Source organism: Dermacentor albipictus, chromosome 3 (genome assembly GCF_038994185.2).
Source record: "Dermacentor albipictus isolate Rhodes 1998 colony chromosome 3, USDA_Dalb.pri_finalv2, whole genome shotgun sequence".
Classification (NCBI taxonomy): domain Eukaryota; kingdom Metazoa; phylum Arthropoda; class Arachnida; order Ixodida; family Ixodidae; genus Dermacentor; species Dermacentor albipictus.
Genome location: NC_091823.1, coordinates 138,270,479 through 139,287,563, shown reverse-complemented (window position 1 = coordinate 139,287,563; position 1,017,085 = coordinate 138,270,479). Strand labels below are relative to the sequence as shown.

The 1,017,085-nt window shown below is 46.7% G+C and overlaps 6 protein-coding genes and 4 long non-coding RNA genes across 24 annotated transcripts; 2 read left to right on the top strand and 8 right to left on the bottom strand.

The window, feature by feature from the left end:
* Positions 1 to 21,982: 21,982 nt before the first annotated feature.
* On the bottom strand, positions 21,983 to 122,692 carry LOC135917742 (uncharacterized). Of its 5 annotated transcripts, none has more exons than XM_070534730.1 (9): positions 122,641 to 122,692; positions 111,096 to 111,554; positions 103,371 to 103,593; positions 80,319 to 80,496; positions 74,372 to 74,487; positions 51,097 to 51,244; positions 33,259 to 33,477; positions 23,958 to 24,083; positions 21,983 to 22,376 (listed from the first exon to the last, which is right to left on the bottom strand). In XM_070534730.1, exons 1-9 carry the CDS (start codon positions 122,675 to 122,677, stop codon positions 22,179 to 22,181), a joined length of 1,704 nt encoding a protein of 567 aa, XP_070390831.1. In that variant the 5' UTR covers positions 122,678 to 122,692; the 3' UTR covers positions 21,983 to 22,178. The 5 variants fall into 5 exon arrangements, with proteins under 5 accessions (XP_070390831.1, XP_070390834.1, XP_070390833.1 ...); XM_070534733.1 differs by having other exon boundaries at positions 80,391 to 80,496; XM_070534732.1 differs by lacking the exon at positions 122,641 to 122,692 and adding an exon at positions 121,279 to 121,326.
* A 52,804-nt stretch (positions 122,693 to 175,496) lies between these two features.
* On the bottom strand, positions 175,497 to 440,942 carry LOC135917831 (uncharacterized). Of its 5 annotated transcripts, XM_070536081.1 has the most exons (17): positions 440,837 to 440,930; positions 436,386 to 436,506; positions 433,554 to 433,604; positions 431,575 to 431,590; positions 421,843 to 421,934; positions 415,170 to 415,307; positions 380,192 to 380,539; positions 369,810 to 370,044; positions 367,894 to 368,068; positions 360,570 to 360,685; positions 323,339 to 323,483; positions 312,552 to 312,740; positions 302,852 to 302,977; positions 279,303 to 279,500; positions 279,185 to 279,239; positions 184,544 to 184,621; positions 175,497 to 175,686 (listed from the first exon to the last, which is right to left on the bottom strand). In XM_070536081.1, the coding sequence occupies exons 2-14, from the start codon at positions 436,459 to 436,461 to the stop codon at positions 279,303 to 279,305; spliced, it is 1,905 nt and encodes a 634-aa protein (XP_070392182.1). In that variant the 5' UTR covers positions 436,462 to 436,506; positions 440,837 to 440,930; the 3' UTR covers positions 175,497 to 175,686; positions 184,544 to 184,621; positions 279,185 to 279,239. The 5 variants fall into 5 exon arrangements, with proteins under 5 accessions (XP_070392182.1, XP_070392185.1, XP_070392184.1 ...); XM_070536083.1 differs by lacking the exons at positions 175,497 to 175,686; positions 184,544 to 184,621 and adding an exon at positions 212,651 to 213,331 and having other exon boundaries at positions 436,386 to 436,412; positions 440,837 to 440,942; XM_070536080.1 differs by lacking the exons at positions 175,497 to 175,686; positions 184,544 to 184,621 and adding an exon at positions 212,652 to 213,331.
* LOC139057592 (uncharacterized) lies at positions 289,566 to 302,845 on the bottom strand. Of its 2 annotated transcripts, XR_011512919.1 has the most exons (6): positions 298,886 to 302,845; positions 298,378 to 298,468; positions 296,028 to 296,043; positions 295,445 to 295,629; positions 293,460 to 293,621; positions 289,566 to 289,669 (listed from the first exon to the last, which is right to left on the bottom strand). It is a non-coding gene; the product is annotated as an uncharacterized lncRNA (long non-coding RNA). The 2 variants fall into 2 exon arrangements; XR_011512918.1 differs by having other exon boundaries at positions 298,378 to 302,845.
* Positions 440,943 to 457,341: 16,399 nt separating the features above from the next.
* On the bottom strand, positions 457,342 to 560,813 carry LOC135917826 (uncharacterized). Of its 2 annotated transcripts, XM_065451427.2 has the most exons (14): positions 560,720 to 560,813; positions 556,509 to 556,535; positions 555,312 to 555,362; positions 545,675 to 545,690; positions 536,885 to 536,982; positions 527,234 to 527,371; positions 508,817 to 509,170; positions 500,265 to 500,499; positions 498,340 to 498,514; positions 490,436 to 490,551; positions 485,902 to 486,046; positions 473,654 to 473,860; positions 471,451 to 471,576; positions 457,342 to 457,695 (listed from the first exon to the last, which is right to left on the bottom strand). In XM_065451427.2, the coding sequence occupies exons 1-14, from the start codon at positions 560,721 to 560,723 to the stop codon at positions 457,498 to 457,500; spliced, it is 1,890 nt and encodes a 629-aa protein (XP_065307499.1). In that variant the 5' UTR covers positions 560,724 to 560,813; the 3' UTR covers positions 457,342 to 457,497. The 2 variants fall into 2 exon arrangements, with proteins under 2 accessions (XP_065307499.1, XP_065307500.1); XM_065451428.2 differs by lacking the exon at positions 555,312 to 555,362 and having other exon boundaries at positions 560,720 to 560,759.
* LOC135917824 (uncharacterized) lies at positions 543,273 to 748,352 on the top strand. 5 transcript variants are annotated; one of them, XM_065451422.2, is made up of 17 exons: positions 543,273 to 543,546; positions 573,074 to 573,175; positions 575,876 to 575,902; positions 578,301 to 578,330; positions 579,892 to 579,921; positions 581,839 to 581,865; positions 596,304 to 596,319; positions 599,421 to 599,509; positions 601,693 to 601,863; positions 609,151 to 609,348; positions 632,860 to 633,082; positions 669,188 to 669,362; positions 682,787 to 682,902; positions 709,038 to 709,185; positions 721,313 to 721,531; positions 735,153 to 735,278; positions 748,062 to 748,352. In XM_065451422.2, exons 1-17 carry the CDS (start codon positions 543,375 to 543,377, stop codon positions 748,254 to 748,256), a joined length of 2,064 nt encoding a protein of 687 aa, XP_065307494.1. In that variant the 5' UTR covers positions 543,273 to 543,374; the 3' UTR covers positions 748,257 to 748,352. The 5 variants fall into 5 exon arrangements, with proteins under 5 accessions (XP_065307494.1, XP_065307495.1, XP_065307497.1 ...); XM_065451423.2 differs by lacking the exon at positions 575,876 to 575,902; XM_065451424.2 differs by lacking the exons at positions 573,074 to 573,175; positions 575,876 to 575,902 and having other exon boundaries at positions 543,275 to 543,546.
* LOC135917829 (uncharacterized) lies at positions 647,801 to 653,103 on the bottom strand. The gene is made up of 3 exons (XR_010569425.2): positions 652,694 to 653,103; positions 651,820 to 651,933; positions 647,801 to 649,478 (listed from the first exon to the last, which is right to left on the bottom strand). It is a non-coding gene; the product is annotated as an uncharacterized lncRNA (long non-coding RNA).
* A 6,998-nt stretch (positions 748,353 to 755,350) lies between the features above and the next one.
* LOC135917847 (uncharacterized) lies at positions 755,351 to 760,442 on the bottom strand. Its single transcript, XR_010569432.2, has 4 exons — positions 760,338 to 760,442; positions 759,393 to 759,555; positions 757,913 to 758,022; positions 755,351 to 756,024 (listed from the first exon to the last, which is right to left on the bottom strand). It is a non-coding gene; the product is annotated as an uncharacterized lncRNA (long non-coding RNA).
* Positions 760,443 to 760,764: 322 nt separating this feature from the next.
* On the bottom strand, positions 760,765 to 781,860 carry LOC135917833 (uncharacterized). The gene is made up of 9 exons (XM_065451434.2): positions 781,646 to 781,860; positions 781,478 to 781,563; positions 781,268 to 781,361; positions 772,493 to 772,620; positions 770,327 to 770,453; positions 767,102 to 767,769; positions 763,435 to 763,647; positions 761,314 to 761,397; positions 760,765 to 760,866 (listed from the first exon to the last, which is right to left on the bottom strand). The coding sequence occupies exons 4-9, from the start codon at positions 772,613 to 772,615 to the stop codon at positions 760,765 to 760,767; spliced, it is 1,317 nt and encodes a 438-aa protein (XP_065307506.2). The 5' UTR covers positions 772,616 to 772,620; positions 781,268 to 781,361; positions 781,478 to 781,563; positions 781,646 to 781,860.
* A 31,843-nt stretch (positions 781,861 to 813,703) lies between these two features.
* LOC135917844 (uncharacterized) lies at positions 813,704 to 828,004 on the top strand. The gene is made up of 3 exons (XR_010569430.2): positions 813,704 to 813,730; positions 819,733 to 819,861; positions 822,360 to 828,004. It is a non-coding gene; the product is annotated as an uncharacterized lncRNA (long non-coding RNA).
* Positions 828,005 to 836,785: 8,781 nt separating this feature from the next.
* On the bottom strand, positions 836,786 to 950,171 carry LOC139057938 (uncharacterized). Its single transcript, XM_070536745.1, has 14 exons — positions 950,150 to 950,171; positions 949,185 to 949,214; positions 944,386 to 944,412; positions 938,464 to 938,479; positions 937,112 to 937,206; positions 926,290 to 926,388; positions 911,987 to 912,301; positions 907,365 to 907,587; positions 898,632 to 898,809; positions 893,431 to 893,546; positions 872,662 to 872,809; positions 854,744 to 854,962; positions 842,286 to 842,411; positions 836,786 to 837,022 (listed from the first exon to the last, which is right to left on the bottom strand). Exons 1-14 carry the CDS (start codon positions 950,154 to 950,156, stop codon positions 836,825 to 836,827), a joined length of 1,797 nt encoding a protein of 598 aa, XP_070392846.1. The 5' UTR covers positions 950,157 to 950,171; the 3' UTR covers positions 836,786 to 836,824.
* Between the last annotated feature and the right edge of the window lie 66,914 nt (positions 950,172 to 1,017,085).

Genomic DNA, 1,017,085 nt, shown 5'->3' with positions numbered 1-1,017,085 from the left:
TGTGGTTACATATTAATGAGGAAGTCGTTTATTTATCGCATCTTTCTAAATTGAAAAATTTTCGATCTCATTTTCTGAAGTAAACGTCATCTTGATTTGTAGGTATACGCGCAGAATGACGACCTGGTCCACCAATATCTAGTTATTCTCCCTATACAAGATGACACCTCTTGGCTAAAATTTTCCTAATTTTATCCCACCACCTAGTTCTCTGAAATACATTGTATGTTTTGTGGAAACAGACTAGGAGACCGAAGTTTGCTTTTCTTTATACAACTATTTATTTGCTAGCCACAGCGCCATAAAGGCATCAGAGTGTGGAGGGGGGGGGGGGTTACAAACCACAAAAATAAGATAAATATACAGCCGGTTTCAGTTCACAACAACGGAAGACAATCCCACAACTGCAATCGAGAGAAGGACAAGAATAAAGCACTCTCAACGTGCAAGCTGATTCTAGTGAAACATAGATCGCATGAACGGAAATTTTCCTTGCGCAGTTTCCGCAGCACAACGGAGAATGAAAGCCTACTTCAGCTCACACATATAAAGGTCAACAAATGAACGAAAATACAGGTCACAATATATGGACTGTCTCCGCACACAAGTAAACATGTCACATTTATTCCTTATCTGTTCATGGCGCAGTTAACAGACAAAGCATTGTAAAGACAGTTCCTTTTAATGCGCGACACTATTGCTGACAGTAACCGATTCCACTGTCTGAAAGTTTGGGGAAAAAAATAACTTGCAAACGCTGCAGTGTTGCATTTGTATCCACGTACTTCGTAAGTATGGTCCACGTGGGCCCATACATAATTGAGTGATGCAATGTAATGGTGACGTGGAATACAACTTTTGGATAAGTATATCTCGTGGAATAATTTCAGGCGAGGCTTGCTTCGGCGATGTTCTAATAATTCCCATTTTAGTGTCTGTTTGAAAGTGTTGTGCTAAATTCCTTATTTCTAACATGCTCGCACGACCATATTCTTCATTCTTTCCAGTTTTATCTCGCCAACTAAAGTCGGGGGGTACCACACCGTGCATGCGTATTCTAATACAGAACGCACATTTGATTTATGCAACAGTTCTTTTACTGCCTGATGAAAGTTGCGAGTATTCCAACGCTGGAACCCTAGAGATCGGCTAGCGTTAGGAACAGTGTAGTCCACCTGTAGATGCCAACATAATGATGGTACGAAGTACACGCCTAAGTACTTATACTCTGTAACAGGTGAAAGGGTGATGCCGTTTATAGCGTAAGAGAAATGTATTGTTGTTTGTTTTCTAATAATTGTCACAGACACTCTTTTATTTAGGTTGACCTTCATTTTCTATATTTAGCAACTTGTTTGTATATTGCTTAAATCACTCTGAATTGGAAGACAATCATTTCACAAGGTATCTTACATTATTGCATACAGTGATCAACAGGGGCGTAGCGAGGGGGGTGGAGGGCTTATGGGGCTTCAGCCTTCCCCCCCCCCCCCCGAAATTTTTTCGTGCTGTCCATGCACCGCCGACCAAAGCGACCCCCGGCGCCGGAAATCACTCTGGATTTTGTCTAGAATGTCTTTTTGACGCTCGAAAAGACCTTTAACCGCGAAGATTGCAAACTCGGGCTGGATTTCGTGGCAACGCCCATACACCGGGAGTCCCATAACGCCAAGCAGTCCCATCCGAGCACAAAGTTTCAAGGGCGCTTTGATGGTGAGTGGGCTCGCCGCGGCATCTCACTGAGGCCACGGAATCTATGGGGCGCATGGATATCAATTGAGAAACTTTATGGGTATAAATCTCATAAGCTCTTGATGTGAAAGGTGCATTGACATTTCCAAAGTTGTGCTTTAGATTTTCAGTTGCGGAACTTTGTGGGTTTAATGTTGTTATAAACATTTGACGCCAAATGTCTGTTGATTTTTCTAAAGTCTTACATTGGAACATACAAGGAGACAAGCCAAATCAACACACTAGCAGACAAGTTGACAAAGCAGGCAGCGAGGTCCAATGAGACGAAGCGTTGGGGTGTTTCATTTGTGCCGTCATGTCACATAAAAAAATATCAAATTTTTTTTAAACCTACGCCAGAACATCCACGTCAAGACACTAAAGCCAGCCAAAGTAACGACGTTCTTATTTATTTTTTCTACTTTGACTTTTATTCGCGAGGACACATTGAGCCTCTTCAATTCTTTTTTTTTTTGTTCTCGCTACCCTACCCGCTGGCTGCCAGAGCCAGCCAGAGCGCATACGCTTTTCTCGTATCGCCCCGACCACCATGCGGTGCACTTCGGTGCGCGTTCGGTTTGCTCTGGCCGAGTGGATTTTAACCGGACAGAGTTTTGGACGCTTTCTGGCTACAGACGAAAAAAAAAAAAACAATGGTCGCTCGCCGCCATCACTGTGGGGACTCGAAGGATTGCACGGCATTCCTTGAGCGGAACCTTTCCGGAAAGTCTTGTTTCGCCGCTGTAGGATACTGAGCAGTATGCGTATGGTTCTCAGTGGACCAAGCGTCTCATGTTTTCTTCGGTATTCCTTCCGTAGCCCCATTAGGTGCCCGAAGTAGGCATTAGATTCTGGCCAACATACTTTCCTATGCGTTTTTTTTTTCATTTCGGTGCCTCCGCCTCACAGGAAAAAAAAATACATTGTTGCGGCGCAGCGAATTGTCGCATGGTGAAAGTTCGATTTTGATACTTGTTTTGCGGAAAGCAATGGACGACGGGACGCTTCAGTTGCCGGATCCGTTTATTATATTATGGCGAAAGCAACTATATGGAATCTCCAGGCGCATTCCTGCCATCGCCGTCGTGTTTCGTATAAAGTCCAAGGGTGATAACATCGTGACCACGCGCTGCATGCTGTATGTGCGAGTGAAAGCGTAAGAGGGGAGGTTGAATAGGTGAGCCGACGATGGTGGCTCAGTCTTGTGTGTGCAAAGGAGAAAAGCGGGGAGCAAGCGCGCCGCCTTCCGTCGCGCGCAATACATCAGGGGGAGTGGATGGAATGGGGGCGGAATCTAGGATTCTGTGAATCTATGATTGTGCAACATGTTTATTTGCCTTGTTTGACGCATTATATACAGTAACTTCTTCTTACATACATAGACTCATTGGAGACTTATACGTATACTTAAATATCTTGTTGCGAGGTTTTGTGTATACATGCAGTGAACTTTGTTTCCAGTGACACTTTTTTTCCTTTATCACGCCGTATTTTCGCATTTGCATATCCCATTGTATCTTTGCATTTCTAATGTACGAGGGCGAGTCAAATGGACGTCAGCCTACCCTAACCGCGCAATAATGGTTCGGTTCATTATCTGCGAGGCATGCGCGTAGGAGAACGGCATGTCTCATTTACAAAAGTGACACGCAGGTGTGAAGATAAATGTTCTTTAATGCTCTCCTACACTGGGTTGATTATGGTTGCGTCACCTAATGGACACTTCAAAAGTTGAACAGCTCGGTGTCGCGAAGTTTTTGACAGCTGAAGGTGTTTCCAAAACAGAAATTAATCACCATATGACTGCTGTGTACGTTGAACACATCATTTCATTGACCACTGTGAAGCGTTGGTGCAAACGGTTCAAAGGACGTTTCAAAGACATTCCAAGACCGGGCCAAAACCATCGTGCAATCACCCCCCACACAATTTTAAAGGTTCATGAGCTGCTGAAACAAGAACTGAGGATAAGCATCGATGAACTGGCAGACCGTCAGAACATCAGTCACGATTCGGTTCACGCCATAATTCATGAGCTTCTCGGTTTTCGGCTCTTTGGTGCGCAATGGATCCCCAAGAGTTTTATCCATCGCGAGAAGACGGAGAAGTTTCGCGCTGCCTTGACTCATCTGATCGGGTATCACAATGAGCATGACGACTTCTTGCTTGCAACTGTGATCGGGGACGAACCTTGGTGCCACTACTACGAGCCTGAAACACGACGGCAAAGCTTACAGTGGAAACATTCGAATTTACCACGCCCAAAGAACGTAAAGGCCATCATTTCCGTTGGAAAGGTGTTGTTGACTTTTCTTTTCGATCGACAGGGTCCATTACTGATAGAATTTGTTAAATCTTGAGAGGCTATCAATTGTTTCCGAGATTGTGAAACGCCAGAACGGCAGCTTGTCGCAATCAAAAACGAACAACGTGGAAAATTGACGAATTGGGTCATCTTGTTCCACGACAATGCATGTCCCCACGCCGCTTATGTGGTTAACACAAAACAGGCAAAGTTCAAGTGGGAAAAGCTGCAACATCCGCCATACAGCTCAGACCTGTAACCTTGCGACTTTTACATTTTGGGGCAACCGAATAAACAGCTCAAGGGAACCAGATACAAACTTTTTGAAGCAGCAACCCAAGGAGTTTTATAAGACGGGAGTCACGCAACTCGTTAGTCAATAGGACAAATGTCTAGATTCTCATGAAGACTACTTTTAATATAATCTAAGTACCCCGTTGTTGGCTCATTCATTTGACTTGCCCTCATATATCTTGCAGAACTCCTGCTTTTTATACGTGCTCTCTGTCACGACTATACCTTCGCTGCAATTACTCACGATACACGACAAGGGACAGCTACTCCTGCGTAATACATTGGAACAAACGACAGCGTCATTGAGATTTTTCACTGGCCATTGCATATATACAAGAATGTAAGCACGGTTCTTGAATGACAAAGTTTCATTAACATATTTGTCCTCAACTTGTTCAGTTCATTGCCTGTTAATTTTTCATATCAGCGGCATGCACTGCTTTCGTGGTTTCGAACTGATATAGTTCTAAACTTCGTGTGATATTTTCTTTACTTGATAAATAGACAAAAAACATAGAAGCATTGACGTCAGTTATGTTGGGCACAATTTTTGGCACATACGAGTATAATATTTTATGAAAAAATACATATTTTACTTGTATTTACAGTGCGTAGCTTTCAAGAATTCGTTTGCAGCATCTTTGGCAATGACAATGCAGTTATTATTCATGTATTTGATCCCTCGATAAATTGTTTAAGAGGAAGCTTTAGCTCGGGCCCAATCCGACACGGCCTATTCAAATACTTGTAAAACGCAGAAACGCTTTTCTGAGATAACCCTGCGAATCGCTTTTATTGAAATTGGTTGCATTTGAGAGAGAAAGTTAAATCGTAGTGTCTGTTGGAAACAGAGCTTCGATTTAGGGCCTGAATTTTGTTTAAAATATTTTGGAAAATTCGAAAGTTTGAAAAAATAGAAGCACGACGTTTACAAACTAATAGCTATGCATGAAGAACAGATATTGTGGTTCTGTAAACGGCATTTATTATAACAGTCAAAGCGGACAAGTTTGCTGTGTCAATTTGTATCTTACGTGAATTGGTTACGTTGTGTACAAGGGTTCTGCGAAAGCCGTATTTCCACAATACTAAATTTTTTAAGATTAATGTGTAACATATCTATTTTGTCCGCTGTAGATGTGCTATTAGATGCAATTCACAGAATTGTGATGTCATTTTTCATTGCTGAGTCACGGAGTTTTAAACTTGATAGTTTCGTTTTCTGAAAATTTTCAGTTTTGGCCAGTTTTTAATAAATAATTGACCACCTAAATGAAAAATTCGGAGCCAGCAGTCACTAGAATAAAACGTTTTCTTTTAAATGAAATAAACCTCCTCAAATGTGGTGAAGTGCTTGGAGGGAAAAACGAATTCCCCTTCTACATGTACTGAAATAGGAGCACCCGAGCTAAAGCTTCCTCTTAAGGAGGAGGCTGAGCTGCAACGTGCAGATATATATATATGTATATATATTGGGCCAGTGGCGAAGCCCCCCACGAACAAAATTTCTGGTGACGCCACTGCGCCGCAGGGATCAGTCTTATCCCCGTTCCTCTTTAATTTAGCGATGGTCAGATTACCGGAACAACGTAATCAGATTCCAGGTCTACACCACAGTCTGTATGCAGACGACATTACCCTGTGTGTGGTTAAAGGTAGCGATGGAGATATAGAAACCACGCTGCAACAAGCTGTAGACACGGTTGACAACGACACCGACAAAGGCCTCGCCTGCTCCCCGCAGAAATTAGAACTCTTCCTACTCAGAGCCTCTACAAACCGCAAATCCGACACTGCGCCATCCCCAGAAATCACTGTGCGAGCCGGAGGAGGCGCGAACCCGGTGGTGACCACCATCCGTGTACTAGGCCTCTTCATGCAAGCTCACGGGTGCAACGGCAACACAATTCATAAACTGGAAGCATGCGTTCAGCAGACGATGCGACTCATTTCAAGAATCGCCAACCGACACTCTGGCATGAAAGAAGCCAACCTCATAAGGTTGGTACAAGCCTTCGTTCTCAGCCGCATCACCTACATCACCCCGTACCTCTGCCTCAAAGCGACTGAGAGAGAGAAAATAGAGGGGATTATCCGGAGGACATATAAACAGGTTCTTGGGCTACCTATAAGAACGGCCAACGCTAAACTGCTGGCCCTAGGTGTGCACAACACCCTCGATGAACTAGTAGAAGCGCACCTTACATCTCAATACGAAAGGCTAGCTCAGAGTGCCGCCGGGCGAAACATCCTCAAGAATCTCGCTATCAACTACGAGTCGATGCAAAGCATTAAAGTAGACATTTCTCACGATCAGAGGCGCCACCTCAAAATTAGTCCACTCCCTAAAAACATGCACCCCGAATTCCACAAGGAAAGGAGGGCCGAGCGGTCCAAAGCCCTACATCAGAAATTCCACGCCTTCAAAGACGTAGTCTATGTCGACGCAGCAGAATACATAGAACGCAACTGTATGTCCCTTGCAGTGGTGGACTCCTCAGGTCAAATACGCGCTGGTGGTTCAATTCGTACCAGAAGCTCCGAAACAGCGGAAGAGGCGGCTATCGCTCTGGCAATAGTCTCCACACATTGTAATTACATTATTAGCGATTCCAGAGCAGCAGTACGCAATTTTGCGAAAGGTCGGGTCTCGGCTCCCGTAAAACACATAATAGACACAAACCAACACCCACGACCAATCCAGATCATTTGGGCACCAGCACACTCCTCCCTACCCAGCAACGATGCCGCCCACACCGCCGCTGGAGGACTCGCCAACCGAGCACCCGGACGGCTCACGCTAGGATCAGGGAGGGATCGCATGGTCAGTTACCAGGAAATAACTCAGCACTACAGGTTAGCCAGGGCAGTGTACCCGCCAGCACACAAATCGCTTAACAAGCGACACGAAGTAGCTTGGAGACGACTTCAGACGAACACCTACCCCAACCCCATTGGGGTAGGTGGTAGGGTAGGTTAACACCCGGACCAATACCCTAATACAAGTAAGCATTGTCAGCAAAAAGCGGATATATTCCATATTATGTGGTCGTACCCAGCCGAAAATCACACAAATCATGAAATAAGTAATACTGAGCAGTGGGAGGCCGCGTTGCTCAGCTCCGACCCTGACCTGCAGGCCAAGGTCATCGAGAGAGCTGAAGAAGCCGCCCGGGCAAAGGGGCTCGTGGCGGCCTAACAACAAGGTCATCCGTCAATACCTTGTTTTCAAATAAAGTCTTTACTCACTCACTCACTCACTCACTCACTTCCTTGCCCACACAAGACTGAGCCACTATCGTCGTCTCACCCATTGCAGCCCCCCATCCCCCTCCCTACGTGAATCATACATACAGCATGCGGTGCGCGGTTATGATGTTATCGCCCTTGGACTTTATGCGGAACATGAGGGTGATGGGACAGCAGGAATGCACCTAGAGTGTCCATCTAATTGCTATCGCAGCAATATAATAAGAGTATCCGGCAACTGAAGCGTCCCATGGCCCATTACTTTCCGCAAAAGAAGTAACAAAACAGAATTTTCTCCATGTGACAATTCGCTGCATGCACCGCAACAACGCTTTTCTTCTTTTTGTGGGGCGGGGGCACCGTAATGAAAAAAAAAACGCAAAGTATAGGGAAGAAGAAGAGGCCGAGGAGTGCGGATGTTTTCATGTCGGCTCCGGCTTTCTCAAATGTTATCGCATATTTCTCTGTGCTTAGCGACCTAAAGTTTTCACCAAACGTTTCTTGAAGTTCTCCGGACTCTGTGGACACCTCGCTTTCAGGTGGGACGTTCCATTTTCCTGGGAACCGCACCATTTCTCCACCCGCCACGTCGCCGCCGCGCTAAGCCTAGCTGGCCGGTCGTTCAGCCTCCGACTGCACCGACTGGGTCTCGGCGGCGTGTCGCGCCTCGGCGCGCGGCGTATACATCTCCTACCAGAGTGATCCCGCACCTCTGTCTTCGCTATGGAGATCCAGGTCGCCGGCCAGGATATTTCGCCATATGAAGTGACCGCCCAGTCTGGCTGGGTCACTGCACGATCCCGCCGCTCAAAACGCGGCACGGGCAACTTGACCCCAGCCGATGGATCATCTCAAGCCCCAAGTAGCCGGCCCCGCTCTCGGGCGAGGCAGCCCGTTAAAGCTCAAGTTTTGAAGGCGGGCCGCATGCCGCCGCTTCCGACGGAGGACATCAAGATTGTCATCCGCCCCAAGGGCGCCCTTCATATAGCCAAGATCGGCAGTCCCATGGTAACCACCGCCATTCTCCGAGCAGCGAACCTCACGGACGAAGAAAGCTCAGAAGACACTGTCTGCCCGAATACGCAACAAAACATCGTTGTCGTCAGTACACCTCGCCCGGACCATGCAGACCGGTACGCTCGCATCCGCTCTATCCATGTGAACGGCGTCAACCACGAGGTCAATGCATACGAAACCGCAGCTGAGCACACGACGAAGGGGGTCATCCGTGGGATCCCACTCACGGAGACTCCCCAGCAGATCCACAACAAAATTGTCACTGCCCGAAACCCGACCGCCTTGGCAGCCAAGCGCATCGCTTCAACTACAACAGTGATCATCGCTTTTGACGAACTGGATGTGCCTTATCAGGTCCGCTACGGTTCCACGTTACTCCCATGTTCGCTATATCGGAAGCAAATTGACATTTGTTACCAGTGTGGCCGCCTCGGACACCGTATGGACGTTTGTCCCTACCCAAATAACAAGATATGCCGGGGCTGCGGTGTCCGCAACCCCCCCGCCGACCATAACTGTAACCCTAAGTGCTCGCTCTGTGGTGGTCCCCATCTCACCGCGGAAAAAAGCTGTGCCGCTCGATATAAAACCCCGTACGTCATCCGCAAGCGTATCGGAGAACGACGAACAACCAGCCAAGCCACCTATAAACAAGCCGGCCCCTCCACCCTCAGCACCAGAACCAGGCCATGCTCCCGCACACCGTCAAGGGGGAGCCGTTCCCGCTCCAGAACTCCATCTCGATCCAGGCAACAACGCTCAAGATCCCGGTCTGCATCGGCTTCACGCATCACATCTACCAACAACAGCAAGGTGAGCTTCGCAGACGCTCTCATGGGCACCTCGCGAGAGGGTCGTAAGATCGACAACACACAAGTCACCCACCCTGCTTTTTCACCAGAAAACCCAGAAATAGCTCAGCTTAAACGCGAGAACGCCATCCTACGCGATCTCCTAACTAAACTTTCGCAGGAGGTTAGAGACCTCAAACAGTCCCAAACACCAGCCCCTACACCTATCGCACAGAACGTCCCTGCCCCTAGTCAGGAGGCCCCCTCGACTCCCGCCCCCAAGAAGAGAGCCCTGCAAGATGGAGCCACGGGCCAGGTCCGCTCTGAAGTTAAAGACATGCTCATCTCACTTCAAACAACTATTAGCACTTTCCAACATGCACTGGACTCCATCCAGCAAGCCTTCATTGGTATTGTCCAACGCGTGACCAACCTGGAAAGTCATATTCTCACGCCTCCTAGCCATGGCGCCCCCGTCTGCGACCCTTCCGGGACGCCGATGGCGACATCCACCATCTCCCACCATGGCTCACACTAATCAAGACGCCCTCATTTGGCAGTGGAACTGCCGAGGCTTTCATCATAAACAACCAGTACTCAATCAATACCTACGCCAACATACCCGCCGCCCGGATGCTATCCTACTTCAAGAAACCAACAACGCCCCGACCACGCTCCCCGGTTATCAAACCTTCCATACCACCCACCCTCTTCGCCGGGTCTCCACCCTAGTACGGCGTCGTATTCCTGTTATTGAACATGATCTCAATAATCCTCACATCGAACATCTATTCCTCGAATTAATTCCCAATCGTAAACGGAAAGAATGCATCTTCCTTCTGAACATTTACAATAGCCCCAAGGATAAAGCAAGGTGTCGCTTCCTCACCCTCTTTAAGAAGGCTCTTCACGTAGCTGGAGCGCACTCCCTACTCATCGGCGGTGATTTCAACCTCGCCCATACAGGCTGGGGCTACGTTCGCACGGAAGCTGCAGCTCGCAACCTCTGGCAAGATTACCACGACTTAGGCCTTACGCTCATCACGGATCCCTCCTTTCCTACACGCCTCGGTACTTCCACTACCCGGGACTCTACCCCCACCTCACCTTCATCAAACATATCACCAATGCACACTGGACCAATACCCAGCAAGACCTGGGCAGCGACCATTATATCCTTGCTCTCTCTTTACCCCAACTCGCTGCCGCCCCTGCCCCCAATAAAGAATTCACCATTACCGACTGGGTTGTTTTTCGAAAAATACGCATAGGTTCTACCTCAGCAAAGGCATTACCGACATTAACACCTGGATGCAAGCGTTACGCACTGATGTTCAAACGGCCACTCGGGTGGTAACTACAGATGCCTCTGTTGAACGCATGGATAGCCGCCTCGCCCATCTTCTGGAGGCTAAAGCCTCCATCCTAGCTCGATGGAAGGGGCAGCGCCTAAACCGTCGCCTCAGAAGCAAGATCTCCAAACTGAACACAGCCATCGAGGAACATTGTCAAATCCTCAGCCGGCAACAATGGACTGAGCTGTGTAACACGGTGGATGGACAACTTCATCGCCCTTCCTCGTGGCAACTCCTCATACACCTGCTTGATAATACCACCGCCCGCACCACCCAACAGGATCGGCTGCAGAAGCTCCTTTATACAGATACCCTTAAGCAAGGTCCACAACAAGTGCTTGACTACCTCTGCACCAGATATATCTCCAGGGGACAAGTCAGTCCACACAGCAATTGCATCGGTAGCCCCAACCCTACACTAGACGCCGATTTCAGCGTATCTGAAATACACGCCGCTCTTCGCAAGCTTAACGGTCGTTCTGCTCCAGGGCCAGACGGGGTCACTAACAAAAGCCTTCGCAATCTCGATGACGAGTCCGTGTCCCATCTGACTGACTACATCAACGATTGCTGGCGCAGTGGTGCCCTTCCAGCCGCCTGGAAGACTGCCAACGTTATCTTAATCCCAAAGCCTGGCAAACCATCTAGCCTCAATAACTTAAGGCCCATCTCCCTCACTTCATGCGTAGGCAAGGTGAGGGAACACGCCTTCTTATTCTTAGCACGCATCAACAGTCACCTGGAGGACAACTCTCTCTATCCCCACACCATCATTGCATTTCGCCCTCACCTTTCTACTCAAAACGCTATGTTGCAGCTCAAACATCAAGTGCTCAACGATCGTTCCCGTAACATGAAAGCCATTCTCGGACTCGACCTCACTCAAGCCTTTGATAACATTTCCCATGCAGCTATCCTTGACCAGGTCTCCAACCTCCAGCTGGGAGAGCGAGCCTACAATTACATCCGTGACTTTCTCTCCAATCGCACGGCTACCCTCTCGGCCGGGGATTTACGATCAGACCAGCTTCCCCTTGGCAGCAAAGGCACCCCGCAAGGTTCAGTTATCTCTCCCACGCTCTTTAACTTAGTCATGATTGGCCTTGCCAAGCAACTCCAGCAAGTCGACAATATCAACTATACCATCTACGCCGACGACATCACCATCTGGTCGTACCGAGGCAGTGATGGTCAAGTGGAATCAGCCCTCCAAACGGGGATTGACATGGTTGAAGCCTATCTCCAAGGGACTGGACTGCGCTGTTCGCCGGCTAAATCGGAGCTGCTGCTATACAAGCCCATTCAGCGGGGTCGACCTCCCAAACACCAATCTGATCACCGACCCTGTGACGCCATCACCCTACGCCTTCAAGATGGCAGTCCTATCCCACACGTCCCTAGTATCCGGGTTCTCGGTCTCACCATCTCTACCAACGGCTCCAACGCCTTGGCTCTCAACAAGATCTGTGCCCAATCTCAAAACACCCTACGACTTCTTAAACGTATATCTAACCGTCGAGGAGGACTCAAAGAAGAAAGCCTTCTCCGACTCGTCCAATCCTTTGTCATATGCCACATTACCTACGTTGCTGCGTACCTCAACTGGTACCGGGCTGAGCAGAACAAGCTCGACACCCTCATACGAGGGGTCTACAAGCAAGCACTTGGTCTCCCACATTGCACCAGCACTGAACTCTTCAACCAACTGGGAGTTCACAACAATCTTTCCGAACTCATTGAAGCCCAACAACGCTCTCAGCTTGAACGGCCCACCCATACTGAAACGGGGCGCTTTATTCTGTCCACGCTTGGCTTCACCTACCATCAGCAGCAGGGCCCCAAACAACCGATCCCGACCGACATCCGTAGCTGGATCTACATAGACCCTATCCCTAGAAATATGCACCCTGAATATAACTGGGCCCGGCGCCAAGCTCGGGCCGGAGCTATCATAAAAGCCCTTGCCAACGTACCTGGCGTCACATTTGTTGATGCAGCCCGATACTCCCATGGCACACGATTTGTGGCCGTTGCTACACGCGATGGAGCCCTACACCATGCCTGCAGCGTCACTACCCCCACTGCAGAGACGGCTGAAGAAGCGGCCATCGCCCTGGCCACTTTAGATCCCACCTGTCACACCATAGTTTGTGACTCTCGCTCAGCCGTTACTAACTTCAGCAAAGGGCGTATTTCTCCCCAAGCCCTTCGCATCCTCTGCCAGGCACCACACTCTAAAGACAGCATAATCTCCCTAACATGGATCCCGGCCCATGCGGGCCCTGTCCACCCACACCTCCCCAATCTCAACGAGGCCACCCACTCCATTGCGCGAGGCCTAGTCAACCGCGCCGGAGTCACTGGAGATGAGTTGGACACCAGGGACAGTCTGACAACTTATAACGATCTCGTTAAGGCCCTCTACCTGAGTCGCCGAATCTTCCCCCCGCCTCACCCAAAGTTCAGCCGGGCGCAGGCTACCACCCTGCGCCTACTACAAACAAACACGTACCCTTCACCCGCCCGCCTCCACCTTATATTTCCGGACGTCTACACTACCCCCAACTGCCGGTGCTGTGGAATTCACCCGGCTACGCTTCCGCATATGCTATGGGAGTGCCCAGCACAGTACGCACAGACTAATACCACGACTCTCTCGTCGAGGTTGCATGAGGCTCTGCGGAGCTCCACCCTCGACGACCAAACCTGGGCGACCCAGCACGCCCGCGAGGCGGCGGCGAGGCAAACCCTCGACGTCCCTTCGTGGGAGGCTTAGGCCCGGCCATCATAAAGTGCTGGTTCTGCAATAAATGTTTATTCCTGCTCCTCCAAAGTATGTTGGTCACAATCGAATGCCTACTTTAGGCAACTATTGTGGCTCTTAAAGGAATATCGAAGAAAACACGAGACGCTTGGAACACCAAGAACCATTCGCATGCTGCTCGGTATCCTACACCGGCGAGAGAAGACTTTTTGGAGAGGTTGCGCTCAAGCGAACGCGGTGCAATCCGTCGAGTCCCCACAGTGATGGCGGTTAGTGGAGATTGTTTCTTTTGTTTGCCTGCTAGCTAGAATACGTCTAAAGCTCTGCCAGGCGGAAATGCCCTCGGCCAGAGAAAACCGAACGCGCACCGAAGTGCGCCGCGCGGTGGTCGGGGCAACACGAGATAAACGCATGCACTCTGGCTGGCTCTGGCAGCCCGCGAATAGGGGAAGGAGAACAAAAAAATTAAAGAGGCTCAATGAGTCCTTGTGACTAAAAGTCAAAGTAGAAAAAATGAAAAAGACGTAGTTACCTTGGCTGGCTTTAGTGCGTCACTGGATGTTTTGGCGCAGGTGGAAAAAAATTTTAATATTTTTTTATGTGACATGAAGGCACAAATGAACCACCACAACGCTTCGTCTCATCGGGCCTCGCTGCGGGCTTTGTCAACTTGTCTGATTGTGTGTTGATTTGGCTTGTCTCGTTGTATGGCCCGATGTACGACTTTGGAAAAGGTAAAGAACCTTTGGCGTCAAATATTTATGGGAACATTAAACTCACAATGTTCCGCAATTGAAAATCTAAAGCACACGTTTGGAAATGTCAATGCACCTTCCGCATCAAAAGTTTATGAGAACTTTATACTCATAAAGTTTCGGAATTGACATCCACGCGCTCCGTAGATTCCACGATAGAGTGTAGATTTCGTGGCCTCTGCGAGATGTCCCGGCGAGCCCGTTCGCCATCAAAACGTCCTTGAAACGTTGTGCTCGGATGGGGCTGCTTGCTCTAAATGACTCCCGGTGCATGGGAGTCGCCGCAAAATCCAGCCCGAGTTCGCAATTTTTGCGGTGAAATGGCTTTTCGAGCGTGAAAAAGACGTTCTAGACAAAATCCAGAATGATTTCTGGCGCCGGGGTTTGCTTTGGTCGGTGGTGCATGGACAGCACAAAAAACTTTCGGGGGGGGGGGGGGGCTGAAGCCCCATAAGCCCCCCCCCCCCCACCTGGCTACGCCCCTGCTTCAACACTAAGGTTTTCTTCCCGAGTTAAAGCGGAATACCTGTTCCGCGGCTTGATCTGGAATTCCTCTATTTTCCCTCTTACCACTAACTCATTGATTGGCTTCTTTTGTACCAGTTTCTTCCGTTCCCTCCTCAGGTCTAGGCTAATTCGAGTTCTTACCATCCTGTGGTCGCTGCAGCGCACCTTGCCGAGCACGTCCACATCTTGTATGATGCCAGGGTTAGAGCAGAGTATGAAGTCTATTTCATTTCTAGCCTCGCCGTTCGGGCTCCTCCACGTCAACTTTCGGCTGTCCCGCTTGCGGAAGAAGGTATTCATTACCCGCATATTGTCATGTGGTCGTGACAATATGATGTTAAAATATGATGTCACGTGGTCGTGACGTCAAAGAACACAGTAGCAATACTGTGAAACACAAAACTAACTTTTATTGGGCGAACCTGTGCGCACAAAAGAGGCTACACTTATAGCACAACGATAGCGGCGAACATGGTCGGCGATCGTCGAAAACCCGATCAGCGGGTAAAGCGCGTCGGCTTTTATAGATCAGCCGTCGAACGTTCCAGATTAACCGATGGGACCCGCGTGTCTTCCACAAAGTTCTACACTATTCGCGTCACGCGATAAAATCAGATAACACAAAGTTCGGCGACAACAGGCAGCGGATAGAAGCATCGGAAACTTCCCAGAAACTTCTTTTACATGCAGGCGTATCCTGCGCTGCACGATAACATTTGTTAGGCGGCCAAACGTGATCGCCCGATGAAGATAAGTACACGTGTCAATATTATTCTGTTCAGCAAACTCTACTAATAACTCTCCCCTGCTATTCCTAGTACCTATGCCAGATTCCCCCACTGCCTTGTCTCCAGCCTGCTTCTTGCCTACCTTGGCATTATTAAAGTCGCCCATTAGAATGGTGTATTTAGTTTTCACTCCACCTATTGCCGATTCCACGTCTTCATAGAAGCTTTCGACTTCCTGGTCATCATGACTGGATGTAGGGGCGTAGACCTGTACAACCTTCATTTTGTACCTCTTATGAAGTTTCACAACAAGACCTGCTACCCTCTCGTTAATGCTATAGAATTCCTGTATGTTACCAGCTATATCCTTATTAATCAGGAATCCGACTCCTAGTTATCGTCTCTCCGCTAAGCCCCGGTAGCACAGTACGTGCCCGCTTTTTAGCACTGTATATGCTTCTTTTGGCCTCCTAACTTCACTGAGCCCTATTATATCTCATTTACTGCCCTCTAATTCCTCCAATAGCACTGCTAGACTCGCCTCACTAGATAGCGTTCTAGCGTTAAACGTTGCCAGGTTCATATTCCAATGGCGGCCTGTCTGGAGCCAGTGATTCTTAGCACCCTCTGCTGCGTCGCAGGTCTGACCGCCGCCGTGGTCAGTTGCTTCGCAGCTGCTGGTGACAGAGCCGTGATTTGATTGTTGTGTATATATAGGAGGTTATGACCAAGTACTGCACCAGGGTGGCCAATTCTGCTCTGGTGAGGGAGTGCGTTACCGGTTCTGGTCACCGCGAGCAGGCCACACTCCGGGCCTGTTTATGCAATTTTATCAACACGCGGATTTCTTTTTTTTTATTCCGGTGGAAAATTGCTGGCACCGGGATCGGAACCATGGACCTCTTGCACTCGAGGCGGGTGTTCTACCTCTACGCAACCGCCGCCCCACCATGCCGACTAAACCGCCTTGCTTGCACCTCCCAGTGATATCAGCGCCAGAGTTCCCTTTAGTACCAGTATGCAGCCAAATACTACGCGCGAATGGTAGAAGTACCACTCCGACGCCTACGTCGTACTGGTTTCCTGCAGCTCCCGTTGTTTCTGAAGCAAGCTCCCGGAAGCATGCATTTTGGAACCATATCAATCGCAGCACTCACCTTAAACGACCGCCAAATAAGGGCTGAGTGTGAGAAATTTCCAACTGTGCACTCATTACGTTAATTTTCGCTACAGTGTGTCTGAACTTATGCCCTAGTTATGCACACGACTGGCAGGCTCTACAACTACTATAAACAATTCATGCATGTTGAAGGGCAGAAGAGGTGCCCGTATTCATTGCAAGTTTTTACTTGTACACGATGCACAACGCTTGATTATTTGGCAAGGGTCACCTATATTAGACGTTGACATTATGTGCACATAATTGTCTTAAGGTACCTTTGCAATGCTGCCGACAAAAAAAAATGTATTCGCGGATCTGCGTGAACTGGCGAGATAGATAGAGAGAAAAACTTTATTCATTCTATCAAGGGGTTTAGCGGTGAGCCGTCTTGCGCTTGCTGCCTGGCTCTTCAGCACGGGTGTGCCCCTATTCCAGGGCTCCACTGAGCCTAGCCACTTCGCACGCGTGCTGCACCATTGCCCTTTGGGCGGTGACCTCGCTGCTGGTGAGCAGGCCCTCCCATTGCTCCGCACTCGGCTTTTTATGTTTATGGAATCTGTAGTTGTGCTTACATTCCCATGTTATGTGGTAAAGAGTTGGTATTTCTCCGCACCATGGGAAGGAGTTTCTGTATTCTGTCGGGTACATTTTACCCGAGTCCTTCCATGTTTTTAGGGTCACGAAACTCCACCGTCACGCCATGGGAGAGGTTCATATGCTGCCCAAAGGTGCCACGACGCGGCGCCACTGTGCCACAGAGGGCATCGTTCGCGTACCGAAACGCGTGCGCAGTGCGAGGCGAGCCGATAGATCTGGTGCGTTCTGTGCATGTGCCGCGCTATTTGTCGAGTGCTGGGCTGTTTAGCTGAAGTGGCGGGGTGGGACAACGATGCCGAACACATGTTGCAAGTAACAGCTGAAGAAGTAGAATGGTGGTATCTCTAACAAGCCATTTAAAAAAATGCAGTATTTGTGATGTGGCTACTTGTGTTCTGAAGCATAACTGCGAGTCGACTTGTTTTCGTTTGAGAGTTGTTTTGCCATGTGTTATGAAATGCTTATGCTTTACATTTTCTTGTTTACAGAAGCAATCGATTATGCATTCTGTTTTAATGTCATTCGTTTGGTGGTGTTTGTTCCATGCCCCCCAATGCATATCTCTCAGGTTTGATGTTATTTCTTTATGCTTATTATATTAGTGTCGTGCTTTTAACAAATTTGCATTGTGAATGGTGGACCATTCGTGACCGGACGCCTCTGTGATGTCTGTATTTTGCTCCGCTTATTTTACATGATAAATAAATGTTCATGCTTGTATGTTTCTTTAGCACCAACACGTTTATTTCTTTTCTTAATCGAACTATAAAGTTTTTTTTTCCTTTTTCGACCATGATAAGAATATCAGGACAGGTGATTGCAGAAATTTAACATATTGTAAATAGTTGCGCATTAAGAGCCAAAATACCTAGCCTCGTAGTTCCTGCGTCGGAACCACGAGCAGCGTGATTAAGTGCTGGGCTTACTGACGCTTCTAAACGACTGCTTGCTAAGGGAATTGCCTAATTACAACACAGCTAGTTTCAACTGTGCAAGGTCCTAACACAGCTAGTTTCAAGGTCCTAACACTTCACGTTCGCCTTAATCTGTTACTAAAAGCCGCACCGAAGACATTTAGTAGCGAAGTTTGTCTTCCATTAATCCTACCTAAATCTCATTCAGAAATGGCATCGCTTTGAAGATAAATCTTAACGGCTCGGGGCAGCTCAATTTCCTTTTCTTTTTCATTAAGTATTCTACGGCAGAAGCCCTTTGCAATAACAATTTCATTCTTTTGATCTCCTTATAAGATACTGCCCACAGTCAGAGTTCTTCTCCGCCACAGTTTAACATAAAGTGAACAGCTGTGCTCGGCGAACAATTTGGCGCTATGCGCAACGGAGAGTTGGCGCTTACTTACGGGTAAGCGGGGGTACAACAGTCCATATGTTTGCATCTGATGATAAGTGGGACCACTGGCGCTTTGTTGCGAATGCGCAGTTTTTAATTTTAGGGAAATATTAAAAGCGGAGCCCACCGAATCGTTGAGACGAACGGCGATGATGAAGAAATCTGGACCGAGACCGCCCGACCGTGTACAGCGGACACATTTCGACGGGGGCGTAATGAAAAACACCCGATTATGTAAATTCAGGAGCATTTTAAAGGATCCCAGGTGGTGAAAACTAATCCTGAGTCCCCCACTACGGCGTGCTTCATAATCGTATCGCGGTTCTGACTCTTAAAATTCCAGTTTTTTTTTGTCTGAGACCGCCGCAAGCTTCATGCTATGATCGGCCTTTTTTTCGTCCAGGGCGCTCATATCCTGACAGAAGACGCGCTCAGGCAGTAATTTATACATATTCGATGTTAAAAATAGTTACGTGAAACTAAAGCGACGGTTGAGGAAGTTGAGAAATCTAGAATACTGAGGCTGTCCCACACACAACCACAGCGGTAGCGGCGTTCGCATGCCCTCTCATGGACGGTTGCGCCTCTAGCGGCGGGCGCTGGCTATATATGAATCTGAGGCGGCAGTTTCGTGACCAGAACAAAAATGGAAGGACTCTGATTTTACTTAGTATGTGTAGATTATAGAAAGCTCCGGTTTGTAGTCTTCTCCAGTCGGCTGCTTCCTGTTGTGTAAGTAGTGTGTGTGGCAGAGGATATTTGATTCTCTGCCCTCTATGGTAGTTTAATATTTCCGCACACGTCGGCTCCACCGTTGTAGGATTCTCGAGAGACTCTATCTGTCCAGCTTGGTATGTGATCTCGCGAACTAGACTGTCTGCTCTCACGTTCCCTTCTAACCCGGTATGGGCCGGTATCCAGAAAAGTGTTCCTGTTCCGAGGAGGATTCGCAGGGCCTCTTTACAGACTATCCCCTGCATGTAATGCCTGCATGCAGCTTTGGAGTCTGTTAATATCGTTAGTGATCTGTTACTTCGGTAGCCTTCGGTCGCTGCAAGCGCTATAGCGACCTCTTCCCCCTCCGCTACCGTGCAATTCCTTATGGTTGCGCAGCTGATTGTCTCTCCCATGTAGTCTACTCCAGCCGTAGCTACTCTGTGTGTTCTAGTGTGCTTGTCCCACGGGTGGAACACTGCATCCGTGTGCACCGTGTTTTCCTGCGTTGCCAGGTGGCCTTCCACGTAATCTGCCCTTGCCTGGCTTCTGGCTGCGTGTAGGTTCGTATCCATGTTGCATGGAATTGGACTTATTCTGGGGGTTTGTCTGACGTTGTCTGGGATGTCTGCCTCTCGATCTATTGCCCCTTTCGTATCGTATCCAAGTCTCTTTAGGAGCATTCTTCCTGTAGCCGACTGCCAAAGTCTCGCTATTTGTGTGTATAGTTGCGCTTCTGCCAGCTCGCTGAACGTGTTGTGTATTCCTAGCTGCAGTAGCTTGTCGTTTGAAGTATTCCTCGGTAGGTGTAGTGCCGTTTTGTACGCCTTCCTTAGTATGGTTTCTGCTTGTTCTCTTTCTAGCTTGTTCATCAAGTGGTAAGGTAGCGAGTATGTGACTTTGCTGACCACTAAACTTTTAACCAACTTGATCGTGTCTGCCTCTTTCATGCCATGTCTTCGATTTGAAACTCTCGTAATCATCCTGATTACTTGATCTGTCGATTTTTGGAGTAAGCTAATTGTGTGACTGCATTTTCGAACATTTTTGCGCAGATTGCTTGTACCAATAGAGACGTAACGACAACGTTGGTGAAGGCGTAGTCATGGCTCTTTTAGTGACAGTGGGAGTGTGTGAAAGACATCTAGAACATCTGTACAAACACTACTACAGATGCAGTCGACTCCGGGAAAATGAAACTGGCTAAAATGGCCGTTACCGAAGCTATCATCACCCGCCGTGGTTGCTCAGTGGCTATGGTGTTGGGCTGCTGAGCACGAGATCGCGGGATGGATCGCGGGAGCGAAAACACCCGTGTACTTAGATTTAAATGCACGATAAAGAACCCCAGGCGGTCAAAATTTCCGGAGTCTTCCACTACGGCGCGCCTCATAATCAGAAAGTGGTTCTGGCACGTAAAACCCCATAATTTAATTTTTTAAGCTACCATCCACATTAATGACACATGCAACAGGATAAGTCTGACAAACATATAAAATACTGGTACTATATAAAAGGACGAAAATCCATTCGATGGGGCAGTCGCGAAAACGTTAAGACAAATTAATTATGTAGAGAATGAAATGCTGTTTAATCACATGGAATTCGCTACGCAAGCAATAATCTATGGAAAACCAGAGTAACGGAGACGATAGGGCCCAGCTGAAACTACGGCTGCAAGTACTGCTTCGTTCAGCACATGAAGAATAAGAGAGCACTGACCATATACTCGTTACCTGCCCTGAAGAGACAGTTGAAAATGTTATCGGGATTGCTCGTGCTGAAAGTAATTATTCCAATAAGAAAGAAATAGGTATTTATGTTATTGTGCGCGTTACTGCTGCAATCCAGATGACAGAGATGCCTTTCAATATCTGGCGCGCTATCTTGAGCACGAGGACTACGCAGTGATATTGGGTATCCATACATACATGCTCCTAAAATCTTGCTTGAAAGAAGCTACAGTATTAGACGCAGAGCCTCCTTGTTTAATAAAGGTAATATAAAATGTTTGGGCACATTGTGAATAAAAGTATTGTTGGAGATATTTTCCCCTCCGCCTAAAGAAAACTTCGAATAAATGAAAAAGTTTTTCGGACTGTGGGAGTTCCGTTTAGGCGGAGTATACAATGTAAACAAAAGGAACCAACGACAGCAGCACCAAAAAAAGAAAACCTCTTGCGTGGACATTATGTCCACGGCCGTACAGAGGGCCCGTGAAAGAGCGGAGAGGCTTGGCCTCCCAATAGCGACATGGGAGCAGGCAGCGACTAGCCGGAAACCCAAACGGGTCTCGGCCAGCAAGCCCCTCAGGACCTTCTGTCTGTCTTTCCCATGCCCTCTTCGGCAAATTTCACATGCGGCTTCCCAGTGAACCTATTAAGTAAGGGCGCACTCAAGTTGCAAAAAAAAAAACACTCTCTTCCAAGCGTTAAGTCTTATAACGACCAAAAACTAGGCCGCTAACGCACTTGTAGCTCGTCTACTGTTAGGTAAGTACCCGGCAGCAGCACTAGGCGGCTTCCCACAGATAAGGCGGTAGCTTTTCAATAAGACCACCCCTGGTTCAGCAAGGGGTAGGCAAATATGCTAAAATAAGCAATCATAGCGCCTCCTTTTGCAAATGCGAACTGCCACAAGTAGCCATGTGCAAGGTCGCCGAACATCCGTGCCCATTAAAAAGACAGGTGGATTTTTGGCACGCACCATGATGCTAAACCACCATATCCCGCATACACGGTAGATTTTCTGTCACAACAACAGAAAAGACAGAAAAAAATCTATAATTTCACTTTATTTATTTACACACGATATTTTTTTTTCTATGAGCATGAGCTGGTAGCAACAATTGAGCGTATACTAATATGTGACCGCCCTGCACTGTGTCTCCTTACCGGCAGACGTGTAATTATAAGCAAAGAACGCCGCCAGCTTCTTCAGCATGTATAGCCGAGGGAATGGCCCGTAGCCGCAGATACCATGGGCGTCCTCCAGCTGGATGTCCGCAGCGACAAAGGTGTATTGCAGGCTTGTCGCATTCTTCTTGGCTTTGCAGAGCTGCATTGAACATCCCCGAGACAACAACTCGTAAGAGGTCACTGTCTGTGTCAAGTGGAGTGTCTTACAGATGAACGCGATAATAAATTACGTTATGCATTTCCGAAAAAAAATGCTTCGCTTCTAACCCTGTAAAGTGCGCGCACGACAGGAGGAAGTGCGTATTGCACGCACTTCCTCCTTCGGGGCCCAACTGCGGGGCCCACTTTTGTTCATCGTATCATAGGAAGCCAACAAACGAAGACACCAAAGGCAACATAGGTGACATTACTTGTACCTAATAATTGAAGTAAACAACTATAAATTTATTGACAACTATGGTGCATGAAAGGGCCACTTGCCGCAGCTGGGGAGCGACCTTACGTCTTCGCACTACGCGCACCATGCTCTAACCAATTTAGCTACAGCGGCGCCATTTTCCCATCCACTTTCTTGGGTATTTAAGTTTTACCACTAGAACTAACGTCGGGAGAGTTAGCCAACTCCGTCACTCGTAACGAAGACGTGCGAGTGTTCCCCACCTTCGGTGAGTTATTTTTTCATCCACCTTAATCGCCCAAAATTATTGTTTACTTAATCCAATTATTGATTAGTACACGTTTCTTCCCCTATGTTGTCGTTGGCACCTTTCTTTGTTGGCTTCTTAAGATATGATGAATAAAAGTCGGGCCCCTCGGTTAACCCCCTTTCTTCTCGTTTATCACATAACGAGGGTCTCGAAGCCGGCAAAACTGATGCCTTCAGGTAGCATGCGTGGGTTTATTGACCAGTTGCCTTCACCCAAAAAGATCACGTACTCGTGACGCCAGTGCCAGATAGGAGGTTCCACATCCGCCGCCAAGGTATGTGAGTGACGGCTCTGGCTAACACTCCCAAGATTAGTTCTGGTAGTGAAACGTAAATACCCAAGAAAATGGAAAGAAAAACGGTGCCGCGGTAGCTTAGCTGGTCAGATCATCGCATCTGTGGTGCGAAGGCACGAGATCGTTCCCCGCCTGCGGCAAGTCGTTTTCGTATCTACTTGAATTATCATTATATTTATCCCATATTTAATTCAATTACGAAGTACAAGGAATTGCCCCTATGGTGCCCTTGGTGCGTTTGTTGGCTTCTTATGATATGTATGTATGTATGTATATATATATATATATATATATATATATATAAATATATATATGTATATAGCTTGACCACAGCTATGGTCTGGAAAGTCCGCGAGAGTTTCCGAAGAAAGGATCGTAATCGCCAGCGCAAAACTTCTTTTGCTACATGGAGAGGTAGCATAGAACCACTGGTATTTACACAATAAATAAGTCTATAACTAGCTATCTAACAACTTCGCCTTAGTTTCAATTTAGCATTACCATTCTCCATCTCTTCCTCTCCAATTATATAATGAGAATCTTTGTATCAAATCCTAACAAGAAACACGTGCACAGTGAATGAGCAATGTTCATTCAGACTATCGCGTGATTACCAGCATATCTATAATTTTCACACAATAATCTCAAGAGACGCGATCTCAAAAGTTCAACTCAGTGTTACCATGCCTGTTGTTTGGGCACGATTGGCTTCTCTCACCTTGGTACGAAGGTTGCGAGGGCTGTCATAGGTGAAGACCAATCCTGCTGGGTCGTCGTAAGTAACGAGGGCGTTGAACGTCCTGTCTTGGTAGAATGAATTGTTGAAGGCAGGACGCGAGCAGGCCTATTGGAAGGACACAAAACATTGTAGAACTTGTGAGCACAGATCCCACAGCCCTACCACAAAATCTGTCATGCCCTGTCTCATACTTGTTTTTGTTCCAATACAAATCACATAAAAACAAACAGGAATATGAAACAGGCCACAGGAATTTCCGATAGAGATTGTACAATAAAATTCACACTAGTCACTGAAAAGCACGAATCTACACTTTTAGTTGAGTTCCGCTTCGCTCACGCTCCGCTCCACTCAGATTTCACGCGCTGAGGGAACACTGCAGGGAACAGCCTAGATTTTGCGTTTCACAACCGCGTCTTGTCGAGACCCAGGTGGCGCATATCAATCCTACTGCAAAACCACCATGAATCCAAGAAGACGCTCTCACACGCTCACACGCTCGCGCTCACACTGGAGCGCGAAGCGATCTGTCTTCCGCATGCCAGGCATGAGCGTTGTGCAAAAGCGCACTAGCGTTTCCACGAAGCGGTGTTGCGCCAATTGCAAGCGCATGCCGGTCTGAGCGGAGTGGAGCGCAAATGCTCAACTTAAACATTCCAATATATGCGCGCAAATGCGCAATTCTGGGACTTGTCCCGTTCTAGCACGCTGTGAAAAAGCCGTTGCTTGAGTTCTAACAACGTTCGAAAATATATTCGCTAATATTCATGTTTTCTTTTCCCACAAAATAAAAAAAAGTAAGATCATAACAAAACGTAGTCCAAGATAATGAATAAAGGGCACAGATGTCTGGTGGTAATCAGCACCTTAATGATTCCAATTGTTGACCAAAATTGCAAGTAACACAGTACTAATCGGAACATAAAGTTCGCAGCATGTGTCCGTAAAAGCTTTGTCGACAAACTAAAAAAAAAATATCGTTCTCGGCAAATTAACACAAACTTTCAGTGCGGCGTGTTGCTCTTTCTAAGCAGTTTCAGCATCTTCCACGGGCCAAATCTGAAGTTAGCGCAGTGTAGATATGTGTGACGTTGGACTCTGGGTTTACCGGGTATGGATCGCAGGATATGAGTCCCTCGGGTAAATATTCATGCGCAGCTAGAACCACTTGGTGACTGTGATGGTTACTGTCATGATGATGATTACGTATGACAAAACTAAGCGATTCAACATGTAGTTGACGTCGACCAAATGTGTATCTAGGCGCAGATCTCTCAATAAATCATGTGGTTCACACACCCCGACCTGACCCCTTCATGTCGTATAAGAAGACGTTGTCTTTCATTGACTTCAACTAGACGGTTAATTGCCGTCCAACTTGATTTTCCTTAAGTGAAAAATAAATTTTGGGCTTTTAGGTGCATGGGAAAATCTCGATCTCATTAAGAAACTTCCCATAGTGGGGAAAACAGAATAATTTACGCACATAACTTCCTTTGTTGTGACGCGCCGTGGTTGCTCAGTGGCTATGGTGTTGGGCTGCTGAGCACGAGGTCGCGGGATCGAATCCCGGCCACGGCGGCCGCATTTCGATGGGGGCGAAATGCGAAAACACCCGTGTGCTTAGATTTAGGCGCACGTTAAAGAACCCCAGGTGGTCAAAATTTCCGGAGTCCTCCACTACGGCGTGCCTCATAATCAGAAAGTGGTTTTGGCACGTAAAACCCCAAATATTATTATTATTATATTCCTTTGTTGTAGAATTAAATTGTAAAACAAGTGTGTTATTTCGCTTCTCCCTCACCAAAATATGGGACCGCCGCGGTCAAGATAAAACTGGTGACAGCCCAGCAGTGCAGAGACGTATGCACTATGAAACTGCGGTGGGTGTTTAGAAAATTATAACTAGATACAGTTGTCCTGATGAAGCCATACCTATGCAAATTACTTTCGCATAAATGTTTTGTACATCGTAACAGTATACTAGACCTTAAAAAGGATCGCAGCGTCCATGACGAAAAATGAACACGAGCTTGACATATGACTCACAATTTTTTTTTTCTGCGCAATGAAATAAACATAAGCGCACTCTACGGAACAGAGAACGGAAATGCATTCAGACACAAGGAAGTTAGTGCTGGAAAAAAAGTGCGCACAGTGTCCTGCCCAATAATTCGTAGTTCTGTGTATGTAACAGGGTAGTCCCCCTCTTCTGCTGCGAGCCTGATTAAAACGATGTGAGGTTTATGTCAGAGAAAAGAGCGTGAGGCTGCCGCGTTATAGAATAATAGGCAGCCGTCTTTTATTTTTGCCCGAATGGCCGCCACGCTGTGACGCACTTCGTGGACTTCGTGTACGGAATGAAGGTTCCCTGAGACACTGTCTATCTGAAGCTCAGTGCAGGTATCACGAAGATAGCTGTTATGGTTTTACCCCCTCCACCCCCCCCCCGGATGCTTTGGTGTCCGCCCCTGTATCCGTCAAAATCCGTTGCTGGAATATCGAAATCCATAGTTAGCAAGTTACAAAGAAATACGATTCAGGCCGTGAGGACTGAGAGGCAACACTAACAAACTGACTTTCCAGGGTGCAACCTCTCGTCCACTCTGCCGATGCTACAGCCGTAAAGGTTGCTGATTTTAGAGAGTACAATGGCGAGAAGGGCGATCATAATTGTCGACTGCGGCTGAGAAGCTCCGTGCTGGATTATCTGATGGCTACGCCTTTGTGTATATATATATATATATATATATATATATATATATATATATATATATATATATATATATATATATTGCCACCTGGTGTTTTGAGCCAGCGCTGCGTGCCCAGCAAAAACGGTGATTGAAGACGACGAAGTCAAGGATCTTGCGCCGGCTGGTGAACCGTCCTCCTTGTGTCTGACATTTTCGAGTCTGGCTGCTGATCCTGCTGCTTATTCTTGCCTTAGCGCGTGACAAACTGGTGGAGGTGCGGGGTAATCTAATCTATGCACCAAACCCCTCCGGGCAGCAGGAGCTCCAGCCCCGTACCGGTGGTTACGCCTGTACACCGCGCCAGCAGAAGGATCCGTGGACAAGCCCCTGAGTTTGGACTCCTCCCAGAGAAAATGGCAGCTCCGACCATCCCAACCGGTATGGAAGGCACAACGCCGATTCATTGTATGCTACTCAATCCGCGAACGCCGAATCCCTTCCACGGTGCCATACATGAGGACGTTGAAGATTGGCTGTTGCACTATGAACGTGTCGCCGCGTTCAACAAGTGGGATGACGCAGACAAGCTGAAAAATGTCTATTTCAGCCTTAACGATGGCGCACGTGTATGGTACGAGAACCGTGCAGATGCCTTAAGTTCATGGGCAGAATTCAAAAGGCGGATTCTTGAGACATATGCGAGCCCTGATCGCCGAGAGCGAGCTGAGCGTGATCTCCAGTCCCGTATCCAAATGCCGAACGAGAGTGTCGCAATGTACGTCGAGGACATGACGCGTCTCTTTCGACGAGCCGACCCCAGCATGTCGGAAGAAAAGAAGGTGCGGTACCTGATGCGCGGAGTGAAAGAGCAGCTGTTCGGCGGTCTTGTGCGCAGTCCTCCCAAGACTGTGTCAGAGTTTCTTTCCGAGGCCATCACCATGGAGCAGACTCTTCGCCAGCGGACACCATCATACGACCGTCAAGTGAACACTGCCTCACCTACGGACTTCTTCGGAGCTCTCGGGGGTCACGTCGATTTCTTTCGAGAGCTCATTCGTTCCGTGATCCGCGAAGAACTCCAGAAACTGTCGGTACCTTCACAGCCGACGCTCAGCTCCTTGTCCAGCGTTCTCCGTGACGAAGTTCAGCATGCGCTTAAAGAACCAGCCTTCAATACAGAAGCTCGACCACTAAGACATGACAGCCCACATATGTCATATTCGCAAGCTTTGAGGCAACCTGCCCCACCTCCCTTCCCGCTTCGCGCCGTGCGCCCGGCCATGCTCGAGGCCGTCCAAGCTGCCTCGTATTACCAGGACCACCGACAGGCCCCGAGGAAATCAGACGTGTGGCGGGCACCTGATCGCCGTCCCCTTTGCTTTCACTGTGGCGAAGCTGGGCATGTCTACCGACAGTGCTCCTATCGAGAGCTCGGACTTCGTGGATTCTCAGCGAACTCGCCGCGACCTAGGTTCGGCCAGCGTCCTCCTGAAATCGAAGAATACGTTGCCCAGCAGCGCGGATCTCCATCAGCTCGACACCAGTCACGCTCCCCTTCGCCGCGGCGGTTTTCTCCGACTCGCCGTACGTATGCAAGCGTGGTGCAGGGTCGGTCGCCCAGCCCACGACGGGAAAACTAACCACAGCGACCTTTGGGGGCGAGGCCGCTCAGTCTGGACGTGCTCAAGGACCCCCACTGACGCGTACGCGGACCGACGATACATCGACGACGACAGTACCTGCTCATTACAGAAAAAGAATTTCCTTGGACATTCCTGTACTGCTTGACGGTCGTGAATTGAGTGCTTTAGTGGACACTGGAGCGGATTATTCTATAATCAGCGAAAAACTGGCCACCCTTCTGAAGAAAGTGACCACGCCTTGGAATAAAACGCCAGTTCGTACAGCTGGCGGGCACATCGTCACACCACTCGGCATGTGCACGGCACGAATACAGATTCGCGGCTCTACGTTTGTTGCCAGTTTGAGCGTTCTCCCTCAGTGTTCTCGAGACCTAATCATCGGCATGGACTTTCTCAGGGAGCACGGCGCTATAATCAACATTCGACAACGCCTCGTCACTTTCTCGACGAAAAGCGCCACAGCGACGACCAACACCATCCACCCTCGAGCATCTCTTCGTGTTATCGATGACGCTGTCACGTTACCACCGCGTGCAAGTGTCGTGGTTCAAGTGGCATGTGACAAGCTCATACACGGTGAAGCAGTCGTAGAAAGCAATCGGTCTCTCCTGCTTTCTCATGGTGTTTGCGTAGCAAGAAGCCTTGTCGATCTCCACGATGGCCACTGTGAGGTTCTTGTCACCAACTTCAGCTACGAACACCGGCACCTTTTCCCCGGTACTGTCATCGCCTACGCCGACCCGATCGCCGATGTCACTGAGTGTTTTGTTTCCGAGGCAATCGGCACTGCTGACGCACCTCTACGCAACGTCGACATTAGTCCAACGCTTCCTGAAGAGAACAGACAACCCCTGCGCGAGCTGTTGCTTGAGTTCCACTCTTGCTTTGCACGGTCGTCGAAGGTACGTCAAACATCGATTACGAAACACCGTATCATCACCTATGACGACGTGCCCCCCATACGGCAACAGCCTTATCGTGTTTCCCCGACGGAACGACATGCAATTCAAACGCAGGTGAAGGAAATGCTTCAAGACGGCGTAATCCAGCCTTCATGCAGTCCCTGGTCATCGCCAGTCGTTCTTGTTAAAAAGAAAGATGGCACGCTTCGATTTTGTGTAGACTACCGGAAGCTAAACAACGTCACAAAGAAAGACGTGTACCCGTTGCCTCGTGTCGACGATTCTCTGGACAGGCTCAGGCACGCGAAGTATTTCTCCTCTATCGATCTGAAAAGCGGCTACTGGCAAATTGAAGTCGATGAGCGCGACCGCGAGAAAACTGCTTTCGTAACTCCGGACGGCCTTTACGAATTTAGAGTACTCCCTTTCGGGCTCTGTTCCGCTCCAGCCACATTTCAGCGAATGATGGATACCGTTCTCGCTGACCTCAAATGGAAAAGCTGCCTCGTCTATCTCGATGATGTCGTTGTCTTTTCGGAAACTTTTGACGAGCACCTTCGACGCCTTCGGAATGTACTCGAAGCCATTCGATCGGCTGACCTTACACTCAAGCCAGAGAAATGCCATTTCGGCTCCGAGGAACTGAAGTTCCTTGGTCACGTCGTAAGCGCGGCGGGTGTTCGGCCTGATCCTGAGAAGACTGCTGCCGTAGCAGCTTTTCCCGCTCCAACCGATAAGAAAAGTGTGAGACGATTTTTGGGCTTGTGTGCATATTATCGCCGCTTCATTGAAAATTTTTCGAAGATTGCCGATCCGCTATTTCGCCTTACGCGTGACGACACGCCATTCCTCTGGACTGATGCACAACAGACCGCCTTTGCGGAGCTACAACGTCGCTTGTCTTCTCCTCCCGTGCTCGGTCATTTTGATGAGGATGCCGACACAGAAGTACGCACTGACGCCAGCAATATCGGTCTCGGAGCTATCCTGGTGCAACGACAAGACGGCACTGAACGAGTCATAGCCTACGCGAGCCGCACTCTGTCACGCGCAGAGTCCAATTATTCCACCACAGAGAAGGAGTGCCTCGCGCTTATTTGGGCTACCACAAAGTTTAGGCCGTATCTCTACGGGCGGCCATTTAAAGTTGTGACCAACCATCACGCTTTGTGCTGGTTGACCAACCTCCGAGACCCTTCTGGACGATTGGCACGTTGGAGTCTGCGACTCCAGGAATTCAACATCACCATCGTGTACAAGTCAGGCAGGCAACATGAAGATGCTGACACGTTATCACGGGCACCTATTAAATCTCCGAATCCTGACGAGGAAGACGACAGCGCCTTTCTGGGAGCCCTCAGCGGGCCGGATCTGCTCGCTAAACAGCGATCGGACGCTGAGTTAAGACCCGTCATCGATCACTTAGAAGGCGGCATCGCGTCCATTCCTCGCCCACTTTCGCGACGGTTGTCGTCATTTTGCCTACGAGGGGGCATCTTATACAAAAGAAACACAGGTGCCGGCGACAAACCACATCTGCTAGTAGTACCTCAAGCCCTTCGCGACGACATCCTATTAGCCTGCCACGACGAGCCGACGTCTGGCCACTTGGGCTACTCAAGGACTCTGGACAGGGTACGGCAACTGTACTACTGGCCTAGACTGACTGCTTGCGTCAAACGCTACGTGAAAGGATGCCGTGAATGCCAGCGCCGCAAGTCACCACCCTGCAAGCCTGCAGGCCTTCTACAACCCATCGACCCTCCGCGTACGCCGTTTGATCAAGTTGGAATGGACCTTCTTGGACCATTTCCCTTGTCTTCCTCCGGCAATAAGTGGATCATTGTCGCAACTGACTACTTGACGCGTTACGCTGAGACGAAGGCACTACCACGCGGGACAGCATCGGAAGTTGCCCAGTTTTTTATGCATCACATTGTGCTTCGGCATGGCGCACCGTCATTCATCATCACTGACCGAGGGACGGCATTTACGGCGAAGCTTCTGGATGACATCTTCAAGCTGAGCTACACGAGTCATCGAAAGGCCACTGCATACCACCCTCAGACTAATGGCTTGACAGAAAGACTCAACAAAACACTGGCCGACATGCTCGCTATGTACGTGGATGTGCAGCACAAGACGTGGGACGAAATCCTACCGTACGTAACGTTTGCGTACAACACTGCCACGCAGGAAACTACACGATTCCCGCCATTCCGCCTCGTTTATGGTCGAGATGTCCAAACTATGCTAGACGCCATGATGCCATATGAAGATACCGACCAGCTCGACCAGTTAGCTCCTGACGTCGAGGAGTACATTCAGCGCGCCGAGGAAGCGCGTCAACTGGCCCGCGTGCACATCAGACAGCAGCAGTGTACCGATGCAATAAGGTACAATCTCCACCATAGACAAGTGACCTATGAGCCTGGTGACCAAGTTTGGGTTTGGACACCCATTAGACGGCGAGGCCTCAGCGAGAAACTCCTCAGCAAGTACTTCGGACCATACACAGTACTAAGGCATGTAAGCGCCGTGAACTATGAAGTGATCCCAGATGGAGACCTGCCATCGTCCAAGCGCTGTTTACCACGCGCAGAGACTGTACATGTGGTCCGCCTCAAGCCGTATTTTACACGGTGAAGTGTACTAGTGAAACAACCTTTTTTTTTTCGCTGTCGTTGCGTCTTCCTCCAACGAAGTGTGAAGCGTTTTTTTTTTGTTCCCAACCGCAGAACCCACTTTTCCGTGTGCATTTCCGTATGTGTGCTAGCGCGTCCCCCCCCCCCCCCCGCATTTCTTTTTGTCTTACCTAATTTGTGTAGTTTCCATGTACGTTTTGTGTTTGAGCATCGAGTCGATGCTCCGTTGGGAGGGGGAATAATGCCACCTGGTGTTTTGAGCCAGCGCTGCGTGCCCAGCAAAAACGGTGATTGAAGACGACGAAGTCAAGGATCTTGCGCCGGCTGGTGAACCGTCCTCCTTGTGTCTGACATTTTCGTGTCTGGCTGCTGATCCTGCTGCTTATTCTTGCCTTAGCGCGTGACAATATATATATTTATATATATATATTTTGTCTGAGTCTTCTACGATCCAAAGATCCATAGTTAGCAAGCTACAAAGAAAGATGACTCAGGCCGTGAGGCATGGAACACGGCACATATATATACATACATGTATATATCCATACTAAACGAGAAGAAAGGAATTCGAGAGGCTCGCTTTTTATGAGTAATATCATAGGAATCTAAGAATCAAAGGTACCAAGGACAGCATAAAGCAAATTAGTGGTCCTTGATAATTGACAATAAGAAATCACGAATTAATGGGAATGAAACAGGACGAAATAACATATTGGCGGCAGTTGGCATACGAACCCGCGTCTTCGCATTACGTGTGCCATGCTCTCACCAACAGAGCTACCGGGGCGCTGTTTTCCAATCCACTTGCTGGAATATTTAGGTACATCTACTATAACTAACCCGTACACCGTTAGCCAGCCTCACCACTCACAAGCCTTGATGGCGGATGAGGAGCATCCTTTCTGCCACAGGCGTTACGTGCACATTAACTTTAGGTTAAAACTACTGGTCAATAAAACCGCACATGCCACGTCAAGGCGTCAGTGGTGCCGGATTCAAGATTGTCGCTAATGTCGCGAACGAGATGAAAGGAAATCGAGGGACCCGGTTTTTATCAGTCATGTCATCAGAAACCTAGCTGTAGTTCTAGTAGATAAACATAAATACCCCGGAAAGTGGATGGAGAAACGGAGCTACGGTATTTCAAGTGGTAAGAGCATCGCATGCGTAATGCGAATACTTGTGTGGCTATGCCACCTGTGGCAGGATGTTTTTAAGTCCAATTTCATTTATGGTTTCTTTTTTTTTAATTAATGAATACAATTTCCCGTATGCTCTCCTTGGTATATGTTGGTTTCTTGAGATATGGCTCTCTCTCTCTCTCTCGCTCTCTCTCTCGTGTGTATATATACATTTATATATAAACAGTGTTATGAGCAGCAGTTTTTGCGCACCCGGGCAATGTCGGTGATCTGATCCTCTGGCAGGAGCTTCTCTTGATTGCACGCGCCCCCGCATTTTTTGCCGAGCGCAAAGCCAGCGGGCCCCCTACGCGTCAAGGAGCCTCTATCACATGGTGCGTACCACCGACCAGCCATGCCCAGGGACATAGCATACATCATGTTCGAAGGCCAGGGCTGCTGGGTGGCTGCAAGAAGACTTATGCTGGTGCCCTGCAAAGTAAAAAAAATTCTGCAACGATTACGATACTCCTTAATGCGAAATTTGAGCACAGCTCCATAAGTGTATTCACTTAGCGATATGTTGGCCGGCGTGGACAACATGTGTCGTGCAGCACCTTACAAATGGGCTGTACGTGGCACGACTGCCTCGCTAACCTGGAGAACGCGAGAGCCCGCGCGGGGGTGACGCCTGGCCGCGATTCCCAGCCGCTGCCCTCGCCGATGAACCTCTAAAACTAAGCGCGCTACTTTGGCACCATCTCATAGCCGTTGTCGTCGCACTACGCTGTTCTTCTCACGCGTGCACCATACCCTTCTCCGCTTTCGGCCTCATGCTTCTGCTGCACCCTCCTTTCCGCTTTTCTCCTCCCGTCTTTCACATCCGCGGAGCTCCGCGTTCGCTCTTTCAACCATCGCTGCGCTCCTTCGCTCGATTACGCCGCCGACGCCGACACTCGCAGCAGGAACGCACGCCTAGCAGCTGCGCTCTGAAAAAGCGAGGAAATATGTTCGAACAGAACTGTTTTCTGGCCAGATTACTGCAAACAGGCTCTTATCCCAGCCCGGCTTTATTCCACAAAATTTATCCCGACACCTATGCCACTAGTTCTTGCAGGCATTGCAATGACATCGCTAGCCTAGATCATATGCTCTGGCGTTGCCCCTCGTTACGAGGCACAGAAGAAATCAATGAAGAAAAGTGGCTCTCCGCTATCAAGAGCCCTGATGCTGGGGTGCAACTATGGGCTGTCCAGAGGGCCCACGATGCGGCGGTCGGGCAAGGCCTGGCTGTCCCAACGTGGGAGCGGCCCGCAGCGCGCTGAGTCGCGTACCTCAGGACCTTATTAAAGTTTCGCATCCATCCATCCATCCATCCAGTTGGTGCTTGCTGAAGGACATAATTTTGTCGCAAAGACACAATGAAAAGAATGGACGGCATTACAAACTGATTTATTTTGGGTGCTGCTCCAGCAATAAATAGAGAGATACACGCATGTGTGGGCCGTTCACAAACCGTAAATTCGCAGCTGTCAAGCAATCTCATCTCATACTGATAAACATAGGTGTTTTATCGCTGTTGCGGTTTGAGTTTTTCTTTATTTAATATTAGGCTTCCATAAGCTCCCGTGATGTCTCATTGTTATTTATGCCAAGAATCTTAATGTCCCGGAAATATGGCTGACACATTGTGCGGGCAAACGTGTGACACCCTCTCCCATTACATTTTGGACGTATTCCCTTGCTCATTCACTTATACAGCGCCCCGTTTGTCCTACACTCAAGATTGATTTAGCATGTGCAAAATTATTTACACTCATAGACTGCGCCGTTATAGTTCTTAAGCCGCGTCTCTCGTCTAGAACATGGCAAGCGACAGCAGCCACGTGTATTCACTCAACTACGAGTTGCCGGAATAAATTTACTGCTACAAGTTGAGCTAATCATATAGCGGAAAACTCTAGCACGTGCTCCGCCCCATTTCGGCCATGCGGGATCCCTACACAAGTAGACTAGATGCAGCATGCCTCACTTCTTCTATATTTCTTTTTTTTTGCTCTGATGGAATCCGGAATGACGTAAGACACGATAATAGCTTGCTCCCGGTTTCTCGGGATTCTCCTCACCCTCGCATTCGCTTCGTACGGAATGGACCAGGACGCGTTGGCGAGACTGACGCGGAAGTATTTATCAAGATATTACGCGTATTTGGTTGCGGAAAACTAAGCCTGTTTTTTATGGACATCTTAAGCAACATACGCCCTCCGTAAGATCATCACAGGAAAACGTGTGAAGTTTGCAGCATCTCACATGTGGCCCACAAGCTTTTTAAGTGAGGCCTGAGCTCACTCGCCTGTCTATTTCTCAGGACAGTGGTGAGAACTCAATCCGCACGCATGGCTGCCGGCATCAGCCAAAAGACATATCTATATTTAATAGCACTGCCCATCTCTATCACTGCTATCTCTGCCCATCTTACTGAACTTCTGTTTTTAATATTTTTACAGCAAAAGGCTTGGAAAACTCCGCCCCTAATAATAATAATAATAATAATAATAATAATAATAATAATAATAATAATAATAATAATAATAATAATGAAACGAATGTTTCAAGATGCCTTGTTGCAAGTCGACTGGTATGGTGTTATCGTTTGTGAACAGCAGATCGGCTATTGAACAGGAGGACAAAATATATGTACAACTATCCACCCTGACTCGCAAGAGGAAACTGCAGTCGACTGTGGGGATCTCTGTGCCGTACAAATGAAAGTCGTAATCGGGATATCCGCTGGGAATATATCTCCAGGCAGAACCAAGTGTGATATCGAGAAGTTCATGACCACCCACTTTGCATGGCTTAGCCATGATGAAACAATCTATGTGATCATCGTATAAGACTTCAATGCGCACTTTTCAAAAGCATACAAGAAATGTTTCACCCAATTTATGCTAGAAAAGCCTGATTTGAAGTGCCACATCATTAGAAGTAGCTCAACTACTCAGGAACGGTCGTCTACACATCTACGTTTGGTCAATATGCTGTCTTACGTTATAACCAAACGAATCAGTGTATATCAATGTAATCACAAAGGTATTGCCACTACCACTAAAACTGATTAATATAGATTCATGTACCTTTGTATAAGCGTGTGTGATGTGCTACAGCTTCGCTGGTCATCCACTTTTACAAAGTGGAGTGGCTCCTAATTTTTTTGGGCTGTCAGGTATTCCACATATTGCGTTTCAATACAATTTTTCCCAGCTATTACTGTAGCCTTCGCTGATTTAATATAGCGTTGCATGGCAGGTATATCTAAAGTAACGGACTTAGAAGCAACATTTTTATATTGATGTCGTATATGAAGTTCTGTAGGTGCCACTAGAATTTGCCGCTTTCACCCATGTACTTGTAATCGTAGTACGCACAGGGCCTGTTTTATACCACGGATGGGAGCTTTCCTTTCTCATTTCATCCTGGTCACGGCCACGCTGGTGGCGTAACATATGGGAATGAAGGTGGACCACTTGCACATTGTAGCGGCGCAGGTCACGCGTAAAATGTTCTTGAAGTGCCTTGGAGCGACATGGCGCTGATTTCGGCGGTATCACGTAGATCGGTGGACGTGAAACACAATTCTGGAATACGAGCCGAAATACGCCACATTCGACAGCACTATTGGACAGGCGTTTTGTGTCACGTTTTTATACGAAAACACGTGTTTCATGAAGTATATGAGTAAGGCTTCGCCACTGTGATGTTTGAGTCGCACATCCGACATTGCAGAAAATGGAGCAGACGGGAGCGCGTGAATAACAGAAGCTCTCGAGAAGAACAAAGGCCAGGCGGCTCGGTTGGATGTCTTGTTCAGGGGCCACTTCTCAAGGAATACTTAGGTGTTTCATTGGTCCATGTAGCATGGTCTTGTGTGCTGGCTTGTTCTGTCGCGGATGGCGGCTCACGAATGCGCCCCTGATGCTCTCAAGCCAACTGTCTGACCTGCCGGGGCCTGGTCCTTTGACCTGCCCCGATGATATCGTGTGAGTGAGCAGCTTCTTTGTGTGATTATTCGGTGTTACCTTCTAGGACTATCTAGGAGATGGTCCTAGTATGTGACGTTGTCTTGCTACGTGCCCAGAAAGGCGGTAAAGATTGCAAATGGAGCGTTTGAAAGTCGCACTTTGAGGACTTCGGGGACGTGCATACTTTATGACTGGTTAACTAGGGGCAGCGACAACGCAAAATGCTGCGAAAATTAGTAGTCACGGATTATAAACATAAAGGAGGAAGCCAGGTTAGCAACCACATAAACCTGGTAAACAGAAGGTGGAATACAGTCGGTGACCGACTCCATGGTTCCGTTACAGATCGGGTGCGAATGAAGATATCAGCGAGTGGAGTAACATTAGCCAACGTTAGCTGGCAACATGATTACGAACAAAGTGCCTAAACTGGAGCTGCAGTACAGTGTCATGAGTGTAAACGGCTCAACCAGACAGTCAAACGGCCTGTGGAGATGTGGCCGAGAACATCGAAGTGTTGCTTACATAAGTCAACGACGCTTCGGCAGAGACTTATCACAACAAATACTGTTGCGCCATTTTACTGAAAGCCGATTATAAAATAGAATAAATATAACTAGACTCCTTGTAAGTTTTGCTTTCACAGGTCAACATTTGTCCACAAACTAAATGTCTCAATCAGACTCAATCAAAAAATTACATTTCTGCTTATGTCTCACTCGCACTCAGACTCGTCACAATTCTGCTCAACCACGCTCGCTCGGTTTAAGACGGACCAAAATTATTCTTAAGCAGGTAGATTTGGGCTATGGCTGACCATAATTTTACTCGACCAGGCTCCCTCTAAGGCTCTTAAACAGTCGACTCGGACTGACCCCGACTCAGACTCATGCGTAGGTATATGTGTGAGCGATACGACTTATGAGTCAGTTTGTCAAAATATGCAGGTAATTATCCCCCATTCAACAGTTTGTGAAACCACTATTCTACAATTCGTCATTGTGCAATATTGGACGCAAAGCTTGTAATTCGTGATGCGCTCCACCCCTCTCGCGGAGCTAGTCTTGAACGTGATCCACGTAGGAAGACTATGATCGTTGTTGAGGTATGAAGTCACTGACGAGCCGTTTCCTTGTGCGATTTCAATATGTCGTCACGTCGATCGCAGTAACTCACTCGTTAGCAGGAGTCAGGGCAGCCATATATGTCATGGTCGTCTATTCCAATGAAAGTGGCGATATCGTAGTAGCATAATAAGCCATGACAGAGCACAAAAATCACCGTGATAGCTGGTTTCGAAGAGTCTTCAGGCATGGAAAAGACGGTCTAGAATGTGCAGTTCCAAAAGTTATTGTTGTTTTCGGCGCATTACGCATCTTGAGGCAGCAAGAAAGCTAAGTTGCAAAGTACAAATGACCTGAAGCAATGCGATCGTGATTTCATTAGCTAGTGGAACGATGCTCCTTTGCAGCATAGATTTTATAACACTTGCCATATATTTTTATTCTTTAAGCTTAAGCTTGTAGTCGCCGTTTTTTCTTACACTGCCACCGATGCTTCCTTGCAGCATCTTGATGCTAGTGCTTTGCAACGTGATTTGTTTTCGGTGCGTGCTTGTCTTTGTTGCCACCGTGTTTGCGAATGCTTATCTCCTGCATGCAACAAGTTCTTGTGCTGCTGCGGCCGTCTATTAAAATGCATTGAATGTGAGTGACTTTACAATTTGTGAAGCTGTTCACGCTGACCTGAGAGCACATTTAAAAACAAGGGACATGCTCGCTGTAATACGTGGTGGTAATAGTGTTGCTGGGATAGTCGCTTCATACTATATTACGGAACTTAAAAACTATAGCATCTTAGCGCAAATCGACAAAGGAAACTGGCAGGGAGCGTACAGCCTTCTGTTGTGAGCATGGCACAGTGGAAGGGGGAGTTGTACTTCGGCAGCAAATGGGTATGGGACGGCCGCACGGCCTTTATCTTGAAAGCGATCTGTTTTGAAGGTGCAGTCTAGGTGGACTGACGGCTCGTAGTTTTGCGTGCGCTATGTTTACCCCGCTCAAGTTGCATTCAAGCGATAGACAGCCCGATAGACCCTCGCTGCTGCTGCCATGTTGTCTCACGCCCGCGCGTTGACAGCCCACATACACAGCTTCGCCTAGTCATTCTTCTTCATAGAGTGGAAGTTTGCTTTTTTACTGATACACGTTTAGCTTTGCACATGTTATATTGTTTATGGAAATTTGGTTTGGTAGTTAAGAGGATGTCTTTATTTTCCAGCGTATGCTAGCTCTTGCCAGCGTCTGTGCATAAGCAGCGATGGTAGATGAGGATGTGGTATGTGCGTTTTAACACTTTCAATTAAAATTACCAATTTGTCATATACCTGAACTCACACAATAATAAAGTGCGGGCGGAGCTAGAAACTTTTGAACATTGTTATGTATTCATTAATCTATTTGTATTCTTTCCCCTAGTTTTTTATTTCAGTAGTAATATATACCACCAACAAAATGTCATAATGAGCCCACAATTTTTTTCGACCTGGTAAGTAAAATTTTAGTCGTTCCGTGGCTTGTCGCTTTAAATAGAAATTATATCGATGCGTGAGGTATTCACATAATGCCAGTAAAATATCTTATGCACTTGATCGCCCGCTCCTTACCTCATATTTTTATTATTTATCACAATAGGAAAATTTCCATGTATTGTGTGCGAGACTCGCTGTAGTATTCAAGACAGGCAACAGAAACATTTTTTCCAACTGCCAGCGTATATTTATTTTGTCTCCATATTTTTTTAGGAAGCCTAAAAAAAGCTTTACTTGAACGTTTTACATCCCTGGTTCACCTTCGTAAGATTGTAAATCTAGTGCAATATGGCTTTGAAAAAGACGTCAGTCTATAGAGTTTGCGCTTCGTTCACCGAACGGATATACACTTTATAATGAAGGTTCACAGAACACATCATGGATGGATGAATGGATACAACACAACATAGGCGTGAATAAACGTAAGCTGGGCGATGCGACAGCCCAGGCTTAGTGGAAAAGAGTATCCCAATCGACCCACTTGCGTTGCGTTGGCGAAGCGGCTTAGCACGGTGCATCATCATCGCTAAGCGTGCGTCTTCTCTGCTATCTCTCTTTTCCCCTCTCCTAAGATGGAGCCACACAGGCCTCTTAAGGCGTTATCAGGACAAGCGGTTCGCAGTTAGGCTTGAGATGATCAATGCGCACAGTTTCACTGCCTGGGCTGCAAACGTACTGGAAGATGTGAGATGTTCGATTATATAATTCAGCGGAGAAATTCACTTTCCGATTTAGTACAGACCATGGTATTTGGGAACAAGCTTCGAGGAGAGACCTGGCGTTAGTATTGCAGGCACCCACAACTAAACGAGACAGTAGGGCGAAGACTGGTGGTATGGCGCCCGTCGCCATGACGAAGTTTCTCCTGCGCCTGGCTTTGTTCCGCAAGGGTACGAGTAAGTTGCCGTCCTTATCGTGCATATCAGGCGGCTTCCGAATTCGGTGTGTTTTCCAATGAGTTGGAACTGCAAGGAAAGATGGTGTCAATAGGAGTTGAAGTTCACCGGCCAGTGAGTAAAAAGAAAGTGGAAAATTCTCTCGGTGTTTGTGGTGCGATGTTGTAGGCGTACGTGGCGAAGGGAAGGATAAGGTCGCAGTTGGTCTGTGTAGAGGTGAGATACATGGAACGCATGCCGCTAAGAGTTGAATTGAAGCGCTCTGTTAGGGAAATTGCGCAAAAAATCCCCAGTCGATGTGGGTGAGAAGGCAAATCTGGGACAAAGACGATGACACCACTGAGATCACATGGACACGTATTCCATTTGAGACCACGTGCAATAGTGTCCATTATGCGCTGAAAGGTTGCGGGAGTGTTTCAGAGGTCAAAATACATCATAGTAAATTCACATTGGTCGTCTGATGCAATAAAAGCAGTTTTCAGGAGATGAGCTGCAGCCATAGAGACTTGTCAATAAGCGGAACGCAGATTGACAGAGGAAACGAACTCTGCAACTTGCAGACAACCTACGAAGGCGTCGTCGATCCGCGGAGCAGGGTAACAATCCTTTTAGGTTATCGTGTTTAACCAGCAATAACTCGCATAGAATCGTATCCTTCTTCTGAACTTTAACCAGTGCGAACGATCAAAGACTGCTTGGTGGCTGATTAATGCTACACTTCAGCATGTCACCTGCTTGATCATCAATGACGCCGCGTTCTGTTGCCCATACGCGGTATGATCGTTGCCGCAGCGGGGAGTGTGGGCTCGTGTTGATCTGGAGGCACACAGTTGACTTTAAGCCAAGCGACATACTGTAACAGTCAAAATCAGAAGGAAACTTATCAAGAAAAAAACAGAAAGTCATGGCGTTGCATCGGGTGCAAGCCGTTGTCGATCGCATGGCGGGAAAGGTGTTAGGATGATGCAGCATTTAGAGGTCTAGTGTGTATTTCCGATAAACCATACGAAGCTGGAAAAGTGGCAAGGATTTGAAGGGCTCCACTTGGCCGAGGGATTCATTCCGAAGCAATGGAAACGGGAACGGAAATTGGGTGCGTGCAATTGATACCGTGACGGTAGCATCAAGGGCAAGCACGGCGGCTAGATGTGGGTGCCGTGTCGATGAACAAAAGCATCGCAAGGCTCGAAATGAGCACCGCGATTGAAACTGTTGAAACAGAACGCTCGTGCCAGGACAGATGCACGTGGAGAAATCACAATGTAGGGAGCGATAATCAAGTTCGCGCAGGAAAGCAGAGCGCCATCTCATGTGATATCGCAAAGTGGAAAGAAGGTGAGTTCAGCATGGAAGCATCAATTACTGCTTGAAAGAAGTAAATAAGATCCCACCCTAAAATACTACCGTTTGCAAAAAAATCTTCTTGAATGACAAGTATGGCGGAGCACGCAGCCGCATGCTCGAAATGCTGTGCGGAGGCCATGTGCAGAAATGGGCGAAAGGAAGGTGTCGCGACTTTCGGAACGGTACAGCAGAGCTTTTTGTGAATTACAGAGACGGCTGCCCTTGCGTGCATGAGAACAAGCGTAGGGATACGTTCGACAGCGACTTCAATACGTTGGGCGGCAAATGACGAGGGCTCGGGATTTGCACCAACAATGGACTTTTGGACTAGGTGCGCCAACAATGGACTAGATGCGCCAGTGAATGACGACTTGAGATCACGTTCTCATGCTTGCAAAAGTACGCCGGAGGTCGTGTGTGGCCGTGATCGCACTCCGGCTTCGGGATAGGTAAGCGGAGGCGGCGACGAGCAAATCCGCCGTTATGGTCACAGCGCGGCTTCGGCGCATGCTGGCGGAGCCGTGAATGGAAGCGTCTAGTCGGCTGGAAGCCCTTCGGACACCTGCTCTTGTATTATGTGCCCTACCATGACTAAGGGAAGAGCTAGGCTCCGGCGTACAGAATATCAGGGAGAGCTTTCGAGCCATTTGCTCCCGTACGAAAACTTTGAACTGGGGGATCAGAAATGTGGTGCGCAGAGTAAAAGTCATGTTGGACAGCAGCTCTTCTGGCACGGAAGGGAGACGGGTGGCCAAGCTTTGTTGGCAGAGCCCGTCATAGCTATGAAACATGTCAATAACTTCTGAGAAAGCTTCGGAGGCTTTTAGAAAGCACAATTAGGAAGGCACCCTTTTCAATGTCCTTGCCTATATGCTTGATCGTGTCCGCATTAGTCACTGAGGCACCAATCCGCTTGCTCAGGTCTACGTCACACTTCTGATAATTAGTGAAAGTCACCCCGCGCTACTGCGCTCAAGACAGTGGACGTTGCCCCGCACTAAGCTCGCGAACCGCAGGACGGCCGAAGACATCGGTAAGCTTGGTCTTGAATGCAGTCCGGTGTGGATGGTAATTCATGGTTTCAAAATAAGTCAGCGACTTTTTTCTAGCAAAAAAATACTATTTGTCAATTTGGTGTTGCCATCCAACTGCTCATGGAGACTCACTTGGTCGTCCTAGGATGACTACTTGTGTGCAACATCGTAGAAATCAGAGCCCCTAAATAAGGTGGAGTCGCTCTGACGAGCGTGCCATAAAATACGATGGGGCGGGGTCAAGGTAATGTTATATTTGTTTTCGTACTCGTCGTGTTGATATGTAGCGCCGGGCTGCGCAACTCCTGTTTTAGGGAAAGCCATGCATTCTCCAGTAAATATATGGAAGGCTCACAGGACACGTCGTCGGCGCGAACAAACAACCGGCGCAAAACGACAGCCTAGGTTTAGTCGAAAACAGTCTCCAGTTCAGGCCTCTTGCGGTCAGAGGCTGCTTGCGGGCCGCTGATGCGGCTTCGGAGCATGCCTATTTTTCTCTGGGTTGCCATCTGACCCGCTAGAGCTCGAAAACTTTCAAAATCAAAGCTTATGTGGGAGGAGGCACGAAAAGAGACCGCCATGGCTAAGGTTGATTTAGGCTCGCCAGCCGTGACGCCGGGGTGTCCCTAGCATGGCAGACACCGCGACCGCTCACGTCCAGCGTGCTAGCGTGCTCTATTGTCGTGCTACATGCACGTGAGCCGTCTTCTTCTTCACCGGCTCCGGAGGAAATATTCACGCCCCTACAATGTCCTCCTCGCTCCTAGTGCGAAACACGCTAGAAATGTGTGCAAAAAGGCGCGCGTATGCAAAGAAGACAGACTGCAGCACTATGTACATGAATGTCAATGCCTACACTCCGTTGCAGACATAGCAGTCAACACTGTGGAGGCTAGAGAGACTTCATGCAGTGGCTTCATTCGCATTTGAATATAGTTCGATGCTTTTTTAACCACAAATGCGTGCAACTGTTTCTTTATATAGGCTACGTAAGAAGCGCAAGTATGGAATGACACAAGTTCTTATCCTTCGAATCAAACAGACTGTAGTTTACCGATGCTAAAGCGTTGTTTTAAATCAATTTTTTTGGCCTTGTTTTTTTGCGGGGGCGGGGGGGGGGGTGGTATTTGGAACCCGTCCCCTGGAGATTCACGTGCATGCTCGCGCAAACGAACGCTGTTGGCGCGCATCGATACATGAACGGGACGTGTGAAGTCAAAATGTTTCTTGACCGAACATCTTGCGTGGCTTCCACAGCGTTGACTGTTATGTATGGAGCGGAGTATAGCGTCCGTTAATGAGTCCAAATAAAGCCTGTTTCGGGCAACGGCACACATAACAATGGTGGTGGCTACTGGCAGTATCTGGACACAGGGCGCATTGTGGGCGGCTATTGAGGGCGTCGTCTTGCGGTGTCGAAGTCTTAGCGCCGAGTCCAATGCAGCTCCACAAGCAGAGTTGATGCGTATTTTGTGGTTCTTGGCGCGTGCTGAGAGTTCATGCATGCCGTTGAGTGGAATAACGCCGAATACGGTGTCGTCGAACAGCATGCAACGGTGCCATTGGCGGGGAACTGCGAATGTCACTGCGTGGCGTATTGCCCTTGCTGATTCATGTTGCGTCACCATTACAGGTATGGGCACAGTTCAGCAGGGCCGTGAATTGTGAGGACCAGCAAGGCCTTGGTCTCAAGATGGCGTCGTAGTGAGTGCGGCTGCTCTTCGTCCACTGCATATTTTGCCAGGGCTTTGGTCAGAGGTGCAACGGAAAGCATATGCTGTCGCCGTTGGCGTTGCCGGGTTCACACAATCCGAATGTATTGTACCAGGCAGCACTGGCAGCGTAGGTTGTGAGCGAGGCGAAGCAATAGTGATGCCGTAGTGCGAAACCACAGCCTGCCACGGGTTCTCGTAGATTACCGAGCCTGGCATAGTATTAAGCTCCGACAAAAGACCGTCTGGCAGGTGATGACTTGCGTGTAGATAGCGCAAATATTGGCCACTCACGTAGACGCAGAAGTCATTCTCGAGCTGAAGACCCCAATTGGCAGATCTCCTCCTGCAAAACTTTGTTAAACTACGGAAGGAATCCGCGGAAGGTGCGATCCCAGAACGTCGCAAGGCTCACCTGCTGCTGCTTTCGGTGAAATCTCAAATGCAGATAGCGTCAGTGTTGCGATGGTCGCTGAAGGCATTGCCAAGCTTTTGCTTATGGAATCGCCGTGCCTGCGAGTCAGATTTGCGCCTAGTGGAGCTGGTGGGCGAGCCTCTAACTAAGTGATGAGTAAGGTGCCCCCAAACGGAAAGCTAATAGTTGGCGGGAACGTCCAAGGAAGGAGAGTGGCGGGCCTTAGAGTAGCCGAAAGCGCTTACGTTTGTCCAAGTGAATACATTGGAAAGTGTCGTCGCGCAGCTGCCTTTGTAACGGATTTTTAACGGGTAAATGGGGAGGAGGCTAACGGATGGACTAGATGTTTGATGCTGGGACCGGAGAGTGGTGACTATCGGCATGAGTGGATACAGGCCATGTGGGACGACAAAACGTGGAATGACGCGCGGTTCAAATGATGTTACGGCTGAAGGCTCGAGGTGGTGTATTGAGCAAGGATGGCTGCACGCAAGTCCTCGTAGAAGTCAGGACCGCGGAGTGCTAGGCGGTGCTTGGAACACAGCTGGAGCGTGCAACTTGTTGATATGGAAGTGGCTGTCCATTTGTGTGAACCAGGTGTCCGACATGTCGATGTAGAATTTGTGGACACTTGGTTTTTAAGCGCGCTAGTTTGTTCTCGTTTTTGCGCTACGTGCACGTAAGCTGTCTTCCTGTCTAGTGGGTTTGGAGAAGATAGTTGTGCCGATACAATTTGTTCGAGGTGTTTCTTCCGACCACTCGAAAGCTTTCGATAGCATTAGTCATCAGGCTCATCTTCATCTTCAAACTTCATCACTGTCGTATAACACGTAATGCCCACTCTTTATGTAATCGTATCTACATTGCCGAATACAGTATGTAGAAAGCAACATGCTCACAACTTCTCTGAAGCTGGTTAATGTACGAGTCTCTGAGGGAAGTATGCTAGGCCCATTTTGTTTATTCTATATGCCAATAAACATGTTACCACTGATGAGTCGGTGAAGTTCGTCATTTACGCTGACCGTACAAATCCCTTCTTCTCTCGTCGCTCGATTGTGGAGTTCGCAAATCATATCAACCTCATTTACATTGAGTTTATCTCGCGTCTATGCAACACTATGTACAACAGAATGACAGTAATGCAAAAGCAGTAATATATACTATCCACCTCACAAAGATCTTACCATGCAGTCTCTATTTATCAACGGCGCAAAAGTGGAATACGTTCAGGGCTTCAAAACTAGCGGCATCCTCTTTTCTACAGTTATGTCATGGGACACACATGTTGATTCTTTGGCAAGCTTCTACGCACTATGAGTTGGTTGCAACGAAATGGCATAGGGTCTCCATATCTGTTCTTCTATTTCTATGTAACTCGCTATTTTTTCTATTTTGATCCTAAGCGTTCGTGTTTGACCCACACCTACAAATGAAAGATATTTTATTACAAAACTGAGTGATAGATTAACCTGCGAGGTAGCTTATTTGTCTGATAGAGCCGAATTATTAACTCAACTACACATTTTTAATGTTACGTCCCTTCATGATTTTATGCTTTCGCGCTATAATATTTTTTTGTTTAAAAACGAAACACGCTGCATCGCAAAACACTCCAAACTTAACTGAAGAACAGTCGCATGTCACACTTGTAATTCAGAACTATGGAATGTAAGAGGCTGTCCCTGCAGCAATCGAGAACAAATGAATCACTAACGGCTACTTTCATTGTAAAATATTTAGCAACAAGATAGCGGCCTCGTTGTTGGAATCATCTCACTGCAACAAGTGTGGGACATGTTCTTGTAAAAAGTTTGTTTTTCTTCGGCATTGCTGAGAGGTGGAATTAGACGTTCTTCTACCTTTTCTTGCCATTACTAACCTCTGTGTCATATGTGAAGGTATTACGTTGTCACTTCATTTGTCTGGAGACGGGATAATACTTTGCTGTAAGTGTTTGTTAGGCATAAAGGTCGCCGTCTAGTGCTGTGTTCCAGAAATTTTAAATTATGTATGTGTGAGGGATCGGCTGGCCAGGATATGGCAAGGCGGAACGAAAAGCGGACACTGCTCGAGGCAATGCGTGGTCGGAAGGAAACTTGTATGGAGTCACCGGTGGATTTCATTCTCACCGTAGTAAGGAAACAGTGGCAAAGTTTCGATAGTTCATGGTCACCAACATTGTACATGTAGCGTGCATGTGTTTACGTGATGCATTCGCGCAAACACAAGTAACGACATATCTATAACAGGAACTTGTATCTGAAACGTTGCGAAGCGAGAAGAGGCAGGGACTTCCTACGCTACACGAAAAGTGAGTCCGTATCTCTTCTTCCAAGGTTGAAACTTGCCGAGCTGCTGTCAGAGACGCTGGCTGTAGTCACAGACACTGCGCACTTTCGACGCGACCGCGGGGAAACGCAGACGGCATCGCTGGTAGCTCCGTGTCAACGTTTGGTGCGTTGCGTCGCTGGTGCTACTACGCATGCAATATAAACCAGAGACGCAGACGGCATCGCTGGTAGCTCCGTGTCAACGTTTGGTGCGTTGCATCGCTGGTGCTACTACGCTGGTGCTAATACGTCGTTACAGGACGGGCATATCCAAAAGCCTTCCCACGGAGTGCGACAAAAATGGAAACATGCTCAAATCTTAAGGCTGAAGTCGGTTGGTGGGGCCCGTTTTACAGCTCAACGGTTCCTCTAACCGCCACTGGCCCAGCAGAGGGAAAGGCATTGACGCACGCGCACGCACCCTAAGGCACTGTCGGCGTCTTTCTTGCGGAGGGGGACAAGGAACGAATGCACGCGCGAAGCTTAATCATGCCATTCGCTGAACGGAGACAGTACTATAGAGCCTAAGCAGACATCAGGGCTCCGCGAACGCCACGGGGAAAGGATACCAGAATGCGCGCACAAACGCTAACGTGTTCCCGCCGTTACTGCTTCCTAGGTGATTCTTTAACGGTTGCAGGTGCTCAGCCTCCCTGAAACGTCCAGGCTTTCATCGATGCTTTCGTGGGATAACATAAATTGTTCAGCGCACGGCTCAGTCGTAACAGACTGCACCGACGCGGGAGGAAGCTGCCGATGGGAAGTGAACTACATCTGCAGCTGCAGGGACTGCACGGGTAGTCGTAGCCTCAGGTGGGTGTCCAACAGCTCGCGTCCAGTAGAAGGTCGGTGAATCTCTCGCTACCGGTGTTTCATTCCGCATTGAGAACACCACTAATGCCTTGTGAGGTGAAGCCGCTATCTCTGGCTGAAAGTAGGCGTCAGTCGGAACCACATCGAAAACGCAACCACTTAGCGGGCAAGCAGGAAACACATTCTCACCAAGCTCCACAAGGCTTATGGTCCCGTTTCTATGCCATGCTAGTATATGAAAATAACACAGCAGCACTAAAATCTCACTCATGAATTAATGTAGTGAAGAACACACTCAAAAGAGAAGCATAACTGAAAAAAAAACTAAGGCAGGAATAAAAACGCCCTGATTTGATATCATCAGTGCTCATCCTTGTGGTACAGGGTTCGACTTAAGCCATAGGCGTTACTGTTTTAATTCCACTTGTTTTAACGTGCGCGCAAAGAATGCTGCTGCAAAGCAAGGATTCAGTGTAGCAGAAGGCCATCTTTGATGACAGTGTTTGTAGCCATTTGAGAGAGCAGTGCTTCGTCTCAATGGGGAATTTTGAGCCAGCAAGATAGGAAGACAGTTTCTTAGGAGTCCTTACAATACACGCGCATTTTTTCTCGGTGGCGCTGTACACCTGTTCGCGATTGGTCTACTTATGACTTGCCTAGAGAGCCAGGTGCTCTTCCTATCCCTCACCCTTTTCTCCACATATAACACCCATGCCACCTACGCTACCATCACACTAAACTTTGAACTACTTAGTGCAATCCGGCGATATGAATACTGGTTGACTTGTTAATGCGGCCTTCAGGGAGCCGAAAGCACTTTCCCGTTTTTGTCCATGATGACCTCTTGGGGTGCTGTTTTTCTGAGGGCAGCGGTTAGACTACTTGCCGATTCCGAGTACTTTGCAATGTACCTCCGATAGTTGCCTGGGACACCTCAGAACGAGCCAATGTCTGTCTTCATGCACGACTACGGAAAATCCTGTCTTACGACCCCCTTCACGCCGGTGGTGACGGCTCCGACTAATCACATGTTCAAGGTGGATTCCTTCTACCTGCGCCACGTGACATTTCGGAGTCTTGGCTCTTGAGCCTGATTCGCGTGGGCGCATCAGTACAGCCTGCTCAGGCCAGGACGCGGAAAATGGCACTACATCGTTTAGACATGGCAAAGCGAACCCGTCTTGCCCCCGCAGCACTCTGTCCATAAGGCTCGCAAAAGAGTATGGCACGTTCATTAAGCTAAAGCTCAATCCTTTGGAGCGAAAAGTACCCAATGGTGAAATGAATGCAGCGTATATGCTAGCCTACTCTCTGACGGGAGCCTGCCAGTAACCTGTGACCATATTGACACGTGTACTTATGTTTATCGGGCGACCACGTTTCGCCGCCTAACAAATGTTATCGCACAGCGCGGGATGCGCCTGCATGTATCAAAAGTTTCTGAAAAGTTATCAATGTTTCTATCCGCTGTCTGTTGTCGCCAAACCTTGTGTTATCTGATTTCATCGCCTGACGCGAATGGTGTAGAACTCTGTGGAAGGCACGAAGGTCCCAACGATTAGTCTGGAACATTCGACGACTGCTCTATAAAAGCCGACGCGCTTGACCCGCTGATCAGATTTTCGACGATCGCCGACCGTATTCCCCGCTATCGTTGTGCTATAAGTGTAGCCTGTTTTGTGTGCACAGGTTCGCCCAATAAAAGTTAGTTTTGTCGTTCACAGTATTGCTACTGTGTTATTCAACGTTACCACCACGTGACAATATCTAGGGTGGAAATGAATAGAGCGCTGCTAGCTCTCTGGAAGCTCCCTTAAATGTTGGGAATCGGGCAGATTACATCCTGTGTGATGGAATTTTGCTTGCGGTAACCAACGCAATGACGCTTATCTCTTCCAGGTACTTCAACGAAGATCAAAGGCAAGGTGTAGTCGTCTCACGAGTCTCTATCACTCCCAGTACCAACACTTTCTTCACTTTGGCTACCATAATGTCATACTGACGCGATGATACGGGGTATGCCTTAGACCACGCTGGCGGGGAGGACGGTATTTCGACGTCATGCGTGAGCACAGATGCCCTGCCTGGATTGTCCACAAAAATATTCGGATACTCATGCAGTAAATTTTGCCCCTCTTTTTTTTCTGGTCAGTTGCCAGCTGCGCTTTAGAAACCAGATTGTTAATTACTTCATCAGTGGCTTCTCCGTTCGTCGCCGAAATTAACTCTGGAAACTCCACTGCAATGTCTTCAGGTACGTTTAGAGAAACGCCCACAACTGCTTCCCATTATCTCTTGGCTTGAGCATATTACGAAGGTAAATTTGCTGTACCGTCTGATACTCATGTAGACTCACTACGTAGCTGGTGTCTGATAGTTTTTGAACAACTTAGGCTGGGCCTTCCCATTGTACATATATTTAGGTTTTCTGTGATGTTCATAGAATCATCACTTTATCGCCCTCCACAAACTGACGAGGCCTGGCTGTGAAATCATAACGCATCTTCGCTCACTCCTGGACGTTAGATATTGCGTCGCTTGATACTTGCCGAGTTTTTTTCATACCTAGACGTAGCTTAAGGGCGTATTTCAGCCTTCCCACAATTCTCGAATTGTGCAGAGCGTAGACCACAGGGCGAATGTCAAGAATGTCAAATGTTGAAATGCCTCATTTCACCTTTCAAGCCATTCCAATAGGTATCTGGCTGGCATTGTTCAAATCACCAAACACAAGCCCGACGAAGCTAATGCCACGTCCCACTACCAGTACTGTTCTTTACTTGCAACATTATTGCTGATACCGGGGCACCATTTCTGGTGCTACTCTGTCTTTACTGCCGGATACGTTATCCGTTGAAATTTATTTCAGTCTCTGCATTATATTACATGCTGCGTGTTAAACAACATTCCGATTACGCATATGTGAAAGTGCACACGGCCACTGCTTACCATGCGGATGCCGTAAAACATATCCCTTCGAACATCTTCCAAGACGTCCGCGGTTAGTATGGTTGGTGGCACCATGCGGCAGTTAACGGAGTTGATATCGGGTTCGTCATGGTGCACATTCACAACAAAAATATCCACCGGCACATGCCTGCACAAACACATAGATGATCGGTATGTGGCCAGCTTCATTAGGTGCATTAGGTTAATAATCCGTCATTACACTTAGTTTTTTTCCTTCCATGATGGCTGAGTGATAAAGAGCGCTGCTTCTTTTGCGCAAAGTGCCGTCGGACACATTCCAGTGTGTCGTGCAATGCTAGGCTAGTTCTCAGGGTGCCGCTCAGAATAACGAGAGGAAGGATTTCTTAATTCCCACTGTTACATACTTTAAGCCAATTCATCATTATGAGACGCAATATCCCCCGACGTATCACACTCGCTACATTTTGAATTCATCTATTAACCATCGAAGCGAAAGAATGTACAAGGCTAGCATAAGCAATGTCAATAACTTTATATCATTATGACACTCAGAGTTATATAGACGCCATTACGACGACTACCAAGGCAACTTCATTCAAGCTGCAGGACTCAGGGTGACTTTCTTGATAAACCACGCACGATCGCATAGATACCACATGCACTGGAGCAAGCTTACATTATTCAAGGCGGCACCCATGGCGTGAGTATAATTTTTTTCAGGCAGAAATAATGCTTGGGATAGCTTCCGATAAATAACATTTGAATGCAATATGACTAAATCGAAATCCGATGATAATAAATTTAGTATACGTGGGAGGACGTGAGAACGTATATAACTACCGTCACAGCCCGTCATCATGTCAAACTGACCAGCATTAGCTAATGGCTAAAAGCCACTGATGAAGCTGATCCCCTTATGAACCCTATGAACTCTGAATTGTAAAGGTACGTGAAATATCTTCCATGAAGTATCATTTTCAGTTAATGATGGCGTTAGCAATAAACCAAGTCAAAATCTTTATATCACCTTGACATCTGCGACAGCCATTCAGCCATAGTTCTCATTTAAAATGGGCCATGCCTCGTGCCATGTGGGAAAGGTATGAGGCAGAACTAATCTCGAAATGATGTAACTTTCAGTTATTGCGTTTAGCATTGAATGAATATCGCGAGAAGACGTATTGCTACGATCGAAACTAATTTTGTATGAGGCGCAAACTGCACCACTGCTTTTATAATTTGTGGCGCAGCCTGCCAATGCGCCTGATTGCTGTCTTTGAGGAACCCTTGTGATGTTGGTTCAGTACCGCCTAGCATCGGGGAAATTTTGAGGGACATTTTTCGTTATTGCAGAGCACCACATGCCCAGTGATGCATGCCTAATTACCCTAGCTGGCGTCAGAGACGTTTATTGAAGAGCGTCACACACCTACTGGCACATACCCAGTGATCCAACTTGGCTTGAACGAGGTTCGTTAGAGAACAGCAGACACCGAGCGGCACATATCTAGTGCACCAAGTCAGCGTGAAAGATTTTCTTCGAACCGTGCCACCGACCTAATTCCCGCATCTGCCGTGACCCATGCTGGCGTGAAAGATTCATTTAGGAGCCGCATGCACATGCACATTGCCACATACTCTGTGACCCAAGTTGGTTCGATAGTTGGTTTCGTATCCTGTTACCTCAGCACAGCTGCCCAATGCGCGACCCTTTCGACCCCTGACAACCCCGTAACCCAGCTAAGCGGCAGAACGGTGAAATACAAGCATATACAGTAAAAAAAACACAGACATAGTCCCCGAAATGTGCACGACCATCCTAAGAATGCTAGTGTACGAAGACACATTCGGAGATGTGCTTAGGATACTGTAACATCTCAGCCGACTTTGACAGCGAAGCTGTGATGGCTAGGGTTCCGTGCATTTTTGTTCTGCATCAAGAAACTGTGGGCCAATCCTGGTGATAGTGCACAAAGGGTCCAAGGGCAAGGGCACATACCCCTGCGGACTCCGGGTAGTGGGCTGCGGAACTTCTAACGCGGCTTTTGACTGCACTCTTAGCGAAGTCCTGCATAGCGTCCCCCGTATATGGGATATGTTCTCGCTTTATCCCATACTACCGCATATAAGTGTTCTTTCAATCGAGATCATGCGTGACAAAACGCGGCCGACCTGCTGCTCACGGCGGTATGCGCCCGATGAGCAAACAGAGTTCGTACGCAGCCCTGGAAATTTGGCGGCCAAAAAGCGTGCAGATGCGCTGAGAGAACGTAACAAAGCGAAATGCGCAAGGAGTTATGAGAGAGAAGCTGTGAGGAAGAAAGAAAAATGAAAGGCAAAAGGAGCGAGCGAATAGACTTCGAAAGAAGTCGTCACCCCTGCGCGTCACTTTCACGGTGGTGGATTAAAGACTGCGCCGGCCGGGAATGAGCAAAACATAGCGTGAGCCGGCGAACAAGGCGATTATTTTCGGTGGCAGTTATCGTCATAACTTTACCAGCGACGTTATGCGACTGTGTGCGCGTTGTGTACGCATCTGGACGCGTCGATGAACGTTCTCAGTGTTGTAAGTGATGTTCGATTCCGCCCATGTTTCCGGGAATTGTAACGAGCCAGTGACACTCGACATCTCGTGGGAGTGCGACCACAGGGCGCCAATCAGCAGCGGTGAGCCTCCATGTGTGCCTGACCGTCGGACTCCGGAGTGCGCGTTGTACAACTGCGACCCAGCGTTCACTTGGCGGGTTGATGTTTTCTTACCATACTACTAAATGCTTAATTTCTTCCATTGCATTATTATAAGTCAGCAGATAGCAAATCTGGGTGATTAAACATCTGAATGTGTAGTACTAATGCGGATACGCGCATGGAAGTTTTGGCGTATGAACTACCTATCACTGCAGGCGTAGTTCCGTTTCGATTTCCTCAGGTTGCATTATTGCTGGCGTTATATTTCGCTAGGTGTACCTTAGTACCTTAGCCAGGTGTACCTTAGTTTAAATTTCATGCGCGGATTTTTACAAGGACTTGCGCTTTATCGCGCTGCTAGCAAGCGTGTATAGCCTTGCAACCATGAAATTTTCCGTTGTTCTTATCCCCTTCGTGCACTTTGCAAAAGGAATTCATTGTAGTTCCTAGTTCAAGTTTGTCGAACGACTGCTTTATTTTGAATAGTTTCGCGGTTTGTTACGTACTTTCCTCGTTGTAATCTGTAGACTTGCGTGGGTTTCTCGTTTTTCTGCTCAATGGGTCGAGTTGACTGAAATACAAAACCTATTTTAGTTCGAAGCTCGTTTGAGGCGAAAATAATAATTTAACTGTGACGACTCGCAGCAGAGAAAAAGCCTCGGTTTATGCTAGAAGCAGGATTGCCACAGTATATCCGGGAGAGGAGCAGTACAGTCGTTAATTTTAGAAGGAGCGAAGTTCTATGCCACTGGCAAAATTTCAATGGCGCGATATCTCACCTCGACCTATGAGTTTCAAATTTTATTGCAGACTGAAAAAAGTGGATGTCTGTACTTTTGTCGTTTCCTAGTGTTGTCAGAAAGTAGCGTTGCATTGCTAAAAAACTATGAAACAATAAGAAGAAAACCTAACAAGTTCGACATTTCGCTTATTTCTATTGATTGCTGTGTAGTCTTAATTTGCGTCTATGAGGTACCCACTGACTCAAAATAGGCCTCAATAAGACCTTTCTTGGGAGATTTTGTTCCTCATATTATAAAATTTCGGCAATTTTTTTTATTGTCACTTGACTGGGTTTTTTTTCTGTTTTTTTCTACACAGGATTAAAGCACCAGAGTTCGACAGTAATAAACCCAATGCCAAAGAAAGCAGTATACCGGGATCTCCAATGCCACTATAGAATGCACCATAGCACCGATAACTGAAGATCAGGCCCAGAATACGGTGCGCAAAGATCGTGTGCTTATCATGAAGCACACAAAAGAATAGCTGATATTTAGCGGTTACAAAAAGTGGGGTGGGGTGCAGAAATAGACAAGTGTTTGAAATGTTGCTCGCATGTGAGTGACATTCAAGCACTTGCACGCGCTGTACTATCGTACAAGAGTCCTCTCACTCGTTTCTGATGATTTCACAAGAGTTGGAAGTCAATGAGTTCAGGCGAGTGTAAATGAACCCAGATGCGGCTGAACGCCAGCAAGTGTAAGGGGTATAAATGAGTGCCCTTGAGCGCCACCTGAGGATGTGGGTCAATTAGTTATTATCTGCAAATGGGAAGAAATATGACTCAAACTATAAGCCCAAGCACAATGCTTTGATTTCGAAGAGGAGAAGTATTGCTGGTGCAGAATGTGAAGAGTGCCACTCAGCACATTTTGCTAGCTGTAGTTGCTTCATTACACATGTTCGTTTATTAATATGGCTTGAATGCTTTGCTTACACTGGGCATGTTCTCATTGTACTCCCATTAAGTAGGGATGGACTCCAATGCTAATAATGAGAGTGAAATTTCAGATACCTTGCTGTAAATTGAAAGGTCGGGCGCATTCACAGGTTGTTCACAATCCCTTACTAGTTATGTACATGTGAAGTGTGTGATGAAGCTAAACATTTCGACAGAATTGCCTGTCTGGTTGGGAAATTGATTAGAACTTGAGACTGACTCCAACCAAATACCTGAATTTTATTAGCCCGACGTTTCGGAGCCCATTCGGCTCCTTCTTCAGGGGGTTGTTCTTCGGGGGGTGGCGGTGTGCCGCTTTTAAAGCATCTTTTTTGAAGAAACGAGGGGGGGGTGGAACGGGAGGTGGGGAGACACTTCACAGACGGAAAGGTGGGGGGGAACAAAAGGAAAGGGGGGTGTGTTGTTGAGCGCTTCCATGGTGCTGGGATGACCGGTGCTGGGGGAAGTGCTCGCGAGGGTGCCCTTGATGGGGGGCGGGAGGTTACAAGGTCGCGCCGACGTTCTGTGTTGGTGAAACAAGCGGGAGTCTATCTGGCTGTGCGTCCTTTTCTTCTTTTCGTCAGGTCGCCAAGGCCATGGACATACACCGAGGGTACACCATGTCCACCATGTCCATGGCCATGTCCATGGACATACACCATGTCCATGGCCTTGGCGACCTGACGAAAAGAAGAAAAGTACGCACAGCCAGATAGACTCCCGCTTGTTTCACCAACACAGAACGTCGGCGCGACCCTGTATCCTCCCCCCCCCCCGCCCCCCATCAAGGGCACCCTCGCGAGTACTCCCCCCAGCACCGGTCATCCCAGCACCAAGGAAGCGCTCAACAACACACCCCCCTTTCCTTTTGTTCCCCCCCACCTTTCCGTCTGTGAAATGTCTCCCCACCTCCCGTTCCACCCCCCCTCGTTTCTTCAAAAAAGATGCTTTAAAAGCGGCACACCGCCACTCCCCGAAGAACAACCCCCTGAAGAAGGAGCCGAATGGGCTCCGAAACGTCGGGCTAATAAAATTCAGTTATTTGGTTGGAGTCAGTCTCAAGTTCTGAAGTGTGTGGTACACAATGCTCTGCTTTCTGTATCAAATCATCGCCACCTAGTTTCATAATGTTAAGATGGAAAACTGGATGTGTTGGTTGGGCCTGATGTGATGCGAAAGGCGCGAAGATTACAAACAAGAAGATAAACACACACACTGTGTGCCTTATTTACTTCCAACAATATTCTATCGGGAGAAAAGAATGCCACTATTTTATACAAGCTGCACTAGCACGGTTGATCTGTGCGCATTTGCGTTCAGGTAGAGCAGGTATGTTTGCGATAATAAGATTCAAGCAACATTCATGCGCCTATGACCTGCCTCGATGATCGTTTTGGTCTCAAATACTAATCTAACCCATTTGTCACAGCTCCTGGCAGGCGTGGAAATTTGGCTTACATTTGAAATTTGTACACTGAATTGCCATGTGGCCCTCTCTACCACTTGTAACATTTTTATATGTTGCCTCTGCCTTTCATTCACGCATTGCTCGGTTTGTCCCACATACTTTCTACCACATGACAAAGGAATTTCATAAACGACTCCTGCCTGACAATGTACGTGTTAATTTTCGTGATTTTTGACATAGGTCAGTGCCTTGCGAAAAAAGGATGCTTTAAGGCTTGCAGGGGGCAGAAAACACCACCTTTACACTAGCGTGCTCTTCAGTCTTCTTCAAATTAGGCGCCATGGGGTGTATGTAAAATATGACGGCTACCGCTTTCGCGAGGGGGCTCCTAGGCCAGTTGGCGAGTTAACAACTTCTTCAGGATTCAAGAGCATGCTGACGCATGCTCTTGGAGGAAAGAGGAAGAAACATTGGAAGACGGGAGGTTAGCCAACGTAAATAGAAGCACACACGCACACACACACGCACACACACACACACACACACACACACAAACACACACACACACACACACACACACACACACACACATATATATATATATATATATATATATATATATATATATATATATACACACATATATATATATATATATATTGACCCATGGTTGACTGCATTCAGCATAGTAGGAAAGCCGATATAATAATAATATATGGGGTTTAACGTGCCAAAACCACTTTCTGATAATGAGGCACGCCGTAGTGGGGGACTCCGGAAATTTTGACCACCTGGGGTTCTTTAACGTGCACCTAAATCTAAGTACACGGGTGTTTTCGCATTTCGCCCCCATCGAAATGCGGCCGCCGTGGCCGGGATTCGATCCCGCGACCTCGTGCTCAGCAGCCTAACACCATAGCCGCTGAGCAACCACGGCGGGAAAAAAAGCCGATATATATATATATCGGCTTTTAACTCAATTCAGCATCGCAGGAAAGCCGATATATATATATATATATATATATATACACACACACACATCCCCGCACCTTTCGTATAAGATCAGTCTTATAATGCTGACGCATGCTCTTGGAGGAAAGAGGAAGAAAGATAGGAAGACGGGAGGTTGGCCAACGTAAATACAAGCGCGCGCGCGCACACACACACACGCACACACACACACACACACACACACACACACATATATATATATCGGCTTTCCTACTATGCTGAATTGAGTCAACCACGGGTCAATACATATATATATATATATATATATATAGGCGAAGACGAATTCGTCAGGCTACCTATCCAACGCAAAGAACTTCCGTGGCGCTACAAGGCAAACAGAACAAGAGTATTTTTTACTTTCACCAGTTTGGAACGGTGCGCCCATCTTCATCAGGGTAGTTCACTGTAATCAGGGGTTAGAAAAAAATGGCAGTTCGGCCTTGATAGTGAAGACACAAGGCCGGGTGCCTGGTCATTCTCACATTCATGAAACCGAGAGGGACAGTTGTGACAGTGATTGATTTTCGGCGCCTTGGCAGATTTACAGCTGCCTTTGGCAGCTATGCAGGGCAAGAGGACGGCGGAATCCCATGTATGTAGAGCAAGGAGGTCAGTGAAAAAAAACAAGAAAAGAAGCCCACAGGAGGAGGGAGACGTAAATCGGAGAGTGAGGGGGAGCGGGAAGTAGCGGCAGCTAGGTTCCCGTTCACCCGAGGCGAGGAGGCAGAAAACGGTCGCTGCGCAGCACCAGTGCGCGTGCTGCCGTTGTAGCGGGAGAGAGGGCAAGTTGAATCGGGCGGAGGGGGGCACAATAGCGAAGGGGCCCAGAACGAAGACAGAAGAGCGGCAACTTGTGGAAAAAAATAAAACAAAGTTTCACAGCACACATATACAAGGCACGGCCCGTTCCGGCAACTCTGCGGTACCGCTTGGTGCGAAAAAAAAAAAACACGTAGTTCCAAAAAGAATATGTGCGTGCGATTCGCAAAGCGAGTGCGCCCCTGGGCTTAGATTTAGGCAGGCGAGTTAAATAGCCGCCTTGTGGTCCAGTTTTTGAACGTTTAACCGACAAATGACAAATGACAGCTCGTGCGTATTCCAAGAAGGGGCCATATGTACCCCAGAATGACCACTTGAGCGGCAGGGTGCAGGAAACAGAATTTTTTGGTTTTCCGCTCGCCCCGTTGAGGCCCATGTGGAGGGACGAGCAAGCAGTGAATAGCCAGCGTCTCAATTTTAGAGTACGGAACATGTATTCGCGCTTCCCATGCACTCTCACGGCATATCCCGGAGGCACGTCAGACACCCCGGACTCTCATTATTTCCTTTAGCGTACGTTCCAAATTTATAGATGAAAAATGATTATCTCCGCTCGCGTGCACGGGTGTGTTTGAAACCATATTGCAAGAGCACAACGCTCACGCATTCCAAGGAGTGATCTGACAGCAGAACGGGCTTGGACAAGGGTTAATTCGGGAGACTTTTCACATGCGCGCGGTGATTGTTGAAGCGCAGGCGGAAAGGGGTCTCGTGTTTGTCCGATATATTCTTGCTTAGACACCTCGCATCGAATTTTGTACACGACGTTATCGGATGCGACTATATATATGTATATATATATATATATATATATATATATATATATATATATATATATATATATATATATATATATAAACGTGAAGAAAGGGGATTAACCGAGGGGCCCGATTTTTATTAGTCATATCATGAGAAGCCAACAAACACTGACGCCAAGAAAAACATAGGGGAAATTACTTGTGCTTAATAAACGGAATGAAGAAACGATAAATTAATTGAAATTAAAGTGGAAGAAAAAACAACTTGCCGCAGGTGGGAACCGAACCCACAACCTTCGCATTTCGCGTGCGATGCTCTACCAATTGAGTGACCGCGGCGCCGTTTTCCCATCCACTTTCTTGGGTATTTATGTGGCCTAGTAGAACCCTGGGAGTGTTAGCCAGCGCCACCACTCACAGACCTTGGCGGCGGACGTGGAACGTCTTTGTTGCCGCAGACATCACGAGAACGTGATCTTTTTGGGGGAAGGCAACTGATCAATAAACCCACGTATGCTACCTGAAGGCATCAATGTTGCCGGATTCATGGCCCTCGTTATGTAATAAACGTGAAGAAAGGGGGTTAACCGAGGGGCCCGCTTTTTATTAGAAATGGCATCAGTTTTCATCCACTTTAATTTCATCCACTATAAATATATATATATATATATATATATATATATATATATATATATATATATATATGCGAACGAACCCAAGGTTTGCTGCTGACATTGTTCTGTTCAGTGCCATGCAATGCAGCCGAGTTACAACAAATGATTGAGGACCTTCGCAAACAGAGTGTAAGAGCGAGGTGCAAAATTAATATGCAAAAGGCAAAAATAATGATCAATGCCTGGGCAAGGAAACGACAGTTCCAGATCACCAGTCAGCCTCTATAGTCTGTGAAGGAGTACGTTTAGCTACCCTGTAAACCACGAACATTGCCTGGAGGAGCATTAGATGTACGAGCTGGAGATTCAACACCTCCAATAGAGGTTGATATTCCTCTAGTATACGTGAAAATAACGTTCATGGTACTGTGAAAAGTGCTCTTTCTTCACGTTGAAAAGTTGCTATATAAATGTCTCTGCTGGATATTTGTTACATTTATTGGATGTTAGTTTAAGGCGGTAATACGCTATGACGGCGTTACGAAGATGATATTTTGCACATTCAGTTTACTGTGCGGGAACAGTTTAACATATTTTTATTGACGGACCACGAATAAAAATAAAATTTCAATAATACTGTTGAGAAACAAAAAATTGCGAGGCTACCTGGCAAACCAGGGCTGATGCATATTGCTTGTTATGTCGAATAATACGTCCCCTGTAGACGCTATATGACAGGGGCGAGGCGGAGAATGCCACACAGGAAGATCAGATACTGCGTGTGAACGCATAAGTGCTCACTCACTCCCGCCAGGCGGGCGTGCACAGTCTCTATGTTTCAGGACGTCAAACATGGTGCAGGAATATAGTTGAATAACCTCACATTTTAAGAGTAATTTGAACACGGAAATTGGAGAGTAGATGCAAACATATGACATGCAAACATGATAGTCAAGAACTATACTTCGAACAAGTGGGAAACCATTTTTGTCGTAAGGAAACTGAAAAAACAACAACTTACGGTACGTCAATTATTTATAAGTGGTCGAAAAGGCTTTCTGAGGCCCTTACAAAATACATTGGATGCCATGTGATATATATCTCTATACATATATGTGTGTGTGTGTGTGTGCATTGTGCGGAAATCTTAAGAATAGAAATCACGAAAAGAATATAATCAAATATAAATATATACAAATTTGGTTTTGACGGTGTGGCTGGTGCTGGTGGCTGCTGGTTTTGACGGAGGCTGGTGATCTTCTTGGTCACAATCACCCACGGAATTAAGGAGTAGCCACAGTTGCGACCTAGGAAGAGGTGAGGTGAGGGGTGAGCAGAGGTGGCGATGCTCTTTTTGGCGGCGCTGTTGGCCAGACGTCAAAGAACAGGCCAATTGTCGGCCTTTCTTGGCGTAGTGAGGGACCGCAAAAACAGGTGACCATTGAGCAGGGCCCGGCCGGTACGGGAGAACCATATCAATGGTGCCGGAGTGTTGATGGGCGTTAACCAGAAATAATGGTTAGAATCCGGTTGTGGGCTCGAGAGGCAGTATTATATGCTTATGTGAAGATATGAAGTACAATATCCCAGATGGAGTGGTCAGACGCAACATACATTGATAGCATGCCACTAAGAGTTCTGTTGAATCGTTCTGTTAAACCATTGGTCTGTGGATGATGAGTGGTTGCAATGCGGGGAATTTGGCATTCTGATAGAAGCGACTGCCGGGCGTCCGAGAGGAACACGCGAGAACGATGGTTCAGCAGTTCACGAAGTGCGCGATGGCGGAAAACAAAGTTGTTTGAATGACCGAGGCGACGTATTTTGCTCATGCGGCAGTCAAGGTGGTGGTTTCAGCATATCTTGTCAAATGATCTGCGGCAACAAGAATCCATCCGTTCCCAGCGCAGTTAGATGGAAGAGTCCGGTATAAATCAATGCCGGCACGGTCAAATGGCTGAGCTTGGCAGGGAAGTGGCTTGAGAGATACGGGCGACAGATGCGGGACACATTTGCGGCGTTGGTAGACAATGCTGGCGCATACTTATTTGTATATCCTAGCCGAAGCCATGTGTATCTTTTTGACACTCCGCCGTGACCACACTGCGGGTCAGAGTGAAAAGCGGAGCATATATCTTGTCGAAGGTGGCGGGACACCACTAGCCATGTACGGGTGTTGTTGTGGGAGTTGCGGTGGTATAAAAGTCCGTCGTGGATGGTTAAATGCTACGCCCTTCGGCGTAACATTCCAGGTGCGAAGCTGCCGGAGTGTTTGACTAAAATAAAAAATCAGGACGATCCCTGAGTCTTTCCGCTGCTCCGAGGCCATATTCAGGATGTCAAGGTAGTGAGATATCATCTCTGCAGGTAGAAATACTGCTGTCTTAAGTAACTGGGAAGCGCGAGAGGGCATCGGCGTCAGAGTGTCTGCGTCCGGAGCGATAGACGACATTGATATAATATTCCTAGATTCGCAGGGCCCGCCAAGCGAGGCGGCCCCACGGGTCTTTGAGGCTAGATAACCAGCAAAGAGCGTGACGATCCGTCACCACGTCAAAGGGTTGACCGTACAGATACGTGCGAAATTTCTGAAGTGCCAATACGATAGCCAGGCACTCTTTTTCTGTTACTGAGTAATTGGCCTCAGGTTTTGTTAGGGAGCGACTGGCCTAAGCGACCCCGTATTCGGCATTAGTATCCTTACGCTGGGCTAGCACGCCACCAAGGCCGACACCACTGGCGTCAGGGTGAATTTCTGCAGGCGCGCTTGGATCAAAATGGCGCAAGATTGGCGGAGACGTGAGTAGGTGACGAAGAGTCCTAAAGGCATCATCAGAGGCTTCTGACCAAGTAGAAAGTTCATTGTCGCCTTGGAGAAGTTGGGGTAGTGGTGCGATCACGGTAGGGAAATTGCGAACGAAACGTCGAAAATAGGAGCCTAGACCAATAAAGCTGCGTAGTGCTTCAAGTTGGTAGGCTTCAGAAATTCGGATATGGCGCGCAGTTTAGCAAAATAAGAAAGAATGCCTTCTTTGGAGAAAACGTGACCCAATATAGTCAGCTTTCGTGCTGCAAATAGGCACTTCTTTAAGTTTAGCTGAAGACTAGCATTCGAGAGACAGGTCAAAACTTGATGTAAGGAGATGATGGCTCGGAATATCATGGGAGTAGACGACAACGTCGTCGAAGTAGCAGGGACAAGTATGCCACTTCAGGCCACGCAGGATGCCGTCCATCATGTATTCAAAGGTCGCGGGTGCATTGCACAGACCGAACGGCATTAGAGTGAATTGATACAAGCCGTCTGCTGTTACAAACGCGGTTTTGCAACAGTCAGCGTCAGCCGTGGACACCTGCCAGTAGCCACAGCGGAGATCCAAGGAGGAGAAAAGCTCCCTTCCTTGCAAACAGTCAAGTGCATAGTCGATAAGTTGCAATGGCTATAGATCCTTTCGGGTAATCTTATGCCTTCGATAATGAACGCAAAATCCTGTGGTACCATCTTTCTTTTAACTAGGATGACTGGTAATGCCCGATGACTACTAGAAGGCTGGATGACACCACGTTTGAACATATCGTTCACCTGGCCAATGATAACGCGTCTTTCAGTCGCCGATACTCGGGAGGGATGCTGTCGGATGGGTGCATGGCTCCCAGTGTCGATGGTGTACGAAACAGTCATTGTGGGGCCGAGTGATGTTGCTGGGCAGTGAAAAGAGGAAGAGAAGCTTTGGAGCACGTGAAGCAGTTTGTCACGCTGCGGCATCGTAAGGTCACTAGCAATAGCTGGCGTAAAAGAACGCGGCAGTGACTGAGGAGGCGATGCCTCGAGAGCGGCAAGATAAGTGGAGTCGTTCATCGTGTCAAATAATGAAGATGAGGCCAGTGGCTCTGTTCTGCGGAGGCTTTCGCGGTGGCGTACAGTAATTGGGTCGGTCGATGCGTTTGACACGTGCATGACAGAGGCGTCAGTTTTGAACTCAAGGATGGCGAACGGCAGTGGTAGTTGACGGCACCGAACTAAGAGTTCAACTGGAGCGACGCGTGCTGTGCCGACTTCTACAAAGTCACAAGAGATACTGACAACAGCGGAAGACCAGGCAGGAATAGTGGTGTCTTCAGAAATAGCGATCTTGCGACAAGGGTACTTGTGGTCAGTGGTAATACCGGTCGAATACTGAAACATCTCGATCTTGGCGCGGGCGCAGTCAGTGATCGCATGCTGTGTGGATAGGAAGTCCTAGCCTAATATGACGTCTTGTGAGCATGATGGCAACAGGATGAATTCTATGATATTATGGACATCCTGAATGACGACACAAGCGGTGGAGGCCGCGGATGGCTCGACGTGCTGCGCGCTGGCAGTCTAAAGGGACAGTGAAGAAAAGGCATCATCACTTTTCCTATCTTGCGGCAAATACGGGCACCTATCGCTGAAAGTGCAGTGCCAGTCTCGACAAGTGCTATTATCAATGTTCCTTCCATTCCCACTTCAATAATATTTTTCGGGGAAGTGTGAAGCCTTATACATTTCGCTGACACCACAGTTCTCTCCTCTTGAACTTCGATATTTAGTTTACCTGGCGCAGAGGCCTCCATCGAAGTCGCATGGTGGAAAGGGAGCGGCGGCGCGGAGAAGGTGAATGGCGAACGGAGAATGCGGTCTCGACGGCAGGATGAGATTCAAAGGTTTCTGAATAGTTGCGGCGGCGTTTGAAACGTGGCGCATATGGGCGCACATTGTGGGGAACGTTTGGCGTAAGGAGGCAACTGTGACAAGCCACGTGTCCAGAATAAAATCCAATTGAAGGATTGTCCTCCGTGTGCCAATGGTCTTGAGGTCGTGCATACTGCACCAGTGGCCGGACTGGAGGGGATACGGGAAGGGCCAAAAGCGGGTGAAGGGGACTGTAGGTCTGTGTAACAGACCTCGTGGCGACTTCGGCGCACGTCAGAGGAGCGGCAGTTGGAGCCTGCTAGACAGGAGGCGATATGGTAATGGCTACCTGCTCTTTGATCCCAGATTGGAGAGCGGGAGCCAATGGAGCACTCGACTGGCAGTGTTTAAGGTGAATCAGAGACGGCTGACGAGCCAGCTCCTCATAGAACAACTACAGAACTACTTGATCTATAGTAGCAGCGAAGTGTTATGCAACAGCCAAGCTCGACATTGAAGTGGCCTGAGGAGTAGTTTGGCAGGTGGCTATGCGTTGTTTGCGTAGTTCGTCGAAGCTTTGACAGAGACTATCGAGTTCAGAGACTGTTGCCAGATTTTTCGCCAACAGTATCTAGAATTGGTCGTCTTCAATGAATTTTAAGATGTGGCGGATCTTACCGACATCAGACATTGTGACGTCGACACAGTTATAGAGGTCGACAACATCTTCTATATAATTGGTAAACGTCTCCCCGCACTGTAGCGCACAACCACGGAAACGTTGCTCGGTACGAAGCTTGCGAACGGTGGGGTGCCAGAATACGTCCTTCACGTTAGTTTTGAAGGCCGTCCACGTCGTGAGATGATGTTCTTGGTTGCGGTGCCACACGCTGGCGACACCGCTAAACTATCAGGCTTAGCGGTGTCACTATCAGACAAAAACTATCAGACAAAAACTACACGTACGCAAGACGTAACATGTATGTGAGTGCAACACGTGGACGTTTGGCTCAATTATAGATGTTGAAGAGACGTTCGTGCTTCACAGGGTAAGCAAATCACAGGGAATCCTGATCATGAGAAAGAAATGCATGAATTATAAAAAATGGGTTTGATCGCATACGGCAGACAATGTTAGCTGGAAGCTTACCATTATCGCTGAAAGGAAGGTGTACAATCAGTGCATTCTTCCAGTACTGACATATGGGGCAGAGACTTTGCGAGACAAAAAAAGAAGCTTGATAACAAGTTAAGGACCTCGCAAAGAGCGATGGAACTAAAATTGCTAGCCGTAACAATAGGGAACAGAAAGAGAGCGGTTTGGATCAAAGAGCAAATGGGTACATACGATATTCTAATTGACAAGAGAAAAAAATGGCTGTGGCTTAGCTAAGGTTAAGCCCAGGATGCGAAGCATACTAGCCTTTATGTTAACGCGACAGCGTTAAGGAGCTCGTGTCGCAGAAAAGCCGGTGTCGTCGGCGTCGGCTCAGGCGTGCGGCGCTTGCTCAGGCGCACATTTCGTTGTCGCGCCGAACGCTGGGTTCCTCGACGCTCACCGCGTCCGATGCGGGGCGCGTGGTCGCTGCGCCGTAGCAAAGCCACCTAGAAACAGTCTCTGTAGCGCGCCGCAACCTTCGCTTCTCATTCCAACGAGCAGCTCTGTCTACAGGAGGCATCTCACCTCGTGAGTGTCTAGCAGAGGCAAGCGCAGCTGCTTATATACCGCCGCGACGCCGCGAGCGACAGCGCGAGTTGGAGCCCCGTTTCTCCTCTGTCGTGACGTCACGGTGTCACGTGGTATTGAAGGCGATACCGCCGCGCCTAAGGAGCTGGGTTGAGCTCTAGTAATATGCTTCGCATAAAAAATGGAGCTGGGCAGGTCATGTAATGCACCGATTAGATAACCGCTGGAGTATTAGGGGGACAGAATGGGCACCAAGAGAAGGGAAACGTAGTCGAGAACGACGGAAGACTTGCTGGAGTGACGAAATTGAGAAATTCGCCGGGTCTAGTCTGAGCCGGTTGGCGCAGGACAGGATAATTGGAGATCGCAGGGAGAGGCCTTCGTCCTGCGGTGGACATAAAACATATATAAATATATGAAAATATATATATATATATATATATATATATATATATATATATATATATATATATATATATATATATTGTTCCCGGCGCAACCGCGCAGCCAAGAGTGCCGCCAGTCAGAAGACGACGATTTGACCTGCATAGGTGGACTTGATCTCGACAGCCACCTTGGTTATGCATCGGGTCACACATCTTTATGGGTGATTTCTGCAACGTACGAAATCGGTGAGAGGTGCGGAGTAGCCACCAGAAACAACGTAGCTCCACTATGGTCGCCAGCTCGGAATGGAGAACATGACAGACGAATCAGGACAAGATATGGTTGGGCCCACATCAACGCCAAAAACCCGAAGCTGGTTCAGCCGCGGGATCCAGGGACGTTCAGCGGCACTGACCGCCTCGACATGTAGAACTGGATTGCCACGTACGAGCGTATGAGCCCACAGCTAATGGTATCCGATGAGTATGTTGGCTAACTTGGTCTTCTAGCTACAAGGCACGGCGAAGGCGTGGTATGACAACCACGATGAAGATCTTAAAGACTACGACACGTGCGAACAGAAGCTGAGGGACTTGATCGGCAGACACGCCGTGTGCAAGAGCATCGCTAAGAAAGAATTAGCGAACCGCGCTCAGACATCCACAGAATCATGCGTCTGTCACATTCAGTATGCGCTTAATCTGTGTCTTAAGGCCGACAGTGATATGGCAGAGTCAGACAAGCGTGGGCACGTAGCGACGGGAATCGCTGATGACGCTTTCGCCCTGCTCATGTGTAAAAATTGCGAAACAGTTCAGGACATAAAAGGGTGTGAACGCTTTGCGTACGCCAAGAGTGCGTACGCTTTGCATCGCCGTTCGCACGTCTGCCGAACACAGCTGCGACAACATCTTGCGACGACAGTCTAGGAGTGCCGCGACCATCATAATCAGATGACCTGACGCGTATAGTGCGGCGAGAACTTGAAGTCACCTGCAGCCCTTTTTTCCCGTCCCAGTGAGCCCAATAACTGTCCTACAACACCCTTTGTGCAGGCAATAGTCCGCGAAGAACTCAATAGTCTTGGAGTTTATTATATATGAGCCGTTGCCGCTTGCCAGCTGTCTCATGCTGCAGGTCCATCGACTGGTCCGCGGTATCTCACAAGCTACCGAAATCCAACCGAGTGGTGAGCCGTAAACGAGCAGCCAATCTGTTTTGCCTTTGGGCGTCTCGCTCACACTCTAAAAACAGTTGCACACTTTGGGGCGTATATTTGCCACACAACAATAATCGCCTCCTTTCTTGCGCGCATTTTCTTTTTTTAACGCTGCGTCCTCGGTACATCCAAGTTACGAATGACATGCGCGTGATCACTATGACAGGGCATTCTCGACAGGAAAGTAACGAGTGCGGTGTTTTTGAGAACCTCAAGCAAGACAGATGACGATTATTCTAGTGCGGCAAATATACACCCCGAATGGTGTAACTATTTTTAGAGCGCATGTTGCTCGCCATTGTACCAACCGTACTGTCTAATCCACTATGGGACCACCATTCAACAGTTATTTTCATCCCGAACAGAGTTAGAGTCGTTGCCAGCCTCCATTGGCACCGCAACAGCCAAACAATGACGCTCGTGCTCCTTAGAACAGCTCCTCGTCGTCATCCCCACATCACCAGTCCTGCTCACCACCTGCTCGGCGACCATCGTCCCTATCACCGCAGGCTTGTCACCCGCCGTTCCCGATGCAGCCCCTAGCCCGTCTCTGGAGAATTAAGCGATGGAGCTTCCGCTGGTAACACGGCATGAGGACTCGACGGCAAAACCATGTGATCGCTTTGTCCACCAAACAGAACTCGATGGACGTTTTAGTCAATGGCGTCAGCGTCCCAACACTTGTTGACAATGGCCCACCACGTATCTTCGATGAGTACCCAATTGCGCCGATGCATGAACAAAGTTCTCGCGCCCGCTGGATCACGCACCCTCCCCGTCGCCGACGGAGGAATGCCTACCATGCTTAGTATCTGAACCCCTCGCATTATAATCGCTGGGTGCCTAACGATTGTTTCGTTTGCGGTTTTGGAAGAATGCCCTACCGAAGTTAAACTCGACTTATACTTTCTTATCGTCCAATTCAGCCTTGTTTGATTTCGCTTCTAGTGTCATTCAGCTTGAACTGCCTCACGGCTGCTATAGTTTACCAGTCACACAACCACGGTTGAGCCCGTCGTGTCAAACCACTACGCACGTCACTGTACTGTCGTGCCCATCTGTTCTTGACGGCGTCTATGTACTATGTCCCTGCGCTGACATAGGTCTTGAAGGAACTTTAAACGTTCACCATGCCCTGCTCACTCCCTCTCCTTAATTTTACCTGCTCCACATAAATTCTTCCCAGAGGCAGGTCCTTGGGCGACATCTCGCCAGTGAAAGATTGCGACATATTTGCTCTTGACGGCAAAATTCTGTCGCTCTCTATACGAACCTCCGGATGACCGACTCTGACAGACAAACTTAGCAAGGTCATTACACCTGATCTTTCGGCACAAGCGGTGACCTCTGCCGTGACTTCCACCACCTTTTGGAAACTTACCGCGACATTTTTTACCTTTACGGCCACCTTTTATCCCTCACATCGTTGGTCAACCAACGGGCTTACACCGGCGACACCAATGCGATACGCCGCCGGCCGTACCATGTTTCCCATGCTGAACGATAATTGATACGACGAGAAGGCGATAAGATGTTGAGTAAAGATGTTATCGAGCCATCGTGCTGTCGGTGGACGTCTCCTGTTGTCCTTGTGGGGAAGAAGGACGACTTTTGGTGATATTGTGTGGATAACAGATGCCTCAACAATATAGCACGCAAGGATTTCTACCCGTTGTCGCGTATTGGTGACGCCTTGAACTGCTTGTAGGGAGCCAAGTACTTTTGATCTATAGACCCCCGATGAGGCTATTAGCAAATTTCAATAGATGACATGGACCGCGAGAAAACGTCCTTCGTAATATCTGACAGCCTCTAACAATGCAAGACATGCGATCCAGCCTCTGTAATGCCTCGGTAACCTTGGAAAGAATGATGGACGCCTTACTTCACAGCTATAGATGGTCCACGTTTTCGTGTTATTTAGCGATGTCATACTTTTTTCACGAACTTTCACGAGCCACCTAACGCGTCTATCAGCTATTCCTGCTGTTTTCCGACGCGCCAGCCTGCAATTCAAGTCATCCAAACGGTACTTTGGACGTCGCCAAATTACCATTCTCGGCCATCTCATCAGCGCCGCTCCCAGCCTTGACAAGATTCGCGCTGTCCAGAACTTTCCTGTTCCGTCTTATGCTGGAGACGTAAGAAGCTTTGTTGGGCTCTGCTCTTATTTCCGTCGTTTTATAAGGAGTTTGGCTGAAACCGCTCGCCCACTCACCGACTTGCTTAAGAAGGTTGTTGCTTTTGCATGGGGTCTTGCTCATAGCAAAACCTTCTCCGTCCTCGGATGCTTGCTTACACCTTCCCCATCGCTGGCTTATTATGATCCATCCGCCGCCACTAAATTTCACACTGAATTATGTGGCCAGTGGCCACAGAATTGGGGCTGTACTTGTTCAATGGCAGCGTAACGCAGAACGCGTAATTGCATACACCAGCCGCCTCGCGTCACCCGCCGAGAATAATTTTTCAATTACCGAACGGGAGTGCGTGGCGTTAGTTTGAGCAGTTGCCACATTGCGCCCCTACTTGTACGGCTGCACATCCCTGCTTACTGATCACCACGCCTTGTGCTGGTTCTCCGCACATAAAGCCCTCTGGATGATTGGTGAGATGAGCGCTACGCCCCCAAAAATATTCATTTGCTGTTTTATGCAGGGCACCGACTGCCTCTCCCGCCATCTTGTCGACCGCTCTGAGCATTATGCGCATGACACCGACTCCTACATCCTGGTCATTTATGATCTACATTACATCCGCCCTGAACAAAGCCCTGATGATTGCTTACATGTTATCATCGGTCGTCTCAAATCCGGACATTTGAAGCTCACGTTGCGCATGTTCATGCTCCGCGACGACGTTCTCTACCGCCGCAGCTTATGCTTTGAACGACCAGAATTTGTTCTCGTTGTGCTTTGTACTCGTTGTACGTTGTATCAGTTCTTGAGGAGTTGCATGAGGCGCCTACTGCGAGCCACCTCGGCGATTCGCGTGCCTACGACTGTGTATGGCACCGCTTCTACTCGCGAGACCTGTACCGTTCTGTGCACCGCTACGTTGCAGCCTATGCGCTCTGCCTGTGCCGCAAAAACCTGCTCTGCTGCGCGCTGGACGCATTCACCGCATTGATGTGCCCTCAGAATCACTCCTTTGCATCGGTCTCGATCTTCTCAGCTCTTTTTCGACGTCGAAATCGAAGAATAAGTGGGCCATTGTCTTGCCTTAATCTGCGACTCGGTACGCGATGACGGGAGCTTTGCACACAAGCTGTGCAACTGAGGTGGTAGATTTATTTTTACATGATGCTATCCTCCATCACGGCGCACCACGGCAGCTCCTCACTGAACGCGGCCGCACCGTCTTGTCCCGAGTAGTTAAGACATACTTCGCTCCTGTTCTGCCGCGCACAAGCCTAGCACAAAGCGGAGCCACCACCTACCATCCGCACACAAACGGAATGACCGAGGTGCTCCATCGCACGTCGACAGAAATGTCTATGTACGTTTCTGACGACCACAGCGATTGGGACAACATGATACCCTTCGTGACCCTCACCTATAATTCATGTCATCACGAGGACGCTGGCTTTTCACTTGTTTACCTTCTGTTCGGTCGCCACCTTTCTTTGACCTTTGACACACTGCTTCCTGTCTCGATGAAGACTCCCACCAAATATGCTCAAGACATCTTCGCCCGGGCTCACACGGCACTCCAGATTGCCGACTCCCGGCTTACTGACTCCCACGCGGCGCAGAAGATCCGGTACGACAGCCCACATCGGGACGTTCGATTTCCTCCTGGATACGTAGTCTTCCTATGGACGCTATGTCGTCGCGTCTACTAGCCTGATAAGTTGCTGCCGCGCTACAGAGAGCCCTTTATAATATTGCGTCTGCTTGGCGATGTAAAATACGATATCGCCTCGGTGGATTTGTGTGTGCCCACGGTTGTTGTGTATGTGTCCCTGCTGCAGCCTTACTTTACAGCGAGTTCATTTCCCTCATAGTTGGCGCCGAGCAGGCAATTTTACAGGTGAAGTCATGTTAAGACGCAACCAAGAGTGGCGCCAGTCAGAAGACGACAATTTGACCTGTAGAGGTGGAATCGGGCTCGACAGCCATCTTGTTCATGCATCTGTTGTAAGTAATGTAAACACATCTGCATATGTAACTTCTGAAGCGTACCGATATATATATATATATATATATATATATATATATATATATATATATATATATATATATATATATATTACAATGCTCGCAATATATATATTATATATATATTGTGAGCATTGTATTACCTCTTCACCTTCTTCATCTGTATATATTCAAGAACATGGCCAGCGTCATCGCTTTCAAAGCGCGAACAGCGGAATACACCGTTGAGGTTTAACAGCTGTCTCGCAAGTGGTGGACGCTGCTCTCGATCCCTTGGTCCTCTACGCCTTCGAGTTTCCCTGGAGCTTCATTCAGGTCACCGCTTGCTCCGCCTTTCCGCCAGGATACCACAAGAAGATCCTGCAGGAGCCTCCGGCGTCACCGTCTCTGCCCCACCAGCCGCTCCTTCATAGACCGTCAGCACGCGGCAGCGCCATCCCACCATGTCCGCTGGCCTTCGTAGTGACGATGTTGACAACTGGCTGGATAATTACGACCACGTGAGTGAGGCTAACCGGTGGAATGATATGCACAAGCTTCGCAACGTCGCATTCTACCTCACTGACGGGGGAGTTGCCTATAGCGCCTCCATCTCGCACGCGCAAGGGAGGAAAGCGGGGATGAAGCGCGCCGTCTTCTGTCTAACGCAAGGCACCGGGGTGAGGATAGGTACGGGCGTCCTACTACGGTGGCTGCTAGATAGTACTAGCGTACCACGCTAGTCCTATCTTGAGAGGAATGTGCACCGTTGACAGACTTTAGGCGTCTGCGTCCCTGCGTTCACCGAGGGGTCAATAGCTTCTTGTGCGCTGTGTTCTCGCCGTTTAGTTCAAGTGTAAGCGAGAGGGAGCACTAAGGTCAGTTCGTTCAATCCTGACGCGCTCATTCCAGCGTTTTGATAGCTAGTTGAGCGGTCAACGAATGTTTAAAGTTTACATGGTCGACATAACTACTATCCTTATTTGGTATAGCTCTCTACTAATTTCCTATCGCAGTTGATGTTTCGTCTATCGGGCAAGACTGCGCCTGTTCTCTCAATTATATGGACACTCCAAACGGATTTCCGCGGTCAGCGTCGCCATGAGGTTGCGTATGAAGTCCAAGGGCGATAACACCATCCCTGGGCGTCGTATGCTTTATATGCGAGTGAAAGCATGCGAGGTCGAGCCAACGATGGTGAGACAATCTCGTCCGCGCAAGGGAAGAAAGTGGGGAGGAAGCGCATCATCTCGGGCCACGCGCAAAGCACCATGAGTAGGGGAAGGACTGGAGGGAGGGTGTTCTTCACCGGCGACTGCTGCGTATCGTACAGTCGCGCAGGTGCTATCTTGAAAGCTATCTGCGACGGGGCCAGGCTGCTCATAGATTCAGATGCACTGTGTTTTCACCGCTTAGTTCGCGTTGAAGCGGGCCAGCGGGAAGGTCACTTTTCTCGCTGCTGCTGCCGTGATTCCTCACTCCAGCGTTTTGACAGCGAAAACACATCTAATTGAGTGAGATGTGTTCATCTCTGCTTACACGGCCGATAAAGCTACTGTCCTTAGCTCGGAAAGCATTCTACTAATTTGATATCACAATTGATGGTGAGTATTTCGGGCGAAACTACGTCTTTTTTTAGTCGGTTACGTCATTTCTGTGCCCTAGTTCTTACGCACCCTCTAAATCACTCCCATTATCTCTCACGCGCTACACCCTGGATACAGCCTAACCCTTTCATTCTTATGCACTTTTGATTGCGTCGTTCACGCAATCTTCATTTATCTAAACTTAATGTTTTTTTTATATTAATTTTATTGTTGCAGATGTACAATAATGAAATTTAGGTTTCTTGTTACCAGTAGTAGTAAGGAAGAAAGCCCAGTCCCATTATTCTTCAAGTTCGCACAGATAACATTCGTTACTTTGTACAACGTGGCCAGTTAAGGTGCCTCGGATGTGTCGTGCCCATCGCGCAACTAGTTGACGGCAATAATACTCATTTTTGGATATCTAAAAATGCCCTTCTGATGCGTTTACACTTTATAGAATAGCCGGCTGAGTGATTTACCCGACAGTGCCACGATAATTCAATCTAAATTCGCGGCACGACTTAGCAAGAGTGAGAGCGTTTGGGTTCTGGCTAAAATTATAAATGGGACTATATTTTTAAATACTGGACTCACCGCAATGCCTCTCCAATGAACTGAGCGTGTCCTCGATAAAGCAGCCAATTGTGGAGAATGGTATAGCTCGGCCGTAGTTTATAGTGTCTTTTATCATTCATTATCTTGGTGATCATCTGCAAGGAAAAAGAGATCGCAGCAATAATTTAAAACGACAAACGTACCCATAATGCTGCTCTCCCCTTGTCAGCCAGTCTGAAAGAAAAACCGCCCAATGTAGGCAGTGCTAGTCGCTTTACAAGCTAACATAAGCGACATGCTATAAATGAGAAGAGCGTTTGTTTTACTAAGCACGAGATCCAGCGATCGAAATCCGGCCACGGCGGCCGCATTTTGATGGGGACGAAATGCGAAAACACCCGTGGTATTTAGGATTTAGGTGCACGTTGAAGAACCCCAGGTGGACAACATCTCCGAAGTCCCTCACTACGGCGTGCCTCATAATCAGGTCGTAGTTTCGGCACGTAAACCGCCATAATTTAATTTTTTATTTAAGCGTTTGATTTGGCTTTTCGAAAAACGCTGCTGGCTACCCCCTAATGCTCCGACGTTGATTGCGTACATTTGACGCCGGAAGATTGGAATAAAAACAGATTGGCCTACTTTTACGTTATCGGACTCTTGGTCACCGTTTTGGTCTGCATTTGTAAAATATATTCTATATGTCTTTACTGTAAATGGAAGAGAACAAAGAGGGTTAACGGAGAGACCCGATTTTCATTAGTCATAGCATAAGAAGCCAACCAAACAAACCGAGGACGATCTTGTGGAAATCACTTGCACTTACTACTTAAATTACAGGAATGATAAAGTAATGAAAACAAGTGCATGAAAAACAAGATGCCGCAGGTGGAGTACGATACCATGTCTTCGCATTACGCGCGAGATGCCCTTACAAATTCAGCTATCGCGGCGCCCTTCTCGAATGCACATTCTGGGGTATTTGTATTTTGCTACTAGAAATAACCCTGGGAGTTATAAAGGGAACATGAGACGTCCACCCAAACGTAGCTATGAGCTACAAAGATTTTTGTAGTAATTAGCTTCGTTTGCGTTGATGTCTCATTTTCCCTTTACTAATTACTTATATCCAACTTTCGGGTTTACACAGAACTATTACGTCTAACCCTGGGAGTGTTAGCCACTGCCACCATTCACAAGCCTTGGCGGCGGATGTGGAACATTCATTCTGCTTCAGACGTCATTAGTTAGCGATCTTTTTGGATGCGGGCAGTTAGCCAATAAAGCCACATATGCCATCTGAAGGTATCAAGATCGCCGGATGGGATACCCTCGTTATGACCCTTATTGATGCCTTCAGGGAGCATGAGTGGATTTATTGACGAGCGGCCTTCCTCCGAAAAGATCAGGTACCTGTGACGCCTGCGGTAGAGTGTTCCGCATCTACCGCCAAGGTTTGCCTATGGTGGTGCTGGCTAACACTCACAGGGTTAGTTCTAGTAGTAAAACAGTAAATACGCTAGAAAGTCGGGGGAAAACGGCGTGGGGTAGCTCAGTTGTTAAGAGTACCGCCCGCGTAATGCGAAGACGTGGGATTGTTCCCCGCATGGGGCAACTTGTCTTTTCAAGCACTTTTTTTCTCATTAGTTTATCATTTCTATAATTCAATAAGTGTGTACAAATAAGTTCCCCTATGCTCTACTCGGTGTCTTTGTTGGCTTGTTTTTATGCACTATAAAAGGTTTTGTTATAATATACCACTATAATCTATGCAGAAACCACAAATATAGAAACTGTCATGCCGACATTTTAATTTCTATAAGGTGCCCATTTCTTCCTAACTTTGCCACTGTATTGTAAATGTGCAAGGTGTGTAATACTTTGCCACTGTAGTGTTACAACGGCAAAGTATTACACACTTTGCACTTTTACACTACACAATGTATTAAAATTTCTAGAATTCATGCAAGAAAGCATGTATTGACTACAAACAGTATTGCTGTGCGGCAGCTCTCCACTATCCTAATTCGGTAAATTGGTAACGATGCACCCCTCTCCCAATTCTTTTTTTTTCGTGAAGACTTACGTAGGAACTGTGTTTACTATTACCTATGAAGCTGCGTGAAAACAAAGGGAATTCGACACTAGCCGGATAATGGGCTCATCGAATGGTCAATTACGGTATGCACTCAGCAGACACACCACGACTTACTGTCGTGATAATACGTAAAGGTCACTCTAAACGCGTGCAGATCCGGTGTTAGTGCGCTCGGTAACTCAGCTTCTTAGGTCGAATGGCTGCCGTAAGGAAGGATACATTCGCTCAAACTCGAATGCATATTACTGAGAACCTACCCACCCTTTAATAATAATGATTTTTATAGAACTTACGTTATTCTGGCCGAAATCATCTCAAGATGAATGTTGGCGTAAATGCGATTGCATTCAACCAATGTAGTGACTCAACGTTTTGCTAACGCCTAAACACGTCCCGTACATTGAGTGCACGCAGTCAGGCTTCTTTATCGCGCGTAATTCTGGACACACTGCGTCTTCTAGCTGCGCCGCAATCAGGGAATGTGGGCTTCCTTTCGTTTCTTAACCGAGACTACAAGAGATGCCCACGGGCTTTCCGACGGCTGTACGATGTCGACGCGCGGCATTTCGCTTACTTGTTGCCTTATAGGTTAACGTTATCGCATCGAAACTCGGTAAGGGCTCTGGCAGAGTGGCCGAGCGCACTCTTCGGTTAATATGCGACGCATTGTGACTGGTAAATATGGAATCCTCGATGACATCCAAACGGAGTCTTTGTATCGTCAGAGGAGACTCCTGAGCTGTTGGTGCTTACTCAAGAGGCTACATGGATTTATGCCGAAGTCTGGTTCTGGAACTACAGTCGTTGGGAAGGTGCGGCTGAATTGTAGAGGACAAACGCATTGCAGGCTTCCGCTATTTACTCGCTGTATGGGGTCGTCGTGCCCTTGTTGATGTGCTTGAATTCCTGGCTGAAGCTTGTCAGCATCACTTTCGCTTTCCCTCCGTGCAGTCGAGCGATCCCTCTTGCGATTCAAATTTTACGGTCGAGCTGTAGAAGGTGGTCGCCCTCGATGACGCCTTCTACATCTGCGCGTGTTTCGCTGCCGACGGAAATGGCAATGGTGGAGCGACGCGTGATACTAACTTGGTCCTTAAGTGGACACAATGCATGGTGACTACTAGCGCTCTCCGGCGTCATCGCTTGATGTTCGGTTACGGTTATCGACTTTGAATTCAGGTCGATGATTGCGCCGTGTGGGTTCAGAAAGTCCATGCCGAGATGACGTCTCTTGGTCGCTGTCGAAAGATAACCCCGGTGGCAGGGTAGCTCCAACCATGAACGGTAATTCTTGCCGTGCACATTCCAGTCGGCATTATTAGGTGTCCTCCAGCTCTCCGGATTCGAGAGCCTTCCTATGTAGTGTGAACGTTTTTCAACTAGGCGGCAATGAATCCATGCATCACTGAGTGGCCGGGTTCGACGAACAGCAAGCACACCTGGATCAGTTGCGGCTTTTGGTTTTATGGATATGGGCTGATGGAGAGGCCCCGGGCTGGTCCATTATATGCCCGGCGCTGCGGCGACAGCTAGCGATCTTGTGACGGTGAACGGGACTGTCGTCGTGGGTTCCACTTAGTTGAGGCGAGGTAGTCGGCGATATTGCGAGGGCGTTCACCTTGCTGCGGGAGCGGAGGGTTGACGAGGAACCCTCGTAGTCCCATTTCGCGGTGAGGGTTCCGTGGCCCACTTCTCCGCAGTAATAGCACAGCGGACGATTTGCCGGGGAAGCGCAAAGCATCGGTCTTTCTTGGAACGCTACGCTGGACTACGGTCGGATGTGTTGGCAGCGGCGGCCGTGGACGATGGCGTAAGTCCTCGCTTATGGCTGGGGCTGTGGTGATTGGGGCTGTGCCTGAGGAACCTACCAGTGAGCTGTGTAGTTACTCTTCGACCGTGTCAGAGACTGAGGCCACCTGGGTTTGCGACGTATGCAAGATATTCAGCAGTTCTTCGCGAACACTGGCCCTGATGGTCTCTTGGTGGTCGTCGGAACCGAGTGCTTGGATGGCGCACTGCGGTTTGAGCACATGGGGGTCAGATTGCCTTGTGCGCATTTCTAGAGTTTTCTCAATTGTCGATAACTCGTGTCGCAAGCTCAGCTACGGTCTTGGACGGGTTGCGGACATGTCCGGCGAAAAGCACTTGCTTGATGCCCCGCATCAGCAAGCGGTCTCTTTTCTCCTCCGACAATTCCATCTGCGTGTTTCGGAAAAGACGGGTTATCTCCTCCGTGAAGACTGCGACGGTCTCTCTCGGCAGCTATAATGGCTATTGTAGTAGAGCTTGGGCTCGTTCCTTGCCGGCGACGCTAGTATATGTGTGCAAGAAGCCGAGTGGGAATAGGTCCCACGTCGTTAAGGTGGCTTCTGAATCGTCTTGGTGGTGTCTTCACATGGGAAGAACACGTGGCGCAGCTTATCCTCATAGGTCCAGTTGTTGAAGACTTATATCTTCTCGAAAGTCTCGAGCGAGGTTTCCCGGTCCTTCGATGAGGCCGCAGAGAAGGTAGGTGGCTCCCTCGGTTGTTGTAGCGCGATTGCTGCCGTTGTGGTTGTTGGCTTGGTAACGATCTTTCTGGTCGACTCAGGCAACAGTACGTGCTCTAGCGGCAGTCCTTGGAGCCTGCGGCTAGCTCCATAGTCGCAGGCTCTAAGGACCCATTATCCATTATGCAACTAGTAGTCGCATAATGAATCCTTACCAACTAGTTCAGCTTTTTGTCCTTCTAAACCTTCCTCGCTAGTCCTTCGCGACGTTCGTGCTGTCTTCGTGGTTCGTGCTTGGATCACGGCTTTGAGGGGGCGTTCGGTACATAAACGCACTAGAACCTCCACCAGACGTCACGTAATAGCGGCCGTGAAGAAATGAGCAAAGCTGTGAGTGACGAAACTAACGTTATATTGGGCGAACCTGTGCCCAAAGAAATAGGCTATACACAAAGAACAACGATACTTGCCAACACAGTCGGTGATCGTGGAAAATCTTATCTGCGGAGCGAGAGCGTCGGCTTTTATACATGAGTCATCGTGAGTTCCAGAATGATCGCTTACGCCCGCGTATCTTCCAGAAAGTTCTACAGCAGTCAGATTACGCAAGGTTCAGCGACAACCAGACCGCGGATAAAACCCGCGATAACATTCGAGAAACTTGCGATATATGCAGACGCATCCTGCCCCGAGTGATGCGTAATACTCTTTAGCCGTTGAAACGCAACCAAACACACAAGTCTTCATATATATATATATATATATATATATATATATATATATATATATATATGTATGTATGTATATAAACGAAAAGAAAGGGGGTTAACCAAGGGGCGCGATCTTTATCCACAACTTTGTGGGTTCGGTTGTGAGTTCGGTTCCCACCTGCGGCAAGTTGTTTTTTCATCCACCTTAATTGCCATTAATTTATATATATATATATATATATATATATATATATATATATACATACACACATATATGCTTGTAATCTATTCGCTGTTTCTGAACTGTGCGAGACATAATAGAGCGTCGTAATTGAGGTAATCACATTATATCATTTACATCATACATTCTGTTTTCGCAGCATCTAAGGGCTCGTTTGCTGTGATAAATTCAGAGTAATGTTTGTGCATGCGTTTTCCCATCGAAACTTTTGAACAGGCAATGTTTAGTCACACACAGCTTGCATTTTCCTTTTTGAAGCGGATGCCTACCTACACCTTGTCTCTTACCGTGGGAAAAAAATACGTTACATTTTGCACAGGTTGTGTAGTGAAAGCGGGAGTTCCGTTACCGTCTAGCGTACAATCAACGAATCCCTTTGACGAGGGTTTCTATACAACTTTGTGCGACTCAAAGTATATCCGGATTTGTAGGAGATTACGACACTTACCTGCAATCCCGTCGCTGCTAACGTCGCAGAAATAAGAGGAACTAATCCTCTGAATGTGATACTTCCACCCACTTGACCATAGTGGTATATCCGGTAGCGGTCCCACAGCTCATCTAAATGCATCTTCGTCGAAACGTTGCTGGTAAGTTTTGTCATGGCGGCTCGGTCGGTGCATGTTCTGACAAAAGAAAGCGTATGAAAGAAACTGATCAGAATCATCTGAGATGATTACAAGTCTGAGATGCTTGCAATGGCAATATCATTTTGTTCTTTACGTGTAGTTGGTGTCTTGTTGTTGATTTTGTTCTTGATGAAGAGCTGAATAGGTTATGGGAGTTGGGCAGCTGCCGTGCTTCCTAGATCCAGCGCTGTGACAGCGAGCTTTCGCAGTTGACTGAGATACTTTCATGTTTGCTTGCGCGCTCTTGACACCATGCTTGTTAATTTTGTTTAGAAACTTATGCGGCCGATAACGCTACTGTCCCCTAATTTGCTATCACAATCGATGCTTCACCTTTCGGGAGAAGCTGTGAGTTTTTATTAGGGATGCGAGGCTGGTGAACTGTGTGCAAACTTTCGAAGCTTCATTTTTTTTTCAGATTGCGGACATCGTGTGTTTGCCACGCGATGAATCCCATCACCCGCAATAGTAAACACTAGGCCGAACACGTGGGCGCATTTAGACTTATAGAATGGCGGGAAACGAGCTGTCATAAGTATTATAGATGCCTGTTTTGTGACCTGCTTTAAACCAGTTAAGAATGATAAATGTATCCGTTCAAATTTGTTATCATTGATTCTGCCAAAAGTTGTGAATAATTGGGGAAATGTAGACTAAAAATGTCTTTCGTTCCAAAATTATTAGTCGGACACTCAGTGATGCTGACATAAGTGCTGCGCCAACAAGTTTTTTTTTTCTCTTGTATTTGGCCTGTTTTGGCACCCGATAAGTTCTTAAACTTTCTGAGTAAAGCATTTCGTTCATTCACAAGGCAATGTAGCCCTTCAATAAAAGCATTTTATGTTGGTTTGTACTAATGGTTGTCGAAATTCATGACGTCTGCTTAAGCCACTACCGGCCGCCTTAATGGACTTGCTGTGCACTATCACCATCAAAAAGTTCGCACAAGCTTGATAAAATGTTCTTTCGCCTAGATTTTTGCACTAGCGAATTGACACTTTATTTTCACGCTATTTCCACATAACTTACGTCAATGCATTTTACTGGCTAAATTTGGGCCCTTTGTTCTTTCCTTGGTGATGTGTCCTTGAAAAAAACTGCAAAATGCTGTTTTTACCCAAAATTACCTTTTCATTTCTCATGCCCTTACATCTCTATTCACTTACAGTGAATGTTGAAGGGATAACACGGTCGTCACGGTTTTCTCTGAATATCTTTTCAATAGATAGGGAAGCAGCAAATGTGGTTAAAACACGTGAAAAATATATTGGAATGAGATTGGAATGCAAAGATTGGAATGAACTTGCTTCTAACTTTGTTTCCATTAACAACAACGGAAATTTTTGAAAATCACAAGGTAACACTGCATAATAGCAAGTATTTGTACGAACTGCTGGTGGTCCTTTCCTTTTTTCTTGTTTATTGCTAGTTTTATATATCATGTCCTATTACTGCATTTATCATACTTTGAGCTAACATTGTATAATAAGCAAATATTGTGTATAAGCTTGTGATTTATTTCCTTCCTATTTGTGCTATAACCGACTCGCCATCTAATGCCGAATGACCCTGTGGGTAAATAAATAAATTATTAGAATAGCAGTGATAGCAGACAAAAGCTATTCTGCTCGAGTCAACAACCTCCAAATCCCTCCTGATGACAGCAAGCGCCATCTTAGGATATATTGTGTAAAGGACGAAATGCGGAGTTGCCGTTGTGCAATCTGCTCAAAAAAAGCCTCAACCACAGCGCATGCCTCGCTAAACGCAAACTTGTGCTCAATGACGCAACATTGCCGTTACCGATTCATTGTGTACGTAATTCTTGGACGCGCGCTGTAAAAGCAGTGCAAAGCAGTGAATATGGACGATGGAACACATTTTAGGACCACTCTAATGAAGCATAATTTTCAGGCGTGATGTGTCAAGGGAGGCCGAAGTCCTTAAAAGGCCTGTTTAGCTCGGTTTAAAGTGCTGGACTGATCGCCGAGACCCACATGCGAAAATAAAATGACGCAAGGTAACCATGACGTATTTCCGGCTCCTAAAATTACATCTGGCGCTTGCAAGACAAAAGAACACATCCTTTAGAAATTGGCTTCGCTTACTCAAAAAGCATTTGCGGAGAAAAGCAATTACCTTTCGTCACCAGTATGTTCTACCAGGCTGCTCAATGGATCATCATCAAAATCATCATCAGCCTGTTTTTTTTCCACTGTAGGACGAAGGCCTCTCCCTGCGATCTCCTATTTCCCTTGTCCTCCGCCAACCGATCCCAACTAGCGCCCGAGAATTTCGTAGCTTTATCGCTCGATTTAGTGTGTTGTCGTCATCTATTGCGTTTCGCTTCTCTTAGTACCCATTCTGTAACCCTGATGGTGCCACGGTTATCTAACCTGCGCATTGCATGACCTGCGCAGCTCCATTTTTTTTTCTCTTGTTGTGAATTGGAACTTCGTCTTACACCATTTGCTCTCTCATCCAAATCGTTCTCTTTTCATCTCTTAACGTTATGCATAGCAGTCTTCGTTGAATCGCTGTTTGCGTGGTCCTTAATTTGGTTTGAAGCTTTTTTGTGAGTCTCGAAGTCTCTGCCCCACCTGTCAGCACTGGTAAAATGCTCTGATTGTACACTTTCTTTTTCAATGATACTGGTAAGCTTCCATTCAGGAGCTGGCAGTGTCTGCGGTATGCGATCAACCCATTTTTATTCTTCTGTGAATTTCCTATGAATGATGAGCGTTCCCTGTGATAAATTGACTTAGGTAAACGTACTCCTTCACAGACTCTAGAGGCTGGCTGGCGATCCTGAACTCTTGTTCCTTTGCCCGGCTATTCTTCACTACCTTTGTCTTCTGCATATTATTCTTCAATACCATTTTTACACTCTCTCTGTTAAGGTCCTCAATCATTATTTGTAATTCGTCTGCATTGCAGCTGAATAGAACAATGTCATCGGGTAACCAAAGGTTGCCGAGATATTCGCCGTCGATCTTTACTCCTAAGCCTTCCCAGTTTAATTGCTTGAATACTTCTTCCAAGGACGCAGTGATTAGCATTGGAGAGATTGTATCTCCTTGACTGACCCCTTTCTTAATAGGTATCTTGCTGCTTTTTTTGTATAGAATTAAGGTAGCTGTAGAACCTCTGTAGATGTTTTCCAAGTTATTTACATAAGCGTTCTGTACTCCTTTAATAAGTAATGCCGCTATGACTGTTGGTATCCCTACTGAACCAAATGCCTTTTTCGTAATCTATGAAAGCCTTATAGAGAGGCTTATTATACTCTGCGGATTTCTCAAGAACCTGATTAATGACATGGATGTGATCCATTGTAGACTATCCCTTCCGGAAGCCAGCGTGTTCCCATGGTTGACTAAAGTCCAGTGTTGCCCTTATTCAATTGGAGATTATTTGGGGTAAATATTTTATATACTATCAATTCTCTAACGTCTTCCTTTGTTGTAGATTAGTATAATATTTGCAGTTTTCCAGTTTTCTCGGAACCTTGCAGTCGATAGACACTTCGTATAAAGGGCCGCTAGTTTTCCAAGCATTATGTTTCCTCCATCTTGGAATTAATCGACTCTTAATCCATCTTCTCCTGCCGCTTTTCCTCGTTTCAATAGCTTGCAACGCCCTTCTGACCTCATCGCTGGTTAAAGGAGGAGTTTCTGTATCCTGTTTTTTGCTGTTTCTAATACAGGTATCCTGACTCCTCTGGGTATTGTACAGGTCAGTATAGAATTCTTCCGCAGCTTTTACTGTGTCTTTGAGATTGCTGATTATTTTACCCTGCTTATGTTTTAGTGCATTTGTCTTGGTTTGTCGTAAGCCAAGCTTCTTTATAACTGATTTCAGGCTGCGTCCATTTTTACGGCTTCTGTCTTTCTCACGTTACAGTTTCCAATATCACTTATTGTCGGCTTGTTGAGTTTTGACAGTTCCACGAATACTATCTGATATCTTGAGTTGGACAGTTTCATTTTTTGTCGTTTCTTTATTGGGTACTTTGTTACTCGGGAGAGCTTCTTTACTGGTTGCCTTGGTGACTTGCCTCCCACTTCAAGTGCTGCCTATGAAGCCAACCTAGTTACGCCTTCATTCATTAGCCCTATGTAATCATCATCTCTCTGTTCTAAGGCTGCGTATTTGTTTGCAAGTGCGAGCCTGAATTTGTCTGCTTTTACCCTTACCTCCTCTAGGTTGACCTGTTTCTTCTTGACCAGTTTTGCTCTTTCTCTCTTCAAATTGAGGTGAATCGTAGGCCTCACTAACCTATGATCACTGCCCATTACCGTACCTATCACTTCTACATCCTGCACTATGCTGGGATCAACTGCGGATCAACGGATCAACTGTACCTCAGAAAATTCAGGCAACAATTCTTACACTCACCATGTGCTCTCATATGCGGAAAGCTTACAGTGGGGCGTGTACACGGTTTACCATTCAACAAATAATTGAAGCTAGAAAATTTGTGGTTGTAAACTCTACAGTGAGTATATTTTCCGATGAAGAGAGCAGTTTTGATCGGATGTGAAAGAATTGTGTTTACTAGGATGCGCCTACTGTGGGTCAAGACTTGTGATGCGTTCACGTTTTGACATAGCCACCATACAATTTAAGGCAATTGTTTCACAAAAGAGCGCAAGAAATGAAAGCTTCGGTGGATGAAGGATTGGAAAAACCCCTTCGTATTGCTTCCGCTCCTTCTTCAATGACTTCCACTGCGAAGGTTAGGTTAAGACAATATCAGACAGGCGCTGGGGCTTCCCATCCGCTCTGTAAATGAAAAGCTTTTAGCTCTAGGGCTCCACAACACTCTTGAGGAGATATTGAAGCAGTGAGGATCTCGCAGTATGAGAGATTTGCGGGAAGCCCTACGGGCAGGAAAATCCTAGCTAGGCTAGGCATAAACTATGAGGGGCAAGAAGGCATCAAAGTCAACCTGCCGCGAAGCGTGTGGAACCGACTAATAATCGCACCACTACCTCAACACATGCACCCAATCCATCGCAAGGAACGCAGAGAGAAACGGACCGAGGCTCTTGAGAAGCGTTCCAAAACTCTAAGGACGTGCTCTAAGTTGATGCTGCAGACTATGGCAGCGGCCGCATGGCCATAGCTGTCGCGAGAGCTGAAACTAGATTGATAGCCAGTGGCACAGTTCCAACGGATTGCTCTCAGATTGGAGAAGAATCTGCCATAGCACTTGCAATTACGAGTACTTCAGCCAAAATTATAGTCAGTGACTCTAAGGTCGACTCTAAAGCTGAACTTTGCTAGAGGCAGAATTTCTCCCGAGGTGAACAGAATCCTGCAGACCTGCAGAGATAGCAGGAATATTGAAATAATCTGGGCAACCGCGCACGCCTCCCTCGCTGGGAACGAGGCGGCCCACGAATTAGCTCAAGGACTTACATTCCGAGCTGGTGGGCTAGCCGAAGGCTTCACGGGGCGGGACCACTTAGTGTGTTACAGAGAGATCACACAACACTACAGACTAGGGCGGGTTAAATATCCTCCGGCTGATATATCCTTGAACAAGAGCCAGGCCTCCACTGGGCGTGGCCTGCAAACCAACTCGTTTCCAAACCAAATCTTAATCACATTCTGCGGGAATGCCCACAGGCTCCCTCTGAGGGAAGAATAAAGTATTTAAAACGATGGGAGGCCTTATTACTCAGCTCTGATCCGGAGATTCAACTGACGACGGTCCGACTGGCCGAAACCACCGCTAGGGTCCAAGGACTCCTGGCCGTCACCTAGGTGGGAAGGCTTAACGCCTTCCCTACATCTGTATGACAAATAAAGTTTTACAATCCAATCTAAATTGATTTCTTGGGGTCTGCTACCACTTCCCTTGGGCGTGAAATTGAGAAAAGTTCGAGCAATTCAAGATGGCGACCCTCACAGTAAAGTGATATAACCCGATTGGTGATTGATTGGTAACGTCATTAGTACTTAGAATTGGTGATTGATTGGTGAGGTCACTGATATATCACAGATGGCAGCCAAATGATGACGTCACTGATAAATCCAAGAAGGCGGCCCATAGTGAATCAATGGCAACCCAATTCTTGATTGTTGGCGTCACGTGTCTGTGACGTCATAATCCATGAGGGCGTCAAAATTCTGCTGCAAGTGATGACGTGGTAAGTGAATCATGTGTTTATGATGTTATAATCAAAGATGGCGGCATAGTTTTGAAACCTCTAATAGAAGATGGCGACCAAATTCAGGTACGAATGATGATGATGCAATGGTCCAATATGGCGGATAGATGTGGAACGTGATATGGGAACGTGATCATGGGAAGAAATGGCGCCATAGTTTCGGTTTTGAAAATCAAAGTGGCGGCTCTTGGTGTGACCTCATGGCCGAGATGGCGGACTCTAAAATTATTTGTTCCCATACACACTCCACAAACATCGATCCTGTAACGAGGCAGTACAACCGTCCCGCTACGGGAGTGCTATAACACACACACACACACACACACACACATATATATATATATATATATATATATATATATATATATATATATATATATATATATATATATATATATATATATATATATATATTGTTGCGGAGAGACGCTAGTGGGTCGAGCGCTCCTGCTCAGCAACGGCTCTCGTGCTTGGAACCTGTGACTGCCCTGCCCGTTGACGTTGCGCTGCTCCGAGCTCTGCCAAAGAAACACCTTTAGAATTGGTGGAGGGAATGGGTAGTCTCGGACAATATCCTGGAACTCCGGTCCCGTACCCTACCATCTACCATGCCCCAAGACGCGTGCCAGTAAACGCCCCCTCCTGCACCCACTGCGTGTCCCGGGGTGCCTGATCATCGCGACCCTCCTATCTACACTGGAGAGAGAGAGAGAGAGAGAGAGAGAAACTTTATTTTGGTTCCTTCAAGGATTTAGCGTCTCGAGGTCTCGGTCGTCTTGGGCGCCGGCGACTTGGAGCCTCTTCCAGCAAGGGTGGGCCCCTATTCCAGGGCTCCAATGAGCCTAGCTACCTCACTAGCGTGCTGCACTAAGGCCCTTTGGGCCGTGAGCTCGCAGCTGGTACGCCGACTCTCCCATTGCTCCGCACTCGGGTTATTGTGTTGGTCGAATGATTTATTGTGTTTACATTCCCATGTGACATGGTATAGTGTGGGTGTGGCCCCGCACCATGGGCAGGTGTCTCTATATTGTGTTGGGTACATTTTGTTTAGGATATATAAATTTGGGAAGGAGTTTGTCTGCAATCTGCGCCAACTCGTTGCTTCCTCCTGCGTTAGAGCTTTGTGCGGTGGGGGATATTTCGTTCTCGTCCCTCTGTATAAGTTTAAGATTTCTGTGTATCCTCCCTCACAAGCGTGTGGGTGATACTCCGGGGCGCGCGACTGCTCTGCTCGCAACGTGGTCTCTCGAGCTAGGCTGTCTGCCCTTTCGTTACCCTCTATGCCTGCGTGGGCCGGAATCCAAATTAGCTTGTGCGTAACGTTCCTCTCGGCGAAGTTGGCTCCGCCAAGAATTCTGAGGGCGGCTTTGCTAATCCTGCCCCGCGTGTAATTTCTGCACGCTTCCTTCGAGTCTGTTAGGATGTTTAGAGGCCTGCCTGTCCTATATCCTTCTACTGCCGCCAGCGCCACGGCAATTTCTTCGGCCTCCGCTGTGTCAGCTGCCTTTGCCGTCGCACATGTGATCAGATTCCCGTCGCCGTCCACCACCACCGCCGTGGCCATGCGCTTCCCTTTTCGCGGGTACGTGGCAGCATCCGTGTACACCGTGTTCTCTAGTAGCGCGAGTGTCTTTTCCACGTATTCGGCTCGCGCCTGCATTCTGCTCTCGTGGAGGTTGGGGTCCATGTTCTTAGGTACTGGCCTAACGCTTATTGTTTTTCTTAAGCAGTCGGGCACGTCTGCGTATCTATCTACGTGTCCACTCGTGTCCCGTCCCAGCCTAGTCAGGAGCGCTCTCCCTGCAGGGGTGCTTTTGAGTCTGGCTTTTTGCGTTTCAAGCAGGGCTTCCGCCAGTTCGCTGAAAGTGTTGCTGATGCCCAGTTGGAGTAGTTTTTCGTTTGAAGTGTTTTTCGGCAGATGGAGAGCCGTCTTGTATGCTTTCCTGATTATCGTGTCCGCCTTTTCCCTCTCCCCTTTGGTCATCGCGTGGTGCGGTAGCGAGCAGATGACTCGGCTGACGACCAGGCTGCCGACGAGTTTGAGTGTGTCTTCCTCTTTCATGCCGTATCTTTTTTGGGAGACCCAGCTGTTCATCCGGCCCACCTGCTCCGTCACTTTGCTCAGCAGGCTGATGGTGTGGCTGCATTTTCTGCTGCCCTGTAGCCACATGCCCAGGATTTTGATCATATTCTTTTCCGGGATGTTTTGACCATCAAGCGTTACTTCCAGCGTTGCTTGGGTGGGGTGTCTACCTACTCTCAGTAATTCGGATTTTTCTGTGGAGCATACCAGTCCCCTCTCTCTGGTGTACTATTCGACACAGTGCGCAGCCTCTTGTAGCTTCTCTTGTTTTTCTCCCAGTGAACCTTGCGTGACCCAAACCGTGACGTCGTCCGCGTACATCGCGTGTTGGATGCCCTGAATCTCGCCGAGTCGTTTTGCCAGGCCGATCATCGCCACATTAAATAACACGGGCGATATCACGGGGCCTTGGGGTGTGCCTTTACACGGTGTGGAGAAGGTGTCGCTCCTCAACTCCCCCAGTCCTACCGTTGCCGTTCTGTCGGTTAGGAAGTCCTTGACGTAGTCGTGTACTTTCCTTCCGCAGTTGGTGTTGTTGAGGCCCGCCATTATGGCCGCATGGCTGACGTTGTCGAAGGCGCCTTTGATGTCGAGCGCCATCACAACGTTTTCACCCGCCTTAGGCATTGTGTCGAGTACCTACTCTTTGAGTTGCAGGAGGACGTCCTGCGTCGATAGGTTGGCCCTGAAGCCATACATGCTGTCAGGGTACCACCTCCCGTTCTCCAGGTGCTGCTGGATCCTTCTGGTGACTATTCTCTCATACAGTTTTCCCAGGCACGACGTAAGCGAGATCGGCCTGAGATTCTCGATCTGTAGTTTCTTGCCCGGCTTGGGTATCATGACCACGATGGCGTGTTTCCATTCTGCCGGTACCTTCCCCTCTTGCCAGAGCGTGTTGAGGTACGACGTCAGCTGATCGACTGCCTCGTCGCTTAGGTTTCTTATGAGCGAGTTTCGAATCTTGTCCGCTCCCGCCGCTGTATTCTTGGTGGCCGCTCTCACGGCCTCGGTGACCTCCTCTCTTGTGATGGGTCGGTCCATTTTCGGGTTTTCCTCGCCGAGATAATCTCCTTTGTAACCTTCGATTTGGTCTTTCCCGTAGCATTTTTCTCGGACTTCTTTCAGGAGCTGCTCTTCGGGACCTTCGTACTGGTGGACCAGTCTTTGGATCGATTTGCCGCTTTCGGACTTGTTCTTGCTAGGGTCCATTAGGGCCTTGAGGATGCGCCACGTTTTGGCCGTACTTAGGGTCCCGTTCAGCGAGTTGCTAAACTGTTGCCACCCCTGTCTGGCCAGCTGCGTCGCGTACTCCTCCGTCTGCCTAGTGATGTCCGCTATCTTCTCTACACTGGAGGGGACGACACTGACGTGGACGAATGCCTCACGGCGTACGACAGGGTAGGCGACCTTAACAAGTGGGACGAAGCGGCCATACTGAGCCATGTTCTCTTCTAACTCGTTGCAGTGGCCAGCCTGTGGTATAACAACCATCAAGCAGAGTTCCAGACATAGTCGGAATTTAGGACTTCCCCCGCCGATGTATTTGGTCGCCCTGCTGTTCGCAAGCTGCCTGCCTAGCAACGTTTGCGAGAACGAGCTCAACAGGCAGGAAAAACATTCACCAGTTATATTGAAGATGTCCTGGACCTATGCAGGAAAGTCGATTCGACCATGGAGGAGTCTGATCGAATCCGAAACATCCCGAAGGGCATAGAAGACGACGCCTTTAACATGTTGCTCGCCGAAAGTCCACGCTCTGTGGCTGAAATTGTCACACTGTGCCAGAGCTATGAAGAACTCCGCAGGCAACGGTCACTGACCCGTCGATCTCTACCGCGTGACGAACACCTCGCTCGTTTGGCTGCCATGTCCAACCAGGCAGTGTTGCTCGCAGAAATGAATGTGTTCGTCCGCGAGGAAGTTGTCCGGCAACTCTCGTTGATGGATTTTGCACAGCTGCAGTCGGTACACGTGCCTACGCCAAGTTTTGCGCCTCCGCTTCGCCACGTCATAGCGCAAGAACTGCACGAGGTGCCTGAGCACCACCAGCGTGTTGCTGCGGCTTCGCCTCACATCTACGCCGAAGTCATGGCCAAGCCCCAACAGATCCCGACGGCTGTGCCACTCAGCTACGCGGAAGTCGTCACCGAGCCTCTACAACTCCCTCAACGGGGACCACTCACGTATGCCGAAGTCCTCGCTATGCCCCGACAACAGCCTGCTATGCAATCACTTCACCAGCCACCACGTCCAACGCGTCCTTCGACATGGATGGGACCTCCCGCAACGACTCGGTGGCGTACAGCGGACAATCGACCGATATGTTTTGCGTGCGGCTATAAAAGCCACAACGCACGCCACTATAGTCGCGTGCAGCCGCCTAGCGCTACACCATATGTGCCAAGTTCTAAGGCGGGTTCTCCGCGCCCTTATTACGAAGACGAACCTCGGGCTGTGTCACCACCATTCCGCCGGTCCGCCAACATCCGCTGCTCAACTTCTCCACACCGACCCTCCCCATCACCGATGCGGCCTTATCCCGAAGCATGGGATGAGGAAAACTAATCGTCGCAGTCCATGAGGCAAGGGCTGCGACGCCGTCGAAACGCGGAAGTCCTCAACGTAGCCCGACCAATGTGATAGACGTGTGAGTTGACGGTGTGCGCACATATGCCCTCGTGGATGCCGGAGCCGCTGTATCAGTTACGGACGCAAAGCTTTGTCGCTTCCTTCAAATACAACGCCCATTGCTGGAATCGCCGTCCGCACAGCAGGCGCACAGCGTATTCCCCCTATTGCGGCGTGCACCGCTCGTGTTTTCATCGAGGACGTTGTATACGCCATCGAAATTATTGTGATTTCCTCGTGCTCCCACGAAGTTATCCTGGGGTGGGACTTTCTCGCCCGCCACGATGCCGTGATTCATTGCGCACGGGCCGAACTAGAACTGTCGCCGATCTCAGATATGACGATTGCCAATAATGGCTTCTTTTGCAAACAAACTACTGGTCAGGCACGACACCAACGTTCCTCCCAACTCGTCAGTGATTGTATCAATGCATTGCAGCAGCCTCTCTGACGCCATCACACTACTTTCTCCGTCGGCCCGCTTTTATACTCGAAAACGTCTGCTGCTGCCTCTTGCGACTGTGAACGTGAAACAGGGCTCCACAGCTATTTTTGTCTGTAACCCCTTCTCATACCCTGTGATGCTGCTTCAAGGCGAATGTCTTGGCCACGTGGAAGTGATCGACGCCGTACAAATTACGGATGTTCCCGAAGACACGTCGTGCGCCAGTTACAACACGCTCGGTTTCTCTCTCTACGTCCAACCCTTTGCCCACAGGTGTGTTCGATTCATCTATGGCCGATGACCTCACCCCACCTCAGCGTTCGCGGCTTCTGCGCATCTTAGAAGAATTTCGTTCGTTTGATGTCGGGCAACCTTCCTTGGGCCGGGTGTCTTCTGTCACTCACCATATTGACACTGGCTCCCAACCGCCATTGTGGCAACGACCATATCGCGTCTCTGCCACAAAACGTCGTGTGATTAATGAGCAAGTGGACGATATGCTTCACCGCGAAGTGATCCGACCCTCCAACAGTCCATGGGCATCCTCTGTCGTCCTTGTTACGAAAAAAGACGGCTCGGTACGGTTTTGTGCAGACTACCGGCGCCTGAACAAGATCACTCGCAAATATGTATACCCGCCGCCGCGAATCGATGACGCCATCGATAGCGTACAAGGAGCAGAATTCTTTTCATCTATAGATTTACGCTCCGGCTATTGGCAAGTACCTATGGCTGACGTCGATAGCCCGGAGGCAGCCTTTGTCACACCCGACGGCTTATACGAATTTAATGTCATGCCGTTTGGACTTTGTAATGCGCCAGCAACCTTTGAACGCATGATGAACACAGTTCTCCGCGGTTTCAAGTGGCACACGTGCTTATGTCATCTTGACGACGTTGTTGTTTTTGCCTCTGACTTCACCACGCATCTTCAACGCCTACTGCGTGTTTTGACGTGCTTAGCGAACACTGGCCTTCAACTGAACCTAAAGAAGTGCCGATTTGAAGCGCGGCAGCTCACGATACTAGGTTATGTCGTCTCGAAGGATGGAATCCTCCCCGATTCAGCCAAACTTCGTGCCATAGCTGAATTTCCTAAACCGACGTCCGTCAAAGAACTGCGCAGCTTTGTAGGTTTGTGTTCCTACTTCAGGCGCTTCATTCGCAATTTTGCCGCCGTCATATCACCCCTGACGAAGCTCCTTGGCAGCAACGGACCTCTCCATTCGTGGTAGTTCGAGTGCGACGAGGTATTCCCTAAGCTTCGTCGTTTGCTGACGTCTCCTCCCATTTTGCGCAACTATGACCCAACGGCACGTATTGAGCTACACGCAGATGCCAGCGGTGTTGGCCTCGGCGCTGTCTTAGCGCAGCGCAAAGAAGCGTTTCCTGATTATGTTGTGGCATATGCAAGCCGTATGCTTACTAAAGCCGAGACCAATTACACCGTCACGGAAAAAGAATGTCTGGCGTTCATCTGGGCGCTTACCAAGTTCCGACCCTATTTGTATGGTCTCCAATTTGATGTCGTCATGGACTACCATGCACTATGCTTGCTGTCGTCATTGAAGGATCCCTCCGCCCGTCTCGCCCGCTGAGCGCTTCACTTACAGGATTGTGCTATCCGCGTACTGTACCGCAACGGACGCCAGCATGCTGATGCTGACGCCCTGTCACGTTCCCCCTTGCCAGATGAGAATGCCTGCTGCGCAATATCCCAGCTTAACTTTTCTTCCGTAGACATTGGTATCATCGCTTCTGAGCAGCGCAAGGACCCCTGGATTGCCTGCATCATAGCATGCCTTGCTTATCCGTCATCGCAGCCAACCACTCGTGCATTGCGCCGTCAAGCTCGCCATTTCGCCATTCGCGACGACCTGCTTCACCGACGCAATTACACCTCTGACTGCCGCCAGTGGTTATTAGTTGTACCTCGAAGCCTGCGTTCTGAAATCTGCGCATCGTTCCACTCTGATCCACTGTGTGCTCACTGGGACTTTTCAAAACCTACCAGCGCCTCCGACGATGCTACAACTTGCGAGAAATGTAGAACTACATTCAAAAGTTGTTCGCTCATGCCCCGACTGCCAGCGATAAAAATCTTCACCCCACCGCTCGCCAGCTCGTCTGCAGCCTCTACCCTGCCCTACCCGGCCGTTCGAGCGCGTTGGCATCGAGTTGTGTGCGCCATTTCACCTGACGTCGGCTGGTAACCGCTGGGCCATTCTGGCAGTAGATCACCTTGCACGATACGCTGAAACAGCCGCTCTCCAAGCAGCTACAGTGTCTGATGTTGCATCATTCCTGCTTCGCCGATTCATCCTGCGGCATAGTCCACCTCAAGAATTGCTCAGCGATCGCACACGCGTCTTCCTGTCGGAAGTAAATGATGCGATTCTCAAAGAGTACCACGTTGTTCATCGTACGACTACGGCGTACCACCCTCAAACGAATGGCTTCACAGAACGCTTCAACCGTACGCTCGGCGAATGCTTTCAATGTACGTTGCCTCCGACCACATGAACTGGGACGCCATTCTGCCATTCGTCACATACGTGTATAATACCGCTACGCAGAGCGCCACTGGATTTTCACCCTATTTCTTGCTGTATGGTCGACACCCTTCGTACACGTTCGACACCATTCTTCCGTACCGGCCGGATGCAACCGAGTGCGTCCCTATTTCTGCCACGGTCAGACATGCAGAAGAGTGTCGCGACCTCGCACGGGCGTTTACTTCCGATGATCAAGAGCGCCAGAGGAGCACTCGCAGTGACGTCACTGCCCCGGTCACCTTGGATCCGGGAGCACTCGTGTGGCTCTCAGTCCCTTTAACTGCCCCTGTCCTATAATCGAAACTGGTCCCTAAGTATGAAGGCCCTTATCGTGTTCTCGAACGCGCTTCCCCTGTGAACTATGTCATCGAACCAGTTGAGCCATCTGCAGACATGCGCCGCTGTGGACGAGACATTGTCCATGTCGACTGTTTAAAGCGTTACTACGACCCGCTCATCGTGACGAGCTGTTAGGTCGCCGGACACGGCTCCCTTCTCGCTCCCGGGGAGTGATTGTAGCGAAGAGAGACGCTAGTGGGTTCAGTGCTACTGGCTTTAAACTCTAGTGGGTCCAGCGCTCATGCTCAGCAACGGCTCTCGTACTTGGAAGCTGTGAGTGCCCTGCCCGTCGACGGTGCGCTACTCCGAGCTCTCCCAAATAAACACCTTCAGAATATATATATATATATATATATATATATATATATATATATATATATATATATATATATATATATATATTCGTTCCGCTATAGAAAACCCTATGGTGGTGGTATATGCGTAACTCCACGATGAAATAATAGATAACCATTGTATATATAGAATTACTGATTTAAACGCACACACATCGCATCGAAAGGCGAATTCTAGGCCCACCTTGACTCCCCAAACGACGGAAATTCCGGTTTCCCAGCTATCTTCAGGGGTTTGTTACTCGAGAAGGGTTATACGTATATAAAGAGTACCTGTACCCAACGATTTGTCTTGACAGAATATATCGGAAAAGATGGGCAAAATAAACTAATCACACGAGCGTAATTTCTCCCACAGATGGCGCTAGGCGTCGATCGCTCCGCTAGGCGACATGCATTCAGGCGTATGTAAAGAGCCGTAAAGAACCCTATGTGGCCATTCAAGACGGCATCACCGTCGTATTCAAGTGTGTTTCCACGAATGAAAGTCTGCCTGCGTTTCTTGTGGGTGATTTCAATCGCAAAGAAAGTACCTTTCAGGCAAGAATGGAAGACTCATTTGGCCTGAAACTAGAATCAGACCTTAACGAGCCACCACCCAGTAGGTAACTGCGTAGGACTGTTTTCTCTTACTTTTCTTTTTTTATTTACTCATACTGTTGGCCTGTCGGCCGTTACAGAGTGGGTCAAAGCAGCACTTCAACAATTAGTACAATACATGGTATTACAAGAATACATATAGCACAAAAATAAAACAAGTCAATAGAAGTATTTCGGGAACTAGTACAGTACATCACTAAGGCAGTACATGAATAGTGTTTTAATAGGGGAACATAAGAGAACAAAGAAGATACATAAGCGAAATATTCTGCAGCTACTCCGATCAATATGACTATAGATGCAGTGTTAATAAAAAAGGTTATACACCATCCCCCCCCCCCCTTAAAAAGAAGAAAGGGTGAGCAAGTATGCATGCGTACATCTTTCAATGTTGCTTTAAGTTTTTCTCAAATTCTGCCGCACTGATTCTTTCTCGCGTTAACACCGGTAATTCATTCCATTCTTTAATGGTTCTTGGGAAGAAGGAAAATGCGTAAGCGTTAATGTGCATCTGAGGTATTTGAAAAGTATTACATATGCTTTTCCGTAGTGTTCTACCTTGTTTTGCTATCAAATACTGTTCGCTGTTGATATTGAATGCATGTTTTTGCGAGAAGAAAAAATAGCTTTAACATAGCTATGCGCCTGCGTTCAGCGAGTGTGGGCAAGTTCAGTAAACCGCGCATTTCGGAGACTGAATCTGTGCGAGAATAGCGCGATAGAATTAACCTTGTTGTTCGACGTTGAACTATTTCCAGTCTGTCAATTAACCCTGACTGATAGGGGTCCCTGATTATACTGGCATGTTCTAACGTGGGTCGAACGTACGTTAAATAAGCTGTTAGTTTTACTGACTGTGAGGCTAACTGCAATTTCCATCGCAAGAACCAAAGCCTCTTTTCCGCAGTTTGGCATATTTTTGTAACATAGTTCGACCAGCTTAAATTCGTAGATATATGTATGCCTAAGTATTTTGGCTTTCGGCTGTTTTAAGGCTTCGTTGGAAGGGGGGCAGAATTCGTCGCGGACCGAATAGGTTATATACCTAACTACTTCACTAATCGCAGGATGGTGCTTGCGCTGATTAAGAACAGCGGAGAATAATGTGAATCTATGAATGACGACAAAAGTGTTATGGAATAAAACAGTGTGTCTGACCAATGAAGTGATGCGTTTTATGCAGGTGCCAGTGAAGGAGATGTTGAGCAAGGACGTGTGTGATAGTTGTTCGCAATATCTACAAGTGAAATGTTTGTGGGTGTGTTTATCATATGGGAAAATAAACGTACAAACTCGTACTTCCGTTGGTGTGCCTCACTTCAATCTCCATTCATATCAATTCTAGTAAACCAAACAGGCATGTCACTTCAAAGTCTACTAGACGGTGGCGGGATTTCTTGTCGACTAGGTCGTACATTTCACGGCGCGGTCTTTGTTTGGCCTGAATGTATGCGAACGGCACATTTTGAGTGCATCGCCGTACGTTAGTAAGGGGTCACGGTACGTCGGCAAACAGGTGCGCTAATGACGTTTCATCATTATATTATTGCCCGTCAGCGCCTTATCCATGCGCATCGAGCCACTGTGAACCGTGACCAAACATACTCGGTCGGCGGCACCGCCGCGTGGACCGTACCTTGAAGCGATCTGCGATGCCGACAAAGAATGCCATACGCCGATAGCTTTGCGCTTTGGGCCCTCGCCGCTTAGTTTGCGTTGAACAGAGACGCGCGGAGAGAGTCTTTGGAGGGCGCCTCCTAGTACAGCGCCGCGTAGGGGGAGCCAACGTTTACAGAGGGAGAGTGAAAGCCCGCGCTGCTTTTATCTCATTAGGAGATTGAACTGGATTGGGGCGGAGACGCTCTGCGGGGCATATTCAATGTACTTTCACTGTGGACGCCGAGGCCAGTGCTAGAGTGGGCACGACGCGGGCGTCGTGAACGTGCGTCTGAAACATCCCTTTCTGTTTCTTGTGCAGGCCGTTCTTTTCGTCAAAGACGCTTCGACGTCAACTGAACCAAGCGTCAATGATTCGATGTTGGGAGTGGTGGAGCAGCAGATACACTGGCTCAACGTTTCCTTGACAATTAAGATCAACTCCGTACATGGTCATGCGCGATGGTGCTACTGACGTCGGCAGATTTTCAGCGCCACCATCGGCACTGTTGCCTTGCGACAATGCTGTAAAAGAAGAAACATCACGGATCTTCGCCAGTGGGCGTGGCGCGGACATCGTGAACATGCGTCTGAAACAGCCGTTTCGGTTTCTTGCGCAGGTGAGAAACGATCGCCCCGTTCACTGTTATAGAAGTAACAATGTATGTCTGCTCCTTGTGCCGTGCCCACGGCGAGTGTTTTCACTGTTTGCACTGTTTGCCGCCCAATACCACCACTGTATCGGGGTGCTTCCATGCCTAGAAGCCTTGTTAATGCCTTTGTGTAAATTACTGCTGTTGATATGCGGCGATGTCGAACGGAATCCGGGTCCCATGAATGATCAGCTTACGGAGATGCACAAATTAATGAAGGACATGCATGAACGTTGAATTCGCATTGAAGCTGCACAGATGACGATGTCAAGCGACATCTTAGAGCTTAAGAGTCTGCCAGAATCACTTACTAAAGATATTTCTACCATAGATACGCGCCTAGAATCTGTCAAAAAGCGGACATCTATTTTGGATGATGTACAGTGCGAATTAACAACAACGCGTAAACTAACTGAGCAGCTGGAAAGCGAGGCGCTTAGGTTGCGCGTGCGTCTTGATGAAGCAGAATATCGTTCTCGGAGGGACAATTTAGTATTTTTTGGAATCGTTGATAACGCTTCTGATACGGTGCAGTAGACAGAAGAAAGTGTTTTATTTCGCCAATCTCTCGAAATAACCTTATGTGCCGATACCATTGCGCGCGCGCATAGGATCGAGCGATTTTCTACCAACAAAATTTGACCTATTATAGTAAAGTTTTCCACCTACAAAACAGAAGAAACGGTTTTTTCGAGGCGTCACATGCTCAAAGAAAGCAGATTGGTAATGCGGGAAGATTTTTTCAGCCAACACTCTTCGTATTAGAGAGTAAGCTACTAATTACGCCAAAGAACTGAACTGCCCTTTCAAACTGTGCTATAACAGATTGATTGCTAATGACCCATGCTACGGCTATAATTGCAGTACTGAGGCAGTATATGAAATAGGACCATCCAGACACGCAACCAATGCCGCCAACTTCTCCCCGCGGCACCTTCGTTCTGGTCGCGCACTGGCTTTCTCGGGAAGCTAGGAAAACGCCAGGGGTGGCGGCGATTCCGCTAACAATAGCCACTTGATTGTGCTCTCTACTGACGTTCGCAGCTTTTTGTAGAAAAAAGATCAAATGTATGCATTAATCAACGATTCTAACGCTGATATTGTCGCGTTAACCGAAACTTGGCTTTCTGATAAAATACCAAACGAAGAGACGTTTTACTGTGAAAGAAAATACAAAATATTTCGTTGTGATAGGTATAATCGATGTGGCGGTGGCGTTCCTCTTCCTGTAAACATGGAAGTTGAAAGTTACGCTGTTTATATAAAGACTAGTTTGGAGGCAACATGGTGTTGCCTCAACCTGGATTTTAAAAAAAACATTGTCATTGGTGTATGTTACCGCACTCCTTTTGGGTGTTCCAATTTTCACGACGACCTTCATGATTGCCTGAATCACGTAAACATTTTGTTCCCGGGAGCGCCAATCATTCTGCTAGGTGATTTCAATTTTCATAACATCATGTTATCAAATGCGTACTCATATGCATCGCCTAATTCCGCTGAAGCAGACCATATCTTTCACATCTGCTTTGATTTCGGTTTGACACAGCTGGTTCAATTCCCTACACGTGTTAAAAATAATACATCTTCACTTCTTGACCTTGTTTTGACATCAATGCCGGAAATTTTATCTTGTGTGTCTAACACGCCTGGTATCGGCGATCATGAAATTATACAGGCAAAGATTTCACTGCCTTTCTCACGAGCGCGACAGCATCTCAAAACAATACGCGACTACAAAAAAGCGTATTTCGATGCAATTAACAAGAAATTATGCTCCTGTTTAGATGAGTTTTTGTCCGATTTCCTTGAACGATCAGTGCAAAGCAACTGGGACTTATTTAAAACGAAAATTTCAGAACTAACCTTTAAATACATTCCTATCAAAATGTTTTTTTTCGAATACGAGTGCCCCGTGGTGCAACAGATACATAAACCGTCTTTCTAACCGTAAGAAAAGGCTCTATCGCGCTGCTATGAAATCTAGGTCGGATAAAGATTCGTCAGCCTATAAATCTGCCACCACAGCTTACTTATCTGAAATGAAACGATCTAAATTTTTTTTTGAATCGCACCCATCCAGATATGCTAAAAAGTAACTCGACAATTTTAGAGTGTCTTACGGGGCAATGAGCGCAGTGCAATGACTTTGCTAACAACGGAAGAACATCTAGTGCCTCACGAAGAATGCGCGTCTGTCCTAAATGATACATTTGTTAAGGCTTTTTCTCGCCCAGTAGTTACCAATGCACAACATACCTTGCCATTACGCCATTACTTGCCCAAGGACGCCACCTTTATTACTTCTGAGGGTATTCGTACAGTCATTGAGAAACTGAAAAACTCATCATGTGGCGTCGACAGCATCAGCACGAAATTCTTGACAAATACTTTTGAATACTCCTCTATCATTTCGGCATGCATTTTTTTTACAGTTCCTGCAGCTATCTAGCCTTCCGGAAGACTGGCTGATAGGTAAGGTTGTGCCAGTTCACAAGTCTGGGGTAACACACAATCCATCAAATTCCCGTCCAATTTCACTCACATCTGTTCCCTGTAAAGTTTTTGAACACATTATCTTCACTCACCTTGTCAATTTTCTTGAGTCGCACCAGCTTTTTACACCCTCACCACATGGCTTCCGCAAAAATTTTTCTTGCGAAACACAGCTTGTAGTCTTTACTAACGGCCTGCGTCACTTACTTAAGTCTGGATTCACAATAGACTCTATTTTTTTAGATTACTCCAAAGCATTTGACAAGGTTAGTCATCACTTACTGCTTTTTAATCTCGGCCAGTTAAATCTAGATCCTAATGTTCTAAACTCGATTCGAGCTTTCCTTTTTAATCGTAGTCTGTTTGTTTCGGCTAATAATGTTGCTTCCCCAGTCCAGCCAGTGCTATCGGGGGCTCCACAGGGGTCTGTAATGGGACCCTTACTTTTTTTTTAATTTTCATGAATTACCTAACCGATAACATTTCATCAAAAAGTTGCCTATTTGCGGATGACTGTAATTTATCAGAAAATAAATAACCAAGACCGACTTAAATACCATACATTCCGGGTGTCAAACGTTGAACATGGAATTGAACATTTCGAAGTGCAAATCAATGCGCGTATCCCGCACCTTATTAGCATCACCATACTATCATCTTGATAATACGCCTCTTGAGTCTGTTTGGTCTTACAAATATCTCGGTGTTAACATTTGTAGTAAACTATCATGGAACCATCATGTGAGGCACGTCGTCCCCAAAGCTAGCCGATCACTTGGGTACTTTCGAAGAAACTTCTATATGGCACCTCCGTCGCTTGAAGAGATTCTCTACACAACTTACATTCGTCCGTCACTTGAATACGCATCATCTATCTGGGATCCCGGTGGTACTACACTGATAAACGAACTTGAAAGAGTCCAAAATCGTTCCGTTTCTTTCATCTTATCCAATTATGACCGCACAGCCAGTGCTACCATGATGAAGTCAATACTTAACCTTCCAGAACTTGCATTTTGGCATACAATGGCCTGGCTCGCTCTTTTTCACAAAATTTGCTATCACAACAATCATCTCCGCAATCATTTCATTTTTAAATCAGCTCCTTTCATTTCATCTAGAATTGACCACCTCCAAAAAGTTGAAGTTCCTCATTGTAGAACTGTAACCTATTCACATGAATTTTTACCTAGAACCACCTCCGAACGGAATCAGCTGCCACGAGCAGCTACAGGTATGACGGATACAACGCGCTTTAAGGATTTCTTGAATAACATGCCTAATAATGCTTAATTATTTGTATTGAATTTGTTCTTCTGTTTTTTCCTTATTGTTGTTTTAGTTTTAGATGATCAAATTACTCTGCTTTATCTTGGATGCGACCGTTTAAGTTCATTTTTGTATTAGGCTGGTGATTGTTCATGCTTCTTATTGTGATTGTATCAGCTGCTTTTCCAGTTTTCGTCTGTAATATGCCCGTCCCCTCTGTAGAGTACAAACCCTGAGGGTGAAATAAATAAATAAATAAATAAAAATAGTTATGTGTCCTCTGAAATGGTTTGTTATATTCAACTGCAAATTGATGTTTTCACTATTTTGCCAAACTGGTAAATTTGAGACACGCATTGTACAACTCGACGTTGTCAATCTTGCTTTCATTGTCGAGTACATAGTCTGCTTTCGAACGCGCGTTCCTTGCGTAGACGCCCTGTTTTTGTTGTGGAGAGCTGGTACAATGCCTCTTTTTAATATCTTTAGCTGTTTTGGTGCGCCGATGTCTATTGTCAGCTGTTACAAATTGTAATTTGAAACTGCTGTGTTAAACACAGATTTATGAAAGTAACGCGTATTTTGTCACAGCAGGTGCACGTTAAAGGTACACCTGCTGTGATGTGATGAATTTAAGAAATGAAAGCGATGTCACTGCACGAACATTGCTTGACCGATGAACCAGCTTGCGCGGTACATGTTTTACCGTGTAAAATAATTCCTGTAACCAACCAGCATAAACCGACCTCCTCACATCTGTTCGTCCAGTATACAAAGGTAGCCGATTTTGGATTAGTACAGCCGAATTTCCTCACGCAATGAGTTTTAAGAGGAAATTTTAGCTGGCGGCCAACTCTGATTTCCCTATGCAAGTACATAAACAGAGCAGATGTGTATTTATGAGACAATCGCTCGTCCGATTTCAATAGACATTACTGAACTTGAAAGAAACAGAAATCTGCTGGTTACTTGAAAAGCGGAAGCGGAATATTAATTTAGTGCCTGGAACTTCTTTTTTTTGAAAACCTTGCCAAGCGAAGGTAAGCAAAAAAAAGATATAGCAATATGTTCGCACATGCATAACTTCTCAAAAAGAAGAGAATCGTAGTTCTCAAATGGGCATTTTTACACCATCTAAAGCTAACATAGTCGATATGCGAATTTGTGGCCTAAGCGCAATTATTTCAATGTTTAGGAAAGGTACAACCTTCTAAAAAATTTTCGTTATATTTCACACGTTTACGTAACAGTTCCATTTTGTCCGTATTACGTGCATTTTACATGCAGTTTACAAAACAGTGACACATTTCTTTAATGCTTCATCACACTGTTATGAACATCAAACTTGAACATTCTTTTTTTACATTCCAGAACTCTTAACATTACTTTAGAAAAAAAGTGAGGGCCTAATAATTATCTGATTCAGACACTCCGTATGTTTGAGCTTCTTTTAAACAATGCAATCTAAAAAAATATATGTACGAGGTTTCCCCTGTACAATTATTTCTCCTTGCCTATTTATTTAAATGGAACCTTACGAGTTTAAGATCTATCTAAACGTAACAAGCTGCAACTCTTCTATAGTAATTGCCATCGATGTAAATGCACTTACTCTTGCGCGATGCCGATTCCAAATTGAGAGTACTTGGCCTGCTTAGACGTATCTAGGAAGTACTGGAAGTCTTCCTTGTAGGGTGGTGCCAACGTGTCATCGCCCTTGTACACCGAGTGGAACGTGATTATGGTGCAGAGTCCGTCGGGGGGAAACGTGTACTTCGACTTCTTGAAACCAGCCCCTAGTGTGCACAGCAGCGATCCCTTCGGTAGCGGTGCCTCTGCAAAGGAAACGCGTGATTGCCGGAATGCGTGCAGTGCCAAAATTAGCGGCACATGCCATACTCCACACTCTACGTCCGCGCACCACGCGCTGAAACTCGTTTCTGCGCCTTAATATGCGTGACGGTAGCGCTGCCAAGCAGCTGAGGCTTATAGAAGACTAAGCAGTACAGACAGCTGTACCTGTCGGTTTTGGCTTTGAGCGTCGGCACACGCCCAACTGCACGTGACCAATGCAGGCCAGTAAAAAACGCCCCTTCCGCAGCCCCCTGCCGGCGAGCCTGTCAACCAGGGCCGCGGCCGCTACACCGCTTAGGCTTGGTGCGGACTGGCGTACTGCCTCGCCAGCTAGACTAGGCTCTCCCCGTCGTTTGCGATCCGAGTGCAGATTGCTGCAGCATAGGGACGCCATTGCTTTATTTCTCCTTCCAGACTCCGGTATCTAAGTGGGCCGATGACGCCTTTACTTCTGTCTGACAACGCGCCGCGGTGGCTTAGCGGATATGGCGCAGCGCTTAAGCACGATGTCGCGGGATCATGTCCCGCTAGCGGCGGATGCATTTCGACTGGGGCGGAATGCAAAAGCGCCCGTGTCCTGTTCAGTGGGGGCACGGTAAAAAATTAAGAGTTAAATTAGGAGGTTTTACGCACAAAAACCACTTTCTGATTATGAGGCACGCCGTAGTGGGGGACCTCGGACATTTTGACCACCTGGGGTTTTTTAACGTGCACCTACTAAGCACACGGGTGTTTTTGCATTTCTCCGCATCGAAATGCGGCCGCCGTGGCCGGAATACGAGCCCGCGGCCTCGTGCTCAGCAGCATAATGAATGAATGTTTATTTTGACAGAAATAAAGAATACGAATAATCTCTGTCAAAGAGGCTGACAAAAAGGCACGAATGCCTGACTAAGTGTCAGTCCCCTTCCCCGACCCATTCCCAGTGCACAAAACACTCAAGCACGCAGGGTAAGCACGGTACACAAAGTGGATGCATACACAAAAAAATGAAAAGTACATGAAATATGTAACAGAAATACTGAATTTGATTTGTGTACAAAAGAATGAACAGTCATACCTGAAGCGACAGCAAATACATGTTAACTTTTTTTTTGAAAATGTTTAGGGACGGTGACTCAATTACTATAATGAGTAAGCCAGGGTGATGATTAAAGAAATCTGCAACTATGAATGCCTGCTTTTGCATGCCGTAATTGGTACGGATCTTGCCCTTGTTGTAAATTAATTGCCTTGTGTTATAGTTATGTTCATTCGGGAGGTATTTTTTTAAAAAGGCGCTTTCATTGAGTCTTACCTCTTTAATATTGCAATGGCTGTTTTTTGTTAATAAGGTTTTCTAATGTTAAAATACAATTCTTGTTGAAAAGAGGAGCGGAGTGGCTTCTATAGGGCGCATTCTCAATTACCCGAATCATGCGTTTCTGTAAGGTTAGTAAACTATTGATGTTAGTTTTCGTCGTGGTACACCACACAGATAAACAATATTGCAGGCGGGAATGCACTAGGCTATAGTATAATTGTTTTTTTAATCTAGAAGGTAATAGACGTTTTAATTTATTAATAACACCGATGGATCTTGCAATGCTGGTTTTAATGTTGCCGACATGACTGGACCAATTTAAGTTTTCTTCAAACGTAACACCAAGGAACCTCTGGCACGTAGAGCGTATAATGGCTTCATCACGAAATTGTAAGACTAAGCTATCGTCAATACCTTTGTTACGAGGCCGAAAAATAATGTATTTTGTCTTTTTATTGTTTAATTCCAATTTATTGGCTCTAAGCCAGTCTGAAAGATTACTGAGCCAAATATTTGCTTCTTCCTCGAGAAAAAGCAAGTTTCCACCAGAAAAGAAGATATTAGTGTCATCAGCATACATGATTATGTCAGGTGTTAGAGGCACGTTTGTGATGTCATTAATGTATAATAAAAAGAGGAGTGGCCCTAGGATGGACCCCTGCAGAACACCGTATTTGATTTCACCCAATGCCGATTTGGAATGACAAATGTATGTGTACTGTAGTCGGTTAGTTAAATAATTTTTGATTAGGTTAAGAGCAGTTCCCCTAATGCCGTACTCACTTAACTTTTTTAACAAGATATCGTGTTTAATGGAATCGAAAGCCTTTTTAAAGTCAAGAAATATTCCTATTGTGTACAGCTTGTCTTCAAAGTTACTTATTATTTTTTCTTTGATCTTTAGCAGCGCCATTTCAGTACATTGGTGTTTTCGGAAACCGTATTGCTTTTCTGTTATAATAATATTTTGAGTACAGAAATTTAAAATTCTTTCGTTAATGACCTGCTCTACTATTTTGGAAAAGATTGGGAGAACTGAAATCGGTCTGTAGTTGTTCACGTCATTCCTGTCTCCCCCTTTAAAAATTACCGATACCCGTGCAATCTTTAATTCATCGGGGAATGCGCCAGTGCACAAAATTAAATTGCATATGTGTGACATCACTTTACAAATATGCAGCGCCACAGCTTTTATTGGTTCTGCCTTTATGTCATCTACACCACATGCTGTGGAATTCTTTAACTTTAAAAATAAGCTACTTATTTCAGCTTCATCTGTTGGTGCAAGAAATAGCGATCTGCTCATACTACACGGAATATAAGACCTGTAACCTGGGCTATCAGCATCAAACGCATCAGACGCGCCACATTGTAAGAAGTGCTGATTAAACTTATCGGCCAGCTCAGTCCCTGTGAAAGATACGCCTTTATCCATAATTTCAAAAACAGGATTACGGTCGCTGTGCGGAAGCAGATCATTCAATGTTTTCCAAAGTTTTTTGGGATCATTAAGAATATGAGTGAACTTATTCTCATAGTACCTCTCTCTTGCCAGCTTTATATCACGGCCCAATTTATTCCTGATCTTCTTGTAGTTCAATAAGTACTCTGGTTGCCTTGTCTTTATAAAAGTAGCAAATAGTCTATCACGTTCCTTCATGCGTTTTAGAAGGGTGGTGTCAACCCACGGTTTCCTGCATTTCTTGCTTCTTGTAGATTCTCTTAGAGGGAAAGCTTTGTGATAAAGGTCTTTGATTACGCCGAGAAAGTGAGTGAATGCCTTGACAGGATCCGTCAATGCGTATAATTCGTGCTGACTGACGCTTCAAAATCAGCAATCGTGTTCTTGGTTATCAATCTGTACTGTGAGTGTGTCTTATTTTTGCGCTGTTGGTACACTTTCGTCTCACGTGTAAAAAACAGGAAAATAGGCATGTGATCGCTTACATCAGAGATGAGGACACCCGACATTAATTCAATTGATCGCGTTGTAAAACACAAGTCAAGTAGGCTTTCGGAATTGTTCGTCACCCTGGTTGGAACATTAATAACATTTTCGTAGCCAAACGAAAAAAAAAAACATCCAGAAACGCTTGTTTGGATCGGTTCATTGAAAGCAGGTTAATATTAAAATCACCCGTTACAATGAGGGGAGTGCCAAGCTGTGTACAAAAATCCAACATACATTCAATAAAATCTAATAAGATGGATACAACACCGGATGGAGGCCTGTAAAACACCATAGCCACTGAGCAACCACGGCGGATGGGCATGGTAAAGGACACCTTGGTGGTCAAAATTGGTGAAATCGTGGTTTGAGCACGCAAAACCCAACAAGTCTACTTTTGCGTGGGAGCAACTTTACCTTACGAGGAGATCAAGAGCTTGTTATATTGAACAAAGTGCAGATAATATTATGCAGCGACATCGAAATATGTACCGCACAATTTCATGGAAAAAATAAACAGTCTGAAGACACGTAGCGCGCGCACGCGGGAGCACGACTGCATGCTGGGGTGCTCATGATCTTGGCACGCTTGATACACGAGGCGCGTGTAAGAGCTCCTGTAAAGCTCTCACCTAAGACCCTGCCTACAGGGTCCTCGAGGTATATTCAGTAATAGGCGCTTAAGGGCGAGCTGGCTCGTGCAGGAGAGCATAGCTGCGGTCCGGGATGGTTTAGGGTGATTCAGTATACGTCGGAGACAAGAAAGTTGAGGAATCGATGTTGCATCAATGAAAAATTAAATATTCAAGAATGTGGTTATACGACACACTTGCATTTCAATGCTTTTTTCAGAAGCCCCTTTTCTCAAGTCAACGTCATTAGAAGACGAAAATGCAGAGTCGTGCAATAGCAAGTGCAGAAAGACTGAGCTATGCATGCGGTGGCAAACGTTTGTAGAACCCTTATTTCTGGGCAAATGTGAATGCTGCCAGATATACGAGCTGTTTCAGCGAATACACTCAAACATCTTTAAATGTTGCCTGTGGCAGATATAACAATTATAGTTCATGAGCTGGTGTACTCGAAGCAGCGGACACTACTTGCACAAAGAATGCACATAAAAAATGGGCTAATTATTCAAAATTAACTAATTAAGTATTAACTAATTACACTATGACCTTTATTGCGGTTTACAAATTCTAGCCGTGGAGTTCGCAAGGCCGATCCATTTGGAATGAAATTTCAAGTTGACACCAGTTTCGAACTTAGCGGACAAATGCATTGGCGCTCCAGTTAACTTGTTAACAAAATGTCGTCTCATGCACCGAAGCACACAAGTAACTGGAACGCCAATGTTCGGAACTTATATCTCGAAACTGGTGCCGTCCTGAGCATTTGCTCCAAGTTGAACCGCCTTGCGAAGTCACTGCTAGGATTTGTTAATTGCAATATTGGTCGTAATGTAATTAGTTAGAAAGTTAATTAGTGAATTCTTGTTAATCAGTGGATTTCGCATTTCAGTTTTTGCGTAAGTAGTGTCCGCGGCTTCGAGTAGACCTGCTCATAAAGTAGAATTGAGCTATCTGCCACAGGCAACCCTTAAAGAATGTTGAAAGTGTTCGCTGAAACCCCCTGTATGCAAACTGAATACCTGTTGAACAAATACAGACTTGCGTAACATTCATATACCAGGTACGCAAGGTATTTGAGGTGATGAATTTGAATCGCCATAGACTATAATATTCTGGTTTCATCTGTCTAGGTGCTGAACATCGTCAACGCCAATCCGTCTGTGACCTATCTAGCACATTTATTCCAGGCTGCCAACTTTCAGTCTCACACTAGAGATGAAGCACATTTCTGTAGTCGCCTTGCAAGGAGACCCCAGTCACTAGGAGAGATCACCATGCTCTTGAATGTTGCAAAATTGTTTATGTTCTGGGCGAGACAAGAGTTCGTGGTCAATTATCATTGTGACAAAGACAACTCAAGCGCTGCCAGTGGTAATACGCGATTGAGACGGTGGTTGGGTTTCTCCAGCACCTGGAGGTCACGATCTGTGAGAACCCTCAAAAGCCGATTATAGTCCCTGCTCATCACTGCAATGCATGCGCAGGCACGCATTGCAGGCATTGTGGGTACCCGCAGAATGCCTGCTTGCAAACATCAGCGACCGCGCAACCATATATATGGCATCCTGGTTCCGAATACCTTAACCTGTGCGCCGCTATGTATGGCGGGCGTTACTAATAGAATGACTAACAGCCGCTCAACGATAAAAGCTTGTATACGCCTGCTGCTGCGGAAGCACTACCTAACAAGAGCACGCAATATTTCATCCGAGTACATGGACATTATCGAAGCCGAATTCAAACTATGCGCTGCGAGCTGCAGCCCCCCCCCCCCCCCCCCCCCCGCGGCCTCCGCAAGTTGTTTGCCAACGCGACGAATGGCGCAGCGGTGCTTCCGACCACGTTCCGACGAGCGTGCTTTGATGGCGTTTTTGCCACTCACACTTTCCTTGCGGGAGGACAGTCAAAATAAATTTTGCGTCGGCCGACATTTTCAGCTCTTTTGCTAGATTTACTAGCCCTGCAGGCTCCCAAGTAGAGGCTTGAAATCGCCGATAACTTCGTTAAATTGAAACCGTGTCAGAAATTTACTCCGCTAAATCGCGAAACAAATACACGGTGTATATTGCACCTAACAACGGCAAATAAAAATAGTTCGTTACATTGCGAATTTCGATAAATTAAGGTTACGTATGTCGTAGATTCACTGTAGTATCAATTATGTAATAATTCGCGAATGCATGGCAAATAATGTATCTCTGAAAATTTTACCAACCTGGTATTCAGAAAATGGAAAGTTTCTGCCATACATTGCACTGAATCTTTTACTGAAAGCGCAAAGTTATAATTAGGACCAACTATGAAGATTGTTTCTTGTCAAAGTGAAGGCTTTGAGGATAATGCGTGGTCATAAATTTCGTGTTTATTAGAGCAACCTGTTTGGTTTTTGTATAGAGTAGCAAAGTGCCAAGTGTTTTGCTTGCGGTTACGGCTGAGCGACAAATTAAGAACAAAAGCTCTTTTCTATAGCTTAAATTGTGCGCGATGGTACCACTACTTTACCAAGTAGGCACAAATGAAAAGTTCTCCTATTTATATTCGAGCACGGAACACTGCTATTCCATCCACAGATAGTGCCAAATAATACCCAGTGCGGAATGCACAGGTATATACATTTTATTGCGAGAGATCGTACTGAGCCAATAAGTGCAGCGGATCGAGCAACGCAGCGTGCTATAGTACGTCATACCCACTGTGCATTTACCATAAAATATACGAAATTTTGCCTCCAATGTTGTGTTTTATGTAAAAGCATTTGAAAAGGTTTCGGATCTTAATATAGCGAATCTTCGATTCCATAAGTAAATTCAATCGTACAATAGTCAATTTATTTTTGGAACATGTCAAATGATCCAACACCTATAGTATTCACATATGTGCACAATGCCTAAGCAAGGGAACGTTAGTGGGCGCCACCCATGACCATCGTGGTGGATGTGCAATATCCTTTTTATCATGACGCCACTTAGCCTACGAACATTTTAGGGACACACAGCCAGCTGATTAGCATTTGTGTGCGAAGTGATAGGACGAAACCTGCAGGAGTGTTCACCCTTGCTATACAATGAATGAGAAGGGGTAAAGACGGCCGAGGTTCATGTTGGTCAGAACCATTTAAAACAATGGGCAAAGCTGTCATGTAAAACATAGAATAACTTGCTCATTGTTCCTAACGGGAATGTAAAAAAAATGGCAAGGTAAAGAACAGAAGTCGGGGAAAAAATACTTGTTGGTAGTAGGTGCCGCACCCTATGCATTACACGGAATAGCCACGTGATGTTCCTCCTAGCACTTTGCACAACAACGCCGTAAAAACACACGCATTGTTAGACAATGCAACAATGCAGCGCTGAATGTGCGCAGCACCAATTCACACAGCGCTTATCCTTAGAGCACCAACGCTTGCGTGACTTGGAGGGTGCGGGTGCGACCTATGTGTGCGAGTACAAGTAGTTTAGTACCGTTCGGCCTTAATGTTTTAGCACCTCTGCGAAAAGTTCAATTTTTTGAACGTTCCCCAGTGTATATAGTGCTCTTCGAAATGCGTTGCAATGCTAAAGAAGGACGTCTGCCTGGGATAATTGGCGCAAATAAACTTACGAGTTGTCGGGCCTGGTCTCGTTGTTTGGCCGGCAGTGGGTGGTTTAGGGACTACAGTAGTTGTCGATGGTGCCCTCATTGGTTTCGGTGGTTTCCTAGCTGGGGTGGGTGGTATCACAACTGCTGGTGTCGGTGTTGTTGCAAGCACTGGCTTCGGTGTTGTCGCAAGCACTGGCTTCCTTGTTGTCGCAAGCACTGGCTTCGGTGTTGTCGCAAGCACTGGCTTCGGTGTTGTCGCAACCGCTGGTGTCGGTGGCGCCGCAGCTGTAGTCTTCGGTGTTGTCGCGACCACTCGTGTCCGTGGTGCCACAGCTGCTGGCTTTGGTGTTGCCGCCACCACTGGTGTCGGTGGTGCCGCAACCGCTGGCTTCGGGGCTGCCGCAACAGCTGTTTGAGGCACAAATGTGCTGAGCAAAGGCACCACTACAGGGGGCGTCATCCCAGAAGTTTGTGTGGAGCCTGAAATAGTTGTGTAATTCGATGTCAGTGCGGGAATGATTGCGCATATGAAATCGTGCGATAGCATTGCAGTGGACAATGCGCGTTACAACTTTTTGTTATCACACTACTAACGTTGACAAAACATGTGTTGACGTAATCTAAGGCCTACTTACAAGCACATATTGAAATACGATTTTTTTTCTCTTCGCGGTACACTTTTATCATCACAACGAGCGGACGCCGAAAAAAAATGCTCCACACCACTAGGACGAATGCATTGTACAGGGAAAAATAGAGAACGCCACCATCAATGAATTTTTATTACAACGGTTTAAAAGTCCCTCAAACCGACTTACTTTCATAAGTCAAAACGCAAGCGATGTCAATACAATATAAAGCACGGGTGTAACAAGACACTTCTACTGATACATACTAGAATCAGTAGGCCAATAATACAACTATTTCTACAAATATATAAAAAAATGGCTACAACACTGATCAGCTAGAGCAAGTCGATGAACTAAATACTAAACATTTTCAAACACGTAAAGGTGTGTAAACAGCATGCCCCTTCGGATTTGTTCCGCAATACTTTTTTTGCATTGAGAATATTGAGGTACCTAGGTAAACAATGTGTATGATGGGTACTGTTGGGGACATGTAGTGCGACAAAAAAGGTTAGAACCATTGGATAGCATGTCGGATTTGGCAAGGAGGTATGCGAGTTTTGTTTGAACAAGGACAAGAGTTTGCCATTTATATCGAGATCTGCGGTTTTGTACACGCTCAACAACTTGTAGGGATGCAACCTGAGTGACACTGAGGATATAAGAAGCAGTGAAGTACGGGGTTGTGTACTGGATAGCCTGCGCGCACACGGACCTCTTAAGAGCAAGGGCTAAAATATTCACAGTTCCGCCACATAGGCGAACCATCGATTGCGCTAGCAAGTCAGTAGATAGCTGTACGAAGTAATGATACTAGTTTCGTCGGCCGTATAAACTTGTGAACATTCGCTTACTTACTTCATTAACAAAGATAGAATGTGTAAGCGTGACTCAGTGAAGACACAGAAAGAAACACACACAGAGAGACAGCGCTGTCTTTGTTTGTCAGCTTCTTTCTGCGTACTTTTTCAGTCGCGCGGATGGCGTAACTAACAAGGCACTTAGAAACCTCGACGAAACCTCAATCGAAACCCTCACAGAGGAAATCAACAAAATCTGGAGGAATGGAGCGCTACCAGAAGACTGGAAAACGGCCCTTATCGTGCTCATCCCAAAGCCTGGCATGGCACCCAACATCAATAACCTCAGACCTATCTCGCTGACGTCTTGCGCCGGCAAGGTAGCCGAGCACGCGGTCCTAAACAGGCTCTCGAAACATCTCGAAGATAAAGATGTCTACCCCACAGCAATGATCGACTTTAGACCCGGGCTATCCACCCAAGACGCCATGAAGCTCCTCAAGCATCAGATCATTGACGCAGACACGAGAGACGCGAGAGTAATCGTAGGGCTAGACCTCGAAAAGGCATTCGATAATTTATCACATGACTACATACTCGACACGATCTCCAACCTCGACCTCGGCACGAGACTCTACGCTTATAAAAAATTGTTCCTGAGCGACAGAACGGCCACCCTCCGTCTAGGGGAAATCAAGTCCCAGAAATACAAACTTGGAGGCAGGGGCACCCCGCAAGGTTCTGTCATCTCTCCGACGCTTTTTCACCTTGCGCTAGCCGGCCTAGGCAAGAAACTGGAACAACTCGAGAACGTCAAATACACAATATACGCCGATGACGTAACGCTCTGGGTCCCCGGAGGTAGCCTGGGATCAATTGAAAGCGCTCTGCAGGAAGCGATCGACGTGATCGAGGAATACCTCGCTGCCACCGGCCTTTGATGTTCGCCTGCGAAGTCGGAGCTCCTCGTCTACAAACCATCGAGGAGCGGTCCCAAACCAAAGAACAAATCAGAGACACACACGTCATTACTCTCAGGACAAAAGACGGAGGAACCATTCCACACGTCAGCAAAATCAGAGTCCTTGGGATATTCATTGAGAGCAACGGCTCTAACGCCGCTACAATGGAGAAGATCGTGACAAATTCGAACAATGCCTTGAATCTCATACGACGCGTAGCCAACAGACAACACGGCCTTAAGGAAGAAAATCTCCTCAAGCTAACACACGCCTTTGCGCTATGCCACTTCACCTACGAGGCGGCCATGCACAGATGGAAGGTAGCGGAGAAGGACAAACTCAATGTACAACTGAGGAAGCTAGTCAAACTAGCGCTGGCCAAGAACACCGAGACAGAGCTCCTGCTGCAACTGTGGGTACACAACACACTTGAAAAAATCGCCGAATCTCAAGAACGGGCTCAATGGACAAGACTCTCTGGAACCAAACCGGGTAGAGAAATCCTAGCCAAACTAGGTCATAACACCGCAGTAATCGAGAATCTATATCAAAGCGTTCCGACGGACACACGCAACTCCTACACAGTTCGCCCACTGCCGCGGAACATGAACCCCGCGATCCTGCGTGAAATACGTGATAAGAAGATCCTAGCCTGTTTCGTTGACGCGGCACAGTACCCAACCAGGAAGGCCTTCCTTGCCACCACGATCAATAAGCAAGGTCAAGTGAGAAACGCTCTCACAGTCAAGACCCACAAGTCCGAGATAGCAGAACAGGTTGCCATCGCACTCGCGCTCACAGACCTGACCACCATCCACGTCTACAGCGATTCACGCTCGGCCGTCAAAGCCTTTCAGAACGGAGCAGTTCCAAGACAAGCACTACAAATAATTAATAGATCCGCACCGCTGTAGCATCACACCATCTGCTGGTTCCCGGCACACCTCGGAGAGATCGAGGACGCCCCTCACAATCTCAGTGAGATGGCTCACAGGAGCGCGCGAGACCTAACCTTCCGCGACGCCACCTATTCTGGACGTGACCATCCCAGCGAGAATCGGGACCCTCCCTCCGCATATAACGAGATCATAAAGCACTTTTATCTAGACCGCGAAATATACAGCACACCTCCCAATAAGCTCACCAGGCCTCAAACCCTGACGTTCAGAATGCTTCAAACAAACATGAACCCACGCAGAACAGACTACATCACTACATGCCTGACCTATACAAAACATCATATTGCGAAAATTGCCATAGCACACTAGAAGTACATCACTTGCTCTGGCCGTGTGATTCGACCCACGCAAACAAGGATCAAGACTCCGCCAGGCTACAAGACGCATTACGCAGCACGGACCTGGCGGAGCAGCTCTGGGCCGTCCACCGAGCCCACATGTGGCCAGGGAGTTACAACTCCCGGTCCCAACGTGGGAGTAGCCCGCTCTATGGGACCTTGCTCCCCGTAGCTCTCAGGACCTTTCTATAATGTTACACCATCCATCCACACATTCTATCATAGGCGGAAACCAATTAGCCCGCGAACGCGTTTAACTAAATTAACGAGCACGGCGTCACGCGCGCACAGGTAACCTTAAACGCAACTCCCTCGATGAGTGCGGGAAGTTGCTGTAAAAATGCTGGAGTGAGGGATCAGGGCAGCAGCAATCAAATTGATCTTCAGGCATCTCTCACTTCAGAGTGAACGAAACGTCGAAAGCAAAACGCATACGAAGCGGCCGGCACTACGCGCATTGTGCAAACGTCGCGGATCCCTTTGAAGATGAGGCTCGCGTGGGCGCGCACTTAGGCCACGTCGCAGATTGGTTTCGAGACACACGAGGACCGGCTACCCGTCCCTACGGCGTCCGCCAAATGCGTCCACTACACCGTCCGCCATTCGCGTGACCAACGCCGTAGTAGACGCCGCAGTTGTCTCCGCTTTGTACGGAGCGGCGGGCGACGGGGACACCCAAGCACCCTGGCAGCCGCCGTAAAAGAACGCCCCACCTCCCTCGCGTGACCACACATCCGGGCACGCATCCGGGCAAGCATTGAGCCGAGTTCCTCGCACGCGCACGCGAGATTGAGCCGCGTTCGCAGGCTCACCCTCACATGCTTTCACTCATAGGGTACCTCACGGCGAAACCGACGCCGACAGCGATGACGATGGGAAAAATGCGTCTGCAGTGTCCATGTAATTGCTATTGGAATAAAAAAATTCTGAAAGCTTGATATTCCATCATGAATATGCTGAATGTGACTGCTGCAATGTTAGGGGATAATTATGAGTGAAAAAATTGTTCGTTGTGTGCGAGAAGACCCAAATATGCCACGCAGCTCGTATGTGAAACAGCAAAAGAAGCAGTATGATATATCAGTACACGTAATATGATAAACAATAATTTAGCAAGGTGGACGAAAATTTTATAAAAAATAATTTTTCATCCATGCCCCCCTCTCCCCCCCGCCTACGATAGCAAGATGGTATAAAATAAATACCAGTTAAAAAACACAACAGTAAATATCAGTCTGTCGTATATTGGGACGTTATGTTGTCTTGTGTTTGTTGTCTGACGTTCATGATCAATATTTATTTCAAAAATCAACAGAGAGCTATCTAGGAATACGTAATCTTGTTAGTGTAAAAATAAAATAAATATGGAAAGTAAAATATACGTAAACCTCAGCCGGGGATTCCAAGTTTCGCCCTAACGCTTGTGACCCAATATTCTACCAGTCCACCACGCTGAACGTCGGTAAACTTGTACATTTTGACCATGTCAATAGCAAGCATCTCTCTCCGCGCTGGTGTTTACATTTGTATGTTGAGAGCGAAGGTGGGCTTTCACTCCGCCACATCAACTGGTGCCTCTATAAAAGAGCAAAAGTGTGGTTAACATCGAGAAGTACTCCGTGAAGTTCTTAACATCGATTTTCCGATTCATATCAGTCAACGAATTCAGGAAAAGACACCAATGACCGGGGACGCTTTAAGGGTTGTTAGAGCTAATTCCAACAGCTATCTCTCGCTATTTGCACCTTTGAGCGTGCATATAATTTTTGGGTTCAGTGCAGAATAGCTACATAAACGTTCTTGGGTAACTGCTCATTTAGACAGCCTACCCGTTTTTCACAGTAGCGCCTGTGGCAGAACAGGTGGCGCCTGTAGGTAGCGTAGGTAGCTCGAGTGTTTCATCTGTACCCGCGTGAGAGAGATTATCACACAACTCTGTAGACCCAAAACACCCGAAACCCAAAACATTTTCCGCCTGGCAAAAGCTTACGTAAATTTGTGGGAAATTAAACTATTAATTAAACTATTGTGTCAGCCTAACAGTCCGTGCAAGTGCACGAGCCTGTGCATAAGATCTTACAAAATAAAACAAAATGGAGACGATGCCGTAGCCATAGATGCGTACATTACGATCAGCGTCCGATTTTGAGGAAGCCTGCAGGGATATGCTGGTTCCTCGTCATCGCCGAAGAATTACGACAATTGGCTACTGTGATTTTAATACCAGTGTCGGTGCTATCAACATTGCCTGATTCAGAGAACGCACTACTGAAAATCGCACAGGAAAAAAGTACAAAGTACACCCCTATGTAAAACGTCTGAACTTGTATAGTTGCGATAGAAAGTGGCACATTTCTAACGCCGCGACAGAGTGTCTGTCGTCGCTACAGAAACATCCCATTGAAATGTCGGACTCGCTGTCACAATACGAAGCTGTTGCGACCTCAGAGCAATTGATGCTACAGAACATTTCTATTGCGACTTTCGAGCTTTTAGTCGCCGAGACAGAATGTTCGTCTTTCTCCGTCACCGACGTATGGCGATGCAGAAAGAGCATGGCGTATGGCAGAGAAAAAAATTACCGACGATTACGTTACTTCCTAATGCGAAATTTGAGCGCAGCAAATGCGAGCCTTTGTTTGCGTTTGGCCTCGGCCTCGGCCGCGCGAACGGTAGAGTCTTCTCTGCGACGGCGATGAGCTTCTACTTCAGCCTCGCTTACTGCTGGTTGCTCTCGACGGCGGCGATGAGCCTCCGCTTCGGCGGTGCGAACGGCAGGGTCTTCTCGGCGGCGGCGATGAGCTTCTGCTTCAGCCTCGCTTACTGCTGGTTGCTCTCGACGGCGGCGATGAGCCTCCGCTTCGGCGGCGCGAACTGCAGGGTCTTCTTGGCGGCGGCGATGAGCTTCTGCTTCAGCCTCGCTTACTGCTGGTTGCTCTCGACGGCGGCGATGAGCCTCCGCTTCGGCGGTGCGAACGGCAGGGTCTTCTCGGCGGCGGCGATGAGCTTCTGCTTCAGCCTCGCTTACTGCTGGTTGCTCTCGACGGCGGCGATGAGCCTCCGCTTCGGCGGCGCGAACTGCAGGGTCTTCTCGGCGGCGGCGATGAGCTTCTGCTTCAGCCTCTGGTTGCTCTCGACGGCGGCGATGAGCCTCCGCTTCGGCGGCGCGAACGGCAGGGTCTTTTCGGCGGCCGCGCTTAGCCTCTGCTTCGGCGACGCGTACTCCTGGATCATCTCGACGGCGGCGACGGTAAGCTTCTGCTTCGGCGGCACGCACCTCTGGATTCTGACGGCGACGGCGCTGGGCCTCTGCTCTGGCAGCTCGTTTAGCAGCAGCAGCAGCAGCAGCAGCAGACGGAGGACTTCCATCGGTCGTCTCGCTCATGGCTCAGAAAGAACTGGCAGATAATTTCGCAGTGGCGAACGGCAGCGGCAATTTCGGCTCGGGCGGTGCACATATACAGATCCGCCGCCACCGATCTGGCTCTCTGATTGCCACCGCACAGGGGTTGCATTGGAGGAGGAGCGAAGAAAGGAATTAAGTTCGAGCCGGCGCTTTGACAACCGGAGACTCGCAGGAAGAGGGGGGAGGGGGGCGGGGGGCGGCGTGTACACCCAGCGGCAAACGATGGGGGCAGAAGCGCGCGCAGCAAGCGGACAACACGATAAAGGGAGGAGGGAAGAGATAGCAGCGACTGACTAATGCCGCTGACGCCGATAGTGAGTCAACCCCAGCTGCGGAGTTGGTTTCAGGGACAACGCCGCCGATGTCGACACAAACAATATGATACCCTCGCTTCCGCAGCGCTAAGAACCAGGTCTAGCCGTGGGAAGGTGGTCACGTATTCGTCGACGTGCCGGGGCCTACGTGAAATAACCGGCGCGTCGGCAACTGAAGAGCACCCTATCCGCCACACAAGAACAGGGGGGGGGGGGGCCCTTTCCTCCTCTTTCTGCATGGCGGCGACGGTGTTCTATGCAGTCACGTTATCTTGACTCTCTAGCGGCGTCAGCGGCATCCAGCGGTATCAGTCGGTCGCTGCTAGCGCTGGGGGGATGAAAGGGGGACGGAGCTGGTTACGAGGCCGACGACAACGCCGACGACGACGCGAAACCCAGGAACGGACGCCAAAGAGCTGCGCTCTAAAAAAATTTGCGGTCACTTTGTCTCCTGCTGTTTTTTTTTTATTTTTTTGCAACCGCGTTTCTGCTGCTTTTTTTTTTTCAGCAGTGTTTTGGTTTCAATTGCTATTCACGTTCCGGATGGTAATCGTGGTTATCATGGGAAATGGTGTCTGTATTGTTACCAAGCTGGACTGACTTCGAACGAGATAAAGAGGGAACGGCCGATTTGGCGCTTTGTGCAGCTTCAAGACAGAGTACTACTGAGAAGTTTGTGATGTAAATCCGCAAGAGCAGGACAGAAATTGTGGGAGCGGAGTTATGTTTGCATTGAAGGACATTATGCCGAAGCGTTCTCTTGTGAAGTTGCCTCCGCGCTGTCAATAAAACGCACCCGATGAGTGCAAGTACGACTGCTTTTACTTAAACCACTCGTACTGAAGGCAATAGCGTATCTGAAGCATACAATTTAACGCAGCACAAGTCTGTGCGACACAAATTGTTATTGCTCCATCTTGGTATAAGCAGAAATGCACAAAATACCGCATGCGCCTCTTTCCGATTATCCCATAATAAATATTTTCTTAGAGGAGAACCAATTATCATACACGTTTGGCAGAACGCACATGGGAGAGCTCTTATAGATCATGCAGCTGACGAAAACAAGCGTTTCTGTTTCTTGTAACTAGTTTTAGAAGCGGAGGGTACTATTCGGTTTGTTGAATTTGTAGCATCTGGTCAATGAATAAGCACTAATGCCTGCGTTTCCTGTGCTATCCTCATTTTACGTATACGCTACGCAAAGTCTCATTGTTCTGAAAATTCAGTGGTCAGCAGTTGATTACCACCTTTAGTGTTTTTTTGTCTTGCGTATTTTGAATTTGCTGTGTTACAGCCTGTGGAAGCACGTTTTGTTAACTTTGTTCTCAAGTTCAAGCAACTGTCACATTTTTTTAGTTGCGCTGTACTTCTTGGTTTCGATTGCTTAGGAACCTGAAACACGAGCGTCATCTAGATAAAATTTGTGTCATTCTTTTGCATGATGTCAGCCTTGTAAAGAGTAGCTGAAGAAAAAAATTTTCTCCCGTGCTGCAAAATAGTGCTTGTGCCGGATCTGAATGTATCGTTAATTAGTGTCCCTGACTTTCGGAATTGCACCATCTCGCTTCCCCGAAAAAGAAAACCTAGCGTCTGCAGGATAACTTAACTGATCTGGCTGGTGATTAGTCTTTGTTTGTTTTCATATACGTTTAATTATATCATGTTGACTTCTCGCCACATTATTGAATTGCATTATTGCATCGCATTGAAAAATATGGCGAAATGAACGCCTTGTTTTCCAGAACCATAAACATGAAACCGCTATGTAATTGCGCAAAAAAAGGCGTTCAGCTTTTATTCTTCTTCGACAGATATACCAAATTCTTGTTTTGGAGAGCATGGTCATCAATACGATATCTGAAGTCATCCGTTGCCCATAATGTGTAACTGTAGAGACGTGAGCTTTCTGAAGGCCCACAATTTGTAATGCAGTCATTTGGTAGAATTTCTGGTCAGAAATTTAAGCAGTTTGTGTGGTATCCTGAAGTTACTTTAGCATGAACAAGTGTATGTACATTATGAAGCACATACTTTTCTTAGTTGATCTCAGTTTATTGGAATAATTATAGTTATGCACTCTTTACTGTATTTCTCAACATCACCCATTTGGCAGTTTGCATCATCGTTTGACCTATAGTGGGATCCGAGTAGACAAGCCGCTACATTGCATTTTGTTGCTTGGACCATTGCTGAACATCTGCAAGCCCCATAGAAGCGAACAGCCATCTGTATTAAATGAAACGAACTTATTGTTCCGACCTTCATAAGTCATCTAAGCTGAAGCTACAACCAGAGAAGAAATAGAATATTTCCTGGAAACATTTACTGCTGCATAACGTCGGGAGCTTACACCCGAGCGGTGACGGTCTAGAATATGGATGGTTTTATGTGCTGCATAGAATAACTTCGTCAGTTGCACTACTGCCTGCGTTTGTATGATCCGAGTGGATGGCGTTTTGGTAATCTTATCCGTACAGAAAAATCCTAAAATAACGGTAATTTATTGTTTTACAAATTGACACTCACATTTAGCAGAAAATATAAGGGCACGTGCAGCTTCAATAAATATGGACGAAAAAGAGAAACTTGGACACGAAATAAAATGGTATCAGCTACAAGGTCAAGGTAAACTGGTGCAGTCAAAATTCATTTGTTCGTCATGTTTGAGCTGTTAGGATGTCGGAAAACGGGCAAAGATCTCAGCCCGATTAGTGCAACAAATTCTGCAGTGAATCAGGACATAAAGGCTGGAGCTCTTCGCCACTCGTACAACAATGCGAGCGTAGCACATACAGCACACTTGAAAAGACAGTTGTTGTGTGCGCATTTGTTGGCAGCCTGGTTCCTGCAAAGGAGAAGAGGCTAGTGAAAACATGCAGTTATGTTCAGGCAGATCAAATTTATCTTAAGTACTTTGCCGTTCCAAACCAAACGTCCCCAACATTGCACTCGACCTTTTCCGATTCCATTAAAAAAATTGTGGTGAATCATTTTACTACTTTATTTGTTCTTGTGAACTACTTTTGCAAGAAAAACATTTTTGCTGCCTCTTACAGTGATACGAATGTGGCGGTGGTGGGTGAAACCTAGATTGCGAAAAAAACCCACAAATATACAAAACTACACAGAAGACCTTACAACTCTGCTCGCTTCTATAACAGGAATCGTGCCTGCTTAATCCCGCCTATTAATGGCCGCTATCTTTTTCCCACAGAGTGTGATTGTGGTGGAACAATACCGTGATTATGCGCAGAGTTTACCAACTTTTAGAAAATTCTAGAAGTTTTGTATACACAACTTAAGGGACTGACTGTATAGTTGGTAGTAAAGTCCTCGAAAAATGTAGTGAACAAAATAGGCGAGTAGTTTCGAACTGAATGGGGCGCAAACATAAAAAAGAAAATGAAACGGCTCGCGTACAGGCATACGTAAATTGGCGATGCGTTGCAATTAAAATTTATGGTTCGATACATTTGGAAGGACGCACAGAATAGCTTTCATTCTATTTTTCAATATGTTCGATGGGAGTATTTCTTGTTTTAGGTGAGAAAAATAAATACTTGTTGGGCGTCCACCTTGTGCAAATAAGCGCCAGCCCGCAAGTCCGCTTCATTGTGCCGCGCGCTTCTCCGGGGAAAAGGAAAAATATAGCGGCCTCACAGCTAAGACGGTATGCTGATTTGTGTTCTCAGCTGATGGCTTTTTGATAATACTAATCCTACATGCATTCTTCGGGTTAGCATGGCGCCGCCGATGAAGTAGGTGCCAGAAAAGAAAAGTTAGATAGTTGGCTTAGAAAGATATTGTCATAGCAAAAGTGTATGCGAAACACCGAGCCATCTATAGTCAATGCTTTCAGACTGCTTCTACATCGCTTCTTGACCCGCGTGGTTCGTGCTACGGAGGCGAATGTCTCTTTGGTTTCTTCAGCCCAGCTTCTGCACAGGTGAACTTTGCTCTAGAGGTCGCATCGCTGACACAGCCCGTGAGATGCACGGTTCGTCTTTCCGTCGCATCTCCTGGTGGCACGTAGCACAAATATTGAGAATGGTGCGAGTACAACACTGTGTTGTCATATTTTACACGGAACGCCTGTGCTCTTATAAAGGCAGCCGCTTGGTCTGTACAACTAAATGTGGAAGTGTTCAGGCCTACCGGGTAGTGTTGGGCGAAGCCGAAGTATATCTTCCATCCTGGGAGGTCACCACAGAACGATGCACTAAAACTGCTAACTTGATTAAAATAAGCACATACACAAAAGAAATATAGCTCACGCTGTAAAAAGGCAGTGGCCTGCGACCAGCGGAGCCACTAGTTGTTTTCTACTGAAGATTAAGCCACATCTGAGATGACGTAATGCTCAATGTTTGCAGCCGTGAAGCGTGTATTACACCAGAGGGCGTCGTAGGATTCAGTTTGGTTTTCGCGCGATCGTGGATGCAGGGAACGGGAAGAGACAAAGATATAGAAGGACGATGTCCCCAAACAATTACTCAGGTGACATCGGATGCAGCACGCATGGCGAGAAAGAATGTAGGGCATACCATTTGACTGCCCAAGTTTTAGGACGATTCTGTGTACCTTTTAACGCAGGCAAGAAGACGCTAATATTTATTATCCTAGTATGGAAGATATGATGCAAAAAAGACGTCATATTGTACGGCCAGTGCTTCTGCACCTGAATGCTGTGCCTGTGAATTGGTAAGCATAAAGAATTTTAAAGCAATCTTATTTTTGGGTTTATGAAAGTACTTGTATAGTATAACTGATCTTTCGTCCTCACAGGTTGATCGACCACCTCTATGTTCAGCATTCGGTCGGTAGTATGCGCTGCAGGCTCAAAACAATGATCGTAATTGATCGTGTACTGATCGTGATCGTGTAATGATCGTGTACCACAGGGATCAGTTCTGGGCCCTTTGCTTTTCCTTTTATATATTAATGATCTTCCGGATTCTCTTAACTCCACCAACTGCGTTCATTGCATTTTATATGCAGATGACACAACCATATCTTCATCTGACAAATCTGTTACTACTCTTACTTCTAAATTAAATATTGCATTAAGTAACATTATAAAATGGTGTAGTAACAATTACTTAGTTCTTAATCCTTTAAAAACTAAATTTATGTTATTCAAAAGTGCTCAAAGGGCCTTAACTTCTATTCCTGAAGTAAAGCTTGGAATTCATTCAATTCCCGTTAGCACCGATGTCACTTTTCTTGGCATACATCTTGACCCTAACCTTACATTTCGCTCTCACTTCCAACATCTCAAGCACAAGACTGCGTTTGGTATACGTGCATTAATCAAAGCTCGCCCTTTTTTTTCTCGTGAGGCTCTGCTAGCGTTGTATTATGCGTTCATTCATAGTCACATTAATTACGGCATTGTTTCATGGGGCAGCACGTACGCTTGTCACTTATCATCAATTCAACATATCCAAAATCAGTCAATACGCATTATCACTTCTAGCTCCATGCAATCTAATGCCTCTTTGTTACTTCGAACGTATAATATCTTGCCTATTATTAATTTGTTTCAGTTTAACATACTCGTGTTACTCCACAGGTTGCTTCATAATAACCTTACGTTTCCGTTCATTGCAACTGACCTTTTGCAGAATAAAAATATGACCAGATTTGCGGCTAACAACAATTTATTATTACCCATGGTTCATACCAATTACGGCAAAAAAACAACTTCCTTCGCTGCAATTTCTCTTTGGAATGAATTACCATCAACCATAAAATCCTGCACTTCTCTTGCAATTTTTAAAAATCACCTTAAGCATCATTTCCTGCGATAACTTAACTACGATCTGGCGGTGTACCTTTGACTTTTATCTCACATGTGATTTCTTGTATTTCACCCATGCTTTTTCCGACTTTCTGTTATAACGTGCTTTTCCTGTTTGATTGTAAATGACATGTCTAATGATGTATTTGATCTGTAGATGTTGTTTTATAATACGCTAATTTGCTGTGTATTGATATCACCATCAATGTTGTTATTATTAACCGAGGGTCCCACTACAGTTCTTTGACTTTGGGACCCTCGTCTGTATATTCGTCATGTAATTACTTTTGTTTTGGAACCAATAAATCTGAATCTGAATCTGAATCTGAATTGCCACTGAATTTTCCGAGAACCTAGACACGCTACAAGATCTCAAGTTTCAACACTTCGTGAAGTTAGAACAAGCAAAGTGCTTAAGAGAGCTCAAAACGAGCCTACAGGGTGATGAATTTATTCTTCATCCCACCAAATAATTGCTTTCCCTTCAAAAAATGCTCCCAAATTGTATCACTGAGGTAATACGCAAGCGACGTTTCATCCCTTCGTCGCACAGAATCGCGCCGTAGAATCTGGTGCCCATCATGCTAAATTCCTCGTCATTGAGGACTGTACTTATCATAATTCTTTAGTTTTCAGACGGTGCGTCATCACAGTACAAGAACAAGAAAAATGTTCAAGGTCTGCGTTATCGTGAAAACCATTTTAATATATCTGCAGAACAGAAATTTTGTGCAACCTTTCATGGCAAGAGCGCCTCTAACCGGGTTTGCGGCACCGTGAATTTTATGGCAGAGGCCCTACAAGGGACATATACATGCACCCCATCTGCTCAAGAATTGCTGTGTGTGCGAGAGAGAAAGATCGAAAAGAAAAACGTTAAACTGCAAGCAAGGTTGGATTCTGCGATCTCTCTCAAAGTTAGGGGTACCTTTTCACAATTTCGTGCCATCATCACACATGACTGTTAATTGTGGGCTCACCTCATACTCCGCCACACGTGCGTTGTAAGGGTCTCAAAGACCGTCGGTAAGGCAGTGAAGACTGGAACCTTTTGAAAGCGACAAAACCAGGCACACGATATGAGTCCTAGGAGTCATGCTGCGCCTGTCCTAGCTGCACCTACGTGGCGACGTGTGAGTAAAAAGCTGCTCCCAGGAATGTCGTTCGTGGCTACCATGTTTCTATGTTCCCGGAATTGTGAGACCGTAAAACCGCGCACGATACTATCAGCCGCATGGTTGCCGCATTCTTCAGTTGCCCCGGAGAAGTGACCACTGCTGTGAAGCGCACTTACGGACCGGCGCTTATATGTACGGCCCAAAGTGGACGCTCTAAATAAATATAATTTCCTCGCATCAATGTGGGCCCGTCGCTAAACATGGACACAACTCAAGACTTAATCTTTACCAAGAAGGTTGAAAAGGCGACGTGGTCCAACACATTGGACGACTAGGGTAGAGACTACCACATGCCGCCGTTACACGTCAGAGAAGGGCTGAACAAACGCAAGGAAAGACAGATCAAACGAATAGACTGGGAACTAGTTCGGAGAACGCGAAACACGAAAGTGCGATGATCCATCAATGACATATACCAATGTACAAATGAATTCAGCGATGACGTCAAAGCTGCCCACAACAATGCCGCCACCTGGATATACCTTGGAGAAACGCGACAGGAGAATTCTCCACATGTGGGAAGCTAAGCGGTCGCTTCATAACAAACCTAAAGGTCAGAAACTTAAGCGACAGTCAGGAAAGCGCATAGCGCACCTGAACAAATTAAAAGATATGCTAACGAATTCATGAAGCAAGATAGGGAATAGAAATGTAATTCTATGAACGGGCAATAAGGCACAGGCAAAACCTGGCGTATTATCAGGTTGCAGCTTGACCCTGAGAATAACAAGAAAGCCCAGAGTCAAGGCAGTAATTAGTTAATACACGCATATGACCTCACAGAAGAGGACTTTCTCAATGAATTAGAGCAGAAATACATGGCACAGTCACCCCCTTGTAGCCATCCTAGCAACAACGGGAATATAGCCGCAAAGTTTGAAGAGGAACTCGCAGAGGGAGAATTATGCTCGGCCCTACAAAGGTTAAATACCAAATCAGCCCCTGGAACGGAAGGTTTAACCAACAAGACTCTCAGGAACCTCGATGATGAATCAATTTCGATGCTAGCAGAATGCATCAACGAGTGCTGGAATAAAAGCTCAATAGAAGAAATCGACGATAACTCTCATTGCAAAACTTGGCAAGAAGCTCGAAGTCTACGTCCTAGGACCGATCTAACATCCCGCCTCGGAGGTTAAAGGAACACGTATTTTTTACAGAGTGCATAAGTTATTACAAGTTAATAACATATACCTAGATACAGGAATAGTGTTTCGCCAGAACATTCCGACGAAAGATGCGATGCTTCAAAATAAGCATCAGATTATCGATTATAAGTCAGGCTCTAGAAAGGCCATTTTGGGCTGTGATCTTAAAAAGGCTTTTGTTAATGCCAACCATGCAACCATATTGGGAAACATCGAACGAATAGGACTAGGCCAACGGACCAGGCAATCATCCGCGCCGTAGGGATTGACATCGCCGGAGATCGACCATGGGGTCACCGGCACACCGCAACGCGCTGTTATCTCGCGATGCTGTTCAATCACACCTTGATGGCACTCCCCCCCCAAAATAAATCATATCAGTTGCTGAACTACACAATCTACAAAGACGGTATTACTCTATGGGTATCTGATGCTAGTGACAGATCAATAGAACCACTCCAGGCCCCTATATATACGACTGTGATAGGAGTTTGGACTGTTTGAATGTCGCGGCCGAATGCGCGTGATTGCTCTGTGGCGGCGACGGACGAAGAAGGAGAGAAAGGGCCGGTGTCTGGGCGGAGACGGCAGCCATGCGATCTGCCTGAGCTGCTTGAACTGGCCTTCCGAACGAGCCGAGCAGTTCGTCTACCCAAGGCCGGTGTTCCTGGGTGTGCTGGAAGAACAGGCCGGGCTGTCCTTGGGCTTCAACCGGCCTGCTCTACTGCTGGGCGACCATCCGACACCGGCATGTTCCGGTGCAGCTAAGCCTTCCGAACGGTCTACCCTGTGGCGGGCAGACGTCCCGACCCAGCTGTCGCGCGAGTGGCTCGTCGTGTGCCGGGCATCCGCCCCGGCCTCCAACGCCTGCGCCACTCGCCGCTCGAGATTCCTCTCTGTGTGATACCGACGCGCTATCGGACGCCTTCCTACATTGACGCTGAGCGTGACTATACTTAAGCGAGAGACATTTACGAAAGGAACTGTGTGTGTGTTATCGTGTATGTTATTCTAGTCCCGTCCCCGTGTCATTAAAGCCTCTCTGTGTTCATTGTGCCATCCCTGTGGGCTTGAGGCCTGGGCCCACGTCCTCCTATCACAACGACATAGGAACAACTCGTAGGAAGAGGCCTCACATTCTGTGGAGATAAATGCGAGCTTCTATTATACCCACCGACACATAGGGCAGGACTTCCAAAGAATACGATAGAAGTGAAGCTCATGTAGAAGTCAAGCCACACAACCAGAACGGGCGGAATATGCCCATAGTCAACCAGTTCTAGGTGTTCGGCCTAGAGATCAAGGACAAAAGTAAAAGAGGAAAAAAAGCAGTTTAATTAGACACAAAAGGAACAAACACCATGACATTAATCAAACTAATTACTAACAAGCACCAGGATGTGAAAGAAAAAACTGAAATACGGCTGATACAATCATTCGTAACCAGACAGATCACATACATAGCAGCCTTCCACAATGGGCTTGCACCTGAAAAGATCACCATTACGAAACTGATAAAAAAGTCATAAAAATAAGCACATGGGTTCTCATGAGTAAGAACGCGGATTTGTGGCTAAACATGGGACTCCACAACACACTGGACGTACTCATAGAAACACAGCAAACGTCTGAGGCGGAACGACTAACCAAAATTTAAGCAGCAGGGCATATACTAGACAAGCTAGTAATGAATTAGCACATTCTATATGGGAAAAAGAGGACGATAACGAGAGAAATTCGTGACAAACTCCTAATACGGAATATAACAAATAACATGAATCCAGGTTACAACGAGGGTAGCCGCACGAGCAAAGTAGGAAGAAAGCGGTCGAAATATATGAGTGAAACGACAGAGCAACCTTCATAGACGCGGCTGAATATATCCACAGAAATAGCTACTAGATAACTCCTAGATCACACCAAAAAGCCCCTTACAAATGTATCAGTGAATACCAAACATTCAGAGGTAGCAGAGATAGTAGTCATTATACTATAATTCGTCCCCACGAATGCTCACTGCATCATCAGCGATTCCCAGGTGGCCATAAGAAATTTCGTTGAGGGTAGCATCTCTCCTGAGGCGTGGTACAATCCAACATCAGAGTCAACGAAGCGAAATTCTCGAACGCAGAGAAGACCGCAGGCAACTGCTCTGGTCGACAGTGCATACCACTCCAGGCATCTCCAGGCAACCAACCCGAACGGGCTAGCACACCACGAAACTCGAGGTCTTATTGGCCGAGCTGAGCAAGGAGTGACTTCCAATGGTCAGGAGAGCGCGGAAAAGGAAATCTGGAAGGAAAAAGAAAGACTAGAAAGATTTACCAATATGAACCGTTTATGTCAATATTGGAGGCAAATATTACCGCCGCCGCATGCTAAACGGAGCGGCCGTTGCTTCGAGGCGAATACAAACAGAAAACTATACGAGTCCCGTGCAATTATAGAATCTACTCCGAGATATACGAGAGATGTTGTCGGGATATAAAATAAAGCGAGTCAAAATGGCAGTCCCCCAGGAAAATTTATAGGCAGTCTGGCAGACAGCCCCGGTCGGCCACGCTGCTCAGTTCGGCCGAACTTATCTAGAAAAAAGAAAAAAAAAACTAGAACTTGTCTGCAGAAAAAGAAAAACAAAAAAATGGGATTTGCAGTGCTCCATATTTGGATAGCCACGATCATAAAATGAAAGACTCCTCTGAGTGAGAGAATGCACACAGAAAATTGATTGCCAGGCATATTCGAAACATGAAAACGAAAATGAAAGTTCTGGTAAAGACAACTTTCCGTAGATCAAATAACCCACATTTTGTGCAGAGCGCATGGTATTTCATCATTTCGGCCTGGCCACAAGCCACCCCCTTATGGCTAATTTTGTGAAGCACCGCACGTGGAATGTCGATCTGGGCTAGGTTACAAGATGTGGCAAGTACTGTTCTCGTATACTATCATTTTTTTCAATAAATGTAACTATTGATTTCATTAGAAATCACAAAAGATTCCTGTATGCTTTCATTGGCTTCCCTCTTTAGAAGGCCCGGCATTACTAACACTTAAAAGGGTGCTTGCTTCGGCTGGCCAGAGAAGGACTGCTTAAACATGAACAAAAAGATGTTTTGGGGAGCAATTTACAGGGATGAATAAATAAGGCGAATGTACAATGCACGCTTCCTTGGTTTGCAATAAATTGCGCAGCAAATAAAGCTATTTTCTTGTTTAAACAATACTGGAACATTCCCTTGGGGCTTTTACTACAGTAGGGACAAGGCAAGTTGTTGTTTGGCAATGAAAATATTTGTTTGTTATTTTATTGAAAAGAGTTGGCTCAGACATGCTTTTCACATGTTCAGGATACAATGGTAACCCATACTGATTATTTGCTTACAGCAGAGCGATGTCCGTAAAAAATTTTACAAGATCAGAGGACGAAATTCCAGACACGTGATGTTAGGCAAGTTTGGGTTCCATGATTGTTGAAGTGTGTGATAGGTAGATATGATAAAAGGAAATAGGATGATTAAGACACGGAAGCGAAGACCGCGACAGAACTGAGCTCGTGTTTCCTTTATTCCTATCTTTGTACGGCCTGATGTGCTGTTTCACAAATCAGAACATCTAGGTGCCAGTGAGTAGGCTAAAAACTGTTGCCTACAGGTCTAGTTAGCCACAAAATATAAATATCTCGATACTAGGCCGGAGAGAAACACCATTGCTCGCGACAGATGATGTGATCTTTAAAGGGCGTTTAAACATAATATTTACCGCAATATTTCTTATTCGTGTTGAGAACGGGTAAAGCCGTTTTTGGCCTCCCACAATAAATAGAAATAGAAATAAGCGCTGTTTTTTATGTCTTTTTTGGCTCGGAGTTTTTAACTCCCCTACCCCCAAGAAGAAGGGGGTCAATGAAAGCAGATTTAAGAGAGAGATGCCGCAGCGAGAAGCTGCGCACTTAACTTCGGTGCAAGCAACCTGTCAAAGCAACAAGTAGCCAAGGTTGCGTACAGATTAAAGAGAGAGAGGGTTGCACGATCACAGACGATCAGTTCGAAAGCAAGAAACCGTAGCTGCAAGTAAAATACACACAGGCTGGTGGGTACACCTAGACTCCGATTCATGTGGAGACTGTGAGCTTTTTCGGTCCACCAAATGGTGCTCGCAATTGAACACTTTTTTTGGTCGCCACGATAAGTGGCAACGTTCTTCGTGGTACAGATTATGTTTACAACATTATTTACATCAAGCAAGGCAAGAGGGATGCATTCAATATGCGCTCGATATACTAATGCTCCATCAAGCTCGCTTAGGCGACACACACCTGGTGCCGGCTAGAGTCTCATCTCCTGCCCTCGGTGCAGCAAGGCTACGGGCTCAAGCCTGAGTACCTCACTCTCGCGTCCTTACAAGTCGACATTGAACTCGTAAAGCAAATTTAACGCTGGCGAACCAAGAGTCCAGGAAGGCACTTTGTACAAGGCAATCTATGTTCGTTCAGGTTGGGCACACAGAAGTGAGCTGCTTCTGGACGCCCTTCCCCGTAGAGGTGACGAGGACCTTTGACATGCAAACCCTCTGTATGTGACGAAACGCAACACGAATTCAGCCAGCAGAAAGGCCGAGCAAAAACGCTGCAGAGACGTTTCTTGATTTCATCCATTTCCTTTAAATTACAAGCGGTCTCCGAGTTCCATAGCTCCAAGGTAGGGGAAATCGTGAAGCTTCCATCTGCTACAGATGTGCCATCAGAAAGGCCGAGCAAAAACGCTGCAGAAACGTTTCTTGAGTTCATCCATTTCCTTTAAACTGCAAGTGGTCTCCGAGTTCCATTGCTCCAAGATAGGGGAAATCGTGAAGCTTCCATCTGCTACAGATGTGGCATCACAAAGGCCGAGCAAAAACGCTGCAGAAACGTTTCTTCAGTTCATCCCTCTCCTTTAAACTACAAGCGGTCTCCAAGTTCCATTGCTCCTAGGTAGGGGAATCGTGAAGCTTCCATCTGCTACAGATGTGGCATTCCAGGATGCATATACAGGTGATGCCGTAGCCATCAGCAGTGAACTCTACGGTGTTCCAGCTGGAAACCACTCACGCAGGTGCAATTACCGTGGGTCACTACCTCGTCCCTATCGAAGTTATTAAAGGAACACCTCATGGGCTCTGAGACGCTTGTTCCATTTCGTAGCCACAAGGTGCCAACGACCTGGCAATGTTCTTGTCAATCACAGCCTTGTATCCTCTTTCGTCTGCAATCGAACATGTTCGCAGAAAAACAAGTGATACCCGGAATAATGATAGTGGTGAACGCAGTTTTGCATTCCAGAAAATGTCATCAGTGGATCAGTCAAAGGGGTTGTGCCCTATTCGTATTGAATTCTGGGTTTTACGTGCCCAAATGATGGTTCGATGACGAGGTACGCCATACTGCGGTATTCTGGAATAATTTTTACCACAAAGGGATCATTAACGTACTCCCAATGCAGGTGACATGGGCGTTGTTGCATTTCGCCCCGATCGAAATGTGGCGGCCGCTGCCAAGGTTTTATTCAGGGACTTCGTCCTTAGTAACGTAACTCAAGGGCCCATGAGGCATCTCGGTGGGTAGTACACTATTCGTGTCGAGCTTACAGTCTGATTAAGAAGTTTGACGACAATACATGCGGCAGATTGAATAGCCTACCATAATTACTAATTTTCCAATACATACAGGCGGCGTCTTGCGCGGAGCGATAACGCATAACAATTGTTAGCCAGTGAAATTTGCTTCCCGCAAAAAGACAAAGTACGCGAGTTAGTATCGTCGTTAGCTTTACAGTACCTAACCAAAGGTTTGATTAAACTGTGGCCCCAGAGAGACTTTAGCATGGGCGCGAGTTTTGCACACGGTTTCGAATTTAGAACAAGAAAAATTATTGTTACAAGAACGCGTTCTTAATATCAACGATGAAGTATTTTGCTATGACATTAGTATAAAAAAGTGCTAACTTCCTTATGACACTAAACATTCGTTTATACCTTGCTTACGACTTCCGAATGTATCTCTCCGTGACACATTTATGCCATTCACTTCGAAAACTAAGGAAGTGCAGCTTCTGTTTCTGCAATGACTTGTTGACACACTACTACTCCAGAAAACTAGTAGCGATTCATTGAATTCTAGAAACGTAACCAAGTACAGTTGGAACCATTAATTGTTGAACGGCTTTAGTGCACGTCAATGGCAGTAGACACGGTTGCACTCTCACTTCCACCGGAACACAACTTGGAGCTGAAAAGCTCTTTGCATAATCTGATTTTGGCAACCACTGTTCGGACTAGAGGCCATGCAGAAAAGGATCTCTGCCGCAAGAATTTAAAAAGCATTAGCCTTTCCTATGGTTGACAATAAAACCAATCTTTCAAAAAAAATCTAGGAGGGGGGAATTTACATCATCAGTCCTCATGCTATCAAGCGCACCAACCCACACAGTTTTGATCGTTATTATATGGAGATGTGTGTCCCAACCCCGACAATAAGATTTCTGTGGGATGTGGAACAACAAATCCAGATAAATCCAGCAAAGCTAAATTCAAGAAGCCCTTCATCATTAGACAGACAGAAATGAACATCGTCCAATGAGAACGACAAGGCTAGATGCTACATCAAGAGAAAACAGGGCAGTCTCGTGGAAGGCCTCGCCTTCCAAACGCAAGGGAATGACGCTCCAAATCTAGAACAAGATCTCCATCGAGCACCAGACCCTTATCGTGGTCCGGTTTCAGGACACTGGGGACATGACCCAGATGCAGATACAGGTCCAGAAGTAGGCCATCTTCTTCAGCGAACCAGGCAACTATGGTGAGCCCAGCAGAAGCGGGCGATGGCGAGCGCCCGGGAGCTGGCAAGGACACTGCCAATAATAAAGAGATGAAGGAACTGAAACAGGAGAGCGCGCAGTGGAGGATTAGGCTAGCACGTATGAGCGATGAAATAAAAAGTGTCAAGGAAGGAAAAAGCCAAATTCAAGGTAATTCCCGCTTCGCGCTCAAGCACGAAAGAGCCAACTGACATCCCCGACAAGCTGGACGAAGGGGATAACCCACTACACTCAAACGCAAATCCCAAGACATAAATGATAAACAAGATAACACGGTGGTAGATTAAGCATTAGCCGATATCGAAAGACTCTAGTAGAGGCAGAAAAGACAAATGAAAATCGGGGTGAAGTGATGAACCAAATGGCTAAGGCAATAACAACAAATATAACCAGGTTGACACGCTAGAGCCAAACAAGTCACGAAGAAACATACTGCCCTCGGCTACATTAGAAGCACTACAATCCTTAGCCACTTGTCAACCACATAATTATATAAGAACAGCTTTTTTCCAACCTCCCTTCTCTCTCCCATGGTCACACTCGAAATGAGGCGCGCCAAACAATTGTTCACTATATAGCAATGGAACTGCTGAAGCCACGAAAACAAAAAGTCAGTTTTGCAGCAGTACTTAAAATACATAGATAGACCAGACGTCAACATATTGAAGGAAACACAGCAGGTCCCAAAGTTAGCAGGATATAAATTATTTGGTTATGCCGAAGCGGAGACGGGGATACTAATCAAGCTGGTAAAAAGAAACATAACGTGCGGCAAAACACAGGATATGTGTGGTGCACATTGGTTATATTGTTTTGGAAGTCATTGCGCAATAGAAGTCTCGACTCGGCCTGTTTTTTCTGTACCTTTATAGCAACCTCACTCTACATGAACATGAATTAACGAACTTATTCCAGATAACCTTAAACCGAGTGGGACAAAATCCGGTAGTTTTAGGAGGACATTTTGGTGGTGGTGATAAACTTTATTGAAAGGGGGGAAGGGTAAAGAGGGACATGGCTGAGTGTTAGGCCTCAAGTAAGGCCCTGGGCCTGCTTGGCCTTTTCCGCCCAGTCCACCAGTTCAAGTTGTTGGTCGACGTCCCCGGAACTGAGCCAGGCTGTCCAGTCAGTCTCGCTGCTGACGGGGGGATGAGAGAACGGGAGCGAGGTGCATTCCCACATTATGTGTGTGAGTGTTCCTGTTTCTGAACAGAGCCTACACTTGTCGCTTTCCCTGCCCCCTGTGATTTTGTTAATGTATTTTGGGTGTGGGTATGTATTTGTCTGAAGTCGCCGAAACGCGACCGCTTGCCTTTTGTCGAGTTGCTTGGCCGGTGGTGGGAGTGCGCGACGCCTCAAGCTAAACCGATGGGCTATTTCATAATAAGTCTCGCAGGGTTCCTCGTCTCTCTCCTCCTCATTCACGCCGTCCGCATCCACGGACGAGGCTCGGCGCGCGAGATCTCGAGCCAAACTGTGAGCCGACGCGTTGCCGGGCACAGCCGCGTGAGCGGGGGTCCATGCGAGGGTTTTCAAGCAGCTTAGAGGGCGTCGTTTGAGGACATGGTACGCCTGTTTGTGAATTCTACCACGGACGAAATTGCCGATGGCCTGCTTGCTGTCGCTGATGACGGTATTCGCGTCCGCATGCATGGCCATGGCAATCGCGGTTTCCTCCGCTTCCACCACTCGGCCAGCCGTGATTTTTGTATGTTCTATCAGTCCTCCGTTGTGATCAGCTACCACCACAGTCATGAGGTCACCGCGAGGGTGTCTGGCTGCGTCTGTGTAGACCACTACATCTTGCGAGCCATAGCGTCGCCAAATGGCTTCACCACGGGCCTGCCGACGGCCCTGATGGAACTCGGGGTCCAGGTTGCGGGGAAGAGGTGGGGCATAAATATACCCCCTGACCTTTCGCGGAATCGTAACGTACTCTGTAACCTCGGGGATAGCCTCGAGACTGAGCTTCCGGAGGAATGTGCGGCCAGCCGAGAGACGACGGACTTGGGTTGTGTGGTGAGCGTCTAAGAGCTCCTCGATCGTGTTATGCATGCCTAAGGCCTCTAGCCTTGCGGTGGCCGCGTGGTCCGGAAGGCCCAAGGCTGCCTTTGTGCTTCGTCGGATCATGGTGTTTAACTTGGCTTAATCTGTGGCTGCGAGTTTGACATATGGTGTCGAGTACATGGTTCTGCTGGTTATGTATGCCTGCACAAGTCGAAGTAGATCGCCCTCGCCCATGCCGTGGTGCCGATTAGCCACCCGGCGAATGAGCTGTAGTGTGTAGTTGGTCGCCCTCTGGAGTTTCTTTAACATGACCCCGCAGCGCAGCGTGTTCTGAAAGTCTAGCCCCAATATTTTGATACTGGGGCCCTCCGGGATGGTAAGTTCTCCGACTTTAAGCTCAAGGAAGCGCCTTCTCCGTGGTAATCCCCTGGGACAGCTACTTCTGCTGGGCTTGATCAGGAGGTATTCGGATGTTTCCGGTAAGCACGTCAGGCCCCTTGACTCCACATAAGCTTGTACGCCGTCGATGCCGCGTTGCATGATCTCTTGAAGACCTTGTGGATCATCCGCCGCTGCCCATAACATCACGTCGTCAGCGTAGATGCTCTAGTGAAGCTCAGGGATAGAGCACAGCAGTTCCGGGAGCCCGCGCATCGCCGCGTTAAAGAGAAAAGGGGAGATGACTGATCCCTGCGGCGTGCCTCGGCTCCCCAGCTCTATAATGTCAGTTTCATGTTCGCCGACTTTGATCCGGCACTTCCGGTCGGTGAAAAAGTTTTGGATGTATTGGTATGCTCGGTTTCCGACACCCAGTTGGGTCAGGCCCTCGAGCACCGCTGCATGGGCGGCATTGTCGAAGGCCTTCTTCAGGTCGAGGCCCAGGAGGTACCGGAATAGCTGTTCGACTTCTAGCAATCGAAACCAAGCTAGATAACCTTTTGGCTCCAGCTATCAAACTGGTGGAACTAGAATCGTCTGTGCAACATATTTCTGATAAAGTTGATGAATTTCAGACGAGGCTGCAGTCTCAGAAAAAGTTACCACGCAACTATCAAATAGAGTTGATCAACTTCAACAGGCAGATTCGAGGAGCGAATTGTACCAAATCAAACGGGATCTGGATAATCTTAAATGCCGTAGCCGCAGGGTAAATATTGAAATACACGGTATTACTGAAAGCGAGAACGAAGTAGCGATGCAAATTAAGCTTCGACTATTGAACAAGAGTGATGTTATAGCTATACACAGACTTCCCGCTAAACCAGGCAAAATGCGGGTGGTCATTATCCGTTTTGTTCACCAGGAACTTCGCGATTCCTGGCTTGCAAACAAGAAGCTACCAGCGGACCATGGTCACGTGTTCTTCTGTGAAAATATGACACGGCTATCACGTGCTGTTTTATCAAAGACGAAGGAATGGGCCCAGACGTCACGATACGCATTCATCTGGCACTCAAACGGTAAAGTTTTGGTGCGAAAAAGGAACGGTGACCGAGCAGTTGTCATACGCGGTGAGGAGGAGTCTTACAGCCTCGAAGGGATGGCGGCATACGGGATAGCAATAAATGTGTTATTTTTGCTAAACCACAATGGCGACCCTGGCATTCCAATTTTGTCGTGATGTCGCGTCGTTAAAAAACCAGTGTCCACTTTCAATATTTCATTTTAATGTGCGAACATTAAGAAATAAATTTGACGAAGTCGGTTTGTAACTGGCTGAGCTGCAACACTGCTTCGACTTGCTTTGTTATAGTGAAACGTGGTTTACATCAGAGGACGAATGCGCTTCTATTTCTGGATATGACTGTATCTCTGTCTATCGAACGAAAAAACGAGGAGGAGGAATTCCTATTTATGTCCGTTCTGGTTTGTCGTACAGTTTAATCCCCGAGCTCAAGATTGTTAACGAATGCTATGAATGTATTGGGGTCTTCAGTGCATGCACACCTTGATTTCGCTAGTGTACCGCCCGCCATCTGGATCCATGTGCAAGTTTTTAGAATTTACTGAAAAATTATTAGAACTCAGCATCGAACTTAAACTCGAAACAATATTAATGGGCGATTTTAATATATATCCTTGCCCAGACAACCTAGAATATACGCGTTTTCAGGAAACTTTTGAATCATACGGGTGTTCAAATGTCATCAACGTGCCTACTCGCATCACACATACAAGCCAGACAACACTTGACATCTGTGTCACGAGTTTTCCTGCTGAATATGTAAGAGCAGGAGTCCTGATGTGCGATCTTAGTGAACACTTTTCTATATACTGTCTGCTACCACATAGACAGACAGCCATCAAATATACACCCTGAAAGCTTAAAAATAATTTATTCAGAACAAAGTGTTAAGAAATTTGTTGAATTAATCTCTGGTTATCGGTGGGACGGGAGACGACGACGAAGTTCGAAGGAGGCTTGTGGGCTTTTATGGGTCCGTCTTTTTCGAAGCTTCCGAGCCTTTTTTGGTCACCTAGTGGTGTAAATTTGATATAATCGGATCCGCGAGGAAGGGAAGATTCAGCGGATACCAGATTTTGAGGTGAGCCACCCCTTTTTTGGACTTCATTGTAACTTTTGTGCTCACGCCACGCTGGCCGAGAGCTAGCGTCTCGTAGACCTAGCGTGGCATGGCAGCAATGCACGTTCAAGGGGAAGTGCTCCCGGCGGAGGACTTTACCGAAGACCTGGGATGGCGGACAGTGTCCAACCGAAAATCTATAACTACGACGAGGCATGGATTGGGTGATGGCGGTTCACCAAGTGAGATGCCTGAACGACGGGGCGCAGGTGAACGGCGCGGAGACTCGGCAATCAAGAATCGCATTGTGAAGGCGTCGCGCATGCCACCGATGCCACAAGAACACATCAAAATAGTCATTCGCCCACGGGGTGGACTGAATTTGGAGAACGTTAGCTCTACAGCGGTGGGCAAGGCAATCGTAGAGGCGGCAGGCCTCGGTATTGAACAGATTCGGGAAGATGTTATTTGCCCGAACTTTATGCAAAATATCTTGGTGGCTAGTACGCCAGAAAGGAGCAACGCTGAACGATATGTGAGACTCAGGTCAATCAGAGTGGCAGACAAGGATTTTGAAGTCAGTGCGTACGAGACGGCCCCACACACTACGTGTAAGAGGGTCATTCGCAATGTAGACATTATGGATGGCCCCGCGACACTTGAGCGGAACATTGTTAACGATCGCAATCCGCTGGCTATGGCGGTCAAACGAATCAAAAACACAGGATCAGTCATAATTGTTTTCGACGGGTTAAAGGCGCCCAATTTCGTCAGATATGGGCCAACTCTGGTACGGTGCTTCCTGTATCAAAAGCAGTTGGATATATGTTATGTGTGTGGCAAGCTTGGACATCGGGCGGATGTCTGCCCAGCCCCCGATTGTTTTGAATACCGAGGATTTGGGGCTCGGAACCCTGAAGAGGATCACAACTGTGTGCCTTGTTGCAAGCTTTGAGGCGGACGACACCTGACCGCGGATAAACAATGCAGGCAACGATACCAGCTTCCCTACGTCGTGCGTGTTCGACGACAGGAGAGAACCAGGGCGGAGTTAACGGCGGAACAGGAGGCAGCCGAGATGGTGCAGCTGGTGAGCGCCCGCCAACGCTCTAAGGGACGCTCGCGCTCTAGGAGCCGCTCCAGGTCGAGGCAGCGGCCATCTTCTGGGACTCGTACGACCAGGAGCCAATCCGTTTCTATGGAGGCGCGGGTGCGCTTTCCTGCAGCTGGTGGTAGCGGCGGCGCAGCTCGGAGCCAGACCACCTGGGCTGCCAAGGTCAAGGGTGGCATCAGCGCCGGCCGAGCGCGCGAGCAGCGCCAGGAGCATGTGGATGGTAATAATGACAGGGATAGGATTGCGCAATTGGAGAGAGAGAATCGTAGTTTAAAAGCAGCCATTGACGGGCTTATCAAAGAGATAGCTGAACTTAGGAACGGCTTACCTTCCGGTAACAACGATAGCTTAAGACAGACTAGGAAACATGATGACTCGGTTGAGGTACCAAGGTCGGTGGAGGTCGCAGAACACAACATGGCGGACGAAGAGACGCCTGCTCCGAAAAAGAGGGCCTTATCCTCGACCGTACGGATTCAGGGCTAAGTCCGTTCCGAGCTTAAAGCGATGATGGCGACATTGCAAGAAAGTGTAAATCAGATCATTAGTAGACTGGAGTGGATAGAAGAACGGGAAAATATCACGGATCAGAGATTAGGCAAAATCGAAATATATCTAAACGAGACACTGGTTCCTGTTATGGAGCGGGAGTGCTCTCGGCCGCTAGCCCAGCAGGGTAAGTCGCCGAGTGGACTTGAGCTCAAAACTAGTTCACCAAATTTCCGTGGTCAAGATGGCTCTATTAAATAGTTCATTTAGTATTTGGCAGAGGAATTGTAGGGGGTTCAATCATAAGAAGGCGTCTCTGCCGCAGTTTGTTAGAACGCATGGTGTCAAGCCTCAAGTTATCATGTTACAGGAAACACTGACGTCTAACGTGACCTTAACGAATTTCAAAGCGGAAGGTAAGGATAATGAACAGGGCAGAGGACTCGCTACTCTCATTATTAGGAGGTTGGCGTATATTAGACATCATCTTCACATGGCAGATTGCAAGATTGAATATATTATGGTGGAAGTAATCTTAGGTCGGCAAAGGTCATGTCAGAGGAGCGTTTACCTGCTTAACCTGTACAGTAGCCTCCGGGACACGAAGCAGAGTTTCAAATCTCTCTTGACCAAGGCAACCAATCTGGCTAAGGATGCACCGTTGCTTATTTGAGGGGACTTCAATGCACCATATTATGTGTGGAAGTATGTTTATAGCATTATTAAGGGGGAGAAACTATGGCAGCAGGCACTAGACTTGCATTTAACTCTGATTACAGACCCCTCGTATCCCACGAGATGTGGCACGTGGACATGTAGAGATTCGACACCTGATCTCACTTTTGTTCGGGGGGTGGTGGATTCGTCCTGGTCCAATTCTAATATAGATTTTGGTAGCGATCATTACATACTTATGATTACTTTGGTAGTGGCTAATAAAAAGGAGCGCACATTCGGGATGGTTGACTGGGATGCATTTAGGAAAAGAAGAGCGCAGAGAATCGATGATGAGGGAAATGAGTTGACCTTGGAACAGTGGACTAGTCAGCTTAAAAGTGACGTTGAGGTGTCTACTAAAGAGGTTCAGACCGATATTGACACGGAACACATGGATAGTCGCCTGGTACATTTGTTGGAAGCAAAGCAGTCGATGTTAGCGAGATGGAAGGGTCAGAGATTAAATAGAAGGCTTAGAAAGCGTATAGCAGTGGTTAATTAGGAAATTGAAGACCATTGTCGGGTACTGTGCACGCACCAATGGGATGCAGTGTGCAATTCTATTGATGGTCGCATTAAGCGAGGAGGCGCCTGGAGTTTGCTCAGACATTTACTAGATGAGACAAACACTAAGTCTAATCAGATGACTGTGATAGGTAAGCTGGTCCATCAGGCGTGTCGGGACTCCACGGAGCAGGAGTTGCTAAAGGATTTGGCTCAGAGTACCTTCCGTTGGAGACCTGGCACGATACACCTGATGTGGTTTTGGAATATAGTGGAGACGAAAATGCAGCTATGGACGCGCAATTTACTGAAAGTGATATAAGGATGGCGCTGCAGAATCATAATGGTCGATCGGATTCAGGGCCGGATGGCATTACGAATGAAATGCTACGGAATTTAGACGATGGGTCAATTGAGTTCCTTACGCGGCAGATCAATTGCCTATGGAAGGAAGGCTCTTTCCCGGATAAGTGGAAGCTGGCAACTGCTGTTCTGATACCCAAACCGGGGAAGGCCGTAGGGCTTGAAAATCTCAGACCCATTTCCCTGACGTCGTGTTTGGGAAAAGTCACTGAGCATGCCATTTTAAATAGGCTAACGCGTTATGTTGAGGGCAATGGGGTCTTTCCGCACTTGATGATAGGATTTCGGCCCGGCCTCTCGACTCAGGATGCTATGATCACGATTAAGCATCAGATCCTTGACCGGCGAACAAGGGATACTAAGGCACTAATTGGACTTGATGTGGAAAAAGCTTTCGATAAAATCCGGCATTCTTTCAATCTACGGGTGCTATCGGACTTGAATATGGGGCAGCGGCTTTTCAATTTTGTCAAGGCTTTCCTTACGGATAGAAAGACATGTCTCAGGTTTGGGGAGATAAAATCGGAAGTCGTTAAATTGGGTTGCTGTGGTACTCCGCAGGGATCCGTACTCTCGCCTATGTTATTCAATCTGGCGATGTCGAAGTTGGCTAATAGACTGGACACTGTCCAGGATATTGGCTATTCTATCTACGCGGATGACATTACTATATGGAGTGTCGGTGGTAGTGATGGAGAGCTTGAGGCTAGGCTGCAGCATGTGGTAACGCTTACGGAGGAGTATCTCGGTGTCATGGGGCTCAAGTGCTCCACTAAAAAGTCGGAGTTGTTGATCTTCAAATCTAAGAAGCTAGGTCGTAGGCCGAGGGGTTGGGTACCGGAAGTTGAGCCTTGCATTAGAATTCATACTAGGGAAGGGTCGGTGATACCCAAAGTTGAAGCAATCAGGGTCGTGGGTTTTGTACTTGAAGCGAACGGATCGAACACTAGAGCCATTCAGCGTATTACCAAGAAAACGGAGGAGGCCATAAGACTTATAAGAAGGATCTCTAATAGGCATAGGGGTTTAGGAGAAGAAGGTGCGATGCGCTTAGTTCATGCATTTATTATGTGTCATTTCTCGTATGTGGCAGCTATGCTAAATTGGAATAAGGAGGAGAAAAATAAATTGGAAGTATTAATCAGAAAAGCCATCAAGGCTGCGCTTGGTCTGCCTATGACTACGTCAAACGATATGTTGTTACGACTGGGTTTGCATAATACTTTAGATGAAATTGCTGAGGATCAACGTACCGCACAGAGGGAGTGGTTGCTAGGTACACCAGTGGGTAGGTATATATTAGAGTCAATTGCAGAATCGGTGGCTGTGTCGCACGATAGGGCGCCCCTACACGAGTTGAACGTGAGCCTTTGGGCAAATATCATGGTTCGTCCATTTCCGCGGAATGTGCACCCCGTGCACAATGTAGGGAGGCGGGTCGCGAGAGCTAGGGCTTTGTTGCGAGAGGCAAAGGATCAGGAGGAGGAGTCTGCGTTTGTTGACGCCGCATGGATTAATGGTAAAAATGATTATTCGGTGGTGGTAGTAGATGGCAAAGGGAGCGTTAGAAATGCTGCTTCCATTTATACCAAAGATCCGGGGGTTGCTGAACAGGTGGCTATTGCTCTAGCACTAATTGATTCTAGAAGAGTTTTGGTGTTTAGCGACTCGCGATCTGCGATTACAGCCGTCTCGAGAGGACTTGTTGCGGAACCGGCTAACAGACTGCTGCAGGGTAGGGATATCACTTCGCATACCGTTACTTGGTTCCCGGCGCACATGGGGACAGTGGAGGGAGCCCCGCGTAACCTCAACGAGGTGGCGCACAGGGAGGCACGAGGATTAGTGTGCCGTGTACTCCCTGAAGGGGCTGGATCTCCCGCTCCTGAGTACAGGGACCAACTGTTAACCTACAACGAAATCACCAAGCACTATTACTTAGGGCGCAGGGCATTCCCGTTGCCACATCCTAAATTAAATAGGCCGCAGGCGGTTACATTAAGGCTTCTGCAGACACGGACGTACCCTAACCCGGTCATCATGAATAAAATTAATCCGGACTGCGGGGTTTCAGTCTATTGTAGTAAGTGTGGGGGTCTGCTCGATTTACAACACATGCTGTGGCGCTGCTTGGCGTTGACCGGTGATGGTTCTCGAGGTGAACAGTGGTGGCAGCGAATGCTGCACAGTGAAGTGCTGGCGGACCAACTCAGGGCTGTCCAGAGGGCCCGTGTGATTGCAGAGGGGCTCGGCCTCTCTGTACCGACGTGGGAACGGCCCGCATCAGTCCCAGACTGATCCCTCAGGACCTCAATAAAGTTCTTCATGCCATACCATATCGGTGGGACGAAGTGACTGCGGAAACTCATGTAAACAATGCTTACGATGTTTTTATATCTACATTCGCGTTCTTGTACAATAGATGTTTTCCACTTAAGAAGTTTTGAAAAACACAACAAAGCTAGAAAGCCTTGGATCACTCGCGATCTCTATACCAGGATAAAATGTCGTAACAAACTCTTCCAAATTTTTCTGAGTGGCAGAAGTGAAGATGACTATCGGTCTTTCAAATCTGAGCGTAACAAATTAAATTCTGATATTAAACGCTATAAACAAGAATATTACGCGAATAAGTTTTTTGCTATCATGGGAAATTCAAATCTCATGTGGAAAGCGATCACTGAACTAACTGACAAAGGCGCTATCGCAAAAAATTGAATTTCAGCATAGTGAATTGTCAGATATTGAGGTTTCAAATACTTTCGATTCTCATTTTACTGACGCGGGTGGGTCCTCACAAAATGATACACCGGTCTCTTGCGCGGAATATATATTAAATCGATGTTCTTCTACGGTGTTCTTGGCGCCTACTGAACAGCACGAGATACAGACCATAATCTTATCGTTGAAAGACAGTTGTGCTTCAGGTGAAGATGAAATAAAAGTGAAGCCGTTGAAAACCGTCAGTGAAATTGTAAGCACGCCTCTTGCACATATCTGTAACTTAATTCTTTCTAACGGTGTGTTTCCAGATAAGATGAAACTAGCGCGGGTGACTGTCATTCACAAAAGTGGCCCAGTTAACGACATGAATAATTACGGGGCAATATCCGTTCTTTTTGTCTTCGCGAATATGGCTGAGCATGTAATTACCAGAAGACTTTGTGAGTTTCTAAACACGTATAAAATAATGGCTCAGGAGCAATATGGTTTCTGTAAGACTAAATCTTCAGAAACCGCATTACTTGAAATAAAAGAACAAATCCATGACAACATAGAAAACGGAATCTTAACTCTAGGTATCTTTCTAGATTTTAGGAAGGCCTTCGATAGCGTGAAACATCATGTCCTTTTGAAAAAGCTACCTCTTTATGGAATTCGTGGTGTCGCATTTCCCTAATCTCACCTCTACAACACAGTGCACAACAATAAATGGAGTTAGTTCCGAAATTCAGCACAATAAGTACGGCGTGCCGCAAGGATCCGTCTTGGGACGTGTTTTATTTTTGCTCTATATTAATGATATTTTCAATATTCAAGGCTGTTCCAATATCATATTATACGCGCATGATACTAACGTGTTCTTCTCAGGAAAGGAAATATGAAATCTTTTTAAGGAAGCTAACATCTGGTTAGAGAATCTAAGCTAGTGACTAAATGCCAATAAACTCCAATTAAACATAACTAAAACTAGGTATCTAGCCTTTAAATCAAAAGGAACAATAATCCACCCTCAGCTAACACTTCAATTTCAGAAGGTCCACTTCGAACAGGCACCAAAAGCCAGATTGTTAGGAATTACATTCCACGAAAATATGTCCTGGTCCCCGCACGTAGATGTAGTAGATGTTCTGTTCGATGTGCTAAACAGGTTGCGATATTTGCTACCGATAAATGTGAAGCGCAATATTTACAACGCGCTTATACATTCTCGATTAACTTATTGTTTTCTAGTTTGGTCAACCACTATACAAGCTAACTTAAGATCAATTCAAACACTCCAAAACCACGCACTGCGCGTGATAGGCAACCTAAAACGTACTGATACCACTAAATCGTACTACAACAAATATAAAATATTAACAGCACCTAAACTTCACACTTACAAATTATTCCTCGAAATTTCACGGCGATTCTGGCAAGACAAGTGTTCCTTCCAAAGTAAATACCATGGCAGAATGACAAGCTGTAAACTCAGAAAAACTCTGATAGGAAAATCACGTTGTAGAACAAAAAAATTGGAGGACGCTTAAGCTTCGCCTTCAAGAGTGGAACGCGACAGCGTTCCCGTCGACCCGCCAAGGGGTGTGAAACAATGGGCTACGGCTCAGCGATCACTTACGAGGCGCCCCGCATCGGACGCGGTGAGCGTCGAGCAACGCCGCGTTCGGCGCGGCAACGAGATGAGCGCCTGAGCAAGCGACGCACGCCTGAGCCTTAGAAACAGCTCGTTTCCAAGGCAACCCCGCATTCACTAGAGGCGCTTTTGTACCGATTTGAAGCATCGAATATAGACAACATAGAATGGGGGGGGGGCGTCTTATCGGATGATAACGAACATATTAAGCGTGCATTTTTTCAGTACTATCAGGCATTGTTTGCATTACAGGTTGCCGACATGAACACGTTTAAGGATAAGTTCCTTGGGGCACTGCCGCGACTCAACGATGAGCAGAAGGATAGGTTAGAGCGGCCAATAACCGAATCGGAGGTAGAAACGGCGATAGACAATTTAAATCCTGGTAAATCACCAGGACCGGACGGGTTAAGCGCGGCGTTTTACAAAGCTTTTAAGCGTGGAATCGCGCCAATATTGACGGTAGTGTTTAATGAAGCTTACAAAATTAACGAATTGCCTCCGTTTTATGCAAGATCACACACTGTCTTAATGTCCAAAACTGACGAAGTGGAGAGGTTACGACACGTAACAGCGTACCGGCCAATCGCACTCACAAATGCGGATTACAAAATTTATATGAAAGTTTTAGCGCGAAGATTACAGTCAGTAATCCAGGAAATCGTTGGGCCGCATCAAACGTGCGGGATTAAGGGACGATCTATCACGACTAATATTCACACAGCAAGATGCGTGCAGGAGGAGTGCTGCGATATTACAAATAGCCGCGTGGCCATCTTACAACTAGACCTTGAAAAAGCTTTCGACTGTGTCGCGCATGAAATTTTGCTTTGCATACTAGACCATGTTAACGTTGGTTCTGTTATTCGCGACGGTGTCGCCCTGGCGTATCGGAACTGCACGACGAGATTGATCGTTAACCAGAGTCTGGGGGCCCCCATTAGCGTGCAGCGGTCGGTACGCCAGGGTTGTCCCCTTAGCCCTCTTTTGTTTTGCATCTACATAGAGGAGATGTGCTTAAACATTATGAAAAAACAGACAATTCCCGGTTTTCGGTTGCAGGCAGCGGAAGTCAAGCTGTTGGCATATGCGGATGATGTGGCGGTTTTTTCAACCAGTAGGGAAGGTGTAACTGAGGCTATTAAATGTGTAGAGAACTTCTGCCAAGTCACAGGTAGCAGAGTGAACTTAGCAAAATCACTAGGGCTCTGGCACGGAGAATGGCAATCGACGCCCGACCGCTTCGCAAACGTGTCCTGGGTTACGACCCCAACGAGGTACTTGGGAGTACCTCTAGAATGCTACCGTGATAGCGCGACATATTGGACAGCGCAGACGCATGATACACGTGGAAAGGCGGAAAGGTGGAAAGGAACAAACTTATCGATTTTCGCTAGAGCCACCGTGTGCAATCTGTTCTTTATTAGTAGGCTGTGGTATGTAATGCAGGTGTTACATTGTGCAAGACTCAATGTACAGAAGCTGCATCGAATTTTTGCCATTTTCGTGTGGGATGCGCAATGGGAAAGGTACAGCCGAACAAATTTGTTCAGAGGAGTCAAGAATGGTGGATTGGGCCTGGGACACCTTTTTTTGCGGCAGATTGTGCACAGGTTTCTTTTCCTTCGCGACGTCAGCGATCCTTTTTTGCGCACCGCATGCCAAATGTGGCTCGGGCGCACGTTGCCAGACTTTGTTGTTTCAACCGAAACACTCACGGAAGGCATTCTTGGATATTTTAGAGAAGTTGTCGCAAGTGTATGATTCCTTGCAACGAGGATTTCAAATGAATATTTATCAACTGTAAAAAAGAAAAAAAATTGTACAAAGATTTGTGTGACGTTGTTCTGCCGGAGCCAATGTACAGAGCCCTGTACAGTGGAGGCCCTGGTAGGGACGTGTTAAAGAGAGTAAAAAAAAATGCAAGTTGCGCCAGGGGTTAAAACCTTCTTTTTTAAGTTACACACTGGAACATTGGCAGTAAAAATGTTTTTACAGGAAAAGGGCTTATTTCTTCCATGGGGATCTCACTGCCTTATCTGCAAACAACAAGAAACGATAGATCACGTTTTTCTTCATTGTTGGGGAGGGGTATTTTTTGGGGACGTACTACAAAGAACGTTAAAGAAACAGTTTCCCCTCGACCCTCATGGAATACGGTATCTACCCATTGCTAACGAGGATGGTTTTCCCTTTGATTTAATAAAGTTAATTGGCCTCCACAGTATTTGGCGCTCTCGAATGGCAGGATACTACTGCGATCCCGACGCACGACCAACGCGAATTTATTTCCGTGAAACTGTGCATCGGTTTGTTGAGATTTTGAAGGCTGGTGGGGATACTCCCGAGTGGCTGTCAAGGGTGGAGCCATTGGTGGCTCTAAATGAATTTTAATGTGACGAAGCCAGCCTCCCACCAGGCTGTTTATGTCAATACGACGTGTTCATTGTATCTTTTATGTTTTGTTTTATGTATTGCTATTGCTGTTCTTTCTTTGTCAAAGTCAGGCAATAAAGAAAAAAAAGAACTCGTGGCTGAGTGGTAGCGTCTCCGCCTCACACTCCGCAGGCCCTGGTTCGATTCCCACCCAGCCCATCTTGCAAGTTGTTTTTTATTCATGAAGTGCCTGCTGTGATTTATCGCTCACGGCCAACGCCGACGACACCGGCTTTTCTGCGACACGAGCTCCTTAACGCTGTGGCGTTAATACGGAGATCAAAAACCCGCAGTTCAACTTGCTAACCTTCTAAACGACTAGCCTTTGGTATGGACCTGCTAAGTTCTGAAATTTCTTAGCAAAGCTTTAAGAAAAGGGCACAAGAATTGTTACTATCCGAAGACTAATAGAAATGTTCAACTACAGGTATAGAAAATCTTCTACATGTTTTTCGCTTGTTGTTTTTTTTTAGAAAACTGTAAACTTTAACCTTTCAACTACAGGTATAGAAAATTTCGTACATGTTCTTTTTCCTGTTGTTGTTGTGCTTCAATTGATTAGAAAACTGTGTAAACTTTAACCTTTTTTATTTCTTCTTAGGCGAATTGTGTACTCAAGTGTTGGAAAATGTGTACTATTTTAATTACATGTGTGACCTCCTTAAAGCCTGCCACTGCCATTTTGCTACCAATGTACGGGTGGTATGGCCTAGTCGGGCAAATGTTTGCCTTTAGCCGTGTCCCCGAAGACAATTTGTTCATTGTCTTAAATAAATCAATAAAGAAAGAAATAAAGAAAGTTCTCCTCATAACAAGTTATCTTAGATGGAATAACCACATCGATCAAGTCACAGAAAACACACCACGCAAACTATTTTTCCTTCGCAGGGCTCTGAAATTGTCCACTCCTACAGTCCGTCTTTTTGCGCATAAATATGTCCTGCCTATGTTAGATTACGCCGTTGTTATCTGTATAACATTGACAAAAACAAATATTGAAAAGCTCAACATGATTCAGAAAAGAGCAGTTCGCTTCATATACGATCGTTATGACCGTAAATATGTAACAGACTTCTTAACCAGAGCTAATCTGAAACATCTAGCCACGAAAGAGCACCATTAACGCTTAAAATTTTTATATCAAATACTAGCGGGACATGTTAAGGTTGATGCATCTATGGTTCTTTGATTTTCCTCAGCTTATAATACCAGACAACAGCATGAACAAACATTAACACCGTACATACCAAACACATAATAATTGCTTTATATATTCGTTTCTACCAAGAACGATTCGTCACTGGAATTTATTATGAAAGGACCAAGTGTTACAGCCCTCCCTGGCTTACTTTCTCTTATCTTGTAGAATATAAATCTCGTTCTTTATATATATTTCGCTTTTGCGCTTCGCTATTCTGCTTTGTAAAATTATTCCTTTATATGAACAGAGGGCGTGTATACCATACCTATGTATGTGCGTATGTGTTTATGGATATATCATATCAGTGTATAGCTGTGTATATGTGTGTACAAGTAGGAGTATATCGATTGCATTGTATACATTTTGTTCTTTTTTTTCTCTCTCTCTTGTCCGCCAATTTTATTGTATCACATCATGTATCACTAATTTACCACTATACTAAAATCCCGATCACGGATTGTAGTGTTTATAAATAAAATTTAAATAAAGATAAGTACCATAAAAGAAATTCATGTAGTAGACGTATTGAAACGTGTGCGTATGCGTGTGTTTGTGTGTGTGTGTGTGTGTGTGTGCGTGTGCGTGCGTGGCGTGTGTGTGTGTGTGTGTGTGTGTGTGTGTGTGCGTGCGTGCGTGTGCGTGCGTGTGCGTGCGTGCGTGCGTGTGTGTGTGTGTGTGTGTGTGTGTGTGTGTGTGTGTGTGTGTGTGTCCGCTTTATCACACCTTCAGTGGCGTTCTTGATGACCGACGCTGGAATTCTGCGGCAGACATCCGCTATCCGTGTCTTGAGCTCATTCCACGTCTTCCTCTCGATCATGTAAACACGATCCGTCACACGACCTGACAGAAAGAAATCGCATCGGGTGGAGAGGGGTCAGATGACCTAGCCGGCCTACTTACAGGCCCCTGCCTTGTCAAACTCTTGCGCATAAAAAGACGTATCCAGCCAATTTTGTGCTCGGCTGCTGTTGTATGTTGGTGCCTCACCTTGCTGATACCCCAGCAGTTGGACACGTGACAGCGGTACTCGGTTGAGAAACTCATCTACCATACCTTCAAGGATTTCGCCCACGTAACGCTATCCAGTCAGTGTGTGACAGAAGAAAATGGGACCCGTTATAGCAGCGGCGTAAATTCCGCGCCATACTTTAAATGACCACTGCTACAGGAGTCGAGTGCACTTTACCCAGTGTGCATTGGAGTTCATCTAATAGTGTGTATTATGCAAATTTACCAGGGAGTTTCTGGAAAGATCGGCTTCGTTTGTGCCCGTGATGTTGTTCAAAAAGTCCTGTGACTCATCGGCTTTTGTGAGGACGCATTTCAAGAAATCTAAATGATTCTGCAGGTCCCTAACTTCCAAACACTCATGCTGGTTAATGTACGAATGAAAAGCCGAGTGGTTTATATTCACCCAAACTAATGACTTAGAAATTGGTGCTGGGGCAGCCACGTTCCACAAGCTAATATGAGGGTGTAAGGCCATAAATGTTAGAACATGCGTGCTGCATATTCTCGGACTAAAAGACACAGTCATCCGCCGCGGTTTTTTCAAGCTGCTCGTTAGCCTCAGGTTTTAATAATTTAAGATGATAGTCCATGCGTTTGGTATACCTTCACACTTCCATATCTGACAGATATTTGCGGCCTTCCTCTTGTGGCCATTTGCAGCACCCAAGGCAAGGATCATGTTTTCTTCTTGCTCCTTGCAGAAAGACATGGTGACTGGGACGAAGCAAAACTCGGCTTTAAATGTTTGGACTCACGTTATTAATTCGTTCTTGCGGTGAGATGTCTCCTGGCAAAAAAAAAAGTACATACGTGCGCTTTCTCTACGCTAAGCCAACAGCTATCAGTGATTGTCTTCATTTAACGCCGAACGCCATACGTGTTACTTCAGGTGGGGCTCTGCAGATAAGGAACTAGCTCAATCACTTTTTTTTAACTATTTGCTTAATTTCGTTCTGGCTAACTCAGAGAGAGCTTGTTATAGGGCGCTGCTTTATGATGTGCGCGAGAGCACAGTCGTGTGGTACTTTTCATATTTCGCGGGGTTAATTTATCAGTCGGAAAAAATTTGCACGCAATTAGTACGTCACTGGAAAAACCGCAATTAGATGTCCTTTGACTGCGCCTACAAATGCCTTATTGACATATATAATTAGGATAGTACCTCGTCTGTTACATGATTATTCACAATTACCTAAATAAACTTTGGAACGAAAAAATTACTGGTGGCTACTACACTGTACTGGAAACAATATGCACCAGGTTTTCTTCGCGTATTGCAATTGCACTTTCTCTAACTTTCTGGACGTCGTGGTTGACTGAGATACCCCTGCACGCAAGTACCGATGTTTCCATCCTTAATAAGTGGAACTTGTTGGAAAAGTTTCTCTTTTCCTTCATGAGTGGGTAGCATTGCTTACTGGAAAGAGAAACAATACTGAAACACAAATGATTCAGGTGCATTTCGCACGTAATTGATAAAATACTTTACCGAAGGGTCGCTGAAGTCTGCAGGTTTTTTTTTCAGGGCCAAAAAAGCACTTAAGATGAGTAAACACGCACACTTGAGCGCTGACGTAGTCTGGGCTCATGTAGTGAAGCAATAGCAGCCATGAGGTCGTCAATGCACGCTTCGAGCTGGGCGACCGCTGAGAGCTCGCACGTTGTCACGACGACAGAAACATAAGGAGCGGCTGCCTCGCGGATGCTATCAGCAAGCTTAGCCAGGAAGTCTAGTATCGTGTCATCAGCAGCGGGGAGGACGAGGAGAACAGTTGGTGGAAGGCGCTGCAGAAATGTTCCTTGAGCAGAGCGCGGTTTCGGTGTGGACGTTACCTTCGCCGAAGAGCAGCCGCTTCTGGTGCAGCAATTGGGAGGGGTGTACATCACCAAGTTCTTCGCTGGTCAAGGGTTGTTGCGGGCCAGTGCGTTTTGTAGGAACGGTGCGGATCAGATCTTCTTGGACTAGGGCACCAACCCTGTGATTGCAGACAAAAGAATCCTTCACAAGATGGAAGAGGCCGTCTGAAGCCGCGAAGGTCTCTTTTCTAGAGCCCAATAAATGTTTTCCGATCCGATCCGATCATCTTAAGGCCCTTATAAGGGTTTTCACCCAAAGGCTGGGCGAGGACGTCGGTGAGGTCTTGATTGCTTCGGGTGATAGTGACTTGATCACTTCATAGTACTGCGTCGCCTGCGAAGTGAATTGGTGGATGTCGAACTGCGCCAGGGCCTATTGAAACAACATCTGGGAATGCTGCGTCTAAAAGCGTTGCATACTCCTTTTCGATATGGGCTTGACTCAGTTAATGGGCTTCACGCGGCGAGGGCTTAATGTGCAGCTTTGTTGGTAGGCGTGGTCATGCTCTAATCGTAGGTCACCACTGCGAGTGCGAAAGGAGAAACGACTGACACTAAGCCACAGAGCTGATACGGGCACCTACTCCCTTCTACCTTCTTTATTTCCTTCGTTGTTCTTGCCGTGAACGCCTCCTTGCCTCGTAGTAGATGCAGGCCCTACATCTTTCTGGTGTGACCGCTTTCCAGAGGCTAACATATGTTAAACGCTATAGCTCGGCGCAGGACGCGCCCGCATGTATCGAAAGTGTCTTGTTTGTAATCGATGGTTTTTTCCGTGTTGAGCTGTCACCAAACCTCGTGTAATCTGATCTTAAGAGCAAGCTTTAGCTCGTACCCAACTCCGACCCTGCCCATTCAAATACATGTAAAATTCAAAAACGCTTTTAAGAAATAATTTCTGGATTGATTTTAATGAAATTTGATGCATTTGAGAGACGAAGTTAAATTCTAGTGACTGTTGGAAGCGGAATTTTGATTTAGGGCCTGAGTTTTGTGAAACAAATTTTCAGGAATGTGAAAGTTCGAAAAAGATAGACGCACGAAATTTATAAACTAATAGCTCTGCATCAAGAACAGATATCGCGGTTCCGGAAACGGCATCTACTAGATCATTCAAAGCGCACAAATTCAGTATGGATCTTTACATCTTACGTGAATTTGTTACGTTGCCTACAAGGGTTCTGCGAAAGCTGTATTTCTATATTACTGAATTTCTTTAAATTAATGTGTAACAAATTAGTGTTGTCCGCTTTAGATGTACTATGATATGCAATTCACAGAGTTGTGATATGATGTTTTTCTTGATGAGTTAGAGTTGCAAACCTGATAGTCTTGTTTTCTGAATTTTTACTAAATTTGAATAAAACTTGCACTATGCAAATGAAAAATTAGAAACCATCAATCACTATAGAGCAAACATTTTTTATTTATATTTAGGAACCTCGTCAAATGTGGTGCAGTGATTGCTGAGAAAAACGAATTCTCCTTTTGCATGTATTTATATAAGAGCAACCGAGCTAAAGCTTCCTCTTAAGCGCGATGCGAATTGCGTAGCATCTTCTGGAAGGCTACGCGGGCACGAGCGATTAACCTGCAACTTCCTATAAATGAGGTATAAAAGCCAAGACGCTTAAGCCGCTGATCAGATTTGGACGATCGTTGACTGTGCTCGCCGCTATCGTTGTGCTTCGAGTGTCACTTGTTTTTAGGGCGTAGGTTCGTCCAATATAAAGTTAGTTTCGTGTTTCACACTTTCGCTATAGTGTGTTGTTCACGGTCAGTACAACCTGACGATATACATACAGCTGCAGCTGCGAGAAATTAATACAAAGCTATTTAAATAACTAAGTTAAAACATGCAATTACAGAAACCATGTATCTTACAGGCACATACATGTGTGGAAATGTCGATATACATTTTTTGTAGATTCAAACTTACATACGCAATATTTAACTGTCTAAAGAGAACCAATTATTGCCTAAACTAATTGAAAAATAAACCTTAAAAGAATCATGTAACTATAAAGAAGTGCATCTGTTTCACTGAAAACACGAAGTTGTGAAGTTTCAACTGAACAGCGCTGATCATCTCAAGTAGGTGTTTATAACGCTAAGCCCAGAACTAAGGCAATAGCTTCAGGGGTGATTGACGCGACCAGGTTTACATATAGGAGAATCTCTACAGAGAATAACATTGCTGGGTGTAGGCCCCGGCTTAAAGATTTAGTAGTTACTTTTTAAAGTACTGGCGCAACAATGTCTATGGTTTTGTTCAATGTTTTCACCGTAATGCCATCCTCCCTGGCTGCCTTGTTGCAGGGAATACCCGATATAGTCATGGTTACATTATGCTTGTCTACACGCTCCAACCAAAAAGTACCAGGCATTGCGGGACAGTTGACATTACATTGACAAACAGGAATGCGTTCAGCTAGCGCTGGGTCTATGCTAGTAAAATACTCGCTAAAGTGTCGGCACATTTGTCATTAACCTGTTCTCGAGTGATTTGCTTTTTGACCGCGCTCGCCAATTATGCATTTTACTGGGTCTCTGCTTTTTTAGTGTTGACTCCTGGATGTTCAATTAAAACAGCCTTGTGCTCTCTTTACCATCTCCTGGTGAGAACTACTACGTGACCGCGAGAAATCAAGAAATTTTGGAGGTAAGAACTTTTATTATTCTTGCAAGCTTTCCCATTTTCGGTACCACGAATCCATTTCCTTTATAGTTGCGAGTATGGGGCTTATCAATCATGGGCATAAAGTTTCCTCGCGATTTCTTTGCCTATATGTGGTAAATTGAAATATCACTTGCGTTAAAGCGTTTACCAAGTTGGCACAGGCGATGTGAGTGTCATTGTTAAATACTGCTTTTCTATCTAACTGTGTGTCTAACAGGTTACCCGCGAACTTGGGTCGCTGGGTAGCCTGGGGTCTAATTGGTAACACATCGGGCTGCTGTGTTCAGGGAACGTGGTTCCAAACGAAGCATCAGAAATACTTAGGTGAAGGGGTTTGTGGCACCAGACGTAGGATGGTCTCCAATGGGCACCTTTACACCAACTTCGGTAAGTTTATGGATATGGGTCATATATGAATATGCAGTGCTCTTTAAACACAATAGAGATCCTTCAAAATGTGTATAGTTCTCGGTAGATTTTAATCCGAGCCACCTGCAGGCTTCATGGAAGGGCTGCTTGCTGGGGCAACATCTGCAGTGTGAAGGGATTGAATCCATGCTGCATACATGTTTCAGAATTGACATGCTTCGTAACGTTGCTTTGCGTTAATGGCAATCCCATTTAGCTGATATTCTCTGCGAGATGAAACTTTATTACAGATATCTGGACTTCATTTTTATTGTAGTTCGCAAAAGCTTCCCTATTTTTTACAGATGTTTCTTTACTTTAAGGCCCCCAAGAACGTCAGTGCTTTCTTTTATCTGTCAAGACATGGTTAGCGGCACTTCGTATGAATCAGTGGTTATGTGATTTGTTGCTTTAGGCACGGACATAATACTATTTTAAGACTGCTAATTTTAACGTACCCCAAAAAACTTGTTGCTGGCAGATTTTTTGCAAATACTGAGAGCCACAGCATTCTTCTCAAATTTGGCAATGCAATTTTAGCTTGCTTCCTCGGGCTCTGTGCTGATACCAACAGGGCTAAGCGCAAGAGAAGTGGAAGATGTAGTCGTCGGGTTCCATGCCTGCAAACTTTAAACTTAACTTTCATCTGTACCGTAAGCAATCCTGAGCGAAAGTCAAGATGAGAAGTTAACCCACTCAAGTATACTGCAAAGAAAAACTGTCATATTGCCTTCAATGTAAGCCTACAATTCTACGCACATCTATCTTATGTGTTAGTTTACAAAATAAATGTGGTACTCAACTTAAGCAAGCTGGGGACCTTGGCGACCTCCTCAGTTTCGCACAATTTGCCGAATCAGTAGGTGCGCACTGTCAAAGTCAGTATGGCAAGTTCATGCACTCTTGTCATTATGGGAAAAGTTTACACTTTTTATTCATTTATTTATTTGTTCGGTACACCTACATCACCTGGATGGCATTACCGTAGGGGGGTTTAAACACCGGTGGTCCCAATGGAAAAATATTTAGCAACATCAAAAGAATGCGTCAGTAAATGCAACAATGCTTAAGCACTCAAATTCGCAAATGCGGAAGACAAACTACGAAAGTACCAAGCAAAGTAAGTAACAAACTAACTAAGAAAAAGAGCAGTAGCGTATGTGCAGAGATGAATAACAGAACGTTCAAAGAATGTGGCTCCTCATTTTCAAAACTATAGACGCTACCATCACTTCATTAGGGAGCTCATTCCAGTTGTTAATCGTGTTAGGAAAAAATGAATGCTTAAACACATTGGTACGGCACTGATAACCTCTAATTTTGTCAGCGTGGTTTCTCTTAGATGAAGCGTAATGCGGCTCCTTAATGAACACTTTTGTCAATACCAGTTGTATTTTTGTATATATTGCTACGGGATAGTATTTCCAATGACGAAGAGCCGAGCAGTAAGAAGACGACGACGACGATTAGAAGCTAGCGCGGGCTGTTGCCTCTTGGCCATGCGCAGCGTATTTTCTTGTAAATATACTTGTACATAGCTTTTCGTCTCCGTCTTCCTACGTAACATATCTGGTGGAGGTGGACGTTCCCTGTACCTCGTCCCGGAGCTTCGCAGTGGATGGCACGTTGAGCCTTCCTTCATGGCTCCCCGCGACGACAACCCGACTCCGCCGGCTCCGACGCCTGCTGCCACCTCGACGACCTACATCACTCTCCCCGCCCCCGTGGTCCTGGCGTATTCTAGGGCAAAGATGGGGAAGACGTCGATGACTGGATCAGCCTGTATGAACACGTCAGCCGCAATAACTGGTGGGATCCTACTATTACGCTCGCCAACGTAGTATTTTACCTCGGTGGCACACCTAGCGTTTGGTATCGCACGCATGAAGATGAGCTCACCAGTTGGGATTCACTTAAGACACTGCTTCGAGACTTGTTCGGCAACCCCTACGGTCACCAACTTGCCGCTCAGAAGGCGCTTTGCGGCCGTGTGCCGACGTCAACAGAGCCCTATGCCACGTACATTCAGGACGTCTTGGCTCTGTGCCGCAAAATTGACACCAACATGACTGAGTCCGACAAGGTTGCCCACATCCTCAAAGGCATTGCCGATGACGCCTTCAACCTGCTCGTTTGCAACAACTTAGCGACGGTGGATGCTATTATAAAAGAGTACTGCCGCCTCGAACTCGATAAAAGCCGACGTATTGACCAGCAGTTTGCCCATCTGCCCAACACCCCAGCGACATCTTCCTGTGCCGACACTCCTCGTCCCAACAACACTGCCGATGTTACCAGGATCGCCCGGCGTGAGATCGAGGCCGCCTATCCGGCTGCCTTCGACTCCTGTCCCACCAACACATCTGCAGTCATGGTCTCACTGATCCAGGCAGTTGTCCGCCAAGAGTTCGAAAACAACACCATCTGCTCGGCCCATCGTCCTGATATCCGCCCGGCTTCTTCGATTCCGCCCCGTCCCGCATCTTCTTACCCACCACGTTTCCGCAACCCATCTGAATTGCGCACTGCTGACGACAAGCCCATTTGCTTCCACTGCCATCGAATCAGGAACGTTTCTCGGCACTGTCGCAGTCGCTGGAGTACCCCGACCCGGTCTACTTATATTGCCTACTCTCGCACCCCAGGTGGCCCTTCTCGTCCGTATACCACACGCTCCGATGACGCCGCCACTGATTCTCCAACACCGGATCACTCCTATTCTTGTTCGCCTTCACCCCAACGACGACAATCTCGCTCTCCCCAGCCCCGTCGCTCCTATTCGCCGACTGTTTTCGGCCGCCACTCCCAGCCGGAAAACTAGACGATGCACCGCCTCGAGGTGACGCTGCATTGCTCCCTACGCCACCAAATCCCTTACTGACGTTGCCTACTCATCTGAACCTTCTTGACGTGCAAGTCGACCGTCTTTCTGTGTCTGCACTCATAGACACTGGGGCGCATTTGTCCGTAATGAGCGCTGACCTTCGTAACCGGCTCAAGAAAATTATCACGCCCACCACGACGCCCGTTTTCCGTGTCGCCGATGGCGGAAGAGCCCCCGTAATCGGTATGTGTACCGCCTGCGTCTCCTTCGCCGATCGCTCAACAATCGTGCTATTCACAGTCATCGCTCACTGTCCCCACGACATCATCCTCGGCTTAGACTTCCTCTCCGCACATTCTGCTCTCATCGATTGCTCCGCCAGTACTCTCCCTACCCTACAGTTCCCGCCAGTACACCCTACCCGCCTCAGTTCCGTCGACTTCGTTCGCATGCCACCTTCGGCACTGACTTACGTTGACTTCATGTCATCCCCACCAGCCCCCGACGGTCGCTACATCGCGGGTCCTATGCAAGACGTCCTCCTTACAGACGGGATCACAGTACCTCACACAGTTTTATCTATTACGGCGAATTGCGTCTGCCTGCCAGTGGTCAATTTTGGCTTGACGACACAAGTGCTGCCACGCGGGATGTTTCTGGTCCAACTCTGCTCATTCGAGGATCACTCTGTAGCATCGATTTCAGCAGACGACAATTCAGCCGATCCTCCTCTACCGTCGCAGTCGGCAACTTGTACCATCGCCACGTACACAAAATGATTGCACCCGACATGCCTTCCGAGCACGCTCGTGCGCTCTACCACGTTCTGATTCCCTACTAAGATATTTTTTACTGTAACGATCGTCCTGTGGCCCAAACAACAGCTGTCAAACATCGCATTTATACCGGTGATGCTCCTCCTATTCATCGCCGCCCGTATCGAGTATCACCGGCTGAGCGTCAAATTATTCACACCAAAGTTCGCAAAATGCTTGCCAAGAACATTATTGAACCGTCATGTAGTCCATGGGGTCACCTGTTGTGCTGGTAAAAAAGAAGGGTGGCTCATGGCGCTTTTGCGTGGATTATCGGCAACTTAACAGGGTTACCAAAAAGCACGTGTATCCCCTACCTCGTATTGATGACGCCCTTGACTGCCTCCACGGTGCTCGCTATTTCTCCTTTATTGACCTTCGCTCCGGCTATTGGCAGATTGCCGTGGACGATCTCGACCGCGAGAAGACTGCCTTTGTAACACCCGACGGTCATTATCAATTCAAAGTGATGTCGTTCGGTCTACGTAACGCCCCTGCCACTTTTGAACGCATGATGGACTCCCTTCTTCACGGTTTCAAATGGTCCACGTGCCTGTGCTACTTGGACGACGTTATCGTATTCTCCCCAACATTCGCTACGCACCTCGAGTGCCTCTCAGCAGTGCTGGACGTTTTTCGGTGAGCCGGTCGGCAACTCAATGCATCTAAATGCCGATTCGGCCGTCGCCAGATTACCGTCCTGGGACATCTCGTTTACGCGAACGGAGTGCAACCGGACCCAGGCAAGATTTATGCGGTTACGCACTTCCCTGTTCCAAAGTGTGTCAGGGATGTGCGCAGCTTCATCAGCCTTTGCTCGTACTTCCGCCGTTTCGTGCAAAATTTCGCGTCCATAGCACGACCACTAAGCGAGCTTTTGAGAAAAGACGCCCCTTTCCAGTGGGGCGATACCGAGGCCTATGCATTCTCGCTTTTAATTGACCTTCCCACAACGCCTCCCGTTCTGGCCCATTTCGATCCTTCTGCGCCTAGCGAAGTCCGTTCTGATGCCAGCGGTCACGGAATTGGCGCAGTACTGGCACAACGGCAGCGTGGCCACGACCGTGTTATCGCTTACACCCGCAGGCTCCTCTTGCCCGCAGAGCGCAACAATTCCATCGCTGAGCGTGAGTGTCTGGCCCTAGTTTGGGCGGTTGCAAAGTTCCGGCCATACTTATATGTCCGGCCCTTTTCCGTTGTCACAAACCATCACGCCCTTTGCTGGTTATACTAATTCAAAGACCCTACAGGAAGACTTGGTCACTGGGCCTTACGCCTCCAAGAATATTCGTTCTCTGTCACCTACAAATCTGGCCGACTACACAAGGACGCTGACTGCCTGTCTCGCTACCCGCTAGACGAGCCTGAGGACGCCGACAGTATTACCGCCGGCGGCATTTTCTCTTTGTCTGCCTTCGCTAACATCGCCGATGAGCAGTACCGAGACCTATCGCTGCGAGTACTCATCGAGCGTCTGCGCTCTACACCTACCGACGCATCCGTTCGCCGATATGTCCTCCAGGGCGGCATTCTGTACCGAGGGAACTTCCTCCATGATGGCCCTGATCTTCTTGTCGCGCCTACCCGCCGTGGTTGCTCAGTGGCTATGGTGTTGGGCTGCTGAGCACGAGGTCGCGGGATCGAATCCCGGCCACGGCGGCCGCATTTCGATGGGGGCGAAATGCGAAAACACCCGTGTGCTTAGATTTAGGTGCACGTTAAAGAACCCCAGGTGGTCAAAATTTCCGGAGTCCTCCACTACGGCGTGCCTCATAATCAGAAAGTGGTTTTGGCACGTAAAACCCCAAATATTATTAAATTTCTTGTCGCGCCTAAACATCTACGACAGACTGGGCTCTTTGAGATGCATGACGCACCTACTGCAGGACATCTTGGGGTAACCCGAACGTACGACCGCGTCCGCCGCCGCTTCTATTGGCCTGGTCTCGCTCGCTCCGTCTAACGCTATGTCGCTGCCTGTGATCCCTGCCAGCGTAGGAAAACACCTCAGGTGCTACCTTCCGGTCATCTCCAGCCGATCACCGTCCCTGTGTAACCATTCATTCGTGTTGGATTAGACCTCCTCGGTCTCTTTCCCACGTCATCCACTGGGAAGAAATGGGTAGCCGTCGCAACTGATTACGCCAGCCGATACGCTATCATGCGGGGTCTCCCTACCAGTTGCGCCACTGACGTCGTGGACTTTCTCTCGCGTGACATTACCTTAGTGCATGGCGCCCCGCGACAGCTGCTTACTGACCGTGGTCGTAACTTCCTCTCGAAAGTGCGTTCCTGCTCTATTCAACACAAGCTGACTACCTCATACCATCCTCAAACCAATGGCTAGACAGACCGGTTAAACCGTACTCTTACCGACATGCTGTCCAAGTAGGTTTCGAAGGACCAGCACGGCTGGGACGTTGCCCTTCCTTACGTCATATTTGCTTATAATTCTGCCCGGCACGACACCGCCGGATTTTCTCCATTTTATCTACTTTACGGTCGCGAACCGACCTTGCCCCTTGACACGGTACTTCCTCCTGCTGCGTTCTCAACAACCGAGTATGCGCGCGACCTCATCGCCCTCGCCGACCATGCATGCCAGCTTGCCTGTGCTCGACTGATGGACTCGCAAACCACGCAGCAGCGTCAGTACAACGCCCGCCACCGTGATGTACAGTTGTCACCTGGTGCACTCGTGCTCCTGTGGTCGCCCTCACGTCACGTCGGACTTTCAAAAAAGCTCCTTTCGCGATACACAGGGCCCTACCACGTGCTGCGCCAGGTGACGCCCATGACGTACAAAATTGCTCCTGTGAGCCCAACCTCGTCATCTACTCTGGCATCTAGTGATGTCGTGCACGTCAGTAGGCTCAAGACCTACTACACTGCTTCAGACTCCGGCCTTTAGTCACTCCCGGACGGCGCTTTTGCCGCCGGGGGTAGTGCTACGGGATAGTATTTCCGATTACGAAGAGCCGAGCAGTAAGAGTACGACGACGACGATTAGAAGCTAGCGCTGGCTGTTGCCTCTTGGCCAAGCGCAGCGTATTTTCTTGTAAATATACTTGTACATAGGTTTTCGTCCTCGTCTTCCTACGTAACAATATTGCTACGGCACAATATGTGCGATCACGAAAGGCCAGCAGTGTGAAGACGACGACGACGATTAGATGCTAGCGCGGGCTGTTGCCTCTTGGCCTAGCGCAGCGTATTTTCCTTGTAAATATATTTGTACATAGCTTTTCGTCTGCGTCACCCTACGTAACATATCTGGTGGAGGTGGACGTTCCCTGTACCTCGTCACGCAGCTTCGCAGTGGACGGTACGTCGAGCCTTCCTTCATGGCTCCCGGCGACGACAACCCGACTCCGCCGGCTCCGACACCTGCTGCCCCTTCGACGACCTACATCACTCTCCCCGCTGCCCGTGATCCTGGCGTATTCTCGGGCCACGATGGGGAAGACGTCGATGACTGGATCAGCCTCTATGAACACGTCAGCCGCAATAACCGGTGGGACCCTACTATTATGCTCGCCAACGTAGTCTTTTACCTCGGTGGCACACCTCGAGTTTGGTATCGCACGCACGAAGATGAGCTCACCAGTTGGGATTCACTTAAGACACAGCTTCGAGACTTGTTCGGCAACCCCTACGGTCAAAAACTTGCCGCGCAGAAGGCGCTTTCCGGCCGTGTGCAGACGTCAACAGAGCCCTATGTCACATACATTCAGGACGTCTTGGCTCTGTGCCGCAAAGTTGACCCCCACATGGCTGAGTCAGACAAGGCTTCCCACATCCTCAAAGGCATTGCCGATGACGCCTTCAACTTGCTCGTTTGCAACAACGTAGCCACGGTGGATGCTGTTATAAAAGAGTGCCGCCGCCTGGAACTCGCCAAAAGCCGACGTATTGACCAGCAGTTTGCCCGTCTGCCCAACACTCCAGCGACATCTTCCTGTGCCGACGCTCCTCGGCCCAACAACACTGCCGATGTTACCAGGATCGTCCGGCGTGAGATCGAGGCCGCCTATCCGGCTGCCTTCGACTCCAGTCCCACCAACACATCTGCAGTCACGGTCTCACTGATCCAGGCAGTTGTCTGCCAGGAGTTTGAAAACATGGGTCTTCACACCATCTGCTCGGCCCATCGCCCTGATACCCGCCCGGCCCATCGCCCTGATACCCGCCCGGCTTCTTCGATTTCGCCCCGTCCCGCATCTTCTTACCCACCACGTTTCCGCAACCCATCTGAGTGGCGCACTGCTGACGACAAGCCTATTTGTTTCCACTGCCATCGCATCGGGCACATTTCTCGGCACTGTCGTAGTCGCTGGAGTTCCCCGATCCGGTCTACTTATACTGCCTACTCTCACCCCTCAGGTGGCCCTTCTCGTCCCTATGCCGCACGCTCCGATAATGCCGCCACTGATTCTCCTGCAACGAACCGCCCCTATTCTCGTTCGCCTTCGCCCCAACGACGACAATCTCGCTCTCCCCAGCCCCGTCGCTCCTATTCGCCGACTCCCTTCGGGCGCCGCTCCCAGCCGGAAAACTAGACGATGCAGCGCCTCGAGGTGACGCTGCATTGCTCCCTACGCCGCCAAATCCTCTACTGACTTTGCCCACTCATCTGAACCTTCTTGACGTGCACGTCGACGGTGTTTCCGTGTCTGCTCTCATATACACTGGGGCGCATTTGTCCGTAATGAGCGCTGAGCTTCGTAACCGGCTCAAGAAAATTATCACGCCCGCCACGACGCCTGTTGTCCGTGTCGCCGATGGCGGAACAGCCCCCGTAATTGGTATGTGTACCGCCCGCGTCTCCTTCGCCGATCGCTCAACAATCGTTCTATTCACAGTCATCGCCCACTGTCCCCACGACATCATCCTCGGCTTAGACTTCCACTCCGCACATTCTGCTCTCATCGATTGTTCCGCCAGTACTCTCCGCCTTGACCTGCCTGTTCTGGATCCTACTGAACCACACCCCAGTCGCCTCAGTTCCGCCGACTTCGTTCGCTTGCCACCTTCGGCACTGACCTACGTTGACCTAGTGTCATCCCCACCAGTCCCCGACGGTCACTACATCGCGGCTCCTATGCAAGACGTCCTCCTTACACACGGGATCACAGTACCCCATGCAGTTTTATCTATTACGGCGAATTGCGTCTGCCTGCCAGTGGTCAACTTTGGCATGACGACACAAGTGCTGCCACGTGGGATCTCTTTGGCCCAGCTTTGTTCGTTCGAGGATCACTCAGTAGCTTCCATTGCAGTAAACGACACTTCATCCGATACTTCTCTACCATCGCAGTCGACAAATTGTTCCATCGCTGACTTACGGAAAATGATTGCGCCCGACTTGCCCTCCGAGCACGCTCGTGAACTCTACCGCGTTCTGTTTTCCTACCACGATATTTTTGACTTTAACGATCGTCCTTTAGCCCAAACTACAGCTGTCAAACATCGCATTAATACCGGCGATGCCCCTCCTATTCATCGCCGCCCGTATCGAGTGTCACCAGCTGAGCGTCAAGTTATTCACGCAGAAGTTCGCAAAATGCTTGCCAAGAACATTATTGAACCGTCATGTAGTCCTTGGGCGTCACCGGTTGTGCTGGTAACAAAGAAGGATGGCTCATGGCGCTTTTGCGTGGATTATCGGCACCTTAACAGGGTTACCAAAAAGGACGTGTACCCCCTACCTCGGATTGATGACGCCCTTGACTGCCTCTACGGTGCTCGCTATTTCTCCTCTATTGACCTTCGCTCCGGCTATTGGCAGATTGCCGTGGACGATCTCGACCGCGAGAAGACTGCCTTTGTGACACCCGACGGTCTTTATCAATTCAAGGTGATGCCGTTCGGCCTATGTAACGCTCCTGCCACTTTTGAACGCATGATGGACTCCCTTCTTCACGGTTTCAAATGGTCCACGTGCTTGTGCTACTTGGACGACGTTATCGTATTCTCCCCAACGTTCGCTACGCACCTCGAGCGCCTCTCAGCAGTCCTGGACGTTTTTCGGCGAGCCGGTCTGCAACTCAACGCATCGAAGTGCCAATTCGGCCGTCGCCAGATTACCGTCCTTGGACATCTCGTTGACGCGAACGGAGTGCAACCGGACCCAGGCAAGATCCATGCTGTTACGCACTTCCCTGTTCCGACGTGTGTCAAGGATGTGCGCAGCTTCATCGGCCTTTGTTCGTACTTCCGCCGTTTCGTGAGGAATTTCGCCGCCATAGCACGACCACTAACCGACCTTTTGAAGAAAGACTCTCCTTTCCAGTGGGGCGATAACGAGGCCTCTGCATTCTCTCATCTCATCGACATTCTCACAACGCCTCCCGTTCTGGCCCATTTCGATCCTTCTGCGCCTACCGAAGTCCGTACTGATGCCAGCGGTCACGGAATTGGAGCAGTACTAGCACAACGCCAGCGTGGCCACGACCGTGTTATCGCTTACGCCAGCAGGCTCCTCTCACCCGCGGAGCGCAACTATTCCATCACTGAGCGTGAGTGTCTGGCCCTAGTTTGGGCGGTTGCGAAATTCCGCCCATACTTATATGGCCGCTCCTTTTCCGTTGTCACAGACCATCACGCGCTTTGTTGGTTATGCTCATTGAAAGACCCTTCAGGAAGACTTGGTCGCTGGGCCTTACGCCTCCAAGAATATTCGTTCTCTGTCACCTACAAATCTGGCCGACTACACAAGGACGCTGACTGCCTGTCTCGCTACCCGGTAGACGAGCCTGACGACGCCGACAGTAGTACCGCCGACGGCATTTTCTCTGTGTCTGCCTTCGCTAACATCGCCGATGAGCAGTACCGAGACCTATCGCTGCGAGTACTCATCGAGCGTCTGCGCTCTACACCTACCGACGCATCCGTTCGCCGATATGTCCTCCAGGGCGGCATTCTGTACCGAAGGAGCTTCCTCCCTGATGGCCCTGATCTTCTTCTTGTCGTGCCAAAACATCTACGACAGGCTGTGCTCTTTGAGATGCATGACGCACCCACTGCAGGACATCTTGGGGTAACCCGCACGTACGACCGCGTCCGCCGCCGCTTCTATTGGCCTGGTCTCGCTCGCTCCGTTCGACGCTATGTTGCTGCCTGTGATCCCTGCCAGCGTCGGAAGACACCTCAGGTGCCACCTGCCGGTCATCTCCAGCCGATCACCGTCCCTGTGGAACCGTTCTTTCGTGTTGGATTAGACCTGCTCGGTCCCTTTCCCACGTCATCCTCTGGGAACAAATGGGTAGCCGTCGCGACTGATTACGCCACCCGATACGCTATCACTCGGGCTCTCCCTACCAGCTGCGCCACTGACGTCGCGGACTTTCTCTTGCGTGACATTATCTTGCTTCATGGCGCCCCGCGACAGCTGCTTACTGACCGTGGTCGAAACTTCCTCTCGAAAGTTATCGCTGACATTGTGCGTTCCTGCTCCATTCAACACAAACTGACTACTTCATACCATCCTCAAACCAATGGCCTGACAGAGCGGTTAAACCGTACTCTTACCGATATGCTGGCCAAGTACGTTTCCAAGGACCACCACGACTGGGACATTGCCCTTCCTTACGTAACATTTGCGTACAATTCTTCCCGGCACGACACCGCCGGATTTTCTCCCTTTTATCTCCTGTACGGTCGCGAACCTACCTTGCCCCTAGACACGGCACTTCCTCATGCTGCGGTCTCAACAAGCGAGTATGCGCGCGACGCCATCGCCTTCGCCGACCATGCACGCCAGCTTGCCCGTGCTCGACTTACGGCCTCACAGACCACTCAGCAGTGTCAGTACAACGCCCGCCATCGTGACGTACAGTTTTCACCTGGTGCGCTCGTGCTCCTGTGGTCGCCCTCTCGTCACGTCGGACTTTCAGAGAAACTTCTTTCGCGATACACAGGGCCCTACCGCGTGCTGCGCCAGGTGACGCCTGTGACTTACGAAATTGCTCCTGTGGGCTCAACCTCGTCCTCTCCTGTGGCATCTAGTGATGTCGTACACGTCAGTAGGCTCAAGGCCTACTACACTGCTTCCGAGTCCGATCTTTAGTCGCTCCGGGACGGCGCTTTTGCAGCCGGGGGTAGTGCTACGGCACAATATGTGCGATCACGAAAGGCCAGCAGTGTGAAGACGACGACGACGATTAGATGCTAGCGCGGGCTGTTGCCTCTTGGCCTAGCGCAGCGTATTTTCCTTGTAAATATATTTGTACATAGCTTTTCGTCTGCGTCACCCTACGTAACAATATTATAAAGGAATTTCAATCTTAGGATTTTCCTGCGTGAAGAGAGAGAGAGTGAGAAAAAACATTTATTTATCATGAGATTGGCCGACTTTCTCGCAAGAGAGAGTCTTCCAACCTAACCCTGCCCATATTCCTGTCCTCGGATAGTAAAATTATAATTTTCTATTACGAAGCGTGCTGCTTGCTTCTGGGCGCGTTCTATTTTGTCTGTGAGGTTTTTAGTGTGCGAATCCCAGGTAACGCATGCATAATCTAGAATAGGGCTGACGTTTGCTATATACAAGTTTGCCTTGAATGATGAAGGAGAGTGTTTAAAATTTCGTCGGAAAAAGTGAAGATGGTAAACTTTCGCGCTAATTGAGTAAACATGATTAGTCCAGTCAAGCGTTTCAGAAAACGTAACTCCGAAGTATTTAACATTCTCAGTGGTACTGAGTGCAATATTATTTATGCAATAGGAACTTGGAAATTTTTGCTTTTTCTTTGTAATCTGCACATGGTAGCATTCACCGGTATTCAGAGACATCTGCCACCGGTTGCACCAGATAGACACTTTTTCAAGGTCGTCCTGTACGAGAGACATATCGGTATGGCATTTCACTGTACGATAAATGACACAGTCGTCGGCATACAGTCTGATGATTGATTTGGGACCTACTACTAAATCATTAATATAAACAAGGAAGAAAAGTGGCCCACGCACAGAGCCTTGAGGCACTCCCGATAGCACATGCTTTTGAGCTGATGCCACCCCATTAAGAACAACTTGCTGTTTGCGCAGGTGTAAATTATCCTTTATCAAGCCGAGAATATGTTCAAGAATGCCTAGAAATGATAATTTTAAGCAAGGCAGATTGTGCAGGACGACATCAAATGCTTTCTGCAGATCAAGTAAGAGTGCATCTATCGCTTCACCATGATCCAGGCCGAGTGCAATGTTATGCTTGAATTCGGTTAGTTGTGTTACGCACGAAAAACAAGAGTGGAACCCATGCTGAGCCGAGGTGAAAGAGTTATTTCCTTGAATATGCTTCATCTGATTAGAGTACAGGACATATTCGAGCGTCTTACAGCAAAGGAAAGTTAAAGATACCGGCCTGTAACTGGGTACGTGTGTACGATCACCCTCTTTAAATATCGAATACATGTTGGCTGTCTTCCAGTCTTCGGGAAGCTATTGAACATATAGTGACTTCTTGAATAATATTACTAAGAAAGGCGCTATTTGTCTTGAACAGTGTTTTAAAACATGATTAAAAATTCCATCGGGTCCACGAGCTGAATGCAGTTTCAGCTTAGACAACAAAGCCTCCATTCCTCCCTTGCTCACGGCAATGTTTTCCATATCCGGTAATCATGTCGGCGTGTCAGCAATAGAAATGCTACATGGCTTTGTGAAAACAGAATGAAAGTACTTGTTAAAAGCTTTTGCGTTTTTTTATCTTCTTTGATTTGGTTACCATCATTTACGATGGCCGGGATGCCAGTGTCATCCTTCTGGTTGCTCTTGACATAACGCCAGACCTCTTTGAGATTCGTTTCGAGTTTATCTGCTAAGGCTTGTAGATGTGCATTCTTCGCAGCCTTCAATTCGCTTTCAAGTTTTGTGCTCATATCCCTTAGCTTTGTGTACAAGCTTGGGTTTTTGTTTTGCAATATATTTTGTAAGTGCGGGATTTGCGCGGAATTCCTGAACGAGAACCTTATTAATACAAGGCTTATCTTTGCGGCACTTAGCCGGAATCACTTTACATGGAACAAAATCTGAGGTCAATGAAAGCAGTTATGTTTAACACGTTGTGGGCTTTCACTGGAGTGAAAGATCAATGGTATCATTCGTAAACAGCAATCGGGACTCAGCGTCATACACTGTTACTTTCCGAACTGTTCGATTCCACGATCAGTTGGTGGCAGAGATACGATTACGCTACCACCAAGCAGTTGGCAGAGGCGACAACATATTTCAGTGGCTACCTGGGGCGCTGCAGCATTACTGGCAATCAAAGATCCACAATGCTTCCCGTAAGGCCTAGGGAGAATGAGAAAGCACATCGATATCATTGTCGGGAACCTTTACAGCATGGCGTCCATATCACCTGTCTATGAAAATGGAGTACCCCCGAGTTGCCCAATTGGCGCTTCTGCACCGTGGACCCAAATAATATTTATTTATATACACAATACTGCAGACCCAAGTGGGGGCCCAAGCAAGAGCGACAGAGCATATAAATACCTAAACGTATAAAAATATACTTGAAATGCAAATTGGAATGCACTGCAGCTTATTCAATAATTCGAAAAAATGAAAGCGACTAGAAAATAAGAATAATTGAAAATACACTCAAGGAATAAAACTTGACGTACATTGGAAAAGTATCACATGGAGCTCAAGGCGTCTGAATAAAGGCGATACGAACACACGGGCACTTTCAACCATTCTCGCCAGAGAAAAACAAAGCAGCAAGTACCAGAGGCAAGTTGACAAAAGAGCGAACATTGCATAATACTGAAAATACCTTTGGAAAATGTGGAGTGCTTAAACAAAATTATTGTTTAAAAATTAAACAAAACAAAGCAGTAATAATCAATAAGGTTCCTACCAATCAAAGCAGTAACAAGGTTTGCCAACATAGGAATACTACTAATTTTCAAGACACAGGCGTTCAATAGAATCAGTGTTTATCAAAGGCGATAATGGCAGGCTGTTCGAGCCTGTTGTAGTGGGCAGGAAGGAAGAAAACTTAAAGGCATTGGGTAGGGTGTTTTAAGGTGTTAAAGAATGAGCGTGACGATGCCGTGTTGGACGTTATGTAAGTGGTTCAACATAAGCCTGTGGGCGGAGGGATAAAACTTGTTTTTCAGCAAAACAAAATGAAATATCAGTATATATATTTTCCTACGTAACTGTAGCTCCTGAATATTATGTTGATATCATTAGGCTAGTAAGAGAGTCACTTAGCATATATTAAGAAAAAATAAACCTGATAGCTCTACGTTGGATCGGCTCTGAAGCGTTAATGCTATTTTTTCTGATAGGGATCCCACACATCGCATGCATATTATAGTTTCCGTCCGATGAGTGAAGTATAAGCCAGCAACCTTGTGCCAGAGCGAGTGTGCCTGACTTTGTGCCCGACGAGACAGTTTCCTGAAAGACGAGTTACATGCATTAGATATGTGGCTATTCTCACTGAGGTCACTGGATATTGTTGTTCTAAGGTATTTGTATTGGCTGACTTGAGTGAGCGGTTCCGGGCCGAGGTTATCGACAAAAAACACTTTATTTATTTTTCTTCTTATGGACACGCAAATTTCTTTTTCTGTGTTCAAGTGCATGCCCCACCAACTGCGCGAAGAAATAATATTCTAAAGTTCAGAATTAAGCAATAATTCAACCTCATGGCGAGTAACCTCCTTAAACAATACACAATCGTCAGCAAATAGTCCAAGTTCAACAGGGTGAGAAATTCCCATAGTGATGTCGTTTATATATGTAGGAAATAGTAATCCTCTTATTACACTAACTTTAAGCCCTCCATTGATTACTGAAAGCTCGTTAGAGGAGCAACTGTCAATTAAAACGAAGCGCTTGTGATTAGTCACATAAGCCACAATTAGTCAATAATATAGGCTGGAAGGTCAGTCTACGGCAATTTTTGTATACGTTTACCGTGAGGAACAAAGACAAACACTTTTTTTAAAGTCGAGATATTACGTAAGCTGCCTTGTCTTTGTAAATTGTCTGCAAATAGACTTCTCAAGAGCATGAGCAAATTTAGGAATAGTTGTCGTTAGGTGTGTCACAGCGGAAAAACCTTCGCGGAAACCATGCTAATGAGGAGAAAGTACATTGTTGCCACTTATGAATTTGGTTATTTCATTGCCTATGATATTTTCGATTAACATGGAATTTTCTGATGTTAACAATATTGGACGATAACTAGTCACTAGGGCTGTGTCGCCTCTTTTAGGTATGTGAACGACACGTGCAGTTAGTCAGTGTGTAGGAAGCGTAGCAGAAGATAACGAGGAACGAAAAATAACAAAAAAGAAACTAACACCTATGCAGACCTGTGCAGAAAGGCGTTCGGTATGCTGTCTGGTCCTGGAGACGATCTAGCCTTGAGGCTCAGTAACATCGACAATACACCTCGTTGCAATACAATAACAGGGTCCAAGCTATATGGCATGCGGTTAGGGTTTATACCATCATCGATAATTGACAAAACCCGCGATACATTGTTTTTCGAAAACGAGATGGCCTTCGTGAACAGATTGGTCAATTGACTTGGTTTTCTTTCTTAGAAATGCCCAACATTTTTGGGGTGTCGTGTGAATTAAACTTGGCAGGAAATGGTGAAAATACCAGTGGTTAGCTAGCTGTATTCCTTGGTTTATTTTATTTTGGATTTCATGAACTGAAACACGTGGCACACATCGTTGCTTTAAGCGCTTAAGTTTTCTTTTAAGGCGTAAGATCTCTCTCGTTTTCAAGGGCGTAGACTTATAATTTTTTTTCGTTCATTTGGGATAAAGTTGCTAATAGAGTAACCGGTAATTTCTTTAGGATTATCCCCAAGGACAGTAGCAATGTTATGAAACTTATCAAGGCACAATTCAACATAATCGGAGGCACTTTCGTCTGTGACACGAGATAATTCTGTCGCAAGGGTTGTTTTGCATTTTCTGGTGTTGAGCACTTCCAAAGCACTAGAACAATATACCAGATTGTGATCGGAAATGCGAGGTTCAACCGAAACAAAAATTGTTTCTAATGTACGACTTGAAAAACAAGGTCGAATATGATGGCTGGCGTACCACAGATGCGCTTTGGCTGTTTACCAACTTGTATATTGTGAGAGATAGTTATGTCATCGACTTAACCTATATGTGAATTATTCAACAAGCAGAAAAGCCCTTTCTCCCAATCATTATATCGCAGGCTGAAGTCGCCTATAAATAGTACGTTGTCGCTTGTGAATGACACCATGTAATGAAAAAGATCACGAAAGAATTTTGGGGACGAGCCAAGTCTTCGATAAATGGTGATTAGATAAAATTATATTACAAAATTTACGCTGTTTTACACGATGAGAAGAAACATTACTGCGCCGCTTGCGAGTAGGAGTTTTTGTCACCTTCGCCTACTTATTCCGAATTCGAATGGCGGACAGTCGCTATTGCATCACTTGTGGTACAGAAGAAACAATCAAATACCTTCTGTGCGACTGCCCAACATAAAAAGATGAGAGGGTTATCCACCAGACAGGCTCAGGGCACTTAGATGACAGCCCTTTCAGAGAAGAGACGGTCTTGGGACCATGAGCTCGCGCGCCTGCTTTGTACAAAGCCAGAAAGCACTGCTCCGTTTGTTGAAATGCGCCAGCGGTGGTGAACTGTGCGATGAACGCTCGATTCTCTGAGTAACAATGAAAAGTGCCGTACTTCTATCTTCCTTCTCGTCTTTCAGTTCCTTTTTTCTCTCTCTCTCTCTGTCACTCACAACAAAATGACGCGTGTAGATAACGGCGTCACGCAGTCGAACAATTCAGGTAATGCGTACAGAAAATCACACTTTCAATTTTTCGTAAGTTTCTAAATTCAAGTAATTGACTACTGCTAATGTCGATGTTCCCATTCTTGGCTGAATAACAATAAGGTAAAATTGACGCTGTCGACAAGTTTCGGTTACGTGCGATTAAAATGCTTCGTTGCTTCAAGGACGGTTGAGCAATCGAAGGGTTCTTAAAATAGCAGTTTCTGATGATGAGTCCCGTTTGCTGTTTACGACGGGCGCCGCTGATATTTCATTCCATTCACAGCACACGGAGTGTAGTCTTAGGCAAGGCTCAATAGGTAATAAAACGCTTTGTAGTGCCAGAAAAAGCCGGCTGTCATGATCACTTCTTACCAGGGTCTTGTCTAAAGGGACACTAAAGACAAAAACTAAGTCTACGTGGACTGTTTAAATACCATCCCAGAAACCTCGCAAGGCCTCTTTCGTGCCAAGAAAATAATTAGTTTACGAGAAAATTGCATCTGAAGGGTCCAAATGCCTTTTCCTAATTTCAAATCTCCAATTTCAATTTGCCTGCCGTCGTTGAGTAAAACGGCGCCCGACAATCGGAGGCCGCGAACCAAGACACAGCGGTGGATTCGCCGCTGCAGCGGCTTTTTGGTCAAGTGTCGTGAACCTCTCGGGCATGCCGAGACACCACATGGAAATTGAATTCTTTGGTACTCCCACATTGTGCGAGTTTCGTAAGCCAGCAAGACCAGAGCAGCACTACGCAATCATGAAAGTACTGCAACGCGAAAGCGTGAGCGGCGCCGAATCGAGAGCAAACGAAACCCTTCGACCGCCCGCGTCGTTGTCAATGGCAATTTCAATTAGTTCTTTCTTTCTAAAAATGAAATGGAACTGGACAGTTAGCATTTAATTGCATCTGATAATACAACACAAGTATATTTTTTGCAGCGAGTAGTTGAGCACTATTAACCGAATTTAACTGAGGAGTGATTTCGTCATCGGGCATGTGCTTGAATTTCCCGGGGAAGACTCTAATCATATCCTGCATTTTCCTTAATTACTCGAATATTAAGGGCCAAACAATGAAATCTTCCTTACCTCAGTAAGGAAGCCTTCATTGCGGTGAGGCTACCTTATGTCACTCTGAAAGCTTCCTTACTGAGGGGCCCTCGGTGAAGGCTTCCTTAGTGCTCCCTCAGCATAAGGTAGCTCCAAAGGTTTCAGTCACGCGTGCGGCATGAAAGCGTTGCTAGGCTTTTGTAGGCGTTGCACGACGCCGGCGTGCCAGCGTTGATGGAGCACATCAAGCTTTGCACTGTAATGCGCTACTTTTCTTAAGTTTAGTAAACAAAACTAGAAGAAAGCGTCCACGCTTCTCTACATTAGCTCTTCAATTTAAAGATTCTGTGACGACACAACTTTTTTTATTGAATAATGGTGTTCGCGTAAAGCTTTTAAGAGATAATCTCGAACCCAGGCATGCGGCAACTGCTCCTTACATGAAGACGGGTGAAGGGAGCTTTCAGACTACGCTTGCTTCCTCCATCCGTCCTTGGCTGTAAGGAGGCCTCACGTAAGGTTAGGAAGCGCTCGAAGGAAAGGAACGTTTCATTGTTTGGGCCTAAGGCTCTGTTCGCGGTAATATTAACGCTTTGGATATCATCCACTTTACTATCACTTTAGCTTGACTTAGTATTTGTCTTTAGTGTCCCCTTAAATAGAAGGTATACATAAGTATTCAAGCTGTAATATAAACTGCTACGACAGAACTGCACCAAAATGAAGTGGGAAGGGCCGGAGCTTTTGATCGCTACGTAGCGGAGACAGCCAAAAATAAAATCAAAAAGAAAACTTGAACGGCCGCCAACGGTGGCTGCTGACGCTTGCAGCGCTTTTCCTGAATAAGGCTCGCCAAGCGGCCGCCGCTGGCATATATGAAACTGAAGCGGACATTTTGTGGCCATAGCAGAGCTATTAAAGCACTCTCGCCAAAAAAACAGAACGGCTCCTTGTTCAACGAAGCTAATAGGAATGATTGCGAATTGAGCAACCAGCAGAAATATTTTCTCTCTACCTTGACTCTTTCCACCTTCGTGTAGTTTTCGCGGTAAGTTGCCCGTCGGGCAAATAGCACTGTTGAGTGTGGGCAACACTTTGATTACAATACAATATAGAGGTAAATAGAAGTTAAACTTTAATTATAATAGTGCGTTAAACACTGATGTGCAATTTGGGCAAGCGTGAGGAAAGGCCGAGTAATACTTGAACGTGGTGGGGGCCTGGTTGTCACGGGGATGATTTTTTTGTGGCCTACGAAGCGGAGTGAAAAAAGAAACTTGAATCCAGACTCTGGGAAGCAGCAGCGATGGGTCGTGCCCACGCATAAAATCGCGCACAACTAAGGGCGGCTAATCCGACACTGATCCGAATAGTTCGGCGGACAGCGCAAATTTGAAGCCTTCATCATCTCACTGAAAGACCCACGCAATATATCATTCTGTTCAAGTAAGCGAGTGCGCTTATCCCAAGCGCGCAAATTCCTCGGGCTGCTCAGAGTTCGTGTATGTCTTTGACACCCTGTGCTGCATGTATATGTTCTGGTGCGGTGATGACTACGCGCCTTCTTGATTATCGTGCACGTACTTCACATGTACTTCCTATATTGTGTTTATTCGTGGTATAGTTTGGACCGCGTTCTTCTCTATTGGTTGTGACCATAATGCCAGTGCGATAAAACGCTATGAATAAAAACTTGTAGAAGAAAGGCAACTACTCGGTCGCTAACATTTTGTTAACTTGTGGCACAGAGAAGTCCTACCTTCCTTTCAAAGAAAATGCAGTGCTATTAGGAGTAAGCTTATAATAACTACTCGCAAGCTCGTGGAGTACATTTATTGACTAAACTTGCCAACCATCTAACCATGTTGCTTTTAAACGTGAAATGCTTGACATTGCCGTACATTGCACCGTCACTTAGTGCGACGAGTAGCCGGAGGGTTCGAATTCCAACATTCCAAATACAGGCCGCTTAAAGAGCAGGTGGTATCGTTACACCGGCCAACAGGACAGTTATATCCCACGAAAGGTTGCATCTTTGCCGCAGTCTCAATTGAAATATCCTGTGAAAAAAAAAACGGAGAAATTATAAAAAGGCAGTATAAGCATAACCGAATTTCAATAAACTAAAGGTATGGGGGGTTTGCTAAGGAAAAGATACTGCTCGAATAACAGACGAGCACGAGGAAGTACGTACATGGGCATGCGCAAATTTCCAACAAAATCTTATTTCAGTCAAAATCGTCAGTGTAATATTATTACCACGCATGCGCATTGAGACAGCGCACATTCACCAATAAAAAAATTGACACGTCATCCCAGTCCTGCGAAAGGGGATGTTCTGTGAAGCTGTTACAAAAAGACAAATACAACTGTTAAGGGGGGTATGAAATTCACACTTTCTCATATTCCTAACCCAGCGCATTATTCTGCCACAGGAGAGTGTGGACTTGTGGACTTTCCCTGTGCCACGGCGATGTGACCGCGGCAATGACATCCAAACATGACATCCTAGGCAATGCGACCAGCTGCACCACGCCGCTGATGGTCGTATTGCCGTTTCTTTTTCCTTAGCCGCTTCTCGTTGTCACGCTGCCACTCGGGAGTCCTAACTATACGTGGCCTACGCATAGCGGTGCTGCAACAACAAATGAACCGGTTGATAGGCTGTTTCTTTTTGTATAAAAGGCTAGTGACATCTCACCCCACATCGTCAGCAGCCTTCGCGGCGGCAGCTACCGCAATAGTAATTTTTACTGTTAAACATATGCAGGGAGCGCAACGGGCTTCGCATTGTCAATCATGCGGCTTGGACGCTTGTTGTGTGCCCATTCTTTATTGAAACAAATGCTGTGCTGTACGTTGTATGTGTGATACTATATAATGAATGCACTACTTGCTTCAATCACTGCAGGACTTTCTTATTTTTTTTCGTGACGATGGCGCCGCGACAAATCCCGACCGACTAGAGGCCAAGAGCTTCGCTGAAAGAACCGTGAGATATAAGCACAATGATTGTGTCACCGCAACAAACCGCTTTGACATCTATACAACAAACCAAACCAAGAACTATGGCGGTTGCTGGAGCTAGTTGGTTATTCATGATAAAAAATGACGTGCAGCGCGAACGAAAAGGACTGCGAGAGACGACGTGCACTGCGCTGACTTCCAACAATATTTTATTGCGTTGCCACATCGTGTGTATATATACAAGAGGGGCTATGCGCAGTAAATGAAAGGAAGTCACAAGGGGCGTTCAATAGCATGTCATTGTACTAAGAACATCGTCACTTGAAAAAAAAAAAAACATCACAATTTCTATCTGTTGAGATACAAGACTTCTCTAGGGGTCAGCCCGATAGAGGGGGCACTAACGCACACACTACCCACTATTCTGATGAAGTCAGCTTCGATAATTTCCAAAGAGCACTCTGGGCTACGTCTCGCTAAAACTTCTGTATCTTCAAAGAACGCCCATTGAGACTGCCTTTCATTTTCTGCGCATGTCCCCTGTTGTATATATACAAACAATGTTGCAACGCAATAAATTTTGTTGGAACTCAGTGAAGTATTTGTCCTCTCTCGCAGTCCTTGTCGTTCGTGGTGTACGTGATTTTTTATCAAACCAAGAAGTCGACGTGTAGCTTAGGCATGTATTACCTTTGGAGGCAATATAAAACGGTTCCATCAGTTCGCTGGCAGTAAATTTGTTTCTTCTTCTAAGAGTCTTGATCCCCTGACGCCGCGGCGACCTCACGCGAACTGGACAATGCGCGCGCAAATGTACAATGCCCTTGGTTTTTATCGAAAGTTCGTGCTCCATCTCACAATAAATTAGGCAGCATTCCGTTCACCTGAAATTTGGTATTGCGGTTTTACCTGCACATTATGAATTACGCATGAGTGCCCCACAACTTTCGGAGATCAAGATTTTTGGAAGAAGCAAATATTCACCCACCAGAGCATTAACTGAAGCGTTAGATATTACCGCCATAGTTAATGCATGCCTCTATGATATGCCTGTTTATTTGTTTGGTATCAACCAGACGTACTTGGTGCAGCAAATTGCATTGACCTAATATCTTTTCACATTTTGACCGGTGTATTATACAGTGAACTCGCGGTGCCTCGTTACGCAAGTGTGGTAATATTGCTATGCTGACAGCTTACTGAAATAAAAGTTAACTGTAAGTTTGTGCTTGTCTTTGCCTCTACTCTCTCGTGCTCGTCTGCTTTGTTGGCGTATACCTTTTCTCTTAGCGTTATGAAGCAACTAGCCCAACAACAGGATTAATAGGCATAATGTTGCTAACTCGGGGGCAACCTAATCCACATTCACACACGTAAACTTTCACATGCGCGTTTTTTTAATTGTACAATTTTCGGTAAGATGCGAATGCTATTTCAGCCATGCCTTACAGCGTGGTGATAATAAAAAGGAGCATAAGTTTAGATGTCAAGCCAATGTAAAATGAACACGATAAGCCGCACAATATGTTGTTGAAATTCAATTCCATAGAATGTTAAATTACTACTACATTGCTGCTTTCATTGTGCATTAACGATATTTAATCGATAGCCATGCTGCGCGCATACATGGCCGTGTAACCTTGTTCTGTTGTACCCGCCGTCGTTGCTCAGTGGCTATGGTGTTAGGGCTGCTGAGCACGAGGTCGCGGGACCGAATCCCGGCCAAGGCCGCCCCATTTCGATGGGGGCGAAATGCGAAAACACCCGTGTACTTAGATTTAGGTGCACATTGACGATCCCCAGGTGGTCCAAATTTCCGGAGTCCTCCACTACGGCGTGCCTCATGATCAGAAAGTGGTTTTTGCACGTAAAACCCCAGAATGTATTCTTTTTTGTTCTGTTGAGTTCTCTCACTTCTATTCGCTGTTACACGTGAAGCAAGAGGTCGGCCGCAACGGTACCAATAATCTGGGTAGCTTCTTTTTCAGCAGCAGGCACAAGAAAATGGGGCGAATAATGTCAAATCCTCACGCTAAACACTGGCTCTATCAGACGACGTTGCGGACTGCGTGCTGTTGTTCGCACGCAGCCGTAGCATTTACCTTCAATCTCGATCCCTCATTTCTTTACTGCGACCCGTACGACAGACGACCCTCCCCTCACCCCACTACCCACTCACCTAGATTTATTAATAGGCTGGTTTATAATAGGAGCCCCCAAAGTTAAAGGGCCCTAATGATTTGTCTCTCGCCACAGAGGATGCGTCGAGCCCAAACGACATATCTGGATTTGAGCTATCGCACGCCACTGAAGCTAAATTATAAAAATGCACCGAAATGCCCCATATTTGCTTTCAGTTGTTTTAACGTTACCGCGAACATCTCAAAACCACGTCAACGCCACATCATGGAAGATAACAAGCTTTCAGGTACACTTTTCATCCTGTAAAGTAATATTAAAAATTGCACGATTTGATGCCTTTTTTCTGCGGTATTTTTTTCATGTTCCGCATGCAGGAAGAACGCTGCATTCGCGTCGCCCTAATGGAAGTCGGGAGCCCAATTCTGAAGCAACTTCCCGGCAGGGCAGGTAACGAGCGCAAAGCGGTCACTTGTTCGGGCGCCTTAAGCGCTAGGCCCATATTCTAAACCTCCCTAATAATACATCACACAATGGAGGCGCTTATCTTTCATCAGCTGCAGGTCATGGCTCTAACGGAATTCCGTTTCTCTTGGGCTGATATTGTGAAGGCCGACGACGGTGATGAGAGTTCCGTCCACACACCTAAGCGCTTCGGGAGACAGAGAGAGAAACAAGTTTTCTTCGCCAATGATTGTGGGGCCGTCAAGTCCCTGGGAAGCCGCACGACCCCGGTGCACTACATATTCATGATTTCACGAAGTGCCTTGACGTGCGCGGCCCGGACAATGTCGAACATCTGTCTGGCTGGGTCCGTCAAGCACAGCAGGGTTTCACATTCTGCTCAGGTGGTCCGGAGCTCAGGACTCCGCTCTGGGGTGTCTGCTGGGCATTCAAAGAGGATGTGGAAAAGGGTAGCATGGGGGTGGGTGCATTGTGCGCACAAGGGGGTGTATGGTCCCCGGTGGATGCGGTGTCTGAATGCAGAGAGCTGAGATTGCCTCCTAGGAGTAGGGAATTGTGGTCCGCGATGTGGTGATTTTCTGGAGTATTGCATAGAGGGAGCCATGCTCTGGTGGGGGGTGCTGGGGCTCTAAAGATTGGCAGCATGTTATGTTTCGTGGAAATGATTTCAAAGATGACACAAGGGGTGGAGGAGGTGATCGTGAAAAAAATCTGCTATGAAGATCTTCTCTCTCCCTTTTCATTACCCCTTCAATAACCACGCGTGTATAGGTTATCAGAGTATAATTATCTCGGCGTCATTTTTACGCATAACATGTCATGGTCTAATCACATTGATTACATTTGTACCACAGCACTTTAAAAATTAGTTTACCTATGTCGTACACTATCCAACTCTCCAAAACATACTAAACTACTGTTATATAAGTCGCGAATCTGTCCCGTTCTTAAACTACGCATCTGTCGTTCGGAACACTTACATGGAGTATGAGATTAACAGACTAGAATCAATTAATCAATCAGAAGAAAAAAGCTGTAAGATTTATATGTCAACGTTATGATTGTCACGTTCAACCTCTTCTGCACTTCATTCCTTCAGTTTAATTTCGCTCTAGTCACGTCGCGCGTAGCTTCATTGCTCATTATAAAATATTAAGATGCCAAATAAACAGACACACGCAAGAGAAGAGAACGGGACAGGGCACCACTCGCAATTGTTTTATTTACAAAACGCAGGCACATATATACTGTCAGTCAACACATGCGCAAAGAGCAAACATTTATTCACGCATCTAATCAAACATTCATGACGCACCACGCTCAAGGAACCTCATCTCGGCCTTATATAATGATATCGAAGTATCGCTAACGCACAAGCTGCCTTTCTTGCCTATGTGATAGGCTTCAACCTGTTCCCTTGCTCTAGTATCTTTACTTTGGCCAAGAATCCGCACAGCTGAAAAATCTGGTTCACAAGAGCGTGAGGGACAGGTCCCGATTTGCTTAGGCAAATTTGGGCCCTCTTTCATTTGCTCAACATTTCTTTCATGCTCCCTGACACGCTAATTAACAGAGCGCCCGCTCTGACCTCTATGGGAAGGACCGCAAGAAAGGGGGATCTCCTAGACAACCCCTTCGGCACACTTCATGAAAGGTCGCCCATGTTTGGTTCCACAGCCTTTCTCACTTTTTTTCTTTGCTTTTGGCGATTTGGGAGCAAAGGCTTCCGAGCGTCCTTGGGGCTGAAAACACTAGCGGGACGCCATGTCTGCTCGCTACCTTCTTCAGATTGTGGGTCACCTTCTGCACATACGGCACAGCCACCGGTGTCACCTCTAGCGAGCAGACATGGCGTCCCGCTAGTGTTTTCAGCCCCAAGGAAGCTCGGAAGCCTTTGCTCCCAAATTGCCAAAAGAAAATAAAAGAAGTGAAAAAGGCTGTGGAACCAAACATGGGCGACCTTTCATGAAGTGTGCCGAAGGGATTGTCTACGAGATCCCCCTTTCGTGTGGTCGTTGCTACATAGGTCAGACCGGGCGTTCTGTAAATAAAACAGTTGCGAGTGGCGCCCTGTCCCGTTCTCTTCTCTTGTGTGTGTCTGTTTATTTGGCGTCTTCATATTTTATAATGAACAGCTACCAACCAGCCCAACAAGAAGTGCTTTTAAGCTTCATTGCATTTCGTGCATATAATTGTGAATTCTTCTGTTAGACTTTCAGAAAACAGGAACGCTAACCTCGCGTCCGATTTATAAAGACGAGATCACTTCACACCTTAAACAAGATGCCCTACTTTGCAGAACACTAATATGTTTTATTTCCGCTTTTCCCTCGTTCCATAGAAGACTGGTATTCCTTACCTAGGTCTATTCGGTCTTGCACATCCAAAAGCTTTGTACTCTCCATCCAAGATGTACGGTCTTAGCACATCATCCTTATCGCTGAAGGCTATGTTATTCTCTATAACTTTCCTCTGTTAATCCAATCCTGCTATCGCGCTTATTGCGCTGCAGTATGTATAAATAAATAAATAAATAAATGAATGAAATTGCTTGTTCTTGGCAGATAATGATGCCATGTATAAGTGAAGACACTCGGCGAGTAGCGGTGGTGTCTGAGTGCACCGCATGGTAGGTAGAGAGCTCGGCTTGGTGTTGTGTGTCCTGTAAAAAGCCTAGTTTAGATCAGGGTAGTTATGTATAGGAGTTGCAGCAGCCGTCGTTAAAACAGCGGTTCCATTTTATTAGTTATATCAGGGAAGAAGAGTTATCCCGACTCGCTATATTGGAGCGCGGGGCGAGGACAGTTTGTTGTGTAGGTAGTGGACGTGGGACAGGGGAGTACGAGGGGAAAAAGGAAGTCCGGGGCCCCTCATGAGTCGAGTTCATAATTGCCTCTAGACTGTGAAGGCAAGTTTCAAATTGTCTAGACATGTGTTCTGGAGTTTGGGCTAGGCGCGTAAACCATGTGTCTGTGCATGTGTTGTTCAAGGTGAGTAGGTAGCTTCCCGGCGACTGTTGCGAGCGTTGTCTTTGAGGCGTGCCTTGAGCCTAGCAATTTAGAGTCAGATTGGGCTTCGAAGCCTTTATGGAATCGGACTGGTAATCATTTCAGTAGGAAATGAACGTTTTTTTTAGGGGGAGGGGGTGTTAGGCTGGTGTAGAGGGTGGCTGGGTTACTCCTCAGTGGGTGGTAGATATTGGTTCTGGGGAGAGGTGTTGAGTAGGGTAGCATGGAGTTGTAGGGTGGGCTGGCAAAAGGGTCATGAGGCGGCTTACCTCCGCACACAGGGTCCGGAGCTCCTGGTTGGAGAGGACCGGGATAGGCGGGATGTGGCTTGAGGGTGTTGTGGTCGTATTGGGCGTCTTAAGCTTGTCGGCCCAGATTAGGTGGTCCGAACACTTGGAGAATCCTGGTCGTTGCCCGGCCTCACTTGGTTCAGTGCGTTTGGTGCCGACATGGCAGCGTGAGCGATGTTCAACGCATCGCAGATATCGCTTGGAGATGGGTTCATTTGCCGTTGGTGGATGTCGATACATGCAGTTTTGTATCACGGAAGAGCGTGGGTCCTTGTACGCATTTGGGGCTGGCTCCTTCAGATGCGATTGGCCTCATTGGAACACTTGTGAGGTAGATGTTGGACACAAATTTCCGCGTAGTGGCCGATGGCTAGGCAGTTTCTGCAGGTTTTACCTTACTTGTATAAGGCGTGAATAGATGCAGTCCTCCACCAGAAGCTATTTTTCGGCTAAAGGTCGCATGACCTTTAGCGTCTAGTATAAATTGGTGGGGGCTGCAGGCAATTAAGTCTGTCGGAATTCTTGTGGGAATTCCTTTTAGCAAACTTCGTAGTAGCCCACCTGACTGAGCCATGAGGGGTGCAACGTACGCCGTCATGGCAGACATACGGTGGTCGCAGGTGATTTCATAAAGCTTTACTAGCTTTAAGGGGCCGTCTGGGTTCGCCGCAGGCACTGTGTGTGTCTTAATGATGGGGTGGCTCCGAAGCTGCAGCATAGATAGTTCGGTCAGCGCAGTGGCTTGTATGATAGCGGTGAGGAAGTAGCTTGGGTGGAGCGTCGGGTGGAAAGCCTCCCTGGCAACGGAAGACGACATCATATCCTTTTTTAGGTAGGAGCAGAATTTGCTTGATCTTTTCTGTAACTCTACGGGCTGTGCGCAGCTGCGTCAAGAAGCTGTGTAATGCGGGAATTATGACGTTCTCCTATGTCTCCTGCGACTGAATACGCGTCGCCCCCAGAGCACGATCGGTGTGTGCACATTGAGTCCCGTTTCGGGTTTGCCGGTGGTTCGCCTGGGCTCTAAGGAATTGAGTCAAGTACCGAGGTTCATATGGGCGAGCATCTATGTTCGTACTGTGCACCTGAAGCTTAATTCTGGCCGTAGTATTCGACCACTGAATCTTCGAGGTCCGAGATATTTATCTTTCTCGTCGCAAAGGCATACAAGTGTGTCCTAGGGAAGCCTCAAGAACCTTCGGAACTAAGCCTCACTCAGTAAAACTTGCCGCAGCGTTCGCTGGTACATGGCAACTGGTGTGAAATATACGCACAACAACCACGGAAAGAGGTCCAGAAGATGCGGTTTTCTTTCTCGTCTTCCTTCCGTCGTTGCTGCGCGTCTGTTCCACACCGTTTAAACCTACGTCATGTCGAACGTGTGGCGCCGTTGCCTGCCGATGGCGTTGTCTTTCGGCAACGCTTGTCAGCAACACAACTAAGGGAGCCGTCATTGGCTTATCCGACTCGTTATGGCAGCCAGCGCGAGAGACTAGCAGGCAGCCAAAGTTGCCTTAGAAACCCTCAAGATAACGCTCGTGACCGCGCGCTAGCCGCAACCGACCCACTTCTCCGTGATTCGGCTTGTAGCGAACGGTGGGTTCGCTTTACTGATCATTGACAACCTGTGCGACGGCAGCAGAATTTGTAATCAAGCTCTCCAGGGATGAAGACAACAAACCTCCGGTCAAAGGAGTTTGTGAGAGTTACCCGATTCCAAAGCGAACGGTTAAATAATACGGCCCCTGTTCTACCATGGCATACGCGCCTGCTATCGACTACAGCGCTAGTTTTTGCGGTAACAGGCAAAATAACCTTGGTTATATTATGAACGTGTTTAGCCTCGTGAATACGCCTTTCTTTCGTAAAGGTCTTATGCCAACATTGGTTAGTAAGATTGCTTTGCGAATTCTGCAATAAATCTTCATAACGGCCTATATACAATACACTTTCCCGCGCTACTGATTAAGTGTTATATTCGTGCACATGAAAATATCACTGATGAGGAGAAGGAAATTGTAATGCCGTCCAAACTAAAAAAAACGTACAGTGCACTCTGCGCCATGTTGCTTGACCTTTACCGATACTCGTGAGTTTGTACAGGTTTCCGCGCACCCCACACGGATCTGTAAAAAAAAAAAAGTTATGGTATTAGACATACAGCAATTCACAATAAAACAGCTCCTGTTGCGGCCTTCTCCTATGAATTCGTTCATCAAAATATTCCTCACCCAATTAGCATTATTGACATAAAGCTACTGAAAAATTGTGAAGGCAGCCTCTAGTTAAACGCAAAAAATATTCTAGTTACATTTTGCACTTTTCTCTCCTCGCCTACCTTGAACAGATCCCAGATATAATATTTCAGCCAACCTTTATTGTTACTTGCGTGGCATTATTAGTAATATGATATTATTTATGGCACGTACGAAATCTTGTGGCCTGTGCAAATTGTCATGCAGCATTCAGAATAATTGTGCGGATTCAAGCATACTAATACTTCAGCATCTAAAGAATACATTGTTGTGCCAAAAAAGAAAAATAATACTTGGGAAGGAAGAGTACGAAACGACAGATTGAGCGCCGTTTCGTACTCTTCCTTCCCAAGTCTTTATTTCCCTTTTGTGGCGCAACAATCTATTCTTTAGATCCCGACCAACTCGCCCAGCAACAAGTTCTACTTCAGCCTCCTTTAATTTTGAGACATAGGGGACGTTAGCAGTATCTTATATAGAGAAAAAATTGTACATGGGAAGGAAGTTTGTCGAAGGAACAAGCAAATTTATTACGAGCGTTGTGAAGCAGAAGAGGTATTTTGAAACACAGCGAAGGGAAATATATACCTGCGGACGCCACGCACTGTAGAAGTGGCGTTACGCGATGCTTGACTGGTGTTTGCGAAGAATGTTGTTGCTGCTTAGCGATAATTTTCATGCAGAGACAACACGAACTAGAGGGATACATTTGACCTGGGAAGCACGTCGCTCAAGAGCAACCGATTGCTTTCGATCGTGCAAATGCCCCAGATGAAAATGACGACATGGAAATGACTGACTTCGACGCAACAACAATTGAATAGGATGATGACATCGTCACAATGGAATGACGGCAACTACATGATGGCTATTCCAACTGCAATGTGACGAAGATGGCGTGATGATCATGGAATGAGGACACTAGAGGGATGATAATGGCGGGGTGACAACGTTGTCGGGTTGTTAGAATTATGCCGATGGTACTGCGACAAAGGGAAGACGACAACGGTTTGATGAAGGGAATTACGGATCTTGACTGACAAACACGGCATGACGACAGTACGATGAGGGTTCTAAAATACTTACAACAAAATAATGACGGCAGTGGCATGATGACGCTTGAATGACGACGGCGCAGGTAGCACTGGCAATCAATACGACAAATTGACGACCGTGAAAATACCTTGAAAGGAGCACGACAACGATGTGATGTCAATTAGAAGACGATGAAGGTATGATGACGATGGCATGACGACAGGGTGGTGCTAACCGCGAATGTTCCCGATCATGGCGATAATGGTGTGATGACTCTGGTGCGATGAACGGAAATGCGGAGCTAGAATGACAGTGAAACATGACGACAACTGGATGACATGACGGTGCTTAAAGCCATAATAACGTATGATGGCGCTGGCATGAAAACAGTGTGATGACGATGCTGGACTGACGATGACTGCACGACGAAGTAGGCGCGTTGATGATGGCATAACGACAATGAGATGACAAAGGTGGAATGGCGACGATGCCATGATGACAACGCAATGGTGATCACAGCGTGACGGCAATAGGATGACGACAGGGGAATCAATAGGAGAAGATGAGGACGATGGAATGACGACAAAGGACGGATGATGGTGGATAGGCGATGGCAGCGTCAAGGTGCTATAGGTCTCGTCCACGCTTATGCTCTTGACCTGGTGTCTCGGGCCGCCTCAATTGGCGTTATACCCGGCGTTTATCTGCATTTTATACGGTGCCGGCTTATCGTCCAAGACTAGACAAGAGCCAGCAGAAATGACTATAGCGTGAAGATAACGGCGCGATGCGATTAGTTTCAGATTGACCGCATTCGGCGAAGCTAATCGACAAGACAACAACTGCTGGAGCAATAGGACGAACAGCGTGAATGAGCTGAACTAAAGCCCTCGAATGCACGCGCCAATACCGCTTTCACAAAGTAGCGCCAACCTTTGATGTGTGCCGCTGTTCCCTGATTCCTCGCTCCCACCCCCACACCAGTTTCGCTTCCCCAATTTCCGTGTCCGGTGTATCCGTTTCAGGTCGTTGAGCTTTCGGGATATCCCGTTATGAGTTTTCGCTTCATACACGGTCGCACTTCTATGAATCGGTGGTGGCGCTGCGGCTTAAAAGCACAGGCTCGGAATACTCAAGCTTCGCTTGACGCCGGTACTTCAGTGGGGGAGCGGAAGAGAAGAGAGGACGAGGAAAGTAGTTTGGTGGTTCTTAACCTGGTTGGCGTAAACGTGTACGGAGGGGCTTTAAGCTGGCTTTGTCACTGACCGCTAGGAGCTTGGACGTTCGTTTGATGCCACTAGAAGCTTCGTTAACGATAACTGGTGCTTTAGTTAAGCATCGGGTGATTTCAAGTTTATAAGTAACATTACTAGAGCCCTGTTTTTTGTGCATTTTTCACATCAGCCGTCTTGCGCTGGTGTCAACATATTCTGGCTTCACGCGATCCGCCTGGCCCGCATCCCTGCAACATTTAGACTTTTTTTTTCACAGTGGCATCAGTACAGTACCTGTGACGCTCGTTCCTGCCAATGGAGGTTCTGCAGCCTCACGAGCCTACAGCCTCACCACAATGAATATAAGACCATGTACAACACTTCCAGAACATCACTGACGCGTGAGGGTTCCGGGTGGGGAGCTATAGTGTGTAAGTCAGCAGACCAGACTTGTGTTGAAGATCTACTGAAATGCTCATTATTCGCTTCCGCCCCTGTGAGTGGTCTCATCGCGCCTCACCTTCCGCGCTGCATGGGCAGTAGACTCCCACTTCAATCTAGCTGATACCCTGGGGTCAGAGTATCATGACGTCATGACAGTGACGCCAGCAGGCGTCATTGTTATTTACTCTTGCACTTGTCCTGTGAAAAACGAGGGAATTCCACCTGGATCAGTCATTGCGACCTTTGGGGCCACACATGTCCGTCATAACAAAATGTGTGGCCTCTTGTCCTTCTTGTAGAATCAATCGTGTGGTGCCTAACTTAATGTGATATTGCTGGGGGTTTGGGCACAGCGCAGGCGGGTGTAAGTTGAGTTGTTGTTGCCGCACCTGTGCAGAAGCTCATCCATCAAGCGAATGCGCCACACAAGCTCAGAAGTGCTGCTTCTGTGGGGTAACACATCCAGCAGACTATTCCAACTTCTCAGCTCACTACAGAGAAATAAAATTCTTGAAGTTAATGACCACGGTCGCTGCTCCCAAGGAGATGCACGCGCAGTTTTAAAGACAGGGCCTTCAGATTGTCTGGTGTTAATGCGGGCCGCACTCCAAGTATAGGTATTATTCTCTCGAAAACAATTGAGCCTGCTGTCGGAAGCTATGGACAACTTGATATCCACCCAACACGGATGCTTTGCGCAAGTCATTACCAGTCAGATGATGCTAATAATACAGGCCACTAAGCTAAGGCTGCAATCTTAAGTATTTAAGGTGACACCTTGAATTGGTAACGACGAGGTAAACACGACTCCTTACATCAACTGGCAGTCGACGTACACTACTACTCCCCCAGGCCAAACAAGCCATAATGAGTCCTCTCTTTCAGACTCCAATTCATTGGTGTCACAGATATGAAACTTGGCGCTTGAGCTCCCACACACATGGGATGACTAATTTCTACGTTCAACAAAGCAAAATAAAGAAAGATTCAATCATCGCTTATGATTAAAGAAAGTATCGTTCCATTGGACAGATCAAAGTATTTCAGTGGTACTGTCGCTCTCTATTCTCAGCTTGACGAGATATTTTTTTACCTGTCTAATGAAATTCATCCAGATGTTATACTTCAGGAAACATGGCTGGCTTTCACTGGACGAAAATTTTCATTGAAAGGTTGTTCGACCTTACTGATTCTAATTGACATCAAGAGAAAAAAAACATGAAGCTGAGCAGGCCATGTAATACGCCGGTTTGATAGCCGTTGGACCATTAGGGTTACAGAATCGATACCAAGAGAAGGAAAACGCAGTCGAGGACGGCAGAAGACTAGGTGGAGCGATGAAATTAGGCAATCCGCCGATGCTAGTTGGAATCAGCGCAGGACAGGGGTAATTGGAGATTGCAGGGAGAGGCCTTCGTCCTGCAGCGAACATAAAACAGGCTGGTGAATATTTATTATTATTATTATTATTATTATTATTATTATTATTATTAGACGAAATTTCGCGAGGTTGGGTATTATTCATACTTGCATGTTTCATGTAAAGTTTTTCGCAGGGCAAAACTTTCTTTTGAAATCGTGGTCTCCAAGTACGAAACATTGCCAATAGATTTATGTGTCCCTAGGTATTATCCCTCGTCAGAGCAGTGTAATGTGCGAAGTACGTGCCAAGTTGGTAGTGCTGCGACTGCTTGCAAAAAGCACATTCTGCTTGCCGAGGAATTTATTTCGCATCCAGTGTCATGTTGTCTAAAAACAGATGTGTATGGTAAGGGACTACGGCAGTGGACTACTGATAGTTACTTTTCATGTTAGAGCACAAGGCATTTAGCGTTTGCTAGAGCTCAATTTTCTTCAGCGCTATATTAAACATTTTGTAGCGCAGGCTTCAATGTTTCATCGTGGTTAGCGACTGACGCAGCAACAAACAGTGTGACCCGTGTTCCTATGTAATTATGTGTTCTTGTCATTCGAAATAATTTGTGCAATAACATGTTCAGAATGCAAGGTTGCACATTTGTGAACCACAATGAATTTCAGACTTTCTTGCAATCAGCCTCTTCGAAACTTCTTTTATGCCGAAGGAAATTAAGTCTTTTCAAAAATGTATTTGGTTCTTTAGAGTTCCTGGAAGCGAGCTGAATTTGAAACCTTTTTGCTAAAAGCGCCGCTTTCCTTTGGTGGAGCGTACACGTGACTAAAGAAAAAGAAAAGCTGCATAGAAAATGCTTCTCCATAATAAATGCCTGACAAAAGCTAACGATTGTGAGTTTCATGCTCATGTATTTAAGCGTATTGGTAAACAAACCAAAGATGAATATGATATTAGGCATTACAATAATCTGTTAAAATTAAAAAAAAGCATGCCTACTCTGCTTGCATTTCTTCGTGCTATAAAGGTGCTACCAACACCGTTACCATTATTAAAATCAATTGTTTTTGGATCCTGCAAAAAGTGAGCGCCTCCCTAGAAAAGATAACCAAAGGCATAGAAAACCGATTCGCAGCCCGGCATCCAACAGTCCATTTTGGATTACACCCTTGAGATGGCTTCGTCGCAGTTGCATTATTTGATCTTGCCGAATGCAACCCCTGGCTCTGATGGAGTAAAAATGGAATGTTAAAAGTATGCTGTTACGTGAATTCCCTAACGTTCTTTATTACCTGGTAAATTATTCAATTGAAGATGCGTGCATTCTTTTTTAATGGCAGCTTGCCAAAGTAATGCGGATGTTTGTGAAACAATGGGGAGTGTATTCTTTGGAGAACATTAGGCCCATTTCACTTGCATCAAACGTAGTAAAATTTAGTTAAAGGCTTCTTCACCTTCGTATCAGGAAAACTGTCAATGACGAATTCTTAGTTCCCGTCAGATTGGTGTTAGGAAGAGCTACTCCATCTGCCATGGTCATGTCGATTTACCAAGCCGAATACAACTCGCTCGACGTCATAAGCAATAGGCTGCTTTAGTGACGCTCGACATCCCTAATGCCTACGATACCGTGGAGCACATGGTTTTGAGAAATCGGTTAAAATGTGGTGTTCCTAGGCATGCAGTAGTGCGCATTCACTCATTTTTATTTGAAAGAGAATTATATTGCAACAAAAGCGGCTTTGCTTATTCTAGGTATAAGCAAACGAGAGGAGTACCGCAAAACGCCGTCCTTTCTGTGGTGTTCTCTAGTGTTCTTATGAGCCCAGCTGCCCCCATGTTTATGCAAACAATATTGCACTTTTTCGTATCTGCAAGTGACATCCCCACGCTATATCGACGACTACAAAGTTACTTTTGTGCCCTTGAGGGGTGGTTAGGTATGAATGAGTTTTGACTCAACGCCAGGAAATGTGTCATTCTTCCTTTTTCCATGCATGGCCTAGTGCACATCTCATTGTCTTACACTATTCAATAGATGCCACAGGTAGAGCCTACAAAACACCTTGGAGTGATTTATAACACGTTTGTAAACTGGAGCCCACACATACAACCTGTGACTATAAAACAGTTTATGACATTTTTCCTAATAAAGACAATCTACACTTTCCCTCATAATTTAATATTGCTTCCACATTATATTATAGACGGTTTATTACAACATGATCTGCAGAGCCTTAAAATAAACAACTTAATTGCCACAGATGTTTCGCAATGTAAAGAAAAGTCAGGTGTAGGTATATTTTCCCCAATTCTTGATTGAACAGTTTCTCTTGGGCTACCAGATTTTATACTAAACTTTCTGGCCGAATCAGTGCCAGTGATGCCAGCTCTACGCAAATTAAGCCCACGAGTTACATCCGCCATGATTGTCCCATGTTCGTAATAATTTTTCTCACCCCTTATTACGTCTCGAGACTCCAGTGTAACGAGGCCGTTTACATTGATTGTTTCCTGGATACTTTAGAAATGTGCGGTCAATTTAGGTGCCTTGCCCTCAAGGACTAATGGTAAACGAAATTGCAGATCCTCCAGCCAAGGCATCGATAAGCGGCCCGATTGTCGTGTATTGTCCTTTTACTGCACATGCTGCTAATGCTAGATTTTGCAAGAGTGCCATATGCAGGTACTGTCAGGCTCAGCAAGAACTAATTTTGTGGATTACGTACGTCTTCTATATTCTTGGCAAAGATATTTGTTGCAAAACACGAAAATTTGAGAGAGGGAGAGAGAGAGAGAGAGCAAATAATAAATTAAAGGTAGGGAAGTTAACCAGGACTGAGCCCGGTTGGCTACCCTCCACTGGGAATAGGGGATGGAAAGATTAAAAGAACAAGACAAAGTCCACTGGGGATATCATTCTGCCACTAAGTCCGGATCAGAGACGGTGACTCAATCGGGCAGCTTTCAAACATCGCAGCAGTGCTTTCGTGGGTTTTTGTACCTGCGATATGCGAGGCCGTGGTGCTAAGATCTTGTTCAATGTGAACGGGTTTCTATCTAAATGATTGAGAGCTGTGCAGAGGTCATGTCTTTCATATTCAAAAAAAGGGAAGTAGCGCAGTAGATATTCTATAGTTTCCTCGATACCACGGGCATTGCACTCCACGCAATCAGCCATTCCATTCAAAAACGTATATACAGTGGTGAATGCGACGCCCAAGCGTGAGTGGCCTGCATTGCGAAAAGCTGAAGTGTCCATCACGAGGGTACGCTGTCGTATACCTACATGAAATGTTTATCTACACAGGTCTCGTCTGGTCCACTCACAACTATGCTCATTCAGCGAAGCGGAGACAATATACCTATTCTGTTGTCTCATAGGCGTGTTCATGTAATAAAAACAATATACTCGAAATTCCATTTCGTACTATCGGGTAGATTTATCGGTGCCTGGAATCCCATACTTAAGAGCCGGTATTACTGTCTTCAGCCACAAAAATGTTTGCTTGGCAATCTCAAATTACCAGGTCTAATCTAATCGGTTACCATGCTAGATTAATCGTACCCCTCCCCAACGTAGTTTTCTTCTATGTGTTTATAGAGTAACCTGTTATTCGATTTTTATTTGAATTCATGGTGTTCTTGTGACTGCTTTCTTTCTCTCAGAAATATATTAATTTCTAAGTTACAACGTTCAAATTCTTAATTCCCTTGGTTTTTTTTTATCCACCTAATTACCTACCCGATTCATGACCTGTTCTCCATGTGGATGTATGCACCACCTCTCAGGACATTAACAGCTACAGCGTTAGAGACGGCAATGGTGGATACTTAACATTTTATATATCGCCCCTGATTATTGCTCATGAGGATATGATCAACAGATTGATATGTTGTTTTTGTAAGCCTCTGTAGTTACCAAAGTTTCCTTCGCGAGAATCTTGAATGCAAAACTCATTTACAAATTTTTTCATCTTTATCTTATGAGATATATTACGACAGACGCAGCTCAATATTTCGTAGACGACGTGGATATAAACGATTAATTTATAGCGAAGCTTCAGAAGACGCATAAGCCATACAAGAAGTCTAAACTAACGACATCTTCCTCGCTCCCAGTAAATCACAAAGGTTCTCGGAATAGATGTTCCTTTGATACTGCATTGATTTAACTCGAAAGACAATATTTCAACTCAGCAGCAGTCCTACTTCATAAGTACTTTGGACTGTACAGGTGTAAATGCCTTACGAAAAAAGCATAGGTGCATTTTTGTTTTCGAATTTTCCGAAATATTCTAAGAAATTGACGAAAGGACTCTTGGATTGTGTGCTCTACCCAAATATGTGCCAATAAAGGGAATTTTATAGAATTCATGTGCTGTATTTTTGTCCTATACCCATTAAATTATATACGCTGTAATAAACTGTATTTTTTCCCCTTGGAGTATGCCCGAAACCTGCTGATTATTGAGTGCCTCGCGCCGTGACTCACCAAAACACCAAACAATAATGCAATAAAAGGCTTACACTACGCATTTTCAATAAGTTGCTGTAAAGAGTTCTTTAAAGTTACAATCTGTTCGATTTATGCATTCTGTTATTTATTCTCGAGTTAACTTATTTTTGTATCATGTTAGCTATAGAGAGCACTCCATAGAGTTCTTTTTTCAAAGAAACAAGCACTTGGCGATCAAAATACATCACAGACAGGTTTTCCATGCGTACTGAGGTAGAGTGGAGAGCAGTCAGCTGTAATGTAAAGAAAGCATAAAATTGTATTATAATTATTAGGGTTATTGTATTTGTTTTTAGGCCGAACGCCTGCTGCTGTATCGGAAAAAAAGACACAATACAGGACAAAAATGATGAATACAAAATACCGTAAGATATCTTATATGAAAGCACGCAGTGATGGAAGGAAAGTGATAATATCAGTGGCAAATATAAAGATATACATTACGCACACAATGCATGGCGCGCACAACAAAGCAAATATACGTTAGAAAACATTGCGGGCCTCAGCAAAGAGTAGTTGGTAGGAAAATTTGTAAAAATCTTTCTACGCCAGTCTACCGAATGTTTAAATAAAACTGGGAATCTAAACGTTTCGTCATAAGCAGTAGTCTGAAATATGCTTCATTACGTTCGTGCTCATTCGCGCCTTTCCACATCTGCAGGAAGTTGCACTCTTTTTGAGCATCCTACTTCCCACGTGTAGCGTAGTAAACTGGACTCAGTGTGCTTGATGGCCCTGTATTTCCTTCCTCGTTTCGTTCTATTGCTCCCTCTTGAACCTCCGCTAGAATATGAATGTCATCCACGCACATTCATTAACCAGACCCACGCTTCTCCAGCGTATCTCGGCGAAGAAGCCTCCGATGTCTCCCAATGAAAAAAATAAATATTCACCGAAGATTATGATGCTCCCTAATGCGAAATTTGAGCGCAGCTGTATATGTGTTTTCAAGTTACGTGTCAATGTCTTGTATGATTATATAGGTACGCAGTTTATATTAAGAAGAGAACGCTGTTAGTAGCGCGCTTTGTTTACATGCAGACGACGCGTGCTACTCTGGCGCCATATCGTATATAGCCATCTTCGCCCATCTTGCGCTGCACTACGCTCTTCTCAACAACGCCCTAGGGAGCTTAACATCGAGTCTTACCGGTAGCCGCTCGCCATAGCCCTCTCACTTTTCTCCTTCTTTTAGTTTTCAAATTGTACATCAAAAGTACGATTCAGTAAATAAAAGAAAGAAAAAAAAACGTGTTACGCATGTTTTATGGTCACTTAATTTTGAAAATATTCTCATCGTTTCAATATAATAGGGGTAACAGATTAAAAAGTAACAGATAATTTTTTTCACGCTTGAAAATACTCCTCTAAATATTTTACATGAACAAAACAAACAAAACAGGTATATTTGCGGCTATATCCGAAAACAAGGTAATCGTAAAAAAAACTTCTGTACACTCTTGAATGTTCGCCAATGCCGTATTCTCAAAAACAAACGATGTCACCTATGCGCAGTATCCCTCCCTTCAAGGCAAAGTCGTCTTATGCAGTGCTATAGCAGTCGCACCGGTTGGCGTAGGGCTAAAGAACTGCAGCTAGTAGAATAATTACTCTTTATTGTAATGATATCAAGTTGTATTCACTGTCATGGATTGAGCACGATCAGATGTGAAAGTAAAAAATTCACCAAGAAACTCCTCTGGGAATTATATAAGTATGCTGAAGCATTCGGCCATGTGCTAATCACCAGGCAGCCCGGCATCATTAATAATGTCATGCAACATGATCCGACAAGTGTGGACGACAGCTCATTAGCGACACGTACTGCTGCACAAGCCGGCGCAAGATAACGGAGGAGGCAAGAAAACTACTGCCGGCGGCGGCGCAGGTGCGCTGGTGACGTTGGGATCATTAAAAGCCGTTATCGTTCTTTAGAGCCTCACCCATCCGCGTCAGTCTATTATCAACCGTGACGGACTGTAGGTCAGCGGCGGCTGCGCAAAAGCGAAGCCGGGAAGTAGCGCACCGTCTTCCTCCATCGTGTGCAATGCTCTAAGTACGGGGAGGGAAACAAGGGGGTTCTCTACTCCGGCAGCGACTGCGTATGTCACGGCCGTGCAGTCCCTATCTTGAATGATATGTGCGATGGGAAAGAGCACGGCGGATGCTGACAGCTTCGTGGGCGCTATGTTGTCGCCGCTTGGTTACGATTGAAGCGAGAGGCCGCGCGAAGGCGAATTTGTTCACTACGGTGGGCCTTATCTCGAAAGCGATCGCCTTACGTGACGGACGGACGGTTTTCCTCGTTGGGTATGCATATAAATGCATACACATATAAAATTTACCACATTATTGGGCGATCTTGTGAGAAGCCACACTTAAAGCGCAGCAATAGTAACGAGCACAGCCATCCACCACGCGTCAAGTCCATCTGTTGCATAAACCTGGGAAAACGAAGATACATGTGCAATAGCTTAATTTATCACGCTAACTTGATGAAAAAAAGGTGGTGGGTTCAACGGTAAAAAAATAAACAATGTATGGGTGACATTGCGCTCTACCTAATAGCCATCTGGAACCCGCCGTGGTTGCTCAGTGGCTATGGTGTTAAAACTGAGCACGAGGTCGCGGGATCAAATCCCGGCCACGGCGGCCGCATTTCGATGGGGGTGAAAACACCCATGTACTTAGATTTAGGTGCACGTTAAAGAACCCCGGGTGGTCGAAATTTCCGGGGTCTTCCACTACGGCGTGCCTCATAATCAGAAAGTGGTTTTGGCACGTAAAACCCCATAATTTAATTTTTGTTTGAATAGCCATCTAGGAAGACGCCACAGCGGCCCGCAAGCTGTGCCCTCGTTCCTACATTTATTTCGGAAGGCGAAGACGATGCGGGGCAGAGGTTGCGCCGACCAGCCCGGGCGTGATAAAGAGTGCATTCTAGGTTGCACCTGCTTCGTCATTCCTTTCAGAGCCCCCCTCCTTATGCGCTGCGCGCTAAGAAATGACACGAGAACTCTGAAGGCGGAACCGCATGACGCGATTTCACGCGCGATTGACGCGCGGATGGTGGGACGCGCGCGTCATTTTGACGCGTGCCCAGCAGGATCCATCACGAAATCGCGCCGCCGCGTGCAGCTGCTCAGAGTAGAAAAAAACGCGTCGCGCGCGCGCGTCCACCAATCAGAGTTCAGGTAAGTCACGTGGCATTTGGTCACGTGGCATTTTGGTTCTTTCTTTGCCAGCAGATGGCCCTACTCTCTGCGCATCTCGACGGAACCTCCTTGGCGGAATTTTTTTATCTCGGCAGAACGGGCGCGCGCGTCGAGGAAAACATGTGCTACCGTGATTTCGTTCGCGCATCGTGTTGGTTCGCGCATCGTGTTCACCTAAAATGAACAAAGCAACCTTCAACGGGGCCCTAATAACTAAAGTGGAGAAGCGTTGTGTCTCATCGCTAATACTGGCAAGACAATTTGCTAATAATATTACCAGTGTATGGTGGTCGCTCTCTTCTCAAACAGGCAGGCCGCACCCACATGTACCTCCTGACCCGCATTTTTTCTTGCTTCAGTATCCGCATCCCCCTTAATAGTAGCAATCGCATCTTCTGCTCGGTAGTAGCGGCCGACCCTCCTTTTTATATGTGAAGTTGTAAACAAGCAGCGGCTTCTCAGCATGCGGAAGGTACATAGTCGCAGTTTCGTACACAATATTGCTGCTTGAAATTAAGCTTCATAAATACACTTCGGAAAGAAATGTCGCTGTCTAATTACACTCAGATTATTTTTATTGTAGTGTTCTGTAAGTTTAAGGGCATATTATATATGCGGTAACAGAGACAATACATGTCGTTGAGAGTTATGTTGTCTGGCAACCCGGAAAACGCGGCGCGAAAGCGCCGCTCCTTTTTTTCGTACGGGTGCTCGCGCGTCGGCGGCAATGCGGGCGTTTGCCGCCCGTCGCGTTTTTCGCTCGCGAAAAACGCGCCATGCGGTTCCAGCTTTACACGCAAGATTAAAGCACACGTTTACAGCAAGCAGATTTGTGCTGTTCATTTGCATGTACGCATCCATTAATTAAAGTTCACGTGACAGCTGGTTTACGTATCACAGTGTTGGTTTCAACCGAATACGCGTCCATGGGCGCATCACTAAAATTTGTATGTTCAGGGCTACAAGAATGCCACGGATTAAGAGACGCCATGTATATACTTTTTGGACATGAGGGAGTATACTTGACGTAGTACTGGGGGAACAAAGCCTGGCACACCAATTTGCACTGAAAGAAAACACGCACGCGTGGGCCGTTGCAGCCCGTCTCATATGGACAACGTCGAGCTACGCAAACAACCTGCTGTGGCGATTTCTAGACAGCAATGCCGTGAAAAGACATTGCGAGTGGTTGATGCACGAAGAGGTTATCTGTGTAAGCGATCGTAGTCAAAACTGTACTGTAGCCTCCGAATGCGAGGCACACAAGGCTAGCATGCGTCGAAGACGCTCGCGTTGCTGTCATTGTCGAATCAACGATGACTACTGCATAGGGCCGGGTATAGCAAGCAGCAGGCAGGAGTACACCTGGAGAGTCACGAACTTGCATTACAGGTGGCGATGCGGTGGACTATGACTGGCCTACAGGTTTGTCGGAAAAAATTACGCTGATGTCCATAGCATGATCTGGGCCGCTATTTTGTAGCGATGCCTTATGCCTTATTCTATGCTATTCTTATCATCCACCACACACGGCCGTCCGGTCCCGTTGATAATATGGGCAGACCGTCGCTCTGACCACTGGCCAAGCTCGAAAAGCGTGAAAAAGCATAGAATCTGAAAAGGCATCGCTACAAACTACCGGCCCTGGTCGCTCAACGATTCGCGCGTGAAGCAATGTAGCCTCTACTCCGACATCATATAAGCAGCAGTGTGCAGGGATGAGGTTCAGACGTACCGAGGTAGCCTAGATGAAAGGTTGGTACAGCTCGCTAAGTTGTGCGCCTGTGCTAACGGCGTAGCGGATTGTACTGGCCCCTGATAATATTGTTACGGGGATATTGGCAGTATAGAAGGTTGTATTTACAATATATATAAAGAATCAGTCTGATTTCACCAGCCTACTCAGCTGCAGCACGTGACACAGATGGGAGGATAGGGTCAAACGGCAGTGTAGGGTCGTGACCATACACAAGATAAAAGAGTGAATATCCCGTGATGACATGTCATAACGAGATATACGTGCACGTCACGTAGGCCAGCGTGGCGTCCCAGTCGAGATGATCGTTGGAGACGTACATCGACAGCATCTCTATGATTGTTCGATTGAGACGTTCCATAAGACCGTTTGTTAGCGTGTGGTTGACGGTGGACAGTTTGTCCTCAGTGGCACAAGAGCGGAGGAGGTCGTCGGCAACTCGAGACCAGAAGGAGCGGCCGTGGTCTGTTACTGCCGAGAGGCACCGTGCTGGATAATGACGTCGTTCAGGTGAAAATCGGTGACGTCTGTTGCGCAAATAGTTGGCAACGCCTTTGTTATGGCGTAGCGTGTCGCATGATTAGTAGCGACGGCGATCCACTTATTCCCTCTAGTCGTCGTCGGAAAAGGGCCAAGGAGGTCAAGGACTACGCGAAAGAACGGTTGAGAGGGAATTCCAATTGGATGGAGTCGTCTGACAGGTGGCCGGGAATGTTTCGTCCGGCGCTGACACAATTCCCTAGTTGCGACATAACGACGCACGGAGTGCTAGAGACCCGGCTAGAAGAACCGGCGCCGTACGCGGTCGTATGTAAGCAAAATGCCAAGGTGCCCCGCTGTCGGTACACCGTGAAGTTGTTCGAGAGCGACGGGTGGCAGATGACGAGGAATGACAAAAAGCAACTCATAGCCATCAGGGTTAATATTGCGGCGATAGAGGATGCCGTCGTGCTGAACGAACATGTGGCTCGGAGCGTCAGTGCTGCCAGAATAAACTCTTAGGATAATGGACTGTAAGCATTGGTCGCGTGGTTGTTCAGCGCGCATCTCGGTCATGTCAGTAAAAGCCATCACGCAGGTTACCGGATCATGCGCAGTAGGATCAGGGGGGTCCACAGGCTGACGAGACAGGCAGTCAGCGTCCTTGTGCAGACGCCCAGACTTATAGTTGACAACAAACGAAAATTCCTGGAGCCACAAAGCCCAGCGACCAAGCCGTCCTGTCGGGTCCCGGAGGGAAGATGGCCAGTAGAGTGCGGGGTGGTCTGTATAACGACCAAAAACGTGCGGTCGTACAAATATGGCCGGCATTTGGCGACAGCCCAGAGTGAAGCCAAACACTCTCGCTCGGGGATGGAGTAATTTCTCACGGCAGGTGACAGCAGGCGGCTAGCGTAGGCTATTGCGCACTCGATACCATTGTATTGTTGGGCGAGCACAGCGCCGATGCCATGGCCGCTTGCGTGTGTGTGGACTTCGGTGGTGCAGTTGGATCAAAATGGGCAAGTATGGAAGGGTTGGTCAGAAATCCGATGAGAGCGGTGAACGCGTGAGCCTGCTCCCGTCCCCATGAGAATTGCGTGTTCTTCATTAGAAGTTCTGTCCGCGTCTCCAAAGGCATCAACAGCAGCTGTGGTGATACTAGCCCAACAGATGACTCGAGGTTTCATACTAGACCATAACTCTACATCAACCGCTCCAGAACTTGTGGCTATTCGGGAAGCGATTCGCCACATCTGCGGGGAAAGACCTCAAGAGTGGTGCATTTTCACGGACTCAAAACCCGCGCTGCAAATTTTGAGATGCTTCCTGCGCCACACCGCATATCAGGTTCTGGCACTGCAGATCACCGAGCTACTTTCATGCGCTCAAGAAAAGCACCACTGCATAGTGTTCCAATGCATCCCGGGACACTGTGGGCTCAACGGTAATGAGAAGGCCGATGCTGCAGCAAGACGCGCCCTCAGCAATGGCTTGCGAACTGTAGCGCTATTCTCCAGACCGGACATCACATGCCTCCTGTCGGAATTAATGAGGAGTGCAACGAGAAGATACTAGGCCCAGCCAGACGCTCGTCACGTCCACCTTAAAAGGCTGGATCCCGATATGAAATTTCCTACTCTGCGTGGAATTCCATGCCCTCATACATGCCTGATACACAGACTGCGATTAGGCGTAGCCTTCACGCGCAAATATTTGCACATTATTGGATGGACAGACTCCCCGGACTGTTCAGTGTGGGGCGCTGAAGAGACTGTAGAACATGTGCTCGTGGTGTGCCCTGAGTTGCGCGCGAAAGACTGACAATGGCAGATACATTGAGACATTTACAAAATGGACCACTGTCGGAGGACCTCTTGCTAGGCGCATGGCCACAGAGTTGGCAGACGACAGAGACAATGCGTGCACTTTCACGTTTCCTAGGTGACACGGGCCTGGACTCACGCCTGTGATACCAGTTGTGTAATTTGTCCTTCACTTCTTTCCTCCCATTATCATCCCCCATTGTGACCCTTTTTCTTCCCCTCTTCCCCTTCCCTTACGTAGAGTAGCAGGCCAGATTCTCCATTATCCGGCCTACCTCTCTACATTTGCCAATCATTAAAATATCTAACCCCCCCCCCCCTGTCAGGGGCCGAGCAACGTCGGCGAAGTTTTGCACGAAACGGCGAAAGTAAGAACACAGGTCCATGAAGTAGCGCACGTCAGAAGCAGAACGTGGCACAGGGAAACTGCATACGGCGCGAACTTTTTCAAATCTTAACAAGGGCAACGGGTGTTTTATATTCATTTTGAGCATATCTTTTCCTGGCGCTCCTGAATGCGTTGGACGGTAGTGTGGTGTAGGGAGCGTAAGGTCAACAAGATCTATGTAGCGTTGCTTTTTGTCACATTGGAAAAATATTTCAACAAACCATCCCTATGGACGTCAGACTCTGAACTTTTGAAAGACGCGTAGCGCCACCTGCCGGTGCGAAAAGGCAGTAATTGAGCAGTGCGAAGCCCGACTCCCTTGTTAACTTGCCTATGCAGCTAGCGACTGCGAAACAACGATTTAACAAGATTTTCGTCCATATTGCGAATGTTTTGCTCATTTAACACCCAGACAGAGAGCTATGGATTTCTACGCTAGTCGGACGCGCCGCTGAACTGCCATAGAGCGCTTGCTGGCTCACTCTTCTGACTGATGGCGGAAACGACGGCAACCTCGATAGCTCCGCGCCCTACCAAGAAATGCCGCCATCCATGCTACTGTTGTGTTGTAAATTGCCATGAACGTGAAGGACGGAATAATAGCGTTCGGTTTTACCGATTTCCATCGCGATCGTATGAAGGGGAAAGGCGAGAGCGCTGGATAGGGGCCGTTCAACCTGTTGGGTAATCGGATTACTTGCATTCCCCACAACACAGCGGCTCTCATGAGAAAGTGCGAAAATTTTGTTCTTCTGTAATTGTGTTGCGTAGCCCTGAAGGAGGACCGTGGTAACCAAGCAAAAACTCAAGTATCTGCAGCCGCCACTTCGTTGGTAACAGAAAAAGCAACCTTGCGACTCATCCTGCTTATGTGCTATCGATATCTCCACCTTTTAACAGATGTCCGCCTCCGCTTGGGGTATTGGCGAGATATGCTTGATGCGGATCCCAGATGGCAGATGTGTATTCGAGTTTCTTTCTTACCAATGATCTATAGGCTAGCAGTTTTACATGCAATGGAGCGAGGCGAAGGTGACGCCTTAGAAATCCCAATGTTTTGTTAGCCGATGAAATAACATTAGTAACATGCACATTCCAGGTTAGATCGTTAGTCAAGGTGATACCTAGGTGTCTGTAGGATTCCACTGATTCCCCGCTGACGTCATTAATCCGATAAGAAAAGCGAAGAGGGTGATGACAACGGGTAAATGAGAAAAGTTTGCATTTATTAGAGTCGAGTGTCATCAGCCAAACAGTACACCATTCTTGTACCCGGTTAAGGTCAGATTGATGAGTTATTTGGTCAGTGATGGTATTGACTGCGCGGTAAATAACGCAGTCATTGGCACACAGCATGTCTGGTGTATGTCGGCAATGTAAGTTTCACTCACATTGACAGTGTGCAAACTCCCTGAAAGAATGCGCCTCGCGAGGCTTAACCACCATCTGGGAAAGACAAGACTATATCCACCTGTGCCAGATTGGTTTCTGGCCTGAGGTTGACATATGCGACAATAGCCTCTATCTGCATGAAAGCATCGCCAACACCAGCAGCTTCAGAGGAAATATATATGGGTTCTTAGTCACAGTCGGACCAAGAAGGATGTTCAGCATAATCTGCAAAGAGGCAGTGCTGGTGGCCTTTCGTGAAGCCTTCCAAGGCATTAGGGTTGCCAGGGGTGCCAAACCCTCTTATGCGATCGACCGTTTGAAATATGAATTTACAGTAAACAGCCAAATATTTTACCAACTGCACAGGTGGAAATACAGGTAAAACCCGCACCAGCACACTTGATTTCAGTAGTGATTCGCGGATAAATTAAGAAGGTGACTTAACAGTTGGACAAAAGGTATACCTTATACAAGTATGCGCAGTATGTATATATATTGTTAGGCCAAAAGAAATTAATGTTCTCCAAACCAATATCAAAAGCTCATATTTTTTCAGGATGCCACTCATGTGCATTAGGCAAGTGTGCACAGGGTTAGATAAAGCTCCATAGGCAAAATTGCGCAACTAGACACAACTCTCAAGCGTAATATATTTTCTGGGGTAAATTCTTGCTCCTTGAACTCATTTGAGATAATTACCTGTATCACCACACTAGTGGAGCACTAGTAGAACAAAGGCATGTAGTGTGCCTTTCTCAACTCTTCTCCTTGTCTCAGCCTCTTTTACAGCAATAGCTGCTATGGGCTAACTCCCCAGGTTGTCCTGATGTCTACTGGTATAGTCACTGGAATTCCCATATTTCTTGCTAGAATATTGCTAATAAAGTTCTCATTGTGCTGCGAGGATTAGAACTTACGATCGAGAAATTGGCAGTCCACAATTCTACATTTCAGCCACTCTGCTGTAGGTACAGTCATAGTGAATACAGATCCTGTAGAGCGCGGTCTAGCCAACAGGTGCCATGATTGGCTAACACCTGGTCAATTTCTGCGTACTGTATATAGAGCTGGCGTCCACGCCTTCGAGTTCTGACATATCACCTTCTCACTTGTGAAGGCAGCCCTATGTTAACTTTTCTTCTTACATGTAATGAGAGTGATTGGGTGCATATGCTTCATTAATCTTCTTCTAGTGCTTGTCCTCTCAGATTTACTGGATGTGGCTTCTCGCGTCTTGTTTTCCTCAAGCAAAGCGCAAGACCAAGTAATGGAAAGCTCAAGCATAGATTTCAGAAAACATAAAGGGATTGAGCAGTAAGAAGCTACCGGTTGTTTTGGTGGAGACCGGTGGTGAAGTCCGTATATGAAAGAGAAGGAAGAAAAGCCGAGTTTTTTCACTTCAACCCTGGGAAGCACAGCTCCCACAAATAAACGCGACTCATACTTACTTTACTTTCTTAAAGGAGATTACTGACTTGCATTGGCAAGTGTACACTTCAACAAACACCGCATGAAGCAAGCTTCCTGCGCACATTTCACCAACTATTGCATCACTGTTTCGCATTATGAGTAAAACTGCAATTTTTTTTATGCCACAAGTTGCCCAAGTATGTGTTTTGCAGAAGAATGTTAGCAGTGCTTTTTAGACGCTTAAATATTCGTGAATGGTGGTAGAGAAAAAATAAACGTAAGAAGGCAGTGGCTTTTCGCGCATCAGCAATACATACACGTGGTGTTCTAATGGCAATTTCTCCCTGTCCGCTAAGCCAGTGTAAACAAAAAAGCTTGTGCACAATTATTGTGCAAGGTCAGGTAACCTTTGTGAGCAGGGTATGTTTGTTTGCTAACATTTTCTGCGGTCCTGCTATTGGGTTTTCTTTCCTTCCTTTTCAACTGTCCAAGCTCAGACAGTTTGATAATTTTATTCATTGAAAGACTTAGTGAAACCTTTTTTGGGTTGTTTTTTCTTGGTTTCGAACTCAGCACAGTGCCTGTTAAGGCGTATTTTTCGTGTTTTTTGGTTTTGCATTTTTATGGGGAGGGCGTGTTAACATCTTGTACTCCATGTCAAGCATGTGGTGCCGTAGAGTGTTCTTGAATGGAGTCTTGTCCTTTGATTCAGTACAATATGATGTCGTTTATTGTGTGCAAGGCCGTTTTACATTTAAATATGATTGTAGCACTTTGCTAAGTTTTGCCTCTGTAACCCAAGCTTGAAAGTTCGCTACTCAGTGCCGGGGGAATATGACACATGTGACATTTTTTCCAATAAAAGGAAGTCTGTCTCTTGTCTCGTGCACTGCGTGTTTTTGTCTTTTTGAATTACAAATGGTTGCCTATATTTGCTATTTTGTTACATTTCAGATAAGAAATAACTATCATAGTTGACATCATTCAGCCATATTGCACACAATGTGGATGATATTTTCTTGGAATGTATGGCCGCTATGAATATAATAAATAGAAGTTAATAATTAAAGAACAGTGCCTGCATGGTTGTGCAGCCATAAATTGTGGTTATATGGTACTAGCGCTGCAAGTAGCACTGCTTATGCAGAATATATTTAAACTATACCACTTTCAAATGTTATAGTTTTTATCTGCATTTGAATAACTCCAGCTCCTGTGAACAAAACACATCTGGTGGAAGAGTGGCTTGCACCTGCAGCTGAGCCCAATGAATAGCAATATTTCTCTCCGTTTTCACCTTATTAGCATGTTAGTATCGGCAGTTGTTTTTACTGTAGCCTGATGGCCCAGTGTAGAAGCCGCTTTGGGGTGTCAGGATCTCGTACACATCTTCAGCTTTGCAGGGGCCACAGCATTTGGCACATAGTTTGTCACAGGCCGTGTCTTCGGAGCAAGTTGAGTTTTACTCACTTGCAAAAGGAGAGCCACGATTGTTGAATATGAGGTAAATCGCATGTCCACTCATTGGCTTTCTTCATATTGTCTGACATGTGTGGTTATAGTGACTCTTGCTTTATGCACTTCTTGTCCTGCAGCAGTCTTTTCCTTTCGAAACTCAGAATAGTTTCAGCAAGCTGGACAGTAATAACACTGAAAAACCAGCAGATGTTTATCATCGCAGATATCATGCGAAGCTTCGCACTGGATGATGCGGGTATAAATAAATGAGGGTGTTCCTCAAGGCCTTGTAGCACATGTCATGAGTTTAGTGTAACATGATTTATAGCTCTTTTTTGATCCCATTCTATATGTTCAGCAGATGTGCCCATGGTTGAAGTGCAGCGCAAGGTCAAGAAAGCAGATATCTATGAGCAGCACCCAGGTAACCGAGACGCTGAGAAGACTAATGGGAAGCCGGTTGAACATCTGGTCGACCGAGTTGCTGGCTTCATCCAGCAAAGTGGGACAAAGGAAATCATCAACACATCAGAAGGTTTTTACATATAGACACTGTGCTAAGGTTCTCAGGCAGGTCTCCGTCATACCACGCCCAGTCTTAGAGCGCAGGGTAAGCATGACCAACTACATATGCCTTCTGTTTGGACAAAGAACTGCTCATTGTAGCTGACGAGCATGGAGTGGACAAACAACAGGAGCTCTAAAAAATTGGAGGACGCTTAAGCTTCGCCTTCAAGAGTGGGACGCGACAGCGTTCCCGTCGACCCGCCAAGGGGTATAAGACAATGCGCTACGGCACAGCAATCACTTACGATGCGCCCCGCATCGGACTTAGCGCCCACCTATCACGCGGTGAGCGTCGAGCAACGCAGCGTTCGGCGCGGCAACGAAACGTGCGCCTGAGCGAACGAAATGAACCAAAGAACTCGGTGTCTCGGAGGGGAAACGATCTACGCCAGCCAAACGTCGTGATCGGCACGGGCAGAGAGATAGATAGTAATCTAAACCGGGAGCACGGCGAAGCGTCGTCAGGGGAGAGGGAGTCCCGCGACGCGCCTGGCAGCGGTCCCAATGCGCGCGCGGCGCGCCTCCTGTCGGGGCAGCGCCGTACATTGAGAGGAGGGGGTCTTCTGTGTTTGCCGCAAGATGGCTCTGCGTGTGCGGAAAGCGCAGAAGAAATGCAGCGGAAACGCACTTCGCAACTCGTGTAATTGTGACTTCTGTACGTTACATGTTCATAATTACCGATATACACCGCAGTATAACTTTCCACGGCTCGTTTCGAAGGCAACACCGCATTCACTAGAGGCGCGTTTGCACCGCTTGAAAGCATCGAACTCGTGGCTGAGTGGTAGCGTCTCCGTCTCACACTCCGGAGACCCGGGTTCGATTCCCACCGGGCCAATCTTGGAAGTTGCTTTTTATTTATGAAGCGCCTGCCGTGATTTATCGCTCACGGTCAACGCCGCAGACGCCGACACCCGACGCCGACGACACCGGCTTTTCTGCGACACGAGCTCCTTAACGCTATCGCGTTAATAATCTGGTTTCACTGGCACCAACAGTCTCTGTAAGTGTGCATCGCCATACTTCCCAATTTCGTCTTGTGTGACATCAGCAAGAACCAACTTGAGTCAAGGGGCAATAGAGCCAAAAATGCATTCATGCGTGTAGGGCACATTGCGTCCAAAAAGTTGGCAATTCACCGGGGTACTGGAGAAGGAACAGATTATTGACAGTGGGCCAAGAAAAGCTTCTCTGCTTCTAAAAACCCAACACTGTTGCCATGTTACGACCTCTGAAACAATTCCACTCAAAGTCGAAATCATCATGATGTATCCATAAAGAGGGCAGACGGGCTCAGTCCCTTCAGCAATGATGCGAGCTTCGAAAGTGCCACGTCGCACATTTAACACAAGCACAATTTAACACTTAGTATTGCTGCAACCCATCTCCTTCTTTTATTTTTTCTGGTCGGGCTATAGCTTTTTGCTATAAATAGGCATGAACTTGTACTGTAGGCAGCTTACTTGAGAAAGCTTAGGTGATGTTTCCAATCAGCGCCTGATCTTTACACTATGTTATGCTCAAAGAGGGTCGAAACACTGCAATGGAAGCTTCTTTTGGAAAAGCTGCCTGGAAGAAAAAGAAGGAGCTATGCTGCAACCACCATGGCAACATGTTTTCCTGCTATTAAAGATGTTCTTCCGTATCAACTTCAGCCCTCCAGTTTAGAGTAAAGTGCCATTGAACTTATGAACAACGAATCAATTCACAAAGAGCATATGAAGGTCAGGCAAAAGCATGGGCATGAATCTGCATTGTGCTTCTGTATTGAAGGTGAATAATGTGTTCTATAATAGCAAATGAGCTTTAGTAGGCTTCTCTGCAATACGAAATTGGAATGTGGTGAAAGATATTACTAGAAAAATTTGTCAGTGAAGCTTACCACAAGCACAGATGCAATTGCAAATCATATCACAATGCTTTACTGTACGATGCTTATTTCTAATTATGTATTGCGGTGTAGCAAGCTACAATATAAAGGCTGCATAATAAGGTTTTCTGAAGTTACCTTTCTCGCAATAATGTAATGTTTCGAGGTGTAGGCTCAGCATGTACGTCGGTGAAGCATAATAACAGTGGAAAGTGGTCTCTGTCCCTAGACATAATAAGAGTTCTTTATTTATACACTTGCTCACCTGCCGCCTTCTGCCAGAATGCGCGCACCAGGTCGCCTAGGTGGACATATTCGGCTGAGTGATAGCAGCCCCCTCCTCTTTTAATATGCTTCACCGCAATCCACTTCCAGGCTTCACTGCGTAACTAAAATGTGCTGTGGCGAAACAGTACGTTCGTATTGAGTGAATGAACATAAATTGTTTTCACAACAGTACACAAATAAACGCGCAACATGCGCCAGTCTGTCACATGGAAGAGCGTTGCAACAAAAGGTAGCCGATACACACAGGCCGAAATTCAAAACTTCAGACACACAGAAATATGTTTATATATTTAGGTTTGTAACCCTTGAGCAATACAATTCCTGCGTTGCGCGTCGGCGTCGTTCCTCGGCGTAACCAAGCAACCAACCGCGGTAAAGGATTAAAGAGTAAACGCGGAGCGAGAGAGAGATTGGATTGGACAAACATTATTAAAGGTCCTGCAGCACCCGCGTCAGCGCACAGTGGGCGTCTCCCACGACGGGACCGGCAGCGAGTACCGTGGGCGTTCACTCAGCGGGAGATAAAAGACGGCGATAGCGAAGAGATTGCGAGGAGGAAAGAGGAGTAGTCGGGAACAGCGTAATAGTCAGACTAAAAGCATATGGTGGTGCGTAAAGCAGGCTCTGAGGCGACTGCCGCTGCGAGAACGTGCCAGAGTAGCACGCCATCGTTTGTTCACCGATGGCGTGCCGCGAGCGCGTGCACCGATACCACATCTGGAACCAAAACGCTGCATAAGCAAAGGTCTGTCTGCGATGGCTGCTGAGAATCGTGCCCACGTGCCACCACCTCACTGGCCCTCACGATCTCCCGATTAGCGAGGCAATCACACCACTCTTCGCTGTGCCTTTAATAAACCGCGCGAGACAGATCGTCCGCGAGCCAATCAATCGCGAAATGAAAATACGCTTACAGCTGCGCTCAAATTCCCCATTAAGGCTTATCGTAATCGTCGACGAATATTTTCTATAAGCTCAACTACCACCACCAACTACAGCATATAAGCTTGTTGGACGCCACAACGAAAACCCGAGTATCGTCTACACAAACATTAGTATTGTAGACAAGATCGCTAGTCCAGGAATAACGTTAAGCGCGAAAGCTAAATAATACGGCCAGATTACTATGGCGTCGATTACGGCGACGTGTCAAAAGAATACGCACAATCCTTCTCGTCTCATACTCGAAACTTAAAAAAGTAATAGGAGTAAAGAGGGCGTTGCGCGGAATGCAGCGCGCTCGCCAGAAGCTTGCCATAGATCGATGGTAGAGCTCACAGTTCAGCGGCAATTGAGCTTGAGCCACAGACGGCCGTTTCTAAGCGCTGTCACAGACGCCAATCACTGCTCTTCATTCTCGCTCATACTGTGAATTTGCTAAATCAAGAAAGGGGCCGACAGATGGAATAGCTAACTGTGGTATAAAGTTTGTAAACAGGGATAAGGTGCCTCAGAAAGGCTGGCCAACGTTTAGATAGCGAGGACCTATCTTCGTCAAAGGCGGCGTCGTCATCCTCGGCATGTTAGTTTTAAAGGGTCAGTGCAGTGAGCCTTTAAATCTAACATGCCGAGGATGACGAGGCCGCGTTTGACGAAGATAGGTCCTCCTATCGAAACGTTGGCCAGCGTTTCTGAGGCACCTTATCCCTGTTTACAAACTTTATACCACAGTGTGAATTTGCTAGTGTTGTTGAATCACCCAGAACGTCGAAACAGCAGTGATATTCTTTTCGCACTTGCATTGTGGAGAGGCTGGGGGGGGTGACTGACTATTACGCCTAGTATAACTTCGTATTATTAGAACTTCGACTAGAATTTACTAAAAGTGTCGGCTTGCGTGTAAGACTTGCTGGCTGCTTGCTAGTTTCGCGACGCCGCTCACGCAGTCCTCGCGCCAAGAAGCAGGGGTGAATAGAGTTTGACTGCCTTTTTCTGGTTGTGTTGCGACTGCGCCATACAAGCCTGTACCGTCTATAAAAGAAATATTATCGTTTCCACTCTGCACTTGATTTTGAATACAACGCACAATATACGGTGGACTGCGCTTTCTCTTTAGAAGGGCAGTTTGCGTGTACGTCGCTGGTCGCACGTTCTAGCGAATAATGCAACCACCTAATTGCTCTGATACCTAAATAAAGCGGTTAGCCTGAATCTTCCTTTCATTTCATACTGCTAGTTTCTGATTTGTTGCTGCCTCTTGTTGGAACATGCTTCACAGCGGTCTCATACATTTTTTTTTCGTTCATGCACGCATTCGTTTTATAGCATTTGCTGATGAGCGCCAAGTACTGACTTGAGTAGAATTTATTCAACATTTTGCCGCCGTATTTATACGGTCTATTCAAACAAATGAATGAAATGAAATGAAGTTTCTTGGCAAATGCATACTGAAATACATTTTTCTCTTTTCTCAGGTATAGCTCACCTTACGCACTCTGAAAAAATCTCTACACCAGTGAATACGTGTCCTTCGTCGTTACCCGCAACGAGGTCGTTTACGTCATTTTCATAGGAATAAACCAAGATCAAGAAGTGTGCGCATTGTTCAGCAAAATGCAGCGTCAGGTTTCGTATTCAGAATTCGTTCCTTAAGTTCTCACTTAGAGCAATTTGTATGAGCACATACCTAGGAACCCTTAAAGTGAATATATTATTGTTAGTATTGGACCACAAACACTCCCGGCAAAATGTTGTTATGCGCCTTTATAACTTCACCTTCTGCAACAACTTCGCCTTCTGTGCCGCCGAGAGGCGTCGCCGAAAGTCGACCCACTATCCCACATTCTCGTGGATGCGCTCTTGCTGTGATGAGATGTTAAACCTTGATCGGGCGACCACAACGCTAAGCAAGGTTCGCCTCTGCCGAACGGTGGAGTGTAAATCGGCTAAGTCGGTCAGCTTCAAGGCATGAACGGCACGGCTCATGCGTAGTCAAGCGATCCAAAGTACAAGTGTATCTCGGGTTGTAATCAGTTCCAAGAAAGCATTTATGTGATTTTTGTAAACAAATAGTTTGCCCCTTTTCCCTGATAGCGGAGGTGGCTGGGAATTGGCAAACAGTTATAGGAAAATAAAGAAAGCTTTTGGAAATTGTCCAAAAGTTTTTTCAACCGAGAAAACTACCAATGCAATAGTACCGCAATATTTTAAGTCCACTGCAAGAACGAAAGCCAAAGTTCTGCTAGAGAATAAGCGGAATATGTATGATAACCTGTTTTAGGATACTGCTAGTTAGCACAAAATTTGTACAGCCACTTTCTGGTTTAGGTCTAATGCAAAAAGGGTCCTATTTTGACGTGCATGGGTGGTCGAAATTTTTGAGTCCCCCAATAGGGCGCTTCTCCTATTCGGTGTTGGTTTCGGTAGGTAATCGTAAGTTTATTTTAGTATTGTGTCCAATCCATTGAGCAGTGTTGGAAAATTTTTTTACTTTTGAATGAAGTACAGCTGAAGTATACTATGTTGAGAAATTCTCATTTCTGTTTAGACGCAGCACTTGTGTGGTGTTTTCATGTGAGACAACCTGCGCGAGTTCCAATCTAGCACTTTCTGCATTCTTAGCCTAGGTCAGTGGAGCTGGAAGTTTTCTTCGGATATACATTTGCTTAAAATTCAATCTAGAGTTCAAATTGGAGCATATAATTAAAATTGTAGATGAATGTAGTCTGTAGGTACGCGTGCTTTGTGCTGCACGGCAACCGAGACTAGAAATTCAGATACCGCTAGATTAAAATTTGCAGAGGTCATCTAATAAGCAAGCACTAGACAAGTGCTGCGTCTAAAGTAAAATAAGACACTTCTCTGCGCAGTATTTTGCCGCTGTAGTTCAGTGAAATGTTCAGGATAATCTGTACTGGCTTAGTACAGTTGGTACAATATTTAAGATAACCTAAAAACCTTCAATTTCTTTCAATTAAGACATTTACACTGCTGTGAAATATAAAAGAACAATTTCTGAAATTGAAGTAATTCAATAGTGTTTCAGTTATATGTTATATGCATTTGTCATTTGTCAATAAAATCCTAAAATATATATCAGTGATCGTTCGTCATACGTTCAATACCATTCTTTTTCTTTGTCGACAGCCTTTCAATTTCAATAAAGTTTTAAAGGTTACAGGTGTTTTTTACTCAGTTTTTATGAGCGCTGCAGACTTAAATGAGAACTTTTGTAATTCACACCGCACAGTTGTGGCGCTGTCGAGGCCCCACCATAGTCTCGCATGCCCATGTTTGGCCCCTGCCTCTTCGCAGGGCTCAAGACGAAGCTTGGCATCTCGCTTTTTTTGCTGCTGAACTGGCGTTAATAGCCATCGGTGCCCACAACAGCCTAGCGTAGTGCCGACCTGTCTGAAAGGTTTGAGCACTTAGGCACCAGCAATAATTTCGATCAAGTTTACTAAGGTTGAAATGATACAAAATTAGGCATAATGTTTAAACGTATTGTTACAGTATGTTCCCATTCGTGATTCTTTCCAATTCCACATTGTTAAGACGTTTGTCAACCACAATTTTTATAATGTCCATATGAAATGCACGGCACATGTCAGTCACACTGAGAACTCCGTCGTATTTAATTTCTTCACTCCATGCAGAGTATCAGTGTAGAAGGAAGCGTACGTGACGCGCGCATACAAACATATCTACATTCAGTAGCCTCCATAAGGGACGGGCTTGAGAAATAGAAGCTGGAAAGGCGCAACCGGTGGATTTCACCTCAGAAGGGTCACATGTTAGCACAAAACCTGCCAAGGGTCACATTCACCAGAACAGTGTTTCTCTTGTTCTTTGCTGAGATGACGAAGATGGTCAGGAGAACCCCTCATGGTTGTACCCAACGCATACTGTGACTTCCACTAAGATTCGAGTTCCGCGAACTGTATTCCATTGCTTTCTTTGCATATAGGTGGTATATTTTGTGATTTCGGGCGCGCAGTTTTTATGGAAGCCTATGAGTGTATAAAAAAATTAATTAGACAATATACGACAAAGTGAACTAATAAACATCAACGTAACAGAAGGGCGAGAAGAATTTCTAATAAATGATCTGGCTATCTAAATTTAGCTTATGGGAACTCCGGCATCGGAGCCAGCAGTCGGGGAAATTCAGGAAAGGTGACTCGTGAACGCGAACGGTGATCCGAGGCTCCACTCGGTGCTCCTTGGTGCTACCGGCCAGGACCCGGCCCGCTGCCATGGATTGCGGGGCCGCGCCGTTCCCACACTGGCACCCGTAAACTGCATGCCTGGCTGCGTTCCGGGACGAACCATGATTGTTCGTTCCAGGACGGACCATGAGCGCCCGTTCCACAGCCAGTAGGGACGCCTCTCTAGGAATCAATGTTCTCTAGAATACAGAAAATTTATAACGCACTGTTTCGCACATTCATTATCGCCATGCAAACTTTGTTTACCATGCTCTTTGCGGCAACCCTATTCCCCTAACTTTGGCTACAACAAGCCCAAGGGAAAATAACACAGTCGATATATTTCAGTGATTGTAAGATCGTGACAGCCATTTCAACTATATGCAGCCACATTACATCCATGATGTCTCATTCCATGATTCCATCCATGATGTCTAATCCGTGATTACATCCACAATTTCTTTTACCATGCAAAATAGACATGATCCTTAACAAATGATCGTAATCAAACACTGCTCACGCGTAGAACCACCATTTTTCTTAAAATATCAGGTTAATTTTCATATTGTGCACGTATTCTTATTTATTAGTGAAAGGTAACCCTTCACAGCAATTGTGCGGGTAGTAACGCTATTCAGTTTATCTGGATATCAGGGTTTCGTTCGCGGGAGCGCCACTAACGGCGTCAAGATCTTAAAGTTTTCCAACTTCCCGCGGTGATGTATGATGACGTAAACGAAAAAAATTAAAGAATTAAAAGCTATCCCTGCGCATTGAGCATCACCACAATCCTTGTCCCGCTGGCGTTATCAGTGTTCTTGATGAAGTGTAGCCACTCGTCGGCTGGACATTATTGTCATCCTAAGAACGGTTATTCGCGATGAGGCAAACGCTGCGATGATTGATTCTCGGCCTTTCAGAGGCTTCCCGTAAAGCATTCACGGTATTTTTCTTTTTCGTCAACTTTTTTAATGTTGCGAAGTCAACGGTCTAGGATAATTGTCGGAAGAACTTCGCGGTAGCTTTAGTTTTGGCCTCACTCCGATGTCGCCTATTCAAATACATGTTAAACGCAGAAATGCTTCTCTGAGATTGTCATTCGCCGATTTTAATTAAATTTGTTGCACATGAAGGCGGATGTTAGTTTCTAGTGACTGTGAGAAGCGGAATTTCAAATTAGTTCTGGATATCTTAAAAGGAATTAAAAGAAAATTGGCAAGCTTGAAAAAAAAATAGAAACACAAAGCTTACAAATTTGCAGCTCCGCACCTAGAATAGATATCGCAGTTCTCTAACCTGCATCCATGAGAGCATCCGAAGCGGACGAATTTGATTCGTTGATTAATACATTAAGGTAATTTGTTACATTGTTCACAATGGCTTTGCAAAAGTTATGCTCACAAATTTGTGTAATTTTCTGAGAGCCATGTATAAGATATCGAATTTGCCCGCTTTAAATGTACCTTTAGGTGCAGTTTACAAAATTTTGATATGCTTTTTGATTGCTGAGGTGCAGATAGTTACGTTTTCTGGATATATTCGATTTGTTTTGATACTTATTAAAAATTGACCACATAAATGAAGAATTTACAACCAACGGTAGATATAAACAATTTTTTTCTTTATATGCAGCAAACCCCATCGTGTTTTCTGCGGTGGTTGCCGAGAAAAATGATTTCAGAATTTTCGTGTATTTATTTATTTATTTATTTATTTATTTATTTATTTATTTATTTATTTATTTATTTATTTATAAGACATACTTTCAAGTCCTAGTAGGCACTACAGACAGGAGTGGTGAAAATATAGAAGTTTTGCAGTACTGGGCGTGAATAGAAAATCAAACAGTAAGGCACTTTGAATCTTTAAAACTTCCCGCGGGGAAGTATTCAGATGCGAGGTCCGAGATAAAGCTTTCTCAGCATGGCGAAGTGTCTACGAGTGACACCATCGTGGACTGCTTTTGTTTTTCACATGTCGGTTTCGTCAACTTACCCCCTCATATTTCCCTACCAATTTTGCTTTCCATACTTATGGCCTACCGCAGCAGCTGCGAATCCAGAAAAGATGAAGAATGACACCGAAGAATGACACCGTAGAGTACATTGTAATTAATGTGCTGGAGTCGGCGTCCCCAATTTCAGACCCGTGCCTCATCCTGTAAGCACCCACCCTGTAAGACAGAGGACACAGCATCTCGCTTATGTGTGTTCTCCCCCGATAGTTGCCAAGCGCTGGCGTCTGCGATAGGACCTACTGCACCTCAACACATGCCGACATTCTGTGCTTATTTCGTAGCAACGGATTTCAGCAGAAGTGTTTCAACAGCCAAATTATCTTTCCCGAAATTGGGCCTCCATGCCAAAGTACGTTATGGTTTTTTATCCTTAAGTTATTTTTATATTTACATCGGTGCTGTCCTGACATTTCGATCGGTTTAACCTTTCCCAAGATGCCTGCATTCTTGTAGGCCTATGTATATATCTTTGGGGATTTTTGATGGACGTTGAAACCATAGCACAGCCCCTTTAGCATGTTGCATAGAAAGTCATTTGATTTTCCGGAGGCCACCTGCAATCTTCCGTCTTCTTGAAGCTCCTCAACTTCCTGAAGTCCCTGAACTTCCTGAAGTCACTGCCGATTGTAGCCCGTTTTGACGACTACATTCCCACGGAAGTCGGCAATCACGCAAAGGCCATTGGATTGACGCCATTTAATCCTACCAGTGTTATTACTACCACAGATTGCGATGCTTTTTTCTGAACAAAACTGTGAAGCCGCTGGCAACGCTTGTGGGAAAGTGAAACAAATAACAAGCACCACTTCATTAAGCCACAGTAAGGTTTTTAGCCCTCCACATCAATATCACGGCAAACAAATGTCCTATTTTGTCATCTCAGAACAGCACATACACTTGGGATCCATAATTTTCTACTTATTGGAAATGAGCCTTCAAGCAGTGGTAGATGCGGAGAGAGGCTGACCGCCCTCCACGTTCTACTGGAATGTCGCGAAGCCGAAGCTGAAAGAAAGAAACATTTTGCTCTGGCATACCGCTATCGTATACCACATCACCCGGCTATGGTTCTTGGTAATGAACCACTGTTTAACAGCAATCAGTCCTCGATTTCTTGACTGATGTTGTCCTACATGTTATTAGTCCCTTACATTCGTAGTGTTTTCTCTATTCAGAGGATGTCGCTGCGATAGCGGTATTATATAGCACATGCCTCCAGGCCCTCGTGTCTCGAGGGCTCTAAAGAAGCAGTAGTGCTCTAGTCAACTTTAGCATCTCATATTTTTGGTATATGATATCTTTCTTTCGCAGTGGATCTTAATGCTCATAGCACACGTCATTTGTCATCACCATTACCATAATAAACATAAATTTGACGCAGTTTTGAGGGACCATATTTAAGGCCCCTTTACAGCCACGTTACATCAACTTCATAGAACTCATTGCTACACTGCGAACTCATTACCACGCGCAGAGCGCTCTGTGGCCATACCTTGCCCTTGTGCTATTAAACATCACTCATTTATTCATTCTTTCATTCATTAGAGGCGTGGCCTGCTCTGCTGGTGCAATGTCTTTTCTCTTGGCAGGCTTTTCGTATGCTGCTGTCCGCGGCTTTTAAGGAGCATTTATGAGTGGTCCCTTTTGAGTGAAATAAAAGCACAGAGCCTTAGCCACCGCGGTTTAACGCCACTGCCTGATGTCACGCCGTTAGAATTATTGGCTTTGTGCCTCGCCTACATTAGGTAAGGTTAGCTTAGGTTTAGGTTAACTTAGCTTACCTTAGGTTAGGTTACGTTAGCGTAAGAGGCGTTAGGGTGGCGTGCCATATTCTCACAGCGGTTACGCCGTCAGGATTATTGCCCGTTCGTCTCGGCCACGTTTTCTTAGGTTAACGTTACGTTGCGTTAGGTTAGAGTAAGAGGCGTTAGGGTAGCGTGACGTATTCTCATAGCGGTTACAGGGGCTTCGAGCGTCACCGGCAGCCTTTCAGCCTCTTGCGTTCAAGGGAGGGCCACTAAGGCGCTCTGACATCTAGATTTTAATATATGCGCCCTGCCCTCTGCTTGTCCCAATACTGCTCCCACGGAAACATCTCTGATGTTATTTGCAAGGTACATTGCCATCGAGAAAGCAATGGTGGCGCACAACTGACTTAGCACGACCGCCGCAGGTGCGAGACAGTCTGTCCGACACATCGGTCACCAAATGTGGCATCAGTGCCCGATGCTTCAACTTTTTCTCCGCGCCGGCAGCCAGCGTCCAAACGAGCGTAAACAAAGAGAGAGAGAGGGCTTTTTATTAGAAAAACAAAGAATTATATAACTTATAACAGAGCGTATATAACCGCTGGCATGCTACTCTGTATAGGGATGGGGAAGGGGATTAAAAGATTCCAGAAAAGAGTGGGAGAAAAAAAAAGGATAAAAATAAATATGAAATGTCCGAGTGGACCTGATACTAATTTTTACACGTGACATGGCGGGTAAATTTAAGCTTTTGTATAGGAAGGATGCAATTTTTAATGTTTTCCTATTTGACCGATTTCTGTCAGGTATTTGAACAATAAATCCAAAACCCGTCGCTGTTTTGAAGGGCCGGGCATTGGACCGAAGATGCTCGGTAACGTTAACGGTTCGTGGCGAATCATGTCCATTTGGTGCTCAAAAAATTGTCTCTCGTCGCGGTACGCGGGGCATTCTAGTAATATGTGCTCCATTGTCTCTAAGTTGCGACAGTTATCACAGTATGGGTTAGTGGTAAGTCCTATGCGGTACAGATAATTGTTCGTATATGCCACGTTCAGTCGAAGACGATGGTACAATGTCTCTAAGTGTCGAGGAAGTGGTCGTGGAATTTTCGGTCTCATTTCTGGGTCAATGTAACGTAGGAAGTTATCTTGGTGCAGCGGCAGATTCAAGATGCGGTCTTTTTCTTGATAGCCATATTTTTTTGCCATGGTTGAAGCGTCGGCTTTTGTAAAATATGTTCTTCTGAACTTGCGGTATTGGAGTCCATTTCTGGCAGCTTCGTCCGCTCTTTGATTTCCCGAAATGCCGGCATGGCCAGGTATGCACTGGAACTTTATGCAATGCCCAGCAATCTTAGCCCTGTGGTGAAGATAAGCAATGTCAAATGCTGCTGGTTGATTATTGCAACGCTTGTGCCTGTTCCACATACTTTGTAGGGCTGCTTTTGAGTCTGTGAATATCACCCATGTCTTTGGCGGCTACTGTTGAAGTATATACACAAGGGCCTACTCGACCCCACTCCGCAATGCCGGCACACCTTGAGACAAACCTATGCAACAGGCGCTGAGAAATCTCCGTAGTCCCCAGCGAGAGTCATATACGTATATATATATTTATATATATATATATATATATATATATATATATGGAAGAAACACCCCCAGATTTTCACTCTCGGGCACGCTCTTACTTGTGCCAACGCATAAAAGGCTGGCGATCCCTTAAGTGGACGTCTTGTCTCCTCTCGCTGCAAGCGATGGATTGTCCCATTCTGTCATTCATTCGAGTATCGCGCTGTACGACATGATTTAAACATGCCATTATTTTTGTCCGCGCTGTAGACAAAGATGTTGTCTGTGCTTTGTGTATTAAGCGTGCGGGAAGACGGATCCTCCGTGGATCCATCTTCCCGCTGGAAGATGGATCCACGGGGGCCGAAACGGGATGTGGCAATGCGCCCGGTGTCGGTGGTACTCTCATCATATAAATTTTCAGGTAAGTGCCCGTTATTTGGTGTTTCTTGGGCTACATATTATTGTTGGCTCTAGAAGCTTAGTATAATGATATCTTAGCGCAATTCACTAATGTAAGCGCAAGAGCAGCTGTGCTCGTAGTACGGCAAGATTGCTAGTTCAGTCGCGCCCCGCGTGACCAACGTTTGTGTCAAACCTACATATGGCGTGGTGTCCGTTGCCGTCCGCGTTTCCGCGTTGTATATGAGCTCTTAGAAGTTTCAGTAATTATTTTCCTGCGAGTACAGCACGGCTTGTAAATCGGTCATTCACACTTTAGTGAAATGTCGTCCAACAATTTTGCGTCGCGTAGAACAAGAAGTGAGGGCTGGCTACGCTGCATTTGTGAAGCGCCGGCGCGATATTGGCTCTTCCTGGCGCAGTCACACGGTGCTGCTGCTTGCCGGACGCCTTTCTTCGTCGTGTTTTCCTCTAGCTTCCTGTGTTCGTGTGTGAGAGCGTGTGTCCCGGTTTCTATGTGGGGGCGTTTTTGCGGGTGTATGTACGGGCGCACGTGTTTTGTGAGCGCGTTTGTGTGTTTGTGTGCGTGTGTGCACTTTTTTGTGTGGGGGTCTGTGTGTGTGCGTGCACTAGTTAGTGCATTTGCGTGCCTGCATGCAAGTGCGTGTGCGCGTTTGAGTGTGTTCGTAATCTTTGGGCGTGCATTTGTGAGTGCATGTGAGCGCGTTTTGTGTGTGTGCGTATGCATTGAATACGTTCGGTGGACCTTCACTCGCAACAAAACTCCTCAAAATTTGCTTAGCTGAGGATCTTGCCCTGAAAGCCGAGTTTGGTGTCAAGTCACTATGGACAACTGCAATATGAGGCGCCGTTTCTCGGGAGGACCAGTGCAAAGGCGTCAGCTGTCAGGTTTCCCTTTTTTACCTCTGCCCTGATGAATGCACATCCTTGAGTGTTATTCTGGAATAAACATTTCAACAACAACATAAATAAATGATTAAAAAATCTGGCAGTGTGTTTGACAATTACGCTAATTCCGATCTTAAAGACTTGTATTTTGCATTATCCCACTTTTCCGCTGAAGTGGATAACAGATCGAATTCTGAATGGGTAGGTAATCAGGATGTTCCGCGTATACACCAGGTGGTTTCAGGAGCTTTATTGCATGTCAAAATATGATGATGTATGGGGTTTTGTGGCGCAAGGGCCAGGTATGGCCTAGGAGCGCCATGTCTGTGCTAATCAGTTTGCGGTGTAATTATGATTACTATGAAGTTCGTGTGAGGCGGCTGTAAAGAGGCCCTAAAATATGCGCTCTGAAGGGCGTAAAATCTGTATGATAAAATTATGGCGATGACGTATGACTTGTACTATGAACACTTAGATGCATTTAGAAGAATGATACGATAGGTAAAATATATCTGATTGTAAAAAATCCTAGAGCACTACTGCCTCCTTAGAGCCCTTGAAACACAAGGGCCTGGAGGCATGTGCTATGCAAAACAATTATCGCAGTGGCATCCTCTCGAGAGAGGAGGCGCTACGAATTCATGGGACTAATAACATGAAAGACCACATCTTTCAGAAAACATAGCACTGTGTCTGTATTGAAAAGCGGTTCTGGGCCAAGAAGCATTGCAGGATGAAGAGGAATGTGCTGTCGGTATGCTAATGAAAAATATCTTTTTCTCTCAGATTCGGCTTCCCGACACTCCAGGAGGACGTGGAGTACGGTCAGCCTCTCCCCGCATCTACCACAGGTTGGAGGCTCACTTCCGGTGAGTAGATAATTACGGGTGCCAAACGTATGTTCTATTCTGAGACGACAGAATAGGACATCTGTTCGGCGCGATTTTGTAGTAGAGGTCCAAAATCCTAACTGTGGTTTTATCAGGTGGAGCTTATTATCCGTTTCCGCATCCCACATGTGTTGCCAGTGATCTCGCAGCCTCCTTCGCAAGAAAGGCCTCAGATCTGTGACAGGCACCGCAGCGGTAGGGTTAACAGCTTGCAATGTGATTGACGTGGCCATCTCGTCCGCCAGAACGTTACCTTCGATTCCCCTATGGCCAGGGACCCAGCATATTATGATATTCTGATTAGATGAGTACGCTTTGCACAAGACCGAATATAGTTCATTAAATATGGGATTTTTATGTTTGCTGAGTGACATTAAGGTTTTCACGACGCTGAGAGAGTCTGTATAGATCGCTGCTTTTGGAAGTTTCGATTTTCTTATGTGCTTTACAGCAGAGAGTAATGCGTAGGCCTCGGCCGTAAAGATACTTGTTTCCGGATGCAGCACATCGGATTCCGAAAACGATGGGCCGACGGCAGCATAGGATACCCCGGCATTTGGCTTCGAAGCGTCTGTGTAGAACTCTGCGTAGGAGTGCTTGTGCTGGAGTTCTAGGGAATGTATTCGGATTTCGGCCTCAGGAGCGTGCTTTGTAACTTTTATAAAGGATATGTCACAATCTATCACCTGCCACTCCCAAGGAGGTAGGAGCTTGGTTAGGTGCATTAAACGATGCTCGAGGAGTGGGACATGCATTTCATCGCTAAGCTGCTTCACACGCGGCGAGAAAGGCTGTTTTATGGAGGGACGATTGCTGAAAAGTATAGCGCACGTCATATCGGTAACGGCATCAAAACATGGATGTTAGGGATTAGAGCGTATTTTAAGGAAATATGTAAAGCTGATGTATGATCGCTGTAGGTGGAGAGACCACTCATTTGATTCTACATATAGACTTTGTGTGGGACTCGTTCTGAAAGCGCCAGTGGCCAGTCGGATTCCTAGATGGTGGACTGGGTCTAGCATCTTTAGCGCGCTCGGGGCGGCAGAGTTATACACAAGGGCACCATAGTCCAATCGAGACCGAATTAGGGTCTTGTATAGGTTCATTAAACACTTCCTATCACTACCCCATGTAATCTGGGATAGAAGTTTCATTAAGTTCATTGTTTTCAGACACTTTTCTTTAAGATGTTTAATGTGTAGGACGAAAGTAAGTTTATTGTCGAGTATAACACCTAGAAATTTGTGCTCTTTGTTTAGAGGTATCTGATGTCCACACATTTCCAAGCAAGGATCCGGGACCAGGCCTCTCTTCCTTGTAAACAGCACCAAGAACTCTTTTGAGGATTGATTTTAAAACCATTTTTCTCTGCAAACCCTGACAGCTTGTTAAGACCATTCTGTACCTGTCTCTCGCATACTGCGAGGTTACAGGATTTGAAGCCTATTTGAATGTCATCCACATAGGCGGAATACAAAATGGCCGGGGGTAAGGATGCACGAAGCGTTGTCATCTTAACAATAAAAAGTGTGCAACTGAGCACGCCTCCCTGGGGTACACCCGTTCCTTGTGTTAAAGGACGTGACAGCACATTGCCGACTTTCACCCGGAAGGTACGATTGGACAAGTAGCTTTTTATTACGTTGAGCATATTATCATGAATGCCCATTTCGGATAAGTTTCGCAAGATACCGTATCGCCACGTTTTGTCATACGCCTTTTCCATATCGAGAAATATCGACAGGAAGAACTGTTTATGTATAAATGCGTCCCGGTTATTTCTTTCAATACGTACAAGATGGTCGGTTGTGGAGCGCCCTTCTCGGAAGCGACACTGATAGGGATCAAGCATTTTGTTCTGTTCAAGGAAATGGATCAGTCGCCGATTTATCATTTTTTTCAAATACCTTACACATGCCACTTGTGAGGGCTATCGGGCGGTAGCTTGCCACTGATGAAGGATCTTTGCCTTGTTTTAGAACAGGGATCACAATGGCTTCTTTCCATGCGGTCGGAAGGTACCCTGCGTCCCAGATAGTGTTGAAAAGTGTAAGTAGTGTCACTTGCGTGTCATTGTGTAAGTTTTTCAGCATTTCGTACATGATTCTATCAGATCCTGGTGCTGAACTCTTGCATGCGCTCAAGGCAGCTCTCAATTCGGCAATACTGAAAGGACGGTTGTAAGGCTCATTCTCTCGACTTTTTCTTGCTAAAGGCTTACGTTCTTCTATTTCTTTATATATGAGAAAAGATTGCGAATAATTGTTTGAACTTGACACGCTCTGCAAGTGCTCCGCAAGTGAGTCTGCCTGATCTTGCAGTGTATGGCCTTGTGTATTTACCAGAGGGAGTGAATGTGTTTGTCGCCCTCTAATTCTATTTACCCTGTTCCAAACTTTGGCCTCGTCTGTAAACGAGTTAATGCTCGATAAATACTTTTGCCAGCTTTCTCTTCTGGCCAGTCGGCGGGTTCTCCTGCCTTGGGATTTTACTTGCTTAAAGTTGACTAGATTCTCTGCAGTGGGAGAAGCGCGTAGCAGCCCCCACGCTTTGTTTTGTTTCTTACGAGCGATCCTGCAGTCTTCGTTCCACCATGGGACCCGTCGTTTACATGCCAAGCCATGTGCTTCTGATATGCATTTAGATGCCATGTCTATAATGAAGGCTGTGAGATACTGCACAGCAGCATCAATTCCTAAACAAGACATGTCATTCCATGAGATATTAGTTAAGTTTCGGAACTTCTCCCAGTCGGCTGTATCGATCTTCCACCTAGGAGCCTGTGGTAGACATTCTTTTTCTTCATGTGTTTTTAGCAGTATGGGGAAGTGGTCGCTTCCGTAAGGATTCTTGGTGACTTCCCATTCGAGTTCAGACCGTATACAAAGGGAAACTAGGCTGAGGTCAATTGAAGAAAATGTTCTGTTTGTGAGAGAATAATATGTGGGTGTCTTTTTATTCAGCAGACACGCACCGCACGAAAAAAGGAACTGTTCGACGAGGCGATCTCGCGCATCGATACGAGAGTCTCCCCACAGGCTGCTGTGCGCATTGAGATCGCCAAGAACAACATAGGGTTCTGGCAATTGATCTATTAAGGACTGAAATTCATGTTTGTTTAGTTGGTAATGCGGGGGTATGTAAAGCGAGCAAATGGTGATGAGTTTGTTTAGTAGGACAGCTCGAACCGCCACTGCTTCAAGGGGCGTTTGTAGCTGTAAAGGTTGGCACGCTATACTTCTATGAGTGACTATTGCAACACCGCCCGATGATGCAACGGCATCATCGCGATCTTTGCGAAAGGTTAGATACTGTCGAAGAAAGTTTGTGTGTTTGTTTTTTAAATGTGTTTCCTGTAAACACAGCACTTTCGCATTGTGTTTTTGCATAAGTTCCTGCACATCAGCAAGTTTCTGAGAAGACCTCTGACGTTCCATTGAATTATTTGTGTATCCATATTGGCAGGTAATAGGTGCTGTGTGTACAGAAACAGAAGTAGTGATTATGTAAATTACAGTGATTAAATTACAGAGCCCTTTCGAGGCCCTGTAACGGGAGTTTTGCTCTTTCTGGAGCGTTCGAGGGAGCCTCGCCGCTGCTTAGGCGCTTGGCGCGCCGTGGGGATAGGTGTTGTGTCCATTGCCTCTCGTGAGGCGCCGGACACGTGCTCTTGCGAGCGAGAGGTTATCAGGGAGAGTCCCGTCTTGGAGGGCAAGACCGCTGCGCCCACCAGCCCGGAGGTCGTTGGGGCTCCCTGGGGGATTCGGCTGCGCCGGCCATTGCCAGCGCTGGAAGGAACCTGGGAGGTTGAGGCAGCCTCGGCTGCGCCCACCTTCGGGATCGATGGGCCCTTCTCCACGGTTGACGGAGTAGCGCTAGCTGCAACCGCCGCAGGGGCAGACGGCGTAACTGCCGACTCACTGCGTGTGGGTCGGACAGCCGCCGGAGGCCGTTGTGACGCTGCCCCCTGACGCGCCACTTCGGCAAAGCTTTTCTTGGGCAGGTATAAAACCCGCCTGCGTGCCTCTTTGAAAGTGATATTTTCCTTGACTTTAATTGTAACAATTTCCTTTTCTTTCTTCCAGGACGGGCACGACCGCGAGTACGCGGCGTGCTCCCCATCGCAGTTTACACAGCGGAGAGCGTTCTCACAGGTTTCAGTGGTGTGTTCTTTGGCACTGCGTTTAGCACAAGTTTGGCGGCCTCGGCAGCTCTGCGAGCTGTGGCCGAAGCGCTGGCATTTGAAACATCGGAGTGGATTAGGCACGTAAGGCCTGACAAGGAGCTTTATGTACCCGGCCTCGATTGATTCGGGCAGGACACTTCAATTGAAGGTGAGAATTAGGTGTTTGGTTGCAATTTCTTTACCATCGCGCCTCATCTTTATTCTTTTCACATTAACAACATTTTGCTCATTGAAGCCCTCTAGGAGGTCTGCCTCTGTCAGCTGAAGCAGGTCATCATCTGAGATAACGCCGCCTGAAGTGCTCATAGTGCGGTGCGGAGTCACTGTCACTTGAACGTCCCCAAATGACACGAGGCTGGATAACTTCTCAAATTGTTTCAGATTCTGCAGCTCCAAGAAGAGATCTCCACTTGCCATCCTTGTGGCCTTGTAACCTTGACCAAGAGCCTCAGTTAAGCACTTTGAAACTATAAATGGGGAGATTGTGCGTACTTGTGTATCTGACTTTTCCGAGTGAATAACATGAAATCGTGGGAAGTTGGGTCTTTCACGGCCAAAGAACTTGAATACATCTTCGGTGCGTCCTCTTTTCTGAGGGCGATCAAGGAGGGGTGGGAAGGAATTTGCCATAGGAGAACTTAATTTTCGGCAATAACGCCAGCCACCCACCATGTAGCCCAACAAGGGGACGTTACAGGGACTGTAAAAACAGGTCCTGCAAACGCCAGCTGTACGTTAATACTATAGCCAAATATGAGATAACCTAGGTTGGTTATTCACACAAGGTTAACCCTTGCTGCCTGGAAATATTGGAAGTAAACGGAAGCTAGGAGAAGACAGGAAAGATGAAAAAGTGAGAGAAAGACGAAGGCTGGAGGGAGAGAGAGACAGCAAAAGGCAACTACCGATTTCCCCCGGGTGGGTCAGTCCGGGGGTGCCGTCTATGTGAAGCAGAGGCCAAAGGGGTGTGTTGCCTCCGCCGGGCGGGCCTTAAAGGTCCAAACACCCAGCATCGGCTCAACCCCCAGGATCCCCTTTTCCCCGGACACGGCTAAGCCACGCACGGTTAAACGCGGGAGTGTCCGACCCTCGTGTGCTCGGGTGCGTGGTGTCGCAACACACCAAACGCCTGCTGACGCAGACGCCCCTGCGGGGGATGTCAAAATAGTATGAAAATACGAAATGCTATCATTTAGAGGCAACATATAGGAAGATTTAGGTCTCTCTGGGTAGTTTCAAAACCCTTCGAGAGTTCTCACCTATAGCCCTATTAGAATTCGCCACTATAGTTTGGAGCACTGTGTAATCTAGAAGGCCTCGCCTGCTTCTTGAAAATGTGGTTGCGTGAGCTGGAGGTGCAGGTTGAGAAATTGGCGCTATACTCATGTGGTAGAGGTATTTCAACATAAATGTGTGTGTGTGTGTGTGTGTGTGTGTGTGCGTGCGTATGCGGGTGTGTGTAGGCGCACGCACACGCGTGTGTGTGTGTATGTGAAGAAAATCGCTTAAATGAATTTAGGACCCTCAAAAGTGGCGATATAAAGCTAACGCAATTATCTCGCGTTTACACTTACATTTTCACTGAATATGGCCTACTGGTTGTGCTTTTCCAGAACTGGCAAGAAAACACAATAGTCAATGAAATCACTCACGGCAAATATAGCTCGCAGAGTATTGCACGTGACTAGTGTGAAAAAGTACAGATTTGCAATGCGGCACTAAGAGATCAGTCCTAACATTGAACTTAACTTCTTAAGAAGCACGTCGGCGGAGTGTTGACAACACCATATGACGATACAAACATGCAGATGTGTCACATTGTCAATGCATGACTGCAACATCTGTGGTAGAAGGCTTGGTTCTTTTTCAGTAAGCGGCACAAATGATTTTGCTTTTTTTTTTTGAGCAAAGCACAAGGAGGCTCATTGCTAGCGATCTTGTGTTTCGTTCAAGTGGCCTTTGTTTATCTGGAGCTTAAGGCGTCCTTTCTCGCGGGTAACCCAGATGACAGCTGCAGTTTCCCATTGGCGACCTTTGGCACCCGCCATCAGGAGCAAGGTACGTACGCTTGCCTTGAAGCAAGCACGTGCGCAATATTGAAAACAACATTGTAAGTAGATGGAGGCGCCAGATTGAGTCAAGTTTTAATTTGACACTGTGAGGCTTCTTTGGCGGCCTAAAGTGCATATCAGATACAGTTGGGTGCGGTATCAAATATTGGCGACGGTGCAGTGCAAACTACCGTGACGACTATTGATCGAAAGCATACAGAAAGACATTCAACTAGAGCGGACACTCCCCTAAAACACAGTGGCCGAATTGACTGCAGAGCACCAAGTGGGTGGGATTAGCGCCCTCCCGTGTCGGTTTTGGGCGCGCGTGTCTTGAACATTAGCCAAGATCGATTGAAATAGGTCGCGAAGCTTCGGGCAAAAAGCGGTTCAGTACAGATTGTCACCGACATCAGCATGAGGGGTTATGGGAGCTGCGATTGAAGCACGACTATGTTTGGAGGGAAGAAACATTGGGAAAGAAAAAAGCGTTGTTTAACTCAAACGACACACAGTTAGATTCATTCAACGAAAATAAAACTCCTAGTCAATTTTATATATTCGTGACTAGTTAAGAAAATACAAGTTTAATTTATTACTAGTAATAAATGCATTTCTTTTCGTCGCCCATCGTTAGAGGGGGCGTTGACGCCACTATAACTCGCAATGCAATGCACGTCTTGAAATGGGCAGAAAGGCGCACTCGTAAAATTCACCTGTCGAAATACGCCCCCCTCACAGTTTATGCTTTTTTGCTTGTCGAAGTTTGTCTGAATTCGGTGACGTGGGTTGCTTCATCGCTTCTTAATCTGTTCAGTCAAAAGTAGTGAGTTACGACAGCCAGATAATTGTGTAGTTGTTTTTGTGCGACTGCGCTGGCTGACGGGCTTGGCATCCGACAATACGATCAGCACTCTACACCTAAAGCTTTCGTCGGCCGCCAAAGAAAGTGTGTTCTGTGCAGGGATGCGATTTCGACAACCGTACAGCTGGGTTTTTCCTGCATTGCTTTCCACGCTGAAAGCTCGACACGCCCATCCAGTCGAATGGCGGGGCATTTGAATATGTAGCTCCAAAGGAAGGACAACAAAACAAATTTCGCACCTTCGAAAACAAAATGACGTCACTTCTGCTTTTAACGGACGTGGCGTCACATTATATTTTCTTCCGCCGGAAGTGTTCCCACCACATACAGATGCCGCTAAGCCCCATGAACCGCTGATGGGCCGCCATGTTTTGAACGTATGGGCCCCTATGGAAGCTTCGCTACCAGGTATATTTAGCTTGCATTAGCGGGCACGCGCTACGCCGGCTGCGATACTCGGCGCTTTTTTCCGCTTTTGCTGCTTAATCTCGCGCTGTGTTTGTGCTGAATCATTTATTTATTTAAAATGGTTGTGAACGATCTTTACAAGCCTCCATCGAATCTGTGACACATGCAATTTCATAAAGTAGACGTTCAGTGAATGGGTCAGCACTTGAGTACATTTCCCCCCAGTGAAGATAAACCGTAAGTCATCTTGGGGATAAATATATTGGTTTGGGGAGACAGCAAGAACTTCAGGCTCTTGTTGGAAGGAACCAGCATGAAGGACCATGCAAATAGTGGGAGACCAACATAAACTTGGTTGGAGGGACGCCACTGTTTAGTGAATGAAGTAGAAAGTGGGAGCGTGAGGATCGCACATTTAAATAAGGGAATGCTACTCCTGAGGATATTGCCAAGCTAACACATAGGAAAAAGGAGGTTGTCCTTTGATAAAAACAGTAATCAACATTTGCTAAGTTTTCGAGAGCTATGAGCCGTGACACTAATAACTGCTAAATTATACATAGGAGATACACAATAATAAATAATAAATTTTAAGGATACAGCAAGGTACCGATAAACTGGAATGGAGAGTTGGAGATAGTTCGGCTGGATTGTTGGGAGCTTCATTGCCAGTGAGAATGCAGGGTGGGGTTTTTTTCATTTTATTTGTGTGTGCACTCTCTTTGTACGATAGTACTCTTTGCTACCTAGCGCAGTTATGCTGTGCACAAAAGAATTCTTTTATCAAGTCTTGTACATTTCAGTTGTAATGTGCCATTATCCGCATAGTCTTGAGCTTCACTGCTTCTGAAGTGGAACGTACCAATAAATTGCCAATTTTAATGTGTCAATTTTATAATAAACGAGAACAAAGGGGGTTAACCAAGGGGCCAAATTTTTATTAGTCATATCATAAGAAGCCAACAAACTCTGACACCAAGGACAGCATAGGGGAAATTACTTGTGCTTATTAAATGAAATATAGAAACTATAAATAAATGGAAAATAAAGTGGATGAAAAAACAACTTGCCGCAAGTGGCAACCGAACCCACAACCTTCGGATTTCGCGTGCGATGCTCTACCAAGTCGCATCAATGCTCCTAGACAAATTGCGGCTGTTTAGAGATGTCGTTGGTAGTGTTCTTAAACTTTATGCACTCTTACTTGTGGTGATAAGGCTAGTGCAAATTTGTTTTTCCTGCTGCGTTGCTAATCTGTATTTACAAGGACTTAGTGGTGTAGCGTTGAGGGTAATTTTCATATTTCTGAATTTGCAAATTGGAAATTTCTCGTGCCTTTTACTTGTCTTGGATAAAGACCTTATCTCTGTTTGTACTTGCTCACATTATTTAAGGCTCTTGTTTTCAGGAGCTTGTTGCCTGTTCAGGGTATCTACCACTCGGAAAAACCGGGAATTCTCAGTGATGTTTATTTGCCGTGAGACACTAGGAGAAAACTTAGGGAATTTGTGCATCTAACAGGGAAAATTAGCTGTAATTTTATTGAAAGGACACGAAAGTCGCGCTGATGCTGGCTCGAGTAACAGAAAGAATTTGTAGTGAATTGTCTTTGACGCAGTGTCACCTGCTGAAGTTGCCTGTGTATAGTCTACGACCGATTTTTCAATCGCTTGATTTTTGCGAGATGCCCAATAATTCGGACGGCTTGGTATCCACGTACCCACTGAGTCAATGTATAGGAAACTGTGAAATTTCGGACGCAAGAACCCTTCGTCGTCGCATTTTCTGGACTTTTTCGCTATGGCGGCAGGCTGAAACGGCATAAATCAAAGCCACCGCCGCTGCCATATTGATTATCTAGCCGTGTCACACCGGTGCTTTCGCCCGCAGATTCGCTGGCAGTCGTTGCCACCGCCGTGGCAACGCTGGGTCTAGCAGCTTCGCCATTCGCCATTAGTGTCTTCTTCGGATCCGTGTTTTTCATCGAAAAAATTCATCGCTGTCAGCAATGGCACCGACTCCACACATATGTAATCCTCTCGATTGGCTTCGACGCTCGGAAAGCCTGGCGCGTTGCATAATTGTGGTTCCCCAAAGTGAGGTTTGCTTTCCTACAGCGCTCCTAGGCGGTGAAGCATAAAGAAAGCAGTGCGGTGAAGCATAAAAAGAGCGGGAAGGGGCACTTGTCACAGAACACTGTATTCCTTAATCATGCCCGCGTGTACCCGCCATCTCCTGTCACGCTACGAGCAGTGATATCGCAAATACGTGTACTGGAAGAACGTCAGAGCTTTTTGGGATGTCCCTGTGGTAATTTGAGTCCTTAGGACCAGTAAAAGAAATGCTTTCTTTGCTTTTGGAGGTTTTCGTGGACCCTAGGGGGTTTCGAAGCATTAGATGTACACTGTACAGCTGACTAAAAAGATGCTTGGAATGGTCCGTGAGGCGAACGTGCCAAGGAAGAAGGATGCGAAGAGAAAGGGACGACGCAGTGAGGAATGAATGGGGATATATATATATCAAAACGTTTATTTAAAAGAAAAAAAAATGCAGAAAGCGAGTGGGTGGAGCCCCTAGTCCAGGGCCCCACTGGCTTGAGCGGTCCGCCGTGCTTGGTCGAGAAGCGCTAGTTGCATCTCCCGATCCTCGCTGGCGAGCCAAGTCTCCCACTGCTCCCTTCCGGAAAGTTTGCCGGCTATTTTTGGTGTATTAATTTTGGGTGGCCTGTTCTGGCAGTCCCACGTAATGTGGGCGAGAGTTGGCCGGCCTCCGCACCAAGGACAGCGAGCGCTGTACAGCGTTGGGTGAATGGCATTTTTCAAATAAAGGTATGGAAATGTGTGCGTCTGTATTCGGCGCCAGTCATAAGAGTCCTGCCTGGATAGGTCAGGGTGTGGTGGACTGTACTTTCTTCGCTCGCGCCGCTGGTGCTCAAGGATTTCTCGTGGTAAAAAGGGGTTTTCGTCAGAGTGGTCGGCCGCTCGGTTGACAAAAGCACGAGCTGCGCCGTCCGCTCTCTCATTGCCCTCGAGTCCTGCGTGACCCGGGCACCAGACGATCATGTGTTTCTGCGTTAGGTTGGATCCTAATAGGTGAGTGGTGCTGTGTGGTAGCCTCCCGGTGAGGAATAGTCTACATGCGACTTGGGAATCTGTAAGAGTTATCGACGATTGTCCCAGAGCGTCCTTAGTTTTAATAGCTAGCGCGATGGCTGAAGCTTCTGCGGTATTCGCAGATGCAACTCTAGCCGTGGCACAAGTCACAAGCCCTTGATTTGCAGCCGCTCCTACCACTGCGAGGGCGTATTTGTCAGCACCACATCGAGCGACATCTGTGTAGACTGTATCCGGGTTTCCATCGAATTGCTGCATTAACTTTCGAGCTCGAGCATTTCTACGTCCCTGGTGGTATTTTGGACTCATGTTCTTAGGGATTGGGGCTACTACGATCCTTTCACGAAGGACTCTGGTCAGAGATTCGAGTTCTTCTCCCGCATACTGTGGATGAGTAGGGTAACCCACGCGGCAAAGTAATTTTCTGCCAGAGGTGGTTAAGCTAAGCCGCTCCCGTTGAGATATGAGCGTCGCTGCCCGTAGCTCCTCGTAGTTATTGTGAATCCCGAGGGCCAGCAGGCGTTCAGTAGAGGTTCCCTGTGGTAGGCCGAGAGCCGCTTTGTACGACGTTCTAATCAACGCATCTAGGGCCTTTAGTTCTGTTTTCGTGGGGTCCTGGAAAGGGAGGCTATATGTGAGACGACTTAGCACAAAAGCCTGAACGAGCCGGATCGTCTCTGTTTCCTTGAAACCTTTTCGGTGATAAGTTACTCTACGGATCATACGAGAGATCTGTTTCACCGTAGTCCGAAGGGTTTTAATGGTGTGGTCTACTCGTTTGTTGCTTTGCAGCCACAGTCCGAGGATTCGCATTTTTTGGACTTCCTTTATCTGGCTGTCTCCTAGAAAGAGGTTCACCGGCTCGTGAGTTTGACGGCCTCGCCCTCGTATCCTGATAAATTCTGATTTATCGGGAGCGCAGCTCATTCCACTGCTGCGAGCGAAGGTTTCAACAACGGTCGCTGCTTCTTGTAGGATTTCTTCTTTTTGTCCTAACGAGCCGCTGGTTGCCCATAGGGTAATATCGTCTACATATATCGCGTACCCTAGCCCAGGTATGACGTAGAGTGTTTTAGCTAAGCGTCTCATACCGATATTGAAAAGAAGGGGGGAGAGTATCGCCCCTTGCGGTGTACCTCTATTAGGCATGGGAAAAGGGTCTGAGCGCGTAGTGCCAATGCCTATTGTCGCGATGCGAGAGGTCAGGAAAGAGCGGGTGTAATCATAGATTCTTTGTCCACAACCGATGTCACTTAGCTCAGATAAGATAAGTTCATGTGAAATAGTGTCAAATGCGCTTTTTAAATCAAGAGCCAGGACGAGATGTTCCGCACCAACCGTGGTGTTGCATAGAACTTCTTCGTGAAGTAGCAGGAAAACATCTTGTGTCGACAGATGCTGGCGAAAGCCGAATATGTTAGTGGGAAATAGGTTGCGGTCTTCAATGTAAGACGTGAGACGTGTGTGGATCACCTTCTCAAATAATTTGCCAAGACAGGAGGTTAGTGATATCGGCCTGAGATTTTGTAGATCATGAGGTTTTCCTGCTTTCGGAATAAGCACGATTTTGGCCTCCTTCCACTGTTGTGGAACTACGCCCCTTTCCCATATCTGTTCATTAAAATACCGGGTAAGCTGTTCTAGGTGGTCGTCGCTCAGGTTCCGGATCATAGCATTTGTGAGCTGGTCTGGTCCTGGAGCAGTATTTCTCTTCGCAGCTTGCGCTGCCGCGAAGAGTTCTGCCTTAGTTATCGGAGCGTCTAGCACCGCGTTTTCTTGCCCTTGGTATGGCAAGGTGCATGGGGGAGTGATTACTGCTCCTACGTACTTCTCTTTAAGCTTAGTGAGAAGGGCCTGATCTGTTCCTGAAAATTCTCCGGCAAGTTTTTGAAGAGTGCGGTTATTGGCCGTTTTTGTTTTTCCTGGTTCCATTATGCTGCGAAGTATCGCCCATGTCTTGGAGGTGTGTAACGTTTCGCGAAGTGAGTCGCAAAAGCTCGCCCAACTCGCTGTCTCTAACTGCTGTGCGTAAGCGTTTGCCCGCTCTGATATTTCAGCAATTCTGTGGCGCAGTTTGCGATTAAGTCGCTGTTTTTTCCATCGTTTAGTTAGCCCCCTTCTGGCTTCCCACATATGTAGCAGATGGTTGTCAACTACCGGCGTTTCCGCTGTGAGCGCTAGCCGCTTAGATGTTGCTTTATGAGCGTCTCGAATGTGTTTTGCCCACTCTTCAGCGTTCTCAGGTGATATCTCCGGCATGGGGATTTTGCGATAATTTACCCAGTTCGTGATTACCACCTGACCACAGGGTCGCCGAATTTTCGGGGAGCCTACCGACACACTGATAATGAAATGGTCACTGCCTAGATTCTCTCCTAGATTGGTCCAGAATACCTCGTCGACATTATTTGTGAATGTGAGATCTGGAAATGTGTCTGCACTGACGCTGTTACCTAATCTTGTCGGGTTTTGAGGGAGAATTATGAGTTGGAGATCATATGCTTCGGTCGCTCGCTCGAGCTCTCGGCCTTTGGGGGTGTCTGTTCGGTAACCCCAGCTGGTGTGAGGAGCATTGAAGTCCCCAAGAAGCAGTAGTCTATCCTGGGTGCCGGAGTGACACATGACGTACCGAATGATGGCCTCGAAATCGGCCCTCTTTTCTTTAGGGGGGCTATACACGTTCGTGATTATTGTTTTTGCCTTGCTACGCTTCTGCGGTAGTATTGTTACAATTTGATGATTGATGCTGCTAGTCGCCAGATAATCTATACTGATTGCTATGTCCTTGAGCACCATCGTCGCGACCTTAGGGTAGTCTGGGTGGGTTATCGTGTAGTAGCCAGTCAATCTGACTGGCTTGTTACCGATCTCTTGCAAACAAATAACATCAGGTTTGACTGGCACCGTGTTAATGTATTGTTGTAGAGCTGCCGCCCGTTTGTGGAAGGTGCGGCAGTTCCATTGCCAAATTTCGAGATATTCGTGATGTACTCGCGTTCTAATCGCCATGAATAGTGCTTTCGCTGTCCGAGGTCGATATGGGTCGCGGACGGCGGTTAGATTGAGCGCTGGGGCTAATGCTGGCTCGCTTACGAGCCGCGCTCTTTGCACTGGCCACAGATTCATCGACGTAAGTTTTTAGGCTTTGAAATTCTGCGTACATCTGCTGCTGAAAATTTTGCATAGTTTGTAATTGATGCACAACTTGTTGGAGTGTAACTTCCACAGAATTCGGCGTCGTTATAACCTCGAGAGGCATGCCTGCTGCTTTAGTATGTGTTGTTTTGTTCGTTTCGGTACAGCGACTAGCTTTGAGGGAGGCCAACTCTCGCTTAATTTCTGCCAAGGTCTCGCGGAGGAGCTTGTTCTCGTTAACGATCTTCCGATATTCGGGATTTTCTGTTATAGGAGCAGTAGGAGAAACGACTCGTGCCCAGCTTACCGTGTTATCTTGTGGCACTTGCTTGGTCACAGTGCCGAAAGCCCCCGATTTAGGTGGTTTTGGTGATTGGTAATGCGGTGGGTTTTTGGGATTGGAGTTCTTTCGGGTCCGCGATCTTGACCTGGATCGACGGCGAGTCTCTGATACCTCCGGCGAGGAATCGGATGCGGATTCTCCATCATCGGAACTGAACCAACGTAGGCGTTGAGGTGGCTTCGTTGAGGAAGGATGTGTGCCGTTGCTTCCCTGATGGAGCTCAAGCAAAAATAAAAAGGTCTTACTTGACGCCCAGTTGCAGGTGTGCCTCATCCAAACCAAAATAAACTATTTAAAGCAACGAAACGCAACACAGAGGCATTTTCCGCAGGTTTAGATTATGTAAGGACAGTTGAGGTTGATTTTCCAGCAGCTGAGAGAGAGTCCCTTGTGACAAAGTTCGGGCCTTATACCAATGAGCTTGCTATCATTTGATGGAAATATGTGACATTCGAAAATGTTTTTTTCTGTATGCATCTCTTTTTGTTCGCATTTAAAAATGTTCGACTCGATTTGCAATCGGCTCTATCATAGTTTTTCGAATATATTGCTACGGAACAGCATTCGCGATCACGAAGAGGCGAGCAGTGTGAAGACGACGACGACGATTAGAGGCTAACGCGGGCTGTTGCCGCTTGGCCAAGCGCGGCGTATTTTCTTGTAAATATACTTGTATATAGCTTTTCGTCTGCGTCTTGCTGCGCAACATATCTAGTGGAGGTGGACGTTCCCTGTACCTCGTCACGGAGCTTCGCAGTGGACGGTACGTCGAGCCTTCCTTCATGGTTCCCGGCGATGACAACTCGACTCCACCGGCTCCGACACCTGCTGCCACTTCGACGACCTACATTACTCGCCCCGCTCCCCGTGATCCTGGCGTATTCTCGGGCAAAGATGGGGAAGACGTCGATGACTGCACCAGCTTCTACGAACACGTCAGCCGCAATAAACGGTGAGACCCTACTATCATGCTCGCCAACATAGTCTTTTACCTCAGTGGCACGCCTCGAGTTTGGTTTCGGAAGCACGAAGATGAGCTCACCAGTTGGGATTCACTTAGGCAAAAGCTTCGAGCTTCGATTCTCGTTCGCCTTCGCCCCAACAACGACAATATCACTCTCCCCAGTCCCGTCGCTCCTATTCGCCGACTCCCTTCGGACACCACTCCCAGCCCGAAAACTAAACGATGCAGCGCATCGAGGTGACGCTGCATTGCTCCCTACGCCATCAAACGCTATACTGACATTGCCTAGTCATCTGAACATTCTTGACGTACAAGTCGACGGTGTTTCTGTGTCTGCACTTATAGACACTGGGGAGAATTTGTGAGTAATGAGCGCTGACCTTCGTAACCGGCTCTAGAAAATTATCACGCCCGCCCGACGCCTGTTGTCCGTGTCGCCGATGGCGGAGCAGCCCCTGTAATTGGTATGTCTACCAGCCGCGTCTCGTTCGCCGATCGCTCCACTATCGTGCTTTTCACAGTCATCGGCCAATGTGCCCACGACATCATCCTCGGCTTAGACTTCCTCTCCGCGCATTCTGCTCTCATATTGTTCCGCCAGTACTCTCCGCCTTTACCTGCCTGTTCTGGATCCCGCTGAACCACACCCCAGTCGCCTCAGTTCCGTCGACTTCGTTCACTTTCCACCTTCGGCACTGACTTACGTTGACTTTGTGTCATCCCCACTAGTTCCGGATGATCGGTAAATCGCGGCTCCTATGCAAGGCGTCCTCCTTACACACGGGATCGCAATACCTCATACAGTTTTATTTATTACGGCGAATTGCGTCTGCTTACCTTAGGTCAATTTTGGCTTGACGACATGAGTGCTGCCACGCGGGATGTCTCTGGCACAGCTTTGCTCATTCGAGGATCACTCAGTAGCATCCATTGCAGTCGACGACAATTACTTCCAATCCTCCTCTACCATAGCATTCGGCAACTTGTACTACCGCCGACACACAGAAAATGATTGCGCTCGACATGCCGTCCGAGCACGCTCGTGAGCTCTACGCTGTTGTGTTTTCCTACTACGATATTTTTGAATTTAACCATCGTTCTTTGACCCAAACTACAGCTGCTAAACATCGCATAATTACCGGCGATGCCCATCCAATTCATCGCCGCCCGTATCGAGTGTCACCGGCAGGGCGTCAAGTTATTAACGCAGAAGTTCGCAAAATGCTTGCCAAGAACATTATTGAACCGTCATGTAGTCCATGGGCTTCAACTGTTGTACTGGTCAAAAAGATGTATGGCTCATGGCGCTTTTGCGTGGATTATCGGCACCCTAACAGGGTTACCAAAAAGGACGTGTATGCCCTACCTCGGATTGATGACGCCCTTGACTGCTTCCACGTTGCTCGCTATTTCTCCTCGATTGACCTTCGCTCCGGCTACTGGCAGATTACCGCGGACGATTTCGACCGCAACAAGACTGCTTTTGTATCACCCGACGGTCTTTGCCAATTCAAAGTGATGCCGTTTGGTCTATGCAACGCCCCTGCCACTTTTGAACGCATGATGGACCCCCTTCTTCGCGGTTTCATATAGTCCACGTCCCTGTGCTACTTGGACGACGTTATGGCATTCTCCCCAACATTCGCTACGCACCTCAAGGGCCTCTCAGCAGTCCTGGACGTTTTTCGTCGAGCCGGTTTGCAACTCAACGCATCGAAGTGGCAATTCGGCCATCACCAGATTACCGTCCTTGGACATCTCGTTGACGTGAACGGAGTGCAACCGGATCCAGGCAAGATACGTTCTGTTACGCGCTTCCTTGTGCCGAAGTGTGTCAAGGTTATGCGCAGCTTCATTTGCCTGTGTTCATAGTTCCGCCGTTTCGTGAAAAATTTGGCCTCCATACCAGGACCACTAGCCGAGCATTTTAATAAAGACGTCTCTTTCCAGAGGGCCACAACAAGGCTTCTGCATTTTCGCACCTAATTCTAATTCGCCATGGATTTTACAAACACCTCTCTTCTGCTTTCTTTTTAAATATTTTAAACATTGCTCCTTACTATTCAAGCTGTATTAGGTCATTTTTTCATTTTTAACGTGCCTTCTAAAGAGTGACAGCATCAGGTGACATGGTGTTATCCCGTCTTTACTAGAAACAAAGTTCTCTGTCACGCAGGTGAAACCTAGAAAACTCGGGGAATTCAGAAATGTCAACTTTGCAGGCACCCTGCTTATGCATTTTGGCACAATGTACAGGACCACAATGAATTGCACAGAGGAGACACTCATAACTCTCCTCTTATTTTACTAATGGAGGACGCAAGAGTCAGGCATAGCAATGCGCTGCATTTACTTGTTAAGATGCTCAGACATTGGAGTCCCTGTTTAGTATGGTTACTCGCAAACAGTATTTTTCTCCCTGAAAGCTACACGCGACTTGCTGCATGAATCACATTGTTGCAACTCAATCCTATGCCGTATTTTTCCATTTTGAAACAACTAATATACACTGTTAAATATGTGTGCACTGTTAGACAGAATCACTCTCGCTAAAGAAAAGTGGCAGTGTGATATGTGACTTGAAATTATCTACAGCCGCCTGTGCTTAAGAATTGTAGGACTTACATTTACGAACAAGTCTGTTAGCAAGCAGAGTATGGCTGATTTATTAAGCCTTATTTCTTCATTTGTGCAGCCATGGCGTAGAGGTAGAGCATCCGCCTCGCTTGCCAGAGGACCGTGGTTCCAGTCCCGGTGCCGCGAAATTTTCCACCGGATTAAAAAAAAAAGCGCGTGTTGATAAAATTTCATAGACATATCTGGAGTGCGGCGTGATCCTGGTGACCAGAACCGGTAACGCACTCCCCCTCCAGAGAAGGATTGACCACCATGGTGCAGTACTTGGCCACAACCTCCTATATGAATACAACAATCAAACCACGGCCCTCAGTCCCCAGCAGCTGTGAAGCATCTGACCACGGCGGCAGTCACCTCTGTGATGCAGCAGAAGATGCTAAGAATCTCTGGATCCGGACAGGCCGCCATCTGAAACTGAACCTGGTAACGTTTATCGTTAGAACGTTATCTAGTGAGGCGAGTCTTGCAGTGCTATTGGAGGAATTGGCCGGTAGCAAATCGGATATAATAGGGCTCAGTGAGGTTAGGAGGACAAAAGAAGCATATACAGTGCTAAAAAGCGGGCGTGTCCTGAGCTACAGGGGCTTAGCAGAGAGACGACAACTTGGAGTCGGATTCATGATTAATAAGGATATAGCTGGTAACATACAGGAATTATATAGCATTAACGAGATGGTGGCAAGTCTTGTTCTGAAACTTAATAAGAGTTACAAATTGAAGATCGTACAGGTCTACGCCCTGCAGTCATGATGACCAGTAAGACGAAAGTTTCTGTGAAGATGTGGAACCGGCGATGGGTAAGGACAAAACAAGATACACTATACTTATGGGCGACTTGAATGCCAGGGTAAGCAAGAAGCACGCCGGAAACAATTCAGCGGTGGAATATGGCATAGGTTCTAGGAATAGCAGGGCAGAGTTATTAGTAGAGTTTGCAGAACGCAATAATATGCGGATAATGAATACCTTCTTTCAAAAGCGGGATAGCTGAAAGTTGTCGTGGGGGAGCCCGAATGGCGTGACTATAAATGAAATAGACTTCATACTCTGCGCTAACCCTGACATCATACAAGATGTGGAAATGGTCAGTAAGGTGCGTTGCAGCGGCCATAGGATGGTAAGAATTCGAATTAGCCTAGACTTGAGGAGGGAATGCAAGAAACGGTTACATAAAAAACCGATCAATGAGTTAGCGTAAGAGGGAAAATATAGAAATTCCGGATCAAGCTAAAGGACATGTATTTGGCTTTAACTCAGGAAGAAGACCTTGGTGTTGAAGCAATGAAAGACAATCATATGGGCATCGTTGAGGAGTGCGCAATAGAAGTCGGTGGTAAGTTCGTTAGACGGGATGCCAGTAAGCTATCGCAAGACACGAAAGATCTGATTAGGAAGCGCCAATGTATGAAAGGCTCTAACCCTAAGGCTAGAATAGAGCTGGCACTACTTTAAGTTAATCAACAAGCTTAATACAGCTGACATAAGGAAGTATACTATTGATTGAATTGAATAGGCTCTATGGAACGGAGGAAGCCTAAAAGCAGTGAGGAATAAACTAGGAATAGACACGAAGCAGATGTATGCGTTAAGAGACAAAGCCTGCAATATCATTACTTATATGGATGAGATAGTTCAAGTGCCAGACGAATTCTATAGAGATTTATATAGTAGCAGGGGCACCCATGACACTAATGGAAGATAGAATTGTCTAGAAGCAATTGACATCCCACAAGTAACGTCGGAAGAAGTAAAGAAAGCCTTGGGAGCCATGCAAAGGGGGAAGGCTGATGGGAAGGATCAGGTAACAGCAGATTTGTTGAAGCATGGTGGGCAGATTATTCTAGAAAAATTGGCCACCCTGTATGCGCAATGCCTCATGACCTAGAGCATACCGCAATCTTGGAAGTACGCCAACGTAATCAGGAATACCTTAGCCTTCTGTCAACCAAAGGGCCCAGCAGGATTTCGTAAAGGCTACTCAACGATAGACCATAATAACACTATCTTTTAGGTGAGAGAGAAATGCGCGGAATATACCCAACCCTTATTGATTGCGAGAAGCGATGGATTGCATCGAAACCTGAGCAGTCATGGAGCCATCACTAAATCAGGGTGTAGACGAGCCGTATGTAAAAATAGAGTGATATCTATAGCGGCTTCGCAGCCACCGTACTCCTCCATAAAGAAAGCATCAAAATCCCAATAAAGAAAGACGTCAGGCAAGGAGATGCCATCTCTCCAATGATATTCACAGCGTGTTTACAGGAGGTATTCAGAGACCTGGAGTGGGAAGAATTGGGGATTAAAGTTGAAGGAGAATACCTCAGGAACTTGCGATTTCAGGATGATATTGCCTTGCTTAGTAACTCAGTAGACCAATTGCAACGCATGCTCACTGATTTGGAGAGACAAAGCAGAAGGGTGTGTCTGAAAATTAATCTGCAGAAAACTAAAGTAATGTTTAACGGTCTCGGAAGAGAACAGCTTCTTACGATGGGTATCGAGGCACTGGAAGTGGTAAGGGAATGCATCTACTTAGGACAGGTAGTGAGGGCGGATAGGGAGCATGAGACAAAAATAATCAGGAGAATAACAATGGGCTGGGGTGCATTTCGCACTCATTCTCAGATCATGAACAGCAGGTCGCCATTATCCCTCAAGAGAAAAGTGTATAACAGCTGTGTGTTACCAGTACTCGCGTACGAGGCAGAAACCTGGAGGCTTAGGTAAAATGTTCTACTTCAATTGAGGACGACGCAACGAGCAATGGAAAGAAGAATGATGGGCGTAACGTTAAGGGATAAGAAAAGAGCAGATTGGGTGAAAAAAACAAACGCGAGTTAATTAATTTTTATTTGAAATCAAGAAAAAGAAATGGGCATGGGCAGGACATGTAATGAGGAGGGAAGATAACCGATGGTCATTAAGGGTTACGGACTGGTTTGCGAGAGATGGAAAGCGTAGCAGGGGATGACAGAATGTTAGGTGGGCAGATGAGATTAAGAGTTTGCAGGGACAACATGGCCACAATTAGCACATGACCGGGGTAGTTGGAGACGTAAGGGAGAGGCGTTTGCCCTGCAGTAGGCGTATCCAGGCTGATTATTATTATTATTATTATTATTATTATTATTATTATTATTATTATTATTATTATTATTATTATTATTATTTACATACTCATATGTAAAACAAGCCCTAATCGTGCATTGCCGCTTGTGAGTGCAAATACTTTTCAAATTTGACGTATATCTTAAACCATTTCATCCGCCTGTTGTGGTCAGCAGAATTCTATAATGAACAGTGGCTTGTATTTATGAGGCCCCCACTGATACAGCATTTACCACCTGTAAGCAGCAAATGTGCAATATTTCAGTCGTTTGTGCTACAGTAAGAAGCGAATCCATATTTAAGCAACGTGTTGTATAACAGACCAGTGTCTTCGCATTGCAAAAATTAAACATAAATGGAATTTTAATGGTAAAATCTGCTACGCAGCACATTTAGCCCAGGTAACTTTCAGATAAAAAAGATGATTTAAGCACAATAAATTCTGCATAATTTGCATGCTGAATAATCATACTGAAAAGCGGATATTTTACATGCTGTTCTTGCCTTACTCCTTCATTAAAAGAAGTTTATGTCAGCGAATTGTTGTTTCAGTTTCTCAAAAATGTTGTCCAGTCAAACTTTACATCGACTTTTCAAATGAACTTTTAATATTGGTTTGGCATGACACTGGTGTACAAAGTGACATGTGTGTTTCTTGTCGCGTGCGTTCTCTGCATTTCATGTACTTCCCTAATTGACATTTGCAATAATTTCCTTCTCTCGTTTTCAAAGCATCAGAGCATTCGTACTTGCAATTTAATATAGAAAATTTATTTCTTTATGTGGAGTAAAACACATCAAGGCAATTTTACCCTTTTTCAGTGCTGCTATATATTTTCGACATAAAAATTGTAACAGTGCAAACACATGCAACCAGAAAGTACCAAGAACGAGACACAAGCACTGTGCCAGCGCTTTTGTCTCGCCCTTGGTACTTTGTGGAAGCATGTGTTTGCGCTGTTACAATTGTTATGTAAAGTATGCACCAACTCGCCCAGAAAGAAGTTTTAATGATATATTTTCGCCTTTATTAACGGCAGATTCTCAACATACATTTATGAGAAATGTCAATGCTCTTTTACTTAAAAGCGTGTTTGGTAATTGCGCATGTTCAGCTTCTTGTGATTTACCTATGTCTTGTACTCTGTATTGTAGCAAGCTTTAAATATATTTACAGTTTCCTTGAAAATGAGCCTATGTCATGAAGGTCGGCGTTGCATGTTTTCCAAATCTAGAAATCCTGATAATCATTGCTTAGATATGCATTCTGAAAGGTAACAAATTTTCTAGGTTGCATTTTTGTAGCAAAGTCAGGTTTGGCTGTGCACGCCCTGAAATAATTACTAATAGTTAACGTGATGCACACATATATATGTTGTGTATACCCGTTGAAGCTTCAAGCTTGCCTATCAGACACTTCCGGCACACTCGGGAGTGACGTGTGGATCGCTCTAAATAGTAGTAATTGGGGGGCTGTACTGCCGGGCGTCTCTCGCGTGCACAGTACAGTCTAAGAACCGTTGCACCCTTTGGAGCGTATATTTGCCGCACAACAATAATCGTCATCTGTCTTTCCCACATTTCCTTTTTTAACGCTGCGAGCCCGGTACTTCCAAGTCGCGAACGGCATGCGTGTTATCAGCATGACAGAGGATTCTCGACAGGAAATTAACGAGCGCAGCGCTGTTAAGGAAGGAAATGCGGGCAAGACATATGACGATAATTTTTGTGTAGGGAATATACACTCCAGATGCTGCAAACTTTTTAGAGTGTAGAGATAAAAGGGCCTACACCTTTCCAACGGGTGTTAATGTCACCTGCAACCATAACACCTTAAGTTTATTTTGCTGGGTACGCTTCCTGTAGGGTACTATAATAGCACCCTTAAAAGGAAGAGGTCTGGACACCGACCAAAAATGGTTTAAAAGAGTTATTTACGTTTCGGCTCCCCCACGGGAGCCTTGTTCACAATGAAAGAAGCGGCAGAGCTGGCGCCCCTTTTTATGTGCATGTCAAAACCTGATTAAGGCACCTGGCATACATGGGCGGCAGATTGCCTTCGTTGCGATTAAGAGTGTGCGCCGTGGTTTGGATGATTAGGGACTCAAGATAAAGACGCAAAGAATGATTTCGCTCCTTCGCAATCACATGAGATTTCTCCCAGTTAATCTTATGTGATGTGGCTGCGCAGTGTTCGGCCAAGGCATTTGATGCAACGTGTCGTTTGTGGACATCATTCATGTGTTGCTTAAGTCTTGTTTTGAAGTTGCCGGTTTCACCGACGTAGACATATTGACAGTCCGCACACGGAATGACATACACCACGCCTGGGAACTTGTCCTTTTCCAATGGGTCTTTCACATGCACGAGCTCGTGTCTAAGTTTCCGGGAGGGCACATGCGCAGCCTGCACGTCATATGACCGCAGGACGCGTGCAAGAGTTTCGCTTATGCCGGGGACGTACGGAATCGAAGCCCGTCTTTTGGGGGGTCCAGACTGGGTGGGTACTGTGCGAGCCAGCTGATGCCCTACCGAGTCAATGACGTACTCAGGGTATCCACAAGCCATTAATTCCCCCCGCACAAGTGCATTGTCCGCTATGTGGTCTACCGCTGTTGTGCACACGTTTTTTGCCCGACGAAGAAGAGAGCCGACAACAGACCTCTTTTGCGAAGCAGGGTGCACCGATCTGTAGTTTAGGTAGCGGCCCGTGTGAGTGTGCTTCCTAAACACCTTGAATAACAGGTTTGGCCCATCTCGCTGCACAAGGGTGTTCAGGAACTGCAGTTGCCCTTCGGATTCGACTTCAACAGTGAACTTGATTTCTGCTTGTATATTGTTTAGGTGAGCCGTGAAAGGGTCAAGGTTTTTCCTTTGTAAAATGCTGAAACAGTCGTCGACATATCTGAGGAAGACTTTAGGTGCCGGTGTAAATGAGGACAGCGCTTGAGCTTCGATAGCCTCCATTGTTAGGTTGGCTACTGTGACCGAAATCGACGCACCCATTGCTGCTCCATGTACTTGCCGATAAAATTTCTTCTGGAACGTGAAATACGTGTTTGATAGGCAAAATTTTAGTAGCCTACCTAGGTCATGCACATCAATGGGGGATCTGTGAGGCAACGTCGGGTCTTCGTCAAGGGCGGCAACGCAAACTTCCACGGCCATGTCTACTGGTACACTTGTAAACAGCGAGACCACGTCAAAAGAAACTAAGACTTCGTCGGGGCGAACGCTTGTCCCTTTAACCTTTTCAATGAAGTCGTACGTGTTGCGTATGTGCGTGGCACGTTTTCCAACGAGTGGCGAAATGATTCTGTGGAGAAAATTTGACAGCTTGTGGAGTGGCGAACGTGTGAAGTCCACAATGGGGCGCAGGGGAACATCGGGCTTGTGCACTTTCGGTAGGCCGTATATTGCTCGAGCAGATCCATTGTGGCAAATCAGTCTGTAGTACAACTGCTTGTGCTGTGGCGGCACCATACGGAAGACGTCGGCGAGCAGTTTCTGCAGATCCCTCTGAAACCCACCGTGGACACCTTGTGCAAGCAAGAACGTGATGCCATCGAGAGGCTGCAGGAGAATCGGGATATAGTCGTACTTCCCGCCGACAAGGGGAACGCTATCGTCCTTCTAGACAGGAGCAAATACATCTAAAAAATGTGCTTGCTATTGAGTGACGTTCACACGTACGCCAGCGTCGCAAGAGACCCGACACCCAAGCTTCAGAGGGATCTGCAGAAACTGCTCGCCGACGTCTTCCGTATGGTGCCGCCACAGCACAAGCAGTTGTACTACAGACTGATTTGCCACAATGGATCTGCTCCAGCAATATACGGCCTACCGAAAGTGCACAAGCCCGATGTTCCCCTGCGCCCCATTGTGGACTTCACACGTTCGCCACTCCACAAGCTGTCAAATTTTCTCCACAGAATCATTTCGCCACTCGTTGGAAAACGTGCCACGCACATACGCAACACGTACGACTTCATTGAAAAGGTTAAAGGGACAAGCGTTCACCCCGACGAAGTCTTAGTTTTTTTTGACGTGGTCTCGCTGTTTACAAGTGTACCAGTAGACATGGCCGTGGAAGTTTGCGTCGCCGCCCTTGACGAAGACCCGACGTTGCCTGACAGATCCCCCATTGATGTACGTGACCTAGGTTGGCTACTAAAATTTTGCCTATCAAATACGTATTTCACGTTCCAGAAGAAATTTTATCGGCAAGTACATGGAGCAGCAATGGGTGCGTCGATTTCGGTCACAGTAGCCAACCTAACAATGGAGGCTATCGAAGCTCAAGCGCTGTCCTCATTTACACCGGCACCTAAAGTCTTCCTCAGATATGTCGACGACTGTTTCAGCATTTTACAAAGGAAAAACCTTGACCCTTTCACGGCTCAGCTAAACAATATACAAGCAGCAATCAAGTTCACTGTTGAAGTGGAATCCGAAGGGCAACTGCAGTTCCTGAACACCCTTGTGCAGCGAGATGGGCCAAACCTGTTATTCAAGGTGTTTAGGAAACACACTCACACGGGCCGCTACCTAAACTACAGATCGGTGCACCCTGCTTCGCAAAAGAGGTCTGTTGTCGGCTCTCTTCTTCGTCGGGCAAAAAACGTGTGCACAACAGCGGTAGACCACATGGCGGACAATGCACTTGTGCGGGGGGAATAAATGGCTTGTGGATACCCTGAGTACGTCATTGACTCGGTAGGGCGTCAGGTGGCTCGCACAGTACCCACCCAGTCTGGACCCCCCAAAAGACGGGCTTCGATTCCGTACGTCCCTGGCATAAGCGAAACTCTTGCGCGCATCCTGCGGTCATATGACGTGCAGGCTACGCATGTGCCCTCCCGGAAACTTAGACACGAGCTCGTGCATGTGAAAGACCCATTGGAAAAGGACAAGTTCCCAGGCGTGGTGTATATCATTCCGTGTGCGGACTGTCGATATGTCTACGTCGGTGAAACCGGCAACTTCAAAACAAGACTTAAGCAACACATGAATGACGTCCAGAAACAACACGTTGCATCAAATGCCTTGGCCGAACACTGCGCAGCCACATCACATAAGATTAACTGGGAGAAATCTCATGTGATTGCAAAGGAGCGAAATCATTCTTTGCGTCTTTATCTTGAGTCCCTAATCATCCGAACCACGGCGCACACTCTTAATCGCAACGAAGGCAATCTGCCGCCCATGTATGCCAGGTGCCTTAATCATGTTTTGAGACGCACATAAAAAGGGGTGCCAGCTCTTCCGCTTCTTTGATTGTGAACAAGGCTCCCGTGGGGGAGCCGAAACGTAAATAACTCTTTTAAACCATTTTTGGTCGGTGTCCAGACCTCTGCCTTTTAAGTATGCATCATCCCGACCAGACGGGCTTCCGTCATACTCTCAACTTTATAATAGCACCCGATCTGCATGGTATAGGTAACAACACCCTTAGGGTTTCTGTCTGGAGAAAAATTGATTTACACTCTTACGGGTGTTACAAAGTTTAGTGCGCATATCGCTTATGAACTGTGAATGTCGCTCTGCATTAAATATTTATACATTTAACTTGGGAAACCACGGCAGTGCTGCTTGCTTTTCTGCACTGCCTTGTTGACACACTGGGGCAACAGTAGAATAGAAGCTATTTATTCGTTTATTGATAGGATAAAGCTTTTTCCGTGTCCCACAAAAAACAAATTTGATAAAGCGGTATTTTTGTGTGGCTTTAGAAGTCGATTCCTTAGCCGAAAACAAGGTGGAGGTGGGGGGGGGGGGTTGAGTGAGAGAAAATTTACGAGACAGATACGACGTGAGGCTGCACGTTAATTTTCGGTTCAAGGAGTCTGCAAAATGATCAAAGAGCCAAGCACTCTTACGAGTTCCAGGGAGCGCTGCACGGCCATTGATGACCATTTCAAAGGTAAGGAACCGTAGCCGGAAGTAAAATACACACAGGATGGTGGGTTGACTAGCGGCTCGCACTCTAATCCGCTTTGATTGCTTAGTGGCTACGGTGTTGCAGTGCCACGCACAACGTGGTCCCATCCAATGCGGGACACGCCAGCCGCATATTGTTGGGGGCTAAATGTGAAAATGCCTGTGTATTTCAATGCAGATGCAGTTTAGAGAACCGCAGGAGGCCGACATTTTTGGAGTCCACCCCCTGTGGTCTTTCCTTACTATGAAATCGTCGTTTTGGCGCGCAGAAACATTTTTTTTATTTATTTTTCCTATGGTTCCAAACCGTGTGGAGACCGTGAGCTTCCTCAGTTCATCAAACGGCACTCGAAATAAAATACCTTTTAGTCGCCGTCAAAAATGACAACGTTCTTCTGGTAGAGAATGCATTTACAGTATTCTTTAAGTCAACCTAGGCTAGAGAGCGGCAGTCAATGTGCGCTCGATACACAGTTGCTCAATCAAGCTCGTTTAGGCAACGCACACCTGGCACCCGTTAGACTCTCGTATCTGCTAGCCTCGATGCGACAATGTCACGGGCTCACCCCGTGCGTACCTCGCTCTCGCTGCTTACAAATCGACATTCTACTCCTCAAACAAGCTTAAGGCTGGGCACCCAAGATTCATGAAGAACGTAAGTTCTTGAGAAGGTACTTTGTACAAGGCACTCTATGCTCGCTCGGTTTTGGCATACAAATGTCGCCCGCTTGCAAAGGACCGCTCCCGTAGGGGTCACAAGGTCCTCTGCTACCCAGCCCCTCGGTACATAACGAAACCTAAACCCAATTCAGCTATTCCAGGCGCCGAGTGTTCCATTGTTCCAAGAGAGGGCAATACGCGAAGGAACCATCTGCTACAGTTGTGGCATTGTAGGATAGACATCCAGGTGCTTCCGTGCCGTCACCACCAAACTCCATGGTATTTCAGCGATCACACGCTCACACGGGTGCAATTAGCTGGGGTCGCTACCCCGTCCTTTCCGAATTCATTCACAAGAACACATCTTGCAGCTCCAAGTGGTTCGTCTCATTTCGTAGTCTCTGGCTGCCGCCGACATGACAGCGTTTATGGAAATCACACCGTTGCCTCCTCTCCCGACCCGCGCGCAGCAAAGCAATAAATAGGTGGAACAATGATATTGGTGAACACACTTTTGAACACCTGAAAATCGCGTCAACTGGGTCAATCGGATTGGTGCCGTTCGCTATTCGTATTGAATTCTTGGGTTTTACGTGCCAAACATAGCGTGAGTATGAGGTACGCCGTAGTGGGGTACTCCGTAATAATTTTTCACCTCTAGGAGATCTTTAATGTATTCCCAATGCAGATGACATGGGCAGTATTGCATGCCGCCCCTATGGAAATGCGACCGCCGCGGCCGGAATTTGATCCCGGGACTTCATGCTTAGCAGCGCCACAACATAACCTTTAAACCACCGTGGCGTGTAGTACTCTTCGCTTCGGGCATACAGTCTGATTACAAATTTGGTGGCGATACACACGACGGATTGAATCAGCTAGTATAATGAGACCGGTAGGCGGCGTCGAGGAGGGCAGCAGCACCTACTTCAAGCTCCGCAATATCCATGTTTTTCTTTGGTTATAATTCCAGTAACCGAACGAAATTGTGTATCACCAGAACTGCGAACGTCTACGGAATCCAGGGACACCATCCTCTAGGACCTAGGCCCGTTTCCGGCGGCTCCACAATTTCAAGAAGCTACCAGGCGCATGGCGTCGGAGTTGGCATGCATGAGAGCGAAGACGCGGCGACGGCCGGCGCGTAGCGTCGGTGCAGCGTATGGCACACGACACTGACGCATATGGTGTCTCAAGAAATCGCTTCTGTTGGGTGGGAAGCATTTATTAAGAAAGGGAGGTGTGGACTCACACAGGAGCCCTACATACTAGGAGTAGTCCCTAGTCCGGGACCCCATTGGTCGCAGCCGCCAGCTTGGCCCTCATGACCAAGGCTTTTTGGGCCTGAAAATCTGAGCAACCAAGCAGGACTGCCTCCTAGTCCTGTCGGGTAGGGTTGGGGGGGGGGGGGGTAAGAGCGGAATTTTGCTGGCAGGCCCACACCATGTCATAGGTGTCAGCCACCTCGCCACAGTGTTGGCACCTGCCAGTGATCGCAGGATCAAAATGTTTCATTGCTGCCGGGCACAGCATTGTGTTGGTGCAGAAGCGAAGTAGAACGCGTTCGTTCGCTTTCCCCTGTCCCTTAGCTGGGGCTGAGTAGCGGCGATGGCTATCTTTATAATAGGTAGAAATGTCTTTAAAAGTTAAGAGAATTCCGCCTTCTTGTTCCAGGACCTCAGGGGCCAAAGGGGACGCCCGGTAAGTGAGTGCTCGGGCTGCCGCATCGGCAGCTTCATTCCCTTGAAGGCCCTGATGGCCAGTAGTACAAAGTATACAGCGAGGGTGGGATCAACCTCCTTGCTGCAGTTTCTCAGTATTCGCTCGGCCAATAGGAGGACCCAACCAGCCTCGTAATTGCGGCACGCGCCACGCGAATCCGTAATGATATAATTAGAATTACAGTCCGAGCCAGCTAGGGCGATCGCTACCTCAAGCTTGTGTTGTAACTGGTGCACGAAAAGTGAGCCCATCCACCTGTGTTCCCTGATGTATGACTGCTGCTGCATACCCTCCCCCCTGGCTTGGCCCGGCGACATCCACATAGTAAACTCCATGTTTGTTGCCATAGTGACGCTCCAACGCTTCCGCCCTAGCTTGGCGGCGTCCAATATGGTCTTCTCTATCCATCTTGGTTGGAGGGGTCGAACTCTGATGACGCGTCTCCATAGTTCTGGCACTCTGACTCTTTCTTGTATGTGAAAATCGTGTTGGATGTGTAGCCGAACCAGAAGTAGTTGGCCCGATCGTGTTTGGGCTAACCTTTTGTATTGATTTGTAAGATGAGCTTCTTTGAGCTCCTTGAAAGTGTTGACCATTCCAAGATCGAGAAGTCGCCCGTTGGAAGTGGATAGCGGGAGATCAAGAGCCCTTTTCATCATTTTGCGGAGGATAACCCCTACCCTGGCTTCATCGTGCTTCCGCAAGGGGAGGTAGGGTACCGAATTCAGGATGCGCCTAGTTACGAAAGCGTGAGCGAGCAGCACCGCATCTTTGCTTCGTAACCCTCCTCTCTTATTGGAGACCCGGCGGATCAGTCGACCCACCTGGGCTCCAATCCTCCGGAGCTTTTCAATTGTTGTGCCGACCTTTCGCTGATGGTGTGCGACGAGTCCCAGAATTCTAATCTCCTTAGACTCCTGGATGGGGCCACTGCCGAGGGATAAGTGGATGTTTGTATTATCCTTAGGGGAAGCCCTAAAGTGAAGAAATTCTGATTTTGCTGGTGCACATTGGAGGCCACAGTGCTCTGCGTAGCGATCCTCTACATGTGCTGCTGCTTGCAGGCTCTCCTCCATGTGCCGTAAGTTGCCTTCGACGGTCCAGATCGCGATATCATCAGTATACAGCGCATGCCGTATGCCTTCACTATCATTCAACTGTGCCGGTAGGTGTAGCATAGCTAAATTGAAGAGCAATGGGACAACATTGCGCCTTGTGGCGTGCCCCGCGTGTCCATTTGATTGGGTTCATGTTCGGTGCCTTGAATACGGATCAGTGCAACCCGATCTGTCATGAAATCTTTTATGTAATTGAAATTGTTGTGGCCGCCGTGTGTCTCACTAAGGTGACTCAGTATGACGCTGTATTTAACGTTATCGAAAGCATCCTTCAAGTCCAAGGCTAAGATAACCTTGTCATTATGAGGGTGCTCGATAGGCTGTATTACATCTCTTTTAAGTTGGAGCAGGATGTCCTGCGACGACTTCCGGGGGCGAAAGCTGAACATCATGTCGAAGAAAGTGTTACGGTGTTCCAAATACTCTGAGAGTCTATCGCGCACCATCGTTTCCATCAGTTTGCACACACACGATGTGAGCGAGATCGGTCTTAAGTTATCTGGATTTATTGCCTTGCCTGCTTTAGGAATGAGTGTAACCAGTGCTCTCTTCCAATCTAAGGGAACTGGTTTTTCCCTTTCCCAAATTGCGTTAATGTATTCGAGCAGGGCTTCATATGCCTGGCCAGGGAGGTGGGCCAGCAGTGTGACTGTGACCTTTCCCAATCGGGCGCCGTGCTCCTGCGCATCCTGGCCAGAGCCGCCTTGAGGTCGTAGAGTTGGAACGGTTGGTCCAACTCCGGATTATCTTTGCCTGTATAAAGATATTACGTGCCTTTGGGGTCCTGTTTGTGGCGCAAGTACGTGTCCCGTAATGTCTCGGCCAGTTGTGTTGTCGTGGCTTTGAAGTTGTGGAGTGCACGTTGTAAATGTCTTTGTGTTTCTCCTCTTGATTGTGAGGGGTCAATCAGATAGCGAAAAAATCTCCATGTGTTCATACCAGACATTTGTGCAGCTGCGTTGTTTCACCGGTCCACCCATTTAGTGTCAGCCAGGGGAGAGGCATATTCCGCGCCATTTTGGGTGAGCTCTACAATTCGTCTTTTGAGAGCACGGTTGTGTTTCTGTCTACGCAAGCGTTTGGTAAGACTGCGGCGGGCTTCCCAGAGGTGGATCAGGTGGTTATACACAGCTGGGCAGTCCTAGGTTGTCTGGATGCGCTTCTCGTGTTCTTGAGGGTTGAGGTGAGTGTTCGTACCCATGCTTCATATCCATGTTCAAAGAGGTTTGTGGCTGGTAAGCACTTACAGAATGCCTGCCAGTTTGGGAGTCGGGCGTGAGTAAATGGCCGCTTTAGAGGTCGTACATGTATTAATGTTTTAATGATACAATGACCACTGCCGAGAGTGTCCTCCATGTTGTGTCATTCAATGTTTTGTACGTGCTTGGAAAGCGTCAGGCCAGGGCATGTGTCCCTGGTGACGGAATTCCCCATACGCGCAGGGTGTGCCGGGTCGGTTTGCAAAGTGAGGCCTAGCGTTGAGATAAGCTCCGCTAGATTACGCCCACGTGCTTCCTCCTTCCTGTAACCCCTTAGTTGACTGGAATCATTGAAATCGCCCACAATCAACAATGGGTGTCGACCCGCTATCTTCAACACCCGACTAAATATGTCAGAGAAATTAACGTGCTCGAGTTTGAATGGACAACAGATATTAAGAATATGCACTGATGAGTCAGAGCACCACAGGGGAAGCACAGTGAACATTGTGTACGAGTAGGCCAGATTAATGTCGAGATCCACTTCCTGTGCCGTGTACGATTTGTGTAAAAGAATACAGGTGGATGGGTCTTTCTGGAATTTGTTTTAGCCCGACATTTTGGCAGATGCACCAGGTTCTTGCAGAGCTACAATGGCTGCTAGGAATTCAAGAGTTTCGAGGCAGAGGCTGAAGTGTGCTCTTTTATGCCGATCATGGAATCCTCTTCAATTCCACTGTATTATTGATACAGGTTCCCGTTTTGGTTTGCGAGGTGACCGATTAATCCCCTAAGCCATGTTGCTGACTCGAGGCTGGTTGGTCTAGCCCATGCACTGCCGCAACTGCTCCGGCACTTGGCAAGGCTGCTAGGGAGGAACCATCATTTTCAACGTCATGGACAGAACGAAACATTTTTGATGGGCGGCTCACCTCCTTGACAGGTCCTGCCCTCCTAAACAATTTAGGACTGCCCTAGATCCAGGCCTTGATGTTTTGAGTTACTTGTACCGTCACCTGTTGAGTTATAGTGGCTGCAATTTGTTGCAACCGAGCTTGAATGGTCTCCTCAATCAGTGCGGGAAGCTGCGCCATTTGTTTGGCCATGGTTCGCTCAAGCACCGTTATGCGGCTTTCCAAGTTAGCGATTACAGGGGAGCGTGACATCGGAGCAAAGCTCGAGCACACAGATGCCGAGTCGTCCCCCTCATCTATTGTTCCTGGAACAAGCGGCTCGGCCCTAGCCTTTCCCAGTGCATTGAGTTTAGTTGCCAGATTCGCGTTCTGACTTCTGAGAATTTCTAATTCTTTTCTGAGCTCCAGTACCATGGGGGTGGGGGAGGGTTGAGAGGAAGTAGAGGCAACCCCCATCCAGTTGCTCACCTGGATTGCAGTAGGGTTGTTGCCAAGCGGTGGAAAATCTTCTGCCTTGAAGGCTAGCGGCTTGGTGCTGGTCCCGAACTTCACATGTTGGTTCTGATGAGGTTGCTTTCGGTTGGCTTGCCCGCACTTGCCCGTCTTTTTTTTGGTCAGGGTTACTTGGTCCTGCTGGGTGACGTGTCCCTTCTTGCCCGTCTTCAGTGGTTGACCCCGTTTTTGCTGGGTAGGTTGTCTCCGTCACTGTAGCTTCCGAAACTTGCCTACACAATCTCTGGAGCCAGTGAGGTGGGCACCTCGGCAGATCATGCATGTCGGGGTGCACTCGTGTTCTGCCAGGCCTTGGTCCTCAGTTCCAACGTGTTGACCGCAGTAGCCACACCGTCCTACGCCTGCTGGGTGGGGGCAATTTCCACCTGGTGCCCAATCGTACCACATATGTAGCAGGCGGGGATCGTCTTTTTGTACCCCCTGACACTCGCAGTTGTAGTGTATGTAACGCGGTAACCGCCGGCTCACGAAGGTCACCACCGCCACATTGGATGCACCAAGTTTCCGTATGAAGGCAATATCGCCCTCTCGCCATTCAAGCTTAGCGTTTAGCGATGCGGAGGTTTCATCAGCCCGTACACTGACCACACCTCGGCACATTTCACTACTTAGTTTCACATGGCCCCGAAAGGGGAAGGAGCGTTCACTCACTTTCAAGTCAAATTCCTTGGCAAGCTTGTCCGCTGCTTGCGCCACTTGTGTTCCACAGTCGATGAGATTTTGGTCCCAGACCGGCCAGACGTTGAGAGCAGCTCCTGCCGCCCCACCCACATAGTGGACCACTGCCGCTCCCACTTCTCCATGCCGAAAGGCTGCCTTGAGGTCCAAGGTCACACGCGGCTTTATAACCACGATGAGATCCTCCAAATTCATTTTTGGCATCTGCTTCGGGCGCCAGGTGGTAGCCGTCTTCCAGTTCAGCGGCAGCACAAAGCGAGCATTGCCGGGCTTTTCGGGGTGGCTGGGATTCCTAGCTGTCGTGTTTGACGTGGGCGACGCAGCTGCGGCGTCGCTCTTTGTAGCCGTCTTGTTTTGCTGGCGTCTCCAGCGGAGCCTCACTATCATGGAAAGACACTCAACTTCCGTGGGTGGCAGGTGTTCGTCTTGCTCATGAGTCTCGATTTATGCCCAGATCATGGTGGTAGGTTCGTATCCAGCCGTTTTGGTGGTCGTCATTGGCCGGTAAGTCCCGGGGTAACCCCGGCGCCGACGGAATCAAAGCTAACCCTCTTGAGGTTTAGCTATCCGTGGCGTGGCGAAAGTAACAAATTGTCGAATAATGTCCAAATTTTGGCACACCTGTACGAGACGGTTGTTCACAGGTTCCTTGTGGTGTTGGGGATCCAGTAGCATCAAATTCAGGAGGGTCACATCCGAAGTTCCACGGATCCTTTCAAAAGTTCACGGAGCCGATGCGTCGCGCGGCAGATGCGAGACGCCTACAGCGGCGGTTTTTATTGCTTCTGTTGCGACGGGCGCCTCAAAGGATGCGCCGTCCCAACCAAAACCCGTTACGGAGGAAGACGGCATGGATTTTTCTGCAGCCTTATATCCTTGTAAAGATGAAACTACTACAACGCTTCACATGGACGCTGAGGACCTGCGGCGGTTTACGAAAGAACTCGACGAAGAGGGATGGCAGACAGGTTCTAACGCTCCGCCAAAGACGGCAGCCAGCAAAGGAACACCTGCGGGTGAAACAGAACGAGCCTTCGCAGAAGGAAAACAACTCACTCCCCATGCGCCGACGCATGGTCCGACGGCTCAAGCTACCACCACTGCCGTGGGATGATTTCAAGATCATTCTTCGCCCGCACCAAGGACTCCCGTCGAAAACTCTAACCAGCCCGATGCTTGCAGAAGCAGTGATCGCTGCCTGCCCCAACAAAGTAAAGGGTGAGCATTTTATATTGCGCATAAAACAGGGCTCAAACAGCGCAATAGTCTCAACGTCTGAGGAAGAGAGAGCTCATCTCCTACCCAAGATGACAGATCTCACAGTAAATGGCAAGACGTCCGCGTTCAATGAGTATGCTGCCACAGAAAAAGGCGCCTTCAGAGATGTCATTCAGGCACTTCCGCCACACACGCCTGGAAAGACAATGAACGCAAACCTCTGAGTCCGTACCCGGGGCATCGAGATCATCCAGGAAACAACACTAGGGGACTCGAAGAGCGCAGTGATCACTTTCGTCGGCACGGTCCTACCGTGGTTCGTCTACCATTGCGGTGGGGAAATGGCGTGTCATCCATACCGCAATGCGGTGCAGCTTTGCAAGATTTGTCACAGTGTCGGCCATCGCACGCACATTTGCCCGCAACCGGACACCAAAGTGTGCCGAATCTGTGGGGCGCTCGAGCCCCAAGACGGACACGAGTGCTTGCCATGATGTGTCGCTTGTGGGGGGCAGCACCTCACGGGTGACCAAAGCTGCAAAAAACGCCCGAAGGAAACACGATCACAAGGCCAACCGAGAAGCGGAGCGCACAAAGCTGTTCAACAACACCTGTCCTGGTGGTTCGCAACAGAAGACGAAGAATTGAAGCTCAGTGACTTTCTGGAGCTCCCTCAACGGCAAGAAGAGACCCCCTCCAAACCCAGGCAAGCAGGAAGATTAGGATCCAGATCAAAATCATTTACCAGACAGCGGAGTCGTCAGAGATCTAGGTCAACATTCTGGGCACGCAATGTCAAGCATCTAGCCCTCAAACAGGAGAGTGCTCCGCTGGCTAAACATCAGATGGCGGCCACCGCCACACAAGAGGTAAGCTGGACGCGAATAGTGCCTCCCACTGCCTATCCAGTAACTCAGAGTCCAGCCCCTCAAAAGATTTTAGAGGAGAGCATAATTTTAAGGGACAGCCTTGCAGAAATTCGAAGGGAGCTAGCTAATTTCAAACAAAGGAAGGAGTCCCACATGAACAAAGCCAAGCCAGGAAAAACCAAGAACGTGAAACCACAGGTGACAGGAAAAGACAACAAACTGGATATCGACACGTGTGCTTCTTTATCATTATGGGGCGACCACTTCTCAGCGCCTAACAAATGTTATCGCACACCGCAGAACGCATCTGCATGCAAACGAAGTTTCTAGAATATTATCGATTGTTCCGTCCACTGTCTTTCACCGCAACTTGTGTAATATGATTGCATGTATGTGAGACGCGAACAGTGTAGAACTTTGTGGAAGACAAGTGGGTCCCAGCGATTACTCTGGAACATTCGACGACTGATCTATAAAGGCCGACGCGCTTGACCCGCTGATCAGATTTTCGATAATCGCCGACCGCGTTCGCCGCTATCGTTGTGATATAAGTGTAGCCTGTTTTTGTGGGCACAGGTTCGCCCAATAATAGTTAGTTTTGTCTTTCACAGTATTGCTACTGTGTTCTTCAGCGTCTTCACCACGTGACATATGGTGTAGGTACTTTTCGTTCATGTACCGGACGCCCCCGACAAACCGTAATCCAAGCGCGGACCGAAAAGAGAACACCAACGTAGTCCGGGACCATCGTGCAAGCCACCGTCTTCAACAGCTGCCCCCGGAGCACGGACTTCTACCTGAGAAGACCAAAAAAATTGTGGCCAAGGCAACCCCAATGGCAGCCCCATCGTCCCCCATCATGCTGCAGCAGTCCAGGGAGCCTCCGAAGTTCCGCGGTTCAACATTCGAGGACCCGGAAACCTGGCTCGAGGCGTATGAGAGGGTCGCTACATTTAACAGCTGGAACAGCAATGACAAACTGCGACGTGTCTTTTTCGCATTGGATGACGCTGCCAGGACGTGGTTCGAGAATCGAGAAGCCACCTTAACAATGTGGGACGTGTTCCGACGCGGCTTCTTCCAAACATTTACAAGCGTGATGCGAAAAGAGCGAGCCCAAGCTCTACTAGAAACCCGAAAGCAGCTGCCAAATGAGACGATCGCAATCTTCACGGAGGAGATGGCCCGTCTTTATCGGCACGGTGACCCGGAAATGTCGGAGGAGAAAAAGGTCCGGTTCCTGATGCGGGGCGTCAAGCAATAACTTTTCGCCGGGCTTATTCGTAACCCACCAAAGACTGTAGCTCAGTTTTCTGCAGAGGCATCGACGATCGAGAAAATTCTGGATATTTGCACCCAGCAATATACCCTCCAGGGGCTCACGCTGCAGTATGCCATCCAAGGACTCGGTTGCGACGAACTTCAAGAGAACATCAGGGCCATTGTGTGCGAAGAACTGCGCAAAGTCCTGCCTTCGCCGCAGCCTCAAGTGGCCGCGATAGCCGACATCGCGAAAGATGAGGTTCAGCGATCGCTTGGGGTTCCTAAGGTGCAACCTCAATCACCGCAGCCCCAGCCAGAAGCGATGACCTATGCCGCCGTCGCACGCTGTCAAGACCCCCCCCCCCCGCTACCGTGCCAGGGCCCTGTAACGCCACAATTCCGTCGTTTACCACCGCCACCACCAGCACCCCCACCCGTGGCCCAGCGCACCTACGCGAGGAAGAAGGACATTTGGCGAAGCCCCGACCACCGCCCGCTCGGCTCTCTCTGCGGAGAAGTCGGCCATGTGTACCGCCGATGCCCATACCGCGACTTGGGACTGAGAGAGTTCGCCGTCAACGCGCCGCGTCCACAGCTTGGGGAGCGCCCACGTGACATCACCGATTACCTAGCCAGCGCAACTCTCGACGACCATCCCGTTCGCCGTCACCAGGCCGCTACCTGTCACCGCAGCGCCGTCCATACACTGGCCAAGAACGAGGCCGGTCAGCGAGCGCATATCCGGACAACTAAAAGCAGCAACCGATGGAGGTGCGGTTGCTGTCCGTTGAACTGACGAAGATCCTCCGCCACCAACGAAGACACCGAAGAAACTACCTCGACGACATAACGACACGCCGCCGTCCCTACAAAGTGTGAAAGCAAAGAATATGACAACGAAAGACGACCTGACGACGTCCCATACCAGCCGCAGGTCAACGCGACACAGCCCTGATCTGACGCCAAGACCTAACTGTAACGCAAGACAAAGAACCACAGACCTCGACGTGCTTCTCGACAGCCACGCCGTCACCGCCTTAGTCGAAACTGGGGCCGATTACTCCGTCATCAGTGGACGCATCACCGACCAGTTGAAGAAGGTTAAGACTGCGTGGGAAGGCTCTCAAATTCGGACCGCTGGAGGACACCTGATTACGCAGACTGGAATCTGCACGGCAAGAATTACTCTTCATGACCGGACTGCCACCTTCGTTATCCTCCAACAATGTTCACGCGACGTCATTCTCGGCATGGACTTTCTAAACCAACACGACACAGTCATCCTCCTGAAGTCGAAGTCGATAACCCTGTCTGAAGATCAAGCGATACCGCCGGAGAGCTCTCGTAGTCACCATGCCTTAAGCGTGCTCGAAAGTCAAGTCAGCATCCCGCCTCGCTCCAGCATTGTCATTTCGGTCGGCATCGAAACACCTGCCGACGTAGAAGGCGTCATCGAAGGTGACCGTCTACTGCTAGATCGTGAAATTTGCGTCGCAAGAGGGATCATTCGACTCTACGGAGGGAAAACGGAAGTAATGCTAACCGATTTCAGCCAAGAGTTGAAGCACATCAGCAAGGGCACGACAATCACGTACATCAATGAAATTGTGGAAACGAGCAATACCTTTTTCTTCTCAAATTCTGCCGCATCTACCCCGCCGACCATAGTCCCCGAACCAGACTTCGACGTAAATGAAAGTCTCCCAATGAGCAAGCGGCAAAAGCTCAGAAGTCTTCTCCGACAATACAAGGACTGCTTTTCGACTTCATCGAAGGTTCGACAAAATACCAGTTGCAAAGCAGCGCATAATAACCGAAAAGTGCGCTCACCCACTCCGCCAGTTTCCTCACCGAGTTTCGACGCGAAAACGTGAAGCTATTAGGCAACAAGTCGATGAAATGCTCCGTGACATCATCCAGCCGTCGAAAAGCCCGTGGGCATCTCCTGTTCTCCTTATGAAGAAAAAGGAGGGAACCCTACGTTTCGGCATCGATTAACGACGATTGAACAAGATCATGAAGACAGACGTATACCCCCTTCCGCGGATAGACGACGCATTGGATCCGCTCTGCAGCACTAAATGCTTCTCGTCGATGGACCACAAGTCTGGCTATTGGCAAATGAATGAATGTGTGTTGTTTAGTGGCGCAAGGGCCAGGTGTGGCTAAAGAGCGCCATGACTTATGATGTTGGGTTAAGCGCTGATTTGTGAGTGGCGATGGTGGGATGTAACATGGTGTAAAGTGGCCTAAAATCAATCCGTATCATAGAAGCGTAAAATGATACATGGAATACAATTATTATAGTGATACATGTAGTTGTCTATGGATATAGTATGCATGATAAATGAACATGGAGCTAAAATGCAAGAACATGGAAATAGCACCTGTGCCTCCGCGAGGCATTTGAGCCCAAAGGCTGGGAGGCAGGTGCTTTCTCTTAATGCAGTTACCGCAGCCGATACCTCAGGTAAGAGGCCGTGCTACGGACTTCCTGGTGATATAACATGAAAATTTTTCCCATCTTTTATAAATTGCAACAAGGATTGATATTTAAAGAGTGGTTCTATACCTATGATCATAAGAGGATGAAGTGCAATTTGTTGCCGGTGTGGTAATGGAAAATGCGTTTTCCTATTTGCATCTAATTCAGTACATTGCAGCAGGATGTGAAGCACGGTAAGTGGCTCACCACATTTATCACACATGGGTGGATCGCCACCGGACAAGAGGTATGTGTGTGGGCTGTATGTTTGTCCTATCCTGAGTCTGCAAAGTGTCACTTCTGTATGGCGATTCTTTGATAGTGGCGGCCAGTTACCAAGATACGGCTTGATAACATGTAGTTTATTTTCTGTTTGTTTGTCCCACAAGCGCTGCCAAAAAGCCCTTAACGTTTTTCTTACTGAGGGCTTGAGGTCCATTACAGGGACAGTCGTGGAAGTGTTGGAAGCGTTCGTATGGAGGGACGTGGCTAGCTGGTCAGCCAACAGGTTTCCCTCTATCTCTCGGTGCCCCGGCACCCAGTGTACCGCGATATGCTGCTTGGAGGCATAGGTGGTTAGTAATGCTGAGTAAAGAGATACAATGATAGGGTTTTGATATTTTTTGACAGCTTTCAAAGCGTTTACGACGCTCAAAGATTCTGTGTATATAACTGCCTTTGGAATATTATTTTCTTTAATGTGTTTAACGGCGGCCAATATCGCATAGGCCTCTGCTGTGAAAATACTTGTGCTAGGATGCAGAACACCGTAATCCGAAAAGGATGGACCGACGGCTGCGTAAGACACGCCAGAATAACACTTCGATGCGTCAGTAAAAAATTCAGGAGAGGAATATTTGTGCTGTAATTCGAGGAAGTGCCCTCGGATATGCGCGACAGGCGCGCGCTTTGTAACAGCTACGAAAGATGTATCACAGTGTATAGGTTGCCACTGCCAGGGCGGCGGCCGTATAGCAGGGGGTATAAGGTGGTATTCAAGCAGTGGAACCCTTGTTTCTTCAGCTATGTCTCTAACACGCAGTGAGGAAGGCTTTGCCACTGTGGGCCGGTTGCGGAAAAGTTGAGAACTGAACAAATCATTTATAGTCGAATACGCGGGGTGCTCACTGTTTGCGCTTACTCTCAGAAAATACATGAACGACGAATATATTCTCTGCAGATGAAGTGACCACTCATCCGATTCAACGTAAAGGATTTCCACTGGGCTTGTTCTAAAGGCCCCTGTTGATAGGCGAATTCCTAAGTGGTGTACAGGAAGTCTTCAGAGGAGTTGGAGTAGCCGACTGGTAAACTATGGCTACATAGTCTACTCGTGTGCGTATGAGGCTTTTCTATAAGTTCATGAGACATTTTCTATCACTGCCCCAGGTCGTGCTTGACAGCACCTTTAAGATATTCATTGTTTTTATACATTTGTTTTAAGATACTTCATGTGCTGTATAAAGGTTAATTTCGCGTCTAAGAATGTGCCTAGGAATTTATGTTCCCTGTTTACGGGCAGACGCTCACCACGCAACACAATTTCAGGATCAAGGTGCAGGCCTCTTTTTCTAGAGAAAACGACACATGTGCTTTTTTGTGGGTTAAGTCTGAACCCGTTCTCATCAGCCCATTTGGAGACATTGTTAAGACCAAGCTGGACCTGTCGTTCACAGATTGCGAGAGAACTTGATTGAAAACCTATCTGCACATCATCAACATATGTTGAATAGAAGATGTTACGTGGTGTGTGTAGACGAAGACAATTCATTTTTACTATAAAGAGCGTGCAGCTGAGCAACCCGCCCTGCGGCACTGCAGTTTCCTGTACAAATTTCCGTGACAGAACGTTGCCCACATGAACATGAAATGTGCGATTAGACAGATAACTTTCGATAATATTGAACATATTACCGTGTATACCTAACTGTGAGAGGTCTCTCAGTATCCCAAACCGCCACGTAGTGTCATATGCTTTCTCCATATCTAGGCATACTGGTACGAAAAACTGGTTACGAACAAAAGCTTCACGGATACGTGCCTCGATACGCATGAGATGGTCATTGGTGGATCGACGCTCCCGAAACCCACACTGGTATGGGTCGAGTAATTTGTTTGATTCGAGGAAGAGTAGTAGGCGACAGTTATTCATTTTTTCGAAAACTTTGCAGAGGCAACTTGCTAATGCTATGGGTCTGTAACTTGATAGAGGAAGGATGCTTTCCGTGTTTTAGAATTGGAATTACAGTAGCCTCCTTCCAAACAGAGGGAATCTCGCCGGAAAACCATATAACATTGCAAAGGTAAAGGAGGGTTTTTTGTGTTTCGGAGGGTAGTTGTGTCAACATCTCATATATTACGCGGTCTGAACCTGGGGCGGATGTATTACAACCGTTCAGTGCTGCCTGCAGTTCTGCTATGGAGAATGGTTCGTTATACGCCACACTTTTATCACATTTTCTTTGTAACATTTGCTGTTCTATTCGCGTTTTGTACTTTAGGAAGGTTTCGGAGTAGTGCGAGGAGCTTGATATGTATTCAAAATGTGCACCAAGAGAGTTGGCTTGATCTTCCAGGCTTTCTCCGTGGCTATTTACTAAAGGCAGGGAATATGTTTGTCGCCCATTGACCTTTTTCACTCTATTCCATACTTTGCTCTCATGTGTGTACGAGTTGATGCTGGATATATACTTCGCCCAACTCTCTCGTCTTGCTTGTCAGCGCGTTCTCCTCGCCTGGGATTTGACATGTTTAAAGTTTTCCAGGTTTTCTGCGGTTGGAGAATCGCGACGCATCGCCCACGCTTTGTTCTGGTCCCTCCGTGCTTGCCTACATGCATCGTTTCACCAGGGAACACGCCGTTTGGAACCCATGCCGCTCGCTTGAGTAATACATTTACATGCGGCATCAAGTATAAAAGCTGCAAAATTTGCAACAGCGTCATCTAAGGTTATACCGGACATCTCAGACCAGGTCATGGGTGTAAGAGTTTGGTACTGCTCCCAATCGGCTGAGTCAACCTTCCACCGAGGTACCAGCCGGGGAAGTTGATCTTGTTTCGGTGTAATTAGGATTATTGGGAAGTGGTCACTCCCAAACCGGTTGTTAAGCACATGCCATTTATGATAGGGTAAAAGTGTCGGCGATAAAATGCTAACATCTATGGCAGAAAATGACTTCTTAGCCAGGTTAAAACACGTAGGCTCCTTTGTATTCAAGAGACATGCTCCAGAAGGGAAAAGCATCTGTTCAATGACGCGACCTCGCGCATCACAGCGTGGATCGCCCCACAAACTACTGTGTGCATTAAAATCACCGAGAACCATATAAGGTTCTGGGAGCTCATCTATTAATAATTCTAAGTCGCGTCTGTAAAGCTGATAATGTGGTGGTATATACAAAGAGCAGATGGTAATGAGTTTATTTGAAAGTATGGCTCGAACCGCCACGGCCTCAAGGCCGTTCGGAGCTTTAAATGCTGACACGCTACACTTCTGTCAGCAGTAATGGCTACACCACCAGATGATGCGATAGCATCCTCGCGGTCGTTGCGAAATATAACATACTTTCGGAGAAAGTGTGTTTCCTGTAAACACAGGACTTTTGGATTGTGTTTGTCGATGAGTTCTTGTACATAATCAAGGTTTCTAAGGAGACCTCTGACGTTCCATTGAATTATCTGTGTATCCATGTTGATAGTAAATAGGTGCTGTGTGTACAGAAACAGAAGTAGTGATTGTGGAAATTACCGAGATTAAATTACAGAGCCCTTTCGAGGCCCTGTAATCGGGCTTTTGCCCTTTCTGGAGCGTTCGAGGGAGCCTCGCCGCTCTTTAAGCGTTTGGTGCGCCTTCAGGACAGGTGTAGTGTCCATTGCCTCTAGTGAGGCTCCGGACATGTGCTCTTGCGAGCGAGAGGTTACCAGAGAGAGTCCCGCCTTGGAGGGCAAGACTCCTGCGCCCACCAGCCCGGAGGTCGATGGGGCTCCCTGAGGGATTTGGCTGCGCCGGCTGTTGCCAGCGCCGGAAGGGGCCGGGGAGGCCGGGGCAGCCTCGGCTTCGCCAACCTTCGGGGTCGATGATCCCTCAATCTGCGTTGACGGAGCAGCGCTAGCTGCAACCGCCGCGGGGGCAGATGGCGTAGCGGCCGACTCACTGCTTGTGGGCCGGACAGCCGCCGAAGACCGTTGTGGCGCTGCCCCCTGACGCGCCACATCGGCAAAGGTGTGCTTTGGCAGGAAAGATACCTGCATGCGTGCCTCTTTGAAACTTATGTTTTCCTTGACTTTGATTGTAACAATTTCCTTTTATTTTTTCCAGGATAGGCACGACCGTGAGAACGCGGCATGCTCGCCTTCACAGTTTACGTAGTGGAGAGAGTTTTCACAAGATTCAGAAGTGTGCTCATGAGCACTGCATTTCGCGCAGGTTTGGCGGCCTCGGCAGCTCTGTGAACTGTGCCCGAAATGCTGGCATTTGAAGCAACGCAGGGGATTAGGGATGTATGGCCGGACACGGAGCTTGATACACCCGGCCTCGATTGACTCGGTTAGGACGCTTGTTCCAAAAGTAAGTAACAGGTGCTTCGTCTGTATTTCTCTGCTGTCACGCCTCATCTTAATTCGTTTAACGTTGATGACGTTCTACTCACTGAAGCCCTCCAAGGGCTCAGCCTCAGTCAGCTCCAAGAGATCATCATCGGAGACTACGCCACGGGTGGTATTCATAGTACGATGCGGAGGTACTGTCACTTTGGCGTCACCCAATGAAACTAGATTGGGTAGGTTTTCACATTGCTTCAGGTTGCGGAGCTCCGAGAATGGATCACCGCTTGTCATTCTGTTTGCTTTGTAACCTGTACCAAGAACATGGGTCAGAGACTTGGACACGAGGAATGGTGATATTGTTCGTAAGGGTTTGTTTGGTGTTTCGAAGTGGACAACGTGGAAGCGAGGAAAAGTTTCTTTTTGATGAGCGAAAAATTCTAAAACATCATCGGTGCGCCCCCTCTTCAGGGAGCGATCAGGTAGTGGAGGAAAGGAAATAGCCATAGGAGATTGTAATTTCGGCAGTAACGCCAGCCACCCACCGTGGAGTCCTACAAGGGGACGCTGCAGTACACGCGAAACACGGCCTGAAAAAGCCAGCTGTACGTTACCACTATAACCAAATATGAAATAACCTAGGTTGGCTATTCACACAAGGTTAACCCTTGCTGCCTGGAAAAATTGGAAGTAAGCGGAAGCTAGGAGAAGACAGGAAAGATGATAAGTGAGAGAAAGACGAAGGCTAGAGGGAGAGAGAGACAGGAAAAGGCAACTACCGATTTCCCCCGGGTGGGTCAGTCCGGGGGTGCCGTCTATGTGAAGCAGAGGCCAACGGAGTGTGTTGCCTCCGCCGGGGGGCCTTAAAGGTCCAAACACCCAGCATCGGCTCAACCCCCAGGATCCCCTTTTCCCCAGACACCGCTAAGCCGCGCACGGCTACACGCGGGAGGGTCCAACCCTCGTGTGCTCGGGTACGTGGTGGCGCAACACACCAAACGCCTGCTGACGCAGATGCCCCTGCGGGGGCTATTGGCAAATAGAAGTCGAAAGAGATCGCGAAAAGACCACCTTCGTCACCCCAGACGGCCTCTACGAGTTAAAGGTTATGCCATTTGGACTGTGCTCGGCGCCTGCAAAGTTCCAGCGCGTAATGGACGCGGTTTTAGCAGGATTGAAGTGACAGACCTGTCTTGTTTACTTGGATGACGTCATTGTCTTCGCCGGAAATTTCGACGATCACCTTAGGCGGCTTGCAACAGTACTAGAGGCCATCAGGTCATCCGGGCTTACTCTGAAGCCGGAAAAGTGCCCCTTTGCTTACGATGAGCTGTTTGTAGGCCACGTCATCAGCAAATCTGGGGTCCGCCCCGACCCGCAGAAAATAGCTGCCATCGCAAAGTTCCCGCAGCCCGTCTACAAGAAAGCAGTGCGTAGATTCCTTGGCATGTGTGCCTACTACAGGCGATTTGTCAAGGACTTTTCACGCATAGCGGAGCCGCTAAGACATCTACCCTTAACGTGATGTCGAGTTCAAGTGGGAAGCGCCGCAGGCCAACGCATTTCAAGAACTCAAACGACGCATGCAGTCGCCGCCCGTACTTGCACACTTCGACGAGGATGCCGATACCAAAATCTACACTGATGCCAGTAGCCTAGGCCTCGGTGCCGTCCTAGTCCAGAGGAAAGACGGACTTGAACGGGTGATATCTTATGCTAGCCGGTCGCTGTCCAAAGCGGAAGGCAATTGTTCTACGACTGAAAAGGAATGCCTCGCCATCATTTGGGCCACAGTAAAATTCTGCCCTTACCTATATGGGAGGCCATTCCAACTGGTCAGGGACCATCACGCGTTGTGTTAGCTAGCTAACGTAAAGGACCCTTCAGGGCGGCTGGCGTGGTGCCGCCTCAAACTACAAGAATACGACATCATTGTAACCTACAAGACCGGACGAAAACACTCAGATCTCGATTGCCTGTCACGCGCCCAAATTGACCCGCTGCCGCAAGATGGCGAAGATGACGACGCCTGCCTTGGAATAATAAGCGCGGAAGACTTCGCTGAACAGCAATGAGCAGACCCGGAGCTAAAAGGCCTCGTCGATAATTTGGAAGGGCACACTGACGTTGTCCCTAGGACATTTAGGAGGGGATTGTCTTCCTTTACGCTTCAAGGCAACGTAGTCGTGAAGAACTACTCACCAGTCAGCGCCAACTTCCTTCTTGTTGTCCCGTCGGCGCTTAGTCCAGAGGTACTGCACGCCCTACATGACGATCCGACCGCTGGGCACCTCACATTGTCCCGCACGCTATCGAGGACACAACAAAGGTATTACTGGCCGCGCCTAACCTCCGATGTCGCCCGTTACGTCAAGACATGTCATGCGACATGCGACGCAAGACATGCGACGAAGACATGCGACGCAAGACACCACCGACAAGGCCAGCGGGATTACTACAGCCGATCAAGCCTCCTTACAGACCATTTCAGCAGATCGGGATGGACTTGCTGGGACCATTTCCGACATCAACGACCTGAAATAAGTGAATCGTCGTGGCGATAGACTATCTCACACGCTTCGCTGAAACCAAACCTCTACCGAAAGGTAGCGCAGCAGCAGTGGCTAAATTTTTCGTCGACAACATCCTGCTGCCACATGGTGCTCCGGAAGTCCTTATCACCGACAGAGGAACGGATTTTACAGCAGAGCTCACCCAAGCCATTCTGCAGTACAGCCAAACAAGCCACAGGAGGACAACTGCCTACCACCTGCAGACGAATGGTATCACGGAGCGCCTGAACAAGACCCTCGCCGACATGCTAGCAATGCATGTCGACGTCGAGCACAAGACGTGGGATGCGGTCCTACCGTACGTAACATTCCCTTACAACATGGTGGTGCAAGGAACAACAAAGATCACGCCATTTAAGCTGGTTTACGGCAGGAGCCCGACGACGACACTTGACGCCATGCTGCCGCACGTCACTGACGAAGAGAATATTGATGTCGCGACCTTTCTCTAGCGCGCCTAAGAAGCCCGACAACTCGCCCGCTTGCGGATCAAGAACCAGCAGCGTACCGACAGCCGACACTACAACCTCCGACGACGCTTCCTCGAATACCTGCCAGGTGACCGTGTTTGCGTTTGGACCCCTATATGCTGACGAGGACCGAGCGATAAGCTTTTCCGTCGCTATTTCGGACCGTACAAGATCATCCGACGTATTGGCGCACTGGACTATGAGGTCGTTCCAGGCGGCATTTCGCTATCACAGCGGTGCCGCTAGCGACCTGAAATAGTCCACGTTGTGCGGCTCAAGCCGTACTACCTGCGTTAATGAACTTTGGAACTTCGCATAACTGACTTTTGGACTTTTTTTCTTTTAGTTGTTTCGTTATTTTTGTTTAATAATTTTCCTTTTGTGTTTTGCTCTCTTATACCTGTAGCATCGGGACGAAGCTTTTTAAGAGGGGGGTAATGGCATGTGTACTTCTTTATCTTTATCGGGCGACCACTTCTCACCTCCTAACAAATGTTATCGCACAGCGCAGGATGCGCCTGCATGTAAAAGAAGTTTCTGGAATGTTATCGATGGGTCCGTCCACTGTCTTTCACCTCAACTTGTGTAATCTGATTGCATGTATGCGGGACGCGAACAGTATAGAACTTTGTTGAAGACACGCGGGTCCCAGCGCATACTCTGGAACGTTCGACGACTGATCTATTAAAGCTGACGCGCTGATCAGATGTTCGATGATCGCCGACCGTGTTCGCCACTATCGTTGTGCTATGTGTTGCCTGTTTTTGTGGGCACAGCTTCGCCCAATAAAAGTTAGTTTTGTCTTTCACGGTATTGCTACTGTGAAAGTATAGCTACTGTGCTACTATAGATATCATAGGCCGACAAATGCAACTTCTTTTGGCAGAGCTGTACAAGCTCTAACGACAGATAGAGGACTCCTCTTCTCACGCAACGAAAGAGGGACCAAACAAACGAAAATGTGCCAGCCCAGGAACTCCTGCACGCAGGCCTAAAGAGAAAGAGCTGACTGACAGCGAAAGTACTATAGATGGCTAATCGCCACACGAGAGTAGCCGAAAACCTCAAGGTCTGGCAGTGGAGCTGCAGGACTGTTAGAAATAAACATGCAGCACTTTTGAGTTTTAGAGATGCAGCGCCTGTTCCGCCGCATATAATATGCATACAAGAAACAGGCAAGACGATATCGAACGTCAGAAGATGCTAGATGCACACGCACCCTGACTATCCTCAGACAAAAAATTATGGGGTTTTACGTGCCAAAACCCACTTTCTGATTATGAGGCACGCCATAGCGGATGACTCCGGAAAATTTCGACCGCCTGGGGTTCTTTAACGTGCACCTAAATCTAAGTACACGGCTGTTTTCGCATTTCGCCCGCATCGAAATGCGGCCGCCGTGGCCGGGATTCGATCCCGCGACCTCGTGCTCAGCAGCCCAACACCGTAGCCACTGACATCATAGCCATGGCGGGTCATCCTCAGATAGCAGCACTGACACGGGTGGACATAGCGGTGAGCGTGGACTACGTCCCTAACTGCGGTGTCCAACATCAGGTTCTGATGGTCTGGCCATGTACACGCTACAAACCTAAAACAGTTATTACCGATGCCTACAGCCCACCTTGAGAAATGAAGGCAAAGCTCGACATGCTAGTCAAGCCTCATTGCGCAAAGTGAAAAGCAACGACCGGACAATTATCTTAGGCAATGTGAACGCTCCGCACTCTGATTGGGTAAATCATCGAGGCACTCCTAAGGGCCAAAGGCTAGGCGACCTCACAGAGGAGCATGAGCTGGTCCTGCTGATGCGACCGGGTGAACCAACCTGAACGGGAAACTGTGTAGTAAAAGATACCACGCTGGACCTAACTTTCAGCAACAATGACAGAGGTGTTACCTAGACCAACCTAGGCGAAGACATCGACAGTGATCACCGCAGTGTTAGTGTCTCGGTTAACACGGCGAGGGTTCACCATGCATTAGGAAAAGCCACCATAACCTATTGGGCAGCTTATAGACAGAAGCGAAGGCAGAACACACCGTGCGATAGCCCTACAGAATGGACGGAATTCATCAGGAGAATACACAGAAGCACTACACGAGAAATCTCGACAACAGTCGAGACACTGGCTGTAGACAGGCACCTACTACACCTGTGGGTAGCGCGGAAAAGTCTGACCAACCACTGAAAGAGACAAACACATGACAAAAAACTCAGGATCAGGATAGCCAGGCTTGCGCAGGAAGCCATTGAGTACGCGCAGCAGCTGCAAGGCACCAATTTCCTTCAGTTTTGTGATGCACTCAAAGTAACGCTTAGCACAAAGCGAGCATGGGCTCTTCTGCACAGTATGTTAGATCCGACAGGAACACGGACCATCAAAAACAGAACACTGAAATTAATTCAAAATGAATACGATGGCACGACCGATACCTTCATTGAGGACCTTAAGAGCGTCTACATAGGAGTACCGTAAACGACATCAGTGGAGTAAAACTATGAGGGACCAGACAACGCGGAGCTCGACGCACCCATAACAACGGCAGAGCTTTATGGAGCCGCACAATCTTTCCGGAAGAACACCGCACCAGCTCCGCACCACACTACAAATGCGATGCAGGGCAACCTGCGTCAGGAATCACTGAGGCAGCTTTCATGCAGGAAGGTTTCATTCTCTCTCCCTCTCTCTTCGGTAGTCGTAACAAGAAGGCCGCGTTCGCGATAGAATGAGCCATTGCTTACGTTGTTATGAGCCATTCACTGTCTTATGGGAGGAACATATTTAATATCAGACCGGATACGCGAATATGCTTACGTGGCTGTCGTCACGATGACTGCCCATTGGACAATAATTATGTTCGGACCTTTGTTCAAAATTGTATGCTAGCTCTGTGTCGTGCGCTGAACAGCTTCGCTTGTCATCCACCTTCACCGAGTGGAATGGGTGTTGATTTTTTTTTCACTCATTTTGTAGGCTTATTACGTGGCGCCACCTCGTCCCCATTGACTGCGCCGTAACGTGCCCAACGACGCACGCAATGCGCACACCTTTACTCAAACTGAACTGTGGAATCGCCGTGGTGTCGGGAAAACGTGCCCGACTACCCCTCCACCCCCCCCCCCCCTACGCCTCCTCCCTCCCCGGCGGCCCGAGTTCGTTTCCCCCACACACGGAAATGTGCCACATTTTCTTTTGAATGCATTCTTTCCTTGTTTACAAGATCGTCCTTGAGAAATTCGACGTCAATCGGAGGACTTCTCTGACGTGTTTATACTATTTACGCGATCGGCAATTTTTGGTACCATCACTCGGTCGTGCCACCGATTACGACCAATTTTCGCTTATTGGGGCATATGCTTTCGTATATTAAAGCGGGTGTAGTTTCCGCGTAAAGCTGACATTTTCGGCTCCGGCCCCATGGCCGTTGAATGATTGCGGATATCCGTAGTAGTGTACACTCTAAGAAGAATTCCGGGGAAAAGGGGAGTAACTGCGCAGTTCGTCCCAAAAAGGGCGCTTTCGTCCCTCAAGGGAGTAACTGCATGGATGTGCGTGCCGTGTGCAAATTTTGGAGAGTAAGTGTTTAGTCCCTGGTCGGAAAGAGAGGAACGGGAGGACGAACCGCAACAGTTACTCCCCATGCGCTCCGCTGTTTTCGTCCGTGTCGTGCAGTGATGCGGCAAAAACTGTATTGTCTATAAATCGTGAATAGTTCGAAGTTCGTGCACTGTCCATTGAACTACATGCAAAGCAGCACTTTGTCTCTTCGTGAGAAAATTGCGTGAAATTTAAAGTTGGAATGTGAAGAGCCATGCCCTTCGTGCGCACCCCATAAGTGAGCGATAAAAATTAAACGCGCAAGTCATTGATAGACTGCCAGATTTTCCTGGTCAGTAGTACCTAAGTTCCTTCCGTTCCAAGGAGATTACGAACTTAACTGAAGCAAATGTGTAGCTCAAACGGGACACACTAAGCGACACAGCAATTGTCCGTCTCTGTCGTCTTAGGTGCCCCGTTTGAGCTCGCTACACGTTTACATCGTGTAGTGCCTCAGTTTAAAGCACCCTAAGAATACTCGGGCATATTCTTTTCGCACTCACTGATGGTTGCAAGTACACTCAACGTTACACTCTCCCCGCACAACATACACAAAATGCGAAGTCGCTTTTACATTGCCGCACCGGCGTTCAGATGCTTAACCTGTCTCAATTTCCTAGCCTCGTCAAGCAATCTGCCGTGGTGCAGTGGTTAGAGTAGCCGACTTGGGAGCGAGAGGACGTGAGTTCAAATCCTGCATTCGGCCCTCTTTTTTTTCTTTTTTTCAGCTCAGTAATCTTTTTTATTAGCGTATAAATGCCTAATTTCATTAATTCCACCTTTGCGGAGCATCGAAAATAATGACCGTTACTCCTTTGAGGAGTATCGGAAAATAGCAACTGTTAGGCCTCGGAGGAGTAACGGCATGAGGAGTAACCGTTCATCCCCTCGCACTTACCCCCTAAAGGGAGGAATGGTTGTGGCAGATCAGTTGCTCCCCTAAAGGAGTAACCTCAATACCCCATTTCCCCATTTCCTCCTTTTCTCCTTAGAATGAAGTTGCCAATATGGGCTAGAATAGCCCATATGTAGCGGGTAATATGCATGTGGCACTGTAGTTGTAGTGGGTAATATGCATGTGGCACTGTGCGGACTGCCACCGCTGCGGCGCGAGACACGAGCGCGGGTTGTTGATGCGAAGCGCTAGGATTCGTGATCTAGAGCTACCTGCGATCCCTCGAACGAGCTACATAAACCCCATTTCATTTGGTGGAGGTGCGGGGTAACCTCGAAAACTGGAACTCCGAAGCCGGACGCTACCGACTGCTGCGACCATGCCTGACGAAACCACCCAGGAAGATGCACCACAGCCTCCGACGGTCATCGTTTCCGGTGCATTGCGCCAGCGTGATCCTGCCATCTTTAGCGGCACCGATGATCATGACGTGGAGGATTGGTTGTCATCTTACGAAAGGGTGAGCCAGCATAACAAGTGGGACGACGTCACAAAGTTGCAAATGTGCTGTTTTACTTAACCGGCGTCGCGAACCTCTGGTTCCGAAACCACGAACACGATTTCACAACGTGGAGCAGATTCAAGACAAGTTTCACAGAAGTGTTCGGGCGCCCCGCTGTGCGCAAGCTTCGCGCAGAACAACGCTAACGGGGGCGCGCGCAACATCACGGTGAAACGTTCACAAGTTACATCGAAGATGTCATTGACCTGTGTAAGCGCGTGAATCCGTCAATGGCGGAACAGGACAAGGTAAAACACATTATGAAAGGCATTGATGAGGACGCATTTCAAATGTTGCTAGCGAAGGATCCGCGTACCGTGGCCGAAGTTATCAACTTGTGCCAAAGTTTTGACGAGCTACGGAAACAACGCATCTTAGCTCGGCGCCTACTGCCTACGGAAGATTCGTTAGCAGCATTGGTTATTGGCGACAACCACGCAACTTCGCTGACGCAAATAAAAGAATTTGTGCGCGAGGAGGTCGCGCGACAGCTCTCGATTTTGCCGACCACGGAGAAGCCTTCTCAATATTTGGCTCCAGCGATCCGACAGGTAATTCAAGAGCAAGTGACCGAAGCTCTTCCACCTCCGTGTCAGCCGGCTCCCGTGGCCGCGCCTCTGACGTATGCTGAAGCCACTGCACGGGCGCCTCGTCTGCCGGGATTCTCTCCTCCGCCTTCAGCGCCTCTCCAGCCGGTGTTCTCTCATCCGCCCTCGCCTCGCCAGCAGGTCGCTCCCTTTTTCAGCGCACAGCAGCAAGGCACAAATCCTTGGCGTACTCCTGACAACCGCCCAATATGCTATGCCTGCGGTACACCGGGACATGTAGCGCGCTTCTGCCGCCGGCGCTTGCCGGCCTTCGTGGGCACCGCGCGACCACCCACCTCCGGCTTCCGACCATACCGTATGCCTCAGCGACCACCACCGGAAGTCTAGGCTGCTGATGACAGACCAGCACCGCAGTCACAGCTCTACAATACTCGTCGCTCACCTTCCCCTCGTCGGCGCTCACTCTCACCCATGCGTCGTAGGCCCAGTGCCAGTACTACTGAGGCGGAAAACTGATTTCCGCAGTTCCTGAGGCCCGAACTGCGTCATCGTCGGAACATCAAAGTCCTCGTTTTTCCCCCGCTAACGTTATTGAAGTGTCTGTTGATGGCATCAAATGTCTTGCCCTCTTCGATACAGGTGCTGCTGTATCTGTGATTAGTGAGAAACTCTGCCGTGAATTACGGAAAGTGACCATGATGCCTTCGGTATTATTGCTTAGAACAGCGAGTGCACAGCTAGTTCAGCCAGTCGCTATGTGCACTGCCAGGGTGCTGATTCGAGACATTTTGTATCCGATTGATTTGTTTGTGCTAACTTCTTGCTCCCACGATGTGATTCTCGGTTGGGATTTTCTGTCGCGCCATCACGCCGTCATTGACTGTGCACGTGCTGAGGTTCAGTTCACCGTTCTGTGCGATATGCCATCTCACGACTTTCAAGTTCATGATGTAACCAGGATCTGTGTAGCTTCAGATACTGGCCTTCCCCCTCACAGCGCGGTATTTGTCCCTCTTTCATGCGCATCGCTTGCCGAAGCGACGGTCATGTTTTCAACCGCTGCCGTCTTCATTCGCCGCCAGCCTATATTGTTACCTTTCGCTCTCCTCACGGTTCACCATGGGGCTGCAGAAATACTGATTTTTAACCCACATTCGTACACTTTGGCTTCGCACTGTGGCGAGACGATTGGTACCATCCAGACTGTGGACGCTGACGTTATTGTGCATTTCCGTGTTCCCGACGACGTGGATACTGCCAACGTAACAGCACTGGCACGCCATGTGCCATCTAACCGAGTACCACCGGATGTTTTTTGTCGCTCTATTGCCCATGACCTCGAGCCGACACAACGTGAGCGGCTTATTACTCTTTTACATGATTTTCACGCCTCTTTTGACTGCAACCAAGCATCATTAGGCCGCACAAGTACCGTCTCTCACCACATTGATACGGGACACCACGCACCATTACGCCAGCGTCCGTACCGCGTGTCATCCACCGAGCGTCGTGTCATCGCCGAGCAAGTTGAAGACATGCTTGAACGTGGTGTTATCAAGCCATCATGCAGCCCTTGGTCATCTCCTGTAGTACTCATTAAGAAAAAAAGATGGCTCGATTCGTTTCTGTGTGGACTATCGTAGCCTCAACAAGATTACACGAAAAGATGTCTATCCTCTACCGCGCATAGATGACGCCCTAGATTGTCTTCATGGTGCCGAATTCTTTTCCTCTTTGGACTTGCGATCGGGCTATTGGCAAGTGCCAGTGGATGAATCCGACCGCTCCAAGACAGCTTTTTTACGCCTGATGGCCTGTATGAGTTTACCGTAATGCCATTCGGCCTCTGCAATGCACCCGCGACGTTCGAAAGGATGATGGACAATCTTCTACGAGGCCTCAAATGGAAGATGTGCTTGTGTTATTTAGACGACGTGGTAGTTTTCTCCCCTGATTGCACCACTCACCTCTCTCGTCTACGCGAAGTTCTTACTTGCCTTACCTCCGCGGGCCTTCAACTTAACTTGAAAAGCATTAACTTAAGCATAGCATTAAAGCATCAGCATACCAATAAATTCATCGGATTAACGATAACATATGCCGATCCCACGTACTGTGGCAATCGATGAAAGCGAAGCTTTGTATACTGTTTGCTTTGATTGGAAATAAGTAGCTGTGATGTTGACGGCAGGTGTGCAATTTTTTTCAGGGTTTAGTGCAATACGAGAGTTTGCAGTCATTAAATGTCGATTTGCCTGTACCAATGATGTTTGTATGCGTTGTACACAGAGTACTCAGGGAGACGTGTTTTCTTGAGGCTTTGTAGTGCGCAGTAGTTCATAAACCCTGCGAGGTTTGATCATTATAACTGCCTCACATGGCACTCACATCATGACAAAGCTGTTGAATATAAATGGAATCAAGTGGATCTACGTGCGAAAGCCAACATCGGATTATGAGGCACATCGTAGTGGCGGACTCCGCATTAATTTTGGCACCCTGGTGTACTTTACCGCCCACCTAGATATAAGTGCTCTAGCATTTCTGTATTTCCATCCCGTCCGAATGCCGGTGACACGGTGGGGATAGAACCTGCGGTGGCCTCTAGCAAGGCTATAGCCGTCAAACTACCGCGTCTGCCACAGCACGGTTGATTTGACGGATGACCGCTTCCCTGCTGTCGCCTAGACCCTAGGGTACTTTAATACGGCTTTGCTTCTGCACGTCCTGAGTCAGTCGTTCGGTTGACAGATTTGCACGTTATTTATATTTCAGAAAAAGCAGAAGCATACCATACCACCAGTATACCCGCGACCACTGTTTTTTTTTTGCCTTCGCAAGTCTTTTCCCTCTCCACTCATCACCTGCTGCATGGCAATTACCAGAGGGGCAAGGCTGTCATTTACTCATTTCACAAGTGCGTCGATATTGCACATTCTCTGCACCTCTCCCCCTCCTCTTTAGCATGCCATCTACCTCCCCTCTGGACTTCCAAATTAGTAGAATGTTAAGCGCAACAATATCTTTGTTTTCTTTTGCGGGAGTGACTGATAATTACAGCTGTCAACAAATGTCAAGGGGCTAATGCTGTGACGCTCAGGAAGCTATAGAGGGCATTGTACACATCCAACAAATGGAAAGGTCCAAACGAGTCTGTCTCCACCATGCTCCTGCCATGTGTGTTCTCGTCCTGAACCACCCCCGGCACCCCCCTCCCGATGGTGCGTGCAAAACAACCACAGCAGCAACAACGGAGGTGGAACAATCAAAGGAAGAAGAAAAAAAACACCTCTGGATGAATTATTTCATTTCGATGAAAAGTATTCTATGGCGGGATTTTCGATAAAATGTTGGGCGCAGCTGACTCGACCGGCCCAAAAGCGCATGAAAGGCAACGAAAGGCAGCTGGCACTCACATGTGAGTACACAGGTGTAGACCTGTGTACGCCTACAATTGACGCCTACAATTTACCAAAATGTATGTACAGGGACAGGAAGTAATACATTTTCTTAATTCAATAAAAACAATTAGTGTCAGCACACGGAAGTGCTTAATTTATAGATGAGCATCATAGACTAGTTGAAGCATTGTTATGATACAAAAAACAGAAACTTATCTTTAAAAACGCGTAACTTGAACAGTGGTCACATTTCGCGAAAGGAAGTTACTGTACAAAGTTTTCAGCTTAAGCCCAATGGTGCGAAAGACTGAATTTCAATTCTGGCGGTTCAAGAGCCAAAACTACGCTTTGATTATGAGACCCGCCATAGTTGGGGACTGCGGCCTAACTTAGACCACCAGGGGATCTTCAACGTGGCCCGAATGCACGGGACATTGGGCGTTTTCGGAATTTCGCTCCCATTGAATTGCGGCCGCTGCGGCCCGGATTTGATTCCGCGGACTCGCGCTTCGCAACGCCATTACATAGCCGCTAAGTCACCGAGGCAGGTGCGAAGTGAGAATGTTATCAGGCTTAGTGCAGAGGCTCATTCGGTTCAGTCGCCGACGCCAGCGCCAGGCAAACTGTCCAGCCAAGGCCCACCACAGCGCATGACGGTGCTGTAATTTCAGACGCATTCTCTGTCACTAGAGAGAAAATGTGCTCCATGGTGTCAGTGTTTGAAGGTAGCGTTTCGAACACGAACGTTCACACGATGAGGATGAGAATGCATTTTCGTGTGCCGACCGTCCCATTTATCGAACTGCCAACATTTCTTTACGATGTTCAAGGCAGTAGCGCAACTCTTGAATATAAATATGAGTAAGGAGTTATGCGTCGTGTCTTCTAAGTAGATTCGCGGCATCTTTTGCTTTCGGTATCCGCTAGTTTCCATTGCGGATATATTAACGGTAGCTCTGCATACACGGTGTAGAACATAAAAATGCCGCAACTACCCCTTCGAAAACTTCTGAAATGATCGCATTTTAGTGTTTCGGCAACTAACTGCAAGTAATTATGTTCTAACAAAAGGTGTGCTTGGAATGGTAGTCATTGAACATGACTTAGCATTGTGGCTACCTTTGGGCATATCCTGCTAATGCAGGATGAACAGAGACAGTTTGCGCAATTATTTTTTTCATGTCTTTTGTTTTAAAGTGCAAAAGCAATTGGTCCATGTGTCCATTTAAAAACACAGACACATCTCCGCTCGAGTTGCAGCTGGTGCGGTCTGTAATAGAAAATTGCCCGTCAATTTTGCATGAAACCGAGAGGTGAAAACCCAGAACCATCCACAACGGCCTCTCACCTAGTCGCTGAGCAGTTTCACGACGTTAATTCTTACAAACCAATACGCAATAAGTTCCCGCTGAATAAAACCTTCCGCGGAGCACGGTAGACGATTATAATAGAAAACGGTTATTGTAGCGCCCTAAAAAGGAAAAAAAAATATTCATGGCTGCCTTTAGTGAAGCTTCTGAAAAGGCTGTAATTATTCATCAGTGTGCTTGCGCTGTCACTACGATAAGCTCTAACGATGATAAAACATTTTCAACTAATGCGCATTCACAAATATTTGATAAAATATGGCCCGACGTGATATGTCCACCCATGCCCGCGACCCTGGAGTGTCCACTTATATTCCTCACCAGAGCCAGCCGATTGCCAAGCTAATAGAGTTGTTCCATCACACCCCCCACAAAGCCTGCCTGGAGATCATGCTGCCTGTCTAATGCCATCGACGGCGCAGAGGCCAACGTCGTTTAGGATCCCGATGATGCCTTTGACGCATCCGATGAGGATGTCACTTGCGGCATCGAGTAGAGAGGCGTAGTTAGCCGAGATTATAATAAACAAAGGTGCGTCTTATTTCGAGTTTTCCGTTCTTCTAAAAAATATATGGCTTGACTTACATTCACATTTTACCCCTCGACGAGTCGTATATCGGAATTGACCTATATTCGAAGTAATATCGCAGTATAACTCGCCTATTTATCACATCAAAAACTTGGTCGTTTAAAAAGCTTTGCAATTTTTCTTTACGGTGGTTAGCATGAAGCGCAAATATCTTCTAGTAGGCGTTGCTCATAGCTAGTTCACCAATCACAAGTTCACAGTAATAAAATACGACAACCACCACACTCGACATTGAATACTATCATTGATTCATCACTATATGGAACGGACTAACTATGAATTGTCTTGCAAAACACAGTAATTATGACACGTTATTGCGTTGTCGAAATTATTCGCAATCATTTGTTGTTGTTTTTTGTGCCTCCAGAACTACAATGAAATGGCGCTATGTCCTAAAACACCTGATCCAATCGCAAGAGGCTTTGCACGTACCAATGCGATAGGACGAAAAGCAGTTTCCTAGGAGATGGTGCAACGCAGAAGCTTATGTTTGCGCCGTTCGCCAAATAAAGCTGCTCCAATAAGTGCTCACAAGATTCTTATCTCCTCAGGAAATTTTATTGCTTACCAATCTGGGCATGAGAAACCGCTGGCGGTTTTCTTCACCACTGGACAAAAAAAACCTGGAAAAAAAATTGCAGCGCAGGTTGTAGACACAGCGAAGTGACTTGTCAGTCTTGCTCTACCTAAGGGTTGACCAGGAGGCATGCTGACTTCTGCGCGGCTGAGGTGTAGTTGTACGCAAAGAAATGCGCGAGGGCCTTGAGCATGTGCAACCGTCTCAACGCTCCGAATCCACACCAGTTATCGTAGTCGACAGCTCCGATGTTAGCAGCAACGATGTAGAACTTCGTAGCTGTGGCGGTGCTCTTCGCTTCACACAACTGCAAAAATATGAAAGGGTTGACATTGAAATTACCTATAACAGTCCGAAATATAACAGTTGAAAGGCCAATGAGTCCATTGGCGTCAACGCAACGTGGAGAATAATATGCGGTTATTAGGATTGTAAATGTAAAGGAAAATCGCCAATAAGTGTGAACTCAAAACTGCCTGTATTTGCGAAATGATAGGCACACAGGATCGGATTCACTGCTCTGTAGATTATTAACAAGTAGCGGCCCGGTTACGTGCGGACGAAAGTGGCGTTAAGCCAATTCAGTTATCCTAATCAGTGTATCTAACATTGTTTTACGTAATGTTGCCGTAATGTAACAGTGTCGACAGTACATAAGGAGAACTTCAGCATCATCATGTATTTGAGGACATAGGTCACTGAAATAATAATTGATAAGCGGTTGAGTCGTGTCGAGCTGCAGTGAAGTTCACTGAACACAAGCTTCATGCAGCTAATGAGATTGCCTGGTCGTTGCGGTACACAGCACTTCGCCATGAGTCCTTGTTTTTCTTTGTGCCATATGAGGCAAAGGGCAAAAGTGGATTTCCCACCTCCACATTTAGAAATCATTGTTGTCCTCAATGAGTCAGCGCCCAAGTATTTTGGAAGGGCAAGCGGCACCTTGCCGTATTTTTATCGGTATTGTGGCGCAGAAAAATACCGGACAAGGCGGATCCAACATTGATGAGGAGCGCATCTTTATATCCAGAGATAAAAAAGCTGTATACCGGGTGTCCCAGTTCACTTGTACAAAGATTAAAAAAAAAAAAACTCTAGAGAAGTCGTATCGACTGCATAGCAAGGGCTGTCGTTTGCACTTACAGCCAGCATTTCTTAATCACGAAGTAATAATAAATAATTGATTTTAATTAGCAAGCTTTTTAATATTGCTTGAATGGCAAACCTGTCAATTACAGAGTTGGAGGGCACCTTAGCTAACTTTTGAATCAAGCATTATTTCGCGGTGAAGTGCGCCCTGTTGTTTCTCGAAGAAAAAGCCAAATCCGGCGATATACGCGAATATTGAAATAGATGGGTGCTTGGAAGACGCTGCTCAAGCACCTTTGAGCAACCTCCGAAAGATATGCGGCCCCATTCGTATAAGGCTTCGCCATGTAGGATGGATCGAAATGTTCAGCGACATACTTAGCCTGGTGCGATAAACGTCGTCATCTGCGGACGCAAAAAATGTTTTCCTCCATCATGAGGCGCTCGGTATAGCTTTAACTTCTGCGTATCATGAAACGAAGAAGCAAACAAAATTCAACCAATTTTTGAAAGTTAGTGTACAAAAGAGCACGAGAAAAGAAGGCAGCTCTCGGAAGAACAGAAAAGAGCTACTCAGTAGTTTATTTCAATAAGAAATGGACCAAAAGCACGTAAGATGTCTCAGCCGCCCACAAAGAAATGTCCAACGGCGCAACTGGTTTAGCAATTTACCCTTCCTGTCTAGAACTCCGGAAAAGAGGAAAAACAAAGCAGTGTTTTACCTATTTGTATATTTGTCGCAACCATTTTTTTATCCAAGAATATGGTGACATTATGATCAGATTGTATCAATTTGTGCTCATTTTATTTCCGCTTGCCGCGTCAACGCTTCCCTGTGCATCGGACGAAGCCTTCCGCACACAAGCTTTTGCACACAATCCTCTGCGAGCCTTTTGCGTAGCATGGTGGGCATATTTTCAAACTCACACCAGTTTCTTTTCCGTGTTGCAGAAGAAGGGCGAATCTGCAATTCACGACAGGCGAGGGAGCTCAAGGGTTGGTTGAAGGAAGGTCCTTGCCACCACGTGCTTGGATCGAGGTGCTTCGTAGACGCCTAAACTCCTTTTTTGGCCAAGTATTAGAGACGTGAAAAGGAGAAGCTTGACAACAAAATAATTCTGTGGGCAAACTGTTTTTTTTTTCTCAAGTTTATCCTTGTTGAAAAAGATAAGGAAATCCCATAATTTTCAACGTTCGATTCAACATCTTACATCTATACTCCGAAGGACAAACTGCCTGTTATCTTCTTTATTGTAGTATGCGACTAATAGATAGACCACAAATGTAACGGAAGAAAAATCCGAGGACTTTTATGACTAGGAGGGACAAGTCACCATCCTGCCGTGCTCCAGCGTTGTCATTTCCGTCGGCAGCGAAACAATGCGAAGGCAGCAAAGTTCACTTGAATGCCGCTGAGCGGCCGCTCGAGGTTTGCCCGGCGAGTAATGTTTTCGAGTTTTGAAAAGCGCTACCAAATCGAGTTGTCGGATTTAATTGGTGCGAATTACTTTTTTGCATATAGATTCCACATTAGCACGTTGGCTGTAGACCGGAATAATTTGGACGATATTGATGGGAAATCAGGGGCGCCACATGCCACTGACGTCTTGCACGATGAGAGACCTAGGGAGCAGGAGCGGCCACGAAGGCCGGCAGGTCTGCGCAGTAGCTAAGCCCTGTGTGGGTGAGAGGGAGAGAGCGGGGCCACAGAGAGACGGCAGCAGCCACTGCGCTCGTCACTCGAGTACCTCGCCGCTTACAAGCCATCTCGCGCTGCGGCGTCGCGTCACCGTGACGTCGAGGCACACTGGGCACTTGATTGCTGCGATTCCCTTTCCCCTGACGCCACCGAACCTGGCGCGCTATCGCGGAAGGCGTGCAGGCGGGCTTGCGACGCGGAGTCATAGCCAAGGGGAATTTGGGTGCCGCTTCGCCACTGCAGGCGACGGCTTTCTGTTAAGGCATTTGATGCTTTCGCCTAAAAAATGAATTGATCCGGCCTTGCGTCATATTTTCTCTCCACCTATTTCAGGAATTATTGTTCTCACAACGTTTGACAGTTTGACAAATTGCGCATTTGCTTCTTTACCGCAAAAATTCATGTTGACACATTTGAGACTCCCAGCATGCCAGACACACTTAGGCGTCCTGATGTAAATGATAATTAGGCGCTTAATATTTTTACATTATGGCGCACCTGTTGAAAATAGCAGGAAGAGATGGTATGGCTTCCCTATACGAAAACCTGCTTTTAGGGTAGCGTATCACCTCGCGGACGCGGTAACTACAACTCGCTGCACTCACACTTATAGAATGCTGTATATACAGGGCAATACTAAGCGGCGTTTGAGAGCGTGGACTAAGCTAAAGCGCCGGTTAACAGTAAAGTGAAATATTTCAGTACCGCAAGTCTCGGTACCGATGAAATACCTTCAACAGTTAGGCCCATTCTGAGTGTTTTAGGACAACTGCGATATTTATTATCATATAGAGCATTTTTTATGACACCTATTAGTAATTGAAAACAACCTCTATGATTCATTTTTCGGATAACTACAATTCAGAATAGATGAAGAAGGCATCTCAGAAAAATGTTTGGCGACCACATATTTTGTTGCCCCTTGACACGTAAGTTGTATTTACAGCACCATATATTCCAGATCACGGAAAATAGACTGCGGTTACTAACACACTGTAATCATTTTTAGCAGTAGTTGAAATAATAACCAGCATATTGTTACGGTTACGATTGAAATGGGTTTATTTGCAGAATGAGGTTGATGGTCAGGTAAAGATGGCGTCAGTAGGCTGCGCCAGCTAACGTCTTATTCCTCTGCTCCTTGCCCGGCCCGTGCCACATTAATCCCCTATTAGCCGACGAAATCCGCCGGGCATGTCCAAATTATTGGGAAAGTGTAGGATGAAATTGCTGAAGACGAGCACCATGTATCAACTTGGTCCGGCTAGACCGATGACCAGCTGACGTCAAGCGTGCCACCTCGTACGTCAAGTCGCTCAAGTGATCTACAGGAATGAGAGGGCCCGGGAGGGCAGGGGGGGGGGGGTGAAAACGTTTCGCATAAGCCTCGTTCAAGTTGCGCGGTCTGCAGTCACACAATGTCTGGTTTAGCGGACGAGAAAGCCTGATTTCGGCTGTCACAGTGCTCTTTCGATCAGTGTTACTATTCCACAGTACGAAGATGAGCGATACGCCGGGCTTCTTCAGCAACGGACGGCATCTTGGCAACAAAGTCGTCGCTGTGAAAGTCCAACGGTTTTACAGAAGATAGTTTTACAGAAGACATGGGGAGCAATACATCAAGTCGTCAAACCTTAAGACGAAGCGACGAAAATACGAGCAAATCCTAAGAAACCCCTCGAAATCCCGCACTCACTTGGGTGCTTCGTAGGAGCTCACTTCATGTAGGAGATGACGTATTTGACCTCATACGGGTTTTGTTGACCAGATTCCCAAGTAGTAACGTCTTGGTTTATCCGAAACCCCACTTCTTGAACTTCAGTATCAAGCCTGCTTTTTCGATAGAATACAGAGCACAACGGAGACGTCTGGCATGGTCACTCAAAAGTGCTGCCAAAAATCACCACATCGTCGAGGGAGCACCATCAAATTTTTTATTTAAGTTCTCGGATGATGGTGTCCATAAATCGTTCGGCTGTTGCTGGCGCGTTACAAAGGCCGAACGGCATATCATTAAATTCATAAAGGCTGAGTGGTGTCACGAATGCCGTTTCTTCCTTATCACCTCCATGCATGGGTGTATGCCGATACCCTGATCCCAAATCCAGTGATGAAAACAGGCTGCGGAATGTAAGCAATCGGTGATGATATCAATGCTATGGAGCGGCTACACATTCTTTTTGGTGATTGCGCTTGGTTTCCTATTTTAAAGGAAGCACCGCCACGTTCCATCTTTTTTTTTTCATAATGAGGCTCATGGAGTTGCCCACGGACAACAGGACCCTTACATTCAACACTTTTCCGTACCATGTCTTTCACCTGCTCGGCGATTATTGACCTATCTGTCGAATACAGGCCGTAAGACTGTTGCTGAATGGGATGTGCATATCCGATATCAATTCGCTGGCGAGCACTAGAACGCGGGAGTGAAAGCTGCTTGTCATCTTGCGTCAATCCAACACAGAAAATTGTGCCGGCAAAACGTTTGCGAGAGCGTGGCCCTCCTGCGAGGGCGGCGACTAGTCGATTCCCTGTAGGATCTGCTCTTCAGAAGTGCTTCGGTTGGAAGAGCTAGTAGGAGAGTACTCCTCGCTTTGAACTGTGATGGATCAGTACGTGTTTTCGTCAAATTCAGCGAGCTCCATATCGCGCGGGAGAACAGCAGGGACGGAATAACAGTTGAAAGCCCACAAATTGGAGGTGTCATTCACTACTGTCCCCAGATGGCGTGCAACAAGTACATCTCTATTCGCTCAGCTCGATGAAAGTGGTTGGATTTGCGCTTTAACACATAAGAGGTCGGTAGCAGCGACAATGACAGAGACATGTCACAGCGATCAAGTCGAAAGCAGCAAGTTGTTACAAACAAAATAGATTTTCTCTGGTAAGGATGCGTCGCAAGGTTGGGGGGTGCGCGCAATTTGAAATATTTTTTGTCTGTTCGACAGATACCGGAAGTACCACCAACCTCAAAAAAGTAAATACCAAAAATTACAGCATGAGTCCGCCACGGGAGTACAAGAAATTTTGTTTTAAGGTATCCTCTGGTAACACACTTGCAAAACGAATACCGAAAAGAATAAGACACTGTCCACTAACACCACAAAATATCACACCATCATTCCATGGAAACAATTTTCCGTCCCAGTCTTTCTTTGAAATCGCACTCTTGACGGAAACGGTGGCACTTGTATGCCCTAATGTAGTTGCAGGCATACTATCAATTAACACACACACTTTGTTCTTCACCTACACAATAGGGAGAGGAGTAGTTCGCAGAGGCGGAGATTGTCCGGCAACATTTCCTCCATCGGCAGCACCTGCAAGTTTCCCAACGGTGGTGGTGCCGCTGAACGGTGCTGGTAACTGGTAACCGTAACACAGGCGATGCGCGACGGATGTTGAGCACTGTGGAGTCACCTTGTGGCGCTGAAAATAATAAATGCGATCTTCCGAATCCCGATTCGTAGTGGCAGCCTTACGAATCCGTTGATTGTATGTCATGTCGTCTGGAAAGGAACGTCGATGCTGTGGTAGGCGGTCAACACGACAGTCTGCAGCGCCTGGCATGGCAGAAAATGAGGATAGAGCAGATGCAAGCTCTTGAAGTTGGAAGGAAGCACAACGAAGTTGTTCGACATCCGGCCCTTTGGTGTATCATTCACGTTCTTCGCGGACAATTTGCCTTACAGTTGCCGCAAGGTCAGATTGAAACCTTCAGTCGTGAAGACTGGCAACCATTGTAAAACACACCAACCTCCCTAGTATTGTCCCGATATGCCACAACTTGAAGCTCTCGAATGTGCGGCAATGCATGATGAGGTTGGAGACCAAGGTGAGACTCCCCCTTCCAATTAAACAATTGTACACATCCTCGGCAATGACATTGAGAAGGCGTCCAACTTTGTCCTCTTCGGACATTGGAGAGCTGAACATTACACATAGCTTCAGGATCACTTCTATGTATCTAGTACAGGTCTAACCTAGGACTTCAGCACCCTCAAGAAACGTCTGCTCCAACCGCTTCCTTTTCATCATAATATCTCCAAAGGACTCTGTGACGTCAATAACGATGCTGTACCACGTTGTGAATGTATCATCGTGGTTCACGAAGAACACTAGCGCAGTGTCTGCAAGGAAGAAGATGAAATTGTCTAGCTGAGCCGCAGAGTTCCAGCCTCTGTACTTCGTCAGACGCTTGGAGCCATTCCTCCACGTACTTGCCGAGGTTTCCAGGCGCCGGCTGTCCCTGCTGGAACAGCGAGAGATGGCTGTGGGTCACCGTTGTGGGACATAGGGGTCTCCTGTGGTGTCGGAGGCTGTTGATCGACTTCGACGTGAAACTTGTTGCAGCAGCACTAGCGCCTTGGTCGACGTACATGGCGCCTGCAGCTCAAACGTTAATCGTTGCGGTTCAAGTTTGTTCATTTACAGGACAAGATTGAAGGTCAGGCTAAAAATGGTGCCAATAGGCGGCATAAGGTAAGTTCCCCTTCATTCCTGGCTCATGCCATAGCAATATCTTTACTGAGAAAAGGGAACGTTTGGAATATCAGCGAAAAAATCAATTCGTTTATAAAAGGGCAACGAAAGATTACGCAAATTTTGCTAATCTGAATGAGGATTTCGGCGCTCGTTTCGGTAGTGCGGCGACGCAAGGGCAAACAGCCTGAATTCACAGGACATGTACTGTTGAGCAAACAAAAGGTTTTTCATTGGTTTAACAATTTAGAACTAGAGAAACTTGCAAAATCAACACAAAGTAAGAATTGTCCAATTAGGAATCCTTGCCAGAATATTGAGTACGGTGTAGTTGCATACTGCACAAAACTTGGCCAAATCTAAAATGTGCGCGTAAGAATCTCTCATGTGTTGTATTCCGTTGGCGGACTCATTGATGCCAATTATCTTGGAAGAAATAGGCGTGCGAAGGCCTGTTGTTGGCGCATCAACAAGCGTCTCTAAGATCGTCAGACTTTGGACAAATCTCTACTTCATAGCCCCGACTATGCCCACGTTTTCACGTCTTTGGGTAAATCACACCACTAAATTGCAATTCCTTTCCTTTATGATATAGTAAACTAACAAGGTAAGCCATAAAGCCTACCAAACCAACAGATGAGAAGACCGATGCTTGAGGCCATGAATGGTCAATAAAAGCTTCATTCGACACCATAAAAATTAAAGCATAAATGTCGCATGGTGCGCAACATTTTAGAGGCACGTCATTACGTATGTGTGGTTTTACAGTGAGGCACTTGTGCCACTTAACACAGCGGTTTTACAATGAAGCTGCATATGACTAGGACTCTGGAATTTCTTTGTTTCCGTAGCCAAAAACTTGACCAATTGCAGCAAAAGCCACGTGCCGCGTGTACGTCTGGGTTCCCTGGCCCACCACCAGGTGGCGCTCAGCGCCGTTCCTCCGCGGGAGAAACATGAAACAGGAAAGGCAGTGATTCACAGTGGAGGAAAAGAACTAGGAACCTTACCAACAAGCATGCGGATGTAGGGTGGGCAACACAGCAACAAAGAAGGTCAAGCGGAAAGTCAGAGAGGCTGAAATAATCTCATGGATGGCGGCAAAGGAAAAGAAACCTGCCCTGAGTAACTACATAAGAGGAAAAAAATTAAATCAGAAAAGAAACCATTTATCATAACTCAAGGGGAAACTCATTACTTTTCGAAGCGAGATCGGGATGCCTTAGAACACGCACCTATAAAGCGAAATATAAGAAGGAAGAAGAAGCGCGTGCTTGCTGCGGTAAAGCTAGGCAAACGGCGGAGAAGGTTTTATTAGAATTTGAAGACCCAGTGGTTGATTTAGGCAACACTGGCCTCCTTGAAGCCCTTGGGTTCAACGGGAGCAGTGGTAAAGCAAGCATCTCTGCAATAGGCATTAGTAGGAGGCGATTGGAGGATTGGTGGTAGAAAAGTACTAAAACGACAAAAGACGGAGACGTACAACAGCACAGTTTGCAATAGGGGATCAGGAAATTTGGGCGTGGCAGTTCATGGTGTTTCTTTTTTCATTGTTTAACCTAGGTAAGACATTAGGCAGTATAATAGCAGGAGCTTGCTGGTGCAACCCACCGCCCCATTCCAAAGGGGATGCTCATAACATCCACCCATCCATCCGCGGCAGCGGTGGCGTCGGCCGTGCGGGGGAATGAAACAAAAGAACCAAACGGCTCTTCATTGGGCATAGTGCTCGGCTTACGCAATCCCCGTTAAAGATTACGGGTGCATAAGCTGCACTTGTGGGAAACTGGCAAATGTCACATATTAAGCAGGCAGTCACGTCACTACACTTTGACATGTAAAAAAAGAACCCACGTACCAACCGGTTTCATTTATGTTGTGATTGCGCTGTGAAAGCGCCACTCATACTTAGAACTCTCGAAGCGCCGTGAACATGTGCGGGGAGACAGGAACAGCTATGCCGATATGCGCAGTGGCCTCGTGGTCAAGCTATGCAGGGCGCAGCGGTTCCTCCCCCAAGCAAGCCACGCACAATTAGGACGACTGAAGACCAGCGTGAATATGATGAATGACGAAAGGAACAGCAACATCAATGTGCACAACGACGTCGTGCTCAGGCTGCGCAGGATGCAGCGCTTCCTGACCAAAGCAAACCACGCATAGTTAGGACGCTTGAAGAGCAGTGCGAATATGATGAGCGACGAAAGCAACAGCTACATCGGTATACACAACAGCATTGTTCTCAGGTTTGCAAGAACTGAATTCAGGGGTACGTCAAATTGGTCTCTCGAATCAGGTGATAGCAAAGCTTCGCTGCCCAACCACTTTCACAGCGTGGAATGTACACTGTAAAAAAAATTTGCCTTACTTTACAAAAAATTTGCTGGTAATTTGTGACCGAACACTCTTCCGTAAATTAAGAACGGTCATTTCCGTAGAACGGACAACTGTAAAAAAAGAGACCGTAATACAAGATACGAGTGCTTCTGTATCTAGAAAACGGAAGACTCTGTATTTTGAATCTGTACTATAACCGTTAAAGTACGGTGCTTCTCGTATTCAGAAAATGGAACACACCGTATGCTGAATCTGTACTATAACCGTTAAAAAACAGGTGCTTGCCGTATTCAGAAAACGAAAGACTCCGTATGCTAAATCTGTACTATATCCGTTAAAGTACAGGTGCTTCCCGTATTTCATCTTGCAGAGCATATCCATTCGAAGAATGTGCCATCGGGGACAAAATTGCCCAGGACGTGCGAGAGTCGACCGAATTTCATTGGTGTGCTATTTGCTGGGATCAGCCGTGCCACCGTCTGCGTTCGGAATGTGCATACGTGACCCACTGTTTTCAGCGGTCTTGAGCAGAAATGCAATTTGGTCAACGCTCGCACTTCCAGGGTACTTTTGTCCACGACAGTACATCTCCTTTAATGCAAATGTCATGAAGGCAGCTCATAGTCAAAGCAGCAGGTCACCATTGAAAAAATTGTCTTGCCAACACACTGACATGGCTGCAGAGATAAAACACTTTGCACTTTGTGATATGAATGCACTGCATAGCATATATACAAAAAGGTGAAACATTTCAGTCCTCAGGTTCTTAGATCACAGAAGCAACTTTATTTTCTTCAATCACTCGTCTTGCACTTCTTCCTGGTGAAAGTTGTTCTTGACTCCAAACGCTTGCAAGGATAAACTTGCTGCTGTTAGGAGAAACAAGTAGTATTCGTGAATATCCATCCTAAAGAAAGCGGCAAAAAAGTTTAATCACAGAACACGACAAAGCAGTAACTTCTGTGTTAGAAAAACATGTAAGTAGATCAACATTGTTGGAACAAGGGATGTTGCTGTAGCCAACATTTCGACATAGGTGCTTGTCATTAGGGTAGCAAATGTTTTCCTTGGCTGTGTTGTGGGATTGTGCATATCTCACTGGCCCCTAGCCTCATTGGGGGAGAAGTAACTGGTGCATATAATAGGTCAAGAGAAGCCAAAGTGTTAAAATAAAGGAAGGAAGGGTGTGCTTAGCAGTGGTGATTGTGAAGGAGCGGGTATGAGCAATGCTGTCAGTACTTGCCAAGAGTAGGGGTGACCAAAACAGAAAACGATGTACACATGTATGCAGTCATTAATCCAGTAGAACCAATCTTCCAAGAAGACAAAATAGGTATCAAGATAAACAGTTTGCACTTTTGGAAAAGGAAAACGAAGAATTAAGGAAAATAAATTTTGTATCAAGATGCATCTGGTTAAGATCACTGCAAATGGTAAATGAAGGCACATTATGAATATATATTTTGTTGAAAGCTGATGAAGAAAATATATATTAACCAAATATTAAAAAATAGGGACATTAAAATTAAACTGGATATGACCATAAAACAGTAAAGAACAGCCTGTGGAAAAAAATGGGATGGATAATATAACCAGGTGCAAGATTGCAAAACGTCGATTGCTGTTTATATTCATGCTGCTGTTGACGGCTTCAAGTTTCTGTCTTCCTGTGGAACCTTTGTCTTACTTGAACAAGGAAATGGGTCATTTTTTAAACAAGCCAGTTCAAACGCAGTTCAAAGCTTCAGCGGTGTTTTAATGAAAGAAAATATTATGGTCAGTTCTCCTGCTCATCTTGAAACTTATTGTGCGCAACAAACAGGGACGAAGAATAGAAGAAACACAATGTTAAGCGCTGGTCCTTGTGTTTCTTCTATTCTTCGTCCCTGTTTGTTGCGCACAATAAGTTTCAAGATGAATTTGTTCCAACTAGGCCGACTCGCAATCTTGCTTCAGTTCTCCTGGGTGTGCTTTCATTCACCAGTTATTTCCACCGGTGTAAGTTCAAAATTTAATGGTCTAAATGGACCTTAGCTCCTGGCAAACCATTAGCTGGTCTTTTTTTCAACACAGATGCCTGCACATTATATGTGTTGGCAGGAGTGCTAGCGAACTACATTATACTTGTTGCCACAACCAAAGTGAAACTTGGTAACAGTGATTGCAAAAAAAAAACCAGCATTCCACAATACTGATTCAAGTCGTCTGGAAAAGTTGCTTAAGTTAACGTACACCCCCTACTCCACCAGACACAATTATTCACCACACTGGCTCCTATGGTGTCAACCATGCTATTACAACACTAGGCATCAAGTGAGGAGAATTAGGGGATAAGAGGGCACAATGCTTTTTGTTAGAACATCAAATGTGCTTTACATAAATGCTACATTCCAACTAACAAAGGAGCAACCGGTTTGTGAGATAGTGACCAATGCATAAGAAAGCTAATGACATTCTGTGCAGCAGAATGTTGACGATGAGGTGTTATGCGCACAAGTGTACTCTTTCACACAAAATGACATCCTGCACTCAAACTTTGTGCCAACATTAGAGTTTGAAAAACACCATAGTGGAAAGCAAAGAGTGCTGAATTTGTTGAAAATTACTAAAAATTATTCTATTATTCATTAACCTTACTGTTCGTTAAAGATTCACAGATTGTTCCCTATGGGTGCTGTAAACAGGCACCCTTCTTTTACAGTGGTAGCAACAATGATCTGTGGCACAGACAAGAATAAATGCTCATGAAGTTTATGCAAGAGTATATCCTACAAATTACACCCCATTTCACATTACAATATGGTAGAAGAGGAAGACGAAAAAAACTACTTTCTGGTGGAGGATGCATACCCCAGAATAGAAGAAACAAGTGTACCCTAACCATTGCTGCTGCCGATGCCTGTGCACTAGCAGTTACATATAATATGGCAGTTACAATTGTTTTTCCACAAGCACTGCAAGCTGCGGCCAGTTTACCAGTACACAGCTGTAATAAATTTAGGGCAAGCTAAAGCTCTCTAATGGATTTATCTCATATGACACAATTGGAATGCAATATTCTGCAAATAAGTGAAGCGCGATGTGCCATCCCATACAATGATACACCTTTGAAGAATCTGAATCACCACCTGCACTCTTAGGCAAAGTTACACCCTTTGGAGTGCCCCTTCTGCCACACAACAATAATCGTTATTTGCCTTGATGCGTTTCCTTTCTTGAAGACGCCACGCCCGCTACTTTGTTGTCGGGAATGCTATCATGGTGATAACGCGCATGCCGTTCGTTACTGGAAAGCACAGGGCCCGCAGCGTTAAAGAAAGGAAATGCATAAAGGCAGATGACAATTATCGTTGTGTTGAAGAAGGGGCACTTCAAAGGGTGTAACTCTGCCTAAGAGTGTGAGCCGTGACGAGGGAAAAGAGTGTGTTCTGTGTAAAGTAGTGCACCTGTATAACCTAAAGCTTTGGAGAATGCATTTAGTATGAGCTGGGAAGGTTCCTAATTTTAATTGCACACAGTGAAAACCTGCATGCAGTTTTGCAAAATGCAAACCCCCTACCTTTTTGTTGTTCAAACGTAATACATGTACATTATGGGTTTCGTTCGCAAACAATCAAAGTGAATAGCACCACCCTAAGTGTTATGTGCCTTCTTGTTAGTGTCGAATGCTGCGATCGGCAGAGAAACGGATTTCTGGAGCAATATGAAGTATTAGCTACTGTGATCTCAGTTCTTTCACTGCTGTTTAAGCATTATCGGGTCCTAAAGTAAAGAAACGAGGAATAAATACATGCATATCTTACCTTACAACCCTCATAAGTATTTAGTAGTCTGGATTATGAAGGATTCCAGATTTACAATGCAGGACAGATTTTATTCCACTGAAAGAATGGCATCATGCCAATGATTCTGCATTTGGTGCTATATTTATTTGTATTTAGTTCAGTTGGAATGTGTGTATCGTCAGCGATATCGCTTGACATGTTTTATATTGACTGTTTTCTAAATTTAGGCAAATTCGTATTCGCAAATAACCTTGTATGACACCAAGAACTTGCTTATCAGGAGTATTTCTAACATTTGCAAGATATGAGGCTCTTGAATGCATATCTCAGCCTGGGGTACACGCCGCCCCCTAATCTCATCAGCAAGTTTCTGGAACTCATCTACGAGGTTTCTTATGATGAATGTAAAGTTGCTTGAATGGGAGAATAAGGGAATTTATAACAGGTGAATTATGCAGCATAAGAATGATGTCAGCAAGAAGCAAGCATCAAGAACTATAAAATGAAGACTATAAAATGCAAGAATTATTTGGGATGATTTAAAATTCTGGCATTGGAACGAAATGTCTTTCAATCTATATATAAACTCTGATTATTCACTCTACTACCACTACCTTCATTAGAAACATTCATAATCATTATCCTATCTATGCCACATCATCCTAGTTAGTATTCAAGCCTTCATAAGCTGCTTTTTTTTTACTGCTAATTCTCTGTGGGAAAGAGATGTCCGTATGAAGACCATATCATATACTTATTACCCGTTTTTTGATAAATGATAAGGGAAAAACTTCACACCAAAAATGCATTGAGCTTGAGCAAGTTCTGCGTTTGATGCTGTTGATTCTTTTTCCCTTTGCCATCATTGACTCACCTGGTTAGCTAAGTAGACAGAAAAGCTGCTGGAGAAAGGTGGGGGTGCCAAACCAGACTTGTGCCCCAGGGGACCTTTTCACGGTCACTGGAGGAACTGCCTGTGGCCTCGGCATCTTCCTTGAGGGCCACGGCCCTGTCTAAGAAACCTTGTCTCCACAGGCTGCACAAAGAAAGATAATTTGCTGAGCTAAGTCTTTTTCTTAAAAGAACCCATTTAAGTTGTATTCGTGGCTTTGCACCACAAAACTGACACATGACTGGCCACTCAAGACACTTTATGTGTATTCGCAGGCTTATTCCTTGGAAAAACACTTTTATGTAGCACACAATGAGTAACAGTAACAAAAGTGTATCAGGAGGCTTTCATATTGCTCTACAACTTTTCATTGACACATTTCATTTAATTATTTGAGATATTTAATAACTAATTAAGAATTATGTAATTAGGCAGAATGCACAATATAATCAGAGTATCTCCAAGCGATGGCAAACATTACCTTCATTTTGTCTAGTTACATCGCATTTACATATTTCTAAATCTTGGTGCATGATAGTTAAGACACCCTGTAGATCAAAAAACAATATTAAAATTTTCATAATCATCTCTTGCGTGTTATTGGTGGCTATGGCTGCTTCAAGTTATTCTTTCAGTATGGTACAAGCAGTTTTGAAGTGAAATTGTTTTGCATCGAGGGCATGTAATCTAGGCAATCAAGCAAAAGGTCAAGTTGTGTTCACTATTCAGATGTTTAACTAAGAAGCTGCAGGAAAAGGAAAGAAGACACAACACCTAATAAACAATGCAAAATTTGAAAATTTAAACTGAACAAGAAACCAGTTTTTGTAAACACAGAAAAAAAGCCAGCAGCTTACATCGAATACACCCTTGCTATGTACTCCAAGTGAAGTTGTTACCGCAATGCTTGGGCACCATATGAACGTAACAATCAACAACTTCGAGCAGAATATTAATACCACTAAATGAACTGGCCTTTGAAGATTCTTGATCTGAAATCCTCAACGACTTGTTCTGGTGTTTAATCTGTCAAGCTCAATCTGTATTCTCAAAATCTGGCTCTCGGCCATAATTTCTCTAAACGCAACATCAGCTTAAATCTCAAGATAGGGTTGACCTGTAAATAAAGTGGATAATGCATGGCAAACATCATGAACTCTCTTACATGTTAACCAGAGGGTTCAATCATGCAGCCATGAAATTGTGATGCAGACACGATATATTGAAGCTGGTTTTGTGAAGTGTTTCATGCTTCCAAGGCTTCTTCAGTTGTGAAAGCTGTCTCTGTTAGCTAAATAAACGAATAGCTAAATAAGAGAATAAAAAAAGAACTTCAACATGCTCACAATATGTTGGCCATTTGCAAGTAAACAGCAGCCTTTTTGGGCACCCAGGTTGCCTGGTGCAAATCTACTATGCCACAGTACTTGCGTTACCCAGTACCAGCCACTTTAAAATGCAACGTGTTCAGAACCCTTTCCCTCTGTTTGTCTGCTTTGGAAACAGTTTAACATGTGTTCAGTAGGCGTCGAGAAAGGGGACAGAAAACACTGTGCACCACTGATTTCTAACATGTTTCGCTGGATGCAGCACACCGCACCGGATGCAGGTGAAGCCAGTGGAAATGCGATGTCATGCAGTCGCTTGTCCTGGAAGCAGGGCATATGGTGGACTAACTAGTGCGTGCGATCAGATAATATTGCTGCCGAAAAACTTTTCTTTGTGGTTTTTCACATTTTAGGAGGTCTCTACATGTCTGGTAAGCACTTTTATGACAATCTGAACCCGTATACGATAGTGTTCTCTTACATCAAGTTTTTTCTGATTTACCAGTGTTTCCATTGCACGCCACTTATCTTAGCGACACTGTAGACACTACAATGGGAAAATTCTGGAAACCTCGAAACACTGCTGGGGTAGTTTATGGCACATCAGGCAGGCATGTTAGGGGAAGAAATGCTACACACCCGTGCAACAAAGTGCTGCCGCAAAGTTGTGAAGCACCAACTTCCGGGACAAGGCCGGCTTCACTCGAGGGCGCTCGATGTGCTGTTCATCCCCTGTAGTAGAGATCAGTGGCGTGGACCCTTTTATACTGGCTGTCTTTTCTGGTCGGAACCTTGGCAACAGCTTCCACCATACTTTTTTGAACCTGCAACATGTGCAGAGAAAGTCTCATCACTGTGCATTGATTGTATGGCTTTATTGTGCTACAGATTCTATCAAATCATTAAAAAATACAGTTCACACATTTTTACTACTGTATATAGACAGTCTAGTTGCTATACACGCGAAACATTACCATTCCTCTGACAGAATGCAACAATAGAAGCGTACACTGTAAAGCTACACTAAAATTTATATTGATGTGACACCATATGAGCATACAGTATGCTTACTGTATGCTTTAGCCCTGTGTCAAGTAAAAGTTAATTGTCAATCATTTATGGTTTATTTCTACTTATTCTGGGTCATCAAACTGTACAATCAATGTTCGAAGTTTACACAATGTTGGCTTTTGATTGCATATGTGATCCGTTTCCTACTTACGCATGCAGTAATCCCACTGTAATAAGGAAAAAGAGAATAGGAAATGCCGTGATAATCTTCTACATTTGATGAGGGCAGCAGCAATGACCAATAGCATGTGGTTGAAGCTACATAATTACTCAGTTTTCACACAGCTTAATTATTCAGCAAGTAATAAAGAGCTATCCTGTGCACCTCTGCATGACCAATAAAATCTGACTACTTGACACTGCACTAAGGCTGCCGCTTGGTACTGTTCGGCAGTTCAGCTTTGGTTTTCTGATATACAGAACTGTTTAGGTACCAGTAGTTTACTTTGCGATAAAATGGAGCTTGGAGCACTGGTCATTTGCACATAAATAATGCGACAGCAAATATAACACAAGGATAGGAACATGGGTCTCTTGGAAAAAGTCCATACACATTATGATTATGTGATGTGATGCCACAATGAAACAGAAAGCAACGCATAGAAGTGGACGGCGCTTCCATGCCACCAAGGTTATTGGACAGACAGTACTTCAGAAGTGCCCGCAACACAATGTGTTGGCGGGCTAGTTGGTGTGAATCCATAGATTCTTTGTTAAGCGCAAAAAACAATGGACACAAGAAAGACGACCAGCGCAAGGCGCTACACTCAATTGACATCACTTTATTGCGTCGCTCCTTTATAAATAGTAGAATCTAAAAGAACATCCGCAGTGAGCACCATGTGCAGAGACCACCAACAACCAATCACAAGAGCGTACTCATGCGACGGGATCCAAAAAACCATATTGATCACTGCACAAGGTTAAAGAAGCCACACTAATGCACTGTGACCCCAATGACTGTATGAAGAAAGCTTCCGATAACTCTCAGGCGGTGGTATCACAGCACTTTTTCAAAATCGTAGTATCACGAAACATGGCTTTGCACTTCCATATTTTACAATGTTGAGCCAAATGGGAACCTGTGCCTGTTGGTATGGATCGCTTAGGTTCGCAATGTTTCGTGATGCTACGATTTTGAAAAAAGAGCCGTGATACCACCGCCAGAGAGTTATCGGAAGTTTTCTTCATACAATTATTGGGGTCACAGTGCATTAGCGTGCTTTCTTTAACCTTGTAAAGTGCTCAATATAGTTTTTTTCTGGATTCTGTCGCATGAGCGTGCTTTTTTGATCAGATGTTGGTGGTTCCTGCACATGGTGTTCACAGCCCATGTTCTTCGAGATTCTGCTGTCTACAAAGGAGGGACGCAATAAAGTGATGTCAGTTGAGAGTAGCGCCTTGTTCTGTCGTCTTTCTTGTGTCCGTTGTTTTGTGCAAAAAAAGCAATGATGTATTCCTTGTGTGTGTTTGAAGACAGCTCCACACGAAGTAGCGTATCCAGTATTGCTGCCCAGTGGTTTAGCTCGCCGCAGTTGGAAGTGCCACAAAACATAAGGAGAGAAACCTGCATTATAGTCTTGTTGCAAACAAGAATATAACGTGAAGTGCATTCTGAGGCCAGAAACTATAAAAAAAAATTTCGTGATGCACCGCTGTGCAAGGTTTTATAGCAAAGTCAAATACATTTAGTGTAAATATGACACTATGATGGTGCACAATGGTGGTAATCTGTAATAATTTAAAATGTGCCTTAATGTTACAACAAAAGCTGACATTACTTAATAATAGCCCTGTAAAATTTAACATGCAGGGGCACCGCTTGGTTAAACAATAGTGATGTATTGTCTATGTACACAAGTATTACCCACGCATTTCTGCCATTGTCTGAATGGCATAAATGAATGGGTAATACTTGTATACATAGATATTACATCTCTATTGTTTAACCAAGTGGGTAAACTATGTCTGCCTGACACAAGATTAGAATTAAACCATAAATATACATAGTCACCCTAACAGTAACACCTCATTTGAACTTCACAGTAAGTAGACGCCTGTTGATGCCAGCCTCCCCCAATGCTAAATTGTGCTGCATGCTCTAGAGAGAAATTATAGTGGTATCACTCAACTCTGAAGCAATTCAGGACTGCAGCACTGTAGAAGACATCTACAAATGTCCCATTTCATGTATAACAGCCTGAATTGCTTGCACATCTTACCAAGTGCAAATTAAAATTTCTTTTTGTTTAGCATTTTTGCCTGCTAGACCACAATCCAATGTCATCAATATATTAACATATTACCTCAAAGAACCTAATTTGGCTTATAGATTAACACCTTTGCATACTGCCACAGCTGCACTCTGTCATATGCGTTGCAATCATAAAGGAGTGCTGGTCCACCAGCACTCCAATGTCACTAACAGTGATCACCTACACAGCTAAGTAAACGGTCATGATTCAGGTGGAAAATAGTTATGAGAAAAAAAATCCACTCACCTTGAGAGTTATAATACTGCAATAACTTGAGAGAGATGGACCCATTGCAGGCAGCAGACCTCTTCTCAGCTCCAGCACAACAGCAACTTGCCTTTCAGTAAAAGAAAAGGATTGATTAGTAATGATAAGTTACCTTGTTTTTGCTGAGTATCAATGCAATCTGACTTTCATGCATATCCACTCTCCGCTTTAGTAATACAACTGAATTGTTCGTCAAATAAAAGAGTCTATGATGATACCATTCGCTTCTCTTGTATGTTAGAAGTAGAAGTAGAAGTAGAAGTAGAAGGTTAGAAGTACCTCACGGAAATTCCGATCGAGCCAATCGCGCTATGACTGGAATCGATCTGAAAAGATAGGTTGATCCCTTTCCCCATTCATGCGTCATTTTTGCCTTAAGACGTTGCATAGTGGTCTTTTGAAAATATTTCTGTTCGCGACACCGGCTTACCACACATCATTTTAACACCTACGTTATGCAAACCAAATAAGATTAAAATGGGCTTACCTCATGAGCAAGTTACGAGCGCGCGTAGACTGTTGAACACCCGTTGAGAGCAAGCAGGCTATCCGTGTCCAAGCGCATACGTGCACCCAAACACAAGACAACTTCTTCGATGCCGCAGCGAGCAGAGTTTTGTACACGAAGTGAAAGACATCCAGCGCAAATATCTCCGCGCGATGGTGGCAAATAACGAGCGCACAAGCGTACACAACACAGCAACAAATTCGGAACTTTGCCAATTCGAACGTGCCGAGACCCAAGCAGCGTAACCATCCATCGTTTCTGTTCTTCGCTCCCGATGCGTCAATCTCTCTTTCTTGGGGTCTTGCTCCACCCTTGAGTACAAATCAAGAGATATTTACGGCGAATTAACAACATTTACAACACGACTCGAAAAATGCCGGCTGACTACACATGTGCATCTCCATCTGCCACTCCTAACGGACGCGCAGCGCGCGCTGCCCCCTGGTGCCGCACTCTGAGCGCGGAGAACCGAACAGAATCGGTTTCGTTTTCGCATTTCTGCTCTAGTTACTGGAACTGCAATATAATTGCTTGACAAATAATTGAATTCTAAAAGAGGAGAACGCTTTCTCTCCCACAAGTTAGTGCGTTTTATACAAAGGGAGAGAGAATTCAAAAGGCAGAAAGGCAGGGAGGTCAACCAAAGCATTCGCTACTGGCGATAGCAAATCCCTGTGCTATAATGAAGTGCAAAGCAGTGCACTGCGATGCGTCCATAAGCTCTAGTACAGTGATAATTCGGGCTGGTTGGTGCATGTAATGAACGGGTAAATAATGAGTTGTGTCATAACATTACCGATGCATAAAGCACGTGGAACTAATGGTATTGCATTCTAGGTCAAAAAGAAATAAAGCTTGAATCGTTACATCTCGACACTGGGCATTCTTTCTTGCCGAAATATTTTTTTCTTCTTTTTGACAGTATACACAGTACTAGCACGGTAATAGGTCCTTAATCTTCAGTCACCTTCCAGTAGTTTACACACATGTCGGTGAATGTTCGCGTTCTTTATTCTACCGTACAAGAACGAGCGCTCTTACCGGTCTTGTTTCAAGATGAAGCGCCAAATGTTTGCGATTACATCTTACCGCATGAATTAACACATGAACAGTGAAGATTATGCGTAATCGATTTGTCTCAATGAATGGGCAGTTATTGTCACAGACGAGATATTTTGTAAATATCATGGGAATGAGTTCAACCAACTACATTGCAGTTCAGCAGTGCCCTTTGACACTTGGGTTAATTGCTTGCCGCATTCGAAAATTTCCTCCGACCGTTGTACTTGGATCAAAAGGCCGCCAGTCCCCTTCGAGACCATTTATTGCCAAATGTAAACGCAGTTACGGTCATTATACCACTCCCTGCGTTTCGGTACTGATTTAGAGTGCGCACAATTTTTGGCGTATAGAGCACCAATGTCATTCCCAGTGCACCAGCACCTGAGTGCCGCAAGCTTGTTTACGTATGCACGTATGTCCCCGGCTCTTCATTCACTTAAACATATATGCTGCGTTATTAACTACAAAGCGCTTAATTTGAGAACATTGCGAGAACACGCATATATTTGCGCATATGATCAGCGTTACAAAGCCCATATGCGCGGCAAACTGCGACCGCAATAGAAGATGCGTATATATATTTATACGATCTGTTATTGCAGCTTTTGGTAGAAGGCTAGCTCTCACATTTTGTACGCAACTTCATAATGCGTACAGTTTGCGTGTTCAATAAAGTATTGTTAGCTGAAACTTTGAGTACGAGCGCTCATTCAGACAGCTTAAATTTTCTCACAATATACGGATGTTCACATAACAAAAATACGGAATTCTCTCTGTTTCGTCCAAAACAGCGTATAGCCGTTATATGATTACAGTGAAAATGTCCGTAAAGCTGAATACGGAGAGCACTTTCCGTATATTAACGGCAGATTTTGCCGTATTTTTGAAATATAACATACTTTCCATATTTTTATCTGCAGTTCTCCGTATAATGACAGAAATCCCCCGTAAAATTACGGAAATTTTTTACAGTGTAGCCGTGCTCCCACACCCCCTTTCAATATACACATTTTTTGTTTTTTACCGTGTTGAAGGGCGAGGTTCAGCGGCATGCTCTGCATCAATGTCAAATAAAAGAACAAAGGTACAAGTGCTTGCTTTGAAAAGAAAATACCAATAACATAAAACTAATGTTGTCTTGCATTTGCATCATTCTATTTGTAGGGCGCCCGCCAGTTGTGGCTTTCATTCCCACCGTCGCCGGGCCCAGACCGCTTCAGATGAAGTGGTCGGGGCCATTGCACAAGCGTACACCGTCGGGGTGTTAGGCTTCCTGCTGTAATGATACGCTTGGGAAAGGAGCGTGCGCGGCCAATTGTCGAAACCCTCGTGAGCGCAACAAAAAACAAATTTGGGCCGCTCTCATGGCGAAGATTCCCCATATGGCGCTCAAAATGGGCCTACCGAGGTGGGGACGCTTTTGGGTTGGGGCAAACAGCACCTTACTATCGTTGAGATCCTTTGATGGCTGAGCACCAGGCAGGGAGCGCGCTTATACGTATTTAACAGATAGGTGCTCGTCGAAAGCACTTGCTTCCCGCAACCGCGGCGGATTCTCTTCAACAAGGCCATCTGTGGTTGTATGAGAGGCGTCCAGAAACAATTCGGGAAATCTCTTGTGCCTCCCTGTCGAAATAGAAACCCCCAGGAGAAGTGGAGCACCAGACCAGGCCACATCTGTACGCATTAGAAATCACCGGAGGGTTTCCGGTGGCAGTGGGATTTAAACTCAATATTCGAGGCGGATTCTCTACAGGTACACCACCGCAGCGGTTGTTTAGGTGTTTTTTTTCTATGTTTCCTTTCTACGGTTCAGGCAGATATTGTTGAAGGAATGTTTGTTGCACCGCAGGAAGGGTGGCCGCCCTCACTAAAAAATGTCATTCAACTGAACCCTATTACTTAAGAATTCGTTTCTAAAGATTCCCTGTCATTGATCGATCAATTCCTGAGATTCACATAGATTTGCGCAAATTATTTTTTTCCACTGGTGTTTCTGCCTTGATAAGTGTTAATCTCTATTTATAATATTGCTTTTGCCACTTTGTGTAGTACTTCACCGTTTACCCATGATTAACTTCTGAGAGCAAAACAAGCCCTGCCGGGCTACCAAATACAACTATGAATGTACTGCAACGCAATGAAGCATCTATCTGCCACTTTTAAGTTTGCATCGCCCAACGAGCCGCAACATAGACCTCTACCCGACCAACGGTACGTAATTCCCTGGAACGTACAAAATGTCGGAAGCATCGTCAATATACAGGAACAAAATTACTCCATATTTACTGAGAAATAGCCGATATCAGGCTTTGTCGCAAGCTCACTTCACAGCGGAAATACGAGATCGATGCTGTTTGCAATGAGTAAAAAAAAACGTTTTGCGGAATAAGGTATCGTATTATTCCTCATTATTTCATAAAGAAGATTAAAAATGTAAATTTTGAGACCACGGTCACCTTTGCGGTTACGATTTGTAAGCCCTTGGGAGGAGCAAGTCCAATAGTAGTATATCGTCGCTGCGGTATACTTTCGACTCTCAAACTCTCAAGTATACTCTCAAACTGCACATTTCTTTGTACAGGATGCTATACCGGTGGGCTAGTCAATGTTTTACCTACCCTAAGTTTCGTTAACTCGTTGCGTAAGCACGGTACGCGAGCACTTCTCTGTATCAAATGTCGAAATGCGACAACTGCCGCCGTCTTTTGATTCCAAGAACTCGCGGTCAAAGGGTGAACCACGTAGCCAACGAGCAACACTAGAAGGTGATAGTGCACTTCGCCACGGGCGACAAATGCGCACGCAGTTCAAGTCCGTAGTGCAGGACTAAAATTATATTAGCGTAGATATCTGTTGCTTTCACATGAGAACATGACTTGCCTTTGAGCGAAGTGTTTCGGCTGTGTCGAATGTGAAGAGCAAGCCGTCAATCTTGTCGTAACCCACCATCGCCTGGAACTTCTGGTCGATCTTGAATGTGAAGTTGTAGAATCTGTTATAACAGGCCTGTAAAAAACCGAAATAGAACTTTCAGTGCAGTTAATGTTGCGCAGTGACTGGAACGTACCGGTTCGCCTGTCATATCACAAGTGCAACAATGTTTTATTCTGTCCCTTTTGTCACGCTCACCAGTCTGGCGCCTAAAGGTAGTAACCAAGACGGTCGTTGTTAACTTGATTTGGCGTCGGCGCCTGTTACGCGATGGTAATGCATTTGACAGATATACACGCGAAGAGATGTAATTCTCCGAATGCGATGCTTCTCTCAATTAGGCCAAAATAACGCCTAACTCATTTATGTACAATTGTACGGCCAGGCTCGATTGAAACTCTCTATGCTCAACTTTGCGAAATGCGGTGCATGCTGCCAACTTCAGAAAGTGAGGCTTGTTTGAAAGTACTGCGCGCTATGTAGCATCCCTAAGACATATGTAACAAGTTTCTACCATCACTGGATGGAATTATGTTGCCGATAAATGCCATCCTGCGCAGGAGAAAACATCAGGAAACAGGACTGTCAGGCTTACTTTCACAGGCTTGAGTTAATAATAATATATGATTGTGTTCCCATTCTGAGTACGAAGCCAGAGTGTATTTAAGGATCATGGAAACAGTCATTCTGAAACGCAATCACTTGGCGCTGCAAGTAATTCTTTAATATCGTATAAAAAGTTCTGAGTTTTAGGCCTCACCTTTTGTTTTAACTTCACTTCGTTAAGCTTTTCGACAAGGTAGCATATCGAACCAAGAATCAGACACGGCTCGACAAAATGAACGCACCCACACATCAAGGCACACTTACGGGGGTGTGCAGGCCATTTTTCATGTCTGTCTGCAGCTTTCGTTAGTTTATGCAAAGTATTGTTGTTATACACATAAGTCTGCGCCACCTCTATTTGCCAGTTTGTCAATTTGTGGTCAGTCAGAGGGGCTACAGGTATTAGGCTTCGGGCAAATCGAACCGTCTGTCTATTTATGGCACTGAACTTTGCTAGGGATGAGTAGTTTGTTGAAGGCAAGGTAATATTTTAGCGATAACTCAATAGGCCATGTTGAGTAACCAACGCCTAAATATCAGCGTTGGTTTGTTACAATGCCTGCATCCAGTAAATAACACGTGCGTGCGCTTTGAGCCTGTCATTTAACCTGAAAAAGTGTTCCCTGATCCAGAGCATTCCTACATTTACACCGAATCGAGAGACGCAATCAGAGCTTTCGAGACGGGTAACCTCGCACGAGAAGCGGCCTCTATTTTAGAGAAAAGGGCTTACGCCGGCTTTCATTATATCACGTGGTTCCCCGCACACATGGGGACGAACGTTCTCGAGGGATTCCCAAACCTCAACGAGCTTGCCCACGACCGTGCGTGAGAACTCACGCGCCGCGACGGTCTGGAGGCTCCGGAGGGGCAGGAAGGGCCTCAGCAGAACGATCCACTCCTCACATTTAATGAAATCACTAAACATTACCAACTTGGTCGGAGAATTTATCCTCTGCCTCACCCGAAGCTCAGTAGAGGTCAGTCAGCTACACTTAGAATTCTGCAGACGGGATCATTCCCGTCGCGGGGATTCCTCAGTAGGCTGTACTTGGATGTGGACCCTAGTCGTCCCGACTGCACTGAAACCTTTTGCTCAATGGTTCACATGCTCTGGCGATGTCCCGCGTTGCCTAACTTCTTCCTCTCCAGCGAAGCCGAATGGGAGGAGGCCATCAGAAGCACGGCACTCCGAAAGCAAGCCCAGGCTATCCAAAGGGACCAGGAAAGAGCGGAGCGTCACGGCGTTCTGTCCTTTACGTGAGCGCGGCCAGCGGCTACAATGGCCTGCGGTTAGGAGGTCCTGACAGTACCTCATCAGGAATAACTAAAGTTCGTTGTCTGTCTGTCTGTCTGCGACTGCGTAATAAATGTATAACAACCACTCCGCCGCAATGATAACTCATCCGAATATGGACAAATCTTTATTATTCCACGTTGACATCATTTCAGTTCACACTACAGCAGCTTAGAATATAGGTATGATAACATGGACCTGTTTACCAACTGGCTTTTGTAATTATTAACTAAAGACAAATATATACCATTCAGAGGAAAAAAGCAGAGACTTAAAACAGTAACGTCTATTTTCGCTGCACCGGCATATGAATCAGTGCCTTCGTTTCCAGGGCCGAGTTAAAGAAGGTCACCAGGCGTTCCAAATGAATTTTGGATTGTCTAAAGAAAGCCTTTCCTAGAAGATAAAAAAGGCAAATCAGAAAAAATACAGAGTAACGCACAAAAAAACGGACACTCTGGATCTTATAATAAGAATATATAAAAAGCAGACGTTGACATTATCACACGCTGCGACAACTAACCTGTTACGCCTAAGCATAGCAGAGAGTGGAACGTGATTGTCTATGCTTTTGTATACGATGACAATATAGAAATGCCTAAAAATAGCACAATTGAGACATGTAAAGCGCGATGTTACGGTTAATGATATGCAAAAAGAGACCGTAGCAGCAGTGAATGGGATGTGATTGGGGTCTTTCGTTGGATTGCATAAACAATTTAACGTGGAAAATAAATTGCACGTATAGTGCAAATGTCTCAAGTTGGAGCATCGGAGTTTTAGCCTGCGTTGTTAGTGGACCCGGCGGTGGGCGTCGAACGTCCCTTGAATTGCCAGAGTAACGGAGTGCGCTGTCTGCTCCAGTTCTTGGCTCCCAATCTCACGTAGAGAAACTATGTTTAAGGCTCAGCTACGATGGTGAATACAACAATCAAACCCCGGCCCTCCGTCCCCAGCAGCCGCAAAGCAACTGACCACGGCGGCGGTCAGACCTGTGACGTTGCAGAGGGTGCTAAGAATACCTGGCTCCGGACAGGCCGCCATTGGAATCTGAACATGGCAACGTTTAACGTTAGAACGTTATCTAGTGAGGCGAGTCTAGCAGTGTTATTGGAGGAATTAGAGGGTAGTAAATGGGATATAATAGGGCTCAGTGTGGTTAGGAGGACAAAAGAAGCATATACAGTGCTAAAAAGCGGGCACGTACTGTGCTACCGGGGCTTAGCGGAGAGACGAGTCTAGGAGTCGGATTCCTGATTAATAAGGAAATAGCTGGTAACACGCAGGGATTTTATAGCATTAACGAGAGGGTGGCAGGTCTTGTTAGGAAACTTAACAAGAGGTACAAATTGAAGGTGGTACAAGTCTATGCCCCTACATGCAGTCATGATGACTAGGAAGTCGAAAGCTTTTATGAAGACGTGGAATCGACAATGTGTAAAGTCAAAACAAAATACACTATACTGATGGGTGACTTCAATGACAGGGTAGGCAAGAAGAAGGCTGGAGACAAGTCAGTGGGGGAATATGGCATAGGCTCTAGGAATAGCAGAGGAGAGTTATTAGTAGAGTTTGCAGAACAGAATAATATGTAGATAATTAATACCTTTTTCCGCAAGCGGGTTAGTCGAAAGTGGACGTGGAGGAGCCCGAATGGTGAGGGTAGAAATGAAATCGACTTCTTACTCTGCGCGAACCCTGGCATCATACAAGAGGTAGACGTGCTCGGCAAGGTACGCTGCAGTGACCATAGGATGGTAAGAACTCGAATTAGCCTAGATTTGAGGAGGGAACGGAAGAAACTGGTACACAAGAAGCCAATCAATGACTCAGCTGTAAGAGGGGAACTAGAGGAATTCCAGATCAAGCTACAGAACAGGTATTGGGCTTTAACTTAGGAAGAGGACCTTAGTTTTGAAGCAATGGCCGACAATCTTGTGGGCATCATTAAGGAGTGTGCAATGGAAGTCGGCGGTAACTCCGTTAGGCAGGATGCCAGTAAACTATCGCAGGAGACGAAAGATCTGATCAAGAAACGCCAATGTATGAAAGCCTCAAACCATACAGCTAGAACAGAACTGGCAGAACTTTCTAAGTTAATTAACAAGCGTAAGACAGCGGACATCAGGAACTATAATATGGATAGAAGTGAACAGGCTCTCAGGAACGGAGGAAGCCGAAAAACAGTGAAGAAGAAACCAGGAGTAGGCAAGAATCAGATGTGTGCGTTGAGAGACAAAGCCGGCAGTATCGTTACTAATATGGACGAGATACTTCAATAGGCTGAGGAGTTCTTCAGAGATTTATATAGTACCAGTGGCACCCACAACGATCGTGGAAGAGAGAATAGCCTAGAGGAATTCGAAATCCCACAGGTAACGCCAGAAGAATTAAAGAAAGCCTCAGGAGCTATGCAAAGGGGGAAGGCAGCTGGGGAGGATTAGGTAACAGCAGATTTGTTGAAGGATGGTGGTCAGATTGTTCTAGAGAAACTGGCCACCCTGTATACGCAATGCCTCATAACGTCGAGCGTACCGGAACCTTGTAAGAACGCTAACATAATCCTAATCCATAAGAAAGGGGACGCCAAAGACTTCAAAAATTATAGACCGATCAGCTTACTGTCCTTTGCCTACAAAGTATTTACTAAGGTAATCACAAATAGAATCATGAACACCTTAGACTTCTGTAAACCAAAGGACCAGGCAGGATTCCGTAAAGGCTACTCAACAATAGACCATATTCAAACTATCAATCAGGTGATAGAAAAATGTGCAGAATATAACCAACCCTTATATATAGCTTTCATTGATTACGAGAAGGCGTTTGATTCAGTCCGAAACTCAGCAGTCATGGAGGCATTACGAAATCAGCGTGTAGATGAGCCATATGTAAAAATACTGGAAGATATCTATAGCGAGTCCACAGCCACCGTAGTCCTCCACAAGGAAAGCAACAAAATCCCAATAAAGAAAGGCGTCCGACAGGGAGATACGATCTCTCTAATGCTATTCACAGCATGTTTACAGGAAGTATTCAGAGACCTGGAGTGGGGAGAATGGGGGATAAAAGTTGATGGAGAATACCTTAGCAACTTGCGATTCGATGATGATATTGCCTTGCTAAGTAACTCAGGAGACCAATTGCAATGCATGCTCACTGACCTGGAGGGGCAAAGCAGAAGGGTGGGTCTGGAAATTAATCTGCAGAAAACTAAAGTAATGTGTAACAGTCTCGGCAGAGAACAGAAGTTTACGATAGGCAGCGAGGCACTGGAAGTGGTAAGGGAATACATCTACTTAGGGCAGGTAGTGAAGACGGATCTGGATCATGAGACTGAAATAACTAGAAGAATAAGAGAGAGAGAGAAAAACATTTATTCGGACCATCGAGGTGGTTGCTCTTGAGGTCGAGTGGGTGGGGTCCTCATTCCAGGACTCCACTGGCCCTGGCTGCTCGACGTACTTGCTGGACGAGAGCTTCTTGTCCCGCCAGGGTATCGCCGGTCAGCTGTACCTCCCACCGCTCAAATGACGTGCTAGGCGTCTTTAAGTGTTGAGGTTTGCCCTCGCACCCCCACGAGATATGAAAGAGTGTAGGGCGTGTGTTGCCGCACCAGGGGCAGATGCCGCGATATGTATGTGGGAACATTTTACTGTATCTGTGTAGGTTTGGAAATGTGTTGGTCTGTATAAGTCGGAGAGCTACGGCATCTTCAGTGCTGAGCTTTTTGTGAGGCGGGGGATAAATCCTGCGGTTGAGTCGCTGGATCTCCAGTCGGTCGCAATAATTGGATGGCAGGGGCATGAAGGTAAAGGGTGGGGATTGATGAGGCGATTGGTCTTGCCCCGCTCGGTTGATGAGCGCTCGAGCTAGGGCGTTCGCCCTTTCGTTCCCCTCCAGACCCGCGTGCCCCGGCGTCCACGTGATTTGATGGTATTCGTGCAGCCTCGGGCCTAGAATCTCAGCCGCCAGCAACGGTGTCCGTCCGTTCGTAAAGTTACGGCAGGCCTGTTGCGAGTCCGTAACGACATGGACTTCCCTGCCTACCCTGTCTTCTTGCTTTATTACCAGCGCCGCGGCTATGGTCTCAGCCGCAGCTGGGGTCTCTGCCCTCACGGAGGCCGCGAGAGTCAAGGAGTTGTCTCTCCCGTTCACGGCGGCTACCGCGAAGAGGCCCCCCACAGGGTACGCCGCCACGTCCACGTACGTTACGTACCGGTCACCCTGGAATTGTCGGCGCTGTCTGTCGACGCGAGCCTTGCGTCGCCCTTTATGGAGTTCATGACTCATGTGCTTCGGTATCGGGTTCGCCTTGATCTTGCCTCTGACCTCAGGCGGGAGTGATCGTTGCCTATCGAGGGCACGGAGCTCCGTTGCCGTTCCGGTCCGGTGGAGGATGGCTCTGCCCGCCGCCGTGTTCTGTAGTCTGGCCTTTTGCGAAGCCATAACCACGTCCGACAGCTCAGCGAAGGTGTTGTGGATCCCGAGGGCCGCTAACTTCTCGTTTGAGGTGGTGGCAGGAAGACCCAGAGCCGTTTTGTACGCGCCTCTGATGATGGCATCGACTTGTTCTTGGTCGCGTTTGTTTAGCGAGTGATGGTGATACGGCATGCTATACGTGATTCTGCTGATCACCAAAGCCTGGACGAGACGAATCGTGTCCTCTTCTCGCATGCCCTTGCGGCTTCTTGTAATTCGTTTTATAATCCGCGAGATCTGGTTGGTGGCAGACCTTAGGGTTTGGATGGTGTGGGAGGCTTTCAGGTTACTCTGGATCCAAAAACCCAGAATCCTAATCTTATTGCCTTCCGTTATCTTCTGGCCCTCAAGATAGAGGTCGATAGGGCCGGGGGACTTGTAGATTCCTCCTCCGTGCACCCGGATCACCTCAGATTTTTCGGGCGCACAACGCATCCCGCTCGCTGCCGCAAATCTCTCCACAGCCGCTGCGGCCTCTTGAAGGGTCGCCTCTTTTTGTGCTAGGGAGCCCTTGGTGGCCCAGAGCGTGATGTCGTCTGCGTACAGGGCGTAACCTAGGTCGGGGATCTTCTGCAGCTCTTTGGTCAGCGCTAGCATCGGGACATTGAAGAGAATCGGGGAGATTATCGCCCCCTGCGGTGTTCCTTTGTTCGGCACGTCGATCGTATCCGATCGAGTCTTGCCTATTCCGATGGTTGCCGTCCGGCCCGTCAGGAACGATTTAACGTAATTAAAGATGAGCTCCCCGCAGCTGATGTCGTTCAGTCCTTTGAGAATGGCCTCGTGGGAGATGTTATCGAAGGCCCCTTTTAGGTCGAGTGCGAGCAGGAGGTGTTCTCCTCCCTTCGGTATGCCCTTGAGAACTTCTTCCCTTAGGATTAGGAATGCATCTTGAGCAGAAAGTCCCGGCCTGAAGCCAAGCATGGTGTGCGGGAAGAGGTCACCGTCCTCTATGTAATGTTGGAGGCGGCTTTCTATGACCCTCTCGTACAGCTTGCCGAGGCACGAAGTCAGCGAGATGGGACGCAGGGCGTCGATGGCGGGCTTCTTGCCGGGTTTGGGAATGGTCACGATTTCCGCGTGTTTCCACTCGTTTGGTACGTGACCCTTGCTCCAGAGTTCCTCGTTGAGGTATTCGGTCAAGTCCTGGATATGCATCGGGCTCAGGTTTCTAATCATGGCATTGGTGATTTTGTCAACTCCGGGAGCTGTGTTGCGCTGTGAGGCTCGTGCCGCGGCATACACCTCTTCCTCCGTGATGGGAGCGTCCAGTTCTGGTCTTGGTTCTCCTTCATATTTTAGGAGGCAGGGTTGTATGGGGTCGCTACCCAGGTATCTGGTTTTTAGGGTGTCAATCAAATCCTGGTCGTTTCCGGGGAACTTGTGAGCGATTTCTAGAAGCGTACGACTGGTTGTCGATTTCGCCTTGTCGGGCTCGATCAGGCAGCGTAGGATGGCCCACGTCTGCGCCGTACTCAGGGTACCCTTGAGCGAGGTGCAAAACTGTGGCCAATTTTGCTGCGTGAGCTCGTTTGCGTAATTTCTGGCCTCGTCTGTTATTCTCTCGATGCGAAGACGTAGCTTCCGGTTGAACCGCTGTCGCTTCCACCGTTTGAGGAGGCCCTCACGGGCTTCCCACAGGTGTAAGAGCCGGCGGTCGACTTCGGGCGTCTCGACCGTGCGCTGGATGGTTTTAGTGGTTTGGATGTGGGCGTCCCGGAGGTGCTGCATCCATTCCGCTATGTCTGTTATACCGTTTTCGGGCGGGGGGTACTGCCTGAATGCCTCCCAGTCCGTTAGCCTAATTTCGCCAATTGTTCTCTTGAGTTTCGGCGTGGATACCGAGATGCTGAGGATATAGTGATCGCTGCCCAATGTTTCGCCCAGGTGCGCCCATGAGTATTCCCTTACGTTTTTGACAAATGACAGGTCCGGAAACGTGTCTCGACTTACACTGTTGCCTAGTCGGGTTGGTTGGAGGAGGTTGGTTATCAATTCGAGGCCCATTTGGTCAACCGCATCGAGGAGCGACCTTCCCTTTTGCGTGTCTTGTTGGTAGCCCCAAGTCGTGTGTCTAGCGTTCATGTCTCCCACAACTACCAGCTGGTTGCAGCCAGCGGCTCTCACGCTGTCGTAAATGATGTTGCGGAAGTCGTCTTTCTGAGCCCTCGGCGGACTGTACAAATTCAGGATGAAAGTGCTACGTCTACCCCTCTTCTGCGGGAGGACTTCCACTAGCACGTGATTAATGTCATGATGTTGATAATGTTGTCCCACGGCCGTCACCGTTTTGTGAACTAAAACCGCGACTTTCGGTGATCCCGCGTGTTTAATTACGTAGTAACCCCGCAGCCTGATCGGCTGGTTCCCGACCTCCTGAAGGCAGATGACGTCGGGGGGGTATAGGTGATTTTGGATGAAGAGTTGGAGTGAACTTGCCTTCTTGTTGAAAGAGCGACAATTCCACTGCCAGATCTCGAGGTGTTCGGGCGCGCTGCTTGTGGTGTTAGCCATTGCTGACGTTCATGCCACCGCCGTCGCAGTTGTCGGCGTCCCTGACGTCACCCGTGTTGTTTATGCGCCTGTACGCCTTGATGCGTGGGTTGCTGATCTCGTCGTCAACCCGCTTGCGCGAGCCAAACTCAACCTTGCGTATGGGCTGGGGTGCGCTTGGCAGGCATTGTCAAATCATGAACAGCAGGTTGCCACTATCTCTCAAAAGGAAAGTGTATAACAGCTGTGTGTTACCAGTATTCACATATGGTGCAGAAACCTGGAGGCTTACGAAAAGGGTTCTGCTGAAATTGAGGACGACGCAACGAGCTATGGAAAGAAGAATGATCGGTGTAACGTTAAGGGATATGAAAAGAGCAGATTGGGTGAGGCCACAAACGCGGGTAAATGACATCTTAGTTGAAATCAAGAAAAAGAAATAGGCATGGGCCGGACATGTAATGAGGAGGGAAGATAACCGATGGTCATTAAGGGTTACGGACTGGATTCCAAGGGAAGGGAAGCGTAGCAGGGGGCGGCAGAAAGTTATGTGGCAGGATTACATTAAGACGTTTGCAGGGACAACATGGCCACAATTAGTACATGACCGGGGTAGTTGGAGAAGTATGGGAGAGGCCTTTGCCCTGCAGTGGGCGTAACTAGGCTGCTGCTGCTGCTGCTGCTGCTGCTGCTGCTGCTGCTGCTGCTGCTGCTGCTGCTGCTGCTGCTGATGATGATGATGATGACGATGGTAGGAGACTATCTACTCACCATTTCAATTTCTCTTGCCTGCTTCCCTATCCAGGCAGGTATCTCATTTGTGCACGGCATTCCAAGCTGGTAATCGCCGTCTTGGTCCTTCGGCGTATACCAACGACCTTCCAGGCCAACGGACACAGCAAACGAAGTGGTTGGTGTCCACGCCGCGGGGTTCTCCGTCAAGCTGCTTATGACGTCGGCCTAAGTATTCGAAATAGCAAAGGCAAATGAACATCTCCTAGGCTACAGATTTAAAAGATCGAGATGTTTAAGCAAAAAAAGGTACTGTCACGTTGCAACTTTCATATTCGTTGTTTGGACACTCCCATAAAGCAGCGCGTTAATCTTGCAAGAGTATAAATATAAGCTGGTGACATGTATACATAGTCAATGGCGTACGGAGGCGCAAGTAGTCACACCTTATGGTATTCACGGAGCTAAACTATACGCAGGTGTTCGAGTTGCACCTCAGTGTTTTCAGATTCGAGAGGCAAATGCATGAACTCGCTATATTTATTGCAGAGATTAGTGAATACGTAAAGAAGTTTGTATCCGTAATGCTGTCTTAAAATGGTGGGTATCGATTCCTTGTCCACTCACCCCAGTAGCGAGTGAAGAAGACGAAGCCTTTCAAGACGAAAAGTTCTGCCATTGCGCAATGTGTTCGCGCGGCACACATCAGTGAGCGGACGCCCTTGCCTAAACAGACAACCTCCAGGCAACCCTGTCCTAGGAGGAATCTTTCTTGTGTCGTATAGGGAGCAAGCATATCTGCACCCTAGTGTCGATACACCCTCAAAAATATTATGGGGTCTTTCGTGCCGAAACCACTCTTAATCATAAGTACACAGGCGTTTTCGCATTTAGCCCCCATCGAAATGCGGCCGCCACGCCCGGGATTGAATTCCGCCACCTTGTGCTCAGCAACCCAACGCCATAGCCACTGAGCAACCGCGGCGCGTCCATACACCTTCAGCAGCGGGCACAAGACGATTCAGGAACCCACCGCAGCTCAGTCTCCAATCACCGATTTTTTTTTATAGGAAGATAAGCGACTGCGTGTTATCTCCCGTCATACTCTGGGCATCTAGACACATCCTTTCTGATCCCTCAGAGAGCAATTGTGAAGCGCTCTTTTTTGCACCCTTTAAGGAGCATTATTCAGGGTTTGGGGAAGGGAAGAACACAAAGCGGTATGAAGAGTGCCAAGGTCAATCTCGTCACAGCAACCTTGGCGGTGAGCGGTATCTATTCGGCGCATTTATGGAAATAATTCTTCTTTGCAAGAAATTATTGCTCCCTTAAAACAACAGAGCTCTTTGCAAGCATCATGGGAGAACGGACGCGTCTCTATTACCCTCATAGCATCTATCAAGATCAACCGTTCCACCATAATTCCGTCTCTCTTGCGGCCGTAAGAAATTACCATGGGTGACCTGGTTGCAAGAGGGCTTATAGTTGGACAGTGACTCTGTCCAGTATCAGAGGCCGGAGTCATGACTGCAAACTCGGCCGTGATCTGGTCCGTCACCCCGAGGTCACGTGCCTAGACTAGACACTCATGGTCTGCCAGGCTGCGTAACATTGGAAAACTGACTAAGATACCCACGGATGCCTACTCCCCACGTCGGTAAGCGAATGATTTTGAAACGCTGGTTGCCGATTCATAGCAAGTCCGCATGAAGGCGACCCGTATGGGAAGAAATGTGGAAGGAGGGTGGGGGAGGGGGCGACACCACTCTACTTAAAGGATGGGGGAGGAGAGGTGCAGGGGGGAGGTGAAATAAGGGAGGCGTTGTGCTTCGACAACAACGCTCGGGCACGCGGGCTTTATCTTGAAAGTGATCGGCCTTGCGGGCATCGTCTAGGTGGACCGCCAGCTCGTAGCATTGCGTGTGCGGGGTCCTCACCACTCAATGTTGAAGCGATCGACAGAACGAAGGCCACATTGCTCGTGGCGGCTGCGCACTTCCTCCCGCAAGCGTTTTGAATGCGAATGTCCGCGTTCATTAAATGGGATGTGTTCATGCCTGCCTGTGAGTGCTCACACCATGCTTAATAATTTAGTTAGTGAGCGAATGTTTACAAGTTTGCGCGGCCAATAAAGCTACTGTCCTTACTTTCTGCAGCTGAATACAAATTTGGCTAACATAAGAATATGGTGATGATGGCGAGACGTACGATTTTGTTCGCTTTAAAGCTATGCAACTAGTAATTTCACGAAGTGTTCATACTTATCCGTTGAAGTTCTCACCACTAATTGTCATACAGATTTTATGTCTATGCGCTAAATGACTCGTCTTGTGTAGTAGCCCCTTACGAGTAGACAGCGTTATTCTCCGCCGACTTGAAACTCAATAGTGACTCCACTTTTCCGCTACGGTAATCAAGGCCTACCTTGGTGCCCTAGAGGCGTCCCTAGAGCATTGTCTATGACATTGCACTCACATGTAACATAAGGTGCAGTCAGCGCTCTCCACCACTCGCGCTCACATCCAGCCATGCTTATAGACGGAATGGCTCACTCCACCACTCCATGAAGCTAACACTCTCCTGCAGGTGCTTATCCAGCAACTTAGAGAAGGGTTTCGTCAAGGGGATTTTCAAACGGGTTTTCTTAAAACCTTCTTGACTTGGGTAATGACTGGTAGATGTCTGACCAAATGTGAGCGCATGACGTTGGCGTAAAAATAAATTTTTTAGGAGTACCGCTCTTAGGCGCATGTTCCAGCGCTGAGCGTCGGCATCCTTCGGCGTAATCGAGCAAAGAAGCACCACGACAGATAAAAGACCGAACGCGGCACGGAGGGGGGGCCTGAAAGAGGGCGAGAGCGAAGCAAGCGCGTGGAGGAAAGCGGAGGAGTACACTATGGCGAAAAGGTGAGGAGGGGCGTGGAGTAACGTATGAGACGTGCTCCATCGCGGCGACCAGGCATGCGGCGGGCGCGTCCACTGATAGCAGATATTAACGAAATGTTGAAACTAACATGGAAACAGAGCACTGGCGTGAGCTTCGTACGGAGTGAGCAATCGCTACTTCGCCTGCGCCACCGCTGCTACAGAATGCGCTCGGCGCAACTACACGTACCAGTGTTCACGCTTAATTTCTGAACAATGAGCTACACACGCGGTGGAAATGCTTCGTCTGCCGCTGCTGCTAAACCACCTGCCGGAGCAGAGGTTTAGCACCACCGCCGAGACGAGACTGTCGTTCAGAATGAAATTACTTTTCATAAAACATCGCGAATTCAAAACAACAGCTGCGATCAAAATTTACATTATGGAGTATCGAAATTGTCGGCGAATTTTTACCGCGAATCTGTAGACTGGGATTTTTTATGTCCACGTGCGTTGTTTTCCTTAGAAAAACAAACGCCAGCTGTAAGGCAGCTGTGGAAGAACTTTCAGGGAAACGGAATTATGTTTTCTTGTATATTGCAATTGCAATCCGATGCTATCATGTTTGCAAATTGTGTGTTAGCCGTAAGTTACATATGCTGTGAGCCACTTATGCAGAAAAATTGAATTAGTTCAATAATGCACTTGGTATCAGGGAGAGAACCCACTAAAAATGAGCGCGTATGCTGCAGATCCGCATACCTGCGTGCACACGATGTATCTATCATTGGTGCGTGAGTGCTCTGCTCGTTGCATCTGTTAAACAGCGTGCGCTGCGGCCATAATCAACAATACAGCGAACTCTGTCCCAAAAGTTCTGGTAGCGTTTCACTAAGTGACCGGGGGTTACAGAACAGCTTACGGAGGCCAGTAACAGGCACCGCGGCGTCGAAACTTTAGGTGACCGCCTTCGAACGTGGTCGCGGAAGCTACGGTAATGTCAACAGTGGTACGCTTGGCAGGTCACCAGGAAGGCGCCCATTGTTACACATGCAAAGAAGAGACGCTGCGACTGGCACGGTGACTACCGCGGCGTCAAAGTCCAAACAGAAAGAGTGCGAACGTGGTCGCGAACACATTTTCTCTGCAGCTTCGCTATACATACGCCTTCAAAGGGTGGAATGGAGGCACTTTTTAAATGCCTAAGCATTTGCATGGTTACCCAACGTGAAAACGGTACATCTCTCCTTCGCGTAAGGCAATCGCTTTTAAGATAGAGCCAGCCAGCTATGGAAGACGACGATGACGAACGCGCGAGCAGGGACAGGAAATATTGCCACGTGGTGGTGACGTTCAATAACACAGTAGCAATACTGTGAACGACAAAACTAACTTTTATTGGGCGAACCTGTGCCCACAAAACAGGCTACACTTATAGCACAGCGAAAGCGGAGAACACGCTCGGCGATCGTCGAAAATCTGATCAGCCGGTCAAGCGCTTCGGCTTTTATAGAGCAGTCATCGAATGTTCCAGAGTAATCGTTCGGACCCGCGTGCCTTCCACAAAGCTCTACGCCATTCGCGTGAGGTGATGAAATCAGATAACATTAGGTTCGGCGACAACAGAAAGCGGATAGAAGCATCGATAACTTTCCAGAAACGTCGGATACATTCAGGCGCGTCCCTCGCTGTGCGATTACAGTTGTTAAGTGGCGAAACGTGGTCGCCCGATAAAGATAAGTACACGTGTCAACATCATCATCATCATCAAGATGGCTCCAGCAACCTCATCTTCCTAATTAAGAAACGGAAAGACGTTACCAAATTTACAGCAAATGCCAGCTAATTGCTGAGAAACCATAAAAAATGGCCCGGCATCGCACTATCGTGCGATGCCGGGCCCACCCACCGCGGAGGTGCAATTCGTCATTAAAATGTCCAAAGACACAACTTCGCTCGTCATCCTTCACGGAGATGAAGGGCATGGCAATATTTTTAATGTTTAGCTGCCTTATTTTAGTGCAATATTATATCCGGCATACAGGTAAATGCAGCGAACTGGGGTTTTACTGGATCACTGGAAGCGCAGACGCGAACAACCTGAATATTGCTGCCAAGTGGTAGCTCGAGGCTCAATCAGACAAATACAGAGCTGCTTCCACTGACTGTTTAAATTTTCGGCACTTGCGTAATCGTGTTGCTGCCGAAAATTTATTCGACGAGCAGAGTGAAACACACTTCGTCACTGCAATATTAGCTGCGTTAGTGCGGTTGAGCTCCGCGCCATCAAGTCGCTGCACCGTGCAGGTCATTCACGTTTGCGTCTCCCCTAAACAGGTAAAACGGCCAATTCAGTGGCGTTCACAGGGTTACCGGACACGCTCAAACTCCCTAGTAGGCTATGTTCCACGCTTGCCTTCTGCATTCCATACTGTGCTTCACCAATAGGCCTGAATAAGAGGGTTCCTGCCAAGAGTAGTGAAGGCACCCTGTGCGATGAGCTCCCGGGTAGGCGGGTTGATGGTGCTTTGCGACCGCATCGGACCAATGTGTAATGAAATGTTCTTGCTGCGAGTTCGCTTTGATCTAACATATTCAGTTGCAGGCTATACTGAACTTAGCGCTTAGGATGGGCCTTCGGGGACGACCATGGCAGTGGCATTAGTGATGCTGGCAATATAGTAAGAGCACCGAAATCATACCGTGAAGCGCAAACCTCATCTTACGTTCACCCCACATACACCGGCGACCCTCTGACAACCAAGAATAGCCGCTTCGTCAGGACGGGCTCTTTATCGTCCATTATGGGCACCTTTGGACGCAAATACACGTGTTGGTTAAATGGAAGCAAATCACGTCGTACTCCATAGCAAGTAAGCAAAGGCATATTCTGAGAAGGAGAAGGTACTAGCGAATGTACTGAGATTTCTGTCTGGCTTTCTTGTGTCAGCCAAACGCGAGAAAGAACCTCTCACCAATGGAACCAGCGAGAAGTTCGTTTCCCACCAGTGCAGTGCAATAGTACCTAAAGAAAGCGGTAAACATTACAAAATATTTTAAAAATTGGTGCTGCCATCGAGTAAGGGTTCGAGGACCTGGTAATTGTTACACCTTTCAGCCTGATGCAAGTATTTTGCCGAATATACAGCGAATCTGTTGGCCCCAATTCTATAGCCTACAACAATTGATGGCCGGTTAGAAAACAGCTTTTTGATAATAATAACTTCTAGTCTGCAGTGTATAAAGAAAGTTTCTTCTGGTGCAATTTAACCTCGAGACAACGGAGAATTCACTGCATGCCTGCGCAGCGTTCTTCATATTTGGTTTCGCATTTGTAGGAGTAAATTCTAGCACCATGTATGGATGATTTGGAGAAATGTCCTGTTGAATTTAAACAGAGTCAGGGAAAGATATCCACGCTTGTTGTATCGAAGATATTATCGGCTGAAAACCTTCCCCGAAATGTAAACAGCTTGTGCGCTATATAGTGTCTGTTACCCCTAATGTCCCCAGTTTGCAAATAATTATGAGCCTCAGTAGTTCGTTCATACGTGTTTGGGTAGGCACACTCCGGGAGGTGGCCACAGTTGGCTAAGTGAAAAATAATATAGGTGCTGCAAAGGCATATTAGCAACAGGTTAGAGAAACCGAAGGACCGATTGCACGAGATACAGGTATTCATGGCCTAGAAAGTTCATGCACCTAACTCATGTTACGTCTAGTGGGCTTCCCACGGCTTGATTTCGCCATCGTGGTCCCTCCTTCTTAGCTGTGGGCTCGTCTGTTTCGTGGGCGATGCTAGTGCTCTAATGTAAACAAAAAGGGAGCCTCACTAGTGGCGCCCGAAGCCGTGCCGTGCCACTCAAGCCCGCCGCACTCGTATATGACTGGGACTACAGCGCTTGCCTTAATCCCCTGTGATGGCGCTCCCTACATTACGAACCCATTATTCTGTGGCCAAAGAGGTTCGAGATCTCTTAGTCTCGCTGCCCGATTCTCTACATGAGAATTCCGGACCGTACGTGTCAAACAGTCGAACACAAGGAGGCCATAGCCACTAAAGGGTGAAATGCATGCAAGAAACTGCATTTGTAGGCCTTACAACTTATGGTGAGCCCCTGAATGATCTTAATCTATTACTCCTACTTTGGTAGCTCTCTCAAGCACTACTACTCCTGCTCGGTTCGACAAAAGTACTGCCCAGCAACGGGTCTCTGCACGACGCATGCGGCTCTAAATAAAACTTCGACTGCGTTACGTATGCAGCGACAACTCCGCCATTTTCTCACGCGATCCATGCATGGACGAGTAATGGTTGCTTCCCTCTGCATGACGACACCAAAGTTAAGCGCATGACACCCACTCCAAAGCATACATGCTCTACATTTATTCAACGAGCCCTCACGTGCTATACAGATAATCTAAATGTTGATCTAAACAGTAATACACAATGATTTTTTTTAATCAAAGAAAGTTTCGGTTGGGTTGCATAAAGGCAATGTTGTAATATATAAATATATAAAAATTCGCAGTTGCGCCCTAAAGGCGAAGCACCGATTGCGATAAGAAATTAGTAGTTAGCTGTAGGAAGCGTAGTAGGTTTATCGGCAGTATAACCTTTTATACATTTGATGACTAACTAAATTACAAATGATAGAATATGTAAGAGTAACTCAACGAGAACGCAAAAAGAAATAGACACACAGAGACAGCGTTGTCTTTATGTCCGCTTCTTTCTACGTCCTTGTTCAGTTGTGCTGACACATTCTATGATGCATTGGAATCACCTTGCCCGTCAACGCGTTTTAACTAAATTAACCAGCACGGTATCGCGTGCGCACAGGTAAACATGAACACACATCGCTCGGTGTAGCGGAAACTGTCTGTGAAAACGCTGGAGTCCGAAATCGCGACACCAGCCACAAGCCAATTAACTTCGTGCAACTGTCACTTCAACACCGGCGAAACGTCGAAGCCACAGCGCATACGAAGCTACTGGCACTACTCGCTCCTTGCAAACATCGCAGATAGCTCTGAAGATGAGGGCGGCGCATTTTAGCCCCGGCACAGACCGCTTTCAAGACACACGAGCGTCGGCAACACGCCCCTACGGCGTCCGCCAAAGGCGTCTACTACGGCGTCCGCGATTCGCGTGGACAACGCCGTAGTAGACGCCGCGGTTGTGTCCACTCTGTACGGAGCGGCGCGCGAGGAAGACACCGGCGTACCGTAGCAGCCGGCGGAGAAGAATGCCCCTCCTTCTTCACCTCACCCCGCTCCCTCACGCGCCACACGAGCGGGCATGAATCCGGGCCGCGTTCATCGCTCACGCACACGATTGAGCCGCGTTCGCCGGCTCACCCTCACACGCATTCACTCATAAGGAACCTCATCACGACGGCTATGCCGACACCAACGTCGACGGCGAAAATCCGCCTGGAGTGTCCATATAATTGCTGTCGCAATAATATGTGATAAAGATAAGGCTACCTTATACATGACAGGGTAATGTCGGTGATATATATATATATACTGGAAATGTCATCTCTAGAATTACAGCTGTCGAAGTGGTCGCCGAGAAATGAAATATTGCGTAACCTCAAAATGGATTCATTCTAAGCGAAGTAGAGGATAATTCTCGTGTAATAGCGTCGGGCGGACCGATATTAAATGCACCGAATACACCGTCACCAGCAGCTTCCTGGAATTTAACAGAGCTTGCCACAAAGTTCGCAGCGAATTGCTATAGTGTATTCTCGAGTACGGTGGCATAGACGACAATTTGTGGAAATATTGCGAGAGCGGTAACGGAACAACCGAGTGCAAATCGTATCTTGTAAGGCCATAAATGCAGTGTTAGTGAAAATTTAGCGTAGGGAAGTGAAAATTCTTTCGGTCTCCAGTGTTTCTCACACTCTGCAGACACCGCAGATCGCTTTGAAGATGATAGCTCCATGTTAGCCCTTCAAGGACAAGACATACAAATACCCAGAAAAGGATGTTTATTTTGTACCTATATGTATAAGAGACATACAGAATACGGATAATGAAGAAAAAGAAAAATATATTATGCAACGTTTTTCAGCAATAGTGGAAAAACACCAGACAGGAAATTGGAAAGTTCGCTTCACCCCAAGCCACCTAAGGCTTTGCTTTCAATTTGTATACCCAGCTGTATACATGTGAACCATAAACGTACACTTCATTTCCTTTGCATCACACATGTTTCACCAGTGCAGCTGGATATGTTGCACTGACCTGTATCGTGTGACCTTGCTTTCAAAAGACTTCCTTTTCTTCTTCCTCAGCCAGTGTCCTTCTTTAAACAAATAAACGACGCTTGCTGCCTGTAACTCAGTGTTGGCTGAAGGCATTTAGCTAGAAACATCATGATCACTATGTTGTGCATAGGCAACACTCACCAGTAACGTGTTAAAGGCACGGAAACACGACTGGTAAGCAGTCAATTAGTTTTTCCATCTATCTTCGTTTCTAGTTGGCACAGGCTGCAATCGAATGTTTCTGGGAGGATCTATGCGGACGATATATTGCTGCTAGCGGAAAAGGCAAGCGATAAACAGAGCACTGGGAATACATGCGTGAATGGGGGGACATATCCATACCTTTAGTGCACCAAAATTGCAAGTTATGGCTATTTTTGAAGAGGCGAATAGGAACTTGGTCTCAATTATAAAGAATTCCATGCGCATCCTCCAGAAATATAAATATCGGGGGGTTTACACAAACCAAGGGACGACTAACTCAACCACCAACTAACCTAATTTGAGGAAGAAGGGGAAGCGTTATACAGGAATAATGAAACGCTTTGGGGTTACAAATAATATTAGGAGGTGCGAGTAATTTGTAAATGACTAATAGTAGCAGTGCTAGTGTTCGCAAACGGAATTTTGCTTATAAAAAGAAATGCTGCCTAAGTGTGATGTTAACCATAGGCTGGCATTCGGTGGTAGCGGTGAAATGCCTAATGAAAAAGTCGAGGGTGAGACGGGACGTACTTTTTTCAAAGCCAGAGGAACGCCGTGCAATGTTACTTTTGATGAAAAACTCCAGAATTTGTGCGATAAGAAATGGGCGGCTTATCCACATAAATATCTGTATTTCGTAGGCGTGAACGTGGAATAGAAGAAACGCTCAAGAAAATTAGCAGGCATGTACCGGGCAAAGAAATAAATATAAAATTGATAAGGAAGAGTAATCAAGAGGAAGTGAGGCAAACAGGAACAGTAAACTAGATGCAAAGGCTGCCCACAGAAAAGAACATGCACGCCTTCAAATACAGCAAAAAAAACGGAAAGAAATATGTGTATGAGAACAGAAAGCGCCTAAGGAAAGAAAAGCACAACATGGCACATATTTGGCACACGATTAGGCGTGTAGGAACCGCAGCATAGTTCTGAAGCCGCTGAGAACACTGAAATGAAATGACCAAATATTAGGCCAGCAAGACCCGAACAGAATGTACGCCTTCTATAATAGGTGGCTTCCGAAGCGGGTCAGACATGCGGTGAATACATTGATAAAACCGGAGTCGCTGCAAGCATAAGAATAAAAGAGATAATGAGAGAGGTTTTAATAATCACAGATGACTAAGAGATAATTAAAATTATTTATTGCGCCACATGCAACGCACAATTAAGTCAAGCCATCTATGCGAGTACTCTACACGTGGTTTCAAAGGGGATGCCACTAAACATGAAGATTGTGCTTACGTCCGCGTGACTTAGCACAAATAGAAGTCTTCCAACGACGACAGTGTTTTCTTCTCTCGCCACCACTCCTTCATTTCCATATAAAAGTATGAAATGAAAGTTGCTTATTAAAATTGAATTGAACCTGCAAAAGAACTTCGTAAAACTTCATTGGGCGTTTCAATGCCGTTACAACGCCCAGTCGTCAATAGCTGCCACGATTGAAATTAGATGACGGATGAAATAACTTACGAGACGGACGCTATAGATACCGTAGAGGTCAGGTGTGAGAAGTTGCTTGTTCAGCAAGTTTGGTGGAACCATATGGCAGGCAGTGTAATTGTTGTCTGGATCCGATTGGTACCCCACAGCAATAAAAATGTCCACTGATAGATTCCTGCGTCAAGGAAAGTTGTCACCTCTTACAATTTTCTTCCGATGAGTGCTGTCCTTGAGTAGATAGCCCTGAACGTGTCGTAGCATTATATTATTTTCTACATTATCCAGATACCTTTAACAAAATACAGGTCAATATTATAGAGTAAGTTTTTCATGTGCTCGTAAAGAACTCTATCCGGTGGACAGCATGCACATCCGCAGTGTAATCGTTTTTTCGCCGTTAGCACTTACTCGCGATATTCACGAATAGCTCTGAGTGTAAAAATAATGCCAGTCAATGGTCAATGCAGTATCTGCAGCACTCAAAGGTTAACTCCCCAAGCAATTTCGTCAAAATAGCAAGACATTGACGGCACATCAATCCCTTACAGAATATTGGCGAGGTGAACGCGATAGTGATATTTCCTATAATGGGCCTTTATTTACCGGTAATATGTTTACGGTTTGTAAAAATATTTACGACTGCTGCATACTTATGCCCATCCATGCATGAATCGCGCAACATTATGGGCACATATGCTGACGCACCACGTGGCAATCTCCACGCAGCCAATTACAGTCATCCACGCCGCCAATTATAACGCGACATAGTGTATGTTGTTGTAGCCACCGATACCCAGTTGAAACTCTTTGGAAAACCCGCAGTTCCTAGTATCCTGGATGAATCTTTGTTGCAATGGCTATCAGAAAAGCGGGCGCCCTTGACATGGTGACGTCTGTTCCAAAAGTGGTGCCATCGCCTTAATATATTTCAGCTACGCCCCCCTTGTGCCACCTTTTATTACACCCATTCGCGGTGATTGGTAAGCGATGTGCACATACTAATAGCAAATACGTAGTGCTAAAATTGTTCTTTCGGCAAATGTCCAGCGGCACCAACCGGTGTCTCAATCTCTGCCAGGCCAGGCCGCAACAAGCAGTAAGTCAGTGGTTTGGCCGCGTAGGCCGTTGTCCATCTTACCGCGACAGCGTTAAACGGAAGCATTAGCTCCAGCCCAACTCCGACGCGGCCTATTCAAATACATGTAAAACGCTAGGATGCTTTTCTGAGATAACCCCTGGACCCAATTTAATAACGTGTTTGCATTTGAGAAACAAACCTAAACTCCAGTCATTGTGGAAACGGAATTTCGATTTAGGGCCTGAGTTTTGTTGAAACAATTGTCAGAAATCCGGAATTTAGAAAAACAAAACCACAAACTTTACAAAAATAATACCTCTCCGTCAAGAACAGATATCGCGGTACCTTACACGGCATGCCTAAGATGAATAAAAGCGGACTAATCTGATATGTCAATTTATATAGTACAAAAATTCGTCACGTTGTTTACGAGGGTTCAGCAAGTGCTCTATTCACACATTACTAAATTTGTTGAGATGCATCCGTAACATATATACTTTGTCCACTTTAGATGTGCTATGATATGCAATTAAGAAAATTATATCATTTTTCAATGCTGAGTAACAGAGTTGTAGACTTTATAGTTTCGGCTTCTCAAAATTTGTGATATTTGCCAAGTTTTAATAAAATGTTGAGGACCGTAATCAAAAATTTCGAAACCAGTAGTCACTAGACTTTAAGTTTTTACTTAAATGCAACCAGCTTCGCCGAATTTGGCGCAGTGGTTGTCGAGATAAACGACTTCTCGTTTTATAGGCATCTAGATAGGAGCGCCCGAGATAAAGCTTTCTCTTAAGGGCTCCGCATGGCAGAAAATATGGTGCCGGCGTCGTAGCCGGCGTTGCCGTATCGTAATCGTGAATTTCTCTATATTTTCTGTGTGGCACTAAAGTTCTTCTATCACCGAAGTTGCTTACACCTTGACTTACATACTGGGCAAAGTTATTGCTCGGAATTTTGAGAATGACAGCGTGTAAACAAATATATGCTTCAGAATAACTTCACTTTGGCCTAGTTGGTATTTTCCGCAGGTCAATATGATATGTGTAAACAAATGTCACGAAACAAACACCGAGAGCGAACGCCTTTTATGGTATATGTGCTCAAACAGAAATAGTAAAAGTCCGAAATATTGACAGATGACGGGTCCACGCAAGAGGCCGCGTTTCTACCAGAAAGCTTGTCTTCGTGCGTAGCGTTCGCTTCCAGCATTTACCGTTTAACATTACGCTTACGTAGGTTGTAGTTGCCGGCAAGCGCGAGAAGTAGTCAAAGATCTTAAAAGCAATTGTGTTCCACTCCTAAAAGCGAAGCTTAAGCGGCCTTCATTTTTTGTGCCTGCTGGCAGAACAGCAGCCAGAACATAATTGCCCAAACCTGTAGTGAACTTCGGCCGCTGGGTCAAAGTTGTTAGATACAAATGAACAAACGCAGGAAGTACCTGCATTCCCAAATGATAGTAAGATAGCTAATAAGGAGCAAGACGGCCAAGAGCATTGGGCCACATAATAGTGTTACAAATGTGAATCCCAGAATTCAATATATGTGATGGGTCAGAAACTCGTTAGTGAAGAATTGATCGCAAACTCAATTTCCTTTCGTGCCAATGATTGTGTTTCTAGCTTTGTGCATGACACCAACGTCAGTTCAAGCACATGCGAAGACGCGAGAAAGCAGAGTATCATTAGACAATTTTGGTTTGATGTCGGTAGAAGCGTTACATACGTGAATATCTATCTAGCAGGATCGAAATGCGCATGCGCAGGCCGAATGTAGGGAGCCCCGTCGCCTCTGACGTCGCGCGTCCCACGTGTGCGAGACGGCCTCTGCGAGCTGCCAGGCAGAGAACGAAGCCCGCACCAGTCCAAGCTAGCATGGACGCACAGTTCGCGGGGTTTCAGATACACGCATCGACTGCGATTGGGGTTCTTTTTGAATGAACTTGACTGTAGTAGTGTTCACGTCTACCGGTAGAGGGCACCAGTAGACATTAGGAGGTAGAGCCCTTTATGCAGAGGCAACGACCTATGCGTTTGCAAGGCTCTCTGGCTATTGCGTACGCTAAACTGCAAACGTGTCACGGATCCGGCGCGTAGAGCACATAGAACACGAGCGTTTGCGTGTGGAAAGCTTCGGCGTACGTGAAACTAAAGCTGCCTGTTAGTTGTCGCTAGCGCACTCAATGGCATACTTATATTAGCGGAATAAGTTATGCATGGGACGTGAAAGTGTTGGTTCGCGACAGTGCACTTCATTGCGCTTTTGATACAAGCAACAATAAGCGACGACAAATTGTGTTAGTAGTGGGACTAATAGGTTTCTGATATTAATTATAAAGTTCGCCTCATTGCATATCACTTACAATATACGTAGCGTGCACAGCTAACGGCAGGAAGAAAAATCAGTATCGTTGTTTTTTCTACACATATTTCACGGCTTGCAGAATTTGCAACACCGCGTACGCCGGAGTCACCGCAAACAAACGCCTGTAGGTGATGCGTATCAAAGAAAGAACTTATTTCGGCCAAGGGTAGATACAAATTTTGTAGTATGAACTGCAATATTTTTTGCAGTGATATTTATTTAATGAATATAACTGCATAGAACGGAAACGAAAAAAATGAAAATTTTAAGACACAAAACACAACCAAATTTTTTTAAAAGGATATTGAATAAATACAGCACTCCATTTCAGACAATTACATTAGGATAATCACGCAATTGAAAGATTGCTTGAATCTGGGTCGCTGAAATTAACAAAACTGGGGGAAAGAATATTCGAAGTTATTTTTGTATAAGGCAGAGTTGACACGTTCAAAGCTTGCGTTCGGCCGAGCATACTCTGAAAACTTGCTATATGGAGGTTGTTCACAGTACGAGATGGGCTGACAAGCGTCAATGGGGTTGGTTGAAGTATGGAGGAGAGAGTAAGTAAAGCATAACGTAGCTTCTTTTTCTCTACGTGCCCCATGAAGCCCAATGGAAATTAGTAATAATAATAATAATAAATAATAATAATAATAATAATAATAATAATAATAATAATAATAATAATAATAATAATAATAATAATATGTTTTGAAGTAGGCAGATAAGTGCGTTATCTCTACGAGGTTGTAAGCATGAAAGTAAAGAAAACTGTATATTTGTTAAGCTTAGGAACTTCAGTCAGTCAGTCAGTGTTTTATTTTCACCATACAAAAACATTTGTGAAAAGGGGGAGACGGCGAAAAAGCTGCGGATACTGCAGCTTGACTAAGCACCATCCACCCTGTATTAGCAATGACAGGGTAAATATACAAGCAAAAAGGTAATTATACAAGCAAAAAGTGAATAATATAAATTGACAGGGTAAACACTCAAGCGAAAGAAAATCATTATTATACACCAGTACGAAAAATTGTACATATGGGACCATTTTTGCATGTAATAAATCAAGAGAAGACAATTTGGCATCAATGATACATGCAACAATGATATAATGCAATACAATTTAAGGAATGCGCAGTTACAAGAACAAGCTAACTACATTGGTGGGGTTTAGTGTTTTGATTTCGATGTCTTGCTGCTCATATGCGTTAAGAGTGCATGGTAATGTGTAGCTAAGTCTTTGCGTTCCGTAAATAGTGCGTGAGAATGGAGTTTTTCAGGGGGGTTTATACCGATGGAAGTAAATACTTTGAGTAGGTTCAAGATTTGCAAGTGTGAGAAATGTGTGCAGCTTCCTGCGAGTTGCACTAATGTAGGATTGCAGCAGCCTGCATTTGTATATATTGTTCGCCGTAACAATCTTATGCTTCACAAAAAGATGGCTGGCGTGTTCAAGCTATGGTATGTTCTATATTGCCCTAATAGCTCTTTTCTGAAGTATTTTAGCTTATTCAAATTGGTTAATGTAGTGTTTCCCCATATATAAGCACAGTAGTTCAAGTGAGCAAGGAAGAGAGCTCGATAAATAAGTCGCTTTATGGTAAGAGGCAAAAGATATCGACAAATATTTAAACCACCAACCACGCGTCTCAGCTTTAAGCTAATCTGATCTATTTGGTCATTCCAGGATACATGTTCATTAAAAATTACTCCAAGCGTCTTTATTCATTTAGTTACTGAAATTTTGTATGGGCCTAGGGTAACATGGTGAGGTAACTGTAGGGATGTGCCAAGTGCTCGAAAAAGGACACATTTTGTTTTTGTTTCATTTAGCGTTAAATTGTTTTTAGTGCACCAATCGCGAAGCTTATAACAGGTGTTTGCTGCTAAAGCCTCGAGAGTACCTAACTTTCTTCCAGTAAAAAATAGTGTGCAATAATCAGCATAAATTATAAATTTGCAAACTTCGACGACGTTGATTATGTCATTGATGTAATATAAGAACAATGCAGGCCCTAGAATGCTGCCTTGTGGCACCTCGGTTTTAATTGGGTGCGCGCGTGATTTAAAGCCATTTATTTCAACGTACTGAGACCGCGCACTCAAATACGACTGAATAAGTTTGAGCGAGATTCCTCTAAATCCATAGCATATTAACTTATTTAATAATAATTCATGACTTACGCGATCAAATGCCCTACTGAAGTCCAAATGTAATGCAAATGTTTTAGATATTATGTAATATGATTTATTTTGTGCTAGTAGAGCGCTCTCAGTTGAACGTTTCTTTCTGAAACCATACTGACATTCGGCAATAAGGTCGTACTTTCTAGAGAAGATGTCAATTCTATCGTTTATTATTTTTCAAGGCATTTCGAGAAAATGGGGAGTATGGATATTGGGCGATAATTGCTTGAAATTGTTTTCGTCTCCTGTTTTGTATATTGCGGTAACTTTTGCTAGTTGCATGAGCGTTGGAAAAATACCTGTTGATAACACCAAGTTGTAGATATGTGTTAGTACTTCCCCTATGATACCTAATACATACTTTATTGGTCGCATTTCTATGCCATCAAAATCACTGCTGCGACTATTTTTTATTCTACTTTATAGTGTAATTACTTCAGAACTGGAAGTTGGTTTAAGAAAAAGCGGGTTTGGTATCGGATTTATGCCGGTTGTTGTTTGTGCGCTGTCGCTAGCATTTCCTATTTTCATGAAGAAATCATTGAATTGTTCTGCAAGCTCAGTTCCGTTTAACGTTTTTCCATCTATTTCCAGATTTTCGATTTTGTGGGAGTGGCTCCTTTATTCAGTACTTCATTTAGTTTGTTCCACATGGCATTACGTCGCTCTGGACGTTGTGTATCGAATATGTGCTAGTAGTAGTCCCTTTTTGCCCTTTCCTTTTCTTTATTCAACTTATTTCTAACAGTCTTGTATTCAGTCCATAAATCAGCATTACGTGTTTTAAGGAACTGCTGGTAAAGTTTATTTTTATGGCTTATCTGTCACTTTAGATATTTTGTTATCCATGGATTCCGAGATTTCTTTGGTCTGCGATATGTCTTGAGAGGAAACGATTCAAAGTAAAGTTCTTTAAATGTTGTTATAAAGTTATTATACGAGTTGTTTGCATCTCCATCGGCCAAAATATCATTCCAATGTAATTGCTTGATACGGTGTCTAAAGTGCTACAATGTTGCAGGTGTCACTGAGCGCTACATGAATTCTTCTGGTTTCACGTAGGCCGGGTTGGTGTGCATTTTCAGGAAAATAAATATAGGCAAGTGATCGCTTATGTCGCAACCTAGTACCCCTGAAATGCTTTCTTCTGGTATAGAATTGGTAACAAACATGTCCAGCAATGACATTGTTGATTCAGTAACTCGTGTTGGCATAGTAATGACATTTTCAAAAGAGTTGCGCTCAAGCAGTGACAAAAATTTATTACTTGTACCTGAGTTCTTCAAAACATCTATATTAAAATCCCCACCGACAGTAAGCATATAATTCATAGCATTTGCATGTGACAAAAGACGATCAAAAAATATTAGGAAATCAGCCATAGAACCGCTAGGAGGGCGATACAGAACGGCGAATACATTTGTAACCTTCTTGATACATAAGGTTTCGTAGTTTTTGGTGATAAGGCTGTATTCTTCAATTACTTCACAGAGCTCAAGAGTTGTTAGAATGGCAACGCCACCCCCTCTACTCTCCGTGTTGTTTAAAAAGAAATGGTTGAACACCGGCAGCATGAAATGTTCTGACTCAATAGTATACCACGTTTCTGTGAACATTAAGAGGTCAAAATGTATACCACATGATTCCATCAGCAAAGTGATATCTGGTTTTTTTTGGCTGAAGTGACCGTGCGTTTAAGTGCATCACTTTGAACAACTTAATACCGTTTTTCCTCAATTTCACAACGTGTTGAATGTCCTCAGGGGCGATATAACTGGCCTACGTAACAGTGCGAATAGGCATCATCGTATGGTTCTAACACTACAACTGTCAGGTGCTGCTAATCTTTTCCACATCACTTTCGCGACAGATAGCAATCATGGGTGACGTCTCCGTAGGACGGGCAAAGATGCTCCCATTCCTTGTCCAAACGAACTTCCAACAATTTTCGCGCTTTCGGGAAATTGTCATCCCCAGGATTCTTCTCATTGCCGGGCACAAGGGCTCATTTATACAGATTGGAGCGTCCTTTTCCAATCCGATGGCAGTGTTCGTTATCTTCTTTTTTCGAGCGACGTTGAGAACCCTGTCACGTTTTTCCCGAGGTTGAAAGTGGACAATGATATTCGGTTTATCTTTATCTTTAGTCTGCACCCTGTGGTACATATCGACGTCACAGGCTGATACGGGTTCTCCGATAGCTTCACCAACTTACGTCAGGAGCTGTGCAAGGTTCTCATCATCTGCTTTTACTATTCCCTTGATTTCAATATTTCTATTTCGCGAGTATTGCTCCGGTTTTAGCATGCTTATTTGACAGTCGGCAACATCTTCTTCGAGAGCGTGGATCCTGAGTTTGAGAGCCTCATTTTCCTTCCTAATACCTTTGTTTTCGCTGAGAACAAAGTCAAGTCGACGGCTCGCATCATCGAGACTTGAGCTAACATAATTCCAGCTAGATTTTAAATCTTCAATTTCCGCACGCATCTTTCGCTCATCTCTGCGCATGCTTCGTTCGACAGCATGCTCTGTGCTTTTCCACTTGGCTATCGTTTCTAATTTAAAATCTTGCAACAGATTTGCGAACTCTTTTGACATGATAGGTACAACAGGCAGACAAAAGAAAGGGCACAGGGCAGCAGCGACAGCGGCTATTATACTAGCTATGTCAGATCAATGCAACGACATGTGCACCAACCTGGAAAATGCAATGGATGCTTGTGAAAACGTGCGCACACCACTGTCACTGCTGCCAAAGTGGCGATCCGTGGGGCGGTGCTGGATATATGAGGAAGAGACGCCGTGACCAGTTGAGGCCTTGTCCGCCAGTCGTCGCTTGCGGTCAGTCGTCGTTTTCCTTCGCATGCGTCGATGAGACAGTGGTTTCCACAGCCGCTCAGCAGTGCTTGACAGATATCGATATCCCACGGTGCTACGCTCTGGAAAATGCAATGGATGCTTGTGAAAACACGCGCACACCACTGTCACTGCTGCCAAAGTGGCGATCTGTGGGGCGGTGCTGGATATATTAGGACCAGACGCCGTGACCAGTTGAGGCCTTGTCCGCCAGTCGTCGCTTGCGGTCAGTCGTCGTTTTGCTTCGCATGCGTCGATGAGACAGTGCTTTCCGCAGCTGTTCAGCAGTGCTTGACAGTTATCAATATCCCACGGTGCTACGCTCTGAAAATGCAATGGATGCTCGTGAAAACGTGCGCACACCACTGTCAATGCTGCGAAAGTGGCGATCCGTGGGGCGGTGCTGGATATATGAGGACCAGACGCCGTGACCAGTTGAGGCCTTGTCCGCCAGTCGTCGCTTGTGGTCAGTCGTCGTTTTCCTTCACATGTGTCGATGAGATAGTGGTTTCCGCAGCCGTTCGTCAGTGCTTGATAGTTATCGATACCCCACGGTCCTACGCTCTAGAAAATGCAATGGATGCTTGTGAAAACGTGCGCACACCATTGTCACTGCTGCCAAAGTGGCGAGCCGTGGGGCGGTGCTGGATATGTGAGGACCAGACGCCGTGACCAGTTGAGGCCTTGTCCGCCAGTCGTCGCTTGCGGTCAGTCGTCGTTTTCCTTCGCATGCGTCGATGAGACAGTGGTTTCCGCAGCCGCTCAGCAGTGCTTGACAGTTATCGATAACCCACGGTGGTACGCTTTAGAAAATGCAATGGATGCTTGTGAAAACGGGCGCAGACCACGGTCACTGCCGCCAAAGTGGCGATTCGTGGGATGGTGCTGGATATATGAGGACCAGACGCCGTGACCAGTTGAGGCCTTGTCCGCCAGTCGTCGCTTGCGGTCAGTCGTCATTTTCCTTCGCATGCGTTGATGAGACAGTGCGTTCCGCAGCCATTCAGCAGTGCTTGACAGTTATCGATATCCCACGGTGCTACGCTTCAGAAAATGCAATTGATGCTTGGAAAACGTGCGCACACCACTGTCATTGCTGCCAAAGTGGTGATCTGTGGGGCGGGGCGTGATATATGAGGACCAGACGCCGTGAACAGTTGAGGCCTTGTCCGCCAGTCGTCGTTTGCGGTCAGTCGTCGTTTTCCTTCACATGCGTCGGTGAGATACTGGTTTCCGCAGCCGTTCGGAAGTGCTTGATAGTTATCGATATCCCACTGTGCTACGCTCTAGAAAATGGAATGGATGCTTCTGAAAACGTGCGCACACCACTGTCACTGCAGCCAAAGTGGCGATCCGTAGGGCGGTGCTGGATACATGAAGACAACACGCCGTGACCAGTTGAGGCCTTGTCCGCCAGTCGTCGCTTGCGGTCAGTCGTCGTTTTCCTTCGCATGCTTCGATGAGATAGTGGTTTCCGAAGCCGTTCAGCAGTGCTTGACAGGTATCGATATTCCACGGTGCTACGCTCTAGAAAATGCAATGGATGCTTGTGAAAACGTGCGCACACCACTGTCACTGCTGCCAAAGTGGCGATCCGTGGGTCAGTGCTGGATCCATTAGGACCAGACACCGTGACCAGTTGAGCCCTTGTCCGCCAGTTGTCGCTTGCGGTCAGTCATCGTTTTCCTTCGCATGCGTCGATGAGATAGTGGTTTCCACATCCGTTCCGCAGTGCTTGACTTGTTATCGATATGCCACGGTGCTCCGCTCTAGAAAATGCAATGGATGCTTTTGAAAACCTGCGCACACTACTGTCACTGCTGCCAAAGTGGCGATCCGTGGGGCGGTGCTGGATATATGAGGACCAGACGCCGTGACCAGTTGAGGCCTTGTCCGCAAGTCGTCGCTTGCGGCCAGTCCTCGCTTTCCTTCGCATGCGTTGATGAGATAGTGGTTTCCGCAGCCATTCAGCAGTGCTTGACTTGTTATCGATATACCACGGTGCTACGCTCTAGAAATTGCAATGGATGCTTTTGAAAACTTGCGCACACCACTGTCACTGCTGCCAAAGTGGCGATCCGTGGGGCGGTGCTGGATATATGAGGACCAGACGCCGTGACTAGTTGAGGGCTTGTCCGCCAGTCGTCGCTTGCGGTCAGTCGTCGTTTTCCTTCACATGCGTCGATGAGATAGTGGTTTCCGCAGCCGTTCGGTAGTGCTTGATAGTTATCGATATCCCACGGTGCTATGCTCTAGAAACTGCAATGGATGCTTGTGAAAACGTGCGCACACCACTGTCACTGCTACCAAAGTGGCGATCCGTGGGGCGGTGCTGTATATATGAGGACTAGACACCGTGACCAGTTGAGGCCTTCTCCGTCATTCGTCGCTTGCAGTCAGTCGTCGTTTTCCCTCGCATGCGTCGATGAGATAATGGTTTCCGCAGCCGTTCAGCAGTGCTTGACAGTTATCGATATTCCACGATGCTCCACTCTCGAAAATGCAATAGATGCTTCTGAAAAGGTGCGCACACCACTGTCACTGCTGTCAAAGTGGCGATCCGTGGGGCGGTGCTGGATATATGAGGACCAGACGCCGTGACCAGTTGAGGCCTTGTCCGCCAGTCGCCGCTTGCGGTCAGTCGTCATTTTCCTTCGCATGCGTCGATGATATAGTGGTTTCCGCAGACGTTCAGCAGTGCTTGACAGTTTTCGATATCCCACGGTGCTACGCTCTACACAATGCAATGGATGCTTGTGAAAACGTGCGCACACCACTGTCACTGCTGCCAAAGTGGCGATCCGTGGGTCGCTGCTGGATCCATTAGGACCAGACACCGTGACCAGTTGAGGCCTTGTACGCCAGTCGTCGCTTGCGGTCAGTCGTCGTTTTCCTTCGCATGCGTCGATGAGATAGTGGCTTCCGCAGCCGTTAAGCAGTGCTTGACAGTTATCGATATCCCACGGTGCTCCGCTCTAGAAAATGCAATGGATGCTTGTGAAAACCTGCGCACACTACTGTCACTGCTGCCAAAGTGGCGATCCGTGGGGCGGTGCTGGATATATGAGGACCAGACGCCGTGACCAGTTGAGGTCTTGTGCGCAAGTCGTCGCTTGCGGCCAGTCCTCGCTTTCCTTCGCATGCGTTGATGAGAAAGTGGTTTCCGCAGCCATTCAGCAGTGCTTGACAGTTATCGATATCCCACGGTGCTACGCTCTAGAAAATGCAATGGATGCTTGTGAAAACGTGCGTACACCACTGTCACTGCTGCCAAAGTGGCGATCCGTGGGGCGGTGCTGGATATATGAGGACCAGACGCGGTGACCAGTTGAGGCCTTGACCGCCAGTCGTCGCTTGCGGTCAGCCGTCGTTTTCCTTCGCATGCGTCAATGAGATAGTGGTTTCCGCAGCCTTTCAGCAGTTCTTGACACTTATCGATATCCCACGGTGCTACGCTCGACAAAATGCAATGGATGCTTGTGAAAACGTGCGCACACCATTGTCACTGCTGCCAAAGTGGCGATCCGTGGGGCGGTGCTGGATATATGAGGACCAGACGCCGTGACCAGTTTAGGCCTTGTCCGCCAGTCGTCGCTTGCGGTCAGTCGTCGTTTTCCTTCGCATGCGTCGATGAGATAGTGGTTTCCGCAGCCGTTCAGCAGTGCTTGACAGTTATCGATATCCCACGGTGCTCCGCTCTCGAAAATGCAATGGATTCTTCTGAAAACCTGCGCACACCACTGTCACTTCTGCCAAAGTGGCGATCCGTGGGTTGGTGCTGGATCCATTAGGACCAGACACCGTGAGCAGTTGAGGCCTTGTCCGCCAGTTGTCGCTTGCGGTCAGTCATCGTTTTCCTTCGCATGCGTCGATGAGATAGTGCTTTCCGCATCCGTTCCGCAGTGCTTGATTTGTTATCGATATGCCACGGTGCTCCGCTCTAGAAAATGCAATGGATGCTGTGAAAACGTGCGCACACCACTGTCACTGCTGCCAAAGTGGCGATCCGTGGGGCGGTGCTGGATATATGAGGACCAGACGCCGAGACCAGTTGAGGCCTTGTCCGCCAGTCGTCGCTTGCGGTCAGTCGTCGTTTTCCTTCGCATGCGTCGATGCGATAGTGGTTTCCGCAGCCGTTCAGCAGTGCTTCACAGTTATCGATATCCCACGGTGCTACGCTCTAGAAAATGCAATGAATGCTTTTGAAAACATGCGCACACCACTGTCACTGCTGCCAAAGTGGCGATCCGTGGGGCGGTGCTGGATATATGAGGACCAGACGCGGTGACCAGTTGAGGCCTTGACCGCCAGTCATCGCTTGCGGTCAGTCGTCGTTTTCCTTCGCATGCGTCGATGAGATAGTGGTTTCCGCAGCCGTTCAGCAGTGCTTGACAGTTATCGATATCCCACGGTGCTCCGCTCTTGAAAATGCAATGGATGCTTGTGAAAACGTGCGCACACCACTGTCACTGCTGCCAAAGTGGCGATCCGTGGGGCGGTGCTGGATATATGAGGACCAGACGCCGTGACCAGTTGAGGCCTTGTGCGCCAGTCGTCGCTTGCGGTCAGTCGTCGTTTTCCTTCGCATGCATTGATGAGATAGTGGTTTCCGCAGCCGTTCAGCAGTGCTTGACAGTTATCGATATCCCACGGTGCTACGCTCTAGAAAATGCAATGGATGCTTGTGAAAACGTGCGCACACCACTGTCACTGCTGCCAAAGTGGCGATCCGTGGGGCGGTGCCTGATATATGACGACCAGACGCCGTGACCACTTGAAGCCTTGTCCGCCAGTCGTCGCTTGCGGTCAGTCGTCGTTTTCCTTCGCATGAGTCGATGAGATAGTGGTATCCGCAGCCTTTCAGCAGTTCCTGACACTTATCGATATCCCACGGTGCTACGCTCTACCAAATGCAATGGATGCTTGTGAAAACGTGCGCACACCATTCTCACTGCTGCCAAAATGGCGATCCGTACGGCGGTGCTGGATATATGAGGACCAGACGCCGTGACCAGTTGAGGCCTTGTCCGCCAGTCGTCGCTTGCGGTCAGTCGTCGTTTTCCTTCGCATGCGTCAATGAGATAGTGGTTTCCGCAGCCGTTCAGCATTGCTTGACAGTTTTCGATATCCCACGGTGCTCCGCTCTCGAAAATGCAATGGATGCTTGTGAAAACGTGCGCACACCACTGTCACTGCTGCCAAAGTGGCGATGCGTGGGGCGGTGCTGGATATATGAGGACCAGACGCCGTGACCAGTTGAGGCCTTGTCGGCCAGTCGTCGCATGCGGTCAGTCGTCGTTTTCCTTCGCATGCGTCGATGAGATAGTGGTTTCCGCAGCCGTTCCGCAGTGCTTGACAGTTTTCGATATCCCACGGTGCTACGCTCTACAAAATGCAATGGATGCATGTGAAAACGTGCGCACACCACTGTCACTGCTGCCAAAGTGGCGATCCGTGGGGCGGTGCTGGATATATGAGGACCAGACGTCGTGACCAGTTGAGGCCTTGTCCGCCAGTCGTCGCTTGCGGTCAGTCGTCGTTTTCCTTCGCATGCGTCGATGAGACAGTGGTTTCCGCAGCCGCTCAGCAGTGCTTGACAGTTATCGATAACCCACGGTGATACGCTTCAGAAAATACAATGGATGCTTGTGAAAACGTGCGCACACCACTGTCACTGCTGCCAAAGTGGCGATCCGTGGGGCGGTGCTGGATATATGAGGACCAGACGCCGTGACCAGTTGAGGCCTTGTCCGCCAGTTGTCGCTTGCGGTCAGTCGTCGTTTTCCTTCGCATGCATTGATGAGATAGTGGTTTCCGCAGCCATTCAGCAGTGCTTGACAGTTATCGATATCCCACGGTGCTACACTCTACCAAATGCAATGGATGCTTGTGAAAACGTGCGCACACCATTGTCACTGCTACCACAGTGGCGATCCGTGGGTCGGTGCTGGATCCATTAGGACTAGACACCGTGACCAGTTGAGGCCTTGTCCGCCAGTCGCCGCTTGCGGTCAGTCGTCGTTTTCCTTCGCATGCGTCGATGAGATAGTGGTTTCCGCAGCCGTTCAGCAGTGCTTGACAGTTATCGATATCTCACGGTGCTCCGCTCTAGAAAATGCAATGGATGCTTGTGAAAACGTGCGCACACCACTGTCACTGCTGCCAAAGTGGCGATCCGTGGGGCGGTGCTGGATATATGAGGACCAGACGCCGAGACCAGTTGAGGCCTTGTCCGCCAGTCGTCGCTTGCGGTCAGTCGTCGTTTTCCTTCGCATGCGTCGATGCGATAGTGGTTTCCGCAGCCGTTCAGCAGTGCTTCACAGTTATCGATATCCCACGGTGCTACGCTCTAGAAAATGCAATGAATGCTTTTGAAAACATGCGCACACCACTGTCACTGCTGCCAAAGTGGCGATCCGTGGGGCGGTGCTGGATATATGAGGACCAGACGCGGTGACCAGTTGAGGCCTTGACCGCCAGTCATCGCTTGCGGTCAGTCGTCGTTTTCCTTCGCATGAGTCGATGATATAGTGGTTTCCGCAGACGTTCAGCAGTGCTTGACAGTTTTCGATATCCCACGGTGCTACGCTCTACACAATGCAATGGATGCTTGTGAAAACGTGCGCACACCACTGTCACTGCTGCCAAAGTGGCGATCCGTGGGTCGCTGCTGGATCCATTAGGACCAGACACCGTGACCAGTTGAGGCCTTGTACGCCAGTCGTCGCTTGCGGTCAGTCGTCGTTTTCCTTCGCATGCGTCGATGAGATAGTGGTTTCCGCAGCCGTTAAGCAGTGCTTGACAGTTATCGATATCCCACGGTGCTCCGCTCTAGAAAATGCAATGGATGCTTGTGAAAACCTGCGCACACTACTGTCACTGCTGCCAAAGTGGCGATCCGTGGGGCGGTGCTGGATATATGAGGACCAGACGCCGTGACCAGTTGAGGTCTTGTCCGCAAGTCGTCGCTTGCGGCCAGTCCTCGCTTTCCTTCGCATGCGTTGATGAGAAAGTGGTTTCCGCAGCCATTCAGCAGTGCTTGACAGTTATCGATATCCCACGGTGCTACGCTCTAGAAAATGCAATGGATGCTTGTGAAAACGTGCGTACACCACTGTCACTGCTGCCAAAGTGGCGATCCGTGGGGCGGTGCTGGATATATGAGGACCAGACGCGGTGACCAGTTGAGGCCTTGACCGCCAGTCGTCGCTTGCGGTCAGCCGTCGTTTTCCTTCGCATGCGTCAATGAGATAGTGGTTTCCGCAGCCTTTCAGCAGTTCTTGACACTTATCGATATCCCACGGTGCTACGCTCGACAAAATGCAATGGATGCTTGTGAAAACGTGCGCACACCATTGTCACTGCTGCCAAAGTGGCGATCCGTGGGGCGGTGCTGGATATATGAGGACCAGACGCCGTGACCAGTTTAGGCCTTGTCCGCCAGTCGTCGCTTGCGGTCAGTCGTCGTTTTCCTTCGCATGCGTCGATGAGATAGTGGTTTCCGCAGCCGTTCAGCAGTGCTTGACAGTTATCGATATCCCACGGTGCTCCGCTCTCGAAAATGCAATGGATTCTTCTGAAAACCTGCGCACACCACTGTCACTTCTGCCAAAGTGGCGATCCGTGGGTTGGTGCTGGATCCATTAGGACCAGACACCGTGAGCAGTTGAGGCCTTGTCCGCCAGTTGTCGCTTGCGGTCAGTCATCGTTTTCCTTCGCATGCGTCGATGAGATAGTGCTTTCCGCATCCGTTCCGCAGTGCTTGATTTGTTATCGATATGCCACGGTGCTCCGCTCTAGAAAATGCAATGGATGCTGTGAAAACGTGCGCACACCACTGTCACTGCTGCCAAAGTGGCGATCCGTGGGGCGGTGCTGGATATATGAGGACCAGACGCCGAGACCAGTTGAGGCCTTGTCCGCCAGTCGTCGCTTGCGGTCAGTCGTCGTTTTCCTTCGCATGCGTCGATGCGATAGTGGTTTCCGCAGCCGTTCAGCAGTGCTTCACAGTTATCGATATCCCACGGTGCTACGCTCTAGAAAATGCAATGAATGCTTTTGAAAACATGCGCACACCACTGTCACTGCTGCCAAAGTGGCGATCCGTGGGGCGGTGCTGGATATATGAGGACCAGACGCGGTGACCAGTTGAGGCCTTGACCGCCAGTCATCGCTTGCGGTCAGTCGTCGTTTTCCTTCGCATGCGTCGATGAGATAGTGGTTTCCGCAGCCGTTCAGCAGTGCTTGACAGTTATCGATATCCCACGGTGCTCCGCTCTTGAAAATGCAATGGATGCTTGTGAAAACGTGCGCACACCACTGTCACTGCTGCCAAAGTGGCGATCCGTGGGGCGGTGCTGGATATATGAGGACCAGACGCCGTGACCAGTTGAGGCCTTGTGCGCCAGTCGTCGCTTGCGGTCAGTCGTCGTTTTCCTTCGCATGCATTGATGAGATAGTGGTTTCCGCAGCCGTTCAGCAGTGCTTGACAGTTATCGATATCCCACGGTGCTACGCTCTACAAAATGCAATGGATGCATGTGAAAACGTGCGCACACCACTGTCACTGCTGCCAAAGTGGCGATCCGTGGGGCGGTGCTGGATATATGAGGACCAGACGTCGTGACCAGTTGAGGCCTTGTCCGCCAGTCGTCGCTTGCGGTCAGTCGTCGTTTTCCTTCGCATGCGTCGATGAGACAGTGGTTTCCGCAGCCGCTCAGCAGTGCTTGACAGTTATCGATAACCCACGGTGATACGCTTCAGAAAATACAATGGATGCTTGTGAAAACGTGCGCACACCACTGTCACTGCTGCCAAAGTGGCGATCCGTGGGGCGGTGCTGGATATATGAGGACCAGACGCCGTGACCAGTTGAGGCCTTGTCCGCCAGTTGTCGCTTGCGGTCAGTCGTCGTTTTCCTTCGCATGCATTGATGAGATAGTGGTTTCCGCAGCCATTCAGCAGTGCTTGACAGTTATCGATATCCCACGGTGCTACACTCTACCAAATGCAATGGATGCTTGTGAAAACGTGCGCACACCATTGTCACTGCTACCACAGTGGCGATCCGTGGGTCGGTGCTGGATCCATTAGGACTAGACACCGTGACCAGTTGAGGCCTTGTCCGCCAGTCGCCGCTTGCGGTCAGTCGTCGTTTTCCTTCGCATGCGTCGATGAGATAGTGGTTTCCGCAGCCGTTCAGCAGTGCTTGACAGTTATCGATATCTCACGGTGCTCCGCTCTAGAAAATGCAATGGATGCTTGTGAAAACGTGCGCACACCACTGTCACTGCTGCCAAAGTGGCGATCCGTGGGGCGGTGCTGGATATATGAGGACCAGACGCCGAGACCAGTTGAGGCCTTGTCCGCCAGTCGTCGCTTGCGGTCAGTCGTCGTTTTCCTTCGCATGCGTCGATGCGATAGTGGTTTCCGCAGCCGTTCAGCAGTGCTTCACAGTTATCGATATCCCACGGTGCTACGCTCTAGAAAATGCAATGAATGCTTTTGAAAACATGCGCACACCACTGTCACTGCTGCCAAAGTGGCGATCCGTGGGGCGGTGCTGGATATATGAGGACCAGACGCGGTGACCAGTTGAGGCCTTGACCGCCAGTCATCGCTTGCGGTCAGTCGTCGTTTTCCTTCGCATGAGTCGATGAGATAGTGGTATCCGCAGCCTTTCAGCAGTTCTTGACACTTATCGGTATCCCACGGTGCTACGCTCTACCAAATGCAATAGATGCTTGTGAAAACGTGCGCACACCATTGTCACTGCTGCCAAAGTGTAGATCCGTGGGGCGGTGCTGGATATATGAGGACCAGACGCCGTGACCAGTTGAGGCCTTGTCCGCCAGTCGTCGCTTGCGGTCAGTCGTCGTTTTCCTTCGCATGCGTCGATGAGATAGTGGTTTCCGCAGCCGTTCAGCAGTGCTTGAATGTTATCGATATCCCACGGTGCTCCGCTCTCGAAAATGCAATGGATGCTTGTGAAAACGTGCGCACACCCCTGTCACTGCTGCTAAAGTGGCGATCCGTGGGTCAGTGCTGGATCCATTAGGACCAGACACCGTGACCAGTTGAGGCCTTGTCCGCCAGTCGTCGCTTGCGGCCAGTCCTCGCTTTCCTTCGCATGCGTTGATGAGATAGTGGTTTCCGCAGCCATTCAGCAGTGCTTGACTTGTTATCGATATACCACGGTGCTACGCTCTAGAAATTGCAATGGATGCTTTTGAAAACTTGCGCACACCACTGTCACTGCTGCCAAAGTGGCGATCCGTGGGGCGGTGCTGGATATATGAGGACCAGACGCGGTGACCAGTTGAGGCCTTGACCGCCAGTCATCGCTTGCGGTCAGTCGTCGTTTTCCTTCGCATGAGTCGATGAGATAGTGGTATCCGCAGCCTTTCAGCAGTTCTTGACACTTATCGGTATCCCACGGTGCTACGCTCTACCAAATGCAATAGATGCTTGTGAAAACGTGCGCACACCATTGTCACTGCTGCCAAAGTGTAGATCCGTGGGGCGGTGCTGGATATATGAGGACCAGACGCCGTGACCAGTTGAGGCCTTGTCCGCCAGTCGTCGCTTGCGGTCAGTCGTCGTTTTCCTTCGCATGCGTCGATGAGATAGTGGTTTCCGCAGCCGTTCAGCAGTGCTTGAATGTTATCGATATCCCACGGTGCTCCGCTCTCGAAAATGCAATGGATGCTTGTGAAAACGTGCGCACACCCCTGTCACTGCTGCTAAAGTGGCGATCCGTGGGGCGGTGCTGGATATATGAGGACCAGACGCCGTGACCAGTTGAGGCCTTGTCCGCAAATCGTCGCTTGCGGCCAGTCCTCGCTTTCCTTCGCATGCGTTGATGAGATAGTGGTTTCCGCAGCCATTCAGCAGTGCTTGACTTGTTATCGATATACCACGGTGCTACGCTCTAGAAATTTCAATGGATGCTTTTGAAAACTTGCGCACACCACTGTCACTGCTGCCAAAGTGGCGATCCGTGGGGCGGTGCTGGATATATGAGGACCAGACGCCGTGACTAGTTGAGGGCTTGTCCGCCAGTCGTCGCTTGCGGTCAGTCGTCGTTTTTCTTCACATGCGTCGATGAGATAGTGGTTTCCGCAGCCGTTCGGTAGTGATTGATAGTTATCGATATCCCACGGTGCTATGCTCTAGAAACTGCAATGGATGCTTGTGAAAACGTGCGCACACCACTGTCACTGCTACCAAAGTGGCGATCCGTGGGGCGGTGCTGTATATATGAGGACTAGACACCGTGACCAGTTGAGGCCTTCTCCGTCATTCGTCGCTTGCAGTCAGTCGTCGTTTTCCCTCGCATGCGTCGATGAGATAATGGTTTCCGCAGCCGTTCAGCAGTGCTTGACAGTTATCGATATTCCACGATGCTCCGCTCTCGAAAATGCAATAGATGCTTCTGAAAACGTGCGCACACCACTGTCACTGCTGTCAAAGTGGCGATCCGTGGGGCGGTGCTGGATATATGAGGACCAGACGCCGTGACCAGTTGAGGCCTTGTCCGCCAGTCGCCGCTTGCGGTCAGTCGTCATTTTCCTTCGCATGCGTCGATGATATAGTGGTTTCCGCAGACGTTCAGCAGTGCTTGACAGTTTTCGATATCCCACGGTGCTACGCTCTACACAATGCAATGGATGCTTGTGAAAACGTGCGCACACCACTGTCACTGCTGCCAAAGTGGCGATCCGTGGGTCGCTGCTGGATCCATTAGGACCAGACACCGTGACCAGTTGAGGCCTTGTACGCCAGTCGTCGCTTGCGGTCAGTCGTCATTTTCCTTCGCATGCGTCGATGAGATAGTGGTTTCCGCAGCCGTTAAGCAGTGCTTGACAGTTATCGATATCCCACGGTGCTCCGCTCTAGAAAATGCAATGGATGCTTGTGAAAAGCTGCGCACACTACTGTCACTGCTGCCAAAGTGGCGATCCGTGGGGCGGTGCTGGATATATGAGGACCAGACGCCGTGACCAGTTGAGGTCTTGTCCGCAAGTCGTCGCTTGCGGCCAGTCCTCGCTTTCCTTCGCATGCGTTGATGAGAAAGTGGTTTCCGCAGCCATTCAGCAGTGCTTGACAGTTATCGATATCCCACGGTGCTACGCTCTAGAAAATGCAATGGATGCTTGTGAAAACGTGCGTACACCACTGTCACTGCTGCCAAAGTGGCGATCCGTGGGGCGGTGCTGGATATATGAGGACCAGACGCGGTGACCAGTTGAGGCCTTGACCGCCAGTCGTCGCTTGCGGTCAGCCGTCGTTTTCCTTCGCATGCGTCAATGAGATAGTGGTTTCCGCAGCCTTTCAGCAGTTCTTGACACTTATCGATATCCCACGGTGCTACGCTCGACAAAATGCAATGGATGCTTGTGAAAACGTGCGCACACCATTGTCACTGCTGCCAAAGTGGCGATCCGTGGGGCGGTGCTGGATATATGAGGACCAGACGCCGTGACCAGTTTAGGCCTTGTCCGCCAGTCGTCGCTTGCGGTCAGTCGTCGTTTTCCTTCGCATGCGTCGATGAGATAGTGGTTTCCGCAGCCGTTCCGCAGTGCTTGACAGTTTTCGATATCCCACGGTGCTACGCTCTACAAAATGCAATGGATGCATGTGAAAACGTGCGCACACCACTGTCACTGCTGCCAAAGTGGCGATCCGTGGGGCGGTGCTGGATATATGAGGACCAGACGTCGTGACCAGTTGAGGCCTTGTCCGCCAGTCGTCGCTTGCGGTCAGTCGTCGTTTTCCTTCGCATGCGTCGATGAGACAGTGGTTTCCGCAGCCGCTCAGCAGTGCTTGACAGTTATCGATAACCCACGGTGATACGCTTCAGAAAATACAATGGATGCTTGTGAAAACGTGCGCACACCACTGTCACTGCTGCCAAAGTGGCGATCCGTGGGGCGGTGCTGGATATATGAGGACCAGACGGCGTGACCAGTTGAGGCCTTGTCCGCCAGTTGTCGCTTGCGGTCAGTCGTCCTTTTCCTTCGCATGCGTTGATGAGATAGTGGTTTCCGCAGCCATTCAGCAGTGCTTGACAGTTATCGATATCCCACGGTGCTACACTCTACCAAATGCAATGGATGCTTGTGAAAACGTGCGCACACCATTGTCACTGCTGCCACAGTGGCGGTCCGTGGGTCGGTGCTGGATCCATTAGGACTAGACACCGTGACCAGTTGAAGCCTTGTCCGCCAGTCGCCGCTTGCGGTCAGTCGTCGTTTTCCTTCGCATGCGTCGATGAGATAGTGGTTTCCGCAGCCGTTCAGCAGTGCTTGACAGTTATCGATATCCCACGGTGCTCCGCTCTCGAAAATGCAATGGATTCTTCTGAAAACCTGCGCACACCACTGTCACTTCTGCCAAAGTGGCGATCCGTGGGTTGGTGCTGGATCCATTAGGACCAGACACCGTGAGCAGTTGAGGCCTTGTCCGCCAGTTGTCGCTTGCGGTCAGTCATCGTTTTCCTTCGCATGCGTCGATGAGATAGTGCTTTCCGCATCCGTTCCGCAGTGCTTGATTTGTTATCGATATGCCACGGTGCTCCGCTCTAGAAAATGCAATGGATGCTGTGAAAACGTGCGCACACCACTGTCACTGCTGCCAAAGTGGCGATCCGTGGGGCGGTGCTGGATATATGAGGACCAGACGCCGAGACCAGTTGAGGCCTTGTCCGCCAGTCGTCGCTTGCGGTCAGTCGTCGTTTTCCTTCGCATGCGTCGATGCGATAGTGGTTTCCGCAGCCGTTCAGCAGTGCTTCACAGTTATCGATATCCCACGGTGCTACGCTCTAGAAAATGCAATGAATGCTTTTGAAAACATGCGCACACCACTGTCACTGCTGCCAAAGTGGCGATCCGTGGGGCGGTGCTGGATATATGAGGACCAGACGCGGTGACCAGTTGAGGCCTTGACCGCCAGTCATCGCTTGCGGTCAGTCGTCGTTTTCCTTCGCATGCGTCGATGAGATAGTGGTTTCCGCAGCCGTTCAGCAGTGCTTGACAGTTATCGATATCCCACGGTGCTCCGCTCTTGAAAATGCAATGGATGCTTGTGAAAACGTGCGCACACCACTGTCACTGCTGACAAAGTGGCGATCCGTGGGGCGGTGCTGGATATATGAGGACCAGACGCCGTGACCAGTTGAGGCCTTGTGCGCCAGTCGTCGCTTGCGGTCAGTCGTCGTTTTCCTTCGCATGCATTGATGAGATAGTGGTTTCCGCAGCCGTTCAGCAGTGCTTGACAGTTATCGATATCCCACGGTGCTACGCTCTAGAAAATGCAATGGATGCTTGTGAAAACGTGCGCACACCACTGTCACTGCTGCCAAAGTGGCGATCCGTGGGGCGGTGCCTGATATATGACGACCAGACGCCGTGACCACTTGAAGCCTTGTCCGCCAGTCGTCGCTTGCGGTCAGTCGTCGTTTTCCTTCGCATGAGTCGATGAAATAGTGGTATCCGCAGCCTTTCAGCAGTTCCTGACACTTATCGATATCCCACGGTGCTACGCTCTACCAAATGCAATGGATGCTTGTGAAAACGTGCGCACACCATTGTCACTGCTGCCAAAATGGCGATCCGTACGGCGGTGCTGGATATATGAGGACCAGACGCCGTGACCAGTTGAGGCCTTGTCCGCCAGTCGTCGCTTGCGGTCAGTCGTCGTTTTCCTTCGCATGCGTCAATGAGATAGTGGTTTCCGCAGCCGTTCAGCAGTGCTTGACACTTTTCGATATCCCACGGTGCTCCGCTCTCGAAAATGCAATGGATGCTTGTGAAAACGTGCGCACACCACTGTCACTGCTGCCAAAGTGGCGATGCGTGGGGCGGTGCTGGATATATGAGGACCAGACGCCGTGACCAGTTGAGGCCTTGTCGGCCAGTCGTCGCATGCGGTCAGTCGTCGTTTTCCTTCGCATGCGTCGATGAGATAGTGGTTTCCGCAGCCGTTCCGCAGTGCTTGACAGTTTTCGATATCCCACGGTGCTACGCTCTACAAAATGCAATGGATGCATGTGAAAACGTGCGCACACCACTGTCACTGCTGCCAAAGTGGCGATCCGTGGGGCGGTGCTGGATATATGAGGACCAGACGTCGTGACCAGTTGAGGCCTTGTCCGCCAGTCGTCGCTTGCGGTCAGTCGTCGTTTTCCTTCGCATGCGTCGATGAGACAGTGGTTTCCGCAGCCGCTCAGCAGTGCTTGACAGTTATCGATAACCCACGGTGATACGCTTCAGAAAATACAATGGATGCTTGTGAAAACGTGCGCACACCACTGTCACTGCTGCCAAAGTGGCGATCCGTGGGGCGGTGCTGGATATATGAGGACCAGACGCCGTGACCAGTTGAGGCCTTGTCCGCCAGTCGCCGCTTGCGGTCAGTCGTCGTTTTCCTTCGCATGCGTCGATGAGATAGTGGTTTCCGCAGCCGTTCAGCAGTGCTTGACAGTTATCGATATCTCACGGTGCTCCGCTCTAGAAAATGCAATGGATGCTTGTGAAAACGTGCGCACACCACTGTCACTGCTGCCAAAGTGGCGATCCGTGGGGCGGTGCTGGATATATGAGGACCAGACGCCGAGACCAGTTGAGGCCTTGTCCGCCAGTCGTCGCTTGCGGTCAGTCGTCGTTTTCCTTCGCATGCGTCGATGCGATAGTGGTTTCCGCAGCCGTTCAGCAGTGCTTCACAGTTATCGATATCCCACGGTGCTACGCTCTAGAAAATGCAATGAATGCTTTTGAAAACATGCGCACACCACTGTCACTGCTGCCAAAGTGGCGATCCGTGGGGCGGTGCTGGATATATGAGGACCAGACGCGGTGACCAGTTGAGGCCTTGACCGCCAGTCATCGCTTGCGGTCAGTCGTCGTTTTCCTTCGCATGAGTCGATGAGATAGTGGTATCCGCAGCCTTTCAGCAGTTCTTGACACTTATCGGTATCCCACGGTGCTACGCTCTACCAAATGCAATAGATGCTTGTGAAAACGTGCGCACACCATTGTCACTGCTGCCAAAGTGTAGATCCGTGGGGCGGTGCTGGATATATGAGGACCAGACGCCGTGACCAGTTGAGGCCTTGTCCGCCAGTCGTCGCTTGCGGTCAGTCGTCGTTTTCCTTCGCATTCGTCGATGAGATAGTGGTTTCCGCAGCCGTTCAGCAGTGCTTGAATGTTATCGATATCCCACGGTGCTCCGCTCTCGAAAATGCAATGGATGCTTGTGAAAACGTGCGCACACCCCTGTCACTGCTGCTAAAGTGGCGATCCGTGGGTCAGTGCTGGATCCATTAGGACCAGACACCGTGACCAGTTGAGGCCTTGTCCGCCAGTCGTCGCTTGCGGTCAGTCGTCGTTTTCCTTCACATGCGTCGATGTGATAGTGGTTTCGGCAGCCGTTCAGCAGTGCTTCACAGTTATCGATATCCCACGGTGCTACGCTCTAGAAAATGCAATGGATGTTTTTCAAAACATGCGCACACCACTGTCACTGCTGCCAAAGTGGCGATCCGTGGGGCGGTGCTCGATATATGAGGACCAGACGCCGTGACCAGTTGAGGCCTTGACCGCCAGTCGTCGCTTGCGGTCAGTCGTCGTTTTCCTTCGCATGCGTCGATGAGATAGTGGTTTCCGCAGCCTTTCAGCGTTCTTGACAGTTATCGATATCCCACGGTGCTACGCTCTACAAAGTGCAATGGATGCTTGTGAAAACGTGCGCACACCATTGTCACTGCTGCCAAAGTGTAGATCCGTGGGGCGGTGCTGGATATGTGAGGACCAGACGCCGTGACCAGTTGAGGCCTTGTCCGCCAGTCGTCGCTTGCGGTCAGTCGTCGTTTTCCTTCGCATGCGTCGATGAGATAGTGGTTTCCGCAGCCGTTCAGCAGTGCTTGACAGTTATCGATATCCCACGATGCTACGCTCTAGAAAACGCAATATATGCTTGTGAAAACGTGTGAACACCACTGTCACTGCTGCCAAAGTGGCGATCTGTGGGGCGGTGCTGGATATATGAAGACCAGACGCCGTGACCAGTTGAGGCCTTGTCCGCCAGTCGTCGCTTGCGGTCAGTCGTCCTTTTCTTTCGCATGCGTCGATGAGATAGTGGTTTCCGCAGCCGTTCAGCAGTGCTTGACAGTTATCGATATCCCACGGTGCTACGCTCTAGAAAATGCAATGGATGCTTTTGAAAACTTGCGCACACCGCTGTCTCTGCTGCCAAAGTGGCGATCCGTGGGGCGGTGCTGTATATATGAGTACCAGACGCCATGACCAGTTGAGGCCTTGTCCGCCAGTCGTCGCTTGCGGTCAGTCGTCGTTTTCCTTCGCATGCATTGATGAGATAGTGGTTCCCGCAGCCATTCAGCAGTGCTTGACAGTTATCGATATCCCACGGTGCTACGCTTTAGAAAATGCAATTGATGCTTGGAAAACGTGCGCACACCACTGTCACTGCTGCCAAAGTGGCGATCTGTGGGGCGGTGCGTGATATATGAGGACCAGACGCCGTGAACAGTTGAGGCCTTGTCCGCCAGTCGTCGTTTGCGGTCAGTCGTCGTTTTCCTTCACATGCGTCGGTGAGATACTGGTTTCCGCAGCCGTTCGGAAGTGCTTGATAGTTATCGATATCCCACTGTGCTACGCTCTAGAAAATGGAATGGATGCTTCTGAAAACGTGCGCACACCACTGTCACTGCAGCCAAAGTGGCGATCCGTGGGGCGGTGCTGGATACATGAAGACAACACGCCGTGACCAGTTGAGGCCTTGTCCGCCAGTCGTCGCTTGCGGTCAGTCGTCGTTTTCCTTCGCATGCTTCGATGAGATAGTGGTTTCCGAAGCCGTTCAGCAGTGCTTGACAGGTATCGATATTCCACGGTGCTACGCTCTAGAAAATGCAATGGATGCTTGTGAAAACGTGCGCACACCACTGTCACTGCTGCCGAAGTGGCGATCCGTGGGTCAGTGCTGGATCCATTAGGACCAGACACCGTGACCAGTTGAGCCCTTGTCCGCCAGTTGTCGCTTGCGGTCAGTCATCGTTTTCCTTCGCATGCGTCGATGAGATAGTGGTTTCCGCAGCCATTCAGCAGTGCTTGACTTGTTATCGATATACCACGGTGCTACGCTCTAGAAATTGCAATGGATGCTTTTGAAAACTTGCGCACACCACTGTCACTGCTGCCAAAGTGGCGATCCGTGGGGCGGTGCTGGATATATGAGGACCAGACGCCGTGACTAGTTGAGGGCTTGTCCGCCAGTCGTCGCTTGCGGTCAGTCGTCGTTTTCCTTCACATGCGTCGATGAGATAGTGGTTTCCGCAGCCGTTCGGTAGTGCTTGATAGTTATCGATATCCCACGGTGCTATGCTCTAGAAACTGCAATGGATGCTTGTGAAAACGTGCGCACACCACTGTCACTGCTACCAAAGTGGCGATCCGTGGGGCGGTGCTGTATATATGAGGACTAGACACCGTGACCAGTTGAGGCCTTCTCCGTCATTCGTCGCTTGCAGTCAGTCGTCGTTTTCCCTCGCATGCGTCGATGAGATAATGGTTTCCGCAGCCGTTCAGCAGTGCTTGACAGTTATCGATATTCCACGGTGCTCCGCTCTCGAAAATGCAATAGATGCTTCTGAAAACGTGCGCACACCACTGCCACTGCTGTCAAAGTGGCGATCCGTGGGGCGGTGCTGGATATATGAGGACCAGACGCCGTGACCAGTTGAGGCCTTGTCCGCCAGTCGCCGCTTGCGGTCAGTCGTCATTTTCCTTCGCATGCGTCGATGATATAGTGGTTTCCGCAGACGTTCAGCAGTGCTTGACAGTTTTCGATATCCCACGGTGCTACGCTCTACACAATGCAATGGATGCTTGTGAAAACGTGCGCACACCACTGTCACTGCTGCCAAAGTGGCGATCCGTGGGTCGCTGCTGGATCCATTAGGACCAGACACCGTGACCAGTTAAGGCCTTGTACGCCAGTCGTCGCTTGCGGTCAGTCGTCATTTTCCTTCGCATGCGTCGATGAGATAGTGGTTTCCGCAGCCGTTAAGCAGTGCTTGACAGTTATCGATATCCCACGGTGCTCCGCTCTAGAAAATGCAATGGATGCTTGTGAAAACCTGCGCACACTACTGTCACTGCTGCCAAAGTGGCGATCCGTGGGGCGGTGCTGGATATATGAGGACCAGACGCCGTGACCAGTTGAGGTCTTGTCCGCAAGTGGTCGCTTGCGGCCAGTCCTCGCTTTCCTTCGCATGCGTTGATGAGAAAGTGGTTTCCGCAGCCATTCAGCAGTGCTTGACAGTTATCGATATCCCACGGTGCTACGCTCTAGAAAATGCAATGGATGCTTGTGAAAACGTGCGCACACCACTGTCACTGCTGCCAAAGTGGCGATCCGTGGGGCGGTGCCTGATATATGACGACCAGACGCCGTGACCACTTGAAGCCTTGTCCGCCAGTCGTCGCTTGCGGTCAGTCGTCGTTTTCCTTCGCATGAGTCGATGAGATAGTGGTATCCGCAGCCTTTCAGCAGTTCCTGACACTTATCGATATCCCACGGTGCTACGCTCTACCAAATGCAATGGATGCTTGTGAAAACGTGCGCACACCATTGTCACTGCTGCCAAAATGGCGATCCGTACGGCGGTGCTGGATATATGAGGACCAGACGCCGTGACCAGTTGAGGCCTTGTCCGCCAGTCGTCGCTTGCGGTCAGTCGTCGTTTTCCTTCGCATGCGTCAATGAGATAGTGGTTTCCGCAGCCGTTCAGCAGTGCTTGACACTTTTCGATATCCCACGGTGCTCCGCTCTCGAAAATGCAATGGATGCTTGTGAAAACGTGCGCACACCACTGTCACTGCTGCCAAAGTGGCGATGCGTGGGGCGGTGCTGGATATATGAGGACCAGACGCCGTGACCAGTTGAGGCCTTGTCGGCCAGTCGTCGCATGCGGTCAGTCGTCGTTTTCCTTCGCATGCGTCGATGAGATAGTGGTTTCCGCAGCCGTTCCGCAGTGCTTGACAGTTTTCGATATCCCACGGTGCTACGCTCTACAAAATGCAATGGATGCATGTGAAAACGTGCGCACACCACTGTCACTGCTGCCAAAGTGGCGATCCGTGGGGCGGTGCTGGATATATGAGGACCAGACGTCGTGACCAGTTGAGGCCTTGTCCGCCAGTCGTCGCTTGCGGTCAGTCGTCGTTTTCCTTCGCATGCGTCGATGAGACAGTGGTTTCCGCAGCCGCTCAGCAGTGCTTGACAGTTATCGATAACCCACGGTGATACGCTTCAGAAAATACAATGGATGCTTGTGAAAACGTGCGCACACCACTGTCACTGCTGCCAAAGTGGCGATCCGTGGGGCGGTGCTGGATATATGAGGACCAGACGCCGTGACCAGTTGAGGCCTTGTCCGCCAGTCGCCGCTTGCGGTCAGTCGTCGTTTTCCTTCGCATGCGTCGATGAGATAGTGGTTTCCGCAGCCGTTCAGCAGTGCTTGACAGTTATCGATATCTCACGGTGCTCCGCTCTAGAAAATGCAATGGATGCTTGTGAAAACGTGCGCACACCACTGTCACTGCTGCCAAAGTGGCGATCCGTGGGGCGGTGCTGGATATATGAGGACCAGACGCCGAGACCAGTTGAGGCCTTGTCCGCCAGTCGTCGCTTGCGGTCAGTCGTCGTTTTCCTTCGCATGCGTCGATGCGATAGTGGTTTCCGCAGCCGTTCAGCAGTGCTTCACAGTTATCGATATCCCACGGTGCTACGCTCTAGAAAATGCAATGAATGCTTTTGAAAACATGCGCACACCACTGTCACTGCTGCCAAAGTGGCGATCCGTGGGGCGGTGCTGGATATATGAGGACCAGACGCGGTGACCAGTTGAGGCCTTGACCGCCAGTCATCGCTTGCGGTCAGTCGTCGTTTTCCTTCGCATGAGTCGATGAGATAGTGGTATCCGCAGCCTTTCAGCAGTTCTTGACACTTATCGGTATCCCACGGTGCTACGCTCTACCAAATGCAATAGATGCTTGTGAAAACGTGCGCACACCATTGTCACTGCTGCCAAAGTGTAGATCCGTGGGGCGGTGCTGGATATATGAGGACCAGACGCCGTGACCAGTTGAGGCCTTGTCCGCCAGTCGTCGCTTGCGGTCAGTCGTCGTTTTCCTTCGCATGCGTCGATGAGATAGTGGTTTCCGCAGCCGTTCAGCAGTGCTTGAATGTTATCGATATCCCACGGTGCTCCGCTCTCGAAAATGCAATGGATGCTTGTGAAAACGTGCGCACACCCCTGTCACTGCTGCTAAAGTGGCGATCCGTGGGTCAGTGCTGGATCCATTAGGACCAGACACCGTGACCAGTTGAGGCCTTGTCCGCCAGTCGTCGCTTGCGGTCAGTCGTCGTTTTCCTTCACATGCGTCGATGTGATAGTGGTTTCGGCAGCCGTTCAGCAGTGCTTCACAGTTATCGATATCCCACGGTGCTACGCTCTAGAAAATGCAATGGATGTTTTTCAAAACATGCGCACACCACTGTCACTGCTGCCAAAGTGGCGATCCGTGGGGCGGTGCTCGATATATGAGGACCAGACGCCGTGACCAGTTGAGGCCTTGACCGCCAGTCGTCGCTTGCGGTCAGTCGTCGTTTTCCTTCGCATGCGTCGATGAGATAGTGGTTTCCGCAGCCTTTCAGCGTTCTTGACAGTTATCGATATCCCACGGTGCTACGCTCTACAAAGTGCAATGGATGCTTGTGAAAACGTGCGCACACCATTGTCACTGCTGCCAAAGTGTAGATCCGTGGGGCGGTGCTGGATATATGAGGACCAGACGCCGTGACCAGTTGAGGCCTTGTCCGCCAGTCGTCGCTTGCGGTCAGTCGTCGTTTTCCTTCGCATGCGTCGATGAGATAGTGGTTTCCGCAGCCGTTCAGCAGTGCTTGACAGTTATCGATATCCCACGATGCTACGCTCTAGAAAACGCAATATATGCTTGTGAAAACGTGTGAACACCACTGTCACTGCTGCCAAAGTGGCGATCTGTGGGGCGGTGCTGGATATATGAAGACCAGACGCCGTGACCAGTTGAGGCCTTGTCCGCCAGTCGTCGCTTGCGGTCAGTCGTCCTTTTCTTTCGCATGCGTCGATGAGATAGTGGTTTCCGCAGCCGTTCAGCAGTGCTTGACAGTTATCGATATCCCACGGTGCTACGCTCTAGAAAATGCAATGGATGCTTTTGAAAACTTGCGCACACCGCTGTCTCTGCTGCCAAAGTGGCGATCCGTGGGGCGGTGCTGTATATATGAGTACCAGACGCCATGACCAGTTGAGGCCTTGTCCGCCAGTCGTCGCTTGCGGTCAGTCGTCGTTTTCCTTCGCATGCATTGATGAGATAGTGGTTCCCGCAGCCATTCAGCAGTGCTTGACAGTTATCGATATCCCACGGTGCTACGCTTTAGAAAATGCAATTGATGCTTGGAAAACGTGCGCACACCACTGTCACTGCTGCCAAAGTGTAGATCTGTGGGGCGGTGCGTGATATATGAGGACCAGACGCCGTGAACAGTTGAGGCCTTGTCCGCCAGTCGTCGTTTGCGGTCAGTCGTCGTTTTCCTTCACATGCGTCGGTGAGATACTGGTTTCCGCAGCCGTTCGGAAGTGCTTGATAGTTATCGATATCCCACTGTGCTACGCTCTAGAAAATGGAATGGATGCTTCTGAAAACGTGCGCACACCACTGTCACTGCAGCCAAAGTGGCGATCCGTGGGGCGGTGCTGGATACATGAAGACAACACGCCGTGACCAGTTGAGGCCTTGTCCGCCAGTCGTCGCTTGCGGTCAGTCGTCGTTTTCCTTCGCATGCTTCGATGAGATAGTGGTTTCCGAAGCCGTTCAGCAGTGCTTGACAGGTATCGATATTCCACGGTGCTACGCTCTAGAAAATGCAATGGATGATTGTGAAAACGTGCGCACACCACTGTCACTGCTGCCGAAGTGGCGATCCGTGGGTCAGTGCTGGATCCATTAGGACCAGACACCGTGACCAGTTGAGCCCTTGTCCGCCAGTTGTCGCTTGCGGTCAGTCATCGTTTTCCTTCGCATGCGTCGATGAGATAGTGGTTTCCGCAGCCATTCAGCAGTGCTTGACTTGTTATCGATATACCACGGTGCTACGCTCTAGAAATTGCAATGGATGCTTTTGAAAACTTGCGCACACCACTGTCACTGCTGCCAAAGTGGCGATCCGTGGGGCGGTGCTGGATATATGAGGACCAGACGCCGTGACTAGTTGAGGGCTTGTCCGCCAGTCGTCGCTTGCGGTCAGTCGTCGTTTTCCTTCACATGCGTCGATGAGATAGTGGTTTCCGCAGCCGTTCGGTAGTGCTTGATAGTTATCGATATCCCACGGTGCTATGCTCTAGAAACTGCAATGGATGCTTGTGAAAACGTGCGCACACCACTGTCACTGCTACCAAAGTGGCGATCCGTGGGGCGGTGCTGTATATATGAGGACTAGACACCGTGACCAGTTGAGGCCTTCTCCGTCATTCGTCGCTTGCAGTCAGTCGTCGTTTTCCCTCGCATGCGTCGATGAGATAATGGTTTCCGCAGCCGTTCAGCAGTGCTTGACAGTTATCGATATTCCACGGTGCTCCGCTCTCGAAAATGCAATAGATGCTTCTGAAAACGTGCGCACACCACTGCCACTGCTGTCAAAGTGGCGATCCGTGGGGCGGTGCTGGATATATGAGGACCAGACGCCGTGACCAGTTGAGGCCTTGTCCGCCAGTCGCCGCTTGCGGTCAGTCGTCATTTTCCTTCGCATGCGTCGATGATATAGTGGTTTCCGCAGACGTTCAGCAGTGCTTGACAGTTTTCGATATCCCACGGTGCTACGCTCTACACAATGCAATGGATGCTTGTGAAAACGTGCGCACACCACTGTCACTGCTGCCAAAGTGGCGATCCGTGGGTCGCTGCTGGATCCATTAGGACCAGACACCGTGACCAGTTAAGGCCTTGTACGCCAGTCGTCGCTTGCGGTCAGTCGTCATTTTCCTTCGCATGCGTCGATGAGATAGTGGTTTCCGCAGCCGTTAAGCAGTGCTTGACAGTTATCGATATCCCACGGTGCTCCGCTCTAGAAAATGCAATGGATGCTTGTGAAAACCTGCGCACACTACTGTCACTGCTGCCAAAGTGGCGATCCGTGGGGCGGTGCTGGATATATGAGGACCAGACGCCGTGACCAGTTGAGGTCTTGTCCGCAAGTCGTCGCTTGCGGCCAGTCCTCGCTTTCCTTCGCATGCGTTGATGAGAAAGTGGTTTCCGCAGCCATTCAGCAGTGCTTGACAGTTATCGATATCCCACGGTGCTACGCTCTAGAAAATGCAATGGATGCTTGTGAAAACGTGCGTACACCACTGTCACTGCTGCCAAAGTGGCGATCCGTGGGGCGGTGCTGGATATATGAGGACCAGACGCGGTGACCAGTTGAGGCCTTGACCGCCAGTCGTCGCTTGCGGTCAGCCGTCGTTTTCCTTCGCATGCGTCAATGAGATAGTGGTTTCCGCAGCCTTTCAGCAGTTCTTGACACTTATCGATATCCCACGGTGCTACGCTCGACAAAATGCAATGGATGCTTGTGAAAACGTGCGCACACCATTGTCACTGCTGCCAAAGTGGCGATCCGTGGGGCGGTGCTGGATATATGAGGACCAGACGCCGTGACCAGTTTAGGCCTTGTCCGCCAGTCGTCGCTTGCGGTCAGTCGTCGTTTTCCTTCGCATGCGTCGATGAGATAGTGGTTTCCGCAGCCGTTCCGCAGTGCTTGACAGTTTTCGATATCCCACGGTGCTACGCTCTACAAAATGCAATGGATGCATGTGAAAACGTGCGCACACCACTGTCACTGCTGCCAAAGTGGCGATCCGTGGGGCGGTGCTGGATATATGAGGACCAGACGTCGTGACCAGTTGAGGCCTTGTCCGCCAGTCGTCGCTTGCGGTCAGTCGTCGTTTTCCTTCGCATGCGTCGATGAGACAGTGGTTTCCGCAGCCGCTCAGCAGTGCTTGACAGTTATCGATAACCCACGGTGATACGCTTCAGAAAATACAATGGATGCTTGTGAAAACGTGCGCACACCACTGTCACTGCTGCCAAAGTGGCGATCCGTGGGGCGGTGCTGGATATATGAGGACCAGACGCCGTGACCAGTTGAGGCCTTGTCCGCCAGTTCTCGTTTGCGGTCAGTCGTCGTTTTCCTTCGCATGCATTGATGAGATAGTGGTTTCCGCAGCCATTCAGCAGTGCTTGACAGTTATCGATATCCCACGGTGCTACACTCTACCAAATGCAATGGATGCTTGTGAAAACGTGCGCACACCATTGTTACTGCTGCCACAGTGGCGATCCGTGGGTCGGTGCTGGATTCATTAGGACTAGACACCGTGACCAGTTGAGGCCTTGTCCGCCAGTCGCCGCTTGCGGTCAGTCATCGTTTTCCTTCGCATGCGTCGATGAGATAGTGGTTTCCGCAGCCGTTCAGCAGTGCTTGACAGTTATCGATATCCCACGGTGCTCCGCTCTCGAAAATGCAATGGATGCTTGTGAAAACCTGCGCACACCACTGTCACTGCTGCCAAAGTGGCGATCCGTGGGTTGGTGCTGGATCCATTAGGACCAGACACCGTGACCAGTTGAGGCCTTGTCCGCCAGTTGTCGCTTGCGGTCAGTCATCGTTTTCCTTCGCATGCGTCGATGAGATAGTGCTTTCCGCATCCGTTCCGCAGTGCTTGATTTGTTATCGATATGCCACGGTGCTCCGCTCTAGAAAATGCAATGGATGCTTGTGAAAACGTGCGCACACCACTGTCACTGCTGCCAAAGTGGCGATCCGTGGGGCGGTGCTGGATATATGAGGACCAGACGCCGTGACCAGTTGAGGCCTTGTCCGCAAGTCATCGCTTTCGGCCAGTCCTCGCTTTCCTTCGAATGCGTTAATGAGATAGTGGTTTCCGCAGCTGTTCAGCAGTGCTTGACAGTTATCAATATCCCACAGTGCTACGCTCTCGAAAATGCAATGGATGCTTGTGAAAACGTGCGCACACCATTGTCACTGCTGTCAAAGTGGCGATCCGTGGGGCGGTGCTGGATATATGAGGACCAGACGCCGAGACCAGTTGAGGCCTTGTCCGCCAGTCGTCGCTTGCGGTCAGTCGTCGTTTTCCTTCGCATGCGTCGATGCGATAGTGGTTTCCGCAGCCGTTCAGCAGTGCTTCACAGTTATCGATATCCCACGGTGCTACGCTCTAGAAAATGCAATGAATGCTTTTGAAAACATGCGCACACCACTGTCACTGCTGCCAAAGTGGCGATCCGTGGGGCGGTGCTGGATATATGAGGACCAGACGCGGTGACCAGTTGAGGCCTTGACCGCCAGTCATCGCTTGCGGTCAGTCGTCGTTTTCCTTCGCATGCGTCGATGAGATAGTGGTTTCCGCAGCCGTTCAGCAGTGCTTGACAGTTATCGATATCCCACGGTGCTCCGCTCTTGAAAATGCAATGGATGCTTGTGAAAACGTGCGCACACCACTCTCACTGCTGCCAAAGTGGCGATCCGTGGGGCGGTGCTGGATATATGAGGACCAGACGCCGTGACCAGTTGAGGCCTTGTGCGCCAGTCGTCGCTTGCGGTCAGTCGTCGTTTTCCTTCGCATGCATTGATGAGATAGTGGTTTCCGCAGCCGTTCAGCAGTGCTTGACAGTTATCGATATCCCACGGTGCTACGCTCTAGAAAATGCAATGGATGCTTGTGAAAACGTGCGCACACCACTGTCACTGCTGCCAAAGTGGCGATCCGTGGGGCGGTGCCTGATATATGACGACCAGACGCCGTGACCAGTTGAAGCCTTGTCCGCCAGTCGTCGCTTGCGGTCAGTCGTCGTTTTCCTTCGCATGAGTCCATGAGATAGTGGTATCCGCAGCCTTTCAGCAGTTCTTGACACTTATCGATATCCCACGGTGCTACGCTGTACCAAATGCAATGGATGCTTGTGAAAACGTGCGCACACCATTGTCACTGCTGCCAAAGTGGCGATCCGTACGGTGGTGCTGGATATATGAGGACCAGACGCCGTGACCAGTTGAGGCCTTGTCGCCAGTCGTCGCTTGCGGTCAGTCGTCGTTTTCCTTCGCATGCGTCAATGAGATAGTGGTTTCCGCAGCCGTTCAGCAGTGCTTGACAGTTTTCGATATCCCACGGTGCTACGCTCTACAAAATGCAATGGATGCTCGTGATAACGTGCGCACACCACTGTCACTGCTGCTAAAGTGGCGATCCGTGGGTCAGTGCTGGATCCATTAGGACCAGACACCGTGACCAGTTGAGGCCTTGTCCGCCAGTCGTCGCTTGCGGTCAGTCGTCGTTTTCCTTCGCATGCGTCGATGAGATAGTGGTTTCCGCAGCCGTTCAGCAGTGCTTGACAGTTATCGATATCCCACGGTGCTCCGCTCTCGAAAATGCAATGGATGCTTGTGAAAACTTGCGCACACCCCTGTCACTGCTGCCAAAGTGGCGATGCGTGGGGCGGTGCTGGATATATGAGGACCAGACGCCGTGACCAGTTGAGGCCTTGTCGGCCAGTCGTCGCTTGCGCTCAGTCGTCGTTTTCCTTCACATGCGTCGATGTGATAGTGGTTTCCGCAGCCGTTCAGCAGTGCTTCACAGTTATCGATATCCCACGGTGCTACGCTCTAGAAAATGCAATGGATGTTTTTCAAAACATGCGCACACCACTGTCACTGCTGCCAAAGTGGCGATCCGTGGGGCGGTGCTCGATATATGAGGACCAGACGCCGTGACCAGTTGAGGCCTTGACCGCCAGTCGTCGCTTGCGGTCAGTCGTCGTTTTCCTTCGCATGCGTCGATGAGATAGTGGTTTCCGCAGCCTTTCAGCGTTCTTGACAGTTATCGATATCCCACGGTGCTACGCTCTACAAAGTGCAATGGATGCTTGTGAAAACGTGCGCACACCATTGTCACTGCTGCCAAAGTGTAGATCCGTGGGGCGGTGCTGGATATATGAGGACCAGACGCCGTGACCAGTTGAGGCCTTGTCCGCCAGTCGTCGCTTGCGGTCAGTCGTCGTTTTCCTTCGCATGCGTCGATGAGATAGTGGTTTCCGCAGCCGTTCAGGAGTGCTTGACAGTTATCGATATCCCACGATGCTACGCTCTAGAAAACGCAATATATGCTTGTGAAAACGTGCGCACACCACTGTCACTGCTGCCTGTTCCTGCACTGTTGCTCACTGCTGCACCACTGTCACTGCTGCCTTTGCAACTTCGTCGCAAAGTCCGGGAATAAAGCCTAGAGAACTGTTTGGGGCGTCATCGAGCGTTTTAGCACGCTATCTCATTTACCCAGACTGCACAGCTGCGATGAAGCGGTTAGTGCAGCTCGTAAATATCTCAAATGCGTTTACTCAAACCTGAACTGAATTGCTCGGCCTTCCAGTAACGCAGAACGCGAACGTGCAAGGACGCCGAGGATATCTTGCACTAGGTCATTTTTAGCATATGGCAATTGGGTGAAACACTCAGAGCTCCCAACTTTGTGGTAGCGGCTTCTAAGAATAAAAATGCAGCAATATGGTGTTGCGTTGCAGGGCAGCGTACTTTTGCTAAATATGTCTCATACTTTTGATTTTACTGGGCGCCACTCACCTTAATGCCTGGCCAAGGTTAGGAAAATTTCCGGGAGCAAACAAAGGGAAGGAGTGTATGATGTAACTTGGGCGATTGACGTTGTCATTTTTGTCTTTCATCAAATTGAAGAGCATCTGCGAACAAAATACATGTATTTTATTTTAAATGAGCGCACAAGTTTTACCTAGACAGGCTCCCCAGGAAACGCATGAAAAAGCTAACAGTGAAACATGTCGGCTAAAGAGACACAGCTGAAAATAAATGCAAGAGTCTATTACAGGTTCTGTGGTTTTTATAATTCTTGCCGGCAAGTTGTGGCCTATGCTCGAATGATCCGTACATATTTGCTTGTACTGCAAGCGTGGTATTGCAAGGAATCCACGCGAGCACGCGGCGAAAGATTTCCGCGCTGATTGGTCAAGTTTTTGGCTACGGAGACGACAAAATTCCGCCATCTTAGTGACATACAAATAAGCAGCAAAATCAAAGGTGTAGAGGCGACAGTAGGGACAAAACAGAGGAAAAAAAGATAGTGCCGATGCATCGTGCAACCATAGGTTTCCAGAGCCCGCCACTTGTGTAACAAATGCAGCCTGTGGTTATCGCTGACACCGTTTCTGCCACGGTGTCAGAAAGGCTGTCGTTCATCGTCTTCGACGCGTCCGACATACAGACACGTGAAATGTCTCTAGGATGACGCACCTCCAGAAAACGCCTCTCGAGAATTATCTTCCCTGAATACAACTTACTTTCGTTTTCATGCGCCATCGTTGCCTGGGGGTTTTATAGTGATCCAGAGAAAGCGTGTGGCAAGCAACCTTGCACGGGTAATTGACCGTCCTCGCGAAATGAAACCTATGATGTTTGGTCTTGAGCAGTTTGCCTGCTGTGCGTGCGTTGGTTTGCCAGCATCAGACTATCCTGCTGCGGCACAGGCATGTTTGCGCATTGAAAGTTCGGTCGCGATAGGCGTGTTCCACCTCCTTCTACGCTGCATTGTGTAATGCGCAGCCATCCGTTGTGTTCGACTACATGTGGGAGCACCCGACGGATACGCAACTTGTCGGCATTCTTGGGTGAGCACTGCACGGGCCTGAGATTACGCCCCGGCCCGGGACCACCTTGTGAAGCTATAAGGCCCCACTCCGAACTCAGAACGGGCCCGTCCCTGGCCTCTGATAGTAATCGCAGGGAGCACCTCTGCTGCCCGAGTGCTCATTATATATATATATATATATATATATATATATATATATATATATATATATATATATATATATATGCAAACAAGCGTGTCCACGGCCTTAAACAAAAAATAAACGCACAAGTAGAAAGGGACACCCACACCCCTTGCGTTCGCGTTCGAATAGCATATAGCATCGATAGTTGCAATAGTGCAATCGCAAAAAACGGTAGCAGGGACATGGCTTGAAGAGCAGGTTTTGGATAAATAAATTTTCCGTACATGGAATCAATCTTACTTTTCGTGGAAAGAAATTAGAACATCTGTTTGTCTGTTCTATTTGCTGAGGTATAGTAACAGCCAGCTGTTTGCACGTGTCCCTTCATTCACCTTGGCAGATAATGCCTTGGACGTTGTAATTCATAATGCTGGCGCGTGCTCTAAGACTCGACTTAGGCCCTTTATTGAACAGGCCCGAGTCCAGCCCGAGCCTGTGGCTTCAAGCCCGAGCTCGGCAAACGCCCCCACAAAACTCTGCCGACGTACCGGGCCCGTGCAAATATCTAATTCTTGCAACTACTCAAATCACGTGTGCAAAAAAAAAAAATCCAGCCGTCAGACACAACTATCAACTTGCAAATGTTAAACGAGCGATGCACCTGGGCACTGAGGCGCAACGTAGAGGACAGCAGATGCATACGGTCCCAGGATTTTCGCTACAAACGAATCACTGCTGTTCCCAGCCATGTTCACGCATAGCCTTCTTAGGCGCTATATAAGCGCTGACAGAAAATGAGAGAATCACCAGCACGGAGGCTTTGCTGAGGTTACATTGCTAGTATACGTTATTCCTTATAGCCTATTTAGCCAGAATGAGCTTCCGGACGTAGCAGTTGGCTTTTAACGTTGTTAGCCTACGTTAATTCGCACAACCGTTCATGCAGAAAGCCAGCCATGTAAATGTGCTAAATCTCGCCGACTGAAAATAACGAAACCTTAAGCGACCTCATACTTAAAATGGGTAAATTCTGCGGTTTCACGTGTCAAAACCACCATACGCTATGGGGAACCAGCGCTGGCCAGGAGGCGCTACGACATTTTTCATGCGTTACTAAAATATGCTGAAACCGTCCGATAGGGAGGCTACGATGATGGCACGACATATTTAGCGATAAGAAACGTGCGCCTGTATCAATGTTTGTCTAGCCCGATGCGGCCAGCCAAGTTCTGTCCATGGCCATGCGCGCTGCGTAGAGCGCATGCGCTGCTACGTCCTAGCCCGTCGGTTCCCTGCCGTTTGAGGAGCCGTGAAAAGTGTGACTCAAGACAATCGGTGAGTTTGCTGACACGAAATCACTGCGTGTGCTACTGGAAACTGTGTCTACCGCTCGCTAGGCTGTGTGTTACGGCGCTGCTGTCGGCACGCGAAGCTTCAGCGCTGGTTGCCCATTGAGATACGCCGTAGTGGGGGCCTTTGAAATAATTGTGACCACCTGGGGCTCTCTAACGTGCACCGAATGCACAGCACATGGGCGTTTTGCGTTTTTCCTTCCGCCCCCCTTTAAATGCGGACACTGCGGTCGCGATTAGATCCCAGCCCTCTGCGTGACCTGGTAGTACGGTCGGTAGCAGGAATGCTGTTCTGCACAGTTGCTTTTTCGGCGCCTTGAACTCTGCTAAAGGCAAGCCAGCACGCTGTGCTAGAAATGCGCGTTGATAGCGCCGTTCCAGCATGCCTACCCTAATACCTAATTTACGGCATTTTTTTTTATCATTACCAGAATTTTTGTATATTCCGCCGTGCATGGCATATAGCACAATTCTACTTCACGAGCTAGATTACTTTCAACGGCGAACAATAGTTAGAATATTAGAATAAATATCTGAATTATTAAAACGAATTCTTCTAAATTTAATTCCTAACTGAAAAGCGTTTCCGCACTTATTGCAATTTACGACTCCTAACCGGTGACATTCAATCTCATATCCACTTTAACGACTTCTGCCGTTGACACCTGTTTGAAGAAATGCCTTCCTATTGTGTGCGATGAAACGCAATGCTGGTCTAGTAATATTTTACCTTCAATATATGAAAACGTGCTTTGTTAAAAAGTTGCGAGGAAGGACAGTGGATCTTTACTGTAACATTGACAGTGTGTATCTCGAAACTTCAACATTTGGTGTAAGTGCATGCGCCTTGTGAAATCAGTCATGTCAGTTCGTGTATTGCACACATGCGCCAGAGTTATTAGTTGAAAACTTTATTATTGAACTTTTGGTAGCTATTCAAGTTTACATGTTCAGTTTCAGTAACGTCCACGATTTTCGCTTATCCAGCACGATAAGTACACTAGAGGGAGGGAGGGAGAGAAAACTTTTGAGTCTTTCGAGAGTTTCGCGATTACGAGGTCTCCGTCGTCTTCATCTTCTTGGCGCTGGCGAATGGAGACTTCTCTTCAGCAAGGGTGGGCCCCTATTCCAAGGCTCCACTGAGTCGCGCTGCATCGCTCGCGTGCTGCACTAGTGCCCTTTGGGCCGTGAGCTCGCTGCTGGTGAGCCGACTCTCCCATTGCTCCGCACTCGGGTGTTCGTGTTTGTGGAATGCTTTGTTGCGTTCGCACTCCCAGGTGATGTGACAGAGTGTAGGTTTGGCACCGCACCAAGGGCAGGTGCCCTGTATATTTTGAAAATGCTGTGAACATTAACATAAATCGCGATGTGTTTTTACATAGGTTTACAGGCATATCATGATCCTGAGACAACCTTTTATACCAACAACAACAACACATGAGGGGCACGCGTAAAGCGCCCCTTCGTAACATGCGTCTCCTTCGAACCAACCGATGTTTGTTTTCATGTAATATATCATATGACTTGCGTATGAGATTATTTCTTTTCCAGAGGGGAGGGGGAGTGGGCGCGCACTTCATGGAATTTTTTAGCCATTCAAAATTTGGTGAAAACACGATTGGTCATGCAAGTAGTTTCGCATTGGATTAGTTAGTCATTGCACATCATCGAATGACTCTAGCAATTAGCGACCGTGATCTCTGTGCCAAATAGGTCACACATATTTCGTGTTCAAGTGCCAGTATAATTAAAGAATTTCGATTCTGATGAATAACGGTAGAAACTTCGCTCGCCTAACTGCACAGATAATTATTTGGGGACCATTATTGACCGGCTCTCTCATTAACACATTTTATGATATGAACTTCTGCTGTGCTTTAATGGAAAGATTACCCGCGGATTTTTATCTTGCCCAGTTTTATGAAATGCAAAAGAACTTCTACTATTACGCCAAAATACGAGTAAAACGCTAGCAAATGCTGCAGTGTTAAAGCGTGGCCCCTGTTACTTGCGACGCATGAGAGTCGTCTTACGGGCGGATATTTCTGTAATCTGGGAATTACCGATGTGCAATTACAACACGCCATTTTGCACGACACTTCCTTGTGTTCGTGTTAGTTTCGCTGGTTAACGAAATGTAGCAATCAAGCTACGCAATTTCACGTGTTTTGAGAGGGCGCTTTCACTCCCCGCTTTCATCCATTGAACGCGCGAGATCACTCCACCACCGCTCACCACTCATCTTCGTACGCCTTCATTGGCATCCAAGTCCAAGTGCGACATTATCACACTTGGACTTCAGAGGGAATACTGCTGCGACGCCGAAGACGATGGTGGAAATCGTCCACAAGTGTCCATGTATTGCTACCGCAACAAAGAGGAGTGTAATTAGCTATAAGTGGTGATTGTAATTAGCTCTATATAGGCCTCTATCACTGTCGTCCTTCGCCTTGCAGCAACCATGTTTATGGCGCGTCCTCCATCAGCCTGTGCGGTGCACCCAAGTTCGCTAGGGTGTCGCGGTGCCCCCCCGCCAATGTGCATGGAGGGAGGGCGCACGCATAGGGCTACGCCACTGTTCTGGTACTGCGGCACTCGCGACAGAGCTGCGCCGGAGATGAGCACCTAATAAGCGTGGATGTACACTGTCCTCTTTGCGCATGTGTGAAAGCGAAAGCGGCGCGCCGACGTCCACGCTGCCCTAGAGGCCGTGTAGCGGCGCGGTCTCTCAAGCGCGGGTGCGGGCTGAAAGCTTGTGATATCCACAGCAGGTGCCGTGCACGCGAAGACCACAGAGTTTCCTACAACGCCGAGACGGCCAAAGCTCGTGATTCCAAGTCTCGCCGAAATTGGTGACTTGTCTCACGCCCGCCAGGAGAAGCGGGACTCTGAACAGCGTGTCGAGGTCACGTAGTGGGACAGAGTCGACCAACACAGACACGTAGCTGTCGAAACTTCTAAAGAATTCAATGCCTTGCAAGACTGCTATGAAGACCAGATGGGGGACAACTTATTGGCAAATCATATACGACACGAATGGGATTCAAAATAAGTTAATAATAAACCTGACAAACAGACAGAATGGAGACGTATATTCTAATAATCGAACTCATTGCACGATCATGTGCATCGACTTTGTCTTCTTTCGCATCAACGCTTGTTTGCCACTTCTTCATTTGCGAGTTGTTTGGAGTAAAACACATATACGCGGGATTTTTATGACATCCGTTCATGTGAAAGAACTTCCCGATGAGAATGTTGATTTGCTAAAAAAATTTTTGATGAGACAGCTGGTTTGCAGGAGGAGCGCCACTACTTATTATATGGGAAGGTCTTTATATAAGGCATGTTGGCCATGAGTGACTAACAAGTGCTTTTACGACAAAACGAAGGATTGTCTGTGGAAGAGAGTTTTTTGTTTATAAAACAAAGAGTCTTGTTGGGCAACAGACGTTAAAAAAGTTAGTGCTCCTATAGTAGCGGAACGCACGATACACATCTGCATTTATATCTAGGTTCAGATGAACATACCCCAGGTGGTCAAAATATTCTGGAGCATAGCACAAATACTTTTCTTATAGACTGCGATGCAATGGAGCGCTAAACCAGAAGCACCAATCTTTCCACCTTTCATGTTATTCCAAAATAAAAACCAGCATTCAATGTAACTAGTACCCGCAGCGCAGCTAATACGCAGTATGCCTTGCATACTACCGACTACATGGAAGAGTAGTAAATTGTTTAAGTCGTTGCTCTCTTAGATTGGACAATCAGCTGATATAGCGAATTAAGTGCGCAGTTAAAAAGCAATGACACACTTGATGCTAAATGATAATAAAGCTAATAACTGTGATCTTATTATTCTTAAGTAGGACAATTTAAGAATAAGGTACATCTAACAATGACGCCATGCTGATGTTGACAATAGAGAACATTCCCATAAATAGAGCCAAACATCGCTTAGTGCGAAAAGCATCCGAAATATTGATTTCCTAACAATGTCCTCAAAGGTATGCCGATAATGCTGACGTTGTGTCCGTGATTTACTTAAAGACGTCTTATGTAAGAGCACAAAGAATTTTATAATGAGCTAAACTGAAAGCGAGTGGACAGGTTTTTGTGTAGAAAGGGTATGTGCCCGAGACTGTGGTGCAGCGAGAAGCGGGACAGGAGGCGCATGAAGAAACCGCAGGACAAGGGCTTACTGCCAATTGAAATTTTATTGTATGATACGAGTCTTTATATAGGAAGAACGGGGCATAAAAAATAAAGATGTCATCACCGTTGACTGGTCGGTCGATCAAACACGCATCATCGCGGAACCGGTTATCATGGCACGCCAAGTACGCCCATGCATACGTAAGCCGTCCCTGGCCTTATCACGAAGGGAATCGGCATTCTTAGACAATGGCGGTGCGGCCAGTGTGTGGTGGTGACATCGTTATTTGGCAGCTTCATCTTTATATTTTAATAATTTTTTATGTCGTTTTCCTTCTGCTTTTTTATATAACCCTTCGTGTCAAAAAATAAAATTTCAGTTGACAGTAAGCGCTTGTCCTTGTTATTTTTCATGTGTCCCCTGACCGGCTTCGCACTCTACCACACAGCCTTATGGGAAATCAACTATCCCAAACCATCACCCTTCTAAGGTATGTACAGTAGTTACGTTTATTCCAGATTATCCACAGTGTTTTACGTTAAGCCGGCATGAGTTTCGTTTGGCTGATGACCATTTTCACATGGCAGTGCAACGCTGGACTGGGTCCAGGGGCCGAACAGACATGCTTTTTAGGTTTTCAGAAGGCTAACCTGTAGTCCTTTGACACAGTTGATGTTGACTTCATTTACGGATCCGCCATAATTTGCTAGAGGAGGGTTAACTTGTCCGTAGTGGTAAAACCGCTTAGTCCACAAATAGTCCAGTGTTGTCTTGGTCTTGGGATTGTTGGCAATTGCTGTCATGTTGGCAACGCTCTTACAAAACCTAAACGTGGAAAACAGGAATATACACAAATCTTGCTGTCACCGATCACACGAAGGCTACATTATCCTTGTGATGTAAGTAAGCATCCGGCATAGCTCGTTGCAGTTTGTATAAGCATGTTCTCCTTTACAACAGTCGTGACAACTCTTCAGAGATCTTGAGACTCCCATAGCTTCGCTCAAGCAGGAGTGGATCTCTGCGAGAGGATTGGAGATAATGTATGCCTCTAACTATGGATTTCAATTCATGCATTTGAAAGAAACTGGTAGAAATAATTGATCATTCGATTTAGTGAAATACATCAAAGGAGAAATATTATGGAAATATATCAGGAGAGTCGAATTTTTTAAAGGTACTCTTATGTGATTTCACTTTGGAAATTTTAGTTTTCCTTTGCCAAGTTGTAAGTGACAGGAATTGCTATGTTTATTTGGAAAACTTCAATTACTCATCCGAAGCATTAAAATGGACTCCGGGCAACGACTTGTACGGTCAAATACTCGCTGGATCGTTCAATAGAGTTTCCAGTTCAAAGTGTCTCTAGCGCCAAGCTCGATTTACGGTAAACGCTTCTTAGTATTTCCATGTACCGGCTTCTACAGTGAAAATGTAAATACATTACAGTAACACGTTCGATATTCTCAATGCGCCCTTGTGCATTAACGTTTGCATATGGTCAGACACTTCAGCTAATGCTAGCCATATTCTTAAATTATATAAGCTTTGTCAAGTTCATATGGCATGTCCGTTCACCTTATCCAAGACATTTTCAGCAGTCATATTGTGTTAGATTATTTAGTCACCTAACCATTCTGTTTCATGCGTTTTTTGTCCTAACGTGCTGGAATCAGTTGGCAAATGAGGCATTCGAAATACATCGCAAATGAAAGCTCACGCACGAAAGTTTCATTTCGAACTGCTTACACTTGTTACGTGTTTTAGTCTTTGCGCACGTCATAAAAAGAAATCGCGAAAACAATACATTATGTTTGCCTCGCCCATCTGACGTGTTGGCACCGCACCACACTCAAAAGTTTGGTGATCGAAAAAGCTGCTAGATTTAGTCAGTGTCTCCAACAGTGCGGCTACGCATCCATAATACAGGCGTTCTGTTTGATACAGCTTGAAGTATTAGGTCGCATGAGAAAAATCTTTCCAAATGCAATATGCCGGCTATGATTTCACGGTAAACCCTGCATATCGGTGGTCGCTCTACAGTTTTGTAGAAGCCTTGTCAACAATGTAGTCGTGTTTGTGCATTTAAAGTTGAATTAAGAGTACGGCGGAATATTCAGAATATATTATTGTATCAAATTCTTTTGTGCAAGCTGTATTTCAAATTATTTAGGAGCCAAGGTATGTTAGAGTGCAGGCACTGTAATGGTTATAGTAACTACTAGCCTATGGCGAGGTTATTTCATTCACTGGCCGCATAGAAGCACGCGCCCAATTGTGGGAAAACGTGTGGGATGGACATTTTTTATGTCCATGCCACGTGAGGAAAGGTGCTGTAAAAGTGCATGCCTTCAAGCCGGTTTTCACTTTAAGCGGCTTAAGAATTGTTGAGGATAATAGACTGGCTGAGGGGTGAGGCCAGTTTTAGCAATATTCTCGAATTTTTTTTCGTTCTGACGTCTACACTCATGTCTCCCATTCAGTAATACCGCAAGCAAAAGTGTAGCAAATATTAGCTAAGGTATGACAGTTTGCACTGCATTGCTAAGGCAATCGCAGCACGTACTTGTAAGAGATGCCGATTCCAAACTCCGTCTTGTTCTGCTTTCCGGCCTTCTCCACGAGGATGTCAAAACCTTTGGACGAGTACTTCTTCGTTTGGAAGAGTTCCAAGGCATCAGGATCGTAGAACGGGTAGGCCACCACAATCGAGCAAAGCCCGTCTGGTGGGATTCTCAAAAGAGACCCTCCGAATGGCGATTCTAGTGTGCAAATCAGCGAGTCGAGCGGCAGTGGCCTCTCTGCGGCAGAAGAAACATCAGGTCTACAGCGCGCGCTAGTGCGATAGTTAACAGCAGATTTGAAAACTATTGTACAGCTTCACTTGCGTGTTTATACTTCCAATAAAAGAATTTAGAAACTATTTATGACCCCGATCGGCACCATTCGCCGCCCTATTGAGCGAGCCGCTCTTCGTCATGCTCGTAAGACAGCTAAACTCTCATCGCCAAACTAAACGTTCGCTTCCCGGCAGGCCTACTCGTGCGAAGAGGGTGCAAAACAGATTGCACGCATCGAAGCGTGGCGCGAATACAGACATCTGTTCGAACAGATGTTGGAAATGTCCACACAAAGCGAAAGCACTATATTCCCCATTACGCGAAAATCTGGCGTTGTAGCCACCCGCGTGACTGAATAATGGCACCAAAAATGGCTGCTGGCACAAATGCTCGATGTTTGTGTAAACACACCAAGTTGATGTCCTTGAAAAAAATATTCGTTAAATCTCACTCTGGGTGGGATTGTGACCTTGGCATTTCGAGGGGCGAGAAGGGCACGCGTGCATGACTCCAGGTCGGCTCCATGGTTCTGGTTGCCTAAACGTGTGCCTAGTGCATACGTCACTGTACACGTCACGTCGCAGCCATCTGGCAGATTGAACGTTTGGCCTATGACGCACATCGTTGAGCACGTGACGGTGCAGCCAATGGATAGGAGGTCGTGCCACGTCATTAGTGTATAAAATGAGCGTATAACAGAAACATCACCAAGCTCCACTTGAATGTCGCTGAGCCTTTACGAAAATTAGCTTAGACGGTCTATAGAGTGCACATAAACTTCTTGTAGACGATTTTGCTATTTTATAGACTTACTTCTTTGTTAATACAAAGTATTTAGACAGTTGAAAAAGGTGATAAGATTTGTATCTCTTTTTGTCTACTCGCATTCTATATATAGTCGGTCCATAGGAAAAATTCGACAAGGTGCTTGTTTCTTTTTGTGCACTTTTCCTCTATAGACTCGGTATAGACGGAAGTCGATAAATTCTCCATTTATTGTTTATTTTTGTCTATGCATTGTCTATAGAAGAAATACGATAAGATGTTATTTTTGTCTACTTCTGTTCTATACACTAGATATAGACAAAAGTCGATATTGCCTATATTAATTATCGTTCGTTCTACGTTTATAGACTGTCTACGGAGGACAGTCGATAAGGTGTTGATACTTTGTGTGCACTCCCGGTTTATTGACGCTCCCGTTTATAGATCTCTTATCGAAGAAAGTCGATAACATGCTCGTTTCTTTTTGCCTACTTTCACTCTGCAGACTAACTCACGAGCAAAGTCGATACAGTCTCTATTTACTCTTGCTGACTGTTCGTCTGCACACTGTTTATATAAACAACAGATGAGAACGTATACATTTCATTTTGTCTATTCCCAGTCTGTAGATTTGCCCACACCCTTACACACACGCACATGCGCTCATTCAGGTGCACACATCCACACACACAATATACATGATGAGCTAACTTGGACTAAAATTTTAAAAATACCCAAGAGCTCTAGAGAAATCGTACCTACTTCATAGCAGTCATAGCCGCATGTACTTACGGCCAGTATTTTTTTCATCACGAAGCATTACTTACCTAATTAATTTTAGTTAGTGAATTTCTTAAATTATTGCTTGAATCGTAAACATATCAATTACAAAGTGTTGGGGCACCTCAAATAACCTCCGAATCAAGCATTTGTTTAGTGCTCAACTTTGTGTCGTTGGTTTTAACGAGAAAATCAAAAGCGCGCGAAACATTCAAAATACGAAATCGCTAGGCACTCGCGGGCCGGTTGTCAAGCGTTCCCAAGCGAATAGCCACGGATACACGGTTTTACTAGCGGCGGCCGCTTGATAACGTGATTTATGCTATGTCATGGTCGCGCCATCAAGAGAACACTTAGCTGAGGCATTGACAAGCGTAGTGGAGCCTTGTACGATGCGGCAATAAGAGAATGCAGTCGTACACATTTCAATGGTCACTTGTAGGCACTTGAGTAGCGGCATGTGAGTGCGCATCTATTTCGTATTTCGTGCATATCGCGGGATTATTTTTTCTTGGAAAAAACAACCAGGACCATTTAAGCACGAAATAAATACCTGATTCGGAGGTTACTTAAGGTGCCCTACAACTTTGTAATGGATATGGTTGTGATTCAAGCAATAATTAAAAGTTCATTAGTGAAAAATAAATAATCAAGCAATACTTCGTGAGGAAAAATATCCTGGCCGTACGTACATACAACGACGGCTACTATGCAGTCGGTACGATGTCCCTAGAGCTTGTGGGTATTTTTTAAAATCGGGGTCCTATGTAGCTGGGACACCCTATATATATATATATATATATATATATATATATATATATATATATATATATATATATATTATAAAGGAGGCGTATTCCGTGACGTGCCACTGAAGGGCAGAGCGCTTCCCTGAGCACAGTCTCTTAAGCTCTAATATCTGCGGCGGGCGATGCTGTTGGCAATCGTGCTGCGTACGTCCAGGCGTTCTTCAGTACAATGACCCTTTGGAAAATGGAGCCATCCTGGCTACTTCGTCTCAAGATGAGGCCACAAAATCATGTAGGACTTGAGCCGCCGGACATTGACCACTTCGCGGTTACGAAGACGGAGGTCTGATGGCTCTATTTAACTAGTTCTATGAGGTAGTTGACAGGAGAAGTTCGCTGCACAACTCGGTATGGTTGATCGTACTTACGAAGTTTTTAAGCGAGTCCTCGTAAGCGGGTCGATACGGACACTCAAACGACAGTTTCACGTAGAAAAGTTGGAGTCGAGGTGCGAGCATCGTGTTTTGATTTTAGGACATTCTATAGCTTGCCTTGCGGCGTCCAAAATTGGCAGGAATTCTGACGGGTCTGAGTAGAAGACCTGAATGGTATCGATTCCTTTAGAACATGAAGACCACAAAAAAGATAGGATGGGGAGAAGCTGGTAGTGGCTTGGGTTGTGGAATTGTAAGCTTGGCTGATGAATGGAAGAACTAGGTCCCAATTGGAGTGGTCGGATGTGATGTACATAGCGAGCATGTCGCCAAGGGTGTGATTAAACCGTTCCATGGCACCATTGCTTTCAAGGTGATAGGCGGTAAATGTGCGATAAACAATAGCGCATTCAGCAAGCAATTTTTCAGTGATTTCAGAGAGGGAGGTGCGGCCTCGGTTGCCGAGTTCAGGAGGGTCGCCATGACGAAACACAACTCAGCGTAGGATAAAACTGGTGATTTCCAGCGCAGTAGCAGCTGGGAGAGCAGCAGTCGCTGCATGGCATGTTAAGTGGGTGGTCGACGGCAACTATAATCTACCGCTTGCCGTACGTATTCATTGTGTGTGTGCCATATAGATCGACACCGAAACGATCAAAAGGTTGAGATGGCCAAGGCAGGTAATGGAGTTCACCAGCTAGGAGATGAGGTGGAGATTTGCACTGCTGATGTTCCCGGCAAGAGTGGACGAAGTTCCGAACGAAGGTGTACATCCCCCGCCAGTAGTAGTAGTGCCCAAGCCGCTCATACGTTTTGAAAATGCCAGCGTAGCCATCCGGTTGCTCGGGATGGAAAGAGGAAGAGATTTCGTATCTCAAGGCTCCCGGGATGACGCACAACCACGTAGCTCCCTCTGATGCATACTCTCGTCGGTGCAGAAGATTATTACGGATCGCAAAACGAGGAACTCTGCGCCAAAGTGCTCAAAAGGCCGGATCTGTTGAAGTATCCCAGAGATTGTCGAAAAGGATGCAATTCACGGGTGATTATATAGTTCGATAGCAATAGTGTCAAAGTCAAGAGAAGAAAACGGGGGCTCACAGGGGGACAGTGGCCTCTAGCGAGAGTGGAGAGCGGGAAAGAGCGTCAGCGTCGGAATACTTCCACCCGGAACGATACACCAGGGGCGCTATAACGTAAAACTATTCCAAACTTTTCTATTCCAATTCTGCTATCAGCCCTCCGCGATTGGTCAAAAACTTTTTTCGACCACCCCCCACTTCACCTGTCTGTCACGCGACGCTACAAAAACCGCAATACCTCCCCATCTGATATGATGTGTGCACACTGATTATGCATGATTTGACAGAAAAAAGAAAAACAGTTATTTCTGATTCGACCCCTTTTCGCCACTAGCCCTCGGCTATTGGTAAAAAGTTTTCGGGCTGCACCCACTTCACCTGCCTGTCACGCGACGTCACAAAACCGCACGAACTCACCGCGTCAAAGTGACGTGTACGCGATAAAGATGCATTAATATGCCGAACAAAACTGAATTTTTTTCGGAATAGCCGCAGGCTGCCCCGTTCCGAAAGGAATAAAAGATAGCTGCCGCCGATCGCTGAGACGCTGGCTACTCGCACCTGCCGGAGAGCATGGGTGTATTTGCGTATAATAAAACTTCTTGCGTGACCGTGTAACGTTTTCAAGCACTTTCGACACGTATACTACCTCATTCTGCCAACTCTTCTTTGCTGAGGGTCAGTTTTAGCGTCATTCTTAAGCTTCCGTTGCATGCCGCCGCGATTTTCGACCAGCCACCACAAGCTAAGTAAGGGAAAGCTGACCAATCGCAGACGCCGGCACCACCCTCTTCATCCGGTTATCGGTTTTCAGTGCTCTGGCTCTGCCCTAGTGAATCCCTCTCCACTTGAGCGTTCTCCTCGCCTCTTGTCAGCCAATTAGATACAACAAGCCGCTCAGTGTAGGCAATGTTATTCGTTTTTCAAGGAAACAAAAGGGACCTCCTATGAACGAGGAGAGCGTTTGATTGGTCTGTTCAGACAACCCTATGGATGACCGCCCGGTGCTTGCGTCGGTGGTTACGCAAATTTGACGTCAGAAAATTGGAATAGAAACATATTGGAATAGTTTTACGTTATAGGGCCCCAGGCTTATCTCGAACTCCTGCATTCCCAGGGTCCAGCGAGCGAGGCGGCCAGATGGATCTTTGAAATACGCCATCAAATGCTGCGCATAGTGGTCGGTCACTACGACGTCAAACGAGCAACCTTATAAATAAGGGCGACACTTGTCGAGCGGCCAGACGATGACCAAGCACTCCTTTGCCTGACGCTGTAGTTGCCCTCCGCCTTGGTCAGCGCCCGGCATAAGCCATGACGTATTCTGCCTGGCCAGGATGACGATATGCGCGAACAGCCCCTAGGAATACACCACTTGCCTCGGTATGTACTACCAACGCCTCCTATAATATACTATGCCTGGAACGTGAGCCGCAAACGTGCTGCCCTTCCCTCGACTGTACTCTCCTCCTTTTGGTACGGTGGCGAGCGCCTCTTGCGGCCAGCCCTTGTAAACACGCTGGTGGCACTGGCTACCGGGAGCGACGTCGGTAGCCAAGCGGCTGGCGCGTCGTGAGCTTTCGGCGGCGGCGGCAGTGGTTGCCATGGGGACCGGTGCGGTGGCGCGCGCTGTCCTGCGGCGCATGGTCGCAACACTCGGCAGAGAGCTCCCGATAGAAAAGAGAGCGACGTTCCAGGCATATAGTTATAGGAGGCGTTGGTACTACTGGCCGGAAAATTAAACGGATATCGCCTTAGATAGCCGGAGTGGATGCGGCGCAACACCGAAGCGCTGCTATCTCGCTCCGCGCGCTGACGACGAGAGTGTCGTGAGTGACGCCAGACTTCGCCCTCGCTCTCTTGCGGGGCACCTCTTGCTTGATAAATTTATAGCGCACCATTCGTTGGCTGTGCCGCTGACAGCCGCGACAAAGGAGTCCGTGCTTCGCCTGTGGTCCGGCACATGGCGCTCTCATGCAGTAGCAGGTGGCCGTGGGGCATCAAACGGCGGCAGTGACAAGGAAAGAAGATCCGTTCTGGGGGGTATTGTTGTTCAGCTATTATTCGCCTTATCTTTTATGTTAGTGCGTGTCGCCGGCGTCCACTGCTGCTCGAGTTTAGGCAACATTAGGCAAGTACCCGCAACTAAACCACACCCTTAGGGTTGTATCTTGCCACACAATAAACGTCACCACTCCTGTCTACATTCCTTTGCTTTAACGCCGCGGGCCCGGTACTTCCCAGTAACGAACGGCATGAGCGTTATCAGCATGACAAAGCATTCCCGACAAGAAAATAGCGGGCGCCGCATTTTCAAGAAAGGAAATGAAAGCAAGGCAGATTAGGATCATTGTTTTGTGGCAGATACACACCCCAAATGGTGTAGCTTTGTCTAAGAGTGTACGGTGACGCGCGCTTTCTCACGTCGGTGCGATGAACTAGTGGGAAGCGCTGCGCGGAAATCCGAAGCTATAGCGGCGGCGCTCTACGACTCGATGCCAGAGCGAGTAAGCCAAATCATCGCGGTCGACGGCACCTTTTCATCCGACTGAGAACCCCTTTAAAGCATGGAATGTTTCCGTGAATAAACTTTCACGACTTACTATCAATTTTGATTCGTCTTCCCAATTTTCTCTTCCTGGGCGTACTCTTGAAAAGTTTCATAATGGCCTAGGCATTGTAATAGCTAATTAAAGCCGTTTTTATAGGCGTCGCTGATATAAATATTAAATCCACTGCTGTAGACAATGATGGAAAAGTAATCTTGACAGAAAAGCCGCGCCCTAAGTAAAGCTTGGCGCCTGTAACTTATCGCACTGGCATGAAAGAGCGCGCGTCACCGTAGACACCCGTGCGGATACTTGCGTTATGTTGCCTGAAATCGAGCAGCAGTGGATGCCAGCGACATGCACTAATATGAAAATTAAGGTGAATATCAGCGAAACAACAATTAGAACTGGTATTCGTTCCTTCTCATTGCCGCGCATTGATGCTCGGCTGCCGTCCACTACTGTGGGACAGCGCCGTGTGCTAGACTACCGGCAATGCACGGTCCCCTTTCGTCGCAACTGTCAGCACCAGACCAAACGAAGGGAGCACTAGAAATTTATTAGGCGCGACCAAGCCCCGCGTGTGAGCGAGGGTGAAGTCTAGCGTCACTCGGGCCACCCTCGCCGTCAGCGCGGGTAGCGAGATATCAGCGCCCCGCTGTCGCCCCGCAGCCGCTACGGCCACCTAAGCCGTGGTCCGTTTACTTTTTTGGACGACCGTACGTCGGTAGGAGCTTGAAGGTCAAAATGACGAATAGATGGCGTCTTGAGAAGTAGGCGCAAGGTGGCGAACGCATGGTCGCAGGCACGGGACCAAGATGAGAGGTTTTGGCGCCACGAAGCAGTTACGCGAGGCGTGATATTACCGGTGCAAATTTTCGAACATAACGCCGGAAATAAGCGAAGCGCGGCCATCTACATTATTAAGGTGCACTGCTTCTTTGCCCATCATCGGTGATTACGAAGAAAGGTACGCCAGAAAAAGCCCTTGAGGTCATTTTGCGCAACGCCGAAGGGTTACACAAGAATAATTGGAAAAGCGCTCGGGTTGTCCAAGCTAGTGCTGTCTTTTTGTGCCTTCTCAAGGGGTTGCATTTATTTCTGTAGACCAGCGCTAACCTACGCAGTGCCGACAAACTCGACCACATATATTTATCAGCGTCACGGCATGTTTAACTCGGCCTGGCCGATACACGGTGCAGGCCCGGCTTCCATGTGGCAGACACACAAATCATACACGCCCACTTTAGATCCAGTGATAAAAGAAACTGAAGGAAATTTTGTATATAATATTGATGCCCAATTAAGGATTTTAAACTTCATGCGTCTATTTTCTTAGCATACCTAATTTCTTTATTAAATGGGTTATTTCAAATTAAAAAACCTGGCTTCCTAGAGCCGCTACACATTACCTTTTATTCCAGATACAATAAATATTTTAAAAATCAGATTTTGCGGGTTTCACTTGTATTTTTTAAGGGAAATCAGACCTGCCACCTAGATATAGTTCTACCTTAGGCAACCTCCGTGAAAGAACTTCATTTATTTATTGATTTGAAGAAACCCCTAAACGCCCTTACAACGAGCGTACAGCTTGAAAATGCAAACAAAGGAGCCACAAAAAACATCGAGCTATTAAATTCTCGGAACATCCCCCTACCTGCTAGCACAAAGATTTCTACACTGCAAGCTTTGTTGGTGCTGAGAAGTTCCATAATATGCACAAATTGCGAGGAATATTGCTTCTATGTTTACCGAGTGTCTCAGGAGTGGGAAGTGTCGTGTTAATCTTGGGATGTTTACTATGCAATTTATTTGCTCCAAACGTTCCTAGGTATTGCAGTGTAAGAAAATACATCTCGATCGCCTTATACAATGCAGATCCACAGGCAAGTCCGCATTTGTATTTCGCCTCGAAATAGGAAGAATGAGATCTGTACGGGTAATGAAAGTGTTTTTTTTTTAAAGTTAAATGGGATACAAATCGTATAAACGAATCCAATCGAATATCGAATAATCTGCAATTGCTGCAAGGTAGTGAAGAGCTCTTTTCTCATTTACGTGAATGCATCACCTATGCTAGTATATTCACAACGCTAGCAGTTTCGTTCATTAGATTACACGTTATGAGGCGTTGTTTATGAACACGTGCAGATGGAGCATTAGGAGCAAACCATGACATTATTTGCACACTCATCGCTCACTGTTGAATGGGAATGCTGGCGGTTTATGTGTAAAGGTCTGATCAAAGGTAAATGGACAGAGTGACCTAGCACGCTCCACTACGTGCCTTATACGTTAGCTCCAGTGATTTCATCTCCAATAGATAGTTTGTCATTTTTTACGTGTATTGTCGCCGCCGAGATTAAATTTGTGAAAATTTCGCTGATGCTTCATGCTGGATCACACACAGCACGTTCATTGACACATTCGAAAACTATGCAAACATGGGGCCTACAATGTAAAACTATTCCAATCATTTATTATTCCAATCTCCTTATGTCAAATATACGTAATCACCGATGGAAGGAGCGGCAGGTAACCAACAGCGTTGTTTGAAAAGTCAAATCAAGCACGCTTCTCGTTTATAGGAGGGCACTTTTCTTGCTTTCAAAGGGAATATCATTGCCTACATTAAGCAGTATTTTTATCTGATTTGTTGCCAAGAGGTGAAGGGCACGCTCAAATGGGGAGGGTTTCGATGGGGCCGAGTCAGCAAGGTTATAATAGATAATGGGTGGTGCTGACTTCTTCGATCGGTCCTCTTCCCCTTAGCATGCGATGTCTGGTCGAAACACACGGCGGCATGCAACGGAACGTTAATATGGTGCCAGAACGGATCCTCAGGAAAGCGTTTCTAAAGCATCCTCGTAAACGTGCCGGCAGGGCTTGATAACGTCATACTGACAATCAAAATCACTTATTATGCACAAATAAATCATGTTCCGCGACATCTCTCCGGCGCGATCGTCCTGCAGCTATCTCCTACTTCTTTCGTAATGAGGCAGTCTAGAACTACTAAAAAAATTAGTTTGGCAAAATTATATGCCTTTAGCCTGTACACGTCACTTTAGCGCGATGAGTTCGCGATGTTTTGTGACGTCACGTAACAGAAGGCGAAGTCGGCGCAGCGCGAAAATGCTCGACCAATAGCAGATCGCTAACGTCGAAGAAAGGCATGGAATCATAAATAATTATTTCTTTTTTTCGTTCGGTCTGCTCATGCATAATGAGCATGGAAATAATACATCAGATTGGGCGTTATTACTGCTTGCATGACGCCGCGTGACACACAAGCGAAGGGGTGAGGAGAGTAGCCCGAAATTTTGTTGTCCAATTGTGGAAGTCTGCAATACCTTAATGTTATAGCTCTCCAACAATATTCGTATCTACGAATAAAGACTAATCAATTCTAAGACTCAATGGAATCGTGCAATAGTCGATTCTTTATTTGAAAGCACGGGAATATATTCAACCCTTGGAATTTACTTTAGGACACTTGTGCAAAGGAGATGCAATTAAAATTTCTAGGCAGTAATTAACGAGTTTTAGCTAGCTCATGATACCATCGCAATAGCGTCTGTAATACCTAATGAATGTTTTCTTCTCTGCATCTAATTGCTTGGACATTGAAATTCAATTGGGCAGTACGCTAAGGGTGGAGACAACACACCACAATACGCAGCATTGTTTGTCACTGATATCGAATGAAATAGACACAAGCAGCTTAAGGTCAAACCGCAACTCACTCGTATTGGGACCCACTGTCATTATTGGTATCGACGTAGTCGTAATTTTTGGAGTAGATGTTGTAGTCGGCATGGTAGGCGGGCTCGTATGTTTGCTTGTTAACATTCTACTGGTGGTCAGGGGTGGGGTGGTTATCGGTACTCTAGGACGGGCTGGTGGTTGAGTACCCGCCGTTACCCCAGGGCCTTCCGGAACTCCAGTGCCTGCGGGTACTCCACGGCCTGCCGTTACTCCAGGTTCTGTCGGTGCTCCAGGGCTTACGGGCATTCCAGGGGTGGCCGGTACTACAGGAACTGCTGGTACTCCAGGGCGTGCCTGTCCTCGTGGAACTGTCCTCCTCTGATCTCCTGTTTGTGTCAAAAACAAGCACAAAAAGGAAACCTTGTAACGCAATTCAGCCTGTAGTTGTCGACCTCCGAAGATGATGCTGTCTTGAGCGTTTTGGGAGTGAGAATGGAGTGTTAAACCATAAAACTTATTATGAGGCCTTCTCATTGCATTGTCGCGTTGCAACGCCGTTATATTTCTCAAACAGCCCAGGATGCATGTTAGCAACAGGTCAAGGCAGTGCGTTTGTGTTATTACATGTCCCCTCCTTTCATCTTGTCATGACTCCGATATATACGAAAGATACCACGTAAACATTTCCATCGCGTTCAGGTAGGATTTAGCAATGTCAACCCCGAAGGTTTTTTTTTCGAAATTGCTATATTTACTGCCACTGAAGTAACGTTGTTCCCACTGTCTTGACAAAATTTTTGCGGCAGCTGGACAAATCATCCAAATTGACGAATCATTCTATGTATACGGTGGAAGCCTAGCCATGAAATTTGTCCTTTTCCTCTACTGCGACCTCTTAGTGACATTTACCTAGTTCCTTAAAAATCATGTGAGTCTGTATTTGCTAATTCTCACTATAACTGTTGATAGAAATAGTGCTGGTACGTGTCTACACGGTAAATTTTGAGAACAAGTTATAGACACCTGCCGATAGGAATACATCAAAATGTTTACCACACCGCTCAATACTTACCCATCGGTTCACACACGTTATACATATACAGTTATCAGTTTTAAATATAGCAACTACATATGAACGAATCTTACCAGTAAGGAGGGTGCTAGAAAGCTTACATAGCTGCTTCAATAAAATTGCAGTCCTCATCTGTGAGCAGTGTAATTGGAGCCAATAATTCCTCAGAGACCAATGAAAAATCTCTGAGGTATTGCTTGCTCGTGCGGCTGAACCCTTTTCTGTTATCAGCGTCCGTCAGACTCAATACATCGAAACAAGAAGTGAGACTCTTGTTGATAATGTAGCGCGGCTTTTGAACATATCTCATGCGGGACTTAGGACCAAGAGGGATTTATCTTGTAAGGTATTTCACATGTTTAACTTCCGCAGACCTCGGGCTTACGTGCAAAAGAATTGCAATAAATATGTGCCATTCCTGTTAACTAGCGGCTTCTGACATATGCTGAGATTCGCCACGATTTTACATGCAAATTCGAGTGTTTTGCTCATTCATGCTTTAGTGGTTGGATTGGTATTCTTGTCTTGTGGCAAGCTACGCCCAAAAATGAAAAAGAAAAAGACTGTTACGCAGAAGAAAAGGCAGACACACCGCCGACTATCAACTAAAGTCCTTCACATAAATAACGGAAATACGCGTATATACCGAAATATACAGGTATATAAATATAAATATCAACATAAGAAAAATGTCACCTGAATAGTTCATGCTTTATGCGATTGTTTGCTGTTGTAGTCTTGTTTAAGCACTCTGCTTATATCCCCGGAGAAGGGATTGCTAGTGATAAGCAAATAAATAACAAATGCAGTTGCGATTTAGAGGTAAATGCGAAAGAAAGACATTCGCATTACATTGCACCACTCAGAGTCCCGGATCCATGATTTGAATCTTGTTTACCATGCCAAAAATTGTTGTTTATGACCTCACTCCGCACACGTACTACCTTTTTTCAAGCAGCGAAGCGCAAATGCTACTAATTAAGCTCAAACTACCACTACTTGGAATATACAGTTTTTTTTTTTGCTTTTGTGCAGACATTTTATTATAAAGATCACCGCCCAAGCACTCCGCACTGTTCGTAAACAGCGAAACTGAAAAGTGTGGTGCTGGTTTAATCTGGTTAATCCCGACGGTTCATTGAACGAGGGCTTCGTAGGCTGCGGGGTCCTCGGTACGCAGCTACTGCATGTAGTCGGCTGCACTATCCTGTTCTTGTGCCCGGGCTGCAATATCGGCTCGGCATAGACGAGTTCGCTCCCGGTTCTGCACGAGGCGTTGCTGATCGAAAGCTGCCTGCTTCTAAGGAGTAGGTATGACGCGTGGCCTGTCCAATTTAGAGATGCAGAGAAATGCTGCGCGCGCACTCGGCTGTGACGGAGGACAATAACGTCACTGCTTGCCCAAATATTTCAAAGCTGCCTAGATACCTTAACGCCTCTTCACTCCGATCCACGAAGTGAGCTTACCTCGCCTGACTACCACAGAATTTAATGGGGATGCTCCCGATTGGGCAAGAGTAATTGTGACATTATCACTTTCATCATGCTAGCCTTGTCAATGGAAATTTCGGGCCAGGAAGCGTGGTGTTATGGATTGGATTAAACAGGTCTTGGGCGATCTAGGTGGTGTTGGCTACTCGAACGCCTCTTGGTCTCATTTTTTTTTTGCGCATGCGCATAGGGTCGTGCAGGAAGAGTTTCCGGCATACAGGGGACGGACGAATAAGGTAGCCATATTTATTTTATTTATTCATTTACAAATACTGCTATCTCATTTAGAGACATAGCAGAGGTGGGTTACATAACGTATGGACAGAGCATGTCAACCTAGATAGTTAGGCAGTTCTTTCCGAAATTGATTAGTCGGCAATGAACGCAGAGAACCATCTAGGTTATTCCATCATTCAACAGTGTGTGGAAAAAAAAGCGAACTTGTAGCAATGTATTTTTGGAAAGAAGGGATCTATGTTTAATGGGTGAGTACGTCGCGTTACTCGCGCAGTAGGTGTGGTTAGCGAGATAGGCGCTTCAATGTTAGTCGATCCGTGTACGATATTGTGAAGCATGATTAGGCGGTCACACGTGCAACTAAATGACAACGGGTCCAGTGATTTATCATCCGTTGTCGTTTCGTGTGCGTGGGATGACCGTGAAAACATACGGTCGTAACGGCCATAAATAAATCTAACAGTTTTTTTCTGAATGGATTCTAATTTGGAAATATCTTTTATGCGATAAGGTGACCACACTACAGAGGTATTCTCTAAAACAGGTCTAATTAGTGATTTATAGGCCGCAAGCTTGCACTCCTTAGTGCCGTGTGTTAAAGTTCGTTTTAGGCACCCTAGTTTTCGCATCGCTTTAGAGGAGACTATATTGATTGGATTATGCATACTAAGGTTAATTGTGATAGTAAGTCCAAGGTATTTGAACTCGTTAACTTCGTTAATCCTGTATCCTTGTGTGCTGCACGTAAATTTTAGGGACTGTTTCCTATTAGTAAAAGACATTGCCACAGTCTTGTTCAAGTTAATGCTCATTTGTCATGTGTTACTCCTGTCTGAAAAAGATGAAAATACGTTAATAAGCACTTCTTGATCATGAATAGTACGAATGTTAGAATAGATCACGCTATCATCTGCGTAAGGACGTATTTTCAGTTGTGTGTTTCTGGCTACTTCAATAATGTCGTTGACATATATGATGAATAGGAGTGGCCCCAGAACTGAGCCCTGCGGCACCCCTGACATGACCTGAGCTATAGAAGGCGTTTTTGAATTAAAAGTGACGGATTGGAATCGCAGGTGCAGGTAATCGGATATCCAGTCAATTAGTTTATTACCAGGAAAGATTGCAGCAAGTTGTAGAAGCAATTTCTTATGGCTTACCATGTCAAATGCTTTTGACTACTCGATAAAGATGGCACCAAGCTGACCGCGGTTATTTAGTGATGTGGCTATGGCATGTGTGAATTCTAATACCTCCGTTGTTGTAGAAAACCCTGCTCGGAAACCATGCTGCTGTGGAGACAGAAAGTTATTTGCCGATAAATATTGAATGATGTTCTTATGGATGATGTGCTCGATAAGTTTGCAACACGGGGGCAGCAACGATATAGGCCTGTAGTTAGTGATTAGCTGTTTACTGCCAGATTTGAAGACGGGAAGAATGTTGGCTTGTTTCCAAACTCGAGGAACTGTCGACATCTCAAGGGATTTGTTAAATATAACTGTCAGGTACCGGGCGTTCCATTCAGAGTATTGCTGTAAAAATTTGTTTCGCACTCCGTCAGCTCCAGAACTTTTTGTAGTATCAATTGCTAGTAATAAGTTGAGAACACCAGTGTAAGGTATAACGAGACTAGAAAGCTCTGGTAAAGTGTTGTTGACGCAAGAAGAGGGATGAACGCCGTCATCCTGACGAAATACAGATTGAAAATAAGTGTTAAAAGTTTCGGAAATAATCACCGAATCAGAGCAATCGTTTATGGTGAATGATAAAGTGTCGTGAGCAGCCGGAAGCACCGTTTTCCAAAGCTTTGATGGGTTTTCTTTCAACAATATTGATAACGTGGTGTCGAAATAAAAGTGTCTGGCTTCGTGCATTGTGGTTTTTAATTCGGACTGAAGCAGGTGCTGTTTTGAGCAGTGGTTGCTCCGACTCGCGTTTTTACGTTTCCGGAGCCTCTTGATGCGCCTGATAAGATGAATGATGTCCCTATTATACCAAAGGTGCCTCGGGTTGCGTTTCACACACTTTTTGGGAATAAACAGCGAGATTCTTTTCTTAACAATGTTGCAAAACATATCAAACAACTCGTCCACACTGCAAATGCTGCTACATTGAAGAAAACCGTCATAGGAGGATGCTGGAATATGAACAATGGAATTGTCATCAGCATGAGAAATATCATTAACAAACCGAAAAACAGCTCTGTTGCGCTCACAAGTGACATCAACCTTCAGCAGAACTCCCCTGTGATTGGACAGGCCTTCTATGATTTGGCAGTCATATCCGTTTTGTAGTAACTCTGGTTAAGGAAAATCAGGTCTAGGATCGAGCTTTCGCCGGTAACGCCACGAACAATTTGTGTCAGATCTAACGACAAAACCAAGTCAATAAGCGAGTCAGAAATCGGCATGTCGCGACCATACGAAGCCAATGGGCTCAAGTTAATAAAAGGGGTATTGAAATCACCAGCAAGGATCAATTTACAGTCGTGAAGCTTGTGTTTTATTATATATTCGCAACAATCTGGAAATAAATATTTTTTTTCAGAATCGGGAGGTCGGTATAAAGCGCCAGCAGCGACCACAATATCACGTACATATAATTTGCACAATAGCGACTCGGTGTTAGGAAGACTCGGTAGCACTACAAGATCAATGGCTTTGTGAATACATAAAACTACTCTTCCACCCCTACCACACAACCTGTCACATCGCAAAACAGAGTAATTACGAGGCACGAACTCGCCTTCCGTGACGGAGTCGTTCAGCCAGGTCTCAGTGACACAAATCAGAGATGGTTGATGGCACTCAATTATGCAATTGAAGTGAGCTAGCTTGTTCAATGGGTTGCCTGCATTTATGTTGAAAAGGGTTAGGTTGTACCTATCACGAAGTCACTCTGTGCTGCTAGTGGGTATGTTGCTGGAAGTTTTCATAAGCAACTTTCTAGATTCATCCCACTAGTAGCGGACACCGTCTACTATCAGGGTGTCAAAGCTCAGTCGAACCTTGTTCGCCTTCTTCCTAAGCTTGACTGAATTATCCCACAAAGCTTTGCGAATCTGGCGCATAGAGAAAGAAAAATCCTCACTGATATGAGTATCTGACCCTTTTATTTTAGAAGCATTCCTTAGTATCGAAGTCTTCCCTCTGCAATCAAGCAACATAAGCATGATAGGTCTTACCTTCACATTGTTTTGTGCACCGAATCTGTGACAGCACTCAACGCAGGTGCATTCTATTTTCAATTTCGTGGAAAAAAGCTTCAGCACAGCGGTAAGCAGTTGCTCAGGGGATTCAGCCGATGGCTCAGGCAGGCCATAGATTATTAAGTTGTTCCAACGTGATCGGTTTTCTAAATCGTCATTTTTTCTGTCCAGTATATTGATGGCTTTCCTAAGGTCGGTGACTTTCTTCTAAAGTATGCACATGGTGGTCGACGTTAGCTATCGAGGTACGTATATACAGCTTTGCTGTAAAGCATGAGTGCAGTAAACAGGGCATTTTGCCACACGATTTCCTAGAAGAGGCGGACATACTATGCTGTTCATAACGTGAGCTTCGGAAGTATAATAAACAGAAATGCATTATCTGTGTCTTTGTAAGTGCCTTAGCGGCAGATGTACAAATAGATGAAGAGAAAGCCGTCACCTTTTTATTCAACCTCAATGTTCAAAAGAAACCTTCTCACCTGTTTCAAGATATTTGTCATCAACTTTCAAGAGTAAACACAGATAATATCGAAACTGAGGGCCGCAACAGTACATAAAAGGTGGCACTGCTATCAAATCGGTCGTAAACACCCCGTGAATATTAGCGCGAGGAAAGTTTGAAATCGCACGTCTCAGCCAATCGCGGCAGCTACTGATACGACACGCTTCGCTTCGCGTGCATGTGTAGTGGGCCGAGTCAGGAGTTGCTGCGACGTGCTGTCACTAAACGTTCGCCCCATGCTTCTTTTCCGGCGTCTTCCCATCTAACTCGCAGCGGGACGCACTCAGTCTCGCTAACAGACCGTTCAGGTTGGGCCTCTGAAACCACCCACGGACGCAGCGCGCGAGATCGTGCGTTCGTACAGAAGCGCACGCTCACGAAACGGTGATAGTTGGCCGGACGCAAAATTTTAGGTCGTGATTGCTGACTCGCACGCAAAGGAACCGGTAGTGTGCAACTCAGCGCCAACTTATGACAAACTGTGTAGCCGATATCAGCCGCCACGATGTCAAATCACAAGCCGGAGTCATTTCTTCGGCAAGCCAAGCGACATATAAAGAAATGCGCCCTCGTGAACACGCGAGATCGTCCCGCAAATCTTGCAGAGGACGCTACGCAAGCTTTCGAGAAGCCGCGGGTGGGCGCACGCAAGAGACCGTGCGTGCGACTGCTTGCTGCGCATGCGCACTGTCGTCTCCGCCGGTTTCCTGCGTGCGCAGAATTATTGCGGACGCCCAGCTAAAGCTCTATTGTCTCAATTCAGCTTTCGAATTTTATTATAAATATTTCCAATTAGGTGCCCTTTTCAAGATATTTAAAATAGTCGTGTAGATGAAACTGGCACTGTCTGAAAATTATTCATTATGACGACTGTCCCTAAGGCAGTAAGAAAAAATGGCAGTTAATACATTTTCGTAAATTATTCTTGTAAAGCTTAGGCTAATAGAATCAAATAATGTCCGCCAGGCGCAGGAACGCGTCCGCAACAATGCCATCGTCGCGGCACTCATCAAGTTTTATAAAAAATCTATAACGTTTAAAAAACACTTCCTGTGCCATGCGTTTCACCGAACACTTTCAAAATGTTTTATATTCCATTAACTGGCGTACTTGAAGAGCCGGACATTATTCGCACAATAAATGGAAGTACATAACCATCTAATTAACAAAAAATCAATTTTTATGTTTTCTACTAATTACCTCATGACATGCACATATTGCAATTTGAACATTCCAGCGTTGAACAACAGTTTACGAGGGGTAGCGAGGTACTGGATGTGGTAAGAAAATATATCTACTTAGGGCAGGTAGTGACCGCGGATCCGGATCATGAGACTGAAATAATCAGAGGAATAGGAATGGACTGGAATATGTTTGGCAGGCATTCTCAGATCGCGAACAGCAGGTTCCCATTATCCCTCAAGAGAAAAGCGTATAACAGCTGTGTCCTAGCAGTATTCACCTACGGGGCAGAAACCTGGAGGCTTACGAAAAGGGTTCTACTTAAATTAAGGATGACGCAACGTGCTATGGAGAGATGAATGGTGGAAAGTTATGATGAGAAGAATGATGAAAAGAGGGGGGGGGGATAAGAAGAGAGCAGATTGGGTAAGGGAACAAACGCGAGTTAGTGACAGTTTAGTTGAAATCAAGAATAAGAAATGGTCATAACATGTAATTAGAAGGGAAGGTAGCGGACGGTCATTGAAGGCCTCGGCCAGGGTTTCAAGAGAAGGGAAGCGTAGCAGGGTGTGGCAGAAGGTTAAGTGGGCAGATGAGATTAGGAAGTTGGCAGGTACAACATGGCCACAATTAGCACATGGCCGCTGTGGTTGGAGAAGAATGGTAGAGCCCTTTGCCCTGCAGTGGGTGTAGCCAGGCTGATGATGACGATGATGTTAATTCAAGAGGGGGCTTCATAAATCGCGGGGTATTCAAAGTGTTTTGCAGTATAGTTGTTCTCTTGGCAAGTCATGGCCTCAGTCTGCGTCCAGCTTGGACGCATATCATTTTGTTGAGCTGAAACTCTTCTCGAATTTTTCCCGCAGAGTACCGGATTCAGCAGCATTTCTCAAGCCTGACATGCTGGCATTTCAGCCACTTTGGACCGAATGGGTCCAAAGTGGCTGAAATGTTTCAACCAGTTTCAAACGCGTTTGCTCCCTTTGACGGAAGGGAATAGGGCTGCAGTCGTCCGGTAGGCTTTCTCTAATCTCGGCATCAAAGTTCAGGTGTCATGTCGGTGGTCTTGAGATTGATTATCAGTATCAAGGCATTCCGGCCTAGCCTAACGTCGCTCACAGGGAGCTCGCAATTTTACCACAATGTAACATTGGCGCTATCTGTCACTGCTACGGCAGAGAATAAAAGGGACTTAAAACCCACCGCGCTGTGACATTAGCGCATGGCTTCATTTGCGGAGAGATCCTTATTGATTCAACAGACAAGTACACGCGATTTGCGTTGGATTGGGATTGATTCAGTCAGCGTAAGCTGGCATTTACCAGCCCCGCAATCACGCATAAATGCTCCGACTTCGTAAATTGATTTTCGTATTGTTTTATAGACCCTCATTGCATCGTACATTCTTGAGCATCTCGTGGCTAAAATATGTGCCTCGGTGACGTGTGTGACAAGCATGTACGCTTTGGTGATGGTAGAAGGCTTCATCGTTTGCTAACAATTCAGTGGGGTGGTCTGGGTTACCCCACCAGGGAAAGCGAATGGCGTGCAATAATATAGGAGCTTCCATAAGAGCAAAGCACGCTAGAAGCGGAGATGTGCTTGAAACTATGCAGATCGGTGGCTACGTGCTAACACACATTTCAATGCCCTACACTCGCAAGCCTATTTGTGAATGCTTCCAGTGCTGATCTGGTGCTAAGCGGTGGCTGCTTCTGCTGTAGCGTGTATTGCTTCAGAAAATAAGTAATCCTGCATATTTATAGATTACTATTGGGAGTGTCAAATTGGCAAAACGAGTACGTGGGTGAAGTGCCGGAAGTCGGTCGTGTAGTTGAGGTCTCGGGGAATATAGCAGATTACCATGAAATTGGGAAAATCATTTTCCACCACTTATTATCAGGCCCATCGAACAACTGTACTGTATAATAATTTATTTATTTATTTAAATTGTGAAGCAGCTGTTAAACCTCGACGTTTCATTCAGCATGGACACGCGCCCAAGCGCATGAGGCTGGCAACAGTGATGAATATATGTAGCTGAAGAAGATGAAGGGGAAATATGCTGACAGTACTTCACCACGCGTGGAAGCGGCTAACCTCGCGGCTGCATATGGCAGTGAACGACGTAAAAAAGGCTTTAAGCGAAATACAGGCATAATCACCGTGCACAGGCAGCGGCCGTCAAAAGGCACGACAACTAAAGCGACGCAATAGCTCAGAGGCGAAGTTTGTTCCGGTACAATGTAGGACCCAATAAAATGGGATTGAAATTTGTTACACAATCAAAGGAACGCGAACTGGGTCCACGAAAACACTTCGTCGCCAGGATGGAAGGAAACGAAACAGTCGGATGCATCATTAGAAGTTTTTTTATCTCGTTGACCCGAGTCGGTGTTAACACGGGCGCGGTGGCGACACTGGACGATGCGCGAATCGAACTGCTCACACAATGATGATGATCAGGGCACCGGGATTCAAAAGGAGAAAACGTCGAGAAGACGTCGGTTGGCGGGTGTAGACGAGAAAAAATGGCGAGTACCTCGTTGTGCGTTGCACGGTGGTGTTGTATGCGAAAGTGACAACTGGCAGGATGGTATACGAACTGGGGGCGTCAGGGTTTATTTACATTGATATTGAGTTTGCGATGGACAGTTTGCGATGAAAGCGCCCTGTGAGCTAGAAGTCGTCTGTAGGATGGTCTTGGACGCATCGAGGACATCATCGAGGAGCGCGTATAGAAAACTGAAGGTCACTGAAGAGGAAACGTGGGCCTCCGTGACGTAAAAATATGGCTTCCAAGAAACGGTCCGCATCCTGCGCGCCGGATATTGAAGGTAGTGCGGGTGTTTCAGCTTACCCTGCCAAGTGGTCGACAGCTGTGACTATCCGCCTGTTAGCGCCGGCTGGTATGGTTGCGTTCCATATAGGTTGATACCAACGATTGCAAAAGACACTTCACGCCATGGTACAAGCTGCCACAGTGTAGATTGAGGTGAGGTGACTCTTTTTCGGCGCTGGCAGTGCGAACAGGAAGCTATGTATTTAGCTACGCGGGTTGCAAGTTCAGGCCAGGGGTAGTAACTGCGGACGCCTTCATAAGATTTATGGTAACAAAAGTGAGCGGTCATATGCGATCGTCGTGAAAGGTCCTCAGTATTTGAGCCCGAAGTGATCCAGGAACGACTGCAACCCGACGGCGTCCTGCGAGATGAAGCACCTATCGGTATAGGATCAAAATTTCAAACTTCAACTTCTTCAACTGTCTACGGAGCCGAGCGTGTGGTGGACGGGAGAATCCGCGGAGACGTTCCATAGTAGAGTGGCAGCCGGAGTCGCAACGTTGGCAAGATTCAAACTTATGAGAATGGTTAGATGTGAGTCAGCCGAGAGCTGCGAGCGAAGAAACTACAAAAGGCCCGTCTTGAGATTCGCTCATGGAAAGTCGTAAGCGAGCAGCGCTTGTAGAAGGTGGTACGGCACATAAAGAGAGATAGCATCTGTATCCTGGTGTTTTTTTTTTTTCTGTCAGACTTGAAGGGGACGTCGAAGTTGTATTCTTGTAAACGGAGTATCCAACGACCAAGACGTCCTAATAAATTTCTGAAGGTCGCCAACCAGAGCAAGTCGTGGTGATCGGTAACGACCGTAAAGTGGTGGCATTGCACGTAAGCTCAAAATTTTTGGATGGATCAAACAACGCTAAGACACTCTTGTTCAGTAATCGTATAATTTTTATCTGCCGCGGTCAACGTGCTATTCGTGTATACGACCACACGTTGTTCAGAATTTTTCTCACGTTGCCGAAGAACAGCGCCGATACCGTGACCACTGGCGTCAGTATGTAGAAGAGTAGGTGTGGTGCAGTCGAAACGACAAAGCACAGGTTCGGGCGTGAGTGTGCACTTGAGAGTGTTAGAAGCAGTTTGGCATTCGTGCAACCACACTTAGGGAGCTCCAGAAGGAAGGAGTTAATGGAGCGGTATGCTATGGTGGCGAAGTTACGCATGAAGCGCTGGAACCACGGAGCTAGACCGAGAAAGCTACGCAAGTCTGGCTCGTACAGGTCTGGTCAAGCGGAAAACGGTGGTAATATCATCGGGGTCAGGTCGAATGCCCTCCTTGCAGACGAGGTGGCTAAGTACTTTACTGGTTTAGCTGGCGAAGTGGCACTTTTTGTATTCGTCTGAAGATCAGCAACTCAGAGGCGCGTCAGGGCCTCGTCGAGGCCTGCAAGTGCTGATGGCAGGTCGACGAAAATACGAATATCTCGTTACTATTGAAACTCAGTGGTACAGTATAAATCATTCGCTCAAATGTTAGGGGAGCATTACATAGGACGAAAGGTATTACACTGAATTAATTGAGGCTATCTTGCAAAGGTGGTTTTTCCTTGTCGGCTTCGTGCATGGGGATCTGCTATTAACCGTAAGTAAAACGCTGCTCGAGAAATACTCCCTGCCTTGTAATAAATTTGATGCATCATTGAATCCGAGAAATGAATATACATCTTTTTGGGTTGTTTTTCAAAGCACGGTAGTCTACAGAGAAGCGCACCGATGCCTCATTTTTACGCACCAAAACGACAAGTGCCGACCAAGAGCTTGAGGAGTGACGGATGCTTCACTTCAGCATGTCGGAAACATCGCTGTCGATGATGTGATGTTAGGCTGAAGAGACCGAATAACGGCGATGACGCACGATAGCACTTCCATCAGAGGGCATGCCATGAGACATCGTAGAAGTCTCTCCCAGAAGCGAAGACTTCACGTCGAAGTAGGTTTTACGCTTTGACAACAACGCCAGTAGCTTCTACGCTTACTGTGATGTCAGATCGGTCCTGAATGCACTAGCGAGAAGGGAAGCAGGAACCACATCTACAGCTGCTGGTGGTTGTTGAAGTTCAATATTCAAAGCAGTCAGAGAGACAAAGCTGAGTATCAACGACGGACGTCACCACAGCGCCTTTAGTAATCAATATGAACTCCTTCTTTGTGTTCAGTACAGCCAAAGCGGCCATGCCCTTGTGAAGCCTAGAAGGCACCGTCGTGTACAGTCCCTTAGGATAGGGAACGTGCTAACGCCGCAACTAGGTCGTCAACATTGGTGATGTCAGAGTTACCTGTAAGAAGGTGTTCGTAGCCAGGTGGTGCCACACAATCGTCAGAAGCTTTCCAGCGAAGGTGAGATTGGTACTCGTCGTCTGAATTGTCGATATCTTTAAAATTAACGAGGTGTAGTCGGCACGAGATGAAAGCAGACGCGAAAGCAAGTCCCACCCTAGAATAAGCGGGTGTGCACAAAAATTCAGCACTGTGAAATAAACGTTTTTGTTATATCCCGTCAATGGATATTCGAGTGGTACACTAAGCCGATGGCAGAATTACATCATTCGCACTACGCTGGTCGTGTCCGTTGTAAGGTGTGGTAACACTGCGTAGACGAGAGCTGAAGTCGGTGTGAATAATGGAAATTGTACCTCCCGTTTCAATCTGGACTTCACAAGTCACATTTTTTGCGGCAATCGTTAAAGTATTGGCTGGGCTTGCTGGAGTAATTTTGCTCTGTGCAAGCTATGCAGCTTTCTCTCCAAAAACTGTAACATCGAGTTTTCTTAGTACTAATGACCGTTGCGGGTTGTCTGTTGCAGGGGCGATGTGGAGCGTCGATGAGGGGAGGGAATGCATCGACGTTCTGGACGGTAGTTCCGAGGCGCTTCGGTGATTGGGAGACGGAGTAAAGGAGCCTGGTGCAGGACGGCGCTGGTACAGATTCTGAGGAACCAACGGAACGAATATACATTCTTGGGCATAGTAGCCACAGCGTTCGTGCTGATGGCGTTTTCGACAAAACCACTATATATGCCCACAAATATCGCAACAATAACAAATTGTACGCGGCCAACGTCAGATAGCGAAAACTGCAGTAGAGGTGCATGGTCTGCTAAAGACGCGATGATGCTATGAGCAGTAGCAGGGGCAGGAGGCGCTGTCTGAATGCAGGCAGGTTGCATAGGAGCAATCTGGCCATAGGAGCTTGGCGGCTTTGGAGAGGCGCAACTCGCACCGGAAGCCGTGGAAGACAGCTCTTAATTGATGTCGCACAGTACGGGAACCGAAGACAGAATTTGAGTAACCGGAAGACTGAGCATGCCATGAGCTTGGAGCTCTTCGTTTTTAAGAGCTCCAGTAAGCACACGCGGGTCCGTATCCGAGGAACGATGAGTTCCAGGCGGGTCAGGGTGTAAGAAATTGCCTGCACTGCGTCCAGATGTTGGAAAGTCGGGATGGCATCGTCAACGGCCGTGGGATACTCGATCACCAGGGCGTTGAATGTGGCGCGTCCAATGTCCATTAGGATGTGACGAACGTGATCAAATTCTCTCATGGCAGTGTCACCACGGCGGAAAAGCGTGAGAACGTCTTCAATGTAAGAGCTGTGTGATTCGCCAGCAAGTAACATGTGCCCATCGAGATATTTCTTGGCGACGTCGCAGTGGACGTTTCGAGTGCCGAAAATTTCCCTAAACTGGAGTTTGAACGCCGCCCAGTCAGGCAAGGTGCTCTTATGGTTAAGAGATCAGGTCTTGGCAACATCAGTGAGGAAGAAAGCGACGTATTGAAGCATGTGAAAATGATACAACCGGTTAAAGTCACTAACCCGGTCGTAATTGTGCATCCATTTTTCAACGTCGTCCCCACGGAGGCAAGTGAACATGGTAGGGTCACACTGCCGTGGTGTGACAGTCAATGAAGGAGCGGCCGGTTGGGCAGAGAGGGTTACGCAATAGGCTTCCGCCACCATGGCCCTCTTTGGCCTTGGCGGGGGAAAGTTGGTGCGAGTGGCGACCTGAACAAAGATCCAGGGACACTCGAAGACGTAGAGGTCAATAGGAATAAGAAGACTCTCCACCACCTTCAAGGCAGCTGTTAAAATCCTCGACGCTTTAATTAGCAGGACCATGCACGTAAGTACATGATGCTGGCCAATGTTGATGAATATATATATATATATATATATATATATATATCTTGTTACGGCACTCATTGATAATGGAGCACATCTTTCTATTATGAGTGCTGCTTTCTGACCACGACTGAAAAGCTCCTCAGCCCAGCCTCGGGCACGCATCGTCCTCGTTGCGGGTGGTGGTACTGTGCCTACCATCGGCATGTGTACGGCACGTGTCAGCATCGCGGGCCGCCACACTCCTGTCCTCTTCACCATAATTGCTTATGGCCCCCACGACCTCACTCTAGTCCTCGATTTTCTCTCTGCGCATTCTTCTCTTATTGACTGTTCTTTCAGTACCTTTCGCCTTCAGTTGCCGATGCTCGCGGAACCTTCTGACGCATCCCACTGCCGCTTACACCCCAGCGGCTTTCTTCGCTTGCCACCAAAGTCAATAGTCTAAATTGAACTGTTGTCTTTCCCACCAGTTCCTGATGGCGAGTACCTCGTCACTCCTCTGCCCGACATTACAATACAGTATGACGTTACCGTGCCTCACAGTATACTTACTATTTTTGCGAACCGTATTCGCATGGCTGTCTGTAACTTTCGATTGGCAAAGCAAATTCTAGCGGAATGTATTCGCCTTGCCACCGTTGATTGTCTCGGTGAGCAATACGTGGCAGCGTTATAAACCGATGGTTCTCGCGAGCTTAGCATGCTCCTCGCGCCAGCCTCGAGCGCAGATCCCAACATAAAGAAAATGGTTGCGACGACCTGTCCTCTGCGCAGGCTGAAGACCCCTACCAATTATCGCCCTAGCGAAATATTTTCGAATTCGACGATCGCCCTTTAGGCCAGACGCTCGCGGTCAAGCATCGGAATCTTACTGGCGATGCTAGGTCTATTCATCGGTGACCGTATCGAGTTTCTGTGTCGGAATGCCGAGTAATTCAAAGTGAAGGGAACGAAATACTAGATAAAAACATCAATTAGCCTTCTTCGAGTCCCTGCACATCACCTACGGTGCTGACTAAGAAGAAGGATGGCACGTGGCGCTTCTGTGTAGGTTACCGTGAACAACATTAATTACTAAGAAGGACGTCTACCCACTCCCACGTATAGACGACGCGCTTGACTGCCTGCATGGTTCCAGCTATCTCTCTCTATTGATCTTCGTTCGGGATACTAGCAGTTTGCTGTTGACGATATGGACAGCGAAAAAACCGCGTTCATCACACCTAATGGCCTATACCAATTCAAGGTAATGCCGTTTGGATTTTGCAACAACCCAGCCACCTTTGAGCGTATGATGAACTCCTTGCTCCAATGTTTCAAATGGTCCACATGCCTCTGCTACCTCGACGACGTCCTCGTCTTCTCGCCAACGATAGATATCCACCTGGAGCGTCTACCAATTGTACTTGATGTATATCGAAAATCGGAGCTGCAACTTAGGTCGTCCAATTGTCGTTTTGTCCACCGACAAATTACTATTCTGGGCCATCTTGTTGACGCTTCCAGAGTACTGCCTGATCCCGACGAGGACGGGGATCGCTCACCTCCACCGGAATGTTACGTGTACAAAGACGCACACGGAAGAGGCTAGTTACAGGCTATTTACACAGGATTGGAGCCAGAGCGCCAGGCCGACATTCAGTCGCGCCAAGGGCACTGCCCCACTTCGTCGTTCTCACGGCGGCTCGTCTCTTGGGTGTCTCCCGATAATATCCTAATATATATATATATATATATATATAAGGGGAAAAAGTCGGCCGATGCAGTACTTTAATCCTATTGGAGCCGCGTGAGGCAGAGCTGAAGTTCCGGGCAAATCAAACAAAGAAGTAATCAATAAATGGAAAATCAGACATACACCATCCACCCGCTTGTAGCAACTGTGACAATGTTCGAATGAGGACGAATTTTTCTTGAACTGTAAGGCTTTTCGAGGAATCGGTACGGGTTTCCTTTGTAGTGATTGCTATGAACGGGTGGATGTCCGGTTTTCCCTTTATTAATCAAACAATGATCAGGAGTTGTATACAGATATGATGTCGATGACGTGTACGAAGAGCATATATATATATATATATATATATATATATATATATATATATATATATATATATATATATATATATATATATATATATATATGTGTGTGTGTGTGTGTGTGTGTGTGTGTGTATGTGTGTGTGTGTGTGTGTGTGTTTTACGTAGCAGTTGTAACTACGCTTATTCCGAGTCGAAGATGCTGCGAACCGATCACGCCCACAGCACGGATCAAACACTCGAGAATAAGCCCCACAAGCGATGATGAAGAAGAACCCCATATGAACCCCACATGATGATGATCATCTGCAAATGACAAAGAATAGCTTATAAATGGCCACACTAATGTCCCCTCGAACGAGAGCGGCCATCCTGGCCGCAATTCAAAGGGGGGCGAATGCCTCGTGAAAGGCTTCATACGGGAAACGTGGACAACCTCAGCGGCGCGGCAGCGGCGGTCATTTGGAATAATAACTGGTACCACGCGATAGTTAACCGGAGATGTCTGCTCCAAGACTTTGTAGGGGGCGATGAACGGAAGTTGAAACTTGTCACACAAGCCAAGAGTAGGAACGTGTGTCCGGAGTAGCACTTCGTCGCCAGGGCGGAAGCACACGACGCGATCAGAGGCGTCGTAGTGTTGCTTGCGGTCCTGTTGCCGTGCTTCGGTGTTGGTGCGGGCGAGCTGGCGACACCGCAGAATGCGGGACACATATTCTTCACAGGAGGATGGACATTGATTGACAGTTGGCGCGAAGAAAGACACGTCAAGACAGGAACTGGGCGAACGACCATAGACAAGGTGGAATGGTGAGCAACCGGTCTTGCGTTGAACGGCGGTATTATACGGAAAATTCACGAATCGCAAAACAGCGTCCCAGTTTCTGTGATCCGATTCGATGTACATGGCTATCATGTCTGAGAGTGTGCGATGAAATCGCTCTGTGAGGCCGTTAGTTTGCGGATGGTAACTGGAAGTAGTCTTGTGGGTGGTTCCGGAGGCTCTGAGTTCTTCGTCTACTAGTTGCGAGAGGAATACTTTTCCACGGTCGCTCAGGAGAATGCGAGGAGCGCCGTGGTGCGGTATTAAGGATCGAAGTATGAATGCAGCAACTTCAGAGGCTGAGGCAGAACTCACACAAGTTGTTTCGGCTTAGCGTGTCAAATGATCAACGGCTGTCACAATCCATCGTTTACCGGTGAGAGCCACAGGAAGAGGACCCTACAGTTCAATGCCAACGATTTCAAACGGTTGCGACGGACAAGGAACCGGTTGCAGTTGTCCGCTTGGAGCTGATGTAGGGAGCTTTCGACGCTGACATAGGGCGCAGGAAGCGACATACCTCGCTACACTGGCGGTCAATCCAGGCCAGTAGAAGTGACCTTTGATGCGGTCATAGGTTTTATGGAAACCAAGGTGACCAGCAGTCATGTCGTCGTGAGAAGCCTGCAGGACATCAGCACGTAGAGAGCGTGGCAGGACAGGAACCCACCGTTGACTTACACAGTGATAGACATGACGGTACAGCATGCGGTTGTCAATCTCAAATTGCGTCAGCTGTCGACGAAGGCGGTCGTTAGGTCGGTGCAAAGCTCCTTGAAGGTGGTCTATGATGTGCCGACAGTAAGATTCCGCAAATTTATGAGATTGGAAGAATCTGTTGTCGTGTTTAGGCATCTCGTCTACAGTGGCCAACAAGAAAGCATGTGAAGAGGGGTCGTGCGAATGCTTGTCACGGATGGTAGTTCGAGGTCCATTGCATGGTGTCGTAGGAAGCGGACAGCGAGAAAGCGCGTCTGCATCCTGGTGTTTTTTTTTCGCACTTGTAGGTAATAGTAAAGTCGTATTCTTGTAGACGATGGATTCACCAACCAAGCCGTCCAGACAAGTTCTTCAGCGTCGAAAGCCAGCGTAATGCATGATGGTCTGTAACGATGGTGAAATGGCTGCCGTGAAGATAAGGTGTAAACTTCTGTACAGATCAAACGATAGCAGGCATACCGGCTCCGTGATAGTGTAATTCTTTTCGGCGTTTGTCAGAACGCGACTTGCGTATGCGACGACCCTCTCCCCTAAAGTGTCGTCTCGCTGTAGGAGAATACCACCAATGTCGTGACCACTAGCAACCGTATGCAAGAGGGTAGGAGCAGCTTCATCAAAATGGCGTAGTACTGGTACAGATGTGAGAGCGCGCTTCAGATGGGCGTACGCAGATTCACATTCGGAAGACCACACAAAGGGAACATTAGAACCCAGTAATTTGTGCAGAGGTGACCCAATTGATGCGAAGCCTCGTATTAATCGGCGAAAATAGGAGGCGAGGCCTAGGAGACTGCACCAATCTTTGGTCTTTTCAGGACGAGGGAAGTGCCGAACTGTCGAAACCTTGTCAGGATCAGGACGAATGCCATCTTTGCTCACAATGTGACCTAGTACCTTGATCGTCTTTTTCGCAAAATGGCATTTCTTGGTGTTTAGCTGAAGTCCAGCGTTGGCAAGGCATGTGAGAAGTTCATCCAGACGTTGCAGGTGCTGAGAGAAAGTTGACGAGAAAACAACAATATGGTCCAGATAGCACAAGCAAGCCTTCCACTTCAGGCCACGAAGAACGGTGTCAATCATACGCTCGAACGTTGCGGGTGCATTGCAGAGGCCGAATGGCATGACATTAAACTCGTAGATCCCATCAGATGTTGAAAACGCTGTTTTCTCTTTATCGTCCTCATGCATAGGTATCTGCCAGTAGCCGGAACGCAGATCGATGCTGGAGAAGTACTCAGCACCCTGCAGGGAATCCAAGGCATCGTCTATTCGGGGCATAGGGTATGCATCCTTGCGTGTGATCTCGATAAATGCTCGGTAGTCTACACAAAATCGAACAGAGCCGTCTTTTTCGCAACCAAAACAACGGGGGACGACCAAGGGCTAGCAGAAGGGGGTATTATATTCCGTTGGAGCATGTCGGTGACGTTTTCATCAATGACTTTTCTCTCGGCTAGCGATGCGCGATATGGTCTAGGGCGCACGATGGATGTACCATCTGTCTCTATCCGATGCGTCGTAATCGAAGTCTTTCGCAACGAAGCTGAATGCGCGTCAAACGAAGCTTCATGTTTTTGGAGCAAAGCAAGCAATTGTTGTGACTGCGAACGTGTCAGGTCGGAACTGATGGCAGCTGCAAGAGCTGAAGAAGATGCGGCCCGTCCGGTACAAGGAACTTCAGAGGAAACTGCTTTAAAGGAAACAACAGATATAGACTCCGATACGGTGGCGGAAGCCAATGTAGTGCCTTCAGGGATGAGAATTTTTTTCGGATGTCGGGTTTGTAGCGTAGAGAAGTGCTCAGACACGATCGAACCTAACCAGCCCTGATGCAAAGGCAATCCATCTTGCGAGACAGCGTGCAGATTGTAATGCGAGCACGTCGCCGCAATCAATCACATCAGACGTGATAGTCACGATGCTTTGAGGGCGAGGAGGTAGCGTGGCATCTTCTGCAGCAAGAAAGGGAAGTGGTGCGTCATCTGCATGAAATGAATAGGTCGTGTCGGTCATGTGGAGAACGCGTTGGCCACAGCAGATGGAGGCGGATGCCATAGGAAGAAAATCCCTTCCCAAAATGAGCTGCTGGGCACACGAACTTAGCACTGCAAATTGTACGTAATCCAGAAGTACATCGATGGCAATACGAGCTGGGCACATGATGATAGGTCAAATGGCAGCCCCTTGAGCAGCGAGTAGCGTAGGTCCATCATAGGGGGTCGTAACTTTCCGAAGTCGCGAACACAATTCACCGTGAATGACTGAAACACTAGCACCAGTGTCCATTAAAACTTCTACTTGTACACCTTCTATTACAACCAATATCACATTGCATGGACGCGATGGAGGAATTTCTGTCCAGTCATACGATGCAGCTTTTCCTCCAAAAGCTGCATAATTTAGTTTTCCGGATGACGCTCGGCGAATTCAGAAGCAGGTCTCAGTAGGGACGTAGAGCGGTGAAGCGGTGACGGCTAGCGGCATCTCACAGGATGGTACGTCTGAGCCGTCTCGGATGCTGCAGTAGGCGATGGAGAGCGTCCGCGCCGTGGGCCATAACGACGGGGTTGGTCATGGAAGCTCCCTAGACTTTGGGACGTAGCTCCGGGCGAAAAGTCACCGTGTTCGCTTGCTGGCGCTTGCGGCAAAAACGTGCTATGTGACGACGATAGCCGCAGTAGTAGCAGCGTAGCAGATGGGACGAGGAGGACGCCACTGCGGATAGCTGGTTTGGGTACGTGCGCTGGTAGTCATGGAGGCGATGGGGGCCGATGTTGGTTTTGGCGGCATCGGTGGAACGATGACTGGAGCAGCTGCTGCTACTTGTGCGTACGTGGATGGAGCCTTAGGGGTTAGAGGGTCCGTGTACGCTGCACCAGCCACGAACGCCGCTTCCTCCTTGATAACGTCTCGTAGATTGGTATCGGAGGCATGTGAAGGCATAGGCACTGCGGCTAAGCCAAGATACTGGAGCTCTTCTCGAATAATTGCGCGTATCATTGCTCGTAAAGTAGGATCGTCGGCAGTAGTGTTCGCAGTGATGTCTGGCTGCAACCGTACTGATTCGAGTTCGTCAAGGTGCTGGCAAGTAGCGACGATATCAGTAACGGTAGCGGGGTTCTGGGTGGCTAAAGCATTGAAAGCAATAGCTCCGATGCCTTTGAGGATGTGGCGAACCCCTCCTGATTCGGTCATAGCCGTGTGCACGCGTCGGCAAAGAGCAAGCACATCCTCGATGTACGACGTATAAGGTTTGTTGCTTGCGAGTGTCGAGCGTCTTTTTTGCGAGGGTGCAACGAACAGCCAGTGTGCCGAAGATTTGGCGGAGCTGCTGTTTGAAAGCGCCCCAGTTCGTGAAATCAACTTCATGGTTGAAAAACCAAGTCTTCGCTACTCTGGTCACATAAAAGGCGACGTGACGTTTAGCTGAACTCACTCCGCCGTAGTCGTCCAGCCAATCCTCGACGTCTGCACCGCGAAATCCAGCAAACAGATGGGGATCACGCTTGTGTCCACTGACAACCGAATACGGGGAGGCTGGGGTATCCGAGGCCGAGATGGTGGAATTGGAAGTGCCTGTTGGCTCCTCCTGCGACATGCTGGCGGACAGTTGGCACAATCGGCGACCCGATCGAAGCTCCAGGAGGTTGAGCGGAGAGTCAGAGGATGGAGGGCCGATGATGAAGCGATGATGAACCCCATATGAACCCCACATGATGATGATCATGTACAGCTGACAAAGATTAGCTTATAAATGGCCACAATATATATATATATATATATATATATATATATATATATATATATATATATATATATATATATATATATATATATATATATATATATATATATATATATATATATATATATATATATATATATATGGTACAACTGACGATCTTGTGCTCCAGACAACCGTCTTGTGCACTGCGATCCACGAAGCCGAAGGGCGTGTGTGGAGTGAGATACGCTTTACATAGCAGTGAACGCGATTTAGGTCATAGAACCTGCACCTTAACAAGGACCGACGTAATACCACCGCATTTATTTCGCATTTACCACTAAATCGCCACTGCGTTTTATTATTGGGTCCTGCACGTGGGGCTGGTAATATTTATTACGGGCTGAATTCATGTTCAGAATGATCAGCAGAAGTTTACGGACAAATGTGGTGTTTTATTTGTCTTTACTGAGGTTTCTTGTGTGCATAGCATTAAACATTTGTAGAAGAGACAAGGCAGGCGTGTTCCTACAAAAGTTTGCTTGTTTGTAGGCTGTTGCGTTACACCGTTCCTTAGCGAGAAATAATTAGATCACCTTGACCATGAACATAACCGCTTTGAATAATATTGATGTGCCAGCATTCAGACACGACGATAAATACTTAGGTGTTATTAAGGTAGACATGTACTCGGACTTGTCGTCCAATATCTTTAGGATGTACACTTACAGAGTTTCAGCTGAAAGTTCACATTGCATGCCCCTAACAATATGTTCTCGGTTCTCGGACTAGACCTTGCAATTTAGGCGATGTCACATTTGCTGTATTCTTGAATATTCTTGACCTCTGCTTGCGCCATTCGCAGGTAGTAAATGTTGTCATTGATGTTTCATGTCTGAATGCAGCCTTGACTGAAATGTTCATGCAGTGCATGAACCGAAATTTCGCCAGGACATTAGACGAACTAAAGGAAACGCGGTAAGTTAGATACAGCTTGGCATTTATGAGGGAAAGGGGTTCGTCATGAGTGCAAGCGGAAGCTAACGCCTTCGTACATGAAAGAATCGCTCGAACGTTTCGGTTGTAAGGTTTCCGTATTGGCACGGTGTGTCACATCGTCTTGAGAAAACACGCTGGAAGTTGGAAGGAGAGAGCGCGCGAAAACTTATTAAACGCCAGGGTAGTGGGGCATCCTCGCACCGGTGCCCACAGGGCCCTAATGGGAGAAGAGGGCGAGAGGGGCGCCACGTGTCGGGGCAGCGCCGCACATTGCGAGGAGGGGGTCTTTTATGTTTAGCGGAAATTTACTTCGCTACTCGTGTAACTGCGACTTGTGTAAGTTACATGCTCATATTTATCGATATGCACCGCAGTATAACCTTCTACGGCAAGTTTTTAAGTCAACACCGCATTCACTAGAGGGGCTTTTGAACCCCTTTAAAGCATCGAACTTGTGGCTGAATGGTAGCGTCTTCGTCTCACACTCCTGAGACCCTGGTTCGATTCCCAGTCAGCCCGTCTTGTAAGTTTTTTTTATTTATGAAGTGCCTTCCGCGATTTATCGCTCACGCCCAAAGTCTCCAACACCAACGCCGACGACACCGGCTTTTCTGCGACGCAGTCTCCTTAACGCTGTCATGTTAATAGGGGCATTGTATGGCTCCAATGCAATATTTTCGTGAAAGCACAAACCGGGCACGCACTGCGCTACTGTGGACGGAAGGGTCGTGGACGGCACTCAAGCCCAAATGGGTGCACTGTTTAGCCACGTCGATTATTGGTCGCATGTTAGGCAGTGCTTATCTTTGGTATTCTTCTATCATTATGGAAATGCGACGTTGCCCCGAGCGGGTGCGGTTTCATAGATAGTTTAATCCAACGTATAGCTTCTTTCGCGAGCTAGCCGCCATCTGCACTGCAAAGAGCACGGCTCTATATCTATTCTGTCGGATACCATGGACAGTTCTAAATATAAAGGCAAGGCGTTACATGACATCTAACGCATTTTTAATAAAGAAATCCGCTGATATGTGCGTTTGTAGACAATCTGTCGACATTGCATGGCTCGGACAAAGCATCTCGATGCGCACCATTCGATTGTGTTTGCTTTTACTATTGTTCTTGCATTCTTGACGCGTGATTACTCGAGCATATGCGTATTTATGTGATATTATTAAATAATTGAGTTGGTAGACCATGCTCTGCGTGTCTTGCTTTTCCCCGCAATGTCTTTATTTTTGCAGCAATGAAGCTGCTACTTTTGCTTCTCCAACACAGCACAGGCTTTGGTGAGTATTATAATGTAGCATCCTTTTCTTGCCTTGCGAGTCAACCTAGTAATTCGCCATATAAACGAAGTTGACAAACATAAATGTACTAACGCGGGCAAGCAGAAGCTCTTTCGCATTGCCTACTTGAAGGATTGAGGAAGGATTGCGGTGTAGGTGGCGAACTGCGTGGTCAAGGCTATGCAGTTTATCCTGTACTCGTATCGCGATCTTATTATTAACACGGCGTAATAAACGCCGTTACACTGAAGCATGATGATTTGAACTCCCCAGGAAGCCCTCTGTGAAACGCGATGTGGAGCGAAGAATAGTTTTTCTACCCCGAATAGGTAGCGTCAACATGTGTGGCCCTCCACAAAACCATATTTTAAGAGTTACTGAGTGGTGGTGAATTCTGAGATATTTATTTATTTAAATATACCTTGTAGGCCAAAAGAGCATTGTGTAATGGGGGGTTAGTTATTACAATCAAAGCACGAGCAAACTATTAAGAAACAGGTTTACGAAGCCAGTGAATATTGAAACACACCGCAAGAAACCATACTGCAAAATACAAACAAGGTTACAACGCAAGTGACCAAAATGAGGACATAATAAAAAGGGAAAAAAAAGAATGCAATAGAACAGAACACGTTTGCGAAATAAACACTAAAAGAGCGTTTGAGTGCAACTGAAGAACAAAAGCGAACACATCACAATATAAACGAATTATGAACTTAAACGACGAATTATTTCATCTTACAACGCTATTGTAGAAAATGTACCTCAACATTGTGCCGAAACGTTTCAGCTTATTATCAGAGGCAACAACCACCAGAAAGATAATTTCACATGCGGATAGCTTGTGGAAGGGCGGATGTGTTGAAAGCGTTCGTGTTATCAAAGATGCGCGTGAAACTGCGGCGATAATGTGGACTGCCTCACTTGAAAACAAGTCAGGCATGGCGTAACAAGGCTTTTTATTGCTGCATACATATACTTGTGAAAGAGGTACGGTAAAATATTTGACCGTGAATGGCCAGTGGTTGACTGAAATGATCGAGTATAAGCCTAGTCGCACTTGAATGGTTGTCATAGTTGCTTGGAAATGTAACGGGCAGATCTGTTCTGATCTGCTTTAAGCATGGTAATTTGATAATCTGGGGAAGGGGACAAAGAGGTGAGGTACATTCAAGTTGGCGGTGGATGAAAGTTAGATACGATAATTTGCAAGCACTAGAAGGACAATTATGGAGGTTGCGGCGTAAATACCTTAATGTTTGAGGCTTTCATTGCAGGCAGCAGTGAAGGGCTCATAATAGGAGAGCTCTGGTGTAATGTAAACGCCAAGATATTTGTAAGATGTTGTGCGGCACAGCTTATCTCCTTGTATGTGGTAGGAAAAATTAGAAATGTCATGCTCACGTTAAAAAGAAATGTTTTGAATTTCTTGGTGTTTAAAGGGAAGCTGAAAGGTTTTCCAGAAAAAATGAGTGAACATCTGTACATAATGGTTTTCATTCGAAATTGAGCGAAATAAAGCGCAAATATATTTTATTTCGACGAAAAGTGCAGCAGCGGACACGCCCAGCTCACGCGTCTCGTTTCCGCCTGTGATTGGTCGGGTGACTCGTGACGTCAACTCTAGTAACCGACCGCTGCCGCTACACGTGAAGCGCGGTGCCAGGTAGTTTGGTGCTGTTTTTATGAGATGGTAATGGAAAATTTAGAGAGACTGCATTTTTCTAAGGAGTTAGGCGTTACTCCCTACATGTACGAGCCGATTGCGAAGAGCCGGTGTCTCGAAGAAGCAAACGATGCTGGTGCGAGCAGTGCTTTCGACGCGAACGAAAGCAAAGTCTTGGGATCTCCTCGTGTTTGAAATGCTCTTTGGTGAGTATGTTTTTTGCAGAGTGATCTAGTGATCTCGCCGATCTTTCGCCGATCTAGTGAGCTCGTTTCCGGTCAAACAACTGTAGTGTTGTGTTCCTGCATGCCTCCTCGTGGAACGTAAGCGGGGATGCGATCGTCGGCATTTGTGCGCTGTCCAAAGCTGTCGGCAATCTACAAAGTCGGTTTAAACGCGTGAAAAGCTTCGCCGTTTATGCAGTACATGTAGTGACGTTCATCTGTTGACTGCCACGTTGACTACCACTCACGTTGATTACCACTCACGTTGACTACCACGCACGTTGACTACCACTCTACCTACACGCAGACGCACCAACAAAGTAATGCAGGGTCGATCGAAGCAGATTACGATGGCACGCACGCAGAAACAAGCGCGGTCAGGCACGGTCGCGGACGCTGCGAAGGAACGAAACACTAGAGTTGACGTCACAACAATGCGGTTTCCGGTCTCCGCTGGCATCGTCAGCGTCAGCAGCAGCGCGTGGCATTCGACGGGGGATGGAGCTACAGCGCAATTTCAACCGACGATTATGTTGCTCCTAACTGAAAAAAAAAAACCAATGTTTACCTACATGGTTTATAAGGTTCCCGCATCCGTATATAAGCGTCTTATTGAATTCGACAGACTCTTCAGCTTCCCTTTAACGGCATAAGTCAGGTGCTACAGCAGTTAGATATAACGGGCAGATTGTCTTGAAGGATCAGGCGGTCGCGGGACAGTTTATTGGTCTCTATAACATCCAGTCAGGAGCATAGATTCTAATACTCGATATGTATTATAGGGGCGTTTACATGCGCACGCTTTTTTGCCGATGATTGATTACTTGTACAATTCATTAGGAGCCGGCATCCCCTGTAGGATTCATATTGGGCGAATGATTTAACTTTATCTTTGAAATAGCCTAGCAGCAGCGATATCTACGCATTAATTTCAAACATTCTTGATGCACACCCTGTCATTTCTTGCAGTGGGACCTGGGGCGCTATAATGTAAAGCTATTCAAAACTTTTGTATTCCAATTATGCAATCAGCCCTGAGCGATTCGTCAAAAACTTTTTTGGACCACCCCTACTTCGCTTGGATGTCACGCGATCTCACGAAAACGGCAATAGCTCCTCATCTGATATGGCGTGTCTACATTGATTATGCATGACTGGACCGAACAAAAGAAATAAAGTTATTTCCGATTCGACGTCTTTTCGCCATTATACCTCGAGTATTGCTCGAAAGCTTTCGGGCTGTAGTCACTCTGCCTGCGTATCACGCGATGTCGCATAACATCGAAAACTCACCGCGTCAAATTGACGTGTACGCCTTAAAGATGTATTAATATGCCGCACAAAACAGAATTTTCTTCTGAATAGCCGCAGGCTACCCCGTTCCGAAAGGAATAAAAGATGGTTGTCACCAATCACTCAGGCACTGGCTACTCGAACCAGCCAAAGAGCATAGGTTTATTTCCGTGCAATGATTTTGAGCACTTTCGGCACGTTTAAGACCCCGTTCTGCAAACTCTTTTTTTGCTGAGGATTCGTTTTAGCGTCATTCTTAAGCTTTCATTGCATGCCGCCACTATTTTGACCAGCCACCGCAAGCTATGTAAGGGAAAGCGGACCATTCGTAGACGCCGGCATCCCCCCCTTCATCCGGTTACCAATTTTCAGTGCAGTGGCTCAGACCCATCGCATTCCTCTCCACTTGAGCGTGCTTTTCGCCTCGCGACGTCAAGTGTACGTGAAGAGTTTGGGTGAAAGCAACTGGTCAATAGACCCATACGTGCTATCTGAAAGCATATATTGTGCCCGATTTTAAATACTCGCTATATAATGAACGAGAAGGAAATGAGGGCCCCATTTTTAATGTCATCTAAGAAGAAGCCAACAAAGAAAAACACCAAAGACAGCATAGGGAAAATTCCTGGTACCTCAGAATTCAATTAAAGAAATGAAAAATAATGAAGGTGAAAACATATTTAAAAACAACTAAATACAAGTGGAGTACGAAGCACGTCTTCGCATTACGCGTGCATACTCTTACCAAACGAGCTACCTCAGCGCTGTTTTCCTACTCAGTTTTAGGGGTATCTAGTTTATCTGCTAGAACTAACTCTGCGAGTGTTTGCCTGCGCCAGCAAATGCAAGGGTTAGCGGCAGATGTGGAAAATACTTTCCAGCGCCGGCGTCACGCAAATGCGCAATACTTTTAACAGATGCCGTTACTCTGCACGCGATTGAAATCGTGAATTGAAGATAGAGAAATGTATTTTATGAAGTGCGCTTTTCAAAATAATATGGGCCTTGAATCTGTTCTTCGGCTACCTCTGAGAAAAATGTCCAATACAGAGCGTTGCTGTTAAAATTGCTCATTTTCGACCTGTGCGCAAATGAGTCTTTATAAGTCTTCTTCCGAAATTAGTATACGGTATAGGGATTACAGAAGCCACGCTCCACGGCGCTCAGAATAGCACATTCTAAACATGTCGAACAACTGATAGCCTGTACTTAACATGTAATAAGTAAAGTTAATGAAATAAGTTGAAATTATTTTCTTTTTCGCGCGCACTTCGTCTCATGCAGTGTGCCACCCTGATCTTATTGTGCAGACGCCCAGGGTGCGCTCTGGGGCACAATGTGTAAGCTGCCCGCACTATGGGTCCGACTGCTAACTTTGAAGACGTCGTCCGTTATGAGTTACGATAACATCATCACACCATCAACAACTGCTACGCATTGTTCAGCCGTCTCACCCACTGCTGTGTTGCAAGTGGCTTACGGGTTGAGCGATATTTGGAGCAGCGCAGTAGTTCATCGGAACGCTCTTGAACTGATGCGCTGGCGCTGCCGTTGGTGCAAGCAAAGCGCAGCTTAGTGGTGTCTGGTTGGCGGGTGGGTGGGGGTGGTGGCATGAGCGAACCCTTACGTGGGCTTCGTTGTGAAGCAACAATTAAACCATCCGCCCGGCCTAAATTTCTTCGTGGCAAAGGCAAATGTTTGTAGTGGTTTTTGTTGTAGAGATCCTAACCATGCGTAGGAAGGATACGAATTCAGCTGGCACCTAATAAAATGTTTCTCTATAGCGGTCGGGAGAAGAAGAAGAAGAGCCGACCAGTGCGGACGGCTGAATATCGGCTCCCGCTTTGTTAAATGTTTTTGGCAGGTTCTTTTGGCTGCCACGTTACACGATTGCAGTATTCGACGCGCTTGGTCGCAAGGAACCGGAGGACACCGAACTTTCACCGGTGGGTGCTTTTGTGACTTTTCGCCGAGCTGTTTCTGGTGGACCACGCTGGCGCGCCGCTAAACCTAACGCGCTCAGCCACGGCAGAGCGGTGGCCGCTCGGCGAGACGCTCGCTCGAGACGCTCGGCGAGTGGCGGCGAGACGCGGTGCTATGGCCTCCAATCCACGCGTGGTGATTGTTGAAGGCATGGATATTAGCCCGGAGGATGCGGAGTGCTCAGGCTGGGTAACAGCGCTGGGCAAAAAGAAGAAGAAGACCGGGCCGGGCGAGCCGCGGATGCCGGGGCCCGAAGCGAAGAAAAAAGGCGAGAAACGCGGCAGCCGCACTCCCGCACCACGGAGCGCGTTGAAGCGTATTGTGGACGCCTCGAGGCTCCCCAGATTACAGAGGGAGCAATTCAAGATCATCGTCCGACCTCGAGGGGGGCTGGACTTAAAGAAGTCGGATTTGATACACCTCGCCCGGGCGCTGGCAATGGCGGCGGCCCTGGCGCTGATGCTAGTGCGGGATGACACGGTGTGCCCCAATGGCATCCAGAACATCCCAGTTATTTCCACGCCACATGAAGCGAATGCGCGCGCCTACGCCAAGATCCAGAGGATCCACACGAAGGAGGGGCCCTTCGACGTGGCAGCATACGTGGCGGCATCGGATGACACCTGCAAGGGAGTGGTGCGGGGGGTGGACCCCGAGATCAGCGACGCCGATCTAAAGGCGCTCATTGTCAACCACCGAAACCCCGAGGCATTAGAAGTACGAAGAATCAAGAAGACCCCCACGATCATTGTGCTCTTTGAAGGACAAAGGGTGCCGAATCACGTGGTCTGCGGGACGGTCATGTTGCCTTGCGCCCTGTATCGCCGGCAAGTAGACGTTTGCTACACGTGTGGAGAGCTCGGTCATAGAGCAGACGTCCGCCCTAACGGCGAGGACAAAAGGAAATGCCGCGGTTGTGCCATGGTTTCCCCACCAGAAGATCATCAGTGCGACCCAAAGTGCGCCATCTGTGGAGGCGCGCACCCGACGGCCGACCGCAGGTGCAGCCAGCGCTTCCAGGTTCCGTACATCGTGCGTCGGAGGCGGCAGCGCCGGCGGCGCGCCCGGGAGGCGCAAGTAGCTGCAGGATCACGTGATGCCAGCGTGGCAGGCGCGGTCCCTTTCCGGGGCCTTTCGGCAACGAGAGGGCGCTCCCGATCCAGGGAGCACGCCGACAGGAGAGCGCGCTCCCGATCCAGCGGGCGTCCCGTCAGCAGAGCGCGCTCCCGTTCTAGGGGACGCTCGCGCTCCAGTGTTCGCATCCAGGAGGGGCCTACCTGGGTGGACAAGGTCACGGAGACGACGACTGGAAAGAAGGTAACGCATGGTACACTGCCAGAGCAGATGGAGGATCCGCGTCTTGCAGCTCAAGGCGGAAATGCGTAAGTTGAGGGCAGACCTCGAATCGATTCGTAAAGAACAGCACGGTCATGGCAGCACGTCGACCGCACCAGCGCAAAAACCAGTGCTGGGTCAAGCAAAGCGTAAGGCGCCCCCTCCCGAGTCGACCGAGGCTGCGGTGGAGCTGATGGCGGAGGCGTCCGTATCGGCTTCCATGCCCGCCGCGACCATCGCGAAAGGATCGCTTGCAGAACTCCTCGATCGATTAGCGGAGGCGATTAAGACACAGTCCGGAGCTATCGAGCAGCAATCCGAGACCATCAAGAAACAGTCTGAGGCCATTGCTACCCTCAACCGCAGAGTGGGGATAATGGAGGCTAAGCTTGTTGACGTAAGCAGACTGAAGGTGGCCGGTAAAGTTAAGAAAGCACATCAGGATTCCGAGGCGTCGGGCAAGTGCACCCCGCTCAAGGGGATGCTAACTATATAGAGACACAATGGCGGACAACACAGGCAAATTATTTGTGTGGCAATGGAACTGTGCCAGCTTCAAGAGGCGCAAGGCCTCGCTACAACAGTTCGTGAAAGCACAAGCGGACAAACCGCATGTCCTGCTCCTACAGGAGACCCTTTGTGAGGAAGCGACCTTCTCGGGTTACCGCGTTGTCTCGACGAGAGGAGACGGTAGGAGAGGGGTAATCACTATGGTTAAGAAGGCAATTTCCTTCCAGGAGCACGATATCACAATAGGCAGAGCTGATGCTAGCACTAGATTGGAGGCGCAGCTGGTTGAGATAATCCCTAGTGGCAGGATGAAACAGAGCATATTCGTCCTCAATGTGTACAGCCCTCCGACAGATCAGAGGCAGAGTTTTCGCGGACTCCTAGGCAGGGCAGTCGCCATAGCGGGTGACAGCCCTCTGATAGTGGCAGGGGACTTCAATGCCCCGCACATGGCCTGGGGTTATAATAGACAAACGGCGAAGGGTGTAAACTTAGTGAGCACGGCAGAAGACTGCGCGTTGACCCTAGTGGCGGACCCCCGCTTTCCCACGAGGATAGGCACCTCGGTCTCGAGGGACACGATGCCAGATCTGGCTTTTGTTAGAAACACTGACGCAGCCTGGACTAACTTGCAAGAAAATTTAGGGAGCGACCATCACATTGTGGCGTTATCAATCAGGATCAGAGCGGCCCCGCTTAGGATATTTAAGTACGTTGATTGGGATCTGTTCCGAAAGATACAGGACGAAGATGAGTCGGAGTACGGTGCACTGGAGGATCTACTCGCGCAGGTCAAGATAGACGTTGAAAGGGCCACCAAGGAAATATCCACAGACCTTAAGACCCCCCGGATGGACGCGCGCCTGGCGCATCTCCTGGAGGCCAAGAGGTCTGTGCTGGAGAGGTGGAAAACGCAAAGGCTAAACCGCAGGCTGAGAAAGAAGATCGCGGAGCTTAATCGCAGCATAGAGGCACACTGTCTGGAGCTCAACAGGCAACAATGGAACGAAGCCTGCTCTGCAGCAGACGGGCGAATGCGCACGGGGGGAAAATGGAACCTTCTTAAGTACCTGCTCGATGATAAACAGACCAAGGGAAATCAGAGACTCTCCGTAGATAGACTTGTGCATAAGCAAAAACAGGAAGGTCATTCCGAAACGTCCCTTCTCCGAGACCTGGCAAGAAAATATCTTCCGGTAGGAAAGGATGAACTACGGGAATGCCCTCAATACGTGGGGGAGGGCGCCCCAAAGCTCGATGATCCGTTTTCTGAGGCAGATATCAGGGATGTGCTCTACAATCTCAATGGTAGGTCAGCCCCTGGGCCGGATGGCTTAACCAACCGGGTTTTGAGGAACCTGGACGACCGGTCCATTAGCACCATTACAAAGGAAATCAACAAGGTATGGGAGGAAGGTAGTGTTCCGGACTCGTGGAAGCAGGCGACGGTGGTACTGATTCCTAAGCCTGGAAAGCCCCCAAGCCTGGACAACCTCCGGCCCATTTCACTAATGTCATGTTTAGGTAAGGTTGCCGAACACGTTATACATAACAGGATCTCAAAACACATAGAGCGGGAGGGGTTGTTCTCGTACAATATGGTAGGGTTTAGACCATCTCTTTCCACGCAGGACGTCATGCTACTGCTAAAGAGACAGGTTATTGACAACAGGACTAGAGACGTCAGGGGCATTCTTACACTAGACTTGTCCAAAGCCTTCGACACCGTGTCGCACGACTTCGTCTTAAATCAGATTTCGGCATTGAACTTGGGAGGTAGATTTTTCGCGTTTGTGGAGTCCTTCCTGAGGGGCAGGACGGCGGTCGTCAAGGTGGGGCAGACCAAATCAGAACCATTCCCGCTAGGAAACAGAGGCACGCCACAAGGGGCGGTGATCTCCCCCCTCCTATTTAACATTGCAATGCACGGACTCTCGAAGCGGCTGGCCGCCGTGCCAAACGTGGGACACGCGCTGTACGCCGATGACATTACGATCTGGTGTCCGGGAGGCTCGGAGGCGGCCGTGGAACAGGCACTCCAGGAGGCCTTGGACGTGACCCAGTCCTTCCTGGAGGGCACGGGTCTCCAACTTTCCCCGACCAAGTCAGCGCTCATGTTATACAGACCGTCAAGGCAGGGGGTTCGGGGGCTCGTGCCGCTCGAGCAAATCCCCATAGATGTATACACGCGGGACAGCCAGAAGATCCCCAGGGTGATTTCGATTAGAGTTCTAGGATTTTTGCTCGATGCCAGGGGCTGTAATGCCAAAACCATTGCGCATCTGACCGCCAAAACCGAGAATATTCTCAGATTAATCATGAGAGTCTCCAATAAGAAAGGGGGCCTAGGCGAGGACAACCTACTTAGGGTGCATCACGCTTTTCTTATGAGCCACATAAACTATGTGGTCTCGGCCCTGCAGTGGACAAAGACTGAAAGGGACAAGCTTGACACGTTGATGCGGAAAAGCGTCAAGAAGGTCCTGGGTATTCCGATCACGGCGAGCACGGACAGGCTAATGCAGCTCGGCGTTCTTAACACGACCCTCGAACTCATAGAGGCGCAACGAGCGGCGCAGATCACGAGGCTTTCGGGCTCCAGCGCCGGTAGGCGCCTCTTGGAGGCTGCGGGCTTGCAGCCACGTTACAATCGCAGCGAGGTGGTTCAGCTGGACGAGAACTCCAGAGGGACCTACGTCGTCAGTCCCTTCCCTAGAAACGTTAACCCGCAACATAATGCGGGCAGGCGAGCAGCTCGTGCCAGGGCGATATTGAAGAAAACGGTCGGCATGGAAGCCTTCGTGGACGCAGCTCAATATGGGCGCTCCGGTAAATTCACGGTCACGGCGGTCAGCGAAAAGGGCGAGCTCCTATCTGCGGCCTCGGTAGGCGCTGTGACGGCCGACGTGGCAGAACAGGTGGCGGTGGCGCTGGCGATGAAGGATTCACAAAGGCCGTATATCTACACTGACTCACGCGCGGCCGTCAGGGCTTTCGCTTCGGGAATGGTTGCGAGACAGGTGGAGGTGATTCTGAAAAACAAGTCCAGAACTAATTGTGACCCCGTGCATTATATTATATGGTTCCCAGCTCACATGGGCGACAACGTGCTGCCGGGCCGCCCGAACCCCAATGAAATTGCTCACCGCCGTGCGCGAGAATTGACGCGCCGCGACGGCGATGGGGCTACATTGCATCTGGAGGAGCTCAGCCAAAGCGACCCGTTATTAACATTTCACGAGATCGTCTCCCAATATAAAGAGGAACGCAGGCGCTTCCCGCCTCCACATCCAAATCTATGCAGATCACAATCGATCACGCTTAGGATGCTTCAGACGAGGTCATATCCCTCGCGAAGTTTCTTTAGCACGATTTATCCAGAAATTGACCCACAGTGCCCGGATTGTGGGGAGGTTAGCACTCTACCTCATATGCTCTGGCAGTGTCCTGCGTTACGGGATACGTCCCTCACCAGCGAACGGGACTGGGACGAGGCCATATCTAGTACGCAACTCAAGTTCCAGTCCATGGCCGTCCAGAGGGCCCGTGAAAGAGCGGAGAGGCTTGGCTTCCCGATTCCGACATGGGAGCAGCCAGCGGCAAGCCGGGGGCCTCAACGGGTCTCCACCGGCTAGTCCCTCAGGACCTCAATAAAAGTTCATTGTCTGTCTGTCTGTCTATAGCGGTCGCTTCGTTATGGACGCGTTCGTGGTAAAGGCATTCGACTGCAATGGTATTACACGCACCTGTCGTGCGGGGCGTTAAATACACAGGGAGTGGTGTCCGCCTTGATGTACTTCCTCCGCTCCCACCAGTTCGGCTACCACCGTCGCTGCCGCCAAAGATGTCTTCATCAGTATTGTCAACTTTTTCCTCACGGAAATCTGCGATGTCATTAGTGGGAGAAAAAGATTACAAAGGCACGCTTGAAGAGTAAGAAACGTTAAACAGCAACATAACAGAAATAGACATCTCTCATCAGTCAGATTATGCTACATTGATAAATTGCGCCCTAAAGTAAACGTGCGACAATATACGTCAGAGCTCAAGTGACCACATTAGACAACTTTATATAGGTACAATGGGGAATATCATGGGCATTGCACTGTCTAGCCTATTATCGTAGGCTCACGGCGTCTGTTGGACTTGATCACGTAGCAAAGCTACACTTCCCTGCACACAAAGCACACTGTCACGGCCAGGATGTGTTATACATACATGGTGCTTTAGGTTCAAGAACTGCCGTTCGTTTAAGGTGAGCTGTGAGCTGTGGAGAGTAAGCAAAACATCCCCTACTGTGTACTATTAACATTTACCTACTAGATAATTTAAAACCGGTGTCTCTGGCGGGGCAGCATGGGCTCGAAGGCACAATAGTGGAGTCGAACACGTAGCACTAGTTTCTTGCAGCAATGCTTTCCCAGACAAACTTGTTTACAGACATCAGTGACGCCAAGTGACAAGCATGCTTACATCGCTTTTAGTGGAACTTTAATGTTTGTATTACTCATAACCCGAAACCGGCACTCGCACAATCTAACTAGAGTCATACATTTGTACCGGCACGATTATTTTGACTACTATAAGTTGGTAGTTTTTCTTGCTCATTGCAGTACACGCAAGAAAAAACGGCTAACGACCACAAGGTTTATATTGATGCGTGAACGAGGCTTTGGGCTTGTTCTTATTATTATCGTCATGTTCTCGGACACGGTGACCTACACAGCAGCCCGTACGATCTGTAAGCTGCTCCCCACACGTTATGTAGGCGTTATTGTAAATGCAGTAGACAAATTGCATTACCTGTTTCTTGTTGCTATACATCTGGTGCTACCTCACGTTATTGGGCAACAAAAATATACAAGCTTAGAACAGGCAGCAGCGACCACTACTGCTTTAAATCTCTCAGCTACCTTCTTCAAGTGGTGGGAAATATTTAGTATTGGAATAACCACAATTACTTTTTTTAGCTTTCTCAGGGGAGCTGCACAGTGAATTCTGAGGAACGTAATTGCCCAAACAGTGACTTTGAACTGGCGTTTGAATGTTCACAGAATAACTAATTCTTGGGAACGTGCGAGTTATGTGAACCCGTTTAACACAAACAATGTTTTGAAACTGACGTTGGAATGCTTAAAGAATACCTGACTCTGCACCGTCTCTACGATTAACCCTACGTAGAAGTCTCGTTTGCAGAGCATCGTGATTGGGCTTTGCCTAACACTCCTCTAGCTGTATGCATAAATACTGCTTGTGCCTTAAGGCATATAAACAAATTGATAGCTTTTAGATCTTAGTCACTGATCTACTTCATTCACGTTCATTTCATTGGCTCCCATACAATGAAATACCTGAGGTTAAGATATATCGTCTTTCACCTCCCTTAACTGCGCTTTTAAGACTCAGTATGAAGTAAGTGTTGGCATAAATGTGGTAGCGTGTTAGTGAACACATTTCAATGTGTCTCTGTTACTCCAATGTTGCATATAGTGCAGTTTAGGGTGATATAAAGCGAGAATAAATCACATGTTAGAAAAGCAACGATGACATTGCTTCCGTTGGAACGGAGGGTGTAAGTGATCTAGAGCTCCTTGATCCACGATCAGTTGAGAAACTTATGCGAGCTAGATACTTTGTGCCGTCGGGCATGCGGACAGAATGCTCTATAGAGCGAGAATGATACGTGCGTGGGACTTTCTGCCCATTTATGCTCACCCTCGCGATTCGCATTTGTGACACTCACAGATTGAAAGACAGGAGTCTTTGAATGGTTCGTGAGCTTTAGTTGTTCGGGAAGAAAGCCCCATACGCCAGAAATACTGTAATTCTCGTCTATCCCGAAATTATGCCTTCCTTTTTGCTACTTTTTTTCCAGTATAGACGCCTGGATCAAACGAACATGCCGTGATTGCGCGAAAAACGAAAGATGGGTAGTGGCGCCACTGTCTCGCTCTCTCCAATGAAACGGAACCCGATGGATCTTCTTTTTTAACCTTCGGTGCAATGGGCCTGTTGTTATAAGAGTAAAGGATGCAGTGATCAGGTTTCATGTGCCAAATTGAAGATACCATGATCAGGCGAGTCGTTTAATTATTTATTTATTTATTTAGTACCCAGAGCACCCATTCAGGCATTACAGCGGGGGGGGGGGGCACAGATGAAAAAACAAGCGTAAAAATTACAGGTTTGCACAAATTCGTGCACGTGAACAACATATTATTATACGCCGACACTAAAGCACGCAGCCAAGTTGCACGCAGCCATGTCGCACATAGGCACGTTACAGATGTCACATGCCACATGTGAAAAAAAAGTACATAAAGCAGAATGATTACGAAGAGTCATAATGAAAAAGCGAAAAAAAAAGACAGAGTGAATAATAGGTTGTCGCACTGTATCTTAATCGCCTCATTCTTTTTTTTTCAAAGTGAAAAAAGAGGCACTAAAAGAAAATGTCACTTGCAACTGGGAATTTTTTATAGGTCATGATAATTGCTAGACGTACACGCTATATTTATCAAGCCTTAGTGATCAAAAGATTGTGTTACCTTTCATGCAGAACAGAACTTGTTAGGACAAGAAATTCCTACAACTGAGGAAGGAAGTCTGTTCCATTGACTGATGGCTCTTGGGGAAAAAAGAGCTGCTAAAGGCCGATGTATTAAATTTGTATTCTCTTATCTTGTGTTCATGATCTTTGTGTGCTGATGTGTAGTGATGCTGGTTTATGTACACGTCACGCGGAATTCGAGTATGAGAGTGATATGTGCTGTGTAAAAGCTTAAGTTGAAGGGACGCTCTTCAGTGCTGGAGAGATTGCCAGTTTGGCATTGCCTTAGATTTAGTTTCACTAAACTGCCTGTCATACATAGCTATATCTAGTACATATCCTGCGCCACGGACTGAACTTTTTCTATTCTTTCTTTGTTAGTTCCTGATGAAGGGTTCCACACAGAGCATGCGTATTCGAGCGCAGATCTTACATATGATTTATAAAGTAACTCCCGGGTTTGTTGTGGAAACGCATCTGTATTTCGTCGTAAAAATCCCAAGCTCCGACAAGCTTTACCATAGCATAATCCGCGTGCCGATTCCATGATAAAGAGGGGCAAAAGTAAACGCCTAGTTATTTATATTCACACACCATTTGTACTGGAGAGCAGCTTATCGCGTATTCATATTTGCCAGGATTTTTTTTTTCAGGAGAACCTCACAAACACCTTTTTCTCGAGATTAAGTTTCATTTCTCATCGCTCACACCACTCGTGTATGGCATATAAGTCATTTTGAATTGCGAAGCCGTCACTTTAAGATATAACCTTACGGTAAAATATACAGTCATCTGCAAATAACCTAATAGGGGACTGTTCATTTTCATTATTGTCATTGATCTAAAGTTCGAAGAGAAGGGCCCCTAGAAATGATCCCTGAGGTACCCCTGACGTAAAATTGGTTGTTTTAGATTGTTCGCCGTTTACGACTACATATTGTCGCCTCTCGCGTAAATATTCGGTGATCCATGCAATAACTTGAGGATTAATAATAAAACTGGTTTGTTTTTGCGGTAACAAATAATGTGAAACGGTGTCAAACGCTTTTTAAAAGTCAAGAAAATACAGCCAACCGACGATTTGTCGTCCAGCGCTGCCGCTAAGACAGTGTGCTCCCTATAAGCTGTTGGACGCATGATAATCCTCGTCTAAATCCATGCTGATTTGAGTTAACTAAAGAATTACTATCTATTTGTTTGACTACTGCAGTATATAAAAGATTCTCTAGAACTTTACTGCACAGAGAAGTAAGTGATATGGGACGGTAGGTATTAATAGCGTTGATCGAGCCAGTTTTGTGTATAGGAGCAACGGATGCCATTTTCCCATCAGGCGGAAGTGAACTGTGTTCCAATGACATCTCAAAAATAATATTCAAGTACATTGACACTATATGAGATCAAACCTTCAGCATAAAATTGGGTAAACAGTCGGTGCCCACAGCTTTTACACAATTTAAATCACGGAGCGGTAATTCAATGCCCCAAGCTTCGATCACTATGTTAGGCATGGGTCCGGATTCGTGTTTCAACAATTTCAGATCTTTCCGAGATCTGTTGGGGCAGAGAACACTGATGCAAAATAAAGATTGAACAACTTGGCTTTTTCTGTGGTGTCGGAAATTGTAACATCGCCATCGGTGAAAGCAGGGATAGAAATTTTGTCTTTTTTGTTTTGTTTTATATGCTTCCAATGTTCCTTCAGCCTTTACTTTATTTTACTTTCTATTGTTTTAAAGTAGGCTGATTTTGTTTGTACTGTAGCATTCTTCACGTGCCGCGTTGCCAGTTTTGGTTTGCGTAAGTTCTCGTTAGAAGGGTATCATTTGAATGAACGGTCAATTGTTTGCCTACGCTTCACTACAACGTCCAGTTCTTTAGTGTACCATGGCTTACTTCGATTACGCCTTCTAGTCCGTACCCACGATGGAACAAACCGGTTGTACAGTTTAAAGATTTTCTCTTTAAATAGAACCCACAGGTTTTCCGCAGAATACTCATCTGCAAGTGTTTCGAACACAACAAAATACGTTCCTAGTGAAGGATTGATTGCTTGGATATCAGCCTTGGCGTAATTATACATGCACCGACTCTTCGCATTGTAAACGCTTACATGTTTTATATTTATTTGGCAGAGCACGACGTGATGATCCCTTATTCCTTGCAATATTTCTGTGTTCTGGACCATTTCTGGCATATTTGTGAGAAAAAGATCCAGCATATGACTTCATCGCGTAGGTTCCAGCATAGTTTGTCCTAATGAAAACAGGTTAATAAAATCGGCATAACTGCAAGCTGGCCTAGTTGGAACAGATTCATCTTAAAACGTTTTGTGCGCAAACAAACAGGGACGAAGAATAGAAGAAACCCAAGGACAAGCGCCCTTTCTTGTATTTCTTCTATTCTTCGTCCCTGTTTGTTTGCGCTCAAAAAGTTTCAAGAAAAATCGGCAATTTCAGATTTAAAGCTAGTGGAGCTTCCAGAGGCTATCGGCTGTTCATTCCAGATGAGATTAGGTCGATTAAAGTCCCCACCCTCAAGTACGTAATCAGATGTGATTTTTGTAGCTGTGTCGCTGAAATGACACAATTCTCGCGCTGAACCAATTGGTGGCTTGTAGAAGGAGCAGACTGATAGTGATTTGCCATTCGAGAGTTTCAGCTGACACCAAACAGCTTCACTCCCATCCTCTATAATATTTACGTGTGTAGAAGGAATGTGCTGGTCTACCAAGATAAATATACCACCTCCCTGATAATTTCTATCCTCTCTATAAACTGTAAAATTATCAGGAAATACTTTAGAGCTCGCTACGCCTTCATTGATCCATGACTCGGAGCCAATAACTAAACTAGGTTTGACCATGCGTACTATGTTGCTGAAAGCATCCACTTTGTTTTTAATGCTCCTGCAGTTGACTACAAAAAAAATTGAATTCCATAAGGACCTATTGGGACATTTGCACTGCACAACCTTCTCTGAAAGGTCATCATAGGTGTACTTTATGGCGTCTATGTAAAGTATGTCACGCTTTAATTGCACACGTGCGTCCTTACTTTTATGTTCCTGAGCGAACCGTCACAGGTTTCGCCTTCTCGTGCACACTGGCTCGGAAAAGTCTTCCGACATACTGATACCTGTATCTTTCAAATTCTTGGGCTTTCCTTAAATCAAATGTTTATCTTTCAGAGATCCAAACCTTGAGCTCAAGGGTCGCACTTTCCCCTCTCGAAATTTTCCTTGTCGATGGGCTTTTTCGATCGACTCAGGGTTAACTTGCAATTTTGTTGCGCATCCTTCCTTCAAAAGCAATTGAGATGACGACAAAGATTCGCGAATATTTGTATCAGGTATGCGGTAGAACACGAGCTTGTACCGCCTACTACGATTTTGTGTGCTATTACGATTTATGCCTACTACGATTTTGTAGTAGTGAGGGATCCATGAATATTTTTGCCCTCCTGTAGTTCATTACCGTTCAACCAATTCATGACAGAGGGATCTGTTTGTATTTTGCCACCTTTGGAGTGCAGCCCCTCCAGCCGGGATCTGATCTTGCCCACATGGCCTACAAGCCACTGGGCCATCAAAGCGAGTCACATTAGTCACACAACTGAACGTTTATTAACAGGCATAGTTGGCGGCCGATTTGGCATAGTTGGCGGCTCTCACTTATGAATTATTTTTCATCTAGAAACTTGCGTTATACTACACTCCTAAATCTTATTGCCGCATGGTCGGTGCGCACTGGAGAGTCCGAAACATTAGCGCCACTTCAAAGGCTACGTCAATTCATGTTCCATGCTCTAGGCTAGTGCAATGGCCACTCAGAGACGACGAGACCGTGGAAATAGGCATGGGATACTTACCAGAGTTCAGGAAGACGACCACCAGAACGCCGACCAAGACAACGAAAAGCAAGCAGAATGCTACCAAGCAGAATCGTCCGATGCCGGTAGCCCTTCGGGTTTAAGAGAATAGAAGCAGAGGAGTCAGCGACGTGTGTTAAGCAGGATGTAATCTAGCATTTTATGTGTTTGAGCGCACTCTGTACCGTATTTTTTATGGAACAAAGGTGGCACTGCATACTTGCACAAGTGAATGAGCTGAGGAAACTATGACACACATATTGATATGCAACCTAAGGGGTATTTCTTTTATAAAAATTTATGAGACTCTAGAGGATAGATCTGCACGACAACTGAGAAACATCAAAAGCAAGACAGCGAGGGACAAGCAAAACAACACTGAAACAATAATTTCATCAATTTTTGAGGTGAATATTTAATGCGTGCATATGCATACATAATAAAAGAAGCGTGTCGAGGAATACGTTAGTAAATCTGCACCAACCAAATGAGCATTCTTACACTGTTTTAGATTGCTGATTCTAGCTTTATTGTTTCCTTCTCAGATTTTTTTAGGTTGCTCGATTTTCAGGACATGTATCACATGTAGTTCCCCCTTGCGTAGACCTCGCGAATGGGAGTGTCATATGTCATGCCATCTGTCTGCTGATATTAACACGTACGTGTTTGCTTAAAATATATAAATCATCATTTCAATACCAAGAGCGCTATGAGATTCATCTATACCTAATTGGGGGCATTCAAAATGTACAGTCATCTCGCAGCACTGGCTGGATCCGCCTTCTTTTTAAGTTGAAGTTTCACTGTGCCAGAATTTCGTGCGGCTTGGTGATCATGGCCTTGTGGCCATTTCGGACTCTAACAAGACATACTCGTCTTCAACGTCCAGCCAATATTGAAAAGCTAACTTCACTCTGCGCCTGCCCCTCCCCCCGAATGGACGAAGACAAGCATGCTGTTTTCTGCCTCTTGTGATACCCGCACAAACGACGTTCATAAGAGACGTAGTACCTTGAAACCGAAACCATCGCAGAGGCCTCTGCTCACGGCGACTTGCTCTTCGAACCTCGGCTACGTACCCCTTACTATCACACGCTCAAGAATTTTCGATGGCAGCCACTAAAACAGTTTTGCGTCTTACTATACCCCACCTTTGCTCCATTCGCTAGAAAGCGCCTGGCACGTGGAAGATCCAAGCTCCCGTACTACAGTGCTGTTGGACGAACTCCATGCGTGTACCATACACTGTCGTTGCTATACTCGTGTTGGATTCTCGATTTAGCGCGTGAAGTAAAATTCTGCGCTTTAGGTAGCGCACGCATGTCCGGTGCAAACGTATGAGGAATGTTATCGGCAATTTGGGGGTCAGGAGTTGATGTGTTGCGTGCGGTCGCTCCAGCCGGTTGCGGCGGAAAGCATCACGTGTTCCCACGATAATGCTTTTCGCGTGTTGTCTCTCTTCATGCATTGCCTAATTATCGAACTGCTTTTGTGATCACGCGTTCGTGAGTTCAGGAATTAGCTTTTTACAGACGCTAGCGTTTCATGCACAGCGCAACAACCGTTCAAAGGCGTGGTTGGGTGCACTTTGAAGCCTGGCGCCTCGACAACAAAACCGAGAACGAAAGTACACTCGGTAATTAAGTACCAAATGGGAACATGGAAAATGAACGCACATGCTAAACTACAGCGCACTGCGTGATGAAGCAGCTACAGATTCAGGGTCGACCGCGCGGGTATCGTCCATATCCATGCCGTTTGTGAATTGATGTAAAGACGAGTACAGCGATGTGGACTGAAGTCGTACCAATTGTTCAATTTTTTTCTTTTATCTTACATATTTCTTAGTTCTGGCATCTTTCTCGCATCTTCTAGGACTCGGGAAGGGAGAGGGGTAAACACTTGCCGCAGCAAGAAAACATGCCGGAGTCAAAGCAAAGGAAACTACGTATTGGTTGGCCACTGTTTATCATGCAGATTTTATTATGATGGTGATATTTCTGATAACGATGGCCGAAAAAAACAAGCCAGCCTGTTACCGGCGTTGCCCCGAGCACTCGGCACCGCGTATGGCAAGGGCGAAATCCACAGCTATGCATGTAGCTAAGCTTTCGAGAGAGCGCTTTCGTTATGCCATGCCTTACGCAAGAGGGCGAATGGCACCTTGTGCAAGTCAATAACGGGAATTTGATGTTTTAAATATTGCTATTAGACATTTGGCAAAAAAAATGCACCACAATTCTACGCTCCGCCCATTCAAAAAATATACAATTACCTTTTCGAGTACTTAACTATTACATTAGTAGACAATAAAAAGAGAGCCTTGAGGAATACTTAAGAAACATTTCAAGTTGTTTCATGACAAGCTCGCACAAGCTCGTTTACACTTACGGCATTATACATAATAATACACTGCACTATGCGTTATAAGAAGTCCGGCAGCCCGCAGCAATCATCGCCTAAGGGATTCCTCCGAGGTACAAAAGGCTGCTCTTGCTGACATACATATAGACTGACAGAGTTTTTATCGGTTATTCTTTTTAACTGTCGCAATGCGCGGTAGTATCGATTCGAGAAATATTCCACCAGCATTTTCTTCCTCTTTCGTTGAAATAATTTTTTTTTGAAATGCGTGTGTCCGATAGCATGGCGCTGCTTCTTGAAGTGAATATTTCTATTAGGCGCAAATTTCCGGATTAGACATCCGAATGACTGGGATGCTAAAGAGGAATAGTCACTAATGTACACTTAATGCGCATGCATTGTTTGCCGAGCTCCCCAGCCTGTCAAGTCATAAGTAAGATGCCTTGTATCTGCTCAAAATGCGTAATTTGCAGACATTTATTTCTTAGTGTAGTGTAAATGTAGATGAATGATAGCTTTTAAGCGATAAGGAAATATTTAAAGCAACAAAAATAAAATAAAATGACAATACCATTAGTGATAAATACGGCTGCTTAGAAAATGCATGGGAAAGCCTATAGTAGGGGGGGGGGGATCATCCGAAATTTCCGAGTGGATCATATTGAAATTTGTGGTTGGATCAACTCGAAATTTGTAGGTGAGCCAACAAAAATATGGGTGTGGGCCAGCTTCTAACTTGGGAGCGGGCCCACGTAAATCTATTGGGTGAGCCAAGTATAAGTTTGCCAGTGCGCCAACTTGAAATTTTGACATGGGGCAAAACAAATTGGGAGGTGGGACGACTTGAAATTTGGACGTGGTCCCACTGAAATTCGGGGGTGGAGCCACTTCAATTAGGAAGTAGGGCTAAGCTGAAATTTCAGGGTGGCCACACTTAAATTTGGGAGTGGGCCAAGTTGAGTTTTGGGGTGAACTAGTGTAAAAGTTAGGGCACCACTGTAGGTTAAATGAGGCATACAACTCCTGCGGGACCCGCCGTGGTTGCTCAGTGGCTATGGTGTTAGGCTGCTGAGCACAAGGTCGAGGGATCGAATCCCGGCCACGGCTGCCGCATTTAGATGGGGGCGAAATGCGAAAACACCCGTGTACTTAGAATTAGGTGCACGATAAAGAACCCCAGGTGGTCGAAATTTTCGGAGTCCTCCACTACGGCAAGCCTCATAATCAGAAAGTGGTTTTGTCACGTAAAACCCCATAATTTAATTTTTATTTTAACTCCTGCGGGGACGTTAGAGTATCCGTCTCCCGTGCAAGAGGACCGTGATTCAAATCCCGGTGCCGCGCAATTCTCCACAGGAAAATACAAAAAAATCGTGTGTTGAGAAAATTGCACAAACAGGCCTGGAGTGCGGCCTGATCCCGGTGACCAGAACCGGTAATGCACTCTCTCACCAGAGCAGGATTGGCCACCCTGGTGCAGTACTTGGCCACAACCTCCTATGTGAATACAACAATTAAATTCCGGCCCTCAGTTCCCAGCAGCCGCGAAGCAACTGACCACGGCGGTAGTCAGATCTGTGACGCTGCAGAGGGTGCTAAGAATACCTGGCTCCGGACAGGCCGCCATTGGAATCTGAACCTGGCAATGTTTAACGTTACAACGCTATCTAGTGAGGCGAGTCTAGCAGTGTTATTGGAGGAATTAAAGGGTAGTAAATGCGATATAATAGGGCTCAGTTAGATTAGGAGGACAAAAGAAGCATAAACAGTGCTAAAAAGCGGGCATATACTGTGTTACCGGGGCTTAGCGGAGAGACGAGAATTAGGAGTCGGATTCCTGATTAATAAGGAAATAGCTGGTAACATACACGAATTCTATAGCATTAACGCGAGGGTGGCAGGTCTTGCTGTGTACAAGAGGTACAAATTGAAGGTGGTACAAGTCTATGTCCCTACGTGCAGTCATGATGACCAGCAAGTCGAAATCTTTTATAAGACGTGGAATCGGTGATGGGTAAAGTCAAAACAAAATACACTATACTCATGGGCGACTTCAATGCCAGGGTAGGCAAGAAGCAGGCTGGAGACAAGGCCGTGGGGGAATATGGCATAGGCACTAGGAATAGCAGAGGAGAGTTATTAGTAGAGTTTGCAGAACAGAATAATATTCGGATAATGAATACCTTTTTCCGCAAGCGGGTTAGTCGAAAGTGGACGTGGAGGAGCCCGAATGGTGAGACTATAAATGAAATCGACTTCATAGTCTGCGCGATCCCTGGCATCATACAAGATGTAGACGTGCTCGGCAATGTACGCTGCAGTGACCATAGGATGGTAAGAACTCGAGTTAGCCTAGACTTCAGGAGGGAACGGAAGAAACTTGTACACAAGAAGCCAATCAATGAGTTAGCGGTAAGAGGGAAACTAGAGGAATTCCGGATCAAACTACAGAACAGGTATTCGGCATTAACTCAGGAAGAGGACCTTAGTGTTGAAGCAATGAACGACAATCTCATGGGCATCATTAAGGAATGCGCATTACAAGTCGGTGGTAACGCCGTTAGACAGGAAACCAGTAAGCTATCGCAGGAGACGAAAGATCTGATCAAGTAACGCCAATGTATGAAAGCCTCTAACCCTACAGCTAGAATAGAACTGGCAGAACTTTCTAAGTTAATCAACAAGCGTAAGACAGCGGACATCAGGAACTATAATATGGATAGAATTGAACAGGCTCTCAGGAACGGAGGAAGCCCAAAAACAGTGAAGAAGAAACTAGGAATAGGCAAGAATCGGATGTGTGCGTTAAGAGACAAAGCCGGCAATATCGTTACTAATATGGATGAGATAGTTCAAGTGGCTGAGGAGTTCTATAGAGATTTATACAGTACCAGTGGCACCCACGACGATAGTGGAAGCGAGAAGAGCCTAGAGGAATTCGAAATCCCACAGGTAACGCCAGAAGAAGTAAAGAAAGCCTTAGGTGCTATGCAAAGGGGGAAGGCAGCTGGGGAGGATCAGGTAACAGCAGATTTGTTGAATGATAGTGGTCAGATTGTTCTAGAGAAACTGGCCACCCTGTATACGCAATGCCTCATAACCTCGAGCGTACCGGAATCTTGGAAGAACGCTAACATATTCCTAATCCATAAGAAAGGTGACGCCAAAGACTTGAAAAATTATAGACCAATCAGCTTACTGTCCGTTGCCTACAAAGTATTTACTAGGGTCATCGCAAGTAGAATCCTTAGACTTCTGTCAACCAAAGGACCAGCCAGGCAGGATTCCGTAAAGGCTACTCAACAATAGACCATATTCACACTATAAATCAAGCGATAGAGAAATGTGCAGAATGTAACCAACTCTTATACATAACTTTCATTGATTACGAGAAAGCGTTTGATTATGTCGAAACCTCAGCAGTCATGGAGGCATTACGGAATCAGGGTGTAGATGAGCCATGTGTAAAAATACTGGAAGATATCTATAGCGGCTCCTCAGCCACCGTGGTCCTCCACAAAGAAAGCAACAAAATCTGTATAAAGAAAGGTGTCAGACAGGGAGATACGATCTCTCCAATGCTATTCATAGCATGTTTACAGGAGGCATGGAGTGGGAAAAATTGGGGATAAAAGTTGATGGAGAATACCTTAGCAACTTGCGATTCGCTGATGATATTGCCTTGCTTAGTAACTCAGGAGACCAATTGCAATGCATGCTCACTGACCTGGAGAGGCAAAGCAGAAGGGTTGGTCTGAAAATTAATCTGCACAAAACTAAAGTAATGTTTAACAGTCTCGGAAGAGAATAGCAGTTTACGATAGGTACCGAAGCACTGGAAGTGGTAAGGGAATACATCTACTTAGGGCAGGTAGTGACCACGGATCCGGATCATGAGACTGAAATAACCAGAAGAATAAGAATGGGCTGGGGTGCGTTTGGGAGGCATTCTCAAATCATGAACAGCACGTTGCCACTATCCCTCAAAAAGAAAATGTATAACAGCTGTGTGTTACCAGTGCTCACATATGGGGCAGAAACCTGGAGGCTTACGAAAAGGGTTCTGCTGAAATTGAGGACGACGCAACGAGCTATGGAAAAAAGAATGATGGGTGTAACGTTAAGGGATAAGAAAAGAGCACATTGGGTGAGGCAACAAACGCGGGTAAACGACATGTTAGATGAAATCAAGAAAAAGATATGGGCATCGCCCGGACATTTAATGAGGAAGGAAGATAACCGATGGTCACTAAGGGTTACGGACTGGATTCCAAGGGAAGGGAAGCGAAGCAGGGGGCGGCGGCAAGTTAGGTGGGCGGATGACATTAAGACGTTTGTAGGCACAACATGGCCACAATTAGTACATGACCAGGGTAGTTGGAGAAGTATGGGAGAGGCCTTTGCCCTGCAGTGGGCGTAACTAGGCTGATGATTATGATGATGATGAGTGTAAAAGTTGCACGTAGGCTAACTAAAATGTGGGTGTTAGTGAACTTAGAATTATGGGGTGGGTCAACTTAAATTTGAAATCTGGAAGTGGGTCAAGTTATATTTAAGTGTGGGCCAAATTGAAATTTTGGGGAGCCCGACTTCAATTCGTGGGTGGGCTAACTTCAGATTTGTGGCTGGGTCAAGTACAAATCCGGGGGTCGGCAAAACTAAATTTGCGCTTGGGCCAATTTAAATTTCGGGATGGGCCAAGCTGCAATTTCGGGGTGGCCCAATGTCCAAATGAACGCCCCTCAGCGTTCTTAAAGTTGTAAGCACCTCGCTTGTAAGCGGACGCGTTGAGACCCTAGGCGCGTTTTCAGTGGGCCTTAACAAGGCGCAGTCAGAACCCAGCTAAGAGCTTGCGTGGACAAGGAACGCTCGCATTACGCAGGCTTGCTAGAAAGAGGGCGAGGGTGAAATGGAATTCCACTGCATCACGGAGATGCACTCTGCCCTCACGCAACGCCTCACGTGCTACTACGGCAGCTTGTGTTCCCCTCGGACCGCTCTGTTCCGTAGAGGCGCGCTCGTGCCCGGCGTTCTGGCTCGATTAGTACGATTGTATTGCACATACTCGCGGACAACTTTCTGTGGCAATGAAGGGAAAGCTATGGGGGCGGAGGTTCTGCACACGTGTTACTGCGCCAAGTAGTTCGCCAGCGTTTGGCAATGCTTTCGGTTGCTTGGACCAGACTCTGAACCGAAGCAGCTTCCACATGGGACGGTCTCGCTTTTGCCCAGACGCCGAAGGGAAAAGCGGAAAAATAAGTAATCTTTACATTCAGTGCTGTATTTTATCTTATTTAAATGTTGCTAATAAGGTGTTTATGTTTTATCTTTCCCAGCTAAAACTAACGTGGATGAAAACACGGGACTATTTTCAGAAGCGCTCTCACATGTGCACTCTTTGCCTTCGTTGTGTTCCCTTCATTGCCACAGAAAGTTGTCCGCGAGTATAATAAGTCTGAGCGGCGAGAAAATCTGACGATTGTCTACTACAGCCTGAGCATTATTATTTGCCACCGGAAAGGCCATCGCTAGACGCGCGTAAGCTAGGAGATGCAAGTAAGCAAAACTAAGCAAAAACGAAGTCACAGTCTAGCCAATCAATGCTCACGCATTAGTAGCAAAGTTTCAGAATTTGTCACGTTATCATTTACAAATAAGGGCAGACGCTGCGATTATAAATTTTAAAACGAGCATAAGTGATGTTACCTCATGCGAAATTCTTTTTTAGGCTTCGGTGAATTCCGAGGTCCCTCTTTGCGAAAAGTGCTGATTAGTGGGTAGCGTTCCATTTATGGAAACTGAACGCCCATAAACATTTTATTAAATTTTGGTGGTGGTTAGATATAAAAATAGTAGTCCTAATACTTCTGATAAGCTCTGCATACTTCGCGTCTGTTCAGCTTCTGATTCGCAACTGCAGGATGAAGCTTAGTTGATTGGTCCAAAGTGAATTTAGGATATGTGAGGTACCAAAAGGACAGAGATACTTAGACTATCCTGCATATGCTGTCCGACTCGTCAAGTGGGCCACATTCGGAGGCTATTTTTTTCAATGTTATGCGAACATTTGGAAATATGTTAAAACTTGACTTTAATCAAGATATGGTAGATATATGGCAAACTAAGGATATCAGCCTTGTAATACATACTTTACACTGCCACCAGTAATTTGCCAGGAATTTGCATAGGTATGCTAGAAGGATGGCAGGATGATGATATGCTCGACATCTCATCTTCATTTGCATCCAGGTGAAGCATTGCAACGATGTAGGCCCATACATTTCATGCAGGCAATTTTATGAAAGATATACCTGGCATCAAATTTGTACGCCTCTTCTCTGCTCAATAAAGTTTGTTATAGATCACGCTGCCCTGGAAAAGGGCGAACAAGGATATTTAGCCCTTCTCAAATTGTACACGTGATAGCCTGCTCATGTATCAACGGTTTAAGCATAGGCACATGTCAATTCGACACAAAGAGAATCAAAGCGCAAGACAGTTATGGCATGTTCTGTTGGCAAATTAAACGTTACCGTGAACTATTGTGCTGAATAAGCGACCACACGTGCTTGCGACTCGCACAGCTCCGACGAACGCTCATTCGACGAACGCGTCTGCCGTGCATACTGCACGGATTTCTACTATATATCTTCGCTGCAGAGGCTGTCCCAGTAGTATCGATTGGGCACACTTTCGGTGGCTTTAGTGTGCCCTTCAGCCGCGTACACACAAGCATCACCTAATTCTCGCTTCGTATTTTTACCGAAATCTTGGTGCTGGAGCACAGAGAATAATGCAGAGAATACATTGCATAACGATTCCAAAACGCAGCGTGGACTGCTGATTTGTGTTGACATGTGAGATGAAGATATCAGCGATCGAGTCGGACATCTGACATTGTTATTACTGCCACCGGGTCCTGCATTTTAGGTGCTTGCATTACGTTATTTTTGTTATATCACTGAGCCAAGTTGAAACGTTATTCAGATTCTTCTGAATCCTTCAAAATCAAAAGTAAGCTGAATATGCCATGCACCATTTTACATTACGAAAACGTTGCCAGCACTCATGAAAAGGTTGCCTTGTGACAGCCACAAATTTCGCTTTTAGTTTTTGAGTTACTCCAAGCACAAGCCGGGACCCAAGCTGCACCTAATATGATTTAATGTGTTGCTGAAAAGGGAGTATTTTTGGCGGCAATACACACGCGATCTGTGTATGGACAAGATTTACGTAATAAATATGCGTATAAATAACTGCCATCATGCACTGAACCAGGAACGAGTCAGGCACCATCACTTTACATGCACCTCTACGGGAAGACTGCTGCAAGGAAAGAGGAGTACAAGTGTTATATAAAATACTTACTCATCATCCTTTGAGGCTAGAAAGATTACATTTCTTTAGAAAGCATAATATTGTTTGTAAATGTTTCTATTCATCAAGGAGACTTACTAAGGTACACAAAAATCAAGATTGACGCGAACGTTAATCACACTCAACTCCTTATATTAAATACTTTTTTCTGGTTGGTTTCTTTCTTTCCTAATCAATGGGGCGAGTAATTATGCAGCGTAGAGGCATATTTGTTAGTGGTGTAGACATGTATGAAATAATTACTTGCAACATAAACGCCAAGGAGGGCGCTGCAGATAGGCAGGGACGGAACCGCGGGAGAACCCGACCATATGGTCTACACGTGAAACAATACATTGAGAAACAACTCATCCACGGAGAATTTGGTTCGGTGTGTCTTGCATGAGACCGATTGTTCTATGCCAGACGAGTCTGCGATTTCAGAGGTCTACAAGTATACGATGAGTGCAGCCCTTTGCGTTGGAAATGTGTGAAAATTGTTAGTCTGGTAAAAGTACTCCGCTCGATTTACAGCTGCCGATATAAAAACTTCGGCTACAGTGTAATACTTGCATCAGCATCATTAATGATAGGATGCAGGCCGTTCCGTAGTTGTTTTCAAGCCCTCGGGTACAACAAACGAATGCACGAGAAATATTCAAATGTTTTAATTGACCGCAAGCTTAGCGAACGAATTGCCGATAAGTTAGTGAGCCATGGTGGCCGCTTGCGTCGGAGGAGTTGTACAGGGGGGGGGGGGGGGGGGGTACGTTTGACTAACCCCTTTACTTCGTTCACATAGGCAGATTTTACTGAAAATCTTGCACAACAGGGATGCAGTGCCCGCCTTCACAGAGAGCTCTTACAATACAGGTTTTCTTAAGAGGAAATTTCACCCATTTCTCATGCTGGACGTATAATGTGCTAATGTGACATGCCGATGGGAAAGAGCACTCAGGAGTGGAAGGCTTTGTGAATTTGGTCTCTGATCCTGAGGACGTCTGAAGAGTGCGATAACTTGTTGGGTATCGCTCTCCTACGTATGAGTTGCTCGGGTTCACAAAGATCGGTGTAGACCATTTTCTCCATAACAGTATGGCTTGTAAAACAAAGTTATTTTTCTCTTCGGCGTACAGCTAAATCACTCTGATAATGGCGATCCCGATTTATTGGCACCCCCTTTGAGTCGGGTGGGGACATTCAACTACCCTGCTTGAGCTAATCAGATATACTGTACGTGCTTTTATTTCGTGAATGTTTCTATACATCTCCGTATTTTTTTCTCTTCCTGAAAACGTCTCAATCTACTTTATAACGTTAGCTAGGCCTGTAATGGATCCCGTCATTTAAATCTCTGCCCTGCTTGTTTTTCATCAATACTCTAATGCATCTTGCAATTCTCTACTGTTGACAGGTTGCTGCTTCCATCCCCTCTAAGTGCAAACGCTTCGTGAAGTTGCGCGCTACTTACGTCTCTAACTGCATGATTCGTGGTGTCCGAATTTTCGCTGCAGGGTACACATGCCTCATCATGTTGCGAATATTCGCTCTGCGAATACACGACTGTGCCACAATGGTAGTGCGCTGTGAAGTAACTATTGCATGGTGCTAAGTTAATCAGACTACACGCGCGTTGTAAGCTAATTTCGCGGACTTTGGTAACACAAATGAAAAGTCGCATAATTTTTTCTTGCCACGATTGGCAAGAAAAAATTGCTATCTGCAAAATGATATCCTAGGTGGGGGGGAGGGGGGCGACGATGTGACGTTTTCAGTACGTGACCCACGGGTCCACTCTCCGTATCCTCCGTCCAGCCATCAACATGAAATGCAGTATAACTAAGTGACTGTTTTATAATAATACACATTCGCAGTAAGAAGAGGTCATTCATTACTTGTTCATCAGCGGCAGTTAAAGCGCCATATACTTACACCCTTTTAACGAGCGCACGATGAATTGTGGTTGACAGTTTAGCGTTTTGAATTCTTACCGGCTAAGCTGCTGTCGGCTGTGCTGCTCAGAAGCAGCTGTGACTGTTCACCTGCAAATTACAACAAAAAGATTTCGTCATCTATGCAGAGGAAGTACCTACGTTTCTGCTTTACTCATTTCGTGCCTTTTATATATAACAGCGATATTGTAAATTATTGTGTAGCAGATTACTTAAGACGTTTAAATTGTCATAATTTTAATCTTCAAGTCCATGAATGTCAAAGAAAGACAGGTTATTTGGAGGGAATATATAAATGCTGAAAACATCGCGTCATCCTTCGTCAGGCATCAGCTCCAACTCAGTTTTTTCAGTTTTTTTTTTTCACCATAAATTTATGTTAGAGTCCCTTCGGACTCTAACTTGTTTATAATAATGTAACTGCTTAAGAAAACATGAATAACATCTGAAACATCAAACTGAATAAACTACTTTGTTGCCCGGAAATTTACGCCACAATATTGTCTTCTCTTCATTAAGTTGTGCCCTCAGTGCCTCTGCACCTTAAGAAAAGGTATTTTGAGTGGCGGGGGGGCTTAGTTTTCAAATTGCAGGATTGAAATAGGTGAATTTCCCCCCAAGAAAAAGCTGTCAAACATTATCATTATTATTGATTTATATATGCGACTAGAGATATATCCCATTGTTCTTCAATATGCAGGAATGTTAGGTAGTTCCAAGATCAGGGTGTCTACCAAGTTGACATTTCCAAATTCCCTGAGTTTTCCAGGTTTTCCCTGAGCACCTTTCCGAAATTCCCTGAATGAGTCAGATCTTTGTTTTATGTCAAGACAGGCTGACACCGCGTTGCCCGATGCTGTCACTCTCTAGTAAGCATGCTGAAAAAAAAATGACTTAATCCAGTTTGAATAGTAAGGAGTAATATATATTTTATTTAAAAAGAAAACAGAAGGAAGGTGTTAGTAAAATGCACAGCGAAAGAAATGGTAAAGCCCATTCCAAATTGAGTCGAACATTTTCAAATACGAATGAAAAGGAGATGCATACATAAGTAAATATTTTTTTAATATCAGCTATTTCTGTCAACTGATAGCAAGCTCATCTGTATGAGGTGCTGAACATTGTCACAACTAAGGTTCTCTCTCAGCAGCTGGGAAGTCAACCTCAACTGTCCTGACATACTCTTAGCCCGTACACAACATCCCAGTGTTGGGTTTCACTGCGTAAACAATTTATTTTGGTTTGGATGAGGGACACCTGTGTCTCAGCATCAGCCATCACTTAGTTTTTTTAGCTCAAGCTCTTTCAAAAAGGTGGCGGCACCCTTCCTTTCCCGTTAATTCTTCAGTGCGTCGGTCCTTTCTGTTCTCATCCTGCTTCTAACACGCTTTCACCACATGGATCATCTGAAGCATCCTCTTGGTCAGTTGTACAGTCAACATTTGATTTCTTGGATTTCCGAGGGGCCGCAAAAAAAAATTGAAAAAAAACGGGCAGTCTGAAAAAAATTAATGCATGTCTTTAACTGCCTTTAAGGGCTAAAATTACCACAGGCACGTCTCAAAAAGCTCTGAAGGCCTGCCAGTACGCTTTTTAGGCATATCAGGGCTTGTACTGTGACAGAAGACGGCGTGCACGCATGTGTAATTAAGTAATGTATACTGTGTCCCGCGACAATTGCCCCCTTCCCACGCTTGTTATGCTTCACCGCCTAACATTATTGTACCGAGGCGAAGCTAACTTTCGCAGACTGGCATTACGCAATGCGCTGTGCTCTGCGAGCTTCAAAGCCAGTCGCTAGGATTACAAAGGCGGAGTCGGTGCCATTGGTGATAGCGGCGAATTCTTTCAATGAAAAACACGGCACCGCATGGCGAGAAGCTTAATAGCGAACATAGAAGCAGCTAGGCCTGACGTTGCCGCGGTGGTGGTTACGGATTTGCGGATTTGCCTGCGAGAGTGCCGGTTCGAGGCGGCGAGATAATCAAAATAGCGGCGGTGGAGGCTTTGATTATTGCCGTTTCAGACCTGCAGTCGGGGCAATATACATTGACTATATGGAGTACGTGGTGGTGCCACAAAACCGTGCAAATTATCGGGCATGTCCGAAAAATCGGGCGTCTAGAAAATCGGTCGTTAACTACTCCGGCAATACATCGTGCCGATGACACGGCGTCAATAATGATTCGTTGCGATTCCTCTGTTACTGGAGCCAGCATTAACACGACTTTCGTTCCCTTTCAATAAAGTTACAGCTAATTTTCCCTGATGGAAGCACAAATTCCCTGAGTTTTCCCTGAGTTTTTCCAGACTGTTCAAATTCCCTGAGAATTCCCGGTTTTCCCGGTTTTCCCGGTTGGTAGACACCCTGAAGATAAAATAATGGTGAATGACTCAGATGCCCGCGGGAAAGTTCTTCATCGCCACTGAACTTCAAGAACCTGCTTAAAACATATTTATGAAATAGAAATACTTCAATGGGATACTCAACAAGGGAACAAATTAACAGATAAATTTCCAGACACTCTCATCTGATAAGTAGCTAGCAGGTATTCCTGAAGAAAAAAACCTGTTTACCAGCTAAATATGGCCCGCAAAAACAGTACAGGACATATACTCGAAGGAACGTTTGCTGCACTATAAAACCATTATGTTTTCGAACCGAAGATACGAATCAGTGTTCCTTTTTACGCGGAGTGTTACTGGTGTCCAACTGGCTATAGTACTTTCAATTTGCCAGGCTTTGATTGGTGTCTAGGTTAAAATAGAGGAAATCGCAGCCTCTCCCGGCTCTTCATAGCAAGCAATTGACGCGGATAAAAAACATCCATCCGAAACAGTGTCACGAGAGACGAAATAATCTCTGCTTACCGGCACCGGTGAAGAACTGACTATCTTCTGAAACGCACACACAAAAAGTGAAGCCGCTGGCAAGTGACGTCGGCATGAGACTAACACAAAGGTATGCACCTAATGAAAGTCGCAGTCCTTGCTGTAACAAAAAAAGGAAAATGTATGCCTGAAGAACAACCACTTCATTTACAGATCAGTCACATGACCTAAAGAAGGCGCTCAATGAGAATCAACCAAGAGGCCTTGTAAGCAATTCGCTGATTCCTTAAACACAGTTGTGCGCAAGGAAGTACTGTGTAATTTTAATTGTCACTTTCACATTACAAGCGAAAGTTTAGATGGTCACCTGGCGTGCCCTGAAGAAACGGGCGGTCGTCGCAGAGATTGAGAACGCACTGCAAGCGTCGGTTTTCATCTAGTGTTGGTTGGTAGGTTTGAATGAATGTGACATAAAGAATATCTCACGCAAATTTTCGAATCTATTAAAAGTAGATATTTGTATAATGTTCTTGCTTAAACAAGCAACTTTCACGCCTGCGTAGCGCGAGTTGTCTACGTGAATCTCAAATATATTTTAATCCATGCTATGAATTGACCTACTTCATTTGCGCATACGTACACCTTCGCGTTTCGAGGCGGAACACTTGCGTGCCTGTTCAGCGAGGCATGCAACTTGTTCGGCAGCTAGAATGTGCTTTGGTCCCATGACACGCACCTACCACCGAGCCCTCACTGACAATGCACGTGGCCACGCAGCTGTTCTTTGTGACCACGTGACTGACTAGTGGATGAAACTAAAGACAAACCTCGGGAAATAGGCAAAAGAAGTTACGGTGCAATCTACTTACCTTTTCATACCCACTGTGCCACACTGACACGCGCATTTCCAGGGTTTGACCGAAAATGGGGACATAGCCAGTGGCGCATATTCAGTACCAAAGTTCTGTATATACATAGGAACGTATCTGGTGGCGCATACCCTTCTATCCGTGTTGGGTACTGGCCAATAGAGACCTGCAGCGAAGCTGTCTAGTGAGCAAGACAGCAGTCAGTGAAAATACAGCGGTCCAAGCTCACTATATATATGAAATATATCCGGTGTGTTAGCCACGGGGAACCCCAAGCCAAGGAAAGGAAAGAATAAAAGCTGCGTTTTAAAAATGGGTGCCGAAAAAATGGCAGCAAAGGCGAGAGTGGGATAGATTGAGGTGTTGTTCGTAAATTAGGGAATTTGCAGACGTCAAATGGGGTCAACTGCCACACGACGAGGGTGGTATGAGATCGCTCGGGATGATTTTCTCCTGCAGTGCAGAGGAGAAATAATCAGAGTAATAATAATGATGATGATGATAAAACAGCGCAATGGGGATGAATGTTGAGTATAGGAAGGGACAGCAGATGATGCGTGTCCAACTAGTAGACGTACCGAATGAAATGAAAATAAGCGCAACCAACTTTTTACGACGCAGTAAGTTTCTTATTTGTGACCATTTCACCTCGCCTAAAACCTAGTGGGCACGTGCAATATTGGCCTAATATGTCACGTGACCTCTAGCTCCAGTATTACTGATGTAAAAAGCCTGCTTGTTACCAACCCTAAGCTAGGTAGCGGCGATGCTTTTTAAACGTCCTTTAAGTTGGTTGCATGAAATTAAACAATATTTATATGAAATTTGTTGGATTTTGGAAAAATTCTGACTTCGTAGCGCCGTAAAGAAACAGGCAAGTATCCACGAAACTAAAAGAATCCCAGATACAAATTTTTTAAGCACTGCCCAATAAATAAGACTGCCATTGCATAGAAAGATAGTAACATCGGATCTCGCAATTTTCACTTTACCACGCGGTATTGTCGTGGCAGGCACTTTTAATAATTCTTTACGTACTGAATTATGGAAATGAAACGCTATGGCAGCATCTTCGTTCTCACTATGGCGTTCATGCCCATTACACACATGAGATCACACAGCTCGTCTATGCGATAACGTTACGATTACTTTCCTGACATGTGGCTATATCATTTTGAATGTCAACTTCGGTGAGGACTTTCACTTGAGCGCAATTCAGCAAAATATTAAACGCTTATCACCACTTAAGAGAGGAGGCTAACAGAAAGCTTTAGCTCTGGGCCCCCTACTTAAATACATGGTAAAGGAGAAATAATTTTTCTAGGCGACCGCTATAGAGAATTGTATGATGTTCTGTAAGGTATAATGAATAAGTGAAAATCTAGAAACTTTTAGGAGCGTACTTTTCACACCCTCAGCTGTTTAATACAAAGTGTCGAGAATTGTAATATTTCGAAAAGAAAACGAAGCTATCAAGTTTAGAACTCTGTAGAAGAACGGTGAAATATAATATCCCGAATATGTAAGCTAGACTTACAACATATCTTAAGGGAATAAAATTGATATAGTAAAAGCAGGTCACAAGTATAACAAACGACAAGTGGGTCTTGTACGCAACTGTTGTAAACATTGTAGCAAATCTACGTAGGCATTACATATTGTTACGTAGGAAGACGCAGGCGACAAGCTATGTACAAATATATTTACAAGGAAAATACGCTGCGCTTGGCCAAGAGGCAACAGCCCGCGCTAGCTTCTAAATCGTCGTCGTCGTCTTCACACTGCTGGCCTTTCGTGATCGCACATATTGTGCCGTAGCAATATTATCGCAGATTTGTTTGTTTTTCTTTTTTTTATCCAAAGGATGGCTGCGACATCATCTTTTTGCTGCAGAGCAACAAACTTGGCGCCTGTATTTTTTTTCAAGCTTGAAAATTTTGGCAGTTATTACTTTAAAATTTCAAACCCTAAATTAGAATGGCGCTTCCTAATAACACTATAGTTTAGTTACTTCTTTTAAATGCAACACGTTTCATTAAAATTTGTGGCAGGAATATTGCAGAAACACTCATTTCGGCGGTTTGCAAGCATTTCAATAGAAGGCATCGGAGTTGAGCCTGAGATGAAGCTTCCTCCTAACATGCTGCAATGGATCAAGGTTACGTAACGCACTAAATGATAAATATGTAAAATCCTCGGAATAACTGATACTCACACAAAATCAGTCTTTCAGGAACTAACGCCCATGTCCTGTACCTAACCTACCTCGTTAAAGAAATTGAACAAGGTATAAGGAGAAAGAATTGGATGGTATAGGTACTTGGCTGCACTGAGAGTAGTGGCAGCTTCAGTTCTGGTATACTTGTTTGCCCTACCGCGAGATGGCGCTCCATCTTCAGTGTCATGTTCGAATAGTCATGATTTATTAGTGCTTGCATGATTTGCCAAATGAACGGCACTTCCTGACGCCCCGTGACATCTTCTCCTGGCTGCCGTTTGCGAATGTGCGAATTGAAGAGATGCGGGGCTCGAACGGGCGATCCGCGGTGCTTTAAAGGGACGCGTTCTGTGTCCATCATCATCATCATCATCATCATAATCACCACGATCGTCATCATCATATTTATGTCCGCTGCAGGACGAAGGCCTCTCCCTGCGATCTCCAATTACCCCTGTCCTGTACCAACCGGTTCCAACTAGCACCCGCAAATTTCCTAATTTCGTCGCACCATCTAGGCTTCTGCCGTCCTCTACGGCGATTCCCTTCTCTTCGTACCCATTCTGTCACCCAAATGGCCCAACGGTTATCTCATCTGCGCATTACGTTTTTTGCGTTGCTTTTGTGTAATTAGCGTTGAATTTACCTAAAATAGGTAAGTATTCCCTTTGTTTTGCTGAAGTATTCTAATAAATGGTTTCACGTTTGCATAAGGTTTGCTAAAGCATTTACGTGAACAAAAAGGAAAGCTTCGCACCTCATATGTTTGCACGTATGCATAATACTCGCACAAGATTTTTTTTTTTCAAGCGGGAACGTGCTGATAGCTTTCCCACGGTGTGCCATGTCTTTTTTTTTTTTCGTGTACTGCAATCAACTCACACTACTTTAGCAGTGCATAGTGCTACGTCCTAAGCAGGTGGGGGCTATTAGGTTCCTCAAAGGAAGCAAACAGTTGGCAACACACATCCCTTTGCTTTTAGTAGCGCAAGCTACCCGTACAAATAATCACATGCATTTATGCAGCAAACCGATGGACGCGTTTGCACTGCGAAGTATCACTCAGCTAAGCAACTGAAACGCATGTGCGAACCGACAAATGAGCAAACGCCGAACACAAGCATCTGTAACTCGACCGTTCCTAGGCAGCAGCGTCTACCACTCACGCAGCCTAATGTCCATCACAAAGTAACTAAACTACGTCTGTTGCTGTGGGATATTTGTAGCCGTAGCCAAACTACTTGCGGGAAGCCGTCAGCACTGATTTGTTCGTAACGGCCTGGAACGCACAGGAGCGATCTCTATCCAAACTTGTGCATAATTACCTAAGAGCCCCATATATTTACGCGGATATCGCCTGTCAAAACTACCGGTAACACCGTAACACAACGGTTGTTGCTTACCCATGGCTGCGCTTAAAAAGATCGGCGGATGAAGCAGATTACGTGCGCTCGTTGCGATCTCGAAGCTCGATACACGCGCTTCGGCGCTCGTGCAGCCTCGTCCTCGTCTTTAACGGCTGCTGCGGTCACTGCATTATGCGCACTAATCTGCTTTATTTATGTTTGGGAATCGCAACGTAAGTATAGAATACAATGCGATTAGTACGACGAATGCTCCCAAATGTCTCGGTCCCTCCCCAATCTATTTTGCGACTGCCCTCTCTGTGCTTCTCAGCGGGATACGCTGGTTTCTGCGCTGGCGGTCACTGTCTGGAAGGAATTATGACTTTATTCTGTTATGCGTTCTTCGTTTTCTGCCACTTCTTTAATCCAATTCTTCGGTGAGACTTCCGCATAAGTATGCCAGAAAAAATTGTTAGATCCCACGCACTATGGGAATCGACGTTATAAAAACATTTTGCAGGTACCTGGCTATCCAGGATTGTTTGGGGTTCGACAAAACGGTACAGGCGGATGGACGCATTCCAAGCAAGCGGAACAGTTTGTGTGGGCTGCAAGCCTACGTGTCTGTTACAATTCTAGCACGATGACGAACACATTGAAGATGATCGTATGGCCGCAACGTCACGATATCGTAGCCGAACGCTCCACGCGAGCTCATGAAATGCGAATTGTTCGTTTTTACATAGTTGGTGGACGAGCCTAATCGAAGGAAACACAGTGTCATGCCATCAGCAACTACGTGTTGCACAACGGCCCCCATCTATGGCTATGCCATGTGTTCTATCTAAAATGACGATCACATTTGCACTCAAGCGAATAAATGTTTAGGCTCGAATAAATGGGATGAGGAAGAAGTCGGTACAACAGCTCGCACAATTTTTATGTAGCGTACTACGGACTAAGCACTTGTGACAGTGATGCGTGGTCTCACACGGCGCATCATAGCACGAGCTGTCACAAGGAAAGAAGACGAGAAAGCGGGATGGAGTTCACGCGCCGAGCCTTTCAAACAGCTGTGTGGCTTTGGAACGAGAGGTGCCTTGCATGGTAGCATGTGACGAAAAGCGACAGCTGTCAGTTTACTATTATGTCATTTTGTTGTACGGTTGTCTTGAGTTATTGCGCTCTGTTACATGCGAGGCAATAAAGATAACAAAGGAGCCATCGTGACCTAGAGGTTAGTTTGTTCGACTGCAGAGATTTGATACCACTGTCGGTCACACTGTAGATTCCTTCATTGCGATAGCAATCACATGGACATTGCAAGCAAATTTTCACCGTCGTCGTAGCAATCGCCGTGAGGCTGCATATATTTATGTATATGTATGCTGTATACCATGCAAGCTATATGACATGCTGCATTTGCGGATTAAATTGCCACACTAATCTACCACTTAAGGTGCTCACGCTAGTTAATAAATTCTTGACAAAATATTCCTCAGAATTTTCAAAATGGCAGCCCAAATACAATTGTCATGGAGCACAACGCCGAGAGCGTATGCCGTTTATTTTATGTCTACTCAGACTATTAACAACTAAATGTGCGAAACCATAGCACATCTCAAACCGGCGTATTAGGTAACCGTGGTGGGCCAGCCTGCACTATCTCCGGCAGAGGCCCAAGGAGGTTTGAAACAGTAGTAACATGCTGCGATAGGCAGCAGCACCAAGGTCTATCTAAATAGGTCGCGAAACTTGGAACGAAAAACGCCTCTAAACGTATCGACAAGGATATCAGCGTTGCACGATTGAAGCGCGACTAGGTAAGAGGGGGACAAACACTGAAACTAGAAAACCTATCTGCAAAAAATACTCTAAAAGGTTCCACCAGAATACTGGCGTACGAATAACTTTACCGTTTCAGATATTTTGTCTGCACTAAAAGAAAAAAGCCTAACTTTTTTTCTATTTTACAATTTATTAGTTCTTCCTCCGCGAGCCCTACCAACCAATGATTCTGGCGCAAGACTTGGCAAAGCTGTGTAAGTGAGCTATTACGTCGGGAGGAATGGCATTGCTCAATTGAACGCGGCCGTTTCGTCCGGATTGTCTTTTTTTTGCTTTCGTATTTCTTGATAGAGTGGTGTGCGCTTCACTACGAACGTCGCGTGAAAGAGCGCACTGTATTCGTTGACGAAAGGGGCAAGAGCAGGTTTTAAAGTGAACGTTTTACTGGCCGCAAACTTGCGATTTCGCCGTGGCGGTGCTCCGAGGAGGCACATGACGTCACAACGCGTGCCTCGCCGCAGATATTTCTTTTTCTCTCTCGCTCTCTAGTCACTACTGCGCATGCGCCACTAGTAGCACCGAGTCACAGGCTGCGCAGCGCCGCGCCTTTCAGCCGCCGCCATTTGGTATTACGTCACAACAAGTTCCCCGTCGTTGTGCTCGCCTCCACTAGCTTTGCCAGCTGCGTCGCATGTCTGATAAGATGTCAGAGGATTCAAAACGAGAGCTCGCGTGCGCCGCAACCACAGTCCAGGCGGCAGGCTTGGACGGCGACGATTCTCATAGCCAGGAGGAGGCCTGAATTCGTCATCGCAATGGAATGAAGAGGAAACGAATCGCCCAGCAAACAGACGAACAGCGCGCCGAACTACTGGCTAAACGCCGCAACATAGCTAGACAACCAGACTAGTCTGGACTTGCAATCAAGAATAACCAAGGCTAACCATGCTATGCCCTAGCTTTCACTACGTATATCCTGGCATAGCCGAGCTAAGCTACTGCGATTTTTTTGCTATCGTGCAAGTTCACGCTGTGGCATCCGACGTGCTTGTTTCGTCATGACGACAAATGCGAAACGCCCCGCGAAGAAAGGCCGCGCTATGTTTGTTTACGCTCCATAACACTGGCTCCTAGTGTGCGATGGGCAGCAAAATTAGTAAGTGGAATGTTTTCTAAATGATAGTGTGGGACAATGTTGTCTGACAATTGTTGCATATGAATACACAGTTTCGCAAGGAATTACGAATCATTCTGTGCAAAGGATTTGCATGAGGTTTAGTGCATTACGGCTACGTACTGGTCATGGTACTTTTCATCAGTGAAACATGTTTTCTTTGGTCAGAGACTTGGTTACATTATTCAAGACGAATGAAATTCAAGTTGATTTTGGAAGCGCTTTGGCAGTCTCATTTATTTCCATCGTATTCGCTCACCTTCCTAAGGAAGCTAATAGAGCAATTACCGTCAATAACAGCCTAATTACGCTCACATTAAAACACACGCCACTCTTAATAGTTAAACGACACGCTGGCGCATCCGCTGATGTGAACGCAAGCTCGCCTCAGCCACAAAAGAAAAATACCTTCTGTCGTAGCGGGCGTAATGCCGGACGCAAAAGGAATTCAAACATTCGCGCTAAGCAGCTTACGATTTTGACGTCACTGTTATTTCCGGTTGTGACATCACTTTATTTTGTTTCATTTTCTGCTTAGTATTAGTTGTCCCCACGATACGTATATGGCGACGGTTGCAACGAGCCCCATTTTCTTGACATGTGGGCTTCTACGGAATCTTCGCTACCAGTTTACATATAGATTGGACGCACAACAAGACGCTAGCAGGTCGTGGAACAACGTTTATTGAAGGCACCACTGCAATATATGCGCATATATATACTGGAGTGGCAAAATGGTTTGGGAAAGCGAATGCAGATAATATCTCGGCACAGGAGTCGGGAAGGGGGGAAGGGGTACACGAACGCGAAGGTGCCAGAGCGTTACCTGACATGCATTCATGGCCAGGGACCCATATGATTGAGCGATGAGTTGGATCGCAGTCGCGAATACAGCGGCGAAGAACGTTGTCAGCGAAAGGAATGATCCATCCGAATTGAAAGTTACGACAGTCTCCACGGGAGTCTGTGAGGATGAATTTAGAGTCTGGATGGGAGGCTGCGAGGGCGATCGCCACCTCCTCCGCATGCGTTGAGCTGGGTGCTTCGAACGAGAGGCCGTCCACTTGTCTTTCCTCGTGTAAGATTGCAGCCGTGTACCATCCCCCCCCCGTGGAGAGGCTGGGGCCTGCAATCTCGACGTTGAAGACGTGTTTCTTAGAGTGATAGTGGCGGTGCAGGGCATCCGCCCGCGCCTGGCACTGGCCATTACGGTCCTCCTTGTTCATCTTAGTTAGAAGTGGTCGAACGTAAAGGGCACATCTCCACAGTTCCAGCTCTCGAACCTTTTCCATCGTATGCTGGTCCTGTTTAATATGTAACCGGTCTAAGAGGCGGCCACCGGACATGGTCTGGGCGAGACGCGTGTATTGGTTAATGAGATGTGCCTCGCGAAGTTATCGATAGGTGTTCACCACCCCCAATGCGAGAAGACACGCGTTGGATGTGGAGATCGGGAGGTCGAGGGCTCTCTTGTGCAATTTGCGGAGTACAACCTCCAAGCAATCTTCGTCATTTTTCGTAAGCATAGTAATGGGGCCGACTACAGTACTCTACTAGTTACGAAGGCATGTGCGAGCCGCACCGCATCCTTAATTCGCAACCCTACTTGCTTGTTGGAAACGCGGCGGACCATCCGGCTCACCTGGTCGCCGACCTAGCGGAGTTCAGCAAGGGTTGTGTCGGCCTTGCGATGTTGATTATTGAACAGACCGAGTATTCGAATCTCCTCCACTTCTCGAATGGGGCCACTGGTGAGAGAAAGCTGAACTGAGATTTAGCATTTCAGGGAAGTTCGAAAATGCACAAATTGAGACTCGGATGGGGAGCATTGGAGGCCGCAGTACGTGGCATAGCTATCTGCTATGCTCACCGCTGCTTGCAGTCATTCCTACATCTCTCCTGTTTCCCATAGTGGCCCAGATGGTGATGTCGTCGGCGTACAGCGCATGCTGACCACCATCGACACCCACCAGCTGTGCCGGGAGGTGTGCCATTGCAATGTTAAGGAGAAGCGGGGACAACACAGAGCCTTGTAGTGTGCTCCGTGATCCCATTTCAAATGGGCGGTACTCGGTCTCTTGTAGGCGTATATAGGCCAAGCGGTCTGTTAAGAAATGTTTGATACAGTCGAATGTACGAGCGCCGCAGTTGGTCACACTAAGATGTTTTAGTATGACGGCGTGCTTAACATTATCAAATGCACCCTTAAGATCGAGTGCCAGGAGTATCTTGTCGTTATGTGAGTGTTCTGTGAGTTCGAGGATCTCGTGATGAAGCTGCAAAATGATGTCTTGTGCCAATTTATGAGGTCGGAAGCTGAACATAGTGTCGGCGAAGGTGCCCTTGCTCTCGGATATTCCGAGGGGCGGTCACGGACCACCGTTTCCACGAGTTTCGCTACACATGAAGTGAGGGAGATGGGCCGGAGGTTGTCCATGTTTACCGATTTTCCCGCCTTCGGGATAAAGGTTACCAACAATGTCTTCCAATCGGCTGGAAATGAAGTGTCCCCAGTCCAAACGCCGTCGGTGTATTCGAGTAGGGTTTCATAGATCCGATCTGGAAGGTTTGCCAATAGTTTGACGGTTACCTTATCCCTCACGGGCGCCGTCCTCCTGCGCATTCGTGCAAGAACCGCGCGAAGGTCGTGAAGCTGGAAAGGATGATCCATTTCTGGATTATCGCAGCCTTCAAACGAGTAATCCATCCCTCGCGGGTCTAGATCCTGATTGAGGTAGTGTGAGCGCAAAGCGTTCGCTAGCTGTTCCGAGTTCCCTTGAAAGGGGACGAAGCCATATTGATTTGAAGGGAGATCGCCTTGGAGAACAGGCCCAGGTTCCGTCGCTTGGAGCGGGAGCGATTCCGGCTTCTCCGAGAGTTCGGTTAGATCGATGGGTCGGGTGAATTTTGATCGGTGGTTTGTGTCTTTGAGGGGTCCCATTCGGCTGAAAAGCCGGGGGTTTGACTCCAGCCACTTTTTCATATTGGCTATCACGGCGGCCGTAACAGTAGCTGCGATGGCATTGAGAAGGCTCTCTTGGATTTGGCCAATATTTGATATCTGAGCCGTTAATTAGGCAAGGGCGTTTTCGAGGGCAGTGAAACGCACGTCAGAACAAGAGGTTATCAGGTCTGCTGGCAGCACTTGCATCGGTTCCGGAGCTACATGGGCAGGGGGCGGGGAAGACCGAGCTGTTTCTAGTGTGTGAATGCTGGCGTTAAGTTGAGCATTTTGTTCCCGGAGAGTCTCGAGCTCGCGGCGGATGTCCGCGACGTCAGAATTAAGGGGGGGGATGAGGAGGAATGTTTTGTGGGGGAGAAGGTACGGGAGTGCGTGGAGGCGGAGGAGGCCCGTCTTGACTGCCTACCTTGGGCTTAGACGTATTCTTTGGTGTGCCAGACGGAGGGCCCTCGAGAGCCGTAAAATTCCCGTCTTGGAATCTAGGGGCGTCTGTATCCCGTGACGCTTTCGGGTTAGTTTACTGAGGAGACTTGGGGGACGTCCAGGCGAGGTGTCCGCCAGTGGTGCTGCTCCAGTTGTGCCTTTCGTCATCTTGTTGCTAGTCGTGGGAGCTTTTGAAGTGGTGTCAGGACCTGAGGGTACTGCAGTCCGAGGTTGTCTTCGTTGACCAGCCGGCTTGCCCGGTTGTTGCAGCCGTCGAAGTTTGTCTTTGCAGTCTTGTGAGCCCGTAAGATGATCGCCACCGCAAACAATGCAGGAAGGAGTGCACTCGTGGGGCGCCATGTTTTCGTCTTCGAAGACTGCGACCGTTTCGCCGCAGTGTCCACAGCGATTGTCTTGAGGATTCGGGCATAAGTCCGGACGGTGACTGATGGTGCGGCATCGGAAACACGCGGGAATAGTTCGATTATATTAGCGCACCACAGTCACCGCACTGTTATAGTGCACGTAACGCGGTACTCTGTGTCCTACGAAGGGGAACAGGGCAATTGTCGACTTCCCCAGCTTGCGGATGAAGGCTATCTCGCCTCCACACCCCTGGACTTTAGACTTCACGGTGGTAGAAGTTTCCTGCTCATGGACCACAATAATCCCACTGCAGACTTCACCGTTGACTTTGGCGTGTCCGACGACCGGGATGGGGCCTTTGGAAGTATTGAGCTTGAATTCACGAGCGAGCGCATTCGCTGCATTGACGGCGTCAGTGGTAGCAATGACGATATTCAGGTCCCAGATGGGCCAGACACTAAGAATGTCCACCGAAGATGGATTTACTAGGCAGAGAGCAAAGCCCCCAAGTTCAACGTTCTGCAGGGCTGTCTTCAGGAAGATCGTCACTCTGGGCTTGATAACAATCGTGAAATCTTCCTTGCGGAGTTGAGGCATGGCGCTGGGTCACCATTTCTTCGATCCCTCTGCTTGCGAGAGCTGAGGGTCAGACTTTTCAAGATTCGGAGGCACAGAAACGCCGGAATTCATGGAGATTCCATTGACCGCCGAAGTGTTCGAGCGTTGCTGGGGTTTACGAAGTTCCACCAACGAGAAAAGGCTTTCATTCAAGTTTCAAGCGAAGACGAATTCTGCGACGATTTGTGACCATGTCATCATCTCGGGATCGTACCCGCGCCAGGCAGAGACCGCCATGGCGGTCGCGGAGAACGATGGAGATTGAGTTCGGGGCGTTAGGCTCAGTTGGGTGAGGTGGGGGAGACAAAAAGGGGCCCCCAAAATGGCCCACCTGCTCCAGAGCGGTATCTTCGGGCGCCGGCTGATGTTATCCGTCTAGTAGATGCAAAATTTCACGGGGTTGCTTGGAATTTTCGGTAAACCGGAGGAAAATTGCCGGAGCCGATGTGAGGCGCGTCCGCTTTTCCGCGCTCGCAGCGTTCCCCAAAAGAGACGAAGGGGAGAAGCGGGCGAGTGGTGCGCCACCTGTCAGGGCAGCGCGGCCCGAGGAGGGGGTCCTCTGTGTTTGCCGCAAGATGGATCAGCGTCTGCGCCAAGCGCAGAAGAAATGTAGCGGAAACGTACTTCGCTACGCGTTTAACTGCGACTTCTGTAATTTATATGCTTATGATTACCGATATACACCGCAGCATAACTTTCTACGGCATGTTTCTTAGGCAACACCCCATTCACTTCAGGTGCTTTTGTCCCGCTTTGAGCCATCGAACTCATGGCTGAGTGATTCTACTTCCGGCTACCGTTCGGTGCGGACGTCGAATGTCGCGCTCCGTAGGGGCGGTGTTTGCGGCTATGTCAAGCCGCGGAAACTGGATGCCTGCGTCCGTTCAACCGGAATATAATGTTGTTTTGCCGCCACTGCCTACAGGTTCGTGTGTTTTAAACACAGTTTTTCTTCACGGCGACGTGAAAGCAAGACCATTCCGTGTCGAAGATTTTCGCGACACGCTGGCTCATCTGAAACTGCTCCCCGAGGTGGTCGCCTTGGGGGCTTTCCAGATGAACCACGTTTGGGCGGTGACGTTCGAGAGTGCGGAGGTGACAAAGAAAATGCTGAAGTATGCGGAAGTTTAAGTCAAGGAACAACATTGTTTGGTTGTGGGTGCACACAACCAGGATGTCCGGGTTAAACTCCACTGGTTGCTGCACAATGTGCACGACGAAGACGTACACGCGGCATTTTGTCCGTACGGGAAAGTCACCGACGTCCAGAAAGAGCAATGGCGTGTACCAGGCATCACGAACAAGGGGTCGTCTATGCGTACAGTGACCCTCAAGCTGAAACCAGGCGTGACACTTGACGATCTACCGCATCAGCTACGAGTAGCAGGCATAATGGCGCTAGTGGTCGTACCAGGTCGTCCTCCACTGTGTCTTCGGTGCAAAAGTACGGGGCACATCAGGCGCGAGTGCCACGTGCCACGTTGCTCTGTGTGTCGACGCTTCGGCCACGAAGAATGTCAGTGCGTGCGCACCTATGCAAACGTTGCGGGGCCACCGAGAAGTGAGGAAGTCGTCAACGGGAACCTCATGGACGAAGTCGACGCAGAGGCAAGTGCTAGTGCTTCGAGACCATCTCTGGCGCTACTTTCAAAGAAAGACCCAGCCACAAACTCTACGAAACGAGATGTAGAGCAAGTTGCGAGTGAAGCCATAGCGACATCTGGCAAGCCTACATCAGCTAATGACGCTGAAACAAGTAATGACGCAAGTACAAGCAAGAAAACCTCCGTAGCAACGAGTCAGGACGATTCAATCGTAATGGACACTACGGAAACCAGCAAAGCAGTGGCAGCGGCCAAAACAACGCACGAAGAAAGTGCTGGCGACGAACAGAAGGTGAGCACTCAAAGTGCGAGCGAACCAGCTATGAAGGCAGCAACTGGCTGGAGGCCAACCATACCACCGGACAGAAAGGCGGCGGCAACACAGCGTGTTCGTACGTTCGCGTGTTTTTACCCGTGCGGGGGGGGGGGAAGGGGGGTCGAAAATGCTGATACTTCTGAGTTGCCGATGGAAGACCAGTCAACAGTGCAGGCTTAACGCAGAATCGCCACGGTAATTTGAGTGATCCTTCGTCACTGACGAGAGCTGCAAATTTATTGGGATCTGTTGGCCTTGATCTCTTTCCCGTAGAAATGGCGATACGCATTGAAACACCCTTGCGCGTAGGCACTATTAACGTGCGGGGACTTACGGCAACGAAGAAGCAGTGCCAGCTTAATCGCCTGTTCAGCGAAAATAATCTGCACATTATTGCTGTACAAGAGACAAAGATTGAAACTGAGGAAGGGACCGAGCCTAGTCCAAACGTTCATGTCTAGATATTATGTGTGCGTTTCTCATGCTGTTGGTAGAGCACGGGGCTGTGTACTCTTTCTTCGCAATAATATTGGTATAAATGCGGAAAATGTATTTGGTGATAATACCGGGCATATTATAATGCGCGATTTCATGTTTTGCAATCTCAAGTTCCGCGTTATCTGTGTTTACGCGCCGAATAGAACAGCCGAGCGCAGGGCCTTTTTTCAAAGCGTGGAATGTCACTTGAAGTGTGAGAGAACCATGGTCATGATGGGAGACTTCAACTGTGTCTGCAAAGTGGAAGACAGAGCCCGTAATCTGCCTGGTCTCGAAGGCAGTGCGCTTCTGTTGGCAGCACTCATTCAGGAACCTAATTTAGAGGATATAGGCGACGTTTTAGCGAAAAATGATGCACCTCGGTTCACTCATTATCAAGGGGACAGCCATATGCCATACTGGATCGTGCCGATGTTTCTGGGGAAGCATTGCCATTGTGCAGTGATTATGAAGTCAAACATGTTTATTTTACCGACTACAGTTTGGCCCGTTTTTCTCTTGGTCCAAAGAAGTCATCGTGTTTCAACTGGGGTCTTTGGAAATTCAATGAAAAATTGCTGCAGGATGAAATATTTATTTAAAACATTCAAGATAGCATTCAAGAGCTGTTATCGGGTGTTCACAACTGCACGGAAAGGTGGGAGTGTTTCAAGAAAGAAACAAAGTTAATAGCCATAGAAAGGTCCAGCGTTTTACACCATCAAGAAAAAAGAAAAGAAATAGAATTACAAAGTGAGCCCAACATTTATTTAAAGGGAAGCTGAAGAGTCTGTCGAATTCAATAAGACGCTCATATACGGATGCGGGAACCTTATAAACCATGTCGGTAAAATTTGGCTTTTTTTTTTTCAATTAGGAGTGACGTAATCGTCGGTTGAAATTGCGCTGTAGCTCCGCCCCCCTTTGAGTGAGCGAGCGGAGCGGAGACCGGAAACCGCGGTGTTGTGACGTCAACTCTGCTTCGTTCCTTCGCAGCGTCCGCGACCGTGCCTGACCGCGCTTGTTTCTGCGTGCGTGCCATCGTGTATCTGCTTCGATCGACCCTGCATTCCTTTGTTGGTGCGTCTGCGTGTATGTAGAGTGGTAGTCAACGTGCGTGGTAGTCAACGTGAGTGGTAATCGACGTGAGTGGTAGTCAACGTGAGTGGTAGTCAACAGATGAAGGTCGCTACACGTACCGCATGAACCGGGAAGCTTTTCGCGCGTTTAAACCGTCTTTGTAGATTGCCGACAGCTTTGGACAGCGCACAAATGCCGACGATCGCATCCCCGCTTAGGTTCCACGAGGAGGCATGCAGGAACACAACACTACAGTTGTTTGACCGGAAACTAGCTCACTAGATCACCGAAAGATTGTCGAGATCACTAGATCGCTTTGGAAAAAACACACTCACTAAAGAGCATTTCCAACACGAGGAGATCACAAGGCTTTGCTTTCGTTCGCGTCTAAAGCACTGCTCGCACCAGCATCGTTTGCTTCTTCGAGAGGCCGGCTCTTCGCAATCGGCTCGTACATGTAGGGAGTAACGCCGAACTCCTCAGAAAGACGCAGTCTCTCTAAATTTTCCATTACCGTCTCAGAAAACAGCACCAAACTACCTGGCACCGCGCTTCATGTGTAGCGGCAGCGGTCGGCAGCGGCAGAGTTGACGTCACGACGCAGAGTTGACGTCACAGGCGGAAACGAGACGCACGAGCTGGGCGTGTCCGCTGCTGCACTTTTCGTCAAAATAAAATATATTTGCGCTTTCTTTCGCTCAATTTGGATACGATATTCGAATTCGGAGGGTTGAAAACCATTATGTACAGATGTTCACTCATTTTTTCTGGAAAACCTTTCAGCTTCCCTTTAAACATGGAAAGCATCCGCCCTGGTTGTTTCGCTAAAGAAAAAAAGCGAACGAAAGCACAGTTGGAACTTGTCGATAAGGAAAAATATCGGGGCGCAATCATTTGCGCACGCGCAGAACATCTATGGTCCGGAGAACAAACTACAAAGCGCTCGTTTTTGGATGAAAAAAGTTATGCCACACGAAAGGAGATAAATGCGATAACATACCGTAATGAAATAGTACGTGATAAGAAAACCATCCAGCCTGCCTTTGTAGAATATTACAGCGAACTCTTAGGACATGAAATGCAAAGCGAACAGGGGTTTGGAAATGAATTCTTACACCTTTTGCCAAGTCTAGATGATGAACAACGAAATAGATTAGAAATGCCAATAAGCATCAAGGAAATAGAGCAGGCTATAGATGACCTGAGCCCTGAGAAAACGCGAGGACCTGATGGACTGAGTGGATCATTCTATGAAGGTTTCAAAACAGATATAGCTGCAGCTCTTTATTACGTTATCACAGAAGCCTATGAAAAGCCGGTACTGCCACCGTCATTTCGCCAGAGTCATATTGTCCTGATACCCAAAACTACCGATCCCTCATCACTCTTATCCGTGCGAGCCTACCGACCAATCCGCTTAACAAACTCAGACTACAAGATATACACTAAAGTTTTGGGCAGAAGGTTACAGAGGATAATAACACGATTGATAGGGACACATCAAATATGTGGCATTAAGGGGAGGTCAATAACTACAAACGTACACGTAGCAAGAACAGTACTTGAGCATTGTGACGACTTTTCTGGTAGGGTGGCCATATTACATTTGGACCTAAAAAAAGCGTTCGATAGAGTGACACACACAATTCTTTTCAATGTTTTGGAGCTTGTGAATGTGAAAACAATCTTAACAGAAGAGATCAGAATGTGCTATGCAGACGTTTCTCCCAGCATTGCCGTCAGGCCTTCCGTAAGACAGGCATGTGGTTTATCGCCTCTACTGCTTGCCCTATACCTCCAGCCACTGTGTCTAAAGATAATAAAAGAGAGCCATGTCCGGGGTTTTAGGGTTGGTTACAGTGAGGTAAAATTGTTCGCATACGCGGATGACGTCGCTGTCTTTTGTGATGACAAGCAAAGTGTAAGCAATACTGTTAATGTTGTGACAAAGTATTGTAAAATGACGGAGAGTGCAATTAATTAGGGCAAGTCGATTGGGATATGGTATGGCCAATGGAAGGACATACCTTCACTTTTTGCAAAAGTGCAGTGGACGAATATGCCTACCAAGTACCTTGGGGTACCTCTGCAACATCACCAGGGCAAAAAAGATTATTGGCAAGGAGAGGTGGAAGAAATTAAGGCGAAAACGGCAAGGCTGGGTGGGAGAGAACTATCAATATTCACAAAAGCAACAGTGTGTAATTTGTTTTTAGTGGCCAAAATTTGGTATGTTTTACAAGCATTGTGCGCATCAAGAGTCAGCATACAAAGAATACACCGGCAGTTTTTCATCTTCATTTGGGGTTTCGTATGGGAGCCCTCTAGTTGCACTAATTTGCTCAGAACAGTGAAAAGTGGAGGCCTAGGGTTGGTTCATCTCTTTTTAAGGCAAGTCGTGTTGGGATTTTTGTTCCTATGTCCTTCAAAGACGCTTGAGCAACACGTTGCCTAAATTCCTTTTGTCCGATTACAGCACAGGACCTAGGCTCAGAGGCTTCCTGCGAGAAGTCGTATTGGCCTTTGACTTCCTACGCACGCGCTTTTCATTGAATTATCTTGCATTTGTTAAACGGAAAAGACTGTACAAAGATTTACTTGATGTATCATTCCCAGTGCCTGTCTATCGTTCAATGTACCGCGTTGAATCCAGAGGAAGAAATTTTCATTGAGGAAGACGGTCATTGCTTTCATCATTATAAAGTGTACATGTTTATGTCGTATGTGTAGGGCGAAGACCGGCAATAAAGAAAAAAAAAGCTCATGGCTGAGTGTTAGCGTCTCCGTCGCGCATTCCAGAGATCCTGGTTCGATTCTCACCCAGCCACTCTTTCAAGTTGTTTTTATTTATGAATTGCCTTCCGCCATTTTTCACTCACGGCCAACGCCACCGGCGCCGACCACACCGGCTTTTCTGCGGCACGAGCTTCTTAATGCTGTCATGTTAGTATACACCCCAAAAGATGTGCAGCCTATTTAACCACTTAGGGGAAAACTCAGAGCGTATTGTATCGCGATGCGGCGAGGGCTGGAGTCAGGCGGCCACAGCAGCTCGCGCGGGCGCGGACGCTCGAGGAGTGGATTCGTGATCTGCGTCGTCGGCTGCGGCGGCGAGCGCTGGCCGCATTGTTGGGAAGCGTGGTACTGTCAGTAGGAGTGCACAGATTGCATCATTACTGTGGGGACTGAGCTGATATTTTTCACTAAGCGTTGTGCGAAGGCAACAAAAGGCAGCTGGCACTCACATGTAAGTACAGAGGTGTGTAGGCGTCAATTTACCAAAATGTGTGCACAAAGACAGAAAGTAATACATTTTCTTGATTAAAAAAAAAAACAAGTAGTGTCTGCACAAGAAAGTGCTTATTTATACATGAGCATTATAGACTAGTTAAAGCATTGTTATGATACAAAAAACTGAAGCTTATCTTTAATAACGCGTAATATGAACAGTGGTTACATGTCGCGAAAGAAAGTGACTATACAAAGTCTTCAGCTTAAGCCCGATGGTGCGAAAGGCTGAATTTCAATTCTGGTGGTTCACGAGCCAAAACTACGCGTTGATTGAGACCCGCCGTAGTGGAGGACTGCGGCCTAACTTAGACCACCAGGGGATCTTCGACGTGGCCCGAATGCACGGGACATTGGGCGTTTTCGGAATTTCGCCTGCATTGAATTCCGGCCGCAGCGACCGGGATTTGATCCCGTGGACTCGTGCTTCGCAGCGCGATTACATAGCCTCTAAGTCACCGAGGCAGTTGAGAAGTGAGAATGTTAGCAGGCTTAGTGCAGAGGCTCATTCAGTCCAGTGGCCGACGCCAGTGCCAGGTGAACTGTCCAGCCTAGGCCCATATAGGCGATATGCGTCGTGGTCATTCATCACAAGGCACGTCAGTGATATAATTTCAGACGCAGTCTCTGTCACTAGAGAGAAAATGTGCTCCACGGTGTGAGTGTTTGTGGGTAGCATTCCGAACACGAACATTCACACGATGAGGATGAGAACGCATTGTCGTCTGCCGACCGTCACATTTATCGAATTTCCAATATTTCTTGACGATGTTCTCGGCAGTAGCGCAACTCTTGAATACAAGTAAGAGTGAGGAGTTATGCGTCGTGTCTTTTATGTAGATTCGCGGCCTCTTTTGCTTTCGATATCCGGTAGTTTCCATTGCGAATATAATAACTGTAGCTCTGCATACACTGTGTAGAACATAAAAATCCCGCAAGTATCCTTTCGCAATCTTCTCAAATGATAGTTTTGCTTCGCGCACGCGAATAACAATCACATTTTCATGTTTCGGCAACTAACTGCAAGTAATTATACTCTAACAAAAGGTGCGCTTGGAATGGTGGTCATTAAATATAACTCAGTATTGTGGCTATCTTTGGGCATATCGTGCTAATGTAAGATGAACAGAGACAGTTTGCACAATTTTTTTTTTCATGTGTTTTGTTTGAAAGTGTAAAAAAAAAATTTGTCCATGTGTCCATTTAAGTACATAGGCACATCCACTCGAGTTGCAGCTGCTGCGGTGCGTTATAAAAAACTGCCCGTCAATTTTGCGCGAAACCGAGAGGTGAAACCCCAGGACCATCCACAACAGCCTGTCTCCTAGTCGCTGAGCAGTTTCACGACATAATTCTTACGGACGAATACGCAATAAGTTCCCAATGAATAAAACCTTCCGTGGAACACGGTAGACGATTATAATAGAAAACGGTTATTCTAGCGCCCTAAAAGGAAAACAAAATATTCATGGCTGTCGTTAGGGAAGCTTCTGAAAAGGCGGCAATTATCCATCACTGCGCTTGCGCTGTCACTACGAAAAGCTCCAAGGATGATAAGACATTTTCACCTAATGGGCGCTAAGAAATATTTGATAAAATATGGCTCAGCGTGTAATATAGACCTATGTCGGCGACCATGAAGTGTCCACTTATATTCCTCACCAGAGCCAGCCGATTGCCTATCTTGTAGAGTTGCTCCATCGCACCCACCACAAACCTGCCTGGAGATCATTCTGCCTGTCTAATGCAATCGGCGGCGCCGAGGCCCACGTCGTTTAGGGTGCCGATGACGCCTTTGAAGCATCCGACGAAGATGTCACTTGCGGCATCGAGTAGAGAGGCGGGGTTAACCGAGTTTATAATAAACAAACGTGCGTTTATTTTCAGTTTAGCATTCTTCGAAAAAATATATGGCTTCACTAACATTCAAATTTTAGCCCTAGATGAGTCCAATATAGGAATTGACCTATATTCGAAGTATTATGGCTGTATAACTCGCCTATTTATCACATCAAAAATTTGGTCGTTTAAAAAGCTGTACATTTTTTTTGTTTACGGTGGTTAGCATGAAGCGTAAATATCTTCTAATAGGTGTTGCTGATAGCTAGTTCACCAATCACATGTTCACAGTAATAAAATACGACAACCACCAAACTCGACATCGAATACTATCATTGATTCATTATTATATGGAACGGACTAACTATGAATGGTCTAGCAAAACACAGTAATTATGACACGTTATTGCGTTGTCGAAATTATTCGCAATCATTTGTTGTTGTTTTTTGTTCCTCCAGAACTACAAAGAAATGGCGCTATGTCCTAAAACACCTGATCCAATCGCAAGAGGCTTTGCACGTACCAATGCGATAGGACGAAAAGCACTTTCCTACGAGATGGTGCAACGCAGAAGCTTATGTTTGCGCCGTTCGCCAAAGAAAGCTGCTCCCATAAGTGTTGACAAGATTCTTATCTACTCAGGAAATTTTATTGCTTACTAATCTGCGCATGAAAAACCGCTGGCGGTTTTTTTTTTACCATTGGGCAAAAAAAAAAAAAACTGAAGCAAAATCGCAGCGCAGGTTGCAGACGCTGCGAAGTGACTAGTCAGTCTCCCTCTATCTAAGGGTTGACCAGGAGGCATGCTGACTTTTGCGCGGCTGAGGTGTAGTTGTACGCAAAGAAATGCGCCAGAGCCTTGAGCATGTGCAACCGTCTCAACGCTCCTAATCCGCACGTGTTAACGTGGTCTTCAGCTCCGATGACGGCAGCAGCGATGTAAAACTTCGTAGCTGTCGCGTTGCTCTTCGCTTCACACAACTGCAAAAATATGAAAGGGTTGTCAATCAGATTACCTAGAACAGTCCAAAATACAACAGTTAAAAGGCCAATGTGTCCTTCGGCGTAAACGCGGCATGGAGAATAATAAGCGGTTATTAGTTTTCTAAAAGTACAGGAAAACCGCCAATGAGCACATACTCAAAACTGCCTGTATTTGCGAAATGAAAGGCACACAGGATCGCATTCACTGCGTTGTAGATTATTAACAAGTCGCGGCCCGGTTGCGTGTGGGCGAAAGTGGCGTTAAGCCAATTCAGTTATCCTAATCATTGCATCTGACATTGTTTTCCGTAATGTTGCCGTAACGTTACAGTGTCGACAGTACATAAGAAGGCCTACCGCGTAATCAAATATTTGAGGACATACGTCACCGAATTATTAATTTACTTGATAAACGGTTGAGTCGTGTCGACGCTGCAGTGAAGTTCACTCAACAGGAGCTTCAGATAGCTAATGATAGCTAATGATAGCTATGATAGCTAATGATGGCTAATGATGATCGCTGGTCTTTGAGGTACACAGCAATTCGCCACGAATCCTTGTTTTTATTTGTGCCATGTGAATCAAAGGGCAAAAGTGGATTTCCCACCTCCACATTTAGAAATCATTGTTGTCCTCAATGAGTCAGCGCCCAAGTATTTTGGAAGGGCAAGAGAATTCTCGCAGCATTTTTATCGGTATTGTGGCCTAGAAAAGTACCAGACAAGGTTGACCTAACATTGATCAGGCGCACATCTTCATTTCCAGGCATAAAAAAGCTGTATAATGGGTGTCCCTGTTAACTTGGACCAAGATTTGAAAAAAAAAAGGATCTAGAGAAATTGTACCGACTGCACAGTAACAGCTGTCGTTTGCACACCCAGCCAGTATTGCTTAATCACGGAGTAATCATTAATAATTGCTTTTAATTAGTAAGCTTTTTAATATCGCTTGAATCGCAAATATGTCAATTACAGAGTTAAAGGGCACCTTAGGTAACTTTTGAATCAAGCGTTATTTCGTGGCGAAGTGCGCCCCGTTCTTTTTCGAAGAAAAAGCCGAATCCCCCGAAATACGCGAACAATGAAATAGATGGGTGCTTGCAAGACGCTACTGAAGCGCCTCCGAGCAACCTTCGAGAGATTTACAGCTCCATTCGTATAAGGCTTGGTCATGTATGATGGCTCACAAGGCTTTGCGACATAACTAGCGTTGTGCGATGAACGTCGGTATCTGCGGACGCAAGAAGTTTTTCCCCCATCATGAGGCGCTCGGGATAGCTTTAACTTCGGCGTATCATGAAACAAAGAAACAAAAGAAATTCTACCAATTTTAGAAAATTAGTTCACAAATGAGCACGAGAAAAGAAGGCAGGTATCGGAAGAACGGAAGAGAGCTACTCAGGAGTTTATTTCAATAATAAATAGACCAAAAGCACGTAAGAAGCCTCAGCCACCCACAAAGAAATGTCCAAAGGCGCAACTGGTTTAGCAATTCACCCTTTCTGCTTTGAACTCCGGAAAAAAGGCAAAACAAAGCAGTGTTTTGCCTTTTTGTATAGTTCGCAAGCACTTTTTAACCCAAGAATATAGTGACATTTTGATCAGATTGTATAAATTTGTGCTCGTTTTATTTCCGCTTGCCGCGTCAACGCTTCGCTGTGCATGGGACGAAGCCTTCCGCACAGAAGTTTTTTGCACACAATCCTCTGCGAGCCTTTTGCGTAGCATGGTGGGCGTATTTTCAAACTCGGACCAGTTTCTTTTCCATGTAGCAGAAGAAGGGGGAATCTGCAGTACGCGACAGGGAAGGGAGCTGAAGGGTTGGTTGAAGGAAAGTCCTTGCCACCACGTGCTTGGATCCAGGTGCTTCGCAGACTCGCAAACTCCTTTTTTGGCCAAATTTTAGAGACGTGGAAAGGAGAAGCTTGGCAACAAAAGCATTCTGCGGGGAAACTGTTTCTTTTCAATTTTATCTTTTTTATAAATTTTCAACGTTCAATTCAACATCTTACATCATCCGCCGCGGTTGCTCAGTGGCTATGGTGTTAGGCTGCTGAGCACGAGGTCGCGGGATCAAGTCCCGGCCACGGCGCCCGCATTTCGATGGGGGCGAAATGCGAAAACGCCCGTGTACTTAGATTTAGGTGCACATAAGGAACCCCAGGCATTCGAAATTTCCGTAGTCCTCCACTACGGCGTGCCTCATAATGAGAAAGTGGTTTTGGTGCGTGAAACCCCATAATTTAATTTATTTACATCTAATATCTCTACTCCGAAGGACAAACTGTTGGTTTTCTTTATTGCAGTAGGCGGCTAAGAGATAGGCCACAATTGTAACGGAAGAAATATCCGAGGATCTATATGAATATGAGGAACAAGTCACCGTCCGGCCGTGCTCCAGCGTTGTCATTTCCATCGGCAGCGAAACAATGCGAAACCATCAATGCCTTGCACTTTAATGCCGCTGAGCGGCCGCTCGAGTTTTGCCCGGTAAGTAATGTTTTCGAGTTTAGAAACGCGCTACCAAATCGAGCTGTTGTATTTAATTGGTGCGAATTACTTTTGTGTATATATTACACATTAGCACGTTGGCTGTAGACCGGAATAATTTGGACGATATTGATGGGAAATCAGGGGCGCCGCATGCCACTGACGTCTTGCAGGATGAGAGACCTAGGAATTAGGAGCGGCCACGAAGGCCGGCAGGTCTTCGCAGTAGCTAAGCCCTGTGTGGGTGAAAGGGAGAGAGCGGGGCCACAGAGATACGGCAGCAACCACTGCGCTCGTCACACGAGTATCTCGCCGGTTACAAGCCATCTCGCGCTGCGGTGGCGCGTCACCGTGACGTCGAGGCGCTCTGGACACTTGGTTGCTGCGATTCCCTTTCCCCTGACGCCGCCACACCTGGCGCGCTATCGCGGAAGGTGTGCAGGGGAGCTCTTGACGCGGAGTCGCAGCCAAGGGGAATTTTGGTGCCGCTTCGCCGCTGCAGACGCCGGCTTTCTGCTCAGGCATTTGATGCTTTCGCCTATAGAAATAATTGATCCGGTCTTGCGTCATATTTCCTCTCCACCTTTTTCAGGAATTATTGTTCTCACAACGTTTGACAGTTTGACAAATTGCGCGCTTGTTTCTTTACCGCAAGAATTCATGTTGAAACAATTGAGACTCCTAGCACGCCAGACAAACTTAGGCGCCCTGATGTAAATTACAATTACGCATTTATTATTTTTACACTATGGCGCACTTGTTGAAAATAGCAGGAAGAGACTGTATGGCTTCCCAGTAAGACAACCTGCATTTAGAGTGGCGTATCACCTCGCCGACGCTGTAAATACAACTCGCTGCACTCACATGTATGGAATGCTGTATATACAGGGAAATAATAGGCCGCGTTTGAGAGCCTGGACTAAGCTAAAGTGCCGGGTAAAAGCAAAGTAAAATATTTCAGTACCACTACTCTCGTACAAGTCTATGCCCCTGCATGCAGTCATGATGACCAAGAAGTCGAAAGCTTTTATGAAGATGTAGAATCGGCGATGGGTAAAGTCAAAACAAAATACACTATACTGATGGGCGACTTCAATGCCAGGGTAGGCAAGAAGCAGGCTGGAGACAAGTCAGTGGGGGAATATGGCATAGGCTCTAGGAATAGCAGAGGAGAAATATTAGTAGAGTTTGCAGTATAGAATAATATGCGGATAATGAATACCTTTTTCCGCAAGCGGGTTAGCCGAAAGTGCACGTGGAGGAGACCGAATGGTGAGACTAGAAATGAAATCGACTTCATACTCTGCGTGAACCCTGGCATCATACAAGATGTAGACGTACTCGGCAAGGTACGCTGCAGTGACCATAGGATGGCAAGAACACGAATTAGCCTAGACTTGAGGAGGGAACGGAAGAAACTGGTACACAAGAAGCCAATCAATGAGTTAGCGGTAAGAGGGAAACTCGAGGAATTCCGGATCATGCTACAGAACAGGTATTCGGCTTTAACTCAGGAAGAGGAACTTAGTGTTGAAGCTATGAACGACAATCTGATGGGCATCATTAAGGAGTGCGCAATAGAAGTCGGTGGTAGCGCCGTTAGACAGGAAACGAGTAAGCTATCGCAAGAGACGAAAAATCCGATCAAGAAACGCCAGTGTATGAAAGCCTCTAACCCTACAGCTAGAATAGAACTGGCAGAATTTTCTAAGTTAATCAACAAGCGTAAGACAGCGGACATCAGGAACTATATAATGGATAGAATTGAACAGGCTCTCAGGAACGGAGCAGGCCTAAAAACAGTGAAGAAGAAACTAGAAATAGGCAAGAATCAGATGTGTGCGTTAAGAGACAAAGCCGGCAATATCGTTACTAATATGGATGAGATAGTTCAAGTGGCTGAGGAGTTCTATAGAGATTTATACAGTACCTGTGGCACCCACGACGATAGTGGAAGAGAGATTAGCCTAGAGGAATTCGAGATCCCACAGGTAACGCCAGAAGAAGTAAAGAAAGCCTTAGGAGCCATGCAAAGGGGGAAGGCAGCTGGGGAGGATCAGGTAACAGCAGATTTGTTGAAGGATTGTGGTCAGATTGTTCTAGACAAACTGGCCACCCTGTATACGCAATGCCTCATAACCTCGAGCGCACCGGAATCTTGGAAGAACACTAACATAATCCTAATCCATAAGAAAGGGGACGCCAAAGAATTGAAAAATTATAGACCGATCAGCTTACTGTCCCTTGCCTACAAAGTATTTACTAAGGTAATCGCAAATAGAATCAGGAACACCTTAGACTTCTGCCAACCATAGGACCAGGCAGGATTCCGTAAAGGCTACTCAACAATAGACCATATTCACCCTATCAATCAAGTGATAGAGAAATGTGCAGAATATAACCAACCCTTACATATAGCTTTCATTGATTACGAGAAAGCGTTTGATTCAGTCGAAACCTCAGCAGTCATGGAGGCATTACGGAATCAGGGTTTAGATGAGCCATATGTAAAAATACTGGAAGATATCTATAGCGGCTCCACAGCCACTGTAGTCCTCCACAATGAAAGCAACAAAATCCCTATACAGAAAGGCGTCAGGCAGGGAGATACGATATCCCCAATGCTATTCACAGCATGTTTACAGGAGGTATTCAGAGACCTGGAGTGGGAAGAATGGGGGATAAAAGTTGATGGAGAATACCTCATCAACTTGAGATTCGCTGATGATATTGCCTTGCTTAGTAACTCAGGAGACCAATTGCAATGCATGCTCACTGACCTGGAGAGGCAAAGCAGAAGGGTGTGTCTGAAAATTAATCTGCAGAAAACTAAAGTATTGTTTAACAGTCTCGGAAGAGAACAGCAGTTTACGATAGGTAGCGAAGCACTGGAAGTGGTAAGGGAATACATCTACTTAGGGCAGGTAGTGACCACGGATCCGGATCATGAGAAAGAAATAGCCAGAAGAATAAGAATGGGTTGGGGTGCGTTTGGCAGGCATTCTCAAATCATGAACAGCAGGTTGCCACTATCCCTCAAAAGGAGAGTGTATAACAGCAGTGTGTTACCAGTACTCACATATGCGGCAGAAACCTGGAGGCTTACGAAAAGGGTTCTGCTGAAATTGAGGACGACGCAACGATCTATGGAAAGAAGAATGATGCGTGTAACGTTAAGGGATAAGAAAAGAACAGATTGGGTGAGGCAACAAACGCGGGTAAACGACATCTTAGTTGAAATCAAGAAAAAGAAATGGGCATGGGCCGGAAAGGTAATGCGGAGGGAAGATAACCGATGGTCACTAAGGGTTACGAACTGGATTCCAAGGGAAGGGAAGCGTAGCAGGGGGCGGCAGAAAGTTAGGTGGGCGGATGACATTAAGACGTTTGCAGGGACAACATGGCCACAATTAGTACATGACCGGGGTAGTTGGAGAAGTATGGGAAAGACCTTTGCCCTGCAGTGGGCGTAACTAGGCTTATGATGATGATGATGATGACTATCGGTACCGATGAAACACATTGAACTGTTAGGCCTATTTTGAGTGTTTTCAGGACAACTGCGATATTTATTATCATATTGAGCAATCTTTAAGACACATATTAGCAACTGAAAAAAAAAAACCTATGATTCATTTTTCGGATAAGTAGAATTCAGGATAGATGAAGAAGGCATCTCAGACAACTGTTTGGCGACCAGACATTTTGTTGCCCCTTGACAAGTAAGTTGTATGTATAGTAGCATACATTCCAGATCACGGAAAATAGACTGCGGTTGCTTACACACTGTAATCATTTTTAGCAGTAGTTGAATTAACATCCTGCATATTGTTACGATTACGATTGAAATGGGTTTATTTACAGAATGAGGTTGATGGTCACGTAAAAATGGCGTGAGGAGGCTGCGCCAGCTAACGTCTTATTCCTCTTCTCCTTGCCCGGCCCGTGCGACATTAATCCCCTATTCGCCGACGAAATCTGCCGGGCATGTCCAAATTATTGGGAAAGTGTAGGATGAAATCGCTGAAGACGAGCACCATGAAACAACTGGGTCCGGCAAGACCGATGACCAGCTGACGTCAAGCTTGCCACCTCGTACGTCAAGTCGCTCAAGTGATCTAGAGGGATGAGAGGGCCCGGGAGGGGGGGGGGGTGAAAACGTTTCGCATAAGCCTCATCCAAGTTGCGGGGTCTACAATCACACAATGTCTGCTTTAGCGTACGAGACAGCCTGATTTCGGCTGTCACAGTGCTCTTTCGATCAGTGTTACTATTCCACAGCACGAAGTTGAGCGATACGCCGGGCTTCTTCAGCAACGGACAGCATCTTGGCAACAAAGTCGTCGCTGTGAAAGTCCAACGGTAGTATTGTATCAATGCGGCTTGGCGGTGAACGGGCGTAAATGACATGAAAAGTACTGTAATTATACTATAATGCTTTGCAGCTTTATAAGCATAGGTGATCAAGGCGAAAACGTCGTCCCAGTCTTTGTGATTGAAGATACATACATGACCAGCATGCTATTAGAGTTCTGTTCGTACGTTCTACAAGGACATTTGTCTGAGGATGATAAGGCGCTGAATGGCGGTACTGCGAACGGCAGAGACGAATCAGTGCTTCTACGGCGTCCGACGGGCTAACGGCCGCGATCGCTAATGAAGACATGGGGAACAATGCCAAAGATAAATGAGTTAATGCAAAACGGTTCCAACGCACGCAACTGTTGAAGATGGAATTGTCGCTGTTTCGGCGTATCGGGTCAGGTTGTCGTTAGACTATCGTGAAATAGGCCCAAAATATGGGTACCCATTTGTTGAAATCGCAGAAGAGGAGGTGGCTGAAGTTGGAGAACACCCGTTGAAGCCATCATACGGCCCTTGGAGGCTTGGCATTGTTAGCAAGTGGTGACTTATTGCTTGACAGTGTCTCGTATTCCGGGCCAGTGACGGCCCTAGGTGGTCAGAGGTCGCATCGTCATGCATGACTATCAGTATGTATGTATGTATGTATGTATGTATGTATGTATGTATGTATGTATGTATGTATGTATGTATGTATGTATGTATGTATGTATGTATGTATGTATGTATGTATGTATGTATGTATGTATGTATGTCCGCTCACAGATTCGGCGGCACCACCGGAGGGAAGCATGCGCCATTGGCCTAATAATTGGTCTTCTAATACTCGTAGTGAGACACTAAAATTGACCTATGGCTCTTTGAAGCGATGCAGCTACAATGAGCGGTTGAAAAATCCTATTTTATATTGCTCTACCCTGAAAGTAATCGAGTCTGAGCATCTAGAATAAATGGGACCAAAACATTCATCAAACTTCCCTTCGTGACATTCCCTCGTCGTCAGAGGAAGCCGGGATAGACAGAGCCTGCATCTGCTTGGCGACTTCCAGATTTGTAGGAAATAATGTCGTACTCCTGCAGTCGAAGAACCAAGAGTGCCAGTTGACCACTGGGGTCACGAACCTTCAACAACCACCAAAACGAGCAGTGGCTGGTCACGATAGTCGACGGGCGTCAGTACATACAGGGCCGAAATTTGGAGCCAGCGAAAACAGCTGCCTGGCATTCTTGTTCGGTGATAATGAAATTGCGTTTCACCTTATTCAAAGAGCGACTACCATAAGCCATAATGTTCTCAGCTCCTTGATAACGTTGCACTTGTACCGCTTCGTTGCCGATGCGACTTGCATCAGCCTGCACTTCCGTAAGAGAGGCTGCTTCGAAGTGACGCAGTATGGTCCCCGACGCTAATAGAAATGTTGCTGCCGAAATGAATTGTCGCAAGCCGGTGTCCTGTAGAAGGGCCATGTTTTTACAGAAGACATAGGGAGCACTACATGACGTCGTCAAACCTTGAGATGAAGCGAAGAAAATACGAGCAAAGTCCTAAGAAACTCCTCAAATTCCGCCCTTACTTGGGTGCTTCGTAGGAGCTGAATGCCCCTATCTTTCGTGGATTTGGCCTCATACGGTTTGTAAACCAGATTCCCAAGTACTAACGTCTCTGTTTAACCGAACCGCCGGTTCTTGAAATTCAGTATCAAGCCCGCTTTTTCGATACAATACAGAGCACGACGGAGACGTCTGGCATGGTCACTCAAAAGTGCTGCCGAAAATCACCACATCGTCGAGAGGGCACAACCAAATTTTCATATAAGTTCTCGGAGGATGGTGTCCATAAATCGTTCGACGGTTACTGGCGCGTTACAAAGGCCGAACGGCATATCATTAAATTCATCAAGGCCGGGTGGTGTCACAAAGGCCATTTTTTCCTTATCACCTCCATGCATGGGTTTCTGCCGGTACCCTGATCCCAAATCCAGTGATGAAAACAGACTCCGGAATTTAAGCAATCTGAGATGATATGAATGCTATGGAGCAGCTACACATTCTTTTTTGTGACTGCGTTTGGTTTCCTGTTTTAAAGAAAGCACCACCACGATCCATCTTTGTTTTCATAATGAGGTTTATGGTGTTGCCCAGGGACTACAGGACACTTCCATTCAACATTTTTCTGCACCATGTCTTTCACCTGTTCAGCGATTATTGACGTATCTGTCGAATACACGTGGTAAGACTGTTGCCGAATGGGATTTGCATATCCGATATCAATTCGCTGGCGAGAACGAGAACGCGGGAGTGAAGCCTGCTTGTCATCTTGTGTCAATCCATCACAGAAAAATGTGCCGGCAAAACGTTCGCGAGAGCGTGGCCCTCATTTGAGGGCCGCGACTAGTTAATTCTCTGTAGGATCTGCACTTCAGAAGTGCATCGGTGGCAATAGCTAGTAGGAGAGTGCTCCTCGCTTTGAACTGTGATGGAGCAGCACGTTTTTTGGTCAAATTCAGGGAGCTCCATATCGCCCGGGTGAACAGTGGGGACGGAATAACAGCTGAAAGCCCACAAATTGGAGGTGTCATTCACTACTGTCCCCAGATGTCGTGCCACAAGTACATCTTTCTTCGCGCAGCTCGACGAAGGTGGTTGGATTTGCGCTTTAACAGATAAGAGGTCGGTAGCAGCGACAATGACAGAGACATGTGACAGCGATCTAGTCGATTGCAGCAAGTTGTTAGAAACAAAATCGTTTTTCTCTGGTAAGCATGCGTCGGCAAGGTTGGGGAGTGCGCGCTATTTAAAATATTTTTTGTCTGTTTGACAGTTACCGGAAGCACCATCAACCTCAACAATGTCGATACCAAGAATCCCATCATGAGTGCGTCACTGCAGTACAAGAACTTCTGTTTTAAGGTCTCCTCTGATAACACACTTGCAAAACGCATACCAAAAACAATAAGACACTGTCCACTAACACCACAAAACGACACACCATCATTCCATGGAAACATAATTTGCGACCCAGCCTTTCTTTGATATCACCCTCCTGACGGAAACGGTGGCACTTGTATCCACTAATGCAGTTGCAGGCATACTATCAATTCACAAACACTTTGTTCTTCATCTACACAAAAGGCAGAGGAGTATTTCGCAGAGGCGCAGATTGTCCGGCAACATTGCCTCCATCGGCAGCACCTGCAAGTTTACCCACTGTCGTGGCGACGGCGAACGGCGCTGGTGACTGATAAACGTAACAAACAGGCGATGCGCGACCAACGTTGAGCACTGCGGGGTCATCTTGGGGCGCTGAAAATAATAAATGCGATCTTCCGAATCCCGATTTGTAGTGGCAGCCTTACGAATCCGTTGATTGTATGTCATGTCGTCTGGAAAGGAACGTCGATGCTGTGGTAGCCGATCAACACGACAGTCTGCAGCACATGGCATGGCAGAAAATGAGAATACAGCAGATGCATGCTGTTGAAGATGGAAGGAAGCACAACGAAGCTGTTCGACATCCGCCCCTTTGGTGTATCCCACACATTCTTCGCGGACAATTTGCCTTACAGTTGCCGCTAGGTAAGTTTGAAAACTTTAGTCATGAAGACTTGCAACCGTTGTAAAATACGCCAACCTCACTGACATTGTCGTGATACACCGCAACTTGAAGCTCTTGAATGTGCGGCAATGCATGATGAGGTTGGAGACCAAGGTGAGACTCGCGTTTCCAATTAAACAATGGTACACATCCTCGGCAATCACGTTGAGAAGGTGGCCAAATTTTTCCTTTTCGGACATTCGAGGACTGACCATTTACCGTGGCTTCAGGACCACTTCTATGTATCTAGTACAGGTCACATCTGGGACTTCAGCACCCTGAAGAAACGTATGCTCTGACCGCTTTATTTTCATCATAAAATCTCGAAAGCACTCTGTGAGGTCAGTAACGATTCTGTACCACGCTGTGAATGTATCATCATGATTCTCAAAGAAAACTAGCGCAGTGTCTGCAAAGAAGAGGGTGAAATTGTCTAGCTGAGCCGCAGAGTTCCAGCCAATGTACTTCGTGAAATGCTTCAGCCATTCCTTCACGTACTCGCTGAGTTTTCTAGGCGCCGGTTGTCCCTGCCGGAGCAGCGAGAGATGGCTGTGGGTCACCGCTGTAGGACATAGGGATCTCCAGTGGTGTCGGAGGCTGTCGATCGACTTCGGCATGGAACTTGTTGCAGCACCACCGTCGCCTTGGTCGACGTACCCGCGTCTCCAGCTCAAACGTTACTCGTTGCGCGTCAAGTTTGTTTATTTACAGGACGAGTTTGAAGGTCAGGTTAAAAATGGCGCCAATAGGCGGCACAAGGTACCTTCCCCTTCTTTCCTGGCTCATGCCATAGCAAATCTTTACTGAGAAAAGGGAACGTTCGGAATATTAGTGAAAAAATCAATTCGTTTATAAAGGGACAACAAAAGATTACGCAAATTTTAGTAATTTGAATGAGAATTTCGTCGCTCATTTCGGTAGTGCTGTGAGGCGAGGGTAAACAGCCTGAATTCATAGGACATGCGCTGTTGAGTAAACAAAAAGCTCTTCATTGGGTTAACAACTTAGAACTAGAGAAAGTGGCAAAAGCAACACAAAGTAAGAATGATCCTATTAGAAATCCGCGCCAGAATAATGAGTGCGGTGTATTTGCATGCTACACAAAACTTCGCAAAAGCAAAAGCGTGCACGTAGAAATCTCTAACATATAGTATTCTGTTGGCGGACTCATTGATGCACATTATCTTGGCAGAAATAGGCGTGCGAAAACCTGTGGTTGGCGCATCAACAAGCGTCTCAAAGATCGTCAGACTTTGGTCAAATCTTTACTTCATTGCCCCGTCTATGCCATGCGTTTTCAAGTATGCGGTTAAATCACACCACTAAATCACAATTCATTTCCCTTATGATATAGTAAACTAACAAGGTAAGCCATAAAGCCTACCACACCAACAGATGAGAAGACCGATGCTTGAGGCCATGAATGGTCTATAAAAGCTTCATTCGACACCATAGAAACGAAAGCATAAATGTCGCAAGGTGCGCAACATTTTAGAGGCATGTGACTACGTATGTGTGGTTTTACAGTGAGGCTCTTGCGCCACTTAACAGAGTGATTTTTCAATGAAGCTGCATATGACTAGGACTCCGGAATTCCTTCGTTTCCGTAGCGAAAAACTTAATCATTCACAGCGAAAGCCACGCGCCGCGTGTACGTCTGGATTCCCTGGCCCACCACCAGGTGGCGCTCAGCACCATTCCTTTGCGGGAGAAACATGAAACAGGAAAGACATTGATTCTCAGTGGAGGAAAAGAACTAGGAAGCTTACCAGCAAGTATGCGGCCTGTAGGGTGGGCAAAACAGCAACAAAGGAGGTCAAGCGGAAAATCAGAGAGGCTGAAATAATCTTATGGATGGCGGCAAGGGAAAAGGAAACCTGCCATGAGTAACTACTTAAGAGGAAAAAACGAAATCAGAAAAGAAACTATTTATCATAACTCAAGGGGAAGCTCATTACTTTTCGAAGCGAGATCGGGATGCCTTAGAACACGCAGCTATAAAGCGAGATATATGAAAGAAGAAGTGTGGGCTTGCTGCGGTAAGGCTAGGGAAACGACGGAGCATGTTTTTTAGAATGTGAAGACGTCTACCCAGCAGCCGATTTAGGCAACACTGGCCTCCTTGAAGCCCTTGTGTTCAGCGGGAGAAGTGGTAAAGGAAGCATGTCCGCAATAGGCATTAGTAAGAGGCGGTTGGAGGGCTGGTGGAAGAAAAGTAGGAAAACGACAAAAGATGGAGACGTACAACAGCACAGTTTGCAATAGGGGATCAGAAAATTTGCACGTAAAAAATGTCACCCACCTGAACACTGTTAGTTAAGAATTCGTTTATGTAGATTCCCTGTCACTGATCGATGAATTGCTCAGATTCACATAGATTTGCGAAAATAATTTTTTTACTAGGGTTTCTGCCTTGATAATTGTTAATCTCTTTTTATGATATTGCTTTTGTCACTTAGTGTTGTACTTCACCGCTTACCCATGAATAACTTCTGAGAACAACACAAGCCCTGCCGGGCTACCAAATACAACTATGAATGTACTGCAACCCAATGACGCACCTATCTGCCATATTTAAGTTTGCATCGCCCAACGAGCCGAAACATAGACCTCTACCCGACCAACGGTACGTAATTCGCTGAAACGTACAAAACGTCGGAAGCATCGTCATTATTCAGGAACAAAATTACTCCATATTTACTGAGAAATAGCCGATATCAAGGCTTTGTCGGGAGCTCACTTCACAGCGGAAATACAAAATTGATGCTGTTTGCAAAGAGTAAAAAAAAACGTTTTGCGGAATACGGTATTATATTATTCCTCATTATCTTCATAAAGAAGATTAAAAATGTAAATTTTGAGACGGTGGTCACATTTGCGTTTACGTTTTGTAAGCCCTTGGGAGGAGGAAGTCCAATAGTAGTATATTGTCGCTGCGGTATACTTTCAGCTCTCAACTCTGAAACTCTCGAGTATACTCTCTAACTCCACATTTCTTTGTACAGGTCGCTATACCGGCCGGCTAGTCAATGTTTTACCTACCCTAAGTTGCGTTAACTCGCTGCCTAAGCACGGTACACGAGTACTTCTCTGTATCATCAATGTCGAAATGCAACAACTGCCGCTGGCTATTGATTCCAAGAACTCGCGGTCAAAGCGCGAACCACGTGGCCAACGAGCAACACTAGAAGGTGATACTGCTCTTCGCCATGGGCGACAAATGCTGACGCAGTTCAAGTCCGTAGTGCAGCACTAAAGTTAAATGAGCGTACATATCTGTTGCTTTCACATGAGAACATGACTTGCCTTTGACCGAAGTGTTTCGGCTGTGTCGAAGGTGAAGAGAAAGCCGTGGTCCTTGTTGTAACCCACCATCGCCTGGAACTTCTGGTCGATCTTAAATGTCGTGTTGTACCGTTGGTCACGACAGGCCTGTCAAAAACCGACATAGAATTTTCAGTGCAGCTGAATGTGGCCCAGTGACTGGAACGTACGGGTTCGCCTGCCATATCGCAAGTGCAACAAAGTTTTTATTCTGTGCCTTATGTCACGCTCCGCCATCTGGCGCCTACAGGTGGTAACCAAGACGGTCGTTGTTAATTTTATTTGGCGTCGGTGCCTGTTACGCTATGGTAATGCATTTGACAGATATACACGTGAAGAGATCTAATTCTCCGAAGTCAATGCTTCTGTCAATTAGGGCAAAATAACGCCCTAGCTCATTTGTGTACACTTGTGCGGCCTGGTTCCATTGAAACTTGAAACTATCTATGCTCAACTTAGCGAAATGCGGCGCACGCTGCCAACTTCAGAAAGTGAGGCTTGTTTGAAAGTACTGCGCGCTATGTAGCATCACTAAGACATATGTAGCAAGTTTCTACCATCACCGGAAGGAATTATGCTGCCGATAAATAGCATCCTGCGCAGGAGAAAACAACAGGAAACAGGACTGTCAGGCTTACTTTCACAGGCTCGAGTCATTAATAATATATGATTGTGTCCCCATTCAGAGTACGAAGCCAGAGTGTATTTAATGATCATGGAAACAGTGATTCTGAAACGCAATGACTTGGCGCTGCAAGTTACTCTTGCAGCACTCTCTTGTTACTCTAAAAAATTATGAGATTTAGGTCTCACCTTTCATTTAACGTCTTTTGGTTAAGCGTTTCGACAAGGTAGCATGTGCAACCGAAAACCAGACACGGCTCGACAAAATAAACGCACACACACATCAAGGCACACATACGTGGGTGTGCAGGCAATTTTTCATGTCTGTCTGCAGCTTTTCTTACTTTATGCACAGTATTGTTGTTATACATAAACGCGTCCGCGACCTCCATTTGCCAGTTGGTCGATTTTTGGTCAGTCAGGGAGGCCACAGGTATTGGGCGTTGGGTAAATCGAACCGTCTGTGTATTTATGGCACTGAACATTGCTAGACAAGAGTAGCTTGTTGAAGGCAAGGTAATATTTGAGCGATAACTCAATAGGCCATGTTGTGTAACCAACCGTAAAATAGCAGCGTTGGTTTGTTCCAGTGCCTGGATCCAGTAAATAACATGTACGTGCCCTTTGAGCCTGTCATTTAACTTGAAAATGTGTTCCCTCTGAGACTGCGTAATAAATGTATAACAACCACTCCACCGCAATGATAACTCATCCGGATACGAACAAATCATTATTCCACGTTGACATCATTTCAGTTCTGACTACAGCAGCTTAGAATATAGGTATGATAATATGGACTCGTTTAGCAACTGCCTGTTGTAATTAATAACTAAAAAGCAATGTATACCATTCAGAGAAACAAAGCTGAGACTGAAAACAGTGACGTCTACTTTCGTTGCACCAGCATATTATTCACTGCCTTTGTTTCTAGGGCCGAGTTTAAGAAGATCAACAGGCGTTCCAAATGAATTTTGGTTTTGTCTAAAGAAAGCCTTACCTACGTGATAAAAAAGGCAAATCGGAACAAATACGGAGTAACGCACAAAAAAAAACCGACCCTCTGGATCTTATAGTAAGAATATATAAAACGTAGACGCGGAAATTATCCCACACTGCTACAAGCAACACGTTAAGCCTAAGTATAGCAGAGAGTGGGACGTGACCATCTACGCTTTTGTATACGATTACATTATAGAAATCCCTAAAACAATCCATCTCTAGCGCGAACTAAACTGAGACATGTAAAGCGCGATGTTACGGTTATTAATATGCAAAAAGAGAGCATAGCAGCAGTGACTGGGATGTGATTGGAGTCTTTTGTTGGAATTAATTAACACTTTTACGTGGAAATGAAATCGCACATATAGTTCACGTGTCTCAAGTTGGAGCATAGGAGTTTTAGCCTGCGTTGCTAACCGACATGCCGTTGGGCTTCGAACGGCCCTTGAATCGCTAAAGTAACGCAGTGAACCCCTTGCTCCACTTGATGGCTCCCAATCTCACGTAGAGAAGCTTCATATATTTAAGGCTCCGCTACGACGGTGGCAAACCACCTACTCACCTGTATAATGTCTGATGTCTGCTTCGTGAACCCGTGAGGTAACTCATTTCTGCACGGCATTCCAAGCTGGTAATTCCCGGGCCCGTTGGGGTCATGGTCTCGGTCCTTTGGCTTATACCAACGACCTTCCAGGCCCACGGACACAGCAAACGAAGTGGTTGGTGGCCATGCCGCGGGGCTCGTTGTCAAGCTGCTCATGACGTTGGCCTAAGTATTCGAAATAGCAAAGGCAAATGAACATCTCCTAGGCTACAGGTTTAAAAGATCGAGATGTTTAAGCAAAGAAACGTACTGGCACGTTGCAACTTCCACATTCGTTGTTTGGGCACTCCCATATTGCAGCGCGTCAATCTTGCAAGAGTATAAATATAAGCTGTTGACATGTATACGTAATCAATGGCGTACGGAGGCGCTAGTATTCACACCGTATGGTGTTCACGGAGCTAAACTATACGCAGGTGTTCGAGTTGAACCTCAGTGTCTTCAGATTCGAGTGGTAAATGTACGAACTCGCAATAATATTTATTGCAGACATTAGTGAATATGTAAAGAAGTTTGTATCCGTAATGCTGCCTTAAAATGAGGGTATCGATCCCTTGTCCACTCACCCCAGTAGCGAGTGAAGAAGACAAAGCCTTTCAAGACGAAAAGTTCTGCAATTGGGAAATGTGTTCGCGCGACACAGATGAGTGAGCGGACATCCTTTACCTGAACAGACAACTTCCAGGCAACCGTGTCCTAGGAGGAATCCTTTCTTGTGTCGAATAGGGAGCAAGCATATCCGCACTCTAGTGCCCACACATCCTCAAAAATATTGTGGGGTCTTACGTGCCGAAACCACTCTCTAATTATAAGGCACGCCGCTCTTTAGCGTGCACCAAAACCTAAGTACACAGGTGTTTTCGCATTTAGCACCCATCGAAATGCGGCCGCCATGCCCGGAATAGAATGCCGCCACCTCGTGGTCAGCAGCCCAACGCCATAGCCACTGGGCAACCACGGCGCGTCCATACACCTTCAGTAGCGGGCAAAAGACGCTTCAGGAACCCACCGCAGCTCAGTCTCCAAAACCTATTTTTTTTATAGAAAGATAAGCGACTGCATGTTATTTCCCGCCATCCTTTGGGCATCTAGACACGCCCTTTCTGATCCCTCAGAGAGCGATAATAATAATAATAATATTTGGGGTTTTACGTGTCGAAACCACTTTATGATTATGAGGCACGCCGTAGGGGAGGACTCCGGAAGTTTCGACCACCTGGGGTTTTTTAACGTGCACCTAAATCTAAGCACATGGCTGTTTTCGCATTTCGCCCCCATCGAAATGCGGCCGCCGTGGCCGGGATTCGATCCCTCCACCTCGTGCTCAGCAGCCCAACACCATCAGAGAGCGATTGTCAAGGGCTCTTTTTTGCACCCTTTAAGGAGCATTATTCAGGGTTTGGGGAAGGGAAGAACACAAAGCGGTAAGAAGAGTGCCAAGGTCAATCTCGTCACAGCACCCTTGGCGGTGAGCGGTATCTAGGCGGCGCATTTATGCAAATAATTCTTCTCGGCAAGAAATTATTGCTCCCTTAAAACAACAAAGCTCTTTGCAAGCATCATGGGAGAATGGACGCGTCTGTATTACCCTCATAGCATCTATCAAGATGAACCGTTCCACCATGATTCCGTCTCTTTTGTGGCCGTACGAAATTACCACGGGTGACCTGGTTGCAAGAAGGTTTATAGTCAGACAGTCACTCCGTCCAGTACCAGAGGCTGGAGGCATGAGCGCAAACTCGGCCGTGATCTGGTCCGTCACCCCGAGGTCACGTGCCTAGAGTAGACAGTCATGGTCTGCCAGGCTGCGTAACTTTGGGCAATGGACTAAGATACCCACGGATGCCGACTCCCCTCGTCGGTAAGTGAATGATTTTGAAACGCCAGCTGCCGATTGATAGCAAGTCCGCATGAAGGTGACACGTATGGGAAGAAATGTGGAAGGATGGGGCGGGGCGCGGCTCCACTTAAACGATGGGGGAGGAGAGGTACAGGGGGAAGGGGAAGTAAGGGAGGCGTTGTGCTTCGAAAACAACACGTGGCTCGCGGGCTTTATCTTGAAAGTGATCGGCCTTGAGGGCATCGTCTAGATGGGCCGCCGACTCATAGCTCTGTGTGTGGGGTGTTCTCACGACTCAGCGTTGAAGCGATCGACAGAACGAAGGCCACATTGCTTGCGGCGGCTGCCGCACTTCCTCCCGCAAGCGTTTTGAATGCGAATGTCCGTTGTCATTGAATGGGATGTGTTCATGGTTGCCTGTGAGTGCTCACACCATGTATAATAATTTAGTTAGTAAGCGAACGTTTGCAAGTTTGCGCGGCCAATGAAACTATTGTCCTTACTTTTTGCAGCTGAATACAAATTTGGCTAACATATGAATATGGTGATGATGGCGAGATGTACAATGTTGTTCACTTTAAAGCTATGCAACTAGTAATTTCACGAAGTGTTCATATTTTCTGTTAAAGTTCTCACCAGTAATTGTCATACAAATTTTATGTCTGTGCGCTGAATGACACCTCTTGTGTAGTAGCCCCTTGCGAGTAGACAGCGTTATTCTCCGCCGACATAAAACTGAATAGTGACTCCGCTTTTCCGCTTCATCAAGGCTTACCTAATCAAGGCCTACCTGGGTGTCCTAGAGCCGTCCCTAGAACATTGCCTATGACATTGCACTCTCATCCAACATAAGGTGCAGTCAGCGCTCACATCCAGCCATGGTTATAGATAGACTGGCTGACTCCACCACTCCATGAAACTAACACTCTCCTGCAGGTGCTTATACAGCACCTTAGAGAAGCGTTTCGTCAAGAAGATTTTCAAATGGGCTTTCTTAAAACCTTCTTGACTTGGGTAATCACTTGTAAATGACTGACCAAAGGTGAGCGCAGGACGTTGGCGTAAAAATAAATTTTTTAATAGTACCGCTCTTAGGCGCACATTCCAGCGTTGAGCGTGGGCATCCTTCGGCATAATCGAGCGAACAAGCATCGCGACAGATAAAAGACCGAACGCGGCACGGAGGGGGGCCTGAAAGACGGCGAGAGCGAAGAGAGCGCGAGGAGGAAAGCGGAGGAGTACACTATCGCGAAAAGGTGAGGAGGGGCGTGGAGTAACGTACGAGACGTGCTCCATCGCGGCGACCAGGCATGCGGCGGGCGCGTCCACTGATACCACATATTAAAGAAATGTGGAAACTAACATGGAAACAGAGCACTGGCGTGGGCTTCGTACGGACTAAGCATGGGCTACATCGCCTGCGCCGCCGCGGCTACAGAATGCACTCGGCGCTAGCCACACGTAGCAGTGTTCACGCTTTATTTCTAAACAATGAGCTACTCACGCGTTGGAAATGCTTCGTCTGCCGCTGTTGCTAAACCAGCTCCCGGAGCAGAGGTTTAGCACCACCGCCGAGAGGACACTGCCGTTGAGAATGAAATTCCTCTTCATAATACATCGCTTATTCTAAACAACAGCTGCGATCAAAATTTGCATTGCGAAGTATCGCAATTGTCGGCGAATTTTTACCGCGAGCTGTAGACCGGGTATTTTCATGTCCGCGTGCGTAGGTTTGCTCAGAAAAACGAACGGCAGCTGGAAGGCAGCTGTCGAAGAAGTTTCAGGGCAACGGAATTTTTTCTTGTATATTGCAATAGCAATCCGATGCTATCATGTTTGCAGATTGTGTGTTAGCCGTACGTTACCTATGTTGTGAGCAATTTATGCAGATAAATTTAATTAGTTGAACAATGCACTTGGTACCAGGGAGAGGACCCACTTAAGATGAGCATGTATGTCGCAGTTCCGCACACCTGCGTGCACACGATGTATCTATCATTGATGCGTGAGTGCTCTGCTCGTTGCATCTGTTGAGCAGCGTGTGCTGCCGCTGTAATCAGCAATGCCACGAACTCTGTTCAAAACGTTCTGGTAAGGTTTCACTTAGTGACCAGGGGTTACAGAAAAGCGTACGGAGGCCAGTAACAGGCACCGCGGCGTCGAAACTTGAAGCGAACGCCTTCGAACGTGGTCGCGGAAGCTGCAGTAATCTCAACAGTGGAATGCTTGATAGGCCACCGGGAAGGCACCCATTGCCACACATGCAAAGAAGAGACGCTGCGACGGGCCGGGTAACCACTGCGGCGTCGAAGCCAAAACGGAGAGAGTGCGAACGCGGTCGCGAACACATTTCCTCTGCAGCTTCGCAATACATACGCCTTCAAAGGGTGGAATGGAGGCACGTTTTATATGCCTAAGCATTCCGATGGTTACCCAACGTGAAAACGGTACATCTCTCCTTCGCGTAAGGCCATCGCTTTTAAAATAGAGCCAGCCAGCTGTGGAAGACGACGACGATGAACACGCGAGCGGGGACAGGAAATATCATCATCATCAACATTGGCTTCAGCATCCTCGTCTTCCTCATTAAGAAACGGAAAGACGTTGCCAATTTTGCAGCGAATTACAGCTAATTGCAGAGAAACTGTTAAGTACTAGTTCCGCCAGGATCGTGTCCGTGTGTAGACACGTGGGCAGATCGCCAAGATAGTGCGATGCCGAGCCGACCCACCGCGGAGGTGCACTTCGTCATTAAGGTGTCTAAAGGTAACGCTTCGCTCGTCATCCTTCACAGAGGTGGAGGGCACGGCAATATTTTTAATCTTTAGCTGCCTTATTATAGTGCATTATTGTATCTGGAATACAGGTAAATGCAGCGAACTGGGGTTTTACCGGATCACTGGAAGCGCAAACGCGAACAACCTGCATATTGCGGCCAAGTGGTAGCTCGAGGCTCATTCAGACAAATACAGAGCTGCTTCCACTGCCTGTTTAAATTTTCGGCAGTTGCGTAATCGTGTTGCTGCCGAAAATTTATTCGACGAACAAAGTGAAACACACTTGGTCATTGCAATATTAGCTGCGTCAGTGTGGTCGACCTCTGTCGCTGCAGCTTGCAGGCCGTTCACGTTTGCGCCTCCCCTAAACAGGTAAAACGGCCAGCTCGGTGGCGTTCACAGGGTTCCCGGACACGCTCAAACTCTCTAGCATGCTATGTTCCACGCTTGTCTTCTGCATTCTTTATTGTGCTTCACCGATGGGTCTGAATAAGAGGGTTCCTGCCAAGAGGAGTGAAGGGACCCTGTGCGATGCACACGCGGATAGGTGGGTTGATGGTGCTTTAGCAGCCGCATCGGAGCAATGTGTAATAAAATGTTCTTGCTGCGAGTTCGCTTTAATGTAACATATTCAGTTGCAGGCTATATTGAACTTAGCGCTTAGGATGGGCCTTCGGGGATGACTGCGGCAGTGGCACTAGTGATGCTGGCAATATAGTAAGAGCGCCGAAATGATACCATGAAGCGCAATCCTCATCTTACGTGCACCCCACATACACGGGCGACCCTCTGACAACCAAGAATAGCCGCTTCGTCAGGACGGGCTCTTTATCATCCGTTATGGTCACCTTTGGATGGAAGCACACGTGGTGGTTAAACGGAAGCAAATCACGTCGTACTCCGTAGCAAGTAAGCAAAGGCATATTCTGAGAAGCAATATTCACTAGCGAATGTACTGAGATTTCCGTCTGGTGTTCTTGTGTCAGCCAAACGCGAGAAAGAACCTCTCACCAACGGAACTAGAGGGAAGTTCGTTTCCCACCAGTGCAGTGTAATAGTATCTAAAGAAAGAGGTAAACATGATAAAATATTTCAAAAATTGGTGCTGCCATCAAGTAAGGGTTCGAGGACCTGGTAAGATTTACACCTTTCAGCCTGATGCAAGTATTTTGCCGAATATACAGCGAATCCATTGGCCCCAATTCTACAGCCTACAACAACTGAGGGCCGGCTCGAAAACAGCGTTTTGATAATAATAACTTCTAGTCTGCAGTGTATAAAGAAAGCTACTTCTAGTGCAATTTAAGTTCTAGACTACGGAGAATTCTCTGCATGCCTGCGCAGCGTGTTTCATATTTGGTTTGACATTTGTAGGAGTAAATTCTAGCTCTATGTATGGATGATTTGGAGAAATGTCCTGTTGAATTTAAACAAACTCAAGGAAAGATATCCTTGCTTGTTGTATAGAAGAAATAATCTGTTCAAAACCTTCCCCGAAATGTGAACAGCTTGTGCGTCTTATGGTGTCTTTTACCCCTAATGTCCCTAGTTTGCAAATATTTATGAGCACCAGTAGTTCATTCATACGAGTTTGGGTAGGCACATTCAGGGAGGTGGCGGCAGTTGGCCACGTGAAAAATAATATAGGTGCTGCAAAGGCATATTAAGAACAGGGTACAGAAACAGAATGACCAAGTGCACAAGATATAGTTATTCATGGCCTAGAAAGCTCATGTGCCTAACTCATGTTACGTCTAGTGAGCTTCTGACCGCTTGATTTCGCCATCGTGGTTCCTCCTTCTTAGTGGTGGGGTCCTCTGCTTCGCAGGTGATGCTAGTGCACTAATGTAAACATAAAGACAGCCTCACTAGTGGCGCCCGAAGCCATCCCGTGCTGCTCAAGACCGCTGCACTCGTATTTGACTGGGACTCCAGCGCTTGCCTTAATCCCCTGTGATGGCGCTCCTTGCATTACGAACCCATTCTTCTGGAGTCAAAGAGGTTCGAGATCTCTTAGCCTCGCTGCCCGCTTCTCTACATGAGAATTCTGGACCGTACGGGTCAAACAGTTGAACACAAGGAGGCCATAACCACTAAAGGGTGCAATGCCTGCTGGAAACTGTACATTTTTAGGCCTTACAACCTATGGTGAGCCCCTGAATGATTTTGATCTATTACTCCTACCTTAGTAGCTCTCTCAAGCACTACTACTACTGCTCGGCTCGACAAAAGTACTGCCGAGAAACGGCTCTCTGCACGACGCATGCGGCTCTAAATAAAACATCGACTGCGTTACGTATGCAGCGAGAGCTCCACAATTTTATCACGCGATTCATGCATGGACGAGTGATGATTGCTTCCCTCTGCATGACGACACCAAAGTTAAGCGCATGACATCCATTCCAAAGCTTACATGCTCTACATGTATTCAAGGAGCCATCCCATGCTATAAAGATAATATAAATGTTGATCTAAACAGTAATACAGAATGAGTTTATTTTTATATCAAAGAAAGTTTCAATTCTGTTGCATAAAGGCAATGTTGTAATATATAAATAAATAAAAATTCGCAGTTCCGCCTAAAAGGCGAAGCACCGATTGCGATAACAAATTAGCAGTTAGCTGTATGAAGTAAGGGTAGTAGATTTATCGGCCGTATAAACTTGTAAACATTTGATTACTAGCTAAAGTAACAATGATAGAATATGTAAGAGTGGCTCAACGAGAACGCAGAAAGAAACAGACACACAGAGACAGCGTTGTCTTTAAGTCTGCTTCTTTCTACGTCATTGTTCAGTTGTGCTGACACATTCTATGATGTATTCGAATCATCTTGCCCGTCAACGTGTTTTAACTAAATTAACCAGCATGGTGTCCCACATGCAGAGGTAAAAATAAACACACATCGCTCGCTGTTGCGGGAACTGTCTGTAAAAACGCTGGAGTTAGGAATCGCGGCGCCAGCCACAAGCCAATTAACTTCGTGCATCTTTCGCTTCAACGCCCACGAAACGTCGAAACCACAGCGCATACGACGCTCCTGCACTACTCGCACCCTGCAAACATCGGAGATAGCTTTGATGATGAGGGCGGCGCATTTTATCCACGGCACAGACCGCTTTTAAGACAGACGAACGCCGCAACACGTGCCTACGGCGTCCGCCAGAGGCGTCTACTACGGCGTCCGCGATTCGCGTGGAGAACGCCGTAGTAGACGCCGCGGTTGTGTCCACTCTGTATGGAGCGGCGCGCGAGGAAGACACCGGCGTACCGTAGCAGCCACCGGAGAAGAACGCCCATCCTTCCTCGCTTCACCCCCCTGCCTCGAGCGCCACACGAGTGGGCACGAATCCGCGCCGCGTTCATCGCTCACGCACACGAGCTCGAACCACGTTCGCCGGCTCACCCTCACACGCATTCACTCATAAGGAACCTCATCGCGACGGCTATAGGCTGTTTCACATGGCGCGATTGGGGCGAAAGAAATCGTTCTGCCGCGCACGTCGCAGAGCGATTTTCGCTCACAGCTTTCACATGCGTTTGCGACAGCGCGATATCCGTTGCAGCGATGCGCAAGGTTGCCTCTTGCTCACAAAGTATCCATGCTTGCATTGTTAAATAAGAACAACATGGAAAGTAGTGAAATGTTCGAATTTTCCCATTTTTATTCGATAATAGAATAGGTACACCATTTGTAACGTTCAAAAGGGTTGAGACTTTACGACAGCTTGCAGATACGGTGATTGAGGTGCTGCTCAACACCGCAAGTATGAGCGTGCGGCTTGCGTGGCGTCGGTGGGGTGGTTCCGCGTAGTACACTCTAGTTTCGTTGTTAGAAGCGCAACTTTTTTTCCCTGGATGATTATTTGCTTTTGCAGAAGAACAAACTACTAATGAGTGTGCATGTATATAAGCAGCTGGCGCGATTTGTAGGGATTAAGAGCTTGACGACGGTGACAGTCAAGTGGGTACGTGCCAATTCGAACGAATTGTGTAAGCGAAGCAAAAAAATGTATGAAGATCCTCAGCCGCAAACGCTGGTGGGTACGCCCTAAACATAGCTAGAACTGACGCGCGACATTGCTCGAAAGCTGCCAACGCGCGGTGAAACGCACATTGCCCCTCCCACATCGCTCCCATCGCTGCGACTGAGCGACGGTGCGACCGACTTGTTGGAATCCAGTCACGGAGAGCCCACGACGTCGCGGCGGTCGCTGAGTGACGAAATTCGCTGTGTCGCTGACTGAAAATCGCGCCATGTGAAACAGCCTAATGCCGACACCAACGTCGACGGCGAAAATCCCCCTGGAGTGTTCATATAATTGCTGTTGCAATAATATGTGTTAAGGATAGGGCTACCTTATACATGACAGAGTAATGTCGGTGATATATATACTAGAAATGTCGTCTCTAAAATTACAGCTGTCGAAGTGGTCGCCGAGAGATCAGAATGGGTTCAGAATGGGTTCAGACTAAGCGAAGTAGAGTTTCATTCCTTTGTAATACCTTTGGGCGGTAAGATAATAAACGCACAGAACACACCGTCATCAGCAGCTTTCTGGAAGTTAACGGGGCTTCCCACAACTTACACATCGAATTGCCATAGTGTATTCTCAAGCATGGTGGCATAGACGACAATTTGTGGAAATATTGCGAGAGAGGTAACGGAACAGCCGATTGAAAATCGTATCTTGCAAGGCCATTAATGCAGAGTTAGTGAAAATTTAGCATGGGGAAGTGAATATGATTTCGGTCTCCAGTGTTTCTTACACTCTGCAAACATCGCAGATCGCTTTGAAGATGATAGCTGCATGTTAGCCCTTCGAGGACAAGACATACAAAAGCCCATAAAAGGATGTTTATTCTCTACCTATATGTATAAGACACATACAGTATAAGGATAATGAAGAAAAAGAAAATATATTCTGCAAACTTTTTCAGCAAAAGCGGAAAAACACCAGACAGGAAACTGGAAGTGCGCTTCACCCCAAGCCACCTAAGGCTTCGCTTTCAATTTGCATAGCCAGCTCTAAGCACATGTAAACCATAAATGTACACTTCATTTCATTTACATCACACGTGTGACACCAGTGCAGCCGTCTATCTTGCACTGACCTCTATCGTGTGTTGCTTTCAAAAGACTTCCTTTTCTTCTTCCTCGGCCAGTCCGTTTCTAAACCAATAAACGACGCTTGATGCCTGTCATTCAGTGTTGGCTGAAGATATTTAGCCAGGAACATTGTGATCAATATGTTGTTTGTAGGCAACACTCCCCAGTAACGTGTTAAAGGCAAGGAAACACGACTGGTAAGCAGTCAATTAATTTTAGAGCGCAGATCTTTGGCGTCCGTTCCTGGGTTTCGCGTCGTCGTCGGCGTTGTCGTCGGCCTCGTAACCAGCTCGCCGACGAATCTGCTCCGCCGCCGCGCATGCGCGCTGTCGGCTCTCCGGGCGAGGGAGGATGATGGAAGGGAGGAGGAGAGACTGTGGAGGAGGGCTGGCTACACAAATGGCTCTTTGGCGTCCGTTCCCGGGTTTCGCGTCGTCCTCGGCGTTGTCGTCGGCCTCGTAACCAGCTCCGCCCCCCTTTCATCCCCCCAGCGCTAGCAGCGACCGACTGATACCGCTTTCGTGAGTCCGCTACCGCACTCACGAAAGACGTCGTGCACTTCCTGCAACTCGCATTAGCCGTCAATCGATCCACACCGATGTTAGTAGTGGAGGACTTTAATGTTCACATAAAGACAAACAGCAATTTCCTAACACTTATGCGGGAGAACATCCCGTTCCTCTCGCTCGTAACGCGTCCCACGGCTGTGACAACCTCGCGAGGCACTTGTATAGATCTCGTCTTTGAGAATCAAGCATTGGTGTACCAAGTCGAACATATATCAGTCTATTTCTCCGACCACAAAGCTTCCTTCATGAGTGTCAAGGACTGTTAGTGGAGTCTTTGTTAAAGGAATACGTGTGAAAAATAAAAAAAAATTCTGTGATAGCGCATACATGTGTTGCTCGATTTCTTAATCTATCGAAAAGGTGAAACAGCTTATTTGCTGCGCTCAAATTTCGCATTAGGAAGTAACGTAATCGTCGGTAATTTTTTTTTCATCTATCTTCGTTTGTAATTGGCACAGGCTGCAACTGAAGGTTCCTGGGACGATCTATGCGGACGATATATTTCTGCTAACGGAAAATGCAAGCGATAAACAGAGCCCTGAGAATAAATGCGTGCATGGGAGGACATATCCATACTTTAACTTTAGTGCACAGAAATGGGAAATTATGGCTATTTTTCAATAGGCGAATAGCAACATGGTCTCACTTATAAAGAATGTCATGCGCATCCTCCAGAAATATCAATACCTGCGGGTGAACCACCAACGAACCGAATTTGAGGACGAAGAGGAAGCGTAATACAGGAATAATGAAGCACTTTGGGGTTACAAATAATATTAGGAGGTGCGAGTAATTTGTAAATGACTAATAGTAGCAGTGCTAGCGTTCGCAAACGGAATTTTCTGCTTATCAAAAGAGATGCTGCCTAAGTGTGATGTTAACCATAGGCTGGTACTCGGTGGTAGCGGTGAAATGCCAAATGAAAAAGTCGAGGGTGAGACGGGACGTACTTCTTTCAAAGCCAGAGGAACGCCGTGCAACGTTACTTTTGAAGAAAAACTCCAGAATTTGGGCGATAAGAAATGGGCGGCTGATCAACATAAATATCTGTATTTCATATGCCTGAACGTGGAATAGAAGAAACGCTCAAAAAAATTAGCAGGCAAGTACCGAGCAAAGAAATAAATATAATATTGATAATAAAGAGTAATCAAGAGGAAGTGAGGCAAACAGGAACAGTAAACTAGATGCAAATGCTCGCCACAGAACAGAACATAAAAAACTTCAAATACAGCAAAAAAAAAACGCGAAGAAACATGTGCGTGACATCAAAAGCGCCCCATTTTACTGCCTAAGGAAAAGAAAGCACACCATGGCACATAATTTGGCACAAAATTAGGCGTGTAGAAACTGCAGCATCGTTCTGAAGCAGCTTAGAACATTGAAATGAAATGATCAAATATTAAGCCAGCAAGACCCGAACAGAATGCACGCCTTCTTTAATAGGTGGGTTCCGAAGCGGGTCAGACATGCGGTGAAGACATTGATGAAACCGGAGTCACTACAAGCATAACAATCTAAAATATAAAGATAGAGGTTTCAATGATCACAGATCAGTAAGAGATCATTAAAATTATATAATGCGGCACATGCAACGCGCAGTTATGTCAAGCCATCTATGAGACTACTCTACGCGTGGTTTCAAAGGGGATGCCACTAAACATGAACATTGTGCTTACGTCCGCGTGACTTAGCATAAACGGAACTCTTCCAACGACGACAGCGTTTTCCTCTCCCGCCACCACTCCTTCATTTCCATATAAAAGTATGAAATGCAAGTTGCTTAATAAAATTGAATTGAAGCATCAAAAGAACTTCGTAAAACTTCATTGGACGTTTCAATGCCGTTTCAACGCACAATTCTCAATAGCTGCCACGACTGAAAATAGATGACGAATGAAATAACTTACGAGGCGGACGCTATAGATACCGTAGAGGTCAGGTGTGAGAAGTTGCTTGTTCAGCAAGGTTGGTGAAACCATATGGCAGGCATGGTAATGGTTGTCTCGATCCGAGTGGTACCCCACAGCAATAAAAATGTCCACTGAATGATTCCTGCGTCAAGAAAAATTGACAGCTCTTATAATTTTCTTCCGGTGAGCGCTATCTTTGAGTAGATAGCCCTGAACCTTATCGTAGCGTTACAGTTTTTTCCACGTTATAGAGTTAGGTTTCATAAAATACAGATCAAGATTATAGATTACGTTTTTTACATGTGTTCGCAAAGAACTCTATCCGGCGGCCAGGATGCACACCCGCAGTGTAATAGTTTTTTCGCCGTTAGCACTTACTCGTGATAATCACGAATAGCTCTGGGTGTAAAAATAATGCCAGTCAATCGTCAATGCAAGCAATTTGAGCAAAATAGTAAAAAAGTGGCGGCACATCAATCCCTTGCAGAATATTGGCGACGTAAACACGATAGTGACATTTCCTATTATGGGCGTTTATTTAGCAGTAATATGTTTACGGTTTGTAAAAATAATTACGATTGCTGCATACTTATGCCCATCCATACATGAATCGCGAAACATTATGTGCACATATGCTGACGCACGAAGTGGCAATCTCGCCGTCATCTAGGAAGCCAATTATAACATCACACAGTGTATGTTGTTGTAGTCACCGAAACCCTGTTGGAACTCCCTGGCAAATCCGCAATAACTAGTATCGTGGATGAATCTTTGTTGCAATGACTAGTCGAGAAGCGGGTGCCCTTGATATGATGACGTCTGTTGGGAATGTGGCGCTATTGCCTTAATTTATTTCACCTATGCTCCCTTTGTGCCACCTTTGGTTACGTCCATTCGCGGTGATTGGTCAGCGATGTGCACGTACTGATAGCAAATACGTAGTGCTAAAAGTGTTCTTTTGGCAAATGTCCAGCTGCACAAACCGGTGTCCCAAATCTCTGCCAGGCCAGGCCGCAGCTAACAGTAAGTCAGTGGTTCGGCCACGTAGGCAGCTGTCCATCTTACCGCGACAGCGTTAAGAGGAAGCATTAGCTCCAGCCCAACTCCGACGCGGTCCATTGAAATACATATAAAACGCGAAAACACTTTTCTGAGATAACCCCTGCACCAATTTTAATAACGTGTTTGCATTTGAGAAAGAAAGTTAAACTCCAGTCATCGTAGAAGCGGAATTTCGATATAGATCCCGAATTTTGTTGAAAGAGTTTTCAGAAATCCGGAAGTTAGAAAAAAACAAAAGCACAATATTTACAAAAATAACAGCTCTCCGTCAAGAACAGATATCGCGGTTCTTTAAACGGAACCTAAGTTGATTAAAAGCGGACAAAATGGATATGCCAATTTATATATTGCGTGAATTTGTTATGTTGTTGACAGGGGTTCAGCAAATTCTCTGTTCACACATTACTAAATTTTTTGACATGCATATGTAACATATGAACTCTGTCCACTTTAGATGTGCTGTGATATGAAAATCACAAAATTATATCATTTTTCATTGCTGAGTAACGGAATCGTAAACTTGAGTTTCGTGTTCTGAAAATTTCTGATTTTTGCCAAGTTTTAACAGAAAAATGAGGACCCTAATAAAAAATTTTGAAACCAGTAGTCACTAGATTTTAAGTTTTCTTTTACACGCAGCGAATCTCGCCAAGTTTGGCGCAGCGGTTGTCGAGAAAAACGACTTGTCGTTTTAGAGGCATCTATATAGGAGCATCCGAGATAAAGCTTTCTCTTAAGGCCTACGTATGGCAGAAAATATAGTGCCGGCGTTGCAGCTAGCGTTGCCGTAACGTAATCGTATATTGTTCTATATTTTCTGTGTGGCACTAAAGTTCTTCTATCACCGAAGTTGCTCACAGGTTGACTTACATTCTGTGCAAAGTTATTCCTCGGAATTTTGAGAATGACAGCGTGTAAACAAATTTCACGGAACAAACACCGAGAGTGCACGCCTTTTATGGTAGATGTTTTCAGACAGGAATATTAAAAGTGCGAAATAATGACAGATGATGGGTCCACGCAAGAGGCCGCGTTTCTACGAGAAAGCTCGCCTTCATGCGTTGCATTTGCCTCCAGCTTTTACCGGTTAACATTACGCTTACGTAGGTTGTAGTTGCCGACAAGCGCGAGTAGTAGTCAGGGACCTTAAAAGCAATTGTGTTCCACTCCTCAAAGCGAAGCTTAAGCCTCCTTCAATTTTATTTGCCTGCTGGCAGAACAACAGCGAGAACATAATTAATTGCCCAAACCTGTAGTGAACTTCCGCCACTGGGTCAAAGTGGTTAGATACAAACGAACAAGCGCAGAATGTATCTGATTTCCCAAATGATACTAAGATCACTGGTAAGGAGCAAGACGGCCAAGAACATTGGGCCACATCATTAGTGCTACAAATGTGAATCCCAGAATTCAATAAAAGTTATGGGTCAGAACAACTTAAATGAAGAGTTGATTGCGAACTCAATTCCCTTTCGTGCCATTGATTGTCTTTCTAGCTTGGTGCTTCACACCAACGTCAGTTCAAGCACATGCGAAGACGCGAGAAAGCAGAGTATCGTTAGACAATTTTGGGTTGGCGTCGGTAAAAGTGCTACGTGCGTGAATACCTAGCAGGATCGAAATGCGCATGCGCCGGCCGACTGTAGGGAGCCCCGTCGCCTCTCATTACGTAAGTGAAAGCGGTGACCTTACGTCGCGCGTCCCACGTATGCGAGACGGGCTCTACGAGCTGCCAGGCAGAGAACTAAGCCCGCACCAGTCCAAGCTAGCATGGACGCACAGTTCACGGGGATTCGCAATCACGTGTCGACTGCGATTGGGGTTCTTCTTGAACGAACTGGACTCTAGTAGTGTTCACGTCTGCCGGTAGAGGGCGCCAGTAGACATTCGAGGGTAGAGCCCTTTATGTGGAGGCAACGACCTATGCGTTTGCAAGACTCTCTGGCTATTGCGCACGCTGAACTGCAAGCGTCTCACGGATGCGGCGCGTAGAGCACATAGAACTGGAGCGTTTGCCGTGTGGAAACCTTCTTCGTACGTGCCTGTTTTCGCTAGCGCACGCAATGGCATACTTATATTAGCGGAATTAGTTATGCATGGGACGTGAAAGTGTTGGTTAGCGACAGTGCACTTCATTGCGCTTTTGGTACAAGAAACAATGCGCGATGACAAATTGTGTTCGTAGTGTGACTAATAGGCTTCCGATATTAATTGTAAAGTTCGCCTCATCGCATATAACTTACAATACGTGTAGCGTTCACAGCTAACGGCAGGAAGAAAAATCAGTATCGCTTTTTTTTTTCTACACGTATTTCACGGGTTTCAGAATTTGCAACACCGCATACGCCGGAGTCACCGCCAACAAACGCCTGTAGGTGATGCGTATCAAAGAAAGAACTTATTTTGGCCAAGGGTAGATACAAATTTTGTACTATGAACTGCAAATTTTTTTTGCAGAAATATTTATTTAATGAATACAACTGCATAAAATGGAAACGAAAAAAATGAAAGTTTTCAGACACAAAACGCAACTAAATTTATTTAAAAGGATATTTTATAAATACAGTACTCCATTTAAGACAATTAGATTAGGATAATCACGCAATTAAAATATTGCTGGAATCTAGGTCGCTGAAATTAACAAAATTGGGGGAAAGAATATTCCAAGTTATTTTTGTATAAGGCAGAGTTGACACGTTCAAAGCTTGCGTTCGGCCGAGCGTACTCTGAAGACTTGCTATATGAAGGCTGTTCTCAGTACGAGACGGGCTGACAAGCGTCAATAGGGTTGGTTGAAGTATGGAGGAGAGAGTCCGTAAAGCATGACGTCGCTTCTTTTTATCTACGTGCCCATCAAGCCCAATGGAAGTTAATAATAATAATAATAATAATAATAATAATAATAATAATAATAATAATAATAATAATAATAATAATAATATGTTGTTGTGCAGTAGGTAGATAGGTGCGTTATCTCTACGAGGCTGTAAGCATGAAAGTAACGAAAACTGTATATTTGTTAAGGTTTGGAAATTCGTTGCATAGTCCGGGAATCAAGCCTGGAGAACTGTTTGGGACGTCATCGAGCGTTTTAGCCCGCTGTCTCATGTACTCAGACTGCGCAGCAGCGATGAAGCGGTTAGTTGAGCGCGTAAATCTCACAAACCGGTTTACTCAAACCTGAACCGAATTGCGCGGCCTTACAGTAACACGGAACGCGATGGTCCAAAGTTCCGGTTCTAATTTCACCTGTTAGTCATTAGAGTGCACTATTCTCCCCAAGGAACACCGAGAATATATTGCACTTGATCATTGTTAGAATATGGCAATCGGGTGACACACTCAGAGCTCCCAACTATGTGGTAGCGGCTTCTAAGAATAAAAATGCTGCAATACGGTATTGCGTTGCAGGGCAGCGTACTTTTGCTAAATATGCATCTTGCTTTTGATTTTACTGGGCGCCACTCACCTTAATGCCTGGCCAAGGTTAGGAAAATTTTCCGGAGCAAACAAAGGGAAGGAGAGTATGATGTAACTTGGCCGATTGACGTTGTCATGTTTGTCTTTCATCAAATTGAAGAGCATCTGCGATCAAAATACATGTATATTATATTAAATGCGCGCACAAGTTTTACCCAGACAGGCTACCCAGGAAACTCATGAAAAAGCCAACAGTGAAACGTGTCGGCTAAAGAGACACAGCTGATAACAAATGGAATAGTCCGGGACAGGTACTCTGGGGCCCTATAACGTAAAACTATTCCAATATGTTTCTATTCCAATCTCCTTACGTCCAATTTACGTAACCACCAACGCAAGCATCGGGCGGTCACCCACAGCGTTGTCTGATCAGACCAATCAAACGCTCTCCTCGTTCATAGGAGGTCACTTTTGTTTGCTTGAAAAACGAATAACATTGCCTACAGTGAGCGGCTTGTCGTATCTAATTGGCTGACAAGAGGCGAGGAGAACGCTCAAGTGGAGAGGAATTCGATGGGGCCGAGCGACTGCACTGAAAGTCGATAACCGGATGAAGAGGGTGGTACCGGCGTCTACGATTGGTCGGCTTTCCCTTACTTAGCTTGCGGTGGCTGGTCGAAAATCGCAGCGGCATGAAACGGAAGCTCAAGAATGACGCTAAAACGGACCCTCAGCAAAGAAGAGCTGGCAGAATGAGGTCGTAAACATGCTGAAAGTGCTCGAAAACGTTACACGGCCACGCAAGAAGGTTTATTACACGCAAATACACCCATGCTCTCCAGCAGGTGCGAGTAGCCAGCGTCTGAGTGATCGGCGGCAGCCATCTTCTATTCCGTTCGGAACGGGGCAGCCTGCGGCTATTCCGACGAAAATTCAGTTTTGTTCGGCATATTAATGCATCTTTATCGCGTACACTTCACTTTGACGCGGTGAGTTCTTGCGGTTTTGTGACGTCGCGTGACAGGCAGGTGAAGTGGGTGCAGCCCGAAAATTTTTACCAATAGCCGAGGGCTAATGGTGAAAAGGGGCCGAATCAGAAATAACTGTATTTCTTTTTTCCGTCAAGTCATGCATAATCAGTGTGTACACATAATATCAGATGGAAAGGTATCGCGGTTTTCGTGACGTCGCGTGACAGACAGGTGAAGTGGGGGTGGTCGAAAAAAGTTTTTCACCAATCGTGGAGGGTTGATAGCAGAATTGGAATAGAAAAGTTTGGAATAGTTTTACGTTATAGCGCCCCTGGTTTCTATAATTCTTGCCGGCAAATTGTGACCTATGCTCGAAAGACGCTGGCACTGCAAGCGTGGTACTGCAACGAATCCACGGGCGCACGCGGCTAAAGATTTCCGCACTGATTGGTTGAGTTTTTGGCTGCGGAGACGAAAAAATTCCGCCATCCTAGTGACATACAAATGCGCCGTAAAATCACAGGTGTAGAGACGATAGTAGGGACAAAACAGAGGAAAAAAAGATAGTGCCGATGCATCGTGCAACCGTATGTTTCCAGAGCCCGGCACTTGTTTGACAAATGCAGCCTGTGGTTACCGCTGACAGCGTTTCTGGCACGGTGTGAGAAAGGCTGTCGTTCGTCGTCTTCGACGCCTCCGACGTACAGACACGTGAAACGTCCCTTGGATGACGCGCCTCCAGAAAGCGTCTCTCGAGAATTATCTTCCCTGAATACAACTTACTTTCCTTTTCGTGCGCCATCGCTGCACATGGGACTTATAGCCATACCGAGAAAGCGTTTGGCAAGCAGCCTTGCACGGGTAATTGACCGTGCTCGCGAAATGACACCTGTGCTGTTTGGCCCTGTGTAGTTTACATGCTTTGCGTGCGCTGGCTAGCCAGCATCGGACTTTCTTGCTGCGGCGAAGTGCACGTTTGCGCATTGAAAGTTCGGTCGCGATAGGCGTGTTCCGCCTCCTTCTACGCTGCGTTGTGTAGTGCGCAGCCACCCATTGTGTTCGACTATATGTGCGAGCACCCGACGGCTACGCAACTTGTCGGCATGCTTGCTTGAGCACTGCATGGGCCTGAGTTTATGCACCGGCCCGTGCCCGCTTTATCAATATAGAGGGTGCCACTCCGAACAAAGTATAGGCCCGTCCCTGGCCTGTGTTAGTAATCGCAGGAAGCACCTGGGCCACCCGAGTGCTCATTACTAAGCTCAGTGCATGACCAGGCCCGTCGTGTAAGTACTATATATATATATATATATATATATATATATATATATATATATATATATATATATATATATATATATATATATATATATATATATATATATATATATATATATATATATAGGCGAGTTCGCGGCATTCAGCCAAAAAATAAACGCACAAGTAGAAAGGGAGACCCACATCCCTTGCGTTAGCGTTCGAGTAACAAAATAGTATCGATAGTTGTAATAGTGGCGTCTCAAAAAAACGGTTACAGGGAAATGGCTTAAAGAGCGGGTTCCGGATAAGTAATTTTTACGTACATGGAAACAATCTTACTTTTCGTGGAAGAGAAACAAATTAGAACATCTGTTTGTCTATTCTATTTGCTAAGGTATACTAACAGCCAGCTGTTTGCACGTGTCCCTTCTTTCACCTTGGCAGAGAATGCCTTGGACGTTGTAATGCATAACGCTGGTGTGTGCTCTAAGACTCGACTTAGGCCCTTTATTGAGCGGGCCCGAGTCCGGCCCGAGCATGTGGCGTCAAGCCCGAGCTCGCCAAAGCCCCCACAAAACTCTCCCGACGTCCCGGGCCCGTGCAAATCTCTAATTCTTGCAACTACTCAAATCACGTGTGCAAAAAAAAAGCCAGCCGTCAGACACACCTATCAACTTGCAAATGATAAGCGAGTGACGCATCTGGGCACTGAGGCGCAATGTACAGGACAGCAGTCGTCTACGGTCCCGGGATTTTCGCTACAACCGAATCACTGCTGTTCCGAGCCATGTTCACGCGTAGCCTTCTTAGGCGCTATGTAAGCGCTGACAGAAAATTAGACAATCACCAGCACGGAGGCTTTCCTAAGGTTACATTGCTAGTATATGTTATTCCCTATAGCCAGTTTAGCCCGAATGAGCTTCCGGACGTAGCAGTTGGCCTTTAACGTTGTTAGTCTACGTTAATTCGCATCACCATTCGTGCAGAAAGTCAGCAATGTATGCTAAATCTCGCCGACTGACCATACGAAACATTAAGCGACCTCATACTTAAAATGGTTAAATTCTGCGATTTCACGTGCCAAAACCACCATACGCTATTGAGAGACGCCATAGTGGGTGCCTCTGAAGTAATTGTGACCACCTGGGACTCTCTAACGTGCACCGAATGCACAGCACACGGGCGTTTTGCATTTCGCCCTCCGCCCCCATTGAAATGCGGACACTGCGGACGCGATTGGATCCCTGCCCTCTGGGTGGCCTGGTAGTACAGTCGATAGCAGGTATGCTGTTCTGCACAGGGGCTTCTTCGGCGCCTTGAACTCTGCTAAAGGGAAGCCAGCACTCTGTGCTAGAAATGCGTTTTAATAGCGCCGTTCCGGCATGCCTACCCTCATACCTAATTTACGGCGTTTTTTTTTTATCATTGCGAAAATTTTGTAGAGTTCGACGTGGCATATAGCACAGTTCTACTTCACGAGCTAGATTACTTTCAATGGCGAACAATATTTATGCGAGAAATTAGAATAAATATCTGAATAATTCAAACAAGTTCTTTGAAATTTAATTCCTAAATGAAAAACTTTTCCGCACTTATTGCAATTTACGAGTTCTAACCGTTGACATGCAATGTCATATCCACTTTTATCGACTTCTGCCGTTGACACCTGTTTCAACAAATGCCTTCCGAATGTGTGCGATGAAACGCAATGCTGGTCTAGTAATATTTTACCTTCAATATATGAAAACACGCTTTGTCAAAAAGGTGCGAGGAAGGACAGTGGATCTTTACTGTAACATTGATAGTGCGCATCTCGAAACTTGAACATTTGGTGTAGGTGCATGCGCCTTGTGAAATCAGTCACGTCAGTTCGTGTATTGCACACATGCGCCAGAGTTATTAGTTGAAAACTTTAAGTTTACATATTCAATTTGAGTAACGTCCACGATTTCCGCTTATCCAGCACGATAAGTTCCTTAGAACTATATTTCGAAAATGCTGTGAGCATTAACATAAATCGCGCTGTGTTGTTGCACAGGTTTACAGCTTACCATGATCCTGAGACAACATTTTATGCCAACAACAACACGTGAGGGGCACGCGTAACGCGCCCCATCGTAACAAGCGGCTGCTTCGAACCAACCGGCGTTTGTTTGGATTTATTAAATCATACGACTTCCGCATGAGATCATTCCTTTTCCTGGGGGGTGGGGCGCAGGCGCGCTCTTCATACAGTTTTTGAGCCGTTCAACATTTGGTGACAAAACGATTGGTCATGCTAGCAGTTTCGCATTGGATTAGTTAGTAATTGCGCATCAGCGAATGATTCTAGAAATTAGCGGCTCTGATCTTTGTGCCGAATAAGAGTGTTGGACACACATATTCCGTGTTCAGATGCCAGTAAAATTGAAGAATTTTGATTGTGATGGATAACGCTAGGCACTTCGCTCACTTAACTGAACAGAGAATTATTTGGGGACCATTATTGACCGGCTCTCTCATTCACACAATTCATGACATGAATTTCTGCTGTGCTTCAATGGAAAGATTACCGGCGGATTTCCTTCTTGCCCAGTTTTGTGAGAAGGAACACAACTTCTACTATGACGCCAAAATACGCGAAAAACGCTAGCAAATGCTGCAGTGTTAAAGCACGGTCACTGTTACTTGCGACGCATGCCAGTAGTCTTACGCGTGGATATTTCTGTAATCTGTGAATTATCGATATGCAACTACAACGCGCCCTTGTGCACGACACTTCCTTGTGCTCGTGTTAGTTTCGCTGGTTCACACAATGTTGCAATCAAGCTACGCATTTTCACATGTTCTCAGAGGGCGCTTTCACTCCCCGCCTTCATCCACTGAACGCGCGAGATCATGCCACTACCTCTCACCGCTCATCTTCGTACGCCTTTATTGGCATGTAAGTCCAAGTGCGACGTTATCACACTTGGACTTCAGAGGGAATGCTGCTGCGACGCCAAAGACGATGGTGGAAATCGTCCACGAGTGTCCACGTAATTGCTAGCGCAACAAAGAGGAGGGTAATTAGCTGCAAGCGGGGAGTGTAATGAGCTGTATATGGGCCTCTATCACTGTCGTCCTTTGCCATGCCGCAACCATGTTTATGGCGCGCCCTCCAGGAGCCTGTGCGGTGCACCCAAGTTTGTTAGGGTGCCAAGATGGACCCACGGCAATGCGCATGGCAGGAGGGCGCACGCATAGAGCTACCTCAGTGTTCTGGTACTGCGGCACTCGCGAGAGAGCTGCGTTGGAGAGGAGCGTCTAATAAGTGTGGATGTACACTGCCGTGTTTGCGCATGCGTGGAAGCGAAAGCGGCGCGCCGGCGTCGACGCTGCCCTTGAGGCCGTGTAGCGGCGCGGCCTCTCAAGCGCGTGTGAGGGCCGCCACTTGTCTCGCCAAAGCACGCGCCGTGCACGCGAAGACCACCGATTTTCCTACAATACCGAGACCGCCAAAGCTCGTGATTCCAAGTCTCGCTGAAATCGGTGACTTGCCTGACACCCGCCAGGAGAAGCGGGACTCTGAACAGCGTGTCGAGGTCACGTAGTGGGACAGAGTCGACCAACACAGACGCGTAGCTGACGAAACTTCTGAACAATTCAATGCCTTGCAAGACTGCTATGCAGACCAGATGGGGGACAACTTACTGGCAAATCATATACAATACAAATGGGATTCAAAATAAGTTAATAATAAACCTGACAATCAGGCAGAATGGAGACGTATATTTTAATAATCGAACTCACTGCTCGATCATGTGCATTGGCTTTGTCTTCTTTCGCATCAACGCTTGGTTGTCACTTCTTCATGTGCGAGTTCTTTGGAGTAACACACAAATACGCGGGATCTTCTGTGACATCCGTAAATGTGTAAAGAACTTCCGGATGAGAATGTTGGTTAGCTAAAAAAATTTTGATCAGATAACTGGTTCTCAGGAGCCGTGCCACTAATTATTATATGGGGAGGTCATTATATAAGACATGTCGGCCATAAGTCACTAACAAGTGCTTTAACGACAAAACGAAGGATTGGCTGTGGAAGAGAGTATTTTGTTTATAAAACAAAGAGTCTTCTTGGGCAACAGGCGTTAAAAAGGTTAGTGCTCCGATAGTAGCCGAACGCATGACAAACATCTGTACTTATATCGCGGTTCAGATGGACATACCCCAGGTGGTTAAAATATTCCGGAGCATAGACTGCGAAGCAATGGAGCACTAAACCAGAAGCACCAATCTTTCCACCTTCATGATGTACCAAATAAAAACCAGCATTTAATGTAACTAGTACCCTAAGCGCAGCTCATACGCAGTATGCCTTGCATGCTACCGACTACATGAAAATGTGGTCAATTGTTTAAGTGGTTGCTCTGCTAGATTGAACAATCAGCTGATATAGCAAATTATGTGCGCAGTTAAGAAGCAATGTCGCACATGATGCTGAATGATAATAAAGCTAATAACTGTGACCCTATTATTCTTAAGTAGGAAAATTTAAGAATAAGGTACATATAAAAATGGATACCATGCTAATGTTGAAAATAGAGCACATCCCCATAAATAGAGCCAAATATCGCTTAGTGCGACAAGCATCCGAAACATTGATTTCCTTACAATGTCCTCAAAGGTATGCCAATAATGCTGACGTTGGGTCCGAGATTTACTTAAAGACGTCTTATGTACGAGCATAAAGAATTTTATAATGAGTTAAACTGAAAGGAAGTGGACAGATTTCGGTGTAGAAAGGGAATATGCATGAGACTGTGGTGAAGCATGAAGCGGAGCAGGGGGCGCAGGAAAAAACCGCAGGACAAGGGCTTACTGCCAATTGAAATGTTATTGTCTGCTACGGGGTGTTATATAAGAAAAAAGAACCGAAGCAAAACGACATAAAAACATCAAAATAGGGAATAAAAAGATAAAGATGAAAATAAAGATGTCATCACCGTACACTGCTCGGTCGATCGAACGCACATCATCGCTGAATCGATTATCATGACACGCCAAGTACGGCCATGCATACGTAAGCCGTCCCTGGCCTTATCATGAAGGGATAGGATAGGATAGGAATAACTTGAAATGCCCGCAAACGGTGATTTAACGAGCCGTGACGCTGGCCAAGCGTCGACCCGGGGTTATACTCTACTCTGCACTAGCCCCGTTGGGCCCGTTTGTAGTGGGTCACGAGGCTGGTACTTTTTGAGTGCACCCCGGGTCTGCTGGACGGCCCATTGTTGTGAGTCCTTGTCTGTAGACTGCAGTGCACTTTGAAGATCACGAAGGGAGTTGGCATTCTTAGACAATGGCAGTGCGGCCAGTGAATGGAGATGACATCGTTATTTGGCAGCTTCATCTTTATGTTTTATTAATTTTTATGTCGTTTTCCTTCTGCTTTTTTATACAACCCTTTGTGTCAAACAATAAAATTTCAGTTGACAGTAAGCGCTTGTCCTTTTTTTTTCATGTGTCCCCTGACCGGCTTCGCACTCCACCACACAGTCTTATGCGAAATGAACTATCCCAAACCATCACCCTTGTAAGGTAGGTACAGTAGTCGCGTTTACTCCAGATTACACACAGTGTTTTACGTTACGCAGGCATGAGTTTCTTTTGGCTGATGACCATTTTCACATGGCAGTGCAACGCTGGACTGGGTCCAGTGGCCGAACAGACATGCTTTTTAAGTTTTCAGAAGGCTAACCTGTAGTCCTTTGACACAGTTGCTGTTGACTTCTTGTATGGATCCGCCATAATTTGCTAGAGGAGGGTTAACTTGTCCGTAGTGGTAAAACCGCTTAGTCCACAAATAGTCCAGTGTTGTCTTGGTCATGGGATTGTTGGCAAGTGCTGTCATGTTGGCAACGTTCTTACAAAACCTAAACGTGAAAAACATAAATAGACATAAGTCTTGCTGTCACCGATCACACGAAGGCTACATTATCCTTGTGATGTAAGTAAGCATCCGGCATAGCTAATCACAGTTTGTATAAGCATGCTCTCCTTTACAACAGTCGTGACAACTCTTCAGACATCTTGCGACTCCCATAGCTTCACTCAAGCAGGAGTGGATCTCTGCGATAGATTGGAAATAATGTATGCCTCTAACTATGGATTTCAATTGACGCATTTGAAAGAAATTGGTTGAAATAATCAATCATTCGATTTAGTGAAATACATCAAAGAAGAAATATATTAGTGAAATACATCATGGGAGCCAAATTTTTTAAAAATTATCTGATGTGATTTCACGTTTGAAATTTTAATTTTCCTTTGCCAAGTTGTAAGTGACAGCAATTGCTATGTTTAATTGGAACACTTCAATTACTCATCTGAAGCATTAAAATGGACTCCAGGCAACAACTTGTACGGTCAAATACTTGCAGAATCGTTCAATAGAGTTTCCAGTTCAAGGTGTCTCTAGCGCCAACCTCGATTTATAGTAAACTCTTCCTTGTATTTCCATGTACCGGCTTCGACAGTGAAAATATAAATACATTACAGTAACACGTGCGATATTCTCAATGCGTGCTTGTGAAGTAAAATTTGGATATGGTGAGACGTTTGAGCTAATGCTAGCCATATTCCTAAACTATATAAGCCTCGGCAAGTTCATATGGCATGTCCGTTCACCTTATCCAAAACACAGTCAGCAGTCGTATTCTGTGTGATTATTTAGTCACCTGACCATTCTGTTGCATGCATTTTTTGTCCTAACGTGCTGGAATCAGTTGGCAAATGAGACATTCGAAATACTTGCCGAATGAAAGATCACGCATGGAAGTGTCATTTCGAACTGCTTACAGTTACATGTTTTAGTCTTTGCGCACGTAAGAAAAAGAAATCGCGAAAGCAAGACATTATGTTTGCATCGCCCATCTAACGTGTTGGCACCGCACCACACTCAAAAGTTTGGTTATCGGAAAAACTGCTAGATTTAGTCAGCGTCTCCAACAGTGCGGCTAGGCATCAATAATATAGGTGTTCTGTTTGATACAGCTTGAAGTATTAAGTCGGATGAGAAAAATCTTTGCAAATGCAATATCCCAGCTATGATTTCACGGTAAACCCTGCTTATCGGTGGTCGTTCATCCGTTTTGTAGAAACCTTGTCAACAATGCAGTCGTGTTTGTACATTTAAAGTTGAATTAAGAGTACGGCGAAATATTCCAAATATATTATTATATCAAAATTCATTTCTGCAAGCTGTATTTTCAATCATTCAGCAGCCTAGGTATGTTAGTTTGCAGACATTGCAGTGGTTATTATAACAACTATTCTATGGCGAGGTTCTTTCATTCACTGGCCGCATAGAAGCATGCACCCAATTGTGGGAAAACGTGTGGCATGAACATGTTTGATGTTCATGCCATGAGAGGAAATGGGCTGTAACACGTGCATGCCTTCAGGCCGGTTTTCACTTTAAGCGGCTTAACAATTTTTGAGGGCAATAGACTTGCTGAGGGATGAGGCCAGTTTTACCAATAGTCTCGAATTTTTTTTTCGTTCTGACTTCTACACTTATGTCTCCAATCGTGCAGTTCAGTAATGCCGCACGCAAAAGTGTACTAAATAATGGCTAAGGTATAGCAGTTCACATTGCATTTCCAAGGCAATCGCAGCATGTACTTGTAAGTGATGCCGATTCCAAACTCCGTCTTGTTCTGCTTTTCGGCATTCTCCACGATGATGTCAAAATTCCGGAACGAGTAATACTTTGTTGGGAAGAGCTCCAAGCCAAAAGGTTCGTAGAACGGGTAGGCCACCACAATCGAGCAAAGCCCGTCCGGTGGGACTCCCAAAAGATGTCTTCGGAATGGCGATTCTAGCGTGCAAATCAGTGAGTCGAGCGGCAGTGGCCTCTCTGCGGGAGAAAAAAAATAAGGTCTAGAGCGCGCGCTAGTGCGATAGCTAACAGCAGATTTGAAAACTATTCTACACCTTCACTTGCGCGTTTATACCTCCAATAAAAGAATTTAGAAACTATTTATGACCCTGATGGGCACCATTCCCAGCCCTATTGAGCGAGCCGCTCTTCGTCATGCTCGTAAGACAACTTAACTCTTAACGCCAAACTACACGGTCGCTTGCCAGCATGCCTACTCGTGCGAAGGGGGTGCAGAACAGATGTTGGAAATGTCCACACAAAGCGAAAGCACTATATGCCCCATTACGCGAAAATCTGGCGTTGTAGCCGGCCGTGTGACCGAATAATGGCACCAAAAATGGCTTCTGGCAGAAATGCTCGAATTGACATCAAATTCCTAAGGGATGTTCGTGTCTCATCAAGTTGATGTCTTTGAAAATAATGTTTGTTAAATGTCGCTCTGGGTGGGATTGTGACCTTGGTATTTCGAGGGGCGAGAAGGGCACGCTTGCATGACTCCAGATCGGCTGCACGGTTCTGGTTGCCTAAACGCGTGCCTAGTGCGTACGTCACTGCACACGTCACGTCGCAGCCATCTGGCTGATTGAACGTTTGGCCTAGGGCGTACGTCTTGGGCACGTGACGGTGCAGCCAATGAACAGGAGGTGGCGCCACGTCATTAGTGTATAAAATGAGGGCATAAAAGAAAAATCACCAAACTACACTTGAGTATCGTTAAGCTCTTACAAAAATTAGCTTAGACGGTCTATAGAGGGTACATTAACTTCTTGTAGACGAGTTTGCTATTCTATAGGCTTACTTCTTTATTAATACAAACTGTTTAGACTGTTGAAAAAGGTGATAAAGATTGTATCTATTTTTGTCTACCCGCATTCTATATATAGTCGGTCCATAGGAAAAATTCGACAAGGTGTTTGTTTCTTTTTGCGCACTTTTCCTCTATAGACTCGCTATAGAGGAAAGTCGTTAAATTCTCTATTTATTGTTCATTTCTGTCTAACATTGTCTATAGAAGAAATCCGATAAGATGTTTAGTTCTTTTTGTCTACTTCCTTTCTATGCACTAGATATAGACAAAAGTCAATATTGTGTATATTAATTATCGTTCGTTCTTTGTTTATAGACTGTCTATGGACGACAGTCGATAAGGTGTTGATACTATTTGTGTACTCCCGGTTTATAGATGGTCCCGTTTATAGATCTCTTATAGAAGAAAGTCGATAACATGTTCGTTTCTTTTTGCCTACTCTGACTCTGTAGACTACCTCAAGAGCAAAGTCGATACAGCCTCTATTTACTCTTGCTGACCGTTCGTCTACAGACTGTCTATATAGACAACAGATGAGAATGTATACATTCCATTTTGTCTATTCCCAATCTGTAGATTTCCTCACACCCTTAGACACACGCACATGCGCACATTCAGGTGCACACGCCCACACACGCATTATACATGGTGTCCTAGCTAACTTGGAACAAAATTTTAAATATACCCAAGAGCTCTAGAAAAATCGTACCAACTGCATAGTAGCCGTAGTGGTATGTACTTACAGCCAGTATTTTTTTTCATCACGAAGCATTACATACTTAATTATCTTAATTGGTGAACTTTTTAAAATTATTGCTTGAATCGCAAACATATCAATTACAAAGTAGGGCACCTCAAATAACCTCCTAATCAAGCATTTGTTTAGTGCTTAGCCTTGTCTCGTTGGCTTTAATGAGAAAAGCAAAAGCGCGTGAAACATTCAAAATACGAAATAGGTACGCACTCACGGGCCTCTACTCAAGCGTTGCCAAGCGAATATCCACGGATACACGGCGTTACTAACGGCGGCAGCTCGATAAAGTGATTCATGCTATGTCATGGTCGCGGCATCAAGAGAACACGCCGCTGACGCATTGATAAGCTTCAGTGGAGCCTGGTAGGATGCGGCGCTAGGAGAATATATATATATATATATATATATATATATATATATATATATATATATATATATATATATATATATATATATATATAAATATATATATATATATATATATATATATATATATATAGGAGAATATATTTAGGAGAATATAGGAGAATATATAGGAGAATATATATAGGAGAATATATATTTATATATATATATATATATATATATATATATATATATATATATATATATATATATACAGAAAGAGAGAGAGAGAGAGAGAGACAGGGTGTCCCAGCTAATGTGGACTAAGGTTTTAAAAGTACCCACGAGCTCGAGAGCCATCGTTCCGACTGCCTAGTAGCCGTAGTCGTATGTACGTACGGCCACGATTTTTTTCATCACGAAGTATTGCTTTATTATTTATTTTTAATTAGTGACCTTTTTTTATTGCTTGAATCACAAGCAAATCCAGTACAAAGTTGTAGGGCACATCAAATAACCTCCGAATCAAACATTTATTTCGTGCTGAAATGGTCCTGCTTCTTTTTCCGAGAAAAAAATAATCCCGCGAAATACGCGAGGTGCGCACTCGCACGCCGCTAGTCAAGTGCCTACAAGCAACGAACGAAACTGCTATCGTTGTGAATATACTAGCATAGGTGATGCTTTCACGTAAATGAGAAAACCGCTCCTCACTACACGGCACCAATTCCAGATTATTACAGAAATATATACGGCTGCATTCTCCTAGCGCCGCATCCTACAAGGCTCCACTGAAGCTTACCAATGCGTCAGCGGCGTGGTCTCTTGATGATATATATATATATATATATATATATATATATATATATATATATATATATATATATATATATATAATAAAGGAGCATATTCCGCGACATGCCAATGATGGGTGGATCGCCTTACTGGGCACAATCTCTTAAGCTCTAATATCTGCGGCAGGCGGTGCTGTTTGCAATCCTGCTGCCTACGTCCAGGCGTTCTTCATTCAGATTTTCATTGCTGATCTTCACGGCAAGAGTGGACGAAGTTCCGAACGAAGGTGTACATCCCCCGCCAGTAGTAGTAGTGCCCAAGTCGCTCATACATTTTAAAAATGCCAGCGTGGCCATACGGGGGGTCGGGATGGAGAGAGGAAGACATTTCTGATCTCAAGGCTCCTGGGACGACGAAGAACCACGTATCTCCCTCTGATGCATACTTGCGTCGGTACAGAAGATTATTACGGATCGCAAAATGAAGAACTTTGCGCCGAAATGCTCAAAAGGCCGGAACTGTTGAGGTATCCGAGAGCAGGTCGAAAAGGATGCAATTCAGGGGTCATTATATAGTTCGATAGCAATAGCGTCAAAGTCAAGAGAAGAAAACGTGGGCTCACAGGGGGACAGGGGGACAGTGGCCTCTAGCGAGAGCGGAGAGCGGGAAAGAGGGACAGCGTCGGAATACTTCCACCCGGAACGATACACCAGGCTTATCTCGAACTCCTGCATTCCCAGGGTCCAGCGAGCGAGGCGGCCAGATGGATCTTTGACATACGAAATCAAATACTGCGTATAGTGGTCGTTCACTGCGTCAAAAGAGCGACCTTATAAGCCACGACGTATAAGCCACAACGCATAATCCACGACGTATTCCGCCTGGCCAGTATGACGCTATGCGCGAACAGCGCCTAGGACTTCACCACTTGCCTCGGTATGTACTATCGGCCAGAAAAGTAAACGGACATCGCCTTAGGTGGCCGGAGCACATGCGGCGCCACGCCGGGGCGCTGCTATCTCGCTCCACGCGCTGACGACGAGAGTGCCCTGAGTGACACCAGAGTTCGCCCTCTCTCTCTTGCGGGGCCTCATCATGCTTGATAAACTTATAGTGCACTGTTCGGTTGTTTTGCTGCTGACGGCCGCGACGAACGGGACCGTGCTTCGCCGGTGGTCCGGCACATGACACTCTCGTGCAGTAGCGGGTGGCCGCGGGGCATCAAACGGCGGCACTGACAAGGAACGAAGAACGGTTCTGGTTGTTGTTTAGCTGATATTTGCCTTATATTAGTGGATGTCGTGTTCATATTAGTGTCGCATGTGGCTTCATATTAGTGCATGTCGCCAGCATCCACCGCTTCTCGATTTTAGGCAACATTAAGCAAGTAGCCGCAACTAAACCACACCCTTCGGATTCTATCTTGCCACAAAATAAACGTCATCTCTCCTGTCCGAATTTCCTTTCTTTCACGCCGCGGGCCCGGTACTTCCCAGTAATGAACGCCATGCGCGTTATCAGCATGACATAGCAATCCCGACAGGAAAATAGCGGGCGCAGCGTTTTCAAGAAACGAAATGCAAGCAAGGCAGATGGCGATCATTGTTTTGTGGCAGATATACACCCCAAATGGTGTACCTTTGTCTAAGAGAGTACAGTGACGGGCGCTTTGTCACGTCGGCGCGATGAACTAGTGGGAAGCGCTGCGCGGAAATCCGAAGCTATAGTGGCGGCGCTCTACGACTCGATGCCAGAGCGAGTAAGCCAAGTCATCGCGGTCGCCAGCACCTCTTCATCCCACTGACAGCCCCTTTAAAGCATGGAATGCTTCCGTGAATAAGCTTTCACGACTTACTAGCTATTTTGATTCGTCTTCCCAATTATCACTACCTGGACGTAAAGTTAAAAAGTTTCATAACGGCCCAGGCATTGTACTATCTAATTAAAGCCGTTTTCATAGGCGTCGCTGGCATAAATAATCAATCCACTGCTGTAGACAATGATGGAAAAGTAATCTCGACAGAAAAGCCGCGCCCTAAGTAAAGCTTGGCGCCTGTAACTTATCGCACTGGCGTGAAAGAGCGCGCGTCACCGTAGCCATCCATACGGATACTTGCGTTATGTTGCCCAAAATCGAGCAGAAGTGTATGCCAGCGACATGCACTAATATGAAAATTAAGGTGAAGATCAGCGAAACAACAATTAGAACTGGTATTCGTTCCTTCTCATTGCCGCGCATTGATGCTCGGCTGCCGTCCACTACTCTGGGACAGCGCCGTGTGCTAGACAACCGGCAATGCACGGTCCCCTTTCGTCGCAACTGTCAGCACCAGACCAAACGAACGGAGCACTAGAAATTTATCAAGCGCGACCAAGCCCCGCGTGTGAGTGAGGGTGAAATCTTGCGTCACTCGGGCCACCCTCGCCGTCAGCGCGGGGAGCGAGATAGCAGCGCCCCGGTGTGGCCACGCAGCCGCTACGGCCACCTAAGCCGTGGTCCGTTTACTTTTTTGGCCGACCGTACATCGGTAGGAGCTTGAGGGTTAAAACGACGAATAGATGGCGTCTAGAGAAGAAGGCGCAAGGTGGCGAACGCATGGTCGCAGGCACGGGACCAAGGTAAGAGGTCTTCGGCGCCACGAAGCAGTTACGCGAGGGATGATAGCACCGGTGCAAAATTTCGAACAAAACGCCGGAAATGAGCGAAGCAAGGCCATCTACATTTTTAAGGTGCACTGCTTCTTTGCCCTTTAGCGGTGATTACGCAATGTTTCCAACCTAGAAAAGTTGCGCAGGAAAAAGCTCTTGCGGTCATTTTCCGCAACACCGAAGGGTTGAAAGCACGTTGTGGGTGCATTAGACAAGAATAATTGGAAAAGCGCTCGGGTTGTCCAAGTTAGTGCTGTCTTTTTTGTGCCTTCCCAAGGGGTTACATTTATTTCTGTGGAACAGCGCTGATCTACGCAGCGTGGACAAACTCGAATACTTATATCTATCAGCATCACGGCATGTTTAACTCGGCCCGGCCGATACACGATGCAGGCCCGGCTTCCATGTGGCAGACACAAAAATCAAACACGTCCACTTTAGATCCAATTATAAAAGAAGCTGAAGGAAATGCTGTATATAATATTGATGCCCAATTACGCATTTCAAATTTCGCGCATCTATTTTCTTAACATACCTAATTTTTTTAATAAATGGGCTGTATCAAATTAAATAACCTGGATTCCCAGAGCAGCTACACATTACATTTTATTCCAGATACAATAAACATTGTAAAAATGAGATGTCGTGGGTTTCAGTTGTATTTTTTTTTAGAGAAATCAGGCCTGCCACCTAGATATAGTTCTACCTTAAGCAACCTCAGTGAAAGAACTTAAAGGCCATAAAGAAACACCTAAAGGCCTAATATGCAAACAAAGTTGCAAGATAACACATCGAGCTCTTAAATTCTCGGAACATCTCGCTGCCTGCTCGCACAAAGATTACTTCACTGCAAGCTTTGTTGGTGCTGAGAATTTTCATAGTATGCACAAATTGAGAGGAACATTGCTCCCATGTTTACCGAGTGTCTCAGGAGTAGGAAGTGTGCTGTTAATCTTGGGATGTTTACTATGAAATTTATTTGCTCCAAATGTTCCTAGGTATTGTAGTGTAAGAAAATACATCTCGATCGCCTAATACAATACAGATCCACAGGCAAGTCCGCATTTGTATTTTCCCTCGAAATAGGAAGAATGTGATCTGTAGGGGTAGGGGAAGTGTTTTTTTTTAGGGTTAATGGAATACAAATCGTATAAGCGAATCCAATCGAATATCGAATAATCTGGAATTGGTGCCGGGAAGTGAGGAGCTGTTTTCTCATTTACGTAAATGCATCACCCATGCTAGTATATTTACAACGCTAGCAGTTTCGTTCATTAGGTTAGACGTTATGAGGCGTTGTTTATGAACACGTGCAGATGGAGCATTAGAAGCAAACAATGACATTATTTGCACACTCATCGCTCACGGTTGAGCGGGAATGCTGGCGCTTTATGTGTAAAGGTCTGATCAAAGGTAAAAGCACAGAGTGACCTAGCACGCACCACTGCGTGCCTTCTACGTGATCTCCAGAGATTTTATCTCCAATAGATAGTTTCTCATATTTCACCTGTATTGTGGCCGTCGAGATTAAATTTCTGAGAATTTCGCTGAAGTTCTCTGCTGGATCACACACAGCGCGTTCATTGACACATTTGAAAACTATGCAAACATGGGTCCTACAATGTAAAACTATTCCAATCTGTTCTTATTCCAATCTCCTTATGTCAAATATACGTAATCACCGACGGAAGGATCGGCTTGTAATCAACAGCGTTGTTTGCAAAGTCAAATCAAGCACGCTTCTCGTTTTTAGGAGGCCACTTTTTTTTCTTTCAAAGGGAATAGCATTGCCTACATCAAGCAGTTTTTTTATCTGATTTGCTGCCAAGAGGCGTGGGGCACGTTCAGTTGGGGAGGGTTTCGAAGGGGCCAATTCAGCATAGTGATAATAGATAATGGGTGGTGCTGACTTCTTCGATTCGTCCTCTTCCCCATGGCATGCGATGTCCGGTCGAAAATCAGGGCGGCGTGCAACGGAACGTTAAAATGGCGCCAGAACGGATCCTCAGCAAAGCGTTGGTAATTCAACCTCGTATACGTGCCGACAGGGTTCGATAACGTCACCCTGACAATCAAAATCACTTATTATACGCAAATAAATCATGCTCCCGGACATCTCCCCGGTGCTATCCACGTGCCGCTATCTCCTACTTCTTTCGCAACCGGGCAGTCTAGAACTACTAAAAAAATTAGTTTGGCAAAATTATATGTTTTTAGCCTGTACTCGTCCCTTTACCGCGATGAGTTCGCGCTCTTCTGTGACGTCGCGTAACAGAAGGCGAAGTGGGCGCAGCGCGAAAATGTTCGACCAATAGCAGAGCGCTAACGTCGAAGAAAGGTATCGAATCATAAATAATTATTTTTTCTTTGTTCGGTCTAATGATATATAATTAGCGTGCAAATAATATATCAGATGAGGCCTTCTCACGGTTTGCATAACGTCGCGCGACAGACAAGCGAAGAGGTGAGGAGGGTAGCCCGAAATTTCGTTGAACAATTGTGGAAGTCTGGAATACCTTAACGTTATAGCTCTCAATTATTCGTACCTACGAATAAAGACTAATCAATTCTAAGGCTCAATGGAATCGTGCAATAGTCGAATCCTTATTTGAATGCTGGGTACATATTTAACCCTTGGAATGTACTTTAATAAGGCGTGTATTCGAGAAGAGTTGCTTTCTGGGACACTTGTGCAACGGCGAAGCAATTAAAATGTTTAGGGAGTAATTAACGAGTTTTAGCTAGCTCATGATATATACATCGCAATAGCGTCTGAAATACCTAATGAATGTTTTTTTTCTCTGCATCTAATTGCTTGCACTCTAAAATGCAATTGAGCAGTACGCCCAGAGTGGAAACAACACACCACAATATGCAGCATTGTTTGTCACTGATTTGGAATGAAATAGACGCAAGCAGCTTAAGGTCAAACCACAACTCACTCGTATTGGGATCCACTGTCGTTATTGGTATCGACGTAGTCGTAATTTTTGGAGTAGATGTTGTAGTCGTAATTTTTGGAGTAGATGTTGTAGTCGTAATTTTTGGAGTAGATGTTGTAGTCGGCGTGGTAGGTGGGCTTGTAGGTTTGCTTGTTAACATTCTACTGGTGGTCGTGGGCAGGGTGGTTAGCGGTACTCTAGGACGGGCTGGTGGTCGAGTACCCGTTGTTACCCCAGGGTCTTCCGGTACTGCAGTGCCCTCGGGTTCTCCAGTGCCTGCCGTTATTCCAGGTTCTGTCGGTGCTCCAGGGCGTGCCTGTCCTCGTGGAACTGTCCTCCTCTGATCTCCTGTGCCTGTCAAAAACAAGCAAAAAAAAGGAAACTTTGTAATGCGATTCAGCCTTTAGTTTTCGACCATCGTTGACAATGCTGTCTTGAGCGTTTTGGGAGTGAGAATGGGGTATATATACCATAAAAACCTATTATGAGGTCTTCTCATTGCATTATCGCGTTGCAACGTCGTAATATATCTCAAACATCCCAGGATACATTTTGGCAACCGGTCAAGGCCGTGCGTTTGTGTTATTACATGTCCCATCCTTTCATCTTGCATTTGGCAGCGGTGACAGCCAGCAGACGCAGGACTAATCAGAGTGGTTGTTCTACTACAGGTAACCTGGGACTCACCGCAAGGAGCTGCTAGCACGAGGGTGTCCTTCACTGGAAGCTTGAAAGCGGCGCAGCATCGGAAGCAGCCCTGCAGCTACCCAGTGCGCCATTAACCCCGGAGACTTGCCGTGACGAACCGCTAGGTGCAAGGTGCCCTTCACCGAGGGTTAACGAAAGGCAACGCATCGGCATCACCCGGAAGCTTCCCACAGTGCATCAGCAAGAATATAAAAGGAAGCGCTCGACATTCATCGTAGCATTTGGCAGCGGTGACAGCCAATAGACGTTGGACTAATCATAGTGGTTGTTCTACTACAGGTTGGTGCTGTTTTTCTGTCTGTTACATACGCGTTTTATTTTATTTTATTTGTCACCGCTGCCAACTTGCTGTGTCATTTTGCTTATTAAATTTCTTTTTGCACATTTAGCAATTTCTACACTTGTTGATGTCGCAGAAGGAACGGGATGCAAGCTCTCACCTGCGCGAACTACGTTCCGAGATGAAACAAATGAAAGAGGGACTTGAATTCATGGAAAAGCAATTTGAAGCAATGAAGCAACAGTTAATGGAAGGGCGCACCGAGAGAGAATGCTTAAGGAAGGAAAATGACAGGCTGAAGGCTAAATGCAGTGAAAATGAGTAAATCATTGAAGAGCTGCAGAAGCGAGTTGTTAATGGTGAGCAGTACTCTCGCAGGTCGAATGTGGAAAAAAAAAAGGCTCGCTGAGAAGAAAAATGAAAACATCATTGATCTTGTAGGGCAGATTGGTGATGTCGTTGGCGAACCCATTTCTGCTGGCGATATAGAAGTGTGCCACCGAGCACCGACTCGTGAGCAGGGCAAAACGAACGTTATTGTTCAGTTCAAGAGCAAGCAGAAACGGGACCATGTCGTTGAGAAAGCCCGCAATAGACGCATTCGGAATCGTGACGTACGAATCTCCAGCGAAACCCAAATTTTCGTGAATTAGCATTTCTGTCCGACACTGAAGCGGCTGCTTGCACAGGCAATCGAAAAAAAACGGGAGAATCAGTGGCAGTTTGTGTGGACTAAGAACGGGAAGATTTTCGTGCGCAAGACACAGTCCAGTCAAGTGGTGCGCATTGAAACAGATTCTGACCCCGTCAAGATCGCCTAGGGTGCTTATGCTTATAATCTGTGTTACGTTTTCTTGTACACACGATGCTGAATCAAGAGTTTTGTCTGCCATGTGAACTTAAACTTCCGGTGCAGTCGCAGGGCATTTTCACTGCCATTCACCTCAATGTACGTTCCGCCTCCACTAAGCTCGATGAGTTAAGCACATTCTTTATTGAATTCAACTTCATGTTCGACGCGATAATGTTGACTGAAATGTGGTATCACGAAGGAAGTGACGCTTGTGGCTACACTAATGTCATTACTACGTCAACACGCGTACTGACAGCTTTCCAGTCCGTACTGGACTTGTTCATCGTCAGCATAGACACTGATGTAAGCGCAGCTAGCTGGCACGTATGCGCCGGCGTAAGTGAGCACTGTCCTGTCTTTATTGCTTTTCCTAAAACTACTGAAAATGAAATAACTTCCCAGGATATCGTTGCGGTGCAACCACTGGGAGGCATTGCTCATGCTCACTTTAATTACCATAGTACTGATACAATGTTTCTCGCACCTACGGGTGAAGCAGAAATAGTATGCACATTTCTATCTCTAAAAACAGTAAAGCTGTCGATATCGATGGATTTCAGGTAGAGGCGATTAAGCACGTAATTGACTTCCTGGCTCCTTGTCTAACCTACGCGTTTAATCTAGTCTTTCAGTCTGGCTGTTTCACAAGTCTCATGAAAACCTCAAAAGTTTCTGTTATATTTAAAAGTGGAGATATGAATGATATCTCCACGGCGGCGCTGAGACCTGTGACGCAGTAGAGAGTGCTAAGAATCTCTGGATCCGGACAGGCCGCAATTGGAATCTGAGCCTGGCAACGTTTAGCGCTAGAACGTTATCTAGTGAGGCGAGTCTAGCAGTGGTATTGGAGGAATTAGCGGGCATTAAATGGCATATAATAAGGCTCACTGAGGTTAGGAGGAAGAATAAAGCATATGCATTGCTAAAAAGCGGGCACGTCCTGTGCAACCGGGGCTTGGCGGAGACGCGAAAACTAGAATTTCGATTCCTGAATAATAAGGATATAGCTGGTAACATACAGGAATTCTATAGCGTTAAGGAGACGGTGGCAGGTCTTGTTGTTAAACCTAATAAGATGTACAAATTGAAGGTCGTACAGGCTTTCGCGCCTACATCCAGTGAAGATGACCACCAAGTCTAAAGCTCCTATGAAGACGTGGAATCGGCGATTGGTAAAGTAAAAAAAATACACAATACTGATGGGCGACTTCAATGCGGTAGGCAAAAAGCAGGTTGGAGACAAATCAGTGGGGGAATATTGCATAGGTTCTAGGAATAGCACTGAGATTTATTAGTAGAGTTTGCAAAACGGAATAATTTGCGGATAATGAATACATTGTTCCGACAGCGGGATAAACGAAAGTGGACGTGGAGGAGCCCGAATGGCGAGACAAGAAATGAAATAGACCTCATACTCTGATCTAACCCTTGCATAATACAAAATGCGGACGTGTTCGGCAAGGTGCACTGCAGTGACCATAGGATGCTACGATGTCGAATTTTCCTATACTTGAGGGAACGGAAAAAACTGGTACATAAAAAGCCGATCGATGATTTAGCGGTAAGAGGGAAAATAGAGGAATTCCGGATCAAGCTACAGAACAGGTATTCGGCTTTAACTCAGAAAGATGACCTTAGTGTTGGAGCAATGAATGACAGTCTTATGGGCATCAATAAGGAGTTTGCAATAAAGCCGGTGGTAACTTCGTTAAAAAGGATACGGGTAAGCTATCACAGGAGACAAAAGATCAGATTAAGAAACGCCACTAGTGATGTATAAAAGCCTCTAACCCTACAGCTAGAATAGAACTGGTGCAACTTTCCAAGTTAATCAGCAAGCATAAGATAGCTGACGTAAGGAAGTATAATATGGATTAAATTGAGCATGCTCTCAGGAACGGAGGAAGCCTAAAAGCAGTGAAGAAACTAGAAATATGGAAGAATCAAATGTATGCGTTAAGAGACAAAGCCGGCAATACCATTACTAATATGGATAAGATGGTTCAAGTGGCTGAGGAGTACGTATAGAGATTTATACAGTACCAGTGGCACCCCGACGATAATAAAAGAGGGCATATACCAGAGGAATTTGACCTCGCACAAGTAGCGCTGGAGGAAGTAAAGATAGCCTTGGGAGCTTGCAGAGGGGGAAGCCAGCTGGGAAGGATCTGGTAACAGCACATTTGTTAAAGGATGGTGGGAAGAGTGTTCTGGAAAAACTGGCCACCCTGTATACGCAGAGACCTATGACCTCGAACGTACCGGAATCTTGAAAGAACGCCGACATAATCTTAATCCATAAGAAAGGATACGCCAAAGACTTCTAAATTATAGACCGATCTGCTTACTGTGCGTTGCCTACATTGTATTTATTAAGGTAATCGCCAAAAGAATCATGAACACGTTAGCCTGATGTCAACCAAAGTACCAGGCATGATTTCGTAAATGCTACTAGACAATAGATCAAATTCCCACTTCCATTCAGGTGATGGAGAAATCTGCGGAATATAACCAACCCTATAGCTTTCATTGATTACGAGAAAGCGTTTGATTCAGTCGAAACCTCAGCACTCATGCAGGTATTACGGAATCAGGGTGTAGACGAGCCGTATGTAAAATTCTGAAACATATCGATAGTTGCCCCACAGGAACCTTAGTCCTCTATAAAGAGAGTAACAAAATCCCAATTAAGAAGGGCGTCGGGCAGGGAGATGCGATCTCTCTAAAGCGATTCACAGCGTGTCTACAGGAGGTATTCAGAGATACGGATTCAGAAGAATTGGGGATACGAGTTAACGGAGAATACCTTAGTAAATAGCGATTCGCTGATGATATTGTCGTACTTAGTAACTCAGGGGACCAGTTTCAATACATGCTTACTGACCTGGAGAGGCAAAGCAGAAGGAAAGGTCTAAAAATTATTCTGCAGAAAACCAAAGTAATGTCTAACAGACTCGAAAGAGAACAGCAGTTTACGATAGGTAGCGAGGTGCTGGAAGTGGTAAGAAAATACATCTACTAAGGGCAGGTAGTGACCGCGGATACGGATCATGGGACTGAAATAATCAGAAGAATAGGGATGGGTTGGGATGTGTTTGGCAGGAATTTTCACGTGAACAGCAGGTTGTCATTATCCCTGAAAAGTCTATAACAGCTGTCTTACCAGTACACACCTACGGGGCAGAAACCTGGAAGCTTACGAAAGGGTTTTTCTTAAATTAAGGATGGCGCAACGAGCTATGGAGAGAAGAATGATGGAAGGAATGATGAGAAGAATGATGACAAAGGGGGGGGGGGAGGGGATAAGAAGAAAGCAGATTGGGTGTGGGAACAAACGCGAGTTAGTGAGAGCTTAGTTGAAATCAAGAAAAAGAAATGGGCATGACATGTAATTAAGAGGAAGGATAACGGACGGTCAATAAAGGTCTCAGCCTGGGTTTCAATTTAAGGAAAGCGTAGCGGGGGCTGGCAGAAGGTTAGGTGGGCGGATGAGATTAGGAAGTTGGCAGGGACAACATGGCCACAATTAGCACATGACCGCCGTGGTTGGACACGTATGGGAGAGGCCTTTGCCCTGCAGTGGTCGTAGCAAGGCTAATGATGACGATGATGATAATTGAAGAGGGCGGTTCGTAAATCGCGGGGTATTCAAAGTGTTTTCTAGTAGAGTTGTTCTCTTGGCATGTCATGGCCTGAGTCTGCGTCCAGCTTGGACGTATATAATGTCGTTCAGCTGAAACTCATCTTGAATTTTTTCCGTAGACTACCGGATTCAGCAGCATTACTCACGCTTGACATGCTGGCATTTCAGCCACTTTGGACAGAATGGGCATCAGTTTCAAACGCGTTTGCTCCCCTTGACGGAAGGGAATTGTGCAGCAGTCGTCCGGTAGGCATTCTCTGATCTCGGCATCAAATTTCAGCTGTCATGTCGGCGGCCTTGAGATTGATTATCAGTATCAAGACATTCCGGCCTAGCCTAGCGTCGCTCACAGGGAGTTCGCAATTTTACCACACTGGAACAGTGGCGCTATCTGCCACTGCTACCGCAGAATAAAAGGGAAGCAAAAGCCGCCGCGCAATGACATTAGCGCATGGCTTCAATTGCGGAGAAATCCTTATTGATTCCACTGACAAGTACACGCGATTTTCGTTGGATTGGCATTATTTCAGTCAGCGTAAGCTGGCATTTACTAGCCCCTCCATCATGCATAGATGCTCCGACTTCGGAAATCGATTTTCGTATTGTTTTAAAGACCCTTATTGCATCGTACATTCTTGAGCTTCTCGTGGCTAAAATATGTGCCTCGGTGACGTGTGTGACAAGCCTGTACGCTTCGGTGATGGTAGAAGGCTTCATCGTTTGCTAACAATTCAGTGGGGTGGTCTGGGTTACCCCACCAGAGAAAGCGAATGGCGTGCAATAATATAGGAGCTTCCATAAGAGCAAAGCACGCTAGAAGCGGAGAGGTACTTGCAACTATGCAGATCGGTGGCTACGTGCTAACACACATTTTGGTGCCCTAAACTCGCAAGCCTATTTGTGAATACTTCCAGTGCTGCTCACTTACGGGGCACGGTGCTCAGCGGCGGCTGCTTCTGCTGTAGCGTGCATTGCTTCAGAAAATAAGTAGTCCTGCATACTTAATAGATCACTACTGGGAGTGTCAAACTGGCAAAACGAGTACGTGGGTGAAGTGCTGGAAGTCGGTTGCGTCGTTGAGGAAGTGGTAGGTCTCGGGGAATACAGCATATTACCACGAAATTGGGAAAATCATGTTCACCCACTTATTATCCGGTCCATTATTATCTGGCCCATATCTGACCGACGCTACCACTGGACACTGTGCTTCCGTCCACCACAGCATCCACTAGCGCTTATGCCCGTGATGCTATCGACCATGCTGACCATGCTCGCCAACTTGCGCGCGCTCGTCTACAAGTCTCTCAAGACAAACAAAAGCAGCGCTATGACCTCCATCACCGTGATATCAATTTTGCCCCCGGCACCCTCGTGTTGCTTTGGTCACCATCGCGTAAAGTTGTCCTTTCTGGAAAACTGCTTTCCTGCTTCACGGGCCCATATCGCGTGCTTCGCCAAGTGACAGATGTCACCTACGAAATCATTCTCGCCATGCCCACTGCGTCCTCTGCTGTGACAACCAGTGACATTGTCCACGTCGCCCAACTCAAGCCCTACAACTCTCCACGTGCCTTGGTTATTTAACAGCACCGTGATGGCGCTTGAGCCGCCGGGGGGTAGTATTACGATATTATCGGTAGATACCCTAGAGACGAGCCGCCGTGAGAACGACGACGAAGTGGGTCTGTGCCCTAGGCGCGAGTGAATGTCGGCCTGGCGCTCTGGCTCCAGTCTAATGTAAATAGTCTGTAAATAGCCTCTTTTGTCTGTGTGTTTCTACACGTAACAATATATATATATATATATATATATATATATATATATATATATATATATATATATAATGCCACATCCTACATGGTATCCGCGGCTATGTGCCAGGCGATGAAAACTACATTGAAGAAGCGCGTGGGTAGAAAAACAGAGAAACAGAGGCGACAACGACGTCGCATTGACTGCTCTGATAAAGTTCTTGTACACGTCCTCGACATTGGCTTTCCCATCTCATACTGGGCTGTGACACTGGTGGAGGTGCGGGGTAGGATGGCCTCGTGCTCGGCACCCCTTCGCGGGGCCATACATCGAACGCGGAATCACCTGCGTTCGTCGAAACTCCTATTCACCGGTACAGTCGCCGCCTGCTAGGCCTGACGCCCGACTTCAACACTTTGCAAGACCTTGCAAGACTCTGCAGGAACGCGTCTACCTACTACCGCTGTAGAACCGGCACTAAACCAAAGGTACCGCCAATATGATCACGCGAACTCACCGGTGAATGCTTCACTTCTACGTGAGAGCTGCAGCACGTCTCTGCGTGAGGTCATCCGAGAGATTGTGCGAGAGGAGATCCGGTAGCTCGGGATTACCTCTCCTCCTATGGCACCAGCGGTGGCTTTTGTCGCTGATATCGTTCGGGAGGAAGTTCGACAGGCCCTTTCGTCGCCCAACCGGCAGGCGGTGCCGCGAAGGCTAACCTACGCGAAAGCTGTCTGTCGTCCACCTCCCGCGACTTCGATGCTGCTGACACCATCAACCACTATGACTCAGCCATCACCGCCATCACCGACGCCATATTTTCGACAATTACAACCGCCGCCAGCTATGCCGTATCACCGCCAGCAGATCGCTATGCCTCGGTCTTACGGCGAATCCCCTGTCGGTCGCTATGATTTCATTGCGGCGAAGCAGGACATGTTTATCGCGTGTGCCACTACCGTGCACAGCCGGGTACCCAAGGTTTCCCAACTGCAATTACCCTGTGTTTGATGCTGCACGTACCTACGGCGAAAATTCAACAAACTTTCGGCCGGAAGGTTCAGCGACGCCTCGATAGCGTTCCCCTTCTCCGGCTCTTTATACCCCACCGACCCGTCGCGACTTTTCTGACGCCTCTAGGGGCATGTCCCCTAGCCCGCGCCGGGGAAACTAGAGGCAGCGACCTCCGGGGGTAAAGTTGCAAACCGTCTAGCTTTCCAAGAGCCCCCATCACCGATTACCGATGACTCTACGACTCCGACGACTACAACCACACCTCCTGTAACCGATGCCGTCAGCGCCGATCTTGTCGTTTGCATTGACGGCCACCAAGTGCCGCTCTCGTCGATACTGGTTCCCATTTTTTCGATAATAAGTCACAAGCTGGTCGACAGGCTGAGAAAAGTGAAGACACCGTGGACCGGACCCAACATCAGAACGGCCGGCGGCCAGTTGATGACGTCGATCGGAAAATGCACAGCCAGAATAGCAGTCGCCGGTGCAACCTTCGTCGCCACCCTCGTCATTCTCTTTGAGTACTGCAAGGAACTTATATTGGGGATGGATTTCTAGAGAGAGTACGGTGCAGTGATTAATGTCCGTGAACTCGTCGTCACATTTTCTACGAGTTCAGACGACGTCCACCCCGCGGAGCACCAGCGACCCCGCCTACGTATCCCCGACGACGACGTCACGCTTCCGCCGGCCGCGAAGCTGTTCCCTCGCACCTGTTATCTGCGACAACTTGAACACCGGGACTGGCGTCGCCGCACACATCGACGCACTGGTACTGAGTCAAGGCGTTTCCATAGCCAGGGCCGTAATTAACGTACACGACGGACGTGCTGAACTCCTGCTGACGAATTTTACCAGGGAGCGTCGACACATTATTAAAGGCACGGCTGCTGCTTACTTCGACGAATTTACCTCAATACAAGACTGCCTCTCAGTGGAGCACGCGACGTCCACCGTGGCCACGCCTGCCACTGTGGTTGATATCTGTGCCACCTTGTCACCCGTCGAATGCAACAGCCTTCTTGAGCTCGTCAATGAGTTTCAGATCTGCTGATCATCCACGTCACGCCTCAGGCAGACGCCGCTCACTAAGCACCGTATTGTCAACGAAGTCGACGCCAGACCAATCCTGCAGCATGCTTAACGTGTAGCACCGAAAGAGCGCGAGGCGATACAAACGCAAGTGAAGACGATGCTTGATGACGGGGTTATTCGGCCATCTAAGGGTCCTTGGGCATCGCCTGTCGTGTTGGTGAAAAAGAAGGACGGTAGCCTGCGCTTCTGCGTCGACTATCGAAAACTCAACCAGATCACAAAGAAAGACGTTTATCCGCTGCCGCGTATCGACGATTCACTGGACAGGCTACGAAACGCGCGTTACTCTTCGTCGATGGACTTGAAAAGTGGCTCCTGGCAAATAGAAGTTGATGAGCGGGACCGTGAGAAGACTGCTTTTGCGACGCCCGACGGACTTTATGAATTTCAGGTGCTCCCCTCTGGTTTGTGTTCTGCGCCAGCAACGTTTCAACGACTAATGGACACTGTACTGTCAGGCTTCAAATGGCAAACCTGTCTTGTGTACCTCGACGACGTGATTGTTTTCTCCTTCACGTTCGAGGAACACTTTGAAGCAATACGCTCAGCTGGTCTAACTTTAAAACCTGATAAGTGCCAACTTGGCTTTGAAGAGCTTCAATTTCTCGGTCACGTTGTCAGTCACGAAGGTGTCCGACCTGACCCTGATAAAATCTCTGCCATTGCTAATTTCCCAACGCCATCAGATAAAAAGGCCGTGCGACGTTTTCTGGGTCTTTGCGCCTACTACCGACGCATTATTGCGGAATTTTCGCGCATTGCACCTCTAACACACCTCTAACCAAAGAAGATGTCCCGTTCGTGTGGGGTGAAGAGCAGCAACGGGCATTTCGTTACCTACGGCAACGACTGCAGGCGCCTCCCGTGCTCGCACATTTTGATGACGACCCTCCTACGATTCTTCATACCGACGCTCATAATGTCGGCCTCGGCGCAGTGCTTGTACAGCGGCAGGACGGCACCGAAAGAGTGATTGCGTATGCCAGAAGGACGCTATCAAGGACGTACGCAAACTACTCCACTACAAAAAAGAATGTCTCGCACTGGTGTGGGCTGTCTTGAAATTTCGGCGATATTTGTATGGTCGGTGCTTCACCGTTGTCAGTGATCATCATGCACTTTGCTGGCTGACTAATTTAAAAGATCCAGCTGGTCGGCTTGCGCGCTGGAGTCTTCGGCTCCAAGAGTTCGACTTCACTGTTGTATACAAATCGGGGAAGTGACACACCGACGCCGACTGCATTTCTTGGTCTCCTGTTGAGACTGCAGTGCACGACGATCATGACACGGCTTTTCTAGACGTGGTAGATACTGTCGCCGTTCCACGCCACCAACGCGAGGACGCAGAATTGGTTACTCTTTTCAATTACTTAGAAGGAAAGACAGGCGGCGTGCCGAGATTATTCGCGAGAGGGCTACCTTCGTTTCGCTTGCGCCATGACATTCTCTATAAAAAGCACTTTTCCCCTAGTGGCAGCAGCTACCTTCTCGTCATTCCCGCATCTCTTCGCGACGAAGTCCTACATGCCTGTCACAACGAGCCAACCGCTGGTCACTTGGGCTACACCCGCACATTGGCTAGAATTAGGCTAAAGCACTATTGGCCGAAACTTGCGTCGATCGTGAAACGTCACATACAGACATGCCTGAATTGTCAGCGCCTCAAAGTCCTACCCGGCAAGCCAGCTGGACTGCTGCATACTGTTCAGATACCGCAAGCACCGTTATAACAAATTGGCATGGACCTTTTAGGTTCGTTTCCACTGTCTACTGCAGGAAATAGATGGATAATCGTCGTCACAGATAATCTTACTCGATACGCCGAAACAGACTCTATCCAACGTGGAACAGCAGCTGAAGCAGCATGATTTTTCATCGAAGCCATCGTCCTAAGGCATGGCGCTTCCGCAGTGGTCATAACAGACAGAGGATCGGTGTTCACGGCTACGCTTGTCGACACCGTTTTGCGAATAATTGGTACCACGAACCGAAAGGCCATGGCTTATCATCCCCAAACTGATGGGCTGACAAAACGCTTGAATAAGACTCTGCCAGACATGATGTGTATGTACATCGACGATGACCACAAGAACTGGGACGAGAGTTTACCACACGTTACATTTGCGTATAACACGTCGTGCCAAGAGACAACACGCGTGACGGTTTTCAACCTCGTTTACGGACGCGAAGTGACAATAATGCTGGACAATGCTGCCACACGAGTGCGGTGACGACGAGACTGGTGCCGAGGAGTTTACGCAACACGCAGAGGAAGCCAGGCAGCTTGCGCGTTTGCGAATCCAAGAACAACAGGAATACGATGACCGACACTACAATCTTCGGCACAGACCCGTCACATACAACGTCGGTGATCAGGTGTGGGTCTGGACTCCGATTCATCGGCGGGGGCTGTCTAAGAAGCTCCTGCGAAGATATTTCACATCGTATACAGTTCTTCGCCGCATCAGTGATGCGATTTATGAAGTTGTCCCCGACAGCCATAACTGCTCCAAATGCCGGCGGCATCTGCCCGAGGTTGTGCACGTGCTTTGTATGAAGCCATACATTTGCTCATGAACTCAACTTTGCACCGTCTATGCACAACCTTCGGAGTTTATTGCATCGGGACGATGCCTTTTTTTTTTTCAAAAGAGGGGCAAATCCCACATCCTATATGGTCGCCGCGGGTATCTGCCAGGCGATGAAAACTACGTTGAAGAAGCGCGTGAGTAGAAAAACAGAGACGACAACGACGTCGCATAGACTGCTCTGATAAAGTGCTATTACACGTCCTCGACAGCGGGTTTCCCACCGTCTCCTACTAGGCTGTGACAATATATACATATATATATATATATATATATATATATATATATATATATATATATATATATATATATATATATATCTGTTATATATATATATATATATATATATATATATATATATATTTATATATATATATATTTGTGTGTGTGTGTGTGTGTGGTAAAACTGATGATCTTGTGCTCCGGACAACCGCCAGGTGCACTTCGATCCGCGAAGCGGAAGGGCGTGTGTGGAGTGAGATACTGAAGAACGCCTTACAAAGTAGTGAACGCGATTTAGGTCTTAGAACCTGCACCTTAACGAGAAGCGACGTACTACCAACGCATTCATTTCGCATTTCCCACTAAATCGCCACTGCATTTTATTATTGGCTCCCGCACGTGGGGCTGGTAATATTTATTACGGGCTGCATTCTGGTTCAGAATGATCAGCAGAAGTTTATGGACAAATTTGCTGTTTTATTTGTCTTTATTGGGGTTTCTTGAGTACATAGCTTTAAACATCTGTAGAAGAGACAAGGCGGACGTGTTCCTACAAAAGTTCGCTTGTGTGTAGGCTGTTGCGTTACCCCGGTCCTTAGCGAGAACTAATTATATCACCTTGACCATCAACATAATCGCTTTGAATAATATTGCTGTGCCAGCATTTAGACAGGACGATAAATGCTTAGGTGTTATTAACTTAGACTTGCAAGTGGACTCGTCTGCCAATATCTTTAGGATGTACACTTACAGAGTTTCAACTAAATTTCACGTTGCATGCCCCTAACAATATGTTCTCGGTTCTCGGACTAGACCTTGCAATTTAGAAGATGTCAAATTTGCTGTATTCTTGAATATTCTTGACCTCTGCTTGGGCCATTCGCAGGTAGTAAAGATTGTCGTTGATGTTTCCTCTCTGAATTCAGCCTTGACTAAAATGTACATGCAGTGCATGAACCGAAGCTTCGCCAGGACATTTGGCGAACTAAAGGAAACGCGGTAAGCCAGATACAGCTTGGCATTTATGAGGGAAAGGGGTTCATCATGAATGCAAGCGGAAGGTAACGCCTTCGTACGTGAAAGAATCGCTCGAACGTTTCGGTTGTAAGGTTTCCGTATTGGCACGGTGGGTGACGTCGTCTTGAGAAAATGCGCTAGAAGTTGGAACGGGAGAGAGCGAGAAAACTTATTAAACGCAAGGGTAGTGGGGCATCCTCGCACCGGTGCCCGCAGGGTACGAATGGGAGAAGCGGGCGAGAGGCGCGCCAGGTGTCGGGGCAGCGCCGCACATTGCCAGGAGGCGGTCGTCTATGTTTGCCGCAAGATGGCTTTGCGTGTCCGCAGAGCGCAGAAGAAACGTAGAGAAAACTTACTTCGCTACTCGTGTAACTGCGACTTCTGTAAGTTAAATGCTCATACTTACCGATGTGCACCGCAGTATAACTTTCTACGGCAAGTTTCTAAGGCAACACCACATTCACTAAAGGCCCTTTTGTACCGCTTTGAAGCATCGAAATCGTGGCTGAGTGGTAGCATCTTTGTCTCACACTCCTGAGACCCTGCTTCGATTCCCACCCAACCCATCTTGTAACTTCTTTTTTATTTATGAAGTGCCTTCCGGGATTTATCGGTCACGGCCAAGGGCGCCAACACCACCGGCTTTTGTGCGACGCAAGCTCCTTAACGCTGTCTTGTTAATAAGGGGCATTGTATGGCTCCAATGTAATATTTTCGTAAAAGCACAAACTGGGCACACCCTGCGCTACTGTGGACGTAATGGTCGAGGACGGCACACAAGCCCACATGGGCTCACTGTTGAGCCACGTCGATTATTGGTCGCGTGTTAGGCAGTGCTCATCTATGACATTCTTCTATCATTATGGAAATGCTACGTTGCCCCGAGCGGGTGCTGTTTTAATGATAGCTTAATCAAACACATAGCTTCTCTCGTGAGCTAGGCGACATCTGAATTGTAAAGAGCACGGCTGTATATTTGTTCTGTCGGATACCGATGAAAGTTCTAAATAGAAAGTCAAGGCAGCACAGGACCTCTAACGCAATTTGTCGGCATTGCATGGCTTGGGCAAAGCATCTCAATGCGCACCATTCGATTGTGTTTTCTTTGCTTTTAGTATTGTTCTTACATTCTTGCCACGTGATTGCTCGATCATATGCGTATTTGTGAGATATTAATAAATAGTTGAGTTGGTAGAGCGTGCTGTGTGTGTCTTGCTTTCCCCCGCAATGTCTTTATTTTTGCAGCAATGAAACTGCTACTTTTGCTTTTCCAACACAGCGCAGGCTTTGGTGAGAAATATTATGCAGCCTCCTTTGCTTGCCTTGCGAGTCAACGTAGTAATTGTCCATATAAACAAAGTTGGCAAACATAAATGTACTAACATGGGCAAGCAGATGCTTTTTCGCATTGCTTACTTGAAGGATTGAGGAAGGATTGCGATATAGCTGGTCAACTGCGAGGTGAAGGCTATGCAGTTTATCCTGGACTTGTATCGCGACCCTAATATTAACACGGCCTAATAAACCCCGTTACGCTGAAGCATTGTGATTTGAATTCCACAGGAAGCCCTCAGTGAAACCCGATGTAGAGCGAAGAATAGTTTTTCGACCCCGAATAAGTAGCGCCAAAATGTGTGGCCCTCCACAAATACCGTATCTTAATAGTTATTGACTGGTGGTGAATTCTGAGATATTTATTTATTTAAATATACCTTGCAGGCCCAAAGAGCATTGTGTAATGGGGGGTTAGTTGTTACAATCAAAGCACAAGCAAACTATTAAGGAACAGGGTTACGAAGCCAGTGAATATTGAAACACACCGCAAGAAACCATACTGCAAAATACAAACAAGGTTACAACGCAAGTGACCAAAATGAGGACATAATAAAAAGGAAAAAAAAGGAATGAAATAGAACTGAATACATTTGCGAAACAAACATTAAAAGAGCGTTTGAGTGCAACTGAAGAGCAAAAGGTAACACATCACAGTATAAACAAATTAAAAACTTAAACGACGAATTCATGTTGCAACGCTACTGTAGAAAATGTACGTCAAGCTTGTGACGAAACATTACAGGTTATTATCAGAGGCAATACCCACCAGGAAGATAATTTCACATGCGGACGGCTTGTGGAAGTGCGGATGTGCTAAAAGCGTTCGTGTTATCAAAGATGCATGAAACTGAGGTGATTATGTGGACTGCCTGACTTGAAAACAAGTCAGGCGTGTCGTAACAAGGCTATTTATTGCTGTATACGTATACTTGTGAAACAAGTACGGTAAAACATTTGACCGTGAATGGCCAGTGGCTGACTTAAATGATCAATATTAAGCTTAGTCGCACTTGAATAGTTGTCATAGTTGCTTGGAAATGTAACGGGCGGATCTGTTCTGAACTGCTTTAAGCATGTTATTTGATAATGATCGGAAGGGGACAAAAGAAGAGAGGTACGTTTAAGTGGGCAGTGGATGAAGGTGAGATACGATAATTTGCAAGCACTAGAAGGGCAATGATGGATGTTGCGGAGTAAATAACCTAATGTTTGAGGCTTTCATTGCAGGCAGCAGTGATGGGCTTAACCAGGAGAGCCCTGGTGTAATGTACACGCCAAGATATTTCTAAGATGATGTGCGACAAAGGTTATATCCTTGTATGTGGTAGGGAAAATTAGGAACGTCACGCTCACTTTAAAATAAAATATTTTGCATTTCTTGGTGTTTAGCGTCATAAGGCAGGTGCTACGGTGGTTAGAGATAATGTGCAGATTGTTTTCAAGGATCAGGTGGTCACCGGGACAGTTTATTGGTCTGTATAATATCGAGTCCCGAGTATAGATTCTAATACTCGATATGTATTATAAGGGCGGTTACATGCGCACACTTTTTTGCCGATGTTTGATTATTTGTACAATTCATTAGGAGCTGGCCTCCCCATTAGGATTCGTATTGGGTGAATGATTTAACTGTGTTTGACATAGCCTAGCAGCAGCGATATCTACGCATTAATTTCAAACATTCATGATGCACACCCTGTCATTTCTAGTAGTGCGACCTGGGGCGCAATAACGTAAAGCTATTCAAAACTTTTTTATTCCAATTCTGCAATCAGCCCTGAGCGATTCGTTAAAATCTTTGTTGGACCAGCCCTACTTCACTTGTATGTCACGCGATCTCACGAAAACAGCGATAGCTCCCCATCTGATATGACGTGTCTACATTGATTATGCATGACTGGACCGAACAAAAGAAAAAAAAGTTATTTCTGATTCGACGTCTTTTCGCCGTTATACCTCGAGTATCACTCAAAAGTTTTCGGGCTGTAGTCACTCGGCCTGCCTATCACGCGACGTCGCATAACATCGAAACCTCACCGCGTCAAAGGGACGTGCACGCCTTACAGATGTATTAACATGCCGAACAAAACAGAATTCTCTTCTGAATAGCCGCAGTCTGCCGCATTCCGAAAGGAATAAAAGATGGTTGCCACCAATCGCTCAGGCACTGGCTACTCGCACCTACCAGAGAGCATAGGTTTATTTGCGTACAATCAAAGTTATTGCGTCGCCCCGTAATGTTTTCGAGCACTTTCAGCACGTTTAAGACCTCGTACTGCCAACTCTTTTTTGCTGAGCATTCGTTTTAGCGTCATTCTGAAGCTTCCATTGCATGCCGCCACTATTTTGATGAGCCACCGCAAGCTATGTAAGGGAAAGCATAACATTCGTAGACGTCGGCATCACCCTCTTCATCCGGTTATCAATTTTCAATGCAGTGGCTCATACCCATCGAATTCCTCTCCACTTCAGCGTGCTGTTCGCCTTACGGCGTCAAGTGTACGTGAACAATTTGGGTGAAAGCAACTGGTCAATAGATCACGTGTTACCCGAAGGCATTATTTCTGCCCGATTCGAAACACCCGCTATGTAACGAACGAGAAGGAAATGAGGGCCCCATTTTTATTGTCATGTCAGAAGAAGCCAACAAAGAAAGACACCCAAGACAGCACACAGAAAATTTCTGGTACCTCAGAATTCAATTAAAGTAATGCAAAATAATACAAATGAAAACATAATAATAATAACTGAATACAGGTGGGGTACGAAGCACGTCTTCGCATTACGCATGCGATAATCTTACCAAACGAGCTACCTCGGCGCCGTTTTCCTATTCCCTTTTAGGGGTATATATGTTTATCTGCCAGGACTTACTCCGCGAGTGTTAGCCGGCGCCAGCAAACGCAAGGGTTCGCGGTAGATGTGGAAAATACTTTCCAGCGCAGGCGTCACGAATATAAGCAATACCTTTAACAGATGCCATTACTCTGAACGCGATTGAAATCGTGAATTGAACATAGAGAAGTATATTTCGCGAAGTGCGCTTTTTAAATATTATGGGCCTTGCATTAGTTCTTCGCCTACCTCTGAGAAAAAAGTCCTATACAAGGCGTTGCCATTAGGACACGCAATTTTTGACCAGTGCGCAAATGAGTCTTTATAAGTCGTCTTCCGAAATTGTACGGTATAGGGATTGCAGAGACCACGTTCTGCAGCGCTCAAAATAGCGCATTCTAAACATGTCGAACAAGTGATAGCCTGTATTTAACATGTGCTACGCAAAGTTAATGAAAGAAGTTGAAATTATTTTCTTTTTCGTGCGCAGTTCGACTCATGCAGTGTGCTACCCTGATCTTATTGTGCAGAAGCTCAGGGCGTGGTCTGCGGCACAATGTGTGAGCTGTCCGCACTATGAGTCCGATAGCCAACTTTGAAGACGTCGTCCGTTATGTGTTACGATAACATCATCACACCATCAACAACTGTCACGTATTGTTCAGCCATCACACCCGCTGCTTTGTTACAAGCGGCGTACGGGTTGAGCGATATTGGGAGCAGCGCAGTAGTGCATCGGAATTTTCTTTAACTGCAGAACTGGCGCTGCCGTTGGTGCAAGCAAAGCGCAGGTCAGTGGTGTCTGGTTGGCGGGTGGGTGGGGGTGGAGGCATGAGGGAATCCTTACGCGGGCTTCGTTGTGAAGCAACAATTCAACCATCCGGCCGCCCTAAATTTATTCGTGGCAAAGGGAAATGTGTTGTAGTGGTTTTCGCTGCAGAGGTCCTTACCACGCATAGGAAAGATACGAATTCGGCTGGGACCTAATAAAATGTTTCGCTATAGCGGTCGCTTCGTTATTGAGGCATTCCTGGTAATTAAAGGCTTTCGACTGTATTCTTATTACACGCACCTGTCGTGCGAGGCGTTAAATACACAAGGAGTGGTGGCCGCCTTGAAGTACTTCCTCCGCTCCCACCGGTTCGGCTGCCACCATCGCTGCCGCCAGAGATGTCTTCCTCAGTATCGGCAACTTCATCCTCATCGAAATCTGCGATGTGATCAGTGGGAGAAAAAGATTACAAAGGCACGCTTGAAGAGTATGAAACTTTAAACAGCGACATAACAGAAATAGACATGTCTCCTCAGTCAGATTATGCCACATTGCTCAATTGCACCCTAAAGTAAACGTGCGACAATATACGTCAGAGCTCACGTGACCAGACAACTTTATATAGGTGCAATAGAGATTATCATGGGCATTGCACTGTCTAGCCTATTATCGTAGGCTCACTGCGTCTGTTGGGCTTGATCACGTAGCAAAGCTACACTTCCTTGCACAAAAAGAACACTGTCACGGCCAGGATGCGTTATACATACACGGTGCTTTAGATTGTAGAACTGCCGTTCGTTTAAGCTGAGCTGTGGAGAGTAAGCAACACATTACCTACTATGTACTTTGAACGTTTACCTACTACAGAATTTAAAACCCGTATATCTGGCCGGGCAGCACGTGCTCGAAGGCATAGCAGTAGAGTCGAAGACACAGCACTTGTTTCTTGCAGCAATGCTTTCCCAGACACACTTGTTTACAGACATCAGTGACACCGAGTGACAAGCATGCTTGCATCGCTTTTAGTGGAAATTTAGCGTGTGTATTACTCATAACCCAAAACCGGCACTCGCACAATCTAACTAGAGTCATACATTTGTACCGGCACGATTATTTTGAGTACTATAAGCTGGTAGTTGTTCTTGCTCACTGCAGTACATGCAATAAAAGCGGCTAAGGACCACAATATTTATAGTGATGCGTGAGCGATCCATTCCGCTTGTTCTTATTATTATCGTCATGTTCTCGGACACGGTGACCTACGCAGCAGCCCGTACACTTGTAAGCTGCTCCCACACGTTTCGTAGGCGTTATTGTAAATGCAGTAAACAAATTGCATTACCTGTTTCTTGTTGCTATACATCTGGTGCTACCTCATTTTATTGGGCAACAAAACTAAACAAGTTTAGAACGGGCAGAAGAGACCACTATTGCTTTAAATCGCCCAGCTACCTTTTTCAATTGGTGGGAAATGTGTAGTATTGGAATAACCACAATTTCTTTTTTTAACTTTCTCAGGAGAGCGGCACAGTAAATTCTGGGGAACGTAATTGCCCAAACAATGACTTTGAACTGGCGTTTGAATCCTCACAGAATAACTAATTCTGGGGAACGTGCGAGTCATGTGAACCTGTTCAACCCAAACAATGTTTTGAGACTGACAGTGGAATGCTTAAAGAGAAACTGGCTCTGGACCGTCTCTGAGATTAACCCTGCGTACAAGTGTCGTTTGCAGAGCATCGTGATTGGCCTTTGCCTAACACGTCTCCAGCTGTATGCTGCTAAAATCTCCTTGTGGCTTAAGGCATTTAAACAAAATGATAGCTTTTAGATCTTAGTCACTGATCTACTTCATTCCCGTTCATTGCATTGACTCCCATGCAGTGAAATAACTGAGGTTAAGAAAAAACGTCCTTTACCTAACTTAACTGCACTTTTCAGCCTAAGTATGAAGTAACTGTTTGGCATAAGTGCGGTAGCACTTATGCCAAACGGTTCAGTGAGTCTTTGTTAGAATTAGCTCCAATGTTACATATAGCGCAGTTTAGCGTAATATGAAGCAAGAATGAATTCATTTTAGACAAGCAACGATGACATTGCCTGCGTCGGAATGGAGGGTGTAAGTGATCTAGAGGTCCTTGATCCGCGAGCAGTTGAGAAATATATGGGAGCGAAATACTTTGTGCTGTCGGGCATGCGGACGCAATGCTCTATAGAGCGAGAATGATACGTACGTGCGACTTCCTGGCCACTTATGCTCACCCTCGCGATTGACAATTGTGAGACTCACAGATTGAAAGACACGAGTCTTTAAATGGTTCATGCGCTTTAGTTGTTCGTGAAGATAGCCCCATACGCCAGAAATACTTTAATTCTCGTGTATCCCGAAATTATGCGTTCCTTTTTGCTACTTTTTTTCGAGTATAGACGCCTGCATTAAAAGAACATGCCGTGATTACGAGAAAAAATGAAAGATGGGTAGTGGCGCCACTGTCGCGCTCTCTCCAATGAAATGGAACCCGACTGACCTTTTTTTTTTAACCTTTGATGCAATGGCCCTGGTATATGAGCAAAAGATGCATGGATCGGGTTTCATGTGTCACATTGAAGATACCATGATGAGGCACGCCATTTATTTAGTTAGTTATTTATTTATTTAGTACCCACAGCGCCTATTCAGGCATTGCAGCGGTGCGGGAAGGGGTACAGATGAAGAATGAAGCATAAAAATTGCAGGTTTGTACAAATTCGTGTAAGTGAACAACACTATATTATACGCCGACACAAAAGCACACAGGCACGTTGCAGATGTCACATGTCACATGTGAAAAAAAAGTACATCAAACAGAATGATTACAGAGTCATAATGAAAAAGCAAAAAACACAAAGCGAATAATAGGTTGAAAAAACAAAGAATGCGGAGATTAAGATACAGTGCGACAAGGTCAAAACAGATAAACTAAAAGAAAATGTCATTTGCAACTGGGATTCTTTATAGGTCATGATAATTGCTAGACGTACACGCTATATATCTCAAGCCTTAGTGATCAAAAGATTCTGTTATTTTAATGCAGAAAAGAACGTGTTAGGACAAGAAATTCCTGCAACTGAGGAAGGAAGTCGGTTCCATTGACTGATGGCTTTTGGGAAAAAAAGAGCGGCTGAAGGCCGATGTGTTACATTTGTATTCTCTTATCTTGTGTTCATGATCTTTGTGTGCTGATGTGTAGTGATGCTGGTTTATGTACACGTCACGCGGAATTCGAATATGAGAGTGATATATGCTGTGTAAAAGCTTAAGTCGAAACGACGCTCTTCAGTGCTGGAGAGATTGCCAATTTAGCCTTGCCTTAGATTTAGTTTCACTAAAATGCCTGTCATAGAGTTCAATATCTAGTACATATCTTGCCGCCATGGACTGAACTTTTTCTAGTCTTTCTTTGTTAGTTACTGATCAAGGGTCCCATACAGAGCATGCGTATTCGAGCGCAGATCTTACATATGATTTATATAGTAAGTCCTGGGTTTGTTGTGGAAATGCACGTGTATTTCGTCGTAAAAATCTCGAGCTCCGACAAGCTTTGCCTACGGTATAATCCACATGCCGATTCCGTGATAAAGAGGGGCAAAAGGAAACGCCCAGGCATTTATATTTACACACCATTTTTACTGGATAGCAATTTATCGCGTACAGGCCTGCTCGACTTCCGCGTCAGGACTCTAGCCTTCCTCCGGACTCGTCCTACAGTCGCAACACCTTCGATTCACGCTGGTCACCTTCCCCACGTCGCCGATCCATTTTCCCGATAGTTCACCGACCCAGCCCAGCCAGAGAGGAAAACTAACAGTCGTAGTTCCAGGGGCAAGAACTGCGTTCACGTCGAACATTTTAAAGCCTCATTCTGTCCCGGCGAACGAAATTGAACTGTCCGTAGACGGCGTCACCGTACATGCAATTATCGACACCGAAGCCGCCATTTCTATTACTAGTGAGAAGCTTTGCTGCAATTTGAACAAAGGGACCATTCCCCTTACTACTCTTTCTCTGCGTACGGCAACTACGCATCGCATTCAGCCTTCAGCTTCGTTCACAGCCAGGGTCGTCATTCAAAGCGTTATGTATGTTATTGAATTCGTCATCCTATCTCGTCCCTGGCACGACGTTATCCTTGGATGGGATTTCCTATCTGTGAATCAAGCTGTTATCGACTGTGCTCGTGCCGAACTTACGTTATCCGTACCGTGCTTTGACCCTGACGACCATTCTTCAGCTTCCGTTTCTGCTTTCTGTTTCCGTTTGCTGTCGTCACTTTTTGCGAAGGCTCTGCTGCTATTTATGTGCGCAATCCGTCCGCCTGCCCATCATCCGTACTCCGTGGCGAGTGCCTGGGTACCTCTGAACCTTTCGATTTTTTTCTCCCAGGCACCATGTTGGGTGGTGCGGCATCACGTCCGATTTTTGCCGTCACTCCTCCCGCTGCGGCCGATGCTCCTGTAGACGTCTTCGCTCGTGCCGTTGATGCAGAACTCACACCTGCCCAGCACACAGAAATAATCAAGCTCCTCCAACGTCTTCGTGCCTCTTTGACATTCACCAACCATCCTTGGGCCGAGCGTCCGCAGTCGTTCACCGTATCGACACCGGTCAACAAACACCGTTGCGCCAGCGTCCGTGTCGCGTGTCGGCTGCTGAACGCCGTATCATCGACGAACATGTTGACGACATGCTGTAGCGAGGCATCATCCAGCCCTCTAACAGTCGCTGGGCATCTCCGGTTGTCCTCGTTAAAAAAAAAAAAGATGGCTCCATTCAGTTCTGCATTGCCTATCGCCGCCTTAACCAAATAACGCGCAAATATATCTATCCTCTGCCGCGCATCGATGATGCCTTTGACAGTCTTCAGGGAGCTGAATTCTTTTCCTCACTGGATTTGTGCTCCGCGTACTGGCAAGTGCCGATGGCAGAGGCCGATCGCCAAAGCGCAGCCTTTATAACACCTGATGGGCTATATGAATTTACCGTCATGCCGTTCGGCCTCGGCAACGCGCCTGCCACTTTCGAGCGAATGATGGACACCATTCTTCGGGGGCTGAAGTGGAAAACGTGCCTCTGTTATTTAGATGACGGTGTGATTTTTTCCACCGAATTTGCGTCGCACCTCAGCCGCCTTGAGCAAGTTCTTGCGTGCCTCTCCACTGCAGGCCTGCAACAAAATCTCAAGAAGTGCCACTTCGGCGCTCATAGGCTTACTATTCTTGCCATGTAGTTTCAAAAGACGGTATCCTCCCGGACCCCACGAAACTTACCGCAGTATCCAAGTTTCTTAAACCAACCATCATGAACGAGCTTCGCAGCTTCATCGGCCTTTGCTCAAATTTCTGACGCTTCGTCCGTAACTTTGCCTCTATCATCGTCCCCTTGACGCAGGTTCTCACCGGGAGTTGTGACCTTTCAGCCTGGACTCCAGCGTGCGATGACGCATTCCAAGAATTGCGACGCGTTCTCAACTTTCCTCCAGTACTGTGACACTTCGATCCCTCTGCTCCAACTGAGATCCATACAGACGCTAGCGGTGTCGGGCTCGGCGCTGTGCTCGCACAACGCAAGGATGGCTTCGAAGAGTACGCCGTCACGCATGCCAGCCGCACCCTTACCAATGCCGAGGCGAACTACTCGGTTACTGAGAAGGAATGTCTGGCCATCATTGGGGCTATCGGAAAATTTCGTCCTTATGTGTAGGGGCGTCCATTTGACATCGTGACCAACCATCATGGCCTATGCTGGTTACCTTCACTAAATGATCCAACTGGTCGGCTCGCCCGTTGGGCATTGCGCCTGCAAGAGTACGACACCCGCGTTGTTTATCGCTCAGGCCGAAAGCATTCAGGCGCAGACGCTCTATCCCCGTCGCCCCTGCCCTCTGGTACTGTCCACTCGCCTATTTCCACATGCAGTGCCATCGCCCTCAGTATTTCCGACATGCCATCATAGCAACGCAAGGACGCATGGGTATCTTCGCTCATTGCCTTCCTGTATAGACAGTCGCCAGCGCCGATCTCTCGGATGCTCCGTCGTCAAGCCGCGCACTTCATCATTCGGGATGACTTGCAGTACCCCCGACTACAATTCGAGCGGCCGCAAGTGGTTGTTTCTTATACCTCGACACCTCCGCTCCGACATCTGCACCACGTTCCACGACGACCCACAATGCGGCCACGCTGGTGTATTAAAAACATACTCTCGCCTCCTGCTTCGGTACTACTGGCGTGGTATGTACCGTTTCATTCGCCAGTATGTCCGGTCATGCATCATATGCCAACCACGCAAGACGCCAACTCAACATGCCTCTGGCCCCTTGCAAACCTGACCATTCCCTGCGCGCGCGTTCGACCGCGTCAGCATTGACCTATACGGTCCGCTTCCCAACACTCCAAGCGGCAACCGCTGGGTTATTACCGCTATCGACCACCTCACGTGGCACGCTGAAACTTCAGCCCTTGCATCTGCCACAGCAAAAGACGTCGCCAGTTGTATCCTTCAACATCTCATTTTACGCCATGGAGTACTTCGAGAGTTACTGAGCGACTGCGGTTGCGTATTCCTCTCCGACGTCATTTCAGCATTGCTCAAGGAGTGTCGCATCATTCACCGCACAACTATGGCATATCATCCTCGAACTAATAGGATGACAGAACGTTTCAACCGCACCCTTGGCGACATGTTGGCCATGTATATTTCACCTTACCACTCGAATTGGGACCGCATTCTCTCTTTCGTCACCTACGCTTACAATATACCGCCACGCAAAGCACCAACGGATTCTCCCCTTTTTTTCTCCTTAACGGACGCGAACCTTCATGTAATATGGACACGATTTCACCTAACCGGCTGGATGCTTCGGAGGGGACGACTCTTTCTAGAGCGACTGCTTACGCCGAAGAATGTCGCCAGCTCGCTCGTTCGTTCACATCCCAGGACCGGTGGCGCCAAATGCATTGCCACGATTCATCCACTACAGCCACGCACTTTGCTCCGGGTTCGCTGGTCTGGTTGTAGGTGCCCTCTACTCCTCCAGGCCTTTCCTCCAAGCTGCTCTCCAAGTAACACGGTCCTTATGGGGTACTGCCACAAACATCCGCGGTCAACTACCTGATCGAGCCAATGAAAGCGCCTGCCGATAAGCGTCGTCGCGGCCAGGAAATTGTCCACGTCTACCGGCTCAAGCAGTGCCCTGACCCCCCTGCGTTTTCCTGCCCTGAGGTTGCCAGGATGGCTACTCTTTCGGTGGGGAGTGATTCTACTGAGGACATTGGGCAGTGGGCATAGTGCTTGTGAATGAGAAGACGACGAGAACTGCTGGCTTCCCCGGTTCGCCATATTACCGACCTGTTTATGCCTACCGCTGCAAACCTAGAGCTAGTGCTGCTACGTAAACACCTCGGCTGTAAAAGAATTAGTATCAATATTTTTGACTACTGCAGTGTATAAAACATGCTCTAGAACTTTACTGTACAGAGAAGTTAGTGAAATGGGACGGTATGTATTAATAGCGTTGAGCGAGCCAGATTTATGTATAGGAGCAACTGATGCCATTTTACAATCAGCCGGAAGTGAACTGTGTTTCAAGGGCTTCTCAAAAATAATATTCAAGTACATTGACACTATATGAGCGCAAGACTTCAACATAAAATTGGGTAAACAGTCGGTGCCTACAGCTTTTGCACAATTTAAATCATGGAGCAGTAATTCAATGCCCCTAGCTTCGATCACTATGTTAGGCATGGGTGCAGATTCGTGTTTCAACAATTTCAGATCTTTCCGAGATCTGTTGGGGCAGAGAACACTGATGCAAAATAAAGATTGAACAACTTGGCCTTTTTTGGGGCGTCGGAAATTGTAACATTGCCATCGGTTAAAGCGAGGATAGAAATGTTGTCTTTTTGTTTTGTTTTACATGCTTCTAAAGTTGCTTCAGCCTTTGCTTGATTTTACTTTCGATTGTTTTAAAGTAGGCTGATTTTGTTTGTACTGTAGCGTTGTTCACTTGCCGCGTTGCCAGTTTTAGTTTACATTAGTTGTCGTTAGAAGGGTATCGTTTGATTGAACGGTAAGTTGTTTGCCTACGCTTCACTAAAACATCCAGTTCTTTAGTGTACCATGGCTTACTTCGATTACGCCTTCCAGTCAATACCCACGACCGAACAAACCAGTTGTGCATTTCAAAGATTTTTTGTTTAGAACCCATAGGTTTTCCACAGTATACTCATACGCAAGTGTTTCGAACACAACGAAATACGTTTCCAGTGAAGTATTGATTGCTTGGATATCAGGTTTGGCCTAATTATACATGCACCGATTCTTCTCATTGTAAACGCTAACATGTTTCATATTTATTTCGCATAGCACGACGTCATGATCACTTATTCCTTGGAATATTTCAGTGTTCTGAACCATTTCTGGCATATTTGTGAAAAAAAGATCTAGGATATGACTTCCTCGCGTAGGTTTCAGCACAGTTTGTCCTAATGAAAAGAGGTTAATTAAATCAGCAATTTCAGATTTGAAGCTAGGGGAGCTTCCTGAAGCTATCGCCTGGTCATTCCAGATGAGGTTAGGTTGAATAAAGTCCCCGCCCTCAATGACGTAATCGGATGTGATTTTTGTAGCTGTGGCGGTAAAATGACACAATTCTCTGGCTGAACCAATTGGTGGTCTATAAAAGGAGCAGACTAATACTGATTTGCCATTGCAGAGTTTCAGCTGACACCAAACAGCTTCACTCCTATCCTCTCATAATATTTACGAGTGTAGAAGAAATGCGCTGGTCTGCCAAGATAAATATACCACCTCCGTGATAATTTCTATCCTCTCTATACACTGTAAAGTTATCAGGAAATACTTTAGAGCTCGCTACATCTTCATCGATCCATGACTCGGTGCAAATAACTACACAAGGTTTGACCATGCGTACTAAGTTGCTGAAAGCATCCACTTTGTTTTTAATGCTCTTGCAGTTGACTACAAAAAAAATTGAATTCGATAAGGACCTTTTGGGACATTTGCACGACACAACCTTGTCTGAAAGGTCATCATAGGTGTACTTGATGCCGTCTATGTAACGTATGTCACGCTTTATTGCACGCGTGCGTCCTTCCTTTTATGTTCCTGAGCAAACCACGACAGGTTTCGCCTTCTCCTGCGCACTGACTCGGAAAGTCTTCCGACATACTGATACCTGTATCTTTCAAATTCTTGGGCTTTCCTTAAATCAAATGATTTTCTTTCAGAGACATAAACCTTGAGATCAAGAGTCGCGTTTTCCCCTCTCGAAATTTTCCCATTCGGTGGGCTTTTTCGATCGACTCAGGGTTAACTTGCAATTTTGTTGCGCATACTTCCTTCAAAAGGAATTCAGATAATGACCAAGATTCGCGAATATTTGTATCAGGTATGCGGTCGAACACGAGGTTGTACTGCCTACTACGATTTTGTGCACTACGATTTATGCCTACTACGATTTTGTAGTTGTGAGAGATCAAGAATTATTTTTATCCTCTTGTAGTTTATTAACGTTCACCCATTTCACAATACAGGGATCTGTTTCTATTTTGCTACCGTTGGTATGCAGCCCCTCCAGCCGGAATTTGATATTGCGCACATGGCATACAAGCCACTGTGCGATCAAAGCGGGTCAGATTAGTAACAGGCATAGTTGGCGGCCGATTTGGCATAGTTGGCGGCTGTCGCTCATGAATTACTTTTTAACTAGAAACTAGCGTTATACTACATTCCTAAATCTTATGGCGGCATGGTCAGTGCGCACTGGAGAGTTCGAAAAATTAGTGCCACTTCAAAGGCTACGTCAATTTATGTGCCATGCTCTAGGCTAGTGCAATGGCCACTCAGAGACGGTGAGACCATGGAGATAGGCATATGCATGGGATACTTACCAGAGTTCAGGGAGACGGCCACCAGAACGCCGACCAGGACAACGAGAAGCAAGCAGAATGCTACCAAGCAGAATTGTGTGATGCCGGTAGCCCTTCGGCTTCAAGAGAATAGAGGCAGAGGAGTCAGCGACGTGTGTTACACAGGATGTAATGTGGCACTTTTTGTGTTTGAGCGCACTCTGTACCATATTTTTTATGGAAGAAAGGCGGCACTTCATACTTGCACAGGTGAATCTGCTCAGGAAACTATGACACACATACACTGATATGCAAACTAACAGGTATTTCTTTTTTTAAAATGTATAACACTCTAGACGATAGATGTGCACGACAATTGAGAAACATCAAAAGCAAGAGAGCGAGCGACAAGCAAAGCAACACTGAAACGATGATTTCATCAATTTGTGAGGTGCATATTTAATTCGTGCATATGCGCATATTCTAAAAGCAACGTGAGGAGGAATACGTTAGTAAATCAACAAAACGAGCATTCTTATACTGTTTGAGATTGCTGATTCTAGCTTTATTTTTCCTTCTCAGAATTTTTTAGGTTCCTCGATTTTCAGGAGATTTATCACATGTAGTTCCCCCCTGTGTAGACCTCGGGAATGGGAGTGTCATATGTCGTGCAGTCTATCTGTTCATATCAACACTTACGTGTTCGCTTAAAATATATAAATGATTATTTCAATACCATGAACACTATGAGATTCCTCTGTACATAATTGGGGACATTCAAAATGCACAGTCATCTCGCAGCACTGTCTGCATCCGCCATCTTTTCTGAGTTGAAGTTTTACTGTGCCAGTATTTCGTGCGGCTCGGTGATCGTGGCCTTGTGGCCATTTGGGACTCTAAAATGACATGGTCGTCTTCAACGTCCAGCGAATATTGAAGAGCTAACTTCACTCTGCCCCTGCCCCTCCCCCCGAATGAACGAAGCCAAACATGCTGTTTTCTGAGTCTTGTGATACACGCACAACCGGCGTTCTCAAGAGACGTACTACCTTGAAACCGAAACCATCGCCGGGGCCTCTGCTCGCGGCGGCTTGCTCTTCGAACCTCGGCTACGTACCCTTTACTATCACACGCTCTCGAATTTTCGAAGGTAACCTCTCAAACAATTTTACGTCGTACTACAAGCCCCACCTTTCCTGCATTCGCAAGAAAGCGCCTGGCAGGTGAAAGATCCAAGCTCCCATACTACAGTGCTGTTGGACGAAGCTGATTAAACTCCATGCGTGCACCATACACTGTCATTGCTACACTCGTGTTGGATTCTCGATTTAGCGAGTGAAGTAAAATTGTGCGCGTTAGGTCGCGCACGCATGTCCGGTGGAAACGTATGAGGAATGTTATCGGCAATTTCAGGGTCAGTAGCTCTATTCTTGCGTGCGGTCGCTGCTGCCGGTTGCGGCGGCAAGCATCACGTGTTCGCACGGTAAGGCATTTCGCGTGTTGTCTCTCACTCGTCCGCTGCCTAATTATCGAACTGCCTTTGTGATCACGCGTTCGTGAGTTCAGGAATTAGCTGTTTGCAGACGCTCCCGTTTCAGGCGCCGCGCAACAACCGTTCAAAGGCGTGGTTAGGTGCAATTTGAAGCCTGGCGCCTCGACAACACACCTGAAAACGAAAGTATACACGGTAATAAATACCAAATGGGAAAATGGAAAACGAAAGCACATGCTAAACTACAGCGCGCTGCGTGATGAAGCAGCTGCAGATTCAGGGTCGACCGCGTGGGTATCGTCTATATCTATGCCGTTTGTGAGCTGCTGTAAAGACGAGTAGAGCGAGGTGCACTGAAGTCGCACCCATTGTTACATTGTTTCTATCTTGCATATTTCTTGTTTCTCGTATCTCTCTCGCACCTTCTAGGACTCGGGGAGGGAGAGAGGGGTAAACACAGGGGTAAAAACATGCCGGAGTCAAAGCAAAGAAATTTATCATGCCGATTTTATGATGATGATAATTTTGTTGATAACTATTGCCGAAAAAAAAAACAAGCCAGCCTGTTACAGGCGTTGCCCCGAGCACTTGGCTCCGCGTATGGCAAGGGCGAAAGCCGCAGCTATGCGTGTAGCTATGCTTTCGAGAGAGCGCTTTTGTTATACCACGCCTTACGCAAGATGGCGAATGACACTTTGCTGCAAGTCAATACGCGGAATTTGATGTTTTAAATATTGCTATTAGACATAGTGCAAAAAAAATTGCACTACACTTCTACGCTCCCCCCCTTTAAAAAATACGCAATAACCTTTTCGAGCACTTAACTATTACATAAGTAGTGAAAGAAAAGAGAGCCTTGTGGAATATTTAAAGGACCTTTCAAGTTGCTTTCATAACAAGCTCGCTCAAGCTCATTTGCACTTGGGGCATGATACATAATATTACACTGCACTATGCGTTATAAGAATTCCGGCAGCCCGCAGCAATTATCGCCTCAGGGATTCCTCCAAGGTACACAAGGCTACTCTTGCTGCCATACATATAGACTGACAGAGTGTTTATCGGTTGTTCTTTTTAACTGCGGCAATGCGCGTTAGTATTGATTCGAAAATCATTCCACGAGCATTTTCTTCCTCCTTGGTTGAAATAATTTTTTTTAATGCAGGTGTCCGACAGCATGGCGCTGCTTCTTGAAGTGAATATTTCGACTAGGCCCAAATTTCCGGATTAGACATCCGAGTTACTGGGATGCTAACTAGGAATATTCGCCAATGTACAAATTACACAGAGGAACCTGGCGAAATCAGACATTTATTTCCAAGACATTATTTCACAATCTCTTTCATGCTTTCGTGACGGAATAGGCTCGTTGAGCTGGGATGACATACTCTCCTCTTCATCACCTGATAGCGCCTATGACGGCTTCATTAAGATCGTGTGCACAGTATACCAAAAACACTTTCCTTACAGGCACGTAAAAAAACCTAAACACGCTCGCAAGCCATGGATCTCCTCTAAGCTAATCAAAATGATAAATCAAAAGAATAGGCTGTACCATGCGTTCTTGAATAGCCGTGAGCCAGATGATTTGAAGCAGTTTAAGAAATATCGAAATAACCTGACTAAGCTGCAAAACAAGCTAAATGCGACTATTACTACTCCATGTTCGACGGTATCGTTGATGCAAAACAGACTTGGAATAAGCTGAATTCTGTTACATCATCAAGGCGACCCGCGAGTACTATTAAAGAGCTCAAGGTTGGTAATGAGGTTCTTAAAGATGAAGCCCTCGCCAAAAAATTTGATGATTACTTTGCCTCTCTGGTTAAAAGCACTTATGATCAAGATGCCTTGGTGTATTTGCCCAGTCCCCTTACACATTCTTTGTATATTGATGAGACTGATGACACTGAGGTTTAAAATGTGTTCAAAAATTTTAGGCGATCTAAAAATGAGGATGTGCACGGAATAAAAATACAACCAATTCTTTTTGTTATTGACCTGCTCACCCCTTGCCTCACTTACATTTACAACATCTCCCTAACTTCTGGCATTTTTCCTCAACAGATGAAAATCGCAAGGGTAACAGTGGTTTACAAAGTCGGAGAAAGCGAAAACTTAAGTAACTATAGACCAATCTCAATTGTGCCACTGTTTCCAAAGATTTATAAAGAATTATTCTCCTTAGGATGACTGCCTTTTTTAACAATTATTCTGTTTTAACACCATGTCAATATGGCTTCAGGTCAGGCTGCTCGACTGAAACTGCTCTTCTTAAACAAAATGAACTAATTTTGAAAAATACAGAGGCGAGGAAACTAACATTGGGAGTATTCCTAGATTTCTCAAAAGCTTTTGACAGAATTAACCATGGAACACTATTAGAAAAATTGAATTGTTATGGTACACGCGGAATAGTTTTAGATTTAATTAGAAGTTACATCACCAGTAGAAAGCAATGCGTATCAATAAATAGAAAATTATCTTCGTTTAAACATATTAAGCAAGGCGTGCCTCAAGGTAGTATATTGGGACAGCTTCTATTTATCATTTACATAAATGACGTTGTTAATATTGATGTTTCGATTACCTATATTATTTACGCAGATGATACTAGTTTATTCTTCTCAGGAACTAAGGCGGATCAACTCATCAATTTTGGAAATGAAATACTTCACAAGATATATAACTGGTCTGTAAAAAATTCTCTCGAGTTAAACTGCTCCAAGACAAAAGCGGTCCTCTTTAGAGCGAAGTCCACGCCTTGTGATCTCACCCAATGCCTCACAATCAATGACACAAAAATAGAACTTTCCGCTACAGCAAAAACATTGGGTGTTATCTTCCATGAATTGATGCTATGGGACCACCACACCAATTACTTACGAAATAAACTTAGCAAAGCGTTAGGTATGTTGCGCAGATGCCAGAGGCTACTACCAATACCATAAAAACTTATGGTTTATAACGCACTATTTGCTTCTCACTTGCGCTATTGTAACCTGGTCTGGTCAAATAGTAATAAGAAATCATTAGGTAATTTAGTTTCAGTTCAAAAGAATGCCTTAGGTGCTATTTCAGACTTACCTCACAATGGACATACGCGTGACATATTCCGGAAGTTCAAGATTTTACGTGTAGACCGCCTTTATGAGTATCAATTTATGTGTTCTTTTAAATGTGACATGATAAAGGGTAATAATCATATCCTAAACATCGCGAACTTGCAGCGGAATCCTTCTTTTCGCCTAAATCTATATACGGAACACTGGGAAGACCCGCGTCCTCGGACTAACTATGGCCTTCAAGCACTCTCCTACTGTCTTCCGTCTACACTCAACAAATATAGTATAAATAATGTAAACATACGCCATATATCCAAGAGCACATTACTGCAAAAACTCCTGTGAATAATTAACTTTTCGGTATGTCGGTTGAAAAGTATTTCTTGGCTGTTTCTAAGTTGTCATTTCTGGTTTTCATGCATACATGTATGCGAATATGCATGTGTGTATGTATATATATATATATATATATATATATATGTATATATAAATGTGTGTATATATATGCGTCTGTGAATATGTATATATTGACCTTGCCACAAGAATGTACTTCGGATATCTTGCCATGTTGCTGCCTGTTGTTCATGGGGAGGTGGGACTAGTCAAGCTGCCGTTATGCAGCTTTTATCCTGCCATCCCTACCGCTTTGTAAATATCAGTGTACTTATGTGGTAAAAATAAAACTTCTTCTTATGCGCATGCATTGTTTGCCGAGCTCCCCAGCCTGTCAAGTCATAAGTAAAATGCCTTGTATCTGCTCAAAATGCGTAATTTGCAGACATTTATTTCTTAGTGTAGTGTAAATGTAGATGAATGATAGCTTTTAAGCGATAAGAAAAAGTTTAAAGCAACAAAAATAGAATAAAAAGACAATACCCATAGTGACAAATAAGGCTGCTTAGAAAATGCATGGGAAAGCCTATAGTAGGTGTGGATCATCCGAAATTTTGGAATGGGTCATCTTGAAATTTGTGGTTGGATCAACTTGAAATTTGTAGGTGGGCCAACAAAAATATGGGTGCGGGCCAGCTTGTAATTTGGGAGTGGTCCTACTTAAATCTAATGTGTGAGCCAGCTATAAATTTGCAAGTAAACCAATCTAAATCTGTTGGGTGAGCAAAGTATAAATTTGCAAGTGCACCAACTTGAAATTTTCACATTGGGCAAATGAAATTTGGAGCTGGGACAACTAGAAATTTGGACGTGGTCCCAATGAAATTGGGGGGTGGAGCCACTTCAATAAGGAAATAGGGCTAAGTTGAAATTTCAGGGTGGCAAACAAATTTGGGAGTGGGCCAAGTTAAATTTTGGGGTGAACCAGTGTAAACGTTGAACGTGGGCTAAATAAAATTTGGGTGTTAGAGAACTTGGAACTACGGGGTGAGTCAACTTAATTTTGCGGATCAGCAAACGTGATATCTGGAGGTGGGTCAAGTTATTTTAAATGTGGGCCAACTTAAAATTTTTGGGCAGGCCGGCTTCACTTCGCGGGTCGGCTAACTTCAAATTTGTGGCTGGGCCAATTACAAATCTGGGGTCCGCCAAACTAAATTTGGGCTTGGGCCAACTTAAATTTCGGGATGGGCCAAGCTGAACTTTCGGGGTGGCTCAATGTCCAAATGAATGCTGCTGAGCGTCCTTAAAGTTGCAAACACCTCGCTGGCAAGCGGACGCGTTGAGACGCAAGGCGCGTTTTCAGTGGGCCTTAACAAGGCGCAGTCAAAACCCAGCTAAGAGCTTGCGTGGACAAGGAACGCGCGCATTACACGGGCTTGCTAGAAAAAGAGCGAGGGTGACATGGAATTGCGCTGCGCTGCGGCGATGCTCTCTGCCCTCACGCAACGCGTCACGTGCTACTACGGCAGCTTGTGTTCCCCTCGGACTGCTCAGTTCCGTCGAGGTGCGCTCGTGCCGGGCGTTCTGGCTCGATTAGTACGATTGTATTGCACATACTCGCGGACAACGTTCTGTGGCAATGAAGGGAAAGCTGCGGGGGCGGAGGTTCAGCACACGTGTTACTGCGCCAAGTAGTACGGCAGCGTTTGGCAATGCTTTCGGTTGCTTGGACCAGACGCCGAATCGAAGCAGCTTCCACGTGGGACGGTCTCGCGTTTGCCCAGACACCGAAGGGAAAAGCGGAAAGATAAGTAAGATTTTACATTCAGTGTTGTATTTTAGTTTATTTACCTGTTGCTAATAAGGTGTTCATGTTTTCTCTTCCCCAGCTTAAACTAACGTGGATCAAAACACGGGATTCTTTTCAGAAGCGCTCTCACATGTGCGCTCTTCGTCTGATGCGGCGAGAAAATGTGACGATTGTCTACTACAGCCTAAGCATTAATTATTTGCCACCGAAAAGGCCATGGCTAGACGCAAGTAAGCTAGTAGACGCAAGTAAGCAAAACTAAGCAAAAACGAAGATGCAGTCTAGCCAATCAATGCTCATGCATTAACAGCAAATTCTCAGAATTTGCCACTTTATCATTGACAAATAAGGGCGGACGCTGCGATTATAACATTTAAAACTAGCATAAGTGTTGTTACCTCATGCGAAATTCTTTTTTAGGTTTCAGTGACTTCCGAGGTCCCTCTTTGCGAAAAGTGCTGAATAGTGGGCTAGCGTTCCAGTTAATGAAACTGAACGCCGAAAAACTTTTTATTAAATTTTGGTGGCGGTTAGATATAAAAAAAATAGTAGTCCTCATACTTCTGATATGCCGTGGACGCTTCGCGTCTGTTTAGCTTCTGATTCGCTACTGCAGGACGAACCTTAGTTGATTGATCCAAAGTGAACTTTGGATATGTGAGGTACCAAACAGACAGAGATACTTGGACTATCCTGCATGTGCTGTCCGACTCGTCAAGTAAGCCACATTCGGATGAAATTTTCGCAATGTTACGCGAACATTTGGAAATATGTTAAAACTTGGCTTTTATCAAAATATGGTAGATATATGGTAAACTTAGGATATCAGCCTTGTAATACACACTTTACACTGCCACCAGTTATTTGCCAGGAATTTGCACCACTATGCAAGAAGAATGGCAGGATGATGATATGCTCGACGTGTTATCTAAATTTGCATCCAGGTGAAGCATTGCAACGATGTAGGCCCAAACATTTCATGGAGGCAATTTTTATGGAAGGTATACCTGGCATCAAATTTGCAGGCCTCTTCTCTGCTCAGTGAAGTTTGTTATACACCGCGCTGCCCGCGAAAGCGGCGAACAAGGAGATGTAGCCCTTCTCAAATTATACAAGCGATAGCTTGCTGACGTTTCAATGGTTTAAGAATAAGCACGTGTCAATTCGACACAATCAGAATCGAAGCCAAAGACAGCTATGGCACGTTCTGTAGGCAAATTAAGCGTTACTGTAAACTATTGTGCTGAATAAGCGACGACACGTGCTTGCGACTCGCACAGCTCCGGCGAACGCTCATGCGACGCAGGCGTCTGACGTGCATATTGCAAGAACGTCTACGCTATATATCTTCGCTGCAGAGGCTGTCCCAATAGTATCGATTGGGCACACTTTCGATGGCTTTAGTGTGCCCTTCAGCCGCGTACACACAAGCATCACATGATTCTCGCTTCGTATTTTTACCGAAATCTTGGTGCTTCAGGAGAGAGAATAATGCACAGAATACATTGCATAACGATTCCAAAACGCAGCCCGGACTACTGATTTGTATTGACATTGAGATGAAGATATGGACGATCGACTCTAATGATTGTTTAGTTGTAGTCACAGGGCTTCGCTTTTTTGTTGATTTTTACTGCTCTAAGCAGGGTGACTTGGCATTGTTATTACAGTCAGCTGGCCCAGCATTTTAGTTGTTTGCATTACGTTATTTGTGTTATATCACTGAACCAACTTGAAACGTTATTCAGCTTCCTCTGAATCCTTTAAAATTTAAAGTAAACTGAACATGCCATGCACTATGTTACATTACGAAAACGTTGCTAGCACTCACGAAAAGGCTGCCTTGTAACAGCTACAAATTTTGCTTTAATTTTTTTAGTTATTCCAGGCACAAGCAGGGACCCAAGCTGCACCTAATATGATTTAATGTGTTCCTGAAAAGGGAGTATTTTTCGTGGCAATACACACGCGAGCTGCCTATGGACAAGATTTACGTAATAAATATGCGTAAAAATAACTGCCATCATGCATTGAGCCAGGAACTAGTCAGGCACCATCACTTTACAAGCACATATACGGGAAGACCGCTGCAATAAAATAGGAATACAAGTGATATATAAAATACTTACTCCTCATCACTTGAGGCTAGAAAGATTACAGTTGGTTAGACAGCATAATACTCATTGTAAATGTTTAAATTCATCAAGGTGACTAACTAATTAATTAATATTTGGGGTTTTACGTGCCAAAAGCACTTTCTGATTATGAGGCACGCCGTAGTGGAGGACTCCGGAAATTTTGACCACCTGGGGTTCTTTAACGTGCACCTAAATCTAAGCACACGGGTGTTTTCGCATTTCGCCGCCATCGAAATGAGGCCGCCGTGGCCGGAATTCGATCCCGTGACCTGGTGCTCAGCAGCCCAACACCATAGCCACTGAGCAACCACGGCGGGTGCTAACTAAGGTACACAAAACGCAAGATTGACGCGAACGTTTCTCACGCTCAATTTCTTATAATAAATACTTTTTCTGGCTGGCTTTTGTCTTTCCCAATCGATGGGGCCAGTAATTATGCAGCGTAGAGGCATATTTGTTAGTGGTGTAGACACATATGAAATAATTATTTGCAACATAAACGCCAAGGAGGGCGCTGCTGATAGGCAGGGACGGAACCGCGGGAGAACCCGACCTTGTGGTTTACTCGTGAAACAATACATTGAGAAACAACTCATCCACAGAGAATTCGGTTCGGTGTGTCTTGCATGCGACATATTGTTCTAAGCCAGATGTGTCTGCGATTTCCGAGTGCCACAAGTATAAGATGAGAGGAGCCCTTTGCGTTGGAAATGGGTGAAAATATTTAGTCTGGTCAAACTACTAAGGTTCGTTTACAGCTGCCTATTGGCGGCGAGGAGTTACAGAGTCGCCCTCTATCGGAAGCGCCTCGCTGGCGTAGTATGAGGGATCACGTGGCGCGCTCCTCATAGGTTTTGCTGCCAGCGCTCACTGAAAACACCACGCGTGATCTCTCCCGGACATTTCTGTAAGTACTTTCGAAACGAGAGAAGTTTTTTACTGTCTAAATAATAATCTTGGGCAAACTGAAAGCACACAATCATTTACAGCCGCTATCTCTTTACCGAATACGTACAGTGAACGCCACTGCGCGCGGTCGCCGCGATGGAGTCTCCCGAACCGGCTTCTTGCGTGAAAGGTAGCTAAACGCTGAGAGCAAACTGTGTGAAATATGTTCTTATAGTGTTTGTATAACTAAATGGAGCGTAATTATAGAATGAAGCCTCAATGCAGCGATCGCGCAGATTCGCAGCGACCGACTGCGCGTCTGCATGCTTGTCCGCGCACTGTTTCCCTTTCTGCGCGCGCGCGTTTTCGCACCGTGCCATGAGCTTAAGGCCGCAGAATATGAGCATTTGACAGTATACAAGCAGCCATTGTTGCGTGGGCGCTATGAGAGTTGTTCAAAAATAATTTCATTGTAGAGACTTCAACGCCTACGGGACTGTGATGTGCCGTCGCGACGATTCAATCTTTTTTTCTTCTAAATTCTTTGCCCTTTCAATACTATTTCTCGAGTTGCGTCGCACTATATGTTTATCGGCGTTCTCAGCGTGCAATTTCCCGCTGCTCCTTTTTTGTAATCCAGTGCATTAATTCATAACACAAACATGACCATATGCAATGCTTTCTTTAAATGTGCTTCTTACCGCTGCCTCTCCACTCCACTGAACTTGCCAGTATCTATAGTATCGACAAGTTCATAGACTAAACCGTCATGACATTAGTCGGGCAGCGGACTCGGGCGAGCGTCTCAGTGCGCGTTTCCAGAACATCGCAGACCGGGTGCCGCAGCAGAAATCTTCCTTACGTCTGTGCTTGCTCCATACCCGAGTTGTAGCCGATGACTGTTTCCCGGCTTTATGTTTCGCGAGCCAAGCTTCACACAGCTTCTTGTCCTACGGCTACGTGCGAATAAAGCTGACACCGGCCTCCGTTACGTGCGCCCGGCCCTGCGGCACCGAGCAGTAGCCTACCATGTCGCGCGCCTTCAAAGGCAGCCGCTACCTATTGTAGTGCTTTCAAGCGTTGTAAAGGAGACACTCGAAGCGTGAAAATTTTGCCACTAAATGAAAACCGCAGCGTACGAGGGAATTTAAGCTCGTTTTCAGCTCGCTTCGGCGCGCTCGAAGCAGCCGACGCGGCCGCAATGTCCACGTGATCCCTCCTAGCACGTCACGCCGATGGTGGGGCCAGCTTTTCCAGTGGTGGAGCTCGAGGCCAATATGAACATTTCGGCTAGAGTTAAATGCTCGCATCAGTGACAAATATGATAGGATGCAGGCTGTTCCGTAGTTGTTTTCAAGCCCTCGCTTAGAAGATACGAATGCACGGGAAATTCTCAAACGTTTCAATTGACCTCAAGCTTAGCGAATGAATTGTAGATATTGACACGTGTACTTATCTTTATCGGGCGACCACGTTTCGCCGCTTAACTGTTATCGCACAGCGCGGGACGCGCCTGCATGCATCCGACGTTTCTGGAAAGTTATCGATGCTTCTACCCGGCTGTCTGCTGTCGCTGAACCTTGTGTTATCTGATTTTATCGCGTAACGCGAATGGTGTAGAACTTTGTGGAAGGCACGCGGGTCCGAACGATTAGTCTGGAACATTCGACGAATGCTCTATAAAAGCCGACGCGCTTGACCCGCTGATCAGATTTTCGACGATCGCCGACTGTGTTCGCCGCTATCGTTGTGCTTTAAGTGTAGCCTGTTTTGTGGGCACAGGTTCGCCCAATAAAAGCTAGTTTTGTCTTTCACAGTACTGCTACTGTGTTCTCTCTTTACCGTCACTACCACGTGACATCTGGTGGAGGTGCTTGTGCGTTCATGTACCGAACGCCCCCGCAAAGCCGCGATCCAAGTCCGAAGCCCGAGGACAAAACCAACGTCGCCCAAGACCAGCGAGCTAGCCGCCGGATGCAAGGACTGCCCCCAGAGATCGGACTCCTACCTGAGACGAGCAGGAAGATTGCCACCAAGTCCTCCCCAATGGCAGCCCCAGCATCCCCCGTCGTGCTGCAGCAGCCCAGGGAGCCCCCCACGTTCCGCGGTTCAACATTCGAGGACCCGGAATCCTGGCTCGAGACTTACGAGAGGGTCGCTGCATTTAACAGCTGGAACAGCGACGACAAACTGCGACATGTCTTCTTCGCATTGGAAGACGCTGCCAGGACGTGGTTCGAGAACAGAGAAGCCACGTTAACGACCTGGGACCTTTTCCGAAGCGCCTTCCTGAAGACATTCACAAGCGTCGTTCGCCGAGAACGAGCCCAAGCACTACTGGAAACCCGAGTGCAGCTACCCAACGAGACCACGGCGATTTTTACAGAAGAAATGAGCCGCCTATTCCGCCACGCCGACCCGGAAATGTCCGAGGAAAAGAAAGTCCGGCTACTAATGCGTGGTGTTAAGGAGGAACTTTTCGCCGGTATGGTACGAAACCCGCCGAAGACTGTCGACGAGTTTCTTCGCGAGGCCACTAGCATCGAGAAGACACTCGAGATGCGAAACCGGCAATTCGACCGCCGCACCAACGCTACAAACTATGCCGGAGTTCAATCACTGGCCTCCGAAGACCTGCGCGAGGCTATCAGGGCAGTCGTACGAGAGGAGCTTCAGAAGATCTTCCCGTCGTCGCAGCCTCAAGTGGCCTCGATCGCTGACATCGTCAAAGATGAAGTTCAGAGGTCGCTTGGAGTTACGGAGGTGCAACCTCAATTACCGCAACCCCAACCCGAAGCGATGACCTACGCCGCCGTCGTACGCCGTCAAGGCCCACCTCAGCGACCGCGCCAGGGCCCTGTAACGCCGCAATTCCGTCGACCACCGCCGCCGCCGCCGACAGCGCGCCCACCCGTCGCCCAGCGGAGCTACCCGAGGAAGACCGACGTTTGGCGCGCTCCTGACCACCGCCCACTCTGCTACCACTGCGGGGAAGCGGGTCACGTCTACCGCCGATGCCCATACCGCGACATGGGACTGAGAGGGTTCGCCGTCAACGCGCCGCGTCCAAAGCTTGGAGAGCGCCCACGTGACATCGCCGACTACCTCGCCGCTACTCAATGGAGCCCTCGACGACCGTCCCGTTCGCCGTCACCAGGCCGATACCTGTCGCCGCAGCGCCGACCATACACCGGCCCAGCGCGGGGCCGCTCTGCGAGCCCATATCCGGAAAACTAAAAGCAGCAACCGATGGAGGTGCGATTGCTGTTCGTCGAACTGACGAAGATCCTCCGCCGTCGACGAACATGACGAAGAAATCATCTCGACGACCTAATGATGACACGCCGCCGTCCCGAAGAAGTCGCGAAGCCAAGACTACACCGACGAAAGACGATTTGACGACGCAACGTTCCAGCTTCAGTTCAACACGACGCAGCCGTGATCCGACGCCAAGACCCAACTGCAACGCCAGACAAAGAACCACCGACCTCGACGTACTTCTAGACGGCCACGCAGTCACTGCCTTAGTCGACACAGGGGCCGATTACTCTGTAATGAGTGGACACATCGCCGCCCAGTTAAAGAAGGTTAAGACTGCATGGGAGGGTGCCCAAATTCGGACCGCTGGAGGACACCTCATTACGCCGACTGGAATCTGCACGGCAAGAATTACCGTTCATGACTGTACTTACCCTGCCACCTTCGTTATCCTGCAACAGTGTTCGCGAGACGTCATTCTCGGCATGGACTTCCTGAACCAACACGGCGCAATCATTGACCTGAAGTCGAAGTCCATAACGCTGTCGGAAGATCGAGCGATACCACCGGAGAGCTCTAGTAGTCACCGTGCCTTAAGTGTGCTCGAAAGTCAAGTCAGCATCCCGCCTCGCTCCAGCATTGTCATTTCCGTAGGCACCAAAACGCCTGCCGACGTAGAAGGCGTCATCGAGGGTGACCAACGTCTACTGCTAGACCGTGAAATTTGCGTAGCAAGAGGGATCGCTCGACTGCGTGGAGGGAAAACTGAAGTGTTGCTGACAAACTTCAGCCAGGAGTTCAAGCACATCAACAAGGGCACGACGATCGCGTATATCGAAGAAATTGTGGAAACCAGTAATGCGTTTGTCCTCTCGGATTCCGCCGCATGTAGCCCGACGACCATGGTTCCCGAACCAGACTACGACATTAATCCAAGTCTCCCAGTGATTAAGCAACAGCAGCTCAGAAGTCTGCTCCGACGATACAAAGGCTGCTTTTCGACGACATCGAGGATTCGACAAACACCAGTCGCCAAGCATCGCATAATCACCGAGGAGTACGCTCGACCACTCCGCCAGAGCCCTTACCGAGTTTCGCCGCGAGAACGCGAAGCTATAAGAGAACAAGTCGACGAAATGCTGCGTGACGACATCATCCAGCCGTCGAAAAGCCCGTGGGCATCCCCTGTTGTGCTGGTGAAGAAAAAGGACGGAACCCTACGTTTCTGCGTCGATTATCGTCGTCTGAACAAGATCACGAAGAAGGACGTATACCCCCTTCCACGGATAGACGACGCATTGGATCGGCTCTGCAACGCTAAGTACTTCTCCTCGATGGACCTCAAGTCTGGCTATTGGCAAATAGAACTCGACGAAAGAGATCGCGAAAAGACCGCCTTCATCACCCCAGACGGCCTCTACGAGTTCAAGGTTATGCCATTTGGACTGTGCTCGGCGCCTGCAACGTTCCAGCGCGTGATGGACACGGTTTTAGCGGGATTGAAATGGCAGACCTGTCTCGTTTACTTGGATGACGTCGTTGTATTCGCCGGAAATTTCGACGACCACCTTAGGCGGCTTGCCACAGTACTAGAAGCCATCAAGTCGTCAGGGCTCACTCTGAAGCCAGAAAAATGCCGCTTCGCTTACGACGAGCTTCTGTTCCTAGGCCACGTCATCGGTAAATCTGGAGTCCGCCCCGACCAGCAGAAGACAGCTGCCATAGCAAAGTTCCCACAGCCCATCGATAAGAAGGCAGTGCGTAGATTTCTTGGCATGTGTGCCTACTACAGGCGATTTGTCAAGAACTTTTCACGCATCGCTGAGCCGCTGACGCAGCTAACTAAATGCGACGTCGAGTTCAAGTGGGAAACGCCGCAGGCCGAGGCATTTCAAGAACTCAAACGACGCATGCAGTCGCCGCCCGTACTTGCGCACTTCGACGATCACGCCGATACCGAAATCCACACTGACGCCAGTAGCCTAGGCCTCGGCGCCGTCCTGGTCCAGAGAAAAGATGGATATGAACACGTGATAGCTTACGCTAGCCGGTCGTTGTCAAAAGCGGAAGACAATTATTCTACAACCGAAAAGGAATGCCTCGCCATCGTTTGGGCTACAGCGAAATTTCGCCCTTACTTATATGGCAGGCCATTCAAAGTCGTCAGCGACCACCACGCCTTGTGTTGGCTAGCGAATTTAAAGGATCCCTCAGGACGGCTGGCACGGTGGAGCCTCAGACTACAAGAATACGACATCACCGTAACATACAAGTCCGGACGAAAACACTCAGACGCCGATTGCCTATCCCGCGCCCCCATTGACCCGCCGCCGCAAGATGACGAGGATGACGACGCCTTCCTTGGAATAATAAGCGCGGAAGACTTCGCCGAACAACAACGAGCGGACCCGGAACTTAAAGGCCTCGTCGATTATTTGGAAGGGCACACCGACGTTGTCCCCAGGGCATTTAAGCGCGGATTATCTTCCTTCACGCTTCAAGACAGTCTACTCGTGAAGAAGAACTTCTCGCCAGTCCGCGCCAATTACCTTCTTGTTGTCCCGTCAGGACTTCGTCCAGAAGTATTGCATGCCCTACATGACGATCCGACCGCTGGACACCTCGGATTTTCCCGGACACTATCGAGGATACAAGAAAAGTATTATTGGCCGCGCCTGACCGCCGACGTCGCCCGTTATGTCAGAACATGCCGAGACTGTCAGCCACGCAAGACACCGCCGACAAGGCCAGCCGGATTACTACAGCCAATCGAGCCTCCTTGCCGACCATTCCAGCAGATCGGGATGGACTTGCTGGGACCCTTTCCGACGTCAATAACCGGAAATAAGTGGATCGTCGTGGCGACGGACTACCTCACCCGCTTCGCTGAAACAAAAGCACTGCCGAAAGGTAGCGCAGCCGAAGTAGCGAAATTCTTTGTCGAAAACATCCTGCTGCGACATGGCGCCCCAGAACTTCTCATCACCGACCGAGGAACGGCCTTTACAGCGGAGCTCACCCAAACCATTCTGAAATACAGTCAGACAAGGCACAGGAGGACAACGGCTTACCACCCGCAGACGAATGGTCTTACGGAGCGGCTGAATAAGACCCTCGCCGACATGCTAGCGATGTACGTCGACGTCGAACACAAGACCTGGGATGCCGTCCTGCAGTACGTAACATTCGCTTATAACACGGCGGTGCAAGAAACAACACAGATCACGCCGTTCAAGTTGGTTTACGGCAGGAACCCGACGACGACGCTCGACGCCATGCTGCCGCACGTAACGGACGAAGAGAATCTTGACGTCGCTAGCTATCTCAAGCGCGCCGAAGAAGCCCGACAGCTCGCCCGCCTGCGGATCAAGAGCCAGCAGAGGACCGACAGCCGACACTACAACCTCCGACGACGCTTCGTCGAGTACCAGCCCGGCGACCGTGTTTGGGTGTGGACCCCGATACGCCGACGAGGACTCAGTGAGAAACTACTCCGACGCTATTTCGGACCCTACAAGGTCATCCGACGTATTGGCGCACTGGACTATGAGGTCGTGCCAGACGGCATTTCGCTATCACAGCGGCGCCGCTCACGACCTGAAATAGTCCACGTTGTGCGGCTCAAGCCGTACTACCAGCGTTAATGAACTTTGGGGCTTTCCGTGACTGACCTTTGGACTTTGTTTCTTTTCGTTGTTTTGTTACTGATGTTTAATAAGTGTCCTTTTGTGTTTCGCTCTCTTATATTTGTAGCATCGGGACGATGCTTTTTAAGAGGGGGGTATTGACACGTGTACTTATCTTTATCGGGCGACCACGTTTCGCCGCTTAACTGTTATCGCACAGCGCGGGACGCGCCTGCATGCATCCGACGTTTCTGGAAAGTTATCGATGCTTCTACCCGGCTGTCTGCTGTCGCTGAACCTTGTGTTATCTGATTTTATCGCGTAACGCGAATGGTGTAGAACTTTGTGGAAGGCACGCGGGTCCGAACGATTAGTCTGGAACATTCGACGAATGCTCTATAAAAGCCGACGCGCTTGACCCGCTGATCAGATTTTCGACGATCGCCGACTGTGTTCGCCGCTATCGTTGTGCTTTAAGTGTAGCCTGTTTTGTGGGCACAGGTTCGCCCAATAAAAGCTAGTTTTGTCTTTCACAGTACTGCTACTGTGTTCTCTCTTTACCGTCACTACCACGTGACAATATGTTAGTGAACCAATATGGCCGCTAGCGTCAGTGGAGTTGCAAAAGGTGGGGTGCGGTTGACCAACCCCAGTACTTCTTTCACACACACCGATTTTACTGAACATGTTGCACAACAGGAATGCAGTACCAGCATTCACAACGAGCTCTTACAATACAAGTTTTTTTAAGAGCAAATTTGACCCATTTCTCATGCTGGACGTGTAATTAGCTAATGTGACATGCTGATTGGAAAGAGCACTCACGAGTGGATGGCTGTGTGAATTTGGTCTCAGATCCTGACGACGTCTGAAGAGTGCGTTAACTTGTTGGGTTTCGCTGTCCTACGTATGAGTTGCTCGGGTTCACATGCATCGGCGTAGACCATTTTCTCCATTACAGGATGGCTTGTAACACAAAATAATTTTTCTCTTCCCCATACAGCTAAATCACTCTGATAATGACGATACCGGTTTATTGGCATCCCCTTTGACACGGGGTTGGGACATTCACCTACCCTGCTTGAGCTAATCAGATATACTGTACGTGCTTTTATTTCCTGAATGGTTCTATACATCTCCGTAATTCTTTTTCTCTTCCTGAAAACTTTTCATCTATTTTATAACGTTAGCTATGCCTGAAACGGATCCCGTCGTTTGAATCACGGCCCTGCTTTTTTTTTCATCAATACTATAATGCATCTTGCATACTCGACTGTTGGCAGGTTGCTGCTTCCGTCCCCTCTAAGTGCAAACGCTTCTTGAAGTTGCGCGCTAACTACGTCTCTGACTGGGTGATTCGTGGTGTCTGAATTTTCGCTGCAGGGTACATATGCCTTACCATGCTGTGAATATTCGCTCTGCGAAAAGACGACTGTGCCATATTGGTAGTGCGCTGTGACGTTACTATTGCATGGTGCTAAGTGCATCAGACTACACGCGCGTTGTAAGTTAATTTCGCGCACTTTGGTAACACAAGATGAAAAATCGCATAATTTTTTGTTGCCACGATTGGCAGAATACCAAAAAATCGATATCCTCGGTGGGAGGGGGGGGGGGGGGCGACGATGTGACGTTTTCAGTACGTGCCCCACGGGTCCGCTCTCCGTATCCTCCGCCCAGCCATCAACATGAAATGCAGTATAACCAAATGAATATGTTATAATAATACACATTCGCAGTAACTAGGGGTCATTCATTATTTGTTTATCAGCGGCAGTTAAAGCGACATATACCTACACCCTTTTAAGAAGCGTATAATGAATTGTGGTTGACAGTTTAGCGTTTTACATTCTTACCGGCTAAGCTGCTGTCGACTGTGCTGCTCAGAAGCAGCTGTGACTGTTCACCTGCAAGTTACAACAAACAGAGTTCGTCGTCTATGCAGAGGAAGTACCTAGGTTACTGCTTTACTCATTTCGTGCCTTTTACATATAACAGCGATTTTGTAAATCATTGTGTAGCAGATTAATTAAAAAGAAGTTTACATTGTCATAATTTTATTCTACAAGTCCATGAATGTCAAAGAAAGACAGGTCATTTGGAGGGAATATAAAGATGCAGAAAACATCGCGTAATCTTTCGTCAGGCATAAGCTCCAACTCAGTTTCTTCAGGTTTTTTCACCAGAAGTTTATGTTAGAGTCCCTTCAGACTCTAACTTGTTTATTATAATGTAACTGTTTAAGAAAACATGAATACCATCTGAAACATCAACCTGAAGAAACTACTTTGTTGCCTGGAAATTTACGCACCACAAAGTCGTCTGGTCTTGGTTAAGTTGTGCACTCGGTGCCTCTGCACCTTAAAGAAAGGGTTTTTGAGTGGCGGTGGGGGGGGGGGGGGCCTCCTCTTTAAATTGCGGGATCGAAATACGTGAAGTTCCCCCCCCCCCCAAGAAATAGCTGTTAGACATTATCATTAATAATGATTTAAATATGCGACTAGGTATATATTCAATTTTTCTTCAAAATGCAGGAATGTTACGAACTTCCAAGATAATATTTATGGTGAATGACCGAGATGCTCGAGGAAAAGCTCTTCATCGCCGCTGAATATCCAGAAACTGCACAAAAACATATTTATGGAAGCGAAATACTTCAATGAGATACTTAACAAGGGAACAAATTTACAGATAAATTTCCAGACGCTCTCCGCTGATAAGTAGCTAGCAGGTATTCCTGAAGACAAAAACCTATTTACCAGCTAAATTTTGCCCGCACAAACAGTAGAGGGCATATACTAGAAGGAAGGTTTGCTGCATTATAAAACCATTTTGTTTTCAAACCGATGATACGAATGAGTGTTCCTTTTTACGCGGAGTGTTACTGGTGTCCAACTGGCTATAGTACTTTCAATATGCCAGGCTTTGATAGGTGTCTGCGTTAAAATTGAGGAAATCGCAGTGTGTCCCGGTTCTTCATAGCAAGCAATTGACGCTGATAAAAAACACTCATCCGAAACAGTGTCATGAGAGACGAAAGAATGTCTGCTTACCGGTATCGGTCAAGAACTGACTTTCCTCTGAAACACACACACAAAAAGTGAAGCCGCTGGTAAGTGACGTCGGCATGAGACTAACAGAAAGGTATGCACCTAGTGAAAGTCGCAGTTCTTGCTGCACCAAAAAAAAAAACAGTATGCCTTTGAAACAAAGACTTCATTTACAGATCAATCACGTGACCTAAACAAGGCGCTCAATGAGAATCAACCAAGAGGTCTAGTAAGCATTTCACTGATTCCTTAAACACAGTGGTGTGCAAGGAAGTACTGTGTAATTCTGATTGTCACTTTCACATTACACGCGAAAGTTTGGATGGTCACCTGGCGTGCTCTGAAGAAACGGGTGGTCGTCGCAGAGATTGAGAACGCACTGCAAGCGTCGGCTTTCATCTAGTGTGGGTTGGTAGGTTTGAATGAATGTGACATAAAGAATATCTCACGCAAATTTTCGAATCTATTAAAAGTAGATGTTTGTATAATGTTCTTGCTTAAACAAGCAACTTTCACGCCTGCGTAGCACGAGTTGTCTATGTGAATTTCACATATATTTTAATCCATGCTATGAATTGACTTCATTCATTTGCGCATACGTACACCTTCGCGTTTCGAGGCGGAACACTTGCATGCCTGTTCAGCGAGGCATGCAACTTCTTCGGCAGCTAGAATGTGCTTTCGTCCCATGACACGCACCTACCACCGAGCCCTCACTGACAATGCACGTGGCCACGCAGCTGTTCTTTGTGACCACGTGACTGCCTAGTGGATGAAATTAAAGACAAACACCGGGAAATAGGCAAAAGAAGTTATGGTGCAATCTACTTAATTTTTCACACCCACTGTGCCACATTGACACATGTATTTCCAGGGATTGGCCAAAAATGGGGACATAGCCAGTGGCGCATATTTAGTACCAAAGTTCTGTATATACATAGGAACGTATCTGGTGGCGCGTACCCTTCTATCCATGTTCGGTACTGGCCAATAGAGACCTGTAGCGAAGCTGTCTAATAAGCAAGAGTGCAGTCAGTGAAAATACAGCGGTCCAAGCTCACTGTATATATCAAATACATCCGATGTGTATGGAACGGGGAACCCCAAGCCAAGGAAAGGAAAGGATGAAAGCTGCGTTTTGAAAACCGGTGCCGAAAGAACGGCAGCGAAATCGAGGGTGGGATAGATTGAGGTGTTCGTAAATTAGGGAATTCGCAGACGTGAAATGGTGTCAACTGCCACATGAAAGGGTGATATGAGATTGCTCTGGATGATTTTCTCCTGCGCTGCACAGGAGAAATAATCAGAGTTATAGTAATGATGATGATGATAAAACAGCGTTATGGGGATGAATTTTGAGTAAAGAAGGAAGAGACTGCAGATGATGCGTGTCCAACTAGTAGATGTACGGAGGTAAATGAAAATGAGCGCAACCTATTTTGACGATGCAGTAAGTTTCCCATTATTGACCGTTTCACCTGGCCTAAAGCCTGGTGGACAAATGCAATATTGGCCTAATATATCACCTGACTTCTAGCTCCAGTATTAGTGATGTAAAAAGCCTGCTTGTTACCAACCCTAAGCTAGGTAGCGGCGATACTTTTTAAACATCGTAGCGCCGTAAAGAAGCAGGCAAGTATCCATGAAACTAAATTAATCCCAGATACAAATTTTTTGAGGCGCTGTCCAATAAATAAGACTGCCCGACTCCCCAATAATAAGACAGTAACATCGGGTCTCGCAATTGCTACTTTACCGCGCGGTATTGTCATGGCAAGCACTTTGTACTAATGCTTTACTTACTGAATTACGGAAATGAAATGCTATGGCAACATCTTCGTGCTCACTATGGTGTTCATGCCCATTACAGACATGAAATCTCACAGCTCGTCTATACGACAACGTTACGATTATTTTCGTGACATGTGGCTATCTCATTTTGAATGTACACTTCGCTTAGTACTTTCACTTGAGCGCAATTCAGCAAAATATAAACGCTTATCACCACTTAGGAGAGGAGGCTAAGACAAAGCTTTAGCTTTGGGCCCCCTACTTAAACACATGGGTGAGGAGAAATATTTCTAGGGTACTGCTATATAGAATTGTATGATGTTCTGTAAGGTATAATGAAAAAGTGAAAATCTAGAAATTGTTAGGAGCGGACTTTTCAGGCCCTCAGCTGTTTAACACAAAGTATCTACAATTGTAAAATTTCAAAAAGAAAATGAAACTATCATGTTTAGAACTCTGTAGAAGAGCGGTGAAATATATCCCGATTATGCAAACTAGACATAAAACATATCTAAAGGGAACAAAACTGATATAGTAAACGCAGGTCAAAAGTATTACAAATGTTGAGTGGGTCTTGTGCGCAATTCTTGCAAACATTGTAGCAAATCTACGTAGGCTTTAAGTAATACCGCAAATTCATTTGTTTTTCTTTCTTTAATGCAAACGATGGCAGTTGACAGAACTGCGACTTCTTTTTGTGCAGAGCAAAAAACTTGGCGTCTCTATTTTTTTTTCAAGCTTGACATTTTTGGCAATTACTTTAAAATTTCAATCCCTAAATTAAGATTGCGCTTCCTAATAACACTAGAGTTTAGTTTTTTTTTCTTTTAAATGCAACACGTTTCATTAGAATTTGTGGTAGGAATATTTCGGAAACAGTGATTTTGGCGGTTTGCAAGCATTTCAATAGAAGGCATCGGAGTTGACCCTGAGATGATGCTTCCTCCTAACATACTTCAGTGGAACAGGGTAGTGTAACGTACTAAATGATGAATATGTAAAATCCTCGGAATAATTGATACCAACGCAAAATGAGTATTTCCGGAAGTAACGCCCATGCCCTGTACCTAACCTACCTCGTTAAAGAATTCGAACAAGGTATAAGGAGAAAGAATTGGATGCTATATGTACTTGGCTGCACTGATAGTAGTGGCAGCTTCAGTTCTGATATACTTGTTTGCCCTACCGCGAGATGGCGCTCGATCTTCAGTGTCATGTTCGAATAGTCATGATTTATCAGTGCTTGTGTGATTTGCCAAATGAACTGCACTTCCTGACGCCCTGTGACATCTTCTCCTGGCTGCCGTTTGCGAATCAGCGAATTGAAGGGATGCGGGGCTCGAACGGGCGATCAGCGGTGCTTTAAAGGAAAGCTCTCTGTGTTCATCATCATCATCATCATCATCATCATCATCATAATCATCATATTTATGTGCGCTGCAGGACGAAGGCCTCTCCCGGCGATCTCCAATTGCCCCTGTCGTGTGGCAACTGGTTCCACCTAGCACCCGCAAATTTCCTAATTTCTTCGCACCATCTAGGCTTCTGCCGTCCTCTACTCCGCTTCCCTTCTCTTGGTACCCATTCTGTCACTCTAATGGCCCAACGGTTACCTCATCTGCGCATTACGTTTTTTGCGTTGCTTTTGTGCAATTAGCGTTGCATTTACCTAAAATATTTAAGTATTCCCCTTGTTTTGCTGAAGTATTGTAGTAAATGGTTTTACGTTTGCATAAAGCTTGCTTTAGCATTTGCGTGAGTAAAAAGGAAAGCTTCGCACCTCATATGTTTGCACGTATGCATAATACCCGCACAAGATCTTTTCTTTTTCAAGCGGGAACGTGCTGATAGATTTCCCAAGGTATGCCATGTCTTTTTTTTCTGCGTACTACAATCAACTCGCACTACTTTAGCAGTGCATAGTGCTACGTCCTAAGCAGGTGGGGGCTATTATGTTCCTCAAAGCAACCAAACAGTTGGCAACACACATCCCATTGTCTTTAGTAGCGCAACCTACCCGTACAAATAAGCACATGCATGTATGCAGCAAACCAATGGACGCCTTTGTACTACGAGATATCACTCAGCTAAGCAACTGAAACGCATGTGCGAACCGACAAATGAGCAAACGCCGAACGGAAGCGTCGGTAACTCGATCATCCCTACGCAGCAGCGTCTACCACTCACGCAGCTTAATGTCTATCCCAAAGAAACTAAACGACGTCTGTTGCCGAGGGATATTTGTAGCCGTAGCCAAACTACTTGCGGGAAGCCGTCAGCACTGATTTGTTCATAACGGCCTAGAACGCACAGGGGCGATCTCTATCCAACCACTGAATAATTACCTTAGAGCCCCATATATTTACGGGGATATCACCTGTAAAAACTACGGGTAATACCATAACACAATGGTTGTTGCTTACCCATGGCTGTGCTTAAGAAGATCGGCGGATGAAGCAGATTACGTGCGCTCGTTGCGATCCCGAAGCTCGATACACGCGCTTCGGCGCTCGTGCAGCGTCGTCCTCGTCTTTAACGGCTGCTGCGGACGCTGCATTATGTGCGCTAATCTGCTTTATTTATGTTTGTGAATCGCAACGTAAGTATAGAATACAATGCGACATAATGCGGCGAACGCTCCCAAATGTCTCGGTCCCTCCCCAATCTATTTTGCGACTGCCCTCTGTGTGCTTCACAGCTAGATACGCTGGTTTCTGCACTCGTGGTCACTGGCTGGCAACAATTATATGCAAGTATTGTTTCTCGCGCAATGTGCGACTGCGCGGTAGCAGCAACAGCCACGAGGGCTGCTTTGGACATTTCAATATCACGGGCAAAATTGAAACCTTTAAGGAAAGCAATGCGTTATGCGGTTGCTGTATATACGCATCCCTTCTTCCTGTCCTCATCATCACCTTGTACCACTCTTTTTGTCCCCTTTTCCTTTTATCATGTGCAGTGTACAAGGCCCGAGCCCACTAGCGATGTCATACCTCTCTGTATTTCTAATAAATTATCTTTCTCTCTCTGAAGCGAGTATGTACAAGATAATTAGAATTCTTCATTGCAGTTCGTGGGAGCCAGCAAAATATTCGTGAATGATAAGCTTTATTAGACCTTTAGTACTTCTATTCGGAATCCAGAACAAATGTCAAGCGCGGATGTTCCGGCGCAAATAAAAGTAAATATGCTGAATACATGTTATACCAGAGTAGTTATCTTTTCTAAATAATCTGGCAGGCAAGATTTCATTTGAACAGCGCAGGGGAAATAGTAGGAACTGAGATAAATAATGCATTTGTTCCATTCAACTCCAGCAGTGCAGGCGGGAAATGACGTAGTAATATCGATGATATGGCGCTGCACCTTGCTTGCGTTCGGCGGAATTTTTTAACGAGTTGACTTTCGTGGGTCTCATATCAACGTTATAAATGTATGCTTGTCGTTTTATTTTGGTAGATTTACATCAAGCATCTTCCGCGGATTGGTATGAAAAATAGGGGAAACAAATGCGGTAGAATACTAAGGTTTTCTTTTTCGATGTTCGGTGAGATTTTCAAGCTATCGTCGAAGCGCACAGATATACGGGTGCGAAATCTCGATAGTGCATATGAAAGTGTAAATGCGTGGTATGATGGGTATGTAAGCGCACAATGTTCGTATGAGAACGACAACACAAATTTATACTACAATAAACGTAATAGGAAAATAGAAACCGCAAAATTTACTGCACCTTTCCGCCTTTAACTGATTCTCGAAGCGAATGAGTACTTTTAGTGTATAGATAACGCTTACTTCTGCGAATATACAGGGATTCAACGTTCGCCTATAGTTGATATCCTGGAAAAATAACAAAAAGAATGCTTTCGTCGAACTTATTTCACGACGAATGTCGACGTTAATGCGACAGGCTTTGAAGCAGTGATATACCGCAATGTGGATGCAGAGAGGCGTCCGAGGCGCGTATGCAGCAGGGCTCTTCTCTTACTCTTCCCAATGAGCGCGCTGCAACGTCTATTGGGAGACTCCGCGAAGTCTGCACATGGTCCAAACTCCCAGGTCCAAACTCTCAGCATTGGCTGAGAGTTTGGACCTCTACGGCCCCTCGGTGACGGTAACGAACCTCTTTGGGCTCCGCTTCACGTAGACGACACCCCCGGACTGACCAACACGGGGAAAATCGGTAGTTGCCTTTTACTGTCTCTTTCTCCCTCCAACCTTCGTCTTTCTTTTACTTTCCATCTTTGCAGTCACCTTCTCATTTCTTTATGACTTCCAAGCTTGCTGGTAGCAATGGTTAACCTTATGTCAGTAGCCAACCTAGATTATATCATATTTGGCTATAGTGGCAACGTACAGCTGGCGTTTGCAGGCCCAGTTATAGCAGGCCCTGCATCGTCTCCTTGTTGGACTACATCGTGGGTGGCTGGCGTTGCTGCCGAAAACTGCACGTCTCGCAGCAAGCTCCGCTAGCAACATCCAGCAACAGGCTCCGCTTCTCTCCTGCCTCCTCTAGAATGGCCCATGATCAATAAATTGTGTGGAAGTGATCACATTCCTGTAGCTGTAAACCTGGTAACTCTGCATAAGAAGCCGCTGCATATTCATCGATGGAAATTAGCATTAGCATTTTAAAGAATCATCTTATTTCCCACGATATTTTGTAAATGATCTTACTATGGATGATGCAGTTTCATATTTTACTGCTTTTAATATAGACGCAGACGAAAAATTTATACCGCAGACAAATGGCGGTTCACTTACAAGACGTGCTCCCTGGTGGAAGGAAGACTGTAGAGAGGCGCGAAAGAGACAGAAGAAGGCACGGGGCGAATTGCGCAGATCGTGTAGTGCCGAAAATCTAATTCAGTTTGAGCAAATTAAATCGCAGGGAAGGGGGAAACGACGTCAGGCAAAGAGAGAAAGCTGGGTAAGGTTCCTCTCCGGTATTAATTCACACACGCAGGAGGCAGAAGTGTGGAATGGCTTAAGAAAGCTAAAGGGGCAACAAATCCACCTTTTGCTCTTAGTGGACGACCAAGGGATAACCTTGGAAGACCAGGCCAACGCTCTGGGCGAACACTTCGTACATATATCAAGCTCCATACATTACACAAAATTATTCCTCAAATATAAAAAAAAACTTTGCTGAACTTTAGGCGCTAGATTGTAAATGCCGTCCGGATGATCCATACTGTATCGGACGCGTGTACTGAATATATCAGCGCGGATGCGCATCTGTGATGCGCAGTTGTACAGCGCGCTGCATTCATGTCTTTATAAGCCACGCTCTCAATAAACCTTGGTTCTTTCCTGCACTGACCATGCTGCTGTAAGGGTCGTCTCCCTTGGCATGTTACATGGTGTTAGAAGTTGCTGGGCTGCCTGTCGACGCCTGAGGGGAACCGTTCCGGCGAAGAACGCGTTATAGACCTGCTGAAGGCACCACAACCATTGCGGCTGACGGGTAACGTCACGGAAAACTGGAAGCGTTTCAAGCAGAAATTTGAGTTATTTCTGCAGGCAATGGTGACAAAGGACCAGCCGAAAACGGAAGCATCGAAGGCAGCCCTCCTGCTGAGCGTAGCGGGTGACGACGCGCTGGACGTCTTGAACAACTTCCAGTTCGCGCTGGATGAAGACAAGACCGACTACAGTACAGTGGTGAGAAAATTTCATGCCTATTGCGCCGAAATGAGCAATGAAGAGCACGTGAGATATGTATTCCGTTCAAGAAAGCAAGCGGAGGGTGAACCATTTGAAAAATTTGCTCGTGACCTGAAAAAGGAAGCAGCGCAGTGTAATTTTGGCGTTTTGCAAGAATCCATTATAAGGGACCAGATCGTATTTGGCACGCACGATCCTAGACTACAGGAGAAAATGCTTCGTGACAGCCAACTGACTTTGCAAAAAGCAGAGCAAATGTGTAAAGTAGCGGAGACGGCAGCACAGTGAAACGAAGTATGGCGTAGCGGGGAAGACAGAGTCGATGCCGTATCGAGGCGCACGGCGCCACCCTCAAAAGAGCGGAAGCAAGGAAAAGAACAATTTCACTGTCGTAAGGGCAACCGCTGGCATAAACCGAAGCAATGCCCAGCGTTTGGAAAGAGGTGTCGTTTGTGCCACAAGCTGAACCACTTTGCAAGTAGTTGCGCATCAGCGGTAGTCAGCGAAGTCAAAAAAACAGCAAGACGAGGACTTCCACATTCTTGAGGTCACGACATCTAGTCACGAACGGGATTGGACGGTTAAAGCCCAAGTTCACAATCACGAGATAAGCTTTAAAGTGGACACGGGGTCGCAGGCAAGTCTGTTTCCCATGTCAATTTGCCGCCAACTGAAGGGAGCTGAAGAGTTGAAGCCAACGAATTCGGTGCTGAGGGCGTATAACGGCGGCACCATAGCGTGCTATGGAACGTCTACGCAGGAAGTAAGGCTTCGTAATACTTCTGCTACGGTCACATTTTTTTGTTGTGTAAAATGGCCGTCAGGCCATACTCGGGCTAGAAGCTAGTGAGGCTTTGGGGCTGGCCCAGCTTAAAGTAGGCGGCGTAGACAAGTTTTCCAACGACGAACTTCTCAAGAAATTCAGGCATGTCTTCGAGGGCCTAGGTTGTTTGCAGCAGGCATACAGCATGGTCCTGCAACCTGAAGCGGTGCCAGTCGTGGAACCAGCTCGACGAGTTCCTTTGGCACTGGAAGAGCCTCTAAAGAAGGAACTTGAAAGAATGGTGCATGCTGGCATAATTGTTAAAGTGAACGACCCTACCGACTGGGCCAGTCCTTTAGTTCTGGCAAAAAAGAAAGATGGCATGCTACGGGTGTGCATGGACCCCAGAGCTGTTAACAAGTACATAAAGCGGCAGCATTTCCCGCTTCCTAGGCGCGAGGATTTGGAAGCCCGTTTAACCAATGCCGCGTACTTCAACTGTCTTGACGCGAACTCCGGCTATCATCAGATACCGCTAGACGAGCGCACATCGAAGATCTGCACTTTCTCTTCACCGTTTGGGAGATACCGTTTTGTGCATCTACCTTTCGGCATTTCGTCCGCACCGGAGGTATTTCAAAAAACCATGAGTCAAGTATTCGAGGGCCTACCTGGTGTGCTGGTATACATTGACGACATTTTGGTTTGGGGTTCCAGCAAAAAAGAACACGATGAATGGTTTACGGAAGTGCTTAAGGCTGCCGAGAAAGCAGGATTGACTTTCAATGCGGAGAAATGCAAGTTTGGCGTGAAATCAGTCAATGATAATGATAGCAACTTTATTGTACCGCCGGATAAGGAGGCCCCTACTCCCCGTCCCCGGCACACAGGCCTTGGGGACGGGGGCCGGAACCTCCGCGATTAGAAGCAAGCAAAGAGGTCTTGACTCTTCGCGGCTTCTTCCGCCAGGCGGATAGCGTGTTGCTGTGGAGTAGGGTCCTCGCTCCGCAGCAGGGCTTCCCAGGCCTCTCTACAATTTATGTTTGCTTTAGCCCCTGGTGAGCTAGCGCGTTCCCAGATTATGTGATCGAGGCTCCCTCTCGCCCCACAGTGTTTGCACTTATCAGTTTCTCTGTCATGCATAACATGGTATGCCCAGACCGGGTTTACGAAGTTCCCAGCTTGCAGGTGCCGCCATGCGACTGCCTCTCTATTGTTTAGACTTTTATCCGGTGGTGGCACCAGTCTCCTGCGTAGCCGATAATTTTCGACAATCTCCGTATAATTTTGCACACGCTCGTCCATGTTCCGGCAGTCGGGCGGTTCCACAGCCACCCGGAAGTAGAGAGCTCGGGCTAACTCGTGGGCCGCCTCGTTGCCAGGAACGGACGTGTGTGCAGGGGTCCAAATTAGGCTAATTTTTCTGTTCAGCCGTCTACTGGCCAGAACCCTTCCCGCTTCCGGCGAGATCCTGCCCTTTCCAAAATTCCAGATGGCCGTTTTGCTATCGCTAATTATGAAATTTGCTTCCGTTCCCACGCAAGCGAGCGCTATCGCAACTTCTTCAGCCGTTTCCGAGTTGCGGCTTCTAATGGTGGCGGCCGATACGGGCGCACCTCGGCCGTCGACCACCGAGGCGACCGCCGCACCCGACTTGCCACTTGCCGCGTCCACGTACGCAACCGACTTGCTGTTCATTGAATCAAAGCGTTTGATTAGTGCTTCTGCTCTTTTTTCCCTCCTCTCCGTGTGGAAGATGGGATGCATGTTACGAGGGAGGGGGGGAATGATTATATTTTCTCGGCAGTCCAGCGGGATGTTTGTCTTGCCTACCATATCGAGAATAGCTCTGCCCGTGGTCGTTCGGCTTAATCTTTCAAGCTGCAAAATTCTGACAGCCTCCGCTATTTCGTCCCAGGTATTGTGCCTCCCATAGAGAGGAGCTTTTCTGTGGAGGTGGTAATTGGTAAGCCTAAGGCCCTCTTTATGCACCGTCGAATGAGCGAGTCGAGTTTCCTCCTCTCCTCTGACCTGATGTTTAAGAAAGGCGTGGCATAGCACACGCGGCTTATTACGTATGCTTGGGTTAGTTTAAGCAAGCTTCTTTCCTTCAGGCCTCGTCCTTTCAGCGCGACCCTTCTAAATATGCCAAGTGCTTGCGTGGCAAAGCCCTCTAGATTTTTCATTGTCCCATCATTATATCCGTTTTCCTGTATGAAAAGTCCTAGAATTCTGATTTGGTTAACCTTTGGGACTGGTTTCCCCTCTATTTTAATGTCAAATTCCCAGCTACGCTTGCACCGGAGCGACTTTGGGTTGTAGACGAATAACTCCGATTTTTGCGGTGAGCACGACAGACCCCTACCGGCAGATAGTGCACGACAGTATCCGCCGCCACCTGCAGGCGCTCCTCGATGCTCGCATCGCTCCCCTGGTTGGTCCAGAGGGTGATGTCATCCGCATAAATACTGAAATTTAGTCCCTGTATGTTTCTCAGAGCTTCGGGGAGGCCCCTCATCGCCACATTGACGACGAACGGGGAAAGAACTGAGCCTTGCGGCGTGCCCCTGCTTCCTAATTTCAGCGTTGGAGATTCAATATCTTGGAACTTCATGCAGGCAGTTCTGTCTGACAGAAAGTCCTTTACATAGTCGAATGTTCGCGCGCCTACCCCGATTTCTTGGAGACCGCGGAGTATCGCTTCGTGTTTAACATTATCAAAAGCCTTTGTCAAGTCCAGGCCGAGGATTACCTTGGCGTCTCTAGAACGTGAGTCAATTATGTCATGTTTTAGTCGGAGCATCACGTCCTGCGTACACAAGCCCGGTCGGAAGCCGATGATCTCGTGCGGCCATAGGTCGTTCTGCTCCATAAAGTGCGTCAGTCTGGTCTGGACTACTCGCTCCATCAATTTCCCCATGCATGAGGTTAGGGAAATGGGTCTTAGATTTTCTAGTTTAGGGGGTTTGCCCGGCTTTGGAATTAGGATCACGTTTGCCATCTTCCATTGGCGTGGCAAGTGGCCTTTAGTCCAAATTTCGTGCATGTACTCCGTCAGAGCGCTGATGGAGGCATCGTCCAGATTTCTTAGAATTTTGTTTGTTATCCCGTCAGGGCCCGGGGCTGATTTGGTTTTTAGTCCCAATATTACTGCCCTGACCTCCGCCTCCGTGATGGGTGCGTCGAGCTCCTCATTGGGAGCTCCGTCATATTCCGGGAGGGGGGTGCTATGCGTATCGCCAATGTACATGGTGATCAGTTTGTCCATAAATTCCGCGTCTGTACCCTCATACGCGTGCCTGGCTTTTGATAATCTAATTCCCGATAGGGTTTTCGAATTGGTCGGATCTAATAGGTGTCTCAGCACACCCCACGTTTTGGAAAGGCTCATGCCCCTCTCCATCTCGTCGCATCTGCTGCACCAATTCTGTTCGCATAATTTGATCGCGTAATTTTCAATTTCTTTGTTATGTCTAGCAATCCGCCTTCCAAGATTACGGTTCCATTTTTGCTTCTTTAGTCTGCGCTCCATACCGCGTTTTGCCTCCCACATGTGAAGCAGTTTGCTATCCATTATTTCTGGGGCATCGTCCCCTTCAATCGTCTTGGTTGCCTCTTCAACGTGACGCGCGATGACCTCCGTCCATTTCTCTATGTTTGTGATTTTCCCTATGGTAGATTTCTCTCGTTTCTCCCTAAATAATCCCCATTCGGTGATCCTCGGTTGACGCACACGACGCGTCTTCACCCCTTTTTTAAGGATCGAGGCCAGAATGAAATGATCACTTCCGAAATTGAGCTCCGAGTTTTTCCAATTCAGATCTGTCATATTTTTTTAGAAGGTCAGGTCAGAGGAGGTGTCTGCGCACACGCTGTTACCCACCCTGGTCGGACAGCTAGGGTCCGTGTGTAGGGTGAGTCCTAGCTCGTGCGCATCCTCCCATAGCTGCCTGCCTTTTGGATCTTGTTTAGCGTAACCCCATTCCGGATGCGCTGCATTAAAGTCACCTACTATTAGTAAGGGATTTATCCCGGCTACCTGAATAGCTTTGCGGAAGAGGGACCTGAATCGAACCTTTCTGTGCTGTGGAGTGCTGTATAAGTTTGATAGGAACACGCTCGGTTCCTCTTTTCGTCCCGTAATAATTTCCAGGAGCACTGCCTCAATGTCTCTCGAGTTGATTTTGTGCAAGGTTGCCGCAATATTCCTCTTAATGAACGTAGTGACGCGGGATTTCTCACCCCTGTCACTTGAAAAAGCTTGGTATCCCGAGAGTTGTGCTGCTTTGCCCGTCTCCTGCAGGGCTATAGCTAGCGGTTTCTCATTTAATAGCGTCAAGTACTGTTGCACTAACGCTCGCTTGCGTTGGAAGCCGCGACAGTTCCACTGCCAGATTAAAGACTCATTTTGTGCGCCTCTGGCCATGTTGGAGGTGGTCGAGTTGTTCCTCTGCTTTTAGTTGCCATTCTCCGATGGCTACTAATTCTGCCCTTTGCTTTTGTACTTCACCCGTAAGGGCTTGGATCTGGCTTTGAGTCTGCTGTATTCCTCCCATAATTTGGGTCATGAAAGAATCAAATTTAGCTTCGATTTTGGCTTCTAATCTTTTCTCTAGTGCCACCAACGGATCAACGTCTTCCCCTTTGCGTTTCATTGGGGGTGGTCTAGCCGATTCAATAACCATATTTTCCTCCTCCGGTGCCGCAGGCTGCATGGGAGTCGCAGCCATAGGAACCGGGCGGGTTAGTTTCGATGCCAATTTTGGTTGCGTGTTGTGGGGGGGAGGGGGAACCCGTACACGGTTGTGATTTTGGTCTATGCAACTCTTGAGTGAGCTTATTAATGATGTCTTTAAGCTCCCCAACCTCTTTCCGTAATTTATCGATCTCCTCATCTTTCTTATCTTTTGCCTGGGAAACCCCACTGCCAAAGCTTACATTATTTCGGTCCCTGCTCTGCTTCCGCTTCTTAGTCCATGGGTTCGCCGGGTCCCTGGAGCTTGATCTCCCCCTTTGTCTGGATCCGGAGCGGCCCCTGGTGCGGGACCGCGAACGGCCACGCTGCTGGTGCCCTCCGGTGGTCTCCTCCAGCCTCGGAAAGGAGTCGGTTCTGGCACGAAAGTCCTCGTTTCCGCGCCTGACCTTGGAACGATCCCTGGGATTCACCTCTGCAGTCGCTCCGGCTTGCTGCTGCTTTTGAAGTTGCCGCTGCTGTAGCATGTTGGTCTTCCGTTCCCACTGCCTCTTCTTCACCTCGTAAGGAACACGGTAGAGTTCTATACATTTTCTGTCACCGAGCGGGTGTCCTTTCCCGCACAGTTGGCACTTGGGCTCACATAAATGGTCTTGTGGTGGTTGCTCCATGCCACAGCCACGACACTTCACATTCGCGGGGTCCGGGCAGACGTCCTCGCGGTGTCCGAGCCGTGCGAAGGCGTTACAAACTTCGTACTTCTTGCGGTAGATTACGCAGCGTTGCGCTACGGGCGTAAGTCTCACCCACCGCGGCACCTCTTTGTCTTCGAACAGTATTAGAACTGTCCTCGACGTTCTTCCGAGTCATCGTACTCCCAAGACCGGGGGATTCCCGTAGATTTGCAGCCTTTTCAAGATCTCTGCGTCGGAGAAGGACAAAGGGACTTCATGCACGACGCTTTTTCCGCAGTCCTCCGGCATAGCGACGTACGTAGTCATTTCAATTTTTCCCCTTCGAACACGAGGAGCTTCAAGTCCGCGTATTTTCGTTTCCTTTCCGCGCTGACGGTGGCACGAGAATGGAATGTTGCTTCACATTCATCAAGATGACGTCTTCTCCGGCGGCGTCTGGACTGACGCCAGCAGCCTTAAGTATTACGTCTGCCAAATACGCACTTCCGTATTTCATTAGACGTACGAGACCACCGTGCGGCCTCATGACTACTTTCTCGGCGCCGTCCGGAAGTCGGGCAAATTGCCTTTCAACCGACTTAGCCGCCATCTTCCTTCCTGCGAGCTTCTCGGCGGCTCGCTGCCGTTCCATATGGCGTGCCTCGTTTTTCACTAGGGGGGCCGCTTTTCCTTTCTTCTTTCTAATGTACCATTGCCCCGGCACGTTCAATTCTTCCGGATCGATCTCCGTACCTTCTACGGTCTCCATCATAGTCTTCGAGCTGCGCCTCCGCCGCCGCCGCCGCCGGTGGCTTCTCGTCGCTATGTCGAGCCTTAGGCTTAGCTCGCCATGCAGCGCGTAGAACGCTTCAAAATCTCGATATCGTGGGACAACGAGGGCCCACCTTGGAAAAATTGATATCCTCGGTGTCCGTTCGTCGAGTGCTGTTGATTCCAGCTAGAAACCAAGACCGTCGAATCCAACTTGTGCTCGAGCGGCCGTTGTCGACGGAGCCCATCGGCCGCACGTCTGCTCGAGCGATCGTCGTCGTCTTCTCCCTGAAATCAGTCAAATTCCTTGGTGACGTCATAAGTCGAACGGGCATATCACCTGACCCAAAGCTTATCGAAAGCTTGGCGAAAATGCCGACACCAACGTCCAGACTGACGTCCAGCGGATGCTGGGAGTGCTGAACTATTTCAGCAAATTCGCGCCATGGTTGTCCGAGCGAACGACGCTTTTACGATAGCTTATCAAGTCACGCGCAGTGTTCCAATGGACAGAAAACCACGCGAAAGAGTGGCAAATCTTAACGCAAGTTTTGACTACCGCCCCCCTACTTGCAATCTTTGATCCGCACCGAGAAACTAAGATAACGTGCGACGCATCAAAGGAAGGTGTCGGTGCAGCATTATTGCAAGGCTACAATGGTGAATGGCGACCTGTAGCGTATGCACCTTGTGTATTAAACCGAGCCGAGCAAAGCTATGCACAAATTGAAAAGGAGGCACTCGGAATTTGTTTTGGCTGTAAAAGGTTTCACTAGTTTGTGTACGGAAGAAAAGTGCTTATCGAAACAGACCATAAGGCGCTTATAGCGATCGCACAAAAGGAAATCGCCGACATGCCACCGTGAGTGCAAAGATTCTTTTTGCGGCTACTTAAATACAACTTTGTCTTGCAGTACATTCCCGGGAAACAGCTGGTCACAGTTGCACTCAATCGTCTCTAATGCTTTGCAAAAGTGGCACAAGGGGGATACTGCCAGACCTGTTCGGTGCATGTAAAAATTTAGAGGTGGGACTCGGCAGCGTAGTTTCGGTAATGTGACTTCCTTTTGTCTTGTTTTGCAAAATTTCCTGCTCCAAGGGAATTCTATGTGGTGCGGTTGCAAGGGTGATTTAAGGTTTGATTGTGATGTTGAAACGATATATCTTCTGAACCTTACGGACATGATAAGACCCATCGTTGGAAGAAGGGGAAGAACCGGGATGCTGATAGAAGCCTTGGCCAAGTTGTCTGCCACCTCATTCATAAATATGCCTTTGTGCCCAGGTACTCGTATTAATCGTAAGCCTCGCAAATGACTTGGAGCCAGTGAGTACAACGTTTTTATTATGTGTGACTCGCCGGGAGCAGGAAGTGAGGTGCACAGTGACAAATAATCAGTTATTATTACCGCGGTTGTCCTGGAAGATTGTAGCTTTCGTAAAGCTAGGACAACAGCTAGGAATTCTGCTAGATATATTGGAGTGAAGTCGGGAAGCCGACTAGAAGAAGACCATTCCAATGATGATGAAAAACTTCCAACTCCTGCCTTTTCCTCACTCTGCGAACCATCCGTTGCTATAATTACGTTAGTGTGGAGCTGATTCAAGTGATCATGGAGTAAGCCGTTAAGAATATGCCGTTGAAACTGCTTCGCTATATTTGGGTACAAATCAGCATAAGCAATAACTAGTGAATTTGAGAAGCTGTTTTCCGTGATTACATCATTTATATTTACATCTAACGGATTCAATAACGATTGTGATATAATGACTTGTGGCGTGTGAAACCGTGGTCATTCGACTGCGAAAAATTTGCTCGTTGTTTATGAAGATGGACTGGGACCTTCTTAGTGTGGATTCATAGAGCCTTATCAATGTTTGAACGGTGAGTATTTTAAACATCCTTTCAAGGGAAGCTAAACGCGATTCATTGTAGAGCACAGCGTTCACTACAAACTTTGGTAGCCCCCGACAAAAGCGAAGCGCTTCCCGTTCCAGCAAAACTAGTGGGCGTAGCTTTCTTACAGAGTAGAACGGGAATTCCGTCTTCCTTTTTCGTATAATTTGAAATTACCTCTTATTCATTCGATCTGATTTTACTGATTTATTTCAACAAGCAATCCTACTGTACACAGCGCTAAGCCCAATTCGGAAATTTATTAACTACAGATTAGAATAATGTAACCATTTCTTTGCCAATCCGCCGTAGCGGGTAGGAGCCACATACGTGAGAAGAAAGAAGAGCAGCTTTCCTCGAGCCAGTCGATCGCAGGATCTACATCTCTATCTACCTTGCTCAGTGCAACAATGGGTAAGCGACAATCGTTTTCTTATGGTCTTTCTTGTAGTACTAACGCACGATATATGTGTACGTAATTTGATTATTTTGTTTGTGGCTAAGATATGTGACGATACAGTTGTATCGCGCCTAGCCCTCCGAACGTGAGGCCTAATGGCAAGGAGCACGGCGATGGCTCTACGCGAAGAAAGCGTAGGCAGTACAGGCCTCCTTAAAAAAGGGTTAGGACGATTCATCTTTCTTCAGCTGGTGTACACATGGTTGACCCATTTGTGCCTGATTATTGGCTGTGATATAACTGGCGGGCCACCCAGACGATGGTCAGCCAATTCATAAAAACTTACACGGAATGCGGCTGCCCCACCCTGCGGATGGGGTAGAGTCCTAAGAAATTCGTGGAGGAATTCCGAAGGATGTGGGTTCGTGTTCCACTGGAGCCATGTGGTTTTTTTTCCGTCCACATTCACTTTTGTTTTGCTTTGCATTTGTACTCGTCAATTGACCCCTTAAGTGGGGAATTAGTTACCCATGAACGCCTGTAACATGCGGAGTTTATTTCGAATTTTTTAAACACGGAAAATATTTTTTTCTGGACTTCGACATGGTACGAATAATTACAGTTCTTGCACATAGTGGTAACCCAACTTTTCACTACATCAGGATGTTTATTGTGAGAAATCATGAATGGCGATAGGGGCAGCACCCAGGGCAACATCAAAATGCATCCCAGGATTTGCTTGAAAACCAAAGTGAGTTCTTAAGGCTGCAATCATGTCATTTTTCAGAATTCACATGTGTTGTTACTAGCTTGTCTAAGTCAAGGGCATATGTTTGCACATATATTTTTTCCTTTGCACACATGGGAATGCTTCCTACTTATGAATACATGTGCTGTTCATAAAGGATTCCAGTGTACCCGTCGACTGGAAACGATGGATGCTGCTTGATTTATTTAATTTATCACTTATTATTAGGGCAGATCGCGTGAAGCCTGCTTCGCCTTCGCCGCGGGTCAGCCGTGCACTGCACTAACTCAGGGACTGGCACACATTTTTGTCCGCGGACAACAGAAATGCATTCCGGGGTACATGTGTACAGCTTCGATGTAAAAAAGATGTATCCTTTCAATTACACTTTTTAACTGGGAGAGCAAGTCCTGCGTTGATAGAGGCTCTGCCCATGGCGTGGTCAACTTATAGTCGCGTCTACTGAGGCGGCTACCAGTTAGGAGGTTAAAAACAAACTTTTCCCCCAGTTCTTCATTCTCTTTAATATTTTTGGGCTTTATATGATTGTTACATTATTTCTAGAAGTGATCTTAGGTCTACTGCAGTACAACCACAATACAACGTAGTTGGCAACTAGTGGCGATAAAGTAACAAACCAACTGCTTGAGTTAATCGGACTAGCGTGTTACTGTTTTCCTATAAAGGTGCATTCCCTGCTCTAGTATTCCGCTTGCTGATATATCGACTTACGGGAAAGCAGCTTCAGTGGACATTTCCTGCAAGCTGGCTCGTATGAATGAGTCCGTGTTCTGTTTTAGGTGCCAATGCTACTCATCCGACGAGTATCTCGGCAGACTTCCGACAGGATCAAACGTGTATAGGGAGATTTTGCACAGATATACCTTCAATAGTGCGGTGAGAGTGCTTAAGAAAAGCAGGCGCACGAGTGCCGCGATTAATAACTACGTATGAGTTCGCAAGGAAATATGGCGTTCGGTCATAGACACGTCTCCGCGTGCATTCGCGATCGTGTAGCTGAACCCCCTTGGTTCAATTACATGAAAAAAGAAACAAAATACCAGCCTAATAACGAAAGAAGTTCTTTACAAGCAGCAAGATGTCATTATGCCACATATCCGAAGGTAGCTGACAAGTGGCATCTGGTGTCATGTCTGAGTGGCTTTTGGACAGAAGTGTGCATAGTTGTAAGTTTAAAGGCCGCTTGCAAATAACAAAGACGGAAACTGAGGGTTGATCATGCCTAGAAAGAGCAGGATGGGCATAGCTTGGGCATTTTTTCAAGCCTTGTTGCCGGTGCCAAAAGACTGCTCCGCCGCAAGACTGCGTACACACTTATTATTTTTTTTCGTAGCATGGCGAGGTTAGTTGAGAAAAGAGCACCATTGAAAGGCCTTCTTCTGATATGCTGAAACGCAGGAACGACGACTATGTATCCAGTAGTGCGTGTTAGTGGGAACCTATCGCAAGCCAGCTGTAGGAATAACCAACCGCAGGTTTTCATATGCAAGATTGGGGCGACAAACACAAACCTACTTCACTACATGCGACCCGCCGTGGTTGCTCAATGGCTATGGTGTTGGGCTGCTGAGCACGAGGTCGCGGGATCGAATCCCGGCCACGGCGGCTGCATATCGATGGGGGCGAAGTGCGAAAACACCCGTGTGCTTAGATTTAGGTTCATGTTAAAGAACCCCAGGTGGTCGAAATTTCCGGAGTCCCCCACTACGGCGTGCCTCATATTCAGAAAGTGGTTTTGGCACGTAAAACCCCAAATGTTGTTATTATTATTCACTAGATGCGAAGTATAAAATGCTGGAACTTGTGGCAGCAAATTACCATGTAGTTAGAGCTGTTTTTCAATAATATACCTATGTTCTCAATTCTGGCACAGAGAAAATGTTGCAACTTTTCGTAAACATCATGTCTCTAGGATACTAATGCGCTGATCAAATCACACTTGCAGAGCAAAGCTCATTCAGCACTACGAATGGTAGGTAAATGGGTTTGTTTCATTGACCCAACTTCTTATTTCCTTATTCACGCCGGATTTTTTTATTTGATGAGCCATATATTTTCCTTTCGATGGCATTTTCGTGTTCTATGTTTTAAAAAACATTGCATTAGACGGCGCGTGAGAATTTAAAGCACCGTGCCGAAACACTTATACAGCAAAGACACCGAGAAACACACCATACAAGAAACCATCTCAGAAGGCAACGTCTAGTTGGCTCCGTGCTTCCAAGTTCTTGAGTGCTGTATGTTTCTGCCAAGCTGTAACTTAAACGAATTCACGGGAAATTTTATAAAACGCATTTTGTTTTGCCAGGTACATACACACATAAACACATGCAGGAGTGACCGAAACCAGGTCAATGAATGTCATCATCATCATCAGCCTGGCTACGCCCACTGCAAGGCAAAGGCCTCTCCCATACTTCTCGAACAGCCCTGGTCATGTACTAATCGTGGCCATGCATCCCTGCAAACTTCCTAATCTCATCCGCCCACCTAACTTTCTGCTGCCCCCTGCTACGCTTTCCTTCCCTTGGAATCCGGTCCGTAACCCTTAACTACAATCGGTTATCTTCCCTCCTCATTACATGTCCTGCCCATGCCCATTTCTTTTTCTTGATTTCAACTAAGATATCATTACCTCGCGTTTGTTCCCTCACCCAATCTGCTCTCTTCTTATCCCTTAACGTTACAGCCATCGTTCTTCTTTCCATAGCTCGTTGCGTCGTCGTCAATTAAATAGAACCCTTTTCGTAAGCCTCCATTTTCTGCCCCGTAGGTGAGTACTGGTAAGACACAGCTATTATACACTTTTCTCTTGAGGGATAAGGGCAACCTGCTGTTTATAATCTGAGAATGCCTGCCAAACGCACCCCAGCCCAGTCTTATTCTTCTGATTATTTCCGTCTCATGATCCGGATCCGCCGTCACTACCTGCCCTGAGTAGATGTATTGCCTTACCACTTCCAGTGCCTCGCTACCTATTGTAAATTGCTGTTCTCTTCCGAGACTGTTAAACATTACTTTAGTTTTCTGCAGATTATTTTTAGACCCACTTTTCTGCTTTGCCTCGCCAGGTCAGTGAGCATGCATTGCAATTGACTACGCAAGGCAATATCATCAGCGAATCACAAGTTACTAAGGTATTCTCCGTTAACCTTTATCCCCAATTCTTCCCAATGCAGGTCTCTGAATACCTCCTGTAAACACGCTGTGAATAGCATTGGAGAGATCATATCTCCCTGCCTGACGCCTTTCTTTATTGGGATTTTGTTGCTTTCTTTAAGGTGGACTACGGCGGCTGTGGAGCCACTATAGATATCTTTCAGTATTGTTACATACGGCTCGTCTACACCCTGATTCCGTAATGCCTCCATGACTGCTGCGGTTTCGACAGAATCAAACGCATTCTCGTAATCAATGAAAACTATATGTAAGGCTTGGCTGTATTCAGCACATTTCTCTATCACCTGATTGATAGTGTGAATATGGTCTATTGTTGAGGAGCCCTTACGGAATCCTGCGTGGTCCTTTGCTTGACAGAAGTCTAAGGTGTTCCTGATTCTATTTGCGATTACCTTAATAAATATTTTGTAGGCAACGGACAGTAAGCTGATCGGTCTATAATTTTTGAAGTCTTTGGCGTCCCCTTTCTTATGGATTAGGATTATGTTAGCGTTCTTCCAAGATTCCGGTACGCTCGAGGTTATGAGGCATTGCGTATACAGGGTGGCCAGTTTCTCTAGAACAATCTGCCCTCCATTCATCAACAAATGTTGATCCTTCCAGCGGCCTTCCCCCTTTGCATAGCAATCAAGGATTTCTTTAGTTCTTCCGGCGTTACCTGTGGGATTTCGAATTCCTCTAGACTATTCTCTCTTCCATTATCGTCTTGGGTGCAACTGGTACTGCATAAATCTCTATAGAACTCATCAGCCACTTCAACTATGTCATCCATATTAGTAATGATATTGTCGGCTTTGTCTCTTAACGCATACATCTGATTCTTGCCAATTCCTAGTTTCTTCTTCACAGCTTTTATGCTTCCTCCGTTCCTCCGAATGTATAAGAGTTCAATGTATGGAATTTTTTTTCCTTAGGTGCCTTTAGGATTTCCTTTTAGGTTATTAAAAACGAAGTTGTGCATTCAAAGTTCTTGTATTGTCGCGTTCGACTATGCCAAAGTTGTCTGAAAAGTTCCTTGCAATAAATTGAGCAATAACGGATATATTGTGGTTAATGAAAAAGTAGTACGGGAATCTGTCATAAAGAGGAAATGGTTAGGCATTGTTGGGTTACTTTTGTCGCTGACATTAATTTTCACAGAAGGCAGCAGCGCTTCTTACGTACGCAACCTTTTCGTGCTATCTTTGCAGATGGGGTGTCCATGATGTCCAGCGGAGTCGGTAAGTTGTATCTGCAAAGGTCCGTTTAATCGCACAGGCAACTCCCCGTCCTTTTTATGCGAAGCATATTACGAGAGCTCAACCCAGCTCCTCAGGCGCGGCGGTGTCGCCGTCAATACCACGTGACACCGTGCCATACCACGTGAGACTGTGACGTCACGACAGAGCAGAAACGGGGCTCCAACTCGCGCCGTCGCTCAACTCTCGCAAGATGGGCTGGGTGGGAATCGAACCAGGGTCTCCGGAGTGTGAGACGGAGACGCTACCACTGAGCCACGAGTACGATGCTTCAAAAAGCGGTACAAAAGCGCCTCTAGTGAATGCGGTGTTGCCTTAGAAACGAGCTGTTTCTAAGGCTCAGGTGTGCGTCGCTTGCTCAGGCGCACATTTCGTTGCCGCGCCGAACGCTGCGTTGCTCTACGCTCACCGCGTCCAATGCGGGCGCGTAGTCGCTGGCGGGTTGACGGGAACGCTGTCGCGTTCCACTCTTGAAGGCGAAGCAGAGTAACGCATGAGTTGTTTCTTCGTCTAGCCGAACCAAATATAGCCAAGCAACAGCAGTTCACCAGGCTAAACAGTGGTTCAACAACTAAAATAAAGGCTAGTATGCTTCGCATCGCGGGCTTAACCTCAGCTAAGCCACAGCCATTTTCTATTCGTGGGAGAGAAAGCGGGAACCGACTGCTGCTCAGCGGGTAACTTTGTCGGAGATGTGAATTTTTTTTTTTGCTGTTGCGCTAAAACACAGCAGATTCTAGTAATGTGCGGACTATCTTGACATGCATAGTTGCCACATGCCACAGGCAGTTTCTCACTAACTTAAATAATGGCAACCCACCAAGAACAATGCCTGATTTGTGCCACAATATCACCGAAAACCAATGCCATCGATGATGGATGCATTGCAACTGTGCCAGGTCACGCACATGTGTAGACTCGTTCAGAGAGGGGGCTCCTTGCGGTTATACAGGTTTACGTGGCATTAGTTACTGTGAAACCCTTACCTTGTACGGTCGTGCCATTCAGGGTGCTCTGGAAGAGAAGGACCGCGTGATTTTCGACAAGAGGATGCATAACTGCGAGTCGGCCTAGTTGGAACATATTCATATTGATACTTTTTGTGCGCAAACAAACAGGGACGAAGAATAGGGGCAACACAAGGACGAGCACAAGGAAGCGCTCGTCCTTGTGTTGCCCCTATTCTTCGTCCCTGTTTGTTTGCGCACAAAAAGTATCAATATGAAGAGGATGCAGCCAGCAGCGCCGGAGCCGTCGACATGCCTCTCTTTTATCTTCACAATGAGTAATAGGGTGTAGTGCTGAGGCCTAGGCCTAGTGATTAGAATAGATTAGTAGTAATTAGGTTTACGTTTGGTTTGAAAAGCTCTTTGAAATAATTTGAGCAGTAACGGATATATGGTGGTTCGTGAAAAATAATACGAGAATCTGCATAAAGAGGAAACGGTTAGGCATTGTTCCGTTACTTTTGTCGCTGACATTCATTTTCACAGAAGGCAGCAGCGCTTCTTACGTACGCAACATTTTCGTGCTATCTTTGCAGATGGGACGTCAATGATGTCCAGTGGAGTCGGTAAGTTGTATCTTCAAAGGTCCGTATAATCGCACAGGCAACTCCCTGTCCTTTTTCTATTCGCAAGACAGAAAACGGGAATGGAGTGCTGCTCAGTGCGTACCGTTGTCGGAGATGTGAAGCTTTTTCTCTTTTTTTTTGCTGTGGCACTAAAACACAGCAGATTATAATAATGTGTGGACGATCTTGACAAGCTGAGTTGCCACATGCCACAACCAGTTTCTCACTAACTTCAATAATGGCAGCCCACCAAGAACATTGCCTGATTTGTGCCACAATATCACCGAACACCAATGCCATCGATGATGGATGCATTGCAACTGTGACAGGTCACGCTCATGTGTAGAATGGCTCAGCGAGTGGGCTCCTCGCCTTAATACAGGTTTACGTGGCATTAGGTACCGCGAAGCCCTCACCTTGTACGGTCATGGCATTCAGGGCGCTGTGGAAGGGAAGGACCGCGCGATTTTCGACAAGAGGATGCAGCCAGCAACGCCGGAGCCGTCCACATGCCTCTCTTTTATCTTAACAATGAGTAATACAGCGTAGTGGTGAGGCCTAGACCGAGTGATTAGGATAGATTAGTAGTAATTAGGTTTACCTTTAGCAGTTTGCCTTAGTTTCATTATACGGGTTGGCATGTGTTGCGGTAGCTTCGGCTAACGATAATAATGGCTCTCTGCTCCTTCCACGGGTGTCCTTAGCGCAGATTTTCTTCGTGTTTAACTATTTGACGCCCAGAACATTACAAGGCAAGATAAAAGAAAGCGTTTTAATTCCTTTACATGACATAGGACGTAACAAATCCGCTGTGACATAAGACATATCATCATTTGGAAAGAGGCAATGAGTTGTTCCTTCTGAACAGCACTGGGTGCTTGCGGTCCTGTTACTGTGGCAACGCCCTGGAGCGATTGCGGAATGGCAGAAGGCACAAGTGTATCTTTTATTTGGCGCAGGGGATAAAATGTGTCCAGGGGTGCGCTAACGTAAAGCTATTACAAATTGTTTTCATTACATTTAGGCAATGAGCCCTCCACGAATAGTCACGCATTTTTCGGACTACCTGCTCTTCCTGTGTCTGCCTCGCGGCGTCCCGAAAACAGTGAAAACTCCCCATATGAATGACATGTGCACACTGATTATTCATGGTTAAACCGAACGAAACCTAAATATTTATTTCTCGTTCTACACCGTTTTACTCATTAACCCTTTCCTATCGGTCAAAATTTTCTGACTGCTCCTATTTCTCCGTTCTGTCACGCGACATCACAAAACGTTAAAAAAATCACCATGTCAAAGTGTGCATTTTCAAACCAATGCGTACATGTCAATGGACGTGTACGCCGTGGAAGATGTATTAATAAGCCGAACAAAACTGAACCTTTCAGCACTAGCTCGAAGCTGCCCCATTCTGAAAGGAATAGGAGACGTGTGCCACTGCTCTGTGAGACTCACGCGTGACACTGGCTGCATGGAGCTGCTGGGGATCTCACATTTGTTGCCGTGTAAAAAACTCAAGGGGGCGTTATAATGCTATCTAGCCCTTTCGGCACGTATACGTCTCTCTGCCACCCATCTTCGCTAATAATCCCGTTTAGCGACATTTGCAATCTGCCTTTGCACACTGCCGTGATTTTGGGCCTACCTATTCCAAGCAAAGGGAAGCGGGCCAGTCTCAAACACCGGCACCATTCTCCTCATTCGGTTTCTACTTTTACTTCACTTGCCTGGCTCCACCGAAACCTCCTTCATTTATGTGTATTCCTGGCCTCTTGCCAGCTAATAAGAAAAACGAAGGAAACGTCTAACATGGCTACTAAGTTACTTTCATTGTGACATTGAGTAATATTAAGTTATATAGATAGCGAACTACCCATGAACCAAACAAATGAAGCGTTCTTGCTTTACTTACAGATGTATCACTTATGGAAAGCAGCAGCAGTAAGTACCGCAAGGTCGCCGTGAAATTCTGTGATTGTTTTTCTGGTCAGATGGAAGGAAATAGAGACTGACTTCTCCATAAAAGCGTAGGTTCGTCAGATATGTGAAATAGGCTTTTGCTTCCTTTCATCGATAAAGCATAGCTCATTGTGGTAATATGTCTGTAGTCCGGAAATGCAGAGTTGTCATGCCTAGTTTGAAGCAATGCCGGTAACAGTTTTTCTCTAAGTTTAATATTCACAGCCCGGCAGGAGCATGACCTGAATTGTGCCACAGAATTACAGAACAAAAGATGCGACCTTGGATGGGCTGCCAGCTACGGGATTCATTGCATTCGTGCCACGACAGACTTATATGTGGGGTTGCATGTTAGTGTGACGTAGAAATAAAGACTGAGTAGGAGGAAAAGAGAGCGAGCGCTAATTAAGAGCTTTTTCAAAGGAAAGTATCATAAGGTAGGAACACGGTTCCAGATCATTCTAAGCGAAATAGGCTCTTGGTTTTGGAATATGTCTTGGAAGTAGGCGATTTCTATGGCATTCTGCGGGGTTGTGCTTTTATCGGGTATGCCGTCTCAGTAGTTGTTGAAAATATTGTTACGTCCAAGCGCGTCAAAGGGACGCGGGGATCAAGAAGAGAGGGGAAGAGGAGAACGAAGACTGTGCAGCGGCCATTCCTGCTGTTCGTAGCCTGCCGTTCCTGCTCTCGCACGCTTGAATAAACCCCTTTTCCCCGTGCTTGTAACAAATTGGTGGACGGTGCGGGGTACACCTCGTAACCACGGAGCCTACGCTGCTACAACTTCGCCGAAGCCGTCGACTTGCCGGACTTCCGCCACCATCACCTGACATGACTGAATACGCCTGCCAGATTCCCGAAGGTTCTGACGCGGCTTCAAGGCCAGCACCTGGCGTTCCGTGGCAATACTACCGGGTGCCACTCACTTTCGGAGGAAAAGCCGGAGAAGATGTCGACGAGTGGCTCACAAACTACCGAAGGGTGAGCCGATCTAATGGTTGGAACTCGACCGCACAGTTGTCAAATGTTGTGTTTTCCCTTACCGACACAGCACTCGTCTGGTATGAGAATCACGAAGACACGCTCACTTCGTGGGAGCTTTTCGTAGAGGAGCTCAGAGCGTGTTTTGGAGACTCTAGCGCAAAAAAGAAACGCGCCAAACAGACGCTGTCGCAAAGAGCTCAGATTCCCGGCGAGACCTGTACGACTTATATCGAAGAAGTGCTGAAACTGTGTAAAATAGTCAACTCTCAAATGTCTGAAGAGGACAAAGTTGGACATTTGTTGAAAGGGATAGCCGAAGACGTCTACAATTTTTTGATCGGCAAAGAAAGCTTGGATTCCGTGTCTGACGTCATTCGCCACTGCAGGACCTTTGAGACGCTGAAGATGCGACGGATAATACCGAAGTTTGGTCGCCTGGCTCATGTCACAACGGTGGCAAGTGTAGACCCGAGTTCGTGTGTTGACCTTCCATCAACAATACGGCAGATTGTTCGCGAAGAGTTGCTCCATCGGGAAGAGATGTACCGTTGCACACCCGGCATCGCTGGTGCGTACTTGCCACACGAGATGCGAAACACGGCCGTTTCGACCGCATGGCAACCCACGGTTCACTCAGCGACCGTCGAGTATAGGTCTACCCCACAAACGAGAGGGACCCTGAGCTATCAAGCTCATGACTACGACCAACGCCCTCGCCGCACGCACGCCTCCGGGCGGCCGATGCCTAGCCATGATGAATGGGACCCACCTGCCGGCTATGCAGTCGACAGCAACATGCGTGACTACGTGCAAGAACATCGAAATGTGCGGCATCTGCCGGTGTGTTTCCAATGCGGTGTCGCGGGCCACATAGCGAGATTTTGCAATCGTCGCCCAACAACGTGGAATCGTCGATCGGGGTCTTCAACAAGGACCACACCTCCTACGAGGACAACTCGACAGCCATGCACCACCTCTTGGTCAGCTGGCGTCCCTCCTGGCAACGATTATTGGCAGAGAAGCTTCCGGAGCCGCTCGCCGGCATCTGACAGGAGTTTGACGCCACCGCCAACTTCTTGTGCACCGCGTTTACGTCAATCTCCATCGCCAGTGCGCCGCTCAGCCTCGCCTTCACAACCGGAAAACTAGCTAGCGCGGCCGATGGGGGTGAGGTCGCTCGACACGTGCTATCGACAGAAATGCCCCCTGCAGTTGCTATGATTAAGAACAAAGTGCATGTACTTGTGGATGGTGTTCCGACAATGGCTTTAGTGGATACCGGGGCAACTGTATTCGTAATGAGTCTCGGTTTTAAAGGTCGGTTGGGGCGCAAAGTTGTATTTCCGTGGGACCAGGCTGCAACGTTTTGTGGAGTGAGCGGCGAGTCGTTGCGCCCTGTTTGTGTGTGCACTGCTGAAGTGTCCCTGGCTGGTGGAGTTTTCGCGACGGAGTTTGTAGTTATTCCCCGATCGACGCACGAAGTGATTTTGGGCATCGACTTTTTGCGGCAGTGTGGTGCGACTGTTGATTGTCGCACGGGGGAAGTTTGCGTCGATGGCCATGTTTCGTCCGGGCTCTTAGAGGAGACTTGCAGTCAAGGTGAACTTTGTGTGTCTGCAGATACTGTTGTGCCTGCGTCCACCTCGGTGTGCGTGCCGGTTGTATGTCGCGGTGCAGTTCCAGACAGTTTCGATGCCTCCGTAGAGCCAATGCATCTAAATTGTGTGAAGAAGAACGTTTTTGTCCCTCATTGTGTGGTATCCATCGGCAACGGGCGAGCTGGCTTGTGGACGGCCAACTGCTCGGCAGAACCCGTCCTGCTTCCAGACGGCTTGAAACTCGCCTACTTTACAGAATACACGTCTTCGGCCGTAGCCGTACTAACAGACTCACCGTGTGAGCCTGCTGACCTTCGCCAAGTCTCAGACAAAAAGCTTCTGTCTATGATAAACAAGTCGCTCAGCACAAGGGAGCGCCATACCTTGGTGGATACGCTTTCTAAGCATCTGTCAGTGTTTGACTTTGCGCAGCCGGACAAAGCGTTCTCGATTCCCGAGTCACGAACGCGCCATACTATCGATACGGGATCTGCGCGCCCGATCAGGCAAAAGCCTTATCGCGTGTCGCCTAACGAGCGCAAGATAATCGGGGAACAAGTGAGCGACATGATGAGAAATGGGATAATACAAGAGTCCTCGAGTCCTTGGGCAGCTCCGGTCATACTCGTCAGAAAGAAAGACGGTAACTGGAGATTTTGCGTCGATTATCGAAGATTAAACGCCGTGACTAAGAACGATGTCTACCCGCTGCCCCGGATAGATGATGCAATCGATTGCCTTCATTCGGCCTCTTATTTTTCTTCAGTGGACCTGCGCTCAGGATATTGGCAAATGCCGATACACCCGACAGACAGAGAGAAAACAGCCTTCATAACCCCGGATGGATTATTCGAATTCAATGTGATGCCATTTGGGTTGTGCAACGCTCCAGCAACCTTTGAAAGGTTCATGGACACCATTCTGCGTGGCTTGAAATGGAACATCTGTATGTGCTATCTTGACGACGTTGTTATATTCGGGCGCACATTCAATGAGCACAATACGCGCCTGGATATTGTCCTCAACTGCATCAAAAACGCCGGCCTGGTTCTGAACTCCAAGAAATGTAAATTTGGTGACCGTCAAACCCTTGTGCTGGGTCACCTTGTTGACAAAGACGGTATCCGGCCTGATCCCCTCAAGACGGCAGCTGTCGAGGCATTCAGTGCACCGCAGTCAGTGAAGCAACTTCGTAGTTTTCTGGGTCTTTGCTCTTACTTTCGCCGATTTATTCCTGGTTTTGCTGACGTCGCTTATCCTCTGACAAACCTGCTACATAAAGACGCACGGTTTGAGTGGACACCCGAGTGCGATTCTGCATTTCGTCAGCTAAAGTTCCTGTTAACCTCTCGACCTATCCTTCGCCACTTCAATCCTACTGCGCCGACAGAAATCCACACAGATGCTAGTGGCGTTGGTCTGGGTGCCGTATTGGTCCAACGCTATGACGACCGTCAGCACGTGATTGCTTATGCAAGCCGCTCATTAAGCAAACCTGACCGGAATTACACGGTGACAGAGCAAGAATGCCTCGCTGTAATCTTTGCGGTTCAGCGATTTCGCTCGTACTTGTACGGACGCCCATTCCAAGTCGTCACAGACCACCATTCCCTGTGCTGGCTCGTGAACCTTCGCGACCCTTGTGGTCGCCTTGCGCGCTGGGCTTTGAGGTTGCAGGAATATAACTTCACTGTTTCCTACAAGAGTGGCCGAAAACACGCTGACGCAGACTGCCTTTCCCGTATGCCGCTTGCCACGACAGACTGCGACGAAGACGATTTTGATCATCTCGTCGCTTCTGTGACACCCGCTTTTCCAGATATCGATGCGTTCAAAACAGAACAACGGACAGACACTAAATTGGAGCCACTCTTTACTTCTGCCCATTCAAGTGCAACAAGCAGCTACTGTGTACGCGACGGGCTCCTGTACAAAAGGAACTACTCAAGCACGGGTGCACGCTTCCTTCTAGTGGTGCCAGAGCGTCTCCGGCCAGCAATCCTTCAGGCTATGCACGATGACCCTACCTCCGGGCACTTAGGCACTGTGCGCACACTTTATCGCATTCAAGAACGCTTTTACTGGCCCCGGATGCGACATTCGGTTGAGTTTTATGTCGCCAGCTGCATCCAGTGCCAGCGTCGGAAACGTCCAACCACTGCCCCATCTGGTCTCCTTCAACCTGTGCCGCCTTCCAGCTCACCCTTTCGGCAAGTTGGAATTGATCTGTTAGGCCCTTTTCCGAAGTCATTTAAGGGGAACCGCTGGATAATTGTCTGCGCCGACTATTTCACACGCTATTGCGAGACGGCGGCTATACCATCAGCAACTGCCACCGAAGTGTCGCTTTTCTTACTTCAGGCTATTGTTCTACGACATGGACCACCTGGTGTTATCATAAGCGACCGGGGACGTCAATTCACGGCGGATATAGTGGAAGAGCTTGCGCGTTTGTGTCACTCGCACCTCAGACACTCGACGCCATATCATCCGCAAACAAACGGCCTCACTGAGCGCACTAATCGAACGATCACAAATATGCTTTCCATGTATGTTGCGTCCGATCACAAGAATTGGGATGAAGTTCTACCGTTTATTACTTATGCATATAACACCGCCAAGCACGAGACAACCGGCTACAGCCCCTTCTTCCTTCTATATGCTCGGTCGCCCCGGTATACGCTCGACACTGTCCTCCCTTTTTACCACCACGACAATCCTACGGTCGCCGATACGCTGTGCCTCGCTGAAGAGGCTCGGAGACTTGCGCGTCTTCGGACTTTCGCATCACAAGAAAACTCCAAAGCCCGCTACGACGCACGACATCGGCCAGTTACATATAACCCTGGTGATCTCGTTTGGCTTTGGACGCCCACAAGGAAGCGCGGTTTGTGTCAAAAGCTGCTGGCAAACTACGATGGACCGTATGTTGTCATCGACAAAGTCAGCGAAGTGAACTATACTCTCGCGCGCCTCACGAACACTGGTAGACGTTCTGCTAGGACACACGTCGCGCATGTCGCACGGTTGAAATCATGCACGCCACGACAAGCTAGTTGACTCGCCCAGGGGGCTTTGTCTGCGAGGGGAGGTATGTTACGTCCAAGCGCGTCAAAGGGACGCGGGGATCAAGAAGAGAGGGGAAGAGGAGAACGAAGACTGTGCAGCGGCCATTCCTGCTGTTCGTAGCCTGCCGTTCCTGCTCTCGCACGCTTGAATAAACCCCTTTTCCCCGTGCTTGTAACAATATGTTTTATTCCGTGCTTCAACAGGAAATCTGTTGAGCGTAATGGTGCCGTGGCTTGCAAGATTTACGTAGACACGTTTGCTGAAAACAATGCTTTGTTGCATTTCTCCTTAACATGTTTTATTTTAATTAGCAGTGGTCTGTAGGTTCAAAGCCAATGGATCTGCATTGAATCTTGTGTCACCCTCGTGTTGTGTTACCTATTCATGACGGCTGTCTACCGAGAGCTTTGGTGTGCTTTCAACGAAATTTTTTTGGTTTAAGCCTCTTTTCGGAAACGTGGAAAGACATCCTCTCTATAAATAAATTCCCGCCCTTCCCATGCTTCGCTCACGTTTCAGATCTTAGTTTATCTGTCTGCGATAGCCATGTATGTTGGCAACACAACCCATGTCTGCGGAAAGAGCTTCTGTCGTGTGATTCTACGCATTATAATTTGGGTAAAGGAGTAATAATCACCTTATGCCTTGAATCAACCCTCATGAAGTCGCGCCATCACGCCATGCAGGCTAGTTTTGATAGCCGATTGGTGAGGCAAACTTTACCCGAGTACCCACGCTCTGTCATAGGAAGGGTGTCGGATATTCTCCTCCAAAAGATAGACACCAAGTGAAAAGCTGACCAGCTTGCCCCAAAGGTACCAGCCTGCTGCGGTTCCGTACGATAACAAGTTACCCGACAACCTTAAGAACGTCCGCACACAGGCATGGTGTGCCCAATTTTTCTTAGCGTCACAGAAGTTAGCTGGGCTGTGTCCGCACGTCAGCCACGTTGACAAGCTCGGACGGCAGAAACAGCATACGAGACTGTAGGGAAAAACTCATTGCCAATCAACTTCTGCGAAGGTGGTCGGTCAGCGAAGCTGTAGATGCGTTGAGCCTCATGTAGAAACCTTTGACAGACCCATGGTGTGCGCCCATTACGAAGATTGCTGTTCAAAGTGATATGACACAAACGCACGTTTCAATGCACTTTAGAAAACGTTTATTTTATTTATTACGTTGAAATAATTGCTGCAACTGCTGTTTGGTCATTAGGATAGACACTGATGATTTCCGTTCTTATTACACAAATGCTTTTGGCCAAATTTAAATCTTTGTGTGACTCGTGTACTGTATCTGGTTCAATCGGATCGTGAAAGTCATCATCATCATCATCAACATCATGATTTGCCTGGTTGCGCCCACTGCAGGGCAAAGGCCTCTCCCATACTTCTCCAACTACCCCGGTCGTTTACAGCCTGTGGTCATGTTGTACCTGCGAACTTCTTAATCTGATCCACCCACCTAACTTTCTGCCACCCCCTGCTACGCTTCCCTTCCCTTGGAATCCAGTCCGTAACCCTCAATGACCATCAGTTATCTTCCCTCCTCATTACAAGTCCTGCCCATGCCCATTTCTTCTTCTTGATTTCACCAAGTTGTAATTAAGTCGTGTTTGTTCCCTCGCCTATTCGGCTCTTTTCTTATCCCTTAACGTTACACTCATCATTCTTTACTTAGCTCATTGCGTCGTCCTCAATTTAGGTAGAACCCTTTTCATAAGCCTCCAGGTTTCTGCTCCGGGTAATTACTGGTATGACAGAGCTGTTATACACTTTTCTCTTGAGGGATAATGACAACCTACTGTTCACAATCTGAGAATGCCTGCCAAACGCACCCCAGCCCATTATTTTCTTCTGCTTATTTCAGTCTGATGATCCGGATCCGCGATCACTAGATGCCTTAAGCAGATGTATTCGCTTAGAACTTCCAGGGCCTCGCTGCCTATCGTAAACTGCTGTTTTCTTTCGAGACTGTTAAACATTACTTTAGTTTTCTGCAGATTTATTTTAGACCCACCCTTCTGCTTTTTCTCTCCAGGTCCGTGAGCATGCATGCAATGGGTCCCCTGAGTTACTAAGCAAGATTATATCATCAGCGAATAGCAAGTTACTAAAGTATTCTCCATTAAATCTTATCGCCAATTCTTCCCAATCCAGGTCTCTGAATACCTCCTGTAAATACACTGCGTGAAAGTAATCAAGGCTAAACTGTTCCACAATATTGGTGAACCACTGCTTTGTTTCCGGTTTTGATATTGTTACGCAGGAAGATGCAGACGAAAAGCCATATTCAAGTATATTTATAAGGATATACGCCAAACTTGGCCAAGAGGCAACAGCCCGCGCTAGGCCCTAATCGTCGTTGCCGTCTTCACACTGCTCCCCTCTTCGTGATCGCAGATACTGTTCCGTAGCACTACCCCCGGCGGCAAAAAGCGCCGTCCTGGATCGGCTAAAGGCCGGTCTCGGGAGCAGTGTAGCAGGCCTTGAGCCTACTGACGTGCACGACATCACCAGATGCCAGATTAGAGGACGAGGTTCAACTCACGGGAGCAAATTTGTATGTGACAGGCGTCACCTGGCGCAGCACGGGGTAGGGACCTCTATATTCTGAAAGGAGCTTCCCTGAATGACCGACGTGACAAGAGGGCGACCACAGGAGCACGAGCGCGCCAGGCGAAAACTGTACGTCATGATGGCGGGCGTTGTACTAACACTGCTGAGTAGTTTGTGAGGCCGTCAGTCGAGCACGGGCAAGCTGTCGTGCAGGGTCGGTGAGGACGACCGCGACGCGCGCATACTCGCTTGTTGAGAGCGCAGCAGGAGGAAGTACCGTGTCTAAAGGCAAGGCCGGTTCGCGACCGTACAATAGATAAAATAGATAAAATCCAGCGGTGTCGTGCCGGGAAGAATCGTATGCAAATGTGACATAAGGAAGGGCAATGTCCCAGCCATTGTGGTCCTTGGAAACGTACTTGTGCAGCATATCGGTAAGAGTACGGTTTAACGGTTCTGTCAGGCCATTGATTTGAGGATGGTATGAGGTAGTCAGCTTTTGTTGAATGGAGCAGGAACGCACAATGCGTCGATAACTTTCGAGAGGAAGTTACGACCATCGTCATAAGCAGCTGTCGTGGGGCACCATGAAGCAAGATAATGTCAGGCGAGAGAAAGTCCGCGACCTCAGTGGCGCAACTGGTATGGAGAGGCCGCGTGATTACGTATCGGGCGGCGTAATCAGTTGCGACGGCTACCCATTTGTTCACAGAGGATGACGTGGAAAAGGGAACGAGGAGGTCTAGTCCAACACGAAAGAACGGTTTCACAGGGACGGTGATCAGCTGGAGATGACCGGCAGGTAGCACCTGAGGTTTTTTCCGACTCAGGCAGGTGTCACAGGCAGCAACATAGCGTCGGATGGAGCGAGTGAGACCAGGCCAATAGAAGCGCCGGTGGACGCGGTCGTACGTGCGGGTTACTCCAAGAAGTCCTGCAGTGGACGCGTCATGCATCTCAAAGAGCCTAGTCTATGGTAGATGTTTTGGCACGACAAGAAGAATATCAGAGCCGTCAGGGAGGAATTTTCTTCGGTACACCATGCCGCGCTGGAGGACATATCGGCGAACGGATGCGCCGGTAGGTGTAGAGCGCAAATTCTCGATGTGTGCTCGCAGCGTAACATCTCGGTACTGCTCACCGGCGATGTTAGCGAAGCCAGACACGGAAAGAAATGCCGTTGGCGGCAATACTGTCGCCGTCGTCAGGCTCCCCTACTGGGTAGCGAGACAGATAGTCGGCGTCCTTGTCTAGTCGGCCAGATTTGTAGGTGTCAGAATATGAATATTCTTGGAGGCGTAAGGCCCAGGGACCAAATCTTCCTGTAGGATCTTTTAGCGAGCATAACCAGCAAAGCGCGCGGTGGTATGTGAGAACGGAGAAGGGTCGGCCATATAAGTATGAGCGAAACTTTGCAACCGCCCAAACTAGGACCACACACTTAGGCTGAGTGTGGAATGGTTGTGCTCCGAGGGTGAGAGGAGCCTGCTGACATAAGCCATAACACGTTCGCTTCCGCGCTGGCGTTGTGCCACTACTGCGCCAATTCCGTGACCGCTGGGATCAGTACGGACTTCGCGAGGCGCAGAAGGATCGAAATCGGCCAGAACGGGAGGCTTTGTGACAAGGTCGATTAGATGCGAAAATGCAGAGGCGTCGTTATCGCCCCACTGCAAATGGGCGTCTATTTTCAAAAGCTCGGTTAGTGGTTGTGCTATGGCCACGAAAGTTTTCAAGAAACGGCGGAAGTACGAACACAGGCCGGTGAAGCTGCGCACATCCTTGGCACACTTCGAAACAGGGAAATGCGTAACAGAATGGATCTTTTCCTGGGTCCGGTTGCACTCCGTTCGCGTCATCGTGATGTTCAAGCACAGTAATCTGGCGAGGACCAAATTGGCACTCCGATGCGTTGAGGTGCAGACCGGCTCGGTGAGAAACTAGGACTGTTGAGAGGCGCTCGAGGTGCGTAGCGAACGTTGGGGAAAGTACTATAACATCGTCCAAGAAGCACAGACACGTGGACCATTTGAAACCGTGAAGAAGGTAGTCCAACATGAGTTCAAAAGTGGCAGGAGCGTTACATAGACCCAATGGCATCACTTGGAATTGAATAGCAGTCTTCTCGCGGTCAAGATCGTCCACGGCAATCTGCCATTAGCCGGAGCAAAGGTCAATAGAAGAGAAATAGCGAGCACCTTGAAGGCACTCAAGGGCGTCATCAATCCGAGGTAGGGGATACATGTCCTTTTTGGTAACCCTCTTAGTGTGCCGATAATCCACAGAAAAGCACCATGAGCCATCCTTCTTTTTTACCAGTTCAACAGGTGACTCGCATAGTCTACATGATGGTTCAATAATGTTCTTGGCAAAGCAATGTTCTTGGCAAGCAGTTCGGCGTGAATAACTTCACGCTCAGCCGGTGGTACTCGATAGGGGCGGCGATGAATAGGAGGGGCATCGTCGGTATTAATGCGATGTTTGACAGCCGTAGCTAGGCCCAAAACACGATCGTTAAAGTCAAAGATATCGTGGTAGGAAAGGGGAATGCAGTAGAGCTCACCGCTCAGCTCAGCTCACGAGCGTGCTGGAACGGCATATTTTGCGCAATTATTTTCTGTAAGTCGGCGATGGTAGAAGTTGCCGACTGCGATGGTATAGAAGGATCGGCTGAATTGCCGTCTGCTGGAATAGATGCTACTGAGTGATCCTCGAATGAGGAAAGGTGGGCAAGAGACATCCCGCGTGGCAGCACTTGTGTCGCCAAGCCAAAATGGACCACTGGCAGGCCGAGGCAATTCCCTGTAATAGATAAAACTGTATGACGTACTGTGATCGCGTGTTTAAGGAGGACGTCTTGCATAGGAGCCGCGATGCAGTGGCCATCGGGGACTGGTGGGGCTGACACTAAGTCAACGTAAGTCATTGCCTAAGGTGGCAAGCGAGCGAAGTAGACGGAACTGAAGTGACTGGGGTATCGTTCAGCGCGATCCAGAACAGGCAGGTCAAGGCGGAGAGTACTGGCGGAACAATCGATGAGAGCAGAATGTGCGGAGAGGAAGTCTAAGCTGAGGATGATGTCATGGGGCCAGTGGGCGATGACTGTGAATAGCACGATTGTTGAGCGATCGGCCAAGGGGATGCGGGCGGCACACAAACCAATTACTGGGGCTGTTTCGCGATCGGCGACACGGACACTAGGCGTCATCGCGGGCGTGATTATTTTCTTGAGCCGGTTACGAAGGTCAGCGCTCATTAATGACAGTTGCGCCCCAGTGTCTACAAGAGCAGACGCAGAAACACCGTCGACTTGCACGTCAAGAAGGTTCAGATTAGTGGGCAACGTCAGTAGAGGATTTGTCGGCGTAGGGAGCAATGCGGTGTCACCTCGAGGCGCGGCTCACCTCGGCAATGCGGCGTCACCTCGAGTTTTCCGGCTGGGAGCGGCTTCCGACGGGAGTTGGCGAATAGGTGTGACGGGGCTGAGGAGACCGAGATTGTTGTCGTTGGGGCGAAGGCGAACGAGAATAGGGGATGTTCGGCCCAGGAGAATCAGGGGTGGCATTATTGGAGCGTGCGGCATAGGGAAGAGAAGGACCACCTGGGGGTCGATAGTAGACAGTATAAAAAGACCGTGTCGGGGAACTCCAGCGACTGCGACAGTGTCGAGAGATGTGCCCGATTCAATGGCTGTGAAAACAAATGGGCTTGTCGTCAGCAGTGCACCATTCAGATGGATTGCGGGAACGTGGTTGGTAAGGAAACGCGTGACGGGTCGGTATCGAAGAAGCCGGGGTGCTATCAGGGCGATGGGCCAAGCAGTTGGTGTGAAGAGCCATGTTTTCGAACTCCTGGCGGACAATTTCCTGGATCAGGGAAACCGGGACTGCAGGTGCGTTGGTGGGGCTGGAGTCGAAGGCAGCCGGATATGCGGCCTCGAGCTCACGCCCGCCGATCCTGGTAACATCGCCAGTGTTGTTGGGACGAGGAGCGTCGGCACAGGAAGATGTCACTGGGGTGTTGGGCAGACGGGCAGACTGCTAGTCAATACGACGGCTTTTAGCGAATTCCAGGCGGCGGTACTGTTTTATAACTGCATCCACCATTACCACGTTTTTGAAAACGAGCAAGGTGAAGGCGTCATCGGCAATGCATTCGAGGTTGTGGGAAACCTTGTCTGACTCTGTCATGTGTGTGTTAATTTTGTGGCACAAATCCTAGACGTCCTGAATGTACGTGACATATGGCTCTATTGACGTCTGCACACGGCCGGAAACACCCTCTGCGTGGCAAGTTGGTGATCGTAGGGGTTGCCGAAGAAGTCTCGGAGCTTTTGCTTCTGCGAATCCCAACTGGTGAGCTCATCTTCGTGCCTCCGAAACCAAGGTCGAGGTGTGCCACCGATGTAAAAGGCTACGTTGGCGAGCGTGATAGTATGGTCCAACCGGTTATTGCGGCTGACGTGTTCGTACAGGCTGATCCAGTCATTGACGCCTTCCGCAGCTTTGCGCGAGAATACGCCAGGATCACGGGGAGCAGGAAGAGTGATGTAGGTCGTTGAAGTGGCCGCAGGTGTCAGAGCCGTTGGAGTCGAGTTGTCGTCACCGGGAGCCATGAAGGAAAGCTCAACGTACCGTCCACTGCGAAGCACCGTGACGAGGTACAGGTAACGTCCATCTCCACCAAATATGTTGCTTAGGAAGACGCAGACGAAAAGCTATATACAACTATATTTACAAGGAAATACGCTGCACTTAGCCAAGAGGCAACAACCCGCGCTAGCCTCTAATCGTCGTCGTCGTCGTCGTCGTCTTCACACTGCTCGCTTCTTCTTTATCGCAAATACTGTTCCGTAGCAATATCTCTACGTTGAAGTCTCCGACAACGACCACCGGTGAGGGATTGGCGGCAACATAGTACCCAAGAGGGGAAGGAGAATGATTCTCTTATTTGCCTGTGTCTCCACCGTGGTGTCAGACTAAACGCTGCACGCAACAGCTGTGTCACATCGGGTAGGAGCTTTGCGCCGATGCTAACTCTCTTGCATGCGTAATCATGCGAACGACAGTTAAAATTTGGAGTCGGTCATGTCGGAGCACAGATCCACTAGAAGAATACTTCTAACTGATAGTGTCTAGAAACACGAGTGCATATAACTTTTCAATACAAGCATACCTACACTGCAGTGAACAACATGTTAATTACTCATTTTTGTTATTTGGGCTGCGGACAGCGATAACTGTCGCCTTACTTTGTGTCACCCGGGCGACATAAATTATTTGCACAGATGGTCTTAGTGTGCCTCCCACAGCCTATTTTAAGAAAACCATAAAGCTTAATTTTGAACGTACTGAATAAACAGCAGCGCTGCCGTATGTCACAGTGAGTGACACTGCTTAGCAAAAACAGAAAAAGCCATTCACATTTGAAAGCGCTCCAATACACTTTTTATTGACCTTTAAAATAGACATTTAGCCCTCGATTAGCATGACAGCTGGCTAGCCTATGCACGTTTGGCTGATTGATAAATCTAATTCTCTGCCGTCAGCAAAATTCACGCCGACGTCAACCGCAAAGTAAAATGACTCGCCATGCAGGGATATTTTTCTCAGCATGAATTGTAGATCTCCAATGTCGTTTTATTACACCGGTATCTTGGTCTCATTAGGAATAAACTCGTGGACAGCAAAAAGGCTGCGTTCCCGTCACGTGTCTAGAAGGACCGGTCTTCGTTAGATATGCCGGATGTCGCAAGTCTACGCCAATAATGGAATGTATTGCTAGCCGTGGTGTTCATGACCTTAGTGCGCTAGTTTTCTGTAAATGGAATGTTGCGCGCCTATAATATCTCATCTTGTGACAGAATGCTCGACAACGTGGTGATGCAAAGGATAGCATAACAAAGATAATGTGGAACAATCTGAACCGCTCTCTTAAAAGTTACGTTTTAACCATCTGTTCATGTCTATGTCTGGTGTCCAAGACCCTTTTTGTTTGGAACTTGTAATGATGGAGAAAGAAAGAAAAATATTAACAAGTCGTCACACAAAAGCACCTGCTATATTGAAGTCATCGCTTTTTATTAATTGGAAACATTCTTGAATCCTAATGGTGGTGTGGTAATTTTTCCCCATGCGCTTTGTACGGGTATATAAAACCCCAGATAGATGAAATTCCAAAAATGTGTTATTTTTGCTGCTTTTCCATTTAGGCCAGCAGCCGAGCGAGTAAGTATAATGCCTAAAAATTTTCTTCCTAGTTTAAGAGCGCCTTCGTACGTTGCCCAAAAGGTTACCGAGACCTCTTTAGGGTTGGAAATTTACATCGGCTCGTCTTCTTCTGTTAACCTGTAATTTTTGTTCTACTTGCCACATTACCCATTGCAGTATTTTCAAGACCGCTCTTTCAGCAAGCGGCTTTGTATTAATCACCAACATATGATTGTAGAGCGCCACTTCCTAACTATGAGTATAGAAGGAATCTAGTCAGTATTTTGTTAAGTAAAACGACCTTTGGTACTAGTCCCTGCCGTAAAGCGCAAAGGTACTCCGCGAACGCGTAGACACTCGGAATACATTAGTTTCAAAAGAAATGACGGTGCATATTAAGAAACAAGAATGCATAAGTTATCATAACATAACTCCGGAAAAATAGTCTAAACGTAAGTCGTTTAACCCACTTGTTGGTATTTACGAATTGACACGGATATATTCTAGAGGCTTGTTCTCTTGAAGTATTTGAGTTTTGAACCTGTCACGAAGTTTTAGAGGACGCCTCCACAATTGCGGCAAATATGCGGTGTTGTTCATTTACGTTTTTTATCAGCCCACTAATGCACTGAAGCGCCAATGCTAACTCGTATGTTAACTGTTAAATGTTAACTGTTAACTCTTTTCCTTTCTGTGCAATATCTTTGCTCCAACCAAATATATTACTCTAATACGCAAATGTGGGATCCTAAATTCCATAGGGAGCACGGCGCTTTTGCGCTTTTTAACATGTACATATGGTTTCGTAACATTTCGTAGCTTGTGTTTCGAGGCTAATGATTACTGCAGAAAGACAAGCTAGCAACTGCCAAGATGTGAAAACAATTCACCGACGATTACGACACTCCCTTATGAAAACTGGAGTGAGCCTCTATACCGATTTTCGTTTCGCGTTATATCGAATTGTCTCGTGCAGCACCTTTCAAGCGGATTGAAGTGTGGCGCGACAGTTTCGCTAATCGGGAGAGCGCGAAAGCCATCACGTGGCCTACGCGTGGGCGCTACTCGCAGCAGCCGCCGCAAACAGACAGACTCCCGCTCATGCAGTGCTTTGGTGAACAGACGACGCGTAGAGCACATCGATGCGCATGCTCCCGCGAACGGAGCGGAGGCAGGCGCATTGAGGCACCCTAACGACGGGCGCTACCCTGGCGCCATCTCGTAGCTATCGTTGCCATAGTCCGTCTTGCACGGTTCTACATGCTTTCGTTCTCAAGCTTTCGTCATACCCTCTTCCTCGGCTTTCCTCATGGCGCTCTCTTCGCTATCGCCGTCTTTCATAGCCAGCTGTACTCAACTTTCGCTCTCAACGTTTGCTGTGCTCGTTTGTTCGTTTGCGAGGTACGACGCCGAACGCTCGCCGCAGGAACGGGAGCCTAAAAGCTGCGGTCTAAAATTACTGTAGAAGCTGCCAAGTGGCAGCTTCTACAGTAATTTACAATAGAATTCTACAATAATTACTGTAGAAGCTGCCACTTGGCAGCTTGTATAGTAATTTTTCTGTGAGATAGTGCACAAACAATCTTTCCAGTCAGTCACCTTTCTCACTAATGTTCGGTGTTATTACCCTTGTTAACCTTGACTGGGCTTAAGTAATTGAATCTTATTTATTCGTAATTGTACCTTATTATTCCTAATTACGCTAATTATTTTATTACTCATCTTTCTTGATGTACATTTAACGTAATCGTAATTACACCTATTTAGGCCTTCATAATCCACTTTATCTTCATTATTTCTGATAAGACCTAAAAAATTTACTGTTAATCAAAATTACACTAAATTAACTTATGTTACTCAAATTAGTATTGATTCTGCCAAATAATTTGATTATTTGAATTATTAGAATCACTTTTCTTAATTACCATGAATCTTCATCACGATTAAGTAAGTTCATCGTAATTAATTTCCATAAAACGCCCTCCCGCCTAAAGAAATCTCAAGGAATTATTTGGGATTTGTTTATTGTCTCGTAATTACTCTTATTGCTGTTTCAGTACTCCTAATTGCTCTTAATGCCTCTTCCGTACTAACTACATATAGTTATAACCATAAATATAAGTAATAATACGTAATCATAAGGTGTTAGCATATGCACCTCCATAGGGCCCCGTGTATACATACCTATGGCGCGCATCGTGTCGTGCGTGCCAAAAATCAATGTACATTGAAACTAGGTTGCCAAGGATTGTTCGTGCTGTCTCCGGGGCTTCATGTCATGTCAAAAGTACTGAGGCTACATTGGTAAATCCCAGCTGAGTGTGTATAGAATGGCTGTTGAGAGAATGACAAAATCAGTACCCCAAAAGAAGGTCGCATCTCCAGAAAGACGCTCTACAGAAAAAGGTGCCATACAGTTTAGCTTACGCTAAAGAGGGCATTCTGGCGGGCTAGTTGGTGCATAGCTTTAGACGTTTCTTTTAACTAAGCGAGAAAACGAGGACACACAAAAGAAATGCACTTGTTCCTCCTTCTTTACATGCCACTGGTGTGCCCGTCCTCAGGTGTTTCAATGAAAGGGAACGGTAGCACCAGTGGCACGTGTAGATTTGTACCAGGCGCGCGTAGATTGCTCGGCAAAGAACAAAAACAAAAAAAAACGCAGATACTTTCGTGGCCATGCTGATTATATAGAAGGGCGTCCGTTCAACGTGAACTGAAATAATCGAGCTATTTTTTGTTTTGTTCATAAAGAAATGCTGGTGCTTGCGTTTGAATTTTGGCGTCATAACACCGGACAGTCAATTACTCGACCCTTGAGCCATCTAAGGCTCAATAAACAAGTTGTTTCGACGGTGGCTTCACTGTAACAGTGTTTAATCCACGTTGCTGTGTGTCCTGTTCTGCGTTTAAGCTCTGGCATGTCCACATATTCCGCCCTAGCATATCTTTCTTAAATGTTGCGTTTGAAAGCTTATGTTATCAAGTTCTTTATTATGCTTCAATCACTTCATCTTGAAATCTGTCATAAAAGCGTATTATTTTTAGTGAAAGCTGCTTTACCCATTACGTGAAACGGCCTTCTCACTCATTCGTACTGTGGTTTATCTTTACTGAAGAACCCGTGGCAGCTTCATGTGTATCCTGTTCTCGGCACTCTGCGTTGCCTGCATGCTCATCGTGGTTCTCATCGTGTTCGTGACTGCCGGTGGGTAAACATATTCACATTTAACTAACTATGCATAAGAGAAGTGGCATGATGTGCTTCGTTCGCGATGGCTCTTATGGTTGTCTTGGCATGCGATGCACAACTATGGCAGCGTCGAGGGGTATGGATGAAGATAGTGACGCCATTTCGATGGTAGTATCCGCAATGAAACTGGTTTGCACTGTAAATAAAAAAAAAGGGATAAGGAAATTAGAAGTTACTTCTTAAGGACAGAGTTACTATATGTGATCGCTGTTATCCTAACATCAATGTTGTTTTAAGTATACATCAGCCGCTGTGTGCTTTGTTAGCATGCTTATATATATGCTAGGTGTTTGCATGCTTACGCTCTGTACGACAGAAACGGAAAGGACGAACTACCGCTGCGTAAAATGTTTACATGCCCTGCTGCTCACCTTATGGCATACATCTATATATAACAAATGGGATGGTGGTTACGTTAATTTACTTCTGTCAGTATTGCTGGCCTATATATTAGGCAAAATAATTCACAGTAAACTTAGCATGACTGTGCGCCTTCTGTTTGGGCGCCGACACGACAATAACCAGCGGCAAACCTTCACAAGGCATTAAACAATACCAGTAGTGCTGAGTCGGTGATTTCAAGTACAATATTGTGGAGAAAATTCAGTACAGAGAATGAAAAATGGAAAAAAAAATTACGGTGCTTTACGTGCCAAAACCACTTTCTTAATTTGAGGCAGGCCGTAGTGGAGGACTCTGGAATTTTCGACCACCTGGGGTTCTTTAACGTGCACATAAATTTAAGTACACGGGCGTTTTCGCATTTTGCCCCCATCGAATTGCGGCCTCCGTGGCCGGGATTCGATCCCGCGACCTCGTGCTCAGCAGCCCAACACCATAGCCACTGAGCAACCACAGTGGGTCAATGAAAAATGAATGCCAAAATATTCGCCGGCCCAGCCTACATAAAATGGAAGAAATATGATATGTTTTAGGAGCTATCATGCAACTACACTTACAATATCTTTAATTTAAGAGACTGTTTTGCACTATTGGCCCACGTCATCTTTATTTAGTCTACATGCCTAAATGTTTAAAATGTGCTTTATTACTTATTTGGAATTTTTTTTAAGTAGTAAATTTGCCTTTGATGCAAAAATAGATAAATCAGAATGGTGTGATATGCTACATACACACTATTGATTCTTGAACTAAGTATTAAAGAGACATTTCGCCCCTGTAAATTCTGAAACGTTATGAGAATGCAAAACCAAAACCTCAAATTTTCAGCTTCATCAGCATGAACAACGCCATAAATCATTCTGTACCTTTAACACTACAACAGGTAGAAGCCTAATTGAAATATCTTGTAAAAATAAATGCATTGCGTTATCATTAACCGCATAAAACATGCAATAAAAAGCGCCATTTCGTGAAGAGACTTGGTGTTTGCGTCGTTTTTACATACGTATCAGCTCCAACACATGACTGCGGTTGCACGGTTGCATACACGACTGGATATCTCAAAATTGAGAAACAAAAATATGCTAATCATAACCTTCTTAACTGAAATGAAGCGAGGAAGTTGTCCTACCGAAATCATCATCCAAAGAAGTGAGAAGCAGCGCCAGAGAAACTCGATTAACCTTAATCGGGCTATTTTTGTTCCTTCTTCGATTGATTCCTTAACCGCGAGAACTTGTTATATTCGAAATTAGCAAAGGCAATTTGTTTTGATATTGTGCTGGTGGATTGCTGGAAAACCTGGTGTTGTCATTGACCACTCTACAAAAAAGTAGTGGTTGCCTACGTCAAATGCTTAACGTGCTGCTCATTGGCTCAAATTTTGGGAAACTGTCTGATGGATGTATAAAGGAGGCTGCGCAAGAAATGTTCCAAATCCCAACTTAGTGTATCGGATTGACTGGTTAAAGGAAAGAAAACCAAACAGAACAAAAACAAAGGGTGAGGGCATCGAATTGTAGGAAACGACAAAAACATATTTTTTTTCTTTCATTGCGTGATTTTTGTTTTACTGTTCAGCAAGCGTTCTATGTTTATTAGGTTCGGCAGTCTATTTTGGCGACTAATATGGCATCCTCGCGGCAACAGACAATCTTTCAGAGGAATGCAACGGCAACGGCGGTGTATATGAGTCGTACTGATTGTTTATGCACTTTTCATTTGCTTTGCCATAGGCACAAATGTGTCTGAAGAAACCATCGATGACATTGGCGGTGGAGGCAGTGGCGGTGGAGGCAGTGGCGGGGGAGGCAGTGGCGATAGAGGCAGTGGCGGTGGATCTGGAGGTCAAGGAGGTCAAGAGAGAGTGGGCGGCGGCTCGGCGAATGAAAGAAGCCCGACCAAAGGTTGGTACCCCAAGAACGTTTCCTACACACCGCTCTTTCTCCGGGCGCTTTTAAGAATAACCAATGATCATGACACAATATAAACAGCCATAAATAAATAAAATTGACAAATAATAAGTGAAATGGGAGATCCAACGAACATGCCGGGTTTCGCGTGAACCTAATATTTCGCAAGCCTTGAGTGGGGCTCGACGAACTACAATGTTTGATACACTATCGCCGTATACAGAAATGCACTTTAACTTGAATCTCACGCTTGGCTTCACCTAAATGATGGTTGGTATGTGAGTGTGCGGAAGGCGCCCACTGCGTTTCCTTCGGCCCGTTGATGACAGGCGGCCCTTAGATCAAGCCCATCATACGGTTAAAGTTAGCAAGCGTTTCTGAATAGAGGATAGGGCAGCAGCACGATAAAAATGAGGACCCAAGAAGCGGCAAATAGACGCCACGAGTGTTGTCTAGCAACTGAGGCTCATTGCTGATGAACCGGCATTTACAGCTAAAAATAGGCGGTTCGATGAGGAATATAGGAGTAGCAGCATCAGAAAAATACGCAGACGTCTGATGTCACACCTGGACAGTTATCGTCTATCACAATGAATGGTCAGTTTATTTAGTTCGAGCATGGGAGAAAGTTTCTTATAAGGAACGCAAGTGCAGGTGAGAGGAGGAGCCGTAGATTTGTGTGGCATCGTGAAAACTTTTTCCCTGCTGAAATTTCGCAGGCGGTTTTATCACGGTTGGTCCTTATGGTAATTGTTTTCTCCAAACTGTCCCACTCAAATTAACGTCCTTACAGTTAAAACCTAAATCCCGGCAGAGAACATGCTCTGCATTGTACGAATGCTACCTGGGCTGCCCGTTGAGAGAACGGCGCTTTTGTCCGACGCACCCTTTTTACAACACAGCTGCATGTGGTATACAACATTTCCGCAGCAGCTGGCGAATATCTGACTGGTTTGCTTAGTGCCGCCTCGGGCTACACTAGCTCATAGTTAATGAACTAGCAGACTAGTAAAGCGATTCCGTACAGAGAAGACGGCGACCACGCCTCTGCTTCTGCGAATCTTCGAGTTCTCGAAAACGCAAAAAAAAGACAGCGAATTTTCTTTTTCCCATCTCAGAAATTCGGTCGCACAACTGCCAGCTTTCTTAGTATGCCTAAGCAGGTTGCAGCCAACATGCGGCAGGAGTCCCTTTAAGGTCCCGGCATTAATAAGGCCAGAAGCTTCCACCCGGAAGTTGATTTCATGCATATGGTCACAAGACTTATTCAAGCAGTTAACATAACTTAACCATATAACCAGTCTTTTTACAAGCTTGACCTGTGCTGAACTATTGAGGAGTAACCGTTTGTTGGCTGAAGGTAAGTATACCCAGCGGACATGGATTGAGAAATAGAATATGAATTCAAAGAATGTAACGAAGCCCTTCTGAGGCACTTCCTGCACCACAATTAAGACTCAAGGCTTAGGAGGAAGCCTGTCGAGTGCAATACAGAAATGAGATGATAAATTCTGGCTGTCCTTGTTTAAGCGCCCTAAAAAATGTTCAGTCCAGCTGAACAGAGATATAACAGGCCACCGATCGAACAGTTCAAGAATATATCTTGTCGGCCTCAATAGACTTCCCTAAAGGAAGACATACTTGAACTAATGCACATTCAAATTACGATGCATATCAATTCTATATGTATGAAATGCGAGGCATTCCATGACTCTATGAATATTGCAAATAATGTTGCACCCTGCATCTCAATGTCTTCTAAAGAAAGTTTACGTAAATGAAGTAGTATTTTTATCAACTAGCGGATCAGCGAGAACAAATACGAGGTAGACACTGATGTTACAGTGAATTTACTCCCGTATTCAACAACGCTCCTCACTCGACACTCCTCTCAAAACTTCCCTTGAGGGTTGCTTTTCATTTCATAAACTGTCTTTCAGTCGAAACGTCCCTTGAGTGAAGGGAAGCTGAAAGGTTCTGCTCGAGAATATCAAGGTAGCCCCGCAGCTACGTTCAATCACTCGTCGACTTCAGTTTGAGCGTAAGCATGGCTGCCGCGTGATCTGTCACTTACTGTGTCAGCTTTTGCCTGTTGCCTCCTTCGCTTTTCTTTCGTCAACGATGCTGATCACCTTCAAGGGCTTCGTTTCACGGGCTGGTTAGATCTCCTGGTGTGCTTCGGAAACGGTGTATATCTAGTGCGGCACCACAACAGATAGACCGCGCTGTCAAGAAGACCACTAGGTAGTGCCGCGATCTGTCGTCTAATTCCGGGCATGAGGCAGCTGATGACCTGCATTAGGGTATTCTTCGTGCGAGTGTTATCGACGTCATTGCTTACTAATGTTTCTCGCGGCTGATCGTACAAAGCACCATCAGCTGAAGCACGGCACAGAAGATTAAAAACTACGACGAACTTCAAACCACAGAAAAGAAAACAGCTCTCCTGCCATTAGTGAGTGTATGGTCTACACGTGAGATTGCTGCAGGCGCATATAGCTGCGCGAGCACCGGCGCTATCTCCGCGTGAGCGGGCTGTACTCGGGCAGATCGTCACTCACTACGCTAATTCATGGATCGCAAAGCACTGCGCATTAACATGATCTTCTCTATGGACGAGCATGTACACTCACTCTTATTTTTGCAATATTGCCTCATTTTTAGCAGGTATTCACTCTGCAAAAAGCGAATAGTGTACAGCAATTTTGCGTAGGAACTGCACAGTCGGCGGTAATTCAAGACAAACTGTAATTACGTGATCACTGCTTCAATCTACACAGTATAATTTGCTTAGAATACCTTACCTTAGAATACCTTAGAATACCCGAGCGAAACAAGGAAGAGATTACCCAGGAAATAGCTTGCAGAATCATACTTACCTGTATACATAGGTGAATGAAACGTTTTATTTCTACAAAAAAATACGGTAACAATAAAATGGAGAATAGCTTCTGAAAATTCCATTAACATTTTGTGATAAATAGGCTGTAGCCGTTGCGTACCTCCTAATACAAGCAATGGTAGGGAGTGGTTGCAGACGTATGTAACACCTCTTTGATGCAAACTCTGCACCCTTTAGAGGGTGCATTCTGTAGCTGTTAAACACTGTACGTGTCCCTAGCTGCACAATTGTCAGAAAAAAGAAAAAAAAAGATTTGTTTGCAAAATATAAATAAAAGCAGCTTACGCTCACAAAATGAACAAAATATCAGGAACTGGAAAAAATAATTATCAAAGAATGCATTTACTACCAAATACAACCGAGAGCAAAACAAGTTTACTACTTAAGCTAGTTTTGACCTTCGTTATCATACCTGCATGTTTAGCATCAACCCTTATTTTACAAAGGAATCAGGCTCGCAACACCAGCACGCAGCTCCACTGTTTTTGCAAGTTAGCTGTATGTGTTTGCTTTGGTGTAGAAATAGAGAAGAGCTGCAAATAATGTGTTCTGCTGCACTGAAGTAATCGCCGCAGCATTCTGACTGAGATTTCGAAGTCCTTTCCAAAATCTCACATGGTCAAACATCAAAACCAAAGTCATTTTGCTGCATGCATTTGCCTTCCTAGACATCTTCTAGGTGACCGTTTTTTTTTTTTGTCGTCCGAGTTTATTTTTTTCAGCTGTTTTCATTAAAACTGCACGTGTCTTTTATTTTTGCTCAATCCTAGTGCCAGTAAGCAATAATCTGGTATTACATTCCTTTAAATTACATTCCTATTGAGCAACTGTCAATTACAATGGACAGTTGATAAATACAAAATGAAGTTTATTACATGCCTGAATAAAAAAAGGAAAACAACAAAGTAACGTTAGGCTAGTGCCAATTTCTGCCCGAACAAAGTGATCTGGAGAGTAAAATTCCGCATTCTGTAAAGCAGATTTCCTTTACTCTTCAATAAATTCCATTACCTTTTTTTGTTCTCGACAGAGTGCCAGTAGTTTTCTTGCTACTACTCAGCTGTTTCTGCAAGGTTTAACAGTTATTGCCGAGCTTTTAATTGAAAGAAAGAGAGTGACAGATGGAGAATGAATTTTAATTCTAAGCAAGCACACTGTGCGCCCTAGGTGGGTGGCCTCCTTATTCCAGGTAGCAGGGGGGCCATGGGATCTCCCATGCCTGTTTGATGAGGCTGCGCTTGGAATGTTTGCACGGAGCTAGATATTTCTCGGTCATTGATCTTCGATCCGGCTACTGGCAGATCTCAGTTGATGAAATGGACCGCGAGAAGACGGCCTTCATCACGCCGCATGGTTTATAACAGGTCAGAGTCATGCCCATTGGCCTATGCAATGCTCCTGCGACATTACAACGTATGATGGACTTTCTTCTGCCAGGCTAAAAACGGACCACTTGTCTCTGTAAACTTGACGACGTTATATTTTTTTTCACATGTTCGTCAGCCACTTTACCCGACTCGCTGCCATTCTTGTGGTCTACCGAAAAGCCGGCTTCCAACTGAATTCCATGAAGTGTCTGTGCGGGCGATGTCAGATTAGCGTGTTGGGACACCTCGTTGACTAATCCGGTGCCAAACCAGATCTGGAAAAACGTTCACGCCGTATGCAGTTTCGTTGTGCCACGTTCAGCTTCTGACGTGCTGCTTCGTCGCCCTGTGTTCTTACTTCCGCCGTTTCGTCAAAAAACACCGCCGACGTTGCTAGACCTTTGACAGATCTTCTAAAGAAGAGCACACCGTTTTCATCTCGCCCTGAGCAAGCTCAAGATTCCGCGGCCCTGATCAGATTTTTGACCACGCTTCCCATTTTTGACGACTTTGATCCACCTGCACCGACCTAAGTGCACACTGGCTCAATCGGCCATGTCATCGGCGCCGTTCTCGCCCAACAACAGAATGGTACGGAGCGCGTCATAGCTTACGCCAGCCGCAAGCTGTCACCTGCCGAGAGAAATTACACCATCACCAAGCGGGAGTGCTTTGGTTTAGTTTGGGCTGTCTCGAAGTTCCGGCTATATTTGTACGGCCGCACGTTTTAGATTGGTAAAGACCACGACGCACTCTGCTGGTTGTCTTCCCTACGGAACCCGACAGCACGGCTTGGTCGCTGGTCTTTGCGGCTCCAGGAATTTTCATGTATTGTCAACTATAAGTCTGGACATCTGCACAAGGACGCTGACTGCCTAGCTCACTACCCCGTGGATCCTCCCGATCCTGCTGCGCATGATCCGGTGACCTGCGTGATGGCTTTGAGTGACATGACCGACATGCGCGCTGACCAATAACGCGACCCATCCTTACAGTCCATCATTGCCGGAGTGCAATCTGGCAGCAGCGACGGCGCGTGCCGCATTTTCGGGCTGCGCGATGGCATCCTGTACCACCGCAATACCAACGCTGACGGTCCTGAGTTGCTCCTTGTCCTTCCTTGTCATCAGCGATCCGTCGTTCTCGAACAACATCACGATGCACCGACGGCACCGCTACACCTACCAGTTTTGCGTACATACGAGCGCATGCGACCCTTGTTCTTCTGGCCGGGTCTCTACAGCTCTGTGCATCGTTATGTCGCAACTTTCGAATTGTGTCATCGCCGGAAGAAACCTCCCCAGCAACATGTTAGACGACTGTTTTCAATTGAAGTTCTCTCTGAACCGTTCTTTCGCGTAGGCCTTGGCCTGCTTGGCCCTTTTCCGATGACGAATAGAGAGAATAAGTGGTTCGCCGTCGCTACTGATCACGCGACAAGGGACAACTGAAAGACGTTGCCGACAAGTTGCGCAACAGACGTCGCCGATTTTCTCCTCCACGATGCCATTAATGCGACGGTGCACCTCGAATGTTACTTACAGGCCGCGGCCGCTCGTTCTTGCCTCGAGTTATCGACGACCTTCTCCGTTCTTGTGCCACTGAGCACAAGCTGTCCACCACCTACCACCCGCAAACAAACGGTCTTACGGTATGTCTCAACCGAATAATCACATGCATGCTGTCGATGCCGATCTGCAACAATCACCGCCACTGGGATGCCACGCTGGTCACGTGGTGTTCGCAGACAACTCGTCCGACATGACACCGCAGGACATTCATCCTTTTATCTTTCATATGGTCGTGACCCCATATTGCCGTTTGACACCATCCTCCCTTCTATTCCACGTGTTTCAACTGAGTACGCTCGTGAAGCAATCGATTGCACTCACATGGCACGTCAAGTCGCCCGATCTCCTTTATTAGCCTCGAACTTATAGAAAAAGAGCACTATGACCGGTGCCATTGCGATGTTAAGTTCACACCTGGGGCTTTGGTGCTCCTTTGGTCACCATGTCATCAGGTTGGCCTCTTCCAGAAGCTTCCCTCTCGCCGCACTGGGCCTTATGAAGCCCTACGTCAAGTTAAAGGCGTAAATTGGGACATTTTGCTGCTACAGTTTGATGCATCCTGAAGTCTAATGCCTGTTGACGCCATGCACGTTTCGCGGCTGAAGCTATACTTCGCTAGAAATTCTTCGCCTACCATGCGCCGAGACGGCGCATCACCACCCGGGGGTCCTGTTACGGAACGATGTAAGAAGAGAGAGAAAGAAGATCGGAGATGCTCACTGCTGCGTGTTCTTGGTGGTCATCCATCTTAACTATTCTCACTCATTTTGTATATATATTCTAAATACAGTCTTTCTTTACTTCCACCATCCTCGTAACAATATAAACATTTCATCAGATTCCACGGTAGGACAGCAAGAAAGTAAACAACACTTTACGAGTGGCCATTCGCCGTAAATAATTTATTTAACCGCTTGCTGAAGTTTCGTTTTTCACTTACATACGAGTCGGTGGATGTGAGGTTTTTATCTGCGAAGCTCTCTTACTGAAGAACCCGCATATTTTTTTGCAACTTTAGGCTAGAGCCGTGCGTAAACGATGCCTCCCCATTGTATAAAATATTCGTGGATATTGAAAAAATAATTTTTTGCCATATTACGTGTGCCGACAATGTAGAATGCTTCATGTTTTTATTTTATCGTACACAAGCTGCGTGGTGTACTTGAGTTATTCCGCACACGATGATGGATTTCTTTTCCCGATATTGTCCACTTCCTACGCAAGTGCGCGTTCTTGATGGAAAATCAAGCTTTCTTTTGTTATTCATTTTCTTAATGTCTTTGAGTAGGTTTCAGCATTATTTACTTGTTAGCAGTGCTTAAATGAAAAGGTGAATTTTCTTAGGTTAGGCATTCTTAAGTTTGCAGACTTTCACACGCAAAATCAAATAAAACCATCCTTACGCTGACATCTAATCAAAAAAATATTTCTGATTCCACAGAAACTTTTGCGATGACGCCTTCTGGAGCTGGACCAACAACTTTCCAGAGCACATTTGAGCCTCCGATGTCAGTTGCGATACCAGCGCCACCAGTCCCCACGGCACCACCACCAATGAGCACGTTATCGACAATTATTGAAATCACCAGCACAGCCATTGCCAGCAGCCCCACGCCAACAACATCTACCACTACCACTCGTAAGTTGTTCTTGCGCAAAGTATCCTGCGCAGCTGCTACTTTTAGCATGGAGTGCATTAACGAGAGCCCTAGACAAGGGAAGGCCAAAGAAATAAAATTTTTTACTCAGATGCTTAAACATTATATTATTCCTTCACCGATGCATATAATTGCTTCTATCATGTGCAGCACATCGTTATGTTCACTGCAAGAGGAAAGCCTCGCTCCACGATCTCCGACAGCGCTAATGGAGAAATAACGAGTCAAACAGATTTCACATTGTCTGGAATTACGAACTTATTACAGAACGCAGAATCATCAGCTAAGGTACAGGGCCATGAAAATAGGCTAGTGAGGTCTAGGATGATTATCAAGTTGGAAGAAAAGGGCAAAGTTACTCAACAATGTGTCCAACATAGGCGAAGTAAGGGTTGCATTAGACGACGTCAGGCTGGAGCTCCCAACGATGCAGTTTTAGAGCAAAAACATGAGGATAACTTCGATGTAGTGAGACACACCCTTACTTTTCAGAATTCCGAATGAGCAATGCAAGGGAGGGATTAAGGCACCAAGGCAAATAATTGGTAGCCTATCGCAGGTGACGAAGGACCTATTAAAGAAAGGACAAAGCTTGAATGTCTATAACTGACGAGATAACATACAAGTAGCTGAAATGTGATACTCACAAACAAGAGAGTCAGCGATATTCGAAATTATTATGTAGGAAAGGTTGAGGAAGCAGTAAAGAGCTCTAGCATAAAATCAGTGAGGTAAAACTTACTATGGGAGGAGGCTACAAGTATGACTTGAAAGACAAGCTGGGTAATGCCATTAATATATTCGATGGTGTTATAAAAGCTGCAAAATAATTGTTACTGGCCTCTAATTTAACCAGAGCAGCCATGAAACCTTAGTGGAAAGAAGTGATGAACAGGATAGAGAGGCTACTTCTATAACTGGCGATGAAGTTTAAGGGAAATGCAGGATATGTCCGCAAGGAAAGCGGCAGGAGGAAATGAAATAACGGTCAGTTTAATGAAAGATGGAGGAAAAACGCTAGAAAATGTTTCCCTCCTTTTTTGCTTTCGGCTTGGGATCAAGTGGAAGACATCAATCAGGCAATTAAGAAATCTGCGGTGTACAATCAGGTTATCTATATGGTTGTAGAAGGCATCTGATTCAGTTGAAGCACGAGCATTTATGGAAATGTTGCGTAATCAAGGAGTAACAATACCAGACGTGAATATCTCAGAAAATATATACAGTGCTTTCACAGCAACCTTCTTTCTCGAATAGAAAAGGAAAAAAAAAACTGCCTATGAAGAAAGTGGTGAAATAAGAACCCACTGTTTCAAATTCTAATCACTAAGTACTTGGATGAAGTATTCAACCTATTAGACTGGAATGTCGGAGGAGTGAGGAATAACGGAGAATGCCTCAACAACCTTCGGTTTGCAGATAACATTGGCCCGTTCTTAATTGAGGACCTTAACCAAGAACGCGTAAGACTATTTTTGAAGGATAAATGCTGAAGAGAAGCATTGTTTTTAGCAGACATGGTAATTGCTCACAGGGGATTCGGATCAAGAAAAGAAAATTTATAAGAGAAAATAATTACGGCTGGATTTACTACACCTGTCATTACCGCATACTGAATGGGAGCTTGCGACTGTCGTAGAAAAAGAGTTCCCAAGTGTTGCATTATGCTGGTGTTATTATATGGCTGAAAACTTCTATGGCGAAAAACTTCCATCGGAAAGTTTTGCAATTACATAAATACACCTAACTTTATGCATCATTGGCGCCGCTTCCTTTCCACTGGAATCAATTTTGTCACTGTAATGGTCCGTCGCTTATCGGGCCTAAGCATTACATGGCGTGTCAGGCTGCACTTTTTCTCTTTAGGAAATTTCCTCTTTTCCAGCTATTCCAGGTATTCCTCTTTGCTCTCTGATCTGCACAACTTTTTCTGTCTCCTAATGTGACACCTGACATTTTTGTTTTCGTTGCTCGTTGGATGCAAGGGTGTTTAATATAAGCTCGCGAGCAATATTACGACAGTATAAAGAACAATGAAACGAAAATTGTTTGACGTAACATTAACAGACAGGGAGACAGCAGTGTAGATAAGAGAGAAAATGGGGATGGTCCATATTGTCACGTGGTAGTGACGGTGACGAAAGAAGCAGTACGGTGGAATACAAAACTAGCTTTTATTGGGCGAACCTGTGCCCACAAAACAGGCTACACTTATAGCACAACGAAAGCGGCGGACACGCTCGGCGATCGTCGAAAATCTGATCAGCGGGTCAAGAGCGTCGGCTTTTATAGATCAGTCGTCGAATGTTCCAGATTAACTGATGGGACCCGCGTGTCTTCCACAAAGTTCTACACCATTCGTGTCACGCGATGAAATCTGATAACACAAGGTTCGGCGACAACAGACACGCGGATAGAAGCGTCGATAACTTTCCAGAAACGTCGGATACATGCAGGCGCGTCCCTCGCTCTGCGATTACAGTTGTTAAGCGGCGAAACGTGGTTGCGCGATAAAGATAAGTACACGTGTCATTACCCCCCTCTTAAAAAGCATCGACATTAGGAGAAAAAAATGGAGCTGGGCAGGCGATGTTGCTGGTAGGTCCGATAACCGAGGGACCATTAGAATTACATCATGGCTGCCATGGGGAGGGAAGCGCCGTCGAGGACGTAGAAAATTAGGTGAAGTGATGAAATTGTAAAATATACAGGCGTAAGTTGGTATCACCTAGCACACAACACAGGGGTCTTGTGCACAAAGACACAAAAGCTAGACCACTCGCCCCCTCCTGGTCACGCATACCTTGCTCCTTCAGGGCTGAGCGTTGAGCTCGCTTGGGCTGCATTAACGGTACATTTCTCGTAAGACTGCACAATTTGCAGCTCATAACAATGTGACTCTACTTATGTCATGGCACTGTAATGCGATAAGTACGTGGCGTTCCTCCCCTACGTACTGCAGAGTCTGTGGTTTTGGATCCCACCAGCGACAAGTTATGTTTGAGAGGACGTGTACATTTCTTTGCCATGACCATTTCTATATTTCCATTAAAATGAACGAATAAGTTACTCCATACTTCCTATTGCTTTTTCTACTGCTTACTTCAGATGGTTCTGGCTAACAAAAAGCTGGGCTCTTTGTTCGCCGCTCTGGTTTATTTATCGCCAGTGGGAAGAATTCAGCAGGTTTGATGTCTTCAAGTAGCATAGAGGGGTGTATTGGGCAGTGCGTCCTCAAAAATATTGTTACGTGTGGGAAGACACAGATGAAAGAGGCCATATACAGGCTATTTACACTGGAGCCAGACCGTCAAGCCGACATCGCTCTCGCCAAGGGCACAGGCGCACTTCGTCGTCGCTCTCGTGGTGGCTCTTACCTCGAGCATTGCTCGGTGATATCGATGATGATGATGTTTGGGGTTTAATGGCGCAAGGGCCAGGTATGGTCAAAGAGCGCCATGCTATTGATCATGAATATGTCGTGGTCTGATTGGCTCTGTGAATTTAATGTGACTTGGCTGTAGAGGGTCCTAAAAGAGTTTGTGTAAATTGCATAAAAATTACCCGTAATAAAATTATGGCAATGATTAAAGACATGTACTATGATCACTAAAATACATTAAAAAGAATGATGCATTATATAAAATATGCGAGAGACTAAAATTGTCTAAGAGCACTACGGCCTCGCCAGAGCCCTTGAAACGCAAGGGCCGAGAGGCATATGCTATACAAGATAGCTATCACAGCGGCATCCTCTGGAGAGAGGAGACGCTATGAACGTATGGGGCTAATTACATGCAATTACATGTAATTACATGTATCACCATGTAATTACATGGTGATATCATAATAATATGTTCGCATGCTACTTTACGCCATCATCCATGGCGGTACTCTGCATTCACAATCATGGCCATAGGTGGTGCTGATTAACACTCACCGGGACAGGTTCTCTGCACACAGTTAAACACTGCGTGTGTGGGATCAATTGAAACTTTCGCAATTACAGTCATGTACTCGAATCAAACGTTCACTGTGTTTATGTACGAATATTCTTCAAATACTTTTCCAACATTTTGCGTCACCAAATATACGCCATCAAACGGGAAATTGAAACTAAGTGGGGGCATGTTTGATCCCATCCAAAGTGAGTACTAGAGCATACAGCGTTCTAAGTCTGGTATATTGCCCCGGATAATAAGATCACTCACAATAAAATGTTTAGATATGTGAATACAGCACCGGTTAGTGTGTGGTACTATCTATAGGTGCACTACCTGCGTTCTCTCTTTAATTATGAACAAGAATACTTTTAATTTAACACATGCATACAATAGTGATGCCATTGGCCAAGGTAATTTGAACTAAGCAAATGTGAATTGTTGTTGGTCGCTCTGCTTTCGCGGCAGGAAACACCCATTGTTGCTCGCGAAAAGATACACAGATAATAATTGGCCCAGAAGGTTGTCTGTATAATAATAATAATAATAATAATAATAATAATAATGATAATACTTATTTTACCACTCATAAAGACAGCACATTTATTGAGGCTTGTCAAAGCCATTGTATGATTCAGGGGCAGAGCCTGGCGGGCAGCAAAACCATATACGGTACATTATTAGAATAATGTTTAGCAGCGGGGTTGAGGATAATATACAAAAACAAAATAATAAATGCTGATTCAGAATCCATCAAATACATTTTCATTGAGTATAATGAAACACAGAAGGGCAGCGATGTGCGTAAACAAGAATGACGATACGATACTAGCTAAGCGAATATCATTCAGGCTGTCATGGTTCAAAAGTATTGTACATACACAGACACAAGGAATAACGGTACACAAAGAAAAAAATGCGCATCGACAAACGGGTGCGCCTTAGCAGTCTAACTTTGATTTCGTTCCCGATCCGAAGGTGTTCCAGGGTAATTAAAGTAATTTTGGAAATAATGAGTGCATGCTCTAGTGCCGTAACTATGGAACAACGGGGCCTCTGAAGGCGTTCTTTGAGCTATAAACAGCGGGAAAAGACATACGGAACTAGGAATTCACTGGATGGGAAGTGTTTTAAATGTACAGTTTGTATCAAGAGATCAGTGAAATATCGCATCAAAAGTATTTTGAGGAGATCTGCGTCAGGTTTAAGGCTCAGATCATAAGATACATTCTTGAAGACCGAGTGCGCCACAGCACTTATTCTGTTGTGCAAGCAAACTGTGCAGTGCCAGTAAATTGTTATTCTATATCGCGGGAGTCTATAGTTTAAAGCGTGTGTTATCATTTTCCTTACCGCCAAGGGCGTATAATATTTTATAGTGTACACTAGACATGATGCGCAGCAAAGATTTTTCGAAGTAAGGCGGGCGTTCCAAAAAAGGTTGCTGTCGAGGTATACACCCACATAATTTACAACAGATGAACAGTGTAATGGTCCCCGTAGAGGCGTCTGCGTGTACAAGCGTTTGCTTTGTTGCGACACCACGTAGCCGAAAACGTGAGCGTTCGACCCTCCCGCGCGTAGCCGTGTGTGGCTTAGCCGCATCTTGGGAAAGCAGGATCCTGGGGTGGAGCCGATGCTACGTGTTCGGACCTTTAAGGACCCCGACGGAGGCATAGCATCTCTTTGGCCTCCGCTTCCCATAGACAGCACCGCCAGACTGGCCCAGCTGGAGGAAATTGGCAGTCGCCTTTTCCTGTCCTCCTTGCAAATCTTCGTCTTCCTCTCCCGCTTTTCACCTTTCCTGTCTTCACTTCTCCTCACTTCTGAATTTCCCGGCGGCAACGGTTACCCTTGTGCGGCTAGACAGTCTTGGTTGTGCTATAAGTGGTTATAGCAGCGATGTACGGTCGGCGGTCGGCTCATTTCCCACTGTTGGGCTCCATGGTGGGCGGTTGGCATCGCTGTTTAAAATCCCATCTATGCTTATGGAGAGCACTTTCCCCAAACTTCCTGATCGCCCTCAGAGACGAGGGCGCACCGAAGATGTCTTCCAGTTTTTCGGACGTCAAGTCCACAACTTCTCCCGTTTTCATGTAATTCACTCGGAAAACCCGACAAACCAGTGCGAATCATTTCACCGTTCTTTGTTTCAAACTCTTTGACTGAAGTGTTTGGCCCAGGATATAAGGCATCGAGGACGGCAAGCAGTGATCTCCTCTTGGAGCTGCACAATCTGAAGCAAATTGAGAAACTGCCAAAGCTAATATCATTTGGGGAGACCCAATTAATAGTAACCGCGCACCGAATTTTGAACATCTCCCGCTGCGTTTTCTCGGACGGTCATTTTCTGGAGTTGACTGAGTCTGAACTCTTGGAAGGCTTCAGTGAGCAGAATGTTATCAATGTACAGATTTGAGTGGCGGCACAACACAGGACTATGGAAGTCAAGCTGCACCCAGCAATACTCGAATGATCACCCGGCGAAGGGCCGCAAATGGAACATGGAAGTGACAGGAAACTAAAGCCTGTGATTTGCGGTTGCTATTTTTAATGTGCAAAGCATCGTGAACAAAGTAGCCGAAATTGAAGCGCTCCTTTATGACTCGACCCAGAGGTTAGGTTGCTGACAGAGACCTGGTTACATGCTGGAGCGTTCGATATTGAAATCGATACCCCATCCTACAACATATTCAGGCGTGACAGACAATCTTGAGGGGTGGAATTGCAATTGTACCTAAGGAGAGCATAAACGTGCCAACTTTACTTGCTATTCCGAAACACGAAAGCCTCTTCTGTAAAATTGATTTTTATGGTAATGCCATTGTTATCCGTATTCTATACCGCCCGCCGACGCAGATCCGGGATTTGTCGAGCAACTCCACGAGTATGTACATCGTTTCCGAGCTGAGGACGTAACATTTGTGTTAGCCGGTGATATTAATCTACCATATATTGATTGATCAACCATGACGACAATCCTTACGAATCCTAGGCACTCCGAGATTCTTATGACCATTGCACTTTCATGTTGTCTAGCACAGATTGTTACTGCCCCCACTAGAATCCCTGCTACTGCAAGACCTATTCTTGATTCATTGCTTGTAAGTTCTACTATTACATGTGACTGTCTTGATGTCATGCATGGGCTTTCTGATCACGAGTTTACATTGGCCACCTCTTCCTTTCAAGAGTATTCTGGCCAAAGCGATAGCGAGATTGTTGTGAAAGACTTCGACAGGGCGGAAGATGAGTGTATTTTACGCTATTTGGGAATGAATCTGGACGGTTTCAAGTTGAAGATAACGTGAATGTTTTGTGGTGCAAACTCAAAAAGATTTCTCTTCATTGAATTGCCATGTTTGTTCCCGACAAGGTTAAGAAGAAAAAAAAACAGAATCCTAAGCCTTGATCTAACTAAGGTCTTTGACACCGTCACGCAGAAAGCAATACTAAAATATCTCCAAAAGCTGGATGTAGGACGTAAAACTTTCGCGTACATCAAAGGCTTCTTGACGGATCTTACCGCAAAGATTTCAATTGGAGAATCCAAATCGAATGTGCTCAAACTTGGTAATAGGGTACCCCGCAGGAGTATCCTATCTCCCTTTCTATTCAAGTGGCAATGATCGGTCTTCCTGCGAGACTCAAAAAGATAGAAGGTCTTTGACAAAGCCTATACGTGGACGGTATGACCCTTTGGGTGGCGTGTGGAAGCGATGGGCATGCGGAAGATATCCTTCACACAGCAGTAAACACAGTCGAAGACTACGTAAGAGACAAGGGACTGAGATGCTCCTCGCAAAAATCAGAACTTCTGCGGTATAGACCTACATAACGGAATGGGAAAAGCGTTGGGGAAAGGCCGGGCATTGTGGTCACAGTAGAAGGCACCACGATACCGATAGTGGAGAGCCAGAGAATACTGGGACTCCGCATATCCGAATACGGCCATAACGGAGAAACCATTAGACTACTTGAAAATAGTGTTCAACAAACAATCAGAGTAGTAAAGCGGATAACCGAAAGGCACTATGACAAGAAAGAGCACAATCTCATCCGATTAATAGAAACATTCGTAATCAGCCGCATTCTATATCTGGTCCCTTACCTCAAGCTCTACGCTGCGGAGAAAGCCACTATTAGAAGGGCGTAGAAGCAAGCCTTGGGACTTGCGGCAAATACGTCATACGAGAATTTCTTGGCGCTCGGCGTGCACAACACACTAGACGAACTTATTGAGGGGCAGCGAGTAGCGCAGTGTGAAATTCTTACACAGAGTTTGATGGTGAGACACATCTTAGATGACATTGGAATAACCTAGGAAGCACAGCGCGGAGTGCGGACAGACATCCCAGCGAAAACAACGGAACATCTATCAATACCCCCAATCCCCAGAAACATGTACCCGGAGTTTGCCCAACATCGAAGAAACGCAAGAGTGAGAGCTCTCCGCAATATATTCGGTAGTTCCAACGACGTCGCCTGTGTGGACGCAGCGGAGTATGGAAACAGAGTATGTCAACAAGTTCTTACGAGTCTAGAGGGTGACTGCAGACTTAGTGGCACGATAAAAACATGGAAGGCGGCGGTGGCGGAGGAGGCTGCCTTTGCATTAACAATAGCCTCCATGGAAGCTAACATCGTAGTACGCGACCCCAAGACAGCCATGAAGAAGTATGCAAAAGGAAGAATCTCGCTGTAAGCGCTGATAATTTTAAACAACTTTTCGGAAAGATCGCGACATTCACATTAGATGGGCACCCGCACAGTCCTTCTTTCCGGGAAACGAACTAGCGAACAACTTGGCTCGAGAACTGACAGGCCGAGCAAGTGACACGCAACAAATACAGAGAATTGAGAGAGACTGGATGACCAGCTTTAATGAGATCACCAAACACTATAAATTGGGAAGGGCCCATTTCCCCCCGGCACACTCCTCGCTGAGTATACTGCAAGCGACGGCATGGCGCCTCTTAACCGCTGCTACCCGGACTTTTACAAGGATGTATGTACATTCTGTCAAGAAAGGGTAAACCTACAACATATGATTTGAGCTTGTCCTCAGAGACCCACAGAGAATAAAATGAACAAAAGCAGAGAGCAGTGGGAGACCGCGTTGCTCAGCTGTGCACTGGAGGACCAACTCAAGGAAATCCAGCACGCCGAAGATGCCGCCAGGGGCTAAAGGCTCGAGGCCGTCATCTAGGTAGAGAGGCCTGGGCCTCAAAGCTGCTGTGCAGAAATAAAGTTTATTCCTACTTCTGGGTTACGAGACATATAATTCACAAGAAAAGAAAGCTTAAGAGTTTGAGACGTCCAGGAAGGCCTCGAGACTCCGCTGTTACCACGCTAAGTGCACTTGAAACTTAGGTTAAAAAAAAGCTAAAGACAATTTCTTCATTATCACCTTAGGCAATTTTCTCAAGGAAGCACCAGGCAAATCCAGTAGTATGTCATTAATGATCAACTGCTCACCAGTCTTGGACGCAAAAGCGCGAGCCGATAAAATAATAGATACTTTAAATCCGTATACGCCCGTAAAGAAACCTATCTTGTTGCCGAGCCAAAAGGGCTTTTTTCTTCTATGCCCGACGTCATTGTGAGTCGCGGAGGCATTCTTAACTTACTTCTTAACCTTGATCCTAAAAAGACCGGCGGCCCTGATAACATTCCTGATGTTTTCTTGCACCGTTACACACAATGAATTTCGCACTACATGTTTGTCATTTATAATGCGTCCCTAACTCAGTGTTCTCTTCCGTCAGACTGGAGAGGTGCTCGTATCATTCCCATATTCAAGTCAGCTGATCGCGTACGCGCATCGAATTCCTGCCCGATTTCCCTGACTTCAACAAGCTGCAAAATATACGAGCCTATAATCTGCCGACACCTGACCGTATATCTCGAAGATTACAAACTGTTATCAGATGCCCAGCGCATGTTTAGGCGCGGTTAGTCGACGGTGACGCAGCTGCTTAGCAAGTGTCATGATTTTGCGCTCGCGATTAATAATAAAGAACAGATCGATGCTACATTTTTTGACTCTGCGAATGAAATTGATAAAGTGCCTCATGATAAATTATTACAGAAACTCTACGCCATCGGAATCAATAACAGGCTTATCGAATTCATTAGGGCTTATCTAGAAAATGGGTATCAGGATTTCCAAGTTGACAAGTACTGCTCGGATACTTTACAGGTGACATCAGGGGTACCGCGAAGGTCAGTTCTGGAACCGATGTTATTCCTAATTTTTGTGAATAACAGTGTGAAGGTCATACACAGTGATATTAGAATAAAGCTTTTTTGCAGATGACGGCGTACATTACACCTCGGTATGATCTGTAGACCACCAAATTACGTTTATTAAAACCTTCGCAGAAGTTTCAGGCTGGCGCAAGCAATGGGAGACGTTCTTAAGCGCTGACAAGTATTTAGTCCTCCGTGCATGCAGGAACAAAACCATTTTACAACATTCTTATTTTGTCGATGGCATTGTGGTTAAGAAGTCACCGGCTCTTAAGTATCTCGGCATCACTATTACAGACAATCTCATTTGGGACATTTATATTGATACGGTCTGCACCGAAGCTTTTAAATCTCTCTGGTTCATTCGATGAAAACTTTCGAAAGCCCCTATGGACGTAATATTACCAGCATACAAACCGTTGGACCGCCCATGTCTAGAGTATGTTTCGTGTATATGCGGCCCTTATTCAGAGAAACGCTGCCAAATTAGAGTTCCCAGAAACGCGGCTACATACATTTGCAACCGATATAAGCGCACTGACAGCGTGACAGAAATGATTGTTTATCTTCGTATCGATACACCTAAAGCTAGATGTACCGAATGCAGATTATTATACTTGTACTTAATGTGAAACAACATTATACAAATCAGCAATAGCAATTTCATTACTCCTCACAATCTGCGCACAAGCTCGCGTTTTGATAATGGCAAAATGCTACAGGAACACAATGCTCCTAAACTATACTATTAAATATTCATTTTTTCCGAAACCATAGGCGCCTGGAATAAATTAGCGAAACACATTGTAGACACTGCAAGTGTCGAACCGATTCTTGCAAACTTTAAAATGCATTGGTAAAGGGTACTTCCATTATGTTAAATGCAGTGTTTCATGTTCTCATTTATTATACCTGCATTTTATTGCTGCTGTTCTGGAGTCAAGAGACTTTGCAGTGTACTTAAATAAATAAATAAAAATAATATTTCAGAAGAATTAAAACAAAGCGAGATGGCAAAGAAATCCATAACAAGCACTGGATACTCGCTTTCGGCTCAAGTGCCCTGCCCGAGTCCATCATGGCCGGGCACATCAAGCTTTGCGTTAGGCCATACCTGCTAAATTCCCTTCGATGTCTTCAATTCCAACGTTTCGGCCACAGTTCGCAGAGCGCCAAGGCCACCGTTGTGTCCAGCGCCACGCCAGAGGCGATGAACACCACGACCAGCCAGACGGCGTCGTCAGCGCTTAAGTGGCGGCGGAACTCTCGCGACCGCTCCAAAAAGTGCGAACATTGCTTCAAGGCGCTTGGAAAGGGCCCCTGAAGTAATCTCCGTCTCTTAAACACATAGCACAAAACACATTTATCATAATAGAAACACAAACATTACAGTGAAATGTTAGAAGACTTCTTCACAACCTTGACGATAATAAATGGTGATGATTGACGATGCTTAACGGCCTGTTCTACATCTTCGAATTTCCGGTACCGAATTATTGATCCCACGATCCTATTTTGGGCTGGGACTTTCCGCTAATAAGGCCGTGGTCCACTGTTCCCGTGCTGAAGTGCAATTTCCAAGCGCTTTGCTGGGCCTTTCTTGCTGACGCTCGTGAAAGCCGAAGATAAAATAGCTGCCGACGACGTTGCAATTCTATCGCACTCGTCTGCCCCTGCCACGGTGTCATGCAATATTCTGCCTCATAAAAGCAGTTTTTTTACGCCATCTGCCATTTTCCATCATCGCAAATATTCCCCGCTGCTTTTCAATTTTTTAGAAGTTCATGCCGGCGTCTCCACACTGTTATTTGCCAACGAATTGTCATGTCCGTTCACTTTGCTACATGGGGAGTGCGTTGGCCGCGTCCAGTGTGCTGACCCTGCTGCCTCCACTGGCATGCCAACTCATTCCATTGCCACTCATAAGGTTTCCGGAGTGCCTTTGCACACCACACAGGAGCAGACTTCGATCGATGTCCTGGATAGCTTTATCGCCGACACCTTAACAGTTTCCGAACGCGCCCAGCTTCTACGCTTTTTCAACAAGTTTCGTTATTTCGACTGCTTGCATGTTTCCTTGGACCGCACATCAAGTGTTTGTAATCGAAATAATACGGGTACCTGCGCGCCACTGCGACAAAGGCTATAACGTGTATCCGCGACAGAGCGTCGTGTTATCGATGACCAAGTCACTGCCATGCTCAAGCGGAGCGTTATTCAACCTTCGAAAAGTTCCGCGCCTCTCCAGGTCTTGTCGAGAAGAAGGGTGGATCCATTTGATTCTGTGCCTATTACCGACGTCTTAAGAAAACATATCGCAAACATGTTTACTCTATACGGAGAATGTACGATGCCCTTGACTTACGCATTGGCTATGGGTAAGTTTCCATGGTACCAGAAGACCAGCCTAAAATGGCCTTTGTTACAACAGGAGCCCTATATGAATTTCGTGTCATGACTTTCGGCGTTTGCAGCGTCCTGGCAACATTTAAGCGCATGATGGACCTCCTTTAACACATTCTCAAGTGGAAAACTCGCCTCTGCTACTTAGATAATGTGGTTATTTTTCAGCTCGATTTTCCAACTCATCTCCATCGGCTGGAGGAAGTGTTGCAGTGCCTATGCGACGCCGGCCTTCAGCTCAGCCTCAAGAAATGCCACTACGGCACAAATCAGCTCACTATCTTTGGCCGTGCAGAATGTAAAGACGGTATTATTCCTGACGCCACCAAGCTCCGTGCAGCTGATGATTTTCTGAACATTTTCTCCGTAAAGGAGCCTCGCAGCTTGCTCGGTCTCTGTTCCTACCGTTGGCGTTTTATTTGTAATTTCGAGACCATCACCCCCCGCTTGAATCGGCAGCTATAGACCGATATCACCAATTACGTCAGGTCGCCCACTGGTGACGATGCCTTCTAAGTGTTGCGTTGTCTACTAAGTTTGCGGTGATACTGACCTGCAGTAGTACGTCGTCGCATAAGGAAGCTGCACCCTCATCAAAGTAGAGACAAATTATTCCATAACGGAGAAGGAATTTTTCGCATTAATGTGGGCACTTGATTAATTTTGACCCTACCTCTATCGCCGCCCTTTCAGCGTAAATGCTGACCACCATGAACTTTGTTGGCTGTCCCCGCTGGAGGATCCCTCATGCCGATTAGCTCGCTGCATTTTGAGATTGCAAGTCTTCTAATTGCGTGTTGTCATCAGGTATGGGCGACGCCATGCCGATGCTGATGCAATTTCCCGTTCGCCCGTGTAACCGAAAGCACTGCCTGCCTGTCTGTCGTTGACGAAGTGCTTTCCCTCCCAGCGGGCTGCAACGTGTCTCTGGAGAAACGCAAGGATGCTTGGATTAAAGTTCTAATGCGCTTCAACTCAAGCCCGTCGACTCTTCCTCCACCCTGTGGAGATTTGCACCGCAAAGCTTCTCACTTCTGAATTAAGGATAGTCTTCTACATCATCAAAATAACGTCTCTGACACACGCGATGGTTGCAGGTCTTACTTCCACTAATTAAATGATATTGCGCGACACAAAACGACACGGACGTGAGAGAAGACGACACACCAAGTGATGAAGCGAGCCCCGTTGCGCTTGGTGTGTCGTCTTCTCTCACGTCCGTGCCATTTTTTTGTAGAGCAATATCATTTAAGTGATGGATTACCAACTTGCCCGAAATGCTGCTCTCATTAAGCTTTTATATTCCACATCTTTGAGGCGAAAGTGTTATGCCTTGCACACTAATCCACATTGCGCACATACGGGTGTCTTCAAGGCGTAAACCCAGCTTCGCTCTGGGGTTTAATGAGGTTGGCATATTCACCTTTGTGTGGAAGTATATTAAATTTTGCCCTCAGTGCGAACGCCGCAACGTTCTTGCTCAGCATGTGTCTGATCCACATCAGCCAATCCCGTTCCCTTCCAGGCCTTCCATCACATTGGCATTAACCTGTATGAGCCCTTCCGAGCAGGGCTTCTGGAAACCGCGGGATAGGCGTGGCCTTCGGCCACTTGACGCGATAAGCGAAAGTGATTCTACCTGCTGCCACAACTCGTCTAATAACATCCTTCCTCCAGAAAACCTTATTCTCCGTTACGGCACACCTAGCGAACTTTTCAGTGATAGAGGAAGGAGTGTTCGTCTATGAAGTCGTAAACGTTCTCATTGCAGAATGTCGCATCGTTCATCGCACCACCGTCGCCTACCAGCCTCAAGCAAATGGTTTGACAGAAAGAACTAAACCCACCTTCGGCGACATGCTGTCCGAATACGTCACCTATGGTCGCACTGACTGGGAGCTTATTCTGCAATTGATCACGTATGCCTGAAAACTCAACCACAGGCGACCACAAAGGTTTCGCACTTTTCATCTTGTATGGCGGCGAACCTTAGACTGCAACCAACACCATTTTCCCAAACAGACCTGACTCATCCGAATATATGCTCATCTCTTAAGCCGCCCTCCGCGTCGAGGGATGTCGTCAGCTCAGCCTTTCATTTATAACCGTCCACCAACGGCAACGAAAATCTCGACGTGGCGATGACCACCCACACTGTAACTTTCTTGCAGACTCACTTCTTGTGTGGCTTTGGCTTCCAGCTGTTCCTGCTGGTCTCTCATCCAAGCTTATCTCCAAATGTCAGGCACCCTACTATGTTGTAGCGCAGACATCACCTATGAACTATATTGTCGAGCCCAACACGCCAACATGCGCCAACGCTGCCGTAGTTGTGAAACCGTCCACAGCGCCTGAAGCTCTTTTACGACCGTCTCATACTATGCCCGCCATGAGATGCGAGGTTGGCTCCTTTTTCCGATGGCGGATGATTACAGTGAAGAATGATCGTCGCCGCAGCCAGACCACCGGTATCCGGGCAGGCATGAACTCCAGTTTTCCTGGGATGCTCTGGCTGAATAAGGCTGCCAAGCTGCCTTCGTGGTGTGTCCTTGGCTCGTGTTAGATTGTGCTTCAGCAAGCAAAATGAATCGAGTAGAACGCAAGTGGAATAGAATAGCCCACTGGGGCACTCGACGCGTTTTATCGCAACATCATTTATATGAAGGCTCCAGGCGGCCTTTCGCTGTCGTCGACTAAACACCTGAAATACTTTAGGGCAGAAACTGCCCGCTGGGGAATCGTCATGAATTCCACAGCCTTCAAGGCAATCATTCCCTATGAAGATTACATTCTACCCTTGAAACCAAGGCTGCCGTACTTTAAGAGATCACCAACTCCAAAAAATACCATTCACACAATGACGAGTGTCTCAGTATACTTGTTACCAACTATCTTGTGTTTTTAAACGAGATAAATGTAGTTGTGATGCGTTTTTGCACTCATGCGTACGTGCCGAAATCGACAAAATTATATGTGCCGCCACGAGGGAGGCGAGCGCCTGAGCAGGTAAGCGCCTAGACGTGGAGAATGAAGGTGAAGATAAAAATCGCGAGCTGCGCATAGCGGGCAAAGCGTGGGGCAAAGCTACACCACCTATATAAAGTCTAGGTGGCATTGAGTGAAGCATGGGAAGACGTAAGGAGGTGAAGCGTCGTGGAGGACGACGGTAGGCGGAGGCATGCTGGATGGACATCCTCTTGCAGTTCATGCGAGTTCTATGTCCGCCATGGACCAGCCGGATTCTTAACGCTATCGTAAGGCCGAACCCCGAGCGAGAAGGACGGAACAGCGACGCAAACGGCGGCAGCCCGAGCGGGATTCGACCGACCCCAAGGACGTCGCCAATCGCCGGGCAGGAGCTGAACAACTCCGGCAAAAGGCGCGATCTTGACGTGGCCAGGAGACCCCAGAAGAGAAAGGAGCTGAAGCAAAAATTTTAAAAAAAGCAGTGGCTTAGCTCGGCTGGGCCAGGATATACATAGCTTGAGCTAAGGTTCAGCTGGTTATTCTTCAATATAGTCAGTCAATTTGGGAGCCTTGACGTCATCAACGGCGTCTTTCTGTTAGTGCTGTTGAAATGGTCGGGCACTTCGCTCAGCCTCCTGGCGACGCCGCTTCGCTTGGCGTTCCCCCCTTTGATCCGGTGTCTCCGTAGCACGTTTAACCTTCTTGAGTTAGTTCTTCCTACGCTCAACTGCTAATTGCCAGGCAACTACTTCGGGATTCGATGAGTAAAGTTTCTCGATTCTTCTGCGCCACTGAGCAGCCATTTCGCTCTCTTTCGCCATGGCTATACCACACTGGCAAACGCCCCGCTATATGTATACCCATCAAGGATACTTCTGTGCATTCACACAAAATCAGAGGCGCTAACAAGCATCTCTGGGGCTACTGCGCATCTGAGGCGCACAGCTGGGCACGCGCGGGCGCCAGCGCGTCTGCTGCGGTTATGACGTCACTCCTCTGGAATGCGCAGACAGGCGAGGCGCGCAGGTACTGGCGAGGTACTGGCTCCAGCGCGCCAGGTGTGCGCCCTCTGACCTCACTGCTCCTCCCGCACGCGCAGTAAGACTCTCCGGGAGCCGCGCGAAACTGCTCAACCCCACTTGACATTCATTTGAGGGATCGCCAGCTGTTTGCGCGTAGGCGCGAGTAACAGCGGGCGAGAGAGGGAAAATCTGGGGCCTTTTGCTGCTTGAATATATGACTCTGCCTAGGCAATACGGAGAAGATTTCTACGACGGTTTTTGTCCCGGGGCGTGCCGGCGTTGCCGGTGGGGTCGTTTGTTTACGCTAGGACGCTGTCTGCCGGCACGGCAAAATAGGTGAAGCAGTGGGCACTGACAGCCGATTTGGCGACCGCTGTGTCGGACAGACTGCCTCGCACCTGCGGTGATCGTGCTGATTCAATCGTGGCAGATCATAGCTTTCTGGCGCTTTATTGACGGCAATGTACCTTGTATATAACATCACAGATGTTTCTGAGGGAGCAGCAGCGACCGTAGTAAAGCCCGCACCGCATGTATTGGAAACGTAGAAGGCACAGCGCCTTAGCAAACCGTGGTTGAACGCAAACGGGTGAGAGACCGTCAGTGACGATGACTGACTCAGCACCAGCGCCGCAGGTGCGAGAAATTCGTTTCGACGTACCTTCAGAGGCGAAGTTCTGGCTGATGTTGCAGAAGTCGCGAGGCGCGGTAGTGCGTAACTTAGCGTCACAAGTTGGCGGCCGGGCCTCATTATATTTTCTCAATCGCGCTTTTTACTCATTGTAACAACGTGTCATTGTGTCGCATTATTGGCGGCGACTCCCGGACACCAAAGCGGCGGACACCAATGCTAGAACCCGAACTGGTCCGTGTGTTCGAGCTCATCGAGGCCTGCGTTTGCCAGAGGTGCATAAGATCGGTTGCCATTGTCGCGGACACACAATTTTTTTTATGCGAAGACCCCCGGCACGCTTCAGCTTCGCGGCCCCAACCCACGGGCCGCTCTTCTTCCAGCCTTGATCCCCCCGCTACTCCTTGGGTGCCCTGGAGATTCAGCGCCGCCTGCTTTATTATAACCTCAGGTGCTCTCCTCAGGCCTCTGTTCGCCGATTACATGTGCCCTCCTGAAGAAGTACTTGCAAAACATGCAATCTATCATGTCGACGAAAAAAGCGACCCGCGACTAATAAAGCACCAGTCAGAACATTACCTCTTCAGACACCAAGGGCCGTCTGCGCCCACTGCCTCACGGCGCCGGCAGCCAGCGGCTGAGCGCAAAGAAACTCGACCGCACTCCGCAATGCCGGTGTGTCTGAAGACAAACGAATGCAAAGCGTGCTAAAAAACCTCATCCGTAGTGCCTAGGCAGAGTCATATATTCAAGGAGCAAAAGCCCTCAAATTTTCTCTGTTGCACCCGATCTTACTCGCGCCTGCGCATAAACGACTGGCAATCCCTCAAATGAACGTGTCGTCTCAACCTCGGCAAGTGTAGCTCACACTACAATAATGTGAATAGTACATATTTCGAGTGCTAAAGCAAATAAAGACAGTGCATGTTGCTTTCTGTGCCTCACTACTTTTCTAAGGGCAGTTGACACTTTAAAATTGATGGCTACGGGACCGCATTATCTCGGATTCTGTATAGTGGCTAGAATTGATTCGCAGTTTGACGGGCGGGAGCCGGTTTGCACATAGAGGAGCGTTGAACGTTGTAGATGGCGCTACTTGCAACTGGTGTACAGTTCTCACGGCTTTTGGTGGGCAGCTAGCACGTAGGTCGCATTCACATTGAGTCGCGTTTTAATATTGTTATAATTCGTGGTGCCAACATCACGAAGTGTTTCTTGCTATGAGCTGCGTCATTAAGAAGGGGGACGCTTCTTCGGAGAGGACACAATAGAAAGGTGCGTTATTGCCAGCACCAGAACGTGCAGCAGATGTTTAGCGATGCGATTAAAAAAGGAGGGAGATCACATCCATAATCACCCAAAACTCCGACTTTCCACTTTTGTCATGAGGTCATCTGCCACAAATGTAGTCAGTGGGCGCAGAGAAAATTGTACACGCGAGCAGATCGAAACAACGCTGGGGCTGCACGCAATAAACCGGGGAATATCATCACCACGTCGTTCAGTTCAGTATATACCTAGGTGTCCGCATGTGCCAGCAACATGCCGTCTAAAAAGCTCTAAGTTTGTTAAAAAATCAGGTACATATGTGGGTGCTTTGACAAGCCTCAACATACACTAAACATTTTCCGTCACGGGTGCACAAAGGTCCACAAGACGAGAGAAAATACCTTATTACATACTAGAGTAATCCACATGCACACATCAGACCGAGCTTAGCTACCATTCTACTTTGCTCTACTTCACTCTGGTTAAGTTAAAATGTCCCTGGCAGTCCCTTAGAAGAGCCTTGTCATTGATCAAAGGTTCTATGAAAAAGTGCAGCCTACTTAACACCCCAAACTGGATAATTTTTGCAGTGAGCTCTTTGAGATGGAGCCCACATCCTACTTCCCGGAGTGGTAAATTGCTTAAGAAATGCACAAAATCTTGCACACTAAAAGCATAAAGCTTCTCTGCTGAAAACTAATGATGGGAAAATATCCACTACCACTATAATGAGCGTGGCTTACTCATTTTCAGGGTACAATAGGCCTCCCCTGTCAAATGTTTGCGTGAACACGCTGTCTGCATTGCATTCAACTGCTTCTTTGTCGACTGCTTCGCTGGCAACTACTTTCCCGTTTATCAAATGTCAAGAAATATTGTGGCTGATAGAAGCGGTCTTTTTACCCCATTTGCCATTTTCGTTCGTCCAAATATTCCTCGCTGCCCTTCGCTCTTTTAGAAGTTCATGCCGGCGTCGACAGACTATTCTTTGGCAACCAATTCTCATGTCCGTTCACTTTGCTTCGTGGGGTGTGCGCTAGCCACATCCAGTGTGCTGACCCTGCTGCCACCACTGGCATGCCAACTGACTTCATGGCCACTCGTGAGGTTTCCGGAGGGCCCTTTAACCTCACGCAAGATCGGACTTCGCCCAATGTCCTAGATAGCTTTTTCGCCAGCACGTTGACAGTTTCCGAACGCTCTCAGCTTCTACGCTTTCTCAAAAAGTTTCGTTTTTTCGACTGCCAGCATGTTCCCTTGAGCCGCACGTCAACTGTTTGTCATCGCATCGAGACGGGTACCAGTGCGCGGCTGCGACAAAGACGATATCGCTTATCCGCGACAGAGCGCCGTGTTATCGATGACCAAGTAGCTGACATGCTCAAGCGCAGCGTCATTCAGCCTTCGGACAGCCCCTGGGCATCTCCCGTTGTTCTGGTTAAGAAGAAGGACGGATCGATACGATTCTGAGTCGATTACCGTCGTCTTAAAATAACTGGTATAGATGTGTACCCTCTTCCGAGAAGTGACGACGCACTTGGCTGTCTCCAAGGCGCGGAGTTCTTCTCTTCTATAGAATTGCGCAGCGGCTATTGGCAAGTCCATATGGCACCCGAAGGCCAACCTAAAACAGCCTTTATAACACCGGATGGCCTATACGAATTTTGTAGCATGCCTTTAGGCTTTGAAATGCCCTTGAGCGTATGATGGACAATCTTTTGCGTAGTCTCAAGTGGCAAACGTGCCTGTGCTACTTAGATGATGTGGTTATTTTTTCACCCGATTTTCCCACCCATCTCTGTAGGCTGTAGGAAGTGTTGCAGTGCCTAACTGCCGCCGGTCTTCAGCTCAACCGGACGAAATACCACTTTGGCGCAAGTCAGCTCCCCATCCTTGGCCATGTAGTATCTAAACAAGGTATTCTTCCTGCCGGCGCCAAGCTCCATACAGTTGCTGATTTTCCCAAACCTTCCGCCGTAAGAGAACTTCGCAGCTTTCTTGGCATGTGTTCTTACTTTCGCCGCTTCATTTGGAGTTTTGCGTCCATCACCGCCCCTTGAATCAGCTTCTACGGAGGGACTTGAATGACTACGCCTGGTCGTCCGCTTGTGAGGATGCCTTTCAAGAGTTGCGTCGTCTACTCACCTCGCCACATATACTACTTGACTTCGACCTGGCAGCTCTGACCGAAGTATACACCGTGGTACAGGACTCGTCGCTGCGCTCGCGCAACGCAAATCTGGATTCGTCGAGTACGTTGTTGCATACGCAAGCCGCACCCTCAACAAAGCCGAGAAGAGTTATTCCGTTACAGAGAAGGAATGTTGCGCCATAATTTGGGCACATGGTAAATTACGACCCTACCTCTATGGCCGCTACTTCGACATGATAACAGACCACAATGCACTTTGTTGGCTATCCACGTTGAAGGACCCCTCAGGTCGATTAGCTCGCTGGGCTTTGCGGTTGGAAGATTTCAATGCGCTCTTTGTCTACAGGTCTGGCCGCCGCCACACCAATGCTGACGCGCTTTCCCGTTGGCCCGTGTCAACCGAAAGCGATGCCTGCCTCTCTGCCGTTGACCAAGTACTTTCTTTCCCTGCAGGCTGCGACATGGCTCTTATCTGCTTCCTTTCAAACCCGTCGACTGTTCCTTCACCTTCTCAAGCTTTGCGCCGTCATGCATCTCACTTCGAAATTCTGGATGGACTTCTCTACCACCGGAATTACGTCTCTGACGTCCCTAAGGGGTTGCTGGTCATACCTTGATATCTTCGTCGTGAAATATGTTCTGCCTTCCACACTGACCCAGTGTGCACATGCGGGCGTCTTCAAAACGTACACCCTGCTTCGCTTCAGCTTTTATAGGCGTGGCAAGTACACCTTTGAGTGCAAGTACAGTCGGTCGTTCCGTCCCTGCCAACGCCGCAAGGTTCCTGCTTAGCATGTCTCTGGTCCACTGCAGCCAATCCCTTCGATCGCATTGGCATTGACCTTTATGGACCCCTTCCGAGCACGGATTCCGGGAACAACCGCTGGATAGTCGTCGCCATCGAACATTTGACGCGATACGCACAAACAGCTGCTCTACCTGCTGCCACCACTCGCGATATGGAATCTTTCCTCCTGAAAAACTTTATTTTCCGTAGCGGTGCACATGGCGAACATTTCAGTGATAGAGGGCGTCCCTTCCTCTCCGAAGTCGTAAACGCGCTCCTTGAAGAATGCCGCACTGTTCATCGCACCACCACCGCCTAATGTCCACAAACTAATTATCTGCCAGAAAGATTTAACCGCACTCTTGGCGACATGACCTCCAAATACGTCGCCTCTGATCACACTGGTTGGCACCTCATTTTACCATTCATCACGTTCGCCTACAACACTGCGCCACAGGCGACCACAAACTTCTCCCCATGCTTCCTCTTGTATGGCCGCGAATCTGGGACTACCCTCGACACCATTATTCCCTAGAGACCCGACTCATCTGAAAGTACGCTCCTCTCTGAAGATGCCCGCCGCGCAGAGGAGTGCCGTCAGCTCGCCCGTTCCTTTACAGCTATCGACCAATGGAAACAAAAATCTAGACTTGATGTTCACCCGCATAGTCGCTTTGTTCCACGCTCCCTTGTGTTGCTTTGGGTTCCCGCCGTTCCTACTGGACTCTCATCCAAACTTGTCTCCAAATATCAAAGACCCTACCCTGTGGTAGCGCAGACGTCACCTGTGAACTATATTGTCAAGCCTGCTACGCCACCTACGGACCAACGCTGTCATGGTCCTGAAACCGTCAACGTACAACGCCTGCAGCCGAATTACGATCCCATGATGCCATGTTCACCATGAGTCACCAGGATGTGTCCTTTTCCTGTGGGGGGCGATACACACACACACACACTATATATATATATATATATATATATATATATATATATATATATAGCAAAAAGAGAACGCAATTTCTCATGTGGCACTTCCTAATGTCGGCTCCCGACATATATTGCATAGATACAGCTCTAAATCATCGACTAACTGGTGGCTCGCAGGTTTTTAGTGGTTCTGAGAACGTCAGCTTCTCGAATATTGACGCAACAAACTGCAGTTCGCGTTGCATTCCGAAACATCAAACCAGCTTTCAAAAAAGAAAGGGTATTATTTTTTTGGTCCCCTGCAATTAAAAAGTTGCGCTATCATTTGTCAAAGTGATTGCTTACTCAGAGGCATAATTCTAATATTTGCTTCATAAATTGCAATATCCCAGCTTTCCTTTTTCCATTTCGCGCAAACCTGTGGCCGAAATTCTCCGAAAAAGGATATATTCCCTGTACGCAAAATCAAGGCTGGCAAGAGCCGCACCTCAACACGTCCTTGCACACCAGCGTGCTTCAGCGCTTCTAGTAGCACCGGGAAATTTCATCGCTCATCGCGCCTCTCCCTCGCACGGTGCAGCTACGCCGCCCGTCACAATGCTCCCTTCTAGCCACCGTACATTCTATTGCAACGTTGGAGAAGGCTTCCGAAGCAGAGTCTACACTTACGGCTACGCAAAATAATTTTCATTCAACTTTTCCCAGTGCTTCCGAAAGTAACATAGAAAGCTTTATTTTAAGTGGTCTATGCTGTTGACGGGCGTAATTAAAATGCAGCTTGTACTCCGCACTTCACCCGAAAGTTAGAGCACCCTTCTCATGAAAATCGTCGAGCAAACAACCCCCCCCCCCCAAAAAAAAATATAAAGCTTCGGGCCATAGTAACATATTCCTTACGCGACGCCGATTCATGTGTGTGCAACAAACATGACAGATGTACCCATAATATAGCATAGAGGCAGTGCTCTCTGTTCCTCTTGCACTTCTACACGCATCAGATGCTAGGCACTTCTAGCGTCAGGCGCATGAACGCGCAGAAACGCGGTTCCTTGAGCGGGCGCATGGACGTATAGTGCGGGTTCACATTGTCAAGTGTTTGTATGGTACACACGCCCACAATCGCGTCTTTTCTTTGCAGAGGTGCCATTACCAGCCGGATCGCTGCTGTGCACACTAACAAAAGGCTTCTCGAGGAAAGGGTACAAGTTTCCACCCGATGGACTCTGCACCATCATCATGTTTGACTCGTTGTACGACGAAGGTCACACATTGGCACCGCCCTACAAAGAAGATTTCCAATACTTCATAGAAACGTCTGCGCAGGCACAGCTATCTGAATTTGGCATCGGTATCGAGCAGGGGTAAGTGCATCGACATTCATGGCAGTGACATTAGAAGAGTTGCAGCCTGCTGCTTTATAAAAAAGCTTTAACTGCGGAACTTCCATTTAAGTAAATAACAACGCAAAAATCATTTTTCTAGGCAACACTGCAGCACTTCGTAGTAGTTTTGGCGTGTTTCAGCAGAAGTTGAAATTTACAGACTGCCTGACGTAGCTTGGGCTTACATGCCATTACTTTTTTTAAAAATATTGTTAAGCATTGCAGAGCTCAAAAAGAAGAACTCAAGTGTGAATTTCAAGACCGTGCAACTCAGAAATTAAAAAGAAGGCATGATAGATTAATAAAGTGCGCCTACGAATACTTCTTATCAACATCAGCCAATTTTATGTCCACTGCAGGACGACGGCCTCTCCACGCAATCTCCAATTACCCATGTCCTGTGCCAACCGATGCCAACTAGCACCCGCACATTTCCTAATTTCTTCACACCACGTAGTCTCCCCCCGTCTTTACTGCACTTCGCTTCCCTCATCGTTCCAATTCTGGAACCCTAATGGACCAACGGTTATCCAACCTGCACGTTAAATGATTTGCGTAGCGCCATACCTGTTTGCCCTCTGATCCAAACCGCTCGCTTTCTGTCGAAACGTTATGCGTAGCACTTTTCGTTCCATCGCTCTTTGCCCGGTCCTTAACTTGTTCTCAAGCTTTGTCAGTCTCCAAGTCTCTGCCCCATATGTCAGCACCGGTAACATGAACTGATTGTACACCTTCCTTTTTAATGATAATAGTTAGCTTCCAGTGAGAAGCTGACAAAGAGGAGGAGGATGAATAAGCTTTTTTGTGCACAGCAGGTCTGAGAGCTAGGCCTCTCTACCTAAATTACGGCCTCGAGCCCTTGGGCCCTGCCGGCATCTTCGGCCTGCTGGATTGCCTTGAGCTGGTCTTCCGGTGCACAGCTGAATAACGCGGTCTCCCGCTGCTCTCTGGTCTTACTTTTTTTATTCTGTGTGGGTGTAGGAGGACAAGCGCAAACCATATGTAGTAGGTCCGCCCTTTCTTGACAGAATCGACATCAATCCGTGTAAAGGTCCGGGTAGTAGCGGTGGTAGGACACCGGGTTCGGATATGTATTTGTTTGTAGGAGGCGCCATGCCATGACTTGCCGTCTACTTAACGAGGAATTGGGCTTAATTGGGCCCTTCCCAATTTATAGTGTTTAGTGATTTCGTTAAAGCTGGTACACCGGTCTCTCTCTGTTCCTAGTATTTGTTGCGTGTCACCTGCTTGACCTGTCAGTTCTCGAGCCAGGATGTGCGCTATCTCGTTCCCGGGAAGGGAGGAGTGTGCGGGTGCCCATATAATGTGAATGTCGCGATCTTCACGAAAGTTGTTTAAAATTCTCAGTGCTTCTGGCGAGATTCTCTCTTTTGCATAGTTCTTGACGGTTGTCTTGCAGTCGCTTACTACGATGTTAGCTTCCATGGGGGCTATTGCCAGTGCTAAGGCAGCTTCCTCTTCCACCTCTGCCTTCCATGGTTTTACCGTCCCGCTAACTCTGCAGTCACCCTCTAGACTCGTAGCAACTATCGACATACTCTGTCCATTTGCCTACTCTGCCGCGTCCACATAGACCACGTCCCTGGCGCTACGGAATCTTTTGTGGAGAGCTCTCCCTCTTAAGTTTCTTCGATCTTGGTGAAACTCCGGGTGCATGTTTCTGGGGATTGGGGGTGTTGATAAATATTTCCTTACTTTCCTTGGGATGTCTCTCCGCACTCCGTGCTGTGCTTCGTAGGGTATTCCGATGTTATCTGAGATGTGTCTCTCCGTCAAACTCTGTGTAAGCCTTTCATACTGCGCTACTCTGTGGGCCTCAATGAGTTCATCTAATGTGTTGTGCACGCCTAGAGCGAAGAATTTCTCGTTTGACGTATTTGCCGGAAGTCCCAAGGCTTGCTTATACGCCCTTGTAATAGTGCAGTCTATCTTGGCTTTCTCCGCAGCGTTTAGCTTGAGGTAAGGAACCACATCTACGATGCGACTGATTACGAATGTTTCTAATAATCGGATAAGATTGTGCTCTTTCATCCCATAGTGCTTGTTGGATATCCGCTTTATTAGTCTGATTGTTTGTTGAATACTATTGTCAAGTAGTCTAATGGTTTCTCCGTTATGGCCGTTTCCGGATGTGCGGAGTCCTAGTATTCTCAGGCTATCCACTATCGGTATCGTGTACCTTCTACTGTGACCACAATGCCCGGCCTTTCCCTAATGCTTTTGCGACCTCGGCATGTGGGTCTATAGAGCAGAAGTTCTTATTTTTGCGAGGAGCATCTCAATCCCTTGTCTTTGACGTAGCCTTCCACCGTGTTTACTGCTGTTTGAAGGATCTCTTCCACATGCCCATCGCTTCCACCCGCCACCCAAAGGGTGATGTCATCCGCGGAGAGGCTGTGTCCGAGTCCTTCTTTCTTGTCGAGTCTCGCAGGAAGACCGATCATTGCCACGTTGATTAGAAAGGGAGATAGGACTGAACCCTGCGGGGTACGCCTATTACCTAGTTTGAGCGCGTTAGATTTCGATTCTACAATTGAAATCTTTGCGGTACGATCTGTCAAGACGTCTTTGATGTACGCGTATGATTTACGTCCTACATCCATCTTCTGGAAATTTTGTAGTACGGCCTTGTGCGTGACGGTGTCAAAGGCCTTAGTTAGATCGAGACCTAGTATTGCCTTAGTGTCTAGACTTTTCTCACCCGCATCAATGATATGATGTGTTAGTTTGAGGACAATATCCTGCGTGGATAACTTTGGTCGAAATCCTACCATTTCATGTGGGTAAACTCTTCCATCATCGATGTATCTCGTGAGACGTGTGAGAACCACATGTTCCATGAGTTTACCGATGCTGGATGTCAGCGATATGGGCATTAAGTTCGTCAGTTGTGGTTTCTTTCCCTGCTTTGCTAAAAAAATGATTTGGGCTGATTTCAATTGACTTGGAATGCTGCCTCGCTCCCAGCAGTTATTCATGTAGTCCGTGAGAGCTCGGATGGATACATCGTCGAGGTTCCTCAGTGTTTTGTTGCTTTTCCCATTAGGTCTTGCGGCAGATTTCGATATGAGCCTGTTAAGTTCATATCTGACTTCTGCCTCCGTAATAGGGGGATCAAGATCAAGATTCGCGTTACCTAGTAAATCCGGAAGTAGTTCTCTATCTGCATCTTCAACGTACATCTTTTGGAGACCTCGAAAGAGCTCCTCATCTGTACCATTGTAGCTGTGTATGACCTTCTGTAGACTGTGTCTTTGTATGGTTTTTGAACTTCCGGGGTCCAAGAGTTATCGGAGAATGGTCCAGGTCTTGCACATTCCTATATGCCTTTCCATCAGGTCGCACGTGGCTTCCCACTTTTGTTTGTTTAACCTATTTGCACATATCTTGATTTCCTTGTTTAATTCCACAATTCTCTTCCTTAATTTCCGATTAAGTTTTTGCTTTTTCCATCTTTTCAGCATGCTACTTATCGCTTCCCACTTGTGCAGTAATCTGCTATCCATCGCCTGTATACCTGCCTCCTCTGGAACAGTTTTGGTAGGTCGATTAATGTTTTCTTGCAGTTTCTCTGCCCATATCTCAATGTCCGTTACAATGTCTTCCACATCATCTTGTCGGATTTAGCGGAAGAGTCCCATTCTGCTAGCTTCAGTTCTCTCCCCCTCTTTTTCTTTGGGCTTGCTTGTACCGTTGTGACGACGATGTAGTGGTCACTACCTAAGCGTTCCTGCATGCTTGTCCATTCAGAAACTGCTACATTCTCCGTAAATGTGAGATCTGGTGTCGTGTCGTTGGTTATGCTGTTTCCGATTCTGGTTGGTGCCTGAGGGTCTGGTATGAGCGTTAGTCCTTCGTGCTGAGCGTCTGCACATAGGCTTCGGCCCTTAATGTTTTCGATGCTGTATCCCCAAGCCGCGTGTGGCGTGTCAAAATCGCCGGCCACGACTAGTGCCTGCTTGTGCGCTACGCTCAACACTTTGCGGAAGAGTGGGCCGAGGGCTTGTGTCGGGGTGGACTGTATATGTTGAGAGTAAATAGACTTCCCTCTTCTTTATGGGAGGGCATTATTTCAATCAGGACGTGGACGTGGACAGCCGAGAGGTTTTTGTGTATCAGTGTCGTGACGGTTGCCTTCTCAACGGAAGCACTGTAAGATTTATATCTCAATAATTTTGCGATCCCCCCAGTCTCCTGCAGGGCGATGACATCTGGCGCCTCGTTACTTGTTACGAACTGCTGCAGGTTTCTTCGCTTGCGACGATACGCGTGGCAGTTCCACTGCCAAATTGCGTATTGGTTACGCGGCGCCATGTTGATTTATCTGTTCTTCCCCGGAGGCCTTGCTATTTTCTACCGCATTCGGTCTGCTATACGGTTTGCTTTTAACCGGTCCTGCGCCTGCCGGCCTAATATCCTTTGGTGTGCTTTTTAGTGAAGCTACTATTTCTCTAATCCATCGAATCGTTGTTTAATCTCTACATGCATGTTTGTGATTTGTTGCTGTAACTCATCGAACATTCCTTTAAACGTTCCCATAATCTCGGTGATTGCAAAGACATTCTTTTCTTCAACCGTTTTTTGCTCCTTCCTTTTGTGCGGGGTGCTTCTCCTTCCGCTTGCGTGAGAACGGACGTTGGAGCCCGATTACGCGTCGACGTCGCACTGGCGGAGGGTGTGTTGCCATTCTTTTGTTGCTGAAGCTTCGCGTTTTCTGCCTTAAGCTGCTTCGTCTCATCTTAAGGCGTTGCATTTTCTCGGGTAATCTGTTCTAATAAGTTTTTAATCTGTGTCATTTCCTGTTCTAGGGCGGACCCTTTAACTTTAGGCGATTGAGTAGCAGTGCCGGAGACCGCGCTTTCCCAGCTAACCTGTCCTTTGCTCCCGTATCCCCCTAGATTAGTTCTCGAACCAGACCTCCACTTTGTTCTCGTCTCCGATTTGGGCCTGGACCCGGACGTGGAGCGTCTGCGACCGGCTTCCACTGGCATTCTTAGGAAGGAACCGGAGCGATGTCTTCCATAGTTTTTCCTGCTTGTTTCTTCTCTGTCGCTTCAGGGCTGCTTGCTCGCTACAGTCTTATGATTACTGTTGTTGCTCCCTCTGGTTTCTTTGTAGTTGTTGTAGTAGTACTCTTCCTCTTCGGCCTCTTCTTCCCTCCTCCGTCGCTCCCAGCGGCGTCTCCTGACCAGGTACGGTATCTTGTATCTTCCCTGGCACTTCTTCTCTCCCGTGAGGTGGTCTTTGCTGCACAGTTGGCACTCCGCGTCACAGTTGTGATCCTGCTGTAGATTCTTGCACCCACACCCCCAGCAAATCTTGTCTTCAGGGTTGGTGCACACGTCAGCCCTGTGGCATGTTCTTCCGCATCCCTAGCATATGTCGATGTGTTTTTTTTATACAAGGAGCATTGGATAAGCATCGCTCCATACCTCACATATCTTGGGACGTGAAAACGTTCAAATAAAATGATCACGTTGTCTTTGTTGCCCATTCTCTCGGAGTGCAAGACTCGAGGATTGCGTGGCGTGACCAGACTGGTCACTTGTCCTCCGGACTCTCCTCCTGGGATATTCCTATGATGATACCCTTGGATGTGTTTTCAGGAGCTGCTCTGTAAGCACTTGCTTCAAATTCTTGTTTTCCAAGGCGTAGGTTCTTGATAGCCCCATATTTCCTGGCCCGGTCCTCGGAAGGTGTGCTGAGCACCACTATATTTTCTATGCTGTTTATGGATATGCTGTCTTCCTCCGCTGTCTCTCGGCCGACCCCGGCAGCATTGCGCAGACAGTAGTAAATGCGATCCAGCTTGTAGCCTGATACGTAAAGTCCACCACGTGGACGCACGATAACCCTGTAGTCTTCTTTTGGCAGGTTAGGCAGCCTACTTGCTTTGATGATTTGTCGCACCTTGCGTTCGTTCTTCCATTTGTTTCTATTTGTTGCGTCCCCAACGAACTCAAGGGTGGACCGCCTAGTTCGCGAACTCATGCACCGAGCAGGGCAGTCGGAAACCCTAGAGGACCCCTTAACGATGAAGCCGACGTATGCAGAAACACTTAACGACTACAGAGGAAGGAGACTTAAATACCCCCCACCCCACACATCGCTCACACAACATGAGGCAGTAAGCTGGCGAAGACTGCAAGCAGGTACGTTCTTCAACCTGCACACATTACACAAAATGTTCCCTACCCAGTACAGGGATACATGTCCGTGGTGGGGAACAACCCCCCCGTTATATCACATCACGTGGGAATGCAAGCGTAATTTCGCATTCCATAAAGTAAATAACCGAAGTGCGGAACAATGGGAGGGTCTGCTCACCAGTAGCGAGCTCGCAGCCCAACGGGCAATTGTGCAGCACGCCTGCGAGGCAGCAAGACTCAGCGGTGCCCTCTAATAGGGGCGCCGACCTTGTGAAGCGGCCAGGACTCAAAACATGAAGACACCGGTCCACCGCCAATCTCTCTGAGATATAGAGAAATAAAGTTTTTCCATTCCATTTCCATTCCCTGTTGCTCGTGTCCCGCCAATCCAGCCCCACCGCTGCATCGCTTCTTTGTGCCTCTTCTAACTTCGCACCAACCTGATTCTTTTCCGAACTCCTCCGGTAGCATTTCTTCGCCTTCCACGCTCACGACTTCCATCATGGAGCAGGGCCTGGGTATCTCCGTCGGCGCGGTAGGCCAAGCTCTCTCAGCCACCGCTGCGGCGGAGGCGTTCGAGGTGTTCGAGGCTCACTGGCGATCCTAAACTCTTGTTTCTTTGCCCAGTTATTGATCATTACCTTTTCTTCTGCATATTATTCTCTAATCCCACTCTTACACTCTTTCCGTTAAGGTCCTCAATCATTTGTTGTAACTCGTCTGCAGTGTGGCTGAATAGAACAATGTCATCGGCAAACCGAGGGTTGCTTATGTATTCGCGCTCTATCTTCACTCCTATGCCTTCCCAGATTAATAATTTGAGTACTTCCAAGCACGCAGTGAATAATATTGGAGAGATTCTCTCCTTGCCCGACCCCTTTTTTTGTTGGGATGTTCTTACTTTTCTTGTGTAGAATTAGGGTAGCTGTGGAATCTCTGTAGATATTTTGCAGGATATTTACGTAAGCGGTCTGTACTCGTTGATTACGTCATGCCGCTATGACTGCTGGTATCTCTACTGAATCAAATGCCTTTTCGTAAACGATGAAGCCGTTTAGAGAGACTGATTGTGCTCTGCGGATTTCTCGAATAACTGATTGATGACATGGATGTGATCCATTGTAGAGTATCCGTTCCTTAAACTTGCCTTTTCCCTTGGGGGACTGAAGTCGAGTGCTGCCCTTATTCTATTGGAGATTATCTTGGTGAATATTTTATATAATACTGGGAGTAAGTTAACGTGCCTATAATGTTTTAATTCTTCTAAGTGGAGAAAACTGATGTGCTTTTTCTGAAGCCCCAGGCCTGCGCAGCACACTTAACACTGTTGCAGCGTGAGCTCGAGAAGCGGCTCCATATAGGATCTGTTTTCGGCACCAAGTACTGCAGGTTCATCGCGGCAAAATAATCTCGCCTCGTTATCACTGCAACGCCCTGAACTGTCCGCCCGGCGTCGGCACTGAGCTGTGGCTTGCGCCGCAACACCTCGGGCTCCGCACAGCGGTGTGCTGAGCCCGACGTGGTCTGGTTGCAGCCACGCGCGTTTCTGTATGATTCAGCAGAGGATCGTATCTTGCGAGGAGGCGCCATAACGTCTACTGAAGAGCAGACACAGGCACCCACATTACGTGGCGCACAGGTCACATCCCTTGTTAAGTGGCACCATGCTATGCTGTAGAGGATGATGACGGTTTACTGGCGTCCGCTTCGAAACGAAGAGGTAACGAGTAGTCGCCTAGCCTACATGAGTTACCCAGGTCCCACTAAATGCGGCATGAGACTGCTATATGTCTGGGCACCTGATGGAATATAAAGCAGCTGCAACGCAACGTTTGCGCGTATCGACGCGACGCGGCGCGCAGGTCACATCGCGTGGCATGTGACACAATACGATTCTAATGATGATGATGATTTATTGGTATTCCTTTTGAAGCGGGACCATGGCAAACGGGCGCCTACTCTGCTTGAGTTAATCATGTATGCTATACATTACTTTCACTCTAGCATCTTTGTATACATCTGCTAAATCTTCTTCCTCAAACCTTCCTTATCTTGTACAACTACCTATGCAACGGCTAAATGGCATACTACCTCATGTATTATTATAGAAATGCAATATAAAGTGCACACGGAGCGACACTACGTGGCGCGCATCTCACATCGCGTGACAATTGGCATGGTACGATGCTAATTAGGATAAGGATGGCGAATATGAGTTATTGGCACTCTCTTTCAAACGTGGCAGGGACATAGTGACATAGCCATATAGATTTAATGAACTGAACAACTGTACAGGGCGAACAACAATATACAGGGCGTCCCAGCTAAATTTAGCCAGAATTTAAGAATATGCAAATGCCACGTTGCTGGACAGAACAGCATAATGTCTTGTGTAGCACTTTTCTGTCGCACGTATTGAGCAACAGAAAGCTTTATCGGGAGTTTTTATATTGCTTTACAATTTTCTCACTCACAGATTTCATCTAATTATATTATTTGAGTAGTTGATTGTTTAATTAGGACTAATATGTAATTAGGGAAAATGAAAAAATAATCAGAGTATGAAATCGAAACGAGCTCACTCGAAACGAGCTCTCTCGGGAAGGATGCCATTCGTTGTCTTTGTGGGCGTTTCGTCTGCTGTAACTGCGTCTCCAGCATTCTAGCTCGGTGTGCTATAGTCCCTTGCTTTTCGCGATGTTCCATGACGGCTGAGTGAAGAGGAGGATGTCGTGGCGGTTTTAATGTCTATCGTGGTCGGACAGACAGTTCAAGCGCGTGGGCAATCGCAACCTGAAGCACAAAGTCTCGCGCGATGCTTGCGGGGCATCGCTGATTGGTTTAGCGGGTTGCGACTCGCAATCGCCAGGCAGGAAAATCGAGCTGCGTGCGACTGGCCTGCTACCGAGGTGTCCTTCTGTGAGAGACAATTACGGCGCTGCACTCATCTCTTTCGTCTCCCTTTCTAAAATCACTTCACACACACACACGTTCCTTTCGACCAGTGCGACCATTTGCGACTGTCATTTTGCGATGAGAACGGTCGCACGATTTGTGCGACTCGCAAGTGTGAATGGGCCCTAAGAGTGGAACGCGATAAGTTCTAAATATGAAAGCGAAAGCCTTACTGGTCGCGAAGTTGCGATTTCGCCGTGCGGTGCTCTGAGGACGCACATAACGTAACAACGCGTTCCTCGTCGTTGCGCTCGCCTCTGCTCGCTTCGCCAGCTGCATCGCATGCCTGATAACATGTCTGAGGATTGAAAAGGAGAGCTCGCGTGCGCCGCAACCACAGTTCAGGCGACAGTAAGTACAGCGAGAATTAGTAAGGCCTGGAATAGAGATCAGAACGAGATGAAGAGGAAATTAATTGCCCAGGAAACAGACGAACAGCACGCAGAACGACTGGCTAAACGCCGCAACATAGCTAGACAACCAGACAAACCTGGACTTGCAATCAAGATTAACCAAGGCTAACCATGCTATGCCTGAGCTTTTGCTACGTATATCCTGGCATCTGCAGAAAACTAAAGTAATGTTTAACAGTCTCGGAAGAGAACAGCAATTTACAATAGGTAGTGAGGCACTAGAAGTCGTAAGGGAATACATCTACTTAGGGCAGGTAGTGACGGCGGATCCGGATAATGAGACGGAAATAATCAGAAGAATAAGAATGTGCTGGGGTGCGTTTGGCAGGCATTCTCAGATCATGAACAGCAGGTTGCCATTATCCCTCAAGAGAAAAGTGTATAATAGCTGTGTCTTACCAGTGCTCACCTACGGGGCAGAAACCTGGAGGCTTACGAAGAGGGTTCTACTCAAACTGAGGACGGCGCAACGAGCTATGGAAAGAAGAATGATAGGTGTAACGCTAAGGGATAAGAAAAGAGCAGATTGGGTGAGGGAACAAACGCGTGTTAATGACATCTTAGTTGAACTCAAGAAAAAGAAATGGGCATGGGCAGAACATGTAATGAGGAGGGAAGATAACAGATGGTCATTAAGGATTACGGACTGGATCCCAAGGGAAGGGAAGCGCAGCAGGGGGCGGCAGAAAGTTAGGTGGGCGGATGAGATTAAGAAGTTTGCAGGGACGGCATGGCCACAATTAGTACATGACCGGGGTAGTTGGAGAAGTATGGGAGAGGCCTTTGCACTGCAGTGGGCGTAATCAGGCTGATGATGATGCTGCTGCTGCTGCTGTTGATGATGATCCTGGCATAGCGGAGCTAAGCCACTGCGAATTTTTTCCTGACTGTTTTTCACGCTTCCCAGCAACTGCAGCGTATCTAAGCATAATTTTTATCGGGGAAATGCCGGTGGCGAACGCGATGCACGAAGGCGAGCTTTCTCGTAGGAACACGGTCCCTTGCGTGGGACGATCTTCTGTTTCTGTTTAGCACTTTTAATATTTCAGTCTGAGAAGATGTAACAAAACGTATGCGCTGTCACTGTTTATTTTTGAAATGACTGTATTTCTTGGCGGACTTTTGCCAATTTGGCAGCATCTATCTAGCTGCCAAAGTCTTAGTGGTTAGTCTCTTTGTGGTTTCGTTAACTTGGTATGTACCAAATTGGCATAGTATGACAGGATTGCATGAAGAACATAAATGATAGGTCATGACATAAATGTCATTACATGTGTGTCATACAGGCCATGAAACAGCCGTCTACGTCTTGGTATGTACCACAATTCGCTTAGTATATGAAGAGTGCAAGACGTACATAAATTATCCCTCATGAAACAGCCACCTACATCCTAGTGCCCTCATGGTCGTTTCGTTAACTTGGTATGGGCCAAAATTGGCATATTATGAGAATAGTGTAGGATGAACATAAATGATAGGTAATGGCTTGAATGTCGTGACATTTATGTCACGTAGGTGATGAAACAGCTGCTTCCCACGCTCCGATGCTCTGTGGAACTGTGTGGGATATGCTAAATTTTCTTTCGTGACATTTGTTTGTGGGCTCTCATTCTAAATATTCCAAAAAATAACTTCGTAAAGAATGAAAGACAAGGTATGAGCAACTATGCTAACAGAAGAGTGGCTGGTAAGAGTGGTCCAGAAAGATATTTTGCGAAACGATGGTTGCTGTTACGAACTTGTACCGCTGCACCACGATTACGACTTTGTGGTCCCGTAGCGCTCGTCACCCGTTTTGTGACAGAGCGTTGGTAGCGAAGACTCCGAGCCTGGCGTCGATGAGAATAACAAAAGGGATTTTATACATTATATACAGGTTATCATACAGGACATGAACGGGTCGGCACTGGGGCCGAGTGCTCACAACAAACGCGACTGTTCTCGCACGGCGACGTCCGGCGAAAATGCGTGACACATCTCACCCCAGTCGGGAGCGACACTGTCTCCCGGTGGGTCGGCGGATCCTGTTTTTCAGGCAGCGCGTCGCTGCTTTTATAATCCCCGAGGAACCATTGTCACTCAAACGGCCCAATACAAAGTCAGCACACGACGGTCGTCCGAGGGGTCCAACCAGCGACCGCGCTGGCCACCCGGTTCAAAGTTCGCGCGCGCGGAGACCTCCATGCAAAAGGAGGTGCGGCGCCGGGCTGTCTGGCACACGCTGACACGTCTAAACACGTCGCCTGCCGATGCTTCTCCCGCACGGCACCGCTGCCTGACGGCTCAGCATCTTGACTTGTGAAGGGAGAATTAGGGCGCTCGGAGGATAGATTCTGCATCTTGCAGATTCGGAATCCGGGCTTGTGGTGATGGCACAACATCGCACATGTCACATCCCTTGATCAGTGGCACGATGCGATGGTGTAGACGGCGATGATGGTGATGATGCTCCAGAGTGCTGTACGCGGCCCTCGGGACGCCGACGCCCGATTTTCTGCAACACGGGGCTGTCGCGTTAACACAGGCTTCCAGAGCATCAGCGTGCGCGACATGGCATCGCGCCGACGCACTTTGCCAATCTCGCAACGCATCAGGCGCTAGTTCCTCAGCCGGCGTGGGGGGGGGGGGGGGGGGGAACGCTCGGAGGCGTTCCGTGAGGTCGGACGTGCGACGCATCGGCTCCGTCGATTTTAGACTGTAACCGCGGGCCAGCACACGGCACACCAAAAATCTTGCTCTTATCTGACCCCGAACATCACAACGATCCTGCAGACACCGACCTGAGGCAGGTGGAACAATTTTCAGCGCTCCCATGCCAATATGAAGATCGCATAATGCCGCGGTTGAGCTCACCCTAACGAGGGCTAAGCTCGGCGCAGCCGGCGTTGGAGGTTCTCCGGACATGGCGACGCAGAAGATCACCGGGTACGACCCGACATACATGAATTAGACCGCAATCGAGCACAAACCCCGAGATGAGGACATCCTGCCCACTGAAAGTGAGTGTCCTCAAGCACTTGTACACATGTGGCAACGCAAGCAACAAGCGAACGTGGCTACCAAAAGTTGCGTTGGCACGGCGTCGCCCATGTGAACTACGGCGGGGAATTCCCTCCGCGCCGGGAATGCGGACGGTGCTCGCGCTGCTCTACTGCTGCAAATGAAGACGGCTCGCAACTGGCGCCCAAAACAGATGCCCAGACTCCATTCCGAGGACCTAATCGTGGTGTTGAAGCCCCGAGGCACCCTGGACCTTAAAATAGCCTTCAAGCATGGTGACGTGGGATCGGCGGTGGCCCAAGACGTGGGTGAAGTAGCCGCCGGGGATCTCAATGTGTGGCCCGTATGGGAACAGAACGTTATCGTGTGCGCAACCCAGACAACACCGATAGCTGACAAGCTCATCAAAGATTTCAACCTGCTGGTAGGGGAACGCTCCTATCCCTTCGGCGGTCATGTCAAACTGAATGGAGAGGTATGCAAGGGGGTGATCAACATCCGCGAGCGTGAAACCTCCACCTCTCTCAAGCCAAAGCTCTACTGGAGGGAGGGCGAGATCGCCTTCGTCCGAAAATTGGGAAATACTAACAAGACGGTGGTATCCTTTCAAGGCCGAAGACTCCCCCGTTACATGCAGTACAATTATGAAGGCTTTCCGGTAAGGGAGTATAAGAAGACCATACCCGCGTGCTACAGATGCGGCATGGTGGGCCACTGGGTGTATAACTGCCGCCACCCAGAGGAAGGAAGATGCAGCTTCTGTGGCAAACAAGCCAGCTCCACCACGGATGGACTTGCAGAACACGAGTGCGCACCATCCTGCATGATCTGCGGAGGAGCCCACCTCACTGGATCCGCAGAATGTGCAGAAAAATTCCGGAAACTTAAGCGGCCGGGATCAACGACCCCAGCAATAGGAGCGGCTACGCCATCAATGCGGCAGCAACGGGGAGGACTACAATAACCACCGCAACAAAAGATAGGCAAGTCTGGACAAGCACCACAGGGACAGAAGGAGCAGAAGCCGCAAAATGCTGTACAATCCGAGACCGGGCCGCAGCCGCCTTCCTTGAAAGCAGGCGATTTTCCCCCTCTTGGTAACTCTTCAAAACAGGTGAGCAACTGGGCGGGAGTCACCTCTCATTCCTCCTCTCCCCCCTCCCAATCTTCCCCAATGGAATTCGAGATGCGGAAAGAGTTAGAAGCTCTCAGGAGACAAAACGCGCAGCAAGCTAGCAAAATTCATGCACTGGAAAATGCCAGGACGAACAGTCCGATTCCGGGGGACGCATGGATGACGAGGGGGGTTCAGCACCTGTGTGCTCGGGCAGCACTGTAAAGTCGGCAAGCGCGTCGCCTACTAACAACCTAGAAGTCCGGGTTACCACCCTCGAGCACCAAAAGAAGGCCTTAACGGGCAAGTGGCTCAACTCCCAAATCTAACCACCCTTACAAAAATTTTTAATGTGTTTTTTTAGAAAGTCTTTTGAACTTTCTCTATAGAACTTTATTGTGTTTATTTTGATTGCCTATAGAATTTTCCTATAGAGTTTCAAAAGTTATTTGGCCACCGCATTCTTATAGGAACTCTAAAGACACATTTCTATAGAACATTTCTATCGAGTTGCTTTAGAGATGCTAAAGACAAATTTCTGTAGAATATTTCTATCGAGTTCCTTTAGAGATGCTAAAGACAAATTTCTATAGAACATTTCTATCGAGTTGCTTTAGAGATGCTAAAGACAAATTTCTATAGAATATTTCTATCGAGTTGCTTTAGAGATGCTAAAGACAAATTTCTATAGAATATTTCTATCGAGTTCCTTTAGATGTGCTAAAGACAAATTTCTATAGAATATTTCTATCGAGTTTCCTTAGAGATGCTAAAGGCAAATTTCTGTAGAATATTTCTATCGAGTTCCTTTAGATGTGCTAAAGACAAATTTCTATAGAATATTTCTATCGAGTTTCTTTAGAGATGCTAAAGGCAAATTTCTATAGAATATTTCTATCGAGTTGCTTTCGAGTCCCTACAAGCAAATGCCTATAAAAGCTAGGCCGATGTGTGTAAAGTACTTGCAATTTACCAAAGTTCTACTGTAGGCAATAAGGACTACAGTAAATGCAGTGGCAAAATAATTGGTGCTACAACCACAAAGTATTCAGTTTGAAATGTTTATTGCACTTCAGACTAGATACATGCTTCATATATGTGACATACACACTTCAGACTAGAACTTGCAACACACAAACTGTAGCTGCCAACATGCTTCTCAGGTCAAGCTGGTGGTGCAAACACACGAAACATGAGGTAAAAGAATCAGTGGCAGACTTGATTACAGCTGACACCTCGCAATAACAGGCTTGACTAGGACAAGAAACCATACCATTAAAACTGAAAAAGGAGTGCCTGTTCCAGCAGTGCACATTAAATGTTTGGATACTAAAGCCTGAAAATAGACTGATATGAATGTGCACTGCAATGTTGTGTCAGCCTGACGAAACGACACAGCATTTTAGTCTGAGCAAAAATAACACTGGCAGTCGCTGCAAAAATGTGGCAAATAATGGCTTTCACAGATAAGTACACCATATACCGAAACCACACAGCATTTTAGTCTATGTTTATGTGTAAAATTAGCACTGGTAGGCCCTGCAAAAATGTGGCAAACAGGGGTTATCATAGAGCAGTACAGCATATATCGTAAAAAGTTTAAAAGCTTGTATTTCGTTGTAAGGGAAACAATTTTGAGATCAGAGCCAATATTCTAATTAGGGTGAGAAATACAAACCAGACCGACACACGCAATGACTAAAAAAGAGATCTAGCTCAGGAGCTCCTATGTAATGCACATGAACAGTAAAATCGTTTTTCTCGGCAACTATGCAACCAAATTTGATGAGGTTTGATACATTTAAAAATGTTTAAATTATAGTTTTTACATTAACACCATCAATTTTTATTAAAATTTGCTGAAAATAGCAAAACTTGAAGGAAAAGGACTTAGTTTGCAACTGTAAATGAAAAAAAGAGCTAGCACAAGTTCGTTAATTCTGTAAATTTTCCTACTCAAATACATCCAAAATACAGAAATACTTTTGAGACAACCACAGCACTAATTTGAATTAAGTTTGCGGCATTTGAGAATTCTACCTGTTGCAGGAAGGACTATTTGGCAGGTTTAAGAAAAATAACACCACGAAGCTTACTAATGCCCGTCTCTGTGCCAGAAAGAGATATCATAGTTCTGCAGACTCCATCTGCTATGTCTAAAGTCAACAAACTGTATATATGAATTTACAGCTAGCATGAAATTGTTGCAACGTTTGAGAGTTTCGCGCATCTACTCATAAATTAGTGATTGTATATTAGAGCAGCATATGGTATCTCTAATTTGACAGATTAAATTATGGTATTAGGTCCAACAGAAATGTGATCTCATTTTTTGTTATATAAGATTTGTTAACCTTACTGCTCTGTTTCTTCAAAATTTACAGTTTCCATGAATTCGTGCTACGTGAATTATGCTTTTTCAAATAACGTTTACTTTGATGCAACAATATTTCTTTATTTTACCTGACTCCTTGCTAAAAAAACTGCACAGTATTCATGAGATATGAATAAATAAATATTAAGTGAATAAGGAAACAAATAAATATTGCGGTTTGTCTTATCATTCCACCACCAGCATGAACTGTAGGGAGCTTTGGCTACTGCCCACATGGTTGCAAGTTCATTCTTACATGACCACCTGCTATTTCACTTCCCAGGAATGGAGCGAGGAAAGGCTAGTTTTTGGCCTCATTTGGTCCGTCTAGTAACGGCGACGGTGGAGCCTGGAAAATAAAATTGAAATTAATTTTCAAAAGGTGTAATGAACATTCAGTCATAATGTATTAGCAGGCACAAACATGCCACAAATATCTATATAGTTGTAGCATTATGCTAAGTTTCATTTCAGTATTTCAGAAAAAAATTATAACAGAAAGGTGGCAGAACGCCCCACCTCCCCACCACTCTGCCAAACAGTGGCAGTTCTTTTGAGAATCACTTTTGAGAATATTTTTATTTTCCCAAGATTCGGTGACATCAGCACTGGGCCAATGTGCCTGGCAGTAGAATGTCATTGCTGATGACAAAAAGCGTCTCCGAACGACAACAGCCTAGTCACACATTAATCTCATCTTGCAATGACAACACATTCCCATTTATAACATAAGCAAGCAGGTACACCCATGAGCTAAGAGTCCTATACAGATGTCACACTATGCATAGAAAAATTTTTTTTTGAAAAGGGAATGACCTACTGGCTTCTATTGCTGAGCGGTAGACAAAATTAATATTCCATCCGCTATTAGCCATAGTTGGTATGTACTATGCTTAATATGCGAATAATAAATTTCTCACATGGAGCTTGGGCATCTAAGTATGCATTGTATGGGGAACAATAATGTTTTAAGTTGTTTTCGCAAACTATGATGGATAACTGCCAATTTGTGGTATTTGGAACAGAGTCGCGGTGTCACTGTCAGATACAATGGACACAGTATATTCGTGCTTTTTGAGTTATTGAAACAATTAGTTTCTAACCTAGTACGGGTATGTACACTGATATGTATCCTAAACGCAATGATAAGACTGCCCAATTGCAATTGAAATGTTAATTCAGTTTTAATTAAAAAGGGTCCTTCTTGCAACCTGGCATGTGAAAAACAGAAAACAAAAATTATACTAATCAGGTAACTATGAAAACTGATTGCATAACTGCTCTATAGGTCAAGCAGAAAATTTAACAAGAAATAACGTGCCTAAAACTAGTTGCAACAAACAAATTTGTTACTACGAAGGTTGCTGACAATTCAGTAAACAGATTGTGACCCAGTCTTTTTATGTGGCATTCCACAGCGATGTTGTTGGCCAATTGGTTGCCGCAGCTGAACAAAACAGATGAACAGTCTAAATCAGGTGCGCAGCCCCAGTCCCATCGGTGCATGGTCAAGTGGGACAAACATACTGATCCGGGGAGTGAATTATGGTGCTGTCTTAGGTACGTGTTGAGGCACCGGCCAATCTGTTGCATGTACATTTGACCAAATATACACACGATCACAAGAATAGACTACACTACCCCTGACAGACAAGACAAATTTAGTGGTATCTAAGCAAGCCTTTCTTGTCAGGGTGCCATATGCACAGCAGTGTGCAAGAGAATTGAGAAAGGCAAGCAGGCAAGGGAGGCTTGCTCGGTGAAAGATACCACCAAATTTGTCGTGTGTCACAGGCAGTGAGTGCACTGTATCCCTTTCACATGTGGTCAAGCGTACATACGGCAAACTGGCCGGTATCTTCTCATGTGTATAAGAGATCCAGTATGGTCATCCAACTTGGCCGTACATTTCCACAACGGGTCTTCATGTTGGATTACAATCGTTCATCTGTTTTCATCCACCGTAAAAACTGACAAGTGAAATCGATGAGGCATACCACATATATAGTAAGAGATGTGGGTGAGCCCCCATATTTAATGCAACAAACAAAAAAGGCATCCTGTGTAGGTCAACAAGGTATCCATATCAGTCTGTGCCTATGTACTACAGAAGTAAATGCAGCTTAGTAAATACTGACCTTCATATTAATTTTCAAGAAATTAAAGCTCACCAAATGTGTATTTTGCAGTGGCTGTTACTATGGGAACAGAGAAGTAACTGTAAAGATATCAATGATAAACGAAAGATGTGCACACTACGTGCTTAGACCTGTGACATATTTAGTACACTACCCTTCGAATTCCTACATGCACAGAAAACTGCACGAGATTCTAGCACAAACAGAAAAAAAAAATATGCAAATAGGGGTACAGCATAGGAAATAGTTTTCAAAGAATAAAACCCCAATAAAAAGTCATAAATACACTATGTACAAAGCAAAAAATATATGTAACTTGCAAGTAAGCAACTTACGCAAAAGAAATACTAAACATCAGGAATGGTTGGGTATAGTTTTATACAGAACACAATCATGTGGGCATAATGGCTATGCACACTAATAGGTAGCAAGTTCAATAAGGTTGCATAAATATTTAGTCTCTTTAGTATGCTGCATTAAGTAATGTGTCGACAAACTTCACCATGAATGACACCAAGCCCCCTTTTTGGAACACGTACATTTCATACACACCTGTCATGACGATCCAGATCACACGCCATGCTGCTGCAGCCATATATCCACAGGGTCGGCATTTCTTGGGGCTCCTCGATCTTGTAGTTAATGTTGTGGGTCACGGCCTCGCCACTACAAAATCAATTCTATGTTAGCTTAAAGCAGTGGCACAATAAAGCTGTGATATCGTGAAAACATGCAATCAGCACCTAAAAGAGTCACGAAAAAAATGTCTGCACTAATGTGGAAAGAGAGCAAATGCTCGAAATCATCGAATGTCATGACAATGCGGACCTCTACATCAAATAAAGTTTTGGACGCACCGCAGCAGCAGATTACAATCTAAACTTAATGTTTTTTTTCCATTACTTAGTATAGGCAACGTTCCCCTGTCATGCTTAGTTAAGTCAGTTATGTCAACACATCTTGCCTTGGAAATAAAGCTGTACTAGTAGCAAGCTGTGATTGGCTTACATTTTTTTCTTAGAACTGTTCGTTAGCCAAAAACCTCGTAAGCAGAGATTGTGCACAACGTCGAAGCATTTATAAGTGAGGAAACGTCATTGAAGAAAGAATCGATGAAGAGGTAGACGGGTCGTTACTATGCAACTTTAGCAGACAGGCGGGAGCTCACGCACAACTGCACAAGGCGAACACGATTTCCGAAACTTTTCTCAGGGGAAGCAAACGCTTATCAGGATTATCAATTCCGCACTGTGGCAATAGAGTTGCGTACACAATTCTTACAACCAGCGCGTAGCAAGTATCAGCACAGGGTTCACTGTTGTCGTGGGTGTTCCACTTACTACGTTCGCAAGGCACTCTATACACACACGGGAAGCACACACAACACGGATGAACGCACGTGTAGTTGGCGAGCACGATTGCTTACCGTTTCAACAGTACGACGAGGTCGAAAGGCACTCTCCAAGTTTCCAGTAATGCGTCTGCGATGTTACTTGCAGCAAACAACCCACTGGGTAGTGCACGAGCTGAGGCGCGCTAATAATACGCATTACTTCTCTGCGCCGTCCACCAAACTTTCCACGAACACAAGCGGAGACAAAGGGAACGCAATCCATGGCATGAAAATCGTTGGTCCACATTTAGCTGGCGCGCCACGCATACTGCGTGCTTACAGCGAGACTCAAGCCATCTTCTGGCACTTTCGTGCTCGCGAACTACGTCTCATTTCATTACAGCAAACCTAATAACACACGGTCAAACAAACACATCGACGCAGCTCGCACGACAACCGTTGAAGACGGAGCAATAACAACACGCCGTAGCTTCGTATTCTACCTGTCGCGTTGAATACGAAAATACCGGCGCCGCCAGCGCCGTCTGTATAATAGTGCGGCTGCTGTGGCCTCCGTGATTCCTACAATAATACCCACTACAGCAGGTTTTGTGCCGTTTTGAGCCGGCCTTTGAGCCGAACTACATACATATGTTGCTAGACAAGAAGAAACATTGACATGCTCATATTGTGCGCTATAGTTTAGGGCAGAAATAAATTACATGCAGTATTCTTGCTTTTGAATCGCTTATGCCACATGTAGTCAGCAAAAAGCATGGCCTTCAAGATCTCGACAATTTACCATGTGTAAGCTATCGCTGCGGTGTGATTTTAACGATTTCACTGGCCTTAAAACCCTAACTGACTTTATGCGCAGCCGTTACCTGCAGTGCCGGTGCCCTCACTTCGTTTCTCATTGAAGTAACTTCCTGCTGTCGTTTAAATGTAGCCCAGAAATTGTCGACACAACCTCGGAGGTACACGTGTGCAGTGTGTGATGTTTCCGTGCGCTTGTGTCCGTCGCACAGCAACGTATATACGATGATGTTTAATTTTACCCGTGAGGTACAGGTTACGCTTATGTGTTCCCTATCTTGCTTTCGTGGCGATGCGCTTATCATGCGCGGATCGCGCTCATGTGGTCTGTGACTGTTCAAGATTCCTTGAAAAAAAAAAAAAATCGTTTCTGCAGCGTGCATTTGAGTGGTATGTGCCAGAAATTTGCGGCGGCGTTCGATCTGTTTCCGCCCCAAGTGCTGCAGTCACTGCATGCCAGCAAATAGATATGACGCGATTGCTAAGGCGCAGTTTTGCTTAGTGTTTCTTGGTATACATCTTTGTGATTTACCTGCATATGCGATATAAACCACAATGCGCGCTTCCGTTATATTTCTTTGGTTTTCCTAATTTCGATTAGTGTGATGTTTGCCTTGGTCAATGAGTGTCTTTTTAACGATGCTCTTACTTGATAGTAAAAAACCTCTGAAATGCCGATTGCAAGAACCAGCGTCTTCCAGTGCCTTCCAGTGTGAAACCAGCGCGTTTTTCTTTTTTCTTTTTCTTTCTTTTTTTTAAAGCACTGGATCGCACTGGGTACGCTGGCGCTCGCTGGGACTCACTCGAGACCAGTGAGAACGCTGGATAAGAGCTGGGTCACACTGGAAGAGACGCTCGCATTGGAAACGGCGCTGGTTGTGTTTGTGCCGCGCTGGCTCCCGCACGCAAGGACGAGCGCTGCTGAATATTAAATGCTTTATACAATTTCATGGCTTGATACTAGTCTCTTGTCCTAAATAACGCTATATCTTAGGGTCATAGAACTATTTCGTGTCGCAGCATGGAATAAAGGTGCGTGAGCTGCCTTGTTTATTCCTGCACATGTGACACTGAAAATCACTTTCGTTTTTTGCATTTTGCCTTGTGACAGGGCGGACAGCTAAATTCTTTAACGAAACCACGCATAGACGGAGGACGCCGCTTTTTTAGTAGTTCGCACGTAACGTATGACTGGGAGTTATCGCCATTGTCGCAGTGTTGTGGAGTGGACATGAAATCCAGAAGTCGTTCAGACGCGCTCGAACGGACCCCGAGTTCGATGCCTACCGCTGCTTGATATTATCGCACCGATAACAAGGCTGAGGCGATTCGTGCGCTTCCACTTTCCCTATTGTACTAAAAAGAGTTCTGAGGCTCAAATACACACATTTTAGCTTTCGCCAGCTACCCGCGCCGAGATCAGTCCCCATCGAAGCTTAGGCATAGCGTATCCGCCGAGTCCGTCTGCACGCTATCGGCGCGTCTAACCTCAAGAATCAAGAAGTCTAAAAAGGATAAATTACTTTATATTTCAGATTTCGCATCGGTGCTTTTAAATAAACAATTTTTTCATGTCTACAGTGCCAGCACAAGAAGTGAGGAGCGCCGATGTGACGCATCATAAACGCAGGTATATGTGCTGTCGCCGAAGGCTCCCAGCACTAGCCTGCGTTTCTCTGACGAATATATGTGGCTAGACAGACGTGTAGACTGAAAGTCATCACTGAACTAAGAAAACATTGCATACCCCTCGCGTGAAGTACAAGAAACGGCTATCGAAATCGGCAGTAAGAGCCCATTCATGCAGCGTCCCGAGTCGGTGGTTCATTTAGGACTTTTTTTCGAAGCTAAAATACCAATCGCAGTCGATGTTATGGCACTTCCGAGCACACTATTGAATATGGAGAAATGTTTCTTTGAGGTACAGGCGTGAGTTTTAGTTGCTGGCCGATAGCGCATCTACCACGTCTGTGCAAGACTTCTCTCTGTGAAACTAAAACTGCTTCTCGATTTTGATAAGCTAAATTATCCGCCCATGTCCCTATGCTGACGCGGCGTAGCGGTAATGAGCCGGGCTGGGGATCTGCAGGTACGACGATCGAATCCTGGTCAGAGCACTTCTGTTTTTACATGTTCATTTTTTCGATTTATATTGTACTAAAACGCTATCTGTTGCTTTCTGTATTAAAAAAAATACATACGGTGTCCAGGCACCACGTATTTAACGCGCTAGAGCTGTTTTTCGCACCAGTAACCAGCGCCTTCCAGTACGCCGCGCTTGCCCAGCGCCCCATGCATCCAGCGCGCGGCACTGGACCCATAATCCGGCGATGCACTGGATACTGGGTACTGTTTATAGAGTGAAAATATAGAGCCGTTCTTAGACAGGCCGCACTTTAGCTTGTTTAATTTCCTATAAACGTTCCTTTACAGAACTCAGTACGTATGCCATATGATGGCACACTTTTAGAACGGGAATGGAGAGCCAGTTTAGAGACAGGCCGCATTAGAAGTTCTGAAAACGTTCTATAAATTTTTCTATAGAATTTGGTACATAAGATGTCAACATGACCTCTATAGAACGTTTATGGAGGATGTAGAGCCATTCTATAGACAGGCCGCATTAGAAGTTCTGAAAAGGTTCTATTAACATTTTTCTGTAGGATTTGGCACATAAGATGTTAATACGACCTCTATAGAACGTTTCCGAAAACGTTCTATAAATTTTTTTCTATAGAATTTGGTACATAAAATGTCAATACGACCTCTATAGAACATTTATGGAGGGTGAATGGAGAGTCAGTCTATAGACAAGTCGCATTAGAAGTGTTAAAAACTTTCTATAGACATTATTTTATAGAATATTGTACATATGATGACAATAAACCCTCTATAGACTGCTTATAGAGCGTGAATGGAGAGTCAGTCTATAGACAAGCCGCATTAGAAGTGTTAAAAACTTTCTATAGACATTATTTTATAGAATTTAGTACATATGATATCAATACAATCTCTATAGAACATTTATAGAGAACGAATGGAGAGCCATTCTATAGACAGGTCGCGTTAGAAGTTTTAAAGACATTCTATAAAAATTACTTTATAGAATTCAGTACATAGGACGTCAATACACCCTCTATAGAACATCTATTGTGTGTGAAATGACTTGTTTCTATAGAAAGGTTTCTATAGACTTCTTATAGAGATTCTATGCAGACGACTCTATAGATCGCGAGTTCCTATAGAGTCCCTTTTGACTCCATAGGAACTCATTAGGAGTTCTAAAGGAACTCTAAATCCATTTTCATAAGGGCAGTGAGCCAGTCCAGTCTGCCACTTAACTGCAAACACAGCAAATAGCCACAATAGTCACGCAACAGGTGACTCAAAACATCAAAACATGGGTCCAAACTAACGCAAGACTGTTCCGCCGCACCGGTCCCATTAGAGAGGCCGGGCGTCCGAGCAAATTACTCCGCGTAACGGAGGACGAGGGACATGACGAATGTGCTGATTCACTGGATACCATACAGAGTGCCGGCACAGTTATTCATAGCCAGCCAGAGTCTACTAATGCTAATCACCGCGCAGGGATCTAGAAAAAGGCAAGCTAAATCAAGACAGGAACCACTGTCAATCGTGCAGTGGAATTGTAGGGGCCTTAAGAATCGTACTAAACGCGCTCATTTTCGTCTCTACATAGAAACATTGCAACCTCTAGCAGCCATCGTGGCTCTACAGGAACCAGGGGCCTCAACTAAAATTTCAGGGTACAATGCATTTCAGCGAGATCCATCTACTTGCATCCTTGTACACAAAGCGTACACCGCACAAGAGGTAGACCTCGACCTACAGACAACTTATTCGCACACCATGGTCATATTGTTACCTTTGCGACGCTCTGACCCACAAATACACATCCTTAGCATATCTTGTCCGCCCAACCTAAATGTATCACGTTTGCAGACATCTTCACCCGGGCACTGAAAATAGCTGGTCGGGACCCCTTACTTATTTTGGGCGACTTCAATGGTCCCAGTAAGGTGTGGGGTTATAGGGAGCAGGAGGCGCGCTTACCAACTGGTGCGTCGGCAGGAGCAACGGCCACGCTGAGGTCGCCATGCAGAGCGCCAGTAGTGCGAGCGAGCGCTTCTTCCGCGGTATCGGGCTAAGATGATCTTCAAATCTGAACTACTTCTCTACAAGAAAAGACCCAGAGGCGGCGGCCATCGTGATTGGAAACGAGCTTCCGATAGGGAAATACGGCTTTTCATTGGTAATGGGTCTCCGGTGCCCAGAGTGGACTCGCTCCGAATATTGGGGATGTATATCCAGTCTAACCGTACCAATCCAACCACACTCAGAAACAGCACAGCCAAGATGGAGAGTGCTCTCGGGCTAATCGGGAGGATTGCCAACAGGCACTGGGGAATCAAGGACGACAATCTTATCCGCATTATGCATGCTTTTGCGCTCTGCCACCTTTCACACTCGGTGGCCATGCTTAATTGGCATGTTCCAGAGAGGAACAGGCTAAACTCCGTCATCAGAAAGGTCTTTAAGCTTGCCCTCGGCTTACCTGTAAGCACAAATACCGAAAGCCTGCTCAAGCTTAGAGTCCACAACACACTGGAAGAAATAATGGAGGCACAAGAGCCTTCACAACTGCTCAGGCTATCCGGCGCCCAAGCAGGCCGCAAGGTACTCGACGAGATGGGCCTCAGCCCTGTCGACCAATGTCCTGACGCCATGCGGATTCCCAGCGACATCAGGTCTCAACTGCACATCGCGCCCATTCTCCGCAATTCGCACCTTGCAAATAACGTCGGCAGGCGTCGGGCCAGGGGTACAGCTCCACTTGAGCATGCCCGCAACAATCTCGTTGAGGCAAGTTCCGTGGATGCCGCGGCATATGTTCAACAGGAGGCATTCGCCGTCTCCACGGTCGACTCCAATTCCAGGACCACTTGCGCCGCTACGGCATGCATTTCCATACCCGTGGTAACCGAACAGGGTGAAATGGCGCTGGCTGTGCTCGATGGTCGCAGCGACAAAATATGTAGCGATTCCAAAGCAGCTATGAAGGCCTGCCAAACCGTGATAGTCTCCCCTCAGGCCCTCCACCTTTTTCATAGCATCAAAAATTTCTATCCGGATTATCTCACTGCGTTTCCCGCTCACTTGGGGCCGACTGAGGGTTCTCCCTCTAACCCTAACGAGGGCGTGCTCAAGGCCGCACGAACACACACTACAATCTGTCAAGACGGGTATTCCCCCTCCCGCATCCTGCCTTATGTAGGGCGCGGGCGGGACCCTTCCACTTTTAGAAGCCCCTGCGTATCCTAACCTTGCGGTTCTTCTAGCAATTTGTCCTGAAAGGTATCCCATTGCGGACTGCCAAACCCTCGCCGTTCAGAGGGCCCGCGATCGGGCCATCAAGCCAGGATTGGCGGTCCCTGCGTGTGACTAGGCGGATGGCGCTGGGTCTCCCTTGCGTCTTTTCTGGATCTAATAAAGTTATTTCACTCAACAAATAACAAAATTACGGCGTACCGAGGTCTTTTTCTGCTGCCTTAGGGTAGGTCTGACGTATGGCACACACTTTTATTTCTGTACAGGCAGTGAACCTCTCATGAGCTACAGATGTGGCCAGATAGTAACCATCCTCCATATGTTGCTGGAGTGCAGAAAAATGGGAGCTGAAAGGAAAAAAAAAACTGGCTGTGGCTTAGCTAAGGTTAAGCCCAGGATGCGAAGCATACTAGCCTTTATTTTAACGCGACAGCCTTAAGGAGCTCATGTCGCAGAAAAGCCGGTGTCGTCGGCGTCGGCTCAGGCGTGCGGCGCTTGCTCAGGCGCACATTTCGTTGTCGCGCCGAACGCTGCGTTGCTCGACGCTCAGCGCGTCCGATGCGGGGCGCGTAGTCGCTGCGCCGTAGCAAAGCCACCTAGAAAGAGTCTCTGTAAAACGGCGCAACCTTCGCTTCTCATTCCGACGAGCAGCTCTGTCTCCAGGAGGCATCTCACCTCGTGAGTGTCTAGCAGAGGCAAGCGCAGCTGCTTATATACCGCCGCGACGCCGCGACCGACGGCGCGAGTTGGAGCCCCGTTTCTCCTCTGTCGTGACGTCACGGTGTCACGTGGTATTGAAGGTGACACCGCCGCCCCTGAGGAGCTGGGTTGAGCTCTAGTAATATGCTTCGCATAAAAAGAAACATTTCCCTCTAGCCTGCCGACAGAGCATTGCTTTTCCTCTCGCAATGTTGCTTGGTGCGGACCCGTTGTTTGATAGAAAATCTGTTTTTAACTTTCCGCAAGATGTTGGTTCACTGAAAGTTATGGGCCGAAGATATTCGTCTACAGCATCTTACCAGAGGCTGCTGCGGCGATAGTAGCACTTTGTACACTGTAAACGGAAATAACTCCGAGGTGGGAGTATACTGCTTGTCCTCTAGCGACACCCCGGTTCGGAGTTTTTTTTGCTCCGTATGATCGGAGTAGAATTTTCACTCCGTACGAGCGGAATTTTTGCGTGGAATTATGGGAGTTTTTTCTGTCTTTTCTTTATTTTTTGCTTTGCTATTGACGGAGTTTTTTCGAGGTGCAACGGGAGTATAAAAAGAGCCATCGCGTGAGTTTGCGCGAACATGTTTACATGCAGAGGCTGCTGGTCAAATTTCGAAATATGCACACGAGACCGCGTCGAATTCGATGGAACAAGTCAATGAAAGCACATATATCATGACATACATAAACATTTCAGAAACGCCCAATGCAGAAATTTGAAAGACATCACACGTACACGCGATACTCAAGAAGCAACGGTGCCAGTATATATAGCCACGATATTGTGTGCGTCGAAACCGCCTAGGGAGCAGCTGTGCTGTTTTCAGAATTACGACTCACATGCTCGTTCATACGAGATCTGCCTCTCTGAAATTAACAGAATACCTTAATCAACACAAAACTGTTAATTCAAAATAGTGAGAGAAAAAAGTTAATAGCGTAATTTTTCAAATTTATCATGCCATTCTGGGAGTGCTGAAGCGACTTCGCACACTGCCGGCGTTCGCGCCCAAAAAGTAGTGCGTTAGTTACAGTAAGCAAGAAAAATGTAAGTGCATGTGTTGCATAGCAAAATTAAATTTTTGCGATATAGTGGTAGCGTAGCAAGAAATTATTACGTTTGAGCATGACCCGCAGCAGCCGACATAACACCGAGAAATGCGCAGTCATGCTTTTTATACACCGCACTACTTGCTCTGCGTCCGAGCAATCTGTCTCGGTTGCGAAAAGGAGCTACATCGCTGATCTGTCGAGTGAATCCCTAAACTCGGAGCCAGCAGGCATGCGTCTAAATCAGTCTCTCAGATAGAGCGTAATGTTAATGCAATATAGGAAGCAACGACGTGACGAAAACATATATGCGCGATAACAATTCGATTCACATCGCTCAATAAGAAGCTTTATTTTCAGTACGCATACTTATGTCCTACCGTTTTTCTTCGGGCGAGGATATCCGTTCACAGATACATAAAAACAGTTGCTTGCATTCCGGTCTTTCTTACTGGCAACACAGCACCGCAACGAACTTGGGTTACGCCATTCATGCGCGACTAGCACGGATGTCGTCGCCCGAACAGTGGCTGCTGTTGCCATTGCTACGCGGTCCTTTCAAACACTACACCGGACGTTGTCAGCATGTACTCAAAAGGACATAGAAGTCGCATTTCACGTACTGAAGAACACAAGACAGGGTGACGCAGCACGAAAACACAGCCGGAACGTGAGCCGACATCACGAGCCAGTGAGAAGCTTCGAGGTATACCTGAGCCTTTTTCGGCACTTCAAAACGTGGTTCTTGCAATCATCGTTGTCAGCAAAGCGATCACAGCTAATGTACTTGATGCTGAGATACAGTGAGCTTCAGGCATGCCTATAACACTTTCTGGAAGGAAATACGGGAAACAAATTGACGAAACGCTGTCACGGAACGACACTTCACAGACGTAAACAAACCGTCAGCCATGAGCACTGCCCGCTCCGCGGAACGCGCCCGGTCGCTGGCGAGGCGTACAGCCTCACGGGAAGCGCCACGTGACCAACCTGTATCGGCGGGGGGGGGGGTTAAAACTCCCTGTCGGTGTTTCACGGGAGAACAAGATTTTTAAGCGGAGTAAAATCGCGTCATGTCGCCTTAATACTCCCGCAGCTAGCCAGCGGAGTGAAACGAGGGGATGGCGCTGTTTTCCTCCCATACATCGGAGTAAATATTTGAGGAGGGGAGGTTTTAGGGCACATCACCTCTTAAAAACTCCCAGGTGGGTTTATTTTCGTTTACAGTGTAGAGCACGTGCCTACAGGCCCTTGCATTTAGGGGCCTCGTTAAGGCAATAGTGCGATTAGCGTTTACATATTTTATTGTCTCATTGAATCATAGCATATCTTTTAAATTAATAGCACATCTGAAAAGTCATTGTGACTTTTAATGGATATATAGCCATTTTATCCCTGTTTTAGGCCCTTTACAGTCAGGTTACATTGTTATTGCCAACAACGATGCCATTTGTCATTAAATGCGTCATTGACTGCATTAAAACATTCCTTGCCGCTCTTTGGCCATGATTGGCCCTTGCGCCATAAAACACCACATACCATTATCATCATCAACCTAAAGATGGGTGTGGGCCAACTTGAAATCTTGGGGCGGGCCAACATAAATACATAAATTCGGGGTGGCCCAACATAAATAGAGATCGGCCAGGTTGAAAGCATGGAGTGGGTCAACTTATATTTAGGGCGGCGCTAAAATGAAATTTGGCGTGGGTGAACATGAAGTTTGGGTGTGGGCCAACTTGAGATGTTGGAGTGGTCGAATGTTCAATTGAATGCTGCTCAGCATCCTTAGAGATATAAACACCTCAAGGGCAAGCCGACGCGTTGAGACGATGGCGCGTTTTCATTGGGCCTCACCAAGGCGCAGTCAGAACGCGGGCGAGGACTTGCGTGGACAAGGAACGTGCGCATTACATAGACTCGCGAGAGCGTCCGCGAGCGCGAAATGACATCGAGACGATGCACGCTCACCTCACGCAGCACCTGACGCGCTCCTGCGGCGGCTGGTATTCACTTTCAACGCTCTGCTCAGTCGAGGATCGCTTCTGCCGAGCGCTGCAGCTCAATTAGTGCTGTTGCCATGAAGAGAACGGATCCGGCGAGAGAATCTGACAGTTGTCTACAAAAGGCTTAGCATTCCTTGCCACCGGAAAGGCTATGGCTCGACGCGCCTACGAAAAGCAAGCAAGCAAAAGCGAAGTCACAGCCGAGAGATACAATGCTTACACATTAGGAGAGAATTCTGAGAATTTCTGTGCTATCTACTTTTCTGGTTGTATCCTGGTTTACTGCACTCCTGGCCTATTCTTCCGTTCCTTCAGCACTTCGGCAGTACAGCACTGCACTATTAGACAACGGCAAGGGGAGTAATTTTGCTTGGCAGTCTGCGACGCATCTCAAGTAATTTAGGCTTAAGACACGGAGCTGAGACTTGTGCCGAACAGAATTTGAGTAAGTGAAGAGTACTGGTACATGTTTGCGATACTTTCTATGAGCCCTAACATTATGTAACTTATTTCGGTAGTTGTTGCGCACGCTCGCCTCACCCGAACTTGTGCCGCAGTTAATAAATTGCAACTCGGCCGTGTGACGCAGTGCCCCGTAACAACATATAGCGTCTTTCGGCACTCACGCGTGTCGGTAGTGCGTCGGGCGATTGCCACGGGTGATAACACGGGAGAGCGTCTCTGGCTCCGAGAGAACACGCTAAAATAACTCCAAGCAGCTCGAGAACCAGGACCAGGTAACTCGAAAATTTTGTTCTGAACGACTGAAAACAGGCTTTGCACCCACGTATTTGTCTTGAGTGCTGGTAGAAGGCATTCTGCGAGAGGCGAGGATAGTCTTGTGGGAGCCTTTCTTGCGGCCACTCGTGTGTACGTAGCGTACCATCGCGTCGGCGGGTGTGAAGCCGTTTTCCAAACGCGCGATTGTCCGTGTATTTGTATTCTTAAAGTGCAGGAAATATAGCCAGGGAATTGGGAATGCTTGGAAAGCTGATTTAATATTACATATTATTGTCTGTGATGAGTCGGGTACTACCTACATCATGTTTGCAACAACGAATTGTTGTTGTTTGTTATGCCGCCCATTCACCACTTTCATACACACTTAAAACCGTTGCACCCTTTGGTGTGTATGTCTGCCTCAACAATATACGATAACAGTCTTACCAGCGTTTCATTTCTTGAACGCTGCGAGCCCGGTAGTTCCATGTGAGGAACGGCATGCACACTAAACAATGTTTACACCCTTTGGGCTGTATTTTGTCCCGTAACAATAACCGTCATCTGTCTTGCCCGCATTTCTTTAGCGCTGCGGGGCCGGTAATTTCTGTTCAAAAACGGCTTGCGCGTTGTCAGCTTGACGCATCTTTCTGGACAGGAAAGTAGCGAGCGCAGCTTTTTCAAGAAAGAAAGCGCAAGCAAGGCAGATAACGATTATTTTTGCGGGGGAAATATGGGCCAGTACAACATAAAACTATTCCAAACTTTTCTACTCCAACTCTGCAATCAGCCCACCGCGATTGGTCAAAAACTTTTTGGACCCCCCTCACTTCACCTGTCTTCACTCACTTCACCTTACTTCACGAAAAGGGCAATAGCTCCCCATCTGATATAACGTGTACACACTGAGTGTGCATGATTTGGCCGAACAAAAGAATAATAATTATTTCTGATTCGATGCTTTTTCGCCATTAGAATTCGGCTATTGTTCAAAAGATTTCGGGCTACACCCACTTCATCTGCCTCTCACGCGACGTCACAAAACCGCAAAAACATCCTGCGTGAAAGTGACGCGTACACGTTAAAGAGGCATTAATCTGCCGAACAAAACTTAATTTCATTCTGAATAGCCGCCGGCTTCCCCTTTTCGAAAGGAATAAAAGATGGCTGCCGACGTCGCTCTGGCTACTACCCCTTGCGGAGAGCATGGGTTTATTTGCGTGTAATAAATCTTTTTGCGTGGCCGTGTAACGTTACCGAGAACTTTCGCCACATTTACGACCTCGTTCTGCCAACTCTATTTCGCGCTTTAGCGTCAGTCTTAAGCTTATGTTGCATGCCGCCGTAATTGTCGACGAGCCACCGGAAGTAGAGTAAGAGAAAGCGGAACAATCGCAGACGCCGGCAGCACGCTCTTCATCCGGTTACCGATATTCAGTGCAGTGGCTCGGCCCCATTGAATCCCTCTCCACTTGAGCGTGCTCCTCGCCTCTTGTTAGCCAATTAGATAAGACAAGCCGCTCCGTGCAGGCAATGTTATTCGTTTTTTAAGCAAACAAAGTGAGTTCCTATGAACTAGGGGAACATTTGATTGATTTTCTTCCGACAGCCCTGCGGGTGACCGCCCGATGTTTGCGTCGGCGGATACGCAAAGTTGATGTCAGGAGATTGGAATAAAAACACATTGGAATAGTTTTACGTTATACGGCCCATACACAGCAAAGGGTGGAACTCTTTTACACTCTAAAAAAAGTTTACACCTTTTGGGATTAATATCTGCCACACAGCGATAATCATCATCTGCCTTGCTTGCGTTTTGTTGCTTGAAAACGCCGCGCCCGCCACTTTCCAGTCGGCAATGCTGTGTTATGCAGATAACGCGCATGCCGTTCATTACTGGGAAGTACCGGGCTCGCAGCGTTAAAGAAAGGAAATGCGGACAAGATAGATGATGTTTATTGTGTGGCAAGATACGACTTAAAGGGTGTGAACGTAGAGTGTAGGAGTACCTTTCGCTTCTACGCCCAGTATTACTGTGTCTAAATACCAAAATTACGCGTCATTGTAATTTACCTTTTTCAGCTGATGCTGTTCGGTGGAGTTTTGTACGGAAACTGGTGGTGCTCGCCTGGCGCCACAATGTTGGATGAATGGGCACAAAAAGTCCGGAACGAGCGTTTATATAGAGCAAAATAATTTTTATTTATTTTCTGACAAGGCATCTTGCGTTTATTTCATTAAACGGCATATGGTGCACATTCGATGGAGGCTTGTAAAGATCGTTCGCAATCAGTTTAACCTAATAATGAAACAATTCCACACTAAGACCGCGCGTCGTTCAACACTAGAAGCAAAAGAAAAAAAAACTGCAAATGCCGGGCCGCTCAGCACAGCCGGCATAAGGCGGGCCAGCTAGCACTCAAAACGCGAGCGCGCAAAACTGAAATTGGAAGTGCGGTTTAGTTATTAATTGCGGCTGCTTGATGTGCAACAGTCAATTCTGCCGCTAGGCTCTACGGGAGTGTGCGTTCGGGATCAATGTCTTTGCATACGGCGTAGGTTTAGCGAGTCACTGGCACAGAAGCATCGCGCTGCCGCAATCGGAAGGAACATAATGTAGGTGAACCATTTAGCAGCTTCTCGCGAAATCGTGCCGATCAAGGGCGGCCATAATGACGTCACAAACGACTTTTTCTTGCGTCGGTTTCGCTTTCTGAAATACCTAATGCTGTCAGTAAAGTGTAATTCGTTCTTGTTTCATGGTTCTAAATATGAATTTAAATTTGTCGATTCCAGTTGCTTCCGACAGTAGGGGCCGCAAACCGTAAATCTATTCCAATATGCTTTTAGTTCAATCTCCTGACGAAAAACTTCCGTAACCGCCTACGGAAGCATCGGGCGGTCCGCCACACGCTTTCCTGAACCGACCAATGAAACGCTCTCCTCATTCACAGGAAACCACTTTTCTTTGCTTAAAAAACGAATCACATTGCCTACACTGAGCGGCTCGTGTTATGTAATTGGCGGGCAAGAGGTTAGGGGCACGGTCAAGTGCAGAGGCATTCGATGGGGCAAGCCACTGCACTGAAAATGGATCACCGGATAAAGAGGGTGGTGCCGGCGTCTACGATTTGTCCACTTTCCCTTACTTAGCTTGCGGTGGCTAGTCGAAAATTGCAGCGGCATCCAATGGAAGCTTAAGAATGACGGTAAAATAAATTCTCAGCGAAGAGTTCGCAGAGCGACGTCGTAAACGTGCCGACAGTGTTCAAAACGCTACACGGCTACGCAAAAAAGTTTTATTGTACGCAAATAAGCCCATGCTATCCGGCAGTTAAAAATAGCCATTGCCTGAGCGATCGGCGGCAGCTATATTTGATTCATTTCGGAGCGGGACTGACTGTGGTTATTCCGAAAAAATTCAGCTTTTTCGCTATATTAAGGCATCTTTAACGCGCACACGTCACTTTGACGTGGTGAGTTTTTTTCACTTTTGGGACGTCGCGTGACAAGCAGGTGAAGTGGGTGCAGGCAAAGAACTTTCGACCAATAGCGGAGGGCAAATGGCGAAAATGCTTCTAATCAGAAATAACTATATTTCTTTGTTCACGCAAATCATGCATAATCAGTGTGTGCACGTATTATCAGATGGGTGAATATCGCGGTTTTCATGCCGCCGCGTGACAGACAGGTGAACTGAGGGTGATCCAAAGAAGTTTTTGAACAATCACGAATGGCGTATTGCAAAATTTGAATAAAAAAGTATGGAATAGTTTTACGTTATATCGCCCTAGGTGTAAGAAGGAATATGTTCACTCGCACACACACACACACACACACACACACACACACACACACACACACACACACACACACACACACACACACACACACACACACACACACACACACACACTCACTCACTCACTCACTCACCCACTCACTCACTCACTCACTCACTCACTCACTCACTCACTCACTCACTCACTCACTCACTCACTCACTCACTCGCACATAGGTACAAACACACTCTCTCTCCCTCGCACGCACGCAAACACGCCCTCTTTCTTCCTGGCCCACAGGCATACGCTTTCTCTCTCCCTCGCACCTACGCATACAATCTTGCTTGCACGTATACGCAAACAAGATCTCTCTGCCTTGCACACGCACACGCGCTCTGTCTCTCCCTTGCACTCCCACACGCGCTCTGTCTCTCCCTTGCACTCCCACACACTCATAGACTCTTTCTCCATCGAACTCACAAATACAGACAATACGAACGCATAGGTATCCATGCGCACTCAAACACGCACACATATTTAAGCGCGCATGATCGCTTAAACGCGAAGGCCCATTTGCACGCGCACACATCCACACGCACCCACATATGTGCCGCAAACATGCACTAACTCGTACGCACACGTGCCGCGAATGTTCGCGTACACGCACTCGTATGCATGCAAATGCAAATACGCAGGCACATGCACGCAACACATGCACGCGCGCGTACAACCATACTCACGCGCAGTTAACACGTGCACACACCTAATCACGCTCTCTCCGTTCGGGCATCCTTCGCGCATCCTCTGCGCAAACATGCGCGTGCACACAGACTGCATAACACTCCCTCTCCTATCACAGTTCCAGGGCCAGTTGCAAAAAATCGCTTTAAGGTTTAAATTTGGCGCTTCAAGTCAATGTGCCCTCTACCGCGAGGTTGCCAATCAATTGGCGCCTATCCATTCACTTCACCGCCAATCCCTCAACAAAACACTCCTTTAACGCACCACGATGTTCCCGCTCATTGCCACAAGTGCATACGCTCTTAGAAGGCACTACTACCCTCTTGGTGTAGAGAATTGAAAGTTTTTTTTTTCATTTGCGTTTCTTTGGATTTTGGCGAACTGTTTTCCGGCTCCTACCAATTAATATTGTTTTTGTGTATGCTACCTTCCAAACACCACTCCTGTGACAACCCTGAGAGTGGCTTGGCAGTATCAAGAAATAAAAAGAAAATATAATAAATGACCAACTCTGCTCATGCCGGTAAATGGGGTAAGCGAAAATTGTCCGGTGTGCACCTGACCTTTGTCACCATTAAGTAACCCAGAGGTAACGGAGCCGGATTGCCTTCGGGCTCCCGCTCCTTCAGCTCGGGATCTTGTTGCGATCGGATCGCCTGGGCTTTGGCGGCTCTCATGGCTGGATCGGCGTGCCGACGGCGAGCGTTTTCATGGCAGACTTCTTGCCACCGATAGTCGAATATGCTGCCCGTTCCTTCAGCCAACACACAAACGTGCGGCCGTCCCATCCGTTTCCCGAGACTGAACCGAATGGCAAGGAAGCCGGCGGGCGGTGCACGCGAAACCCTTTCCTGCACTCGGTTGCATTTACAGTAGTAGTATGTAAACAGCTGCGGTTTTGTAGATGTCATATATTCTATGTATTCTCGATATACTGCTCGCTTTGCTCAATGTCTCACTTTGAGGGTGGTAAGCTATTCTGAAGTAAATAAATAAATGAATTTCCCGTCGGAAACGAAACGGCTCTGATTGATTGCACTCGCCTATGCAGCTGGACTCCTTGGTAATAACTCACTTCCGGCGCTGGCTCGGCCGTCACCTCATCAAGCCACCCTTTCCCGCAGCTGCTCTCTTCTGGGAGCAACTGCGTTTTTTTTGCGTGATAGGACAACGCCACTTGTGAGCCAATACAAGCTTCGGTTGAAAACATCAGTTAAAGCTCGGATGACCCTAATCAACCAGTTTCGATGTATTTAGCGTACTCGGGACGCAACAGTGCGCATTCGAAAGCGCTGTGACATGTACTCATTGAACAGCACAGTAGTTAATTTCATTGCAAGCATCACAGGCGTGCGTTACCTAGGTAATTCTGACGTGCTTCTATTTCACACGCTTTTTTTCATCAGTACATGCAGCACTGAGGATACCATGATGGAAATCGTCGGCAACGCTTCGACCAAGATACATTTAGACAAGTTGTGGGACGACCATCGCATTTACCACTACGGTCTAGTGAACCCAGACATTTATATAAGCACCCGTCCATCCAATGCTGTGAAGTTGGCAGCCAAAGGTCTACAGGTGAGTTTCTTAATAGACAACAAATCTCCTTTGTTTGGAATCGCGCCAAGTCTTCAGGAGCCAAGTCACAGGCGTTAATCGATTCAATGCCAAACTATAACGGTAAGCTATAAGCGTAGCGACCACTTTAGGCACCTAGCATGTGCACAATGCCGCGTTTTTTTTTACATAAAAAGGTAGGCTCATAAAAAGATAGACTCCCCAACCCGGCCCTGTCCAGCGAAGCTGTTGAACACCACCTCTACCACTGCTGAAGATTATGTAACGTTCTATTGCATTAGATAAAGGTAGCAATGAATAATTTAGAATAATTGTAGTAATTGGTGTAATGGTAATTTTGACAGCACGTCACCACTGGTCGGATTTCCATTTCTTCTTCCCATTGCCTCTCCTCGCATTCCCGCTACTACTCAGCAGTTCTAACTATGCGTTGCCTACCAATATCAGTGCTGTAACAAGAATAAAATTACTTACCGGGGCTGGATCTTCTATATACGAAAGGCTAGTCATATCACTCCCCGCGTCGCAAGCTGCCTTCATCGCGGGAGCTTGCGCAACAATAATCATTACTGGGAAATTTCGCATCGTTGGCCGGAGTACCTTATCAGCAAATATGTAATTTGGATGTTTGTTTTATGCTTGTTCTTTATTGAAGCGAATGTTTTGCTGTATATTGTATGCGTGATGTAAATAAGTGTATGAACTAAGAGCTTCAATTACTGAAGTTTCTTTTTTTTTCCGTGAGGACATGTCGCGAAATATCATGGCCAACTAGAGGTTAATAGCTTCGCTGTGAAACAACCTGCATGTAGGCACCAGCGTGCAAGAACAATGTGCCAAAACTTGTGCGGCTAAGCATTGCATGTTATAAGCTGGAGATGGTGAACCTTGTACAGAAATGGAAACCCCAGTTTGCTTTTACACTGAGTTGATTACCGCAAACTGGCCTTGGTAGCTCCTAAAAAGAACGTTTCAAGAAAATTTTCACAGTGTGTGATTAATTAAGACGCGATATTGCTTTATAAACGGCAAGAATGAAACCGAAAGCCCGCGTATTATTCGTCATATCATAAGAAGCCACCAAAGAATGGCACCAAGGGCAGCACAGGGGAAAATACTTGTGCTTTATATATGAAATAAAGAAATGATGAATGAATGGAAATTAAAGTGAACGATGAAATAACTGGCCACCGATCCGGCGTAAACGTAAGTCTCTGCATTAAGCGTGCGATGCTCTTACCAAATGAGCTACCGCGGTGTCGCTTGCCGATCCACTTTCTGGGAGGGGTCTGTTTATCCGTTAGAGCTAAACCTGGGAGTGTTAGCAAGCGCTATCACCCATGACCATGACGGCGGATGTGCAACAACCTTTCTAGTGTAGGTGCCACGTCCACGTGGCCTTTTTTTTCTTCATGAAGCAACTGGTAAATAATCCCACACACGCTACTTCAAGGTATCCGGCTGCCGGGATGGAAACCTCTCTCAGTAATGAACGAATAGAAAGGATACCGAGAACCAGATTTTCATCTGCTATCATAAGAAGCCAAGAAAGAGACACCAACGACAGCACAGGGAAAATTTGCTGTGTTTATGAACTTAAATGAAGAAACGATAAATTAATGAAAATGAAAGCGGATAAGAAAGCAACTGGCTGCAGATGGGGCATGAACCCACCTATTCACATTATCCATGCGATGCTCTTACCAACTGACCTACCACGGCGCTGTCAAAGCCTTGGGTGGCGGCGCAGGCGAAGACTTTCAGGGTTAGTTCTAGTAGATAAACATAAATGTCCCAGAAAGTGGATGAGAAAACGGTTTTACGGTAGCTCTATTGGTAAGAGCATCGCACGCGTAATGCGAAGACCAGCGCTGGCGCGCCTACAGCGTTGTTTTTTTCATTTACTTTTATTTCTAGTAAGTTTGTATTTCCTTACTTCAATTTTAAGTACAAAACATTCTCATATTCTTTCCTTGGTGTCTTTGCTTGTAGGCTTTTGATGATACGACTAATGACAATCCGGTCCTAGGTTTTCTTTGTTCTTGTTCATTATATAACGATGCCTCGAATACGGCAGCACCAATCCCTTCGGGTAGCATGTGTGGGTTTACGAAGCAGTGGCCTTCACCTAAAAAGATGTCGCGCACATAACGCCTGGGCCGAAAAGGAATTTCCGCATCCGCGCTGGCTGACACTCCCACGTTTAGTTCTAGTAGATAAACATAAGTATCCCTGAAAGTGGATGGCATCATGGCACAGAGGTAGGTCTTATGATATGAGCATCGCACGAGTAGTGTGAAGATGTGGCTTCGTGCGCCACCGGCGGCTAGTTTTTTTATGCGAAGCATATTACGAGAGCTCAACCCAGCTCCTCAGGCGCGGTGGTGTCGCCTTCAATACCACGTGACACCGTGACGTCACGACAGAGGAGAAACGGGGCTCCAACTCGCGCCGTCGCTCGCGGCGTCGCGGCGGTATATAAGCAGCTGCGCTTGCCTCTGCTAGACACGAGGTGAGATGCCTCCTGGAGACAGAGCTGCTCGTTGGAATGAGAAGCGAAGGTTGCGGCGTGCTACAGAGACTGTTTCTAGGTGGCTTTGCTACGGCGCAGCGAATACGCGCCCCGCATCGGACGCGGTGAGCGTCGAGCAACGCAGCGTTCGGCGCGACAACGAAATGTGCGCCTGAGCAAGCGCCGCACGCCTGAGCCGACGCCGACGACACCGGCTTTTCTGCGACATGAGCTCCTTAACGCTGTCGCGTTAAAATAAAGGCTAGTATGCTTCGCATCCTGGGCTTAACCTTAGCTAAGCCACAGCCAGTTTTTTCATCAACTCTCTGTTCCATTAATTGATCGTTTCATTATTTCAATGACTATGTATGAGTAATTTCGCCTATTCTGCCCTTGGTGTCTTTGTTTGTTGGCTTCTCATGAGACTACTTTGAACTCATGTATGTTGCAATTTGCATGTGAAAGGCACCTATATATATTCGCGGGGATTCCGAACCAATCATTTTATCCAAGAAGCATTGCATTGTGCACATGCTATCTTTATCTGTGACCCGGCGCCATGTTTTGTTAGTGGTGCCGCTGGCTGACACTCCCAGGGTTATTTCCAGTAGATAAACACAAATACCCCGGTAAGTGCTTGAGAAGACGGTGGTGTGGCTGCTCTGTTGCTCAAAGCATCGCAAGCGTAATGTGAAGACATGGTTTCATATTCCCCCTGTGGCCAGTTGTTTTTTCATCCACCCTCATTTCCATTAATTTATCGTTTCCTTAGTTCAAATTATCCAACAAGTTATGTCCCCGATGCTGTCCGTGGTGGCTTTGTTGCGTCTTATGATATTTATTTCTTATTTATTCATTTATTTATTTATTATCAAGATACTTAATGAGAAACGACGGCCCGAATTCACATAACAATTTAAAACTAAAGTATGTTTTGTTTTTTTGTACCACAACCACGATCTCATTATGAGGCAAGTCATAGCGGGGGACTCTGAATAATTTGGGCCTCCTCAAGTTCTTTAACGTTCATCTGAATCTAATTACATGGGCGCTTTCGCATTTGGCCCCCATCATATTGAGGCGGCCGTGGACGGGATTCGATCCCTTGAACAAAGGCCTGTTACACTACAATTGTGCGTGTAAAAAAAAAATTAGGCAATCTTGGTGCAGGGCATAATTATAAACAAACGCAGCCGGCCCATGGCGAAACGCACTAACGAAATAAGATTTCGTTAATTAGGCCCGAGTAGTGACAGCTGTTGTTCGCGTAATTGTTACGCTTCTGAATTAATAATGTTTTACCTCAGGGATTATAATGTAATGGAATAAAGGAGCCATCCTTGTTTTATTACGTTCGAAAAGGGTCTTGTTCTTATGGTACTCAATATAAGCAGAAAAGCCCAATCGTTACGTGGTAGAAGACTGACGCTGTATATAGTTGTTAATAAACAGCAATAAATACCTAACATGAGATGTTGCCTAACACACACATCCGAAAATATAGCACTGTACACCACAACAAAAAAAGGAAAATAGACACCGTATTGGCAAACAACAAGCAAGTTATGAATTAACTTCACTGAGAGACAACAGATTAAGTTATGTCAAAATGCAAAGCACAAGCCAGGCCAGCGTGCGACGTGTGCAACATGATGTCAATTTGACGACAACCTCTGATGTTTGCGGAATGAAAAATGCTGGTGAGGATTTTATGCATTGAGAAAGATGGCACATATCAAAGCATATTTTTGCACTCTATATACCTTTTGGGTCGCAAAGGGGCACGCCGCCTTCTGAGGATCGGCCGACAATGAGCACACAGTAATTGACACGTGCCTAGTGGGCTAATTCAAGAAACGTAATTTACGTAAATAAACCATGCCTACTCCATAAAATTTCGCTGTGCTCCAAATATAACCCTCAGCGGAGTGTAATTGATGTGTTTTACACCATGAGCCCTTATTCTACTGATGATGCAGCATAATGCGCCCACCTAGCACCCATATTCCAGTCAATATATAGAAGGCCAATGTAGGCCCCCTTGCTGGAAATCGCATGCGGCTAACTTTTACTCTTGATATTCGGACACAGTTCTGTGGGCTTGGATATCGAAAGTCCTTGTACAAGCAATCCCTAAACCACAAGGATTACACTAAGCTTTGTATTAAAAATTAAAATTAAAAAATAAATTTCTTAATTTTTACAAACAAAACTACAAAGTCTTTGGAAACAAACCAACAAGTAGTTGTCATCTGTTGAAGTATTTTATCGTATAAAATTCCAGCGTAAACCATCGGCCCTACAACGCAAAACTTATATTTTGATATTATTCCTATCGCCTGACGTCGAGTTCAAGCACGAAGCAGTGATCCTCTATGCTGTTTGAATAGCTCCATGATACGCTCACACCATTTATAAGACGTCAAATCTGTATGCTTTCCAAGGAAATATCATTGCCTTCTTTCACAGGATCTCATTGGCTGACAAGAAACGACTACAGCGCAGAGGGGGAGAAGGTATCAGTGGAGCTGGGCTAGCAGCTTTCAAATAGAAAACAGAGGATAGTGCAGGAGTGGGTGAATGTTCCGCTTCCACTTGCTTAGATTGCGGTGCTTAATCGAAAACTTTGACAACTAGAATTTGAAGGAAAAAGTGCAGCTTAACAGAATTTTCAACGCAGAAGAGTTGTTAGAGCAATGTCATAAACCTCAAGAACGGGCTCGAATACCTTAAACGTCGGGGAAATATTTTTTTTTTTACTCTCTTGAAAATCATTCTGCCTCGCAGCTCCAAGCAACCACTGCTAGAGCCGTAAGTGGCCAGCCACTTTCCATGCCTTTCACAACGGGGCAGACTCCGGCTATAGTAGCAAAAAAATGCAGCTTTGGTCGGCATAATATTACATTAATAGCGCATACGCGACCGTCTAAAGTGCTCTTTTGCTGTTTTTGCAGTGTTGTAACGTCGCGGGAAAAAGAGATGAAGTGTCTCCAGTCTAAAAAAAATTCCTCAATACTAGAGGGCTAACATCGAAAATGTTGTAGAATTCTGAAACATTCTACTTGTGTTCAACTTAAACCCTTGTATACAAGTCATAAAAGACGAGACGCATTCGCGGTCTTCGTGATGCTTCGTGAGACCTGTGAAGTAGACATGGCTCAAAATATATTTTACCAGCGGGGAAGGTAATTAAAAAGGATTGAATAAAAACAGACTGGAACAGCGTTGAGTTATAGGGCCTGTATGAGGCTTGTTTACTTTTAAGCTTTTTCTTTCACCACTTTTTTACATACTGACCACTGTTAAAGTTACCGCTCCCTGCAAACGTGCTTGTAGGTTTCCGATCCGATTGGAACTGATCAGAATATTGTTGCCGATTCTATAGCAGAATAATTTTTATCCAATTTGATTGCGTTCAGAAAAAGAAGTAGTTATGTACAATCTGAATGTAAGCAAGCACCAACGATACCACTGGAATAAAATATGAGTAATGTATAAGTAGTGTATGCACCTGACCCATGGATATGAAATATCGATGCTTGTATCGCCACTGTCACTGTGCTTCGTGTGTTTTGTTTTGCGGAGCAAAAGCTCTCTTCATAAAAGGTGTTCTTAAGTGACTCATTTGGGAGTCTCTTAGGCTTCAGCCTAACGATAATGCTCTAATATACGGATTGATGTTAACGTTATTGTTATTATCATTGAAACTATGAAGTATCACAACATACGCCACAGCCAAACTGCCTCATATGTGAGACGAGTATTTTAGCCGCTCTTCTCGCATGTTTGCCGTCGCCATCCACCGCCCCGTGATGTTCTACATAAGGTACCCATGGGATAGCATAGTTGCCGCGCGGCATATGCTGTATATGCGAATGAAAGCGTGCCAGAATGAACCGACAATGGCGGCTCAACCTCACGCACCCAAAGGAGGAAAAACGAGGAAGAAGCGCGCCGTCTTCCGTCGCGGAGCAAGGCACTGGAGGGAGGGTAGGGAGTGGGGAGGGGATGTTCTTCCGACAGCAGCTGCGTATGGCACGACCGCGCGGGCTCTATCTTTAAAGCAGTCTGCGATGGAGACAGAGTCTAGGTGCACCGACCACTCATAGCGGCGCGGGCGCTCTCGCCGCTCTGTTTGCGTTGCAGCGACAAGCAGCGCGAGCGCAACTTTCGGTCACTGCTGCTGTCGCGCTGCCTCAAGGAAGCGTTTTGACTGCGTGCGTTCACGGTCATCCTGTGGAATGTGTTCATGTTTGCCTGTGCACGCGTCACACCATGCTCGTTGAGTGTGTGAGTAAGCGAATGTTTACAAGTTTATGCTGCTGACGAAACTTCTATCCTCACTTCGTATAGCTGTGGATTATTTGCTATTGCAATCAACGCTTCGCCTTTTGGGCGAAATTCTGAAATAGTTTACATTCAAGCGTGGATGGCCGGCCTGCAGAATTGGCGATGTTACCATTGAAGCCGCTAGAGAAGCGTGCTCCGCAGGAGGAAGGCACCTGGAGGTGAAGAAAAGAATCGTCACGCTCGCATCCTTTCCGTTTGTGCTTCGACGCCGTGCTGCTCGCTGTGCATGTTCACGATATCTGTTTTTTTTTTCTTTGACGCATGTATCAAAATGCGCTTTCCTTGCGTCACACCAGGCGTTTCACCGTCGAGGTCAATTTAGTGCCCACAACCACGTTCGCGCATATCTGTTGGTGCTTCGACGCCTCGCATGTTACGGCATCCATATTAAAGCTTTCTACGCGCAATGCAAGGTTTACAGAACAACTTAACATACCTGGTTGCTCCTACCAAATGGCCTAAGTTGGTGCGAACTTCACTGAAGAGTGGCATAGAGCAAGTGGTACATTACAGCCGCTCCAAGTAGACAAGAAAGAAGTTCATTGAACAGCGACAAATACTTAGTCTCATATACTCCGTGACTCAAGTTTGTCTAACATTTAGTTTCAAACCCTATTGTTTAAGTACAGCAACACGATGCGGTACATATGAGCCCATGGACTCCCTCGTCCCATTGTCGGAAGTTTAGCATTATATATTTGTAGACACAGGCAGACAGACGGAGAGATAGGGAGACTAAGCGATAGATAGACGGTTAGCCCCCAGGATGTACGTATAGGCATGGCCACTGTTAGAAATAGATAGCCGTTGGAGTTTAGAGAGCGGGTGGCCGCGTTCCGCGGAGCACCACGACGGGCGCCGCGCGAAGTATTACGGCGCAAGCGCAATCGGTGCCAGAGGCGGAGTTAGCTAGGCGTGGTCTGCTACGGTTCCTCCCACATCGCCGCGAGCGGAGAAACCCGATTGGCGCTTTGGAGTACACAAACACTATAGCAATGGTGCGTCAGCACGTGGTATACTAAATCACTTATCAAAGCACGCAGGCATGCTGTGCGTCTAAAATTTTAACGGTGCCTTTTACTTCTAAAAGGTCTTTTTTACAGCCACTAGGTGCGCCTCATCACCTGTGTAGCGTCTGCGCGCTAAACCTCATAATCAATCAATCATCTTCAAAACGGAAGCATGCAGGGTGCTAGAGATGCATGCATGCACACGAAATTGCACACCCACCTAAACGTAATTACAGTACGAAATGGAAGGCCATGTTGGAAACACATTTCGTTCTTACAAAAAGCACGTTTGCAAACACACCACAGTTCTCGTGTGGCTTGCATGGCGTTGCTAGGCCGCCAAATGCGAGCTTGTTGATCGCACGTTGTAGTGAACGCACGCTCGTCTATAAGACGACTTGCTTCCACTCCTTAGTTGTTCGTTGCGCATGCTGTCGGAGAATACTTCAGCCGTTTTTCTTTGTTTTGGGCGCGAAGAAGTGGCTTCTGGGCTGCAATTCTGCTCTTTTGAGACCCGCTTCCCGTCGGCGTCACTGACCGTTGCCATCCATGTTCTCAAATCAAGAGCTTTTTGATTGCCTGAGCAGAAAAGCTTCACGGCTGCGGCCGCAACAATGCAAAAATCCTCTTCTTCGGTCGAAGCCCGATACCTCAGCTTCCGCGGAGCATCCTTCATTCGTCAACAAGATTTAAAAGCTCTCATAATCCTGTTAACTGTCTTGAACTGTTGCTTTGGAAATTTCTCGCTGCGACATATCCTTGAATTAAAGCTCGACGGTTTCCCATCGCTCGTCCTCAGGAACTCTAGCCATGCCCGAAGGTATTGCTTCGGCGAAATGCAAGGCTGGTAACACATGCAGAGCCTTTTAAACTCGCACTGAACTGGGATTTATTAAAGGTGGGGGTCACTTTGGTTGCCTGAATGAGCTGTTTGACATCTCAAACAAAAAAGACACTGTTAAGCTTATGCCACGTGCCCTATTTTGTTTTGCAACCAAGTAAGAACTCAGCGCCAAACTTCATTTTATTTTATTGAAAGATCCATGTAGTCACGCTTGCACACTCGTACAATGCCTTTCGGAACGGAAATTGATTCCCGTGGCGATCCAGCTACAAATATCAAAACTAAGGCGACAGAAAGACGCGGTAACTGTGAGGAGAATGCGACTAAAACGAACGTCAAACTCGAAGCCGGATACTGTGTGCAGCGTGAGTGGCGCGCCCACACAACTCAGTTCAAATATTTTCTTTCGGGTACGATGGCTGCAGTATTTTTTTACCAGAGCGCGTGTGGCGAAATGGGAGGAACCGTAGCAGACAACGCACAGTTCACTCCGCCTCTGGCGCTTATTGCGCTTGCGCCGCAATACTTGGTCTGAGCCATGGTCTGAGGAGTGCGGCCCCGCGCACCTTGTTACCTCTAACAGTGGCCGCGCCTGTATACATGTCGTAAGAATGATCAGGTCGTTAAACCAGTGCGAAGAGGGTGATGCTACTAAAGATTGCTGATTCCATAAAAAAGAATAGATTTTTTTAAACAAACCTATGTCGGCCCGATGTGTGTGAAAATCTGGTTTCAGTCTTTTTTTAGAATGTGCAAAGATAGCAAAAGAAAGGGTCACAATCACTTTAGCATAAAGATGGGGAAAACGAAAGCCTGCGCTCTCACGACAAACTTATTAAATTATTTGTCAAGGTGTTTATTGACCAGGTTCGCAAGGAGCGAGATATCCGATTCGGGGCGGCTTTCAGAACACTGCGAGCAGTCAGAACCGCCCCTTTGCGTGAAGCACTGCTAATGCACCTGGACCAGGCTTGTAGGACCAAACTCTATCGATGCGGCAATAACGTTCGCAGCCGTACAGTAAGAAAACGGAGAAGGACCAGGGCTGGATTGAGTGGCAGTATTATAGACGAATGTGTCGAGAGGAGGCACAACGTCCCCGTTGGGATGGTCGCACGCGACATACGTGGCACGGATGTCACAAAAAGTATGGTTGAAACGCTCCTTCAACCCATTCCTTTGATGATGGTATGCGCTAGTGGTCCGGTGGATGATCTGACACATCTTCAGTAGGGACGCCGCGACTTTGAACAGAAAAGCGCGGCTTTGATGGGCTCCGTGAAAAAGAAAAAAAACTGCCGCAGTAGAAATGAATACGACACAATAGGTACGGACTTGTGTTCAAATAAACTCCTTCGTGCTAACTAATATCATATATCCACTGCCCCGAATCGATGTTAGGTTAGATTCATTACAAGGCGCGGAGTATTTCTCCAGCCTTGATCTACGCTGCGGATACTGGCAGATACCCATGCACGAAGCAGACAAGGAGAAAACCGCCTTTGCCGCACCCGATGTACTTTACGAATTCAACGGAATGCCTTTCGGCCTGTGTAATGTTCCCGCCACATTTGAGCGGATGATTGACACCGTACTACGGGGCCTAAAGGGGAAGACTTGCTTATGTTACCTTGACGACATCATCATATTTTCGTCGACCTTCTATCAACACTTGCAGCGCCTCGACGAAGTCCTGACATGCCTCTCAGCTGCAGGCCTTTAGCTGAATACAAAAAAGGGCCACTTCGCCAGCAAAAGCATTAAAGTGCTCGGAAACCTTGTCACCAAGGAGGGCCTTAGCCGACCTCGACAAGATTACCGCTGTCCTCCGCTTCCCCAGGCATCAACGCGCCAAAGGCTTGCATAGCTTCCTTGGCCTAGTTTCGCATTTCCGGCGCTTCATACGTAACTTTACCACCATTGCGGCTCCGCTCCATCAACTCCTTCCTTCTGGAGCTCTCTACGTATGGTCGGACGAGTGCCAAACTGCTTTTGACACCCTCAAGCGTGCCCTCATGTCCGAGCCTGTGCCTTGTCATTTCGACAACACCGCACCCACTCTTTTACATACTGACGCCATCGGATAGGGTATCGGCGTTGTTCTTCTGCAACGTCAGCAAAATTCTTAAGAACGTGTGGTTACATACGCAAGTCGCACGCTAACAGCTGAAGAGAAAAAATTATACGATTACCGAGCCAGTGTCTCACCGTTGTTTGGTCCGTCCAAAAATTTCGGTCTTATCTGCACGCCCGCCAATTTACGGTCGTTACTGATCACTACGCCTTGTGCTGGTTGGCGACGCTAAAGAATTTAACGGGACGTGTCGGCCGTTGGATACTTCGTTTACAAAAATACGACTTCGACGTCACCTACAAGTCAGGAAAGAAACACCAGGATGCGGATGCTCTCTCTCGTTGTCTGCTACCACCGTCTTCAAACGCTGCTTGCTTACCACCTTCCGTGAGAAAACCACAGGACGCGTCGCCAGCATTCCCTTCGCTCGCAGCTCTCGACCAGCTTCCATCCAGCTATTCTCATACGTTTGCCTCTAGCCAACGTAATGACTCCCACTGCCAGTGCGTTATGGAACGTACTCGCGCATTATCTCGCATACATTATGATCGGCTCCGTCAGCAGTTGATGAGCTTGAAGATTGAAAATTCGATATTATAACGGTACGTGTTTCATCCTGAAGGACACCCTTGGGTTCCTGTCATTCCACGATCACTTCGGGCCCAGATTTTGGAGACCTTTCACGACGATCTCACTGCCGGTCACTTTGGTTTCCATAAAACCTACGAGCGAATTCGCAGCCGCTTCTCTTGGCCTGGACTTGCAACCAGCGTAGCGAAATACGTGGCTTCCTGTTCGCTCTGCTAACACCGCAGACGACTGACCTCACCTTCGCCTGGACTGCTCGAACTTGTCCCGTGTCCTGAAGCTCCTTTCGCAGTCATTGGTATGGACCTCTATGGACCGCTACCCTTAACCAATGGCTGAAAACGATGGATCGACACAGCTATAGACCACTTGACACGGTACGCTGAAACACCCGCACTATCTTCGGGATCCGCAGAGGAGGTTGCGGCCTTTTTCTTGAAGGCTATCTTTTTACGGCACGGCGTCCCACATGTCCTTTTGGGTGACCGTGGCAGGACTTTTCTCTTAACTTCTCGGTGATGTTCTCCGTGCGTGACATCCATAAAACGACTTCCAGCTACCATCCTCAAACTAATGGTCTCACAGAGCGCTTTCATCGCATGCTGTCCGACATGATATCTATGTACATCAACCGTGGCCACACCAATTGGGATGTCATTCTACCATTCGTCACTTTCGCATAAAACACGGCCGTCCAACGCACTACGGGATACTCGCCCTTTTTCCTCTTGTATGGTGCCAAGCGCTCAATATCCTCGATGCTTCTTTCTTCGGTGTCCCCGTGCCTTCGTTCACATCAATGTGCGAGCAGTTAATTTCGCGCATTGCCCGGTGTCGCCAACGAGACCGCAAAATTCGCTATGATGCATCTCACAGTGTCGTCTCTTTGCACTCTGGAGACGAAGTGTTACTGTGGACCCCAGTTCGCACTCCTGGATTGTGCGAGACATTTCAGTCCCGTTTTATCGGGCCCTACATTGTCCGGGAACAGACTTCGCCAGTTAACTGTCATGTGACTCCAGTTGTTCCGACTTTGGACGGCTGCTGCCGTGCCACGGAGATTGTGCATGTTTCTCGTTTAAAGCGTTTCATACAGCGTTTCCCGCCATAACCAGTGGCCAGGTTAGCTGCTTTCACGAGCGGGAGAAGTTGTGTTGAGCATTATATTGCCCCTTCATCTGTATATATTCATCATCATGGCCAGCGTCGTCTTCTTCAGCGCGCCACCTGTGCAATAAACCGTTGAGGCTTAACAGCTTTCTCGCAGACCGAAGAAACCTACCAGCGTGTTTGCTGGTGCTAAAGAAAGTTCTACCATGTAACCAGCATTTGCGTAGGAAGCAGAGTTTGAATACACAAGGCCGGGGACGACATAGTCAACCGATCGAACCATTCAGACCATTCGAATACTCCGCAACAGGAAGGTGCGCCCTACGCTGAGAGATTACCTTAAACATTTGCTAGCTGGGGAAATGCGGTCATTAGATAAACAAACATTAGTGCCAGTAGTTAAAGTTCCTACTCATTTATAATAGCTGAAAATGGCTAATCATCTATTGACAGTAGAATCCCAAATAATGGACAGGTTATGCAAGTGCACACGAGAACAATACCCAAATAAATATGGCTCCCCAATACATACATAAATATTATTGCGAAAGCACTGCGAGGACAGGAAGGCAGTAAGAATGGTGACGATATTTATTTATATAAAGAGGCTCTAGTGAAATGCCTTGGCTGAAAAAGAATACAAAACTTGATGTTCATATTGAGTATGCATAACGCAGCCCACTTGCAAGAATGCATAAGTCGTTTGAAAACACTCTATTTTAGAGCTCAACCAGAAGTGACGCAGCCAAGTGGTATGTGTATGGGAGTAGTTCAAAAAGCGTGCGTTTACCTTTAACACAGCATGATACCCCCCGTAAATTAACGGTTTAGGCTAAGAGAAACGGCGGAAACAATAAAAGTTCTTAAGTTCCCACTGTGAAGGTGTAGAGATGTTTGCGAATGTATTTATTGGCTCTTATGTGTTTTCTCCGGCAGATGATTTCCAGCCTCATGTATAATAAGAGAGACGCAAAACTACGGCCAAGCTATACCATTCTCCACCATTGGCTGTACACTGACACAGACGGTAATTACGTTGGAATGGCTCTGAAGTGAGTACAGCCGTCGTGAAATATACGTGTATTTATAATTTTTGCCACAGATTAAGTGTTCTCTCTCCTTCTGACTCATATGGCGCAAATGAAGTGATATATTCTGGTTCCATAATTTGAAGCACTGAACGTAGTATTCGCGCAAGTGAAAATGGGCAAAACACAAAGTTTTATAACTGTGAATATCAGTCATTTCTGCTACGGTTCTCAAAGTGTGTGTGACACATCCTAGAAAACTCAGCAGCCAGAATGATGCAAATTGGTACATAGTATCTGCGTAATCCTGAGAATGAACATAACCGGTGCCTGTACAATCGTTTTTATTGATATTGCCGGCAACAAATTCTCTAGGTTTTAAAATTTCATATGAGCAACAACAATGAAAAAAAAATGAGCACTCCTAAGCATCGCCTTTAAGAGCAGAACGCTATAGCATTCAAAGATCCCGATCTGCTTCGCACGCTTCCCGCCAAGTGCAGCTTATGTAATCCTAATTTAACCGTAACGCGGCCTCTTGCGTAGACCGATCCCGGAGATAGTGCACAGTTGTACCAAAAAAAAAAAACATTTCCAGCTTTCTCTTATTATTTCGCACTCTGATTGTTTAATGTGAGGAAATTTAACATAAAAGGCATGTGCTATCGGGGCTTTCTTTCGTCAGATTTATTTGTGCGCTGTCTTTCTGAAAGTTCCGAGGAATAACATTGCTAAGAATGTAACACAAAGTATGAGCAAGAATGGCGCAGTAATATAGCACGTATGCATCACATGTCATAAGGGAATGCGTGGTGTATACATATACGTACATATATATGAAAATATTTGCACAAACGACGCCAGCGCCACCTACTGCGCGAGACACCGACATCATGTTTTCTGCAACGCGGGATCCTTAACACTATTGCGTTAATACCAAGATCCACCTTATTTTCAACACGCAAGTTGCGGATCTCCCAGGCAAAAGGCTGTCACAGACGGCTGGACGGGACCTGAAGGTCTACAGTGAACAACAGGCAGTGGATCTGACAAATTATAACAATTTTAATTGCATACAGTCATTCTGATGAGCAAATGAATTTTCTGTATACAGCACACATAGTGGAGACTGTCTCAGAACTCTTGGACCCTGCAGGAAATGTAACAGCCAGCAAAAAAGAAAGAAAAAAGTTCAATGTGTCAACAAGTAATCACGCGCTTCTGATTTAAGCGAGTTGAGCGGGACACTGAAATTATAGCGAGTTTTTGAAGACGTTGTATATTGTTGGTGCGCAGTAGTCCACCCCAGATCTACTGCAATATGTATAGACACTAGCCTATTGAGTATGCTGTAGTCATGTGGGGGAGATTTTGTATCTTGTAGAAGTTTGTGTTTATAGATATAAAGAGATAATTTATAATCCTATTATTTAGAAGCTTTCACTCTATAATGTTTATAGAATAGGAGACCACTGGGCAATAGGATAGGGTGTCCATTTATGTTCTCAAATGTTGTTAACACAATCTTTCGCAGCAACTGCAGCTTGTTATTGTTGGTGGCCGTTGTAGTATCCCAAACTAAATTACAAGGTCAACAACATGAACAAAAATTACCATATTATATTGTGTTCTTTATTGCATACGAATTATTTTCACGATATCAATGAGCTTCACCTAGGCAAACAGGTGAAATGTGATATCTGAAGCATCGTGTGCATGCTACACAGGGTGCTGAAGTATCAAAAAAGAAGAGGAAAAAGAAATACATGAGGCACTGGGCGCTACACCTTGGAGTAAGCGACCGACCGATCGAGTCGGACGCTTAGTACTTTCAGCAAACGTTGCTTCTCACGCAAGCACTGAGCATCATCACATTCTGTCGCAAAACATCGGAACATAGAGCTACGGCAACCTTTATGATGGGAACGCTGCCGTGCTCCGCTACCTATCATAATCATCACCATCATCATCATCATCAGCCTGGTGACGCCCACTGCAGGCAAAGGCCTCTCCCATACTTCTCCAACTACCCGGGCCATGTACTAATTGTGGCCATGCTTTCCCTGCAAACTTCTTAATCTCATCCACCCTCCTAACTTTCTGCCGCCCCCTGCTGCGCTTCCCTACCCTTGGAATCCAGTACGTAACCATTAATGACCATCGGTTACCTTCTGGCCTCATTACATTTCCTGCCCTTGCCCATTTCTTTTGCTTTATTTCAGCTAAGTTGTCTTTAACTAGCGTTTGTTCCCACACCCAATCTGCTCTTTTCTTATCCCTTAACGTTACACCTATCACTCTTCTTTAGATAGCTCGTTGCGTCGCCCTCAATTTATGTAGAAACCTTTTCGTAAGCCTCCTGGTTTCTGCCCCGTAGGTGAGTACTGGTAAGACACAGCTATTATACGTTTTTCTTTGAAGGATAATGACAACCTGCCGTTCATGATCTGAGAACGCCTGCCAAACGCAGCCGAACCCACTCTTATTCTTCTGATTATTTCCGTCGCATGATCCGGATCCACCGTCATTACGTATCTTAAGTAGCTGTATATCCTTACCACTTCCAGTGCCTCGCTACTTATTATAAATTGCGCTACCCTTCCGAGAATGTTAAACATTACTTGTCTTTTTCTGCAGATTAATTTTTAGACCGACTCTTCTGCTTTGCCTCTCTAAGTGAGTGAGCGTGCATTGCAATTGGTCCCCTGAGTTAGTAGGCAAGGTAATATCATCAGCGAATCGCAAGTTACTAAGGTATTCTCAATAACCCTTAACCCCGATTCTTCCCAATCCAGGTCTCTGAATCCCTCCTGTAAACACGCTGTGAATAGCACTGGAGAGGTGGTAACTCCCTGCCTGACGCCTTTCTTTATTGGGATTTTGGTGCTTGCTTTATGGAGGACTATGGTGGCGGTGGAACCGCTATAGATATCTCTCAGTATTTTACATACGCTTCGTCTACACCCTGATTCCGTAATGCCTCCGTGACTGCTGAGGTTTCGACTGAATCCAACGCTTTCTCGTAATCAATGAAAGCTATATATATGGTTTGGTTATATTCTGCGCATTTCTCTATCACCTGAATGATGGTGTGAATATGGTCTATTGACGAGTAGCCTTTACGGAATCCTGCCTGGTACTTTGGTTGACAGAAGTCTAAGATGCTCCTGATTCTATATATTTTGACAGAAGTCTAAGATGCTCCTGATTCTAATATTTTTGAAGGCATTGGCAGTAAGCTGATCGGCCTCTAATTTTTCAAGTCCTTGACGTCCCCTTTCTTATGAATTATGATTATGTTAGCGTTCTTCCGAGATTCCGGTACGCTCGAGGTCATGAGGCATTGTGTATACAAGGTGGCCAGTTTTTCTAGAACAATCTGCCCACCGTCCTTTAACAAATCTGTTGTTACCTGATCCTCCCCAGCTGCCTTCCCCCTTTGCATAGCTCCCAAGGCTTTCTTTACTTCTTCCGGCGTTACTAGTGCGATTTCAAATTCCTCTACACTATTCTCTCTTCTATTACCGTCGCGGGTGCCACTGGTAGTGTATAAATCTCTATGAAACTCCTCAGCTACTTAGTCTATCTCATCCATATTGGTAATAATATTGCTGGCTTTGTCTCTTAACGCATACAGCTCATTCTTGCCTGTTCCTAGTTTCTTCTTCACTGTTTTTAGGCTTCCTCCGTTCTTGAGGGCATGTTGAATTCTATCTACATTTTACTTCCTTCCGTCAGTTGTCTTACGCTTGTTGATTACCTTGGAATTTTCTGCCAGGTATATTCTAGCTGGTGGATTACAGCCTTTCATACATTGGCGCTTCTTGATGAGATCTTTTGTCTCCTGCGATATCTTACTGGCATCCTGTCTAACTGAGTTAGCGCCGACTTGTATTGCACACTTCTTAATGGTGCCCATAAGATTGTTGTTCACATATTGAACACTAAGGTCCTCTACCTTTGTTAAAGCCGAATACCTTTTCAGTAGCTTGATCCGGAATTCATCTATTTTCCCTCTTACTGTTATCTCATTCATCGGCTTCTTATGTATCAGTTTCTTCCGTTCCCCCCTCTAGTCTTGGGTAATTCGAGTTCTTACCATCCTATGGTTACTGCAGCGCACCTTGCCGAGCACGTCCACATCTTGTAATGCCAGGGTTAGCGCAGAGTATAAAGTCTATTTCATTTCTAGTCTTGCCATTCGAGCTCTTCCATGTCCACTTTAGACTATCCCGCTTGTGGAAGAAGGTATTGATTATCCTCATAATATTCTGTTCTGCAAACTCTACTAATAACTCTTCCCTGCTATTCCTAGAGCCTACACCATATTCCCCCACTGACTTGTCTCTAACCTGCTTCTTGTCTACCCTGGCATTGTTGTCGCCCATCAGTAGAGTGTATTTTGTTTTGTCTTTACCTACCACCGATTCCACGTCTTCACAGAAGGTTTCGACTTCCTGGTCATCATGACTGGATGTAGGGGCGTAGACCTGTACGTCCTTGAATTTGTACCTCTTGTTGGTTTCACAACAAGACCTGCCACCCTCTCTCTAATGCTATAGAATTTCTGTATGTTACAAGATATATTGTTATTGCTCAGGAATCCGACCCCTAATTCTCGTCATTCCGCTAAGCTCCGGCAGCACAGGACGTGCCCGCTTTTCAGCACTTTATACGCTTCTTTTCTCCTCCTAACTTCACTGAACCCTATTAAATCCCATTGACTGCCCTCTAATTCCTCCAATAGCAGTGCTAGACTCGACTCACTAGATGAAATTCTAGCGTTAAACGTAGCCAGGTTCAGATTCCAATGGCGGTCTGTCCGTCTACCTTTTCGCCTTCCTATCGACGCGGTCAAATCCCCCAATTTTCGGCAGGCTACGCGAAGGACATCAATGTATGATATGACGGCACTCCAAGGGCAAGGCTGAACGTATTCAATTCAAATGGATTATCCACGAGAACGACGCAGCGTTGGCCTGTGCCGTGATAGCGAAATGGCCCTCTTTCTATTGAGAGAGCACCTTTAGGCTCTGCACACCTACCTGAAACATACTCTGAGATACTACCGCTGCTTACGGACACCGAAGCGGAGGCTGAGTATGAACGCGCGGTATATTGCAACGATCGCGTGGTCGCCAAGCCTGCTATACTCAACTATCACTTACGAAGCCTTCCCAACCTGGGTCCTTCAACCCCACCAAAAACATCGACACCAAGACAGTGTACTCAGCAATCCTCTGGTTGCCTACCCAAAAAAGGAACTGCTGAGGTTCGACGGCTGAGCACCAGACTGGACGACGCTCTGGGAACAGTTTGATGAGCTAGTATGTTCAACGTAGAACTCTCCGGGCGCAAGCTGATCTACTTGCAGTCGTCTCTGGCCGCGATGTAGCAAACGTTATGGCTACACTACCAAGAACAGCGAGTTGGTAAAACGATGATGCTCGCGAACTACTTCTGAGACATTTCCCCTCTGAAGGTTCAATAACTAGAGCCACAAAAATCAACTCATTGATTAGCCTATTTCTCGAATGCCACTAGAGTGATGTGCACTATCAAATCCACAAAAATCAAGATGGCATTCACACTGGACAGGACAATGAACAAGAAAACGCAGGGCTGCACTTCTGCCTCGAATACGTAGCAACGGAAATCGAGCCCTGGGAGCACGATCTCGTTCACATCTACGTTAAAAAAATTGGAGGACGCTTAAGCTTCGCCTTCAAGAGTGGGACGCGACAGCGTTCCCGTCGACCCGCCAAGGGGTATAAGACAATGCGCTACGGCACAGCAATCACTTACGATGCGCCCCGCATCGGACTTAGCGCCCACCTATCACGCGGTGAGCGTCGAGCAACGCAGCGTTGGGCGCGGCAACGAAACGTGCGCCTGAGCGAACGAAACGAACCAAAGAACTCGGTGTCTCGGAGGGGAAACGATCTACGCCAGCCAAACGTCGTGATCGGCACGGGCAGAGAGATAGATAGTAATCTAAACCGGAAGCACGGCGAAGCGTCGTCAGGGGAGAGGGAGTCCCGCGACGCGCCTGGCAGCGGTCCCAATGCGCGCGCGGCGCGCCTCCTGTCGGGGCAGCGCCGTACATTGAGAGGAGGGGGTCTTCTGTGTTTGCCGCAAGATGGCTCTGCGTGTGCGGAAAGCGCAGAAGAAATGCAGCGGAAACGCACTTCGCAACTCGTGTAATTGTGACTTCTGTACGTTACATGTTCATAATTACCGATATACACCGCAGTATAACTTTCCACGGCTCGTTTCGAAGGCAACACCGCATTCACTAGAGGCGCGTTTGCACCGCTTGGAAGCATCGAACTCGTGGCTGAGTGGTAGCGTCTCCGTCTCACACTCCGGAGACCTGGGTTCGATTCCCACCGGGCCAATCTTGGAAGTTGCTTTTTATTTATGAAGCGCCTGCCGTGATTTATCGCTCACGGTCAACGCCGCCGACGCCGACACCCGACGCCGACGACACCGGCTTTTCTGCGACACGAGCTCCTTAACGCTATCGCGTTAAAAAGTCCCTGACATAAGTCTGCTGGAGGCGCACAGGTACCGAGCGCAATAATACATGCGAGCCCGTCGACTCGAATACCGTCACAACAGAAGATCTGACATGAACTACTAACTTACCTAGCAGCTATAAATGAAGCTTCCTCGGCCAATCATCCATCCCACTCGACAGACATTTGGGACGCTCAAATGGGTCTGGAGGCAAAGAAGAATTTGATGATATAAGGAGGTCGATGCTATAACAATAAACTCACTAACAGCAACTCACTAACTACTGCGCGAAATTTCACACTTCTAGGCGTTGTAAGTCGTAGCCATACCATCTTTCAGTTTGATTATTCCTTCTATGTTTGAGTAAGCACGCTCAAATGTGACAACTCCTGCTTGGAACAACAAGCGCATGCTCGAGTGTTACTTTTCTGAACTAGGAGTGATAGGCTGATGTTAGCTATGATTGAGTCATGCAGCACTCGACGACGGCATCATCTACGCGTTAAACCTATGCATGATCCCTTATGAGTTCTCTTCACTACATAACATTTTAAAGGCAAGTTACAGTGCACAGTAAGGTTGCCAACATAGCGATGAAGGTTCATCCGGCGTTATCAAAGCTGTATTGTCCCACTCGAGACGGCTCACAATTAACCAATACTTCTCAAATGGGTGATGGACGAAAAGTGCTCGTTACCATAGACCCAACCAAGGTCATCTTCGATCCGAAAATGTCGGCAGATGTTCTTCGCGAAGTGATAGAGGGAGCGGTAGTAAACGCAACGTCTCTACGTGTCATCTTCATCTTTCATTAATGCGCACTTAAATCCCACGGACATCAGGATAAGTGGGTGATATCTTTTGCTAGCATTTAATCCACTCTTGGCACTTCGTCACTTAAGCTTGGTAGCGTCGACTGTATATTGGCTGAGCATCTCTATGTATATATGATGTTTGAGAAGTTGTATCTGGCCCAAGGGACTGTCCTGTTGATCGAAACTATAACTACAAGGAGGCAAAAATATTTTACACAGGGCTTACCTCAACTATGTAAGATTTATCGGACAATCATTGTCACAACAAATAACATAGTTTAAGGGCTGAAGGAGTCGTTGACGGCGAAATTTGGAAGCAGGGATTGGGTAAAGCACTCATCAAGCTCCGGGATATTTCCTGTGGCAAGACTTGTTTCGTATGGCCGAAATGGTGCACGGAACGTGGCGTATGGTTCTGGGTAACAGTCAGTATGGTATGGTGGACACTGGCGCTGTTCGTGAGAACAACGGCAGGAATTCAGGCAGCGATGTAATATTCGCTGCAAATCATATTGACCGCAAAAAGGACGGGGACATAGGAAGGAAACACATAAACAGCACAGGCGGTACCGCCTGTGCTGTTTATGTGTTTTCTTCCTATGTCCCCGTCTTTATTGCGGTCATTATGATTTGCAGCAAATACCAACTAGGCCAAAGTGAAGTTCTTCTGATGTAATATTCACCCGGAAGTAGTGACAAGGCAAATTTCGTGTACCTCAGGACGTGTGGTCGCACATAAACAACATTAGTCGGTCAGCTGAACCTCGTGTGTAGCAGGAAGATCGGAGAGGAGAAAGAGGGCAAGGGGGACAGTACTTGCGGAACAATGAATGATCGCAGAATGATAAGAGAAAAAGCATATACAAAGTATCAGGTCAGTGGTGCAGTGGGCAAGCACGGTGAAAACGGCAGCACTACGCTGACCAGCAACGACAACGCAGACGGTACACATTCCATATACGCCAGTTGTTCTGTCATCAGCGATGTGAATGCCTTGAGTGATGGCAAGTGTGAGAATTTTCTTTCGACGACTACGAAAATGGGAGCAAATAATGGAGATGTGTGCCATTGTATCAATGATGCGTTGTGCTAGGTTAGTCACTCATCGTTTTGGTCACTCGTTGGAAACCTCAGTGCATACAATGATATAGCCGTTTACAATAAAATTTTTTTAATAAGATAGAGATTAACAAACAAGTGAACAGTTTTACAGAGTGCGGTTTAAAATCTCGCTTGAAAAAGAGAAGGCTGCAATAGAAGACATCAACACAACGTAAAATTCGACACAAATCTCAGGAATTATGGCAGTTCTATCATCTAATGATTCAGTCCGGCGGTGACCCGTCGTGGTGTGGTAATAGCGAAAGATGGCGCCTGCATCTCCGGATAAGACGGGCGGGTCGAAGGGTACTGGTGCAGTGGCTCGTCCCCCAGTGATGCACATGCACTGCTCTTGTTTTGAGCCCGTAATCACTGTCCATGTGTGACAGGTTAGCTCCAGAATGGAAGCTGAGGAGCTCATGGGCAGCTAGAACGGCTTCATCAAGTCGCCTGCAGATGGCAGGCTCGGCATATTCGCAGTACGGGCACTAGTTTCTCTCAGGCAATCTCCCCGAAACCATATGCGGATCCGAAACTGCCACCGGTGAAGGAAGAATGGCAAATAGATCTCCGAATTTCTCTTGACGGAGGGAGGAGGTCCATTGGCATGGACCACATTGCAAACAGCCTCACCTGCCTCACTTACCTAGACCCATTCATGTTCTTCTCGGCATTCTACATAAATTTCCTTTTCGTTACATCCCTGCGTTTTTTTCAGCAACATCGCGGATCCTTCTTATAGGCGGTTACTTCTTGATCCAGAAGGTATCCTCGAGCGGTCTTTTTGTTTGTCGCACTACACGATACCACCGCAAGACAGGTTTGTTCATATGTTCATCAGTGGTCGCAAACAATAAGAGTGGCTGTAAGAACTACCATGTCTTGTGTTTAAATTTGTGTGGTGTTCTAGATCTATTTGCTATTCTTCCTTCCTTCGATTTTTCCTGACCGTCATACACACAGTTACTCTTCTTTTAAAAGAAAAAAAAATCGCACATTAAAAGGCTGACAATTCGATGTTGTGGAACTGCCCAAAGGATGTGCGTATTCAATGTCGAACTCCAAGACGTTACTGCGCATTGCAGTAGGGGATGAAACAAGCGCTTTCTCCTCGGTCTGTTACCATGTTTCACGTGGATCTACCTTACCATGTGTAGTCAAGTTTTCCCCTCTTTACCGATCTCCTAGATCGTCTTTGCCACTCTGTATCGAAGCATGCGGTAATGGCACGCGGTGACTGCGGTTTACTTCGATTCGTCGAAGTAAACCGCAATATGATAAAACTGCGAAATAGTATTCCACAAGGCTGCTCAGTTTCATTACATGCTGGGTCGCAATAGCAAAGCAAAGACAGACATTTTAAGTGGTGGGAGACAGAAATATTGCTGAGGAATTGTTCATTCAGTGCATTCATCATCTGTCATTATTTATTCAAGAGGAGCTAAAGGATAGTCGTCGAGATCACAGAAGCTGCACAGCAATATATGGAGCTTCTAAAACATAAGAATTTGCTCGTGCTCCGGCGAAAACCGAAAGAGGGTGTTGAAAGAAAGAAGGAGGTCAAAGCTAACTCTGATAAACCAAGTCCGATGTTTTTTTTTTGAGAAAAATTCGGGAAAGAAACAAGTGGTTGTTCTTCGCATCTGAAGCAGCATTATCGCGCATATTGATGGAATATCTAACACAATGTCCAGGAATATCGAGGCAAGGCTTCAAGTACAAAATTGCTCTCGGACTGCTATCTTTCATCTGAAAGCCATCGTGTCAACAGTTGCCAAAGCTCCTGTCTCCGAGGTGATAGACGACTCAGGGGCGCTACCGAAAACCAAGTTCTCAGAACTAAAACATGCAAGAGGTACTATTTGAGAAGTCAGTTTCTATTTTGAGTGATATAGGCAGCAGAAACGTTCATCTACGCTGATCTCACGTACCAGACAATGCATTAACAGACCCATGTGCGACCATACAGCTCGATGACAGGAGTAGCTTAGAAGCGCTAGAAGCGGAGGTGAATATACGCTCGCTGTATTTTTCAAGGCACGCCATAGCCAGTTTTCTCGGAAACCCTCTCGACGACATCATGATGGTGAATGGTTTTCGCAAACCCACTTACCCTAGACCAAACTGGAGCAATTGAAGTTGATATTTTGAAGGTTGTTTTATTTTAGCATGTAAGTACACTGATTACATAATCAGTGGAGATGGGGGAGAGCGGGGGGGGGGGGGGTAAAAGGCTGCATAACGGCAGCCTGATGGCTCTCGCCTGCGCGTGAACAGGAGGGAACCTGGCAACTTATACACATCACATACATGTGGCAAGAAAAAGAAATATCTAGAGAGCAAAAGCTTAAAGGACACAACTTGGAATCGGTGAATAAATACTTTTCAAGTACCAGGCAAAATGTTAACATTCACAGAGGTAATTGTGGTAACATACTTTTGGATATATGACGTACGTTTTCATCCCTTAATTTGCATCTGTTAAGTGTAGATGGAATAATTCTATGACGCTTCCAGCCTTTTCAGTGGAAAACGTAAGAATTGCTCGAGCGGAACACCTGCACTGACTTTGCACAACGGTCGGCGTTAAATTCGGAGAAAAAACAACAAAGAGGAAACATTTCTGTACCTTAGGTGTCACGACAGATATTTTAACTCAACAGGAACGAAGTGGCAGCTCGGAGATCTAACACACCATAATACAACGTACCCCGTGAAACTTCCCAGGAACAGTCCCGGGAACCATATCTACTCCATGTCCCGTTTGCGTACGGAGACATGACCCATATCAGTTATGGCTTTTTTACTTTTTTAGCTCATATGTGGTCCCTAAAAAACGAAGGCAATTGTCCTTCCTCGACAAACTGTAAACTGAGCGCGAGATTTTCTACAGTTATGTCGTCCACATCAAAGAGCACCTGTTCTACACTACACAGATGGCACGCAATGTGCCGAAGACAGCAATGGTTACTGGAAAAAAGTACTGCGGTTAGAATCACTGTAGATGACGGCTTGAAATCAGTCATCGGGCATTGCTTTTCCTTCAGTTGACTCGCAAGTTGCTCATGCATTGCAAGAGACCATTATAGTCATCACCCCAAAGAACAACTTCTCTGTTAAGGTAGGCATAGGACACACGAAAAAAATGGTTTCGTATAAACACCCTCAAGAAATAGGATGAACGCCAATGAATGACAAGTCACTAGGCACCATCGATTGTTCTTGTGGAAGAACCTGAGACAATGAACTCCATGTAAATCTTGCAATGAAAGAGAGAGCCGCAATCGAAAGCACGCGAAGCTTTAGCGCTCCCTACAGAATTAAGTGAGCTTCGAGACCTTTTGCAATATAACGACGACTCCTTAACGGAAGTCCCAGGCAAACAAGCGATTAAGTTTATGTTTTTATGCTTATTTAGGAATGGCGCGGCATTGTGACGTGGTCTGAATCGCATGCTCTTCATGTCGGCTCTTCAAGTGTATGTCCTGCGGAGAGTTCATTACAAGAACAGTGACAGGAATGCGGGGAAAGTTTTCTCTGCAAAGAGACTTCACGAGCTCAGCATGGACCTTTATGGATAGTATTTCGAGATTTGTGCCTGTACCGTATTTCGGTGTCTGTACCTGTACAATGAGAACACAGAACGGAGGAATAGGTCAACGAAGTAGGCAACCAAGTGTAGGGTGGCTGAAACAAGCAGGAGTCATAAAAAAACAAGGTGCATTACATGAAGAGGACAGAAAATAAAAAAAAAATTATCGTGGACAAGTATAACTAGAGAGGAATCAATCTAGGAACAATGGCACAAACAAACAGGGACAAGTTGGCTCGTCCTTGTTTTCCGTCTCGTCCTTGTTCGTTTCCGTCATTCTTCATTGATGGTGGATTACAAACACGCCTAACGGTCAATACCTCTAAAAGAATTTAGAAGGGAAAATATTGCGACACGCGTTTGGCATTTGATTGTTTGAACGAAGCGCGTGGGCGCCATCACTCGAGAAATGGGTAGGAATCTAACTGGTCAGTGCTGCAACCGCTGTTGCCCGTCAGGTTGTCCGTCAGCCCGTCAGGTCACCAACAGGCTGCGCGAAAAGAGCTTGCCACTCGTGTCCCGCCATCGACCGAAACGAATGTCTCCTACAAACAGGAAGTGCTCGCACTTTGGCGGAAAGTCGACGAGCACATGAGCGAGGTTGACAAGGTGGGCCATGTCCTAAAAGGTATCGTGGATGACGCCTTCAATTTACTTGTCTATAACGACGTTTCTACCGCCACGGCAATCGTCAAAGAATATCGCCGCTTCGAGGTAGCCAAAAGCCGCCACGTTGTGCAACAGTTTTCCCGGCCCCTAAAAACCCCTGCCATGTCCTCTGGCGCCACTCTTACCAGCATACGACCATTTCAAGTGAACTTCACACGTATCGTTCACCGTGAGATCGAAGCGGCGAGTCTGTGCCCCTTCATCCACGACCCCCTGGTGGTACCTTGGACCAAGCGGCCCACACTCTTTCCGTTATTCAAGCAGTTGGGCGGCAAGAAATTACAAACCATTGGGATCCCTACCACCTGCTCTGTCTCCCGACCCGACTCGGCACCCATTCCCATGCCCACAACATGTAATGATCGGTATTTCACTCCTATATGACGCTAACCTGCTAGATGGTGATCCCCAGACGACAAACCGATCTGCTTCCGGTGCCACCGCGTTGGTCATGTATCCTACCACTGCCGCACCATCTGGATGTCGCTATACTCTGGCTCATTACATGCTCCTCGCCCATACACGGCGCTCACCGATATTCACCTCGCCATCTGTATCCTACTTCTGATGCCCCTGACAGCCGCTCCTCCGTTTTATCGCCGTCGCCTCAACGCCATCGCTTCCCGTAACCCCAACCTCGCCGCTTTTCCTCGCCAACCCGACGGACGGAAAGCTCGGCCATGCAGCTCTTGGGAGGTAGTGCTGCATCACGTTCGTCCTGTCCAAATCATCCGTTGATGCTTTTCACCAACACGAACATAATTGAAGTAGACGTAGACGGTAATGCGTTGACGGCATTAATTGATACTGGAGCCCCAGTGTCGATAATGAGCGGTAACCTATGTCGTCACCTCAAAAACGTGTTTACCCCTGCCATCATTCGAGCTATACTCGTCGCCAATGGCGCCACTGTTGCTGTCAGGGGTATATGCACTTGTCGCATAGGAATTGCTGGCCGCCTATTTCCAGTCCTCTTCACCGTGTTGACCAGTTGCCCTCATGACCTAATTTTCGGGCTCGACTTTCTGACGACGCATTCTGCCCTCATCGACTGTTCCACCGGTAAGCTATGCATCAAGCTTCCTCTTCTTTCAGACGTTTGCCTTGAACAACCGAACACCCTCTGCACTACAGCTTTTGTTGACTTACCTCCAAACGCCCTAACCTTCTTTGATTTGGCTTCAACTGCAACCGCGCCTGATGGGGACTATGTAGTCGCACCTATTCGTGATGTCCTCCTGGCGCACATCTCTATGGCACACTCCATCGTAACCGTTGCTGCTAAACGGATGTGTCTCCCCATTATTAATTTTGGCTTGATGAAGCAAGCATTACCTGAAGGAATAGCGCTGGCCACGTTCCGGTCAGCGACAGAAGACCACGTCACTGCTTTCGCAGCCGACGCGTCTCGAGATCCTCCTGATTACCCGCAGGATGCCTTAAACCTTGACGGCCCATTACGTCCCATGGTCGCTCTGGACCTCGCACTTGACCAAGAAGCCGCACAAGATCGCATTTCGCTTTCCTAGCGCGACATATTTGAAACTGACAATCGACCACTTGGTCAGACGACCCTTGTTAAGCATTGCATAAACACTGGTGATGCGGTTCCCACTCACCGCCGACCGTATCACTTGTCCACGGCAGAGCGGTAAGTTATTCAGCAGGAAGTAAACGAGATGCTCGCCAGAGGCATTGTTCAGCCCTTGTCTAGTCCTTGGGTGTCAGCGGTAGTGCTCGTCAGAAAAAGATGATACGTGACGTTTCTGCTTTGATTACCGCCACCTAAACCGAATTACTAAAAAGGACGTTTACCCTTTACCACGAATATACGAGGCTCTTCATTGTCTTCACGGTGCCAAATACTTTTCTTCCATCGACCTTCGATCTGATGACTGGCAGATTTCCGTCGATGAGGAAGACCAAGACCGCTTTCGTCATTCCAGATGGCCTCTACCAATTCAAGGTAATGCCGTTCGGCTTATGCAATGCTCACGCCACGTTCGAACCGATGATCAATTTTTTGCTGCAAGGTTTCAAATGGTCAACTAGCCTGTGTTACCTTGATGACGTCCTAGTGTTCTCTTCTACATTTTAGATGTAGCTTGAGCACGTCGCAGTTATCCGTGCCGTCTTCCGCAAGGCTGGGGTCCAATCAAACTCAGTGAAGTGCCACTTCAGGCCCCGACAGATTACAGTGCTAGGCCATCTCGTCGGTGCTTCCGGAGTACAAACTGACCCGAAGAAGCTTGAAGCAGTGACGGCTTTTTCTGTACCTCAGTCTGTCAAAGACAGCCGCAGTTTTGTGGAGCTCTGTTCTTATTTCCAACGGTTCATGAAAGATCTTGCAGCAGTCGCTCGACCACTCACTGAACTTCTAAAGAAGGACGTGCCTTTTACGTGGGTTTCTCCTCACACTGCTGCATTTTCACGCGTTATCGCGGTTCTCACTAATCCACCGGTCTTGGCCCACTTTGACCCGTCCGCACCAAAGAGGTCCGAAGCGATCACAGTGGTTATGGGATCGGCGCCGTCTTATCGCAACGCCAACACGGATACGATCGCGTTATTTCCAACGCTAGCCGGCTCCTGACAACTGTAGAGCGCAACTATATGATTACTGACTTCAAATGTCTTGCTCTCGCCTGGGCTGTTTCAATTTACGCCCATATTTATATGGTAAGCCTTTCTTAGTATTCACAGACCATCATTCGCTCCATTGGCCTTCGTCGCTTAAGGATCCTTCTGGCCAGCTCAGTCGTTCGGCCATCCAACTACAAGAATATCCCTAAATAGAGTCTTACAAGTCGGGATGCCAACACCGGGACGCTGATTGCCTTTCTCGCTACCCAGTCGAAGACGCGACCTCTACGTCTGATACTGACACCGCGCCCGCGTTCTCACTGCTTTTCCATTGCTACACGCCACCGACAAGCAGCGCCGTGACACGACCTTGCATATCATCATTGACCGCCTGGAATCGTCACTTGCCGACAGTTCCCTTCGCTTAGTCACATTTCAAGATGGAGTACTCTGCCGCCACAATGTTCACCCCGACGGCCCTGCATTACTCCTTGTGATCCCTAAACTCCTTCACTCGGCTATTCTCCACGAATTTCACGACCTCCCCGCTGCCGGTCACCTGCGTGTGTCACGTATGTACGACCGGATGCGCCGACGCTTCTTTTGGCCAGGGCTTGCTCGCTCTGTTCGAAGATACTTTGCGCGTGAGAAATGGCAGTGACGCAAGACACCATCGACTCTCCCTGATGGGTACCTTCAACCACTCGACATTCCCGCGGAACCATTATTTCGGTTTGGTTTGGACTTGGCCATTTTCCTCTTTCTATCTCTGGGAACAGGTGGACCACTGTGGCCACGGATTACGCCACGCGATACGCCATCAGCTGCGCATTTCCTACAAACAGAGCCACAGATGCCGCCAATTTTCTTCTATGCAACGTGATTTTATTACATGGAGCTCCGCGACAACTTCTCACTGATCGTGGCCGTACATTCCGCTCAAAAGTTATCGCGGACATTCTGCAATCATGTGCCACGAGGCACAAGCTGTCCACGTCATACAATCCGCAAACAATTGGCCTCACGGAGCGTCTCAATCGCACTCTCACTAACATGCTCGCGAAATACGTCTCTTTAGACCACACTGACTAGGGCCTGGCTCTACCGTTTGTCACATTTGCTTGTAATTTCACGCGCCATGACACAGCCGGTTATTCCCCATTTTTCCTTCTGTTCGGCCGAGAACCAGCACTGCCTCTCGACAGAACCCTCCCTGTTCACGCAGCACCGACGAGTGAATATGCACTTGGCGCCATCGCCCGCTATGCCCACGCAAGGAAAATTGCCTGTGGCCTCCTTCTGAAAACTCAAGAGAGTTAAAGGCGCTTGTACAACCGGTGACACCGAGACGTGCACTTCTCGCGTGGTGCTTTGGTGCTTGTATGGTCTGCTTCGCGTCAGGTCGGCCTGTTATAAAAACTGCTATGTCATTACACAGGCCCACACCATGACTCCCGTCACCTACGAGATCCCCCCTGACGCCCCATCTGCTTCCCAGTCCAGTGATACCATGCCCGTTACATGACTGAAACAGTATCACCCTCCCAGTGATGACATTTACACGCTCTGGGACGTCGCTTCTGCTGCCGGCGAATTATGCTACACGCGTGTGGTATTTGATTGTTTCACGAGGCGCGTGGGTACCATCTCTCGAGAAAAGAGGAGGTAGAATGAACTGAGCCCGCGCTGTGAATCTAACTGGTCAGCGCTGCCCGCTGTTGTAAATATAACCTGTAAATAGTTGCTCGTCTATGTGACTCATCCTTCCCGTAGCAACATTTACTATATTACGAAGGGAAGTGGCCTGGCATTTGGGGCTCGAGCTGGTTGTGCGAGGACAAAGAACATACCGGTGAAAACATTCAGAACAAGGTGGATCATATGTCGGCTGCAGAAAAAATCCGGAGACCAGACAGCGCATCCTTGTAGAATGCGAAAGTATTCACCCAGTGAGAGTCGTAGGTAACGTGGACCTTTTAGAAGTGCTTGGATTTCATGTGGACCCAACCGGTCAGCAGTCGATCTAAGCATGATTCGTTTGCAGTATTGGTGGGTAAAATTAGCAGGGAGGAATCTTCTGCGACAAGGTCCACTACAGGTATAGGGAGCTGTACAATGCATATGAAGAGGTTTCCAGGAAGAGAAAGCAGAATAAAGCGACGTATAGAGACATGCTAGGAAGAAAAGCTTCTTTAGCACACCAGGAGAAATAGTTGTGTTGTTTCGCTGTTTTGTTTGTTTGTTTGTTTGTTTGTTTATTGGTTTCTTTCCAATACAAGGAAAAAGCGAAGGGAGAGCTAAAGGCTACTAGCCTGACGAGGCCCTCCCTCCGCATACAGTTTCGACAACATTACAAAAGAGATTTGAGAAAAACAGCACACACATTTGTAGTTACACTCTACACAGTTCTATGTCATAGAGGATCTAGTTCATATCACTGCACACAAATATATAAAACAGATTTCTTGTTATAGATGTGACAGAACGGGAAAAAAAAAACATATGAACGCAAATGCAAAATGTCAATCATCGTAGCGAACATATGAAAAAAGAGAAAAAAGGCGACATCCAACACACAGTAAAAGAGCACTGTTTTACAGACAAACGCTACATATGGTTTTAAATGAGATGTCACTGGTAGCGAATTTCTTTCTCGATAACCATTGTTTTGAATGTTTTTTTCTTAATCGATTTGTTGAGGTCGACATCATCTGGAAGTTTATTTAGAAGCACCGGAATTTGGTAATTTAAATGTTGTTTTCCATAATTCGTGCGTGTTCGAGGCTTTCTGCGCTCTTGCCTTCGAAGGGCGAGCGTGTGTGTTTCAGCGGGATTGCTAAATGCGTGTAGTTTATGTTTTTGTACATACTGCAATAACTTGAAGCAATAAATTTCATCAGCTCTTAGCAGAGAATACTTTACAAACAGTATTCAGGGAGTATATTTATTCAGGGAGTAGGGAGTAACAGTATATTGTCACGTGGTAGTGACGGTGAAGAAAGAAGCAATAACACAGTAGCAATACTGTGAACGAGAAAACTAACTTTTATTGGGCGAACCTGTGCCCACAAAAACAGGCTACACTTATAGCACAACGATAGCGGCGAACACGGTCGGCGATCGTCGAAAATCTGATCAGCGGGTCAAGCGCGTCGGCTTTTATAGATCAGTCGTCGAATGTTCCAGATTACCTGATGGGACCCGCGTGTCTTCCACAAAGTTCTACACCATTCATGTCACGCGATGAAATCTGATAACACAAGGTTCGGCGACAACAGACACGCGGATAGAAGCATCGATAACTTTCCAGAAACTTCGGATACATGCAAGCGCGTCCCGCGCTGCGCGATAAGATTTGTTAGGCGGTGAAACCTGGTCGCCCGATAAATATAAATACACGTGTCAATACCCCCCTCTTAAAAAGCATCGTCCCGATGCTGCAAAGAGAGCGAAACACAAAGGGACACCTATTAAACATAAGTAACAAAACAACGAAAAGAAATAAAGTCCAAAGGTCAGTTACGCGAAGTCCCAAAGTTCGTCAACGCTGGTGGTACGGCTTGAGCCGCACAACGTGGACAATTTCAGGTCGTGAGCGGCGCCGCTGTGACAGCGAAATGCCGTCTGGCACGACCTCGTAGTCCAGTGCACCAATACGTCGGATGATCTTGTACGGTCCAAAATAGCGACGCAAAAGCTTCTCGCTCAGTCCTCGTCGGCGTATAGGGGTCCATACCCAAACACGGTCGCCGGGCTGGTACTCGACGAAGCGTCGTCGGAGATTGTAGTGTCGGCTATCGGTCCTCTGCTGGTTCTTGATTCGCAGGCGGGCGAGCTGTCGGGCTTCTTCGGCGCGCTGGAGATAGGTAGCGACGTCAAGATTCTCTTCGTCCGTTACGTGCGGCAGCATGGCGTCGAGCGTCGTCGTCGGGTTCCTGCCGTAAACCAACTTGAACGGCGTGATCTGTGTTGTTTCTTGCACCGCCGTGTTATAAGCGAATGTTACGTACGGCAGGACGGCATCCCAGGTCTTGTGTTCGACGTCGACGTACATCGCTAGCATGTCGGCGAGGGTCTTATTCAGCCGCTCCGTAAGACCATTCGTCTGCGGGTGGTAAGCCGTTGTCCTCCTGTGCCTTGTCTGACTGTATTTCAGAATGGCTTGGGTGAGCTCCGCTGTAAAGGCCGTTCCTCGGTCGGTGATGAGGACTTCTGGGGCGCCATGTCGCAGCAGGATGTTTTCGATAAAGAATTTCGCCACTTCGGCTGCGCTACCTTTCGGCAGTGCTTTTGTTTCAGCGAAGCGGGTGAGGTAGTCCGTAGCCACGACGATCCACTTATTTCTGGTTATTGACGTCGGAAAGGGTCCCAGCAAGTCCATCCCGATCTGCTGGAATGGTCGGCAAGGAGGCTCGATTGGCTGTAGTAATCCGGCTGGCCTTGTCGGCGGTGTCTTGCGTCGCTGACAGTCTCGGCATGTTCTGACATAACGGGCGACGTCGGCGGTCAGGCGCGGCCAATAATACTTTTCTTGTATCCTTGATAGTGTCCGGGAAAATCCGAGGTGTCCAGCGGTCGGATCGTCATGTAGGGCATGCAATACTTCTGGACGAAGTCCTGACGGGACAACAAGAAGGTAATTGGCGCGGACTGGCGAGAAGTTCTTCTTCACGAGTAGACTGTCTTGAAGCGTGAAGGAAGATAATCCGCGCTTAAATGCCCTGGGGACAACGTCGGTGTGCCCTTCCAAATAATCGACGAGGCCTTTAAGTTCCGGGTCCGCTCGTTGTTGTTCGGCGAAGTCTTCCGCGCTTATTATTCCAAGGAAGGCGTCGTCATCCTCGTCATCTTGCGGCGGCGGGTCAATGGGGGCGCGGGATAGGCAATCGGCATCTGAGTGTTTTCGTCCGGACTTGTATGTTACGGTGATGTCGTATTCTTGTAGTCTGAGGCTCCACCGTGCCAGCCGTCCTGAGGGATCCTTTAAATTCGCTAGCCAACACAAGGCGTGATGGTCGCTGACGACTTTGAATGGCCTGCCATATAGGTAAGGGCGAAATTTCGCTGTAGCCCAAACGATGGCGAGGCATTCCTTTTCGGTTGTAGAATAATTGCCTTCCGCTTTTGACAACGACCGGCTAGCGTAAGCTATCACGTGTTCATGTCCATCTTTTCTCTGGACCAGGACGGCGCCGAGGCCTAGGCTACTGGCGTCAGTGTGGATTTCGGTATCGGCGTGTTCGTCGAAGTGCGCAAGTACGGGCGGCGACTGCATGCGTCGTTTGAGTTCTTGAAATGCCTCGGCCTGCGGCGTTTCCCACTTGAACTCGACGTCGCATTTAGTTAGCTGCGTCAGCGGCTCAGCGATGCGTGAAAAGTCCTTGACAAAGCGCCTATAGTAGGCACACATGCCAAGGAATCTGCGCACTGCCTTCTTGTCGATTGGCTGCGGGAACTTTGCGATGGCAGCTGTCTTCTGCGGGTCGGGGCGTACTCCAGATTTGCTGATGACATGGCCTAGGAATAGAAGCTCATCGTAAGCGAAATGACACTTTTCCGGCTTCAGGGTGAGCCCTGATGACTTGATGGCCTCTAATACTGTCGCAAGCCGCTTAAGGTGATCGTCGAAATTTCCGGCGAAGACGACGACGTCATCCAAGTAAACAAGACAGGTCTGCCACTTCAATCCTGCTAAAACCGTGTCCATCACGCGCTGGAACGTTGCAGGCGCCGAGCACAGTCCAAACGGCATAACCTTGAATTCATAGAGGCCGTCTGGCGTGATGAAGGCGGTCTTTTCGCGATCCCTTTCGTCGACTTCTATTTGCCAGTAGCCAGACTTGAGGTCCATCGATGAGAAGTATTTAGCGTTGCAGAGCCGATCTAATGCGTCGTCTATCCGTGGGAGGGGGTATACGTCTTTCTTCGTGATTTTGTTCAGTCGACGATAATCGACGCAGAAACGTAGGGTTCCGTCCTTTTTCTTCACTAAAACAACTGGAGACGCCCACGGGCTTTTCGACGGCTGGATGATGTCGTCGCGCAGCATTTCGTCGACTTGTTGTCTTATAGCTTCGCGTTCTCGCGTCGAAACTCGGTAAGGGCTCTGGCGTAGTGGTCGAGCGCTCTCTTCGGTGATTATGCGATGCTTTGCGACTGGTGTTTGTCGAATCCTTGATGACGTCGAAAAGCAGTCTTTGTATCGTCGAAGCAGACTTCTGAGCTGTTGCTGCTTAATCACGGGGAGACTTGGATTTATGTTGACGTCTGGCTCGGGAACTACAGTCGTCGGGGTAGATGCGACAGAATCCGAGAGGACGAAGGCATCGCTGGTTTCCTGTATTTCCTCGATGAATGCGATCGTCGTGCCCTTGTTGATGTGCTTGAACTCCTGGCTGAAGTTTGTCAGCAACACTCTCGTGTTTCCTCCGTGCAGTCGAGCGATCCCTCTTGCGACGCAAATTTCACGGTCGAGTAGTAGACGTTGGTCGCCTTCGATGACGCCTTCTACGTCAGCGGGTGTTTCGGTGCCGACCGAAATAACGATGCTGGAGCGAGGCGGGATGCTCACTTGATCTTCGAGCACACTCAAGGCGTGGTGGCTACAAGGGCGCTCCGATGGTATCGCTTGATCTTCCGACAGCGTTATTGACTGCGACTTCAGGTCGATGATAGCGCCGTGTTGGTTCAGGAAGTCCATGCCGAGAATGACGTCTCGTGAACACTGTTGCAGGATAACGAAGGTGGCAGGGTAAGTCCGGTCATGAATGGTAATTCTTGCCGTGCAGATTCCAGTCGGCGTAATGAGGTGCCCTCCAGCGGTCCGAATTTGGGGGCCCTCCCATGCAGTCTTAACCTTCTTCAACTGGGCGGCGATGCGTCCACTCATTACAGAGTAATCGGCCCCTGTGTCGACTAAGGCAGTGACTGCGTGGCCGTCGAGAAGCACGTCAAGGTCGGTGGTTCTTTGTCTGGCGTTGCAGTTAGGTCGTGGCGTCGGATCACGGCTGCGTCGTGTTGAACTGAAGCTGGAACGTCGCTTCGTCAAGTCGTCTTTCGTCGGTGTAGTCTTGGCTTCCTGACTTCGTCGGGACGGCGGCGTGTCGTCATTAGGTCGTCGAGACGGTTTCTTCGTCGTCTTCGTCGGCGGCGGAGGATCTTCGTCAATTCGACGAACAGCAACCGCACCTCCATCGGTTGCTGCTTTTAGTTTTCCGGATATGGGCTCGCAGAGCGGCCCCGGGCTGGGCCGGTGTATGGTCGGTGCTGCGGCGACAGGTAGCGGCCTGGTGACGGCGAACGGGACGGTCGTCGAGGGCTCCACTGAGTAGCGGCGAGGTAATCGGCGATGTCACGAGGGCGTTCACCTTCCCTCGGGCGCTGTGCGTTCACGGCGAAGCCTCGCAATCCCAGGTCGCGGTATGGGCATCGGCGGTACACGTGCCCGGCTTCGCCGCAGTGGTAGCAGAGCGGGCGGTGGTCGGGGGCGCGCCAAATGTCCGTCTTCCTCGCGTAGGTGCGCTGGGCGACGGGTGGGCGTGCTGGCGGCGGCGGCGGTGGACGACGGAATTGCGGCGTTACAGGGACCTGGCGTTGTCGCGGAGGGGGAGCTTCACGGCGTGCGATGGCGGCGTAAGTCATCGCTTCTGGCTGGGGCTGCGGTAATTGTGGTTGCACCTCAGGAACTCCTAGCGATCGGTGCACCTCTTCTTTCACGACGTCGGCGATCGAGGCCACTTGAGGCTGCGACGATGGCAAGACCTTGCGCAGTTCTTCGCGCACGATGGCCCTGATGGTCTCGCATAAATCGTCCGTGGCCAGTGATTGAATTCCGGAGTAGCTTGTTGGCTTGGTGCGTCGGTCAAATTGCCGGTTCCGCAATTCCAGTGTCTTCTCGATGCTCGTCGCCTCACGAAGAAACTCGTCGACGGTCTTCGGTGGACTTCTTACCATACCGGCGAAAAGTTCCTCCTTTACGCCACGCATCAGTAGACGTACTTTCTTCTCCTCGGACATTTCTGGGTCAGCGTGGCGGAACAGACGGCTCATTTCCTCAGTGAAAATCGCGATCGTCTCATTCGGCAGCTGCGCTCTTGTCTCCAGTAGAGCTTGGGCTCGCTCTTTTCGCACGACGCTTTGAAATGTTTTCAGGAAGCCGCTTCGGAAGAGGTCCCACGTCGTCAAGGTGGCTTCTCGATTCTCGAACCACGTCTTGGCGGCGTCCTCCAATGCGAAATAGACATGTCGTAGCTTGTCGTCGCTTGCCCAGTTGTTAAACGTAGCGACCCTCTCATACGTTTCCAGCCAGGTTTCCGGGTCCTCAAATGTGGAACCGCGGAACGTCGGTGGTTCCCTGGGCTGCTGCAGGACGATGGGGGACGCTGGGGCTGCCATTGCGGTTGCCTTGGCCACAATCTTCTCGGTCTTCTCAGGTAGAAGTCCGTGTTCCGGGGGCAGTTGTTGAAGACGGCGGCTTGCTCGGTGGTCCGGGATTACGTTGGTGTTCTGTTCGCGGTCTGGGCTGGGATCACGGCTTGTCGGGGGCGTCCTGTACATGGACGAAAAGCACCTCCACCAGATGTCACGTGGTAGTGACGGTGAAGAAAGAAGCAATAACACAGTAGCAATACTGTGAACGAGAAAACTAACTTTTATTGGGCGAACCTGTGCCCACAAAAACAGGCTACACTTATAGCACAACGATAGCGGCGAACACGGTCGGCGATCGTCGAAAATCTGATCAGCGGGTCAAGCGCGTCGGCTTTTATAGATCAGTCGTCGAATGTTCCAGATTACCTGATGGGACCCGCGTGTCTTCCACAAAGTTCTACACCATTCATGTCACGCGATGAAATCTGATAACACAAGGTTCGGCGACAACAGACACGCGGATAGAAGCATCGATAACTTTCCAGAAACTTCGGATACATGCAAGCGCGTCCCGCGCTGCGCGATAAGATTTGTTAGGCGGTGAAACCTGGTCGCCCGATAAATATAAATACACGTGTCAATATTTTGCTACGGCATGTCGTCTGCTACTGTGCGTACGTGCGGCAAGCCTCGCCTGATACCCGCAGTGTATGTTTGATTGCCCTACGGGGCCCGAGCACCAGTTTTTATTGTGATAAAAAACTACACGCACACTCCAGGTGCATTTCTGCCGTCGCAGACGGCGTCGTCGCGACGTTCCGTATAAAGTCCAAGGCCGATAACATCGTTGCCGCTCTCCGTATGCTGCATGTGCGAGTCAAAGCGTGTGAGGTTTAGCCGAAAATGGCGCCTCAACTTCGCGCATCCAAACTGAAGCGTTGCGTTAAAATTACGTATTGCAGCAGATTTGACGCTCACCTTCTAAACAGTCCTCCTATGTTGGCAATACTTTCCTAGAAGCGAGAGGCATCTGGTGATCAACGGGGCATGTCACTCAAAACTTATGAAAAACGGGATGGTTTCCGGATGCATACGCATGACAGTCGTGAAATATTGTCGTCATAACGTGAGCATTAGTGTGTTACAGTGTTGGAGGAAGGCTGGGTTCAAGGACACGGTCATTCTGCAGCTTGCAGGTAAAATCCTGCGGAAGTTCAAACCCTCCATATGCGACTTACAGCAGCGCATTAGTACGGATGAAAGAAGTGAGAACGTAGGGGTAATGCCAGAAGTTTATTCTCGCTCACGCAGATTTTGAAAAAGTGGGGCCTATGCATGGCGTCAGCTTTCTGTTTTCAGCGCTTACTAAAGTGGGTAACGTGGGAGCATCTGTCCAAAGAGAGAGAGAGAGAAGAAATAGTAATGAGACAGGCTGTAACTGAGTGCCGCGTGTGTCCCCGTTCTTTTTCTTTGTCCTGTGTCGGCAGCACTGCCTTCATGTAATTTGGAAAGCCACCAACTCGCCTAATCGGCCTTTCTCCACAAAATCTACTACCCACTTCGTATAGCTAGCTGTCAACCAATTTACTATCGCAATCGATGCTTCGTGTTTCAGGCGAAACTTCGACTATTTTGTAATCCATTGCAATCGGCTGAGTGTTTTATGGCACGGAAGTACAACAAACTGCCTGAAGTGGCAAGCAAGTAGTTAGAGAATAAAAGCTTTTTCTATAGACGTGTAATTTGTTTGAATATTTTACACCAACCTGCATGCATAACCTGTGCCTAAACGCTACCCATCTCACTATGCCCGATGATTACTTTCTACTGACTTCTATTTACGAATAAGACCCTGCACAATATATTTCTTACCACTTGATATTGAATTAGTCATGCTGCATTCAAATATGTTTTTTCTCTGAAGGTATTAGCGAATATTTCTACTTGGAAATGTTTTAAATTTTAGGCTATGGCCAACGGTACGAACAATGTAAATATGCATCAGTTAGTGCTAATTCATGTGTTATCGATGTGTTCGTGCTTGGTGTACTTGGTGTACCTGGTGTACTTGGTGTACAGCAGGTTACCTTTAATCTGCAACCTAATTGAAGTTGCCTTATTAGTTGTCTCAATGGCGTTTATAAAATTTGGATATCATGTTATTATTAAAGTATTTGCATTGTTACACTAGCTTTTTACATTGAATCGTGAAATGTCGAAAGAAAAGCACCAGCCGTAATATGTGATAAAGTGCTACCTTTCGCAGCGATGGCTGAGCTTAATGGTTAAAATTGCGGAGAATTGGAAATTATTTTTCACTTTATTCCGCATGGAACTCGTAGAAGTGGCTTCATTATTGCGCGACTAGTGAAATGCGTCTGACGAGTCTGTGCGGAGGAACCAGTACCCCGTACCATGCAGCCGTGACGCAAGGCACTTAATTTACCACGAAGAACTATTCTTAACTTAAAGCAGCTAACGAAGTATTTCTCATTCATGTCTTCATGCAGAGAGGTGCCGGTGGATATATATGTTCTTCTTGTACACAACGAATACCCCAACATTGAAGACAAAAATTGCACAATGGTGCCACCAAGTTTACTAACCGCAGATCTCCTGATGCACCTTAGAAATGGCACTGTCTACGGCGTCCGCATGGTAAGCAGTGACACTTTGTGTTTTCTTTCTGCGTCTTGCGCAATTACGATGTTATGTTTTATATTCGACATGTAAGGTGATAGAGACTAAAATAAATATGAAAGGGTAGTTCATCCGGTACTAATTGCAAAGGAGCAGCCAAAATGGTGAACAGGCATCAGTAGTAACGTTTCAGGAGCAGAAGCTTAACAGGAAAGCGGCAATGGCTAGGTAGCACTTGAGTTTGATGACTTGTACAGTGTCTTCTCCAGCAAAACTTGAATGCTTTTCAAATGTGAAATGATGCTTTTCTATATTTGATATTGAAGTGAAGAGAAGATGACAAACATATGCATAATGGGAAGCCAAATTTTCGGTGAAGCATGCGATAACACTGCGCTTGTAGGCAGATATTAGGTGTCAAAAACTCTTTCACGATTTGTATTCTGTGATGGAACCCATGGCAGATGCACCTGTTGGCTCGGGGACCTGTAACGCACCCTTGAATCGCTGCTGTCACACGTGGAACCCAAAGAGGTCCGAAGCAGAAGGGCAAGAACAAATGTTTTTGTATAAAAAGAAAGATGTCTCCCTGGACTTCTTTTCAAAATAGGACTGTTAAAAATTATCTGTGCCAGTCGCGCAAACGCGCTAGTGCCACTGCTCGCGCGTACATCGTTGTCGTCTTTTTTCGCATCTGGCTCCATTGTGCAAAAAACTATCATGATCAGCAATGGCTCGAGCGTCGTCATCTTCCGAAGCTGGCTGCGTTGCCACTCACTGTTCCAGTTTAGAATTTCACTTCTCTTCTATCGGCTTAATGGGAAGGCCGCGTTTAGGGTGGTCTAAGCCATTGCTCAAAAGGGTATGAGCCATTCATTGTCTTACGTGACGGACACATTTATTAACAGACGTTATCAGCCAATGTGCGTGCGTACCTATAGTCACGACGACCACAGAACAGGACAGTAAACATGTTAGTACCTTTCTCCAACTTTGTAGGTCACCTCTGTGTATAGTGCGTTAAACAGCTGCGCTGGTCATCCACCTTCACAAAGTTTGATGGCACTCAATTTTCTGGGTTGTTTTTGCGTAGTACGTTGGTCGCATAGGTTGGCCATTGCGGTAACCCATGAACATGACAAGCAAGCTATTTCCTTCAGTGCGCATGTGCGCACTCATTCTGTCACACCTTCCCTCTCCCCTTATCTTTTCTTTATATTTCCGAGCGTGATTAAACCCGGGGTTCTTCAGCTGGAACGACTGTCTCGTTCACTACGGGAGGGGCGTTGCCTCCACCCGTCAACCATCGCAACAGTGGCGACGAGAACCCCCCCGGATACGCAACAGCAACCGGGCACCAGCCACAACACGAAGACGCCCTTAAGCCCAGCCGCTACCATGGCCCTCAAGCTTCCGGATTTCATAGAGGACACAGATAAGTGGAACGCATACCTCGTAAAAGTCGACGCTTACTTTGAAGCAAACGAGGTTACAGACGACAGCAAGAAGTGAGCCTTGTTGGTTGCGGCGTTAGGATCTAGGACCTTGGAAATTCTTTGCGGTAGAGTAGCACCTAGAAAACCGAGCTCGCTAAGCTATGAAGAAGTTGTTTTAAACTTGAATGAGCACTATGATCCATCTCCTAACGAGATATCGGAAAGTTTCAAGTTCTTTCATCGAAGCCAACAAGAAGGAGAGTCTATGCAGGCGTTTATCGTAGCAATTCGTCGAATAGCCCATAACTGCAATTTCTCTTCGATGTTGCAGCGAATGCTGAGGGATCGCATCGTTTGCGGAGTGCGGTTGAAAAACTTGCAGAAACAGCTACTAGTGAAGAAGGATTTGACTCTCGCAGAAGCCGAAGCACTTGCTCTAGCAGCAGAAAGCGCAGAGCTAGGTTCGCAACAGATAAGCAGTCAAGGTGACGCCATCGATGGGCTCCACTTTCAGCGGAAAGGGGAACCCGCAATATCAAGAAATGAACCGAGTATGACAGTGCAACAATGTAGATACTTTGGCAGACAAGGGCATCAAGCCATTGCGTGCTCGCTGCGAAGGCGCCGGTGTTACAAATGCGGGCGAGAAGGTCACTTGGCGAGAGTATGCTCGCGAACTGTTTCCGCCCAACGAACCTTGGCGATAACCGAATGTTCAGCTGAAATTGCAGACAGCGGCAGTAATGCATTGCAAATATGGTCAGTAAAAAGTGGTGAATGTCTGGTTCCGCCCATACAGAAACTTGTCACGTGGAATGTAATTCCGCTGAAAATGATAACTGACACCGGTTCGCCTGTCTGCGTGGTGCCTAAAGCAATATACGAAGCTCATCGTCATAAGTGGCCACCGTTTTGTGAGGCTGCGCTAACCCTTTCGTGTTACCTTGGAAAGCTACCAGTGCTGGGCGTTCTGCAAATGCAAGCTTCCTATCAGTCTGCGACAGTTGACTGCAATCTCGAAGTGTTGAACTGCGAAGGCCCTAGCCTTTGTGGCCGTGACTTAGTGCAGAAACTCGAAATAAAAGGGGCGCCGCTTCTTCAGATCACGTCGCAGTCAACCGAAGTGAAGCTGGAGAGCAAAGGAGCAGCACCCGTGATGCAGCAGTGCGCTGACCTCTTCACGGAGGGCTTGGGACTCATCAAGGGGCCACCCGCACGGCTGCATATAAAGGATGGAGGAACACCAAGGTTCTGCAAGGCAAGAAATGTTCCGTTCGCTCTGTTAGACAAGGTCTCCGCCGAGTTAGACCGACTCGTGGCCGCCGGCATTATCTCGCCTGTTTCCTATGCAAAATGGGCCACCCCACTGGTTCCCGTATTGAAAAGGGATGGGACAGTTCGCATCTGTGGAGATTTTAAAGTAACACTGAACCAAGTTTATGGAATGAAAAGGTATCCTCTACCTGTAGTAGACGACATTTTCGTTACGCTTCGCGGGGGACAGCAGTTCAGCATCTTGGATTTACGCGATGCCTACAAGCAAATTCTTCTAGACGAAGATTTGCGTAAATTAGCTGTTATAAATACACACAAGGGCCTCTTCTGCTATAATCGACTGCCATTTGGGATCGCGTCTGCACCTGCGATTTTTCAAAGAACGATTGAATACGTTCTGCAAGGTCTTCCAGGGGTTCAAGCGTACTTAGATGATGTCTTAATAGCAGATGCGAAGGATCAGCCAAATAAGAATCTGCAAGCAGTTCTGCAGCGTTTCAGGGAATACGGCATCAAGCTTCGGGCGGACAAGTGCCAACTAGGCGAATCGTCCGTTACGTATCTAGGACATAGAATTGATGCCGCAGGGCTGCACCCGTCAGAAAAGAACATTGAGGCAATTAAGCTGGCTCCGACTCCTAGAAACGTTACGGAGCTTCGGTCATTTTTGGGCATGCTCACTTTTTATATCAAATTCTTGCCTAATCTGTCCACGCTCCTCAGCCCCTTATACCGACTTCTAGAAAAGAAATCGATATGGTCTTAGGAAGGGCCTGAGGATGAGGCATTCCGGAAGGCTAAAGCCGTTTTGTGTTCCGCTCCGGTGCTGACTCACTTCGACTCCGCAAAAGAGCTATTTTTGGAGGCTGATGCGTCACGCTACAGCGTGGTAGCGGCTTTATTCCATCGCATTGCAGGACAGTATCAGCCCCTAAGATTCCGATCTCGGACGCTCACTGCCGCAGAAAAGAATTACTCGCAGATCGAGCCTGAGGCATTAGCTCTCGTCTACGGTGTCACGAGGCTCGGAGATTATCTGCTGGGCAGGCAATTCACACTAATAACTGACCACCAGCCATTGTTGGGTCTCCTAAGAGCGGACAGGCAAACGCCGGTTATGGCCGCTGCCCGCATTCAGCGATGGGCAATCATATTCGGGGCCTACCGATATCGATTGCAACATAAGCCTGGAAAATTCATGTGCAATGCCGATGTTCTGAGCCGCCTGCCTCAACCGTCACAGGGCGAGGCGGACCAGGAGGATGAGGCCCAAATTGTACTGACCTTGGACCAGTGGGATCAGCCTGCCGTGCCCTTAAAGGAACTCAATGCACTCGCCGTCGCTGATGAGGTACTCTCACAGGTACGCAAGTACACACGGGAAGGTTGGCCACGCAGTTTTGACATGGAAACGAAAGAGATGGCAGAGTTCTACAAAAAACGGCATGAGCCGTCTGTTTCTGAAGAAGTGCTCTACTGGCGTCATCGTCTTGTAGTGCCGACAAAGGCGCGAGGGAAAGTGCTAAAGCTACTACATGCAGCCCACCAAGGCGTGTCCGCTATGAAGGCTAAAGCCAGGTCTTTATTTTGGTGGCCCGGCTTAGACCACGACATCGAGCGCATTGCAGCGACCTGCCACCACTGCGTGCAAACGTTACCGATGCCTCAGGCTAAAGAACCAGTAAGTTGGCCCGATATGCGCGAAAGCTGGTCGCGCTTGCATATCGACTATGCGGGACCAATCAAAGGGAAAATGATTCTGGTAGTCGTCGACTCACACACAAAGTGGATTGAGGTGGTTCCCATGTCGCAGGCTAACGCTCACAGCACCATTAATGCCCTCAGGACAATATTTAGCCGTTTCGGTATACCGCGAACGGTCCTGTCAGACAACGGGACGCCATTCACAGCTTGGGAGTACGAGCAGTTTATGAAGCGAAATGGAATAGTACATATTCGGGCACCCCCCCCCCCCCCCCCTATCACCCCCACAGTAATGGCCTAGCCGAGCGAGCCGTGCGCACCGTCAAAGAAGGCTTGAAGAAGATAGGAAGCAGTTGCATCATAACGTCGTTGGTCCGGCTGTTGTGCAATTATCGAAACGCACCACACCAAGGAGGCCCTTCTCCTTCAGAGATGCTGTTAGGTTACCGGTTGCGCACAAGACTGGACATGTCTTTTCCTCCCAGAGCCTGCCCTCCTAAAGCTGTGAATGACTCAAGCTGGAACTTTGCACCGGGAGATTATGTGTACGTGTGAAATTATGGCGTCGGCGATAAGTGGGCCCCAGGCACTGTGGAAGCTACTTCCGGCGCTCTCCTCCTGGATGTTAGGACTGCGGAAGGGCTTGTCCGCCGCCACTTGGATCAAGTTCGTAAGCGGACCACAGATGATACCCCAGCAGCCGTCGACCTGTCGAGGCTTCCTACAACGGGTTCCCCGGTATTAAAGGAACCAAGGACCTCTGAAACACCTGAAAAAATACCAGAAGCGCAACCTTCAGGAGCTACGTCGCTCCACACGATCAAAGAAACCTGTCGTGCGTTTTGATTACTAAGGGTGAAGAAATGCGGTAACCCATGAACATGACAAGCAAGCTATTTCCTTCAGTGCGCATGTGCGCACTCTTTCTGTCACACCTTCCCTCTCCCCTTATCTTTTCTTTATATTTCCGAGCGTGATTAAACCCGGGGTTCTTCAGCTGGAACGACTGTCTCGTTCACTACGGGAGGGGCGTTGCCTCCACCCGTCAACCATCGCAACAGCCATGAAGAAGCAAACTTCATTTCCCGCAACAAAATACGTGTGATATTTTTGGGAAAAGATTTCGAGTTTCTCTCACGAATGAGTGGTTGACTATTCTGTCACAAGTGATAGTGACGATCAAAAGACGCCTTAGATACCAGGTAACAACTTATATCTTGCCTTCTGTAATTCAGGACTCCATCAGAGCAAGCTACAAAAATAAAGGAGAATTAAACTGAGAAGTGAGGCACGCTACGACATCTTGTCTACTGGCATCGAAATCCCGAATGCACTAAATGTGGCCTACGGAGTGTTACAAAATTCCACTATATTATTGTCTCAACTCGGTGAAGTAAATATTAACCGGCTTTCTATAGTTAACCCAAACAGGTGAATGATGTTGCCGACAAGGCTTTAAGTGAGTTGTACAGAATAAAAATTCCAACGATTCTTACAATGGTAAGGCTTGATCTCAAACCGGAGCGCAATTTAACAAAATTTATTTTCGAAGCCTGTAATTTAATCTACAGAAACCTCTCTAGGAAAGTTGACGTCAATCGGAGCCTTCTTTGACGCGTTTTTACTCCTTACGTCAACGGCAATTTTTGTTGCCATGTGTGGATCACGCCTACGCTGACGGATTTTCTCGTAATGCGGCTTGCTATACCTTCTGATTAAGGCAAATATGTTGCCATGTGTGCGCCGGACATATTCTTTTCAACATACTGGTTGACTCGTAAATCCAACTTACTGTAGTTAACTCTGATAATGAGCGTTAACGTGGCTAGCTGTCGGCATGACTACGATGCTGCTGTGGTCATAGGTGGAGTTGCACTCTCAATGCCATACTGATGTTTGTGTTCTCATGCATGCATTCTTCCTTAAATGTCCCCGTATAATCGCACTGTTTGGGTGAAGGCGCGCAGCTGTATGTTGCTTTGGCGATGTTCTGTGAAGCAACACTGAAAAAAAAACTGCAGAGATAAATTAATACGTCGGAGCGGACAAGCGGATATTAAAACGTGCGCATGTCTATCCTACACTGTGGCAGTCGCAACCCAACATTTCCTTACAGCAGCATGGTGTTGTTCGCAATATGAATGTTTCCTGTAAGGTAAAGAAAAATGGCGATGAATGAAAGAACAACTTACCGGTGGTTACAACCGAACTCATCTCTTTCGCATAGCGTGTGCACATACTCTGCAAAGGGTGCATACGGAAACCGATATTCTTCCAGCTGAATTTCTGGGCATTTTTCGCGTATGTTGAATATGTGACCCTTTCGATCAAATTTTGAAGCCTTACTTCTTTTCTTGTGCTACTTTCCAACCAGATGCGAGCAACTATTCGCGCTCCCTTACCTCCAATCATGCAAGTGTATTCCGAAAGCACCCTTGACCCGTCCTCGCTAAATAAACCAGTACGTTATGGCTGAGACGCATTCTATGCGTGTTTGCTCGATGGCGATCGCCAGAAGCCCCGCGCGAAATTTTCAATTCATCAAAAGAATTTAAGCTTATTCGAACATTATTAGTGTAAGCATTTATGCGGACTTCACCTTCATCTGTACAAAGTTATCATCAATAATCGGCTTATGTTAGTTTCTGCGTCGGCGCCATTTTTCCTTCTTGGAATGAAACGTCATCTCTTCCATGATCTTTGAACCGACCGTAGCCTTTCGGGTGAAGTATGCACCAGTAGAGCACGTCGTCTTCGAGGAGCTTGAACAGTTTGAGCTGTTTCCGTAGCTTGGCATTGGGTGGAGATCAAACACTGCTAAGGCTATTGATAATACCTTGGCAATAAGAATCGGTGCGCTGGTCAGCGGAAAGCACTGAAGGGCGGTTTGATGGAGTCAAGGAGGAAATCGATGTAGTAGATGATGCGTCCTCCATGCGGCCAATTTGACAAGGGGATGTGATGTTCTCCGACGATGGTGGTGATGGGCATCGTGAAAGAGCATCGGCATCTTGGTGCTTCCTTCCGGACTTGTATATGACGTCGAAATCGTGTGCTTGCACTCGGAGTATCCAGCGGCAAGGCGTCCAGACAAGTTTTTGTCGACAACCAACATAGGGCATGGTGGTCGGTTACAACCGTGAAATGTCGACCGTGCAGGTATGGACGAAATTTCTGAATGGACCATATGACAGCCAAGCACTCTTGCTCGCTTAACGAGTACTTCTTTTCCGCAGAAGTGAGAATGCAGCTGGTATATGCAGTAACCCTTTCGCAAAATTCATGGTCGCGCTGCAGCAGTACAGCACCAATTTCTTGACCACTAGCGTCAGTATGCAGTAATATGGGCGCCTTGTCGTCACAATGACAAAACCAGGTGGGGATGTGAGTGCGCTTGAGTTCTTGGAACGCGGCTGCACACTGATTAGTTCAATCGAAGTAATTGTAACTAGCAAGGAGCTTGTGGAGGGATGAGGCAATGCTGGCGAAGTACCGTATAAAACATCGAAAGTATGAGGAGAGTCCAAGGAAGCTGCGCAATTCTTTTGCACGAACTGGGCATGAAAAGTTGAGCACTGTGGAAATTTTGCCCGGATCGGGCTGGATGCCATCTTTGCGAACAAGATGGCCCAGGACTTTAATCTTTGCGCTAGCGAAACGGCACTTCCTCTTGTTTAGTTGAAGTCCGGCATTAGAAAGACATGTGAGCACTTCATCTAAGTGTTTCAGATGGTCAATGAAAGTCGAGGAAAACACGATGACGTTGTCGAGACAGCATAGACAAGTTTTCCACTTGAGGCCGCGAACACCACTGTCGATCATTCTTTCAAATGTGGCGGGAGCATTACATAGGCCGAAAGGCATTACGTTAAACTCGTAAATACCGTCCGGGGTAGAAAAGGCGGTCCTTTCTTTGTGCGCTTCGTGCATAGGAATTTGCCAATATCTCGAGCGAAGATCAAGGCTGGAAAAGTATTGCGGCCTTGCAAAGTATCAAGGACGTCATCGATACGGGGCATCGCATATACATCCTAACTGGTGATCTTGTTTAGCGCGTGGTTGTCAACACAAAATCGTACCGATCCATCCTTCTTCTGGACTAAAATGGCGGTTGATGACCAAGAGTCGCGTAGGGACGTATGACGTTTTTTTTTTCAGCGTATGGGTGACGTTTTCCTCGATTATTTTGGGTTCGGTCGAAGAGTCTCGGTAGGGACGACGGCGTGCTGCTGGCCATCCGTGTCGATAAGATGGGAGGCAATGAAGGTCTGTCCGAGTGACGAAGCATTATATCAAAAGAGGCCTGATGCTTCCTGAGCAATTGTTGTAACGCTTCACTCATAACAGCAGTAAGGTTAAAACTTATCACGGGAGCAAGGGCAGATGAAGCAGATTTACCCGGTTGAGCAAGAGCTTGTGAAGCGGCAAGAGGGAGCAGGGAAACTGGCTGTGTGTCCACATAACAGGTCACTGCAGAGCCTTGAGGTAGGAGGATTAGCTCAGTGGTCGGGTTTGAGGCTATGATTAATGCAGAACTTTCTTTGAACCCAACCAGGCAGGAAGCAAAGACAATCCCACGGTCAAGGCAGCAGCCGTAAAGAGTAATGACCACGTCGCCATTAGTAATGTCCGTAGAAGAGAGAGTCATGATTTGCTCGTGGCCGGGAGAGAGTACAGAATCGGCAGCAGCGAGAAAACGCAGTCATGGCTCATCGGAACTCCCACTACAATGAACTATCTCGGTCATATGGACTACACGATGACGGCAAGAGATCAAAGCGGACACTGATGAGAGGAAGTCCCAACCTAAATGTAGTTCATGAGCGCACGGGGAATAAAATGGCGAACTTAATGTAATGAAGGATACCATCAATAAAGACGCTTGCTGTATATTGGGCTGGTGCCCGAATGATTGCTCCATTAGACCTAATCAAGAATGATGCAACATAAGGCGTCTTCACTTTCCGCAGACGAGAGCACAGGTCCGCACGCATAACGGATATAGTAGATCCCGTGTCAATCAGAGCTTACAAACGCACACCCTCCGCAGACACCAATAACATGTTCAAAGGACGTGCCAAAGGATTTGGAGCGCTTCGTGGCGATGCAGTTTTCCCTCCAAGAACTGCACTGTTTAGTTTTCCGGTCGTTGGACATGGAGTTGGGAGACAGGCCGAAGTGGCGAAACAGAACGTCAGAGCCGTGATAGGGAGCGGCGTCTCGAGACACGTGTGTTGTGGGCGGTGTTGGAGAAGTCGGCCGGAGATGGAGATCGGCGAAGGGGAGGATTATCGTCTTAAGTGCAGTAGACGCGAGGAAGTGGCTCACCAAGTTCAAAGGCAGCATGACCACGACGTTCGTCTTGCTGGCGGCGTCGGCAAAACCCTGAGATATGTCCTCGAAAGCCGCAGTAATAGCAGATAGGCCTCGACCAACGCCAGGCAGAGTAGTAAGGCAGCCTGGGAGATCGGGCGACTAAACGGGCCAGGTGATTGTGAAGATGCGCAGGCGGTGTGATTGTAGACGGTGCGGTTGGCATTGAAGCGACCTGGGTGTAAGAAGCCGATTGTGAGCAAGGAGAAGCGTTGGCTTGGGCGGCGTTCTGCAGGGAGACCAATTCCTCCTTAATAATGCCGCGAAGGTCAGGAGAAGCAGGTTGGGCGTGAGCGCTGCTGCAAGGGGGTGGGCCATGTGCTTGCAGTTCCTGAATAATTATGGCTCGAATTAGAGACCGGAGCTCAATACTGTTTGCAACGAGGTTGTCGGAAGTGTCCGGTTGCAAGCGGATTGATTGCAGGGCGTCGAGGGGCTGACAGACGGAGACTACGTCCGACACCGTCGAAGGATTTTGAGCGACGAGTGCATTGAAGGCAGCAGATCCTATGCCCTTAAGAAGGTGTCGCACGCGGTCCGTTTCTGGCTTGGCAATGTCGATATGGCGCAAAGCGCGAGGATGTCCTCAATATACGAGATATACGATTCGCCACGAATCTGGACGCGCTCAGACAGCCTCTTTTTCGCATCTTTCGAACGGACCGTGGGTGTACCAAAATCCGCCGTAGCTGCTCCTTTAAAGACGACATATCACGGAAGTCTCTGTTGTGATTCAGGAACCATGTCTTGGCTACTTGAGAGACGTAAAATGGTACCTTCTTTAACTTCGATTTGTCGTTCCAGTTGTATTTGCTGACACGATAGTAGTTGTCGAACCAGTCTGCAACGTCCTCTCCAGGCAAGCCAGAGAACATTTCAGGATCGCGATACTGGTTGTTGGCAGGGCTGGGAGTGGGGGTGGATGGAAATTTAACCAAGCTGATGGATGCTGCGGGCTGGCCTTGCCACATGGCGGCCTCTTGGCGTAAGCGGCGTCTCGAACTTACCTCCAGGAGAGATCTTGAAGAAGAGTGAGGTCGAAGGGATCTTGAAGCGCCTCCACCACTTGAAATGTCATGGTCGAGAGCACGCTTTATTCCAAGAAGGGAAAATGGCGCTGACGGGATAACGAACACGTGCCGATGATTGATGATGACTTTTTACAGATGAAGATGAAGTCCGCATAAATGCATACGTCATAATAAATAGTTTTATACAAATAGGCACACTTTTGTCCAAGTAAAAGATATGTGTTAAGGTATCTAAGGACAGACTGTACACTTGAACATGGCAGTACCAATTACAGAGTTGTATCGGCCGCTTTGAGTGTACAAAGGATCAAATTCTTATTGATCTCTCACCTAAGTATTAAGACCCATTGCCTTTGTGCCAGCATATGTTAATTCTGTAAGCTTCCTTATTCAAGGGCCTTTAGTGGAGGCTTCTTTGGTCATCCTGTACCACGAGGCAGCCACAAAGCTACTTCCATACCGCATTTCTAAACATCTTTCATTGAACGAAAGCTTCTCTGAGATTTCTTAAGCCACCCCATTCGCTGAAGAATGACTGCTCGGGATTGCTCGACCACTAGACACTCGTCTGCGCACTGCAGTTCAGACGAATACCCTTTACAGAAAAGGAGCACACGTAAAACGCAGAAATGAGCAGAGCAATACCGCAGCAAGGGTGCAACTGCTGGCTGCCCCATTGAAACGATCCGGACACTCAGAGAGCATATGCGACGGGCATGTCAGAGAGCATGTGCATCGCGTGACGAGACTGTGCCTTTGAATGGTGATAATTACGCCTACTTCAATTTTCATTCCCTGTCGCTGCCGCACCCAGAACTATAACGACAGCAACACAACAAAAATAAAGTGATATGGCGTGCTTGTGTCACGTGATTGCCTTCGCGCACAGCTTTTCGCACGCAAGCGGCTCCAACTGCACTCCACTTCTTTTGATGTCACCGAGTCGCTCCTCTTCTACAGCGCTCCTGCTCCTGTTGGTACACTGGAATGCAGCTGTCCTTGCACTAACACTTTAAGGTCGTTTTTGATGGCTCTTTTTCGCCCAATAGAATAAGCCAGTGATTTCATCTGGCCGGCTTGATCACGAGAATAAAACGGCGCTGGCTTGTTTCGGCAGACGGTAGTGCCTCCGGCAAAAAAGCTCAAATTACCAGCAATCTTCGTATATCGCTTCCGGCACAGGAGTTCAGAGAAGGTGTAGAAGAGCAGCTGTGGATGCAACACTAAATGTATAGCACTCATGGTGGTGGTGGTAACCCCAATTGAGACGAACTAGTTTGCTGCCGCCTATTCTTGTCTTCCTGCCCTTTCTCCTTCAATGTGCAGGGCATCAGCCTTGGTATCCTTGCCAGGCACCACCAGGAATGGCCCCACACCTTGAAGTATGCTGTGTCCTCGGGCATGTCCGGCCGTTGGTATACGCCATGTGAACAGGGTAGCATATCCAGCCATGGTCCAACAGGCTACACCCTAGGCAACAAATGCGGATGGGCATGCGATAAACGGAACATTGCCTGGTATAATCAGATCACTTACATTGCCAAGGTGCGTAAAAGCAGTGTTTGTTTTCATGATGGTGAAATTCAGTATGTATGTATGTATGTATGTATGTATGTATGTATGTATGTATGTATGTATGTATGTATGTATGTATGTATGTATGTATGTATGTATGTATGTATGTATGTATGTATGTATGTATGTATGTATGTATGTATGTATGTATGTATGTATGTATGTATGTATGTATGTATGTATGTATGTATGTATGTATGTATGTATGTATGTATGTATGTATGTATGTATGTATGTATGTATGTGTGTGTGTGTGTGTGTGTGTGTATGTGTGTGTATGTATGTGTGTGTATGTATGTGTATGTATGTACGTATGTATGTATGTATGTGTGTATGTGTGTATGTATGTATGTATGTATGTATGTATGTATGTATGTATGTATGTATGTATGTATGTATGTATGTATGTATGTATGTATGTATGTATGTGTGTGTGTGTGTGTGTGTGTGTGTGTGTATGTATGTATGTATGTATGTATGCCTGTGTGTATGTATGTATGTATGTATGTATGTATGCCTGTGTGTGTGTGTGTATGCGTGTGTTTGTGTGTGTGTATGCGTGTGTTTGTGTATGTATGTATGTATGTATGTATGCGTGTGTTTGTGTATGTATGTATGTATGTATGTATGCCTGTGTGTGTGTGTGTGTGTGCATGACGCAGTAGTTCTGCGGAAATCCGCAAGGTGGAGAGAAGTAATATTTAAAGGGAAAGTCAGACATCCAGCCGCTCGTAGCAATCGCTACAAAGGTTAGCTCAGACGGTAGAGTGCCTGCTCTGGAAAGGCGGTGGGTTCGAGTCCCGGACCAGCAGGATGAAATTTTCTTGAAATCTGAAGCTTTCCTTTCGAAGAACCCGTATGGGTTTCCTTTGTAGCAATTGCTACGACCGGGTGGATGTCTGATTTTTCCTTTATTAATAAATGTATGCATGTAGTCATGCATGTAAGTATGCACATGCATATATACAGGGTGATTAGACTAACATGGGCCAAGTATAAAAGAAAGCAGATGCTACACGTTTCGAATTGCCGCGGTATTGCCCTGAGCCATATGAAGCTTGTCTTATATTTATCAGTCCGCCAAGCTGAGTAATAAAATAGATTGCTTAACTTTTTTTTACAAATAAAGGTCGTAAAGGTCTACGCGCCTACATCCAGTCATGATGACCAGGATGTCGAAAGCTTCTATGAAGACGTAGAATCGGCGATGGGTATAGTCAAAGCAAAATACATTATACTGATGGGCGACTTCAATGCTATGGTAGGCAAAAATTAGGCTGGAGACAAGTCAGTTGGGGAATATGGCATAGGGTATAGGCATAGCAGGGGAGAGTTATAAGTAGAATTTGCAGAACACGATAATTCGCGGACAATGAACACCTTTTTTCGCAAGCGGTATAATCGAAAGTGGACGTGGAGGAGCCCGAATGCCGAGACTAGAAATGAAATAAACTTAACACTCTGCGCTAAGCCTGGCTTCATACAATATGTGGACGTGTTCGGCAAGGTGCGCTGCAGTGACCATCGGATGTTAAGATCTCGAATTAGCCGAGACTTGTAGAAGGAACTGAAGAAACTGGTACATCAGAAGTCGATCAAATAGTTAGCGCTAAGAAAGAAAATGGAGGAATTCCAGATCAAGCTACAGAACAGCTATTCGGCTTTAATTCAGGAAGAGGACGTCAGTGTTGAAGCAGTGAAGAACAATCTTATGGGCATCGTTAAAGAGTGTGCAACAGAAGTCGGTGTTAACTCCGTTAGACAGGATACCAGTAAGCTGTCGCAGGGGACGAAAGATGCGATTATTGTATAAAAAACTCTAACTTTAAAGCTACCATAGCACTGGCCGAAATTTCGAAGTATATCAGCAAGCGTAAGATAGCGGACATAAGGAAGTATAATATGGATGGAATTGAGCATGCTCTCAGGAACGGAGGAAGCCTAAAAGCAGCTGAAGAATAAAGTGGGAATAGGCAAAAATCAGGTGCATGCATTAAGAGACAAAGCCGGTAATGTCATTACTAATGGGGATACAATAGTTGAAGTGGTTGAGGGGTTCTATAAAGATTTATACAGTACCAGTGGCAACCGCGACAAAAATGGAAGAGGGAGTAGTCTGGAGGAATTTGACATTCTACAAGTAACGCCGAAAGAAGTAAAAGAAAGCCTTGGGAGTTATGCAATGGGGGAAGGCAGCTGGGGAAGATCAGGTAAGAGCTGATTTGTTAAAATATGGTGGGCAGATTGTTCTGGAAAAACTGTTCACCCTGTATACGCAATGCCTCATGACCTCGAGCGTACCGGAATCTTCAAAGAACGCCAACATAATCTTAATCCATGACAAAGGACACGCCAAAGACTTGAAAACTTATAGAACGATCAGCCTATTGTCAGTTGCCTACAAGCTATTTACTAGTGTAATCGCAAATAGAATCAGGAAAATTTTAGACTTCTGTCAAGCAAAGGACCAGGCTGGATTCCGTAAAGAATACTCAGCAGTAGACCCTATTCACACTATCAATCAGGTGATAGAGAAATGTGCGGAATATAACCAACCCTAATATATAGCTTTCATTGATTACGATAAAGCATTTGATTCAGTCGAAATGTCAGCAGTCATTGAGGCATTACGAAATCAGGGTGTAGACGAGCCATATGTAAAAATGCTGAACGATATCTATAGGGGCTTCACAGCCACCGTACTCCTCCATAGAGAAAGTAACAAAATGCCAAAAAAGAAGGGCGTCATGCATGGAGATACGATCTCTCCAATGCTATTCACATCGTGTTTACATAATGTATTCAGAGACCTGGATTGGGAAGAATTGGGAATAAGAATTAATGGAGAATACCTTATTAACTTGCGATTCACCGATGATATTGCCTTGCTTAGTTAATCAGGGGACCAATTGCAATGCATGCTCAGGACCTGGACAGGCAAAGCAGAAGGGTGGGTGTAAAAATTATTCTGCAGAAAACTAAAGCATTGTTTCACAGTTTTGGAAGACAACAGCAGTTTACGTTAGGCAGCGACGTACTGGAAGTGGTAAGGGAATACATATACTTAGGACAGGTAGTGACCGTGAATCCGGATCATGAGACTGAAATCATCGTAAGAATAGGAATAGGCAGGTGTACGTTTGGCGGGCATTCTCAGGTCATGAACAACAGCTTGCCATTATCCCTCAAAAGGAACGTGTATGACAGCTGTGTCTTACCAGTACTCATCTACGGGGCAGAATCATGGAAGCTAAGGAAAGGGCTCTGCCTAAATTGAGGACGACGCAGCGAGCTATGGAAAGAGGAATGGTGCGATAGCTTTAAGGGGTAAGAAGAGAGCAGATCGGGTTAGGGGACAAGCGCGGGTTAATGACATCTTAGTTGAAATCGAGATAAAGAAATGGGTATGGGCAGAGCCCGTAATGAGGAGGGAAGATAATCGATGGTCCTTAAAGGTTACGGACTGGATTCCAAGAGAAGGGAAGCGTAGCAGGCGGCAGCAGAAAGTTGTATGGACGGATGAGATTAAGAATTTTGCAGGGACAACATGGCTGCAATTAGTGCATGACTAGGGTAATTGGTGAAGTATGGGAGATACCTTTGCCCTGCAGTGCCCAAACCCGGCTGCTGCTGCTGATGATGATGATGACGATTTTTTGAATTAAGTCTCGCTAAATATCTGCAATAAAAATGTTGTAGCACTTGTTCAGAAACATCTGAATATTTCATCTATGCTGAGCAGACTACCCAGTTGAATTCTTTTCCATCCTTTCTTTAACATGCGCGTAATACAAAAAGAGCACCACGTGACTGCCGGCGGACGCGCCGCGCATTTAGCGCCCCCAAATGTGAGTTGAACGAAATAGCAAAGGCTGCTTCGCACACAGAATTCCATTGAAGAGGCTATCGGTGACTGCGATGTACGTCAATGAACAAAAGGGGAATATCGTTTTAAGCAAGAAATTCTTCAGAGAAATAAACGACCGTCAATTTCGTATGCGATATGGAAACGAAGGCAAGATTTGACGCAGCGCACGCATTTTTTTCTTTTCATTTCGTAGCAATAAAGAAAGATGATGGAGGGGGGGAGGCTGACAGTGTGATGAAAGACGTAAGCAAAATACATGCTGCCTCCGGAGCATAGCAGTCCATCGCGGTCGCGGACAGTCTGTTCCGTCAGTTCAATCATCGACAGCGCCCCACGTTAGCCGGCAGTCACATGGCTTTTTCAATTTCGCTCACTTTAAAGAATGACTGGGGAAGTGAAACAAGGCAAATATTTTAGCATAGGCAAAATAAAGAGATATTTCTGAACAAGCGTTACAACTTTCATATTGAAGATCTTTCACCAGAGTCAATATTTAAAAAGTTAATTAAGCAACCTTCTTTGAATACCCAGCTTGGCGCACTGAAAAGGCACCATGCCTTGCTCCATATGGCTCACGACAATACTTCGCCAATCCGACAGGCGTAGCACCTACTTTCGTTTTTGGTACTCTGCCCGAACTGGATGAAACACCCTCTATACATATACAATGCTCTGAAAGGTCTGGAGGTGCGCGTGAAAAGACAAAACAATTTTATTAGCGATGTTTCGACCGGGCTCCGGCCTTCATCAAGAGTGAAATTGCAAGCACCCAGAGCTCAATTTATGATTTATTTGTAATAATGAAGGGAAAAAAATAAACCATAGATACTTTGTGAATACAACCACGCCTCCACTAAGTGGCGTCATGAATGCGGCGTCATGAATACCAACACGCGTACATTCACCGAATACGATTATTACACGCAGAATCTCCTATGGTGTTTATATATTTGATGTGCAAGCATTTAGAACTAAACAGCTGCTGTTTCGTATAAGCACCCGAATCACCATGAAATAATTGTGAAACTGCGAAGTGTGGTCGCAACACCAAAATGTTAACACAGACTAGCATGAGCTGACGAAAAAGAGGCGAGTAGTATCAAAGTTCACTTATAAATAACTCTCATAGGGTGTGGACGCAGGATGAAATGACGAGAGAGATGTAGCAAATGAAGCAAAGTATATGCATCTGTTATGTGCACTGTGTCTTCTGTTTACATTCAAATTGGATGATGGTGCATTTGGGTGATGCCGCTACTTCGTGGAAGATGAGCACTGACCGATGCATGCTTTAGTTCGCGACGTAACTTGACAGTGTCCCGTTTGCTATACCACGTACGCTAGACGTGGTGAATGATGCTGCCTCATCTCAATGCGAATCATTATCAACCGTACTCCGGCTGCGGTGCGTATGGCGCGTCAGCGTGGGCCCTGACTTGATGGTGATCTGCTTCGGGTGGATATATGTGTGTGCGCTGCTTTCTTGCTGCTTATTTCGCTTTGATGTGTAAGGCAGCACGAAAGTCAATTCGCTCGCTTCTGCGGGCCCTATATTGAAAGCGATCGTCCTAGGTGTCTGGTGAGTTCCGTCGTTGGATAGGCATAAAAATGCTTACGCTTTAAAAAAACACAGACAATTAGGATACACCGTAATTTGAAATTGCAGTGAATCTCTACATCTGTTTTCATTTCGGGTGTCAATAGTTTGTATAGTTATATAGGCACATGGCTTATAAAGAGAATTGAACGTTGTGAGTAACCGGGCTAACATGGCCTAGCTGTCTCATGCGGCACATTGCAAATGAAGCGGTGGAGCCAGTTCCTTGCTGATTCTGGGATCGCGAGAGGCAGAGCGTGGGCGACCAGTAGGCGCGATTCACCGTAGTCGCTGCAAACAGATCTTCGCTCATGCAGCGCTTTGCTTCCATATATGGTGTCAGTGGGTGCGCTCGCCACATGCCTTATCGATGACATCATCGGTCAACCGATGACTGTGGGCTGCTCGGGCGCTATCTCGTTGCGGTTGTCAGTTCAGAACCCGTGTTGCGCGGCTCTACGCTTTCTCCTCACGCTTGCGCCATATGTTGCTGCTCCGCTTTACGCCCCATAGTTCCGTTGCACGCTCCTCCTCTGCTTTAGTCCTCGCGCTCTCTTCGCTATCACCGCCTTTCACCACCCGCTGTTCGCCGTGTCTGCTGTTCCGTTCTTCGCGGTGCTAATTCGCTTGGTTATGAGGGACACGTATGCAGGGCGCAGGAATGGGCACCGAATAAATGCGTTCTAAAAGCACAAGTAGTCTATGAATACAAACACGCCTAAATTCCGTGGGGTCATGAATGTGGCGTCACGAATACCAGCACGCGAAGATTCAGTGGCGTCTACGACAGGCGCGTGAGATATCTTAAGGGGAAAGCTGCACCTCGTGGAATGCACTGGACACGGCCACATGTAACCATAAAACGTGCGTGCCTCCACTGTGAAATTCTGAAACACCTGCTTCGAAGAACTATTCATTGCACACAGACACACGCACACAGACACAAGCACGCACACACACACACAGACACACACACACACAGATATATATATATATATATATATATATATATATATATATATATATATATATATATATATATATAATGCGTGTGTGTGTTGTGTGTATATGTGCACACATTTAACGTGACATCTGAGCCGTGGAGACAAGAACGTTCAAGCCAGTCGGAAGGCTATGATTGTGTGCTATGTAGGTTGACGGGCACCAGCCAGCCACTGCCGAATAAGTACTCTGTAACAACTCTTTGGGGAAGGTGCGTGGTGCGCGTCATTACATGCGGGCACCACGTTTTTTCCCGTTACCATGCCGGAAGACAGCGCACATTCTACGCAGTCCACACCACCTCCGTAAGTGGTCATCCTTTCACACACCCGGGCTCCGTGCACATTCTGGCACATGGACACCAGTGACGTGGAATATTGGCACGCATTATGCGAACGAATCAGCAAACCCAACAGGTGGGATGATGCGATGGTGCTCGCGAACTTAATTTTCTTTCTTATTTGTACAGCGCGCATACGGTTTAATATTCGAGAATGGAGAACTGACAAGTTGGGACATTTGCATGTAAAACCTTTGTGAGTTGATTTATCGATCAGTTGGAACACAGGTGCTAGCCAGACAAGAACTCACGCCTATAGCTAAGTCGACCAAGGAATCCTACGTCACCTATTATTAAGACCTGTTAGTCCTGTGCCGCAAAGTTTACGAAGACATGCTGAAGGCCGGGAAAGCTGGAAATGTGTTAAAAAGCATAGCGGCTCATGTCTTCAGCTTGCTCCAATGTAAAAAGTGCTCCTTGGTTGAGTCCATCGTCACATAATGTCGGTGATTCAAACAGGCTGAAAGCGTACGGATGACTCAGCGCTTTGGCAGGGTCCCCAATACCATTACGGCTTCCTAGCGCGATGACCTCAAATGCCCCATCCGCTCTTGTCTTTTGATTCTTGACAGAGATTGTCCTTCGAACACTAGAGGCCATGGCTCCTTCCGTTTACCAGACCTCTGCGCCCGACAATATTGCAACTTAGACAAGCCGTGGTGCATGAAAAGTTTGCCTATAAGGACGTTATACCTATACGTGCTGCCAGTCAGATTCTTCATACCGCGTGTCCCACCGGTCAAAACAGTCAGCTCCACGATGGCCCAGGGCTGCTGCTCCTGCTGCTGCTGCTGCCGCCGCCGCCGTTTTCCGTCATGCTACAGCGGAGGCCGCAATCTCCGTCTCGACAGCAAGCGATCGCGTTCCCAAACAAGCTTTCGTATTGACCACCGTCAGTACTCCGAACCTCGTCGTTCGTCACCCCGTTCAGAGCCAGTGTACACTGGTAATCCCTCAAGACAGTGGCCAAGCCATTCGCCGTCACCTCAGACTCGTCAGTAACGTTCACCATATTGGTGCGGCTGTTCGTCATCAGCTAATTTCGCGCACCGCTCGAGAAACTAGTGGCACATCTTCCGGAGGTGAAGCTGCAGTGAATTCTTGGACCGAACAAACCTTTCCTGACAGGTAATTAGGGCCGCAGCTTGCTTGGTGCTCTTGTTGATGGGCTGGCATTTACCACTGTTAGCACCACTGGGGCTCATACTTCTGTAGTGACTGCTGCGCGCCTCTGCCAACTAAAATAATCCTGACGCCGGCCGTATCCTCTAGAGTCCTCATAGCTGACGGAAGCCGAATAGCCGTTCTTGGTATATCGACTTCCCAAATCACTGTTGCCGACCTTGACACTTCAGTAATCTTGGCTATTCTCGAAGACTGGCCTCACGAATTTATTATTTGCATATATTCTTGACCACTCAATCAACGCTAATGGATTGTTCCAATCGTGTTATAGAGCTTCAACTGTAGTAGTGCTCTGATGTCACATCTGCCCCTGACCTTCGCCTATATTTTATAGAGTATGTTCAGTTTTCTCCATTATCTGTCACCTATGTACCTGTGTCGGCGTTCCCGTAACTTGCTGATGGCGACTATGTAGTAGCTATGGTTACTGATGTCATCCTCGCGCGCAGCCTCGCTCTTCTCCTCAGTATTTAGAGTTGGCAGCAAGACAACACTCGTTCCTGTCCTCAACCATTCCACTTCAACCCAAGTTGTTCCTCAAAATATCCCAGTCGCTGAGCTTTCGGCCTTAGTGGATGGCACAATTTTTCTTTTTGCCCCTTACGCTAAGCCAGACGCCCTGCTTTCCATGACCACGCTGATTACGGAAATTGTTGACAAAAAATCTCCGAACCTGTGACCTTCCGAAATTGCCGAACTCTCGTTCTAGCGTCCTATCTCGATATGTTGGATGTCGAGGATCGTCCTCTTAGGCGAACACATGTGGTAACTCACTGCATTGACACTGGCGACGTCAGCAATCTTGACTTACCCCCTTACCGCTTGTCTCATTCTGAACGGAAGATCATAATGTACGAGATAGAAGAGATTCTTGCCAGAGCAGCAATAGTCCTCCTCAAGCGCTTTCGAAACATATGTCGTGCCAGTTAAAAAGAATGTCAATAGTGGGCGATTTAGCATCGAATAGTGCCATCTCAATAGGAGCACTAAGAAGGACGTATATAATCTTCCCCGAATTGATGATGCGCTCTACTGTCTACAAGGTGCCAAGCACTTCTTAATGCTCGACCACTGGTCTGGATGCTGGATAATTTTTGTCGATGACCGCCACTGCGCGAAGACCACATTTAGCGCACCTGAGGACGTCTACCAATTTATGGACATGCTTTTCATGTTTTGCAATGCTCCTACAACTTTCGAGTGGATGATCCACAGGCTTCTACGTTGTTTTAAATGATCGACCTCGTTTTACTGTGTCCGGTGCGCGTTCTTCCGAAGAGGAACACGGTTTTATTGGGCCTGGTCGTATTTCCAGCTCCTTGTCATTAACTGAGCAGACATTTCCAAACCACTCACACACCTCCTCAAAAGTAAAGTTACCATATGGGGAGGGGGGGGGGCGTAGGTGGAACACGCAAATTCCTTCACAACGCACGTATACAAACTCACATCACAACCAGTGTTGGCGTATTTTGATCTAGCCGCAAGCACAGCGCTTCGCACTGACGCAACTCCCCATGATATTGCTGCTACCCTTGCTTCATTACAGAATGGCGTAGCCGTGCCATAGCGTACGCCACCACGTTCTGTCTCCATCGGTACATAGTATTTCGATTACTGAGTGGGAGCACCTAGCTCTCGTTTGGGTTATCACGAAATTGCACCCCTAAAGAAACAAATTGTTTGCGGTCGCTATGAAAATATGCCTCGCGTTGCACGGTCATTCGAGCACTGCAGACCACTTGCGCGTCTGATATCACTGAGTTCTTGCTGTATGATGTCATCCTGCAGCACAGTGCACCTCGTCAGCCTCTCACCGACTGTACTCGCGTGGTTGAAGACATTCCCCGCTCGTGTGCGGCTTATCACAAGTTTGCAACTTCGTATACTTGCCAGACTAATGACTTAGCGAACGCCTCAAGCATACACTAACCGATATACACTGCGTGTATGCTTGTGACAATCACGGACATTGGGACACTGCTCTAGCATTTGTGACCGTCACATGCAAATCAACATGTCCTCAAACGGCCGGCTACTCTCTTTTTTATTTTCTGTTTGGGCATCACGCCTTTTTCCCTTCGGCACCTTATTTACGTGTGATTCAGTGTCAACCACTTCATATGCACGTGGCACGCTCACCTGTGGAGCCATCGCACGGCTCCTATCGGCTCTCTTCATCGAAGGCCAAACCAAAGTTCCTTTATCATAGTCGACACAAAGATGTTTCCTTCCTACCGGGCTCTCTCGTCCCGCCCTGGCTGACTTCGCATTGTGTTTGCCTTTGCAAGAAGTTCTTGTCTCGCTAGGCTGAGCCCTATCTACGCCTGCACCAGACAGCACCGGTCATCTATGAAATGTCTCCGCTGACATCCAAGTCATGCCGCTAAGCGACATTGTCCATGTTTCCCGCCTACAATTTTATAACTGCGACGTGCATTGTGTGGCATAGCAAGCACCACGACGGTGCTTCATCTTCTGCCAGGCTATACATGTCACGGTTCTGCAATGAAGGTAACAACGATTAGGGCCTGACTGAAAGCTCGACTAAGGCGAAGCATATGGTTCTGTCCTTTTAGGTTGACAAGGACCATTCAGCTACTACTGCTGACTAAACACTCCTCGTATATATATATATATATATATATATATATATATATATATATATATATATATATATATATATATACATATATATATATGACTATTGTACCTCCGTGCTGTTTGTATTGCCTAGGCAGACTGAAACTATTTCTTACGGTGTTTTTGGCTTATTCACCCTTATGTGGCAGTGAGCTATTTCCCTTGACGAATTACAGACAGACAGACAAATTCCTTTATTTACAAAGTCTTGAGAAGCTTTGCCCTAAGGCAGAGCTGCGGGCCGCTCCCACGTGGGGACTGGTAGGCCGAGGCTAACCGCCGCATTGGCTCTCTGAACAGCCCAAGTTTGCTGTGAAAGTGCTGAGCTCTCTAAGGCAGAGCTTCATTTTCCTTGATGTGAGTGGGTCCCTGTAACGAGGGGCATCGCCAGAGCATGTGTGCGCGATAGCTAACAGCCCCAGACTCGGGTCAAGTAGAGCTAAAAGCCCCTGAAAATATCGTATGGAAAAGGGCCAGGTTTGGATAGGACGTAGTCTAAGGCACGCGTAAAGTGGATGGCAGTCGCCTGGTCAATTTGAACCCTTGGTATTTTCAACGTTCACCAATGCATGCTACACAGACGTTTTTGCATATCACAACTATCGAGATATGGTCGCCGCATCCAGGATTCAATTTGGCGCCCTTGGGATTAATAGCACAAAACCACAACGAATGCGCCACAACGGCTGCCAACTAGAACAAGACGCAGCAGTATTTGTCTCTGCAACGTGCGTTTCCCAGTAATTCAGTGAAAATACTTGACTCTTCTTTATCATCTTGTCATACGCATTTGGCCATAAATCTCTACTACGAAAAAGATGCACAAACACACAACATTATTTTCTTACAACTGGACTTGGGCCTTTGTGGAATATATGTTTTCCCAGCAAGACTAATGAGTCTTCAGCTATTCCTATCCAGTTACCATGCGAAGAAGCAGAACGCTCAAAAGAGAGATTATAAGGAGCACAAAGCTCATGCTCGGTCATTGCCATTATGAGTTAAAAACATACTTTCAGGCCTGCATCTGCAGCTGCGATGAAGGCCCTGTGCCACACCACAACGGCAACGAAATATGCATGGTCTAGCAGTAAGATGTTCAATGTGAGATGTCAATTATGAGTACTGTTTGCGCGATTTTGCCGTCTAAAATGTGGATGAGTGGGTGAGAGGCTGCATCCAGGATTGTCAATCTGTTTGTGCGGAGTGAGTCCTCATAGCCTAATGAGAATTATTTTTGTGTGTACCATTATCGCCGTTCATTTGGCGATTCGAACTTTGGCGGACACCAGCGCACATCAAAGCATCCATGGGAGGAAATCCATAACAGCTATCTTTGTGATACTTGCTCTGAGCTTCAGACAGACAGTACTTCACGTGAAGCTCCGTGTACGAAGACGACGAAGTATGTCACAGCTTGGCGGCGATTTCTGAAAGTATAAAAGATGGGTGGACTATTATTCAACAAAGCCAGTGCGTCACCACCTTTACTGTACCATAAGCTTTACCTGCCTTCGAACCTTGCTACTTTAAAGAAAGTCGCATACCCCGTTACAATTTAAAAACTAGAGATTGTTAGGCAAGTCCCTATCAGCTCTTTCATTACGCACTTACCTCCCTAAGTGCAGCTACGGTTACACTGTACGCTCCGAATTGCGTGGTTATGGTTACGTCACAGTACAGAAAAAAGTAGAAGTCATAAGGAAGGCTTCTGTTTAGTTTCTTTCCTGGTCTACTCTCTGGGAACCTTTTTAGTATCTGGTACCATTTCACGGCGTTGAAAAGGATAAATGGAACTCGTTTGTGTAGGTATTGCTTTATGCGCGCTACAATATGTTGTTATAATTTAGGGAATGTCCGCCGCTGTTTCAGAGTGGCTACCTCAGTGCAGAGCTTGGCCTAAGGTCCCGTGTTCTCTCGTGGCCGCCGCAATCATATTTCTATGTTATCACCACTGAGAACGCATTTGTACTACGATTTATTTGCATGCTAAAGAGCCTCATGAGCACAACTCGTTCAAGAGTCCCTATTAATTATTATTTCTTAATGATATCCTATTTTTTTCAGGTAAAACCCCCAGCATTAAATTACACTTCAAAACAAGAGAGATGGCTGTGCAACGTCTAGTTGAAGTCGATGAAAGAAATCGTCTTTTCGGGTGAATTTATGGAACCAGATTGGGATTTGCGAACCACATGTGGAACTGTGATATCAATGCCAGAGCCACATTTGCTCGATGCCAACTCGATGTTAAACCACCTGAATTTTGTAATATGTAATGATCATCATCATTCTAATGACTGCGAATATAATAATCATCATAAACGTCCCATATATACCAAGCGGTTCAAGTAGCGCATACCCATTACCAAGGGAGCACACTCTTTTGTGTATACCAAGTAGCAGGACCCGTTGCTCCTATGTTTGGTCTGCGCTATCCTCGGAACCTTGTGCGCTATCTTCCAAGGCTAGGAACTGGTTAGGAACTCTAATACGGTATACTGAACATGCGTGGTAACTCGCAAAGGAAGTCATTTTCTTCAAAGTTTTGTATGACGCTATCGCCTGGTACATGCTTCCAACTTTTGCTAAGAGTAAAGCTGCTCAGCTGTGAATTCGGTTTTTAATCTTTCCAAATATGCTCAGCGGAGGTTATACGAGGGCTGGTTCCCCTGAGGCAACTATGTGTTTTATTCAGCATCATTGGTGATATTTTGTATTTTTTTCTCAGCTTGCATGAACAATTATGAATATGAATGAATATAGCTTGTAACGCGTTTGGAACACCCGGGCTACAGGTGGTACAAGCTTGATCCAACGGGACGTATCTCGAAACTAAGCACATCACTACACCTTAGTGTAATATAACAATGATTTTGAGAAACTGGTATGAATTTCTTGGTACATCGGGAGATCTGGGCTCAGAAATCTCACAAATTATGTGTCCTTCCAACAGGCCTGCAAGGATCCTGCGTTCAACAACTCGTTCTATGTAGACACCGTGTACCATGCGCTCGTTGCGTACAATGTCAAACAAGGACTAATGTTCACCTATGACGGCCCACAGAACCTTCGTACAAAGGTGAGAGCAGCTGCTCATGACAGATCAGCAGACAAAGTAACACTGAGTTCAACTCACAGCATCATTTCTCTTCGCGCGAATGTTTCGAAATTATGAATACCCTGGCAACCACGTGCTACTAAAATCGGATATTGCTCATCCCTGTGTGCGTATATTCTATAAGGACGTCCAATAAAATTTTCCAATGTATAATGGGAAAAACATAGATTGAGCCAAATTGATACGTTCGCATGGGCGAAGTTGTTACACAGAGGAGAAAATTATTTCCTGTATAGATGCGCACGTTTCTAAACCTTTTACCCATTATAGCACAAGACATAAACAAAACTATTTCATGGCCAATGTATCACGAAGAAACGGCTGTTTCAAGGGTGTACTAGAAATATATAAAGTCGTTCTAAGGTGCTAAACATCACTCCTACATCTGGTAACGTGTGGTAGATTTGCCTATTCAAAGATTTATCTGTAAAACACATACATCAACATTTGCCGTTTTTGTTTGGTTCCTTACGCCATCGACTTTCCCTCACCTTCTGAATTTGCTTTGGTTTTCCCTAATGTTGCGTTCCAGCTGCAATGCGCCGGCTGCTATATTAAGGCATTACGTCCTATACTAATATAAATGTATATTATTTTTCTTTCACTTTTTATTATTGAGTAGTTGATAATTTATTTCCTTCTGAAATCAATTTGCGCTTTGTATGCATTGCCAAACGTCAACAATTTTCGGCAGCCGATACGACGGAGACGCATTGCTTATGGTGTCGTTTTTGAATGGATGGGTATTACGAACACATTGTACGTAAACATATTGTACGTACATAAAGCAATTTGAGCTTTTGCGAGTGCGTATGTATGAACAATCACTAAAGCTCATTCTGCCTATTTGTAACCATATCCGGTAATTATTTACAATGCTTCCTGTGTGACAAAGGGTCTTACCTGTATGTCAGGGGTCTTAAATAGATGCTACTAAAGTTTATTTTCCCACAAGAAGGACACACTGGGTAGAGAATTTCCTGTACCGTACGATGTAGTCTCATTTTGATTAGAAGCACCATGAGTCGCTGATGTGTGGGTAAAATACGATGGAATATGCGTGCTTCGGTCGTCCTCTTTCACACTGAATTTACAAGGTAAACGGCTGTCGTTCGGCTGCGTCAATTTTTTAGTCATTTGCATCCACCGCGGGATAACAAATGGAACTCGTCATTCTGTTTATCTTAGTGGGTCTAGCATAGACGCAGGGCCTCTTTATTGACTGGTAAACAGAAATTTCCTAAATAAAAAAAGAAAAATCATTGTACCTTTTGATGCGTGCATGTAAACATACCAATAGTTGCAGTGTACCAAATGAGACTAGGAACTTGCTAAGGGTGTAGAATAAGAAAAAATAGGCAATGTTCTGTACAAGTCAGTATTCGAATTCTCGAGTCTCGAGGCCACTTGACGCATAAATATTTTGATAACGCTAGCTATACCTCAATGTGCACGAACTCAGCCGTATTTTTCTATGTCTGAGGTGCAACGTAGTACCAAGCATGAGTTGCCTGATAGCACCGAAACTTCTCAACCTCGCGAATTCATTGCTCAGAAGGCAGCAAAACGACTGATTCGCCTGACCTACTAAAATGAGGGAAGCTGATACTCAAGCACTGCAAGTTTGTACAATACGTCATGATGATGGAAAAGAATCCATTGGTTGCCGGGCCGTTTTTGTGAGTGAAGGCTGCGGTCGTATAAAAAACTGACTTGCTATACCGGTTATGCCAAAGCAGATGTGCAGCGAAGCTGTTGAAAACCACCACTAAATCCCGTGAGGGGGGTGTGCGAGGTGAAAGGGGTATGCAATACTTTGTCAATGCTAAAGCATTATATGCCCCATTACGCAATAATACAGCGTCGTAGTCTTCGGCCTTACCGAGCGATTGTGAACAAAATCTCAGTGGCCCTCCACTCTGTGAAGAAGGATGACCAGCGAAGCTGTGTACGTGGGCCCCTTAATGGCGAACTGCACATCCGACGCGGATAGGCCTGGCAGTGCACTATCTTCGGAATCGGCCTACGTAGGAGAGTGCATAAAGCCGGCTTCACGGCGGCCATGGGTCAGGCCGGTATTGCGTTATCTTCGGTATCGGCTCATGTATGGGGAGTTTTTTTCTTACAACACAAAAATTTCCTTGGATGGTAGAGGTATACAGCTTCACCGTAAAATTGCCGACGGCGCAAAGAGTAAACACACGTCAAAAGTGCTCGCATTGACTTCAAATTTCCGAGACAGGTTCCTGTATATGAACTAAGCTAATGGCTTTGAAAACAAAATTTCTTGCATTTCGGTCTCGATGAGGAATCGCACGAATCGTCCGAGTTGCGATACAAGCATGCTTCTCCCATGCCACAGCGGCTGCACGGTCCTTAGTGTCGCGAGTGTGTAAAATGATAACACTGCTTCCGGCACGTCACTTGCTCCGCGGCTATCATCGGCGCTGTCTCTACTGCCATGAGCTTTGAAACGTCTACCTATTCGGAAGCCGCGAAACGCTGACAGAGGCAGTGACTAAACAGAAATAACTTTATTGCACGTGAAAAAGCTCAATCGAAAACATCTTGCCTAAGCCACCGCAGAGCTGTCGCATTCCCAGCCGTAACCAGTCTTTGTATCCCTGGCGAATTTTTTTGCCTAATTCCTCCTCCGGTGCCTTATTCAATCACAAGAGAATGTAGACGTGCGCACTTTCCGTGTGCTATATTTCTGCTGGAAGCCGCGAAACGCTGACAGAGACAGTGACTAAACAGAAATAACTTTATTGCACGTGAAAAAGCTCAATCGAAAACATCTTGCTTAAGCCACTGTAGAGCTGTCGCATTCCCAGCCGTAACCGGTCTTTGTATCCCTGGTGAATTTTTTCGCCTAATTCCTCCTCCGGTGCCTTATTCAATAACAAGAGAATGTAGACGTGCGGACTTTCCCCGTGCTATATTTCCGCTGCAATGCGATAGATCGGCAGCGTGCCGCAGCTGCTCGCATTTCAGTGTCGTCTGCTCGGTTCACTAGTTCACGAGCTAGTGCGTTCGCTGGTTCATTTTCTCAGACTCCCGAGTGTACAGAGTACCATGTGATGTCGTGTGATGGGCAGAATATTTCACCTAGTTGCTTGAAAGTTATGCGGGGTAGACGTTCGTTTATAAACATCCGAAAGACCGCTTGCGAGTCTCTAACGACTGCCATCGAGTTTCTGCTCATCTCTGCTTTTCTAATTGCTAGAGCTATTGCAGTTGATTCAGCTGTGCTCGTACAAAGGGTGCGCACTGAGGCCGAGATTTGGATGTCTGAGTGTGTCTCCACACACTCAGACACTCAGTTGACTGCCGTTAGAACGCGATGATAGTCGGACTTTCCTACTGCTGAGCATTAGGTCGCGGGATCAAATCCAGGCCTCGGTGGCCACATTTCGATGGCGGGAAAATATGAAAACACCCGTGTACTTAGATTTAGGTGCACCGGAAAGAACCCCAGGGGGTCGAATTTTTCGTGTAATCCACTATGGCATGCCTCATAATCAGGGAGTGGTTTTGGAACGTAAAACCCCATAATTTTTAAAAGGACATTGCGGCGTCCATGTATATAACGTCTCGGTGCCTAGTGTTGACTCCGCGCAGCTCAACCCTAGGCCCAGGGCTTCAGGGAACAAGGCGGAGAACACCGATCATGTGAACGTGAGCTGGACGGGGATGGCCAAATCCGGTGCTCCCATATGTCATCAAATTCCGAATGGCAGAGAGTCTCGGCAAAAAATCGCATGCGCGGCGAAGGTGAAGCAGACGTTAAGCACTCCTCATATGTGGGCCGATCCCGGAGATAGTGCAATACCGGACAGACACGCGGGGGAGGTGAAGCCGGCACCAAGCACTCTCTATATTAGCGCCAATTCCTAAGATCGTGCCATGTTGGCCGACCCACGGTAGAGGTGCAATTCGCCATCAAGGAACCCATTTACACAGACTCGCTCGTCATCCTTCTTAGCAGATTGCAGGAGCACTGAGTGTTTTTTTTTTGCATGTCCAACATTGCTTTGCTGAGCGATCATTTATTTCCCATGGGATCATGGTGTTGAGAACACATTTTACTAGTTGTTACACACACACAAAACAGGAAATAATATGCAATGAAATAAACTTTCACAGCGCTGTAAGCGTATTGAAATGACTTTCTAAATCTTAACACAATGTTCAAGGAATATAGATGGTCTACTGCAGCCCTACACGAAGTGACAATGAAGCTATAAACTAGCAGCGTCTTGTCTTACCAGGAGGTGTTCCCCGTATTCAGTCGCGTGTGGAGTGCGGTGGAAAATTGTGTCTTGCGTGCATTCCCACAGAAAAATGAAAGCCCGTGCAAATCACTTCTGATTCAACCGACAGTGAAAAAGTTAGGCGTGGAGTAGCACACGACGAGAACACGCCAGAACTTGCTCGGCCATGCATTCGGCTTGTATCTGCTGTGTAGCTTGATTTAGGCAAACTGATTAAGCGTTAAGGCTTGGTTCTTGTTATGTCGTGGATCTGTAAATTTATTGCAGCAAGAATTTGCGGCTCGGCAATGGCAGGAGAGAGTGAAGGCTAAGAAGGGGAGGGATAAATGGCGAGATATCTCAATAAACGTCTGCGTGCATATCACATTGTCCTCCTCAGGAACACCGGCGACGAATCACAACAAATGACGGTGGACCTTACCTGGGAAAGTAGAAGAGTGGGTTGAAGTCTGTTATGCAGAAAAGGAAGGTAATAATCAATAGCCTGGCAAAGAAACATCAATTTGGGATGAATAATCGTCCTCTGCAGTTTCTGTAGGAGTACGTTTGTATTGCTAAGTTACGTATAGCTGACTCCCACAAGGAGAACTAAAATTACAAACGACAAAAAAAGGGTTAGAGTGCGTACGACATGCATTTCTAAACCCTGACCAGGAGCTTACCACTGTCGTTTTAGAACAAAATTATCTAAGCATTGCATTCTTTTCGCGCTAACTTATGGGGTAAGAACTTGGCTAAGAACCTCGAGAACAAGTTGAAGGCAGCAGAAAAAGTGATGGAAAGAAAAAATTTAGGTGTTACTTTAGGAGACAGTAAGAGAGGGCTGCAGATCACAAGAACACATGACGATAGCCGATATTCTAGTTGGCCTCACGAGGAAGAAGTTGATCTGGGTAGGTCATCTATTGGGTACGTCAGACAGCAGACTATGGGTTGGCCAGATGATGAGAGACTATTAGAGTTACAGAATGGATGTCTAAGGAAGGCAAGCGCAGTGAAGGACAAAACGAAATTGTGTGGGGTATATAAATTAGGAAATTCGGTGGCTCAAGTTGGAACCAGCTAGCTTAACATAGGGATATCAGGGGATGGTTTAGTGACTCAGTGGACAAAATTAGGCCAAAGATGGTGATGATGATTAGGGTCTTGATCATGATGATGATTAAAGGCAGCAGCTCACAATTTTTATTCAAAAGATTGCTGTCGCAGGTCGGCGTGAAACGCAACTTAGGACTGCAGTGCCGTGGCAAGGGATGACGTGAAACATGCCCCAGCTTCCATGGCCTGAGTTGGCGATTGTAACATGTGTAGTACAGATAGTTTAGGTACATAAGGGGTACTTTTGTTTCTTTCGTTCACTGTGAATGCGACATGGAGTTGCGTTCAGTGTAACAGGTTCCCAAAACTTTACAGTATTGACATTTATTTGCTCTCATTGTTCGAAGGCAAAACGTCCAAGCGCCTACCTACCCGACGTGACCGCAGCTTCTCATTTGGATTGAAGTTCAAATTTGAAGTCTTACGCCACTTTCATCAATTCGGTTGCGTTGTCAATCACTATTTGGTGCGACAACTAAGGAGCCAGTTGCTGTGTCGTTGGCATCAGCTCAGAGTGCCGGAGTGGTAACTCTGGAGAGGGAATGTTTCCGGAATTATACCACATTTTTACAAGCCATGAGTTAAATTCGAATGGAATGGGCACGAAGTGACCGAGCTTTGATTTTCAAAACGAAGCCAAAGAATCGATAAATTGGCCAATGAGACTCTACTGGACTTGGTTTATTACATTTCTCATATATTTATTCAATGCAGCTGTTTGTGTATCGGCTCATTGGTGACTTCAGCTGCCATCGTACTTTAAACAAATGGATTTTTAGACGTTCTACATTTCTACTTGCTGGCCCGGCCACGGCGGCCACATTTCGATGGGATCGAAATGCGAAAACGCCCGTGTACTTAGATTTAGGTGCAGGTTAAAGATCCCCAGGTGGTCGAAATTTCCGGAGTCCTCCACTACGGTGTGCCTCATAATCAGAAAGTAGTTCTGGCACGTAAATCCCATCCCTTAAATTGTAATTTCTATTCTCGAGGAAACTTTTCATTTCCAGACAAACTTAGATTCACTCAAGTAGATTTGACTTAGACAAAATTAGATTTCACTCCTTAAATTTTTCTTCAAGGAGTTCAGTTTTTCACTTCAGTCGGTTCATTTACTGTTCATTTAGGAAGCTAGGTTACGAACAAGCATTAAAATTAGCAGGAGTATGCGCGACCTATGACTAAACAATGCAGTCTGAAAATTACGTTGCTGGCGATAGCACTCTGAGTGTTACTACGGTCATTTGGAAAGGATGTCATCTTTGTTCGCAGAGTTTCAAGTATCCAGAAGACGCGATAAAAGGCGGTAAATGAGCTGTGGTGAAAAATGATCCGCGGTAATATGCCAGTAATGGTTGAAGGCAAAGTGGCTTCAACCATTAAACTTATTTACACTGCATAACCCTCCCTCTCCCCATCTGTTGTTGTCGGTGTATTCACCAGATTCACTGGACATGAACTTTCGCAGGGGCTGGATAGCGGGGACTATTTTTTCCCTTAAAATTGCGCCCACCCATTACAGGCGATATGGTGTAAGAATATTTTCTACTTTTATTTACTCGAATGCTTATTAATCGATGAGGTTACAGGCAAGGAAGTACCAAAGAAGTCAAAGGCCATGACGCCTGCTTGCCCTTATCCCAAAAATAGCACGTAATATTTTTTCTTACATTGTTCAGGCTCTAAATATATGTGGCTGTATCGCTGAACACGAAAGCGCCAGTAGCAAGAAATTACAGAAAACAATTTGGTTGAATTTAGGGGCATTTAAGAGTGGAATGCGCCAACTGAGTCACTGCAGGAGCTGGAATTGTCCTAGTTTCAGATTTCGAGGACCTAAACGGAGTCGAAGTGCTGATATTTTCACTATGCGGATTGTGATTTCCGCTATCCGAAAAAGTTTTTAGAAAAATGTGCGACCCTGTAGCGGCATTAGCCAACAATGTGTTTTTTTTCTATTTAGAGTGCTTCGTCATAGTTATAAATCTTACCAGCTGTGGTACTACATGGCGCCAGGCCGCTGAGCTGGAGGACGGGCGTCCGATACCAGCCGCGACGGCCGTTCTCAATACAGTCGTAACGCAGAAACGTGCGTATAGGTAGTTTCAAGGAAATGTGAAATAACCGCAGGTGGTGGGAATTTTTCAGGAGTTCCAAGTAAGGCATGTCGCAAAATGAGATCGTGTTTTTGTACGTAAATCACCAAAATTTGGTTATTTCAATATTACCTTGACTCCATTTTCCGAAAGACCCCTGTATACACGGTGCTATCTGTCATATTTTCAAGACTTCTTCACGAAAGTGTTAGAATGTTTTAAATATTAAACCAGATTTGTGCGACCATAGAGAATAGCAACGGAATATTCAGCTAAGATGCTTCTTTTAGGAAGTTGTGGTAGCAGTTTCGGTCTCGCAATCAAAACACACACTTGAAAGCATTGTACGCATGCAACTGTTCGAGTTCTTTGGGGACAATCGGCGAAATTTTGCCCCATTTGTAGGAAGCCTGCATAAAGCTCCTGACTGTTTGCCTAAGTATTCGTTCCCAAGTATCCAAGTATTCTCCCCTATCGACTTTGTATTACATTACCCATTAGATAGACATCAATGGGACCAAGCATGAAAAGCTGTGCCAATTACCTTGGACCACGAGGCGCACGTCCTTACGTCTTACAAAACGAAGAACGAAAATAAAGACGATAAAATGGGATGGTTCAATAAATATTCATAGCACTTCTGAATAAACAAGGAACATAAGAATTCCTGCACATAGTACGATAACCATGCCGCGCAATTTTACGAAGTTTAAGTTTTCTTTAAGGCACAGCTCTCTCGGGCCATTGGGGAGCATTTCATAATATGGCAGCGGACGCTTTTGAGATTTCTCTGAAGGCATTTTTTAGAAAAGTTCTGTTTGATCTACATACTTTTCAGTTAGCACAGACTGTTGCTATAACAATCCCCCTATATTCACTGAAATTTTCGTAGTGCCATTTGCTGTTATGCCAGGGCAGATTGCGAATTACGGGCCCATCCGTAAGGAACACTTATAACACTCTGGAGTACTTCAACACGTAATTTATTTCAACGGCCATATAAACGTACCCTTTTTAAACTTTGCATACACATTACCCCTTACGGGCCACTCAAGGTCGTTAAATATAAATTATAATGCTCTTATTACCCAAGGCAATGCAAGAAAACAAATTTACGATTCTGTAATGAGTTTCAAAGTGTCTGTTCAAGCCAGAAATATCAGCTTTTGGCATGTAGTACTCTTAACATTTCCCATATTTTCACAGTGTGAAGCTGAAATCTTGGACAGTTTTATGACCTTGCCAAACATCGCAGATAACGACTTGCTACACTTTGAAATGCTCGAACTGCAGCTTTCTTCAAAGGCTAGCAATATTCTGCATAGATCAAATATTTACCGTCGTTCACCAAAGTATGCTTCCTACTTCATTAACATATAAACCACGGAGCTCGCATAGACCACCGAGAAGGCTGCGCAATCGTACATATACAGTGTGCCTAGTAACGTGTGAAAATTGGGTCGGGACACGTATTCAGTAAATAATCTTAATGCATGTGATCAACCTACACACTTCAAACTCACGACACAGGCCCCCCATATATCGACATCTGTTTCATAAAATTACGAAATAACTGCTTTTTTATCTTCTGAGGCAAGCAGAAAAACAATTCAAGCGTGTTGTGTTATGGCTATAAACAAGTGGAACACGAGAGAGCAATTTTCATTAAACCACAAAATGACACGCGCATACTTATAAGTTTGCCTGTATACAACTTCTGTCTTTGGTCACTACTTCTCAAAATGCCAACTTCGTGAGCCCTGAAGTTTATTCAGAAAACCCTGCAAACAGGCATATTAGGTGTTAGAGTACGTGAAGTCGCAATAACAGCACATACCGCGAATTCTTATCGGGAGCCCTCGCATGCGATGCGTGCAGCACTGAATGCGCCCACGAAGAAGACATGCAAGCATGCTTGCTGGTTAATGCCGGGCACCGGTAGTTCCACAGACTTGGCCTTGCGTTCAAGGCGCCAGCGCTTTGCGTTGCCTTTCAGTTAAAAGTGTTTGTTAATGAAGGTCGCATAATGTGGTTGCACAACGCGATAAATAAATTGGAGAAAGATGAAAAAATCCAAAGGCGCGAGTTGACTTCGAACTGATATTTGCACACAGAAAAGAAGAAAGAAAAAGAAAAAAGTAACATCACGTATCTGTCCGTACATACGCGGAGGATAAGGCTCCGGAGTTTACGACACGATCATTTTTGTCAAGTTGGCTTTACGCTTGAAAAAAGCCAGGGCTCGTTGGCTAGCGCACGTGTTGCCATTTTTCACGTAACTGTGTCTAGCAACACATAGATTATAGAATGTTCGAGAGACTGAGGAGTTATATCATAAAGCTCCTGTTTTAGATATATGGCCGTGACATGGTATCCTTAAAGGGCGCCTCACCAAGCCCCATACCAAATTTTAGTTATGGGCTTAGAGGTGTTACATGTCCTCTAGGGAGCATTTTGTCATTAAAAATTTTTCAAATCGGCTCATCAAGAGCCAAGATAGAAATATTTCAGTGTGGCGAAACCATGATTTCAGCAGGTGGGCTCCACTGCCAAGCAACACGCTCTTTCCACTCACCCCGTATGGCCTCCACAAGCGAAAGTCCTTCCCTGCGTTCCGCCATACCGCACCTCGAAGGTTACGTGACGCATACGTCACAAGACCCGCTTTCATTTTTTATCGGTTGTTTTTTTCGGCGCTACGCACTTCCCCTGACGGCGTCGCGCGAGTTGTCTCATTCACGCAGCGCACGATATTGCGCACTGTGCGCAAGTATCCACGACTAGCGGCATAATCCTGTGCTACGCGAATATTGAGGCAGACCAAGCGGATCGCAAAGCACGATCACGCGCGGTAACATGGTAGAAAATGGCATGCTGTCGGTACCTGCGCACGTTACCGCACGATCGTGGGAACAAGCAGACGAAGCGGAAGTACACCTATCTTGCTTCAGTGCAAAGTAAACCAAAACGAAAAAAACATGCAGACATTCCGTCTGTGTGTTTTATCATTTGTCACTTCAATTCGTCAATTAAAGCAACATGATGGAGATAACAGATGTTGTCTTTAATAAATCTCGAAGTCAAGTGTCCCAACCAGCGACCTCACACTGTGGACACCAGTACGTAGGCGGAGCTATACAACTACGTCATCCTCCGGCTTGGAACACGGCAGCCACGAGTTGAAGGAAAAAGGACGCTTGGTTATAAACTTCGGATCTTTCCGCGGTCCGTAGCGATGTAATACTTTAAAGACACGATTTTTATTGCGCAATGTGTGGTCTGTGCATCATACTTGGCTACCACGGAAGCAGACGAGCTGATAGCAGTGCAACCTTCTTTCCCCTAACCACTTCTGAGCATGCGGCACCCTTTCACACGAAGTTATAGAAGCAAACATAATAAACAGACAGACAGTTGTTTTGATGCCCAACAACTGCGTGTGTCGTCTTGCTCAGACGCGCACGATACGTGCTGTCAGAAGGTCCCGCATCCGCACGGCAGGAACCAAGCCATGGACTCCTTTAAACTACCCTGCGCTTGTCAGCTGAAAATCACTAGACCTGGTTAAGGACCCTTTAGGCCACGCGCTTTTTTTGCAAACCTTCGAAAACATTCATGGCCATGGCCGCTGTCTTCTCATATGTATTAGTAGATATATTTGTACAAAGGTTATGTGACGGTAACTAAGTAATTCGGGTAAACTTGCACGCTAACCGGTTAAATCTGGCTCAGCTTTCGGAAACGCGAAAATAATTTGTTACATAAAGCCTGAACATTTATTGCGTAGCCTCAGAGACATCTCTAAAGCGCACGGATCTGTTACTATATTGGTAAAATATATCTAATGGATTGTTTGGTGTATTATGTTTTTGTTTATATTTAGCCACTCTGCATGGATCTATAGGTTCTGGAGTAATCCAGTGCAATGAGAATCTTCTCATTTGTACATTTTCTACATAAGACATAAAGATATGATATTGGCTTCCGTATATCTCCAAATCACACCGATGTGTAAAGGGGAAGATTATTTATATTTTGGGTTGGATAAATTCCCCATTCGTTTGATATACTTCACTCTCCTTCATAAACACCCGGTATGCTCCACATACGGTGGCCACATTTTTAGCCAACCATTCGGAATGTGCGCGCATGACGATGACCCAACAGATAAAAAAAACTAAGTGTTCATTGATACGTGTCGTACCTTTATGCTCATATACTTGCTTCCATCAAAATGATCGCATCGCGGTTACCTGATGGGCGTATACTTTTCCGCCTTAAGCGCCGCATCGCATACATTCCAACATGTGCACTGTATCTGCGTAATCTGATTTTAAACACTATTCCGAAATACATTTATAAACCCCACCCAACTCAGTGCAGCAAACATTTGCCTCAAGGCGGGAAATCTTTTTTCTTGCGCATACGAACGTTTCATTGTTTACTTCTCAGAAGTTTTGTTAACCTGGACGTCCGACTTTCATTTGGACGGTTGCGATCTCGACGAGAATGAAAGTTTGGACGATACCAGCCATGGCGAAGCAGCAACTGCACCCACCCTTGGGACTGCGTTCCCAGTTGCCGCGTTGGCCATGCGTGTCACGTGCTGGAGGTCCGCGCCACTTGCCACCTTGACGATTAGGAACAAGTTCGCTATGTAGCGAAACGCGGTACAGACGAAGGTGCTAGTTATGGTGACGCCTGATCACGCTACAATCTCGGGTTGAAAAAGAAAGTCTACAGCTTATGACGTGTGTAGTGAGAACTTAATGTGCTTTCGCCATATAGAGAATGAAACTGAAGCGTTTCAACGCAGGTCGCCCCCATGATACGGCTGTCAATGTTTCGTCATTCGGCATTACTGCAAATGTATTCTGTGCTAGAAAATGGACTCTTATTGCGCATTTTTGTTTGACGTAACTGCACATTTTCTCAAGCATTGTTATGTTATGGCATGTTATGTGGCTATGTTATGGCACATTATGTTATGGCGCATGATATGGCTCTGTCATTGCCGATAGCATAAAAAAGGTAGATATGGGGTAGTTTGAAGATGTTAACGGCTTCTAACGTTTATTATATAGGACGCTTTCCATAAAATATCGTGTTAATTGACTAGTTTCTTCTTAAGGAGCATACACTTCTCATGCTTTGAAATAAAGCATCTTATTCTGAAATGTTTGCAGCTATTTATAACCACGTTCTTCTTCTACGCACTCGAATCGGCACCGCCAGCGATCATTCATCAAATGTTTTCTCGGGGATGTTTAATGCAGCTGTGCATCTCCAAGAAGAATGCGACGAACTTGAAGTATAACTTGGCCGCTGTGGGCATCGAGCTGGAGGACGCCAAAGGTGTCTGCGGTTACGGGCCATTCCCACGGCTCCACATGCTCAAGAAGCTGGCAGTCTTCTTCGCTTTTAATTATACGTCTGCTGACAAGGAGACAGAGTGCCTGGCGGTCAACTAAGGGGATACGCATTTACTATGTGCTTTCGGCTCAAGCTCACAGGACATTTTTTTTTCTGCCGATGAGAACAAAGAAACATTACTGTTTTCAAGATTATGCAGTGTGCCACTGAGCGTTCTCATTGAGTGTACAATTTTGTTTTCGTGGTAGCTAACAGCTACCTCGTGCATGGAAGGTACTGTGTTGGGGGCGCTGTAACGTAAACCTATTCCAAACTTTGTTTTTCCAATTCTGCAATCAACCCTCCACCAAAAACGTTTTTGAACCACCCTCACCTTTCCTTTGTGTCACGCGACGCCCTCAAAACCACGATAACTCCCCATCTTATATGACACGGACACACTGATTACGCATGACTGGACAGAACCAAAGAAAAATGATTGCTTATGATTCGACACCTTTTTGCCATTAGCGCTCGGCTATGGGTCAAAAGGCTTCCGGCGACACCCGTGTCGCCTGCCTGTCACGCGACGTTACAAGACCGCGAGTATTCACCAGGTCAATGAGACGTGTACCCGGTAAAGATGCATTAATATGCCGAACAATTCTGAGTTTTCTTCTGAACAGGCACTTCCTGCCCCATTCCGAAAGGAATAAAAGATGGCTGCCGCCGATGTTGCAGGCACTGGCTACTCGAACCAGTCAACAATATAGTTTTTTGGGTGGCCATGTAACGTTCTTGAACACTTTTGGCATGTTTACAATCTCGTTCTGCGAATTATTCTTTGCTGAGGATCTGTTTTAGCGGCATTATTAACCTTACGCTGCATGTCGCCTCAATTTTAGACCAGCCACCGCAAGATAAGTAATGGAAAGCGGACAAATCACAGACACCGGCACCACCCTCCTCATCCGGTCATCAATTTTCAGTGCACTGGCTCAGCCCCATAGAATCCATTTGAAATTGAGCGTGCTCCTAGCCTGTTGTCAGCCAATTAGATAAGACAAGCCACTCAGTGTAGGCAATGTTATTCTTTTTTAAAGCAAACAAAAGTGAGCTCCTCGAAACGAGGAGAGTGTGTTATTGGTCAACTCAAACAGCCCTGCGGGTCACCGCCCGATGCTTGCATGTGCGGTTACGCAAATATGACGTGAGGAGATTCGAATAAAACATATTGGAATAGTTTTACGTTACAGGGCCCGCGATGTTCATGCCGATAGAAACGAAACGGTTTTTCTAATTGGCGGACCCGTCTACCGGCAATGTTTCCGGACAAGTTCCGATAGCACATCACCACAACAAAACCGGAATCGTACCCTGACAACATGGCCGCTACTGCGAGAAATACCATCTCCCTTCCTCCACATCTTTCTTTCCAAGTGTTCAAACAGAGGAATGCCTCTAATCACCTTTTTCCTTCCTCCATGTCTAATAGTCTTTCACAATATCTTCCACAATTTGTGTGCACTTGCCTGCACAGCGTTTACAATAACATTTAAAGGGACACTAAAGGTTACTATTAAGTCAACGTGGACTGTTGAAATACCATCACAGAAACCTCGAAACGCTTGTTTCGTGGCAAGGAGAGACTTATTTTAAGAGAAAATGCGTTCTGAAGCGTCCACGTACCTCTAGCGCAGTTCAAATCACCCGCCCTCCGATCGAGGAGAACTGACGTCTTGGTCTCATAGTGACGTTGCGCCATCGTTGAGTAGAACGGCGTCCGCAGACGGCGCTACGGCTTTTCTGCGCAAAACGCAAACGTGCGGCCAGAAACAGAGCCAAGACAGAGCCGACAGCAGAGCGAAAGCGGGAGTATGGTGGCTAGCGGAAGGAGAAACTAATTACGTCCCACGGCACACGGAAAGTCCGTTTTCGTTAAACTATAGGCTGCGGCGAGCTCGCAGCGTGGTCGGCGTGGTCTGTGAGAAGTGACGAGCCTTTTCGCACTCGTAACAGGGCATAAAAAAGTGCGAATCGACGCAAAACTCGGCCCAGAAACGTGCTTCGCCACAGCCGACCCAGATTTCGTTTCCCGCACCGTCACCAGGCGCCGCTACTATACCTCAAGCTCCAGCGCAAGACGCCCATAAGCTGGTACTTCATTCTATGACGCAAACTTCGACGCTCGTCGCAATGGACCCTGACACCGACAGACTGGCTCGCGATGGTGGGCTCAACTTCAGCGATTTGAGCACCGACGAGCGCGACCTGCTGCTGAGGGCTCGCACTGCCGGCGTCGTTGCTTACTACGACGGCGGCCTCGACACCGGCTCTCCGGAGCGGGAAAGCAACGAGGGCTTCCCACGACATCACATGGACGTGGCATTCTCGCTGCTTGTTCCAAATGAAAGTTTCGCGAGCCAGCAGAACCCTCACAGCAGGACGCGATAACGAAAGTACTGAAACTCTAAAGCGTGCGCGGCGCAGAGTCGTGCGCGCAGAGTCGAGCGAAAACGAAACCTTTCGACCACCCATACTACTGAAGGGTAACGTCAAAATCTTATTTTTTGTTAGAATCGAGTAGACGTAGACAAGTAGCATTTTCTTCCGTCTTATAATCGAATGAAATGATATTTTTAATACAAGCAGTTGAGTATTAGTAACATAAATTACGGGGAGACCTTTCGTCATCGGTTTAGTACCGGAATGTCGCTGGGGGGTCTCAAATCGTGTCATGCATTTACCTCAATTTCTCGGTTACTAAAGCTCTGTTCGCGATTATATTGACGCCTTAGACGTTCTAGAACATTGCTCTACCACTTTAACTTGACTTTCTGGTAACCTTTAGTGTCCCTTTAACAGTGGGAACACGGGCGCTATCGTCTACAGGTGCTACAAGGACAGCAGTTCAGCCGGCACGGGTCTGGTGAGAGACTTTTAGCTCGGGCACAGCTGCGATGACGGCTATTCAATTACATGTAAAAGGCAGAAATTCTTTTCTGAGATAAACCCTGATCTGAACAAAATTTCTCGCATTTCAGAGAAAAAGGTAGGCTCAAGAAAGCGTTACAGGTTGAAGCTTGATTTATGGCCTAAAGTATGTGTTAAAAATTGTCACGATTTGCAACTTACGAAAAGAATGAAAGCCTGGAGTTTTCAAATCTAACTAAGTAGGAAAAATAGATCTCGCATAATTGTTGACGGCATCCGTTACACTGTAAAAAAAAATAGCCTTGGTTTACAGAAAATTTGCTGGTAATTTGTGACCGAACACTCTTCCGTAATTAAAGAACGGTCATTTCCGTGGAACGGACAGCTGTAAAATAGTAATCGTAATAAAAGATACGGGTGCTTTCGTATTCAGGAAACGGAAGAGTCTGTATGCTAAATGAGTAATATACGGACAAACCGTTAAAATACAGATACTTTCTGTATTTAGAAAACGGATGACTCTGTGTGCTAAATCTGTACTAAACGGGCCAACCGTTAAACTACAGATACTTCCCGTTCTCAAAAAACAGGCAAGCCTGTATGGTAAATCTGTAGTAAACGGGGTAACCGTTAAAATACAGGTACTTTCCGTATTGAAAAAACAGGCGACTCTGTGTGCTAAATCTGTTCTAAACGGACCCACCGTTAAAATACAGATACTTCCCGTTCTCAAAAGACAGGCAAGCCTGTATGGTAAATCTGTATTAAACGGGGTAACCGTTAAAATGAACGTACTTTCCATATTGAAAAAAAAAAGAAACAGGCGACTCTGTGTGCTAAATCTGTACTAAACGAACCGACCGTAAGAATACAGCTGCTTCTTATACCTGGAAAAGAAACATTCTGTAAATTGAATCCTTACTATTTTATGTTTTACAGAGCATATGCGATTTCGTAGAATGTGCGTAAGCTATAACGCAAGTTTTGTGAAGGTGTCTCATCACAGCAGCAGCAGGTCTCCACTGAGGAAAATTGTCATGCCAGCAAACTGATGTATGTTTACAGTCTACAAAAATGACTGCACTCTGTGAAACATTAAATTGTAAGGGTTCAATTTACAGAACAGCTGAAAAGGTCATACATTGCTCATTTTGTGATATGAATAAAACACACAAAGTGAAAAAAATCAGTCGACAAGTTCCTTAGTAAGCAGAAGCAACTTTATTCTCGTCAAGTGTTTGTCCTACACCCTTTCTAGGTGGAAGTACACTTGACCTTGCACACCCGGCCAGACTAAGCTTGCTGCCGTAAGAGAAATAAGTAGGATTGTTGGTGAACTTTCATCCGAAGGGAAGTGCCACAAAAGGATAATCACAGAACACAACGTGGTAACTTATGTGGTGGAGAAGCACGACCATGGATCAGCATTGTTGAGTCAAGGGATGTTGCTGTAGCCAACATTTTGACAACAGTACTTGTCTTCAGGGCAGCAATGACTTTACTTGGCAGCATCTTTATGTATGCAAGCTCACTCACAACCTCACTGGGGAGGAGGAAAACTGGTGCATATAATATAAAAACAATCATTGCAAAAACTGGGGGAAAGGACTATGTCAAGATGTCTTCAATTATGAGCAGGGCAAATGAAGACAAAGGCATGAATACACATATCAAAAGTCAATGGAAAAAAATAGAAACAGAGACTGAACCAAATATTAAATAAATTAATACATCAAAATTAAACTGTGTGTAATATTAATATAACAGTGAACAGCCTGTAAAAAATTAAATTCAGACAACCAACTATGAGTGCTTGTCTAACCAGACGTAAAATTGTGAAAGGTCTATTGCTGCTTATATTCATTTGACTATCATCATACCTTGGCGGCGAAGAAGCAAATTGACAAAGGCAAGGTGACGACACATAAGAATACATGACAAATCGTGACACTTGTGTCTTCGCCTTGTCCTTGTCAGTGCACTGCTTCACCACCAAGGTATGATGATTAATCACCAACTAGCCGAACTTTCCACATTATTGAACTTCAATTGACTGTTGATCATTTTAAACGTCCATCTTACTGTGAACCTTTGTCTCACTTCAACATAAAAATTAGGCATTTTTCTAACAAGTCTAAGCTCAGATGCTATGTTATTTTACTAGGAGCAAGAATTATAGAAAGTTCTGAGTGGGGCATTTAGCAGTATCATCTACAGCTGTAAGCTTAAGATTTAACAGTCTGAATGCACCTTAGTTCCTGAACAACCGCTTCTTTTTTTTCTTGCAACATAAATGCCTTCCATTATATACAGTAATGAACAAAAAATATTTTTATTTGGGTCTCGTGAGCGAATTGTTCCGATTGTTGGTGCTGTGTTATGCCATACCGCTAGCCTACGGCAACAATCTCTTGGAAGATACGCACCACCACCTCATGTTAGTCACGCCACACAGCCCCCCAACACTTCACATAACCTGCATATTCCCAGAATGTATCACAAGGAAACCAAATATGTCAACCAGTATGTGAAAATATCTGCATGCTGGTGAGCTTTCTAATGATAAATGGAGGTTAGAGGAGCAAAAAAAAGAAAGGCTTCGCATGCCACTACAGGTTTAATTTAAAACAAGATCAAAGGATACGATAAAGGAAAAAAAGAATACACATGTATCCAACTGCAGACAAACATGGAAAGCAGAATCAGTGAGCAGTATGAAATCAACAAAGTGGAAAGTGGAGCGTCATTATGACACAAAGTGTTGCCCGTCCCTAAAGTGAAGCGATGGATAACGTGTTATCTGCTGATGGTGTCATAAAGCTCCACTGTTCACTTTTGCATTTCATGGCGCTCACTGCTTCCCCTTTCAGAGTTGGTGGGTGAGTGGATGAATATTTTTTCGTTTGTCTCATCCTTTGATCTTTTGTTTAAGGGATAATCGTTTTTAAGCTTTACTTATTTTTTAAAGATCACCTGTGTCTGATAGCATATTTCTTGTCTTTGAGCTGTATTATTTGCAGAGGCAAACATTACTAGCACAAGAAATTGGAACAGATAACTAATTAACAAAAATTGCTAATTAAGTTCCTAATTACTTTCCAGTAGGTATTGCAATTTATAAATTGTAGCCCGTGGGATTGCAAGACATATCCACTTGTAATGAATTGCTTGGATTACACTAGTTTTGAGATATTACCCATAGTATGGGATGAAATACATGGGCATTCCAGTTACTTTTGTGCCTCAATGCATGAGTGTCTTGTTAAAAAGGTAAGTGGAACAACAGTGCATACTTACAGCGAGTGGTATGGTGCATATTTCATAATTGGTATCATTCTGCAAATTCATTCCAAGTGGATACACCTTGCAAACTCACCAGCTACAATTTGTATGTGCTATAGGTGCCGTAAGGTAATTAAACAAGAAATTAACCAGTTTAATTCTTTATAATTAGTTCAATATGTGTTCCGATTTCTTGAGCTTGTACTGTCCACCTCTGAATAATTCAGCTCAATGACTAGAATTATGTTATCTGCAGGAGGCGATTTTTAAAAGTTCTGTTAAACTTATATATGATCACCCATTAAATTTTAAATTATGGGGTTTTAGGTGCCAAAACCTGTTTTTGATTATGAGGCACGCCGTAGTGGAGGACTCCAGAAATTTCGACCACCTGGCATTCTTTAACGTGCACCTAAATCTAAGTACACGGGTGTTGGTGCATTTCGCCCCCATCAAAATGTGGCCGCCGTGGCCGGGATTCGATCCCGCGACCTTGTGCTCAGCAGCCTAACACCCACCCATTACATTAAACTTGTGATAGCTTGCCAAGCCTCTCGCTAGGATAACCTTATCACCCATAGAAATTTCTCCCAACAGCAAGCACATACTTTCCCATAATGGTAATATACAGTTTTTTTGCGATACACTTTCGGAACATGCAAGTTGTGTGCAGGAATGGTGGGCTATGCAGGGTGAACAATGTAAGAATGCAATGCATGTTCAAGGGACTATTGCCTTAGGCTAGTGGTATAGCATAATGTAGCACGAACATTTCTGAAAACAACCGAGATGTTTGGGCTTTCTTGAATCAGTTTTAACCCGCCATGGTTGCTTAGTAGCAATGGTGTTGGGCTGCTAAGCACGAGGTCGCGGGATCAAATCTCGGCCATGGTGGCTGCATTCCAATGGGGCGAAATGCGAAAAAACCCACGTACTTAGATTTAGCTGCATGTTAAAGAAGCCCAGGTGGTCTAAATTTTCACAGTCCCCCACTACGGCGTGCCTCATAATCAGACTGTCGTTCTGGCATGTAAAACCACATATATCAATTAATTGGGCAGTTTTAGCCCATTTTAATCTGTTTCGTGACAATACTGTCATCTAAAAAGCTGTTCAGATCTTCCAAGTTCTTTCTGCTTGGCTGTCACCAAGCTTTGCACATAAATTGCACATAGTACCTTTGTTGAATTCACCCAGCCATTTTATTTCACTCAATATCACACTGGGACAAGACAATGCTCAACACAACTGCTCCTGTACAACAGCCAACACAACTGAAAGACACATCACACGATGTGGCAAACCTGTGCCATATAGTCTTCTCTAAAATAAATAAGGTTGGATAATTTTCAAACGGGCCTTCTATGCCGAACCATCTTGGGTCGGATTTCTTGACCAACTTTAGCCTTACTGCTAATCTACATTCCTATCGCCTAGTGAATACAATAACCAGTAAGTCTATACAAGGCATCCTTATGCCTGCCACCACTAGCACCTGAAGTGCACCACATAATTATCTCCATTCACATCCATCCTAATGGACTTCCCTGGCATAACCAACCAGTCTGGAGCTCCCACATAAACAGATTAATAAATAATCACAGGTAGTGCATAACACACAATCAATCTTTTTTGCACACATCGGCCACTATCTGGTGTTCCATTCAGGTTCTGAAAAGAATTAATGAACCACTATAAGTATACAAAAGTTTGTAAAATGCAACAGGTGAATTAAAGCGCTCAGTTGAGGTTCGACTTATGAAGTAAATTGTGCTAGACGTGTGCAAAATTTTCAGGTAACAAAAGTGAACATTAAAAAAATCTATAAAACAATTACGGTCAAACCCACTTAATACAATATTCAAGTGCTACGAAAATCCCATTGTTATAATTGATCATTGGTATAACCAGGTTGCATGAAGAAAGCAAACTAGGGGTTGGCAGAGCTGTTGTGAGGAAACTATAATGGAGGGGAGGCCAGTGCTCCTCCCCATCCCATTGCTCCATCTGGCTGCTGGCTGTGTTCACTCGTCTAACTGCTTCCTAGGTGCTCCGATCGCATGTAGCCAGCCATGGCTGTCAGCGTTAAAGAATGGCACTGATATAACTATAAAGAGGGGCCATGGGTGGCAAGCGATATGCGAGCTCCGCTGAGGCATTGTTTTGGTAGCACCAAATGGGGGCCTTTAATATATGCGAGAAGGTTGCCGCTGCAGCCTGTCAGCTTGAGAAATCCAGAAGAAATGCTGAGGCAATATTGCCTCAAGCGTCTCACTAGCTTGCAAGAGAAAACCCTATGTCTATCAGCCTTGCCGACATCCTTCCCCAAGGCATCCAGGTGCTCCACGTAGTGCAGCGGAAACTTCCTCGTGGAAACGAAGCACCGGAGGAACTGAATCATCTGCTGGGCCTCTTGTAAGGACAACGTTGAGGCAGCCTGCTCTAAGATGTCACCGCTGCCGTCATTACCATCACTATCCGATGCAAGCATGTTCGCGACGATCGCCTCATCAGTTAGAAACCTTTAGTTTCCTGATCTAACTGAGCACTTTCTTTTCACCTGCAACATTGTGCATTGATGATGATTGGCAGGCAGATCAGCCACCTTCCGTTTCGGCGGCTAGTCAAACGAGGCTGGGAAATCATGCAGCCAGGAACGATTTCGACACAACCAACAAAAATAAACGCAAGCGATTAAGCTGTTTACAGAACTGCGCTAAATGAGGAGCCAGCAAGCAATCTGGGAGTAACGCAGTTGGCACGGTCTGTGCGTGTTTCAGAGGGTGGTGTGGCGTAGAGATATGCGCACAGCCCATTTGTGTTCAGCAGGGTGGAAGGGCGACGGGAGAGAAAAATTTGAAGGCTGGAAAATGAGCGTGCGGCGGCTGTCAGGGCCACCATACAGCAGCTCGAATTTCTCGTTTTCTTTTTTTTCTTTTCAAGGATTTTGCATTTCACTACTTTTCGGCACAGGCACCCAGCAGCCAGACTTCACCATTATAACCAATAATGCAGCATCAGGGCATTGTAGTAAGCGGGTTATTTCATCATGGAACACATACAAAAGTTGATGGTGCAGCAGCTTCTAATTGTTATAGCTAATATATTGTTAAAACCTGTATCGTTATAAGTGGGTTCAACTGTATAAGAACCATGATGAGGCTTGAGGTTATGAGAATTCTTGACAATAGGTTTTTACTCCTAATATCACACATAGGGTACAGGGGCCATTGTACTTGAGGCCTCAAGATTAAATTTAGGCATTCACAGCAGAACAATGCAGTGGGTAATTTTAGGCACCACAACTGCACCTCTAGGGGTTGCAAATCTACAGCTTGAATTTTTGCTTTTATGCATGACAATAATTGTCTGACACATTTTAATAACTATACAATAATCCTTTGGAGATGTTTCTACTTGCTGCAAGGCAGGTATAAAACAGCCAACTTAAATGCTCCCATTAAGGTATAGAAAATTCAGTGGTCTGTTTCTGTGTACATTTCATAATGTAACAGTCCTGTATATAAGAAACGAAGCAAAAAATTCACTTCCTACTCACATTCCTTTCGAAGAAGCTGTGCCAGCTTCACTACCTTTGTAGGAATAGCCAAACGGCGGGCATTGCCCTGGGATCTGCTGCCCTTGGAGGGATTAATATCACATATTTGCCTGCAAGAAAAGCAGTAGTAATGTGAGCATCTCCTATCACCATAGATCTGAATAACTTCACATACACAAGCCTTAAATGCTTTTTGTACTATAACATATCCAAATCCAAACAGCAGCAGTGGATGAGATGACAAACATTTGAGAGATTTTAGTTCAGATATCAAAAGTGCCCAAATTATTGCGAGTTTTTAGACAAGAACAGATTTTAGCTGCAGATATAAACACTTTTGCCCTACAGTTGTTGCAACATCTTACAAGTGTTAGTGCTTGTGAATGTTCCGACACCCCTAAGCCATGGTGACAAACCAACGAGCACCACAGAGTCCAGCTTTTCAAACAACCAAACGTTTCAACAATCCCTTGCTTTGGTCGAGTTGGGAAGAAAGTGCCCAACCAAAGATTGCGACAAAAGACCTGTGCATGTAATTCCATACCTCCATAAAGTTTCAGATAACTTGAAACAGGTCGCAAACCAACACAATGTCAATGTGGTTTATTCAGCACTTAGTAAATTGTCAGCAGTGTGTAACCTTCAAAACAAGAAGCACCAGAAATGAACCCAATTTCATACTAATCACTGGACTAATTACACTGAATGCACTTCAGATATTGTCTATCATATAGCCTTAGATTGTGGACATGTTTATATAGGACGAACCAGTGCTTCAATGACAGGGCCAGACAGCACAATAATGATGGTAGAAAAGGATATGATAGTCACTTGGCTGAACATTGCAAAAAGTGTGCATGCACACCCATGCTTGGAGACACAGCTTTCTTGTGGAAAGGATACACAAAAAGACGACACGAAATCGTTGAAGCATATTTCATAAGGAAAGCAAGTGACAAGTGCATCAGCTGTCCATCTTTGGTTTTGCAAGACAAAGTGACATTTCTTTTGAGGTATATAGGCACATTAACTGATTGACCATACAATCGTGCATATGATCCGATTCATTCACAATCTTTAGTGTGTATGGTGATGAGTGGATGATGTTCCTGAGGTGCAGATCATAAACAGATGTTCGTTTGAAATACAAGTTAAATGGAAGTAGCACTAGTTTTGTCATATGTGTTTCTTTTGTCTTTGTCTTTAGCGCATTTTTATGAACTGTCCAAATGTTTCCTTTTGTTGCCGAAGATTCTGGATTTGAAAAAATGGGTTTACTTTTCTATAACATGCTGCACTATTATCAATATCCAGTGAGAAAAAAGGGTGTGTACATCTTTCTTATAAACTTTCTCAGTGATGATAAAAAAAGTTAATCTGCTCCAGACACCCACATTTTCCTATCAATCATAATTAAAGATGTCAACAATTTGTCTTCATAGATAGGCAAAAGCTTGCGCACTAAAATAGCACAACTCACCTCTGAATGAACTCAAGTGTTGTAGCTGCTCCCTTTGCATAGGTCATGTTAAACACATAGTAGCATAAGAAGGCAAGACACGCTGCCTCTATGAAGCCAGTGCTCTCCGTAAACAACAGCTGCTGCTCGCAAACAACAAAACATTTCTTCTCAAAGATGCCTCCTGCAAGACATAATACACATTTTATAAGCACCAATGAAATTTCTATAGATGATATTCAATATGCAACGGAGACCACATCTACCTGCTAGTCATATCAGTTAATACTTATTCAAACAAACTAGTGCTGCCAATTTTAAGTAATTACGATACCTGGAGGGTCTTTTTCTGCAAATATGTACAAAATTGAGTCTGTCATATTTGTTGAATACAACAATATGTCACGATAACCAAGTACCTTAAAGATAAGTAAATTCACTCCTATAGTCCTTAAATCTGAGTGCCATATGAAGGTGTTTACCTTGGCTAGGACTGCAAGCATTGCATAGCCACAGGAATACGACAAGCTGAAGTGCATTAGCTCCAACTTTACCGCCAGATGTTTAATTACAAAGCTACCATCAAAGTGAAAGAAATACTGCAAGCCTCTCGCCTGTTTTTCCTGCAAGTCAAGTTATGAAAGACAGAAGCATTTGCACATGTTTTACAAACTACACAGGTATTTCTACAATCTTAGTCTGCTCATTATTTTGGACAGCTTGGTAAGATGTTTCACTCTTCCTTATGACAGGCTTTGCTACTTTCGTAGTTAACACACTTCCGAGCAGGCTTAATTATGCGGCACATAAAACTACAAGAACAGGTGCTGTTGCAAAGGCATACAGTCGCCGACTGATTTTTCGGACTTCAAAAATTTGGACATGCTCGATTATTCGGTCTGCTTCGCGGCACGGCCATCCTCCCCATAGACCATAATGTATAACAACTGCTGAAAGTTCAGACACCTTGCAACCTCTTGTCTGATTTTTCGGACACTCCTTAAGCCAACTCAATCGAGAGCATCATGCACCAACTCTGACCGGTGCATGGTTCGACTTGCTGAACGCCATTTTTGCTTTGAACGGAGCCTCCTTGCTGCCCCCAAGAAGCGGCGCTAATGCAAATCCCCTCTCATCATCATCGTTTCTGCTTGGTTCGTAGCTCCAGCAGTTCCGGTCTCAGCTTAGTAATCCATGTCAAGACAATCCAGCAGCCGATTTGTTTCTTCCTTCGTGCACGACGCTGCGAGTAGGCCACGTTTTTCGTTTGTCAACTGGTGTCGGCGTGAGGGTGTGGTGATGTTTGCTTTGTGTGCTATGTCGAGGTTGCGATGATGAAATGCAACATACGGAAACATCATGTCAGGTGTCTAATGGCGCCGACAGTGCCCGCTCAGACTGCGCTGGGGCATGCCTGCAAGCGGGTGCCGGGAGGGCTAGGATTTGTAGCCTTCCGATGTGCTCCCTGCTGACGCTGAAACTGTTCTGCCGAGACCTGCACAGTGGTTGCATTGCGCTTCCGGACACCGTCTCATTTGAGTTTCACAGATGCTTATACTGCTGCACTGACATGCACAGAACTCGACGACAGTGAGATCATTCGTTAGTTTTTGCTGCACTGCCGGATGACGATGACTCCGATTAGGAAGATGACGCAGCATGTGCTACGCTGCGGTTGCATGCGGAGTGTGTACAAGCAGTGACTGACCGTACGACCCTCTCCGAGATTCAGGCTTATCTGATTGTGCTTAAACAGAACAGCTTGCAACGGCGAATTCACGATTTCTTCAAGCCTACTGCCGAGCCCGAATGAGTGCGTGGAAATAAAGGATTATTTTTTTTCTTAATCTGCTTTTCTGGACACCTGCTTATTTGGACATTTTCGCAGTCCCCGTGAGATTCAAATAAACGGTCGGCGACTGTATTGCACTGCATTACAGACTTTGAACATTAGTGTCTTAGCTAATGAAACCACAACTGGTGTAGATGGAAACTCGTCCATCACTTCCGTGATGCTTGTACCTTCCTGTGAAAAGAAAGAATAGCACGTGGGAACTAAAAGACGACACATATGCCAAACAGCCCCAGTGTATTTCCAAAATGCAGGCAATTGAATATACTGAATTACTTTCACACTGCTCTTGAGTGGCAATACAGATTTTCCAGAAGAACAATAAACAATGAGGTGCTCAGTGCCAGCTGGTGCCAGTAAAAAGCTTCAAATTTTAAAAACATTTCATGTTTGTGATCCTGATTAGGAACTCCAAGGTAATACTAGCGATGAGCACTATCAAGCAAGGGAAGTGTCAGCCAGAGCCAACATTTTGACAAGGGGAACTTGATTTCATCAGGTACCATGAGAATTGTCAAAATGTTGTCTTCAGGCTGAGGCTTTCTTCGTTCAACTACAACTGATTACATTGTCTCGTCTTGTGACCACTCTGGCCTGTTCGCATGGTACAAAACTAGGCTTTTACTAGCTTCTTAATATTAAAAATCTGAAGTACAGTCAAACCCACTTATAACAAAAATCAAGTTCCATGAAAATTCTATTGCTATAACTGGGTTGCATGAAAAAAAAAAAAACAGACGGAAGGACGGCATAGCTGTTCCAAGAAAACTGTAAAGGCGGGAGGCCAGTTCTTCTCCCTACTACCTTCCTCCATCCAGCTTCTGACTGTATTGACTCATTTAACTTTTTAACTCTGCTTCCTGCATGCTACAATCACGTCTTGCTAACAAGCTGCGGCTGCCGGCGTTCAAGAATGGCACCGCAATAACAACTACAAAAGAAAGGTCACAGGCGGCAAGTGACATGCAAGCTCAACCGAGGCATTGCTTTGGTGGTCTCAAAATCCACCTTTTAAAAGATACAGGGAGGTTGCCGCAGCAACGTCTCAGCTTGAGAAATCCAGAAGAAATGCTGGGATGAGATCGCAACAATCATCTTTCCACATGCTTCCCAGTGGCTTGCATGGGAAAACCGCATATCCGTCAGCCTTGCTTGCTTTATGCGAAGCTTGCCGACATCCTTCTCCAAGGCATCGAGATGCTCCATGTAGTGAAGCGGATGGTCCCTCGCAAAAACAAGCCCATGAGGGCCTGAATAATCTACAGAACCTCTCGCGCAGACAATGTTGAGGTCGCCTACCCTACCGCATCAGTGCTGCCGTTGTGGCTGTCACTGTCGCCATCCGATAGAGGCATGTTCGCAACGATTGCCTCATCGGTTAAAAGCACTTTGTTTCCACATCTATAGCAGTGTGCTTCCTTTTCACCTGCAACATTGTGCATTGCCGATGATCAGTGGGCACATCAGCCATCTTCCATTTCTGCGGCAAGTCAACGTGGCCAGGAACGACCGATACAACGAACAAAGATAAGCACGAGTGACTTAATCCTTTCGGAGAATTGCGAAGAATGAGAGCCATAGAATAAAGAACCAAGCACTGGACCGCAATGGTGCGGTCCATTCATCTACGGAGGGGTGGAAGCGTCAGTAAAGATAAGCGCGAGGCTGGCATGCAGCTCTCATGGAGCAGTTCGGGTGGCAGGTGATCGTGCAGCGGCTCACATATCACTTTTTTCCTTTCAAAGATTTTGCGTTTCATTACCTTTTCGCACGGACACCCAACAGCCAGACTTCATTGTTATAACCGACAATACGGCACGGGGACATTGTAGTAAGCGGGTTATTTCGGGTTATCACAACCTTTATTTCTCTTAGCAGATCTAGCCTCCTGATAACACCTAAAACGTATTTTGTGGTGGCCATATTAACAGGCGATGTAATTATTTGCTGCACTCTGAGGGAATCGAGTTTTCAACAGTGCTACTTGGCCAATAGCTGTCCATTAGGAAGAAAAATAATTTCACAATTGACAGATCTTGAGCTGTTGTATCTTGGTGTCTACCACATTCACTGAGCCAAAACGTAATTTTGCTGCAGTTTTGGTTCCACTTTAGCTGTTTAGGAATTTTAATGGAAATGTTAGGACAGAACAGTTTCTAAAAATCCAGCAGCATAGTGCATATTGAATTACACAAAACAAGCATTGCTTACTTCAAGAACACGAAACAGATCATCTGGATCATCCTTGAAGTAGGCAGCCAATAGTGGAATGGTGGCTTCTTCTTTTGCATGCTGGTTTCCTTTCCCCTGCTGAAGTTCCACCTTAACCATCCACTGCACAAGTTCTTTCCTTGGTGCAGTTAAAGTGTCCAAGTGTTTTATGAACAAAGGCGCAACGCCAGACAGGTTCTCCTCAAATATACCCTGGAATTGAGTAACATAACCCAAGTAAAGAAAGAACACAGCGAGTTAGTGCAAAGAAAACAGCCATAAATACAGTGATAATTATTTGAAACAGTCAGTATGAAAGCAAGCATCTGCAACAGACAATGCTTTCCAACAACTGAATATATGCCGCCAACAAAAATAACTATGACCATGTCATCAAAATTCGCAGTTCTGCCAAAAGCTCTCAAGGAAGAAAAAACAATTACACCACCGAACTAACATCAAAAGGAGAAGATTAGCTTACATAGGAACCAAGTGTTCTCTTATGTTGTTATTAAAAAAACTGCAGGTACCTTAGGTCATGCTTGAAGTAGGACATTGCTTTAACGGCAGAATTTGTTCATATTGTTCATATCCAAGACATTGCTACAGGTACTATGTGTGTTACTAGATACTGTAGTGTAAAAATATATTTAGCATTTTGCATCACGTGAGGTGAACTGCTCAAAATGTTGGTGCTGCATTATGCAATACCACTATGCCAGGTCAATAGTCTTTAGAACACACACACTTCAGAACACACAAAAAAGTCACATGGAACGAGGTCAGGCGGCCACACCCCTTACTCACCTGACCTCGCTCCATGCAATATATTTTTTTTGTTTCCTGGAATCAAGAATGACTTGAAAGGACTGCAATTTCACGATGTAGAAGAGGTGAGGGAAAAAACTAGAGGAGCTATTAGGCCACCAAAACAGACAAGTTTGAAAAATGTGTTGAAGAATGGAATCGTAGATTGGACAAATGTATTAAGTGTAATAGAGTACCTTCAAGGTGATAAGGTTTTGTAAAAAATATACAGCAACTTAAAAATAATTCCGGTTACTTGTGGGTAGCCCCATCGTATACTAAATAAAAATATAGAAAATCTAACCTCCGTTGTTGTAAAGACTCAGTGCCACCTATTGACAGTTTTGATAAAGTATAGCACATGTCACCCGTCATGCCATCTATAAATAAGATTTTAAACCAACCATACCTACAGCTTGGCAAATTGTGGCTTTGGCAATGTGCCCCTGTTGTTGGGTCCAGTGATTTGCCAGCTTTGGTAGCCAATGAGTTAGTATTAAGCTATTAGAATCCGGCAACATTAATGCCTTCAGGTAGCATGTGTGGGTTTATTAACTGGTTGCCTTCACCCAAAAGGACCATGTGCTCGTGACACCGGCGGCAGAAAGGATGTTCCATGTCTGCCACCGAGGTCTGTGAGCAGTGGCGCTGGCTAACACTCCCAGGGTTCTACTAGGACACATAAATGCCCAAGAAAGTGGATGGGGAAACAGCACCGCGGTAGCTCAATCGGTAGAGCATCCCACACGAAATGCGAAGGTTGTGGGATCGTTCTCCACCTGCGGCAATTTGTTTTTTCATCCACTTTCATTTCCATTAATTTATCGTTTCTTTATTTTGTTTATTAAGCACAAGTAATTTCCCCTATGTTGTACTCGGTGTCAATGTTTTTTGGCTTCTTATGATATGACTATTCAGCTTAAGTTACGCATCAGAGTATAAATAAACACCAAGGCCAACATATGTGAATTACGCAAACCAGAGAATGCCTTCCACAAACCTGAACACCATTTATGCATTGCATAAAACGCTGCATTTACTTCCTTCATGCCATTTGGAACATGAGATCCTGACGCCTCCCTATGATCCAGATAATCCTGTACAGATGTTTCAGTTTTTGATGGAAGAGCTCTTGCTTAGCGAAGTTGTTAAAGGGATGATAAAACCAGCTTTGTTATACCTAAAAGTATCACTTTGAAAGTATATCACACGAAGTGCTTCTTCACAGGAACATTATGTCAGCACATCAAATTAAATAAAAGTACAAGTGATTAAACATTACCATTCTTTCTAGCTGCGGCATTCTCCCTTGACATTTTGCCAAGTGGCCATGCCTCTGTCCCACCTTCTTGGAAACAAGTTGCAGTGAAGCGAGAGTCTGTTAAATTGATTTGAACTGAGCATGTTCTCATGTCGCTTTTTAATGCAGTTTTTTTCATTACAGTGGTGATACTGGCCTTAAAATGAAGTTCATGTGCAGCACTCGCCTTTAATACAGCATGCAGTAGCTGTACATAACCCTCTACACACACCTGCAATGCAAGGCAAGTGCAATGCAGCATCAGTACCATTAAAGGTGCCCTGAACCACTTTTTATCGAAGTGGAGAAAGACATCTGAAGTGAAGACAGGCTATTTCAGAACCACTCTGCCACAAAAAGTACTTCGATGCATTCAGTAGAAGCGCAGTTATCGACAATCAAACAAGGCCTTAGCTGTGCTCCCCTTCCTCCTCCAATGCCTTGCACTGCGAAGGTTGCGGCAGAGACGTCCCACTGTGGTGCGCAGTTCCAATTCCTGATTTCGTGCCTATGCCGCGCTAAACGTAAGCCAAACGCAGCTGTCCTGACGAAATAGAGCATACAGAAAAGTACGAGGAGCATGAGGTTTTTGAAACGAGAGCGTTTGAGAAAAAGGTGACTTCGCGGTCCGTGGAGCTCTGACTTCGCGCTCCGCTTGAGAGCTCCACGGACCGCGTACGACAGCAGAACTTGGCTGAGATGTTCAGAACAGCGTATGCTATCTGCGCACTATGTTATTTCACCAAGCCCGTGGGGTGGTTCAAGGCCCCTTTAATGCTTTTGTCGCTGAAGATATCGCTGCACCTACATTCACATAAGAAATCCTCTATGTTCCATCAGGTGTCCTTGCTACCATGTCATTGTTAATCTTTGCTGCATTCTCTTTCATCCCTTGCCTTTCTCCATGTAGCCACACAAAGCTTCCAAAAAGCCCTGCTTTTCGCAGAAAGCTCTTCATTCTACTACATCCCTCACATGCATGTTCAAGTTCATGTGTACAAGCTATCCACATTCTCAAAGCAGAAATATGCCACTGACTTGAAGAGACGACTCAATATATAGCATTTGATATTAAAAATATGCTTCAGTGAAGTATTCCCTACATCACACGGGAAGCCAATCAGATTGCTCACCAAAGTGACATCACTACAATCCCAGTCTACATGGAATGCAGGTGCTTCAAACTCAATAAATTACACGGTTTACGCAGAGCACCTAACTTTGTATATCGATGAACACAGGGATCTACCCTACGACTCAGTTCACTTCTACATAGCCATGAAAACTGTTTCAGTGTTCCTCCTTTGTAGCAATTGCTACGAACGGTTCGATGTCTGATTTTTCCCTTTATTAGCGTCCCTCTACAGTAAGCACAATAAGTAAGCGAAAAGAAGACGCAATAAGACCATGTGCTGCTATTTCGGATAACATTTCAGACTTTCCTTCTAGAGGCCATTTCTTTTGTCTGACCTTAATTGTCTTATGGAGTGCTTTTCAATGTATGTAGCAAACACTGGTAATGCATAGACATAAGTATTTGCCATTAGAAGGAGCTCTTACCCTCATATTTTTGCCAAGGAGCTGACAGGCATGCTTGTAGAAAAAGTACTTGTGGAAGAGCAATGGCCACTCCTCTCTGACTTCTGCCATGCTATGGACTGGTGCATCAGAATTTATGAACCTTCGTTGTTCACTGTAGGTTGCATCCATACAGGTCTGTGCCAAGGGTACATCTATGTCTCGCAGTGTCTTCTGGGCCTCCCCTTTAAGAAACTGGATTTTTTCAGCTACGGTTTCGACTGGTTGCAAGCACACTGGCTGCCAATTGGCACAGCCATATGAGTACTTCTTGGTCTTCACGCATGATGGCAATTCCTGCTGTTTCACACGGCCCAAATTCTCTACTCTGTTCTCAAGTTGCTGGAACAGGGAATCATATCCTCGACCAAACACCTTGCCACTGACTGTGCGGTCCTGAAGGCAAGCAGGAAACCGCTTTACCACGGCCTCAGCAACACTGCGGATGAACTCTCTCCTAGGCCGTGGTGAAACCTGCATCATGTCATGCGCAATGCACCTTACAAGATCTCTCCTTTCTCCGGGAGGAAGTGCCTGAGGTGCCTCTAATGCGACTTGAACACTTCTTGGCAGCCTCTCAAAATGAAAGTTGAGCTGGGGTGTGCTCACTTCTTCTTCAAAAATTGTCACGCAGTCGGCTTGCGAGATACCTAAAGTAATGGAAAATGCAAACCTGTCAATCCGCCAAAGCTGTACTGGCACAAGGGGGGTGGGGGAAGAGGCGGTAGTATTTTTTAAATGTCTATCTAGTAGAAATGTACGTTTTAGCTGCTGCTGACGTGCTGATTGGCTGGACTGGGGTGCCAGAGAGAAGGAAACAGGCACCCACAGCAAGTTTCCTTCTCACTTGTTCAGCTCCAGCAATCAGTGGCAGCTGAAATAGACATTTCACTTGGTGGACATTTTCAGAATACCCTCCTGATGTGTGAAATATAAGCAGCTGCAAGACTTTGGGCTTTACACACAGTACTTCTACACATCAACAGGCTTTCTGAAGCAACAGAGTGCAGCTGCATTGCTTACAGTGCACAGAGAAGTTTGTACCGAGCCTTCAATGATACTGAGTGGCTTTTAAGCCTGTAATCATGGCAGTGGCGAGTCAGGAACACCATGCCACTCTCGCAGGGCATAAAGTGAAAACTCAGGACTGATTCTTTATTCATTTTTGTGTCTTGTGTAAATGCACTGAAAATTTGAACTTGTCGACCCGGCGATTCTAAGAAAAATTAGCCCAATGTGGTTTAATGCTGCACAATAAAGTACTTCCCACCAACTTCAAAAGTGGCTGCATACAAGCATTGATTTAACTTCGTTTTTACAGCGCCTTTCAATTTATGTAGGTTGTGTGCCCTAGAGAAAGTATAAAATGAAATGCCAGCCTATAGACATCAACACAGTCATCTGTTGTGCCCCAAAAGTAATGCACAAGATTCTGCAAGGTTTTACAATTTATACATTGACCAGACAGCCCACTAACTCATCCTGGGTAAACACTGAGCACTGTAGAATGATGGTCATGGCCATCACATACCTGTCTGTACAAAGAATGTGACTGTACTTTATTTGTCAGAACTGATGTTCATGCACGCAAAATCAAATTGAAGAGAGCATATTCCATGAAACCACTTTGGTTACATCAGGGTTGGGCAGTTGCATTTGAGTAACCTTAGTGTACACCAAGCATTCAGACAACCTTTAAGTAGTGTGTTTATATAGTTGCTTTACCATGCTCGCTGCAATAGATCACTGCTGTCAAATTTCCTTGCAAACAGTCCATTGATGATTCTGACATGCCATTTTCCCTTATTTTGTTCTCAGTGCATGCCCCCAATGATCTTTTTCAAGCAATATGTTCAATAAGCTTTCATGCAAGAGCCCACTGTGTTCTGTCCTGACCTGAATTCCCATCCCACCATGAACCAAAAACAGAAAGGTGCTAGATATTGTTCAATTACATTGGATCTGAGTGTAACAAATCCAGGAATTTCAGGAACCTTTTCTGCAATTAATGATACCCATTGGGTCAAAATTCAACTGGAGTCCCCCTATGCAGCATGCGTTATAATCATAGCATGGTTTTGGCGTGTGAAATCCCAGAATATAATTATTTTCAAAATTTTCCTGCATAAGAATAGACCAAGTATTTAAGACCACGATGACATCATTGCTTGCATTTGGGCATAAAATTAAAAAAGCGAATACTGTCATTTATTTCAATTGCAATTGCTCAACCCCCTTTTACCAAAGAAATGTAAACAGTCTTGAAGGAAACTAAAAATAACTTGTTCTTGGAGTAGTTAGAAACTTGATGAAACCATCATGGCGTAAATCAAGCAAGACATTACGAACAAAAAGACTGGACGCCACAGCTGTTTATCCTAGAGGCTAGAAGAGAACACACAATAAAATGTGCATGTGAACGGGTTCATCAAGGTAATTAAGAAAAGCCATCTTTTTTTGCTCACTGCCATGTAGAACCACTGTGCATGCACACTTTATTGTTTTCTCTTCCAGCCTCTAGTAATAAATCAGTTGTGAATGTAGTGGCAGTGGTGTCCAGCCTTTTGTTCCTTGTGTCGTTTAATTTGTGTGACAATGGCTTCAAGTCTTAAAGGAGCACCACACCTGTAAGTTTTGTATCCTTGTAAATTTCACATGTGTCGCTCAACCACTGCTTCTGATAATTTTTTCAGGCATAAGATACGCAAATGAAAACTAGCCTGCACATTACACATTTATTACCGATACAATGCACTATTGGCAAGCCCATTAATTCACTGGTTCAAGGGGACAGATTTCAAACGTGGCACTTTAGATGGTTGCTCAGTCAGTTTGTATTCAGCTTGTATTTGCATGCGCACTAATTCTCTGGATTTCAACAGAGCCGCTTGCTTATGCATCGTTTTCATTAAATACTTTCACTTGTAGAAATGTACTTGTCCGGTTATGTCTCTGTTGCCCATCTCTAAATGTGACAAAAAGTTGTGTACCAAGAAGTGCTGCTTCCTGGGCTAGTTGGTTCATACTGATACTTGAAGAAACTGCGAGCCACCTTCATGTTTGTGTGTCATTTTTTCGCTGGTTTCCTCAAGTATCATTGTGTGCCAAGTAGCCAAGCACTCTGCTCTTCTAGGAATAATGTCAAAATGCAACAGTCTATCATATAGTACACATAATTTATAAACAAAAAACAATTACACATCTTACCTGAAGAATCATGCTCCACTGGTGGTATAACTTCAGCAACTATAAAGATCCTGTCATCCAGAGGGAGCTCCTTCAATACATCTTGAAAGACATCTTCTTCAAGAAGAGTCCAGTCTTTCAAAAAAACCTGTTTAAAGGTAGTGGCATTATCTTGTTACACGTATGACCATATGAAAGCTTCACCAATTCGTGCACAAATACGCAATTCCAGCGATCAGGCAAGGTTATTTTGCCGTAATTGTAACACTATAAAAACTTTTATCTTCCAAATTTGTGGCCTCAGAACATGCATCACATTATATTCGAGCTTGTCATGCAAATATGCTCTTTATTCTTTCTGGCGCTTCAAATTGCAGTAGCCAAACCACTAGACACCACAATGATTGCTGCTGCATGCTCATATGCAGGCACTACTAAAGTAGGGTTGGCAATATTGATGAATGTTTAACAGATTAAATGTATCTCACAAAATTACAAAATTATTAATCTTCATCGATGTCCACCTTTCATTTAATCAACTTAATTGATTAGGCTAGTTCGAGTAATCGTTTTCTAGAGTTAGACAGGAGTGGCGTGAAAATTTCGAAATCGTACTGGAATGCTGGCGCATGAAAAGAGACTGTGCAGCTGTGGTAGAGCGACTGTCGACTTTTATTCCGGGTCCCGAGTGATGCCGAGCACTTCCCCTCTCTGCTCCCTCATTGCACATGCCACCATGCTGCCCTAAGCCGGAGGCTTGAAATGCCCTCGCAATTCATGGCCTACTATAGCAACCCAGTCATTCATTGTTGTGCCACTCCCAGTCCACTAAAGACGTGCCACAGCATGCACGCCAGTTTGGAGCATGTTTCACATAGCGATGGGGTTCATGTCGATTCCAGCAAATCTACAGCTTACAAGCATCTATCTAATATGCTGCTTGTGTGACCATTAAAAAAACATGTCAGTTTCACCCTAAACTCCCAGCCAATTGACATTACTTTATGTAGAATAGAGCATGTGGTTTAAAATGGTAAACCAGTAATTTTTTTTTCCTCCTGTGTATAGCAATTTTTTTGCATAATTCAGTTGGACTTCAATTTTCACTTTTGCCATCTTTTTTTTTATTTGTTGTTTAACTGCACTATACAAAGATTCACTAGAGCCATGTATGTTATTTAATTCTGCCCTAAGTGATATTCTTTAATATATACTGTTCTTTTCCAACGCCACTAGTGTAAACTATATTAGACTTTAACAAGTTAAAGATTGTCCTTTATTAAACGTTTATACACTCATGTTTCGAACTTTGTTCCACCTCTCAAACATTAAAACAGGGCCTTACAAAAGTATATAACCATGCTTCAACATTTTTAAAAGTGCCTGGCAAGAACTTTGATTACTTAGTTAATCAATTAAAGACCGTGCATTGTACACAATTGATCGATTGAAGGCTATGATGATGAATGATTAATCGATAATCACATAAAAATTAATCGGCCATCCCTATTCCGAGGTGCTGCCTGTCAATATCCTTGGTGCCATGGAGGACGATGTCTTACAGGCACCTGTTCTTAGGCACCATTCCTCTTTCTGTGCCAGCATCACTACATGATAATTACAATATATATTCCGTTTATTTTTCTGTGATCGCAAGTCCCCCCTCACATTATAGTCATGGTCGCATTATTTACAAGAAAATACAGTACTCCAGCTTCTGCAGTGAAAGAAAATTCGCCGTCAGGTATAAAAGGGGTGAGAGGTTCTTTACATGCAACTTGTGATGGGTCAAAAAGACCTTTGGTACTGAATAAAGCACAGACAACAGGCTTAGCTGTTTCTTGTGAAAACAAAACTAGAAAATTGGATCTCAATTACTTTGCCAATCCATGATGATGATACCAATGTAAAGGTCATATTTTTACAATGATTTTCACACATTCAAATGCTGGAAATGGGTAACTTCATTAACCAGTCATTACTGCCCATGGAAACAAGGGCAAATCATTAGTTCACTTTAGCTACAGAGCCCCTACACCCCTTGGTTGCCAAGTGGAATGAAGTAGCCAGTGCCACAAAGAAAAAATAAAGCTGTGCACCCAAGCTGCTGGCACGTGACTGAAGATAAGGGATCCGTGCATAGCAAAGACCTACAACGCCGATACCTAGACGAAGCACGAGTGTTACCTTTGCATTTTCCGACTTGCAAATTCCTTTCTCCTCTGCCTGTGCTAGCACTTCTACAAGTGTGCTTGCTTGTGCCATTTTTTTCACACTGCAGTCTGCATTCCATATCTTTAGGAGGGGCATTTCTCCTGCAGTAGTTGAAGCAGCAGTTACATTTATAAATAAATTCAGTCTTTCATTTGGGAATATTGCTGTGTTTCAGCTGCTCAGAAGCTGTATCCCATGTGGAAGCATTCTGTTTAATGCAGCAAAACAAAGCCATGCTTGAACTAAAGAACATTTTATTTGAGACACAAAGTGCAAATGCAAAAGAAAGAAGATTGTTATTGCATTTTCACAAGACCCCTACTTCTTCAAACAAAAACCAGTTTTTGAAAACGAGAAACATAAACACAGCCACAGGAAGGACAATACAAAGCAATCGGTACAATCACAGTACAGAGGGTCTTAAGGGATATTGAAGAGAAACAACAAAGCACTCTACGCTGATTAATACTTCCATAACCAATTGCATTAATTTTGCAGCAGGAGGATCATTGATATATGAAAAAATAAAACCCAAACAATGATTTTGATTGAACTTTTTGATTTTCAATCCAAAACCCCTATGTCGATATGCCAGTTTGATGTCACGGGTTTAAAGCTGCAAACTGTCCCAAAACGCTTGCTTTTTCTGCTGAACAACAATATTAAGATAGACCAGAGTTCCTTTTTATAATGCCCACCAGCTCATTTCCACATGCTTCTGCTTGGTCTTCTGTTGCATTCCAATAAGCATAAAGGTTTTGTCTTTGTTGTGGTGCAAATTCTGTTGCAGGCCCTAACCATTCGCAGTACCTCCATCTGCATTGACAGCTGTGTTCGCCAGGCAACTATACTGCATCTTTGTTGTAAATTATAACACGGTAGAACTGCAAAAATTTGATCAACTTTGCTGCATGTACATACTGGTGGCTCCTGGACCTGACAGGGTTGGCTGTCACCAGCCGCCCCCTTTCCCTTCTCTCCACCCAACTCCTCGACTGAACTTCGTCCACTTTACAGTTGGCAAGTAACTTCCCACATTACAGCCACCGTAGAATAGCAAAACTTCTTATGTTCAATCTTCGGCTAGCTTAGAATACATTGTAGTTCATTTTCACCAATGAAAAATGAACTAGTCCTGAGTAAACGTAATCTAAACCCATGACGTCACAGCAAGATGGCGTGGAAACACCACCCATTGTTTTTGCGTCTATTCTGGCTTGCCTCTCGCAGCAATTGGCTTTTTTTGGCATTGTAGAAGCGTAACTTACTGATAGAGCTGAACTTAATTTTCTGTTTAATGCCCCTTTAACAGGTAATGATGCTCAGAGTTTTTCACAGAAGGAAAAATTCAATCTCACAACAGAATTGCCATTAAACAAGTATGGCTGGTATGCTGTTCTGTCAAGAAGTTCATGTGCATGCAAAAGAACTGTTTCCTCTGTTGAGTTTTGCAGACCATACAGTTCAAGGCCAGGTAAAAGTGCTGCAGGTGTGTGTCGAAGCAACAAGGCTACCGCTTCACTCTGGTCTTTAACAATGGCAATCACAGAACCAAACACTACACTGAATCGTGTGCCTGAGACAAGCACATAATCATTACATGCATAAGTGTAGCCCTCTACTGTAGCTTTCTTTAGCAGCACACAGTCATCAGAGAAGTCTTTTCTCTTCAAACTGCCGAGTGCTTTCAACTGCTCGGACATGCTCATCGCTGTGAACTGACTGGCAATACAAAATAAGCCACGTGCCGCCAAGAATGACTGAAAAAGCTGATGCCGTTCACTCAGTGTCTTGGTGACGTTCTTGTAGTTCCTGACAGATCGAATACATTCTTTAAAGTACTGATGCTTACTTTCGAACCTCATCGTCCACACATGACAAAGTGGGCCGAAGTGCTGCAAGAGTTCACTGTAATGCAACATGTTATGGTGCTTTGGCCTGAGTTTGTCTCTGGGAAACAGTTCACAGCGAGAAACAACATAGTCTTCAATCAGCACTTTCATATATGCAACCTGGGCAGCTGTTATCTTTGGAGCCATTAGAAGGTCTACTATTTGCATCAACGTGATGACAAGCTCCCAAACAGCATCATTCATGTCTACTACTTTGCTGCCCAAGTAGACAGGAAATAATCTCAGCAAAGTCCAGTTCTGGAGTGCGTGGCCTCCAAGTTTGTTACTGTTGTGGGATACTTTAGCAGGCTTGTTACGCAAGTCATGAGCATTAAGCTTCATAGTAGCGATTCTGTTGTTCAAGTAGCCATATGTGAACCAGCCTTCGTTCACAAAGTAACGAATGCATAATGCCAAATCATATTGCACCACACCTTCAAAAAGGTCATGGCCAATGCATGGCGGCAAACCTGGGTTGCAAACATGAAAGTGTTTTAGAGCATGGAAAGGAGAATTTCCAGTCAAACCACAGTCGCTCTGCACACCATTTCCATTGGCAAGGCGGCCTAAACTTTCATTATAATTTTGGGGGGGTACGACGTTCACCAACTGCATTAGGCACCTGCTCAAACTCTGTGCGGGTCACAAGGCAAAATCTGCAAAAGTACATGGATGTGCTAAAGTTCTGTGTAAAGCCTCCCACCATGTGGCTTCCAAGATTGTCACCTGCAATGAAACTGAGGCGCACAGCATAGTGAACCTCATCAATTGACAATCCTGATCTTTCAAGACTGACCAAATCCTTCACCAAAGGCTGCAAAACTATGTTTAGCCCAAACTCTCTTATATCTTTGTTGCGACAAAGCATCACCAGCTGCAAGTTTTCCACATTTGATCTACAATGCAGAGGCAAATTGCCTAGTGTCATGTACACACCAAGTAACTTGAAATTTCCTTTTGCTGATCCCAACGGATTTACAATTTCAAATTCATCTTGGTACAGTATGATTTGTATCACATTCTCTTGTTCTCTGAAAGGTTGGCACAAAGTAAAGTCACTGAAACAGTCATCAGACATAGTCCGAGAGGTAGGTAACTGCTTGCTTGCAGGTGAAAAGTGCCACAAGAATTGTATAAGGTCTGCTACTGGCACATAGTGGCAAATGGAAGCACTGTTTTGCCTGTTGAGGCCTAAATGAATCTCAGATGGGCTCACATAACAAAACTTATTTTTGTAGTACTTGTACCGTTGATAACATGAAGCCAGTGTTTGCGATGCTGTGTTGAGGTTGTCATTAGCAAGATGAGACTGCACTGCAGCAAACGTCTCTTGTGGAACTATTGCGGCTACCTCTTTCAGTGATACATCCTGGCTCAACCTATGAAGATTTTTTATGCCTTCTGCAATATATTGCACAGTTCTAGCTGGCACATGGTGCTTGCACTCAAGTTTGAGAAGTAACAAACCAAATTCTCTGTGTAAAGGTCATGTTCTGAACTATGCGCACTGGGTTCCCCACAAGAACCATCCTTTGAACTTTCATCCGAAAGATCCATTACTTGATTACCGAAAACCATTTGGTCTTCCAGTTCAGGGCTTAGGTTTGTTGCCTGCGTGTGCTCTAAAGCACTCTTTGCATTGTGGCTTCTACACACATGCGTCCGAAATGATGCACCAGAACGCAGTACACTTGTACAACCTTCAAACGGACAAGAAAGGCAATTCAAACCACTGTTAAAGTGGTTAACAATGTGCGAAATAAAGTCTGTGCGAGTGGTCTGTAGTCTCCCACATTGCGACACAGTACACTGATAAGTATTGGAGTGTCGCTGGCGCTCGCTGATTTGGTTCCTGTGATGCCTCGAGATATGTTGCCTGAAGCTCCCGTAGGTTTTCAAAACAGCATGGCACTCCTTGACGTGGCATAAGGCACCGTCCACCAAGCTACTGTGGAAGGCGAAATGTTCAAAGTAGGACTTGAAGGTTGTAAAAGTTTTTGTACAGAGGCGGCAAGTGTTCATCTTGCATCACTGATGATGGTGCTACAATAGAAAAAGCAAATTCTTTTGTAAAACTATTGCACCCATTAAATACTCCAGATTTAATAAGCTTGACTAAGTTTCTATTTTCTGCACTCATTTCCATCTTCGTCACATGAAAGCAGACTGACGAATATACACTGTTTGCAACAGATACTGATTATTATGAGGCTTTGCAGTCAGATTACACCCAAGTGCACTGCAGACATAAGATAAAACAATGTAATGTTCTCTAATGACAATGTTTAGATACCCTTCTGTTAGCATGAAGGTAGTTTAACATTATGATCCAACACACCTGTGAGGGCTTGCGAAATCCACAAGACTCACTATGCACTGCGAAGGGCTGAAATACATATATTCAGCCACACTTAACTGGCAAAAAGATGAACTATCTCAATCACTGAAGGACAGCACTATGCCTACTTCTGTGTCCTGTGGGCAACTGAATGAGAGCGAGTGAACTGTGGCATCATTGGCAGACGTCGTCTGCTCCGGGACTACTACTAGTAGCCGGTTCCAACTGCAATACGGCACGTAACTACGACAGTATTCCTTAATAGCCGCTGCTAAAATGTCCACTACTTCTATTTACTGATGTTACAAAATGAAATCTCAGAAAATTTACAATATATGATACGATACCACAGTTTTTGTGTGTCCCATACGTAGAAGAACACGTAAATGATCCCAACATGCCCGATGCGTCATCTGTTGTGCTGTGGAAAAAACTGTCTTTTCCTCCTCACCTGACCGTGACTTTATAGGGCCATCCGAATGCAATGTCACTGCCTAGCAGATTCTTCTCCTCAAATACTACTTTCTCCAAGGTTAAGACACACAAACCATGATTTACTATCATGTTCAATATGAGCTGCAATGCACAATCCATGGCCAGAGCACTAACGTGAAACTCTCAAGAAGTGGGTTTGGCCATTTCATACACATACCTTCTGTGCTTTCAATCATCAGCTTCTTTACAGTGAAAATACACTGGCCCACTGAGCTACGTGATGCCCTAAGCCCTTAGTGCAGCATGCTTCGCCATGGTGCATTGCTGCCTTAGGAAATGTAAAGTCATATACTCAAAAAAGATCATACAAGGCACGTACTGACACCTCTCATAACGATCAACATAAGGAAAACATTAAAGGAAAACCAAACAGTGCTACAACTCCCCACACAATTATACCCCTGTCATAAGGGGAGACTTCATGCCATTTTTATCTAACGACATTCTATCCATCAAATGACACTAAATACTGTGTGCTGCTACATGGCAGAATATTGACACTGAATATGAATGTGTCATTTGCAGATGATGGCAATCACAATTTGTCAAAGACTAGGAGGTACAGAAAAGTTTGTGTATGTGCAAAATGTTTTAAAATATACGCGTCTTTAACAAAAAAATATTTTTTAGCATGACACAGCAGCAGAACAGCCATTTAAAATTTTGGCACAGGTCCTGGCGCAGCAACAAGCACTTTTGGCACAGTGTCAAACATATCTATATGGCACATACTGTGTCAATTTTAACTGAACTAGTCAATAAATATAGAAGTTGGCTTTATGTCCACCAATAAGACATTTCGACTAGAAATTACCATAGTAGTATAATTTATGCTTATTATAATGTGTTCCCTACATGCATATTGCATTGTAGAGGCGCTTCTACAATTTAGGCTTGCAATAGGCGCTGCACATATGGCATGCATTAAGCAAAGAAGCACAAAAAAATATGCCGAACTAGAGCACTTCAGAAAGACCACATCCTAAGGCATGCCCGCTTAAACCAAAGCTAAAGGGAAGATGCCCACAGGTGTCTTCTAATGTGCACATTTTCTTTCTCCATAACCGTACAGTGCAACACACCAAAGCTGATGATATTGCAACCACAACATCTGCTTCCCTAATCATGCAGGGTCGCTAAGAAGGTCCTTATTCATAAGCAAATACATGTCAGCAGTTGAGTAGATGTACTACAATATATTTTTTTAAAGTCGCACCGCCAATAACAATACTAAATACTGTGCAACTGGACATTATCCGAGAATCCTTTTCGAACCGACATCATCCTTGAGTAAGCTCCGTGCAACACTAGTACGAGGAATACTGCAGTGCTGCACGAAGGGAACAGAAAAAAAAAGAGCAGTACAGCCGCACATTGTAACCAGTGTTTTTGGAATGTAGCACAATGGAACATCAGCCAGAAATATAGGCAATACAAACAGCATGGAAACAGTGAATTGAGAACCTATCGCTTCCGCTATATCTGTGGTTGTGGCTGCTCCATTAACTTCATGCTTTATGTACTGGTTTCAGTTTTATTATGACGGCAGCATCAACAGTAGGGAGCTCTTGTTCTTATACTTCTTTAGGTACAGGCATGGCACAATTTCACGCCAAAATTATTTTTTGGAGCAGAATAGCACAGAAGTCCGCCCTTGGCATAATTTCGATCAATTGGCACAGCTATTCCACCACTACGTGGCAATTTTTATCTGCAAATCTTTTAATACATTTCTCATTTCTGTCCTCGTGCAGATTGCACTTATGACATGGTGCTAAACACAGTCTAAAATGCGCTTGGCAATGTTGCTGGAAATGAGAATACTAAAAATTTTGGGAACAATTAACTTTAGTGTTTTGTTACCCTTAAAAAATGAAAGAACAAGAAACAAAACAGTGAAAATTGAAAGCATTAATTGCTATAATTATCTGCTTACTTTTTATTATTTTGTTTGTTTGCAGCCTCTCTTCAGTGAGAAAACTCATCCGGTACACAAGCGTATTCGAACTGATTCAGCAAAATGAGTTGTTTCCAAATTCAATTTTCTTTAATGGTACATCTGTTGTGGCTTCGACGGGGCGGCCGGATGAAGGACCTATGGCATGAGGTCTAAACGTCATGCGTGCAGCGCCTCAAGATAGAGCCGGACTGCTTCAGTTGGGGACCAGACCGAGAATGATTTTATTACAGCGAGGGGAAATGCAGCAGGCAACTTACAGCGTTTGGCGCTGAGTGGCGCCCTGATTCAAATGACCCAAAACCTAGCCGTAATCCAACACAGGAGACCACAACATCCACATGTAGCAACTGACTAGTGACATTACATGCAGATGTCATTAGACACACATGACATTAAATCTACTAGTGTGAGCTGGGTCACATTAGCTTAGATGTGGAAGCTTTTTTCTCCGTAAATGTAATTGAAGGCTGACTCAAAGTTTGGGCATCTGGTGGATGTGGGAAGCCGCCATAATATGGCGACTAATTTTATCGGTATTCTCAAATAAGCAGTCATTTCTCTAACAAAGAACAGAAGACAGGTAGTGTTGGCCTAGGTAAGAATATGTATCATGCTTTATATAGATGCACATGTTATACCAAATGTGCACCCGTGAGCAAAAGTATGCAAACTGCAGGAGTGTATGCCAAGCTGCATTCACGCATCATCTGCTGCTGTGTGATGTTGCTTTTCCTTACAAGGTACACTGCTCATTGGCTAAACATCAACACAGTGATGCTTCCTGTGCTCCATCACATCTGAAATGCTGTTTCAAAGAGTGACTGCAGCAGAGCTGGTTAGCACATCTGATGCACATTGCATTTATTTGATTACTCTACGTTCTATACTGCTTTCTTTCACATAGAATGCCTTGCTTCTAGCTCGGTGTTATATTATTGGAAGTGGTTCCAATGCTTGCTGCTGCTCATTCAAACACGGTTGTGTAATTGGTGTCTTGTCACACAAATGAACTGTAGCAGATCAACATCATAGTCTATGAAAGCAACGGCAGCATGCCGACTTGCCTTCAGAGTCCTCAAGAGGTGAAAACTGCAGGTTGTGACTTCAGCCAATTATGCAACCTTATCTGTTTGCAAGGGGACAACTTTTAACGACTAGAGCAGCATGTATGCCTTGGTACTTATGTTTTCGTGCACATGGTACTGCTCCCACAGCGGTCTACGGTGATTCTTATATGTGCATTCTTTGTTGTCATACTCAATGAACAGTTCCTGTTGAAAAAGCTCTTGGAAGATGAAAGCTGTACAATGCCCCTATTTTCATTTATTATTACACTGAGTGTTCTGTTGCTTGGCAGAACACAGTGGTACCTTCATACTATGTCACTGTTCTTTGCACAACAAAGGTCAGAGAGTGCAAAACTGTGCTATGGTGGCTTGAAGGCACGGTTGGAGCATTGCTGCGGGCAACAAGCGACGCTGTGTGCAATTGACAATGATGATTGCTGAGGAAAGCACGACATAAATGCCTACATTTGAGTGGAGCCACAGCTGCTGTGGTACATTCATCACTTGTCAGCTAAAGCCAAATTTATAGCCTTACATATTATGTACAACAGGAACCAACCACTCTGCTGAAAAATGTGCACAAACTTATCTGTCCTACACGCCACACATTCAAAGGCATGGTTGTGACTGGTGCTGTAGAAGCCGCGGGGTGCCTTTTTCGTTGCTAAATACTTTTTTTCGTCGTGGTGGCAGACTGGATTTTTTACAAGTACTGCCCCAGAAGGACATATGTAACCTGCAAACAGAGGCCACATTGTAGGCCGGTCGGGTTCTAGCTTCGGTGTTCCCGTTGCCGCTTTGGTGTCCTGGCGGAGCCGCCAACAATACGAAATAATGACACGTAAACTAGTAAAATAACACGACTGCAGAAACATAATTACGCCCAGCCGCTATAGCTTGTGACACTTAGTTCAGCACTGCGGCGCCCAGCGACTTCTACACCTGTCAGAACTTCGCCCATTAAAAGACGTGACTGCACAATTGCGTACGTCATACCTGAAGCGTCGCACACGTTACTGGAGGAAAAGATGCGATGTGCGTTCTTATGTACAGTGAAAATCAAGTTAAGACGTCAGGAACAAGCGCCGACCTGCAGAAAAGAAAACGATAAGCGCTCTACAATGCGCCACGTGCGTATTGCCTACTCGATTAGATCCTCCGCGTTTTCAAGCGACGATTTGGACACGATGGAACACACAAAATTACCTGGGAGAAAGTAGCACGTCACACGACGCAAGAATCGTTGAAGCTGCTTGAACTGCAGATCTACGGCGAGCTAAGTTGACCATCAGCTGCACAAGGAAAGACGGCATACATGAAGCCAACACTTAAGAAAACTTGCGCTCAATAAAAGACGCAGGTCACAAAACATACCTGATTAGTATTACGATGTGTCAACGTGGTGATGCCAAATCGCACGCAGAAGCAACACGGACAGGGCACTACAGCACAATCAACATGACAACATGACAACTGCAAAAAGCGCTAATTGCATTGTTCCTTTTCTAAAATGCCCCTTGGCGCGAAACCAACGAATCGCGGCGAAACGAAAATCTGGCGCGAGTGAAGGTACGCGCGTTGGCCAATGCTGTGGGCGAGAGTGATCGGTACTTATGGAGAGATGTGAGAAGTACCTATTCTAACTGGAGCGACTCACTTACGCAGACGTTCTCGAAGAAGTGTGACAGGGGGCGCTATTGCACATCACATTTAGCCGCATATTTGCTGTTTTTATTTGCCGCTGAGAAACTTGGCGAAGAATGAGCAAAGTTGCAGTTATAGTTTCATGGCGGTTATATTGAGTCGCATATTCGCTGTTTTTTATCAGAGTCCCACCGTGCGTTTTCGATCGCGATAGATCCTGATCCGGATCGAATTCCTCGTTTTTTTTTTTGAGATTGTCTCCATTCCGCAGCTTGCACAAAGGAGCCAATCGGGATTTGAAAAATTCGAGAGCGATGGGGCTCCATCGTCGTTGAAAGGCCTCGCGTGACCGCAGTACTATTATTTGTTTCAAAGGCTTGGTAAAGAACCAAAAATAGTTGAAAGCTGAAACGAATTTGCAATAAAGCATTGCCATGGGAAGTGGATATGGTGAACTTAGACGGATTAAAATAGTTGCAACCTGTTCTTTCACTTGCAGTTAAAGAAAGATGTACACTCACCGTTCCGCCTGTGAATGACGTTGTCGGTGTTATCCGAGTCTTCGTTTCTATCCGTCGCTGAGAATCAGCTATACGTGACATGCGACACAATTCCCCAGCCAGTGAGCTCTCCCGAAGCAAAATTATTTTTTCAGTACTTACACTGTCTCATGGCAAAAGAAAGAAAAATGCCCGAAAGAAAAATACAGGTGTACAGAAAAGACGACGAGCAACAAACCGAAAAACGAGTTGTGGCCGCGCTATTGATGATCGTGAACGACCACGGATGTTCCATTGATGAAAAGAGTGAGATCGCGCCTTCAATGTTGGACCATCGCTTTGAATCGAGACGATGAAATAATTAATTTTGGCCGCCCGATCCACAAAGACGCTCGCCTGGTGTTGATGAACACACACACACACACACACACACACACGCACACACACATATATATATATATATATATATATATATATATATATATATATATATATATATATATATATATATATATATATATATATATGCACATACAGCGCCGATGTCATTGTCAGCGCACCATGCAGCAGCTGAGCGGTGCAAGTTTGTTTTCATTGGAGATTGGAACGTGTATCCACCACACTTCGTCCACTTACACATATATGTTGTATTATAATCTGCACAGCGTTTACACCGAATAATATATATATATATATATATATATATATATATATATATATATATATATATATATATATATGGAGAGAGAGAGAGTGCGTGTCAATCTATATCTATACGATCTGTTATTGAAGCTTTCGGTAGAAGGCTGAGTCTGCACGTCTCTTCATAATGTGTACAGTTCGCCTGTTCAATAAATTGTTCTTGGATGGAACTCTGCGAGTACAAGTGCATGCTCATTTAGACAGCATGCGGGTATATAGTTTTCGTCGCGAAAATACGGATGTTCGCATAATAATAATACGGAATTCCGTCTGTTTCGTGCAAAACAGGGCAGTTACCGTAATAATACGTGCAAAATGTCCGTTAAGCTGAAAACGGAGAGCACTTTCCGTATTTTAACGGCAGTTTTTGCAGTTTTTTGTGACAATGACCGATTTTCCGTTTTTTTACTTGCAGTCCTCCGCATAATGACGGAAATCCCCCGTATAATTACGGAAATTTTTTACAGTGTAGAGCGTCTAGACCGGAAGGTTTCTTAGTATTATAATATAGCATTCATCATTGCTTTCAATGTTTACAAAGCTCTTGCAAAAGACCTAAAGGACAGGAATTACCACAGTTCACAGGCGTGAATAATACATTGATTCGGCAGCTTTAACTGTATTATTAGGCTATTGCTATGAAACTTGGATATCGTTTTTTGTCGTGAATTTGCCGTTGTAAGCACGATACTTTCACTTTTCAAAGTATAGTGATCTTAAACAATTCTTGCAAAAACTTTAACGGCATAAATCAGTATAGCACTTCGAGCTCTCACTTGGATTCAGCATTGTCTGTGAAATGCAAGAAACCTCATCAAATTTGGCGGAGTGGTTGTCGAAAATACCTATAGTTCTTCATTGCCATCTATTTTTGCCATCTATTTAGATAGGAGCCCCCGATCAGCAATTGCATCTTAGAGTCAGTACGTTATCTCACCTAAATTCATGCTTTTGCTTCAATATGACTGTTTAACTTTGCAAGTCGGTTATATTCAGCCAAATACCTTGTTATGAATGCAAGAACTTGCAATAATAATGCGCGCATACGGATGCCAATTATCTTACCATATAAAACCATTTAGAACGATACGATTGCGCGCAAAGTTAAATAAAACAGAAATAAAAACCTAGAGACACCCTAGGCAACAAACGCAAAATATATTCAAATCTGTGCACTATTTTTTTTGCTCCCATGAAACAAAACCTTCTCAGTGCGACTGTTCCCGGTAGCGACTTTTGTAGGAACCACTGCGGTTGGCAGCCTCAAATTTATTGATTGGGGACATAGGCAACATACCAACCCAAAGAAGGAATTAAGGGACAGTGACGAGCATAAAACAAAATGCTAACTTTGAAGCGCACAGAAAGCGCTATCTCGCTATAGACACATCTTGTAGGGGTTGTAAATTACTTCAACAGGATAGTTCTATGGTTGCAACGTGAAATTCAGTAGATGATTGAATTAATGAACCACTATGGTGATGCGAATTAGCACATTTGTGCTCTTTCTGATCAGGAAACATTTCGCTCGGCTTGGAAGCAGCCCAGAGGGCTGTCACGAGAATGAGCACGGTGTAGGAGATTTCTTTTGATGTTCTAGAGCTTGCAGACTCCCCACAGCATCACGTTCCAAATGGCTCCTTATTTCCAAGTATGCGAGTTAAACGTGCTTGCTTTTCTTCCTGAGTTATATTATTGTAGTTCTGCCCACCGCTGCCGGGTAAAGTGCTTGACGCGGAACCGACACCGATGCTATTTTCATCGGCGCTGCCTGGACAGAACTACCTACTGTCGCCTGATGATGGAATAGGTGTGCTCTTGGAGCTAAATGACCTTGAAATTCGCTAATGTCAGTCCACAGAAAACGAATTAGGAGAAAATCTCGCGAACATCTCGATACTAAAGAAGGCCAAATAAGTGATGTTGGGCTTGCGACGTGTGCAGGAACGATCACTTATGGCTTTAATGTCACCCGTACGGTAACTTTCCGCTGAAGAGTGCATGAAGCAAATTTCTTTTACCAGTAAAGTACATATTTACTCACTTCGCAATTCCTCGCAAATAAAATACATAAAACCTCTTTGCTTATAATGAATGGTTCCTTAAAACGGCTCTATAGTATGAAGTACCTACCAATGTCAATGTCACGTTTATTGATGTGCGATTGTATCAACTCTATGGTTTTGCTAATCCAAAGTTGCTCTACATCACTGCCCGCTACTGAAATATGTCTGATTATGTTCATGTAACCATGCCCGGAATTTAAGTTGGCTCCGGAGAATAGCAAATGCTCCTTACCAAGAAAGACTCCTATTGCTGGCATCGAGCTTGTTCTACAGTGCATATGCGTCATTCTTTTTAAAATCTGTGTCCGGAAAACGATGTCTAGGATTTAGTATTGTCCCATCGTTCTTCTTGTCATCATTGTTATAACGCCTGTTCTTTTGTTTGTGATGCATACATGCCTCAGCGCTGCCAATGAGCAAAAGGTAGTAACATAAGATGTCAATTGTTTTCGAAGCTCGTTTTTTGTTGTTGCCTTCAACAGTTTTACACAAATTACGTGCACTTAACCATGCTTTTGATTTACCCCTTCGAACCACTTACCCAATAACAGTTGCCGCCTAAACTTTTTAAGGGGAAGTATCGGGGTGCGAAGGAAGATATAGTGACCGGTCATTTGCGCGTTTGCGAGTTAAACGTGCTTGCTTCTCTTCTTAAGTGACATTGTGGTACATCTGCATATTACTGTCTCTTCTAGTGCATGACGTAGACGCAACACCCACGTATTTTGGTGCAGACATGTCTGCACTCTTAGAGCAGTAGCAGATTGGAAAATGGCAAGCGGCCCCCGTGTCCAATAATTGCACCAATGAGCACGCCTTCTCCCCAGGTGCGCGCCATTTGGGCGGAACAGCTGCGAACCCGTCGCCAGAAGGGTGCTATACGTCGCACTTAGTTGCGAGTGTTGTGGCTTTGATACCCAGAGGATCTGAGAACCCAAAATTATCGTAGGGTCTTCTGACTCACTCTAAACGAAATCTTACTGCATAGATCATATATATTGGCCATTTTCGAACTCCAAAATTAGGGTATCACTTAACAGTCCTCGCAAAACGCACAAGTGGAGATTTATTTTAGTTTGAGACAAATAACTGTATATACCCTCGATATTGTTGTTCAATTATAGCTGGTATTATATGTAGTTTGTTATTGTAGCACGGGAGCGTTATTTTCTAGTGAGAGCCAAGTAAAGGAAGATCACTTTGCGTGACCTTGCTATAAGCTTCCTACAAAATCGTTCCCCTTAACACTAGAGTGAGACCCCTCTCCGCGTTTCCGTGGGGCTTCACGAAGTTTATTATATATGGAGTGGCTATAGTGGAAAAGAACAATATTGGGTGCGACTACCAATCCTGCCGCCAAAGAAGCTGCCTTGTTAATGTCCTTAATATATGTCCAGCTCAAGTAAAATTGGAAGCATGGTACATTTTATATTGGCGATGGCTCCTTTTTATGTAATCTATTGTTGTGGAATATGTTATCCAATAGTGTATTCAGGCGGGTTAGCTGCTTACCGCAAAACTCATTAATTTTTATTTAGACCGAAAAGACAATTTATGCTGAAGATCGGCCACATATTTTATACTTCAAAATTAAATACAAAGATTTAAATTCAAATGGTGATGACCCAATCTTCACGGGCTGCCATTAGCAGCATTGAATCTGATAAAACAATTCTGCGATAATTTTCTGTACAGATAAGTCAAAATGGCTGTATCGTCACGTTGTAGCTACGGTGAGGGACACAGCAGCAAACCTTAGTCACGAAAATTGCCCTTTATTTGGCGAACTTTGGCACAGAAAATAAAGCATATCGCAAAACCAAGCGTTTTCTCGTGCCTTCTAGTCAGAAATATCGCAGTTTTAACAACGTAGGTTGTTACAGGCTCACTCCAATAGCTATTTTGTTTGCTGATGCTCTCCGCCACTACCGCCGCTGGGGTTAATCGCAGCTACCACCAGGAATAAGAAAACACACGCAGTTCCCAGCGGGATTGAACCCGGGCCCCCTGCGTGGGAGTCAGCTACTCTACCACTGTGCCTCGTCACTGCTTGCTAGCTGCTACAGAAACATACCCCATACAGAGGTCCAGCGCTCGAGGAATCACACGATGCGTAATGCGCGCTGCATCAAATCCAACTTGTGCGAATGCTTCCTAGCGACGACACGTCCCATACGTCTGCACGTGTGTTGTGAATGCCTTCACAGCGCAGATATCTGCCCTCACCTCAGCACCAGTGTTGGCGCTTTTAGACCCAGCCGCAAAACCAAAGCTTCGCACCGTCACAAATCGCCGTTGCATTGGTGCTATTCTCCCGCCTCCGATCGGTTCTCTTCAACGCACGTCGAACCAAAGTCCCTTTATGATTGTCGACGCAGGGATGCCTACTTGCCTCCGGGCTCAATAGTCCAGCTCTGGGTTCTTTCTTATTGTGTTGGCATCTGCGAGAAGCTCCTGTTACGCTATGTTAAGCCAATTGACTCCTGCGCCAAATAACACCGGTCATGTATGAAGTATCTTCGCTGTCGTCTAAGTCATCAACTGCCGCCAAGTGACATTGTACATGTTTCCCGCCTTGAACTTTTTAACTCGGACACGCGGTGTGAGCCATAGCAAGAACCGAGACAGTGGTTCACCGGGGGTTTTGTCATGGATGAGCAATGAGGACGACAACCATTAAGGCATGACTGAATGCTCGCTTTAGGCGGAAGCCAATACGTTTTTCCTGTGTATCTTCACGAGTACCAGCCAGTTACTGCTACTCCTCGTAAGAACAACAGTAATGTAAGAACTGCTGTACCACCACGCTGTTTGTAATGGGCAGCAAGAATCAAGCAATCTCCCTTTAAGTATTACAAAATAACAATTGGTATAAAGTTTGTAAACAGGGATATGGTGCCTCAGAAAGGCTGGCCAATGTTTCGATAGGAGGACCGATCTTCGTCAAAAGCGGCCTCGTCATCCTCGGCGTGTTAGTTTTAGAGGGTTAGTGCAGTGACGTCACATGTGGGTGTTGTCACTGGCGGCTGGTTTTAAAGAGAGAGACTACCAGAGGAAACAAGCGCTGTCGTCCGACGTCTGTGAGCTTCATTCCCAAGACGAGGGGACAAGAGTGTGAGTGGGCATGCGGGGAGAAAATAAAAGAAACAAAAGCAGAAAAAGAAGAAAAAGAAAAAAGGAGAAAAAAAGGGGGTGGGTGAAGCCAGGGCGTCACCAAGACAGAGAAGAACGAGGGAGAGTTAAAGAAAAAGAAAAAGAAAAACAAAATTTTTAAGAAATACGGGGGCTTGGGAGCGTGTTGGGATGCCAGAGGTTAGGAAGCATTCAGGGGGAGTCGTTGGCGCCATGTTGTTGTGGCATTAGAAGGGCCGGTCAGGCGGTCAGTGCGTGAGTATCACAAAGGACAAAAAAGAAAACCACACACACACAAATACAAAAAAAACATGAGTTGAAAGTGGCCTGGGTAGCATAGCACCAATACGTCGAGTAGTTTTGAAATAGCTAAGATGGCGACGAGGAGTCTGCGATGCAATGTATGGGGTGACTGAAAGGCAGCGGCATGGTCTTTCAAGGGGCATTGCCCCAGTCGCTCAACGCCAAACTACAAAGAGGAAGTTGGGAACCAATCCCTGTGGCCGCCCCAGGTGCTCAACATGCAAACACAATCTACTACTACAGTAAAAATTACAGCGTCGAATTACACAAACAAGGTAACTTCAGCTTTCACCTGCACATCAAGCAACGTAGTCTACTGTCTAGAATGTGCCGCTTGTAGCAAACAATACATAGGTGAGACTGGACAACAAATTAATACAACACTCAACGGTCACCGCGCGGACACAAAACACAATTTACCCAAAGCAGTAGCCAGCCACTTTAATGAACATGGTCATATATTTGACAAAGGAAGGCTCTATATACTACAAACAAATTTCCGTTCCCCTCGCGAAAGGAAGTATACGGAATCATACCACATACACAAGTTTAATTGTCTACACCCGAGAGGAATTAATTTGGCACGCGGCAACTTAGAATCTTTAAAAGCGGTAACTTAAATCTGAAATTCTCATATCATCAACCAAGACACAAAACACATTAGGCCACCAGCTAACCTTAATTCTTAACCTCACCTACTCTTCCATATGGAGAAATTTTTTTTTCCTTTCTACTACTCAATTTGATGTACCCATTCAGGTTTTCACGTCTATACCAACTTTACGACCCCCTTCTTCCATGTACACTTGTCCCCGCCCGCTTCTGCGCGCGTCACCCTCCTGTTTGTTATTCCGGTTTCGGTCCCCCGCCCCCCTCTCTTTTCCCTTCGTTTTTCTTTTAATCAATTTTTTTGAAACGCGCTCATCAACACATTCCGAAGTCAATATGCCTTTTTCAGTGCCTCAACCCAGAGTATCACCATTTCTGGATGGCGCCGTAACGGCACCTACGTTGAGCAAGTGGGGCAATGCCCCTTGAAAGACCATGCCGCTGCCTTTCAGTCACCCCATACATTGCACCGCAGACTCCTCGTCGCCATTTTAACTATTTCAAAATTACTCGACATATTGCTGCTATGCTACCCAGGCCACTTTCAACTCATGTTTTTTTTTGTGTTTGTGTGTGTGTGGTTTTTTTTTACTTTTGTGTTACTTGCGCACTGACCGCCTGACCGGCCTTTCTAATGCCACAAGAACATGCCGCCAACGACTCCCCCTGAATGCTTCCTAACCTCTCGCATCCCAACACGCTCCCAAGCCCCCGTCTTTCTTAAAAATTTTGTTTTTCTTTTTCTTTTTCTTTAACTCTCCCCCGTTCTTCTCAGTAGTGCCAAGAAGGAATACTGACACAAGGAATAGAGTAAATGTGTTTGCGTACTAAAGTATGCCATACCGAATATCTTATTAGGCCTATTGGGAAAAATACTAGCATAAATGGTAACACAGAGAATACAGGAAATATATAAGTATGTAACAGAGTAATAAAATATCATATCAAGAGAATTGCACTAGTTAGATAATAAGCAATTAAAAAATTCAACGGGAAATTGTTCATTGAGTAATGCGCTGCAATGTGAAGCTGAAATAATAGCAGGATAAGTTTGTTCATGACCCAACAACATAACTGAATAAGAATTTAAATGAACGTACTGCAAAATAATTTATAAAAAATAGATGACGTAGAAATGTTAATGTGGGCTTCGATATATCTTACGGAACCATACACGATGTGAATTGTGCCACATTTTTCCACAATCGTCCAAGAGTGACAGAAGCCTTATCACTGCGTGTGAGGATCTTCAGCGAAGAAATCGCTGTCACCCTTCTTGAAAACCCGCCGATGGCTCCGGCCAAGACAGTAAGACCTTGGCTGTGGAAGCAGATAGATTGTGACGCATCTTTTGCCGAAGTGACAAAGAAGGCTCCTGAAATACACACAAAAACGCACTTCTTGCAAGTTCAATCAATGTACTCCTGCCCAGAATTTAACATTGGTGCGTCATTATTCCACGGAGGCGTTTCCTATGCTGGAGTCGGCCCATCCTTCATGGAATCCGGCTGTTTTCACACGGAACCAAGTATTTTTACCGTGGAGGCCTACGCACTCTCATCGGCTGTACCACACATCAAGTAAGTAAAACTACAACAGGGAATAATATTTTCACATTCATTAGGCGTTGTCGAAACCATAATTTCCCTACAAAAGAATAACACTCCTACCTTTACTGAACTTTATTTCAACCTCTGCTATTTGTGCGCATCTCATGAATATGTATTAAGCTGTCTCTCTGGTCACAGAGGCAAGCTTGCCGACGGTATAGCCACATCACTAAATACAAAATTCTTCTTCTGTCCGTAATTCTTCTATACATGTCCCCGTCACAGATTGAAAGCCATTTCTGCGCAGTAAACTGAGGGGCCATTGGCAACGTACATGGAACTCTGAATGACTTCATGTTATTAAGCCAAACACACGAAGAAAAATACGACAGACTGAGGTTTCTTTCAGCCGCTTTAGGATAGATAATACTTATGCCGATCACGCTTACATATTAACCTTTGATTATTCGCCGGTCTGGAAAAAATGTGGCAAGCCGATTAAAGTACCGCAAGTCTTGTTAGATTGCAGAGAAATAGAAGCTCAACGAAGAAAATGCTTTTTGCCAGCATATAGCAACGCATACCCCTCCAACCCGAAATATTCTTCGGAATTGAACGAATATTGGACGGTAATTCAGTTTTAACGCTCTCACGAGTTGTTAGAAAATTGAACGCGATCTGACCAATGTATGTACTGCGCACGCTCTCACTAGAAATCGCTACTGCGATAGCATTTTTGCAAAGCCCGTGATTCCTAGCCCTTGCGTTCAAAAGCTTACTGATGAGAAACGAGTGCCACTGTTTCCCACGTGTTTAGTAAATCGTCCCTTGCTAACGGAGCATTTTTGTTATTAGCATACGTCACTAGTCATCATTATATTATAACCTCTACATTTTACCCACTTTAGAGCGACTGATATTTCTTGCGTCTCTACAGACAACTTAAATTTAACATTCACATCCTAATTCATAACCTGACATTTCTCGCCTTATAGCGTCGACATTTCATTTATTATCTTTTGCTTGGCGCTCTTCGGCCACATCTCGCCCTTGAGCCAAAAACACCCGCAGATTATCATATTTCACGCGCAGCAGTTTCATATACTATAAACTCTATGCAAACACGCAGAAATATTAAGCAAATGTTGCATGCGATATTAGGGATGGTGAGTCACATCTTGCACACATCGCTGTGTCAGCGTGCTGCATTGTAAGTGATCTCTCGACATTATAAAAAGTCAAACGTGCTTGGAACGAAGACATTTACAACGGAATGAACCGTATAGCAAAAGATTCCGTACGTCCTCACCAATATTTTCTGATTTATATGTATTGTGAACGCCTGTACAGCAATCGGACCACTACAGTGAATTTGCTTGCGCATCTGAGATACTTAGGCGTCCCTGACGACTTATTTCTGGCTTTACAACGAACAACCGTTGAAGCACCACGATTGCCTTCGGGAGCAGGCACTGAGCTGCGGTGAGTTCTAGTGCGTGTCTTTGGCACATAGCGTTTCAGTCCTGCTGCGCAGCCCGAGGAAATATTTACATTGTTCGCCGCTTGTTTCTGCACAGGACAAGCTGTCACGATTCATGAATACGCCACAGTTAATGACGATGATCTTGTAGAAACTGGCGCCCTACCATGAAGTCAGAGCTGCCAGATACGAGGTGGAAGCGGATGCTGATCAAGCCAGCAGTTCTTAGCACGCTTTGAACGAACCCAAAATTTAAAACGTAGGCAATAGTGGCGTTCACCATCCTGAAGCTGCACTCTGGATTACTTCTGGTTTTTCCCCAAGGTGTTTGCTACAATGCCGGCTGCATTCGCATTCTTCTTGCAACAAAGTATACCGAAGAAATGGGCGTCTTATTTCTGTAAATATCAGTCATGTACATGCTATGAACACACCTAACCTGCTTTGACTGGTATGGTATGCCATACATAAAACGAACTGAACAGTGCAACGATGAATTTCTGCCGTAAAAAGGCGTTCAACAGTTTTGTCTAATGATGCTATCGCACAAGGGGATTGATTTAAAGATACAAATATATATTTATGGTGACGATGCACAGATTTTGGGAAATCGGTCATGTCCCGCTAGGAAAAGAAGTACATGAAATGAAAAGTCAAATCGCGAGCATAGAAACAGCATACTCAACATGACTATACAAGTCGTTCAGCCACTCGTCAAAGAAATGAACCAATGGACGTGGGACATTTCTGTAAACAATCTACGCCTAGAAAATGTCACCCATCCGTATGCTTCCGCATAGCCTGTGAACTATCTACAGGGCTTGAAATGGTGACTGTAGTATCAGTCATCACGTGGAGCGAAGCTGATGTATTCTGCCTGATGGGAGGAACGCGCACCTTCGCCGACGAGGTTGTTCAGACATTGGTTCGCTTTTTGCACGTATTTGCTGCCGCATTAGAGCGCGTCGTACACTATAGCAACTACATTCCCAACAAAAGGTTGAACGTGCTCCATAAAACATGATTCAACACTCCGCGGTTGCTTTGTGGCTATGGTGTTGGGCCGCTAAACACGAAACCCCGGGATCGAATCTCGCTAATCGAAAACATCCGTGCACTTAAATTTAGTGCATGTCAAAGAACCGCAGGTGTTCCAAATTTCCGGAGTCCCCCACTATGGCCTGTCTCTTCATTAAATTGAGGTTCTTGCACGTAAATACCCACAATTAAATTTTTTAAGCATGATTCATATCTGCTCTCTCCACAGGTTGGCCGTTCACATAGCGTTGTCTGTTTCTCCGGTGAGGAGAAAGGCGTATATCCGGCCATCAAAAAACCACCATAGGTCATGACCATGTATTGATGGTAAGCAATTACTCAGGACAGTGAATTTGAGAATCGACATCTAACAATTTTCAAACAAATGCACCTTGTTATTCTGTGCTAATGCAGTATTGCCTGAAACCATATTTTTTTGAGTTCTTAAATCATTTCGCTAAAGAAACAACAAGCTGTTCTCGCTATATTTCCATGCAGTCATCAAGCATATATACTGTTTTCATTTTTAAAAAAAGTTCCATTTTCTAAGCTGACTAACTCTCCGCTTTATCTGAGACCACTCGATAAAACTCGCAAAAATGGGATCGGTAGAGTGTATTTTGAGCTAACGTAATTGTCTGCATCAGCCTGGTTTTAAATATTCGCGGTGTTTCTTGTCTTCAAGACGCCTACCAGCCATCATCTTCTCCTAAAGTCAGAGGAGCAGAGCGAATATGCTCAAACATGCACTTAAGTATATCAATCTGCTACCGTGGTTTGTGATAGATGACATGCAAAGCATTTGCAATGCACACGTTAGTTTTGGAATCAGAATTTGAATTCGTATTTTGAATAAAGTTCATGCAATTTGTGACATCTTTACCACCTGCTGATCATGGCTCTCTGACGTCACTATTCGTGTTAGAACCAGAAGTTGTCAAAATAGCCGCTGCATGAGGCTGCATCCTTAGTTACTTCTGTTGATAACTTACATTTTTACACCACGCCGAAAAGATGGCGTCATTTTTATGAGGACTCCATTCAGGAAAAAAGAAGATCTGCTTATTTTACGATGTTGCCGTGAGAACCGCCACAATTCCTGCTGCATATTTTGTCTTTGGTAAGTTATTCTATGCGTACTATCGGCCACGCACATCTTGCGAAAAAAGTTTGCCGAAGCGGTTGTACCTTCATGCTAGCCAAGATTGAATCCTACAGCAGGCGAAAAATTATCAATCCCTAAATTCATAGACCATTTCTCCATCAACAAAAGAAAACCAGCAGTGTTGAGCGATAGCTTTGCTCTGGACTTTCTGCGACAGCAGACTTCTGCCACATTGGATGTCGCTATCGTGTTGTTAGGTTGCTTGCGCCTAAAATATTTTCTCTCATTCCCGATTACCACAATTCTGAGAGGCTACCTCACTGGCGAGATGGTTCCAAGAATGGAAATAACGATTTGCAAAGCAACAATATTATGAAATAATAATACACATTTCTCTTAAAATTTTTAAATTACAGGTTTGTAGATAATTCATCCTGTGGCGGTATGTCTTCAACAGTAATGATATAGTTTGCAGGAAACGGTGGTTGGATTTGAAGAAGCCATCTGGCCATTGGCAACCTCAGATGCTCTAACATTACGATGGATGTCACTAGCTGAAGAACAGTGATTTTTCACATGTGGTAGTTGGGTGAAATAAAGATTTCTTTTCCGACCATACTTACGTTCTTGTTTTACTTGTCTACTCAACTGGCCGTCCATACTTTTACGCTGACGACAGGGCGACAGTGAGTGCCACTGTCGTCGATGGTAGTATTGTGTCGTCATCAGGCCTGCACTTCATCCTAAGCTTCAGCGAAGAAAGGTGAGCGTTTGAAACAACACTTCGGCTACCGTGGCAGGTGGGATTGAGAATCATGTTACTGCTGCTTTCTGCATTTGGGAGCCCAAAATACGAACCATTGCGCTGTTGCATTCTAAAGTGAAGAGCTCTTAATGCCGGCCCACAAGGAACGTCCTTCTGGCGAAAAAGCGGCGGCTGGCTGCAAGAACGTAGCTGTTGGATGCCAATTAATGCGGGCTTGATATTGAACAGCCGAACGCAAGTGGGCAGCTTGTTACAACCAGGGCTTCACTTTATCCGACATCCGGTCGTCAAAATTTGACGCACCCTGATACACTCGCAACGTTCTTTGCTCAAAGTTGATGCGATGTATCGCACTACGGCGAGAGTCATAATCGATCGTATTGCTATCTCGACCCATAATATCCGAGAATTCTGCTTAGTTTTTTAATATCGTGCAGGCATTGAAGTTCACGAGGTGCCTTCAATACAGGTGATGGCACTCCTCCTTACGCCAGCGGTGTAAGACGCCAGTGGCTTCCAGGACGATGTTTCTGTTGCGCTGGAAGCAGCTGCCGCACGTGCGGTGTTGTGCTAACATCTCGCAAACGCGTATTTTTAAAAACCATTTTAGAAACTTTAAGATGCTGGTGGTGCGAGTCGAGTAAGTTTTGGAGTGATAAATTGGGGGTGAGACGCCTAATTACTCACGTACCCGGCCTCCCTCACCAGCGTTCATCAAAGCCCCTATTCATCAGACCGGGCAAGCTCTGCTTTTTTCCTATCATTTTTAAGAGGCAAGCATAATGAAGCAAAGATGAATACTACTGTGGACTACATGGAGAAAACTTCATATGGGGCACTCAACGAAATTAAGCATCAGGAGCTCGAGTGTTGCTTCAAACAGCACAACAAATGTTTTGACCAGTTGGAGATCCTGTACAGCTGGTTATGCGTTCTTTTTAAAGAAGTAGGTGGCTTGTGTAATATAAGAAATTGCTTCTTTTCTATTGAGTATAGTCAATTTATTTTCTTGGTCTCCTATCATATCCCAAAGTTCAACAAGAGACCGAGACGATAGCTTGTTGTATCGGTGTAAAATTTTACGCAGATTTGTAAGCTTGCGATTTCAAATGTTGCAAATTGGTACGCAAATAACATCGTGTGATGCCACCCTCACACCTATCATTATTTTCCGCACTTCCACTATTCAGTGAAAGTGTTAAACGGTCCTCTTTTGTACGTTCAATGCCAGAGCTGTCCGTAAAGTTTAATCTGTGCATAATGAATCCACCAGATGGGCTAGATTCCCAGCTCTTTTGCCATCATACGTCGTGCAATGTGAAGGGATGCCAAAAATCGCTTGTAATTATTTAACGCTTCCATAGATCAAGTATGACGACATCGGCAGAACAAAGCTCCAAGCTATGGCGTTTTATAGATGTCACAAGAGTAAATTTCGCGACTTCTTTCCTTTCAATGCTTAACTATTGCATGCTAGATACATAAACGACCTTTCGCATGATACTTTAACACAATTGGAAATTGATAATGGAGTCCTGGCCCATAGTACCATGCGGGTAGACAAAGCAGGTACGTACCTTGTCTCTAAGAAGAAATCGATACCTTATATATAGCAGCTTCCTGACGTGACATCGCTATTTGAGAGAGAAATATAGGTGAATATTTTGCTCTACGTAAGTTTCTGGTAAATTCGCTGGCAACTGTTATGTATTATCATTCTCTATCAGTAAGCCCAAAACTCTCTTCATCCTGAGACACTAGTGTTATTCATACATTCGCGTAATCATCTGCAATGATTTTTAGGGTTTGCTTGCATTGCGCACCAGGTCTCACTGCCTTGTTTTAAATAATATGTCTGGCACACTTGCGGAAGCGCCATTTCCTGACCTGATTTTATGAATGCAGCTGCCTTCGACTCATTCAACTACTAGCATAGGTTTACAAGTTTCGATTTTGGAAGATACTACAAAAATGACATATTTATTAGACCTAAATCGTCGGGACAATTCATGTTATTTCAGACGTAATTCCAAAGCTTGTGTCAGTAAACTGCCAAGCTGTATTTAACACTTTATTTTTCTGGACAGGTGTTGTCTGATAACCTCTCACCATATATGCTACATCCCTTTGCAGTGTCCATCGTCTTCCAGAGCACTTGCAATGAAAACGCACCGTATTTTTTGACACTGGATTGCCCTGGAGATGCTGGCGCGCGCTGGGAGTCAGAGGGACACCGGTGAGATTACTGGAAAAGAGCGGAGCCACACTGGAAGTAGACGCTGGTTTTACTGCTATGACATTGGGGCCACCTGGTATGTTCTGGGATAGTGTTTATTCTCACGGGAGTTAACTGACTCCTACCAGAAACTGCGCTGGTTGCCTTAGTGCCGCACTAGTTCCAGTCTGCAAGGATCATAGAGCGCTTTTGAATAAGAAATGCTTGATGAAATCTTATCGGGAAATTATAGTCGATTGTCCTTAACATTGCTATATTTACAGGTCATGAGTGTCGGTTTTGTCTCACAGCTTGGAATAAAGCCGAGTGAGCTGCTTCGTTAAAATATGCACATGTAACACTGCAGACTATCTGTTTCATTTCGTTTTTGAGTTTGCGGATTTCTATGTTCTAGACTGAAAATACGCAAGGGCAAATAACGCCTGACTCTACATCTTTATTTCTTTTATGTTTTTATCCGTTTGGCGTCAACAAGGGCTCATATATTGCTTAGCCGCAGTGCACGTTCAACTTTCGTGCGCGTTCAACGCCCTTACGTCAGTATCCATGACGTGTTCCAGTAATGGCTTTATATTTCTTTGTAAACGAAGGCACAATTGATGACTGCGAGTTGTGGGCGTGTTGTCGAGTCGACATGTAAGAAAGGAGCACAGCAGTGGTTCGGACGGGTTCCAATTGGGGACGCCTGCCGCTGACTGATATTATCGCACAGACAAGAAAATTGAGGCAATTTCTGCACTTCAACATTCCCTAGAATATTACAAAATAATAGTAAAAACATTCTAATGCTCAAATGCAGACGTTTTAACATTCACCAAGTACCCGCGCCGAGATTTTGCCCTTCCACTGAAAGTTAGAACCAGCGAATCTGCTGAGTCCTTCTACATGCTATCGATCTGTCTGGGCTCAGGATTGAAGAAGTGTAACGAGGAAAAATGCTCTGCAGTTAAAATTGTTTTCTACAGTGTAAGCCGTAAAAGCTATGAACGCTGATGTGACGAGCTAAGAGCATACGTGTATGTGCTCTCGCCGAATGCTGCCAACCGCACTAGCCGACGCTTCGCTAAAGGAAATAAATGTCTGACTACTGTTACCGGGACTGTGGAGGTAGCATGGCCGTGGCGGTATGCAGCTTGACCAGTGGTTGTCGGCTCGCACCGCTGGCACCAGTTGTTAGAAAATGCGCATTTTTAAGCGGCTTACGAGTCTCCAGGGAGCCATGCATAGGAAACGGTGGTGACGTAACGGTGAACAAGGAACATTTAATTACATCTTTACAGAGCGCTCAGCTCTATAAGCATCCTGGTGGAGAGAGACATGCACTCTAGCTTGCTCAAGTCTGCTGAAGTCCGCTGGCGGGAGCATCCTATAGAGAGTATCGAACGCCCTTGCTCAGGTTGAGATAGCGAACCCTCTGCGCTCTTGCGGCCGCCGCTCGTTACATGGTAACCAGTTCAACGGATTTTCTAACCGCCACTGACCCAACAGAGGGAAAGGTATTGACGCGCACACAAGCACACCGCCGCTGCCTTCCTTGGCGAGGAGAAGAAACACACGAAGCTTAAAGGAGGCCTGAACCACCCCTCTGGCTTGGTGAAGTAACATAGTCCGCGGGTAGCATATGCTGTTGTGAACATCTCAGCCAAGTTCTGCTGTCGTACGCGATCCCTGGACATCGCAAGCGGTAGCGGTGAAATTCTGGGCTTGTGATGAGGCAGCGCAGGATGCCATGGTTTGGGCCTCTTGGTAAGTAAGAGAGGAGGAGAGCAAAATGAGTCTTGTAGAAATAGTCAGGAACATGGATGAAAATAATTGGGCAGCTAAAGGGCTGCAGTATGTGCACCTGAAACGCGTGGAAATTGAATGGACGAAGAGGCCAAGAAAGTTAGCAACCAAGTACAGGGCCGCTGAAACGGTAAATCAAAATGCAGCATCCATCAAAAAGAAAGTGAGTAAAATAGAGTGAATTCGATGCAAGGAATGAAAACAACAAAAATTAATGGGGATTTACAAGAATGAGAAGAAAGAAATTAGAAGAAAAAATCTGCACGACAACACAAAGGGCAGTCATTGGCTTGCTATTTGAGGCTCGAACTGGTTGCCTAAGAACAAATTCATAAGAGGATCAAATATTCGCAACAGGATGAGGCGTGTGCCTGGTGCAGAGAAAATACGGTGACCACTCAGCACATCTTAAGCGGAATCCGAAGATATCCACCCAGTGAGGTCCGTGGGCAACGTAAACCCTTCAGAACGTGGATTTAAAGTGGACAGAAAGACCAACCAGTCAGCATTGGAGATGAGAAAGAGACGTTTGGTGCAACAAAATGGCAGTGGCTTCGCTTGGCTATGCCAGGAAATACGTAGCGAAAGCTAAGGCATACCATGGTTAGCCCTGGGTAATCTTGATTGCAAGTCCAGGCTATTCTGGTCATCTAGCTATGTTGCGGCGTTTAGCCAGTCCTTCGGCGCGCTGTTCGTCTGTTTTCTGGGCGATTCGCTTCCTCGTCGTCTCGTTCCGATGTAGATTCCAGGCCTCCTCCTGCTTATCACAATTGTCGCCTTCCATACTGCCGCCTCAACTGTCGTTGCGGGACACATGAGCTCTCCTTTTCAATCCTCCTACATATTATCAGGCATGTGACGCAGCTGGCGAGGTGATGGGAGGCGAACGCAACGACGAAGAACGTGGTGTGACGTCATGTGCCTCCTCGCAGCACCACCACGGCGAAATCGCAAGTTCGCGGCCAGTAAAGCGCTCGCTTTAAAAAAGCAGGAAAGAGATTCATATGACCGTATCCGTGACATGTATGCAGGAAGCGGTACAAGGTCGATACAGAAGCTTTGAGGGAGGGGTAAAGGATTAAGAAGATGTATACGTAAATGCTAGAATTAAAAGCATGCATTAGCTTTTTGTGTGACCCATGGTGACGCTTAGAACAGCGCTCCGGTGATGTCAGACAATGGAGTCGCCTTTGTCCTCTGCTACACTCCGACAAAAATAGCTACATGTTCCTGCCATTGCTCGCACTCTGATTGCGTGCAGGCTTAGCACGGCGCTGTTTGATTCCTATATGTATTTTTTCGCTTTGCTTTTAGAACTACAAATGCCAACGTTAGGAGGACAACAAACGTTTCAAATTTATACTATATTTTCTGTAACAGCCCTTTGTGTTAGCCCAGCGGCTACGACGCTGAGCTGCCAAGTTGGAAGCCGCTGGTTCGACCTTAGCCGCATTTCAATGGGGGAAAAATGCGAAAACACTCGTGTATAGTTAGATTTAGGGGCCCGTTAACGACACCAGATGGTCAAAATTATTACGTAGTCCTGCACTACTGCGCAACTCGTAATCATATCATAGTTTTGCCATACAAAATCCCAGCATTTAATGTTTTTAATGTGAATAAATTTTTGATCATAAAACCACAGCCCTCGTGGACAGGCAAGGTAATAAAACATCGCGCCGAGGGTGTAAATGAGTCCATGCACATTTAGAAATGCCGCACCATCACAGGGCTCAATCTTTAGTTTCGCGTCGACTGAGCGGCATTGTTGTTGAATAGAAATTTTATGTATCCCGCATAATTTTAGCCACTTGGTGTGCATATACCACACCTTTTGTGACAAGCAAAACAACAGTAGTTTACTGACAAGCAGTTTATGAAGTACGTTAGTTGCACCGCCGCATATCACGTTTCGCAATCGTCGAACACGCTTTACGCTATTTTCCTATTTTCCACGTCTGTGTAAGCAAATATTCATTTTTTTTAGATTAGCATGAGGCTATTCCAGTTCAACGCGTTTTAAGACTAAAGGCAACGATTCCGAAAACAACACTTTATCAACATTGCAAAAAAATTACGTTATAAAAAGGAAAAAACGCCGGAATACCTGTGAACATTTTATTGTGCCTTTGCGTGCATGTTTAGCGGCTGTTCATGTGGCCTGTGTTTAGCGATCGAGCTACATCTAAGGTCCAGTATATATATATGCAAGTTGACCTAAGCTTCTCAGTTTTCTTTCTTTAATACTAAGTATGTATGGCGCGTTTAGATAGCAAAACATTTAGAAAACGGTGATATAAGCAAAAGTTGCCGCCTGTTTTTCCTATGTGGTACACTAATTCTCATCGACTGAAAAACCACGCTAAGAGAAATGTGCTCGTTACCCATGACTGGAGCAGAGAAAGAAAGGGTTACGCCGAGCCAACTAACATGCAGAGGCGAGCTGTGCAACGGTGAACGCTATCAAGTTTAAATGTAATTGTCTTGCGAAGGTCAGCACAGCAGCACGCGGATACGTAACTTTGTATTTTGACCACTAATTTTGTCTGCCCTTTTATCAAGACCGCATCTTGCGGCAATGTCGCCACAGCAGTGCAGGCATTAGCGCGCCACAGCGACCACGTAGTTTCCAGAGGATGACATTAAGGGTGCGATCTTGTACGCGTTCCAAAATTGAACGGAGGCGGTTCGTTCCACCAAGCCAAATACGATTTGTCAATTTGAACCGTGCCGAACGCCATGACGTCAACTGCGGCGTGATATCTGCTATCAATCATACCGTACGAACGATTGATATCCTATCAATCATCATTCCGGACGAACGGAACGGAACATACCGCCTATTTCGTGACGTAAAAAACGAACCGCCTCCGTTCTATTTTGGAACGCGTACAAGATCGCACCTTAAACGTCTTTCGTGATAAGCGGAACGCGCTGGGCAGCTACAAAATTTGAATGTTTGTGGCCAAAGAAGCAGGTGACCGAAAACGCAGAAAGCCCAGCAAAAAAGCCAAGACACAGCTGGTGGCCAACTGCTGCAATTCATCGTGAAAAAGGGGCAGGCAAATCACTATGAGTGCGCCAAGGCAATGGTACTGCAATGACGTGAAACCACCGTCGTACACGCAAATGTACAAGTACACACTGTTGGCAGCAGACGACGCGATGAGTAATTCACCCTAAAGCTGGTGACGATTGCGACTGCGCTCGATTTATCAGGGAATGGCGTACTGGCACATTCCGTACATACAGTTCTACGAACCTGCCGACGCACATTTGGAATACCCGAGCAGAGCACCTGGGCCGACAGCTTCAAGTTGCTGACACATAGCGAGCGCACGCAAGGCGCGGCCGCGTACTCCTTCCCACTGAAGCCTCACGCGAGAGGGCGCCACTCAAGTATCTCAGCGTTAATAGCATACAAAATAACATACAAACTGACTGCAATTTTCAGACTGACGCCATTTTTCTGGACTTCGCGAAAGCGTTCGACAAAGTACCCCATAAACGCCTTCTACTCAAACTTTCACTGTTGAATCTTCACCCCGACATCATAAATTGGATCCGTTAATTTTTAAATAACCGCTCTCAGGCTGTTCTTGTGAACAATGCTACCTCTGCTTCCCTTCCAGTAACATGAGGCGTTCCGCAAGGGTCCGTCCTTGGCCCGCTTTTATTCCTTATTTACATTAACGACCTACCAACTCATGTATCTTGTAATATCCGAATGTTTTCCGATGACTGTGTTATTTATCGCACTGTTGCCAACGCCTTTGATCAATTAACCCTTCAAAGTGATCTTAACCATGTAAAGCAATGGTGCGATGATTGGCTCATGGAACTTAACCCTCACAAATGCAAACCCTTATCTTTCAACCACCGCCGCTTTCCACTTGTTTTTTCTTATACGATTAGCAGCGTTCCTGTCGAAGCTGTTCAATCGTTTAAGTATCTGGGAGTCACTTTCTGCCATGACCTTTCTTGGGCTTTGCACGTCACTAACGTCATATCATCTACAAATAAAACACTTGGATTTTTGCGACGTCATCTACATAGCGCACCTAAGAACGTAAAATTGCTAGCTTATAAAACTCTCGTGCGAACAAAATTGGAATATGCTTCACCAATTTGGAACCCGCGACAAGCTTATATTCAAGACGCCCTTGAGTCACTTCAAAACCGTGCCACTAGATTCATTCATCGTTCGTACTCTTATGATGTGAGTGTGTCATCACTAAAATTAGAATCTAATTTACCCCTTCTTTCATGTCGCCGCCATATCGCCAGTCTTTCTTTATTCTATAAACTTTTTCATAGCTCGATGGGCATCCCGCCTTACATTGTTCCACCAACACGCATATCTAACCGCACTGGTCACCCTCTTCAAGTCGCACGCCCAGGTGCACGCACCGTTACCTTTTCTACGTCATTTTTTCCTCGTACAGCTGCTGACTGGAATGGCCTTCCGGGCGACACCGCTGCCATCCCTTGTCCATCTGCCTTCATAGAAAGCGTCACCAATCACCTTTCACCATAGATTAACACATAGTTTCTCCTTATTTCTGTGTAACCCACCACTTATGTAATACCCCGTTACGGAGTCTTTAAGGAATAAAAATGAAATGAAATGAAATGAAATGAAAGAGCGAAAGCGGAGCTCAGCGTGGGATGAAAGACGATAGCAAAGAGAGCTCGGGTAGGAAGGCCGAGAAGTAGGGTACAGCGACCGCATGAGAAGAAAAGTAGAAGACGAGAGTATGACAAATGGATAAGGACGAAGAGGAGACCGGTCCCACCGTTTTCCTCTTCGCATATATGGATAGATCTTCTTGGCATATACGGCATCGGGCCCACCAATGCCATATATGGAAACAAAGTGCTTACGTTGTTTTTGGGCTACTGCCCATGCGATACATCGCCTGCGCCGCAGCCGCTAGAGGCAGCGCTCCCCGCGAGCGAGACGTTCCCGTGTTCACACTTTATTGTAAACAAGAACCGACGCAACCAGCGGGAATCCTTCGACTGCCGCTGCTGCTACACCAGCTGTTCGAGCAGAGGCTCTGCACCGCCGCCGAGAGGATCCTGTCGTTGAGAATGAAATTTTATACCGTGATAAATCGCGAATTCAAAACACCTAAATATCTGCATTGAAAATTCTCATTGTTGTGGTTGGTGAATTTTATTTATTGCATAAAATGCTCTCGGTCACATTCTTTAATGAAAATATAGATAGCATTCAGTAACCACGCTTTTATTTCACTCTGTCTTGATTGATTTAATCACAAGTACTCCAATGTCATAATGGGATTATCGCAGCGTGGGCATAAAATTTTTAGGACGTGACTACTCAGGCAAAAATAAAATAAAAGAAAAAGAGTTATCGAATCCCGCGCCCTGTGGGAATCAATGCAAGCAAAGCTGCGTATGCTGTTTGCTCTGATTACCGACAATTAGCGGGGATGTTGGCCGCGAACTTCTTCAGTGTTTAGTCAAAAACGCGAGCTCTGAGTTCAAGTTACACGTTACGCTGCGTACACCACGGTTTACACAAGGAGACGTCTTCGGTTGAGGCATTGCGGTGTCTTTGATCATAATATGTGATTGTGTCGAGCATTATCATTACCTCACATGGCACACCGTATTGTAGCAAAAGTGTTCAACTTCAATTGAATTATGGGGTGTACATTAATCAGTCATCACAGTTGTATGTTGTATTGTATGCATACATTCGCGGTCTCCACCACGTTTCGCTGCGTAGCTAAGACTGCTCTGCCCGGCGCTTCTTTCGGGCCTACGTGTTCTCGACGCAGAGTGCACGCTTTGGAGCCCTAAAAACCCGAACTGTGCAACGCTGCCGTGGTGGTACCGGTCGGCATACAACGCGTTGCAAGGCCTTCACAACTGCGGCCGCAAAATCAGGAGAAGAGGTTTTGATTTGGCCTAACCGAGGCGAAGTTAAAACGCCGGAGAGAGCGTGCACGTACAAGGAATGCGAAAAAAAAGATTCGGAGTGTCGCCCGAAAGGCGAAGCACCGATTGCAATAGCAAATTAGTGGATAGCTGTAGGGAGGAAGGATAGTAGTTTTCTCGGCCGTATACATTTGTACACATTCGCTTTCTAACTATGAATTAACAATGATAGAATATGTAAGCCTGACTCAACGAGGGCGTAGAAAGAAACATACACACAGAGACAGCTAGCACTGTTCTTGTGTGTATGCTTTCTTCTACGTCCTTGTTCAGTCGCGCTTACATATTCTATCATGAATTCAAACCAACTTCCGCGCCAACGTATTTTAACTAAATTAACCAGTATGGTGTCACGCGTGCACAGGTAAACATGAACACATATCGCTCGAGCCAATTGACCGCCTGCGTCTGTCGCTTCAACGCGTACGAAACGTCGAACGGACAGCGCATACGAAGGTACCGGCGTTACACACACTTTACAAACATCGAAGATTGGTTTGAAGATGAGGCCCGACCGGGCGCGTTCTTTAGCCACGTCGCAGACCGCTTTCAAGACACACGAGCGCCGGCAACGCGTCCCTACAGCGTCCGCCATAGGCGTCTACTACGGTGTCCGCGATTTGCGTGGCCAACGCCGGAGTAGACGTCGCCGTTGTGTCCACTGTGTACGAAGCGGCGGCCGAGGAGGACAACAAGGCACCGTAGCAGCCACCGGAGAAGAACGCCCTTCGTCCCTCGCCGGACCCCCTGCCAAGCGCGCCACGGGAGAGGGCATGCATCCTGGCCATGTTTCTTTCTCGCGCCCGCGAGATTGAACCGCGTTCGCCGGCTCACTATAGGGCTCACCCTCACACCCTTTTACTCATACGGGACCTCATGGCGACAGCGGCCGTGACGGCGATCGCGAAGGTCGAAATGCGCCTGGAGTGTCCATACAATTGCTATCGCAACAAAATATTTCACTAAAGGACTATAATGATTTCGCATTCGCACACGTAGGCAGTCGTAAGTGTGTTTTTTTTTTTTCGCGCAAGCGTGAAATCGAAGAAATTATGTTTGTCACCGCGAGGCAAGCGAGTGTCGGAGGAGAAAGGCGCCTGGCGCTGAAGGTAAAGCGGGCGCTAAGCACTCCCCATACGTGGGCCAGTCACGAAGATAGTGCAATGCCGGGATGACCCGCGGCGGAGCTGAAGCAGGCGTTAATCACTTCCTATATGTGGCCGATCCCAACGATAGCACAAAACCGGGCGGACCCAAGGCGGAGGTGCAGTTCGCCATTAAGGGGCCTCATACACAGCTTGGCTGGTCATCCTTCTTCACATTGTTTTTTTTGTTCCGACAATCGATTTTCAACCCGCAATGGTTACTCAGTGGCTATGGTGTTGGGCTGCTGAGCACGAGGTCGCGGGATCGAATCCCGGCAGCGGCGGCCGCATTTCGATAGGGGCGAAAGGCGAAAACACCCGTGTACATAGATTTAGGTGCACGGTAAAGAAGCCCAGGTGGTCGAAATTTCCGGAGTCCTCCACTACGGCGTGCCTCATAATCAAAATGTGGTTTTGGCACGTAAAACCACACAATTTAATTTTAGTCAATGTTGAATGCGTGAGCATTTTTATGCCTACCCAAAGAGAAATTTGGCGTCCATCTCCTAACACAATGAATGGCTCATACTCCCGTTTAACAAGCAAAATATGCAAGTGCATACATTCATTGAAATTACCTATACAACACATAGAACAGCATACGTTTCAGTATAGAATAAGCTCCAAAGAAGCATCCCAACCAGCAATAAAGCACTGCGTACCCCCCCCCCCTCCCTCAGGAATCGTAGGGGTGGTTTTGCTGTAGCTTCGCTCGACATCCAGGTTGATAAGGAGCGAGAAAAGTTGGTATGAGTCGGATAATGTTAGCTAAGGCTGATAACAGCCGATGAGGGCTGTAAGCGTTTATGTTAGTCGAATCAAGTTTCATAACATTTATAACCATACCGGGCTGCGTGGAGATGAGCAAGTGGCGCAATGCTAAGACAACTCTCATACGAGATGCTGCGTAATCTTGTTCGTATAATTTCTCAAAATGTTCTCTTCTTCGCGTTCTCTGTGTCGGTAAATAGCCGAGGGAATAGTCGAGGGACTGTTCATGGCTATGTCCTAATATATTTATCACACAAGGAGATGATCGTGTGTATCTTTCTAATCTTTTTTGTAAAATCCAGCAAAATTATATTGAACGAAATAAGACAATCGCATCGTTTAAAAACATTTTTTGGCAAGTAATCATGTTTTCTAGGAATTTCGTCTTTTCAACATTCTGCATTTCACTAACTTGTACGACTGTATTTATTTCAATGTATTATTGAAAATATTGTTTGCACAGTTTGCACTTCACCTTGGTGTTCTATTTTCACCACTGTAAGTGGCATTTCCCGTTAACACCGCAGGCTTCTTGGCCGAATAATGGCAGTGGAAAATCATCACGGTATCCTCAAGGATGGGAATGTGTCACTAGTATCTAAGCTGTACGACTGCATCTGAAAGAAAGGAAGCGCGCCAGCATGAAGCATTTCTTGAACTGCGCCTGCCAAAAGATGAGTAATGTGGAAGGTTGAGTTAGTTGTTGATTCATCATCATACCTTGGTGGTGAAGCAGCGCACTGACACGTACACGGTGAAGACACTCAAGAAAAGGTGACACTCGCTGCACTCGCAACTGTTTTATTGCTGAACACACATTTCATATTTATATACCTGCGCACCCTCAGGCGTCAAAGATAATCAAGGTAAAAATAAATACATTTTTTTTAATTCACTTGCCCGCCCATACTCTGGCTTCAAAGGTATGACACCAGACTATCACGGTGTGCAATCCTATCGTATTTGCTGCACCCCTAAAAAACATTTTCTATTACACAATTTTTTTCTTCCTTTAGTATTCTTCCAAAAAGGCAACCTCACCGTGTCTTAGATGTACAGATGGCTGACTGATACAACCCCCTCCCCTTTTGTGAATGTAAAAGGTTTTTGGCAGGCTTCACCTGCCAACAGAACCTCCTGTTCTATTTTTCCGAGCCTGCACTTTGGGATTGAGCCGTAGGTACGCTTGCTCCACTGTTCAAAAATGATGATGTCCTTCATGTCTTTGGCGCACACCCACTCACGGGAATTGGCAAAGAGTCGGGGAGACTTCGTTTATGTGTTCAGGAAATCAAGGTAAAAATCTATAATATTGTTATATAAATTTAAGCGACGAAAATTCAAAATGGTTCAGTAGACTGTTATTCTATCAAGAGAAAAAAATATCTGTAGTATAAATGAGGCAATAGAGGAGGAATGAAAAGATTAATACGCTCACCGATAAAATCGGTTTGATTTATTAATAAATTTTTCTAAGGCGAAGCACACATTCCTGTGTGAGTGCCCAAGCACACACGCTCCGAAAGACAGCACTACCGGAGTGTCCAATGGCAGGCCGAGCTGTCTCACTGTAATTTCTAATGTCATTTTTCTCATGGAGGGGAAACGCCGGCATTCCAGTAAGTAGTGCTCAATTGTCTCTAATGCGTTACGAAAATGGCACAATGAGGGTATTACCAGACCAGATCGGGGCATATAAAATTTAGAGGTGGGACTCGGCAACGCAGTCTCGTTAATGTGACTTCTGTTTGTCTTGTTTTGCAAAATTTCTTGCTCCAAGACAATTGCAAGTGGTACAGTTCTAAGGATGATTTAAGGTTTGATTGTGGTGTTAAAATGATATATCTTCTGAGCCTGGCGGACGTGATAAAACTCATCGTTTGAAGAAGGGGAAGAACCCGGTCGCTGATAGATGCCTTCGCCAAACTGTCTGCCACCTCATAAATATGTTTTTGTGCCCAGGTACCCATAATAATCGTGAGCCTCGCAAATGTCTTAGAACCACCGAGTACAAAGTTTTTAATATTTTTAATATGTGTGACCCGCCGGGAGAAGTAAGTGAGGTGCACAGCGACAAAGAATCAGTGATTATTACAGCGATTGTTCTGGAAGATTGTAGCTTTCGTAAATCTAGGACAACATCTAGAAATTCCGCTAGGTATATTGGAGTCAAGTTGAGAAGCTGAATAGAAAAAGACCAGTCCAATGAAGTTGAAAAAAATCCAACTCCTGCCATTTCCTCACTCTGCGAAGCATCCGTTACTATAATTACGTTAGTGTGGAGCTGATTCAAGTGATCCTGGAGTAAGCCGTTAGGAATATGTGGGGGAAGCTGCTTTGCATTATTTGGGTATAAGTCATCATAAGTAATAACTAGAGAATTTGAGATGCTGTTTTCTGTGATTACATCATTTATATTTACATCTAACGCATTCAAGAATGGTTGTAATATAATCACTTGTGGCGTGTGAAACTGGGGCCGTTTGACTCCCAAAAATTGGGCTCGTGGTTTGATGAAGATGGACTGGAACTTTCTCAGTGGGGATTCATAGAGCCGTATGAATGTGTGAACGGTGAGTATTTTAAATCTCATTTCAAGGGAAGGTAATCGTGATTCCTTGTAGAGCCCAGCGTTGGCTACAAACTTTGGTAGCCCCAGACATAGGTGAAGCGCTTCCCGTTCCAGCAAAACTAGTGGGCGCAGGTTTCTTACACAATAGAACGGAATTCCATCTTCCTTTTTTGTATAATTTGAAATTAACTCTTATTCGTTCGATGTGATTTTACTGATTTATTTCAACAAGCAATCCTACTGTACAAAGCGCTAAGCCCAAAGATATTCGGAAATGTATTCACTACAGATTCAAATAATGTAACCATTTCTTTGCCAATCCGCCATAGTGGGTAGGAGCCACATACGTGATAAGAAAGAAGAGCAGCTTTCCTCGAGCCAGTCGATCACAAGATCTACATCTGTATCTACCTTGCTCAGTGCAACGATGGGTAAGCGGCTATCGTTTTGTTATGGTCTTTCTTGTAGTACTAACGCACGATAGATGTGTACGCAATTTGACTATTTTGTGTGTGGCTAAGATAAGTGACGATACAGTTGTATCGCGCCTAGTCCTCCGACCATGAGGCCTAATGGTTAGGAGCACGGTGATGGTTCTACGCGAAGAAAGCGTAGGCAGTACAGGTCGCCTTAGAAAAAAAGGGTTAGGACGATCCATGTTTCTTGAGCTTATGTACACATCGTTGACTCATTTGTGCTCGATTTTTGGCTGTGATATAACTGGTGGGCCGCCCAGACCATGGTCAGCCAGTTCATGAAAACTTACACGAAAGACTCGGCTACCCCACCCGGCGGATGTGGTAAAGTCCTGAGAGATTCTTGGAGGAATTGCGAAGGATGTGGGTTCGTCTTCCACCGGGTCTATGTGGTATTTTTTCGCCCACATTCACTTTTCTTTTGCTTTGCATTTGTTCTAAACAATTGACCCCTTAAGTGGGGAATAATTTACCCAAGAATGCCTGGACCTCGCGGAGCTTTTTAGGATTGTTTTTAAAACACGGGACGTATTTTTTACGGCACTTCGAATAGTACCAATAATTACAGGTATTACACATATTGTTACCCAACTTTTCACTACACCAGGTTGTTTGAGATAATCATGAATGGAGATGGGGGCAGCACCCAGGGCAACATCAATATACATCCCAGGATTTGCTTGAAAAACAAACTGAGTTCTTGCGGTTGCAATCATGTCACTTTTCAGAATTCATGTGTGTTGTTACTGGCTCGTCTATGTCAAGGGCATATGTTTGCACACATATTTTGTCCTTTGCGTACATGGAAATGCTTCCTGCTCGTGAATACATGTGCTGTTCGCAAAGGATTCCAGTGTACCCTTCAACTAGAAACAATGGATCCTGCTTGACTTATTTCATTCATTACTTGTTATTAGGGCAGAGCGCGTGAAGATTCCTCCACCTTCGCCATGGGTCAGCCGAGCACTGTACAAACTCAGGGGCTGGCACACATTTTCGTCCACGGACAAGAGAAATGCATTGCGGGACACAGGTGTACAGCTTCGATGTAAAAAATGTATTTTTTCAATTACACTTTTCAACAGGGAGAGCGAATCCTGCGTTGATAGACGCTCTGCACATGGCGGGGTCAACTTATAGCCGCGTCTACTGAGGCGGTTTCCAGTTAAGGGGTTAAAAACTGCGTTTTCCCCCAGTGCTTCTTTCGTTTTAATATTTTTAGGCTTGACATTGTAGGCGAGTCGCGGTCAGGCAATGAACGACTTTATTGCAAGAATGAACGGGATATATATACAAAGTAGTGCCGCAGTGGGTCATGCGCAGTGCATACATATAGGCGTGACGTAGCAACTATTCAGCCTTGCTTCATCTTCCCTTTTACAGGGGAACTTAAGACGTGGTTACCGTGTCTCTTGTTGAGGGTACCGACAGGGCTCGCGTCGAAGTCTTGTGCTTCAACATAGTTCTTGCGGGGGCTCTGTGGAAGATACGTCTTCGGGCAGGAGGCTCACTTCCGGCTGTGGGTCTACTAGGCGGACGTGCTCTCGTGTGTGCCGAAGTTCCCGGCCGTCTTCAGTCTTGCCTATCGTTGAGCGGTGTTCATCGGCTGGTCGGAGAAAGACGGCGGGAGACCAGATCCACTGGTTGGTATCGTACACTGTGACCTGCTAACCTGGCATCACAGGCGGCATGTTCCTGCTGCCACGGTTGTAGTAGGTCCTCTGTCGTTGGCGTATTTCTTGAAGGCGGCCCTGGACCACGTCAGGGGGAATTGTCCGTGGTTCCAAGTGGCTGGTAGGTACTGGTAGAAGCGTCCTAGTCTGGCGTCCCATCAGGCTCTGCACGGGGGACTGGAGCACATCATCACGTGGGGTATTGCGCCATTCAAGCAATGCCATTTGAAACACAGGCATTTTAAAGGCACACTTCTTTAACAGCTTTTTTGCTTCCTAAACCGCTCTCTCAGTCATGCCATTGGAACGCGGATGATAGGGGCTTGAGGTGATGTGATCAATAGCCAAGGTGTTGAGAAAGTCCTTAAACTCACTGCTGTTAAAAGGCGGACCATTGTCAGTGCACAACGTCCTGGGCAAGCCATGGACTGAGAAAATTTGAGAACACCACGTGTTAAGAGAGCTCGCCGTTGTTGTACGAAACTCTCGAATTTCAAAGAAGAAGGAGTAGAAGTCGACAATAAGGGCGAACTCGTGGCCTTCAAAGAAGAACAAGTCCATGCCGACAACTTGCCATGGCAGTGAGGGCACATCATGACTCAGGAGTGGCAATTTAGGCTGTCGAGGCTGATGCTTTTGGCACACTTTACAGGCTTTACAGAACTGCTCAATGTTGCTGGAAATATTGGGCCAGAGCATCACGTTCCTTGCTCTCGCCTTTATCTTATCCACTCCCACGTGTGCCGCGTGAAGAAGACTCATCATTTCCCATATCTTTGATTGTGGTACATTTACCTAGTTGCTTCGAAACACGAGGCCGTCCTGTGCATGTATCTCATCCCGGTACGCCCAATACGACCTAAGTGGCTGCGGGACTTCTTGCTTGTGAAGAGGCCACGTTGTATTCGCGTACTCCCGTAGCTTTACGAGGGTGTCGTCATCATTGGTTGCTGCTAGTAAATCTTGCAGGGAGCGTTGAGAGGCTGAAACACATTCAAGAACATTTACTTGAAACTGCTCGTTTTCGTCCAAGAATCTTTTACTAGGAAACCTTGATAAGGCGTCAGCGAGGAACAGCTCTTTGCCAGGCTTGTACGTCACAATGATAGGATAAGCGCTGAAGAGTTAGGCGCATGCGTTGCAGACGTAGCGGGCACTGGTATAGCGGCTTACTGAATATCGCCACTAAGGGGCGGTGGTCAGTTTCAACTGTTACAGCATGCTGTCCAAAAATGTAGTCATGAAATTTGGTGCATCCATGAACAATAGCTAAAGTTTCTTTTTCGATTTGAGCGCATCTTGTCTGTGCCTCTGTGAGTGTCCGTGAGGAAAAAGCAAGAGGCTGCGCATCCTGTTTCAGCACAGCGCCTACTCCCAGCTGGCTTGCATCAATTGATAGCGTCACGGGTTTAATTGGATCAAAATAGCTGAGCACAGGTGCTTGAATAAGAGCCTCACGCAATCTCAGAAAGCTTTCTTGCTGTTTTTCCGTCCAAACCTATGCAATGTCTTTTCGCAACAGTGCTAAATATCTACAATTAGGTGCGAGTTTCACGAGCCTAGCAAACAGGGGTGCCTTAAATGTTGAATGCCTCCCAAGTCTACCCTTCAACAGCAGCCCACAAGGCACTAAGAAGCTGTAATTGCCTAATGTTTGGCAATTAGTCACCTGAAGCTCATATTATTAGCGGGCAAACTATGTCCGTCTCGCTCAAGAATTCCTTAATGAAAAACAACGCCACATACGCTCCACCTATATATTTTTTTATATATAAGGTATCGCTATAGTGACAATAAAGAAATAATGCCAATAATAAAAATATCTACAGAACTTTGAATCAGACTGCAAGCATTTTGTTTGCGTGACATGCGAAATCAATACTAATGCATTGATAAATTACTTTTTCAGAGCAGAGCGGGTTCTATTCAGCGGATGGTACGTAAACATTTTCGCACGGAAGTGCCATTTCATGCTTTCACTTCTTTCATTCGTGCGTTATTGAGTCTCCTTTCAATACCTTTTAGAGCCAGGGTTCTTTGTTCGCAACACTTGAAAATTGTTCACAAGCCTAGGAGTGACCGTTTAATGCACAAAACGAAAACGTTCCGATTCCGTTCATTTCATGAAGCAATAAACTCTAAATGCAATATGTAAAAAAATAACAAATGAACTAAAACTGTGCTATGTTCTTCATTTTTTGTGTTTTGTTGCGTATGCGTGGCCGCTTGGTGTTAAAGTCAACTCGCCCAAAATGTTTAAAAACTTTCGCGGTCGAGTAATCCCACCGCCTGTGAGTAAGCAGAAGCAACAAAGATGTAAATGAGAGGGAATGATAACGTAAAAAAATTCCACCTTCTATTTCGATGCTGTAAGCATCTTCACAATATATATATATATATATATATATATATATATATATATATATATATATATATATATATATATATATATATATATATATTGCTCAGAGATTTTTTAGCAACAGGTGCGAACGGGTAGCCGTCAGAAGCGTTCGGCGACGGACAGCAACCACGAGATCATGCTGGCAGCGATGACGATGGTGCTGTGGCGCCAGAAAAAGGCGCCATCCTGGCGGATTAAGGCGAAGAGACTACTATTGGGTCGTAGTACGGCTTAATGCGATCGACGTGGACAAGTTCGCGGCCGTGATGGCATAGCTCCGTCGATGGCGTGAGGGGCTCTATGATGTAATTGATGGAGGACGTTTGCTGCAGAAGGCGATAGGGTCCTAGGTATTTTGCGACAAGTTTTAAGGAGAGGCCGGATGTAGTAGCGGGCACCCGAGGCCATACGAGAGAGCCAGGCGAAAAAGTTCCTCGCCATGACGGCATTCCTCGGCATGACGAGCAACTTCAGATAGCGGAGTACTTTCGGACGCGTCAGGTGTATATGAAAGAATGGTATCGAGTGTAGTAGAAGGTTCTCGTCCGTATAGGAGAAAGTAAGGGGAGAAGCCAGTAGTTGCGTGGGCCGCAGTATTGTACGCATACGTCACGAAAGGGAGAACTTGGTCCCAGTTTGAATGATCAGAGGCGACGTACATCGAGAGCATATCGCTAAGAGCACGGTTGAAGCGCTCGGTCATGCTGTTAGTTTGTGGATGGTACGCTGTACTGGTGCGGTGGACGATTCCACATTCGTCAAGTAGTGCCTTCAAAGCATCGGAAAGAAAGGCTCGGCCGTCATCGCTCAGAAGTTCGCGAGGGGCACCGTGGCGAAGAGCGAATGTCGTGACAGAAACGATGCAACGTCGCGGGCGGTGGCAGTCGGCAGAGCAGCTGTTTCAGCATAACGGGTCAAGTGATCCACTGCAACAATAATCCAGCGGTTGCCTGCTGGAGTGGAGGGTAGTGGTCCGTATATATCTATATCAACACGTTCAAAGGGCCGACTAGGGCAGGCAAGGGGTTGTGACGGGTAGACTTGTCCGGGAGGCGATTTTCGGCGTTGCACTGAGCACAGGAGCGAATCAACTTTCTTACGTAGTTATACATGCCGCGCCAATAAAACCGGATGCGTAGTCGAGCATAGGTCTTGAAGAGGCCGGCATGTGCGCACTGAGGGTCTGCGTGGAAAGCGTCGCAGATAAGGTCACGGAGATGGCGGGGTATCCCGAGAAGCCACTTGCGACCGTCAGAGAGGTAATTACGACGATAAAGAAGGCCCTCGCGAATGCAGAAGTGGGTAGCCTGGCGGCGAAGAGCGCGCGATGGTGAAGAGGTCGAAGGATCAGAAAGGATGCTGATGAGATCACTGATCCATTGATCCTTGCGCTGCTCCGACGACATATTGCGCAGTGCATGAGATGGAAGTGTGGGCTCAAGGGCGGATAGGCAAGCGCAGTCAGCGGCGGCTGGTGAGCGAGAAAGGGCGTCAGCATCCGTGTGTTTGCGGCCGGAGCGGTAGAGAACGCGGATGTCGTGCTCCTGTAGCTTAAGGGCCCAGCGAGCAAGTCGGCCAGATGTGTCCTTAAGGGTACACAGCCAACAAAGGGCGTGATTGTCAGTAACGACATTGAAAGGGTGACCATACAAATAAGGACGGAATTTTCCAAGGGTCCAAATAATGGCTAAACACTCTTTTTCTGTAATAGACTAATTAGCCTCAGCCATTGTCAGAGTTCGGCTCACGTAGGCAACGACATATTCATCAAACCCCTCTTTTCTTTGCGTGAGTACGGCGCCCAGTCCGACGCCGCTGGCATCGGTGTGGACCTCTGTGGGGGCTGCAGGATCGAACTGGCGGAGGATAGGTGGCGAGGTTAGCAGGTGGCGTTTTTCGTGAAAACGTCATCACAGGCGGGCGATTAAGCGGAAAATTCTTTCTCGCCACCTAGAAGGGTTGTCACGGGTGCACTTATGGAAGCGAAATTTCGAATGAAACGTCGGAAGTGTGAGCATAAACCAAGAAAAGTTTGAACCTCCTTTAACTTCTTTGGTTGCGGAAAGTCGGTGACAGCGCGGAGCTTGGCTGGATCTGGAAGGACGCCGTCTCGCGATAAGACATGGTCAAGAATAGTGAGCTTTCGGTCACGGAAACGACATTATTTTAAGTTAAGTTGAAGTCCTGCGTCAGTAAGGCATTTCAGAACTTGCTCGAGACTGCTGAGATGTGTTCGGAAATTAGCGGAAAAGACAACTACGTCATCCAGGTAGCATAAACATCTGTTCTATTTGAGGCTGCGTAAAATATTATCCATCATTCTCTCAAAAGTGGCTGGAGCGTTACACAGGCCTAATGGCATTACGATGAATTTGTATAATCCGTCAGGTGTTACAAATGTTGTTTTACGTCGATCAGATGGTGCCGGAGGGACTTGTCAGTATCCGGAATGTAAATCCAGCGAAGAAAAGAACTCAGGTCCAGGTCCCTGCAAACAGTCGAGGGCTTCGTCGATGCGCGGTAACGGGTTAGCGTCCTTGCGCGTTATCTTGTTCAGACGTCGGTAGTCGACGCAGAATCGAATAGAGCCATCCTTTTTCTTAACGAGGACGCCCGGTGATGCCCAGGGACTGCTGGAAAGCTGCACAACGCCACGCTTGAGCATTTCAGCAACTTGGTGGTCAATGACGCGGCGCTGAGATGCGGATACTTGGTAAGGGCACTGTCGGAAAGGTGCGTTACTGCCGGTATCTATCTCACGAAAAACGGTTGAAGTGCGGCCCGAACCGGAAGCATGGCTGTCGAAAGAAGCGCTGAACCTCTGCAGGAGAGCAATAAGCTCGCTTCGTTCTGAAGATGACGTGCCATTGTCGATGGAGCAGTGGAAAGCGTCAAGGAGGGACTGATCAACCGCAGGGTCACAAGTAAGTGCACCAAGGTCCTCAGAAGTAGAAACGGCAGGAGCGTCAAAGGTGCAAAAGGTGTCGACCGGTTCAACAAGGCCTAGGAATTCACCATGAAATAAAGCTAAAGGGCAGGCCGTGGGATTGTCGATGACCATTTTTCTGACGCCACTGCGAAGAGTAAGGCGAGGAAAAGTCTGCGGAGAACATCGGCGGTGAATGAACACCTCAGAGGGCGTAAAGAGAACAGTGCCATGAGAAATAGTGGCGCACGACACAGGCACAAGCAGGGAAGAGCGTGGAGGGATGGCATTGTCTTCGGACACAAACAGTTTAACACTAGAATGGTCATTTTCTATAGTCTCAAGGTCGGGAAGTGCAGAAAGTTCGAGTTCGGCATGACAACAGTCAATAACGGCGTTATTATTTGCAAGGAAGTCCCAGCCTAATATAATGACATGGGAACACGAGGGCAGCACAACGAATTCGACGGTATACAGTAGACCTTGAATGAAGACGCGAGCAGTACAGGCAGCGAGAAGTGTTATATTTTGAGCGTTCGCGATTCGAAGGGAGAAGTCGCAGAGAGGCGTCAAAACCTTTCCTAGGGTACGGCAGAGTTCGGCGGAAATTACGGATACGGCGACTCCTGTATCTAGAAGTGCCAGAACGGCGATTCCTTCGACAGAGACTTCAATTACGTTGGCTGGAGAGGGACGAGGACTTGGGCATAGCGACGTGGACGCAGTTCGTGCCTCGGGAACTGCGGCCATCAGTTTTCCTGCTAGGTGGACACGGGATGGCGCTGCATCGGAGAAAGCGAGCGACGACGGAGTGATGATGAGCGGCGGGTAGACGCGGTCGGGCGGTCAGGGGAAAAGGAAGAGGTAGGAAGGCTGGAAGGCGAGGAGGAAAACGGAGCGGGGAAATTTGGCGCTCGCGGATGTTCTGAAGAGGAAGCATGCAACGACGACAATGGCGCATCACGTGACCAGCACCACCGCAAGCAAAACATATTGGGCGGTCATCGAAGGTGCGCTACTGGTGGGGGCAAGGTCCGAGTCGTGGTTGAGGATTCGGAAAATGCTGTCGGTCGTCAAGCGGCAAAGATGGCGGCAATAATATCGGTGGTCGATGCATAGAGGGCGGCAAGGGCGTTTGGGGACGAGGTCGGAAAACTGCTTCAGCGTAAGTGAGAGGTGCCGTGACTGGTGTCTGCTCAGCTGCTGGAGCAATTGCTTGAGATATTTGCTCTTGAATGAAGTCGCCGATCATATGAAGCAAAGCGGGTAAGGGTTCCTGGACAGAAGATATCAAAGCTAGCTGGCGGGCGACCTCTGCGCTAACGAATTCCTGAATTTTTACGAACAGAGCAGCATGGTTGTCGTCGACTACAAGGCTTGACAGAGAGTCGGCGGGTGGGGTGGAACGTCGGGTGTGAAGCCCTTGCCTGCGCAACTCGTTCTAACTCTGGCACAATTCTATCACGTCAGCGACAGTATGAGGACTCTTCGATAATTACATTTGAAACGCGTCGTCCTGAATACCCTTCATGATATGTTTGATCTTCTCCTCCTCTGACATCGATGCATTCACCCGTTTACAACGGTCAACAATGTCTTCAATGTAGCTCGTGAAGTTATCTCCGGTCTCTTCGGATCGCGTGCGCAAACGCTGTTCTGCGCGAAGCTTTCTTACCACTAGCCGACCAAAATCTTGGGTTAATTTGGTCTTGAAGACCAACCATGAAGTGAAGTCGGCTTCATGGTTTAGAAACCATAGTTTCGCAACGTCCGTTAGATAGAATGCGACGTTTCTTAACTTGGTAACATTGTCCCACTGGTTGCTGGGCACTCACTCGCTCATAAGTCGAGATCCAATCTTCAACGTTTTTGTCATCTGTGCCGGAGAAGATAGGGGGACCTCGCTGACGCAAAGCACCGGCACAAACCAAGGTGGCCAGCGCCGTTGGAGGAGCTGGAGCAGTGGGTGCGTCGTCGGGCATGATGGGGGGTAGAGTGCTACTCCGAAGTTCCAGGGTGGTCGAACACCCGCACCTCCACCACCTGCTAGGAGATTTATTAGCAACGGTCGCGAACGGGTAGCTCGGCGAAGGACAGCAACCACGAGCTCATGCCGGTAGCGATGGTGCTGTGGTGCAGGCAGGCTACTATTCTTCGTTATAATATATATATATATATATATATATATATATATATATATATATATATATATATATATATATATATATATATATATATATATATATATATAGAATACCGCGTTGTGTAGTGACGGATGACGGAGAAGACCGCGGTAGCAAAACGTGGCAATCCCACAACGAACTTTTTATTGGGTGAGCCAGAGCCCACTACAGGACAAATGTAGCGGCGAGGACAGTCGGCGATGAATAAAACTTGACCAGCGCATCCAGCGCGTCGGCTTTTACACATGACCCTACGAAGGTTCGAGAATAATCGCTAATACCCACATCCATTCCAGAAAGCACTAGAAAATTCGCGTAACGCAATCAGTTAGATCACACAATGTCCGGTGACAACCGGGAAGGGACAGAACCATCGATACATTTTGAGAATCTTGAGCCGAGCAATTACGCTTTACTATTCTCAGGTTCCTGCCAGTGTAACAGGGCTGGAAGCACTGCCGGCGGCCACGCGAACGGCAGCGTTGTTCGGTTTTGGCAGCGGCTCTCAGGCGGGACCACAGGCACTGTCACCAGTGAAGGACCATTAGCCGCAGGTGAGCCTCGGGCGATTGCCCGAGCGGACCGTTAGCCGGTCGTGCTTGGGCTACCCGGCTGTGCCATCTAGACGGACCGGTAGCCGTCGCAATCGCATCTGAAACGGGTCCCAACAGGTCGTCGCCACCCGTGATCGTTCTGCCGAGCAGTCCAGTTCCGAACGACAGTTCGCGCTCTCATCGGGTGCCTCTCGCCGCGCCCCACCGCGCACTCTTCTACTTCTTTGTCCAATCGTCTCACTGCCCCTCAGACACGGCGGTTCAAACATTTTCTCTCGCCATAATTACAATTATAGTAAAGCAGCAAGAAAGAGCATTGGCGTAGAATTCAAGGGCTTTGGTAAGAAGGCAGCCTGCATTTTCATTAAATATGTACACATTCAATGGCACTTTCAACGTGAGGGGATTTATATGAAGGATGCAGCATACCGTCGTGAACAACGCCACGGAATGTCTTGAATAGGCAGCCATTTAGCCACGTTACTTGATCATTTACGCACATCAAGCCTTCATCGTCGAAGGCTGCGGGAAAAGTCTAATAGGAGTCGTAATAGAGATCATAATGCAAAAAAGATTAAGTGCGCAGACAGGACACAAGAGAAGACAAGTGGACAACACGAACTTCTCTGGTCTTGTCTTGTGTCCTGTCTGCGCGCCTCACCTTTTTTGCATAACGAATCCTTACCAACTGGCTCAGCTTTTTGTCGTTCTGAGCTTCAAATAGTGAGCAATGACACTGTGAACCACGTAAGAACATAGTATCATCTACTTCGCCGTAGAGATACATGCTAAAAGTACGATGATAGGTACTCTAGGGCGCGATTCTTGATGGACTTTGTAGGGCATACAAAAATGATTAGACCACAGACGCCTAAGGAGAAGTTTTGATAAAGGCTCAAAGTTAGACGCTCAATGAAATGAAAGCACAACCGACATAATTACCTTTCTGTAAGCCATACATTAGTGACGTTCAAATAATTGGAGGGCATTTAACGACCAAGTGCAACGAAATGTTGCACAGCGTAAAAAGCCCAGTTTCAGATAATTTCGAAATCGAGTAGCCCCTATGTAAAGTCTTACGCTTGAACTACAGGTCCTTGCGCCCCAAACCGCTCGCAAAACTCGATGGTTTCCATACCGAAACAGAAAAAAAAACACATCGCGGCAAAAGTGACGTACACCGAAGAATGTGGACAAGCAACGCACACGATGTCGGTTTGTCTTGCTTTTATTCCGTTCCGGTGTATCAGTGTCCAAGTCCCGCACATCTATTAGCCACAGAGTTATACTTTGTTAGCTGCTGACAATGCCGTTGCGTGCCCGCGATGTTCCGTTAATGGGAAGTGTTCTCCGAGTCCAGCCGGTCTTCTCCAAGCGGTTGCCTACGTTCAACAGCAGGGCCTCCATGCGTTCTGCTTCAGCTCGAAGTAGAGCGCATTTCTTTGGCCAAGCTAAAGGAGCCTTATAGTCTGGCTTAACGCGGACGCGATCCAAGCGTGGCGCAGTTACACTACATCGGCGAAAATTGGACGCTCTATAGTATAGTGTGACTGGCACAGGAATAGAACCTGTCCTATTGCACATCGGGTCAGCCAGAAATGAGTGCATGGCGCGCTAGCTTGGCTGAGCAGCAGCATGCTGTTCGGGTTCAATGAAGCGAGCGTTTTGCGTTCGCACCTTCGACAAACAAACGCTCGCTCGCCGGGCATTTATCTGCTAGCGCCGAGGCAACAACTGATCACCGCGCTGCTGCGGGTCGCGTTTAATGCACAGGGTGAAATTTAGCCGTCTGAACGTCTCCGGCCTGACGTATCCGACTTCACGGGTGGCTGAATGACATGCTGGAAGCGCCTGACTCGTCGACCAATCAGATCGATTAGACAACTACTGCCATCTGTAGTGAAGCTGAGGCTTGGCACAGCCGGGTAAAGGGGATCGGTACAAAGTTTGCTTAAACTCGTGGTCAGACAGGCCAGACTGTGGCCGTGATAAAGCTGCGCCGAGTTCACTTTGGCGACATTGCATTCCTGCAAGGCTTGCCGCCGCATCAACTCCATGGCCGGCCCCCCGTGTCGCGTTATACTTCGTAACAAATGCAGCATGCGATTCCTTTTAACGCGATAGCGTTAAGGAGCTCGTGTCGCAGAAAAGCCGGTGTCGTCGGCGTCGGTATCGGGGTCCGCGGCGTTGGCCGTGAGCTATAAATCACGGCAGGCACTTCATAAATAAAAAGCAACTTCCAAGATGGGCTGGGTGGGAATCGAACCAGGGTCTCCAGAATGTGAGACGGAGACGCTACCACTCAGCCACGAGTTCGATGCTTCCAAGCGGTACAAACGCGCCTCTAGTGAATGCGGTGTTGCCTTCGAAACGAGCCGTGGAAAGTTATACTGCGGTGTATATCGGTAATTATGAACATGTACCTTAGATAAGTCGCAATTATACGAGTAGCGAAGTGTGTTTCCGCTACATTTCTTCTGCGCTTTCCGCACACGCAGAGCCATCTGGCGGCAAACACAGAAGACCCCTCCTGTCCATGTACGGCTCTGCCCCGACAGATGGCGCGCCACGCGCGCATTGGGGCTGTACGAGGACCGGTGCGAGGCGGGTCGCGGCCCGGACTCTCTCGCCCCTGACGACGCTTCGCTTTGCTCCCTCTGCAGAATCAAGCGTCCTTCCTTTCTTTGGGCGGCGTGACGTGCGGATGTGTCTGCATCAGCTCCGCCAACCGAAGTTGTCCTACTTGTTCCAATGTACTTTTTCCTCACAATTTCTACTGCAACGACTCCGGGAAGTTACAAGGCGCAATTGGATGGCGCATCTATCACGGTGGGTCCACTGAAACCTTTTTTTGTGGGTCCTTTCTCCGACACCAAGGGTTAAGCCTATTTTGGCTTAGCACGACATCGGCTCCGCCGTAGCGCGGGAAGGCGCGGCCGCTCGCTTAGCCGACGCCCAAGAGCGTTCTAGAAGATTCCGCCATGCCTTACGAGGCAATGGTAGAGGGAGAGCAAATCTCCAAAGAAGACGCCGAGTCCAATGGCTGGATTACCGCGCACAGAAAGCGGAACGCCGACAAAACCTGCGTCGAGAACGAGACGCGCAAGGCAAAGCAAAAAGGCGCCCGCGTTGGCGCCAAACAAGCCAGCTAGCTAAGAAATGTTGCCGCAGCCTCCAGGCTACCGCGCCTGCCTAAATCCCACTTTCGAGTTGTCGTCCGCCCGGGGGGAGGGCTGGACGTGCGAAAATGCAGTCAGATCAAAGTCACGAACGCCATTTTAATGGCGGCCAAGCTGCCCCCAGTGGCAGTCGAGGAGGGTATCGTGTGTGCGAATGCAATGCAGAATATCTTTATTATAAGCACACCCTTCGAATTGAACGCCAGTGCATACTCCCAGGTCCGAGAGATTATCTTGGCGGATAAACGGCACCCTATCACGGCATACATTACGCCTCCGGGTAATACCTGAAGAGGTTCGGCCAGAGGCGTCGATGCCGATCTGCCCGAAGCTGCACTTCAAAGCCTTTTTGTCACACCCAGAAACCCGATGGTGCTCGGAGTCAGGCGCAAAAGAGTCGACTACCGTGATCATGCTGTTCAATGGCATGAAAGTGCCCAACTATGTGTGCTGCGGCCCCAACATGGTGCGCTGCACGCTGTACCAGAGGCAAATAGACACTTGCCGCAACTGCGGACGGGTCGGTCATTGGCACGACGTTTGCCCCAGACCGACCGACAAAGTGTGTGAAAAGTGCGGAACATTGCAAACCACAAACGGACAAGAATGTGTGCAACCCAAGTGCGCGCATTGCGGAGACGCTCACCTCACCGGCGACCGAACTTGCAAAAACAGGTATCAAGTTACTTATGTCGTGAGGAGACGACGCAGAAGAGGAAGGAAACGCGGCAACAAGAAGAAAAACGCAACGAGCAACGCTGGGGGTCGAGGAACCCCAGCTCCAGCCACAACGCCAACTACGAACGCTCTCAGGAACGCCACCGCGCAACGTTCTAGATCGAGATGCAGGAGCAGATCCCGGGTCCAGATCAACTCACAACCCACCTGGGCGGAAAAGGCACCCAAAACAGGTGAGACCCGTGCTCCCGCACAACAAGGGCAACTCCAAGAGCAAACGCTAGGCAAAATTCAATCACTTGAGCGCGAAAACGCGTCTCTTAAAAAAGGAACTGTCTGAAATTAAGTCATTATTGCAGGAAATGCAGCAGAGAGAACGCGTGATCGGCGGCCAAGCTGCCGCAGCAGCCGCCTCTCTTAACAGAGGCGCTAAACGGAGGGCGAGCCCCGAGCCCTGGACGATGAGGAGACGCTTAACGTCTCAGGGATCAAGCAACTGCTTGACCAGCTAAGATTGGACATAGTTTCCGAAATTAGCCCCACCAAGCTCCAACTGAACGAGCACACAGCGAGGCTCCAAATTTTAGAATCCGACAGACAGCTTGCGCTGCTCGGTACGTCCCCACTACGTAAGTAAAATGGCTAACTCAAGCAATCTAGTTATCTGGCAATGGAATAGCGCCAGCTTCCGCAAAAGGAAGGCAGCCTTGCAACAACTACTTAGCTCTGCTAACGAAAGGCCGTCGGTAATCCTCCTTCAGGAAACACTCACCGATGTGATCGCTCTTCGCGACTACCATGCAGAAGCGCACTTTTCGGAGGGCAAAAGAGGAATAGCGACACTCGTCTCAAAGAGCCTCACCTATTTACGTCACGACGTAAGGCCAAACTTAAAAGTCGAACACATCATGATCGAGCTCATCCAAAACGCTAAACTCAACCAATCCGTTTTCATTCTGAACGTGTACAGCTCGCCAGCCGACAGAAGGGAGACGTTTAACGCTCTCTTCCAGAAGGCATGTCAAATTGCAGGCGATCATCCGCTTATTATAGCAGGGGACTTTAACGCAAAACACCAAGATTGGGGTTACATCAAAGACACGACCAAGGGCAAGGCCCTCGCGGCACAGATAGCAGCCTGCGGTCTCACCTTGGTCACCGATCCAACATACCCCACCAGAATTGGCAACTCAGCAGCAGGGATACCACGCCAGACCTGACCATGGTTAGGAATGGGGAGGAACCGGTATGGACCAATTTACAAGAGAACCTCAGCAGTGATCACTACATCAGCAGCCTCGCGATAAGAGTGTCATCACCGCCTCTCAGAAAATTCAGAGTAACGGATTGGGACCTCTTTAGAGATATCAGAAAGAAGGACAAGATTAAATACAGCTCGTTAGAGGAATTATTCGCCCGCCTCCGAGAAGACGTTGCTGCTTCCACAAAGGAAATAGAGACGGACAAAGAGGTAGAGCGCATGGACAGTAGATTAGCACACCTGCTAGAAGCCAAAAACGTGCTACAGGCACAATGGAAAACACAAAAGTTAAATAGACGCCTACGCAAAAAGATTGCAGAACTTAATAAGCAAATAGATGAACATAGCCAAACCCTCGCTCGGCAGCAATGGGACGAAGTATGCAACGCCGTCGACGGGCAAATGAGGAGTGGAGCAAAATGGAACATCCTCAAGCATCTGCTTGGGGACAAACAATCCAAAGCCCATCAGAGGCTCACTATTGATAGGCTCATCAACAAATTAAAAAACTCTGGTATGACCGAGAAACAAATTACAGACGAGTTGGCCTCGAGGTACCTCTGTATCGAACCCGGCTCAAACAATGACTACCTCTCTGCGACACACGAGAACGAAACGGACCCTCTGAGCTCCCCTTTCACGTACGCGGAGGTGAGAGAGGTATTATACGAACTCAATTGCAGATCAGCACCGGGTCCCGATGTGATCACAAATAAACTCTTAAAGAATTTGGATGATGGGGCCATCGAGCTCCTCACAAATAAAATCAACGAGGTTTGGGAGACAGGCGAGGTACCACTGGAGTGGCGTAATGCGACCGTAATCCTCATCCCGAAGCCAGGAAAAACCTTAGAGCTTGGCTCGCTCCGGCCGATTTCACTCACTTCCTGTGTGGGAAAGGTCGCCAAGCACATCATTCTCCATAGGACCACTAAATTCACAGAGGAAAGGAATCTATTTCCGTTTAATCAAATTGGATTCAGACCATCCATGTCCACACAGGCCGTAATGCTGCTTCTAAAACATAAGATTATTGACAAGGTCTCCAGAGATACCTGGGCCGTCCTGGCACTGGACCTAGAAAAGGCCTTCGACAAGGTAACACACTCTCACATACTCGAATCGATTAAAGAAGCTGGTCTAGGACAAAAATTCTACAAGTACGTCAGCTCCTTCCAAAAGGATAGAAAAGCCACTATTCGCCTAAGAGCTCTGGGCTCGAGAACATTCGATCTCGGACCCACAGGCACCCCGCAAGGGGCAGTCCTCTCCCCTTTTTTATTTAACTTATCCATGAGAGATCTTTCCCAAAAGCTGGCCGAGATTGAGGGTATCGGTCACGTCTTCTACGCCGACGACATCACAGTCTGGTGCGAGGGAGGTAGCGACGGGTACATCGAAGAGAAATTACAAACAGCAATCACAGTCGTTCAGGAGTTTCTCGCGAAGGCAGGACTCTGCCTGTCGGCTAAGAAATCGGAACTGCTACTATGCCGACGCACAATCGGTGCAACGAAAGGGACACCTCCCGATATATCTATCACCACCGAGACCGGATCCGTCATTCCGGTAGTACACAGAATCAGAATCCTGGGCATGTTCCTGGAGGAGGACGGCAGTAATGACTACACCTTAGAGTGCATTGCAACCAAAGCCGATTTCATGACAAAGTTAATCACGAGGGTGGCCAACAAAAAGGGGGGGGGGGCTATCGGAGGATAATCTAAGGCGACTCTTCCACGCCTTCCTAATCAGCCACATTGACTATATAGCCCTGGCCCACAAATGGAGCAGAAGGAATGCGGCTAGAGTAGAAACAATCATTCGCAAGAGCATAAAAAAGGCACTGGGTCTCCCACAGAGCACCAGTACTGAAAGGCTGTTGGAGCTAGGTGTCCACAACACCTTTGAAGAGATAGTCGAGGCGCAGCAGATGTCACAAGTTGCAAGACTGGCTTCCACGGAAGCCGGCAGACAGCTACTAGCGCATATCGGTCATGGTTCGTGTATCACCAAACAGAGGGAGTGCGCGCTCCCCGCCAAAGTCAGAGAAATGTATTCAGTATCCCAGATACCTAGAAATATGCACCCTCAACACAATTACGGCAGACGTAAAGTGAGGGCCAGGGCCCTCCTTAGCCTGGCGGCTAAGATTGAGGACAACGTCGCCTTCGTCGACGCTGCGCAATACGCTGCTTCCAATCATTTTGTTTCGGTAGCTACATCGCTGCGGGGGGAGCTGCTGACGTCGCTTACGCATCAAAATGTGAACGCCGACAAAGCCGAACAGGTGGCGGTAGCCATCGCCATGGCCACCACGAACCGTTCCACTATCTTCACAGACTCGCGAGCTGCCGTTAGAGCATTCATGAAAGGCTCGGTATGCAAGGAAGCCGCTCGCGTTCTCTCTGCAGCATCTTGGACAGGCAAAAAGCACTTAATCTGGTTCCCCGGTCACATGGGAAGCGATGCCCATGAAGCCGTCCCCAACGCCAACGAACTTGCTCACTCCCAGGCACGAGATCTCACCCGCCGCGCCGGAAGTGGGCAATCGGTGGCTTGGGGATGGCAATGGCACAGGGAACCCTCTCCTTACTTTTAACGAGGTCTGCAGGCACTATCAACTAGGGCGTTGGAAGTTTCCACTTCCACACCCACACCTAAACAGACCACAGGCAATCATCCTGCGGATGCTGCAGACAGAGACGTATCCGTCTCCATTTATTTGCTCAAAGTTCCTAGGTGGCATCAACCCGGGCTGACCGCGCTGTGGACATCCCAGATGCATGCTTAAGCACATGCTCTGGCAGTGCCTCGACTTGTGCGGAGGCTCAGGGTCTCCCTCTTCGGAGGAAGACTGGCTCCAGCTCGTCACCAGCTCCGCCAAGAAAGAGCAACTCAGGGCTGTCCAGAGAGCCCGCGATATCGCCGAGAGTCTCAACCTCCCGGCTCCGTCGTGGGTGCGGCCCGCAGACGCTGCCCCCTAACGGGGACACTCATCGTCTTCTCAGGACCAAAATAAAAGATCTTTGTCTGTTTGTCTGTCTTCCTTTCTTTAGATCACTATCTGTCTAACTCTCTGCCCGTGCCGATGACGACGTTTGGCTGGCGTGCATCATTTCCCCCTCCGAGATACCGAGTTCTTCGGTTCGTTCCACTTGCTCAGGCGCACGTTTCGTTGCTGCGCCGAACGCTGCGTTGCTCGACCATATGGCTCGACGCTCACCGCGTCCGATGCGGGGCGCCTCGTAAGTAATGGTTGCCCTGTAGCCCGTTGTCTAACACCCCTTGGCAGGTCAACGGGAACGCTGTCACGTTCCACTCTTGAAGGCGAAGCTTAAGCGTCCTCCAATTTTTGGTTTCCGGCACTGTGTCAGAAATTATTTGGTTCCTCTACTTCGACGCATATGATGTGGAGACGCACGAAATATCTTGTTGATGATGCACTACTGTAAATGCTAACTCGAGAATATCACCCTCGAATACAACTTACTTTTGAACATTAGACTTGGTTTTCATACTCTATCGCGGCATATAGTATATATAGTCACTCCGAGGAAGCTTTTGATAAGCAGATCTTGATGGATAAGTGACTGCTGTCGAAATACGCGTTGTGCAGCTTCGTCAAGTGCAGTTTACATGCTTTGTGGACGTTGACTGGTCCGCGCCGCACTTGCCTGCTGCCCCGCAATGTACCCTCTTGTGACAACAAAAAGATGTGTTCGGCCTTCCTCTACTTAGTGTTTGCGTCACACAGCCATTGATCTTGTTCGTGTACGTATCCGAGCACCTGACGTCCACACAACCCGTCAGAATTCTTGCAACAGTTCAAATCACGAACGCTACAGGAAGAACGCACGCCATGAGAGATGCCCTTTAACTCGGAAGTGATGAGCGAGCTATGCGCCTCGCTGCCTAAGCACAAAATGGTGAAACTGAGAGATCAGCAGCTGTGTACCTTTCTTCAATATTCGCCATATCCGCATCGGTACCGCTTTGCCACCAGGTGCACGCATCGTCTGCTTAGGCGCTATTTAATAGCTGCTAATAACTACATTAGGCAATTACGATCCCTGCGGCTTTGCCAGGATTACTTTGAGAGCATACGCTAGGTATTTGTAGTCAATTTAGCCGAAGTAAAATTTTGTTGCAGTAGGTCTTTAAGCATTTCTTTTGAGTTGTGAATCTGAAAGCATTATTGTCTATTTGAACGTCGCTGAGAGGTCCTTCGAGTTTTGCATTACGAGTAGTGTACCATAGCGCTATGTGCTGCCCGGGCATCAAGCTGCAGGTGACTGCGGTGGCAATGCCGCATGCCACCGATGCGCCGACGACAATCGCGTGGCGCCCTCTCACTTCACGCAACACCTGGCGCACTACTACGGCAGCAGGTGTTCCCTCTCGACCGCTCTGCTCCGTCCAAGCATGCTCGCAGCGTCGTAGCCTGTGGGAATCTAGGTGCCATTTGGCTGCTGCTAAAGACGCCGCCAGCTTCTTCGCTCGATGGGCCATTTGACGCTTTCACATCAATACACTTCATAGTCATTGTCAACATTGTCACGCTAGTCTGCTGTACAGAGAATAGAAGTGAAAAATGCCGTACCGCGGTGTGCAATACGCAGAAGAATTTAGAATGTCTTTTCGTAGATGTAAAGGGCAATATGATTTCACTGAGTATCGTAAATGTCCAAGGTTTCTTAATTGCTCTCAAACAAGAGCTAATCGACACTTCCAGAACGTGTCGTAATCAACGTACAAGCCTTTGTACTTAACCTTGTGAACTTGCTGCACTGGAGACCAATTATAGTTGTAACAACGAGAAGTAAACCAGGGGATATGAAAACAAATGACTTTGCGAGTGTTGCAAAAGCGCTAGAGCCATATTTTTTTTACAGAAATTGATATTCTCTTTCAGTAGCGCTATGCTGTTATTTGCCAATAAGAAATTTCTAAATTTCTAATTCCTTTTGAACAGCCTGCATGACATGATATTTAAAAATAAGTCCTCTGCATACTGAAGTATTCAGCAATATTGAACTCAACGGCCCGCGCCATTTAGTGGAAATTGAAAAATAATTGTACAATCACTTTGCCTTCTGGCACACCACTGCGCAGTAACTGTTTTTAAAGCGCAGCTCCTAGGCGCGCACTCCTACGTTCAGCGTCGGCGTGCCTCGGGGTCCCTCTGCGTCCCTCGTTACCGAGCGAACGAGTGCAGCGAAAGATGAAAGAGGGAAAGCGGAGTGCATCGGGGAACGAAATGCGGCCAAAGTGGAGAGAGCGCGAGGAGGAAAGCCCAGGAGGAGACTACGGAGAAAGCGTAACATGAAAAGCGGAGGGGGCGAGTATAGCGAAAGGGTGAGAAGGGAAGCGTTGTGCCACGCAAGACGGGCTCTGCGGCGATGGCCGCTATGAGATGGCGCCAGGGAAGCGCGCCTTCGTCTATTCACCAATGGCATGCGGTCAGCGCGTCGACTGATACCGTATGTAGAAACAAAACGCTGCATTAGCTGAGGTTCGTCTGCGGCGGCTGCTAAGAATCGCACCCACGCGTCATCCACGCGCTGCCTCTCACGTTTCCCAGTTGAGGCCGTCGCGCCACTCTACTTACCGCTTACAGTGCACCACCCGTGCCATCAAATGTATCTAGAAATGAAAAGACGTGCAGAGCTGCGATCAAATTTCGCGTTAGGGAGTATCGCAATCATTGGTGAACTTTGAAGCGAAGCTTTCGATGCCTCACTGATTCGTCCATGAGCGCCGAAAATGCACTGCAGGGAAGCTAACTTACGCATATGCGTAGAAAACTACCGTTTACATTCGCAGTGCCGCGCCTGCCTTGACTGGATGGCCGGTCAGTGCCTAATACCAGCGCGAAACGATGAGCTGAAGGGTATCGCATGCGCACAACGTTTAATAAAAGTGCAAGTTGCGTCTGCTAGGCAGGTCGCCACCCCTGTCGCGATGAACTGAGCTTCTGTGCTTATCGGAGACAGCAAGTGCGCGTGAACACGGGCCCGTCTTAGGATACCACGGCCTTTCTTAAAGAAGTATGGCTGAACGCCACGCTAACCAGACGAACTGTGTATCTCTGCATTGCATTACGTGCATGACGCAATGCATTGCCAGCCGTCACCATGGGTAGGCCGTGGGTGCAGCACACGACAGAACAACAGGCGGCCGTACGCGAACGTAAGCGTGAGCGTGATCGTGTCCGTAAGGCCAACCCCGTGTATCGGCAACGGCATGCAGAAGCCATTTGGGAGATGCTTGTGCAGTCGAGATCCTTACTGGTCTTCCGATAGTCAGCGTGTACAGCATACCCAACACGTCTCGTTGTGACGCCGAAATGTTCCTGGCAGGAAAAGATGAAGACCTTAAAGCCACACTGTGCGCTCATCCTCATGTGCGGTGACATTGCACCCATGTGGCGAAAAAGCACGGCGAATGCAACGCAAGTTTCAGGCTAGATCGCTACCCGTTGAAACTGTAGATGTTATTGAGACCCAATGACGCAACGCCTTTCCTGCATTGATCTCACGTTTGCAAGCAGGCTGTCTTACGATGGCAGTGCCTCTGACCGTCTATAACAGTGAACACACAGCAATAGTGTGCAAGTGTAGATACGTTCTTGAAATTGTCACTGTGTGCGTGTAACCAACGGCTACATTATCTAAAACAAAGGCTACACAAATTAACGAAATGTGCCTTCATTCAACATCAACGTTCAAAAAATGCCATCCTTAACAGGCAATCAAATCACATATGCAAAACATCAGATCGCTCAGCGTTTCTTGGGCTCGTTGCGTGGTCGTTGGCTTCGGACTTTCAATTTGATTCAGTTTGCATAGGGGCAAAGCTTCGCGTCCAACCGTCTATCTTTAAGAAAGGGGCTTTTATTCTTTTGCTTCGGATTCAGGCCAAGACGACGGACTGTATGGGGTTCGATCGCAATCAGATAGCTTGGACTGGGGCAACTGGAACACATATTATTGCGATAGCAATTACAATAATACTCCAAGCGCGTTTTCGCCGTCGTCGTCGACGCCGTCGCCGTGATGTTTCCTATGTGCGACAAGAGTGCGGCAGCGCACCGTATGCTAGAAGTGCCAGTGAAAGAGGTTGAATGTGAGTCGAGGATGGTTAGCTCACGCGCGCTGTCGTACATCGCATGCAAGGCAACGGGGTGGGTGGATAGACTACGGAGGCTGAGTGCGGCCGCCCGATCTCTATAATAAAAATCATCATGAAGGCGGAACACAGTCTAGACGCACCGAGGTCTGATGGCTTTACGTGCGCTGTGTTCTAGCCGCGTAGTTCGCGTTCAAGTGAGCGGCAGCTCGGAGGTCAATTCGCTCGCTCTTGCCGACGTCTTCCTCGCGCCAGCGTTCGGACAGTGCGTATCCGCTGTCATTGAATGAGATGTTTTTATGTTTGTTAGTGCGTGCGTGATACCATGTTTGTCAATTTATTTAGTATCCGAATGTTTGCACGTTTCTACGGCCGATAATACTACCACATCTTATTTGGTGTGGCTGTCTGATAATTTGTGATCGCAACAGATGCTGGGTCTGTCAGCATAACTGCGACTTTTGGTACAGATTTTCATTATGAGTAGCATGATCTCCTGAGTAGAGAGGTTTCGAGGCGTATAGTTTACATAGAAGTAGTTAGCAGTTTTTTGTAGGGCGTATGAAACAGCATAAAACTAGTTTTGAATGGATTAGTAAATAGCCTATTAGAAGCGCACCACTCTTCTAGAGAGTTTAAGTCAGCTTGAAGGTTAGGTACGAGAGCCGCATAATCATAATGATGCGAAAAGATATCAGTGTCTTCAGTGTAAACAGGGGAAATAGCTAAGCCAGAGGGGGAAGTTATTAATATATCTAAAAAATAACAGGGATTTTTTTTCTGAATAGCCCAGTTCCGAAATAAATAGCATATGGCCGATGCCGATCGCTCACGCAATGGTTATTCGCACCTGCCGGAGAGCATGAGTTTAGTTGCATATACCAAAACTTGCTGCGTGACCATGTAACGTTATCGAGCCCTTTCGGCGTGTATATAACATCGCTGTGCGAACTCTTATTTGTTGGGGATCCATTTTTGTGGAATATTTAACAGTGCGTTGCAAGCCACCAAGATTTTATACAACCCACCACAAACTAAGTAAGGGAAAGCGGACAATTTGCAGACGCCGGCACCTCCTTTTTCATCCGCTCACCTAATTTCACTGCACTGGCTCATTCCCACCAAACCCTCTCCACTTGAGCGTGCTTCTCGCCTCTTGCCAGCCAATTATATGACAAAAAAAAACGCTCAACGTAGGCAATGTTTATCGTTTTGTAAGCAAACAAAAGTGAGTTCCTGTAAACGACGAGACCATTTGATTGGGCTGTTCAGGCAGGCAACGCTGCGGGTCACCGCCAGATGCTTGCATCAGTGGTTACGTAAATTTGACGTTAGAAGATTGTAATAAAAATATATTGGACTAGTTTTACGTTGTAGGGGCCCTGTTCCCATTTTGATATTTCTTTATTTTCTTCGGATGCTTAAGCTATACGCCTGATGTTTACCATACATTGTCCCGTTTCAGTAAATATGAATATAAAGGATGTTGTGGCGGACAGCTAACCTATTTAAATGCAGTATTAGATTATCTGTTCTGTCAACACACTAAGGAATAACCGCAAATATAAAATGTAGCAGGTGTCTTGCGTTACTTATGTTTTGCCTCTGTAGTAGCATAAACACGCGTCATTATTCCTTAGTCTGCGTCCGCTACAGCGGCATCTTCCTAAGGGCCGCAACCCCTTCCCCCTGGGCTGCGCAAAGGGCCTCTTCGCTCCTCTTAGGAGTCCTTCAATAATAGTTTGGCCGTCAGGGTGGCAGTCGTTGTCGTCGACAATTTTTTTTTCCTATATTAACCTCTCACTAGTGAACCTAGTGTAATGCCCACAAGGCTACTGGCTTTGGCTACTGGGCTCTGGCCACAAGGCACAAGGCTATTTGCACTCTATTCGCGAAACCGATTCCAATGAATCAATCAACAGCAGATTTAGGTGCAAATAATCTAGATACGGCATTAACATATGGCCACCGCAAAAAGCTCCTAACTCCTCCTGCTCACTGTGCCATGCGTGTGCCACTCGCAAAACCACTGACATTGTAAGAAAGAACACCTAAGGAATGGAAAATTGCGTGGATTATTTTCAACAGGGATGGGCGGGATAGTTGGTGGTTGATATTCGAATGCATCATGTAACCGCACAAACAACAAAGGACAAAGAAGGAAACACACAAGACAGGTGAACAGAAGAACAATTGCGCATTTTTTTAGAGCAACAATGCCAGAAATGGAAGGTTTCCTTAGCTACGATGGTTTAACTAATGTCTTGCTTTAACTTCGAGCGTGTAATTTTTAAGGCATGGTTGCATGATCGTATGGAACCAGCATATGTTGGTATTGGGCGTGTATTTAGTCCAACTTTTGTATAAGGAAAAACATACGATTTATAGACATGCAACATAAATAACTTGATATTCGCATTTGCACATATTCATTTTTAAAGAACCAGCCTAAGGAAACATTAAATTATGCGCCATGGTTTCATGTATTCGTAAAATATTGCGAAGTGGTTTAGACAGGCGTCTTACTCACAAATACAACTTCCACGTTGGTTGAACGCAACACTGATTTCGTGCTGACATCAAACCCATGAGGGAACATGCATTGTCACAAGTCAATGATTACTTATTGGGGCGTTAATTATTATCAAAATTTTGGAAAGATCTTCTGATATATTTTTTAAAACAAACCGATTGCGATTAGCAAATTTCTAGACCACTTAAATGCTCAGAATGAATATATTCCATCATCATGCGACTATTTACCTTTCTCGTGAGGCAATACGCCAAAAGAAAGCGTCAGTGAGAACCCTACAATTTGATGGTGCCGATAGTCCACATACTGTTTACCAGCCTTAGGGATAAAGAACACTTTGTCAAAGCAATCACCTACAACACCCTCATTCCCACCAGCGTTGGCTTTGTGAGGCTTGCTAGACGGACTAAATGGTTTCTTAATGAAAGGACCGCAAATGCATAAATGCTCATCAGAGTGACTGTTTATACCTTCAGTCGTGCGCTATATTTCACAGTGTAGCAGTAAAACGCACAAGTCGAAGTTACTTACAACCCGAAATAAATTTTTATAACGTACTTCAGCGCTCTCTGTGCGCTTCAATGTAGGTTGTGACTTGTGTTATGCTCATCATCCCTCCCTGCTTTCTTCTGGACGGCATCTTGCTGCATCTCCGAAATAGGAAGACAGAGGCCGTCGACTACGAAGTTTCTTACAAAGATGACGGCAGATAACAATGGCCTAGTAATGGTTACCTTACATTGCCATCGACGGATAGTGCACCCATTTACGTAATCTTTGTGGTTGTGACCCAAAGTGTTCCTGGGGCAGTATTTTATAGGCTTTATCTCATTTACAAGTTTTCCCATCTTTTATAAGCACGGTAAGCCAAGCGCATGCGTACATATATATATATATATATATATATATATATTGCGAGATATTGAATTCAATACGAAATATTTTACTGAAAATTATTGATTTGCCAAGTTACATAGTCACTTGAAGCCAGAAGAACGAAGTTTAGGCAAATCTACGTACTACCCATAAGTACTATGCCGACTAAACCGCCTTGCTTCCACCTCCCAGCGATATCAGCGCCAGAGATCCCTCTAGTAGCAGCTATACTGTGTGCAGCCAAATACTGCACGTAAACGGTGGAAGTACCACTCCGATGCCTACGTCGTCCTGGTTTCCTGTAGTTCCCGTTGTTTCAGAACCAAGCTCCAGGAAGCATGTATCCTGGAACCCCATCAATTGTGACACTCACCTTAAACGACCGCCAAATAAGGGCTGAGCGGAAGAAATTTCAATCTGTGCACTCGTTACGTTAATTTTAGCTAAAGTGTATCTAGGCTGATTCCCTAGTTATCGACAGGACTGGCAGGCTGTACAACTATTATAAACACTTCATGCATGTTGAGGGTAAAAGAGGTGCCCTTATTTACATGTTTTTACTTTTACACGATGTACTATGCTTGAGTATTTCGCAAGGATCGCATATATTAAACGTTGACATTATCTGCGTATAATGTTCTTGAGCTATTCTTGCAATGCTGCCGACAAAAAAAAATGTATTCGTGGATCTGTGTTAACTGGCGAACATTTTAGCGTAGATTCCTTGTACCAATAGAGACATAACGGCGAGAATGGTGAAGACGTAGTCATGGCTCTATTAGTGATAATGGGAGTGTGTGAAAGGCATATCTAGAACATCTGTACAAACAGTACTATAGATGCAGTGGGCTCCGGAAAATTGAAACTGGCTTAAATGGAAATGCCAGATAAAAATAACTTATTTTTTTTTGTAAACTGCGGTCAAACGGAATCTTTACCGAAATACCATCCACTTTATTTACATATGCAACAGGATAAGTCTGACAAACATATCAAATAGTAGTACTATATAAAAAGACGAAAATCTATTCGGTGGGGCAGTCGCGAAAACGTTAAGTCATATTAATGATGTAGAGAATACATCATTCTCTACATGATGCAGAGAATACACCACCGGTAGATAAACCGGTGGATTTTCTGCATGCACCATGATGCTAAACCCCCATATCCCGCATACGCGGCAGATTTTTTGCCACAACAATAGAAAGGACAGAAAAAAAATGTAGAATTTCACCCAGCTTATTTACACAGAATGCTTTTTTTTTGTTCTATGCCCATGAGCAGACAGCAACAATTGAGCGTGTATTAATAGGTGACCGCCCTGCACGCTCCCTCCCTACCGGCAGACGTGTAATTAAAAGCAAAGAACTCCGCCAGCTTCTTGAGCATGTAGAGCCGAGGGAATGGCCCGTAGCCGCAGGTACCATTGGCGTCCTCCAGCTGGATGTCCGCAGCAGCCAAGGTGTATTTCACGTTCGTCGCGTTCGCCTTGGCTTTGCAGAGCTGCATTGAACATCCCCGAGACATCAACTCGTAAGAGGTCACTGTCTGTGTCAAGTCGAGTGCCTTATAGCTGAGCACGATAATAAATTACGTTACGCATTTACGAAAAAAGCGCTTCACTTCTAACCCTGAGAAGTGGGTCCGTGACAGCAGCAAGTGCGTAATTGCAACGCTTTGCGATTGCAAGCATATGATATGATAGACGATAAGAGCCATATATTCATAAAACTGCTCCGTAGGTATTGTTTTCATGCTATCTGCCAACGAGCCTTAATAGGTGTTCAACAGCATAGCAATGGCCGCCAAAGTGTGCAGTTACACAGACTAATGTTCAGAGGACAGCGAAGTTCGTAGTGCAGAACATTGTTTCAGTTGCACCAGCCAACGGTGAGTATTCACAGCCCTATAATAGGAACTAACTTCATTGAAACATTTCAGTTCAATGCTATACATGCACAGACGGATGATGACTCCAATTTTAGTTGTAACTGCACGAAAAAAAAAATTCACATTATTCGCTGATCGCAGAAAGCCTTGTGTCATTTGGCATCGCCGCAACACACACATTCATCTGCATCGCGGTTTGAAGCTTATCGAACATGTGCCTGACCGGCAACGTTGCCAGAGGCGGGACCCCTCGCCACGTGATACAGGTGACCAACGCTACATCGGCGAACACTGCCTCGTGTATGGATTCAGTTCCTATGGCAGCGTGTCCAATATTGTCCGCATTTTCATTATTTCATTTGCGCGATGGGCCCACTTTACCTATGTAGGAAGCGACCGTCGAGACGAACACAACACCTGAGAAGGAAACAATGAAATCTTCGCATGCATAACGGAATTACTTCCTTGAAGGCGTACATTTCTCGTTGTGACCGTATTTGGTGCCGGTTGTGGATGCACTGCGCGAGTATGTAGAAAGGTATACTGCACAGCACATGTCGATATCTATACGAAGCGAAGCCTACGTGAAGCGGGGACCTAAATTCGAGAGAGGTAACGGTGATGCGAACAATTTGATGCTGACAGATGTACGCCCAGAAAAGTACGCGACGTGTTTAGCAACGCTCAGGATTTTTCCACCTCCTGCGTCACGGTCCGAACCGCCAAAACTGGAAGACTGGCAAAGAATGAGGCCGCACCGTCAGTGCCACATGCTGAACGTTGAATCAAGGAAAGTGAATGAAATGAAATAATTAATCAAATAGAATTAACCATTTTCTTGACAGATCGGTGAGCTTTGGAGATGTGCGTGAGCTGAGATTGTTTTATGTTGTTGTAGGACCCGTACATGTTGCATGTAGGAGACGTACACTAGAACATGCCAATTCTGCTGAATTACCCAAGAACTCTTAGGCGCATGCAGTGCGTGTAAATCAGAAACAAAATTAAATCAACGAATGTAATAAGCATACTTCCCAATTTCAATAACAGATTGGTACGTTTTAAAGATGCGTGGAAGCGCACGTATGATCACGTTTAATGTAGGAACAAATTTTTTGTTACGCAGAGCAGGTGCTCGATATACGCTTTCAGCTTACATTTTTTTATAATCCGCTTCATGCTTTCCATCGCATAATCTTTGTATATATATATGTATATATATATATATATATATATATATATATATATATATATATATATATATATATATATATATATATATATATATATATATATATATATATATATATATATGGGTGTGTGTGTGTGTGTGTGAGAAGAAAGGGGGGTAACCAAGGGGCCCAATTTTTGTTAATCACATCATAAGCCCCTGTAGAGTCCGGTGTTCCTCAGGGCTCCGTCCTGGGACCATTACTCTTCTTGGTATTTATAAATGATATTGCAGCCAATATATCAGTTAAAATACGTCTGTTTGCCGATGATTGTATACTTTACCATGAGATTTTGTGCAACGACGATCAGGAATTGTTAAATATGTCTTTACTTAAAATTCAAACCTGGTGCTCAACTTGGCAAATGTGCATTAATTATAAAAAAACAGTAGCTATGACTGTGACACGTAAAGTTAATCCTTTGACGTTCCGCTACACCATCGATAACAACGCGTTGTCTCAGGTTACAAAATACAAATACTTAGGAGTAATAATTACATCAGATTTGAAATGGAATGACCACATAACGTACACCGTAAATAATGCAATGAAACAACTTGGATATTTAAGAAGAACCCTTAGTAAATCCTCCACAGAAATTAGACTACTCGCGTACAAAACTTTCATTAGATCAATTCTAGAATATGCAGCAATCGTTTGGGATCCACACACAAAGTGCAATATTACCAAACTTGAAAATGTCCAACGCAAATGCGTCAGGTTCATATATAATTGTTATAGTTGGAAAAAATCCCCATCAGCACTTTTCCAAACAGCCAATTTAGAGACCCTACAGGTAAGACGACACCAGGACAAACTAAAAATGTTCTACTTAATTTACCATAACCAACTTGGAATAAATAAAAATGCCTATTTTCATTCAATTACCCAGCGACAAACCCGTTCCTTTCATTCAAAGAAGGTGAGCGAGTTCTTGTGCAGAACAAATACATTCAAAGCCTCATTTTTCCCGAGCACAATTCGTACATGGAATAACCTACCTGCCAATGTGGTTGAGTGTTTGACGGTGTCTTCTTTCTTGAGCGCATTCCGCAATAGCTAACGTTACTTCACATTGTCGTGGCATATTGTTTGTACTCCGCTTTGTATGGCTTATGTGGGTTCTTCTCATGCCGTACTTGCTGGACCAAATGTACATTGTATTCCTACATGCTGTATTGTTATGTACCCCACTCCTGCCTAAAGCCTGACATCCAGGCTGGCAGTATGTAATAAATAAAAAAAAATAAAAAAACGAACGAATACACCAAAATACAACATATGGGAAAAACTTGTAGTTACTAAGTGAATAAAACAAATATAAATTCAAGGACAACTAAGGTGCATGAAAGGGCCACTTGACGCAGGTGCAGAACAATCTTACGACTTCGCATTACGTGCATGATGGTCTAACCAATTGAGCTTTCCCATCAACTTTCTTCGGTATTTATGTTTTACCACTAAAACTAACATCGGGAGAGTTAGCCAGCTGCGCCACTCGTAAAGCGAAGACGTGGGAGTGTACCCCACCTACGGCAAGTTAATTTTTTCATTCACTTTAACTATCATTGTTTAATGTTTATTTAATCCAGGTATTGAGTAGTACGCGCTTTTTTACCCTACGCTGTCCTGCGCACCTTTGTTTGTTGGCTTCTTATGATATGATTAATAAAAATCGGGCCCCTTAATTAAGCACCCTTCTTCTCGTTCATCACATAATGAGGGTCCCGAACACGGCAACATTGATGCCTTCAGGTAGCATGCGTAGGTTTATTGATCAGTTGCCATCACCCAAAAGGATGATGTACTCGCGACGCCAGGGGCAGAAAGGATGTTCCACATCAGCCGCCAAGATTTCTGAGTGGCGGCTTCTGGCTAACACTACCATGGTTAGTTCTAGTAGTAAAACGTAAACACCCAGGAAAAACGGCTCCGTGGTAGCTTAGTTGGTCAGAGCATCGCATACGTGATGCGAAGGCAGGGGGTCGTTTCAAGCCTGAGAAAACTTGCCTCACCCACTTTAATTATGACGAATTCATCAATTATTTATTATTATGCGAAGCATATTACGAGGGCTCAACCCAGCTCCTCAGGCGCGGCGGTGTCGCCATGAAACCACGTGACACCGTGACGTCACGACAGAGGAGAAGTGGCTTTGGCTCAACTCTTGCAAGACGGGCTGGGTGGGAATCGAACCAGGGTCTCCGGAGTGTGGGACGGAGACGCTACCACTGAGCCACGAGTACGATGCTTCAAAGCGGTATAAAAGCGCCTCTAGTGAATGCGGTGTTGCCTTAGAAACGAGCTGTTTCTAAGGCGTGCGTCTCTTGCTCAGGCGCACATTTCGTTGCCGCGCCGAACGCTGCTTTGCTCGACGCTCACCGCGTCCAATGCGGGGCGCGTAGTCGCTGCCCTGTAGCCCATTGTCTTACACCCCTTGGCGGGTCGACGGGAACGCTGTCGCGTTCCACTCTTGAAGGCGAAGCAGTATTGCATGAGTTGTTTCTTCGTCTAGCCGAACCAAATATAGCAAAGCAACAGCAGTTCACCAGGCTAAACAGTGGTTCAACAACTAAAATAAAGGCTAGTATGCTTCGCATCCTGGGCTTAACCTTACCTAAGCCACAGCCATTTTTTAATTCAATTACGAAGTACAAGTAATTCCCCCTACGGTATATATATATATATATATATATATATATATATATATATATATATACATACATACATATATACAGTGAAGTAGACGCGCGTATGAAGCGGTTTATTGACGTTTCGGCCGGGGTCCGGCCTTCATCAGAATTTCGGACGGACCCCGGCCGAAACGTCAATAAACCGCTTCATACGCGCGTCTACTTCACTGTGAATATTTACCCGGACCCAGAACTGCTTTTTTTCTGGTATATATATATGTATATATATAATAATAATAAATATTATTTGGGGTTTTACGTGCCAAAACCACTTTCTGATTATGAGGCAGGCCGTAGTGGAGGACTCCGGAAATTTTGACCACCTGGGGTTCTTTAACGTGCACCTAAATCTAAGCACACGGGTGTTTTCGCATTTCGCCCCCATCGAAATGCGGCCGCCGTGGCCGGGATTCGATCCCGCGACCTCGTGCTCAGCAGCCCAACACCATAGCCACAGAGCAACCACGGCGGGTATATATATATATATATATATATATATATATATATATATATATATATATATAAAGAGGCATGACCACAGCTACGGTCAGGAAAGTCTGCAAGAGTTGCGCTATAAAGGATCATATTAATAGAAGCGGTCACTGGCGTCAATCTTTACCAAATTTCTCTTTTGCTGCATGAAGAGGCAGTACAGAACCACACGTATTTACACAACAAATCACTCGTTCACTAGCTATCTAACAACTTCTCCTCTGTTTCAGTTTAGCACTACCGTTCTCACTCTTACATTCTAAAATTATGTAACGAGAACCTTTGTTCCAAACCTTAACAAAAAACAGGTGCACAGGGAATGAGTAATGTTCATTTTTACTGCCACGTGATTGCCAACAAATTGATAATTTCTCACACATTAATGCGAGTAGACATGATCTGAAAAGTTGAACTCAGTGTTACCATGCGTGCTGTTTGGGCATGATTGGATTGTCTCACCTTGGTACGCAGGTTAATAGGGCTGTCATAGGTGAAGACCAATTCTGCTCCGACGTCGTACGCAACGCGGGCCTGGAACGCCCTGTCTTCGTAGAACGAGTTGTTGTAGGCAGTCCGAGAGCAGGCCTATTGTGGAAGGAGACAATAATTTGTGGAACTTGTGCAGCACAGATCTGACAGCCCTAGCACAAAATCTGACATATCCTCTCTCATAGTTCTTTTTGTTCCAATACAAATCGTGTAATAACAAACAGGATTACTGAACAAGGGACATACGATGTTTCGGTAGGGATCGTGCAATAAAATTCGCACCACTCCCTAAAAAGCACGAATGGACACTTTAAGTTGAGCACCGCATACGCTCCGCTCAGATTTCACGCGCTAAGGCACTGCAGAGAACCGCGTAGATTTGGCACCTGATAACCGCGTCGTTCTGAGACGCAGGCGGCCCACTATCAATTCGGATGCAAAATGATCGAGCAAAACGCTCGGCTTTGTAAGTCGAGCGCGAACCAATCTTTGTTGCACATGCCGGCACTAGCGTTGTGCGCAAGCGCACACGCGTTCCCGCGGAGCGGTTTTTGGGCAGTTGCGAGCGCATGGCGGTCTGAGCGTAAATGTTCAACTGAAACACTCTAATATATACGAGCGGAAACGCGCAATTCTGGGAGTTGTCCCGTTCTACAATGCAGGGACAAGCCGTTACCTGAGTTCTAACAGCGTTCTAAGAGATTGGTATATATTCCCTAATATTCATGATTTTTCCCAACAAAATAAAATGAAAGATTATAACAAAACGTAGCCCAATATATTATATAAAGGGCACAGATGTCCGGCGGTAATCAGCACTCTAATAATTCCAATTGTTGACCGCCTTTGCAAGTACCACAGCACTAATCGGCAGAAGAGCAGTACTCTATCTCCATAAAGTTTGCAACATGTGTCCGTAAAAGCGTTGTCGACAAATAAAAAATATATATATGTCGCTTTTGGTGTTGCTCTTTGAGCAGTTTCTACCTCTTCCGTGGACCAATTCTGAAGACGGCCCAGTGTAGACGTCAGTGCGGCATGGGGTTTTCGGATTTACCGGGTATGCATCGCAGGATATGTGCCCCACAGGTAAATATGCATGCGCTGCTGGAACCATTGTGTGACTGTGACGATTACTGCCACGATGATGAATAGGATGTTGATGATTACGTTTGACAAAATTCAAGCGATTCAACATCTTGGTAACGTCGACCAAGTGTGTCGCTACGCGCGTACCTCTCGATAAATCATGTGGTTCATGCACCCCGATCTGACCTCATCAGGTCGTACAAGAAGACGTTGTCTTTCATTGACTTCAAGTAGACCGTCAATTGCGGTCCAACTTGTTCTTTTTCCTGAAATGAAAATAAATCCTGGGTTTTTAGGTGCATAGGAAAATCTCGATCTCATTAATAAACTTCCCATAGCGGGGACAACAGAATAATTTACGCACATAAGGTGCTTTATCGTGCAACTAAATCGTAGTACAAGCGCGTTTTGCGCTTCTCCCTCACTAAAATATGTGACCGCCGCGATCAAGATAGAGCAGACAACAGCCCAGCAATGCAGAGACGTAACCACTAGTAAACGGCGGTGGTTGTTTCGAAAATTATAACTAGATATTGTGGTCCTCATGAAGCCACACCTATGCAATTTACTTGCGGATTATTGTGTTTGGACGTCGTAACGGTATACTAGCCCTTAAAACAGCTCGCAGTGTCCACGACGGTAAATGTGCACGAGCCTTACTTATGACTGCGACTTTTTTTCTGCGATATATAAATTAAACATAAGTGCACTCTTCGGAACAGAGAATGGAAATGCAGTCAAAACAAGGGAGTAAGTGCTGTAAGAAAAGTGCGCATAACGGGATAGGATAGGATAGGAATAAACTTTATTTGTCCAACGGTTGCTGATGTTGGTGCCCGGGGCTAGGCTGCCAGGGGTCCATCAACCGAGGAAAATCTTTCGAGATGCCCGGCAACGGCCCTGGCCCGCTGGACGGCCCACTCCTGGTCTTCGGGTGCCTCACTGAGGAGGGCGGCTTGCCATCTATCAGCGAGGCGCCCCGCTTCAGAGGGTTCTGCTCTTGTATTCCCCCTTCCTCTTTGTCCTTGTTCCACGTGGCGTCGGCATTCCCAAAGCACATGGGCCATATCGGCCCGTTCGTGCTTGCACCAACGGCATCCGGGCGACGGGTGCAGCGCGGGCCACAGGCGGTGCAGGTGGTAGGGGTTGGTGAAAGTGCCCGTCTGCAACCGTCTCAGGTCGACCGCCTGGGACCTGTCTAGGCGCCCGTGGGGTTGCGGATATTTTCTTCGTTCTTTCCTATAGTGACCAAGCACCTCCCGGTATGTTGCCGGAAACTCCTTGACATCGCAGTCGGCGTCCTCGTGATACCCAGCTCCGTCCGCCACGATTTGTGTTGTATTGGTAACAAGAGCGGCCGCGCCAGATGGGGTGGCAGCCGCCGTCGCCGTCACTCCTCCGCTGGGGTCCCGCACAACAACGGCAGCAGCTGCCCTCTGGGTGACGGCGTCGCGGCGGGTAAGCTGCCTCGCGACGAGGTGGGCGCACTCGTCGTGGTTGGGTGGAGTGTCGTTGCGTCTTCGGCCGTTAGCATTGTTGGTGTCATTATTGTCGTGGCTGTTGTTGTTACTGCCAAGCTCCCCGACGTGCGCGGGGAACCACTTGAGGGACTTGTTTGTAATCGTGCCGGATCCGAAGTCCCCGGCCCGGGCGTTGAGCATGCGTGCCACATCCGCGGACACCCAACCTTTGGTGTAATTCCGAATCGCTGATTTCGAGTCGCTGATGATAAGGTTATCCTCCGCACCTCCGTGGAGTACCGCAAGGGCTATGGCCATCTCTTCCGCTGCTTCGGCCGAAGGCAGCCTCGCTGATGCCGTGACTCGGATCGTTCCCTTTGTATCTACGACTGCCATGGAGAAGGCGGGCGCCGCTGCCGTCGGCCGGCCGTGTCGATGTTGCCGTTGTTGCTACTGCCGTTTTTGTCGTAGTAGCAGTAGTGGTGGTGGTGCTGGTAACTGCGGTTCGTCTCGCACATTCCCTTGTAGCGGCGGTGGTGGTCGACTTTCCTCGTCGCCATCAGAGTCACCGACTGGCCGTGGGTACCTGGCTGCATCGACGAAGAGGACGCCTTCTTGTCTTCCATGCTTCTCGAGGATTGCTACCACCCTGCGTATACGTCTTTGCACGTCATGCAGCGGGTGCATATTCTTCGGCATGTTTTCCGTCTGTATGGCGTCCCTGACTTTCGGTAGCAGTGATTCTTTCACTCCACGCGCCTCGTGATATCGAATCCCGAGCAAGTCTAGGATTCGTCTTCCCGTTACGGTGCTCGACAGCCTCTCCAGTTGCGCGATTCTCTGCGCCTCGGCGATCTCCTCGAGCGTGTTGTTTACGCCCAACTCGAGGAGCCTGTGGGTTGGCGTGTACTGGGGCACTCCCAGGGCGGTCTTGAACGCCCTGCGGATCGCCACGTTCAGCTTGTCGGTTTCGCTCCTGTTCCAGTCGGCATATGCGGCGACGTACGCTATGTGGCTCAGCGCGTACGCCTGTATCAGCCTCGTAACGTTGTGTTCTTTCATTCCTTTCCTCTTCTTCGCGACCCGCCGCACGAGGTGCGTGGCGGCGGCCACTTTCTTCTGCAGTCGGGCAACCAGCTCGCGGTTGGCACCGTTCTCTTCCAGCCACAGGCCGAGCACTCGCAACTTGGACACCATCGGTATTCGGGTCCCCTCCCTCGTCGTGACGCAGACGCGCAAACGACGAGCGTCTAGCACGGCCTGCGGAAGGGGCCCTTTCTTGCGCGGCCTGTGGAGCAGGATCTCCGACTTGTCGGGTGAGCAGACGAGTCCCGTGTCCTCGAGGTGCCGTTCCCCCTCCCGGACGGCCCGCTGCAGTCGGTCTTCCATTTCGCCGACGCTCGTGTTCTCCGTGGTCCACACCGTCACGTTATCTGCGTATATCGTACGATTGATGCCCTCTATCGCGTCAAGGCGCTCCGGTAGGCCGATCATGACGAGATTGAAAAGCATGGGGGAGAGTACGGAGCCCTGCGGCGTTCCCGCACCACCCATTCGGACCGTTCGTGGTGAGGCCCCGTCGATCTTGACTGTCGCCTCGCGCTCATTCAGGAAGCTGCTGACATATCGGTGGAACCTCGCCCCGGGATCACGTCGGCTGATCTTGTCCAGTATGGCCATGTGCTTCACAGTGTCGAAGGCGCTCTTGAGGTCTAGCCCGAATAGGGCACGCACGTGTGTGCTCGGAGCGTTCACGACCTGTTCCTTGATCTGCAGCATGGCGTCCTGCGTTGAAAGTCCCTTCCGGAAATCGATGATGTGGGTGCCGAAGGCGTCCTGCTTCTCGAGCAGCGTCGTCACCCTGTTAAGGCAGGCATGCTCCATCACTTTCCCGACGCAGGACGTGAGAGAGATCGGCCGCATATTTCTGACCTCCAGCGGTTTGCCCGGCTTTGGTATCAGTATAACGTCCGCGGTCTTCCACTCTTGCGGAATTTGGCCCTCCTTCCAGAACGCGTTGTTGTACTCGCAGAGCTTCTCGATGGCGTCGTCGTTCAGGTTCCTCAGGATTTTGTTGGTGATCCTGTCAGGACCGGGCGCCGAGTTGGTCTTCAGTAGCTGGAGGACCGTTCTAATTTCCTGCACGGAAAAGTCCGCGTCCAGCTCCTCGTTGGGAGCCCCGCAGTACTCTGGGTGACTCCGCCCTTCCGGGCGTGCGAGGTGCGTCTGCACGATCTCTTCCGCGAAGGCCTCTGGGTCATTCTTGTACTTGTGTCGCAGCTTGGCCATCTTTGTACGGGACGCCGTTCTGGTGCTTGCCGGGTCGAGCAGGTGCCTGAGAATCTTCCAGCTGCGTCCAGCGCTCATGTTCCCGTTCATCGTGTCGCACAGCTCCTGCCATTCTTGCTCGCACAGGCGGGTGCAATGCGTCTCGATCTCCTGGTTGATTTCGGCGATCTTCTTGCGTATCTTCCTGTTGAGTTTTTGCCTACTCGCTCTTCGCTGCATGGATTTCTTGGCCGCAACAAGATGTGCCAGCCGGCTGTCCACTCTGGACGGTTGGGGAGCGCCGTCGCCCACGGCTCCGCGGGACCTGTCTGCCTCTTCTTTGGGTGGTTCTTGTCGCCAGTCCGTCCATTCGACCTCATCGGTGGCTTTCTCTACGTCCGCGAGTAGTACTCTGCACCATTCGCTGATGTCTTCGATCGGGCCCTCCTCCTTGTCTTGCTCTCTATTTTTCCGGAATCTGTCCCAGTGTACGATTCTGGCCTTTCGGCAGACGCCCTCTTCGCTTTCATCCTCTACCACGGTCACGCACAGGATCCTGTGGTCACTCCCCAGGTCCTCGAAGGAGTTCGACCAAGTGATCAGACGGAGAGGTCGGCGGACGTGTCGCGGCACACTCCCTGTCCGATCCTGGTGTGCGAAGCAGGTTCGTTGAGTACAGCCAGGCCGAGATCGTCCATCAGTCCGGCTAGCCTCTTCCCTTTCGGCGAGTCGGCTCCGTATCCTCATTGCGTGTGCGGCGCATTGAAGTCTCCGCATATCAGCAAGGGACTAGAGGCGGCCTTGGCCATCGCTTCGCGAAAGAGGGCGTCGAAAGTGTGAGTGCGGTATCTTTGCGAGGGGGAGCTATATACGTTGAGCACGAAAAGGCCCGTTTTCCTACTTCCAATACTCGGCACGACTTCGATCAGTACATGGTCTATGTCCGACTCTTCGTGCAGCACGATTTCGTGTTCGATGAAGGCCGTCCCGCGCTTAACCAGGGTGCACACCCTGACGTCCCTCCCCATGGATTCGTAGGGGGGACCGCACGTCACATAACCCGGGAGCTGGGCCCGATCGAAAGTTTCTTGCAAGGCAATCTCGACAGGAAGTTTGTTATTGGCAAGCGTTTTCATGTATTGCACCATCGTTGCTTTCTTGTTTTTGAAGCCCCTGCAATTCCACTGCCAGGCTATGCGTCTATTGTCGGACTTGCGGGACACAGTCATGATTGTTATGCAGAGGTGTTGGGGGGACACAACTGTCCGTGCGTCCCTCCTGCCCCGGTGCGGGTGGTGTTGGCGTTGTTGTCGCAGGCGAGGATGGTCGGTGCGTTTACCGCTTGTGATGATGGTACCCCGGCCCTTCCAGGCAGGTGATGGTGATGTTGCTGTTGCTTCAGTTGCATCGTCCCGTGTTCCAGATCTTCGATTCGCTTATTCATGGTCGCGAGTTGGGTGTTAACCGCTGCGTACTGCGCGTTCCGTCCCGCGTCAGATTCGTTCAGCTTTGTCAGGAGTATGTCGTACATTCGCTACGTCTTATCCGTCGGTTTGTTCACCATCTCTTCGATCGCGTCTATCTTTCTGGCTCCTGACCTGGGTCTCTTTCGTTCAGCTTTGTCAGGAGTATGTCAAACATTCACTCCGTCTTATCCGTCAGTTTGTTCACCATCTCTTCGATCGCGTCTATCTTTCTGGCTCCTGACCTGGGTCTCTTCAGTGCTTGTGCGTGGTCCAAAGTGTCTTCCGTAGGTGGCGTATCGCTTGTGCCCTTGCACTTGGAGCCCGCCGCTGCCGGCGCTTCTTCGCCGCAACACACGTCCATCTGGCCTACCTCGCCTCCTGTCGCGGTCGCATCGCCTCGCTCGGCGGCCTCGCGGGAGGTGAAGGAGGAGATCATCTCATGGGGGGATTTTCTCATGCCCTTCAAGATTTCGTTGAACGTCTGTTGTAGCTCGTCGATTTTCCTCGCTGATTGTTCGTTCTGCTTTCTGGCCCTGCCCAGCTCTTCTCGAAGTTCCTTATTCTCTCGCTCCATTTTCTCCATCCTCGCCGCCAGGAGGGAGTCGGGGGCTTCCCTTGTGCTGCCAGAAAGGGGGGTGCTCTCTACGGAGTATCCATTTCTTTCCGCGACTATGTCGGACCAGGTGACCTTGCGCGGCCCTGTCGGTATCTCGCCACGTGTGGCCCGCACGCCGTCTGGCATGGGGCGGTTTCGGTTTCGGTTGCGGCTTCCACTCCGACTACGGCTTCGACTTCTGTTCTTAGGTCTGTTACGACTTCGGCTACGTCTTCTTATCGGCGAGAGGGATCCGGATCTCGAGCGACTTTGGCCTTTTCCCTGCGCCATACTGTACCCCGATGGTGATACGGTCCACTGAGGGGTCTTTCCTTCTTCCAATGTGTGTTCCTATTCTTCTCTGCTTCTCGCCCGCCACCTTCTCTCCTTCTCTATGTGTGGCAACTTATATTTGGCCTTGCACATTCGGTCGGCCATGGGGTGCGCCTCGCCGCAGATCCGGCACTTGGGCGTGCACTCGTGTTCGATAGTTTGATCTCCGGTCTAGGGCATACGTCGGGTCGGTGGCCGAGCCTGCCGCACTCTTTGCAAAAGTCAATCTGTTTCCGATACAATGATACTCTTATCATGATGCTATTGAAGTAAGCCCATGTGGGGACTCTCTTTCCCTCATACAGCAATATCACGGTGGTCGTAGTGCCGAGCCGCTTGGCGTATGTTAAAGAGGGGTTTCTCGAGTTCACCAGAGCATGCATGAGCTGGTCTTGCGTATACTTCAGGGGAATGTTGCGGATAATCCCTTTTGCCATTTGCTCGGGCGCCGAAACGTACGCGTTGGTCTCGTGCCTCTTCCCGTTAATCGTCAAAACCTTGATCTTAGCGATTTTCGTCGCAGTTGTCTCGTCCGGTGTGCTGATCACCAGGATGTTTTGCATGGCATTGGGACAGATCGTGATCATCTCGTCGTCGCCCACTACCGCTTCTTTGCGTATCGCCTCGTCGAGACTCGTCCCGCACGTGTTCCTTATATTCAGCCCGTCGTTCGGTCGAACAATTATCCTGATATCATCCCTGGGTAGTCTGGGCATCCTACTTGCTCGTAGAACTTTGTTCACTACGCTTCGGCCGCCTCGGGGCATCGGGCTTCGCGAGCGGGTGTCGTCCTTTCCCGCGATCGGGGTAGCGTTCGTGCGGTGCCTTCTTCTGTGTGTAACTTCGATCCAACCGTCCGCAACGCCTTCAGCGTCTTCACCCACGGAAACGCGTTTTGTGTCGTTGGGTCCGTTATCCGGGGTCTCCCCAGTTCCTCCCTCGTCTATCTCCATCTCGGTGGTAGTTCGTTCAAACGCCGAGTCCAACGAAGGATGCGCCAGGCCCAACCGTCGTTAGGCCTGGCCTCGCTCACACGGGACTCGTGTGATTTTCGTGCCGTAAAAACTCGCAAAGTTCACGCTCACCCAAAACGTTGGTATCCCTGGGTTCGCGATGACTTGATCTTTCAGATGATATGTCGCTTTCGGGTGTAGGCCGCAAAAAAACTGCGGAAACACTCATAAATCGATGGAGCCGAGAAGCTTCCGCTCCCACTGGCGACTTCTTCTTCTTCTTCCTCTCGCGCATAACGGCCTACCCGATAATTCGTAGTTCTTAGTATGTAACAGGGTAGTCCCCTTTTTTGGTGCGAGCCTGATTAAAAGCGAGGTGAGGTTTATGGCAGAGTAAGGAGCGTGAGGCTGCCGCATTATAGAATAATAGGCAACTCGTCTTTTATCCTTGCACGAATGGCCGCCACGCTATGACACGCTTCGTAGTCTTCGGATACTGAATGAAGCTTCCCTGAAGTACGAAGCTCAGCGCAAGTATAGTAAAAATAGCTTTTATGGTTTTACACCGATTGTTTCGTTGGTATCCGCCGCTGTGTACGTCAAAATCCGTAGTTGCAATTCCAAAATCCATGGTTAGCAAGTTACAAAGAAATAAGATTCAGGCCATAAGGAGTGGAAGGCAACACCAAGAAATTGGCATTCCAGGATACAACCTCTCGTCCGCTCTGCCGATGCTACACTCGTGAAGTTTGCCGATTTTAGAGAGTACAATCGTTGCAAAGAGCGATCAGAATTGGCTAACTACCGCTCAGAATCTCCACGCTGGATCAATCTTATGTCTACGCCTTTGTAGACTTGCACACGGCCTTTATCACAGCCGCGTAGGTGGCCCTAAAATTTTTTTCTTCAAAGCGTAATGAAAATGACTGAGCGCGACGGCTTTGTCTTTGTCCTGATGGTCTTCTTTCGCGGTGCTACTTGTCATGCTTACTGGTTGGGATTACATGGAGACTAAGTATTGGAGCAGGCAAAATGTATATTTGGTAAATAGCAAAGAAGCACAGCTGTAAGAAACTAAAGTTGTCTCTTTGTGCATTTTTTTCGTAGTAGAGATATATGACCAAGCGCGAAGGGCCAGATGATTAAGAAAGAGCCGAAAGTTTCCATTAGGCCTCTGTGAAGCGCAACACCTGCAGACGAACACGGTTTTCACTTCATTCAATTCTGCGGAGAGATCGCTCGCTATCATCTGGAAATGTTCAATCCAACAGACACCGCAAAAATTAGCCTGAGTCTTACTGCACCCCCAAAACAGTGTGAGCGTACAAGAGCCATACTAGTATCGATAATATATATATGTATACATATATATATATAGATATATATAAATATATATATATATATATATATATATATATATATATATATATATATATATATATATATATATATATATATATATATATATATTTAGAGAGAGAGAGAGAGATTTGACAGAAATTATGACTCGTGTGCGATACGAACGTCCATGCTTAGTGTCTCCCAAAAAAAAATATTCAGGCCTTGAGCACTAGAGCGCAGAGTGTATATATATATATATATATATATATATATATATATATATATATATATATATATATATATATGTCTGTATGTATAATAGAAACGTCCAGAAATGAATTCTGAGGGGCCCGTTCTTTATTTGTCAGAAGCTCAGACATTAAATGTACCAAGGACAGAATAAAGCAAATTAGGGGTACTTGTTAACTGAAATAAAAACTCGCAACTTAATGGGATTGAAAGAAGGAAATAGCATTTTGGCGGCAGATGGCATACAAATCCGCGTCTTTGCATTACCTGTGCCATGCTCTTATCATTTGAGCTACCGCGGCGCCGTTTTCCCATCTTGTATGTACGCCAGCTTGGCATGCATGGGAGAAGCAAATGCCGCTCTAGATGAACCCATTACCACAGAAGAAGTGAGACACGCTGTGATGTCTGCCACAAAGATCATCACGCCAGGCAAGGATGGCATCAATATCGCCATGATAAGGAACCTGGACGAAAACTCCATCAAAGGATTTACCGAATTCGTAAATAAACACTGGGAACGGGGGGCTATCCCGGGCGACTGGAAACATGTGGAAATAGTAATGATTTGGAAGTCCGGAAAGACTCCCTGCCTGGAAAACCTGCGACCCCTTTCGTTGACGTCCTGCTTGGGAAAAGTATATGAGAGAATTGTGCTTCAGAGGTTGGAGACCCACCTGGAGGATAACGAGCTCATGCCACATACTATGTTTGTATTCAGCAAATGCTTCTCCACGCAAGACATCCTCCTGCAGATTAAGGAGGAGGTATTTACTACCATTCTAAAATACGGAGAAAATATATTGCTTGCACTCGATCTTAAGGAGGCCTTCCACAATGTAAGCAATAGGGCTGCGCTGGAGGAACTCAGCAACCAGCCGCTATGGAGCAATTTTAGAAAACCAAAGAGGCTAAAGGAGGATCTGCCCCCCTCCCCACAATTACCTTAGTAGAGAACAGTCGTTTCCCTGGTGACAACTGCAGACTAATACACACCCATATCTGAGTCTGCTCAGCAAAATCTGTCCGTCAACATATGACAATAAATGCCCACTTTGCGGAGAACCCGCAACGCTTTACCACGTTACATGGGCCTGCCAAAAAGCAAAGGTTGCGCCAGTACACAAAACACCGACACCAGAACAGTGGGAGACTGCGCTGTCCTGCTCGTAGCCTGATGAACAGCTCAAGCGTATCGACAGAGCTAGCAAGATGGCAAAATGCACCGGGGCCTTGGACTGAGGGCTCCAACTTCGCCGGTATACCTCCTTTGGGAAAATAAAGCTTTTCATTCATTCATTCCCATCCCTTTTCCGTGGTATTTAGGCTTACCTACTATATCTAACCCTAGGACTCTTAGCCAGCCCCACCACTCACAAGCCTTGGCGCCCGATGCGGAGAATCCTTTCTGCCGCAGGCGTTAGGTGTACATGAATTTTTTGGGGAAAGCAACTGGTTAATGAAACCGCAATGCTACCTGAAGGTGCCAGTGTTGCCGGATTAGAGACAGTCGCTAATTAGCGAACGAGAAGAAAGGAAACCGAGGGGCCCGACTTGTATTAGTCATGTCATAAGAAGCCTAGCTCTAGTTCCAGTAGATAACCATAAATATCCCTTTCAGGGTTATATTGCGCTTAGTTTTACACTGACAATTTTAAGAGAAGGACAGGACGTGGGCGTACGTAGCTCAACCTATCAACTGTTTAATACTGTTAAGGAACGCGCTTATATACAAGGATATATGGCGTGCGGGGGGGGGGGGGGGGGAGGGGCAGATATAGAAAGATATGAAAGGGTGACGACATGTGAACATAGTTCGGGCCAGATATGCATCGTTCACTTGCACCCGTTCACACTGGCGCGTGAAAAAATACGTGGAATGTTCTATTTCAGTGGCTTACCGAATTCCACTGGATTGCGGGAAAGTACACATTGGGCAAACTGGACGTTCTCTAAATGATAGGTTATGGGAGCACAAATACACGTGCCAGCTTCTGACAGCACCAAGCAATTTGGATGCACACTGCAAACAACGTAAATGCTCTCCGCTACTAGAAAGCACCACAGTCATTGGCACATCAAAATAAAATACGGAGCGAGAATTATGGGAGGCGCTTGCGACCGCTAAAGAAAAAGGGATGTCCCTAAGCACGCCTTCCATCGCGCTTGTCGAAGCTGAATTCGAGTTCGCCAGGGTGAACGGGTGCAAGTGAACAATACATGCCTGGCCCGAACTATGATCGCATGTCGTCACCCTTTCATATCATTTTATATATGCCCCTCCCCCCCTCGCGCCATATCTCCTTGTATATAAGCGCGTTCTTTAAGAGTATTAAACAGTTGGTAGTTTGCGCTACGTACATCCACGTCCTGTCCTTCACTTAAAATTGTCAGTGTAAAACTAAGCGCAATATAACCATGAGCGTTCACCAACCATAAATATGCCAGAATAATATATGTATGCCAGAAAGTGGATGCGGAAACGGCGCTACGTTACCTCAAATGGCAAGAGCGTCGCACGCCTAATGCGAAGACTGGTGTTCCTACCCCACTTCTGGCCAGTTGTTCTTTAATCGGGTTTTATTTATGATTTCGTTAAGTTCATGATTGAATACAATTTCCCTTATGCTCTCCTTGCTGTCTGTCAGTATTATGAACGGCAGTTTTTGCATACCCGGGAAATGTCGGTGATTTGATGCTCTCGCAGGAGCTTCTTTTGAAGGCACGCGCCCCCGCATTTACTGCCGAGCGAATAGCCAGTGGGCCCCGTACTCGACGTGGAACCTTTCTCACATGGTGCGTACCACCGACCAGCCATGCCCACGGCCACAGCATTCATGATGTTCGGAGGCCAGTGGCTGTAGTTGGCTGCAAGAAGAGTTATGCTGCTGCCCTGCAAAGTGAGAAAAATCAGTGACGGTTTCGATACTCCTTAATGCAAAATTTGAGCACGGCTCTATAAGTGTTTTCCCTTAGCAATATGTTGGCCGGCGTAGACAATATGGGTCGTGCAGCACCTTACAAATGGGCGGCACGTGGCACGACTGCCTCGCTAAGCTGCAGAACGCGAGAGCCCGCGCGGGGGTGACGCCTGGCCGCGATTCCCAGCCGCTGCCGCCGCCAATAAACCTCTAAAACGATGCGCGCTACTCTGGCGCTATCTCATAGCCGTTGTCGTCGCACTGCGCTTTTATTCTCACGCTTTCTGGATACCCTTCTCCGCTTTCGGCCTCATGCTTCCGCTGCACCCTCCTTTCCGCTTTTCTCTTCCCGTCTTTCATATACGCTGAGCTACGCGTTCGCTCTTTCATCCATCACTGCGCTCGTTCGCTCGATTACGCCGCCGACGCCGACGCTCGCCGGAGGAACGCACGCCTCGGAGCTCGCGCTCTGAAAAAGCGAGGAAATATGTTTTAACAGAACTGTTTGCTGGCCTAGTTGGTGCTTGCTGAAGGACATAATTTTGTCGCAAAGACACATAGAAAAGAATGGACGGCATTACCCACTTAGTTATTTTGGGTGCTGATCCAGGAATAAATGGAGAAATACACCCAAGTTTAGGCTGTTCACAAACCCCAAATTGCCAGATGTCAAACAATCTCATCTCTGACTGGTAAAGCATAGGTGTTTCATCGCTGTTGCGGTTTGAGTTTTTTTTAATATTAAGCTTTCTTTCATTACATTTAGGACGTATTCGCTGGCTCATTCATTTATACAACGTGCCGTGTGTGCTACATTCAAAATTGACTTAGTATGTGCAAAATATTATGTGCGATTCCCACACGGCTACACATTTGTTTTTTTTTTCACTCATAGACTGCACCGTTCTAATTCTTAAGCCGTGTCTCTCGTATAACATACATATATAACATATATATATATACATATATATATATATAACATACATATATATATATATATATATATATATAACATATACATATATATAACAGCCGTGTCTCTCGTATAATCGAAATACACGAGTGATTTCGCATTTCGCCTCCACCGAAATGCGGCCGCCGGGGCCGGGATTCGATCCCGCGACCTCGTGGTCAGCAGCCCACCACTATAGCCACTGAGCAACCACGGCGGGTAACGATAGTGGTGCGAACTCAATCCTCACGCATGGGTGCCGGCATTAGGCAAGAGGCATCTCTATATTTAATATAGAACCACAGGTAATTTCTTAATTTTTTTCTTTCGATTCGTAGTCTACTGGCTTCGTGTGGCTGAGCTTCATATGACTGGCAGAAACGGATCCAACAGTCACTATTAACATAGATGGTAGAGAGGGGTCGTCGCGGAAATACGGACGCGGGAGGGAACCTAAAGCACAGCACAAGCACCGACTGTCTACTGAAGGATCACCGAAACGAAAAGACCGAAAACTCGTACGCACATGCTCGAGAGGAGGCAGCACTGAAATGAATGAATGGTGGAAACAGCCTGGATGGGAAGTAAGTGGATATTAGAAAAACTATAAACAGAACCCTGATCAAGATGGTGTTGAACGGGGCGGGCATTCTGGCTATCGCATGGTGACCTTGCTCACTGAACTGAAAAGCTCAGATATCGAGCTGAAAGTCGCTTGAGGAATTGGTGAAGGTATCATGCGCTAGCAGGCAGGCGATTACTGCCCCTCTTATTGAACTTTTGTTTTTTTTAGTTTTTTTACAGCAAAAGCTTTCAAGCACTCCGCCCCTAATAATAATAATAATAATAATAATAATAATAATAATAATAATAATAATAATAATAATAATAATAATAATAATAATAATAATAATAACTGAAACGAATAATTCAAGATGCATTGTTGCAAGCCAACGGGTATGCTGTAATCGTTTCTGATCAGCAGATGGGCTCTTGAACAGGAGGTATTGCCATATACGCAAAGGACAAAATTTATGTACAACTATGCACCCTGACTCGCAAGAGCACAATGGAACCGACTGTGGCGTTGTGTGTGCCGTACAAATGAAAGTCGGAATTGTGATATCCGCTGGGTGTATATCTGCAGGCACAACCAAGTGTGATATCGAGAAGTTCATGACCACGCACTTTGCACGGCTTAGCCATGATAAACTATCCACGTGATCATCGTATGAGACTTCAATGTACACTTTCCAAAGCATACAAGAAACGCTTCACTCAGTTTATGCTAGAAGAGCCTGATTTTGGGTGCCACATCATTACAAGTAGCCCAACTACTCAAGAACGGTTGTCTACGCAGCCACCTTTGATCAAGATACTGTCTCACGTTACAACCAAACAAATCCGTGTATATCAAAGTAAGCACAAAGCTATCGCCACTACTACTAAAAATTATTAATATAGATTCATGTACCCTTGTATAAGCGTGTTTGATGTGCTACAGCTTCGCTGGTCATCCACTTTTACAGAGTTGAATGGCTGATAATTTTTGGGGGGCTGTCAGGTATTCCACATATTGCGTATCAATCCAATTTTTTTCCAAGCCATTATTATTGCCTTCACTGATTCATTATCGCGTCGCGTGGCAGGTGTATGTAAAGTAACGGATTTAGAAGCAACATTTTTATATTGATATTGTATGTGAGGTTGTATTGTATGAGGTTGTTCCAGTGGCGCTGTAGGCGCCACTGGAATTTGCCGCTTCCACCAATGTACACGTAATCGTAGTACGCGCAGGGCTTGTTCTATGCCACGCATGGGAACGTTCCATTCTCATTTTGTCCTGGTCACTGCTCTGCTGGTGGCCTAAAATATAGGAATGAACGTGGACCAGTTGCACATTGCAGCGGCGCAGGTTACGGGTAAAATATTCTTGTAGTGTTATGGAGCGACAAGGCGCTGCATTTCGGCAGTATCACGTAGATCGGTGGACGTGAAACACAATGCTGGAATACGAGCCGAAATACGCCATATTCGACAGCACTATTGGACAGGCCTTTTGTGTCGTGTTTTTTATACGAAAACGCGTCTTTCATGAATTATAGGTGTAAGGCTTCGCCACTGTGATGTTTGAGTCGCACATCCGACGTAGCAGAAAATAAAGTAGATGGGCGCACGTGACTAACGGAAGCTCTCCAGAAGAAAAAATGCCAGGCGGCTCGGTTGGATGTCTTGTTCAGGGACCACTTCTCAAGGAATATTTGTGTTTCATTGGTCCATGTGGCACGGCCTTGTGTGCTGGCTTGTCCTGTCGCTGGTGGCGGCTCGGGAATGTGTCACTGCTGCTCCCAACCCAACTGTCTGACCTGCCTGGGCCTGGTCCGTCAAACTGGCCCGATGATATCGTGTGACTGAGCTTCTTAGTGGGGTTATTAGGTGCTGCCTTCTAGGACTATCTAGGAAATGGTCCTACTTGATGACGTTGTCTTGATACGTGCCCAGAAAGGTGGTAAAGAATGGAAATGGAGCGTTTGTAAGTTGCACTTTGAAGACTTTAGGGACGTGCATACTTTTTCACTGGCCAAATAGGGGCAGCGACAACGCAAAATGCTGCAAAAATTGGCAGTCATGGATTACAAACATGAAGGAGGAAGCCAGGTCCGCAACCACATAAACCTGGTAAAAAGAAGGCGGAACAAAGTCGGTGAGCGACTCCATAGTTCCGTAACAGAGATGAGGTGCCAATGAAGATATTGACAAGTGGTGGAGTAAGAATAGCCGATGTTAGCTGGCAACTTGATTACGAACAAAATACTTAAACTGGTGCTGCAGTACAGTCTCATCGTGCAAACGGCTAAGCCAGACAACGAAGCGGCCTGTGGATGGCGCTGAGAAGCAGCGAAGTGTTGCTTGCATGAAGCAGCGATGCTTCAGCAGAGCCTAATCTCTACAGTTAATGTTGTGGCATTTTACAGAAAGCCGGTTATGAAATAGATTAAATATGACCAGTCTTATTGTAAGTTTTGCTTTCATAGGTCAACATTGGTCCACAATCTAAACGCAACCCTCGGAGACTCGCTCAAAAAATTTAAATTTTGCTTATGTCTCACTCGCACTCAGACTCACCACAATTCTGCTCAACCACGTTCGCTCAGTTTCAAACGGACTAAAATTATTCTCAAGCAGGTAGACTTGGGTTATGGCTGACCATAATTTTAATCGACCGTGCTCCCTCTAAGCCTCATGAAACATCGACTAGGACTGACCCGGACTAAGACTTATGCATCGGTATATGTGTGAGAAACACGACTCAGGAGTCCGTTTGTCAAGACATGCAGGTAATTGTCATCCATTCTACAGTTTGTGAAAGCCACTATTCTGCAATGCGCCATTGTACAATGTTCTACGGAAAGCTTGTGATTCGCGATAGGGTCCACCCCTTTAGCGGAGTTGGTCTTAAACGTCATGCGCGTCGTGAGACTATGATCATTGTTGAGCTTTGATGCGACTGACTTCAGCCGTTTCCTTGTGCGATTTCAATGTGCCTTCACGTCGATCGCAGTCACTCACTCGTTAGAAGGAGTCAAGCCATCCATAGATGTCATGGTCTTCTATGCCAATGAAAGTGGCGATATCGTAGTGGCGTAATAAGCCAAGACAGAGCACAAAAATCACCGTGATAGCTAGTTTCGAAGAGTCTTCAGGCATGGAAAAGACGGTCTAGAATGTGCAGTTCCAAAAGTTATTGTTGTTTTCGGCCCATTACACATCTTGAGGCAGCAAGAAGGCTAAGTTACGAAGGACATATGACCTTAAGCAACGCGATCGTGACTTCATTAGCTAGTGGAACGATGCTTCTTTGCAGAAGCGCTTTTATATTTTCTATATATTTTTATTTTTTAAGCTTAAGCTTGTAGTCGCCGTTTTTTCTTACGCTGCCACCGATGCTTCCTTGCAGAATCTTGAAGCTGGTGCTTTGTACCGTGATTTGTTTTCGGTGCGTACTTGTCTTTGTCGCCCCAGTGTTTGCGAATGCTTATCTCCTGCCTGCAACAAGTCATTTCGCTGCTACGGCAGTCTAATAAAATGCATTGAATGCGAGTGCCTTTACAATTTGCAAAGCTGTTCACGCTGACCTGAGAGCACATTTAAAAACAAGCGACATGCTTGCTGTAATACGCGGTGGTAATAGTGTTGCTGGGATAGTCGCTTCATACTATATTACGGGCCATAAAAACTATAGCATGTTAGCTCAAATCGACATAGGAAACGGGCAGGCCACGTACAGCCTTCTGTTGGGAGCATGGCACAGTGGGAGGGGGAGTTGTACTTCGGCAGCCACTGGTTATGGGACGGCCGCGCGGGCTTTATCTTGAAAACGATCTGTTTTGGAGGTGTAGTCTAGGTGGGCTGTTGGCTCGTAGTTTTTCGTGCGCTATGTTTTCCCCGCTCAAGTTGCATTCAAGCGATAGACAACCCGATAGACCCTCGCTGCTGCTGCGGCGTTGTCTCACGCCCACGTTTTGACAGCAAGGGCCCGCGGTCATTGAGTGTGATCAGCTCCTGCGTGCACTCGCATCATGCTTGTTAATTTAGCCAGTTAGCGAACATTCACAAGTTTATACGTACTATAAAACTGCTACCCTTACTTAGCCGAACTGTCTACAAATTTTCTATCGGAATCGGTGCGTCGTCTTTCTGGCGAAACTGCGACGTTTTACAGCGAAACTGTATACCTCTACCGTCCAAGGAAATTTTTGTGTCGCTGGCGTGGTAAGCTAGAAACTCCCCATAAGTTGGCCGATTCCGGATGTAGTGCAATGCGGGGCGAACCCACCACGGAGGCGGAGCAGGCGTTAAGCACTTCCTATACGTGGGCCGACCCCGAAGAAAGTGCAATACCAGCCTTACCCGTGGTGGAAGTGAAGCAGGCGTTAAGCACTCCCCATACGTGGGCCGACCCGGAAAATAGTGCAATACCGGCCCGACCGGCGGGGGAGGTTTAGCAGGCGTTAAGCACTCCCCATACGTGGGGCGATCCTGAAGATAGTGCAACACCGGCCCGATCCTCGGCGGAGGTGAACCAGGCATTAAGCACTAGCCCTATGTGGCCGGTCGCGAAGTGCAATACCGGACCTACTCGCTGCGGAGGTGAAGCTGTCGTTATGCACTCCCCTTACGTGGGCCGATCCCGAAGATATTGCAATACTGGCCCGACCGCGGCAGAAGTCAAGCAGGCGTTAAGCACTGCCCATAAGTGGGCTGATCGCGAAGATTGTGCAGTGCCGCGGTGACCCATGACGGAGGTACAGTTCGTCTTTAAGGGGCCCACATACACAGCTTCGCCTGGTGACCCTTCTTCCCAGAGTGGAAGGGAACATAGTTTTTTTACTGATACACGTTTACCTTTGCATGTGTTAGCCTGTTTAGGGAAACTTTGTTTTGTAGTTAAGAGGATGCCTTTATTCTCCATCCTATGCTAGCTTTTGCCAGCGTCTGTGCATAAGCAGCGATGATAGATGAGGACGTGGTATGCGCGTTTTAACACTTTCAATTATAATCAGTAATTTGTCATATACCTGAACTCACATAATAATAAAATGCGGATGGAGCTAAAAGCTTTTTAACATTTTGATGTACTCATTAACCTATTTGTTTTCTTCCCAACCGTTTTCTTTCAGTAGTAATATATACCACCAAGAAAATGTCATATTGAGCACACTATTTTTTCGACCTTGTTAGTAAAATTTTCGTAGTTCCGTGGTTTGTCGCGTTAAATAATAGAAATTCTATCGATGTGTGAGGCATGCACAGAATGTCAGTTAAATATCCTTTGAAATTGATCGCCCACTGCTTACCTCACATTTTTATTATTTATCGCAATAGAAAAATTCCCACGCATAGTGTGGGAGAGTCGCTGTATGATTCAAGCTAGGCAACATAAACATTGTTTCCAACTACCAGCGTATTTTAATCTTGTCTCTGTACTATTTTGAGAAAGCCTAAATAAAATTTTGCATCATCCCTCGTTCACCTTCGTATGATTTTCAATCTAGTGCAATATGGGTTTTAAAAAGACGTCAGTGTAAAGAGTTTGCGCTTCTTTTACTGAACGGATATATACTTTAAAAAGAAGTTTCACAGAACACATCATAGGGGTCAACAAACACAAGCTGGGCGATGCGACAGTCCAGGCTTCGTGGAAAAGAGTATCCCGCTCATCCCACTTGCGTTGCGTTGGCGAAGCGGCTTAGCACGGTGCATCATTGTCGCTAAATGTGCGTCTTCTCTGCTACATCTTTTTTCCCCTCTCATGCCGCCAAGAGGTCAACTGAAGCGCTCTACAAATTGTAGTCATTGGTTTGCCGGTGATACAGAGCTTTACATTAGTGGACAGCAAGGCGTTCAACGAGAAATTCTTGAATGACATCTGGTAGGAACACATGGTCCCAGTAACTAAGTAGTTTGTGTTATGCACCGCAACGCAGCAGGAATCGTTGATGTAGGAAGGAGACAATGTCATGAGCTGTTGCAGCTGGCACAGGGACTCTTTCTTCGTAGTTGGTGAGGTGGCCTGTGGCCCCATTAAATGAGTGATTTCCAGCAGCTCTTTATGACAGTCGTCTATAAAGATATGTGCCATTCCGTTCAAATGGTCGCGAGGGGTACGAGGAGCATCAATGGTTCATAGGCAAGACAAGGAGCAGGCATGTGGCGTTGACAGTATGAGCAATACCTATTGTACTTCTGTGCAAAAGTGTAAATTTCACGCCAATAAAGTGAAAGACGTAGACTGCTTAAAGTTTTGAAATGCCTTTTGTGTACACACTGAGGACCGGCAGGAAAAGCGTCACATATATCAGCGCGGAGGTGTCTGGGAATAACTGGTATCCACTTGCGGTCTTCGAGACGGTTTTCGCAGTGATGGAGGACTTAATTACGAGTGGGGAAGTAAGCAGCATGTGGGCCAAGTGCACCAGATGGTGGACCTGCTGGTGAATGGGTGAGGTTATCCAAAAGAGCCAAAATGAAGTTATGTGGCTGGAATGAGTCTAGCGCCGGGGTACTGGCAATTTCGGTGGGGACAGGTGAACGGGAAAGAGCATCGGCATCGACGTGTTTCTGACAGCTCAGCGGCCAAGCCGGCCACAAGGATATCTCACAGACGACAGCCAGCGGAATTCATTTTAATAGACGACGACATCGATGGGTTGGCCGTACAGGTATGGCGAAATTTAGGTAATGTTCTAGATATTCAGTGCTCTTTCCCTGTAAAAAGTAGTTAGCTTCATCTTTTGTGAAAGCGCGGCTCGCGTAAGCAACAACATATTCGCCGTGTCACGCTTTTCGTTCGGTGATGGCAGTGGCAAGACCAACTGCACCAGCATACGTGTGGATTTTGGTGGGGGAGGGGCGGCTTCATCGACATATTACCGTATAGGGGGAGTGGTGATTAGACGAAGGAGCATCGCAAAAGCATGATCGCACACAGAAGAACAGGTGAAATGGTTCGAGTCTCTGCGAAGAATCCTTGTCAATGGTGGAATGATTGACGCAAACTTTTGGATAGAGCGATGTAAGTACTAACAGAAACTGATCAAACCAATCAAGTCTTTCAGGGATATGGCTCTTAGAAATAATGTAACAACGCGGAGCTTAGCGGCGTTAGGCAGAAGGCCATCTTTCAACATAACATGTCTGAGAATGGTAAACTTGTGCACTGAAGAGAACATTTTTATTCCAATTCAGTTGAGGGCCAGTGTTAGGGAGACAGCGCAAAAAAAGTCCCAGTCGATGTAGGTAAGTAGACAAATGTGGGACAAATACGATGACCTCACTGAGATCACATGCACACGTATTCCATTTGAGGCCGCGGGTAACAGTGTCCATTATGCGCTCAAAGGTTGCGGGAAAGTTTCGGATGTCAAAATGCATCATAGTAAATTCACATTGGTCGTCTGGTACAATAAAAGCAGTTTTCGCGAGATGAGCTTCAGCCATAGACACTTGCCAATAACCGGAACGTAGATTGAGAGAGGAAACGAACTCCGCAACTTGCAAACAATCTACGAAGGCGTCATCGATCCACGGAGCAGGGTAGACATCCCTTTGGGTTATCGTGTTTCACCAGAAAGAACTCGAATAGAAGCGTATCCTTTTTCTTAACTGAAACCAGTGCGGATGATCAAAGACTGCTTGGTCGCTGCATAATGCTACAGTTCAGCATGTCAACTGCTTGATCATCATGACGCCGCGTTCGGTTGCCCATGCGCGATATGATCGTTGCCGCAGCGGGGAGTGAGTGCTCGTGTTGACCTGGAGGCACACAGTTGACTTTAAGCCAAGAGATATAGTGTGACAGCCAAAACCAGAAGGACCCTTATCAAGGAACTTATGAAGTCACGTCGTTACATCGGGTGCAAGCCGTTGTCTATCGCATGGCGGGAAAGGCCTTAGGAGGGTGCAGCATTTAGTGGTATAGTGTTTACTTCCGATAAACCATCAAAAGCTGGAAAAGTGGCAAGGATTTTGAAGGGCTCCACTTGCCCTAGAGATTCATTCGCAAGCAATTGAAGCGGAAACGGAAATTGGTTGCGCGCAAGTAATTCGGTGACGGTAACATCAAGGACAAGCACGGCGGCTGGAGGTGAGGGCCAGTGTCGATGAACAAAAGCGTCGCAAGGCGCCAAATGAGCACCACGACTGGAATTGTTGGAACAGAACACACGTGCCAGGAGAGATGCACGTGGAGAAGTCCCAATGTAGGGAGCGATAATCAATTTCGCACAGGAAAGTGGAGCCTCATCGTATATGATATCGCAAAGTGGAAAGAAGGCGAGTTCAGCATGGAAGCATCAATTACTCCTTGAAAGCAGTAAATAAGAGCCCACCCTAAAATACTACCATTTGAACAAGAAAATAATACCGTCAACTCGACTGCGTAGATGTCTTCTTGAATGACAAGTATGATGGAGCACGCAGCCGTATGCTCGAGATGCTGTGCGGAGGTCATGTGCAGAAATGGGCGAAAGAAAGGTGTCGCAAGTTTTTCAATGGAACAGCAAAGTTTTTTGTGAACTACAGAGACGGCTGTCCCTGCGTGAATGAGAGCAAGCGTAGGGATACGTTCGACAGCGGCTTCAATACGTCGGGTGGCGAATGACGGGGGCTCAGGCTTTGCGTCAACAATGGACTTTTTGCCGGGGGCACTGCGCTAATAATGTTCGTGTCAGTGGTAAAGGCAAATCTATGTATAGAGGAGAGTGAGCGACGATGAGGAGGAGGAATCGGTGGTCGAGAGCTTCTCGAAGGTGAGGGTGGTTTGGCAAGTTCCTCATTATTCAAAAGACTAGCGCAATACAGCAGGGTCAAAGACAGAGAAGACGACAGGACGAGCACTAATCGTCCTGTCGTCTTCTCTGTCTTTGTCCCGGCTATATTTCGCTAGTCTTTTGAATAATGATGATACACCAACAAGCCCCGCTTTCTGCTTTGATTGGCAAGTTCCTGTCTGCAGCGTAAGGCATAGGATGGTTGTAGACAGGCGCAAGTGCGTCATCACGTGAAGGCAGTAAAGACGTGTGACATTTCCAGGTAGACGACACAAATAACAGATGGGCCATTTTTCCTAGATGCGCCAGTGAATGATGACTTGAGATCATGGTCGTATGCTTGCAAAAGTACGACGGAGGACGTGTGTGGCCGTGATCGCACTACGGATTCGGGATAGGTAAGCGGAGGCGGAGACGGGAACATCCGCGGTTGTGGTCACAGTGCGGTTTCGGCGTATGCTGGCGGAGCCGTGACTGGAAGCGTCCACTCGGCTCGAAACCCTTCAGACATCTGCTCTTGTATTATGTTCCCTAGCATGACTGAGTGAAGAGATTGGCTCCTGCGTCCAGAATATCAGGAACAGCTGGCGAGAAATTTGCTCACGTACGAAAACTTTGTAATGGGAGATTAGAAAGGGGGTGTACAGAGTAAAAGTAAAGTTGGAAAGCAACTCTTCTGGCACGGAAGGGTGACGGCTGACCAAGCCTTGTTGGCAGAGCCCATCATAGCTACGAAACATGTCAATAACTTCTCAGAACGCTTCGTAGGCTTTTCGAAAGCACAGTTACGAAGGCGCCCTTTCGATGTCCTTGTCCATATGCTAGATCGTGTCCACATGAGTCACTGAGGCATCGTTGCGCTTGCTCAGGTCAACGTTACTCTTCTGATAACTAATGAAGATCACCCCACGCTAATTTGATCAAGACAGTGGACGATGCTCCGCACTAAGCTCGCCAACCGCAGCACGGCCGAAGACATCGGTGAACTTGGTCTTGAATGCAGTCCGGTGTGGATGGTAATTCATTGTTTCAAAATAACTCAGCGCCTCCTTTCTAGCAAAACAATCCTATTTGTTAATTTCGCGTTGCCATCCAACTTCTCGTGGAGATTCACTCAGTCATCATATGATGACTACCTGTGTGCTACATGACTACCTGTGTGCTCTGACGGAGCGTGCCATGAAATACGATGGGGCGGGGTGAACGTAATGTCATACTCATTTTCGTACTCGTCATGTTGATATGTAGCTTCCAGATGCGCAACTCCCGTTTTAGGGAAAGCCATGCATTCTCCAGCAAGTATATCAAAGGGTCACAGGACACGTCGTCGGCGCGAACAAACAACCGGGGCAACGCGACAGCCTGGGCTTAGTCGAAAACAGTCTCCAGTTCGGGCCTCTTGCGGTCAGAGGCTGCTTGCGGGCCACTGATGCGACTTTGGAGCATGTATCGTTTTCTCTGAGTGGGTATCTTCCCCGCTAGCACTCGAAAGTTTTGAAAATCAAAACTTATGTGGGAGGAGGCACGAAAAGACACCGCGACTGCTCATATCCAGCGTGCTAGCGTGGTTCATTCTCGCGCTACATGCACGCGAGCATATTCTTCTTCACCACTCAGGAGGAAATATTCACGCCCCTACAGCGTCCTCCTCCCTTGTAGTGCGATACACGATAGAAATGTGTGCAAAAAGGCGCGCGTATGCAAAGAAGAGACACTACAGTACTATGCACTTGAATGGCAATGTCTACACTCCGTTCCAGACATAGCAATCAACACTGTGGAGGCTAGAGAGACTTCATGCAGTGGTTTCATTCTCACTTGGATATTGTTCGATGCTTTTTGACCGCAAATGCGTGCAACTGTCTTTTCATATAGGCTACGCAAGAAGTGTATGTATTGAATGACACAAGTTCTTATACCGTTGCTAAAGCGTTGTTTTAAAGCATCTTTATCTTATTTTTTAGTTATTTGGGTGTGTGTTTTTTTTTTATTTGCAACACGTCGCGAGGTGATTCTCGTGCACGCTCGCGCGATCGAACGCTGTTGGCACGCGGCGGAGCATGAACGGAACGTGAGAAGTTAATGTTTCTTGGCCGAACATCTTGCATAGCTTCCACAGCGTTCACTGCTATGCATGGAGCGGAGTATAGCGTCCGATAAGAAGTCCAAGTAAAGCCAGTTTCGGCCAACGGCACATATAACAGCGGTGGTCGTGACTGGTAGTATCTAGACACATGGCGCATTGTATTCCCCATTGAGGGCGTCGTCTTGCGCTGTCGATGTCTGCGCGCCGAATGCAATGCAGCTCGACAAGCAGAGTTGATACGTATTGCGTGGTTCTTGCGCGTGCTCAGAGTTCATGCCGTTGAGGGGAATAACGCTCACTACGGTGTCCTCGAACGGCGTGCAATGGTGGCAGTGGCGGTAAACTGCGAATGTCAATGTGCCTTATTGGCCTTGCTGATTCATGCTGCGTTAAGATTTCAGGTGCGGGCACGGCTCAGCAAGGCGGTGAATTGTGAGGACCAGCAAGGCATTGGTTCCGAGATGGCGTCGCAGTCAGTGCGGCTGCTTTTCGCCCGCTGTATAATTTGCCGGGGGTTTGGTCAGAATTGCAACGGAAAGCATATGCTGTCGATGTTGGTGTTGCAGCGTTCACACAATCCGAGAGTAATGTATTAGGCAGCGCCGGCAGCGTGGGTTGTGAGAGAGGCGAAGCAACAATGATGCCGTAGGGCGAAACCACGACCTGCCACGGGTTCTCGTAGATTGCCGAGCCTGGTAGAAGCTTAAGCTCCGAAAGAAGACCGTCTGGCAGCTCGCGACTTGCGTGTAGATAGCGCAAATATTGGCCACTCACGTTGACGTAGAAGTCATTCTGGAGCTGAAGACCCCAATTGGCAGACCAGCTCCTGCAAAGCTTGGGTAAACCACGGAAGGAATCCGCGGAAGGTGCGAGCACAGAACATCAGAAGGCTCGACTGCTGCTGCTTTCGGTAAAATCTCGAATGCCGACAGCGTCACGGTTGCCATAGTCGCTGAAGGCATTGCCAAGCTTTTGCTTATCGCGTCGCCGTGTCTGCGAGAGTGAAATTTGCGCCTAGTGGAGCCGGTGGGTGAGCCTTTGACTCGGTGATGAGTGAGGTGCCCGCAAACGTAAAGCTAATGGTATGCGGGAATGTCCAAGGAAGGAGAGTGGCGGGCCGTATAGTAGCCGAAAGCACTTGCGTTTGTCCAAGTGAATTCATTGGAAAGAGTCGTCGCGCAGCTGCCTTCAAAAGCAGGGAGGAGGCTAACGGACCAAGTAGATGTTTGATGCTGGGGCTGGCGAGTGCTGACGATCGGCATGGGTGGATGCAGGCTATGTGGGGCGATAAAACGCGGAATAACGCGACGGTTCAAATGGCGTTACAGTATAACGCTCGAGGTAGTGTATTGAGCAAGGATGGCTGCACGCAAGTCTTCGTAGAAGTCGGGACCGTGGAGTGGTAGGCGGAGCTTGGAACGCAGCTGGAGCCTGCAACCTTGTTAATACGGAAGTGGCTGTCCAGTTGTGTGAAGCAAGTGTCTGACATGTCGATGTAGACTTTCTGGACACTAATAATGCTTGACACCTGCCAGACCCCGTGAGGCCACATCACTCTTGCCTTGAGAGAGTCGGCGCATTGCCGGTGACGTGGCGGGTCGTTATCGCCCGGATCACCAGTTTGTGGGAGGAGGAGTGAAGACGTAACCGCTAAACCCACGGCTTGTTCAGGCCGGCCAGCCATGGTGCCGCCAGGTCTCGGGAGTGGCAGACACCGTGGCCGCTCAACTGAAGCGCGCTACTATGCTCTCTTTTCGTGCTACATGTACGTGAGCAGTCTTCTTGTCTAGTGGCTCTGGAGGCGATAGTTGTGCTGATACACTTTGTTCCAGGTGTTTCTTTTGACCTCTCGAAAGCTTTCGATAACGTTAGCCATCAGGCTCGTCTCCAGAAACTTCATCACTGTCGTATAACACGTAGTGCCCACTCTTTATGTAATCGTATCTACATTGGCGAATACAGTATGTAGAAAGTAACAGGCTCACCACTTCTCTGAAGCTGGTTAATGTACTTGAGGGAAGTATGTTATGCCCATTTTGTTTATTTTATATGTCAATAAACTTGTTACCACTGATGAGTCAGTGAAGTACGTCATTTACACTGACCATACAAGTTCCTTTTTGTCTCGTCGCTGAAATGTTGAGTTCGCCAATCATATCATCATACATTTACATTTCTGTTATTTCTGGTCTATGCAAAACTATGTACAACAGAATGTCAGTAATGCAAGAGCAGTAATAAACAATCCGCGTCACAAAGACCTTGCCAGGCAGTTGCTATTTATCAATAACGCACCAGTGGAACACGTTCAGTGCTTCAAACTAGCGGCATCTACTTTTCTACAGTTGTGTCACCGCCACTGGCCCAGCAGAGGGAAAGGCACTGACGCGCCCACACGCACCCTAAGGTACTCTCGGCGTCTTCCTTGGGGAAGGGGAAAAGGAACGAAGCTGCACGAAGCTTAATCATGCCGTTCGCTAGACGGAGACAGTACTGCAGAGCCTAGCCAGACATCAGTGCTGAGCGTGCGCCATGGGGGAAAGAGAACAGAATGCGCGCACAAACGCGACCGTGTTCTCGCCGTTACTGCTTCCGAGGCGATTGTCTAACGGTTGTAAGTGCTCAGCCTGCTTGAAATTTCCAGGCTATCATTGATGCTTTGGTAGCATAACATAAATTGTTCAACACATGACTCAGTCGTAACAGACTGGACCACCTGGGGAGTAAGATGCCGATGGGAAGGGCACTACATCCTCTGTCCGCAGGGATTGCACGGGTAGTCGTAGCCTAAGGTTGGTGTCCAACAGCTCGCGTCTGGTAGAAGGTCGGCGAATCTCTCCCTACCGGTGTTTCATTCCACATTGAGAACACACCTAATGCCTTGTGAGGTGAAGCGGCTATCTCTGGCTCACAGTAGGTGTCAGTGGGAACCACATCGAAAATGCCGCCACTTAGCGGGCAAGCAAGAGATACATTCTCACCAAGCTCCACAAGGCGTATGTTCCCGTTTTTGTGCCACTATTGTATATGAATATAATACAGCAGCACTAAGATCTCTCTCATGTATTAGTCTACTGTAGAACACATACAAAAGCGAAGCATAACTGAAAAAAAAACTCATGCAGGAATAAAAACGCCCAGAGTTGATATCCTTAGAGCTCATTCCTGCGTTAGAGGTTATGACTTATGCCATCGGCGTTGCTTTTTTAATTCCACTTCTTTTAACGTACCTGCAAAGAATGCTGCTGCAAAGCAAGAATCCAGTGCAGGAGAAGGCCATTTTTTGAATGACGTTGTTTGTAGCCAAGTGAGAGAGTAATGCTTCGTCTCAATGGGGAACTTTGAGCCAGCAAGGTAGGAAGACAGTTTCTTAAGAGCCCTTACAATACACGCGCATTTTTTCTCGGTGGCTCTGTATGTCTGTTCGCGACTGGTCCACTTATGACTTGCATAGAGAACCAGGTGCTCTTCCTAACCCTCATCGTTTTCTTTAAGTACAACACCCATGCCTCGTACGCTACCATCACGCTGAAGTTCGAACTACTTAGTGGAGTCCGGCGATCTGAATACTGGTTGACTTGTAATTGCGCCCTTGAGGAAACCAAAAGCACGTTCTTTTTTTTTCGTCCATGATGACCTCTTGGGGCTCTGTTTCTCAGAGGGCAGCGGTTATAGTACTTGTCAATTCCGAGTACTTTGCAATGTACCTCTGATAGTTGCCTGGGAAACCTCAGAACGAGCCGATGTCGGTCTTCATGTACAGCTGTGGAAAATTCTGTCTCACGACCCCCTTCACGGCGGCGGTGACGGCTCCGTCCGATCACATGTTCAAGGTGGATTGCCTCTGCCTGCACCAGGAGGCACTCTGCTCCGCGTAGGCGCACCAGTACAGCCCGCATATGTTGCATCTGCTCAGGCCATGACGCGTAAAATGGCACACTGTCGTCTAAATATGGCAAAGCGAACTCTTCCTGCCCCTGCAGCACTCTGGCCATAAGGCTCGGAAAACAGCACGGCGCGTTCTTTAAGCAAAAGCTCAATCATTTGGGGCGAAAAGTACCCAATGGTGAAATGAATTTACCGTATATGCTAGCCTGCTCTGTGACGGGAGCCTGCCAGTAAGCTGTGACTATATCTAGGGTGGAATTGAATGGAACGCTGCTAGCTCTCTGGAAGCGCTCTTAAATGTTGGGAATTGGGCAGATTACATCCTATGTGATCGAATTTAGCTTGTGCTAACCGACGCGAAGACGCTGATCTTTTCCAGATACTTCAACTAAGATCAAAGGCAAGGTGTAGTAGCCTCACAAGCCTCTATCATTCCCAGTATCAACATTTTCTTCACTTTTGCCTCCATAATGTCGTACCGACTCCATGATACGGGGTAGACCTTACACAACGCTAATGGTGAGGACGGTATTTCGACGTCATGCAGAAGCACAGATTCCCTGCCTGGATTGTCCACAAAAATATTCCGATATAATTGCAGGAGGTTTTGCCCCTCATTTGACTGGTCAGGTGCCAACTGCGCTTTAGAAACCAGATTGTTAATTACTTCATCAGCGGCATCTCCGTTCGTCGCTGAAACTAACTCTGGAAACTCCACTGGTATCTCTTGAGCTACGTTTAGCAAAACGCCCACAAATGCTTCCCATTATCTGTATGGCTTGAGCAGGTTACGAAGGTAAATTTGCTCTACCAGCCGCTACTCCTGTAGGTGGTATCTGATGGTTTTTGAACAACCTAGGCTAGGCCTTACCATTGTACATAAATTTGGGTTTTCTGTGATGTTCGTAGAATTATCACTTTATCGCCCACCAAAAACTGACGCAATCTGGCTGTGCGATCATAGCAGATCTTCGCTCACTGCTGGGCCTTAGATATCACATCGCTTGATGATTGCCGAGCTCTTTTCATACCTTCAAGTAGCTTAAGGACTTATTTTAGCCTTCCCACCATTCTCGAATCGTGCAGAGCGCAGGCCACAGTGCGAATGTCAAGACTGTCAAATGTTGAAATGCCTCTTTTACCTTTCAAGCCATTCTAGTAGGTATCCAGCTGGCACTGTTCAAATCACCAAACTCAAGCCCGGCCAATCTAATGCCACGTCCCAGTACGAGTTCTGTTCTTTCTTGCAACACTATTTCTGATACTGGGGCACCATTTTGGGTGTTATGCTGTCTTTACTGCCGGATAAGCTATCTGTTGAAATTTACTTCAGTCTCTGCATTATATTACATGCTGCGTGTTAAACAACATTCTGATGACGCATATGTGAAAGTGCACACAGCCACGGCTTACCATGCGGATGCCGTAAAACTTATCTTGTGTAAGGTCATCCAAGACGTCCGAGGTTAGTACGGTTGGTGGCACCATGCGGCAGGTATTGAAGGTGATATCGGGTTCATGATGGTGCACAACAAGAACAAAAATATCCACCGGCACATTCCTGCACAAAGACATAGACGATCAGTATGCGGCCAGGTTCATTAGGTGCATTAGGCTAATCATCCGTTTTTTGCACTTTAGTTTTTTTTTCCTTCCATGATGGCTTTGTGGTAAAGCGTGCTGCTTCTGTTGCACAAAGTCTCGTCAGACACATTCCAGTGTGTCTTGCAATGCTAGGCTAGTTCTGAGAGTACCGCGCAGAATAACAAGCGAAATTATTTCTTAATTCCCACTCTTACAGACTTTAAGCCAATACATCGCTACGACACATAAAATCCCAAGACATATCACACTCGCTGCATTTGAATTCATCTATTAACCCTCGAGGCCGAAGAATGTGCAAGGCTAGCATAAGCACTGTCAATACCTGTATAATATTGTGACACTCAGAATTATATAGACGCCATTGAGACTACTACAAAGGCAGCTTCAATGAAGCTGCAGTACCCTGGGTAACTATCTTGATACACCAAGCACGAGCTCACACGCACTGGAGCATGCTTACATTATTCGTGGTGGCACCCATGGCGTGAGTATGATTTTTTTATCAGGCAGAAAGAATGGTTAGAATGGCTTCCATTAAATACCATTTGAATGCAGCATGACTAAATGAAAATCCAGTGATAATAAATTTAGTATACGTGGGAGGACATGAGAACGTACTTAACTACCGTCATAGCCCGTCATCATGTCAGAAACTGACTAGTGGCTAAAAACCACTAATGACGCTGATCACCTTATGAACGCTATGAACTCTGAATTGTAAAGATATGCGAAATATCTTCCATGAAGTATCATTTTCTGTTAAAGAGGGCGTTAGCAATAACCGAAGTCAAAATCTTTATATCGCCTTGACATCTGCAACAGCCATTCAGCCATAGTTCTCATTTAAAATGGGCCATGCCTCGTGCAATGTGGGGAAGGTATGAGGCAGAACTAATCTCAAAATGATGTAACTTTCATTTATTGCATTTAGCATTGAATCAATACAGTGAGAAGACGTATTGCCACCATCGAAACTAATTTTGTATGAGGCGCAAACTGCAGCGAAATTTATCTTTTTGGGCGACTTTATCATTTGTGGCGCAGCCTGCCAATGCGTCGGATTGCTGTCTTTGAGGAACTCTTGTGATGTTGGTTCAGTACCGCCTAGCATCGGAGAAATTTTGAGGGACATTTTTCGTTATTGCAGAGCACCACATTCCCAGTGATGCATGCCTAATTACCCTAGCTGGCGTCAGAGATGTTTATTGAAGAGCGTCACACACCTACTGGCACATAACCAGTGATCCAACTTGGCGTCAACGAGGTTCGTTAAAGACCAGCAGAGACCGAGCGGAACATATGCAGTGCACCAAGTCAGCGCGAAAGACTTTCTTCGAACCGTGTCGCCGACCTGGTGGTGGTGGTAACAACTTTATTGAGACTCTGCTCAGTTATGACCTGGCAGGCCCGAGTCGTAGAATGGCCCCTCACGAGGAGCGACCCTTCCGGCCCAGGCAACGAGGGCTTTTTTACTTTTTCATCCGGCGTTCTGAGCAGCTCATCCCACGTCTGCTGTGAGGGAGCTGGCAGAAGGGACCTGGGAGCGGGTAAGCCCTCGCACCCCCAAAGAATGTGATTTTGGGTAGCCAATGTTTGATTTGTGCAATTTTGACATATTGGGTTCCATTGCCCGTTGGTAATTATGGCTAGCCAATGTGGGCTGGGGAACGATTTAGTTTGGATTCGACGCAGGATCGAGGCTTGCGCTCGCGTGAGGCTTGCATTTGGAGGCGGGTAGATTCGCCTTTTTTGCTTGTAATAGTTTGTTATTTCGTAGTATGTCGTCGGTGCCTCATCCATGGGATCCGAGTCTGTGGGGCACATCTCCCGGTTGACTAGACCTCGGGCTACCCAGTGTGCCTCCTCATTCCCTTGATTCCCCGAATGGGCAGGGACCCATACGAGTTCAACAGTGTTTTCATTATTGAAGTCCCGTAGGACTCGCGCTGCACAGACGCCTATGCTGCCTCTCGAAAAGTTGACTATTGCCCGTTTGGAGCCGCTTATGATAGCTTCCACAGAGGGATTCAATTCAATTCAATTCAATTCACTTTATTTCAACACCGCAATGTTGAGGACCGCGAACAAAAAACCATTTATGGCCAAAGCCATGGCAAAAGCCTTTTATGGATGGCCAAAGCAATGGCAGTCTCTTCCGCTTCCATGGTGGACGCTGTTTTTATGGTCGCGGCATTGAGGATACTTCCCTCTCCGGTCACGACGCTCACTACGAAAGTTTGGTGATTTTGCTTTGCTGTATCGACATAAGCGGTATGCTGGCTGCTTCGGTACCTTTCTTGAGGGGACTTGGCTCTGGCAGACCGCCTCTTGTCGTGTCTCCCAGAGAGCATGTTCTTGGGTAAAGATTTTATAACCAAACGGCTTTTGACCGCACCGAGTAATGTTGTTCTTCCGGCTGAATTCATAACGGGATTCAGCCCGAGTTTACTTAGAATAACCCTGCCAGTTGCGGTGCGGGAGAATCGTTCACGTTGGGCTGTTTTATGGGCCTCCACGAGTTCATCTAGGGTATTGTATATAACTAGCTCAAGTATTCGTTCAGTGTTGCCATACCTCGGGAGGCCAAGGGTAGCTTTATGAGCTGTGCGAATGACGCTGTTAACCTTTTCCTTGCCAGAAAGGCGTAGGTGGTAGTAAGGGAATGAATACACGACGCGACTGATCAGGAAAGCCTGCGTCAAATGGCAGACATCAGCCTCCTTCATACCCCGGTGTCGTGTGGCTACTCGTCTGATTAGGCCACATATCTGGCGGGCTGTCGTCCGTAATCGGACATTCGCCTCAGAATTATGGGTGTTATGTTGAATTAACATGCCCAGGACTCTTATAGTCAGTACGGGTGGAACTGGGCCGTCTTCCATACTGACTCGTATAGGGGAGGTGGCGTCCGTTTCGGTGCCGTGTTTGGTTGATTTATCACGGATGACGAGAAGCTCTGATTTTGTCGGCGAGCACGCTAGACCATTTTGTCGCACAAAATTTGGTACGGTATCCGCGGCCGCTTGTAATGCTTCCGTGATTTCTCCATCGGAACCGCTATTTGTCCAAATGGTGATATCATCGGCATAGATGGAGTGTTTGATATGCGGGATCCTTTCCACTAATGGAGGCCGGTTTCGCATGGTCACATTGAAAAGGAAGGGGGAGAGGACCGCACCCTGAGGGGTGCCCCTTGTACCTAATTGAAATTGTCCGCTTTTAATGTCCCCAAAATGTATTTCTGCAGTGCGGTCCTTGAGAAAGCTTGTAATATAGCTCTAAGTGCGCTTCCCAACATTCATTTGGGCTAGATTTGTGAGTATTGAAGCATGTGACACAATGTCGAACGCTTTACTCACATCCAGCCCTAGAATTGTACGGGTGGCTCTTATAGGACCCGGTTGTAGGATATCTTGCTGAATTCGCCACATAATGTCTTGAGTGGATAGACCTAATTCCCGCATCTACCGTGACCAATGCTGGCGTGAAAGATTCGTTTCAGAGCCGCATGCATATGCACATTGCCACATTTTCTGTGACCCAAGTTGGTCCAGTAGTTGGTTTCGTATCCTGTTACCTCAGCACAGCTGCCGAATGCGCTACCCTTTCGACCCCTGACAACCCTGTAACCCAGTTAAGCAGCAGAACTGTGAAATACAAGCATATACAGTAAAAACAGAGACATCGTCTCCGCAAAGTGCATGACTATCCTAAGAATGTTACTTAATGACGACACATTCGGAGAACAGCATAAGATACTGTAACATCTCAGCTAAATTTTACAGTGAAGCTCTAGTGGCTCAGGGTTCGTGCATTTTTGTTCTGCGTCAACAAACTGTGGGCCGATTCTGGTGATAGTGCACCAAGGGTCCAAGCGCAAGGGCACCTACGCCTGTGGACTCTGGGTAGTGGGCTCCGGAACCTGTAACGTGCCCTTCGACTGCACTCTTCGTGAAGTCCTGCCTAACGTTCCCCGTATAAGCGGTACGTTCTCGCTTTGTCCCAGACTACCAAATATAAGCGTTCTTTCAGGCCAGATTACGCGTGAGAAAACGCGGCCGACCTGCCGCTCACCGCGGTATACGGCCAATGAGCAAACACAGCGTTCGTACGCAGCCCTGCAAATTTGGCATCCAAAAAGCGCGCAGAAGCATTGAGAGAGCGTAACAAAGCGAAAGGTGCTTGTAGTTAAGAGAGAGAAGCTGTGAGGAAGAAAGAAAAACGAAAGGCAAAAGAAGAGAGCGAATAGACAGAAAGAAGTCGTCCCCCTTGCGCATTACTTTGATGGCGCAGGAGGAGGAAAGACTGCGCCGGCCGGGAATGAGCAAAACATAGCGTGAGCCGGCGAACAAGGCGATTATTTTCGGTGGTAATTATTGTGATCACTTTACCAGCGACATTATGCGACTGTGTGCGCGTTGTATACGCATGTGGACGCGTCGATGAACGTCCTCAGTGATGTAAGTGATGTTCAATTCCGGCGATGTTTCCGGGAATTGTAAGGAGCCAGTGACGACATTTCGTGGGAGTGCCACCACAGGCCGACAATCAGCAGTGGTGAGCCTCCATGTGCGCCCGATCATCGGGTTATGGTGTGTTTGCTGTAAAGCTGCAAACCACTGTTGACTCGGTAGGTTGATGGTTTCTTACCATACTACGAAATCTTAATTTCAGCCATTGCACTATTATAGGCCAGCAGATAACGAATCTCGGTGATTAAAAATCTGAATGTGTAGTACTAATGCGGATACGCGCATAGAAGTTTTGGTATGAATTACCTATTACTGCGGGCGTAGTTCTGTTTCGGTTTCCTGAGATTGCATTATTGCTGGCGTTATTTTTTGCTTGCGTAGTCAGGTGTACTTTAGTTTAAATTTCATTCGCGGACTTTTCGGCGCTTTATCGCGGCGCTAGTAATCGTGCGTAGCCTCCTAAGAAATATACCGTTGTTCTTATCCGCTTCGTCGACATTGCGAAATGAATTCATTGTATTTAATAGTTGAAGTTTGTCGAACGACTGCTTTATATTGAACTTTTCTTTCGGTTTGTTGTACATTCCTCGTTGTAATGTGTGCACTTGCCTGGGTTTCTCGTTTTTCTGTTCAATGCGTCGAGTTCACTGGAATTCAAAACCTAGTTTAGCTCGAAGCTTGTTTGACGAGAAAATAATAATTTAACTGTGACGATTCAGCAGCAGAGAAAAAGTGTCGGTTTGCACTGGAAGCAGGATTGCCACAGTATATCCGGGAGAGGAGCAGTGCAGTCGTTACTTGTAGAAGGGGCGAAGTTCTATGCCACAGGCAAAATTTCAATGGCGTGATATCTCACGTCGACCTAGGAGTTTCAAATTTTATTGCAGACTGAAAAATCTACATTTCTGTATTTTTGTCGTCTCCTATTGTTGTCAGAAAGCAGCGTTGCATTTCTAAAAATCTATTAAAGAACAAAAAAAAAACACAAGTTGGACATTGCGCTTATGTCTAGTGATTTCTGTGCAGTGTTGGTTTACGGCTGTGACGTACACACTGGCTCAAAATAGGCCCCAATAAGACCTTTCTTGGGAGATTTTGTTTCTTATATTATAAAATTTCGGCAATTTCTTTTTATTTTCACCTAATTGTTTATTTCTACACAGGATTAACGCAGGAGAGGCCGACATTAATAACAACACTAGCAAAGAAACAGAATACCCGGCTCTCCACTGCAAGTATAGAGTGGACCATAGCAACGGTAAATAAAAATCAGCCCCCGCATGACTGTTCCTTGCAGTTGAAGCACACAAAGGGAAAGGTGATATTTAGCTGTCACAAAAAGTGGGGTGGGGTGCAGAGACAAGTGTTTGCAATATTGCTCGCATGAGAATGACATTCAAGCACTTGCACGCGCTCTGCTATCATTGCAGCTAAACACACATTCAAGAGCCCTCTCACTCGTTTCTGGTGATTTCACAAGAATGGGAAGTCACTGAGTTTAGGCGAGTGTAAATGAAGGCAAATGCGGCTGAACGCCAGCAAGTGTAAGGGGTATAAATGAGTGCCTCTGAGTGCCACCTGAGGATGTGGGCCAATTAGTTATTATCTGCAAATGCGAAGAAATGTGACTCTCAAATAAACTACAAGCCCAAGAAAACTGCGTTGACTTCGAAGAGGACAAATACTGCTTCTGCAGAATACGAAAAATGCAACTGAGCACATTTTGCTAGCTTTAGTTGCTTGCTCAGAGCATTGCGTGTCTGTCTCCATTGCCATGCCTTGAATTATTTGTTTACACTGGGCATGCTCTCATTGTACTCAGATTAAGTAGGGATGGATTCCAATGCTACTAATGAGAGTGAAATCTCAAACACAGTGCTGTAACTTCAAATGTCGGACACATTCACATGTTAACAATCTCTTACGAGTTATCCACATCTGAAGTGTGTGATATATTAAGCTCTGATTTCTGTAGAAAATCATCGCCACCTAGTTTCATAATGTTAAGATAGAAAACTGGATGTGTTGGTTGAGCCTGATGTGAGGTGAAAGGCGCAAAGATGACAAGAAGTTAAAGACACAGATCGGGTGCATTATTTATTTCCAAAATTGTTCTATCAGGAAAAAAAGCCACTATTTTATATTCGCAGCACTATCACGGTTCAGCTGGGCACATTCGTGTTCCGGTAGAGCAGTTATGTTTGCGATGAGAATACTCAAGCAACATTGACGTGCCTATCACCTGCCTCAACGATCCCTTTGGTCTCAAATACTAATCTAACCCATTTGTCAGAGCTCCTGTCAGGCGTGGAAATTTGGCGTACATTTGAAATCTCTACAATGAATTGCCAGGTGGCCCTCTGTCCCTTTTATAACATTGTTTTGATGTTGCCTCGGCCTTTCATTCACGCATTGTTCGGTTTGTCGCACATACTTTCTACTACATGACAAAGAAATTTCATAAGACTCCTGCCTGATAATCTACGCATTCATTTTCATGTTGTGTAACATAGGCTGGTGCCTTGCAAAAAAGAGTTGCCCATTCTGCAGAACCTTGCAGGCTTGCACGGGTAGAAAACACCACCTTTACATAAGCTTGCTTCACAGTCTTCTTCAAATTAGGTGCCATTCGGTGTATGTAAAATATGACGGCTGCCTTTTTCGCGAGGTGACTCTTGGGCCAGTTGGCGAGCTCACAACTTCTTCAAATTTATTTCTGCTAAGAAAAGTGGCACAAGTTGTAGGTTCCTGCCTCTATTTGTAATTCAATCTGCTTAAGAAAACTCTCTCCAGCTTGATGCGGGCAGGAGATGGAAACATTCAGCAGGCACATGTCAGCCATGTTGCGTTTGACGAGATTGATTAGACTGCCTTGACTAGATTGCCCATCGTCGTCCTCACGCCTTTCGAATAAGATCAGTTTTATAATGCTGACGCATGCTCTTGGAGAAAGGAGAAGAAAGGAAGGTAGGCCCGTTAGCGAGCGTAAATACAAGCGAACTACTCTGTGCTGGGGAAAGGGAATAAGGAAATGAAAGGAAACAGGAGAGTCTATATCTCAGATAAAAAGGAAAGGAATGTGTCCATGCCAATGCAATGCAGCGTACTCTAGCAACAACCTGCATGTCAAGGAGCAGGGCAACGCAAATCTATTGAGCACAGTCTCGAGAATAGTTATCTTCCTCAACAAGGTGCAAATAAATGTATTCGAGTTTGGTTTTCTAGCCGCACCACAGTGAGGGCAGTCACATAAGAAATCTCGCATCGTTGTCTCACAGCTTCATAAGTTTACGGTTAGCATGGAGACTTGTTTAGTGCAAGATCACTACTACATGTGCCTTGAACAACTATCGAACAAAACATAGCCCTAACAGGCGCCAGGTGAAAGATTTTCCGGAATTGTCTAACATTAGGTGGAATTTCTTTTTTCTTCCAGGTAAGACGATTGACTGCTGGTCCAGGATTCATCACGACAAATCATTCTGAGCATATACGAAGGATATCTGACGTGTTTCTGTTGACGAAGCAATTATGTCAACATTGTATACGTATTTGAAAAGGCTTCTTTTTATCTTACTGACAATGTATACATAAAAAACTTCACTTGCATCACTTTGCCTTCACCTAAACACTACGACTTGTATAGGTGTGTGCTCCACAGCTAAAGAAAATTATGTTGCTTGACTTCGACAGTAGTTCTTCAATTCAAATACGTAGATTTTCGTGCAGCAGTTTCACTGCTTCTTTTTTCATGCTAGTCAGGCATAGGTATTTTTTTATTAGCTTAAAGTACTTCGCTGCCTAAGCTCCACATACAAATAACTTACCTATACACTAAGTTTCATACGTATGCGTGTTCTGTTCCTCATATTCACTTCTCTGCTATTTTACATAACTTCGGTTCTAAACAAATCTTTTTTGATGAACGAGAAAGCAATGAATTGAGAGGCCTAACTTTTCTTTGTCACAACCGCATGAAGTTCATGCAAGTTTATGCGTCATGCTTGTTTCACACTTTAAAATCTGCTAGCGCGCGAGCACTGTCTGTCTGCTTTTGTATTTCCAGTTGCAGTTTGTCTTTTACTTTTTAATGTCAGCGCTTTCTATATCAGTCCACATTCTGTGTGAAGAACCTACAGTGAAACTATGCTTCGCACTTTGTTGTATTGTAAATAAATCATTCTCCTTTGAAATGTATGTTCTGTGTCCAACTAAGCATAAACATGTCTGCATGCACGTACAGCATGTTTTCAGAATGTGCACATAGATGAAGTCGACATTCCGCTGAAGCATACTTTAGGTGGTAAGAGAACAACTTATGTTTTTAATAACTTTGTATATGGTTTAAATTTATATAACAAATATAATGAAGGCAGAGGCATTCAACTATTGTACACGATACCTAAATCATACTTCAATCTTCCCTTAGAGATAATTGGGCAGGCAAGCGTACAATCCGTCTCACCTGCTTGCAACCACTGCCTGGCATACCATATCTTGCATGAGACAGCACAACAGCGTCGTGACCGCTTATAGGGCCCCTCACCAGGCCCCATACCAAATTTTGGTTATACACTGAAAGTTATTACGTGTCCTCTAGGGAGCGTTCTGCTGCAAATATGTTTCAAACCAGCTCATTATTGGCCAAGATAGAAAAAATTTAATTCCACGAACCCATGATATCGGGAGGCGAGCTCCTCTGCATAGCAAAACTCTCTCTAAACTTCTCGACGATGTTCTCCGTGAGTCCAAAATTATCCATAAAACGACTTCAAGCTACCACCCTCTAACTAATGGTCTCACAGAGTACTTTCATCTCACGCTGCCCGACATGATATCAATGTACATCCACCCTGATCACACCAATTGAGATGTCATTCTACCATTCGTCACTTTCGCATACAGCACGGCCGTCCAACGCACTACGGGGTACTCGTCTTTTTTCCTTGTGCATGGTCGCCAACCGATCACTGTCCTCGAGGTTCCTTTGTTCGGTGTCCCCATGCCCTCGTCCATGTCGGTGAGTGAGAAGTTCGTTTAGCGCATTGCCCGGTGTCGCCAACGTGCCCGCCTCAATATTGATGCCAGTCAACAAGACCGCAAAATTCGCTATGATGCATCTCACCGTATCGTTTCCTTCCACCCTGGAGACGAAGTGTTACTGCGGACCCCAGTTCGCGCTCCTGGAATGTGCGAGAAATTTCAGCCCCATTTTATCGGGCCCTACATTGTACGGGAACAGACTTCGCCAGTTAACTATCGTGTCACTCCAGTTGTTCCGCCTTTGGACGGCCGCTCCCGTCCCACAGAGATTGTGCATGGTTCGCGTTTACAGCCTTTCATACGATGTTTCGCTCCATAACCAGCGGCCAGGTTGGCTGCTTCCACGTGCGGGGGAAATTGTGTGAGCATTATATAACCTCTTCATCGTCTGCGTCTGTATATATTCATCATCATAACCAGCGGCACCGCTTTCAGTGCGCGACCTGCGGAATAAAGTGTTGAGGTTTACCAGCTCTATCGCTATATATATATATATATATATATATATATATATATATATATATATTGTAACGATGTTAGTAAAACAAGGATATTTATTAAAGGCGAACTTGTGCCCACTAGTAAAAGTCACTGAGATCGTGCAGAAATCCGCGGCAGTCGTGTTCTCAAGCTGGGCTCGAACCGCCTTCCTCTTCTCCTCGCGTGACACCTCGTGCGCGTGGCGCATGCGAGCCGGGTCCAACTGGGTGCCCGTGCCACGAATATCGCTGCCTGTTGTTGCTGAACAACGCCACTGTACGGCGTGCACAGTGCCCAGTGCAAAGGGCGCGCAACTTGAATGTCACCAAGTTTGTCGTGGCATTATCCCCCTCCTTACCGCATCGGCCCGATGCGTGAGAGGGTGTAGGGGTTCCTGTGGGCGCTCACTTTTTTTGTGGTTGTTGCTGTTGTTCATGACCTCTCCTGGTAGGGTTTCATGCGGACAACATGTACAACTTCCGTGGAGTTGCGCCGTCTTGGGCTCTCGTGTCCAGCGGATTTCACTTCGTAAGTGACGTCGCTTATACGACGAAGTATTTCGTAAGGGCCGAAGTATCTGCATAGAAGCTTTTCAGACAGTCCACGGTGGCGCACTGGGGTCCATACCCACACCTTGTCACCGGGCTGGTAATGAGCTTCACGACGGCGCTGGTTGTACCGGCTGGAGTCGATGCGTTGTTGGCGGCGTATTCGGTACCTTGCCAGCTGTCGTGCCTCCTCGGCTCGTTGCAAGAAATCATCCAGGTCAGATGAATTATGGGTTTCTTCATCTAACGGCAACATAGCATCCAAAGTTGTGGATACGGCTCGGCCGAATACAAGTTCAAACGGGGTGACTCGTGTTGTTTCCTGAACGGCCGTATTATATGCGAAGGTGATGTATGGCAAAATTTCGTCCCACAGCCTATGTTCAACGTCGACATACATCGAAAGCATGTCGGTCAGTGTTCTGTTAAGGCGTTCAGTTAAACCGTTTGTCTGAGGGTGGTACGCCGTAGTTTTCCTATGATCAGTATGTGTCATTCGCAACAAGCATTTCATTAGGTCCGCAGTAAAGGCCGTTCCACGATCGGTAATAACAACTGTGGGAGCGCCATGCCTGAGCACGATATTGTGGACAAAGAATTTTGCAACTTCGACAGCCGTTGCATTGTACAGGGAATCAGTTTCTGCGTAACGGGTCAGATAGTCCGTGGCCACAACTATCCACTTTTTGCCTAAAGATGATGTTGGGAAGGGTCCAAGGAGGTCCATACCGACTTGTTGGAATGGGGCTTTTGGTGGCTCTATTGGCTGGAGGAGGCCGGCCGGTTTTACGGATGGGGTCTTGCGCCTTTGGCACTCGCGACAAGTCTTGACGTAGTGCTGCACTGATGCTAATAACTTGGGCCAGTAGTATTTCACACGAATCCTGGCGACTGTACGGCTCACACCCATGTGTCCAGACGTCGGCTCATCGTGACAGGCATGCAAAATTTCTTCTCGCATAGAGGTGGGTACGACAAGTAAAAACTTTGTCTCGCTGTTCTCGAAGTTTCTCTTGTAGAGTACACGTCCTCGCAGACAGAACGAGGATAGGCCCCTAGAGAAAATACGCGGCAGTTGAACGTCGAGTCCCTCCAAGCGCTGTATAAGTGGAAGCAATTCCGGGTCATCTCGTTGTTGTTGAGCAATCTGTGACGCGTCAACAATGCCAAGGAATGGGAAATCCTCTTCTTCTGACACAGGTGTCTCGACGGGTGCGCGTGACAAGCAGTCGGCATCGCTGTGTTTCCTCCCGGATCGGTATACGACAGTAATGTCATACTCTTGAAGCCTAAGGCTCCATCTTGCTAGTCGTCCGGATGGATCCTTGAGGTTCGCCAGCCAGCAAAGCGAATGGTGATCGCTGACTGCTCGGAATGGTCTACCATAGAGGTAGGGCCGAAATTTACATATTGCCCAAATGACTGCAAGGCACTCTTTCTCGGTTGCGGAGTAGTTAGCCTCTGCTTTCGAGAGCTTACGGCTGGCATAAGCAATTACTTTCTCCTGGCCGTTATTCCACTGCACAAGTATGGCACCGAGGCCGACGTTACTCGCATCGGTATGAACTTCAGTGTCGGCTGTCTCATCAAAATGGGCAAGGATTGGAGAAGCTTGCAGGCGTTTCCTTAACTCGTCAAAGGCGTCTTGTTGTTCGCTTTTCCACATGAAAGGTTGATCTTCTCTTGTCAGTATTGTAAGAGGCTCAGCAATGTTTGAAAAGTTTTCCACAAATCTTCTGTAGTATGCGCATAAACCCAAGAAACGGCGCACCGACTTTTTGTCTGTGGGTGTCGGGAACCTCGCAACAGCTGCTGTCTTTTCGGGATCTGGCCGAACGCCTTCAGCACTGATAACGTGTCCGAGAAACCAAAGTTCATCGAAGCCGAATTGACATTTTTCCGGCTTAATTGTCAAGTCTGCTGCGCGAATAGCTTCTAACACTAGTCGCAGGCGCTCTAAATGTTGGTCAAATGTGGTGGAAAATACGACCACATCATCCAAATACACTAAGCATGACTGCCATTTCAATCCTGCAAGCACAGAGTCCATCATTCGCTGGAACGTTGCGGGTGCGGAACAGAGGCCGAATGGAAGTGCTTTAAATTCGTAGAGGCCATCAGGGGTTACGAATGCTGTCTTTTCACGGTCCCGTTCATCCACCTCTATTTGCCAATATCCACTCTTGAGATCCAGGGAGGAGAAAAACTTTGCACATCGGAGCCGATCTAACGTATCGTCGATACGCGGAAGGGGGTACACATCCCGCTTGGTTACGCTGTTCAGTTTACGGTAGTCGACGCAGAATCGAAGCGTGTTATCTTTTTTCTTAACCAGCACTACCGGAGACGCCCATGGACTGCTGGAAGGCTGAATAACGTCATCTGAAAGCATCTCCTCTACTTGCTTCTTGATGACCTCCCTTTCTTTTGGTGACACTCGATATGGGTGCTGGCATACCGGTCTTGTGGCGTCCTCTGTTATGATTCTGTGCTTCGTAACAGACGTGCGCCGTACCTTCGAGGACGTGGAGAAGCAGTCAGAAAAATCCTTTATCAGGGCATATATCTGTTTCTTTCGGGCTTCAGGGAGTCTCGGGTTGACGGTAATTGATCTGTCGACACTGCAGGTTCCTGGCAGGGCAGTTGACGTAGTTAGGCTGCATAATTCGGTCGCTTCACAGAACTCGTGGAAATAGGCAATAGCTGTTCCTTGTGCGATATGTTGGAATTCATTACCGAAATTTGTAAGTGCGACATTTGCACGGCCATCGCTTAACTGAACAAAGCCCCGAGCCACGCAAATGCCTTTGTTGAAAAGGAGCTCTATGTTTCCATCTGCTATGCCTTCGCGGTCAGAGAATCTTTCATTCTCCACAAGAACCATTATACTGCAGCGTGGCGGCACAGTTACGTCATCGTCGACGACGCGCAGTGCAGTGAGACGTCGCTCCTCCGATTCTTCCACAGGTATAGCTTGTTTTGTCGAGAAAGATACACTGGACCTACGTAGGTTAATTATGGCGCCGTTAGCTTGTAGAAAATCCATTCCCAATATAAGTTCCCGTGAACATTCTGGCAGTACAATAAAGTCAGAAACGTATGTGAAGCCTTTTATCGTAAGTCTTGCGGTGCATCGGCCAAGGGGCGTAATAAGATGGCCGCCTGCCGTGCGTATCTGCGGACCAGTCCACTTCGTCACAACTTTTTTAAGGTGCTTCGCCATCTTGAAGCTTACTACTGAATAATCAGCGCCGGTGTCGACTAAGGCATTCAGCTCGCATCCGTCTATTATCAACCGCAAATCTTACGTAATCGTTTCGTTCCTGCACCTGTATACTGGAATTATCTCGTCACCGCACTGGAATCGCGTTGGAGGATCTTCATAACTCTGGTTATCAGCGGCCTCACCTCCACAGGTCGCTTGTTTCAGTTTTCCTGGTGTGGGCTTGGTGAACGACGCCTAGGCGATCTTGGAGACGCGCGTGGGCTAGGCGATCGGTAGCGCATGGGCGACGGTGCCCGTGGTTGATGTTGGCGAGGAGTAACGGGGCTTTGGCGCGTCGACAAGTATTCTTCTATCTCCGCTGGCCGTTCACCGTTTCGGGGGCATGGTGCGCTTAAGGGAAAACCCCTTAACCCAACTTGACGGTACGGGCAGAACCTATACAGGTGACCCGCTTCTCCGCAGTGGAAACACAGAGGCCTGCGCTCGTGGTCACGCCAGACGTCACTTTTCCGGGGCCTTTGTTCCACAAAACGAGGTGCACTACGTGCTAAAGGCTGATAGGCAGCCGGTGGTTCCAGTAGACGAGGTGCACTGTGTACTGTCGATGGGTAGGGAACGGTCGTCGCAACTGCTCCACTACTGTGTACCGCGGGTTGCCTGAGTACGTCGGCGTACGTTGGGGTGCGCCGCGTCGGCTGTGGCTCACGCTCTGGAACCCGTATGACGTTCCTGAGTTCGTCCCGGACAACGTCGACGATAGATAGTGCAGCTGGAGCCTGAGGTATCTGCAACTTGTTGAGCTCTTCCCTGATCACTGACCGGACAAGCTCCCGTAGGGTTTCCAGGTCGTTTGGCAGGCCTCCAGGGACGACATGGACAGGTGCGCAGCTTGCCTCACGGTTGTATTGCCGAGCCCGCTGTTCCAGCGTCTTTTCGATGGTCGTTGTTTCACATCTGAACTCGGCGACCGTGCGCGGTGGGTTGCGGACGAGAACTGCGAAGAGTTCCTGCTTTACTCCACGCATGAGATGGCGCAGCTTCTTATCTTCACTCATGGTGGGATCAGCACGCTTGAACAGGCGGGACATGTCCTCGATGTACATCGCCACGTTCTCGTTTGTGAGCTGGTTCCTGGCTTGAAGTGCGATTTCCGCCTTTTCTTTACGATCCGTGCTGGCGTACGTTGCTAGCAGTTGTCGTCGAAATTCCTCCCAAGAGGTCAAAGAGGGTTCGTGGTTTTCATACCACGTTTTTGCGAAGTCTTCCAACGCGAAATACACGTTACGGAGCTTCTGTCTTTCATTCCATTCATTAAAGCTCGCCACTCTCTCGAACAGTTCCAACCAATCTTCCACGTCTTCGAACGAGTCACCATGGAATGTTGGCGGCTTGCGAGGTTGGCTTACGACTAGCTGTGCCGGTGTTACCTGGGTATTCATTGTGGCGGCGTCCGTTGTGGGAGTTTCTCTTGGCAAGAAGCGAAGAGGGCCAAATTCGGGCGAGTCACCACGAAGACGGCGGCTGGTCCGCTGGTGTACAGGTGTCAGTTCCACGGGATGGATTCGCGGGTTGTCGGGGCTACGCTGACTTCCGTTCGGGGGGCTTCGACTCATACCCCGCACCTCCACCAGAAATGTAACGATGTTAGTAAAACAAGGATATTTATTAAAGGCGAACTTGTGCCCACTAGTAAAAGTCACTGAGATCGTGCAGAAATCCGCGGCAGTCGTGTTCTCAAGCTGGGCTCGAACCGCCTTCCTCTTCTCCTCGCGTGACACCTCGTGCGCGTGGCGCATGCGAGCCGGGTCCAACTGGGTGCCCGTGCCACGAATATCGCTGCCTGTTGTTGCTGAACAACGCCACTGTACGGCGTGCACAGTGCCCAGTGCAAAGGGCGCGCAACTTGAATGTCACCAAGTTTGTCGTATATATATATATATATATATATATATATATATATATATATATATATATATATATATATATATATATATATATATATATATATATATATATATATATATATATATATATATATATATATATACACAACGCTCAAGCAGTCACATAAATGCTCTTCTAGCGCTTTTACAAAACGATAGGGCAGGAAAATGGTACCGCCTTGATGAAAATTACAGTCCGTACTGGCTCCGGAAAGCATTGTGTTTGAATGTTGCAGTGCTTAAAAAAATTGGTTCGATCAAATGACTTCCTGTGTCACATGTTCGTCTAGACAATAGCTGTTTCAGCGTCGTTGGCTGCTCCGGGAAACCTGATATATGGAGTGATTTATCCTTATTAGAGTTGTTGAATACTGAGGGCAGAGGGGCGCAGAACGTTTGGTAGAAGGGAACAGTCTCGGCGCGGGTACCTGGTGAATACTAGAACTTATGTTCTTGAGCATCAGAGCACACCAACTATTATTTCTTAGTAGACTATGGAAAGTGAAAGCACACGAACCTCCTTTGTAATCAGTGCGATAATACGATAAGCGGCAGTCTTCCTGCGTTCCGTTCCAAGGCGTCTGGAGGACATCTGGGTTTCGCGTCGACTCCGCAACACTGCTACAAAGGCCAGAGCTCGCAGTCATTGGTCGCGTACAAACTGCTAAAAGATGAGGCTCTATTTTCGTTTGCATAACTTCGTTCAATACTAAGGCTATCACAGCCAAAGGCTATAAGGCTATAAGGCTATACACAGTCCAAAGAGAAACGGGAAAAAATGATTTTCAGTGTCACATATGCATGCATAAACGGTGCAGCTCATGCGCCTTCATTCTATGTGGTAACATGCCTTTAAGACTCCAAAATGTAGTGTTATTTAGGGCAGGAGACTAGTATTTGTCGATGGTGTTGTATCTAGTATTTAAAATTGAACAGTGCCCATGGCCCTGGCGTATTGCAACCAATTCGGCACAAACGCAACCAGCGCAGTTTTGAGAACGAGCCAGCGAAATCCAGCGAGAACCGGTGCGTGTACAGCACAGACCCGTGAGCCCCAGCGTCATAGCAGCGAATCAGGCATCTCGTCCAGTGTGACCCAGCTCTTATCCAGCCATCTCGCCGGTCTCCCAGTGACTCCTAGCGAGCGCCTGCGTCGTCTATGCGGCCCAGTGTAAAAAAAAAGAACGTTGGTTTCACATTGAAAGGCACTGGAAGACGCTGGGTTCTGCAATAGGGATAATATCCCGTAGTTCTTTGCAATCGTGCTGTTTACGCACCTTACAATGCAATGGTTGTTTAGAGAAAAGAAGCCATTAGGCGAACATGCATTATTAGAGTTTTCGGACGATCCTACCACTGTCAACCAGATGTAGGAGTCGTCGGGCGACCTCGCCGCTCCCACCATTTGAAGGAGCTGAAGGTCGTAGAGAGGAACTCGGTGAAAAGGATTTATTTGCATATTAACATTTTGAATAAGACATACATCGACAGTCTAGCGTGACTCCCATATGGAGCCCGCAAGACTAACATACAGCAAACAGCTTACGAGCACACAGCTCACTAGTACATTTCTTGCATGACAACAAGCACTCAGCTCCCGACGACGAGCACACTCTAGCAGCCGGCAAATGCTGCTTATAAGCACTTGGTCCCCCATGGATTCCAAGCGAACGGATACGTTCGTCCAGTCATCGTTCGACGTCCCCGTTTGACGTCACCGAAGATGACCCGCCCTTTTGGAGGAGGCGGGCTCACATACTCGTGTTGCACACACACACAGGTGTAAAGGTCCGGAGCCGATGTCACAGGGCCTCATATAACTCTGCTTTGTCCCGGGTGGCGCGGCCGAGTACCACATACCTGAGCTGACCGCGCGCCACGTGGCTGCCAGTTATTCGCAGTTCTCTGAAGTGCGCCCCATCTGGTTGCATTGGAACATGTGCAGCGGGCTGAAAGTTGGCACGTTGCCACCCCGTACGGCCATTCCTAACAGCATGTGCCGCATGCACAGCTGACGCCGTTGTTGCGCCTGGCACGACGCACTCGCAACAAATATCAGCCGCTTGGGTCCTGTAAGAGATGTATCGCTCGGCAGTACGTCGATAGATCAGAGCTGGGATGATGACACTTTTGATAGCTCACTTGATCTCAGTAAGCGTAATAAGTTCAGGCCTGGTACAATTACATGGCCTACAAGTGCGAAAAGTTCGGCAGGCATTTGCACACACATTTCCCAGATATGTGTGCGCGCGTTGCTGGACTATGGCACTGCTGCATATTCGAGGATATTCGAATAGCACCAGGACATTCAGGCAGTGGCGTAGCTAGGTCGTCTGGCACTCGGGGCACATAGGTCTTCTGTCACCTCCCCCCCCCCCCTTCCCAGGTGTAGTCGAGGAAGGTGAGGATATTAAAAATTTCCGGGTGTCTTAAGACGTATAAGACCACCCCCCCCCCACTTGCCCCTTGCACCCGGGGCACAGGGCCCCCCGGCCCCCCCGTTGCTAGTCACTGCATTCAGGCAGCAAGAGGGAGGTTTACAATTCCTCTGACCACGGTGAAATGGGTCCATATTTATAGGGAAAGCAATCGCGTGAGCCCCAAGCATCTACGATGCTGGCTGCTCGAACGGCGCAGGAAAGACTCGGGTGCCACAAATATAGGGGTCGTATTTCTACACTAGTGCAAAACGCCCTATATCCCGCCGTCGTTGCACAGTGGCTATGCAGGTCGCGGGATCGTATCCCGGCCACGGCGGCCGCATTCCGATGGGGGCGAAATGCGAAAACACCCGTGTATTTAGATTTAGGTGCACGTTAAATAACTCCAGGTGGTCGAAATTTCCGGAGTCCTACACTACGGCGTGCCTCGTAATCAGAAAATGGTTTTGGCACGTAAAACCCCATAATTTCATTTTTTAAAACGCCCTATGCAAAACAAATGGGTCCTATACGAATAGGGCGTGAGCATGATTGAAAAATTAGACCGTAAGACGTAAGACTCACCTTACTTGTAACTTAGGCTAAGCATGCAAGCTTCCAAATTTGAAAAATGTATCATTTTATAGCGAAAGCAATCGTAAGAAACTCCAGGCACATTAATACCGTCCGCGTCGTTGTTATGTTCTGCATAAACTGCAAGAGCGATAACATCGTCCCTGCGTTGCGAATGCGATATGTGCCCGTGAAATTGCTAGGGGGAGTCGACTGTAGCGCCTCCATTTCGCATGCGCAAGGGAGGAAAAGCGGCGAAGAAGCGCGCCGTCTTCAGTCTCACGCCAGGCACCGGGATGAGGATAGGTAGGGGCGTCCTAATATGGTGGCTGCTGCGTATGGCGCAGCCACGCGTGGCAGTGCGTACTGCGCCAGTCCTATCTTGAGAGCGATGTGCAACGGTGACAGACTTTAGGCGTCTGCATTCACCGAGGGTCAATAGCTTCGTGTGCACTGTGCTCTCGCCGTTTAGTTCAAGTTTAAGAGAGAGGGAGCACGAAGGCCTGTTCGTTCAATTCTGCCATGCTAACTCCCTCCAGCGTTTTCATAGCGAGTTTCAGCGGTCAGCGAATGATACGGGTTCATGTTTGATTGTGCTCCCGTGAGCTCTTGCTTGTTGATTTACTTAGTAAAGGAGTGTTTAAAGTTTAAACATAACTACTATCCGTACTGGGTATAGCTCTCTACTAATTAGCTATCGCAGTTGATCTTTCGCCTGTCAGGCAAAACTGCGCCTTTTTTCTCATTTAAATGGACACTCCAGACGGATTCCTACCGTTGCCGTCGCCGTAATGTTGCCCATAAAGTCCAAGGGCGATAACACGGTCCCTGGGCGCCGTATGCTTTATATGCGAGTGAAAACATGCGAGGTTTAGCCAACGATGGCTAGTCAATCTCGCGCGCCCAAGGGAAGAAAGTGGGGATGAAGCGCACCGTCTTCCGCCGCGCGCAAGGCACCACGTGGGTAGGGGAGGGACGGGGGAGGGGCGGTGTTTTTCACCGGCCACTGCTGCGTGTGGTACAGTCGCCCGGGTCCTATCTCGAAAGCTATCTGCGACGGGGTCAAAGTGCTGATATGCGCTGTGTTTTCGCTGCTTAGGCCGCGTTGAAGCGGGGCAGCGGGAAGGTCAGTTTTCGCGCTGCTGCTGCCGTGTTTCGTCACTCCAGCGTTTGACTGCGAAAACACACCTCATCAAGCGAGATGTGTTCATGTTCGCTTACACGGCCGATAAAGCCACTATCGTTACCTCGTAAACCATTCTACTAATTTGCTACCACAATTATTGCTTAGTATTTCGGTCGAAACTAGGTCTTTTTTATTTCGTTACGTCATTTCTGTGCTCTAGTTCTCACGCACCCTCTGAAGCACTCCTATTATGTTTCACGCGCTACACCATGGATGTGTCTTCGATACAGCCTAACCCTTTCTTTCTTATGCACTGTGATTGCTCCGTGTACGCAATCTTCATTTATCTAAACTTCAATGTTTTTTACGTTAATTTTATTGTTGCAGATTTGCAATAACGAAATTTAGATGTCTTGTTACCGGTAGTAGTAAGAAAGAAATCCCAGTCCCATTGGTCTTCAAGTTCCCACAGATAACATTCGGTTTTTGCATTACGTGGCCAGTTAAGGTGCCTCGGATGTGTCGTGGCCACCACGCCACTAGTTGAAGGCAATAATATTCATTTTTGGACTTCTAAAAATGCCTTTCTGATGCGTTTACGCTTTATAGAATAGCCGGCTGAGTGAGTTACCCGACAGTGCCTCGATAATCCAATTTAAATGCGCCGCACGACTTAGCAGGAGCGAGAGCGTTTGGGTTGTGGCGAAAATTATAAATGGGACTATTTTTTTAAATGCTGTACTCACTTCAGTGCCTTTCCAACGTATTCAACGTTTCCTGGATTTATCAACCAATTGTGCAGAATAGTATAACTCGGCCGTAGTTTAGCGTCTTTTTTATCATTCATTATCCTGGCGATCATCTGCAAGGAAAAAGAGATCGCAGCCATGATTTAAATAGACAAATGTACCCACAATGGTGCTCTCCTCTTGTCAGCCAGACAGAAAGAAAAACCGCTCAATGTAGGCAGTGCTAGTCGATTTACAAACAAACACAAAGTGACCTGCTATAAATGAGAAGAGCGCTTCGGTTACAAAGCACGAGGTCGCGGAATACAAACCCGGCCACGGCGGCCACATTTCGATGGTGATGAAATGCGAAAAGAGCCGCGTACATAGATATAGGTGGTGCACGCTGAAGAACCCCAGGTGGTCAACATCACCGACGTCTCCCATTACGACGTGCCCCAAAATCATATCCTTGTTTCGGCACGTAAAACGCCATAATTCAATTTTTAATTTAAGCGTTTGATTTGGCTTTTCGAACTACGCTGCGGGTTACCGCCTAATGCTTCGATGGTGATTGCGTACATTTCACGTCATAAGATTGGAATAAAAGCAGATTGGCATACTTTTACGTTATCGGACTCTTGGTCATCGTTTTCGTCTGCACTTGTAAAATGTATTCTATATGTCTATACTGTAAATGGAAGAGAAGAAAGTGGGTTAACGGAGAAACCCGATTTTCACTAGTCACAGCATAAGAAGCCAACAAACAAATACCCGACGACGACCTAGGGGAAATCACTTGCACTTACTAACTAAACTAAAGAAATGATAATGTAATGAAAACAAGTGCATGAAAAACAAGTTGCCGCAGGAGGGGGGGGGGCATGATACCAAGTTTAACTACTAGAATTAACGCTGGGAGTAATACATAAACGGAAAATGAGACGCCCACCTAAACGTCGCAAAGTGCTACAAAGGCTTTTGATGTAATTAACTACGTTTGCATGGATGTCTCACTTTCCCTTTACTAATTACTTATATCCCCCTTTCGGGTTTTCAAAGAACTATTACGTCTAACCCTGGGAGTTCTAGCCACTGCCACCATTCACGTGCCTTGGTGGCGGATGTGGAACATTTATTCTGTTGCAGACGTCACTAGTAAGTGATCTTTTTGGGTGCAGGAAATTGGCCAATAAAGCCACATATGCTATCTGAAGGCATCAAGATCGCCGGATTGGATACCCTCGTTATGACCCTCACTGATAAAATCAGTCGATTTATTGACGAGTGGCCTTCATCCGAAAAGGTCGCGCACCCGTGACGCCTGCGGTAGAAAGGATGTTCCACACCTCCCGCCACGGTTTGCGAATGGTGGCGCTGGCTAACACTCACAGGATTAGTTCTAGCAGTAAAACGTAAATACCCCAGAAAGTCGGTGAGAAAACGGCGCTGGGTAGCTCAGTCGGTAAGAGTACCGCCCGCGTAATGCAAAGACGTGCGAAGACCCACACTTTAATAAAATTGTTTTGATAGAACTGACCATTTTCTGGCCGAAACCACCTCAAGATGAATGTCAGCGTTAATGCGATTTCATTCAACCAATGTAGTGACTCAACGTTTTGTTAACGCCGAGACGCGTCACGCTCATTGAGTGCATGCAGCCGGGCTCCTTTCTCGCGCGTAATTCTGGAGACGCTGCGCCTTCTACGTGCGCAGAACTCAGGGAATGTCGGCTTCCTTTCTTTTTCTTATCCAAGACTACAAGAGATGCCCACGAGCTTTTCGACGGCTGTACGATGTCGACGCCCAGCATTTCGCTTACTTGTTGCCTTATTGGTTCACGTTCTCGCATCGAAACTCGGTAAGGGCTCTGACAGAGTGGTCGAGCGCACTGTTCGGTTAATATGCGATGCTTTGCAACTGGTAAATGTCGAATCCTCCATGACGTCCAAAAGGAGTCTTTGTATCGCCAGAGAAGACTACTGAGCTGCTGCTTACTCAAGGGGCGACATGGATTTATGTCGAAGTCTGGTTCTGGAACTATGGTCGTTGGGAAGATGCGGCATAATCAGAGAGGAAAAACGCATTGCCGACTTCCACAATTTCCTCGTTGTATGGGATCATCGTGCCCTTGTTGATGTGCTTGAACTCCTGTCTGAAGTTGGTCAGCATCATTTTCGCTTTCCCTCCGTGCTGTCGAGAGACCCCTCTTGCGATTGAAATTTTATGGTCGAGCTGTAGAAGGTGGTCGCCCTCGATGACGCCTTCTACATCTGCGGGTGTTCCGCTGCCGATAGAAATGACAATGCTGGCGCGAGATGTGATGTTGTCTTGGTCCTCAAGCGCCGTCAAGGCATGGTGCCTACGAGCGCTCTCTGTCGTCACTGCTTAATCTTCCGTTACCGTTATCGACTTTGACTTCAGGTCGGTGATTGCGCCGTGTGGGTTCAGGAAGTCCATGCCGAGAATGACGTCTCTTGATCACTGTTGAAAGATGACCCAGGTGGCAGGGTAGGTCCAGTCATGAACGATAATTCTTGCCGTGCACATTCCAGTCCGCATTATTAGGTGTCCTCCAGCTCTCCGGATTTGAGCGCCTTCCCATGCAGTCTGTACTTATTTCAACTAGGCGGTAAGGCGGCAATGGATCGATGCATCACTGAGTGGCCTGGTCCTGTGTCCCCTAAGGCGGGGAGTGCGTGGCCATCGACAAGCACGTCGAAATTGGCGGTTCTTTCTCTTGCATCGCAACTAGGTCTTGGCGTAGGATCCCGGCTGTATGGTGTTGACGTGTGGGTGGTAGGGCGCAATGTCAAGCAGTTGGTCAGTGCATTCATTGCTTCCATACGTCGTCGCGATGACGGCGTGTCGTTACGTGGGGGAGATAGTGTTTTCAGCGTCTTCGTTGGTGGCGGATGATGTTCGTCAGTTCGACTAACAGCAATCACTTCGGGATCGGTTGCGGCTTTTGGTTTTATGGATATGGGCTGACGGAGAGGCCCCGTGCTGGTCCATTACATGGTCGGCGCGGCGGTGACAGCTAGCGACCTCGTTACGGTGAACGCGATGGTCGTCGAGGGTTCCACCTAAATGAGGCGAGGTAGTTGGTGATATTGCGAGGACGTTCACCTTGCTGCTGGCGCAGAGCATTGCCGAGGAACCCTCATTGTCCCATTTTGCTGTGAGGGGACCGGCGGCAGACTTGGCCCACCTCTCCACAGTAATAGCACAGCGGACGATGGCCGGGGGAGCGCCAAGCATCGGTCTTTCTTGGAACGCTACGCTGGACTACGGTCGGGTGTGCTGGCAGCGGCGGCCGTAGACGACGGTGTAAGTCATCGCTTCTGGCTGGGGCTGCGGTGAGTGGGGCTGCGCCTGAGGAACCTGCCAGTGCGTAGTGTAGTTGCTCCTTGACCCTGTCAGAGACTGAGGCTACCTGGGTTTTCGACGAAGGCAAGATATTCAGCTGTTCTTTGCGAACACTGGCCCTGATGGTCTCTTGGAGGTCGTCGGAACCGAGTACTTGGATGGCGCACTGCGGTGTGAGCACATGGAGGTCAGATTGCCTTGTGCGCATTTCCAGAGTTTTCTCAATTGTCGATGCTCGTGTCGCAAACTCAGCTACGGTCTTCGACGGGTCGAGGACAAGTCCGGCGAAAAGCCTTTGCTTGACGCCCCGCATTAGCAAGCGGTCTCTTTTCTCCTCCGACAATTCCGTCTGAGTGTTTTGGAAAAGACGGGCTATCTCCTCCGTGAAGACTTGGACGATCTTTCTAGGCAGCTGTACTGGCTATCCTAGTAGAGCTTGGGCTCGCTCTTTGCCCAGGACGCTTGTAAATGTCGGCAGGAAGCCGCTTGGGAATAGGTCCCACGTCGTTAAGGTGGCTCCTCAATGGTCCTGGTGGCGTCTTCCCATGAGAAGAACACGTGACGCAGCTTAACCTCAAAGCTCCTGTTGTTGAACACTGAGATCTTCTCGAAAGACTCGAGCCAGGTTTCCCGATCCTTCGATGAGGCCCCAGAGGAGGTAGGTGGCTCCCTCGGTTCTTTTAGCGCGATTCCTGCCGTTGTGGTCATTGTCTTGGTAACGATCTTCCTGGTCATCTCAGGCAAATGTACGTACTTCAGCGGCAGACCTTGGAGCCTGCGGCTAGCTCGCTAGTCGCAGGCTTAAAGGACCCATTATCCATTATGCAACTAGTAGTCGCATAGCGAATCCCCACCAACTAGCTCCGCTTTCTGTCGTTCTAAACGTTCCTCGCTAGTCCTTCGCGACGTTCGTGCTGTCTTCGTGGTTCGGGCTTGCATCACTGCTGTGAGGGGGCGTTCGGTACACAAACGCACTAGAACCTCCGCCAGACGTCACGTAATAGTGACCGTGAAGAAAGGAGCAAAGCTGTCAGTGACGAAACTAACGTTTTATTAGGTGAAGCTGCGCCCTCAAAAATAGGCTATACTCAAACAACGATATTGGCGAACACAGTCGATGACCATGGAAAATCTGACCAGCGGAGCGAGAGCGTCGGCTGTTATACACGAGTCATCGTGAGTTCCAGAATGATCGCTTACGCCCGCGTATCTTCCGGAAAGTTCTACAGCAGTCAGATTATGCAAGGCTCAGGGACAACCAGACCACGGATAAAACCCGCGATAACATTCGAGAAACTTCCGATATATGCTGGCACCCCCCCCCCAAGCGATGCTTAACATTTTTAGCCGTTGAAAAGCAAGCAAACGCACGTATATATATATATATATATATATATATATATATATATATATATATATATATATATATATATATCCTTAAAATCTATTCGCTGTTTCTGAACTGTACAAGAGCGGCATAATAGAGCGTCATAACTGAGGCAATGACATTATATCATTTCCACTGTAAATTCTGTTTTCGCAGCATCTAAGGGATAGTTTGCTGTGAACAATTCAATGTAATGTTTGATCTTGGGTTTTACCATCGATACTTTAGAACAGGCAATGTGTAGCCACACATATCTTGCATTTTCTTTTTTGAAGCGGCTGCCTACCTACACCTTGTTTCTTATCGTGGAAAAAAACCGTTGCATTTTGCACAGGTTGTGTAGTGAAAGAGGGAGTTCCGATACCGTCTAGCGTACAATCCATGGACGCCTTTGGCGAGGGTTTCTAAGTAACTTTGTGCGACTAAAAGTATAGCCGGATTTGTAGCAGATTACGACACTCACCTGCAATCCCTTCGCTGCTAACCTCACAGCAACGGAAGCAACGAAATTTCTGAATGTTATAGTTCCACCCACTTGACCATAGTGGTATATCCGGTAGTGGTCCCACAGCTCATCTAAATGCATCTTCGTGGTAACGTTGCTTGTAAGGTTCGTCATGGTGGCTTCGTGGCTGCATGTTCTGATAAAAGAAAGCGTGTGAAAGAAACTGATCAGAATAATCTCAGATGATTACACGGCTGAAATGCTTGCAATGGCAATATCATTTTGTTATTTACGTGGAGTTGGTGTCTTGTTCTTGATATTGTTCTTGATGAAGAGTTGAATAGGTTATGGGAGTTGGGCTTCTACCATGCTTCCTAGATCCAGCGCTTTGACAGTGAGCTTTCGCAGTTATCGACTGAGATACGTTCATGTTTGCTTGTGCGCTCTTGACATCATGCTTGTTAATTTTGTTTAGAAGCTTATGCGGCCGATAAAGCTACTGTCCACTAATGTGCTATCACAATCGATGCTTCACCTTTCGGGAGAAACTGCGAGCTTTTATTAGGGATACGACGCTGGTGAACTGTATGCAAACTTTCGAAGCTTCATTTTTTTTCAGATTGCGGACATCGTGTGTTTGCCACGCGGTGAATCACATCACCCGCAATGTTAAACACTAGGCCGAACACGTGGGCGCATTTAGACTTATGGAGCGGCGGGAAACGAGCTGTCATAGGTATTATAGATTCTGTCTTGTGAGCTGCTTTAACGCAGTTAAGAATGATAAAATATCCGTTCAAAATTGTTATCAATGGTTCTGCTAAAAGATGTCAATAATTGGAGAAATGTAGACTAAAAACGCATTTTGTTTCGAAAATATTAGTCGGGCCCTTAGTGATGCTGACATAAGTGCAGCGCCGTCAACCTAATATTTCTCGTGTATTTGGGCAGTTTTGGCGCCAGAATAGTTCTTAAACTTTCTGAGTAAGGCATTTCGTTCATTCACAAGGCAGTGTAGCCCATGAACAAAAAAGATCTTATGTTGGTCCGTACTAATGGTAGTCGAAATTCATGACGTCTGCTTAAACCACTGCTGGCAGCGTTCCCACCCCGATCTCGTTATAGCACCGTTTATGCCTTTCCGAGTTTTGTGGCATTGTTACCAAGCGTCTCTACAAGTTCTCTATTTCGTTCCACTTCTTTCTGTAACGCCTTAGGGCGTGGAAAGTACAAAAAGTAAAGAAATAAATAATATTGCCTAATTTAACTTATATCTTTAGTGCGCCTTGTAATATAAAAATTCTACTCCTCACATCAAATTTTGTGAATGAAATTGTCAAATGTAGAACATTGAAAATCTTGCGCCACATGCAATGAGAGCAGGTAATGCAGCAAGACAGGCCAGCATAGTGGACGATGACAGCATGAACTCCATAAAAAAAAACAATCGAAAGAATAATATCGGTGACGGCTTTCGCTGTTAGAACAAAACACAAAGCCAAACAAAGGTTTTCTTTTGCAATGAACCGCTACTCCTAGAATGATTTCTAAAGTTACAACAGACAGGGGCGGGGGAGGTGGGTGGAGTGCTCAGAAATGCTGCCTGAAACTGCCAACCGCTTTTTTCACGTGCACTTTAGACTCGGGAAAAGCAGCGCTGAAATTGTACCATGAAACATTTGTGCGCCCATTCTTGTGCTTTTTAGCGAATTGCCGAATTAAAGTACCAAACTTAAATTGGTCTAATACGTAACACATTGCAGCACATTTTATACGTTCCAGTTTGAAACCGTGCATCCAGATCATGTTTCTGTGACATGAACAGTTGTTTTTTCGGCGTCCGAAACCACGTTATTGGACATGCGTGTGCTATTACTATCAAAAAGTTTACACAAACTTGATAATTTTTTTTCGCCTAGATTTTCGCACTAACACATTGACAATTACGCAACTTTCACATAACTTACATCAATGAATTTTTCTGGCTAAATTTGAACCCTTTGTTCTCTTTCTTTTTGTTGGTGTGGCCTTAGAAAAAAACTGCTAAAGGCAGTTTTTCCCTAAAATTGACTTTCCATTTCTCATACCCTCACATCTCTATTGACTTACAGTGAATGTTGAAGGGGCACCACAGTCGTCCACGCTTTCTCTGAATATTATTTCAATGGATAGGGAAGCAGCAAATGTGGTTAAAACACGTGCAAAATATGGGATCCTGCAGTGACATTTCAGCCTATAATGCCAATGTGAAACAACTTGAAGAGGAGTTCACGTTCGTGCGATCCCTTGTTTGGCCTTTCAATAACGCCACGCGTTTTATTCTTTGGAACTAGAAACATAGTGCGAGCGTATCTTCAATGAAATTCAATCTGGCTCTTCAACCGCTAGCAACACGTCGAAGAATTTCCCGCCTTTCATTTTTCATAAGCTATATCCCTACCCTACACTTCATAAAAAATTCATGTCGTGAGCATGTTACCAATCTCACCGTACTCATCATCAGCATAAAGTTAGAATTGGTGCTTGTAACACGACATATTTTTACAATCATTTTTGCCACGTACGTCGAAAGATTGAAATGAACTTCCTTCTGACATTGTTTCCATAAATAACAATGATGATTTTCGGAAAGCACTAGCTAACACTGTATAATAGCAAACATTTGTACGAACTGCTGTTGGTCTTTTATTTGTTCTTGTTTAATGCTACTTATATATGTCATGTTCTATTACTGTACTTACAATACTTTGAGATAACATTGTATAATAAGCAAATATTGCTTATAAGCTCGTAATTTATTTATTTATTATTTGTTGTATCACCCACTCCCCTCTATAATGCAGAAATACCCTGTGGGTAAATAAATAATTACAAAAGCAATGATAGTAGACGACAGCTATTCTGTTCAAATCAACCACCTCCAAACCCCATCTGATGACAGGAAGGGCCATTTTAGGATATATTGTGTAAAGGCAGGAAATGGGGGGTCACCATTGTGCAATCTACCCTAAAAATACCTCAACTCACTGCGCATGTCTCGCTACATGCAAACGTGTGCTCAACGACGCAACATTGCTGTCGCCGATGCATTGTGTCCGTAATTCTTGGCCGTGCTATATAAAAGCCGTGCAAACCAGACAGTATGGAGGATGGACCGCATCTTAGGACCACTTTAATGAAGCATGGTTTTCAGACTTGTAGTCTCCGGGGAGGTCGAAGTCCTTGAAAGGTCTGTTTTACCTTAGCTCGGTTCACATTGCTAGAATGATCGCCGAGACCAACATGCGAAAAGAAAATGACGCAAGGTGACCATGACGTATTTCCGTCTCCTAAAATTACATCTGGCGCTTGCAGGACACAAGAACACGGCCTTTAGAAATTGCCTTCGCTTACTCCAGAAAGCAGTTGCGGAGAAGGGCAATTACATTTCGTCATTAGTTTGTTCTACCAGGGTGCTCTACGGATCATCATCATGATAATCATCAGCCTGTTTTATGCCCACTAAAGGAGGAAGGCCGCTCCGTGCGATCTCCAATTACCCCTGTCCTGCGCCAGTCGATTCCAACTAGCGCCCGCAAATTTCCTAATTCCTTCACACCATCTAGTGTTCTGTCGTCATCGATTGCGTTTCCCTTCCCTTGGTACCCATTCTGTAACCCTAATGGCGCAACGGTTATCTAACCTGCGTACTACAAGACCTGCCAAGCTCCATTTCTTTATCTTGATGTCAATTAGAATATTGTGTTACACCGTTTACTCTCTGTCCTAAACCACTCTCGTTTCGTCTCTTAACGTTATGCATAGCAATCTTCGTTGGATTGCTCTTTCCGCGGTCCTTCGTCTCAAGCTTTCTTGTCAGGCTCGAAGTCTCTGCCCCATATGTCAGCACTGGTAAAATGCTCTGATTGTACACCTTGCTTTTCAATGATAATGCTAAGCTTCCAGTCAGGAGCTGGCAATGTCTGCCGTATGCGATCAACCCATTCTTATTCTTCTGTAAATTTCTTTTCATGACCAGGGTTCCCTGTGACTAATTGACCTAGGTAAACGCACTCCTTCACAAACTATACAGGCTGACTGGTATTCCTGAATTGTGGTTCCTTTTCCCGGCTATTCATAATTATCTTTGTCTTCTGCAAATTAATCTTCAATCTCAGTCTTACACTCTCTCTATTAAAGTCCTGAATCATTTGTTGTAATTCGTCTGCATTATTGCTGAATAGAAGAATGTCATCGGCAAACCGAAGGTTGCTGAGAAATTCGCCGTCGATCTTTACTCCTAAGCCCTCCCAATTTAATTGCTTGAATACTTCTTCCACGCACGCAGTGAATAGCAATGGAGAGATTGTATTTCGCTGACTGACCCCTTTCTTTATAGGTATCTCGCTGCTTTTCTTTTGTAGAATTAAGGTAGCTGTAGAACCTCTGTAGATATATTGCAAGTTATTTACATAAGCGTTTTGTGCTCCTTTATTACGTGATGCCGCTATAACTGTTGGTATTTCTACTGAATCAAATGCCTTTTCGTAATCTATGAAAGCCGTCTAGAGAGGCTTATTATACTCTGCGGATTTCTCGATAACCTGATTAATTACATGCATGTGATCCATTGTAGAGTATCCCTCTCTGAACCCAGCCTAATGTTCAGGTTTTCCCTTATTCTATTGGAGATAATTTTGGCAAATATTTAATATAATACTGGGAGTAAGCTAATGGCGTACGATTTTTCAAGTCTTTAACGTCTTCCTTTTTGTGGATTAGTATAATGTTTGCAGTCTTCTACTTTTCTGGGACCTTTGCAATCGATAAACACTTCGTGTAAAGAGCCGCCAGTTTTCCAAGCATCATGTCTGCTTCATGTTTGATTAAACGACTCTTAATACACTTCTCCTGCCGCTCTCCCTCGTTTCGTGTCTTGAAAGGCCCTTCTGACTTCATCAGCAGTTATAGGAGGAGTTCCTGTATCCTGTTCATTCTGTTTCTAATTGAAGTATCCTGACTCCTCTGGGTACTGTACAAGTCAGTATAGAATTATTCCGCTGCTTTACTATGTCATCGAGATTGCTGAACATATTTCCCTGCTTATATTTTAGTGCGTACATCTTGGTTTGTCGTAAGCCAAGCTTTCTTGTCACTGATTTCAGGCTACGGCCATTCTTTAAGGCTTCTTCTGTCTTTCTCACGTTATAGTTTCGAATATCACTTATTATCGCATTGTTGATCAGTTTTCACAGTTCCGCGAATTCTATCTTATCTCTTGAGTTGAACACTTTCATTTTTGGCAGTTTACTTATTGGGTGCCTTGTTACTCGTGGAGTTTGCCTACTGGTCGCCTTGGTGACTTGCCTCCCACTTCAACTGCTGCCTCTGAAGCCAACCTAGTTACGCTTTCATTCATTAGCTCCATGTCATTATTATCTCGCTGTTCTAAGGCTGCGTATTTGTTTGCAAGTACCAGCCTGAATTTGTCCGCTTTTACCCTTACTGCCTCTAGGTTGACCTGTTTCTTCTCGACCAATTTTGCTCTTTCTCTCTTCAAATTGACCTGAATCCTAGCCCTCACTAACCTATGATCACTGCACTTTAACCTACCTATCACTTCTACATCCTGCACTATGCTGGCATCAACTGCGTATCAACGGATGAACTGCACCTCAAAAATTCAGGTAACAATTCTTACTCTCACTAGATGCTCTCAAATGCTTCCAGCTTATAGTGGGACGTGTACATGGTTTACCATTTAACACTTAATTGGAGTTAGAAAATTGGCCGTTATAAACTCTTGAGTTAGTATATATTGCAATGAAGAGAGCAGTTTTGTTAGGAAGTGCATCCATTGTGTTTACTAGTATGCGCCTGCTGGGGGTGCAGACTTGTGAGGCATTTCAGTTGTGACGTAGCCATCATAAAATTTAAGGTAATCGTTTCGCAGAAGAGCGCAAGAAATAAAAGCTGCGGTGGAAGAAGGAGCGGAAAAACCCCTTCGTGGTGCTTCCGCGGCTTCTTCAATGACTTCCACTGCGAAGGCTACGGCGCAACAGGGCTTGACCACAGCGCTCCGCCTACTGAATGCCATCATTGCGTGCAGTTAAGAAGGAGGCTTAGCTGGTACGTTCCTATCAAATGCAAGAACAAGGAGAAATAATGTTATTTGTTCAAAGGGTGCACCAAATTTGATCGAGCTTGTTGTACTTTAAAGAAAATTTTAAAATCTAATGACTGTTGGTTGCGAACTTTTGATTTATGTCATCAATATTTTAATAAAGGCTGTTAAAAAGGTAATTTTTCAGAAAATGAAACTTTCGCGTTTACAAGTATAAGTCGACAATAAAGAGGTATGGCACAATTCTGTAACCTGCACCTAATGTAAATCTAAAGCGCCCGAAATTGATATAGTTTACATGGCTCTCAAATAAACCACTTATATATGAGTTTAATTTTTGCAAACCCCTTGTAAACAATGTAACAAATTCCCATAAGAACTGACATATCGAATTCGCCCGCTTTGAGTGCTCTTACAGATGCAGTTTACAGGCCTGTATACTCGTTCCTGATGCCGAGCTGCGGATTTAATAAATTCATGCTTTAAATGTTTCTAACCTACCAATTTTTTTAGGTTCTTTTAAAAAATTCGCACCTTAAAAAAATTCCCCTTTCAGCAGTAGTTTTTCTCTCAGCGGCAAGTTTCATTAATATCGGCCAAGTGGTTATGTCAGAAAAACGCTACTGTGCTTTACGTGTATTTGAATAGGCGGCTTCCGAGTTGAGTCCGAGCAGACTGCACGAGATTGAGGTCGAGTGAGCCGGACGGCGCTCACCCACTGAGGCGCCATGTGTGGTAAAATGTTGCGAAGGCGCTGTGAGCAAATTGGATTTAAAGCCCCTAAATAAATATCAAAGGTAGCGTCATGATTTGATGATTGCCGCCGTCCTCCTACCTTGTGCTTTACGTCGACTCTCGGCCCTCATATTGTCCAAACTCCGCAGCGTGTTTTCGAGCGCTTTTTTCTTGCTTGTTTTTTTTGCTTTCTCCGCCATCGCGTTGCCAAAGATTGCTAGCCGCGTGTCCAAGGATCACGTTTCGCGCCTTCTTTGTGCTTATGTAGCGCGTTCCGTGTTGGCAATGCCGCGTTGCAGTGCCTTCAAATGCAGCACGATTGAAAGGGGCGGCAAACGACTATTCTGTATTCCATCTGCCAAGCGATACATGGCATGGATGAAGGTGTGGCTTCAACGAATCAGCCGGACTGATTTCAACCCCGCGCAATGGTGCCAGCTCGGTAATGTAAGTTACGGATTATTCGCTCATCACTAATCGCACATGCTGCAACTGTATGCGGCTTAGTTTTCGCTCTCCTATGTGCCATATGCTCGCGCTGCATTTATTTGCAACTTTTGTTTTCACAAAATGAAGCGCCAATGGTAACGGCACACAGAGAAGGAACAAAAGACAGGACAAGGCGCTACTTGCATCGGTTTATTGAAGTCAAAGGTAGCTGATTATATAACCACGCCGGGGGGGGGGGGGTGGCACGAAAAAAGAGGGAAACTGATTATGTGAATACACACTTGCGAGAACTCTGAAGATATATTTGAAGGGAATTGCCATTATTTAAAATCTTAAACTTATCTAAGAACATGCTTTCATTGTTATAAATGTTTAGAGACGGGGTGCTCACACAAGCGTCCCCTCTTTTTTTAATCTGGTTGCCTCCAACAACTCACGCGCCACAGATCTTTACTTGTAAACATGATTGTTGTGTCATGAAGCCTTTCTTCGCATACTTGTTTCTTCTCATTCCCGGAGGCCTTGCAATGAAGCGGCAAGTTTGAACTATAGCCGTTTTTCAATAAAAGCTTATGCTCCCGCAGGCGTTCATAGATACATCGGCCAGTTTGGCCGATGTACTGTTTCCCACACTCGAATGGTATGCGGTATACTACCCCTTCTTCACACCTAACAAAAGGTTTCGTATGTTTAATAGAACACCTCACTTTCTGCGAGTCATCAGCCAATATCGCCCGTTATCGCCTAATCCATCCGCATCGAACCGCTGTGAACCGGGACCAAACGTGCTCGGGGTCGGCGACACCGCCACATAGACTGTACCTTGAAGCGATCTGCTGTGCCGACAAAGAATGCCCAATGCTGATATAGCTTCGCGCTTTGTGTTCTCGCCGCTTACTTAGCGTTAAAGAGAGACGCGCCGAGACCTTCTTCAGAGGGCGTCTCCTAGTACAGCATCGCGTAGGGGGGGCTCTACTACCTTTTACAGCATCTAAAACTGACATATTCGATATGCGAATTTGTGGCCTAAGCGCAATTATTTCAATGTTTAGGAAAGGTACCCCCTTCTAAAATATTTGGTTTATCTTTCACACTTTTATGTAAGTGACTAATTTCGTCCATATTACATGCATTTTGCATGCAGTATACAAAACAGTGATACATTTTTTAATGCTTCATTACATTTTATGAACATCACACTTGAAATTTTTTTTACATTTTGCAACACTTAAAGATACGTTAGAAAAAAATTGAGGGCCTAATAAATATCTGATTCAGACAGTCCGTACTTTTGAGTTTCTTTAAACACTGCAATCTAAAAAAACATTGGTACGAGGTTTCCCGTGTAAAATTATTTCTCCTTTCCTATTTATTTAAGTGGAACCTTACGAGTTCATGATCTGTTCGAAGATAACAGGCTGCAACTCTTCTATAGTAATTGCCATCGATGTAAATGCACTTACTCCTGCTCGATGCCGATTCCAAATTCAGATTTCTTAGCCTGCTTAGACGTATCTAGGAAGTACTGGAAGTCTTCCTTGTAGGGTGGTACCAATGTGTAACCGCTCTTGTACACCGAGTCGAACGTGATTAGGGTGCAGAGTCCGTCGAGGGGAAACGTGTACGTCGACCTCTTGAAACCAGCCCGTAGTGTGCACAGCAGCGATCCATCTGGCAGCGGTTTCTCTGCAAAGAAAATACGTAATTGCGGGCATTTGTGCAGTACCAGATCTTACGGCACATTTTACACCCTACACTCTTATGTACGCGTACCACGCGCTGAAACTCATTTCTAGTCTTTAATTTTAAGGCTTTAATTCGAATTTCTAGGCTTTAAGCTTAGTAGCACCACTGCGTTTTTCTCCTTCCAGATTCCGGTATCTAAATGTGCCTAATACGCCTTCACTTTTGCCTGGCAACGCGCCGCGGTAGCTCAGCGGATATGGTGCTGCGCTGCTAAGCAAGATGTCGCGGGATCATATCTCGGTAGCGGCGGGCGCATTTCGACGGGGCCGAAATGCAAAAACGCCCGTGTCCTGTTCAGTGGGGTCACGGTAATGGTACCCTGGTTGTCAAAATTAGTCCGTAGTCTCCCTCTGTGGCGTGGCTCATGATGAAATCGTGGTTTTAGCACGTAAAACTCGGGAATTCTTCTTTTGCCTGGGAGCAGTTTTATCTTACAAGGAGATCAAGAGCGTGTTATAATGAACAAATTGCAGATAATGTTATGCAGCGACATCGGAATATTTACCGCACAATTTCTGGAAAAGAAAGAGACAGTCTGAAGACACCTAGCTCACGCACGCGAGAACACGACTCTATGCCGGGGTGCTCATTATCTGGGAACGCTTGATACACGAGGCGCATGTAAAGCTCTCACCTAAAACCCTGCCTACAGGGTCGTCGAGGCATATTCAGTAATAGGCGCTTAAGGGCGAGCTGGCTCGCCCAGGAGAGCATAGCTGGGGTCCGGGATGGTTTAGGGTGATCCCGTATACCTCGGAGACAGAAAAGTTTAGGAACCGAAGTTGTGTCAATGAAAAATGAAATTGTCAAGAATGTGGACATACGACACACCTGCTTTTCAATGCTTTTTCAGAAGCCCCTTTTCAAAAGCGAACGTCATTAGAAGACGGAAATGCAGAGCCGTGCAGTAGCAAGCGCAAAAAGAAAGCATAAACACTGAGCCATGCATGCGCAGGCAAAGGTTGTTTGTTGGACCCTTATTTCTGTGCAGATGTGAACGCTGCCAGTTGGACAGCGTGTTTGAGCGAAAACTTTCAAAAATCTTCACAATTTGCCTGTGGCAGACACCACAATTTTAGTTCATGAGCTGGTCTACTCGAAGCAGCGGACAATACTTGAACAAAAATTGAGAACCGAAATCGACTAATTAATAAAATGCACTAATTAAGTTTTTAAGTAATTACACTATGGTCCTCGTTGCAATTTACAAATCCTAGCCGTGGAGTTCGCAAAGCCGGTCCACTTGGAATGAAATTTCAAGTTGACACCAGTTTCGAGACATAAATTCCCGAACTTTGCGGAGAAATGCATTGGCGTTCCAGTTAATTTGTTAACAAAGCGCCATTTCACGCACTGAAGCACACAAGTAACTGGCACACCAAAGCATTTCTTCGCAAACTTCGGAACTTGTATCTCGAAGCTGGTGTCGTCCTCAGAATTCGCTTCATGTGGATCCGCCTTGCGAAGTCCACTGCTAGAATTTGTAAATTGCAATATGGTTCATAAGTTTAGTTACAAAGTTAATTAGTGGATTCTGTTAATTAGTCGAATTTGCGTTTCAGTTTTTGTCCAATTAGTGTCCGCCGCTTCGAGTAGACCGGCTCATAAACTAAAATTGGGCTATCTGCCACAGGCAACCTTTAAAAGAATTTGAAAGTGTTCCCTGATGCACTCTGTATACAAACTCAATACCTGTGGTGCAAGTACAAACTTGCGTAACATTCGTATACCGGGTACGCAAGTAATTTGAAGAGATGGGTTGGAATCGCAACAGACTATAATACTCAGGTTACACCTGTCTAGGCGCTGAACATTCTCAACGCCAACCCGTGTGTAACCTATCTAGCACATTTATTCCAGGCTACCAGCTTTCAATCTGACCCTAGAGATGAAGTGCATTTCCCTAGTCGCTTAGCAAGCAGACGTCAGTCACTAGTAGAGGTCGCCACGCTCTTAAATGTCGCAAAATTCTTTATTTTCTCGGTGAGACAAGAGTTTGTGGCCAATTAGAATTGCGACAAAGGCAACTCAAGCGCTGCCAGTGGTCATACGTGATTCAGACGGTGGTTGGATTTCTCCAGCACGTGAATATCATGATGTGTGAGAACCCTGAAAAGCCATTTATAGCCACTGCTTAACAGTTTGAGGCGGACGAATGAAAAATTAAGCTTTCTGTGCATAATTTAAGTCGGTGTCACTCCCTAAGTTACGGCTTTGATTGTGCCCACAATGCCTGCTCCAACCCGCAGATTGCCTGCTTGCGAACTTCAGCGACCACGCAACCCTAAATATGGCATCCTGGTTCCGAATACCTTAACCTGTGCGCCGCTATGTATGGCGGGTGTTACTGATAGAATTACAGACAGCCACTGAATGATAAACACTTGTTGACGCCTGCTATTGTGGAAGCACTGCCTAACATGAACACGCAATATTTCATCCGAGTACATGGATATTATCGACGCCGAATTCAAACTATGCGCTGCGAGCTGCAGCGCCCCCCACGGCTTCCGCAAGTTGTTTATCAACGCGACGAATGGCGCACCGGGGCTTCCTGCCGACGACGTCCTGACGAGCCTGCTTTGATGGCGTTTTTACCACTCACACTATTAGTGCGGGAGGGCAGTGAAAATAAATTTTGCGTCGGCCCACATTTTCAGCTGTTTTGCTGGATTTACTAGCCGTACAGGCTCCCCAGTACATGCTTGAAATTGCCGATAACTTGGTTAATATAAAACCATGTCACAAATTTACTCCGCTAAATCGCGAAAAAAATACTCGGTTTTATTACACCTAATAGTGGGAAATAAAAATTGTTCCTTACATCGCGAATTTCGATAAATTAAGGTTACTTATATCGCACATTCACTGTAGTATCAAATATGTAATATTTCGTGAATACATTGCAAATAATGTATCTCAGAAAATTTTACCAACCTGGTATTCAGAAAATGGAAAGTTTCTGCCAATGCACCACACATTGCACTGGATATTTTATTAATAGCGCAAAGTGATAATTAGGACCAACTAAGAAGATTGTTATTGTCAAAGTGAAGGCTTTGAGAATAACATGCGGCCATATATTTCGTGTTTATTAGGGCAACCTTCTTGGTTTTTGTATACAGCAACAAAGTGCCAAGTGCTTGCGGTAACGGCTGAGTGAGAAAAAAAGAAAGCTCTTTCCTATAGTTTAAATTACGGCAGATGGTACCACTGCTTTACAAAGTAGGCACAAATGAAAAGTTCTCCTGTTTATATTTGAGCACGGAACGCTGCTATTCCATCTACAGATAGTGCCAAAAAATACCCAGTGCGGAATGCACATGTATATACATGTTATTGCGAGAGATCGTACTTAGCCAATAAGTGTAGCGGATCGAGCAACGCAGCGTGCTATAGTACGTATTACCCACTGTACATACCATAAAATATACCCGATTTCGCCTCCAATTTTGTGTTTTATGTAAAAGCATTTTAAAAGTTTTCGCATCCTAATATAGCGAATCTTTGATTCCATAACTTAATCGAATAATGGCTGTATTCTATGACTGAACTTAATCGGAGAATACTCAATTTATTTTTCGAAAATATCAAATGATCCCACACCTATAGTATTCACATATGTGCACAATGCTTAACCAAGGGGGCGTTAGTGAGCACCACCCATGACCATCGTGGTGGATGTGCAATATCCTTTTTATCATGACGCCACTTAGCCTACGAACATTTTAGGGGCACACAGCTGGCTGTTTAGCATTTGTGTGCGACGTGATAGGACCAAACCTGCGGGAGTGTTCATCCTTGCTATGCAATGAATGAGAAGGGGTAACTAGGGCCCAGCTTTATGTTGGTCAGAACCATTTGAAGCAATGTGCAATGCAGTCATGGAAAACATAATAACGTGTTTGTTGTTCCTAACGGAAATGTAAAAAAATAGCAAGGTAAAGAACAAAAGTCGGGGAAAGCATTAACTGTCGGTAATAGGTGCCGAACCCTCTGCATTAGGCGAGATAGCCGCGCGATATTCCTCCTAGCGCTTTACACAACGATGACGTAAAACACATGCATTGTTAGGCAATGCCACTATGCAGCGCTAAATGTGCGCAGCACCAATTCACACAGCCCTTATCCTTGGAGCACCAACGCTTGCGGGACTTGAAGGGTGCGGGTGCGACGTATGTGTGTCAGTACAAGTAGTTTTGTACCCTTCGCCCTTAATATTTAGCGTCTCTGCGAACAATTCAATTTTGTGAACGTTCCCCACTGTAGCGCTCTTTGAAATGCGTTGCAATGCTTAAGAAAGACGTCTGCCTAGGATAATTGGCGCAAATAAACTTACGAGTCGTCGGGCCTGCTGTCGTTGTTTGGCCGGAAGTGGGTGATGTGGGGACTGCAGTAGTTGTCGATGGCACCCTCATTGGTGTCGGTGGTTTCCTAGCTGGGGTGGGTGGTATCACAACTGCTGGTGTCGGTGGTGCCGCAGCTGTTGGCTTCGGTGTGGTGGCAAGCACTGGCTTCAGAGTTGTCACAACCACTGGTGTCGGTGGTGCCCCAACCGCTGGTGTCGGTGGTGCCGCAGCAGCTGTTTGAGGCACAAATGTGCTGCCCAAAGGCACCACTCCAGGGGGCGTCATCCCAGAAGTTTGTGTGGGGACTGAAATAGTTGGGTAATTCGATGTCACTGGGGGCACGATTACGCATATGAAATCGCGCGATAGCATTGAACTGGACAACGCGCGTTACAACACGTCGTTGTCACACTACTAACGTTGCCAAAACATGTGTTGATGTACTCTACGGCCTGCTTACAAGCACATAATGAAATAGGAGTTTATTTCTCTTCGTGGTACACTTTTGTCATCACAACGAGCGGACGCCGAAAAAAAACTTATCCTTTCTGCAGCGTGAGAAATACCCTGCGCCGTTAAGTCACTCGCCACTAGGACGAATGCACTGTACATAGAAAAAATGGAGAACACCAACATTAACAAATTTTTAAGACAATTGTTTAAAAGTCCCCGAAACCAACTTACTTTCATACGTCAAAACACAAGCGACCTAAATACAATCTAAAGCACTGATTTAACAAGACACTTCTACTGATACATACTATAGAATCAGTAGGCCAATGATACAAGCATTTCAATAAATAAATAAAGAAATGGCTACAACGCTGATCAGCTTTATCAAGTCGGAGAACTAAATACTAAACATTTTCAAACATGTAAAGGGGGGTAATCAGGATGCCCCTTCGGATTTGTTCCGGCAAACTTCCTTGCATTGAGAATATTAAGGTACCTAGGTACCTAGGTACCCAAATAATGTGTATGACGGGCACTGTTCGTGACATGTAGTGCGACAAAAAAGGTTAGAACCATTGGATAGCATGTCGGATTTGGCAAGCAGGCATGCAAGTTTTGTTTGAAGAAGGACAAGAGTTTGCCATTTATATCGAGATCTGCAGTTTTGTACACGCTCAACAACTTGTAGGGATACAGCCAGAGTGACACTGAGGATATAAAAAGCAGTCAAGTACGGGGCAGTGTACTGTTTAGCCTGCGCGCATACGGAGCTCTTAAGAGTAAGGGCTAAAATATTCGCAGTTCCGCCCGGAAGGCGAACCACCGATTGCGGTAGCAAATTAGTAGATTGCTGTAGGAAGTAATGATCTTAGTTTTGCCGGCCGTATAAACTTGTGAACATTCGCTTACTAACTGAACTAACAACGATAGCATGTGTAAGCGTGAGTCAATGAGGACGCAAAAAGAAACACACACAGAGAGACAGCGCTGTCTTTGTGTGTCAGCTTCTTTCTGCGTCCCTGTTCAGTCGCGCTTGCACATTCTATCATGGACGGAAGCCAACTAGCCCGCGAACGCGTTTAGCTAAATTAACGAGCACGGCGTCACGCGCGCACAGGTAACCTTAAACGCAACTCCCTCGATGAGCGGGGGAAGTTGCTGTAAAAACTCTGGAGTGAGGAATCGTGGCAGCAGCAATCGAATTGATCTTCTGGCATCTCTCGCTTCAGAGTGAACAAACGTCGAAAGCAAAACGCATACGTAGCGGCCGGCACTACGCGCACTCTGGAAACGTCGCGGATCGCTTTGAAGATGAGGCCCGCGCGGGCGCGCACTTTGGCCCCGTCGCAGATTGCTTTCGAGACACACGAGGACCGACTGTCCGTCCCTACGGCGTCCGCCATTCGCGTGACCAACGCCGTAGTAGACGCCACAGTTTTTTTTTTTTTTGGGGGGGGGGGGTCTTCGACGTACACATACGGCATAAACAGATACACTTCATAATGGTAAAAGCAATGACCGTCTTGGGCCCTTGCGAATAGTTAAAAACACTTGATTACCGCTAGTTCATCCAATATATGTATCCATTCGGGTGGTTCTGTTCTTGTTTTATAAGCTTCACGCAGATATAGCACGCTTTCAATGAAATGCTCTCTCGCAGAATGAATAACAAGCCTCTCATGACGCTCATCCATTCTTGTTTTCCACAGGCTATGTAAACATACTGCCATAAACATGTCACATGTCATATCTGCGTTCTCAGTTGGGAAGAAGCGGATGCCGTACGGTGTTATCGGTAGTTAGATTTTCAACGTTCTTTGTAGCATGTCCCACAAGAACATTGCATCTGAACAATCAAGAAAGATATGCTCAATCGTCTCTGGTTGCCTGCATCTTTAGCAGTTGACAGACCACGGCACAAAGATTCCCCTTTCTCTTAGCCATGGCTTCACTGGTAGCGTTCCACTGTGTAAATGGAAGAAAAAGGTTTTTGCGGATGACCGTAGCGGCATCCGCTTCACTCGCTTGAGCACGTTTCTTCCTCTGGATTCAACGCGGTACATAGAACGATAGACAGGCACAGGCAATGATACATTAAGTAAATCTTTGTACAGTCTTTTCCGTTTAACAGATGCGAGGTAATTCAATGAAAAGCGCGTATGTAGGAAGTGAAAGGCCAATACGACTTCTCGCAGGAAGTCTCTGAGCCTAGGTCCTGTGCTGTAATCGGAGGACACAACGAATTAAGGCAACGCGTTGCTCAAACGCCTTTAAAGGACTGTGCACAAGAATGTATCTTTCTGATCACGTAGGAACAAAAATCTCGACACGACTTGTCTTAAAAAGAGATGAACAAACCCTAGGCCTCCACTTTTCACTGTTCTGAACAAATTAGTGCGACTAGAGCGCTCCCATACGGAACCACAAATGAAGATCGCAAACTGCCAGTGTATTCTTTGTATGCTGACTCTTGATGCGCACAATGCTTGTAAAACATACCAAATTTTGGCCACTAAAAACACATTACACACTGTTGCTTTTGTGATTATTGATAGTTCTCTCCCACCCATCCTTGCAGTAGACGCCGCAGTTGTCTCCGCTCTCTACGGAGCGGCGGGCGACGAGGGCATCGAAGCACCCTAGCAGCCGCCGTAAAAGAACGCCCCACCCGCCTCGCGCGACCACACATCCGGGCACGCATCCGGGCAAGTATTGAGCCGCGTCCCTCACCCGCGGACGTGAGATTGAACCACGCTCACAGGCTCAACCTCACACGCTTTCACTCATACGGTACCTCACGGCGAAACCGACGCCCACAGCGATGACGGCGGCGAAAATTCGTCTGCAGTGTCCATGTAATCGCTATTGGAATAAAAAAATCTGAAAACTTGATATTTCATCATGAATATTCTGAATGTGCCGGCTGCAATGTGACGGGATAATTATGGGTGAACAAACTGATCGTGGTTTGCGAGAAGTCCCAAATATGCCTCAAAGCTTGTATGTGAAACAACAAAGCAAGCAGTATGATTTATCAATACACGTAATAGTATAAACAGTAATTTCGGAAGGTAGACAAAAATTTTATAAACATTAATTTTTCATCCATGCCCTTCTTGCCCCCGACTACGGTAGGACGATGTTTTAAAGTAAATCCCAGTTGAAAAACACAACATTAAATATCACTCTGTCGTGCTTTGGGACGCTCGGTTGTCTTTTGTTTGTAGTCGGATCTTCTTGATGAATATTTGATTCAAAAATAAACAGAGAGCTATTTAGGACTGCGTAATCTTGTTAGTGCAAAAAAAGTAAAAATGGGAAGTATAATATTCGTAAGCCTCAGCCGGGGATTCCAACTTTCGCCCTAAGGCTTCTCACCCAATATTTTACCACTCCACCACGCCTAACGTCGTTAAACTTGTACGGTGACAACAGACAGCAGATAGAAGCATCGATAACATTCTAGAAACGTCCTATACAGGTAGACGCGTGCGTCCTGCGCTGAGCGATAACATTTTTAGACGTTAAAAGCGCTCACCCCTAAAAGAGAAATGAGTTCACGTGCCAATATTACTGTGACATCTCGCCAAATTGATAAAAATTGCGAAATGGACGCTATGTCTTCAGAACCACAAACATGAACAGCTATGTAGTTGCGAAAAAAGGAAGCGTTCAGCTTTTACTCTTCTTCGACAGGTATACCAAATACTTGTTATGGTAGAGCATGGTCATCTATATGGTCTGCGAAGCTAAGCCATCGCATAACTTGCGAAAGCCAAATGCCTGGCTGTCCGAACAAGCATGGCCAGCGTTTCGTAAAATGTGCCACAAAAGTCGTATAAGAAATTCCTCTGTCCTGCGGGAAATCCTACCTTGGACAGACAGGCCGTTGTGTGAACGACCGGCTTAGGGAACATGCAAAAGGTATAAAACATAATGAAGGTGAGCGATTTGTGGATCACTGCAGTGCTTGCACCGATTGTTTTCCACGTTTCCGCGATGCGAGGATTTTGGGCAGAGACAGGCATCAGACATCGCGTGAAACATCGGAAGCCTTCTACGTCAAGAAAGCGTATCCGAACTGTGTTAGTGATACACCGTTTTTTTTTTTTTACGAGGATGAGCTGAAGTTTCCATCGCGCCTACTCTGATAAGACTGTCTACTCCATGTTGCCTTGTACGCAGGCGCGGTGTATTGGAAGGCTATATATGTCGAGTGCTTGCACCCTCATTAAACAGTTGAAGTAGCGCCCGTGGTGTCACCGTGTTTCTTGGGTGTGTTGTTTTTTGGCGCAAAATCATTTCAGTGCGAAGTCATCCGTTGCCCATAATGTGTAACTGTAGAGAGGTGAGCTTTCTTACGGCCCACAATTTGTAATGCAGCCATTTGGTAGAATTTCTAGTCACAACTATAATTTTCCGTGGTATACTGAAGTTTTTTTAGCATGAACAAGTGTATGTCAATTATGAAACATATTTTTCTAAGTTTATGTTTCATAATTGACATACACTTGTTCATGCTAAAAAAACTTCAGTATACCACGGAAAATTATAGTTGTGACTAGAAATTCTACCAAATGGCTGCATTACAAATTGTGGGCCGTAAGAAAGCTCACCTCTCTACAGTTACACATTATGGGCAACGGATGACTTCGCACTGAAATGATTTTGCGCCAAAAAACAACACACCCAAGAAACACGGTGACACCACGGGCGCTACTTCAACTGTTTAATGAGGGTGCAAGCACTCGACATATATAGCCTTCCAATACACCGCGCCTGCGTACAAGGCAACATGGAGTAGACAGTCTTATCAGAGTAGGCGCGATGGAAACTTCAGCTCATCCTCGTAAAAAAAAAAAAAAACGGTGTATCACTAACACAGTTCGGATACGCTTTCTTGACGTAGAAGGCTTCCGATGTTTCACGCGATGTCTGATGCCTGTCTCTGCCCAAAATCCTCGCATCGCGGAAACGTGGAAAACAATCGGTGCAAGCACTGCAGTGATCCACAAGTCGCTCACCTTCATTATGTTTTATACCTTTTGCATGTTCCCTAAGCCGGTCGTTCACACAACGGCCTGTCTGTCCAAGGTAGGATTTCCCGCAGGACAGAGGAATTTCTTATACGACTTTTGTGGCACATTTTACGAAACGCTGGCCATGCTTGTTCGGACAGCCAGGCATTTGGCTTTCGCAAGCATATAACACCATCCGTGTTCTAGACCGTAACCCCTCGGGTGTAAGCTCCCGACGTTATGCAGCAGTAAATCTTTGCAGAAAACATGCTCTTTCTTCTCTAGTTGTAGCTTCAGCTCAGATGACTTATGAAGGTCGGATAATGAGTTTATTCCATTTATTGCAGATGGCTCTGTTCGCTTCTGTGGGGCTTGCAGATGTTCATCAATGGGCCAAGCAAGAAAATGCAGTGTAGCGGCTTGTCTACTTGGATCCCACTATAGGTCAAACGATGATGCAAACTGCCACATGGGTGACGCTGAGAAATACAGTAAAGAGTGCATTACTATAATTCTTACAAAAAACTGAAATAAACTTAGATTTTGGATTGTAAAACTTTATTTGTCCAACAGATGTAGGGAAGGCTTTAAGTCTTCCCACCTAGACGACGTCCAGGAGTCCTTGGACCCTAGCGGCGATTTCGGCCAGTTGGACGGTCTTCAGTTGAATCTCCGGATCGGAGCTTATTACTCAGCTCCGATCCGGAGATTCAACTGAAGACCGTCCAACTGGCCGAAATCGCCGCTAGGGTCCAAGGACTCCTGGCCGTCGTCTAGGTGGGAAGACTTAAAGCCTTCCCTACATCTGTTGGACAAATAAAGTTTTACAATCCAAAATCTAAGTTTATTTCAGTTTTTTGTAAGAATTATAGTAATGCACTCTTTACTGTATTTCTCAGCGTCACCCATGTGGCAGTTTGCATCATCGTTTGACCTATAGTGGGATCCAAGTAGACAAGCCGCTACACTGCATTTTCTTGCTTGGCCCATTGATGAACATCTGCAAGCCCCACAGAAGCGAACAGAGCCATCTGCAATAAATGGAATAAACTCATTATCCGACCTTCATAAGTCATCTGAGCTGAAGCTACAACTAGAGAAGAAAGAGCATGTTTTCTGCAAAGATTTACTGCTGCATAACGTCGGGAGCTTACACCCGAGGGGTTACGGTCTAGAACACGGATGGTGTTATATGCTGCATAGAATAACTTCGTCAGTAGCAGTACTGCCTGCGTTTGTAGGATCAGAGTGCAAGGTGTTTTGGCAATCGTATCAGAACAGAAAAACACAAGAATAACGTTAATTGATTGTTTTACAGATTGACACTCACATCTAGCAGAAACTATTAAGGGACACGTACAGTATCAATAAATATGGATGAAAAAACGAAACTTGAACAAGAAATAAAGTGGTGTCAGCTACAAGGTCAGGCCAAATACGTGCAGTCAAAATTCATTTGTTCGTGATCTTTGAGCTGTTAGGATGTCGGAAAATAGATAAAGGTCTCAGCCAGAATAGTGCAACAATTTTTGCAGTGAATTAGGACATATAAGCTGGAGCTCTTCTCCACTCGTACAACAATGCAAGCGCAGCACATATAGCACACTTCAAAAGACAGTTGTGTGTGCTTTTGTTGGCAGCCTAGTTCCTGCAAAAGAGAAGAGGCTGGTGAAAACATAGTTATTTTAAGGCAGATCTAATTTAGCTGAAGTACTTTGCCGTTCCAAACCAAACGATCCAAACATTGCGCTCGAACTTTTCCGATTCCATGGCAAAAAATTGTGGTGAATTATTTTGCTGTTCTCTTTGTTCTCGCGAACTTTTTTTGCAAGAAAAACATTTTTGCTGCCTCTTACAGCGATACGAATGTTGCGGTGGTGGGTGAAACCCACATTGCGAAAAAAAAAACAAAAATATACAAAAGTACACAGAGGACGTTACAACTCTGCTCGCCGCTATAACAGGATTTGCGCCTACTTAATCCCGCCTATTGGTGGCCAATACTTTTTCGCAGAGTGTTATTGGGGTGGAACAATACCTTGATTCAGCGCAGAGTTTACCGACTTTTAGAAAATTCGACAAGTTTTAGATGCACAATACCACTTAAGAGACTGACTGGATAGTTGGCAGGAAAGTCCTTGAAAAAGTACTGAACTAAGTAGGCGAGTAGTTCGGACTGAATGAGGCGCAAACATAAAAAAGGAAATGAAACGGTGTATTTGTATGTATTGAACCATGTATTTTAAATGCGCTGCATTTAAAATACATGGCTCAATACATTTGGAAGGACGTACAGAATATCTTTCATTCTACTTTTCATGCTGTTCGATTGGAGCACTTATTGTTTTAGGTGAGAAAAATAATTGTCGAGCGTCCACCTTTTCCAAATAAGCGCCGGCCCGCAAGTCCGCTTCACTGTGGCACGCGCACTCCGGGGGAAAACGAAAGATACAGCGGCCTCGCAGCTAAAATGGTATGCTGATTTGTGTTCTCAGCTGATGGCTTTTTTGATGATACTCATCCTACACGCATTCTGCGGTTTAGCATGGCGCCGCCGACGAAGTAGGTGCCACCAAGAAAAGTAAGACAGCTGGCTTAGAAAGATGTTGTCATAGCAAAAGTGTATATGAAACACTGAGTCATCTATAGTCAATGCTTCTAGACTGCTTATCGATCGCTTCTTGACCCGCGTGATTCGTGCTACGGAGCCGAATGGTTTCTTCAGCCCAGCTTCTACAGAGGTGAACTTTGCTTTAGAGCTCGCATCGCTGACACAGGCCCTGAGATTCACGGTTCGTCTTTCAGTCACATCTCATGGCGGCACATAACAAAAACATCGCGAATGGTCCGAGTACACCAATGTGTTGCCATATTTTACACGGGGCGCCTGTGCTCTTATACAGGAAGAAGCTTGGTCTGTACAACTAAATTTAGAAGTGTTCAGGCCTACCAGGTAGTGCTGGGCGAAGCCGAAGTATATCTTCCATCCTAGCAGATGCACTAAAACTACCAACTTTATTAAAACAAGCCCATATACAAAGGAAATATTGCTTATATATTACATTATTATATTATAGCTTAGGCAGGAAAAATGCCGTGGCCTTCGATCAGCGGAGCCACTAGGTGTTTTCTGCGGAAGACCAAGCCACATCTGAGATGACGTAATGCTCACTGTTTGCAGCCGTACAGCGTGTATTACACAAGAGGGCGTCGTAGGATTCAGTTTGGTTTTCGCGCGATCGTGGATGCTGAGAACGGGAAGAGGCGAAGATCTAGAAGGACGATGTCCCCAAACAATTACTCAGCTGACATCGGATGCAGCACGCATGCCGAGAAACAATGTAGGGTATACCATTTGGCTGCTTAAGTTTAAAGGCGATTCTGCGGTAGCTTTTAGCGCAGGCAAGAAGACGCTAATATTTATTATCCTAGTACGGCCGATATGATGCAAAAAAGATCTGGTACTATACGGTCAGTGCTTCTGCACCTGAAAATTATGCCTGTGAATTGGTAAGTGTAAAGATTTTTAAAGCAATTTCATTTTTGGATTCATGAAAGAACTTGTACAGTATAACTTATCTTTCGTCTTCAAAGTTTCATTGACCACGTCAATGTTCAGCATTCGGTCAGTAGTTTACGCCGCAGGCTCAAAAAAAATCATTTTAATTGCCACTCAATTTTCCGAGAAGCCTTTAGACACGCTACAAGATCTCAAGTTTCAACACTTCGTGAGAATAGAACAAGCAAATTGCTTAAGAGAGCTCAAAACGAACCTACAGGATGACGAATTGATACTTCATCGTGCAAAAGCATTGTTTTTTCTTCAAAACATGCTGCCGTATAGTATCACTGAGTTAATACGGAAGCGACGTTTCATCCCTTCGTCACACAGAATCGCTCCGTAGAATCTGGTGCCCATCGTGCTAAATTCCTCGTGATTGAGGACTGTATATATCATAATTCTTTAACTTTCAGACAGTGCATCATCACAGTGCAAGAACAAGAAAAATGTTGAATGTCTGCGCTAGCGTGAACACCATTTTAATTTTATCTGCAGAACAGAAATTTTTTGAAACCTTTCATGGCAAGAGCGCTTCTAACCGGGTCGGCGACACCATGAATTAGTTGGCAGCCAGGGCCAGTCTTGAGAAGCCCTATACAGGACATATACATGCACCCCGTTGGCTCAAGAATTGCTGTGCGAGCCAGAGAGAAGGATTGAAAAGGAAAAAAGATAAACTGCAAGCAAGGTTGGTTAATACGATCTCTCTCAAAGTTAGGGGTACCTTTTCACAATTTCGTGCCATCACTGCAGATGTCTAATAATTGTGGGCTCAACTCTTACTCCGCCACACGTGCTTTGTAATGGCCAAAGGCGGTCTGTAAGGCAGTGAAGACTGCAACCTCCTGAAAGCGATAAAACTAGGCACACGATATGAGTCCTAGGAGTCATACTGCGCCTGTCTTGCCTGCACCTATGTGGCGACGTGAGAGTAAAATAGCTGCTCCCAGGAATGACGTTCCTGCCTGCCACGTTTCTAAGTTTCCGGTAATGTGAGACCGTAAAGCCAAGCACCACATTACCAGCCGCATGGTTGCTGCATCCTTCAGTTGCCCCGGAGAAGTGTCCACTGCTGTGAAGCGCACTCACTGGCCGGCGCTTATGTGTACGGCCAAAGTGGACGCTCTACATAAACATAATTTTCTCGCTTAAAACAAAAATACTCAGATTAAACCATCAGAAATGCATATTTTTTAGTAGAAGCTTTAAAATTAATTTGACCATTCATCAAAACTTAAACCTCTCCTTTAATATTCGTGTGCCTGAACTTCACACATTTTCAGTTTTTTTCAATGTTTGGACCTCTTCCATATTGAAAGTAATTACGCATCGACTTCAGTGCTTTTTAATACGCTCTACGCCAATAGTTGTGTTGTGTCTCTAAGATTTGTAAAATTTCTAGCAGGTCAAAATCAACCCGTCATCGCCCCAATTCTTCACCGCAAAGCACATCGTGAAATAAGGCAGCTGTCGCTAATGGGAGAGAATTAGAAGGGGCGATTCATATTATAGCTCCTAGAAGATTAAAAGGGCGCTCCGTATATTATTGTATATTGCGAGATTTTTTTTCCAAAGTTAGTTGCGCCCATGGCCGCAACATTCAAATCGCTGTAAATGACCTAAAAGATTTTCTCTTGTGCAAATGGGTTGTGAATGGCACGACAAAATGATTCAGCAGCAATTCTTTTAATAGGATCGCAGAGGGCCGAGTTCAATCTGACCCCACTCTATTCGTTTTTTTACTTCACTTTTTGTTGTAAATACATTCGTTAAGGGTTTTTGTTTTCTTTTTTGTGATGCGCGGCGGTTTTTATTTATGTTTGCAAATAAAGTTTTTAAGTTGTTCTGGCGCTTGTGTAGCCAGAGAGACGTACAGAGATTTGACACCCATTTAATGCACCCACTAATAGATGGAATACTTCTAATAAAGAAAAGTGACACATATCTGCAACCATTTCCTAGCATTGTTTGTATTAGGAGCTACGTCACTGCTACATTTTTTTATCACAATAAAAAATAACATGATGTCCAAAGTTATACTCTGTTGTGCTGTTATTTTTGGTTACATATTGAAATAAAAATCGCAAGCACATCCATAAGCATGAAGGAATCATCAGAAACGCCATTTCATGGTTGCTAAGTTCCTCATTGGGATCGGGTGTTCATACGCAAGATAAGCTAACCAACGCGAGTGTTTTGAAGCAACGTTCAAGTAACGGCCGCTTATGACTTTGAATACCATCGACTGTCCACTTTCTACGGAAAAGTACGCTGCACCAGTTGTTTTCTAAGAGCAACTAGCTGGTGGAAAGCAAGGAAAATTGCAAAAATTAGAGCCACGTACCTGCTTATTCACAGAGAGGGTAGCCTTAATGTAGCGCGCTTCGCCGTCCTTGGATTAGCGTAGGGAGGGACCATCTATCCGAATGCAAGCCGCTCAGGCGGGGAGAATGGTGGCGCTTGCGGAGCCAGATATACAAGAAGCAATCTGACACAGAAACGATACACCCACTAATGGCAGGAATCTTGAGAGTTGTTCTCTTTTCGGTGGTCGAAGTCCGCCGCAGTGGCATTCTATCACGCCGTACTAGAACTGATGCAGCTTTTGTACGATATTCCGCGAGAAAGATGTGAAGCACTGGCGCTCGCACCTATAATGGAAGCGTCAGGCCTTTTAGCCCGCTCTAGTGCTTTAGGCGATCGAACGCAAAATACCCGTATGTCAGTCATCAACTGACTTATGCGCGGAAAAGCACGACAAATCACTCCATGGACTAGCGCTATTTTTTACAGTATGACCTATCTGTTTCGGCGCCGCTGTATAATTACGCCATTGCCGAAGCACACCTGAGTATTTCACTTGGCCGTAAAACAACGCCCTTGAAAATGCGCAGCATCTTTGTGAAACGAAAAGCTATAGAGGCAACAGGTTAAAAGCAGACAAGGCGAGGCACAGATCACATCGCAGCCTTGCTTGCCCTCTAACTGCACTCGAGAGCGATTGGAGGCAGCGGTGCGGGGCTACCTTGAGATTCTCGAGCAAAACGCTCGGGCTTTCCTTCACTGAAGGGGTGTTTCGAGTAGAGGGTCGAGTCGAGGAGCATTTGTGAATACCGGGGTCAATCGCCTGAACGAGCACGGTGTACGTTGTACTTGTGTTCCCCTGTCCCGCTTGTTGAGACAATGACCTTTTTTGCTTTTTGTTCTACGTACATTTCGTTTAGAAAACAGCGAGTTGAAGCGTACCTAATTTTAGCATTATGGAATACGTCGTAAAATGGCTCGAATTCCATACAGCGAAAAAAAATGTGCATTCGTATAGGTATTGCTTCTCGTTTGAGTAACATTTAGTTGGCCCGACCATTTGAGGGATTGCCTCTTTTGCCTCTTTTTATGTGGGCTGATCCATAATTAATGTTTTTGTACTGCGACAACAGTACTTACCGCCTCATTCCTGTAACTACAATGAACATGCTTCCTCGGAGCCTAGGCCCTGAAGTTTGACGCAGGGAGTGCCACAGAATGGCTGCATTTGGTTCATTTTAGCGTTGTATTTACGAACCCGTGATTGCTGGGCCTACAAACGCCGAGGCAACAAACCGTTACTCCTCGATAGTTCAGCACATTCTAAGCTTATAATGAGAATGGTTAGACGCCTAACCTTTGTTAACGGTCTGCCTAAGTCATGCAGGTATATGAATGAAACTGGCTTCCACATACAGACTTGTGACCCTATTGATGCGGGGTTGTCCAAGCGTTTCCATTCGTCTATTACACGCAACCAATTTAGGGAGCAAATAAAGCTGGCACTTTGAAATATGGCAGATATGCTACTGATGTTCCAGCAAAAAAAAAAAAACCTATTCCGAGTGATTTCGCGCTCTTCTATAGTTCAAAAATTCTCAGAAAGAGAGGCGTGGAGGTCGTCATCTGTGGGTTTAGTCGCCTTAGTAAACTGCACATGCTAGTAAGTTACCACTGGAGGTTGTATAACTCGAGGCAGCACTGAGTAACTCTGTCAGATGTTTGTCAGCTGCTACGAATCTTTTGTATACTCCGTCTGACTGTGATGAAACAAGCGTACGTCGAATAAACAGGCCGCTATCTCAAAGCATGGACCACAGATCGCGCGCCCAACCTTGAGCGTGCGCTTTCCTGTTAGTGAGCTTTCCACTGTATGGACCATTGCTGAGTGGGACACTTTGCACAAACAATGGCAATGAGATTAGCAGTACATGTATGCGCAAAATTTTAGAAGTGGAATAAATATGAAAGCTATAAGACACTTCTATGCACCCCCCCCCCCCCGCCGCCGCCTTCGCCTTGATGTGAATATTTTTACAATGAGCTTTATTTCCTGCCACGTTCTAATAAAATACAAACTAACCACGTACCTTGATCAAAGGTGATTGTTCAAACATGCGACCAGATATTTTGATTGGTGTTTTTTGATTGATGCTCTGCCTTTTATATTGCCACGTGTACTTATCTTTATCGGGCGACCACGTTTGGCTGCCTAACAAATGTTATCGTGCAGCGCAGGACGCGCCTGGAACATTCCACGACTGATCTATAAAAGCCGACGCGCTTGACCCGCTGATCAGATTTTCGACGATCGCCGAGCGTGTCCGCCGCCATAGTTGAGCTATGGGTGTAGCCTGTCTTGTGGGCACAGGTTCGCCCAATAAAAGTTAGTTTTCTTGTTCACAGTATTGCTACTGTGTTATTCAACGTCACCACCACGTGACAATATTGCTTCAATTATTTGTACTTGTATATGTCGGTTCATAAGCAAAAAAACCTCGATTGTAAGATCAATGCTCATGGCGTCGGTTGCACACCTTTGCGGTTCTTGTGTTTTGATCTTTCACGCGCAGGTGGCTTACGCTCGGTTTCCGGAAATCAATCCTAATTCGAACCCCATGCTCGCCTTCAACAAAATAATGGAAATACGATGAAGGCTTTCGGCACATTCACGCTCTAGGCCTCACTTAGATCATGTCAAACGTGAGCTTAAAGTTAAAGCGCATTTCATAATAGGGGGGAGAATATGTCGAACTCTCTAGCTAGTGGAGTCGCAGTCAGCACTCGTGAAAGATTCCTGTCACAAGCCTTTCAACATGATCGTTCGATGTGCCTTTTCAATCATTGAATTTGTTTATTTTTATTTATCTAGACGCATTACGTTATGTATATTTGTGATTACTCTAAGTGGCCGTAGAGGGGGCGCTGTGGCACAAGTGTTCATTAAGGTACAAACCTTGGTTAGCGTGTGGCTTGTAGACGCCGCCCGGTCGCCTTTGTTCTTCAGATGCATCGTCACTACCGCCATCGGCACCTTTATCGGAAAGATCTGTGTCTGTGGCGAGACAAAGAGAAGTGGGAAAACATTTAGTACGACTGATATGCATTGCTGTGTATGCTCGCGTCCTCTGAGGCATTGTCGACTGCGAGAACATGCGATGCTTGTTTGGCTCATTGTACTAGTGAGACTGCAGCAGTAATGAAAACAAGATTGGTACTGAACGGCGGAATATTAGAGGCGCAGTTGAAAAAAAAAAAACCTAACTACTTGTTCTCTCTGTTCGCGGTCCTTGCTGTTTCAATTTTATTTTTATTCTCTTCTTTTGGCCAATAATTCTGTATGCACTAAACTAGGATTTAGCAAAATTCTTGCGTGGCTACCTACGACCTCTCTATCAGGTAGTTACACAAAACTTGAAGTTATGGCCAGCATACGAGGAATTCTATGGAGAGAACGGAGTGTAGCAACATCCGGTTTCCTTGCCATCAATGTGGCCAACACCACAGCGAATCCGCTTTCTTAATTTTAGATAGACTACTCAGACAAAAGAAAGGAAATCACCAGAAAGTGGCCGAACAAAAGTTGAAAACTTCATAGAGCGACTTCACCGGCACTATTTAATAATTCTTCGCATAATAATACTTTTACTCAGACAACAGCCACACTTATTTTTAGTGAAGTTCATTCATTGGCACAGTCTGTATTCTACAATCATAAAAAAGCAGTGGCTGTTTCGTTTGACAATGTTCCAGAGCACAGCTCAACACTTGGAATTGTGCTAAGCAGAAGAAGACTACCTAAGTTCCGTTCGCGCAACTAAGATATCTATTTATGACTGTACTTTAGCTAACTTACTGTGTAATAACACTAAGAAATATTGCAACATAGTTAAGGGCGGTGAAATTTATTTCATATCGCTGAATGATGATTCAGGCGAACAGATACAGCCAGCTGATTCTCTTCTCATATTTAACAGAGCTTTCACCAGTAATTTATCTTCTCATGGTCCAGGCAAACTTCATATTTTTTTGTCCCAGAATCTCCTATTACTATACTATACCATTACTATACTATATTATTACGAATTACTATACCAGCATAGAATATGCTGGTATAGTAATGGTAATGAACACTCTGAAACTTTCATCCTCTTGTGGCGTAGATAACATCAACTTCAAATTTCTAAATCAAACAAAGATGTGCTCAGTTCTTTTCTTTACTTAGATTTTTCACCAATCACTTGATAATGGTTCCTTACCGTCGGACTTGAAGATTAAGAAGGTGGTTCCTATTCATAAATCTCGTAGCACGCACTGTCCTCTTAACTACCGCTCAATTTCATATTTCATTAACGAGCATGCATTCCTTGTAAAATTAAGGAGCATATAATGGATTATACCATCTTAAACATTTTAGACTCAAATAACTTCTTCCCGGGCGCTGAAGATGGTTTTCGCCGCTACTACTCATGAGACACAGAAGTACTACTTTTCCCACATCGCTTGCACACCATACTGGACAGAAGTTCCCAAGTTGGCAGCAAAATCTCATCTCATCCTCTCTCTATGATCTCATCCACCATCCGCCTTTACGCAGATGATTGCATTATCTACCGGCGTAAATACTAAAGAAGATCAAGCTGCCCTCCAGAACGATGTGAAGCTTATTGGAAATGGATGCACATTGTGGGGGATGATGGAACTAAATGCTAGGAAGTGTAATTTTATGCAAATTTCTCGGAGGCGCTCTAATTTAAGTAATTCTTATTCTTTATTCTCTGAGGGCCTATTGCAGGTTGAATCTTATCGTTACCTTGGCATTTCCATCAATAGCAAATTAACTTGTGTTGATCATATTACAGAAATCAACGCCGACGCTTCACGTACACTTGGTTTTATCAGATCACTTCGCACTTCCCCCGCTAACATAAGAAAACTAGCATATGAAACTTTTTTCCGCAGTAAGCTTGAATGTGCATCCGCGATCTGGAGTCCTGATCAGTCTTGCCTAATTGACATGTTTGAATCCGTCCAGAACCGTGCAGCACGCTTCATATCGTTGACATACGACTTTCATTCCAGCGTAAGCTCCATTAAATTATCACTTGGCGTCACTTCCTTAGCTCTCAGACGAAAAGTTGCGCACCTGTGTTTATTCCATAAGTTATATTTCAATTTCTGCTATCTGCGTGGTTCCCTTATATCTCCTCCCACTCGTACATCGCGCCGCCTATTAAATTCAAATCGCGGCGAACGACTTCATGGCTGCACTAATGCTTTTAAGAAGTCCTTCTTCCCGATCGCTATTGAAGAATGGAACCTGCTGCCCGATTCACTAACTAATAAGCACGACGCGACAAGGCTTTAGACGATGTTGTTAAATCATCTGCGTTGACATGTCCTTTTTCCTCCGATTTGTGTTGATATGAAATTTCATCCTTTTGCCTGTATTAAGTTGTTTTGTTTTCTTCCCCTGTAACCACTATGTACTCACCCTGCTGCGCTAACTAGTCGCCGACGTGTGTGACGCTTGTGGCATAAAGGCAATATTGACAAGCACCGTTTTAAATGTCGCGTTCTTCGCTTATCTTTATATCCGTGTGTTACACTGTTATATTTTTATTACCTTTGTTTTTATTATCTACCTTGTATACGCTCCCCCTTTCTGTAATACCCCGACAGGGGCTCTTAAGGAACAATAGATTATTATTATTATTATTATTATTATTATTATTATTATTATTATTATTATTATTATTATTATTATTATTATTATTATTATTATTATACGACGACAACGACGACGACATATTTAGCCTCCGCAAAAGCGTTCGATCAAGTATGCCACACACTCCTTATGGTCAAACTTTCGGCGTTGAACTTGGATAATAAATTACTAACAAGGCTAGAATACTTTCTTACCAGTCGACTTCAGTAGGTTACGGTTTAACGATCACGATTCTTCGCCATCATACGTTCCATCTGGCGTGCCTCATGTCTCAGTTTCAGGCGCATTTATTTTCTTAATTTACACTAATTACCGATCAACTTGCGTTCCTTCCAATATTCACCTTTACGCCGGTGATTGTTCTATATATCGGGAAATTAGCAGTGAGCACGATGAACACATATTACATTCCCACTTTGATTCCATAATGGGCTTGTCCGATAAGTGTCTCATGGAAATAAAGATTATAAATGCAAATTATTGCGTGTTTCCAACAAAAACCAACGCCTCCAAATTTATAAACTTAAAAGTAGTACGCTCGAACAAATTTCATGCTATTGTTATCTAAATTTCAATAAGTCTCCGACAGAACTAATATTGTTTCTTTATAGAGCACTTGTGCACCCAAAATTAGCATATGCCGCTTCTCATTGGGGTCCTGACCATGGTAACCCTAATAATGTACATGAATTGATTCAGAATAACGCCCCACGTTTCATACTTGCCAATTATTATCGTAGATCCAGCGTAACAGCAATGAAGCCACTTTGGCGTTGTCTCAGTTATCACTACGCAGAAAACTTTTCTGTTATGTTTATTTCAGAATGTCCACCGTGGTCATCATCTACACGCTGAGCTTATCCCTCCACCTATGCACCTTTCATCGCGGGTTGACACTTGTGTAAAGTAGAGCGTGCATTCCTACAATCTTTCATGTCAAACACCTCACGTGACTGCCATCACCTTCCTGCCAGGTTTTTTTACATCACTTATTATGCGTTGTTCAGCTAATCATTATTCGCATTTTTTTTTCATTCTGAGTGTGCCATATAGCGTGTCATTTTCTTTGTATCACGCTATTTGATTTTTCTTTTCTTATTTCTTGTATTCAGCCTTGATAGTTTTTGTGTTACCATTTTTTTGTATGACGTAGTATAACTTACCGTTCCTTTGTAGCCACTCCCCTCTACTATGCATTTGCGTGTGAGGGTATTTTGAATAAATCAATAAGTGGGGAGCAATACGTATGGAAGTACGAGGCAAAATATATCCTCCACTCGCTCATTTGAGGTATGGATAATACCACTTTTGAAACACCACTTGTTTTCAGCGCGTGCTGTATCTTTTCTGTGTTTGACAATGACACAATGCAGAATGCCGGAGGGTCCCGTACCACTGCAGTCGATTCACCTGAGAGAGACCCGTCTGTATGAGACCCGCCTGATAATACTAACAGCCAGCTATATGTCTTGAATGAACAATCAACTGAAACTGAAACTACTAGATATGGCAAAATAAATATGCTTCTTGCTCGTGTTGATTCGAAGTTCCAGAATAATTTAGAGCTCTAGCTGTGCCGGTCAAGGTAAAAATTGGATGTTTTGGTTTCGTGTTCTCACAAATTCCATTGATTTGCAATATTCAAGTGTCACTTTGCTGTTGTTCTACCGCTTCAATTATGTACTTTTAAAATATTGTTACGGGGATGTTGCGAGTATATAAAAACTATATTTACAATATATAGAGAGGATGAGTCAGAATAGCTAAGATGGCTGACCACCAACAACACGCAGCAGCCAGAGTCTCCAATCTTGTTCATCCTCTCTCTTCTCTCATCCTTCCCTAACAGGACCGTCGGGTGGCGAAGCGCCGTCCCGGCGCATGGCAGGCGAAACATTTAATGCGAAGTATGGCTTCATGCGCGAAACGTGTACGACCTCGACAGGCGTCTGACTTGAAGATGCATCAAAGTGTAGCAGCGAAATCTCGTAATTGACGTTGAGCTCGGTGATGGAGTAATTTCTCTCGGCAGGGGGACAGCAGATGGGTGGCGTAAGCTATCAGGCACTCGGTACCATTCTGGTGTTGGGCGAGAACAGCGCCAATGTCATAGCCGCTTGCGTCAGTGTGGATTGTGGTCACGGCAGATGGATCAAAGTGGGCAAGTATGAGAGGGGTGGTCAGACATCCGATGAGAGCGGCGAACGCATGAGGCTGCTCCGGGCCCCATGAGAACGACGTGTTTTTCATTAGAAGATCTGTCAAAGGCCTAGCAACGTCGGCGAAGTTTTGACGAAAGGGCGAAAGTAAGAACACAGGCCGACGACGCAGCGCATGTCAGAGGCATAACATGGCACAGGGAAACTGGGTACGGCGGGAACTTTTTCCGGATCTAGTTGGACACCGGATGCGTCAACGAGGTTTTCCAACACTGTGATCTGACGGCACCCGAATTTACACTCCGTGGAGTTCAGTTGAAGGCCGGCTTTTCGGAAGACCGGAAGAATTGCAGCAAGTCGTTTAAGGTGGCTGCCGAACGTGGGAGGAAAAACAATAACGTCGTCAAGGTAAAGACAGGTGCTGCATTTGTAGCCGCGCAGAAGAAAGTCCATGATACGTTAAAATGTCGCAGGAGCATTGCATAGGCCAAAGTGCATGACTTTCAACTGATATACGCCATCAGGCGTGATGAAGGCCGTCTTCTCGCTGTCAAATTGATCAAATGAAATCTGCGAGAAGCCGGGTCGAAGATCGATGCACGAGAAGTATTTAGCACCGTGCAAGCAGTCGAAGGCGTCATCGATGCGTGGTAGTGGATAGACGTCTTTTCGTGTGATATTGTTTAAGTGGCGACAATCGACGAAAAAACGCCAAGTACCATCTTTGTTTTCCACAAGGACGACAAGCGAAGCCCAAGGGCTGGCTGATGGATCGATGACCCCTTTGCGGAGCATTTTGCTCATTTCTGAACAACACTGATGACTCTACGTTCAGCATGCGATACACGATAGGGACGCCGACGAATAGGATTCGTATCTCCAGTGTTTATACGGTGGTGAACAACAGATGTTTGGCGTAATGGCCTGTCAGCGAAATCAAAGATGTCACTGCTCGATTCAAGCAGAAGTCGTATGTCCGTGGCCTGTGCAGAGGTGAGGTCAGGTGCAATCATTTTCGCGAAGTCATCCCTTAAGGAAACAGAGCTGTCAGCTGCAATTGGTGTTATTAAGCCACTCTCGAGATTCAGACTCTCAATGTCAAATTCGCAACCGCTAGAAAGGCTGGCCAAGAACATGCCGGCCGGAAGCACTTGAGGGCAAAGGCTGAAATTAAGAAGCGGTAGAACGACGTCGCTATTAGTAACCGTGACTAACGTATGCGGAGCAGCAAGGTTCCGATCCAAAGTAAATCGATATTGGGTGAAGCATATATTCACCGTCAGAAACCTGTGACTGGGCGGTCAAAGCGACGTAAGTAACTGCCTCGGGTCAGACACGTACGCAGGATTTTTTTTTCGGGGGGCTGGGGGGGGGGGGGCAACCCAAGATAACCTTTATATCCAAATGAGGGGGAGGGTACTTTACTAGTACAAATGTGAATGATTCCCACCATTTGCTATAAAGACGCGTAAAGCCACAAAAGAGAATAGAAATCACATGTATCTCACAGGTACGCCTCTGGGATAGACATCTTTTTTACTTGGACAACAAAGAACCTCACCAAATGGACTCACGCATGGAACATGCGCAGGAAGAACCTTGCCAAGAACAAGTTAACAAGCGAAAGTGCAAAATAATGATTTCAAGTAGCGCTTTTCGAATAACCTCTGGAAGAATTATAGAGAAATGTATATTTGTGGAACAATCACAGTTATTTCGGATCCCTTGTTTACGGCTGTACCAAGTAGCAAACCCGACTCGAGTTGTCCTTTGGGAAGTTGCGTAACCATGCATGGTCACCTGTCCCGTACAACTGCGTAGAGTGCAAGACGCTGCGGTTCTATATGTACTGCGCCCACCGCGGAAAGTAACAACCCCCCCATTAGCACACCAGGGAAGCGGCTACGTCCAGCGGCTCAATCGATATCTGTAGAATCGTTATTCAAAACACACAGAATTTTTCTGCACTTCGGGCGGCGTTTTCTCTACTTCTTTTTCAATAGAAAGATGTTGATCCATAAATATTTTCACTAACCATTTTCGCTTTTCCTCCCTGTTTGGCTGTTGCCTTGGCTTTCTTCCTTAGTAGATCGCTTAATTTCTCATGTCCTTGCGACTCTTGCTTCCAGTTGCCAATTTTTCATGAAAAGTGCAGTACAATAAGGGAAAAACTAGATGAGGTAACGGGTGACAGTCATTTCTTATGGTTTGAACGGTTATTGCAGGGTCTGGTAATGGACACTGTTTCGCAATATTTTATTTTCCACTTTACCTAAGCCATATCACGGATATATGGTTCCTAGGATCTGCCAGCGTCGCGGCCAGCCGTCACTCGAGGAAGTAATGAAGAAAAAGGAAAAGTTAAGCGCAACTGGCGTTTTCTCCAGCCGCAACTCGTTCCACGAGCATACAGACCAGCCGACTATGAACCGAATCCCTTTCCTGACTCTTGGGTCAGTCTAAATAAAGAAGGTTGAACTAACGAAGCAACAGAAATGCGCGTGATTATTGAATACATGGTGACATAAAATTGCGTTGGGCATTGTAAATAAAATAAAATATAATCAAAATTATGAACTACGTCCTGCCTCATGCAATAGATGTTGACAAATGAATTCATCTTGAGTTAATCGCGCAGCCATGGAATCGATGAGAAAGCTGGCCCCCACAACCTAGGAGATCCCGATAACTACCGCCATCCAAAAGGAGTGAAAATGAAAAAAATTGACAATCATTCCATTTTGTGAAGATGGAATGGCAGCGAAAGCTGACGGCAGTCAAAGCTCTCAAACAAAAAGCAAAGTGTTTGACCTCCACTGTGGGTTGGCTTGAAGACAGTGCAATATTGGGCCGATGCGCAGCGTAGGTAAAGCAGGCGTTAATAACCCCCATACGTGCGCCGCTCTCGAAGATAGTTCAACAGAGGGCCGACACTCGGTGGAGGTGAAGCAGGCGTTAAACATCCCGCATAAGTGGGCTGATCCCGAAGATATTGCAATACCGGGCCCACCTGCAGAGGAGGTAAAGCAGGCATTAAGAACTTTCCACAAGTAGGCCGATCCCGAAGATATTGCAATACCGGGCCCACCCGCGGCGGAGGTGAAGCAGGCATTAAGAACTACCCACACGTACACCGATCCCGAAGATATTGCCATACCGTGCCCACCCGCATTTTAGGTGGAAGCAGGCATTAAGAACTCCCCATGCGTAGGCCGATCCCGAAGATATTGCAATACCGGGCCCACCCACGGAGGAGGTGAAGCAGGCAATAAGAACTCCCCATACGTAGGCCAATCCAGAAAATTCCGAAGGGTGCGTTATAGGTTCCCGAGTACACAGGGGTATGTGCCTTTGATCTTGGACCCTTCTAGCACTATCACCAAGATCGGCCCCCATGATTTTTTCTGCCAACGGACGCAGAAAAATACTACGGAAGTAAGTCATATACTCCTTTCGCTGTAAAAGGCAGCAAAATGTTGACCGTCGAGTAGATTGATCTGTCGACGCTTTAGGAATGTGTGTGAAGAGTGGTGCCTTGGGCAGATAGAAGGGGGGAGGTATGCCTTTTAATTTCGGAGGAGCGGAGCCTCCCCCCCCTAGGTACGTGCCTGCCTCCGGTGACAGACGCACATCTTGAAGTGAGGCCAAGCGCTGTGGGGCAGTACTCGGAGCATCGGCGAGTTGAGGCAGTTCTAACTGAAGAACGCCGGTCAAGCAGTCGATGAGAGCGGAATGAGTGGATGAAAATTCCAACCCGAGGATAACGTCATGAGGGCAGTTGTCGATCCCAGCTAAGAGAACAGAAGTAGGGCGGCCGGCTATAATTAAACGCGTAGTACACCTTCCAAGAACACCAAGAACGCCACCGTCGGTCACACGAAGCATTTGGGCAGCTGCTGGGGTGAGGACCTTCTTTAAACGTCTACGTAGGCTGGCATTCATCACTGATAGGTGGGCTCCAGTGTCGACGAGCGCTTGGACAGGTACGCCGTCTGTTTTAACGTCAATTACACTTCTCCTATGGGCACAGACAGAGGATTTGCAGCAGTAGTCGGCAATGCAGCACCACCTCCGAGGTCTGCATTTCCTACTTTTCCGAAAGGGTGCGGCCAAACGCCACAGGGGGCGAAAGGCGACGTGGCTGCGGCGAACGAGACTTGGGTCCGCGTGGCGATGGTGAGCGGCTGTACCCCTTGTTCCGAGCAGAGTTGGCGGCATGGTTAGACTCGGCGGGGGGCGAAGCATTGCTGGTATTTCCATCAAAATGGCTCAGGTGGGTTGGCGTGTGATGTGTTGAGGGCCAAGAGTTGCGACAGTATCGGGCGACATGAGCAATGCGGTAACAGGTGAAACATATCGGCTGGTCGTCCGCAGTTCTCCACTCAGTCGGGTTGCGATAACGCAGAGAGAAGCGTAGGGGTCGGAGCGAAAATACTAGAAGGGCGTTCGTTAGCTCTGGGATACGCGACAGCACACACAGACTGGAAACCAGTTTTCAAATTCCTCGCGAACGATGGGTTGCACGAGGGGAACTGAAAATGTGGTAACATCAGGGCTCGAACAGAAAGCTGCGGGCGCCATCGAATCTAGTTCAAGTCTAAGGATTCGCACCACGTCCTCATATGGCGACGCGTGCTACTGTGCGGGTAGATCTTCACACGTCGACGCTTGCGGCGGTATTAGGAAGACTGGCGAATGGTTGCAAGACGCTTCGGCTTTTGATCTGCTCGAATTGTCGGCCTTCTTGAATGATTGCTTCAACTGTTGAGCAGCTCTTGTACATAAGCAGATTACACGCGTCGTCAGCAATGTCATTAAGCACGTGTCCCACCTTCTTAGCTTCTGTAATGTCGTGATTGGCTTTACGACAAAGTACCAGCACGTCTTGGATGTACCAGACACACGACTCCGCGGAGGACTGGGCACGGGAGGCCAGTTCCCGCTTTGCGGCAATTTTACGGCCAGTTGTTTTGCCAAATAACTCTTTCAATTTCTCTTTGCATTGGTCCCAGCTGGTTAGCTCCTCTTCTTGGTCTTCGTACCACACCTGTGCCGTGCCTCTTAAGTAGAACTACAGGTTACTAGCATAAGCGTAGCGTCCGACCTGTTGATTGCGCTCACGCGTTCGTACATGGCGACCCACTTTTCAACGTCGGCGCCATCAGTACCGCAGAAAGTTCCAGTATCCTTGGGTTGCACAACGACAACCGAAGATACATATATATATATATATATATATATATATATATATATATATATATATATATATATATATATATATATATATATATATATATATATATGTGTGTGTGTGTGTGTGTGTGTGTGTGTGTGTGTGTGTGTGTGTGTGTGTGTGTATGTGTGTGTGTGTGTACATATACAGATAGATAGATATATAGATATAGATAGAGAAAGGACGAATAATCTCGGAGGCGCTGGCTGCTGCGGTGGTTGGAGGTCAGCCTTCTTAGCAATTCTGCGACTCATCCTGTATATATATATATATATATATATATATATATATATATATATATATATATATATATATATATATATATATATTCAAATACCTGTTTAAGTGCGGTGTATCTTTATTGCATCCACCCCCTCCGCAATGCCCTAAACTACTCGTTTGAGTATTTGTATTTTTTCTCGTTTTATTGTACCCGTCCCTCTGTGCCGCCCTTCTAGACCTCACAGTGTTGTAAACAAATAAATAAATAAATCGCATTTTAACCTCATCACCTCCCCAACCCCCACGTTGCCATTGTTGCGCATGGTGTGATGTGAAGGCCATCATAGCCATAACGAACAAAGCATACTATGCCACGTAAACTTGCTATGAAGAAGTACATTAGCCCGATTATTTAGATGCGATTTAGTCTACCCACCATTGTTTGTTAACACAAACGCCGTTATAAGCAGGAGGATCATGAGGACCACGCACATTCCTACGAGTAGGAGCCACAAGGTGTTGCTGCTGGCCCTGCAGTACAAATACATGGCAGTACGACTAAATGAACAATCGTTTCATCTCGTGAATGAAGCAGTTTACACTACCAAAAGATGCTGTAATACATGTTTTCAAGAACAAGACATATAATAACAAGCTTCAATAACGTTTTCAACTGTCGCGTAATATCAGTTCTCTTGAACTCAATAAAAGAATAGCGCATAATATATGGACATGTTTCCTCCGCTCGTACAGCTTCATCTGAAGTCAGTTCTAATAGAGAACAAAACACACGCCAATATAAATTCCCTACTATTAAGCTGAAGGCACGATCAAGGAATCGTGGTTGTTCTAGAGATGCCCGTTGGTTTAGCTTGCCTGAATAATTCGCGATATGTCATGGTGGTCTAGCACTGGCGACAGGAAAAACAGTACCTGGTAAGCTAATATGCCACAATATTTTGGCGATTGTTAACTTGACCTTTCGCAGTTGTCATTATATCCAAGCATCACAAAAGCATATCGACGTTAAAACACGTAATATGCGGCATACTGACTAGATAAAGCTTACTCCCACATGTACGTGCCGGGGTACTAGTCAATGGAGCACACATTAGCTTGCAAAGGAAAAAAAAGAATGCTAAAGATCCTTGTACTTTATATGTCTCAAGTTTACTTACTTCAAATCGTAGTATTAAAGGGCCACGTTGCACAAAAATACACCTTTACCGCGATTTTCATGAAGCTGATGTCAACTCTCGTTGTAGTTTCAATATTTATTCTAGGGGAATGAGCCTTAAAACGTCACCGGCATCAATTCATAAATATCAAGGCGCGGCTGGAGCAAATTCGCTTTAAAAGGTAATGTACGAAATTCTGTCACATGTAAATATGCATTATCTTTTTTTCGATTACGCACTTTCATTTCTGTGAATTTATTGTCCCCTTGTTTTAGTATCTCGCGCCCAAAAGACTACATTTATGTTGTATAGCATGAACGACTTTGAAATGTTACTATTTCTTGTAGAACACCTTGCACAATGCTTGTATATCAATTTTTGGCAGTTGGGATCTACAATAATATTTCTGTGAAATACAGACTAGGTTGTAAAGGTAGTTTCAGAAGTACTGTGTTTGGGAATCTACAAGTGAAAGAAAAATATATATGATAAAAAAAAGACAAATGAGTCAACGGAAACTTCGAGCCCTTAGGAGCTCATGGTCAGCATTTTAAGCAAACGCAAGAAGGCACGCTTGTACCGAAAAGAAAGGTTTCCTCAATATACTTACTCCTTGGGTTGCTCGCCTCAAGAAAAAAGAAAGTACAGAAGAAAAGGTTAGTTGAATGTTATTTCATCTACATGGGATCTTATAGAGCCGTACAGAGCGTTTCAGCAAAAAAATGCCACCCGCCTTAAAGACTCAAGAAGGCTTGCCATTTATCACTGCTTGGCGCTCTTTATCCATGGATGTCCTTTGCACAGCTAAACCATTCATTATCAAGGTTTGCCTTTAGGAAAAAATAATATCCAAGAAAGTGTGAAATATCCAGGTGTGACGCTTTCTTAATATTACAGCTTCTTGACACTCATATTACGCTAGCTGAAATAAGCTGAAAAATAAAATTTGTAGGAAATGTGTCGTTACAATCCTCAGAGCAAATGTTTGAAATACACATTATTAAATTAGGTCCTGCCGGAAAAGCTCTCAGAAAAAATTATATTGGGAACAGCAATTTTTTTTTCTGGCAGTGTGCTGTTTGTTCTTCTTTCTTTAAGACACTGCACAGATATACGTGTTGCGGCAAATCAGACCTATGATTTGCAAACTCGCTTGGTTATTACAGATGAATTACACAAATATAAGTAAACAGCATGCCTTGTCTTGTATATTACGAAACAGAGGTACTATCACGTTGCAAAATCCTATTGCAGACAGAGAGTCTGAATAGTTGCACGTTAAAGAGCCATAAAGCAGTGTAAACAACATGGTTGAAACAAAGATAGGTGTGAAGTCTTCTAGAAACATTGAGACCGGGCTAGTCAGAACAGACGCGACATAATACAGCAGTAGTTGAAGTTCGAAATGCACTATGCTGGTGCTATTACGCGAAAAAAAAAAGGTTTATGTAGAGAATCTGAGTCCAGAGAATGCAAAGTTAGAGTAAAAATGCAGATGAAAATATCTCTCCATTGCTCTTATAAGTTTTTGTTCATTACTCGCTTAGAGTAATCAAGTTGCTATCGATATTATTTCTGAATTAGCAGACGTGGAAACTAGGGCCTTTTTTTAATTTTCACTCTCTAGACTGCGAGTTTCTTCATATAGTTAACATAAGTCCAATTTATTGTTGCGGAGCGATTAATACTTAGATGAATGAAGGGTTTGGCAGAGAAGATGAAGAGCACAGTGTGGCCCCGATCAGACATCTTTTCTTCCCCTCGCTGTCATTGTAAATATAGTATTGTCTGCAATGGTGGAAAACGTGGCCTCAACATCAGCACTTGCCACTTCAATGGTCGTGTTGGTGAAACCCAGGGATCCTGGCACATTCTGTTGTTCCCGTGAAGCGGACGTTTAGGATTGGCTGGCGCAGGAAGAAAGAGTGAGTTCTAACAACCTATGGGACACGTCCTTACGCTCGCAAATGTTATTTTTGGCCTGAAATGTTTGGCGTTCACTAACGCCTACTCCTATTGCATAGGAATAGCCGAGAGCCCGGTGCGCAACTCCTGTGGGTAGTTGAAAACCATCGAGTACCTATTGGGTACCTCCCCTCGCTACGACGTACACCGCATCTCTGTGCGGACAGCTTTAAATCGATTGGACTCAAGACCGTTCTCCGAGTCACATACTCAGACCGTGACCACACCCGTCACTGACACGAAAAGCGATTCGTGCACTAGTACACTACTTGAAGTTCGCCGGCTTAAGCAACCGTATATAATGCCCCCGTGCATTCTCCCTAAAGGCACTCAGTGCTTCCACTCCCCATGTTATTCCTCTTTCGATTCCCCTTTCCCCATCGCCAGTGTATGGTAGCAAACTGGGTGCTCGTCTGGCTGACCTCCCTGCCTTTCCTGTCCATCCTCTATCTGTCTCTCTCTCTCTCTCTCGTTCGATAACCGCGAATCTGAGAGAGATAGGGAGCGGGGACACCTGCGAAGAAAACCTACGGTATTTGTTTGAGGAGGCTGTTGCCGAGAAGATCGCTGTGTAAAGGATTCTCACGTCACGTGCGTAGAGGTCTACATAATCTTACGTCTCGTACATTGAAGACGTGTCATCACCATGGCGAAAGGCCGATGCAAGGATGCGGGAGGGCAACAAGCTTGCGTATAGCTCGAAAGGAATCGCCGACGAGGCTATCAAGCTTTTACTGCGCAAAAACTTCTCTATAGTTGACGCAATTACAAAGTATTGCCGGCGCTTTGAGCAGGCTAAAACCTGGAGCATCAGCCACGCGTTTGCCCGTCTTTTCAACACGGCGGTGACGTCGTCGTCTTAGAAAGACCACGCCGAAGCACAGCCATCCTCTTGAAACGCTGCCGACAAGCTGAAGCTTGAGATTTTGATGTCGATGACATCACTATTTCGGCGCTCGTCGACAATGGGGCGCACATTTCTGTAATCAGTGCAGATCTTCATCATCGCCTTCATAAAGTGCCAACGCGTTCCACCTCTCGCGTTTTCCCCGTCACTGATGGAGAGACTGCTGCCGTTCTTGGCATATGCACCACTCGCGTCTGCATCGCTCGTCATTCCACTTCAGCCCAATTTGTTGTCATTCAGAAGTGCCCCCATGGCCCAATCCTCGGCTTACACTTTTTGTCCAGTCATTCTACCCAAATTGACATTATGACCACTGCTCTTAAGCTTGATCTGCCCCATCTTCCCCATATTTCAGCCGACATACCACCACGCCTATGCTCTTGCCATCACGTTTGATTGCTACCTGAAGCTGGTGCATACGTTGCTTTGAGGTCTTAAGATCATATTCCCGGCGGCGAACACGTCTTGACTCCGATCGTCTACGTTCTGTCAGCCCGCTATGTCGCCCTTGCCCACACAATTGCTTGCGTCGCTGAGAACACACTTGTCGTTCCCCTTCTCAACGTCAGCCTTTCGACTAAGGTTATCCCGCAACGCAGGTCGCTGGCCAAAATTTCCGCGCTTCATCGCTGCGAAATTGCCGCTTTGGATGCAGATGTTTCGCGGCCTTCTTGCACCGCTACCTTCGCTCATTCATCTCTCGACGACATTACCAAGAAGAATGCTCCCGATCTGAACCATACGCAAGCTCAAGATCTCTACCACGTTCTAGCATCCCATCGGTACGTCTTTGATTTTGATGGTTGCTCTCTAGGCCAAACATCTGTCCTGACTCATTGAATAAACACTGGTGACGCAAATCCGATATGACGGCATCCAGATCGCGTATCCAATCCCAAACGTCGCCTTTCAGAATGAGGTTGACAAAATGATCACAACATACGTCATCGAACCTTACTTAAGACCGTGGGGATCCCATGTCGTTGTTATGAAAAAGAACGACGGCAGTGGGCGTTTCTGCGTTGATTATCGGAGTTTGAACAAAGTAACACAAAAAGACGTCTACCATTTACTTTGCATGGATGACTCCTTCAATAGCCATTATTGAGCCCAACATTTTTCGTCAATCGACCTTCGGTCCGGCTATTAGCAGATTTTAGTCGACCCTATGGACAACGAGAAACTGGATTTATTGCGTCAGATGACCTGTACCATTTCATGGAGATGTCGTTCGCACTGTTCAATGTCCCAGCAACTTTAGCACGTATGATGGACTCTCTGCGGTGGCGATACAAGTGGTCCATGTGTCTCTGCTACTTAGAGGATGTCATTGTCGACTCGCCTACGTTTTACAGCCACCTCAACCGTTTATTGGCCGTTCTTGCCATCTTACGTAGAGCCATTCTTCAGCTGAACTCAGCCAGGTGCCATTTCGGGTGACGCCAAATAATTATGCTCGATCACCTTGTCAGTGCTGCCGGCGTTCAACCAGACCTCGACAAAGTGCGAGCAGTGCAACAATTTCCCGTGCCATGCTCAGCCAAAGACGTCCGCACTTTCGTAGGATTATATTCCTACTTTCGTCGCTTTGTGTGGAATTTCGCGGACATAGCTCGCTCTCTCAACCAAGTTTTGAAAAAGGACGTTGCTCTTGTGTGGAGATCCGAACAAGCAGCTTCATTGGCTGCCCTCATCCGTCTACTAAATACACTACCAATACTGGCCCATTCTGACCCCGCATCAGCTGCATAATTGCGCACTGATACCAGTCGTCATGTAACTGCGGCTGTCTTTGGCAAAAACAATATTGTGAGGAACGAGACACCGCTTACGCGAATCACGTTCTTTCATTATACGAACAAAACTTTTCCGTCATTGAACGCGAGTGCCTGTTTAGTGTGGCCTGTCAGAAAATTTAGAATTAACTTGTTTGGCCGAAGTTTTCCTGTTATTACAGACCATCATGCCCTCTGCTGAATCCCGTCGCCCAAGGATCCGTCTAGACGACTCGGCCACTAGGCACTGTGGCTACAAGAATACTCGTTTGCTGTGCACTAGAAATCCCCACGCCTACACCAAGGCGCAGATTCCTTGTCACGCCACCCTCTCGATCTTCCTGACCTTAATGATCCTGACTCAGACGCCTGCGTACTGTCCATCCTTCTTTGGGAATCCCCACCGAACGACGTGACGCGTCTTTGCGGCTCATCATCGACTGTCTCATCACCCTATCACCAGACAATTCTGTTCGCCTGTTTGAGGTACACGACAACGTTATGTAGGGCCGTAATATCAGCTCAGATGTCCCAGAGCTTCTGCTTTCTTCTGCTTGCTTCTACGTCGCCATCTACGCTCCAGCATCCGCCAGCTTCACGACGTACCAACAGCCGGTCACCTAGGTGTCACGCATGCGTACGCCCGCATCCATCATCGGTTTTTCTGGCCTGGCATGTGCTGCTCTGCGCACCGCTACGTCGCTGCTTGTGAAGGCTGCCAATGGCGCAAGAGTCCTTCAGCGCTTGCAGCACGCCAGCTACAACCGATTGATAACCTTGCAGAGCCATTCTTCCGCGTGGGCCCTGACCTTCTAGGCTGTTTCCCGACATCCATCTCGGGAAATATATGTGTTGCGGTCATGACAGTTTACGCCACGCGTTTCCCAATCATCGGGTATTGCCGAGACGCTGTTCCAGCAACGTCGCTGACTTTCTCCTCCACGACGTAATTCTACATCATGGCTCCTCTCGGTAGTTCCTCACCGATCGCGGGAGGTATTTCCTGTACCGAGTGGTAGATGACCTTCTTCGTGCCTGCTCCACTGAACATCAGCTCACCGCTGGTTATCATACATGTACGAATGGACTGACCGAGCAACTAAACCGAACTCTAACTGATATACTGACCATGTATGTTTCACCTTATCATTGTGAATAGGACAGCACGTTACCATTTGTTACCGTCGCGTACAATTCGTCATGGCATGGTACCGCTGGATACTCCCCGTTCTAATTGCTGTTTTTTTCGAAATCCTACATGGCTATTCGAGACTCTCTTCCCGTCGGCTCCTCACTCGCCTACTGACGACGCCAGTGACGTCGTTGGTCGAGCCCGTGCAGCTCATAAACTTGCCGACAACCAACTCTGTGATACTCAAGATTCCCCAAAATCCCGTTACGACAGCCGATAAGGAAGTATGCACTTCATGCGTGGCTCTCTATTATTCCAATGGCCGCCATGCCGCCGGGTTGGCCTATGCGGAAGTTCCTCCCACGTTACACCTGGCCCTAAAAGAAGGTGCGCCAAATCGGTGATGGGAATTACGAGAGTAGAAACCTGGGCTCTGCTTTTTCAACTTCCTCAATACCACATGAGGTTGTTCACGCTTCCCGGCTGAAGCCCTATTGCCCTTGTAGCTCCTTACCTTCATCGGATGCGCCAGGACGGCGCTTCCGCCATGGCAGGGTGATGTTACGGGGCGATTGATACATAGAAGGACGCGTGGTTAGGAAAAAGCGATGAAGACACGATGAGGCCGCTAGCTCGTGGGCCGGATCAGACATCGTCCCTTCCCCTACCTTTTTGTATGCTTTCTAAATGTTTCCTTCGTCTACATCTTGCCTCCGTCACAATATGTTTTATATAAAATACTGGACCACTTACTGCTGCTTCCTTCCATAAGTGAAACATCTGTAAAAAGAGAAATAACAAAGACAGAATGAGAACATTGATTTGTTAGGTGACTCGCTATTTGTGTAATGCAGCATTACTCTGTCTGGAAATAACATTAATTTCATAGCCACGTTTTCGAGCTACAGAAAGATAGTCATCCGCTCGAAAACAAAGAAACCCCATGCTTTATAACGCTACAACAAGAAAATCCTGCTGAGAAATGCTGAATGGGTAACGCACAGGTGGGTCGAGAATTAAAGAATTTGGGACAACGATCCTTTAAAGTGATCGCTATGGGCCTCGTCTCCATAACTGCAAGCTCCAAACAAAAGAGAGGTCTTATACACCTGTTCCACACAAGAAGAGAAGGTTGAAATAATATTTCTGGCAGAATAGTCCTGAATCACCTGCACTGTTGCGTCATTGCGTTATACAATGATGTGTGTTTCCATATCCTGAAGCCTTATGCCCAAAGGTGAGACAGCATTGTTGACGCAACATCCCATTCGCAGTGAATGAGCCCGCCGTGGTCATGAACCTATTCCGAGAAATTAATTATGGACACGAGCTGGTGCGCTATAATTAGGACATCACAGCTTAGTCAATAATTGCGCGACTGAATTTTTGATCATTCCTCCGAATCTTCCTGCTAACATTTCTTCAGTATGGCTAACATATTTAAGCCATATTTCATGGTATTTTATTTCGTTTCTCGTTTTTTTTTCTTGGGTTTGGGGGAGGGTAGGGGGTAAATGGCATGCTCTACATCACAACGACACACTATCTGGTCTCTGAGATCGGAGCGGCCACTCTCCTGCAGAAATGGCCCAAGTTCTCTGCCATATTCTCCACTGGTCTTTCAAAGGTGGAACACGCCAGGGCTTAACCCTAGTCGTCGTCCTCAGTCTGTAGACGCTGCTCGCCCTAACAAAATATTGAGGAAGAGAATTCAATGCCAGTCACAGAGAAGTATGAGACAGGTTGCCTTGGCGCTGAGTGCGGCGGTGACAACTATGAAAATAATCATGTGAGGGGCCTCAGTATGTTCCGCTACAAGTACCAGAGAAGACATGGACTGTCTTCTCTGGAAAAGTGTAGGAAAAGTGATGAGGGGGTGAATGCCGGCTCCTGTTGACATGGGCCGTAAGTGGAGGAACACTTTTCTTCACAGAAGAGGAAACATTAACTATAGAGGCCCATCACCACTCCCAGAACTCTTGTGTGCTGTTCCGACAACAGAGATTGCTGATGCGGCCATTTGGACAGTTTTTCAAAGCTCCCATGCGGTGTCTGTAGTGGTTTGAGCTGGCAAACAGCAACTGGCCGCATTTACCTTGTCTTTGTGACAATTCAAAAACACATCGACACTCACACTTACCTCAAAGATTTCCAGATCCGAATTGGCTGCCCTCATCTAAGTCCCGCTTCGGCGAGTAGCCTTAGAGTTTACAGCATGATGGCACCCCACAGACAAATGTAAGAGCCAATCATAACCACAGCAGGGGAGTTGAGCTTTCACGTTCGATTCCATCCAGCTCAATAGTATCTGCAAGCTTCCGTGACGAAAACGTGTGGGTTTCTTTCTCTGGGATAGTCTTGACAAGGCGGCCCGCAGCCATCAGTGCTCCGGCGTTTTGGCCTTGAAAACATCGTCAGAACGAGCATGGGGAAAAATTCCGTTGTACTGGCATTTGACGCAGACTACGTAATGGCGTAGATAGGTGACGGGCCGCGCATGGGCTGAGGGCCACGGCCTGTGGTACTGCGTAAGAGTTGATTGACGACCCGGGACAAGGTATAACCAATGAAAATAGCGACCCATCAATTGAGACTCAGTTGAACACCTTTTGCGAGTCACTTCGCTTTACGGTTGACATCGGTACTAATTTCCATGGCGGCAGATAAGTAGAGTTCTCAATCAGCCATACATCAGACGTGCATCAGCCTGCCTTACGACCTAGTAAAGAAGAGAGAATCGTCATCTTTAGAAGGCCAGTAACAATCTCAATAGAACCGCTTTTGTACTTTTGCTGAATAGTGCCATTTTCACATGGCGGTGCACTAATGTTTATGTACTACATACATGTAAGCTCTGCCGCTTTGCAAAAAGTCGCAGTTTCAGCCGAAAAGCGACGCATTGATTACGATAACAAACTAGCAGACAGCCATACGAAGTAAGGATAGTACTCCTACTGGCCGTATCAAGTTCTACGTATTCGTTTGCTAACTAAATTACCAAGGATGGAGTCAGCCCGTGCAGCAAACACGAAGACATCCCATTCGATGACCGCGGGCACTCGCTGTAAGAACGCTGGCCTGAGGAAACGCGCCCGCAGCAACGAGCGAAGTGACCTTCGTGCTGCCTATCACTTCAATGCAAACTGAGCTCCAAGAACACATAGCATGCACAACGGAACGAGCCACCAACGCAGATCACTCTCAGAATTAGGCTCCGCTTCTACGCAGAGCGGCCACATACGCAGCTGCAGCTACATTTGAATACCGTCCAGTCAAAATAATCAAAAATAATCAAAAATAGCAAAATAATGTCTGAATTTGACATTCGCGTAGTCCGTTGAACCGGCCTGGGCCTATCACAGGAAACTGCGAGCTAAAGTGGCGCCTTTTGATCTTCTCCTTGTGCTCGTCATTCGACTAGCCACGAAAAAAAAGCACGCCAGGAGCACCCACCCGAAGATCAGAGAACAATTGTTAGTGTTGGTGGAGACTGTAGGACATACCTGCCAGAACAGCGACAACTATGTTATTTACTAAATGTTGGCCTAATTAATTCTCGTCTAGTCTGATTATTACATACAGTCCTAAGCACTCTGTCCAATCATTCATTGCGAACAAACGTAGAAGTGTCTTAACGGCAATAGTGTTGCTGGCTGGAACATTCTGTCGAAAGTTGTGCGGTCCTCCTCCCTACAGCGTTGCGCATGGCGTGACCGTACAGGATATTGGCTTCGTGGTGGCTTATACAGCGTAAACTTCGCTTCACACAAGAAGCCAAGCAGCTCATCAAGTCGATACATGAGTGTGACATGGCACAGCTACAATGAACCACATCGCTGGCTCTTATCTGCGGTGGTATTGTGTCTTCTGTGATTTCGTGAGACAAATCACGTTATGTTATTTCTGGGTGGGCTTTTACCATTGAAGTTAGCTAAACTCTTTTTGTGGCACTATTGGAAACTCAGCCTGGCAAAATCGCACACAGATTACCAGACAGAGCTATGTTTTAGGGCCGAAAAAATATTTTCCAGTTCAATTCCGATTGACATGTATATAAAGCGAAGCATTATTGGTTACTGGCTCATGAAACATGTGTGCATGTGTACATTAAAGGGCAGCATGTTATCCGAAGCTGTGATTTTGTTTGCAGCGAACTAGAGAGAGGCTGGAGGTTGCACACAAAGATTTACTTGTAGTACAGAGTATACATGTGTATTTATATATATATATATATATATATATATATATATATATATATATATATATATATATATATATATATATATATATATATATACACTTAAAATCTTGGTCCAAGATACCTGGTAACCGCCGTGTATATATGTATTGTAGCGAAACAAGATAGACGCCATAATGGACCATCCCCTCCAGTACTTTCCAGCGGGGTCAGGCTCTCCTGCGCCAACAGCCCATCCGTATTGCAATACATACGGTGTCGGCATCCGGTATGCGGCGCCGGAGCCGACCGTTTCGCGAGCGGAAAAATCATTCCGAACCACGCAGGCCGTCCGCCTAGCGCGGATGCGTTACTGAACTAACTCTAACTCTCAAAGTAAAATGCCTCAGAACAATAATAAAGTTCGAACTACACACTACCTGCACATATCGTAGCGTCGAATTGTACTTGAACATAGTAGCACATGTAATTCGTTTACACGAAAACATGACACAGGCCCCTTTTCCACCGTTTCTACCATTCATAGAGCGGCGCGCCCCAGTAAGTTCCTTGCAACACCACCATCTAGATGGCGCTCGCATCCGTGGCAGCGGGCCGTCGATAACCTTAAAGCTCGCATTCGTGCATAGCGTTCACCGGCAGCGTTTCTGAGCAAACATTACGGTTACATAGGATGTAGTTGCCGGAAAGTGTGAGGAGCAGTCAGGGGTCTTTGAATGCTATCGTGATCCGCTCTTAAAGCCAAAGCTTAAGCGTCCTCAAAATTTTTCTTATGCACATTTTCGACGTATGCGTCCGTTACATAATTGTTTCCGTAACATGCTTGTGTCTTAGCTATCCTCTGTTCGAATCCTACCTCCAGGCAATCTCATTATTATTCACCTAAATTTTTATGCAACCGTGCTTAGTTCGAAATAATGAGTGTGCAAAGTCATAAAGCCTACTGAAGTCTAAAGGAAGAAGTGTAGGCAAATCCATGTAATAAGCAGCAATGGTATGATGGCTGAATCACCCGGCTTTTAGCTTGTGTGCACCCTAGCAGCACACTTCTCTCTAGTAATTATTTTATGAAACTCTTTGTTGACACGGTCAATGAGCTCGTTACCTGCTTCTTCCCAGCACAATCTTTAGATGGCTCTAGCCTAGTAAACGTGTTCCGTGTTTGAGGCCAAATACGTATCTAGAGTGCCTACAACTCGGCAAGAAAGGTTTGCAATAAAAACTTCGCTTTAAATATCAATTTTACAGCAGCGACAAAGTTATGGTTTGAGCAGCAGCCACTTCTGACGGGAGAAAGGCAGTGGGATGACTGCGTAACTGCGTACTTTCACGTACGCGTGCAGAAACAGCTTACCGACTCCACTGGACATCATGGACATTTCATCTGTAAAAATAGAGCGAAAATAGTCTTTACACAAAGACCACAGTTACCTTCTCCAAACTTTAGTTTCCATGACCATATTAATCTCATCGCGCCTTTGCATGTGCTCTTCATGACGTATACACCTATCACGCTAACCAAAGTGTAGAGCAGTAACTAGTGATGTGTTTAATTTCAGGTGGTGTCAAAGTGCATGACAAGTCTGTGTCTAATATGATGGTTTTCGGAAAGTGTACGACAATGTGAACAAAATGCGTGTGCGTCTGCGGCTCTCTTTGGCAGCGTGGTCGCGAAGGGCTCCCTCAAGCCATCACTGAATGATTTTTTCCCTTCGCCTGCCATCACACGTATATGGGATAACCCAATAAAGAATAAATCATTGAATATATCTGATTCAACGATGCCTGTCAGAGAGTTTTGTTACGTAACATCGACGTAGAATATTGTGACAATTCCACCAATTTGAGTGTACTGTTCTATTATTGAACGACTTACCAGGACTGTTGAAGTGCGCAATTTCAAGTCGCATACTTTCATCACTGACATATTTATTGACCTCGCTTACATCACAGATGCGTGTGTGCGCTCGTAGATGCCAGTTAAGAGAACGAAGAAGAAAATGTGTGATATAACCGTTTGTGATAATTCAGTTACAGGTGGACACAAAGATACAGCAGTCAAGAACAGGGAAGCACGGAGGCCTCGGCGCCTTGTGTTTTGGCATCCTTTTTTTGTAATTTGTTGAAGTCTTGCTTTGCGCAGTTTCTTTACAATTATTTCGGCGGGGTGGGTTAAATTCTCACTCGTCGTCTGATGCAATAACCAAAACGTTTTTGAAGACGAAATCAATGACCGAAGAAATGTAAAAAAGTATGCATGAGTGAATGATTAAATACAACAGCAAATGTTGGACGAATGAAACAAACCCATTGACTTACCGTCCATAGAACTGAATCCGCTTTGTTCTGAAAGTGTAATTTCATCCACACATTAGTATTCATAGACGTGAGGTTTGTGAAAATGTTCTGCAGTTTTTCTGGGCCACAGCAGAGCTCACCGGTATACAGAATGACCAACAGGTGATCGAAGAAGGAAAGCTAGGGCTACTAATGCTAATAAATTCCAAGAACACATAGCATGCACAACGGAACGAGCCACCGACGCAGATCACTCTGAAAATTAGGCTGCGCTCCTGTGCGGAGCCGCCACATACGCAGCTGCAGCTAGAGTTGAACGCCGTTCAAGCGCAATACCTGACGTCGTCGCAGTTTCTGCTGCTCTGGCCAACATAGAAAGTCCTTTCAGCTGTGCTCTGTCAATATAGTCGCCTTGCCCCGCTAGGGAAAACATTGAAAATGCACTATTCCTCTAGCGTATTTCACTGGCCTTAGCAACAAGGCTCCAGATTCACACATTTTCCTTATCCGGCCTAGTGTAAGCATGGTAAGCCCACAGGTGCCCTCCTAGCTCTTTGCATGGCGCCTCCGGGCTTACAACTCTGTACTAATCTGCCTCTAGCCACGCAGTGGGTGTCATCAGATGAAGCGTGACCGTGGCATTCGGGACTACGATATGTTGTCATCTTGCTACCTAAAAACAACTTCTTGGCCCTATTAAGGCTGATATTTTCTTTGCTATCGACTTCAAAACGCGGGTTTTTCCACAAGATCTCGCATAGACGAGGAACTGTTGCCTCTATCAGCGAAACGCCATATTGGCATGTGAGCGCGTATGCGGGTATTCGTCTCAGCTCCCGCGGGCCTGCAGGTTTGTAGGCCTTATCCTGTTAAGTGTGAGCCCCGTATTCACGAGGTTCAAGTGTGTAACACTAGCACCATATTAATTATGAAGTGCCTAAACTCTCCCTATGAATGTTTTAGCCTGTTGGAAGCCTGCAGAGATACTCGCCAGCTCAGTGTCGTTGACACCTATAACAAAACACGGACACGTAGGCATGTGGCAGCTTGCTAAAAAGAATCTATTGACGCTACTTCTCCGTGAACCGATATGCAAGAATGCGGAACGCTATAGCAGGAATACACACCATTCTAGGAAAACCGTAACTCACTAGTCTGTTGCTTTATCACTAATTGTCGTGAACTTCATTGCATATCCCGCACACCTAACTTCACCTCTACAAATGCTGCAACAACAAAGTTAAGCCAAAAATTATTATAGTAAAGCAAGGGCTGGAGAGAAGCATCTTTTCTTTCTAATTGAAGGGCAGAAATGAAAAGGTAAAGGCAAATAAAGGCGGGCGTGAAAACAACTTCCCACCTGTGAAAATCAAAACCACGGTACATGAACGCAAAGCATCTCCATCAGATGTCACGTGGTCGTGACGTCAAAGAACACAGTGGCAATACTGTGAGCGTCAAAACTAACTTTTATTGGGCGAACCCGTGCGAGAAAAACAGGCCACACTTATAGCACAACGATAGCGGCGAACACGCTCGGCGATCGTCGAAAATCTGATCAGCGGGTCAAGCGCGTCGGCTTTTATACAGTAGTCATCAAATTTTCCAGACTAATAGTCGGGACCCGCATGCCTTCTACAAAGTTCTACACCATTCGCGTGAAGCGATGAAATCAGATAACCCAAGGTTCGGCGACATCAAGCGCAAGACGCTGCCTTCTGCGCTAGCAGGCATTGGTAGGGGACACTCGAAAAATGCTGATTTGCTCGCAATGTTTGATTGCACAGCTGCAATAGCTGCATGGGGTGCTTTGGGCATTTGAATGCCACCGGACTAAGCTCAAAGCCTCAAAGAAACCAGTACGTTATGTGGTTACTGTATATGTGGTTCTGCGGCTACCTTTATCCAAAGTCTTTAAAAAAATATTTAGAAAACAGCGCTGCCACACATGGTTGTATACTTCGGCGTCCGGTCGTCATAGGACTCACATCGAAACACCTTAGGTCTAATAATTTTATATAATACTGCGTTCTCGAATACTTCTTTTTTCGTTGAACATCTTGGCTTAGGTTATTTGCGACACCATCTTATATGTATTCCTTCTTTCGCTCCTTGTCATATTTTATTACTCTTTTCTCTTTCCGTTTGCTCTAAATTGGAGTATTAGGCCCAGGCATACAAGGTAAGGCCGTCATATCTTGCTCTCACAAGACGAAGAGCAAACTTCGTTACAGAATAGTCCGGTAGTTTACCATGCTGACCAAGGTTTTTGTATGTAGAAACGAGAGTAATTTTTTAATCTGTGGGAAGGTTTTTAGGGACGATAGTGGTACTATATTTTTACTGCCATCACGAAGTTCTAGAGGCTATTCCTGAGAGTTATTTTTCAAGCCCATTCGCTAGTTTCTTGGGTCTGATGTGGGTGTATTTTTTTACCTCATTCATCCAGTTTTCTAGGCTATTCCTGGGAGTTAATTTTAGGCCTATTTTCTAGTTTGTTGGTACTGATGTCGGGGTATTTTCTTACCTCGTTATCAAGGTTTCGTAGCTCTTCCTCAGAGTAATTTTTCAAGCCCATTCTGTGGTTTGTTGGAGCTGATCTCGGAGTATTTTTTTACCAAGTTCATCAGGTTTTCTCGGTTCTTTCCGAGAGTAATTTTTCAAGCCCGTTCTGGAGTTTCTTGGGCCTGATGTGGAAATATTTCGAAGACAATTGAAAGATTACAAAGATGATTGCATGGATCCTAAGCATGAGGGATTGTTTATTAGTTCTGACATGTTTCTCATAAAAAAGTCAGGCATGAGTTAATCCTCACAAAACTATAGCCTTATGAGATGCTGTGATAAGCATAATAAATATTTGTACTAACACACAGACTGGGGGCTGGTAACTGCCCATTAGATCTCTCATAGCAAAATAAAATACATCACAACACATTCAATGTGCAATCCCACTAAAGTACAGTGAAAACAAGCAACATACAATATAAAATCTAACTGATAAATATACAGTCAGTACTAGAGACGTTCACATAAAACTCACTGAATATTCAGGTCATTCCTTCAAACAGGCAGTTGTCCAGAACATGGGTGTGCAGTGCATTCAATGGATTAGTATGAACATAACTATGCAACGTAAAAATATTGCACTTAAGGCCAAATGGCATCTGCTGCTAATGGCCATTACTGCGCTAGACAAAATGAAACAACCATGTGGTAAATACAGCAAGCATTCGTACTATCATATTAGTGCCGGCCACTGCCCACCATATCTCTCACTGCAAAAGGAAAACTATCAACGCATTCACGATGTAGTGAAACTAAAGCACAGTGAAAACAAAATGACACACAATACAAAATCTAACTCACAAATACAGAGGCAGTACTAGAGCTGTTCACATTAGACACACTGAATATGCAGATCATTCCTTCAAACAGGCAGTTGTCAAGAACATGGGTCTGCAGTGCATTCAATGGATGATTATGGACAAAACTATGCAACATAAAAATATTACACATAAGGCCACATGACATCTGCTGCTAACGGCCACTAGTGCCTCAGACGAAATGAAACAACCATGTGGTAAATACAGCAAGCATTCGTACTATCACATTAGTGCCGGCAACTGCCCACCACATCTGTCACGGCAAAATAAAAACTATCACAACACATTCAAGATGTAGTGAAGCTAAGTCAGTAGTAGAGATGTTCACATTAGACCCACTGAATATGCAGACAATTTCTTCAAACAGGCAGTTGTCCACAACATGTGCGTGCAGTGCATTCAATGGATCATGAACAATACTATGCAACATAAAAACATTGTACTTAAGGGCAGCTAGCATCTGCTGCTAATGACCATTAGTGCCCCAGTGAAATGAAACAATCGTGATAAATACAGCAAGCATTCCTACTATCACATTAGTGTTGGCAACTGTCCACCATATCTTTCATTGCAAAAGAAAAACTATCACAACACATTCAAGATGTAGTGAAACTAAAGTACAGTGAAAATAAACAAGTGACAAAATATACAAAAATCTTCAGTATTGCAACAAGCAAATGAGAGGGCACTAGAGATTACCATTAGACCCATCGATAGCACACTGACCTTCAAACAGCTAGTTGCCCAAGACATGGGTGCACAGTGCAATGAATGGATAGTTAGGAAGAAAACTACAACAACCATGAGCAACATGTTCTATAAACTTTCAAACTTTCTAAAAAATGACCTCACTCAGATAAGGAAAATGGTGATTGCTAATACACACGACAAAACATATATGTGAAAACAGCCATTAACTGATACTAAAGCCCCTCCATACACGTTTCCGCCGACCAGGTTAAGTACCGCCAACCTACCCTCTTCCTCCACGCTCCTCTGCCACTCACCCCCTTAGCTTCCGGTGTCAAGCGGAATTTCTGTAGCTGCAGCTTCCTGTTCTGAGTGGAAGTAACGCTATGTTTTTCTTAACGTTGTTTACTTTCGCGTCGATGGAGAGGCTTTAATTGCACCAGCTGCGGTTTAAACTGTGAATGCGATTCCATCCAAGTACCACCGCCTATTGCAATGAGCGATCTGATCGTGTTCGCTGTTTCGCGTCAACCTGCGACGGGTTGTGCCACGAGAGACAACGTACAGTGGAATGTAGTGCCTGGGCGCTTGGAGACCACTGCCGTTTTTCGTACATTTAGAAAACAGCGACCACGAATTACTACTTCAGCGGAATACAACAGCTTGTCGCCTTTGCATTCTTCTCATGGCGACTCCCACAGCTCTGCTAAGCACGCGTTGGCGTCTCACCCTCGGCAGTCAAAGCGGAAATTCCCGCAGCACAACTTCAGGAAGCGGTAACGCCGGAACCGGAAACTTTTAAACTGGAAATGCTGGAACCGGATTTGGTGTGAGGGGAAAAGGCGGCGCACAACAAAGGTTGTCGCTACTTAAGAAAGCGGCAGTGGCACGTGGATGGAGGGGCTCTAACTGATACCACTCCCCCTTGTGCTCAAAGAAAACATATGCAGCCCTTTTTCCACACAAGAGGAACACGTTGCACAACTGTATTGCAGTACTTATGGGTACAAGCCAGATTTCAATTTCGTTGCCTAAAAATTGTAGTGCTTCTTAGACTAAAAGGGAATTGAGTGTGTTGCCCTTGTCCGTTTCTAGGCATGCAGTTGTGATGGATGCCATATGCATGTGTGACAAATTGAACATGGTGCTATAGGTACGACTACAAGGATGTATATTTGTAGCTGCCCTCAAACCCCTTCATGTTGCCAGTCCGCATCTATGGTGTATCTTTGTATTGCTCATCTAACACTGTTTACACACAGAAGGCATGTCTGAATACCAAACCACCTTATTCTCCACAGTTACTTTAAAGTGAATGCGTTGTGAGAAAGTGTAATGTGAGAAGTCCATGATAAAGAAAAAAAAATAGCTAATTCAACTCCCTCCTGAATTACCAATTTCTGGGCCATTAAGTTTTGCATAATACACTTGTGGTGATTAACACAGAGCCACGTTGGCCCAACCCTAGTGGCACAGGATATCCTTCAAGTTATCAGTTGGTACAGAATCATTGACCATGCTGCTGGTGCTTTTGCCCCCGCTGAGAATACCTGTGGAATACTAACACACATTTTGTTGCTGAAGGTCCATTACAGAAATACTAAAGTGAAACAGTAAATCATTTTAGACTGATAAAACAATCTTTCAGAACTGTATTCATGAACATTGTGGCAATAAGCGGATTATTAGATGAGAAAATGAAGATTTAACTTTCATTTTTCAAGTTTTATGCAGTGCCCGCACATCAGTGTGGAGTCATACTTCAACTAAGTATATTCTTTGACACCTTTACAACAGAATTCATCAATATTGGCCAGTAGAACATTAGCTAGACCCGAACAGACACCGTCAAATTCCATATCACAGCGAGCTGGTGCAGGAACTATAAGGTGGTGGTGGCGACACCAGTTTTCGTTTTTGCAAGTTATCTGGCTTATCAAGCCAATTCTCATGGTGGGAGTTGTTTTATCGGTGTTGTAGAAGAATGATTTAATAAAGCTCAAATAAATTTTCTTTTTCGTGTCCTTTTAAAGCAAGCACTGTGCTACATGGCTTGGGCAACCTGTCAGCCACAGAACCCACGAGTGCTTTTGTTAGGCAAAATAATTTTGACAGAAACTTTCTTGAGGATATGCATCTGAAAATTTTTTTGCCTAGCATTTGTTCTTGTAAAAATTGACTAAATCCAATGCTTTCACCTGCGGCTTTGTGTAGCACAAATTCAGAAAGCAGTGCTCAATAAATGTCAAAATCCTGTGGGCCTTTTTCGAGTAGATAACGTGGAAGACCCAGAACGAAGCGAAAAGGCAGGCCAGGCCTGCCAGCAGTGACGCTGTCACAAACAATCGCTGCGCATCCATGTGTAGCGCCTCCCTTCAACCTCTTCTTTTGTAAAAGGAGCCTTAAGGAGGCCCCCCGCAAACTGAAAGCCCGAGTTGTTAGCATCCAGGCGCAGCCTCTTCAGCAGGCCCTTTTCAACATATACACCGTCGCCGATGTCTACCTGTGAAACAACAGAACAAGTACAGATTAATTTTCTACACTTTTGATCAAGGAAAGGTTAGGAAATAAGGTAAGGTTTGCAAAAACGGAAGTAGCTGCTTCTTGTTGATACGGTTTAAAGAACAAAGTACCCTTACGTATACCATACATGCGTTGTGCTGAGCTGTGTACTTTCACCTAAGACTAGAAAGTATTGGGAACTTCAATGCAAAAGAAAGACATTCATCTGCCTAGCTCTAAGCAAATGCGTTCCACCCCTTGGCACAGAATGAAATCTGGTGCTGTTCCAGCGGTTAGCACACATTGAAAGCTACAAGCCTGATTTAGTATTAGGCCAAGGGTCAAGCTGTGCTCGATTATAGTCGGATACAACTATAGAAAAACAGGGGCCTTTACTCCTCCGAGGCGGATGCACACGAGCATCCACTAATGGGTGCGCACTCTGGACTGGCGTCATGCGCCGGACGGCCGGTGGCCCGCCGTCGAAGATGGCCGCCCGGGCTTCGAACTGGGCCAAGTCGCGTCAGCTGTGCGTGTCAATGCCTCGTCACAGTGAATTCCCAATCTGTTTGTCATTGTCTATCATGCCGGAAATATTACTGCGAGTTTACAATGCGGCATCTGTGCCGCGTGCGTTTATTCTAAGCCGTGATCCGGCGAAGAAACATTGCAGCGAGCATCGCTGATGCTGCGCTACGCTTTGTCTGAAAATAGGATGCCTCGGTGATTGCTGCAAACACACATCCTGCCTGTTTGTTTCATGTCTTTTTTATTTCGCTCCTGAGTGAAGTTAAGACAAGAAAAGTTTGCCAAAGTCTGGTGCCTGCTGTCAGCGGCGGGTGAGTTCGTGTACCGTGTCACTGCATTTTTCGTCGGACGGGGTAAAGTGATGGAGCAATACCATTCTGAGGAGAAATTAGAAAAGTGTGCGCGCGTGAAACAAACCTACGAGCGTCTCAACAGAAAATATTTGACAAAGAAGCCTCCAATGCAAAGATTTGTCGCCGTCAACTTAGCGTGAGTGATCGTTGTCAATAGTGAGATAGCCGAGCGTCTAATGGCGGTGTTCGAGCGTTGTGTATAGCACCGTCGATTGATTTCTTTCCACCAGTGCTCACCGCGCACGCAAGCTGTAGAATGCGTGCTGTGGCACAGTCACGCATAAGTTGTGTTGCCAGCGTTCCTGCTTCCATGCGTGTTTGCCCTTACTCATATTTGTCCTTTTATTTTATATTAGCATTTGTTTTTGATAGTTTTCGTTCAGCAAAGTCCTTACACATTTTCATTAGCCAATCTCATTCAAAGCACTAACTCCTGTACACTGCAGGACTGGCCTCTTCCATCTCATTAAAACCTTTCTCACTGGTCTACCTCGTCTTCTCAACCTGCCTACTCGCTGCGTTTTCTGTCCTTGTTTCTTGTATTGTTGCTGCAATGTGATTAACCAACTTGCTCAAAACATATTTTGATCGCCTATCAAAACAGAAAGGTTTAGAGATACATTTTCTTAAAAGCGTCATGTGGGTTGCACAGCAACTTTGCCTCTTACCTCTGCTCACGTTTATGCATCAGTGCATGTGGCAGCTAGCCAGAAGTGCACATGAAAGGCTGCATATTGTGAAACACCTTGCTATGCTGTTGCATTTTTCATGCATTCAGTCTTAGTAAACAAACGGTTTCGCTGCCTATCACATATGATGGCGAAAATTTTCAGCATGAATAACAATGTGCAGCGGGGTGTGATTTCTGTCTGACGCTTTCGCAGTTGCAAAGACATTCTTCAGTGAATGGAGCCCAGCAAAGCAGTGCACTGAGAGCTTTTGCAACTTTCACCGTTTATTACTTCACAAATGACATTGTCTGAACCTGGCCGTTGATCGACATGCCAATGGCCTGTAAATTAAATAATTGCCTCAATAAAACAAATTCAACTTTACTCAGCATTTTTTAGCACAATGCTAGCAGAGCTATTCAGGGTGAATAATTGTGCTTACATTGGTGTTACTTGCCCGGTCAGATAAATAAATACAACAATGACTGCGGTATGACTGTGATTTGACGTGCAGACTGCTAATGGTGCCTTTCAAGCGTGCCCTCGACTACTGCTATTAATAGCTACCCGACTGAGTATATTGGGCCTAACTAAGCTAATGATGTTTGATAATTGTTCTTATTCGCATTACTTGCCTAGGCCAGGTAACCAAAATAAACAATGCCACCACATGAATGTGTGTTTGCATGCAAGCTGCCAACAGTGGCTGTCACTGTCGCATTGGTTGCTACCGTTTCACCAACAGTGGTGACGGCTTGACTGGGCTTTGACGTGCAGACTGCTAAAGGTGCCTTTGAAGCGTGCCCTGATGACTGTTATTTCATCACAGGGCCCGTCATGCTCATAGGTGGCTGCCCACTAGAGTATTTTGGGCCTTCTGACATTGGCATTATTCATCTCAACGGGCTGGAAAAAACAGTAGGGGCAGCACAACTGCATGCAAAGCACAATGTGCTTTGGCGTGCAGGCTGCTAAGAGTGGCTGTCAATTTCATTCAGGTTGACTACTGCTTTTTCGTGTGAAGCTGGACAGTGGCTGCCCGAATGAGCATTTCATTTCTGCATTTCTGCATTTGCATTCAGATTTTCCGGCATTTCAGCACGTTTCCATGCCAACGCTTATATTGAGCATGATCTGTGCAGGACGTTGCTTTTTCAGAATTGGGCTTCCATTAGAAGGAATATGTCATCAAATGAACCGCTTATTTATTTGAGAGGTCACGGGAGAATGCTTGGCTGCTGTGCTTGACACACAGTACACCGCTTCAGTGATGGGAGATCCATTGTTGCGTTTGCCGAGGTATGTGTGGCTGGCAGGAGGTCTGGACCTCGCTTCACGCAGAGTCAGAGACGAGGAGAGTTTTCTCTGCGAATAATTCTTTATACAATGTTTACATGTTGTCGTCGTTATCAGGACAGAGACCAACAGAGCAGCTGTAAGCTGCTTAAATAACACCCCTCAGTGCAAAGATCCCCCAGACAGTCCCCAAGGACGAAACAAGGTCGTGAGAGAGAGGGTCTGGGCAGCCTCCGGGGTCCTAACGCCACTCTCGGTGGCCGGCGCTTCCTTGAACCGCGCTGCGACGTCAGGACGATTTGGCAGTTGGTCAGAATGGTGCGCCGGGCAAGTTTTATGGCCCGCATAGGACAAAGGGAACCAACTGCAAGGCACCGGGTCGAAACACAGCCCTCCTTTGGAAACTGTCCCAAACACAGCGGGAGTCGTTTGTCGTGTGGGCGCCGCCGGAGAAAGGAGGGGGGGGGGGTTGCATTGCTGCCGGGACAGGGAGGGGCCGAATAGCAGTCCGTGATCCGGTGGCTGCTTCCATCGTGGACGCCGTGCAGCCGCGAGGAAACTCGAGCCGTGCACGTAGTCGTGTCCGAAGCAGGCAGGCACCATGCGGGGATGAATGCTGCCTCGACGGTCGACAAACCATAGCACTGGCCTTCCATCAGACAAATCCCAGGGCACAAACATAACACAATATACGCTTCGAGAACTCGTTAGTGATCTTCTCTATCGTCGGTATCTCGTTGTGGTGAAAGAAATTGTGCACACGACCTCAGCGCACACGTGTCCTACTTCGTGCTGCTTCTTCTTTTCTCCACATTTTGTGGGCGTTTTCGTGAGGGCCTCGATAGTTTGCCACCCAAAATATGCGAAGCTTTGACCTCCCTCCTCAGCTTTAACACGGTGCTTTCGCTGACACTGAGCATCTTGGGTTTGTAATGGTTGCGATAAATACATTGTTCTATATAGGTACTTGTTCAGTAGCAACTGATTCATTTGAAGCTCGGAACAGGAGTAGTAAATGTGCCGTGTACATGTAAACAAGCACAAATGCCATGCAGAGTTGCTCTTTCTACTTTTTCCACTTGCATTGAAGCTAAAGAGCAGACGACGGGCAGCGTTGTGGAAGGCACGGGGTTATTTTTCTGTTGCGATCTGGCATGTGCTGTAGCACATGAGAGCTCCACTAAACCAGTCATCAAAGTCTTTATTTATACTGGGAATTGCGCGTTTCCTAAGCACGATTTTTTGAGCGGGATTATTTTAGTCGCGGAGGCAATCGGACGTCGCGCTTCACTCATCTGGGCGGGGCCTCCCTTTTTTTCTAAATTTGTATCCGACTATAGTGACGCACAAGTGCTCGAGAACTATTGAACACGACGCAATTGTTTTCGATTTACTGACTGCACTTGGGTGTAAAGCTTCTGTCTGAGAAATGAATAAACCACATACACAAGCAGCATTTTCTTAGTTAGCACAGTCTTTAATAGGTACTGATACCTTCAATTTAGAAAGCCCTGTATATTGGGCCTCATCAAACTAATTTCATAAAAGGTTTGGCAAGGTAGAAGCATAGAATTTTAGAGTCATTAGAAGACAGGTGAAATGAGTTATTTACTGCAATTATTACTCAAATTTAAAATTTAGACCACTCATCCCAATGAGAAATTGATGCAAACAGTTTGTACATGCCACATAAGCATTTAGATATCAAAAATACGGATTAGAGAAAACCTTTTCTTGGAGGTTCATTATTGCAAGCAGTCATGCCCTCGAGGAGAAATAACTTCTTTTTCTGTAGGCAGAAATGAGGCTCGAGTATTTTATTGGCACATATATATGCCCATGCATATATGTTATCTCTGTTATAAACCTTTTTTTCATGTATATGCAAGGTGTGTGTGTAACATCTCATTGTGCACAAAATCAAATCCATAAGAACCCGACAAGAAGCTAAACAAACAAGAGAGCAATCCCAGTGACAAGCCATGTTAAACCAACGAGGTAGCCATCTCAGTAACAAACCGTATCAAAAATTTTACTGACATGAGTTCTGACCTTTGAAACATAACATGTGTATATGAATACTATCTACATTAGAGCAATGGGCAACTTTAAGCAATGGCTACGCCAACATCAGAACGATCTGGATGAGAAAAGAGTGGCATCAAATGCTTTGGCAGAGCATGCAGCAATGACTAAACGCAATAGTGACTGGATAGTGTCTAGCATAATCGGCCAGGAAAGAAATTGGAAGCCATGCCTGTACCCAGATTCCCTGGAGATGCAACCAACAGGACACACGTTTATCTGAAACCAAGGAGCCCACGCCCATCTTATGCTAAAACTTACTTAATTAAATAGGCACTTCCACTTTTTTTAGCCTTATTGTGAATAAGGCTTCCATATGGAAGCCAAAATGTATAGCTTTTAATGTTGTATTTGGTTGGTCTATGTCTGTCTTTGTCATGTTTCATACCGACCACACAGGCTTCTCTGAAACTTTTGATGATACAACTTTTGTGCGAAAGCATTGCCTAAGGCACTTTTCCGTAAACCATGTCTTTAGGTGGTACAACGCATTTTTCTAGACACTCTAGAGCACATTATTCAAGGCACGAAACCTCAATTCATGGTTCTTAAATATACTCCATATAGTTTATATGAAGTATATAAGGCATAATTACTCAAGCACCCAATTATATTTAACTCAGAGGAGGCTACTTTAGGTAAATTCATTAAACTGAGGGCACTCCACCAAAACATAAAATTCGTGATCAGCCACTAGAAATCCTGAAAATGGCAATACAGTAAAATGATTGCATATAACACAAATGTATCCTACAACTCGAAAGGCAGCACCAGTTTTGTACGCACCTTTGAGAAAGCGCACAGATCACGTGCTTTATTGTGGTGCTGTCCAGCTTCCAGCAGTGCAGCAGGTTCCTGCTCGATGCAGGGATGCCTCCAGAATCCGCATAGCCTTCAAAAGTAAGAAATGTTTAATTTATTGTGCTGTGAACCTGGGAATTTGTGGTTTACCAGTGTCATGTGGAATTGCAAAGAGAGCCTCACACAGCCAGCTGCATGAATTTGCGCCTGGTTGCACAAATGTCTTTTTGTTATATCTAAGGAAGTTACACTGATATTTTGTAACAAGTGAAGTTTCAGGAAGGAACGAAATCAGCAACAACAGGCTACCAGGACAATCAAAAACAAAACTCATATGTGCAGTAAAACGTGGCGCATTGGATTAAACAAAAATATTGAGCACATGAAAAGCATTCTGAAAGCTAGATCGCGATTTTGTAGCGATGCTATTCCTTTTCGTTATTCGTTAGTGGTCTGACAGCCACCCCGGCCCTTGCTACGTACTGGAACAGCCGGCTGTTTGCGGTGGGCGACAAGAGTGGTATAGAATCGAGGGGTAAGTATCGCTACAAAATCGCAGTCCTTACTTTATTACGCACTACCGCATAACCTACGATTGGAAGAGCTGGCATCCCGTTCGTAAGAATTGGTTGGTCTATGTCTTTCTTAAAGGCCGGTGTCTGAAATGTCTGGATTAAAAATAAACTTCGTTACTGTAATATCGGCCTTGGTCGGGTTTGCAACATAGAAGACAAATACGCGAAGACACTCAAGAACATAAACAATACACAGGTTCTCGCGACGTGGTCCTCCAAGCCAAACTGTATACATACAAAAACCTTCATACAAGCTTCTATCCGCTTAAGCGTCAAACATAGGAATCCTGTGCCAACGCGCGAAGCCCATGAAACATCGACGGATACATTACACATGTACTGTACTTGCGGGAATGCATATATAACGAATAACTTCTTGCCAGAAAACTACCGAACGAACAGCAACTTTCAGTGTTTTCATAATTGTGTGCCCATTCAGGCATAGCAATCAAGGCGGGTAGCATATATTTTACAGCAGAATGCAAGTACGCTGTAACATCAGAGGAAGCCTTCGTGAAATTGCTTGCTAAATGTGCACAGCAAGACGGCCAACCTACGATCAGAAAGCGCTTTGCTCTAGCTAGTTACACAACGTTCATTACGTAAATCATAAGTTCAGGAATGCGCGCAAGGGCCAAACTTGCTTACCTTTCAAAAAGACTTGGCCAACGCTCCTTCGTCTCAAAGGTACCGAGGCATCGACGTCTTTCTGGCGCAAGCACTGTAGAACTTCCGATGAACTCCAGCTCCACAAAAGCACTACCTTCAACAGCCTTCCATACACTACGATTCGAAGCTCCAGTACCAGACTTTTCACGAGAGCGCGGGCAGGCAGCTCGGCAGAACAAAGGCAGCTCGGACGGGTGCTGTAGTAAGACACTCACTGTCGACGCTGATAGATCGCACGAAACACACGGCGAACTAACGGCGTTACACGAGTCCGGAGGGTTTGCGATGGTTACTGCACACGACAAGGAGCACATTTTGTCTAGGCACTTCTAAAATATAACTCAAATACCGCCTTACTATTCACTAGAACCAACGTGGTACGTCGACCAAACGAATACTGCAGTGGCGCCCCTCTGCGGTTTTTAGAAAAATGTGTCGTAAATGAGAAAATTACGTGTTTTTTCCTAACAACAATCGGTAGGGACACTTTAACAAATTTCCTGAGTCCAAAAGTGTTAACTTTGTATAAATATGCACTTTTTTATACGAAGTTTAAGAAAATGTACTGTATATGTATAAAAAAAACGAAGCGGATGTCGCCTTCAAGATTCGCAACCGCTTCAGTCGCATGCAGTTTGCAAAAGCACGGCCTTCGAAATCAGACTTTGTCGCTCAAACGAAACTGTAGCTGGGAGGAGGGCAGGCATTTAGGCCCCAATTGTTGGGTTTACAGTGCCTAGGTAGGCTTCCTTATTTATAAAGAATATACAGGGACTAACGCCGAACCATGAGCGAGCTTTAAGCAGGGGACACACGGTACGATTCGGCGTCCGATCCAACGTGCGTGTATCCGAACGGTCGAGCGGCGCGTAAGCTCCGCCCAGATCCAGCCCCCCTCCCCAGCTTGAGTTTAGATTCACGTCGAGAAACGCAATATAAAAACTCTGCACAACACTGCTTCGCTTTACGTGAACACTGTCAATAACATTATGCCCCTGCAAGTGACAGAACACTTCACGACGGCGCGTTGTCCACTGACGGCTCCGGTAACAGCCAGCGATACGGCCGGCAGGCATAGCTAGGCCGACGCTGCGGCCGACGGCGCTTGATTCAGCCCGAGCACGATGAAGAGGGCTTATTTTTGCCAAAACAATTAACGCTGTGCACTTAGGTAGCCCGTAATCAAATACAATTGGTTTACTCGACGCAGTCGTTGCGAAGGGCAAACGTGCAAGCGAAGCGAGCAGCCTCGCTCGGACGGTCGGTGCATAGAGATCGGTGTGTGCTGTTTGTCCGCGGAAAGGCCCTCGCGTCGCGGCTCCCGATTTCGACGGTAGCTTAGTGCTAGTGTACTAGGCGCTGTTTTGCATCATAAGCACATGTTCGAGATAACTTTATTGAACTGGTAACTATTTCGTGTCGGCAACAAACTGCAGCAGGCAAGGGGAAAAAAAAAAAGACGGCGAGAAACCGGCCTGCCAGCGCTGCCTCCGTGGAGGGAACGTCAGAGAACGTCACATCAGCTGCGGCCAAACGACGGTGCGGAGTGTGCGGTTGTCGGACACATCGGACGATGAAAATTTGCCCGGTTTGTCGCACGCCGGACGTCCGATCCGGCGCTTCGGCACGGCAAAACACCTCGATTCCGGCTGCCGTTCAGGCGCGTCGGACGCCGGATCGGACACCGAATCGGACCGTGTGTCTCCCGCTTTAGTTGGCGAACACGAGCCCATCAGCGCGCCGTCCGTGCACCTCCTTCTGCTTGCAATGGTGGATGGCCTACGGGCTTCTTTGACGCCTACTGAGCACAAATTCATGATCACCGCTCGTATACACGCTTCCTACAGCGCTAGCTGTCGTGTTTACGAGATTATGTGCCCTCACCTTGAATTGGTGAGCCCGCTCGACATGATCGCATCTATTTCTAGTGCGTGAGGCTTTCCATTGACTGTCACTACAACTAACCAACCTTTTATTTTGTGCTACAGTGGGTCGTGACGATTCCGTTCACAGCTTCAAAGTGGACAAGAGACAGTCGTTTTCTCGCTCGTAGAAGCATGAAAAAGTGGGCTTGTGCTTGGCAATGAACTTTGACCGACACGCTTGCTTCCGGCCGGAGCAGCAGACGCGACAACTCGCCGTTTGTAGGCTGCCGGCCGATGGCGGTATCCCTCGCGAACGGCAACATATTTACCTGCCGTAGAGAGGATCGGTCCAGGAACGATTCTTGAGGCGATTTTTGTCGCTGAATGCGAGCATGGCCACGCCGGTTCGCCGTGCAGAGCGGAATCGGAACATTATTTTTCGATGAGTTCGCACTGACGCAATGCAGTCGATTGGCTCGTCGGTCGTGCAACGGGCGGCGCGCCGGCAGGAAGCCGCGTTCACTTGAGACACCTCTTACGCGACGTATGTAGTACATACGTTCCAAGTTTCCAACGTTCTGCTGTTCCGCTGGTGGATGCACCGCCACGGCATCGATCTTTGCCATTCCTGCCCCGGCCGTGCCTGTCGCCGAGCGTAGGCTTAACTGGATTGGGCGGAGCTTGCAACCTTGGGGAGTAAAGTGGTAGTATTTAATCACGTGATCTTCAGGTTGGTTCCAGATCACGTGGTTTTAAACTCTCAATAGATGGTTTTTGGTCACATGATCTAAAACTCTGTACGTCGTAAAGCCGGCTCATGACATCCTTTTACTACGTTTCTCAGAGATGGTAGTAAAACGATGTAATGTAACGCATTTTACTGCCTCATGCCAGAGTAATTTTCTGGTGCAAGGTAGTCTCCAAAGCTCATGAGCCGCGAAAACCCCAATGTCGGCTAACTTTTGCTTACAGTGTAGGGAATTGTGAAAACCTAAGTTTATAACTAATGTGATTTTGGTTTGATGTGTCAGAAAACACCATCAAGAAATGCATTCAGGTTCGTGAAAAATCAACCCTCTGACATGGCATAATAACGCCCAGGGTAGTTTGTGTAGTCCCGCATCAAAATAAAAAGACCAATAATAATATATGGGGTTTTAGGCGCCAAAACCACTTTCTGATTATGAGGCACGCCGTAGTGGGGGACTCCGGAAATTTTGACCACCTGGGGTTCTTTAACGTGCACCTAAATCTAAGTACACGGGTGTTTTCGCATTTCGCCCCCATCAAAATGAGGCCGCCGTGGCCGGGATTCGATCCCGCAACCTCGTGCCCAGCAGCCTAACACCATAGCCACTGAGCAACCACGGCGGGTTTAAAAAGACCAACTGAGATGTTACGACGTTGTATGGGTTCGCCAATTAGAATAAATGTAGTCATTATCGCAAGCCAAAACATGACATTTAGGGCTAATCTAAACTGCCTCTTACAAACTGTCATCCACTGCTTCCATAAAAACATCGTGTTCCTAACAATGATCATAGACGTTTGACTTGGACGTTTGCTTATTCGCTTCCCATTTGTCTCAGCTAACAACACTACTGCTTGTTCCAGAACTTTTTATTACGGTCTACCGCAGGGTTCAGTATATGGCCCTCTCTGCTTTATAATTTCTATAAATGACTTGTCTTCTTCGGTTTAATTGAGTATTCACCTATTGGAGATCATTGAGAAATTTTCAGTGAAATAGCTTGCGACAAAGACGCAACAATTCTTCAATCTTACCTTCACGCATTTTCTTCGTGGTAGAAGACATTCCTGCAAATGTGTGCGTGTTTTGAGATCTTCTAGCAGACTGCCTGTTTACCTTCTAAATAACATACCATTATAACATGTGCTTTCATATGAAAGCCTTGGTGTACATATCAAGCTAACTTGCAATCTGCACATAACCTACTTTTTTTAAAAATAACTCTAGCCGTATGTTCGGCAATGTTCGGCGCAATTTTTCCAAATCGCTCTCTTTAATAAGGTTTCTGAGATAGAAATCATTAAAGAGATCGAAGGTTGAAGATGCTTGTTAAATATGGGACGAATTTCAACTAAATATATCACATGCAATTAAAATAATTCAAAAAAAATTCATTTCCTTTATTGTTTCGAAATACAGCCATACTGTCAGCGTAACCGCTATCAAATTCTATTGAAATCGAGCGCCTATCATAACTAGTCGCAAAATACATCGCTTGCTGATTTTTTTCATAAGTAATTTTACCGTCCGCGCCTTTGTCATGGACAACTTTTTCCTTCCCAGTACGCACCCAGCCGACTGGACCGCATTCATAAAGTTAGTATGCAGTCGTGCAGAACTCAGGCCTTCTTCATCTCGTATATACCACATACTTAAAAAATGGAATTGTATACCCTTTCATAGAGCTCAAATTCAAGACGGAGTTGTTTATGAATACGAATACTGCAATATTTTCAGCTATCATCTGCCTAGTGTATCGATTATTGTACCGCGCTCTGCGTGTGTTTAGACGCAATATTGTCTATTCTAATATTACTGCTTTTATGGTGTTATTTGAACAGCTTATATTTTGATATAATAAATGACATTGTTTTGTACATAAACCTTGTATGTGTGATAAGCCCCCTTTATATTATCTGTTTTGGCATTGAGGGTAATTTATAACAGAAATAAAACTTGTTCACAACAAGTGCATATGACCATATGACCGCACAAATGTTCTGAGAGAGTGTCCGCATTGGTGAATGTTGGCCGCTGTTCTTTCCACAGTTGCTTTCCAGTCTACTGCAGGACAAAAGGAAGGCCACCCAACAACCTAGCTACACAATTATCCTTTACTGGTTCTGGGAACTATCTAATGCACGATACATCAGCAAGGTCCTCTAGTAAGGAAAGCAGGCCTAATAAATGCCATCTTTTGGTCAGGTCCCTTTCTATTTTTTTTTCCTGGTTCTGCTTTCGCGTTCGTGTGTGCATGCTGCTAACTCGTGTCCGTGCATGGAAGCGATTGTCACCTGGGCACGACAATCTTCATAGTGGTCAGCGTCCCTTCATTCCCTTCTTGAAACATCGTTGCTGGAGGTCACATAACTAACACATGTCTGTATCACAGTTGACAAAATTGAAAGCTATGTCTACAGGCGGCAGTGTAAACTTCAAAAAAAAATATTAAGCTTAGAAAACAGCATGCATATATAACTTATATAACGTGTATAACGGCAGGCATCATTCTGGTCAGCCTTGACAGTTTCGTATGAATCCAGAGAAATGGATTCACCCCGATTATGAACTAAGTACCATACACATGCGTTCACAGTACTAACGAACGTCTGTTATTTCATTGTTAAGATATCCTGAGCATTACTTTAAAATATTTTACAAGAATTACAGTTAATCATCACAAAGCCAGCTCGCGTGCGACCTCCGGTAGGTATTCTCTAGTGCTGCAGGCATTTTAATATGTAATATTTAGGAAAGGGCAAGTTAAAAATAATGTTACTGATCAAATCTTGCAAGGTTATCACTACATATATTGTAATTATTTTCATGACTACGCACAAAGGATGTTAAATCTACGGATATTATTAGCTCCTGTCCTAAAAACGCTACCACTATACAAGATAGCTACAAATGTCTCGAGGTCCAACTCTCAAACACTGCACATGAAGACGTTGAGGCTCTGACAACAAACGCGCTTAGTCCTGCCGGACGGAGGCCAGTCAACGTCGTGCGGTTGTTGAGTGGACGATCGCCACGCTCGTAGACGTGAGGTGTGCTACGAAATGCAATGTGCTACGCTCTCTCGGTGCTGCTGGTACGCGAGGGCTTCGACTGGCAGGCATGGCTAAGCGGGTGTTCTTGCTGTTGGCTTTGGCTGGAGCAAACTGGGAGAGCGTGAGGAGGCGTTGCCGCGTTCTGGATCACGGGACAGGGTTGCCAAACGGGTAGCCCAGGCACCCATACACGAGGAGACCTGTAGTTCCGCAGCCGTTGTTCACCCAGCTGTTCTCGATCTGAGCAGCAGGACCCCGTTGTTGCCGGAAGGTCAAGCGGCTCTGCACCCCTCTCCTGCTCGTAGTGCGCGTTACCCGCCTCGTTAGCGGCTTCCGCATCGTCAAGAAAGCAACCAACCTATGCTGCGCGAGATATCGCTGGCTGTTGACCACCGTCTCTGGTTCTCCCGTCTCCATCACCGCTGCTACACCTCTTTGGCCAGACCCTTTTTACACGTGTACCAGTTTTAGGCTTGTAGCGCAGCTCGGAAGAGCAAAAAAGGAAGGAGGTAGGGGTAATCAAAGGGAACGGAAAACAGAGTGAGTGCTAACTTCCAACTGACAGTTTATTTCGTGACACAAGACTACTTATACACTCGGCAAACCATGTGACATCAGGAGATAAAAAAGAAATGAAGCAACAAAACCGATAGTAACCAAGTGGTAACATATTCAGACAGCCTGTAGCTGCAGTCGGAGATACGCCAATTCATTGTTTGATAATGATAATGAAGGTGAGCTTACACATGCATGGTCCAGACCAATGACAGCCTTTGCTTCGATGATTTCTCTTGTGAGCTGATTACGACTGCGACCAAGAATGACGCATTCCTCTAAGACAGGTTCGCAACCACATGTTTTGCAGTGCTGCGCAAAAAACCCCCCAGCTGTAATACAATTCTTGGCATTGTAACTATGTTCGCGCAGCCTGTCATTCAGGCATCGGCCAGTTTGACCAACGTAAAGTTTTCCGCACTTGAGTGGAAAACAATAAACGACACAATGCGTGCAATTAACAAACTTATTTTTGTGGTTCTTGTCACAGGAAAGAGGAGCTACCTTATTGGGATTAGTGAGTTTTCAAATCCTCATTAGCTTGTTAGGGGCAGAAAACACTACACGAACATTCGCTCGCTGGGCGATTTTCTTAAGTTTATGTGAGATGGTGTGAATATAAGGGATGACGCTAGTCCTACCCCTAGTAGTTACAGGATTATCTGCGTGCTGATTGTCTTTTCTACGCTCTCTTAGAATTCGTTCTGCTATTGACACTTGTAGGGACACGGGATAACCAGCCTGCGAAAGCCGATCGCACTGAGAGGCAAAGCTAGACGAAACAGTATGGTGGCACGACTTTTTCAAAGCATTATTATGGCAAACGTTAGCAATTCCTCTCTTGATCAACTTGGAAAGGGCAGAATGAAACGGAAGAAGTGGTTTGTTAGCACGAGGTTCATAGGACCAACACGTATGAATATCCGAACAAGCTAAGCGCAAATCCAAAAACCGAATCTCATGATCCTGAGGGAGCTCGTACGTAACGTCAAGGGGCGCAAGGCATTCTTGGACTATCGGCACTACCGAGGCAACCTCAGTCTCAAGGTCAGCCGGAGAACACTGAACACAGAACAAAAAATCCTCCACGTAACGAAATATTTTAAAAATGTTAGTCTGACAAAGGTTGACTGACATGGCGACGTCTAGGCGAGCTAAAAATAAATCACTGAGGAGCGGGGCAATGCACGAACCAATGCACACTCCGTTTTTCTGCAAATAGATGGTGTCATTCCATGTAATGAACGTAGATGACAAATAAAAGCTCAAAAGTTCTAAAAAGTGATCACTAGACATCCCAGCATTATTTTGAAAACAGGTGACGCCAAATTCATCAATTGTCTGCGAAATAGTTGACAGCAGGTCATTGTGAGGAATAGAATAGTAGAGGTCTTTCACATCGACGGAGAAGAGTTGAAAGCCTCGATCAGAGTTGTCCTTTAAAAATTCAATTACTTCATCGGACTTGCGTATTAACAACGGGTCATCCACGAGTAAAATGGCTAGCTTGGCCTGCAGAAACAGTGCGACAGACTTCTGCCACGTGTCTTTTTCTGAAACAATAACCCTCAACGGGACGTCAGGTTTGAGCGTTTTCGCGCTAAAGAACACCTCTAGGTGATCTCGTTTGCTGCTGGCAATACTTCTTAACACTTTGTCCAAGTTGCATTCCCTGCAAAGTTTCTTAGCCTTAGCTTTTACCTTACTTAAGGACACTGTATCCTGACGCTTAAAAACGGCGGGAATTGTCAGACCAGCTTTTGCGTGAAAATTCCCTTCCGAGAATACACAGAACCCGCCTTCTTTATCTGCCGGTAACACGCAAATCGAATTGTCACGCAGATAGTTAGCTACACGTCTCAACGACTTCTTCGGAAGTGCCTGTCTAGAGCGGGATATGGCCCCTACACCTTCGGAAATAACGCGCGAAACATCCTCTTCCGCCGCGAACTTGGAAATCTGCCTCACCATTGAGAGCATCTCTTCCGGTGGTTTACTAGACTCCACCGCGAACTTAGGTCCCAACGCCAAAACGTTGTGAATGTGTTCTGGTAGGTCCAAGTTTTCCGGCGAGTGAACAATGTTTCCAGATGTCGGTCTTCTCCCGGAACAACGGCCACGAAGGTCACGCAACTGGCACTGCCACAAGCACTCGGTTTTCTGGTCAGCGAAGCGTAGGAATTTCCGCAGTGTTAGACCCAGCGAAGAAGGTTACGTAGAAACTTTTAGCTGAGTAGAGAGCACCTGGCGGTAGAGCCGAGCCTGCCTGTGCAACTAGGATCCTGCTGTTTTCTTATCCCTTAACATTACACACATCATTCATTTTTCCATAGCTCGTTGCGCCGTCCTCAATTTAAGTAGAACCTTTTCGTAAGCCTCCAGGTTTTTACCCCATACGTGAGTACTGGTAAGACACAGCTATAATACACTTTTCTCCTGAGGGATAATGGCAACCTGGTGTTCATGATCTGAGAATGCCTGCCAAACGCACACCAGCCCATTCTTATTCTTCTGATTATTTCCGTCTCATGATCCGGATCCGCCGTCACCACCTGCCCTCAGTAGATGTAATCCCTTACCACTTCCAGTGCCTCGCTACCTATTCTAAATTGCTGTTCTCTTCCGAGACTGTTAAACATTACTTTAGGTTTCTGCAGAATAATTTTTAGACCCACTCGTCTGCTTTGCTTCTCCAGGTCAGTGAGCGTGCATTGCAATTGGTCCCCTGAGTTGCTAAGCAAGGCAATATCATCAGCGAATTGCAACTTACTAAGGTATTCTCCATTACATTTTATCCCCAATTCTTCCCAATCTAGGTCTCTGAATACCTCCTGTAAACACGCTGTGAATAGCAATGGAGTGAACGTATCTCCCTGCCTGACGCCCTTCTTTATTGGGATTTTGTTGCTTTCTTTATGGAGGACTACGGTGGCTGTGGAGCCGCTATAGATATCTTTCAGTGTTTTTACATACGGCTCGTCTGCAGCCTGATTGCGTAATGCCTCCATGACGGCTGATGTTCCGACAGAATCAAACGCTTTCTCGTAATCAATGAAAGCGATATATAAAGGTTGGTTATATTCCTCAAATTTCTCCACCACCTGAGTGATAGTGTGAATATGGTCTATTTTGAGTAGCCCTTACGGAATCCTGCCTAGTCCTTTGGTTGACGGAAGTCTAAGGTGTTCCTGATTCTAATTGCGATTACCTTAGTAAATACTTTATCACTTTATCGGCAACTGACTGTAAGGTGATCGGTCTTTAATTTTTCAAGTCTTTGGCATGCCCTTCGATTTCGACGGAGATGAATTGTCCCTGGCTGCACTAGGAGGAAAGCGGTGCTAAAACAGAGCTATCCAAGCGATGTTCGTGTTGTTTGTAGCCATTATAAATAACAACGCACAAGAAAATATATATTTTACTACTTGACATTGACAGGCCAGTAAATCTTTGTTGCACTGGTTTTCTCACTGCAGTATGACATTTTTGACACTGCCTGGTACTCTGACGCTCATTGATCCACATTTTACTCTGTTCTGGAAATTGCTGAACATCTCGATTTTCTTGTGCAATGAAAACCGTAGTCTGCAACGAAAAAACTCGTGAAGAAGATTCCCAATCACATTATGACCGTCAGGCAGTTTGATGACATACCGCAAAGTTCTCAGCTTTGAGATATCATGAAATTCAGTTGGTTGGGCATGAATTATTCGCGCTTTATCCGTTGCAACCAGATAGCACGACGCTTGGTGTCGCTCTTTGCACTTGGTATCGGGAAAAGCATTTTCCGAACTCTCGGCGGTTGCAACAGCGGAAAACGCAGTAACCGGGCATTTCGTTTTGCTTTGTTTGAGGTCTACAAACGTTACATATACACTAAATTCAACAAAATGCGAAATACGACCTCGTTGGCTGTTCATACGCGCAGCGCACACGCGCGATGTCTTTGTATGTGTGCCCGACCCGCCATGGTTGCTCAGTGGCTATGGTGTTAGGCTGCTGAGCACGAGGTCGCGGGATCGAATCCCGGCCACGGCGGCCGCATTTCGATGGGGGCGAAATGCGAAAACACCCGTGTACTTAGATTTAGGTGCACGTTAAAGAACCCCAGGTGGTCGAAATTTCCGGAGTCCCCCACTACGGCGTGCCTCATAATCAGAAAGTGGTTTTGGCATGTAAAACCCCATAATTTAATTAATTGTATGTGTGCCCGCTCCGGCGCGGCGTGGACCATCTATGGCGGAAAGAGCTCACGGGATGGCAACTGACCAATCGGTGCCGAGGCGGCGAAAAGAAAAAAGGTGCGCTACTTTCAAGGTTTCAGTGATTTTACGATGGATGGATGGATGGATGTTATGAGCGTCCCCTTTGGAACGGGGTGGTGGGTTGCGCCACCAAGCTCTTGCTACTATACTGCCTAATATTCTACCTAGGTTAAACAATGAATAAAGACAAAAAAACACTATGAACTACCACGCCCAAATTTTCTGATCCCCTATTGCGAACTGTGCTTTTGTACGTCTCCGTCTTTCGTCGTTTCCCTACTTTTCTTCCACCAATCCTCCAGTCACCTCTTACTAATGTCTATTGCGGACATGTTTTCTTTACCACTGCTCCCTCTGAACCCAGGGGCTTCAAGGAGGCCAGTGGTGCCTAAAGCGACCGCTGGGGAGACTTCTTCACATTCTAATAAAACATGCTCCGTAGTTTCCCTAGCTTTACCACAGCAAGCACATGCTTCTTCTTCCTTCTTATATCTCGCTTTATAGGTGCGTGTTCTAAGGCATCCTGATCTCGCTTCGAAAAGTAATGAGCTTCCATTTGAGTTCTCATAAATGGTTTGTTTCCTGATTTCGTTTTTTCCTCTTAAGTAGTTACTCATGGCAGGTTTCTTTTCCATTGCCGCCACCCATGAGATTAATTCAGCTTCTCTGACTTTCCGCTTGACCTTTGTTGTTGTGTTGTCCACCCTACATGCCGCATACTTGCTGGTAAGCTTCCTAGTTCTTTTCCTCCACTGTGAATCAATGTTTTTCCTGTACAGATACCTGAACACTCTCCCAGCCCATTTACTTTCTTCCATATTCCTCAGCCGTTCTTCATACTCAATTTTACTGCGAGCTTCCCTCACTTCAAAACTAGTCCAGCCCATATCACCCTGCACAGCTTCATTTGTAGTCTTCCCGTGAGCGCCCAATGCGAGGCGACCCACTGACCTTTGGTTGCCGTCGAGTCCGGATTGTACCCCTGATTTATAGCAAACAACCGCATTTCCAAAAGTAAGTCCTGGAACCATTACACCTTTCCACATACCTCGGAGGACCTCGTACCTATTGTATCCCCATAGCGCTCTGTGCTTCATTATGGCTGCATTTCTCTTCCCCTTTACTGTTATGGTTTTTTCCTGTGTTTCCATATATCCATTGCCTTCGTTTATCCATATACCAAGGTATTTATATTCTGTTACCCGAGGTATTTCTTGGCCCTGTATCTCCCCTGTCTGTTCACTGTTTTCATTGAATACCATAACACCTGATTTTCTAACACTAAACTTCAAGCCTAAATCGTTGCCTTCCTGTCCACAGATATTAGCCAGACGTTGCAAATCACTTTGCTTGTTAGCTAGCAACACAATGTCGTCCGCATAAAATAAACCTGGGAGTTGCTGCTCTATTACTGTACCCGCCTGTTTGTATGAGAGATTAAAGCCGATATTACTTCCTTCTAGTGCCCTCTCCATCCTCACCATGTACATCATAAACAACAGCGGGGATAAAGGGCACCCCTGCCTCAGTCCCTTGTTGATATGAACTTTCTCCTCGCTCCTCATCCCTTCCCATTCAACGCAAACGGTATTTTCTAGGTGAATTTCTCTCAAAAGCTGTATACAATCGTTACCTAAGCCTTCCCCTTCCAGGATATCCCACAATATGTTGCGGTCCACGTTGTCGTAGGCTGCTGTAATGTCTAAAAAGGCCACATACAACGGTCTGCTTTCTGCTTTTGATATTTCAATACACTGAGTAAGAACAAACAAGTTGTCATCCAAACGCCTACCTATTCTGAAACCATTCTGAAGCTCTCCCAAAATGCCATTATTCACTGTCCATGCTTGAAGCTTTCATTTGATTGCCTGCATTGCTAGCCTGTATATTACCGATGTAATGGTCAACGGTCTATACGAGTGAATTCTGTCTTTCTCCCCCTTTCCTTTATAAATCAAACTCATTCTACTTTGTCGCCAGCTGTCTGGTATTCGTCTATCTTTTAAAGTTCTTTCCACTGCTTTCACCAGAGCTTCCTTACTTTTTGGTCCTAGTTCATTAATCAGCCTAATGGGAACCTCGTCTAGCCCTGTGGCTGTACGCTTAGGAATTTTCTCTTCCGCTTTCTTCCACTTTAAATTTGTTAGCACAAGCTGCTTTTCCCCTTGGGTCTCTTTCATGCTCTTTTTTTCAACAAGTATAACCTCATCATTGCCTTGGAAAGATTCGGCTGTTGCTTTTCGGACGTAATTTATTGCCGCTTCTCCTTCGAGTCTGTTTTCATCTTCGTCTAGGATATGTTGTTGTATTGTTGTTGACTTCCTGCCTAATAATTTTATGTGGTTCCAAAATATTCTAGGTGCGGCCTTCTGTCTCTCGCGTATTTCTGACAACCAACTGTTCGTGCTGGGGAACAGCGCCGCGAACGGCCAAATCCAGAACACCGGCACGTGAAGCAGACGACAGGACGAAGGCGCCCACGGTGCTTCCAGTGATTTCTACCTACAGGTTTCAAGCCCTGACGTGACGCAAAATTCGTTTTCTTGTGCCTGCTTTTGAGAGCGGTCACCACTTCTACATGGCAGGCCACATTCATGGCACTAGGTTTATACAAAGCAGAAAAATTGGCTGAAGCTTAACTCTTCTAAGCCTAGATATCACAAGCCAAAGGTCTGTTTGGCTTAGTGTCGCAAAGACTATGCAGACCGTTTAATTGAAGTTAGGCCACCGTCTTTCACACACGTTACACATGCTGCCGATCAGATTGTCTATAAAGTCGCAATGAAACCTGTCCGTCGCAGTGGAGCTTGCCGCCAGCCGAAGGGTGCGGTTCATGAAACGTTCGTTTTGGGTGCCGTCGCTTGTGTCAACGGCTTCGTCTCCTTCTCCTTGTTGGTGTTCGTGTTTCTGAACAACGCCGGCGGCTGCAGAAGCTTTAATCTTGGCATGCTTCCGCCCTTGATAAGCTTTTATATAACGTACTAATCTGGCCTCGCTTTGCTCCGCTGTTTCAGCAGGGAACTTTGTCTTTGCTTCAGATTTGCAGCATGCCGTCTAGCTATATCTACTGGGTGATTGTATTCAGTCTGCCGTTTACGCTGAAGCTCACGCATGCAGACGGCCTAGCCGGGGTGCCATCCGTCTCGAAAGTGAGCGATGAAGCACCGGAGAAGGAGCCGTAAACCATGCCTAATCATGTGGTACCTCAGCGGCGAGGCTCCGACGAAGCGCGCCTGCAATGCCTATCCGCAGCGGATCACACGACGTGATGCCACACCTGCGACCAACTGCTGCGACACACGCGTGCCGGTGGCTCAAGGTCATTGCGACGCGACGAATGACCTTGCGAAACATGGTGTAGCAGAGCTTTCGTTCTAAAGCTGGTGCAAATCGCGATGCAAATGCATCCCGCCAAAAGAGCTCGGAGTGGTAAGCTAAGACGTGGAGCTCCAGCATTTAAATTCCAGATGTTATTTTGCTATGCCTGTTAACATTGTAGCTTACAGAATTATGTAAATAGGCGAAGAGCACAAAAATAAAATTCACCGACGATGTATCAAAAATATCTAAATTACATACAATGGGCATGATCATGCGGCCGCTCGGCATATGCCACTGAGTATGCGCCCTAGGAGCAACGGGCATCTGCTGTTCTTCCGTGCCCCTTTTTATGCGAAGCATACTAGCCGCACAACCATGCTCTTCCTTGATGCGCCGCGCGCGGCAGCGTAGCTACCATATGACGTCATAACAGCTGCAAGCGGACGCTTAAGAGGAAGCTTTAACTCGGGCCCAACTCCGACGCGGCCTATTCAAATACATGTAAAAACGCAAAAGCGTTTTTCTGAGATAACCCCTGGACCGATGTTAATGAAATTTATTGCATTTGAAAGATAAAGTACAATTCTAGTGACTGTTGGAAGCGGAATTTTGAGTTAGGGTTTTAATTTTGTTAAAAAGATTTTCAAAAAACTGGCTGTGGCTTAGCAAAGGTTAAGCCCAGGATGCGAAGCATACTAGCCTTTATTTTAACGCGACAGCGTTAAGGAGCTCGTGTCGCAGAAAAGCCGGTGTCGTCGGCGTCGGCTCAGGCGTGCGGCGCTTGCTCAGGCGCACATTTCGTTGTCGCGCCGAACGCTGCGTTGCTCGACGCTCACCGCGTCCGATGCGGGGCGCGTAGTCGCTGTGCCGTAGCAAAGCCACCTAGAAACAGTCTCTGTAGCACGCCGCAACCTTCGCTTCTCATTCCAACGAGCAGCTCTGTTTACAGGAGGCACCTCACCTCGTGAGTGTCTAGCAGAGGCAAGCGCAGCTGCTTATATACCGCCGCGACGCCGCGAGCGACGGCGCGAGTCGGAGCCCCATTTCTCCTCTGTCGTGACGTCACGGTGTCACGTGGTATTGAAGGCGACACCGCCGTGCCTGATGAGCTGGGTTGAGCTCTCGTAATATGCTTCGCATAAAATTCGGAAGTTTGAAAAAGTAGAAACACAAAGTTTACAAACTAATAGCTCTGCATCAACAACAGATATCGCGGTTCTCTAAACGGTATCCATTAGATCATTCAAAGCGGACAAATTTCATATGTTATTTTACATCTTACGTGAATTTGTTACGTTGTTTACGAGGGTTCTGCAAAATTTGTAACTACATAATAATAAATATTTTGAGATTCATGTGTAAGACGTCAAATTTGTCTGCTTTAGATGTGCTATTAGGTACAATTCACAGAATTTCGATACCATTTTTTCTAGCTGAGTTACAGAGTTGTAAACTTGATAGTTTCGCTTTCTCAAAATTTTCGATTTTTGCCAATTTTTAATAAGAAATCGACGACCGAAATCGAAAATTCGAAACCAACAGTCACTAGATTTTAAGTTTTTCTTTTAAATGCAAGAAACCCCGGTAAATTTGGTGCAGTGGTTGCCGAGAAAAACGAATTCTCCTTTTACATGTATTTAGATAGGAGCACACGAGCTAAAGCTTTCTCTTAAGCTTCGCCTTCAAGAGTGGAACGCGACAGCGTTCCCGTTGACCCGCCAAGGGGTGTAAGACAATGGGCTACGGCGCAGCGACTACGCGCCCCGCATCGGACGCGGTGAGCGTCGAGCAACGCAGCGTTCGGCGCGACAACGAAATGTGCGCCTGAGCAAGCGAGGCACACCTGAGCCGACGCCGACGACACCGGCTTTTCTGCGACACGAGCTCCTTAACGCTGTCGCGTTAAAAAACAGGCTACTATGCTTCGCATCCTGGGCTTAACCTTAGCTAAACCACAGCCATTTTTTTGACGTTAGCTTGGGCCAAGCATCACAACAACATCACACCTACACGGTGACGTTCACGTGATGCTATTTTTCTTGCGAATGAGTTCGGCGTCTCCATAGTGCGTCTGTTTTCCTCAACTCCAAGAACGCGCATCCTTGCTAAATATGAGCTTCAAAAGCATCGAACTCGTGGCTGAGTGGTAGCGCCTCCGTCTCACACTCCGGAGACCGTGGTTCGATTCCCACCCAGCCCATCTTGCAAGTTGTTTTTTATTCATGAAGGGCCTGCAAGGATTTATCGCTCACGGCCAACGCCGACGACGTCAACACCGACGACACCGGCTTTTCTGCGGCACGAGCTCCTTAACGCTGTGCGTTAAAATCACGTTTACGCTCTTTAAGGGCTGTGCATGTGAGATATTAAGCTAAGAGCCTTTCTCTGATACCGAAGTTGCCGCAGCTGCAACAAGGACTTGGAGGCCACATTCGTCTCCGACGCCTGCCCACTGTAAATCCGCTGGCCCGCGTCATCAGAGTAATTCTTCAACGCTTGCATTCACGGCGTCCATGCTTTATTCTGAAGATTGGAAGCTCGCGAAGTGGCAGAAGAACACGCCATTCAACAAGCCTACAGCCAGCGCAAGCTTTACCTCCCGTCTTCATGGCCACAATTCATCTTGCGACATCAAGAAGGCTTCGTGCTCACAATCCTGCTACATGCCCAACTCATGTCTGCGGTACGTGTTGCAGATTCTCTCACCGACAATGAATAAAAAGAAACGGAAGTCGAAATATAGCAACAAAGGAACCTGGCTGTATTTGTGTCCACAGGGAACTCCGTAGCCCAAAAATTACCCCAGATCGCTACTCTCAATAGTCAAGCCACCTCCCTCCAAGTCCATCTATATGGCCCCTCAAGACAATTCCTACTGTGTAATTGTACACAGAATCTAAGACTACATGGCCTAAACAGAATTAAAGGCCAACCTGGATGCCGCAGGCTTCACGATGTTGTTTGCCCGGATGATGGGATAGATGGAAACAGCTCTGATAACTTTTCATGGCAATATAATACCACACACCAGGCTCTATTACAAGGAAATAGATCAGTGGAAGCCCTGTGCAAAGCAATGCGCAATCTCCCTTAAACTCTGCCACAGCGCTGTCGTTTGTGCGACGCCCCAGCATCTTCATGCACCATCGGCGCTGTCGCTGTGCTGGTGCCTGATTCCCCTCACCTCCTGTGCCCTGAACTCCGCCAACTGCAAGGGCGCTCACCCAGCTACAGATACAGCCTGCCTAAGCATACATGAAGCGACAAAAAGCTGCTTACCGAGCTACCCGACTCTGCAGTGCACCCCGCGCACAACCACCATATTTTTTACCAACTTTGGCTGCTTCCAGATCCAGCACTCCTGAGCGCCGTTCGCCTAGCCACTTTACGAGGAGGGCTCCCGACTCACCTCGTCGACGATCCAAATTCCGAACGAAAAGAAGCCACAAGCCGCGCAGCAAGTCTCGACATCGACCCTCCAGTGCCAACCCTGCGAGAATCGCAGGTTCGAGGCTCCTGTCGGAGACCACCGTACTCCGCATGCTACTCCGCCTGGAGTAAGTTCGTCGGCCGCTTCAACCTGTCTTTCATCCCCTATGTATTCACAAGTCCTAGCTACTCCACCTAACTCATTAAAACCATCATTTTCGCCTAATGCTAACCTTGTAAAGCAGCCAGTCCTCATGGAGATACCAGAGCGTATTGTCGCCGACCCTATGCCTAGTTTAACGGCGCGCGTCACCCTTCTTGAGCAGCATCTTGACGCTCTCACCATATTACTCGAGCAACATATTGTAGATCCGGTTTCTACGGAAGATCGCCTTACACGCCTTGAAGTCGCCATTGCCAAACTTATAGGCATGGCAGCCGAGCTCGTAGCACACCGACTGAAACGGGTTCGCCGCCTTCCTTAACTTAATCTCGTCAGGTTAGCCCAAGTCAAAGTGATGGCTAAATGTAACGAGCAGGAACCTACCACACCAAGTGCCTGCTCGGAACTCACGGTGCAGCAGTGGAATTACGGTAGCTTCAGAAGGAAGCGCGGTTGGCTCACGGAGTATCTTCAAACACATTTCTCCACCACACGTCATACTTCAACAGACACACCGCGCCCTTCCTAGTATACCAAGGTATGCCGTAGACATGTGCAGATAAAGATAACAATTGGGGCCACCTCGTGGCTAGGCTAGTCAGGCATGTACATGCCGTGGTTGACGTTGAATTGGATAAGCAAGACATTCCACATGTCCTGCTTCTACTTTTTTTCCAGCAGCACCCGCAAGCACAGAACACAACCTCTCCGGAAGCTTAATGTCTATAGCCGCCCCCAAGAACGCCATCGATGTTCCGACACATCGTTTCAAGCAACGCGGTGTAAGGGTGTAGGCGTACATTATGCGGATGGCTTCAGTGCGTCTCATTCTACTTGGGAATATTCTCCTGACGCACCCAATGGCTGCATGCTTTAATCCATCAGCAGAAACTTGTCTTGGCACTAGCGTTTCTCGGATCACGTGCCCAGATCTTACCCTTTATCATGACCGTAACCCGTGCACCTGGCATACCTTTGACGGGCACTTTGGTAGTGACCACTCAATCATTGCTACTTGAATTAATACAAAAAACTTTGTGGGAGAGGCCCGCCAAATTCCACTAACGGTCTGGCCTGCCTCCCGCACATTCATATGCACCATTTCCACGGCAGACAGGCTCACCGCCTGGATGCTGAAATTGCAAACCCGGTTAGATCTTCACACGTGCACCCTCACCATAACACCGGATGCACCGGATGCACCAGACATAGATGCGCAACGTATGCGCTTCTATTTTAACCAAACGGTGGCGCCGCCAGCGTCATGACAGGAAGCTGAGGCTCCGTATCGCAGAGCTGTCTGCTAAGGCAGCCCGTTAGGCTGAGAGCCTTACCAATCAAAACTGCCACTCACTTTGTGATAAACTAACTGGCACTGTCAGTACTGCGCGAACCTGGTCTCTGCTACGCTATCTAACAGAGAAAGGACAAGGAAAGTCAGAGAAATCGCGATTCATTTGAAACTTTATCTACACAGCTAGCACTCCAGACTCCCAATGCCTTGCACAGTTACGACAACGTTATCTCCCACCACCAGACACGCTACGTTACGCGGACTACACGGGTACTTCCAACTCAATGGCTTATGTTAATGCGCCTATAACTGCTAGCGAGATTCACACAGTACTCACCGATATTCGCCGTAATACATGCCCTGGTTCTGACCAGATAGAGCATTCGTTACTCTATAACCTTTCTGATTCCGACACCAATCAACCTCGGACTTACTTGAGTGAGGTATGGGAACATGGGACCTTACCAAAAGAGTGGAAAGAGGCCTCAGTCGTTCTGATTTTCAGCACCAGAAAACCCTTCTCCCTAGAGAACATGTGCCCGATTTCCCTCATCTCGTGCCTCGGCAAACTACTCGCGAAAATTGTGCAGCGCCACCTAGACAAATTTATTTCTGACACATGCGTGCTTCCCGACACCTTTTACGACTATTGCGGTGGCATGTCCATATAATATATGTTCCACCTGAAACATGTTTTCATAGACACACAAAGCTCTGCACAATACCGCGCCGTGTTAGCAATATGCATCAAGGCGGCATTGGATAACGTCACCTACGATTTGATTCTTTGAGTTACTGGCACCGGCGCGAAGGTGCTCGACTGTATCCGAAACTTTCTTCGTGGCAGTCTGCCAGTCTTATCATCAGTGATCTGCGCTCTCTTATTGAACTTACATCAAACCCCGGCACTCCGCGAGGGTCTTTGCTATCTCTACTCCTATTCAACCTCACCATGCGACGTCTCCCTCCCGTCCTCGATCGTATCTCGGATGTTCGTCATGCACTTTACGCAGACGATATCACTGTCTGGGTTACGACAGGCTCCCTAGAGCACATTAACACGCAATTGCATGAAGGAGCTACGACCATCGAGGGATCCGTCTGGCGTGGAGATCTTACATGTTCCCCTGCAAAATCGGCCTTGCTCGTCGTCATAAAACAGGCTCGCAGATAGATTTATCTATTAATATTACATTAGGTGCAAAACCCTGTCCACATGAAGCGTTCATAAGGGTGCTTGCTTTCAGTTTACAAGCCAACGCCAAAGCAATATACCCTTCCAAAACTCACCACCCAATGTAACAAAATCGTGCGTATTCTTCGGCAGGTGTCTAACCGCCAGCATGGCTTTAAAGAGGGTAATGCCTTACAAATTGTACATGCCTTGATACACTCAAGACTACTATTCCACCTACCTTATCTCAACCTAACTAGCACGGGACCCGCAGGTATGTCTACCCTACTAAGGAACTCGTCTCTCTTCCGTGTCTGTGTATTTCGTGCACGATTTAAGTAATAATAATGCAAGTGTACCGACTCGCCTATGGAAGGAGCAGAAGCTTGCATATTGCCTTCATATGCACACGGCTACTGTTAACCTAGAGTTACATGGGGCGACTAACACCCTAGACAGACACATAGAAGCCCACCAGGTGGCTTAGCTGACGCACTCGCGTTCCACAACCGAGAGACGGAATCTTAGTTGACTTGGTTACCGACCCACTCCTACTGTCCCCACATCCATGACCGTTTTTCCTACAGCAGCGCGTGCCAAGCTTTCGGTATCTCCTATTGACTGCCATATGCACCCTACTCGCCCTACTGCCCGCCGGAACCATCGGTTGCATGACATGCGGCGCGAATATACTCTGGGTGGCAGCCCTGCATGTGCGCTCTTTCCGGATGCCAGCCAAGTGGATGAACGGAGGGGGGAGTCCCGGTAGTAGTGAACTGAGATTCCATGACAGTATTTGCAGGCTCTGAACGCAATTTTAAAATATTTTAATTTGATTTTCGTTATGTATTTACTTATTTATTTCTTTATACGCACTGCAGCCTCAATGACGCTATTGCAGGAGTGGGATGAACAACAAACCTACAAACATTTATAAACAAGCTTGCGTGGATTGTTTCAGGTGTAGTGAACGGATGTCACCCAGTAATAAATTCCAGACTTCAATTGTTCTTGAAAAAAAACTCTGTTTAAAGGAATCAGTGCGAGCAAGAAAGGCGGATACATTTAGAGCATTAACCGGTCTCCCTCTTGGAAGAACCTGCAATTGCTAGGGCAGCTCATTCCACTTCTTCTCTCCCCACTTCTGCACTCATATTCGGCGACTCCAAAGCAGCTTGTCCGCGTTTTCTTTTCAGCACTCTTCATCCTACCACTACACCAAACTCGAATCCTTCCGATCGTCCGCCGCACACACCTTTGCGTTGGTTTGAGTGCCTGAAAAGGCACTAATTCCCGCTAATGAGCGCGCTCATGCGCTGGCCCGAGAACTCTCATACCGAGCCGCTGGGGATTGCTTTTGCCAACATTCCACCGCAACCTTCCTCGTATGCGTCCCAAGTTGCTGAGATACGGCTAACTCAGTAGCCCCATCCCCCCCCCCCCTCATCCTTCCCTCACTCGCCGGCAGGCTGTTTGTTGGCGACTACTACAGACAAATACTTTCCCGACAACCCATTTCTGCCTTTACCTCTACCGCTCCCGTGGGCCAGCTGAATGCACGGCTACCGCCCCACCCTACTCCACATACTCTGGCTTTGGCGAAACATCCCCAATATCTCTACCGTTTCTAACCCCGCCCACACCTCGGGGGAGCAGTGGCTGGCCGATACGACGGTGACTGGCCAACAATGGCTAACCGACGATGCCGACGCGGTGGCTGATACTTATGGGGCTCCAGACTAAGGGCTCCACCATAGAGGCACAACTGAGCTCCACGATGCTGCAATAAAGTTTATTCATTCATTCAATAAATAAATAAATAAATAAATAAATAAATAAATCCATCAAATCTCAGTGTTCAGCTTCGTAGCCCAAGCTCCCGAGCCATTACAGCTGCAGCGGCGAAGACAAGCAATTCCCATTGTACACGAAGCTCTTGCGTATGAACGGCTCCTTTATTATGTTAGAACTACTACACAATGACAAAGCGGCGCAGGAAATGTAGAGTGCTCAGCAATTGAAACGCAATATTTAGAGCACGTGGGAGCCACCGTCTTTTTTTTTTTTCTGCGCCACTGGTGAAGTCTAGGTGATCGCCCTCGGGCCAAATGCAGTCATATTGTGTCCCAAAGTTGTCGCTTTCTCTGTATGCCACGATGCATCAGCTCGGTGTCCCCAGCGCATATCTGTGAAAAAAGCGCCGTTGACCATGCGCTTCAAGTTCGCGTCTGAATTGCTGAGCACTGTACGTACTGTTGCCTGCAAACCGCGCGTATCCAGCCTTTCTACCGTTCCATCTGGTGAGGCCATGTTGAAAAACGATTGACGTGAATGATCTAGCCAGTTTCAGTCGCGTTCAATAGCTGTTCGCGCCCCCTAAAACACGCTTTTGATGATATTTGGTTTCACGTGGTATTTCGGCAACATAAAACGTGAAAAAAAATGACGGGACAAATTATAACACAGCTGGCAGCAGCACCTGCTGAGTCCTGCCCGGCCATCACATACCATTGCATGGTATGTCACAAACTCGGGCTAAGGCGTTGGCAGCCTCCTTTCCAGGATTCCCACAGTGGGTAGGCACCCATATGAGCTCCATGTGGCGGGGCGGGTGTGCAGCGAGGGAGTTGGGCATGCGAAATGCAGGGACGTGAACTCTCCCGCGAGCAAAATTTAGTATCGCAATTTTAGAGTCCGATAATATATACCGGACCTCCGTACGCGTAATAGCTAGGGCAATGGCGGCCTCTTCAGCCTCCTCCGAAGTGGCAGTTGGGGATATGTGAAGGGTGGTAATCGGTTGTAGGGAGGGGTTCGTGATGGCAACAACTGCGTCCTCACCTGTGCACGCGGCATCCACTTACAGAGCATCCGGTTCCGTTGTGGAGCGCCCGTGCGCGAGCTCTGCGGCGGGGTTCGTGGTAGGTGGGGTGCATGTCTTTAGGGAGAGGTTTAATAAGTTCGCGGTGATTGTGGTGGGGGACCTGGAACTGTGTGGCATCCGAGGCTGGTATCCTGATACCGAGGGTGTGTAGGATGTGTCTGCCGGTGGTGGTTCTCGCGAGACATATGTATTGTGTCTGTCGGTGGGCCTCAGTTAGCTCACATATCGTGTTATGTAGGCCGGGCTGGAGGAGTTTTTCGGTGGAGGTATATAGGGGTAGGTGTAGTGCTGTCTTAAATGCTGTTCGGATCGTGGCATCCAGGGTGGAGATTGCTCTGCCCTGGATTTAAGGTAAGGGGGCGTGAAGAGAAAGCGGCTAAGGACGAAGGCATGAATGAGACGACATAGGCCATGCTCCTTCATACCCCGGTGGTCTGGTGTGCAGAAACTCGGCGGGTTAGGTGGGATATCGACACCGCCGTCCGCTTGAGTTTGTGGATGGTGAGAGTGTTTTTCCCGTTATTTTGGATGTGGAGGCCCAGTACCCGGAGAGTGTGTACCTCAGGGATGTGCCGGTTTTCCAGTGTCACGGTTATAGGATTGGTGGGGCAGTTTCAGGTTGTGGGGCGGAGTGTGAGGAGCTCCGACTTCTCCGGAGGGCCTGAGAGTCCGATACTCCGCGCATGTGTTTGGTTGAGGGTAGCTGCCGACTGCAGGGTATTCTCTATGTCTCTCCCACTGCCATGGGTGGTCCATAGAGTGATATCATCAGCATAGAGTGTGTGCGGAAGGTGAGGGATGGTTTGTAGTTTCCGGGCAAGGGGAATGCGAGTCACATTGAAGAGAAAAGGGGCGAGTACAGATCTCTGGGGGGTGCCAATCCCACTAAGGGTGTATGGACGGGATGCGTGGGGACCGAAGTGAATTTCGGCTGTGCGGTTAGTAAGGAATGCTTGAATATAGGTGTACATACGTTCACCTATGTTCAAGGGGGAGAGCGCCGCCATTATCGCTCGATGGTCTAGGCGATCAAAGGCCTTGGAGAGATCCAAGGCGAGGACGGCTTTTGTTGGGCCCGGTATGCGGGGGTCGAAAATATCCTGTGTGAGCTGGAGCAAGGCGTCCTGGGCCGACAGGTGGGGACGGAAGCCCACCATGATGAGCGGGTAGAGGTCTTGCTCCGCCTTGTGTTGGGTGTGTCGGGCGAGTGCGACATGCTCTAAAACCTTGGCCAGGCATGTGGTTAGGGAGATGGGGCGAATATTTGCAAGTGTAAGGGGTTTGTGGATCTTGGGTATGCATAAAACTTCAGCGTGACGCCAGGATTTCGGAAGGGTGCCCTCCTGCCAGCATGTGTTGAATTACTCCGTGAGCTGGCCAATCGACTGATCGTCCAAATTGCAGAGCATGCTATGGGAGATACGGTCAACTCCTGGAGCGAAGTTAGAGTGGAGAGTCAGGAGGGCCGCTCTGACTTCTGATTCCGTAATCTCCGCGTCCAGATTGTCATTAGGGGTGCCAGCATAGGGGGGCAGGGGGTTTAAGGTACCGGGAGTTGTATGTGTGTTCCTAAGTATGTCGATGAGTGCGTCGAGAGAAAGGTCGGTCTTGTGTATAAGGCGTGATGCACTTTCACCGCAAAAGGACCTGACATGTGCTCCTGTCAAGAACTATAAATTATTTTCGTAGAAGGGTGCCATTTACACATTAGCAGTCTTGATTGTTTCTACATAGCAACGATGGTATTACTGGTTACTTATTTTAGGTGACTTGTCAATTTTCATTTCACCCCTCGGCTTCAACAAGCAACAGTATGCTAAGCGCGTCGTACGGCGTTATGTTGCACTAGATGCCTACGCTTCGGCACTCGGCTCAGTGGAATCCACAAAAGAAAATGTTCTCGATTATACTAAACATTTGAAGGCCATTTTTAGACCAGCTCTTTGGTAACGCCCTGACGGCGTTGAGAAATGAGATATTGATGAACAAGCAAAATTATTATTTCAGCCATTACCAATCCTATTTCGAGACAATATTTCTGAAAATCTTTTGAGGACCTGTTCTATATCGGATCAGAAAAATAATGAAGGTGGAAAGCAGTGCGTCATATACGACGTTTTGCCAACGAGTTTCGTAATCGGGTATTCTTATCGTCTCAAATAAACGCTATAATATCGCCATGTATCTCTTTTGTTCTAGCTGGTAATTAGGAACTTGAGGCAACAGGATTACTAGCATTACAGCATACAACTGAAGGGTACATATTTTTACAACCAATGCGTGAAGAGCTCCACAATATCAGCGTATATCTGAGAAAAAGAAACGAGGAAAATATAAGCATAATTAAAAAAAATCTGTGGAGCTTCCTCGCAGGCTGCGACGGCTTGAAGGCCCTAACTGCCTCAATCTTCGATGGATCACGCCTGACTCCATCCTTGATCATGATGTACTCAGCAGACAATGCCTGGCGCTGACCATGCCGGCACTTTGCAGAGTTTATAATCTAGCGAACTTTCTCCATGAGCTCTAAAACCAGGCTAAGGCGGCTGTTATTTTCTTTTAGGAGTACGGCCGAAGACGACAATCATTCACGTAACACCGACATGTATACCACTTTTGTCTTCGTAGAATTGTACCCGTAAATCACTTAAAGGCGACGGACACGTTGTAAAGCTCGAATTGCACACCATTTAATTTCAACAATCCCCTTGTTGTCACCAGTGCGGTCGGCTTTTTGTCGGCGGGGTCTATAAGTATCCTAATCCTAATCGTGAGTCGGGCTACGAGATCTCGCAGGCCTAATGCAAGGAGTCTATTAGGTCACAGATTTAGGTGAGGGGATACACGTCCGTCTTTGTGTATACGCTTAGATGCCTGTTTTCCATGCAATGCCCCCAGGAGCCATCACTTTTCTTCTACAGGATTACTGGCGCTGGCCACGGGCCCAAGGACTCTTGCATGACTTTCTTTTTTTATCTTTTGCACTTATTCAGCAACAATTTTCCCTTCTAATAAAGACGCTCTGTATGGTTTCTGTAAGGTTCCTAAGATGGAAGAGTAGTACAGTTTTCAACTTGGAAGAAGTCAAACCCAGAATAATGTCAGGACAGAAATTGTACTGAAGCGCCACGCTTACATGAAGACATAGACTTGAATGTCATGCTCGAATTATTCTGTTATTCTAAGGGACAGATAGGCTTTTCACTTGCGGAATTCGTCTCGTAGCTAGCGACCGTAAAGGCCTGGTACGACAAGGCCAAAAGGACACTAATTTTAGCCTCCCGAGTTTTTACAACACTGTTTACCGACATGACAGCACCTACCCAAACAGTCTGCATACAGATCGCTGATGGCCGCATTGCTAGAGCGTCGGCGGGGATAGATTAGTGGGCAGAGTCGGGAGATGTTCGCGTCACACTACAACCACACGATCATACACGACTGAACAAGGCCACTTCAGATCTGTCAAGATAGCTTTAAGAAAGTTGGGTTTCACAAGTATTGGAAGAATCTCGCCGGAAGCGATGATAATTTTAAACAACATTCACGAAGATCGAGACATTCATATTATATGGGCACCCGCACGCCCATCCCTTCCCGAGAACGAAATAGCGCACAACCTGGCTCGAGAACTGATGGGCCGAGCTGGTGACACGCATCAAATACCGGGAACGGAGAGAGACCGGATGGCCAGCTTTAACAAGATCACCAAACACTATAAATTTGGAAGGGCCAACTTCCCCCGGGCACACTCCTCGCTGAGTGAGAGAGCAAGCGACGGCATGGCGCCTCTTACAAACAGATAATTATCGGAACCCGGTGGCCTACCACCGCTACTACCCGGACCTTTACATGGATAGATGTAGATTCTGTCCAGAAAGGGCATACCTACAACATATGGTTTGGGCTTTTCCTCGGACACCCACAAAGAATAAAATAAACAAGACCAGAGAAAAGTGGGTGACCGCGTTGCTCAGCTGTGCACCGGAAGACCAATTGAAGGCAATCCAGCAGGCCGAAGATGCCGCCAGGGCCCAAGGGCTCGAGGACGTCATCTAGGTAGAGAGGCCTAGGCCTCAATCCTGCTGTCCACAAATAAAGTTTATTCCCCCTCACACTTGAAAACAACGATTTGGTTATGAGGCTCAACGCAATAATTTTGAGCACCCGGAGTAATTTTGAGCACCCAAGGTGCTTTAACGTGCATCCAATGCACGGTGCACGGGCATTACATTTGACGCCCATCGAAATGCGATCGCGGTTGCCGGGATTCGATCCCGCACGCTCGGGCTAGTATCAAAGCCACTGCGCCTCCAGGGCGGGTGATGAAGTCATTGTCTTGAGCTGTTTCATCCTATCGCTACCAACAGGTGCCTGTATTCGCCTTAGATTTGAGTAATGATGTTTTGACAACACGCGATTAGCTACTACTGCAAGCTGTTTCCAAGATCGTTCTCGGTTCCTTCGCCTACTAAATCTCACAAAGGCAGGTACAATAGTACGACATGGTCTCCGAGATTTTAAGCACATCCAGATCGCAGAAGCTATGTGCAACGAATGTTTGCTTGTTTTCGCAGTTGTGCACGGTGCAAGCACGACGCTTCGTCGTGCTCCCTCAACAGTTGCAGAATTAGGCGTCATTTCATCCTGTGCATCACTATAATCATTAGTTTAGATTTTGCAGCCGATGATCGTTACCTTCAAATACAGTGGAAACGATGCAACGATAGCCGTAAATATTCATAAAATGCTGCAAAAAAATACAAATTTGAGCGCACAACCAGCGTCGTATCCCGGGTAGATGAGCTGATACTAGTGGCTGGGCTTCATGAATGTCTCTGATGGCTGAATTTGAAAGCAGGTTCTCCCCTTCTTTGCCTTGTCGTCACTTCTCGCGTCTTGTGTGCGAATTGTGACAAGTCAAGACCAGTTCATTTGATGTCGCTATGGCCAGGAATTGACTACACAACGCGGGAGACAACAATCAGCATCGTATCGGCATAGTGTGGCCAGCCCTTTATTTCAAGCCTGCAAGTGGGTATACGTGCACAAGGTTCGATTGCATGTAGGCTCCCGCTGAACAAAACACCAGTAGCTCTATAACTGCGGCTGGCAAGGGTTGACGATCATGTAGTTCAACTTCGAAAATATACCTCCATTCATTTTGAGCATGCATAAATACATATAAACGATCGCTTGCAGCGACAATCGCTTTGCTGGTGCGGTGTTCTCGCTCTGCGAACAACTTCACGGGAACTGGCCAAGCGATTGTATACACACTGCTTTTGTCGGCGTCAGCGTCACCGAAGCCTCTCAAGCAGCGACAATTCGCTGGTGTTATTCATGTCGGTGGTGTTGTCGGTTTGATGTGACAGAATGCCTCTCAGCGACACAGTCTGCTGGCTAGTCAGTGGAATATCGTCGTCATCCTCTCGTGATCCTCTTGTCGGCGCCGGTGTAGGGTAGCCCGCGTGTGACTGGGCCTTAACGGATCTGCGCGTATTATCTTCGAAGACAGTAAGGTTAAGTTGTTTGGGAAGTAGGATGCGCAAAGCATAACAGTTTACTGATCACGACAACGTGCCTTCATTGCTCCCAGACGCAGTGCTACTAGGCACCGATATATCGTTCCTTGCACCAAAACAGAGGAGTGCTTGACCGCCGGTGTCATGTATATAAACCGCCAGTGTCAACAGAAGCAGTGGCTGGAATGGAAACTAGCGACCAATGAGGCAGCGTAAACTCATCAGCAGCAGTATATGTCTTTTGTTCACGTAGCCGTTCATCAACAATTTGTGAGACGCAGACGCTGCTGCCAGAAAACTCACCTGCGCCGCAGTCGACAGATGCCCCGCATGTTCTTGCAAAAAGCCAATTATCAGGATAACATCATAATGCATCGTTCAATAACAAATTATTCAGTAGGGAATTAGTATTCATCCAATAAACCATCGGCAGCACAAACAGCAAAGGGATGAACCACCTCGCCTCTTACAGCATAAAATTTAGTATGCTCATAAGCTGTCGTGAATAGTATGCAAAGCGGCTGTTGAGCCCGAGTGGGAAAGCTTGCTTAATTTCAAGACAGGCAACGTTAATGGCTGAGTCAGCCAGATGAGATAACTTATCCAGTTGCATGTTAGGGACAAAGGCGAAAACAGTGCGAACAGAAGGCAGCAGGCGCTCAAGGAATAGCGGTGCAAAGATCTTCCCGGTTGAAATATGTGGCTCTGTCTCCAAGTGAACCGCGAGTGCGATAGTTCGCGGTCGCCAAGCTCTTTGACAGTGATGACTTTCACTAGGTAAGCGTTGCAGTGTCTATGGTTCTAGCTTATCGTGCGCATTCTTTGTTGGAAGGCGCCAAAGCCAGTTAGCAAACCTGGGTCGCTACTTCGGCAGCAGGGCAGACAAAGTCTTATATCTGCGAATATACCCTGCCGACTGCGAACTCTATGTTGCACGCAGCAAGGCAGAGCTGAAAGCTCACGGTTAAAAATTTCCTAAGCGCGAAGAATGATGGCTTGAGCGGCTTTCGAACGCTGGCAGGCTCCGTCTCGGTGGACTGGAGCTGCGTTTACAGTTCGTCGTCGCTGTTTATGCGCAGATGATAGTCATAAAAGAAAAGATGGAGCCCATTACAAAACTTTCATATACATTAAACTCTCAGCTGTACGAACGTCGGTTTATCGCATATTTCAGAATTACGAACTTTTTAAAAACCCGCGGCAGTTTTCTTATCATTGTATGCAAAAATGTTTCACCTAAACGAAATGCGGTACAGTCAATATTTCAGTTTAACGATCTTGATCACAGGACTACGGCTTATTTTTACGTTATTTTTACGATCGGCAATGTAACGTCGCTTAGAGTTACTGTATATGCTACCGTAGGTAGCAGAGTTGCGCGTAGGTCCGCCATCTTGCCTGAGAAGCAACCAAGTTTATCTATGCGGCGAAGCCGCACTCCGTTTTTGCAGGTGACATGTCTATAGCGTATCGTCGATCGACCGTGGGCGCTTTTGCATCGCTTGTGCACCGCTTTTCCGCCTAATCGCAAACAAAGCGCATCGAAACAGCTGACTGGATTAGATTGTGAAGAAAAAGGCGCTGCCCTTTTTTAGCGCGTGGCATAAGATGCAGCGCGTATATTAGTTTTTTTTTTTGGATTTGCATTTACCTGCGCACTTCCTCCGCCCTAATAACGTATGGGCACTCGCGTATCTAGAATAGACTGTGTATTCTATATACGCCGATCAGATGCAGCATTCGTGAACCGTGACGGTAACGATTAGATCGCACCGAATAAACTTAGGGAATATGGTGATGTTATTTTATAGATTCCGGAAATCCTACAAAAAGTTTCGTGCGAAAAAGCTACTTCACAAGGTAGTATAAGGTTCGAAATAACATAGCGTATTAAAAACTGGACAAACTTTAGTAATTGAGGTAAACAATCAGATACCTTAATAACTTTCCATCGCTTGAATACTGCTTGGCACTCAGGTTTTGTTTCAACAGTGATAAATACGCTACTAAGAGCAGTGCAGTGCTCTTTCAGCATGTAAACAGTAACAAAAAGCACCGAGCCGCAACTTCCTCTTTTTTTGGCAATAAAATCACAATGCGAATTTCAGAGAAAAACAAAACAAAAACACTAGTATATGCGCGTGCAAATATTTTGATATATTGAGCTTTATCAAGTGGTGCTCTTTTACAAAGGGAACTGTACTAAATATCATGAGGCCCATACTTGCTTATGTGCCATAGCTCTCAACATGTAGCCAGTCTAAAATATTACTGGTGAGTCAATGACCAACCATTGATATTTCGACTCTGGTACCCCATTAGATCTTGTGTAGGAACATATCCATCTACCAGCAAGCAATGGATATCAGCTACACCTGCAAGTGTGATTTCATTATGTGCCTTCTCACTGCAGAGATTCCAAAAGTAGCCTTCTGTGGGAGTGTAGCGAAAGTTTTTCTCACAGAATTGACCTAGCTACATCATAGAGAATCATTCAAAACACAGTTACGCCCTTGCCGTATGTTAAATGACGACATTCATTCCTCTTGCATCCTGCTTCACATAAGCTGTAGTAAATTAAATATCTTTACTTAGTGTTAAGTTAGTTAGTGTTAGTGTTAAGCACGAAGCGATCTTAAAAACAATTAGAACATTAGGACTAGGCCAAAGAATGTATAATTACGTTAGAGACTTCCTCACGGGCAGGCGCGCATGCGTCGTCGTCGGTGACGAGGAATCACCGGAATTTCAGACGGGTCCGTGCGGCACGCCGCAAGGATCCGTCATATCACCATTACTCTTTAATTTAGTTCTACTTGGTCTACCCGAGAAATTAACAGAAATAGAAGGATTACATCACAGTCTCTACGCGGATGACATCACCCTCTGGGTTCCCGGAGGGGGATGTGACGGTCACGTCGAGCGAACGCTACAGGCAGGAGTAGATGCGGTTCAGAATTACTTGCGTGGAACGGGCCTCGAGTGCTCGGCTACCAAGTCCGAACTCTTACTCTACAAACCCACAAGGAGAGGTCGTAAAACCCTGCGCGAACAGGAACGGGAATATTCCAAAATACGCATTACATTGGCAGATGGTACTCCCGTACCGCACGTAGAGAAAATTAGAATCCTAGGGTTACACCTGCAGGCAAACGGCCATAACGGAGAGACGGTGCGAATACTTCGTCGTTCGGTAGATGACACCATCCGACTCTTGCGTCGCATCACGAACAGACGCAATGGTATGCGTGAAGAGTGCGCGATCCGTCTCGTGCAGGCGTACGCGATAAGCCGCTTAACGTATGTTGCCCCCTACCTGAGGTGGATCGGGTCCGAAAAAAACAAAGTCGAATGCATGATCCGAAAGGCTTTCAAGAGGGCGGTCGGCGTTCCACTCAACGCGAGCACCGACAAGTTTCTAGAGCTCGGAGTTCACAACTCTCTCAACGAGTTAATCGAGGCGCACGACATTGCGCAATACGAACGATTATCCAGGTCAAAGGCAGGTCGATGCATCCTCGAGTCGCTCAGCATCGCGTACCACACTCAGCATGGAGAAAAGATGGCGGTTCCCGCCTCTGTTCGCGACCGCCTGATCATCCCGCCGCTTCCCAAGAACATGCACCCGACGCACCACGCCGGGAGACGCAACAAACGAGCAAGCGACCTTGAGAAGAAGTTTGGTAACAGCAACGAGGCGGTGTACGTAGACGCGGCGTGATATGGAGGAGGGAGAAGCGCGCACGCGATAGCGGTTGTAGACCGCTCGGGTAGGTGCCTCGCGAGCGCCACGGTGACCACGGGACACACGGAAGCGGCCGAAGAAGCCGCGATAGCCCTAGCGCTCGTCGCGGTGCCGAACGCTGCGATCGTGATCAGCGACTCGCAGGCGGCAATCCGCGGCTTCGCGCGCGGTCGTGTCTCGCGGGAAGCGGCCCGCATACTCCGAATTTCTGACGACGGGGACTCGTCTTCGCCCTCGCAACCCCAAAATTCTACGGTCTTCCTCCTCTGGACCCCGGCACACACCGATGTTCCGCTAGCGGGAAACGAGGCGGCCCACGCCACGGCTCGAGGTCTCACACGCCGAGCCGCCGCTGATTATGTGGCCGCCTCCGCCCCCGAGAGCGGGGCATCGGATCTGCCGGATCGGGACACTACAACAGAAACACAGCAACAAGAAACACACTGGGCGTGGGGCGATCGCCTAACCACGTTCAGAGACCTCACCCAACAATACAGACTCGAAAGACGCAAATTCCCGCCACCACACGATAAACTGAACAGGAACGAGGCCGTGACGTTACGCTTGCTCCAGACACACACCTACCCTAGCCCCGCTATCTTACACCACTGCTATCCGCGTTTGTACCCAACAGACGCGTGTAAAACATGCGGACGCAGAGCAACGCTGCGACACATGCTCTGGGAGTGTACCGGCAACAACGGTAATCAAAGCAGCTCCGTTGGCGACGCGTCCATAATCGCGGCTGTTGCCAGAGTAGAAGGCTCGAGCTCCGTTCTTCCCGACGCCGCCCCGGATGCGGGAGCCGCCGGGGACCTTCTCCGTAGGCGTCGCCGCCGCTGGGAGGCGGCTATCAGAAGTTCAGAGCTGGCAGACCAGCTCTGGGCCGTCCGGCAAGCCGAAGATGCCGCTCGAGTCCAAGAACTTCGAGCCGTCACCTGAGGCCACCACATCAAGAACTGCCGGACTATTCTTTACTAAAGTTTCTTCTTCTAGTAGTAACCTCTTTCATATTCAGAAACAACCCAAGTTGTGCATAATCATGAAAATGTGAGCTGGCTTTTTTACGACACTTCTGGGAAAGCAGTATGCTGCATCACATGCAGAAAACTGGTAATTCCAGCTAAATCATCAGTATAACTCTACGTGCTTCCATTATTTAAAAGAAATCCAGACTTGCAGTACCTTTTAATATTCCAGCTGTGAATTTTTTAGCACAGCCCAAAAAGCACGTAGCTGTTAGTCAAGCGATTTCATCTCATACACACTTGACGCAATAGGCAGTTGACTGAAAATTTGTTTGTTCAGGTGTCTTTACCTGAACACCCTTCACTAGTTTTACAAAGGAAGAAAAACAATTACTGCAGTTAGGTGTCGCGAGGCAGGCCGACGAAACAAACGTGAGACGCGATGCGCACGTTGCGTTGTTGCTACGCAGCTAGCACGCACATGGACAGCGAACGGCAAGATCGGCCGGATTGGATTTGAATTTGACTGGCGATAACTTGTGTCAATCCAGTTCGCTGCAGCGGCGGCGTCGGGAAATACAAAAATTGGCCCGAACATCTGCTTCTCCGCACTGCACGGTTGCTTGGCTACCACGTGATGACGTTCTGCCAATAGAGGCGCTAGCGGCGTGATAAAACAGACGCGCAACTCTGCTACCTGCGGTAGCACATACAGTAACTCTAACGTCGCTGGCCCTACAGCGCCCCTGGGGCAAAGCGGCGGCGCGGAAAACGAACGGCAACGAGGCATGGCCTCCGAGATCTCCGGCACAAAACGAGCAAGCATGTAAACTCGGAGGCCATGAACAAAGTAACATCGCCGAGCCAGTTTCAAGCCCTATAACTCTAGCTGAGGTTGTAGGGTACATTGGAAAGTTGGGAGACATTGTGCCTCAACAGCAAGCTGTGCCAGAAGACGTGTACAAAAACGTTGACTCTTTCGACAGTTCTGTTAGTTCTTGTGCTTCAAATGTACAAGTGCAGAAGAAGATTACACTTTTTTTCTATTTGAGAAAGGCAGGATTATAACTGTTATGAATTTTGTACTTGTTGATATGTACAAATTCCATTTCACACATTTCTAACACCATCGATGCCGTTTCTGTTGCTCCATGAATTGCACTTCAAACTTTTGTTTCTGTATGCCACGTCTTATGTTCGTCTAGTGAATAATCAGTTTAGTGAACTTTCAGTTAAGTGAACTATTCCCTTCGGTCCCTTGAATTTCACTCAAGTGAGAGTTCACTGTATATGGCTCAGACGACTGAAAAAGGGGCCAGAAACCGGTGAGCTCCAGTAAGATTCAATTGGCTTGCATACGGTAACGAAACTGACAAAACCACTTTCGGGAGGCGTGGACATAAACCTTTTTTACCTAAGTATCCACTGCTGGTGGCCTCTCTTTCCAACTCATCCTCGCTGGTGTTATGCGTGTGATACAATTGAATGCTTGCAAACAGCGCTGAAATCGAGAAACCGACGAGAGGCGTCTCACGAGGAACACAATAAGAACTTACCCAAACTTTGAAACCACCACGTGCTTATTCCACAGAACTACCCCCATTTTCTCTCCCCTTTCTAATTTATTAAGAATGTACATTCGACTTCTGTTAGTTTGACTTTAGCGTGACAAATGAAATTTACTGAAGTTCCTCGGTCGTAGAATAACAGGCGTCAGAAAAAACGTACCGACACAGCGCTGTTTTATTTCACAATAGTTACCTGATTCTTACGCTGCGCCTACCCCAAAGCGTTTGCAAGGTGTTAGGGTGAACAAAATTTGCCCTAAATTGTTACTTGCACCACATTTTGAACCAAAGAAAGTGCTGTGCGTCTATTTTTGGAAGTCGCGAAATCCGAAAAAGCTTTACAGAATGTAACTAAAAATTATTTACGCTGAAATTCTTTTGCCGTCGCTCTCAGACAACTCTATTCGGATGTGTCACGTCAAGACGTTCTCCGCTCACTTGAGGGCGTTTAATACTGAATGACTCTGCTATCAGGGCGAACGGGATGGCGGCAAAAAAAATTGCGTTTCAGTCGGAAGTAACGTGTGTTCCACGTAATCATTTTCCCCTAGCACCTCACAGAAACGCTATAGCCATGCTATCATCATTGTAGTGAAGCATGTACGTGCGAGTACACTGACAGGTCGATTCAGGTGACATTGCCGGGATAAAAATAACGAGCTTATTCGTCCACGTAAACGTATGACTGCTGCTGGGAGTGTTCTATTTATAAAAATAATTACTGAATAATTGCAATAATACAGGCGGAGTCAAAATAAAGGACACTTAGTTTAATGTGCTCGCCGCTCGCAGAAAGTTAGTTGTAGGCAAGCACGTTGCCCTTAGTTTCCTTTTGCTCACTCTTGTTTGTTCAGCAGCTGTGCACGTTTGGAGCTTTATAGTGTTTAAAATTATAGTATCAGCCTTGTTCTGACAAATAGTATATTGCCCCCTTTCCTCTCCCCCCTCGAATTGGTTCAGCGGCTACGACATTGCTCGGCTACTTACCAGGTTGCGGGATCTAGTTCCCACCGCGTCAGCCACATTTCAATGCGGGTGAGATATAAAGACTTCCATGAGACATGCTCTACAATGAGATCGTGGTTTTTGCACGTCGTACCCTAGCACGCACTTTCTTAATGGTGAAAGCTGTTCTCAAAGGGCGGGATACATTTCAAGAACAATTAGACGAAATTTCCTGGGTGTACGGTCTAATTATAGTGTGTAAGAAAGAAATGTTTGCGCCGTTAAGACAAGGGTGCATCTCATGGTGCTGACGCTGGTATTGCGTAATAATGCCGCCTCCGTTTGTCGCGTGACATCGTAGTGCTCCGGGAAAGGCACGAAAAAATGGAGGCGCACTGTCGCGATATGTTAACTAAGACGGGTTTGCTTTTCTTCTTTTAATAGCCATGCGCGATACCTGAGGTCAACCAGACTTTGTACGTAGACAAAGTCTTCCAAGCTGTGGTCGGAATTGACACAGATTTGAACAAGCTCCTGACATTTGACTCTGCTAGCACCCTTCGCTACAAGGTAAGGATTCTCACGAACAGTTATTGAAGCAGGGGCTCTGATCATGAAATTTTCGCTTTTGTATTTTTGTATAAGGTGAGTTGGTGAGAGATTTCTATGTAGATTATGCACGAGTGCTTGTGTCCAGAATAACTTGCACATGTGAAAGAAATATGTTACATGGTAACCAATTAGTGATGTTTCTAGCGCTTTTGTTATTTCGTCTATCATATCTTTCACAACATGCGTAAAACACGCCAAATGCTTTCGGCCTGCTGTGGACAAGTTGTAGATTCGCGAGCAGGCCTATGAGACACCTGAACAACTGTCCAAGCTTCAAGCATGACATCTAAAAATAGATGCAGCCAAGGCTCGCAAGACCATGACCGAAATCCTTCACGTTCTCGAAGGCATGTCTTCTGCACCCCAGCGTGTGATATCTTGAAATTTGGATCGTGGTGTGCCGTCTAAACTATGAGTATGAAGGCATAATTTCCTTCTTAGCAAGTCATGTAACGCCACGATCATCAAACATTACGCCTTCAAGTGGAACACCAAATGTTTGGACCCTTTGAAAATCTAGCATCATAGAAAACCATCGGAAAGACAACACATAGCGATACAAGCAAGCAGCAACGCATTTATACTCATACAATTGAATGGCTGAGACCGAAACTGGGCATTTTGCATACCAGAAACTGGTTCTTTTATTTGCAAATGTTCACCGCCATCAGAGCCCCTGGCTCTTGGTTCGACAAGGGGGAACGTGTAGCGGTGTACTAGAAATGACTCGAGAATGGTTAGCTGAGAATATTTCTATACTTTCATCGCACTAAACCAGGGCACGCACAGCCAAGAGTTTGAGATTTAAAATTAAATTGCACCATTTCTGCCAAAAACACAGTAAGATTATTTAGGCTCACCGTAGTTGGGGGCGGAGGAATTATTTTTTTACCACCTGGGGCTCCATAACGTACTATCGGCCAAAAAAGTAAACGGACCACGGCACAGCTGGCCGGAGCGGCTGCGGGGCCGCACCGGGGCGCTGCTATCTCGCTCCGCGCTCTGACGGCGAGAGTGCCCCGAGTGACGCCAGACTTCGCCCTCTCTCTCGCACGGATCCTTGTCACGCTTGCTAAATTTCTAGTGCGGCGTTCGGTTGCTCTGCTGCTGACGGTCGCGACGAAGGGATATGCATCGCCGGTAGTTTAGCATATGGCGCTGTCGAACAGTAGTGGATGGCCGCGGGGCATCAAACCGCGCCACTGAGAAGGAACGAAAACTCGTTCTTAATGTAGTTTTGCTTATATTCACCATACCTCTCATATTAGTGCATTTCGCTGGCGTCCACCGCTGCTCGATTTTAGGCAACACAACGAAAGCAGCCGCAACGGCGGCTACGGTGACGCGCGCTTGCAGGTTCCAAGCTTTACTGCCGGCGCGGGTTCTCTGTCGATATTACTTTTCCGGCATTGTCTCCAGCAGTGGGTTTATTAACTATAGCAGTGCGCCTCTCCACACTGCTTTAATTCGCTACTACAATACACAGTCCGTTATGAAACTTTCTTTACAAAAGTACCGTCAGAAAGATATGATTGGAAAGAATTAATCAGAAAAACAAGTCGCTCGTGAAAGTTTATTCACGGAAGAAAATAAAAAATGGGGTTCCATGCGTGGAAGAGGTCCTCAATGGGATGAAAATTCGCCGTCGACCGCGATTACTTGGCCTACTCGCCTTGGCATCGAGTCATAGAGCTCTACTACTAGCTGCGGTCGTCCGCGCAGCGCTTCCCACTCTTCCTTCACGGCATGCCAAAGCTTATCCGCGGTGCCACAGCAAAGGTGCCAATAGGACACCGGCGTTCAATATTTCCTTTTTATTCTCTGGAACGGTGTCGGCGACACGCTTTGTAGTGCGCGCTGCTATCCCGATATGGTTGTGTCCAGCCATCGGACACTGGAAGACTAGGAAATGTTGAAGAACGAGAACGGTCGCATTCGTTTCGTAGCAAAAATGCCATCTCGGGTGCCGATCGAGGAGAGAAGGCGCATCGTGCGGCTTAGCATAGAAGGTTGTCCCTCAGCGTGAAATCTGCTGCCGCACCAGGAGGAGCAGAACATCGGTGAACCGCATTATTCAAGCCTATAGGGATGAATACGGTAAAATTGCTGATGCTCAGCGCAGTGGGCGGCCAAGGCTTACAACGTTGGTCCTCTTCCAACGTTGTAAACCTTGGCCGCCCACTGCGCTGAGCATCAGAAATTACGGACTGTGTATCAGAAAATAACAGACTGTGTATTGTAGTAGCGAAATAAAGCAGTGTGGAGAGGCGCACTGCTATAATTAATAAACCCACTGCTGGAGACAATGCCGGAAAAGTAATATCGACAGAGAACCCGCGCCGGCAGTAAAGCTTCGCACCTGCAAGCGCGCGTCACCGTAGCCGCCATTGCGGCTGCTTTCGTTGTGTTCCCTAAAATCGAGCAGCGGTGGACGCCAGCGAAATGCACTAATATGAGAGTTATGGTGAATACAAGCAAAACAACATTATGAACGAGTCTTCGTTCCTTCTCAGTGGCGCGGTTTGACTCCCCGCGGCCGTCCACTACTGTTCGACAGCGCCATGTGCTAAACTACCGGCGATGCAGAGTCCCCTTCGTGGCGACCGTCAGCAGCAGAGCAACCGAACGGCGCACTAGAAATTTATCAAGCGTGACAAGGATCCGCGCGAGAGAGAGGGCGAAGTCTGGCGTCACTCGGGGCACTCTCACCGTCAGCGCGCGGAGCGAGATAGCAGCGCCCCGGTGTGGCCCCGCAGCCGCTCCGGCCAGCTGTGCCATGGTCCGTTTACTTTTTTGGCCAATAGTACATCCAGTGCCTGATACACAGGCGTTCCATATCACTCCTATTGATATGCGGCTGTCGCAGTTGGGATTTCAAATCAATTTCAAAGCCACTGACATTACACCATGAGATTAAAGACACACTTCGTTTGACCCGCAACCAAATATATCTGTTATATGTTATAAAAAATGAAGTACGTACGGACATGTAAGGTCACGTGACACATGATGAGGCATTCAGAAATAACAAATCAGAATCAGACCCGAGCTGCAAAATACTGGGCCACGATCAGCGAATATATTACACAACCAACAGGGCGATTCAATGGCAGCTCTTGTCGAGGTATAAATATTCGCATTTCATGAGGGCTTGCTGGTGCATTTGTCCGCAATTGACGCACATATGACTATATTTCGATTGGTTCAACGTATCCGCAAAGAGAGCTTCACATTCATAATTGCCAGAATACCGAGCCAAATTTACTTGATATTTTATTACACGCCCGTTTTCTTACAATTTCTTTATTACAGCGCCCGCTTTGCTTTGCATTTACGCGTACAGGTCAGCACCTCAAGAGAAATAGCTAAACCACGTCACTATCGCAAGAAACAACCAGAGACTTTTATTTTCTTGCGTAATCCTTTCAGCTCACCGCTGCTTCAAGCTGTGTTTTATTGACGCACCTTACACAATTTATTGTTATTTTTTGTCGCGAGCAGGCATCAAGCTGAATATGCAAGTGGAATTTTGAGCCTTTCGTGTTCTCTGCCATAGTTATGTTTACATATTTTTAGCAGTCTCCCGTGATACACTAGGTATATTGGGGTCAGGGTTTGATTGCTCGCCTAAGCCCACCTACTAAGTCAGACAGATAACAGTGCTGACTAACGTGACAAAGCGGTCTAACTAACCCCATACCAGATATTTCACGTATGCATACCAAGGTGGCGTTTAAGTTTCATGCTCGCACTATCATCGATCACGCAGTGCTCGATATATCTACGCAAGGACGACAGTAGAACGATTTCGCGTGCTGCAAGGAGCCTATCACAATCTTTGGCAGCTGGAAGGTATGGACAGACACACTTCTGTAACGCGCGTGTTTTGTGGAGGCTGCACAGTTCGACCGGCTGGTAACTACTGTTCGCAGTGATTTCATATAGATTCAAAATGCTGGCAACACGCACGTCATGTGCCCCCCCATCGCGCGCATTCAGTGAACACTATATTCTGTGGAGAAAGAGCAGAAAAAGCACCTAGCGTGTGCAAAAGAGAGGAGCTGAGCGGTGGTAAGTAGCAGTGCAGAAGTCTAGTCGCGGCGCTTCGACGGGACTTTTATTTTACCCGTGATACTCAGTGAGGGATAGGCAAGGAGGCCCTGCTGTCTGAATATATGGTAAAAGCGACTTCGTTATTTTCATGCAGCAATGCGAGGCCAAGGTGAATGCGTCGAATGTACCATACTTCATGGCAGCCAGCAACATCCAGTTTGAGGACGTCAAAGGTGTCTGCGGCTACGGAACGTTCCCCCGTCTCCAGATGCTTAAGAAAATGTCGCAATTCTTCGCTCACAACTACAAATCGCCTGACCAGTTGGGAGCATGCAAGTCCGTACAATATTGAAAGGGACCTGTCCAAGCTATTACTCGATTCTTACAGCCCTTAACCCGATATTTAGTACTTACAATAAATTATTATTTTGATGCTAACTGCTTTAACACTTTGCTCTGCTGCCTCGTTATTGGCTACGATTTTCAACACATCTTTGTCATTATACATAACGTGTGGTTTGCTGGGGAGCATATGCTCAGTAGAGTACCTGGTATATTTCTGACATAATTCTAGGGTGCCAGGTCCTATGGATATTAAAGATAATTGTCTCACTAACTCGACTGGCGAGGAAACATACAGAAACATACATACAGACTATTTATGGGTGAGACCAAGATCACCCATAAATGGTCGCGCATCCATGCTCCTATCTTCATTGTGAAGATATAAACATGAACGCTTATACACAACCTTCGCATTTCGCGAAGGTGGTTCCCATCTGCGGCAACTTTCTTTCATCCACTTTAATTTCCAATAATTTATTCTTTCTTTAGTTAATTTATGAAGCACAAGTAATTGCCCCTATGTTGTCCTTGGTGTCAGGGTGTGTTGGCTTCTTATGACATGACTAATAAAAATCGGGCCCCTCGGTTAACCCCCTTTCTTCTCGTTCATATATATATATATATATATATATATATATATATATATATATATATATATATATATATATGCGCATATCAAGTTCAAAAATAGAGAAAACATAAAAATAAATAAAGTAATCGCGAATACCGGTACGCTGATCATCGTCTTTGATGCACACAAGGTTTCACAGTTCATCAGATATGGCCCGGTCCATGTAAGGTGCACACTATACAAGAAAAGTCGACGTATGCTATGTATGCTTGCAGCCGGCTTGGTCACAGAGGTGACGTGTGCCCGTCTCCAGAAGCGACAATATGCAGAGACGATGGAGCAGTGAGTCCGGCTGAGGAACATAAGTGCCAACCCAGGTGTGAACTGTGCGGTGGTCCACACCTAACAGCGAACAAAATGTGTAAAGAGTGCTAATTACTCGATAAGTGGTCAGAAATTGTAGAAACAAAAGGGCAATAACAACTAGTGTGAACAAGGACAACAACGAGCCGCAGGTAAGATCAAGGTCCCGCGGCAGGTCCAAGTCCCGCTGTCGTTCACGCTCCAGAGGTACACGCGTGTACAAATCCCAATTCCGATGCAGATCCCAGGTAAAAAAAAATGGGTTCAACCGGCCTTATCGAAACACAGGGAAGGAAACAACGGTTACTCGTGGGCCGACAATGTCAAGGGCGTGGCCACAACATACAGAACGCGGCCACACCGGGACACCAATAAAACAAAACTTGCCTGGGCCGACGACGTGCGTACCGATCCAGTAAGTTCTATGCCTTGTGATCTACCCCCCCATCAAAGTAGGCAGCGTGAAATAGAGAAACTTAAGAAGGATAATGCAGAATTAAAAATATTAATTGTAACATGATTAGAGAGATAACGGCAATAAGGAGACTGGTAAGCGAGGCTAAACAAGCAGAAAAGAAATAAATAGAAGACACTAAAATGGCCCAGTCCACGCACCTGCTGGTAAGGGGTCCATGTCACTCAAGCGTGAGATTGTTGAATGTAAGCTCAAGAACTCTGAAACGCAGATGAAGTCTAACAAACACTGGCGTCCTTCAAGGACAACATGCATATGCCTATAGACAGTGTCTCACAGTTGAATGTAGGCCAAATACGGACGGTACTGATTGGCCCTAAGGTGGGGCTGAAGGCTTTTGGCGAAAGAATCAAACCGCTGGAAATGATGACTATGTCAGTGAACGTAAGACAAGAGTACGGGTGGTCATTCTTCACAGCCACACAAACTCCCCAGGTGGGGGAGAGGAATACGTAATATGGCTCACACTAAGAGGGAATTTGGAATATGGCAGTGAAATTGCGGGGGTACAACAAGAATATACCTTGGTCACTTCAGTCTAAACCGGATGTTATCGCACTTCAGGTGGCAGAATATGGATACCTCACACTCACTGGATACAGGGCCATAGAGTGTCAAACGCACGCTAGGGGACTATATATGCTTGTAAATAAGCAGCATAAACACATCTCACATGAGTTAGGCATCATGGACAAAACCTGGTGTACCTCGTGGTTGAGGTTGTAGTACCAACTTCACAGAAAATCTAAGGAACAACACCTTATTCGTACTCAACTACAGCAATCTGACACACCAGAAGCAACACTTCAAGAGAGTATTCGAAAAGGCTACAAATCTAGCTGGAAATAGCCCTCTGATTATATTAGGCGACTTCAATGCAACCCACGAGCTATGGGGGTACATTGCGACAAATATCAAGCTCAGGAATCTGCGCAACCTCGCGGATGAACAAAACTTGGCCTTAATCATGTATAAAACAGATCCTACAGGAGTCGGCAATTCTGTCTGCAGAGACACAACACCTGACCTTCCGTTCATAAGAACACAGAGCATGTTTCATAGACTAATACAAACAAATTTGACCAGCTATCATTAAGCAATAGAAGTCAAACCGGAAGTTAAGGAAGGCCGAACTCGAGAATTTGAGGTCGTAGATTGGCACCTTTTTCGTAAGGTAAGAACCCCAAGCGGAAAAGAAGCCACCAAACTCTACCACAGAGGCTGGTGTAGGGCCATTAGAAGGGACACCAAAACAGCGTCCAAAAGGGTTACAGACACTAATGTGGAGACAATGGACTCTAATCTTGCCCACTTAATAGAGACAAAGGAAGCAATAACCTGAAGGTGGCGGGCCTAAAGGCTACATCCAACGGTGAGAAAAAGAATCGCAGAACTTCGCAAACAAATTGGACCACACTGTACCACACTCTACAAACAGCAGTGGGATGAGTTTCGTGAGTAATTCGATGCACAAATAAGGAACGGCAGGGCGTGGAAATTCTTCAAGTATCTGCTGGATAAAGAAGGCACTAAAGCCAACTAGAGACACAGCCTTGCCCGAGCTATGCGTATAGCTCTCACGGGTGCGCCCATCGAAACAATGATGAAACAATATATGAGAAGTGCCTACCACTAAGAAATCGGCAAGACCAACCAATTCCATCAGAATATTGGGTAGCCCCTCAACGTGAACTTGACCAACCATTAACGACACCTAAAATCCGGAAGATTTTCAGTGAACAAAATCAAAAGTCGGCCCCTGGTTATGATGGAGTAACAAGCAGATCACTCCGCGGGGCCGATTTATGGTCAATTTATTCACTAACAGACTTCATAAATCAATCATGCATTTCAGGCGAAGTCACAGAAGAATGGAAAATATCTAGTTATACTAATACGGAAACCGGATAAACCACTCACTCACTGACATCATGCGTGGGAAAGGTCGCTGAACATGCAATCCTTAGCAGGCTAAAAGGCCACTTAGAGAACAATAATGATTTCACTCACAACATGCTGGGTTTTAAGACTGGATTTTTCACGCAGGATGCAATGAAGCAAATGAAACACCACATACTCGACGGTATGCTAGGTTTACCAAAGCCGTGCTCGGATTAGGCTTTAAAAAGTGTTCTACAACAACAAGCACGAGTACATCTTCAAAACAATAGAACACATTAGGCTCGGCTTGAGGATCTATAACTATATCAAATCCTTTCTCGAAGCACGCGAGGCGAGCGTAAAGGTCGGAGAAACAAACTCGGTAGTCGTTCAGCTCGGAGATCGAGGAACCTCCCAAAGATCGGGGATCTCTTCCGCTTTTCAACGGCGCATGATTGGTCTGTCCAAAAAGCTAGGCACATTAAGGGCATTGACCATAGTATATATGCTACTAATGTCAATATGTGGTGTGCGAGTGACATTGAAGGACACATACAGGACGCACTTTCTGAAGCGATCGGAACGGTGGATACCTGAGACCCGTTGAACACAGGTGCTCCTAAATAAATCGGAGGTTCTACTTTATAGAAGTGAAAAAGGGGCTCTGGCCTGAGGGCTGGAAACCTGTATCGGAAAGCGATATACCCTTACTTACAGAAAATGGTGTCAATGTACCCGTAGACAACATGATCAAGGTATTAGGCTTTTTCATTGATTGAAACGGTGGAAACCATATGGAGCTCAAGAAAATCACCCTAAACAGATAAAGCGTACAAAATATCAGGCGCCTGGTAGGAAGACACAAGAGCATGAAAGAAGATAGCCTCATCAAGTTAATGAAATCGTTCGTACTCTGTCACATTTCATACGCCCCTGCCATGCACAACTGGACGCAGGTTCAACTGAAGAAGCTTGAGCCAGTCATCAAGAAGGTTGTTAAACGTGCTGCATTGGTGCTCCCAATTCCAACCATAACTGAAAAATCGCTCAATTTAGCAATGCACAACACGACCGTAGAGATCGCGGAGGCTCAAGACATATCACAAATAGCGAGGCAATCTACCAACAGCACGGAATTATCCATCTAGACAAGATCATGATCAACCCCACTACGGATCCATAGCCGTACGGTAAATGTCATCAAGAATTCGCAAACATAATTGTCGCACCGCTATCCAGGAATATGCACCCAACCCATATTATAAACAGGAGCGTTGCAAGAGCCAGGGCGTCAATGACGAAAATGGAAAAAGGGGGCACAGGGGTCTGCTTTGTTGATTCGACTGCCTACACGGATCGAACTAAGTTCGCGGCGGCGGCAGGTGATCACCAGAGCAAATGTACCAACTGCGCCACGGTTTAAACTAGCAAACGTGAAGTCGCCGAACAAGTTGCCATTGTGTAGGCACTAACAAATGACAGATACATAAAAATATACAGTGGCTCGAAAACAGCCGTTAGAGCTTTCAACATAGGCAAGATTGCCGCACAGGCTGCTGGGATAATTGACACAACACGAACAAAGGTTACACTGTAAATTTATTGGTTTCAGGCGCACGTTGTTCCACTGGATGAAATTCCCGTTAATCCAAATGAATCAGCCAATAGTGTCGCTCGCAAATTTACAGACCGTGCCGCTTTTACATATGGGTTCGATTCTGCTGAATTGGAGAACCTACAGATAGCTACAGACCCTGTGGTCTACGCTCATGACATACAATGAAATTCCAAAACATTAGTACACGGGAAGAGCGAGTTTCCACCGCCTGACAATAGACTGAACAGAGCACAAGTGTTATACTTAGGCAATTACAAGCACATTCCTATTATTTTTTTTATTATTCGCATATCCTACGGGCCCTTTACGGGCATCACATAGGGGTTTAAAAAACCCAAAAAAGTGATCATATTGCATAACACAGTGAAAAATCAGAAAAGCATAAACAAACATGCGTTTAGGAAAACAGGGAACATATCTGAATAAAAGAAATGTTTAAGAACACGCACACACTCGGACCACAATGCTCAAGGCAATGTAAAAAAGAATACAATTATGATAATATTCTATAAGGACCAGCACAGAGTAAGCACTTCAGTTTGTTCACAAATGCATCGTAATTATTTATGGAAACGATTTCTGCAGGTAGTTTATTCCAATGATTAATCGGAAGGAACAATGGCGAATGACGCATAAGTTTGATGTGAGCTATCTTGGGTTGTACTTTGTGCAGTAGTCTAATCAGGGGAAAATGCGATGTGCTGGTTTGATATGAGATTTTGTGAACGGCAAAGGAATATAATAGAGCTTGTGTAAATGACAGCCGGGTGACAAGTCTTCGCTTTTCAAGTGAGCTTCAATTTAGAAGTGATTTGATATCTGTGATGCTGGAGTAGCGAGCGTATTTCCTTGTGATATACCTAGAAGCCTTATTTTGAAGTGATTCCAGTTTATCGGCAAGATAAGCTTGATGCCGGTTCCAGATGAAACTGGCATATTCTAGTTGTGATCTGACTAAAGGTGTGTATGCTAGGAGTTAGGTCACCTGATTTGCAAAGTACAAGTTACGCCTAATGAAACCTAATCAGTTTGATTATTAACCTGCACAAATGAAGTAATGGTATTTTATTGCAGACATGAATACTGTCTGCGAAGCATGCGAAAAGGAGATATGCATGCTTGAACAAATGTTCTGGGAATCGGTTTTAAGGAATGAAGAAACCGCACAATCGTACCCCTGAAGTTCTGGCTGTCCAGTACGCCCGCGATAGGGCTAGGAGGCTTGACCTCCCGGTCCCAACATGGGACTAGCCAGGTTAGTGGCAACACTTTGTACAGGACCTAAATTAAGTTGTTTTTCTCCTCCTCCTCATCCAATCAGCCGCATTTCTCTTCGATGTAGTGGTTATTGTGAGAACATATTGCTGGCGCCAATCATCGCCTGGTCTATTAAAACCGCTATTAAAATAGGCGGTATTTACCGTGAAAAGATATTCTGCATTAAATTTCTGTGATGAAACACAGAATGCACATTCGGCGCACATGAAACGATCCTGTTAGCAGTCTCTAGGTACTCTTTAATCTTATTTCCTCCTAAGTAGACTCCAGCGTGATTTCAATATCCGTGCGTCGAACATATTCAAGAAACTCCAAACACCATTCAATAAACCACCACCGTTTTGTTTTGGTCCATTAAAGTCTCGGGCACAGGGGAAGACATTGCATTGATGTGGGAGCAATTATGCGGATCCCACGCACTGTGGCAATCGATGTAAGCGAAGCTTTCTTTCCCGTTTGCTTTGATTGACGATAATTAGCGGTGATGTTCATGGCGAATGTTTAATTTCTTCAATGTTTAGCCCCACACGAGAGTGCTGCGATGACGTTAAACGCTGCCTTGCGTGCACCGCTGCTGTTTGTCTGCGTAGTACGCGTGCGCTGAACAAACAGAGGGAGGTTTTTTCTTGTGTCGTGCTTGTGTGCCATACTTTATAACTTCTGAGGCAGTTGAGGACATTGATTGCCTCACGTGACACACCACATCATGGAGTGGAATTAAAATATGGGGCTGTACTTGCCAGAAACCACAATCGGATTATAAGGCACGCCGTAGTGGTGAACTCCACATTAATTTTTACCGCGTGGCATACTTTAACTGGTCACTAAATGCAAGTGCACGAGCACTTTATCTTTCGTTGCCGCTGAAATGCGGCCGCCAAGGCCGAAAACAAACTCGTGACCTCGAGCGATTTCATAGTCGCAAAGATACCGCAGCGTGCAGAGAGGTGTTGATTTTATGTGTGACCGCTTCCGTAGTGTGGCCCGAGTCCATACGGTGCGCTTAAATGTGGCTCTGCGTCTGCACCTCGTTCGTAAGTTGTTTACTTGACATATTTACATAGTATTTCTTTTTCTGAGAAAGCAGTAACGTAACGTAGCGTAGCTTGAACTTAAATTTTTCCCGCAATCTACTCGTGTTTATATTGCTATGGAACAGCCGCCACAGTGTGGCTGCACTGAGGAGGACGAAGACGACGTGTGTGCCACCTTGATATAACGTCGCCATTTTGGCCTCCGTGAGGTTACCTGTAAATAAATTGTAAATAGTATTCGGCTTCAGCTTCCCGTAACATTAATTTGGTGGAGGTAGACGTTCCCCGTACCTGTCATGGAGCTTCGCAGCGGTCGCAATGGCGACAATGCAACTTAGGCTCCAGCTGGCGGCACTTCATCTACACAACCGTCTCCGCCTGCAGCCCCGACCTACGTCACCATTTCCCCAGCTCGGGATCCTGGTGTTTTCAGCATTATTATGCTTGCCAACGTACTTTTCTACCTCGACGGAGCTCCATTGGCGTGCTTCCAGACTCACGAAGAGGAGATCTCGAGCTGGAATGTCTTTAAAGACAAGCTACGCGACCTTTTTGGCAATCAGTTTTGTCGACAAGTCAACGCCAAGAGAGCCCTTGCCACACGTGCACAGGCGTCGACCGAGTCCTCTAGTACATTCGCGACGTGTTGGTCCTTTGTGCCAAGGCTGACCCGAACATGACTGAGGACGATAAGGTAAATCACGTCCTCAAAAGCATTGCTGACGACGCCTTCAATTTACTGGTATTTACGAACGTCACCAGCATCGATACCATCCTCAAGGAGTGCCGCCGTCTCGAGTGGAGCTTGCTAAAAGCCGCCGGATATCCCAGCACATCATGTGACTTCCCAACACAGCTGCTACGTCATCCTGTGACGACCTCTTCCACCAGACGTCGCGATGTGACAACTTGACCCGCATCATTCGTCGTGAGGTCGAAGCGGCACAACCGGAGGCCCCTTCATTCCCGTTACCTGATAATTCTCCGGTGACTATCTCCTTGATCCAGGCCGTCGTCCGTCAAGAGCTGTCCAACATCGGCGTGCAATCCATTCGCTCCATACGCTCAGAACCTTTGTCTCCACGCACATGCCCTCCGCGCTCTTCTTACTCCTCCTATGGACAGCGCAATCCCTCCGAATGGCGAACCGTGGGCGACTAGCCGATCTGTTTTAACTGCCGACGCATTGGACATGTCGCTCGCCACTGCCGCAGCCGCTGGACTTCTCCGACGCGCCATTACACTGATTACTCCCCTCGCCCCTATAACGCATCCTTTTTCTTCGCCCCTTCTATGCCCGCTCCATCACCTGACCCTGCGACACCTTTGACACGACCCCGCTACTCCCGCTCGCCTTCACCCTCCCGCCGCCAATCTCGCTCGCCCGCGTCACGCCGTGCTCCTTCTCCGACCTATTCGCCGCACCCCCGACCGGAAACCAATGCAGCTTCTAGAGGTTAAGCTGCATTGACGACATTGGCACGAAATCCTCGCTTCACCTTGTCCACGAACAAGAATCTTTTGGACGTTCTCGTCGACAATGATCCTGTGTGCGCGTTGATTGACACCGGGGTGCATGTGCCCATTATGAGTGCTGCTCTTCGCCGTCGGCTCAAGAAAGTTCTGACGCCTGCCCCGAACCGAGTTGTACAAGTCGCCGACGGAGGGACTGTCGCTATTGTTGGCATGTGTTCTGCCCGACTCACCATTGCTGAGAGACACACCGCCGTTCTCTTCACCGTCATCGAGCATTGCCCTCACGAACTCATTGTCAGTCTGGATTTTCTTGCCCATCAATCTGGCCTCATTGACTGTTCGGCCGGCTCACTTCGCCTTGATTTGCCTCTTCTTGCCGACCCTATAGACCCGCCTCCAAGCCATCTGAGCTGCATAGATTTTATTCGCCTACCACCTCACTCTGTGACACACGTCGATTTGTTGTCCTCTCCAGCTGTACCTTAGGGCAATTACGTGGCCGCACCGATTCCGGCCGTTGTGCTTACACATGGTGTTACCGTGCCGCACACTGTGCTGAAAATTACTGGAAACCACACCTGCCTACCACTTGTCAATTTCGCGCTAACCGCGCAAGTTCGGCCTCAGGGGATCTCCTTGGCTGTAATTCGCGCTTTGCAGGATGATGAGGTCGAGCCATTTCCAGTGAAAGATCGTTACAGCTGAGCCCATACCGTGGCGTCATCGCATGGTACTGACGTCGACATTAAGAAGATGGTCTCCTCTGACCTTACACCTGCTGAAGCTGCAGCCCTTTGCCGCGTTCTTGAAGGCGATCGCGACATTTTTGACTTTGACAATCGACCCTTAGATCAAACGTCCGTAGTGACCCATCGCATAAATACTGGCGATGCGAACCCTATTCACCGACGTCCATACCGTGTTTCTGCGTCGGAATGAGCTGTTATCCAACAGGAAGTCACAAAGATGCTTGCAAAGGACGTTATTGAGCCTTCCTGTAGTCCCTGGGCGTCGCCCGTCGTACTTGTGAAAAGGAAGGATTGAACGTGGCGCTTTTGTGTAGATTATCGCCACCTGAACAAAATCACAAAAAAAGGACGTGTACCCTTTGCCACGTATTGATGACGCTCTTGACTGCCTGTACGGTGCCACCTATTTTTCTTCTATCGACTTACGGTCCGGCTACGGGCAGATATCCGTCGATGACATGGACCGAGAGAAGACGGCATTTGTTACCCCTGCTGGCCTTTATCAGTTCAAGGTGATACCTTTCGGTCTCTGTAACGCGCCCGCCACCTTCGAACGAATGATGGACTCTTTCCTTCAGGGGTTCAAGTGGTCCACCTGTTTGCGCTATCTGGACGACGTCATCGCTTATTCGCCCACATTCGACACGCATCTAGACCGTCTTTCAGCGATTCTTGACGTGTTCCGCCGCACCGGTCTCCAGTTGAACTCTTCAAAATGTCATTTCGCCCGCCGCCAAATCACCGTCCTTGGACACCTCGTAGACGCCAGAGGCGTGCGACCCGATCCGGACAAAATTCGCGCCGTTACGAATTTTCCTGTTCCGAAGTCTACCAAGGACGTTCGTAGTTTCGTAGGGCTGTGCTCTTATTTCCGACGCTTTGTGAAGGATTTCGCGACCATCGCACGTCCCCTTACCTACCTCTTGAAGAAAGACGCCCCTTTTTCTTGGGGTCCTGACCATGCTGCATCTTTCACGCAGCTGACTACTCTCCTTACCACGCCTCCAATTTTGGCCCACTTTATCCCGTCTGCCTCAACGGAAGTTCGAACTGATGCCAGTGGTCACGGCATAGGAGCAGTGTTAGCACAGCGCCAGCGTGGACGTGTACGCGTTATAGCCTATGCCAGCCGCCGGCTTCTATCACCCGCCGAGCGCAATTATTCAATCACAGAGCGCGAGTTCCTCGTTCTTGTGTGGGTTGTTGCGAAATTTCGTCCATACTTGTACGGACGCCCCTTCTGTGTCATCACTGATCACCACTCTCTCTGCTGGCTTTCCTCGCTCAAGGACGCCACGGGACGACTCGCTCGCTGGGCGTTACGCCTGCAAGAGTATACCGTCTCCGTGGTATATAAGACGGGACGATTGCACCAGGATGCCGATTGTTTGTCCCGCTACCCCGTCGACAAACCGGCTGATGCGGACGCCATCGCTTGCGTTTTCTCTGTGTACCAATTGCTTCAAATCAGCAACGAGGAACAGCGCGATCCTTCATTACGCGCCCTCATCGCCCGTTTGGAGTCAACTCCTGGCGACGCCTCTCTCCGGATGTTTCTCCTTAAGGAGGTGACATCATACCGCCGCAATCTCGATCCACATGGCCTTGACCTTCTGCTCGTCATTCCATCGCACCTGCGTTCGACTGTCCTCCAGCAACTTTACGATGCTCCCTTGGCTGCACACTTGGGCGTCTCGCACACATACGACCATGTACGCCGTCGATACTTTTGGCCGGGTCTCGCCCGCTCCGTGCGGCGCTACGTTGCCGCTTGTGAGCCCTGTCAGCCCCAGAAGAAGCCCTCCACACCCCCAGCTGGATGTCTCCAGCCGATCGACATTCCACACGAACCCTTTTTCCGTGTTGGTCTAGACCTTCTTGGACCATTTCCTCTCTCGGGCTCCGGAAATAAATGGGTCGCCGTCGCTACCGATTATGCTACGCGGTGCGCAATCACCAGAGCCCTCCCGACAAGTTGCGCTACTGACGTTGCTAACTTTCTGCTCTATGACATTACTTTAGTGCACGGTGCTCCGCGCCAATTACTCACTGACCGTGGCCGCAGCTTTCTGTCGGCAGTCGTCGAGGACATCCTCCGCTCCTGCTCGACAAAGCACAAGTTCAGCACGTCCTACCACCCACAGACCAACGGCCTCACGGAGCGCCTCAACCGGACCATCACCAACATGCTTTCCAAGTACGTTGCAAACGACCACCACGACTGGGATCTTCACTTACCATATGTGACGTTCGCGCATAATTCTTCGCGTCACGACACCGCTGGCATTATATCTCCTATATGGCCGAGATTCTGTGTTGCTCTTGGACACTTTGCTGCCGTCGGCCACACGTTCCGCCACTGAATGCGCCCTCGACGCGATCACACACGCCGACCACGCGCGTCAGCTCGCCCGCTCCCGTCGCGAGGCCTCACAGGAGCATCAGAGATGCCTCTATGATTGCCACCATCGTGACGTGCACTTTTCTCCTGGTTCTCTGGTGCTTCTCCGGTCACCCGTTCGCTGCGTGGGCCTTTCCGAAAAGCTGCTGTCGCGCTACACTGGCCCTTACCGTGTGGTACGACAAGTGACCGATGTCACGTATGAAGTCATCCCCGCCGATCTCTCAGCGTCATCATCAGCTGCGAGTGACATCGTTCACGTGGCAAGACTAAAACCATACCACACACCATTCACCGCGGATGTGTATATTAGGCACCGGGACGGTGCTTCTACAGCTGGGGGTGATGCTACAGAACAGCCGCCACAGTGTGGCTGCACTAAGGAGGACGAAGACGACGTGTGTGCCGGCTTGATATAGCGTCGCCATTTTGGCCTCCATGAGCTTACCTGTAAATAAATTGCAAATATTATTCGGCTTCAGCTTTACGTAGCAAGTCTAGGGCAGGCAGAAGAAGTAAAGAAAGCCTTAGGAGCTATGCAAAGGGGAAAGGCAGCTGGGGAGGATCAGGCAAGAGCAGATTTCTTGACGGATGGTGGTCAGATTGTTCTAGAGAAACTGGCCACCCTGTATACGCAATGCGTCATAACCTCGAGCGTACCGGAATCTTGGAAGAACGCTAACATAATCCTAATCCATAAGAAAGGGGACGCCAAAGACTTGAAAAATTATAGACCGATCAGCTTACTGTCCGTTGCCTACAAAGTATTTACTAAGGCAATCGCAAATAGAATCAGGAACACCTTAGACTTCTGTCAACCGAAGGACAAGGCAGGATTCCGTAAAGGCTACTCAACAATAGACCATATTCGCACTATCAATCAGGTGATAGAAAAATGTGCAGAATATAACCAACCCTTATATATAGCTTTCATTGATTACGAGAAAGCGTTTGATTCAGTCGAAACCTCAGCAGTCATGGAGGCATTACGGAATCAGGGTGTAGATGAGCCATATGTAAAAATACTGGAAGATATCTAT

What these genes read in the sequence shown, in the direction of transcription:
- LOC135917742 (XM_070534730.1), bottom strand. Translation starts at nt 122,677, where the DNA reads ATGGAAGATATACTTCGGCTTCGCCCAACACTACCCG. An exon ending in GCTTCGCCCAACACTACCCG is followed by an intron (nt 111,555 to 122,640) that starts GTAGGCCTGAAC and finishes CAACTATTTCAG; the next exon opens with GCTCCACACAAACTTCTGGG. An exon ending in TTCATTGGAGAGGCATTGCG is followed by an intron (nt 51,245 to 74,371) that starts GTGAGTCCAGTA and finishes GTGTTTGTGCAG; the next exon opens with GCATGTGCCGGTGGATATTT.
- LOC135917831 (XM_070536081.1), bottom strand. Translation starts at nt 436,461, where the DNA reads ATGCCGACGTCACTTGCCAGCGGCTTCACTTTTTGTGTGTGCGTTTCA. An exon ending in GACAGTGGGTCCCAATACGA is followed by an intron (nt 370,045 to 380,191) that starts GTGAGTTGCGGT and finishes CTTCTGCCGCAG; the next exon opens with AGAGGCCACTGCCGCTCGAC. An exon ending in ACTGTGTCAAAGGACTACAG is followed by an intron (nt 360,686 to 367,893) that starts GTTAGCCTTCTG and finishes TTTTGTTCGCAG; the next exon opens with ATGCTCTTCAATTTGATGAA.
- LOC135917824 (XM_065451422.2), top strand. Translation starts at nt 543,375, where the DNA reads ATGAAGGGAAAGCTGCGGGGGCGGAGGTTCAGCACACGTGTTACTGCG. An exon ending in TACGTTGGAATGGCTCTGAA is followed by an intron (nt 682,903 to 709,037) that starts GTGAGTACAGCC and finishes GTCTTCATGCAG; the next exon opens with AGAGGTGCCGGTGGATATAT. An exon ending in CACAGAACCTTCGTACAAAG is followed by an intron (nt 735,279 to 748,061) that starts GTGAGAGCAGCT and finishes TGTTTAATGCAG; the next exon opens with CTGTGCATCTCCAAGAAGAA.
- LOC135917826 (XM_065451427.2), bottom strand. An exon ending in AGACATCAGACATTATACAG is followed by an intron (nt 471,577 to 473,653) that starts GTGAGTAGGTGG and finishes GGTTTTTGACAG; the next exon opens with GCCTGTCGTGACCAACGGTA. An exon ending in CCGAAACACTTCGGTCAAAG is followed by an intron (nt 457,696 to 471,450) that starts GCAAGTCATGTT and finishes ATATTTTTGCAG; the next exon opens with TTGTGTGAAGCGAAGAGCAA.
- LOC135917833 (XM_065451434.2), bottom strand. Translation starts at nt 772,615, where the DNA reads ATGCCCCTCCTAAAGATATGGAATGCAGACTGCAGTGTGAAAAAAATG. An exon ending in AGTGGAGCATGATTCTTCAG is followed by an intron (nt 767,770 to 770,326) that starts GTAAGATGTGTA and finishes CCATTACTTTAG; the next exon opens with GTATCTCGCAAGCCGACTGC. An exon ending in TCCTTGGCAAAAATATGAGG is followed by an intron (nt 763,648 to 767,101) that starts GTAAGAGCTCCT and finishes ACTCAATTCCAG; the next exon opens with GGTATATTTGAGGAGAACCT.
- LOC139057938 (XM_070536745.1), bottom strand. An exon ending in GACAGCAGGCCCGACGACTC is followed by an intron (nt 907,588 to 911,986) that starts GTAAGTTTATTT and finishes TTTTCTTTGCAG; the next exon opens with AGAAACCGCTGCCAGATGGA. An exon ending in AAATCACCGACATTTCCCGG is followed by an intron (nt 842,412 to 854,743) that starts GTATGCAAAAAC and finishes CTTCCACAATAG; the next exon opens with GCCTGCTCTCGGACTGCCTA.